Below are 1058237 nucleotides of genomic sequence, written 5' to 3'. Positions count from 1 at the left end.
ACCCTAATTTCTGGCATGGAACTGTTGCCGCTTCCTTCCAAGGCACGCTTGCAACAAATAATCAGTGGCATCCCTTGCAGGTTCGGCTTCAATGAAGTTGCCTTGAGGAGTATTAAGCTACACTTGCACGTCAAGGATCAGCTTAAACAGTATGGTGTGTTACTGCTTGATGAAATCAAACTGAAGCAGGTTTTTGCATTTAACAAAGCTTCCTGCAGAATGGATGGTTTTGTTGACGATGGTGACCTGAAAGCCGCAAACCCAAATCAACTCGTAGATCATGCACTAGTTCTCATGTTCGTGCCGCTCTTAGAGGGCTGGGGCCAACCGAGAGGAAGCTTCGCAACAAGAAGAGCAGCGCCTGGAAGGACCCTTTCGGCGCTTGTACTGAGCACCATCCTTGAGTTGCGCAAGAAGAATGCCTTGGTGCTTGCTGTAATCAGTGACGGGGCCGGCAACAATAAGTCATCGTGGAATCATTGTACTCGACGTACTCGACGAAGCGTCGTCGGAGGTTGTAGTGTCGGCTGTCGGTCCTCTGCTGGTTCTTGATCCGCAGGCGGGCGAGCTGTCGGGCTTCTTCGGCGCGCTGGAGATAGGTAGCGACGTCAAGATTCTCCTCGTCAGAGATGTGCGGCAGCATGGCGTCGAGCGTCGTCGTCGGGTTCCTGCCGTAGACCAGCTTGAACGGCGTGATCTGTGTTGTTTCTTGCACCGCCGTGTTGGAAGCGAATGTTACGTACGGCAGGACGGCATCTCAGGTCTTGTGTTCGACGTCGACGTACATCGCTAGCATGTCGGCGAGGGTCTTATTCAGCCGCTCCGTAAGACCATTCGTCTGTGGATGGTAGGCAGTTGTCCTCCTGTGCCTTGTCTGACTGTATTGCCGAATGACTTGCGTGAGCTCTGCTGTAAAAGCCGGTCCTCTGTCCGTGATGAGGACTTCTGGAGCACCATGTCGCAGCAGGATGTTCTCGAAGAAAAATTTCGCCACTTCGGCTGCGCTGCCTTTTGGTAGAGCTTTAGTTTCAGCGAAGGGGGTGAGGTAGTCCGTCGCCACGACGATCCACTTATTTCCGGAAGTTGATGTCGGAAACGGTCCCAACAAGTCCATCCCGATCTGCTGAAAAGGTCGGTAAGGAGGCTTGATCGGCTGTAGTAATCCCGCTGGCATTGTCGGGGGTGTCTTGCGTCGCTGACAGTCTCGGTATGTCCTGACGTAACGGGCGCCATCGGCGGTTAGGTGCGGCCAGTAATACATTTCTTGTATCCTCGATAGCGTCCGGGAGAAACCGAGGTGCCCAGCGGTCGGATCGCCATGTAGGGCGTGCAGTACTTCTGGACGCAGCGCCGATGGAACAACGAAAAGGTAGTTGGCGCGGACTGGTGAGAAGTTTTTCTTCACGAGTAGGTTGTTTTGAAACGTGAACGAAGACAATCCACGCTTAAATGCCCTAGGGAAAACGTCGGTGTGCCCTTCCAAATACTCGACTAGGGCTTTTAGCTCCGGGTCCCCTCGTTGTTGTTCGGCGAAGTCTTCCGCGCTCATTATTCCAAGGAAGGCGTCGTCATCCTCGTCATCTTGCGGCGGCGGGTCGCAATGGGGGCGCGTGATAGGCAATCGGCATCTGAGTGTTTTCGTCCGGACTTGTAGGTTACAGTGATGTCGTATTCTTGTAGTCTGAGGCTCCACCACGCCAGCCGTCCTAAAGGGTCCTTTAAGTTAGCTAGCCAACACAACGCGTAATGGTCGCTGACCACTTTGAATGGCCTGCCATAGAGGTAAGGGCGGAATTTTGCTGTAGCCCAAACGATGGCGAGGCATTCCTTTTCGGTTGTAGAATAATTGCCTTGCGCTTTTGAGAACGACCGGGTAGCGTAAGCTATCACGTCTTTATGTCCATCTTTTCTCTGGACTAGGACGGCAGCGAGGCCTAGTCTACTGGCGTCAGCGTGGATTTCCGTATCGGCGTGCTCGTCAAAGTGCGCAAGTACGGGCGGCGACTGCATGCGTCGTTTGAGTTCTTGAAATGCGGCAGCCTGCGGCGTTTCCCACTTGAACTCCACGTCACATTTACTAAGCTTTGTCAGCGGGTCAGCAATGCGTGAAAAGTCCTTGACAAATCGCGTGTAGTAGGCACACATGCCAAGAAATCTACGCACTGCCTTCTTGTCGATGGGCTGCGGGAAATTTACGGTGACAGCTGTCTTCTGCGGGTCGGTGCGGACTCCAGACTTGCTGATGGTGTGGCCTAGGAACAGAAGCTCATCGTAAGCTTAGCGGCACTTTTCTGGCTTCAGACTGAGCCCTGATGACTTGATGGCCTCGAGTACTGTTGGAAGCCGCCTGAGGTTATCGTCGAAATTTCCGGCGGAGACAACGACGTCTTCCAAGTAAACGAGACAGGTCTGCCACTTCAATCCTGCTAAAACCGTGTCCATCACGCTCTGGAACGTTGCAGGCGCCGAGCACAGTCCAAGTGGCATAACCTTGAACTCGTAGAGGCCGTCTAGGGTGATGAAGGCCGTCATGTCACGATCTCTTTCGTCAACTTCTATTTGCCAATAGCCAGACTTGTCCATCGACGAGAAGTATTTAGCGTTGCAGAGCCGATCCAATGCGTCGTCTATCCGTGGGAGGGGGTATACATCCTTCTTCGTGATCTTGCTCAGACGACGATAATCCACGCAGAAACGTAGGGTTCTGTCATTTTTCTTTACCAGGACAACAGGGGATGCCCACAGGCTTTTCGACTGCTGGATGATGTCGTCGCGCAGCATTTCGTCGACTTGTTCTCTTATAGCTTCACGTTCTCGCGACGAAACTCGGTAAGGGCTCTGGCGGAGTGGTCGAGCGCACTCTTCGGTGTTTATGCTAGGCTTTGCCACCGGTGTTTGTTGAATCCTCGGTGACGTCGAAAAGCGGCCTTTGTATCGTCGGAGCAGACTTCTGAGCTGTTGCTGCTTAATCACGGGGAGACTTGGATTAATGTCGTAGTCTGGTTGGTGAACCCTGGTTGTCGGGGTAGATGCGGTGGGATCCGAGAGGACAAACGCATTATTGGTTTCCAGAATTTCCTAGATGTACGCGATGTAACTCCTGGCTGAAGTTTGTCAGCAACACTTCAGTTTTCCCTCCATGCAGTCGAGCGATTCCTCTTGCGACGCAAATTTCACGGTCTAGCAGTAGACATTGGTCGCCTTCGATGATGCTTTCTACGTCAGCGGGTGTTTAGTGCCGACAGAAATAATGCTGGAGTGAGGCGGGATGCTCACTTGATCATCGAGCACACTCAAGGCGTGGTGACTACAAGAGCTCTTCAGCTGTATCGCTTTATCTTCCGACAGCGTTATTGACTTCGACTTCAGGTCGGTGATTGCGCCGTGTTGGTTCAGGAAGTCCATAAATGACGTCTCCTGAACACTGTTGGAGGATAACGAAGGTGGCAGGGTAAGTCCGGTCATGAATGGTTATTCTTGCCGTGCAGATTCCAGTCGGCGTGATGAGGTGTCCTCCAGTGGTCCGAATTTGAGGGCCTTCCCATGCGGTCTTAACTTTCTTCAACTGGGTGGGGATGTGTCCACTCATTACGGAGTAATCAGCCCCTGTGTCCTCTAAGGCGGTAACTGCGTGGCAGTCGAGAAGCACGTCGAGGTGGGTGGTTCTTTGTCTGGCGTTGCAGCTAGGTCTTGGCGTCGGATCACGGCTGCGTCGTGTTGAAGTGAAGTTGGAACGTCGCTTCGTGAAGTCGTCTTTCGTCGGTGCAGTCTTGACTTCCTGACTTCGTCGGGACGGCGGCGTGTCGTTATGTCGTCGAGATGGTCTCTTCGTCGTCTTCGTCGGCGGCGGAGGATCTTCGTCAGTTCGACGAAGAGCAACCGCACCTCCATCGGTTGCTGCTTTTAGTTTTCCGGATATGGGCTCGCAGAGCGGCCCCGGGCTGGGCCGGTGTATGATTGGCGCTGCGGCGACAGGTAGCGGCCTGGTGACGGCGAACGGGACGGTCGTCGAGGGTTCCACTGAGTGGCGGCGTGGTAGTCGGCGATATCGCGAGGTCGTTCGCCACTCCGTGGTCGCGGCGCGTTAACGGCGAACCCTCGGAGTCCCATCTCCCGGTATGGGTATCGGCGGTAGATGTGCCCGGCTTCTCCGCAGCGATAGCAAAGCGGACGGTGGTCGGGGGCGCGCCAAACGTGTCTTCCTTGGAACGCCGCGTGAGGCTTGGCGTGCTGGTGGCGGGGGTGGTGGTGGACGACGGAACTGTGTCGTCACTGGGCCCTGCCGTGGGCGCGGAGGGGGAACGTGACGGCGGTCATCGCGTGCGACTGAGGCTCCAGCGATTCAGGGCCTACGCAAAGTTGTTGTTGGAGTTCCTCACGTACGACGTCGGCAATCGAAGCCACTTGAGGCTGTGATGAAGGCAACAGCTTCTGTCTTTCCTTCCGCACGACCACTCGGATAGTCTCGCGCAGGTCGTCGGTGGCCAGTGACGCAACTCCGGCGTAATTTATCGAGTTCGTGCGGTGGTTGAATTGCCGGTTCCGCATTTCCAGTGTCTTCTCGATGCTAGTGGCCTCGCGAAGAAACTCGTCGACGGTCTTCGGTGGGCTTCGTACCATTCCGGCGGAAAGTTCCTCCTTTACACCACGCATCAGTAAGCGGACTTTCTTCTCCTCGGACATTTCCGGGTCGGCGTGGTAGAATAGGCGGCTCATTTCTTCTGTAAAGATCGCGGTGGTTTCATTAGGCAGCTGCACTCGGCTTTCTAGTAGTGCTTGGGCTCGTTCTCGGCGTACGACGCTTGTGAAGGTCTGCAGGAAGCCGCTTCGGAACAGGTCCCACATCGTTAAGGTGGCTTGTCGGTTCTCGAACCACGTCCGGGCAGCGTCTTCCAATGCGAAGAAGACATGTCGCAGCTTGTCGTCACTGTTCCAGCTGTTCAATGCAGTGACCCTCTCATACGTATCAAGCCAGGTTTCCGGGTCTTCGAATGCTGAACCGCGGAACGTCGGAGGCTCCCTGGGCTGCAGCACGATGGGGGACGCTGGGGCTGACATTGTGGTTGCCTTGGCCACAATCTTCTTGGTCTTCTGAGGTAGAAGTCCGTGCTCCCGGGGCAGCTGCTGAAGACGGCTGCTTGCTCAATGGTCCGGGGCTACCATGGTGTTCTCTTTGCGGTCCGGGCTGGGATCACGGCTTGTCGGGGGCGTCCCGTACATGGACGAAACGCACCTCCACCAGATGTCACGTGGTGGTGACGTTGAATAACACAGTAGCGATACTGTGAACGACAAAACTAACTTTTATTGGGCGAACCTGTGCCCACAAAACAGGCTACACTTATAGCACAACGATAGCGGCGAACACGGTCGGCGATCGTCGAAAATCTGATCAACGGGTCAAGCGCGTCGGCTTTGATACATCAATCGTCGAATGTTCCGGACTAATCGCAGCGACCCGCGTGTCTTCGACAAAGTTCTACACCATTCGCATCACGCGATGAAACCGGATAACACAAGGTTCGGCGACAACAGACCGCCCGGATAGAAGCATCGATAACTTTCCAGAAACTTCGGATACATGAGGCTCGTCCCGCGCTGCGCGATAACATTTGTTAGGCGGCGAAACGTGGTCTCCCGATAAAGATAAGTACACGTGTCAATATCTTCGTCTGCGATGTTCCCCATATCATGAAGTGCATCAGGAATCATTTACGGAAGCACAACTATGGAAGGGTGAGAAAGAACACCATATTGATTGTTTTGAGTTTTAAAGTTTTGTTTGGTTTCTCTCAGGCCGGTCATCATGAAATCAACTTTAAACATTACAGTGCACTTTGTGAAGAAGAAAAGGATAAATACGGGAGAGTAGTCCCAAAGCTGACAAAAGCCCACGTTGCCTCTGACAATCTTCGAAAGCATAGCGTCAGACTAACTACACAGGTCTTTATCACTTAGAACATGCATTTTTCACATAAATGAGTGGGTAAATACCATTGCTTCCTTTCATAAGACTAACTGAGATGTCCTTTCTTAACAGCTGTTTAGCCGTGGAACGGCCGTTGGTATTAGAGTGTACCGAGAAGCTAAGGCAGCAGGCATGGAAGACTCGCAAGACACAGAGGCTTTTGCCATGATGCTGAATGACTTGTTTGATGCATTGAACACAAAGCTGCCAGGCAGAAGAATCAGGCGCCAGTCGAAGGAAATACAGGTAATGCGTCATATGGGTGGCTTGTTGGGTGAGTTATTACATTGTTGCGTCATAAAATGGCAGTGAATAGCAATTAAACAACAAAAACCAAGAGAAATTGCAAAGTGATAGCAAGGCAGGGTGTAGCGCCCTTCCTAACTATCACTTTGTTTTTACTCCTCTTTTTTGTTTGTGTTATTAAAAACTTGCGAGCATTCTACTACGAAATAGTGTACCAGACCGCCGCCTTTGAACTTTCTGTGCATTTCCTCAGGGCTATAAACTTGTTACGCCATTCATTTCAGGAGGGTTGCAATGTGGGCTTGTTGGTAATGCATCTTCAAGGGGAGTATGGTAGCGCGATTCAAAGACGGGACAAGAGAAGACACAAAGGGACACACACAGCGCTGTGTGTGTCCCTTTGTGTCTTCTCTTGTCCCGTCTTTGAATCGCGCTACCATACTCCCCTTGAAGATTCATTTCAGGTCATAGAATATTTTTTGGAACTGCTGAACCTGACAGAGCAGAATGCAATTCAAAAGAACCTGAAGCTTTTTGCATCACAACAAACGACAGAGTCGCTGCGAGTAACTCTGATGTCGACTTTAGATATTGTCGATGATCTTCTGCGTCAAGGTGCGCTCTATGTTTTGACAGCCAAGTTAAATCAAGATCTACTGGAGGGAAGGCACACTGTTCACATTTGTTGTGACTGCATTGACATTGCACTGCTAGAAAATTCTCTCACTCGATGTTTTTTCAGCGGCGCTTTGGACTGGTGCGTTCCTTCGGTGGAGATGAGCCCCATCCAACTATAATCAACTTCACGCAGATATTCCGCCTTCTAAGCCCGTATACACATGTTAAAGCCGCGCTACGTAGGAAAGTGGAAGGTGTGCCAAGCCCTGTGCTCGTCGGCGTCAACAACACATTCACGCAGACCAGAGAAGCCTGCAAGTCAAAAGAAAGTAGTCTTCGCAGTGCCATTGAGGCGACGGTGATAAATTGCCTGGAGCCAAGCAGCTCACCAGAATGTGCTTGCAATGAGTACACTTATGCTCGAGGAAACATAGACAACAATGTTGTTTATTATCTGTGTGGATATGTCATTCATAAAGTCAGAAAGGGCGCACAATGTGATGTATGTATAGCGGAAAAGCTCTGAAATCCCAGCACTTGGCTGCGACAGTTACTTAACTCAGTACAGAAGTCTCAAGCAAGGTTCCTTAAAGCACCCGACGTCAAAGATGCTGGGCTTTATGAAGACTGCTAACAAAAGTGTGTCAGCTTCCCTGGACAAGGCAGGCCTTTGCGGAGAGATATTTTGTAAAGCTTTAGATCACCTAGAGGGGTGCTGTTTCCCTCTTCTTGGTTGTGCAGAGCATATGTCCACGCTCACGTGCGAAGTACTGAATTTCTTCATTGTTATGCGGACGCATTTTTACTCCAGGGATATAAACTGTGTACTAGAATGAAGTCACAAGGTAGCTGTAGCAACCAAGAAAGCGCGTCTTTTGTGAATATCGATGCAGCGCGCTTAGATTCATAAATCCGGCGTTGTACTGCTCCTTGTTCTCTTTTTTTCATGTGTACATAAAACAACATGCCACAAGCGAAAAGCCTCACTGTCCTCTTCTATCACCTATTAGCTGCTTTTTACAGAATGCACAATGTAAAAAGGCTATTCTTCAAATACTTAGGGCCACGGAGACCAGAAAAAAAAATCCTGGCATTGAGTCTGCAGCACGCTGCTGCCCTGGGAAGCTTCCGTAGCCAACCGTGGCGGCAGCGCCACCTCGCGAGTGGAGACGGCAGAGGGTCAAGTTCTCGCGCCGCTCCCAGGCGGAGTTTTACAACTGAAAAGTATCTAGTAGCGGTGGTTCTGACGGTTGATTATGAACCCACTTCCCTCAACATAGCAGCCCAATCTCTTCCCATTAGACCATGGTCTACCCATTGACACAAATGGGTGGGAAAACAGAGACAAACACCCGAAAATATCAAGTATCCTGAGAATGGTAATCACATAACTAATACTAGATGTTTTGGATGCTTTGGTTTGCTTATTATTTTTCTTGTTTGTGCTGGATTCTTTTTCTGAAAACACGTGGCATCCAGACAGCATAAGAAGCTAGTAAGAAGTCAAGTTTAGCATTCTAGATTTGCAACAGGTACTTTTGTAATTTATTTGCACTAGGGCTGTTGTGTAAATGTGCTTGAAAGGCTTAAAACTGCTTTGCTAACATTTACTTTAACATGCAGATTCACATAGGTTGGAGGAGTGCGCCTTGAGAAGGTTATCCTGACACAGCTTACCATGGCCTGCCATGGTGGACCAGGAATGTTCGCAAGGGCCTTGCTTCACTATATGTTCACAGAGGAGGAGCTCATGGGCCATTTGTTCTTTGAACACCAAGGGGCAAAAGAGGCTCTTGACTCACCAGGGTCAACGCTGTTACAGGCAAGTACCATATACCTTTTCCAGTTGCACTTTTACATTCACATTGTTTTCTAAAATTAGCAACTTGCCATTGGCATAACAAACGCCTTTCAAGTAGCCCATGTGTGCAGTTGTGTGCTACATTAGCCAACCATTTGCAATGACTGTTCATATGATCTTAAGTGCCTAATGTCACCACACTCAAGTGCTTCTGAAATTTAAAAGTTGCCTTCATTGTCAGTTTTTGGCGGCTCCACCAGATGAAATGAGCTGCATTTGCGCATTAGCAGTGCTACTTGGCTGTCATTGCATTGGATAGTTGTCTGTGAAGCACGCTCCAAATCTAGTGGCATGGAGGACATGTTTCTGTAGCCTGAAAGTGTTATTCTAATACACGAATTGCGGAGAAGCTATGCTCAAGCGTGGTTACTGCTCAGATCGAGGAGCAGTACGTTCACCAAATTTCAGCAATCAAACAGCTTTCCAGGTTCTGGGATGTGAAACAGTGGTTTCAGCAATTTGAGAGACCACAGTGAATTAAAGTTGCTCCTATCTTGAAGGAGGTCCATGTGATGCCAGATAGCAGCCATTCAGCAGAGGAAACGTGAGTTGTGTGGCAATTTTCTTTGGGTTGTTTCAAACAAAGAAACAACAGGGACAGAGTTGCCAGCATCACTGTCAACAGTACTATGTTTAGTTGACGCTTACTCATTCTAAGCACCTAACCTACGACTCGTATTTATTAACATGCACTTTATCATTTTGTATTCTAAAATATGAAAGAAATACTTGTGTGGATTTTCCCCATATACTTCAATAAATTGAGAATAGGCCCTTGGCGACTACTGTATAAAGCTTCTTACAGACCATAGGACATGTCCACTACTCCCATTCTGAAATTATTGGAATTGCTTTCTGCTTCGTTACTTCACTTGCCTGTTTACAGGGTTATTATGAACCATTGCCAAGTAGATTATGGGCTTAAATTTATCAAAAAGATGAATGGGCTTTCCTGTCGCTCTTGTTTAGCCCGTTATGGATCACATTTTGGGGATAAATATGCCTCTCCAATATATTATATATATTAAGTTATATATAAGTTATATAATAAGTTATATATTTTCTAGTGGTGTGCAAATACTCGAAAATTGAATAGTGTCCTATTCGATTTGGTCTTTGAATATTCACTGTATGTAAATGCGAATATTATTATATTTTAAAACACCAATAAAAGATAAAATTTGAGCCAAAGTGATGATGTATGGGGTTTTATGGCGCAAGGGCCAGGTATGGCCAAAGAGCGCCATGTCTGTGGTAATGAGTTTGCGGTGTAATTATGATTACGATGAAGTTGGTGTGACGTGGCTGTAAAGGGGCCTTAAAATATACGCTCTAAAGTGCGTAAAATCTGTATAATAAAATTATGGCGATGATGTATGACTTGTACTATGAACATTTAGATGCATTTAAATAGAATGATACGATAGGTAAAATATATCCGGTTAAAGGAAATACTAGAGCACTACTGCCTCCTTAGAGCCCTTGAAACACACAAGGGCCTGGAGGCATGTGCTATGCAAAACAATTATCGCAGTGGCATCCTCTGGAGAGAGGAGGCGCTACGAATGCATGGGACTAATAACATGTAAGACCACATCTCTGAGGAAGCCTAGGACTGTGTCTGTATTAAAAAGCGGTTCTGGACCAAGAAACATTGCAGGATGAAGAGGAATGTGCTGTCGGTATGCTAAGGAAAAATGTCTCTTTCTCTCAGATTCGGCTTCCCGACACTCCAGGAGGACATGGAGTACGGTCAGCCTCTCCCCGCATCTACCACAGGTTGGAGGCTCACTTCCGGTCAGTCGAAAGTTATGGGTGCCAAATGTGTGTCCTATTCTTAAACGACAGAACAGGACATCTGTTCGGCGCGATTTTGTTGTAGAGGCCCAGAGTCCTAACTGTGGCTTTATTAGGTGGAGCTTATTATCTTTTTCCGCGTCCCACATGCGCTGCCAGTTGGCCCGCAGCCTCCTTCGCAAGAAAGGCCTCAGATCTGTGACAGGCACCTCAGCGGTAGGGTTAACGGCTTGCGATGCTATAGACGTGGCCACCTCGTCCGTCAGAACGTTGCCCTCGATGCTCCTATGGCCAGGCACCCAGCATGTAATGATATGCTGGTTAGATATGTGCGCTTTACACAAGACGGAATATAGTTCATTAAGTACTGGATTTTTGTGTGTATAGAGTGACATCAGCGCCTGCACGACACTTAGGAGTCTGTATATATCGCTGACTTCTGAAGTTTTGATTTTCTTATATGCTTCACAGCAGACAGTAATGCGTAGGCCTCGGCCGTAAATATACTTGTTTCCGGATGTAGTACATCAGATTCTGAGAAGGATGAGCCGACGGCAGCATAGGACACCCCGCCATTAGACTTCGAAGCGTCTGTGTAGAACTCTGCGCAGGAGGGCTTGCGCTGGAGTTCTAGGAAATGAGTTCGGATTTCTATCTCTGGTGCGTTTTTTGTTACTTCTAAAAAGGATATGTCACATTTTATGACCTGCCACTCCCACGGCGGTAACAACTTGGTTGGATGCATTAGGCGAAGCTCGAGGAGTGGACACGCATTTCATCACTAAGCTCCCTCACACGAAGCGAGAAAGGCTGTCTTACAGAGGGACGGTTATGGAAAAGTGTAGTACATGTCATATCGTTAACAGTGTGAAAACATGGATGTTGATGATTGGAATGTATTTTCTGGAAATATGTAAGGCTGATGTAAGTTCTGTGTAGATGGAGGGACCATTCATTTGATTCCGCGTATAAGCTTTCAATCGGGCTAGTTCTGAAAGCGCAAGTGGCTAAGCGGATACCTAGATGGTGGACAGGATCTAGGATCTTTAGTGCGCTCGGAGCGGCAGAGTTATATACGACGGCGTCATAGTCCAATCGTGATCAAATTAGGCTCTTATAAACATTCATCAAACACTTCCTGTCGCTACCCCATGTTGAGTGGGATAGAATGTTAAGTAAGTTCATTGTCCTTAGAGATTTTTCTTTGGGATATTTAATGTGCTCTATAAAAGTAAGCTTGCAGTCTAGTATAATACCTAGAAATTTGTGTTCTTTGTTGATAGGTATTTGATGTCCACACAGTTGAACACAAGGATCTGGAACCAGGCCTCTCTTTTTAGTAAAAAGGACACAAGAGCTTTTGTGGGGGTTGATTTTAAATCCGTTTTCGTCTGCCCACTTGGAAACCTTGTTCAAGCCCTGCTGTACCTGTCTCTCGCATACTGCGAGGTTGCAGGATTTGAAGCCTATTTGTATATCGTCTACGTATACGGAGTAAAAAATGGCCGGTGGCAGTGAAGCACGTAGTGTGTTCATCTTAACAATAAAGAGAGTGCAGCTGAGCACGCCTCCCTGGGGTACACCAGTTTCCTGCGTAAAAGGACGTGACAATGCATTACCGATTTTTACTCGGAAAGTACGATTTGACAAATAGCTTTCTATTAGGTTTAACATATTACCACGAATGCCCATTTCTGACAAGTCTCTCAAGATTCCGTAGCGCCACGTTGTGTAGTATGCCTTCTCCATGTCGAGGAATATGGATAGAAAAAACTGTTTCTGTACAAATGCGTCCCGGATGTTTGCTTCTACACGTACAAGGTGGTCAGTTGTGGAGCGCTCTTCTCGGAAGCCGCACTGATAAGGATCAAGCATTTTGCTCTGTTCAAGGAAATGAATGAGACGCCGATTTATCATTTTTTCAAATACCTTACAAATGCAACTTGTGAGTGCTATCAGGCGATAGCTTGCCACTGAGGAAGGGTCTTTGCCTTGTTTCAAAACAGGGACCACAATGGCTTCCTTCCACGCGGTTGGAAGGTACCCTGCATCCCAGATGGTGTTGAAAAGTGTGAGTAGTGTGACTTGCGTGTCATTGTGTAGGTTTTTGAGCATTTCATACATGATTCTATCAGATCCCGGTGCAAAGCCCTTGCATGCGCTCAAGGCAGCTCTCAACTCGGCAGCACTAAAAGGACAGTTGTACGGTTCATTCTGTCGACATTTTCTGATGAGTGGCTTGCATTCTTTTCTTTGTTTATATTTCAGGAAGGATTGCGAATAATGATTTGAACTTGATACGCTCTCAAAGTGCTCCCCAAGTGAGTCTGCCTGATCTTGCGTTGTATCACCCTGTGTATTTACTAGAGGAAGAGAATATGTTTGCCACCCTCTAATCCTATTAACCCTGTTCCAGGCTTTGGCCTCATCTCTAAACGAGTTAATACTCGCTAAAAACTTGTGCCAACTTTCTCTTCTGGCCTGTCGGCGGGTTCTCCTACCTTGGGACTTTACTTTTTTAAAGTTGGCAAGATTCTCTGCAGTGGGCGAAGCGCGTAGCAACCCCCACGCCCTGTTCTGTTTTTTACGAGCGATCCTACAATCATCGTTCCACCACGGGACATGCCGTTTGCACGCCAAGCCATTTACTTCTCATATGCATTTAGATGCGGCATCTATTATGAAGGCTGTAAAGAACTCGACTGCAGCATCAATTCCTAACGAAGACAGGTCAGCCCATGAGATACTAGTAAGAGATCGAAATTTCTCCCAATCAGCTGTCTCAATCTTCCACCTAGGATCGTGTGGTGGATATTCGTTTTCTTTCGGTGATCTTAGCAGTATAGGAAAGTGGTCGCTGCCGTAAGGGTTGTCGGTAACTTCCCGTTCAAGTTCACGCAGTACAGACGGGGAGACTAAGCTAAGATCTATGGAAGAATAGCTTCTGTTTGCAAGAAAGTAATATGTGTGTTCCTTCTTATTCAACAGACACGCACCAGAAGAAAAAAAGGAACTGTTCAACAAGACGTCCTCGCGCATCTATACGAGGGTCGCCCCACAGGAAGTTATGTGCATTGAAATCGCCAAGAACAACATAGGGTTCTGGCAATTCATATATAAAGGGCTGAAATTCATGTTTCCTTAGTTTATAATGTGGGGGTATATAAAGTGAGCAAATAGTGATCAGTCTGTATAGCAGAATAACTCGAACCGCCACTGCCTCAAGGGCCGTTCGTAGCTGTAAACGTTGACAGGCTATGCTTTTTGAATTACAATTGCAACACCGCCCGATGATGCGATAGCATCATCGCGATCTTTGCGAAAAGTAACGTGCTGTCGAAGAAAATTTGTGTGTTTTGGTTTTAAGTGTGTTTCCTGTAAACACAGCACTTTTGGATTGTGTTTATGGATGAGTTCTTGCACATCATCAAGATTCCTGAGAAGACCTCTGACATTCCATTGGATGATTTGTGCATCCATATTTGAAGAAAATTAGTGCTGTGTTTACGGAAACGGAAGTTATGCCTTAGGTTACAGAGCTCTTTCGAGGCCCTGTAACGGGGGTTCTGCCCTTTCTGGAGCGTTCGAGCGAGTCTCGGCGCTCCTTAGGCGTTTGGTGCGCCTTGAGGACAGGTGTAGTGTCCATTGCCTCCTGTGAGACGCCGGACAAGCGCTCTTGCGAGCGCGAGGTTTTCCGGGAGAGTCCTGCCCCGGAAGGCGAGACCCCTGCGCCCACCAGCCCGGAGGTCGATGGGGCTCCCTGAGGGATTTGGCTGCGCTGGCCGTTGCCAGCGCTGGAAAGGGCCTCGGAAGTTGGGGCAGCCTTGGCTGCGCCCACCTTCGGGGTCGATGGCTCCGTCTGCTGGGTTGGCGGAGCAGCGCTAGCTGCAACCGTCGCGGGGGCAGATGGCGTAGCTGCCGACTGACTACTTGTGGGTCGGACAGCCGCCGGAGGCCATTGTGGCGCTGCCCCCTGACGCGCCACATCGGCAAAGCTTTTCTTTGGCAGGTATGCTACCCGCCTGCGTGCCTCCTTGAAACTTATATTTTTTCTTTACTTTAACTGTTACAATTTCCTTTTCTTTTTTCCAGGATGGGCACGACCGCGAGTACGCGGCGTGCTCCGCATCACAGTTTACACAGTGGAGAGCATTCTCACAAGCTTCAGATGTGTGTTCGTGGGCACTGCACTTCGCATAGGTTTGGCGGCCTCGGCAGCTCTGCGAGCTGTGACCGAAGCGCTGGCAATTTGAAACATCGGAGTGGATTTGGCACGTACGGCCTAACCCGGAGCTTGATGCACCCGGCCTCGATTGACTCGGGCAAGATACTTGATCCAAAAGTAATTATTAGGTGCTTCATCTGAATCTCTTTACCATCCCGCCTCATCTTAATTCTTCTGACATTGACCACATCTTGTTCGCTGAAGCCCTGCAGGAATTCCGCTTCAGTCAGCTCAAGCAAATCATCATCTGACGCAACACCACGGGTGGTGTTCATTGTACGGTGCGGGGTTACTGTTATGGGGGTCTCCCCAAATGACACTAGTTGCGGTAGTTTCTCATATTGTTTCACATCGCGGAGCTCCAAGAGGAGGTCGCCGCTTGCCATCCTCGACACCTCGTAACCTGAACCAAAAACATCAGTCAGGGATTTTGAAACTAGGAATGGTGAAATGTTTCGGCCTACTTTGTTTGGCTTTTCAGAATGAATAACGTGAAAGCGGGGAAAATTCAGGGTTTGGCGTCCAAAAAACTTGAAGACATCTTCGGTGCGCCCTCGTTTCTGAGGGCGATCAGCAAGGGAGGGGAAAGAAGTTTCCATGAAAAAATGTATATATTCGGCAACAACGCCGACCACCCACCACGGAGCCCAACGAGAGGACGCGGCAGAGCTTGCATACAAGTCTGCACGACGCCAGTCGTACGCTGTTACTATAACCGAATATGGTGTACCCAAGGTTGGATAGGCACACAGGGTTAACCCTTGCCGCCAGGAGAAAGGAAGTAAAAAGAAGAGAGAAGGGGACAGGAAAGGTCAAAAAGTGAGATATAAAGACGAAGATTGGAGGAGGGAGAGACAGGAAAAGGCGACTGACAATGTCCTCCAGGTGGGTCAGTCTGGAGGTGCCGTCTGTGAAGCAGAGGCCAAAGGGGTGTGTTGCCTCCGCCGGGGGGCCGTAAAGGTCCAAACACCCAGCATCAGCTCAACCCCCCAGGATCCCCCTTTCCCCAGACACGGCTAATCCGCGCACGGCTACACACGGGAGGGTCCAACCCTCGTGTGCTCGGGTACGTGGTGTCGCAACACACCAAACGCCTGCTGACGCAGACGCCCCTGCGGGGTTGAGCCAAAGTAGAGTAAATATTCACCTCCAATAACATAGGATAGACATAAAATGGGAGAACTTGCACGAATAGCAGACCAGGCTACGGTACCTAAGTAGCTGTCCTTTAGAGGCTGTACAGCAATCATTTATGCTTACTGAAGAGTCCTGTGCATGTGCAGAAACTTTTGGCTGCTTCATTTGTGATTTTAATAAACAGCTCTTGATAACATACTAAGCAATGACAGAAACTTGCTAAATTTTAGAATACTAGGATGTGAACTTCATTTTACATTAATTGTCATATCAGCTGTTCATTATTCAGAAGCTATCCAATATTCGATTTGCTTCTGGCATCATTCGGTTTGGTCTCAAAAATCACTATTTGTGGATCCCTAATATTTTTATTGCAAATTTAAGTTCTTTAGAGTGACTTTAGAGTGAAAAAACCTGTAAATAATTTTAGGTGGCAATAAAGTGGCCAAACCTTTTCAGTATTTGCAGTTTAACATGTTTTATTTTTCTATGCAGGATAAAGCAGCATAATTTTATTCTGTAATGAAACTGACAAAAACTTGTTTTATAGTAAACCAGGTGAAGTGGCAGCGCTCCCAAACTACTGCAATGACAGACACCAAGGAGCTAAGTGAAAGATTAGTTTCGGAGAAACCCAAGGGCAACAGCACAATAAGAATATTTTCTAGAAGTCTGAGAAGGTTGCAGCACTCTAGTGGGATGCTCGGCAACACTGTCTTCTGAAAAGGCAAATTTTTTTAATGTTCCGTCGCAGCCACAGATGTACGGCAGTGAACCCAAAAAGAGTTAAAGTAAGTAGGGTTGAGGATTGAGCGAGTTGGTATTGCATTCTAGAACTGGTACAGCGCAACATACAAAGGAAGAAACAAACCGAGCAAGCCTGGCTCAGTTCCTTTATCTGGCCGACTCGGCTTGTTTTTCCTTTGTATGTTGCGCTGTACCAGTTCTATAAAAAAGTCAGTGCTCTGGCGTATGGCTCTTAGAAGACTGAGCATTTCGTCGTATCTGAGCTTGGTATACAACTACACGGAATCCTCATTATAACAGTCATTCTGTCGTTAAAGCAGAAAACACACTTCACTGAAGCAGTATTTTCTTTAATGTAGAAAGTCCTAAGTCATTGTAAGGCGAGAAGTTCATTCCAATTGCATGTGAACTCATGAAACCTAACTTCAAATGAAGCCACACTCAACTCTAGTGACATGAAAGTATTGTATTTGGAGCATGGAAAAGCACAATGAAGTGCTGCACATTTTAATTATGAAAGTTACGAGAAATAATTTTAGTTGTCAATAGCTTAGGTTTCTTTATGAACAACGTGAAATTTTTTTTCACCATTTCGTTTCTAAGCAAGCAAAGTTCACATCTTCGATATTGAGGATATTCATGAAGTTATTTTGCTAGAGTGTTTTGTTCCTCTTTGCCCTTTCCTGCATTTGACACTTAGTGGAGTCCTGTGCCACATTGCATAAATTTAAATGGTCATGCTGTGAAGATGTACCTTTGGAATGTTGGAATAAAGTAAGCCAAATACATAAATCGATATAATTATAACGAGGGCATAATGCATGCCATGCTCTCGCATGTGGAAGTTCCTTTTTAAAACTTGTTCTGGCTATTGCTTGTTTTTGCAGGCTTCACGTGTCGCAAATTTCCTGGTACCAACATCCCCTACGTAAAGAACTCAAGCCTCGCTTCTCGCATAGGGCCAATAGCCTCTGAAGAGCCCAAGTTTTACAGCTCAAACTAAAACACAAGTGTTTTGCTTTTGTTCCTCTCGGTATATTTATGTTGGTTTATGCTTATGTTAGTTTCCTGCAGAGCCCAATTCGGATTTCTCAAACGAGCATACGAATGTTGTGCCTTTCTATGCTTTGATATTTTTATGTTAATTTTATTTATGTTAATTATGCTAGCCTCCTGAGAAGCCCACGTTGAATTGCTCAATCCAGAATACAAGTGCTGTGCTTTGTTATATTTCACTACATTTTTATGTTAGTTTTTGATATAGTTTCCTTACTATATTTCTTAAGTATCTTCAGTGATTTCATGCCAAACCAACCAATTTTGTCAAGAACTGTTCCATTTCAAGATTACTTGATATTAAAAAGTAGGCACAATGAGAAAATTTTCTCAAAAGTTCGCTGTCATACCTACACAAGAGTCATTCCAGGGCAACCAGCCGGCGTTTTTTTTTTACCATCACAAGTACAGCTGAAAAAATTTAGATGTGTTTGTTGAAGCTCCGAACTCTTCCTCCCCAATTGTTTGCCTTCGCAAAACATTTCTTTAATTTTGGCATAAATTGATTGTTCTTGCCCAACTAAGCTAGAAGGCATGGATACATGTTTCTTTTGAAAGGGAAATTGTGTGATCCAGATATTCAGATGGTGTTCATGTCAAGAGGCTGAAGTGGTGTGAGAATTTCGAAGGAAGTGAAATGCGAAAACCACCGTGTACAGCGATTTAGGTACACGTTAAAGAACCCCAGGTGGTCAAAATTTCCTGAGTCCGCCACTACGACGTGCCTCGTATTCAGAAAGTGGTTTTGGCACGTAAAACCCCACAATTTATATGTAAGTGGTGTGACTGGCAAAATTGGAAAGCTTGAATTTTTCTTCGAGTACATGGAAGTAAAGAAGGCACTGATCCACGTTTCTTTTCAAAGGGAAATTGTATGATCCAGATATTCAGATGGTGTTCATGTAAAAAGACTGAAGTGGTGTTACTCCGAAAAATTGCAGTTTGAATTTGTTTCTTTGAACGTAGGGAAATACAGAAGGCACAAAATAAACATAGAATCAGCCTGGTTGACTTGGGATAGCTGCAAGATATTTCAAGCCTTGGACGTTCAGTTGATCACCAAAAAAAAACTGAAAAGTTCAAATTTCTTGCAGAAGGCTTGGTGTTGAAGGTTAGCAAATTAGCTTTGGTGGCTGACGCAAAAGCATATGTTACTCATCATTACATAGCCCTACATGTCTGCTATGCATGTGACAAGTAACGAAAAGGTATTATTCTTTAAGTGCGATAAATTATTTTTTATAATGTTCATTTGTGGATCACAAATACAGCATAAATATATGAAGCCGTGTCATCTAGCAAGGAAAGATTGTTATATAACAAGCCACAAGAACTACTCAACAAACTGTGACTGCCTTTTTTATCTTTACAAAGGCAGGTGACGCCAAGCACCGCGGTCTCGGCTTGTATTTCTTCAACATGAACACGAAAAGTCGCCAACGATGTCTGACCACATCAGGCTGAACACGGCATATTTGACTTTTATAGATAAGCATGTTCCGGCTCTGAAACAGTGGCAACACGCAACAAAACAGGAATTTGTTCATACTCGTGTAGGTTTTCAGTTTTAATTATGAAGGTGTTTTCTACTTGCATCATCATTGGGTTCCACGGAGCAAGGCCCACAGTGTCCTGCACCCTGTATGTCGCAATGCAGTGCGACATGTCCTTTAAAATGCTTCGTATGAACAATATGAGCGCACTTTCTGGATTTACTGTGTACATAATAGCAGATATTTCCTTTTGTAAACTGCATGAAACATATCTTTTAGCATTGCAGGACGTCCTCAGGAATTCAACACGTATCACCTCAACTGCTGATAGTATGCGTGCCATCACCCGCGGTGATGTCATCCTGGCTCCTCCAATTGTCGGCAAATCTGGCAATGGCTTCCTCAGCAGGATATATAAAGACGTCGTCGACAGGTGCCTTCTTCCGTGGGAAAGTTCACAGCAGTGCTTTCGGGATGCTGAACCACTTTCTGCTTTTTACGCAGTTTTTGGCGTGCTTTGCCGGTACTGTCCCTGGCTGGAGCGAATTTCTACGCCTCGATACCAATCACATTGGCAACCTTTCTTCGACTACGTTGCAGCACGTGCATAACCCGGCTAATGGGGACAAGGCAAGCCTTGTCTACTTGGCTGAAGATACCCCTGGCCTGTTGATCACCTCGACTCCTGATAGTAGGCATGCCATCATCCGCGGTAACGTCGTCCTGGCCCCTCCAACTGTCGGCAAATCTGGCATGGTGACTTCCTCACCAGAATATATAAAGACGTCGTCGACAGCTGCCTTCTTCAGTGGGTGGATTAACAGCAGCAAAATCGGGATGCTGAACCGCTTTCTACTTTTTACGAAGTTATTAACCAGCTTCGCCGACCCTGTTCCCGGCTTGACCGAATTTCAACGCCTCGATACCAATCGCACCGGCAAACTTTCTGCGTCTACGTTTCAGCATGTCGATAACCCGGCCAATGCGGACATGGCCGGCTATGTCTACTTCGCTGAAGACACCCCTGCCCTGTTGAAAACTTCAATTGCTGATTGTATGCTTGCCATCATCCGCGGTGACGTCACCGTGGCCCCGCCAATTGTCGGCAAATCTGGCTTGGTGACTTCCCCAGCAGGATATATAAAAACTTCGTCGACAGCTGCATTCTTCAATGGGAGAGTTCACAGCAGCGGAATCGGGATGCTGAACCGGTTTTTCCTTTGTATGCAGTTTTTAGCCTGCTTTGCCGGTAATGTCACCGGCTGGACCGAATTTCCACGCCACGATACCAATCGCACCGGCAACCCTTCTTCGACTATGTTTCAACGCGTGGATAACCCGGCTAATGGGGACATGACCGGCCTTGCCTACTTGGCTGAAGATACCCCTGGTCTGTTGATCGCCTCGACTCCTGATAGTATGCGTGCCATCATCCGCGGTGCCGTCATCCTGGCCCCTCCAATTCTCCGCAAGTCTGGCTTGGTGGCTTCCCCAGCAGTATATATAAGGACGTCGTCGACAGCTGCCTTCTTCAGTGGGAGAGTACACAGCAGTGCTATCGGTATGCTGAACTGCTTTCTGGTTTTTACGCAGTTTTTGGCTGGCTTTGCCGGTACTGTTATTGGCTGGAGCGAAGTTCTACGCCTCGATACCAATCGCACCGGACCTTTCTTCGACTCCGTTTCAGCACGTGGATAACCCGGCTAATGCGAACATAGTCGGCCTTGTCTACTTGGCTTGTCCCTGGCCTGTTGATCACCTGGGCTCATGATAGTGTGCGTGCCATCATCCGCGGTGTCGTTTTCCTGGCCACTACAACAGTCGGCAAATGTGGCTTGGTGACTTCCCCAGCAGGATATATACAAACTTCGTCGACAGCTGTCTTCTTCGGTGGGATGATTAACAGCAGCGCTATCGGGATGCTGAACCGCTTTCTGCTTTTTACGAAGTTTTTAGCCAGTTTCGCCAATCCCGTCCCAGGCTGGACCAAATTTCTGCGCCTCGATACCAATTGCACCGGCAACCCTTCATCGACTGCGTTTCAGCACGTGGATAACCCGGCAAATCGGGAAATGGCCGGCATTGTATACTTCGCTGAAGGTATTCCTGGCCTGTTGATCACCTTTGACAGCTGATAGTATGCGGGCCGTCATCCGCGGTGACTTCATCATGGCCCCTCAAATCGTCGGCAAATCCGGCTTGGTGACTTCCCCAGCAGGATATATATAAACTTCGTCGACAGCTGACTTCTTCAGTGGGAGAGTACACAGCAGCGGAATCGGGATGCTGAACTGCTTTCTGCTTTTTACGCAGTTTTTAGCCTGCTTTGCCGGTACTGTGCGTGGCTGGACCGAATTTCTACGCCTCGATACCAATGACACCGGCAACCCTTCGACTGCATTTCAACACGTGGATAACCCAGCTAAAGGAGACATGGCCGGCCTTGTCTACTTCGCTGAATATACCCCTGGCCCTTTGATCACTTCGACTGCTGATAGTATGCGTGCCATCATCCGCGGTGACGTCATCCTTGCTCCTCCAATTGTCGGCAAAACTGGCTAGGTGACTCACCTAGCAGGATATATATATTTTTCGTCGACCGCTGCCTTCTTCAGTGGGAGAATTCACAGCAGCGGAATCGGGATGCTGAACCGCTTTTTGCTTTTTACGCAGTTTTTAGCCTGCTTTGCCGGTACTGTGCGTGGCTGGACCGAATTTCTACGCCTCGATACCAATGGCACCGGCAACCTTTCATCGACTACGTTTCAGCACGTGGATAACACGGCAAATCGGGAAATGTCCGGCATTGTATACTTCGCTGAAGGTATTCCTGGCCTGTTGATCACCTTTGACAGCTGATAGTATGCGGGCCGTAATCCGCGGTGACGTCATCATGGCCCCTCAAATCGTCGGCAAATCCGGCTTGGTGACTTCCCCAGCAGGATATATATAAACTTCGTCGACAGCTGACTTCTTCAGTGGGAGAGTACACTGCAGCGGAATCGGGATGCTGAACTGCTTTCTGCTTTTTACGAAGTTTTTAGCCTGCTTCGCCAATCCTGTCCTCGGCGGGACCAAATTTCTGCGCCTAGATACCAATGACACCGGCAACCCTTCGACTAGATTTCAACACGTGGATAACCCAGTTAAAGGGGACATGGCCGGCCTTGTCTACTTCGCTGAATATACCCCTGGCCCTTTGATCACTTCGACTGCTGATAGTATGCGTGCCATCATCCGCGGTGACGTCGTCCTTGCACCTCCAATTGTCGGCAAAACTGGCTAGGTGACTCACCTAGCAGGATATATATATTTTTCGTCGACCGCTGCCTTCTTCCGTGTGAGAATTCACAGCAGCGGAATCGGGATGCTGAACTGCTTTCTGCTTTTTACGAAGTTTTTAGCCTGCTTCGCCAATCCTGTCCTCGGCGGGACCAAATTTCTGCGCCTAGATACCAATGACACCGGCAACCCTTCGACTACATTTCAACACGTGGATAACCCAGTTAAAGGGGACATGGCCGGCCTTGTCTACTTCGCTGAATATACCCCTGGCCCTTTGATCACTTCGACTGCTGATAGTATGCGTGCCATCATCCGCGGTGACGTCTTCCTTGCTCCTCCAATTGTCGGCAAAACTGGCTAGGTGACTCACCTAGCAGGATATATATATTTTTCGTCGACCGCTGCCTTCTTCCGTGGGAGAATTCACAGCAGCGGAATCGGGATGCTGAACCGCTTTTTGCTTTTTACGCAGTTTTTAGCCTGCTTTGCCGGTACTGTGCGCGGCTGGACCGAATTTCTACGCCTCGATACCAATGGCACGGGCAACCCTTCATCGAATACGTTTCAGCACGTGGATAACCCGGCAAATCGGGAAATGGCCGGCATTGTATACATTGCTGAAGGTATTCCTGGCCTGTTGGTCACCTTTGACAGCTGATAGTATGGGGGCCGTCATCCGCCGTGACGTCATCATGGCCCCTGAAATCGTCGGCAAATCCGGCTTGGTGACTTCCCCAGCAGGATATATATAAACTTCGTCGACAGCTGACTTCTTCAGTGGGAGAGTACACAGCAGCGGAATCGGGGTGCTGAACTGCTTTCTGCTTTTTACGAAGTTTTTAGCCTGCTTCGTTAATGCTGTCCTCGGCGGGACCAAATTTCTGCGCCTAGATACCAATGACACCGGCAGCCCTTCGACTACATTTCAACACGTGGATAACCCAGCTAAAGGGGACATGGCCGGCCTTGTCTACTTCGCTGAATATACCCCTGGCCCTTTGATCACTTCGACTGCTGATAGTATGCGTGCCATCATCCGCGGTGACGTCTTCCTTACTCCTCCAATTGTCGGCAAAGCTAGCTAGGTGACTCACCTAGCAGGATATATATATTTTTCGTCGACCGTTGCCTTCTTCAGTGGGAGAATTCACTGCAGCGGAATCGGGATGCTGAACCGCTTTTTGCTTTTTACGCAGTTTTTAGCCTGCTTTGCCGGTACTGTGCGCGGCTGGACCGAATTTCTACGCCTCGATACCAATGGCACCGGCAACCCTTCTTCGACTACGTTTCAACACGTGGATAACCCGGCTAATGGGGACATCGCCGGTCTTGTCTACTTCGCTGAATATACCCCTGGCATGTTGATCACCTCGACTGCTGATATTCTGGGTGCCATCCCCCGCGGTGACGTCATCCTCCCTCCAATTGTCGGCAAATCTGGCTTGGTGGCATCCCCTGCAGGATATATAAGGACGTCGTCGACAACTGCCTTCTTCAGTGGGAGAGTTGACAGTAGTGCTATCGGGCTGCTGAACCACTTGCTGCTTTTTACGCAGTTCTTGGCCTACTTTTTCGGTGCTGTCCCGGGCTGGAGCTAATTTCTACGCCTCGATGCCAATCGCACAGGCAACCTTGCTTCGACTACGTTTCAGCACGTGTATAACCCGGCTTATGGTGACATGGCCGGCCTTGCCTTCTTGGCGGAAGATACTCCTGGCCTGTTGACCACCTCGACTCCTGATAGTATGCGTGCCGTAATCCGCGGTGACGTCATCCTGGCCCCTCTTATTGTCGGCAAATCTTGCTTGGTGCCTACCGGAGCAGGATATATAAGGACGTGGTTGACAGCTGCCTTTTTCAGTGACAGAGTGCAAAGCAGTGCTATCGGGATGCTAAACTGCTTTCTGGTTTTTACGCAGTTTTTGGCCTGCTTTGCTGGTACTGCCCGCGGCTGAAACGAATTTCTACGCCTCTATACCAAACACACCGGCAACCATTCTTCGACTACGTTTCAGCACGTGTATAACCCGGCTTATGGGGACATGGCCGGCATTGTCTACATCGCTGAAGATAGCCCTGGCCTGTTGATCACCTTGACTCCTGATAGTATGCGTGCTATCATTCGAGGTGACGTCGTCCTGGCCCTTCCAAATGTCGGCAAAACTGTCTTGGTGACTTCCCCAGCAGAATATATATGAACTTCGTGAACTGCTGGCTTCTTCAGTGGGAGAGTTCACAGCAGCAGAATCGGCATGCTTAGCGGCTTTCTGCTTTTTACGCAGTTTATGGCCTGCTTTGCCGGTATTGCCCCCGATTGGAGCGAATTTCAACGCCTCCATACCAATTGCACCGGCAACCTTGCTGCGACTGCGTTTCAGCACGTGGGTAACCGGGCTGCTGTGGACATGGCCAGCCTTGTCTACTTGGATGAAGATGCCCCTGGCCTGTTGATCACCTCGACTCATAGTATGCGTGCCATCATCCGCAGTGACGTCGTCCTGGCCCCTCCAATTGTCGGCTAATCTGGCTTGATGACTTCGCCAGCAGGATAATATAAACTTCGTCAACAGCTGCGATCTTCATTGGGAGAGCTCACAGCAGCGAAATCGGCATGCTTAACTGCTTTGTGCTTTTTACGCTGTTTTTGCCCTGCTTTACCGGTACTGTCCTCGGCATGAGCGAATTTGTACGCCTCAATACCAATCGTACCGGCAACCTTTCTTCGAAGACGTTTCAGCGCGTGGATAACCCGGCTAATGGGGATAGTGGCGGCCATGTATACTTCGCTGAAGATACCCCTGGCCTGTTGATCCCCTCGACAGCTGATAGTATGCGTGCCATCATCTGCGGTGATGTCATCCTGGCCCCTCCCATTGTCGGGAGATCTGGCTTGGTGACTTCCCCAGCAGGATATATATAAACTTCATCGACAGCAGCCTTCTTCAATGGGAGAGTTCACAGCAGTGGAATCGGCATGCTTAACGGCCTTCTGCTTTTTACGCAGCTTTTGGCCTGCTTTGCCGGTACTGTCCTCGGTTGGAGCGAATTTCTACACCTCAATACCAATCCCACCGGCAACCCTTCTTTGACTACGTTTCATCACGTGGATAAGCCGGCTAATGCGGACATGGCCGGCCTTGTCTACATCGCTGAATATACCCACCCCTGCTGATCACCTCGACTGCTGATTGTATGCGTGCCATCACCCTCGGTGACGTCATCCTGGCTCCTCCAATTGTCGGTAAGTCTGGCATGGTGACTTCAGCAGCAGAATATATAAAGACGGTGTCGACCGCTGCCTTATTCAGTGGGAGAGTTCAGAGCAGCGCTATCCGGATGCTGAGCCTGTTTTTGCTTTTTGCGCAGTTTTACCTGCTTTGCCGGTATTGTTCCGGCTGGACCGAATTTCTACGATTCGATACCAACGGCACCGGCAAGCCTTGTTCGACTACGTTTCAACACGTGGATAACCCGGCTAATGGTAACATGGCCGGCCTTGTCTTCTTCACTGTAGATACCCCTGGCCTGTTGATCACCTCGACTGCTGATAGTTTGCGTGCCATCACCCGCGGTGACGTTATTGTGGCTCCTCCAATTGTCGGCAAATATGGCTTGGTAACTTCCCCGGCGGGATATATATAAACTTCATTGACAGCTGCCTTCTTCAGTGGGAGAGTTCACAGCAGCGGAATCGGCTTGCTTAACGGCTTTCTCCTTTTTACGCAGTTTTTGGCCTTCTTTGCCGGTACTGTCCTCGGCTGGATCGAATTTCTACACCTCAATACATATCGCACCGGCAACCTTTCCTGGACTAGGTTTCAGCACGTGGATAACCCGGCTAATCGGGATATGGGCAGCCATGTATACTTCGCTGAAGATACCCCTGGCCAGTTGATCACCTCGACAGCTGATATTATGCGTGCCATTATCTGCCGTGACGTCATCCTGGCCCCACCAATTGTCGGGGTATCTGGCTTGGTGGCTTCCACAGCAGGATATATGAGGACGTCGTCGACAGGTGCCTTCTTCAAAGGGAGAGCTCACAGCAGTGCTATCGGGATTCTGAACTGCTTTCTGCTTTTCACGCAGTTTTTGGCCTGCTTTGCTGGTACTGTCCTCAGCTGCAGCGATTTTCAACGCCTCGATACCAATCGCACCGGCAACATTTCTTGGACTGGTCTTCAGCACGATGATAACCCGGATAATGTGGACATGGACGGCTTTGGATACATCGCTTAAAATACCCCTGTCCTGTCGATCACCTCGACAGCTGATAGTATGCGTGCCATCATCCTTGGTGACGTCATCATGGCTCCTCCAATTGTCGGTAAGTCTGGCACGGTGACTTCCCTAGCTGGATATATATATACTTCGTCGACAGCTGCCTTCTTCCGTGGAAGAATTCACAGCAGTGCTATAGGCATGCTGACCGGTTTTTGCTTTTTACGCAGTTTTTAGCCTGCTTTGCCGGTACTGTCCCCGGTTGGACCGAATTTCTACGCCTCGATACCAATGGCACCGCAAACCCTTCTTCGACTACGTTCCACCACGTGGATAACCCGGCTAATGGGGACATGGCCGGCCTTGTCTACTTTGCTGAACATACACCCTGGCCTGTTGATCACCTCGACTGCTGATAGTATGCGTGCCATCAGCCGCGATGACGTCATCCACCCTTCTCCAATTATCGGTAAATCTGGCTTGGCGGCTTCCCCAGCAGCATCAATAAGGACGTAGTTGACAGCTGCCTTCTTCAGTGGGAGAGTTCACAGCAACGGAATCGGGATGCTGAACCGCTTTCTGCTTTTTGCGAAGTTTTTAGCCTGCTTCGCCGATTCTCTCCCCAGCTGGACCGAATTTCAACGCTTCGATACCAATCGCACCGGCAACCTTGCTGCGAGTACGTTTCAGCACCTGGATAACCCGGCTATTGCGTACATGGCCGGCCTTGTCTACTTGGCTGAAGATGCCCCTGGCCTGTTGATCACCTCGACTCCTGATAGTATGCGTGCCATCATCCACGCTGACGTCGTCCTGGCCCCTCCAATTGTCGGAAAATCTGGCTTGGTGACTTCCCCAGCAGTATATATATAAACTTCGTCGACAGCTGCCATCTTCAGTGGGAGAGTTCGCAGCAGCGGAATCGGCATGCTTAACGGCTTTCTGCTTTTTACGTACTTTTTGGCCTGCTTTGCCGGTACTGTCCTCGGCTGGAGCGAATTTCTACGCCTCAATACCCATCGCATCGGGAATCTTTCTTTGACTAGGCTTCAGCACGTTGATAACCCGGATAGCGGGGACATGGGCGGCTTTGGATACATCGCTGAATATACCCCTGGCCCTTTGATCACCTCGACAGCTGATAGTATGCGTGCCATCATCCTTGGTGACATCATCCTTGCTCCTCGAATTATCGGTAAGTCTGGCATGGTGACTTCCCTAGCAGGATATATATAAACTTCGTCGACAGCTGACTTCTTCAGTGGGAGAGTTTACAGCAGCAGAATTGACATGCTTAGCGGCTTTCTGCTTTTTACGCAGTTTTTCGCCTGCTTTTCCGGTACTGTCCCCGATTGAACCGAATTTCAACGCCTGAATACCAATCGCACCGGCATACTTGCGGCGACTACGTTTCAGCACGTGGATAACCGGGCTATTGCGGACATGGCCGGCCTTGGCTACTTGGCTGAAGATGCCCCTGGCCTGTTGATCACCTCGACTCCTGATAGTATGCGTGCCATCATGCACAGTGACGTTGTCGTGGCCCCTCCAATTGTCGGCAAATCTGGCTTGGTGACTTCCCTAGCAGAATATACATAAACTTCGTCGACAGCTGCCATCTTCAGTGGGAGAGTTCACAGCAGCGGAATCGGCATGATTAACTGCATTATGCTTTTTACGCTGTTTTCGCCCTGCTTTGCCGCTACTGTCCTTGGCTGGAGCGAATTAGTACGCCTCGATAGCAATCGCACCGGCAACCTTTCTTCGAAGACGTTTCAGCAGGTTGATACCCCGGATAATGGGGACATGGTCAGCCTTGTCTACTTGGCTGAAGTTTCCCCTGGCCTGCTGATCACCTCGACTCCGGATAGTATGCGTCTCATCACCCACGGTGACGTCATCCTGGCCCCTCCAATTGTCGGGAAATTTGGCTTGGTGGCTTCCGCAGTAGGATATACGAGGACGTCGTCGACAGCTACCTTCTTCGGTTGGAGAGTTCACAGCAGCGGAATCGGCATGCTTAATCGCTTTCTGCTTCTTACGCAGATTTTGGCCTGCCTTCCCGGTACTGTCCACGGCTGGTGCGAATTTCTACACCTCAATACCAATCGCACCGGCAATCTTTCCTCGGCTAGGTTTAAGCACGTGGATAACCCTCCTAACGGGGATATGAGCAGCCATGTATACTTCGCTGAAGATACCCATGGCCTGTTGATCCGCTCGACAGCTGATAGTACGCGTGCCATCATCTGCGGTGACGTCGTTCTGGCCACACAAGTTGCCGGGAAATCTGGCTAGGTGGCTTCCACAGCAGGATATATAAGGACGTCGTCAACAGCTGCCTTCTTCAATGGGAGAGTTCACAGTAGTGCTATCGGGATTCTGAACTGCTTTCTGCTTTTTACGCAGTTCTTGGCCTGCTTTGCCGGTACTGTCCTCGGCTGGAGCGAATTTCTACACCTCAATACCAATCGCACCGGCAACTTTTTTTCGACTAGGTTTCAGCAAGAGGGTTACCCGGCTAATGGGGATATGGGCAGCTTTGTATACTGCGCAGAACCTACCCCTGGCCTGTTGATCACATCGACAGCTGATAGTATTCGTGCCATCATCTGCGGTGACGTAATCCTGGCTCCTCCAATTGCCGGTATGTCTGGCATGGTGACTTACCCAGCAGAATATATAAAGACGTCGTCGACAGTGCCTTCTTCAGTGGGAGATTTCACAGCAGTGCTATCGGGATGCTGAACCGAGTTCTGATTTTTACGCCGTTTTTTCCTGCTTTGCCGGTACTGGTCCCCCACTGGTGCGAATTTCTTCGCCACAATACCAATCGCACCGGCAACTTTTCTTCGACTAAGTTTCAGCACGTGGATAACCCGTCTAATAGGGACATGGCCGGCTTTGCCTACTTGGCTGAGAATACCCCTGGCTTGTTGAGAACCTCAGCAGCTCATAGTATGCGTGCCATCATATCCGGTGACGTCATTCTGGCCCCTCCAATATTCGGCAAATCTGGCTTGTTGACTTCCCTAGCAGGATATATATAAACTTCGTCCACAGCTGCCTTCTTTAGTGGGAGAATTCACAGCCGCGGAATCGGGATTGTGCCCGCTTTTTGCTTTGTATGCAGTTTTTAGCCTGCTTTGCCGGTACTGTCCCCGGCTGGACCGAATTTCTACGCCTCCATACCAATGGCACCGGCAACCTTTTTCGAATACGTTTCAGCACGAAGATCATCCCCGGAGACGTCATCGTGTCCCCTCGAATTGTCGGCAAATCAGGCTTGGTGACTTCCCCAGCAGCATATATATAAAACTTGGTCGACAGCTGCCTTCTTCAGTGGGAGAGTTCACAGCAGCGGAATCGGGATGCTTGACCGGTTTTTGCTTTTTAAGCAGTTATTGGCCTACTTTGCCGGTACCGTCCCCGGCTGGTGCGAATTTCTACGCCTCGATACCAATCGTACCGCCAAGCTCTCTTCGACTACGTTTCAGCATGTGGATAACCCGGCTATCGTGTAAGTGGCCGGCCTTCTCTACTTGGCTGAAGATACGCCTGGTCTGTTGATCACCTCGACTGCTGATAGTTTGCGTGCCATCACCCGCGGTGACGTTATCCTGGCTCCTCCAATCGTCGGCAAAGCTGGCTGATTGACTTCCGCAGCACGATATATAAGGACGTCGTCGACAGCTGCCTTCTTCAGTGGGAAAGTTCACAGCAGTGCTATTGGGATGCTGAACCGCTTTCTGTTTGTACGCTGTTTTTGGCCTGCATTGCCGGTACTGTCCCAGGCTGTAGCGAATTTCTACGCCTCGATACCAATCGCACCGGCAACCTTTCTTCGACTACGTTTCAGCATGTAGATAACCCGGTTAATGAAGACATGGCCGCCCTTGTCTACTTGGCTGAAGATACACATGGCCTGTTGATCACTTCGACTCCTGATAGTATGCGTGCCATCATTCGCGGTGACATCGTCCTGGCTCCTCCAATTGTTGGCAAATCTGGCTTGGTGACTTCCTCAGCAGGATATATGTTGACGCGTCTATTCTTCTATGCAGACGACAACGAAGATAGGGACATTAACGGACTTCGTCTAGTGGGTCAGTAGGATTCTGGCGAGGACGAAGAAGACGTGTCTCTTGCCTGTTTTGTATTTGAAGAAGTTGTCCTGCGGCTCTTGAACGTCTCCCTGTCTACTGTCCGCGTTGTCCTGTGAGACTGGTGGAGGCGCGGGGTACTGACCGCGCCTGATGCTCGGGAGTCCTTCTGGGAGCCGTTCCTCTAGCCCGTACGCGTTATCACCAGTTACAACACCCGTGCATCGCTTTAGTCGTCGACTGCTAGGCCTTGCCCAGGAGTTCTCTCCTCTTCAACCACCTCTCTCTAGGAGCTCCACACATCTCGCAATGGCCGAAACCACCCCAAAGCAGCCGGTTTTCCAATCCACATCATGTAACCGTTCTGCATCCTCTGGTTCTCGATCGCTATCGCGGAGCAGTCTTGGAAGACATTGAAGATTGGCTTGACAAATATGAACGCGTCGCACAGATTAATCAGTGGAGTGAGCAGCAAAAGCTCTGCCACGCCTATTTCGCCCTTGACGACAGCGGCCGTACTTGGTACGAAAACCGCGAAGCTAACCTAACGGCATGGAATGACTTTCGTCAGAGAATCACAGATACTTTTGGGAGGGCTGACCGACGCGACCGTGCCCAGCAGATGATGGAGTCGGTCACAATGTTCGCCGAGGACATGGCCCGCCTCTTTAGTAGAGCCGATCTGAACATGACTGAAGAGCGAAAGTTCCGCTACCTCATGCGAGGTGTAAAAGAGCAGTTGTTCGCGGGACTTGTGCGGAATCCACCAGTCACCGTCGCTGACTTTATCAAAGAGGCTACGGCTATTTAGCGGGCCCTTCATCAGAGAAGCAGGCAGTACGATGGACTGTCCACCAGCACCACAATCAACGCCGCCGCAGTGACTGGCGAGTATCAGAACGCCTTGCGGGAATTGATCAGAGAACTCGTCAGAGAAGAAATTCACACCGACAGTGGATAGACCCGTAGCGTCAATCGCCGGAGTGGTGCGTGACGAAATCAGACAGGCGTTACCAGCAGCCGATCTTCAAGATCACCAGCGTCCCATGACCTACGCAGCCGCTGTCCGATGTCCACGACGCGTTGCAACCACACCACCGTACCCCTAGCCTCCGACAGTCGCTCCTTGGTCGCCGCCGCAACTGGCGGCTTCGAGGTACGCACCCATCACGCAGCTACACTCATACCACCAGCCGCCGTTCACAGCGCCTTGTTCCAAGCCGCAAAACGACACTACGGTACGGCCGCGATTTCGGAGAACCGACGCATGGCGCACCGTCGATAGGCGCCCACTCTGTTTTCAGTGCGGAGGCGCCGGCCACATTTCGCGTCATTGCTGTTATCGCGACACATCATTTCGACCTTTTCGTCCGTGGTCTTATGGTCGACGTCAAAGTGACGACTCCATGCTACGCCGCGACGAAACTGCTTTTCAGGGACCTCCAATAGCGCACCCGAATGACGAATCTGTGCCGCATGTTCAGTCCGATTTCGGCCGTCGGTCGCGCTCTCCAACCCCTCCGCGTCAGATACCGTCCCCTACTGGACGTACTTTTGCTGACCTCCGAGGACGAAGGTCGCGGAGCCTACGCCGGGGAAACTGAAGGCGGCGACCTCTGGGGGTAAGGTTGCAGGCCCATCGCATGACAATAAAAAGCCCCCGACACTCTCGCCGCAGAAAGACGTGAAGCTGATAAACCCCGACACCGAAGAAATTGTGAGCGCCGACATTGATGTTTTGGTGGATGGACAGCCGGTGACAGCATTAGTCGACACTGGTGCCGACTTCTGTGTAATGAGTCAGGAACTCGTCCTCCGTCTGAAGAAACTAAAGACGAAATGGACGGGAGTCCACATAAGGACGGTAGGCGGGCAATTACTGATGCCTACTGGAAGATGTACTGCTAGAATTAGCATCATGGATTCTTCTTTCGTGTCCACTTTCATCGTTCTTCCTTGTGCTGTAAAGATTTGATTATTGAAATGGATTTCCTGAAGGAATACGGCGCCGTAATTAACATTCCGGACAGCATGGTGACGTTTTATAAGAGCCCTGGTTCAGTCCATTGCTTATCGCCGCAACGCAACTCCTTTCGTCTAGCAGAAGACAACGTCGTCATCCCACCTCGATCATGCGTCCTTGTTACGGTAGCATGTGACGTACTGTTTCATTGCGACGGTGTTGCCGACCAAATAACCACGTTGTTGCTTACTCACGGTATCTCGCTTGCACGAGGAATCGTAAATGTCACCGACGGGCGCACTAACTTGTTACTAACCAATTTTAGCAAAGAGCGACGGTACCTTCCAAAGGGCACGGCTGTGGCTTATTTTGATGGTGTTGCGGATGTTCGAGGCTGCTGTTCGCTACTCGAAGAAGCACCTATGCAAGACCCAGCTTCTGCACTCGACGTCAGCACTGCTTTATCGCAGCACGAACGAGAGCGGCTTCTCACGCTATTGTCGAAGTTCAGTGACTGCTTTGCGTCGACGTCCAGCGTCCGACGGACGTCTCTGACAAAGCATCGGATAATTATAGAGGATACAGGAAGACCAATTCTCAAAAATCCTTATCGTGTGGCTCCAAGAGAACGTGAAGCCATACAACAAGTGACAAAAATGCTGGAAGACGACGTGATTCAACCATCAACGAGTCCCTGGGCATCTCCTGTAGGTTTAGGTAAGAAAAAAGTGGGCACCTTGCGTTTCTGCGTGGACTACTGAGAACTAAATCAAGTGACAAAGAAAGACGTGTACCCGCTTTTCCGTATAGATGATTCACTCGACAGGGTGTGTCACACGCGTTACTTCTCTTCAATGGACTTAACAAGCGGATATTGGCAAACCGTAGATCCGAGAAACTGTGAAAAAATTGGTTTTGTGACGGCAGACGTCCTATACGGATTTAAAGTCTTGCCTTTCGGCTTGTGCTCTGCCCCTGCTACATTCCAACGCCTCATGGATACGGTGCTTTCGGGCCTGAAGTGGAAAACCTGCTTAGTGTACCTGGACGACGTCATCGTGTTCACCGCAACTTTTGGAGAACACCTCGAACGGCTTGAAGCGGTTTTGTCCATCCATTCCGCCGGCCTCACCCTGAAGCCTTTGAAGTGCCACTTTGGCTTCGGGGAACTACAGTTTCTCGGTCACGTCGTCAGCCACGAAGGGGTTCGCCCAGATCCTGAGAAAATTGCAGCCGTAGCACAGTTTCCAGTACCAACCGATAAAAAGGCTGTCAGGTGCTTTCTGGGCCTCTGTGCCTATTACCGGCGGTTTATTGAGGACTTTGCTCGCATTGTGTCGCCGTTAACTCGTCTGACGAGAGACGACGTTGCTTTTGTATAGGGCGACGAAGAACAATGTGCATTCACTGACTTGGGGGAATATCTCCAGACACCTCCAGTGCTTCCTCACTTTGATGAGACCGCTCCTACATTGCTCCACACTAATGCCAGCAATGTTGGCTTGGGAGCTGTTCTTCTGCAGTGGCGGGAAGTCACAGAAAGAATACTTGCCTATGCAAGCAGAACACTCTCACGCACAGAGGCTAATTACTCCACAACTGAGAAAGAATGCCTCGCCGTAGTATGGGCTGTTATAAAATTTCGGCCATATTTGTATGGCCCTCACTCCACAGTTATCAGCGACCACCATTCACTGTGTTGGTTGAAAAACCTTAAAGACCCTTCGGGACGACTGGCGCGTTGGAGCCTATGGCTGCAAGAGTTTGACACGACTGTCATGTACAAGTCGGGGAAACAACATACGGAATACGGATGCTGGCTGCCTGTCTCGATCACCGACAGAGTCGTCTGCTCCACCCGAAGACTCGGCCTTTCTTTGTGTTCTGGACACATCCACCATCGCCCGATGGTGCCAGCAATGGCAATTTTAACCTTCCTATTTGCCATAATGCGTACGGAGAAAGACGAATAGAATTTACAGGAGCGAAAATTTGGAACTCGTTGCCAATTGAAGTAAAGCAAGCTAGGAATTTCAAACTGACATGCAAGAAACATTTTTTGGGAATGGAAGCAAGGCTACAAAGTTAGTTTTTCTTCAATGTGTTTGTGATTGCTGTCCTATATGTTATTTTGTATTGGACCGCTTACTAGCCTCATTGGCTATCGGTCCAAATATCTGTGTATACATTTTGTTTGTGTTACTCAATAAAGACTTCTTGATTCTTGATTCTTGATTCTTGACAACAACGGGACAACCCTGAGTTGCTTGAGCTCATAAATTACTTAGAGGGCAGATCTGCGAAACCGCCTAGAGTTTTCACAAGAGGCCTGTTGTCGTTTTGTTTGCGGGCCAAAGTCCTCTACAAAAGAAACTTTTCTTTGACCCGGTCCCCCTATCTGCTCGTCATTCCTGCAGCTCTTCGTATGGAAGTACTTCAAGCCTGTCACAACGAGGTGACTTCTGGTCACTTAGGCTACACGAGAACGTTGGCCAGAGTGCAGCAGAGGTACTACTGGCCGAGACTTAACACCACCGTGAAAAATCACGTCCGCAATTGCCTCGACTGCCAGAGGCGCAAGTCGCCTCCATCGAAACCAGCCGGCCTCCTGCAACCGGTCCAGGTCCCTCGAAGACCATTTGACCAAATCGGAATGGATATATTGGGTCCGCTTCCTACTTCTACTGCAGGGAATCGCTTTCTTCTCGTAGCAACCGACTATCTCAGACGTTACGCTGAAACAAAGGCAATCCAGAGAAGCACAGCGGCAGAGGTGGCGCGCTTTTTCATTGAGCACATTGTGTTGCGACACGGTGCACCAACAATCGTAATAACAGACCGAGGAACCGCATTCACAGCGGCGCTTTTAGATCACGTCTTGCTGCTAAGTGGAACGGCGCATCGGAAATATACCGTCTACCACCCACAAATCAACGGATTAACAGAACGCCTAAACAAAACACCTGAAGACATGCTCTCTATGTACATGAATGTTGAACATAAAAATTGGGACGGCATTCTACCGTATATCACCTTTGCATATAACACGGCGAAACAAGAGACAACGCGCATGACCCCGTTCACCCTTGTTCATGGGCGGGATGTACAAACGATGTTGGACGCAATGCTCCAACGTGACTTTGGCGACACTGACACGGACGCCGCTGAGTTTACGCAACGCGCAGAAGAGGCTCGGAGACTCGCGCGCTTGCGGATCTGCCAGCAGCAAGACTACGCCACAGGGCGCTATGATCTTCACTGTCAAAAAGTAATCTATGACGTCTGTGACAGAGTGTGGGTTTGGACACCCTTCCGAAAACGAGGGCAATCCGAGAAGCTCTTAAGGCGATACTTCGGACTATATCGAGTATTGCGCCGACTCAGTGACGTCACTTACAAGGTCGTCCCCGATAGTCCCAATTGCACGCCGCGCCGCACTCACCGTCCTGAACTTGTGCACGTTGTCCGCATGAAGCCGTATGTGAGCGAAAGACTATGCGAGAGGCCCTTAATTCCGCAAGTGAGACTTCTGGCCTAGCATCGGGACGATGCTCTCTTAGGGAGGGACAAATGATGCGTCTATCCTTCTATGCAGACGACAACGAAGATTGGGACATTAACGGACTTCATCTAGTGGGTCAGTAGGATTTCAGCGAGGACGAAGAAGACGTGTCTCTGGGCTGTTTTGTATTTGAACAAGTTGTCCTGCGGCTCTTGAACGTCTCCCTGTCTACTGTCCGCGTTCTACTGCCACAATATAAACTTCGTCGACAGCTGCCTTCTTCAGTGCGAGAGTTCACAGCAGCGGAATCGAGATGCTGAACCGCTTTCTGGTTTTTACGAAGTTTTTAGCCTGCTTCGCCGATCCTGTCCCCGGCTAGACCGAATTTCAACGCCTTGATACCAATCGCACCGGCAACGTTGCTGCGACTACATTTCAGCACGTGGATAACACGGCTAATGCAGACATGGCCGGCCTTGTCTACTTCGCTGAAGATACCCCTGGCCTGTTGATCACCTCGACTGCTGATAGTATGCGTTCCATCATCCGCGGTGACGTCAACGTGGCTCCTCCAATTGTCAGCAAATCAGGCTTGGTGACTTCCGTAGCAGGATACATAAAGACGTCGTCGACCGCTGCCTTCTTCAGTGGGAGAGTTCACAGCAGCGGAATCGGGATGCTTAACCGCTTTCTCCTTTTTACGGAGTTTGTCGCCTGCTTTGCCGGTAGTGTCCCCAGCAGGACCGAATTTCTACGCCTCGATACCAGTGGCTGTGGCAACCCTTCTTCGACTACGTTTCGGCACGTGGATAACCCGGCTAATGGGGACATGGCCAGCCTTGTACACTTCGCTGAAGATACTCTTGGCCTGCTGATCACCTCGACAGCTGATAGTATGCGTGCCATCATCCTGGCTCCTCCAATTGTCGGTAAGTCTGGAATGGTGACTTCCGCAGCAGGATATAAAAGACGTCATCGATAGCTGCCTTCTTCAGTGGGAAAGTTCACACGAGCGCTATCGGGATGCCGAACCGCTTTCTGCTTTTTATGCTGGTTTTGGCCTGATTTGCCGGTAGTGTCCTCAGCTGGAGCGAATTTGTACGCCTCCATACCAATCGCACCGGTAACCTTTCTTCGACTACGTTTCAGCTCGGGGATAACCCGGCTAATGGGGACATGGGCGGCCTTGTGTACTTTGCTGAAGGTTTCCCGGTCCTATTGATCACCTCAACAGCTGATAGTATGCGTGCCATCACCCGCGGTAACGTCATCCTGGCTCCTCTAATTGTCGACAAATCTGCCTTGGTGACTTCCCTAGCAGGATATATTGACGCGAAAGAGGTTTGCACGTGTTGACACGGGACCCTTAAGGCGAGAACGATGAAGTTCGTGGTAGCGCGCGTCCTCTCCGAGGACCAGCCATCGCTAAAGGCAGACGTTTTTTCTCAATCTGTCGGTGCTAAACTGTTTTAGTTGTCATAGCTGGGTGACATTTCTGGTGGACGTGCTGGGTACGGTCGATGTTAATATCTCCGGAGCATACCCCAGACCTAAGCCCGGCGAGTAGTTCAACCGAGCTTGCCCCTGTGCACGTACGTGCCAGCCGACGCCTCCAGGGACTCCAGCCACAGCACGGTCTGCTACCTGAACGAACTAGAATGACGACCCAACCACCTCCTGCCACTCCTGCAGCATGGCACGTTGTCGTCAATCACATCCGGACGCCGAATCTGTTCCACGGAAGTGCTTCAGAGGACGCCGATGACTGGCTTGACCATTTTGACCGGGTTGCCAACCTCAACGACTGGAACCGCGAGCGTAAGCTACGTTACGTGTACTTCGCTCTTGAAGATTACGCGAAAACATGGTTTGAGAACCACGAGGCGACACTGACGTCATGGGAAGAATTTCGTAGGCAGTTCCTCAATGCCTTCGCCAGGGCGGACAGGAAGGAGAGAGCGGAGTTAGCGTTGGAGGCAAGAATTCAAGGCCCGAATGAGCGAGTGACTGCGTACGTAGAAGACATGAATCGGCTTTTCAGACGTGCGGACCCTTTGATGACTGAAACAAAGAAGGTGCGCCATCTCATGCGCGGCGTCAAAGAGGAAATCTTTGCTGGCCTAATTCGAAATCCGCCGACGACACTTGCAGAGTTCCATGACGAAGCCAGTACTATGGAAAAGGCCCTTCAACAGCGGGCCAGGCAAAACAACTGCGACGCCGTGATTTCAAGGGAGCTCTCTGCCGTTACCGTCGGTAACGACGTTGGCGCCTTGCGAGAACTCATCAGGGCTGTCGTCAAGGAGGAACTGCAGAAGATGCAGACAACCACTGCCCCTGTGGGACAACTTTCCATTGCGGAAATGGTGCGCGCCGAGGTCCGACAGGCCGTCCATGTTCCTGGACAGTACGAGGCACCACAGCAGTTACCGCACGCCGAAATGAGTTACGCTGAAGCAGTACGCCATCCGCCACCCTCAAGTGCGTGCAGCATGATACACCCCACTCAACAAATGGATGTAAGCTTCAGGCCGCCTCGCAGCCCACCGCACAGCGCCGAAGCAAGGACTAGGAAGAGCGACGTCTGGCGCACCACAGACTACAAACCCCTTTGTTTTCATTGTGGCGAAGCCGGGCACATCTACAGAATGTGTCCTTATCGTCATCTGGGGCTTCGTGGATTCTCGCCGAATGCACCTCGTCCACGACCTGGTGAGCGGCCGCCGGAAATAGAGAGTTTCGTCACAAATCGTCGCAATGATGATCAGCGATGGCCGGAGCCCCGTTCGTCGTCTCCTGCTCATTACAGGTCACCATCACCAAGCCAAGCTTTTACTCGCGGCGCTCTGAGACGCCGCTCGCCTAGCCCGGCGGGTCGGGAAAACTGAGTTCAGCGACCTCCGGAGGTGAGGTCGCTGACGACGACCGTACGCAATATCCTCCACTACGACGACAACGACGAAAACAGAACGACGCAGACGTACAGACGGAGTCGAACACCTTATGAAAGGTAGTAACGTCGAACATTCCCGTCACCATAGACGACGAAGAAATAACGGCGTTAATCGACACTGAAGCGGACACCTCAGTTATGAGCATGGACCTTGCCTGCAAGCTGAAGAAAGTTTCTACCGAGTGGACAGGGTCGCAGATTCGAACTGCAGCAGGCCATCTGCTAACCCCGGTAGGGAGATGCACAGCGCGAGTGAGCATTCGTGGGTTTACGTACCTCGGAGATTTTGTTATCCTCCCAAGCTGCTCGAGGGACCTAATTCTGGGAATGGACTTTCTGCAGGCTAATGGAGCTGTGATCAACTTACAAAAGTCGCGGGTAACGTTTTCGACGGCGCAGGCCTTAGCAGGGAGTAGCACTGACGACACGTATGTCAACGCCTTGAGGATTGTTGACGATAACGTCACGGTGCCGCCAAGGAGCAGCGTATTGACCCTCGTCACCTGCGACGCATTCGACGGCTATGAGGGTATTACCGAGGCAAATATCCCGCTGCTGCTTGAAAAACACATCTGCATCGCCCGGGGCCTTGTTCGAATACAGCATAAGTGCTCGCAAGTTTTGTTGACAAACTTCAGCCATGAGTATCAGCACGTCCCTCAAGGTACAGCTGTGGCATTCCTGAACGAAATTGCTGACTTCTCCGATATCGGCACGTTACAAGTGACTTCACCGGACGCAACAACTCACGCCAGCCTGAATACCCGCGTCCACATTAATGCTGACTTAGCAGATGTCCAGAAGGATCAGCTGCTGGGCCTACTGACAGAATTCTCCGGCTGTTTTTCCACGGAATCCAAAGTCCAGCGCACTTCCGTTACGCAACACCGGATAGTTACACAGGAGTCGGCGCGGCCTGTTCGTCAGCATCCGTATCGCGTGTCACCTATGGAGCGGGAGGCGATTAAGCGTCAAGTTCAAGAAATGCTAAAGGATGACGTCATCCAGCCGTCGACAAGTCCGTGGGCATCGCCTGTCGTACTAGTAAAAAAAGAAAGACAACACACTCCGCTTCTGCGTTGGCTACAGACGGCTTAACCGAGTCACCAAACGCGACGTTTATCCCCTGCCACGGATCGATGACGCTTTGGACCGTCTGCGTCATGCTCAGTTCTTTACTTCGTTAGACCTAAAGTCAGGCTACTGGCAAATCGAAGTGGACGAGCGTGACCGTGAAAAAACCGCCTTCGTGACTCCCGATGGGCTGTACGAATTTAAAGTGCTGCCTTTCGGTCTCTGTTCCGCTCCTGCTACGTTCCAACGAATGATGGACACTGTACTCGTTGGACTAAAGTGGCAGACGTGTCCAGTGTACCTAGACGACGTTATTGTGTTTTCCAGCACGTTCGATGAACATATCACCCGGCTACGAAGTGTTCTTACCGCAATACGCAAGGCCAACCTCACCATCAAGCCTGAAAAATGTTACTTTGGCTTCCAGGAACTCAAGTTTCTAGGCCACGTGGTCAGCTCCCAAGGAGTACGACCAGACCCAGAAAAACTCGCTGCCGTTGCCGAGTTTCCTCGTCCTAAAGACAAAAAGTCTGTTCAGCGGTTCCTGGGCCTCTGCGCTTACTACCGTCGTTTCGTTGAAGGCTTCTCAAGGATTGCTGAACCGCTCACGAGACTGACGCGACAAGATGTGCCCTTTGCGTGGACGAAAGAACAAGAGCAGGCCTTCACCGAATTGCGTAAACGCCTTCAATCCGCTCCAGTGCTGGCGCATTTTGATGACACCACGGCAACTGAAATACACGCCGACGCCAGCAACGTAGGACTCGGGGCCATTCTGGTTCAATGGCAAGATGGCGCAGAACATGTAATTGCGTATGCCAGTCGTAGTCTGACAAAAGCAGAAGCTAATTATTCAACGACCGAAAAAGAATGCTTAGCAGTCGTGTGGGCCATCAGCAAGTTCCGACCCTACTTATACGGCCGGCCATTTCGAGCGATCAGTGATCACCACTCGCTCTGCTGGCTTGCCAATCTACGAGACCCGTCAGGTCGCCTCGCTCGTTGGAGCCTCCGCCTCCTGGAATACGACATAACTGTTGCCTACAGATCCGGCCATAAGCATAGCGACGCTGACTGCTTGTCACGTTCTCCTATTCCTTTGACATCCTCCGACTTGGAGCTAGATTTGCCGTTTCTTGGTGTCGTCGACGTGGTGCGCATGGCTGACTATTCTTTATTCAACATCAACATGAGGATGTTGGGTGCCGCTTCTGCGTTGATTACAGACGCCTTAACCGAGTCACCAAACGCGACGTTTATCCCCTGCAGGAATAGTGCAGACTCTGAGCTGCTTCCAGTCATTCGATATCTCGAGGGAGCTGACGTTGTTGTCCCACGCCCACTTTCACGAGGATTGACGTCGTACTGCCTGCGAAACGATGTCCTGTACACGAAAAATTTCGAGAAAAGCCAGGAAACGTTCCTTCTCGTCGTTCCGGCGGCACTGCGCGAGGAAGTTTTACAGGCGTGTCACGACGATCCCTGTGCCGGCCACTTAGGCTTCGCGAGGACATTAGCGCGCATACGGCAAAAATACTGTTGGCCACACCTATTTTCGTCGGTTCAGTGCTATGTGCGAACATGCCGTGACTGTCAGAGGCGTAAAGTTCCACCCGTCAAGCCTGCCGGCCTCCTTCAGCCTTTGGACCCGCCTCCGGCGCCGTTCCAGCAAGTGGGAATGGACCTTCTTGGGCCGTTCCCCACGTCTTCCTTGCAAAATAAGTGGATAATCGTGGCAACTGACTATTTAACTCGCTATGCGGAGACGAAAGCTGTACCGCGGGGAACTGCTGCTGAAGTCGCCAGCCTCTTCGTCCACAACATCGTGCTTCGCCACGGTGCACCCGCTGTACTCATTACTGACCGCGGTGCGGCGTTTACAGCGGAGTTATTGCAACAAGTCGTCACACTGACGCACACCGACCACCGAAAGACCACAGCCTATCATCCCCAAACTAACGGCTTAACAGAGCGCCTAAACAGAACATTAGCCGACATGCTCTCCATGTACATTGATGTGGAACACAAAACATGGGATGAAATTTTGCCATACGTCACGTTTGCTTACAATACCGCTGTGCAGGAGACCACCGAGTTTACACCATTCGAGCTTGTTTACGGACGTCCCGTTATAACCCCCTTAGACGCCATGCTCCCGGTAGACCACGGAACCACAAGGAATGACAACACTGAAGATTTTGTCGAGAAAGCCGAGGAAGCTCGCCAGCTTGCTCGGAATCGCATCCGCACCCAGCAGAATACCGACGCCTACCGTTACAACCGGACCCGATGGAATGTCCAGTACTTACCAGGCGACCGCGTGTGGGTGTGGACACCTATCCGACACCGCGGGCTCTCAGAGAAATTGTTGCGCCGCTACTTCGGCCTCTACGAAGTTGTACGCCGCCTCAGTGATGTGAACTACGAGGTGGTGCCTCAAACCTCTGACCCTGGCTCGAACCGACGACGTCCCCGTGCTGAAATCGTCCACGTAGTACGGATGAAGCCGTACTACGCACGCCAGGGCTAAGCAACACTCACAAACAGCTTCAGCATTGTGTACATTCCTGTATGTTTTGTCTTTTCATGTTGGCCCTCTTGCCCATACTGCGCGCCCGCTGCCCTTGAAGCGACCGCGCCGGTCGCTTTTGAGAGGGGAGCAATGACGCTAAATAGCTTTGCACGTGTTGACACGGGACCCTTAAGGCGAGAACGATGAAGTTCGTGGTTGCGCGCGTGCTCTCCGAGGACCAGCCATCGCTAAAGGCAGATGTTTTTTCTCAATCTGTCGGTGCTAAACTGTTTTAGTTGTCATAGCTGGGTGACAATATATAAACTTCGTCGGCAGCTACCTTCCTCAATGCAAGAGTTCACAGCAACGGAATCGGGATGCTGAACCGGTTTTTGCTTTTTACGCAGTTTTAGCCTGGTGTGTGGGTAGTGTCCCAAGCAGCACCGAATTTCTACGCCTCAATATCAATGGCACCGCAACCCTTCTTCCACTACGTTTCGCCACGTGAATAACCCGACTAATAGGGACATGGCCGGCCTTGTATACTTCGCGGGAGATACCCCTGGCCTGTTGATCACTTCGACTCCTCATAGTATGCGTGCCAACATCCACGGTGACGTCGTCCTGGCTCCTCCAATTGTCGGCAAATATTGCTTGGCTACTTCCCTAGCAGGATATATATAAACATCGTCGACAGCTGCTTTCTTAACTGCGAGAGTTCACAGCAGCGGAAACGGGATGCTGAAGCGGTTATTGCATTTTACGCAGTTTTTAGCCTGCTTTGCCGGTAGTGTCCCCGGCTGGACCGAATTTCTACGCCTCGATACCAATCGCACCAGCAAACTTTCTTCGACTACGTTTTAACACGTGGATAACCCGGCTAATGGGGCCATGGCCGGCCGTGTATACTTCGCTGAAGATACCCCTGGCCTGTTGATCACCTCGACTGCTGATAGTAAGCGTTCCATCATCCGCGGTGACGTCGTCCTGGCCCCTGCAATTGTTGACAAATCTTGCTTGGGGGCTTCTCCAGCAGGATATATAAGGACGTCGTCGACAGCTGCCTTCTTCAGTGGGAGAGTTCACAGCAGTGCTATCGGGATGCTGAACTGCTTTGTGCTTTCTACACAGTTTTTGTCCTACTTTGCCGGTACTGTGCCCGGCTGGAGCGAATTTCTACGCCGCGATACCAATCGCACCGGCAACCTTTCGTCGACTACGTTTCAGCACATGGATGACTCGGCTAATGGGGACCTGGCCGGCCTTGTCTACTTGGCTGAAGTTACCCCGGGCCAGTTGATCACCTCGACTTCTAATAGTATGCGTGCCATCATCCGTGGTGACGTCCTCCTGGCCCCTCCAATTGTCGGCAAATCTGGCTTGGTGGCTTCCCCTGCAGGATATATAAGGACGTCGTCATCATCTGCGTTCTTCAATGGGAGAATTCAAAGCAGTGCTATCAGGATGCTGAACGGCTTTCTGCTTTTTACGCAGTTTTTGGCCTTCTTTCCGGTAGTTTCCCCGACTGGAGCGAATTTCTACACCTCGGTACCAAGGGCACCGGACACGTTTCTTCGAATAGGTCTCAGCATGTTGATAACCCGGCTAAAGTGGACATGGTTGGCCTTGTCTACTTGGCTGAAGATACCCCTTGCCCTTTGATCACCTCGACTCCCTATAGTATGTGTGCCATCATTCGTGGTGACGTCCTTCTGGCCCCTCCAATTGTCGGCAAATCTGGCTTGGTGGCTTCCCCTGCAGGATATATAAGGACGTGGTCATCATCTGCCTTCTTCAATGGGAGAATTCACAGCAGTGCTATCGGGATGCTGAACGGCTTTCTGCTTTTTACGCAGTTTTTGGCCTGCTTTGCCGGTAGTTTCCCCGGCTGGAGCGAATTTCTACGCCTCGATACCAATCACACCGGTAACTTTTTTTCGTCTACGTTTCAGCACGTGGGTAACATCGCTAATGGGGACATGGCTGACCTTGCCTACTTGGCTGAAGATACCCCTGGCCCGTTGATCACCTCGACAGCTGATAGTATGCGTGCCATCATCCGCGGTGACGTCATCCTCGCCCCTCCAATTGTTGACAAATCTTGCTTGGGGGCTTCTCCAGCAGGATATATAAGGACGTCGTCGACAGCTGCCTTCTTCAGTGGGAGAGTTCACAGCAGTGCTATCGGAATACTGACCGCTTTTTGCTTTTTACGCAGTGTTTAGCCTGCTTTGCCGGTACCATCCCCGGCTGGACCGAATTTCTGCGCCTCGATACCAATTGCACCTGCAACACTTCTTCGACTACGTTTCAGCACGTGAGGACCCGGATAATGGGGACATGTCCGGCCTTGTCTACTTCGCAGAAGATACCCCTGGCCCTTTGATCACCTAGACGGCTGATAGTATGCGTGCCATCATCCCCGGTGACGTCATCCTGGCTCCTCCAATTGTTGTTAAGCCTGGGATGGTGACTTCCCTAGCTGGACATATATAAACTTCGTCGACAGCTGCCTTCTTCAGTGGGAGAGTTAACTGTAGCGCTATCGGGATGCTGAACCACTTTCTGCTTGTTACGCAGTTTTTGGCCTGATTTGCCGGTAGTTTCCCCGGCTGGAGAGAATTTATACGCCTCGATACCAACTGCACTGGCAACCTTTCTTCAACTACGTTTCAGCACGTTGATGACCCGGCTAATGGGGACATGCCGAGCTTGTCTACTTCGCTGAAGATACTCCTGGCCTGTTCATCACCTCGACTGCTGATAGCCTGCTGGCCTTCATCCGTGGTGACGTCATCCTGGCTCCTCCAATCGTCCGTAAGTCTGCCGTGGTAACTTCCCCAGGAGGATATAGATAAACTTCGTCGACAGCGGCCTTCTTCAGTGGGAGAATGCACAGCAGTGGTATCGTTATGCTGTACCGCTTTTTGCTTTTTACACAGTTTTTAGCCTGCTTTGCCAATCCTGTCCCCGGCTTTACTGAATTTCTACGCTTCGATACCACTGGCAACGGCAACCCTCTTCGACTACGTTTCAGAACTCGATAACCCGGTAATGGGGACATGGCCGGCCTTGTCTACTTGGCTGAAGATACGCCTAGCCTGTTGATCACCTCGACTCCTAATAGTATGCGTGCCATCATCCTCGGTGACGTCGTACTGGCCCCTCCAAATTCGGCAAATCTAGCTTGGTGACTTCCCTAGCAGGATATATATATAAATTTCGTCGACAGCGGCCTTCTCCAGTGGGAGAATTCACAGCAGCGTAATCGGGATGCTGAACCGCTTTTTGCTTTTTCCACAGTTATTACCCTGTTTGCCGGTACTGTCATCGGCTGGACCGAATTTCAGCGCCTCGATATCATTGGCACCGTCAACCCTTCTTCGACTACGTTTCAGCACGTGGATAACCCGGCTAATGGGGACATGGCTGGGTTGTCTACTTGGCTGATTTTACCCCGGGCCTGTTGATCACCTCGACTCCTGATTGTAAGCGTTCCATTATCCGCGGTGACGTCGTCCTGGCCCCTCCAATTTTCGGCAACTCTGGCCTCGTGACTTCCCTAGCAGGGTGTATATCAACTTCATCGACAACTGCCTTCTTCAGTGGGAGAATTCCCAGCAGTGGAATCGGGATTATGAACTGCTTTCTGCTTTTTACGCAGTTTTTGGTCTGCTTTGCAGGCACTGACCTCGGCTGGACCGAAGTTTTACGCCTCGATACTAAGGGCACCGGACACCTTTCTTCGACTAGGTTTCAAATGTGGATAACCCGGCTAATGGGGACATGGCCGGCCTTGTCTACTTGGCTGAAGATACCCCTGGCCTGTTGATCACCTCGACTCCTAATAGTATGCGTGCCATCATCCGTGTTGACGTCCTCCTGGCCCCTGCAATTGTCGGCAAATCAGGCTTGGTGGCTTTCCCAGCAGGATATATAAGGACGTCGTCGACAGCTGCCTTCTTCAATGGGAGAGTTCACAGCAGGGCTATCGGGATGCTGAACTGCTTTCTGCTTTTTACTCAGTTTTTAACCTGCTTTGCCGGCACTTTCCCCGACTGGAGCGAATTTCTACGCCTCGATACCAATCGCACCGGTAACCTTTCTTCGACTACGTTTCAGCACGTGGGTAACAGCGCTAATGGGGACATGGCCGACCTTGCCTACTTGGCTGAAGATACCTCTGCCTGTTGATCACCTCGACAGCTGATAGTATGCGTGCCATCATCCCCGGTGACGTGATCCTGGCTCCTCCAAGTGTTGTTATGTCTGGGATGGTGACTTCCGCAGCAGGATATATAAAGACGTCGTCGACCACTGCCTTATTCAATGGGAGAATTCACAGCGGCACTATCGGGATGCTGAACTGCTTTCTGCTTTTTACGCAGTGTTTTGCCTGCTTTGTCGGTACTGTCCCCGGCTGGAGCGAATTTCTACGCCTTGATACCAATCGCACTGGCAACCTTTCTTGGACTACGTTTGAACATGCGGATAACGCGGATAATGGGGACATCGCCGGCCTTGTCTACATGGCCGAAGGTACCCCTGGCCTGTTGATCACGTCGACTATTGATAGTATGCGTGCCATCATCCGCGGTGAAGTCATCCTGGCCCCTCCAATTGTCGCCAAATCTGGCCTGGTGACTTCCCCAGAAGGATATACATACACATCGTTGACAGCTGCCTTCTTCAGTGGCAGAGTTCGCAGCAGAAGAATCGCCTTGTATAACCGCTTTCTGCTTTTTACGCAGTTTTTGGCCTGCTTTGCCGGTAGTGTCCTCGGCTGGAGCGAATTTCTACGCCTCAATACCAATCGCACCGGCAACCTTTCTTCGACTAGGTTTTATCACGTGGATAACCCGGCTAGTGCGGATATGGGCGGCCTTGTATACACCGCTGAAGGTACACCTGGCCTGTTGATCACCTCGACTCCTGATATTAAGCGTTCCATCATCCGCGGTGACGTCATCCTGGCCCCTCCAATTGTCGGCAAATCTGGCTCGGTGACTTCCCTAACAGGATATATTTAAACTTCGTCGACAGCTGCGTTCTTCAGCGGGAGAATTCACAGCAGCGCAATCGGGATGCTGAACCGCTTTTGCTTTTTACGCAGTGTTTAGCCTACCTTGCCGGTACCGTCCCCGGCTGGACCGAATTTCCGCGCCTCGATACGAATTGCACCTGCAACACTTCTTGGACTACGTTTCAACACGTGAATAAACCGGCTAATGGGGACATGTCCGGCTTTGTCTACTTCGCAGAAGATACCTCTGGCCCTTTGATCACCTCGACAGCTGATAGTATGCGTGCCATCATCCCCGGTGACGTCATCCTGGCTCCTCCAATCGTTGTTAAGTCTGGGATGGTGACTTGCGCAGCAGGATATATAAAGATGTTGTCGACCGCTGCCTTATTCAGTGGGAGAGTTCACATCAGTGCTTTTGGGATGCTGAACCGCTTCATGCTTCTTGCGCAGTTTTTGGCCTGTTTTTCGGTAGTGTTCCCGGCTGGAGCGAATTTCTACGCCTCGTCACCAATCGCAGCGGCAACCTTTCTTCGACTAGGTTTCAGCACGTGGGTAACACCGCTAATGGGGACATGGCCGACCTTGCCTACTTGGCTGAAGATACCTCTGCCTGTTGATCACCTCGACAGCTGATAGTATGCGTGCCATCATCCCCGGTGACGTGATCCTGGCTCCTCCAATTGTTGTTATGTCTGGGATGGTGACTTCCGCAGCGGGATATATAAAGACGTCGTCGACCACTGCCTTTTTCAATGGGAGAGTTCAGAGCAACACTATCGGGATGCTGAACTGCTTTCTGCTTTTTACGCAGTGTTTCGCCTGCTTTGCCGGTATTGTCCCCGGCTGGAGCGAATTTCTACGCCTTGATACCAATCGCACTGGCAACTTTTCTTGGACTACGTTTGAACATGCGGATAACGCGGATAATGGGGACATCGCCGGCCTTGTCTACTTGGCTGAAGGTACCCCTGGCCGGTTGATCACGTCGACTATTGATAGTATGCATGCCATCATCCGCGGTGAAGTCATCCTGGCCCCTCCAATTGTCGCTAAATCTGGCCTGGTGACTTCCCCAGAAGGATATACATAAACATCGTTGACAGCTGCCTTCTTCAGTGGCAGAGTTCGCAGCAGAAGAATCGGCTTGTATAACCGCTTTCTGCTTTTTACGCAGTTTTTGGCCTGCTTTGCCGGTAGTGTTCCCGGCTGGAGCGAATTTCTACGCCTCGTCACCAATCGCAGCGGCAACCTTTCTTCGACTAGGTTTCAGCACGTGGGTAACACCGCTAATGGGGACATGGTCGACCTTGCCTTCTTTGCTGAAGATACCCCTGGGCTGTTGATCACCTCGACAGCTGATAGTATGCGTGCGATCATGCGCGGCGACCTCATCCTGACTCCTTCAATTGTTGTTAAGTCTGGGATGGTGACTTCCGCAGCGGGATATATAAAGACGTCGTCGACCACTGCCTTTTTCAATGGGAGAGTTCACAGCAGCACTATCGGGATGCTGAACTGCTTTCTGCTTTGTACGCAGTGTTTAGCCTGCTTTGGCGATACCGTCCCCGGCTGGACCGGATTTCAGCGCCTCGATATTATTGGCACCGGCAACCCTTCTTCAACTACGTTTCAGCACGTGGATAACCCGGCTAATGGGGACATGGCCGGCCTTGTTTAAATCGCTGAAAGTACCCCTGGCCTGTTGATCACCTCGATTGCTGATAGTATGCGTGTCATAACCTTCGGCGACGTCATCCTGGCTCCTGCAATTGTCGCAAATCTGGCTTGGTGGCTCCCCCAGAATGATATATAAAAACTTCGTAGACAGCTGCCTTCTTTAGTGGGAGAGTTCACAGCAGTGCTATCGGAATACTGACCGCTTTTTACTTTGTACGCAGTTTTTAGCCTGCTTTGCCGGTACTGTCTCCGGCTGGACCGAATTTTTACGCCTCAATGCCAATGGCACCGCGCCCGTCTTGGACAACGTTTCAGCACGTGCATGAACTGGCTATGAAGGACATGGCCGGCCTTGTATACTTCGCTGAAGATACCCCTGACCTATTGATCACCTCGACAGCTGATAGTATGCTCGCCATCATCTCCGGTGACGTCATCCTGGCTCCTCTAATAGCCGGTAAGTCTGGCATGGTCACTTCCCCAGCAGGATATATAAAGATGTCGTCGACAGCTGCCTTCTTCAGTGGGAGAGTTCACAGCAGTGCTATCGGGATGCTGAACTGCTTTGTGCTTTCTACACAGTTTTCGGCCTGCTTTGGCGGTAGTGTCCCCGGCTTAACCGAATTTCTACGCTTCGATACCAATCGCAACGGCAACCCTCTTAGACTGCGTTTCAGCACGTGGATAACCCGGTTAATGGGGACATGGCCGGCCTTGTCTACTTGGCTGAAGATAAGCCTGGCCTGTTGATCACCTCGACTCCTAATTGTATGCGTGCCATCATCCGCGGTGACGCCGTACTCGCCCCTCCAATTGTCGGTAAATCTAGCTCTGTGACTTCCCTAGCAGGATATGTATAAATTTCGTCGACAGCTGCGCTCTTCAGCGGGAGAATTCACAGCAGCGGAATCGGGATGCTGAACCGCTTTTTGCTTTTTACGCAGTTTTTGGCCTGCTTTGCCGTTACTGTCCCCGGTTGGAGCGAATTTCTAGGTCTCAATACCAATGGCACCGGACCCTTCTTCGGCGACGTTTCAGCACGTCGTTAAACTGGCAAAGGAGGACATGGCCGGCCTTGTATACTTCGCTGAAGATACCCCTGGCCTGTTGATCACTTCGACAGCTGATAGTATGCGCTCTATCATCCCCGGTGACGTCATCCTGGCTCCTCTAATTGCCGGTAAGTCTGGCATGGTGACTTCCCCAGCAGGATATATAAAGACGTCGTCGACAGCTGCGCTCTTGAGCGGGAGAATTCACAGCAGCGCAATCAGGATGCTGAACCGCTTTTGCTTTTTACGCAGTGTTTAGCCTGCTTTGCCGGTACAGTCCCCGGCTGGACCGAATTTCCGCGCCTCGATATCAATCGCACCGACAACCTTTCATCGACTACGTTTCAGCACGTGGATAACCCGGCTAATGGGGCTATGGCCGGCCTTGTCTACTCGGCTGAAGATTCCCCTGGCCTGTTGATCACCTCGAGTACTGATAGTATGCGTGCCATCATCCCCGGTGACGTCATCCTGGCTCCTATAATTGTCGGTAAGTCTGGCTTGGTGACTTCCCTAGCTGGATATATATATAAACTTCCTCTTCACCTGCCTTCTTCAGTGGGAGAGTTCGCAGCAGTGCTATCGGAATGTTTAAGCGCTTTCTGCTTTTTACGCAGTTTTTCTCCTGCTTTGCTGGTACTGTCACCGGCTGGACCTAATTACTACGCCTCGATACCAATGGCACCGGCAACCCTTCTTCGACTACGTTTCAGCACGTGGATAACGCGGTTAATGGGGACATGGCCGGCCTTGCATACTTCGCTGAAGATATCCCTGGCCTGTTGATCACCTCGACTGCGGATAGTATGCGCGCCATCATCCGCGTTGGCGTCATCCTGGCCTCTCCAATTGTCGGAACGCCAGCCTAATGTGCTTTTTCCACGATAAACATTTCGAGGTGTAGGTTGCACGAGCGCTTAACTGCTGAAGCAAGTCGCTCAAAATCGTTGCTTGCTAGTAATGTGACTGCTTTATCCCTCACATTTTTAGCTTTTACGCCGACACGGACGAAATTCTTTTTTTACCGCTGTCATCGCCTTCTCTTGGTAGAGACCTTCAGGCATGACTACAGAACAACCTTCCTTATCAGAAGTCAGAAACTGTTCAGAGCCGTTCAGAGCCATAGTGACAATATGGCTCTGAGCGGCTCTGAACGGCTCTGAACAGAAAGGAACTTGTGGCAGTTGGTTGTTTCTTCAGTTCTTCAAAACCAACTTAATGGCTTGATAGTAACCGATCCGTTCCTTTTACCAAACTCTGAATTAATAGTAACGCACTTGACCACGTCTAACCCTGGAAGATGTGAATTCTTCAGCATAGATGTGCAGGATCTGTATTACGAAATTCCGCATGGTCCCTTATTATCGAGTGTTAGGCATTGTATAACGCAAGACAACGACGAGATGGAATTTGTCAGCAAATGTGGCGTATCAGTTAATACATTTCTTGAACTTTTGACCTTTTACCTTGAGTCCACCTTTGTACTCTGGAATAATGTTATGTACGGACAAAAGTCTGTTATATGCATAGGCTTAAAAGTAGCTCCGGTACTCAGCACGATTTTTTTAGGTAGCATTGACAAAGCGATTGATGCAATCCTTAAAGGCCTTGCGGTAAAAGTGTTCAGTTTTGTGGACGATTTTTTGGCTATAGTCGAACAAGTTGTTTTGGACATAAGAGTGAAGGAGGTCCTAAAAGAGTTCAAGGAGAACAGCCAAGGACTGGCTTTCACTGTTGAGTTGCCAAAGAATGGCAACCTACAGTTTTTGGATTCGGCGTTAACTACCACACCGGACCACGTTCCCTGGTCATACAATCCACTATCAGGAAAACCCTTGCTTAGCTATAATGCGGGATACTCAAAAGTCGTAAAAAGCGGCATAGCTTTCTCGTGCCTGAGATCGGCCTTAACTAAGTGTTGTCCAGATAAAATAAAAGAAACTTTCAGCCAACAAGTTATCAGACTAAAGAATGCAGGATATGAAAAACATGTACTGGGTACATCCGCCTATAATTTGATTCGTTATGTGCGCAATGGCTATCAGAAAGAGCGCAACAGAAAAGAGATCGACAGCGAAAAAAATCGTGTCAATTCCATATGCACACAAAATTGCGCATAACTTAAAAAACGTAGGTGACAAATATGGTCTACGAGTAGTTTTTTCAGCACCTAACAAACGCGCAAAAATATGTGCCGGACTGGATCGTAGAGTTTCAACAAAAATAAAAGTAAGTGGTCGTAAGTGCACGGTCAAGCATAAGACAAAGCTTGTCGAGTGCAGCTCATTCGTTGTCTACTGTTTGCCCATATCCTGTGGAAAAGTATACATCGGCCAAATGGGTCGGTCTGTAAACACAAGACTTTTGGAGCACAAAAGGTCACTGGAGGGAAACACTCATTCCCACATTAAGGGGCACTGCTCACAACATGGGTGCTAGCCGCTTTACAACGGTACTACAGTTTTATCGCACTATAAGGATCAACTAACCGGGGAAATAATCGAAGCCTTTCACTTTCACAAGAGGGGAGAGGGTTGTATCATTCAGCCATCTGTACATCTAAGCCGTGGTGAGGTTGCCTTTTTGAAAGTACACTAAAGGGGAAAATAAAAAAAATTGTGTAATAAAAAAGTTTGTGAGGGGTGCAACAAATACGATAGGATTGCACACTATGATAGATAGGTGCCATATCTTTGACGCCCGAGTATGCGCGGGCAAATGATTTTTAAAAATTCCATTAATCTTGCCTTTACTTTCTTATTACAAAATGATTTTTAACGATTTGGCGCTGAGCGGGGGACAAATTTTTGCGTTCCCGGCAATGCTGCGCGGCCTCTAGAATTCTCTTTAAGATTAGCTTTATGTATAAATCAATGTGTGGGCACTGTTTGGCTTCTAGTGTGCACATAATAGGTGATTTAAGACATTCTCTATCCTGTTTTCTGGCGTCTGTCCTATCGAAAAAGAATTCCTTCAAGCGCATGCGCCTTGAAAACTGTTATATCCTTGTGGAGCTCATATTCGTCTACTTTTTTTTGAAAAAAAAACGTCAAGTCACGTTTCAGGAGATCAACTTCATCGGGGCTTAGACTCTGGGATCGTCTGCTAAGTTGCTGCAGTGCTCTGGATGGTCGCTTGTAACACTATCGGTGGAGCTATGTACGGTAGGGGTTACGTTAATTTTCTTGCTTGTGACTCTTAGCAGTTTATTGCAAGAACTGAACCGCTTCGGGCCAATTATTCTCTCCGAGGCTGGCTTAGTGCTCACCGCATGAGTACCTATCATATCGACATGTTCACATATTCAGATCTGCGTGTCTCAACAAAAGTCTTTTGGTCACCTTAAAGAATCGCTCGTCCAGTTCGGTCAATGTCACCAAAGCTCTACCTGCTGCAATTTGTCAGCTGAAGGTCCTCTAGTCACTAAGCCTGCTGGATTTTCTTCGCCTGGGAAGAAGCACCAACAAGAAGAATTCTTTAGCATGTGTATTTTGGCCACGCGGTTTGGGATGGAAGTATTCCATGTCGTTATTTCTCTTGGACTCCAGCAGAGGGTAATTTGTGAGTTGGACCAAATTGTTGTCTTATTTAAGGCTAGGTCGCAGTTCCTTGAAATGTAACGGTACATACGTGGGAGTAACCAAGCAGGCCTTACCGCAAGTTGAGCCAGCGTCATTGCTTTGGTTGGCACTACATGTGCCTTTGCGAGCAGAATTGTACCACAATTGTTGCCTGTAGCATCAAACATGGATGTGCAAGTAACTTCTCCGCATGCTGATTCAATTGCACCGCAAAGATGTGGAGATTCGCTTCGATGACTGGACTTGCAATTGTCTCGAGGGGGTCACGAGGGCGTTCACCTTCCCTCGGGCGCTGTGCGTTGACGGCGAAGCCTCGCAATCTCAGCTCGCGGTATGGGCATCGGCGGTAAACATGGCCGGCTTCGCCGCAGTGGTAGCAGAGCGCGCGGTGGTCGCGGGCGCGCCAAATGTCCGTCTTCCTCGCGTAGGTGCGCTGGGCGACGGGTGGTCGTGCTGGCGGCGGCGGACGACAGAACTGCGGCGTTACAGGGCCCTGGCGCGGTCGCGGAGGGGGACCTTGACGGCGTGCGACGGCGGCGTAAGTCATCGCTTCTGGCTGGGGCTGCGGTACTTGTGGTTGCACCTCAGAAACTCCAAGCGATCGGTGCACCTCTTCTTTCACGATGTCGGTGATCGAGGCCACTTGAGGCTGCGACGATGGCAAGACCTTGTGCATTCTTCGCGCACAATCGCCCTGATGGTCTCGCACAGATCGTCCGTCGCCAGTGATTGAATTCCGGCGTAGCTTGTCGGCTTGGTGCGTCGGTCAAATTGCCGGTTCCGCAATTCCAGTGTCTTCTCGAGGCTCGTCGCCTCACGAAGAAACTCGTCGACGGTCTTCGGTGGGCTTCTTACCATTCCGGCGAAAAGTTCCTCCTTTACGCCACGCATCAGTAGGCGGACTTTCTTCTCCTCGGACATTTCTGGGTCAGCGTGGCGGAACAGACGGCTCATTTCCTCAGTGAAGATCGCGATCGTCTCATTCGGCATCTGCGTTCAGGTCTCGAGTAGAGCTTGAGCTCGCTCTTTTCGCACGACGCTTGTAAATGTTTGCAGGAAGCCGCTTCGGAAGAGGTCCCACGTCGTCAAGGTGGCTTCTCGATTCTCGAACCACGTCGTGGCGGCATCCTCCAATGCGAAATAGGCATGTCGTAGCTTGTCGTCGCTTGCCCAGTTGTTAAACGTAGCTACCCCGCACCTCCACTAGATGTCACGTGGTAGTGACGGTGAAGAAAGCAGCAAAACGGCGGAATACAAAACTAGCTTTTATTGGGCGAACCTGTGCCCACAAAAACAGGCTACACTTATAGCACAACGATAGCGGCGAACACGGCCGGCGATCGTCGGAAATCTGATCAGCGGGTCAAGCGCGTCGGCTTTTAAAGAACAGTCGTCGAATGTTCAAGACTAATCGTTCGGACCCGCGTGCTTTCCACAAAGTTCTACACCATTCGCGTCAGGTGATGAAATGAGAAAACATAAGGTTCGGCGACAACAGACAGCGGATAGAAGCATCGATAACTTTCCAAGAACTTCGGATACATGCAGGCGCGTCCCACGCTGTGCGATTACATTTGTTAGGCGGCGAAAGGTGTCGCTCGATAAAGACAAGTACACGTGTCAATATACATAGACTTCTGAAGTAATAAAGCTTTTGTTTATTAGCTATTATCGGCGCACCGATAATAATGCTGCAACGTGGCCATCCAAAGAAAAGGGCTAGAAGTGACTCCAAATGGTTCTCTGGTCATCCTTCAGATTTATTAGTAATGTAACGGGTGGTTTGTCCGCGGAAGCGTTGTAAACCATAGGAATTCTAGGGAATTTATTTCATATACCTCACAGGCTCCAGAGGAGTATTGCGTGAGGGGGGCGGTACAGATAATAATTCTGGAGCAAAAACATTTTTTGTTACATAAATATGGACAGAACAAGAATCAAATAATAAACAAAGAACGCGAAATAAATAAAGTTAAAAGAAAGGAATGTAAACTAGCAGTTGTTAGCTTTTCAGTATACAGTAAAGGAAACAACCTTAGAACAAATGCTTAAATAATACACAACAATGAAGTTAACAGCAACAAAACTAAAACAGATACTTGTTTTTAGCTAAGTACTAGTCAAATATATCACAGATTTTTGTCTGAAGTTTAATGGGCCGTTCATGTCACCGATGTTATCAGGAAGACCATTCCATAGCGCAATCGCACGTGGCAAAGCTAAGCAGTTGAATGCATTGGTATGACCGAATATGCATAGGAAACTGAGATGATTATGCAGACGTCTAGATGTGCGGGAGGGACGAACGAGTGGTAAAGTAGATGGGCGTACATTATGCTTGATTTTGGGCAGAAGACAAAGTAATGCTATATTCCGGCGTGATTTCAAAGATGAAAGCGACAACGATAACTTGATGTTAGTTACGCCCGAAAACGGGCTATAATCTCTGGCAATGAAACGTGCAGTGCGGTTTTGGATCGACTCGAGAAGGTGGATTAGATATGCCTGATAAGGTGACCATACAGAAGCTGCGAACTCGAGCTGGGGTTGCACTAATGTTTGGTAGGCTATCTTTCTGGTGAGGGAAGGAGCGCTGCTAAGGTTACGTTTTAGATATCCGGAGTACGCGATGCTTTAGCCGTTATTTTCTCAACGTGGGATTACCATGAAAGGCTAGGTGTTAGAATAATGCCAAGGTACCTGTATGAAGATGTGGGAGTGGCGATACTATTGCCAAGTGAGTAAGTGAAAATAGAGTAGAATTTTCGGCAAGTAAATGTTATTAGATTTTGACGTAAAAGTTCTGCGGGAACCCTCAAGGTCGGGAGAAGTAATTAAGGAAGGGAAAATCAGACATCCACCTGTTCGTACCAATTGCTACAAAGGAAACCCATACAGTTTCCTCGAAAGGAAAGCCTCACAGTTGAAGAAAAATTCGTCCTAGTCCGGCACTCGAACCCAGGACCTCCGCCTTTCCGGAGCAGCCGCTCCACCATCTGAGCTCTACCATCCAGGACTCCAGTCCCAGACCAGGACGAGTTTTTCTTCAACTGTGAGGCTTTTCGTTCGAGGAACCCGTATGGGTTTCATTTGTAGCAATGGCTACGAACGGGTGGATGTCTGATTTTGCCTTCCTTACTTACTTCTCTCCACCTTGCGGGTTTCCGCAGAACTATTACGTCGAACTCTAGCCTTTGCTTCGTGTTGTCGACAAATTCAACTTCGCCCTGCCATCTGCTAACCGCCTGGTTAGCTCAGATGGTAGAGTGGTTACCGCAGAAAGGCGGTGGTCCCGGGTTCGAGTCCCGGACCAGGACGAATTTTTCTTCAACTGGGAGGTTTTTCTTTCGAGGGACCCGTATGGGTTTCCTTTGTAGCAATTGCTGCGAACGGGTGGATGTCGGATTTTCTCTTCCTTATGTCATTAGATTGCATTTGTTAGGGTTCAGGGTAATTTGCTGATCCAAACACCAGTTAGTGACACATTGAAGGTCATGCTGAAGAGCTATACAATAAGCGGGGCAGCGGATTTGACGGTAGATGACACAGTCATCTGCGAGTAGTCGAACACTGGATGTAATGTTAGATAGCAAGTCATTGATGAAAATCCGGAAGTGTAAGGATCTAAGGACACTTGCCTGAGGTACGCCTGATGTTGCGTTGCTTAAAGGGAAAGAGTACTGGTCAATGACAGTGGACTGCTTTCGAAAAGACAAAAAGTTTTTATCCAAGAAATTGTTAGTTCGTCAATGTTTAAGCATGAGAGTTTAGAACTGAAGCGACAGGGAGCAACGCGATCAAATGCTTTAGAGAACCGATGAATATTGAGTCAGTCTGACCATTGACGTACATATTTTGAAAAAGATTCGTAGTGAATTCAATTAGTTGTGTCTCACATCAAAGGCCTTTTCTGAATCCATGCTGATGTTTAGAAAAAGAAGTTATTACCTTCTAAGTGATGAACGACATTAGTAATAATGATGTGTTCGAATAAGTTGCAGGGAACACTAGTTAGTGATATGGGACGGTAATTACTCACATTGCTTTCGTCACCTGACTTGAAGATGGGTAAGATTTTGCCGACTTTCCAATCATTCGGTAGCTCGCCTGCTAACAGTTACGGCTGAAATATACGACTAAGGATAGTATTAGAAGGGACTACTGTATGCTTTAGGATTTTCGTGCTAATGGCATCAAATTCGTAACTAGTCCATAATTTCAGATTGTTAAACAAAGTATCGATTCCAGCGGCTGTTACGGTAATAGGCGTCATATATTGGTGATCAAAGTGTGGCATCTTTGGCATATTGGAATGGTCTTCCTTTATGAACGTGGAAAGGAAGTAGTTAAATACACATGCGCTGTGCTCTCGCGGTATCGGAAGACCAGTGCTATCCACCAGTGCGGGAGTGTTAGTGCTGTTTGAAGGAGATATGGTGTTCCACAATTTTTTAGGATTATTTTTTATCAGTGATTGAAGGTCATCGGAAAAGAATCTATGCTTTACATGACGGAGGGCACTGCAGTAGGCTTTTTCGCAGGCTCTATCTTTCTTCCACGAATCTCACTTGTTGACACTTTCGGCTGCCCGGTATAAACGTTGCTTTTTGTTTTTTAACACATACAAATTTTTATTAAACCATGGTTTGGAGCAGTTGGTGCGAAATGAGATCTGAGGTATGTATTTATTTGCTAAACCTAGTAGTCTTTCTTATAAAAGGCACCAATTCTTGTTGACTGATCGTTGTGAAAATGTTGCGATAAATTTAGATGAAAATCATTGTAAAGCACGGTCAATGGTATTATAGTCTGCTCTTTTATAGTCAAATATTCGTTTTGTTGTTAGATTACGCGTACATGAAGGTGTGCAAATTGTAAATTCCAATAACAAGTGGTCGCTGAACCCATCAGTGATTGAAATGGTGCTAACTCTTTCAGGTGGTTCTAAACCAGAGGCAGGTGCCTCTCGTTTATTACAAGGTATAAAACGTTAGTAATGCGCTTTGCTTGGATGACTAGTTGCTCAAAAGAAAAATCAAGGATGAGCTGGCCAAAGTCATTACATGCAGGCGAATTGTCTCTCAAGTTAAGCCAATTTATATCTGGGAAACTAGAATCGCCAAGAATGAATATTACAGCTTTAGAGAATTTAGAACGAACAGCGGTAAGGTTCTCACGCAAGTTAGAAACAAAGGTATCACTGGTGTCAGGAGGCCTGTAACGCACTCCGTAAAGTGACTTTGATAGTGTCGATATTATATAAACCCACACTATCTCAATAGCGGAGGGTATCGGTACCAGAAACGATGTGATGTGTTTCTTTATTGCCAACAAAATACCACCTCCCCTTCGATTATGTCTGTCTCGGCAAAAAATGAAACAGTCCTCCGTATCAGGAAAAATTTCGCTGTCATTCACGTCGCCACAGAGCCAGGTTTCCGTTCATCATCATCATCAGCCTGGTTACGCCCACTGCAGGGCAAAGGCCTCTCCCATACTTCTCCAACTACCCCGGTCATTTACTAATTGTGGCCATGTTGTCCCTGCAAACTTCTTAATCTCATCCGCCCACCTAACTTTGTTAGGTGGGCGGATGAGATTAACTTAACCTAACCTAACCTAACTTAGGTGGGCATCCACCTAAGTTTCCGTTAGTGCCAAAATATAACAGTTACTATTTTCTAAGTACGATACGATTTCGGTGCGTTTAGAAATTATACTACTAATGTTAGTAAATGATAAAGCTAGGTACGAAGGGTCGATGTGTGTATGTTGCGCAGCAGTGGGGTAGTTAGACGCGCATGTTATCGGGTTAAGTTCTAGCTATCGTGAAAGTGGTACCACGGTATCGGTCAGGGAGACATACCTGTAAGTAGTGTTATCTACACGCAGTTTGTCAAGGGCACGTCTCTGGTTTTGGCGAAGTCAATGAGCTTGCGTCGGGCGATCCGCGTTTGGAAGGAAAAGTCATCGCGAACGGCGAATTCTGTGCATTTGAATTTAAGCCATGTTCTAATATACCTCGTTTATTTTTAAAAAAAAGTTTAAATTTAGCAATTATTGGCCTGTCCTTTTCCCTTTTGAACTGGCGAAGGCAGTGTGCGCGTTCTATTTCGGTGGGTTCGATGGCGATTGCCAAGGTGTTCACTGCACATGTTGATAACTTTTGATTCAGATGATGACCATGATTCATTTCGATCATCAGGAATGGCAAAGAAGAGTAAATTACAGCGCCGAAGTCTATTTTCGGCATCCTCACAACGCATCTCTATTTTTTAAGCTGCCTCGAGATAGCATGGGATTTTTCAGAAGACACGGGTGGCGAGCTATTGCCAGAACACTTAGTCGATTCGAGATCGCATTCAACAGTCTGAAGCCTAACGGATAACTGCTTCAGTTGACCATCGAGATATGCCTGCAAACTTTTAAGCGCTCGCAGGTCATTTCGAATTTCATCCTGACCGGTTTCGATACGTCGCAACGATTCCAAAATGGTATCTAGGTCACCAGGACCAGGATGTTATTCGTCGTCTCCAGAAAGAAGCAAGCGTAGCCGAAATATAAACAAGCACAAGCTCTTACAGCGTTTGATAGCAAGTGGCAGCTCGCGGGGGCAGGACGCCACAAAAAGACCGCGATTGCTGCTCTTCAGGCAAGAACAGCAATTCAGGTAACTAACCTGAATTGTTGTTAAGGTTCAAAACCATTGGTGAACGCTTCATGTCTAAAACGGTGTCGTGCCACCTGATATCGTTGCTCCTCATGCAGGCAAATTTGAAGAAAGACCTTTTCGACATCTGGTATAATAATACCAGAGACCTTGTGATGTTGAGACCTTGTGTCGTCGGAAACACAAAAGCAGGGTACTACGCATAGGTTTAGCCTATTAAACCTTTTCGTTCAGTGACTTCGTGGTTATGACTCATGCTCTTTTGAACACATGCTCTCGCTGTGCCCAGCCCTTAACACCTCTCCACCCATCACGAAAGAACAATGGCTGGAATCGCTCAAGAGCAGCAATCTCCACATTCAACTCCAGGCTGTCCAGTGGGCCCACGACATTGGAGCGGGACTTCATCTCCCGGTCCCATCATGGGCGGAGCCACCGGCATGATCTTCGGGAGTCTTCGGCTTTGGCTGACAAAGATCTCAGTCCCTCATGACTCAAAGTTCTTGTCATGGATTATATATATATATATATATATATATATATATATATATATATATATATATATATATATATATATTATAAAGGCCATTTAATTAACCCACCCTGCTTCAGTTAATTTGCAAGCAAGAACGTTGCACGATACACAGGGGCAGGTCTGTTGATCAAGCATCGGGCACGGAGCGCACGAGCTCTGTTCCTAAGGGAGGGCGTTGATGATGCGCCTGAAGGACACGCCTGTCTTCGCTACAACTTCCCTCCGGAGAAGAGGGCGCCATCCTGACGACTCAAGGGGAGTAGAGGACGACCGGGTCATGGTAAGGTTTGAGTCACTGCACATGCATCGTCTCAGTTCCACGGCGCCTTAAGTCAGCGGAGAGAGGGAAGGGCTCGACAAGGTAACTGACAAGAGACGTCTGTTGCACGACGCGGTTGGCACCGTGGTACTTGACTAGGAGTTTAGAGGAAAGACCGCGGGTGGTGGTAGGTATCCAGAGCCAGACTAAACAGTCCGACTGACATCAGCTGGTGAGTCAGTCGTCATCGCGACGGAACTTTTGGCCATTGGTCTTCAGTCGTAAAAGAGCGGGCTAGCTAGCGACGTTCCTCGGCGTATCTGGAAGCGTCAGATAGTGCCGTGCACTCTGACGGGTCGGGTAGGTAGGACGGAATCGTGTCGAAGGTGCAGAAAGGTTCACGGCCATATACGAGGAAGAATAAGGAAAAGCCTGTCGTGGCCTGTGAGGCGGTTTTATATGCGTGGGTCACATACGGTAAAACGAGGTGCGAGTTGGTCTGGTCGGACGAAATGTAGATGGATACATCGCCCAAGGTGCGATTCAATCGCTCAGTCATGCCGTTCATCTGCGGGTGATAGACGGTAGTGGAGCGATAGACAGTACGGCATGCAGAAAGGAGCGCGTTAACTACATCACAAAGGAGGATACGTCCTCTGTCACCGAGACTTTCTCAGAGTGCACCGTGGCGAAGTACGAAGTGTTCCAAGAGGAAGGGCGCAGCGTCGTGGGCTGTGGCGGTTGGTAGCGCAGGTGTTTCTGCATAACGCGTGAGGTGATCTGCGGCCACAATAATCCAGTGATTCCCAGCAGGTATGTATGGTAGAGGGCTGTAGAGGTCGATGCCGACGTGTTCGAATGGTCGACAGGGGCATGGAATTGGCTGCAAGGAATCCCAAGGCCGACGAGCAGGAGACTTGTGGCATTGGCATTCTGAACATGAGCGCATGTACTTCTGCAGAAAACTGTACAACCCACGCCAATAAAATCGCAAGTGGAGCCTGGTGTACGTTTTGAAGAGGCCAGTGTGGGCGCATTGTTGGTCTGCATGGAAAGCGGAGCACACATCTGCGCGGAGGTGGCGAGGGACGACAGCAACCACTTGCGATCGTTTGAAGCGTAGTTTTGGCTATACAGCTTTCCATTCCGTACCGAAAAGTGAAGGGTGAGTCGCCGGGGAGTCAGATAGGCAATTCTAAAGAGCGCCAGTCCACGGATCTTTGCGCTGCTCCGCAGCCATATCGATGACCGTTGGTGACGAAAACACCGAGTCGATGGCAGAAAGGCAAGTTGTGTCACTTGACGTGGGGGAGCGAGAGAGAGCGTCCGCGTTGGTGTTTACGGCCAGACCGGTAAACAATGCGCATATCGAAATCTTGTAACTGGAGGACCCAGCGGGCGAGGCGGCCTGTTGGGTCTTTCAATGTCTACAGCCAACATAAGGCGTGATGGTCGGTAACGACATCGAAGGGACGGCCGTGCAGGTATGGTCGAAATTTTGCAAGGGCGAGGAAAACACCAAGTCCTACGCCGCTGGCCTCCGCGTGAACTTCTGTGGGAGCCATGGGTCGAAGTGACCCAGTACGGGCGGCGATGTGAGCTGACGGCGCAATGTTGTAAACGCGTAGTGAAAGCTGGTGACCAGGTAGAAAGACAAGTGTCGCCTCGCAGATGTTGGGTTAACGCAGCAATGATAGAAACTAAATTCCTTATGAAACGACAACAGTATCAGCAGAGCTCTCTGAAGCTTCAATGTTCCTTCAGGGTCGTTGGTTTCGGGAAATCGGTGACAGCGCGAAGTTTAGAAGCTTCAGGTAAAATGCCGTTTTTGAAAACCATGTGTCCGACTATCGTTAGTTGCTTGGCTTCAAAGCGACATTTCTTCATATTGAGTTGGAGGTCTGCGTTAGCTAAGCACTGCAAGGCCTGCTCCAGACGGCACAGATGAGAGGCGAAGTCAGGAAAAAAGACGACCACGTCATCAAGGTTACATAAGCACGTGTTCCATTTTAGACGATGAAGGAGATTGTCCATCACCCGCTCAAAAGTAGCAGGAGAATAGCAAAGACCAAACGGCATAACGCTAAATTTATACTGGCCGTCTGGTGTTACAGAAGCTGTTTTTTGGCCATCGGCTGGTGCGATCGGCATTTGCCAGTAGCCAAAGCGGAAGTCGAGTGAGGAAAAGTAATCGGCGCCTTGCAAAGAATCGCGGGCGTCGCCAATGCGCGACAAAGAATATATGTCTCGGCGCGTTATCTTGTTAAGACGGCGGTAGTCCACGCAAAACCGGACGAACCCATTCCTCTTCTTCACAAGGACTACAGCGGACGCCCAAGAACTGTTGGAAGGCTGAAGAACTCCACGCTGAAGCATATCGCTGACTTGGGGGGCTATTCTGCAAGAGTCTACCTAGTGGACTGTCCACTTCGGCCTGACGTCATCAGATGCGCGTTCTGTTGTTCTGAACTTCGGCGAGTGCTGACGTCATCAAAAGGGAATCCGAACTTGCACTAAAATGAAGTGGAAGACCGCGTACCCGAAGAGCGTAGTGCCCGGGGCGCCCTGGAACTCACCCGTGACAATGTAAATCGAATGAAATGCCGTTTAGCCGTTTGCTATTAGTTTCGGTTGTGGTTTGCCGAGTGAAGATATGAGACGAGCTTGGCCGCGTGACTGGTAACAACATAATGTGTCTGAAAATTTTATTTTCATCATCTTTTTGTACGGTATAGCGGCGTTTCACTTTCTTCTGGCATTGTAAACTGCAATTGCTAGTTTGCCACCAGAGGGCCACGTATCGAACCGAAACTCAAGATGGCAGCTGTTTGAAATGAATGAAACAGCTGACCACAAACCTTCGCTTACCCAGCATCCCCGTAAACTGACGGCAGCACAGTATGTCTTGTTGGTAGTTGCTGTCTTGGTGCATTCGCTGACACTAGTGTTAGAACTGAAGCGCAAAATGACAGCGTCTACGCTTGCAGTGAATAGTTGACGCACGATCGTCGGCCACTGAGCGTGGGTAATCCCTGTAAAGTAGCGGTGGCAGTATGTCGTGTTGATGGTTGCTGTCTCGGAGAGTTCTCCCATAGTACTGCTGAAATCGTTGTCAATGGACGCGCACCAGGCGATGTATGCCTGCTCGTCACGACTGCAATGCTTCGAGAGAACTTGCAACTCGAATCGCCTCTAGTACCACACCGACAACTGTATCGTCTGCTGCGTCGACGAAATATGACATTCAACGGTAAGTCGCGGCGTTGACCAGACGGCAGTGATTTTGACTGCGCATAATAATCTTTATGCAGGCCCACAAGTTCAAGAAGAGTGTACTGCAAAGCGGTTATTCATGATGCTGAATAAAAGAGTCCAGTGGCGGTCTGTACGTTTTCCTGAATATTTTCTACCCCTCTGCAGTCAAGCTTCCAGACGACAGTGTTTGTCCATCAGAGCGCCATGGCACCACGGGACATTGGCCCTCACATAAACCATCGGCAACAGGAAATTATAATCAACTTTATGGAACGAAATCCCCGCTTAGTTAAATCATCAGGAGATCTGGACCCAAAATTCACAGCTCAAAGAAAAAAGGAAATGTGGGAGGGGCTCGCCAATTTGCTAAACGATGCCGGCCCTCCCACAAAGCCCGTGGTGCAGTGGCGTTGCTGGTGGAATAGATTTGTAAGTCGGGCCAGGGCGGACGCAGGAAACCTCTCCGCCGAGATGAAGTAAGTAAACCAGGCGTGCATGCGTTACGGTAACGTCTGTTTCGAGCGTTTACGCAAACCACATTGCAGGTCTACCGGCGGTGGACTTCTTGGGGGCGCCAAGGGCCGAGTGCTCGCCCTACTCGGCCCTGCAAGCACCGTACCGGCGCGGCCTGCGCCCTTCGTGAGCAGCCACTGCGAAGTGAGAATCTCCCTTGTATATTTGTATTCCTTTAGAAAAGCCAGGATTGGCAGTTAGAAACCTTCACCTGTCCTGTTGCCTTGTTTAACTAAGCAGTAAGGAAGGGCATAATGAGATTTTGTAAATAAAACTAGTAGGCAATAAGCAATGCTGGAGCACAAGTTTCCATTACAAATGAAGGCCTTGGAGGCAAGCTGTACCTAAATAGAGCAAAGCCTACTGGATTGCACAATATGCTTCACCTTTTGTAGCTATTGTGACCAGTGTCTGCATCTCTTAAGCTTAACAATTTGTTTTTCTTAAATGCAGAGCGACTGCCAGCAACCACACACCTCAGCTGTGACTGAGGTGTCACAGCCAGGCGACACCTCAGTCTCTGCAGCCTCAGCACCTCAGCAGCAACCACCATCTGCGAGCACCGGCGTTACAGGAAGAAGGTGTACTGCCAGCCGTAAGTGTGTGGTGTGTGAACGTAATTGCGACCTCACGCCAAAAATGTGTGCATTGAATGTCAACATAGCTGTAATAGTGATATAGAAGTTCCTTGTACTGGTCACTGCAGATGAAAGGCACCTTGCAGTACTTTATGCATGTGAGACAAACATGTCAGGTGAAGAAAGGAGACCACACAGAGAAGGTATACTCAAGAGAAGTACTACAACCAACTGATTTTATTGCTGCTTGGTCAGTACCGGTGTACACACAGAGGCACAGCAAGGCAAAAAAGCAAGTAAGCACAAAAACCCTGAGCATGTGTTGGTGGGCTAATTCGTTAAGCATGGTTACAAAGACGGCGCCGAATAAAACAACACACGAAGAAGGGGGACGTGCTGTCTCGTGTCCCCCTTCTTCGTGTGTTGTTTTATTTGGCGCCGTCTTTGTAAACAAAAACCCTGTAGATCACCAAATAAGTTAACGTGGCATTTGCTTGTTGCGTGCACATGTTGACATTTATTTTTCTAGCTAGGAACCTATACCTCATGACACAAGTAAATTACGCAAAGGTTCTATGTGTACTGTGTGTGCGCAGCATATGTGTGCTGGTTAGTGGTATGTCAAAAAATTGTAGTAACCTTCATAGCGGTGTTGTGATGAAGAGACTACGCAAAACCTATTCTTTTTTTTTAATTCGGGACACGATAGATTGAATGTAATGCCCTGAAATAAAAGATGCAATCGTTACAAAAATGAGAAAGGAAGACACACTTTTCACATGTGTCTAATGTTGCTTGTCCCCGTCTCCCACGGTGTTATCATACATTACTTACCGATATGGGCAATTATACACGCTTGATAGCAAGTGTTTAAATGTGAAAGGCACGTAAAGTTTATTTGTCCACGTGGCGTATTGGTTAATAGGAAAACTGAAGGCATACAAGGAGCACTTGTTCGGACAGCCCTGTAACCTAGTGGAACTGCTCATGAACGCTATACACACAGACACTGAAACAGCACTGAGGAAAAGGTGTGTCAGCAAGGCATGCCATACATTTTTTGCACGTATATTTGCTATTGCTATCCTGAAGCAGTAAGATGTGCACCTACTTGTAACGATGCATATGTGGTACGTCGTTATGCTGCAATCTCAGAATTTCACACCATGGCAGTGATTTGATAACCTATTCTTTTTGCGTTTTGGGGGATCAACTTTATGGAACAGGACATGGAGTAACGCACCACTGTAAACTTGTTGACCACTAGATGCTTGGTAAAGGTCCAAGCATTCGCATTGACAAGGCAGTTATGTTTGGAAATTTCACCTGGAGCCACACGTGCTTTTTTCATTTCATGTAATTTCCTTACAGACCGCAGAGTAGGAATATTACATAAAGGGCAATAACATTTGAACAAAACAAGCCTGCTCATATGTGAACATGCGGTGCGAGGAGCCCAAGTGGATGTAAAATGCAATTGGGTGAGGCGTCTGAGTAATGCATGTAAGAGTCTTGATCATTAGTGGGTATGTTATACGCTATGCGTGTGCTTGAGGCAACTTCATGTTTCACCTACTCTCAGCTGTGCAGCAGATTGTTTAGCTTTCAGCTTTAATTGGAGTGGTGAAAAGTCGAACAAACTGAACGCATACTTCATGGATACTCTGTTATTGAATGTTAACGCTACGTATGTTGTACATAATAAGTGCAAATGGATGTTGTATGGTTCAGGTAGTTTGGATATTTAGTAATGAGGCAGTACATGAATAAAGAATTTGTCCAGAAAGGTTTTTAACTGTGAGCAGAACAAAGGCCACTATGAAAAACTGCTTCGAATGTATGTAGTATTATCGGTGGGCAGACAAACCTAACGCATGGGAGATGCCCACAAAAAGGTAACAAAAATTGAATGAAGGCAACAACTACAGCACACTGTGAATGTACACCTGCATGCTATGTATTCGTTGAATGTTTGAAAAAATATTGCACACTTTCAGTCATGCATGTGCAATTACCTAGTGGCTTGCTAACAAAGCTCGCCTATGCATGAAGCTAGAAGTGTATTCTAGGGGGCCAATGTCACTTCTGTTAACTGGCAGAGCTTCATATGGAAAAGTAATTTTGGACAACTTGCACAAATCTGAAGTGAAATTGTCAAGACTGAAATGCAACAAATGTAATTATGCAAATGCCATGTCACACAACACATACATACAGTCCAGCCAAATGAATACTTGCATGACATCATGTGATGTGGTTGCTGGCTGAGCACTCGTGAATGGCTGTTTCTCTCTACGAGGGGTACAGAAAAGAAAGATTAAAAAAGAACGAGAAACTTCCTATGTACCTGAACTGTGCATGCTATTATCGACTGCTGGGGAATAGGATTTTGTGGGAAGTCGATATATTACAAGAAACGTTAAATGCACAATGCAAACACTGCAATCCACATAAAAGAAACGATGAGCTGCATTAGTTGTGTGGCTGTAAAAGGAACTGTAATTTCCATTTTGACACGTTTCTATAACGATTCCAAGGTTTATGCTCCTCATGTGAGACCATGAAGTATTCGTGTTTCAGGTATGAAATGCATGCACAGTCAAGTACAACGTGAAACCTGGTGCAGATGAATACTTGCATTACGTTTTGCTAATGCTGCCATAATTGCACTGCTCTTCCTTAAACAGCATAGTTAAATTTTTTTAGTCGCGCAGCGTAGAAGCTAGTGTGCTCCTGAAATTATGCAGGGCCTCCAAGAGCTACATCAAGAGGCCGCTTGCTGCAGCAGGCTGTGGGGGACACCGCGAAAAGGGTCACCCTCGCAGCTGCGCGAAATGAGCTAGCCGAAAAATTATTGGAGGAGTCCCGCAAGGTGAGGTGGCAGTGCTGATAGAGTGTGTACGTGTAATTCAACCCGAGCGAATGAACTTTTGCCGCAGCCGAGTGCAGATGTGTAGTTGGTGAATAGAAATGAAAACAGGGAAAAAGTTCCTACAATTTAGCATGTTAAGCAAACTAGTAACTCAAATGCAGAGACACAAGGAATGTATGTTACGAATGTATGAATCTTCATTATGTCCGTAACATTTGACATGAGAAGTATTGACTATTGTCTAGGGGATTCTGGAATGTGTTGCGCTTTTCTAGACGGTATGAACATAACCTAATGTGCAAAACAAAGTTGCGCATCACAAGCAAGTTTATGCCCAGAAAAGTGGATTGAAGTCTTGTAACAAGCCGCTTGTAGTGCTTAGGCAGCCGTAATACCTTTTGTCACATGTAGTGCTGTTCAATACATTGTTATTCATGTACGCATAGCTAGCATAAAATGTACTGATTTCTGCAATACAAAGTGATGAACCCTTTCATTGTTGTTTTCCTTTCGGGCATGAAACACCCCCAGCGGTTTTTCTTTCTCAGATATTGCAAACGAAATGCCAGTTTCTTTTTGTTTGTGCAGAAAGAAAAAAATATTGATACGTGTACTTATCTTTATCGGGCGACCACGTTTCGCCGCTTAACAAATGCAATCGCACAGCGCGGGACGCGCCTGCATGTATCCGAGTGTTCTGGAAAGTTATCGATGCTTCTACCCGGCTGTCTGTTGTCGCCGAACCTTGTGTTATCTGATTTCATCGCGTAGCGCGAATGGTGTAGAACTTTGTGGAAAGCACGCGGGTCCAAACGATTAGTCTGGAACATTCGACGACTGCTCTATAAAAGCCGACGCGCTTGACCCGCTGAGCAGATTTCGACGATCGCCGAGCGTGTTCGCCGCTATCGTTGCGCTATAAGTGTAGCCTGTTTTGTGGGCACAGGTTCGCCCAATAAAAGTTAGTTTTCTTGTTCACAGTATTGCTACTGTGTTCTTTCTTCAACGTCACCACCACGTGACATCTGGTGGAGGTGCTTGTGCGTTCATGTACCGAACGCCCCCGCAAAGCCGCGATCCAAGTCCGAAGCCCGAGGACAAAACCGACACCGCCCAAGACCAGCGTGCTAGCCGCAGACTGCAAGGCCTGCCCCCAGAGCACGGACTTCTACCTGAGGCGACAAAGAAGATCGTGGTCAAGACAACCTCAATGGCTGCCCCAGCGTCCCCCGTTATCCTACAACAACCCCGGGACTCACCGACCTTCCATGGAGCAGCGACTGAAGACCCGGAATCTTGGCTGGAGACCTACGAGCGAATCGCGACATTCAACAACTGGGACTCCGACGACAAGCTGCGGCATGTCTACTTCGCCTTAGAAGACGCCGCCAGAACGTGGTTTGAGAACAGGGAGTCGACCTTGACTACGTGGGACCTGTTCCGTAGCGGCTTCCTGTGCGCCTTTACAAGTGTCGTGCGCAAGGAAAGGGCCGAAGCTATGCTGGACGCCCGAGTGCAGCTACCAAACGAGAACGTTGCCATCTTTACGGAAGAAATGACCCGTCTGTTCCGCCACGCCGACCCGGATATGGCCGAGGAAAAGAAGGTTCGCCTACTCATGCGTGGTGTGAAGGAGGAACTTTTCGCCGGGATGGTAAGAAGCCCACCGAAGACCGTCGAAGAGTTTCTTCGTGAGGCGACGAACATCGAGAAGACACTCGAAATGCGGAACCGGCAATTCAACCGCCGTACAAGCTCTACCCCCTACGCAGGAATTCAATCACTGGCCACGGACGATCTGCGCGAGACCATCAGGGCCATTGTGCGCGAAGAACTGCGCAAGGTCTTGCCTTCGTCGCAGCCTCAAGTGGCTTCGATCGCCGACATTCTAAAAGAAGAGGTGCACCGATCGCTTGGAGTTCCTGAGGTGCAACCAGAACCACCGCAGCCTCAGCCGCAAGCGATGAGCTACGCCGCCGTCACCCGCCGTCAAGGTCCCGTTCCACTACCGCGCCAGGGCCCCGTAACGCCGCAATTCCGTCGACCACCACCGCCGCCGCCAGCACGCCCACCCGTCGCCCAGCGCAGCTACCCGAGGAAGACTGACGTTTGGCGCGCTCCTGACCACCGCCCGCTCTGCTACCACTGCGGAGAGGCAGGTCACGTCTACCGACGATGCCCATACCGAGAGATGGGACTGCGAGGTTTCGCCGTTAACGCGCCGCGTCCACAGCTTGGAGAGCGCCCACGTGACATCGCCGACTACCTCGCCGCTACTCAATGGAGCTCTCGACGACCGTCGCGTTCGCCATCACCAGGCCGCTACCTGTCGCCGCAGCGCCGACCATACAGTGGCCCAGCCCGGGGCCGGTCAGTGAGCCCATATCCGGAAAACTAAAAGCAGCAACCGATGGAGGTGCGGTTGCTGTTCGTCGAACTGACGAAGATCCTCCGCCGCCGACGAAAGCGCCGAAGAAACCATCTCGACGACATAATGACGACGCGCCACCGTCCCGAGGAAGTCAGGAAGCCAAGACTGCACCAACAAAGACGACTTCACGACGCGACGTACTAGCTTCAATTCAACACGACGCAGCCGTGATCCGACGCCAAGACCCAACTGCAACGCAAGACAAAGAACCACCGACCTCGACGTGCTTCTAGACGGCCACGCAGTCACCGCCTTAATCGACACAGGCGCCGATTTCTCAGTCATGAGTGGACACATCGCCGTCCAGATGAAGAAGGTTAAGACTGCATGGGAAGGCCCTCAAATTCGTACCGCTGGAGGACACCTGATTACGCCGACAGGAATGTGCACGGCAAGAATTACCATTCACGACCGGACTTACCCTGTCACCTTCGTTATCCTCCAACAGTGTTCACGAGACGTCATTCTCGGTATGGACTTCCTGGACCAACACGGCGCAATCATCAACCTGAAGTCGAAGTCAATAACGCTGTCGGAAGATAAAGCGATACCGCCGGAGAGCCCTCGTAGTCGCCACGCCTTGAATGTGCTCGAAGACCAAGTGAGCATCCCGCCCCGCTCCAGCATTGTTATTTCGGTCGGCACCGAAATACCCGCTGACGTAGAAGGCGTCATCGAAGGCGACCAACGTCTACTGCTAGACCGTGAAATTTGCGTCGCAAGAGGGATCGCTCGACTGCATGGAGGGAAAACTGAAGTGTTGCTGACAAACTTCAGCCAGGAGTTCAAGCACCTCAACAAGGGCACGACGATCGCGTACATCGAGGAAATTCTGGAAACAAGTAATGCGTTTGTCCTCTCGGATTCCGCCGCATCTACCCCGACGACCATGGTTCCCGAACCAGACTACGACATTAATCCAAGTCTCCCAGTGATTAAGCAACAGCAGCTCAGAAGTCTGCTCCGACGATACAAAAGCTGCTTTTCGACGACATCGAGGATTCGACAAACACCAGTCGCCAAGCATCGCATAATCACCGAGGAGTACGCTCGACCACTCCGCCAAAGCCCTTACCGAGTTTCGCCGCGAGAACGCGAAGCTATAAGAGAACAAGTCGACGAAATGCTGCGCGACGACATCATCCAGCCGTCGAAAAGCCCATGGGCATCCCCTGTTGTCCTGGTGAAGAAAAAGGACGGAACCCTACGTTTCTGCGTCGATTATCGTCGTCTGAACAAGATCACGAAGAAGGACGTATACCCCCTTCCACGGATAGACGACGCATTGGATCGGCTCTGCAACGCTAAGTACTTCTCCTCGATGGACCTCAAGTCTGGCTATTGGCAAATAGAAGTCGACGAAAGAGATCGCGAAAAGACCGCCTTCATCACCCCAGACGGCCTCTACGAGTTCAAGGTTATGCCATTTGGACTGTGCTCGGCGCCTGCAACGTTCCAGCGCGTGATGGACACGGTTTTAGCGGGATTGAAATGGCAGACCTGTCTCGTTTACTTGGATGACGTCGTTGTATTCGCCGGAAATTTCGACGATCACCTTAGGCGGCTTGCCACAGTACTAGAGGCCATCAAGTCATCAGGGCTCACTCTGAAGCCAGAAAAATGCCGCTTCGCTTACGACGAGCTTCTGTTCCTAGGCCACGTCATCAGTAAATCCGGAGTACGCCCCGACCCCCAGAAAACAGCTGCCATCGCAAAGTTCCCGCAGCCCACCGACAAGAAGGCAGTGCGTAGATTCCTTGGCATGTGTGCCTACTACAGGCGCTTTGTCAAGGACTTTTCACGCATCGCCGAGCCGTTGACACGTCTAACTAAATGTGATGTTGAGTTCAAGTGGGAAACGCCGCAGGCCGACGCATTTGAAGAACTCAAACGACGCATGCAGTCGCCGCCGGTACTTGCGCACTTCGACGAGTACGCCGATACAGAAATCCATACTGACGCCAGTAGCCTAGGCCTCGGTGCCGTTCTAGTCCAGAGGAGAAACGGAGTCGAACAGGTGATAGCTTACGCTAGCCGGTCGCTGTCAAAAGCGGAAGGCAACTATTCTACAACCGAAAAGGAATGCCTCGCCATCGTTTGGGCTACAGCTAAATTTCGCCCTTATCTTTATGGCAGGCCATTCAAAGTCGTCAGTGACCATCACGCGTTGTGTTGGCTAGCGAGTATAAAGGATCCTTCAGGACGACTGGCACGGTGGAGCCTCAGACTACAAGAATACGACATCACTGTAACCTACAAGTCAGGACGAAAACACTCCGATGCCGATTGCCTATCACGCGCCCCCATTGACCCGCCGCCGCAAGATGACGAAGATGACGCCTTCCTTGGCATGATAAGCGCGGAAGACTTCGCTGAACAGCAACGGGCAGACCCGGAGCTAAAAGGCCTGGTGGAATATTTGGAAGGGCACACCGACGTTGTCCCCAGGGCATTTAAGCGCGGATTATCTTCCTTCACGCTTCAAAACAATCTCCTCGCGAAGAAGAACTTTTCACCAGTCCGCGCCAACTACCTTCTTGTTGTGCCGTCAGGACTTCGTCCAGAAGTATTGCACGCCCTACATGACGATCCGACCGCTGGACACCTCGGTTTTTCCCGGACACTATCGAGGATACAAGAAAAGTATTATTGGCCGCGCCTGACCGCCGACGTCGCCCGTTATGTCAACATGCCGAGACTGTCAGCGACGCAAGACACCGCCGACAAGGCCAGCCGGATTACTACAGCCAATCGAGCCTCCTTGCCGACCATTCCAGCAGATCGGGATGGACTTGCTGGGACCCTTTCCGACGTCAACAACCGGAAATAAGTGGATCGTCGTGGCGACAGACTACCTCACCCGCTTCGCTGAAACTAAAGCACTGCCGAAAGGTAGCGCAGCCGAAGTGGCGAAATTCTTTGTCGAAAACATCCTGCTTCGACATGGCGCCCCAGAAGTCCTCATCACCGACAGAGGAACGGCCTTTACAGCGGAGCTCACCCAAGCCATTCTGAAATACAGTCAGACAAGGCACAGGAGAACCACGGCCTACCACCCGCAGACGAATGGTCTTACGGAGCGGCTGAATAAGACCCTCGCCGACATGCTAGCGATGTACGTCGACGTCGAACACAAGACCTGGGATGCCGTCCTGCCGTACGTAACATTCGCTTACAACACGGCGGTGCAAGAAACAACACAGATCACGCCGTTTAAGCTGGTTTACGGCAGGAACCCGACGACGACGCTCGACGCCATGCTGCCCCACGTCACTGACGAAGAGAATGTTGACGTCGCTAGCTATCTCCAGCGAGCCGAAGAAGCCCGACAGCTCGCCCGCCTACGGATCAAGAACCAACAGAGGACCGACAGCCGACACTACAACCTCCGACGACGCTTTGTTGAGTACCAGCCCGGCGACCGTGTTTGGGTTTGGACCCCGATACGCCGACGAGGACTCAGTGAGAAACTACTCCGACGCTATTTCTGACCCTACAAGGTCATCCGACGTATTGGCGCTCTGGACTATGAGGTCGTGCCAGACGGCATTTCGCATTCACAGCGGCGCCGCGCACGATCTGAAGTGGGCCACGTGGTGCGCCTTAAACCCTTTTACGGACGCTGACGAACTTCGTCATTTTGTTCTTTTCTTTGCTACGAGTGCTTTTGTTTATTACCTTCGTTTGTTTGCAGCATCGGGTCGAGGCTTTTTAAGAGGGGGGTATTGATACGTGTACTTATCTTTATCGGGCGACCACGTTTCGCCGCTTAACAAATGCAATCGCACAGCGCGGGACGCGCCTGCATGTATCCGACGTTTCTGGAAAGTTATCGATGCTTCTACCCGGCTGTCTCTTGTCGCCGAACCTTGTGTTATCTGATTTCATCGCGTAGCGCGAATGGTGTAGAACTTTGTGGAAAGCACGCGGGTCCAAACGATTAGTCTGGAACATTCGACGACTGCTCTATAAAAGCCGACGCGCTTGACCCGCTGAGCAGATTTCGACGATCGCCGAGCGTGTTCGCCGCTATCGTTGCGCTATAAGTGTAGCCTGTTTTGTGGGCACAGGTTCGCCCAATAAAAGTTAGTTTTCTTGTTCACAGTATTGCTACTGTGTTCTTTCTTCAACGTCACCACCACGTGACAATATGATGCCACCTACAATGGCAAATGCTCCCTTTCTGTGGTCCTCAAATCACTGTCACACAAAAGCAATGTCAAAGAAACGCAGAAACGCAGAAACACATCAGTGCGTCGACAGCACTGAAAGGGTTCAGGTGATAGCTTATCAGGACCTCACGGCCTCCAGTATGAGTTTTATACACACTTCTGTAATCAGTTGAAAAGCACTGTGATGCAGCTACATGTCATTTGCCAGACATATGGATAAATGTAGCGTATCGAAACAGGGCGATGTTTATGTGAATTTTAGACACCTTATAATTTTCACCAACTACCCCCCCCCCCCCATGACCCCCTTTGGCATGGCTGAGAACCTTTCGTTATGAATAGCAATGTTGCACTTGCAACGGCGAAAATGCGAGATACTTTCTCCTGGCGTCAGGGGCCACATCATGCCTGTGACAACAGCAGTCTATCTAGTGGTTGTGCTTCCAAACATTGAAGCGTTATTACTGGCACATTCATTTAGAAAACATGTACATTTGACAGAAAATGCAAGATGTGCAATTGGAACAATACAAAACTGTTTTAACTAGCTGTTAGTTGCATACCAATGTGTGCATAAGCAACCCCACATATCACAATGTTACTTTGAAATTGAGTGCATTCGTTGCTTACCTATCGTCACAAGATAGGCACACTCTTAAGTGTGGTAACATTGCATTGTTTTACACTGCACATTTGTCAATCTGTGGTGGTGACCTAACATGTATTGTACATGTGACATTTCATTGATGTTTGCCTGCTTGCAGCGTTTTCTTGGGTCTTGCACTCTGACCATGCAGTCCTGCTTGTATATGCACTCTGTGAACTTTTCCCGGGTCAAGCATTCTGTTGTCAGTGGCCCCTGAGAAATTTACCAACACAGTTATACTGTGTCTCGTTTCAAATGCTCTCAAAAATTTTTGCTCTGCTCGCAAATGCGTCAAGATGCCATGCATATAGCCGAACATCTGTACCCAAGCATGCTTTTCATTCATCTATAACGGCCGCTATAACTGTGCTGTAACCACACATCTGGCAATATCTGAATCTCATGTGAGAGTCCATATGGTCAAGCAGCCATTGTCGTTTGCTTTGTAGCACTTCATCTTTTTATTATTTATTTGTGACGTTACATGTGTCCATAGCAGCACACAGCACATTTAAAAGATTTATGTCAATTATGATGACAGAAATCAGCATGGAGCGACATATGGTTGCATCAGAAAGTTTTACAAACATGGCGTTGACAAGAACTGAAAAAAACTGGCAATGCTACATAACAAGAGAGACGGACGACCAGCACATGACAATGCGAGGTACAGCTGTAGTTTTTATGAAACGAGACACCCGAGCGCGTTGCTAGTAAGGCAAATGAATAGCACCAACAATATCAGTACAAATAAACATGTCAGTTGCAAAGCAGTGACGGGGCAATTAGAAACATATGTGAATCATTACAAACTGCACACTGTTAATGAATAAGTCCATTACAACGCATCACTGTTACCTGTAGAAATAGGAGGAAATTACATGACATCTGACTATCAATGCAATACATCCTTGCAGGTTTCGCAGAGAACTTGGCTAGCACAGGAACATGCATTCCATTTTAATTGTGGATCGAGAGCTATAGTGCAGTAGCAGAAATAGTTGCACCAAAACCTACAGGCAAAAGGTGGATAGTACAGAGCAGCCAAACGAAGCTACAAAAGCTTTGTTTCGCAGAACAGGCTTGCATATGTCCTGCGTCGTGAGGTTGACATTACATAGAGTGCATTGTTCACTTGTCTCTGTATCTAACAATCAGACATGTTGCAGTGCCTACCCAATATTTCCCCCTCAGAAAACAATACGTTGGTATGTCCTTGCAGTGATGCAAGCAGTACCGAGATTGAGTGTGCACACATGCAAGTAGGAGTGACATTAGGCAAGCACTAGCAAGTTGACGTGATGTGCTGCCATTGCGACACTTCACCCAAATGCGGATGCAAACATCACTGGGCAACGTCACCATGGCGAAACAGCACTGGATGAAATCTATACAAGAGCAAGGTTGCGCCCAACCTACCACTAGGCATGCAGTCCATTCTTGCAGTATGTGAAACCAGCTGTCATTCTGCTGACCCAGAGGCACAGGCCAGACTTGCATGCCTGTCAAGTCATACCTGCACCACGCCAGATGATCAGTCGCCGAGACGCTATGCATACGCTGCATTAGCCTGTCCAGGCTGGGCCGTAATTGACAAACTAATCACATGCGAATTGCCACCTGTACAAAAAGCAGTTTTGTGCCGGTGGAGGCTAGCCATGTTCACTTACAATACATGGTTCAAGTGACAGCCCCACTAATGGTTCATTAGATTGTCTACACGTTTTGCATGCCTGGCTTTGACCCAACCATACTCTTGTGTTCCCAGTGCAATTGCATCCAGTGCTGCTTCACATTACCAGTTATCCTCACATATTCTTGTCGTCGTGATGGCAGCAGTACATTTCATTAGAAGCGAGGCTGAATGAGTGCTGCTGCATGCTGGCAGAGTGAAAATAGTAGCCTCGTTCTGTCCGTTACATTTTCGCAAGATTTAATGACAGCAAGTCAGAACGTGGCAGCACGTTTGTTAGGCGGATGTGTACGAAAGAGCCCAAGTTTGGATGAATGTGTCGGTGCTAGTGGCATTGCATGGCCATGTGTTTTGCCGTCGAAGACGACCGCATGTTCAGCAAAACTCTGCCTTTCACATTAACATGTGTAGAAGCATTGCTGATGAAAGATTTTTATTGCAGCAAACTGCTGAGCTGCAGGTGCTCAACGACCAGGTTGGCAGGCTGGCCGACACAGTGGAGCGGCAGGCCTGGAACGGCAGCTGAGGCCAATTTCGGAGTTGGCCACAGTCATGGCCTCATTTATTACAAATTATACGCCACAAGTTTAGTGTTGATTTCCAACTAATGTGTATGTATTAAAACTTCTTAAAAATACCAGCATATGTTTCAAGGTTTACTAGTAATGTAGTGTGGCAATGTCACAGGTGAAACTGCCCCAAATTATTTTTCAGCAATTCTTGGGGCAAGTAACATTGCGTTTTAGAGCAGTCTGGAGCAGACATAATTGTATTTTGGATCAATTTGGGGCAGAAAATATTCATTTTGATGCAGTTTGGAACAGGCCAATGTCAATTTTGGTGGAATAATAGAGTTTACAGGGCACTTCGAAAGCACATAGGTACATTAAAGACCAACACGAAAACAACATTACAGTATTTAAAGAGGCCGCATTGTGCATGTTTTTCTGCAGAAAGGCAAGAGCATTGGTGGCACTATGATCTAACTACACTTTCCCGTGCCAAAGCTGATAACTGCAATGTTATTAAATCATGTGGCGCAATCAACGCGGTCACACAGCTTCTAGTTCACGATATGTCACTGCAGTCGCAGAGAGCCGCGACCAACTCCGGGCTGGTGAAACTTCTAGCTATTCCAATCTGTTTTTTCCGCAATAGCAATTATATAGACACTGTAGGCGCATTTCTGCCGTCGCTGTAGCCGTGATGTTCCAGATTAATTCCAGGGGCGATAACGACGTCGCCGTGTACTGTATGCTGTAAAGTATGTGCGAGTCAAAGCGTGTGAGGATGGGCCGACGATGCCATTTGACAAACTCAACATTTAATGAAGTACATTCTAATTACAGCCTCCCAAGTGTCCGTACAAGCGCCGGCCACTTGCAGGAAGCGCTGAAAAGTCCGCTGTTGTGAGCGCAAAAATTCATGTGGGAGGCGCGTTGGCTAGGTGTGCAGCATGTGAACAGCTGTTCCACTTTTTTTTTTACATAGAATTCGCTCCCTGTTCATGGCACAATCCTCTCCACATTTTTGTTTTTGGCGCAGTACGGAACAGGAATTCGCCTTTATGTCAAGATGGTGCAATTGACAAAGGAGTTCCAGCTTTGCAATAATGTTGTGAGGTACCATGCACTTCCAGTGCTTTTCAAGTATGGATAGGCACCGCACACCTTTGTTGTGCCATTGGAATAAAGAAAAAAGCCGATTTTTAAACTAATTCTTGCACCCTCACTGCCAACACAACATCACGTATACTTCGTGTAGATTACACAAATGCATGCCAAAGCTATGAATTACATGCATTAGTAGTTTACGTCCGAGCCGCTAACTGCTGTCAACATTTCTTCCTACGCTCATGCTGAAAGGAAATACTAATAAAGTGTTACGCACGCACACTTCTTTGCAGTACATACGAGCATAACATGTCGAAAAAGTAAACCGCTCCTCGATGATGGGACACAAATGTGTGTCCCCCTCAGACAGCGGAAAAATCTCGTCATGTTAACGACTTCCAGCATAAATAAATCTCGATGTGTGTCACAATGTAACACACGTAGGAAACTAAAGGGAACATGATGAATATGGCCAATCATTCACAGATGACAAATTCTATTAAAAGAATTGTCGCACGAGACCATTTGAGCAAGCACAGTAACAGCACAGCCCACATAGCATGTCTTCCAGTGCATACAGAACAACAAACTGTTGCCACAAAAGTTTGAGTGCGTTCCTTTACAGCTTATGCTATCGAAACCTAAACTGTATGTTGAATAATTCACATGGACATAAAGGAGGCGGAAACTACGGCTTGGCATATGAACTGCATGCATTTTTGGTTTCGGTCGTGAGTGAACATGACCTCGTAGGAGCACATGGAAATACACGGTAATAAGAAGCTTGTCTTTGTCAGCCATGCAACAAAAATCGCACTTTCTCAGTCACAATACAGGTGACACATTGAGATACACATGATAATGCAACACAGCTCGAAACATATCATTCAACCAAATGAGGTGACCAGCGAATTGTGAAACGCACCTAAAAACAAAAAAAACTTCGTATGATCAGCCCCACATTGCTTTTAGCACAATGCTTAGTTCCCGCTGTAAATTTATTTTCAAAGTTGTGCAACACAAAAGAAGGGAATGAAATGTTAATTTTGTCAGCCACTCAAACAAGGAACAATTGCGCAAGTTGCACTTTTTAACATGAACCGCATAGTTCGAGTTCGCAAAGGTGTTGCAAATATGCTGTCAATTTAATATTGTACATCATAAAGCGTACTGAATGTGCAGCAATGCTACGTAAGCTGTACCACGTTTGAAGATCATTGTTGGGTGTCATTCACATTCAGGTACATATATTCGTGTTATGTTACACGTTTCACGTCGTGGCGACCTTCTTTCAGTGAAGCTTTCCGAAATTACCTGTTAGCGGATTTGTAGTAAACTTTGCCCCTATGTTACTCACAGGTGCCATTTTTCTTGTAATACCGCAATTTTTATTTCTCTTGAAGGTTCAACACATTTCAATGCGATTGCTGTGACGGTGATGTTAGGCAAGCGACTTGTACAGTTAGGATACACTTTAAATGGAACCTCTGGTGTTTAAGTACATTAGGATGTTTTAATATCCAAATGCCGTTGACATTACTGTTACCAGTGGAATGGCATAATTGGCTTAGAAGCTCATCCGTATTTTAAATTGCGAATAAACCTTCGATTGCTCATACAGAGTCAGCACTGCAGGATCGATATTTTTTTTGCCCACTGTGCAAGGCAGCTGACATGCCCAAACACAACACCGTGTGCTGCAGGTAGACGAAGAAAAGCATCGGTTGTGACGTATCTCAAAATGATGATTGCTGGCCATCGACTCGTGCGAAAGGGTCCTCGCTTCGTCGTTTGTGGTCTAAGTGGTCGTGTAGTGTACGACATCACAAACACGGGACACCAGGTGCAGAGTTATACATCCGTGGGCATGGCCCGGGAGCATGCAACCAATATTTGAGGTTCGTGATAAGGAAAACTAATTCATGCTTAGCCACATCGTTTGACGTGAACAATTAGAGTACAAAAGGGAATGTATACTCAAAATTTCAATTTCAAGGTCAATGGACATAGAAAAATTTCCCAAGTTGCCCTTTCAGTGACCATTTTCAGTTGGCTATGAGATGGACCTTCCTATTAGATATATGGTAGAGGCTACAAAATACTTCAACTATTTAAAGAAAAGGTAGTACGCAACACTTTCACATGTTTAAAACTTCTGCAACATTGTAGGTTAGGAAAGTATTACACATTCAGCTCGAAGTGACGCTTTTGTGTTAGAAGAACTAATCACGTAAGATTACATCCATAAAAAAAATACTGCTCCTCCACATACGGTGAAGGTATGAGTCCCACTTTCATTGAGCAAAAATTGTTCTTGCAGTCTCCATGCATTACAATTGCTTCATGCAAACCTTTCGTCTATGTTTTTGAAGAAAGCTGTTGCTCCTCGAAAATTAGCAATTGCACACTACATGGCTCATACGAACACTTGCAATAGATCTCCTTGCTCTACAGTGGTGCAACAGAGTTGATACCAAGTTGAGAAGATTCTGTCAAGGGAAATGCGAGACTGGACCCGCTACCACGTCACTGCTATGATACTAACGGAATTTCAGAAGGCCGACACTACAGCAACCATTGAACGACAGTTCTGGATGAAGCATTATTGACAACAAAGAAACCACATGATGCACACCATGGTGTGGTGATGACGGCATTACGACCACTGCACGTCAACCATGAAATGTTGAAGCTGTGTAGGAAATATGATGACAATGGCCTAACACACACAGCGAGATGACATGATGATGGAATACATGAACCTGGTATGCTGACAAAAACAGGATGACAATAGTGTCATCATGAGATCAAAGCCAATGATGGAGATGGTATTGTGCAATTCTGACTCAGAGATGCGGGCATAATGAATGCAACAGCATGACTGATGTAGGGTAGCAAAGTGGACTCAGTCTGGTTAAATACCCTGCCTTTCCTTCTTCCCTTTCTCTCTCTCTGTCTCATGAAATAATGACAGCTGATTTCACGGTACGACGACAACGGCATAGGCAGCAGCACGATATGCAATGGAAAGGTGGTGAGAGTGATACTGAAAATGACACAGATACGATGAAGCGACAAGAAAGAAATCACAACAGCATTAGGGGGATAAAGTAATGGCAACATCGAAACTGCATGCTATAATGCCATTACGCTATGATGCTGGAATGTTTTAATGATGTGCAACCATTCTTACTACTCTTCTTTTCTCACTGTTCATGCAAGACGCACGGTGCATTACATTCATGTACTGCCAACAGAATGCGAGAACACCACAGCTACACATACCCACACTGCACGACACACAGCCACACAGGTGTCGCGTCTCAGAGGCAGTCAACTGCTAGCTGCAGGCAAAACACAGCACAGAAGCAAAACTGTGAGTACGTGTACCCACACTGCACGACACACAGGAGTCGCGTCTCAGAGGCAGTAAACTGCTAGCTGCAGGCAAAACACAGCACACAAGCAAAACTGCGAGTACGTGTACCCACACTGCACGACACACAGGAGTCGCGTCTCAGAGGCAGTAAACTGCTAGCTGCAGGCAAAACACGGCACACAAGCAAAACTGCGAGTACGTGTACCCACACTGCACGACACACAGGAGTCGCGTCTCAGAGGCAGTAAACTGCAAGCTGCAGGCAAAACACGGCACACAAGCAAAACTGCGAGTACGTGTACCCACACTGCACGACACACAGGAGTCGCGTCTCAGAGGCAGTAAACTGGTAGCTGCAGGCAAAACACAGCACACAAGCAAAACTGCGAGTACGTGTACCCACACTGCACGACACACAGGAGTCGCGTCTCAGAGGCAGTAAACTGCTAGCTGCAGGCAAAACACGGCACACAAGCAAAACTGCGAGTACGTGTACCCACACTGCACGACACACAGGAGTCGCGTCTCAGAGGCAGTAAACTGGTAGCTGCAGGCAAAACACAGCACACAAGCAAAACTGCGAGTACGTGTACCCACACTGCACGACACACAGGAGTCGCGTCTCAGAGGCAGTAAACTGCTAGCTGCAGGCAAAACACGGCACACAAGCAAAACTGCGAGTACGTGTACCCACACTGCACGACACACAGGTGTTGCGTCTCAGAGGCAGTAAACTGGTAGCTGCAGGCAAAACACGGCACACAAGCAAAACTGCGAGTACGTGTACCCACACTGCACGACACACAGGAGTCGCGTCTCAGAGGCAGTAAACTGCTAGCTGCAGGCAAAACACAGCACACAAGCAAAACTGCGAGTACGTGTACCCACACTGCACGACACACAGGAGTCGCGTCTCAGAGGCAGTAAACTGCTAGCTGCAGGCAAAACACGGCACACAAGCAAAACTGCGAGTACGTGTACCCACACTGCACGACACACAGGAGTCGCGTCTCAGAGGCAGTAAACTGCTAGCTGCAGGCAAAACACAGCACACAAGCAAAACTGCGAGTACGTGTACCCACACTGCACGACACACAGGAGTCGCGTCTCAGAGGCAGTAAACTGCTAGCTGCAGGCAAAACACGGCACACAAGCAAAACTGCGAGTACGTGTACCCACACTGCACGACACACAGGAGTCGCGTCTCAGAGGCAGTAAACTGCTAGCTGCAGGCAAAACACGGCATACAAGCAAAACTGTGAGAACGTGTACCCACACTGCACGACACACAGGTGTTGCGTCTCAGAGGCAGTAAACTGCTTGCTGCAGCCCAAACACAGTGAAGGAGAAAAATTGGGCGTTACTGTAGTCCCACCACACGGAGCACAGTGACGCACATGTGGCGCCGTGCCGGAAGTAAGCTCATTGTGCATAACTTTCTAGCGGTCCAGTGCGTGACGTTGCGCTCGACGGCGAGCTCGCTGAATGTGCAGCAAATGTGCATTGCGGCTGATGCCATACAGTGCGATTTGCCTGTCCCGTGTGGCCTTTCCCCTTGCGTACAGCGTTCTGCCGCCACGGGTCGGACCGCCGTCATCACTTGGCAAGACGTCTTCCTGGTCGTCGTCGTCATCCTCACCGGCAATGTTGCTGTCGTCGTCAAGAAGCGGCTCGCTGGCGTCGAGACATAAGTTATGCAGCGCTGCACAAGCCGCGACAATCTTTTCCGCTACAGCGGGGCAGTACTGCAGCGCACGATAACGCTGCAAGCAGCGGAACCGACTCTTCATAAGGCCGATGCAGCGCTCCACCACAGACCTCATCGACGCGTGAGCTTGATTAAAACGGCCCTCCGGAGACGACAGCGCGGGATGTCCCGGAACCGGCGTGATGAGCCATGGCTCCAGTGGGTATGCACTGTCGCCTGCAGAATAAATGTAGCGCAGGAGTTGCGCCGAATTCATTACAGACATTGGCTGTGGTTCACAAGCGCGTTTATATGCATTTCTGTACACACCAAGGAGAAACTCTCCTCTGTGGACGATCTGGGTGTCGGCGAAAATGCTCCGAAGGGCTGAGCCACGCCATACGTATGCGTCGTGACACGAGCCGGCGAAGCGAGGGTCGATGGCCAGCACTCGCATGTTCGAGTCGCACACCTGTGAATTGCAGTATATCAGTAAATTAAGTTGCTGTCGCGAGTTGGGCTTTTGTATATATGATGAGTACATTAGGTAGAGCGTGCTTACCACCATGGTGTTCAGCGCGTAGTATCCCTTCCGACACCAGTACGTCTGCTTCTCGGCTGGGGGCAGGTCCGGGCCGGCTATAGCGATGTAGGTGCCGTCCACGAATCCTACGACGTCAGAGATGTTGCCGCTCCGCAAGAAACCTTGCTTGACGAGCGCTATCTCCGATCTCGTACGCGGAAACGACACGCAGCGCTGTTCGGTGCCGACACGGACGATTGCTTCCGATACCGCGCGAACGCAGCGGCTGACAGACGGCTGGGAAAGTGATACGGTGGCTTCGCTACCGACAGCCGTTTGGAAGCCACCGGTAGCATAAAACCGAAGGGCGCAAATCACCTGATCTTGAACGGTGAGCCCTTCTCTCTCGCGCGCCAGGTCGTCCGATAACTGTTCGCACAGCCACATCGCCGTCGTTTTCGAAAGGCTAAAGTGCCTCCGAAAAGACTCGTCGGACATGGCGAACGGGTCCCGTTGTTCACGAAGTCGCCTCTCTCCTCCGTTATCAAAAAGCAAAAAAAGCAGGCTCGCATCCATCGTAGTGCTGCGGTCTACTCCAAACAAAGGAATCGCAGAGAGATCCGTTGATGCGCGGTGACTGTTTGAATCACGTGTACGCGCCGAAGCATGTTCAGTTATCACACAAAACGTGAAGAGTAAGTGCAACACCACTGACGTCAGTCTGACGTTTCAGAAAGGAACCGGAAGCTAGGAGCGCCGGTCGTCATCGTCATTCGTGGGCCTACAGCCAATCAGCGGCGGCCGAAGTGGACAGTCCACTAGGTGGACTCTTGCAGAATAGCCCCCTTGTGTTTCCTATACCACGGCGCTCTTTGGGTGACTGTGATGTGTGGTGCGCGACGTGGTACGGTGATCGGGACGGTCGAGAGCAGACGACGCTGAGTGCACGCGCGCCGAGGTGGAAGAAGGAAAACAACGACGACGAAGAGCGTCCGGCACGAGAACGCGCGGCGCACGAAAGACAACAAAAGGAAAAAAGCAACCAATTAGAAAATACCACGGGGCGTCGGGCAGCCAATCCGAGAATGCCAAATCGGCCAGACCACAAGAAAAAGCATGGTGCGCTGGCAGAAGAGGGGGACACGCAAGAGGACACGCAGGGAGACGCCGGGGAGACACCAGGAGAGTCCCAGGAAGCGACGGCAGGAGGAGGTCAACCACCGGAGCGGGCGTTGAAGACGGGCCGTCGGGTTCCGGACCCGAGCCCACCAGGACTTCACCCGCCCGGGGCCTCCTGCCAACCTGTTCCTGTGCGTCGCCCGTCTACCTGAGCGTGCCGTCAGCTGCTCAAGACCGGTGAGCTTTTGCGCCAGTGGGCAGGACGAGAACAGTCGGGCTTCGGGCCCGAGTTCTACGCCAGCTGCCCGGCCAGAACGCCACCCCGTCTGTCGTGCCGCCTGCTGCCCGAGGCCGGCGTTCGAGCTTCCGCGCCGTGGGCGAGAGGGGAGCAGTCGGGCTACGGGCCCGAGCTCTCTGCCCGGCCAGAACGCCGACGCCGTCTACTCCTGCCACCAAGCCGCCCACTTTACCTCGCCTAGCCAGAGCTGGCGCGCTCCGGTCGCCCGGTTGGTCAGCCTACACCGCGACCTATGGTGAGACCGGCATCACTTCTTTCGCCAGCTTGTCGCCGCGTCGAGACTGTGACGCGTCCCCGCCTTCGTGGCAAGCCCGGACTCGCGCACCCGTTGAACTCATGCAAGCCCTATGAGTGTTCCTTGCCGCAATGTCTTCTTGAATGTTTATTTTAGGCATGTGTTCTATTTATTTCTATTTATCTTAAGCCTTTTTTAGTTTGATTAAAAGTCTTTGTGTGTGTGTTCAAACCAACGGCTTTGTCCTCAAGTGGTTTCTCGGAGGCTCCGCCTAAGAGAACCGTTAAAACATTGAGAACACGAACCTTTGCCCCCCATAAGTGGGTCATCACAGTGACATGCGAAAAGGTCGGTGGCGCAGCGGAGCGTGGGCGCCCGTATCGATCTCGTGATACGCCGTTGATGTGCACTCCAAAGTCGCTTGGTGACAATCAAATGTAGAGGAGTGCTTGCGAAACAGGTTGAGAAGCTGGGAACATTGCGCGGGGCTCAGGCTGGTATCCATAGAACTGGCGAAGACGTCCGGCGAAGACAGGGGAGAGCAGGGCAACAAGCCATTATTCTGATATCGGAGCAGGTGCCACCAAGAAAGGCATCGAATATGGTCGTAGAGTGGATAAGCTCAAAACGTCCAAGGCACTCACCACGACACAAAGGGGCGACACAAAGGGGCGAGGCAAAATCGTTGGAGACAAACATATGAGTGAAGCTCCCGTTGACAGTGAGGACAGCGAAGGGAAAAGAACATCGTCGATGAATAAAAATATTTGACGGTGTAAAAAGAGAAGTGGTATCTGTAACAACGTTGCGAGCAGGCAGTTGCAATCATAGACGACTGCGGAGGTATCGTAGTGTCATGAGCATCCAACAGCTTCGTGCCGGAATCATTAGCATCATCAAGTTGGACGTCAGGGAGCGGCGAAAATTCAATTTCTGCGCGAGAGCAGTCAATGACAGCCTTGTGATCGGAAAGGAGGTCCCACCCAAGATGATGTCGTATGAGCATGAAGGCAGAACAATAAATTCGACTGTGTATGCGAGTCCTTGAAGGGTGATGCGGGTAGTGCATACAGCAAAAGGGGGAATGTGCTGTGCGCTTGCTGTACAGAGCGACAGGGTAGACAAGGGTGTCATTACTTTTCTGAGCGAGCTACAAAGTTCTTTGGTAATTAGAGCGAACAAAGAGCGGATATGGACCCCAGTACGACGTCGTGGGCTGTCCGAAAAACTTATTTGTCGATATTTTGGTCCCTATGAAGTAGTTCACCGACTTAGCGACCTTACATAAGAAGTTAAGTCTGCTGCACACGAGCGTTCTAGGCAACGCAACCTAACGGAGTTCGTACATGTTGTGCGCATGAAACCTTATTTTGAGAGATAAATAAAAGCACCCAGCGAGACATCCGCGATACAAATTATCTCATTCGCAACCCGTACACTGTACATTGTTTTGCTACGCATCGGGACGATGCTCATTAGGCGGGGGGATATTGCCGCATAACTTGCAGTCGAGTACCACAGAGTTCCCTTTGGACGCCGCAAGCGTTGCAACAAAGCGAAGCACCACTAGCGTCCATCAAGAGACGCGGAGTGCGCCTGCCTGCCAGCCTGCGTGCGCCCGAGCTCCCACCGAGGAGCTGCCCCACCAATGGGAAACGTCCGCATCTGGTTTCACCAAGAGCCCGCATGCGGCATTCGAGGACAGTGGCTCACGGCAGAGGACGTGTTTGGTCTGCCTTCGCAGCGCAGGAGACAGAGTGCTCTTCTTTAGCTCTGTGCTCAGGTTCGCCCCTTAAAAAATAGTTTATTTTTATAAACCTGTGTTGACTGCAGTCGCTACCATATATATATAGTCAAGAATCTCAGCATTCATACGTAGGCCTAAGGCATTCCCATTTATACCGCCATAGGAACCCATGTATACCTGAGGAGCGAATTGTGTCGCCTTACACACATACTGAGGGATGGACAAATTTCCGACGTAAGCAGAAATTAGAATGTTTACGCATTCAAAACCTCGCCGTCATTCTCTATGTGCACCAATTACCCGACAGACTAACGAATGTCCTCTTGCGGTACGGACAAAAGCCTGCACCCAGGTGGGAGAAAGGAGCGAAATTACCTCTTCTGGACACCAAGGTGTCTGCCAAATGAAGCTCACTTGTTTCTATGTATCCCTTTGATGCAGGTATGATTTAGCGGGGTAGACATGCCGAAAACGTCACGTACGGCACAACAGAAGGTGTATCAACAAACGCCTCTCGGGACACCAAATGTCCTTGAAAAAAAACCAGCTTTGTCCCGTTTGGGTGTGCGTTTGCTGAGAGAAAGGATGCACGCCAATGTTTGAGAGAACACGGGCCCTCAAAAGGCGAAGAGAACAATCTAATCGCGAGATAGCGAAAGCATATTACATTAGGAAATTACAGAAAAATACCGATAAGCCAACCGTCAGTGGCGCTCACAGATTAGGAGTTTTCCCGTCTGTGTAGCAGCGTACGTTGAATGCGAACATAGAAATTATTGTTTTTATGACGTTAAGTTTCACAGAAGGGTCATCTACGCTTAGTGGACACGGCGAAACCTAAGGGATCATGCCGCTCATCAAAAGATTTATGTTCCCTCCCCAGGTTTTGCTGCTTGTCAGCGCCGTTTCATCGACTACAGCAAGTTCGTCGACAGTGCTCCCAGTGTGTGACGTGGAAGACTGCCGCTTCTCTTCTCCTCACTCTCTATCACTTGCCGACCTACATGTGCGCATGTTTCATACTGCGCACGCAAAATCACTGCCTGCGATGCCATCGGATTGGGATATAAAAGATAGTCCACACCTTTTCTTCGTCAGTGGGCAGTGCGAAACCGAAGGGATAATGCCGCTCACCAAAAGATTTATGTTCGGTCCCCAGGTTATTTTGTCTGTCTCTACATTCCGCAATATCGATATTACACTGGTGGTTTCGCAGTGCCCACGGACATGCTTGTCAATTCCTTACGACTGTTTCTGCAAGTATAAATTGCTTGTCTGTGGAGACATTGAAGAAAACCAAGGCCCTACAGTTGAAGAAATATTTGAGAGCCTTTAGTCAGGGCAAGCACGCATATTAACTGGGCTAACTGGTATTCGGGTGCGCCTTACTTTGACTGAACAAGCCGTCGCCACTCTGAATACACGATTGAATGCAGTCTATAAGCTACTGCTTGAAATTAGCAACAAAAGAAAACCTCGCAAATTCAAACACTAGCAGACAAAATTCCGGCTTTAGATCAAATAGTTATGAAACGGAATGAAAAAATAAAAAAAAATTAACTTATGGGGTTTTACGTGCCAAAACCACTTTCTGATTAGGAGGCACGCCGTAGTGGAGGACTCCGGGAATTTCGACCACCTGGGTTTCTTTAACGTGGACCTAAATTTTAGTACAAGGACGTTTTCGCACTTCGCCCCTTCGAAATGTGGCCGCCGTGGCCGGGCTTTGATACCGAAGTCTCGTGCTCAGCTGCCAGAACGAAAAAATAAGTGACCTTGACGACCGCAGTCGCAGATCAAACTTATTTGTTTTTGTCGTCAAAGAGCAAGACGATGAAGATGATATAACATTACGAAAGCAGTCATTGAGGACATTTTTTTTTCAGAACTGCAGCAATCATGCGAATCTATCGCGCGTATTCATCGTCTTGGAAGACAGCCAGGAAAAACACCTGTTATTGCATATTTCAATAACTTTTTGGAAAAAAAGGACGTTTTTCGCCATGTGCGTAAGCTTAAGGGTAGTGGTATATCTATCCAGAATTATTACAGCGAGGACACTCTGAGAAAATGAAAACTTCTTTGGGAAACTGTCAAACGCGATGTCGACAATGGAAAACGTGCTTTTCTTATCAATGACAAACTGAAATTTGATGGCTGCGTTTATGCTTGGGATGACAGTATACTTCAAGGAGTTATCGTGAGCCGCGGATACAAAACTTCTAGTAATGCGTGACAGAACACGTGCGCCATTTCTAAAACGCTGCGAGTGCAAAATTTCAATGGTATGGTATGGCAAAATTTTAAGGACGTCCTGCAGATCCTGAGTCTTGACGAAGCGGGCCGCTCCCACGTGGGAACCGGAAGGCCGAGCCTCTCGGCCGCATCGTGGGCCTGCTGGACAGCCCAGAGTTGTTCAGCCAGAAGAGGGCTGCGGAGAACCGCTTCCCATCTGGCCGAGCTGTTATCGATGCTAGAGCGTGACCGGGCACACCGCCAGAGCATGTGGTCTAACGTCGCTATTTCTCCACAATCGTGGCAGGTAGCACTCCTTAGATTTTATTTTTATTTCCTTGAGATTTTTTTTCCGGATTGATTTTATGTAAGAGCGACGGATTGGGATAGGTATTCGTTTATAGTAGACGGAGCGTTGATGCTTCAGCTCTATTGAGCTGCGGATGAGGAACAAAGGTTCTACGGCTGAGATAGTAGTGTTTAGTAATCTCGTTGTAGGTGGAGCGCGTGTCCCTGTTCTCTGGGGAGTCGGCTTCCGATTGGTCAAGGGTGGCGCTGTGGGCCTGTTCACGCACAGCCCCATGAGCCGACTCGTTGAGGTTGGAAGGAGCACCCTTTATCGGACCCTCATGTGGGGGAAACCAATAAATGAAGTGGTGCGTGATTGCCTTGCCCTTAAGAAGTCTGAGGGCCTGTTTGGAAGCTGTGCCTTTTTCAAATGCTCTGACTGCAGATCTTGAAACACTATAGATGACATCCCGTGAGCTGTCCAGCAGGGCTAGTGCAAAAGCCATTTGTTCAGCTATTTAGGAGTCCCTCGTCCGAACCGAGGCAGCATTGGTGATTCCTTGACGACCATCGACAGTGACGATGGTGAACGCCCGACGTCTCTTACAAGAAGCGGCATCGACAAAGCTGACCTGTCGCTGATCACTGTGTTTGCCTAAGGAGGTTGGCCGCCCTTGCCCTCCTTCTACCGTGATTATGATCGGGGTGCATGTTCCTAGGTATGAGCGCGACCGTAATGCTCTCACGAATCGACGGAGGAACGTCAGAAAACTCCTCCGCTACTCTATCGGGATGATATCCGAGTTCCTGCAAAATGGATCTCCCTGCTTTCGTTGTAGTGAGGCGAGTTAGCTGTGCGCGCTCCTGGGGCTGTGCAATCTCTTCGAGAGTATTATGAGTGCCAAGCTGCATTAAGCGCTCTGTACAAGTGTATACGGGTAAACGGAGAACCCGCTTAGTATTCTTCCTAAGCTCTGCATTCAATTTATTCCGCTTTGCCCGTTTCCATCGATGCATGGCTACCACGTATGTAAAGTAGCACAGAACGAATGCATGATTAGTCGAATGAGGTTATCCTTCTTGAGTCCATGGTGCCGATTTGATACCCTCCGAACTAAACGAACTGCACCTTCAGTTTTAGCAATTAGCTTGCGTATAGTCTTGCGATTTTTACTCCCTGACTCAACGATCATGCCTAAGACCTTGATTGAATCGACTCTAGGTATGCGGCAACTGTTTCTTGTATATAGGTTAATGTAAGTGTAGGTGATGTCCACCCCTTGGGCCTTGGACCGCGTTTCTTGGGGCTATACAGTAAGAGTTCCGACTTCAAGGGGGAGCATCTGAGACCGCTGGGTTCCAGATAGGTTTCGATAGTGTCTATGGCCTCCTGTAAGGCTCCCTCAACCTGACCCTCATTGGCTCCTGTGCACCGTATAGTTATATTGTCACGAAAAGACAATTAAAGATGTACCAGGTGTCGGCGAGACAGACAGTTGTACAAGATGGCGTACACAAAACTCAAGCCGGCGTCCGCAGCCTCGACTACTTCTTCTTCTGCCCCCACCTCTTGCCGAGCGCGCATTCCAGTCACTTCTTTCTTAGCGCTGGCGCGTGACACCTAGCGGCATTATTCCGCCAAAAGAAAAGCATCGACCCCGATGCTTACTAAACTACGATGCTTACTAAAAGAAACTGGAAGTATGGAAGTCGTATGACATCGGGTTGGCGCCGCCTTAACGCGCGATATACGGTTTGAGGCGAACAACATGCACTGTCTCCGAGTGGTGCTGTCGACGCCGAGGCGACGCGGCACCGTCGGGAATGACCTCATAGTTCACTTCACTAACGCGGCGTATCACTTTGTAGGGTCCAAAGTATCTACTAAGTAGCTTCTCAGATAAGCCCTGGCGACGGATTGGCGTCCACACCCAGACTTGGTCACCTGGCTGGTACTCAACTTGCCGATGTCGAAGGTTGTAGCGTCGTGCGTCTGTACTCTGCTGTTTCGTGATGTGTATGCGGGCGAGTTGACGAGCTTCCTCTGCGTGTTGAGTAAGTTGCTCGGCGTCGGAAGTAAGTGATGCGTCAGTGTCATGCGGGAGCATTGCGTCTAGCGTAGTCTGGACCTCGCGCCCGTAGACAAGACGGAACGGTGTGAATCGTGTGGTTTCCTGAATGGCGGTGTTGTACGCGAATGTAACGTACGGCAGGACTTGATCCCATGTTTTATGCTGCACGTCTACATACACAGACAGCATGTCAGCAATGGTTTTGTTTAGCCGTTCCGTCAGTCCGTTGGTCTGCGGATGATAGGCAGTGGCCTTGCAATGCTGCGTGCAGCTCAACTCGAATATCTCCTCTATCAGTTGGGCTGTAAAGGCAGTTCCTCTGTCGGTGATCACGTATGATGGGGCACCATGTCTGAGCACCATGTCATTATCTGATCGATAAAGAACTGGGCAACTTTGTAGGCCGTGGCCCGTTGTACAGCTTTCGTCTCGGCGTAGCGTGTTAGATAGTCTGTGGCGACTATAATCCACTTGTTTCCGCTGGCTGACAAGGGAAAGGGTCCCAGAAGATCCATGCCGATTTGATCAAACGGCGCGCTAGGTGGTGCGATGGGTTGGAGTAACCCCCCGGGTTTCAAAGACGGCGATTTCCTGCGTTGACACTCACGGCAGCTTTGCACGTAACGCTTCACCGTGGTAGAAAGTCTGGGCCAGTAGTACGTCTGGCGTACTCTTGCAAGCGTACGTGAAAATCCCAAGTGTCCAGACGTGGGCTCATCATGGCAGGCTAGGAGAATGTCATCACGGAGGGTGGCAGGTACGACCAATAGACACTCTTTGTCGCTGGCACTCGAGTTTTTCTTGCAGAGGACGCCCTGTCGGAGGCAGAAGGTCGAGAGACAGCGAGAAATGTGTCGTGGAATTGTAGCATCCTTGCCTTCTAGGTGATCGATGAGAGGGCGTATTTCGGCGTCTTCGTGCTGCCGTCTGATCATGTCTGATGCGGTGAGGGCCCCAAGGAATGCGCCGTCTTCGTCCATCTCCTTATCGCAAGTTTTGACGGGAGCGCGCGACAACGTGTCCGCATCTTCTTGTTTGCGGCCCGATTTGTAGACGATGGTAACATCGAACTCCTGCAGACGGAGACTCCATCGAGCAAGTCGCCCGGACGGGTCTCGTAAGTTGGCTAACCAACACAAGGAATGGTGGTCTGTCACCACCTTGAAAGGGCGACCGTAGAGATAAGGCCGAAATTTCATGATGGCCCACACAACCGCTAGACACTCTTTCTCGGAGGTGCAGTAGTTGATCTCGGCGCGTGAAAAGGTGCGACTGGCGTAAGCGATCACTCGCTCGACGCCTTCCTGGTGTTGAACGAGTACCGCGCCAAGACCGATGTTGCTTGCGTCGGTATGCACCTCGGTGTCAGCGTCCTCGTCAAAGTGAGCGAGGACGGGTGATTCCTGCAGGCGCTGCCGTAACTCGGTGAAAGCTGCGTCCTGCTCATCCGTCCAAACGAAGGGTGTGTCTTCTCGCGTGAGGCGTATGAGTGGTTCGGCGATCCGGGAGAAATTAGCGATGAAGCGACGATAGTACGCACACAGACCGAGAAAGCGACGTACTGCTTTCTTGTCACGAGGAGTCGGAAAAGCAGCAACAGCAGATGTTTTGTCTGGGTCAGGCTGGACGCCGTCGGTGTTCACGGCATGAGCGAGAAACTTCAACTCTTCGTAACCGAAGTGACACTTTTCTGGCTTTAGTGTGAGATTAGCGGAGCGGAGCGCCTCAAGTACCGCCTCTAAACGCTTCAGATGTTCTTCGAAGGTCGCCGCGAACACGATGACGTCATCTAAGTATACTAAACAAATGTGCCACTTCAGACCCGTCAGAAAAGTGTCCATCATTCTCTGGAATGTGGCCGGTGCAGAACACAGGCCGAATGGAACTACTTTAAATTCGTACAGTCCATCCGGGGTAACAAAGGCAGTTTTTTCGCGATCTCGTTCGTCAACTTCGATTTGCCAATATCCGCTCTTCAGATCTATGGATGAAAAATACCTGGTTCGCCGGAGTCGATCTAACGAATCATCGATCCGGGGAAGCAGATAAACGTCTTTTTTTGTGACGTTATTCAACTTTCTATAGTCAACGCAGAATCTAAGCGTTCCGTCTTTCTTTTTGACGAGGACCACCGGCGATGACCAAGGGCTTTGGGATCGTTGTATGACGTCATCGTCAAGCATTTCTTTCACTTGTGCATTAATCACGTTGCGCTCTTTTGCCGATATACGATAAGGCAGTTGTCGTATGGGACGAGCGTCGTCATACGTGATTATGCGGTGTCTCGTGATGGGCGTCTGGCGTACCTTAGATGAAGATGCAAAGCACTCCTTGAGCCGAAGGAGCAACTCGCGCAGAGCTTTCTGCTTTTCCTCCGAAAGGTCTGAATTGATGTCGATATTGCCGAGTGTCTGAGCTGGGTTCTCCTTTGTCGCAGACGCAAAGCATTCAGCAACGTCTGCTATGGGCTCAGCGAAAGCGATAGTAGTACGACGAAATAGGTGCCGATGTTCCTGGCTGAAATTCGTCACGAGGAGCGCCGAAAGTCCACCTCGAAGCATAATGAGACTGCGGGCTGCACATACACGATGAGTCAGCATAACAGAGGAATTGCCCTCTGCAACAGCTTCGCCGTCACGCAGATCGTCGCATACGACCATTACCAGGACACTTGCGCGTGGTGGTACAGTTACACTGTCGGCGTAAACTCGAAGCGCGTTACGTCGGTAATTGTCGCGGTTATTCGCTGCTCTTTCTGTCGAAAAAGTTACTGTGCGCTCCCGGAAGTCTATAATGGCACCATACTCTCGCAGAAAGTCGACGCCCAAGATGAGGTCCCGAGAACAATCGCGGAGTATAAGGCAGCTGGCTGGAAACATGGACACACGAATTTGTACTCTGACCGTGCACATGCCCAACGGTGTTACGATATGCCCGCCAGCAGTACGAATTTGCGTTCCAGACCAAGGCGTGATAACTTTTCTAAGTTCGGTCGCTAGTTTTCCGCACAAGATTGAGTAGTCGGCCCCTGTGTCCAATAAAGCACTAACGTGGCGGCCATCGAGCACAACAGGTATGTCAAGCGAGAGTCTGTCGCTGAGTTCGGCTGCTGTCGTCGTTGAATCGTGCTGAATGTACCGTGCTCGCGTCGATGGGAGGTCTTCGGAAGGGCGATTATCAGCGGCCTCGCCCCCGAAGGTCGCTGTTCTTAGTTTTCCCGGCGAGGGCTTGGCGATCGTCCCTGCGCTGCCATTGGAGGGCTTCTAGGTGCGGGGGACAAACGCCTGGGGGACGGCGAGCGCGACTGCCGCTGCGGGAACAGTGGCATACTCTGCTGGGTCAAGTATTCTTCAATCGCCCTAGGCCTTTCGCCATGTCTGGGCCTAGGTGAATCCACGGCAAAACCTTGCAGTCCGAGGCGGCGGTATGGGCCCTCGCGGTATACGTGACCGGCTTCTCCACAATGATAGCACAGAGGCCTTCTGTCCGGGGTACGCCAGACGTCAGATTTCCTTTGCAGTGGGCGACGATCCTCCATGCGTTGGATCGGTTGCACAGATGGGAGCGGGGGGACGTATGACGCGGCGTAAGACGTGGCGGGGTCGAAATGGGTCGGAGCGGGGACAGGGACTCGCCTCAAAACTTCCGCATACGATGGCCGCTGCAACTGTGCTGTCACAGGCGGCGCATTGTTGCTTGGAATGGGACCTTGGATCGCTTGCTGCACTTCGTTCCTCACGAGGGCAGATATGGAACCTAGCGTGGGCTGAGGCGGACAGGTGAGCCGTTGAAGCTCATCACGCACCACAGAACGGATAAGATCTCGGAGAACATCCACGTTTCCAAAGGCAATCGCGTCCGTCAGTGAAGCAGCGTTCGCGTGCCTGTCATACGGAGCTGAGCGCTGGTCCGAAGGTGAAGTTGGGTTCAATTGCCTTTCATAGAAGGCTGAGCGCTGGTGTAACATCTTTTCCATCGTGGTGGCTTCGGTTAAGAATTCAGCCACGGTCTCCGGCGGGCTTCGAACAAGGCCAGCAAATAGCTGTTCCTTAACTCCTCGCATTAGATGGCGCAGCTTCTTTTCCTCGGACATGGTTGGGTCCACCCGACGGAAGAGGCGCGTCATATTGTCACGTGGTCGTGACTTCAAAGAACACAGCAGCAATACTGTGAACGACAAAACTAACTTTTATTGGGCGAACCTGTGCCCACAAAACAGGCTACACTTAAGCACAACGATAGCGGCGAACACAGTCGGCGATCGTCGAAAATCTGATCAGCGGGTCAAGCGCGTCGGCTTTTATACAGCAGTCATCGAATGTTCCAGACTAATCGTTGGGACCCGCATGCCTTCTACAAAGTTCTACACAATTCGCGTCAAGCGATGAAATCAGATAACGCGAGGTTCGGCGACAACAGACAGCCGGGTAGAAGCATCGATAACTTTCCAGAAACGTCGGATACACGCAGGCGCGTCCCGCGCTGTGCGATTACAGATTGTTAAGCGGCGAAACGTGGTCGCCCGATAAAGATAAGTACACGTGTCAATACCCCCCTCATAAAAAGCATCGACCCGATGCTGCAAACAAACGAAAAACGGCTTTTATACAGCAGTCATCGAATGTTCCAGACTAATCGTTGGGACCCGCATGCCTTCTACAAAGTTCTACACAATTCGCGTCAAGCGATGAAATCAGATAACGCGAGGTTCGGCGACAACAGACAGCCGGGTAGAAGCATCGATAACTTTCCAGAAACGTCGGATACATGCAGGCGCGTCCCGCGCTGTGCGATTACAGATTGTTAAGCGGCGAAACGTGGTCGCCCGATAAAGATAAGTACACGTGTCAATATCCTCGACGTACGACGTCACGCTCTCGTTCGGCAGATGAATGCGGGATTGGAGCGCCCGTTCGGTTCGTTCACGGCGATCAGCATTGGTGTAGGTCTCTAGCAAGGCACGACGGAACTCGAGCCACGATTTTATGAGCCCTTCTCGGTTCTCGTACCAAGTGCGGGCACCGTCCTCCAAGCTGAAGTAGACGTTCCTCAACTTAGCCGCGTTGGTCCATTCATTTATCTCGGCAACGCGCTCAAACTGGACTAACCAGTCTTCTACATCCTCGAATATATCTCCGTGGAACACTTTCGGCACCCGGAGATTCTGCAGCAGGTACTGAGTTGCCGTTGTGGCCGTACCTTGAATAACGGTCGATAGAGAGGTCGATGTTCCTTCCATATTGGTCCGTGGGGGCGTCGATGTTGCTACGGAGAGATGGTCAAGCTCCGGAGGCAATCCTCGGATTCTCCTACTGGCCCGGTGAACAGGAGTGTCCACTAGTATGGGACTGGTACTCCTGCTACCAGGAGGAGTTCGTGGCATCGGATGAAGCGTACCCCGCACCTCCACCAGTTTTGTCACGAAAAGACAATTAAAGATGTACCAGGTGTCGGCGAGACAGACAGCTGTACAAGATGGCGTACACAAAACTCAAGCCGGCGTCCGCAGCCTCGACTACTTCTTCTTCTTCTGCCCCCCCTCTTGCCGAGCGCGCGTTCCAGTCACTTCTTTCTTAGCGCTGGCGCGTGACACCTAGCGGGAATATCATCAGCACACATACATCAAACGCCATAGCCGCCTATGCAAACGCATAGTGTTGAACGCATCAAACACATAGTGTGTTTGATGCGTTCAATCTCGTGAAGCTTTCTGCTAAGGTCGACCATGGCTGTATTCAATAAACAGGGGAAAATGAGTGACCCCTGTGGGGTGACCCTCTCGCCAAATTCCAGCAGTTGTGATTCGAGATCGCCCACTCGTAGGGTAGCCTTCCTATCCGAGAGGAATGATGTAACATAGTTGGAAAATCTTTCACCGAGGTTGAGCCGAGATATCGAGGCTAGGATATGCGAATGTAGAACGTTGTCGAAGCCCTTTTAGAGATCAAGCCTCAAAACGACCCGTGTGTCGCTAGAGTAGTTGTCTATGATTTGATGCTTAATCAGTTTCATGGTATCCTGTGTGGATAGGCCTGGGCTGAATCCAAACATCATCATCATCATCATCACCATCATCACCATCCTAGTTACACCCACCGCAGGGCAAAGGCCTCTCCCATAGTTCTCTAACTACCCCGGCATGTACTAATTGTGGCCATGTTGTCCCTGCAATGCCGGCCAGTCCGGACAGGCCGCCATTGGAATATGAACCTGGCAACGCTTAACGCTAGAACGTTATCTAGTGAGGCAAGTCTAGCAGTGCTATTGGAGGAAATAGAGGGCAGTAAATGGGTTATATAGAGCTCAGTGAAGTTAGGAGGACAAAAGAAGCATATGCAGTGCTAAAAAGCGGCACGTCCTGTGCTACCGGGGCTTAGCGGAGCGACGAGAACTAGGAGTCGGATTCCTGATTAATAAGAATATAGCTGGTAACATACAGGAATTCTATAGCATTAACGAGAGGGTGGCAGGTCTTGTTGTGAAACTTAATAAGAGGTACAGAGTGAAGGTTGTACAGGTCTACGCCCCTAAATCCAGTCATGATGACCAGGAAGTCGAAAGCTTCCATGAAGACGTAGAATCGGTGATGGGTAGAGTGAAAACAAAATACGCTATACTGAGGGGCAACTTCAATGCCAAGGGAGGCAAGAAGCAGGCTAGAGACAAGGAGGGGAATATGGCAGAGGCACTAGGAATAGCAGGGGAGAGTTATTAGTAGACTTTGCAGAACAGAATATTATGCGAATAATGAATACCTTCTTCCGCAAGCGGGATAGCCGAAAGTCGACCTGGAGGAGCACGAACGGCGAGACTAGAAATGAAATAGACTTCATACTCCGCGCTAACCCTGGCATCATACAAGATGTGGACGTGCTCAGCAAGGTGCGCTGCAGTGACCATAGGGTGGTAAGAACTCGAATTAGCCTTGACCTGAGGAGGGAACGGAAGAAACCGGTACATAAGAAGCCAATCAATGAGTTAGCGGTAAGAAGGAAAATAGAGGAATTCCAGATCAAGCTACAGAACAGGTATTCGGCTTTAACTCGGAAAGAGGACCTTAGTGTTGAAGGAATGAACGGCAATCTTGTGGGCATCATTAAGGAGTGTGCAATAGAAGTCGGTGGTAACTCCGTTAGACAGGACACCAGTAAGCTATCGCAGGAGACGAAAGATCTGATCAAGAAACGCCAATGTATGAAAGCCTCAAACCCTACAGCTAGAATAGAACTGGAAGAACTTACGAAGTTATTCAACAAGCGTAAAACAGCTGACATAAGGAAGTATAACATGGATAGAATTGGACATGCTCTCAGGAACGGAGGAATCCTAAAAGCAGTGAAGAAGAAGCTAGGAATTGGCAAGAATCAGATGTATGTGTTAAGAGACAAAGCCGGCAATATCATTACTAATATGGATGAGACAGTTCAAGTGGCTGAGGAGTTCTGTAGAGATTTATACAGTACCAGTGGCACCCACGACGATAATGGAAGAGAGAATAATCTAGAGGAATTCGATATCCCAGAAGTAACGCCGGAAGAAGTAAAGAAAGCCTTGGGAGCTATGCAAAGGGGGAAGGCAGCTGGGGAGGATCAGGTAACAGCAGATTTGCTGAAGGATGGTGGGCAGATTGTTCTAGAAAAACTGGCCAGCCTCTATACGCAATGCCTCAAGACCTCGAGCGTACCGGAATCTTGGAAGAACGCTAACATAATCCTAATCCATAAGAAAGGCGACGCCAAAGACTTGAAAAATTATAGACCGATCAGCTTACTGTCCGTTGCCTACAAAGTATTTACTAAGGTAATTGCAAATAGAATCCGGAACACCTTAGACTTCCGTCAACCAAAGGACCAGGCAGGATTCCGTAAAGGCTACTCAACAATAGATCATATTCACACTGTCAATCAGGTGATAGAGAAATGTGCGGAATATAACCAACCATTATATATAGCTTTCATTGATTACGAGAAAGCGTTTGATTCAGTCGAAACCTCAGCAGTCATGGAGGCATTGCGGAATCAGGGTGTAGACGAGCCGTACGTAAAAATACTGAAAGATATCTATAGCGGCTCCACAGCCACTGTACTCCTCCATAAAGAAAGCAACAAAATCCCAATAAAGAAAGGCGTCAGGCAGGGAGATACGATCTCTCCAATGCTATTCACAGCGTGTTTACAGGAGGTATTCAGAGACCTGGATTGGGAAGAATTGGGGATAAGAGTAAATGGAGAATACCTTAGTAACTTGCGCTTCGCTGATGATATTGCCTTGCTTAGTAACTCAGGGGACCAACTGCAATGCATGCTCACTGATCTGGAGAGGCAGAGCAGAAGGGTGGGACTAAAAATGAATCTGCAGAAAACTAAAGTAATGTTTAACAGTCTCGGAAGGGAACAGCAGTTTACGATAGGTAGCGAGGCACTGGAAGTGGTAAGAGAATACATCTACTTAGGACAGGTAGTGACTGCTGATCCAGATCATGAGAGTGAAATAATCAGAAGAATAAGAATGGGCTGGGGTGCGTTTGGCAGGCATTCGCAGATCATGAACAGCAGGTTGCCATTATCCCTCAAGAGAAAAGTGTATAACAGCTGTGTCTTACCAGTACTCACGTACGGGGCAGAAACCTGGAGGCTTACGAAAAGGGTTCTACTTAAATTGAGGACGACGCAACGAGCTATGGAAAGAAAAATGATAGGTGTAACGTTAAGGGATAAGAAAAGAGCACATTGGGTGAGGGAACAAACGCGCGTTAATGACATCTTAGTTGAAATCAAGAAAAAGAAATGGGCATGGGCAGGACATGTAATGAGGAGGGAAGATAACCGATGGTCATTAAGGGTTACGGACTGGATTCCGAGGGAAGGGAAGCGTAGCAGGGGGCGACAGAAAGTTAGGTGGGCAGATGAGATTAGGAAGTTTGGAGGGTCAACATGGCCACAATTAGTACATGACCGGGGTAGTTGGAGAAGTATGGGAGAGGCCTTTGCCCTGCAGTGGGCGTAATCAGGCTGATGATGATGATGCTGATGAACGCCGGAATAAGTAAGAAAAGCCTTGGGAGCTATGCAAAGGGGGGGAGGGGGGGCAGCTGGGGAGGATCAGGTAACAGCACATTTGTTGAAGGATGGTAGGCAGATTGTTCTAGAGAAACTGGCCACCCTGTATACGCAATGCCTCATGACCTCGAGCGTACCGGAATCTTGGAAGAACGCTAATATTAACCTAATCCTCAAGAAAGTGGACGCCAATGACTTGAAAAATTATTGACCGATTAGCTTACTGTCAGTTGCCTACAAACTATTTACTAAGGTAATCGCAAATAGAATGAGGAACACCTTAGAATTCTGTCAAGCAAAGGACCAGGCAGGATTCCGTAAAGGCTACTCCACAATTGACCATATTCACACTGTCAATCAGGTGATAGAGAAATGTGCGGAATATAACCAACCCTTATATATAGCTTTCATTGATTACGAGAAAGCGTTTGATTCTTTTGAAACTTCAGCAGTCATGGAGGCATTACGGAATCAGGGTGCAGACGAGCTGTATGTAAAAATACTGAAAGATATCTATAGCGGATCCACAGCCACCGTAGTCCTCCATAAAGAAAGCAACAAAATCCCAATAAAGAAAGGCGTCAGGCAGGGAGATACAATATCTCCGACGCTATTTACAGCGTGTTTACAGGAGGTATTCAAAGACCTAGATTGGGAAGAATTGGGGATAAAAGTTAATGGAGAATACCTTAGTAACTTGCGATTCGCTGATGATAATGCCTTGCTTAGTAACTCAGGGGACCAACTGCAATGCATGCTCACTGACCTGGACAGGCAAAGCAGAAGAGTGGGTCTAAAAATTAATCTGCAGGAAACTAAAGTAATGTTTAGCAGTCTCGGAAGAGAACAGCAATTTACAATAGGTAGCGAGGCACTGGAAGTGGTAAGAGTATACATCTACTTAGGGTAGGTAGTGACCGCGGATCCGGATCATGAGACGGAAATAATCAGAAGAATAAGAATAGGCTGGAGTGCGTTTGGTAGGCATTCTCAGATCATAAACAGCAGGTTCCCATAATCCCTCAAGAGAAAAGTGTATAATAGCTGTGTCTTGCCAGTACTCACCTACGGGGCAGAAACGTGGAGGCTTATGAAAAGGCTTCTACTTAAATTGACGACGCAACGAGCTATGGAAAGAAGAATGATGGGTGTCAGGTTAAGGGATAAGAAAAGAGCAGATTGGTTGAGGGAACAAACGCGAGTTAATGACATCTTAGTTGAAATCAAGAAAAATAAATGGGCATGGGCAGGGCATGTAATGAGGAGGGAAGATAACCGATGGTCATTAAGGGTTACGGAGTGGATTCCAAGGGAAGGGAAGCGTAGCATAGGGCGGCAGGAAGTTAGGTGGGCGGATGAGATTAAGTAGTTTGCAGGGACGACATGGCCACAATTAGTACATGACTGGGGTTGTTGGAGGAGTATGGGAGAGGCCTCTGCCCTGCAGTGGGCGTAACCAGGCTGATAATGATGATGATGTCCCTGCAAACTTCTTAATCTCATCCGCCCACCTAAGTTTCTGCCTCCCCCTGCTACGATTCCTTTCCCTTGGAATCCAGTCTGTAACCCTTAATGAACATCGGTTATCTTCCCTCCTCATTACATGTCCTGCCCATGCCCCATTTCTTTTTCTTGATTTCAACTGAGATGTCATTACCTCGCGTTTGTTCCCTCACCCAATCTGCTCTTTTCTTATCCCTTAACGTTACACTTATCATTCTTCTTTCCATAGCTCGTGGCGCCGTCCTCAATTTAAGTAGAACCCTTTTCGTAAGACTCCAGGTTTCTGCCCCGTACGTGAGTACTGGGTCTGAGGTCATACTATAGGGGTAAATGTCGTTATTCTCCAGGAACCGGGAGAGTCGATTCAGGATTGTGTGCTCCGCTACCTTACCCACACAGGATGTAAGCGAGATGGGCCTGAAGTTGTTAACGCTAGGTGTTTTGCCAGGTTTGGGGATGATTACTGGGAGTGCAGTCTTCCAAGGTAATGGGACGGTTCGTTACTCCAAATTTCATTAATTTCCTCTGGGAGCTATGCGATTGACTTATCCAGATTTCGCAACGGCTTGTTGGAGATGCCATCCGGCCCTGGTGGGGATCTACCATTGAGTCCGTGTAGAACCCTACGAACTTTCTCAACCCCAAACTACGCATCCAGGTACGAATTGGCCGGGCCCTGGTAATCGAAATGTACAGGAGACCGCCCTGAGCCGACTGGGAGATATTTGTCAGCAAGCGTGCGGATTAATTCATCCTCAGAGGTCATTCATGCGGCCTCATGTATGGTTCTACCAATGACATGCATCTTATTAGACTTAGTATTGCTCTCGTTAAGCAGATGCTTAAGCAAGCTCCAAGTTTTACCATTGTGCATTTGGCCGTCTATGGAATTGCAAACCTCGTCCCACTGCTGTTTACACAATGTGTTTGTTAATCGCAAATATCTTTTTGCGTAGCCTACGATTAAGTCGTTGACACTTCCATGTGTTGAGAATGGACTGTCTGGCCTCTAACAGATGGACTAACCTGCTGTCCATTTTCTTAACAGGAAGGTCGGCGCAGACCTTTGAGGTTGCACGCCGAACATCCTCTTGGACCTGAACCATCCATTGCTCTATGGTAGGTCGGGAATCTGAGGGAGGTCTCTCCTCCCGAAGCTTGCGCAATATATCCCAGTTCGTGTACAAAAATTCGTGCTGTTTTTACCCACGATAGGAAGCTGCGCCTCAGAAATATATTCGTCACTACCAAGGTTCTCAGCCAAGTTATTCCAGTTGGCCTCAGTCACGTTCTTGACAAAGATGAGATCAGGGGTTAGAGTCTCTACACGTGGATGTCCCGATTCGGGTTGGAAAAGTTAGGGTCAGTGATCAGCGTCAGGTCCAGATGCATGGAATTCTGCCAGAGATGCTTACCCTTATGGGTATCATATTTATAACCCCAGACATGAAGCGGGGCAAGTCCCTTGCGACAATAAGATGGCTTGAGCCTCCCAGGTCTACGGCCATGCGGAGCAGAGTTAAACCGTTGCCTTTTTCTTTTCGTTGGGACTATTGTAAATATTAAAAACATATACGCTGCCTCGGTTGACCCGACCAGGTGTGATCTCTACCATTACATACTCAATATTACTACTAGCCAATTTGAGATCATGTGTCACATGAGTGAGTTTCTTACTAACGAGAATGCCAGAAGTATAATAAATAAGGTAGAACAGCTTGAAAGCCTCCTCTTCAGATACGATCCCCATATTGCAATTGTTACAGAAACCTGGTTGCATCATGGCGTTAGCAACGAAATACTGGTATTACCATCACATAAGATTTTCTTTCGGGACTGTGGATCGAGGGGATGAGGTATTGCGATTATTCTAAAAAGCACTTTTTCCGCAGAAATACTTCCTGAGATAGAAAACCATGAGAGTCTGTTTTTGAAAGTTAATTGTTGGGGACATGCATTGTGGTATCGCGCGGTTTATAGGCCACCATCATCCCCTCCCAAGTTCTTGTCCCCACTGCGCGACTACGTGACTGTGCTGAAACACCGAAAAATTATCATGGCGGGCGATTTCAACCTACCCGCAGTTAATTGGCTGCGCATGCCTGAGATGCAGCTTGCCGATAGCCCTCTTTTCGACATAATTAATGTTCGCATATGACATGCAGCAAGTTATCCTTGAAAACACACGTGACAACGTTGACACTGGTTCAATTTTGGATCTTGCATTTCTTAGCAAAAATACGACAGAGCTTGATGTCCTAGAGAAGGAGGGCATATCGGACCACAAGCTTGTGCTGATCAGTAGTAGGATTGATAATTTTGAAAGAAAGCACGTTAAGCCCTGCAAAACTGGTAAAGACTTTATTAATGCCAATGACCAATGTATCCTTGATGAACTTTGGGGCTGGTCGACAACTTACCAAAAACTAATGTTACTTCACTATGGTGTGCGTTTGTGACCTGCGTTACATACTGTATTGATGCATTTGTGCCGAATAAACGTATTAAACCACAACGAAGACACCCATGGATTGACAGAAAAATTATACATATAAAACGCAGGTTAAAAAACGCCGGAACAAAACCCTAAAGTCATTAGCCACCTGCAAGCCCAGATTTCAGACGCATTGTCTTTTGCCCTATAAAAATATTTTTCTAATACTTTGCCAAAATACATAAAAACCACTCCCGATAAATTGTGGTGATATCTAGGCAGTGAAAACACACAGTTGCAAGAAATAAGGCAACGCGACATTGTGATCACCGATCCCCAGGAAATATCGGACATAATGAATGATTATTTTCATTTGTTCAACCGCGCTGATAGAGCCGTGGAGGCTTCTTCTTCTCTGTGCCAAGTGTCAGAATTCATATCTTTTGAAGGTGTACGTGTTTTCCTTATTGCTTAATGTTAAAGAAAAATCTAGTGGGGGGCCGGATGGCATACTAAATTCTTTTCTTGGCCGTTACGCCGAGCCTGTTGCACACATCTTTACACCTGCCTTTTCTTTATCTGTGAGCACAGCAACTATACCTGATTACTGGCGTGTGGCTCGGGTCATTGCAGTCCACAAGAAGGGTGATCGCCTAAGCATTGAAAACTATCGTCCCCTTTCGTTGACATTCGCGTGCTGTAAAACAGTAGAACACATCCTGTCTAATTACATAACTAATTTTCTTGAAAGTAACAACTTACTCTTCCATTTCAGTATGGCTTTCGAAAGAAACTGTCGACATCTACGCAACATTTAACAACTGTTCACGAAATCGCTCTAACGCTTTATTCTTCCGGGCAAGTTCATCTTATCTTCCTTGATTTCAGTAGTCCAAAATCAAGAAAGGGGCTGACAGATGGAATAGCACTCTGTTGTACAAAGTTTGCAAACAGGGATAAGGTGCCTCAGAAAGGCTGGCCAACCTTTCTATAGGAGGACCTATTTTCTTCAAAGGCTGCCTTGTCATCCTCGGCATGTTAGTTTTAAAGGGTTAGTGCAGTGACGTCACGTGAGGGTGTTGTTGCTGGCGGCTGGTATTTAAGGGAGAGGCTTCAGATGTAAAGAGCGCTGTCGTCCGCCGTCTGTGATCTTCGTTCCCGAAACGAGGGGACAAGAGTGGGAGAGTGCGAACGCGGGGAGAAAAGAAAAGAAAGAAAAGTAGAAAAAAAAAACGGGGCGACGCCAAGACGAAAAAAAAATTAAGAGAGAAACAACATGAAAGAAAAAATAATAAAGGAAGACGGGGACATGGGAGGGCATTGGAAAGCGTTTTATCGCATCCCTCACGGTAAGCTTCTTGGAAAACTGACTAATACCTGAGTCAGACGGGCAGGTTTGGAAGGCCTTCCAGTCGACGGCCTTCGAAACGCCACAACTCTATCAACTCGAAGGAGTTGTGGCGCTGCTACATGGCACTTTTGAAAGGCCGTTGAGTGTTTCAGGCGTTTCTCGCAAAATTGTGTGGCGCTGCGGATCTTTATTTTCGTTTTCATGTCACGAAAAGTTAAACAACATGAAAACCACCTAAAAGCACTAATTTCCTTTATGTTTGTTTATAAATGTAAACATTGTTTATACATTGTCATACATATATGTTTAGTTTTTAAGTTGTTGAGTAGCGAAACTCCGGCAAAGTTTGCGTCGCTACACGTCGCTGTTGTCGAGAGTATGTGCAGTTCGCGCGTATCAAGTTGCAAAAATACTTTATTAAATATTTATTAACACTCATATATAGTATTTTTAGAGCATCTTGGTTTGATTTGCTCTTTCTAACCGTGAGTACGAGCACACTGTGAACGAGAGGGCATGTACGCGCTGTTTCCGTTTCCGTTGCTTAAATGCCATCGAGATTTCGATAGAGTTGTAAGGTGCTCCGTTGACTCGATAGACTACTGACTCGGCGGCCTTCGAAACCGCCAGTGTAGCAGCTCGAACTTGACGTTTGAGTCAACTGACTATCGGTTGGAAGGCCTTTCGAATAAGCTCGGCCTTCCTACATTTATCATAAATTGGATAAGAGCCTACCTGTTAAACCGCAGTCAGTTCGTAGACTTTAACGGCCATGCTTCTACTGCATTACCATTTCCATCCGGAGTGCCTCAAGGAAGCGTACTCGGCCCGATTCCTTTCCTAATCTATGTTAATGATATAACTAGCACCATTAATCCACACGTTAGCATCACATTGTTCCCAGAGGATTGTCTTGTCTGTAAAGCGATTACTTGCTGTGATGATCAAGCTTAGTTAAGCAATAGCTTAGCCAGACTTAATGAATGGTGCACCACCTGGCCTATGACCCTAAAGACTGACAAAACTGCCTTCGTGTCACGAACAAAAAGCAACCTATGACATTCACATATTGCATCAATAGTAAACAAATAAATGTAGTCTCCGAATATAAATCATCATCATCATCATCAGCCTGGTTATGCCCACTGCAGGGCAAAGGCCTCTCCCATACTTCTCCAACTACCCCGGTCATGTACTAATTGTGGCCATGTTGTCCCTGCAAACTTCTTAATCTGATCCGCCCACCTAACTTTCTGCCGCCCTCTGCTACGCTTTCCTTCCCTTGGAATCCATTGTGTAACTCTTAATGACCATCGGTTAACTTCCCTCCTCATTACGTGTCCTGCCCATGCCCATTTCTTTTTCTTGGTTTCAACTAAGGTATCATTAACTCGCGTTTGTTCCCTCACCCAATCTGATCTTTTCTTATCCCTCCACATTACACCTATCATTCTTCTTTCCATAGCTCGTTGCGTCGTCCTTAATTTAAGTAGAACCCTTTTCGTAAGCCTCCAGGTTTCTGCCCCGTACGTGAGTACTGGTAAGACACGGCTGTTATAAACTTTTCTCTTGAGGGATAATGGCAACCTGCTGTTTATGATCTGAGAATGCCTGCCAAACGCACCCCAGCTCATTCTTATTCTTCTGATTATTTCAGTCTCATGATCCGGATCCGCAGTCACTACCTGTCCTAAGTAGATGTATTCACTTACCACTTCCAGTGCCTCACTACCTATTGTAAACTGCTGTTCCCTTCGGAGACTGTTAAAGATTACTTTAGTTTTCTGCAGATTAATTTTTAGACCCACCCTTCGGCTTTGCCTCTCCAGGTCAGTGAGCATGCATTGCTGTTGGTCCCCTGAGTTACTAAGCAAGGCAATATCATCAGCGAATCGCAAGTTACTAAGGTATTCTCCATTAACTCTTATGCCCAATTCTTCCCAATCCAGCTCTCTGAATACCTCCTGTAAACACGCTGTGAATAGCATCGGAGAGATCGTATCTCCCTGCCTGACGCCTTTCTTTATTGGAATTTTGTTGCTTTCTTTATGAAGGACTACGGTGGCTGTAGAGCCTGCTATAGATATCTCTCAGTATTTTTACTGAAAGATATCTATAGCGGCGAATATAAATACCTAGGCATAACGATTACCAACACCAGGACTAACACCATTAAATATTTCTTGTTTCCTCGCACAATAACTGATTGGAATAACTTGCCCATATTACTTCTTATTAACACTGACAGCATTGAACGTGTTGATAGCTGAACATGGGATAGTTGAAAAGTGTTATTGGCTTTTTTTTATCTTGTTTTGTTGCAGTGTTTCTGAAATTGCTTATTTTTATTTTCCTGCAATCATACCAATGTAATTAATTGTTGTTATTTATGTTTTGCTACTCACGTACTCTAGCATTTCCTTTTTGTTTTTTCTGTACTTCTGCCTCTAAACCTCAGCCATATCCCTACCTTAGAAGCATAAAGAACTGTGACACGGCTAAAATTTCTTTTCACGATGTACGACAAGTCGCTTGAATTTAGTGGACTAACACTCATTCAACCTTACGTAGTCACGCGCGTCTCGACACGGTCACAACTTGCTTCCTTCCGTGCACGCACTAACCTGTTCAAAATTCATTGTTTCCTCGTACTGTTGTTCAGTGGAATGATCTACCCTCAGAAATTTTCTCTGCTGATAATTTTGAGCAGGCACTACTCATGTAGTTTGCACAGTTCTATGGAATGTAATTTCCCTCTATTATTCATGTTATATTTACAATCGCCTATGCAAATGCATTTTGTTCTGGTGTGAACTTGTGATTTTGAAATGATATTGACTATCCCAGTGCCTTTCTCCGATGGTGTCAATATCGTCCTTTGCAGTACAAAAAGGCCAACTTCTTCCTTTTTTTTCTTTTTCCTCTATTCCTTTCTCTGTTCCATATGTCTAGCACAAGAGCACACATTATTCTTCTCTTACATGAGTGTTTGCAGAAATACGCCCACCTGCTTGGTCTGTATAGACTGCACTATGTACAAATAAATATATGAATAAATAAATAAATCAATAAATAAATAAATCATAGATGACCCCTCTGTGAAAGCGGAAAGATTGTTTGGAGCCGCGACGGAAGCGAGTGCTGGAGGAGGAAGACGCCTGGAGGTGAAGAAAATCGCAGCGTTCGCGTCCATCTGTGCTTGTGGTGGTCACTGTGCTCGTTCGCGACGTCTCTTCTTTGCGCAGTATGCGCTTTCTCCTTGCAGGAAGGAAAATTAGCGGTGATGTTGGGCGGCTAATGCGTAATGTATTCAGCGTTTAGTCTAATAAGAGCGTGATCAGCTGATGTATAACGTTGCCATACGGGCATCACTGCTGCTTGTCTGCGTACTCCACTGAACACACAGGGAGACGTGTTTGCTTGAGGCGTTGTTGTGCGCCATTATTCATAATCCATGATAGGGTTGAGCATTATAATAACCACACATTACACATCGAATCGCGGCAGAAGTGTTAAAATTTAATTGAATTCTGGGGATGTACGTAATTCAATTAATTATTATAATTGTATGTATACATCGTTTACATACATTCGATCTCTACACCACGTTTCGCTGCGTAGCGAAGACTCTTCTGTTCCGCGCGACGCTTCTTTCGGGTCTGAGTGTCGTCCACGCCGAGTGCACGCCTTGGGGCTATCCCGCTGGCGCGTGTTTACGTGCTCCTTCTGCATACCGGGACGGTTGAGAGGCCAGCTCAAAGCGCACTTTTCAGGCTATAGACGATAGCAATGTTAAACTATCACAGTGTGAGGTGTGGTGCGCGACATGGTGCTGTGATCGGGATGGTCAGGAGCAGACAAAGAGTGCACGCGCCGAGGGAAATTCCGTGCTGGAGACAACGCCGAAGAGCGTCCGGCACGTGAACGCGCGGCGCAAGAAAAACAACTAAAAGAAGAAAAGCAAACCAATTAGGAAAGACCACGGGGCGTCAGGCAGCCAATAGGAGAATGCCTAATCGGCCAGAGAGAAGAAAAAGCGTGGTGCGCTGGCAGAAGAGGGGAGACGCAGAGGAGACGCCGGGCAAACGCCGGGAGAGTTCCAGGAAGCGACGCCAGGAGGAGGTCAACCACCGGGAGTGGAAGACGGGCCGTCGGGTTCCGGACCCGAGCCACCAGGACTTCACCCGACCGGGGCCTCCTGCCAGCCCGTTCCTGTGCGTCACCCGTCTACCAGAGCGTGCCGTCAGCTCCTCAAGGCCGGCGAGCTTCTGCGCCCGTGGGCAGGACGAGAACAGTCGGGCTACGGGCCCGAGTTCTACGCCAGCTGCCCGGCCAGAACGCCGCCCCCGTCTGTCGTGCCGCCTGCTGCCCGAGGCCGGCGTTCGAGCATCTGTGCCCGTGGGCAGGACAAGAGCAGTCGGGCTACGGGCCCGAGCTCTACACCCAGTTGCCCGGCCAGAATGCCGCCGCCGTCTGCTCGTGCCACCAAGCCGCCTGCTTTACCTCTCCAAGCCAGAGCTGGCGCGCTCCGGTCGCCCGGTCAGTCAACTTACACCACGACCTTTGGTGAGACCGTCGCAACTCCTTTCGTCAGCTTGTCGCCTCGTCACCGCATTGAGACTGTTCTGCGTCCCTGCCGTCGTGGCAAGCCCGGACTCGCGCACTAGTTAGCTTCGCACTAGCCCCAAATGTGTCTTACCACCGTGATGTCAATTTGAGTGTTTCCTTTATTCTTTCTATTTCTTTCTATCATTTATTTTAACCTTTTTTTAGTTCCAATAAAAGATTGTGTGTGTGTTCGAAACTAACGGCTTTGTCCTCAATTGGGTTCTCGGAGGCTCCGCCTAAGAAAACGCCCAAGCCTCGCTCACTAGCATCGCACTGAACAACGAACCCTTTTGTGTAGTCTGGCGATCGTAGCACAGGCTGGCTTGTTAGGGCGCTCTTTAGGGCGCTAAAAGCTCTTTCCCTTGCCTCGTCCCAGACGACTGTTTGTGGCTCTGTTTTTCTTAGAGCATCCGCCAGGGGAGCCGCGATATCAGAGTACCTGGGGATGCACCTCTGATAGTAGCCGGCGACACCTAAGAACGACCGAATATCGGTCTTCGTGCGCGGTTGCGGGAAGTCTGGCACAGCGGCCACCTTTATTTCAGAGGGGTGGCGACGACCCCGTCCAATCACGTGGCCGAGGTAGACAACCTTGGCCTGAGCTAACTGGCACTTGGGAACCTTGACTGTCAAGCCCGCTTCGCGCAGGCGGGTTAGCACTGCCCGCAAGTGTGCCATATGCTCAGACCAGGATGCGGAGAATATCGCTACGTCGTCTGAATACGGTAAAGCGAATTCTTCCTGTCCCCGCAACACTTTGTCCATGAGGCTTGAAAAGCAGTATGGCGCGTTCTTCAAACCGAAACTCAAAACTTTAGGACGGAATGTTCCCATTGGTGAAATGAACGCCGCATACCTACTAGCCTCTTCTGTAAGTGGAACCTGCCAATAACCCCTGACAAGATCTAGGGTGGAAATAAACTGAGCGCTACTAACTTTCTCAAGGCGCTCCTCGATGTTAGGGATCGGATAAATTTGATCCTTAGTGATGGAATTAAGCCTGCGGTAGTCGACGCAAGGAGGAGGTTCCTTGCCCGGTACCTCAACTAAAATCAAATGGGAGGTATAATCACTCTCACGCGCCTCAATAACTCCGAGCTGTAGCATTTTCTTTACCTCAGCCTCCATAATATCGCGCTGGCGGGGTGACACCCGGTACGCCTTGGATCGCACTGGCTCTGGGGAGGTAAGTTCTATTTTATGAGTAAGAGCAGAAGTCCTACCAGGCCTCTCAGAGAACTGACCTTGAAACTCTTGTAAGAGCTGGTGTAGTTCGGTTTTCTGCTCAGGCGACAGCGGTGCTTTACTGATTAAGTCACTAATGACTTGATCGGTGTCTTCCCTGTTCTTCGCTGAGCCTAGTCCCGGAAGCTCGACCGGAAACTTTTCGGGAACGTTTACCCCCATACACACCACTGCTTCCCGTTGTCTATAGGGTTTGAGCAGATTACAGTGGTAAACTTGCTGTGCTTTCCGTTTTCCTGGCAGACTCACCACGTAGCTCACGTCCGACAGTTTTTGAACAATCCGTGCTGGGCCCTCCCACTGCACGTCGACTTTGTTTTTTAGCGATGTGCGCAATATCATTACCTCATCGCCCACCTCAAAACGACGGGCCCTGGCTGTCCGATCATAATAAACCTTGGCCCTCTGCTGGGCCTTTGCCATTGCTTCACCTGACAACTCCTGTGCCCTTCTTAAGCGTTCGAGGAGCCTAAGCACGTACTCCACCACGACTGGGTCGTCGCCCCTGCCTTCCCATGATTCTCGAAGCATGCGAAGCGGAGACCACAGCGAGCGACCGTACACCAGCTCATCTGGCAAAAACCCCGTAGCCGCATGCGGCGCGGTCCTTAATGCAAACATCACCCCAGGCAGACACAGCTCCCAGTCAGTTTGTTGTTCAAAACACAATGCTCTCAACACGCGCTTCATGACGGAGTGGAGCTTCTCAACGGAATTCGACTGTGGGTGGTACACTGAGCTGTGTAACAGCTTTACCCCACACCTTACGAGAAATGCTGTCGTCAAAGCGCTAGTAAACACTGTGCCCTGATCTGACTGGATTTCCGCAGGAAAACCAACTCGCGCAAATATGGACAGTAGTGCATTGACTATCTCAACTGAGCTGAGTTCTTTAAGCGGCACTGCTTCAGGGAACTTTGTCGCTGGGCAGAACACAGTCAAAATGTGTCTGTACCCCGTGGTTGTTACCGGCAGAGGTCCCATTGTATCGATAACGAGCCGTCTAAAAGGATCCGTAATGATAGGTACCAACTTCAACGGCGCCCTCGATTTGTCCCCTGGTTTGCCCACCCGCTGACAGGTGTCACATGTCCTCACAAAGTGTTCTGCGTCACGAAAACACCCTTGCTAATAGTACTCTTGCAAGAGACGGTCCTTAGTCTTCTTAACTCCTAGGTGTCCGGACCACGAACCTCCATGCGACAAGCGCAACAGATCCTGACGGTAGCACTGAGGCACGATCAGCTGATCGAACTCCACTCCCCTGCGGTCTAGGTACTTCCGGTACAGGACCCCACGCCTTTCCACAAAACGAGCATTTTTCTTGGTGATACCTTCCTTGACATTGCAGCGCATGCTTTCTAGGCTGGCATCCTTTTTTTGCTCGGGTATCAAAGCCGAACGGCTGACTTTTAGCAACCTAATAAGTCCATCTGGCATAGGCGCGATGAGCAAATCTGCAGATAGCTCTTCTAACTTTCCCGTGTAGGGCATTTCCTCTCCAGTATCTGGTGCCTTCAACGCTACCGGCTCAATTTTATTCAGTTCGGACGTGCTCTGAATATCAGCTTGCTGCGCCTCCGACCCTTTCTCATTGTTCGACAACGTCGGCGCCGCAACTACCGCCTTTGCAGCGGGCTCCCGAACTCTCGATCTGGTTAAGGCCTGAACGCTAGCCTCACCAAACAAAAGCCCCTTCTCGCGTAGGAGGTGATCGGACCTGTTCGAAAATAGGTACGGGTACTGGGGGGCAGCATAGATGACGCTGCGGCCTCCGTCTCAAGTGCTCCGAAAGGTCCTTCAATAAGCACTTTTGCTACGGGCAGACACACGCTATGAGCTTCCACGGCTTGCTTGATCCATGCGCACTCGCCCGTGAACATATCGGGTTCTACGTAAGAGGGATGAACTACATCCATTGTAGCTGCGGAATCGCGAAGCACTCGGCACTCTTTCCCGTTCACGAGGAGGTCTCGCATGTAAGGCTCGAGAAGCTTTATGTTCTCGTCAGTGCTGCATAATGACAAAAATACGACTTTTGCTTTTGTTTCTGGACACTGCGCCGAAAAGTGACCCGGCTTCTGGCACGTATAACACACGCGCGCTCGCCTCATCTCGAACCGCTTTCTGCGTTCGGCTTCGGCTGCCGCCGTCACCTTACGTTCGGTCGGACTGCTTTCACTCGCATCCGCACTACGTGGGTCCCCCCTTGCTCTCATGGGTGTGAACTTCGGCCTCTCAAACTTGGAGCCAAATTCACCCTTTTGACCGTCCTTAGCTCCGCGAGCCCGACACGTCACAAACTCCTCGGCTAGCTCGGCGGCTTTAGCCACCGTACTAACGTCTGGCCTATCCAAGACCCAGTACCGCACGTTCTCAGGTAACCGACTATAAAACTGTTCCAGCCCGAAACACTCCAGAACTTTCTCGTGGTCACCAAACGCTTTCTCTTCTTTGAGCCACTCCTGCATGTTTGACATTAGCCTGTAGGCAAACTCTGTATATGACTCACTTCTGCCTTTCTCATTTTCCCGAAACTTCCGACGGAACGCCTCCGCTGACAGCCTGTACTTTTTAAGCAGACTCGATTTCACTTTGTCGAAATCCGCTGCCTCGTCTCTCTTCAAGCGAGCGACTACGTCGGCCGCCTCACCGGGTAACAAAGTGAGCAAGCGCTGTGGCCACGTTTCCCGAGAGAACCCCTGCTTCTCGCACGTTCGCTCAAAGTTAACCAGGAACAAACCAATGTCCTCTCCAAGCTTAAACGGCCGCATCAGATCAGTCATCTTGAACGATACACGTTCACCTGCACCGTGTGCCTCACTTCCATTACGAGCGCGTTCCATCTCTACCTCGAGACGCTTCATTTCCAAAGCATGTTGACGGTCGCGCTCTTCTTTTTCTTTCTGCTCTTTTCGTTCGGGCTCGTCTTTCTCTTTTTGCTCTTTACGTTCGCACTCGTCTTTCTCTTTTTGCTCTTCGCGTTCGCGCTCCTGTCTTTTTGCCGTCTCCCTCTCCTCAATGGTCTCAAGGCATTCCGACAGCTCGTCATCCTCAGCTTCTAACTCAAGAATAGCCCTTAGCAGTTCTGGTTTTCTGAGTTTGTCTGAGACATCCAGGCCCAACTTTCTTGCAAGCTCCAGCAATTTCGGTTTGCGCAACGACTTCCAATCCATGGCTGCTCTGAATGCTGCTTTCTCTACTGCCTACTATTGTCTTGCCGCAAACTAACCCGGCAGCAACGACAACCACAATTACCAGCTCTGTTTCTGACACTAACAAAAGCCTGGCAAAACTCAGAAGAAGAAAGTCCCGCACTCACCAAACCTCGCAGCCAAGAATTCAGCGCAGTCGTTCCGCTGCAGGCAACCAGTCATCACACAGGGCTCGTTGCACTGCTTCCGGATGTTCGTTGTGCTGCTCAGCATGCAGTCGACCGCATATCTTCGCTGCTGGCCTCCGTTCTCGCGATCTCACCGCTGACAACCAGTTGTTGCATCTGGGTCGCAAGCCCCAAGGGTAGCGTTGGCCTGGCGGCCTGGGGCACAACTGGAAGCATCCGAAGGTCCTGGCAAAGGATGAGTCGACTGCTAACAGAACAACTTATTTATTCTCGCATCGCATAAGAGCGGCCGGTCAGGTCGACCGAAGTGGAGAGACGGGAGACCACGTTACTCGACGGAAGAAATCGGAGCCTCTCTCGGCGTCCGTGGGCTGCTGCTTTTATACTCTCGGAGTCGAGGGCAAGAAGGAACGGCTCGGGATGAGGAGCACGTGACGGCGCCGCACGGACCGTTGAGACGCGAAGTGACGCATCCGCCGGTCCGGCGCCGGTCAGACCTCCTCGCTTCACAGTTGGGGGGCTCCTCTCCCCGGCTGCCGCGCTTTGACAAGCGTGGGCACCAACATGTACACACACACACACAGGCACACACACACACACGAAGACACGTAGCATTGAAACATGCCTGGACGCGCTTGGGAGGAAGCGCTGCGGCAGCGTTGAACGGGCCAAAATGTCCGCCGCTTTGAACAAAGCCCTGGCGTTCGTTGCATCCGCGCCGGCTATACCGCGCGTCGGAGGCGAAACGTAACATGGGCAACTGCCTAATGACTGAATTCTATCTTTCTCCCCTTTGCCTTTTTAAATTTAGCTCATTCTACTTTGCCGCCAACTGTCTGGTATCCGTATATCTCTTAACGTTTTTTCTACTGCATTCGACAGAGCTTCCTTACTTTTTGGTCCTAGTTCATTAATCGGCCTAACGGGAACCTCGCCTATCCCTGTGGCTGTGCGCCTAGAAATTTTCTTTTTGGCTTTCTGCGAGTTGAAATTTGTCAGCAGAAGCTTCTTTTCAATTTGGTTCCCTTTCATATTCCTTTTTTCCTTAAATACAACCTCGTCATTGCGTTGGAAAGATTCGGCTGCTATTTTTCAGATGCAATTAATAGCCGCGTCCACTTCCGGTTCGTTTCCATCTTCGTCTAGAATATGTTGTGTTGTTCCAGACTTCCTGCCTTATAGGTTTATGTGGTTCCAAAATATTCTAGGTGCGGCCTCCTTTTTCTCACGTATTTCTCACAACCTACGTTCACTTTAACCTTTTTGCTTGAACCAGTATTTGAAACATGGATTTTTTTCTCCCGGTATATTTTCTATTTTCTGGCTACTTCGGCCTCGGGCAACTTGGTCTTTTTTCGCTTGCCTGTGCTCTCGGGATACTTTCTGTCCTTCAGAGATGGCTTCTCGTCTCTCCCTGTTCCACCAGCTTTTCTATTCCTTTTTTGTTTCCAACAAACATGTAACTTCTCTTTTCGTATTTCTGTAGTTATTACACTTAGAAGCTCACTATATTCCCACTCTTTGCTTGCCCATTTGCAAAGTTCTTCCTTGACTCTTGTAACTGTATTTGTTATTTGTTCAGCGGTAAAATTTGGACTGGCCATTTTGCGCTCCTTGGTGTCTTTCACAACTACACGCCGCATTTTCAGAATGCGTTAATGGTCACTCCCTATGCTGCTGCACCCTTCCTCGTCAATGACCATTTCGCTGAGCTTATCAAGAATGCCTTCTGTCATCATACAGTAGTCAATGGTCGATTGCCGGTTTCTCGCTTCCCAAGTGGTCTGCCCGCCACACTTAGCGCCTGTATTTACGATAACGAGGTTATGTTGCTCAGAAAGATGCAGCGTTGACTTCCCGTTGTTTTCGGTATAGCCATCTAAATTCTGCATGCGGACATTCATGTCACCCTAAGGATAAGTTCCACCTCATTCCCGAAACCCTTAATATCAGCACTTAGGCACTCCGCTAAGCCTTGATTCTTCTCTCTGCAAATATTTCCGGTCCACAAATACGTTTCGCTCCCCCAAGTTTTCTTTCCTCATTTTACAGGACAACGAAAAATGCTCTTGAATTCGGCATTACTCTTTTTCATTTGGCTCCCTGATGGATGAGCATTTCGACTCTTCCTGCCTATTTTTTCGATTTAGTTCTGCTGCACGCTTCCCCAACCATGATTCTCAATCGCTGGTGGCTCTTCCGAGTCCCTAAGATGGATTTCTGTAACCGCCTACAACGCCATTTGTTTTCTATTTAACTGCTCCTAGATCTCTTCTCACTTTTCCTTTCTTCTGCCGCCTTGCATGTTTATGTAGCCTATTGAGTGGCCAAATCTCTTTCCTGTTTTTCTCGTTTTTCTGTTATTCACGCTGATGCTTTTCTGAGGTTCCACTATGGGACCTTCTTCATTACACATACACAGGCCTCATGAGCGCCTTTGGGCCCGACAACAAAGCAACCGCGTGACCACCAAGTTGCTAGCCCACTTCTCGTTTAAAGCTGGGAATGAAGTGGATCCCATCTCATTGAAACCCACCCCACCTTCTCACTTCCCTGTTTACTCCTACCACCTCGTAACCTTCACTCGGCTCATTGTCCATATAACCTCATTAGCAACCACTACGGCTCTTTGCCCAGATGCCGAGAGCGAGTGTGGCTACACCAATACAGGTACAACCAAATTAGGAAGGACCACTAAGCTTCAACACAGGCACTCTCACACCAGAACAGGAATTGGCCTCCCTGGTGCAGTATTCCACCGCTACTTCCCTCATGGTTTTAGGCACGTAAGATCCTCTGGGCTGAAATTCTCCGCCATAATACAGCATCGCAGCCTGCAGGGTTATGCGACTGGGCTAACTTGTATGTTCGGTTGCCGTAGTAAGAAGTTCCAATCCTCGAGTTCGTTTTTTTTAATTGTGAATGTGGTAATCTTGAATTCATCATCTGCAGTACGCAAACAACTCCAGGCTTGGAGTGGCGCCTGACATCGGCTGAAACGCCGAGAACCAGTGGGGCTATAATAATAAAATTAGGAAAGCGCATTAAGCTTCAACAAAATCACTCCCTCACTGGAACAGGAATTGGCCTTCCTCGTGCAGTATTCGGCAACTACCTCCGTTATGACTCCTACAACTAACCCATGGCTCTAAGTTCCCAGCACCTGCGGAGCACCTAACCAAGGTGGCAGTCAGATCTGTAACGCAGCAGAGGGTGCTAAGAACCTCTGCACCCGGACAGGCCACCAATGGAAATGGACCCTTGCAACCTCAACTTCCTTATTTTTAATTCTGGATGTGGTAATCTGGAGTTGATCTTTTTCAGTACCCCAACATCTCCAGGCTTGCAGTGGCGCCTGGCATCGGCTGAAACGCCGAGTATCAGTGGGGCTGTAATAATGAAATTAGGAAGGCGCACTACAACAAATTCACTCCATCACGGAACACCGGAAATCTTTCGAGTGAGTCTAGCCTAGCAGGACTCTTTCAGGAACAATCAAGCGTTGTTTGGGAGATCATTGGCCTTAGTGTGGTTAGCAGAACTGGTGAGGCTTATACAGTGCTGACTAATGGCCACGTACTCTGCTATAGGGGACTCCCAGATAGGAAGTTATATGGTTAGGATTCCTAATACGTAAAACATAGCGGGCAATATTGACGAATTATAGAGCATTAATGAGAGGGTAGCAGTAGTCGTAATAGAAGTTAATGAGAGGTATAGGATAAAGGTGGCACAAGCCTACACTTCAGCGTGCAGTTATGATGATGATGAAGTAGATCAGTTTTATGAAGACGTGGAATTAGTCATGAGAAAAGCGCAAACTCATTATGCTGTGGTAATGGCTGACTTCAATGCGAAAGTGGGGAAAAAGCAGGCCGGTGACCAAGAAAATGGTAACTACGCCGTCGGCTCTAGAAACACTAGCAGAGAGATCTCGGTAGAATTAGCGGAAAGGAATAAGATAAGAATATTGAACACCTGGAAAAGCCCTAATGCTCAAACAACAAATGATTTTGAGTTCATACTTTGTGCCGATCCCAGCATAGTGAAGGATGTAGAAGGGTTAGGTTGGGTAAAGTGTAGTAATCATAGTTTAGTGAGCTCTAGGATTCACTGGAATTTGACGCGGGAAAGAATGGAATTGGTCAGGAAGAAACAGGCGAACCTCATAGTGGTCTTATTAATATCATATGTTAATAAAGGGAAAACGAGACATCCACCGAAAGGTAGCCAATTGTTATAAAAGAAACCCGTACGGGTTCCTCGAATGAAAAGCATCGCAGTTGAAGAAAAATTTGTCCGGGCCCGTGACTCGAAGCCGGGACCATCGCCTTTCCGGGGCCGCCACTCTACCACCGCAGCTAACCAGACGGCTAGCTGAGGGCATGGCGAAGTCGAGTTTATGAACAACTCGAAGCAAAGACCACAGGGTCCGCGATGTCACAGAGAGTCACCACCCCCGGTTCTGTCATGGGCGGAGCCACTAACTTGATTTGGAAACAATCATATTACTCAGGACACTTAAATAAAGTTCTTATCAATTGTCACTTCAAGAAAAATTCGTGCTCGTCCGGCACTCGAGTGCGGGACCACCGCCTTTCCGGGGCAGCCACTCTACCACCTGAGCTAACAACGCGGCTAGCAGATGGCAGGGCGAAGTCGAATTTACCAACAACTCGAAGCAAAGGCAAGAATTTGACGTGATAGTTCTGCGGAAACCCGCAAAATGGTGAGAAGTAATTAATAAAGGGAATTTCTTCTTCAACTGGGATGCTTTTCTTTCGAAGGACCCGTATGGGTTCACTTCGTAGCAATTAGTTTCGTTTGGGTGGATGTCTCATTTTCCCTTTATTAGTTACTTCTCTCCACTTTGTTGGTTTCCGCGGAGCTATTACGTCATTCTCGTCTGTTCTGTGCCCATTCTCTTTCCGATTTACGTTGCATGTCACGTATTCACGAATGTTGAGGCCAGGACTCGGACGACACATATTAAGCAGTAGAGAAGCTCCTCGGAAGCGGACGGCGCTTCAACGTGTATTTGTCTCTGTCAATCTTTTCTCATCGCGTGTATTGCTAGCGGCACGACGCAGGAATCTGGAAACGTGGGGCCCGCCAACCGCAGTATGCGCTTCTTTTCAAGGTATTGTCCAGAAAATTGATGTCTCTAAAAAATTACTCCGTCCCACAAGTGGACGGGGTTCGTCAGAAATACCTGGCTAAAACTTTTTTCCACGCGTCCCATAATTCTTTCATACGTCCTTTGAGGCGCAGCTCGTAAGACATTTTAGGTGCAGCCGCGCGGTAGGTATCCTGTCGGAGTCACTTAGCCAGTGGCTGTGCTCGCACGTGAGCTGGAAGAAATGCAGCCAGAGAGCGGCGCCAGCTGTGCTGCCATCACTTCCGGCTTCACCATCTATCGGCCCATCGCGCCAGCAACAATGGAACTGAAAATGACTTGCTGTTGTTGTATGTGCTGCGTTTGCGCTTGCGTTAGTTGTGCTATGGCATTTACTGTGGCTTTCAGAGACGGCAGTGCTTCCCGATCTGTCTCGCCTTCAGCGCTCAGACTCCTTTCTTTCGTTCTTTCTTCCTTTCTTTCTCTTTTGCCCCTTATTTGTTCCACTTTCTTGCTTTATTTGTTTGTTCAAAACAATCTCGCAAACATTGTCTAAAGGCGAAAAAATGCCTGACAGGGCCATAATGCCCTCACAGCTACAGCAGTAAGGCAGAAACAAGAAAACATGTGCTTACACTGCGCAGTACTTTCCGCATTCTTTAACAGATAAACAGGTTCAAGTTCTGCCATTTGCATGCCAATTTTAACGGTACCTTTTTCCATGACGTCGCTGATCGGTGCCTTGGTGACGGTGTGGAGTCAGCCAGTCAGTGCCTCTGGAGCGGCAACGCAGTCATCGACATCCAAAGCATAGTCCGTGAAGAGGCCCGTCTCGCCAGCTTCATTGCCGCCCACATCTGTTTGCTGTCATCGGCTGCACCATACAATATAAAGTTCCAACACACGGTGAAAGCGTGCAAGAGTTTAATTGAGTTAATCAGCTGATGTAGCGGTCATCGATGCCTTCATTCTTCCCTTCTTCTCCGTCTTAGTCACCTTCGTTGTTTGTTCATCCAGTATCACAATAATCACTGATCCATTGATCGAAACATTTCAAAATTAATTTGGGGCTAGGACAGGCGTTGCAGCGCATTTTCATTTGAGGTGGACCTTGCCGTCGCATGCTAACGCACTGTGGAACTCTCTTTCACAGATGAAAAATTATTCAACGGTAGCATACAAGGACATTCACACGTTTGTTAGGAGAGGCCCACTGGCGTGACGTCACGCCAGTGCGGCACAGCGGCGCTCAGCTCTGCTGCAGTATTTTCTTTTAGTACCTACTTGGCTTGCGCACTATCTTACTTCCTGTCATTTTTTCGTTTTTTAGTGAACCTGCTTTGTCCGACGCCTGGCGATATTACAGATTCATGCTGTGTAAATATAACAGACAGGTTTAAAAGAGCCGCCGAACACGCACGTAGCAGCCGCCCCTGAACGCATAGAACAGGTTTCCGAGAGCTACGCTGCGCAGGTTATGTGATATAATGATATTGTGGGCACAATGCAGCCAGTCTTGATGAGGTAATAAACGTGTTTGAGGTTATTTTCAAGCAGGTAATGCCCTAAAAGAACATATACTTGCACAAATTAGATCTGTTTCCGATCTGACACAAAATTCGGGACACGCGAATGATGAAGGAGGTGATGGTGCATCCCGTGACGCAGCGAGGAAGCGTTTTCACACTGACAGGTGCGTTCCAGGATTGGAACCTGCTGAGGCCAACAGGGCACTTCAAGTACGTGATGTCATGACCGTCTGCGTCTGGCACCCAACGAGTTTTATACTCCGATGATATGGCGTTTAGACGACTGATTAAGCTTCCGGGGCTATGCATTCTCACTTTTTCCCCACACTGCACCGAATTGCGGAGACGTAGTGCCAACCGTGTGCCCACAGAAGTGCCTCTTTTTCGCTTCTGTCTGGGTGCTTCCAGCTTGACTCGCTTTTCTAGCGCGTGACTCGCGCTGGCGGCTTCGCAGGCCGTCGTGCGCTCTGCGACGACGTGGCTAAAATTGCGCCTAACGACAGGTTGCCGGCTGCGTCGTTTTCTGTTTTTCTTCCGCGCCTCGTTCACCTCCGACCACGGTTGGGGCTTTGCATGGCTCAGCTGATATTGATGTCGCTCGCGCTTCGCCGGCGATGATTCTAGCTGGGGCCCGGCCGCACGTCGCGCTTTATGCGAATGGAAAGAGCCTCGTCGCACGGTCCTTCCGGTGGTTCAGTATTGCGTGCGGGCTCGTAGGAAATGGGAGCCAGCAGTGTGTAAAGCATCTTGTTCGTCGCAGTGGAGTGGGCGGTGCTACTCGACGTCCATCATTTTTTCTCCACAGAAAGAAAGCGAGCGGCGTTATTAAGACCATAGGCAAGGCAGTCAAAATTTCGTCTACGCGAACGATTTTATAAGTCAGTGTAATTTTACAATGGAATGTTGAAATGTGTTTGAAGGGAATGAAGGTGAAGTGGAAGGCCATCCCTTTTATTTAAAGAAAATTTTCCTATGCTTCTAATTTCGGTGTACTACCTCCCTCGGTATTCTGTAAAGTCTGCGCGAGCTGCTTCGTGTTTACAATGCACAGAGTAACTACAATGAGCTGATATCTCTATAGGAGTGAGACCTCCTCAGGCCTTTAGCGTGACGCTCCTCTTATGCACTGTTTATGGAACTAAAGAAGCGAAGCGAAATCAAGGCCGTAAAGAAAATTATTTGCAGAAGTTGTTGGCTCACCATTTTTATGGGACTTGGCTGATAGGCGGTTACTATATTTAAAACTACTAGAAACTTCATACAATATGTCCTAGAATACATTGACGTAAGAGGGAAGAAATATGCAGTAAACAAGTGAGAGCACAAATGCGTCGCTATTTCTTTCGCGACAAACAATTTTGCTGTTACGACTAGTAACCCACTCTAAGCATTGGTTAATGACGCTGAGAGATCGCAAGAATCAATGCATTTCATAACATGTCTTGCTCCTGATATGTAAGTATAGAGTGCTAAGAATAGTGTTTCGCTCTCTTGGCCATGAAGCTTTAGTGGTGCATTTCTACCGGTAACATCTTTATTAAACCTGATACCTTACAACATCCGTTGCATCTTGCCTCTGCCCTATACTGTTGTCGCTAAATACAGTGATTATCCTGCGAACGTAAAAGCTGAAGTTACATTTCAACAGAGTTTTTACCGTTGTTTATATTTCGTTCTCACTGCTCATTTGATTTTCTCGCGATCACCATCGCATGCGCTTTGTTGCCACCATGGAAGAAAGCAAAACTAGGGCACAGTGTCCCGTGACAACACTTAAAATTACACATAATTAAAAAAATATGAAATTATGAGCGAAGCACGCAAGCACGCGATGGAAAACGATTGTTTCTAGTCACGTCACACGCTCCCGTGAATTTCATTTTCTTGTAATTTCTTTCTATTACCTGAAATACCAGTTAATAGAAAAAGTGGTTGAGATTACATAAGGACCATTATAAGAATAAAAATATTATTATTATTAAAAATGTAGCAGCATGGACAGTTGGGCGAGTAGGTTAACTCTCATATTTGAAACAGCGCAGATGGGACAAAGCCCTCGGAAAGAAGTACACAGCACCTGTCCTGTCCCTCTCGTACCGTTTTCATTGTCTCAAACATGTGCAAAATACATAATATATGTTCATACATATATACTAATACATATATTTCAAACAAGAGCGTTCCTGGCAACTGTATCGGCATTTGAAAAAAGTATTATTAAAAAACAAGTTTATTTTGAAAACTGTGATACAACTAACGTAATTTACACGTGATGAAACAGAATGTGCGATGATGTTTGAATGCCAGTAATGGTTTACACTTGCAAATTCAGACGTCAGGTCAGTGCCGCAGTCTCGAAACGCCTTTTGTCGAGTCGGTGCCTGCAGTGTCCATGCAAACACCGAATTGATTGCAGAAATTCAGCAATTGACCAAGAAATTAAACTTAGCCTACCTGCGTGTCTTGTGGGATACCACTATAGACCGACCGGTAATGCTGAAAAAATACAGCATAAAGTGGACTACTACTACTAGCTCAGAAAAGCTCAGGTCACCTATCAAAATTATGGTGTATTTATTAATGTACAGTTGCTCATGCTAAAAAAAGTAGCTTCAGCATTCCACTGAGTGCTGGAAAAAAATGCCACCAAATGGTTGAATTTAATTTGTCAGCAAGTTCTGCTGTCTGTGCCCTCTAAAATGTAACACATTCGATTTCTTGCATAGGAAGCTTCAGCTAGGCCTTTCCTCTCGAATGCTGCACAAAGAATATTCGGCCTCGTATTGTGAGCCTCCCATACTTCGACAAGGCTCAACGAAGTATGAATATGTAAGTATAGAGTGATAAGAATAGTGTTTCGCTCTCTTGGCCATGAAGCTTTAGGGGTGCATTTCTACCGGTAACATCTTTATTAAACCTGATACCTTACAACATCCGTTGCATCTTGCATCTGCCCTATACTGTTGTCGCTAAATACAGTGATTATCCTGCGAAAAAAAAGTATGAAGTGTCATACTGAAGTATGAAACTTCAGTATGTGACTGAAGTGTCACGTACTGGGCTAAACAGATTGCACTGTTGCGGAAAGACAGACTTGGCTGAGAAATTCAAAGGGGCTTCTGCCACTCACGTTTGCCGCTCGGTTCTGGCCTTAAACACCTAAGGTTAGTAGGTAGGCGTATGCCTAGGACAGTAAGCGGACAATTCGCGGACACTTGTGCCGCAAAATTATTGGTGTTTTACGGCACTCGTTCTCTTCCGATCTTTAGGCGTTACACGAAGAGTTTAATTCATTTCCCCGTGCTCAAGGAGACATTTCCGATTATATTTGGTGAAAGCATGCGGCAGGTTATAGAGGATATGGCGAAGCTCGAGGTTTGCGGCTTCATTACGCGTTTTGCAATGAATTACGTGTCAAAAATCTCAAGAGAGTTGTACCTGTGTTTTACAAACGAGGCAGAACTTATCTAAATGTCTTGAGAGAATTACAGCTTGCAGCCATGAAGACCGAATTCAATTCAAACGTGGGAACTTTGTCCCCATTGTGCACGTGGGCTCAAGTGTCTGTGGATAAATTATCCTTTAGCATAAAATTCTTTCAGCAAGTAGTCAAGCGCGTTGTACATCCGTTCTCTGATCTGTTTCCCAGTTTCCTGCGTCCCATTTTCGTCACGTTTGGCGTAAATGGAGGCCATGTTACTGGCGGCGGTGTGAGGGGAAACTTTAGCGTTGATTCTTGAACATATGTGATCAATACATGCATTGCATTCATACGAAGAGAAAAAAAACCGACCTGGCCAGTCCACCTAACGCATGGGGCACATATCTATTAGAATGACAAAATAAGTGCCCAGGGAATAAGTGCTCTTGCTACCTTCAAGGCCGCAAGAGTGTTAGGTATTCTGATGAAATTTGTAAAAAGTGGCCGGCACAACTTAGAAATAGCTCGCTCAAAACAGGGGTAATTGGAGATCGATGGCAGAGCCCTTCGTTCCGCAGTAGAAATAAAAACAGGATGATAATATTGATGATGATTGCAAATACTTGCGTAATGCTTCTATAAGGCCTACTATCCTGCTTTTCGTGCTTAAGGTTGTATGTTTTGTAGTTGTCCTTGGGTAAGTACCCAAATAATGGGGCAAATGTAGGTGATGTGAAGGTAAAGTATAAAGTGGGGGGCGCAATTATGCTTTTGCAGCAAAATACGAATTGACAATCTACGGAGCGCTATAAGCGCATTTTTTAAATGTCGCCGTAATTAGACCGCCGCCCTGGGAGAACTCTAATTGTCACCGAGTTCAACTTTGTGAAAATGCATAGGGTTATTACTATGGGGCCATTATGCCTGCCAAAGTTGTTCTAGTGATACACGAAAGTGTCTCTAACAAAAATACTCAACAGCTGCCCTAAAGAAGTATACGTCGCACTGAGTTTACGTGGCCACACTCCTAATATATTTTTCAACTTGTTTTTCAACTTTTTACAAATTTCATCAGAATACCTAACACTCTTGCGGCCCTGAAGGTAGCAAGAGCGCTTATTCCCTGGGCACTTATTTTGTCATTCTAATAGATATGTGCCCCATGCGTTAGGTGGACTGGCCAGGTCGGTTTTTTTTCTCTTCGTATAAATGCAATGCATGTATTGATCACATATGTTCAAGAATCAACGCTAAAGTTTCCCCTCACACCGCCACCAGTAACATGGCCTCCATTTACGCCAAACGTGACGAAAATGTGACGCAGGAAACTGGGAAACAGATCAGAGAACGGATGTACAACGCGCTTGACTACTTGCTGAAAGAATTTTATGCTAAAGGATAATTTATCCACAGACACTTGAGCCCACATGCAATATGGGGACAAAGTTCCCACGTTTGAATTGAATTCGGTCTTCATGGCTGCAAGCTGTAATTCTCTCAAGACATTTAGACAAGTTTTTCAATGTAAAGTGTAATATTTTGCTAAACAGCCACGTTTCTGGTTTAATTATGAGCTTTGCAAATAATTAGTCGACCCTAGTTTTCTCCTTTTCTTCAAGCGTTATACGTTGTTCATGGTATGCATCCTAGGTGTCCTATAGGTGGGCGAACCAGGTCCTTTCTCTGCAAGCGTAAGGAAACGCTACGGACCGTTATAAGTGTTCTGTGAACAACGCATTATTTAGCCGGCTTCTTTTGCGAAAATCACATCTACTGGAAATAAATTTACCGAAAACGTTGGCAGCAATGAGGCTGTTGTGCGCGCGGAGGTAAGAGGGAGTGAAGCACGGGCTTTGTCGTAGTGGCTGCCGTTCCGCATCAAGAAAAAGTAGAATAACTTGTTCGCGTTTGTTTCTGGCCACGAGTAGCATATAAAAAAGACCGAAATGCTAGTATAAGTTAAAACTCGGGGTGATAAATAATTATCCAGCCATCTGTTTCCTGAACTCTCCACAAGTGAAATGCCGCTTCAGAATATGAATATGCAAATTGCGTCGTGTTTGCAGCGCTATGTCGGTGGCCTTGCGCTGCCGAGAACACGAGTTCCATGCCGGCCGTGGATCTCGCTGGGGAGCGTGGCACAAACCACACCTTGCGAGCATATGGGAAACGAAAACGCAGCAAACACCCGGAATTTCCCCACTACGGCATGCCTTAGTAATCAGATCGTAGTTGTGGCCTGTAAAATTCCAATATTTATTTTGTAAATGACACGTTGGCATCTGTGGAGTTCCACAAGTGCTGCAACTCGTTATAAGGGCAGAATTACCGTCTTAAACTGGCAGAAAACGTTGTCAAATGTGCCGTTTAATTGCAGCCAATTGTGTTTTCTAATGCAACTGGTCAAAACAATCCACTTTGCTTGAAATTTAGCTGTGATTATCCAAGGTAGCACCAGTGTGGGTGTCGATTTTATTTTGCGGTGCCCTTATTTTTTTCGTGGGCTATTTCTTTTCACCCTCTTCGCCCTTCGACAGCGGTCAGAACCAACGTTACTAGACTCGATTCAGTTTTCAATCTCCTGTGACTGCGTGGACCAACCACCAATCCTCGCATCTCGTGGCGCTGCTGTCGCACTTTGCTCGGTCGGCACAGCGCGGACGGGGCGACGAAGCACTGTCCGTTGTTTACCTGTTTTGGCGCTGTGTATACGTGCGTGTTTTGCTGCAGTCTCGGTGCTTTTTGCGACACTCTTGCGCGTTTTAAATGCCGTGTGCATTTTGACGAGTTTACGGGCCATATTATACAATTTTATTTGCTAACACGAATGCATATTTATGCTCCGTTCCTGCAGGGAGAACCGACTTTTAATATGCTAGTCGGCTCGCAAGCGAGCAAAGCTCATGTAGGTTTCAACATTGCACTTGTGAATGTGGTGCTCTGATGAAAGAAATAGTGCTATCTTCATTTTCTTTTTCATGCCGAAATGAAGTGCTGAGATTGTGTATATACCGGGTGTCCCAGCTAACTTTAGCCAGAGATTTAAAATATGTGAATGCCACGTAGCTGCAGGACACAGCCAAGGTGATGTTCTTTGGCGTTCAAATTATGTGGAGATAATCAAATTATACGTTCTTTTTATCCACCTAGTTAGGTTATTCGTCGGAATTATCTAATTAATTTCTCAAATATTATACTTATATGAAAAGTGTCAACGACAAAATTGTAGGGCGACATGAAAAACTGTCGATACAGCTTTCTGTTCCCCAATACGCGCTACATAAAAGTGATTTTGCGAGAGCGAAAGAAGCCCGCAAATGCACGCAATGTTGCCGCGTGAGTGGCCGCTTGAGGCACCTTGCTTTTATTCCCGGGCTTCTTTCACGCTCGGGAAAAAAGCTGTATCGGCAGTTTTTTATGTCGCTCTACAATTCTCTGATTGACGCTTTTCATATAGGCATAATATTTTTATTTATTTTTTTATTTATTGATACTGCAATCCCCATTGGGATTTTAGCAGGGTGGGTTACAATTAAATAATTCAGACTACTTGTCTAATTAGGCGTAATAAAAACAATAATTTGAGTATTTCCAAGTGACGGCAAATAATATTACCTTGGTTCTGTCCAGCTACGTTGCATTTGCATATCTTTAAAGTCTGGCTAAAGTTAGCTGGGACCCCCTGTATATCGAGAGAAGATGCCTTGAATTTTAGCGCTTGTTAGCACAAAATTAATAATTAATTAACCGATTTACCTGCGGACAGCCACAACAGCTGGTTATAGCAACTTTAGTACTAGTAAACTAATTGTTTCATTACAAGACTAAATAATTAAAATTTGAGGGGCACTGCACTGCGAAATATTTGATTTGTATGTCTTATGTTCTAATAAAGAAATAAGGAAAAAAGAAACAAAGAAAGAGTGATCCCTAGGTGGAAGAATGTGAAAGCATTGCCACCACCAAAGGTCGAGGCTTCAACTCTTATCAATGCTCGCGCGTTCGAGTGTCGTAATGAACTCTATCGTAATTAAACATGTGCCTTAATTATATCGACCTTACTTAACTTCGCCTTAATGAATACCAAAGGCCGTGCGTTGGACTCCCACTAAAAATCGTGGGTTCGAGTGCCTTAACTATATCTTAGAAATTGGGCCTTAATTTACATCGCCCTAACTGACACCAACGGTCGCGGGTTCGAAAGGTTCCGCCAATGGTCGTGGGTTCGAGTGCCTTAAATCTATTTTAATTAATTGCCTTAATTAACTTCGCCTGATTCACTCTGCCTTAATCCACGCTGCCTTAAGTGGCATCGTGAACTGCCTCGATTGGTTCGCTTGGGCTCGCGTAACTTTTTTGGACCATCGTGTGGTCGCGCTAACATCGCCTCATGAGTCATACCATGTGTTCGCATTATTGATTAATTAGTACTAAGCAGCAACAGCTGATTACAACTACTAATCAGCTACTTACAGCTACTTATCAGCAACAGGTGATTAGTAGAGCGCAGTGGACGGCCGGGGCTGATGTGGCCCTGGACTAAGGACTCCACTGCGCATTTCGGGGCAGCGCAGCAGCGTTTTCAGAGCTACGTGACGTTTCGGTGAAAACATTTGCTGCATTCGTAAGTTGTGAAGTCGGAGGACCCGAGAACCTTCGCCAACGCAGAACTGCGCCCACGCTACCTGCGGTGCTCCCGCCCTCTGGCGGCTACCCAAGACATGGGGGCACCGTACGGCGCCTAGGGAGAGTTCAACGACTGAACCTAGTCTAGTAACGTTGGTCAGAACGACGTTGACAACAGTCGCGTTAGCAACGTGATCAGCAGGCCGATGGCAATGTATCATAAGGGTGACGTTGAAATTCTGGTTTTCCCACACGTCCAAAAAGAAAGAAAAGACAGCGTTCCTGTCATATTTTGGTCTCTCCGGGCGCCATGCAGTGGGCGCATTCACTTTCTAAAGCAGCGCGGTGTAGGCTCGCGTCCGCGCGCCTAGCGCCTGCCGCGCCTCGCGAGTAATGGCGGCTTGCATCCGCAACGACGCGCGACAACGCATGATCACTGGGCTCCTTCACAGACGCCTTGGCAGGCGCCGCTTCGTACTTTGTTATCGACAGTGTGTCAAAATGCGTCGATATGTATAAACGTAATTGCTATATTTTTATAGCTATTAGATCAGCGCATAAAGGAAAGAACAACCACTTTCTTGCATGATATAAATCTGCTTCACTAAGAGTTGAACGTTCCGCACCGTAGCTGGGTAGCCAGGCGCGCCAACGCGAGGCAATCCAAGCGCGCGATAACAGAGAGGAGCTACGCGTACCATAGAGTTTCCTATGGCGCGTACGAGCCATGCCACACCGTCTGCGCATGCGTGGGCGCGTGAACGCAAGCTTGTGTGCGTCCGCAAGCGCACGTGTGGTCTGGGCTTTACGACCCACTACGCGCGTTCATATAGGAGGTCGGAAAGGCCGGACAGGCGGCCATTGGAATATGAACCTGGCGACGTTTAACGCTAGAAAGTTATCTAGTGAGGCGAGTCTAGCAGTGCTATTGGAGGAATTAGAGGGCAGTAAATGCGATACAATAGGGCTCAGTGAAGTTAGGAGGCCAAAAGGAGCATATACAGTGCTAAAAAGCGGGAACGTCCTGTGATACCGTGGTTTACGCAAGGCAGGCAAAAAGCAGGCTGGAGACAAGGCATTGGGGGAATATGGCATAGCCACAAGGAATAGCAGGGGAGAGATATTAGTGGAGTTTGCAGAACAGAATAATATGCGGATAATGAATACCTTCTTCCGCAAGCCGGATAGCCGAAAGTGGACCTGGCGGAGCACGAACGGCGAGACTAGAAATGAAATAGACTTCATACTCTGCGCTAACCCTGGGATCATACAAGATGTTGACGTCCTCAGCAAGCTGCTCTGCAGTGACCATAGGATGGTAAGAACTCGAATTAGCCTAGACCTGAGGAGGGAACGGAAGAAACTGGTACATAAGAAGCCGATCAATGAGTTAGCGGTAAGAGGGAAAATAGAGGAATTCCAGATCAAGCTACAGAACAGGTATTCGGCTTTAACTCAGGAAGAGGACTTTAGTGTTGAAGCAATGAACGACAATGTTGTGGGCATCATTAAGAAGTGCGCAATAGAAGTCGGTGGTAACTCCTCTACACAGGATACCAGTAAGCTATCGCAGGAGACGAAAGATCTGATCAAGAAACGCCAATGTATGAAAGCCTCCAACCCTACAGCTAGAATAGAACTGGCAGAACATTCGAAGTTATTCAACAAGCGTAAGACAGCTGACATAAGGAAGTATAATATGGACAGAATTGAACATGCTCTCAGGAACGGAGGAAGCCTAATAGCAGTGAAGAAACCAGGAATTGGCAAAAATCAGATGTATGCGTTAAGAGACAAAGCCGGCAATATCATTACTAATATGGATCTGATAGTTCAAGTGGCTGAGGAGTTCTATAGAGATTTATACAGTACCAGTGGCACCCACAACGATAATGAAAGATAGAATATTCTAGAGGAATTCGAAATCCCACAGGTAACGCCGGAAGAAGTAAAGAAAGCCCTGGGAGCTATGCAAAGGGGGAGGCAGCTGGGGAAGATCAGGTAACAGCACATTTGTTGAAGGATGGTGGCCAGATTGTTCTAGAGAAACTGGCCACCCTGTATACGCAATGCCTCATGACCTCGAGCGTACCGGAATCTTGGAAGAACGCTAACATTACCCTAATCCTCAAGAAAGTGGACGCCAAAGACTTGAAAAATTATTGACCGATCAGCTTACAGTCAGTTGCCTACAAACTATTTACTAAAGTAATCACAAATAGAATCAGACCTTAGAATCAGAAATAGAATCACACCTTAGACTTTTGTCAAGCAAAGGACCAGGTAGGATTCCGTACAGGCTACTGAACAATCGACCATATTCACACCATCAATCAGGTGATGGAGAAATGTGCGAAATATAACCAACCCTTATATAAAGCTTTCATTGATTACGAGAAAGCGTTTGATTCTGTCGAAACCTCAGCAGTCATGGAGGCAATACGGAATCAGGGTGTAGACGAGTCATATGTAGAAATACTGAAGGATATCTATAGCGGCTCCACAGCCACCGTAGTCCTCCAAAAGAAAGCAACAAAATCCCAATAAAGAAAGGCGTCAGGCAGGGAGATACGATCTCTCCAATGCTATTCACAGCGTGTTTAAAGGAGGTACTTAGAGCCCTGGATTGGGATGAATTGGGGATAAAATTTAATGGAGAATACCCTAGTAACTTGCGATTCTCTGATGATATTGCCTCGTTTAGTAGCTCAGGGGACCAATTGCAATGCATGCTCACTGACCTGGAGAGGGAAAGCAGAAGAGTGGGTCTAAAAATTATTCTGCAGAAAACTTTAGTAATGTTTAACAGTCTCGGAAGAAAACGGCGATTTACAATAGGTAGCGAGGCACTGGAAGTGGCAAGAAAATACATCTATTTAGGGCAGATCTATCTAGGGCGGATCCGGATCGTGAGACGGAAATAATAAGAAGAATAAGAATGGGCTGGGGTGCGTTTGGCAGGCATTCTCAGATCATGAACAGCAGGTTGCCATTATCCCTCAAGAGAAAAGTTTATAATAGCTGTGTCTTACCAGTACTCACCTACAGAGCAGAAGCTTGGAGGCTTACGAAAAGGGTTCTAGTTAAATTGAGGACGACGCAACGAGCTATGGAAAGAAGAATGATGGGTGTTATTACATTTTTCGGACGATCTCGCCACTGCCACCATTTGTTAGAGTTGTAGGACGACCTACGAGCTGTAAGCCGATCTCACCGCTGCCATTCAGATGTAGGATTGGGCAGTCGTAGCTGTAGGAAGGAGCTTGACTTTTCGTCGGGACTTAGGAGAGCAGGATTTATTTACATGTTATTTACAGCTGAACATGAGATACATCGACAGTCTAGCGTGACTCCCAAATGGAGCCCGCAAGACGAACATACAGCAAACGAGCACACACCTCACGAGTACATTTCGAGCACGACAACGAGCACACAGCTCACTAGTACATTTCTAGGACGACAACGAGCACACAGCTCACTAGTACATTTCCAGCACGACAACGAGCACCTACTAGCAGGCGGCAATCGCTGCTTATAAGCACTCGGCCCCCCCTTGATTCCAAGCGGGCGGAAACGTTCGCCCAGTCATCGTTCGAAGTAACCGTTCGACGTCACCGTAGACCAGCCCTTTTGGAGGAGGATAAGGGCTGTCGACTTGGAGGAGGATGAGGGCTGTTGGAGGAGGATGAGGACTCACATACACGTGCCTCACATACACACATGTGTAATGGTCCGGAGCCGACGTCAGAGGGGCTTCGTAGAACTCTGAGCCGTTCCGGGTAGCACATTGTCTCGCGTCTTGGTCGGAACGCGGGAAGGAGCCCCTGTCGGCGTTCCCGCGGCAACTCCCCCACTCATAGCAGAACAGGGCGGCGTTGTCATTTTGCGCACAAAGCCTGCTTCGTCAAACTCCTTCACTCGCAACGGCGACGAGGCTAGAGGTTGGCGGTGGCATTCTTGAACTGCTGGCAAACTTGCACTGCAGCTGGCCGTTCTTAACAGCGCCTCCATGGTCCGGAAAATCTCGACTGTTCAGCGCTGGCAACCGCTGGACAGGAAGAGAATGGCTGGCGAGCAAGACGATGGCTTTGCTCTCTGCAACCCCTGCGCACTTGGAATGCCTTCAACCATCTCACAACAACTGGCACAGAAGAGTCGACCCGGCAACACAATACCACTCAGCGTGCAAACGCCCGGAATCAGCTGCTAACCCACCAGGCTTCCTATCAAAATTTCAGTGCAAGTCACTCAACTGGGAATCCCGAAATTTTGCCCCAAAATTTCGTGCCGCCAAAGCGAGCGTTCACGTTCCTTTTGAGTTCGACCAAACCTGACCGTCGCGCTGCACAAGAATAAAGGTTTACACAGAATTAAACCGAAGGCTCTCAAACACCAATACCCAAACATAACTTAAGCAGCCTAACTTCACGAACAGCCTGTTCTTATCCTATCACAGTGACGTACTTATCTCATGTACTGTTGCCACTGAGCAGTCTGGCCAACTCCACAGGTACGTAAATACAGTCGCGCTAGCTTCGTGGTCCCTATTCCGAACATGTGCTTGCGTCATACACAAAGTTTTTATCACGCTTACTCACATTTGTTCCTTTAGCCAAGACAGGACGCGTTCCGTAAACGAACAACCAAACTTGCGTAACTTACGCAACACAAAGGAACCTTCAAACAAATGTGTCTTCTAATAACTCGTTCTGTGCACGCTAACTACCGAAGTCAGAATACGGCTGCCCTCAACACACACGAGCAACCCAGTCATAAACCTTCTGCTTCCTTCCGTCCACACAGGACACGCGCTAAAGGAACTAAGAGCTCTTCTCAGTGCAAATCACGCACTTACTGAAAACCTACGCGGTTAACCTTAGGAAATAAAAAAAACACATAAAAAGAAGGTTAACTAATAGACACGCGTGTTACAATAGGCCTCTCAACGATAACCTTGACACTCAGGTTACTTACGCACACAAAAAAGAAAGCCTATCTACTTATTAATAAACACTTCGCGATACTACATGTTTACAAAAAACGCGTCTTTCAAATCTCCGAGCTTCTCAAACAAAGCACACACAAAGCTCATACTTTTGCTTATTGAAAGAAATCCTAGTCTCAAATCGCGAAAATTTGCAAATGTTCAAAACTAAAACAAAACAACACGTTTCCCTTCTACGGAAGCTCTCTCGGCCTCCTTTTTCAAACGTTTACAACTGACTCATACTATTTGAGCCGTACTCGAGGTGGTCGCGGTTCGAAAGCTGTTCTGGCTACCCAGGAACAACAAAAGGGCTGACTCACTATCAGCTGCCCCAAGACGTTACAGTCTCCTGCCAATTTGTGTCCTGGCGCCCAGCTTTCATCACGACCTCGATTGACCGCGTCGCTACTCCCCACCTGGTCTCGTCTTGCCACCTTGCGCTCCCTCGCCCTACACGCTGAGCTTCGAAAAGAACGACGGAACGACGAGGAATTTAACTGCCCCGTGCCCTTTGTCCGCGTCCGTGCAGAACATGCTTCTTGGTCTCCTTTTGACCGGTGGCTCGAACGTGTTGGGTGCGTCAACATCGTCAACGATGACCGCGCCTTTTTTTTATCCGCGCCCTGCCCTTTCGCGCCTGTCGCCGTCTTTGGCTCCGCTACATTAGCCACCGCATTCCGATCTTTACGGCGCTTCTTTCTGCGGCGCTTTCTCTTTGACTTCTCTTTCATGTCGCCTTCTGGCGCCTCGTGCTGGTCGGAACACATCTCATCCGCCCGGATCGGTCTCTTACCCGCACAGTCTGAGTGATTCATAACTAAATCACCCCTCTCTATGCTACCTAGACTGGCAGAGAGCCGCACCGATCCCTGAACAATGCAGTTGTCTACCCTTGAGCTACGCAGCTCGCAGTCCTGAGAACTACCCTCAACTGCATCGTCCAGCTCGCACATCACTTCGGCACGCAGATCTGACTCGACATGGGTGCTCGCGTCTGTCAAGTGCGCAGTATTCTGTACCTCGCTAACGACCTCGATACCATGAGATGAGACGCACACGCGCGGTAACTGTGCCAATTAGTTCGCAGCTGGCCTAGCTGTCTCTACAGTCCTCTGTTGGCACAGCACCTCGTCGCTCTCACTCTGGCCGCTAAGGGCCTCTGTTGCCACTAAGGCACCGTTAGCTGCTAGCACTTCCCCTATGAACGTGCTGCTACTCTCACAGGTACTACTACTTCCCTTGGCTTTGGACTGAAATCTACTATCTACTTCCTCCCACTTTCGCTGAGCCCAGCCTACAGATTTCTCCAGCCGCTGTTGACTTAGTTCGATTGCCTTCTCTAAACCTTGAATCTCTTCGCATCAATGCATCAATGTACTGCCTCGTTACTTCTGTTAGGCCTTATTCCTGAGAAATTCTTTTCAGTTCCTGCCAAGCTTTTTCCTGTTCTTGCTTAAATTCTTCCTGCTCTTGCCTAATTGCTTCCTATTCCCGTTTCTTACTTAGTATATGTTTGCCCATTTGTTCTATGAATTTCAAATCATTCTCACTTTCGAGAATTGTCTTACGAATTTCTGCTTCGGTCAAGTCCTCCTCTACATTTACCTCGATCTCTTCACACAACCACAACAGGTCAGCCCTCGTCAAACACATAAGGACCATGGTCGCTACTTTAAGCTTTGGCTCTGCTGTCACACAATACTTGCTGCGATACCCACGCAAATCAATATACAAGTAAAAGATCCCCAGCGAATCAAATCCAGAAACACAGAGAAATTGAAGCCTGGTAAATCTTACAGCCAAAACCAAACGCTTACCCAATGAAGCATATCACCAGTCCTTCTCCGCCGTATCCAGTCAGTTGCAAGAGGTGGTCAATCCCAAGTCGCCTCCAACTTGATCAGGATACCGGTCGGTCACCATGTGCCAACGTCCGTCAGCTGCCGTTGCTGTCTCCGAGTCGTAAGCCGACTTGGGAGCCGTGGGCTGATCTCACCGCTGCCAACGAGATATTGGGATTGGAGCGGTCGTAGTTGTTGGGAGGACCTTGGGGCGACAGGACTAGGCAAGCAGGATTTATTTACGTGTTATTTACATTTGAACATGAGATACATCGATAGTCTAGCGTGACTCCCAAATGGAGCACGCAAGACGAACATACAGCAAACGAGCACAAAGCTCACGAGTATATTTCGAGCACGACAACGAGCACACAGCTCACTAGTACATTTCTAGCACGACAACGAGCACACAGCTCACTAGTACATTTCCAGCACGACAACGAGCACCCACCAGCAGCCGGCAATCGCTGCTTATAAGCACTCGGTCCCCCCTTGATTCCAAGCGGACGGAAACGTTCGCCCAGTCATCGTTCGACGTCACCGTTCGACGTCACCGTAGACGAGCCCTTTTGGAGGAGGATGAGGGCTGTTGGAGAAGGATGAGGACTCACATACACGTGCCGCACATACACACAGGTATAATGGTCCGGAGCCGACGTCAGAGGGGCTTCGTAGAACTCTGAGCCGTTCCGGGTAGCACATTGTCTTGCGTCTTGGTCGGAACGCGGGAAGGAGCCCCTGTCGGCGTTCCCGCGGCAACTCCCCCACTCATAGCAGAACAGGGCGGCGTTGTCGTTTTGCGCACAAAGCCTGCTTCGTCGAAGTCCTTCACTCGCAACGGCGACGAGGCTAGAGGCTGGCGGTGGCGTTCCAAGATGAGGTTACCCCCGCTGGCGTAAATCGCTGGCAAACTTGCACTGCAGCTGGCCGTTCTTAACAGTGTAACGTTAAGGGATAAGAAAAGAGCAGATTGGGTGAGGGAACAAACGCGAGTTGATGACATCTTCGTCGAAATCAAGAAAAAGAAATGGGCATGGGCAGGACATGTAATGAGGAGGGAAGATAACCGATGGTCATTAAAGGTTACGGACTGGATTCCAAGGGAAGGGAAGCGTAGCAGGGGGCGGCAGAAAGTTAGGTGGGCGGGTGAGATGAAGAAGTTTGCAGGGACGACATGGCCACAGTTAGTACATGACCAGGGTTGTTGGAGAAGCATGGGAGAGGCCTTTGCCCTGCAGTGGGCGTAACCATGCTGCTGCTGATGATGATAATGATGACGCGCGTTCACCAACGCCAACTCATTCAACGCAGGCTGACTGGTCGCGCGCTTATGTTTGTTGTTTGGAGAAACCGTAGAACCCCTTCTGCGCGATCGCCTTTGCGTCGAAGGCGACAGCTCTCTGCCCTCTGCGCAGCTTTAGAAGCAGCTGAAACAGGACAGCACAACGTGAGGCTTTGTGGCGGCCGATTCCTGTGTGGTGGGCATATGCTGCCATCTGAATATGCCACGTGATGAGCAAAACAAATTCTTTCTAAAAAACAACACACCACTTAAACCGTTCGTGGTTTAAGGCTCGTTAGAAAATGTGTGGTGGTGTTTAATCTCTTGCATGGCAGCAGATAAGAAGTTCGCAAGGACTTTGGTTCATTTTCGGTTTAGTTCGTTTTTCTATCAGTTGATATTGTACAACTCTTGGTTGTGTACAGTATACCCGTATCGTCATTACTCCTGTTCGTGCTCTTTCTGATTTAAAAAGCATTGCTAACGCATTAATGTGCTGTCAGGCACCTTCAAGCCAGCTTGAGCCTCTTTCCACTGGCGTGTCGCCGAATAAGATTGCTAGAAATAAGCCACTGTTATTTTTTTTATTGACAGAAGGATTGTTTATTTAAACGAATTTCTAAAATTACAAATGCCAAAGGAACATTTCGGCAAATTCTCCATCACTGCATGGCACGTGCGCTTTCCCAGTATGATTCGATTGAATATCAAGTATTTTTACAGCGAAGCTGTAGCAAGTAGGTGACGCCCCCTCGGACATAATCTTGGTTCGTCCGCCAAGCTCGGCGGCCTGCTAAAGCTCGGCAGGCAACAGTGGTCACCCGAGCCACAATAAACACCGACGAGCACGGCAGCTCGCCGGTCAGTAATCTTTCAGCACCACCACGCCATTCTATGACCACGCTGAGAAGCCCTCCCTTGTTCACGACCCGGGGTGGATCGTGACACTGGCGACGAAGATGGGATCCTCGTGACTCTAGCGACGAAGCTGGCGACGAGTACCTACGGAGCGTCGCACGCCGCCGCGAGCGGCGAAACACCGCCCCCCGTTGCTGTCGCCATGCCGCTGTACGGAAGGCTCGAGCCGTTCGAGGGAGATGGGTCCGCCTGGCAAATTTACGAGGAGCAAGTCCACGTGTTCTTCCGGGAAAACGACACACCCGAGGCCAAACAGCGGGACATTTTCCTGGCCAGCTGCGGGACCCGCGTCTTCAGCCTCCTGCTCGACCTTCTCAAGCCAGCCACGCTGCCCGTTAAGACGCTGGGTGAGCTGCTTGCCACACTACGCTCGCATTTTAACCCAGCACCGTCCACACTCATGGAGCGTTTCCGCTTCAACAACCGGAGCCGCCGGGAAGGAGAGACCCTCGGGCAATTCGTTGCTGCGCTACGAGGGTTAGCGAGTGCCTGCGCCTTCGGGGACCAACTGGACTCGCTGCTCCGGGACCGTTTCGTCTGCGGTATCAACAACCCCGCCATGCAGACGCGACTCCTGGAGCTTCCCGACCCGTCGCTGGACGACGCCGTGAAGGCAGCTCTGGCAATGGAAGCTGCCGCCAAGGACGCCGGCGAGATTTCCCGTGCGACTGGCTCACCGTCGACGGAAGCGGCGGTCAACAAATTCGCGACAAAGGGCAGTACCTGCCGTCGCTGTGGTGGTGCCCACTCCCCTTCACAGTGCCAGTTCTCTCAAGCACAATGCTTTACGTGCGGGAAAACTGGGCACCTGGCACGTGTATGCCGAAGTGGGAGGACGAACAGCAAGCAGCAGCCTGATTCAAGCCCAGGTACAACACAAGCCCGCGTCCAGGGTAGCCGTCGCAAGGGTACGCGGCGGAGGCATGCGGCAGCAAGCTCAAGTTCTTCCGCGGCCAGGCTCCACGTCGTGGCCGAGGACCCGCCGATTTCGACATGTGGCACACAGGCTTTGTACCGTCGTCTGTGCCGCCATACATGCTGACCGTCGAAATATGCGGGCACCCCATTTCCATGGAGCTGGACACGGGGGCCAGCGTGTCTGTAATGGCCGGGAAGCTCTTCAAGCGGACTTTCCCCGGCGTGTCCGTCGAGGCTTCGGGCGTGATGCTGCGCAGCTCCTCCGGGCAACTCTCCCAGGTCCAGGGTCAGGCACAGGTCAGCGTTCGTTTTGGCGACAGGGAGGCAACCCTTCCCCTTTACTTAACGAAGGGGTCGTCGCCGACGCTGCTGGGCCGAAACTGGATTCATGTACTGGGCATTCGTCTGCCAGAGTACCCGGAAGCCAGCTTGCATGTGATGCAGAGCTGCCAAATCTGCCAGGAGCATCAGCGAGCCTCGCGTAATGGGGAAAGCACCCCCTGGCCATTCCCACAGAGACCCTGGTCCCGCCTACATGTGGATTTTGGGGGCTGTGGCGGTGGTGGCGGAGCAGCCTCCCTGCGCTTGGAGGACCTGCAGAGCCAGCTCGAGAAACAGCGGGAGCTGGCATCGGCACGGCTGCTGGAGCTGGAGCAGCTTCAGCTTGACCACAAGGAGGCCCTGAAGACGGTGGAGCGGCTGCGGATAGAGCTGCGGTCGCTGCCCAAGAGCCTGGTGGTGAGCATGGCAGAGTACAAGTGCCTGCAGAGCCAGTTCTCCGTGCTGTACAACGAGAGCATGCAACTCAAGACTCAGCTGGACGAGTGTCGCTCCTTGCTGTCGACAGCCAAAAACTCGCACCTTCGCCACATTGAGCAGATGGAAAGCGAGGAGCTGGTTGTTCAGAAGAAGCTTCGCTCGGAGGTCATCCGCCTCGAGGACAACATCGCGCTGATTCGTCAAGAGTACGAGAATCTGCGCACTGAGTTTGAGGCGTCGTCGGTGTCCAGCGAGCAGGCTCAGCCAATCAACCGGGAGATGCGGCACATTATAACGAGCCTGCAGAGCCGCAACAGGCAGCTCAAGAGCGAGGTCTCCCGCAGTAAGCGCAAGCTGCGCAAGGCTCAATCAGAGAAGCAGAAGCTGGCTGCTGACCAAGGGTGCCGTCCCGGGCCTTTGCCAGAGTCGGGAGCTCCAGTTTTCGCCAGGAACTTCCGTCCTGGCTCACCCTGGTCTGCCGGACAGGTGGTGTCTCCTGCCAGCGCCTCATCGCTGCTCGTCCGCATGCCAGACGGGGCCATGTGGCATAGACACGCCGACCATGTCAGACCTCGCCTCGGGACCTGGCCAGCACCCTCGACTGCCACTGAGTTCCAGCCCGCAGGAGGACTGGCGGCAGCACCAGTCGCTTCTAGCGGAGTACCACCTACCTCGGAGGCGGCAACCGTAGCCAGTGGTGCGGCACCCGTTGGACCGCTGTCTAGCTCGGCACCACTCGCAAGGCCGACCACTACGGACCCCCCGGATGGAGCAAGGCTGGCTCAGGCAGCACCCGGTGTTGCCACACCCGACCCGTCAACACCGGTGCCCAGGCGGAGTACTCGACGGCGGAGGCCACCAGACCGTTACTCGCCTGGGTAGCAGGCACTGTCGACCCAGCAAGGGTAGAGGCAGAGCCTCATAGTGTGAACTTGGACATTTGTTTGAACTTGGACGTTTGTTTTTTATTTTAACAAACAAACTGGGGGTGAGGGGTTGTAGCAAGTAGGTGACGCCCCCTCGGACATAATCTTGGTTCGTCCGCCAAGCTCGGCGGCCTGCTAAAGCTCGGCAGGCAACAGTGGTCACCCGAGCCACAATAAACACCGACGAGCACGGCAGCTCGCCGGTCAGTAATCTTTCAGCACCACCACGCCATTCTATGACCACGCTGAGAAGCCCTCCCTTGTTCACGACCCGGGGTGGATCGTGACAGAAGCTGGTGCGACTACTTAATGACTCGAAAATGTGATCTTCCCGCTATCACATTTTCCCATAAAAGCTGCTACACTCGAAAAGTTTCTATTTTGACTAAGTGCGGAGAATATTATGGGCCATATGCTGGGATTATTTGTCATTATTTAAATTTATTTAAGGGTGTGTTCGTGCCAAAACCCCGACCTGATTATGAGGGACGCCGTAGTGGTGGACTCCAGATATTCGGGCCACCTGATGTTCTTTAAGGTGCACCTAAATCAAAGTGCACGGTCGTTTTCGCGGCCAGCGAAACGTGGCCACCGGGATCGGCGTCCGCGTTGAGCATTGGGGGACATTTTATGGGTAACGTGTATCGAATGTTCGAAGTGCACAGAATAATGAGGTTCTTTGAAAATAATTACTTAACTATCACCTTCTACCAATTTTTAGACGAGGGACGTTCTCAAAGTAAGTTTCGTCATTTCTTTGAAACAGGGGATGGTAAAAACGTGAAACAAACAATCGCCGTAAGAATGCACGCCCGTTGCTGGTTGAACGACGGAAGGAGCGGTAGTGGAGGAAGGATGACGCGAGGTTATATTCGAGTGCAAATCACCGTGACAGACAGGCGTGTACTGGAAACGTGGTCGCCAGTCCGTGCTGTTATCTGGTATGAATGGGCGCCTGTTTCCTGCATTGAAGTACGTACTCTCGGGATCACTTCCAAAATAATGAATGCTGAGGTGGAGCAGGCTGCGCGACAATTCCTTGCATCGCCGGGCAACGAGTTCTTTCAGAGTGGTTTCTTGAAACTGACTGCACGCTCCGACAAATGTCTCAATGTCAGTGGCGACAATGTGGAAAGTAGTGCAAGGTGTATAGTTCATAGTGCCATGGCGTTTTTTTTTTTTTTGGCAATAAAGTTTCCGTGTGAAAATAAATGACGAAACTTACTTTCAGAACGTCCCTCGTACTTCATTCGAGAAATATAGTTGCTTTTCCTCTGTCTAATCGGTGAGATATGCAAGATCCGGTGTTTATATTTCATTGAAATAGGACGAGTGACAAATTTTCAGTCTGTTTCGCCTAGCGACATCGTCTGTATAAAATTACTTAAGCGCTCCAGAGTGTCATACAGCCAATAAACGACAAGTTTCCCAGAGTTCTAAACCAACCATACGAGTAAACAGCACTAGGCGAAAGTGAGTAAAATGTTACGTGCAATCTGTCGCGAACCGCTCACGCTCCTGCCTGATAAACTTTGCAAATGATTACTGAACCCTCGTTTCTTCCCAGCTTGATTCCTCATAAGAGATTCGTACTGGTTTTGGGGTGTCCTCGGTAAACTGAAATAAACCAGGCACCTTGTTTATATAGAAATAAGCAAGAAATGTGGGGCACCTTGTGAGTAATTTGTAGGTAAAGTTCAACCTGTGTGGGTAATATTTATGCACGCAATTAAGCATCAATTGGGCACGCAAGTGCTCTGGGCGGTTATGAGTGCTTTTTACGAGTGGCGCAAAATTTTACGCCACTGCCCTGGTAGTACCACAAAAGTGAGCAGGATGAAATTTAGTAAACATGCAGGGAGCACTACGGTAAATTTGTTTCCTAAGTGATATGCTTGTGGACTAATAAACCACTTGGGAAAAGATACTTTAACAAGTGCTGGAAATCGGTTTCTTATTATTTTACGCTGTTTCTCAGGTCCCGATGGAACCCTGCCTTACAGAAAAATCATATTTCTCCAAAGTACGGGAAAGTAATGGGTTACTCGATGACGAGTTCCAAGTGTTTCGTTTAATTATGGCCTGCTCAGGAAAAAATGTATTCATGTGCTCCTATCGGTGTATTATTGCGTGGCGAAACAATTTAGCCCGTAGCCCTGGCACTTGGCGTGTTACCTTTGCTTTGTGTTTTTTTTTTTGTGTACACAAAGCAGTCCGGTGGAGCATCGAACACAGCTCTGGCCATGTTTTCTTGCCTCTAGGCCCATTCGTACATCTTCGCACCTGCCATCAACTCGGTGCCTGCGGCGTGCGATCCGGTTGATTTCTGCTATCAACGTGCAAGTTCCTTGACGGAAGGCAGCATTCTGCGCACCTTTTCGGCGCAGATATGAACAGCCGTTGCAGATGACGCCTGGAAACTGGGAGTGGCATGACATCGCGAACAGGGCCGCTTCAAGCCTACAAAAGGGCACGGCAAAGTATCCCACCCTGCAGTTTGGTGGAGCATCGAACACAGCTCTGACCGTTTTTTCTTGCCTCTTAGTAAGATAAATTTAAGATATAAGCGAGGTTAATTGTATGCTCCACTGGGCTGCCCATTTGGTGGCTATATGGTGGTTAGTGTGTGTTAAAGACGTCGAAATAAGAATGCACGTCATGTACCAAACTGTTTGAAAAGGATGCCCAATGAATTCTATGTAAACAATGTAAAAATTGGTATCATGCCGGGAAGTGCTCGGGAATTGCTACAGAAACATCAAGAGTATGACCGAAACGGAAATCGCTAGCTGGGAGTGTAAACGTTGTGTGGCATTGAAACAAGACAACCGGCCTTCGGAATCTCAAACCAGCGATGAAGATGTGCGTAAGCTTACAGTTGAAAAAAACTCCGATGGGTCAAAATTGTTAAGCGAGCAGATTGCCACCATGAACGAAATGCTTGCCACAGGCTTAGGACGCCTCGAAGGCCTTGAAAAGAAAGTAGATCGCCAATGTGCAACAACAGAGGCAATAGAAAAGTCAATGGAAATGCTGCCTTCAAAATATGGCGAACTTGTGGATAAGACGCGGAATCAGGGAGTGGCAATAGAAAAGGTGAAAGAAACATCAGAAGAGCTGGCCAAAAAACTGTCTTCTAAGGTCGCTGAAATTGCACAGCTAAAGGAAAGTCTAGATAGTGTTGAACAGTATTCCAGGCGAAAGAACATTGAAATACATGAAATACAAGAAAGCTCTGAACAAGATTTGCACCCAACTACTTACGGACTTGAGTAGAAGGCTCACAATACAGGCACCAGCAAAACATTTAATCGAAGCAACCTACAGAAACAAAGCTGGAAAAGATAAAACTCCGCCAGTCATTGTCAGGTTCACTGACTAAGCCACTCGGGACCTTCGGCTATCCAAGAGAACCGCCATCCTGGGGGATAAGATTTTCATCAATGAACACTTGACGCGAAATAAAAAAAAAGTTATTTTGGCAATGTCGAAGCCTTGCAAACCTGAAGAACTACAAGATTGTCTGGACACGGAACGGTAAACTATTTGCGAGAAGGGTGGAAGGTGCTTCAGTGATTAAAGTTGATACAGAGAATGATTTGGAAAAGATAGTTTAATGGATGCTTTTGAGTCATTCGCTGAACGAGACAAAAACATTCAGAATGCAATCGCTGAAGATGGACTTTGCCAAGAAATTAGCATACTGCACATAAACATACGAAGCATAAGAAAACACTGGAATCAGTTATGTGTTTACTTGTCGCGAAATGTGGTTACTAACGTTATCGTTTTAACAGAAGTAAATCTGGATGCAACCAGAAAGACTTGTTAAGACTTGGACGGTTATCAAAAATAAGCAATATGTCGAGAGAACAGAAGAGGTGGAGGAGTGTTAATCTTTGTTAAAGATGCATGGATATATTCTAAGATTGATGTTAACTTTCAAAATGCAGAACTTTTAGCGCTATCGATTAACGAAAGAGAAGTTACTTATATATTGTGTGGTATTTACAGGCCACCAAGCAAGGATACTAATATGTTTTTGAATGACTCGAGCCCTTACCTTCAACAGCATATAAATGAACAACAGTTAGTGCTGGTTGGGGACTTCAATATTGATATTCTGCAAGAAGCAAGACCAGCAGTTGCTGATTACCTGAATTTATTAGCGGAATATGGACTCATGAACGTAATAAATGCCTACGCCAAAGAATAATACTTAGGAAGCAGAATCACTAAAACATGCATAGACCACATGATACTTAGGCTGGCAAAAGAATAATATAGGTCAGGCGTGATCAATCTAAAACTAGCAGACCATTATTTTGTAGTAGGTGTTATCTTCATGGAAAAATATGTCGAAGGAGTGAGTAGCTGTGTAAAACGGGATCTCTTAGACAACAAAAAAGTTTATGAATTGATGAAGAATACTAAGTGATCGTCTCTATTAGCTCTTCGCATACGATAAACTAGTGCAAACATTTTAAGAGATATATGATCGAGCTACAACATGTGTGACGCTGAAGCAAAGACATCCCGATCATAAATGGATGACTCATGAGGTAACGAACCTCTGCTGCATAAAAGACCAGGCCTGGCAGAGATGCAGGAAAAATCCGGCAGATGACGAAAAAAGAAGAGAGATTAGTATGCTACGATATCATGTGACCGCAAAAATACGACTGGCTAAAAGGCGATACTTCTTGCATCAATTCACAGTGAGCAAATACGGCGTGAGGATGACATGGAAAATAGCAAATGAATTATTGGGCAGATCAAAACACGTTAGTATCGAGGATATGGTCAAAAAAAGCTTTCCCAACCAAAGCATGCAGACAATATGCGATAAGTTCAACGATACATTCATAACAGCTGCGGAAATACTGAGAGAAAGTAATGACAGCATCTCTGACGTGTACAAACCAGTTGGCGCATGCGCACCCATGGCCTTTCTGCCACCTATAAGTGAACCGGATCTTTGGCGCATCATGCGACAGATGAAACTGATAAAACTGCCGGGAATAGATAAAGTACGTTTTCGAGATTTACACATCCATTTCAATGAGCTGAAAGATGTAATACTAAAGATACTAAACGACATACTTGAAACTGGCGTTATACCGCAAGAGCTAAATATATCGATCATAAGGCGTCTATAAAAGCGGTAAAAAAGACGACTATCCCAACTACAGGCCAATCGCAATTTTGTGCGCTTTAGCGCAAGTAATGGAAAAACATATTGCGTATGTGATGCAGTCATTTTGTGAGAAATTTTATCTGCATAATCCAGTTCAATTTGGTTTCACAAAAAATAGAAACATAATCGCACTCCTGGAAGAATTTTCTGATTGCGTTCATAATCTTATTGAAAACAACCATGTCGCGTTAGCAATTTTCATGGACCTGACCAAGGCATTCGATACTGTAGATCACGCTTTAATGATAAGCAAGCTTAAAATATTTAAAACGCCGCTCAATATTACCACCTCTGTAATTGGTAAATTCACCGCATTGCAAATTAAAATTAGGGAACTTCAGACTTTCGGTAGCGCATACACCCTAACGAGACAACAGACAAATGCCAATGGACAAAGGAGGACACTGGCCAAATCACTTGGAAACGATGCATCCGCACACGTTTGGCGACTTATAATGCGCCTTATTGTGCTCACTCGACGCCCGAGACAGTATTGTTGTTATAAACAACTTCATGCAGCAGATCGTCACTTCACCACACAACGTTCGCTCGTACATTACTTATTTGTGCAGGGTGTTGGGTAGTTTAGGTGGTGTAGCGTGTATACCGAAAGTTACGTTATATAGACACCTTTACGAAATCAGCCAGGATTATTATGGACATATAGATGACTCGAACCACATAAAATACGACAGGGAAGTGAATGATGTTAGAAAATCAAAACGTCAGCCCAAAACGGTTTATTTAGATCATATCCCGGAAATGTCCCACACTTCCATATGCAGCTTTCCTGGATGGATGTCATGAGCATCCCCTTCGAAGGGGTGTACAATAGCGCGATTGACGGGACTAAAGAAGACACACAGCGCAGTGTGTGTCCCTGTGTGTCTTCGTTTGTCGCGTCATTTATTCGCACTACCGTACACCCCTTCAAGGTGCATTACCAGCAAGCCCACATTGCAACTATCGTGTCCCTTTTGGAACGGGGCAGTGCGCTGCGCCACCAAGCTCCTGCTGTTATGCTGCCTAATGTCCTACTTAGGGTAAAAAAGAAAAAAAGAAGAACCAAAAAAGAGGTTTTAGCTCCCACAACCAAATTTTATGACCCCCTATTGCGAACTATGCCTTTGTACGTCTGCATTTTTTGTCTTTTCCTTAGTCTTCCACCAATTTTCCACTCGCCTGCACACGCCCGAACTAGCGCCCTAAGCGGCCACGCCGCTAAGGTGGCACGGTTTCAATTGGACGAACGGGTTTTTCGCGAATAATTAAAAGTGCGGGTCGATTGTTGAAAGAGGTAGGTGACAGACATGTTCTAGAACACAATCCAGAGGAGAGAAATACATTGATTTTGCTGTAGAAAGTTAGAATTTTGTTCTGAGAGCGGTTAAAGATTCAACAATGGAAGCCTATGGAAACGACGAAAATTTGTACTCAATTGTCGAGACGAAAACGGTCGCTGTGTTAAAACTGCGGTAGCTATCATGATAGCCGCTGCAGCGTATGTAGTCCGGAGACACCTTTCGATTGATGCCTATCTCCCCTCTGTGCACATACCGAACACTGTTCTCAAAAGCGATCTTTGAAACAGTCGTAGAAACTCGCGTGCTAGCTTTAAAAACCCTAGCGTACAATGAGGAACCGTTGCAAGCCGTGGCCAAGTGGTTTAATCGCTCAAATTTATCGTTCCTTGTTATACCGGCTGGGGTTCGATACCATGCTTTGTGATGTAGCAATGCGTTGGTCATTTGTTAACTCATCGCTTTCATAATTAGATTTTATTCTTTGGACAACATAACTACAAGCAGGCGCGCATGTTCTTGTGCTACACAAAAAAGAACTTTTGTGCCTTGTAGCATGAAATGAACCTATATGCAAACAGGTCCCTGAAATTGTAGAAGGCCTCTATAGTTGTGGGCGTGAAAAAAATAACAACACTCTATTGCAATATAAACCAACAAACTATGGGTTTTACTGCGTAAGCATTCTTTGGCGAGTACCTTAGCAAAATTTGTTCACAATGCGAAAAGCGTAATGCCTTGTATCTGCATAAGAATGCGTAATTTGTGAAGTTAGGACGTTTAATTGTCATAACAGTGTAAATGTAGATGACTGGTGGGTTTATAAGCAATAAGGAACAATTGAAAGAAAAAAATAAATTGACCAAGGAGAATACAAATAGGGATACATAGGGCTACATAGAAAATGTATAAAGAAGGGGGAACTAAAATTTGGGGGAGGGCCAACATGAAATTTTAGGGTAGGCCAGCTTAAAATTTGAGTGGGCCAAGTGAATTTTTGAGGAACGGCCAATTTGAAAGTAAGCGGTGGCCCAAGTGAAATTTGAGGTGGGCCAATTGAAAGTTAGCGTTCGGCCAACTTTAAAATGGGAGTGGACCAACTTCAAATTTGGGGGTGGCCCGACTTAAATTTGGGATTGGGCCAACTAAAATTTGAAGGTGGGCCAAGAGAAGTTTAGGGGGTTGCGTCAACTGAAATTTGGGATCCAATTTTGAAATTCAAATTTGCAACTTCAAAATTGAGGGTGGGCCACTTGAAAGGGATGAGCCAAGTGAATTTTCGAGGGTGGGTCAGCTTCAAATTTGGTAGAGGGCCAACTGAAATTTACGGTTTGGCCAACTGAAACTCGGGCGTGGACCAAATTAAAAGGGGTGGCCCAACTGAAATTTGGGGGTGGGTCAACTAAAACTTACGGGTATGCTTACGCATACGCAACTCCAGTGGGGTTCGTGCGTACTTTTCCAGTGGGAAAGGGCAATGGGGTAAAGATAAGGAACGGGCAGAAATGACAAGTCTTTCTGGACAGGGCTCACTGGAGTGAAAAGTGGGACCGCTGCATCAAAGCCCCACTGCCTCAACATTACGGGTAGAAAAAGCGCTCTTTGAGAAAGCGCAGGCAAGAGTAACCCTTGTGGAAAGTATTACGCCTGAAACACAAGTAGGTGCGTTAGGATAAGCTAGAAAAATAAACGTCATCGACAATGAAACGACAAAAACGCCACTCAGTTGCTGAAATGATGCGAAATTCAGATTACGTTTACTTAACTAAAATACCCCTAAAAGCCCTCTCGCAGGAGGGTATTACTATTAATACGCAGGAGGGCATTATTATTAATAGTTAGCTTGGTCAAACATTGAAAATACGCTTGTGGCTTACGTCATTACCCGCTATGTTGTGCATGAAGACGTCACATATTGAGTGACGTCTTCTCCAAGTACCTTGACCTAACAGAACAAAGTAGAAACGAGCTAAGTAGCAGAAACCCGTTTACGGGTTTTTGTTCTTTGTGTCGGTTCTTCTGGCTGCACTACGATGCTGGATGTGCAACTAGAAATATGCGAGGCTGAGACTGTATACGTTCACTCATCAGACCTTGCAAAGTTTTCGAGATATGATAGAGTTAAATGGCACGGCCGCTAGATAAAAAAGAAAGGTGCGGCCTGCCGCGTGCATCGAAAACGCTGTCATCCTCCGCGGCGCTACCAGTCGGGGTCTGTTGTCCGGAATCGGCATAGAAAATGTGCGAGGAACGCGCTTCGAACGCCGTCGGCCGTGGAAACCGACGCGTCCCGTCCCCGAGAGCTAGCGCCATTCGGCCCAGCCAAGCGGCCGGGAATGCAACTACGGCTGTCACGTTCGCTCCCATAGCAGCCCGCCTGACGTGGCAGGCCGCACCTTTTTTTTTATCCAGCGGCCGTGTAAGTGGCAAGGGCAGAGGAAGCAGGTGACTGCTCATACGCTGGATAATGAAGCAGTCCTGCCCTGAATGCCTGGCCCGAACTTTATTTTTTTCTGAGGTGAAGGTTAATCCAAATAACGAATGCATCATCTAGGGGAAGAGCTACAGCGCCTGGAATAATTGCACTTTTAGCGTGTTGCCTGAAGTTGTATGGCATGAGTGCGTAGCTTTGACAATAACAAACGCGTTTCAATAAATGTCCCGTGGTGCATTTGCCCAAGTCGATGTATTAGAAGCACAGTTTGGCTAGCCGTTGCCATACAAGTTCAACATATGGGGTCCCTCGTACGGTGCATTAGTTTTTTCTTTTTTTGGGGGGGAGGGGGAAGTGCATGACGGTGGGCAGCCAATATGTATGTAAGCTGTCGCGTGGCACAAGTGCTTAACCTGGACCTGTGGATCTTTTATCTGGCCTGGTAGCCGTCGAATGGTCTACGAAATATCATAAACCTTGTAGATACCGGGTGGGTTTGCTATAGCTTAAGACAGAGTAACAAATTTAGGGCCGCAGTAAGACGTGGACAATTTATTGTTCTTTAAAACGGCCATCACACACACAAATTGCTTTGGGGCCTCTTCAATAAAGAAAAGATTTACAGACGTGAGATTAAAAATATTATGTTTTAGATTATAGCCGGATGCTCTACCGATGAAGTCATATACAGAGACATACACAGAGCCAATAATTCTACATGTTATGCTTTGCGCAGCACTGATTCCCCTGGGACTGGAATCGGCACAATTTTCTATCTTGCTTTCAATGTAACGCCTCTTATTGAATTCGTAGCAACTATAATACAGGGAAGGGTTAACTAAATGCTGCCCGTTACCCCCTATACCATTCTGAAACCATTATTGTTTAGTTATTTCGAGCACTATCGGCGGCGTTTGCTCGAAGCAAAAGTTTGGTGGCACCACAGATTTTGCTGCGGAACATTCCTGCAAAAGTGCCGTGAAAGTTTACCTAAGACTGGTGCCTTCGCTAAGATGAGTGAATCGAGGATGATTGCCGCAGAAGTAGAACCTCATCTTTGCACTATTCATCTCATTCGTTGAGTCTTTCCGTCTGCACTTTCATGGCGGGGTTACTATCCGTGCGTTTATTCAGGGCTTCTAACTTGTAAGACGCAGTTCTTGACGGACCGCTCTTATTTTATTTGGACGCGGTATTCTTTGTTGTTATTGATCCACATACAAACACACACCAAACTCTGACCAGTCGAAACACCTCGGACAGGTGTCGAAGCAACTGCGGCACCAGCGTTCCCTCGGCGCCATCATATTCTCAGAAAACACGATGATCAATGACGTTTTCTGCTTCACTTCCGCCATCCAACTTATAAAAGGAGGAGTGTGTTCGGTTTCTTTGAACAAATGTTTTATTACTTGTAGTATTTGATTTAATCTCCAATATCCCAGTTGATCCTTCTAGTGTGTGACGCTGTATAGCGGTAATAAAATTCTACTTGTATTCAGAACCACTGACGTCTCATTGGAGGCGTGGCTGCAAGCGCCCGTTAGCGTTTATGTTTCGGTTTCGTGCAGATATGGAGATTCGTCGCGCTAGATAGGAGCGGGGAATCCCAATTTTTGCACTTGACAAGCTAATGTAGTATGTGAAAACCAGACACATGCAATTCATTTATTGTGGCCCACACCTTAAGTGAATAAGGTTCAAAGTTATTCCCGTGGCTTTACCTAATTATCCTTATAATTACCACGCTTTATCCTGCCTCTAACATTCACCACTACATAGTATGCACCGCGGTACCGAAGAAAGGAAACCACAATTGGAGGAGAAGGGAAACAACTGCGGTGCATGACGGTTAGTGTTTTCAAGTAGGAAAATGTATTTGTTTGAAATCCAATACGGCCGAAGCTGATATTATGTATCGTATGTTAAATTCCCAATCAGTGCCAAGCAATGAAGACTAATCCAAAGCCTATAACAATAGTAGTATCAGGATGGCTGAAAGCACGACATTTATTTACATGTGAAAGAAATGAAACGTATCGCGCAAGCTGGTAAGAACACATTTTGCATGAACATTTGCCAACAAAGCATGTCATTCAGGCTTGCAGTATCAAAGTTCAGAATAGCAGTCCCGAACTCCTAGAGGTACTTTTTGTATACTGCAAAACTTCTACAAGCGTTTCTAAACGTCACACCCATGATTTCCCGTTGCTCTGGGGCAACCCAATGTAGCAGCAAGAGAGAATTTTTCGCAAATAGGGACACTGTGTTAAGACATATGGACAAATTTGTAAACGGCGTCGTTTAATTATAGCGTTTGCGTTGAATTACGTGTTCTACCACTAGAAAGCACTATATAAACGTCGTACGTATCCTTTGCCGCTACATTTTAGGAGAAGAATATTTCAGCGCGTTTAAATATGCACATAAAGAGACACATGCTAAGGGTCATATGCGGGCGAATTTTTAAAATGCGTGGTTTATTGCATTATTTCGAAAAGCGCTAATACAAGTAGAAAGAAAAAGTTCCTCGTTCCGTGAAATGAACCTGTATTTCAAGTGAGCGTAATTTCTTTCATTTCTGCCGTCATTGTTTATCTAATGATATTCTTATTGTTTATCTAATTCTTTATCCTATTGTACTGAAGTCAATGTATGCGTCTAATCAAATCAAGGATGATGAAAGGAAGTTGGAAGACGTCGACAATTGAGGACCCTTGCAGCACCGCTCGCCCATTTTTACTTAGGTCATCCATCATCCGCTGTTCTTCTTGGCGTGTGCCATTTTTATTTTGTTATTATTGTTTATTGTGTTATTGTGTTGTGTTATTGCACCATTGTTATTGTGTTCTTCTTGGCGTTATGCCAACTTTTATCATCGAGCTTCATACACCCGCACTGCTAATATTTAAAGTAGAGGCACAGATACGCTCACGCGTAAAACCAGTGGAGTGAGTGAGTGAGTGAGTGAGGGAAACAACTTTATTCGGTCGACAATAGAGGCGGGTAAACTCAATGTCACCACCTGGCTAGGCCCACTCGGGGCCCATCAGGTGATACCTGACGGCCCTCTCACGAGCCCTCTTGACTGCCAGGATTTGAGAGGTCTGGTCCTGGGCCCTAATGAACTTCATCATTTCCTCTTGGGTGAAAGGCGGACCAACAGAGGCGCAGCCCCACAGGAATTGCTCGAAGTCCACATAACCACCACACAGAGGGCATTACGGGTTCGGGGTACATTGTGTGCAGCGCCGCGGGGCTCGGGTAAGTGCTTGTTTGCAGAAGTCTGAGAGTGACGGCCTGGGCCCTGCACAGCGAGGAGTGCGGCAAAGGCAGGAGTCATCTTGATAGATAATTACGTTTGCATATCTCGCTGTACGAGCAGAGAGGCTCGGGTCGCCCAAGAGAGGACGCGTTACCCGGCGCACAGTCAGTCAAGCCTCGTGCAGTTGAGTGCGCCTCCTCGTTGGGGTTGAGCGAGGCACCCTCAATGGTTCCAAAGTGCGCAGGGAACCAGACAAATGAGTGATGTTTGATGTCTTTAGCATTTTGGATTATACGTATGGCCTGCGGAGCCATCATTTCCATATGAAAGGCCCTGACAGCGGCCTTGGAATCTGAATAAATGGTGTCATGTACATGGTCAGTCAATGCAAGTGCAATAGCAACCTGCTCTGCAACGCTGGAACTAGAAGTGCGGATGGTAGCGCAGGTGAGGACTTTGGAATCACAGTCGATGACCACTGAGAAGAAGGCTTCTTTTTGAACGTACGAAGCAGCGTCTACGAAACATGTTCGATCCTTGTTCAAGCAGGCACTGGCGAGCAGAGCTTTACCCCTGGCTCGTCTTCCTCCTTCGTTGCAGGTGGAATGCATATTGCGTGGGGTATCCGGTGTACGGAAATATTGAACCTTACGTCGTTGGGCACCTTCACAGCGTCGGGACCGACGACCGTGGGATTACGTCCCGGCTTGCCAAGTATGGCTCGGTCCGCTGGGGTACCGGAGAGTCTGACAAACTGAGAAAACTCTTGGGCTTCAACAATTTCTTTGAACGTGTTGTGAATTCCCAAATTGAGGAGGCCTTTTCTGTGCGTTCGGAGGGGAAGGCCGAGGGCAAGCTTGAAGACTCTTCTGATTATGGCATCGATGTTATTGCGCTCCGACACGAGCCATTTGTGCATAGTCCCTGAATAAGTGAGGTGGCATAGCACGAAGGCGTGGATACTCCAGATCAGATTGTCCTCCCCGATACCATATTACCTGCTGGCGATTCTTCGGATCAGGGCGAGGACGCTTTTGGTCTTGCAACAAATGCGTTTGAAGGCGGCTTCTTTGGCCCCGTTCGACTCGATAAACATTCCTAGGAACCTGATAGTGTCTACCCGCGGTACCGGGGAGCCCTTACCGGTGAATAACGTAATGTGGCTCTCCGTCGCTGGTTTCCAGGACCGGTGAGAACCGCCTCTGGACCTTTTCTTGTAGAGCAAGAGCTCGGGTTTAGCGGGCGAGCACCTTAGCCCGGTGGGGATAAGATACCGCTCCGTCCCATTGATGGCCTCTTGCAAACCACCCTCGACCTTACCCTCATATCCGCTGGGGCACCAGATGGTAATGTGGTCCGCGTAGACGATGTGGTTAATGTTCATGATCTTGCTCAAGGCCCTCGACAGGTTGACCAGGGAGATGGTGAACAGCGTCGGGAATATCACCGCCCCCTGAGGTGTTCCCTTTGGCCCAAGCTGAATTTTGTGGGTCAAAAGCTCATCAATCTTCAGTCTAGTGGACGTCGACGAAAGGGAGGAGCACAAGACGTACGCCCGCTTGCCGACGTTAAACTCTGTCAGGTTCTTGAGAGTAAAGGCGTGCGATATGCTGTCAAAAGCCTTTCCAGATCCAAGCCGAGAATTGCTTTAGTGTCGGCGGAGGTGGAGTCAATAATCTGGTGCTTGATCAGCCTCATGGCGCCCTGCGTCTACAGCCCCGACCGAAAGTGAATCATGTTGTCCGTATAGTATTCGTTAGACTCGAGATGGTCAGTGAGGCGGTTAGGCAGCCCCGATCCGCTGCGCCGGCTTCCGAGATGGAAGTCGTGCAAGTCGAAGGAGAGGGAATATCGCCGACGGAACTCGAAAAACAGCAGGGATGGTGCGAGATCAAGCGTAACACCAAGAAGGCGGCGGGAAACGACGACCCGGCGACGAACCAGCAAGCCACGACAGCGTCCTCCAAGAAGGTTGCATCTATAAAGAAAGCGACGCAGTACGTGCGGAAGATCACCATGGTGAGCCGAATGCCCAACCTACCCACTGATGACGACAAGATCATTGTGCGACCCCGGGACGGCATAAACGTGTCGAACTACCAGAAGGACCGCGTCCATTGCTGCATACGCAACGCAGCAGGCGTGGGACGCGAGGCAGCTGAGGAGGACAGCGTTTGTCTCAACGAGCATCAAAACCTGATAGTGGTGAGCACTCCGTCAGAAGATCGCGCTAGACGCTATGGCAGCATTTGCAAGCTGCGCATCGGCGAGCTTGAGTTCGAAGCACGCGCCTACAGTGCGGCTCCGGAGAACACTTCCAAAGGTATCACCAGGGGCACATCGCTAGACGAAAAGCCAGCGGACGTCGTGAGAAGTCTCGTGAACCAGCGAAACCCGAACGTCCTGCATGCCAAGCGCATGGGGAACACAAGCAACGTGGTCATCCTCTTTGACGGCTACTACGTGCCCCGTTACGTGAACTACGGCGGGATGTTGATGAGGTGCTCTCTCTACAAGAAACAAATCGACATGTGCTACGAGTGCGGTCGTCTGGGACACAGGACCGACGTGTGTCCCAACCCGAACGACAAGAAGTGCCACAGGTGCGGATGCAGCAACCCGCCCGACGATCATCGGTGCGAGCCCGTGTGCCAACTGTGTGGGAAGGGTCACCTCACCGGGGACCGCAAGTGCAATACCAAGTACAAGACACTGTACCTAGTCAAGCGACGACAATGGGAGCGCAGAATGAGCGAGGAGGCTGGGGCCTCTTACGGTAGCAGCAGCACCTACGACTACGGCGAGGAGAGCTGCCGATGACGATCCACACCGAGACGAGTTAGCGGCGACAGCCGCTCGACCTCGAGGGAGAGCCTTGCGCGCAGCCGCACTCGCTCCCGCACTCGTTCTCGAGCCCGCTCTCGCACCGCCTCCCGCCCTCGCTCGGGGAGGCCTGGCAGCAGGTCGACGGTCCGTGGCAGCTACGCAGCTGCAGCGGGAGGAGGACGAGGATCCAACACCCCACAGGTTAGCTGGGCGGTGGTCACCTCCGGAGGAGCACCTCGTGCGCCGCTAACGCGAACCGAGACTGCCATTCATAGAAACCCCGGAGCAACTAGAAGCAGCAGTAGCGCTCAGAGTAGCAAATGCGGCACAGAAAGCCTGTTACAGATGCGACTGGATCAGTTAGAATCCGGCATCCAAACACTACAGCAGGAAAATGCTAGGCTAAGGAACGAAATTGCCAGGTTAAAGGGGGCCCCAACAACCCCCTCTCCTCCTCCTTTGACCAAACCCGTAGCCACAGACGCGGCTGCTCGAACGGTCGCGAGCGCGGAGGAAGTCATGGAGGCGCAGGGCGCACAACCCGCTCCTACTAAACGCAAGGCGCAACCCGGAACAGGCCAAAACCAAATTGCAAACACGCGAGAAGAAACTCCGTGAGTGAGTCAACAGACTCGAAGACAAGGTAGACGCGATAATGACGCAACAAGCGCACCAAACAACGCAACTGAACCGCGCAATAGCTCAGCAAATCGCGCAAACCGAACAGCTGAGCAGTGCAATAGCACTAGTCACTCAAATGGTCGCGATGCTGCAAACGCGCATAGACAATATTGAAATGCGGCTCCCGGGCGGAGCGGGTCGCCCGGTACGGACGATGGGAAACCGTACCTTAGGGCCGATTTACGCTCAAACCGCCCATGGCCGCACGCCGCACCGTAAGTGAGCGGTCCACCAGTAATGGCCGACGTGACGTCACGAGAGGCGGTCGTGAACTTTCGCCTCCGTGCGGCGACCGCATAAACATGGCGCTAGTTCGAAGCGATGCGGAGCTCGAGGCCTTGACCGCTAGGCTGCAGCGGCAGCTTGTTTCGTGTGTGGTTTATTGTGATCATTGCAAGAGTTATTCAGCACCTGCAAAGCTATTTGTCTAACGCAACAAGCAGCTGTACTCCTCCTGACCTCTTCAGTCCGTGCGATTGCCAGAGGAAACAGACGATTGTGTGTTGTGTTTACGCGAGGGTCGGAAGGAATGAAGCCGCCGATTTCATGTGTTTTACCGTTTTTCGCATGTGCATAAAAAACGCGAAGGCCATCGCATACACCTGAATTCTAAGCATGACACTAGTTCAGTGCGCGGCAAAATGAAAAGATTGCGATTGCCCTCCTCAGCGTATGGTGTTCATAGGTGTTGTGTGCCCGCTTCATCGATACCAAGATTGGAAGTTTCTGCACTACTGGTTTGTGTTTCAGAAGTGATCGCACGATGTGTAGCGATGAGCTTCATTATCGCCTCGTCGCAGTCATTCGTAATGTGCTGTTTATGTCTTGCTTCGTGTGACCTGTTCTGCGGGCTGCAATTCGCATTGGTGACCGCGAACATGTAGAGAACGTTCGAGCGCTAGGGTTCTTACCTTTACTAAGCGTAAGTGTACTGTGATGTGTACGTGCAATGTGTCGCAGTGGTGCTAGGCGTATAAGTGTTCGTTTCATGCAATATGGATATGTTCTGAAGTGAACCATGCATAAGCGTTGCGGGCGAGTTTTGGTTCCGGCGCTTTCTGCCGCGTTCACGTATCTTGTGTGTTTTTCAGAAGTTATTTCTGTGCTAGGAAGGTGTTTGTAATTAATGAGGGCAATATAAGGAACAGCTTAAAAGTTGCATGAGTACATGCGCGCGGTCGTGAAATGTCGGCGGATTTTATATGCACTGTTCTCATGAACGCAAATTTCGGGCACTCTTCATTTTTGTCATGTGGACATTGGTGTGAACAGCAGAAATCCTGAGGCGTATTTCTAGATTAAGCAAAGTATACAGTCCTATACTGAGGGATGTCAGCGCCTTGCATGTGCAAGAAATTCAGCTGCTTGTTTCTTGTTAGTATCTGAGTACACACTGTTAGTACCAACACCAGTGGCGCGGCATGATGAGCACATAATGTGTGAAAATTAGATACTTCCTTTTGATTCTTGACAATTTGCATTTTTTGATAAAACGCTATATGCGTGTAACAAAGCATGAAGATGACAACACAACTGGTATGGTCAATATATGATTTGTGGATTGTAGCAGCAGAACTTAAGGAACGTGGCTGATTATATAGCCAAGGGGAGAGGGGGGCGAATAAAGAGGAACACTGATTATGGGAATGCACACGTGCGAGAACACTGAAGATACATATGAAGGAAATCGCGTTTAATCTAAATCTAAAACTTATCTATGAACATGCTTTCATTTGTGTAAATATTCAGAGACGGGGTGCTGACACAGGCGTCCGCTCTTTTCTTAATCTGGTTGGCCTCCAACAATTCATGCGCCACAGAATCTTCACTTTTAAACATGATTGTTGTATCATGAAGCCAAACTGGCCGATGTATTAATGAATGCCTGCGGGAACATAAGCTTTCATTGAAAAATGGGTAAGGTTCAAACTTGCCGCTTCATTTCAAGACCTGCAGGAATGAGAAGAAACAAGTATGTGAAACAAGGCTTCATTATACAACAATCATGTTTAAAAGTAAACATTCTGTGGCGCATGAATTGTTGGAGGCCAACCAGATTAAGAGGGGACGCCTGTGTCAGCACCCCGTCTCTGAATATTTACCCAAATGAAAGCATGTTCATAGATAAGTTTTAGATTTAGATTAAACGCGATATCCTTCATATATATCTTCAGTGTTCTCGCAGGGGCGCATTCAAATAATCAGTGTTCCTCTTTTTTCGCCCCTCTCTCCCCATGGCTATATAATCAGCCACCTTTGACTTCAATAAACAGTTGCAAGTAGCGCCTTGTACTGTCTTTGTTCCTTCCTAGTGTGCCGTCACTATTGGCACTTCATCTATTGAAAGCTATGCACCAACTAGTCCCAATACGCGTTTTATTGCATTCTCTGTTTGGTACAGTATCAAGAAGTCGTCCACATATTGATAGATCCATGTGACATGCCTTACCTTGATGGATCCCTGAATTTTCTTGTCGCATGCTGCCAAGTACAAGTCACTCAAGGTTGGTGTTATTTTTGATCCAATGCACACTCCTCTGTTTTGGAGAAACAAGGTACCATCATGTACAGTGATAGTGGCAGCGAGATAGGCGCTCAACAGCTCCAAGAAGGTCTCCACAGACATTCCTACCGAGTTTTGAAATGGAATGGCTCCTTGCTCCATGATGGTCTCTCTCAGTACGTTCATCAAATCCGCATGCGGCATTGAATAATACTGTCACGTGGTGGTGACGTCGAAAAACACAGTAGCAAATACTGTGAAAGACAAAACTAACTTTTATTGGGTGAACCTGTGCCCACAAAAGAGGCTACACTTATAACACAACGATAGCGGCGAACCCGGTCGGCGATCGTCGAAAATCTGATCAACGGGTCAAGCGCGTCGGCTTGTGTACATCAATCGTCGAATGTTCCAGACTATAATCGTTGGGACCCGTGTGCCTTCCACAAAGTTCGACATCATTCGCGTCAGGCGATGAAATCAGATAACGTAAGGTTCGGCGGTAACAGAAAGCGGATAGAAGCATCGATAACTTTCCTGAAACTTCGGATACATGCAGGCGCGCCCAGCGCTGTGCGATAACATTTGTTAGGCGGCGAAACGTGGTCGCCCGATAAAGATAAGTACACGTGTCATTACCCCCCTATTAAAAAGCATCGACCCGATGCTGCAAACAAACGAAAGTAATAAAGAAAAGCACTCGTAGGAAAGAAAACAACAAAATAAGGAAGTTCGTCAGCGTCCGTAAAATGGTTTAGGGCGCCCCACGTGGACTACTTCAGATCTTGCGCGGCGCCTCTGTGAATGCGAAATGCCGTCTGGCACAACCTCATAGTCCAGCGCGCCAATACGTCGGATGACCTTGTAGGGTCCGAAATAGCGTCGCAGTAGTTTCTCACAGAGACCTCGTCGGCGTATCGGGGTCCATACCCAAACACGGTCGCCGGGCTGGTACTCGACGAAGCGTCGTCGGAGGTTGTAGTGTCGGCTGTCGGTCCTATGCTGGTTCTTGATCCGCAGGCGTGCGAGCTGTCAGGCTTCATCGGCGCGCTGGAGGTAGGTAGCGACGTCAAGGTTCTCTTCGTCAGTGACGTGCGGCAGCATAGCGTCGAGCGTCTTCGTCGGGTTCCTGCCGTAGACCAGCTTGAACGGCGTGATCTGTGTTGTTTCTTGTACCGCCGTGTTGTAAGCGAATGTTACGTACAGCAGGACGGCATCCCAGGTCTTGTGTTCGACGTCGACGTACATCGCTAGCATGTCGGCGAGGGTCTTATTCAGCCGCTCCGTAAGACCATACGTCTGCGGGTGGTAGGCCGTTGTCCTCCTGTGCCTTGTTTGACTGTATTTCAGAATGGCTTGGGTGAGCTCCGCTGTAAAGGCCGTTCCTCGGTCGGTGATGAGGACTTCTGGGGCGCCATGTCGCAGCAGGATGTTTTCGACAAAGAATTTCGCCACTTCGGCTGCGCTACCTTTCGGCAGTGCTTTTGTTTCAGCGAAGCGGGTGAGGTAGTCCGTCGCCACGACGATGGACATATTTCCGGTTATTGACGTCGGAAAGGGTCCCAGCAAGTCCATCCCGATCTGCTGGAATGGTCGGCAAGGAGGCTCGATTGGCTGTAGTAATCCGGCTGGCCTTGTCAGCGGTGGCTTGCGTCGCTGACAGTCTCGTGAACACTGTTGGAGGATAACGAAGGTGGCAGGGTAAGTCTAGTCATGAACGGTTATTCTTGCCGTGCAGATTCCAGCCGGCGAAATGAGGTGTCCTCCAGCGGTCCGAATGTGGGGGCCCTCCCATGCAGTCGTAACCTTCTTCAACTGGGCGGCGATGTGTCCACTCATTACGGAGTAATCGGCCCCTGTGTCGACTAAGGCAGTGACTGCGTGGCCGTCGAGAAGTACGTCGAGGTCTGGTACTTTGTCTGGCGTTGCAGTCGATTCTTGGCGTCGGATCACGGCTGCGTCGTGTTGAACTGAAGCTGGAACGTCGCGTCGTCAAGCCGTCTTTCGTCGGTGTAGTCTTGGCTTCCTGACTTCGTCGGGACGGCGGCGTGTCGTCATTAGGTCGTCGAGATGGTTTCTTTGTCGTCTTCGTCGTCGGCGGAGCATCTTCGTCAGTTCGACGAACAGCAACTGCACCTCCATCGGTTGCTGCTTTTAGTTTTCCGGATATGGGCTCGCTGACCGGCCCCGGGCTGGGCCAGTGTATGGTCGGCGCTGCGGCGAAAGGTAGCGGCCTGGTGATGGCGAACGCGACGGTCGTCGAGAGCTCCACTGAGTAGCGCCGAGGTAGTCACGATATCGCGAGGGCGTTCACCTTGCTGCGGGCGCGGAATGTTGACGGCGAAACCTCGCAGTCCCATCTCCCGGTATGGGCATCGGTCGGCGACACATGGCCGGCTTCTCCGCAGTGATAGCAGAGCGGGCGGTAGTCGGGGGCCCGCCAAATGTCCGTCTTCCTCGCGTAGGTGCGCTGGGCGATGGGTGGGCGTGCTGGTGGCGGCGGCGGCGGACGACGGAATTGCGTCGTTGCAGGGCCCTGGCGTGGTCGCGGAGGGGGACCTTGACGGCGTGCGACGGCAGCGTATGTCATCGCTTCTGGCTGGGGCTGCGGTAATTGTGCTTGCAGCTCGGGAACTCCAAGCGATCGGTGCACCTCTTTCTTCACGATGTCGGCAATCAAAGCCACTTGGGGCTGCGACGAAGGCAGGACCTTGCGCAGTTCTTCGCGCACAATGGCCCTGATGGTCTCCTGAAGGACGCCGGAATCCAGTCCTTGGATGGCGTACTGCGGCGTGAGCCCCTGGCGGTTATATTGCCGGGTGCGCATCTCCAGAGTTTTCTCGATCGTCGATGCCTCTGCAGAAAACTCAGCTAAGGTCTTCGGCGGGTTACGTATAAGTCCTGCGAAAAGTTCTTGCTTGACGCCCCGCATCAGGAAGTGGACTTTTTTCTCCTCTTACATTTCGGGTCGGCGTGCCGGAAAAGACGGGCCATCTCCTCCGTCAAGATCGCGATCGTCTCGTTTGGCAGCTGCACTCTGGTTTCTAGTAGTGCTTGGGCTCGCTCCATTCGCACGACGCTTGTAAACGTTTGCAAGAAGCCGCTTCGGAACAGGTCCCACGTCGTTAAGGTGGCTTCTCGATTCTCGAACCAGGTCCTGGCGGCATCTTCCAGTGCTAAATAGACATGCCGCAGCTTGTCGTCGCTGTCCCAACTGTTAAACGTAGTGACCCTCTGATACGTCTTAAGCCAGGTTTCCGGGTCCTCGAATGTTGATCCGCGGAACGTCGGAGATTCCCTGGGCTACTGCAGCACGATGGGGGACGCTGGGGCTGCCATTGGGGTTGCCTTGGCCACAATCTTCTTGGTCTTCTCAGGTAGAAGTCCGTGCTCCTGGGGCAGCTGTTGAAGACGGCGGCTTGCTCGATGCCCCGGGATTACGTTGGTGTTCTCTTCGCGGTCCGGGCTTGCATCACGGCTTGTCGGGGGCGTCCGGTACATGAACGAAAAGCACCTCCAGCAGATGTCACGTGGTGGTGACGTTGAAGAACACAGTAGCAAATACTGTGAAAGACAAAACTAACTTTTATTGGCTGAACCTGTGCCCACAAAACAGGCTACACTTATAGGACAACGATAGCGGCGAACACGGTCGGCGATCGTCGAAAATCTGATCAACGGGTCAAGCGCGTCGGCTTTTATACATCAATCGTCGAATGTTCCAGACTAATCGTTGGGACCCGCGTGCCTTCCACAACGTTCCACACCATTCGCGTCAAGCGATGAAATCAGATAACATAAGGTTCGGCGGCAACAGACAGCGGATAGAAGCATCGATAACTTTCCAGAAACTTCGGATACATGCAGGCGCGTCCCGCGCTGTGCGATATCATTCGTTAGGCGGCGAAACGTGGTCGCCCGATAAAGGTAAGTACACGTGTCAATACATATCTTCGATGTCAATCGAGAGCCCGTACTAATCATTCATTTCGTACATTCTTATCTCGAAGGTTAGTTCTTCAGAGTTACTAATCGTGAACTGATCTTTTACCCTAACTTGAGAAAGTTGCATGAAAAGGTGTGCTCAAAGCAGCAATTGCCACGTGTCTGCTTCCGATAAAATGGCGTGGGAGAGGGTACTAATTTTATGGCTTTTTCGACGGTAGAACACCGACAGCGTGGTGGTTTTTGCTGCTTTAACCTTGTTGCACAGCTGGCTGCCATTAGTTGTTTCTCCTAGAAGCATCTTAATCTTTCTTTTCGCTTTCTTTAGTTCTTTATTTTCTACCTTGCAGAAGTTCTTGTTAATGGCTTCTAATGCTCTTGTATTGTAGCTGCTGGCATCAAATACGACAAATCCCCCTTTATCTGAAAGGCACAATATGAAGTTTTCTTTTTTCAGTTGCTTTACAGTTTTAACAAAACTGTGCACATGGCATTTGCATTATTTTGAATGAGCCAGTGTGTCTACTCCGTCAGCCACAACTCTGCTAGCGTCCTCTTCATTCGCTTTTTCTGCTACTCGTCTGATAATGGCAAGCTTCACTGCTGCGTCTAGTCTCGGGGGAAGCGCAAATTTTGGACCGAGTTCCAATACTTCTTTTGAAGGTTGTGAGAGCTGCATCTGTCCTACTGTGACCACTGGTTTCTTGCTTATCTTCTCGTACTCTTTTTGACCTTGTATTGTTGACTTCAAAATTGGCAGGAACCACTTATTCCGCAATTGTTCAGTGCTAAAACTGGCGCTGGCCAAGTGAAGACGATAGGATTTTTTGTCAAAAGATCTCGCCTTGAGGAAGTCGGTGAGTAGCGAATCTGTTTCCATATTTCAGCCCGCAGTATCTTCATAATTCTTCTTGCGTGTCCCTGGGAAGGCGACAACATCTCGAGTAGCAACCTAACGTCTTCCACGGAAACATTCTTCTTGATGCAACATGAGAATAAGCGAGCTCAGCAAGTGAAGAAGGCAATGTGGCAACATATTTGTCGTGAGTCAAGCAGATGCAGGAAACAAGTAGGAACGCTCAGAGTGCTGAAAATGAATGTGTAAAGGGTGTTTAACGGGGCAAGCTGTTTCATTCTTCGAGGATAGTAGCAGCAGAACTTGAGGAACACGGACACAGAAAGAACGACTAGATAAGGACGCAGCTGCACTGTCAACTGATTTCTTTATTGAAATTCCCTCTGATTTTTTTCATCGCCATATCTCTTCTCTTATATATCTGAGGCTGTCTCAAAAAGGTGACTTCCTTCCTTGTCAAGGCCACTGACGGTGTGCTTACAGATTACGCTCCTGTTTTACTCATCTCAAATGCCTTAAGAATCTCCCGAGTTAGCCTACACCGTTCCTTTTCAGGACTTGCATTTCATGAAATTAGGGGGTGCACATGTGTACTTGGCTATCTTGTCCCTTGTTCATTTTGATTCGACTGCGATTGCGTCAAAGGAGTAGTGTACACCATCCCGCTGTCCTGTGGAAAACAATACGTAGGGCAAACAGATAGATACATTAATGTTCGAACAAGAGGGCATGCATCATCACTTTCAGGGACCCCTGGCAGCAATCTGGCCTTGCACGGCAAATGTTGCTAAATGAAGAAGAAGGGACAAGATAGCTAAGCAAGCACGTGCACCCCCAAATTTCATGAAGTGCAAGTCCTGAAGAGGAAGAACAATAGGCTAACACGGGAGATTCTTCGGGCATTTGAGGAAAGTAAAACAAGAGAGCAATGTGTAAGCACACCGTCAGTCTCATTGACAAGAAAGGAATTCACCGTTTTGAGGCAGCCTCAGATGGATAAGAGAAGAGATATGGTGACGAAATAAATACTAGTGGGAAATTCAATAAAGAAATCAGTTGACAGTGCAGCTGTGTACTCGTCTAGTCGTCCCTTCTGTGTTCATGTTCCTTAAGTTCTGCTGCTACAATCTTCGAAGAGTGAACCAACTAGCCCAGCTAAACGCCCTTTTGTCAATATATGATGTTCTGTTGGCTGCTGGAGCATGTAGTGCTTATGTAAGTGTCGAAACCATTATTTGAAGCTGTTGTTATTGCATAGGGATATGCGAATATTTGTAACTTTGTAGGTATGCACCGAATAGTGCCCTATTCCATTTCGTGATCACTTCTTGTATTTGTGAATAATTTTTTCATACCTTTCGGGCATTTGAAAATGCCAACCGCACCCACATAAACGTTAAATTCGAGAAAAGTATGGTAAATTTTCACCACGACAGGCATAATATAGCCATAAAACATGAGAACTTGCGTAGTGGAGCAGGCTAGGTCACTCAGGTGGCCAAACTTTACAGGCTCTACAGCGGTCATTTGCATCGTCTGAAGAACCCTGTGCATGCGAATAAAGTACTTGTTTGCTTGTAATGCTCAATTTCTGTTCTTCAAATACAATATTTAATAGGGTACTGTATGACAGAAGCTTTCTAACTTCAAAAATACTGGGATGTAAACATCAGTTTGTATTAATTATGGTAATGGCTATTCGCTTTTAGAAAACTATTCGATTCAATTTGCTTCTGGCACTATTCTATTCGGTCCCAAAAATCTGTTTGCTCACCTCTAACATTGCACCTTTTTGTGCTTTCTTTCACATATGCATTGCAAACAAGAGACATAAATGTGCACTCAAAGCATATTACATATAAATAAAGAAAATTTCCCAGTGGGCTAGTTGGTTCGACATAACACTGTGGCACAAAGTTACAAGGGACAAGACTTAAGGAAAACAGTGCACTGCACCCGAGTGCAAATTACCAACTGTTTTATTTTTGCGAAATTAGACCTTCATATAGGCTACTCGCATGTGCAGGGATGCTCTTCCCAATCGAGCCATGCCATCTATTGTCAGTCATTAAGTTAATCTCTTTGCTGAGTGATATAGATGGCACATGGAGTCACCTTGATGTTGTAGGCTTCCATGACTTCTTTTTCTTTAGTTACTACATTTCAGCAAGATCAGATCCCCATCCTGTGGAAGATATGGCATGAAGCGCAATATATGGCAAGGTCTCTGGGTGCTTGTATCAGAATGCAGTTGTGTCGACGTTCGCACAGGCACAGTCAATCATTTATGAACCTGTCTGTTTCACCCACATAATCAGCCCCATGTGTCAAAGGTATCTTGTAGACCATGCCTATCGTGCATTCAATCAATCATTTAACGTGGTTTATTGTGCATGCATTCAGGGTATGCCCATCGCTGGTTTCCCTTTGGCTTTTGTCGTGCTGTGAGCACCACTCTCTCGCTCATTTTACCGAGCGAGCGAGTTCAGCAAATGATGAGAGTGAACGCAGCATGCAGTGGGAGATAAAAAATGTGGCAAGTGAGAAGAGGCACGAGGAGGAAAGCGGAGAGGAAGGTGCAGCAGAGCCATGAGGCAGTAAGCAGGGGAGTGTATGTTGAGAGCGTGCGAATAAAAGCGAAGTGCCGTGACGGTAGCTACGAGATGGTGCCAGAGTAGCACACAATGTCTGGGAGGTTTGTTGGCGGTGGCGTTTGTGAATCACACCCACGCGTCACCCATGCGCTGGCTCACGCGATCTCTAGATTAGCAAGGCAGTGGCGGCACACTTCGCTCCGTTTGCAACATGCCACACGAGACTGATTGTCCACACCAGCGAAATGACAACACGTGTACTCAAATTTCGTATTTGGGAGTATCGTAATCGCCTGTGAATTTTTTCTGTCAGTGGCATGTGCTCTGAAGTAATAAACATTGCAGAAGCATCGCTGGTCGCTTACGCTCTTATGCATCTCAATATATTTATTGTATCAACGCAGATTCCTTGCTTTGTAGACGTGTGTTTCCAGAGCTGTCACTGCACATTTTACACTTTATGAAGGGAGGAGGCTAGGGAACAGCTTAGAAGTTGTATCACTGCAGACACCGCGCAGACGGCACAGCGCGATGAACACATCTTGAGCCGCATTCAGCCTTCCCATTAGCTAAGGAGCCCAGCAGCTTCTCCAGTGCTGCGAGGAACTACTGAGATGGAGTACAGCTCACAAAACACATTGTATTGCACTAATTTATTTTTGCTAGGTGTCATCTGCTGTAATGTAAGCTATGCAAATGCATCTTATGCAATTTTTTGCACGTGTGATGACAGAGCAAAGCACCTTCTCTGCCACTGCCCAACTGTCGCAAATGTGTACACGTGTACACGTGTTAAAGATTTGTTGAAGGATGGTGGGCAGATTGTTCTAGAGAAACTGGCCACCCTGTATACGCAATGCCTCATGACTTCGAGCGTACCGGAATCTTGGAAAAACGCTAACATAATCCTAATCCATAAGAAAGGGGACGCCAACGACTTGAAAAATTATAGACCGATCAGTTTACTGTCCGTTGCCTACAAAGTATTTACTAAGGTGATTGCAAATAGAATCAGGAACACCTTAGACTTCCGTCAACCAAAGGACCAGGCAGGAATCCGTAAAGGCTACTCAACAATAGACCATATTCACACTATCAATCAGGTGACAGAAAAATGTGCGCAATATAACCAACCCTTATATATAGCTTTCATTGATTACGAGGAAGCGTTTGATTCTTTTGAAACCTCAGCAGTCATGGAGGCATTACGGAATCAGGGTGTAGACGAGCTGTATGTAAAAATACTGAAAGATATCTATAGCGGATCCACAGCCACCGTAGTCCTTCATAAAGAAAGCAACAAAATGCCAATAACGAAAGGCGTCAGGCAGGGATATATGATCTCTCCTATGCTATTCACATCGTGTTTACAGGAGGTATTCGGAGACCTGGATTGGGAAGAATTGGGGATAAGAGTTAATGGAGAATACCTTAGTAACTTGCGATTCGCTGATGATATTGCCTTGCTTAGTAACTCAGGGGACCAACTGCAATGCATGCTCACTGACCCGGAGAGGCAAAGCCGAAGGGTGGGTCTAAAATTAATCTTCAGAAAACTGAAGTAATGTTTAACAATCTCGGAAGCGAACAGCAGTTTACATAGGTAGTGAGGCACTGGAAGTGGTAAGGGAATACATCTACTTAGGACAGGTAGTGACTGCGGAGCCGAATCATGAGGCTGAAATAATCAGAAGAATAAGAATGGGCTGGGGTGCATTTGGCAGGCATTCTCAGATCATGCACAGCAGGTTGCCATTATCCCTCAAGAGGAAAGTTTATAACAGCTGTGTGTTACCAGTACTCGCGTACGGGGCAGAAACCTGGAGGCTTACGAAAAGGGTTCTACTTAAATTGAGGACGACGCAACAAGCTATGGAACGAAAAATGATAGGTGTAACGTTAAGGGATAAGAAAAGAGCAGATTGGGTGAGTGAACGAACGCGAGTTAACTGAACAGCTGCGCGTCTTTATATATATATATATATATAGACGCGCAGCTGTTCAGTTGGCAACACCTTCGTCAAGGCTTGCTCATCACCCTCGACATGATTGCATTCTATCGTTGCTGTGGCGACGGTGGCAAACAAAACAAAGAAATGTTGAAGCCACTCATATGCCTTCACTGTCACCAAAACCAGCATTCTCACTTAAATCGGCCTCTCTTTATATATATATATATATATATATATATATATATATATATATATATATATATATGAGACCAAGAAAAAGAAATGGGCATGGGCAGGACACGTAACGAGGAGGGAAGATAACCGATGGTCATTAAGAGTTACTGAATGGATTCCAAGGGAAGGAAAGCGTAGCAGAGGGCGGCAGAAAGTTAGGTGGGCGGATGAGATGAAGAAGTTTGCAGGGACAACAAGACCACAATTAGTACATGACCGGGGTAGTTGGACAAGTATGGGAGAGTCCTTTGCCCTGCAGTGGACGTAACCAGGCTGATGATGATGATGATGATGATGATGTACATGTGTGATGGCGTTTCCCTTTCTGTCACGTGGGTCATATTGCAATCGCATCACCCTCGCTTACTATGTGTATATAATCACTGGCCGCCAAGCTGTGGTGTGCTTTTTGTCCTTATATTCCTTGGCTGTTATTCTGTCACATTAAGTTGCTGCCATGTAATAAAACATGTTATAAGTTCAGTCTGCCTCTTCGTTCACGGAAACCCTGGAACATGACACCAACCTTTTACGCTAGCAATGTGTTCTGTGAGCTTTACTCCATCTCAGTAGTTCCTTGCAGCACTGGAGAAGCTGCTGGGCTCCTTAGCTAATAGGAAGGCTAAATGGCCTTCAAGATGTGTAGATCGCGCTGCGCCGTCTGTTCGGTGTCAGCTTTCCATCCTGTCAGTACATGCTCCATGGTTGGAGGATTGACGCAAAAAAATGTTTCGATGCCATAACCATAAGCATTGTTTACGTGCATGCGACACCGGAGCTTTGTTTCACCTTTACACTTACCCTCCACTTACCTTGCAGCCACCTTAATAAACAGCAAGGATGAATGCCCTCATAAATGTTCACTTGCGGCACAGCATCTGCTCGGCGTCTACTTGCTGGAATGAAAGCAGTTGAAGAAATAATCTAAATCTCCGTTTTCCTGACTGCTGTATTTATCGCGGGTGCGAAGAGTGTGTTGGGACAGAAAGCCTGCTTCAAATAGAAGGAAATGTACTAGGATGCTGATCAAAAATTTTATAGGCGTATTGGGTAAAAGCACAATTACATACAGGAATGGCATGACACTGGTCATAAATTAAAGCAACGGTTCATGGGATACGCATATACGGGCACATAAACATGATGCTCAATGCAACTTTCACTTGAAATGATAGTCACTTTTTAGATAGAGGTGACATGATGACATACTGGTAATCAATGCCTGTTATTTCTTTATTCCCGGAATGATCAATTGTATAATATTTGTACCCAGATACAATAACGCATCTCCGAATCACAGATGTCACATCCCATCTGCGCTGTGCAACTTTGCCACATGAAATGGGAAACTCTTTGACATAATCAGTTACGGATTATGCCAGTGTCATGCTGTGTCTTGCAGTTTTGTCTTTCACGAGCATTTATGCAACGTGAATAATAGTACTCAGATGTTCTAAACGTTATGTATACTATAGGACAATTCTATTCTTATTCCGTGATCAGAGGAGGCTTTTGTGTCAATATATAAATTGGAAGCTTTTTACCAACGAATATGTGACAAGCCTCCCAAAGGCTAGCAGGCTAGCACGGTGACGAAAGTATCTTTTAGCCATATGGACACAAAACTTTCTCATAGGCTTTTTTTTTTCATAAAAGCCAACCAACCACACATCTCCTGCTCTAGCAGATTTATCTTTTATGCGACAAGTCTGTGTTGTTTTCTTTGCAAAAAGTCATTTTACATGTGTCCGCAAGACATTGATCTTTCATTAAGTTTATTTTTTCTACAACTTTCATGTTTTTTTGGTAACAATTTATTGTGCATATTTGGAAGCTCTTCATACAGGAGCCATTATTTCTTGGAAAGCTCCTTTGCAACGAGGCTCTAAAGTTGTTGAGAGACAATTGAAGTAGTTTTTTTTAATATAGCAATTAGTAGCCTTGCATTTGAAACTTATCCTTTGTCCCCTATAGTTAGCTATCTTTTGCATTAGCTGGTTAAGAGGTAGTACATAAATCTATGGAAATAAATATTGCTACTACAAGTGCTAACGTCGTCGTGTCACTATTCAATATTTGATGCTTACTATTTTTCTTCAATTTGTGTTTGAAAAAAATTAACATTCGCCCACCTATACTTCTTATACAATGCACAAAAATGCGCCCAAGCCATATTTGTGCTTTCTGAATTCTTACTTTGCTACATATAATAGTGGCAAAAAGCAGCTTTTCAGAGAGAACTTGATTTTGTTGTTTTGCGTATTCTGTTCTTCTGCCATAAGTATATCACACACAAATACACAGCCTCTCAATGGAACAGACATTTGATACACATGAATTTGCACGCTGTTCATCTAGATTTCAAAATTGCGCTGATTGTGGCCAGCCTTTAGTACCTATATAGGCATGTCTACGATGTGGTCTGAGGGTACATGTGCAGTGCTACTGTGAAGCTATAGTTCTCACAGCAGTGCACCAAGTAAGGTTGTTGCTTAATTGTTATAAAGCAAGACAGCATCAGCAGGCTGTAAGGGCGACAAAAATGATTTATGCAATTCACCAAACATAGGAACATAATATAATATGACTGCATGCCAGGTGCAAGTTAGTATTTCAAGTGATTAAGAGAATGATATAAGGGCTGTTGGGTTAATCAGGCTCATTTGTCGTGTTAAAACATAGGCTGTGAAGTTAGCTTCAACATGTCTAAATATTTAGGAAATTGGGGAGGTGGCAGTGAGACTCCCTGGGGAAGCAATACGTCAGTTGTCCTAATCGTATGGCTTGACTATATAATTTCATCATTGCTTGTTTAGAAATATGACGGTTGGTTAGAACCTATAAAATGCCACAACAGCAAAGCTGAACATCCATCCTTACTTCTCAGAGGGTTAAAGAATGATAAACAGTTATGCTTCAGAGAATATATTGGTAACAAATATATGCCATGTTCATTTCAGTGGAATGGAAAGAGGTGATTGAGCACAGCCATGCTATGGTAGCTTGCGTGAAGGAATACTGGAGAGCCTGGGGGCTAATATATAATAATAAAGTGAACAAGTAGCTGTGACTTGCAAGATTATTTCACTCCACAGAGGATGCTGCAGTAAGGTTTGTGCGACTGTAAGCAATACGAGAATGAGTTAAAGATTAGTTGTAATCTATGGATTTGTATGACAGATGAGAATGTGCACCCAATTTACCACTACGCATTTTTTTCTATATTATGTTGAGCACAGAGTGCGAGTCGCTATGGCTTCTTAACTACAAATTTCTGCATTCCGTTTCACAGTGCTTATGGCACTATGTGCATTCATTTGACTACTTTAGTGATTGGATAATAGAACATGTCCGCATTGCACATTTACACAGAACTTATCTTAAGTTCGTCACAAAGCTCCACCCAAGAAACTGTCTGTTGGCTATGAAAATGAAAAAGTGGCAACAAACATTCCCTTACTTCCTTGTGCTGCCATGCACACAGTGTTAATGAAGTAATGTATACAATGCAGACTTTCTGTGCTTTCATTAGAGGTAGGTGCAAGTTGCACTGACACAATGAACATGCATTAATTGCCCTACAAGCTACTGCATGTTGGAATTGGTGTTACAGCAGGCATGGCAAATGTTCTCCCCTACGTGTGTCTTGTGCACCACATGAGCCAGCATTTCATTTCATTTGTCGTGTACCTGTTTATGCTGTTACTGATTAAGAAAGGCTAATATGAAACGGCCTACTATGTCAACCATTTCACATGCAAGAACACTGCACTCATCGCAAAGCTTATTAGAGAGTTTTACATAAGGGGAATGCAATCGTTGATGCCCCAAGTACTACGGGGCCTCAACGCTTGCGCCCCCTTAATCTAGATCTCTATAGTTACTTGATAATCTTGGTTTGCTTTGAGATGAAGTACAGTTACTGCGCACCTGTTTGTTAGCCTATGCACTTCTCTTTTTAATGTGGCTGTGCATCAGCTAGCTAGGTTGTCACTACGTGAATGGGGCATTTGGGCCATGCCCAACGCAATCAAACAAGATTACTTTGCTATAGCTTACTGACTGTGCAAGATTCTTTGTTATCTATGGAAAAAAATAAAAAGAGAATGCATGCATAAATGATGTTGACAGCAGCAAACGGTCTCAAGGCAATCATCCTTGATTGTCACCATTGCTGAGAGAGCAAGCATGCCTGTATTCACTTTGACCACAGGCTGTACATTCTTTAAATGCTAGTAGAGGTATGGATAAATAGTGGAGGGGCAGCAGATTGGCCACCCAGGCCTTTATGCATAGGCATTGCTGCCTTGTGTGCCTCTATCATCTCTTAAGGCATGAATGACATAACACTACTTCTATTTGCAGGGATATTTTTAGCACTAACAAGAAATGGAAACGTTACGTGAATTCATGCCTATATGGGGTGTCTTTTCAGCAATATGAATTAATATTTGTTTTCATGCAAACATTCTTCTCTTGAAAACATATCTGACAAGCATCTCTGCCAGAAGAAGCTACTATGATATGTACATATCACTTTTATGTCTGTCATAGTTGTAATCAGTTGCTGAAGACTTACTGGTGGGCTCTTTGGTTAGTCATGACTTAATATGGCACTGCACTTTGAAACAATGACCTAACATAGAATGATCAAATAGAAGCTCTGCGAGCGTCGCACAGCGTTCCTGTACGTTCATACGGTGTTACATCATTGTTCCGAAGTACCGATGCCATATTACATGTAATCAATTGTAGGCTCACTATTGACAGCTACTAACCCGCCGTGGTTGCTCAGTGGCTATGGTGTTGGGCTGCTGAGCGCAAGGTCGCGGAATCGAATGCCGGCCACGGCGGCCGCATTTCGATGGGGGCGAAATCCGAAAACACCTGTGTACTTAGATTTAGGTGCAGGTTACAGAACCCCAGGTGGTCGAAATTTCCGGCGTCCCTCACTACCGCGTGCCTCCTAATCAGAAAGTGGTTTTGGCACGTAAAGCCCCATATTTTTTGAAAGCTACTAAAAAGACCTCAGCAGCAAAGTGCACCTGAATAAACACGCCATTGTTGATGATTCACACGCGTGCTCGGTGATGAACTGACTTGTCAATCAACACAGCTGTATTCCGTGATAATAGAACCATCTGTATAGGAGTATGTTAATAGATAACGCTGCGGCGCTTCAGCGTGCTACGCCGTTGCTGCGACCGATGCCTTGCTCATTGGCTTAGATACACCTCTGTGTTCGTGTATGCGTGTTCTTGCAAGCTGTTACGTACATGGTCTAGCCTCATTCGTGAAAGGAATGCGCATTGGTTTGTGGCAGAAAACAGAGTTTATTTTCTACAAGAGATGCAGACGAGAGCCGCATGTGTTCGAGGGGGCACACTCTCGGTCCCTGTCCAGTGGCCGACACGCTGGGGCTGATGGAGAATTTTTGGAACTCGACTCGGGGTGGGGTCGCTTCCTGTTTCGTCCACACTGGTGCCTTGTCCAGCCGAGGAGTGGTGGTGCGTCGCTTGTACACAACATCTTCCTCCCTTCTCAGATCGAATCGCCGTAGTGATCCTGAGGGCGTCGTTCCCGCTGCGGACATGACTCTGCAGTCGTGTTTGGCATGGTCTCAGGGGCAGTGCCAATCTCTGGTTTGGTCACCGATGATTGCGAAGGCTTCAGCATTCCTGAGAGAGTGGCCTGTGACGACGTGGAGTTTTCTGCTTTTATCCCAAACATAAATGGGAGCGGGACACTGCTCGCGGTTACTGTACAGCCCTTATCCTGTGACGCCGAATCTTCTGTGGGGTGTCTCAAAGCACCGGGCTTGATGTGGTCACGTTGTCATCGCACTAACCTGTTATGGCTTTTGAAGAGCCACGATCTGTGGCCTAGCTTTTCCAAAACTATTCCCTCCGTCCAGATAAGATTCCATCCGAAGCTTCGAAAGAAAACTGCTTGTCCGACAGCGAGTACTCTCGACTTTGTGTTCCAGTTGCAGTTGGTATGTATTTTGTTCGCTTTTGCTTCGGGCTCAATGCACCTGAGAGCTGTATCCAGCTCAAGCCCGAACAAAAGTACAGCTGGCATTTTGCCCATTGATGTGAAGATAGATGGTGCTGTGTTGCTTTAGCAAAAACTGGGCCAGCCTACACGCGAATGTTCCCTCCTTGTTTTCGGCTAATGCTCGTTTTGTTTCAAAAACAATCCTTTCTGCTTGGCCATTCGTTGTAGGATGATATGATGCACTTGTTGCGTGGGTCACCCCATTATGCTTTAGGAAGCTCTCAACTTCTACTGAAACGAAGGATGGTCGGTTATCAGTCACAAGTTTTTTGCGGAGCCCAAAAGCTGTGAAAAGGTTCCAGAGTTCCTCAATCAATGTTACAGACTGTGTATTGCGCATGGAGCACACTTCCAACCATTTGCTGTATGCGTCCACAACAATTAACAATTAGCCAGCATTGTGCCTTCTACGGGACGAACGAAGACAGCGTGAACTGTGTCCCAAGGCGTTCTTGTGCGTTCCCATTTGGGCCTTTGGTGTTGACAACAAGTTGCGCAGTTTCTAGTGAGTTGTTCGATATCTGCGTCAATGCCTGGCCTCCAAAAGTACGTTTGTGCGCATGCCTTCATGGCCACAATTATGTGGTGGTTTGCGGGTGCAAGCTTAGGAAGGTAATTTCCCGCCTTTGTAGGAGTTACCATCCAGGAGCCTCTAACAAGTCACCCTTGCTGCGCTGAAAGCTCAGCCTCCAGTTTCCTGCACGATGAAAACTGTTCTTTGGGCAGTTTATGAACTTCACCGTTTGAGACAGCCTCCAGCACTTGCGTCAAAACTGACTCCTCTCGAGTCATTTGTGCTAGTTGACGCGGTGAAAGCTCGAAGCCGGGTATGGTAGCCAACATGAGCACGTCTCCCGGGGGATAAGGTCCATCAACTTGTGCGGGTAGTGAAAGTCAGCTTAGAGTGTCCACTTTTTTTGTGCAGTAGGCCAGGCCAGACAGTAACTTGTAATCATACGTTGCTAGTTTAAGGTACCACCGCGTCATGCTTGATGAAACAACCCGGGGTACTTGCTTTGTTTCACACACGATTCCAATCACCGCCTGGCAGTCTGTTATTATGGTCATATGCCGGCCAACTATGTACTTATGAAAATGACTGATGCCGTAGATTACTGCTATACTTTCTTTGTTGAGCTAGAAGTAACTCTTTTTGGCACATCCCAGTGTTCATGAACCGAATGCAATGGACGCCTGTCAGCAAATAGCATCTTCCCGAGTGAGGACGGCATCAACGCCGTACGGCGATGCGTCCACGGACAAAAGAAGGGGCTTCGTCTCGTCGTAGTGAGAGAGCACTGTAGGTGCACGGATCATCTCCTTAAGTGCCTCGAAATTGGCTTGATGCTTGCTCTTCCACTTCCAGGGCGTGTTTTTCTCTAGGAGCCTGTACAATTCCACCACAACCATCGCTCCGTTCTTCAAAAAGCAGTCGTCAAATGAAATAAAACCCAGAAAAGCCCTTAGGAATGTCTTGTCAGATGAATAGGCTGCTTGAAGTATAGCCTCAACCTTTTTCTCTTTTCTCGGTGTTGCGAAGACCATTTCTGTCAATTCGATGTCCCAGAAGCTCAACTGACATAATTCCGAACCTGCATTTTTCTTTCTTGAGGCGTAAGCCTTTCTCAGTTAGCCTCGAATAGGACCTGATTCAGACACTGTGCATGCTCATTTGCACTATTCCCGTTGACAATGATGTCGTCAAGGAGAACACTGACCCTTGGAATTCCAGGTATCTTTGCCTCCCTCACGCACTGGAAGATAGCTGGTGCAGCGGAAATTATGAACGGGAGGCATCCCACCCTGAATAGTAGTTTTGTGGTGTTCACTGTGAGCAGTGCTGCAGTGACCTGTATACAGGTATACCTGTATAGCTTCCAATGTCTTCCTTGAAGACATCTGGGTGTCATCCCAGAACCAATGTAATTTCTAGTGCTGGCTCTCCAACGTGGTTGATCTCCTTCACCTGAATGTGAAGTTCCAAAAACCAATCTCTTCCTAGGAGGTTGCACCTGGTGCCTTTCATAACCAACAATGGCAGCAGATAGTCCTTTGAATTGAACCTCACACGAGCTTGTGCGGAGCCTAGGACGTGTAATTCTCTTCTGACCATGTGCGCAAATCGAGCGGCTCGCAAGAAAGTCACGCAGTGTTTTCCTTCCACATCCTGTACTCCGTGTCCTCGCTTATCAGGGAGCATGCCGTATCTGTCTCCACCTCAAACTGGACTGGCTTTCCCTCCACTCTCAAGTCCACGAGGAACTTGGGGCACTGTGTACGTACACTCACTGTGTGCAGCTTGCAGCAGGATTTGCTGACAGGTGCTGGGTTGGCACTGTGTGCCCGTTGCTGCTAGTTGTTGGAGCGTGGTTCCGTGTTTTTTTTTTCTTTGAGATGCAGGCACGCTCGATGTGACCTTCCTTGGAGCAGAAACGGCACTCGGCTGTCTTGAATTGGCACGTTTCACGGTCATGCAAGCCGTCGCATCGATAGCAATGTCCTGCTGACGTAGGCTTGCCTTCTGGCTTGATTTGCGACGTCCTGTTAATTTCCCCCGAGTTTGCCACTCCCTTGATATCTCGCTTATGCCTTGACGCACTTTCCGCTGACAGGGCTAAGTCCAGAGCGCGTTGAAATGTCAGGCTTTTTCTGCGAACAGTCTGTGGAAGATGTTCGTCCCAGACCCCGCGGACAAACCTCTCCCGGAGAATCACGGCATAGTTGGGTTCGCAGCTGAAGGGGTCGTTTGGGTGTCAGATGACGTCGTCGATATTGTAGCCGAAGGCCGGGCTCCGAAGTTGCAGTCGGCTGTCAAGGTTTCGAGGGCCGCAGCGTAGCTGCTGATCGACTCGGCTGGCCGTTGGTCGGGTCTTTGAAACACGTACCGGCTATAAAGCTTGGATGTCCTGGTGTCGAAAAGCCACCCGAGAAGTGTCACTGAATCATTGAAGTTGACTTCTCTCGGGATCTTCGGTGCTATCAGCGCACGCACACTGTGTTCGAAAGTGTCGGCTCCACAAAGCGTGCGAAGTGCCCGCTTCTTCGCTTCGTCGCTGACGTCGCTCGCCACGAAGTAAAATCGAGGCGCTGGATCCACGATTCCCATGATTTGCCCGAGAAAGGCTCCACAGCGCCGTGCATTCGTCTTGTAGGCACGGCCTTAACTTCGAAAACTTATCCGCTTCGCAACTCCTGCCTCATCGCCAGTGTTACGTACGGGGTCTGGCCCCATCCGTGAAATGAGTGCGCATCGATTGGTGGCAGAAAACAGACTACGTTTATTTTCTACAAAAGACGCAGGTGAGAGCTGCATGTGTTCGAGGGGGCAAACTCTCGGTCCCTGTCCGGTAGCCGAGACGCTGAGGGCGACGACGAAGGATTCTCAGAACCAGTGGCATAGCTAGGTCGTCTGGCACTCGGGGCTGATAGCTCTTATGTCACCCCGCCCCCCCCCCCCCCCCCCGTGTGCAGACGAGGAAGGCGAGGATATCGACAATTTTCGGGTGTCTTCAGACGTATATGACACCCTCCCCCCCCCCTACTGGCTCCGTGCACCCATGCCCCCTCCCCCCCATTGTTACGCCACTGCTCAGAACTCGACTCGGGATGGAGTCGCTTCCCGTTTTTCTGTGATGGTGCTCTGTCCAGCCGAGGAGCGCTGGTGCGTCGCTTCTCCACAACACAAGCTTTCGCTAGCACAGCTACAAAAAGTGCGCCATGGCGCCATACACAACCGAGCACATAGTGACGCATGTCGCAACATTATGCGGTAGCAATAAAGAAATAAAAAAAAGCGGCACAGGTAAGACGCACAGTGTTCCAAAGGTGGGTCATCACGTCAACGCCACACATGCAGCACAGAATGTGACAGTGCAAGAGTCGCGTTTTCACCATGACGCGGAAGCTTCAACCTACATCGACAAAATATACCAGTGTCGTCTGCTGTTGGCGATAGTTGCCGACTTCGAACAGTGTTGCTCTGTGCAGTGCCGAATGTTTGCTGGCTTTCAACAGACATCGCGTCCCCAAACCGAAGTGCGGATGCCGGCGCATGTGGACCACTCGAGCTAACTAATAAAAAATAATAAGAGAGCAAACGTAATAATAATTTTTCTGGTCGCCAGCACACGAGACTTGTCAAGTGGCTGATGCATGTTGCCAGGAGCTGGTTACCTATTTGGACAACCAGACGGCGCATGCCAACAGCACCGCATCATGCGGTTTCAGCGTAAATGCAATTTTGTGACCGATCGCGACGACCGCCCGTTTTTTACGAACCGCCTGCATGCGGTGCGGCGTGAGGCGATGGGCGGTTTGAACGTAAATTGGCCCTTAGGCCGGTACTAGACGAAGAGGCGCAGGATCAGCCGGACGGCAAATAATAATGCGGACAGTCACCCTGGCTCGACACATCACACAAACACAACAGCTACGATAGCGTAACACACAGAACACGTACACAATCTGGTAGTGGAACTGCAGGGGGTGCAGGAGCAAACGGTGGCATCTTCAACAATTCCTACGCGACCGGGGACGGCCGGACGTAATTCTATGAAAGGAAACTGTGGTATCCAGTGTTGGCTTCTGGTTTCGGTTTTGGGTCGTTTACGTCAGGACGCCACTCAGCGCCAAACGCTGCAAGTTGCCTCCTGTTTCCCCTCGCAGAAATAAAAGAGCATTCTTTGTCTGGTCCCGACTGAAGCATTCCGGCTCTTTCTTGCGGCGCTGCGCGCCCCGGCCCTTTAGGCCTCAATCCGTACAACCTTTGTCCAGCCGCCCCGTCGAAGCTACAACAAACTGGCGACGAAGTAAACCATTACTCTGCTTACTACGTCTCATTGCCGTACTTCTGCTCCTCCTCCTGCTTCCGGCATGCAAGACGCCGCAACTACGTCTCCTTCGCCTTTGTTCTCGGTGCCCGGCATGACGTTCATACCCCCCATGCCGTCTTTCCTGGCGCTACCCGGCACTCCTGCGGTACCGTGGCTCACATGGAAACGGTACTTTTGCACGTTTCTCGAGGCAACCGGAGGCGAGGCACTACAAGACGAGAGGAAGAAAGCCATTTTACTGAGTAACTTAGGCTTCGAGGGGCAGCGTCCCTACTACGACCTCGCGTCGCAGACGGACCAGACGGGTACTACGTTCGAAGACATTCTCCGCATCTTCGACCAGCACTACGAAGAATGCACCAATCCCCTGGTGCACCGCATTATCTTCCGGGACAGGAAGCAACTACCTGGAGAAACCTTTCAGCACTTCGTCACCGCACTGCAAAGGCTAGCGCCTGCTTGTGCGTTCGGCGCTTGGCACGACGAGTCCCTTCGCCACCAAATCCTCAAAGGCGTCGCAACAACAAGAATTAGAGAAAGGTTACCTACGAAGGAGCGTCCCTCACGCTCAAGAAGGCCCAGGAAATTGGACGAAGCGTACAGCAAGTTCACAAAGAACTTCAAATCTTTAACAGCTCTTCTGTTCAGCGCGTCTCGACAGAACGCCAAGATGGCGTCGACAGCCATCACCTTTCTCGCCCGGGCGCGCAAGATGGCGGTTCCCGCCACCCTTCTCTCTCGACCCGGCGGCTTCAAGATGGCGCTCGGCGGCATGGCGGAAAGTCGCGAACCTGGGGAGGCCCGGGCCAACATGGCGCGCGGCCCGAACTCCGCGAAGCCAGTCGAGACATCGCGGGCCATTGCTACCGATGTGCTTCACCTCACCACATCGCATCTGATCCAGCCTGTCCGGCAAAGCACGTTTCCTGCCACGCGTGCGGAAAAGTAGGACATTTCGCTTCAGTTTGCCGTTCGAGGAACCGAAAGCATCGACAGTGCCCTGCTCGTACACAGCTTGTTTTCTCTGCATGCCAACAAGTGTCAGGAGTTCCAGCTGACCCAAGCGTTCAGTTTCCGTCTCTTCCGCATAACGCTCCCTCGGAGTTCGCCCAGTCGTACTCAGGACAATCGGAACTTGTAAATGACTTCATCCATGACGTTCATCTTCGAGCTTCAATGCAACCAGTCTAGGTGAAACTGCGTCCTCAACCTCGGGTTCTCCGTGAGGAAGTCTGCGCTTCAAACGGTATTTCGCCGCTGGAAAACAAAGTTCAGTCTGTTGTTGAGGCACCGCAGCCAACTGACAAGAAGTCGCTGCATTCATTTCTTGGTGTCACGCGATACTACACTAAAGTGATTCCCCAGTACGCTGAATTGGCAGAGCCGCTTAAGAAACTGCTAAAGCAAGGACAACCGTTTGTCTGGGATCAGGATACCGAGTATAGCTTCCAGACTATTAAGGAAGTGATTGCATGTGAATTCGGCTCTTACGCCAAAAGTGTTAAAAATTACGTCGACCGTCGTTGTACAACAAAATGCCTCAATTTCGTCCAGGAGATCTTGTCCGAGTACGTAACTCGAGAACATCCGGTCCTAAATACTCGGGTCCATTGAAGATTTAGGGCTCATTCACACCGGCGACTGACAGTGGTCGCGCGACCAAGTTGGTCGCAAAGCGACCAGTCGCAAACGGTCGCCTTTCTTGAAAAGCGACCATTTTGGGCCAGTCGCTCTCTGCGCGATTTTTCAGTCGCACGACCGTGGTCGCAAAACTGATAAACCAATCAACGGCGCACCGGAAGTGATCTTTCGTGTGTCTACATCCGGCCTCCTCCGGCGTCGCGTTCAAGTTCCGCGTAGATTCCGAGAGTTCTCGCTGAGAACGATAATCTCCGGGATTGCGACTTGCGGGTCGCGCTCAGCCGGGCTTGCCGGTGTGAGCATCAGTCTCCTTCGGTCGCTTTTTGATTGCGAGTCGCCAATGGTCGCGCGACCTCCTCAAGTCGCCGGTGTGAATGTGCCCTTACCGTAGGGTAGGTCGCAATACTTTCATGCTTGAAAATGGCAAACGATGGAATGCATCCAAACTTGTGAAATGCCCTGCACTACAGGATTTCCTTGGAAAATTCACTGAAAAGAGTGACTCCAGTGACTACCCTTCCCTCGATTGTCTCCCACCTTTTCTTCCAATTACTACTGGTATAGGGGATACATTACGTTTCCTGTAGCGTAATCGTGCAGTACGCACATCATTACTACGGTGCTGACCGCCATACGAATTTGTCTTTCATGCCAAAAAACTTTTTTAAACATTAAAAGTCCTTAGCATTCTTACGGGCGACTATGGAGTGTAAAGTGCTTTTACGCACAATGTCAAATCCACGACAGCCACAGAGACTGTCTCAAGTCAGGCCCTGGGCGAATGAGCCACCCATCAGGGCTGTCCCAGGGGGCACACAGATGTTTGTACTGTATACTTTTGTACTTCGTGAATTTTTTTTTCATGTGTGACCTGTGTGTGCAAGGCTGCATCTCATCGTCTTCCCAAGACGGACATTGAAACTCTGCAGAACTGGAGTGCAATAGTTCATATTCAGTTTACATGTGAGTTTTTCTTAAATGGGGAAGCCAAAGATGTCATTTTCTATTGTGTAAAGATGTCATCACGAAACACGTGTTACAGTGCTAACATGTGTTCTTCTGTAACTCGTGACTTACTTTTGTTGCGAGGAGAGCGAGTAGCGCATTTTCCTTTCAAGGGAAAGGTGATGTGGTATCCAGTGTTGGCTTCTGGCTCCGGTTCTGGGCCGTTTACGTCAGGACGCCACTCAGCGCCAAACGCTGCAAGTTGCCTCCTGTTTCCCATCGCAGAAATAAAAGAGCATTTTTTGTTTGGTCCCGGACTGAAGCAGTCCGGCTCTTTCTTGCGGCGCTGCGGGCCCCGGCCCTTTAGGCCTCATGTCGTAAACCTTTCGTCCGGCCGCCCCGTCGAAGCTACAACAGAAACCAACGACCCGGTCAAGCTGGCCGGTTAGAAAGCGATCGACGAGGCCGTGGCCGCGGGAGCACCGCCGGCAGCTGCAACGCTACTGAGACGCAACCTTACCGTGGCGCAACACGAACTCAAGAACGTTAGAATACCGCACGTACTGATCGAGCTTATTCCTACGAAAGGGCGTGGCCTGTTTGTATTGAACGTGCGCAGTAGAACCAAAGGCAAACACCGCTTTAGCACGTTACTGCGAAAGGCGAGCGAGGCAGCTGGCGACGGGCCCTTAATCATCGCGGGTGATTTCAACGCGCCTCACGCGGCGAGGGAATACAAGTACGAAACGCCGAAGGTTAAGCGCCTGTGGGAAGACGCGCAGAATGAGGGGCTGGAGATCGTTACGGACCCTTCCCACACGCAAGGGCAACAGCGTATGCGCGAACACTTCGCCCGACCTCACGTTTACGAAGAACGTCGCTGGCGCGCGGTGGCATAGCACGCAGGACGACTTGGGTAGCGATCACCCGGTGATCGAGATCCAGGTCGACGTGGGACCGCGCTACCATCACCACGGTCATCGCGACGGCACCAAGGGCAACCACTATCGGCTGTTGGAATGGGACGCATTTTGCAAACTCCGGAAAGAGCATAATCGCGGCAGCGAGGCAATCGACGACATCGAGAGATGGACCGCGACGCTCAGGAGGGACGTTGAGGCGGCAATGCGGGAAGTACCGCAGGAAGCGCACCTAGAGGTGATAGATAGTAAACTCCTACACATGTGGGAAGCGAAACGCAGCCTGCAAGACAGGTGGAAGCGTCAACGACACAATCGAACGCTACGCAGATGCATAGCACGGCTAAACAGGGACACAGAAAACCAGGCATTGCAGGTATGCAAAACGCAATGGGAGGAGACGTGCAACGGCATGGAGAACCAGCTAGGAATGGCCAAGACATGGCACCTCCTCCGGCATCTATTGGACCTTGAGGAGACAAAATCAGCGCACGCGCATAAGATCAACAGGCTGGTACACGACTACGAAGGCACGTCCGTGGACTTTCTACAAGCCGTGCGAACCGGTTACGTCAAGGCAACTAGCCCCGTCGCGCATCCGGCGTACGCGGGGGAGAGTAACGCGCAGCTAGATGAGGACTTTAGCATAGCAGAGGTGAGGGCTAGTTGAGACGTCCTTGAGGGCTAGTTGACACATTCTTGAGACGCTAGGCATCAACTACCATCCACAGCAGGGCGAGAAGGTCACGACACCCACACCGATGCGCGAGCGCATCGTCGTTTCGCCGTTGCCCAAGAACATGCACCCGACGTCTCACGTTGGCCGGCGCAACAGGCGCGCTCGAGACTTGCAAAAGAAATACGGCAGCAACAAAGAAACCGCTTACGTAGATGCGGCCCGTTACAAGCGGCGACGTGGTTTCGCGGTCGCAATCACGGACCACAGCGGAACTTGCGTCGCGAGCGCCACGATACGCACGCAAGAGGCGGAGGCGGCCGAGGAAGCAGCGATAGCCCTCGCTGTAGCTACCACGGACGTCGAGGTGATAATAAGCGACTCGCAGGCAGCGATACGCAACTACGCTAGCGGCCGGATCTCCCGGGAAGCGCTCCGCATTCTCCAAATTCAACAGGGCAATATTTGCCGCGAAAACGACAGTTTCCTCGTATGGTGTTTTACTTACTAAAACCACTTTCTGATTATGAGGCATGCCGTAGTGGAAGACTCCGGAAATTTCGACTACCTGAGGTTCTATAATGTGCACCTAAATCTAAGTACACGGTTGTTTTCGCATTTCGCACCCATCGAAATGCGGCCGCCGTGGCCGGGATTCGATCCCGCGACCTCGTGCTCAGCAGCCTAACACCATAGCCACTGAGCAACCACAGCAGCTGTCATACGTGAGGAGCTCCAACAATCACTTGTAGCAACTGAATCGCAGCAGCCTCATCCTCGTACGCTGTACGCCGCCGTACGCCGCCGAAGCCCGCCGTCACGCTCCGCCTCCAAGCCCGTGACAGGGTCCGGTAACGCCACAGATCAATCCTCCACCACCGCCGCCACAAGCACGCCAACCCATCACCCCGCGCAGCATTTCAAGGAAGCCTAACGTTTTGCTGTCATTGCGGAGAAGCCGGCAACGTCTGCCGCCGATGTCCTTACCGCGAGATTGGACTGCGAGAGTTTGCCGTCAACGCACAGCGCCCACAGCAAGATGAACGCCCACGTGGAATCACTGACGGCCTCGGCGCCAATTATTGGAGCCCTCGAAGGCGATTTCTTTCACCGTTACCAGGCGTCCGCGCAATGCTGAACGTACACTGGATCCACCCGGGGCCAGTCCATAAGCCCATATCCGGAAAGAAGAAAGCAGCAACCGATGAAGGATTGGTTGCTGCTAGTCGAACCGACGAACATTATCCGTCACCAACGAAGACGCCAAAAAGACTTTTCTGCGGTATATCAACGAGAGGACGCCATCCCGACGAAGCTTGAAAATCAAGAACACGCCGACGAAAGGCGACTTGACGACGCGACGTTCCAGCTTCAGGTCAACACGACGCAGCTGCGATCCAACGCTAAGGCCTAACTGCAATGCAAGACAAAGAACTAGCGACCTCGACGTGCTTCTCGTCCATGCAGTCACCGCCTTTGTAGTAGTAGTACCAGTAGTATTTTATTTCGGCCATATTATGCAATATACAAATGCCCCCAGCAGAGGTTAAAGGAGGCAGATAAATCATGCCTCCTGACAAGGCCTTCTCCCCGGATTACAAGTCATGGCACCGGTGACGAACAGGCAGTGCACATAATTCTCAGGAACGCTGCTTACTAGAATACTTACAGGAAAGGAAAACAAAATTTACACCAATATTATGATAAAGAGCTGCACAAAATATTTAGCAGCAACAAAAAATTGAAAACGCGGCGGCGAAAACAACAGCATCATTAGTAAATCAATAAAAACAGAACATGCCAATTTATGCCAGTTTATATGTTTGTGTGATTATTCAAAATTATAGAGAAGGAAGAAGCATCTATACTTTTTTCTTAAATATAGATACACTAGTACTTTCTACAGCTATTTCCATAACCGATTGGTACGTAAGAAACAGGGTTCCGATTTATTGATGAAAACACTGCTTTCCATAATTGGTTGTATATGAAAAACATTGTTTACATCCCCAAATCGCTGCCCTGTGTAATACAGGAGGCGACTACTCCGTCATGATTGGACCCGTCGCTGCCCATTTGAAGAAGGTTAAGACGACATGGCAAGGCCCTGAAATTCAGAACGCTGGAGGACACCTAACCCCCCCTCCCCCCCCCCCCAGAATTTGCACCGCAAAATTACAGTTCATGACGGGACTTGTCGAGTCACTTTTGATATCATGCAACAGTGTTCACGAGATGTCATTTTCGGCATGGACTTCCTGAACCAACAAGGTGCGATCATAGACGTGAAGTTGCAGTTGATAACGCTGTCGGAAGATCGTGCAATTCCAGCGGAGAGCTTTCGTAGTCAGCCCGCCTTTAGTGTACTCGAACATCAAGTGGGCATCTCACCTCCCTCCAGCATTGTTATTTCCGTCGGCACCGAAACACCCGCATACGTAGCAGGCGTCATCGAAGCTGTGAACGTCTACTGGTCGATCGCGAAATTTGCGTCGCAATAGGGATCGCTAGACTACATGTATGAAAAGCTCAAGCACGTCAACAAGGGCACGATAATCTCATACATCGAGGAAATTGTAGAAACCAGCAATGCCTTTCTCTTCTTGGATTCTGCGACATCTACGTTGACGACCACAGTTCCTGAATTAGACTTCGACATAAATCCAGGTCTCCCCATCACTAAGCGGGAACAGCTCAAAGGTGTTTTGCGACGACACAAACACTACTTTTCGACGTCATCGAGGATTCAAGGAACACCAGTTGCAAAGAAATGCACTATAAAAGAAGAGTGCGCTCCACCACAGCGCCAGAGCCCTTAACAAGTTTCTACACGACAACGTGGAGCTATACGGCAACAAATCGACGAAATGCTATGCGACGGCATCATCCAGCCGCCGAAAAGCCCGTCAGCATCTCCTGTAGTTTCGGTGAAGAAAAAGGAGGGAACCGTGGATTTCTGCGTGGATTATTGTCGACTCACGAAGGTCACTAAGAAAAACGTATACCCCCTGCCACAGAGATACGATGCATTCGATGGGCTCTGCGATGCTAAATACGTCTCGTCGATGGTTCTCTAGACAGGCTACTGGCAAATAGGAGTCGATGAAAGAGATCGCAAGAACACCACATTTATCTATGAGTTCGAGGTCATGCCATTCAGACTGTGCTCGGTGCCTTCAACGTTCCAGTGCGTTATGGATGCGGTGTTAGCAGATTGAAATGGCAGATTTGTCTTGTTTGTTTGGATGACGTCGTCATCATCGTCAGAAATTTCGACGATCACCTTAGGTGGCTCGCGGCAGTACTAGATGCTATCAAGACATCAGGGCTTCTTCTGAAACGGGAAAACTGCCGATTCACATAAGACCAGCTTTTGTTCCTGGACCATGTCATTAGAAAATCTAGAGACCGCCCCGACCTGCACAAGACAGCTGCCATCGCAAAGTTCCAGCAGCCCATCGGCAAGAAGGCAGTGCGTAGATTCCTTGGCATGTGTGCCGATTACAGGCGCTTTGCCAACGACTTTTGACGCATCGCTGAGCCGCCTGACACTTGTAACTAAACGTGCTGTCAAGTTCAAGTGAGAATCGCCGCAGGCTGACGCATTTCAGGAACTCAATGACGCATGCAGTCGCCAACGGTACTTGTGCACTTCGACGAGGACGCTGATACCGAAATCCACACTGACGCCAGTAGCGTAGGTCATGGTGCCGTCCAAGTCCAGAGGAAAGGCGGACTTGAATGGGCGATAGCTTACGCTAGCTGGTCGCTGTCAAAAGTGGAAGGCAATTACTTTACGACTGAAAAGGAATGCCACGTAATCATTTGGGTTACAGAAAAATTCCGCCTTACCTATACGACAGGCAGTTCAACCTCGTCAGCGACCATCACGCGGTATGTTGTCTAGCACATTTAAAGAACCCTTCCGGACGCCTGGAGTGGTATACCATCAGACTGAAAGAATACGACATCACTGTAATCTACAAGTCCGGAGAAAAACACTCAGATGCCGACTGCCTGTCCCGCGCTCCCATTGACCCGCCACCCCAACATGACCAAGAGGAAGAAGCCTTTCTAAGCACAATAAGTGCAGACGATTTTGCCGACTAGCAACGAGCAACGATTTTGCCGACCGGAGCTCCGAAGCCTTGTTGAGTACTTGCAAGGCAAGGCCGACGTTGTGCCGAGGGTATATAGGAGCAGATTGGGTTCGTTTTTCTTTCGGAGCTACGTCCTGGTGAAGAACTTTAAGCCCGCCCATGCAAGCTACCTTCTCGTTGGACCTGAGGCACTTCGGTCAGGAGTCCTGCGCACCTTGGAGGATGATAACACAGCCAGGCACCTGGGGCTTTCCCGCACTCTCGCAAGAGTACGAGAAGTACTATTGGCAGCGCCGGACCACCAACGTAGCGTCTTACGTCAAGACATATCGAGAGTGCAAGCGAGGCAAGACGCCGCTGACAAGGCCGGAGGGATTAGTACAGCCGATCGAGCCTCCTTGTCAATCGTTTCAGCATATCGGGATGGATTTGTTGGGGTTCTTTCCGACGTCGACATCTGGAAACAAGTGGATCGTCATGGCTATCGACTACCTTACCCGCTACGCCGAAGGAAAATCTCTGCCTAAAGGTAGTGCGGCTGAAGTCGTTAAATTCGTCGTCGAGAATATCCTGCTGCGACATGGCGCCCCAGAAGTCTTCATCGCCGACACAGGAACGCGCTTTACTGGAGAGTTCGCCAAAGCCATTTTGCATTACCGTCAAACAAGCCACAGGAGGACAACTGCCTACCATCCGCAAACGAATGGTCTCACGGAGTGCCTGAACAAGATCCTCGCCGGATTGCTTGCAATGTACGTCGACGTCGAACACAAGACGTGGGATGCCATCCTGTCATACGTAACTTTCGGTTATAAGGTGACCGTGCCGGAAATAACGCAAATCATCCCGTTCAAGCTGGTTTACGGCAGGAACTCGACGACGAATTCGACGCCACGCTGCCGCATGTTATCGACGAAGAGAACATCAACGCCACTGCCTATCTCCAGGGTGCCGAAGAAGCCCAACAGCACGCCCGCCTGAGAATCAAGAACCAGTAGAGGACCGACAGTCGACACTACGACGAGACGTCGAGTAGCAGCCCGGCGGCGGTGTTTTGGTTTGGACCCCGGTGCTCTGACGAGGACTTTGCAGGAAGCTATTACGCCACTACTACCCAGCCTACAAGATAACACAACGCTTTGGCACACTGGACTATGAAGTCGTGCCAGAAGGCATTTCGCCATCACAGGGAGGTCACTCGCAAGCTGAAATAGTCCTTGTTGTACGACTTAAGCCGTTCTACCAGCGCTAACAAACTTTGGGATTTTGTATGGCTTAGCTCTGCACTTTGTTGGTTAGGGCTTTGTTTCGTTGTAGTCTTGTAACTTTTTCTTTGTTACGTGTACTTTTGTTTTTGGATCCCCTTTTATGTTTGCAGCATCGAGACGATGCTTTTTGAGAGGGGTTATTGACACGTGTATTTGTTCATCAGGCGACCTCGTTTTATGATCTAACAAGTGTTATCGCTCAGCGCAGGACTCGCCTGCATCTATCGGAAGTTTCTGGAAGGCTATCGATTGTTCCATCCGCTGTCTGTTGTCACCGAAACTTGTGTAATCTCATTGCATGTATGAGCGTCGCGAATGGTGTAGAACTTTCTCGGAGGCACGCGTGCACCAGTGATATCTCTGGAACCTTCGATGACTGATGTATAAAAGCCGACGCGCTAGACCCGCTAATCATATTTCAACGATCGCCGACCGTGTTCCCCTCTATTGCTGCGCTTTGAGTGTAGCTTGCTTTTGTAAGAAGAAGTTCGCCTACTAAAGTTACTTTGGCCAATCCCAGTTTTGCTTTGCTGCTTTCTTTACCGTCACTACTACGTGATAATATGTTGAAACTGAGTCTGTGCCCTTGACTCGAAAATAGAATGAAGCTACTCATGCAACAAGAAAATCTCTCTCTGAACCTATGGTACAGAACAGGTATTCGGCTTTAACTCAGGATGAGAACCTTAGTGTTGAAAATAGGAACGGCAATCTTATGGGCATCATTAAGCAGTCTGCAATAGAAGTCGGTGGTAACTCCGTTAGACAGGATGCCAGAAAGCTATCGCAGGAGACGAAAGATCTGATCAAGAAACGCCAATGTATGAAAGCCTCTAACCCTACAGCTAGAATAGAACTGGCACCACTTTCGAAGTTAATCAACAAGCGTAAGACAGCTGACATAAGGAAGTATAATATGGATAGAATTGCACATGCTCTCAGAAACGGAGGAAGCCTGAAAGCAGTGAAGAAGAAACTAGGAATAGGCAAGAATCAGATGCATGCGTTAAGAGACAAAGCCGGCAATATCATTACTAATATGGATGATATAGTTCAATTGGCTGAGGAGTTCTACAGAGATTTATACAGTACCAGTGGCGCCCACGACGATAATGGAAGAGAGAATATTCTAGAGGAAGTTGAAATCCCACAATTAACGCCGGAAGAAGTAGGGAAAGCCTTGACAGCTATGTAAAGGGGAAAGGCAGCTGTAGAGGATCAGGTAACAAAAGATTTGTTGAAGGATGGTTGGCAGATTGTTCTAGAGAAACAGGCCACCCTGTATACGCAATGCCTCATGACCTCGAGCGTACCGGATCTTGGAAGAACGCCACCATAATTCTAATCCATAAGAAAGGGGACGCAAAATACTTGAAAAACTATAGACCGATCAGCTTACTGCCCGTTGCCTACAAAGTATTTACTAAGGTAATCACAAATAGAATCACGAACGCCTTAGACTTCTGTCAACCAAAGGACCAGGCCGGATTCTGTAAAGGCTACTCAACAATAGAGCATATTCACACTATAAATTAGGTGATAGAGAAATGTGTGTAATATAACCAATCCTTATATATAGCTTTCATTTATTATGGCGAAGCGTTTGATTCAGTCGAAACCTCAGCAGTCTTGGAGGAATTATGGAATGAGGGTGTAGACGAGCCGTATGTAAATATAGTGAAAGATATCCATAGCGGCTCTACAGCAACCGTAGGCCTCCATAAAGAAACCAGGAAAATCCCAATAAAGAAAGGCGTCAGGCAGGGAGGTACCATCTCTCCAAAGCTATTCACAGCGTGTTTACAGGAGGTATTCAGAGACCTGGATTGGGAAGAATATGGGATAAGAGATAATGTAGAATACCTTAGTAACCTACGATTCGCTGATGATATTGCCTTGCTTGGTAACTCAGGGGACCAATTGCAATGCATGCTCACTGGCCTGGAGAGTCAAAGCAGAAGGGTGGGTCTAAAAATTAATCTGCAGAAAACTAAATTATTGTTTAACAGTTTCGGAAGTGAACAGCAGATTACGATGGGTGGCTAGACGCTGGAAGTGGTAAGGGAATACATCTACTTAGGACAGGTAGGGACTGCGGATCCGAATCATGAGACTGAAATAATCAGAAGAATAAGAATGGGCTGGGGTGCGTTTGGCAGGCATTCTCAGATCATGAACAGCAGGTAGCCATTATTCCTCAAGAGAAAAGTTTATAACAGCTGTGTCTTATCAGTACTCACGTAGGGGGCAGAAACCTGGAGGCTTACGAAAAGGGTTCTACTTAAATTGAGGACGATGCAACGAGCTATGGAAAGAAGAATGATGGGTGTAACGTTAAGGGATAAGAAAAGAGCAGATTGGGTGAGGGAACAAACTCGAAGCAATGACATCTTATTTGAAATCAAGACAGAGAAATGGGCATGGGCAGGACATGTAATGAGGAGGGAAGATAACCGATGGTCATTAAGGGTTACGGACTGGATTCCAAGGGAACGGAAGCGTAGCAGGGGGCGGCAGAAAGATAGCTGGGCGGATGAGATTAAGAAGTTTGCGGGCACAACATGGCCACAATGAGTACATGACCGGGGTAGTTGGAGAAGTTTGGGAGAGGCCTTTGCCCTGCAGTAGGCGTAACCAGGCTGATGATGATGATGATACTTTGCTGCACAAATAAGAAAGGTAATGAGAGAAATATGAGCGTCGGTGTGTCAACTGTAACGCTAGCCACCAGACTCTGGCGTCGACACTCTTGTTGTATAACGATATTGTAGGAGTAGCACTGCAATATAGATCGCTAAAGCGCATTTATTCACAGCAGAGGGGCTGACAGCAGCCGCAGAAAACCGCGTGCTCCGGAAACTGGACAATGACCGCTTGACATAAGAATATAGTTCTAGGGCACTGGCCCAGACGGGTTTCGGCAATCAAGGCCTTGTTGCGACCGGGGGTTTGAAGTTGTAAGGTGCTCCTTTACCGAGAAGGAGTGAGAGAACGTGAAGCTGAGTCAGATATTGAGGACGTTTTAAACACACACGTTTACATTAAATTATTTCTAAGAATAACGCAGAAATACTGAAGATAAGAGGTTCACAGTCAACTTACAGCTGTCGATCTCTTTACCAAACGTCCGTATTCTCTATTTAACCACTCTGTCGGCCTGGCCCCAACGCTTTCTCCCAAGCCTGTGTCAGGATATAGGTGACATAATGCGTCGACGATCCGGAGGTCTGTAGCCATTTCCCTCCAAGGGTGGCTGGGTCGAAAGCACACGCACCTCACTGTGCACGAATAGGTCAAGAGGCGAAAGCAAGGACCCCTTCTCCGGCACGGACGTGGCAGTTTGTGCTGATGTCAGGGATGGAGAAGAACGTTCCCCTTGCCCCCCTCCTGGCGACGCCTCTCTAGTCATAGCTCAATTGTTTGCCACGAATTGTCGCAGTTTGGGATGGCTATGACATGATCTTTGGCTTGCTCACCATCGTTGCGTCCTCCGTGAGCGACTAGGTTTTCGGGGTAAACGGCCAATCACAACAGCCCTTCCATCGCCAGGAAGGGGGCTCAGGGGGCAGCTCATCAGTGCCCCTTGAATAGACTTTGGCAGCTCAGCAGGCTCAGTTCCGGATTGAAGTCAAGTGCCCTCTGGGACAGTCAAGTCCATGATGAATGGCCATCTCGGACAAAGGCTTCGCTGCAGGTCGTTGGCTAGCAACTGTCATTAGCGATGAACCATGCACAGCACCAAAACAGCGAGGAGACCAGCACACAAACCTTGTCCGCGATATGCAAGGTAATTATACTCTTCTCCATCACTAACTCTGAGATTAAAACAAGGAAGCGCCAGAAAGGCAGCCCCCCAGGATTGCTGCCCAAACGGCTCTAAACAAAGTAAAAATGGCAGCGTGCCCAACGTTTTGATAAATTTTGTTTCAAACATGTCCCCAAAGAAGGCGTAACTCCCGCAGCTCTGAGGCAAATGACAAACAATTGGGGATCGTCAGAACATAAATAAAAACAATAAGAATCACTTAACGGTCTTTGTCGAGGCATAAAAACTTCCCAATTAACACAGCGCACGAAACTGACAATAATGGAAAAATAAAACTAAACCAAGGGTCTGATGACAGTAAGCCCTGCCGATAAACTGGAACCCCTCAGCTGAGAACGTACATTCGCGTTTTGTTAAAGGGACCCTAAAGCGAAACAACAAATCAGTTTAGACTAATAAAGCATTGTTTGAGGACACAGCTGGCCGTCACTTAGAAATAATAGTTTGATTATTAGATGAGAAAATGAAGGTCGAAGTATCAGTATTTGAATTTCGCTCCGAAAGCTTCACGCCGGTACGTCAGTGTGACCTCAGGGATTCCAAAGTATGTTTTCGCATTTTAGCCGCGTTGGCAGAGTAATGGTTCCCAAAACGTGTTATGTTTAATATTTGGTTCCTTTAGAACACAATGCAGTCATTCTGTACCGCTACATAATTAAGTAGGTCATACAAGATGCCATCAAAATCCATGACGTCACAGCGACCAGGTGCGGGAACTTGAAGGTGACGTCGCCACCCGTCTTTCGTTCTTACCAAGAGCTACCAAGAGCCACCCGTCTTTCGGGCTTACCAAGAGCCTTATCGTGGTAAGAGTGGTGTTTTTGGTTTTGTAGAACGGTAATTTACTGATGCAGAAGAAATTATTGTCCCTTTAATGTCCCTTTAGTGTCCCTTTAATGCCCTGCCTTGTTGTACATCGAAACTCGAAAATATGGTAGACGCCACACTGCCGCATTAGGCGACCATCTAGGAGACGTACTTCGCGGCTGTCACAATGGTGAGTTGCTGGAAATGAGTGCTGGCTAAGCATCGGGCAAGCTTGTCAGCAACATTGCGCACTGCTTGGCAGTCTTCGCAGAACAGCGCCGTTCCTAAACAATGGAAATCGAGCCGCCTGATCCCCATCCTGCTAACTGAAGAATCTCCGCTTGATTTCTCATCATATCATCCAATTGCGCTTTCAAGCTACCTCGGCAAAGTGATGGAAAGAATGGCTTTTGCTCGCTTGGAATGGTTCCTAGAGTGATTCAACATCTATCCGGATGCCATGACGGGCTTTTGTCGAGGTGGCTCGTCCATCGACGCCATTGACATGGTAACCTGGGTCCACAATCAATAAAGCCGCAAGCGCCTATCAGTGGCTCTTTTTCTAGATATAAAGGGAGCATACCACAACGTTGCCCGTGAGGCCATACTGAGCTCACTTGAAGCTGTGGGAGTTGGTGGCTGGATGTATCAATGGATTCGGGACTATTTGACTACAGGTGCTTTTTCTTACAGACAGAAGACGACCCAACTTCAGAACATTACATCTGCCGTGCTGTACCGCAGGGTGGAGTGTTGAGCGCTATTTTGTTCAATCTCGTCCTGGTAGGACTAGCGGCGTACTTACTGTGGTCAGTTCATGTCTCAATATACGCCGACGACATTTGCATCTGCACCTCTGCGGTGACTCGCCCTCAGGTACGAGCCAGGCTTCAGCGGGTGGAAACCATGACGGTGTCTAATCTCCGAGAACAACGCCTCAGTGTGTCTACTGAAAAGTGCGCAATGTTTGGCTTTACACCCAAACAAACGCCGATGTATCCTGTTTCAATCAATGGTCAAGCTGTATCATATGTTAAGACGCATGGCTTTCTAGGTTTCAGCATTGACCGCAACCTCCCGTGGAGCTCTCACTGCGTCTACCTGAAGAAGTAAGTTGCCATTGCTCAGGTCTTCAAATTTCTCTGCGAGAAAAAACTGGGATACACCAGTCCATTCTTTGTTGCAGCTGCACAGGGTACACTGTAAAAACAAAGAGTTCCGGGCGTTCTCTTCGAGGGAGTATCTGCTTGTCCCATATTTCACTCTCTTTTCGAGAGTAGATTGATCCTCTTTGAGAGGAGAGTAGAATAACTCTCCCTGAGAGAGTATTATTACTCCAACGCAAGGGCCTGCCAGTATAATACTCTCCCCACAACGGTAATAGTATTCCACCAGACCGAAGGCTTCTACTCCTCCAACTCCAAATCGTATACTTCTCCTCCAAGCCGAGTGTTTCTACCAAACAGAGTGCCTGTACTCCATCGGAACATCGCGCTAGTGGCCTTCCCAATAGTGTGAAAGCACGATGTCGATCCGTAGTCATGTTAAAATGGATTCTAAATACTTGCATGCGGCGAATATTTGATTCCTTCATAAGCAACTCCTGCACTTATGCTTGGTGAAGTGGATGCAATCAGCAGTCGCCGACTTACTCAAATGAAACATTTTCTCTCTTAAAAGGTCGAAATCTTTATTGATCAGTCACAAGACAAACTGAATAATAATTTGAGAAACATACTGACAAACACATAAAATCAGATTACAATGATGACCATGAACATCTTGTAACACATCCTCTAATAAAACAAGTATATTCTCCAATCAGTATTACAGTGTATAAATACCCTTTATTTGAATTGGCTCCACCTTCTCAAAAATAAAGCATACAATAGAAAGTTAAAAAGAACAAATTTGTGAAAACTCGCAAAGTATTGACAGTACAATCGAAGAGAAATATGCGCCACATTACTGGCCAGCCAACGCATTTTCTGGCACAAAACGCGTGCACTTATATTACAGAGGCTACCAATAAGGTGCAAACGATGGGGCTGGTAACGCAGATCAATTGCGCAAGAAACGTTTTTGTGTGCCATATTCTAAGACAGCAGCTCATTTGAAAACGTCCCCTACAGCGTATGGCTGTTCCGCACTAAGAGTACAGTGCATTTAGAAATGTGTTATATATGTTACGGGGATGTTGGGGATATAAGACTATATTTACAAGGTATATACACGCAGGGTCAATGAGGATAAAAATGGCAGACTAGTAACAACACGCAGCAGCCAGCGTCTCGCGACCTTCTTCTTCATCTCCCTCTTCTTTCATCCTTCCGTAACAAGACCCCCGGGTGGTGAAGCGCCGTCTCGGCGCATGGTAGGCGAAGAACTGCGAGCGAAGTGTGGTTTCAGACGCGAAACGTGCACAACGCCACCAGCCGGCGGACTTGAGAACGGTTGAAACTGTCACGGCGCGATCTCGTAATCGACGTCGTTAACTTGACGTAGGACTTCATAAGGCCCTGTATAGCGAGAGAGAAGCTTCTGGAAGAGGCTGACGTGACGACATGGTCACCGAAGAAGCACCCAAGCACCTGATACGAACTGAACATCGTGATGGCAGCGGTCGTAACGCTCTTTTTGCAGATGCTGCGAGGCTAATAAGAGAGATCGAGCGACTTGACGTGCCATGTAGGCGCGATCGATGATTTCACGAGCGTATTCAGTGGCAACGCGGGGCACAGAAGGTAGGATGGTGTCAAAGGGCAAAGTGGGGTCGCGACCATACAAAAGATAAAAGGGTGAATATCCTGCGGTGTCATGCCGGGACGAGTTATACGCGAATGTCACGTAAGCCAGCGTGGCGTCCCAGTCGCGGTGATCGTTGGAAACGCACATCGACAGCATCTCTGTTAGTGTTCGGTTGAGACGTTCCGTAAGACCGTTAGTTTGTGGGTGTTAATCGGTGGGCAGCTTGTGCTCAGTGGCACAAGAGCGGAGGAGGTCGTTCACAACTCGAGACAAGAACGAGCGGCCGCGGTCGGTAAGTAACTGTCGAGGTGCACCGTACTGGAGAATGACGTCGTGAAGGAGAAAATCGACGACGTCAGTTGCGCAACTAGTCGGTACCGCCTTTGTTATCGCGTAGTGTGTCGCGTAGTCAGTAGCGACAGCAATCCACTTATTCCCTATAGTCGTCTTCGGAAAAGGGCCAAGCAGGTCAAGGCATACGCGCAAGAATGGTTCAGAGGGAACTTCAATTGGATTGAATCGACCCACAGGTGGCAGGGGAGGTTTCTGCCGGCGCTGACACAATTCGCAAGTTGCGACATAACTACGCACACACTGCTGGAGACCCGGCCAGAAGAACTAGCGTCGTACGCGATCGTATGTACACAAAACTCCAAGGTGTCCCGCCCTCGCTGCATCGTGAAATTATTCGAGACCGACGGATCGCAGATGACGAGGAAGGACAAGGACCAACTCAGGGCCGTCAGCGTTGATATTGCGACGGTAGAGAATGCGCTCATGCAGCCCGAAAATGCGGCACGTGCTGTCGGTGCGACCAGATTGCACTCCGGCGATGATGGGCTGTAAGGATGGGTCGCGTTGTTCAGCGCGCATGTCGATCATGTCAGTCAAAGCCATCACGCAGGTCACCGGATCATGCGCTACAGGATCGGGAGGATCCACGTGGTGACACGAGAGGCAGTGAGTGTCCGTGGGCAGACGTCCAAACTTAACGTTGACAACAAATGAAAATTCCTGGAGCCGCAAAGCCCAGCGACCAAGCCGTCCTGTGGGGCCTGGAGGGAAAACAGCCAGCAGAGGACGCGCTGGTCTGTAACGGCCGAAAACGTGCGGCCGTACAAAATATGGCCGGCACATGGCCACAGTCCAAACTAAAGCCAAGCACTCCCGCTCGGTGATGGAGTAATTTCTCTCAGCAGGTGACAGCAGGCGGCTGGCGTAAGCTATCACGCAATCGGTACCATTCTACTTTTGGGCGAGAACAGCGCCGATGCCGTGGCCGCTTGCGTCAGTGTGGACTTAAGTCGGTGCAGATAGATCAACGTGGGCAAGTATGGAAGGGGTGGTGAGAAACCCAATGAGAGCGCCAGACGCGTGAGCTTGCTCAGGGCCCAATGAGAACGGCGTGTTCTTTAGAAGGTCTGTCAAAGGCCGAGAAACGTCGGCGATGTTTTTGACTGAACGGCGAAAGTAAGAACACAGGCCAACGAAGCAGCGCACGTCAGAAGCAGAACGTGGCACAGGGAAACTGCATACGGCGCGAACTTTTTCCGGATCTGGTTGGGCACCGGATGCGTCAACGAGGTGTCCCAACACGGTAATCTCGACGGCGCCCGAATTGATACTTCCTGGAGTTCAGTTTGAGGCCGGCTTTTGAGGAGACCGCAGGAATCGCAGCGAGTAGGGCAAGGTGGCTGCCGAACGTGGGAGAAAAAAACAATAACATCGTCAAGGTAACAGAGACAGGTGGTCCATTTGTAGCTTCGCAGAAGAGAGTACGTCGTACGTTCAAATGTCGCAGGAGCGTTGCATAGGCCAAAGGGCATGACTTTGAACTGATATAAGCCATCCGGCGTGATAAAGGCCGTCTTTTCGCGCTCCATTTCATCAACTGAAATCTGCCAGTAGCCGGATCGAAGATTGATGGACGAGAAGTATTTAGCTCCATGCTAGCAGTCACAGGCATCATCGATGCGTGGTAGAGGGTAGACGTCTTTTCGCGTTATCTTGTTTAAGTGGCGATAATCAACGGAAAATGCCAGGTACCATCTTTCTTTTCAGCAAGGACGACAGGCAAAGCCCAAGTGCTGGCTGATGGTTCCGCGACCCTTTGCGCTGAATTTCGTCCACTTCTGATACCCTATAGGGACGCCGACGAATGGGATTCGTGTGTCCAGTGTTTATACTGTGGTGAAAAACAGATGTTTGGCCTAAAGGCATCTCGCCGAAATCAAAGATGTCACTGTACGATTCAAGCAGGAGACGTATGTCCGTGGCCTGTGCAGAGGTGAGGTCACGTGCAATCATCTTCGCGAAGTTATTCGTTAAGGAACCAGAGCTGTGAGCTGCAATTGGCGCTAATAAGCCACTCTCGGCATTCAGACTCTCAATGTCAAATTCGGAACCACTAGAAACGCTGGCCAAGAACATGCCGGCTGGAAGCACTTTAGGGCACAGGCTGAAATTCAGAAGCGGAAGAACGACGTTGTTAATAGTAATCTTCATTAGCGTATGTGGAAGAGCAACGTACCGCTTGAAAAGCACGTCGATGATGGGGCGAAGGACATATTCACTGTCGGGAATCTGTGGCCTTGCGGTCAAAGCGAAGTAAGTGACTGCCTCAGGTGACAGACGCACATCTTTAAGCGAACACAAGTGCGGTGGAGCGGTGCTCGGTGCATCGGCTACTTGAGGCAGTCCCAACTGAGAACGCCGGTTGCGCAGTTGATGAGAGCGCAATGGTGGGATAAGAAGTCCAATCCAAGGATAATGTCGTGAAGGCAGTTGTCGATCACAGCAAAGAGAACAGAAGTAGGTCGGCGGGCTATACACATGCGCGCCTTACACATTCCAAGTACAACCAGCACGCCGCCGTCAGCCACACGAAGCACTCGGTCAGCTGCTATGGTGAGGACCTTCTTTAAACGTCTACGTAGGCTAGCACTCATCACAGACACATGGGCCCCAGTGTCGACGAGTACTTTGACAGGTATGCCGTCTATTTTAACGTCAATTACACTCCTCTTTTGGGCACAGACAGAGGATTTGCTGCAGTAGTCGGCAATGCCGCACGAACTCTGAGAGCTGGATTTCTTAATTTTCCGGAAGGGTGCGGCCAAAAGCCACAGGGGACGAAAGGCGACGTGGCTGCGGCGAACGGGAAGATGGGCGACGTGTTTGTGATGAGCGAGACTGGTGTCTGCGCGGCGATTGTGAGCGACGTTACCACGTGTTCCTAGCAGAGTGGTCGGCGCTGTTAGACTCGGCGGTGGGTGAAACGTTGCAGATATTTCCATTAAAACGGCGCAGCTTGGTCGGCTTGCGAGGTGTTGAGGGTCGCGAGTTGCGATAGTATCTGGTGACATGACCAATGCGGCGACAGGTTAAACATATCGGCTAGTCGTCCGCGGTTCTCCACTCAGTCGGGTTGCGATAACGCGGAGAGAAGCATCGGGGTGGAGCAAAAATAGTACAAAGGCGTTCGTTGGTTCTGGGATTGGCGACAGCACAGACAGAATGTAGGCCAAAGTTTTCAAGTTTCTGTAGAACGATGGCTTGCACGAGCGGAACTGAACAAGGGGTAGTATCAGTGCTTCGCGCACAGAAAGCTGTGGGCGCCATGGCGTCCAGTTCACGTCGAACGATTCGCACCACGTCCTCTGATGGCGACGCATGTTGCCTCGCTGGCTGATCTTCCCACGTCGACGGTGCGGCAGTATTGGGAAGTCGGGAGGATGGGTGCAGGACGCGTCGGCTTTTACCCTGCTCGAATTGTCGGCACTCTTTGATGGTAGCATCAACTGCAGAGCAGTTTTTGCGAATGAGCAGATTAAAGGCATCGTCAGCATTTCCCTTGAGCACATTCGCTACCTTCTTAGCTTCTGTCATGTCGTGATCGGCTTTAGGACAAAGCACCAGAATGTCCTGGATATACGAAACATAGGACTCTGGCGGGGGGGGGGGGGGGGGGACTGGGCACGAGAGGCCAGTTCCGGCTTTGTGGCAATCTTACGGCCGGCTGGTTTGCCAAACAACTGTGTTAACTTCTCTTTGCATGTGTCCCAGCTGGCCAGCTCCTCTTCATGGTTTTCGAACCACACCTTCGCGGTGCCTCTTAGGTAGAACAACAGGTTAGCTAGCATAGGCGTAGGGTCCCATCTGTTGATTGCACTCACATGTTCGTACATAGCCACCCACTTTGTAACGTCGGCGCCATCAGTCCCGCAGAACACTCCGGGATCCTTGGGTTGCACAACCACTACCGAAGGGAACAGCGACATTGCGGGTGATGGTGACGTTGGAGGCGGCAACGACGTTGATCCCGAGTGCTTACCGTCATTCATGGTGAGGATGGTGATGCGACGTCCACTGCGGAGCGCCGTTTCCAGCCGTGGTACCCCGCACCTCCACCAATATGTTACGGGGATGTTGGATATCTAAGACGGTATTTACAAGGTATATACAAGCAGACTAAATGGGGTTAAAAATGTCTGACTAGTACCAACACGCAGCAGCCAGCGTCTCGCGATCTTCTTCGTCCTCTCTCTTTTCTTTCATCCTTCAGTAAGAATATTCTCATGTGAGGCCGCAGGTCTAGCTAGCTTTGCTTATATTTCACATAAAGTTATTCATGTGTAGGCTGCACCCCATTGTTTCTAAGTACGTCTTGTGGTTCTCCAGCAATATCCTGCCCGGTCTGAAAGTGGTACAGAGGCCTATGATGTTTCCCATTCGGTTGGCCTCCTCACGAAAGTAGTTTTCTGGTCCTGTTGGGATTGATCTGTCACACTTTCTCACAAATAAATAAAATTAAATTTATAATATTATCTAGTGTGTAGCAAATGAGTGTAAAACTGCAAGGAACATTGGCATTAACATATTGCGCATCAAATTTCTTGTCATATATGGTAGCTTTTCATTCCCATGGTGGTATGAATGCTATACGTCTGAGCAGCAGCTTGCATAATCATCATCATCAGCCTGGTTATGCCCACTGCACGGGAAAGGCCTCTCCCATATTTCTCTAACTACCCCGGTCATGTGCTAATTGTGGCCATGTTGTCCCTGCGAACTTCTTAATCTCATCCGCCCACCTAACTTTCTGCCGCCCTCTGCTACGCTTCCCTTCCCTTGGAATCCATTCCGTAACTCTTAATGACCATCGGTTATTTTCCCTCCTCATTACGTGTCCTGCCCATGCCCATTTCTTTTTCTTGATTTCAACTGAGATATCATTAACTCGCGTTTGTTCCCTCACCCAATCTGCTCTTTTCTTGTCCCTTAACGTTACACCTATCATTTTTCTTTCCATAGCTCGTTGCGTCATCTTCAATTTAAGTAGAACCCTTTTCGTAAGCCTCCAGGTTTCTGCCCCGTGCGTGAGTGCTGGTAAGACCCAGCTGTTATAAACTTTTCTCTTGAGGGATAATGGCACCTGCTGTTCATGATCTGAGAATGCCTGCCAAATGCACCCCAGCCCATTCTTATTCTTCTGATTGTTTCAGTCTCATTATCCGGATCCGCAGTAACTACATGTCCTAAGTAGATGTATTCCCTTACCACTTCCAGTGCCTCACTACCTATTGTAAACTGCTGTTACCTTCCGAGACTGTGAAACATTACTTTAGTTTTTTGCAGATTAATTTTTAGACCCACCCTTCGGCTTTGCCTCTCCAGGTCAGTGAGCATGCATTGCAGTTGGTCCCCTGAGTAAGGCAATATCATCAGCGAATCGCAAGTTACTTAGGTATTCTCCATTAACTCTTATCCCCAATTCTTCCCTATCCAGGTCTCTGAATACCTCCTGTAAACACGCTGTGAATAGCATCGGAGAGATTGTATCTCCCTGCCTGACGCCTTTCTTTATTGGGATTGTGTTGCTTTCTTTATGGAGGACTACGGTGGCTGTGGAGGCGCTATAGATATCTTTCAGTATTTTTATATACGGCTCGTCTACACCCTGATTCCGCAATGCCTCCATGACTGCTGAGGTTTCGACTGTATCAACCGCTTTCTCGTAATCAATGAAAGCTATATATATCTATATATATATATATATATATATATATATATATATATAGCTAATTTACATGTTCAATAATTGTTACTAGTTGAGAATGCAATCTAAATAAAGGCGTCACATGTGAAACAAAAATCAGACGTGATGAATATGATGCATCAAAGCCGGCATAAGCATAAGTACAGGCACGGAAGTGCACGAAACAGAGAAACAGGGAAGCAAATCATAAATTGGCAAAGGCACCACCATATTTCACAAATCCCTTCCATGCACGTGGATTTTGCATGCGGCTATGCATATAATTACATAATGAACCAACTACCTGAAACCAAAGCTTCTTTTTCTACTGAACTGGTTAGGATGCGCCAAAGTAAGAAAAAATTATCACGCCTCACGGAATGTTATCTTCGTCTCAAAACAAGCACATATGTGTCTGGGAAGAATAACACATCGACTCACTGCGCGCTCTATCTTAGATAAAGTCCAGAAATTTAGCATGTGCAAAAATGCTTTACTTTTATTTTGCCTTATCAAAATTATGTCTGCAGAAGCCTTCAAACTACGGGGCGTTTGCTTGATTAACACTGTACGTTCACATCCGTCTATTGATGAACAAATGTTCCACTAAGATACCCTCAGTTCTTTGCATTAAACACATCTCTGCCTCCACAAACAGACTTGGTTGGCAAATAGATTGAGTCACCCTAATCAAAGTATGAAATACTTGTCAGAAGCTATGATGTTACTATTTCACATAAGGAAAAACCACAATTTTACGACTTTAAAATAATTTTAACTTGCAAGTGACTGTGGCTTCTAATACGTAAGGTGCCGCCACACAGAGTACACAGTTAAAGGCCTTAATTGCTCCTTGCTTTCGCTTCGGGATGCACGAGCGGTTCCAATGAGCTGGTTTCGTGAGCATGCACGTAAACGATAATGACTTCTTAAACATGGGATACTCTGCCCCCAATGCTTCCCCTTTCAGGGACCTCAGAGGAAGGCATATTTCTAAATGTAGGCGTAAAAATAGATAAAAGGAAATTTGTCTTCGGCTTCATGTCATCATTTAATATACAGAATAACAGTGGTTTGCGTTTGGACTCTTGCATTCAAATGCTGTTAAATTATGCAAGCACCTAACCAAGTATGAACTGTTGCTTTTTATAGTGAACACAGGCAGCGTGCTCATTGCAAGTATTGTTACTAAGCAAATACGTAATTTAATTGTACCCCTAATTTTTATCACATGGGTATATCTGTTGAGAGGCAAGACAAAAAGCAGTCACTTCTCACAAAAGTAATCTGCTTTCCTTTTAAAACACATTTATAACTTTTCAATGCCACTTGCTCCTATGTGTTTGTCGTCAGATAGCATACTTCATCTTGACTTTTCCATCAGAGACGTTACATAAATATAACATGTTAAGATGACTGCCTTGACCACGTGAGAATTTTCATCTTGGTGTAAAATACTGTATTTTGAAAGTTTTGTTGTCATCTAGTCAAATGGTACACCCAATATACCCACATTCTACTTTTCTCCTCCACATTGCATGGCAATGTACTTTGATCCTTTCGCGTGCGCTCCTCTGCCATATGTGAAGTCACGCTGGGCTGTCTCTTTGACATCATTATGCCCTTGAAGCTGCCTTCTTGCGTTCTATAAAGCGGGTGCCTGAAAAATATCGTGTGCAGAAGTTACCATGAGGACTTGATGTAAAAAGATCAAGACAGTCAAGAAATAAAGTCACGGCACTAAAAAAAAAACTCTCAGCTCTTAATCTTACTACCGAAATGCGTGCGAAACATCTAAATGGCTACAACAGTCAACTGCTAAACTAACCTCAATTTTTACATATAAAGCAAAAGAAATAACCGACACTTCATCCTCGTTCAACATGAATGTTACAATACTCCTACTAATAAATAGAATGTTGGTCATTGTCAGATGCCATAAGTCTGTCATTATTCTGGTGTGTCGCAGACACCAATTGTGACACGTGCCCAGTGCGCCCCCTAACCATCTCTTGTAGTGCCACTGTTCAAGCCATAATTTGAGGATCATATCTGGGAACATGATGCTCAATAGAGCTGAAAGTATGGTTCTCCAGTTCAATGGATATGACTGGATGTGCCTGTAAGAATGGGCAACAAAGCTTGTTATGGCAAGCTTACCCACATTTTAATACTAACAAGAAACAGTTCACTGCGGCCTGCATCTAAGCTTACTAAAAGACATGAACTTATTTTCATTTATGAGTTGCGCAACGGAGTTCATATTTGACGGAGACTCGACTACTGCAGCAGTTTGAAATTTAGCATTTTACATTCTTGAAGGCATGAATATGTTGCAGTTAGAGCGCAGTTATTAGTTTACTAGACCAACTCTTAGTTTTGTCTGCACGCGTGCGGCAGATGCGCAGAACCCTATGGCAGAATTCAACGGAACGCAGAAAAGACGCAAAGAAAGTACGGTTGCAACAAGAGCACCTGATTATCGACGGTGTTCGGTACGAGTGGAGCGACGTCAGAAAGTGCGTTGTTAGGGCGTTTGATTACATTGCTTCCAGGAATTCCAACTGACTTCCGCATAAGAGGAAACTGACACTTTTGAACTTTAATGCACGCAGCTTGGTTAACTAATATGTTTGTTTCAGCTGGCTTGTAGAATGTCACAACCATCAATAATATGCGTTACTGAGACTTGGTTAAATGGCTCCATTTCTGAGAGTGAATTTTTGCCGCCTGGTTACTCAGTGTTGAAAAATGACAAGACTGTTGGTCGCGGTGGTGGCGTAGCGCTTTTTATTTCTAAAGATATAAAATACGTCTTGCTACCGAAGCTTCATGATAGCGAATCGGTTTGGTGAAAGATTGACTTTGGGGGCTTTGCTGCTGTGCTTGGCACTGTATACCGACCGCCAAATGATGGCAATTCAATCCCCGCTGTCACGGATTATATTGCAGTAAACAGGCTACAAAAAAGCCAATTAATAATATGTGGCGATTTCAATGCCCCTTACACTGACTGGCATTCTCTTTCTTCTACTGGACGTGATTGACCCATCTGCGACGCTCTAATCAGTCTTGCTGTGTCATATGTTTTAACACAGGTCGTTAGCTCGTGCACCCGAGAATCTGCTATTTTGGATTTGGTCTTCCCGAGTGATGGGCTCCTGTATAGCAAATGTGACGTTGTCCAGGGCATCTCCGATCACAAGGCGGTGATTGTCCACCTAGATATTGCTCTAGAGCCCAATAAACTAACGTATAATATTGCTCATGACTTTTCTCGAGCTGACGACAATTCTATCGTCGCCTCGCTTGCATCACACGTTGATGAGTTTACGTTTTCGAGTGATGCCTTAGGTGTTGACTTGTTAGTTCAAATGTTTCACAACATTGTCAAAGAGTGCATATCTAAGTTCGTACCAAAAGACGGGTAAAGCGAAACCCGAAGCACCCGTGGTATACTAGAGACATTATACAGTTGATTCGCTGGATAAAGCGCTTCTGTCGTGGCTCTCGCACTCAGAACGTCAGAGAAAACTCAATGCTAACATCATTTAGACAACTTCTGAAGACTAAATTACAGCACGCTAGAGACTACTATTATAACAACACTCTGATGACATTCCTTAAAGACAAGCCATCTAAACTCTAGAAAACAGTTGTTCCTCCTGTGTCCAACTCAACTTCAATAGTCATTAACGGACAGTCGTGTTCAAATGTTGTCATGACCTCTGAAGCGTTCAATACACAATTTAAATCTGTTTTTGTTGAAGATAACGGCATTATTCCTACGTTTCACTGTGGTAGTGCTTCAGCATGTTTTCTAAAACTTCAGATAACGATCACCGGAATTCACGGCCACTTGTTAAATATTCAAACTAGTAAAAGTGCAAGGCTAGATACCATTCCAGACACGTTTTTTAAGAGGTACTCGGAATACTGTGCGCGGTATCTGACTATCATTCAAAAATCTGTTGAATCGCCAACTGTTCCCAGTGTCTGGAAGTTTGCTCAAGGTGTACCAATACACAAATCTGGCATTAGGCAAACAATTTTCAATTATAGACCAATCTCGTTATTATCTACTTGTTTTAAACTACTAGAGCACATAATTCATAAGCATAATACAGAGTACCTCAACGATGACAACATTCTTTCACATCATCAGCATGGTTTTAGATCGGGTTTCTCCACGGGGACGCAACTAATTGAATTCACTCACGACGCTGCTACTACACTTAACAATCGTGGCCAGATTGACGCCATTTTTGTTGACTACTCCAAAGCATTTGACAAGGTATGTCATGCTAAGTTACTTATGAAGCTTGACACGTTATTCAGAGGCATACACGGCAATCACTTGCTTGGCTGGATAAGAGACTGCTTGCATCTGTGGTCCCAGTTTGTGTCATTTAATCAGGCGCACTCATCTTCAGTCGGTATTTCCTCCGGCGTCCCACAGGGCTCCATATGGGGACCACTTTTGTAAATTATTTATATTAATGACGTCGAGAGCGTTTTTACTAACACTGCTGTTAAGCTCCGTTTGTATGCAGACGACTGTGTCTTGTACTCTAACATCACCAGCGTCAATGCCCAGGAGATGTGAATAACACGTTCAATGCCTTCTGCCACTGAAGAAAGACCTGGCAAATGGAAATCAACTCAGGGAAAACGGTATCAATGACCTTTTTGAACAAAAAGGAACCTCTGAAATTCGCCTACAGTAATGATGAGAAGATTTTGTTTTGTGTCACCGAGTTCAAATATCTTGGTGTAACTCTTTCTTCCAAATTAAAATGGCACAAACACGTCGACTTCATTTGTTCCAGGGCACTAAAACGACTTGGATATTTAAAAAGAACACTAAAAGCAACAACCAAAGAATGCAAACTAGCAGCCTACAAATCCCTCGTGAGGCCTACTCTAGAATATGCATTTGTTGTCTGGTCACCTTGCTGCGTATCGCATGTATCAAAGCTTGAGGCTGTGCAGAAGAAAGCTATTAGATTTATTTATAATCGATACGATCGCAATTTCTACCCTTCTCTGCATGCTGGCCTGCTATCGCTTGAGCCGTTCGCACATAGGTGCACGCGTAGAAGGATTGTAATGTTGCCCAAAATTGTACATGCTTCTGGCATTGTCGACGAACCTGTGATATTTGTTGGCTCCTCGGCACGTGTAACGCGAAGAGCCAATCCCTTGAATATTGTTCCTTTTCCAGCTCACTTAGCTTCAAATTTTCTTTCTTGCCATTTACCATTGAAATGTGGAACAAGCTACATACTCATCTCCGAGAACTGCCGCATGAGCATATTGTAGACGAAGTTCATTTACATGTGACATGTTGACTGTATGTTATCTTGATGTACTTACCCACTCACTTTGAGACAGACCCTCTTTGAGACAGCAGTATTTGCAAATAAAATGAATTGTGTACGACAGACGACTGGTCACACGGAATTAAATCAACGTTTTATTTTGATATTTTGTTTCTCCACTAAAAATATTAAAGCGATAAGCACATTTTGACATGCCATGCAGTAGCAGGATGCACACATTACGCTTGTAACTCACAGATCAAGGGTGATTTAGCTGTTCGTACGACATAACTAGTAAGCGCCAACTTATATTAGCAAATGCACAGGCATGTCTAAAACAATAGTTGTATGCAAAACGTCCATGCAATTGCAATTCTACACAGCAGCCGTTATATTCGATGCCGATGCATAACTCGCTGCTTGACAATTCATCGAGTTCGTACACATAAGCAGCCTTTCAGAGTCGCACCATGCTCGAAATGCGCAACAGGATACATAAAATCTGACATATATTCACACCATTTCAATACATCGGCAGAAACAGTTCAGTCTTAGCGGTAAACCCCATGAGAGCGATTTTGTGCGCGACGACGACGAGCGACGGCTTCGAGCGACAAAACGGGCCGTTGCTTGAACAAATTGCTCGGTCCTGGAATTCTAGACTTTATCGCTCGTCGCCCGGAAGTGCTATGAGCGACTAGCCAATAGCGCGAAGCCGGAATTGGGCGTACTAAATACTAATACTACTCAAATACTACCGATTGTCACACGGAAAGAGCAAACGACTGAATTTTTATAGGTGCAAGGATAAGAACCTACTGCAAGACCTTCAGAAATATTTTATTCTGCTTTTTACAGTAAAACACGTCAACTTAAATTACTAAAGCACGCGTCACGCTAGTTTCCACGCGTATTTGCAGCCCTCATACCGGCAACGCCGGGGAGACGTCGTTCAGAATCATCGCTTCCACGGAGTACCACTTGTAGGCGACGAGGGAACGCGACAGCTATCTCCATCGCACCGCTTTTCGCTGTCGCGCACAAGATCGCTTATATGGGGTTTATACTTTATTCAGCATAAAACATGGATACTTCATGCGTTTTCAGTAAGTTCAGGATAACGCGCCCAACTGACCTCTTGCAGCATGCAGCTTAATGCCTGCGGCAAAGTTCGTAACTAGCACTGGCGCTGCACGTAGCTTCAATGGTTGCAGATTACCCATGGGCAAAAGACACCGTCAAGCGCGCGGATCATTTATAACGAACACATGCCGCCAGCAAAATGACGCCTTCTGTTTTGCGACTCCGTATTTCAACGGTGTTCCGTACACAGTAGACTGCCAAACTGAATAAATGCAAGCACACAAAACGCACGCTAAGCACGCTCCACATAAGCTCTGAATCATGGGCTGGTGAACAAACCATTTCAAGCGTCCTGTGGCCTCACGTCTTATTGAACATACAGTGTTTTTGGTAGCGTTTGCTATCTTAAAGGCTCTTACGGAAGCGGCAAGTGAAAAAATCACATGCAGTTATCGCGACGGCTGGCTTTTTCGATTGACGTCGAGAGAAAGAGCGCGCTTGCCTAGTCCGTTGTCAATCGCGTCGGCTAAGCACCGCGACGACTTCCTGGCGATAGCATGTCATATACGCAAAATCTGCACCTAAGTTAGAATTCACTTACCGTAGAGGATTTGTTATATCCAACGAATGACGAACGACTGTCGTGTTTTCGCGGCGACGCGAGATGGCTGAGACAATGTTTCTTTGATGACCTTCATTGTTGCTCGCTGGACGAATCACTTTTCTTCGGTGCTGTGCGGTTCCGTGATGTTGTGCGCGCGTGCGGTGGGGCAAGTCCGCGTTTCTTTGAACTGTGGCTGCCTGTTCTCTTAGAAGCCTAACGGTGTGTTCTTTTCTCAGCGTGTGTGCGCGATACATCACCATGTTCTGGACAAGCCTGCTACAGTTCAAGCAGAAGCTTACGCTAGGTTTCGTTCTCTATTGCCGCAGGAATAGAACGGGCATTCTACTCTCCCTCAGTAGGGCAGAGTGAAAAGAAGATTTCACTCTCTCATTGCTGAAAGACTGAACAATGCATTTCACTCCACTCGACATTTTGCGAGAGTAAAACAACGCTTTGAAGAGTAAATCAGCCCCTTCACTCCTGCCATGCCCTCTGTAGTATTCACAGTGTATTGTTTCTCGGACTCCTACGTTACAGTCTACCAGTTCTGTCAAATACATGCAAGACGAACTTTTGCGCTTTGGATAGCTTACAAGGTCGAGTCCTACGCACGTGTTTCTGGCTGCCTCGGTGCACGTCAACAGCAGCAACAACTGCCATCGCGGGAGACCATGCGATCCTGACAAATGTAGCTGTCAACTCTCCCAGAGCGCATATTCGCCATCTGTCAAGGATCACATGTACAACGACTTGAGGGGGCAGACGAACGTAATTCACTGAGCACGAGCGCGGTTGGCCTACAGTAGGAGCGTAATGATAGCACGGTAGGTATAGCTGAAGCAAGCTGGTTCCGCAGTAAATAAGGGCAGAATGGGCAGACAGAAAATCCATACCGAGGATGAGTTCATGGGATCATTTCTCAAGCACGGCAATAGTACGCTTGTGGATCGGTCAACAATACTTTTTCGAGCGGAGCACATCCCTAGCACGGGAAACGTTGCGCCATTGGCGACACGAATGAATGGTACTGTAGTTGGTGTCAGGACCTTCTTAAGGCAGTGACGAAGCTCTGAATTCATCACTCATGTCTGAGCCCCAGTATCCACTAGAGCAAGAAGATGTGCGCCTTCCAGTTTAACGTCTATGAGGTTCCTTCTGGTATGCAGTGTGGTCAGAGGATTTGGCAGGCGAGTTGATGATTCAGCATCACCTCTGGGAGCTGCATCGTCTAGTTTTCCCGACGCAGTTCAATCGGCGACGTAGGGTGGCGGAGGGAGATGATTGGCTACGAGACAACGGCGAACGGGACTGGTGATCACGTGGGCACGGTGAACGAGGATAAGACATGGAGGGAGCGTCCTCGCGGGTGGTTTGGGGAGGCTCGCGGTAGGGCTGAAATCAGCCATGATCCATGTCAAAGCGACGGTTGTGTCCATAGGACGCCTGATACCAATACCACCGGCTGTTACAATGGCAGGTCACGTGGCCAATACGACGGCAGTTGAAGCAAATGGAACGGTCATCAGCAGTCCTCCACTCGGCTGGATTGCGAGCACGGAATGACGGCCTTTGATTTTGGGCGTGCAAAAGTGAGGGACGGCGGTCGATCGGCCGGCAAAGAGCTGCAGCGCACACAGGGTCCAGGCCATCATTGAAGGGCTCCTGATGAACGACAGCTTGAACTAGTGACACTATCTGGGAGCTATGGTCATAGGTACGGCCGGACGTAGAAGCAGGAGGCACAGCGTTAAATTCACGTCGGAGGATCTTCTTCACCCGTTCTACAGCGAGCGACGCCGACGGCTCAGGTACGTCTTCGCACGACCACGTTGCTACCGTGTTTGGAAGTCGAGGGAAATGATGAGCAATGCGTCGACTTTTGGCGGCTTCAAAACGCTTGTACTCTTGGATGATGGCATCGACGATGTCACAGTCTTTGCAGATTGATATATTGAAGGCATCATCTGCTATGCCCATTAACACGTGGCCCACTGTCTCAGACTCTGTCATGCCGTCATCGGCTTTGCGGCAAAGGGCAAGCACGTCCTGTATGTAAGTCGGGTATGACTATCGCTATCTGCGCACGGCATGGCAGTTCCTTCTTTGCTGCTGCCTGTCTACCAGCAGACTTGCCGAACAGGGAATGCATCTTTTCCTTGCATGTGTGCCAGCTCTTAATTTCATCTCCGTTATTCTCAAATCACACCTTCGTTGTTCCTTTGAGGTAAAATAATGTTTGCCAACATGATCGTCTCATTCCAGTGATCGTTCTTACTTGCACACTCATACAGGGGTAGCCAGTTCTCGATACCAACGTTGCTAGTCCCGCAGAATGGGCTTGGGTCATTTAGTTAAGCCGGGACGACCATTGTCGTAGCAGTCGCTTCGGTGGGCGCCGATCCGTCTTCCGTCATCGTCGAGAAAGGCGAGCGTCGGCCGCGGCGGAGCACCGTTGTACCGTGGGGGTACCCCGCACCTCCCACCAAAATGTCAAGGCGATGAGAGTAGCGAAGAGGATTAGGAAACTGTATTTAGAAAGTATATACCGAGAGAGACGGCTGGGCAGGCTAGATGACAGAACTACCACACAAGTGCTACTCTGATCGTCGTCGTCACCGCCTTTCTGGCCAATTCTTCCACGCTCGGCATGATGCGTGCTTACGCGCGGGAATAGCGCGTAACAATATTGTGTGTCTCTTTTCGGTTGTTATGTATATATTACCAGTTTTGTTTCTATATCTTCTTTTGTTCAATTGATGGTGAATTCCTAGAACTAGTCCTGTACTTTTTACTCTCGCAATCTATTCTCGCCCCTCTTCTCTGCAATGCTTAACCGTGTGCCTTGAGGGTCTCGCAAATAAATAAATAAATAGAAACGATTGAACATATCCTATGTCTCTGTCCCCAGTGCGATGTCGAGCGTGAAACTCTCCGGACAGCATTTAGACAGCTGGATTGTAGACCATTTTCGCAAATGAAAGTCCTTGGCCCTTGGCCGTACGCGTCCATGGTACAGAAAGCCACGGAAGCGTTGTTGAAACACCTCAAGTCGACAGGTCTTGGCAGCCGTGTATAGACTCGGTGCGACCATTCAAATTTGCGCGAAACTGCTTTCTCTGTTTCTTGTCTCGCTCTCTTCGTCTCCATACCCCTTCCCCCAGTGCAAGGTAGAAACCGGACGTGCGTCTGGTTAACCTCCCTGCTTTTACTGTCTTATATTTATCTGTCTCTATCTCTCTCTCATAGTTGGTGCCACCACGAGCGAACCAATAGGCGGCGTGTAAGTACTGCTGATGCATGCTCAAACTGCACTCCGTAGGTGACGAGACGTCAAAGCTAATTCAAAACGAAAGGCAAACCGTGCGCGGAAACTGCGTCGTGACCTCAGCAGAAAGCCTACACTGCCTTCACTACGCTACCTCGCGTCAGAGCCTCCACTGCGCTGAGACGACCGATTTAGCTCAATGTCGGCGCTCCTTAGTGTCATGATGCAGTTTTTCGATTCACTGTTCCTACATGGCGGTGCCATAGCTGTCATGAAATAGCATATTTTACACCTTTGCGCCGATGTCACATTCTTTGCAGGAAGTTAATGGGAGACCTCGGCATAGAACCATAGGTAAAGATAACTACGTAAAGAGCGGACACTCTAGCCATTTCGTGGCCAAGCAAGTAAGGGTCTGACCAGACTCCAGCCGGTGCAGTGATTTGCGCTTCCATTTCAGCACACAGGTAGACAACTTAACATACGTCCCGCATCCCATTTCCATAGAGACGTTGATGCTACTCAGATTATGTGCCGCTGGTTACGCCCACCCCACCGCGCTTTTACACGCACCGCCTCGCTCGTGCAGTGTTTCCTTTGCTCTGCAGAGATAATTTGGCTGTTTCTTGCGATTAGAAGATTGTTAGCAGGACGCTTGCTATGCTGGGTGAACGTATTTTGCACGTGTAGCATATAACCTGAACCGTGGCTTCCGTTTACCGCGCAGCCACCCGTTTGTTTTTGCACCCATCTTTTCCGGAAGAGCGTTTGCATTACTTCTATCGCCTCATTTCCTAGAAGTCGCTCGCAAGATCTGCGGTTTAAACTACAGAATATGTGGCTTACCCATACCATCACAGAAACGTTTCATTTACCGCGCGTCGGACAGTGTAATGCACATTTGGGATCGTTTTGCGAAGGATATTTACGTCATTGCACGCTGCATGCGCCTGGCCCAGATCGCAAGTGCCGATTTAGCTTGACTTGTTGCTTGTCATTGCTAAAACATTCTTCTTGTAGTTGGTGTATTTATGAAGGGTGCGATCCAGTATTTCTTTTTCTGTCCAATTTCCCATGTAAAAATAAAGAAATATTACTATTTTGTATGGAACCACTGCTTCCTATTGTGTGCAACTGACCAAAGCGGATGAGAAACGGTAAAAAAAATTGCAATAAATAGAGACGTTATCGCTATATATATATTTTTTATTCTGCGTGAGCTGAATCAGCCTTGCTAGTTGTTCGGGAAGCTAAGCGGCTTTTCAAGTAAAATGTTTGTGAACCACGAGTTTATTACGTCCGGCATGCTTAAAATGTAACACGTATGGCATGCGTAAACATGAAATAATAAAGTTCTTGCTCTAATACAAATGCGCACTGCCTGGAAGGATAGGTCTTTATCTAAAAAATTATGTCATTCCGTAAATTTTTAGATGAGCACCTATACTTGTAGGCAGTGTACGCATGCGTTTGAACATATTGGTTATTGTTGTTTTTTGACATGGTATATGAGCTTTGTGATCTTTCAATAAATTTTCCAGTTGGCAGTACAGCGCTCGTCCTGTTGTGTGTGTTCTCGACTGTTGTCTTCGTCTTGTTTGCGCTGCTTCAAGTTTTACTTTGCCGTCAGCGCCAGCACCTTCCCCTATGCCACCAATCCTGTTCAATACTAACGATATCAAATCTGTGAACTCCAAGCACTAAAACACTAAAGGTATATCTGAGGCCTATTTAAGCCTGCTTTTCAATCAATCATTATCTCGCAGTGGTATCCCGCATGAATGGAAGATGGAGGAAGTCATTTCAGTCTACAAATATGGTAGTAAAAGCTCCCCTTAAAGCTATCGCACCATTTCACTATCCAGCATACCGTGCAAGATCATGTAATTTTTAACTATCACAGTCGACCACGCGACCTTCCCATCCTAGTACCTGCGTTTTTGTCGCACAGGAAAGCAAACACAGCACGTGCAATACTCCCAAACTGTGATATGGTGGCATGGCGCTGGTGGTTCGGATGGATGGTTGGATGCATGTTATGAGCGTCCCCTTTGGAACGGGGTGGTGGGTTGCGCCACCAAGCTTTTGTATTTTATTGCCTAATGTCCAATGGATGTCCAACCCTAATGTCCTAATGTCCAACCCACAATGGATTTCCATAACCAAAGCTTCTGTACCTTATCGTAAACTTTGTTTTTGTACACCCGCGTTGTGTGTCGTTTCCCTACTTTGCCCCCATCAATTTTCCAATCACTTCTCACTAATCTCTATTACGGACATGCATGCAGGCTAGCGCCATCTGGTGGTATAGCAAGAAACCCAGCGAAAGATCATAAGAGCGGCGCCTGGAAGGTCGGGAGAAAAGGCCAACAAAGCTTTGCTTTCGACAGGTTAGGAGGTAGCATCGCCAACAGGATTGAAGGCAAACGTGTCGGCCCAACACGGGGTCGCACGTCAAAGTGTGCGGTTACCCTTTTTGCTCCGACTCTGCAGGTAGAGTCCCGCCAGGGCAGCAGAACAAACTCGTACCGAATAAAAACTACTGGCGTAGCTACTGGGAACCAAACGCGTCAGTAAATTTCGGTTCTTGCTCCGTGATCTCGATGGAAGAGGTCTTTGTTGGACCGCCACTGAGCAAAGAGAGTGGCGTGACGGACCCTTCGCTTACCAAGGCTGGCAGCATGACATGATGCTCTCTCCCAACTGTTTCAGGCCTCCATGGTTTTCCCTGTGGCATAGCGGGCGTTGCACCGTTGAGGCCAATGTAGCGTCCGCGACCGCATTCGCGCTCATTCCATTTGTCCATTGACGTAGCCGTGTTCGCTGTGCATGTTCGCGGCGCCTCTTAGCATGTGTAGTACTTGTGCTTTCCCTGCGGCACAGCAGGCGTCGCACGCTCGATATCAATGTAGCTTCCGAGACTACGTTCGCGCCCCTTCCGTTGCTGCTTCGATGCCGCTTGCGGGTAACCAGGAGGCGGAGGAGGAACAACATTTATTCGGCACCATATAGATGGAGCCTAAATTCAGCGTTCGGGAGTCCACTGCTAGTCAGGCAGCCACGAGACATCGGGCCCTGGCGGCTGCTTGTGCCCACTCCGTAACACATACTTGCGTTTCCGGCTCGGAGCTGAGCAGCGTTGCTTCCCACTACTGAGGGGTAGCGATATGGTAACCGTGGGGATTATTCAGTTGCTGCGTTCGAGGACGGCCCCAGAGGATGATCTGTAGATTTGCGCTCTGTCTTTCGCAGAGTTTACAGCAGCTGGAGTATAATGACCGATATATGCTCAATAGAATAAATGGGGTTGGGAAGGTATTCGTTTGGAGATGCCTTCAAACCATTTCCTGTTTCTTCGTAAGCGTTTTGTGTGCTGGTGGCTAGACTAATCTGGCTAGAAGGTAATGTGTTATCTCCTGAAATGATACCATGCGGTCGCGCGCCGACAGCGCCGGGCTCTCGGATCAGGTACCCTCATACCCGGTTGGTGGATGGCCTTCGGCTCGGAGGAGGAATGCTCAAGCCTAGTTGGGGGTGGCCTCGTTAACGGGAAGCGACTCGTGTCCTGGGACCCAGTTTATTTGGATGTTCTGGGGGTTACGATTGCGATTGAGAATGCGTTTGGCGGTAGCGGATATTGGACCTCGCGCGAAATTTCAGATTCAGAGTCGCTTACGGTACTAGTGACGGTAGCGATAGCCAATGCTATGGCCGCTTCTTCTGCCACCTCTGAATTAACTGTTTTTACCGATCATCCCGGAATGAGTCGTCCTTCCTGATTCAGTACTGCCAGTGAGAAAGCCGATACGTTTGGTATCCCACACCCACTGCAGGGCAAAGGCCTCTCTCATACTTCTTCAACTGCCCCGGTCATGTACTAATTGTGGCCATGTTGTCCCTGCAAACTTCTTAATCTCATCCGCCCACATAACTTTCTGTCGCCCTCTGCTACGCTTCCCTTCCCTTGGAATCCAGTCCGTAACCCTTAATGACCATCGGTTATCTTCCCTCCTCATTAAATGTCCTGCCCATGCCCATTTCTTTTTCTTGATTTCAACTGAGATATCACTAACTCGGGTTTGTTTCCTTACCCAATATGCTCTTTTCTTATCCCTTAACGTTACAACTATCATTGTTCTTTCCATAGCTCGTTGCGTCGTTCTCAATTTCAGTAGAACCCTTTTCGTAAGCCTCCAGGTTTCTCCCCCTACGTGAGTACTGGTAAGACACAGCTCTTATATACTTTTCGCTTGAGGGATAACGGCAACCTGCTGTTCATGATATGAGAATGCCTGCGAAACGCACCTCAGCCCATTCTTATTCTTCTGATTATTTCAGTTTCATGATCCGGATCCGCAGTCACTACCTGTCCTAAGTAGATGTATTCCCTTACCACTTCCAGTTCCTCGCTACCTTTCGTAAACTGCTGTTCTCTTCCGAGACTGTTAAACATTACTTTTGTTTTCTGCAAATTAATTTTGAGACCCACCGTTCGGCTTTGCCTCTCCAGGACAGTAAGCATGCATTGCACTTGGTCCTCTGAGTTACTAAGCAATGCAATATCATCAGCAAATCGCAAGTTACTAAGGTATTCTCCATTAGCTCTTATCCCCAATTCTTCCCTATCCAGGTCTCTGAATGCATCCTCTAAACACGCTATGAATAGCATCGGAGAGATCGTATCTCCCTGCCTGACGCCTTTCTTTATTGGGATTTTGTTGCTTTCTTCACGGAGAACTACGGTGGCTGTGGAGCCGCTATAGATATCTTTCAGTATTTTTACATACGGCTCGTCTACACCCTGATTCCGCAATGCCTCCATGATTGCTGCGGTTTCGACTGACCCAAACGCTTTCTCGTAATCAATGGAAGCTATATATAAGGGTTGGTTATATTCCGCACATTTCTCTATCACCTGATCGATAGTGTGAATATGGTGTATTGTTGAATAGCCTTTACGGAATCCTGCCTGGTGCTTTGGTTGACGGAAGTCTAAGGTGTTCCTCATTCTATTTGCAATTACCTTAACAAATACGTTGCAGGCAACGGACGGTATGCTGATCGGTCTATAATTTTTCAAGTCTTTGGCGTACCCTTTCTTATGGGTTAGGATTATGTTAGCGTTTTTCCAAGATTCCGGTACGCTCGAAGTCATGAGGCATTGCGTATACAGGGTGGCCAGTTTTTCTAGAACAATCTACCCACCATCCTTCAACAAATCTGCTGTTACCTGATCCTCCCCCGCTGCCTTCCTCGTTTGCCTAGCTCCCAAGGCTTTCTTTACTTCTTCCGCCGTTACTTGTGGGATTTCAAATTCCTCTAGATAATTCCCTCTTCCAATATCGTCGTGGGTGCTACTGGTACTGTATAAATCTCTATAGAACTGCTCAGCCACTTGAACGATCTCATCCATATTAGTAATGGTATTGCCGGCTTTGTCTCTTAACTCATACGTCTGATTCTTGCCTATTGCTAGTTTTTTTTTTTTCACTGCTTTTAGGCTTCCTCCGTTCCTGAGAGCATGTTCAATTCTATCTATAATATACTACCTTATGTCAGCTGCCTTACGCTTGTTGATTGACTTCGAAAGTTCTGCCAGTTCTATTCTAGCTGTAATGTTAGAGGCTTTCATACATTGGCGTTTCTTAATCAGATCATCAGTCTCCTGCGATAGCTTACTGGCATCCTGTCTAACGGAGTTGAAACCGACTTCTATTGCACACTCCTTAATGATGCCCATAAGATTGTCGTTCATTGCTTCAACACTAAGGACCTGTTCCTGCGTTAAAGCCGAATACCTGTTATGTAGCTTGATCCGGAATTCTTCTATTTTCCTTCTTACCGCTAACTCATTGATCGGCTTCTTATGTACCAGTTTCTTCCGTTCCCTCCTCAAGTCTAGGGTAATTCGAGTTCTTACCATCCTATGGTCACTGCAGCGCACCTTGCCGAGCACGTCCACATCTTGTATGATGCCAGGGTTAGCGCAGAGTATGAAGTCTATTTCATTTCTAGTCTCGCCGTTCGTGCTCCTCCAGATCCACTTTCGGCTATCCCGCTTGCGGAAGAAGGTATTCATTATTCGCATATTATTCTGTTCTGCAAAGTCTACTAATAACTCTCCCCTGCTATTCCTAGTGCATATGCCATATTCCCCCACTGACTTGTCTCCAGCCTGCTTCTTGCCTACCTTCGCATTGAAGTCGCCCATCAGTGCAGTGTATCTTGTTGTGACCTTAGCCATCGCCGATTCCACGTCTTCGTAGAAGCTTTCGACTTCCTGGTCATCATGACTGGACGCAGGGGCGTACAACTGTACGACCTTCAATTTGTACCTCTTATTAAGTTTCACAACAAGACCTGCCACCCTCTCGTTAATTCTATAGAATTCCTGTACATTACCAGCTATGTTCCTATTAATCAGGAATCCGACTCCTAGATCTCACCTCTCCACTAAGCCCCGGTAGCACAGGACGTGCCCGCTTTTTAGGACTGTATATGCTTCATTTGTCCTCCTAACTTCACTGAGCTCTCTTATATGCCATTTACTGCCCTCTAATAGCACTGCTAGACTCGCCTCACTAAATAACGTTCTAGCGTTAAACGTTGCGAGGTTCAGATTGCAATGGCGGCCTGTCCGGATCCAGGGATTCTTAGCACCCTCTGCTGCGTCGCAGGTCTGACCGCCGCCGTGGTCAGTTGCTTCGCAGCTGCTGGGGATTGAGAGCCGGGCTTTGATTTTTGTGTTCATATTGGAGGTTGTGGCTAAGTACTGCACCAGGGTGGCCAATCCTGCTCTGGTGAGGGAGTGCGTTACCGGTTCTGGTCATTGGATCAGGCCGCACTCCAGGCCTGTTTGTGCAATTTTATTAACATGCGGATTTTTCTTCTTTTTTTAATCCGGTGGAAAATTGCGCGGCATGGGGATTCGAACCACAACCTTCTTGCACGCGAGGCGGATGCTCTTCCTCTACGCCAGCGCTGCACGTTTACCATTTACGCCCAGTCAAGCCGGCGGAAATAGGGGGTCTTCGGACATGTATGACACCTCCCTCCCCCAACTGGCACACCCGGGGCCCACGGCCACCCGGCCTCCCCTCCCCCCCCCCCCCCCCCCCCCTGTTACTACGCCACTGGCTACTGCTACTGCCAACGTTTCGACAAGTTGCTTGAAGAAGGCAAGTCCACGTTTCGAAGCGTTACCTCCTGCTTTCACCTTTTTCTCGTTTTGCTCCCTGTCAAGCCATTGTAGTTCTATCAGTTGTGCACCAGATTTCACAAAAGCGGGCATCGTTTTTATCCACAAAGAGTACCTATGTCTTAAAATATTCAGATGCATGCATGCTAGTGCAGGATTCAACCGTCTATCCCTTTTAAGTGCAGCTTGAATGTACATGCTTGAGTAATATGTAACACTTAATACTCAAGCAGACAGCCTTTAAGGAGAGGCCTTTATGGAGAAATAAGTGAAATGAAACAAGTTGGGTGCCTGGTTTCTTTCATTAGTAGTTTAGTTCATGTTTTCTCCCCCATTTATAGGTTTTGGTATGTGCTGCTGCATCTGTATATAATTGCTTCGAGATTGGCTTTCTTGTTGCTAATAAATTGAAAGAAGGTAACGTTCTTCATTTTTGTTTATTCCTTCCTTAATGAAACAGCGATTGAACGTGCTTCAAAGGATGTTGGATCTTGTTGCCAGATGCGACAAAAAGGCATACGCATATAGACTGCATGCTGAAGGTATCCTTTATAGTATGCAGGTTATTATCATGCTGATAGCTATGTGCACAATAATTAGAAAGAAAGATCACATGATGTCTGACATGTATTCTTGCCACCACGGAAGCTTGTCAGATGCATAAGACGTGACAGACGCCATAAATTTTGGTCGTCCACCCGACTTGCAGTTTTGGCCTCCTACCACTCAGCAGATTTGTCCAGCAGACAAAACATGCAACTTTTGTGCAATTAAATTTAATGTACGTGCACAAAATTTTGAGAGTCCATATCAGGCGTTATTGTTGACGCAGATGTATATCTGCGAGCCTCATAAACTAATTTCCAGACGAAGAGCAAAATACGCTTGAAATACACTCTTGGTATGACAGCAAGGCCAGTATCTTGCAGAGCTAAATAACAACCATGCGGCTGTATCTGATATCGAGCTGATCAATAATTTATTGATGTTCAGTTTGCCTTGAGACTAGGGGACACCAAAAAACTAGGAATAGCTTTCAAGACGGATAGTCTTGAAGCACAATACGCACTGCTGACAGATGGCATTCCTAATTCGCACGACATGACGGCATATTTTTGGCCTGCAAAAAAAAGAGCTGTTTAATTACGGAATATACGAATGAAACTGTGCAGAAATTAGAAAAATCAACCAAACAGAATGGTTTAAAAGTGGGTGATTTATAGACAAAAGGCTGCTTTATTTCATGGCAGAAATGCTAAAAGAATTTCCAAATGATTTCAACACACATACCTTCAAAGTATGTGTACGTGGTGACAGACTAGCATTTTAGATCGAAATGTTGCGAACCTGTGATAGCGAGGCATATGTACAGTAAAATGATCGACAAGATATAAAACGAATTACGGTCCTTTCGTCCGAAAATTAGACAGTGAAGTCGTCTGGCTTCTCTTGTTGCCTGAATGGTTATAACAAAGTATATATACACACACACACACACACATATATATATATATATATATATATATATATATATATATATATATATATATATATATATATGCTGTTACAGTGCGTCAATGGTAGTGGAGCAGCAACATCAGCAGGAACAACAACATTAAGAGGGCAGCGAGGACGAGAAGGACGACGTGCAGTACCGGTCACATTTGCTCTACGGCTGCCTGAAATAAACGTCTCCTACACGCCCCGTGACAAAGTGTTGGAGATGCTGGGTATGTAAGCACCCAATGACGGAATCGCTACCACCTGAACCTCGTCGCCGTCGTCGACTGGCGGGACTTGCACAATCCTTAACAGCAGGCATGTCCCGAGAAACTGAAGCTCCGAGGCCGACGGGCTCTTCGCAACTGTAGAAGGAGCCACCAAGCATTGCCGGGACAGGCGGTGAGGACGTGGACGAGTGGTTGAAGCAGTACCGACGGGTGAGCGAACATAACGGCTTGGACTTTGCCGCTGAGCTGTCGCATGTTGTGTTCTCGCTCACGAATACTGTTCTCATGTGGTACGATAACCATGAGAACACGCTTACCAACTGGGATACGTTTGCCCAAGAACTGAAAAATTGCTTTGAGTACTCCGCTGCGAGGAAGAAGCTAGCTGAACAGACCCTGTCCCAAAGGACCTAACTCTCCCGAGACTTGTACTATGTACATAGAAGAGGTCCTCAAGCTATGTAAACCCGTGGATTCTAGTACGCCCGATGAAGACAAAGTGAGTCATCTTCTTAAGGGAATAGCTGAAGATGTATACCAGTTCTTGATAGCCAAAGAAAACCTGACATCTGTGGCCAGCATGATCCAACATTGCCATACGTTTGAAGCACTGCAGATGTGTCGCGTGGCACCGACATTTGGCCGTTTGGATAATGAGCCGACATTGACTTGCATTGACGCGAGCTCACCATCCGATCTGTCGTCGGCGATGCGACAGAATGTCCGGGAAGAGCTCCTCCGGGGCCACGAAATCGGCGGTTAGATAGCGGTGACTCTCGAGGCAGCGAGCCCGGACTACCACCTGCGTGGTGGCAACTCTCTATTAATGCAGCGAACGTGGACGATTATAGAGCTGTGCTTCCGTCTGTACCCACGAACCGGCCTAGCTTCAACGACGAGCAGCAGTGCCGCACTTCTTATCCGGCGCAGCCTTACCGTAGGACTTATTCAGAGTACAGATAATTCGACGATCATGAAAGATAACCCACGTTCGCTGGCGAAATGAAGGCTTTGAGCAGCACCGTGAATTTTGGTCTCCCCGTGTGTGCTATAGTTGCGGAGTCACTGGGCACATCGCCAGGTTTTGCGACCACCGCCTACCTTTTGGAGAATAACCTCTACGAGCAACGTACCAGTCCACTTATTGACCCTATTCCACGTCATGGCCTCCACGCCTGCCAACCAATCGGGGACTTCGTCAAGGTAGCTTCAGGACCCCATCACCAGCCACAGGTCGCAGCTTGATGCCACCGCCTGCTCCACGTGCTCCGCGGACTCCATCGCCGCGGCGTCGCCTGCTATCCCCATTACCCGAAAACTAGGTAGTGCGGCTGATGGGGGTGAGGTTGCTGGATACCGTTCGCTGCCAGCCGACATTCCTCTGTCAGTTCATATGCTGAAAAACAAAGTTCACGTACATGTTGAAGCAATACCTACAATGGCACTTGTGGATACTGGGGCAAGAATTTCCCTGATGAGTTTAAATTTAAAAGCACTACTGGGACAAAAGTGACCTTTTCTTGGAAAAATATTTCTACGTTTCGTAGTGTTAGTGTTGACACGTTGTGCCCGGTCGGTGTTTGTACTTCGGATGTTTGTTTGCGTGGTGAAAGTATTTACCACTGAATTCGCCGTTATTCCTCGATCCACGCGCTATGTTATTTCAGGCATCAATTTTATGCAGGAGTGTGGTAGAACCGTTGACTGTCGAAGTGGGGAGCTTTCGGTACAACATGAAGTTATGACACGAGCGATGGAGAACTCACCACGTCAAGACAGTGCCTCTTATGTACCTGCGGACATCGTCATTTCCCCACTATGCGCGGTATGCATTCCAGTCATTGGCTCTGGCAGGAACCCCGCCACATTTGATGCCGCAATGGAGCCTCTTCATTCGATCTGGGTAAAGAACGCTTTGCTTCCGCATTGTTTAGTGTCGGTGGTTGGAGGACCCTCTGGGTTATGGGCAATGAACTATGCGGTCCAGCCCATACTTCTCCCTTCTGGCATGAAGCTCGCTCTCTTCAAAGAAGAGACGCCACCGTTACTGGCATTACTTGAAGCAGCAGGCGAGTCGCTCCATCCCCGCCCATCGGACTCGAAACTACTTCGGATGGTAAGTCGCTCAGCACGAGTGAGCGCTACACGATATTGGATGTTCTATCCAAGCACTCACAACTGTTCGACTTTCCACACACTGACAAGACGTCCCAAATTCCGACGTCTCGAATACGCCATCGCATAAATACCGGATCAGCGCACCCTATACGACAAAAGCCGCACAGAGTATCCTCGACTAAGCGCAAGATATTTGGCGAGCAAGTTCAGCAAACACTGGACAAGAGGATGATTCCGGAATCCGTGAGTCCCTGGGCGGCACCTGTCATTTTAGTGAAAAAGAAAGATGGCAGCTGGCGATTCTGTATTGATTATCGGCGCTTAAACAACGTTACCGAGAGAGATGTCTACCCACTTCCGCGTATAGATGATGCCTTAGACTGTCTTCATTCGGCTTCTTACTTGTCTTCTGTAGACTTGAGATCCGGCTACTGGCAAATTCCGATGCATGCCGAGGATAAGGAAAAAACGGCGTTCATAACATCCGATGGACTTTTTGAATTCAATGTCATGCCGTTCGGCTTGTGCAACGCACCCTCCTTCTTCGAACGATTGTCACAAATCAATATTAGGTCTAGAATGTTATCGCTTGTTCCTAGTGCTCGCGTAGGAAACGTTACAACTTGAGGAAGCCTGAAATTTAGCATCAAATTAATTAGGGAATTTGATGAGAGTGAAGTGTGATGCAAGGTATTTGAGTCAATAACAGGTAAAATGAAGTCTCGCATACGAATACCTCGGTTGCTTGCATGCTTCTGCATGAAGCAATAACCCTTTCGTGACCAGAAGGAAAACTTCTGTAAACGCAACGAGTAAGTATTGCACAATTATCGCACATAATCTTGAAGAATACAGCCTCAACATCTGGAACGTCGGGCATCAACACAAATGATAAGGGCTTCTGAATAAGCAGAGCTATGCCACCACGTCGAGTTGATCGATCTTTACGGATAACTGAGTGATTTGGGGTGTTATCTCGTGGCTGTATATGTCTGGTGAAAGCAATGTTTTCGCAATAGCAACAGTATCAGGGCTGTACTCGAGTAACAGGTTTTCTAATGCTTCAGTTGTATCGACAAAACTTCTCGAGTTCACCTTTAGTGATGTTATATCTATGAATATTTTTGGCTTGAAGTTACTGGTTGACTCCTTTCGGCGCTTTTTTGAACTGCAACTCTCATGTTTCTTTCGTCATTCCAGACAAACGTACTGTCATTCATGTACCGTGCACCAAAAAATATAGATACATTTTCTCCTTTCTCACGGTTTGATTTAGGACATTCCCAGAGTTTCTTCTCTTTTCCCGCACCCTACGACTGAAGTCAATGTTCTTCGAAATATTTTATATCGGTTGCGATATCCTTTAGTGTTTAGCAATCTGCTTTACCTCGGAATATAGAAAAATTCTCTTCTATATCTCCAGCTACTAAAATACCTTTTCATAAAAACAAAACAACACCGGAAATTGCGACAAGCCGTCGGCACGGCAGCGCCAACAAGACGGGGTTACTAGATCTAAAACACTTCTCGTGTCACCTCCTCACCTACAGGAAGAAGGACAGCGGGTTAGACGTCTGCATTCTTGTGGTACTGCCCGTCCCAATGTCATGCTCAAAGGATAGGCCAGTATTATTGCGTCGACACATGACCACAGCGTCGAAAACGAAGGGCCTTTGTTGCTCAGCTGGTTCTTGTAGTCAGAAGACGCATTGAGTGGCCGCACACATCCAAAAGCAGCGAAACCGAGAAAAACCTGCACTAAGGACAGAAGCATTCCGTTTAGCGACATGGCAGCTTCGGATGCGCCGAGCCAACAGAAGGCGAAATCATGGCGGTCTTCTTTTATAGTGGTGCCATGCGACAACGCCATAATGAGATACTTGAAAGGTTAGGCCAGTAGAATTGCGTCGCCGGATGAGGGCAGCGTTAAAATCGAAGGGCTTTTGTTGATCAGCTGAATCTTGTCGTTAGAAGACGCATCAAGTGGCCCCACACATCCAGAAACAGCGAAGCGAAAAAACACTTGCACTAATCCGAGAACCCTTTGTTTCGCGACATGAAGGCTTTGGATCCACCGTGCCATCGAAGACGAAATCACGCCGGTCTTCTTTCATAGCTGCGCCAAGAGATGACGTCACAATAAGATATTTGAAAGGATGGGCGAGTAGAATTGCGTCCATGGAAGACGACAGCGTCGAGAACGAAGGGCCTTTGTGTATCAGCTGCTTCTAGTTGTCAGAAGACGAATCAAGTGGGCGCACGCATATAGAAACAGCGAAGACACCAAACACCTGCACTAAGCAGAGAAGCCCTCCGTTTTGCGACAGTGCGATTTTGGACCGGCCGTGCCCACAGAAAAAAGAAATCATGCCGGTCTTCTTATATAGCGGCGCCAAGATGACGTCAAACTGAGAGACTTGAAAGGATAGGCCAGTATAATTGCGTCGCCGGATGACAACAGCGTTGAGAACGAAGGGCCTTTGTTGATCAGCTGGTTTTCGTTTTCACAAGACGCATCAAGTGGCTGCACGCATACAGAAACAGCTGAGCCAAGTAACACATGCACTAACCAGAAAAGCGTTTCGTTAAGCGACATGGCGGCTTTGGATCCGCTGTGCGAACAGAAGTCGAAATTTTTTATTTATTACATACTGCCACCCTTGATGTCAGGCTCTAGGCAGGAGTGGGGTGCATAACAGTAAAGTATATAGGAATAAAATGTACATTTATTTGACCAAGTACGTCAATACAAGAACCCACATAAGCCATACAAAGCGAAGTACAAGCAATATGCCACGACAATGTGAAGTATCGTTAGCTATTGTGGAATGCACTTCAGAAAGAAGGCACTGTCGAACAGTCAGCCACATTGGAAGGTTGGTTATTCCATGTGCGAAATCATGCCGCTCTTCTTTTATAGCGGCTCCAAGCGATGACACCAGATTGAGATACTTGAAAGGACAGGCCAGTATAACTGCGTCTCCCGATGACAACAGCGTTGAGAACGAAGGGGCTTGGTTGATCAGCTCGTTCTTGTTGTCACAAGACGCATCAAGTGACCACGCGCACCCTGAAGCAGCGAAACCAAAAAACACCTGCACTAAGCAGAGAACCCCTCTGTTTAGCGCAATGGCGGCTTTGGATCCGCCGTGCCCAATGAAGACGAAATCATGCCGGTCTTCTTTTTCAGCGGCGCCAAGCGATGACGTAAACCGAGATACTTGAAAGGATAGTACAGTGTAACAGCGTCGCCAGATGACGACAGCGTTAAGAAAGAACGGCTTTGCTGATCTGCTGGTTCTTATTGTGAGAAGACGCATAAACTGGCGTCACGCATACCTAAACATTGAAGCCAAGAAACACCTGCACTAAGGAGAAAAGCATTCCGTTTAGCGACATGGTGGGTTAGGATGCGCCGAGCCCCCAGAAGACGAAATCCCGCCGGTCTTCTTTTATAGCTGCGCCAAGCGATGACGTCAAACTGAGATACTTGAAAGGAGAGGCCAGTATAATTGCGTCGACAGATGACAGCATTGAGAACAAAGGGCCTTTGTTGATCAGCTGGTTCTTGCCTTCACAAGACGCATCAAGTGGCCGCACGCTTACAGAAACAGCGAAGCTGAGCAACACCTGCACTAAGCAGAGAATTCCTCCGTTTAAAGAAATGGCGGCTTTGGATCCGCCGTGCCCACAGAAGAGGAAACCATGCCGGTCTTCTTTTATAGCGGCACCAAGCGATGACGTAAACTGGGATACTTGAAAGGATATAACAGTGTAACAGCGTCGCCGGATGACGAAAGCGTTGAGAAAGAAGGGCCATTGCTGATCTGCTGATTCTTGTTGTCAGAAGACGCATCAAGCGGCGGCACGCATACATAAACATCGAAGCCGAGAAAAACCTGCACTAACGAGAGAAGCATTCCGTATAGCGGCATGGTGGCATCGGATGCACCGTGCCAACAGAAGAGGAAATCATACTGGTTTTCTTTTATAGCGGCACAAAGCGATGACACCACACTGAGATACTTGAAAGGGTTGGCCAGTAGAATTGCGTCGCCGGAAGACGAGAGCATTGGGAACGAGGTGCCTTCGTTTATTAGGTCGTTCGTGATGTCACAAGACGCATCAAGTGGCAGCACGCATACAGAAGCAGCGAAGCCAAGAAACACCTGCACTAAGTAGAGAAGCGTTCCGTTTAGCAACATGGCGGCTTTGATTCCGCCGTGCCCACAGAAGACAAAATCGTGCCGTTCTTCTTTTATAGCGGCGGCAAGCGATGACGTTAAAGAGAGATACTTGAAAAGATAGGCCAGTAGAATTGCGTCGCTGGATGACGACAGCGTTGAAAGCGAAGGCGTTTCCTTGATCAACTGGTTCTTGTTGTCACAAGACGCATCAAGTGGCGACACGCATACAGAAGCAGCGAAGCCGAGAAACACCTGCACTAAGTAGAAAAGTGTTCCGTTTCGCGACATGGCTTGTTGCGTCCACCGTGCCCACAGGTTGACGGAATCATGCCGTTCTTCTTTTATAGCGGCTCCAAGGAAGAGGTGTTAAACTGAGACACTTTATAGGATTGGCCACAAGAACTGCGTCGCCGGTGACGGCAGGGTTTGGAACGAGAGCGTTGGTTGATTAGGTGGTTCTTGTTGTCACAAGACGCATCAAGTGGCCGCACGCATACAGAAACACCGAATCCACAAAACACCTGCACTAGTAGAGAAGCGTTTCGTTTAGCAACCATGCGGCATTGGTTCCGCCGTGCCCACAGAAAGACGAAATCATGCCGTTCTTCTTTTACCGCGGCGCCAAGTGATGACGTTAAAGTGAGATACCTGAAAGGTTAGGCCAGTAGAATTGCGTCGCTGGATGACGACAGGGTTGAGAAAGAAGGCCTTTTCTTGATCAGCTGGCTCTTGTTGTCCCAAGACGCATCAAGTGGCCGCACGCATAAGAAGCAACGAAGCCAAGAAACACCTGCACTAAGCAGAGAAGTGTTCCGTTGAGCGACATGGCGGCTTTGGCTCCGCCGTGGCAACAGAAGAGGAAATCATGCCGGTTTTCGTTTATAGCGGCACCAAGTGGTGACGTCAAACTGAGATATTTGAAAGGATTGGCCAGTAGGATTGCTTCGCCGGATGACGACAGCGTTGGATACGAGGGGCCTTGGTTGATTAGGTGGTTCTTGTTGTCACAAGATTCGTCAAGTGGCGGTAGGCATAGAAAACCAGCGAAGCCAAGAAACACCTGCACTAAGTAGAGAAGCGTTTTGTTTAGCAACATGACGGCTTTGGTTCCGCCGTGCCCACTGAAAATGAAATCATGCAATTCTTCTTTTACAGCGGCGCCAAGCGATGAGGTTAAAGTGAGATACTTGAAAGGTTAGGCCAGTAGAATTGCGTCGCTGGATGACGACAGGGTTGAGAAAGAAGGCCTTTTCTTGATCAGCTAGCTCTTGTTGTCCCAAGACGCATCAAGTGGCCGCACGCAGAAGAAGCAGCGAAGCCAAGAAACACCTACACTGAGCAGAGGAGTGGTCCGTTTCGCGACATGGCGTGTTACGTCCGCCGTGCCAACAGAAGACGGAATCATGCCGTTCTTCTTTTGTAGCGGCGCCAAGCAAGAGGAGGTAAACTGGGACACTTGAAAGGATTGGCCAGAAGAACTGCGTCGCCGGTGACGGCAGCGTTGGGAACGAGAGCGTTGGTTGATTAGGTGGTTCTTGTTTTCCCAAGGCGCACCAAGCAGCCGCGTGCATAAGAAACAACGAAGCCAAGAAACACGTGCACTAAGCAGAAAAGTGTTCCGTTTCGCGACATGGCGGATTACGTCCACCGTGCGCACAGAAGACGAAATCATGCGATACTTCTTTTTTAGGGGCGTTAAGGGATGACGTTAATGTGAGAGACTGGAAAGAATAGGCCAGTAGAATTGCGTCGCTGGATGACGACAACGTTGAGAACGAAGGCCTTTTCTTGATCAGCTGGTTCTTGTTGTCACAAGACGCATCAAGTGTCCGCACGCATACAGAAACAGCGAAGCCAAGAAACACCTGCACTAAGCAGAGAAGGGTTCCGTTTAGCGACATGGCGTCTTTGGATCCGCCATGCCCACAGAAGAGGAAATCATGCCGGTCTTCTTTTACAGCGGCACCAAGCGATGAAACCAGACTGAGAGAGAGAGAGAGAGAGAGAGAGAGAGAGAGAGAGAAATCTTTATTGCTCAGTAAATCGGAGTTATGGCAGGTCTGGGTGGGGCCCTCAGTCCAGGGCTCCACTGGCTCTTGCAGCTCACTGAGCTTGGTCCAGGAGGGCCAATTGGCTCCCCTGATACTCGCTTGCGAGTAGTGCCTTCCACTGCTGTACGAAGTCTGTGACGCTTAGAAAAGGTGAATTGACGTTGCTTGGCCGAGCCGTACATTCCGACATTATGGGGGCCAGCGTGGGTTTTGCGCCGCACCACGGGCAGGTGGCGGTGTAATATGTCGGGTGCTTCTTCTGTAAGAGGTTTAGGTGTGGGTATGAATTAGTTTGTATGCGACGCCCGTCTTGGGCTTGTCTTCTATTTAGTTTGCAGTGCGGATGGCTGTAGGTCCGTCTCTCCCTCCTCTGATTCTCTAATATGTCGCGCACTGCGGACAGTGGTTCCTCTAGGCTTTTGGCCGCTGCTCGCTCGTTGCTTCTTTGAGCTATGCGGTCTACCCTTTCGTTCCCGTCGAGTCCGTTGTGCGCGGGGCACCATGTAGTGCCGTGGTCCAGGTCCAGTTGGGAGCCGAGTATTCTTTGGGCGCTGCGCGGTAGCATTCCCCGCATGAAGAGTCGACAAGCTGCCTGCGAGTGTGTAAGCACATAAGCCGACTCACCCTTAAAGTCGGCGTCTCGTATAACCAGCGTTATTGCCGCTGCTTCTGCTGTTCATACCGAGGTAGTCTTAACCGTAGCGGTTATCGTGGTGACTCTATTGGTTGCGGCGATCGCGTAGAAATCCCTGCAAGTGGTTGCACTCGCGTCCGTGTAGTAGACGGCCGGATCCTTGCCGAATCGCTTCTGCAGAGTCCTCGTCCTGGCCTGTCTGCGGCCTGCGTGGTACCTGGCACTCATATTTATTGCTATAGGTGAGACATGCATGTGCTCCCTCAAATCACGTGACAACAAGTCTGTTTCGTCTCCGCAGAACAGGGATCAAGTGCTGTATCCCAGTCTTTGGAGAATCGAGCGGCCCTGGGGCGTAGAGCTAAGCATTTCTTTTTGCGATATCATAACTGCAGCGGCATGTTCTTCATACTTGTTGTAAATACCCAACCGCTCCAGGCGCTCCGTGCTGACTGTGTTCGGGAGTTTCAGAGCAGATTTGTATGCCGTTCTGATAAAGGTGTCCACCTTCTTCCTTTCAGTTTGGTTAAGTTTTTGGAACGGCAGGCCGTAAGTAATGCGGCTAATCGCAAATGCTTGCACCAGCCTAATAGTTTCTTCTTCCACAAGTTCGTTGCGGCTGCATCCAACTCGCCATATCATACGTGCCACACTCTTAACGGTTGGTTTTAAGCTCCGAATTGTGGCATCGACGTTGCCATCCTCTTGGATAAGTAGGCCAAGCACTCTCATTTGGGCGACTTCACGAATGGCCTTGCCATCAAGATGTAAGTCTATCCTTGGTGTGGCAGTTTTCTTATGACGCTTGCTGCGTACGCACATGAACTCAGATTTTTCGGGTGCGCACGTCATACCCGCGTGCTTGGTGAAGTTTGCTACCTTGTCTATGGCCTCCTGTAATACGTCTCGTTTTCTCCGTAGGAACCCCGGTGTGCCCACAACGTTACGTGATCGGCGTAGATCGAACATCCGAAGTCCCGTGCTTGCTCGAGTTCTAGGGCCAGTCGCCTCATCCCGACATTGAAAAGAAGCGGTGACAAGATTGAGCCCTGTGGAGTTCCTCGGTTGGGCATCGCAAAGACGTCAGAGAGCGTACTGCCCAACCCAATCGTTGCCTTCCTGTCGCGAAGGAAGGTAAGGACGTACCGAAACACCCTTCTTCCGCAACCTATGTCTTCCAGACCTTCGAGGATTGCTTCGTGAGAGATCGTGTCAAATGCTTTTTTTAACATCGAGAGCCACAACTATCCTTGCTTCTTTGCTTCGTGGCGGGTCCAAAACTTCGTCGCGAAGCATAAAAAAGGCGTCCTGTGACGAGACGTGGGGCCTGAAGCCGAGCATAAAGTGGGGAAAAAGTTCATTCCGCTCGATGTAGTTGCTCAGTCGCGTTTGGATCACCTTCTCAAAAAGCTTCCCTGCACATGACGTGAGCGATATTGGTCTCAAGTTTTGCAGATCTCTGGGTTTAGCCGGTTTCGGTTTGAGTATGATAGTAGCCTCTTTCCATTCTTCTGGCAGTGCCCCGTCGTCGGACCATACATTATCGTTGAAATAGGTCGCAAGCTGCCGCAGTGATTTCTGATTCAGGTTGCGCAGCATCGCATTTGTAATGTGGTCCGTACCCGGTGCGGTGTTCTTCCGGAAAGATTGTGCGGCTGCATAGAGCTCTGCAGTTGTTATGGGTGCGGCCAGCTCCGCGTTGTCCGGTCCCTCATAGTTGTATTGCACTGATGTAGTGTCCGGTACTCCTATGTAGACGCTCTTCAGGTCCTCAATGAGGGCATCGGCCGTGCCATCGTACTCATTTTCAATTAATTTCAGTGTTCTGTTTGCGGTGGTCCGTGTTCCTGTCGGATCTATCATACTACGCAGAATAGCCCATGTTCGCTTTGTGCTCAGCGTTCCTTCGAGTGCATCACAAAACTGGAAGGAATTGGTGTCTTGCAGCTGCTGCGCGTACTCACTGGTTTCCTGCGCAAGCCTGGCTATCCTGCTCCTGAGTTTTCTGTTGTGTCTCTGTGTCTTCCAGCGTTTGGTCAGACTTCTCCGCGCTTCCCACTGGTGTAGTAGATGCCGGTCTACTGCCGGTGTTTCGACTGTTGTCGATATTTCCCGTGTACTGCTTCTGTGTATTCTCCTGATGCATTCCGTCCATTCTGAAGCACTATCGCACGGTGGGGCCTGCCTTTGCTTCTGTTTATAAGCTGTCCAATCGGTTATGGTGGCTTTTCCTAATCTATGGCGAACCCGCGTCGTGTTAACGGAGACACTAATAATGCAGTGATTACTGCCAAGGTCTTTGCCTAGGTGGGTCCACGTAACCCCTCTGTCGTTGTTGCTGAAAGTAAGGTCCGGCGTGGTATCTTTGACTACACTGTTTCCCGTTCTGGTTGGTTCACCCGGTCGCGTCAGCAGGACCAGCTCATGTTCCTCCGCGAGGTCGGCTAGCCTTTGGCCCTTAGGAGTGCCTCGATCACAGCCCCAATCAGAGTGCGGAGCGTTAAAGTCCCCTAGGATAATTGCCCGGTCGTTGCTTTTCACTTTGCGCAATGCGGCCGTCACTAGCACGTCGAACTTTGCCTTCCTATCTCTAGGTGGGCTGTAGACGTTGGCAATAACTGTTTTTGGTTTGCAGCGTCTACATGGCCAGACCGTGAGAATCTGATGTTGGATACCGCAGTTAGGGACGTAGTCCACGCTCACCGCTATGTCTGCCCGTGTCAGTGCTGCTACGTGAGGATGGTCAGGGTGCGTGTGCATCTTGTATCCTCTGAGGTTCGGTATCTTCTTGCCTGGTTCTTGTATTCATATTATATCCGGGGGAACAGGCGTCGCATCTATAAAACTAAGAAGTGATGCGTCTTTAGTTCTAAGAACCTTGCAGTTCCACTGCCAGACCTCGAGGTTTTCGGCTATTCTCATGTGGCGATTAGCCATCTATGGTACTTTCGCTGTCGGTCAGCTCTCTCTCTTTAGGCCTGCGTGCAGGAGTTCCTGGGCTGGCACATCGTCGTTTTTTCGGTCCCTCTTTAGTGACATGAGAAGAGGAGTCCTCTATCTGTCGTTAGAGCTTGTACAGCTCTGCGAAAAGAAGTTGGATTTGTCGGGCTATGGTATCCAGTTTATTGTCTTTTCTTGTCACCTGTGTGTTCGCGTTCTTGGTTTCTGCTGGCTTGGCTTTGTTCGCGTGGGGCTCATTCCTTTGTTTGAAATCAGCCAGTGCTCTTCGAATTTTTGCAAGACTGTCCTTAAAAATTCTGTTCTCCTCGATGATTTTTTGATAGGCTGGACTCTGAGTTACTGGATCGGCAGTGGGAGACACTATTCGCGCCCAGCTTACCTGTTGTGTGGCGATGGCCGCCGTCTGATGTTTAGCCTGCGGAGCCCTCTCCTGTTTGGGGGCTATAGACTTGACATTGCGTGCCCAGGATGTTGACCTAGATCTCTGACGACTCCGCCGCCTGGTACGCGATCTCGATCTGGATCTCGATGTTCCTGCTTGCCTGAGTTTGGAGGGGTTCCCCTCTTGCCGTTGAGGGAGCTCCGGAAAGTCACTGAGCTCTAATTCTTCGTCTTCGGTTGCAAACCACCGGGGTCGGTGTTGTTGAGCAGCTTTGTGCGCTCCGCTTCTCGGTCGGCCTTGTGGTCGTGTTTGCTTCAGGCGTTTTTTGCAGCTTCGGTCGCCCGTGAGATGCTGCCCCCCGCAAGCGGCACATCGCGGTGAGCACTCGTGTCCGTCTTCGGTCGCGGGCGCCCCAGATTCCACACACTTTTGAGTCCGGTTTCGGGCAAACGTCCGTGCGGTGGCCGACGCTGTGACAAATCTTGCAAACCTGCACCGACTTGCGGTATGGATGACACGCCATTTCCCCACCGCAATAGTAGACGAACCGCGGTAGGACTGTGCCGAGGAATGTGATGACTGAGCTCTTGGAGTCACCTAGCATTCTTGCCTGGATTATCTCGATTCCCTGGGTACGGACTCGGAGGTTTGCTTTGATTGTCTCTCCGGGCGTGTGCGGCGGCAGTCCATGAATGACACCTCTGACGGCGCCTTCTCCTGTGGCAGCGTACGCATTGAACGCGTGCGTCATGCCATTGACTGTGAGAGCTGTGATCTTGCGCAGGAGATTAGCTGTCTCTTCCTCAGACGTTGAGACTATTGCTATGTTTGAGCCCTGTTTTATGCGCAGTATAAAATGCTCACCCTTTACTTTGTTGTGGCAGGCCGCGAGCATCGGACGGGTTAGAGTTTTCAACGGGAGTCCTTGGTGCGGGCGGAGAATGATCTTGAAGTCATCTCGCCGCAGTGGTGGTAACTTGTTCCGTCGCACCGTGCATCGGCGGATGGGGGGCGAGTTCTCTTCCTTCTGCGAAGGCTCGTTCCGTTTCGCCTGCAGGCTTTCCTTCGCTTGCTGCCGTTTTTGGCGGAGCGTTAGCACCGTCTGCCATCCCTCTTCGTCGGGTTCTCTCGCAAACCGCCGCAGGTCCTCAGCGTCCGTGAGAAGCATTGTATTAGTTTCATCTTTACGAGGAGTTAAGGCTTCGGAAAAATCCATGCCGTCTTCATCTGTACCGGATTTCGGTTGGGAGGGCGCGCCATTTGAGACGCCCGCCGCAACAGAAGCGATTTCCTGAGACGCCATATGCGTCGGTGTATTGTGCCAGACGCTGCACCGACGCGACGCGGCGGCCGCTGCCGCGCCTTAGCTCTGATCACGGAGGCTCTGATGCATGCTAGCTCCGACGCAGCGTACCTGGTACCTTCTTGAAATTGTGGAACCGCCGTAAACGGGCCTAGGTCCAAGAGGATGGTGTCCCTGGCTTCCGTAGACGTCCACGGTTCTGATGATACCCAATTTCGGTCGGTTTATAGTGGAACTATAACCAACGAAAAACGTGGATATTGCGGAGCTCGAAGCCGGTGCTGCTGCGCACCTCGACGCCGCCTATCGGTCCTCAACACCAGACTGAGATACTTGAAAGGAAGGCCAGTGGAATTGCGTTGTCGGATGACGAGAGCGTTGAGAACGAGGGCCCTTGGTTTATTAGGTGGCTCTTGTTGTCACAAGACGCATCAAGTGGCGGCTCGCAACAGAAGCAGCGAAGCCAAGCAACAGCCTGCACTAAGTAGAGAAGTGCTGCGTTTAGAAACGTGGCGGCTTTGCTTCCGCCGTGCCCACAGAAGACGAAATCATGAATTTCATCTGTTATAGTGGCGCCAAGCGATCACGGTAAAGTAAGATACTTGAAAGGATAGGCCAGTAGAATTGCGTCGCTGCATAATGACAGCGTCGAGAGCGAATGCCTTTTCTTGATCTGCTGGTCCTTGTTGTCAAAAGACACATCAAGTGGCCGCTCGCATACAGAAACAGCGAAGCCAAGAAACACCTGCACTAAGCAGAGAAGCGTTCCCTTTAGCGACATGGCGGCTTTGGATGCGTCGTGCCCACAGAAGAGGAAATCATGAAGTTCTTCTTTTATAGCGCGGTCAAGCGATGACGTTAAAGATACTTGAAAGGAAAAGGATACCCTAGATGAATGGCGTCGCTGGATGACGACAGCGTAGAGAAAGAAGGCCTTTTCTTTATCAGCTGGTTCTTGTTGTCACAAGCCGCATCAAGTGGCCGCACGCATACAGAAACAGCGAAGCCAAGAAACACCTACATTAAGCAGAGAAGCGTTCGGTTTAGCGACATGGCGGCGTTTGATGCGCCGTGCCCACAGAAGAGGAAATCATGCCGGTCTTCTTTAACAGCGGCACCAACTGATGACACCACAGTGATATTCTTGAAAGGATTGGCCAGTAGAATTGCGTCGCCGGCTGACGAGAGCGTTCAGAACGAGGTCCCTTGGTTGATTAGGTGGTCCTTGATGTCACAAGACGCATCAAGTGGCGGCCCGCAACAGAAGCAGCGAAGGCAAGAAACACCTGCACTCAGTAGAGGAGTGCTGCGTTCAGCAACGTACCAGCTTTGCTTCCGCCGTGCCCACAGAAGACGAAATCATGAAGTTCTTCTTTTATACTGGCGCCAATCGATGACGTTAAAGTGAGATACATGGAAAGACAGGCCAGTAGAATTGCGTTGCTGGATGACGACAGCGTTGAGAACGAAGGCCTTTTCTTGATCAGCTGGTTCTTGTTGTCACAAGGCGCATCAAGTGGACGCACGTATAAGAAGCAGCGAAGCCATGAAACACCTGCACTAAGCAGAGAAGCGTTCCGTTTAGCGACATGGTGGCTTTGGATCCGCCATGCCCACAGAAGAGTACATTATGCCGGTCTTATTTGATAGCGGCACCAAGCGATGACACCAAATTGAGATACTTGAAGGGAAGGCCAGTAGAATTGCGTCGCCGGATGACGACAGCGTTGGGAACGAGGGGCCTTGGTTGACTAGGCGGTCCGTCACGACATGCATCAAGTGGTGGCACGCATTGTGGGAGCGGTGGTACGGCGTTGAACATGTCGTTCAAACATGCATGGATTATCTGCAGATTGTGCTGCTTATGACTGCCTCGCAGGAAACGAGCTACAGACTTCCTCGCTTGCCTGAATCATCCTTCATCATTCACTGTGACGTCACTGAGGGAAGCCTTTGGATACACCCCGGCAGGGGCACGTCACCTGACACCGGGCGTATAAAAGCGCCCCTGCATCGACCCGTCTTCATTGGGAGCGGCGGTACGGCGTTGAGCATGTCGTTCAAACATGCATGGATTATCTGCAGATTGTGCTGCTGATGACTGCCTCGCAAGGAACGAGCTACAGACTTCCTGGCTTGCCTGAATCATCCTTCATCATTCACTGTGACGTCACCGAGGGAAGCCTTTGGATACACCCCGGCAGGGGCACGTCACCTGACACCGGGCGTATAATAGCGCCCCTACATCGACCCGTCTTCATTGGGAGCGGCGGTACGGCGTTGAACATGTCGTTCAAACATGCATGGATTATCTGCAGATTGTGCTGCTTATGACTGCCTCGCAAGGAACGAGCTACAGACTTCCTGGCTTGCCTGAATCATCCTTCATCATTCACTGTGACGTCACCGAGGGAAGCCTTTGGATACACCCCGGCAGGGGCACGTCACCTGACACCGGGCGTATAAAAGCGCCCCTGCATCGACCCGTCTTCATTGGGAGCGGCGGTATGGCGTTGAACATGTCGTTCAAACATGCATGGATTATCTTGGAGGTTGGATATTACACTTCTGTATCACATGTTTACTCAAATGATCCTTTTCTTTTAATACTGCCGCTCCCAGTGAACATTTCTGAAATGCACAGTGTGTTATGGTCACGTCTTTCACTTATGCTATCCGGGGACGTTGAAACCAATCCGGGTCCAACAACACAGGCGTTATTGCAGCAAATCCTGGACAACCAGACACAGATGGAAGCTAGACTAGCTGGCATTGAACTAAATCTAGAATCTTTCTCCGAGCTGAGCGGTAAGTTAACTACCCTTGAAAGTACAGCTCAACATCTTCACCGCACAGTCGACCAACAGCAACAAAGACTGATTGAATTGAAAGACAGAGCGTGAAGAAATAATCTGATTGTTTTCGGTGTTCTGGATAGCATTAACGAGACAAGACAGGATATTGAAGAAAAAGTGTTGAACGGAATTTTTTCTGATACTCTTCGCGTCACTATTTCATCGGTGGAGCGCATTCATAGGATTGGCCACAGGAAAAAAGAGGGACACAGACCAGTCATTATGAAGTTATATGACTATAATGAAAAAGCAGCCATATTCAAACAATGCAGCAAACTAAAAGGGACTAATTACAGTGGTTCTGACGACTACTCTCGGGAAACGGCGCAAAAAAGGACATTGCTTTGGCGATCGGCGCAAGAAGAAAAGCGCAACGGGGCAAAGATTAAGCTGGTCCGCGATAAACTTTGTATCGATCATGCCGCTTATATGTGGGACTCGCAGTCTAACACGCGTGTGAGGCTTGCGAACAACCAAGATGGTGAATCGCTCCACCTGGACTGACGTGACCAGTGTGAGACCAGATTACTGAACGAAAATTCACGAAGCAAAATACTTTGCCTCACGCTTTTAAATGTTAATTCTCGCAGTTTACTCAACAAAATGGTTAATTTTAACTGGCTTATAGAAACTCGCCACCCTTCTATAATTTGTGTGACCGAAACTTGGCTCAATAACTCAATCTTAGATGAAGAATTTGTACCACCTGGTTATTGCGTCTTGAGAAAAGATAGATCGTCCGGTCGTGGTGGTGGTGTGGCCTTATTTATTAAAGACAGCATCGACTTTTCTTTGCTACCCGAGCTTCCAGAAACTGAGTCAGTTAGGTGGAAAGTTAATATTTCCTTTTCAACGTTAGTTATAGGTGCTATATATCGTCCTCCAAATTCCGATTACAATGTGTTTCCTGCTCTGAACGATTATATCGCAGCACATAGATTAGAGAACTACAAAATGGTCTTGTGTGGGGACTTCAATTTGCCATGCATAGATTGGGCTTCACTCGTATCGACTGGTCGCGACAAGGTACAGTGTGACTTGCTTATTGACATAGTAGTTTCTTTTGATTTCTCACAAGTTGTCCAGTCTCCTACGCGTGGTGACTCTTTGCTGGATCTTGTGCTTTTCGATGAGCAGTTGGTTAAATGTGGTTTCGAATGTGAAGTCGGTGATGGTCTGTCTGATCACAAAGCAGTCGTTCTTAAATTGAATATTGCACCTGAACGCAAAAGACCAGAATACAGGATGATTACTGACTTCACTCGTGCTGATGATGTGATGATACTTGGTGCTCTGGCGTCACATTTTGATGATTTTTTATTTAGTAGTGAGCACTGTAATACTGACATGTTGGTCGAGCAATTTTATAAAGTTGTGCATGACTGTCTGTGTAACTTTGCGCCCAAGAAGTGTGTTAAAAGAAATCCCAAACATATCTGGTACACCAGGGAAATTATCCAACTTATCCGTCGCATAAAGAGACTTCGCAAGCGATGTAAGTCACAGCATATAAGTAATGGTGTGCTTCTAGTTTCCTTGAAAAGGGCTCTACGAACCAAAATGCATGACGCTAGGAAATTTTATTATGAGAACACATTAACAACATTCATGAAAACCAACCCACACAAATTCTGGAAAACAATTACTCCGTCTGGTCGCTGTTCTTCATACTTTGTTGTTAATGGTAAACCATGTTCTAACCCTCCTGTTATCTCTGAAGCTTTTATTAAATATTTTAAATCGGTATTTGACAGCGACAACGACACTAGACCGATGTTTAGTCTAGTTACTGAATTGCCAGCCTTCCCGAAGATGGATATAAGTTATAACGGAGTTCTGAATCTTTTGTTTCAAATTGACACGACTAAAAGTGCTGGAGCCGATAATATGCCTAACATGTTCCTAAAAATGTATTCTGAGTGGTGCTCCCGGTACTTGACTGTTATTTTCCAAAAATCCCTCCAAACTGAAACCGTTCCACAAACCTGGAAAATAGCTAATGTAGTACCAGTATTTAAGTCTGGTAACAAAGAAAGCCTCTCCAGTTATATATCAATTTCGTTAATATGCACTTGCTCCGAGGTATTGGAACACTTTATTCATAAACATATTGTCTTGTACTTGTCCAACAATAATCTTCTGTCTAATAATCAGCATTGTTTTCGGGCTGGATATTCTACTCTCACGCAGTTAATTGAATTCACACACGACATTGCATCATGCCTAAATCATCGCGGTCAGATGGACGCCATTTTTATCGACTATTCAAAAGCATTTGATTTGGTTTGTCAGAGTAAGCTCGTTACTAAACTTGGCGCCTTTTTCAAGGGAACTCACGGTGTCCGTCTACTAGGCTGCATTAAGGACTACTTGCAATTAAGATCACAGTTTGTCACGTTTAATCACTCTCAATCAACGTCTGTCTATATAACATCTGGCTTCCCGCAGGGATCAGTTCCAGGACCACTTTTATTTCTCATTTACATTAATGACGTCGTCCAGATAACTAATAACACGTCAGTTAAAATCCGTTTATATGCAGATGACTGCGTTCTGTATTCAAATATAATTAATGCATGCGACCAGCTTATTCTAAACAATGTGTTTTCTTCTTTCTGTGATTGGAGCAACACATGGCAGATGAGGTTAAATTTTAGCAAAACTGTATCGATGACATTCACTAACAAGAAAAATCCTTTTTGTTTTTCGTACACTAACAACACACATCAACTAACGCACGTGAACGAGTTTAAGTACCTAGGTGTAACGTTCTGTTTAAACTTGAATTGGTCTAAGCATGTAGATTTAACTTCCTCCAAGGCACTCAGCAAACTCGGCTTCTTAAAACGTACATTAAAAGTGCAACCAAAAACTGTAAGCTGACGGCGTACAAATCTTTAGTAAGGCCTGCACTTGAATATGCATCGGCGGTCTGGTCGCCACACTCCGCCAAAGACATCATTAAAGTTGAAAATGTGCAGAAAAGAGCAATAAGATTTATATGTAAGCGTTACGACCGTCACTTCTCTCCCACAGTTCACGCCCGCACGTTATCACTTGACACACTTGAACACAGACGAATATGTGATCGCATTATCCTACTTCACAAGTTAATCAACAAGCGTATTTAGGTTGACGCCCCCTTTTCTTTCGCCAGTTCTTCAGCACGTGTCACGCGCCGTTCCAACCCGCTTAACATCGTGCCGTTTATGCCGTATTTAGACAACTACAAATTTTCATTTTTTTCCTTTCACAGTTGCATTGTGAAACGATTTAGATGGCACATTACGTGAAATGTTTGTTGATCATTTTTTGCGAGAATTGCCAAATCATGTATTTTCTTCATGATACTGTATTGTTTTTTCTGTAAACCTTTTCACTCACATTTGTAATCATGCACTTTCCTAAATATTGTTTATGTATAATCTTCTGTACCACTCTTGCAATGTCCCAATTCATGGGATAGCAGTATTTGTAGATAAAAAAAAATGAAAGACGAAACGAAGCCAAGAAACACCTGCACTAAGTAGAGAAGTGTTCCATTTATGACATTGCGGCTTTCGTTCCACCGTGCCCACAGAAGACAAAATCATGCCGTTCCTATTTTACAGCGGCGCCGAGCGATGACGTTAAAGTGAGATACTTGAAAGGATAGGCCAGTAGAATTGCGTCGCTGGATGACGAGAGCGTAGAGAACGAGGCCCCTTGGTTGATTAGGTGGTGCTTGATGTCACAAGACGCATCAAGTGGCGGCCCGCAACAGAAGCAGTGTTGCCAAGGACCACCTGCACTAAGTATAGGAGTGCTGCGCTCAGCAACGTGCCGGCTTTGCTTCCGCCGTGCCCACAGAAGACGAAATCATCAAGTTCTTCTTTTATGGTATCGCCAATCAATGACGTTAAAGTGAGATACTTCAAAAGATAGGCCAGTAGAATTGCGTTGCTGGATGACGACAGCGTTAAAAACGAAGGCATTTTCTTGATCAGCTGTTTCTTGTTCTCACAAGGCGCATTAAGTGGCCGCACGCATACAGAAACAGCGAAGCCAACAAACACCTGCTATACGAAGAGAAGCGTTCCGTTTAGCGACATGGCGGTTTTGGATCCGCTGTGCCCACAGAAGAGGAAATCATGCCACTCTTTTTTTTACAGCGGCACCATGCGATGACACCAAACTGAGATACTTGAAAGGATTGGCCAGCAGAATTGCGTCGCCGGAAGACGAGAGCGTTGGGAACGAGGGGCCTTTGTTGATTAGGTGGTACTTGATGTCACAATACGCATCAAGTGGCGGTACACATACAGAAGCAGCGAAGCCAAGAGACACTTGCACTAAGTAGAGAAGTGCTGCGTTTAGCAACATGGCGGCTTTCGTTCCGCCGCGCCCACTGAAGACGACATCATGACGTTCTTTTATAGTGGCGCCAAGCGATGACGTTAAAGTGAGATACTTGAAAAGATAGGCCAGTAGAATTGCGCTGCTGGATGACGACAGCGTTGAGAACGAAGGCCTTTTCTTGATAAGCTGCTTCTTGATATCACAAGACGCATCAAGTCGCCGCACGCTTACAGAAAAAGCGAAGCCAAAGAAACAACTGGACTAAGCAGAGAAGCGTTCTGTATAGCAACATAGCGGCTTTGGATCCGCCATGCCCACAGAAGAGTACATTATGCCGGTCTTATTTGATTGCGGCACCAAGCGATTACACCAAACTGAGATACTTGAGGGAAAGGCCAGTAGAATTGCGTCGCCGGATGACGGCAGCGTTGGGAACGAGGGGCGTTCGTTGATTAGGCGGTTCTTGTTGTCGCAAGATGCATCAAGTGGTGGCACGCATACAGAGGGCGCGAAGCCAAGAAACACCTGCACGAAGTAGAGAAGCGTTCTATTTAGAACATGGCGGCTTTTTTTCCGCCGTTCCCAAAGAAGACGAAATCATGAAGATCTTCTTTTATAGCGTCGCAAAGCGGTGACGTCAAACTGAGATATTTGAAAGGATTGGCCCGTTGGATTGCGTCGCCGGATGACGACAGCATTGGAAACGAGGGGCCTTGGTTCATTAGGTGGTTCTTGTTGTCACAGGATTCATCAAGTGGCGGCACGCGTAGAAAACCAGCGAAGCGAAGAAACATCTGCACTAAGTAGAGAAGCGTTCCCTTCAGCCACATGGCGGGTTTCGTTCCGCCGTGCCCACAGAAGACGAAATCCTGCCGTTCTTCTTTTACAGCGGCGCCAAGCGATGACGTTAAAGTGAGATACTAGAAAGGATAGTCCGTTAGAATTGCGTCGCTGGATGACGACAACGTTGAGAACGAAGGCCTTTTCTAGGTCATCTGGTTCTTGTCGTCACAAGATGCATCAAGTGGCCGCATGCATACAGAAACAGCGAATCCAAGAAGCACCTGCCCTAAGCAGAGAAGCGTTCCGTTTAGCGACATGGCGGCGTTGCATCCACTGTGCCCACAGAAGAGGAAACCATGCCGGTCTTCTTTTAGAGCGGCACCAAGCGATGACACCATACAGTTTCCTACAAGAATTACTAGAGGGAACTCTGGCGCTAGTGTCTACGGGAGCTGCAATGGGGGCGGTTGTCCCAGCATAGGAATTATGGGAAGTACATGGATTTGCCTAAACTTCGTCCTTTTGGCTTCAAACGGCATTGTGACTTTGTTAACTCGTCATTTTCAACAGTATATTGCGGAATAAATAATCAAATAAACACCATTAAAATTGCCCGCCGACGAGATTCGAACACAGCGACTCTAGCACAGAAGCCTGATATTGAAAGCATTAAGCCACGGACGCACGTATCGACAAGCGAATGAAACGCCCTAATGAATTTATCGCGAGCATGCCAGTGCCTTGAGACGCTTGGCGCGTTTCGATTTGGCCACCTGGACAAGCTCAATCGTTGCAATTAATAGAAACTGTACGCGTTCCCGGCGTCTTCTGCACTACGAAGAATATAGATTGCGCCGAAATATACGACAATAATATTTATATAGCGTAATATACAAAGTCATAAGAACGTCTGAATCCACAAGCACGAAGATCAGACAAATCCATGTACTTCCCATCATTCCCATGGTAGGACAACGACTGCAGCGCCAGAGTTCCCTCTAGTAATTTTGTAGGAAACTCTATGGATGACACCACAGTGAGATTCTTGAAAGGATTAGCCTGTAGAATTGCGTCGCCGGATGACGAGAGCGTTGAGAACGAGGTCCCTTGGTTGATTAGGTGGTTCTTGATGTCACAAGACGCATCAAGTGGCGGCCCGCAACAGAAGCAGTGAAGCGAAAAAACACCTGCACTAAGTAGAGGAGTGCTGCGTTCAGTAACGTACCAGCTTTGCTTCCGCCGTGCCCACCGAAGACGAAATCATGTTCTTCTTTTACAGTGGCGCCAATCGATGACGTTAAAGTGAGATACTTGAAAAGACAGGCCAGTATAATTGCGCTGCTGGATGACGACAGCGTTGAGAACGAAGGCCTTTTCTTGATCAGCTGGTTCTTGTTGTCACAAGGCGCATCAAGTGGCCGCACGCATGCAGAAACAGCGAAGCCAAGAAACACCTGCCGTAGGCAGAGAAGCGTTCCGTTTAGCGACATGTCGGTTTTCGATCCGCCGTGCCCACAGAAGAGTAAATCATGCCGGTCTTCTTTTTTTCAGCGGTACATGCGATGACACCAAACTGAAGATACTTGAAAGAATTGGCCAGTAGAATTGCGTCGCCGGAAGACGACAGCGTTGGAAACGATGGGCCTAGGTTGTTTAGGTGGTTCTTGTTGTCACAGGATTCATCAAGTGGCGGTACGCATACAGAAGCAGCGAAGTAAAGAACCGCCTGCACTAAGCAGAGAAGCGTTCCGTTTAGCGACATGGCGGCTTTGGATCCGCCGTGCCCACAGAAAACGAAGTCATGCCGTTCTTCTTTTACAGCGAGGCCAAGCGATGATGTTAAAGTGAGAAACTTGAAAGGTTAGGCCTGTAGAATTGCGTCGCTGGATGACGACAGCGTTGAGAAAGAAGGCCTTTTCTTGATCAGCTAGCTCTTGTTGTCCCAAGACGCATCAAGTGGCCGCACGCTGTTAAGAACGGCCAGCTGCAGTGCAAGTTTTGCCAACCAGTTGCGACTGTGGAAGCAACATCTCGGGAGCATCGCCGCCAACCTCTAGCCACGGCGTGGCGAAGTCGACTTTGTGTCGATACCAATACGCGCATCCTCCACTCTCCGTCGGTTCAGCTAGGAGCCGTTGTGACGGAATGAGTTTGGCGGGCCAACTATTGTTACCAAACTCCCCAACTCGGACCTAATCTGCTACGGGTGCGCGAGTTGCCGCGGGAACGCAGCTTTTGCGCTCCTTCCCACTCCCCGACCAAGACGCAAGACAACGTGCTACTCGGAACGGCTCCGAGTTCTATGAAATTCGCGTGGTGTAGGTTTAGGACCCTAAACACGTGTGTGTGTGCATGTGCCTGTGTAAACTGGCCTGCGGAGAGGCGGATAGTTTTGCGATGACTAAACGAACGTTCGCATCACCTTGTATCGCGTGGGGCCGAGTGTTTAAGAACTGTCATGTGCGGATGCTCGACACACTTCTCTTAAGCAGTCATGTTGGACTGAGACTCGCTCTCAAGCGGTCATGTTAGACTGATGTAGTTTCTCAAACAGTCATGTTAGACTGATATAAATACTCTAAATAAACCCATATTTCTCGTTCTCGATGAGAAGCAGTGCTTCCCTTCATCAACGTCCTCAGCGTGGATAAGTTGGACGACGGCATGGGCCAGCTACCTTCGAATTCATGCCGGACTCCAATCTTGACAACGGATCACGAGCGATGGGATTGAGCCCCCAAACCTGACAACTGGCTGACAGCGGTGAGATGGACTTTGCGACGTGGTGCTGTGACAGCGGTGAGTGCTTGGTTCTTGCTTTGACTCTCTAGGCTTCATTTTGAGGTTGTTCTGTTTAGAACTGTAGGGAAGCTAGATTGTTGAGTGTTAGCTAGGTTGTGTTTTCCTAGCTAGATTTAGAGAGCAGAATAAGGGCAATAAAGCAGCAATCATGAAGTTAAGGACACTGCTGAGAGACGAGTTGTTGATTCTTGGTGAGGAAGTGGGCCTAGATGCACCCAAGGAAATGCTAAAATCAGAAATATTGGAGCTAATTTCCAATCAGGCCAGTGAGGAAGAAATTGAAATGGGATTGGAACTTCTCAAAAAGAGAGAGAAACGGGAAAGAGAAAGAGAAGAAGGGGACAGAGAACAACGGGACAGAGAAGAACGGGAAAGAGAGAGAAAGGGACGCGATCAAGATCGCGAGTTAAGAAAAATGCAACTTGAACTTGAAAGCAAACGTTTAGAGTTGTCTCAAGGAAGTGAAGGCGCTCTGGGAGGATCAAGTGAGGCAGAATCGTACCGCATTGACAGGCTATTAAAGCCATTTGAGGTCGGGACTGACGTAGGCTTGCTCCTCAGCAATTTTGAAAGGACTTGCGAGAAGATGAACTTCGGCCCGAGTACATGGCCACAGCGGTTGCTGTCTATGTTGCCGTGTGAGGCGGCGGAAGTAATCGCCAGACTGAGTGTACAGGATGCATATGATTATGCAAAAGTTAAGGCTAAGTCTCTTGAAGAAATACCGCCTTTCAGTCGAAGCTTTTTGCAAAGGTTTAGGAGCACAGGCTAGAAAGATAGCGAGGGATATCCGGAGTTTGCATATAGCTTAAAGGCCAACCTAGTCGAGTGGCTTAAATCGCGGAAGCGTACGACAGCAGAGACGTGATCATTGAATCCATGTGTCTAGAGCAGTTTTACAAAACCATCCCCCAGCTGTGAAACTGTGGGTGCCAGACAGAGGGAATGTAAACACCGCGGAAAAGGCGGCTGAATTAGCCGAAGAGTATGCAACCCGTAGAAAGTTGAACGCCGAGGACGGAAACTTGGACGGTCGAAATGAACCGCGGAAACCATTTCCGTTCAAAAGGGGTTCGCAGACTAGACGATCGGAGCCTGTAGACATGGAGGAAAAGCCCGCAGAAAAGAGCGATGAGAAACTTAACGGAGAAACTGAACAAAAAGAACAGAAAAGAAAATTCGAATCTTTTAGACTAATTCACTGTTACAAATGCCACAAACTGGGACATATAGCTGTAAACTGCGGGAAGCCTAGCGTAGTTTTCTCCTACGTTGAGGAAAAAGGCGAGAATATGGAAACTTTACGTCCATATCTTCACGACCTGCAAGTGAATGGGAAACCATGCCGACTGCTAAGAGACTGCCGCCACGGTGGACATGGTTCATCCGTCTTACGTGACGGTAGATGACTTCACCGGAGAAGTAGCATGGATCAAACAGGTTGTAGAAGAACGCAGCATGTGTCTGCCTATGGCCAAAGTCAAAATCAGTGGACCATTCGGTGAGCGAGAGACCAAGGCTGCAGTTTCAAAATTTTTGTCACTGCAGTACCCTTACATCTTTTCGAATCGTTCGAATCAGTTACTGGGTGACAAAGGGCTTAAACTGGGAGAGGGCATAGTACAGGCATTGGCCCGAGGCCAAGCTCGTAAAATCGCGTCGCATTCGGCTGAAAATGCACAAGCTCCTCCAGCGGAAACAGAAGAGGGGATAACTTCAATACCCTAATCTGAGCTAGGCTCGAGCGATGAAAAAACAGTTGGGGAAAGCCTGCCAGCTGACCAGTTCAATGAGAGCGTAGCACTTGAGTGTCAAAGTTCTAGCCTGCAGGAAGAGCAAGCTGACGCACTCACAAGCGAGACAGAGTCGTTATTCTCACCGGCCTCAAAGAACTTTGATCAGCTCTTACATGTGGATAGAGAGTCACCGGCAGCCGAGCAAAAAAATGATGAGAGCTTAGCTAAATTACATGAAACAGCTAAAGAAGGCATTGCTAGGCGCAACGTGACGATACAGGAGAGAGGAGCATTGTTGTATCGGCACTACAGAGACCGAAAGGGTAGGATTTTACATCAGTTAGTCGTACCTACTAAGTACAGGGAGGACCTTTTGAGTCTCTGTCATAGAAATGGGTGGTCCGGCCACCTAGGCATAAACAAATCAAAGGAAAGATTGCTTATGGAATACTACTGGCCTGACTGTTTCAAAGACGTAGAAATCTTTGTAAGATCCTGCGACGCCTGCCAGCGTTCTGGTAAACCAGGAGAGACATGGAAAGTTCCACTGAAGGTAGTGCCCTTAATAACAGAGCCTTTCAGACGACTTGTAATAGACACGGTAGGGCCTCCTCCAAAAACAAAATCGGGCTGCAGGTACTTGTTTACCATGCTGTGTCCGGCTACCAAGTTTCCAGAAGCAATCCCTCTGAAACAGCTCAGCTCCACCGAAGTAGTAGACGCGCTTCTGACAGTGTTTGCACGAGTTGGGTTTCCAGCCGAAATTCAGGCAGATCAAGGGTCAGTATTCACGAGCGCACTGACTTCCCCATTCTTGCAAAAGTTCGGGGTACAGTTAATACACAGTTCTGTCTATCAGCCTCAGTTAAACAGTGTAGAGATGTGGCATTCGTTGCTTAAGTGAGTTTTGCGTGCGCTCTGTTATGAGCACAAGGAGGACTGGGAGAACTGTCTGCTGGCAACTTTGTTTGCTTTGAGAACAGTTCCACATGGAGCGACAGAGTTCTGGCCAGCAGAACTAGTGTATGGGAGGACGCTCCGCTCTCCACTGAGAATGCTAAGAGAGATGTGGGAGGAAAGAGGGGAGAGTCCAACAGTGGTTGCATACGTGCTAAATTTGCTGGAACGGCTAAGCGCAACTCAAGAACTAGTCGGAAAAAACATGGGAGTAGCTCAAAAGAACGCCAAATTCTATTACGAGAGGAATGCCAGGCTTCGTACGTTTAACGGCGGAGACCAGGTAATGATCCTCAAACCTTCAAGAAAGAACAAGCTTGAAGTTCACTGGGACGGGCCCGTTAAAGTGTTGCACAAACTTTCAGATACTAACTATGCTCTGAAAATGCCCCGTTGCAGGAAGGAAGTAAGGATATATCACTGCAATTTGAAGAAGCCGTATGTAGAGCGGAGCGGAGTCGTTAACTATACCATCAAAGATTTGGATGACACTAGTACCAAGTTTAAGGAGTATAGGGGGACCTCCAACTCTGAAATCGGCCTAGAAGAAGTAGTGGAACACTCGGTAAGCTCGCATGCTCTAAGAGCCGAGCAGCTAGATGAGCTAAAAGGGGTGTTAGTGGAATATATCGACAGGTTCAGCGATCGGCAAGGAAGAACCGAACTAATAACGCATGAAATAGAGCTGACATCAACCGAACCAATAAGATCAAAGCCTTACAGGGTGTCTCCAAGACAGAGAGAGATTATGGAGGCAGAGATACAGCGCATCCTAGAGTTGGGAGTTATTGAGCCCGACGACAGTGATTACACGTCACCGCTAATACTGGTAGAAACCACAAAGAAGAACCCTCGTCCGAGTGTTGACTACAGGAAGTTAAATGCCATCACTAGGGATCAGCTGTACCCGATATCCAATATTGAGGAACGAATTGAAAGAGCTATGCTGCTAAATACATTTCAACTATAGATCTCGTGCGGGGGTACTGGCAAGTTCCCCTTTCAGAAAGTGCCAGCCGCTATGCCGCATTCATCTCACCTGTAGGCACTTTTCGCCCTCTCGCACTCAGCTTCGGGCTGAAGAACGCGCCGTTTAGCTTCTCTAAGTTAATGAATATTGTCCTAAAAGACTTGCAGGAGTTCGCCTTGCCCTATCTCGATGATGCAGCAATTTTTTCGGACAGCTGGGTACAACACGTATCGCACCTCAAACAGGTGTTCTCACGGTTGAGTGAAGCCGGTTAAACGATGAAAGCGGAAAAGTGCAGGTTTGGTTGTTCTCAGGTTACTTATCTGGGCCATGTTGTCGGCCAAGGCACGAGACGGCCGGCCGAGCTGCAAATAGCTACGATTGGAGAATTTTGTCAGACGCGCACGAAAACAGACCTTCGTTCATTTTTGGGACTGGTGGGGAACTATAAACGGTACATTCCGAATTACTCGCAAATGCCAAGTCCATTAACGGACGCCCTCCGAAAGGGATCACCGAGTAACGTAGCCTGGGATAAGGACAAAGAGAACGCTTTCCAAAGTTTGAAAACGCTACTAGTTTCTCGTCCTGTGCTTCGCGCGCCAGACTACACAAAGGAATTCATAGTTCAATGGGATGCAAGCGACAAAGGTATGGGCGTGATACTTAGTCAGGTCGGCGAGGATAACGAGGAGCATCCTATCCTCTATGCCAGCCGTAAACTAAATGTTAGAGAGGGAGCCTACACCGCTTCAGAGAAGGAATGCGCTTGTTTAGTTTGGGCCGTCCAGAAGTTTTCGTGTTACTTGCACGGAGCGAAGTTCATCTTCGAGACCGACCACTGTTCTCTGACATGGCTCAATCAAATGTCACACAAAAATGGCCGCTTGCTCCGATGGAGCCTCACTCTCCAAGAGTACAACTTCTCCATGAGATATAAGAAGGGAAAGTTGCATAGCAATGCGGATGGATTGAGCAGGCTAATTTGAATTCTGCGTTTGAGGGTCCCGCCTAAATTTTAGGGTTACTAGTCTTAATTTTGTTAAGCCAAGAAGATCCCCTCTCATTTACCAGGATTCCCTCCATCACTGCTGAATTTGTCAGCCCGAAATTGCTTCAAAAATTGGCATAGCGAAATGTGGAATTTTTTTTGTTTCTGCACTTATGTTTTTTTTTAAGCCTAGCGGGTCTAAAGTGCGAGAGAAGATACGTCATCTCGGCGCAGAGCCGTGTTGTGGGGTTCATTTTGCAGTTGCCTGTCCTTGTTGGATGTTTTGGGGCGGTGACATCAATACACAAGTGGTCGCTGCGAGCCAAGGCATCAATCACCCCTCGCCACCACCCTTTCTCTTCCTGCCCAGCGGTTGTTAGCGCTAGACAGTCGAGATTTTCCGGGCCATGGAGGCGCTCTTAAGAACAGCCAGCTGCAGTGCAAGTTTTGCTAACCAGTTGCGACTGTGGAAGCAGCATCTCGGGAGCATCGCCGCCAACCTCTAGCCACGGCGTGGCGAAGTCGACTTTGTGTTGATATCAATACGCGCATCCTCCACTCTCCGTCGGTTCAGCTAGGAGCCGTTGTGACGGAATGAGCTCGGCGGGCCAACTATTGTTACCAAACTCCCCAACACGGACCTGATCTGCTACGGGTGCGCGAGTTGCCACGGGAACGCCGTTTTGCGCTCCCTCCCACGCCCCGACCAAGACGGAAGACAACGTGCTACCCGGATCGGCTCCGTGTTCTGTGAAATTCGCATGGTGTCGGTTTCGAACCGTAAACACGTGTGTGTGTGCATGTGTGTGTGTAAACTGTCCTGCGCAGAGGCGGATAGTTTGCGATGACTAAACGAACGTTCGCATCATGCACCTTGTATCGCGGGAGGGCCGAGTGTTCAAAAACTGCTGTTGTGCGGATGGTCGACACAGTTCTCTTAAGCAGTCATGTTGGACTGAGACTCTCTCTCAAGCGGTCATGTTAGACTGATGTACCTTCTCAAACAGTCATTTTAGACTGATATAAATACTGTAAATAAACCCATATTCCTCGTTCTCGATGAGAAGCAGTGCTTCCCTTCATCAACATCGTCAGCGTGGATAAGTTGGACGACGGCATGGGCCACCTACCTTCGAATTCATGCCAGACTCCAATCTTCATAACGGATCACGAGAGATGGCATTGAGCCCACAATCCTGACAACGCATACAGAAACGGCGAAGCCAAGAATCACCTGCAGTAAGCAGATAGGCGTTCCGTTTAGCAGCATAGTGGCTTTGGCTCCGCCGTGCCAACAGAAGAGGAAATCATGCCGGTTTTCTTTTATAGCGGAACCAAATGGTGACGTCAAACTGAGATATTTGAAAGGATTGGCCAGTAGGATTGCGTCGCCGGATGTCGACAGTGTTGGAAACGAGGGGCCTTGGTTGATTAGTTGGTTCTTGATGTCACAAGACTCATCAAGTGGCGGCACGCAGAGAAAACCAGCGAAGAGAAGAAACACCTGCACTAAGTAGAGAAGCGTTCCGTTTAGCCACATGGCGGCTTTCGTTCCGCCGTGCCCACAGAAAACAACATCATGCCGTTATTCTTTTACAGCGGTGCCAAGCGATGAGGTTAAAGTGAGATACTTGATAGGTTAGGCCAGTAAAATTGCGTCGCTGGATGACGACCGCGTTGAGAACGAAGGTCTTTACTTGATCACCTGGTTCTTGTTGTCACAAGACGCATCAAGTGGCCGCATGCTTACAGAAACAGCGAAGCCAAGAAACACCTGCACTATGCAGAGAAGCCTTCAGTTTAGCGACATGGTGGCTTTGGATCCGCCACGCCCACAGAAGAGTACATGATACCGGTCTTATTTGATAGCGGTACCAAGCGATGACGCCAAACTGAGATACTTGAAAGGAAGGCCAGTAGAATTGCGTCGTCGAATGAAGACACCGTTGGGAACGAGGGGCCTTAGTTCACAAGGTGGTTCTTGTTGTCGCAAGATGCTTCAAGAGCCGCACGCATACAGAAGTAACGAAGACAAGAAACACCTGCAGTAAGTAGAGAAGCGTTCCGTTTAGCAACATGGCGGCTTTTCTTCCGCCGTGCCCACAACAGGTGAAATCATGCCGTTCTTTCTTTAAAGCGGCTCCGAGCGATGACGTTTACGTGAGATACTTGAAAGGATAGGACAGTAGAATTGCGTCGCTGGATGACGACAGCGTTGAGAACGAAGTCCTTTTCTTGATCAGCTGGTTCTTGTCACATGACGCATCAAGTGGTCGCACGCATACAGAAACAGCGAAGCCAAGAAACACCTGCGCTAAGCAGAGAAGCGTTCCGTTTAGCGAAAGCGGCTTTGGATCCGCCATACCCCCAGAAGAGTACATTACGCCGTCCTTATTTGATAGCGGCACCAAGCGATGAGACCAAACTAAGATACCTGAAGGGAAGGCCAGTAGAATTGCGTCGCCGGATGACGACAGCGTTGGGAAAGAGGGGCCTTCGTTGATTGGGCGGTTCTTGTTGTCACAAGATGCATCAGTGGTGGCACGCATACAGAAGAAGCGAAGCCAAGAAACACCTGCACTAACTAGAGAAGCGTTCCATTTAAGGCATGGAGGCTTTCGTTACGCCGTGCCCACAGAAGACAAAATCATGATTTTCCTATTTTACAGCGGCGCCAAGCGATGACGTTAAAGTGAGATACTTGAAAGGATCGGCCAGTAGAATTGCGTCACTGGATGATGACAGCGTTGAGAACGAAGGCCTTTTGTTCATCAGCTGGTTCTTCTTGTCACAAGACGCATCAAGTAGCCGCACGCATACAGAAGAAGCGAAGAAACATCTGCACTAAGGAGAGAAACGTTCCCATTAGCGACATGGAGGCTTTGGATCCGCTGTGCCCTCAGACAAGAAAATCATGCCGGTCTTCTTTTATAGCGGCACCAAACAATGACACCAACTGAGATACTTGAAAGGAAGGCCAGTAGAATTGCGTCGTCGAATGAAGACACCGTTGGGAACGAGGGGCCTTGGTTTATTAGGTGGTTCTCGTTGTCACAAGATGCATCAAGTGGCGGCACGCAAACAGAAGCAGCGAAGACAATAAATACCTCGACTAAGTAGAGAAGTGTTCTGTTTAGCAACATGGCGGTTTTGTTCCGCCGTGCACACAGAAGACGAAATCATGCTGTTCTTCTTTTATAGCGACGCGAGGCGATGACGTTAAAGTGAGATAACTGAAAGGATTGGCCAGTAGTATGGCGTCGCCGGAAGACGAGAAGGTTGGGAACGAGGGACCCTCGTTGATTAGGTGTTTCTTGATGTCACAAGACGCATCCAGTGGCGGCACACATACAGAAGCAGCGAAGCCAAGAAACACCAGCACTAAATAGAGAAGTGCTGCGTTTGGCGACATGGAGGATTACGTCCGCCGTGCCCACAGAACACTGAATCATGCCGGTCATCTTTTATGGCGGCGCCGAGCGATGACGTTAAAGTGAGATACTTGAAAGGACGGGCCAGTAGAATTAGGTCGCTGGATAACAACAGCGTTGAGAAAGAAGGCCTTTTCTTGATCGGCTGGTTCTTGTTGTCAAAAGGCGCATCAAGTGGCCGCACGCATACAGTAACAGCGAAGCCAAGAAACATCTGCACTAAATAGAGAAGTCTTCCGTTTAGCAATATGGCGGTTTTGGTTCCGCGGTGCCCACAGAAGAAGAAATTATGCTGTTCTTCTTTTATAGCGACGCGAAACGATGACTTTAAAGTGAGATAGTTGAAAGGATTGGCCATTAAAATTGCGTCACTGGATGACGGCACCGTTGAGAACGAAGGCCTTTTCTTGATGAGCTGGTTCTTGTTGTCGCAATACGCATCAAGTGGCCGCAAGCATACAGAAACAGCGAAGCCAAGAAACACCTGCGCTAAGCAGAGAAGCGTTCCGTTTAGCGAAAGCGGCTGTGGATCCGCCATACCCACAGAAGAGTACATTACGCCTTCCTTATTTGATAGCGGCACCAAGCGATGAGACCAAACTAAGATACTTGAAGGGAAGGCCAGTAGAATTGCGTCGCCGGATGACGACAGCGTTGGGAACGAGGGGCCTTGGTTGATTGGGCGGTTCTTGTTGTCACAAGATGCATCTGTGGTGGCACGCATACAGAAGAAGCGACGCCAAGAAACACCTGCACTAACTAGAGAAGCGTTCCATTTAAGGCATGGCGGCTTTCGTTACGCCGTGCCCACAGAAGACAAAATCATGCTTTTCCTATTTTACAGCGGCGCCATGCGATGACGTTAAAGTGAGATACTTGAAAGGATAGGCCAGTATATTTGTGTCGCTGCATGACGACAGCGTTGAGAAAGAAGATCTTTTCTTGATCAGCTGGTTCTTGTTGTCACAAGGCGCATCAAGTGGCCACATGCATACAGAAACAGCGAAGCCAAGAAACACCTGCAATAAGAAGAGAAGTGCTGCCTTTTGCAACATCGCGGCTTTCGTTCCGCTGTTCCCACAGAAGACAAAATCATGAAGTTCTTCTTTTATAGCGGCGCCAAGCGATGACGTTAAAGAGAGATACTTGAAAAGACAGGCACCAAGCGATGACACCACACTGAGATACTTGAAAGCATTGGCCAGTAGAATTGCGTCGCCGGATGACGAGAGCGTTGAGAACGAGGGTCCTTGGTTGATTACGTGGATCTTTATGTCACAAGACACATCAAGTGGCCGCACGCATACAGAAACAGCGAAGCGAAGAAACACCTGCACTAAGGAGATAGGCGTTCCGTTTAGCAACATGGCGGCTTTCGTTCCGGCGTGCCCACAGAAGACGAAATCATGAAGTTCTTTTATAGCGTCCCCAAGCGATGAAGGTAAAGTGAGGTGTTTCAAAAGATATGCCAGTAGAATTCCGTCGCTGGATGACGAGAACGTTGAGAACAAAGGCATTTTCTTGATCAGCTGGTTCTTGTTGTCACAAGACGCATCAAGTGGCCGCACGCATACAGAAACTGCGAAGGCAAGAGACATCTGCACTAAGGAGAGAAACGTTCCCTTTAGCGACATGGCGGCTTTGGATCCGCTTTGTCCACAGAAAAGGAAATCATGCCGGTCTTCTTTTACAGCAGCGCCAAGCGATGACGGTAAAGTGAGATACTTGAAAGTGCAGACCAGAAGAATTGCGTCGCCGGATAACGACAGCGTTCAGAAAGGCCTTTTCTTGATCAGCTGGTTCTTGTTGTGACAACACGCATCAAGTGGCGGCAGGCATACAGAGGCACCGAACCCAAGAAACACCTGCACTAAGTAGAGAAGTGTTCCGTTGTTGACATGGCGGCTTTGGATCCGTCATGCCCAAAGAAGAGGAAATCATTCCGGTCTTCTTTTACAGCAGCGCCAAGGGATGACGTTAAAGTGAGATACTTGAAAGGATAGGCCAGTAGAATTGCGTCGGTCTATGACGACAAGAGTAGGAGTGGTGGCGTGAAGGTAGAACACCCGCCTCGCGTGCAAGAGGTCCGTGGTTCGAATCCTGGTGCCGCGCAATTTTCCACCGGATAAAAAAAAATCCGCTTGTTGATAAAATTGCATAAACAGGCCTGGAGTGCCGCCTGATCCCGGTGACAACAACCGGTAACGCACTCCCTCACCAGAGCAGGATTGGCCACCCTGGTGCAGTACTTGGCCACAACCTCCTATATGAACACAACAATCAAACCCCGGCCCTCAGTCCCCCGCAGCTGCGAAGCAACTGACCACGGCGGCGGTCAGGCCTGCGACGCTGCAGAGGGTGCTAAGAATCACTGGCTGCGGACAGGCCGCCATTGGAATATGAACCTGGCAACGTTTAACGCTAGAACGTTGTCTAGTGAGGCGAGTCTAGCAGTGCTATTGGAGGAATTAGAGGGCAGTAAATGGGATATAATAGGGCTCAGTCAAGTTAGGAGGCCAAAAGAAGCATATACAGTGCTAAAGAGTGGGCACGTCCTGTGCTACGGGGGCTTAGCGGAGAGACGAGAACTAGGAGTCGGATTCCTGATTAATAAGAACATAGCTGGTAACATACAGGAATTCTATAGCATTAACGAGAGGGTGGCAGGTCTTGTGAAACTTAATGAGCGGTACAAAATGAAGGTTATACAGGTCTACGCCCCTACATCCAGTCATAATGACCAGGAAGTCGAAAGCTTCTATGAAGACGTGGAATCGGCGATGGGTAAAGTCAAAACAAAATGCAGTATACTGATGGGCGACTGGAGAAGCAGGCTGGAGACAAGGCAGTGGGAGAATATGGCATAGGCACTAGGAATAGCAGGGGAGAGCTATTAGTAGAGTTTGCGGAACAGAATAATATGCGGATAATGAATACCTTCTTGCGCAAGTGAGATAGCCGAAAGTGGACGTGGAGGAGCCCGAACGGCGAGACTAGAAATGAAATAGACTTCATACTCTGCGCTAACCCTGGCATCATACAAGATGTGGACGGGCTCAGCAAGGTGCGCTGCAGTGACCATAGGATGGTAAGAACTCGAATTAGCCTAGACCTGAGGAGGGAACGGAAGCAACTGGTACACAAGAAGTCCATCAATGAGTTAGCCGTAAGAGGGAAAATAGAGGAATTCCAGATAAAGCTACAGAACAGGTATTCGGCTTTGACTCAGGAAGATGACCTTAGTGTTGAAGCAATGAACGACAATCTTGTGGGCATCATTAAGGAGTGTGTAATAGAAGTCGGTGGTAACTCCGTTAGACAGGATACCAGTAAGCTATCGCAGGAGACGAAAGATCTGATCAAGAAACGCCAATGTATGAAAGCCTCTAACCCTACAGCTAGAATAGAACTGGCAGAACTTTCGAAGTTAATCAACAAGCGTAAGACAGCTGACATAAGGAAGTATAATATGGATAGAATTGAACATGCTCTCAGGAACGGAGGAAGCCTAAAAGCAGTGAAGAAGAAACTAGGAATTGGCAAGAATTAGATGTATGCGTTAAGAGACAAAGCCGGCAATATTATTACTAATATGGAAGAGATAGTTTAAGTGGCTGAGGAGTTCTATAGAGATTTATACAGTACCAGTGGCACCCACGACGATAATGGAAGAGAGAATAGTCTAGAGGAATTCGAAATCCCACAGGTAACACCGGAACAAGTATAGAAAGCCTTGGGAGCTATGCAAAGGGGGAAGGCAGCTGGGGAGGATCAGGTAACAGCAGATTTGTTGAAGGATGGTGGGCAGATTGTTCTAGAGAAACTGGCCACCCTGTTTACGCAATGCCTAGGACCTCGAGCGTACTGGAATCTTGGAAAAGCGCTAGCATAATCCTAATCCATAAGAAAGGTGCCGCCAAAGACTTGAAAAATTATAGACCGATCAGTTTACTGTCCGTTGCCTACAAAGTATTAACTAAGGTAATTGCAAATAGAATCAGGAACACCTTAGACTTCCGTCAACCAAAGAACCAGGCAGGATTCCGTAAAGGCTACTCAACAATAGACCATATTCACACTATCAATCAGGTGATTATATATATATAGCTTTCATTGATTACGAGAAAGCGTTTGATTCAGTCGAAACCTCAGCAGTCATGGAGGCATTGCGGAATCAGGGTGTAGATGAGCCGTATGTAAAAGTACTGAAAGATATCTATAGCGGCTCCACAGCCACCGTAGTCCTCCATAAAGAAAGCAACAAAATCCCAATAAAGAAAGGCGTCAGGCAGGGGGATACGATCTCTCCAATGCCATTCACAGCGTGTTTACAGGAGGTATTCAGAGACTTGGATTGGGAAGAATTGGGGATAAGAGTTAATGGAGAATACCTTTATAACTTGCGATTCGCTGATGATATTGCCTTGCTTAGTAACTCGGGGGACCAACTGCAATGCATGCTCACTGACCTGGAGAGGCAAAGCCGAAGGGTGGGTCCAAAAATTATTCTGCAGAAAACTAAAGTAATGTTTAACAGTCTCGGAAGGGAACAGCAGTTTACAATAGGTAGTGAGGCACTGGAAGTGGTAAGGGAATATATCTACTTAGGTCAGGTAGTGACTGCAGATCCGGATCATGAGACTGAAATAATCAGAAGAATAAGAATGGGCTGGGGTGCGTGTGTGGCAGGCATTCTCAGATCATGAACAGCAGGTTGCCATTATCCCTCAAGAGAAAAGTTTAAACAGCTGTGTCTTACCAGTACTCACGTACGGGACAGAAACCTCGAGGCTTACGAAAAGGGTTCTACTTAAATTGAGGACGACGCAACGAGCTATAGAAAGAAGAATGATAGGTGTAACGTTAAGGGATAAGAAAAGAGCAGATTGGGTGAGGGAACAAACGCGAGTTTATGATATCTTAGTTGAAATCAAGAAAAAGAAATGGGCATGGGCAGGACACGTAATGAGGAGGGAAGATAACCGATGGTCATAAAGAGTTACGGAATGGATTCCAAGGGAAGGAAAGCGAAGCAGACGGCGGCAGAAAGTTAGGTGGGCGGATGAGATTAGGAAGTTTGCAGGGACAACATGGCCACAATTAGTACGTATCCGGGGTAGTTGGAGAAGTATGGTAGACGCCTTTGCCCTGCAGTGGGCATAACCAGGCTGATGATGATGATGATGATGATGACAACGTTGAGAACGAAGGCCTTTTCTTGATCAGCTGGTTCTTGTGTTCACAAGACGCATCAAGTGGCCGCACGCATACAGAAACAGCGAAGCCAAGAAACACCTGCACTAAGTAGAGAAGTGTTCCGTTTAGCAACATCTCGGTTTTAGTTCCGCTGTGCCCACAGAAGAAGAAGAAATCATGCCGTTCTTCTTTTATGGCGACGCGAAACGATGACGATAAATTGAGATACTTGAAACGATAGGCCAGTAGAATTGCGTCGGTCTATGACGACAACGTTGAGAACGAAGGACTTTTCTTGATTAGCTGGTTCTTGTTGTCACAAGACGCATCAAGTGACCGACTGAAAACAGAAACAGTGAAGCCAAGAAAATCCTGCATTAAGCAGACAAGCGTTCTGTTTAGCGACAAGGCGCCTTTGGATCCGCCATGCCCACAGTAGTAGAAATCATACCGGTGTTATTTGATAGCGGCACCACGTGATGACACCAAACTGAGATACTTGAAAGGAAGGGCAGTAAAAATGCGTCGCCGGATGACGACAGCGTTGGGAACGAGGGGCCTTGGTTGAGCAGGTGGTTCTTTTTGTCACAAAATGCATCAAGTGGCGTTACGCGTACCGAAACAGCGAAGACAAGAAACACCTGCACTAAGTATAAAAGCGTTCCGTTTAGCAACATGGCGGCTTTTGTTCCGCCGTGCCCACGAAAGACGAAATCATGCCGTTCTTCATTTATTCCAGCGCCAAACGATGGCGCTAAACTGAAATACTTTAAAGGATAGGCCAGTAGAATTGCGTCGCCGGATGACGACAGCGCTGCGAAGGAGCATACTCAGTTGATTAGGTGATTCTTGTTGTCGCAAGATGCATCAAGTGGCGGCACGCATACAGAAGCAGCGAAGCCAAGAAACAACTGCGCTACGCAGAGAAACGTTCCGTTTAGCAACATGGCGTCTTTGGTTCCGCCGTGCCCACAGAAGACGAAGTCATGAAGTTCCTCTTTTATAACGGCGCCACGCGATGACGGTAACGTGAGCCTTCAACGGATAGGTCAGTAGAATATCGTCGCTGTATGACGACAGAGTTGAGAACGAAGACTTTTTCTTGATCAGCTCGTTTTTGTTGTAACACGACGGATCAAGTGGCTGCACGCCTACACAAGCAGCGAAGCCAAGAAACACCCGAACTAAGCAGAGAAGTTTTCCGTTTCGCGACATGGCGGCTTTGGCACCACCATGCCCACGGAAGACGAAATCGTGCCTTTCTTTTTTTAAAGCGGCGCCAAGCGATGCAGTTAAAATGAGACACTTGAACGGATAAGCCAGTAGAATTTCGTCGCTGGATGACGACAGCGTTGAGAACGAAGGCCATCTTTTTAGAAAGGGAAACTGCGCTAAAAAAGACACGGACGAGTAAGGACATGGACGGGCGCAAAGAAGACTCGTCCGTGTGTTTTTTAGCGCAATTCCCTTCCTTAAGTATGTACGACCGACTCGCCCAACAACGTGCTGGCCTTTTCTTTATCAGCACTTTCTTGTTGTCGCAAGACGCATCAAGTGGCTGCATGCATACACAAGCAGTGAAGCCAAGAAACACCCGCACTAAACAGAGAAATGTTCCGTTTCCCGACATGGCGGCCTTGGAGCCGCCGTGCCCGCAGAAGATGAAATCATGCCGGTCTTATTTGATAGCGGCACCAAGCGATGACACCAAACTGAGATACTTGAAAGGACCGGCCAGTAAAATTGCGCCGCCGCATGACGAGAGCGTTGGGAACGTGGGGCCTTCGTTGATTAGGTGGATCTTGATGTCACGAGACGCATCAAGTGGCGGCACGCATACAGAAGCAGCGAAGCCAAGTAACACCTGTACTAATTAGGGAAGTGTTCCGTTTAGCAACATTGAGGCTTTGCTTCCGCCGTTCCCACAGAAGACTAAATCGTGAAGTGCTTCTTTTATAGTGGCGCCTAGCTGTGACGTTAACTTGAGATACTTGAAAAGGTAGGCCTGTAGAATTGCGTTGCTGGATGACGACAGCGTTGAGAACGAAGGCCTTTTCGTGATCGGCTAGTTCTTGTTGTCACAAGACGCATCAAGTGGCCGCGCGCATAAGAAGCAGCGAAGCCAAGAAACACCTACACTAAGCAGAGAAGTGTTTTGCTTGGCGACATGGAGGATTACGTCCACCGTGCCCACAGAAGACTGAATCATGCCGTTCTTCTCTTGTAGCGGCACCAAGCGATGCTGGTAAAGTGAGATACCTGAAAGGATAGGCCAGTAGAACTGCATCGCTGGATGACGACAGCGTTGAGAACGAAGGCCTTTTCTTGATCAGCTGGTTCTTCGAGTGGCCGCACGAATAAGAAGTAGCGAAGCCAAGAAACACGTTCACTAAGCAGATGAGTGTTCCGTCCGCAACACAACGGATTACGTCCGCCGTGCCCACAGAAGGCAGAATCATGCCGACCTTCTTTTATAGCGGCGCCAAGCGGCGACGCCAAACTGAGATACGTGAAAAGATTGGCCAGTAGAATTGCGTCGCCGGATGACGATAGCGTTGGGAATGAGTGGCCTTGGTTGATTAGGTGATTCTACTTGTCGCAAGATCCATCAAGTGGCAGCACGCATAGAGAAGCAGCGAAGCCAAGAAACACCTGCACTAAGCAGAGAAACGTTCCGTTTAGCAACATGGCGGCTTTGGTTCCGACGTACCCACAGAAAACGAAATCATGAAGTTCTTCTTTTATAGCGGCGCCAAGCGACGACGTTAAAGTGAGATACTTGAAAGGATAGGCCAGTGGAATTCCGTCGCTGCATGACGACAGCGTTCAGATCGAAGGCCTTTTCTTGATCAGCTGGTTCTTGTTGTCACAACACGCATCAAGTGGCCGCAGGCATACAAAAACAGCGAAGCCAAGAAACACCTGCACTAAGCAGAGAAGCATTCCGTTTGGTGACATGGCGGCTTTGGAACCGCCGAGCCCACGGAAGATGAAACCATGCCGGTCTTATTTCATAGCGGCACCAAGCGATGACACCAAACTGAGATACATGAAAGGATTGGCCAGTATAATTGCGTCGCCAGATGACGAGAACGTTGGGAACGAGGGGCCTTCATTGATTAGGTGGTTCTTGTTGTCACAAGACACATCAAGTGGCGGCACGCATACAGAAGCAGCGAAGCCAAGAAACACCTGCACTATGTAGATAAGTTTTCCGTTTAGCAACATGACGGATTTGGCTCCGCCGTGCCCACTGAATACGAAATTATGCCGTTCTTCTTTTAACGCGACTCGAAGCGATGGCGTTAATGTGAGATACTTGAAAGGATAAGCCAGGAGAATTGCGTCGCTGCATACGACAGCGTTTAGATCGAAGGCCTTTTCTTGATCAGGTGGTTCTTGCTGTCCCAAGCCGCATTAAATGGCCGCACGCATTAGAAGCAGCGAAGCCAAGAAACACCTATACTAAGCAGAAAAGCATTCCGTTTGGCCACATGGCGGCTTTGGAACCGCCGTGCCCGCAGAAGATGAAATAATGCCGGTCTTATTTGATAGCGGCGCCAAGCGATGACACCAAACTGAGATACTTGAAAGGATTGGCCAGTATAATTGCGTCGCCGGATGACGAGAGCGTTGGGAACGAGGGGCCTTCGTTGATTCGGTAGTTGTTCATGTCACAAAAGGCATCAAGTGGCGGCACGCATACAGAAGCAGCGAAGCCAACAAACACCTGCATTAATCTGAGAAGTGCTGCGTTCAGCAACATGGCGGCCTTAATTCCGCCGTGCCCACAGTAGACGAAATCATGAAGTTCTTCTTTCATAGGTGATCGCCAGGGGGCGCCGAGAAGTGCGGACGCGCAAACATCGGCTCCCGTTTCCTCAAATGTTTTCGGTGGTACAGTCCGCGAAAACGCTTGAACATTGTGCATCATTCGACGCAGTTTGTTGCGGGTATCAAGCCGATACCGGATTTATATCGGTAGGTGCTTTTCTCGAACATTTAAACGACCTTGAACATTTCGCGACGCCGGGCGGTTGTAACCCTAACGGGTTAACGCTGGTGAGGAGTACGGGCTAGGCCTTGGCCTAACTGCGGCTGGTGGGGCATCATGCCCGAAGTCGAGATGGCGGAGGGGGTAGAAATCACCCCCGAAGAAGCAAGGTGCCCCGGCTGGACCACGGCAACGGGCAAGACTAAGAAGTCTAGGCAAGAAACTTCCAAGTCGACGCCGAGCCCGGTAAAGCAGGGAGGAGGCAGGGGCGGTCGCCGCACGGCAGCCCCACGGAACGCGCTGAAGAAGCTGGCCGCAGCCTCAAGGCTCCCGAGACTGCCACGGGACCATATTCGAGTCATCGTTAGGCCAAGGGGTGGCCTCGACGTGAAGAAGATCAGCACATTAGGGGGCACAAGCGCTGGCTATGGTGGCGGCGCTTTCACCCGACGAGGTTGGCGAAGACATCGTCTGCCCAAATAATGTGCGAAACATCTACGTCGTCTCAACACCAGAAGAAAGGAACGCGCGTGCTTACGCGATGGTTCGACAGATCCACCTGCGCGAAGGGGTCTTTGAAGTGGCCGCGTACATGGCCGCCTCGGACAATACATGCAAGGGTGTTGTGAGGGGAGTCGACATCGAGTTCAACGACGCTCAGCTCCGCGCAATGATCGTACTCCAGCGGAACCCCACCGCGTTGGAGGTGCGTCGCATCAAGACCAACACCACGGTTATCGTCCTATTCGACGGACTGAGGGTGCCGAACTTTGTCATGTGTTAAGCGGGCATGCTGCCCTGCTCTCTATACAGAAGGCAAGTTGATGTGTGCTACGGTTGTGGGGAACTGGGCCACAGGGCCGATGTATGTCCGACCCCGAGTGTGAAGAAGTGCAGTGGATGCGGAGCCGCGTCCCCCACTGAAGGCCACCAGTGTGAGGCGAAATGCGGCATATGCGGAGGCCCTCATCCAACGGCTGATCGTAAGTGCGAGCAACGCTTCCTAACGCCGTATGTCGTCAGGCAGAGACGCCGAAGGCGCCGGCGTAAGAAAACTGGCGACGCCAAGAAGGGCGCCAACGCGGCACGTGAGGTGCACCAGGCACTGACGTCAGCGCTATGGAAGAGGAGTTCTTCGAGGGGGCGTTCCCACTCGCGCAGTCTTTCCCGCTCTAGAACGCGCTCCCGCTCACGTGGGCGCTCCGTGCAACGAGGGCGCTCTCAATCTAGGGGCCGCTCCAAGTCCAAGGTGCGCATCGCAGGAGGTCCCACCTGGGCCGACAAAGTGAAACAGACGAAGCAGACGGGCCGGACGCAACACGCCGCCGCAGAGGAGAGCAAGCGGGCGCACGATCCCAGGATCGCGCAGTTGATGAGCGAAAACGCCAGTCTCAAGGAGGAAATTCAGAGAATGAAGGCCGACTTTGAGGCCTTCCGAAACGCCAGCGCCGTCCAAGCGGCCGCGGCAAGACAAACGTCTACGGAAGAAGGGGCCACAGCAAGGGCGGTCAAGCGCAGAGCCACCTCCTCCCAGGGTATGGTTGAGGATGTGAGCACGGCGGAGGCTGCCATGCAGAGGTCCTTGGACCGCATGCAAAAATCCTTTGCCGAGCTGGTACAGAGTAACCAGACTCTTCTACTCAGAGTGCAACTGCTTGAGAACGAGCTTGCCAAGCGATGTGACATACACTACGGCGAAGCCACCAGGCCGGAGGCGGTGTCCAGTGAAATGCTACAGGAGAGTCAGCAGTCGTGGGCTGACGAGCAAGATGGCACCGCAGCCCACCTCCGGTCCAACAAGCCCAACCATGGCCAGACCGGATAGTAAGCTAATCGTGTGGCAGTGGAACTGCGCCAGCTTCCGGAGGCGCAGGCCTCAACTGGTGCAGTTCATCAAGGCCCGGGAGCCGCAAGAGAGGCCCCACGTCATTTTGCTACAGGAAACAGGAATAGAAACTATTTCCCTCCAGGGATACCGAGCTGTCTCCTCGTTAGCGGAGAACGGGCTCGGCATCGCTATTCTTATTGCAAAGAAGTGCGCCTTCCAGGAGCACGATCTCCGTCTTGGCAACACCAAACTGGAAGCGTTGCTTGTCGAGATCATACCCAACAGTTGGCTGAAGAAAAGCGTCTACGTTACCAATGTGTACTGCTCTCCTAGGGACAACCGGCAGACCTTCTGCAGCCTAACAACCAAGGCATCGTCCATGGCGAGGGAGACGCCGCTTGTTATGGCTGGAGATTTCAACGCGCCGCACGAAGCCTGGGGCTATGTTAGAAGCATTCCCAAAGGCTGCAGACTCCTGCAGGCGGCGACTGACAGCTCCCTGGAACTTATAACCGACCCCCATTACCCCACGCGCATGGGAAACTCGGTCTCGAGAGACACCACCCCAGACCTGGCCTTCGTCAAGAACGCGCCGGGAGCGGAGTGGCACAACTTACAAGAGAACCTGGGCAGTGACCACTACATCGTGGAAATCTCCCTACCGGTCAGCGCGGCCCCGCAGAGGGCTTTCGAAATAGTCGACTGGGACGCCTTCCGAAAGAGAAGGAAGGACGACCACGAGAAATACGAGTCGTTTGCGGACCTCGTAGCGCAGCTCAAGAAGGACGTAGCTGCGGTCACCAGGACCGTTGAAACGGACCTCAAGGTCGACCGCATGGACGCTCGATTGGCGCACGTGCTCGAAGCCAAGAATTCCGTCACGGCTAGATGGAAGACGCAGAAGCTGAATCGCAACCTTCGGAGGAGGATCGCGGCCCTCAACCGCGATATCGAATCGCACTGCAAAGAGCTCGGCCAGCAGCAATGGAACGAAGTTTCCGCGTCGGTCGACGGCCAGATGCGTGCGGGAGGCAAGTGGAACCTCCTCAAGCAGTTATTGGACGACACGCAGTCCAAGAGAGACCACACTCTCGCCATCGATAGGCTGGTCCACAAGCTGAATATAGAAGGCGCATCTAAGAACGAAGTGATGGACGAAGTCGCACGTCGCTACCTCCCCATCGGGCAGTCCGGACCAGAAGATTACCCGGCCTATTTCGGCAAGGTGGACGAGGAGCTCGACTCCCCCTTCTCCGTCTCGGAGGTCAGAGCGGCCCTTCAAGGCCTCAACGGAAGATCGGCGCCCGGGCCGGATGGAAATTCGAACAGACTCCTTCGAAATCTGGACGACGGCTCGATCGAACTGCTCACTAAAGAAATCAACGATGTCTGGGAGGCCGGCATCGTACCGGATGCCTGGAAGGAAGCCACGGTGATCCTAATTCCGAAGCCGGGCAAGACACCAGCCACAGACAGTCTGCGACCCATTTCGCTCACGTCTTGCGTGGGCAAGGTGGCGGAGCATGTCATCCACAACAGAATATCGAGACATGTCGAGTAACGACACCTCCTCCCGCCGAATATGGTCGGCTTCAGACCCTCGCTGTCCACTCAAGAGGTCATGCTGCTGATCAAGAGGCAGATAGTCGACGTGGTCACGAGAGACATCCGAGGCATCTTGGCGCTGGACATCGCCAAGGCCTTCGACACGGTCAAACACAAGCACCTCCTCGACTCTGTGACGAGACTGAACCTCGGCGAACGCTTTCACGCGTACGTGAGCTCTTTCCTAAGAGACCGCAAGGCCACGATCATGCTGGGCCAGATCAAGTCGGACGGATACGCGCTGGGAGCCTGCGGCACGCCGCAGGGTGCGGTGTTATCTCCACTGCTCTTCAACATCGCCATGAGAGACCTATCAGTCCGACTCGACCGAATCGGGGCCGCCAATCTCAATCACGCTCTCTACGCGGACGACATCACCGTCTGGTGCGGCGGTGGGTCGGACGCAGCGGTGGAGCGGGCCCTGCAAGAGGCCTTGCACGTCACGGAAGAATTCCTCGAGGGCACGGGACTGGTCTTCTCGCCGACCAAGTCGGAACTCTTGCTGTATCGGCCCGACAGAAAAGGCCGTAAGTTCGGCACGACGCTGGACCAAGTACCGATCGAACTCAGAACGAAGACGGGTCAGCGCATCCAGAGGGTAGATTCTCTCAGGGTGCTGGGACTGGTCCTCAATGCAAAGAGCAGCAACGCTCAAACGATCGCGCGCCTGAGCGCGAAGACGGAGAAGATGCTCAGACTCGTTTCGCGAGTGACGAGCAGGAAGGGGGGCATCAGCGAAGCCAACCTCCTAAGGATCTACCACGCCTTCCTCATGAGCCATATCAACTACGTGGCTTCTGCGCTAAGCTGGTCGCGGTCGGAGGAGAACAAGATCGACGCACTCATGAGGAAGAGCATTAAACGAGTCCTCGGCATCCCCGTGACGACCAGCACGGAGAAATTGATGCAACTCGGGTTCCACAACACCCTGAGCGAAGTGGTGGAAGCAAAGAAAACGGCACAGATCGTTCGCCTCTCTACCACCAAGGCCAGCCGTCGAATACTCGAGATGGCGGGTGTGGCAGCTATGGCCGAGGAGTCGTGCGCAGTCCCGATCTGCGAGGGTGAAAGGGACGCCTTCCGAGTCTCCCCCTTCCCGAGGAACGTTCATCCACAACACAACGAGGCCCGGCGCGCAGCCAGAGCGTGAGCACTCATGAAGACTGCCCTGCAAAACCCAGAGCTCACGTCCTTTGTCGACGCGGCGCGGTATCCCGGATCAAACTCCTACGTGGCCACGGTGGTTGACCCCCAGGGCAAGATCCTGAATGCGGCGTCTATCCAACGCTCGACGGCGTCCGTCGCAGAGCAAGTCGCAGTGGCGCTGGCTCTGTGCGAACCCGGGCGCACGCATATCTTCACGGACTCCAGGTCGGCGGCGATGGCCTTTCTCGCCGGCTCTGTCTCGGGCGAGGCTGCGGCAGTGCTGAGGACCCGCAAGACAGGCACGGCCCGTCACGTCATCACTTGGTTCCCGGCTCACATGGGCCGGAACGTCTCCCCCGGCTCCATCAACCCGAATGAGCTGGCCCACGACCAGGCGCGAGGTCTCATCAACCGCGCCGGTCCGAGGGGCCCGGCTTCGCAGGGGATCGACCGAACCACGGACCCGCTGTTAACTTTCAACGAGATAACTGCTCACTACCAGCTGGGACGCAGGCAGTTTCCGGCTCCTCACCCGAAGCTAGGCAGACCCCAGGCCTCGGTGCTGGAATTCTGCAGACGGGCTCCTTTCCGTCTCGCTCAAGGCTGAGCCACTACACTCCGGGTGTGGATCCCCGCTGCCCAGACTGCGGCGAGGAACGATCCACTTTGAACCACATGCTGTGGGAATGTTCTGCGTTGTGCCACTCGCCTTTCTACAGGCAAGAAGATTGGGATGAAGCCGTCAAGAGCGACAACCTTCAAGTCCAACTTCGGGCTGTCCAAAGGGCCTGCGCCAGGGCTGAAGATCACGGTCTTCCGCCCCCGGCGCGGGTGCGGCCCGCGACTACGACAACGTAGTCCCTTAGGACCAATTCAAGTTTCTTGTCTGTCTGTCTGTCTGTCTGTCTGTCTGTCTTCTTTCATAGCGGTGCCAAGCGATGACGTTAAATTGAGATACTTGAAAAGGTAGGCCAGTAGAATTGCATCGGTGGATGACGTCTGCGTTGAGAAAGAAGGCGTTTTCTTGATCAGCTGGTTCTCGTTGTTACAAGGCGCAGCAAGTGGCCACACGCATACAGAATCAGCGAAGCCAAGAAACACCTGCACTCAGCAGAGAAGCGTTCCATTTAGCGGTAGGGCGGCTTTGGATCCGCCGTGCCCACAGAAGTGGAAATCCTGCCGGTCTTTTCTAACAGCGGCACCAAGCGAAGACACTAAACTGATATACTTGAAAGGATTGGCCAGTATAATTGCGTCGCCGGATGACGAGAGCGTTGGGAACGAGGGGCCTTCGTTGATTAGGTGGTGGTTCTTGTCACAAAACGCATCAAGTGGCGGCACGCATACAGAAGCAGCGATGCCAAGTAACACGGCACTAAGTAGAGAAGTGTTCCGTTTAACAACACGGCGGATTTGGTTCCGCCGTGCCCACAGAAGACGAAATCATGAAGTTCCTCTGTGACAGCGTCGCCAAGCGATGAAGTTAAAGTGAGATACTTGAAAGTATAGGCCAGTAGAATTGCGTCGATGGATGACGAGAGCGTGGGAAACGAGGGGCCTTGGATGATAGGGTGGTTCTTGTCACAAGATTCATCAAGTGGCGGCACGCATACAGAAGCTACAGAAGCAGCCAAGACAATAAACACCTCCACTAAGTAGAGAAGCGTTCCGTTTAGCAACATGGCGGCTTTCGTACCGCCGTGCCTGCAGAAGACGAAATCATGCCGTTCTTCTTTTACAGCGGTGACAGGCGATGATGTTAAACTGAGTGTGGTGATTAGGACTGTTCGGCACTTTCGCTAGTGCGCAGTGATGCGGAAGAAAGACAGAGAGTCATTTATGTGCGTTTATAAAACTCAAGGCAACCTATAAAATATGAATATATACAGAGAGTTGCAGTCAGAATATATACAGAAACTGCAGTCAGTGTGTCCACGGGCTGAAACAGTCCCGGGTTGCGTGGCTCACAGTTCGGTCGTCAGCGCACCGTGCGGTCTCCCGTGCTGGAGCTGGCCGCGACGACCAGACGCTCGGGCCCCGTTCAGCACGGTTCTCGGACTCGGCACGCTCCGGAGCCGCAGCGGCAGCAGCCAGGGGACGCCTTGTTCCACACGTCCTCGATGTCCGGCTCGGACGCCGCTCGCGACCGATGTGCTACAGTCGCACTTCCAGCACGACCTCGGTGCCCAGCTCGTGCGCCGCTCGCAATCCACGTGCGACGGTCGCACGTGAGGACCTCGTCTAGCACAGCAACATCTGTGCCAGACTGAAACGCTGCTCGGCACAGCTCAGGTGCGGCAGCTCAGGGACCGGCGGCCCTCGGGTCAGCCAGCGTCTCGAGTACTGGCAGCAGCGGCCCTGGGACGTCCACGCTCGGCTCCGCGGTCCTCCGCACCTTGCCACGGACTTCTCGCCTGGCAGGAGCCCTCGCCTCGTTCCGCCCAGGAGCTCGGAGCTGCTGCCCGCCTGGATCGAACACTGCGAGCGCGCCCTCGTGCTGCCGTGCTCGTGCACCCGTTGTCATCCTCGTCGTTCACGGCGCTTGGTGGCCGCTTCGATCTTCTAGGGGCGACGCGCGGCACTTACGTATGACACTGAGATATTTGAAAGGAACGGCCAGTAGAATTGCGTCGCAGGATGACGACAGCGTCGAGAACGAAATCCTTTTCTTGATCAGCTGGTTCTTGTTGTCACAAGACGCATCAAGTGGCCGCACGTATACAGAAACAGCGAAGCCAAGAAATACCTGCACAAAGCAGAGAAGCGTTCCGTTTAGCGACATGGCGGCTTTGGAACCACCGCGCCCACAGAAGAGGAAATCATGGCGGTCCTATTGATAGCGGCACCAAACGATGACACAAAACTTAGATACTTGAAAGGATTGGCCAGTATACTTGCGTAGCCGGATCACGAGAGCGTTGGAAACGACGGGCCTTCATTAATTAGTTGGTTCTTGATGTCACAAGACGCATCAAGTGGCGGCAGGCATACAGAAGCAGGGAAGCCAAGAAACAGCTGCACTACGTAGAGAATTGCTGCGTTTAGCAACATGGCGGCTTTTGTTCCGCCGTGCCGACAGAAGACGGAATCATGCCGGTCATCTTTTATAGCGGCGCCAAGCAGTGACGTCAAACTGCGATACTTGAAAGAATTGGCCAGTAGAATTGCGTCGCTGGATGATGACAGCGTTGAGAAAGGAGGCCTCTTCTTGATCAGCTGGTTCTTGTTGTCCCAAGACACATCAAGTGGCCGCACGCATAAGAAGCAGTGAAGCCAAGAAACACCTGCACAATGCAGAGAAGTGTTCCGTTCAGCGACATGGAGGATTACGTCCGCCATGCCCACAGAAGACGGAATCATGCCGTTCTTCTTTTATAGCGGCGCCAAGCAGTGACGTCAAACTGAGATACTTGAAAGAATTGGCCAGTAGAATTGCGTCGCTGGATGAAGACAGCGTTGAGAAAGGAGGCCTCTTCTTGATCAGCTGGTTCTTGTTGTCCCAAGACACATCAAGTGGCCGCACGCATAAGAAGCAGTGAAGCCAAGAAACACCTGCACAATGCGGAGAAGTGTTCCGTTCAGCGACATGGAGGATTACGTCCGCCATGCCCACAGAAGACGGAATCATGCCGTTCTTCGTTTATAGCGGCGCCAAGCGATGAAACCAAACTGAGATACCTGAAAGGAAGGACAATAGAATTGCGTCGCCAGATAACGACAGCGTTGGAAACGAGGGGCCTTCATTGATTAGGTGGTTCTTATTGTCACAAGACGCATCAAGTGGCGGCACGCATGCACAAGCAGCGAAGTCAAGAAACACCTGCACTAAGTAGAGAAGTGTTTCGTTTAACAACATCGCGGATTTCGTTCCGCCGTGCCCACAGAAGACGAAATTATGTCGTTCTTCTTTTATAGCGATACGAAGTGATGGCGTTAAAGTGAGATATTTGAGAAGATGGGCCAGTATAATTGCGTAGCCCAATGATGACAGCGTTGGGAAAGAGTGGCCTGGTTCATTAGGTGATTCTTACAGTCGCAAGATGCATCAAGTGGCCGCATGCACCCTACCCACAGAAGAGGGAATCATGCCGGTCTTCTTTTACAGCGGCACCAAGCGAAGACAGAAAACTGATATACTTAAAAGGAAGGCCAGTAGAATGGCGTCTCCGGATGATGAGAGCGTTGAGAACGATGGCCCTTGGTTGATTAGGTGGCTCTTGATGTCGCAAGACGCATCAAGTGGCGGCACGCAACAGAAGCAGCGAAGCGAAGAAACACTTGCACTAAGTAGAGAAGTGCTGCGCTTAGAAACGTGGTGGCTTCATTCCGCCGTGCCAACAGAAGATGAAATCATGAAGTTCTCCTTTTATAGCGGCGTCCAGCGATGACGTTAATGTGAGATACTTCAAAAGATAGGCCAGAAGAATTGCGTCGCTGGATAACGACAGCGTTGAGAAAGAAGGTCTTTTCTTGATCGGCTGGTTCTTGTTGTGACAAGACGCGTCAAGTGGCGGCACGCATACAGAAGCAGCGAAGCCAAGAAACACCTGCATTAAGTAGAGAAGCGTTCCGTTTAGCGATATGACGCCGTTGGATCCACTGTGCCCACAGAAGAGGAAATCATGCTGTTCCTCATTTCTAGCGACGCGAAGCGATGAAGTTAAAGTGAGATACTTGAAAAGATTGGCCAGTAGAATTGCGTCGCCGGACGACGAGAGATTTAGGAACGAGGGGCCTTCGTTGATTAGGTGGTTCTTGATGTCACAAGACGCATAAAGTGCCGGCACGCATACAGAAGCAGCGAAGCCAAGAAACACCAGCACTAAGGAGAGAAAGGTTCCCTTTAGCGACATGGCGGCATTGGATCCGCTTTGCCCAGAGAAGAGGAAATCATGCTGGTCTTCTTTTACAGCAGCCCCAAGCGATGACGTTAAAGTGATGTAGTTGAAAGGGCAGGCCTGAGGAATCGCGTCGCTGGATAACGACAGCGTTGAGAAAGAAGGCCTTTTCTTGATCGGCTGGTTCTTGTTGTGACAAGACGCATCAAGTGGCAGCACGCATACAAAGGCAGCGAAACCAAGAAACACCTGAACTAAGTAGAGAAGTGTTCCGTTTAGCAACATGGCGGTTTTAGTTCCGCCGTGCCCACAGAAGAAGAAATCACGCCGTTCTTCTTCTATAGCGACGCGAAACGATGACGTTAAAGTGAGATATTTGAAAAGAGAGGCCAGTAGAATTGCGTCGCTCGATGACAACAGCATTGAGAACGAAGGCCTTTTTTTTCATCAGCTGTTTCTTGTTGTCACAGTACGCATCAAATGGCCGCACGCATAGAGAAACAGCGAAGCCAAGAAACACCAACGCTAAGCAGAGAAGCGTTCCGTTTAGCGATATGACGGCTCTTGAACCGCCGTGCACACAGGAGAGGAAATCATGCTGATCTTATTTCATAACGGCAACAAGCGGTGACACCAAACTGATATACTCAAAGGATTAGCCAGTATAATTGCGTCGCCTGATGACGGGAGCGTTGGGTACGAGGTGCCTTCGTTGACTAGGTGGTTCTTGATTTCACAAGACGCATCAAGTGCCAGCACGCATACAGAAGCAGCGAAGCCAAGAAACACCAGCACTAAATGGAGAAGTCCTGCGTTTGGCGAATGGAGTATTACGTCCGCCGTGCCCACAGAACAATGAATCATGCCGGTCATCTCTTATGGCGGCGCCAACCAATGACGTTAAAGTGAGATACTTGAAAGGACAGGCCAGTAGAATTGCGTCGCTGGACAACAACAGCGTTAAGAAAGAAGGCCTTTTCTTGATCGGCTGGTTCTTGTTGTCACAAGGCGCATCAAGTGGCCGCGCGCATACAGAAGCAGCGAACCAAGATACACCTGCACTAAGTAGAGAAGTCTTCCGTTAAGCAACATGGCGGTTTTGGTTCCGTCGTGCCCACAGAAGAAGAAGTCATGCCGTTCTTATTTTATAGCGACGCGAAAAGATGACGTTAAAGTGAGATAGTTGAAAAGATAGGCGAGTAAAATGCGTCGCTGGATGACGACAGCGTTGAGAACGAAGGCCTTTTCTTGATCAGCTGGTCGTTGTTGTCACAAGACGCATCAAGTGGCCGCACGCATACAGAAACTGCGACGCCAAGAAACACCTGCACTAAGTAGAGAAGTGTTCCGTTTAGCAAAATAGCGGCTTCGGTTCCACCGTGCCCACAGAAGACGAAAGCATGAAGTTCTCCTTTAAAGGGGCGCCAAGCGAAGGCGTTAAAGTGAGATACCTGAAATGATAGGCCAGTAGAATCGCGTCGCTGCATGACGACAGTGTTCAGATCGTAGGCCTTTTCTTAATCAGCTGGTTCTTGTAGTCACAATCCGCATCAAATGGCCGCACGCATAAGAAGCAGCGAAGCCAAGAAACACCTACACTAAGCAGAAAAGCATTCCGTTTGGCGACATGGCGGCTTTGGAACCGCTGTGCCTACAGAAGATAAAATAATGCCGGTCTTATTTGATAGCGGCACCAAGCGATGACACCAAACTGAGGTAGGTGAAAGGATTGGCCAGTATAATTGCGTCGCCGGATGACGAGAGCGTTGGGAACGAGGGGCCTTCGTTGATGCGGTAGTTGTTGATGTCACAAAAGGCATCAAGTGGCGGCACGCATACAGAAGCAGCGAAGCCAAGAAACACCTGCATTAAGTAGAGAAGTGCTGCGTACAGCAACATGGCGGCTTTCGTTCCGCCGTGCTCACAGTAGACGAAATCATGAAGTTCTTCTTTCATAGCGGTGCCAAGCGATGACGTTATATTGAGATACTTGAAAAGTTAGGCCAGTAGAATTGCGTCGCTGGATGACGGCTGCGTTGAGAAAGAAGGCCTTTTCTTGATCAGCTGGTTCTCGTTACAAGGCGCATCAAGTGGCCGCACGCATACAGAAACAGCGAAGCCAAGAAACACCTACACTAAGCAGAGAACTGTTTTGTTTGGCGACATGGAGGAATACGTCCACCGCGCCCACAGAAGACTGAATCATGCCGATCTTCTTTGATAGCGGCGCCAAGCGGTGACGTCAAACTGAGATACTTGAAAGAATTGGCCACTAGAATTGCGTCACCGAATGACGACAGCGTTGGGAACGATTGGCCTTGGTTGATTAGGTGATTCTTGTTGTCGCAAGATGCATCAAATGGCGGCACGCATACAGAAGCAGCGAAACCAAGAAACACCTGCACTAAGCAGAGAAGCATTCCGTTTGGCGACATCGCGGCATTAGAACCGCCGTGCCCACAGAAAATGAAATCATGCCGGTCTTAATTGATAGCGGCACCAAGCGATGACACCAAACTGAGATACTTGAAAGGATTGGCCAGTATAATTGCGTCGCCAGATGACGAGAGCATTGGGAACGAGGGGCCTTCATTTATTATGTGGTTCTTGTGGTCACAAGAAGCCTCAAGTGGCGGCACGCATACAGAAGCAGCGAAGCCAAGAAACACCTGCACTAAGTAGAGAATTGTTCCGTTTAGCAACATGGCGGTTTCGGTTCCGCCGTGCCCACAGAAGACGAAATTATGCCGTTCTCCTTTTATAGCGACGCGAAGCGATAGGGTTAAAGTGAGATACTTGAAAGGATATGCCAGCAGAATTGCGTCGCTGGATGACGACGGCGTTCAGATCGAAGGCTTTTTCATGATCAGCTGGTTCTTGTTGTCACAAGCCACATCAACTGGCCGCACGCATAAAAAGCAGCGAAGCCAAGGAACACCTACACTAAGCAGAGAATTGTTTCCTTTGGCGACATGGAGGATTACGTCCGCCATGTGCACAGAAGACAGAATCATGCCAATCTTTTATAACGGCGCCAAGCGGTGACGTCAAACTGAGATACTCGAAAGGATAAGCCAGTAGAATTGTGTCGCTGGATGACTACGGCGTTGAGAACGAAGGCCTGTCCTTGATCAGCTGGTTCTTGTCCCAAGACGCATCAAGTGGCCGCACGCATAAGAAGCAGCGAAGCCAAGAAGCACCTGCATTAAGCAGAGAAGTGTTCCATTTGGCGACATGGAGGATGACGTCCGCAATGCCCACTGAAGACGAAATCATGCCGTTCTTCTTTTTTAGCGGCGCCAAGCGATGACGTTAAAGTGAGATGCTATAAAGGATAGGCCAGTAGAATTGCGAAGCAGGATGACGATAGCGTTGAGAACGAAGGCCTTTTCTTGATCAGCTGGTCGTTGTTGTCACAAGACGCATTAAGTGGCCGCACGCATGCAGAAACAGCGAAGCCAAGAAACACCTGCACTAAGCAGAGAAGCGTTCGGTTGAGCGACATGGCGGTTTTGGTTCCGCCGTGCCCTGAGAAGATGAAAGCATGAAGTTCTCCTTTAAAGGGGCGCCAAGCGATGGCGTTAAAGTGAGATACCTGAAATGATAGGCCAGTAGAATCGCGTCGCTGCATGACGACAGTGTTCAGATCGTAGGCCTTTTCTTAATCAGCTGGTTCTTGTAGTCACAATCCGCATCAAATGGCCGCACGCATAAGAAGCAGCGAAGCCAAGAAACACCTACACTAAGCAGAAAAGCATTCCGTTTGGCGACATGGCGGCTTTGGAACCGCTGTGCCTACAGAAGATAAAATAATGCCGGTCTTATTTGATAGCGGCACCAAGCGATGACACCAAACTGAGGTAGGTGAAAGGATTGGCCAGTATAATTGCGTCGCCGGATGACGATAGCGTTGGGAACGAGGGGCCTTCGTTGATTCGGTAGTTGTTGATGTCACAAAAGGCATCAAGTGGCGGCACGCATACAGAAGCAGCGAAGCCAAGAAACACCTGCATTAAGTAGAGAAGTGCTGCGTACAGCAACATGGCGGCTTTCGTTCCGCCGTGCTCACAGTAGACGAAATCATGAAGTTCTTCTTTCATAGCGGTGCCAAGCGATGACGTTATATTGAGATACTTGAAAAGTTAGGCCAGTAGAATTGCGTCGCTGGATGACGGCTGCGTTGAGAAAGAAGGCCTTTTCTTGATCAGCTGGTTCTCGTTACAAGGCGCATCAAGTGTCCGCACGCATACAGAAACAGCGAAGCCAAGAAACACCTACACTAAGCAGAGAACTGTTTTGTTTGGCGACATGGAGGAATACGTCCACCGCGCCCACAGAAGACTGAATCATGCCGATCTTCTTTGATAGCGGCGCCAAGCGGTGACGTCAAACTGAGATACTTGAAAGAATTGGCCACTAGAATTGCGTCACCGAATGACGACAGCGTTGGGAACGATTGGCCTTGGTTGATTAGGTGATTCTTGTTGTCGCAAGATGCATCAAATGGCGGCACGCATACAGAAGCAGCGAAACCAAGAAACACCTGCACTAAGCAGAGAAGCATTCCGTTTGGCGACATCGCGGCATTAGAACCGCCGTGCCCACAGAAAATGAAATCATGCCGGTCTTAATTGATAGCGGCACCAAGCGATGACACCAAACTGAGATACTTGAAAGGATTGGCCAGTATAATTGCGTCGCCAGATGACGAGAGCATTGGGAACGAGGGGCCTTCATTTATTATGTGGTTCTTGTGGTCACAAGAAGCCTCAAGTGGCGGCACGCATACAGAAGCAGCGAAGCCAAGAAACACCTGCACTAAGTAGAGAATTGTTCCGTTTAGCAACATGGCGGTTTCGGTTCCGCCGTGCCCACAGAAGACGAAATTATGCCGTTCTCCTTTTATAGCGACGCGAAGCGATAGGGTTAAAGTGAGATACTTGAAAGGATATGCCAGCAGAATTGCGTCGCTGGATGACGACGGCGTTCAGATCGAAGGCTTTTTCATGATCAGCTGGTTCTTGTTGTCACAAGCCACATCAACTGGCCGCACGCATAAAAAGCAGCGAAGCCAAGAAACACCTACACTAAGCAGAGAATTGTTTCCTTTGGCGACATGGAGGATTACGTCCGCCATGTGCACAGAAGACAGAATCATGCCAATCTTTTATAACGGCGCCAAGCGGTGACGTCAAACTGAGATACTCGAAAGGATAAGCCAGTAGAATTGTGTCGCTGGATGACTACGGCGTTGAGAACGAAGGCCTGTCCTTGATCAGCTGGTTCTTGTCCCAAGACGCATCAAGTGGCCGCACGCATAAGAAGCAGCGAAGCCAAGAAGCACCTGCATTAAGCAGAGAAGTGTTCCATTTGGCGACATGGAGGATGACGTCCGCAATGCCCACTGAAGACGAAATCATGCCGTTCTTCTTTTTTAGCGGCGCCAAGCGATGACGTTAAAGTGAGATGCTATAAAGGATAGGCCAGTAGAATTGCGAAGCAGGATGACGATAGCGTTGAGAACGAAGGCCTTTTCTTGATCAGCTGGTCGTTGTTGTCACAAGACGCATTAAGTGGCCGCACGCATGCAGAAACAGCGAAGCCAAGAAACACCTGCACTAAGCAGAGAAGCGTTCGGTTGAGCGACATGGCGGTTTTGGTTCCGCCGTGCCCTGAGAAGATGAAAGCATGAAGTTCTCCTTTAAAGGGGCGCCAAGCGATGGCGTTAAAGTGAGATACCTGAAATGATAGGCCAGTAGAATCGCGTCGCTGCATGACGACAGTGTTCAGATCGTAGGCCTTTTCTTAATCAGCTGGTTCTTGTAGTCACAATCCGCATCAAATGGCCGCACGCATAAGAAGCAGCGAAGCCAAGAAACACCTACACTAAGCAGAAAAGCATTCCGTTTGGCGACATGGCGGCTTTGGAACCGCTGTGCCTACAGAAGATAAAATAATGCCGGTCTTATTTGATAGCGGCACCAAGCGATGACACCAAACTGAGGTAGGTGAAAGGATTGGCCAGTATAATTGCGTCGCCGGATGACGATAGCGTTGGGAACGAGGGGCCTTCGTTGATTCGGTAGTTGTTGATGTCACAAAAGGCATCAAGTGGCGGCACGCATACAGAAGCAGCGAAGCCAAGAAACACCTGCATTAAGTAGAGAAGTGCTGCGTACAGCAACATGGCGGCTTTCGTTCCGCCGTGCTCACATTAGACGAAATCATGAAGTTCTTCTTTCATAGCGGTGCCAAGCGATGACGTTATATTGAGATACTTGAAAAGTTAGGCCAGTAGAATTGCGTCGCTGGATGACGGCTGCGTTGAGAAAGAAGGCCTTTTCTTGATCAGCTGGTTCTCGTTACAAGGCGCATCAAGTGTCCGCACGCATACAGAAACAGCGAAGCCAAGAAACACCTACACTAAGCAGAGAACTGTTTTGTTTGGCGACATGGAGGAATACGTCCACCGCGCCCACAGAAGACTGAATCATGCCGATCTTCTTTGATAGCGGCGCCAAGCGGTGACGTCAAACTGAGATACTTGAAAGAATTGGCCACTAGAATTGCGTCACTGAATGACGACAGCGTTGGGAACGATTGGCCTTGGTTGATTAGGTGATTCTTGTTGTCGCAAGATGCATCAAATGGCGGCACGCATACAGAAGCAGCGAAACCAAGAAACACCTGCACTAAGCAGAGAAGCATTCCGTTTGGCGACATCGCGGCATTAGAACCGCCGTGCCCACAGAAAATGAAATCATGCCGGTCTTAATTGATAGCGGCACCAAGCGATGACACCAAACTGAGATACTTGAAAGGATTGGCCAGTATAATTGCGTCGCCAGATGACGAGAGCGTTGGGAACGAGGGGCCTTCATTTATTATGTGGTTCTTGTGGTCACAAGAAGCCTCAAGTGGCGGCACGCATACAGAAGCAGCGAAGCCAAGAAACACCTGCACTAAGTAGAGAATTGTTCCGTTTAGCAGCATGGCGGTTTCGGTTCCGCCGTGCCCACAGAAGACGAAATTATGCCGTTCTCCTTTTATAGCGACGCGAAGCGATAGGGTTAAAGTGAGATACTTGAAAGGATATGCCAGCAGAATTGCGTCGCTGGATGACGACAGCGTTCAGATCGAAGGCTTTTTCATGATCAGCTGGTTCTTGTTGTCACAAGCCACATCAACTGGCCGCACGCATAAAAAGCAGCGAAGCCAAGAAACACCTACACTAAGCAGAGAAATGTTTCCTTTGGCGACATGGAGGATTACGTCCGCCATGTGCACAGAAGACAGAATCATGCCAATCTTTTATAACGGCGCCAAGCGGTGACGTCAAACTGAGATACTCGAAAGGATAAGCCAGTAGAATTGTGTCGCTGGATGACTACGGCGTTGAGAACGAAGGCCTGTCCTTGATCAGCTGGTTCTTGTCCCAAGACGCATCAAGTGGCCGCACGCATAAGAAGCAGCGAAGCCAAGAAGCACCTGCATTAAGCAGAGAAGTGTTCCATTTGGCGACATGGAGGTTGACGTCCGCAATGCCCACTGAAGACGAAATCATGCCGTTCTTCTTTTTTAGCGGCGCCAAGCGATGACGTTAAAGTGAGATACTATAAAGGATAGGCCAGTAGAATTGCGAAGCAGGATGACGATAGCGTTGAGAACGAAGGCCTTTTCTTGATCAGCTGGTCGTTGTTGTCACAAGACGCATTAAGTGGCCGCACGCATGCAGAAACAGCGAAGCCAAGAAACACCTGCACTAAGCAGAGAAGCGTTCGGTTGAGCGACATGGCGGTTTTGGTTCCGCCGTGCCCTGAGAAGATGAAATCACGAAGTTTTTTTATAGCGGCCCCAAGCGATGACGTTATAGTGAGATACTTGAAAGGAATGGCCAGCGTAATTGAGTCGCCAGATGACGCGGGCGTTGGGAACGAGGGGCCTTCGTTGATCAGCTGGTTCTTGTTGTCTCAAGACGCATCAAGAGGCCGCACGCATAGGAAGCAGCGAAGCCAAGAAACACCTTTCCTATGCAGAGAACTGCTCCGATTGGTGACATGGAGGATTGCGTCCTCCGTGCCCTCCGAAGATGGAATCATGCCGGACATCTTTTATAGCGGCGCCAAGCGGTAACGTCAAACTCAGGGACATGAAAGGATTAGCTGAAGAGTTGTGTCGCCGGATGACGAGAGCGTTGGGAACAAGGGGCCTTCATTCGTTAGGTGGTTCTTGTTGTGACAAGGTGCATCAAATGGCGGCACGCATACAGAAGCTGCGAAGCCATGAAACACGTGCACTAAGTAGAAAAGCGTTCCGTTTAGCAAAATGGCGGCTTTGGTTCCACCGCGCCCACTGAATACGAAATCAAGCCGTTCTTGTTTTATAGCGGCGCCACGCGATGACGTTAAAGTGAGATACTTGTAAAGATTGGCCAGTAGAATTGCGTCGCCGGGTGACGACAGCGTTGGGAATGAGGGGCCTTGGTTGATAAGTTCGTTCTTGTTGTCACAGGATGCAGCAACTGGCGGCACGCATACAGATCAGCGAAGCCAAGAAACACCTGCCCTAAGTAGAGAAGCGTTCCGTTTAGCAACATCGCGTATTTGGTTCCGCCATGCCCACAGAAGACGAAATCATGCAGTTCTTCTTTTATAGCGGCGCCAAGCGATAACGTTAAAGTGAGATACTTGAAAGGCTAGGCCAGTAGAATTGCGTCGCTGGGTGAGGATAGTGTTGAGAAAGAAGGCCTTTTTTCGATCAGCTGGTTATTGTTGTCACAAGACGAATCATGTGGCCGCACGCATACAGAAGCAGTGAAGCCAAGAGACACCTGCAGTAAGCAGAGAGTGTTCCGTTTAGCAACATGGCAGCTTTGGATTCATCGTGCCCTCAGAAGACGAAATCATGCTGGTCTTCTTTGATAGCGGCGCCAATCGGTGACGTGAAGCTGAGATACTTGAAAGGATAGGCCTGTAGAATTGCGTCGCTGGATGACGACAGCGTTGAGAACGAAGGGCCTTGGTTGATTGGCTGGTTCTTGTTGTCACAAGACGCTTCAAGTGACCGCACGCATTTAGAAGCAGCGAAGCCAAGAAACACCTGCACTAAACAGAGAAGTGTTCCGTTTGATGCTTTTAGTTCATGCTTTTTAGGGAGCTTAGATGTAGGCCGCAGTGAATAGTTTTTTTTTTTTTTAGTTTTGAATTGTGGGTAAACTTGTCATAAGAAGTCGTGTTGCCCATTCTTGTTTGCACACGCAGTAGTATCTATTCAACTGGAGGGTGATATCTTTATCCTTAGTGAGCATCATGTTTGCAGATATTATCCTACGATTGTGCCTTGAGCCGCGGCACAACAAGCTCCTTACGAATTTCTGAGTGGGAGGGGGGGGGGGCACTGGACATTTTGTTGGGATGTGTCGCTATATGTGTTTGTGACTATGAGCGAAACGAGAACACAGTGAAAGCGGGAGCCATCGTTTCGACAAGTATACTTGCCTTCTTCGAGGTAACATATGCTTTCCTCTGCACAGTATATATTGTTGGGGTTCTTCTAAAGCGGAAACGGGGTAAGGCAGGTGGATGCGGCGACGAGTGGTGTGTTAGCGGCTAGGGTGTAGAAGTGCGAATAAAGCAGTACTATGCACAAGGCCGGTGACACGGCCGTCTGGCAACCGGCGAGTCCACGACGTGCACAGCCCCTCTCTGTTATCTGCTTCGCTGGTAGCCGTGGGCTATCGTGTCTCTGAAAGAGAACAGAAGGAGCGGCAGAAACTGGTGGTTGAGAAATAAAACGAAAATATACTTAAATTATTGAATGAATAAATAAATAAAAGGAAAGGAAAGAAAAAGAAAACACTAAGCAACCAAACTGCTTTTATTCATTTTTATTTGTACGTACTTCAGCCGTATTGGGCTATTGCAGAAGTGGGTATGAAAGGCATAAGAATGATAAACAACGACTGCAATATGATCAATAGAGACTGAATTAAAATAACTACCTTTTAATTGTTGCTAAAAATAGGTTAAACAACCTATAGCTTGAAATTTAACGCAGCGAATATATTCTAAAGCTCCCTTTGAAACGTCTATGCCTATTGGTTGCAATGCCTTGAACTTATGGATAAGGTATGATTTTCTGTATTTTCTTTCTTGTATGGAACGAAAATTTGAATAAGATGGCGAGTTAAACTCATCAGTTATAACCTGGTTTGTTGAAATGCTCGGCGACGGGTTTGGGAAGCTTTTTAACTGTGAGTTTATTCTGACGTTCATTGATTGTCCCGTTTCACCGATATATTGTTTCTTACTCAAGGAATATTCAAACATATGAATCACATCTGAACTTGTGCAAGTAAAGCCAGTTTTGACTTCGTGTGTAAGTGTGTTTGTAAAACACCAGTCTAATTACAGGCTTATGACATCTGACAATGGGCAATATTCTATTTAGTAGTAGGAATATTATAAAATTGGTGCTGAAGGAAGATGAACTGTCGGTTATTTCTTGTTTCTGTAAATCTGAAAATTGAAGTTAGTTTAGCAGTTGACTATTCCAGGTATTTAGATATTTCGCATGCGTTTCAGTAGGAACACTAAGAGCTAAGACTTTCTTTTAGTGCAGTGACCTTATTTGTAGATTATCTTGATGTTTTACACCATGTCGTAGTGTTGACATCTACAAAATATTATTCAACAACGTTGACAACGACACTGATGAATAATCTAATTATTTTGTAAAGTTGACGGCCATCATTTAATTCCATTTTATGTGTGTGTAAGTATGTTTCTCGAAATAATCGGTCTTGTGACTAATCAATAAAGATTTTCTTTTAGAAAAAATGTTTGATTTGCACAACTCGGCAACTACAGATTAAATCCAATTAATGAAGCATAAGTGCATAAGTTTGTCATGAAGGAATCAAATATTCCTCACATGTATATGTTGCGAATCCCTTCTAACGTGACCATGGCTCTACATCATGGGTGCTTTCACACTATGGGAAAGAATACTATCACTCTGTTAAGAATCTCTGTGTTAAGAGGAGAACAAGCACTCTGTTTGCGGAAGTAGAAACGCTCGGTTTGTCGTAGTGTTGACATCTACAAAATATTATTCAACACGCGCTTTATATAAAATAGAAGGCAGCTGCAAAGTCTCAGGATGTCAAAGACCCAGCCCAGCACGATTCCACATGGTGCACAGGAGCACACTCCAAAGATTCAAAATACATTGCCTGCGATTAGGATCAGAAAACTGGAATGCGGGTGTATTGGGTGAACCTTTGACTAAATATAAGCAACACTTTCAAAAGAGAGTATGCCACAACAAGATGAAAATTCTCACGTGCTCTAGGCAGTCATCATGACATACTAGTTTTTGTAATGTCTCTGATGGGAAAGTCAAAATTCTGAAGACACATAAGAGCAAGTGCCATTGAAAACTTTGAAATGCGTTTTAAAGAAAAGCTGATTAGTTTTGTGAGGTGACCGCTTTTCGTCTTGCCTCTCAATAGATATATCCATTTGGAAAAAAAGTGTACACTAACATTGGAGATTTGCTTAGTGACATAATACATACTTGCATTGAGCACGGTGCCTGTGTTCACTATAAACAGCAACAGCTCATGCTTGGTTAGCTGCTGACATAATTTGTGCATTTGCGCTCATTAGTGCAATGGCGCAAAAAAAAATACCGGTGTCATTCTGTATTTTAAATGCGGGCACGATGCAAATTTTCGTGTCTTCCCTTTTATCGTTACTGCACCTAATTTTACAAGTATGGCTTTCTCCTTGGTTCCAGAAAGGGGAAGCATTGGGCGCAGAGTAACCCACGTTTAGGGAGTGATTATCCTTTACGTGCACACTCACGGATCCAGTTCGTTACAACCGATTGCGTCTCCCGAAGTGGGAGCAAGGAACAAGGTCTTTACCAACTGTGTACACCGTGGTGCGCACCTTACGTCTTCAGGAGAAGTGACAGAGTCGCTTGCAATTGAAAAATTAATATATCACATGTAAAATTGGGGTTTTTCTTGTGAAATGGTCATATGTATAATTCTGGCAGGTATTTGAGATTTTGATTAGGATTACTCAATCTACTTGCCACACAATTATACTAGTGGAAGCAGGGACATGTAAAATGTAAAGAATTGACAGCATCTGCATAAAACACTTATTCATCAATTGGCAGATGTGAACATACAGTGTTAATTAAGCAAAAGCCCCTTAGACTGATGGCTTTTGCAGGCATAATGTTTAAAGGCAGAGTAAAATTAAAGCAATTTTGCACATGGCAAATTTCTGGACTCAGTATAGATTGCACATTCAGGTACTGTATTAGTCTTCGTAGGCATATCTACTTGAGCCGGAAAGAAGACTCTGTGAAGCGCGATAATTTTTCTTACTTTAGCGTACCTTAAACACTTCAGTAGAACAAAAGCTTTGGTTTCAGACAGTTGGTTCATTGTGTAGCTATATGCGTAGCCGCAATCAAAATCCACGGACATGGAAGGGATATATAAAACAGCATGGTGTCTTTCCCAATTTATGCTTGGCTTCTTTGTTTCGTGCATTGCCCTTCCTGTACTTATGCTTTTGTAGCCTTTTATGCACATTATTCATCAGATCTGATTTTTGGTTGACATCTAAAGCCATGCTATACTTTAGTTAGCTTCCACCTTCAACTTGTCACAGTATTTGATCAAGTAATTATACAAGCTGCTACTCAGAAGTATAGCGTTCAAACCGTAATGCGGAATGAAGCGCTAGCGTATAGGACAAGAAATTTGATGCGCAGGATTTGGAGTTGTATACTCGTTTGCTACACACAAGGTAATACTGTAAGTTTAATTTTGTTAATTTCTGAGGAAATGCGACAGATCAATCCCAACCGCTCTAGGAAACTGCTTTCGTGTGGACATCAACTGAATAGGACATTTGGTACGCCTCTGTACTGCTTTGAGACCGGGCGGGATATTTCTGCAGAACCACGACAAGAGACCCGCTTAGAAACAATTGAATAAATTAATGTGAATTATTTATAACCAAAGGTAGACCTGCGGCATCACATGAGAATATACGACACATTTATAAATGCACTGTACTCCCAGTCAGGGACATTCATACTTTGTACAGGACGTTATCAAATGAGCTGCTGTCTTGGAAAATGGCAAGAAAAGTTTCTTGCACAATTTACGCTACCAGCCCCATGCTTAGCAGCGCATCAAGTAACCTCTGCCATGCAAGTGCATGCGTTTTGTTCTAGAAATGCGTTTGGTGGCCAGTAGTGCGGCGCATATTTCTCTTCCATATTAGTGTCTATATTTTGCGAGTTTGCGCACGTTTCTTCTGTTTAACTTTCCATTTTATACTTTTGAAAAGATGGAACGAACTGAAAATAACGGATATTTCTACACTGCGACACTGATGAATAATCTAATTATTTTGTAAAGTTGACGGCCATCATTTAATTCCATTTTATGTGTGTGTAAGTATGTTTCTCGAAATAATCTGTCTTGTGGCTAATCAATAAAGATTTTCTTTTAGAAAAAATCTTTGATTTGCACAACTCGGCAACTACAGATTAAATCCAATTAATGAAGCATAAGTGCATAAGTTTGTCATGAAGGAATCAAATATTCCTCACATGTATATGTTGCGAATCCCTTCTAACGTGACCATGGCTCTACATCGTGGGTGCTTTCACACTATGGGGAAGAATACTATCACTCTGTTAAGAATCTCTGTGTTAAGAGGAGAACAAGCACTCTGTTTGCGGAAGTAGAAACGCTCGGTTTGGAGGAGTAGAAGAACTCTGCCTGGGGGAGTACTGTTACCCTTGTGGGGAGAGTTTTAACACTCTGCGCAAGGGTACTAGAACTCCCTTGAGGTGTAACATAAGACTGCTAAAGGTGTTATTCCACTCTCTCTCAAAAGGGGTCGATCTACTCTGAAAAAGGGAGTGAAATTTGGGACAAGTAGATACACCCTCAAAGAGGGTTCCCGGAACTCTGTTTTCGCAGTGTGCACGCAGCGTGAATCAATGACGTTTGAATGCAAGCAGAGAGCTGCCAGTGCCTCGGAACGCCCGTCCGTCGGTCACGCCGGCTTATCGCCCCCGCCCAGAGCACACTCGTAACTAAATCCGTGCACGTATCCCGCTAGGGCCTCGGAGCCTCGCAAACAGCACTCCGTTGGTATATGCGCTTTTTGTTTCCGTCTCTCCATCGTCCATCTGGTGCTTCATTGATTGCGCTTATGACCGGTCTGAAACTCTGTGCCTTTCATCCACTTCTTCATTGGGCTGCAAACAATAAACTTATTGGAACGCCTTGCCCGCCTCCATTTACCCATGTAACCTCCGTCCGAGAAACGGGCATATGGAAATCATTTCGGATCCCTTCAAAATTGATCTTCACCTGGTTATTAGGCAAAGAAAATGAGTGCGGGGTGAGAATTCCGTCCCGATCTAATAATCTGCATCAATATCACTTTGAGGAGGGCATGCACTCACGCGAAGAGTACAAAAGAGGCCCCACGAATCAAATGGGTTTGTATAAATAAATAGTTGTTTTGGCACGTAAAACCTCAGAATTCAATAATTCTGGGCTTTTACGTGCCAAAACAACTATTTCATTATGAATCACGGCGTAGTGAGGGACTCCGATTTAATTTTTTGCCGCCAGGGGATCTTGAACGTGGCCTCATGCATAGAACACGGGTGTTCTTGCATTTCGCTCCCATCTAAATGCGGCCGCCGCTGCCGGAATTCGATCCCGCGACCTCGTGCGTAGCAGCGCAACACCACAGACGGTAAGCCACTGCGGCAGGTGGCTTGCGTAATTGTTCGTGCAGCACAAACAGTCGAGCCGAAAACGGCAGAGGCAGACATAAGTCCTCCACGAGTTCGTGCGTTGTAGATGGGCCGCTTGGTGGCTGACCATTTCTTTGTAAACATGTTATTTGTTTATTTATTTCAGATACTGTCAATCCCAGTGGGATTTTTACAGGTTGGGCATATATTATATACTCACAAATAGCGATAAAAACAGGTTTGCATGATTTCAACAATGATATTTGCAATCGACACGAAGCAAATGTACAAGAATGGTACATTTCATTTGGCAAAAAGGGGTGACATTGCATAGGTAAATACAATGTTCATACAGATTTTATTTTATACAATGACGTGAGTGGTGCTATTTCCGGCTAACGTAATCTAATTATTGCGCAACAGCTCTTCTACAAGGGTTACAAATTTCGGCAACGATGTGTTAGTCGTTATGTAGGGGTCCAGGCTATTCCATTCTCTTATTGCAAAAGGAAAGAACGAATATGTAAAGCAGTCAGTGCGAAATGCATATTCTTTAAGTGGTAATGAATGCGTATGGCGGGAAGGTCTGGTGTCAGCTAGGAATATATACAACGACGTATTTATTCGTAATGCATTGTGTATTAATTGGAACAATAATTTTAGTCTTGCTAGTTTGGCGCGGTTTCGCAAAATAGGAATACAGGCTTGTTTTAGTAGTTAGGTAGGTGAATCGCTATTCTTGTATTTGTTAAAGGTGAATCTAATTGCCTTTCGCTGCATTCCTTTTAGTTTGTTAATAAGCTGTTGTGTATAAGGAAACCAAATTGTGTTACCATATTCGAGAAATGGGCGAATAAATGCGTTGTGTGATAGCAGTTTAATTTCCGGTGGCGCAGCTCCAAGTCTTCTTCTGAGGAAGAACAGCCGTTTTAAAGCAGATGGTATGATACTGTTAATATGTGATTCCTATCTTAGGTCATGTGAAATGATCAAACCAAGATATTTAACCTCATGAACCCGGGTGAGTGGTATGTTATTGATAGTATATTCGAAGTCCGACCTATGTTTCTTGCGGGTTATAGATAAAAAGGCAATTTTTTTAATGTTCAGTTCCATCTGCCACTTTTTACACCACTTGACTACATCATGAAGGGCGCTGTTTAAATCAACGTGGTCATTGATAGAGTTAATTTTATTATAAAGAATGCAGTCGTCGGCAAAAAGCTTCATTTTAACGCGGATGTTAGAGGTCAAATCATTAATAAAAATAAGGAATAAAGTGGGAGCAAGGACGCATCCTTGAGGCACCCCCGATGTAACTTTTGCAATGGAAGAAATTTCACTGTTAACAACAACATACTAAAACTGGTTAATTAAGTAATCTTCAATCCAAGTGACAATAGAACCATTGCCTAAACTTGTTTTCAGTTTGCTGATTAGTTTTTGATGGGTTACTCTATCAAATGCCTTCGAAAAATCTAATACTATTAAGTCAACTTGTTTTTGATTATCAATGCTTTGGGATAAGTCATGCGTTAATTCAAGTAATTGGGTTATCCCCGCTGAAAACCATGCTGGATAGGCGATAATGTTTCTGCTTGCTCTAGATAGTGCGTGATATGTTTTAATATGACAAGCTCTAATAATTTCCCTACTATGGACGTTAGCGATATTGGTCTGCAATTACCGACATCACTTTTGCTTCCTGCTTTAGGAACGGGGATTAATTGCGCTATTTTCTATTCCTTTGCAAGGCTACACGTTGATAATGATTTGTTAAATATTAGATGTAGATATTTCCCGTTGACTTCGGCATATCTTTGAAGAAAAGTGTTGGAAATGTTGTCCGGGCCGTTTCCTTTTTTTTGTGTCTATTGATAGTAATAAGTTGAGGACACCTGACTCAGTTATCGTTGGCATGTCTAGCGGTCTCTGGTTGTAGTGAGTCACCTCCGGAATGCAACCATCGCCAGCAGTGAACACAGACTGGAAGTATGTATTTAATGAATTTGCAAAACTTAAATTTTGTTCCTGAGAATTGAGAGCGTTGCTTTGTTTTTTGGGGCTAAGATACTTCAAAAATTTTCCAGGGGAATGTTTTAAAAAGTTAGGAAGCGTAACTGAAAAGAAATGTGCTTTCGCTGTACTAATCTTTGCTTTCATTTCATTGACAGCACACGTGAGTGTACGTTTATGTTGAGGACGTTTTTTTTGTTTTGAGCAATTTTCTTAGTCGCTTCACTTTGCGCTTCGCATGAATGACATCACGTGTTATGCATGGGTTATTTCTATTAATTTGTTTGGTTCTTATTTGTATATAGATATTGATGCAGTGGGATACAATGGCTTTAACCCGTTCCCATAATGCGTCTATATCAGTGCCTGAAGAATTTGCAAGTACTTCAAATGACTGATACTCCAAAATTAAGTAATTAACTATGCTTGAGTCGTCAGCTTTTGTAAAGTCTGGATAACTAGTTTTGGAAATAGAAGGATTTGTTGCGACCCGAATGGGAGTAGTGCGTAATGTTAATTTGTGGTCTGATATTCCATCTAGCACTGCTAAGTTAGTTTTATTGATCGAAAAGTGATTGCTCAGAAAGATGAGGTCAAGAATGTTGGGTGCATCGCCTTGAACACGTGTGGGCTCATTGACAACTTGTGACAAGTCAAAACTAAGCATAATATCAAAAACAATTTCTGAACATGGAGAGCGATAACACATGGTTGGCCAGTCGATATCTGGTAGGTTGAAATTCCCAAGAAGGATCAGCCGGGATTTTTGTGCATGAAGTTCCATATACTGATATAATGACGTCATTGCCCGTTCATCAGTCGAAGGGCTAAGGTATACACAACCGACACTGATAGTCGTCGCACCAAAACAGAGTTTGCAAAAAAGTGCTTCGGCATTCTCGACTTATTGATTAGTAAGGCCACTCCTCCCCCTCGCGTTAATCTGTCTTTGCGCACAATCACATAGTCGGATGGGGCAGTTTCCTTGTCCTGTATGTCATCTGTAAGCCACGTTTCCGTAATCGCCTTAAAGTCGGGCTCTAGGCTGATAGGAAGAGACTCTAGTGCGTCAAGCTTATTCAGGATACTACGCGCATTTACGTTTGCAAAGGTTATTTGTTTCGTTTTTGGGGCGGTTGGGGGCGTACGTGTGGCCCAATTCCTTCCTGGTTTTTTCTGGCTTTTACTCGCACTTGTCTGTGCCTTTACAGGTACCCGGCAGTTCTTTATTTCATCCCACTGAAACAATTCTCCGTTGATTCGGACTTTATCGTAAACGAGCGCCACCTTTGCACCGGAATCTTTCATTGATTTTACACTAACCCACAATTTTTTCCTTATGTCGCGTACTCGGACAGAGATGTCTTCACTGATCGCATATTCAGTATTTTTAAGCTTGCGACAGTTTTTAAGCACACGAGTCTTTTCACGGAAGTCAAGAAGCTTTAGTATTACAGGCCTGGTTTTCTCGCGTGAAGGTTTTCCTCACCTATGAATGCGTTCAAAGGCGACAGGTTGAATTTCAAGAATGTTCTTGGCAATGCTTTCATTAAAAGTTTGTTCAAGGGATTCGTTTTGTTCTTCTTCATCTTCCGGAATTCCGTAAAGTAAAAGATTACACCGTCTCGAGCGATTTTCCAGATCATCCAGTTTTAGTTCAAGCGAGGAAACAACCTTCTGCAAGTTGGTGACCTAGTTTATGCAGTAAAACATTTTTTTTTTGTCAAGGGCGGCCACGTTTTCTAGTTTCACTTCAATTGATGTTAGTCGATCCTCTTTAATGCTTTTTATGTCTCCGGCAATCGCCTCGAGCTGTCTGGAAATCTGTTCAAGATCTGGGCCGGGGTTAGTTTCGACGTCTCCAGCCAGTAGCAGTAACTCCGCCGCGTGCATTTCAAATCACACAGTATAGGACACAGCAGCCTTGGGCACGGCAGCATAACAAGGAACGGATCATTTGAGCGAATACATTTGCCGTAACGCCTTACCTGCACAAGATAGAGGAAAGGATTAAGAATCCGCATCGTGCTGTTGCTGCCGTGCCCAGTGAAGTGCGTGCTGGTCCTGTCTCGATTTAAGTATCCCCGAAGCGCCACCTGGTCCAAGCTTGGAGTCCCGTCAGTGTGTAGCGTCCCTGTCGACTTCCGGTGGAAGACGAAGGTTTCGATGATCGCCGTCGTCGCAGGGAGGAAGGAGCCGGAGTAGTTCCCCAGCCGCACTATCTCGCCCTGTGTCATGGGGCCAGAGCCGTCCCGTGCCGTCGGTATCACCAGGGGAGTGGAAATCAGCTGCACATGATAGACTAAAGGATTAAGAATCCGCATCGTGCTGTTGCTGCCGTGCCCAGTGTATAACAACATGTATAACAAGAATTCTTATTTCATTGGGTTTTCCCAGAACAAATTCCCCCGCTGAAGCTCCGCCAGAACTTTCTCATAAGACGCGAAAGTACTGCATGATCAAGGCGTTTCCGAAAAGTCAAAGGCCTGCGGGGCACACGCAGCACAGCCATAGCGTAAGCTGGAGGAGCGGCTCTACAGGAGCTCCGTTTTCTGCAGCGCGCACTCGACTGGCTTCGCGACGAACTAGCAGCAGCAGTTGCATTCTCAAGCACGCATCTAAGCAAACTTCCTTGCTTTCACAGGCTACCTGCATCGGCTGTCCTTTGGATAGCTGCGGTGACTGCCTGGCTGGTCATCCTTGCATCGTACACGTGCCTGCGCGGCGCTGACTACCCTGCTGATCTCGGCGCGCACTCCGCTGAAACCACCCCCAAGCTGCACTCTACGCAGTCCGGATTCCTGCCATAAAAGCCGTCCCGACGAGAGCATCACTGTTGTAGCAGCAGCAGTTGCATTCTCAAGCACGCATCTAAGCAAACTTCCTTGGTTTCACAGGCTAGCTGCATCGGCTGTCCTTTGGATAGCTGCGGTGACTGCCTGGCTGGTCATCCTTGCATCGTACACGTGCCTGCGCGGCGCTGACTACCCTGCTGATCTCGGCGCGCACTCCGCTGAAACCACCCCCAAGCTGCACTCTACGCAGTCCGGATTCCTGCCATAAAAGCCGTCCCGACGAGAGCATCACTGTTGTAGCAGCAGCAGTTGCATTCTCAAGCACGCATCTAAGCAAACTTCCTTGGTTTCACAGGCTAGCTGCATCGGCTGTCCTTTGGATAGCTGCGGTGACTGCCTGGCTGGTCATCCTTGCATCGTACACGTGCCTGCGCGGCGCTGACTACCCTGCTGATCTCGGCGCGCACTCCGCTGAAACCACCCCCAAGCTGCACTCTACGCAGTCCGGATTCCTGCCATAAAAGCCGTCCCGACGAGAGCATCACTGTTGTAGCAGCAGCAGTTGCATTCTCAAGCACGCATCTAAGCAAACTTCCTTGGTTTCACAGGCTAGCTGCATCGGCTGTCCTTTGGATAGCTGCGGTGACTGCCTGGCTGGTCATCCTTGCATCGTACACGTGCCTGCGCGGCGCTGACTACCCTGCTGATCTCGGCGCGCACTCCGCTGAAACCACCCCCAAGCTGCACTCTACGCAGTCCGGATTCCTGCCATAAAAGCCGTCCCGACGAGAGCATCACTGTTGTAGCAGCAGCAGTTGCATTCTCAAGCACGCATCTAAGCAAACTTCCTTGGTTTCACAGGCTAGCTGCATCGGCTGTCCTTTGGATAGCTGCGGTGACTGCCTGGCTGGTCATCCTTGCATCGTACACGTGCCTGCGCGGCGCTGACTACCCTGCTGATCTCGGCGCGCACTCCGCTGAAACCACCCCCAAGCTGCACTCTACGCAGTCCGAATTCCTGCCATAAAAGCCGTCCCGACGAGAGCATCACTGTTGTAGCGGCAGCAGTTGCATTCTCAAGCACGCATCTAAGCAAACTTCCTTGGTTTCACAGGTCGGTTGCTTTTATCACTCTCGATATTTTTTTTAGAATTTCTCAAGTCCTGCAACTGCTGCTGCTACAGTTGTTACTGCTATTGTTTTTCTCTGCTTCCGTACTCACAGTGTGTTCACTATTTAGCCATCCTCGTAATGCCGACAAATGCTGAACTTTGTAAGCGAATGGACGAGCTAGAAGCTATATTCAAACATCGGTTGAATGAATTAGTCGACCGGCTTGTTATTAGCATACAAACTAAGCTTCAGGACACAGGATTAGACGTCGGTGCGATGAGAACTGAAGTTGGTCGCATGGATGACAGCCTAAAGCTTCTAAACGAAGTAGTCTAGTCAACCCGATCTCAACAGCTTGAGTTATCTGCGGCAAACCGCGTTCTGAAAGCAGAAAACGAGGCCCTTCAAAGGAAAGTAGCTGACCTTGAGCAATACTCAAGATTAAATAACTTAGAAATAAAGGGGGTACCCTGTACCCAGGGAGAGGATTGTACCGCAATCCTGACTACCATCGCCGACAAAATCAACTGCCCAGTCTCAGCCACAGATGTCAGCACAGTTCATCGCGTACCAGCAAAGTCTGGCCAAAACAATATAATCGTGCGGTTTTGCTCTCGATAAAAAAAAAACTGAATTCATGAAGAAGGCGTGAAAGGCCCGACTGAATACCCGAAATATAGGGTTTTCAGGAGAGCACTCGCAGACGATATTCATCAATGACCATCTATCGCCAGACAATAAGCGTTTGTTCTCCAGGACGCTTGCCTTAAAGAAGGAAAAAGGTTGGCAGTTCATCTGGACAGAAAACTGTCAAATCAAAGTGCGGAAATCTCCCGATAGTCGGGTATTTCGCATCGCTTCTGATTCTGACCTATCTATCATTACCTAACTTTGCATAAGCCTCCCAACTTTCAATTTTTAAATTCTGTCCAATGGCTATGTACTTTTTACCTGAAGAACTTGAGGCTTATTTTTCATCGCACTGCCGTTCACTAATCCATTTCAATGCGCGAAGTCTGCAAAAAAACATGGATGGCATCAGAAATTTTTTATCATCTACCCGTCATAATGTTTCTGTTATCTGCGTTAGTGAAACCTGGCTCTCCGCTTCCCACAATAACTTGTATTGCTTTCCTTCGTACTCAGCCGAATACTGCCACCGTGATAACAGTAATCCTGATGGTGCTGCTATTTTTGTGTCCTCAGAGTTGCGTTTTCACAGGCGATCTGACTTGACACTCAACGTGGCGAACTGTGAATCTGTCTGGGTCGAATTTGATGATACATTCTTTTCACAAGATAAGAAAAACCTAATAGTTGGCTGCATCTATCGTTCACCCTCATCATCTGGAAGCACGTTTTGCTTAGCCCTAGGTAATTTGCTACATAATTTAACATTCGAACAGAAAAATGTCATTATCATGGGCGATATTAATATTAACCTTTTAGATACATCCAATACACTACTTATTGACTACGTTAGCTGCCTCAATGGGTTCGGATATGAAAACCTAATTACTCTTCCGACTCGTTGTCCCACGGATAAACAGGGCACGCTTATCGACCACATAGTATCCAATCTTCTTACTAACCCTGACTGTGGCGTTGTCGAAGCTTCAATAACCGATCATTACCCAACATTCGTGCGCTTAGCTTGTACTGCTCGCATTAGCGATGCAAGCTTCACCAGAAAGAGGTTTAATTCGTCAATTTTTATTGAATTAATTGCCGCTTCAGACTGGTCCCCAGTAATGGTATGTGATAACCCTGAAACTGCCTATAATACGTTCTCACAAATAATTTCTAAAGCTATTTCAGATTCCACGGTACTAATGAATTGTAAAAAAACGTTTTCAGCTCCTCGTAACCCATGGTTATCCACCAGTTTGCTAAATTGCTTAAGGAAAAAAGATAACCTTTACAGAAAAACAAAAAAACAGCCATTTAACACAGCACTTCACGAAAGGTATAACAAATATTCTAACTTACTAGGAAAACTGCTCAAACAGGCTAAAACGGCGTATTACGAAAATGAAATTAAGTCTGCAGGTAATGATGTCAGAAAGCAATGGAAAGTATTAACCTCTTTTTTAGGTCGGCCGAATCATAATTCCGAAATAACTATGATACAATCGGGGGATCTTCTCCTTGATACTCCCTTGGATATTGCAAACTCCTTCAATAATTCCTTCTGTGCAGATGACGAAGAGTGCGAAGATTCATTGACCGAGACTTACCCCCGTGTGCCCCATAGCTTTTTCCTTCATCCCGCAACACCCGAAGACATAGTCACAGTCATTTCAAGTCTAAAAAATACAGGACCTGGTCTCGATAACTTCAGCCCATCTCTCATAAAAACGATAGCTTACCTAATATCTGAAATATTCTGTCACATAGTGAACCTTATCTTTAAAACAGGAATCTATCCAACTTCTTTGAAGAAAGCCAAAATAATCCCTGTTTTCAAGAAGGGAGATAAGCGTCTAACATCTAACTACCGCCCTATAGCTATACTTTCATTCTTCAGTAAAATTATCGAAAAACTAATCGTAACACGCTTATCAAGCTATTTATCAAAATTTTGCATTCTATCACCAAATCAATTTGGGTTTCGGGAAGGTTACTCAACTGATTTGGCATTAATATTTCTAACAGACAAGATTCGGCAGGCAATTGACACTGGAAATTTCGCTGGTGCATTATTTATTGACCTCTCTAAAGCATTCGATTCACTTGTTCATAACATCCTTTTTGCTAAATTAGACTCTATTGGTATAACTGGCCCGGCACTGCAATTACTACATAACTATTTGAAAGATAGAGAATACACTGTATCAATCTCCAGCACTTACTCGCACCCTAAAACAACTAACATTGGTGTACCACAAGGATCTATATTAGGACCTCTCTTGTTTTTAATATACATTAATGACCTCCCAAAGTACCTAAAGTCCTCTGACTGTATCCTTTACGCTGACGACACTACCATCTTCTCCTCAGACAAAAGTATTGATTCATTGATGCGTAAGCTTAATCACGACGCGGCAAGTATTGTAAGCTGGTGCCAACTAAACAAACTACACATTAATACTGCCAAATCTAACTTCGTCATCTTCTCAGCTAAACAAAAACACATCTCAGTGTATCCATCGCTAACCTTTGCCTCCAGTGTACTTTATCCTACTGATAGTGCACTGTTTCTTGGCGTCATATTAGATAAACACCTAAAATTTGACGAGCATGTTTTATCCTTAACAAAGAAGGCAGCATATGGAATTAGAATAATAATTAAAGTTCGCAATTTCTTTAATATGAAGACACTCATCTCCCTCTACTACGCTTTTATTCACACGCATATTAACTATTGCATATCATCATGGGGAAACACGTATTCCACACATTTATCTCCACTACAGCATACCCAAAATCAAGCAATTCGCATCATTACACGTAGCAGCTATGCATCGGAAGCATCTCCATTGCTCAGATCTAACGGCATTTTATCGTTACAGAAGCTAAATAAATACTCACTTGGAATACTTGTTTATAAATCTGTTAACGGAAAGCTCCCGTTCCCTATAATTACTACCAGCCAGTATCCATATTCCACGTCTACCCGTTTCGCTTCTACCAACAGCTATTTACTACCAAAACCTAGAACTAATTATGGTAAATTTACTACTAATTTTTCAGCCACATTACTTTGGAACTCATTACCGTGTCATATTAAGATATTCTCTCATTTTTACACATTCAAATCAAACCTTCGTAAATTTTTGCACTCAATATAACAATTTCATCGTTATCATTATAATTATAAGTGTTTTGTGTCGTTAAATATTTTACAGCGTAAGCTAGTGACTAACTTAATATGGTGTCTTTTGTGTTTGCATATAGCTGCGTTGTACTTATATATCCTACTCATTTGTAATGGGAGGTCCCCTGTACAGTCTGTTGACTATGGGACCTCCCTCTGTATGTATGTGTAATCCCCATTTGTAACCTGATTATTATTATGCAAATAAAATGAATAAATAAATAAAAATAAAAAAATAAATCGCTTTCAGAAAAACGAACTGAACTGTCCGCCCGGCTGCGAGCTGCGGCTTGTACAGCACAGTGGTCTGCTGAGCCCGACATTGCTTGGTTGCAGCCGCGCGTGTTGCTCTGCGATTGGCTTCTTCAGCAGCGATTCGTGCCTTGAGAGGAAGCGCCACAAGACGCACCGAAGAGCAAACGCAGGTATCCAGACTACGCGGCGCACATGTCACACCCCTTGACACATGGCACGATACAATTCAACTGCTACATATCTTCACACCTTGTGGAATATAATTCAACTGCAATGCAAAGTTTGCACGTGGCGACCACTACGCAGCACTCATCACACATCTCACTCTCTCGAGTGACGCCGAAGGGAACATACGTGCCGAGTAGAAAGGAGTTCTCAGCGCAACAGGAGTGGTGCGCCAAAGCGATAATTTTTTTTTATTTCCTTCATTTCTTTATTTATTTTCAATGCTGCCACTCTCAGTTCAGAGCATAGCAGGTGGGCATTACAACGACAATCATGTTTGAAAAGAAAAATAAAACAACAACAAAAAAGAATCGACAAGGAAATACCGAAGCACATCCGCCAGGGTAGTATTAAAGCAATAAATGTGGGTTAAGCAGTTTTTCAAGCAAAAACATCAATATTACAACAAAGTTTAACAGTGCACAATCAAGTACATTGTAAAAAAATATTTAAAAATTCAATGTATTATTCGAGAAAAGAGAGAAAAAGAAATCTTCTATGCAGAGCATTTAAGGCAAAGATCACTCACAAATTCAAATTAACATTTCGAAAACGTGCATGCTGCGCACACGAAATGAAACACAACCACGAGGATAGCTTACAACCAGTTTGCCAAGCAAAGAGTATCAACGCCGTATCGATTATGCGGAATGTGCAATCACCACAACATAAGAATGCAAATGAAAAAGCGAAGAACAACCAGGCACAGGATTGCAATCTGTTACAAAAATGGGAATTGAATAAAAAAAGCAAGCAAGTGATAGTACAAGAACATAATTATGTGCACTAGCATAAGCAATCTCTTACACCAAGACAACCGACACACGTTTCAACGCTCATCACCAGCAAATGTTAGGAAAAGAAATACATGGTAGAAGTGCAGGAATCTTAAGAAACAGGAACTAGCGTTCAAATGAGAGAGACTGCGCGGCAATGGCGATGGCACTAGAGCTTAGATGCATGTTCTAACTTTGCAGTGAAAGCGGACACTGTTTTGGCGTCGGTATTTAACCGATTCCATTCGCGTATCGTAAGTGGAAAAAACGATTGCCCCAACGAGTCATTGTTGAAAGAATATTCAGTTAATGTGTATTTATGCTTATGATGAGTCGGGCGCGACTGTGAAAATGCGGTATACTTATACACATCTATCTTATAGATGTCATGGAGCAGTTGGTACAAAAATTTGAGACGTGCCTGTTTTGCCCTTGTGGATAGAGTTCTAATGCCAGAAGAAGCTAAAAGGTTAGTGGGAGAGTCTGTGCGTTTATACTTGTTATACACAAATCTTATGGCTTTGCGCTGTACTGACTCCAATTTTGTTATACTACTTAGGGAATGAGGGAACCAAACTGTGTTCGCATATTCTAACACTGGTCTAACGAATGTAGTGTATGCTAGTAGCTTTGCGGACGCGGGTGCCATTCTTAAACATCTTTTTACATAGAACATCTTGCGTAGTGCGGCAGCGGTAATGTTGGCAACGTGTGTGTCCCATCTGAGGTCAGACGTCAACGTAACGCCTAAATACTTATGTTGTTCCACGTTCGCCAGTGGTTTACCATTAATAGTGTAAGTGAATTGGGACGGGTTCTGTTTACGTGTTACTGCAATGGTTACGGATTTGTTTACATTAATGGACATTGTCCATTTAGCGCACCAGTCTACTAACTTATAAAGGGATACATTGAGTTTAAGGTGGTCTGTGATGCTGTGAATTTCTTTAAAAATAATGCACTCGTCTGCGAGGAGCTTGATACTACAGTCAATGTTTTCTGCAATATCATTTATAAAGATTAAAAATAACAGTGGTCCCAGGACGGAACCTTGAGGAACTCCTGAATTTACAGGAACTGTTTCTGATTTAACACCTTCGAAAACACGAACTATCAGCGGTTTGTTAAGAAATCTTTTATATATGAAAGAACGAATCCCTCTCCGATTACACTTCTTAGTTTTGCGATTATATTACTATGACTTACGGAATCAAAGGCCTTCGATAAATCAAGTAAGATCATGTCCATTTGGCCGGGATTATTGATGTTAATTGCGAGGTCATGAACTACCTCGGTTAGCTGGCTAATGGTGGCGAAACAACTTTTTTTGCTCATTTGTTGTTAGAAGTGTTAGGTTAAGCGATTAATCAATATATAATAATTTTCATGCTTTTCAGTTTCTTTATCTCTTGATTAGATAATTTTTCATTAGATAACAAATAATTCAATTTTTTTCCTACAAGTAGGGTTAATTCCGCACGATACCTTGTTAGATTAAGGTAATTGCTGGTACAAGATGGAACACAAGAGCTTGTTCTGCGTGCGAGCGTTCCTTTGCATTGAAAAATCGTGGTTTGAGTCAGTGCGCGTTGCAAAGAGGGCCGTTTTTATCTGTGGGATGTGTGTGCTGTGGTCGCGACGAGACCGTCTAAAGAAGATGCAGAATAAGCTAGTTAAGCATGTTGTGAAGCTGGAAAATGAACTCAAGTGCGAGCAGAGGCAGAGGTTGCTGGCATATAAGCTAGTTGAGAGAAAATGAAGCTGAAGGCTACCCTTCCGCAAAACAAGGGTGAATGCTTCGATGCGAGCATTGCGAACTTGGCTGGTTCTGAGTGGGACCAGGAGACGTATTCTGAAACGTTCGCCGCCGCGAAAGTTTCGCCCTGGCCACGCCTCCGCCGTTGCGGCGCGCGCTGAATGGCTGATTTGACAAAACCGGAAATTCACTTGCGCCACCTGGTAGTTCCTGTCTACGTCATTTTACCGTCACGGTGTCATTGGGTGCTCCGGACATATATTGAATAAGCGAACACGTCTTTTGGCGTTCGGTCGCTGGTGGAGTCTAGCAGGGTAGTTAGGTGGTAGCTTATAGTAGAGTTTTTGATGGCGTGGTGCACGTGTTGTTTCCAGGCGATTATTCATTGATATATAACAGGCTGTGTGCCCTTGTGCAAGTGACACGTGTGGGTGGCCGTGTTTTTGAGTAGCGCCATGAACAACGCACTGCTCGCGTGGTTCCTCGCGCGACGGCGGGAACAACATACACGCTCCAGCCGTGACGCCTTCGCCAGAGGGGAGAAGCTTTTCGGCGCCATTTCCGGATGACGAAGAGCGCCGTCCGGCTGCTTTGCAGCGAGCTTGCCCACTTGCTGGAGCCGCCGACCGCGGGGGGCCTGAGCGTTGAGGACCAAGTCCTCTGTACCCTCAGGTTCTTTGCAACTGGCAGCTTCCAGTCGTCAGTCGGCAGTGAGGCGGCCATCGACATGTCCCAGCCGTCTGTAAGCCGCTGCATTGCAAAAGTCGCGCGGGCCATTGTTCAGGTTGGGAAGTAGCAAGGATGGGTGGCCTTCCCACGCACCGCCAGCGAGCGAGCTGCAATTAAGCAAGGGTTCTGGCAGCGCGGCAGGCTCGGCGGCGTGATTGGGTGCGTGGATGGCACGTTCATCGCCATCGTCGCCCCGAACCTGCCTCCTGCGCAGAAGGCAACGTATTGGTGCCGGAAGGGCTATTACGCCCTGAATGCAACGGTGGTAAGTTGTAAACGAAATTGCATGTAATGGAACAACAATTAATGGACAGCCATTGGCATCACCGTAACACAATTGTCTGCAATGTGTTTCAGGTGTGTGACTCGGACTTGAGGGTCCTTCACGTTGACCCGCGATTCGCTGGGTCGTGCCACGACGCGCACGTGTGGCGGTACGCGTCGCTTCGCCGGCGCATTCCCAGCGGCCGCATTGCCGTCCAAGACGGAGAGTACCTTCTCGGTGAGTAGTAACGAAGTTGCTCTCAAAAGAAAACTGTACTCGATGCGTGTGTGTGATGACCTATGTTGCGTAAGATGCCAGAAATACTGACTGCTATCTTTCTATGTGCAGGCGACAGTGCGTACCCACTAGAGCCGTGGCTCCTGACACCTGCGCCCGGCCACCCTGCCCCGCACACACCGGAAGGGAGCTACAACGCCGCGCACACTTCCGCAAGGTCAGCGGTGGAGCGCTGCATCGGCGTCATGAAGAGCCGATTCCGATGTCTGCAGCGGCACCGCGCCTTGCATTACGGCCCCAAAAAGGCAGCTCCGATTGTGGCAGCTTGTGCGGCACTGCACAATCTGTGCATTGACGAAGATGTGCCGCATACGGGCCGCGTGTACTCAGGAGACGACGACGACGGCGACCGTCCGCATGGCTCAAGCAGCGCAGGAACACAGGGTGAACCACCTCGGGCCAGGCGGCCACTGTATTTGCGCGGGAGGGCGGCACGTGCAAGGCAGATTGCAATACTCTCGATTGCTCGTAATCGCCACTTGCAGCATGTACAGAATGCGGTTTGCCACGCACGTCGCCTGCAACGCTAGACCGTAGCAGTTTGCCCAGTTGTAGCAGTTTGCCCGTTGCTGCCTCCCCTTGCCGCTCCCATGTGCAGGCACCTGTCGCGGCCCCCTTTTGCCCGAGCAGTGTGCGTCGCTTTGTGCCAGACGCTCTCACATGCTGACACTTGCTCCTCCTGTGCTGGGTGTGCTTGTGGTTTCGTTGCTGCCTCCCCTGCCACTCCCATGTTCAGGCACCTGTCGCCGCCCCCTTCTGCCCGAGCAGTGTGCGTCGCTTTGTGCCAGACGCTCTCACGTGCTGACACTTGCTCCTCCTGAGCTGGGTGTGCTTGTGGTTTCGTTGCTCCCTCCCCTTGCCGCTCCCATGTGCAGGCACCTGTCGCCGCCCCCTTCGGCCCGAGCAGTGTGCGTCGCTTTGTGCCAGACGCTATCACGTGCTGACACTTGCTGCTCCTGTGCTGGGTGTGCATGTGGTTTCGTTGCTGCCTCCCCTTGCCGCTCCCATGTGCAGGCACCTGTCGCCGCCCCCTTCGGCCCGAGCAGTGTGCGTCGCTTTGTGCCAGACGCTATCACGTGCTGACACTTGCTCCTCCTGTGCTGGGTGTGCATGTGGTTTCGTTGCTGCCTCCCCTTGCCGCTCCCATGTGCAGGCACCTGTCGCGGCCCCCTTCTGCCCGAGCAGTGTGCGTCGCTTTGTGCCAGACGCTCTCACTTGCTGACACTTGCTCCTCCTGTGCTGGGTGCGCATGTGGTTTCGTTGCTGCCTCCCCTTGCCGCTCCCATGTGCAGGCACCTGTCGCGGCCCCCTTCTGCCCGAGCAGTGTGCGTCGCTTTGTGCCAGACGCTCTCACGTGCTGACACTTGCTCCTCCTGTGCTGGGTGTGCTTGTGGTTTCGTTGCTCCCTCCCCTTGCCGCTCCCATGTGCAGGCACCTGTCGCCGCCCCCTTCTGCCCGAGCAGTGTGCGTCGCTTTGTGCCAGACGCTCTCACGTGCTGACACTTGCTCCTCCTGTGCTGGGTGCGCATGTGGTTTCGTTGCTGCCTCCCCTTGCCGCTCCCATGTGCAGGCACTAGTCGCCACCCCCTTCTGCCCGAGCAGTGTGCGTCGCTTTGTGCCAGACGCTCTCACGTGCTGACACTTGCTCCTCCTGTGCTGGGTGTGCTTGTGGTTTCGTTGCTGCCTCCCCTTGCCGCTCCCATGTGCAGGCACCTGTCGCCGCCGCCTTGTGCATTACAAGTGTTCGCCGCATTTCGGCTGAAAGTGCCTCCCCTTTCCTGCTCCCTTGTTCTGACACGCGTGTTTGTGAGCTCGTAGTGTGTATGGTTTTCTGTCAAGTGGTGCCTCCTTGCTGCTCCAGTGTGGCGACACCTACCACTATCTGCTGGGGCATTAGAAGTGTGTGTGGTTTGTTGCAGTTGGTTGCCCCACCTGACCTACACGTGCCAACATTCCTTATTGTGATAGAGGTGTTTGTGTTTGTGGTGATGTTTCTCGGCTTTCTTTTAAGGGGGAGCTTCTTGTGCAGTGTCTAGGCAACGGCTTGCGCTGCTCAGCCTTGCCTTATGCTAGCTGCTGCCTTGTTCAACAGGTCTTGTGGAATGCAAGGGTCGAAGCTACAATAATGTGTTCTGGCTGTCGTGCCACTGGTATCCCCGCTACTTCCTGGCTGCATCCTTGTGGCAGCACCAGACGCAGGGCCAGGAAACGCTGCATTCAGTGGGAATAGGAGCAGATCAGTGAGGCAGGTGATGTGAATGTGATTACACGTCATCTCCACAACCAGCACGCCATCGTTCGTGTGAATCTGTTTGCATCATGCAATTTCGCCATTCTCAGAGCATTGCAGCCTTGCTGTCATGGATGATGATGTGCCATCGCACCACTAACGCCACACCCTTGTGTGCAGGGTCAGGAAAAGAAAAGTGCAAGATTCGTGTGCATCATATGTAGTGTAAACACTATATGTACCGTGGAAGGTGGCAGTTTGTGATGACATGGTGCAGCGAGGCGTGCACCACATCTGAAAACAAAACGCTGTTTTCTCGACGCTGTCAATTCATGATAGTGCACTACTGCAATAACACATCTTTACATGTCATGCCATCGTTACCGTTTCGTAGCAGTTAATTCACCTTCGTAACACCACTCCTATCATCCACTTGTAAAATTGCAATAACTTCAGCATCACGTTTCTGTTGTCAGAATTTCCACTCCAGCGTAGTCTTGCTCGCACTGCCATTGTAATGGCACCGTTATGTTACCATTGGCATCTTTTCAATGCCAGCACGGCATTGTTGTCACATCTCTGCTTCTTCTCTTGATTTGGCAGTATACATTCACTGCTGTCACTTCCCTGATGCTTTACTGACATTGTGACTCGATAGCAGGTGTGCAGTCATAACAGTTGAGTTATAACAAGACTGTACCGAAGACGGACTAGATCCATGTGACGCTGAAGCTCACCTTCTGCCGTTGCATCGGTGATCATTCGGGATCCTCTTGTTTCTTTCACTGTGGCTGGCAGCCACCTTTCTTCCTCTCCGAACTTGCGAGTCTGAACAGGAGTGCCCGGGATCAGCTTGTTTTCTTGATCTGCCTGCGAGCTGATAAGGAAGGCTACGGGTGGTGGAAGGCATGCGTCCAACCGAGAACGGATCTGGTATCCCAAAAGTTGTTGAGACAGTGATCATCCAGGGGCTAAAGGTAGCTAAAGAGCAGTTTAGCCAATCCCTCAGACAAGTCACCTGACCCAACCTTCTTGAGGCCATCTTTCAGCGTCCGCACGGCGCGTTCAGCAAGCCCGTTCGATTCGGGGTGATATGGTGCCGTACTAAAGTGCTTTATGTTGTTTCCTGTCACAAACTTCGTGAAAGTCTCTTGCGTGAACTGAGTCCCGTTGTCTGCCACAATGATTCTTGGTATGCCCAGCCTGCTGAAGATTTCACGCAAGGATGTAACTGTCGATTGTGCTGTGGCATGACGCACTGGAATTGCTGCGATCCATTTTGAATCTGAATCTATGGCCACTAGGATCATGGTGCTGTTCACTGGACCAGCATAACCCAAATGGACACGTGACCAATTCTCATGCGTTAGCGGCCAGTTTACTAGTATTTTTGCCGGTGGCATTGCGTTTGCTTGTATGCATGTAGTACATTTCCTACTGATTTGTTCGATAGCTCCGTCGATGGCGGGCCACCCCACGAAAGTACGGGCCAACGACTTCATTGCTGACATTCCCTGGTGCGTCTCGTGCAGGAATTGCAGCATGTCACCACGAGCAGCCTCGGGAATCACGACTCTGTGACCCCAGTAAATGAGGCCTTTGTAAACGGTTAGCTCACTTTTTCGTGCGAAGTATGGGTCCAACTATGGATCGGGTGCTACATACTTCTTTGGCCAACCATGAAGTATGTAGGAATTGACATTTCCAAGTACACTACCTTTCTCGGTCAACTGTCTCAATGCTTGCGACGAAAGGGGCATGTCATCTAGCTGCTGCAGCGAGTGCACGAACTCGTGTAGCTCCTCTGATGTGTCGTCAGTGGTTTCTAGAGGAGGCCGACTGAGTGCGTCAGCATTCAGGTTGTCCGAGCCAGGTTTGTACTCTATCTTGTACAGGTATGCTCCCAGCAGCAAGGACCAATGCTGAATTCCTGCGGCAGCCATAGTGGGCGTGGGATGATCTTCGCGAAATAGACCCACCAGCGGCTTGTGAGATGTGATGAAGGTGAATGTTTTTCCCAGACGGTAGTCCCGAAACTTTCCTACCCCGAACACTAGGGCCAACGTTTCACGCTCCAGTTGGGAATAATTCCATTCCCCTTTGCTAAGTCTTCGAGAACAAAAACCTATAGGCTTGTCAACGTTGCCAGTGCAATGGGACAGTACCACTCCGATCCTGTTGGGTGATGCATCGCACCCCAAGCGCAGCGGCAGTGAGGGATCGAAGTGAGTGAGCATTTTGGGATTGCATAAAGCGTTTTTTGACTTCTGAAACACTTCCCGTTGTTGACAGGTGCAATTCCAGCGACGCTCTTTGGTCAGCAAATCGTAGAGCGGTGATAGCAGACTGGTCATATTGAGAAGGAACTTGCTGAAGTACGTGAGAAGACCCAAGTATGAGCGCAGCTCGCTCACGTTCTTGGGTGTTGGCGCCCTTATGACAGCATTCATGTTCTTCTCCAGAGGTTGCAGCCCTCCAGTACTGATCTTGCAGCCGTGATACGAAACCTCAGGCATCCTGAAGGTGCACTTGTCCTTCCTTAGCTTGACGGCGTACTCTCGAAAGCGCTGGAGAACTGCCTTGAGGTTCTTTCTGTCGTTGTTCCCCTTCTCGGCCACCAGAACGTCGTCAAAGTACGCCTGGACTCCCGGCAAACCGTTCAGGACGCTGTCGATTATTCGCTGAAAGATAGCTGGGGCAGAAGAAACACCAAATGGCAGGCGATTAAAGCAAAATAATCCCCGATGTGTGGTAATGACCGTCAGCTCCTTTGACTGCTCATCCAGGGGAACCTGGTTGTAGGCGTCTCGAAGGTTCAATGTGCTGTAAACGCCACCCTCGTGCAGTGCAGCAAAAAGGTCATTGATTACCGGGAGTGGGTACTGCTCCGTCACACAGCTGGCATTTACCGTTAGCTTGTAATCGCCACACAACCGAACTGTTCCGTCTTCATTACCGGAACTATCGGCGTCGCCCACTCTAAGTGAGCCACCGGGGACAGGATTCTGAATTTAACAAGCCTGTCCAGCTCGTATGAAACGTCTTGTCACTATGCATATGGAAGTGGCCTGGCTTTGAAGAACTTTGGAACTGCATCCTCCTTTATGTGTAGATGAGTGGGCGGAACCTTGAACAGACCCAGTTCAGGTGTAATCACGTCCTCGTACTCACACAGGATCGCTTGCAAGTTTAGCCCTTCCTCCTTAATGCTGGACACGCTCAAAACCGCGGCCCCTTCGTTGTTCAGCGCCTGGATGCGATCACGGCCACACAGGCTCGGTCCGGAGACGCGAACAACGGTCAGTCACGCCGTGACAATCGTACCGCAGAATGAAACTGGGAGCGTTAGCTTCCCGGCTATAGGCAACGGACCAAAGTAGCATGAGAACCTCAAGATAGATTTTTCAATGCGGGGCTAGCTTGTGTGATGTTGGCAGTAGACGTCCCAGGGCACCACGTGCACGAGTGAGCCGGTGTCAATTTCTATCACAATGTCGGCTCCACCCCAGCAAAAATTGCATCGTACCGGGCTGACGATTCCGCTGTCTGCGGTTGGTTGCGGTTTTAGTGTATACAACTGTGCGGAGAGCTCGGCTACGGCATTTTCCATTGAGCCGCTGCTCAGCGCCAAGCTCGGGTGCGGTCGCTTTTCCTTAGATCGACACACGGCAGCTAGGTGCCCATTTTTCCTACAGTTGAAACATTAGTCATGTTTAAAAGCACAAGTCGCCTCACCGTGCTAGCGGATTCAGCACCGATGACAACTTTCAGACGATCCACTCGCCTGACTACAGGTTTTTCCTGCCTGTCCCTGCGGTCGATCACCCGCTAGTCTGTGAAGCTCGGGCTCTTCTTTCGGTTCCGTCTGCTTCATAAGCTGAACACCCTGTCGTGCAGCCTCTGCTGCAAGCACAATGTTTTGTGCCTCCTGCGATGTCAGTTTCTGGTGAGAAAGCAGTGCCTTCTGCACGTCACTGCGGCGAATTCCACACACGATCCTGTCTCGCAGCAGGCGGTTCAACATGGTCCCGAATTTGCATTTATCAGCCAGGCGTCAAAGCTCTACGCTAACCTGTTGAGCTGATTTCGCTTCCCTTTGAATGCGGGTGAAGAACTTGAAGCTTGCGGCTATCTCATTTGGCGGGGGTGCGTAAAATTCTTCGAGCATGGCAACTGCTACCGCGTAGTTAACTCACTCACCTTTCGTGGGGCAAAACTTCCACTCAGTACGTCGATAGGCTTCGAGCTCAGTGCCGAGATGAGAAGCGCCCTTTCTGTAGCGTCATCGACGATGCCGTCACCCTCGAAGTACGACTCGACTCTGATGTAGTATGACGACCACTTGTCCTTGGCGTCGGCGAAATGTGGAACTTGGTACGCCATGGCAGGAGTGTTCGCCGTCATCAGGGTTCTGGTTCGTTGCTCGTCGCCCCTGTTATAAATCAACTGTTATGACTGCTACCAGGCGAGAACAGCATCCGGCCGGACGGCCAGGAGCATAATAAAGGCCACACAAGAACGGGAACAATGTGCCCGTTTATTCAGTGACAGCCCTTTGTTGAAATGTTCTCAAGCCGCTCCGGCACGTGCGATGACGCCAGTCTCGCGCCACGGCAAACGCGGTTTTCTCTGTCTTCGTTGTCGTTTTCACTTTGCAGCAGTTGTGAACACTGCATTGTCGTCACACAAGTGCGCCTGTTGCAATAATGCAACTGTGATCATACCATTCTGGTTGCCCTAATGGTGACGTCGTTTCAATATCCTTGTAAATGCAGCATTGGTGCGCCTTCGACATGTTTGCATTCGTGGCTGCAAGCCTGTCGCATGTGTGTTAATGTTGTTCTTTAGCCTTTCTGATGTTACGGCAGTGGCAGCGTTCCATCATTACCATTACGTTGGTGTCATACGGTGACATTCATAGTGTTGCTGTCATTGTGATGTCTTTCATGCTTCTCTTTCCATCACGGCGCCCGGCTACTGAACGACGATGATAGTGTATGCTAGAGAAAATTAGCCCAACTAGGACATGCCATGTGCACTTGCCACTGCTTGATGGGCGGCAATAGTGTTCCTCGTGAAATGCCATTGTAAGTGTGATTACGCGTACTTTTTTAAGCACGTGAGCATCATATTTTTTACAGCACTCTACCTCCCGATGCTCCTATGCCATGAAACCGGCTCTCTCATCCTTGTGCGTTGCAGATGCATGTGCTGTTGTGGGACTTGTTTAGCCATACGCGTATTGTGTGTCATTGACCGATGTGGTCTTGACCAAGCAAGAACAATCAAGCAGATCCTAAGGGGACGAGAAGCATTGTGCTCCTACGTGAAGACAGGACAATGGTAACATTGCTTTAGGTGTTGCAGTTGTGCAACATTGTTGAAACTGCTCGCAACATGTGGATAGTCAGTGCTATAGCCTCGTGCTGCGGAATACGAGTACGAAATTAATGCAGCTGTGCATCCGTATGAGAAATCTGCGCATGAAGGAATTCAACTAAGTGGAATCGCATGTATTGCCAAGCATACAACACGTGCACTGTAAACAAGGCACAGTCTCCATTTGCCAATCGTTGTTGAGCCTTTCCTCGTGTGGAAGCTGTTTGCGACAGTGTGACTGGTCGTGAAGGTCTGTTTGCAAAAGCAAACATGGCTGCATAGCACCATGGTAGTGACAAATATTTTTGAAGCGACCGTAGCAATCAAAGAATCATTACTGCCATCCAGCGCCATGCTGGTGAAGTGCCTTAGCCGCAAAGACAGAACTTCCGCATAGTCTGCACCGCCACCATGTCATGGAATGATGCTGGAAACAGACGCTTATTATACCAATTTCAGCACTTCACCCCCAGAGCGGTGCCAATGACACGGAGAAATTGACTCGTGTTTGCTTTTTCCTACAATGTTGCTTTTTCCTACAACGGGGTGTTGCAGCAGTTGTCGAGCGTCTTCTGTGGCCCCACAGTTGATACAAGAATGCAATGGTGTTCAAGCTCAACGTGGCTCGTTTGGCGAATGACATAGCGTCAGATGATTTCTTTTCACCATCGCCGCCTCATTACCAGGGGCCTGTGTAGACTACATTCTTAGCATTGTCATCATACATGATGCATACGTTGCCCTACAGCTGTTACCGTTGGCAGCAGTGAAGGTGCACCAGTGCGCATTGCAAGTTGCACGTGACGCAAGGGAGCTCTTTTTCCCAGCAGCACTAAAGGGATTTTGCACAATGCGTGGGGACACACATTGTACGTTTCTGAGGATGTGAAGGCAATAATACATTGTTTGCAATAGAATTTCATGCGTCGTTGGCGCTACAGACCTGCTCATAGTGTGTGCTGCACACCTCCTTGGCACTTGATGAAAACGTGAAATTATGCCTTTCCCTCGTTCAGTAAAAGCAGGACAAGCCTTGGCTCCACGGTGGTTAGGAATGCAACTGTCCGCCTATACAAGCAGCTGTCATTACACAACCGTCTGCAAGTGGGATAGTGTAGTGGACATGATGTTTCCCTTGACACATTATGTTTGGGGTGGTGTAGGAGTGTGTGCGACACAATGCAATGTGAAGGAAACGTAACTAAACGTGTACGTTGCCTTGCTGAGGTGCTGACATGGGAAGGTAGAGCATGAATCTTTTGCGGTTCTGCAAACGTTACTTGGACAAATGTGCCACTACACGATATGTGTCTGACATCGTGAAGGCACACACGCATGCGACGTTTTCTAGCAGCTGAGGAAACAGAACCGAGGTGGGAACGAATGCAACAGCATCCAACAGCGTTACATGCATATTTTGCAAAGCGCATAAACATTACACGCTTGCTCATATCCTATTCTATAATAAATTTTGACAAACAAACAGTGCAAATGCATGTGTTTCCACCGATTGTTCTATTCAGCAGGTGCGTAGAAGATGCGAGGCAGACAGTTCCTGGCAAGCGTTCGTGAACCTCCTCGTACATTTGCTCATTGGAGGAGACTGGAAGCTCATTTAAAGATCATTTCGGCACATATCTTGTATGTGACATTCTTGTATGAACTCCTACACCACGCTACGGGTACAGAAACGTGTCTGCAAGAAAGGGGCACAAGTGCTTGCGGCCCATTGAGGAACTTTTTGTGGTGAGGAGCTGCCGCAGCATTTCTGACCACATAATACGAAGAGGAGTATGGCACACTTTAAGAGCGAGCGCCATTGCCCTGTGAAGGGGCCAATGCTTAGTGATGCACTCTCAGAATGGGGTCTTTCGGCTTTCTGAAAATAGGCTAGGCCCCATTGAGGCGCGCTTTCTTGTCTGTGGCGCAAACACAAAAGTGAACTGTGCTTCAGATTACGTGCCATATTCTGTGCCATGTGGCACGAAGCAGTACACTACGAAATAATTGGGAGGTATTGATGTGCAGGCAAAGAAGTACGCATTGCCCACTCGAAGTACGTATGGCCACCGTCATACAGTGGCGGTTGACCCTTGCCAGTTAAGTTGGACAATTGTGTGAAGCAACAGGGGTCGAACCATTTTGCCATAGCTGCGATAGGGCAACACGTGCGGCATTACAAGCGGACCGCAACTTATACTGCAGATAATTCGCTACACGTATCCTACAGTGGTCATCTGAAGTGATTCACTTGGGAAGATGGTGAAATGTAGAGCAAGGACGCTTGAAAAGAAATGTTTAACTCCGGCTGCGCCTCCATGTGAAATGTTGCAACAAGCTCGATTGCAAGATACAAAGATGAAGAGCATGAAGCACAAGGACAGCTGCAAATGTGATCCCAGCAAGGAATTTACATGCAATGCACTGTATTGTATGTTCCGCTTTACCCAGAAGGAATCATTGCTGCAGTCAGCATGTGCATGGTGAAGCAATACAGTTCGCATAGAGAAAAACTTCCTGTTTTGTGTAACGATGATGCTACATGTGTTGCGACATCGTTAGGACCATCGCATTTTGCATCTCCCTTGGCAGCCAACTTAACGACTCTGAGTCGACGGTGTGATGCACGTGCATATGACACGAAACGACCCAATCAAGTTCACTTTGTGCACCAATTGTCTAACGAGTAAACAGAAGGGTGCAGTGATACAAAAATGACTTCACGCCATGTATCACACACATGTTGTGTGAAAGACGCCGCACATGTAGATCACATGGTGTTTTGATGTGTAACAAATTATGTTTAATAGCTTTCCCACTGCAGCACTGCCACTTTGTCAGCATGCACCGAACAGTTCTCAGTTTGCATGCGTGACAGGACCTGCCCTGGGTTGTGATCACAATTTTCTAATTGGCACTCCATGGTTCAGACGAATGTGTCACGCGAACAGATCAGTGGTACTTAGCTTGCACGTTTGCAATTTAAGAAGATGCATGAAGTTGCGCGTTGCAGCCACACAAAGTGGCCACCACACCGAGCTGCACATTGCATACCTTACAGTAGGAGCCCAACATAACGTTGGGGCCGAGCACACATGGCCGCTCATGATCACAGTTCATATCTCATCTGAAAACCTCGCAATGCAAACTTGGCAATATATTCATTGTGCTGCAACGTGTTCGGGCCGTGTTCAAGGTCGTGTTAACTGCTACGTCACACGTGGTGGAGGTTGCTGCTAGGTTCCTGAACGTCTTCTCGCCTGCTCTACGTCCTGGAGCTTCGCTCAGGTAGCCGTTTGTGCCAGCTAATCGCCCTCAAGCTGCAAGACGCTCCATCACACACACCAACATCTACAATCTCGGCTACGTCTGCCACATGCTCTCCTCGGATCATCTCTGGGCCCTTGCACGATCCCCATCTGCTCGCTGGCCTTCACAGTGAAGATGTGCAGGATTGGCTTGACAACTACGCCCGGGTAAGTTCACGCAACCGGTGGGGCAAGGCGATTAGGCTACGCCGCATATACTTCTAACTCAAGGGCGTAGCTAAGGCTTCTTCATTCAACCACAAGATCGACTTCCCCGACTGGAATTCTTTGAAGAAGGTTTTCGTCCTCCGGCAGTTTGTTGCGCACTCGAAAGCAGCAACTAGGCAAGTCCCACACCTCGTATGTACATGATGTCCTCTCATTTCATCGACATGTCAACGCTTCGATGATGGAAACCGACAGAGTATCCCTTGTACTCAAAGGCATTGTGACTGCAGCCTTGAATGTGTTGGCCACCAAGGATCCGACCTGCATTGCTGATATTATATGTATGTGCCAGCGCCTTGCCGACCACGAATTTCTGCGAATGGCGCCGGACACCTTTGAAAGCGAACCCACAGCCGACCCCTCTTCACGCGCACTGGAGCGCGCCATCACACCGCCACAGCTGCAGTCTCTTGACTTCTCGGCAGGTTCCTTTCCGACCCAGTACCTACACCACGTGTAGAGGAGCACTTAACGGAACCTAAAATGCGCCCCGAACACGTGGCGGTGCAATCACAGTACAGGCACAAAGCAATCTCATGATGAGTCTCCACATGCAATGAAGACTAAGAACCTGATGTGACCACAATGAGGTGCACACAATGAGCACGTGCATAAGAAATGGCCATAGCACTTTGTTATCCATTTTCAGTCTGTCAGATCGGACAACACCAATTACAAGCAATGTGCAAATACTCTGTTGTAGTGTTGCATGCTCTACACATTCACATTTGCTGCACGCACGTGATGCACAACGTTGCAGTCTTCACAATTTGCTAATTTTACAAGCAGTACCTGAAAACATATGTGATTGTTAGCCTCTGAAAACATACCATTTTCCCCAATTGTCCCACCCTTCCGCGCATGCACGTCTTCAAGTATGCAACGTTTTCAACAGCATGTATATGTACCGGGTTCGTTTGAGAGCACACTGTTGTCTTTAGGCACAGGAGAGCATCTATAGCAAAACACAGATTTTTGTAACGAAACTGTGGGCAATACTTCCGTAATGTTTTATTCCCACAATTGCTTAATGGATTCACCGTCCTCAGCAACGACACATTCAACTGCGCACGAGGCAGCGTGAAGGGGTTAAGCGGCCATTACAAATGTTCGCATTCACGCAGCTATGGCAGCCCTCAGCGAGTGTTTCGTATAATTTGGCTGTTTCTTGACGCCTCTCGCAATGCCGCCTCAGATGAGCTAGTCGAGTGGATATAAATGTGGAGAGGTAGGAGGTCTCAAGTTGGGAATGACAGGGTCATGGAAACTGTCCGCAAACCACGCCTGTGTAATGCAGGCGGTGTGAGCGAGGGCTTGGTGTTGCTGACCGTCGTAACATTTTCCTCTAGAAACAGTCTCTGTGCAGGGCGTTGCAGTGATGAGCACCTCTGCGTACGCGGCAGCATTAACGCGGACACCTTCTGCAAATCAGCGTGCCGGCATGGTGTTACCGTTGTTGCTGATGATGGAAATTTCGTGTAGAACACTGCAGCTAACTCATTGGAACTTGCACAAAGCCTCTCCAACTTGATCAGCAATCGCTAGGACCACAGCCGAGTAGGTGACCCTCCCGAGTCTTACTGGGCGTAAGTTGCCCCCTCATCATCACATATAAATGGTACTGCATGTTGTCGTGCACAGCGAGCCTGGCAGTCGACTGCGCCACCTGGAGTTCCTTTGCAGTGTCTTGCATCAACTTCCCTGGGCGGTCACTCTCGATGACTTGCAGCCGCCAGAGGGAATCCGGGGTTCTGGCAGGGTCTGACCACTCTCTGTGCTTTTCCTTTTAGCCACAAATGCCACGCCATTGCAATGACACACACTTCTGTCCGAATCTTCCAAGCGAGACTTCGCTCCATTCAGGAAGGTAGCAATTTCCCAGTTGCTGTGGTATGCAGCCACGGTGAGGAGGACTGCATGGCATTTCGTTTTCTGCGTCAAACTCTGTACACTTCCATTTCTGAGCTGTGTCCGCCTTTTCCTTGATAGGTGGTCAACCAACGAATTACCACATGAACACATAGTTTTTATGAGCATGCAGCAGTCTGCGGCTATAGGTGTAAGCATTCTCAAATACCTAGCTTACCCGGCACATGGAAAGCCGAAAGGCATTCCTTTGATGTCAGAGCTACACACTGCAGTTACAGCACAGCCTGTAAACAGTCTCACATCATTCGGCACATTCGAGTGGCAATGATGCGGAATGTTAAACAGTGACCCAGGTACATGCCTTCCGTTTACAAGTGTTCAGCAACGTAACACACTTCGCATTTTCGCCCCCCAGTGTGCAAGATTCCGCATTTCTCGTAACACCTTTGTCATTAATGGGGTTCGCACACTCCGAATGGCCACATTGCATTTCGTACCGGCTATGTTGCGTGCTGTCTCGCAGAATGTCACTTTCACCTTGATATAATTTAATATCACACGTACAGTGCCTCTCTGTGTTCACATATATTTTGCTTGGGACTGTGGCATTTCTATTCATTATATTTCATTTAGTACGCTTCCAACAGTGGCGCACAATTCTATCTCTCGTGTGGTAAAGCCACGCAGGTAAGCTGAGGATCGATGCACTGCTGAGCAGTGTAAATTTCAGGATAATGCCAAGACATTGTGTTTTTCTGATTTTGTTGTTTTCTGTGCTGTTTGCTGGAGTGCCGCGTGTTCTGCCCTTATACTCGTGCGTGTGGCAAGTGTTGTCTGTTTGTGGTGCGACTTCTACGTTATTGCTTCTTTATTATGGCCTGTGCATGCGCGCATATGTAGAACTGTTACTCGTTCTGCTGATACCTACACGACCACAATAAATTACCCTTGCCTCCCGCACGTAATCATGTGCTGCAGTGTTCAAATGATGTAAGTTTAGTTGTGCTTGCAGCACCTCCTTGGGCACACATGTTTACTCGAGTACAAATGCTTAATCAAATCGAGTCATGAGTTGTCGTTCACCACATTGTCACAGTAAGCACGCTACCTCAATATGCACTACTTCAAATGATCGAGGAATAAGGCACATTTCGAACAAAACAATTCACCGCATCGATGTGCATGCACACTGCATCGTACAGGCTGCGTTCGCAATGCGCCCACAATAATCCCAAATGATGCCTCGCATTGTCTGCATGACTAACAATTCATATTGGACAATGGCATGGCACAAGTTACACGGACTTGTGCACATGTGGAACGCTCTGTTAATGATTGCAGTACTCACACTAACTCACAAACGCGGCTGTTGAGGAAACGCTTCACAAAACAAAAACACAATTGCACATACGCATTACACATTTAGCCACAATAGACCTGCCTTGAAGAAGTTGAGAGAGATGTACACAGTTATCGACATCAGTTCATCTGATATGCAGTTACCGTTGCTTTGCAACGGAGACCACCACCCGTTCATTGCAAAACCGTACAGTGTCGATGCATATGGATCACACAAGGTTAACGTTTCATGATGTTATGTGTTATGCGAACGGGACACAACAATGGTCAAGATGCATGACATTGCCAATGAAACCTCATTAGTCTGTGTTAACGGAGAGCGATCATCAACATGTTCAGAGGTGGTGCAGCTTCATGTAAACACACATGGACATGGCGCTCCCTGAATACGTGCATGCAACGGGATACAGCTGTCCAAGCAGGACAGATAAGGAAATTTTGATGTTTGTCGGTCATTGCAAAACAAGACGCAAACACGTCCTTAATGCAACCCGAAACGTCCACCGGTCATGCGAAACGCACAAAGGAGATGATGTATGACTGCGCCCACCTTGCCGTGCTGTTTACGGGGAGGTGGGGCCAATCAAGGTGGCATTATGCTGCTTGCATGCATCTGTGCACTTACGTGGTAAGTGAACGTCTCACTTCAAAATGCTGCCAAAGCAAAATTGCTAGCTCCTGCGACATGTGAATATGTGTGCATACATGTTCACTGCTGCACAAGTATAGGCACCGTGGTTTGCATTGATGCATAGCGTCAATAAGAAATGCAAGGGTTAAAACCGGTATGCACAGTATGCAATAGTGGGCGCTAATTGATGCAAATTTCACGAAATAATTACAAAGTACAGCGAAGTGCTCCAAAGCGTCCCGCGCAGTTGCTACACACACACACATGCATGTAAGGCGAAGGCTGATTCCATTCACAAAGAAATAATTGCATTTCTGCGGCGCACTGTAGAACAACGTCTACCAGCGATACAAACATTGCACAGTCATACCGACGGCTGAGCAATAACACGCTCTTGTTGTGCAGTAATGCAATGTCATTGAGCAGTGTGTACATTGAAAAAAAAACACACCAAACGTTGCGCATGGTACGAAAGACATGTTCCTGCAGCACGAAACTTTTCCACTGCTGTGCCTCCACAAAAAATGTGCACACGCAATAAACGAAGCGTTACATGGCATGACACATCGCAGACCCTCTTTGCTGCGAATATGGCCTGTGTCTGTGCATTTACAATTCATTACAAATCTGCATACCTCTATATGGAAATCTCGTAATGCTGTCACACTAACATGAAAAAAACAGGGTGAGCGCGAGACATGGACTTTCATTTCAATGAGCATAATGAGAACAAGGTGAGCACAGGAGGCAACATTTTGGCAAGTGGCCACGTGTTTTTCCAGTTCACATATGTTGAAAGCGGAAGCCAACATTTCGACAAGTGCATTTGCCTTTGGTCAGGGCATCATTGGTTTTATATGTTGCACTGCTGTGTACACACACCGCTGTTGTGCAGCGAAAAGGCTCATCCAAGCACTTTATAGTAAAGAACTAAGACTAACGTCTGTTTCCAACAATACAAACAGTACAGGCCTATTCGATGTGATACATGAACGAACGAACACGCAAGCAATGAACAAGGAACTAGTAACACGAAACGAAAAGAAACAATCAGCAATCAATAAATACATAACAAAGTGCTGTGATTCATTGGTAACAATAATTATAAATTACAAATAAATGGCCTCCTGCGTCAGGTCCAGCTGACGCAGGAGGAATGAACGGAAAAAAAAAATTACTGGAGCTGCTGCGGCTGGTTCCCCTGCGGCAGGTTCTGTTGCCGCAGGAAAACTGTCAGTGCCGCAGCGAGCGTGCTCACTGGGGCGAGCTGCTCCTGGAGCAGTTGGAGTTGACTTTCCTGCCGCCCCAGGACGTTGCCCAGTCTTTCCAGAGAGTCAGCGATTCTCTCCATCGCGGCAGTTTGCTGTGAGAGGAGGGGGGAAAAAGGGCACTTCACATACGGTGTGTCCTCACGCGGGTTCACTGCTGTGTTCGTTTGGTTTGCAGAACCTATGTAATGTTACGTCATGCACTTTCAAGTCAACCTGGTCCGATTTGTTGCATTCACACAGAACCAACTTGCACTGTTCCCTCTTGCAGCCTCACAGTTATGTTACACGTGTCGTAGTGGGTGTACTTCTGGAAATGCCAGTGTGAACGTTCAGTGACATGTTTTTGCTGTATGGATATCAGTGCGTTCTCCTAAGCGGTACGCAGGTTAAGGTAGCAGGTGTAATACAAAATTTATTCGTGCCACATTTACAGACCCGCATCGCAATATTTCACTGAGCTAGTTGCGTCTAGGACCACACCTGCCAATGTAAGTTGCTCAACATGTCTGGCACACTTCGGCCAGTAGTCCTGGTTATATGGGGGACCTGCATATCAAAGGAGCGCTAGTACAGAATTATATTTCATGTTATTGTTTCGTTTGCAACAACAGCGTTCATCCAAATGTGAATCGCACATACCAACCCCACTCTACCACAACAATACAAACTCATTCAGGCGCTGCCCTCAGATGTATCCTGCAGTCTACATAACGTGCTTACAAGTGTACGGCTTGTGGGATGCATAAAACAGCAATACAAGCTCCTCGTGCAGTGCAACTAACCGCCTTATGCATTCATCCCATCGAGCAAAATAACAGTGTCGTCCTCACACTGCAGCACATCCCGCCATCCAACCTCTCATCCACGCGCATACTTCGGTGCCTGTAATTTCACTAACCTCACAGATCTGCTAAACACTGCACGATGAGAGCACATGTTACTGCTATCCCTGTGGCCTTTCACTTGCCGAATGCCACTACAACCTATTGGTCGCACCACCTACCAATCTTTACGGCACTACTACTGCTCATTACCAACCACTACACTGCCACCCTATTTCCAGCACACATTTCCTTAAAGAATTGTGCCCAAGGCAGGCACCCAACGAAAGCACTGCTTATGATGGCTGACTATACTGAATGAACCATTACTCATGAGAAGTGCATACCTTTCTCGACTCTGCAAGCAATTCGCGCTGGATGGTGGCTTGGCTTTGCGCAACATGCACAGTCCGTGCACCATCGAGCACTGCCTGCTCGAGCAGCTCACCCTCGGACCACGGTCGCCTGCTCCGTGCACCAGCTGCTTTAAAAAATGGTGAAAGATGTGGTGAATGCTTGCAAATATAGGGAGAATGAGCATGCGTGGCACATCAGAGGCTCACACAGTGACAGGACATATAATCCTTCCAACTGTCGATGTGCATTACTTCTACTGCAAGCGCGACACAAGCGAATTATTTGGTGCCTCGGCTAAGTAGTCCGTTGCTTTATGTAGGCAGTGTAGTTCCCTAGCACAAGAGTGTATACAATAACTGAACTTCTTTCTAGCCTGTCAAGGTGATCGGAAAGCGAAAATGTAATCAACAGCGGCAGTTCCTGCACATTGCTCCGTATCCAGAAAATTCTGTCATCTGCACTGCTACACAGGTTCTTTCATTAGGTGGTGGTTGTGCAAAGCTAACGAAGCTCAGGTTACTCCGACAGTTACTCCTCCCTAGACTGTCTGCGTTGTTGCAATTAACAGTGTATAATATTGAAGCGTTTCTGAAGACACAAGTTCCATGCTAAACAATGTACACTATACAAGACTTCATTTTTTGCACTTAACAGATTATCACGATGTGAGCGGCAGCAGTATGAGGCTTTGGCTGTCATGTCCATTCTTTTAAACGCTTCCAATTTATACTTTGTGTGCACTCTTCGGTTTGCGCCTACTTCAACTTGGACAGTGGACAACAACTAGACATATTGCTAAAGCAAAACTTTTTGCATCATTTTAACTTCCTCAACACCACTACCCTTTCAGGCTTTTCCTCCAAACAATGCAGCTGTTAGTCGTGCCTGCCGGCATCAAGCACTGCTGGAGCATGCACGACACTGTGTGTACATTTCGTGTAACGCATTGTGCGGACATCACCATAAGCTCTCCTCTCGCGCAACTGCACCCTGCGGCTTGGCCTGGCAAAAAAAAATTTGCATACGACACCTACGCTTGTTGTGCTCATTGCATGTGTCCACAAGTGATACGTATAGTGGCTTACCCTCGCTGGGCCTGGACCTTCGTGGCCGGGCGGGTCTTGCCGAAGGACGCCTCGCGGTAGCCCCACTGGGGCCCGGCTGCGGCTCTTCGGCTGTGGTCTGCGGCGCCACGGATGGTGTTTCGCTGGCCTAGTAATATGCCAACATAAGGAAGGAGACTTTATAACACCTGTACACTGCCTTTCAGATGCGATATGCTACTACTTTGCACTGCGTCACACCTGCACCCTCTCTTGGAAAGTGTACAGCTACAGACAACACGACTCGATTTCAACACAAGGTCGAGTTGCTTCACCCTGCACTACCACTTCATTGGTCGAGTAGTTAAGAGGATCTAGACGGCACTACGCAGGGCATGTGTTGTCCACCACGATGGCATAATGTCCACGCCTCGGGTTGCTCTGTATTTCCTGCTGTGTGCAACCACAGTGCACTTCCCTGACCTTCTTAGGCACTGGCATCACCATCGAAAAGCAAAACGCAAGAGTACACTTGCAAACTAGTATCCTCCCCTCCGAGCTACTCGACACGAAGAAGGGCTCTCCGAGGCCTCTTGTGCAACCGCCCCCAACAAGCTGCAGGACGCGGCCTCTTATTCCCCCAAGTCGGCCGCCGCCTGTTGCCCTGCAAGGAAACAGTGCGCTCGTAAGAATACGAACCGCATTCATTAAAGCCTACTTTTCTCTCACCTCTGCTCGGCCGAAACACTGCCCGCGTCACGCCTGCATTTATACACAAACTTGCACCACCACAGCCTCCACTTTCGCTCTGTCTTAACTGGCGGCCCTTCTGCATTGAGAAGTGCCGCCAGTTGCTTCCATAAAGCCTGCCTTTTTGCGGCCGAAAATTCCCCACCGAATTCCCCCGACCTACTAGCAAGCCGGGGGTTGCTTTCCATAAAATTTACCACAATTTCTTCCTGCCGAATGGTGATTTGACGCGCAGGCATGGTGCTGTGATGATCTTCGTTCATGTATAAACACAGGCAAACTGGCCGTCTGCGCGAGCAAGACCGCCAAGTAAATGAACACATTTTCTGGGATGGTAGCCTTTATTTCCGACAAATAATTAGCCTCCTGCTATTTCTTCTTTTGAAACCTGCAATTTCGTAGAAAAACAACGCTCTTGAACACTGCCGTCTGTTCACAACTCAACGCTTGCAACGCACACTTACCAAATTTTCGGAGGGCAGCAGAAGGGCAGCAGACGACTATACAGCGGGGTCCCGCGCGTCTTCTTCGAGGGCTCCGCTGAAGCTTTGCCATTCTTTGCATGACCTTGGCGGTGCGCGAAAACATTGCACACACCCATTCTCAAAATGAAACAGCCACAATAAAACTCGCACACGCGCTACGCCGGTTCCTTTCGTGTTTGCTCAGCTCTACCCATTTTCAAAATAGGGCGCCATGTTGAGACGACGCCCCTCTGGCGGTGCTTGATGACTGACATACACACGCAGAAACAAACACCGTCGGTTTATGATATCACCCAAATGTTGCTTCGCAACTATGCCAGTTGTAGCCCAATTTATTCATTGAAATATAACATTTCTCACTTTTTTCTCTCATTTCCTTTACATAAAGCGACCGGAGCCAACCGTGGCCAGTGCCCAGAACCGAGCGACGGCCACTGCACTCGATTACGACACACCCGAGTCGTTCTACACTCGCCGGGCGTGATCTCTCGTGCGATGTGAAGCGTTCGAGAGCGCGCGCTGGTAGTGAACGCTGACGTCACGAGTGAGCAGGCGGTCGGCTTATCGAATGTGACGTTCGCGGCGGCGAACGTTTCAGAATACGTCCCCAGGTAACGATGCTGAAACCACTATGCCAGAAAGTAGTGGCCGACACGTGAATGATAGTCGTGAACGGGCTACCGCTGGCAGGCCGGCCGCGGAAGACGACAACAAACTGAAGAGAGAGGCAGGGAGAGGGCATCGCTGCTCCAGGTGCAGCTTTCGAGGGCGAGGAGGAAAAGCGCCCAGTTATGCTTGTTGATCGAGGATTCAAACATGCCTAAAGTAGAACCGGTGATAATAGAGATGGTAGGTGCAGGCGAGCGAGTACAGATTAGGGTGCTTTCGGGGAAACCGAAAGCGTTAGTGATAGCGAAAGCCAAGGAACACATGCAGGACACGATGGAGGAGAAGCACCCAGTGGTGATCATGGGTGGAGTGATTGACGCATGGGCGGGGGACATGGATGGCGAAGCAAATAGCCAAATAGGTTACTGATCTGTGGAAGGTTTCAAAGGAAGCGTAAATAGCAGTGTGCACGGTGTCAGAGGCTGAAAGGCTGGGGTATGCAATTGAAAGGGCAGTGCTTGCAGTAAACACGAAACTTCGGACGCTAGATAAAGCAATGCATTTTAACTATGCCTTTCTAACCGTGAAGTGCACCGAGGAAGCCGCGAAGACGCCTTTTTGCGTGACGGGATTTATTTTAGCGATAGTGCAGCGACACCGGTTGCACGTCGATTAGCGGCACGTGCAACCCTTTTCGGCGGACCCAGGGCAATGAGAAAGGAAGAATAAGTATGGACGACACGCCACCAACGAGCAGAATTAGACAACAAAGAGTTAACAGAAGACGCACAAAGGATAAGTAGAAAGACGGCAAAATTTTTTTTCATAACCATGCAGGACGGTCGCAAGCAAGAGAAATGGCTGCAAATTGAAACACAGCTGAATGACGGAGCTATTAGCGTGTACGCCGTGACCAAAACTCATCTACGAGATTAGGAAAAATCACCTATTATTGACAATTTTGCATGGGAGGGGTACAATAGAATGACTCAGCAAAGGAAAGGCGGAGGTGCAGGCATGGTAATTAAGTGAGGTATGAAGTGGCTAAGGATATAACCGAAATTTAAGGAGCATTTATGGATTATCGGCACATGAGAAGACCAGAAGACGTGGCTGGGAGTAGCCTACCTATGGAGAGGTAGTGATAGCAGAAATCAAGCCTGGGAATGCACGCAACATTGCCGCGCCACTGGCTGCTCGAGGCACTTTGCGTGTACTCGCGGGCTTCTTTCACACTCGGAAAAACACTTGTATATAGCACATATTGAGCAACAGAAAGCTGCAGCAGCTGTTTTTCTTGTTGCTCTATAATTTTCTAATTAACACTTTTAATCTAATTAGGTTATTTATTTATTTATTTATTTATTTATTATTTGAGTACCCTAAGGGCCCGTTACGGCATTACATAGGGGGGGACGAAAGAGTTCTAGCGTAAGTGAAATGTGTACAATGCAAATGTTATATGAAGGAGTTAGGAACAATAAAAAAAAAAGATCTAAACGTCAAGCAGGAAAGAACAAAATAGAAAAAAAGAATGAAAGAAAAGAGAAACGGAGTTTATACAATATCTGGTTGCGTGAAAACGCATAAGAATCTAAAATGCGACGTTGACAACCAGTACCCCTCAGAACAAGAGTGTAAAGGTACAATCGAATGATGATTTTGGTAAACAACCTAAACAGATACATATCAGATGAAACGGAATGAATTTTATACAATGCCAAGCACATGAAAACACTGTTTAAGTAAATATACAAGCAAATATTGGTTCGGACAGCTTGATACACTCTAAAAAGGTTAGCAGTGCTGCATGAAATGATGATGACCGTAAGCGAGACAACGTTTGAAGGTAGCGAGTTCCATTCAGCCAGAGATAAAACTAGAGACGAATTTTGATAAGCGTTAGTCCTGGCAAATATACGTTTTATTTTATGAACATGGTCTGTGCGGTTCGAGATGTGGGGAGCGGGAAGAATATAGGCTCGAGCGAATGCAATGTTGCTGTGGTTAAGGCTATGAAAAATGGACAAGCGTGGTAATTTTCTGCGCATGTCAAGTGAAGGGAGATTCAGTAATTCCTTTAAGGGGGACACACTTTGATATCGAGAGTATGAAGATGAACCGCACAGCTTTATCTTCAACTGATTCGAGTAGGTTCGTGAGATTAGAGTTATGAGGGTGCCAAATTATGCACGCATACTCTAAAGAGGGCCTGACAAGAGAACTGTATGCGCGAAGTCTGGTACCTTTGTTCACAAGGGGTAAGTGCCGCTTAAGGTAATCAAGTTTTTTGCATGCGTTTGTGGTGATGTGTTCAATGTGAGCATTATAGCTTAAATTGGAGGTAAACAGGACACCCAAGTACTTGATTGAAAGTACTGAGTCAATTGCAATACCGCGTATTGTATACTGGTCAGAGGTAGGTCGAGTTATCGAAGCAAATTTTACGTGTTTAGTTTTGGCTATGTTAATTTCCATTTGCTATGTATCACCCCAGTCAGTTAGTTTTGTTAAATCAGGCTGCAGCACAGAGATGTCGGCAGGCCAGCTTATCTCATTAAACAAGACGCAGTCATCTGCAATGAGAGGTATTTGTGAAGTAATATTAGTTGTGATGTCATTGATGAATATTAAAAATAGCAGTGGACCAAGGACGGACCCTTGAGGAACTCCCGAACTGACGTGAGTGCGGTTAGAAAAGCAGTTGTTTAGACTGATTACTTGAAATCTGTTCGTTAGGAACTCCTCAATTCATCCTGCCATGTCGTAGTCAAGCTGTAGATTTCTAACTTTCAGTTTTAGTCGATTATGAGGTACCCGGTCGAAAGCTTTAGAAGAATCTATAAGAATGGCGTCTGTACTAATCAATTTGTATAAAGAAATGTGAATTTTTGTTACATGTTCATATAGTTGCGTCTGACATGAGCGATTTTGGCGAAAGCCATGCTGGTTATTGAGGAGCAGGTTATTAATGTTAAGATACGCTATAATGTGAGAGTATAGAATGTGTTCCAGTAATTTGCAACAAATAGATGTCGATGATATAGGTCTTTAATCATTAGGGTCTGCTGTGTCACCATATTTAAATACCGGTATTACTTATGCTGATTTCCGATCTTCCGGTAGGCATCGCGTATCTAGTGACTGCTGAAATATTAGAGATAACAAAACTGAAGAGTAGTGCGAGGTTAATTTTAGAAGTTTAGCACTTATACCGTCAGGACTTGGGCTGGTTTTATGAGGAAGCCTGTCAATTGCACGAGAGATACCATGTTCCGATATTATTATGAATGAAAAAGGGAATTCAATAGATAGTTGTTCAAGTATGTGAGTGTTATGAGGCGGCAGTTAGCTAGTAAAAACTGCAGAGAAATATTTGATAAATAGCTCTGTGCTATGTCTTGTGTTAAGCACTGCTCCGCTTTCGGAAATTAGTAAGGGAGCAGTGTGTTTTGGTTTTCGGTTCACTACTTGCCAAAACTTTTTCGGATCATTTTTTATCATATTGGGAAGGGTGCAATTAAAGAACTTGTTTTTAGCTTCGAGAATTGTGGTTTCTGTATGGCGCGCTACGGTTTTGTAATTTTTCCAGTCTTCTGCAGCATTTGTTCGGGCAGCTTTTCTGGACGTTCTTTTTTTCTTGTTTATGCTCTTTTTCACATCGCGGTTCAACCACGGATCATTCTGCTTCGAGCTGATGGTCATTTTTGGTATACACGTAGTTTCAACTTCTTTGAGTTTATCGCGGAACAAGCTCCAGTTATCATTTACCGTTCTGTTTTGAATATTATTTGCGAAGTCGGCTGTAAATGAGGCTAACATACCAGTCATTTTGGAAACGTCGGCGCGTGCGTAGTTGAGAATGCATTTTTTGGCCGTATATTTCTCGGCAGGTTTCAATGCAAAGGAACATGGCACCACCGTGTGATTCCTTAATGGTTCTAGTACATGTGTCGCAGCCAAGTCTCGATGATTTGTTAACAGAGTGTCTAGTACGTGGTCACCCCGAGTTGGTTCGCACACAACTTGAGTTAAATGATGAAAATGCAAGGTTTGTAGAAAATGAGGACACTCAGATCTGTTGCTATTCTCCCTTAAGGACGAGGTCGACCACTCGGTACCTTGGTAATTAAAGTCACCCCCTAATATCAATATTCATTTTGAGAACTGGGATAGGACCTGTTGTAAAGCATCATTGAAAAAAATGAACAAATTCCAAGCGGCTATCACGTGGACGATAGCATGCACCAATGCACATTGCGCACGTCCGATACGTGCAGAGACCCACACTATTACAAGAGTAGAGCCGATTATCAGTAGAGACGGTTGATAGTCATCTTTAATGATTATAATATCTCCGCCTCCTCGGAAGCCTTCCCGGACGTTTTGAAAGATGAAGAAAGATGGGTCAAGTGCAAGTTCGCTGTTAGTGATGTCATTGGAAAGCCACGTTTTCGTACCTATTACTGTATCTGTGGTGCAAGAATATATGAGCGTTTTCAGGGCGTCAGTTTTGTGAAAAAGGCTGCGGAAATTTGCCAAGAGCAACGATACTGCATGTATGGACGTAACCTTACGCTTCTCAGTTGTTTCTCGCGAAGTACTCGAAAGTTGGTTCCTTTTAACAACCTGTATAACATTATTAGTGACTGAGTCAAACCGGTAAACATAACCTGTTCTATTCTAAGCAGCAGACAGAAGTTTCGGTGGCAGCAACGCAAAAGGCACTTTGATCAAGGTGGCAGCAGCGTAGTTTTATAGATAACGCTGCATGCCGGTCAGGCACACGTCATTCACAGTACAATCTTATCATATCGCCTGGCCGATACAGAACATTCCTTCCCCCTTAATTAAAGCTACACGCGTTCCTTTCCGCGCTCATAATTGGAGGTTTGATAGCGATCAGGAGGACGCCTTGTGCGATTACTTCTTCGCAGATGGACCTCTTCATGTAATGCCATGGTTGATGGGGTGATACTTGCAGGCTGCGCTGCTGAGTGTCTCGCCCCCGGCTGCGATGCCGGTTCCTTAGTTGAAGTGGAGTCATCTAAGCGAACATCCTCAAACTCGTCTGCGGTAGGACTACGAATCATGGAGTCAGCAGGGAATTTTTCTTCCGAGGGTGTTGATACAAAATCTCGCTGAATACGGGCACTTGGAGTCGACTCTGGATGCGCTTCTTTTGCGAAGTCCGGATGGAATGAAGTCTTTGGTCCCGAAATCTAGCTGGGTCTCAAGTGGTCGATATGCAGAAAACGAAAATGGTCACCGACTTTGACCACAAACGTAGAGTCGCTTACGCATTGCACTACGGCAGCTTCCTCCCATAACAGGGTTTCCCATCTCGTAGTCTTGACGAGAACTTTGTCACCGGCTTCTATCTGCGGGTCCGTTCCTCGGCCCTCGTTGCGATGGGTGGTGTCGCTGTCTTGACGGCTGCGCATATCCTGCAGAAAACACGGCTTCAGGAGTGAAAGCTTAACTCGACGTTGTCGTTTCAGGAACAGCTCAGACGGCGTTCTTCCTGTTACGGAATTCGGGGTGTTCATGTAAGCAAGCAAGAAGTCGTTAAGTCGATGATGTAGAGTTCTGTTTTCGCCTGTTAGGTTATCGTGAAGCACTTGCTTGAGTAGAGTGGCGTTTGTCGTTTGAACTAGCCTTTCTGCTGCCCCGTTCGATGAAGCATGGTACGGTGGCGTACGTGTGTGTCTAATCCCATGAGAAGAGGTGAAATTGGAGAACTCCTGCGCAGTAAACTGAGGTCCGTTATCGCTGATCAGTTCCTCCGGGTAGCCTCCGGGTACTACGTCGTTGTAGTGCGGAGGCCTTTTGCTTCTATTCACTTTGAGTAAGAGTCTACTAGAAGGAACAAATTGAAGCCATCCTTCATGGCGAAATCGACATGGACTCTCTGCCAAACACGAGCTGGGTAAGTCCATGGATGCAATGGTCCTGGTGCCTTCGCAGGCATGGTCGTTTGGCACACTGTACATCGACGGACAGTGTCTTCAATGTTCTTGTCAATCAATGGCCACCAAACAAACGACCTAGCAAGCATTTTCATTCTTTGCATTCCAGAGTGCTCTTCATGCAGCAATGCTAATACTGCTTCGCTAAGTTCGTCCGGAATGATCACTCGCTGGCCCCACGTGACACAGCCGTGCGCGTATGATAGTTCGTTTCGACGAACGAAGAAGGGCTGAAATTTATTATCCTGGTGTGCGGGCCAGCCAGATAAGGTGAACTGCACGACTTTGGAAAGAAAGCGCTCCCTTTTAGTCGCAGCAGCAACTTAGATCACAGTTAGAGGCGTTGCCTCAAATACTGCCAGACATTCTTGCTAATGCCAATGTGATAAGCTAACTAATGTGATAGCCTAACGCTGAATTCTGGCTGCGGCCAAAGAAGGAATTGGTTTATCCGATACCACGATCTCCAACAGCGGTTGGTGGCCTGTATACAGCGTGAATTTGCACCCGTATATGTATCTATGAAACCGGCTTAGACCAAAAATTAGGGCCAGGGCTTCCTTCTCGCCTTGCGCATAGTTGCGCTCCGCTGCATCTAATGTTCTGGAAGCAAATTCGATTGGTCTTTCTGAGTCATCGGGCATGACGTGAAAAATTACGGCCCCAAGGCCGTAAGCTGACGCGTCGAAGCTTAACCCGATTGGCTTTTTCACGTCGTAAAAAGTCAGAACTTGACAGTCAATCAGGCGCTTCTTTGCTTCCACGAATGATCTTGAGCATGCGTCCGTCCACACCCAACTCGTGCCCGTTTGGAGCAGGTCGTACTTTGGTGCACCTACTGTAGCTAAATCTTTGATAAATTTTGCGTAGAAATTCAGCAGGCCCGAGAAGGCTCGCAGTTCAGTTACGTTGCTTGGCTGAGCTGCTTCCGTGATTGCTTTTATCTTTGTTGCGGTTGGAAAAATGCCATCTGATGTCACTTTGTGTCCCAGACAAACAACGGACTCTGTAAAATTCACACTTGTTGTTTTACGGTAATATGGTGCTTTGACAGTCGTTGAAGCACTTTTTCCACGGTTTCTTGACAGTCGTCTATGTTGTCGCCTACGACGATGACGTCGTCGATATAGCAACCCAATTTTGGAACACCTTTTAAGACTTCGTCCATTAACGACTGAAAGATAGCAGGTGCGCTAGAGATGCCGAATGGAAGGCGCTGAAACTGAAATAATCCGAGATGAGTGTTCACCGTTAGCAACGCTTTGCTTTCCTCAGCAAGCGGCACTTGTTGATAGGCTTGTGATAGATCCAGGACGCAAAAGATTTTGCCTCCCGCGAGCATGCAATACAAATCCTCCGGCGATGGCAAAGGGTAACGGTCCGTTTTTAGAACAGGATTAACCGTGACCTTGTAGTCACCGCATAACCTTAATCCTGCGCCGCCTTTCTTCGCAACCAACACCAGAGGCGTTGCCCAGTCACTTTTCGTGACCCTCTTTAGTATTCCGGCTTGCTCGAGCTTTTCCAACTCCTTTGCTACTTCCTCTTTGATAGCGAACGGTATTGGCCGTGCTTTTGAGAACACTGGTTGAGCCCCTTCCTTAACAAAGATGCGAGCTTCTAAGATTTTGATGACACCCGGTGCTGTCTTGAAAACTTCGGGATACTTCTTCCGTAAAGCTTCTACCCTCTGCTCCAGTGGCCTATCCGTGGACAGGCTGTATACTGCTTTCCAGTTTATCTGCAGTTTTTCCAGCCAGTCTCTTCCCATGAGAGCGGGCATCGACGTTCTGTTTCCCTGCACTACCACTATGGGCAAAGAGATCTCGCTTCCTTCCTGTTTGACTAATACGTTTGCTGTTCCAAGTACCTTCTGCTTTTCTCCTGTGTAAGTGCGCAACGACACCTTTGATTCCACACATCTGACATGCGGGAAATACTGCTTATACAACTGCTCTGGTACGATTGTGACCGCTGCACCGGTGTCAATTATCAGCGAAACAGGCTTCCCTTCAATGTTCAGGTCGACGCTGTAGCCCCTTGAACTTTTGCCCGAGTAGAACACAGTTTGGCAACTCAAGCCTTCAGATTCATCGTCCGTGGTGTCGAAATATTTGACAGCTTTTGCTCCTGTTTTGCAGACGGCTTATAAATGCCCTTTTTTGTTACAATTTCTACAGGTGTGGTTCCGATACCAGCATTTTTCTCCCGCATGACGCTTTCCGCAATGCCTGCACGCACTTCGTTGCTCTACCACTCGCTTATCTTTTGACCATGCAACCGTCGTCCATTTCTTTTGCTTATCACGGTGACGTTCGCCCTGAATGACAATGATGCTGCACGGTTTTGTGTCAAACTCATGCATTTGCTTCGCTTGTTGCGCAGCTAGCTCTTTTTCTAGCGCTATTTTGCTCGGCAGTTCGAACGTCAAGTCAGCCTGTGCCAAAAGAGCCCGCTGCGTCACTTTGTCACGCCAACCAGCCACAAGTATGTCCCTTAAGGCATCATTTAAAAACGTGCCCAAATTGCAATCGCTCGCAAGATGTTTCAATTCGGTGATGAAACCTTTGACACTTTCATTTTCTTGCGTCATTCGGCGATTAAATTTACAGCGCTCTGCGATAATTGAGTGAGCTGGGCTGAAATGAGCTTCCTGAAGCTGTTTAATTTCTTCGAAATTCTTAAGGTAAATGAGGCATAGTTATCTTCTTTAGCTCTTCATATGCGAGTACGTTCAGAAACAACTTCAGTTTCTTGTCTGCAGGGACATCATTTATGTCTACGTAGTTCTCGAAGCGTTCAAAATACGAGCGTATGTTTTCGATTTTTTGGTCATATTGTGTCATTATGCCGAGCTTCGGACCACGTCCGGGTTCTGCCACAATGAGCAAATTTCACTTATGTGCCCAGCCGATTTCCTTGATGTGCCTTGCCTTGTCGGTTCTTGTTCGCTTGCTCCAGCCAGTTGCTGAAATCCATGCAAGGGCTCCCTGAAGCCTTGCTTGCACGCGACGTTCTTGCGCTGCTCCAGTCAGTCTATGAAGCCGTGGCTGCAAGGGCTCCGTGTCGCCTTGCACCGTAGGCGGTTCAGCCTCGTGATTGCTGCTGGCCGGCAGCGTTTTGCTGCGCGCCGCATCCCATCTTCGTCGCCAGATGTTCTATTCTAAGCACCATACACACGCTTCGGTGGCAGCAACGCAAAAAAGCCCTTTATTCAAGTCAGCAGCGTACTTTCTATAGATAACGCTGCATGCCGGTCAGGCGCACGTCAATCACTGTACAATTTTATCATACCGCCTGGCCGATGCAGAACTACCTTTAACTTCCTACGAGCCAACTGTGCCTTAGGCGAAAAGTCTTCTTCTATCCACACTTTAAGGGACTCGGGGTTTTTCAGTTTGTGGGTATGTTGTAGCACTTCTGTTTTAGGTTTAAAGCTAAGGAATTTAATGATAATAAGATGGTGAAAACCGTGACGGCGCTGACCAATGCGATGAGCGCGTTCAATGTCACCGACGTTGATCTTCAAGTGAGCGGAACAAAATTCCTCCACAATGGCTTCGGATTCAGCATATCCTTCATGGCCCTCTTCGGGTATACCCTTGATTATAAGGTTGTTGCATCTCATTCTGTTACTTATGTCGTCCACAACATCGACGAGTTCTTCATTTGGTTTAGATAAGTTTGTATTAACTTCCTGAACTGAATTCTTGACAGCGTCGATATGCTTTTTGATTTCCGGTATGCTACTATTTTTTTTTTTAATGGTGTAGACCCGGGTATCTAAGCTTGCAATTTATTGGTTAGCTTATTTCGACCGGAAGACATTTCTTCGCGAAACTCTTTCAGAGAGGTCAGCACATCCTCAATCCTAGGCCCGGGGTTACTCTCCACATCTGCAGCTCGAAGCAAGGGCAGAGCGAGACAAATGCACAGCAATGTCAAAGAGGGTCTGGGGTTAAGCGCGCGAATAAAGCACGAGCTGTCATGTAAAAGCTGAATCCTACTGTGACTGCGGCATGCAAACAAACCAATGCGTACGTGGAATGTGCGCAGATCCACACCCATTTGAAGAAAAAAGGCACATACACGGGGGATCAACGGCCAGAGAAATCACCTAGGGCTACTCGAACAACTCAAAATTAGGGCCTACCTATGGCAGAAAAAACACAACTGAGTACATGCTGCTAGTCGCCGCAAATCCGAATTGCAATACTTATTGCAATAAAATTACAATACTTAAGAAGTTGATTAATAAATTAGGGCTATCAATGCAATTAGGCGCAATGAAAAATAATATTCTGACTACCTCAAAGCGACGGCAAAAAGCATGAGCTTGGTTCGGTCCAGCTATGTGGCATTTGCATAGTTTTAAATCTGGTGCATGACAGGGTTTCATTTGTCGTACACCGTAATGGAGAAATGGTGCAACAGGAGGCCCCCAGACAGATGTATGCCGCCGACATAGTGCTACTAGAGGACAATGTAGTATATTTACGGACACTTACGAATATCTGTGGCAACGAAACGACAAATAGAGGCCTTAACGTTAGCACAGAGAAATCGGGAATTATGATCTTTAGCGAAGAGACGAGCAATTACGGGGTGTCAATACCCAAAATAAAGCTGTATAGATGCCTCGGCGTATGCGTAATTGAATAAAAAACTTATACAAGCAGCCATCAATATAATGAGAAAATAAAGGGAAAGCAGAATGCAACAATAAAACTAGAGCACTTTGAGGCCACAATGAATGCTAGGTGATACGTGGAATGTAGAAAGGAGCAATGGTACAATCGTTAACGTTGGTAAATGCCATGCTGTGCTGGAATTTGGATGCCTTGTCAGGGTTGGAAATTAACCAAAGGTACGTAGGCTGACCAACCTTATATATAGCTTTCATTGATTAGGAGAAAGCGTTTGATTCAGTCGAAACCTCAGCACTCATGGCGGCATTACGGAATCAGGGTGTAGACGAGCCGTATGTAAAAATACTGAAAGATATCTATACCGGCTCCACAGCCACCATAGTCCTCCATAAAGACAGCAACAAAATCCGAATAAAGAAAGGCGTCAGGCAAGGAGATACGATCTCTCCAATGCTATTCACAGCGTGTTTACAGGAGGTATTCATAGACCTGGATTGGGAAGAATTGGGGATAAAAGTTAATGGAGAATACCTTAGTAACTTACGATTCGCTGATGATATTGCCTTGCTTAGTAAATCAGGGGACCAATAGCAATGCATGCTCTCTGACTTGGAGAAGCATAGCAGAAGAGTGGGTCTAAAAATTAATATGCTGAAAATTAAAGTAATGTTTAGCAGTCTCGGAAGAGAACAGCAGTTTACGATAGGTAGCGAGGCACTTCAAGTGGTAAGGGAATACATCTACTTAGGACAGGAAGTGACAGCGGATTCGGATAATGAGACTGAAATAATCAGAAGAATAAGAATGGGCTGGGGTGCGTTTGGCGGGCATTCTCGGATCATGAACAACAGGTTGCCATTATCTTCAAGTGAAATGTCTATAACAGCTGTCTCTTACCAGTACTCTCGTATGGGGCAGAAACCTGGAGGCTTACGAAAAGGGTTCTACTTAAATTGAGGACGACGCAACGAGCTATAGAAAGAAGAATGATGGGTGTAACGTTAACCGATAAGAAAAGAGCAGATTGAATGAGGTAACAAACGCGAGTTAATGACATCTTAGTAGAAATCAAGAAAAAAAATGGGCGTGGGCAGGACATGTAATGAGTAGGGAGGATAACCGATGGTCATTAAGGGTTACGGACTGGATTCCAAGGGAAGGGAAGCGTAGCAGTGGACGGCAGAAAGTTAGGTGGGCGGATGAGATTAAGAAGTTTGCAGGGACGACATGGCGATCATTAGTACATGACCGGGGTAGTTGGAGAAGTAGGGGAGAGGCCTTTGCCCTGCAGTGGGCGTAACCAGGCTGATGATGATGATGACGTAGGCTGATGGAACATGGTTATACCGGCGCGATTTGAGGACAGGACACAGAAAGAATGCTGACAGGAAAGTCACCGAGTGTCAAGCCAGCTACTAACTAGCCCATCTAAGTCAGTTACAAGGGAAGTTTGCTGACAACAGCAGGTCAGCACGTCCTCAATCCTGGGCCCGGGGTTACTCTCCACATCTCCAGCTCGAAGCAAGAGCAGAGCGAGACAAATGCACAGCAATGCCAATGGGGGTCTGGGGTTAAGGCAAGTTAACTCAATCCCTGCAAACTTCTTAATCTCATCCGCCCCCCTAACTTTCTGCCGCGCCCTGCTACGCTTCCCTTCCCTTGGAACCGTTGGAACTGACACGCCTAACCCAATCAAACTGTTGTAGTGTTGGAACTGTCGGTAGGCTGGTTTGCTTTGGGAGCCCGCGGTAAAGCCACAAATGAGGCATTCAGTGTGACATGGGTGGGGCCTCCTTTTAATTAATAAAAGCGCATATCAGGTTAGTTTTGAAGAAAGACTGAGAAACATGAATCAAAATAAATGGGCGGCCGAAGTGCACAAGTATCTGTACTTGAACGGCGTGGACACAGAATGCAGGAACAAGTCAGGAAAGTTGGCAACTGTGGGCAAATGTGTGGGCGCAGGTCAGCCAGACGTGCTAAGAAATCATACAAGACAGAGAGAAATGAATTTATACACATGGACAGCAGACATGTAACTAGACACAAAATAAATACAAATAGCACATAAAACAGGGGTGCCACCCTATTGCAACTAATCTCAGTTCAGTTCTGTGTGACTCACAGTTCCAGTGGTAGTCGATTCGAGCCGCAGAGGTTGAGTAGCATGGGCGGGGGCGTAGCTCTGGCCCACGCTACGATGCTCTCGCCGCAGTGCCAGGCGAGAGCTTCCCTTGCTGTCCCGCTGCACTCAGCTTGTCGGCCCCGCCGTTCGAGCCGAACTCGCGGCACCCACGCACCATTCACGGGCACACTCGCACATTTCGCCGCCGCACATCGACACAAGCTTCTAATTGGCGTCCGCTTACCACACTTCCCCCCGGTTCAAGAGCGATGAGGACGCCATGGAGGTAAGGGCGGATACACTTAATTAGTACATAACACAGAATGAGCGAAGAGTTCACAGTCTGATTGTTCGTGATTTGACACGACGCACTTAGTACATGTAGCCGTGAACAGACTACTCACTGACACTAGATAGTCGGCTTGGATAGTCCGCACCAATATCCTCGCATCCTCGATTATATTTGACGCGGAACTCATAGCTCATCAGGAGTGAACTCCAGCGTAGTATTCGAATGTTGACTTGTCGTGCATAGTTGATATATCTGAGTGGTTGGTGGTCAAACTGTAAAATAGAAGACTGCAAGTAGAATATATGGAACTTGTGCACGCCCCACACGATGGCGAAGGATTCTCTCTCAATGGTCGAATAAGCCGCTTCGCGCGGCAGCAGTTTTCTGCTGGCGGAAGACACCGGATGCAAGTGTCCGTTGTGTTTTCGTAGTGGAACAACTCCCACACATCGTGACGATGTGTCCGTACGTATCACAAAAGGTTTTCCAAGATCGGGCGCCTTTAATACAGGATGGCATGAGAGTGCTTACTTGAGTCCCTAAAACGCCTCTGTCTGTTAAACGTTTATTTACAGAAGTTGTATACAGGGAGGGTGCGGGAGCTGTCCTTAAGGGGCTGCCTTTACAAACACTAGGTGGGCTCCCCCTTGCGGGAGCTCATTGCGTCGACTGCCGCCCGGGCCCGCTCGACCAAGGCCCGTTGGGCCATCAGGTCAGAGCAGCCGAGCAGAGCTGCCTCCCATTCCTCCCGAGAACGGTTTGGTAGGGGGGGGGGGGTAGATTTGGGGTTTTGTGACATGCCGACACCATGTGGAACATGTCTGAGGACTTTTCCCCACAGTGCGGGCACTACCCTGTGCAAGCGGGGTCAAAGTATTTTAATACAGCCGGGCACAGTAGAGTTTTGGTGTAAAGGCGTAGAAAATGCGCTCCTCCACCTTTGTGAGGCCCTTACAGGGCTTAGGATAGATGGAATGGCCAGATTGGTAGAACTTGACGATCTCTTCAAAAGTATAGGCGGGATTGGGTTCGGTGTCCGGATCGGTGGGGGAAGAGGGTGGTGCCCGGAAAGTGAGCGAGCGGGCGACTGTCATCTCGTTTCCCTCGAGGCCCGTGTGAGCCAGCGATCCTTTCTTGCGCACGGTGTGCCAAGTGATGCTAAGGAGCGCGTTACCTGGCTATGTAGTCTGTACAGAGAATATGAGCGGTCCTGTTTGTGGATCTCTTAAAGAAGCTATTCGAAGTGTACGGTTCTTGTCCATTAGATGTCCAAATGAGTACCTTTTTTCAGTGAGAGGTAAAACTCTGTACAAAGAAGTATGCGATGTAGTTCTCCCTGTGCCAATGTACAGGGCCATATACAGTGGGGGCCAGAGGCAAGACGTGCTTAAGCGCGTAAAAAGAATGCATGTAACACCAGGGACCAAGTCTTTCTTTTTTAAGCTTCATACGGGTATGTTGAATGTCAAAACCTTTTTAGAAGATCGTGGTTTTTTCTTACGCTGGGGCTCGCATTGCTTCATCTGTAAAAAACCATAAACTATAGATCATGTATTTCTAGATTGCTGGGCGGGTGTCTTCTTTTGGGATGTTCTTCAGAGGGCTATAAAAAAATTATTCCATTAGATCCACAGGGTATTAGATATTTGCCTATAGAAAATTATAGAAATTATTATGCTAGTTGGCCTTCACTGTCTATGGCGCACCCGTATGGCGGGGTATCACTGCGATCCAGATGCTCGGCCTTTTTCGAGAATGCATCTCGAGATTTGTAGAAATTCAGAAAGCACAAGATTGTGTACCTGCGTGGCTGTCAAGGGTGGAACCCCTGACCGCGCTCAAAGAATTCTAAAATAGTCAGCCCTGTAAGGCTGATACTTGGTGCTTAAAACTTGCTAATTTATCTTGTTTTCTCAAATGTCATTTGTTGTTTGATATAGTTGTACAAAACAGGAATTAAAAAAGAAAGCGTGCGTGGTTTTGTGGTCTCAATATCCGGCTTCTGTGCTAGAGGTCCCGTGTTCACATCCTACCGCCGGGCAATTTTATTAATCTGCATTTAATTGTTTCCTACGAAGCAAATTGTTTAAAATGACGAGTTTACAAAGTCACAAAGCCGGTTTGAAGACAGAAGGACGAAATTGAGGAAAATCCATGTATTTTCTATAATTCCCGTGCTGGTACAACCGCTCTCATTGCAGCTGCCGTAGACACTTGCGCCAGGGTTCATTCTAGTAATATTGAATGAAACTCTATGACAAGAGTAGAGCAAGGCTCACGCCGCGCGCGAGACATGGCAGCAGGAGCACGGATGATGACATTGGTTACGATGCCGATGGCGATGCGAAACGCGGGTGGGGGTGGTGGTGAAAACTTTTTATTTGCAGTCAAATTGCTGCGGGGAGACTCTGAGTGGTCGGAGGTACTTGGCTTCTGATAGGTGGGGCCCGCAGTCCGGGACTCAGCTTGCGGCTACTGCTCTGCGGGCCCGGTCAATCAGACTCAGCTGATCATCTAGGGTCTCGCTGGCCAGCAGCTCCTCCCATAGCTAAGCTGTATGGTGTTGTATGGGGGGTACGGCAGTCATTGCCTGACATGCCCACTTGACATGGTATTAGGTGGCTTTAGCTGAGCAAAATGGGCAGCGAGGAGGGTATGCCGTATGATGTATCTTATTGAGGATGTGCAAATCGGGATACGAGCCAGTGTGAATTTGCCTCCAACTGACCGATTCTTCTTTATTTAGTGTTCGGTGGGGTGGAGAATAGGTTCGCCTAAGTCCTCTGTAGTGGTTTAAAATGGTCCAGTAGTCGCACGCGACGGAAACAGGTTCTTCAGGGTCCGAGTTAGAGGGTGCTCGGCTCGTATATTGTCGAGCTAACCTATCCGCTGCCTGGCTTCTCTCCAGCCCCATGTGTCGTAGTTGGCGGTGTCAACATATGGGGTGTTATTGTGCCTGTACTTTCGTTCGAGGTCTTTCACTCAGGCTTCTCACGGCCGTGATGTAGTCAGGGTCCATATTGCGGGGTATGGGGGCGACCTTATAGGTGGCGCGAAGTAGGTCTGGAATGGGCTCGCGGTCCGCTGCTTCATGGAGCTCATCGGTATAGCCAAGGTGTCGAAGCAGGGCGCGGCCCGTTGGTATTCGCGCAAGTCGCTGAAGCTGCGTGGCGAGTTGTGCTTCGCTAAGTTCTGCATAGGTGTGGTGCAGACCCAATGCGAGGAGCTTGCTCGTAGGGGTGCCCGGGGGCAGCTTGAGTGCCACCTTATAGACCTTCCGGTGCATGGCATCTACTTGGTAACGGGCGCCAAATAGTTGCGCTCTAAAATTATGCGTGGCTCTGCTATCGCAAACACCAGAGACCAGTGGAGCTAGGGAAAGGCCTCTAAAGTAGTGCCAACGGGGCACAAGACACACAAGCGCCGACAACGCGTCCCTACGGCGTTCGCCAAGAGGCTGTTTCACATGGCGCGATATAAAGTCAGCGACTCAGCGAACTCCGTCGCTCAGCGACTACCGCGACGTCGTGGGCTCTCCGCGACTGGATTCCAACGAGTTGGTCACGCCGTCGCTGAGTGGTGGCGATTGGCGCGATGTGGGAGGGGCAATGTGTGACGAAAGAAAGTGCAGTCAAAATAGGTGCTTTCCTGTTTTACCGCGCGTTGGTAGATCGTTGGAGCAACGTGGCGCGCATTTATGTTTTAATAGGGCGTACCCACCAGCTCCTGCGGCTTAAGAGCTTCATGAACATTCGTTGCTTGTTCTTCTGGAAAAGCAAATACTCATCCAGGAAAAAAGTTGTGGCTCCCATAGTAACAGCGAAACTAGAGTGTACTAAACGGAACCACCCCAGCGACGCCATACAAGCCGCACGCTCATACTTGCGGTATTGTGCAGCGTCTCACTCACCGCATCTGCAAGCTGTCGTAAAGTATCAACGCTTTGAAACGTTAAAAAAATTCGAATATTTGACTAGTTTCCACGTTGTTTTTATTTAACGATACAGGCTTGGATACTTCGTGGGCATGGGGCTACCTTGCGCACCGCCGCGACGGAAATTGCGCTGCCGCAAACGCTGTGTTCCATTGGGACATTTTACAGAGAACGCTAAAGAAGGAGTTGCCGATTACACCATTTGGGATTCGTTTCTTGCCTACTTTAAATGAAGACAATGTACCGTATGACATTTTCATGCTGGTGTACTTACATAGTTTATGGAAAACTAGAATGACGGTGAGACATGCCGAAATAAACGCCCGGCCTGCTAGAGAATACTTCATTGAAAGCATTTGTTATATAAAGGAAGTGTATAATTTGCAAAAAGCAAAACCAACATGGCTCAATGTGATGACTCAGCTTGCGAATTTCAAGCGTTTTTAGCCCTGTGACTGCCGCCCAATATCAGAGATTCTTGTCGTGACTGTTGTGTATTGTTCAGATGTCTTGTTTTGTATGTTGTCATGTCGGTAATAAAGAAAAATAAACAATGCACGTGAAAGCTGTCAGCAAAAATCGCTCTGGAACGTGCGCGGCAGAACGATTGTTCTCGCCCCAATCGCGCCATGTGAAACAGCCTGAAGGCGTCTACTAAGGCGTCTACGATTCGCGTGGCCAACGCCGTAGTAGATGCCGAAGGTTCTCTCCACTCTGTACAAAGCGGTGCGCGAGGAGGACATCGAAGTACCATAGAGAATGGAATATAACAAGAGCGGACAGTCGGCGAAAATTGAAAACAGGAAATACGTCACGCTACAGTATTAACGCCGACCGTTTGGGGCCGCAAGCATCCAAAGAAAAAGAATGTGAAATGAGATTAACAGAAATGGTTTTATTTGTTTTATTCTTTCCCGGCAAAAGTAAAAAATATCTGCGTATAAATTCAATTAAACTTTGTGGCTTACTTCCGTTGTGTACCTACAGGCGAACCGGCGAATGACGAGCCAGATGCTTGCGTCATTCGTCCGACACACTGCCGAAGCGAGAGAGACCGGCCGCTCATCTGAGCGGTGACCCGTCTGCCTGTTTTTTCTGTTTTGGGACTTTTGGCCTGGTTTGGTGGGCTCCCGGCGAATTTTTGCATTCCTTCGGAACTTCTACATCGTACCACTGCACCATTAGACTACGGCAAGGTGAGGAACTTTGTTCGACAGTCTGCGACGCATTTCAAGCAATTAGGGTTACTGCCCGGTACCTATAGGCTAGACTTGTGACGCAGTTAACGGTAAACACCGTGGCCATCGCGGCACAGTTATTTTGAATTATTGAATCGTACTGGGAGGTGTTTGCGACGCTTTCTACGAGCCCCAATATTAACTCGTTTCGGTAGTTTTTGGGCAAGCTAGTCGCACAGGGTGCTGTGACGCAGTTTCGCGTGTAATGAATGTTACTGCGGCAAGTTTTGGCGCTTTCTCTGACCGCCAACATTACTGTAACTAATTTCGTCACTTTTTGGGGTACGTATCGAGATCAGTGGACGCGCCTAGCGCTGTGAACCGGTTAGCGAAAAGCAACTCGGCCGTGGTGTGCAGTTTCGCGCTTTAATGCACTGACAAGTTCATGCGCTTTCTGTGACGCCCAACATTGTTGAAAATTATTTTCGGTACTTTTTTTGTTGCTTATGACGCACGCTCGCCGCGCCTGTCGCGATGCAGCGAAAAACAGCTCGGCCGTCGTGACAAAGTTAGTTTGGCGCGTACTGAATCTTACTGCGACAAGTTTGTGGCAATTGTTATTTCCCCGCAACAATTTAAGCCTTCTTTCGGTACTCGCGCTTGTCGAAAACGCGACGAGCAATTGTCAAGAGGGATAACACGGGAGTGTGTTGCTTGCGCCGGCACAACGCGCAAAAGATAAGGCCAAGGAGCTCAAACGCCAGGAACTAGTAACTAGAAAATTCTGTCTTCTTACAGGGAAGCTGAAAGGTTTTCCAGAAAAAATGAGTGAAGAGCAGTACGCCGTGGTTTTCAACCCTCTGAATTCGAATATCGCATGGAAATTGAGTGAAAGAAATAGCAAACATATTTTATTTCGACGGAAAGTGCAGCAGCAGACACGCCCAGCTCGCGCGCCTCGTTTCCGCCTGTGATTGGTCGGGCGCCTCGTGACGTCAACAATGGTGTTCGTCCGGACCGACTGCTGCCGCTACACACGAAGCACGGTGCAAAGTAGTTTGGTGGTGTTTTGCTGAGACGGTCATGGAAATTTTCGAGAGCTTGCGTTTCCCTGAGGAGTTCGGCGTTAAGTCCAAACTCTACGAGAGCGATTTTGCGCGCGACGGCTTCGAGCGACAAAACGGGCCGTCGCTTGAACAGATCGCTCGGTGTTGTCGCTCGATCGCTCGTTTCTAGAAATCTAAAACTCGTCGCTCGTCGCCCGGAAATGTTATGAGCGACTAGCCAATTGTGCGAAGCCGAAACTGGATGTAGATAACTCAAATACTGCTGTTTGTCGCACGGAACGAGCAAACTATTGAATTTTACAGGTGCAAGAATAAGGACCTAGTGCAAGACCTTCAGAAATATTTTATGCTCCTTCAGTAAAATACATCAGCTTAAATTGATAAAGCATGCGTCACGCTAGTTTCGGCGCGTATATTGCTGCCCTCATTCCGGGAAGTCGTCGCTCAAAGCCGTCGCTCGCGTGGCTTGCGGACTCGTCGGCTTGCAGACGACGAGTGAACGTGACAGCCATCGCCTCGCTTGTAGCGCTGTCGCGTACAAGATCACTTGTAAGGCGTTTGTACGTGTACATACTACACGTACACCCGTGAGCAAAAGTATACGGACCACGGGAGCGTATGCCGAACTGCATCGACGCGCCGTCTACCGACGCGGTGCCTGCTGTCGAGAGGGCCGCTAAATAAGCGTTGCGCATGCGCGTCCCATCATATCTACTGGCCTGACATGTAGCTTTGCCTGACGTGGCTGTGGTGCTCGTAGATTAAACGTCCACTGGGCGTCGTTTTCTCTGCTCTGTACTCTGCCGCATCTGGGCCGTTGTTTTACGCAGCGGCTGCGGCTGGGCTGGCACGCGCGTCCGGCCAACGCCACCTAGATAGCACAAGGCCTGTTCACTCCGATCCATGACGTCACGATATCTGGCCCGAAATTTCCATTGAAAAGGCTGGCGTGATGAAAGCGGTGACGTCAAGATCACTGTTGCCTACTCGGGAGCATCCCCATTATATTCTATGGCAATCGAGCCAAGTAACATGACGTCATGGATTGGAGTGAAAAGGCCATGTGCTATCAAGTTGGCGTTGGTCCGGCGCGCTTCGCTTTCCTTCTTTCTTTGGGGGGATTATCGCGCGCCGCACTGCCTTCTCTGACGCCTTTAGATGACTCGCGCAAAATGGCTCTCTGCGGCGTTGTATTATCTCGAACTGTTCCAATGTTCTACTTCTTAACGCGACGGCGGACACCGATTGCAAAACCTTGCTTCTACCTGCGGCAGCAAACATTGGAACAGTTCGAGATAATACAACGCCGCAGAAAGCCATTTTGCGCGAGTCATCTAAAGGCGTCAGAGAAGGCAGTGCGGCGCGCTATAATCCCCCCAAAGAAAGAAGGAAAGCGAAGCGCGACGGACGCGCGTGCCAGCCCAGCCGCAGCCGCTGCGTAAAACAATGGCCCAAATCCGACAGAGTACAGAGCAGAGAAAATGACGCCCAGTGGACGTTTAGTCTACGAGCACCACAGCCACGTCAGGCAAAGCTACATGTCTGGCCAGCAGATATGATGGGACGCGCATGCGCACCGCTGCTCTAGCGGCCCTCTCGACAGCAGGCACCGCGTCGGTAGACGGCGCGTCGATGCAGTTTGGCACGTGCTCCCGTGGTCCGTATACTTTTGCTCACGGGTGTACGTACATACTTGTACATACTACATGTACGAGCCGATTTCGAAGAGCCGGCCTCTCCAAGAAGCGAAAAATGCTCGTGCAAGCACAGCTTTCCACGCGAACGAAGGCGAAGTGTTAGCATCTCCTTGTGTTGGAAATGTTCTTTGGCGAGTATGTTTTTTGCTAAGCTGCATTCAGCGTACCAGTGAATACGTTTCCGGGAAAACAACTGTAGTGTTATGTTCCTGCATGCCTCCTCGTAGAACATAAGCGGTGATGCGATCTTCAGCATTTGTGCGCTGCCCCAGAGCTGTCCGCAATCAACACAGACGGTTTAAAAGCGGGACAAGTTTACCGGCTCTTGTAGTACGTGTAGTATAGAACCTTCATCAGCGCGCCATCCGCACGCTACTCGTAACCGGCGAATCCCGGCGGCTACGTGAGATGGTCGGTTTCATATGTGTGCGAGAGAAGGGGGAGTGCAGCGTCTTGGCGTGAGCAGGCTTTCCAACACATGCAAGCTTTACGCTTGCACTGCGTTATGGTAGCTACATGCAGGCTGTTTCACAACACACGTGTGAATAGAAAATTCGCGGCGCTTGGCGATGAAACCTGCGTCAAGAGTGGGCGATAAACATGCGCCTTCCGTTCAGCGTGCTATTTTTTTAAGAGAACCCAAAGCACGCATTATTGATAAACTCCGGTAGTAATCGTCACGGAAGTGGTTAGAGCACAACACTTGTTCTTGAGCGCTTGAAGTTGTTTCGCTTCACAGCAGCCTCCCACTTAGCTGAAAGCTTCTTGTCTTGCAGGAACTAATGGAAAATCGGAACATCGTCGCGGCCACTGGTGTTCGTGCAAGCGTAGGCTGCACAGAACGCCGGCATGATTGGCCTACAAGTTCAATTGATGCTGTGCACGTCAACTACCACTCCTATATACACACAAATAAAGGATTGTAGGGTCGAGCGAAGCAGATTAGGACGGCACGCACGCAGAAATAAGCCCGGTCAGGCACGGTCGCGGAGGCTGCGAAGGTGCGGAACACCAGTGTTGACGTCACTACGCCGCCGTGTCCGGTCTCCGCTCGCATCGTCAGCGTCAGCAGCAGCGCGCGGCGCTCGACGGGGGGCGGAGCTACAGCGCAATTTTAACCGACGATTGCGTCGCTCCTAAGAGAAAAATCCCCCCCAAAATTTTACCTTCATGGTTTATAAGGTTCCCGCATCCGTATATGAGCGTCTTATTGAATTCGACAGACTCTTCAGCTTCCCGTTAAAGAAAAGCTGAAACACCTTTCGAAAAAAATGAGTTCCCTGGGGCACTATACAGTTTTGAGTCCACTCAACACGACTATCTCGTTTAAATAGGGCGGAAACAAACGCAAGCGGCTGTTTTTTGCAAGAAAACGCGCACAAGCGCCTCAGGGCATCAGGGCACGCCGCTGTTGCCCGTGATTGGTCGGGACCGCTGTGACATCATTCACGGGGATCGCCGGTCGGCGCCGCCGTATCAGAGCGTAGCACGCTGTTACGTTCTGGCTTCACAGCTGAGTTGTAAGCATTATGGGACGTTCTCGCTATCTCTGACAGCTTGTATTTTCGCCGTGCATGTTCGAACTCACAGCCCATACAGAAAACGATGGCGGTAACGGCGGCAACGACGATGTTGAGTGTGCCAACAGTGAGAGCGATGTGTGAACCTTCTCGCGTGTTAGAAATCTTAGCTGTTACGTATGTTATTTCATGTAGTTTCACGTTCCAATGACGGGAGAAAGAACGCGCCAAAGTGTCACTGGGAAGAGAGAGAGAGAAAATAATGCAGAGAAAGGCAGGGAGGTTAACCAGAGGTAGTTCCGGTTGGCCACCCTGCGCAGGGGGAAGGGTTGGGGGATAAAAAGAGAAACAGAGTGGAAGGGGGAGATAGAAAGAAAGGGAGACAAGCACGAACAAAGCGCGTACACTACAGAGCGGTAGGGGGCGGCATTCTTAGTCTGTCGTGAAGCCCCGTGGACCGCAAGAACATTAATAGCGCGAGTAACGCCTTCAACGCGGATGTTCCTTCGGAGCATTGGCCTAAAGCTTTCAGTTCTGAAAGTGGACGATTGTCGAACGGGTCCAGTACTCTGTACATCACTTGTCTCTCAGCATTGTACCGCGGGCAGACACAGATAATGTGTGCTAGCGTCTCGTCGATGTTACATGTGTCGCACGCGGGGCTGTTGGCCATTCCTATGAGGAAAGCATATGAGTTTGTAAAGGCAACGCCTAGCCATAGACGGTAGAGCATGGTCTGTTCATGTCGTGGTAATCCAGGCGGGAGGTGCATCCGTATGTCCGGAGACAACGAGCGCAACCGACACATGGTGAAAACATTAGAGTCCCACAGGGGCAAGGTAGACTCACGGGACATCAATCGCAGCTCAGCCGCAGCGTCTATTCGCGAAAGCGGAATGAAGACTCGTTGACCACTTTCATGTCCAGATCGGGCGGCTTCGTCGGCGTGGTCATTCCCGCTGATGTTACAATGTCCTGGAAGCCACTGAAGGATTATGTTGTGTCCCTTGTCATGGCTTTGATGATATATGTGCCGAATTTCTGAGGCCAGTTGTTCATTGGGTCCGTGGCGCATTGGGCTTCGTATGCACTGAAGGGCTGCCTTGGAGTCACTAAAGACTGTCCATTGTTGCGGTGGCTTCTGCTTAATGAAATCAAGTGCAGCACGGAGCGCCGCGAGTTCTGCACCCGTCGATGTGGCCACACATGAAGTTCTTAATTTGATTTCCTCAGATTGTGCCGGGATGATGACTGCAGCAGCAGAGCTGTTAAGTTTTACTGAACCATCTGTGTATACATGTTGCCGGAATCTGTGCACGTTGTGAATGTGCTCCAATGTTGCTTGTTTCAAAGCTTGCAATGGCGCTCCAGCTTTCTTTCCGATTCCTTGAATTGTCAGTTGCACTTGCGGCCGGTGCAGACACCACAATGGATCTGACAATCGTGTAGCGGGCGTTAATTCTGATGGCAAGTAGGACTGATGTCTTACAATAACTTTAGCAAAAGTTGAAAGTGGCCTTTTCGCTGGCAAGCAAGCAAGATGGTGTGAGGGAATCCGAGTCAGGTGTCGGATGTGCGCTCTTTGGACATCCGTATCAATGTAGACTGTCAAAGGAGCGTCTCTGGCTATGGCCACTGTCGCAGTCGATGACGTAGTTTTGGGAAGACCGAGACAAGTCCTGAGTGCTTGGGCTTGCACGCTCTGGAGTTTGCGAATATTCATAGTGCAAGTATTTCCTAGTACAAGTAAGCTGTACCGCAGGAAGCCCAAAAACAGTGCTTTATATAGTTGCAACGTTGACGGTACTGTTGCACCCCAGGACTTCCCGCCGAGAAACGCAAGAAGGTCCACAATGGCGGCCAAACGCTTTGTCATGTATGAGATGTGAGGGCTCCAAGACAAGTCTCTATCAATGATAACGCCAAGAAATCGGTACGTTCGTCTATATCGTATAATTTGGTCATTAATCCGCAAAGCATACGGGGCCATCGCTTTGCGAGTAAAAGCAACGAGTGCACATTTCTCAGCGGAAAGCTCCAAGCCTTGTCTTCTTAGGTATGTTGACACAGCCGTCGAGGCTTTCTGAAGTCGTGCGCGGACTTGTACACGTGTCACGCCTGAAGCCCATATGCAAATGTCGTCTGCATATACGGAGAGTTGAACGGTTTGCGGTAACGAATCAGCGAGATCAACGAGCACCAGGTTGAAAAGGGTAGGGCTGAGTACTCCGCCTTGCGGTACACCACGACTGGTATAGCTTGATGGCGTTGGTCCGTCTTCAGTCAAAATAAAGAAAGATCTTCCATTCAAATAGTTGCATATCCAGCGGAAGGTGCGTCCACCAATCCTTACAGCTTCTAAGGCGTCCAGAATTGCATGATGGTCTACGTTGTCGCACGCACCTTTAACATCAAGGAATAGGGCCGCAGTGATTCGTTTCAGATGTTTCTGGTGTTGTACGTATGTTACCAGGTCGATAACGCTATCTATTGACGAGCGGCCACGTCGAAAACCATCCATTACCTCTGGATAGACGTTGTAAAATTCCAAGTACCATTGCGCGATCGGGAGCCGCGACGCGAGGGCATTTCACGGGCAGACATCACACACCGACCGTCTGAGCGAGGCTGCTCGCTTCGCTTGCACGTTTGCCCTTCGCAACGACTGCGTCGAGTAAACCAATTGTATTTAATCACGGGCGACCTAAGTGTACTGTGTTAATTGTTTTGGCAAACATAAGCGCTCTTCGACGAGCTCGGGTTGGATCGTAAGCGCCGTCGGCCGCGGCGTCGGCCTAGCTAGGCCTACCGGCCCTATCGCTGGCTGTTAGCGGAGTCGTCAGTGGACAACGCGCCGTCGTAAAGTGTTTTGTCACTCGCAGGGTCATAATTTTATTGACAGTGTTCGCTTAAAGCGAAGCAGTGCTGTGCAGAGTTGTTTATATTGCGTTTCTCGACGTGGCTATGAAGTCAAGCTGGGGGGCTGGATCTGGGCGGAGCTTACGCGCCGCTCAATCTTTCGGATGCACGCACCGTGTGCCCCGAATCGTCGTATGCCGCACGCCGGAGCATGCGGCGCCGCACGTCGGATCGGACGCGGAATCGTACCGTGTGTCTCCTGCTTTAGCCGTCGTCTGCTACGGCAGGCCCACCACCGACGGCGCCACCGTTGAGGCCGCGCCGAGCGGAAGAGGAGGGATGTGAATGGCGCTACTTTGGGAGATTGAGGGGCTTTACCGTAGCGCCGTTCGCAGCGCCGCCATCGGTCGTGCACGAGGTGCCAAAGGGAAGCGACTAGGCTTCTTGGCGGAGCCCTCCCAGAAGGAGGCAGCCACGGGAGCTTCTGTGTGGCAGGGACTGCGCGCCACATGAAGCCGAGTCGGCAACACCAAACTTGTCCGCACCACTCGCAATCGTAACCTAGCGCAGGCGGATTCTTAACGCATTAGATATTTCATTCATTTCTTTTGTTTCAGTTGTGTTCGTCTTCTGGCTCTATACTTCTGCTCATCTCGGAACGCGCCCATGCATCACTGAACTCGCTCACTGACACAAAAAAAATGACAGAAGACTTGTGCGACCTTGCAGAATGACAACCCGGCTTCCACAAGAGCTCGAAAACAAAGCTTCGCTTAAACGGACCCTGAAAGAATTCTGACGATTTTCTACAAACGTACTGAGTCGTTAGAGTAGGTCCTTCTGATCATTAATTGACACATCTAAGTGCTCCGCTTGAAGCGTGTAATTTATTGTAAGGTTTTAGAAATGCAAATCGCAGCACACTGCTCGCCGAATTTTAAGCCGCCCCAACCCATATGACGGAAATCGCCCATGTGACATCAGTGGGGCGAGCTATCCGATTGGCTGACCAGGGCACGTGATCGATAATTTTTCCAACTTTATGGTAAACAAATGATGTTTCTAATAGTTGAAATGTTAGTTAATTTGTTTCTATAAAAAGAAAGTAACATAAAGAAAATGCACAAGCACAATTTTTCAGTACACTTAAGCACTTCCGGCACACAGTGAGTGTCGTCTGCTTTTGTTACAACGTGCTCCGTCTTTGACGAGAGCTTCGCAGTCAGTGTCAGTCTGTCTTTTCGCGAGCGCTATGATTCGACTTTGTTGCGTTGTGAACTGCAAACGTAGTGACTGACAGTATGTCAAGCTGCGATATTGTGTCCTTCTGCAAGCCAGTCGACGACCGGACTGGCTGCAGCGCATTGGACAGCTGCTATCCGATGGGCGCCAAGATTTTCGCGATTGCGGTCGTCACTTTACACTGGAAGATTACTAACGCAATAGCGTTTCGCGAGTCCGGTATTAGGGTAAACACAAGCGCAAGGGGACAGGGCCTGGCCGTGTCCCCTTGCGTGTCGTTTCAGGGGATGAACAGAAGCGCAAATGTCAATGGTCTGCACGGTGCAGCCACCTGGTGGCATAGAGCTCAACGACACACAGTAGCGGTAACAAAATGTATTCTTCTTTGCTGTTGGTGTAAATTTGTTGCAGGAGTGTAATCGTTAACACGTTGTTTTTGTAAATGTTTAAAATGTTTTACACTTGGTTAGAGCAATATTAGCTCTTTCTTTGGCAGGTTAAGCTCTGCGCCAACGGGTGGCTGGACCGTAGAGACCGATCAGGCAGCTCACGTACGTCTACGCTATAGTTCCTTCATCAGCGTGAGTTTATGCCTTCACCGTTCCGTCGAAACGTTCTGCCAGGGTGTGATTACCGGAGTAGCAGACACGTTCGGCGCTACGACAGAATGCTCGCAACGCACACTGCTTCGATAGCTCTCGCTAGGGGTTGACGGCCAAGCTGCTAGCGGAGACGTTTCGCGCGGGCAGGGGCGGGCTCCAAAACAACCGGAAGTGGACGATGTGACGTCGCATCGTGACGCAGAGCCAGTGAAGGCGGAGCTTAGCCCTGATCGCTCGGCGAACGAGTTGAGGAGGAAAAGCATGGCTAGGGAGGAGGGTAACTTGTAATCGCTCGTAACTCCATTAATACGTGACGCTTCACTTAAATTGCTGGTGCGATTGTTCGACTTAAGCTGTACCCTACGCGTCTACAGAATTTGTCCGAACCGTTTCAGGGGCCCTTTAACACCTCATCTTCCGCCGGTCTTCCAATCTACCACTCCCTATTGCAGCTGGAGGAGCTGTTGTGGTACCATCTCTTGCTAATGGCGTTATTCATTTCTAATCCCGATTTATACTAATTACGTTTTGATTTTCCACTCTTGCTTGGGCATGTCATGGCCTCCAATATTGTGAAATAAATAAATAAATAAATAAATAAATAAATAAAAATCTCTTCATTTCAGACAAGAAGAATGTCATGTTGATATCTTTTTTTTTTTGAAAGCGATGTTTCCTTTGCCTACCATCCCATGGTTTCGCACGGGTCGGTCGGTCGGTCGCTGGCCGCGTTCTCGCCAAGTAGATTCCTACTCCCTCTAATAAAAAATAGGAAAGCAAGAAAAACAATACGCCCCCAGTGTCCAGATTCGAAACTCGACCAATGACGCCTTCGTCAGGCAGAGGCACTGGTTTCCAGCGAATGCGTCCCCGAAAGCCTTACTGCCAGCTCTATTGGGTTTTCGAAGTTGACGTTACCACGAAACACAGTGCATACTCAGAAGCAACGTTGTCGGTAGGTGCGCTGTGCGACTCAAGTGTGGGATCACAACATTAGGAGTTCTGCGCCCTGTGCTTCATTCAATGCTCTCTGGCTCAGACAAAAGCCACGACAAGACACCATTCGTCTTCACTGGACATGTTAACAAAGCTGGTGGCTACCGACCTTCAGGGAAAATGCCATGTATGTGCATCTTGTCACCTCTTAAAGAGTCATCGCTGCCCGCTTTGAGAATTGGTGACGCGATCGCCCGCATGTTCTCCAGAGTAGTCGAGACTTTGAACCTTTCTCATTCCGCGGTGTTTTTCGACGCGCGTGTAGCTTCTCACCGTTATGTGAAGTCGAGAGCACCAGGGACAACAACATAATATAGAGAATGATTTATTTCATTGCTTTGCCTGCACGACGCCAGTGGAACCATGTTGAGCTCGAGTAGGCGATCAGTGGTAGACTTGACGATGCGTAACCTAACGAATGTGTGCGCATTTCATGTAGGCTTGTGTTTGGCCTGCATATTAACATTCTTTGTTATTCTGGTATGCAGTAGCGTGATCGTGTTGCGTTTAGCTGTTGCATTAGCATTGCAGTTGCATAAAATACAGTCCATCTATGTCATCTGGCAGAAAAATTTCCATAAATAGCGTTTTGTTTGCGCAACATTTATGTTAGCATTTGAGTGAACTATAATGGATCATCTCAGTTTCATTTCCTGTTCTCTTGCACTGCCCCGCTGAAAACCACCTCGAATAGAATGCCTCGCTTATCACCCATTTACTGATATACAGCTACGAAAAGTGTTAATCAGGAATTAGCGACATCGAAAACCAACACCCCGACGGCTGCGAGCTAGAAGCAGGCGAGTTTTGTACGGCAGAATGTAGTTTTTCATCGAATACATGACATCCCGATTATGCCAAAGTGACCCTAGGAAATACTGTGCCTCGCATCGCACACTAGCGGTAGTGTGCGATGCGAGGCACTGGATGCGAGGACACTAGCAGTAGTAATACTGGGAAAACACGGCGAAGGCGAGAGGTGGAAATTCCAGACGATGAGCAAAACGAGAACAAGGTGAAACCAGGAGCCAACGTTTTGACAAGTGGACTTGTCTTCTTTAAGGCGACATGTTCTTTCCTCGCCACAGTAATGGGGTTCTTCGAAAGGAAAGAGAGTGTAAGGCGGGTGGGTATGGCAACGAGTGAACGGTGTTAGCGCCGAGGGCGTCGAACTTAAAATAAAGGAGTACTCTGCACAATATTTGAAGTAGTAACTTAGCGCGATACAAACACGGAAACAAGAAAGGCGGACCAGGACAAGCATTACTCACAACTGTTTAATGGAACGAAGGATAGTACATATATATGCTCTTGTCACGCATGCGCCTACCAAGCAGAAGAGAACCAGGGGTGCTATGCAGGATGCGCCGAGTTTGGCGAAACTCGGGATCTTCACAAGCTCTGGCGACACCCCAAGATGAAAGCACGAATGGTACCGAGACACAGTTTATCTTTCGACAAGCCTCCAGTTTCATTGGTTTATCTAGATTCACTCTGGCTGGCTAACATTCCTTGGGCGTTGCCTTCTGGGCGGTCGACAAACTGGGGCTCACGTGATCATACTGTCGGTGCATGGTCGTGCCTTCCTTCACTTGTTTGTCGTTCCACCGAGTGCATTACATGCACAAGCGATTTATAAAACAACCGCATTTAGTACAATATTATTAGTCAGTTTAACGTGGTTTAGAAGCATATTAAAGCTTACAACAGATACACTGAATGTGCATTAGACTAATTTGTAATTTAGTACGCTTCGCATTATACCACGAGGGAACGCTGTGGTGGCGTCATCACATCCATTCACCGGGCGAGCATGGCGGCTGAACATCGAAGAGGCCCAGTGTAAACAAACTCGTGCAACGAGCTTCCAGTGCGCGACGTAGTGATCAGGCTCGACGATGACCACTATTTCTTGGATAGTTCTGTTCCTCCGTCAGCAATCTTTCCGTGCACCCCGTAAGACTGCAAATAGCTTCGGCGATTTTACAGATCGCAACGCGCACCTACTGTTCACGGCGCAGTGCTGAAGAAACAACTTGTCCGGTGCCGCTTCTGCGAGTGCACTGAGTTCCTCCACTCTGTGTGACTGCGAGCGTCACGAACATTACATAGTGTGGACAAAAGGCAGGCATCCTATATAGCTACGTACGATGCGACAAGGAGGTGGTACCGACGATGGATCTCGCTAGCAACACAGTGAAGGAGACATCGACAAACTGGAGATAAGTATATTTCTACTGTTTCATATTTAGCATAATAAGAGTGCACGGATTAAGACACTTTTGTAGTAACGAACTGAATGTCCAGCAGTTTAAAGAAGGCAGTGAGAACCAATGAGTGTTCGTGCTTTTACATGCAAGTGGGCCCGCGAAAATATGGAAAAGATGAAGGTAACCTTCACTAACTTAGTGATATAACTGAAATTCATGAGTGACATTAAGCCCGCAAAATTTATGGAAGAGTATCTTCATGCAGGTGAAATATCAATAGCAGGTACTGATATAAAGCATGAAACTTACAAAAATTTCATCGCTTGAACAGCACATGGAAGGCATTACCGAATCGTGATCGCCACGTTACCGATATCCTTAAAAAAAAAATTTAGAATGATTGCATTCTACCGGTTATGCAATATGGGACATAAACCTGGAGGTTAACAAAGAAACTTGAGATGTCAAGGACTGTGCAGAAAGCGAAGTAAAAAAAAATTGTTGGAGATAGCATTAAGGCAGGAAGACAGTGGCGTAGTAAACCGTGGCAACTGATATGCTAGTTGAGATTAAGAAAAAAAAAAAAAGGAATCGGCAGGCAGGACATGCACGTATTCGATCACTTGTTGCCAATTCATAACAGGTGATTACATAAGCGTGACAGAATGGATGTCAAGGAGAGAGAGCTACAGCCGAGGATGGTAGAAAATTCCGTAATGGGACGAAAATATGATGTTTGTAGGCATAGGATGCAATCAGCTCGTATAAGACGGGATTGTAGGGTGAGGCATTTGTTTTGCAGCGAAGAAAAATATGTTTGTGGTGATGAGAGTAGAGACTCGTGAAAGTGCGGCGCCACTTCAGGTGCTGGCACACTAATCAACATGACAATTGGCTCTGAAAAAGAAAACCCCAGTTATGAAAAATAAAGCTACGTTGTCCCGACACATTGTTTTATTATGCATACTACACTAAAGGCTTCCACAGTTAAGGGCACTTAGTACCAATACTGCAACCAGCATTTTTATTTGTAAATAATGGTTTATATGCGGTTGATTCATTCCAATAATACATTTTTTTTTTTTTTTTGCAGCAAAACATTCTGCTGCTGGAGGCACCCAACTGCCTGGTGGCAGTAGGTGAGCGCAATGCACGTGCTCTTGAGAGTGTGACAGAGGTCCAGAGGGCTGCTCTGCAACAGTAGTATCGGTGCCCTCACTGCTCTCCTGTCGAACCCACAGAAGGCACCTTATAAAGGAGCTTTCAGTTTAATATTTTGTTTATTATTCAAGAACATGAATAAAATTATTGCACTAAACATTGTGCTTTGCATATTAGGACACTTGTAACATGTACTTGGTGTCTCTTCAAAATAGGCAATAACGTAAGACAACCTGTGCCACTCTTGGTCCGTGTAAATGAAAAATACACTAATGCAGCATACATCTCATTGTGCTGTTTGTTCTTTCTATGTGCAAGAATACAGTGTGTGTTGATTAGCCACAAGATGAACGGTGTGTGTAATTCACAATGAAGACAGGAAACAGCAGGAGCTTAATAATGCTATCACCTATAGACTATGCATATGACTGCAACACTCCCCGATTCAAATGTGCCATTACATGCATGTTCGATACCACATATTCTTTAACATTGTCTTATAATTGCATGTACTATATTTCACACATCTTAAGCCCTTGCATAGCACACTTCTGATGTATCCATTTCATAGGCCAAATAATTGTACAATTTGTCCTTTTATGTTGTATGAAAAGCAGCATCCTTTACAGTCGGATTAAACTTCAGAAGACAGGAGAGGCCCCGCCCAGATGACCAAAGCGCAGCAGCCAATTGCCTCCACGTCTAAAGAAATAGTCCCTCTCCAACGAGCAGGTATTAGTCTGTCCGGCCGCACAATGTCAGTCTAGAGTGCGTGCCCATTGGTGCGGGCTTGTGTTCACCTGCCTTAAAGTGCAGATTTCGCAGCCTCATAAAGTTGTATCCGACTATAAAAACATGTAATGCCTTGCACCAGTTGCATAGACTTCTTCAACTTGATAGCACACAATGATCAGGAGCAGAATCCTGTAAAGGCATCCAAGCAAAGCTGGCTGGCCACACTTCCATTATGAGGGGCTGTAAAAAGGTCCCATGACGTCCTTGAAAAAGAGGTGGTGTTTGGCACTTCTTTAGAATCAAAAACAGATTACAGTGAATGTTGTGTAGCATGTCAAAACAAACTGAGCTTGGTTATCAGCACAGCATGTAATGGGAGGTTGTGCTTCACATAGGAAACAAACTGCTCTGTCCAGTACAATTTTCAGGCCGGTATGGCATCTATCATCTCAACAGTGTCAATGTACAAATTACGCTTTTTACAGGCCATTGATTTCCCCATTATTTTCGTATGATGGTTCTTTCAATCAGTGCTTGTATTACATGAGCAGGTGGATTTGAAAGCAAAGCTTTGTTTGCAAACCTTCCGACTTCCATAATTGTGTGGCAAGGCACTGGCATGGTGTCGAATAGCTCACACTTCCTCGGTCCTGCACCAAAGAGGCCCAATGCTCTATTTGAAGTTGGATCGCACAACAATTCGACGGCACACAAAGAAGAGTAACACACACAGCAGAGCATTCTGCTGTGTGTATTTCTCTTCTTTGTGTCCCGTCGAATTGTTGTGCAATTAAACTTCAAGCTTCTATACCAATACACCCAGTCTTCAACCTCACCAATGCTCTAGTTATTAGGCCACAATGGTGCACATCTTTGAAATTTCCCAACACAAATTAGCTCTCCAAAAAATTACAAGTGTTAAATTTTGCAGCACAGGTGTATGTATGCACGTGCCAAATTCTTTACCACTAAACTCACAGGAATCAAAGGGGCAAGCATTAACCAGCCTTGCTGCTGCCGTTACCATTATCATCATGACACCAATAGAAAGACAGTGCCACGTTTCAGTAAAGGGAGTGCCGGAGGGAAAAGTGTGAGAGCGAGGGCTTACAATAAAAATAACGGTTACGAGACATGTTCAATGCCAATATATGCTGCATGACGCTCATCCTACTTTGGCATTGCGGCAAGCGTTTACTCGTTTGAGCATATCACGTTTTGTGTAATCATTGCTCTAAAGCTGTACAAATGGTCTATTTGCTCTGCAATTTTTATTTTTATCATGGTCCCACTTTTCATTGGCATCTGCACCACATTTCTCCCGATATGTAATTTTGCCTTGGTGGTTCATGACATCTTCACATACAGAGAGTTCTGCAGGGCATTGGATGTGCATTGTTCTACTGTTTAGGAATTAGAGCCCCATTATGAGACGAAAATATCCAATTTATCCATCCAGAATAACGCCGCCCCCCAAAAAAAGAAGATACACTGTACCTCTGGCACTTGCATCGACAGTGAACAGAGCAAACAATCTGAAGTATTTTCTTCATGCAAGCCAACACTAAGATTCTCGATGCATTTTCATTTCGCCACAAATGCATAGGCACAACCGGCTTCGCGCGACATCCGCATCTCGCGCTGCAACAAATTGTGCAATGCCTCGCTGTTTCATAGTGCGGCCGATAGATTACGCATGACCAAAATTCAGCATTGTGCATACTAAGTAACTTCACCAATGAAGAACCCCAAGTTTTTTATGAGATTAGGATTCATAGGTTACTTCACACAATTTGTGATATCCATTTATCTATTTATACTTCATTAACCTCTTTCCCAAGAAAGTGAGCCATTTGGAAGGCACCCTGACAGACAACTAGAACAACCGGCAAAAAGTCATCAACCAGCGAAAATGTCAGTATTATAAGCAGCCGCATGTGAGATGTCGCTAACACAAAATTTAAGTAGGCTACACAGAAGTGACAAATTTGGCAATATGGCGTGTCTAAACATTGCTTCAATGTTCATCACAGTAACGCTGACATTTAAGGCGCCTTAATTCCTACGTACGTTCCGTCGACACACCCCACTACGTTGGTAATGTTTCCGCGAAGTAAGAAGCGTTCTTTTCTAAAAGCCCGCTCAGCCGCAGTCTTCGGGAAAGCCAGCCACCGCTTCCGCACTGCCGCATCAATAAGCGCATCAGACATCTCTGACACAGAGGCTCACAGTAGTTTGATGACGTCCAATGTAACGCTCGGCGCCGACGCTTCCCTGAAAACTCCCAGTCCCGTAGAAACGGAGGGCACAGATGACTTGCTCTACGACGGTGAGCGAATGAAGCCCGCCACGCTGTCTCCGCAGACGAGTCTTCGGCTAGCTCGTCACACAGCCAGCGCACTGATGTCTTCGACAGGCGAAAATGACGCTGAAACTGCCCGTCGGTCATGTAGGTGGACGGGTCCAGACTGTCCTACTGCCGCTTGCTGCCGCTGGATGCAATGAAACAGGCTGCTGCTGCCGCCGCCATGTTCCCGAGTTGAACTCGGAGGGGGTTTCGCGATGTACGAGTGTAGCACGAGTTCGCCTGTCAATCAAAAGCAGAGGTCACGCCCCGCGCGAGGCATGTAACTCTTGTGCGCGCACCCACTACAGTTGGGCCACGCCCAACTTATCTTCCGGCAACAGCGACGCGGTGTCGAGCTGAGAGGCATCAACAATCTTGACCGCCGACATAAAACACGCACAATGCACTGTCATCGGTAATGTACTGAGCACCACTATCAAAAACAAAGCGTTGACTATCGCTGGCTTATGCATACATCTTCTCGGGCTGAGATGGCCCCACAACACGTTTTCATTGCCTGCATTGTGGCGCGTAGCAAACAGTAAATAATTATCGGCACGTCACTGTAGCTGCTTGCAAGGCGTCGATGCGCCGAGGGGGACGACGATGCTGAGGAGTGCGTATTGCAGCAGTCGTTTGAGATGGCTGCTCTGTCATCGGTGATGAAACGGAGCCACATCGTCGTAAACACGATCAGCGTCCGAGAATCGCTCGCTCTTCTAGACCCAGTGCAATGGCATTTCTTCATCACAAGCACTGCGCACTCAACAGTTGCAACACCTCTCTCCGTTCGAAGTCTGATTTGATAACTGCACACAAGAGGCCTCACCTGCCAAAATGCGAGTGCTGCGGTGTCGTTACGATATCCACCTGCGATCGCTGCTGGCTCCAGCAGAGGTAATCCGCAAGCACCTTCAGCTGCACAACACCCTCATATAATGCGTACATGCGCTCAGAGGCACCTTCACTGGGCAAGCGATGACAAGCGATGAATTGTGTCGCTGGGAAGCACGCACTTTTCGCAATGTATCGCAGAGGCTTCGCGCACAAAGATAAACTGGTACATTTTCACTGAACTGCGTCACTACACACTCTAAAATAACATACCGCCATTTTGCAGCGACAACCGTTGTGTCGTTTTTAGTTGGTAAAGCGGGGGCCTTAATAGCCTAGTGAAGCGCCTGCGATGAACAGCCGTACCGCGGCGCTGCATTTCTATTCCCCTAATAAAGAGTGGCCATGACCCTCCATGGATCATGACCGACTTTATTGAGAATTAAAACCCCTTGATAATTTGAAAGTAGCGACACTCTCCTCCTCACGGCGCTTTCCTCCTCGATTATCCTCGCCCGCCGGCTGCGCACGGCGCGCTTTTCCTCATGGGCTCCCGCGGACGGGCCGCAGGATTCTACGGAGGCGTGTTATTTTGGGCCAGTGGCGCGCTCCAATGGGGCTGAAAATTTTGAGAAATGCTAATGACAGCATCGATAATGCTGAAGGCAACGTTTATGAGGAGGTTGATTTTTTCTTAAAGCCGTATGAACGGGGTATACCGATGTAAAGGGAGCTTTGGGGCGAGTTCTATACTCCAGACAATTTTTCTGCCACATGATCAGATGCTTTACTTCGTGCGTCTGATCTAGTATTGCTTGTGACACATCCCTTTGTGTGTGGCTTATTAAGCGAAAGCCTTAGACCTCTGTTTCAAGGTCCCGTTGGTAGCTACAGAAAATATCACGTGACCGAAGGAAGGCGGGAAGCGAACCAAAGCGTGTGCAGCCGCGCATACGAGATGATTAATGATTAGCAAAGTAATGATTGATTAGTGATTGGATTAAGATGAATTCGAGTGTATTAAGGAGCGTTAAGGTGGATTAAAGTGGGTTAAGGTGCATAAAGGAGGACAAGGTTGGATTAAGGTCGATGAAGGTGCATTAGGGTGGATGAAGGTGCGTTGAGGTGCATTAAGGACGATTATAGTGGATTAGGGTGGATTAAAGTGCATGAAGAAGGATGAGGGTGGATTAAGAAGGATTAAGGTGCAATAAGTGGGCTAAAGTGAATTAAAGTGAATGAAGGAGGATAAGGGTGGACTAAGGTAAATGAATGTGGATTAAGGTGAATTAAGGATGATTATAGTGAATTAGGGTGGATTAAAGTGAATGAGGAAGCAGTATGGTTGATTAAGGAAGATTAAAGTACATTAAGGAGGGTTAGGGTAGATTAAGGTGCATTAAGGAGGACTCTCGTGGATTATGATGGATTGAAGTGAATGAAGGAGGGTTGAGGTCGATGACTGTGGATTCGGTGGATTAATGTGCATTATGTGGATTATGGTAGTCTAATCGGTCTTAACACTCCATGAACCCTAATTAATCTTAGTCCACCCTAATCCACCATAATGCTCCTTCATCCACCTTAATCCAGCTTAATACTCCCAATCCACCTTAATACAACCTATTCAACGTACATCGCACCTAATGCACCTTAGCCTAACATATATGGGCTTAATCCTCCTTTATCAATCCGTATCCATCATAATCCGCCTTAATCCTCCATCATCCACCTTAATCCTTATTCATGCACCTTAATTCTACCTAATCCTGCCTAATAGTCCCAATCTAACTTAATACCCCTAATCCATCCTAATCGGTCTTAATCCCCCTTAAGCAATCCTAATTCACCTTAATCCACATTAATGGACCTTAATCTTACTTTATCCACCCTAATCCTAGTTCATGCACCCTAATCCACTCTAATCGGTCTTAATACCCTTTCATCAGCCTTTCACCTTAATCCACCATAATCCGGCTTAATCCTCCTCCACCCACCTTAATCTTTATTTATGCATCTTAATCCTTCTTAAGGCACTCTAATCCACCTTACTCTTCTTTATTACACTCTAATCAACATTAATACTCCCTAATCCACCTTATGTCAATCCCTAATGATTCATTAATTAACTTGAGTAATCATTCTCTTATACAGGGGTGGGCATGATTTGGGTCACCTCTGGCCTTCCTTGGGTCACGTGATACTTCCAGTTTACAACGCGACCTTGAAACAGAAATCTAAAGGTTTTCGGCTTAAAACCTAAAAAAAAAACTCAATGTTGACTAGCTAACGCTCATCATCTGCAATACCACGGGTATGCTTGCCACTAATTTTTTCAGGGTGCAAAGCAGAATCTCCAATGCTGCACTTCCGATTCAATAACAACAGTTAGCGACGTGCGAGGGGAATATTAAGCATACTGAGGACAACCGCAACAAAAGCGCTGGTGAGCAGGCCGGAAGAATGAAAAAAAAAAATGCAGCATTACGGGATGCTTTGCTACGACCTATAAGACGCCTCAGCTCGCAAACAACGCTGTTCTTTGTCGGAACAAAGTTCTTTCGGCCAATGTCATGCAGCCACTGCTTCCTGCGCAAGCCGTCACGATTTCCTTGTGGTATCATAAAAGCGGCATAACCATCTTCAGGCTTCTTGCTGCAGTTATATGCGCGACAGCCCGGCATAGCGCTAGCACATAGAGCAGGAAACACGGCGTACAACGTTCGCTACGGTGAGCTAAAGTGCCGAGCCAGCCGTGCTCAGGAGGAAAATGGCGCGAACGAAAAAGGAAAACACAAGCAAAACTCAAGATCCGCGCGTTTTCAAGGGCAACGGCAAGGAGACCAATCGTTGTGCAGAAAAACGGGGGCAAAACTGGTTACCGCGGAGGGAACACGCAAGGGGCGAGGAGGAGGCGAGGAAGTCGCGCGGCGGCGGCGGCAGAGTTCAAAGAGTGTCGCTACTTTCAAATTATCAAGGGACTTTATCGAGAATAGCACAGCAGCGCCCCTAGGCGACTTATCACCGTATGAACGCCCTCGTGCGTGCGACCCGCTTCAATGTACCGCTTCTAAGCTTTCGCCTCACTGTCGCCACTCGCGGCAAGAAGTGCAAAATTTAATAATTTGCTCGATCTCCGTTTGTCACCACAAATTTCTAGCGTAGAAAACGAAAAACAGATACTTAAAGAAATAAAAATGTTCGTTATTTTATTTGTTGTATTTTAACGTATTCGTTTGAGTGAAAGTGTAGGTGCAAGAATGCGCCGCATGTACCCTGTTCGCGTTCGATGGAGGAAAGAAAGATAGTGCCCGAAAGAGGAGGCACGCCCTTGACGCGCCCGGGAAAGGCGTGGCAAGCGGCTCACGGCAAGTGTGCAGACAGACAGCGGGACAGTCACTGTATCGCTAAGTTGCGATAATCAGTTGATAACAATACGCGGCGCTGGCGCGTTTCGTTGTGCAGCCTTCTGCGCTTGAAACGTGGAAGCAGCGTGCCGCGCAGGGTGCGCTCATGTTGTCATACGCGGCTTTATTCTACATATTTCTTGCCTGCAGCTTCGGCGCGTTTCACGCTATCTCCGTTCGCTGACTGCCGTCGAGTAAACTCGGGTAAAACTCGGGAGAACGAGAAATTCGGCGCATCCTGCATAGCACCCCAGGTACATGCAAATCAATGGCGGCTGCAGCAGAAGGTAAATTTGGCATCTAGTGATGTGATAGAACGCTCAAATACGCGGCAGCGCCCATACCGCGTATCCGCCAAGGAGCGTCAGGTGATCAGTGAGCACGTTGACGACATGCTTCAGCGCGGCGTCAGTCGACCTTCCAATAGCCCGTGGGCATCACCGGTGGTTCTCGTCAAAAAGAAAGATGGTTCCATTCGGTTCTGCGTCGATTATCGCCGTCTTAATAAGATAACGCGAAAAGACGTCTACCCTCTACAGCGCATTGACGACGCTCTGGACAGCTTGCAAGGCGCTGAATTCTTCTCTTCGTTGGATTTACGCTCGAGCTAGTGGGGGGTCCCGATGTCAGCAGTTCATCGTCGTAAAACTGCATTCATTACTTCAGATGGATTATACGGATTTAACGTGATGCCATTTGGATTATGCAATGCGCCTGCTATGTTTGAACGAATGATGGACAATATCTTGCTTGGCCTAAAATGGAGCGCGTGTTTGTGCGACTTCGACGACATCGTTCGCCCCTGATTTCAGCACCCATTTTCTTCGCCTTAGGCAAGCGTTGACGTCCTCGACCAACGCAGGCCTGCAACTGAACCAGCAAAGGTGCCAGTTCGCCGCGCGCAAGCTCATAATTCTAGGTGACGTCGTATCAAAAGACGGCATTTGCCCCGACCCATCAAAACTTCGCGCTGTGGCACCGGGGGTAATTGTAATGAAGAAGAAGAGCACAATAACAAGGCCAGCCAGATCGTCTGTTCCATGCCTGCAGTGCAACCAGTGGGCCAGCCGGATCGCAGTGCTTAGCACGAGTGTGAGCCGTTCGGGCAACCAGCTGTTCCCGTTCTGCGGCACCTGCCTTCTCGGCTACGAACAGACGCTACCATCTGAACTTTTCAGTACACCCCATTACACGTATAATAATTAAAAAAAATAACACGAGACGACGCGTGGTGGTGCTGCAAACGTCGCTGTAATGTCCATAATTGCCGTTTATTTAAGAACGGTGTTCTCTGCGATCCCACCAGGACTTTCCTGGCCATAGGTGCCGAGCAGCCCCCAAAATGAGGACATCAGGCACTCAGTTGTGGGTGAGTGATCAAACGTCTGTCCCCCACCACAACAGCCTGATCGGCTATAACCATTAGGCCACGATCGACTTTTTTATTACGTAGGACTTAAAACTTTATAAAGATCAACGCAGCAATGACTTTGAAGAGAAAAGGAGTAGCCGTCACCATTATAGGTGACTACATCTCTTTCTTTCATTTTCATTTCAATGAAAAAAAAAAGAACCTCAATACCATACTTGAAAATCGCGCAGTGTTTGTATCTAGTGGGCATTTGTGTGGCGCCGCCGTGCCTGTATCTAAAGATTTTCGTAATTATGGCATACAATAGCGCGATCGCGTTAGGTTCCATGAAACATTGCATTGCATTTACATAATTAGCGTAGTGGGATTTGCGTAAAGTTACATTGCGTATGTCATTTTGTCTGTGTTGGACAAGCGTCCAATAAAGGCGTCCATTCCGGCAGTGATTCTTGAGCAGCATATATGCGCGTGGCCACTGATGGTCATCTCGCGGGTGCTTTCAAATGTACGCTCGGGATGCTGTAGCAGACAACGCTTTGCTGCGAGAATTGATGAAGTTCGCGCCTGCGGTTTACCCTCCGTTAAGGTGCCGGACCGCTCATTCAGCGGTGGTAGCTGCAGGAAAGGCGCGGGCCTCTGTAGCGAGTGCAGCGTTGTCAGAAAAAGAAATTAAAACAATGACGATGACGATTATTGTTGTAGGACAAATATACACCTCAAAGGGCCGGTGCAACTGTTTTAAGAGTAAACTGTTCACTCTTCAACAAAAGTACGCCCTTTTGGCCGTATCTTGCCTCACAACAATAATCGTCATCTGTCTTGTCCGCATTTCCTTGTTTAACGCTGGAAGCCCGGTACTTCCAAATCACGAACGGCATGCGCGTTATCAGCGTGAGAGAGCAATCTTGACAGGAAAGTAGCAAGCGCAGCGTTTTCATAAAAGGAAACGCAAGCAAGAAAGATGACGATTATTGTTGTGTGGAAAATATGCAACGCCAAATGGTGTACATTTTTTAAGAGCGTTCTTCGACATGCCTTGAAGTTCGGCCACCGCAAATGTGCGACGGGTGTTGCTTATTTTGCTCCAAAAACATGAATCAAACAGAGAAGCACGAGGAATGCCGCAAGAAACTGCGGCACACCGCTGCGTCCTTTCCCGCATGCACTTAGCGAGGCCGCCACCAGGGGCACGTTCGTCGGCACACTCTACGCGTATACGAAACAATGGCTGAGTGCTTCGCGGTAATTCAGCATGCCTGTCGCACATTCTAGTGCACCGAAGGCTGTGTAGGCCAATTAATATGAACACGTCATAGTGTGTATGTATGTATGTATGTATGTATGTATGTATGTATGTGGTTCGTCACGGCAATTTCCAAAAATTGTGTATAATGCCACATATAAATCATATTTTAGAGCTTTTTGGGGAATGATTCGGAAGGACACAGAATTCTAACAAATGATAGAAGAATAAATAGGTCTCAATCGCACGCACGCTTCTAACGCGCCAACGTCAACTATCCTTGGAGATGGTCAGCGCGTGCACAACACTGCCTAGTACGGAACGCGGGATCGCATTGGCGCGCGACAGTTTACGACAGACGGGCAGGAATGAAATGGGGCAAACTTTAGCACTTCATTACGCGCTTCACACGGATTCCAAGGTGTGCGTTGGACGTGCATAATTTTTTTGTTTCAAAGGCGATCTGTATCTTCTGGCATCCAGAGCAATTGAAACAAGTTCAGCATTCGTGGAATGAAGTAGAGTACCGGCATTCTGTCAGGAACCAGCACAGATGTGGCATGTAATTCGATGGATACAGAAGCAAAGAATTAGCGCGAAGAAACTTTACGCCTGTCAAACATTAGCGAGTGAGCGAACGCAGGTTTGCATCCGGGTCACCGTTTTTTCATACGAAGGCGGCTTTCGGACTTGTTACTCATTGGGGCGTGCTTCGAAATTAGCGCTTGCACCGAAAGCGCCGGCCAGGAAAAGGTGCTCCTTTACTGACGGGCACGACGAGTCAGCAGGTATACCACTTCTTTGGCATCGCTGCAGCGGTCGAACTGCCCACAAGTATCGTCGCTGCGGTAAGGGGCGATGAAGTCGTCAGCGTAACTGCAGTGTGCGGTCACTCCTCGCCACTGCGGGGCAGGCCCCAATGACGCAGAGGGGGGCTACGCGCCGGCCCAGGACGGCCACACCCCCGGCAGCTCGGCGGCCTGTCCGAACGACTTTCAGCTGGCGGAGCGGTACGGGGAGCACGTGGTAGCGATCGCCCACGGTACCCTCCTCGCCCAGCGGGGCGACGCGCACCGGCTCACACGCGGCCCGCTGCTCGGACGGGCCATGTCGCGGCCGCTGTTCTTGTTGCTGTTCGCCTTGGTGGTGGTTGCGGCATCGTCTGAATTGCGCCAGCACAGCGACCGTGGTCCCTGGTCGTGGCGGAGACGCTGCAAATCGCTGCTGCTGCTGGGCCAACAGCAGCCCAGGCACCACCGGCGGAGGCACGAGCCCTTGGCCGTGCAACGACTGCGTAAGGCTTTCCTGCGAGCACGAACCCAGCAGCGGCGACGCAACCCATCCGCCGGTGCTGCCGATGAAGGCAACGCCGTGGCCACGGGCGACCTCTGCCAGGCTCTGCTGCGGAGGCCCTGGAATAGGTCCCGCCGCAAGAGACTCCTGGGCCGGCGGCGCAGGCTCGGTGAGTGAACGGAACCTGCACGGCGGTTTGAACGCGAGCGGCAGAATGTAGCTCGTCGTGGAAGCCTTGGCAAAGTGAAAACCACTCTGGTGGGAAAGACGCGCACCGCACAATTGTCGTGTGCCTCTTTAGGCTCCTGCCACGCTCACCTGATCAAGTTGCGTATTTCCGCGCTTCCCTCGGTAACTTAAGCCACAAAATGAGTTTTTATTCGATCACTATTTTTTGTTGGCATTGACGGCTACGACACCTGGCGTTGGTTGGGAATGCGCGGAAGGCGATCATATATTATCGAATCTAATTTTAGCCTTCTTTTCCCGACAGGTGCACAAGAAAATCTGGATAACAGAATCATATTAAAAAAAAGTCATGAGACCAAGTGAAATTCATCCATAATTTTTCAAGCTGTACATGTACGTCTAAACTTTCTTCAGAATATTCTGAACATTGCTTTGAATACCCTTTCCATTGGCTATAGCATTAGCCCGACGCTGCATTTCTGTTCTAAACAGCGCGACATGTGGAAGAGTGTCTGATGCTTCAAAATGCCCGGAATTGTTTTGGCATCTTCTTGTTCCCATGGGGAAAAAAATTAAGCGATTTCTTGAATCCGGTTTCCTGAGCTTCGTGGTATTATCTTGTTGTGAGAGTGGCAAACACACACGCTGACGTCGGCCAGGCAAAATAAATAGTGAGCTTTAGATGAGATGTACGCAAGCGTTGAGGCCACCTAGCGCTTGGGGCCATGGTACTGCGCATGCGCACTACCATGACCCCAAGCGCTAAGAGACCCTAATTTGAAACTATTTTAATAACGCCCCTTCTGTTAAAAGCGTTGCTGTTACACATGCCAGCTTCAACGCTACCCGTACGTGTATTTCACTCCGTCCATGTACAAGTGCGCGATGCACGATCGACTCGAGACTGATGGGTGTGGCTCGTAATGGACGCTTGCCACCTGTCTTTCACATTTCCGTATGGTGCACTACATAAAGGGCGGAAGCACTGATATTGAGTAAGTTGGTTTATTGGATTTTCTGTTCGTAGCAAGATTGATGTCGTCTGTTTGCGGATCTTTAGAGACCACGATATCTATCATTCTTTGTCGCTCCTTGTGGATTTACTCAGCTAGAGCTTCAAGAATGTGCGGCATAATATGGAAGCATAAGGTTTCGCCAAAGCGCAATGAGACGGGACCACGATTCGCGGTGCCGAACGGAAGCAAACAACCCTCGAGGAATAGAAGGAAAGCACTCCGGCTCATTGTGACGGATGCTGGGGATTGGCCTCGCGTGCGGCACAAGTAGTCCTGACAGATGAGCGCGCCAGTTTGCGGATCGAAGCTCGGCTATGCCGCTCCGTCCACGTCCGTATAGCTATCCGCATTCGTAAATCAGGTGCCTCCTCTAACGGCCTGCAACAATTCCCAAGCAGGAGCCAGTGCGAGCATTGGAAAGCACGCGCGTGCTATGGGCCGGGCGTGGATCACTCCAAGGGAAAGGGTCAGCGAGCGCGTGCAAATACAGGACCTCAATGAATGGACCAGCTCGTTCGGCTTTTTGCTTCTACCTGTCCTCCGCGCGGCAAAGAAAAAAAAAAAAAAATTGCACCCATGCATCCAAGACGGATCTGTAGGAATTGGGATACGCGATACTTTCGGTATGAGATTGTTTGTTTGGTTTATGCGCAATACCGTACTTTCCCATGCGAAAAGAAGTGATCAATTTAAAGAAGCGACTTTGCGAGCATAAGCATAACCCGCGCATGTGGTCGGGGCTTCATGCTTTCTTGGATTTAGCCGCACCTGCACTGGCAAGATAGAAATATTGTCGTGCGGTCAGTACAGTACTGACTGCGTGCCTTAGTTGGTAATTGAGGATTGTACAGTCAAGGCAACTACAGTATGTCGCAATGATCGACTGAACTTTCAGTAAATATTACGTGGTCGTCTTCTCGCATACTGGATTTGCCTCGCCATTTTTTTTCACAACGCTAAAGCAAAGCAGGTCGCCGCCGAATGGTTTCATAAAGAAAGAGAATCTTTTGGCACGTCCTGTGATGCTACACGGTTTTGAATCCAGCACGTGCGCAGCGTTAGCCGAAAATTTGCGCAGCTCCGTCTATCTTCTACTTCTCTATTTAGCGAAGGAAAGGAAGTTTATTGGGTGTTGATCCTAAATGTTTTATTCATGCATAAGAATTATAGAGTTCAATTAAAAAGTACTGCTTATTTCCCTGGTGATATAACATTGATTCATTATCTCCTGGCCTTGCATGGTAGTTACTGTCGCCGAAGTCCCTTTAGATATTTTCAGAAACATTGCCGGCTGAGCTCCTTATTGCATACTTGGAGTGGGGAAAACGTGCCGTGGCTCTCTATGTCAGGAGCTTGGGAAGCAAAGGAATAATTTGCTCAAGGAAACGTTTGCACACGACTCGTTTTCCCCAATTTTGTCGCTAAGACAGTGAGCGTGACCATTATTTTTTACACCGAGAGGCGGACATCAGGCGTCCACGTAGCCCAGCGGCCGCAGCGGGCCCCGCGCGCAGCTCACACGATCGGCCGCGCACTCGCTGCGCGTAAAAACGCAGAGGGCGAAGCGCGCGCCGTCGAGAGAGGGCCGCGCCCCCGCGCGCGCGAAGCTGCCGCTTGCAACGCTCGCTGGCGGGAAACCCGGGGTCCACGACTCTGGCTCGCGGCCCCATCGGCGAGTTCACGCCGTAAGACGCGTGCCCGCACGCTTTGCGGCCCGATTCTCGGGCCGTGGCCGCCACGGGAGCCCGAGCTAACGACAGGTGGTCGCGGCATCCGCATCTCGCCGCGATAGCCGAGCGAGGGGAATCCTCCTCCTCGACCGGTCATCATGGCAGGCGCGTGCGGCGCCTGCCTGATGGCGCATTGATGCGCCCGACCATCGGCGGCCGTGATTTGAATGGCGAAAGGCGACGTCGTTTTCCCGCCCGACGTGCCTCGCGCGACAACGGCTTTGTGCTGCTGGGCCTCCGGCGATGTCGCCTTTCGGGAGCCGCGGTTAATTCGCTCTGCCCTCGCGGCGTCCCCCATTGAACGGACCTCGAGCGGTCGTAATTAGGCCTTTCTGCGCCGCGTCCCCTGGGACACAATGGGTGGCTCGCGCCCCAAGAATCCTATTCGCGGTGCCCGGCTTTTTGAGAGGCGGCGGCTGAATTTCAATTTTGCGCCCCTCGGGCTGTTGCTTTCGTGCGAGAGGGCGCTGCTCAATGGGCGGCGAGCCGCTTTTAATTTGAGCCGACGCCGCGGCGCGATCGATGCCGACGGCCGGGCGCCAGCTTGGACACATCCATATGCATCTGCTGGTGCCTGCGCCGCCACCACCTGCGGCAGCCTGGCACGACAGCCGACTCCCTGCCTCCGAGACGTTTTCTCGACACCGCAGTCCTTGGTTCGGTCGCAGTGGACACGATGCACGACCTGGCAGGCGGTGGCCAAAAAAAAAAAAAATAAAACCAATGTCGGCACGTGGGCGACACGCAGCAAAAGAACGTGATGAGTACGAGTCATGTCGCTTTCACGCACGAATTTTCATACCCACGGGATGGGAATGCCTCATTTCCACGTATAAATAAACAAACGCATAATTTTGTATGAATCGTAAAAATATATCCCTAACTTGGGAAGCGCAAGTTCTGCCGTTTTATACGACATAAATGTGATGTAGAACTAGTTAAGGCGCGCGGCCTCTGCACTTTTCACCTGCAAAACTTGACCCATTGTTTAAACCTTCGTGTACGTCGAGTTGAACACTTACCAAAGCAACGCAAAGGCTCCGTAGCTTTCTAGTGCACCTGATTGTGAAAAGTCAGGAAATCGCAAGTTCTTTCTACAACGTAAAAAAAAAACAGAAAAAAGAAAAATATGTGTCGGGGTGCCGCGAATCGAGCCGACATTGTGGGCCTTCACAAACATTTTTTTTTTTTTTTTAGGGGGGGGGGGAACAAAGTTTTAGACCGGGCGTGTCGGTGGTCGTGCATGTGGCTGTGAATTACAGCCAGTGCTGGGCAATGTCGAAGATACATGTATCTTAGATACAGTCTTACATACTCCTTGGGCATCTTGTACCGTTATCATGATACGTCTGCAGTATCAGTATCTGTATTTCCGATACTTGAAAGAATGTATCGTGTATCTTAGGATACAAGATAGTGGGGGGCTATTGCTACATCACCGTGCGAAAGTATAAACGCTGGGTGAACTCCACTTCTCTAGCTGATAATATAGCCACTGAGCAACCTGAATAAATGAACCATTCGCTAATGAATGAGCAGATAAGTAGAACTGGAAAGGTTATTGTAGCTTTATGTGCTCTCTCTACACGATGCGACACAAAAAATGTCGTTACCAGCGTTGTTGCTGCTGTGCACCTGTTCGGTAATCCAGTATCGCGTAAACGGTAATACGTCTACGGACGTCTACGTCTACGGCCTTTTCTTTTTTTGCTAGGTGGCTACTGGACCAGTTGGCGGGTTTGCGACTTGAGGATTCTTTCTGCAACGGAAACTAGAACAAGTTGTGCGGAGCCTGCATCACGAAAATAAATACGTTGATTGTTGCGCAGGAGTCGTTTATCAAATCGCTTTGTCATGTGGCAGTAAGTACGTGGCTTGACCCGATCAATTTCTGAGTGATAGGCTGAGGCAACATCGAAACAGTGTTAGGAATGGGAGAGAGGGCCACCTGGCAATTGATTGTCGGGACTCCAAATGTAACCCAAATTTTCACGCCAGCGAAGTGGTGGCCAGAAGCCGTGACACATGGCTTAGACTCAAAGTTGAGGCCAAAAGGACGACTGAGTAAACGGAAGGGGGGAGGCAGGTCGCGGGTGCGCGAGTGTTTCATCATTGTCGCAAAAAGAGTTGCTCTACCTGGACCCGAATGCGCACAGGCGAACGCGCTCCTTGTATCAAATAGTGACGTTTTTCCCTTATTGAGCAGCGCGGGAAGTGGCTCCCTGTGTGTGCGTCTTTCTAGCTTTGTCCGTCGTCGTCCTCGCACCTTTAACGTCAGATTATGCTCAATCAACACGGCCAGCTATCCATCCTAACAATGATTAGAAACTATTCAGGGAACCGACAAGTGGTTGTCAAGAACGCCAAGTCTTTATCACAAAGTGAAACACAGGGCTGGCTAACACATGTTGCAGCTTTTCCTTTGATGAGCAATGCTTCATTAATTTCGCACATTGTCTGGCTTTCGCGCGAAGCCTTACGTAAAGCGGACAGTTTGACCAGTTGGTAAGGACTTGCAGAGGTGCGGCTATCGCCTCCCGAGCTGGCTAAGAAGATGGCGGTGGAACACGAGCAGAGAACGCGAGAGACTTAAGGCGCTCGACCAGAGATCGCGCAGCGCCATGGCAGCCTGGCCTGCCATGGCGCTGCGTGACGTGCGACTGGTGACGTGCGAAAGGGTCGCGACGTTCAGCAACTGGACCTCTCAGGCCAAGTGGCGCCATGTATACTTCTCCCTGGAGGATGCCACGAGGACATGGTTTGGGGAGCGACAGTCGGCCCTAACGACAAGGGACCTGTTTAGAATAGCTTCCTGGAGGCCTTTACGAGCGTCGTGCACAGTACAGGTGGACAAGCTGTCGTGCTTCTTTGGTGCGTTGTGGATATGCGGCGACGGCGATATTTGCTTTTTCAGTAACACGTGGCAGCATGGTGCCGAGAGTCGGGTTTTCTCGAGGCAGCGTCTGAAAGGCAGCGTTTCGCTGCGCCACCGTCGAGGTCGTCCTTACAGCGACGTCGACGGAAGATCAACGACATTTCGACGAACAGCAACCGCACCTCCATCGATTGCTGCTTTTAGTTTTCCAGACACGACGGACCGACTACGGGCTGGTCCTGTGTACCCCGCCTCGCCAGGTCAACTACAGCACTGATTCGCCAAGCGCTGGAGGCGATGTTATTACCAGTGGTGCATTCTGCGGGGCAAACATAACTCTCGACTCTTAATAAATGATTTCATCGCGATTCATCGGTTGATGTGGCACGATCAATAACAGCAAAGCAGATATTGTCATACAGCTGAAGCAGTATTATAACTTACCATACGGATAAGAGAGATATTTTCACAAGATACGGCGCGCTGCCGCTCAAAGTACGCAGTTGCCGGCAGAGCCACTGCACTCTCCCTCCTTTGCTGTCTCCCTAGTTTACTCCCTTTCGCGCGCGAAATTGAGCTGCAATCGTCAGTTCTTGTTACACCCGGCGGCGAAATACGCAGTTGCTTCCGTAGCCCAACTCCGTCCCCCCTCACTCCCTCCCATCCCCCCACGGCCTTTCGCGCGACGGAAGCTCTCCGTTTTCTCCGCTCGCGTGCGCCATATTGGTCCGCGATCGGTGGATCTCCTCGCGTGCTTTCCCTCTCACATACAGGATGCAGCGCGCGACCACGGCGCCTTTGGACTTTATACGGAACACGACGGCGACGGCGTCGCCAAAAATACGCCTGGAGCGTGCACATTATTCTTACCGCCATAAAATATATTCCTGTAGTAGTGCCTCATGTTGTCAATGAAGCAGGCACACTTGTTTTTTTGTTACAGCTAGTCTTGTTTGCTTTGAGTTCACATATCTTTACCCCTTTACTTTCCCTCCCGCGTTATATGTGAAAGAACGTTAAAATCATAACTTTAAGGTTTTTAGCGCACATAAAGGAACGAGAGACAGAGGCACGACACGGACACAGCGCTACAGACTATAGAACGACAGAAAGCTGAGCTAGTTGGTAATGATTCATTATGCAAAAAAGAGATGAGGCGTGAAGACAGGACACAAGAGTAGAGAAGTGGACAGCCGTTCGTGTTGTCGACTTCTCTACTATTGCGTCCTGTCTGCACGCTTCACCTCTCTTTTGCATAATAAAGCGGTATGGACATGGCGCTGTGTCCGCGTGGTACCTCTGTCTCTCGTCCCTTTTTGTGCGCTAAAAACCTAAAAGTTATGCAATACCAACGTGCCCAAACCTACGCTCTTTGAAGTTAAAATCATGCCAACTTTTTGCCAAGTGTTTCCTCGAATCAGCACATTAAATAAATGACCGAAACACACCTGGAAATATAATATATTCATTTTCAGAACACCTATAAATATTTGTTGATCGCTGGAGAAAGTTGGCTTCACAACACTGCTTGAAGCCGGCTTCTTCAGCGCCAATAAAGTAAACCAAAAGTTACCTTCCCAAACACAACTTTGGCAGTGGCTTAGCTTGAATATGCATGGATATAAGTAGCGAAAGCTAAGGCATGGTTATCCTTGGTTAATATTAATTCCAAGTCTAGGTTAGTTTGGTTGTCTGGCTATTTTGCGGTGTTTAGCCCGTCGTTCGGCGCGCTGTTCGTCTGTTTCCTGGGCGATTCCCTTCCTCTTCATCTCGTTCCGGTGTCGATTCCAGGCCTCGTCCTGCTTATCAGAATTGTCGCCGTCCATACGCCGCCCCAACTGCGGTTGCGGCGCACGCGACCTCTCCTTTTCAATCCTCCGACAGGTTATCACGCGTGCGACGCAGCTGGCAAAGCTAGCGGAGGCGAACGCAACGACGAGGAACGCGGTGTGACGTCATGTACCTCCTCGGAGAACGGCCATGGCGAAAGTGCAAGTTCGCGGCCAGTAAATATTTCGTTTTAAAACCCACTGTCACGTACGTATCCGGCTTTACTGGACTTCGAGGTTTAGTTCTGGTGTTGGGCTGCTAAGCAAGAAGTCGGCAGATCGTATCCCGACCACGGCGGCCGCATTTCGATGGGGGCAAAATGGGACGACACCCTTGTACTTAGATTTAGGGGCACGGTAAAGAACCCCAGGTGTTCGAAATTTTCGGCGTCCTACGCTAAGGGGTGCCTCATATAAAGGTCGTGGTTCTGCCGCGTAAAACCTCATAATTAATTTTTTAATTAGGGTTTACTTCGCATGAGTGCCACCACGCGGCGTATTCACCTTAATCTTTTCAAACTTCTCGCGGCGACGTAGTGATGACGTGACAAAACAAAAATAAAATAAGAGCTATGCCTGCGCATTCAACTTCAGCACAATGCTTGTCCCGCTTGCGTTTCAGTGTTCTCATAAAGCTTAGCCGCTCGCCACCGGGAAATGACTTATTTTTCTAAAAGCCTTAAAGTCGAGATGGCTTTTCAAAGGCTTCACGAAAGGCAGCCAAGGTTTCTTTTTTGATAATACGGAGTAAACAAGATGCACTCCGCGGCAAGCTTTCTTCAGTCGGCGTACATTCTTAGCGTCGGAACATCGCATAGCGTCCACGAAAGCCGCGGTCGTGGACGGCTTTTAATTTTGACCCATCAGTTTCGTTAAGGTCCCCCCATGAGTGCGGATAGCATGCGCTGCCGCAATCATGTGCTACCGCAGCAGCTGCAAATCGACATGTTCTTAAGTATTAAGATACATACATGAATAAGTTGCTTGTTCCGCTTCAGGCTAAATGCACGAAAGAAGAATTGTGCAATTGTACAATTTGGCATGCCATGGCCGAAGCTGCTCGCAATATTACGTCGCATTTACTGGCCACCGGGCCAGGTACACTTTTGGGTATAACATATAGCACTTGCAGTTAATTGTAAAAGTAGTCTCCTGTCACGATTATCCACGTGCATGAACAAAGAACGAAAATGCTATTTAAAATTATTCCGCAGTAATATATGCGGGATTCATCCGCTTTCCATATTGTCTACCATGTTGCACCTTTACAATACAGCCGCAGTGTAGACGGAAGTGGAACGTTGAAAAGGCTACCCACATATACAAAGAGCTCACGCACAGCTCCTGACACGTATATTCAACAGTTGGGTGACTGCCAAGGACATCCTTAACGAATGTTGGCAGTTCGGGGAAGGTGACAGTCAGCACGTGAGACAATTCGTTAGCATCCTCATTGCGCGAGAATCAGTACTGGCCATCGAAGAATGACACCGTAGCGTGCATTGTATTTAATGCGATGGAGTCCGCGTCCCAAATTTCAGGGCCGAATCACCTTGTAAGGAATGATGACCAAGCGTCTCCGTTATATGTGCAATCGCCTGACAATAGCAAGGCGCTGGCGTCGGCTACAGGACGTACTTGACCTCTCGTATACACTTTCCGACATTGTCGCCATATTTCTCACCATCGAGTTCCAGTTGAACTTTTTCAACAGCCAATTTATTTGTCCCTAAATTTGGTCACCTTGTCAGCGTTAGTGTTCTTATCTTTTAAGTTATCTTTTATATTTTTTTATATTTTAGCTGGTGCTTTCCTGAGATTTCCAGTGGTTTCACCTCTCCCACAATTCCTGCATTTTTGTCTGCCTCAGTTCATATTTTCGGGCATGAAACCTCGTTGAAACCATGATGCTGAAAAAAAGTCATTTTAGTTTCATGAGGCCCTGAGCAAGGTTCTGCCTTCTTGCCATTCATCCACCTCCTCATTTTAGTGCCAATTATATCCCATTTTGACGACTACGCTCCCACGGAAGTCGGTAAGGAAATATGGCGTTGAAGCCGTTCGAATTAACTCTACCGTGGAAACGAGCGCCGCTTTTGTCCCGTTCGAATGAAGCTATTGCATTAATGAGAGTTATTCTTGAGCATATAAATTCAGAGTCTAAAAAGAAACATATGTGGATCCCATGCACTGTGGGAACCGGTGTAGGCGGACCTTGCTTTGTTTGCTTTGATTGATGATAATCAGCGGTGATAACGACTGCGAATGTTTCATTTATTCAGTGTTTTGTGCAATAGAAGAGTTGTGATTTGATGGCAACTGTTACATTGTGTGCACCACTGCTCTTTGTCCGCGTAGTACACAGAAGATAGAGCGAGACCTTTTTGTTTGAGGCGTTGTTGGAGCGCCATTGTATTTAGCCTATGCGAGGGTGGAGCATTGTCATTGCTTCACAAGGCACATTTCATTGCGGCAAAAATGTTGGCAGAATTATGGGGCTCTACGTGCCAAAACCAAAACCGGATTATGAAGCACGCCTTAGTGGCGGACTCCTGATTAATGTTGACATCGTGATATCAGAATAATGTAAAAATCTAAGTGCACGACCGTTTTTGCATTTTGCCCCCGCCGAAATCTGGCTGCCGTGGCGGGGATGAAACGGGCGACGTAGAGCAATGCTATAGCCGCATAGCTACCGTGACGGGCACGAAACCGTTGATTTGACGTGCGACCGCTTCCGTATGTCGCCTAGACCCTACGGTGCTTTAACACGGCTTTACATATACATGCCTTTTGTCAAATGTCCGCCTAACGAATTATCATGGTGTTTATTGTTAGAAATAGCAAAAACGTAAAGTACCGTGCCTTCACTTTTCCCGCAACGGTTGTCGTGTCTATAGTACTAGAGGTTCCTTATCTTTGTTTCCGTAACACCGCCTTTTCCATGTTCCGACCTTCCTCCCTGTATGGGAACTGTGAGCGAAGAGTTCCAAGGCTGTGATTCGCTCGTTTCGCGATTGCGCGGGTGCTATTCATTCTGTGCCTCAACTCTTTGCCCCCTCTTTACGGTTCTATCTACCTCTCCTCAGGACTTGTACGTTAGTACAAGAGTAAACACTGAAGTTGCTGGAATCCTTTTGCGGGGAGTCGCACATATTAATAGCTGTCAAGAGGCTAATGTGTCGACGGCCAGGGAGCTCCAGAGGGCATTGTGCACGTGCGACGCGATGGGACGGTACAAACAAATTTCTCGCGCCACCTTTCCTTTCTGACCCGTTTCTTCCATCTATATGCACGCTCTCAACCACCTTCCGACGCGGCGTGCAAGACAGCAGCAGCAGCAGTGCCAAAGTCGAAGGATGAGGCAAAGAAAGGTTAAAAAAATTTTGTGTATTTGTTTGCGTCATCGCGCCCTTTGCGAGATTTCATTATTGCGAGAGCCAACTGGCCGACTTTCCCACTAGACTTTCTGCCTTCAGGAGTAATCATATCCTGTTGCCAAGGCGCGAATGGTCTATCCAGTTTATTACAGGCCTACAAACCTCTGAGTTTTTTCGCTGCCTGTTAATTATTTGCGTCTACCACCGCCATACCGTGGTGGCGCTTTCTTTTGCTACACTGGACTAAACAGTGAACATGCTTTCGAATTATACTCGTCAAATAATTTTGTATTCTTGCTATCAGTGCCGAACGTAATGTACATAGAGTACTCAGGCACCCTCAAATGAAATGCTCTCACTTTTTTTCTTGAACACTCCTGCCATTGTGAAGCAAATAAACATAACCTGAACTTAATTTCTCAGAAATAAACGCTGAATAAAACGCTGACGTCGTCCTCAGTAAGATCAATAAGGGCCATAGTACTCAGTTTACTGATGCCCTTATTCGCAATGTTTTTTTTCTGGATGTAATCTTGCAACGGTGAAACGTCTGTCAGACGTGTCTGATGAGCTAATTTTATTCTCAAGCACCCAATGTAAACAGTGATCGCGCAAATTCATGATGTCCTGGCGACAGGCCACCATGGCGTGTCACGCAAGTATGACCACGTTGATTCATTTAGCTAGTTATACACTATTTTGTGCGTCGTTACGTCACCACTTATTAACTGTACCACAGCTTCCGTCCATCTAACCGGATCGTCTTCTTCAGTATTTGATATACCATAAGAGTGTCGTCATTAAGTAATTTTTCAACTAACCCGCCCCGTTCCCTCTGTCGATTTTCGCAAAGTGCGTGTCTGTTGCAGTGGTTAAGCAATGCACTCAATGGTATAGGCTACCACTCAAGCTTTTCTGGCCACCTGAGCGACAAAGTCGCAGGCTTTCTTCAACATGGCGTGGACATTTAATACGGCGATCCACGAGAACTTCTTGCGTACTTAGCTCACCGCTTTCTCTCCAATGTCACCGCTTACACTACTCACTTGTGCTAGACACAATACAAACACGCAACAACCTTAATGAAGTAACAATTACACGCTAGTCGACATGCCGTCGCTGTAGATTTCCGCTCATCTCCAGGACAGGAACGTGGCCCTGTATTTGGTGACATTCTGGTGCAACTCCTCGCTCCACAACACCGCTTATTATTGATCACTTCTTTTGTCAACAGGAGCATACTGTCTTTCCTGTAAATGTAGTTTCGGCATATATGCGGCTGCTGAGAAGGCTTTCACTGGTTCTGAATACAAGTAGCGTCTTAATAATGCTATACAGCGTAACAGACTTCACTGATAAACTAGGGTAATGGAGAATAAATGAAATAGAAGAAGTAATAAAACACATTTCCGCCAAAATAAACGTACCCATTTCTCCTTCTATAAGCTGAATGGCAGAAGTCAAGGATAAAATTTCAATGGCGAGCTCGTTTTTGGAGAACATGATGACGTGCTGGGCGTTCCCAGTATGCAATGCTTCAACAACTGACGGAGTTATTTCTACTGCTCATAGTTCTGTTATGTGGTGGTATGACATCAATAATATAATGAAAGCGCGTTTAAATAGAAAATGGTGTTCCACCAAGAACTGCGTCGAATAAACTAGAAGCTCTGAATAAACGCACGGAAGCACGAACCTACCATGAAAGTGCAGAGGGAAATACTCACGGAATAAGAATACGAGTGTGAATATAAGATTGTACTTCTTGGGCAAATATCTTCGATTCGCTTGCCTCATCGAAGGCACCAGTCACGGGTATCTTCTCACGGCACTCGTGAAGGAACGTTCAGCTACAACATCTAGGATACCGCCAACCTTCTGCTTCGAGCAAGCACCGCCGATAGTGCTTGTAATAAATGAAACACTCGAGAATTCTATAGGAGCTGACGGGCATCATTTAGTCAACCCTGCCCTGTATCACAGTTGCTACGAATTCAATAATAGGCGTGACAGTGAAAACGAGAGAGAAATTTGTGCTGATTACATTCACAGGGGCGAATGAGCGCTGCTCAAAGCATAACATGTAAGCATAACATTCGTCGCGGACCAGGACTGTTCTTTCTTCAACTACGAGGCTTATCTTTGGAGGAACCAATATAGGTTTCCTTTGTAGCAACTGCTACGATTGGGTGGATGCCTCATTTTCCTTTTATTAATTACTTCTCTCCGCCTTGCGGGTTTGCGAAGACCTAATGCGTCATAACACGTAGAATAATTGGCTCTGTCTATGTCTGCGTATATGAATCTATCGGTAGAGCATCCGGCTATAAGCTAAAAAATGATAGTTCTAATCTCCCCTCTGCAAAAAAAAAAAAAAAAAAGAAAATTCTTTTTGATTGAGGGGAACCCAAGCCAGACGAGACTGTTTTGCAAAGGCGCGAAGAAAGTGTTGCATACAGCTCACATCCCTATAGCGGCTCCACGACTGCTTGGTGTTGGCGCTACCGACAAAAATATGATGGTGTTAGCGTGGCGCGTGATACAGCGCGTGAGCGTTAGCGTAGCAATAGCAGTACCCCTCGTAAGCTCCACGCAAAAGGAGACTCATTGGCACACAACTTTTATAGCAATGCCTTCAGCTCCATTCTGTGCCACTCTTGTCCCGTTCACAGCCGGCTGGTTCCGTTGATAACGTGGGTGGACCGTCGCTTTCATGCGAAAAGCGATATCACCCGGAAAGGTAGCCTACAAGATTACGGCCCAGCCGCTCCACCTGCCAATTCGTATGAGTGATCACCGTTTTTAAACAACACCAAATTATCCACGTCCTACTGCGGCCCTCAACTTGTGACCAAGTCGTCAGCTACAGCAAGCTCACCCGGTATCCACAAGGAGCATGATCTCTCGCAAACGATTGCCCGGCTGCCAGACCAGCCAACAGAGCCTGCGGTCCAGGTTAAGCCCCCGTGCGACGCAACAGCTTAAATACATAGTGGCTGTCCACCGTCATGTAATGCCGCCTCCCCCAAGAGAACTAATGCACTATACGAGGGACGCCACATGGTGATCCTCAATGGCAACGGCTAGCCAAACTATGCTTCTACAAACTTTGATTTGGGCAAATGCAGCACGGGACAATTATTCAAACGCGTTTTTTATCGCCAAACCTACGTATTCAACCACACGACTGCAGGCAAGACGCTAAGAGTGGCAATTAATCCAGACGCTATACCTCTTCGACGAGTTATGCATTCCTTATTTGGATGAATCTTCACCTCAGAAAAATTTAAGGTTCGAGCCAGGCACTCAGGGCCAGACAGCGTGGTTCTCCAGCGTATGAGTGGTCGCCCGCTTCCTCTGCCCATGCCACTTAACTCTATCATATCTGCCGAAATCTTTGCATGGTCTCATGAGTGAGCGCATACAGGTACTCAGCGTCACATATTTCTAGTTGCACATACAGCATCGTAGTGTCGCCAGAGTAACCGACACGAAGAACAAAAACCCGTAAATTCCTATTTGCTACTTTGTTCTGCTATGCCAAAGGTACATGTGAAGACATCCTATCCTATCAGTCCACAGAGAACTGTTGAAAAGTAAATACGGCGAAAACAAAGGCCGTAATTTTTCATACCAAAGGCATGAGTCTTTCTCCAGATCTAACCTTAGCTTATACATTAACAAATATAGAACTTGCTCTTTCTGAAAAGGTGCTAGGGGTACACTTCACAAGTACTATGCAATGGGACGACCATGTAAGCTTTGTACTCCAAAAACTTAGCCGCATTACAGGTGTTTTAAATCGCTACAGATATACTTTACCCGGCTCTGTAAAAGTATTAATTTATAAAGCCTTATTTGTGTCTCCCATACATTATGGGCATTTTGTATGGGACACCACAACTGAATGTAACTTGAGTAAATTATTTCTTATGAAGAAGGGAAAATAATACGTGTCATCGCTAATGTACTGTTTGCCACCTATACTGAAAACCAGTTCTAGAAATACAACATTGCTACAGCCCATAACATCTATAACTGTAGACTATTACGCGAGTATTACTTTAGTACCAAACGTAACAATACTTTACTTGTAGAACTTCCAAATCTATCCGTCAATTCATACAGTTATTCAACTCCTACACCTGAAGTATGGAAGGTTCCGCGTTCTAGAACTAACTACGGCTGTCAAATGTTGTGCAACAACCTTCCAAGATTACTGAATTCATATGATAGAGCAGGCTACAATTTACAGGATTTATCGCTGTCAGAATTTAAAACTCTATTGCTTTCACCTCTCTAGAGCGCGTTTGTTAATGAATAATAATGTATGTTATGTTCTTTTTTTTCTATGTTACCAAGTGTATATCATTTACTTATTTGAATGCCGCAGTGTGTTTTGTATTGTTATTGTGGAAATATTTCACTGTTATTTAATATATTGTATAAATGCAGTGCTTTATGGCCACTATATAAATCTAACTTATATGGTGCTTGATGTGTTACCCCATGCAGCCATATTGTACCTAAGGCGGTGAGGTTACCTCAAGCCGCGTCTATGCGGCTTATCCCCTCTTCCACTTCCATTTACCACTCCTGTGTGCGTGTGTGTGTGTGTGTGTGTGTGTGTGTGTGTGTGTGTGTGTGTGTGTGTTTAAATAGAAATCAATAAATCAAATGAAATCAAAGACATTATTGTGAGCATGCTGAGGTGGCGATATTTCGTGATCTCAACAGTTACGTGCGCAGGGTATCTGTGTGCGCATTAACAGCCGAAAGTCTGAGGTGCGCCGCCCAGAAAAACTCAATACCCATTTTGTTCTTCTATGTGGCATACTTAACATTAGGCAGCTGATTGTCTGGCTCATTAGTCATGGGAGCAACCACGAAACACAGCTCAGTGTTCATTGGCTCGTCAGGGATATCTACATCTGGGGGCCTGTGGAAAACGACCGCAAGTGCGTGCGGGTCTCTAGGCAGCTGTGGCTCCCATCGCATCCTGCTTGAGGTGTCGAGATCGCTTCGAAATACTGAAAACCAGATGGCGCTTTATATTCTATATACAGTCTAGCTGCAACGAAATTTCATTCCGGCAAAGTTAATTATAAACCATTGGCGTATATGCTATCATAGCAATATTATCCCAAATGCGGGGTGAGTAATTGGCATTTTCCGTTTTTTTAACAACCAGCAGGTTTCCCCTAGGGTGAGGGCGTGAACACGCCGTAGTTAGCGGATATGACTCAAGTACCCAACGTATTCTCAGTGTTTTGGGCTAGCTAATCCTAAATAATCTGAATTCCGCATCATTTCTGCAAGTGAGTGGGGTTTTTGTCAGTTTGTTCGTTGATAACGTCTATTTTTTCTAGCTTACCTTGTTGTTCAAGCGTAGTGTTTTGAATGAGTATATTGCCTACGCTTTCCGAAACAAGGCCACTTTAGCTGCCCGTCATATTGATGCAGTTGTCTTCGAATAAATGAAACCTAATTTAAACTATAGGGCAGATTAATGTTTTTTGCTTATTAGACAGCGATTCCTCTTTGAAGTCCAGTGACTGCTGTAGAGAAAGCAATGCCTAGGACTAATTTGTCCTTTCTGCTTGTTGCTTGCCTTTGCCCCATTGCCCCTTGTCCACTCAAAAAGGTAGACAGAAACTCTAGTGTAGTTGTCTAAGTATGCGTAAGCATACCCCAAAATTTCAGTTGGCCCGTCCCCAAATTTCAGTTGCGCCACTCCTAAATTGAAATTGCTCCGTCCCCAATATTCCAGATGGCCCACGGCCAAAGGTTAACTTGGCCCACCCCCAAATTTCAGTTGCCCTACCCTGAAATTTGGCTGGAGGTAATTTTGTACCACTAGAGCCTTGTGCGGGGCCACTCCAGCCCTCCAAATTTTCGCAAACAATTTAATTGCGATTATACCGTTGATGTGACCCGAGTGATCGTCAGTAAAATCCTCGTATTTTTCCTACGTGCTTCTATTTTTGACCTGCTAGAGTGCAGCATTTGGGCGCCCGTTCCTGCGGCGAGCGCTGGGGTCGCCATCGGTGTCCGTCGTAACCGAGCAAACGAGCACAGCGAAGGATGAAAGAGAGACCACGGAGCCTAGTGGGGGATGAAACACGGTGATAGCGAAGAGAGCGCGAGGAGGAACGTGGAGGAGGAGGGTACGGCGGCACCACAATGCTCAAAGGGGATGAGGATGGGTATGGCAAAAGCTGAGAAGGAAAGCTCTGTGCCGCGCAAGACGGACTCTGCGGCGACGACGGCTACGAGATGCGCCAGAGTAACGCGTCGCCTGTGCACCGGTGACACCACCGATACGGTATATGGAAACAAAGCGCCGCATCAGCGGAAGTCTGTTTGCCGCGACTGCTGTGAATCGGGCCCAGCGTTACCCACGCGCGGCCTCTCGCGATTTCGCGATTAGCAAGTCAATCGCGCCAAACTTTTCTCACCTTTCAACGTGCAGTACGAGTGAGATTGTCCGCGCCAGCTAATATAGCGCGAATTAAAAACAAGTATACATGCAGCTGCGCTCAAATTTCACATTAGGAGTTATCGTAATCGTCCGCGAATTTTTTCACTGGCGGATCCTGCAGTTCGATGCTTCACTATGCATATGAGCGCATGCGCTATGGTCGCCACTCTATGAGCCCCCCCCCCCCCCCCCCCCCAGCCCCTCGCCCCTCAACTGCCTTTTTCAGAGCTGTCGTTTCGGTTGGTTTGGGGAAGCACAGCAGAGACATGGAACGCTTGTGGAAGCCTGTTGTGACGCGGTGCGTTTAGCCGGAATGGCGGCTGCCTGCATTACAGGTGCTACGGTAATTCAATGTCGACGCTCCAAGGCCCTACATAGTGCTGCCGGTGTGCGTGAGGGGCTGCAGTGACCTTGAAAGGGAAATGTTGAGAAAGTGGGCACCTAGGATAAACTCGCGTAGCCACTATTACCCCGATTTTAGCGATGTTTTAGGCATAAAATGCTTTTAGGTCCCATTGTTGGCGACCTTCAAGTGACCTTGAGTCAAAAGCCTGATTCGTAATCCGGGCACTCAAACGAGGATATCGGGCCAAATTGCGAGAACAGAACATCATATGGGCAACCTGGAAAAACTTAAGAAAATGTGGCCTTTGACCCCCAACTATTTCTACAGGACCGCATTACACACGCTAGTTACTGCCCAAACAAGTTACAAGAAAAAATGTTTCCAAGTTCTTCCTTATGTTTGTTCGCAATATCACCCAAGCAGTAACTTCTAATACCGTGAAGTTTTATTTGCCATTTCCAATAGGGAGGGGCGACATTCCAAAGGGAGATACAGGACATCAAACAATTCATTGCCATCTTCTGGCGCTGAGACAGGGTTGCCTGTGCACTTTTCAACGCCGGCGGTCCATGGGTTCCGCGAAGCAGGTTTTGCGTGCCACAAGAGATGGCGCCATGCGGCGTGGCGCCTTTTTTAGGCACTTTTCTTCTTCTAGCTGGGCAGTTCGCACTGTCTTTCTTGTGCCTTTCGCTGCCTGTCATACTGCCTTCAGTCGTTTTTTTTTTATTGTAGCTGGGTAGCGTCTATATGGACCATTGCAGAACATGGCGTGATGCGGTGCTGTGCGGCGGGGTGTGCTGCTGTGAACATGCACTACACCCGTCTTAAGGTTGTGGCTAGTATCATCTCTAACCAATCTGCTTTTCCTGTTGCGATTTCATGCTTACATTTGCTCTCAATTACGGGAGAGCCAGCAATTTTTTTCAGTAACACTTCCGAAAAACATCAAAGCACTCTGATAAGAATGGACACATTCGTGTTTCGCTATATTGATGAATTGAACCAGAATTCCTGTGTCTCCATGGAATGAACAGCCTTGGTGGCTGGTAACCTTGATTGCACCAAATTAGGTTGGGCCTTTGCTTCAGGCATTTACTACTACAATATCGAACTTAGGTATACAATCTGTGCTGTCGGGGATGGTGCAAATTGACATTGTATTGCATCAATTACGACACCATGCTTCGGGTCTGTAGCGATACAAGAGGGTGGTATTTCTGTTCCGTTCTGTTCGCTGCTTTAGTGCGATTCGTCGTCGTCGTCGTCATCATCATCATCATCATCATCATCATTAGCCTGGTTACGCCCACTGCAGGGCAAAGGCCTCTCCCATACTTCTCCAACAACCCCGGTCATGTACTAATGGTGGCCATGTTGACCCTCCAAACTTCCGAATCTCATCTGCCCACCTAACTTTCTGTCGCCCCCTGCTACGCTTCCCTTCCCTCGGAGTCCAGTCCATAACCCTTAATGACCATCGGTTATCTTCCCTTCTCATTACATGTCCTGCCCATGCCCATTTCTTTTTCTTGATTTCAACTAAGATGTCATTAACGCGCGTTTGTTCCCTCACCCAATCTGCTCTTTTCTTATCCCTTAACGTTACACCTATCATTCTTCTTTCCATAGCTCGTTGCATCGTCCTCAATTTAAGTAGAACCCTTTTCGTAAGCCTCCAGGTTTCTGCCCCGTACGTGAGTACTGGTAAGACACAGCTGTTATACACTTTTCTCTTGAGGGATAATGGCAACCTGCTGTTCATGATCTGCGAATGCCGTCCAAACGCACCCCAGCCCATTCTTATTCTTCTGATTATTTCACTCTCATGATCCGGATCAGCAGTCACTACCTGTCTTAAGTAGATGTATTATTCCCTTACCACTTCCAGTGCATCGCTACCTAACGTAAACTGCTGTACTCTACAGAGACTGTTAAAGAATACTTTAGTTTTTTCCAGATTAACTTATATATAATTTATATTTCTGCAGATTAACTTTATACGGTGACGTATAACGGCGACGCCGACGGGAGAAATTCACCTGCAGTGTCGATATAATTGATATCGCACTAAAAATCCTTGGCCATCCTGTGGGGAACGGATTCGAAGCCTCGTCACACGAGCTCTGCTCCTGCGCTCAAGTTCTGTTGCAGTCCAACTTGTACCTCAACTCTATTACCGCGGATCCCATCGCAGCTGTCCGGTTATGCAGGAAAGTAGTTTCTTTCGGTAATTCGCACATCAAATAACAAAAGTACCATTATATTTGTGTTAAGCGTGCCTATAAATAATTACTAGGCAGTGGAGTGAGGCATTCAATCAGGCTACATAGTAATATATATCATAACACTCAAGCTGCCGAACCTATGGCGATCGGGAAGCAAGCGGCATAGAGAATAAGCGCTACTTCATCGTTCTCTCTTCGAGCCGACGCACCTCAAAAAAGTAGACGTTACACATTAACCGTACCTCTGGCAAGCTGATATATGCTGTTAAATTTCGTCAAGTTTACGTATGTCTAAATCAATGTCAGATTTTTCAGATGCGAGCCTAAGAATGCTAAGCTAGTCAATATATTCCGATATTCTATTCGCATTTTAGGATGCCTGAACTCCTGAACAACCTTGTGAATGTTTACCTTCGTTGAGTGTCTCCAATGAGCTGGTGTAGAGAGGAAAAAGCAGATGAATGAAATGGAGGCTGTTAGTCGACTCGGAAATAAGCAGCATGAGGTTAGCGTATGGTCTGTAAGAATTAGTGTCGTTGCTTCCTCTTATACGTACCTGTGCTACAATGTACCACTGAATGTGCATGGCCTCCGCTGCCCATTCTGAATGCAGTGTGCACAGGTATGTGATGGGCTGCGCCTCCCAGTTGAGGAACGAGCAAAGTTTGTCTCCCGAGAACGATCGTTTCCCGTTCGCGTGGCGAGGCACGGCGTGCCCGCTACGGATTGGCGCGCGCTCCCTCCGACGTATCGCTTCCTTTCCTCGTGGGCGGGGAGTCAGAGGTCGCACGGGAAGCCTCCTCGCCCGCTCGGGGGGAGCCGCTGCTTCTTCTCCCGGCGGCCAGAGCGTGTGGCGGCACGCACGTGTCCGCATGGAGGCCGCCTCCAAGCAGGCTGCCGGCGGCGGATGCGGCCCCGCGTCCACTCTGCCGGCTGCTGCGCGCACGTTGGCCGCACTCGCGCTCGCCGCCGCTGCCCTGCTGCTGGTGGGACTAGTCACCGGGCTGCTGCTCTACGCACACCGTGAGTCGAACGCCGTCACCTCGGTTTTTCTCTTTGTGCGCCTGGATTAGCCACAAGTATTGCCTCTTGGAGTAGCAGTCTCGAACGAACCCTTATGCATTGATGGCAACAAAAGCGCGCGGAAGAAGGTCGCATCAATGGCTTGTTTGGGTGCATGTTGGTGATGCCATCAGCAACAGTAGTGTCGCGTTACCTCGCCGGCTATTTACGCTGTGTGTCGCACGACTTTAGGAGGAATTTTGCTAACGCGTAGAGTTTACCGCTGGTATGTGGGCACCGGACCCGTGTGTTACCACATACTATTTACTCGATCGCCTACTGTCCTCAAATCGCCGTTCTTTGAACAGATTAAATCTAAAAATCTAGTTTTTCTTATCTTTTTCATTTGATGTATGTGTTCCTATTTACTTTGGTCTACCGCGGTGTTATTCGAGGCTTGGCCATTGATAAAGATGGTAGTGTGTTGCATTCTAACTTTCATGTGTTTTATGCCCCTTTCCTTATATATAGCGAAGCATTAAGGCTGAAATTAAGCTTAGGCGTGTAACACCTAACAGCGGCTGCGGTCGTGGCTATGCTTCGAGGCGAAATCCGATCTCCTAACTGGTCGTCGGATTTACAAACCATTTACATTTGCTTGTACGTAAGTAATACCATACGGATGATAAAAACAGTTCTTGAAACAGCCTACGGCGACTAAGCGTAATCCTGCATCCTCTGCATCCTCTGCATCCTGTCGCAGAGACAGTTATTGAGCATACAGGCAGTTGTGTGGGCTTCTTATTGATGGAGTACAAAATGACGGGGTTGCTAGTTCTCAGGTAAATGGGAAAAACGTTTGTGAGGTGGTTATAGGGCATGTGATGCTTTATATCTAAGGGCGACAAGAGCACGAGAAAGTGGAGATAGACACGCAAAGGGGACATGCTCGGACTGAGAGGATTACAGTTCCGACGAAAGCAATGCAATGCCAAAAAGTTAGTTAAATGACTCCACGATACTTTGTTTATGGCTTCGTTATTATATCAGGAAGCTCGAATAATGCAATATACCAATAATTGAAAAGAAAGCATACTGCTTTCCGGAAATTGGAGAACTATAGCGCAATAGCCACCAAAGTTGGAATTATCAGCCGGGAAAGCTGCGTTCGCGAACGTAAAGCCAATCGAAGCCATAGCAGTGCGTCGCCTTCACCCAGAGGTGCACGTGGCCTGTTCCACGCCTACGCGGCACACAGTGCTTTAAGCGACCCAAATTACACGCATTACTTTGCTTCGATCTTTGTTTAGTGGACGCTTGGTGCCCTGAAGCAATCGCAGAGGAGCGCGAGAAATTCCCGTCTGTCGTCGCTTTCAGCTTGCACTGGCGCAAGGCTGTACAAGCCCAAGGGCTTACCAGGGATTTATGCATAAATATAATTCGGCCTTAGAAAATGCCGCACTTGGGGAAATTCCGAACAGCTTCCAAATGTGGCAAAACGGATGCTACCAGTACAACCGTCTCCCTGAACAATTCATTTCAGGCACAGCAATGTGCACCAGTGCCGAAGCAAACTCCATCCCAGTCCTCCGGTCCATACAGATGGAGTAGCGGCTATTCTTATAGCTTTACGGTGTCTCCGAAAGTCGTCTTCTAAACTTTCTGAGTCCCGCGCAACTACACCATTGTATAATTGAAATCTCTCGGCAGAGGCATTGACAAGTCTTAGGCAGCATTTCTTTAAAAGAAAATATCTTCGAAAGAGAGACGTGCACTGATGCGCTGTTGAGCATATTAATTATTATATTTCTTATGCGTTGTTAAGAAAAATATAGGGATTACGGTTAATTATAACTTCCCAGTTTATGACAGTTTATTCCTTTATTTAAGGCTAATGTTGCTGTGAATCCTAGGGAAAGAAAACTTTCATGGAATTCATCACACTGCTTGTATATTACTGTAAACTCTGTTCAATCTTTACGTTTATTTAATGACGCAGCCCAACAACAACAAAAAAAACCGTTTATTTATTTTACTTTTAAAAATCCGTTGCAAGATTCTCCAATAACAGCTGTCGTACGTTAGCCGAATACATTGTCGGCTTGCATGTTTCCTATGTTTCATAATAATATCATGTTACCTGATCATGTATCTTTATCAACTACGTTTTCCTTCCATTGGTAACTATTACATTGCTCTATTATATCACCGGTTGTTTGAAAAATGCCCTACATCACCTCCGCTTCTTGTTTTTAATTTCATCCTGAATAGCAGCTGCGCTATTTTGGTCTCTAGAATATGGTGGAATCTTCCTGCGTCCTAACGTTAGAAGAACTCAATTTATTTTATTTTGATGTTTTCCTGGAAGCTTACGCACCACATGTTTGTACTAGTACTATTTACGGATCGAAAAAAAAAAGAGAGAGAGAGAAGTGCCAAATTAGTACAGGAACCATACGCCAATCTAGACGCACTAAGAGTACAAAAAGGAAAATTCACGTTGGTGGTCGCAAAGAAGCATGCAGCTTTAGAACAGGAATATGAATATAAAATAGAGGTAATTATTGAAACCCTAACTAGGCTGATTTCAGGAGCAGCAGTTGAAGTGGAGGGTAAGGAGCCATGGAAGCCAGTAGGTGAGCTCTCGCAAGTAACAAAGGGCCTAATAAAGTGACGAAAAAGCATGATAGTGTCTAATCCAAGAGATCAGATAGAATTCGCTGACCTATCAAAGCTGATTAACATGAAGAAAGTAAGCGATATTCGAAATGGTAACATCAAAAAGATTGAGGAAGCAGTAAAGAAAAGACGGCAGCATGAAATCACTTACAAGAAAATCAGACATAAGGCAAGGCAAGATGTATTCTGTAAAGGAAAAAAATTATGGAGTTTTACGTGCCAAAACCACTTTCTGATTATAAGGCACGCCGTAGTAGAGGACTCTGGAAATTTTGACCACCTGGGGTTTTTTAACGTGCACCTAAATCTAAGTACACGGGTGTTTTCGCATTTCGCCCCCATCGAAATGCGGCCGCCATGGCCGGGATTCGATCCCGCGACCTCCTGCTCATCAGCCCAACACCATAGCCACTGAGCAACCACGGCGGGTATTGTGTGAAGGATAAGGAGGGTACTGTCATCCGCAATTTAGGTGATGTAGTGAAAGTAGCAGAAGCATTCTATACTGACCTGTAGACTAGCCATACCAGCCGCCCAACCTTCGTTGGAAGTAGTAATGAACAGGATACAGATGAGCGATGAAGTTACATGGGCCTCGCAATACATGTCCTAGGGAAAAGTGACAGGAGAAGAAAGAATAACAGTGAATCTAGTCAAAGATGGAGGAGATATTACTCTTGGGGACCTTGTGGCCATTCATACGCAATGCCTCAAGACTTCAAGTGTACAAGAGAGCTTAAAGAATGCTAACATTCTACTAATCAGCAAGAAGTCAGATGTGAATGAATCAAAGAATTACATGCCCTAGCATACTTTCAGTATTGTATAAAATATTCAAAAATGTGATTTCCATTAGGATCAGGGCAACACTTCACATAAATCAACCAATAGAATAGGCTGGCTTCAGGAAGGGATATTCTACAATGGATCAAGTCCATGTCATGAATCTGTTAATGAAATCTGTAGAGTACGATCAACCTCTCATGAGTTCTAAAAAAGCATTTGATTCCGAAAAGGTACCAGAAGTCAAGAATACATTGCGTAATCAAGAAGCACGGAAGCTATGAGTAAATATTGTTGCTAGACGGAGACAAGCACGAATGTTCTCTATGGAAGGCGAATGCTGAAAGTACCAGCTGACACTAGAACATGGTGGCCGAAGCGGCCCAGCAAGAGATAAATTGAGAAATATACACAAGGACACCACAGCTACGTTAATTCTCCACAAGAAAAGTGAAATATACTGATTAGGAAAGGGGACAGGCAAGAAAACAGGCCACCCGCCGTGGTTGCTGAGTGGCTATGGTGTTGGGCTGCTGAGCACGAGGTCGCGGGATCGAATCCCGGCCACGGCGGCCGCATTTCGATGGGGGCGAAATGCGAAAACACCCGTGTACTTAGATTTATGTGCACGTTAAAAAACCCCAGGTGGTCAAAATTTCCGGAGTCCTACACTACGGTGTGCCTCATAATCAGAAAGTGGTTTTGGCACGTAAAACCCAATTAAAAAAAAAAAGAAAACAGGCCACGCCAAAGCTATTAGAGTGTGAAGGCTTAGGAGCGAGGATCAGCGGTGAGTATCTCAAGAACGTTCGGTTTGCAGATGACGTTGTCCTGTTCAACAACACTGGAGATTATTTAAAAAGAATGACTGAGGACCCTCACGAAAAAAACATAAAAGGAGGGTTCAACATTAATATGCCCACAAAAAAGAACAACAGAAATTTACGATCGCCAGTCACCCTCTAGAATCTGGGCAGGAGTATGTTCATCTAAGTGAATTACTCAACTGAAAGCCTGATCATGAGGAACAAATTTGCAGAAAATTAAAAATGGATTGGAGCGCATTACCAAATCGGGACTGGCAGCTTCCCATTGACGTTAAAAAGAAAACTATACAATCATTGCATTCTACCTGTGCTCACATATGGTGCAGATACTTGGAGGGATATTTTGAGATCGCTGGGAGAGGCATTCATCCTGCAGTGGACATCGAAATAGGCTGATGATGATTTACTGATAGTATTCATTTCTCTTGTTAAGTTACCGCGCATTGTTTTACAGTGCCTGCCACACCCACATCAGCTCATTTTTACTCGTCTGTTTCTTATTATCGAGGTGACGCTTCATACATAACCACGCAGCAATGCTACGACGGCTAGAACTCTCAATAATGGCATTCGCGATAAAAAAATTTTTCGTCATGTTGTTTGATCTACCATTGGGTCTCATGCATTTATGTAGCGAAATGTGAGTTAATTAATGCCTGAAAGGCATTATCACCAAATGGAAGGCGAGTGGCATATCTGCAGGGAGCGGTCACAGCACACCCTTGGCGTCGCATACCAGCAGTAGATATAATATGTAATTTGGCGCAACTTCAAGTACAAATTGTAGTTGTAATACACTTGGTAGTTAGCCGGCAGCGAGCGTGCAGAATCAGGCCCAGCGGCGCTGCTAAACGCGCGGTGCGTGTGAATGTAGCGTTGGCAGCGTTGCCTGCTGTGCATGACGAAGAGTGCACGTCGCCTATCGGAGGGGAACATGCTTCTGTACAGCTTCGTGGGGCCGACTATTCCATTCAGGGACTCTGGTACCTTACACAAGATTATTTAGTCATCATATATTAATCATCAAACTTAACCACAAGTCATGCCGGTTGAGGCTATCAATAGCGTTTTCTCAGTCATCCGTAACACTGCTCAATTACACATTTGGAAACCCCGGATAGGCAACGTATTTATCGTAATTTTTTAAACCTAATGCTTCTGTATACTATAGAGTGGCTATACGGTTTTATAACTTCATATTTGTAGCGCCCGCCTCTTGAATACCTCATGGGAGAGAAGCGTGAAAGGCGCTAGTTTTCCTCATTTGAAGCGTCGAGCGATTAACAATTAAGGTGTCCTCACTGGCTTCTCCTCTGTTCGAGGGTGCCACCATCACTATGCAGAACACTTTGACTCCGTGTCGCGTTAGAGCTTATAGTTTTCTCTAGGCCTTCAGTCATCGCCACGTAATGACACCGATTATAATTGCCTGACCCACTTCTAAGCCATATATTTGGACGTTCGAACTTCTCCGTCAATATCCTATTGCCGCACATGTTCATCTGGTGCCGTGAGAACCACTCAGTTTTGGCTAAATTGTGGCGACGTCTCGGGCGTTGCTTATAGGAAACTGCGTTATTTGTAATTTAGACGCTGATCGCAATAAAATACCCAAACGAATACCTGCAAATGATGGGCCCCGCAAAGCGTTATATTGTCATCAATTACTGGATTACAAAAGTGCGTTTCATAGACACCTGAACCACGACAACATTGTGACCCTGGTAACTTTTGGAAATCTACATGCCAAGTTATTAAAACCCAAGTACATCCTCAATCATTAGTAATTGCTTCGCTCTTCGTAACATTGTACATCGCCTCCGATATCGGGAAATGCGAAGTGATTGTCGAGACACCGTAGGAATGATGGTTAGGCTTGTCTAGCCTTGGTGCTTCTGGCACCAAACGCTTTCGGATGCGTTCCGCAGCATATGCACACTGCAAACAAACTTCATCGCATCTGTGTAGTCGAGTTCTTTCTGTGGCCGCTTTCCTCACTTTCTTTGAAGTTCACCGCTCCTCCTCTATTCACCTCATTTCATTTTTCACATTTGGCTGCTTTTGTTCCACTTCTTCACTTCTTTGCAGACAACTTGTTCAATTTCTCGCTGCCGACTTCACTTATTACCTGCTTTTCTGCTTGTCTCTTCGGGCTGCTATCTAACTGGCACAAACCAATTTTCTAGAGACAGAGAGAGATAATTTAACTGAAAGACGGCAGAGAGGTCGGCCTGAGCTAAGGCGCTCTATCCTGCTACTCTGCATAGGGGAGGGGGAACGGGGACAAAGTTTAGTCATAAATGCTGACATACCCAATGTCGTATGCGAATTTGCATATACTCAGTGGGCCAAGTTGTCTGTTCCGACACATCGCCATTCGCACTTAAACTGTTGGCGAAGTTGTGTAATAGACAGGACAACAGCAAGCAGCTAGAAACCACAAGACCGTTCACATAGTTATGGCCACATTGCACGTTGCAGATATCCATATGCCCATGTTATCTATTTGAAGATATTGAATTTCCAAGATTTATTCGCAGCATGCACAAAGTGTTTGTTGAAGCCACCCTGGCAAGAAAGCTTTAAGAATTCAGCTTGATGAGGCCAGGAAGCGACAAAGGCAGTGAGCATAACGTAGAACATAAAGTGTACTGAAGTGCTAGACTCTTTCTAACGCCATCTGGTATGCACTTCCCTGCACATAAATGCGTCTGCGTAAATGTACACATTACTCACACATTCAAAGCCCTGAGTTTGTACAACGGCTTTCTACAGGTGACAGAACTGGAAGTAAAGCAGATACTGCCACGCGATAAAATCCAACATAGCTATGATAAAAATACAGTGCGCACAGCAGCGCACGAAAGGGCACCGCGAGGCAGCATGTGCTCCGGTGTGTCCTATAAAACACTTTCGAGTCAGCCTCGCCAGTAGCATGCCTGGCTACAACTGGGTCGCGTGCGCAGTGACCTAGGTGAAAGAAGGATCGTGTACAAAATAAGGGATAACATTAACCCATGAAGAAAGAAAAAGAGTGTACCCGTGAGGCCTAATAAGGGGTTTTAGCATAACCATAGCCACTGCTAATTAATAGAGAAAACTAGCTGGCTCTCGAACTACTTCCGAAACTGGTATACTTTCCATGTTACTAAATATCGACCTAAAAAAATGCAGCGCTCCTGATGGAATTATGGACGAATATTTAAAACGGTTTGCAGAACCTATGAGCAAGTACATGCACCTGATATACTCAAAATCCAATACGTTAAGCAGCCTCCCAGCAGAGTGGAAAATTGCTAAAATTGTTGCAGTTCATAAATTGGGAGCAGTTTGATCGCCAGCAAACTACCGGCCTATATCTTTGACTGGTCCTTGTGGTAAAACGCTTGAGCATATTATCTTGAAGTTCATTAGAGAAATTGTGTAAAATAAGGTGGCGCCACGTTGCCGCGCGCTCCTGCGCACTTTCCCGGGCGCGCGATCTTCTTCACCTCCAGGCGCCTTCCTCGCTCGCATGATTCGCGGCTTGGGATAGACACCGCCGATTTGAGGAGCTGGACAGTTACGCTTGCGCGTAAAGCAAATGTTAGGTAGCATGCAAAGGATCCAGGCTAAAGAATACCATGGACATTTATAAACACGGCGAGAAAGAAATCCAGACTGAAAATCTGTATCTTTTGCTACATATTAGAGACCCGAGCAGTCTGTCTGAGGACAATAACAGACCGGGGTAAATATGCACGACAATATGGAGCGTGTGTGTGCTGCAATAAAAGCCAGAAAAGCACTCGGGACATCTTCATGGAAAGCCAAGGTATTCGCCTAGTGGGACCCTTAGGGTGTGTCCATCTTCCAGAAGCATTGGGATCCATAGATAGAATGGTTAGCCGGTTAGCAGTCGAGATAAGCAAGAAATGATTAGTGTATCGATTAAATAGGAAATAGACAAGAGATTCATAGAGCCGGCGTCATTGCTAGCGTGGGTAATGGTACAACATAATGAGAGAGTGCAGTCAAGGCCACAAGAGCCCTTGACTAACTGTTCCTCCCGCAATGACAAGATTCACTTCTATCACTTTAAATAAAATTTGCTAGTACTGGTATTCCTGTAAATACGAAAGTTAAGATCGAGATCAGATGTGCAAAAAGTTAGATTGAAATTTATGTAGTAAAGCCTGAATAAATCGGGCAGGTAGGGTGACTCTTCCCCGTCGCGTTTCAAAAGTTATGCCAACAGACTTCATCATCTTCATCAATAGGCTACTTGATGCCGGCCGGATGAAGGGCACGCGTCCGGCGACGAGACCTTCATTTGAAGGATCGCCAGCCCTTTGTGCGCAGGCGCAAGTAAGAGCGGGCGCGATAGAGAAAATGTGGTGGCTTTTGCTCCTTGAATTTATGACCCTGCCTAGGCATTCGGAGGAGGTTTCTTAGCGCGTGTTGTATGCGTTTGTTCCTAGGCGTGCCGACATTGCAGAGCAGAGTCGAATTTGTTTACGCTCAGACGCTGGCTGCCGGCGCGGTGAAATAGGCGAATTACCGGGCACTGACGCCCCACTTGGCGACCGCCGTGTGGGAGAGACTGCCTCGCACCTGCGGCGTTCCTGCTGAGTCAGTCTTGCCGAACCATAGCTTTCTCGCGCCTTACGGTGATGTACCTTGGAAATAACATCACAGATGTTTCCGTGGGAGCAGTAGGGACCATAGTGGAGGCCCGGCCGCATATATTGAATATCTGGACGTCAGAGTGCCTTAGCAACCGCGTTTGAATGCAAGTGGCTGAAAGGCCACGAGTGACGCTCGACGCCCTTGCAGCCAGTATTAGAATACGTCGCGCTGCCCTAACGCCTCTTACATTAACCTAAGCAAACACGGCCGAGATTAAAAGATAATACTCCTCACGGCGTAACCGCTGGGAGAATACGCCGCGCCATCTTAACGCCTTTTACGCAAACCTAACCTAACGTGGCCGAGACTCAAAGACGAAAATCCGCACGGTGTAACATATTTATAACGGCAGACTAGACCGCGCCACCGTAACGCGCTAACGTAGCCTAACCTAAGGAAACCTAAACCTAACTTAAACTGACCTAAACTAACGTGGACGAGAGGCAAAAGCAATAATCCCCACGGCGTGACATCTGGCAGGGGCTTTCAACCGCGGTTGCTAAGGCGCTGTACGTTTATATCACTCAAAGGGGAACAACCAAAATTGCTTCTCAAAGGTCACCGACAGCAGCATAGGAAAAGCCTGCCAAGGGCGATGGTGCTGCTCCAGGAGAGCAGGCCAGGCCTTTACTACGGCAACTGCTGCTCCCCCGGAAAAATCAGCGATGTTTTTTTTTTTCGAAGAGAGGATTTCGAAGGGATATTTTCGAAGAAAGTTTAATCCGGCATGACTGACTCAGCACCAGCGCCGCAGGCGCGAGAAAGTTCGACGTACCTTCAGACACAGCAATCCCCAAATGGGGTGACCGTGCCCACTGCCTCATTGCGCAGGCAGCTTGCGTCAGAGCGCAAACAAAATCGACATCACCCTGCAATGCCAGCATGCCTAGGGGACAAACGCATACAACGCGATCGAAAAAACCTTCTCCGTAGTGCCTAGACAGAGTAGCAAAAGCCCCCAGTGTCAGAAGTACCACGAGCAAAAGCTCCCAGATTTTCTCTCTCGCGCCCGCTCTCACTCGCATTTCGCGCAGACGGCTGGCGATTCCTTAAATGAAGGTCAGAGAATAAAGAACCAACTTTAGAAAAGGGAAACTATACCTTCCGCAGTGGTACGAAAATAATCAGTGGTAGCGCATGGAACTTACGCCAGATGGCGCTGCTCAACGAGGAAGCGGAAGTGCTTTCTTTGAGAGCGAAATTCAGTATGGTCGTTTTTTACCGGTAGCGTACGCCAGTACGTGCCGTGCTTGCTCTGCCGGCTAAGCGGCATGCCTCAATGCCTTGGCAGGCGCGTAGCTGTTGCGTTCTAATTGCCAGGAGACCAAACAGCCTCTACTGACGCCCATGCAAACAAGTCACTAGTGAGTGAACAGAACGTGCGACTTTATTGGCAGAAGACAAGCAGTGTATATTCTCGTGGAAGAGCAGAAATAAAATATGCATGTTGAAATACGCTGGACTCATGGACGCGAGCTCGTAAACGGCTCACCATCATCGTCGCACATCGTTGTCTCGTAACGAGAGACAACCAGCGGCGCACGCAGATTGGACAGAATGTCCCACCTGTTTGCAGCGACAGTCACCGTTAAAGATGAGCAACTTGCATTGGGAAGCAATCTGCTTATGCAGGCATCTGCTGCCGCAGCCAACACAGCGACATGGACTACCCGACATTTTAGCGTTAACTCCTTTCCAACCTGCGCGTTGCTTTCCTTCCGGGGGCCGCTAATGTGTGGCTCACACTTGGTGTCCCACATTGTCTCAATATGGTCAAGTCGCTTCCGTGGGTATCACCTTCGGCAGCCACTTTTGCGAGCCTTTCCACCCATACGGCTATCAGCTTCATACACTTCGAACCATGTAAGCACATATGCTGGTCTCCGTTCATGCCTAATCGCGGCTGAGAAAGGCAACATGCACAATTTGCCCATGGATGCAGCACGAAAGGGTGAACGGGGAGCTAGAATCACGGTGTGCGTGAATTGGGAGTCCATGTCGCTGTACCGACTGCAGGAGCAAATACTTACTTCGAGAGACTGCTTCCCAATGCAACTGACCACGCCGCCATAACCAAGTGAAATAATAGCGAAATTAAACAGCAATCAATCACCGCATAGGGTTCAGACAATACATTATGCGTTGGCTACGAACCATGTGGCAACAGTGAGCATTCACGTACACGGGTCTCTTACGGTACATTCAGCCGCCTACCTACAGGCATAATGCTTGCCTTCGTAGCGCGTGGTGGTCTGGTAACGAGCGACAACCAGCTGCGCAAACAGATTGGATGGAGCGTCGCACCTGTTTGGACAGACAGTCGCCGTTAAAGATCAGCAACTTGCATTGCGAAGCAATCAGGGGACGCAAGCATCTGCTGCCGCAACCAACACAGCGACATGGAAACCCAGTATTTTAGCGTTAAATCCTTTCCAACCTGCACGTCTCTTCTCCTTCGGGGCCCACTAACGTGTGGCTCGCACTTGGTGCCCCACTTTGTCTCAATATGGACAAATCGGTTCAATGGGCACCACCTTCGGCAGCCACTTTTGCGGGCCTTTCCAACGATACGGCTACCAACTTCATACGAGGAAGGCCACAAATACAATTTGCCAATGGATGCAGCAGGAAAGAACGAACGGGGAGCACCAGTTACGGTGCGCGTATACTGGGAGTCTATGTCGCTGTGCGGATTGCAGGAGCAAATGCTAACCTCGAGATACTGCTTACCAAGGCAAATCACCAGGCCCCCCCAGCCGAGAAATGTAACAAGGTGACCACAACCAAGTGGGGCAGCAAAACCAGATTCTGCAATCAATCACTTCAGTGTAGCTTGCGCAAAGACCCAGGCTACGCAGGAAGAAGGGCAATCATCAACAAGACAAGGAATATGGAAAATGAGAAAGCTTGCGTTCAAGAAAGAAGGCACTCTGCTTTGCAAGAATTGAAGGCTAAAAAGATTAGGAAATGTAAAATGGCGCATAGTACATGGTGCGAGGATGGGCTAATGCAAGACACATGCCGATGCTGCATCAGGTATTTCAGGAGAGGAATTGCGCATGACAACATACATTAGAACCAGGTGTCAGGTGTTCCGCAAGGCTACGTGTTGGGACCGTTATTATTCCTAATTTATATAAACGACTTACCTGCCGTAGTTAATAGTTCTATTAAACTTTTTGCCGACGATTGCATTCTGTACCGTGAAATAACTAATCAGTATGATAACTTTATGCTTCAGAAAGATCTAGATAACATTTCAAGATGGTGCTCACAATGGCTAATGTTCTTAAATCCGACTAAATGCAAAATTATGTCTATCTCACGTCGCTCGAACTCACCAGCTCCTTTCGGCTATATTATCAATGAAACCAACCTTGAGCACGTGACTTCCTATAAATATCTTGGAATCCAGCTAAACAGAAATCTTTCGTGGCATGCGCACATCGAATATATCGCGGACAATGCAAACAGATCTCTTGGCTATATTCGCAGGAATTTCTCAAAAGCCCCACCCCATTTGAAGTTACTGCTCTACAAAACACTAATTAGACCGAAGCTAGAGTACGCGTCATCTGTCTGGGACACTGGTCAAAATACACTAGCAGATACCATTGAGTCAGTTCAGAACAGGTCAGCACGTTTCATCCTTTCTAATTATTCCCGCACATCTAGCGTTTCTTTAATGAAGTCAAACCTTGGCCTTATTAACTTGCACATTCGAAGAAAAATTTCCCGTCTCTGCCTTTTTCAAAAAAGCTTTTACCAAAACAGCTGGCTTAAACAAGACTTAATTTCGGAGCCTTCGTACATGTCGTTGCGTCTTGATCATCGGTTTAACGTCTTTATTCCTTTCTGTCCCACAAATCTTTTCTCTGACTCATTTCTGCCGAAAACCAGTGCCGAGTGGAACGGCCTTCCCCCCTCCATCGCCTGTATCGAGGAGGCATCATCTTTCAAGACTGCAATAACTGATTATGTTTTGAATTTATCACCTTAATACTAATAATTGTTTCAGCATGTATTTATTATTATTATTATTATTATTATTGTACCCACCCCCGCTGTAACGCCCTTCTGGGCCCTGAGGGTACTGCACATAAGTAAATAAATAAATAAATAAATAAATAAATAAATAAATAAATACTGCTACAGATATGTCGCGCTACTAGACAGAGACTGGTGTATGAGCGAACAATTGGTTTACCTTTATGTTTGGATGAGAATGAACGATCTCTAACGACAATGGACCATGAAAAAGCTTGCATTTATAGAAAAAGATTGCACTTGGCACCGATCTAATTGCCATGGCCAGGAAGCTGATTAAGAGCAAACTGACGGAACTCTATTGGCCAGCGTCGTCCGTGCTTGGTCAGAAGTTACAGGTGCATCTGAAGTGAAGAATTTGTAGAAAGTCCTTATTGAGTTACCTGGATGACTCGGCCAAATGTGCGTGCTGGTGGAATGGTAGCTGAAGCTCTTGTTAGCCTTGACACTCCTCTGCAGACTTTATGTCTCATTCCAATTCTTCTGCATGCGCTTCTTTGTTCGTGGTGTAAAAACCTTGCAACTTCGGCTCCAGCCCGTTCCTGTTGGTGTAGATGGGAGTTCCTGTGATGACCAAGATGTGCTTGGCACAAGCTCTGTTGGGGCAGAACAGTGACACATGAGATACAGCACAGTTTAGCCAAACTAATGTAGTGTTTCCTTTTATGTTCGAACCAATTATACTGAACCATAAATATGAAAAATATTCATCTGTTGCAAACAAATGACATGTATCTCAAGACTAGCAAGCCAATACAGCATATATCAAGCATATTCATTTCTGAATCAGGTGTTGTTTACCTTGTTGTAGCAGCCAAAGTCCACACAATGGCCTTGTAACAGGCAGAAGCTTCTGTTTAGTGCATGGAGTGTGTTGCTTTATACTGGTGCCGTCCTCATTATTGCATGTCTGGAACAGAAATTTTGACTGAATCAGAAATTGAAAAAGCAGAACTGTGCAATATGAAATTCAAAAAGGTGTGACATATATATTGTAATGGTTTGCGACTACCGAACACATGCAAATGTACACTGTCTGTTCTAGGGTGCTTAAGCAGCATGTAAAATAAATATTGCTACTGTCCATAAAATAGATGTCTGCCTAACTACAATGCATGTCAACAGCTGAAGTATTATGAAGATCACAAATGAGAACATTTGTGCGCTTACTTATACACTATAGAAGAGATCACACTGCTGGTTCCACAAGCAAATGCATGAAAGTCATGAAGCTATTTTAGAACTTATGCGTTATTTTTCGGCGCGAACGTGATGCACCACTTCACTACTGCAAAAATAAATGGCCTACGGTAAACCGAACTGAACAGCAAAAACATTTGGAACCAACAAGTACGAAATGTGGGCGAATTATCACGCTTGTAACTGTTTAATACATTCAATTCTGTGCATTCACTTCATTTTACTAAATGATTATTCGGTATTGTGGACGAAAGAAGTTGCCAGCGGACTCGAAAAAAGTTCTATATATATATATACTGATCAGGCTACTTGGTCACCTATGGCCACGGCTACAATAAGACGAAAAGTGTGACGCGCGTTCCGATATCGCTCTCTTTGTTTCCTGATTGTGTGTGTATAACGACGGCCTCGCAACTAAAGCTTTATTTAGGGAACAGCTACGGAGGGTCCTGACTGCCAATATGAAATGCAGGATCTAGTTCGTTAACTTGTCTCCGCCTGTAATAAGACGAGTATTATATAGCGATGCAAGGAGCGGTGTTAAACGACTCACCTTTATTGCGGTTGTCAGCCGCAACAGAATCCAGCTCCCGTTTTGATGCAGACGAGTTCCGAATGGCTGATGACCGAAAGCTGGCTTTCGACCGAAAATCTAGCATATATGTCCGCTTGCTCCACAAAGTTAAATAATTCGAGACATCGAAGCGCAATGAAATAGTTTTAGCAACAAACAAGCAAACAGCCTAATTGTGCGAACGAATGAATCCGTGCCGCCGTGCACTCGAAAATACCTGTAAAAATTTTAAATCCAGGCCTGAGGTCACGCGGAAGATCGATGATGCTGAACCTTATTTGCGTTCATACTGAAAAAAGAACAATAAACTTACTAATAAAGAGTACAATATCTAATTAGAAATTATAAACTTGTGCTCTTTTTTATCTAATAAATATTGTCACGAAAAGACAATTAAAGAAGTACCAGGTGCGGCGAGACAGACAGTCGTACAAGATGGCGTACACCAAAACTCAAGCCGGCGTCCGCAGCCTCGACTACACCTCTTGCCGAGCGCGCGTTCCAGTCACTTCTTTCTTAGCGCTGGCGCGTGACACCTAGCGGCATTATTCCCCCGCCAAAAGAAAAGCATCGACCCCGATGCTTACTAAACTACGATGCTTACTAAAAGAAACCGGAAGTATGGAAGTCGTATGACATCGGGTTGGCGCCGCCTTAACGCGCGAAATACGGTTTGAGGCGAACAACATGCACTATCTCCGAGTGGTGCTGTCGACGCCGAGGCGACGCGGCACCGTCGGGAATGACCTCATAGTTCACTTCACTAACGCGGCGTATCACTTTGTAGGGTCCAAAGTATCTACTAAGTAGCTTCTCAGATAAGCCCTGGCGACGGATTGGCGTCCACACCCAGACTTGGTCACCTGGCTGGTACTCAACTTGCCGATGTCGAAGATTGTAGCGTCGTGCGTCTGTACTCTGCTGTTTCGTGATGTGTATGCGGGCGAGTTGACGAGCTTCCTCTGCGTGTTGAGTAAGTTGCTCGGCGTCGGAAGTAAGTGATGCGTCGGTGTCATGCGGTAGCATTGCGTCTAGCGTGGTCTGGACCTCGCGCCCGTAGACAAGACGGAACGGTGTGAATCGTGTGGTTTCCTGAATGGCGGTGTTGTACGCGAATGTAACGTACGGCAGGACTTGATCCCATGTTTTATGCTGGACGTCTACATACATAGACCGCATGTCAGCAATGGTTTTGTTTAGCCGTTCCGTCAGTCCGTTGGTCTGCGGATGATAGGCAGTGGCCTTGCGATGCTGCGTGCAGCTCAACTCGAATATCTCCTCTATTAGTTGGGCTGTAAAGGCAGTTCCTCTGTCGGTGATCACGTATGATGGGGCACCATGTCTGAGGACTATCTGATCGATAAAGAACTGGGCAACTTCGTAGGCCGTGGCACGTTGTACAGCTTTCGTCTCGGCGTAGCGTGTTAGTCTGTGGCGACTATAATCCACTTGTTTCCGCTGGCTGACAAGGGAAAGGGTCCCAGAAGATCCATGCCGATTTGATCAAACGGCGCGCTAGGTGGTGTGATGGGTTGGAGTAACCCCCCGGGTTTCAAAGACGGCGATTTCCTGCGTTGACACTCACGGCAGCTTTGCACGTAACGCTTCACCGTGGTAGAAAGTCTGGGCCAGTAGTACGTCTGGCGTACTCTTGCAAGCGTACGTGAAAATCCCAAGTGTCCAGCCGTGGGCTCATCATGGCAGGCTAGGAGAATGTCATCACGGAGGGTGGTAGGTACGACCAATAGATACTCTTTGTCGCTGGCACTCGAGTTTTTCTTGTAGAGGACGCCCTGTCGGAGGCAGAAGGTCGAGAGACAGTGAGAAATGTGTCGTGGGATTGTAGCATTCTTGCCTTCTAGGTGATCGATGAGAGGGCGTATTTCGGCGTCTTCGCGCTGCCGTCTGATCAGGTCAGATGCGGTGAGGGCCCCAAGGAATGCGCCGTCTTCGTCCATGTCCTTATCGCAAGTTTTGACGGGAGCGCGCGACAACGTGTCCGCATCTTCGTGTTTGCGGCCCGATTTGTAGACGATGGTAACATCGTACTCCTGCAGACGGAGACTCCATCGAGCAAGTCGCCCGGACGGGTCTCGTAAGTTGGCTAACCAACACAAGGAATGGTGGTCTGTCACCACCTTGAAAGGGCGACCGTAGAGATAAGGCCGAAATTTCATGATGGCCCACACAACCGCTAGACACTCTTTCTCGGAGGTGGAGTAGTTGATCTCGGCACGTGAAAGGGTGCGACTGGCGTAAGCGATCACTCGCTCGACGCCTTCCTGGTGTTGAACAAGTACAGCACCAAGACCGATGTTGCTTGCGTCGGTATGCACCTCGGTGTCAGCGTCCTCGTCAAAGTGAGCGAGGACGCGTGATTCCTGCAGGCGCTGCCGTAACTCGGTGAAAGCTGTGTACTGCTCATCCGTCCAAATGAAGGGTGTGTCTTCTCGCGTGAGGCGTATGAGTGGTTCGGCGATCCGGGAGAAATTAGCGATGAAGCGACGATAGTACGCACACAGACCGAGAAAGCGACGTACTGCTTTCTTGTCACGAGGAGTCGGAAAAGCGGCAACAGCAGATGTTTTGTCTGGGTCAGGCTGGACGCCGTCGGCGTTCACGACATGACCGAGAAACTTCAACTCTTCGTAACCGAAGTGACACTTTTCTGGCTTTAGCGTGAGATTAGCGGAGCGGAGCGCCTCAAGTACCGCCTCTAAACGCCTCAGATGTTCTTCGAAGGTCGCCGCAAACACGACGACGTCATCTAAGTATACTAAACAAATGTGCCACTTCAGACCCGTCAGAACAGTGACCATCATTCTCTGGAATGTGGCCGGTGCAGAACAAAGGCCGAATGGAAGTACTTTAAATTCGTACAGTCCATCCGGGGTAACAAAAGCAGTTTTCTCGCGATCTCGTTCGTCAACTTCAATTTGCCAATATCCGCTCTTCAGATCTATGGATGAAAAATACCTGGTTCGCCGGAGTCGATCTAACGAATCATCGATCCGGGGAAGCGGATAAACGTCTTTTTTTGTGACGTTATTCAACTTTCTATAGTCAACGCAGAATCTAAGCGTTCCGTCTTTCTTTTTGACGAGAACCACCGGCGATGACCAAGGGCTTTGGGATGGTTGTATCACGTCATCGTCAAGCATTTCTTTCACTTGTGCATTAATCACTTTGCGCTCTTTTGCCGATATACGATAAGGCAGTTGTCGTATGGGACGAGCGTCGTCATACGTGATTATGCGGTGTCTCGTGATGGGCGTCTGGCGTACCTTAGAAGAAGATGCAAAGCACTCCTTGAACCGAAGGAGCAACTCGCGCAGCGCTTTCTGCTTTTCCTCCGAAAGGTCTGAATTGATGTCGATATTGTTGAGTGTCTGAGCTGGGTTCTCCTTCGTCGCAGACGCAAAGCATTCAGCAACGTCTGCTATGGGCTCAGCGAAAGCGATAGTAGTACGACGAAACAGGTGCCGATGTTCCTGGCTGAAATTCGTCACGAGGAGCGCCGAAAGTCCACCTCGAAGCATAATGAGAGTGCGGGCTGCACATACACCATGAGTCAGCATAAGAGAGGAATTGCCCTCTGCAACAGCTTCGCCGTCACGCAGATCGTCGCATACGACCATCACCAGGACACTTTCGCGTGGTGGTACAGTTACACTGTCGGCGTAAACTCGAAGCGCGTTACGTCGGTAATTGTCGCGGTTATTCGCTGCTCTTTCTGTCGAAAAAGTCACTGTGCGCTCCCGGAGGTCTATAATGGCACCATACTCTCGCAGAAAGTCGACGCCCAAGATGAGGTCCCGAGAACAATCGCGGAGTATAAGGCAGCTGGCTGGAAACATGGACCCACGAATTTGTACTCTGACCGTGCACATGCCCAAAGGTGTTACGATATGCCCGCCAGCAGTACGAATTTGCGTTCCAGACCAAGGCGTGATAACGTTTCTAAGTTCCGTCGCTAGTTTTCCGCTCAAGATTGAGTAGTCGGCCCCCGTGTCCAATAAAGCACTAATGTGGCGGCCATCGAGCACAACAGGTATGTCAAGCGAGAGTCTGTCGCTGAGTTCGGCTGCTGTCGTCGTTGAATCGTGCTGAATGTACCGTGCTCGCGTCGATGGGAGGTCTTCGGAAGGGCGATTATCAGCGGCCTCGCCCCCGAAGGTCGCTGTTCTTAGTTTTCCCGGCGAGGGCTTGGCGATCGTCCCTGCGCTGCCATTGGAGGGCTTCTAGGTGCGGGGGACAAACGCCTGGGGGACGGCGAGCGCGACTGCCGCCGCGGGAACAGTGGCATACTCTGCTGGGTCAAGTATTCTTCAATCGCCCTAGGCCTTTCGCCATATCTGGGCCTAGGCGAATCCACGGCAAAACCTTGCAGTCCGAGGCGGCGGTATGGGCAATCGCGGTATACGTGACCGGCTTCTCCACAATGATAGCACAGAGGCCTTCTGTCCGGGGTACGCCAAACGTCAGATTTCCTTTGCAGCGGGCGACGATCCTCCATGCGTTGGATCGGTTGCACAGATGGGAGCGGGGGGACGTATGACGCGGCGTAAGACGTGGCGTAAGACGTGGCGGGGTCGAAATGGGTCGTAGCGGGGACAGGGACTCCCCTCAACACTTCCGCATACGACGGCCGCTGCAACTGTGCTGTCACAGGCGGCGCATTGTTGCTTGGAACGGGACCTTGGATCGCTTGCTGCACTTCGTTCCTCACGAGGGCAGATATGGAACCTAGCGTGGGCTGAAGCGGACAGGTGAGCCGTTGAAGCTCATCACGCACCACAGAGCGGATAAGATCTCGGAGAACATCCACGTTTCCAAAGGCAATCGCGTCCGTCAGTGAAGCAGCGTTCGCGTGCCTGTCATACGGAGCTGAGCGCTGGTCCGAAGGTGAAGTTGGGTTCAATTACCTTTCATAGAAGGCTGAGCGCTGGTGTAACATCTTTTCCATCGTGGTGGCTTCGGTTAAGAATTCAGCCACGGTCTTTGGCGGGCTTCGAACAAGGCCAGCAAATAACTGTTCCTTAACTCCTCGCATTAGATGGCGCAACTTCTTTTCCTCGGACATGGTTGGGTCCACCCGACGGAAGAGGCGCGTCATATCCTCGACGTACGACGTCACGCTCTCGTTCGGAAGATGAATGCGGGATTGGAGCGCCCGTTCGGCTCGTTCACGGCGATCAGCATTGGAGTAGGTCTCTAGCAAGGCACGACGGAACTCGAACCACGATTTGATGAGCCCTTCTCGGTTCTCGTACCAAGTGCGGGCACCGTCCTCCAAGCTGAAGTAGACGTTCCTCAACTTTGCTGCGTCGGTCCATTCATTTATCTCGGCAACGCGCTCAAACTGGACTAACCAGTCCTCTACATCCTCGAATATATCTCCGTGGAACACTTTCGGCACTCGGAGATTCTGCAGCAGGTACTGAGTTGCCATTGTGGCCGTACCTTGCATAACGGTCGATAGAGAGGTCGATGTTCCTTCCATATTGGTCCGTGGGGGCGTCGATGTTGCTACGGAGAGATGGTCAAGCTCCGGAGGCAATCCTCGGATTCTCCTACTGGCCCGGTGAACAGGGGTGTCCACTAGTATGGGGCTGGTACTCCTGCTACCAGGAGGGGTTCGTGGCATCGGATGAAGCGTACCCCGCACCTCCACCAGTTTTGTCACGAAAAGACAATTAAAGATGTACCAGGTGCGGCGAGACAGACAGTCGTACAAGATGGCGTACACCAAAACTCAAGCCGGCGTCCGCAGCCTCGACTACTTCTTCTTCTTCTGCCCCCACTTCTTGCCGAGCGCGCGTTCCAGTCACTTCTTTCTTCGCGCTGGCGCGTGACACCTAGCGGCAATATGCTTGAATAAGTTTAGGAGATCGTATGTGAGATAAAATTGCGCTTGTTGCAGCACCTGTAGCGGGAGAAATTGGAGCTAACGAGGCCTCCCTATGTGTTTCTACTATGCTGGTTTTATTAGCAGCGGTGCGTTGTCGATGTTCTGGCCGTCTGTGGCCATGTGTTGAGCTTGAGCTACCCCTGTGAACGTCTCGTGCGCACGGCGCGGTAGGGAAAGCTTGGTGGAAGAAGCGCTGCTGAGTGCGCATGCGCGCTGTCATCCAGTGTTGCCAATTTAGCTATGTTGTAGCTACATCTTGCTACTTTCGGACTCAACTACTGCCAAACTTAATTGAGCTATGAGTCTAGCTCGTAGCTCCTAATAGCTGTTCCGTTCCTAAATCTAGCTCCTAATAGCTGTTTTAGCCAAGTCTAGCTTTAGTCTAGCGACATTTCGTAATCACTATTTTGGTGTGAAAAAGTACTTGCTACACATATGCTAGACATGATGCAACGAATATAGCGCCATCTAGTGGCTTTTAAGGAAGATACAAATCAGACCAAGAAATATCCGGTCTCGAGAGAAAGAATGAAACAGTTGAAAAGAGAGAGAATACAAAGAAGACTGCGAACGGGTCTGCCTCGCTGCGTCACTTGGAAAAAGAGCACATAATCAAAGGAGAGGTTGTGTGGTGGCGCGGCTTATGACTCTTATCTTACAAGCACTTCGATGAGCATCGAATTATTGGTTGCGCTACAATATCGTACTTGTGCGGACGCATGTAACCGCAATCCTATTATTCAAACGCCACGTGGACACAACACGAGCCTCTTGACGTTTCTGAGCGGTGGCGACCTCGAGGCACTCCGCATCCGACTCTGTCCGCGGATGGACGCCGGTCTTCGGAGCGACGCTCCCGAGCGCAAGCAGCGCCTTAATCGGCTCCAAGGGGATCAATTGAAAGCCACAAAAGACGTCATCATGGGTAGCGAAAGCACGATGTGCTGACGCCACATTCAGGGACGCGAGCTGGTGTTTCTGTAATTTCACATACCATCCAAACTATAGCTGCGCCAAATGCGTCACTGTCACTGTCGGTCATATGCACACAGAAGGCACGTGACAGAAATTGTTGCCAAAGATCGAATGAATTGGTGGGTTCTCTGTCACAACAGAAACCGAAAGTAGCTTGGGGCATTTCACGTTCATTTACTCGCCTTAAGCACCTTGATTGTTATTACTTCTCCGGTGCACTGCCTTTTCTTGGTGTTGCTACCATTTTTTTATTGCATGTGAAACAAGCATTTTTCGCCAGTGTCAAAGGAATCAACGCATATTTAGGAAGCCAAGGGAACGAAGACTTACCCGCTCACGCCATAGAATGTACGAGAACATCTTACGAAAATCCACTCATGACAGCCGGAGAGTGCGTAGCCTTGCTGGCACAAATTTCTCGCTCTCCTCCACTGGCCTAGCCAGAAACTTCATTAGGGGGGGGGTGAGGGGGCTCACATTGGAGCTTGGCCTCCTCACAGAATTTGTCGAGGGATCAAATACATGAATAATAACTGCATTGCCGTTGCCAAAGGTGCTGTAAACAAATTCTTGAATGCTACGCACTGTCAAGACAAGCAAAATATGTATTTCTTCATAAAATAATATATTCTTATATCCTAAAAATTTTGTTAAAAATAACTGATATTAATGCTTCCATGTTGTTTGTGTATTTATTAAGAAAGAAAATATAACACAAACTTTAGAACTGTATCAGTGCGAAACCAGCAAAGCAGTGCATGCCGCTGATATGATAAATGTAAAAACCGTAAAATGAACAAGTTGAGGACAAATATGTTAATGATACTTTGTCATTCGAAAGCCTTGTTTACATTTTTCTACATATGCGACGGGCAGGGAAAAATCTCAGTGACGCTGTCCTTCGTTCCAATGTACTCCGCAGGAGCAGCTGTCAACGGTTGTGTATTGTAATTGCACCGAAATCGTAGTCACAACAGAGATCACTTATACAAAGCAGCAGTTCGGCAAAGTACACATTAGAAATTCGAAGTACAATGGAATACACAAATGCGAAGATAAAGATTTATAAAAGCAAGAAAAGTGTCTCTGGAAACAAAGTTCACTGCATGTATCTACAAAACCTCGCAACAAGATATTTAAGTATACGTATAAGTAACCAATAAATCTACGTATCTAAGCAAAAGTCACTTTAAAAAGGGTGTTGCAGCTAATTTTAGCCAGAGCTTAAAAATATTCCGATGCACTCTAAGACGACGCGACCAAGTGCATGTTGCTCACTTTTGTACGTAGTGTGTCACGCTATACTTTGTATTTTGCTTAATTAGATATTTAGTCAAGATTAATAAACTGACTTATGAAGTAACGAAGTTAGGAAAGAAATTCCATTTAGAAAATTGCAGAGAGGTTTGCAAAACGTCCGAATAAACAGTTTCTGTTTTTCTCTATATATATTAGGCATTAGTGTATTTCAGCTTACTGATGATGCCGCGAACTACAAAACTAGTGACATGCCCGCTTGCGCGTCGTGATGGCACTGCTCCCCAACGTTGCGCGCACAAACAACCATAGGTGCGCTGCCGCTTAAAAGGCGATAGGGCAGCGACGTAGGCGTTGGCTGTGCCATTTACGCCAGCGATGTGCTCCCCTCACAAAATTTCGTTATAGCGATAAGCAGTCGCAGCGGTTATGGCTTGTGCTGCTGGAAGCAGCAGGTCCATCATTTGGCGATAGCTGTAAGCATATTGAACATCCCTAAATAAAACAACTCAGTTTTCAGAAGGCTGAAAATGGATGCATAAGAGTATCATTAATAACCAGACGCAGTCTATCACTGAATTTACGTTTATTTTTCATGCGCTTTGACAGTAAGCGCTCGAAGAGGTCGCCTTCTGCAGCGACACAACATTGGGAACTTCTGAGAAGGCTTGCGGTCGCTGCCTTGAACACCGTCGGTGAAAGGCTGTGGCAGACTTCAATGATCTTCTCTTGTAAGGCTTCTGGAGTGGTCGTTTCCGTCGTGTATGCGTGATCCTTAATATAGCCCCAGAAGAAAAAGTCAAGAGGGTTGAGGTCGGGCGACATTGCCGGTCACAGCACAGGCCCGTTTCTGCCTATCAATTGCCCTGGGAAGGTAACATCAAGGCTTGCTCGTGCTTGACTGCAGCTGCCGGCTGGGGCCCCGTCGTGCTGACACCACGTTGCGTGGAGCTGGGCTCGTGGCATGTTGCAGCAGAAGTCTTCAACCTGCCCTTTGAGGAACTGACGTACCTCTTGCCGGTCAGAGTGTTGTTCAAAACACTGGGCCAATGACTGTGCTTTCATATATTCCGCACCAAACGTTAAAAGACCTCTGATATTGGTGGCGGGATCTTCGTAGCCAGTGGGGATTTTTCTAACTTCTGTAGTGGGCGTTGTGAATATTTACTTGGCAACTTGAGGAAAAGTTCATCTCCTCAGTCGGGATGCTTTGCTAAGAAAGTCAGAATCCTGCTCCTCCTGAATCCAAACCCAATTCGCAAAGTCGAGTCTCTTTTTGAGATCCCTTGACTCCAAGCATTGATGCAACTGCAGGTGATAACGGTGCAGTCCAGCTGTTTTCAAAATCATCCAGGCAGTTGAGTTGGACACACCGAGTCATGCGCTCACGCTGCGCGTGCTAGCGTGTGGAGTAGCCGACATGAAAGAGAAAACGTTGGAGCGAACGTCATTATTTATGATTGAAACTATCTGCCTATTTTTGTGCCGCTGCCGGTTTACTTCAGCGGCTCGTAGGTGTCGAATATTGTAATCGCGGTCCGTCGCGTACCCGGGTGCCAGCTTCGAAATATCCTTGCAGCCTGCCGTCTCGGTCTGCCTGCAGCTACTAGCACAAGGATCATGTTAGCTTTCTTCTCGTTGCGAAAAGGCGTCACGAAATTGCTCGCACTTTAGCAGCCGATGCACGATCCTCTCTTTATCGCCATAAGAAATTATCGCCTACCACTACAACCACGCCTGTCAGTCGCTTTACGCAGGACAGGAGATACCTGTTGCTAGCTTAAATCGGGTCCTAATAGCCAACACTTGCGTCGCTGCTCTGTCGCTTTTTAAGTCGCAGCTAGCACACCTATGGCTGTTTGTGGGCGGAAAGCTTGGGAACACGCCAGCGGGCATGTCACGTTGTTTTTTATATTTCGCGGGAATCCGCAGTGAGCTGAAAAACACTAATACTTAATAGATAGAAAGACAAACTGTTTACTCTGACGTTTGGAAAACCACTCTGAAACTTTCTAATTGGATTTTTTTCCTGGCTTCGTTGCTTCAGAAGTTAGTTAATTATTATTGACTAATTATCTAATTACACAAAATACAAAAAAATAGCTACACAGTGCATATAAAAGTGAGCAACACGCATTTGGTCGCGTCGTCTTAGAGTGCATCAACATATTTTTTAACTCTGGCTAAAGCAAGCCAAAACAAAAGGGCTTCTTCTTGGACAAGTTGGTGCTTAGATTTCCTAGGTATACTTTGTGGCGCAAAATACATTTCTTGAAAAGGGACAGAAGAAAGGGAGACAGTGAAGCGCCAAAGCCCACTGAACAAGAAAGATGTTCATCTCTCGTAACATCTCTCGTACAGTGGGCTTTGGCGCTTCACTGTCTCCCTTTGTTCTGTCCCTTTTCAAGAAATGTATTTTGCGCCACAAAGTATACCTAGGAAATTTAAGCACCAACTTGCCCTAGAAGAAGTCCTTTTGGAACATCTTTCTCGTATAGTGGGCTTTGGCACTTCACGGTCTCCCTTTCTTCTGTCCCTTTTCAAGAAATGCATGTTGCGCCGCAAAGTATACCTAGGAAATCTAAGCTAAAACACTCTGTATTGCCACGTGGTAGTGACTGTGAAGAAAGCCAAAACTGAGAAAGACGAAACTAGCGTTTTATTGGGCGAACTTGTGCCTTCAAAAGCAGGCTACACTCAAAGAAAGGCGACAGCGGCGAACACAGTAATAATATATAATAATATAATATAATATTTGGGGTTTTACATGCCAAAACCACTTTCTGATTATGAGGCACGCCGTAGTGGAGGACTCCGGAAATTTTGACCCCCTGGGGTTCTTTAACGTGCACCTAAATCTAAGCACACGGGTGTTTTCGCATTTCGCCCCCATCGAAATGCGGCCGCCGTGGCCGGGATTCGATCCCGCGACCTCGTGCTCAGCAGCCCAACACCATAGCCACTGAGCAACCACGGCGGGTGCGAACACAGTCGGCAATCGTCGAAAATTTGATAAGCGGGTCAAGCGCGTCGGCTTTTATACATCAGTCGTCGAATGTTCCAGAGTAATCGCTGAAACCCGCGTGTCTTCCACAAAGTTCTACATTATTCGCGTCGCGCACACATGCAATCAGATTACACAAGGATCGGTCACAGGCAGCGGATAGAACCATCGATAACATTCCAGAAACTTCCCACACATGCAAGCGCGTCCTGTGCTGTGCGATAACATTTGTTAGGCGGTGAAACGTGTCGCCCGATAAAAAGAAACAAGTACACGTATCAATACCCCCCTCTTTAAAAAGCATCGACCCGATGCTGCAAACAAACGAAAGTAATAAAGAAAAGCACTCGTAGCAACGAAAACAACAAAATAAGGAAGTTCGTCAGCGTCCGTGAAAAATTTAAGACGCATCACGTGCACCACTTCAGATGGTACGCGGCGCCGCTGTGAATGCGAAATGCCGCCTGGCACGACCTCATAGTCCAGTGCGCCAATACGTCGGATGACCTTGTAGGGTCCGAAATAGCGTCGCAATAATTTCTCACTCAGTGCTCGTCGGCGTATCGGGGTCCATACCCAAACACGGTCGCCGGGCTGGTACTCGACGCAGCGTGGTCGGAGGTTGTAGTGTCGGCTGTCAGTCCTCTGCTGGTTCATGATCCGTAGGCGGGCGAGCTGTCGCGCTTCTTCGGCGCGTCGGAGATAGGTGGCGACGTCAAGATTCTCCTCGTCAGTCACGTGCGGCAGTATGGCGTCGTGCGTCGTCGTCGTCGGGTTCCTGCCGTAAACCAGGTTGAACGGCGTGATCTGTGTTGTTTCTTGCACCGCCTTGTCGTAAGCGAATGTTACGTACGGCAGGACGGCATCACAGGCCTTGTGTTCGACGTCGACGTACATTGCTAGTATGTCCGCGAGGGTCTTATTCAGCCGCTTCGTAAGACCATTCGTCTGTGGGTGGTAGGCCGTTGTCTTCCTGTGCCTTGTCTGATTGTATTGCAGAATGACTTGGGTGAGCTCCGCTGTAAAGGCCGTTCCTCTGTCGGTGATGAGGACCTCTGGGGCGCCATGTCGCAGCAGGTTGTTTTCGACAAAGAATTTCGCCACTTCGGCTGCGCTACCTTTCGGCAGTGCTTTAGTTTCAGCGAAGCGGGTGAGGTAGTCCGTCGCCACGACGATCCACTTATTTCCGGTTGTTCACGTCGGAAAGGGGCCCAACAAGTCCGTCCCGATTTGCTGGAATGGTCGGCAAGGAGGCTTGATTGGCTGTAGTAGTCCGGCTGGCCTTGTCGGTGGTGTCTCACGTCGCTGACAGTCTCGGCATGTTGTGACATTACGGGCGACATCGGTGGTCAGGCGCGGCCAATATTACCTTTCCTGTATCCTCGATAGTGTCGGGGAAAATCCGAGGTGTCCAACGGTCGGATCGCCATGTAGGGCGTGCAATACGTCTGGACGCAGTCCTGACGGGACAACAAGAATGTAGTTGGCGCGCAATGGTGGGAAGTTCTTCTTTACGAGTAGGTTGTTTTGAAGTGAGAACCAAGACAATCTTCGCCTAAATGCCCTAGTGACAACGTCGGTGTTCCCTTCCAAATACTCGACGAGGCCTTTTAGCTCCGGGTCTGCTCGTTGCTGTTTAGTGAAGTCTTCCGCGCTTATTATTCCCAGAAAGGCGCAGTCGTGCTCGTCGTCTTGCGGCGTGGGATCGACGGGTGCGCGTGATAAGCAGTCGGCGTCGGGGTGTTTTCTTCCGGACTTGTATACTACGGTGGCGTCATATTGTCGCAGTCTGAGGCTCCACCGCGCCAGCCATCCCGAAGGGTCCTTTAAGTTCGCTAGCCAACACAAGGCGTGATGGTGGCTGACGACATTGAATGGCCTGCCATACAGGTAAGGGCGAAATTTTGCTGTAGCTCAAACGATGGCGAGGCATTCCTTTTCGGTTGTAGAATGGCCTTGCGCTTTTGACAACGACAGGCTAGCGTAGGCTATCACATGTTCATGTCCATGTTTTCTCTGGACTAGGACGGCAGCGATGCCTAAGCTACTGGCGTCAGTGTGGATTTCGGTGTCGGTGTGCTCGTCGAAGTGCGCAAATACGAGCGGCAACAGCATGCGTCGTTTGAGTGCTTAAAATGCGTCGGCTTGCGGCGTTTCCCACTGGAACTCGACGTCACATTTAGTTAGCTGTGTCAGTGGCTCAGCCATGCGTGAAAAGTCCTTGACAAATCGCCTGTAGTAGGCACACATGCCAAGAAATCTACGCACTGCCTTCTTGTCGGTAGGCTGCGGGAACTTTGCGATGGCAGCTGTCTTCTGCGGGTCGGGGCGGACTCGAGACTTGCTAGGAACAGAAGCTCGTCGTAAGCGAAGCGGCACTTTTCTGGCTTCAGAGTGGGCCCCGATGACTTGATGGCCTCTAGTACTGTCAAGAGCCGCCTAAGGTGATCGTCGAAATTTCTTGCGAGGACGACGACGTCATCCAAGTAAACAAGACAGGTCTGCCACTTCAATCCTGCTAAGACCGTGTCCATGACGCGCTGGAACGTTGTAGCCGCCGAACACAGACCGAATGGCGTGACCTTGAGCTCGTAGAGGCCGTCTGGCGTGAGGAAGGCAGTCATTTCGCGATCCCTGTCGTTGACCTCTATTTGCCAGTAGCCAGACTTGAGATCCATCGACGAGAAGTATTTTGCGTTGCAGAGCCTATCTAATGTGTCGTCTGTCCGTGGTAGGGGGTATAAATTCTTCTTTGTGATCTTGTCCAGTCGACGATAATCGACGCAGAAACGTAAATTCCATCCTTTTTCTTCACCAAGACAACAGGGGATGCCCACGGGCTTTTCGACAGCTGGATGATGTCGTCGCGCAGAATTTCGTCGATTCGTTCTCTTATAGCTTCACGTTCTCGCGGCGAAACTCGGTAAGGGCTCTGGCAGAGTGGTCGAGCGCACTCCTCGGTGATTATGCGATGCTTGGCGACTGGTATTTGTCGAATCCTCGACGACGTCGAAAAGCAGCCTTTGTATCATCGGAGCAGACTTCTGAGCTGCTGTTGCTTGATCACGGGGAGACTTGGATTAATGTCGTAGTCTGGTTCGGGAACCATGGTCGTCGGGGTAGATGCGGCAGAATCTGAGAGGACAAAGGCATTGCTCGTTTCCAGAATTTTCTCTATGTACGCGATCGTCGTGCCCTTGTTGATGTGCTTGAACTCCTGGCTGAAGTTTGTCAGCAACACTTCAGTTTTCCCTCCATGCAGTGGAGCGATCCCTCTTGCGACGCAAATTTCACGATCTAGTAGTAGATATTGGTCACCCTTGATGACAACCTTGTACGTCAGCAGGTATTTTGGTGCCGACAGAAATGACAATGCTGGAGCGAGGTGGGATGCTGACTTGACTTTCGAGCACTCTTAAGGCATGGTGACTACGGGAGCTCTCAGGCGGTATCGCTCGATCTTCCGACAGCGTTATCGACTTCGACTTCTGGTCAATGATTGCGCCGTGTGGGTACAGGAAGTCCATGCCGAGAATAACGTCTCGTCAACCCTGTTAGAGGATAACGAAGGCGGCAGGGTAAGTCCGGTAATGAACGGTAATTCTTGCCGTGCAGATTCCAATCTGCGTGATGAGGTGATCCTCCAGTGGTCCGAATTTGAGGGCCTTCCCATGCAGTTTTAACTTTCTTGAACTGGGCGGCGATGTGTCCACTCATTACGGAGTAATCGGCACCTGTGTCCACTAAGGCGGTAAATGCGTGTCCGTCGAGAAGCACGTCGAGGTCGGTGGTTCTTTGTCTAGCGTTGCAGTTAGGTCTCGGCGTCGGATCACGGCTGCGTCGTGTTGAACTGAAGCTGGAACGTCGCGTCGTCAAGTCAACTTTCGTCGATGTAGCTTTGGCTTCCTGACTTCGTCGGGACGGCGGCGGGCCGTTATGTCGTCGAGATGGTCTCTTCGGCGTCTTCGTCGGCGGCGGAAGATCTTCATCAGTTCGACGAACAGCAACCGCACCTCCATCGGTTGCTGCTTTTAGTTTTTCGGATATGGGCTCGCAGACCGGCCCCGGGCTGGGCCAGTGTATGGTCGGCGCTGCGGCGACAGGCAGCGGCCTTGTGACGGCGAACGGCCCGGTCATCGAGCGCTCCACTGAGTGGCGGCGAGGTAGTCGGCGATATCGCGAGGTCGTTCGCCAAGCTTTGGAATCGACGCGTTAACGGCGATCCCTCGCAGTCCCATATTCCGGTATGGGCATCGGCAGTAGACGTGACCCGCTTCTCCACAGTGGTAGCACAGTGGGTGGTGGTCAGGAGACTCCAAATGTCCGTCTTACTCGCGTAGCGGCGCTGGGGGACGGGCGGGCATGCTGGCGGCGGCGGCGGTGGACGACGGAATTGTGGCGTTAAAGGTCCCTGGCGCGGTCGTGCAGGGGTGCCTTGGCGGCGGGCGACGGCGGCGTAGGTCATCGCTTCCAGATGGGGCTGCGGTGATTCTCGTTGCACCTCAGGAACTCCAAGGGATCGGTCAAGCTCATCTTTGACGATTTCGGCGATTGAGGGTGCGACCTAGACTACAACTTCTGCAGCTCTTCTCGTACGATCACTATGATAGTCTCGCGCAGATCGCCGGTGGCCAGCTATTGAATTCCTGTGTAGTTGGTAGAGTTCGTGCGGCGGTTGAATTGCCGGTTCCGCATTTCGAGTGTCTTCTCGATGCTCGTGGCCTCGCGAAGAAACTCTTCTACGGTCTTCGGTGGGCTTCGTATCATTGCGCCGAAAACTTCTTCCTTCATACCACGCATGAGAAGGCGGACTTTCTTCTCCTCGGGCATATCCGGGTCGGCTAGGCGGAACAGACGGTTCATTTCTTCCGTGAATATGGCAGCGTTCTCGTTAGGTAGCTGCACTCGGGCCTCCAGCATGGCTTCGCCCCTTTCCTTGCGCACGACGCGCGTAGATGTGCGCAGGAAACCCCTACAGAACAGGTCCCATGTTTTCATGGTTGACTCGCGGTTCTCAAACCACGTTCTGGCGGCGTCTTCTAAGGCGAAGTACACATGCCGTAGCTTGTCGTCGGAGTCCCAGTTGTTGAAAGACGCGATTCGATCATGTCTCCAGCCAGGATTTTGGGTCTTCAGTAGCTGCTCCCTGGAAGGTCAGTGGGTCCCGAGGTTGTTGCAGGATAACGGGGGACGCTGGGGCAGACATTGGTGTTGACTTGGCCAGAATCTTCTTTGTCGTCTCAGGTATAAGTCCGTGCTCTGGGGGCAGTCCTTGCAGTCTGCGGCTAGAACGCTGGTCTTGGGCGATGTCGGTTTGGTCCTCGGGCTTTGGGCTTGTATCACGGCTTTGCGGGGGCGTTCGGTACATGAACGCACAAGCACCTCCACCAGATATTACGTGGTAGTGACTGTGAAGAAAGCAGCCAAACTGAGAAAGACGAAATTAGCGTTTTATTGGGCGAACTTGGGCCCTCAAAATCAGGCTACACTCAAAGAATAGCGATAGCGGCAAGCACAGTCGGCGATCATCGAAAATCTAATGAGCGGGTCAAGCGCGTCGGCTTTTATACGTCAGTCGTCGAATGTTCCAGAGTAATCGCTGGGACACGCGTGTCTTCCACAAAGTTCTATATTATTTAGTCGCGCACACATGCAATCAGATTACACAAGGATCGGTCACAGACAGCGGATGGAACCATCGATAACATTCCGGAACCTTCCCAGACATGCAAGCGCGTCCTGCGCTATGCGATAGCATTTATTAGGCGGTGAAACGTTTTGCCCGATAAAGAGAAAGAAGTACACGTGTCAATATTACGCGTCAAACAAGGCAAATAAACATTTTTCGCGATCAGAGATTCACAGATCAGAGAATCGTAAGGCCCGCACCCCTCCCTCCCTTCATCCACTCCCCCGATGCATCGCGCGCGACGGAAGGCGGTGCGCTTGCTTCCCGCTCTTCTCTTTTCCCTCCCTCCACTCCCGCTCCCCCCATCCGCTACACTTTCACTCGCACACGCAGCATGCAGCGCGCCCTGACGATCTTAACGCCCTTGGACTTCGTACGGAACATGACGGCGACGACAGGAATGAGCCTTGAGCGATCACGTAATTGCTATAGCAACAATATATTAAGGCTATCCGGCAAGTGAAGAGTCCCATGGCATAAAACTTTTCGTAAAAGTAGTTACAAAATTGAACTTTCAGCATGCCACAATTCGCCGCGCCGCAACAATGTCTTATTGTGTTGTGGGAGGGGGGTGGGGGGGTGGAAGCGAAATGAAGAAACGCAAAGGAAAGCATCTTGGCCACAATCGAATGCCTACTTGGGGCACCTAATGTTGCTACCTAAGGAATATCCAAGAAAACGTGAGACGCTTAGTCCACAGAGAACCATATGCATGCTGCTCGTTATCCTACACTGGCGAGATAAGGCTTTCCGTAGACGCTGCAATAAGATCGAAACGATGGTGATGCCCTCAAGCGAACGCGTTGCAATCTGTTGAGTCCCCACAATGGTGAGGGCGAGCGACGATTGCTTCTTTTTCTCGTCTGCTAGCCAGAAAGCGTCCAAAACTCTCCGAGGCCAAAATCCGCTCGGCCAGAGAAAAACGAGCGCGCACCGCGGTGCGCCGCGCGGTTGACAGGGCAACACCTGAAAAACGCATGACCTATGGCTGGCTCTGGTAGTCCGCGGGTAGCGAGAACAAAAAATTGGAGAAACTCAATGTGTCCTCGCGAACAAAATTCAAAGTAGAAAAAAATAAATAAGGGCGCAGTTACCTTTGCTGGCTTTAGTGTCTTGACATGGATGCTTTGGCGCAGGTGAAAACGATGTTGATATTGTTTTCTGTGACATGATGGCACAAATGAATCGTCACAACGCTTCGTCTCATCGGACCTCGCTGGTGCTTTGTCAACTTTCCTGAGAGTGTATTGATTCGGCTTGTTTCGTTGTATGGTTCGATGTACGACTTTAGAAAAGTCAATGCAGCTTTGGCATGAAATTTTAATAAGAACATCAAACCCACAAATATCCGGAATGGAAAATGTAAAGCACGACTTTGGAAATGTAAACGCACCATTTGTATCCAAACTTTACGTGATCTTTATACCTCTAAAGTTTCTTAATTGAAATCCATGTGCTTCGTAGATTCTGCGGCCTCTGCGAGATGCCGCGACGAGCCCGCTCGCCATCAAAGCGCCCTTGAAACTTTGTGCTCGGATGGGGATCTTTGCGTTATGTGACTCCAGGTGTATGAGCGTTGCCACGAAATCCAGCCCGAGTTCGCAATCTTTGCGCTGAAATGTCTTCTCGGGCGCGAAAAATACTTTCTAGAGAAAATACGGAATGATTTCCGGCGCCGTGGGTTCTTTTGGTTGGCGGTGCATCACCGCACGAAAAAATTTTGGAGGGGGGGGGGGGGGGCTGAAGCCCCATAAGCCCCCCCCCCCGCCTCTGGCAACGCCCCTGCTCTCCGCATCAATCGTATGCGCCGCCGTTCGGACGACGAAGAAACTGTACGTGTTTTCTGGAGGCTCCCTTGCCTCCCGACCAATGGCGACGCGCACCGCGACGGGAGAGTGAGAGTGCGCTTGTACCGCCGATATGAGATGCTTGTGTGCCTCTATGCTTTGGTGCGAACGAACTAACAAACACGCCATTTCATACAAACAAGAAGCGATGATCGCCGGTTACCAACCCGTGCCCTAGTTTCGTTTTCGAGAATCGCTAGAAGCGCTACCGTGCGACCGCTGGCGTTTCAACGCTACTGATGCCGAGCCAGCGCGGGGAATCGACCGTGCTCCATTCATCGGGACGCCGTATCGTGATCCTACAGTCATTGGACTGTCTCTGTGGCTCTGACTCCGGATATTGTTTAGCATGTGTTGGAGTGCTTTGTCGAACGCGTAGGTTTTTTATGTGTGCTTGGTAATTCCTCTTTATCATCGCTCCAATTGTGAAACGTAATTTGAGCACGCGGCGTACATATAGTTTTGGAAGATTAGACACTTGGACAATACGGCAGACAAGAGCAAAATAAACAAACAGTGGTGCAGACACTGCTGCCTTCAAAAGAATAAGTACAAGGCGTGCCTTATAGCGACATCCGAGGACCCCTTCAAGGCTCTTCGGAAATTTTTCAAATTTTTCGGATTTTCTATCGAGGCGAAGAAAGCGAGCATCGGTAAGCACGCCACGTCTACAAAACACCTGGCATGTGCACCACGCAAAGGACTTCAGCAGGCTGCAATAGCTGATGTCATGCCAGGTGAAACGCCATTTCTTGTGCAGCGAGCAGAATCCACCTTTGCTCTTTTCTTGTGGCATATTAACACGATCGACCAGTTGGGAGAAGCTTGCAAGCCGATTTTTCAAGATAGCTAGCTCACGTTAAGATCAAGATTCACTGCACTACATGTACTTATCTGATAAAGAACGTCCTTGGACCCCATTTTGAAGATCGTTGGGGGAAGATATTGCCAATATTGTGATTGTTAACGGTTGTGCCTTATCAGTACTCACCTATATGGCAGAAACCTGGAGGCTTACGAAAAGGGTTCTACTTAAATTGAGGACGACGCAACGAGCTATGGAAAGAAGAATGATAGGTGTAACTTTAAGGGATAAGAAAAGAGCAGATTGGGTGAGGGAACAAACGCGACCTAATGATATCTTACTTGTAATCAAGAAAACGAAATGGGCATGGGCAGGACACGTAATGAGGAGGGAAGATAACCGATGGTCATTAAGAGTTACGGAATGGATTCCAAGGGAAGGAAAGCGTAGCAGAGGGCGGCAGAACGTTAGGTGGGCGGATGAGATTAAGAAGTCTTCAGGGACAACATGGCCACAATTAGTACATGACCGGGGTAGTTGGAGAAGTATGGGAGAGGCCTTTGCCATGCAGTGGGCGTTGCCAGGCTGCTGCTGCTGCTGATGATGATTGCCGAACAAAAGTCCAGCGTTCTGATTGACGATTCGAGTGATATTAGTGTCGTCAAGGTCGTCGGTATTGTCAATGAAAGAGTGAGGTACTTTTGACTTTCCGTACCCTGGAAGAAGTCGAACTGTGCAAAGCTGAAGGCCTCGCCTCAGTGCTTTTAAAGGACTGCCTCCTTGGCATTGGAGCAGACAATGCAAGCGTCATGACGGGTGTGAACAGTTGTGTCTTCACTCTACTGAGAAACGAAATTGCTCATCTTGTTATGGTGCGATGCGGTTGTAGTTCTCTTCGATTTGTAGTTTCACAAGCGTCGGTTATCTTGCCGCGAATCGCATGATTTCTGGTGATATAGGCCTAGCGATGGCTTGTTGCTTTGTTGAGGAGTGCTCTTCAACAAGGAAACTGGAATGCCAAGGCCTATAGCATAAAATAAACGACGGAGAGACTCCTCTTACTATACCGCTAGCGTGTGATTCACGCTGTTTGTGAATACATACGGCAGGAAACAGAATACTTTCCCAATCGAATTAAATGAAAGCAGATTTTGAAAGAAAACACAGAGAGACAGAACTTGCTGCACGGCATTGATACTTTATGAAATGCACAGTGACCCCGAAAACAAATTCCGCGTAGTGTTGATGGACTGGGTTTTAGCGGGAGGTGAGGTTGTCAACAAACCCTATCAAAAAAAAAAAAAAAAAAAAAAAAACAAGACTCGATCAAATTGTTCGTAGATCTAATGATCCTTTTGAATTCGACAGCCTCAAAAGCATATTTGCCAACTTCCTGATAGGACATGTTAACGCCCAATATCAACTCTACCCAAATCCGCACTTTCGTGACCGGTTAAGAAAAGCACTGCGTGAAGCATGTTTACCACGCGACGACGAAAAGGAGCTTCGGTCTCGACGTCATTTCATTGTGGAACAGCCAGCTACGCCAGCGGCTTCCAGAAAACGTTCAATGTTTCCGAAAGGCTTCTCTCCTCTCTTTAGAGCACGCATTGAAAGCAATACATGCGCCAATGACGGAATTGGCGTCACAGTTTGTCTCCGTGGAAGCCGTGCCCGATTGCGAAACGCAGTGGAGGAATTTGTGGCACGGCAAATGGTGCTCTGCGAACACAACCGACGGTTTCTGGGCAGAAGTCAGTTCCTATAGGAACGCACAGGAGGAAAACCCCTCTGCCGAGCTGGCCCCGCCCGCCATGACAGTGCTATCGTTGCCTTTCTCAAAGGCTGGAGTAGAAAGATGCTTTAGCGACATGGGCATTGTAGAGAGCAAGCGTCGTAACAGATTTGACATTTCACACGTTAAATATGCTACTACTAAGTGGGTGGGATGAACATCAGAGTCGAAAAGAAAAAGACCGTGAATACAGCTTGCCAATTGACATAGTGGCAAAATCGGCACACTGGCATCGTAATCATCGGCAGAGGATGATGCTCTGCAAGGTACGGATATGATCCAAGAATTGCGTGTACCCTAGGACTGATTGCGTTTACGTGCTGCCATAGCTTGCTGTATACTTGTACTGCCTCTGAGGCTGCATATGTACATTTTGAATGTGTGCATCTTTTTTCAGCTGTGTGTGCAAAAATGTGTGCATTTTTTTCAGGAAGTGGGTCTGCATAAATTTGTTCGATTTGCTGTTTAATGATCACGGCTAGTCCTCGCCTCTCAAACACCCTTGCGTTTGGTGCGTTGCGCTTAGTTGCCTATTTTCGCTGATCTGCTTTTATCTAGCTTTCATCGCGCTGTTTGTTCCTATTTTGCTTCCCACAATCGACCGGGAAGAACGTATTGATTAAGGCATTGTGTTTTGATCTTTGACGAAGTGTTTTGTGAGCAATATGTCATAGGAAAGCGTATATTCTTTCTGTATGTGTATATCTGTGTATCCTTGTATCTTTATATGCCTAGCTTTGCAATCCATTATGTCTCCCCGTCCGGCAACGACAAGAATGTGCTCTGCAGTATGTACTGAATAAATAATGTATTAAGAAATCGGAAAGCCGACACCTCCCTTTGTTTCTTTAAAATTATAATAGTGCATATTATAGGTGTCCAGTTTCTTGTGCTGTATATAATGTAATCATCCGCTATAATTGTTTTGTTCTTCTCATTTTCACAAACATATCTTTATAACTCGGCCTCGCTATATGTTCTAGGTTACTGTTAAGTAATATAGTGCTTTTTTTTGCCAATATGGTTGATTGTACGCTGAGAAGTAGGCTGAAATGTCTGTTGCACGTTGTGCGTAACCTTCGCGTGGTAACGGCAGCCGCCGTTACCTGCGATGCCGTCTGCTGCGATTAAAGTCGGCGAAGGAGGCTTAATGATTATCATCGTTTTCTCGCGTGAAATACGACACGATTAAAATGCGAATGAAGTGAATAATAAACATAAAAAAGAGACAGAATAGAGACAAATAAACAACACTAATCATCGAATCATTTGAACAATCATGTACATAGACCTCGTCTTCTTTAACCGTAACGTTGGTTGACACTCTCCTTTTTTGTTCGCCCACTGTAGAGTTGTACTTTTAACTAGTGTTTTTCGGAGTGCAGCTTTTCGCCCTCACTACAAATTGATAATATATCAGCATTGAAATCGCGCAGAAAGTAGGGCAAACAATCTTTTGTCCATGAGGTCTATGCGAGTTTCTATCATGTGAGTAAAAACCATGACCCCTAAAATTTGGGTTCCTGCACAATAACAAGCGAATATCACCCTATGTTTAGCTTGAAGGTGGTAAGATTATTTCCTTGCGGGAACCGCAATGGATTTTGATTTCTTACATTAATTTGTCCCTTATCGGACAACTCAGATGTATTAGACAGCATATATTGTCGTGAGAAAAGAAGTCACATTTGTAAACGAAGAAACAAAGAAGGTAGTGCCATTAGCATATAATAAACAAAATCGGTACACTTATCAATTAGGGGTAAATCATTTACCTAACATAACTTGTTCTTTGGCTGGTTGGTTGACATTTGGTGAAGCCGTTATAGCGCCAAATAAAACGTACTCGAAGAACAGAGTACCGAACCACGCGCGCATCTGGGGCGCGGTATTGTGTTGCTTGCATTCGCATTACTTGCGTTATGATGGCTTCGTTAAACCATTCACGTATACGGCAAACAAAAAGAGCTCGAAAATGCTGCGCTTCGACACGCTGCTCAGTAACGTTCGAGATGATTTGGCACAACCATTAATAACCACGCATCGCTGTTGGTTGGAGAGATAAGACTGCAAGAGTCAGTAAACGATTATGATGTGCTCTCTCACTTGTGTTGGAAGACGTGATCAACGACGGCAACGCAAACGCAAGAAGAACAAAGCAACAGCCTGAAAAATGCAGCAAACTGAATATTGTGAAAATTCGGGAAGAAGGAAGCACAAAGTACGCGCGGAGGCGAGCAAGGCGATTCATGGTCAGTCGTCTCCCCCCAGCAGGTCGAAGCTCGGCCCATGAGCAGCAGGGCTGCCTCCCACTGTCTGCCGACGTTCCAATGCTAGTACAAGTGGGCCGCTCTCCGGGGTACCTCTACGGCGCCGACTTGGAGTACTGGGTATGTGCCGCTCGGTCTGTAACGGTCTTCGATGAGCCACGGTGATGCCTAGTTGGGTCACTGGGTATGCGCTATAGGTGCATGGACGCTCTTCAATGAACGTCTTTGAGGCCAGTTTGCACAACTTGGTGCGTGCTACTGGAATGATGTCACTCTGCAAGGAGGAAAAAGATCCCTTAGGTCTCTCTCATGCTTAGCGCGATCGAACTCACGTCGCAAAGGTTCTTCAATGACAGCAAACCAACGCATTAGCAGGCTGCGCCCGAAATGCACCAGGTGTGCGCAGCATTTTAATGGACGCCTTTCACGCCAGCACTTTGGCGTGCTGCGCCATGAATGAACTGGCTATGTACGGCTCTCCAATGCACCTCTCGCCAACTTGAGTCACTCAGTATGTGCGACTGATTGGTCGGCAAGCGAGGGAACAATTTTCAGTGTCCGCTGCCACCAGCCCACCACGATTCTCGCCTCCAAGGGCACGCACGGCCTTCACGGCAGTGCTGCTAGATGGCGCAGCGTGTCGAGAACAAACAGCATCTTTGGTTAGCAGGTACAATGAGCGGAAAAGAAACTTGGCTGCGCGTAACGTATTTGTGGACCCGAAGTAATTGCACATTAAAGAATCAAGAGTTAGTGGAATGCATAAGTGGTGATATTAAGGGTTTCAGCAATAATGCTGAAATAATCCTATTAGGTGACATGAATGCCCACAAACAGGATCTAGATGGCTATACCGACAGCAGGCAGTCTATGCTGGATCTTTCTAAGCTACATAACCTCGCTATCGTGAATACAGGTCCTAAGTGTGAAGGGCAGATCACGTGGGGTGTGGGAAACCGACAATCGACTATTCATTGCTGTCTGATGGCAGAAGGAATTCATGATAAGTTGAGAGAAGTGGTCATTGACGAGGGAGGATATAGCAGCATAGGGAGTGACCATTAACGCACCATCTTGAAAATGGGATATGTAGTTCTGAAAGGGAGCAAGGAGTGCAAAATGGCCTGTCCAAATTTGAATGCTGAACAAATAACAAATATAGTCAGAAGAGTCGAGGAAGAACATTGCAAATGGCCAAGCAAGGAGTGGGAATATATTGAGCCTCTAAGTGTAAGAACGACAGAAATACGGTAAGAGAAACAACATATTCGTTGGAAATGAAAAAAGAAACCGAAAGGCTGGTGGAACAGGGAGATACGAGAAGCGATCGGCCAATGACAGAAAGCCTCCCGAGAGCACACGGAGGCAAAGAAGGCGCAGTTCCCGAAGGATGAAGTAGCCAGTAAATGGGAAATATACCGGGAGAAAAAGTCTATGGTTCAAATACAGGTGCCAGCAAAAATAAAAGGGGAAAGTGAGCGTTGTTTGTCAGGAATACGTCAGAAAAAGAATGCCGCACCTAGAATAGTTTTGAACCAAATAATATTATTGGGCTGGAAGTCAACAACAGTAGAACATATCCTGGACGAAGATTGAAACAAAGTGGAAGGGAAAGCGGCATTAAATTACGCCTGAAAAATAACAGGCGAATCTTTCCAAGGCAACGACGAGGTTGTATTTGAAGAAAAGAAAGAGCATAAAAGAGAACCAGATGGAAAAGGAGCTGGTGCTGACAAATTTCAACTGGAGGAAAGCTTTCCGAAGAGAAAGTCCCTAAGCGCACAGCCACAGGACTAGACGAGGTTCCCGTAAGGCTCATTAATGAACTAGGACCAAAAAGTAAGGAAGCTCTGATGAAAGCAGCGTAAAAACCTTAAAAGACAGAAGAATGCCAGAGAGTTGTGACAAAGTAGAATGAATTCAATTTAAAAAGGTAAGGGGGAGAAAGATAGAATTCACTGGTATAGACCGTTGACCATTACATCAATAATATACAGGTTAGCAATTGTCTAGAGCTCTTGAGAGAGATTTGCCTAGAAAACACCATTTGCGTTGAATGGAAAGGGGTGAGGAGCAAGGACGAAGTTGATATCAATAAAGGACTGAGGCAAGGGTAGCCTTTATCTCCCGTCCTGTTTATAATGGACATGGTGAGGATGGAGAGGGAGCTAAAAAGAAGTAATATCGGGTTTGGTCTTTCATACAGACAGGCGGGTACAGTATTAGGGCAGCAGCTTCGAGGTTCATTTAATGCGGACGACATTGTGTTGCTAGCAAACAAGCAAATTGATCTGCAATGTCTAGCTCATATCTGTGGTCAGAAAGGCGAGAATTTAGGTTTCAAATTTAGCGTTAGAAAATCAGCCGTTATATTCAACGGAGGCAGTGAACAGACAGTGGCAATACAGGGCCAGCAAATAGCTCAGGTAAAAGAGTATTAATGCATTGGTATGTGAATAAACGATGGCAACATATATATGGAAACACAGGAAAAACAATATTGTTAAAGGGGAAGGGAAATGCAGCCACAATGAAGCATAGAGTGCTATGGGAATACAATAGGTACGAGGTTCCCTGGGGTATGTGGAAAGGTGTAACGGTTCGAGGACTTACGTTTGGAAATGCGCTTGTTTGCTTGAAATCAGGGGTACAATCAGCGCTCGATGGCAACCAAAGCTCACTGGGAAGCCTTGCTTTGGGCGCTCACGGGAAGACTACAAATGAAGCTGTGTAGGGTGATATGGGCTGGACAAATTTTAAAGTGAGGGAAGTTCATACTAAATTTTATTATGAAGAACTACTGTGGAATATGGAAGGAAGGAAATGGACTGGAAGAATATTGAGGTATTAGTACAGGAAATACACTCATTCACAGGGGAGCTAAACAACTAGGAAGCTTACGAGCAAGTATGCGGCCTGTAGGGTGGGCAACACAGGTAACAAAGAAGGTCAAGCGGAAAGTCAGAGAGGCTGAAATAAGCTCACGGCGGCGGCAATGGAATAGAAACCTGTCATGGGTAACTACTTAAGAGGAAAAAACAAAATCAGGAAAGAAACAATGTATGGTAACTCAGAGGGACGCTCATTACTTTTCGAAGCGCGATCAGGATGCCTTAGAAAACGCCCCTAATAAGCAAAACATAAGAAGGAAGAAGAAGCATGTGCTTGCTGCGGTAAAGCCAAGGAAACGATTGAGCGTGTTTTATTAGAATGTGAAGATATCTGCCCAGCGGTCGATTTAGGCACCACTGGCCTCCTTGAAGCCATTGGGTTCAGCGATAGCAGGGCGAAAGTAAAAATGTCCGCAATAGGAGATTAATAAGAGGTGATTGGAAGATTGGTGGAAGAAAAAGTAGGGAAACGACCAAAAACAAACGTACGCAATAAAAGTTCACAATAGACGGTCAGAAAAATTGGTTATGGGAATTGATTGGGCTTTTTTTTTTCTTTTTTTTTAGCCAAGGTGGGAAAGTAGAAAGTAAAAAAGCAAGAGCGTGGTGGCGAAACCCACCGTCCCGTTCCAATGGGGGCGCTGGAACATCAATCCCTACATCCATCCAAACCCGTGTTATGATCTTTAATGAAGAGACGAATAATTATGTGGTGTTAACTCAACAGCAAGTCACACCCATAGTGAAGCAACATAAGAATTTCGGCATATACATAAATGGTCCAAATGATTGCTCAAGTATCCAACAACACAATCTGTAAATAAACTTGCTATGCAGCTAAAATGAAGCCAGCACAGAATGAAGGAAGAGGTCAAGATGGTTGAAAACGAAATTCAGGGTGATTGAAAGTGCGAAGTTGAAACCTCAGCAGTCATGCAGGCATTACGGAATCAGGGTGTAGACGAGCCGTATGTAGAAATACTGAAACATATATATAGCGGCTCCGCAGCCACCGTTGTCCTCCATGAAGAAAGCAAAAAAATCCCTATAAATAAACGCGTCAGGCAAGGAGATACGGTCTCTCCAATGCCATTCACAGCGTGTTTACAGGAGGTATTCAGAGAACTGGATTGGGAAGAATTGGGGATAAAATTAATGGAGAATACCTTAGTAACTAGCGATTCGCTGATGATATTGCCTTGCTTAGTTACTCAGGGGACCAATTGCAAGGCATGCTCACTGACCTGGAGAGGCAAAGCAGAAGGGTGGGTCTAACAATTAATCTGCCGAAAACTAAAGTAATCCGTAACAGTATCGGAAGAGAACAGCAGTTTACGATAGGTAGCGAGGCACTCGAAGTAGTAAGGGAATACATCTACTTAGGGCAGGTAGTGGCCGCGGATCCAGATCATGGGACTGAAATAATCAGATGAATAAGTACGGGCTGGGGTGCGTTTGGCAGGCATTCTCAGATCATGAACAGCAGGTTGCCATTATTCCTCGAGAGAAAAAGTGTGTAACAGCTGTGTCTTACCAGTACTCACGTAGCGTGCAGAAGCGTGGAGGCTTATGAAAAGGGTTCTACTTAAACTGAGGACGACGCGACGAGCTATGGAATGAAGAATGAGACGTGTAACGTTAATGGATAAGAAAAGAGCAGATTGGGTGAGGGAACAAACGCGGGTTAATGACATCTTAGTGGAAATCAAGAAAACGAAATGGGCATGGGCAGGACATGTAATGAGCAGGGAAGATAACCGATGGTCATTGAAGGTTACGGACTGGATTCCAAGGGAAGGGAAGCGTAGCAGGGGGTGGCAGAAAGTTAGGTGGGCGGATGAGATTAAGAAGTTTGCAGGGACGACGTGGCCACAATTTGTACATGATCGGGGTATTGGAGAAGTATGGGAGAGCCCATTGCCCTGCAGTGGGCTTAACCAGGCTGATGATGATGATGATGAAAGAGTGAAAAGGCAAGCAGGAGTCATCAAAAAGAAAGCGAGAGAAACAGATACACTGAATCGGATGCAAGGAAGGGAAACAAAAAAAGGACCACCGTGATCTGAGAGAATGAGATAGCACAATCGCTTTCATATGATTCAAGTGCGACGCGCTTCAGATCTCATGATTGATCGTTTCAACATCTTTGTTCTCTCTTTCAGCATGTAAATCGCATCTGCGAATAGCAGTTGTGGGCCATACATTGTTCTTTGTTTTTGAATAAAACGCAGTTTGTGCTTCACTTGTCCAGTTTTCTAACGTCGTATGCCTGTTACGACCAAACAAAGCGATGAAGCCACACTTAGTTTTTACAGGATAGGCGACATTACATCTTTTCTATATTTATGTATAGTGTGGCAGAGCAATAATGGCAAACATTCTTTTGGAAAGGAGGTCTTAGATCTCTTTAAACCTAGATTCTACTGAGTGCATAACACGAACTGAAGAAACCATTTTCTGCGAATTCTCAAATTTACGCGCGAGTTCTATAATTAACTAAATCACCGAGAAAGTAAAGCGCTCACTGAGGGATGCTGAGCACACACGTAGGCTAACGCTCGTTCCTTGTCCCAATGCATGAGTAGAATAACATGACCACAAAAGAACGTGCTATGACACCAAGCGACCTAGGAAGACCCACCTTTCGGGCGCTTTCATTGGGGCAGAACTACGCATGGTGTCGTATCCTGCCAGAGTAATTGCACGCTAACCATACCGTAGCCATCTGGTCATGCTTGTGAGCACTAAGTAATGAGCAGAACTAGAACAAAGTGAAAGCCGGAGCTCCGGCTTTCACCTTTTTTTTTCGTTTTGCTCATCGTCTTAAATTTTCATCTCCCCCCTTCCCCGTGTTTTCCCTGAACACTAAGTAGTTGCACGTGCGTGGCCAAGTATTGTTCAGGCCACGGTCGTAACCCTGTTACCAAGTCGGAGTCCGCTTGGTGCGCTCTGACAAGCGAGGCCTAAGTGGCTTCATTTGGACGCGGCACGATGCTGACGTAGCCACGACAGTGACTGTCACGGCGGCACCACCAAGCACGCTTCCCGCGGTTTGTTCCATGCAACTAGCGTGATAATGAGCAACAATTGTGGTACCTCTAATTGCGCCGGCTGTCATGCTGCACGCGCGCGAATAATTATTTGAAGCCACCCGTTCTTGTCTGTTGCGAGTATATCTCGTTGCCACCAAAGCGGCAGTGTAAATTTTTGAATGTAGGACATCAGAAGCATGTGGTTGTGAAGAGCCATAAAAAGGTGCGGTGGCTCGCTGGTGTTCTACGCATGAGGCCCCTGCTCTTTCAGCCTATAGACGCTACAAACAATCCATGAATACGGATTTATTTCAAAGGAAGCATCATGCACCAATATACAACAATAAAATTTCGAGGAATTAACTTTCATGAAGAAACTCATGGTCCAGATCAGACAGATTCGCGCATATCCAGTGTTGCAAATGGTGTTAAAGAGTTTTATTGGAGAGTCGTGCATACGCAGTACAGAATCTAGCGACCCATGTCGGCCATCAAACCATCAACCTCCAGCCATCAAAAGAATTCCCTCCCACATGACAATAACGCCACTCGAGACCCATGAAGGTCATACCTTTATACCCGTCCGGCTCATACAACACCTGCCCTTACCAGCAAGGCGGTATAACTGCTCATGGCCAGCAAACCCAAGAGACGTCCTACCACCCCCTACCGATTGTGGCAATAGAACTGTAGAGGGTACCGAAGGAAGAGGGGCTCCCTCACACAGTTACTAGCCACACAGCCCCATCCGCCAGATGGTATAGCACTTCAAGAAGTACACTGCGCTCCCACACTCACTGGATACAATGCGAACAAAGACAAGCATGACACCACCAAACCGCCACTAGCTGCCACACTTGTGTCCGAACAAATCACAGTGATCGAGCAAACGCTCCACAGCTTCCATATTCAGCATGTGCCCTTAGAAATTGTACCCAGAAATCGATATCAAACCAACTTGTTTTTACCTAATGTCTACAGTGCACCTAAATCGCAACCAGACGACTTCGGACATCTTTTTTCGGTCGCCAGCAAACAAGGTAATAAATGTATTATTCTGGGAGATTTCCTTGCCTGCCACGCAGCCTGAGGGTATCAAAGAGAAACTCCAAAAGGACGCCGTCAGCCCACGCCACGAGCCTTCATCGATCGATAAAATACAACGCGAAAGCCACGCATACCCTACACATACTGCAGCAACAAATCACCTAAGTAACGCACATTATAAAGTGCGTTACAGACAACCGACAAGGACTCCAAGAAAAATATTTACTGTGAAACGTGCAAGGCCTTATAATTAGAAGATTAACCTACGACCTCACCCTATGATAAGCTCACTCAGACCATGAAGCACCAGATGGACACCCTCCTCCGTACGGCACTAAAGGCAACGCTGGGACTAAACATACGTCCACGCAGCTTCAACTACAAATCAGGGTGCACTAAATCATCCGTGAACTAGTCGAAGGTCACCTAACAGCCAGATGCAACATCTCCAAGGAACAATGCAGGGGTGATTCGTTCTATTTCATTTAGGATACCATACGCGAAGAAAACAACAGGAAGACCGCAGACGTCCTGTGCTGAGCATTCGCAAGAAAACTCAGGTGGCCCTGATTCCACGGAATATGCGCCCTGACCGTCATAAAGGCCGAAGAAAAGCAAGAGCCTAAGCCCTGGCTTGACTCTCTGGCGAAGACACATCGGTCCTCTACACCAACGTCGACCGTTACCCACAGAGATGTTCTATATCTAGTCTTACTAGACATAGTCTTACTAGACTAGTCTTGCTAGTTAGCAGAGACATTCTGAGGGCTTCGGCCACGCTCAACACTGTGCACAGTGGCACGGTGGAAATGGCTGCGATCGCCCTAGGTATCGCACACGCTTCAACCACACCGGCACAGGATGGACCCATCAGATTGGTCACTGATTCACAGACCGCCTGCAGGCCTTTGGCATAAGGGATGGTTACACCCTACGCACACCACATCTTTACATCATTACGCCCAACAGCGTTACACAGGGTGCGTATTGTCTGGACACCTGAGCATGCCTTACTCAATGGTAATAAACGCGCTAATGTGGTAGCCCAAGAGCTGTTAAGAACGGCCAGCTGAAGGGCAAGTTTTGCCAGCCGGTTGCGACAGCGGCGGCATCTTTCCTGGAGCGCCACCGCAAACCTCTAGCCACGGCGTCACTAAGTCGACTGTGTGTGAAGAACAATACGCGCGTGTTCAACTCTCCGTCGCTGGAGCCGAGTTGGACGAAGCAGGCTTTGTGCCTGAACCGGCAACCGTGGATCTGATCTGCTATGAGCGGGGGAGCTGCCGCGGGAACGTCTACGGAGACCCCTTCCCACGCGCCGACCAAGACGCAAGGCAATGGGCTGCCGGCGGTCGTGCTGCGGGGGTCAGCTCGGGGAATAAAATGCCCTACGGTGCCTGGTAGTCTCGCCTACGGTGCCTGGTCGTCTCGCCTACGGTGCCTGGTCGTCTCGCCTACGGTGCCTGGCCAACTTGTCTACAGTGCCTGGTCGAACGTTTCCGTCGCCTTCGGATCGATTGAGGACCGAGTGTTTATAAACCGCTGTTGTGCGGCTTCTCAGTGGACTTTCTTAAGCAGTCATGTTAGACTGATGTACTTTCATCTCGCAGTCATGCTAGACTGATGAACTGCATGTAGATACTGTAAATAAGCACATATTCCTCGTTCTCCATGAGAAGCAGTCCTTCCCTTCATCAACGTCCTCAGCACGGATAAGTTGGATGACGGCATGGGCCAGCTACCTTCTAATTCATGCCCGACTCCAATCTTGACAACGGATCAGGAGCGATGGGATTGAACCCCCAATCATATCAACTGGCTGACAGCGGTGAGATGGACTTTGCGAAGTGGTGCTGTGACTGCGGTGAGTGCTTGGTTCTTGCTGGGACTCTCTAGGCTTCATTTTGTGGTTGTTTTGTTTAGAACTGTAGGGAAGCTAGATTGTTGAGTGTTAGCTAGGTTGTGTTTTCCTAGGTAGATTTAGCGAGCAGGACCAAGGCAGTAAAACAGCAATCATGGAGTTAAGGGCACTGCTGAGAGAGGAATTGTTGATTGTTGGTGAGGAACTGGGCCTAGATTTACGCAAGGAAATGCTAAAGTCAGAATTATTCGAGCTAATTTCCGCACAGGCCAGTGAGGAAGAAATTGAAATGGGATTGGAACTTCAAAAAAAGAGAGAGAAACGGGAAAGAGCAGAACGGGACAGAGAAAAACGAGAGAGAGAGGGAGGAACGCGATAAAGATCGCGAGTTAAGAAAAATGCAACTTGAACTTGAAAGCAAACGTTTGAAGTTGTCTTAAGGAAGTGAAGAGGCTCTGGGACGATCAAGTGAGGCAGAATCATACCGCATGAACAGGCTATTAAAGCCATTTGAGGTCGGGACCGACATAGGCCTGTTCCTAAGCAATTTTGAAAGGACTTGCGAGAATATGAACTATGGTCCGAGTAAATGGCCATAGCGGTTGCTGTCTATGTTGCCGTGTGAGGCTGCAGAGGTACTCGCCAGACTAAGTGCGGAAGATGCATATGATTATGCGAAGTTCAAGGCCAGTCTTCTGAAGAAATACCGCCTTTCAGCGGAAGCTTTTCGGAAAAGCTTTAGAAGCAAGGGCAAGAAAGATAGCGAGGGGTATCCGGAGTTTGCATACGGCTGAAAGGCCAACCTAGTCGAGTGGCTGAAAAGCGCGGAAGCGTACGACAGTAGAGACATGACCATTGAATGCATGTGTCTAGAGAAGTTTTACAAAAGCGTCCCCCAAGCTGCGAAACTCTGAGTGCAAGACAGAGGGCATGTAAACACTGCGGAAAGGGTGACTGAATTAGCCGAAGAGTATGCAACGCGTAGAAAGTTGAACGCCGAGGACGGAAATTGGGATGGTCGAAATGGACCGCGGAAACCATTTCCGTTCAAAAAGGGTTCGCAGACTAGACGACCGGAGCCTGTAGACGGGAAGGAAAAGCCCTCAGAAAAGAGCGAGGAGAAATCAAACGGGCAAACAGCACCAAAAGAGCAGAAAAGAAAATTCGACTCTGCCACAAACTGGGACATATAGCTGTAAACTGCGGGAGGCCCAGCGTAGTGTTTTCTTCCTACTAGAAGAAAAAGACGAGAACATGTAACTTTTAAGCCCATATCTTCAAGACCTGCAAGGTAATGACAAACCATGCCAAGTGCAAAGAGACAGTGCCGCCACGATGGTCACTGTCCATCCGCCTTACGTGACGGTAGATGACTTCACTGGAGAAGTAGCATGGATCAAACAGGTTGCAGAAGAACACAGCGCGTGTCTACCCATGGCCAAAGTCAAAATCAGTGGACCATTCGCGGAGCTAGTGACCGGGGCTGCAGTTTCCAAATTTTTGTCACTGCAGTACCCTTACATCTTTTCGAGTCGTTAGAATCAGTTACTGCGTGACAAAGGCCTTAAACTGGGAGAGGGCATAGTACAGGCATTGACGCGAGGCCAAGCCCATAAAATCGCGTCGCTTTCGGCTGAAGATGCACAAGCTGCTCCAGCGGAAGCAGAAAAGGGGATAACTTCCCTACCCGAATCCGAGCTAGGCTCGACGGATGAAAAATGATTCGAGGAGAGCCTGCCAGCTGACCAGCTCATTGAGAGCGTATCACTAGAGTGTCCAAGTTCAAGCTTGCAGGAAGAGCAACCTGACGTACTCACAAGCGAGACAGGGTCGTTATTATCACCGGCCTCAAAAAACTTTGATAATTTCTTACGAGTGGATATAGAGGCACTGGCAGCCGAGCAAAAGATGGATGACAGGTTAGCTAAATTATACCACACAGCTAAAGAAGGTATTGCGAGGCGCAACGTGACGATACAAGAGAGAGGAGGATTCTTGTATCGGCACCGCAGAGATCGAAAGGGTAGGATTTTAGATCAGCTGGTCCTACCTACTAAGTAAAGCCTTTTGAGTCTCTGTTATGGAAATGGGTGGTCTGGCCACCTAAGCATAAACAAATCAAAGGAAAGATTGCTTATGGAATGATACTGACCTGGTTGTTTCAAAGACGTAGAAAACTTTGTAAGATCATGCGACGCCTGCCAGCGCTCGGGTAAACCAGGAGGGACATGGAAAGCTCTACTAAAGGCTACTAAAGGCTTAATGACAGAGCCTTTCACACGACTTGTAATGTACACGGGAGGGCCTCTACCAAAAACAAAATCAGGTTACAGGTACTTGTTTACCATGCTGTGTCCGGCTACAAAGTTTCCAGAAGCAATCCCTCTGAAAGAGCTCAGCTCCACCGAAGTAATAGACGCGCTTTTGACAGTGCTTGCACGAGTTGGGTTTGCAGCCGAAATTCAGGCGGATCAATTGTCAGTATTCACCACAGCACTGACTTCCACATTCTTGCAAAAGTTCGGGGTATAGTTAATAAACAGTTCCGTCTATCACCGTCAAACAGTGTAGAGAGGTGGCATTCAGTGCTTAAGCGAGTTCTGCGTGCGCTGTGTTACGAGCACAAGGAGAACTGCAAAAACTGTCTGCCGGCAACTTTGTTTGCTTTGCGAACGGTTCCACATGAAGCGACAGGGTTCTCGCCAGCAGAACCAGTGTATGGGAGGACACTCCGTTCTCCACTATGAATGTTAAGAGAGATGTGGGAGGAAAGAGGAGAGAGTCCTACAGTGGTTCAATACGTGCTATATCTGCTGGAACGGCTAAGCGCAACGCAAGAACTAGTCGGAAAGAACATGGGAGTAGCTCAAAAGAACGCCAAAGTCTATTACGACAAGAATGCAACGCTTCGTACGTTTAACGCCGGAGAAGGTAATGACCCTCAAACTTTCAAGAAAGAACCAGCTTGAAGTTCACTGGGACGGGCCCGTTAAAGTGTTGCACAAACTTTGAGATACTAACTATGCTCTGAAAATGCCCAGTCGCAGGAAGGAGGTGAGGTTATATCACTGCAATTTGATGAAGCCGAATATAGAGCGGAGCGGAGTCGTTACTACTCCATCAAAGAGCAGGATGGCACTAGTACCAAGTTTAAGGAGTATAGGGCGACCTCCTACTCTGAAATCGGCCTAGAAGTAGTAAAACATTCGGTAAGCTCGCACGCTCTTAGACCAGAGCAGCTAGATGAGCTAAAAGAGGTGTTAGGGAAATATCTCGACAGTTTCAGCGATCGGCCGGGTAGAACCGAACTAATAACGCATAAAATAGAGCTGACATCAACCGAACCAGTAAGATCGAAGCCTTACAGGGTGTCTCCAAGACAGAGAGAGATTATGGAGGCAGAGATACAGCGCATGCTAGAGTTGGGAGTTATCGAGCCCGCTGAGAGTGACTACACGTCACCGCTAATACTGGTAGAAACCCCTATCAAGGACCCTAGTCCGTGTGTTGACTACAGGAAGTTAAATGCCATCACTAGGGATCAGGTGTACCCCATACCCAACATTGAGGAACGAATTGAAAGAGTTAGCGCTGCTAAATTCATTTCAACTATAGATCTCGTGCGGGGGTACTGGCAAGTTGCCCTTTCAGAAAGTGCCAGCCACTATGCCGCATTCATCTCACCTGTAGGCACTTTTCGCCCTCTCGCACTCAGCTTCGAGCTGAAGAACGCCCCGGTTAGCTTCCCTAAGTTAATGGATATTGTCCTAAAAGACTTGCAGGAGTTTGCCTTGCCATATCTGGATGATGTAGCAATTTATTCGGACAGCTGGCAACAACACGTATCGCACCTCAAACAGGTGTTCTCACGGTTGAGGGAAGCCGGCTTAACGATGAAAGCGGAAAAGTGTAGATTTGGTTGTTCACAGGTTACTTATCTGGGCCATGTTGTCGGCCAAGGCACGAGACGGCCGGCCGAGCTGAAAATACCTACGATTGGACAATTTTCTCAGCCGCGCACGGAAACAAACCTACGTTCACTTTGGGACTTGTGGGGTACTATCAACGGTACATTCAGAATTACTCGCAAATGGCAAGTCCATTAACGGACGCCCTCCCAAAGGGAGCACCGAGTAGTGTACACTGGGAGAAAGACAAACAGAACGCTTTCGAAAGTTTGAAAACGCTATTGGTTTCTCGTCCTGTGCTTCGCGCGCCAGACTACACAAAGGAATTCATAGTTCAATGCGACGCAAGCGACAGAGGCGTGGTACTTAGTCAGGTCGGCGACGATAACGAGGAGCATCCTATCCTCTATGCCAGCCGTAAACTAAATGTAAGAGAGAAAGCCTACAGCGCTTCAGAGAAGAAATGCGCTTGTTTAGTTTGGGCCTTCCAGAAGTTGTCGTGTTACTTGTACGGAGCGAAGTTCATCTTCGAGACCGAACACTGTCCTCTGACGTGGCTCAATCAAATGTCACACAAAAATGTCCGCTGGCTCCGATGGAGCCTCACTCTCCAAGAGTACAACTTCTCCGTCAGATATAAAAAGGGAAAATTGCATAGCAATGCGGATGGTTCGAGCAGGCTGATTTGAATTCTGCGTTTTATGGTCCCGCCTAAATTCTAGGGTTACTAGTGTTAATTTTATTAAGCCAAGAATATCCCCTCTCATTTAGCAGGATTCCCTCCATGATTGCTGAATTTGTCAGCACGAAATTGCTGCAGAAATTGGCATAGCGAAATGCAGCCTTTTTTTGTTTGTGCTCTTATTTTTATTTTTGAAGCCTAGTGGGTCTAAAGTGGGGGCCAATGTACGTCATCTCGGCACAGAGCCTTGTTGTGAGGTTCATTTTGCAGTTGCCTGTCCTTGTTGTATGTTTTGGGGCGGTGACATCATTACGGAAGTGGTCGCTGCGAGCGAAGGCATCACCCCCTGGCCACCAGCCGTTCTCTTCCTGCCCAACGGTTGTCAGCGCTGGACATTCGAGGTGTTCCGGGCCATAGAGGCGCTGGTAAGAACGGCCAGCTGAAGGGCAAGTTTTGCCAGCCAGTTGCGACAGCGGCGGCAACTTTTCTGGAACGCCACCGCAAACCTCTAGCCACGGCGTCACTAATTTGACCGTGTGTGAAGAACAATACGCGCGTCCTCAACTCTCCGTCACTGGAGCCGAGTTTGACGAAGCAGGCTTCGTGCTTGAACGCGCCACCGGGGACCTGATCTGCTATGAGCGGGGGAGTTGCCGCGGGAACGTCTACGGAGACCCCTTCCCGCGCGCCGACCAAGACGCATGACAATGGACAGCCGGTGGGCGCGCTGCGGGGGTCAGCTCGGGGAATAAAATGCCCCTACGGTGCCTGGTCCTCTCACCTACGGTGCCTCGTCAACTTGTCCACGGTGCCTGGTCGAACGTTTCCGTCACCTTGGGATTGATTGAGGACCGAGTGTTTATAAACCGCTGTTGTGCGGCTGCTCAGTGGACTTTCTCTAGCAGTCATGTTAGACTGATGTACTTTTCTCTCGCAGTCATGCTAGACTAATGAACTGCATGTAGATACTGTAAATAAAGCCATATTCCTCGTTCTCGATGAGAAGCAGTCCTTCCCTTCATTAACGTCCTCAATGTGGATAAGTTGGACGACGGCATGTGCCAGCTACCTTCTATTTCATGCCGGACTCGAATCTTGACAACGGGTTACGAGCGATGGGATTGAGCCCCCAATCCTGACAGAGCTCGCTAACCGGGCGCTATTGGAAGAGCTGTCCAACCGAGACGACGCATCGACAGAACAACTGAACTACACTGAAAGTATGGAACATTAGAGATATACCAGGAGACACTTCCCCCACCACAGAATTCCGTTAACCGAGAAAACACCATCGCGTGGCGACAGCTTCGAACTAATTCATTTTCCTGTCTCTTTTATATCCACCTCTTCCATCTTCCCACAATACCCCTCATACTGTGCCTACAGTGGAGCAATGCCGACAGTATGTTATTGCCCCTGGGAGTGCCTACACACTCCGGGTTACTCCTCTATCCCTTCACGTTCAACTTCCTCCTGGGAGACTGCGCTGACCAGCTTACACCCGCAAGAGCAACAACGGCTGATCTGGCGGGCAGGCGGAGTGGCGCGAGCCAATGGGGCCCTGAACTAAGGGCTCTACCCTACGAGGAAGTCTCCCTGTCTCATCAGAAATAAATGATTTACCTGTCTCATAGGTGGACATTGCACTCAGCAACTCAAGTTGGTCCAACGTTTGGTTTCGAACCCTCTTTGTTCAGCTCTTACCGTTCGACCATAGACATCACAGAGTACCAGGTTGGCCAGATGGGGACAAGCATATAAACATACATGGATAGGTGGACAGATTGCCCCCGGAGAATCAGTGAAGTACCCTAAAGACGATAAGTGCTTTAACGCGACTAAAGTTGCAGAAGGACCCATCTGACGATGACTATCGACGGTAATGCATTAGCATTGAATTGATATACCAACACAACGTATTGCCACCCTCATCGTTTAACATCATTCGTTCTCAAAGGGATGAAATTCTGTTTGGTCATAGCGTTTCATGCAATAATTACTAGAGAGAACTCTGGCGCTACAATCGTTCATCCACGATAAGAATGATGGGAAGTAGCTGGATCTGTCTGATTGTCCTGCTTGTGCATTCAGACTGTCTTGTGGCATATTTTATTACACTTTATATGCCTTCACGGACGTAAATTCCAGAGCAACGCGTACTTGTCGAAGTTCAAAAGACGCAGCGAACACGCACAATCGCTACAAATTGCAACGCTTCAAGTTGCCGAGGTGGCCAAATCGAAACGCACTAAGCGCCTCAAGGCACTGACTTGCCCGTTATAAATTCATAAGGGAGTTTTATGTCGCCTGTTGATGCATGCGTCTGTGGTGCAATGCTTTCAATGTTGGACTTCTGTGCTAGAGGTCCTGTGTTCCAATCCTGCGATCGGACAAGCTTAATATTGGTATTGTGGGCATCTATAAGCTATTCTTTGTCATCTGTACATGATCATCATCATGCGGGGTTCACATAGGGTTCTTCGTCACCATCGCTTGTGGGGCTTGCTCTTCAGTGTGATCCGTGCTGTGGGCGTGGTCGGCTCGCCGCATCTCCGACGCGCAATAAACGTCGTGATAACTTCTGCCTCACAAGTGGTGGAGTGGGCTCTTCAGTGCTCCGTCCTCTGACTCCCCGCTCAACCGCCTGGAGCTTCCATCAGGTTGCCGATTGTGCCAGCTATCCATCAGCATGTCGCAGGAAGAGCCAACAGGCACTTCTCCTTCAACCATCTCGGCCTCGGCTACACCAGCCTATCCGTATTGGATTGTCAGTGGGCACCAGCGCGATCCTCATCTGTTTGCTGGACTTGACGGTGAAGGCGTCGAGGATTGGCTGGACGACAACGACCGAGTGATTTCAGCTAACCGTTGGGACGATGCGTCAAAGGTACGTCACGTCGCCTTTTATCAGACAGGAAATCAACCTCAACCGTGAGGTTGATTTCACGAACTGGGGCTCTTTCAAACAGCAGTTCCACCATATCTTCGGCACACCGGCTGTTGGTTCCCGCCTCGCAAAAAAGGCGCTCTACACTCGCAAGAAACAATTCGGGGAATCTTATACGTTGTACAGCGAGGATGCGCTTGCTCTTTGTCGACGGGTGAACACGGCCATGACCGAATCAGACACGGTTCGCCACATCCTCAAAGACATCGGAGCAGTCGCTTTCAAGGCTTTAGCCATCAAGAGCCCCGCAACCGTCGCTGATCTCGTCGCTACTTGCCAGCGCCTTGACGAACTCGAATCAGTAGGGTTGCAGCCAGACACCACTGCACACACTACCGCCAACTACCCCACGTTACGAGCAATATCCGCGCAATAATTCGAGAAGAGCTACAGTATGTTTCCTCCTCATGCCTCGGATACCAATCTGCGAGACGTTGTCAAGGAGGACTTGGCGTCCATGGCTGGTGCTGCGTGCACGGACCCTCTAACCCCTAAGGCGCCAACAACGTACGAACAAGTAGCGGAAGTTACTCCGGTCATCGTTCCGCCGATGCCTCCAAAACCAACACCGGCTCACATGGCTTCCATGAGTACCAGCGCACCTACCCAAACCAGCTACACGCAGTGGCGTCCTCCTCGTCCCATCTGCTACTACTGCGGTTGTCGTGGCCACACAGCACGTTTTTGCCGCAAGTGCCACCAAGACGAGCGTCATGAATATGACTTATACGAACCGGATGACTTTTCTCCCGGATCTACTTTGCAACGTCTAGGGAGCCTCCATGACCAACGCCGTCCTTTTGCTCCACCACGCGGCCCCTCTCCATCACCTACTGTAGCATCCGAGACGGCTACAACGTACCGTCCTGCGAGGCGCCGCTCGCCATCACCCCTTCGCCGCTGTACGTCCCCACTGAGACCTGCTTCTCAATTCGCGGATCGTCGTCCGGAAAACTGAATTATGCAGCTTTTCCTCCAAAAGCTGCATCGAAGGACAGGACAGAAATTCCTCCATCGCGTCCGTGCAATATGATATTGGTTGTAGTAGAAGGTGTACAAGTAGAAGCTTTGATAGACACATGTGCTAGTGTTTCAGTTATTCACCGTGAATTGTGTTCGCGACTTCGGAAAGTTACGACCCCCTATGATGGACCTACGCTACTCGCTGCTGAAGGAGCCGCCATTCGACCTATCGCCATGTGCACTGCTCATATTTCCATCGATGGACTTCTGCATTACGTACAATTTGCAGTGCTAAGTTTGTGTGCCCAGCAGCTCATATTGGAAGGGATTTTCTTTCTACGGCCTCCGCCTCCATCGGCTGCGGGCAACGCGTTCGCCATATGACCGACACGACCTGTTTACTTATGCCGATGACGCACCACTTCACTTGCTTGCCTCAGAAGATACCGCACTACCTCCTCTCCATCAAAGAATTGTTACTATCACGTTTGATGTCATTGACCGCGGTGACGTGCTCGTGCTCGTATTACCATCTGCACGCTGTCTCGCAAGAGGGTTAGCCTTTGCATCAGGGCTGGCTTGGTTATATCATGGCTGTGTACGTCTCTAAGCTACAAACGCGACATCCGAAAAGATTGTCATCCTTAAAGGCACTACATTGGCTTGCGCCGCTGTATCCGAGTTTATCTCTGTTGTTTCCCTTAAAGCAGCTTTCTCTGAAGTTCCTTGTAGTGGACGGGCCGCATCTCCTTCAGCTCTTGCACCTGCTATCAGTTCCGACCTGACACCTTCGCAGTCACAACAGTTGCTTGCTTTGCTCCAAAAACATGAAGCTTTGTTCGACGCACATTCTGCTTCATTGGGAAAGACTTCGATTGCGACGCATCGGATAGAAAGATGGTACATCCATCGTGCGCCGGCGCACGTATCGCGTATCGCTTGCCGAGAGGAATGTCATTGAGAATAACGTCACCGACATGCTCCAACGGAACACAATACGCCCCTCTGCTAGCCCTTAGTCATCCCCCGTTGTGTTGGTTCGCATAAAAAGACGGCTCCGTTCGATTTTGTGTCGACTACCCAGCACTTAACAAGATCACACGCAAGGATGTATATCCTATGCCGCAAATAGACGATGCCTTGAATTCCCTGCAGGGTGCTGAGTACTTCTCCAGTCTCGATCTGCGTTCCGGCTACTGGCAGATACCTATGCATGAGGACGATAAAGAGAAAACAGCGTTTTCAACATGAGATGGGCTCTACGAGTTTAATGTCACGCCATTTGGCCTCTGCAATGCGCCCGCAGCGTTCGAGCGCATGATTGACACCGTTCTTCGTGGCCTGAAGTGGAAGACTTGCTTGTGCTATCTGGACAATATTGCTGGTTTCTCGACAACCGTCCATAAGCACCTGAAACGTCTGGATGAAATTCTCATGTGCCTTGCCAACGCTGGACTTCAGCTAAATACCAAGAAATGCCATTTTGCGAGCAAGACGATCAAGGTATTAGGTTACATTGTGAGCAAAGACGGCATTCGTCCTGACCCTGACAAGGTTTCCGCAATTCGGAACTTCCCTCGTCCCGAAAAGACCAAAGATTTGTGTAGTTTTCTAGGCCTCGCATCCTATTTTGACCGATTCATACGAGACTTCGCCTCAATAGCGTCACCTCTGCACAAATTGAGTTCTAATGTTGCCTTCGTGTGGTCTCCCGAGTGTGATTCAGCGTTCGCCCATCTGAAGGGCGCTCTCACATCTGAAACAGTACTTCGCCATTTTGACGAAGCTGCTCCTACCCTCCTGCCTACGGATGCTAGTGGTCCCTGCATTGGCAGCATTCTCCTAGGGCGAGACGACACTTTAGGTGAGAGGGTCGTCGCGTACGCAAATCGCGTTCTGACAAACACTGAAAAGAATTACACCATTACGGAGTAGGAAAGCCTAGCTATCGACTGGTCTATGCAGAAGTTTCAACCTTATCTTCACGGCCGCCATTTTACCATCGTTACAGACCACCATGCATTATGCTGGCTTTCAACGCTGAAGTACTTCTCTGGACGACTTGGTCGGTGAATTATTCGTCTGCAAGAATACGACTTTATCATTACCTACAAGTGCGGTAAAAAACACCAGAATGCAGACGCGTTTTTTGCTCTCCGCTTCCTACGACACCATGCAATGGATCTCCAACTACCTGCCATGACAAGCTTACGCACGATCCCTCTTCATATGCTTTCTCGTTGGCCATTGTAGACGAGATGCCTCCACACGACAACAGATTCTTCCACTCTCATCAACTCCACACTCATCAACCCACCATTGACCCTGACGGTCAATGGTGGGTATCTGTCCTGCCACGCTCTCTAGGTGCTCATGTCCTGCAGGCTTCTCACGACGACATGACTGCTGGTCACCTTGGTTTCCAGAAAACCTATGACTGCATCAAAGTTCGCTTCTACTGGCCTGGCATGTCCGCCAGTGTAGCGAGGTATGTCGCTTCCTGCGCCCCATGTCAGCGTGGAAAGCTCCCTACACAGCTCCAAGGGGACAACTGCAACCGGTTCCGTGTTCGTCGCAACCATATGAAGTCGTTGGCATTGACCTGTATGGTCCTCTTCCTGTGAATCTCACCGGTAAACGATGGATTGTGACAGCCGTTGACCACTTGACACGCTACGCGGAAACAGTTTGTGTGAGTTCTGCCTCCGCCTCTAAAGTTGCTTCATTCATACTTCAAGCCTTAATACTGCGTCACGGTGCTCCTCGCGTCCTCCAGAGCGACCGGGGAAAAGCATTCCTCTCGCAACTAGTAGGCGAAGTACTCAGAGCCTCCGAAACCACCCACAAGACTACCTCCAGTTACCATCCGCAAACTAACGGCCTAACAAAGCGACTTCATCGCATGCTGTCAGACATGCTAGCCATGTACAACGAACCAGATCACAGAAACTGGGACGCAGTTTTGCCATTCGTGACTTTTGCGTGTAATACTGCCGTTCAACGCAGACCGGTTACTGGCCCTTCTACCTCGTCTATAGTCGTTCGCCCTCTTCCTGTCTTGACGTCTCTTTCTTCGCGCCAACTGTCAATCGATGCCCATCCTCCTGTGAAGAATATGTAAAAAAAAATGAAAAATATGTAAAAGTGAAACCTCCGGTGCCACGAAATTCAGAGAAACGTTGACAAGCGAAACAACACAACGTGTGAGGCAAGCGTATTCTAGAGGTGAACATTACGAACACGCCTTTATGCACACTTCAAGAGCTTCATTGCATTGCAAGTGATAACGGCGTCAAGTATAATTGGCGCTCAAAGATAGCTATATATTGGCAATGATACACTAAAATAGAGTTGTCCTTTATTCATAAAATGGACTCAGAATTTTATTTTGGTCGAATGAATCAAACTGTGTCTCGTGTTAATTAAAAATGTTTTTATTCTTTCGCAATGTTTGTTGCCTTCTCACATAGTCGCGCTTCAATCACTTCTCCCATACCACCCTTGCTTATGTCGGTGACAATTAGTTCTGAACCGCCTTTCGCCCGAAGCTTCGCGACCAAATGGGATCCACCTTGGATATTCAAGGATACTATATATTTACATATATATAACGATTCGCAAGCAGTTCTTCGTAGTCCACGTTATCTGAACTCAAGCTGAACGAAGCACGTCACTCCGGGCTACCGACTTGTCCGCATGGCGCATGCGCAAGTTTTGTCAGAAGGAGGCAGAAATGAACTACTTCGCACATGAGAGAAATTAGTTGATGTTTTACATGGACGTCACTTAATTTTAATGCCATTCAGCCACATGACGCGTATAGACACCCATTTTAGCACTGATCGCTGGCGTCACTTGTTATCAAAGAGTGCGCGGCACGCGGTTGGGCGTCCCGAAGCGTCCATCTCTGCTCTCCCTCCTACCGTGTCTTCCATTACCGTCACTTGTACTGAGTACGTGCAAACTGTACAAGACAGCCTTCCGAGAAGTACAAGCGCACCGATTTAGGTATTTGCCTAGGGAAAGTTTCACGGTTTAAAATGTGGTTCTGCCGCGAGGAAAACTAAGCAGAAAGAAGGTACAGAAAAAGCTCCAACTTGCTACTGAAATTATTACACAGAAACACCCAGATAATATACACACAGGACTGACATGCGCAATCACATCAAGTACACGACACATCGTTATATTCAGTTTCGTTATTCATTTCAGTTCTTTATTCCCCAGGGGGCGCTTCTGTTCTTTATTATATATATGACTGTATAGGTTGAATAAAGGGCTTTTAGAGCGCAGCTCTTTGGCGTCCGTTCCTGGGTTTCGCGTCGTCGTCGGCGTTGTCGTCGGCCTCGTAACCAGCTCCGCCCCCCTTTCATCCCCCTAGCGCTAGCAGCGACCGACTGATACCGCTGGATGCCGCTGACGCCGCTAGAGAGTCAAGATAACGTGACTGCATAGAACACCGTCGCCGCCATGCAGAAAGAGGAGGAAAGGGTCCCCCCCCCCCCCTGTTCTTGTGTGGCGGATAGGGTGCTCTTCAGTTGCCGACGCGCCGGTTATTTCACGTAGGCCCCGGCACGTCGACGAATACGTGACCACCTTCCCACGGCTAGACCTGGTTCTTAGCGCTGCGGAAGCGAGGGTATCATATTGTTTGTGTCGGCATCGGCGGCGTTGTCCCTGAAACCAACTCCGCAGCTGGGGTTGACTCACTATCGGCGTCAGCGGCATCAGTCAGTCGCTGCTATCTCTTCCCTCCTCCCTTTATCGTGTTGTCCGCTTGCTGCGCGCGCTTCTGCCCCCATCGTTTGCCGCTGGGTGTACACGCCGCCCCCCTCCCCCCTCTTCCTGCGAGTCTCCGGTTGTCAAAGCGCCGGCTCGAACTTCATTCCTTTCTTCGCTCCTCCTCCAATGCAACCCCTGTGCGGTGGCAATCAGAGAGCCACATCGGTGGCGGCGGATCTGTATATGTGCACCGCCCGAGCCGAAATTGCCGCTGCCGTTCGCCCTGTGCGGTGGCAATCGGAGAGCCAGATCGGTGGCGGCGGATCTGTATATGTGCACCGCCCGAGCCGAAATTGCCGCTGCCGTTCGCCACTGCGAAATTATCTGCCAGTTCTTTCTGGGCCATGAGCGAGACGACCGATGGAAGTCCTCCGTCTGCTGCTGCTGCTGCTGCTGCTGCTAAACGAGCTGCCAGAGCAGAGGCCCAGCGCCGTCGCCGTCAGAATCCAGAGGTGCGTGCCGCCGAAGCAGAAGCTTACCGTCGCCGCCGTCGAGATGATCCAGGAGTACGCGTCGCCGAAGCAGAGGCTAAGCGCCGCCGCCGAGAAGACCCTGCCGTTCGCGCCGCCGAAGCGGAGGCTCATCGCCGCCGTCGAGAGCAACCAGCAGTAAGCGAGGCTGAAGCAGAAGCTCATCGCCGCCGCCGAGAAGACCCTGCAGTTCGCGCCGCCGAAGCGGAGGCTCATCGCCGCCGTCGAGAGCAACCAGCAGTAAGCGAGGCTGAAGCAGAAGCTCATCGCCGCCGCCGAGAAGACCCTGCCGTTGCCTCAATCTATCGAAAAGGTGAAACAGCTTATTTGCTGCGCTCAAATTTCGCATTAGGAAGTAACGTAATCGTCGGTAATTTTTTTACTTCGGGGCGGCTGGAGCCTGACTTCCACCTTCGGTGAACACAACATTGGCGACGAAGACGGGATGTCGACGTTGGCGTTGTCGATGTTGGCGACGAGGATGTCGTGAACGTATACCCAGCCCCGCTGCGCCATCCGTATCCATCCACCATGAGGTTCACCGGGCTTGCTCCGCCACCGTTTTTCATTCCGACGCCCGGCCGCCCGTCATTGCCACGGGAGCAGATGTTCAACGTGTACTTGCTGTCACCCGGAGCCGCCGCATTCAAGCCGGAGCAACGCAATGCTACTCTTTTGCATTGTTTGGGGGCGGAGGGCCAGCGTATTTATCAGACGCTACACGCAGGAACCAGCGCCGCAGCACCGGCAGTGCTAAGTGCCGCAGCACTCACCGAGGACAAGTCTGTCGTGGCCCCTACTGACGAATACGACTCTGCATTTGCCGCATTACGGCACCAGTTTTCAACGTCGCGCAACGTTATCGTCGAGCGCCATCGCTTTCACCGCCGCAGCCAACACACAGACGAGTTCGTTCATGACTTTGTTGCCGCTCTACCGGAGCTAGCGTCACATTGTTCGTTTGCCTCGCAAGATGATGCGCTGCGGGATCAATTCGTTGCCGGCGTAGCTTGCAATCGCGTACGTGAGCGGTTACTGCTCGAGGGTTCCACACTTTCATTCGAGAATTCAGTTCGAATTCCACTTCAATTTGAGCAGGCGGCTGAAGAGCTAAATGAGCTTTCTGCTTCGGTCGAAGCAATTTCATTGCGGCAGCGCCGTAAACCGTCGTCGCATTCTTCGAAAAAAAAAAAAAGGAATTCACAACCGGCAGCCACCTTTGAGCAGAATTCAGGGCCGATTTACGCTCAAACCGCCCATGGCCGCACTCCGCACCGCAAGCGAGTGGTTGCCAGTAATGGCCGACGTGACGTCACGGGAGGCGGTCGCATAAACATGGCGCTGGTTCGAAGCGAAGCGGAGCGCGAGGCCTAGACCGCTAGGCTGCAGCGACAGTTTGTTTTTTGTGTGGTTTATTGTGATCATTGCAAGAGCTATTCAGCACCTGCAAAGCTATTTGTCTAACGCAACAAGCAGCTGTACACTTCCTGACCTCTTCAGTCTGTGCGATCGCCAAAGAAACAGACGGCTGTGTGTTGTGTTTACGCGAGGGTCGGAAGGAATGAAGCCGGTGATTTCGTGTGTTTTGCCGTTTTTTGCATGTGCATAAAAAACGCGAAGGCCATCGCATACGCCTGAATTCTAAGCATGACACTGGTTCGGTACGCGGCAAAATGAAAAGATTGCGATCGCCCTCCTCAGCATAAGGTGTTCGTAGGTGTTGTGTGTGCGCGCTTCATCGCTACCAAGATTGCAAGTTTGTGTAGTACTGGTTTGTGTTTCAGAAGTGATGGCACGATGTGTAGCGATGAGCTTCATTATCGCCTCATCGCAGTCATTCGTAATGTGCTGTTTATGTCTTGCTTCGTGTGAGCTGTTCTGCGGGCTGCAATTCGCATTGGTGACCGCGAACATGTACAGAACGTTCCAGCGCTAGGGTACTTAATTTTACTAAGCGTAAGTGTACTGTGATGTGTACAGTCGAGCGCGATTTGAAGGTTATCGCGCGAGCGTCGACCGGGAACGCGAACAGCGCCATGGCCCAGAATTCTCTGCCGAGGTGAGGGAGGTATCAGGCCTGCTTCCCTCACTCTTTTTGCTGTTTCTTCAGCAGCCGTCACTCCCTGCTGGGCTATCAGTTTCTTTCATTTTTTTTTTGTTCTGCGAACAGGCAGTGATCGTAGTGCGCACGACGTATTCTTCGGTTTTATATGAAATTGGACGTTACGAAGCTGTATCTAGCCTATGTAACGTCATCGCTGCTGAGCCAGGAAGAATGGGTGACCAAGAACATTAGCTTAAGCCCGCGAAGATACGAGGTAACCAAGTCCACACTTTATCGCAACAAATGGAGAGAAAGGGCGGTGAGTTTGTCGCGGGGTGATGGTTGTTGTATGTAACAGCGAACGAGGGAGAGAAGAGTGCGAAATCATGATTTTTCCTGTCCCGAAACCGGCCGCCAGGTGCCTGGACTGCTGGGCTGGTTGACGCTCGCGCGATAACCTTCAAATCGCGCTCGACTGTACGTGCAATGTGTCGCAATGGTGCTAGGCGTATAAGTGTTCGTTTCATGCAATATGCATATGTTCTGAAGTGAACCTTGCATAACCGTTGCGGGCGAGTTTTGGTTCCGGCCCTTTCTGCCTCGTTCACGTATCTTGTGTGTTTTTCAGAAGTTATTTCTATGCTATGAAGGTGTTTGTAATCAATGAGGGCAATATAAGGAACAGCTTAAAAGTTACATGAGTACATGCGCGCTATCGTGAAATGTGGGCGCGCTTACATGCACTGTTCTCATGAACGCAAATTTCGGGCACTCTTCATTTTTGTCATGTGGAGATTGGTGTGAACAGCAGAAATCCTGAGATATATTTCAAGATTAAGCAACGTATACAGTCTTATACTGAGAAATGTGAGCACCTTGCATGTGCAAGAAATTCAGCTGCTTGTTTCTTATTAGTATCTGAGTACACACTGTTAGTGCCAACACCCATGGCACGGTATGATAAGCATATAATGTGTGAAAATTAGATACTTCCTTTTTATTCTTGACAATTTGCATTTTTTGATAAAAAGCCATATGCATGTAACAAAGCATGAAGATGACAACACAACAGGCATGGTCAATATAAGATTCGAGGATTGTAGCAGCAGAACTTAAGGAACACGGACACAGAATGGACGACTAGACGAAGATGCAGCTGCACTGTCAAATGATTTCTTAATTGAAATTGCCACTCTTATTTATTTCGTCGCCATATCTCTTATCTGTCTGAGGCTGTCTCAAAACGGTGACTTCCTTTCTTGTCAAGGCGACTGATGGTGTGCCTACACATTGCGCTCCTGTTTTACTTATCTCAAATGCCTCAAGAATCTCACGAGTTAGCCTATTGTTGTCCTTTTCAGGACTTGCACTTCATGAAATTTGGGGGTGCATGTGCTTACTTAGCTATCTTGTCCCTTGTTCATTTCGCAATGTTTGCAGTGCAAGGCCAGATTGCTGCCAGGGGTCCCTGAAAGTGATGATGCGTGCTCTCTTGTTCGAACATTAAGGCATCTTCCTGTTTGCTCTATGTATTGTTTTCCACAGGACAGGAGGATGGCGTACACAACTCTTCTGACAGGATCGCAGTATCTGCTCTGGTGTGTGATCTGACATTTTGGTTCCTTTTTTTCCTGGTTCACTCGTGCGCACATACTTTTTCTCTTGTTTGGTGCTGAGCACACTACTCAGATACCGTGTCTTTTGCCAATCTTGATGAGATTGTGGGTCAGTCCATGCACATATGTTTCTTGCAGAATTGTTTAAGGCATTCACAACTTCAGGTCAGCTTTTGCTTTCGTGTTTTCTTTTAATCTTCTCTACGAGGCCTTCAGCTATGCTGCATAGCATTCACACGGCATGTATTCCCCTGCATTTTTCAGCCTACTTAACTGCCGCTGAAAATTTTTTTCATTTTGATGCTGGCATGATTTCTATAGTGCTGAACTAAAGGCTGCACTCGCTATTGCCCTTTTTACAGTCTTGAAATGGCTTGACGTGAAGGGAAGAAATTGTCTCTATGCTCTGGGCTCGTACCCGCAGTGTAGATGTCCTGGTTGGAATTCTAGTAAACTTTTGAGGAACAGCAGGGGACTACGGTTCGGACGCTCATAAGGGAAGTTCAGCTCTTGGCACGTTGATCGAAAGGACTCCAGTACGGTGTCCTTAAGTTGTTGGTGATCGGTTGCATTCTCTTTCAATAGATGAAGCGCCAATAGAGATGGTACACTAGGAAGGAAGAAAGACAGGACAAGGCGCTACTTGCAACTGTTTATTCAAGTGAAAGGTGGCTGATTAATACCCATGGGGAGAGGGGGCGAAAAAAGAGGAACACTGATTATGTGAATGCACACGTGCGAGAACACTGAATATATATACGAAGGAAATCGCGTTTAATGTAAATCTAAAACTTATCTATGAACACGCTTTCATTTGTGTAAATATCAGAGACGGGTTGCTGACACAGGCGTTCCCTCTTTTCTTAATCTGGTTGGCCTCCAACAATTCATGCGCCACAGAATCTTTACTCTTAAACATGATTGTTATATCATGAAGCCTTGCTTCACATACTTGTTTCTTCTCATTCCCGCAGGCCTCGCAATGAAGCGGCAAGCTTGAACCTTATCCATTTTTCAATGAAAGCTTATGTTCCGGGAGGCATTCATTAATACATCGGCCAGTTTGGCCGATATACTCATTCCCACACTACAGCGGTATACGACCCCTTTTTCACACTTAACAAAAGGGTTCGTATGTTTACTAGAACACCCGACTTACTTAGAGTCATTCGAACCGATCGGGCGGCACAAAGTAGCAAGGCGGCACAAGGTAGCAAGTTTTCGGGGTGCAGAAAAAACCACAGGAATTTTGTTTGTCACGGCGATGTGTTTAAGATTATGCGCCACTTTATGAGATTATGGTATAACCACTGGTTTAGCTTTCTTTTAGAATGTTTGACCTTCACTTCTTCTTCTTTCTTTTTTCACCTTTTTCAATAACGCCTCCGAAACTGCGCTTAAAACCAAGCAAGGAAAGCCAGCCTTCCTGAACTTCAAAATCTGTTCGTCAAAGTTTGCTTGTGCCTTATGGCAGCACGATTTTTTCAGGGCGGATTCGAGGCACATACTGGCAGTCGCACGTTTAACACTCTTGGAGCGTGTAGACTCATACGGCAACAATTCCCTGTGGGCACGGGGTCGGTACATCCAGCAGGAACCTTCGTCAGTAAGGGTTATGTCAAGATCTAAAAACTGCAAGCTGTTATCCTTGGCTAGTTAAAAAGTAAAATCTAAGCCTTTGCCTTGCTGTTTAAAATTACATAAAATGCCCTGCACAGTATGCGAGTAAGTCGCAGGAGATGATTCCGTCAGTAAAATTAAAAATCGTCATCATACCTAAAAACCTTGAGCACTTTGCCTCCGTCGAGCACCTTGGATAGCGCTCTGTCAATGCCCGCAAGGAAAATGTTGCAAAGTACAGGAGCCACGCACGAGCCAATAGAAATTCCTTTCTTTTGCACATAAAACTGGCCTTGAAAACAAACAGCTGTTAAGCACAAATAAAACTCGATTAAACATACGAACCCTTTTGTTAAGTGTTAAGGCGTCGTATACCGCTGAAGTGTGGGAAAGAGTATATCGGCCAAACTGGCCGATGTAATAATGAATGCCTGTGGGAACAAAAGCTTTCATTGAAAAATGGATAAGGTTCAAACTTACCGCTTCATTGCAAGGCCTGCGGGAATGAGAAGAAACAAGTATGTGAAGCAAGGCTTCATGATACAACAATCATGTTTAAAAGTGAAGATACTGTGGCGCATGAATTGTTGGAGGCCAACCAGATTAAGAAAAGAGGGGACGCCTGTGTCAGCACCTCGGCTCTGAATATTTACACAAATGAAAGCATGTTCATAGATAAGTTTTAGATTTAGATTAAACGCGATTTCCTTCGTATATATATATATATATATATATATATATATATATATATATATATATATATATATATATATATATAATATATAGTGTTCTCGCACGTGCGCATTCAAATAATCAGTGTTCCTCTTTTTTCGCCCCCCCCCCCCTCTTCCTATGGCTATATAATCAGCCACCTATGACTTCAATAAACAGTTGCAAGTAGCGCCTTGTACTGTCTTTGTTCCTTCCTAGTGTGCCATCACTATTGGCGCTTCATCTATTGAAAGCTATGCACCAACTAGCCGCACAACGTGTGTTATTGCATTCTCTGTTTGGCACAGTATCAAGAAGTCGTCCACATATCGATAGATCCGTGTGACATGCCTTTCCTTGATGGATCCTTGAATTTTCTTCTCGCATGCTGCCAAGTACAAGTCACTCAGAATTGGTGCTATTTTTGATGCAATGCAGACCCCTCTGTTTTGGACAAACAAGGTACCATCATGTACAGTGATTGTGGCAGCGAAATAGGCGCTCAACAGCTCCAAGAAGGTCTTCACAGACATTCCTACGGAGTTTTGAAATGGAATGACTCATTGCCCCATGTTGGTCTCTCTCAGTACATTCATCGAATCCGCATGCAGTATTGAATAACGCATATCTTCGATATCAATCGAGAACCCGTACCAATCATTCATTTCGTGCATTCTTATCTCGAAGGTTAGTTCTTCAGAGTTACTAATCGTGAACTGACCTTTTACCCTAACTTGAGAAAGTTGCGTGAAAAGGTGTGCTGAAAGCAGCAATTGCCACGTGTCTGCTTCCGATAAAATGGCGTGAAAGGGGGTACCAATATTATGGCTTTTTCCACTGAAGAGCACTGACAGCGAGGTGGCTTTTGCTGCTTTAACCTTGTTGCACAGCTGGCTACCATTAGTTGTTTCTCCTAGAAGCATCTTGACCTTTCTTTTCGCTTTCTTTAGTTCTTTATTTTCTACCTTGCAGAAGTTCTTATTGATGGCTTCTAATGCTTTTGTATTGTAGCTGCTGGCATCAAATACTACAAATCCCCCTTTGTCTGAAAGGCACCTTATGAAGTTTTCTTTTTTCAGTTGTTTACAGTTTTAACAAAACTGTGCACACGGCGTTTGCATTCTTTTGAATGAGCCAGTGTGTCTACTCCGTCAGCCACAACTCTGCTAGCGTCCTCTTCATTCGCTTTTTCTGCTACTCGTCTGATAATGGCAAGCTTCACTGCTGCGTCTAGTCTCGGGGGAAGCGCAAATTTTGGACCGAGTTCCAATACTTCTTTAGAAGGTTGTGAGACCTGCACCTGTCCTACTGTGACCGCTGGGTCCTTGCTTATCTTCTCGTACTCTTTCTTACCTTGTATTGTTGACTTCAAAATTGGCAGGAACCACTTATTCCACATGTGTTCAGTGTTAAAACTGCCGCTGGCCAAGTGAAGACGATATGATTTTTTGCCAGAGGGTCTCACCTTGAGGAAGTCGGTGAGTAGGCGAATCTGTTTCCATATTTCAGCCCGTATTATCTTCATAATTCTTCTTGCGTGTCCTTGGTAAGGCGACAACCTCCCGAGTAGCAACCTAACGTTTTCCACCGAAACGTTCTCCTTGATGCAACATGAGGATAAGCAGGCCCAGCAAGTGAAGAAGGCAATGTGAACACATATTTGTTGTGAGTCAAGAAGATGCAGGAAACAAGTAGCAACGCTCAGAGTACTGAAAACGAATGTCAAAAGGGTGTTTAATCGGGCCAGTTGTTTCATTCTTCGAGGATAGTAGCAGCAGAACTTGAGGAACACGGACACAGAAAGAACGACTAGGTAAGGACACAGCTGCACTGTCAACTGATTTCTTTATTGAAATTCCCTCTCATTTTTTCCCTCTCTCTTCTCTTAAATATCTGAGGCTGTCTCAAAAAGGTGACTTCCTTTCTTGTCAAAGCCACTGACGGGTGTGCTTACACATTACGCTCCTGTTTCACTTATCTCAAATGCCTTAAGAATCTCCCGAGTTAGCCTTCATCGTTCCTTTTCAGGACTTGCATTTCATGAAATTAGGGGGTGCACATGCTTACTTGGCTATCTTGTCCCTTCTTGTTCATTTCCATTCGACTGCGATTGCATCAAAGGAGTAGCGTACGCCATCCCCCTGTCCTGTGGAAAACAATACATAGGGCAAACAGGAAGATGCCTTAATGATCGAACAAGAGAGCACGCATCATCACTTTCAGGGACCCTTGGCAGCAATCTGGCCTTGCACGGAAAACGTAGCGAAATGAACAAGAAGGGACAAGGTAGCTAAGCAAGCACGTGAACCCCCAAATTTCATGAACTGCAAGTCCTGAAAAAGAACAATAGGCTAACTCGGGAGATTCTTGAGGGATCTGAGTTAAGTAAAACAGGAGCACAATGTGTAAGCACACCGTCAGTCGCCTTGCAAGAAAGGAAGTCACCGTTTTGAGGCAGCCTCAGATGGATAAGAGAAGAGATATGGTGATGAAATAAATAATAGTGGGAAATTCAATAAAGAAATCAGTTGACAATGCAGCTGCGCACTCGTCCAGTCGTCCCTTCTGTGTTCATGTTCCTTAAGTTCTGCTGCTACAATCTTCGAAGAATGCACCAACTACCCCGTTAAACACCCTTTTGTCAATATATGATGCTGCTGGAGCATGTAGTGTTTGTGTAAGTGTCGAAACCATTACTTGAAGCTGTTGGTATTTCATAGGGATATTCGAATATTTGCAACGTTGTAGTTATGCACCGAATAGTGCCCTATTCGATTTGGTGGGAACTTTTTGTAATTGTGAATATTTTTTTCATACCTTTCGGGCATTTCGAAATGCCAACCGCACCCACATAAACATTAAATTGGAGAAAAGTATGGTAGATTTTCACCACGACAGGCATACTGTAGCCATAAAACATGAGAACTTGCGTAGTGGAGCAGCCTAGGTCACTCAGGTAGCCCCACTTTACAGGCTCTACAGTGGTCATTTGCATCCTCTGAAGAACCCTGTGCATGCGAATAAACTACTTGTTTGCTCGTAATGCTCAATTTGTGTTTTTCAAATACAATACTTAATAAGGTACTATATAATAGAAACCTTCTAACTTCAAAAATACTGGGATGTAAACATCAGTTTGTATTAATTATGGTAATGGCTTTCGCTTTTAGAAAAGTATTCGATTCAATTTGCTTCTGGCACTATTCTATTTGGTCCAAGAAAGCTCTATTTGCTCACCTCTAATATTGCATCTTGTTTGTGTTGTCTTTCACATGTGCATTGCAAACAAGACACACAAATGTGCACGCAGAGCATATTACATATAATTAAAGGAAATTTCCGAGGGGGCTAGTTGGTTTGACATAACACTGTTGCGCAAAGCTGCGAAGAGACGGGACTTCAGAAAAACAATGCACTGCACCCGCGTGCAAATTAACAACTGTTTTATTTTTTGGAGAATGAGACCTTCATATAGCCTACTCGCATGTGCAGGGATGCTCTTCCCAGTCGAGCCATGCCATCTATTGTCAGCCATTAAGCTAATCTCTTTGCTGAGTGATATAGATGGCACATGGGGTCATCTTGATGTTGTAGGCTTCCATGACTTCTTTTTCTTTAGTTACTACATTTCAGCAAGATCAGATCCCAATCCTCTGAAAGATATGGCATGAAGCGCAATATATGGCAAGGTCTCAGGGTGCTTGTATCAGAATGCAGTCCTGTCGATGTTCGCACAGTCAATCATTTACGCACCTGTCTGACCCACGTGATCAGCCCCATGTGTCAAAGGTATCTTGAAGACCACGTCTATCGTGCATTCAATCAATCCTTTAACGTGGCTTATAGTGCATGAATTCAAGGTATTCCTATTGCTGGTTTCACTTTAGCTTTTGTCGTACTGTGACGACCACTCTTTCGCTCATTTAACCGAGCGAATGAGTTCAGCAAATGATGAGAGCGAATACACCATGCAGTGGGAGATAAAAAAAGTGGCAAGTGAGAAGAGGCAGGAGGAGGAAAACGGAGAGGAAGGAGCAGCCGAACCATGAGGCAGTAAGCAGAGGAGTGTATGTCAAAAGCGTGCGAATAAAAGCGAAGTGCAGTGACGGTAGCTACGAGATGGTGCCAGAGTAGCACGCAATGTCTGGGAGGTTTGTTGGCGGTGGATTTTGTGAATCACGCCCACGCGTCACCCATGCGCTGGCTCACGCGATCTCCAGATTAGCGAGGCAGTGGCGCCACACTTCGCTCCGTTTGCAACATGCCACAGGAGACTGACTGTCCACACCAGCGAAATGACAACACCTGCAGAGCTGCACTCAAATTTCGTATTAGGGAGTAACGTAATCGTTTGCGAATTTTTTCTGTCACTTGCATGTGCTCTGAAGTAATAAACATTGCAGAGGCATCGCTGGTCGCTTATGCTTTTATGCATCTCAATATAGGTATTGTATCAAGGCAGATTCCTTGCTTTGTACACGTTTGTTTCCAGAGCTGTCTCTGCAGATTTTGCACTTTATGAAGAGGGGAGGCTAGGGAACAGCTTGGAAGTTGTATCACTGCAGACACCAAGCAGACGGCACAGCGCGATGAGCACACCTTGAGGGGCATTCAGCCTTCCCATTAGCTAAGGAGCGCAGCAGCTTCTCCACTGCTGCAAGGAACTACTGAGATGGAGTACAGCTCACAGAACACATTGTATTGCATTTATTTATGTTGTGCTAGGTGTCACAAGCGTAAGACAGCTGACATAAGCAAGTATAATATTGTCACGTGGTAGTGACGGTGAAGAAAAGCAGCAATACGAATGAATACAAAACTAGCTTTTATTGGGCGAACCTGTGCCCACAAAAACAGGCTACACTTGTAGCACAACGATAGCGGCGAACACGGTCGGCGATCGTCGGAAATCTCATCAGCGAGTCAAGCGCGTCGGCTTTTATAGAGCAGTCGTCGAATGTTCCAGACTAATCGTTCGGACCCGCGTACCTTCCACAAAGTTCTACACCATTCGCGTTACACGATGAAATCAGATAACACAACGTTCGGCGACAACAGATAGCCAGGTAGAAGTATCGATAACTTTCCAGAAACTTCGGATACATGCAGGCGCGTCCCGCGCTGTGCGATTACATTTGTTAGGTGGCGAAACGTGGTCACCCGATAAAGATAAGTAAAGATAAGTACACGTGTCAATACCCCCCTCTTAAAAAAAGCATCGACCCGATGCTGCATACAAACGAAATAAGGAAAAACACCCGTAGCAAAGAAAACAACAAAATAAGGAAGTTCGTCAGCGTCCGTAAAAGGGTTTAAGACGCACCACGTGGACCACTTCAGATCGTGCGTGGCGCCGCTGTGAATGTGAAATTCCGTCTCGCACGACCTCATAGTCCAGTGCGCCAATACGTCGAATGACCTTGTAGGGTCCGAAATAGCGGCGCAATAGTTTCTCACTCAGTCCTCGTCGGCGTATCGGTGTCCAAACCCAAACACGGTCACCCGGCTGGTACTCTACGAAGCTTCGTCGGAGGTTGTAGCGTCGGCTGTCGGTCCTCTGTTGGTTCTTGATCCGCAGGCGGGCGAGCTGTCGGGCTTCTTCGGCGCGCTGGAGATAGCTAGCGACGTCAACATTCTCTTCGTCAGTGACGTGGGGCAGCATAGCGTCGAGCGTCGTCGTCGGGTTCCTGCCGTAGACCAGCTTAAACGGCGAGATCTGTGTTGTTTCTTGCACCGCCGTGTTGTAAGCGAAGGTTACATACGGCAGGACCGCGTCCCACGTCTTGTGCTCCACGTCGACGTACATTGCTAGCATGTCGGCGAGGGTCTTGTTGAGACGCTCCGTGAGACCATTCGTCTGCTGGATGATGTCGTCGCGCAGCATTTCGTCGACTTGGTGCCTTATAGCTTCACGTTCTCGCGTCGAAACTTGGTATGGGCTCTGGCGGAGAGGTCGAGCCCCCTCTTCGGTTATTATGCGATGCTTTGCGACTGGGGTTTGTCGAATCCTTGATGACGTCGCAAAGCACTCTTTGTATCGTCGAAGTAGACTTCTGAGCTGTTGTTGCTTAATCGTGGGGAGACTTGGATTTATGTCGAAGTCTGGTTCGGGGACAATGCTCATCGGGGTAGATGCGGCTGAATCCGAGAGGACAAAGGCATTGCTGGTTTCCACAATTTCCTCGATGTATGCGATTGTCGTGCCCTTGTTGATGTGCGTGAACTCTTGGCTGAAGTTGGTTAGCATCACTTCCGCTTTCCCTCCGTGGAGTCGAGCGATCCCTCTTGGGGCGCAAATTTTACGGTCGAGCAATTGATGTTGGTCGCCCTCGATGACGCCCTCTACGTCAGCGGGTGTTTCGGTGCCGACGGAAATAAGAAAGCTGGAGCGCGGCGGGATGCTCACTTGTTCTTCGAGCACACTCAAGTTGTAGTGACCACGAAAGTTCTCCTATGGTATCGCTTGGTCTTGCGAAAGCGTTATCGAGTTCGACTTCAGGCCGATGATTGCGCCGTGTTGGTTCAGGACGTCTATGCCAAGAATGACGTCTTTTGAGCACTGTTGGTGGATAACGAAAGTGGCAGGGTAAGTCCGGTCATGAACCGTAATTCTTGCCGTGCATATTCGAGTCGGCGTAATGAGGTGTCCTCCAGCGGTCCGAATTTGGGGGACCTCCCATGCAGTCTTGACCTTCTTCAACTGCGCGGTGATGTGTCCACTCATTACGGAGTAATGGGCTCCTGTGTCGACTAAGGCAGTGACTCCGTGGCCGTCGAGAAGCACGTCGAGGTCGGTGGTTCTTTGTCTGGCGTTGCAGGTGGGTCTTGGCGTCGGATCACGGCTGCGTCGAGTTGAACTGAAGCTGGAACGTCGCGTCGTCAAGTCGTCTTTCGTCGGTGTAGTCTTGGTTTCCTGACTTCGTCGGGACGGCGGCGTGTCATTAGGTCGTCGAGATGGTTTCTTCGTCGTCTTCGTCGGCGGCGAAGGATCTTCGTCAGTTCGACGAACAGCAACCGCACCTCCATCGGCTGCTGCTTTTAATTTTCCGGATATGGGCTCGCAGAGCGGCCCCGGGCTGCGCCGGTGTATGGTCGCCGCTGCGGCGACACTTAGCGGCCAGGTGACGGCGAACGGGACGGTCGTCGAGGGCTCTATCGAGTAGCGGCGAGGTAGTCGGCGATGTCACGTGGCCGCTCTCCAAGCTGTGGACGCGGCACGTTGACGGCGAACCCTCTCAGTCCCAAGTCGCGGTATGGACATCGGCGATACACATGACCGGCTTCTCCGCAGTGATAGCAGAGCGGGCGGTGGTCGGGGGCTCGCCAAATGTCCGTTTTCCTCGCGTAGGTGCGCTGGGCGACGGGTGGGCGTGTTGGTCGCGGCGGCGGCGGACGACGCAATTGCGGCGTTACAGGGCCCTGACGTGGTGGCGGAGGGGGGCCTTGACGGCGTGCGACGGCAGCATAGGTCATCGCTCCTGGCTGGGGCTGTGGTAACTGAGGTTGCACCTCAGGAACTTTAAGCGATCGCTGAACGTCATCTTTCACGATGTCGGCGATCGAGGCCACTTGAGGCTGCGACGAAGGCAGGACCTTGCGCAGATCTTAGCGCACAATGGCCCTGATGGTCTCTTGAAGATCGTCGGAAACCAGTCCTTGGATGGCGTACTGCGGCGTGAGCCCCTGGCGGTTATATTGCCGGGTGCGAATCTCCAGAGTTTTCTCGATCGTCGATGCCTCTGTAGATAACTCAGCTACGGTCTTCGGTGGGTTACGAATAAGTCCGGCGAAAAGTTCTTGCTTGACGCCCCGGATCAGGAAGCAGACTTTTTTCTCCTCAGACATTTCCGGGTCGGCGTGCCGGAAAAGACGGGCCATCTCCTCCGTGAAGATTGCGATCGGCTCGTTTGGCAGCTGCATTCTTGTTTCTAGTAGCGCTTGGGCTCGCTCTTTTCGCACGACGCTTGTAAACGTTTGCAAGAAGCCGCTTCGGAACAGGTCCCACGTCGTTAAGGTGGCTTCTCGATTCTCGAACCAGGTCCTGTCGGCGTCTTCCAATGCGAAATAGGCATGCCGCAGCTTGTCGTCGCTGTCCCAAGTGTTAAACGTAGTGGCCCTCTCATACGTTTTCAGCCAGCTTTCCGGGTCCTCAAATGTGGAACCGCGGAACGTCGGTGGCTGCCTGGGCTGCTAAACAAAAGGTGTCAGTAATTAAGTCTTGAACTTAGAGGTGCGAGCTGAGGTATACTTTAGAAGGCTCAGCTGTGGTTGCCAGAATGGCAAAAGTGGTGCTCGAAGATAGAGATGAATGTATTCTGGACGCGTTCAATGAGGTCAGAATTAGATTTGCACGTTGCACCCCCTCCTGTAGAGGCATACTCTAGTAATAGGAGGCACATAGCAGAATTTGAGATGCACAACAGGTGAGTGGAAATCGTGCAACATACGGCATGCTATTCCAAGGGCGTGAAGGTCATGTTGTGTAATTATCTATGTGAGGAGAAGCTTAGCATTTTGTTGAAGTACACACCAAGATATTTCATTTCATCGACCCTAAGGAGTGGAGCCTCCAGTAGGGTGTATAAAAATTTCACATGTGCTTACGGCATACAACTTAATACCATAGTATGGGAAGCATTTAAGATTACCTATTGTGTCTGCACCAGTTTGAGAGTGAAAAAATGACTTTTTGGAGATCGACGCATTGGTAAACACTGTTGACAGACTTAAATAGTTTTAAGTCGTCGGCACACAAAGCTATTCTGTTTATTTATTAAAATGCTCTTAGCACTAACAGAAAGCAAGGAATCCAATACCCATTCACACACTTTTGACCCACTGCAGAGGATAAATTTAGGCGAGTAGTTAGTAACTGCAGATCTAGCACTCGATTTGTGCACGGGCAATGTCCATGCTACTTTCCGAGTGCTAGAAAATGTACTAGACTTCAGGGAAATATTGAAGATGCTTGTGAGAACAGGGAACAAGAATGCTTCCATACGTCTTAAGCTCTGCAGAAGAAATACTATGAGCACCAGAAGAAAGGGAAGGTTTGAGGCACTTGATACACTTGAAAACAAGGTTTTCATTGACTTATAGCGTACACACCGTGCCAGACTAAGCAAGATTCATCATCATCATCATAATCATCAGTCTGCTACACCCACTGCAGGGCAAATGCCTCTCCCATACTTCTCCAACAACCCCGGTCGTGCGCTAATTGTGGCCATGTTGTCCCTGCAAACTTCTTAATTTCATCCGCCCATCTAACTTTCTGCCCCCTCCTGTTCCGCTTCCCTTCTCTTAGAATCCGGTCCGTAACCCTTAATGACCATCGATTGTCTTGCCTTGCCTCATCAATACATGCCCTGCCCATGTAAAACTCTTTTTCTCAATTTCAACTAAGATATCATTAACTCGCGTTTGGTCCCTCATCCAATGTGCTTTCTTATCCCTTAACATTACACCCACCATTCTTCTTTGCATAGCTCGTTGCGTCGTCTTCAATTTAAGTACAGCCCTTTTCGTGAGCCTCCAGATTTCTGCCCCATAGGTGAGTACTGGTAAGACACAGCTGTTATAAACTTTTCTCTTGAGGGATAATGGCAACCGTGTGTTCACTATCTGAGAATTTCTGCCAAACGCACCCCAATCCATTCTTATTCTTCTGATTATTTCTGTCTTATGATCTCGATTCACGGTCACTACCTGCCCTAAGTAGATGCATTCCCTTACCACTTCCAGTGCCTCACTACCTATTGTAAACTGCTGTTCTCTTCCGAGACTGTTAAACATTACTTTAGTTTTCTGCAGTTTAGTTTTTAGACCCACTGTTCTGCTTTGCCTGTCCAGGTCAGTGAGCATGCATTGTAATTGGTCCTCTGAGTTACTAAGCAAGGCACTATCATCAGCGAATCGGAAGTTACTAAGGTGTTCTCCATTAACTCTTATCCCCACTACTTACCAACCCAGGTCTCTGAATACCTCCTGTTAACATGCTGTGAATAGCATTGGAGAGATCTTATCTCCCTGCCTGACGGCCTTCTTTATTGGGATTTTGTTGCTTTCATTATGGAGGACTACGGTAGCTGTGGAGCCGCTATAGATATCTTTCAGTATATTTACATACAGCTCGTCCACATCCTGATTCCGTAATGCCTGCATCACTGCTGAGGTTTCGATTGAATCAAACGCTTTCTCTTAATAAATGAAGGCGATATATAAGGGTTGGTTATATTCTGCATATTTCTCTATCACCTGATTGATAGTGTGAATATGGTCTATTGTTGATTGGCCTTTACGAAATCCCACCTGCCCATTTTGTTGACAGAAGTCTAAGGCGTTCCTCATTCTATTTGCGATTACAATAGTAAATATTTTGTAGGCAACGGACAGTACGCTGATCGGTCGATAATTTTTCAAGTCTTTTTCGTCCCCTTTCTTATGGATTAAGATTATGTTGGCATTTTTCTAAGCTTCCATTACGGTCGAGGTCATGAGGCATTGCGTAAAGAGGGTGGCCACTTTTTCTAAAACAATCCGCCCACCATCCTTCAACAAATCTGCTGTTATCTGAACCTCCCCAGCTGCCTTCTCCCTTTGCATAGTTCTCAAGGCTTTCTTTACTTCTTCCGGCGTTACCTGTGGGACTTCGAATTCCTCTAGACTATTTTCTGTTCCATTATCGTCGTGGGTGCGACTAGTCCTGTATAAATCTCTATAGAACTCCCGAGCCACTTGAACTATCTTATCCATACTTGCCTATTCCTATTTTCTTCTTCACTGCTGTTAGGCTTCCTCCGTTCCTGAGAGCATGCTCAATTGTATCCATAATAGCTATCCATCCAGCTATCTTACGCTAGTTGATTGCCTTGGAAGTTTCTGCCGGTACTATTCTAGGTGTAGGGTTAGAGGCTTTCATACACTGGTGATTGTTAAACAGATCTTTCGACTCCTGCGACAGCTTACCGGTATGCTGTCTAACGAAGTTACCACCTAATTTCACTGCACACTTCTTAATGATGCCCATAAAATTGTCTTTCATTGCTTCAACACTAAGGTCTTCTTCCTATGTTAAAGCCGAATACCTGTTCTGTAGCTTGATCCGGAATTCCTCTATTTTCCCTCTTTCCGCTAACTCATTGATCGGCTTCTTATATACTAGTTTCTTCCGTTCCTTCCTCCAAGTCTAGGCTAATTCGACATCTCACCATCCTATGGTCACTGCAGCGCACCTTGTTGAGCACTTCCCCATCTTGTATGATGACAGGGTTAGTGCAGAGTATGAAGTCTATTTCATTTCCTCTCGCCATTCCGGCTCCTCCACGTGCACTTTCGGTTATCCCGCTTGCGGAAGAAAGTATTCATTATCCACAAATTATTCCGTTCTGCCAACTCTACAAATAGCTCTCCCCTGCTATTCCTAGAGCCTATGCCGTATTCCCCCGCTGACTTGTCTCCTGCCTGCTTCTTGCCTACCCTTATTGAAGTCGCGTATCAGTATAGTGTATTTTCTTTTGACTTTACCCATCGCCGATTCCACGTCTTCATAGAAGCTTTCGACTTCCCGGTCATCATGACTGGAAGTAGGCGCATGGACCTGCAAGACCTTGAATTTCTACCTCTGATTAATTTTCACAAGACCAGTCACCCTTTAGTTAATTCTATAGAATTTCTGTATGTTACCCGCTATATCGTTATTAATCAGTAATCCGACTCGTAGTTCTCGTCTCTCCGCTAAGCCTTGATAGCACAGGATGTTCCCGCTTTTTAGCACTGTATATGTTTTATTTTTCCTTCTAACCTCACTGACTCCTATTATATTTTCACATCCTCTATGGTCGCCGCGGGTATGTGCCAGGCGATGAAAACGACGCTGAAGTAGCGGGCGAGTAGAAAAACAGACGACAATGAGTGCGTTGATCAAGTGCTTTTACACATCCTCGACACCGGCTTTCCCGTCTCCTACTAAACTTTGACACTGGTGGAGGTGCGGGGTAGGATTGCCTCATGATCGGCACCCCTTCGCGGAGCCATACATCGAACACGGGATCGCCTGCATTCGTCGAAACTCCTGCTCGCCGGTACCGTCGCCGCCTGCTAGGCCTGACGCCCGAGTTCAACCCTTTGCAGGGCCCTGCAGGAACGCGGCTACCTACTTCACCCATGGCTACTGCTACTCCATCGCAGGTGACCTTACAGAATCCTAAGGTCCCAGAAAGTTTCCATGGTGACGCTTTTGAAGATGCCCAAGATTTGCTGGAGCAATTTGAGCGTGTCGCCAGTTATAATGACTGGGGCTCCCAGCAAAAGCTGGCTAATGTCTATTTTGCGCTTCAAGACAGTGCGCGGACGTGGTTTGTGAACCGGGAGAGAAGTTTGACCACATGGGATGCCTTCCACACCCAGCTGCTAGACACATTCCCTAGTAGCGACAGAAGAGACAACGCGCAGCGCCTGCTCGAATCCCGTATTCAAAAACCAAACGAGAGCGTTGCCATGTTTGCAGAAGATATGACCCGCCTTTTCCGCAGAGCAGACCCTGAGATGGCCGAAGAAAAGAAGTTACGCTATCTCTTGCGCAGAGTGAAGGAGGAACTGTTTGCCGGACTCGTGAGGAACCCACCGACGACAGTGGCCGAATTCACCAAGAAGGCTACCGGTATAGAACGGGCACTACAGCAACGGTACCACCAATATGATGGCAAGAACTCACCGGTGAATGCTTCAATTTTATCTGAAAGCTGCGGCACGTCTCTGCGTGAAGTCATCCGAGAGATTGTGCGAGAGGAGATCCGGCAGCTCGGGATTTTTCCCATGGCACCGGCGGTGGCTTCTGTCGCTGATATCGTTCGGGAGGAAGTTCGACAGGCCTTTTAATCGCTTTCGACGATTAATCTACGCGGAAGCTGTCTGTCGTCCACCTCCCGCCAATTCGATGCTGCTGACACCGTCAACCCCTACGACGCAGCTATCACCGCCACCCCCGACGCCCTATTTTCGACAGTCACAGCCGCCGCCAGCTATGCCGTATCGCCGCCAGCCGATCGCTGCGCCTCGGTCTTCCGGCGAATGCCCTGCCTGCTACCCGCTTCGAAAGACCGATTTGTGGCGCACCGCTGACCGCCGGCCGCTATGCTTTCATTGCGGCGAAGCAGGACATGTTTACCGCGCGTGCCACTACAGCGCAGCTGGGTATCCAAGGTTTCCCAACTGCAATTACCCTGTGTTTGATGCTGCACGTACCTGCTACGAAAATACTACAAAGTTTCGGCTGGTAGGTTCAGCGACGCCTCGATCGCGTTCCCCTTCTCCTGCTCGTTACACCCCAACGACCCGTCGCGATTTTCCTGACGTCTCTAGGGGCAGGTCCCCTAGCCCGCGCCGGGGAAACTAGAGGCAGCGACCTCCAGGGGTGAGGCTGCAAACCGTCTAACATTGCAAGAGCCCCCATCAGCGACGACCGACGACTCGACGACTGCAACCACACTCCCTATAACCGACGCCGTCAGCGCTGTTCTTGTCGTTTGCATTGACAGCCACCAAGTGGCCGCTCTCGTCGATACTGGCTCCCATTTTTCGATAATAAGTCAGAAGCTGGCCGACAGGCTGAGAAAAGTGAAGAAGCCGTGGACTGGGGCCCAACATCGGAACTGCCGGCGGCCAGTTGATGACGCCTATTGGAAAATGCACAGCCAGAATAGTAATCGCCGGTGCAACCTTCGTCGCCACCCTCGTCATTGTCTTTGAGTGCTGCAAGGAACTTATATTGGGGATGGATTTCTTGAGAGAGTACGGTGCAGTGATGAACGTCCGTGACCTCGTCGTCACATTGCTGCGAGCGCAAACGAGGTCGACCCCGCGGAACACCAGCGACCACGCTCACGTATCGCCGCCGACGACGTCGCGCTTCCGCCGCGAAGCTGTTCCCTCGTACCTGTTATCTGCGACAACTTGAACACCGGGACTGGCGTCGCCGAACGCATCGGCGCACTGGTACTGAGTCAAGGCGTTTCCATCGCCAGGGCCATAATTGACGTACACGACGTACGTGCTGAACCCCTACTGACGAATTTTACTAGGGAATGTCGACTTATTGGTAAAGGCACGGCTGTTGCTTACTTCGACGAATTTACCTCAGTACAAGACTGCCTCTCAGTGGAGCACGCTACGTCCACCGTGGCCCCTGTGGTTGACATCAGTCCCACCTTGTCGCCCGTCGAACGCAACAGCCTTCTTGAGCTCATCTATGAGTTTAAGAGCTGCTTCTCATCAACGTCACGAGTCAGCCAGACGCCGCTCACTAAGCACCGTATTGTCACCGAAGCCGACGCCGGACCAATTCGGCAGAATCCTTATCGTGTAGCACCGAAGGAGCGCGAGGCAATACAAACCCAAGTGAAGACGATGCTTGAGGACGGGGTTATTCGGCCATCTAAGAGTCCTTGGGCATCGCCTGTCGTATTGGTGAAAAAGAAGGACGGTAGCCAGCGCTTCTGCGTCGACTATCGAAAACTCAACCACATCACAAAGAAAGACGTTTATCCGCTACCGCGTATCGACGATTCACTGGACAGGCTACGAAACGCACGTTACTTTTCGTCGATGGACTTGAAAAGCGGCTACCGGCAAATAGAAGTTGGTGAGAGAGATCGTGAGAAGGCAGCTTTTGTGACGACCGACGGACTTCATGAATTTCAGGGGCTCCCGTTCGGTTTGTGTTCTGCGCCAGCAATGTTTCAATGACTAATGGACACGGTACTCTCAGGCCTCAAATGACAAATCTGTCTCGTGTACCTCAACGACGTGATTGTTTTCTCCGTCACATTCGAGGAACACTTACGGAGACTAAAGACGGTCTTTGAAGCAATACGCTCGGCTGGTCTAACTTTAAAACCTGAAAAGTGCCATTTTGGCTTTGAAGAACTTCAATTTCTCGGTCGCACTGTTAGTCGTGAAGGGGTCCGACCTGACCCTGATAAAATCTTTGCCGTTGATAATTTCCCAACGCCATCAGATAAAAAGGCCGTGCGACGTTTTCTGGGCCTTTGCGCCTACTACCGACGCTTTATTGCGGAATTTTCGCGCATCGCATGGCCATTAACACATCTCACCAGAGACGATGTCCCCTTCGTGTGGGGCGAAGACCAGCAACGGGAATTTCACGACCTACGGCAACGGCTGCAGACGCCTCCCGTGCTCGCACTCTTTGACGACGACGCTCCTACGATTCTTCATACCGACCCTAGTAATGTAGGCCTTGGCGCTGTGCTTGTACAGCGGCAGGATGGCACCGAAACAGTGATTGCTTACGCCAGCAGGACGCTATCAAGGACGGAGGCTAACTATTCCACTACAGAAAATGAATGCCTCGCACTGGTGTGGGCCGTCCTGAAATTTCGGTCGGTGTTTCACCGTTGTCAGTGATCATCATGCACTTTGCTGGCTGGCTAATTTAAAAGATCCAGCTGGTCCCCTTGCGCGCTGGAGTCTTCGGCTCTAAGAGTTCGACTTCACGGTTGTCTACAGATGAGGGAAACGACACACCGACGCCGACTGCCTTTCTCGGTCTCCTGTTGAGACTGCAGTGCACGACGATGATGACGCGGCTTTTCTAGGCAAGGTAGATACTGTCGCCGTTTCACGCCACCAACGTGAGGACGCAGAACTGGTCCCTCTTTTCGATTTCTTAGAGGGAAAAACAAGCAGCGTGCCGAGGTTATTCGCGAGAGGGCTGCCTTCATTTTGCTTCCGCCACGACGTTCTCTATAAAAAGAACTTTTCCCCTAGTGGCAGCAGCTACTTACTCGTCATTCCCGCATCTCTTCGTGACGAAGTCCTACATGCCTGTCACAACGAGCCGACCGCTGGTCACTTGGGTTACACCCGCACATTGGCAAGAATTAGGCTAAAGTACTATTGGCCAAGACTTACGTCGATCGTGAAACGTTATATGCAGACATGCCTGGATTGCCAGCGCCGCAAAGCCCTACCCGGCAAGCCAGCTGGACTGCTGCATCCTGTCCAGATACCTCAAGCGCCGTTCGAAGAAATTGGCATGGACCTTTTATGTCCTTTTCCACTGTCTACTGCCGGAAATAGATGAATAATCGTCGCCACAGATTACCTTACTTGATACGCCGAAACAGGTGCTATCCAACGTGGAACAGCAGCCGAAGCAGCGCGATTTTTCATCGAAGCCGTCGTTCTAAGGCATGGCGCTCCCGCAGTGGTCATAACAGACAGAGGATCTGCGTTCACGGCTGCGCTTCTGGATACCGTTTTGCGTCTAAGTGGTACCACTCACCGAAAGGCCACGGCTTATCATCCCCAATCCAATGGGCTGACAGAACGTTTGAATAAGACTCTGGCAGACATGATGAGTATGTACATCGAAGTCGACCGCAAGAACTGGGACGAGATTTTACCATACGTTACATTGGCGTATAATACGGTGCGCCAAGAGACAACACGCGTGACGCCTTTCAACCTCTTTTACGGGCGGGAAGTGACAAAAATGTTGGACGCAATGCTGCCACACGAGTGCGGTGACGACGAGACTGGTGCCGAGGAGTTTACGCAACGCGCAGAGGAAGCCAGGCAGCTTGCGCGTTTCCGAATCCAAGAACAACAGGAATACAATGCCCGACACTACAACATTCGGCATAGACCCGTCACATACAACGTCGGTGACCAGGTGTGGGTCTAGACTCCGATTCGTCGGCGGGGGCTGTCTGAGAAGCTCCTGCGAAGATACTTTGGCCCGTATACAGTTCTGCCTCGCATCAGCGATGTGAACTATGAAGTTGACCCCGACAGCCATAACTGCTCCAAACTCCGGCAGCATCTGCCCGAGGTTGTGCACGTGCTTCGTATGAAGTCATACTTTTCCTCGTCACCTCAACTTTGCACCCTCTGTGCACAGCCTTCGGACGTTGGTGCATCGGGACGATGCCTCCTTTTCAAAAGAGGGGCAAATGCCACATCCTCTATGGTCGCCGCGGCTATGTGCCAGGCGATGAAAACGACGCTGAAGTAGCGCGCGAGTAGAAAAACAGAGACAACAACGACGTCGCGTTGTCTGAGCTGATAAAGTGCTTTTACACGTCCTCGACTCCGGCTTTCCCGTCTCCTACTAGACTTTGACAATATCCCACTTAATGTCCGCTAATTACTTCAATAGCACTGTAATTCCTGCAATCACTCGATAAAGTTCTAGCGTTAAACGTTGCCAGGTTCAGGCAACAATAGGTACCTGTCCGGACCCATAGATTCTTAGCACCCTCTGCTGCATGGCAGGTGTGACCGCCGCCGTGGTCAGTTGCTTCGCAGCCGCTGGGTACTGAGTGCTAGGGTTTAATTGTTGTATTCATATAGGAGATTGTGGCCAAGCACTGCACCAGGGTGGCCAATCCTGGTGACCGGTTCTGGTCACCGAGATCAGGGCGCACTCCAGGCCTGTTTGTGCAATTTTATCAACACGCGGATTTTTTTTAATCCAGTGGAAAATTGCGCGGCACCTGGATTCGAACCACGACCCTCTTGCACGCGAGGCGGATGCTCTACCTCCACGCCATCGCGATGGCCTATAGGCGAAGGGAACATTAAACGTCTTCAATTGTTTTGCTAGCTGTGATAATACTCAGGGTAATACTCACGTCTACTCACGCTCACGCACTCACCTTCGTACTCACGTCTACTAACACTAACGAGCACTCACTCACATTCATACTCACCCGCACACACTAAATCGCCTTCACATTCACCTCCACTCACCCATGTTCGCACTCACCTGCACTAACACGTTGACACTCACCTCCACTCACAAACACTCACTACGTTCACGCTCACCCGCACTCGCACTCACAGGCACTCACTCACGTTCACATTTCCCTACACTCACTCACAAGTACTCACCACATTCACACACACTTCCACTCATAAGGACTCACTCGCGTTCACACTCACCTCCACTCACAGTCACAGGAGTGAGCCGCGTTCAGACTCACCTCCACTTACACTCACTCACGTTCACACTCACCTGCACTCGCACTCACAGGTACACGTTCACACTCACCTCCATTCACTCAAAAACACTCACCACTTTCAGACTCACTTCCATTCACACTCACATGCACTCACTTTCGTTCACACTCATCTCCACCTACACTCGTAGCACTCAGTCACGTGCACACTCACCTCCATTCACACTCACTGGAACTCACTCGCACTCGCATTCACCTCCGCTGACACACACTGGCCCGCACTCGCACTTACCTCCGCTCACACTCACTGGCACACGCTCACACTCGCACTCACTTCCACTCACACTCACCGGCACTCACTCGCACTCACCTCCGCTCACACTCCTGGCACTCTCACACTCGCACTCACCTCCGCTCACACCAACTCGCACTCACTAGCACTCGCGCTCTCGTCTTTGAAATGAGTGCGAGCGAGTGTGAGCGGAGGTGAGTGCACTCATGAGTGAGTTTGCCGACCTACGCATTGCGGTAACATAAGGTGCAGCTGCCGGGATGCGTGATAAGCAGTCAGGGATCTTTGATTGCTATCGCGTTCCACTCTTAAAGGACAAGCTTAAGCCTCCTCCAAGTTATTCTGACAACGATGGACACTCCAGGTGCATTTCTGCCGTCGTAGTCGTGTCACCGTGGGGTTTTTATAATATGTTAGGTCAATAAAATCGTCGCCGCGCGACGTGTGCTGTATGTGCGAATGAGAGTGTGCGAGGGTGAGCCGGCGATCGGGGCTCAATCTTGCGCACGCAAGAGAGGAAAGCGGGGAGGAAGCACACCAGGGTCGTCCATCACGCTCAAAGCTCCGGGGGAACTGTAGGAAACGGTGGAGGTGTTCTACTCCGGTCCGTCCGGACGGCCGCTGTATTTTGAAGGCCATCTGCGACGGAGACAGACTCCGTCCGTGTGCTGTGTTTTCATCGTTTGGTTCGCGTTGATGTGGGACGCAGCACGAAGGTCAATTCACTCGCTGCTGCTGCTGCGCTTCCTCACCGCAGCGTCTTGGCAGCAATTTCCCATGGTGATGTGGTGAGATGAGTTCAAATTTTTTTGTGCTCGCGTGATACCATCCTTGTTAAGATTGTTAGGGTGACTGCGTTTACGAGTTCATACGTCTGATAAAACTACTCTCTTTGTATAACTAGGTGTCCGATAATTTGCTATCGCAATCGATGCTTCGGCTTTCGAGCTAAACTGTGATCTTTTTTTTTTGTTATCGATAACCTGTGGTTTTTAATGGGTCATTAGCGTAACGTAGAGTTTGGCCGATATATATTCGGCCACAACACAGATGTATGTAGTAAATGATTGCGATGGCTTAGCCCAGGAAACGCCTAGCGGGCTTAGTGCACAGAGGCTTGGTCCTTCGACAGGCAATGCGGGCGCAAACACTCAACAGCTTATTAGACGCGAAGAAAACCACAAGACTTCGAGCCGATTCGCAACATTTTTCGGGTTGTGTGAGACTTTGTGCATATACGGTACAACTTGCAGTTTTTTCTTATTTCTGTGCTGCTGACCTGGAACTCTGCTACCGCCCTTCAACCTCTGGAGCAGCATCTCGGATGCACTAACTAAGGCCGAAGTAGGGAAGCGGGCTGCAACCAGTCGCGAATCTTGCCAGTGAAAGCCCTCTTCTATCGTGTGTTCGCATCACTTGAGTACAGACCAAAGACACAACGTCACTGTAGCTCTATCCACTAGCTCTGAATTCTCGGAATCGAATTGGAGTAAATATTTTCACGCTCGGGGGCTATATTGCCTGCAACCATTTCGCCCGCCTAGAATCAAGCTGATATCTAAAAACTGCAGGTTCATGTTCGACGCTAGTTCGTGGTTGAAGGTTCAGCCTTTTTCATGCTGTCTGAACAAGGCTGAAAACGTATTTACATCATGAGACACAGTAAAAAATTCCGAACTTTTCAAAACCAATTGGAAATAGTAAACTTATCTAAATATCTTCAGCACTATGTCCGTGTCAGTCTCTGAAATGCGGTCAATAGGCGAAAGAAAAATGCTGCTAGAACAGGAGCGACGTGAACTAATATAACACTGCGTTTCTTTCGCGAACAGTTCGTGATAAAAATAAATAAAGGTGGTGCGTAGGTGAAACTCTAATATTAACGTAAAACTGCCAGATGGGCTGGCCGGAGGGGTTTCAAAAATCTATGCGTGAATCCAATTATTGACCGAAGATATGGTGGAGTGTAGGCATCGATTTTATTCGCTCTTTCGGCTTGTTCATTGACAATATTGTGTCACTCTTAGAGCTTTATCTAGGCAGTGCCTTCATTTCTTTTAATGCCGCATCATGACTTCCTATGATTTGAACTATTCAAAAGTGCGCGTGCAGGTCCATGTGCGGAACAGTACACTTTCAATTATACAGTCAGATTACTTCTTTTGATAGCGACGGACGTTGCGCGACGTTGCGCTGGTCGCCATTGCAGAGATGTTCCGCCATAATTTGTGGTGCGACGAGCCTCGCGAATTATGCTAATGAGCGGCCATATTAAATGGCGGCCGATGGCATGCGTATCGCCAGATTTCCCCCGTCGTTTGGGGCCATGAAAATATTTTGTTCATAACGCGCGCTCATAGTGTTTGCATCGCTCTCCGGCGGTGCTGGCGTTCGTGTTTCGGGCGATCGCTTTCCTAAGAAGCGCGTTCATTTGGGATAATATTGGTTGAACATTACAAACCTGCTGCGATATCTTGCAGTTTTCACTTCTGCGTATGTATTCTAATCTAGATTACTGATATTTCATATCATTAGAGATTATGACAACTGTGGTTATTTAAATTATAAAAACAAATGTACTCATGACTGGAGTTTTCTCACGTGGCGCGAGTAAGCAGCGAAGTGAACAAGAGATGGCGCTTGTGTTGCACAAGTGGATAGCCGCGGCGCACGCAACCGTATCGGCGATATTCTGTCGCTTCTCAGCCAGACGAGTCCGGCTGAGTAATTTGCGTTTCACGCGATAGCGATAACGCGGCCTAGAACGCGCGATCTTCACCACTGGTAGGGCGCGTATCTGGTAAGGTCCATCCAAATAGGTCGCGAAGTTCCGGGCGACAAGCGATTTAGTGCAACTTGTCACCGGCATCATCAACGATGGCTATGGGAGCAACGATAGAAGCGCGAATATGTTTGAAGGCAACAAACACTGGGAAAGAAAAAAAGCGCTTTTGTAATTCAAGCGAGACACAGTTAGATTCATTCAAGGAAAATGAAACTCCATGTCAATTTTATATATTCGGGATCAGTTAAGGAAATACAAGTTTATTTAATTTTATTATTATTAATAAATACATTTCTTTTCAGCATCCATCGTTACAGGGGGCGTTGACGCCGCTACAATTCGCAATGCAATGCACCTCTTGAAATGTGCAGAAAGGCGCGCTCGTAAAGTTCACCTGTTCAAATACGCCCCCCTCACACGTTGCGCTTTTTTTGCTTGTTGTAGTTTGTCTGAAAATGGTGACGCGGACAGCTTCATTGCTTCTTAACTTGTTCAGTCAACAGTAGTGAGTCACGACCGCCGGATAACTGTGCAGCTGTTTTGTGCGACTGCGCGGACCGACGGGCTTCGCATCCTACGGTAGGACCAGCACTCGACACCTAAAGCTTTCGTCGGCCTCCAATAAAAGTAGTTCTGTGCAGCGGTGCGATTTGGACAAGCGTACGGCTGGCCTTTTCCTGCACTGGTTTCCGCGCTGAAAGCTCGAAACGCCCATGAAGTCGAATGGCGGGGCATTTGAATAAATAGCTCTAAAGGCAGACCAACAAAACAAATTTCGCGCCTTCGAAAACAATATGACGTGACTTGTGTTTTTAATAGATATGGCGTCACATTAATTTTCGTTCCGCCGGAAGTGTTCCCTCCACATACATATGGTGCTAAGTCCCATGAACCGCCGATGAACCGCCATGTTTTGAACGTATGGGCTCCTATGGAAGCTTCGCTACTAGGTATATGTACCTTGTATCATGTGTCAAGGTAGAAAACATTCGCGTTGTGGCCAATATACGATGACTCATTTCGTTTCGTGTATTCTTGCTAATGCAGCAGCGACTGCAGCGAGAAGCATTTTCGACGGAATTATCGTATGCTTTGAGCTAGCTGCTATATTTTTACTGTGTTGTAAAACTGCTCTGCTATATCAAGAACGTTCGGTTCACTTCCCACATTACACCTTCTTCGTTGAAACGTCAAATATATGCGTCAGACTAGGAAAATAAATCAGGGCCATCAGTGCCATTTTGCAAGCGTCGCGCCTACGTCATGCCTCGAAGAAAATGGCGGAATGTCCAGAGAATATAAACGAGTTGCTTCGCTACTGGCAGGAAGTTCCTGTCGCTCAGGCTAGCGGCCAATGCACCGAGCCACGTGAGCACCGTTGTTCTTTCACAGAGCGCCTACAGTGAGCGTTTGCCGAAAAGGAAATTAGGTCTCGAACACAGCGCAATTATAGTTGCAGCCTGCGCCTCGCCACAGCCCACGGGCGCATGTTGAGATAAGAGACGCTATAATTTCCGGTTGCCAGTTGCTGCCGCATCGGAGAAACTGCTTCGTCAAGTCGTATACGTAGAAGGAATGCTTTTTTTGCCGTAGTAATACAAATTAAAGAATCAACTTTAGTCAGGACACACAAAAGCAAAGTTGCATGAGAAGCGTCCTCAAGAAAAGAAGTACAACTTCCAAGGAGTCGTTTTTAGCATGTTTCACACACTGACGAACAGTGCAGCACACTTCAGGAAATTATAGGAAAATGATTACAATACATACCTACAAATGCGATAATTTTTCCGGTAGATTAAAAACTTCTAGTGCCATTGTTTACCTCGCACTAGCCAGTTGTTTACGCCCCCCTCAAGTGCAGTTAGCCATTTTCATCTCGTTCATTAGCAGAGTCCTGTAGCAGCGCACGTAACCTAAAGCGATACAGTTCCGAACTTTGATTAGGAAGGGCATCGATGTACGTTTAAAGAAGAATGACGAAAATCGAAGTTAAACATCTTAACGGCCTGGTGTGACAGAGGGCACCACGCGCGCAGGCCGCACTGCAGTCCCTCAGACGATGAAGAAGATCGCACCTTCGCGTCAGGTCAGGTGCTTCCTCCTTTGCCACACAATTTAGCATGCAGCAAATGAAGTGGATATGGGATTAGTGACCGCGCTTGAAAAATTAATTTACCTACTTCTGAAATAAGTAACTCCCCAGAGCAGGATTGGCCACCCTGGTGCAGTACTTGGCCACAACCTCCTATATGAACACAACAATCAAACCCCGGCCCTCGGTCCCCAGCAGCTGCGAAGCAACTGACCACGGCGGCGGTCAGACCTTCGACGCTGCAGAGAATCCTAAGAATCCCTGGCTCCGGACAGGCGGCCATTGGTACATGAACCTGGCAACGTTTAACGCTAGAACGCTATCTAGTCAGGCGAGTCTAGCAGTGCTATTGGAGGAATTAGAGGGCAGAAAACGGGATATAATAGGGCTCAGTGAAGTTAGGAGGCCAAAAGAAGCATATACAGTGCTAAAAAGCGGGCACGTCCTGTGCTACCGGGGCTTAGCGGGGAGACGGGAACTAGGAGTCGGATTCCTGATTAATAAGAACATAGCTGGTAACATACCGGAATTCTATAGAATTAACGAGAGAGTGGCAGGTCTTGTTGTGAAACTTCATAAGAGGTACAAAATGAAGGTTGTACAGGTCTACGCCCCTACATCCAGTCATGATGACCAGGAAGTCGAAAGCTTCTATGAAGACGTGGAATCGGCGTTGGGTACCGTCAAAACAATATACAGTATACTGATGGGCGACTTCAATGCCAAGGTAGGCATGAAGCAGGCTGGAGACAAGGCAGTGGGGGAATATGGCATAGGCACTAGGAATAGCAGGGGAGAGTTATTAGTATAGTTTGCGGAACAAAATAATATGCGGATAATGAATACCTTCTTCCGCAAGCGAGATAGCCGAAAGTGGACGTGGAGGAGCCCGAACGGTGAGACTAGAAATGAAATAGACCTCATACTCTGCGCTAACCCTGGCATCATACAAGATGTGGACGTGCTCAGCAAGGTGCGCTGCAGTGACCATAGGATGGTAAGAACTCGAATTAGCCTAGACCTGCGGAGGGAGCGGAAACAACTGGTACATAAGAAGTCGACCAATGAGTTAGCGGTAAGAGGGAAAATAGAGGAATTCCAGATCAAGCTACAGAACAGGTATTCGGCTTTAACTCAAGAAAAGGACGTTAGTGTTGAAGGAATGAACGGCAGTCTTGTGGGCATCATTAAGGAGTGTGCAATAGAAGTCGGTGGTAACTCCGTTAGACAGGATACCAGTAAGCTATCGCAGGAAACGAAAGATCTGATCAAGAAACGCCAATGTATGAAAGCCTCTAACCATACAGCTAGAATAGAACTGGCAGAACTTTCGAAGTTAATCAACAAGCGTAAGACAGCTGACATAAGGAAGTATAATATGGATAGAATTGAACATGCTCTCAGGAACGGAGGAAGCCTAAAAGCAGTGAAAAAGAAACTAGAAATTGGTAAGAATCAGATGTATGCGTTAAGAGACAAAGCCGGAAATATCATTACTAATATGGATGAGATAGTTCAAGTGGCTGAGGAGTTCTATAGAGATTTATACAGCACCAGTGGCACCCACGACGATAATGGAAGAGAGAATAGTCTAGAGGAATTCGAAATCCCACAGGTAACACCGGTAGAAGTAAAGGAAGCCTTGGGAGCTATGCAAAGGGGGAAGGCAGCTGCGGAGGATCAGGTAACAGCAGATTTGTTGAAGGACGGTGGGCAGATTGTTCTAGAGAAACTGGCCATCCTATATACGCAATGCCTCATGACTTAGAGCGTACCGGAATCTTGGAAAAACGCTAACATAATCCTAATCCATAAGAAAGGGGACGCCAAAGACTTGAAAAATTATAGACCAATCAGTTTACTGTTCGTTGCCTACAAAGTATTTACTAAGGTAATTGCAAATAGAATCAGGAACACCTTAGACTTCCGTCAACCAAAGGACCAGGCAGGATTCCGTAAAGGCTACTCAACAATAGACAATATTCACACTATCAGTCAGGTGATAGAAAAATGTGCGGAATATAATCAACCTTTATATATAGCTTTCATTGATTACGAGAAAGCGTTTGATTCAGTCGAAACCTAAGCAGTCATGGAGGCATTGCGTAATCAGGGTGTAGGCGAGCCGTATGTAAAAAACACTGAAAGCTACCTATAGCGGCTCCACAGCCACCGTAGTCCTCCATAATGAAAGCAACAAAATCCCAATAAAGAAAGGCGTCAGGCAGGGAGATACGATCTCTCCGATGCTATTCACAGCGTGTTTACAGGAGGTATTCAGAGACCTGGATTGGGAAGAATTGAGGATTAATGGAGAATACCTCCATTATTGAGGTTAATGGAGAATACCTTAGTAACTTGCGATTCGCTGATGATACTGCCTTGCTTAGTAACTCAGGGGACCAACTGCAATACATGCTCACTGACCTGGAGAGGCAAAGCCGAAGGGTGGGTCTAAAAATTAATCTGCAGAAAACTAAAGTAAGGTTTAACAGTCTCAGAAGGGTACAGCAGTTTACAATAGGTAGGGAGGCACTGGAAGTGGTAAGGGAATACATCTACTTAGGACAGGTAGTGACTGCGGATCCGGATCATGAGACTGAAATAATCAGAAGAATAAGAATGGTCTGGGGTGCGTTTGGCAGGCATTCTCAGATCATGAGCAGCAGGTTGCCATTATCCCTCAAGAGAAAAGTTTATAACTGCTGTGTCTTACCAGCACTCACGTATGGGGCAGAAACCTGGAGGCTTACGAAAAGGGTTCTACTTAAATTGAGGACGACGCAACGAGCTATGGAAAGAAGAATGATTGGTATAACGTTAAGGGACAAGAAAAGAGCAGATTGGGTGAGGGAACAAACGCGAGTTAATGACATCTTAGTTGAAGTCAAGAAAAAGAAATGGGCATGGGCAGGACACGTAATGAGGAGGGAAAATAATCGATGGTCATTAAGAGTTACGGAATGGATTCCAAGGGAAGGAAAGCGTAGCAGGGGGCAGCAGAAAGTTAGGTGGGCGGATGTGATTAAGAAGTTTGCAGGGACAACATGGCCACAATTAGTACATGACCGGGGTAGTTGGAGAACTATGGGAGAGGCCTTCGCCCTGCAGTGGGCATAATCAGGCTGTTGATGAAATAAGTAAAGGCGATGTCGCTTGAAGCTGCTGCAAAATTTGGGACTCCAACAAGAGAACAATAAGCGATTATTTGCAATGAAGAGACATGCATACTGCTCGTTTGACATTAAAGCCCACTTGAAGTAAATGTAATATGCGGCAGCCATCTAATTGCAACCCTTCATGGGGTACGACACCACCTCTGAGAAAAAAAAAGGTGCAACAAAAGATCTTTGTTAGGGGTGCAATGATAGTATTGTACACTGTGATAGATTGGTTCCCTACGCAGAGCAGCATGTCAGCGATGTCCGTATACGCCGAATAAAATGTATGCCTTTTCCTTAAAGGGTTCTCTCTCTTTTTTTTCTCTAAGAGCCACCAATATTTCCAAGTTTCATAAAGCTTATAAAATATAGATTATAGGCACAGATGTAGCAGCATATTTTAACAAAATTGTGTCAATACCATATGTCCACAAGATTGCGCATAACCTAAAGAACGCTGGTAGCAGATGTGGTCTACAAGCAGTTTTTTTCAGCATGTAACAAACTATGTAAAATATGTGTCGGAATGGATTGTACAGTTTCAGCAACATGAAAAGAGAATGGTTATAGGTGCACGGTCAAGCATAGGAAACAATTTGTCCTGTGCAGGTCGTCCGTTGTGTACTGTTTGCCCATATCTTGTGGAAAAGTATACATCGGCCATGTGGGTCGGTGTGCAAGCAAGACTTTTGGAGGACGAAAGGCCACCGGGGAGAAACATTCATTCCCACATTAAAGGGTACTGCTCACAACATAGGTCTTGGCTGTTTTACAATGACACTACAGTTTTATCGCACCATAAGGATCAGCTTACCAGGGAAATAGTCGAAGGCTTTCACATTTACAAGAGAGGAGAGGATTGTGTCAGTCAACCATCTGTTTTTCTGAGCCATGGCGAGGTTGCCTTTTTGAAAGAACTCTAGGAAAAAGATAAAAGAAAATGTGTAATAAAACATATTTGTTAGGGGTGCCACGGGTAGGATTGCACACCATGATAGATAGGTTGCCTACCTTCGACGCCCGAGTATGGGCAGGTTAATAAATTTGAAAATGATTTTAACCTTGCCTTGCTTATCTCTGACATCTGAGGGTGCGCAGGTATATAACTGTGAACTGTGTGTTCTGAAATAAAATAGTTGGGAGTGCAGCAGTTGTCGTGTATTCTTGTGTCTCTTTTCCTTGTCCTAGTCACGAACAAGCTCCGGTGAAGAACTGATAAAGTCAGTGGTGTTTATGACTTTGCCCATGATACGAATATTTTTTTATATTGCCTTACATTCCCATCTATCATAGGTGTTGCACGAGTTAGCCTATCACGCTATGATAAAAATGCTGATAACAATAGGCATACGCGGAAGACGCGTGGTTGCTTACAGCTGATCCAGAAAAAGATCACCGAGGATTGCGTACTATCTAACGCGAAATTTGAGCGCAGCTCTATACGTGTTTTCACTTCGTAATATATTAGGTGGCGCGGACAGTCTGTGTTGTGTGGCACCTTGCAAACGGAGCGAAGTGTGGCGCAACTGCCTCGCTGATAGGGAGATTGCTGGCGGCAGCGCGAGGGTGACGCGCAGGCGCGATCCACAGCAGCCTCTGCACACAGACATCCGCTCCTATGTAGCGCTTTTTTTATATGGTATAGATGGCGTAATCGGCGAACAGACGACGCGCCCTCCTCTGGCACCATCTCATAGCCGCTGTCGCCGAAAAGCACGTCTTGCGCGGCACTACGCTTTTCTTGTCACGCTGTCGCCACACTCCCCTCCTCCGCTTTCCGCCTTAAGGTTCCACCGCAACAGCGAATTGCGGGTGTCGCTCGACCATTTCTGAATGGCGACCAATAGGCGAGTGAAGGCGACCGATGCTCACACCGGCAAGCCCAGTTGAGCGCCAACTGCAAGTCGCATTGCCAGAGATAATCGTTCTCAGGGGGAATTCTATTGGGATCTACGCCGTTCGTGCACACTTCGCTGGTTTCGCGTTCTTGCAACAGCCATGAATTTTAATTCGAGTGACTAAGAACTTGTCCTCAATGTGCTGATGTGCTCTAGCGTGATGTTAGATGTGGTAGCGCGGGTGCCTACGAAGGAAAAGCAACGCCAGTGTGTGAGCCCATGCCTCCCTTCGCGATAAGTGGCTGGCCAAGCTAGCCACCTCCTGCCTGAACTCCGCGAGCATGACGAGGAGTATTAATTGAGAGTAAGTTGTAATTTCAAGTTCGCGTTGCGTGGAAATGGGTGCACAATTTTTCGTGCAATATTTTGCTGCTGTTTTGCTTACTTACCGTGTAGATTTGACACGTTGCCAGAACCGCTCCGCCGCAGCGCATCACGAAGCAAAACACGAATTACATTCCTTGTAATCTGCCATGGTGGTGTGGACTTTGTAATTACATTCTTGTAGTCTGCCACGGTGACCTAGACTTTGGTGCAACCCACAGAGGACGCGGATGAAAACACATGCTAACAAAACTTTGAGCGCACCGCTGATTGGTTTAGCAGTTTTGCGACCATGGTCGCACGACTGAAAAATCGCACAGCGGCGCCAAACAGTCGTTTTTATAGAAAAGCGACCATTTTCGACCGTTTGCGACCTGTCGCTTTGCGAGCAACTTTGTCGCGCGATTGCTGTCAATTACCGGTATGAATGAACTTTTACGATTCCGCTACGCCCTTCTCCTCCATTTTCTTCCTCGCGCTTTCTTCGCCATTGCTGTCTTTCATCCCCGACAGCGCTCCGCGTTCGCTCTTTCATCCTTCGCTGTGCTTGTACGCTCGGTTACGCAGGACGGCCAACGCCGACAGTCACCGGAGAAACGACGCACGCCTAAGAGCTGCATTCTAAAAGATGTGTATTGAAATAGGAAATGTAACACCCGGAAAGCACACCCGGTGATAATACATTACGGGGCGCGAGATCTAAGGAAAAGTTGAATATCTCCGCAGCCTCACAACGCAGTCTGCTCTTCGACTAGATTATGCTAACACCATTGTCGTGCACAGTTTTAGTGGCTACTGCTACAGGCTGCTCGGAAATTTAACGTTTCGGAGATGCTGTGGGCCGTAAACAATTGTCCCCGGCTGGGCGTGTGTAGTCTGAGCAGGAGACGGAACGGAGCCTTTTGTATTGATCGCTCCTATTTCGTCGCATCTTAAGCTTCCTTTTACTAGTTGGGTAGACTAGTTTTTCATAAATACGGTAGTTGTTCCTTATTTATAAATCATATCTGTATATACGGTTTACAGATATGATTCGGTTCCGCTACGCCCTTCCCCTCCATTTTCATCCTCGCGCTTTCTTCGCTATTACTGTCTTTCACCCCCGACAACGCTCCGCGTTCGCTGTCGAGTTGAAAGGAAGGTGGAAAATTGAAATGGTGAGCAGTATTGGCACAAGGTGCCTCGCTTTAGGTGTAATGTTCGGACACCGGGACTTTTCGTCAGGGCTGATTTCGCAGCTGCACCAAGCAGTTCCAAACAACGCCGCAACTGCAAAAAGCAATTGCTGCCCCCACGAAGATAAGTAGCCTTGTCGAAAAGTTGGCTCAGCTCCTTGTGCCACTACTGGTAATCATCTGTAAACATTGGTTCCTATATGAAACTAAACATAGTTTCCAACGAATGTGCAATTTGTTCCGTGATGACGATAGTACATTCAGTTACCAACTGAATAATCTTTTTTAGTCTCACGGACTCTTATAAGACCTATTTGTGAGATAATATTCGATTGCAATATATACAAAGCATGACCAACTTTCTTTACGTGGGAAACCCAGGTCGCACTATAGTTTACCGTGTCCGTTACAGATACGCTTAACCATAGTGAGACGCACAATGTCTAAAACTGTAACGCAGTGTTCAATAAACTGCTGTTTGGTTAAAAGGAGCCAGCTTTCAAAGGTTACCATAGAATCACGTCGCGCTTTGTTGAGCCCAGTCTTAGAGTATTGTTGAACAAGATGGGATACATTCTTTTCGAAAAGTCAAGAAATATGGTCTGCTTTCAAGCTGTGGTGTTACATGATGCCACAGGGCAAAAAAAAGAAAAGATATTCCACATTGGCCCACCGTGGCCGCGATTGGAAATGGATAGCACTCCTAGGGCTTGATCTATCACGCATAGTTACAGAAAATAGTGGCCGAATTGATAGCCGAGGCCCTAGCAGAAGTGGTAGTGCAATGCACGCGTTATGTGGAGCTTATGGGTCCGAATCAGACTGGCGACAAGTTATCTTTTCGTCCACTTTTATTTTCACTTTTTCCTCATTATCAGTGTGCAAACGGGAATAGCGGATATTTAATTGACAATAAGACAAAAATATGAAACTGGGCAGGCCATGTAATGCGTAACCATTAGTTACAACATGGGTGCCAAGGGAAGGGAAGCGTAGTCGAGGACAGTAAAAATTACGTGGGTTGATGAAATTAGAAGATTTGGATGCACAATTCAAATCCGCTAGCGCACAACGAGTGTAAATGGAGAATGGTGGGAGAGTCCATCCTACAGTGCACGTGAACATAGGCTGTTGTTGTTGATGATGAGTTGATATGGCTTTGCCAGTTTAGGAGGATGTCGAAAATTGGACCGGAATGTTTGAAATGGCACGTCTGCTCAAGCAGGCAGTTGTGTATTCTTAGGCCAAAAATAATCAATACTTAAAGATCGGTAACGGGAGGGAACAAATGTGTGTTTTGTTTAGAATAATTGTTAGTTTGTTCACTGAAAACCACTTACAAATGTTACACTTGGCATAACACACAGGAATCACCGCTGTGCGATTCGCAGGTGCGTGCTGAAAGCGTTTCATTCGTACCCACATGGTTACCCGTCAGTGCGAATGTACTCGCTTGTTCCGCGAGCTGAAAGCCATCTTTGAAATTAGCGGCGTGTGTGTAGTTTCGGCAGTGACCGACGCAGAGGCCGGAGTGGCCGAGAACGAAGGAACGGATGGGCCACGCGGCGTCGTAAGAAGCCGCGCAAGAAGACATGCGCGGACTCCCTGTAGCTGTCGCCCAGCGACTACGACTGGTTCCAAAGGAAGTAGTTCCCGAAGGCTTGCACGAATTCCGCGGGATCCTTTCATTCGTATGACAATGGCCCGTTTAAACAGCATATTGTTGGTACCGTAAAGAACACGCGGCTGGGCATGTTCACGCGCGATTGCCAGTACAAGTGAACTGATGGCGATTTCGCGCGTATACATGACGTAGTGGTTTATGAAACCATATGCTTCGGCCACACTTGCGCTATTCGAAACATTTAGTATGCCACACCAACAGGCCCGAGTGATCACAATGGTGATATCCACGCAGCCTAGTTGCCTTCTGTGTTGGGCTGCTATGCACGAAGTGGAGTGATCGAATCCCGGCCCCGGCGGACACATTTCAGTGGGGGCGAAATGCGCAAACACCCGCGTACCTAGATTGAGGGGCACGTTAAGGAACTGCAGGTGGTCCAAATTTTCGGAGTCCCCCACTGCGGCGTGCCTCATAATCAGATTACGGTTCTGGCACCTAAAACCCCACAATTTAGTTTTCTTCCATGGCCCCTCCAGCTGTGCCTGTAAAGTAGTGTGGATAAGAGAGCAAGTAGAAATAGCCGATATCCTACGTTGCGTTACAAGAAGATGAAGAATGGAACTGGACAGGCCATGTAATGGCGTATCGCAGATAACCGATGCACCATAAGAGTATCGCAATGGGTGCCGAGAAAGGGAAGTGCAGTCGAGTACGGCAGAATATTAGGTGAAGTGATGAAATCAAGTTCCACAAATTTGCAGCCGTAAGTTGTAATCAGCTAGCCCGAGACAAGGATAAGCGGAGATCCTGGGAGAACCTTCCTCCTGAAGTGGACGCAAAAATAGGCTGCAGCTGCTGAGGATGATAATCTACGATGCCACCAATGCGCGTGTATCAGTTTTTGCTGTGATACGCAAGTGTTTACGTTGGCCAACCTGGCCAGTGTATTAATGATACACTGCGGTAGATTTACCGCTCGCTGAAGGGTGATAGCAGCGCCAATCTCCCCAGACACACCAGGGAATTCAAACGTTCCTACCCGAAATTCAATCAAGCCATCATTGTAGGCCGGGGAAACTCTGTAGACTTGAGTGAGAAATTATGGAAGCGGCACGCATGCGCAGACTTGGTTTAGACACGTGCGTAAGTGAGTCTTCGGTCGCTCGCCTAGTCAAAGAAACCCGGTTTTCGATTAACCAGTGATAGTTGTTTTCTGGCCCTTGGCACTTTCCATATTCATCTAGGGGGCTCTCTACCATGTGTGTTTCATCTTGCTCGTCACTATGTCAAGGCACGCTGCGCGCAGATGCGACCTTTTGCTGCTACGTGTTTCATGGCAACAAACCTCACTTACTAGTGACCGCTCGTCCGCTCCACTTCTTCGTCTGACGTCTGGTCTGAAGTCGCGGTTCTTTTACTTTTTAATAAAATGTTAAATGCGCGCTGAATTCAAGTACCAGCGACCGACCGTATTTGGGGTGATCAAGTTCCACAAGTATTAAACATCGCCTGTTGCAGATAACATAAGTCTAGTGTTTGAGCTGGGTTATTCAGAAAGGTGGACATTACTTCCACGAGAAATCGGAAGAAATATTGAACTAATGAGATGAAATCTCTAATTAACGTTTCATGTACTTACTTTACGGCACTTATTGCAATTATACGAATTTTATCGGTTGAGCTTCCAAGGTGTATCTGTTTCGATGAATTTACAGACTAACACCACTTTGGAGATATGCGCCATAAAACTCGCTCTGGATATTCATTGTTACACTTCTTAAGAAAGTGCTTTCTTTATGCATTGAAGTGTAAAACATAACCGGAGCGCCCATGTATTCGTCCCACATCTTGGGGAAAAATGTTTCGAAAGTGGCGCCATCATCGCGATTTATTCGAAGTAGATATGTCTTGCAACCTCACCGGCTAGAATTCGTAAATTGTGATAGTATGATAAAGTGTTTGATTTGAGAAGGTAATTAGTAAATTTTTGTTGGTTATTTGAAAATTAGTTTTCATTCCGCTAGCTAGTAATCTACGCCTTTTAGAATAACCCAGCTCAAGGTGAACAAATATTCTATCTACCACAGGTGATCTTTAAAAATTCCGGGAAACCTAACAATTATCAGCCCGTACAACGGTTCAATTATCAGCCCGTACAACTGTTAACCCTCATGTGAGGGTCATTACAGAGAGGGAATACATTACAAATACGAAACTGCTATGGAACGAACTTGGACGTGTCATAAAACTTCAACAATACATCATCGAAAAATATCGAGATCATCGAACAAGTAGCATAGAATGATTGACAGGAATGCAGAACATCAAGAAAACATTGAATGGATTTCAAGGGACAAAACTACCAAGAAAAGGTTCAAACTTTTACATCAGTGCATTCAGCAATATGTGCAGGTAGTGCATTCCATTCTTGGATGACATCAGGAAAAAACGAATAACGAAAGACGTTTGTGCGGGTGGCATAAGGACGGATGGTTGCACCAAGACTTATTCTCTTGCTAAGTCTACCAGGTGCACGTATGTAGCTGTTTTTATCAATCTTTGCATAATCGTGGCGAATCTAAAATAATAATTTTCTCCTGTTCCTCTGTCGCCTAATTTCTAATAATTACAGATTACATTACCTCAGCATTTCGGTACCCATGTCTTTTTTTTTTACCTAGAACATATAAATTGGACTGCAAGTCTTCGAATTCTTTCTAGTTTAGCGTTTAGACCTCATTGATGGGGATTCCAAACTACGGCAGCATATTCGAGAACAGGTCGAATAAATGTTTTGTACGTCATTAGCTTGACATCTTTGATTGCGTTTCGTAGCTTTACTCGAACAAAGCACAAATTTTTGTGCGATGCAGAGCACACATTTTCAATCTGGCTGCGCCAGTTTACGTCATCAACAATCAAGATATCTGAAACTCGACACATTTGTCAAAATAACATTTCCAATATGATACTGAGAGGAAACAATCTTTTTCGTTCGGTTAACGTGCGCGAAGGTACTTTTGGTATAATTAATTTCCATGTTTCATTTCTGACACGAAGTATGGAGACCTTCGAGACACTGTTTAAGTTTCACCTGATCATTTTTACAGGACACTGTTGCATAATGTACGCAGTCATTTGCAAAAAGCTTCAACACCACTGGCGGCTGAACAACTGTAACTACATCTGTTATATAAAGCAAAAACAATAATGGGCCTAGCCCCGCCCCCTGTGGTACCCCAGGAAATACCTCCAAAAAAGCTGACACACAATTACTAACGCATACAACTTGCCTCAGTCCTGTTAAGTCTGCTTCAATCGATTTTAAAATATCGTTATTCATACCTACTTGGAGGAGTTTAAAAGCAGTTTATTATGCAACACTTTATCAAACGCTTTCCTAAAATAAACGCAAACCACATCAGTCTGTTGGTGTTCGTCTAAAGCAACTGAAAAATCGTGAACCGTTTCAATTAGTTGGGTAACCGTTGAGAGGCCCTGTCTAAAACCATGCTAATATGCATTAAAGAACTTGTTTCCAGAAAATGAGTAATGTGTTTTGATATTACGTGCTCCATGAGTTTGTAACATACAGAGGTCAGGGATACAAGGCGATAGTTGTTTGGAAGCAGGCAATTTCCACTTCTGAACACCGGAATAACAGCAGCGCAGCGCCAATCTTGTATAAGGGAATGAGTACGTAAAGAGCGTTCAAAAATATTTTCTATATAAAAGGAAATCCACCCGGCATATCGCTTCAGAAATACCGTCGGTATCCCGTCGGGGCCACCGGCCTTTTTTGAATCTCAATTTAGCAGTTGATGAAAGATGCCCTCCTGGTGAAACGAAAGAGGCACCAAAGGAAAAGCGCAGGAATAGTTCACGTCATCTGCGACGTGATTATCTGTATCTCTGTGAAACACCGACTGAAAGAACTAATTGAAACCATCTGGTATCTGCAGCGTGTCTGTTACAAGGTCGCCTTCTATTGTTATCTGCTCCATTTTTTGCTTTCTGTGCGCCCAAAAAACGCCAAAATTTTTGTGAAGCACGTTTAAGAAAGTTGCCGAGAGTGTCACTGAACAACTTTCTTTTTGATTCTGATAATGCTGTTTTAAGGCTGCTCCGCACCTGTGATGGTTCGTTGAACTACTTTGGCTGCTTGCGTAGCCTTTTTATTTTACGTTTCACGTGAGCACTGCCACGGGTTATTCATTCTTTTTCTCTGTTTTCCTTTTTTCTAACGACTTTGTACAGATCTGCCGGCGCTAGTTGTAACAATGCATTTCAGTCGCTGCCACAATTCCTTGACTGACTCAGACTGGAAGGCAATTTCAAATTCATCAAATGATTGCTCTAAATAGTCGAAAACGGAATTATCATCTGCTCGTCCGTAATCATTAACCGACAATTGTTTTTTAGTCCCTAAGTCGGCAATATAATTACACGACGAGGGCAGTATGTTTACTGAAACCATCTTATGGTCGTATATACTATCCAGTAATAAGCTTCGGCATTACTGGACAGAAAAACTAAATCCAATATTGATCGGGATGCGGGTGTCACTCTTGTGTATTCGTTAATAAGCTACCTTAATTCATTAATAAGTTACCTTATTCATTAAAAAAGGCGATTTCCAATAATTGAGTTGCACTCATCGTCTCGGTGTGGTTACTTGATAGAGCCTCCCATCAATGTGTCCTTAATTAAAGACGCCAGCCAATATTAGTGGAGTGCTTCTATTTACATGAGTGCTGATAAAGTCGTTGAGGCCATCTAAAAATTCAGGTGGAGTCGCTGGTGGCCTGTAAACGACTCCAACAAGCTGCGCAATGTTCCCAAAAATTAGTTTACACCACAATGACTCTGACATATTGCTTTCTACCATTATGGCCCGACAACAATCGTTAACAATAATGGCGAAGCCCCCACCTCTTGCATCTCTGTCCCATGTACACATGCTATACCCTGGCGGTGCCATACGTACAATCGCTTCGTGTCCAGGTGCTTAACCTGGTTTCGGTTAACAATACAGGAGGGTTCGCCGGGAGCAATATCTATTCGAGGTCAGTAATTTTATTAATAATGCTACGAAGATTCAAGAGAATGAAGCGTAGCTATGCTTCAGGTGGCTTATTCCGAGACGAATGCATGTTCTGAGCTATGCCGGTTTCAGAACATATGCTTTGATGGCCTTTATTTCGGTGGTACTGATATGGGCACCACTCATTTTGATCTGTGTCCTATACGTATACTTACTCGTCGACTATCTTAATCTTGTCACCGAGGAGGGTTGCCTTATTGCAATTCACCTTGTCCGCAGCAGCACATTCCCACAATTTTTCGCGAACTACTGCAGTTTCATACGCATAATCAGTGCTGGTGCTTACAGAGCTCCGTTTCAGTTTCTTGCAATTCTGCAGCAGGCTATCCTTTTTTGCCGCCACCAAAAATTTCATTATTATGGATCGACATTCGCTCGGTGGTTTTTTCGGATGCGGCGAATTCTTTCTATTCACTTCATTTCAACGCCCACTGCGTTGCAAATATGTAATTCACAACAGCTTCCTTCAAGTCAGCCTCAGATTCTTTGCCCCGCTCTTGAACACCAAGAACTAGAAGGTTGTTTCGTCTCCTTCTATTTTCTAATTCTTTTAATCGTCCAGCCTGGTACTTTACAGTCTTTTCAAGAGAAGCAATCTTAACATTCATTTCCTGGACTACCTCAAGAATATCGGTTAGTCGGTCTGTTTTAAGGTTTAGGGCTGAGATTTCCTCTGTAATAGCATTTAACCTGCGGTCCAATCTTGCCTGGTTGCCCGAAATTGTCTGTAACATTCCCCTCTACATCTCCCGATGTCAACAATAATAGCATCATAGACCAAACATCAATCAGTACAGCACAACACCACCGAGGGCACGGCAGCAACAACAAAAATCTATCTTTGCTACGGTATGAAGCAGTATCATTCCCAGAACTAACCTGGAAAGGTGACAGTAGCTGTTCATTCCTACTGGCCGCCAGGTAGGTGCCGTGCCCTCTGATGTTGTCGACGTCGTGCCGCTCCTCTTCTATTCTTCCTGCCGACGACGTCACCGTCCACGCCCTTTGGTGAGCCCATAATGAAGCCATCGTCTCGTCGCCGGTACGATGAAGCAAGATTTTGCCGTGCGTTTCGTGAGTGTTCCTTGCTGTTTCTGCCGCAATCAAAAACCAGGGCATGATCTGGAAAAGTAACAGTAGCCGTTCATTCATACTGTCCGCCAGATAGGTGCTTTGGCCTCTTTGTTTACTTTGTTTTTATTTTAGATCCTTCCGAAGAAATGAAAAGAAGGAATAGAAAAACGAAAAAAGATATGTGCTCTTGTGTGGTGCTACAAACAAGACGAAGCTTCCAACGTGAAACCTGAACATATAATGTCGGCTCAAAGGCATTTCTAAAGGATACCGATCTGCTAATGCAGTGCTGTATAATATATAGTCTATTCATTTCTTTACTTTTTTTCATTCGGCATGTGCTCCTGTGTCTCCTGTGTTTCTGGACAATGCTCTATATAGAGTATCGCCCAATGTGACACATGAAGTACACATTCCTTAAATATTCCTGAATAACCCGCCGTGGTTGCTCAGTGGCTATGGTGTTGGGCTGCTGAGCACGAGATCGCGCGATCGAATCCCGGCCACGGCGGCCGCATCTCGATGGGGGCGAAATGCGAAAACGCCCGTGTGCTTAGATTTAGGTGCACGTTAGAGAAGCCCAGGTGGTCGAAATTTCCGGAGTCCTCAACTAAGGCGTGCCTTATAATGAGAAAGTGGTTTTGGCACGTAAAACCCCATAATTTGTAAATATTTCTTAATAAGTATCGTATTCTTTTGCGACTGTCATCACCATTCTTCCCTTGACAAACATCTGCGTCCTCGCAGGATGGTTGAGTCTCACACTGTGCGTCCACCTCTTAGAATATGCATCTCGGCAAAGCTTGTTAGTAATGTAGTGCATAAACACGAATCTTGCATTAGAATAAAGTTGTGTGCTTTGTGATGTATAAACATAAACACTGCCTGAAATTACTTGTGGTATAGGATGAAATGCACAAAATACACAAACACTGCAGACCAGTTAGAACAAATCATTGAGGACCTTAACAGAGAGTCTGGAAGAGTGTGGTTGAAGAATAATATGCAGCAGACAAATATAATGATGAATAACCGGGCAAAGGAACAAGAATTCTGGATCGCCAGTCAGCCTCTAGAGTCTGAGAAGGAGTAACTGGAAGCTGGAGTGACTGGAAGCTTACCATTAATATTGAAAAAGGAAGGCTTATAATCAGTGCATTTCACCGGTGCGGACAAATGGAGCTGAGCCTCAGAGGCTGACAAAGGAACTTAGAAATAAGTTAAGGACCGCACAAAGAGCGACGGAACGCAGAATGCTAGTCATAACGTTGAGAGACAGAAAGAGAGCTGTTTGGATCAGAGAGCAAACGGGTATAGCCAATATTCTAATTGACATTAAGAGGAAAAAATGACGCTGGGCAGGCCATGTATTGCGCACGTTAGATAATCGTTCGACCATAAGGACTACAGAATGGTTAGCAAGATAAGGGAAGCGCAGAAGAGAAGGCTGACGACTAGGTGGTGTGGTAAAATTAGGAAATTCGCGGGTACTAGTTGGAATCGGTTGGCGCAGGACAGGGTGTTAAAAACGGCCAGCTGCAGTGCAAGTTTGCCAGCTAGTTACACCAGTGGTGGTAACCTCATCTTGCCGTTCCGCCGCCAACCTCTAGCCACAGCGTGGCTAAGTCGACTTTGTGTCATGAACACTACGCGCATCCTCCACTCTCCGTCACTTCAGCTAGGATGCGTTCGACGAAGCAGGCTTTGTGCCGAAACCGTCACCGTTACGCTCTAGCCTCATCGCCGTTGTGACTGAAGGAGTTCGATGAAGCAGGCTTTGTGCGCAACAGCACAACGCGCACCTGATCTGCTACGGGTGGGGGAGTTGACGCGGGAACGCCGACGCAGGCTCCTTCCCACGCGCCGACCGAGACGCAAGACAACGCGCTACCCAGTACGGCTCCGAGTTCTACGAAGCCCCTCTGACGTCGGCTCCGCACCATCGCACCGGTGTGTATGCGTGTGTGCGTGTGTGTGTAACCCGTCCCGGAGAGAAGCGGCCTGTTTAAAATGACTGAACGAACGTTCGCGTCACCTTGTATCGGGAGAGGACCGAGTGTTTAAAAACCGCTGTTGTGCGGCTGCTCAGGTCACTCTCTCTCTCAAGCAGCCATGTTAGACTGATATAAATACTGTAAATAAACCCTTATTCGTCGTTCTCGATGAGAAGCAGTCCTTCCCTTCATCAACGTCCTCAGCGCGGGTAAGTTGGACGACGGCATGGGTCAGCTACCTCCAAATCCATGCCCGACTCCAATCTTGACAACGGATCACGAGCGATGTGATTGAACCCCCAATCATATCAACTGGCTGACAGCAGTGAGATGGACTTTCCGAAGTGGTGCTGTGACTGCGGTGAGTGCTTGGTTCTTGCTTTGACTCTCTAGGCTTCATTTTGTGGTTGTTCTGTTTAAAACAGTAGGGAAGCTAGATTGTTGACTGTTAGCTAGGTTGTGTTTTCCTAGCTAGATTTAGAGGGCAGGATCAAGGCAGTAAAGCAGCAATCATGGAGTTAAGGACACTGCTGAGAGACGAGTTGTTGATTGTTGGTGAGGAACTGGGCCTAGAGGTACGCAAGGAGATGCTAAAATAGGAATTACTGCACCTAATTTCCGAACAGGCCAGTGAGGAAGAAATTGAAATGGGGTTTGAACTTCTGAAAAAGAGAGAAGAACGAGAGATAAAAGAAAGATCGCAAGTTAAGCAAAATGCAACCTGAAGTTGAAAGAAAACGGTTGGAGTTGCCTCAAGGAAGTGAAGGCGCTCTGGGACGATCAAGTGAGGCAGAGTCATACCGCATGGACCGGCTATTAAAGCCATTTGAAGTCGGGACCGACATAGGCTTGTTCCTAAGCAATTTTGAAAGGACTTGCGAGAAGATGAACTTCGGCCCGGGTACATGGCCACAGCGGTTGCTGTCTATGTTGCCGTGTGAGGCGGCGGAAGTAATTGCCAGGCTGAGTGCACAGGATGCATATGATTATGCAAAAGTTAAGGCTAGTCTCCTGAAGAAATACCGCCTTTCAGCCGAAGCTTTTCGGCAAAGGTATAGAAGCACAGGCAAGAAAGATAGCGAGGGGTATCCGAAGTTTGCATATAGCTTAAAAGCCAACCTAGTCGAGGGACTGAAAAGCGCGGAAGCGTACGACAGCAGAGACATGATCATAGAATGCGCGCGTCTAGAGCAGTTTTACAAAACCATCCCCCAAGCTGTGAAACTGTGGGTGCAAGACAGAGGGAATATAAACACTGTGGAAAGGGCGGCTGAATTAGCCGAAGAGTACGCAGCGCGTAGAAAGTTGAATGCAGAGGACGGAAATTGGGATGGTCGAAATGGACCGCGGAGACCATTTCCGTTCAAAAAGGCTTCGCAGACTAGACGACCGGAGCCTGTAGACGTGGAGGAAAAGCCCTCAGAAAAGAGTGAGGAGAAATCAAACGGGCAAACAGCACCAAAAGAGCAGAAAAGAAAATTCGAATCTGCCACAAACTGGGACATATAGCTCTAAACTGCGGGAAGCCCAGCGTAGTGTTTTCTTCCTGCTAGAGAAAAAAGACGAGAACATGGAACTTTTAAGCCCATATCTTCACGACCTGCAAGGTAATGGCAAACCATGCCAAGTGCAAAGAGACAGTGCCGCCACGATGGTCACTGTCTATCCGTCTTACGTGACGGTAGATGACTTCACCGGAGAAGTAGCATGGATCAAACAGGTTGTAGAAGAACACAGCGCGTGTCTACCCATGGCCAAAGTCAAAATCAGTGGACCATTCGCGGAGCTAGTGACCGGGGCTGCAGTTTCCAATTTTTGTCACTGCAGTACCCTTACATCTTTTCGAATCGTTCGAATCAGTTACTGCGTGAAAAAGGGCTTAAACTGGGAGAGGGCATAGTACAGGCATTGACGCGAGGCCAAGCCCGTAAAATCGCGTCGCTTTCGGCTGAAGATGCACAAGCTGCTCCAGCGGAAGCAGAAAAGGGGATAACTTCCCTACCCGAATCTGAGCTAGGCTCGACGGATGAAAAATCATTCGAGGAGAGCCTGCCAGCTGACCAACTCATTGAGAGCGTATCACTAGAGTGTCCAAGTTCAAGCTTGCAGGAAGAGCAAGCTGACGTACTCACAAGCGAGACAGGGTCGTTATTATCACCGGCCTCAAAGAACTTTGATAAGCTCTTACGTGTGGATAGAGAGGCACTGGCAGCCGAGCAAAAGATGGATGACAGCTTAGCTAAATTATACCACACAGCTAAAGAAGGTATTGCGAGGCGCAACGTGACGATACAAGAGAGAGGAGGATTCTTGTATCGGCACCGCAGAGATCAAAAGGGTAGGATTTTAGATCACTTAGTCGTACCTACTAAGTATAGGGAGGACCTTTAGAGCCTCTGTCATGGAAATGGGTGGTCCGGCCACCTAGGCATAAACAAATCAAAGGAAAGATTGCTTATGGAATACTACTGGTCTGACTGTTTCAAAGACGTAAAAAACTTTGCAAGATCCTGCGACGCTTGCCAGCGTTCTGGAAAACCAGGAGAGACATGGAAAGTTCCACTGAAGGTAGTGCCCTTAATAACAGAGCCTTTCAGGCGAATTGTAATAGACACGGTAGGGCCTCTTCCAAAAACAAAATCGGTCTACAGGTACTTGTTTACCATGCTGTGTCCGGCTACAAAGTTTCCAGAAGCAATCCCTCTGAAAGAGCTCAGCTCCACCGAAGTAGTAGACGCGCTTTTGACAGTGTTTGGACTAGTTGTGTTTCCAGCAGAAATTCAGGCAGATCAAGGGTCAGTATTCACGAGCGCACTGACTTCCACATTCTTGCAAAAGTGCGGGGTAAAGTTAATACACAGTTCTGTCTATCACCCTCAGTCAAACAGTGTAGAGAGGTGTCATTCGGTGCTTAAGCTAGTTTTGCGTGCGTTCTGCTACGAGCACAAGGAGGACTGGGAGAACTGTCTGCCGGCAACTTTGTTCGCTTTGCGAACGGTTCCACATGAAGCGACAGGGTTCCCGCCAGCAGAACTAGTGTATGGGAGGACACTCCGTTCTCCACTAAGAATGGTGAGAAATATGAGGGAGGAAAGAGGGGAGAGTCCAACATTGGTTGAATACGTGCTAAAATTGCTGGAACGGCTGAGCGCAACCCAAGAACTAGTCGGAAAGAACATGGGAGTAGCTCAAAAGAACGCCAAATTCTATTACGACAAGAATGCGAAGCTTCGTATGTTTAACGCCGGAGACCAGGTAATGATCCTCAAACCTTCAAGAAAGAACAAGCTTGAAGTTCACTGGGACGGACCCGTTAAAGTGTTGCGCAATCTTTCGAATACTAACTATGCTCTGAAATTGCCCGGTCGCAGGAAGGAGGTGAGGATATATCACTGCAATTTGACGAAGCCGTATATATAGCGGAGCGGAGTCGTTTACTATACCATCAAAGAGCGGGATGGCACTACCCTTACAAAAATGACTTTAGACTGTCTATAGAAAGTCTATAGACTTTTCATAGACGACCTTTCCTTTCTATAGATTTGGACTTTTGTTGATACAAAGTCTATAGACTGTCTGTAGACGAAAGTCGATAAAGTTTCTATTTCTTTTTGTCTATTCGCAGTCTATAGACGGTCTATAGAAAAAAGTTGATAAGGTGTTTGTTTCCTTTTTGTCTACTTCCCCTCTATAGAATACCTACAGACGAAAGTCGACACAGTCTCTATCTATTTTTTTCCATACTTTGTCTATAGACTTTCTATAGACGAAAGTCGATAGGGTTTCTATTTCTTTTTGTCTACTCGCAGTCTATAGACGGTCTATAGAAAAAAGTTGATAAGGTGTTTGTTTCCTTTTTGTCTACTTCCCCTCTATAGAATACCTACAGACGAAAGTCGACACAGTCTCTATCTATATTTTCCATACTTTGTCTATAGACTTTCTATAGACGAAAGTCGATAGGCTTTCTATTTCTTTGTGTCTACTCGTAGTCTACAGACGGTCTATAGAAAAAAGTCGCTAAGGTGTTTGTTTCCTTTCTGTCTACTTCCCCTCTATGGACTACCTATAGACGAAAGTCGATATTGTTTCTATCCATTTTGTCCATACTTTGTCTATAGACTTTCTATAGACGAAAGTCGATAAGGTTTCTATTTCTTTTTGTCTACTCACAGTCTATAGACGGTCTATAGAAAAAAGTCGATAAGGTGTTTGTTTCTTTTGCCTACTTCCCCTCTATGGACTACCTATAGGCGAAAGTCGATACAGTTTCTATCCATTTTGTCCATACTTTGTCTATAGACTTTCTATAGACGAAAGTCGATAAGGTTTCTATTTGTTTTTGTCTACTCGCAGTCTATAGACGGTCTATAGGAAAAAGTCGATAACGTGTTTGTTTCTTTTTTGCCTACTTCCCCTCTATGGACTACCTATAGACGAAAGTGGATACAGTCTCTATCTATTTTTGTCCATACTTTGTTTATAGACTTTCTATAGACGAAAGTCGATAAGGTTTCGATTTCTTTTTGTCTACTCGCTGTCTATAGACGGTCTATAGAAAAAATCGATAAGGTGTTTGTTTCTTTTTGTCTATTTCCCCTCTATGGGCTACTTTTAGACCAAAGTCGATACAGTGTCTATCTATTTTTGTCCATATACTTTGTATATAGACTTTCTATAGACGAAAGTCGATAAGATTTCAATTTCTTTTTATCTACTTGCAGTCTATAGAAAAAATTCGATAAGGTGTTTGTTTCTTCTTTGTCTGTTTCCCCTCTATATGGACTACCTGTAGACGAAAGCCGATACAGTTTCTATTTATTTTTGTCCATACTTTGTCTATAGACTCTCTATATTATGGACAATATAGTCGACAAGGTTTCTATTTCTTTTTCTCTACTCCCGGTGTATTGAATATGTATAGAAGAAAGTCGATAATTTGTAATTCCGAGTTCCCATACCCCCCGCCCTCTGCGAACGCGATGATATGGCACTGGTTCATGCACGACGGCACCGCAACTCCGGCGCGGCGGGCAAACCGTGCAGACTGCTAGTCTGCGTTCGGTGCAGCTGCCCCGAACGAGGATCGCGGCGGAGCAGGCACCGTCCGAGTCACCAAGGTCTTCCAGGCACCCGAAGGCCCTAAACCTGGCTGCTTCCCGGACGTACACTTCGCGAAGACCAGGTGGTGAAGGTCAGATGGTGATGATGTGGCAAAGGTGGTGAATAAGTGGCGAAAGCCGGCAGACCAGGTGGTGAATTCACCACCTGGTCTTCCTCTGAGTTGTCGTGGTCTTGCATGTCTATAGATTAACAATAGACAAACATCGTTAATCTGGGCCCAACCCGTGTACGCTGTAACCAAGCGCAGGTACCGGTGGATAATACGTAGCTGCGTTTGATATAAGCCACTGAAGTTGTATACTGCTGAGATTGCTGTAGAGCCTATTTGTAGACATTAGTATACACATAGCGTATACCTCCGCATTTGTTGACCACATGATATCATCTACGTAGCCGCTCTCGGCAATCCCAAGACAGTCTTCACAGTTGTCGCATCACTTTTGCGGCAGTAGAATAAAGTAAGCAAAACGCCGATCCAATTGTTATAATAGATGTTATGAACGCCAGCTTCAGCTACAAGTGGATTCCAAACAGGCATCAAGCTAACAGCAAATACACTCGTAATGTTTGTAGCTGACAACGCGGACTTTGTGAATGTGCGATGAACCGATGTCACGCATGTGGTCTTCGCGTTGTGTGTCGTCCGATTCTCGGATACATTTCACATTGTCTTCATATCTCGGCTGCGTCACTAACATCGGGCGGTTTTTTGTTGACTGATATCCTGCGCTATAAACCTATCAAAGTTTCTCATTCACTTAAAATAGGTGCCAAATTCTCTGAGCCCACCCAGTATTTCGCCGGCGGTATGCCTGCGCAGCCACGCATATGAGTACCTCAATGCTGTACTGATTGCTTTGACCTATCATCGGAACAGAAAATTAGCACTAACATACGTGCGGGCATCACATTTGGCGGTACGCTGGAAGATATGCTACAAGTACGCTGTATTACTAATCGACGCTGGCAATAATGCGTCTGAAACGTCTGAAGGGCCCTGTAACGGCTTTTACAAACAGCGCATTCATGTTAGCGTTCCAGTCTCATACGATAGCCCACAGCGTTTGTCATACAACCTACCAGCGCATTTCCTTCGTCCATGAAAAAAGATGAATAGTGGTGTTAAAGATGAATAAGCCACCCGTTCCGGCGCGCATGGCGCGCAGAGAGAGAGAGAGAAAGAGAAAAAAAAAAATGAAGGAGGAAAAGGCGCTCACACTCCTCCGAGCGCGCACGCCCTCGCGCGCGGAGCTCCTGCGCATGCTCGGAGCTCTTGCGCATGCGCGGCGGTGCGCCGTCTCAACGAGTGCGCCAGGCACGTAAACGGTTGTACCGGTGTGCGGTGTATGCCTGAACGTCGGTGTCTGTGTATGCGTGTCATCTTTGTGGCATCACACGTCAACTACACTGAACGGTAAGCTTTAGCAAAGACGTTTTGCGTCAATAGCTCATGATTATGTGAGCGCATCTCTTAGCGCGAAGCGGCTGCATGTAGCGCAGGCGACTCGGGTATAGTGTCGGTTTGTCGTTGACATGGTTTGATAACGCGCTCTTGTTCTCGCTTCTACTATAGGCAGGTTGCGAACGTAGTTCCCGCGCCTACTAGGGCGCCCCTCGCGGCGGCGAGCGCGGAACCGGCAGGATACGACCGGCCCGCTTGCGTTCGGAAAGCCTGTATGTGCACTGCTTCGCGCGTAGCTGCTGCCTTTTCTGAGCAATGCCGAAGTGCAACCCGAGCTGTTGAGTAGTGGGCTGCAACAGCACGTACACCAACTCACGAGGAATACAGTTTTACAGGTTTCCAAGCCGACCGTATGAAGCAGAACGGCGTCATTGCAACACTGGATAGCGCTCGTCCAACGGCATAAGCTGTTTTATGTCCCGGCGTTATGCCAAGTGCGTTATAACGCTGAATTCTTTGCTTTTACAGCAATGATGGCAGCAACGGGATACCTGCAGTCAGTGGCGTAGCTAGGTCGTCTGGCACCCGGGGCCCATAGGTCTTCTGTCCCCCCCCTCCCATGGGTTTATTGGAGGAAGGCGAGGATATCAGCAATTTCCGTGTGTCTCCAGACTTATATGGCACCCCCCCCCCCACTGGCCCCTTGCACCCGGGGCCCACGGCCCACCCCCTTTGCCTACCAGGATATGCAGCAAACAAAGTAGTTTGTTCCCACACTGTACCGCAGTAAAGCTGTGGAACTCTTTCCCAATCCTCTCCCATTCCAACAGCGCTAGGCCTTGCTGAGAGATTTGAGGAGGGTTTGCAGCCGGCTGAGCTGGCATACACCCTTCTGCGCCCAGCATATCAACGAAGGGCAGTTGACATCACCAAAATTTTTGACAACGTGGTTAATTGGAACCTCCTTTGCACGCACTCAAAAATCGCAACATAAGAGTATCGCACTTCCAGTAACTTGGGCGAAAATATTTTCCCAGCGTAGTCTAACACAACTGGTAAGTTCATCCCCTTTTTTTGTGTTTGGGGAGAGCAACGTTAGAATACCTCTGGTAGGTCTTACGAGTCGTTCGTACGCCCCACGTTCTTGGATGAGATGTTCTGGATTCGTATTTGGCGTCCTGTATGTACAGGGAAACTACCGCGGCGTCCTTGCACTTCCCTGCGATGCCAGCACGGCAATCGCAGCTCCCCGCTAGGATTTGTCTGCTGTCGCCGATCTTCAAGAATCAATGTCGCCTATAATTTCATGCGTCCACACCGTAGATAACGAAGTAACTTACGCTGAGCTTCACGCATCTCGCTGGTGCATTATTTTTCGTTTGCGGAATAAACCTAGCAGTCACTTCCGATCAGTGCGAGTTCGACACTTCCCTCACGTCGTAGACGTGCCCCACTTCAAATAGACGACTTCCTTTCCCTAAATTCTTTTCACGAAAAAAGCTATGAAGATCTTGTAATTCCCGAAACCCGGTTAAAATTAATATCGGCGCGCTGTTTCGCGCCATCGCTACCGTTTGACAGGACGCCAAACACGCAGCGCGGGCTGCTGACGCCGTGAGTAATCCTACCACATTCGCGCAACTATTCGTCAGATGGCGCTAGGGGTCGGAAAGACAGGGCGCCGCCTAGCACTTGCAACGTGCCCATACGGAATGTTTTACGGCGAGCGATCGCTCGGGCTTGTTGATTTTAGCATTATAGTTTACGTGCGTAAAGAAGGACGTACACCATGTTTTAACTTGATACTGTATGTTGTGTATGTTGTGTATGTTGTGCATTGTGTATGTTGGGCAGCCAGTGCGGTAGATCTAATTTCGTGGCGCTTGATCCGGCCGCGATGAATGCTGCGCCGCATGTCTAGTGAAATTCTCGTGACACGCTTTACGTATATATCTCGAAATTGTGTTAGCATCAAGAATGTTCAGACAGACACGTATAGTTGAATAACTGCTAACCTACTCGGATGAAAGGCCGTGTTTGCGGGGCATGCATCAGCAGTGTGTGCGCTGCCGTTTTCGCATCGTTTGGGAACTTACCGCAAGTTAATTTTGGGAAGTTACCGCAAGCAAAACACGAGACTTGAAGAAATATCAAGCAAAAATCTCTAATTCACCCAATCTATTTATATGCAACCACAAACGCTTTGGAGCATCAAACCTGCGATAAGCTCAGTCACTTGCAGCTTCGCAACTTAGCCGAAAAAATTGGAGAACACTAAATTAGTCGTTCCGGGAAGCACCTTTACACGTTTCAAACTGAAGGCATTGCGTTTGACGGTAGTTGGAAGATTTTTTTTTGTCTCTTTTTTTAAACAGTTTAGCAGCAGAAGTTATCTTTCGAGCTATATGAAAAGCGTTAAGCGCCTTTCGATGCTTCGGCGTTATGCAGTTTACGTGCTCTTAATCACTAGGCAGCTGCTGGCGCAGATTCGCATTGTGCCAGTCGTGCATGGTATGAAGCCCTTGTCGTGTGTAATAAGTGTTCCGGTTTTCATTACTGTTGCATGTAGTGCCGTCGTCTTGGACAGACTGCATACTATATGCGCTGTACAAAAGAAAAAAGAGCCAGATTATCAATTTGGTGGTCTTTTCTTAGTAGATAACGCACAGATTATTCAAATAATTCAGTGGACATTGCATTTGTTCTACCCTTATCATCACGCCTAAGAGATTGTAACATGTTTTAGTTGCTAAGTAACCTGATCAGTACGCCCCCATTCATGTGCATTCTACTGAAAGTGTGGCAAATGTATTCATCTCGAAGTATGAGAAAAGAGACATTGCAGACTGTTCTAAACGGAAATAAATTGCAAATGTTAACGTGATTGTTCAAAAGTGCAGTCAGTATGCTGAGCATGTTCGTTCGGCACGGGCATATTGCATTAACACCTGAAAAATGTGCACAGTCCAGCCGGGTATCTTTGTTTCAACAATTATTATTATAGGAATCGTTTGGGATTCTCGCATTTATTTTATTTTTATAAGTACACTGTGTGTCACATGAACCTGTCTTGAAACGAAACGTACCGTTGCTGGCACCGGCGACCATTACGGTTGTCTAACTGCTTATCACACTGTAATATAACGAAACATCATAATGGTACTGATTAATATTGCCATGTAGTCTTTAGTCAGAGAAACAAAGTTAAACTAGAGGCATAAGTGATGAGAGCAAATTATATAAAAAACTACTATTGAACCGTAAAAATATCTCATTGTATAGTTTTCGCTCACATTGTTGCATTTGTTTTACGTGTGTCTCTGTGTCTTCCGTGCTGTACTCGTGTGGCCATCAATTAGGAACTTGCCGAAGCCCTTGTCAGCTTTATTAAACAAGGGATTCAAGTCAGTTGCATCTAATACTACATATCAAGTGACCGACGTGTTATTCGTTTTATCTAAATATTATGGACTGGCAGTACTTGGCAAGCATTAAACCACAATATTTTTTTTATTGCACTTAAGCTGCAGGCGTCATAGATTGCCAGAAAATTTTCATGAAAACAGCCAGGGAAAGCTTGGAAAAAGATCGGGAAATCTTAATATGGCCACATAGGTATGCTGTCTTGTCATATGTCATACAACGTTACCAGAGAATCTCTGTGTTAAATATATTTTTAAAACCTTTCACTTCATAAAAATTGAGGGAAATTGGTCCTATTTATTGAAAAAAAAAAGAAAGTCAAGCATACTGACAAGGCATTTCTTACTCAATATGTTTTTTTTGCGTTAACGTCCTGAACCTCGATAGCCTAGAAAAAAATTTCATCTTTCAAAGCACCTTAAATAATTTACTGTGATAGAATTCATTCGAACTATCTTATCAGTTCTGTTTCCTAGGAGGTGCATATCTGTCGTGCCATGACACAAAGTGCTCGTGTGGTATTTCGGGTGCTCATGTGGTATACCTAACTTGGAAACCTGTTAGCATGCCCAAGAGGCCTCATTACCTGTAAGAAATTAAGTGACCATATCAATACAATCAACCCATCTGCCTTCTGTTGAAGTTATGGCCAATGACCATTCATTTAAAAGTATGAGAAAGACATTTAAATGTGTATTAAGCAAAATAAATTACAATCTTAGGCATGATACTGTGAATATTCCAGTCACGTCTTCTGAAAATATCCCTCTGCACGGGCATACTTAACTACCAGCCAAAAAATTGTACAGACAGCACAACTGGGTAACGTTTCAGCAATAAATATAGAGACCATTTGGGATAAGTACATTAATGCATCATATATGAACTTGTCATAAAAGGGAACATACTGTTGCTGGCACGAGCAGCAGTTGTGACTGTTTAATTGTTCACCATACCATGCAATAAAACATTGTATAAAGGTACTGATTTGTATTGACAAGCAGCCCTTAGTCATAGTTAAACCGCATTAAGTATTGACTTAGATGGTTTGAGCAAATATATTAAGCTGCTTAATGAACATACAAAGAATACACACTTGTTATTTTTGCCTCATATTGCTGCATCTACTTATTTGCAGCATACACCTGCAGCACCTTTGGGACTAATGACACAAAGGTCAAGGCCAGCCTGGCGACCATGCTTGCCAAGGAGTAGTGTAAATATGTAATCTGTTTCCATAATTAGCATAAGACATGAATTTAAGGAATTCATATATTATATCGAGCAATAAAAACGGTTAATGCATTGCCGGTGCATTTGTTTTATTTTTTTTGCACTGCATGATTCAACACTATATAAATTCTTTCTGTTTATGCAACATATATGAAAGTACAGCTGGTTCAGGAGCATTATTAATCTGCTAACGGTAATGCATAAGTGCAGATGAAAAGGAACAGGTGCACATGCATAAATACATTCAAAACGTTTTGCTACCGCATGTAAAGAAAAATGTAAACTAACTTGTAAAAAAAAAAAACTAGTAGGTAGCCGCTATGGAGTTATGGCCTTATACACTCTTTGTAGTCTTGTCTATAAAATGTCTGTGTCTATAGAGTGTCTGTAGATTAATGAAAATGCATGTTTGTTGACAAATGTCTGCAGAATGTCATAGAAGAAAGTGTATCGGATTATAAAGTTCTGTTTTTGTAGACTGAAGTCTATAGAATGTCTATAGACTATCTATATACATTTGTCTATAGACATTCCATAGACTTCAGTCTGCAAAAGTAGAAGTGTATATATAGTTCTACTTTTGTAGACTGAAGTGTATAAAATGTATACAGACAAATGACATCTATAGACATTCTATAGACTTCAGTTTACAAAAGTAGAACTGTAAGCCTATACACTTGTCCATCGACATTCTGCAGACAACTGTCTACAAACATGAATTTTAATTAATCCATAGGCACTCTATAGACTCAGACTTTTTATAGACTAGTCCATAAAAAGTGTATGGCCATAAGTCTATTGACAGTCTATAGGCTCAGACTTCTTATAGACTAGTCTATAAAATGTGTATGGCCATAAGTCTATAGATAGTCTAAAGACTCAGACTTTTTATAGACTAGTCTGTAAAAAGTATGGCCATCAGACTATAGACTGTCTATATGTAGTGTATAGACAGTCTATAGACTCAGACTTTTTATAGACTAGTCTGTAAAAAGTATGGCCATAAGTCTTTAGACTGTCTATATGTAGTGTATAGACAGTCTATAGACTCAGACTTTTTATAGACTATTCTATAAAAAGTGTATGGCCATAAGTCTATAAGCGGTCTATAGGCAGTCTATAGACTCAGACTTTTTATAGACTAGTCTATAAAAAGTGTATGGCCATAAGTCTATAGACCGTCTATAGACAGTCTATAGAATCAGACTTCTTATAGACTAGTCTATAAGAAGTGTATGGCCATAAGTCTATAGACAGTCTATAGACAATCTATAGACTCAGACTTTTTATAGACTAGTCTATAAAAAGTATGGCTATAAGTCTATAGACTGTCTATAGACAGTGTATAGACTGTCTATAGACTCAGACTTTTTATAGACTAGTCTATAAAAAGTGTATGGCCATAAGTCCATAGACTGTCTATAGACAGTGTATAGACTGTCTATAGACTCAGACTTTTTATAGACTAGTCTATAAAAAGTGTATGGCCATAAGTCCATAGACTGTCTATAGACTAGTCTAAAGAAATGTCTATAGACAGTCTATAGACTCCATAGACAAATGTCTATAGACTGTCTATGGACTTTCTATAAAAATTTTTGTAAGGGTAGTATCAAGTTTAAGGAGTATAGGGCGACCTCCAACTCTGAAATCGGCCTAGAAGAAGTAGTAGAACACACGGTAAGCTCGCACGCTCTAAGACCCGAGCAGCCAGATGAGCTAAAAGAGGTGTTAGGGGAATATATCGACAGGTTCAGCGATCGGCCGGGTAGAACCGAACTAATAACGCATGAAATAGAGCTGACATCAACCGAACCAGTAAGATCAAATCCTACAGGGTGTCTCCAAGACAGAGAGGGATTATGGAGGCGCAGCGCATGTACAGCGCATGTAAGAGCTGGGAGTTATCGAGCCCACTAAGAGTGACTACACGTCACCGCTAATACTGGTAGAAACCCGTAACAAGGACCCTCGTCCGTGTGTTGACTACAGAAAGTTAAATGCCATCACTAGGGATCAGCTGTACCGGATACCCAACATTGAGGAACGAATTGAAAGAGTTAGCGCTGCTAAATACATTTCAACTATATATCTCCTGCGGGGGTACTGGCAAGTTCCCCTTTCAGAAAGTGCCAGCCGCTATGCCGCATTCATCTCACCTGTATGCACTTTTCGCCCTGTCGCACTCAGCTTCGGGCTGAAGAACGCCCCATTTAGCTTCTCTAAGTTAATGGATATTGTCCTAAAAGGCTTGCGGGAGTTTGCCTTGCCATATCTGGATGATGTAGCAGTTTATTCGGACCGCTGGCAACAACACGTATCGCACCTCTAACAGGTGTTCTTACGGTTGAGGGAAGCCAGCTTAACGATGAAAGCGGAAAAGTGTAGATTTGGTTGTTCACAGGTTACTTATCTGGGCCATGTTGTCGGCCAAGGCACGAGACGGCCGGCCGAGCTGAAAATACCTACGATTAGACAATTTTCTCAGCCGCGCACGAAAACCGACCTTCGCTCATTTTTGGGACTTGTGGGGTACTATCAACCGTACATTCCGAATTACTCGCAAATGGCAAGTCCATTAAGGGACGCCCTCCGAAAGGGAGCACGGAGTAGCGTACACTGGGAAAAAGACAAAGAGAACGCTTTCGAAAGTTTGAAAACGCTATTGGTTTCTCGTCCTGTGCTTCGCGCGCCAGACTACACAAAGGAATTCATAGTTCAATGCGACGCAAGCGACAGAGGCGTGGTACTAGTCAGGTCGGCGACGATAACGAGGAGCATCCTATCCTCTATGCCAGCCGTAAACTAAATGTAAGAGAGGAAGCCTACAGCGCTTCAGAGAAGGAATGCGCTTGTTTAGTTTGGGCCGTCCAGAAGTTGTTGTGTTACTTGTACGGAGCGAAGTTCATCTTCGAGACCGAACACTGTCCTCTGACGTGGCTCAAATGTCACACAAAAATGGCCGCTGGCTCCGATGGAGCCTCACTCTCCAAGAGTACAACTTCTCCGGTAGATATAAAAAGGGAAAGTGTCATAGCTATGCGGATGGTTTGAGTAGGCTAATTTGAATTCTGCGTTTGAGGGTCCCACCTAAATTTTAGGGTTACTAGGGTTAAGTTTATTAAGCCAAGAAGAGCCCCTCTCATTTAGCAGGATTCCCTCCATGATTGCTGAGTTTGTCAGCACGAAATTTCTTCAGAAATTGGCATAGCGAAATGCAGCCTTTTTTTGTTTGTGCACTTATTTTTTTTTTTTTTTTGAAGCATAGCGGGTCTAAAGTGGAGGCCAATGTACGTCATCTCGGCACAGAGCCGTGTTGTGAGGTTCATTTTGCAGTTGCCTGTCCTTGTTGGATGTTTTGGGGCGGTGACATTACACAAGTGGTAGCTACGAGCCAAGGCTTCACCCCCTGGCCACCAGCCGTTCTCTTCCTGCCCAGCGGTTATCTGCGCTAGACAGTCGAGATTTTCCGGGCCATGGAGGCGCTGTTAAGAACGGCCAGCTGCAGTGCAAGTTTGCCAGCCAGTTAAGCCAGTGTTGGCAACCTCATGTTGGAATTCCGCCGCCAACCTCTAGCCATGGCGTGACTAAGTCGACTTTGTGTCATGAACAATACGCGCATCCTCCACTCTCCGTCGCTTCAGCTAGGATGCGTTCGACGAAGCAGGCTTTGTGTTGAAACCGTCACCGTTACGCTCTAGCCTCATCGCCGTTGTGACTGAAGGAGTTCGACGAAGCAGGCTTTGTGCACAACTGCACAAGGCCGACCTGATCTGCTACGGGTGGGGAAGTTGATGCGGGAACGCCAACGCAGGCTCCTTCCCACGCACCGACCGAGACGCAAGACAACGCGCTACCCGGTACGGCTCCGAGTTCTACGAAGCCCCTCTGACGTAAGCTCCGGACCATCGCACCGGTGTGTATGCGTGTGTGCGTGTGTGTGTGTAACCCGTCCAGGAGAGAGGCGGCCTGTTTAATATGACTGAACGAACGTTCGCGTCACCTTGTGTCGGGAGAGGACCGAGTGTTTAAAAACCGCTGTTGTGCGGCTGCTCAGGTCACTCTCTCTCAAGCAGTCATGTTAGACTGATGTACTTTCTCAAACAGTCATATTAGACTGATACAAATACTGTAAATAAACCCTTATTCCTCGTTCTCGATGAGAAGCAGTCCTTCCCTTCATCAACGCCCTCAGCGCGGATAAGTTGGACGACGGCATGGGCCAGCTACCTTTTAATCCATGCCCGACTCCAATCTTGACAACGGATCACGAGCGATGGGATTGAACCCCGAATCATAACAAGGGGTAATTGGAGATCTCAGGGAGAGGCCTTCGTCCTGGAGTGGACATAAAATAGACCGCTGCTGCTGATGATGATGAGAGTTAGTTGTAAAACATGAAATCAACCGTTTTCTATGTGAATTACTGCACATTTGAACATTCGTGAAACTTGGCGTCACCTAAACTACAGAATAGGCGTTAGATCCGCATATATATTTTTCTCAGTACCGCTCGCACAGCGGAATTTGCACTGCATAAATACTAACCTTCTGGGCCCGGTAGAAATGGATGAGAATGTATTATATTGTCAACCATTACACATGACGCAGCTAGTAGAGTTAACTAACCAACTAGAGTTAACTATACTAACTAGAGCACTAACAGAAATGATTCCAGTGCTACGGTCTGGCCTTCTACCGTCTGGTAGAAAGGGTGGGGAAACTGAAGAAACCAAGCTCGCGTGCGTTTGTACTGCACTGGGCACGTGGTATAGCACTTACCCCTGTCTCATTTTAGGCTCGAAGTAAGCGCTTCTCTTTTCAATATGATTTTGTTTGTCTTGAGAGGTTTGGTGACGTCGCATTGCTTGTGGATTGACATTTGCACCTACTTGTTTTTCTATTTTGGGTGATAAATTTTCACCGGTTAACAAATGTTAACCTTTAGCGCTCAGCGCAGGACGCGCCTGCGTGCATGTGAAGTCTCTTGAATGTTATCGATGGTTCTATCGGTTGTCTCTTGTCAGCGAACCTTGTGCAATGTGATTGTATGCGCGACGCCAATTGTGTACGACTTTCTGGAGCACAAGCGGGCACCAGAAATTACTCTGGAACCTTCGATGACTCACGTGAAAAGCCGACGATCTTGAGCTGGAGATCAGATTTCGACGAACGCCGACAAGGTTCGCCGCTGTTGTTGTGCTCCATGTGTCACTTGTGTTGTGGGCACGAGTTCGCCCCATTAAAGTTAGTTTCGTCATTCACAGTTTTCCTACTGTTTTTTTGACGGTGACTACATTGCGACGTAATGATGCACACTTCGGCTCGGTCTCAATGAGTGGAAGTTTTGTATAGTGAGCAAACAACACAAAGTTAGGCGGTTGATTTTAGTGTGCTTAATCTGTTTTTCGCGCTGTTTCCACAACAAAATGCAATACCAACTAGTTAGGTGTCGCATCCGCTTGCTGCTTTGCAGGTGAGAAACGCGCAGGTTGGGAGAAGCGTTATGGAAATATTGCAGGTTTAGTGATAATTTGCGGAAATTCGGGTCTGTTGTCTTGAGATAGAGAGGGGGATATAAGGAAGGCAGGAATGTTAGGTAGCCAAGAGTCTGTTTGGCTACCCTACGCTGGGGGAAGGCAAAAGGAGAACAGAGAGAAGGGAGAGAGAGGGTATAGAGGCGTGCACAGACAGTCATTGAGTCAAAGCCGTTCGTACAAGCCAGGCGTTCTCAGAAAGCGCAAGCGCTTTCATTGCCTTCTGAGCCGATGATCGGTGGGGACGGTGCTCTAGTACCGTCTGTTCACTCAGAGGACGATCATCTAATTTTCTCAATGTGGCGGACAAAGATTGTCTTTGTGCTTGAAATTCAGGACAGTAGCACAATAAGTGGTCAGTGTTCTCCTCGCATCCGCAAACATCACATGCAGGACCATCAGGCATTGTAATTACTGTTCAGTAAGTTTTCGTGAAGGCAAGTACCAGCCACAACCGACACCAAAGAGACGTTTCGCGTCGGCGCAGTCCGGCCGGGGGGCTGAGTTGCAGTGAAGGGTTTGGTCTGAACAGTCTAGTGCGCCTTGTACGTGTGGTATTCTACTCTGCTAAGGAAAGCGTGTGTGCTAGAATGCGAAGTTGTCTCGCAGCGTCAGTCCTTGAGAGACAAATGGGGATAGAGCGGTCTTATTTGTTTGATATCCGAGTTGCCTTATCTGTGTCACCATTTCTAAGGATAACGCAATGACCTGGTATCCAGTGAAATAAATGCTGGCCGTTTTCTTTTAAGTGGTGGACAACTTCCACGATTTAACACGTGAGCTGATCGCGAGAAACGGCTGCACACTGCAAGGCCGACCTTGCATCGCATGGGACTGCCCATTTCCGAAGTCTTTCAGCATTTATCACATGAAGTGCGTCGAGGAGAGCCGCGAGCTCTGCCAGTTGTAGTGATATTTGAACTCCTGAACCGCTTGCTTATTCCCATTGTTGGTATAAGTACAGTGCCACCGGAACAGGTTGATGTAGTTGAGCCATCAGTGTAGACGCGTTTGCAGTCCCTGTATTTCTCGTACGCAAGGAGTAAAGTAATTTGCTTGAGTGCTGACGCTGGCAAGTCCGACTTTTTTGAAGTCCTTCGGTTGCAAGTTTTACTTGAGGATGGCTAACACACCATGAAGGAATCGCAGGTCTTGCCTCAGATGCGTAACCTGACCTGAGAGAGGCACGGTGCACGAAGGCAGTTGCACAGAATGTCGTGCGAGGCCTTTCTACTGGAATACTTGCGAGGTGGTGGGTAGGGGTCCGGGCCAATTGCCTTATGTGCACACGCATTGTTTCCATGAAGATGTGCCTTCTAATAGTGTAATCTTAAGCGACTGCAATAGCTTCAGTTGACACATTCCGCGGTAGACCAAGGCATATCTTGAGGCATATGCTTTCGATTGTATTAAGGTTAGTTCTGCAGGTGTCGGAGATGACCAGTAGCCTGTACCGCAGGCAGCCAAGAGTACCCTGTACAGTTGCAGCATAGATTGTATTAACAATCCCCAGGTCTTTCCTGCTAGAAACTTAAACATATGACAAATTTCTGTTAGGCGTTTCTCACATAATTGACATGAGGGGTCCAGGAGAGATTTATGTCAATGACCACCTCTCACAATCTTTGACTTGTGCTGTACGAGTTCAGCTGTCCGTCGACTTACACCACGTCCATAATTCGGGCGGTGCTGTATGGTGTGCACATTACTAACAATTCCAGTCTATTTTTATGCTCGCACATGCCCTCGTTCAGGCTGTTATTCAAAGAAACGGTAATCCTTTTGTATATATGGAACAATGAGTTCTGCCTCCCGTATGTCCCCGCCAGAGCATTACGTACACGAGACCGCTTTACCTTACCAAGAGTACGGACATGATATGGCAAACGTGTCCGTGCCTTCTATGTACCTGATGTGTTAAATGACCTGTCAGATAAAGTTTTATCTTCCAGCACATGGAAAGAAGTTAAATCTTATATTTTTGATTTGTATGTGTCATTTCGTTTCTTTCCTTTCTTTCTTTCTTTCTTTCTTTCTTTCTTTCTTTCTTTCTTTCTTTCTTTAGTTCTATCTTGAGTCTTGTACATAATTGATTTACTGTGCCGCTCCCTGGCTTGCTCCATGCTGCCGAGCGCTGCCCCACAAGCCCATTGTTGGCTTGGGCAGGCTCGTATTTGTATGTCATTTTCGAAATAAATAAATAAATTATATATATATATATATATATATATATATATATATATATATATGGAGGCATTGGTTTTCTGGTAAATGCTATCACTGCACACTTTTCACAAGACAATTCGATCCCTTGTTCTAGAAGGTAGGATGATGTTAAACTGGCTGCCTTCTAAAGCCGTGCGCGAAGCTGCACTCGCGTCACACCCGACGTCCAAATAGAAATGTAGCCTTTATAGATGGAGAGCGTAACGGAAAATGGAAGGGTGTAGGTGAGTCCAATATCCGCTAGATTGAAGAGCGTTGCGCTCAGTACTCCGCCTTCAGGCCCCCCACAGTTATTGTAATGCTGTAAAGTTGGGCCATCCTCGGCAAGTATGTAAAAGGATCTGATGTACATAACTACTAATCCAGATAAATCTTGCCGCCAAGTCCTACTGCCCCTAAAGCGTCTAAAATCGCTTCATGGGTTTCGTTATCGAATGCTGCTTTAATATCGAGAAACAGGGCAGCAGATAGCATTTTGCAGGGCTTCTGGTGCTCGACGTACGTCACCAAGTCGATAACGTTTTCTATAGAAGAACAGCCACGCATCAAACAGGACATTGCATCTGGATATACGTGCTAATGTTCGGTGTGCCATTCTAGCCGTGCTGCAACAGTCCTCTCAATTAGTTTTCTAATGCAACTGGCAAGCGCGATTGGTCGGTATGACGCAATGTCCACAGGTGATTTGCCAGGCTTGAGCAGTGGAATTAGGAGACTGGTCTTCGATTCCTGGGGAACCGTACCTCTCTGCCAAGAGCTGTTGAACAAGAGCAGCAGCGATTTCCGAGCCTCCTCAACAAGATTTGTGCTGTTGAAGATGAACCCTTGCACAAGGCAAGTTCATCTTCGAGTTCGTACACGGAGAAAGGACGGTCCATGCGGGGGTTGCGTGAAATCGATGAATGGTGGAGCGATCTTCCAGCGGAACTAGTTTCGCCAGCAATCCTCCTGCAGACACCTCAGCGACGTCAATCTCTCTACATTGTTAGTGAAGGGCCAAAGGCTTGAAAGGGCGGCGCTACTGAGGGGCTCAACGGAGACCATGAACAGTTCTCCGCTTGTGAGACAAAGGTATTCGTGGATCGAAGGACTCGCAGAATGACATCCATCATTGCGATGCAAGTTAGTCCATAGCACGCTGAAATTTCTTTTGAGTTGTTTTGGCCAATCTCAAGTCACGTACATACTTTGTACGCCTGTATCTTCGCGCTGCACGGCGACGAATTGCACGAAGCTTCGCCAGCTCAATGTCCTATTCAGTGCGTGTAGACGTTCGGTGAAGCGAGAGCGTGGAATACTTTAGGGCACCCTTTATGGTGTCCTCTAGGCTAGAGGACAAGTGATCACGACATCTGGCTTCGACAATTGATTTCAACATTAACCAGTTGATACATTGAGTGACGCCTGCTTACTTGGAGCCCGTCAACCCTTTAATCCTTAGATAAGTGGGTAGGTGGTAACTTCCCCGCGGTTCAATATCCGGAAACCCCCTGACCTTCCTACTGAAGGAGCGTGAAACAAAGGTGAAGTCCAGACAGCTACAGCAGACAGTTCCACGCAGAAAGGTGGTGGTTCAATAATTTAACAAGCACAGTTCTTGTGCTGAGGCAAATGACAGTAATGCTCTTACCCTGGAGTTTATCTTAGAATTTCTCCAGAGATAGCGGTGGGCATTAAAATCTCCATCACCAGAGGCTGTGGAGTCGCTGTCATGATTCGCCGTAACCGCTCGCAGACCACCCTACTTGAGGGCGATGTGTAGGCTCCAACTACTGTGAAAGTGAACTTGCCTTGTCAGGCATACTTACTCGTTTTCTTGGTCAGGTGGAACTGGATGATGGACATGCGTAAGATCACGCCGTATGAAAACGATGATCTTGCTCGGATTTTACGTTCGTGGCAGGTATGACACACTCGTACCTGGACAGTCTGATGTTAGCTGATAAGGGCTCGCAGATGACGATGATGGAGAACTTATGCATGAACGCAAGCTGTCGAAAGTCCGATATGCGTGACTTATGCCCTCTTGTGTTCCACTGAAATGTCGACGCGTTCCGGACGTCGTCACGAAAGGACGGCTTCGGAAGAGCCATGATTTCAACCAGGAGCTGCAAGTGCTGTACTCAAAGTGTCCAGCACCTGTAGCGCTCTTTGCGCAGATGAAGTATTTATGTTAATTATAACGCGAGTGGCATTCATGAGCGACTGCAGAGTGTTGATGATATGAAGAACATCAGCGAGCGTCGTTTCAACAGTTGCCGAAGCTGTCGAGGTCGGTGCGTTTTGAGGTAGCTAAGCAGGGCGTTGTGGCCTCGGTAGCTCAGGTCAATCTTCAGGACGGGCAAACCTTTCCGCTTTGTTTGCTTTCTTTCCATCTTCCTTGGTCGTGCTATGCGTTGATGCGGTAATCCTTGGGACGGAAGGTGGCGTGTAACTATCTGCAGCTATGTTTCTTCGTGAAAGTTTTCGGTGTCGATGCCGACATTGCCGAAGAACGGCAGCAGCCTCTCGATGCATCCAATTGTCCCGCATCATTCCTTTGACGATCCCGAATTCCTTCCGCACCCACGGACAATCCTTTGATGAGGCCTTGTGAGGACCACTGCAGTTAGGGCACTTTAGAACATCTGTGCGGCAGGCGTCTTGTGAATGGGACACAGAGCGCCGCGGGCACACGACTTTGTTCACGCAGACACCCTTTACGTGGCGAATCCTGACACACTTAAAACACTGGAGGGGCTTCGGTAAGGATGGTCGTACTGGTTGGCGGACATGTCCTACTTTGACGTGGGAAAGAAGGCTGTCTCCTTCAAACAAAGTCTTCATACAGATAGTGTTTCCCAGTCTGAAATTCTCGTAATGAAAGCGCCTTCTGTCGTTGGTTTGGTCAGTATTGGCAAGTCGTCATTCAGGATTTCAAAGTCGATGTCATAAATGACGCCCGCAGTACCATCGCCGCCTGTAGGGATCATTGATCGCACCTTTACATTGTCGATCTCAATTATATTACGCAGGCCTTCTATGGCGCTGCGCTGTAACACGTCAACTAGAAGGACACTTTTGGGCGAGTTTATTCTCACATCTTTATTCTCGTTTGGTGCGATTTTCTCGAGCAACTGAAAAAGGACCTGCCTTTTTAGGAGCTGCATATTGGTGGCTGGGTCCACGGGCATGAAGAGCACAGCGGGTGGCCAGCGCTACGGAGCACTCTTTATGGTAGAAGCACTTGGTGACGAAGATTCCTGCAGTAGTGTTCTTTTTCTGATCTACACATCACGACTTTGAAGTCATCGTCCGACGAGTTGTAGCTGTCCGAGCATAACTCAGTGGCCTCGCTGTCCGCATCGCTTGACGCACTTCCACGTTTCCTAGACGTTATCCGAACTGCGCTCCAAGAAGGCCCTCGGAGACCTCTTCATCCATTGCCGCAAGGAGGGAGCGGCAGCTCCCAGAAATGCAGGGAAACAAAGCGAAAAAGCAGAGCCAAAAATACAAGCGTTCTATCAACGAATCACTTCGTCTTCCTCCTTCCTCTGTTGTCTCGAATAAACTTGTTAGCTAGTCGGTTAAGGAGGATCGCAACAAAAACATAAAGAAAATAAAAATTTGATCAATACGCGCTTTTTCGCATGTACTGCAATGTCAAACAGGTTAGGATTTCAAACTACTACATGTTGAATAGTGTTAGCGAAACGCGTTGGAAGGTGGCTGTTTGAAAATATTTATAAATTGCAGGAAGATTAAGAAATTTTTTTTTATATTGGCAAGGCCTTCGAAAAAGAATAAAGCAGTAAATGTCATAAAATGTAGGATTCTTTACTAGCCTTATTGAATGAGCGATCACGTCTTTTTCGCTGACCGGGTGGGTGGGACACCTTGCTCGTACTAGTGTACACTGTCGGTGCACGGCCACTTTAGACCTGCATCTATGACGACGATTGACGCTATTCTGCGAGAGCGTTCAGTAACGTTATGGCTTGTGTTATTTACTTTCAGTATATAGTCAGGTTAACTTAGCCCGTCTGAGGCTTTCTGGTCTTTAAGAAAGTACGCTTCAAGGATCAAAAAAGAAGTGGTGAGGGGCGATAATAGAGACCAACGCAAGAAGAGACCGCGAACAAGAGGCAGCGCTGAGAAATGAAGAAGTCGCAGGGCTTAACAGGGCGCGAAGCCATGCACCCGGCTCGGTGCAAGCGAGCTCAACTGAAGCGAGAAAAAAAGAGCGAGGGATGTGGGGAGCCAGCAAAAGCCGAGCAGCAAGAGCGGCGGCAAAGCCACGTGTCCAAATGCGGGCGGCTTTTCGCGCTCGGCCGCCCACCGAAGACGTCGGCCAGGGGTGCACAAAGTTTCTCCTCCGGTCGGGCCCGCTCCAACTTTTGCCGCCGGTAGCAGCTGGCCGACTAATGAGCTGCACGGGGGCCAGTTGTGCGAGCGCAGGAACCAGCGGCGGTCATTTGCATAATCCTCGCCGTACACCCCCTCCTCTTCGGTCTGATCGACGGCAGCTGTGTCGAGGGAGCTGGCCCTCGCCGTCCTCGATCGCGCGGACAAGCGCGCGCACAACAGCTCGTTGGTTCCGGATGCAAATGGAGGAGGAGCAGCAGAGAGCGCGTCCGTGTCGGCTACAACAACGCTCTCCTCTTGGCCCACGTGGCCGTTCACGGTAGCGCAAACCGGCGCTGAGTCAGGAATACATCGCACGCTGCGTGAGCTCAACAGGGTGGCTTCGTCAGGCGCCGCCTGCTGTCCACCGTGCTCATGACAGGATTTGTCGTCCCCGCACATGAGCTGTAGTTTGACCTTTTTCTATGCTTATGCTTTCCAGTTCACCGTAATTTGAGGTACCGCTTGGACATTTACTACCCAGCATACGGTTCAAATGAGGCTATCAAAATATCGTGCAAGATGCTTCTTTTTGTCAGAAGTATGACATATTTTCTAAGTGTGAGCAGTTCACTGAAATTTCGCTTGACTATAGAAAGCGCAACGGCGCCTTACGATAACAGCGTTATATTACATGTGGCGTAAACAGACTCGGCGGCCTCTTGGGAACAGAGATAGCCTAAAGGACGAACGGTGCTGGCCGATCAGCTATGACGTGAGCACTGTGCGCCAACTCTGGGCTGATATTTTCTAGCGACGACTTTTGAGTAGCCACATTCGACGTTTCATTTTTGGTGCATTATATTCATAAAGTGTCGCACATATCAAGAAAGTGGCTTGGCGACATGGTGTATAATTAATGTTTTCCGCTCCGTTTAAGCTGTCAGGACTGTGCATGCGCGTTGAAAATGCTGAAAAGAAGAAGGAATACTACAAATCCAAGCATGTGAACAAATACATTAGGTGCGCGACACATGTTATCTACAAAATTCCGTTGAAGTGTGGTAAGGTCTATATTGGCCAAACAGGTGGATGTGTCAGTGACCGCATGCGCAAGCATTGTGTGTTGACGAATTCTCAATGAGCTGGTCACCTGTTTTTTCATTGTCATCATTGTCGTTAGCGTGACAGTGCACCACGTTTTGAAAATGTGACCATTCTTGGCAGAGGCAGGAGGAAAACCGAAAGAGAAATACTTGATGAATTTAATAACAATATGAAAAAAAATGTATCAGTGTTTCTTCCATCTCTGAGCGATAAAGAGATAGCTTATCTAAAATGCAGAACTTAAAGATGTGGTAGTTAGGGCAAAAGGGTGTGTTCGTCAATTTAAAAAACTTGTACCTTGCTAAAAGCATTGCACATTCGTCAGCGGTTTGATGTTCCAGGGTTGATCCGTGTTTTCAAATATATGTCAGTTGCTAGTCCAGCGTTCTTCCTTTTGTCGTGGTTGCGTCTCAATTTTTTTCGCTTGTTTTCGCAAGTGCCAGCAAGAACCAATTGGCCCAGCAAGCAGCACTTGAATTGTCGCAGATTAGGTATCGCGTCTAAAAAGACAGCGCGCATAATGGACAGCAAGAACGGAAAATAAAGAGGCTGTAGATAACGTAGCATAATGTAGGTCTTGTGCAGCAATGCAAGACTCACGTACTGGTGATACTTTTCATATAGTTGCAGCGGTGACCATTTTTGCCTGAGGCAAGGCCACCGCTACCAAGGCGGCCGGGCAAGAAACTCTGATGGAGCACTCAGCAAAGATCGTGTCACCCACTGTCCTAGTGGCTACAGTGGAGGCCTCAACGTCTTCCACCTTCCACAAACCGCACTCATCTGCATTACTACCGGCTTCTATACCGTCGGGACGACCGTTCAGCACTACGATTCAAGTGCCGAAGTGTCTTGACCTGTAAATTATTGCCTTCATACCTTTTCATCATAAGCCCCAGTTGACAGATGAGCCTTCATCCAGGACATTGAAACTCGCTTTGCACTCAGCCTCCTGTCTCTCCCGACTGTTTTCGCCAAGCGAACATCTCTGCAGATGAGATCATCCCGGACCAAGCCATGTGCGTCATCGCCATTGAATCTCAGGGGTACTGTAGCAGCCAGGTGCACAGCCCCAACAGTCTCCTACCTTCAATGGCAGCACCTCGTGGGCAGAATTTCGCATACAGTTCACCTGGATCTTGGGAGAAAAAACAGAGGTGCTTGTTTCACAACTCCGTTCCTCGTTGGCGGAGCTCTGGAGGAATATTAAGTTAAAGCGACGGCGCATTATTTCCCGCGCTCGGGGCTCGTTTCGATGGCGGCCATCTCCACCAGCTTTTCCTCACACAGCTGAAAGTGTTCGAGAAGAAGCGTTCGACAGCTCGGCTCCCATGTTGAAAAACTTTAGCGAAACGCACTTGCAGGGTGTCATTGTGTTACAGAGGACCTTATTTCCAAGACCGCTTTTGTCAACGCATCTCTCACAGCAACATCCAATGCTTTGTTGGCTGGGGTCGGCCTGCAACTATTACTGAAGCACTTGCTCGCACTCTTGAGGCTGGAACAATGGAACGTGTGACAACACATCACTGTGCAATCGAACCAGTTAATAAAAGCCCTCAAGGTGTTTTACAATTGCTGCTTGAATTAGACATGAAGAAGGGAAGCTACCCTGATGATCTATGAACTACATGTATAAAACAATATGATGAATGCATTTCCCTTTACTTAGAGCAAATGTCTGCGAAGTTTTCATTCGCATTCACTTCCACAAGACACGCGCAATGCAATAGCAGTCCCCGTTTTAGAAAAATGGCAGCCGTACGCAAGTAAACAATTACCGACCGATATCTTCGACGTCAGTTGGCTGTAATGTCTCAGAACGCCTTATTGGAAAACATGTTATTATTTTAATTGACACTAACTAGTTACTTTCCACAAACCAACATGGACTTAGGACAGAAACACTCCATCACTCTCTCTTCAAGAAAATGAGAAAACTAGAGACTGCATTCATGGCGATTATCTGGAATTAAATCTTGGAGCGCTTTGACAAAACGAGCGTAGCACTTCAGAAGCCAGGCCTAGACATTTCAACTGCTGTAGACCTGCTGAGATCTCTAGAAGGCTTTGTTAATTCTTTGCGACCTGTTTTTGATACGTTCGAAGAGAGAGCACGCACGCTAAGTACCAATCAACCTTATCAGGATGAGGGCAAACGCATCGTATTGAGTAAGCACCCGGACGAAAAAAGGGATAGTGCGCTACAAGCTAGAAAAAAGTTTATCGTACAGACCTACAATGTTGTACTTGACAGGCTAGGCTCTGCTTAGAGAGTGCGAAAGGCTGCCCACATTGAACTCTGCGAAAAGTTCGGATTCTTAAAATTGATGACAGAAGTTGGGAGCGAGGCCTCTTTGGCACAGCAGGCTGAGAAGTTGATGAAAACTTACAAAAATGATTTGGCGCCAACATTTTTTTTTTTTTGCTAAAATCTTTCAGTTTGCAAACTTTCTGCACAACTCTCTGTGCCAGAACACGAGTCCCCTGGGAATAACGAAGTTGCTGCACGAAAGAAAGCTTATTGATGTGTTTCCGAACCTTTCTATTGCTTTGCGAATGTACTTGCATACCCGTGGCAAACTGTGAGACCGAACGATCGTTTTCCAAGTTGTCGCTGATAAAAAATCGCCTTCGTTCGAGCCTCCTTGACGACAAGGTGAACTGGCTTGCTATCATGTCCATTGAAAGTGACCTCCTCGGCCATCTATCCTTCGAACAGGATTTCACCAAAGCGAAGGCGCGAAAGGTTCCATTTTAAAAGAGGGCTGTTTACGCTATACATGAATAGTTCCAATAAGCTCGTTGTGTCGCCTCCCAGCCTCCACGTTGTCGACGAAACGCTGAGCAGTGTAATTCAAGATATAAACATCTTCGTTGTTCGTCTATTGGTTGTTCTTCTTGTGATATTTAGTGCGCTTACAAAGAACTGTGTTTTTGTTGTTTTTGATAGTGCCACGTTTATTTGGTGCCGTCTTTGCTTGTCTTACCTTCAACGAAAATATTTTCAAATAATGTTTTGTAATTACACTTGGTCATTTTCATCTGTATTCTAGTGCATATTTATGCTGTTTGTACTGCTATAAGTATTGTATATATCTATTGCATATTTATAGAGTAACCTGTATAACGCTTACTGCAGTCTGATGCTCGAATTTTAACAAAGAATGTTTTGGAAACAACCATGCGTCTCCTCACTGGATTAAACTTAGTGATGCAAACAAAGCCTAGCTTCAGAAGGATCGACATCTGAGCTGTGTTGTCTTTTCTACGTTTTTGTTCGTCTTGAGTGCACTGAACTTTTCCTCAAAGCCTAGCTTTTGCTGAAAACAGAATGCTGATTAATCACAAAGTGAACAGATGTGTTGGTGTTTACAACAGAACGCGTTTCAAGCAAGTTTTGTTGTTTTCCTTATAATAATAACAATAATAATAATCCCGTTGATCGCCCTTTGTTCTTTTTAATTTGGCGGAATTATAATGAAACATGGCATATTTGCAGTGGCGTAGCAGGCGGCAGGGGGGGGGGGGGGGTCAGTATAGAGAAAGGGGGCCTGCATGCGCATTAGTCCAGTGCCCCTATTTTTTTTAATCCGGCGCTGCCCATACGTGGGCCGATCTCGAAGATAGTGCAATATCGGGCGGACCCGGGGCGGAGGTGAAGTAGGCGTTAAGCACTCCCCATACGTGGGCCGATACCGAAGATAGTGCAATACCGGGCCGACTGGCAGCGGAGGTGCAGTTCGCCTTTAAGGGGCCCACATACACATCTTTGGTGGTCATCCTTCTTCATAGAGTGGACTGGCACTGAGAATGTTTTTGCATTCACACTCTATGAATAATCAAAGTCCAAGATAGCGGCGCGCTTTTTCAGAGAATGATACCGAGGGGCAACTGATACACCTATCTTCCATTTGTCCCTTTCTATTGCTTCAAAGATTTCCCTTGTTTCTTTTTTTTGTGCTCTCTGTGCAAAACTTCTGTATCTGTCAGGAGGGGTTTGCAACCACAGTCCCTGCAATGAAAGACTAAATGACTCGAATTTATAGTCATTTAATGATAATTGTGCTCAATTAGCCGCGTATTCAAGCACCCGCCCAATGGCCCAATGTATGCCTTGTTACAGGACAGAGGGACTTTTTAAACCACTCTCTCTGTGCAAGACGATGCGCAAAACGAGAACAAGGTGAAATCGGGAACGAACGTTTTGACAAATCGACTCGTCTTTTTCAAGGCGCACATGCCTTCCAAGGCACGGTATATATAAGTAGGGTTCTTCTCAAGGGGAGAGGTAGTAAGGAAGGTCTGTGCGGCCACGAGCGAAGGTGAGCTAACACGACGGTGTAGAATTGAGAATAAAGGAGTGCTGTGATGAGGCCGGTGAACGGCCGTCTGTCAGTCGCATGTCAACGACCCCGTGTCAGTCGGCGTGATAACGGCGTGCACAGCACACCTCTATTATCTGCTTCGCTGGTGGTCGTGGGCTATCCTTTCTGTGAAAGAGATAGTAGAAGGAACGGCAGAAAGCAGTGCCCATGGAAAAAAATATAAATAAATGTTTTAGCGAGCACCGGTTTGCAACGAGCACAGGAGGGCAACTGCCTACCACCCGCAGACGAATGGTCTTCGGAGCGGCTGAACAATATCCTCCCCGACATGCTAGCAATGTACATCGATATCGAGCACAAGATGTGAGATGCCGTCCTGCCGTACGTAACCTTCGCTTATAATACGGCAGTGCAATAAATAACGCCTATCACGCCGTTAAAGTTCGTCTAGGGCAGGAACCGGACATTGACTCTCGACGCCATGCTTCCACACGTCACCGACGAAGAGAACCTTGAAGTCGCCGACTATTTCCCAACACGTTGAAGAAACTCGACAGCTCCCCCACTTGCGCATCAAAAACCACAAGAGGATTAACAGCCGCCACTACAATCTTCAAAGACGCTACGCGGAATACCGGCCCGGTGACCGTGCTTGGGTCTGGACTTCGATGCGCCGATGAGGAAACAGCGGGAAACTGTTACGATGGTATTTCGGACCCTAGACGATCATCCGACGCATTGGCGAACGGATGTGTGAGGTTTTGTCAGGCGGCATTTCGCTATCACAGCTGCACCGCGCACGACCTGAGGTCGTCCACGTGATGCGTCTACGCCCGCTAACGCAATAAGAAACTGCGTTTCTTGGTTGCTTTGTTGTTCTTTCCCGCGTATGCGTAGTTTCGTTCTATCTTTCATGCCTGTTTGTAGCATCAGGTTGGTGCTCTTTAAGAGTGGGGCATTGACACGCATACTTCATCTGCCTATTTTATGGCCACTGCAGGACGAAGGCCTCTCTCTGCGATCTCCAATTACCCCTGTCTGGCGCCAACCGATTTCAACTTGGGCCTGCAAATTTCCTAATTTCATCGCCCCACCTAGTCTTCTGCCGTCCTCGACTGCGCTTCCATTCTCTTGGCACCCAATCGGTAACCTTAATGGCCCAGCTGTTATCTAAACAGCGCATTACATGGCCTGCGCTGCTCCATTTATTTCTCTTAATGTCAATTAGAACATCAGCTACCCCCTTTTGCTCTCTGATCCACACCGCTCTCATCCTGTCTCTTATCGTTACGCCTAACAATCTTCGTTCCATCGTTGTGTGCGCGGCCGTTGACGTGTTCTCGAGCTTCTTTTTCAGCCTCCAAGTTTCTGCCCCATACGTTAGCACCCGTAAAATACAATGATTGTACACCTTCCTTTTCAATGATAATGGTGAGCTTCCAGTTAGGATCTGACAATGTCTGCCGTATGCACTTCAACCCATTCTTATTCTTCTGTATATTCCTTTCTCGTGATTAGGATTCCCTGTGAGTAATTGACCTAGGTAAACTTACTCTAAAGCAGCAGAAGCTTGATGTGGGCGAGTTGGTTTCGCATACTTGAAGAAAAGAGCGCTAAAAAGACGCGGACTAAAAGAAGAACATGTACGACGGACAAGGTGCCTTGTCCATCGTACATGTTCTTCTTTAAGTCCGCGTCTTCTTATCGCTCTTTCCTTCAAGTAAACATACTCCTTCACCGATTCTAGAGGCTGACTGGCGATCCTGAATTCTTGTTTTCTTGCCAGGCGATTGACCATTATCTTTGTCTCCTGCATATTAACCTTCAAACCCCCTCTTACGTCTTTTAAGATTCTAAATCATTTCTAGTAACTCGTCCCCACAACCACACAACCAAAGGTTCTGTAGGTATTCGGCGTTGATCCTCACTCCTAAGCCTTTCCAGTTTAATAGATCAAGTACATTCTTCAAGCATGCAGTGAATATCACAGGAGATATTGTGTCTGCTTGCCTGACCCCTTTCTTTATGGGTATGTTTCTAGATTTCTTGTGCAGAATCAAGGTAGCTGCGGAATCTTCCTAGATATGTTCCAAAATATTGACGTAGGCCTACTGTGGTCCTTGATTACGTAATGCATCTGTGACTGCTGCGACCTCTACTGAATCAAGTGCCTTTTCATAATCTATGAAAACGATATAGAGAGGTTGATTCTACTCTGCGGATTTTTCAGTTACCTAATTGAAGACATGGATGTGATCCATGATAGAGTATTCTTTCCTGACGCTAGCCTGTTGTCTTGGTCGACGGAAGTCAAGTGTCGCCCTTTCGTTATTGAAAATTATCCTGGTGAATATTCTATACAATATTTGAAATAAGCTAATGGGCCTATAATTTTCATTTCTTTAACGTTTCCCTTCTTGTGGATTTGTATAATGTTGGCATTCTTCTAGTTGTCTGTAACCCTTGAAGTAGTGAGAAATTTCGTATAAAGGTCCGCAAGCTTTTCAATCATATATCTCCTCCATATTTGATAAAATCGACTGTTATTCCATCTTCTCCTGCCTTCTGTCCGTTATGCATCTTGCAAGGCCTTTCTAACTTCATCGCTAGTTATAGAAGGAACATCGGTAACCTGCTCTTTACTACTTTATAAAGGAGCTATTGTGGCTGCTCTGGGTGCCGTACAGATCACTGTAGAATTTTTCCACTGATTTCACTTTACCTTCGAAATTGATGATGATGTTACCCTGTTTACCTTTAAGTGCAAACATCGTGGCAGGTCTTATGCTAAGTTTTCTATTCACTGATTTCATAAGGCGTCCATTTGTACTGCTTCGTCAGTGTTTCTCACGTTAGAATTTCGAATATCCCTTACTTTCTACTTGTTTATCAGTTTTGACTGTGGCGTGAATTCTATCGGATCTTTTTAGTAGGACACTTTGATTGTCTGTCGTTTCTTTATTCAGTCCAACGTTACTTAGGAGTGCTTGCCTAATGTTTGTGCTAGTGCTTTACCTTCCATTTCAATAGCTACTTCTGAACCTAGCCCAGTTACGGTTTCATTCATTACCTCTATGTGATCTTCATCTCGCTGCTCTAAAGCTACATATTTGTTTGCAAGTACCAGCCTGATTTCGTCTGCTTTTACCCTTACTGCGTCTAGGTTGGCGTGCTTCTCCTTGACCAATTTTACTCTTTCTCTCTTCATATTGAGGCTAATGCTAGACCTAACTAACCTGTGATCACTGCATTTACCCTAGCTAACACTTCTACATCCTGCACTGTGCTGGGACGGGCAGAAATTATGAAATCTGTTTCATTTCTTGTTTCTCCATTATGGATTTTCTTGGTCCACATTTGGTTCCTGCTCTTCCTGAAGAAGGTGTTCATTATTCGCAGCCCATTCCTTTCTGCGAATTCCACCAACATCTCTCCTCTAGTGTTCCAAGAATCGATGCCGTAGCTGCCATGTGCTTGTCCACCAGTCGGCCTTTTCTCCACCTTTGCATTGTAGTCCCCCATGAATTCAGTAGCCTGAGCTTGCACTTTTCTCATCGCTAGTTTAACATTTTAACAAGGCTGTTCTACTTCTTCATCATCGTGAGTGCAAGTCGGAGCGCAGGCTTGTACAACCTCTATTCTATACCTCCTATTGAGATTTGTTATGACCCTCTCATTTATGCTGTAGAATTTGTCAATGTTGCCCGCCATATCCTTATGAACTAGCAATCCTACCCCGTATTGCTTATTATCTGGCAGTCCTCTATAGCAGAGGATGTGGCCGTTAGTCAGCAGTGTAAAAGTCTCATTAAGGCCAATGATATGCCTCCCATTGCCTCCTAGTGCCTGAAAGAGTCCTGTTTAGCTAGCTTCAGTACAGAAGATTTGCGTGTCGAACGTTGACAGGTTCAGTTTCCAGTTGCGGCCTGTCCGGCTCCAACAATTATCAGCCCCCTCTGCTGCGTTACAGGTCTGACCGCTGCCTTGGTCAGGTATTCCGCAGCTGTTGCGGACTGAGGCCTTGGGTTGATTGAAGGATTCATGAGGAAGGTAGTAGCCGAATACGGCACCAGAGAGGCCACTTCGTCTTCTGGTGAGGGAGTCTCTTCTGTTGAAGCTTAGTAGGCCTTCCTAATTTGGTAGTACATGGATTAGTATAGCCCTTAGGCTCTCGGCCTTTTTTGACAGTGTCAAGCGCCACCCCAAGCCTGGAGGAAGACGCGCCCGTATGGTTGGAACTTACTGGCATTTTGTTGATGGTTATATCTATTGTCTCTTGTCACCGGAATTTGTGTCACCTGATTGTATGTGCGACGCGTATTGTATAGTACTTTCTAGACGGCACCCAGGCACAAATGATTACTATGGAACCTTCGATTACTCATGTATAAAAGCTGACACGCTTGACCGGCAGATCAGATTTCAATGATCGCCGACTGTGTTCAGCGCTACCTTTGTTCTTTGAGTGTAACTTGCTTTTGTGGGCACAGCTTCGCCAATAAAAATGTTAGTTTCATCATTCACAGTTTTGTGACTGATTTCTTCGTTTTCATTACAATGTGACAATATTGTGTACGCTGCTGGTGTACCACCTGGCCTAGAAAAAAATTCATCAATGAAACACTTTGTATTATCCAAGTATGCCAAAGATATTCGCAGGTTCGTTGGGCTCTGCTCCTATTTTCGCCAGTTCGTGAAGAATTTCGGAGTTAATTCGAAAACTCTCAGCGATTTTAAACAAGACGCCCATTTTAACTGGGGTACTAGCTAAGCCGCAGGTTTCTCTGAGTTAACCACACTCCTCACAACGCTTCCCATTTTGGTCCATTTCGACCAATCGGCTCATCCCGAAGTCCACACTGGCACGAGTGGTTACGGGATAGGCGCTGTTTTGGACGACACGGACTGCGTCATTGCTTATGCCAGCAGGCATCTGCTCGCATCGGAAGGAAATTACTGAATTACAGAACGTGAGTGCCTCGCTCTTGCAAAATTTCACCCGCAGCTATTCGGCCGACCGTTCAAAGTAGTTTCCGACCACCATGCCTTCTGTTGGCTCGCCTCTTTGAAAGATCCTACAAGCAGACTCACCCGATGGGCGCTGCGCTTGCAAGGGTACGACTGCACGGTGGTTTACGAGACATGCGGATTGTTTGGCCCGGTACCCTGTGGGCGGTTGTAACTTCCAGCTCACTGAATTCCTCGATTGCGTTTTTCCGTGAGCCAGTTGCTTAACATCGCTTACGAACAGAGTCACGATGCCTACTTAAGAGACATAATCGCGTGCCGGAATTATCTCCCAGCGACGCGTCTGTGCGCTTGTTCACCCTGAAGCATGATACCTTATAAATGCGGAACGCGTAGCCTGATGGTCCTGATGTTCTCCTAGTTATACCATCACACCTGCGCTCCGCAGTTCTTCGTGAGCTTCACGACGCCTCAGCCACTGGCTACCTTAGTGTCACTTACACACATGACCCTGTGCGTCATCGCTTTTAATCGCCTGGCCTGGCCCACTCAATGCGGCGTTATGTTACCGCCAGCGAGCTCTGTCAATGCCATAAGAGACCGTCTATGCTTCCTTATGGATATCTTCAACACATCAACGCCTGACATGAGCTCTTTTTCGGTGTCGGTTTGGACCTTCTCGCACCCTTTCCTAAGCCCTGATAAGGAAACAAATGGGTTGCCGTCGCTACCGATAATTCGATACGCTACGCAATGACATGATCACTGGCTACGAGCTGCAAACATTCCGTGACGGAATTTTGGTAAACGGTTCCCCACGCCAATCGCTGACTGACCGAGGCCGTACCTTCTTGCATAAAGTAATCGGCAATATACTGCGGCGTTGCTCCACGCAGCACAAGATCACCACGTCATACCATCCCCGGACGAACGAGCTCGCTGAACACTTGAATCGGCAAATTAATAAACAAAATAATAATCAATCAATCAAAGGTGTTTATTAGGGTGCCCAGGAAGAACCTCGATGGTCTTGGGGCTGGCGCACTGGGCAAAACAATTCACAAGACGAACAATACAAGCTCTCATACACATACACACATACTAGCGCGCGCACGCTTAAAAAAAATAATAATTTCACGAATACAGATTTTAACCGAGCATAAGAGGATACAAAGAGAAGAATACGAAGAAAATACAAAGCAAAAGTGGAGAACTAGAAAAAGAAAGGATTACAGAATGACGGAGCACACAACAGATATGAGCGGTTATGGTAAGTTATGTAATTCCTCTGCGACTACTTTCAGAAAAATATTAAAATTAGGCATGAAGATATCCAGGAACATTGAATGGGCGTTATAAGTCACCTGCCCTCTAGATCGAGGGTCACAAAAGTCTGAAGGCTGAAAGGCGTGCTGTTTCCTTGTGCCTTTCTGCGAAATGTAAAATTTCACTGGCACAGCTTGGCTGTCGCCACTAAGTAGAGAGATATCTTGTTTGTTATTGTTGGAGGACTTCTCACGATTGTGTCGCCAAAAAGACTGAATTTTTAGTACTAGCTTCCACATGTGATATATAGATGAAATGGTCATGCTTGTAAAGATGTTTAGAGATGTGTCCAGTACATTTTAAAATCTATATTTCAGTGTTTCTGATTCGTAGGTTGTGCCTTCGTATGAGCGTGGTCTTTTAGTTTCAAAGTTGTCTTCAGTTCAACAGAAAATCCGTGGGGAAATTTACAGCGTTTTTACCCATTTAGTGGTAAAAAGTGCAACAACGACGACAACGACTACCACAACAACGACAACGACGACGACGACGACGGCGACAAAAACAACAACAATTTTTTTATTGCACAAAGGAATACGGAATACAAGAAACGGGCCTGTCAAAGCCACAAGTGGCTTGAGCGACTTCAAACGGACGAGCGTGCTTGAAGCGTGCATGAGCGGACGAGCGGGCAATATTCACATTACCATAGACATCTGGCAAGATAATGCAGTAGGATTAACAGTTAGGAAGCTTTACACGAATAAGAAGCAAAACATATAGCAATAATCAATAATCGACACCAAGATGGCAAGATGTACATGTTTTAGAAATGATGAACAGCATTTGTGGCAAATGTTGAAGCAACCATGTTACGTTGAATAAATCATGGTTTTCAATGCCTTTTTTGATGTAATGGAGAATGCCTCATTTGGCAAATCGTTCAGATTTTCGGCGCATAAACACAACGCCTAGCTTCACCATATCTTTTTGAGGACCACGGAAATACAAAGCGAACAGTACTACGAAGGCTTCGGGCGGCTGTGTAACATACTTTAAGATCACTGAACCAAAATTGCCTTAGCACCACAGTTTGCGTAAACAGAGTCCAGAAGCATGGGAGGCCAAGCGCTGAGAAGACGTTACGATTTGTGATTGAGGAGTGTTGTAGGCTACGTTGTTTAGTATGTTCTTTAACAAAGAATCAACATGGTTGTGCCATAGGGTGGGGCAGAAGGCAAAAACAGTAATTCCATATCGAAGAGTGCTGTAGACCAAGGTACACGCAATGTTTTTTTCTTTTACTTGAAGCGGAACGATAGATTTAATGTGAAAGAATAAGCACGCAGCGCTCCTATGCTTATCCCAAATGTGCGATAGTTGACTATGCCACGACATATCGCTGTCGAAGAATACTCCCAGGCATTTCAGCGAGCTCACTAGTTAACCGGCACGAATCGACAAGGATGACAGTTCCGACTGTGCGGTAAGATCGGTGCATCAATTACGGTTGGCTTTAAAGGGGATCTGAAGCAAACGAGTTGGGTTTTTAAGGCGTTAACCATTAGACACTAATCAGCGAACCATGTCATTGTCTCGCCCTCATTATTCTGAAGATTTAAGGTAGCCATGTTGTGCGAAAAATATTTTGACAGCAATACAGTGTCGTCTGCGTATTCAAATATCGAACATTTTGAAACAAACTGAGATAAATTATTAATAAACACATTGAAAAGTAGAGGTGATAGAATCGAACCTTGAGGAACACCGGCTTTCAGTGGAAGCTCATCACTTGCATTTATCATTTTATCCAAGACAACCACTTGTGACCGTTCTGCGAGATGGTTTTTGAGGACATCGTAAAACTGACCCCTAAAACCACTGGAATATAATTTTTGTAATAGAATCCCGCGATGAACTGTATCGAAAGCTTTTTTATGTCCAAAAATAAAGCAACGCTAAACAGATTTTGATCAAGAGCTGGAAACAGTTCATCGGAGAACTCCCCCAGAAGGGCAGCGGTGCCACGACCGGTCACAAAACCAAACTGACGAGTCGACAAAATTTAAAATTTTTGAACAAAAGGTGTCATCGATTTTAAGAGAAATTTTTGAATAGTCTGAGAAAGTATGAGTAGTATAGAAATTGGTCGATAGTGTTTCATGTCATTCTTTTTCCCTCTTTTAAAAAGTGGTTTAATAATTGCGATCTTAAGCGCTTTTGGGATAAGCGCGGTATCAAGAAAATTGTTCAACATGAAGAGTAGTATATCGGATAATGCTGCAAAGTTCCTTTGTGGCAGATTCGCTGATAAACCGTCGATTCCAGGAGGCCTACTGCGCTCAAAGCTGAAAATTATTTCACGGAGGTTACTTTCTGAAATTCTAGGTAGAAAGGACGACGCTGAAAGGGATTCTTTAAGCGTGTATTCGACAGTCTGGCATGAAGATGCGTTCTCGGAAGCCAGCACAAGCAAATGGTTGAATTTATCTGTGACCTTGTCTGATTCGCCTTAAAAAATGGGAATTGGGCACATGTTTGAGGCATTTTTCCCACGAAGATAATTTATCAATGCCCATGTTTTTGCCGAATTTCTCGATGACTGCTGAGATTTTTCGAAAATGTGCTGCCGTTTTGTGTATCTTATCAAAGCAACCACCCTATTTCTTGCGACTTTGTACTCGAGACGTAGGTTTTTATTTTCGAGGCATGTTTACACCGTTTCCAGAGCATGTCTCTGTAAGAAATGGCACGCATTATGTCTGCGGTCAACCAATTATAATCCTTTCTACGCTTCTATATTAAGCTCCTTTAGAAATGTTTTGAAACTCTTTTATTTGGTCGCTAAAGGTACTATACACCTTCTGCGGTGAACTTGAATCAGTTATAGCCATATAATTAAAGCTGTTAATGAGGTTGTCTAAGACCCTCTGGTTGGTTATAGTGATGTAAATTGAGCTATTGGGCGTGGTGGCTCGACGAGCAGTTGGCATTGGAGAAGATGGAGACGAACGACAAGCGACGAGATAGTGATCCGCGAAACGTTGCAAAATAACACAAGAAGCAAAGGAGTAGTTAGGAGCGCGTAAAGCGATATGGTCTAAACATGACATTGTTGCGTGCTCATCAACTATTTTTCCCCGGGTGAGAGCGGTTATCGTATTACCAATACCGTACGAGGACACGAGCGACAAGTAATCGGATACAGAGCCTACTGTGGAACATAGGGTATTTATATTCATGTCTCCCACTAAACATTATTCTTCCACTGAATTCCATGAGATCAACTTTTCTTCGAATTCCAGAAGAAAACGGGTAAAACTGTTGCAAGGGGGCACCAATAATAATAATAATAATAATAATAATAATAATTTTTATTAAGCACCCAAGAAAATCAGTACAGCAAAACGGGCCCATCTAAGCCAATGGTGACTTGTGTGACGTGGCCCGGCATCGTCAGCCAACCGATGTAATTTCAGTATACATGCACAAATTTAAAACCAACAAAGAAAAAGGGAAGAAAATGAGTGATAAGCGTAGATCAGGTGTCGACGGTATCGAAATAAAATCGACATAAGCCAGCTGGTATAGACGGTATATCGGTATATTTGCTCCAACGAAACTTCAACGCACTATCGCGTATTCTTCTTGTCATGCTTAATGGATTCCTAGAGACAGCTACAATGTCGGCGGAATTAAAAACGGCTATTATATCTCCATTATTTAAAGGAGGAAAGAAAGGTATTGTGGGCAGTTACCGACCGATTTCGATCTTGCCTATCATGTCACAAATAATAGAAAAATTTCTCTTAGAAACTATGACGCCATTTCTAGATAATTTTTCAGTTATATCGAGTCGTCAGTTCGGCTTTGTCACTGAACCGAAATACAGAACCGAAACTTTCTGCCAAGCGATCAGTGTTCGAGACAACATCGCCTTCTTCATCAAGAAGGCATACATCTCCGGGGCTATTTTTAGAAGAATGAGAGCGCACGTAGCTCCTAAAATATTTTGAATGACGTGTAATTCAAGCTTCAAGAGGTTCAATGTGTTTGTAGCGATCATTGATGAAATAAAATTTACAAGGAGAGTGACCGCGCCTAAATTCAAGTTTCCACTTATCTCTACCTGTTTGCCCCGGTTTCCTGTGCGCGCGGTCTTTCACTTTATTGTCGTTATTATTATTCAGTTTATTGTCAGCTTATTTCAGTTTCATTGTCGTAATACTACTACTACCACTACTACTACTACTACTACTACTAATAATAATAATATTAATAATAATAATGGTACTATTAGTATAACCATATTACAAATATGGTATTATCAGCGTATTTTGCGAGGGAAAAGTGAATGAACGACATGGCACATTTTCTTTTTTTGTGTGTCCGAGAAAACATGCTCAATGTCGGTTTCATCGACGTGGTCATGCGCTTGCATGTACTGTGTGCTAAATACCTGAAGTATCACCATTTTTAGGGAACTACACCTTGCTGTGCGCGTATTTGCTTAGTGGTCATGCAACGGTGTGGCTGAGCGCGCACCGTACCCGGTGTCCCGGAATGACCCGTATTGCGAGGCAGTCGTCTTATCGACTCGGGCTGCGCGTTGCGCCCCGTTTCCTTAGACCGCCCGAGCGGGAGGGTGGACGGAGGCGCTGTTCCTCGCTTCTCGGCCTTCCTCCTCGACGTCTACATTAGGCATGCAGTCGGCGGACATTAAAGACGTCGTTGGCCAGAGGTAATTAACCGAAGACACCCGAAAAAGGCCACCTGTTGGAGGCAAAAAGAAACGATGGGAGAGGGCGTGAGAGAGAGACCCATTTGGTGGCGAAGATTTCCGCGAACACATTGTTTCGCAGAGCTCGGTGCTATGCGCCTCTGACGGAAAAGAGCACGTACTGTTCAACCAGCGTAGTCGTCGCTAACGCCCGTCTTTGAAGAATTCAGTATCACAAAATAGCGATAACGTTAGCAGCTTGGTATTTTCACCGATAAACGCATTCACAATCCTGCATGAATACATGACATTCATGTTCTGTGCACTTTTTGTTCATTTACTTATTCGCGTTATGCTAATGCAGGCCAATTGGTCCTAGCACGAGCAGCATACTTCCAGCACAAGGCACTTACTGCAAACACGCAAGGTTTACCTGAAAAGATTACTCAGTTACACAGCAAATTACACAGGTTTACATTGGTTAAAAAAAAGAACATGTCAGTATATACAACTCACCAAGCAAAAATACCGATGGAAACATGAGCATGCCAAGCGAAAACTAAAAAGCGAGAGGCTCGCATGACATGTTTAGGGCCCGTATTGGTTGTTTAGTGGCAATAGCGTCAGCCTGCTAATCACGAGGACGTGGGATCGAATCCTGGCCACAGCAGCCGCATTTCGGTGGAGGCGAAATGCGAAAGCACCCATGTACTTAGATTTAGGTGCGCGCTAAAAACCTCAGTTGGTCCGAATTTCCGGAGTCCACCACTATGGCGTGCCTCATAAATAGAAAGTAGTTTTAGCGCGTAAAACCTCATAATTAAATTTTTTATCAAGTTCAGGATATTGAGTCCTCTTCCTCTAGTGCATGGCGAGGAAGCAGAAGCCGAGTAGTACGGTCGTGCCCACATCGGCTCCTGCTTTCTTCGATATTTTCGGTGAGCAATTCATCTCAATCTCGATGGTTTCTGCACCAGCGGATGCATACGAAAAAGAGGAACCCACGGATACCAACTTTTAAACGGTGGGTGGCCTTTTCGGCGGTTTTTCGAGCTGCTTCTCTTCCGTGACGCCACGCTTCCCTCAGTCTGACGGCAAGGCCTAACCAGCGTTCGCCGGTCAGGGTTAATCCTGCCTCGTCATGACAGAGGGAATGGTCGTTGTAATGGAAAAAGACGATCTTCCTCCGGAAGAATTTGGTGCGGAGCACGGCTGGCGCTCCGCCGCTGTCAAGAAAAACGCCCTGCGCGTCTCTCGTCGCGACAGCACGTGTGAAGCGGCAAGCAGCGAGGGGCACCGCGAGCGTCTCAATGGTAGCAGGAAGCCCATTAGCCTAAAGCACAAGATCATCAAGTCGTCGCGAATGCCTCAGCTCCCGAAGGAACACTGGAAGATTATCGCCCGGCCCAGGGGTGGTCTGGATGTTCAGAAAACGGGCTCCGCAAGGCTTGGTCGGGCCGTCGCCGCCGCGGCAGTACTCACGTCCGAGCAAGCTAGCCCCGACAATGTCTGCCCCAACGCAACACAAAATATTATCTTCCTCAGCACCGCGTCTCGCGATAACGCAGATGCTTATCTAAAAATGAATTGCATCACTTGGAATTGCATCACATCAATTGGGAATCAAACAATACGAACTCAGCACTTACGAAGCCGCGCCGCACGCCACGTGCAAGGGTGTCATACGCCAAATTGATGTGTCGGAGAGCCAGGCCGACCTGGACAGAAGCATCCTCAACGAGAGAATTCCCTTAGCCCTGGGAGCCAAGCGAATCAAGAATAAGGAAACGGTAGTCATCGCTTTCGACGGCTACAAGGTCCCCAACTTCGTTTTCTACGGTTCGGAGCTAGTCAAGTGCTCCTTGTACCTCAGGCAGCACGACTGCTTCTATGCCTGCGGTAGACTAGGCCACAGAGCCGACGTCTGCCCAACGCCGGAGGACAAACTATGCAGGAAATGTGGGGCCAACAACCCCGACGACAACCACACCTGCTCGCCTACTTGCGGCCTCTGCGGCGGCCCGCACGCCACAGCGGACATGATTTGCAAGCAAAGATTCCAGCTCCCGTACATCGTTGGACGGAGGAGGAGGGAAAGAAATGCGGAATACAGGACTCGAGACCCGTCAGCAGCACAGACATGCGCCGGAAGCGAACCGGCTAGATCTTCGAGCCGGCGCTCTCGCTCGAGAAGCCGCTCGATGTCCTGGAGCCAATCCCGGTCCAGGTCCAGGAGCCATTCTAGGTCCAGGTCCCGGGGCCTACAGAACAGGGTCCGGTTCGAGAAGCCAGCTGGTCCTGGGAAACAAGGCGCCACCTGGGCAGACAGGGTGCGGAGTGGAGCGAGAACTGCCGAAAAGGTAACGGGGGATGCGGCGCCAGAGCACGGTTCCTCTGAAATAGCTCAGCTCAGGAAAGAAAATGCCGAGATGTACAGCCTAATCGACCTAATGCGAGCCGAAATAGCAGAGCTCAGAAAGGCTAATCAACCTCACCACGTTCCAGTCCCTAGTTGAACCCCCTCATGAACCCCCTCGGTGACCCCTTCGCCCCTTCCCACTCGGGGACCTCAACCCGTTCCAGTCCCTTGTTCATCCCCCTCAGGGACCCCCTCTCTCCAAACAGCAGACATTCCCATGGTCGTGGACGCAAGCCACTCGGGCAACCCAGCGAAACGAAAGGCCGTTCCCAGCATGCCCGATAATGTACAGGCTAAAGCCAAGTCGGAAGTCAGAGAAATGTTGAATTCCATCTGCTTCGAGATCAAGAAGATTAATGAAAGACTATCTGCAATGGATCAGCGACTCTTGGTCGTGGATCAGAAGTTAGACGCGCAAAACATCAAAATTCAATGCCTAGAAAACAGAATGCCAGAGATAGAGTCCAAGGTGCAGGAAATGGATATCAGGACATCGACCCACGTACGTCCCGTTTACTTCCCGGATGGCGCGTCGGTATCTACGCCGCCACCACTGCACATCCCCGGACCGATTAATAGAACCATCTCCCTCGAGACCAAAGCAGCAACGCCGGAAGGTGCTCTGTACAGCAATGATGGGGCCACACACCCAATTTAGAATTTGGCAGTGGAACTGCAGGGGACTCCACCATAAAAGATGTACCCTGCAGCAGTTTGTTCGCACTCACAAAGGAAAGCCACATGTTATATTATTGCAAGAAACGATGACTGATCAGGTTTCACTCCACGGATACAAAGCTCTGGCTCTCCGTGGGGACGGCAGAGGAATCTGCACATTAGTCTGCAGCAAGTTCACTTTCGTCGCACACGATCTAGGGGTCCGGCCTAGCAAGACGGAGACCTCCCTAGTAGAAGTCATCCCAAGTCAATCCAACATCTCCAGCATTTTTATACTTAACGTATATAGCAGCCCGAGCGATCACAGACAACGTTTCAAAACCATCATCACTAGGGCAACGAAACTCGCCGGAAACTCTCCACTGGTTGTGGCCGGCGATTTCAACGCCCCCTTTCAGGCGTGGAACTACACGCACGACACGGTCAAGGGCAGAAGCCTGTGGCAGGAGGCGGGAGATGCGGGACTCTCTCTGTTGACGGACCCAGCCTTTCCCACCAGACGTGGCACCTCCTCGACCAGGGACTCTGTCCTAGATCTCGCCTTTGTTAAAAACACTGGCTCAGCCGTGTGGTCGAATCTGCTCATAGACCTCGGTAGCGATCACTACATCACGGTCACCAGCTTACAAGTGGAGCAGAAAAGAAAGGCCTTCTCGGTCCCTGACTGGCACAAATTCCGTGAGGTTCGCAGGGCCCACGCCGGGCATGGAGAAAAGCCGGAGTGTCTCGTCCAGTGGTGCGCATTAATTCTGCAAGATGTCTGCTCCATCACCAAAACCATAGAGACGGATCTACAGACAGACAAAATGGATAGCAGGCTAGCACACCTTCTCGAGGCCAAGCAATCACTTCTTGAGACGTGGAAAAGCCAACGCTTAAATCGCAAGCTCAGAAAAAAAGATAGCCGAGATCAACAAGCAGATCGACGAGCACTGCCAAGCCCTGTCTAGGCAGCAATGGGACGAAATTTGCAATTCAATCGACGGGCAGATGCGCACAGGAGGCAAGTGCAATCTTCTCAAACACTTGCTCGACAACTCCAGCACCAAGTCAAACCAAAGAAGTGTCCTCGCTAGAGCGCTCCACGAAGCCAAGAAGTCGTCTTCGGAAAAGGACGTGCTGGAGATGCTAGCTAAGAAGTACCTGCCACTCAAAATTGTGGCCAGTATACAAAGGGAAGCCGAACTCCGTGCTGGACGAGCCTTTCAAAGCCAGTGAAATCCGTCGTGCCCTACACGACCTCAATGGCAGGTCAACGCCCGGCCCGGATCACACAAGGCTCTCAGAAACCTAGAGGACGCATCGATCGAGTTTCTCACAGATGAGATAAATCGGATTTGGGAGGAGGGAATTGTACCGGAAGAATGGAAGCTAATCCCAAAGCCCGGTAAACCGCCAAGCTTGGACAACCTCCGCCCCATCTCACTGACGTCATGTGTAGGGAAGGTGGCCGAGCACGCCATCCATAACAGAATTGCCGATTATATCGAGACCAACGACTTTTTCCCTCACAACATGATAGGCTTCAGGCCAGGCCTCTCCACCCAGGACGCCATGAAGCTTATCAAGATGCAAATCCTGGAACGCTGCACTCGGGAAACGAGAGCCATCCTTGGTTTGGACCTGGAGAAGGCCTTTGATAACATCCGTCACGAGTTCGTTCTCGAGGCCATCTCCAAACTCGACCTAGGCTCGTCCTTCCATGCCTTCGTCAGATCTTTCTTAAGCAACCGATGCGCCATCCTCAAGGCTGGAGATTTGGAATCGGAGAAAATGGAGCTGAGCAGAAGAGGCACCCCTCAGGGGTCAGTCATCTCACCGCTCCTCTTTAACATCGCAACGGTCGACCTCTCAAGGTACTTAGGCAAGGTCCAGGGCATCGGTCACACGATCTACGCAGACGACATCACTGTCTGGTGTGCGGGTGGCAGTGACGGACAAGTCGAAGCCGCTCTCCAGGTAGCTGTCGACACTACAGAACGCTTTCTAACCGACACGGGACTCCGGTGCTCCCCAAAGAAATCGGAGCTCCTTCTCTACAGCCCAACTAGAAAGGGCCGCAAGCCACATAACTGGAAACCCCCCACTGAAATTGACATTAATCTCTACACCAAGTGCGGAGATCCTATTCCCAAAGTCGCGTCCATTCGAATCTTGGGAATGACACTCGAAGGGGCGGGCACGAATAGCATCACCATTCACTAACTAGCAAAGAAGACGGATAGCGTCATCGGTCTAATCAGGCGGGTAGCTAACAGAAGGAGAGGCCTGAGCGAAGAGAATCTGATAAGGCTAGTCCACGCTTTCTTGTTATGCCATTTCACGTACGTAGCGGCCATGCATGTCTGGAAGGGGGCCGAGCGAAACAAGCTAAATGCCATGATAAGGAGGGGGATCCAGAGCGCGCTCGGACTACCAAACTACACACGCACCGACCGACTCCTGCAGTTGGGTATTCATAATACCCTGGAAGAAATTACAGAAGCACAAGAAAGGGCACAGATTCTCAGGTTCTCCGGCACCAGGGCAGGCAGACGACTCCTAACAGAGATGGGCGTCCCCCCGGCCACTGTCGAAGACGCCTATCAGGGCCTTCCGAAAGAGCAGTAAGATAACATCATCATATCGCCTGCCCCGCGCAATATGCATCCCCAGCGCAACGTAGAAAGAAGGAAGGCCAGGGCGGTGGCGCTCCTACGCCGCGCGACAGAACTCCCTGGCGGCAGCTGCTTCGTTGACGCGGCCCAGTATGGCAACAACAACAATTTCACCGTAGTGTCGATCAGCCACAGGGGTTCGACCGTTAACGCCGCTTCGGTACGAAGCACGTCGTCGCGTGCGGCCGAGCAAGTGGCCATTGCCTTGGCCCTCCTGGACGACAAACATGCCCATATCTTCAGCGACTCCAGGGCAGCCATCCGCGCCTTCAGCGTTGGCGCTGTGTGTAAAGAAGCCTGTCGCATCCTCGACGGCAAAAGCATCGCCACCCACACCCTCACGTGGTTCCCCGCTCACATGGGATCCATCATGGGAGGTCCCACAAGCCTCATTGAGCTGGCCCACTCCAAGGCGCGAGGTTTCGCTTTCCGCGACCATGGAGAACTCCAACGCCGGCCCGCAGTGGTGGAGAACAGAGATCAACCGACCACATAAAATGAAATTGCGCAGCACTTTTATCTCGGCAGGAGAGACTTTCCCCTTCCACACAAGAAGTTAAATGGAGCGCAGGCATTGACCCTCAGATTATTGCAAACAGGCTCGTATCCCAGCCCAGCTTTATTCCACAAGCTTTGTCCTGACACCTATGCCACTGGTTCTTGCAGGCACTGCAATGACATCGCTAGCCTAGACCATATGCTCTGGCGTTGCCCCTCGTTACGAGGCACAGAACAAATCAATGAGGGCAAATGGCTCTCCGCTATCAAGAGCCCCGATGCCGGGGCGCAACTATGGGCTGTCCAGAGGGCCCACGATGTGGCGGTCGGGCATGGCCTGACTGTCCCAACGTGGGAGCGGCCCGCAGCGCGCTGAGTCGCGTACCTCAGGACCTTCATTAAAGTTTTGCATCCATCCAACCATCCTCTAGTGCATCATTTAAATTTCTAGCTTGAGCTTCAATCTTCATTAGTACGAAGCAAAAAGTTGTTCCAAAGGCTTTATCTACACGCAAAAGCTGGAATAATGACACCACATAGGGATCGACGCTTCCAACAAATTTATTAAGAGGAAAAGGGAGACCACTTATACACAAAGAGCTGTCACCGAGGCGCAGCGTGCAGTCACTTCGAGACATTGCATTTTTCGGGGTGCTAACTATATGGATGTTACGCTCAAACAACGCTCACCTGCTACTATGATTCTTCTTGTCTCAATTATCAACAGCATCTACATACGTGGCCGTCTTGAAAAAAAAAAAAAAAAAGAATGCGACAAAGCTCGGTGCGGACTTTCAATCCCGACATCGCATCGCCAGGTGTCCTGTGTCGTTCCTAACATAGGGACATTGCTGTCACAGCCTTTCATTTAATCACTTACCTGTCAGGTCTACGTATTTTCTACCGCAAGAAAAATATTTTTCGGCGTCCACATGACAAGTGACATACTTACTCTCGTAGTTGACAACACACTGGTGTTTTGGGGAACATGTTAATTCTGTAGAGGCTGGAGACTTTCAAAGGGGCAGAGAAGATCACCTTTATAAGAACTCGCGGTGCGATCTTTTTGAACTGTGTCATGCACTCAATATGTTAGGTATTACGGCTAATTGATGTTTTTAAGTGATAGCGTTAAGGGCCGCGTGTCGTAGAAAATTCCCCGTCGGCGTCCCACGCCCAACGTCACACGTCCTGCGTCGGAGTTCGTTCCGGTAAAAATAATTTCTTACCACGCATACTACGTGGTTAGAAATTCCTAACCACGCACGCCGTCCATGTGGCGCAATGAAGTTACTGAACTAATCGAATTTTTCAGGGTAAAATAAGTAGAAAAATCACAAAGTACAACTTACACACAACCTACAGGCATGATAGCGTCGGGTTTTAAATTGAATTTACGTGAGAACATAATTCTGTTACGCGAAAAGTAAAAAAAAAAATCTGGCAGAGTGACATCGGCGATATGGTCGCTTGCAGCAGCTGTCATTCTTGCAGGAACCAGGGTGGCCCCTCTCTGAAGCTTCGTGCACATACCAAGCACAGCGTTCGCCGCCAGCGCTTCCCGGTAAACATTGCGGTTGCACAAGCTGCAGTTGCACAAGTTTGACGCTGTTTCGCTCGAGGACGTGCCGGAAGTTGATTGTGTCTCCATTAAAATAACCGTGTGGGGCGACTCATTCATCTCATACGCATTATACGGACCGCCCGACTCAACTCTTATTATTTACTAAATTTGAAGGTATACATGTCTAAATACCAGGACAATAAGGTTCTTTTGATTGACAATTATAATTATCCTGTAGTAGACTGGTGATGTTTTGAGACGTTTTAAACTAATATCAGTCATGTAAATGCTGTGTTTAACACAATATACAATTACCATAACATAATATAACATAACAATGCTATTCGTTTATAAACAAACGCATTGTCAAGGCACCTCTACATTTGTTTCATATTTCGTATTTCTACGACGTGAATGCGCCATATCCACCGTTTTAATTGATCAAGGGCTGTTCCCCACCTTGTCTTAGCATCTAATCCCTTCTTGCCGTTTTTGTGAACTATGAACCCGTCCTTTCTTTGTGTGAAAGGGTACACACGTCCCCATGATGCACGCATCATCGTCCACCTAGAAACTTCTCTGATAGATTTTGTTGCTAGCGATGTTTGCACTTTGTTGGGCGAACTTAAACGCATATGCTTCTACTGCATTAACAACTTTATACCGTTTAAACATAAAAACGTGCATATACATACGCCTTGGAGGACGAGAAGCATCATTAACCTCAAGCGTAAAAAGAAAAGAATAAAGGAAATTCATGCTTACCCCAAATATATATCCGACACTCAAAATAACCTTGTCCATGTGGTGCACACCTCGAAAAAATCCTACTTCAATACGGTACTTCCAAATTTTATAAAATGAAATTGAATCATAAAAATTTTCGAACTATATCAAGGAAAGAAAGAAACCCATATCACAGGTTTTTGTCTATGACTCCATGGTATCAGATCGGACCGCCATTGCTCAACACATCAATGACTATTTCCAATGTGTATTTTCTACCCCTAGTGTTTCTCTAACCACCAAAAAGATGGTTAGAGACAGCGCTTGTGGTGTCGTCTTCTAGTCTCGTCTCTCGTCTATATTTCGCGCTGTTAACACCAGGATGGAAAACCAACAAGCCCAAGCTGCTATTCTAGCAAAAAGGTGGACCGTGCTGTAAATGTGAACTTCATCAGAACAACCGCAACGTATACGTCAGATTGCGTTTGTTCAGATAGACTGAAATCTAGAAAATGAATAATTCTGGTTGGCAAATAAACCGAAGCTTCTCATTCGTTTATCGTGTGGACATCTATCGAATGTCTTGCTGTAATTTAGGAATATTACGCCAATTCAACTGTTAGTATTTAGACAAGCTACGAAACCATTTAGTAAGCAATTGTGTTGTAGTGGAAAACTTTTTCGAAATCCATGTTGATGATTTGTTAAAACTGACCATTAAAACTGACACTCTCGCTATTTTCCAGTAACTTCTGGCGTATCACAGGCAAGCTTACTCGGCCCCTGCATTTCTTGCTATGGGTAAATGATATTGTCAATGTGGTTAACACCCGAGTTCAAATTCGTCTATTCGCTGACGATTGTGTTTTGTTTAGAGAAGTTACCTGCACTAGTGACCTACGTGACCTAAATTCTCACTTAGGCAATGTGTTAAAATGATGTGAGCAATGGCGAATGCTTCTTAATGCAAGTAAGAGTGTATATCTCCCCATAACGCGCAAAAAATACCCCTTAGACTACACTTACGATTTAGCTGCACCACATTTACTAAAAGCAACCTGCTACAAATATTGCCGTCTAACATTAACGGGTGACTTATTGTGGAGCTTGTAGAAATATATCATCTGCTCCGCTGCTTTATGGAAACTGTCTTCTACGCCACAAAATCGAGACTGCTACGCCTAGTTTTAAACTACTCTCTTACTTTCCCTTAATTGGGCGAAAACTTGAGTACCCTTCCATAGTTTGGGACCCTCACTCAACAATTAACATTGCGATGAGGTTTATTGTCGTTGACAACGTTGCTATATAGGTATAGGAAGGCACCGCAAGGGATGTCCGTAGCACGGGGCTCACTCAGTCACGGCACTGTCCTTCGTATTTCTCTTCAGTCAGAACATACACAGGGGCACGTCTGCTTCAATACAGTGCCCCGGGAGTCAATCGTAGCCACCGTGGCGACTCAGGGCGCAGAGAAGATGAGCGAGTCGTAATACGGTTTCAGGCGGTTGACATGTACTGTCCCTCGCCCACGACGATGCTGGTCTGGTGACACTGTGAGCGGTTCGACGATGTAGTTGACTGCTGAAGTGGCATTGATAATACGGTACGGACCCTGATAACGCGCCAGGACTTTGGAAGAGACGCCAGGAATGTGGGCTGGTATCCAAAGCCAAACATGCGAACCACGAGCAAAGTGCAGCGGTGGTTGATGAGTACTGTTATGTCGTGTCTTTTGATGTTCTTGCTTGTTTTCGGCAATGTCTCGACAATTGACGCCATCATTAAAGAATGCCGTCGCCTTAAACAGGCTAAGAGCCGCCGTATCACACACCACATCACGCGGTTACCAAACACTGCTGCTACGTCAACATGTGAGGGTCCACCACGTCATGCTACCACCTGTGACGACGTCACCCGTATCGTTCGCCGCGAGCTCGAGGCCGCCTGTTCGCCAGCTTTCGCCGCGACGCCTCCCGATCCGCCAGCAACCACGATAGCGATGATTCAGGCCGTAGTCAGACAGGAATTTGAGAACATGGGTCTGAACTCCGTGTGTACAACGTCGCAACCCAACGTTCCCCAGTTCTCTACCAGCCCTCCTCTTCCCCGGCACTCCTTTTCTGCCATATCTCCCCGCAACCCGTCTGAATGGCGTACCCCTAATGACAGGCCGATCTGCTTCCACTGCTGTCGCATCGGCCACGTCGCTCGTCACTGCCTCAACCGATGGCCACCACCTCCTCGGACATACGCCGCCACTTATTCCCGCACTTTTGGACCTTCTGTTCCCTATGCCACCCGCTATGAACCCACTGTTGCTGATGCCCCTGCTCCGAACCTTCGCTACAACCGCTCGCCCTCACCTCGACGCCATCAGTCTCGTTCGCCCCAACCCCGCCGCTTCTCTTCGCCGCCTATCGCCTCCGGGACCCAGCCGGAAAACTAGGCACTGCAGCTTCTGGAGGTGAAGCTGCGTTGTCGACCCTGCCTTCAAATCCTCTGCTCACGTTACCAACGAACGAAAACCTTCTTGACGTTGACGGCTATCCCATCACTGCACTCATCGATACAGGCGCACATCTTTCTATTATGAGTGCTGCCTTCCGACGACGACTCAAAAAGCTCCTCACCCCTGCGTCGGCACGCGTCGTCCGCGTTGCGGATGGCGGTACTGTGCCTATCATCGGCATTTGTACGGCACGAGTCAGCATTGCCGGCTGCCACACCCCTTTTCTCTTCACCTTGATTGCTCATTGCCCCCACGACCTAATTCTCGGCCCCGACTTTCTCTCCGCGCATTCTGCCCTTATTGACTGCTCTGCCAGTACCCTTCGCCTTGAGTTGCCGATTCTCGGAGAACCTTCTGACGCACCCCAGTGCCGCTTACGCCTCACCGGCTTTCTTCGCCTGCTACCAAAATCAATCGCCTTCATTGGACTGTCGTCTTGCCCACCAGTTACTGATGGCGAGTACCTCGTCACTCCTCTGCCCGACATTCCACTATATTATGACCTTACCGTGCCTCACACTAAACTTACTATTACTGCAAACCGCACTCGCATACCTATCTTTAACTTTGGATAGGCAAAGCAAATTCTACCGCAAGACAGCTACCGCAATGTATTAGGTATTTCTACCGCAATTTGCCTTGCCAACGTTGATGATCTCGGCGACCATCATGTGGCAGCGTTACCAACCGATGGTTCTTGCGAGCTTCGCAGGCCCCTCGGGCCAGCCTCGGGCGCCGATCCCAAAATAAGGAAAATGGTTGCGACGGACCTGTCCTCTGCGCAGGCTGGAGCCCTTTACCAAGTATTATCGTCCTACAGAGATATTTTCGACTTCGACGATCGCCCTTTAGGCGAGACGCTCGCGGTCAAGCATCGGATTCTTACTGGCGACGCCATGCCCATTAACCGACGACCGTATCGAGTTTCTGCGTCGGAACACCGAGTAATTCAAAGTGAAGTCAACAAAATGCTAGAGAAAAACATCATTGAGCCTTCTTCAAGTTCCTGGGCGTCACCGGTGGTTTGGTTAAGAAGGCCGACACATTGCGCTTCTGTGTAGACTGCCGTCATCTGAACAACATTACTAAGAAGGATGTCTACCCGCTCCCACGTATAGACGATGCGCTTGACTGCCTGCACGGTTCCAGCTATTTCTCGTCTATTGATCTGCGTTCTGGATACTGGCAGATTGCTGTTAACGATATGGACAGGGAAAAAAACCGCGTTCATCACACCTGATGGCCTATATCAATTTAAAGTAATGTCGTTTGGATTACGCAACGCCCCTGCCACTTTTGAGCGTATGATGGACTCCTTGCTCCAAGGTTTCAAATGGTCCACATGTCTCTGCTACCTCGATGACGTCATCGTCTTCTCGCCAACGTTCGACACTCACCTTGAGCGTCTAACAACTATACTTGATGTATTTCGCAAGGCTAAGCTGCAACTTAACTCATCCAAATGTCGTTTTGACCACCGTCAACTTACTCTTCTGGGCCATCTCGTTGACGCTTCCGGAGTACAGCCTGATCCCGACAAAACTCGCACTGTCCGAGATTTTCCATTTCCGAAGACAGCCGCAGACGTCCGAAGTTTTGTAGGACTATGCTCGTACTTTCGTCGTTTTGTTCCAGATTTTGCGACAATTGCTAGACCCCTCACTAATCTTTTGAAGGCGTACAGTTCTTGTGAGGCACTTCAGAAGCCGCCGCCTTCTCTCTTCTGGTCACTCTTCTAACCTCACCACCCATTCTCGCCCACTTCGACCCTGATGCACCTACAGAATTGTGTACAGATGCCAGCGGTCATGGCGTAGGTGACGTCTTAGTCCAGCGTCAGCGCGGCCAGGATCGCGTTATTGCTTATGCGAGCCGCCTCCTAGCACCATCGGAGCGCAACTATTCCATTACGGAACGAGAGTGCCTTGCTGTTGTCTGGGTGGTTGCGAAGTTCCGTCCTTACCTTTACGGTCGCCCTTTTTCCGTAGTCACTGACCATCACGCTCACTGCTGGCTCTCATCGCTAAAAGATCCTACAGGACGGCTTGGTCGATGGGCTTTGAGGCTACAAGAATTTTCATATTCCGTTGTCTGAAGGCTGGCCGCGTGCACCAAGACGCTGACAGCTTGTCGCGTTACCTTGTTGACGATCCTGACTCGTCCGATATTACCAGCGCTGCTTGCGTATTCTCTGTATCACAGACAATCCGAGCGGTCGTGCGGGAGGAGCTACAGAAGGTATTCCCGTCATCACAGCCGCAAGTGGCTTCGATTGGTGACGCCGTACGTGTGGATCTCCAACAACAACTCGGAGTAGCCTCTGAATCACCGCAAGCGATGACATACGCCGCTGTAGCCCACCGTCACATTCCCCCTGCGTGCCCAAGGCCCAGTGACGGCACAGTTCCGTCGTCCACCACCACCCCCGCCGCCAGCACGCCAACCCGTCACCCTACGCTGCATTCCAAGGAAGACTGATGTTTGGTGCACCCCGGACCACCATCCGCTTTCCTATCACTGGGGAGAAGCTGGGCACATCTACCGCCGATGCCCATACCGGGAGATTGGACTCCGAGGGTTCCCCGTTAACGCGCCGCGATTACAGATTGGCAAACGACCTCGCGATACCGCCGACTACGTCGCCGCCACTAAGTGGAGCCCTCGACGACCGTCCCGTTCACATTCACCAGGCCGCTAGCTGTCGCCGCAGCGCCGACCATACACCGGCCCAGCCCGGAGCCGCTCTGCGATCCCATATCCGGAAACCTGAAAGCAGCAACCGATGAAGGTGCGGTTGCTGATAGTCGAACTGACGAAGATCCTCCGCCGCCGACGAAGACGACGATAAGACCATCTCGACGACATAATAACGACACGCCGCCGCCCGGACGAAGTCAGGAAGGCAAGAATGCACCGAGGAAAGACGACTTGATGACGCGATGTTCCAGCTTCAGTTCAACAAGACGCAGCCATGATCCGACGCCAAGACCTAACTGCAACGCCAGACAAAGAAACACGGACCCCGACGTGCTTCTCGAAGGCCATGCAGTTACCGCCTTAGTGGATACAGGGGCCGATTACTCTGTATTGAGTGGACACATCGCCGCCGGGTTGAAGAAAGTTAAAGCTGCATGATAAGGTCCTCAAATTCGAACCGCTGAAGGACACCTCATTATGGCGACTGGAATCTGCACTGCAGGAATTAGCGTTCATGACCGCACTTACCATGCCACTTTCGGTATCCTCCAACAGTGTTGACGAGACGTCATTCTCAGCATGGACTTCCTGAACCAACACGGCGCAATCATAGACCTGAAGTCAAAATCGATAACGCTGTCGCAAGATAAAGCGATACCGCCGGAGAGCTCTTGTAGTCCCCACGCCTTGAGTGTGCTTGAAGATCAAGTGAACATCCCGCCGCGCTCCAGCATTATTTTTTCCGTCGGCACCGAAACACATGCTGACGTAGAAGGCGTCATCGAGGGCGACCAACATCTACTGCTCGACCGTGAACTTTGCGCCGCAAGAGGGATCGCTCGATTTCACGGAGGGAAAGCGGAAGTGATGCTAACCAACTTCAGCCAAGAGTTCAAGCACATCAGCAAGGGCACGGCAATAGCGTTCATCGAGGAAATTGTGCAAACCAGCAATGCGTTTGTCTTCTGGGATTCTGCCGCATCTACCCCGATGAGCATAGTCCCCGAACCGGACATCGACGTAAATCCAAATCTTCCTATGAGTAAGCAGCAACGGATCAGAAGTCTTCTCCGACGATACAAACACTGCTTTTCAACGTCATCGAGGATTCAACAAACACCAGTGGCAAAGCATTGCATAATAGTCGAAGAGTGCGCTCGACCACTCCGCGAAAGCCCTTACTGAGTTTCGGCGCGAGAATGTGAAGCTATTAGGCAACAAGTCAACGAAATGCTGCGCGACGACATCATCCAGCCATTGAAACGTCCGTGGGCATCTCCTGTAGCCCTGGTGAAGAAAAAGGATGGAAACCTACGCTTCTGCGTCGATAATCGTCGACTGAACAAGATCACGAAAAAGGACCTGTGCCCCCTTCCACGAATAGAGCACGCATTGGATCGGCTCTGCAACGCTAAATACTGCTCGTTGATAGACCTCAAGTCTGACTACTGGCAAATAGGAGTCGACGAGAGAGATCGCGTAAATACCGCCTTCATCACGCCAGTCGGCCTCTACGAGTTCAAGGTCACGCCATTAGGACTATGCTCGGCGCCTGCAATGTTTCAGCGCGTCATGAACACGGTGTTAGCAGGATTGAAGTGGCAGACCTGTTTTATTTACTTGGATTACGTCATTGTCTTCGCCGGAAATTTCGACGATCACCTTAGGCGGCTCTCGGTAGTACTAGAGGCCATCAAGTCATCAGGGCTCACTCTGAAGCCAGAAGAAAAGTGCCGCTTCGCTTACGATGAGCTTCTGTTTCTAGGCCACGTCATCAGCTAATCTGGAGTACACCCCGACCCGCAGAAGACAGCTCCCATCGCAATGTGGGCACACCGAGTTCTTTGGTTCGCTCCGCTTGCTCAGGCGGACGTTTCGTTGCCGCGCCGAACGCTGCGTTGCTCGACGCTCACCGCGTGATTGGTGGGTGAAAAGTCCGATGCGGGGCGCCTCGTAAAGGCCGATCCACACGACGGACCAAGTCCGCGGGCCGCTCGGTCACGTGACGCGACGTAACGGCCCGGCGCGGTCCGGTCCGGCGCAGAGCACATCCACACGGCGGACCGCCATAGCAGACGGCAGAGCAGACCAACCAGCTACACTCTCGGCCAGAGTGTTATCATTGTTATCATTCCGGCTCGAGTCCCACAAAGCCGGGAGCTGCTCAACGAGGTATACAAAATGAAAAAACCTCCTCGTCACTCCAAGCGGACACGGTGCTTAAAAAATATATCTGCTGCACGCACGTGTAGGCGGAACGGCGGACATGAAACGACTGGCTTGACTGGCTTTTGCTGAGCCGAAAACTAGGTTGGATTTGGCTGAAGACACTCTGTTGCCGGACAACATTCGTTGGCTACGCCAAAATCGCTGCGGTTTGCATGCGGTCCGCCGCCAAAACGGAAGCGGGAAAAGCCTCGCCGATTTGTTGGACCGCGAGGGCCGCGGTCTTGCGCGGGCCAACGGCGGTACGCACGAACTGGTGACGTCCTATCACGTGATGCGCGGACCGCGGTCCAAAAGAGCAATTTGGTCCGTCGTGTGGATCGGCCTTAAGTGATCGCTGCGCCGTAGCGCATTGTCTTACACCCCTTGGCGGGTCGACGGGAACGCTGTCGCGTTCCACTCTTGAAGGCGAAGCTTAAGCGTCCTCCAATTTTAATGTGGCGAGAACACAGCGCTGATGAGGCTATCAGCAATCGGCGCTCACTGTCGCCATCGCAGATCGCTTTCAAGATATGGCCCGTGCTGCGGCCGTGCCATACACAGCCGCCGGCAGAGTACGGTTGATAACGGTTCACGACGGTTCGACGTGGGTGGACAAGGCGCTAGAGAGCAATAACGGCTTATAATAATCGGAACATCGTCAGCCCACCTGGCTCCGCCACCTGCAGTAATTTGATTGCGTCATCTATCCACCTTGCGCCGCCGTGCTCAGCAGCTCCTGTCGCCGCAGCGACCGAGCTGCTGCGACCGTTCGTAGTGACCGGATAAAGTTTCATAAAAGTGATAATGACACCGGGCGGCGTGAAGAAGATGAAATGACACAATGCTTACGCTTACTCAGAAAACTTCTAGATGAGATTCTGCGCGATTATATTTTGCGTGGGCAGCGCGACTCAATATTGACGGCAGAGACGCAGGTAGGGCATGCGCTGTGACCTACTTTGCCGCTATCCACAACAAGAAAAGTGCAGTGTGTTTGCCAGGCTAATGTTAACTGTCACTGCCTTCAGTCCAACAATTCCAACAACAGAAGCATGACGAAAACGAAACCTCCTTTGTGCTTACGCCTGAAAGGAGCCCGCGGATCATGGAAGAATGCGGCGAGTGTCACTTATTCCGGGCTTTCGTTTCTCAGTCTTGGGAGAAACTTCATTCAACAGGTATTGAGCAAAAGAAAGGCGTAGCGAGAATTTTTCAGGGCGCTCTACAATTCCTTCAGTGACGCTTTTGCCGTGAATCTATTATATAAGAATGTTAAAGTAATGTTAATAGCAAACTATGTAATTAGGAGAAATACGAAAAAATTGTTTAAATCCCTCTAAGCGACGGAAAACCTTAACGTTCAGGTAAGTGGCACATGCCTCATTTGAAATTCTGGCGCAAGTTACGTGGTATGTGCGCACTATTACACAGTATGTTCCGCTGTGACTTGACTCGAGTGCGAGCGTTAAAATAAAGGCGGCTCGGCGCGAAGCAATTTCGTTGCGTCTGGCGCCACGCATGACACATCGAGCCGGCGCAAAAAGAAACGGCGTCGGAAATGAAAATCGCTGACGAAGCACAGCGACGCCGTTGGCCTGGCGTCGGGCGCCCGGGTGCGACGCGAGATGCGTTGTTATTCCGTAACGAATGGGCTGTTCGGCGGCCGTTTAATTATTGTGCGCTGGCACTATTTATTGCTCGCTTTAATTAAAAAAAGGCGCCGGACAGATGGCGGCCCCCTCTTAATTAATCCGCGCCAACGAGCGCCACCACAGCGCTCTCTCTGGGTGCACAACGTCAGTCGCGGTCGGTGCTGAAGACCAGCAGCGTGCCTTCGGCTAATGGACAGCGTTCGACGGGCGCCTGCGGAGCATCGCTGCACGCGCGGGCCCGTCGACACGCGACAGTTCGCTGCAGTGAATAGCCGTGATGGCAAGTCCCGTTTAGGAAGTAGCTGCGACAGCACCAATGTGTCGCGTACTGTTGGCACGTTAGCGGCAATTTTCTTTCACAGAAAAAGATGACGGCCCTTTGTGCGACAGATACTGCTTCTTTCAGTCTGTTTTACCTCTGAGGTGTAAGAAGAGATTTCTATACAACTCCAGCGATAGGCGAACTTTCAACGAGAATGAGGAATGAGGTGGGATTCATAGCTCGATTTACTTCCGCTTTTCTTTCGTGCCTTAAAGTAGTGTTAGTGAGCAAGTGAAAGCGGCAACATTCTTCCTAAATCACGAATATTTTTCTTTAATATCAGATTACTTCTGGTTATAGCAAAACGTGTAAAACGAGAAAGAATAACATGGATATCCGCGATAAAAGAGTCCAAGCAAGGAAGGCATCATATGTGCTAACCACCAAGAGCTTGCGCCCGAGGGACACACACTCGCTGCACATAACTTTGTGACACGAAGTGCTGAGCATTTACCTTTATTCTTGCCTTTCGTGCACTCTGGAAGGCGCAGCGTAGCTCGACAGTAGCGTTGCGCGCAGAACGACGCCCAGTGGGTCTTTCTGAAAAAGAGAGCGAAGAAAGACGTAGAAGTAAGCGTTCTAGCCGTCGTGGACGAGACAACGTTTCCGTCGTTCTGGGCAGCGGTGTTCGAGCATTATCGGAACTCTGACCTTTCTTGCAGAATTGCATCGGTGACAATGAGTGATATTGCCCTTTTTATAATTTGCATATTCATGTAATTGATAGCAGCAGCTAAGGTTTCATCAATAATTCTGTGAAGAAGAAGACTGACCGCCTATTGTATGAGTGTCCTCAACTTGAAACACAAATACAATTTCTTTCGTGCGCATTGAGGAGAATAGGTGATCATTCACTGAGTAAAACCAGATAACACTGAAACATCGTCCTTACCAATCACTGGCTCAGAAGACGGCAGCGCTCTTGCGCTTCTGTGTTTTGTGCGAGTGTCTTCGCCTGCGACCGTGGTCATTGCATCGCTCTCTTTCTCGTTCTCGCAGGGTTGGCTAGCCATACAGACTCTTGACGGATTTCATTTCATTTATTTACTCTCAAGGCCATACATGCATTACAAAGAGGAGTGGAAGTAGCAAAAAAAGAAAAAAAAAGAAAAGCCGACTTCAAGATATTATGATCTGTGAAAACAGTCGTCTGCGAAAGAGCCTAGTATTAGAAGTAACAAAATCAGGCCGGTCATAAATATAAATTAGAAATAGGAGAGGCCCAAGCACTGATCCCTGAGGAACACGAGATGTGACGTAGCATTATTTAGAGTCATGATCATTAACAGAAACATACTGTGTTCTATTCCGCAAGAAACATTCCATCAGTTTAAGCAAGCTGAAATCAAGATGGAGTGCGCTAAGTTTCAGTAATGCTCAGTTTCACTTGTCAATGTGAGACGGTTTCAAAACCTTTCGCGAAGTCAAGGAAGATGCAGTCAATCACTGAAGCTCGATATAAAGCGGCAGAGAAATCATTAGTAATAGTTAGTAATTGAGCCTCACAAGAATGTTTACCAAAACCATGCTGCTGTGAGGTAAAAAAGTTCTTAGACTCGAGAAAACTAACAAGCTTGCAGTAGATTATGTTCGCTAATAACTTGCATGGAATAGAAGTTAAGCAGATCTGCCGATCGCCAGACTTGTGGACTGGCATCACCTTCGCCGTCTTTCAATCGTCCGGCATTGTTGAACTCTGCAAAACCTTCGCAAAAATTTATCACAAGAAAGCAGATCAATGTGCTGCGGTACTCTTAAAGAATATGTAATTTACATTATCCACATACGCCGATGAAGTAAGTTTAGCTTTTTTAATGAAATGCCATATGCCATGAACGTCGATCGAAATCGGCTCCATCTCAAGGTACGTAAAGGCACCTGCGGACAGTGAAGTATTTGTTAGAGCGTCAGAAAAAGATATCGAAAACGTGATATTCGAAGCCGTCGAACAACGCTCACGGGGGACACGAACTTCAGCGTAATTTTTCAGAATCATTTCTTTAGGTTTCCGTTAGTTGATAACGTTTCAAAACTTCTTCGGATTAGTTGTGAGCAGAGCGGTAGTGTTTCAGAAATAAACATCTGTGCCCTTCCGCTCTGTCAAGAAGGATGACCAGCGAAGCTGAATATGTCGGTCCCTTAATGGCCAACTGCACCTCCGTCGCGAGTCGGGGCGGCATTGCATTATCTTCGAGATAAGCCCACGCATGGGGAGCGCTTAACACATGCGTCACCTCCGCCGCAGGTCAGGCCGTTATTGCACTAACTTCTGGATCGGCCAACGTATGGGGAGTGCTTAATGCTTGCTTCACCACCGCCGCGGGTCAGCAGGCATTGCACTAACTTCTGGATCGGCCAACGTACAGCGAGTGCTTAACGCATGCTTAACCTCCGCCGCGGTTTGGCTCGGTATTGCACTTCCTTCGGAATCCGCCCACGTATGGAGAGTGCTTAACACCTGCTTCGTCACCACCGCGGGTCGGGCTGCTATTGCACAATCTTTGGGATCAGCTTACGTATGGGGAGGGCTTAATGCCTGCTTAACCCCCGTCGCGTGTCGGCCTGGCATTGCACTAACTTCTGGATTGGCCAACGTACAGGGAGTGCTTAATGCCTGCTGCACCACCGCCGCGATGTGTCTCGGTATTGCACTACCTTCGAAATTTGCCGACGTATGAGGAGTGCTTAACATCTGCTTCACCTCCACCGCGGGTCGGGCAGCTATTGCACAATCTTTGGGATCGGCCCACGTATGGGGAGGGCTTAAGGCCTGCTTAACCCCCGCCGCGGGTCGGCCTAGCATTGCACTATATCCTGGATTGGCCAACGTACGGGGAGTGCTTAATGCCTGATTCACCACCGCCGTGGTTTCTCTCGGTATTGCACTACCTTCGAAATCTGCCCACACATGGGGAGTGCTTAACATCTGCTTCGCCTCCACCGCGGGTCGGGCTGCTATTGCACAATCTTCGGGTTCAGCCCAGGTATGGGGAGGGCTTAATGTCTGCTTAACCTCCGTCGCGGTTTCTCTCGGTACTGCACTACCTTCGAAATCTGCCCACGTATGGGGAGTGCTTAACATCTGCTTCACCTCCACCGTGGGTCGGGCTGATTTTTTTCCGAAGTTTTTTGTAATTAATCCTGCGATTTGCCAGGATGGTCTTTTTTTACAATGGTATTATTTGCGCTGTGTAATAACGCAAAAATAGGGCAGTGGTCAGTGAGACTCGTATCGTATACGCCAGAATTTATGCTATTACTTTTACGCAATACACGGTCTATAGTTGTAGATGCACCTGGTGACAATCTCGTAGGTTCATAGATTGTATCCTTAAAGTTGTATGGTTCTAGTAGGTGCGAGTATTCAGAATTCGTATCTTTGCTGATATTAATGTTAAAGTCGCCGACAACAGTGATGGTACCATAGCTCTTACTACTTAAGGTGGAAAGGATAGATTCGAACGACTGATAAAAAATGGGCAGACTCGAGTTTGGTGGCAGGTATATTGTAGCAACAACTATGCGTGAATCTAAAAGAACAATGAGAGATTCAATCATACTGTTGCTATTTTCAGTATCGGTGATTATCCTAAAGGGTACCGTCTGCTTGATTAGTAGAACGACTCCCCCACCACGCGATACTGCATTCCTGGGATTGCTTACAAGACTGTATCCCGGAATGGAGATGTGCTCACCTTCTCTTAACCAAGTTTCCGTTAAGCCAATTTCATCAAAAGTAAAATTATGCTGTGCCAAAAAGGAACACAATGTATCTTTGTTTCTGTGCAAACTTCGAATGTTGCAGTGAAATATCGATATACACTAGGTTTTGTGGAATTCCCGTTCAACATCACGGATTGAACGCCATGATTGGTGCGGCTAACAAGACTTAACTCTAGAGGCTCCTAAACTACCTTTTTCAGGTCGTCTTCAGAAATGATGTACAGTACACGAGAATTCTCGGTTTTCCGCATTAGAATTTTGGCCTGCGATATCCACAGATACTTCCAATTGTTCTCTATTCTCGCTTGGCGAGCTTTTGCGAGAAGAATCTTAATCTCTTGGCACAGTTGTTCATTAATGAATATAAGCTCATTATTTTGGAAGTCAAGGGCAGGTGTAGACAATCTCCCTTTCTCGGCATTCTTTATCATTTTGTCTCGTACAACAGTGGAGGTGAATCTTACCAAAATGTTCTGCTGAGCCTTGTTTTGGTCGGAACTCGATGCACTACATCGATATCTTCGGTACGAAGTTCCATCTTCAAGCAAGTCGCTAATTTTTGCATCATTTCTGGCCACGATTACTCTGCCGACATAGGAACATTTCTTATTTCCAAGTTCTTCCAACGACTGTATTGCTTGCGCTCGATTATTTCCTGTCGCATTTGTCTCACTTCCCCCAGCAACTGATGCACATCGCCAATAATGCTAGCCTGCTGGTGTTTCACTTCTGATAGTTCACGGTGCACGTTGTGCACATCAGTCCTGACTTGCTCAAATGTCCTATTCATGACATACACGGATGTCTTGATGTCCTGCATGTCCCTCTGGGACTGTTTGTTGTCTGCTACTAAGCTTTTTATGTCAACTCTGATGCTTGTTGTGATACTTTCTAGCTTTGAGGTCATGTCAAGCAAGACTTTAGCTAGTTCCTTAACGGCATCCGGTGGTTTTTCCGCAAGAACCTGTCCAAATGATTTCAGTGGAGTTTAACCCATTAAATGTTTTCTACAACAGAGCAACAACGCAGAGCGCTCCAGCAGCTATTATTTGAACTTGAGATAAGCGTTAAAAAGCTTATGTACCTGCAAAGATGCAAGGTCCGGGTTTTGTACATGGCAGTTGCTAGTTGCTTACTGGATTGCTCTGAAGTGATGATGGCTCCATCCAAAGGGGGCTTTTATTGCAAAGCCAAGGTGCGTCGTTTGCCAGAATAGCCGCTGCGCGCATCAGCTGCTGTGGTGACAGTGCGATCAGCCGTTGGGGCGGTAGGTCCGTCGTAGGCCACCAGTTAAGTCACGCACTTGCTTGTCACGCACTTCTTAAGCAATCTTTCGTAGATATGCCTGGGGAGTACTTAACGTCTGCTTCGCCTAGACCCCGGATCGGGCTGCTATTTCACTATTTTCGGGACCGGTCCTCGGATGGGGAGTGCTTAACGTCTGCTTCACCTCCACTGCGGGTCGGGTTGCTATTGCACTATCTTCGGGATCGGCCAACCTATGAGGAGTGCTTATCGTTTGCTTAACCCCCGCCGCAGGCCGGCCCGGCATTGCTCAAGCTTCTGGATCTGCCAAAGCATGGGGGAGTGCTTAACGCCTGCTTCACCTCCGCTGTGATTTGGCTCGGTAGTACACAATCTTCGGCATCCACCCACATATGAGTAGTGCTTAAAATCTGGTTCAGATAGACCACGGGTCGGGCTACTATTCCACGATCTTCGGGATCGGCCCACGTATAAGAGGTGCATAACGCCTACTTCACCTCCGCCGCGGGTCGCCCCGGTATTGGACAATCTTCGGAATCCGCCCACGGATGGGGAGTGCTTAACGTCTGCTTAACCTCAGCCGCGGGTCGGGCTGCTGTTTCACTAACTTCGGGATCGGCCCACGAATGGGGAGTACTTAACGCCCGCTAAACCCCCGCCGTGGTTAGCTCGGCATTGCTCTAAATTTTGGATCGGCCAACGTATGGGGAGTGCTTAACGCCTGCTTCCCTTCCATCACGCTTTGGCTCAGTAATGAACAATCTTCGGAATCCGCCCACGATGGGGAGTGCTTAACGGCTGCTTCACCTCCACCGCGGGTCGGGATGCTATTTCACAATCTTCGCGATCGGCCAACGTATGGAAAGTGTTTAACGCCTGCTTCCCTTCCACCACGGTTTGGCTCGGTAATGAACAATCTTCGGAATCTGCTAACGTAAGGGAGTGCTTAACTTCTCCTTGACTAGCACCCCGGGTCGGGCGGCTACTGCACTAACTTCGGTATTAGCCAACGTATGGGGATGCTTAACGCCTGCATGACCCCCGCCGTGGGTCGGCCCGGCATTGCTCTATCTTCCGGGCCGGCCAATGGATGGGGAGAGCTTAACGCTTGCTTCACCTCCCACGCGGGTCGGGGTGCTATTGCACTATCTTCGGGATCAGCCCACGTATGGCGAGTGCTAAACGCCTGCTTCACCTCCGCTGCGTGTTGCCTCGGTATTGCACAATCTTCAGAATCCGCGCGTATATGGGTAGTGCTTAACGCCTGCTTCACCTCGACCGTGGCTCGGGCTGCTATTGCACTATGTTCGGGATAGCCCAACTTATGGGGAGTTCTTAAGCCTGCATAACCCCCTCCGCGGGTCGGCCCGGCATTGCTGTATCTTTTGGATCTGTTAATGTATGGCAGTGCTTCACGGCTGCTTCACCTCCACCGCGGGTCGCCCAGGTGTTGCTCTAAATTTTGGATCGGCCGACGTATGGGGAGTCCTTAACGCCTACTTCACCTCTACCGTGGTTTGGCTCGGTATTGCACTATCTTCGGGATCCGGCCACGAACGGGTAGTGCTTAACGTCGGGTTCACCTCCACCGCGGGTCGGGCTGCAATTACACTATCTTCGGGGTTGGCCCACGTATGGGGCGTGCTTAACGCCTGCTTAACTAACACCCGCCGCTGCTCGGCCCGGTATTGCTTTATTTTCTGCATCGGCCAAAGAATGGGGAGTGCTTAACGTCTGCCTCTCCTCCGCCGCGATTTGGCTCGGTATTGCACAATCTTCGGCATCCGCCCACGTTTGCGTAGTGCTTAAATTCCGATTCACATGGACCACGGGTAGGGATGCTATTCCATTAGCTTCGGTATCGGCCCACGTATGGGGAGTGTTAATGTCTGCTTAACCCCCCCCCCCCCCTCCTGCGGGTAAGCGCGACATCGCATTAACTTCTATATCGGCCGACGTATATCGGCCGACGTCTGCTTCACCTCCACCACGGGTCGGGCTGCTATTCCACTATCTTCGACTTCGGCCAATGTGTTGGGAGTGCTCAACACCTGTTTAATCGCAGCCGCCGGTCGGCCCGGCATTGCTCTATCCTCTCGATCGGCCAACGTGTGGGGAGTGTTTAACACCTGCTTCACCTCCACCGCGGTTTGGCTTGGCGTTGCACAATCTTCGGAATCTGCCCACGTATGCAGAGTGCTTAACGTGTGCTTCACCTCCAGCACGGGCCGGGTTGCTATTGAACTACTTTCGGGATCGGCTAACGAATGGGGAGTGATTAACGCTTTCATAACCCGCGGGTCGCCCCAGCATAGCACTATTTTCTCGATCGGCCAACGTATGCGGAGGGCTTAATGCCTACGTCACCTCCTCCGTGGTTTGGCTCGGTTTTGCACAATCTTCGGCATCCGCACACGTATGGGTAGAGCTGAACGTCTGCTTCACCTAGACCACGTGTCAGGATGCTATTCCATTTTCTTTGTGACCGGCGCACGTATGGGGAGCGCTTAAAGCCTGTTTAACCCCCGCCGCGTGTCAGCCCGGCATTGCTCTATCCTCTGTACCAGCCAACGTATGGTTTGTGCTTAACGCCGGCTTCACATCCGCCGCGGTTTGGCTCGGTATAGCATTACCTTCGTGATCCGCCCACGTATGGGTAGTGCTTAAGGTCTGCTTCACCTCCAGCATGGGTCGGGATGCTATTCCACTATCTTTGGGATCGGCCCACGTATGGGGAGTGCTTAAAGCTTCTTTAACCCCCGCTGCGGGCAGCCTGGCATGGGCTATCTTCTGGATCGGCCAACGTATGGCGCGTGCTTAACGCCTGCTTCACCTCCGCTGCCCGATGCCCCGGTATTGCACAATCTTCGGAATCGGCTCAGGTATGGGGTGTGCTTAACGCCTGCTTCACCTCTACCGCGGGTTGGACTTCTATTTGACTATTTTCCGGATGGGCTAACGTATGGGGAGTGCTTAACGCATGCTTCACCTCCGCCGCGGTTTGGCTCGGTATTGCACAATCTACGGCATCCGCCCACGTCTGGGTAGAGCTTAACGTCGGCTTTACCTAGACCACGGGTCGGGCTGCTATTCCACTCTTTTAGGGATCGGCCCACGTATGGTTAGTCCTTAACGTTTGATTCGCCTAGACCACTGTTCGAGCCTCATATGGGGAGTGCATAACGCCTGTTCACCTCCAGCGAGGGTCGGGCTGCTTTTGCACTACCTTCGGCATCAGCCCACCTATGGGGACTGCTTAAAGCCTCTTTAATTCCCGCGGCGGGTCGGCCGGGCATTGCTCTTTGCTCTGGATCGCCCGACGTATAGGCAGTGCTTGACGCCTCTTTCCCATCCACAGCAGTTTCGCTCGGTGTTGCACAATGTTCCGAATCTGCCCACATATGAGAAGTGCTTAAGGTCTGCTTCACATCTGCTGCGGTAGTGGTCGGTATTGCACAATCTCCGGCATACGCCCACGTATTGGTAGTGCTTAACGACTGCTTCACCTCCACCACGGGTCGAGCTGCAATTCCACTATTTTCGGTATCGGCTCACGTATGGGGAGTGCCTAACGCCTACTTAACTCTCACCGCGGGTCGACCCGGCATTGCTGTGTCTTCTGGATGGGCCAAAGTATCGGGAGTGCTTAACGCTGCTTCACCTCCGCCGTGGGGCGGCCCGGTATTGCACCATCTTCGGAATCCGTGCACGTATGGGGAGTGCTTAACGTCTGCTTCACCTGCACGGCGGGCCGGGCTGCTATTGCACTACTTGCGGGATCGGCCAACGTATGGGAAATGCCTAACGCTTGGTTAACTACCACCGGGCGTCGGCCCGGCTTTGCGCTATCTTCTGGATCGGTATCTTGTAGATGTGGAGTGCTTAACGCCTGCTTCCCCTCCACCACGAGTTGGCTTGGCACTGTGCTATCTCCAGGATCGGCCCACATACGGGGAGTTTTTGCTTACGACACAAGATTTCCTTGCACTTTAGAGGTATACAGCTTCTGTGTAAAAAACTAATACTTGGCTGAGCGGATGTCTATTTTACATTCACATGTGCTAGCTACCTAGGCAGCTTTCGCTTTTGTTTCGCCAGACTTCTTGAAGAGTTTTGAAATGCATATTTTCTTGTTAAGAAGCTGCTTTATACAAAGGGTAAGCCAAGGAGCCCGATCCCATGGAGAAAAGAGGCGAGTCAGAATGTATTTTTCGATTAGTATTTAAAGCATATTTTTGGAAAAGGAGCCAGTATTCTGCGATAGACCTTTCCCAGAACATCAGTAAGGAGAAATCCTCAGTGCTATGTAAATCGTTATTGATCCAGGAATAATCTGTTTTTACGAATTTTCTTACAGTAGCTTAGACGCTGGGGCGAGCGTAAAAGAATGGCGAAATGAATCACTGAACGATCGTTAAACCAGGAATGGTAACCAAAAAGGTTACCATTCCTTGTGTCTCACGCACTCACACGGTGGTGAGGCAGATCAGGGTGTTTGCTCACTTGGTTTGAGCATTGGTGTATCACCCAATAGAAAAATTGGGAAACTCCAAACTGAGAAAGTAATAGAAACCAATTATCATTATGTTTCGCAGTGAACTGTCTTCGAGAGCGCGAACAAAATGTTTTCCTGCAGTGCAAAAGAGAAAGAGTAAATATAAAAAAAATAATGTTGACCTGGCCAGTCTTACCATCAAAGGCCGCAAGAAAATGAGCAATAGTAGTCAGCCGTGTAACAGCTAAAAATTTCTTCCTAGTTTACGTTCGAGTTGCGATAATACGATACCATTGTCCAAAATATTTGATACATGTAGCCACAATGACACTCACAAAGCTTACAACAAGACGTTAAATATATGGCGGTACTTGACAACTGACTAGGGTTCTCCATTCATTGGTACTGGAACTACGCATGCTAATTTACTGTCGCTTGGTAAACGAGTAAGTAAAGAATATTGAAATATAAATGCAAGAGAATGTGGCTAACAGTCTGGTAAAAGAGCTAAGGAAAGCGTTGGGTATTTCAAAAGGCCGTCGTGATGACCTCCGCTTGATTTCCAGCAGCATATTGTTACGGAAGGATGAAAGAAGAGAGAGGAAGAAGATCGGAGACGCGGGCTGCTGCGTGTTGTTGTTCGGCAGCCACCTTAACTGCTCTGACTCCTCATATATATATATATATATATATATATATATATATATATATATATATATATATATATATATATATATATATATATATATATACTCGCAAGATCCCCGTAACACATTGGTGGCAGGTGCGGGGCACCACCGCTGGAAACTGAACTCCGCAGTGGACATCACAGCACCGTCCGCACCATGAATGACGATGAGCACGCGGGATCAACGTCGTTGCCGCCTCTAACGACAGCGTCGCCAGCTACGTCGCTGTCACCTTAGGTTGTGGTTGCGTAACCCAAGGGTTCTGGGATTTTATGCGGGACCGATGGCGCCGACGTCGAAGAGTGGGTGGCTATGTACGAACGCGTGAATGGAATCAAGAGTTGGGACCCAACGCTAACGCTAAGAAACCTGTTGTTCTACCCAAGAGGCACGACAAAGGTGTGGTACGAACACCATGAAGAGGAGCTAATCAGCTGGAACCAATGGAAAGAAAAGCTGACAGAGTTGTTTGGTAAACCAGCCGGCCGTAAAATTGCCGCAAAGCAGGAACTGGTCTCCCGTGCCCAATCCTTCACGGAGTTCTATGTCTCGTACACCCAGGATGTGCTTGCACTTTGTCGTAAAGCCGAACACGACATGACAAAAGCTGAGAAGATGGGGCACGTGCTTAAGGGTATTACTGACGACCCCTTTAATCGGCTCATGGGCAAAAGCTGCTCTACAGTTGATGCTATCATTAAAGAGTGCCAAGAATTCGAGGAGGCCCAAAGCCGACGCGTCTAGTACCCATTCGCCAGACTTTCCAATACTGCCGCAACGTCGGCGTGTGAAGATCAACCCGCACAGCAGCATGCATCGCCATCTGAGGACGTGGTGTGAATCGTTCGACTTGAACTGGATGCGATGGCCCCCGCAGCTTTCTGTTCGCGTAGCCCTGATGCTATCACATTTTCAGTCCCCCCTCGTGCAAGCTATCGTTCGCCAGGAGCTTGAACATATTACTTTACATTCTGTATGTCCTGTCGCCAATACCAGAGCTAGCGAACGCCCTTCTACTATATTCGCTCATCCCCGACACTTCTCTCCGCGTTATCGCAATCCGACTGAGTGGAGAACTGTGGACGACCTGCCGATTTCTTTCACCTGTCGCCGCATTGTTGATGTCGCCCGATACTGTCGCAACTCGTGGCCCTCTACACCTTGCACGCCAACGGACTTGACCCGTTTTGACGGAAATACCCGCAATTTTTCGCCCACCGCCGAGTCTAACAGCGCCGACAACTCTGCCAGGAAGACATGGTACAGTCACTCACCATCGCCGCGCGGACAGCCGTCTCGTTCATCACAAACACGTCCTCCATCATCCCGTTCGTCGCAGCCTCGTCGCCTTTCGTCCCCTATGGCGTTTGGCCGCACGCTTTTGGAGAACTGAGAAAAGCAGCCCCCGCAGGTGGTGCTGCATTGCCTACTACCGCAGCAAATCAGGTCTGTGCCCACAAGGAGAAGTACAATAGATGTTAAAATAGACGGCGTACCTGTCCAAGCACTCGTCGACACTGGAGCCCACGTATCTGTGATGAGTGCTAGCCTACGTAAACGTTTAAAAAAGGTCCTCACCCCAGCTGCTGCCCGAGTGCTTGCTGTGGCCGACAGCGGCGTGGTGGTTGTTCTTGGAATGTGTACTGCGCGTTTAATTAGAGCCGGCCACCGGCTTTGCTGTGATCAACAACTGCCCTCACGACGTTATCCTTGGATTAGACTTTTTATCCACTCATTCTGCTCTCATCGACTGCGCGACCGGCATTGTTCAGTTGGAACTGCCTCAACTCGCCGATGCTCCGAGCACCGCCCCACCGCACTTGTGGTAGCTTTACGATGTGCGTCTGTCACCCGAGGCAGGTACTTACGTCACTTTGACCGCCCAGCCACATGCTCTTGACGGCGAATATGTGCTTCGCCCCATCAGCGACGTGCTTTTGAACCGGAACGTTGCTGTTCAGCCTACGTTGATCACGGTTACTAATAACGACGTCGTTCTGCCGCTTCTGAATTTGAGCCTGTGCCCTCAAGTGATTCCGGCCGGCATGTTCTTGGCGAGCGCTTCAGAGAGTCTGAATGGCGAGAGTGGCTTATTAGCGCCAATTTCAGCTCACAGCTCTGGTTCGTTAACGGATGACTTCGCGAAAATAATTGCACCCGTCATCACCTATGCACAGGCCACGGACATACGTCTCCTGCTTGAATCGTACAGTGACATCTTTGATTCGGCGACAGGGCTTTAGGCCAAACATCTGTTGCTCACCACCGCATAAACACTGCAGACACGAATCCTATTCGTCAGTGTCCCTATCGGGTATCGCATGCTGAACGTCGAGTTATCCAATCAGAAGGGGGCAAAGTGCTCCGCAAAGGGGTCATCGAGTCATCCCTTGTGCTTTGCCTGTCGTCCTTGTGAAAAAGAAAGATGCTACCTTTCGTCTTTGCGTCGATTATCGGCACTTAAACAAGATACCGCGAGAAGACGTCTACCCATTGCCGCGCATCGATGACGCCTTGAACTGTTTCCACGGAGCTAAATACTTCTCGTCCATCGATCTTCGTTCCGGCTACTGGCAGATTTCAGTTGATGAATTGGACCGTGAGAAGACGGCCTTCATCAGGCCGGATGGCTTATACGAGTTCAAAGTCATGCCCTTGGGCCTATGCTATGCTCCTGAGACATTTGAACGTATGATGGACTCTCTTCTGCGAGACCACAAATGGACCAGCTGTCTTTGTTACCTTGACGACGTTATTGCTTTTCTCCCACGTTCGCCAGCCACCTTATGCGACTCACTGTCATTCTTTCGGTCTTCTGAAAAGCCGGCCTTCAACTGAACTCCACAAAGTGTCAATTCGGGCGCCGTCAGATTACCGTGTTGGGACACCTCGTTCCTGAAAAAGTTCGAGCTGTCCACAGTTTCCCTGCGCCACGTTCAGTTTCTCACGTGCGCTTTTTCGACGGCCTGTGTTCTTACTTTCGCCGTTTCGTGAAAAACTTCGCCGACGTTGCTCGCCCGTTGACAGATCTGAGAAGAAGAACACGTCATTCTCATGAGGCCCGGAGCAGGCTTCCGCGTTCACTGGTCTCATTGGTTTTCTGATCACCTCTCCCATAATTGCTCACTTTGATCCGTCTCCACCGACTGAATTATACACGGACGGAAGCGCCATGGCATCGGCGCTTTTCTCGTCCAACAGCAGAGTGGTACCGAATGCGTGATAGCTTACGCCAGCCGACTGCTGTCACCTGCCTAGAGAAATTACTCCATTACGGAGCGGGAGTGCTTGGCTTTAGTTTGGGCTGTGGCCAAGCTCCGGCAATATTAGTACGGCCGCACGTTTTCGGTCTTCAAAGATCATCACGCACTCTGCTGGCTGTCTTCCCTTCGGGACCCGACTGGACAGCTTGGTCATTGGGCTTTGCAATTCCAGGAATTTCCATTTAGTGTCCATTACAAGACTGGGCGCCTCCACAATGACGCCGACTGCCTCTCGCGTCACCCCCTGGATCTTCCCAATCCTGTTGCGCATGATCCGATGAGCTGCATGATGGCTTTCACTGACATGACCGACATGCGCGCTGAACAAGAACGCGACGCATCCTTACAGTCCATCATCGCCGGAGTGCAATCTGGCCGCAGCGACGGCACATGCCACATATTGGTGCTGCATGACGGCATCCTCTACTCCAGCAATATCAACCCCGACGGCTCTGAGTTGCTCCTTGTCCTTCCTCGTCATCTGCGATCCGTCGTTCTCGAACAACTTTACGATGCCCCGACGCCGGGACACCTTGGTGTTTTGCGCACATACGACCGCCTACGACGCCGGTTCTTCTCGCCGGGTCTCTACCGCTCTGTGCGTCATTATGTCGCAAATAGTGAATCGTATCAGTGCCGGAAGAAACCTCCCCTGGCACCTGTCGGACGACTCCATCCAGTTGAAGTTCCCTCTGAACAGTTCTTTCGCCTAGGCCTTGACCTGCTTGGCCCTTTTCCGACGATGACTAGAGAGGATAGGTGGATCGCCGTCGCTACAGATTTGCGCGACACGCTACTCGATAACAATGGCGCTGCCGACTAGTTGCGCAATACACGTTGCCGATTTTCTTCTCCACGACGCCATTCTCCACCACGCTGCACCTCAAGAGTTGCTTATAGACTGCGGCAGCTCGTTCTTATCTCGAGTTGTCGACGACTTCTTCCGCTCTTGGGCCACTGAGCACAAGCAGTTCACCGCCTACCACCCACAAACGAACGGTCTTACGGAACGTCTCAACCGAACAATCGCAGAGACGCTGTCGATGTACGTCTCCAACGATCACCGTGGCTGCGGCGCCATGCTGGTGCACGTGACATTCGCCTATAACTCGTCCTGGCATGACCACCGCTGGATGTTCGCCTTTTTATCTCTTGTATGGCCGCGACCCGACATTGCCGTTTTACACCATCCTCCCTTCTGTGCCGCGTGTTGGAACTGAGTACGCTCGTGAAGTCATCGATCGTGCTCACATGGCACGTCAAGTCAACCAACCTCGTTTCTTACCCTCGCAGCATATACAATAAGAGCGTTACGACCGCTGTCATCGCGATGTTAAGTTTGCACGAGGCGCTTGGGTGCTCCTCCGGTCAGAATGTCGTTGGGTTGGCCTCTCCCAGGACTTCTCACTCGTTACACAGGGCCTTATCAAGTCCTACGCCAAGTTATCGGCGTAAATTACGAGATTTCGCAGGTACTCTTTGATGCATCCTCAAGTCATACGCCTGTTGACGTCGTGCACGCTTCGCGGCTGAAGCCCTACTTCCCTAGCAATTCTTCGCCTACCATGCGCCGAGAAGGTGCTTCAGCATCCGGGGGTCCTGTTACGGAAGGATGACTGAAGAGAGAGGAAGAATACCGGAGACGCTAGCTGCTGCGCGCTTACGAGCCGTAAAACAGCGCTGAACAACAGGACAAGGAGAGGGACACAGACAACAGCGCTAACAACCATGTTGTTAAGCGCTGTTTTACGGCTCGTAATCATGAACCAACCAGCCCAAATGTGTACTCTTCTCTGCGTGTTGTTGTTGGTCAGCCATCTTATCTACTCTGACTCATCATGTATATATATTGTAAATATAGTCTTTCTATACTCGCAACATCCCCGTAACAATATTCCATAGTCCTTCAGAAGACATAACATTAACATAACAAAAAAAAGAAACATGAGGCGCGACTAGCGGTAATGTAGTTAGAAGCAGCAGAATACTCTCTATAAAACTTAACATATGAATGGTCAGCCTTACCCTAAGGATCATTCAGGTTTTTATTCTTAATCGATATCTTAATTACTGGCTTCTCGCGTTCTATTACAGTCCCAGTACTTCGGCGGCCGATATTGAATAAAGCTGGACAGAGTAGTGTTGAAGCTCTTTCCCTTTGGACAGCCTCACGAGTGCTGTTTGGAGTTCACTGAAAGCTGGAGAATGCGCTCTGCTTTTTCCTAAGCGCTTAGCGTGACGTTTGAAATGAATGTCTATTTTTCCAGGGTGCATATTCGCTTGTTTCTTTAAATTTATTTGGAATAAGACGAAGAAGGCTAGATAAACAAATTTCCTTAACGTTCATCAAGCGCAGGAAAGGAAAGCATGGTGAAGTCAGAAACACCGTGGACTTCGTTTCTAGATCATTCAATTAATCAGTCAATGGAACTTAATTTTCAAGTACAAAAAGAATTGGTACGGATATAATTTCGACCGATCGCCTGAAATGGCTTGTGGCCAGTCCAGTACAATGTACAACCAAATATGCACAGGTCATTTATGAGAACAAAAAAACAAAAGCGTATACACCTACGTCTATATATATATATATATATATATATATATATATATATATATATATATATATATATATATATATATAGAAACGAGAAGAAAAGGGGTTAACGGAGGGACCCGATTTTTATTAGTCATATCATGAGAAGCCAACAATCATATATATATATATATATATATATATATATATATATGATTGTTGGCTTCTCAAGAATATATATATATATATATATATATATAAACGAGAAGAAAGGGGGTTAACCGAGGGACCCGATTTTTATTAGTCATATAATGAGACGCCAACAAACACTGACACCAAGGACAACGTAGGGGAAATTGCATGTGCCTAATAAATGAAATAAAGTAACGACAAATTAATGGAAATTAAAGTGGATGAAAAAACCACTTGCCGCAGGTGGGAACCGAACCCACAACAATTGGTAGAGCATCGCACGCGACATGCGAGGGTTGTTGGTTCGGTTGCCACCTGCGGCAAGTTGTCTTTTCATCCACTTTAATTTCCATTAATTTATCGTTACTTGATTTCATTTATTAAGCACATGCAATTTCCCCCATTGTTGTCCTTGGTGTCAGTGTTTGTTGGCTTCTCATTATATGACTATATATATATATATATATATATATATATATATATATATATATATATATATATATATATATATATATATATATATATATATATATATATATACTCTATAATAGATACAACCATATCTTTTACCGCAGGGTGACCATAAACCATATCTCGCAACGTACGCAAGGGCCGTTGACTTGGTTCTATTCCTCGGTGTTCTCCTGGACGCTAACCGCAAATGTGACTACCACATTTTCAATATTAAGAAAAAGACGGCATTCGGCATTAAAAAAATTAAAGTATGGGGTTTTACGTGCCAAAACCACTTTCCGATTAAGGGGCACGCCGTAGTGGAGGACTCCAGAAATTTCGACCACCTGGGGTTCTTTAACATGCACCTAAATCTAAGTACACGAGTGTTTTCGCCGCCATCGAAATGTGGCCGCCGTGACCGGGGTTTGACCCCGCGACCTCGTGCTCAGCAACCCAACACCATAGCCAATGAACAATTTGGCATTCGCGCTCTAATAATAGCACACGCCTTCTTTTCCCACGAGGCCTTTTTATCACTTTGATTTCAGTCTTAGTCATATTAACTATGGAATCGCTGCGTGGGGTAACACGTACGATTGTCGCCTATCATCACTTTGGCGTTTACAAAATCAAGCAAATCGGATCGCTACTAGCAGTCCTCGCCAGTCAAGTGCATCCTTTTTCCTCCGTCAAAACCTCATTTTAACGACCGTGCACTTGTTTCAATATACCTTAACAATCTCATTTTTCAAATATCTTAACCAATTGCTTTACGAATTTATTGACTTAAATGACTTACATAACTACCATAGAACAAGGTTTGCTTTAACAGAAATACATTACTGCCTCGTGTTCGTATCAATTGTGGTAAAGTAACATCATCTCTTGCTGGCATATCTTTATGGAATCGCTTACCATCAAACATAAAATCACTCACTTCGTTCAATGCCTTCAAAAAATCTCTTAAAAATTTCCTTTTGACGCATCGACCTAATTATGGTTCCCAATGTTTTATTTATTTATTCTTATCATTGTTTTCTCTAAGTTTTGCTATTCACATGCTTCTTGTTGCCTTTAGTCATTTTGTTTATAAATGCTCCTTTTGTGTATTCTCTTGCTTTTCTTGTCTGTCGAAATTTTTATACGTATATTTTTATCACACTTATATCTGTACTTTACGTTCATTTGGGTCTGCCGATTATATTTTTCTCCAGTTTCTTCTGTTCCTTCTTTACATAATTTAAAGGTTCTTGTACGCCGATTTTATTTATATTTTTTATAGTAATACTGTGCAGTGTAGTCCTAATCATGTTTATGTTGTTGCATTTCACCTTTTTGTTTCTCTCAGTGGACATTTTGTAAATTTTTATTTCTGTCCTGCCACCTATGCAATTTTTTTTCTCATAATTACCTACCGAAGATCCCGGCTACAGTCTTTAGGACCCTCGCCGGCAAAACAAAAATTTCACGGTTTCCTTTTTTTTGTAATCAATAAACTTGATTTGATTTGATTTGATATGAGTTCACAAGTTTTGGACAGGCAGAAGAAATGCCTCACATGCTAGGCCAAAACTATGTGCTGTTTTTATCTCAAGTGGAATCATGTTCGTAATTTTGGTTCCATTAAGTTGTATTAGTCTTACACCATAAGCGTTACGACATTTGGGCCCGTTTCAAGTATGTCGCGTATTGCGTATACGAACGAAAAGAAGCTCAACATGAAGACCCGAGTTTCATTGTCATTGACTGAAACACAAATGTCGTAGTCGAGCAACATCAGAACTGAATGAACTCGTTGTGATAGAAAAATGTTACCTATGGGCTGATCGTGTCTCATGACTCGCAATATCCGCTTTTGGAATCGTTCCAGAGATTTTAGATAACTAGTGTATGCCACACGCCATGAATCCAGACATCAATCTACGTGAATGTGGCATAATGCAAAGTAGAGTGTACGTTATAAAGCTTGTGGAAAATTCTGGCGAGTTTTTATTGGAGCATAGCAGTCATAGCCTACCTCTGCGTATACACTCTGTACTTGCTCATAACAGTTTGAATTCCCGTCAAACATTTCCCTAAGTACATACAATAAGGAACTTGTTAATTAAGAATGTTGTTTAATGATGGGTTAAGAACTGCATATCAGTGCTTCGTGTGAGAGGGAAATACAACGTATTTTCTTCTGGAACAGTTGATAGTCAACTTATACAGGGTAAACGAGCCTGAAATGTTTGACAAACCGGTCATAACGTCATTTGGGAGGGCTGCGAGGGAGTGTGTTGTAGGAACTAAACCAGTATTGTCCGCTTATTGCAATTGCTCTGACCTCTGCAGGGCTTGTGTATCATCATTTATATCAGGTGAAATCCAAAGTTTAACCGCGGCCTGTCTGGCCAGCAAAATACATATTGAAGAAAGGCGAAAACATACACCCGACCAGTTTCACTTACTTTGGTAGGTGCACTTTTTCGTGCATGTTCTATAGGATTTATATAACGATGGACTAATATAAGGCTTATGACTGAGCCCTGTGATTCCCCGCAGTTAATAGTGTTTTGGATAAATTAATGTGACCAATCAAAACTTTTTGTTTACGCCCCGATAGAAAACTGCAAAAGAAATCAAGTGAGTTATCTGTGATGCCATAGAAATGCATTTCTTCCGCGAAAATAGAATAACTCACCACATGAAATGCGCTACTGACGTATAAAAATACAGCTACAATCAGGTTGTTTTCATGCAGATTTGAATTATTATATTCTGAGAGCACCAACACAGCAGTAGAAGTGGGCCTGTTAGCCGAAAAAAACCATGCATTTGGGGACAAATAACCTTACTATTAAGCAGGAAGTGCTTCCATTGAGTCGAAATTAATTTGTGAAATGCGTAGTTGATGCAACTCACGACAGCTATCGGTCTGTATTGGAGGATTCGGTAACCATATTTGTATACTTCTATTACTTTAGCATTCTTAAGAGTGTTAGAATAAATTTTAGAAGAAAATACATGGTTAAATATGTGGCACAACCTACTGCATAGAACATCAATGTTTGACTTTCAAATCCTACAAGGTGTGACACTATGGCTAGCCGCCTTCTTCCCTTGTAACGTGCTGATAACCTGTCTCATGTCGTGCTCAGCTACGTCGCGTAGATGAAAATTACCGACAACACTACAGGGTGCATAAAATTGGGAGTATGAAGCGAGAACTTGCTCGCAAGCCTGAGACAAATATTAGTAAAGTAATTGTTAAAGTTGTTAGCCACTTCATATCTTGCATTATCAGGTATAATGCGTTCTCTGCCACCTATTCCAGTACCGTCTTTACCAGTTTGCCACTTTTTCTTCAAGCTGCTTTCATTTCGCTGAATTAGGTTGGTATAGCAGAACTTTTTTGACATTCGCATCATTGCTACTGATTTGTGTCTGTATACACTATTTTTTTCATAGTAATATTCGTTGGTGCTAAAATAATATTCCTTGCTCCTGTTGTTTCACAATTTGCATTAATAAAAATCGTTCAGGTTCTGTACTTCGAATATATTGATGTTCATTATTAGCCACATGGCATGCTCATAATTTCGCAGCGAGCAGCTGCGCGTGGATTGCTCAATGGTGTCCACAATGCATTGAACAAAGTTTTAACGCTATACATGCATATCATCTTCATTGAAAGCTTCAAAATTCATGCCCTTAGGTAATTTTTGAGGTAAGAATAAAAAGGTGCAATTGTGGTCCGCAATAGCATAATTTCGTGCACCTGCCGGTACATTAAAGTCATCATTGCACAACACGGGATCGATAATTGACTCCGCTTCGTCTGTAATGTATGAAGGCGATGAAATGACGTTTTTATACGTAGTGATTGTAGTAGCAACACCTAATCCTAAAAAAATATTTCCAGACATGTCTACGATAATATTGCCGCAAATAGCAGACGCTTGAAACGCTACAGCCGGAATCATAGTATTTTCCATAACCATTACGAAGTCATTTGTACTGGAAGATGGCGGGTGGCACACAAAACCCACCATAACACCAATTTGAAGATGGCTAAAGTGAGTTTTAACAGATGAGCTGCAGCATGAGCTATTGCTGAGGTCAACGAAGCCAAAACGATTTTTGATGAGCAGTGCCAGGTCCCCTTCCCCACTCGTGTGCCACTGTTTCAAGGTTGTGATAGCATGAAATAGCCAGGTAGATGAACTGATTCACCTTCTATAAGCTAAGATTCAGTTATAGCTATAACTTGATATTTATTGGATGCTGAGGAAAGCACGCAAGTAGATGATCGAAATAATTCTAAAGGCTGCGAATATTACGACGTAATACTGAGAAAAGTTATATGTTTTCAACCTCAGTAAAACAATGTGCCATTAAAAATAAGAAAACATACAAGTAGAAGCAAACGAACCCTAAAGAACTTTGGCGAGACCTTCAGAACACATGACATGAAACATATCTGGATGATGCGCATTGCGAATCAAAGTCTTGCCACAAGTCACCCAAATGTACTCCCAGTTCTTTTCCCGCTTTGCTTTCAAAGAAGCTGTCAGCAACTCCTCAATTACCGGGTGCAGTTGATCATTTATGATGACCGGGAATGTGACAGCCTGAAAAACCAAGACGGTCGTGTTCAGTCTTTGCGTCTTAGCAAACTGCAGCCCATTATCTTTCACAGTTCCCAAAAAAAGGCACCTATTGATGATGCTAGGTTCTGACACGTTCTTTGAAGGGACTCGGTGCATGAAGTCCACATCTGATTTGTTGGGATCACCTTTCAGACAGGTGGCAATCTGTTGGATTGTGGAAGCCAGGTTCTCTCCACACACTGCAGGAATTCCCGTTATTTTGAAAGTATTCTGTCTGTTATGTTGTTGGAGAGCTGCAAGTTCATTTTCTATTCCTTTGATATACTTGGAGAGGTCGATGGTTTCAATTATACCCTCGTGATTTTGTTCTCGCGCAGCGGCAAGTTCTTTTTTTTCGCCAAGGTCCACCATGAATTTCTGAAAGTATTGATTCAAGAAGCTAATCGACGCCTTGAGAGTTTTCAATTCGCCTTCAGTAACTCTGGCGAAGTCTATGTTGAACTCATCATGCTCAGCATCAATGCGAGCCATAAATCTTTTCCTAGTGCTATCACAGTATTAGGCGACTTATTACTCATGTCGATAATTATTTACTGAGCAGTCAAGGAGCATAGATATCTATAGTAAAATTTACACTGTATATTGTGCACGTACCTGCATGAACCAAGGCAAATGATTACCTGTCGTCCAGCCTCATGTCAGCCCATGAATAACGGCCGATCCTAGGTGAAGCGGTGAGTTTATTGCAGAGCTCTGATGCCACGAAATCCCACGGGATCCCGCGGGGCATGGTTTCCAACTTCACCCAACACTACCGTCATGAGCAGCCATTTCTTCTTTCAATGTTTCTAGCAAAGTCAAATTAACCTTTTGAACAAAAAGTATGAGCGAAACAAAATTAACAAGTGATCAGAGACACCAGACTATACAGATACATCGAAATTTACCATAGACCGATGTATCAAAACAAGCTAACGTAACATACTCGAGTTACTACTTACGCGCATACGCTCTAAGACAATCTGGACAAGAGTGTTTTCAAGAATTATGTGAAACAAGCCACACGCAATATGTGTGGTAGAAAGGCTGTAAGTCAAACTACTTCAAATCAGATAATGAGAGGTTAAATTCCCTGGCATGTATTCGTTTATCTTTTCTGTCTTGTTGTACGAGATTGTGCAAGTTTCTTCCAAAACTTACCGACGACTACGATGCTCCCTAATGCGAAATTGGGGCGCAGTTCTATACGTATTTTGATTTCATGATGTATTGGTTGGCGTGGCCAATCTGCCTCGGGCGGCACGTTGCAAACGGAGTGAAGTGTGGCGAGACGACTAAAGTGTGATGGGTGACCGCGAGAAATAGCACGTGGGTGACGCGTGGGTGCGATTCATAGCAGCCGCCGGCAACAGACCTCCGCTAAGGCAGCGCTTTCTTTATGTATAGTGTCGTTGGACCCGCTTGCGGCAAGCCATCGGTGGAGAGACAACGTGCCCTACGCTGGCGCCATCTTGTAGCCATCGTCGCCGTAGAATGACGTCAGTGTAGTCTCCTGCTCCGCTTTCCTCCTCGCGCTCTCTTCGCTCTTCATTTCCCGCTCCGCGTTCGCGCTGTAGTTCTTCGCTCTGCTCGTTCGCACGGTTTCGCCGACGACGCTGGCGCTGAGGCACGCAGACCCTCCACGCAGGAACAAGCGCTTAAGGGCGGCGCTCCAAAATACTGAGGTGAATTACGCATAAAGAATATCAAACATAATCTATATTTCCTTTCTCTGGGGCTACATCTACAAATTATGAGAAGAGGGAAAGCCGGTGCTCCCCAACATGCACCAGCACCTCGATCAATAGTTATCATATGTATGAAGAGGTTTACTTAAGGCATAAGCATTCGACATCACCTATTACATATAAAACAGTAAATTTATTGCTAGATTTGCGATCTGCAGCATCTGCACCCACTATTGTAGGTCGGTTACGACGATTTATTTTAAATGAAGGAGAGGGAGAATCAATACATCACCAGAAATTTCTTTCTGCAGCGAAGTCTCGATGATGACTGTGAAAAGGTGGCTACGAGAGAGAAGCACTGCTCCAAGCTTGTTTGTTTTCTGAGCAGAGCTAGGGGTGTTCCAATTCATAATTCTAATACAAGTAATGCAAGACCATGAAGACCATGGTGCTGAGTGACCGTTAGAGACTCTCTGGCATTCACTTTTAACGCTGCCCCTAAAAACAGTTGATTATCAGCCTGCAATAATATAAACCAATGATACCTTTTTATCGTGCAGTTGGGTATATTTAGCACAATCGCACAGCAGACATCTTTTTCTCACTTTCGTGGGGATAGCTACCTCTGAAAATATCTTTTCTCCCTTGAGCTTAGTAAGGGTTCTTGAAAACAGATATTTTATTACAATCTTGTAAGAATGCGATGACTGAACGCGATGAACACAAAACCCCCTTTTCAAGTCGATAAATATGGTGCATACATGACCACTTCATACCGAGTTTCTCCTCTAATGTCTCGATAATTGCGTTATGCTTGAGGGTATTTTACGGTTTCACCGAGCCCCAATAATTCTGATAATCTATAGGGTTGGAAGGCCCGTATCTTCCTCTAATGTCAGTTAACTTACTCTTCAGAGAACGTATTGAAGTTTCAATCCATTTACTAGCTTTAGTCGAGCTGCCAAGTTTTTCTGTTTACGATTTAACCTAAGACAAGTGTCGTTCATCTGCATGAAGCTATTTCATTCCGTAAGGAGTTCTGACTATCAAGAGCTTTCACGACAGCCTAGCTTTTGTAGGCCGGGTTTTAAGACCAACATTCCAACACCAAATACTTGAAAGCACTTGAACGCTTTCCTAATATATTGTTACAGTCCGGTCAGGACAACCAACAAAACAACCAAAATTGTGAAGGGCTTGCTAGGAAGTCAAGATAATATTTTTTGCAACAGGATACCTCGTTCAGTCTTGACTCCAGCTAACTTAAAATAAATTTCAGTATGAAGAAAGAGTGAGAAGGTGGCAGGTAGTAAGATAGTGTGGGTTGCGAATGAAGGAATGCATTGCGTAGTGCCCCTTTCAGAAACATAGAAATAACATATCAGTGCTTGTTCGGGTAGAAAGAGGTTAGGAAAGGAGGCGCATAACTTGGCTGCTGTCTAATCAAGAGACCTGAAAGCAACTGATGCAGCCGTGTATGGGGTAACTCCGCAGTTTCTTGGTCGGAGTTATGTTATTGCGCGCACCAGGGTTCCCCACCAGGGGGCAGGGTGTTTTTTCAAGCTGCACTTGCAGCTTTTCTTCCCTGTCTCCCCCAATCTGTTGGAAATAAAGATATATTCAATTCAATTCAACTCAATCCTTTCTATTGCATGATCTGCCCGATATAACACGCAACCATCAAACAAAGAAACCTTTGTGAAATTGTCATGTATACAACTAGAGGAATATGTGTGAAGATCGTTTTTGTTTTGATACAGCATGCCAACAGGACATTAAGCGTTGCTTTCTAACAGTGTTCCGTGTCGGGGAAGGCCATCGAACGTCGCGTGGTGTGCAAGAGTGACATAGCGTGTCGGCTGAGTGATGGTCATGCACCAGGGTTGCCCTTCGCGAATGTTGCGGGGAAATGTACGTGGCGCTTATCAGCGGGCATCCGGTAGGGCTGGAGGAAGCGGCGCTTCCGCCTGGGGACTCTGGACACAGGAAGCGGCAATTGGCAGCAGCCCTTCCGGAAACCGAGCACGCGGGGCGCGGCCATCCTTTTGGCACGCCGTTTCCTGGACGGCCCACGCTTTCCTATCGGGATCCGAGAATCGGAAGGCACGACCTTACCTGAGGGGCCAAAAGGGAGTCTGGTCGGCGCAGTTTTACTCTGCTGATGAAGGCATCAGCTCAGCTACCGGCGTTGAGGCCACTGCAAGTAAGTATGCCCGCTTCGAACCACTGCGAACAGTTGGAAATGCTTTCGGAGCCCCTCGTTTTCCTTGGGCCAAGGAACGTTCATTATAGTTTCACGACACCGACACACCTAACCATGACCTTAGACATTACTGTAATAAATAATGTCAGCTCCCTCAGAAAGAAGAAGCGGGACGAGTAATGCTACGAGTGAAATAACTATGGCATTGCAGGAGCTACGGAAAAGGCTCTGATGATATTCGGCTTTCCCAGCTTGAATATCAATTTATTGAGAGGATATCTTAGCACTATTTCCGACCAGAATTCTCATCGCTAATTTGTCAAATAGCACAATCAATCGCTGACCAAGTCACCAACTATGCTAACCCATTAATAATTCCTTTCGGAAGAGGTGTGAGTGAACAAACTTTTATTTGGTCCTGCAAAACGTGATAAAACGCGCACCCGGCAAATGCCACGACGGAACTGACAGATCTAGTCTGCCGGCCCGATGGCGGGCGTGCTGGACGGACAGGACTTGGTCTTCAAAGACGGGACTTCGCAGGAGCGCGTTCCGTGAACTTTGGGCCCAGCGACCCGCACTCCCAGAGCACATTAGGCAAAGTAGCAACCTCACCACAGGCCACGCAAGAACAATTCGGATAAATCTCGGGATATATGCTGTTAAAGAACGCCGGATTTGGGTAGGAGTTCGTTTGCAGGAGTCTAAGTGTGACCGCCTGCGGGCTGCTTAGCTTGGAGTGAGGCGGCGGGAAAACCCTTCTCTTTAAGTAAAAAAATTTAGTAAGTTCATTGTGCGTTATAGGAGCGTCTTTGTGTCCGAAGAGAGAGTAGCTCAATCTGAGGGCAGTGCGGTAGGTAATGTAACGCGCAGCCTCGTGGGCAGACTCGTTGAGGTTCGGAGGAACCCCCTCAATCGCCCCGACGTGTGCAGGAAACCAAGACTTCTGAAGTGAAGGCGCTAAAAAGACGGAGGACAAAGAAGAAACACACACACACAGGGCGCCACTTCCAACAATGTTTATTCAGGAAAAAAGGCCACTGATTTATACTAGGAGAGTAATCACAGTTTCTCAGGGCGCATTCGCGTTTAGGTAAAACAGGACTGCGGCAGGTTGCGGCGAGTTTTCTTAAGCAGATTGACCGCCTGGAAGAGGCAGGCTACCCGCAACCTGTTTTAGTGTCCGTAGCGGAAACAATCCTGAAGAAGTCGCGAATCCGCCAACCGGACCAGGAGCCACCCCGCGAAAAAGAAAAAGCTGCTGTCATACCTTACATACACCGCATGTCACATAATTTGAAAAAGATTGCAAAGCGAGCTAACGTAAATGTCGTGTTTTCTGCCCCGTGCAAGCTCTCTAAGCTCTGTCGAATGACCAACCCTTATTCCCGCAAGGCACCGGCCTGTGCTACTAAACACGACAACAAATACGTAGAATGTCAGGCAGGAGTTGTTTATGAGATTCCTTTAGATTGTGGTAAAAAGTACGTGGGCCAAACAGAGCAGTGCCTGAATGACAGGCTGAGGCAACACAATAACAAAGTAAACAATGGGAGGGAGGGCCACCTGGCAATTCATTGTAGAAATTGCAGATGTAAGCTAGACTTCCACGCCTGCGCTGTGGTCGCCAGAAGCCGTGACAAATGGGTTAGATTAATAATTGAGGCCAAAAGAATCATTGAAGCAGCTGATAACTGCGTAAGTGTTGCGTCCATATCACTGACACGCAAAGAACTGTTTTACCAAAACGCGAATGCGCCCTGAGAAACTGTGATTACGCTCCTAGTATAAATCAGTGGCCTTTTTTCCTGAATAAACACTGTTGGAAGTGGCGCCCTGTGTGTGTGTGTTTCTTCTTTGTCCTCCGTCTTTTTAGCGCCTTCACTTCAGAAATCATGCTTAACCAACACGCCCAACTATCCATCCTAGCAGGAAACCAAAGGATGGAGTGTAAGGAGGTGTCGTCGTGTTTGGCACCTTTCAGAACTTGAATTGCCTGCCGGGCTACCCGGCCTGTCTGGAATGCCTTGAGGGCACTTTCGAATCGATATACACCATTTCTCTCCAACCGTCTTGCATGGCGAGTGCAATGGCCAGTTGCTCGGCCACCTCGGGGTTCGTCGTCCGGACGGAAGCACAGTTGATGACTTTGCCCAGCGTGTCCACGACGGAAACCACAAAAGCCTTGCCGTCTCGGTATGCAGCTGCGTTTACGAAGCTTGCTTCAATCTTGTCCTTGTTTATTTGCTTCACTATATGCAATGCTCTTGCCTTGCGACGACCTGCGTTGTGAACGGGATGAACGTTGTGAAGCAAACGGGCGACCATGATCTTCTCCCCTGTTTCTCTGGGGATTTGGGTGTTTTCAGCCAAGTTCTTGGTAGGTGCGAGTCCGATCTCCTTGAGGATACGCCTGCCAGCCGGCTTGGTGCCCCGCCGCGTTAGCTGGGCCCGTTCCTGAGCCTCACCTATCTCCTCCATGGTGTTGTGTATGCCGAGGCAAAGGAGGTCCTCAGCATGCGTTCTGACAGGCAGCCCGAGGGCTCTCTTGACGAATTTTCTAAATTAAGCTTATCCCGTTCGGCTCTGAGCCAGTTGAGCATGGCCACCGTGTAGGTGAAGTGACACAGCACAAAGGCGTTGATGTGCCGAAACAGGTTGTCCTCCTTGAGGCCACGATGTCTGTTCGTGACCCTTCGGAAGAGGCGAAAAGCATTGTCGGTTTTCGCAATTATCTTGCGTAACGCAGTGCCGTTGCCGCCGCGTGATTCGATGAACATATCCCGACGGACAACTCCCGACGGTGAAAAACTTGGCTCTATTTCACATTGTATGGAAGGTATTACTCAGTTTGAAATGTAAGTACGGAATTTCGATACAATACGTCTAGCTGGTTATATAGTACAAAAGAATATCCACCTACTCGTTGCAGAAGCGTGCCGTTTTTTTTTTTTTTTTGTGGCCATCCATCATAGCTTGTCTTCCATGGCTTTGCAGTGATACGACGAGCTTCTTAGAAATTTGAAAGAAAAGCAAGAGCATTGATAAAGTGGCGTGATCACTTCTGAGCAACACGAGCTGATGACACGGCACATGACGCAGCACATGACGCAGCAACAAGACCACTCATCAGTGGTTTTGTTGCTCCGTTTCGTGTTTTTTCTCTGGTCTTCACTAGCTGTCAATATGACATGCAGTAAACACCGACTAAGCCAAGCTGAAGTCCTTTTGAAGTACTGCACATAGCAACTATGCTCAGGACTTTATTTATTTATTTATTTATTTATTTATTTCAATATCTTAAAGGCCCTAGTAGGCGTTAAATAGGGGGGTGAGTACATAAAATTTCATACATACATTTCAGGTGAACACATAAATATCATTTATAAACAATACAAATCAAATACAAGAATATTATTCTATTCCCAGTATCTTGAAAAATTGCTTAAGGTAGTGTGCCATATTGGTAAGAAATGATTGCGTTCTTAGTTTTTGAATGAGCGGATGGTGGGAATTGAATCTGCGCTATTGGCCTAAATTCGAAGTAGACCACATCGAAAACTGCTAGACTGCACCCTGAATTTCAAGGACTGCTTACATTTTTGTCGGTTTAGAAAAAAAATTACGCTGCACAGTTATATTCGCAACTCTGGTAACGCATATAACCAGCTACGGCATGCTTCCCTACCACATTCTCAAGTAATTACGAGCGAAAGTGGCGCTGATCTTGTGAATAACATTGCACGGAAATAGAATTAACATGGCGCGTGACCCTACAATACAACTGGTAGTGTTTGACTTAACTGCATGCACAGATACTGATATTCGCGCATGTGGAAAATATGGAAGAAGTATTAAGCAGAGTTCTTGAGAGATGTATAGGAAAATAAAGTGCCGTATTAAGAGAGTAAATATTACCGTAATTAGTGTAAGATGTATTATAACCTATCTCTAGTACAGCTAATCAGTGTGAAGATAAGTGGATATGAAGGCATTCATGTGCTCTGCTTTACATATGCAAATATTTTTCAAGTTTGGTGTTTACTTTCCATTTATGCTGATTGCGTGTTAATCGTGCATGATTTTGCAGTAGTTGTTGAATTGTGCCGGCTATACATCACTTAAATGTCTCTTAGCAAATATGGTAGGAGAATTAAGCATCTTCTTTAGCGCATTACCACATATACGTTAGGTGCCTTGTTATTTTACAGAAATTGCGGATCTCTCTCGAGAAAGGGTAAAGTTGCCAAACATTTATTTATTTTGAAGTCCAATCTTGAGCTGCCAAATAATTATCAATGTTTATTGTTTCTTCACGAACAGTTCTTTAGGAAGATTAAGTAGGATTAAGCAAGATCTAGGGGCTGTCAAACAGTATTTAACATCAGCTTTAGTCATGCTAAGTTTCTCAAAAATGGAACAGCTTGCTTTATCTCTCAATCTTGCCGTTGTCTCCTGAATAATAGCTAGAGCCAGGGCTGCAAATTCGAAGGTTACACTGGAGCGATGCTGACCTCCGCATGCGATAACTTAGCTAAGAGAAAAAGAAACATAGTGAGAAAAGGAATTCCCAAAGCAGGAACTTCAACTAACGCAGAAACTGAAGCCATTCGATATGTGCACAATATGGTGAATAATTTCAATCATGTTCAAGGCACGTACAATGTGTTCATTTCAACAGAACCTATGTACATGTATAAATATATTTTTCCACCACTTGAATGTAATTCGACTTCCGGTAAAAGGATTGATTTAAATTTTATGAAGTGCAACATGCTTTATTCATATACAAGGTTTGCGTATTGGGTAATAATAATAATATTTGGGGTTTTACGTGCCAAAACCACTTTCTGATTATGAGGCACGCCGTAGTGGAGGACTCCGGAAATTTTGACCACCTGGGGTTCTTTAACGTGCACCTAAATCTAAGCACACGGGTGTTTTCGCATTTCGCCCCCATCGAAATGCGGCCGCCGTGGCCGGGATTCGATCCCGCGACCTCGTGCTCAGCAGCCCAACACCATAGCCACTGAGCAACCACGGCGGGTGTGTCTTGGGTCGTCTTTTGCATCGAGTCTCTGCCTTATCTATTTAGCTAGAATGCATAGACTTGCCAAAGCGTGCAATTGACGTATACAGATTGGAGCTGTAGTTATATTGACGAATATTTGATCATTTATGACTGTGACAACATTTCGCCTGACGCCTCTGTAACCAATGCCTTCAGTCCATGTCACTAATGCATTAGTTACCTGACAAGCCAAGGAGCATGCGCTTTCTCGATATAAATTTTCAGTTAAAGCATGATGAAATAGACGGCCTTTCACATTTAGATTAGTGCACTCTGACCTTGCCGATTACCCAGAAATGTTCTCAGGCAATATTAGTTCCCGTCTTTTTCTTTCGTCGTCCATGTACTTCTACGCTACTGTGTAAATAATTATTGTTACGACAGTGCACTCTAGCATGGCCCACTATCCTGAAACGTTCTAAGCTAATAATAGTTACGACAGTTTCGCAAATGATATTATATCAGTAAGACTGCCCTGTACGTTGGGTTGTGACCAGATTAACGTAAAGCTTCTAGGAAGTGCAACTTGCTGTTGTTATGCCACCTTGACAAAGTTTTTCTAGCAATCTCGCTCACAAGCGTACCTTATTAAATACTATACAGCACGTCGTAGCCTCGCATCAACCTACTTTTGTGGACTCCCATTCGTTTTTTATGCTGTCTGTTCCTTAACACCTTTAACTTGTTTGCAAAGTATACTAGAAGCTTCTAATGCATATAGGCTCACACTACTTGAGATTTATTCCCACCTTTTAACCAGTATGAAAGTTGGTCTTACTAACGCTCCAGCGTAGGTCCAGTAAGTTCCGTTGTACTGAAAGGTACAGCGATTGCTTCGCTTCTTTTCTTTACTTGGAATGATTTTCCATCCTGCGTTTCCTCCAGTGTTCTTTTGTCTAGTGGCAATGTGCAATGTTTAGAAATATCTTGTCCTAACCAGGTAATAATTCTTTAATTTAACCTATACCTTTGCGCGCGTGGTGCATTTGGCGTGTGCCAAATGTGCAGTTGGCCTTTACAACTTAACAGCAACAAATGCATATTCATTCGTCTGCGTAGGAAAGTCACTATTCTATCTGTTAACCTTTAAATAGTGCATCCTTATCGCAGTGTGATCTCCTTCATAGGCCTCGGTGTCCAGGTTAGTAACAATCTAACATGGAATAAACGTGTATCTTCTGTTGTCAACGAACTTAATCGAAGTTAGGATACCTTCCTCACAACTTCCCTAGATCGCCTTCATCTGTAAGACTAATTTTTAAAACTTTAATGCACGTCAATTCGGGATCCGTAACAAACTAGCGTGACGTGATCTCTGTATAAGCTTCAAAAAGACTCTGTTCCTTTTATTCCGTTTAACTACAACCAGACCGTAAGCATCCCGTTATTGAAAGCTAACCCTGAACTACCTTCACTTACCTTACGCCATGCGATGCACAGGGGTCATTCCTCCCGTAGCTATATTATCATCCGTGCCAGCTTGATCCGCTAGTGTTTTCTCTTTATATTTCACGCCCTTACGACCATGTCCTGCCTTGTATTCGCTTGCATTCTGTTATGTAAAAGCGCTGCATCTCTGAAGTGTTACATGCCGCCTATTCGTAATTATTCGAATTGTGTACCTGCGCCACTACTACCAATCCCAAATTATGAATCTTTTGTTAACGCGTTAGCCAATATGCTCTAATATTTTCTTTCGTGCTCTTGCTTTAGATAATATTGTGCAAACAGGAACGCTTCCATGTTCTTTTTATATTGACGCACGTATATATCTTTATCCGGTCACAGCATTTCACCGGGTAACAAATGTTAAATGCCATCGGTCAGCACAAGACGCACTTTTCTGTATTGGAAGTTTCTGTAATGTTGTCGATGGTTCTGTTGTTGTCTATGTTGCCGCCCAGGCTCGTGCAATCAGATTCTGGACGAATTTCTCAGTAGTAGAACGCACCTGTCCCAGCTAGCCAGTTTTCGTCAAATTTTCAGCAGTCTCTGGGGCGCTCTCCGCGTCCTGGCTTGAGGCGATCGACGCGGAACGTTCCGCAGGCTCGTGCGGCCAGACGTCTGCAACCGCAAGCTCGTCTATGACTGCAGGCACCTGGTCAACCACCAGTGAATGCTCAAGAGAGGCTTGAGCGCCAGAACGCTCAAGAGAGGCTTCTACCCCCGCGGCCATGGATGCAGAGCCTATTGCCGGCCCGTCCGGCCAGAGCTCTACATTGACAAGTTCCTCAAGGAAGCGAGGCACCTGGTCCAGCACCAGCGAAGACACAGAGGTCTACTCAATCACAGGTGACGACTCATCCGATGACAGCTTCGTGTCGGTGAGGAGCCGAAGGGCTAAAAGGAGGCTTATCAAGGCGTCGTCACCAGCGAGTACGTCAACCATGCAGGCAGGCAGTGGACGCTGGCCGCACACCATCCTCTTCATGCCTATGGATTCTTCCGTCAACCTTCGAGTATTGAACAGGCAAGCTCTCTCTTTGTTTTTTTTGAGAGATAGGCGCCTAACGAAATCAAGGAAGTCCGGTTGAACACACGGAAGAATGTTCTAGCTGTCGACACAACCCTTGGAACCACGCTGGAGACGCTACGACAGATAACAGATCTGAGCTACATAAAAGTACGACCGGTTATACCTATGGCACGGGGCCTGCACTGCAGGTGTGATCTACGATGTTGACTTGGCAATTTCGAACTCGGACCTGCCAATTCTGATAAAACCGGCATACGAAGGAGTGGTCATCACGGACGTATGCCGACTCGGAAACAGTCGTTGTGTGAAGATAGTGTTTAAGGGAGATTCCATACCTTCGCACGTAAAGGTCGGTCATTTCCGACATGTCGTACGGCGGTTAGTCCCAAAGCCGCTTCAATGCCACAAGTGCCTCAGGATCGGGCATGTTAAGGGCGCCTGCTCAAACTTCGAAATCTGCCCCCGGTGTGCGGATTCACACACGGTAGAAGTCAGCCCTGCAACAAACTTTAGGTGTGGCAACTGTGAAGGCACCCGTGAAGCGACGTCCAAACAATGCCCAAGAATAAAAAAAAGAGTTCGAAGTTCTGAAGCAAATGGTCAGCGATAACTCAACCCATAGAGAAGCATCAGAAAAGATCCGGCGTTGACGTCGTCATCAACGGAAACACTCAAGACAGGGTGGAGGTCATGCACCGCTTGCGCATACGCCATCATCTTCAAAAAGAAAGCCTGAGAGCACAAGTAGGCCTCAGACGGAAAAGGCGGCCCCCGTGGAAGAGTGGCCGACGCTCGCAAGCTCTCAGTCTTCTAAAGAGCCTCCACGCTTGATGCTCCCATCGAAGCCCGCTTCTGTTGGTTAGGTTTCAACAGTGGACTGCCAAATGATTCTGGTACTGCGATCCATTGTGCATGTCATCAGGGCAATGCTGACAAGCATTGGCACCCCATCTGCTCGAAGTGAGCTACAAGTGCTGGACGCCCTGAGCCCCCTCCTAACAAGTCTTCAGTGAAGCCATGATTGACAATCACCAGTCATTTCGTAAGGAGATCAGAGAACTTCAGTGGAAAGCGAGAGGTCTAAGATCTCGCATCGCGGATTTCCGTCAATTTTTTCTCACTAACCGATTTCCAATCATTGTCATCTGTAAACCAAGATTATTTCATCCAATAAGACTATCCGGCTACGAGACTATATTCTCATCAGACGACAGCAAAGTAGCAAGGTCGTCGTGTTTATTCGCCGTGAACTCACTTATGTCGTTCAACCGGTGCAACCTCATGATGACAATCAGTATGTGTGCAAGACTGTTAAAAATAGGAATGCCACCTTTGCACTCTTGGGGGTGTATCTGTCGCCATCAAGCCGATTTGACACCAAAAGACTAGAAGACATCTTAAAAACACAACCTGGTCCATGGATTATCACCGGGAACTTCAACGCACACCATACCATTTGGGGAAGATCAAAGATTAACGCGACTGGCCGACGACTAGCTTCATTAGTTTCCTATAATGGTCTCTACCTGCTGAATGACGGGAGTCCAACATTTCCGGGGAGAATAACGAACAGCAGCTGCCTCGATTTGACATTGGGCTCCCACCGCCTCGCAGCACATGTTAAGTGATTTTTGGACATTGAAACGCATGTAAGCGACCACATCCCCACTCACCTCAAGATCAAGGGAATGTCTAACACGTACACGTCCACCACGATACGAAGAACAGATGGAACTGTCTTTAAATCCCAGATTGAGGACGCTTGTCGCAAAGGCCTCTCATGTTGACTTCAACAAGCTATCAAGAAAACGGCACAGACAGCCACGCGTACACTCACGTGTTCCTCAAGGTATTCTGATTTCGACCTGGAATTGAAGCGGCTTCGTGCGATTCACCGTCGTGCTGAAAGAAAATATCGACGCACTAAGTCAATTCAGGATCTAAGAACAGCCCGGCGAATGCAAAAGAAGATACAGCGCCGCATGGATAAACTAGAGGCTCAGCGGTGGTCGAAATTTTGTGCGTCGCTAGATCCCCACAAACCACTATCTGAAATATGGAGAACTGTGCGAGGTCTGGGTCCTGTTCCGGAACAGCGTTTTCCATTTAAAGCCCTAGCACTATTCCAGCACCCACAAGACATTGATGTGGCGGAAGACGTCTCTGCTATGATTGCGGGCCAGCCAACTCGCATAAGTTCGCTTACAATGGACCGTATTCCTGATTCACCAGATTCAGGCATGGATCTACCTTTCACAAGGTAGAGCTTGACGCGGTTCTTGCTCTATGTAATCGGTTGTCGTCGCCTTGTCCGGATGACATATCTTACCGTATGCTATGTCACCTTGGTGAACGGGCACGAAGTGCGCTCCTTAATATTTATAACGAGTCCTGGCAGGAGGGCAAAGTTCCTCAAGATTATTGCGCTGGCAAGTTGCACTGGGAAGGTAATGGAGCGAATGACCCTCGCCAGACTTGAGTGGCACCTTGAACATTACGAAGTCTACCCGGACGCCATGTCTGGCTTTCGACGTCACCGATGTTCTATCGGCAATGTTATCGATCTGGTAACCTATGTTCAACACCAAAAGACGTGTAAGAGGTTAGCTGTCACAATGTTCTTAGATATAAATGGAGCCTACAACAACGTTCTTCATGACGCCATACTTGAAGCATTGGAATCGGTGGGCCTAGGTGGTCCATTATATCCTTGGACACGCAGTTATTTACATAAACGGACTCTATTTGTTAACACTGAAGCTGGCCCAACCTCGCAATATAAGACACACCATGGACAAGGCAGTGTTTTGAGTCCCACGCTTTTCAACCTTGTACTTATTGGTCTTGTGGAACGACTTCCCAACACAATTAAAATATCAATGTATGCTGACGACATCTGCGTCTGGGCATCTGGTGTGACACGGCCGCAAGCACGCGCAAGGCTTCAAAAAGCTGTGACGTCAACATCGACGCACTTAAATGAACAAGGCCTCAAGATCTCGCCAGAAAAATGCGCATTGGGCGCGTTTAGCCGAAAGCCAATGAGATCATACGATGTCTCTATCGACGGTCAAAGCATACCTTATGTCAGGACACACCGATTCTTAGGCGTCATCATTGATCGTGACCTCTGCTGGAGTCCTCATGTGGGTTACCTAAAGAAGCGCCCGACGGATGTTTCTAATGTGTTTAATTTTCTTGGAGGAAAAGTCTTGGGTACGTCAGTACATGCAATGATGCAACTATACAGGACGCTCTTTCTTGGGTATTTGCGATACAGCTTGCCTGTGCTAACACCTGCAGAAGTAATATCCGTACACTCGAAAGCGTCCAGGCCCAGGCACTTAGAGTGTGTCTTCGATTGCCGCGGTGCTCGTCAACAGCTTAAACAATTGCCATTGCACACAATTATCCAGCCAAGACCCATATATTCATTGGAAGCGCCCAGAGCACACGTAAGACACCTTGCTCGAGCCCCTGCCCATAATCTAGCCTCACTGCCAGAGGATCGACCACGTGCCTCCTTTTCTGAAACAGTTCTGCCCTATCGTGCACACCTTCCATCAGGTGCAGCGAAAGTTCCGTTTCCCCCATGGTGCTTGGCTCAAGCAAAGGTTCGACTAATGGTACCAGAAATACGCACAAAAGCCCAACTCTCGTCTCCAGCACTCAAACAGCTTTCAATGTTCTTGCTGTAGGAGACATACAACGAGCATCATCATCTATATACGGACGCTTCAACCACGGTGAATGGGTCTGCAGGATTGGTGATCTTTCCAGCAAAACCCTCCACCATAAAGATTCGACTATCTCACCAGACTACATCGACTGCCGCGCAGCTTGCTGCTATTTGTTGTGCACTTCGTGTAATTTCTGATGAACTACCCAAGACGTGGAGCGTGTTCAGTGACTCCAAGGCTGCTCTTCATTCTTTGGTTTCTGCCTTACGCCGAGGACCCAATGAACAACTAGTTCTAGAAATCAGACTGCTGCTTCATCACCTCGTCGAGCAAGGACACGACATCACCTTACAGTGGATTCCAAGCCACTGTGGTATAATGGGCAATGAACATGCCGATGCAGCAGCACGATCATGAGGAGGGCTTGCAAGACTCCATTTCATTCTCAACAACAGACGCTGCGATGAAAATTTGTGTGCTTGCAAATGAAGCCATCAGAATTCCATGGAACACAAAGCTTCAAGCACACACCTCTACACCGACTGGACACATCCCTTCGACTTCAACTCCCATCTGGACTCTCTCGACTCGAGACTGTGGCTTGGTGTCGCTTACACGAGATCTTTCGCCTTCCGAATTGGTATGGACGTGAGCGCGGCTTGCAGCCATTGTGGCAGCGAGGAGGCTATCGAACATGTACTTTGCCACCGCCCTCGATACAGTGTGCGCCGGCTGTGACTAGCGACCGCGTTGGCACGCCTTGACGACAGGCCACTTTCAGAACAGTCAGTCTTGGAATGCCGACATGAACGGTCGTCGCAGCGAAAGTTGGTCAAGGCTTAATTGACCTTTTTACGTGACAGTGGCATATTAGAAAGACTATAATTATCCAATTCCGTCCCTATTCATATTTTTTTCACGCTTTTAGTTTTGTCACGCTCTTATTTCCGTCTTTACTTCCACTTTCCCTTCCCCATAGTGCAGGGTAGCAAACCTGAGGTTTTAACTCTGATTAACCTCCCTGCCTTTCACTTATCTGCATCTCTCTCTCTCTCTTTCTCTCTCTGTGCGCCACGGGAATACTCGTGTGCATTCTAGAACTTTCGCTTAGTGCAGCTATTACTCTCGAAGGTTCATTGAGACATGTATAAGTAGCCGACGCATGTTATCCGCAGATTATGTTTCAATAGTCACTGACTGTGCTCAGCGCTATTGTTTTGTTTTAATGTAACTTACATTTGTGGGCACAGGTTCGCCCGATAAAAATTGAGTTTCGTGATTCATAGTTTTTATGCGGTTTCTTCACTGTCACATCAACGTGACAAAATTATTTTGTTGAGTAACCACCCCACTCCGTAATGTCTTATGACCTTAAAGTAAAATAAATATATATATAAATAAACTAGTGAACGTCGCATGACCCTAACTTTCTGGATCTTCCTTTTGCAGACGTAACTGATGAGCACGAAGCCAACTCCGGCATCTCTCCCGGTAAGTTGCGCAGCTTTTCTAGCGCGGCGAAATATTAGCGTCATAGACATCGGACGTCTGGCTATACGAAAATCAAGGGATTTGTGTATATAGTGTTGTGAAGTTATTTCTATCGATGTAATAAAGTCTACAAAGCTAGCAACTTTAACGTATGCTGGGACGCATGTGGTATTTAGAACCCAATCAAACACTCCTCGTTTCCACTAAGTGGCTTTGGTTTGTTTTTGTCCCAAAGTGACCGTATATTACCAAGTTGTATCGCCATTGTATGCTTCTGAAAGCAAAACTGTGTTTGCGAAAGCACTTTTAGACACCAAGGAAGTATTATGAACAGCAAGGTGTACTATTAAACGCGACAATGCCAGTGCAGTAGGTCAGGGGCTATGGCATTGTGCTGATGAGAGCAAGGTCGCACATTCAATGTCAGCCACGGCGGCTGCGTTTCGATGGGGACGAAATTAAAAAAGAACGCCCATATACATATATTTAGGTTCACGTTGAAGAAACGCAGGTAGTAAAAATTATTCGGCAGTCCTCTACTACAGCATGCCCCGTACTGAGATTGTGGTTCAGGCGCGTAATACCCCCCCCCAAAAAAAGAACCCCCCCCACGACATGCCCGATAAGCACGTCATTTGCTCATGTTGAAGTGCAATGCAAACAATATACGGCAAATGAGATTCCAACAGCCGGTAAGTTGATATATGTGCAGCGCCGCAAATAAGGTAAATCATTGGCAATAAACACGCAGCGAGATGTCCTAACGCAATCCAAGAAGCGGGTTAAGTTTCACCAATTTCTTGTGGATCGACTTTCTGTGTATCGACCTAACCTAAAACATGATTCGCATGTAGCAAAATTGGCCAAGATAAGCGGCCTTGTTAATTTCAGCGGCCTTTAACTTTTCCAGTATTCGTTGCATATATTTAGGAAAGAAACAACTAGGCCAGATCATAAGCCCACTTATTATCTAAATATGAGATAGCATACATTGGTTGTGATGATGGCGGCCTCTCGACAGCTGCGCGCGCATGCGCCACAAGCGACCCTCCCATTTATCGCAGGGACAAAACTATATATGTACCTCGTGTTTTCTTTGCAATGTGCAGCACACTCCGATGCGATCGCGTACACTGAACACGCCTCGAGTTTTCGGTTGAATCTATCTATCTATCTATCTATCTATCTATCTATCTATCTATCTATCTGTCTGTCTGTCTGTCTGTCTGTCTGTCTGTCTGTCTGTCTGTCTGTCTGTCTGTCTGTCTGTCTGTCTGTCTGTCTGTCTGTCTGTCTGTGTCTGTCTGTCTGTCTGTCTGTCTGTCTGTCTGTCTGTCTGTCTGTCTGTCTGTCTGTCTGTCTGTCTGTCTGTCTGTCTGTCTGTCTGTCTGTCTGTCTGTCTGTCTGTCTGTCTGTCTGTCTGTCTGTCTGTCTGTCTGTCTGTCTGTCTGTCTGTCTGTCTGTCTGTCTGTCTGTCTGTCTGTCTGTCTGTCTGTCTGTCTGTCTGTCTGTCTGTCTGTCTGTCTGTCTGTCTGTCTGTCTGTCTGTCTGTCTGTCTGTCTGTCTGTCTGTCTGTCTGTCTGTCTGTCTGTCTGTCTGTCTGTCTGTCTGTCTGTCTGTCTGTCTGTCTGTCTGTCTGTCTGTCTGTCTGTCTGTCTGTCTGTCTGTCTGTCTGTCTGTCTGTCTGTCTGTCTGTCTGTCTGTCTGTCTGTCTGTCTGTCTGTCTGTCTGTCTGTCTGTCTGTCTGTCTGTCTGTCTGTCTGTCTGTCTGTCTGTCTGTCTGTCTGTCTGTCTGTCTGTCTGTCTGTCTGTCTGTCTGTCTGTCTGTCTGTCTGTCTGTCTGTCTGTCTGTCTGTCTGTCTGTCTGTCTGTCTGTCTGTCTGTCTGTCTGTCTGTCTGTCTGTCTGTCTGTCTGTCTGTCTGTCTGTCTGTCTGTCTATCTAATCTAATCTAATCTAATCTTTGTGGCACAAGGAATAAAGAAACAAGGGAATATATTTCATTATGCAAAAAAAAAAGGTGAGGCGTGCAGACAGAACCCAAAAGTAGAGAAGTGGACAACCCGAGCGCCGACTATCATCTGAAGGGAGCACTGAGGCGAAAAAATAAAGACACAAAACTCATCTGAGCAAGCTCTGGAATGGTATCACCACGTGCCACCCGGGCACATGTGCCGGCCTAAGTGTGAGATAACTGTTAAGGCACTTAATCTCTTTCTTATGTAAAGTAATCGAAGGCTGACTCACGCTCACTGATTTCGATTATTTTACACAAGAAAGACATTAACTGCCTTAACAGTTATCTCCCACGTAGACCTGCACATGTACCCGACTGACACGTGGTGATGCCATTCCAAAGCTTGCGCAGATGAGTTTTGCGTCTTCTTTCTTTTTTCACCTCAGTGTTCCCTTCAGTTGATAGTCGGCGTTCGTGTTGTCCAATTCTCTATTCTTGTCTCCTGTCTGCACGCTTCACCTCATTTTTGCATGATGAATCCTTACCAACTAGCTCAGCTTTCTGTCGTTCCAAGGAATATACTTACACGTCATGTAGGAAAGACAGGCAGAACAGACTAATCCCTAACGTAGTCGTTTTTAGCCCCAACGTCATGCTCCTTATCAACCTTGCTTTCAGCATTGTAACATATGTCCCACCCGCGTGGGAGCAACGCCATGGTGTGTTTTATGTGGAAGAAAACTGGTGCCATTTATGGCGTCCAGCATGGACGACGTCACGGGGAGGCGGGGTATAGTAAGTGGGAATCGTGGTCGGAGAAATTTAGCAGGTTACATCTGTCGCCTGGCGGAGGGCCCGGTAAGTACTGGTGTAGCGGGTGGTGGAGATCTTCTAGGCAACCAAGAGAGATGGGGCGCTCGAGACGACGCAGAAGTGCGTCCATTCGGAGTTCCAAAGTGGCTGGAGCATTGCAGAAGCCAAAAAGAATGACTTTGAACTGGTATAGGCAGTCCGGTGTTACAAAGGCCATCTTCTTGTGGTCCATGTTGTCTACAGAAATCCGTCAGTATCCCAAACAAAGATCCATGAAAGAAAATTATTTCGCACCGTAAATGCAGTCGAGAGCGTCATCAATGTGCGGGAGAGGGTAAACATCATTTTGAGTAAATTTTTTCGGGTTCCAGGAGCCCACACAGTAGCGCCAGGTGTGGTCATTCTTTTTTAATTAGGAATACAACGGACGAGAATGGGCTCAAAGATGGCTCAATTATTGCCCGAGAAAGTATCTTTTCGAACTCCATTTGAATGTCTTGTTGCTCCTGCTAGGACACCTTCTATGGCCTCCGGTGAATCAGGTGGGCGTCATCAGTGTCAATTTTCTGTTTCGTTAAGGAGGTCTGGCCTAAATGGCGGCCATTCAAGTAAAGATGTCGCTGAACGACGCGCGCAAACGGCGCCACCAGTGGGCGTGCTGAGGTGCAAGATGAGGAAACATCATGCTTGGCCAAGGCAGTTCGAGAAGAAGGCGAAGAGACACTGTCAGACGATGTTTCAATAGTCAAGGCCGATAGCAAGTGGTCTCGCAAGATAGCGAATTGCTTAAGGCTATTTCTTGCGGGAGAACGTGGCTGTAAGGTCCGAAGTTTACAAGAGGAAGGTACGTAGAATTGTTAGTTATATTGACGACAATGTGTCGAAGCGCAATGTTATGGGCAAGGGGGACGTCCGAAAGAGGAAAGACGATGTCATCGCCGTCAGGCGCAGGTGAGGTGGGCCAGACGGACGCACGTCGTAACATTGGGGGCAAGACGAATGTGCTCTGAGGAACACAATCGGATGGAAATTTCCTTAGGAGGGTTAGAATTGCGGCACAAATCGAGGTGAATAAGTTCCGCAGAGCGGTCAATAAATTTCGCATGCACTGATCGAAATTCAACCCCCAAAACCACGTCGGGGGGCCCTCTTCAGGGACAGTGAATAGAATAGAGGCGTTACGGCCAGCGACAGTGACAAGGGCAGCGCACATTCCTATGACGACCGATGTTCTTCCGTAGGCGACTCGCACAACACGGGACGCAGCTAGTGTGAGGACTTTGACTAGGCGTCTACGAAAATAGCCACTCCAAACATACATGTGCGCCGGTATCAAAGCCCTTACAGGGACACGATCCACATACGCCTCAAGCAAATTTCTGTCCGTCAGCACGATCAGAAGGGCAAAATCATGCCGGGTGGTTGCATTCAGAGCTGAACCCGTCAGTTTTCCGAAGAGCGCCGGCACATGGGCGACGAAGAAATTATTGATCGAAAATCATCAGGGACGTACGTCAAGAAGCTGACATAGCGTCTATCTCTCGGCGAGCGACGCGCACATTGGTTCGGAGAACATCGGAAGGAGCGTGGAGACGGAGTAGAGAAGTTAGAAATGGCAACATGACGCTTGCTTTTTCTGTCTGATATGTGCAGGCTTATTTCACATTTTTGTGCAGTCGACGAGTGAACAAAGATGAGAGTTCTTTTTTGTGGAACGTTGCAACGACTGAGTGGTATTCAAATGCTACCACGCCCGGATGTTTGTTTGCTCTGCCTCCCTGTGGATACAATAGGTGAGCTGCTGGATATTATTCTAGATCTAGCTTATGTGTGACCCGACGAACTTGTTAAGCGATATACGGTGAAGGTGAATGTTCTACTCACCCTGTTTAACCAGCTGGTACTCCAACTAGTGTACCATCGTGCGGCCTAATATGACGAAATATCAGCAACTCTTCAAGCCATAGAGATGCAACAAGAATTTTCTCCACAGAATGCCATGGAGGAAACTTCCCTCTCTGCTTTACGCCATAAGAGAAATAATCCAGTTGAATGCTTGCGACCAAAATCTTTTGACGCGTCGTCTGATAGACCAGAAGAATGCATCGCTTTTGATGAGGCCGGAGGAGAATACAATGATTGACTGGCCAAGACCGAGTCTTAGACATGCGACAATGTGGTGGAGCAGTGGTGCAGCGAGATTGTGAGATGAGTTGCACTTTTTAGAACATGTCTGTGAACCTTAATGCATGTGGAAAGGAAGATACCGTCAGCACTACGGAAAACCTATGTTCAGCGACTGCACCAGGCGCTGTTTTACCGTATTAGGTATGATTACCTGCTCAACTACTTCCTTCAGAAGCAGCGACTGCTTCTACTTGCTAAACCATAGTTGCATTAAGATCAGTATCGACGCTCGTAATTCACGGTCTCCAAAAATAGCTTTAACGGTAAGCACAAATAAAAGTTACTTGAACCCTCGATGCGCTACTAGAGTTGCTACAAGAATTCCCGCACTACTGGTCGCAGAGGAGTTGCTAGACGCGGCGAGATCTTCAGGGGCCGTCAGATTCTCAATTGAGCACTCGGATGTAAGATCGCCGCATCTTAAAGATAGCGCAAGTATTAGAATATGTAAGAGCAACTCAGGACAAGGCGACGACTTGCAGTCAAGAACAATGTTCAAGCAGAAAGAAATGACACCAAGAGTGTTCAACCGGAACGACACGATACGATCTTACTGATTTGTTGAAGATTAATTCAAATACAGCTTCAAGTGAATAGAGAGAACCTGTGAGCTCTTGTCGACAGCTAAGCTTCAATATCAATACTCAAGGGGCGCAGAGCAGACACACGAGGACCTCATTGATATGTGCGGGCTTAGTGGAATGCTCTCGGATGGGGTCGGCTGAGGCGTGGAATGGTCTTCACAGGATAATGTAGCGACTGTATTTCGAATAAAGCTGTAGTAAGACCCTACTGCGTGAGTACACGAAAACGCTGATTGCTTGTCACGCCATCCAGTAGACCCACTGCGAATATACCTGCGTGCTATCGCTCACTGCATTTCAGAACATCAAAGATCAGCAACGCTGTGACCTCTACTTGTGAGACGTCATACTCCAGATGACTTCTGATACACCTTCTGCTTCTCTGCGTATGATTGCGCTGCTGCAAGATGGCGTCTTATACAATTAGAACATGTGCCCTGCCGGTCCTCAACAGCTCTTGGTTATTCCCACACGTATGCGTCAAACTGTCCTCGCACAGCTACAAGGTGTTCCTACCGCAGGTCACCTCGGAGTTTCTAGGACGTATTACGGTGTTCGGCATCGCTCCTTTTTGCCCGGTGTTTATCGTTCCGTCTGCCATTACGTTGCTTCCTATGAGCAATGCCAGCGCAAAAAGTAACCAATATTACTCCCAGCTGGCTTCCTTCAACCCCTTGACTTAGCATAAGAGAGAAGTGGTTCTTGTGGGCAAGGAGAAAAGGCTAGCGCTATTTTCTGCAACCCATGCGGGAGCACGGCTCAGCGCCAGCAGGGTGCAGGGGATGGGGTTAAAAGAGAGAGAGGGTAGGAGAGAGAAAGGTAGAGGGTCGTAGAGATGGAAGCGAAGTAGTGGCCGATCAGGAAGCCCGAGGTGGTGGGATGGCCGTTAGGCCATCCGTCTTTGTAGAAATGTCCTATAGTCTCGCGGAGAGCCCCGACGAGTCGAGGTACTCGACCACACTTAGGAAGGCTGGTAGCTGATTACGACAGGGGAAGAGGATATCTTCCTGTCGTGAACATGGGAGCCCCAGGCGGTGGAACTTTTGCAGAAGTCGACCGCGATGCTGCAGGTGAGCAGGGCAGGCCAGCAGGAGGTGCTCGAGAGTTTCTGGTTCACCACAGGAGGCGCAGGCTGGCGAGGTGGCTTTCCCAAGGCGGTGCCGGCCAGCTGCCGTCCAGTAGCAGCCAACTCGCAATCGGAGCAGCAACGAGGCATCCCTTCGTAGGAGGCCGTGCTGTGGAAGAGGCCGTGGAGGCCGGTCCAGGAATACCCGTTTGTCCGGGTGGCAGGCGATGATGTGCCGGCGCAGCCTGTGCCTCGAGAAGTCTGCGGCCGTTACAGCAGGGCTGAGGGGGACGCTTGAGTGGTGGGCACTTTTTGCCAGAGTGTCCGCCTCTGCATTGCCTGGGATCCCCACGTGTGCCGGTAGCCAATGCAGAGATACTGAGCATCCTGCGTCCTGAAGGGCCGTCAGTCTTGAAGAGAGTAGCGCTACCCCAAGGCGAGCCCTGTCATGGTTCTGCAGGCAGAACATCGCCGCCTTGGAGTCGCAGAAGATGGCTGCCGGGGTCGCTGGTAGCTCCTCTGCAAGTAGGTCCACAGCAAGGTGGACTGCTAACTCTGCTGCGGTAGAACTTGCGTGCTCCGGGAGACGGCACAGCTTGCTCTTTCGTAGGGCCGGTGCAACGCAGGCTGCTGTGGATGAGCCAGTTTCCGGTATAACGGATCCGTCGACGAAGATTTGAAGGTGGTCCCCAAGTCTCTCTTGGAGGAGAGAGGCTGCCGTCTGCTGTAGGGCACATGTTGGGGAACGGTTCTTCGAGACACCTGGCAGCTACGTCGAGATAGGGATTGGTGGTCGATGTGGTGGGCGAGGCTGTACAGCGTTTGCAGGCGTGTCCCCTATGACCTCCTTATAGAGGCCACACAGCCGTCCCATGTGTGATGCTGGCCGGGAGCTTAGGCGGGTCAGGAGTGCTTGACCATCTGCGGCATGGTGTAGGCGATCAATGTGTCGTAGCCCCTGTTGTAGGAAGAGTAATGACAGGGGCAAGGCACCTGCCTCAGCCAAAGTGGCGGCCACTTGTGAGCTTCGGGGAACGCCAAGACAGAACCGTATTGCTGATCGATGCTGCAGCTCCAGTTTCCGCAGGCGGGGTGGGGGCAGCGCCACAAGAGGGAGGGAATACAGTAGCCGTGAAGTGACTGCAGATTCAAATAGCTGCAGGGCACATCTGGTGGTACAGCCTTGTCCACGGGCAAGGAGCTGTGAGATAGCCTTGCGGACGCGAAGCGCCTGGGCGCACAGGGCCTTGGTAGCCGGCAGCCAGTTCAGCCGATGGTCAATGCGCAGCCCCAGGTAGGTGACTGCCTTGTTCCAGGGGATCTGGACGCCCTCCAACCGCAGCCGGCCAGCTGAGCGGTGGGCTGATGCTCTGGGGTGCAGTAGCAAGGCATCGGTCTTCCTGGCCGAGATGGTAAGGCCGATGCTGCACAAGTAGGCAGCCGCAGTGTCCAGGGCTCTGTGTAGCCATTCTTTAGTGTTGCTCTTGACCCTCTTCGCCCTTTCCTGCTATGTGCCTGCGGAAATAGGTGGACAGCAGTCACTACCGACTACACGACTCGGTACGCGATCACTCTGGTTCTTCCAACCAGTTGTGCAACCGAGGTCACCGACTTCTTTCTCGAAAAGTTATACTTCACCACGGCGCTGCTCGACAGCTCTCTACAGACCTGGGCCACTATTTCATATCAAAGGCTGTCCAGGACCGCTTGCACTCCTGCGCTACGAAACACAAGTTGGCAATGGCGTACCAGCCTCCGACAAACGGCCTCAGAGAGTATCTTAAAAGCACTGTCATAGACATGCTTGCTTTATAGGTTTCTGCCGACCATCATCACTGGGATGTCGCTCTGCCCTTAGGAAAATTTGCCTTTAATTCCATCTGACATGACTGTGCAGGTTTTTCTCCACTTTATTTCTTGCATGGAAGAAACCCCACGCTGCCATTTCACACGCTCATCCCACCATTCTTGACACGTCATCGGAATACTCCCGTGATCTTCAGAGCTGGGCAGGCACGGCTGCGTCGTACCGCTTCGCAGGAAAATCAACGACGCTTCTATAATGTCCACCACCATGATACCCATTTCAATACCAGTAATATGGTCATTCTTTCGACACCGTCACGGCGAGTTCGTGTTGCAGATGCCCGCGAAATACGAAAAAATTTCATATGACATGCCCGCTTGCGCGCAATGATTGCAATGCCCCCAAACGTTCCGCTACAAACGAATATAGTATCTAGCAGGGTGTGCTGGCGCCTAAAAGGCGACATGGTAGTTACGCAGGCGTTGGCAGTGCGATTTACGCTAGTGATGTGCTTCCTTTGCGACGGTTCATCATATCGATAAGTAGACGCAGCGGCAGCACATCCGCCTAAATGCTATGTTCGGTTGCACTCGCAACGTTTAGGAGCGCTGCGATTCCGGTGCTCAAGCGGTAATGTCCCGTGTTTTCTTGTTTGTATTTCCCGCGCATCCGCAGTAAGCGGAAAAACACTAATCCCCAATAGATAGAAGCTTAGAAGTTGTTTCATCATACGTTGTGCAAAGCACTCTATAAGTTTCTAATTTGAATTTTTTCGCTAACTTCGCGGCTTCGTAGGTGGCTTCCACTTACGCCATACAATAGTCAGCAACATGCATTTGGTCGCGTCCTCTTAGAGCGCATCGGTATGTTTTTAAACACTGACTAAAACTAGCTGGGACACCCTGTGCAATTGTGGCAGAGAAATGAAAAAAGATACTGTTGTTCCATTAGAAACGAACAAAGTGTCAGTTTTTAATGTGCAAACATTCTCTGGCGAGTACCCGAGCGAAATCTCTTTGTCACGCGAAAAGTGTAATGCCTTGTATCTGCAAAAAATATATTCCAGCAGAACTTTTTGTTGGGCTAGTTGGTGCATGTTGCTCAAGTACTAAAGCGCGAAACACACGACACGAGAAGAGACACGGACGAGCGCTCGTCCGTGTCGCTCCTTGTGTCGTTTTTTTTTGGCGCTTTAGTACTTCAGCAAAAGATATATACTTTGTGAAGTTAAGACGTTTAATTATTATAATGGAGCAAATGTGGATGACTATAGTAGATTTGATCAGCAATAAGGAACAATTGAAAAAAAAATGAAATTGATTAGAGTTAATACCCATAGGGTGTGGGGTTCTCCTCGCGTGCTCTTGGGACAAAGGAACGACAACATCGTAGAGCAAACAATCACAAGGGCATTTATTGCACCTTTCATAGATCAATGCCTGCTAGCCGAGTTGCTACCCACACAACATGCCGATGGGCGCGCGACAAATCTAGAAGTCCGACTCACCATGACCGGATAGTGAGCGAATATGTTCGCCCCATGCTGGATCCCAACGCCTAGTCGTTCGCGCGTACGGTCATGCGAACGGTGGCGCGTTCGAAGGCGGCCACGCGAGAGGGTCTCGCAGAAGCATGGTTCGGCGCACGCGCGGCACGGCACGTCCGCACTGCTTGCTGTCCCGAACCAAAGAGGAAGCGCCTTGTCTGTCGGCGCCCAAGTGACACCGCCTGTCGGCGGCGTTAGCAGCGCAGCACTCGCGCCATCTGTCGTACTGCGCCTCCACCACTCCGACCACCTCGGGTGCCAGGCCACGCGAGCTGTGCGGGAAAACAACATATCAGGGGACGCGTGAGAGTCGCGCATCCCCACAAGGGATACATAGGACTATGTAGAAAATGTGCTTAGGGGTGGAGCAACATAAAATATGGGGGTAAGCCAACTTAAATTTGTGGGTAGAGCAAATTAAAGTTAGGGGTGGGCCGCATAAATTTGAGGGGTTGGTTGAGTGAGTTTTAGAGGGTGGGCCAATTTGAAAGTTAGGGGTGCGGTGGCCAATTGAAGTTTAGGGCTGGGCCAATTTAAATTTTTGGTAAAGCTAACACATCGTTAGACATCTCCAGTGGGGTTTCCGCAGATATTTCTAAGGGGGAAATGAGCAATTGGGCCAAGACAAACAATGGGCAGAAATGACAAATTAGTACTAGGCAGTCATTTTTCTATAGGACTCGCTGGAGCTGAAAGAGGGATCGCTCACCTATGGGATAAAAAAATACCAGTATTTTGCCTTACCACTTAAATTCATCCAAATATATAGATTCTATTTACCTATATATACATATATAGAATCATCCAAATAACGAATGCATATTAAGGCGAAGAGGTACAGCTTCTGGGTTAATTGCCACTCTTAGCATGTTGCCTGAAGTCGTACGACATGAATGAATAGGGTTGGCGATAAAAACGCGTTTGAATAAATGTCACGTGCTACATTTTCCCAAGTCGATGTATATAGAAGCATAGGTAGGCTAGCCGTCGCCATACAGGATCAACATATGGTGTCCGCCGTGCGGTGCATTACTTTTTTCGGGAGGCGGCAGTGCATGGCGGAGGGCAGCCACTATGTATGTAAGCTGCTGCGTGGCACTACCGCTTGACACAAGGACTGCTGGATCTGCTGGCTAGGCTGACAGCCGTGGAATGGACTACGAGAGATCATAAACCTTGTAGATACCGGGTGGGGTTGCTATAGCTGAAGACACAGTAACCAATTCAGGGCCGCAGTAAGACGTGGACAGTTTAGTGCTGTTTAGAAACGGTGATAAGACACACGAATTGGTTTGGGGCCTTCTAAATAAAAAAAGTTTTTACAGAGGTTAGATTAGAACTACCGTCGTTTAGCGTATAACCGGATGCTTTATCGGTGGAGTCATATACGCAGACATACAAACAGCCAACAATTCTACATGCTATGCTTTGCGGCGCACTGATTCTCCTGTGAATAGGATAGGCACACTTTCCTCTATCGTTTTCAATGTAATGCCTATTATTGAATTCGTAGCAACTATGATACAGGGAAGGGTTGACTATATGCAGCCCGTTAGCCGCTATACACTTTTCAAGCCATTATTCTTTCATTTGTTACCAGCACTACCATCGGCATTTGCTTGCATCATCTCGCATTATCTATTTTGTTGTTTTTCTTCCTGTCTGGTTGTTACTTGCTTGCCATGATTCTGTTTATTACTTGTACGCCACTCCTGCCTAGACCACACGGCGGTCTGCAGTACAAATAAATGAATAAATAAACATTCATCGTGTGCGATTTCTGGTGCTCAGTAACGGCCGAATGACTGTTAGAATAATAACAGAAGCTCTTGCTTTATGAAATTAGCTCGGTCTCTTAAAGTTAGCAGAAGATATGAAAATAAGAATGTTTGCGCCAACATTGTGTAAAAATACGAACTTCCGAGTAAATGCTGCTATGAAAAAAATGTTGGAATAGTTAGAAAACTTCAGATAAGAACAATGATTTCTCGCAAAGGGTCGTCACGGGCGACAAAGCATGCACTGTCATGCGCGATATTGATCTTTCGTCCCAGATAGAGACGCAGGAAAAGAAAGGTAGGTCAAGGGGGAAAAGAACACAGCGGAAGAACAAAGCTAAAATCAAAGTCATTATATTCATGTACGTGTTCAATATGTTCATTATATCTGATCCCGTTTTTTTTACTCAAGCAATTGTACACAACAAATTTGTGTCTTACTGGCAAACTATCAGTGCATCTTTCTTTGTGTAGTTTCAGTGGCGTCTAAAAGATCGTGTCCACCGCATGCGACCATACTTGACAAAAGAGGAGCGCTGGATTGGGGAGCATGTGATTTCCTGGCGCTCTGTGCACTAATCGCGCGTGAGTTTCTACTCGATTACAGCACTGCGCTGGAACACCTTCCCTGTTCGCAGGATTTGTCTACGTGCACCTTTTCTTTTTTTTCCCTAAAAGCAGACCCGTTCTCCATGGGCGGCATTTTGGGAATGGGATGCCAATTCAAAAGCAAAGGGCATCGTTAATGAGGTGTTTAACAGAAGAAGACTTCCAGGGTCCCTGTAGCAAAAGAATAAGGGGTCGAACCAGTGTGTTGTCTCTAAGGGGGAAAATTTTGACGGTTAGCACGTTGGTGCTTGAACATTGGTTACCTACCTTGCAAATTATCATTTCTCTTGCGCACGCGTCAAATAAGATTCTACTTTGCGGTGGTTTTCTTGCTTGTCAAGTTAAATCCACCAACCTAAGGCTCCTCGTGCCACTTGCATTCGCGCTCTGGTTAGTGTTGTGATGTTTTTATCTTCTTAGAGCATAATGGTAATGGGCACATGTGTCACGCAATATACACCTCATTTATTAAATTTATTTCTTTTTTACCCATAACGCCATAAGGAGACCAATGGTAGGAGACCATTCAAATTATTAGTATTTTCTGAAAGACCGCAGTATTAAATACCACATACGGCATAATGGCAATACACATTGCACACAATACAGCACAAGTCGCTGAGAAATGAGTTTGTACCTGGCAGCGCTGTAGCCAACTTCACGTGACACGTCTACTAGTTCGTCGATCTTCGTAACAAAACGCCTGCAGTTGCACACACCACCCGGCATATCAGCTTGCATCCCGAAGTTCGGCGCGGCGTACTGCTTCACTTTTTCATTTATACTGCCTAAACAACAAGAGTTCTTTTAATTAACACAACGGGTGTCTTGATATTGCCCGCCAGTAAGAGCCCCGAGGCAATTCACGCAACTCGGTAACAAGAAAAGGATCGCTAACAGCGTCTGGCCCTGCCAGTTCAACCTCCTGGACCACCTTTAAAGAAATACCGTTTGCCTGCATGCCCCTCGGCAAAACGTTTCACGTAGACAAAATGCTTGAGGTGCTCCGTGCTTTCCCACAATGCCGCCGGTAAACGTAGCACCGCGTGAAGTTGCTTTTCGCGGCAATTTTTGTTCGCTCTGGACGCTCTCTCTGCGCTGATAAATCACAAACGTTGCTCACAGCGAACACGCAATAAAGGGGACGCCTTCGTATCGGTTCATCAAAACAAGATTGCGAGCGCTATTAAAAAACCTTGCACTATTTGGCCGAGCTGAGAAAGCTTTTGCTATGAAATGAGCAGTGCCTTTGCTCTTTGCATGAGTATAACGCTCAATACCAGGTGTTCAGGTGCTCACGCATTACTTAAGCCAGTCGCTCGACTGTTGTCGACAAAGCTTCTTGCTGCTTTCCAAGTAGCTCAAGACAATAAAGTTACTACTACGGTATGACTGTTCATCAACCGTGTTACCTGTAGACTGGGCGATTAGTTTCGCCTATAACAAGTGAATTAATTTTCGCTAGTCACTGCCACCATGTCGTTTCCCGATGCGTTCAGTCACTCTTCACAGTTGGCATTGTTTTTATAGATGCTACGTTAATGTGGTCCTTATTATATCCTGGAGTGCTTTTGTGAGCGCCAATGTTGACGCCTGTAATAATCGATTGTATAAATGCCGACTTCTTGGAATCAGTGAAATTCTAAAACTTATCAATATATTAGTGAACAGCGAATATGTCCCTGCTCGATATTGCGGTTTTCGTAAATGTTCTCAAGAAGTGTAGCTATCTCTATTATCGCGTACAGAAAACTTTTACAGAGGAGGTAACCTTTACATTGGTAAAGCAAACATGAATGCGTGATTCATCTTAAATTCACATCACAAGGTAACCTAATCGCAACAGCACTGGTGCGGCAACAGAAATATCGCTTAACACTGTGAAATGCGCTCGTATAACCACCTAATTGCGTCCTTTTGCTAAACTATCCCATCCTCCCACCTTTATTATTCAGCTAGTGCGAAAACGCGCACAGGACTGAACAGAGCCTCCGCCATCATTCCACCAGCACGGATCTTGGCGGAGACATCCAGGTACCTCAGCAAAAGGCTTTGTAGAAATTCTTCGCGTTCAGATGCAACGCCTGAACAAGCGCGGACGACGCTGGCCAAAAGAGTTCCGCCAGTTTGCCCTTAACCTCTATTTCAGTAGCCCAATAGCGTAGAGTTGCCTGCCAAAAACGCTTAGCCTTCCAAGAATAAAAACGTTAAGAACCTGGTTATCGGCAGTATCTCTCTATATGGACCAAGGTTAGGTGCACTACAATAATGAGTTAATCTGCGAGTAAAAGACATGAGAATCATTCGGAGCGATGACAGGAGCTGAAGAAACTCTTTTCATTGCGATAGAGACTTACGCGGACACTCCGGGCGCATCTCTTCCATCGGCGTCGCAGTCGGCGCTGGCGCCGCCGCGATGTTCCGTGTAAAATCCAAAGGCGATGAAATCGTCGTCGCGCGCGGCATGGGCGAGTGAAAGCATGTGAGGGTGATCGTGGCTCAATCTCGCGCACGCAACCGAGGAAAGCTGGCAGAACTCGCGTCGCCATTCGTTGCACACAAGGGTTCGGGGGTGCGTTCTACACCGGGCGGCCTGGGCCACTGTATGTTGAAAGCCATCTGCGACGGATATAGAGTTCACGCTGCCCTGCGTTTTGGCAGGTTAGTACGAGTTGATGCGAAGGCCCATTCGCTCGCTGCGGCTGCCGTGTTTCCTCACTGCAGTGTTTCGACAGCGAGTTTACCTGGTCATCGAGTGAGATGTCTTCACGTTCGCTTTTGCGCGCGAAGCACTATACTGGTTCATTTATTTAGCGTGCCTAATAAAGGGAAAATGAGACATCCACCCAAACGCAGCTAAGGGCTACAAGGCGAAACCCTTATGGGTTTTTTCGAAAGAAAAGTTTCGCAGTTCAAGAAAAATTTGTCCTCGTCCGGGACTCGAACCCGAGACCGCCGCCTTCCCCGGGCAGCCGCGCTACCATCTGAGCTAATCAGGAGACTCGCAGATGGCAGGCAAAATCGTATTTATCAACAACACAGAAGCAAAAGAAAGAGTTTAACGTAATAGTTCAGTGGAGACCCGCAAGGTGGAGAGAACTAAATGATTAAAGGAAAATGAGATATCCATCTAAACGTAGCAATTGCTACAAAGGAAACCCATACGGGTTCCTCGAAAGAAAAGCCTCGCAGTTGAAGAAAAATTCGTCCTGGTCCGGGATTCGAACACGGGACGACCGCCTGTTTGGGGCATCCGCTCTACTATCTGAGCTAACCAGGCTTCTGGCAGATGGCAGGCGAAGTTATTAATTACTTCTCTCCACCTTGCGGGTCTCCCCAGAACTTTTACATCAAACTTAGTATGCCTATGTTTACATGTTCATACGGACGATAAGACTGCCATCCTTAATTCGTATAGCTGCGCAGTAATTTGGTATTCCAATCGGACGCTTCACCTTTCGGATGAAACTGTGACATTTTTTTATTCTTCTTTCATTTTTTTTTGTAATCTCGTAAGTCGCAGCACGATGCTTGAGACGCGCGGGAGCGCGCCATATACTTCTAAGAGGCGGTAGAGGAAGGTTATAATGGCTTCCGACTCTCCCGCTCTTTTGCCCTCGTTTTGGAAACCGCGCTCATAGACGTCAGGCGACAGCGCTCGTTCTCTTTGAACTCTCTCCCTTTACAACCAGCCGCCACGGAGAACCTCACTTGACGTCAATGTACTAACATATTAAAACTAACATGCCGAAGATGACGAGGCCGCCTTTGACAAAGATAGGTCCTCCTATCGATTTTGCGGCCAGCCTTTCTAAGGCAGCTTATTCCTTTTCATGACCTTTATACCACAGTGTGCAATGCCATCTGTCAGCCCCTTTCTTGATTTTGTAACATTACCAGTATTTCTGAAATTGAGTATTTTGTAAAGTTCCTTTACTGCTGAATAAGAGTTAGAAAGCACCTTTTCGTGAGCGTTCATTGCAGCAGCGTTTACTCTTCCCTTCAGATGGCCTTGGTATTTCTTGTTTTGTAGGCCTGTGTGGGATATTCCTAATAGCACAAAATAAGTTGTTGGGAGCTATTTGCCGTTTCTAGTTCTTCAAGCAGCACGGGCCGCGAGAATGTTTATATCAAATTGGTTAAATTTTTGCCGTTGCCGAAAAGCGCCGTGAGCTCCATTTTCTTTCCAAACAGCCTCAAAAGTTGCATTCCAGTCTCAGTCGCACTGCGATGCCCTAATCATGCGCCCCTCTGGTGATTGAAACAACACATCCGCATTTGTGGAGCACAAATCTTGCAAAACAGTTCGTTGGCAACAGTAATGTCGACGACCATGCACTTTGCGGCTGCAGTCTACAGGTCTCTAATAGTGCGTCGTTGCGAGCTTCCGCTCGGTGGCAGAGACGATAAATCGGAAAATTAATAATACACCTTTTGTTCTTCATCCGCCTTGTTCGTCCGCCTTTTGCGATCATCCTTGCTGAGGAACGTTGTGTGAATTCTTCCTCGTTGTTCCTGGCCGCCACTTCCAAGGCAGCCGGTAGCGGGCATCGTGGACTCGCCCGACGTCGTTGAACCGGCCGTCGCCTCGTCCACTGATTTGCCTTTAAATAGTACTCCGTTGCCCGATGTATTCATGCTGATGAACGTTGCGTCAATTCACCGTCGGTCCGTGCGGCCATTCCAAGGGAGCCGGCAGTTGCCATTGCAGACTCGCCCGACGTCGTTGAACTGACCGTCGTCTCGTCCACTGACTCGCCTTCTGATAGGGCGTCGTTGCCAAATGTATTTATCCTGAGGAACCTTGCGTCAATCCTCCGTCGCTGTTCCCGGCCGCAACTTCGAAGGGAGCCTGTAGCGGGCATCACGGTCTCACTCAACATCGTTGAGCCAGCCTTCGTCTCGTCCACTTATTAGCCTTCCGATAGTGCGACGTTGGCCGATCTATTCAAGCCACGGAAAGTTGCGTCAATTCACGGTCGCACCGTACAGCCGCTTCTAAGGGAGCCAGCTGCGGCCCTTGCGGACTCGCCCAACGTAGTTAGGCCAACCGTCATCTCATCCATTGATTAACCTTCCCATAGGGCGCCATCGCCTGATATATCCATTCTAGGGAACATTGCGTCAATTCAGCGTCTTACCGCGCAGCCACTTGCAAGGGAGCCGGCAGCGGGCATTGCGGAATCGCCCGACGTCATTGAGCTAACCGTCGTCACTCATTAACCTTCCAATAGTACGCCTTTGCCCGCTGTATTCATGCTGAGAAATGTTAGCTCAATTCTCCGTCATTGCTTCTGGCGCCACATCCAAGGGAGCCAGTAGCGCTATCGCGGACTCGTCTCACGTCGTTGAGCTAACATTCGTCTCGTCCACTGATTCGCCTTGTGAAAGGGCGCAGTTTCCTGATGTATCTATGCTGAGGAACGTTGCGTGCATTCACCGTCGCTCCGTGCGGCCATTCAAAGATAGCCGGTAGTGGGCATTGCGGATTCGGCTGACGTCGTCAAGCTAACCGTGGTCTTGTCCACTGACTAGCTTTCCGATAGGGCGTCGTTGCCCCATGTATTTATCCTGAGGAACCTTGCGTCAATTCTCCGTCGCTGTTCTTGACCGGAACTTCGAAGGGAGCCGGTAGTGGGCATCATGGTCTCACCCGGCGTAGTTGAGCGGGCCGTCGTCTCGTCCACTTATTCGTCTTCCGATAGTGCGCCGTGGCCCGATGTTATTCATGCCGAGAAAAGTGGCGTGAATTCACCACCACTCCGCGCAGCCACTTCCGAGGGATAGAAAGGGCATTGCGGTCTCACACGACGTCGTTAAGCTAAGTGTCGTCTCATCCACTGACTCGCCTTCCGACAGTGCGCTGTTGCTCAATGTATCCATGTTGAGGAACGTCGCGTAGTAACACCGTCACCCGGTGCACCCATTTCAAAGGGATCCGGCCGCAGGCATTGCGAAGTCGCCCGACGTTGTCGAGCTATCCGTCCTTTTGTCCACTGATTAGCCTTCCCATAGGGCGCCGCTGCCTGATATATACCATTATGGGGAACATTGCATCAATTCACCTTCCCTCCGCGCAGCCACTTGCAAGGGAGCCAGTAGCGGGCATTGGGGACTCGCCCGACGCTATTGCGCTAACCGTCGGTTCGTCCTCTGATTCGCGTTTCTGCAGGGTGCCGTTGCCCGATGTATCAATGTTGAGGAATGTTGCGCCAATTTGCCGTCTCTTCGTGCAGCCACTTACAAGCTTCCATGAGAGCCGGCAGCGGGCATTGCGCACTCGCCCGACTTCATTATGCTAACTGTCGTCTCGTCCACTGATTCGCTTTTTGGCAGGGCGCCAACGTGGGTTGTACCCATGCTGAGAAAAGTTGCGTGAATTCGCCGTCAGTCCGTACAGCCACTTACCAGGGATATTGCGGCGGGCATTGCGAACTCATGCAACGTGGTTGAGCTAAGCGTCAACTTGTCCAAGATTCGCCGTCCCATATTGCGTCGTTGCCTGATGTGTCCATGCTGGGGAACATTGCGTCAATTCGCTGTCGCTCCGCGCAGCCACTTGCAACCAAGCCGGCAGCAGGCATTGCGAACTCGCGCGACTTCTTTGACCTAACCGTCGTCTTGTTCACGATTCGCCTTCCAATAGGGCGCCGTTGAGTCATGCATCCATGCTGAGGAACGTTGCGTCAATTCACCGTCGCTCCGTGAATCCACTTCCAAGGGAGCTGGCAGCGGGCATTGCAGACTCGCGCGACGTCGTTGAGCTAAGCGTCGTCTTGGCCACAATTTGCTTTCCCAGATTGGGAAGTAACCTTATGTATCCATGCTGAGGAGCATTGCGTCAATTCACCGCCGTTCCGTGGAACCATTTGCAAGGGAGCCAGCAGCGGGCATTGTGGGCTCATCCGACGTCGTTGAGCTAACCGTCGTCTAGTCCGCTGATTCGCCTTTCGATAGGGCACCGTTTCCCGATGTATCCATGCTGAAGAGCATTGCGTCAATTCACTGCCGTTCCGTGCAGCCACTTGCAAGGGAGCCGGCAGCGAACATTGCGGACTTGTCTGGCTAAATTTAGCTAACCGTCGTCAGGTCCACTGACTCGCCTTCCGAAAGGGCGTCGTTGCCCGATGTGTTCATGTAGAGGAAAGTTGCGTCAATTCTCTGTCGCTGTTCTCGGCAGCCACTCCAAGGGGGCCGGTAGGAGACATCGCGATCTTGCCCGACGTCTTTGAGCAGGCCGTCGTCTCGTCCACTTATTCGCTTTCAGATAGTGCACCGTTGCCGATGTATTCATGCCGAGGGAAGTTGTGTCAATTCACCGCCTCTCCGTGCAGCCACTTGCAAGGGAGCTCGCCGCGGGCATTGTGGAGTCATGCGACGTCGCTGAGCTAACCGTCGTCTTGTCCACTGATTCGCCTTTAGATAGGGCACCGTTGCCGGATGTACCCATACAGAGGAACGTTTGGTCAATTCACCGCCACTCCATGAAACCACTTCCAAGGGAGCCGGCAGCGGGCATTGTAGGCTCGCCCGACGTGGTTGAGCTAACCGTCGTTCGTCCACCAATTCGCCTTTAGATAGGGCGTCTTTACCCGATGTATTCACGCTGAAGAAAGTTCCGTGAATCCGCCGTCGCTCCGTGCAGCCACTTCCAAGGAAGCCAGTAGCGCCCGTTTTGGACTTGCGCGACGTGGCTGAGTCATTCGCCATCTCGGCCACTGATTCGCCTTCCGTTAGGGCTCCGTTGCCCGATGTGTTCCCGCTGAGGAAACTTGCGTCAATTCTCCGTCGTTCTTCCTAGCCGCCACTTCCAAAAGAGGTGGTAGCGGCCATCGTGTACTCCCCCGACATCATTCAGCCAACCGTCGTATCGTCCACTTATTCGCCTTCCGAGATGCGCCGTTGCCCACTGTATTCACGCTGAGGAATGTTGCGCGCAGTCTCTGTTGTTGTTCATGGCCGCCACTTCCTAGGGAGCCGGCAGCGGGCATTGAGGACTTGCCCGACGTCGTTGAGCTACCTTTGCCTCGCCCACTGATTCGCCTTCCGATAAGGCGTCGTTGCCCGATGTATCCATGCTGAGGAGTATTGCGTCAATCCACCGCCGCTCCGTGCAGCCACTTCCAAGGGAGCCGACAGCACGCATTGCCGACTCACCCGACGTGGTTGAGCTGGCCGATATGGTGCCGTGGCCCGATGTTATCACCGTCGGCGAAAGAGAGTCCGCTAGCCTTATAACGCATTTCCTGCCTGCCGTTGCCGATGTTGTGGACGGCATGGCACTTCTGACACGGAGGGATGTCACACGTTCGCGCATGTCTTTATCCACTCGCAAAATTGAGGCACGCGCGAAGTATGCGCGGGCGGTTGTCACGTGATTTTCCCACTCGGTCACAAGCAGCCACTGTCGTGCTCGCAATTCTCGTTTATCTATGTACGATTTTGTTTCTATTGACGTGAAGCATATATGCTCATTTTCGGCGGGAAAAAAGGACCACTCCTTCAAGCGAGAGCAAGATGGCCGCAAATGGACGCTTTTTGTTAACGTTTGCACTTTAAACAACGTCGATCCCGCTAATTCATTTGACAATTTCTTGAAAGCTACGCCTCCCGAGGGCCCGAAAGTTCGGATATGGGTGGAAGGGACCCCAATAATTGCGAATATGACATAACTGAAAACAACAAACTTTCTCAATTTCTCTGACCTAAAGACGCACTTCCCCCTTAAAGGCGAAGCCTAAGCAAGCACCAAGTTTTTTATCCTCTTCTTTCAGCATTCTGCGCTCAAACAGTGCACCCGATAATGACAGCAGCATATTTCGCGCGAAGCAAATGGGTGATTTTCGAGACAGTCACTAACATTAGTGCATCGCGCATTGTGCACTTATTACATACGACACAGTCTATCAGTTTTCATAGTTTGTCTTTCTTGTGTTTATTTACTCTGCATTTACCCTCTACTCAACTTACAGTGTTTATTATTGTAGGGGTTTATGTCGTCAGTAAATATTTTGTTCGAAGTTTTTCCTGTTATGTACTGTTATTTTTATTCATTATTAATTTTATTGAAACGGTTGAAGTTAAGCCCTCATAACATTCTGTGCCTCAAGATCGGATCATGGTTTCGCCTTGTAAAAGACTTACCGTTTATTTTGAAACAAGTTACTTATATTTCGTTTAAAGCTTCATGTGATGAAGAAAATTACTGTGCTGGGTCAACGGTGGCGTCAACTTGACAACTATGGACCATCGATCCGACCACACACGGGCTTGGCATTCCACTAATCAGCGTAAGTGGGCGGCGCGAGTTTGAGGACTTAGTTGTTGCGGAACAGAAAACCCTGTCGGAATACGTTTCACTGCACGGAAGCGGCGCACATGGGTGGGACCTATGCTCGTTCCTCTCGCTCTCTCGATCCATTGATGAACACTTTTTTCGACGCGTTGTAGTGTGCGCAATCGCACACGTTCCGACTGCTAAAGCCGCGCTAATTCATGATGGTGCTGTAGACTGAGGAGAGCATGCGTAGTTGCTTACCTGGGATAGCGATTCGAGCTGTGCTGACATTCTTTATTGTTTTTGCATTTCTTGTATATAAGGAATTTTTAGCAAACAAACAGAAATACGTAATGAGGTATGAAAAAAATTACTCAAACTATTCCGCTAGGTTCAAAAGAGCAGCAACTAAAGCTTCATTTAGTGCTTCATGTGGTGCAGTCGTGTTATATCGCGCAGCCTGATGACCAAGATAGGCTTGGATGATGGCAAGTTTGCCAGAACTTAAACGGTAGCTCACACTTCGCACACATTTTCTACCACAGATACTCTGTGGCCTAATTTCTATATAACCGACGATGGTCATTTATGCCAACGACAGCTTTTGTTTTTCCGCGCAGGCTCACTTCTTCGTGGCATCTCATATTGCGAGCGGCCACCTAACTGTTGTTGGACCGAAAGCACTGACGTGCAGGCATGGAGTATGCTTCCCAAACACGGAGCGAAATGCTTACACGTGTACTTATTTATCGTTTCCTCGGCGACTGCATTTCACCCATTGAAAACTTAGTTATCGCTCCGTGCAAGACGCACCTGCATGACTGGAACTTTAATGTTATCGCTGCCTGTAGGTGCGTTGTATGTTGCCACCGAAGCATGTGTCATCTGCTTGTAGGCGCGACGCTAATTTTGTTGTACTATCTGGAAGATGCGCGGGCAACAGCGATTACTCTAGGACCCTCGATTATTCACGCATAAAAGCCGACGCACTCAGATTTTCGACGACCGCTGACTGTGTTCGCCGCTGTCGTTGTGCTTTGAGTGTATCTCGTTTTTGCTCGCGCGTTGTTCTCCGTGACTACTGCATGCCAGTATTCTGGCGCGAGAGACAGCGGCAAGCGTTTTATTTGAAGCTCGCGTGCAGAGTAGATAAAACATAATAGTGAATCACTGTACAGTATCCTTTTTTTTCTTTTTTTTTTTTTTTTACTGCGAGGCGTTTTACTATGCTTGAGGCGCCGCTTCCCTGCAAGGGCGCACTGAAGCGTGTGCGGGACATGGAGAAAGGAGTTTATCGATTGGCCACTGCTGTGCGCGTCACCGCCCTTTTTATTTCGAGAACTGATCCGAGTCACGAGAAACGGTATCGGCACTTCCCAGTACACTATGAACCGAATCGAAAAACGCGTTCCTGTCTTTTTTCGAAGCGCCGAGTGTCGCAAGTGTCTGTGCGTGCTTTCTGTTGCTGCGCATAGCCCAGACACCAGTCGCGGTCAGAGAACTTGTTACACGCTGCCACCGACTCTCCCGGTGTCAGCGGTGCCACTAAATCAATGTGGGATCGGGGACGGGGGCCTAAATGTGAGGCATCCTACATCGAGGCTCACTGGGTGAAGACAGTTTTCCCGGCGCATGGTCTTTTTGATTGTGCAATGCTACTTTGCTGTTTAATTTCATCTCCTGCTTGGCGAGCCATTTTACAGCGAAGCTGTTTAACTGACGGACCTGTATGAAAAAGCCGTATGCGTCATCTCGTATCTGGGCTTGCGAACGTCGTAAAGTGAACAAAAAAGATGGTGGCGCGAGCGCCAAATAGGGGATTGCGAACGACAGTACGGCGCAGAAGAAACAAATGAGGCGTGATTTCTCCGCGCGCCGCACCTGCGGAGTTGGGGAGCGCACCCGCGCTGGCCGCCTGTGCTGCCAGCTGCGTCTGCTGTCGTCCGCCTTCAATGTAGCGGCGCGGCAGTTGTGGTGGCAAAACACGGCATTGTGCGCCGCGGTGTGTAAGAACCGGATTTTGCATTTCAGAGTAGACTGCTTCGAACAGTTGCAACTCCAACAAAATAGGAAAAGTGGGAATATTACGTATTCTGCTCACGTTCAAAGAACAAGCTCAGTACGAGGAGAGACGTCGCCAGCAGAGACGCGACTATAACCAAAGACAATGTGCCCCTACGAAAGCGGAGAATGCGGACAGTGACATGCTCCGAAGAAGGTCAGCGAGAGCAGATAAGCCAGTCTAATCATCGGCGTCGAGCGCAAGCTACCGATGAAGATCCCGCACTGTAGCTGCTCGTAAGCCTCAAATTAGGTCGCTGGAGTCTGCGTCCAAGCAGCACAGGCGTGAGTTGCTACCTGCGAGTTTCACCGGGGCGAATTTTAAATTCAAGATAATGTTTCTGGACGCGGAGTTCGGCCATAGTTGCTCGGTCTGCAATCGACAGCTTCGCTGGATGATCCGCCACCGTATTAATAGTTTGGCCTGAAAATCCTTTTTCTCCTCTTCCGCTGGACCTCGTGGGTTTGCTTACTAGTTGCGTCTTACTCTTGAAACGTAACGTTCACGTTTTTACGCGTAGCATTATATGGTGGCTTCGGAAAAGATACCTTGTGTAGCCAAGAAACCATCATCCCAGTTCAGGGCGAGAATGCGCAGGGCGATAACGCACAGCTGTTATCGGGTGCGCACTGACAGGCGAGGGTCATTCCCCGCCAACTGCCCCAACTGTGGCGCTCAAGCATCTTTCATTTCTCTCATAATTAAAAAAAATACGCGTATATAAGCATTACATACACATTACTTTCCCAAAATCTTTCCAGCTGAAAAATTTTTTCGCAACCGTGAGCGCCATTTGAATTTTACGATATTGAGACGTGTATTTGTTTGCCTTTATCGGGCGACATGTTTCACCGCCTAACAAAGGTTATCGTACAGCGCAGGACGCGCCTGCATGTATCGTACGTTTCTGGAATGTTATCGATGCTTCTATCCGCTGTCTGTTGTCGCCGAACCTTGTGTAATCTGATCGCATGCGTGCGCGACGCGAATAATGTAGAACTTTGCAGAAGGCACGCGGGTCCCAGCGATTACTCTGGAACACTCGATGACTGATGTATAAAAGCGGACGCGCTTGACCCACTGATCAGATTTTCGGCGATCGCCGACCCTTCTTCAACAGTTGCCCCCGGAGCACGGACTTCTACCTGAGAAAACCAAGAAGATTGTGGGCAAGGCAACCCCAATGGCAGCCCCAGCGTCCCTCATCGTGCTGCAGCAGCCCAGAGAGCCTCCGACGTTCCGCGGTTCAACATTCGAGGACCCGGAAACCTGACTTGAGACGTATGGGAGGGTCGCTGCATTTAACAGCTGGAACAGCGACGATAAACTGCGACATGTCTTCTTCGCATTGGAAGACGCTGCCAGGACGCGGTTCGAGAACCGAGAAGCCAACTTAACGGCGTGGGACCTGTTCGGAAGCGGCTTCCTGCAGACCTTTACAAGCGTCGTACGCCGAGTACGAGCCCAAGCACTACTAGAAACCAGAGTGCAGCTGCCTAATGAAACCACCGTGATCTTTGCAGAAGAAATGAGCCGTCTATTCCGCCACGCCGACCCGGAAATGTCCGGGGAAAAGAAAGTCCGCCTACTGATGCGTGGTGTAAAGGAGGAACTTTTCGCTGGAATGGTACGGAGCCCACCGAAGACCGTCGACGAGTTTCTTCGCGAGGCCACCAGCATCGAGAAGACACTGGAAATGTGGAACCGGCAATTAAACCGCCGCGCGAACTCGACGAACACGAACACGCCGCACGAACAAACTACGCCAGAGTTGCGTCACTGGCCACCTACGACCTGCGCGAGACTATCCGAGCGGTCGTGCGGGAGGAACTACAGAAGCTGTTGCCTTCATCACAGCCTGAAGTGTCTTCGATTGCCGACGCCGTGCGCGAGGATCTCAAACAACAACTCGGAGTAGGCCCTGAATCACCGCAGCCTCAGCCGCAAGCGATGACATACGCCACTGTAGCCCGCCGTCACGTTCCCCCTCCGCGCACACGGCAGAGCCCAGTGACGGCACAGTTCCGTCGTCCATGCCACCTGCACACCAAAGCTTCACCTCACGCAGCGTTCCAAGGAAGACTGATGTTCGCCGCGCCCCCGACCAACGTCCGCTTTGCTATCACTGCGGAGAAGCCGGGCACATTTACCGCTGATGCCCATACCGGGAGAGGGGACTCCGAGGGTTCGCCGTTAACGCGCCGCGACCACAGATTGGCGAACGACCTCGCGATATCGCCGACCATCTCGCCGCCACTCAGTGGAGCCCTCGACGACCGTCCCGTTCGCCGTCAGCAGGCCGCTACCTGTCGCCGCAGCGCCGATCACACACCGGCCCAGCCCGGGGCCGCTCTGCGAACCCATATCTGGAAAACTAAAAGGAGCAACCGATGGAGGTGCGGTTGCTGTTCGTCGAACTGACGAAGATCTTCCGCCGCCGACGAAGTCGACGAAGAGACCATCTCGATGACATAATAAAAACACGCCGCCGTTCCGACGAAGTCAGGAAGCCAAGACTACATCGACGAAACACGACTTGACGACGCGACGTTCCAGCTTCAGTTCAACAAGACGCCGCCGTGATACGACGCCAAGACCTAACTGCACCGCCAGACAAAGAACCACCGACCTCGACCTGCTTCTCGACGGCCACGCAGTCACCGCCTTAGTCGACACAGGGGCTGATTACTCCGTCATGAGTGGACAAATTGCCGCCCAGTTGAAGAAAGTTAAGACTACGTGAGAAGGCTCTCAAATCAGGCCCGCTGGAGGACACCTCAAAACGCCGACTGGAATGTGCACGGCGAGAATTACCATTCACGACCGGACTTACCCTGCCACCTTCGTTATCCTCCAACAGTGTTCACGAGACGTCATTCTCGGCATGGACTTCCTGAACCAACACGGCGCAATCATCGACCTGAAGTCGAAGTCAATAACGCTGTCGGAAGATCATGCGATACCGCCGGAGAGCCTTCCTAGTCACCGCGCCTTGAGTGTGCTCGAAGATCAAGTGAGCATCCCGCCTCACTCCAACATTGTTATTTCGTTCGGCACCAAAACACCCGCTGACTTAGAAGGCGTCATCGAGGGCGACCAACATCAATTGCTCGACCGTGAAATTTGCGTCGCAAGAGGAATCGCTCGACTGCACGGAGGAAACAAGAAAGTGTTGCTGAGAAACTTCAGCCAGGAATTCAAGCACATAAACAACGGCAGGACTATCGCATACATCGAGGAAATTCTGGAAACCAGCAATGCGTTCGTCCTCTCGTATTCAGCCGTATCTACCCCTACGACCGTAGTTCCCGAACCAGACTTCGACATACATCCAAGTCTCCCCATGATTAAGCAACAACTACACCGCAGTTTACTTCGACGACACAAAGAGTGCTTTTCGATGTCATCAAGGATTCGACAAACGCCAGTCGCAAAGCATCGCATAATAACCGAAGAGTGTGCTCTACCACTCCGCCAGAGCCCTTATCGAGTTTCTACGCGAGAACATGAGGCTATAAGGCACCAAGTCGATGAAATGCTGCGCGACGACATCATTCAGCCGTCAAAATGCCCGTGGGCATCTCCTGTAGTCTCGGTGAAGAAAAAGCACGGAACCCTACGTTTCTGCGTCGATTATCGTGGTCTGAACAAGATCACCCGAAGAAGGACATATACCCTCTCCAACGAAAAGACTATGCATTGGATCGGCTCTGCAACGGTAAATACTTCTCGTCGATGGACCTCAAGTCTGGCTTTTGGCAAATAGAAGTCGACGAAAGAGATCGCGGAAAGACCGCCTTCATAACCCCAGACGGCCTCTGCGAGTTCAAGGTTATGCCATTTGGACTGTGCTCGGCGCCTGGAACGTTCCAGCGCGTGATGGACACGGTCTTAGCAGGATTGAAGTGGCAGACCTGTCTCGTATACTTGGATGACGTCGTCTTCTTCGCCGGAAATTTCGACGATCACGTTAGGCGGATTGCAACAGTACTAGACGCCATCAGGTCATCAGGGCTTACTTTGAAGCCGGGAAAGTGCCACTTCGCTTACGAGGAGCTTCTGTTTCAAGGCGATGTCATCAGCAAATCTGGAGTCAGACCCAACCCGCAGTAGACAGCTGCCATCGCAAAGTTCCCGCAGCCCATCGACAACAAGGCAGTGCGTAGATTCCTTGGCATGTGTGCCTACTACAGGCGCTTTGTCAAGGACTTTTCACGCATTGCGGAGCCGCTAACACATCTAACCAAATGTGATGTCGAGTTCAAGTGGGAACCGCCACAGGCCGATGCATTTCAAGAACTCAAACGACGCATGCAGTCGCCGCCGGTACTTGCATAATTCGACAAGGACGCCGATAACGAAATCCACACTGACGCAAGTAGTCTAGGCCTCGATGCCGTCCTAGTCCAGAGGAAAGACGGACTTGAACGGGTGATATCTTATGCTAGCCGGTCGCTGTCGAAAGCGGAAGGCAATTATTCTACGACTGAAAAGGAATGCCTCACCATCATTTGGGCTACAGCAAAATTCCGCTCTTACCTATATGGGAGGCCATTCAAAGTGGTCAGCGACCATCACGCGTTCTGTTGAACAGCTAACTTAAAGGGCCGTTCTGGACGGCTGGCGTGGTGGAGCCTCAGACTACAAGAATACGACATCACTGTAACCTACAAGTCCGGACGAAAACACTCAGATACCGATTGCCTATCACGCGGCCCCATTGACCCGCCGCCGCAAGATGACGAGGATGACGACGCTTTCCTTGGAATAATAAGCGCGCAAGACTTCGCTGACCAGCAACGAGTGGACCCGGAGCTAAAAGGCCTCGTCGATTATTTGGAAGGGCACACCGACGCCCTCCCTAGGGCATTTAAGCGCTGATTGTCTTCGTTCACGCTTGAAAAGAACCTACTCGTGAAGAAATTCTCACCAGTCCGTGCCAACTACCTTCATGTTGTACCGTCGGCGCTGCGTCCAGATGTACTGCGCCCCCTACATGACGATCCAACCGCTGGGCACCTCGGTTTCTCCCGGACGCTATCGAGGATACAAGAAAGGTATTACTGGCCGCGCCTAACCGCCGATGTCACCCGTTACGTCAGGACATGCCGAGACTGTCAACGACGCAAGACGCCACCGACAAGGCCAGCTGGATTACTACAGCCGATCAAGCCTCCTTACCGAGCTTTTCAGCAGATCGGGATGGACTTGCTGGGACCGTTTCCGACATCAGCTTCCGGAAATAAGTGGATCGTCGTGGCGGCGGACTATCTCACCCGCTTCGCTGAAACTAAAGCTCTACCGAAAGGCAGCGCAGCCGAAGTGGTGAAATTTTTCGTCGAGAATATCCTGCTGCGACATGTGCTCAAGAAGTCCTCATCACCGACAGAGGAACGGCTTTTACAGCAGAGCTCACCTAAGCCATTCTGGAATACAGCCAGACAAGCCACAGGAGGACAACTGCCTACCGCCCGCAGACGAATGGTCTCACGGAGGGCCTGAACAAGACCCTCGCCGACATGCTAGCAATGTACGTCGACGTCGAACATAAGACCTGGGATGCCGTCCGGCCGTACGTAATATTTGCTTACAACACGGCCATGCAAGAAACACAGATCACACCGTTCAAGCTGGTTTACGGCAGGAACCCGACGACGACGCTCGACGCAATGCTGCCGCACGTCTCTGACGAAGAGAATCTTGACGTCGCTACCTATCCCCAGCGCACCGAAGAAGCCCGACAGCTCGCCCGCCTACGGAACAAGAACCACCAGCGTACCGACAGCCGACACTACAACCTCCGACGACGCTTCGTCGAGTACCAGCCCGGCGACCGTGTTTGGGTATGGACCCCGATACGCCGACGAGGACTGAGTGAAAAACTATTGCGACGCTAGTTCGGACCCTACAAGTTCATCCGACCTATTGGCGCACTGGACTATGAGGTCGTGCCAGACGGCATTTCGCATTCACAGCGGCGCCGCGCACGATCTGAAGTGGTCCACGGGGTGCGCCTTAAACCCTTTTACGGATGCTGACGAACTTTCCTTTTTTTTTTTTTTTTGCTACGAGTGCTTTTCTTTATTACTTTCGTTTGTTTGCGGCATCGGGTCCATGCTTTTTAAGAGGGGGGTATTGACACGTTTACTTGTTTGACTTTATCGGGCGACGCGTTTCGCCGCCTAAAAATGTTATCGTACAGTGCAGGACGCGCCTGCATGTATCAGAAGTTTCTGGAATGTTATCGATGCTTCTATCCGCTGTCTGTTGTCGCCTAACCTTGTGTAATCTGATTGCATGTGTGCGCGACGCGAATAACGTAGAACTTTGTAGAAGGCACGCGCGTCCCAGCGATTACTCTGGAACATGGACGACTGGTGTATAAAAGCGGACGCGCTTCACCCGCTGATCAGATTTTCGACGATCGCCGACCCTGTTCGCCGCTATCGTTGTGCTATAAGTGTAGCATGTTTTTGTGGGCACAGGTTCGCCCAATAAAAGTTAGTTTTGTCTTTCACCGTATTGCTACTGTGTTCTTCAACGTCACCACCACGTGACAATATGGTGGAAAACCATGTGCGAAACAAAATAAAGCAATCGCGGGGATAGATCGCGAATTCTTTGAAACTGTGATTCTGCGTTGTCTGCCCACTGCTTTCATTGTAAAAAGTGTCACACTTTTTAATGTTTTTCGGTTTTTAGCACCGAGGTAAAAATGCGCAAATTATGCTGTCTGTAAATGTTTTATAAGAAATGGTCAGAGAAGGAAAGCAGGACCTATTTTCACAGAACCGTTCCCAAAATGTACTATCTTCTAAAATGTTATCTTCAGCGATGTGCTGCGCTCAGGATCTATAATAAACGCCTGACTTGGCAAAAATGGAATTTTGGCCTACGTTCAGACATTTGTAATACACTAAGGTGGATTATCATGAGAATGAAAAGTACGTAGAAAGGTGGATATAATCAAGAAGCACAGCAATTTTCTTCGCGCAAATCTCATTTGAAGTAATTGGCGCTTTCGCCAAGAAATTCATTTTTGAATTTGAACGACACCATTGCAATATTTTGGTTCGGGCTTCGGCTTAAACTCGTAGCATATTGACGAAACACACAAACAATCTGAGCGGCGTAAAAACATGCGCTGGGCATCCCTAGCATATGGTAGTCAGTTGTATTTTGTACTGTATTTTTTTTATGTCACCTAGTAGTGACGGTAGAGAACACAGTAGGCAATACTGTGAGCGTTTATTGGGCGAACCTGTGCCCACGAGAACAGGCCACATTTAAAGCGTTCACCCGGAAAAGATAAACAAGTTCACGTGTCAATAATATACGAGGTAATCATTTTGAAGTTTTAACTAAGTTTTAAAAATCAACTGTGGCAGATAGCGTAATTCTTGTTTTGAGCTGGATTATTCAAAGACAGTACTTGATATCACGAGAAATCAAAACACATATTCAACTAATTACCATACATTCACTACCTAACTTCTTAATTAGTTACTTTACAGCACATATTTCAATTTAGAAATCGTAGCCTATGGGCCTGCAAGACGTAACCACTTGATATGCCAATTTCAAGATATTTCCTAAACTGTGGGACGAAATACGTTAGAATTCTAGTTACTTTCGGGCTTCAATGCATGAAAGAGCGATTTGTTAAAAAAATAGGCCTAACAACAGTGCATTATTCAGGGTTTGATGGCATATATCTCGCAACCAGTGTGATTATGGAAATTCATTCTGAATGGATACGCTTTGCAGCCTCACCAGCAAAACTTCATAAAAGCAATATCTGCTGGCAAGTAACTATTAAAACGCTAATTGGAGAAAATTCGATAATTGGTTCAATATGTGTGTTGATGTCTTGTACAAGTCACTTCCGCCTCTTTGACTAATCCCGCTCAAGAACTATAATTGCTATCAGGAAAGCCTGTCTTTAAAAATTTACGCGAAACTTAAACATTATCACCCCGTATATAAAGGCGATAACAAACACAGTCAGAAATATAACAATTTCATTGACTGAAGTATCCCAATGCTCCCACTAATAAACAGCTGTACTTATTGGTTTCTTCAGGCTTGGCATCATAAAGGCCCTGTGCTGCGTGTGTCAACAAAAAATTTGTCTGTCTGTCTGCCATTGGCCGTGGTTGCTTAGTGGCTGGGCTGCTCAGCACGAGGTCGCATCGTGCTCAGCAGCCCGGTCACGGTGGCAACATTTCGATGGGGGCGAAATGCGAAAACGCCCGTGTACTTACGTAAATTAAGGTGCACGTCAAAGAACCCCCGGGTGGTCAAAATTTGTGGAGTCCCCCGCTAAGGCATGCCTCATAATCAGATCGAAGTTTTGGCTTGTAATACCCCAGAAATTCATTATTTTTAATTAATGAGAAATAACTAATAATAAAATTGAATTACCTGGCCCAAAGTAGCTGGAATGACAGTACGCACATACCACGGTACTCGTGAAATATGGTCGATAAAACTGCCTATCAATAATAGTCTCCAAATGTATTCTTCTTTTCTCGCTGCTTTCATAGTAAATAAACACGTGTCCTGCGAATGGTGCTCCCAGTTCACGCGCATGAAAGCGATTTGTGGCCCGCTCTACCACTTCGTGCATAGGCGGCTGCATTATACAGGGTGTGCCGCGTAACAATGGCCATACATTAAATTTATGCCAAGTGCCTCGAGTGGCCGCTCGCACGGGAATTTTGCGTGCATTTGCACGCTTCTTTCACGCTCGGAAAGCCGCTTTTACGTAGCACGTATTAAACAACAGAAAGCTGTATCGCGAGTTTATCACATCACTCTACAATTTTCTCATTGACACTTTCATCAAACTGTATTACTCTAGAACTGGATTAGTTAATTAAGACTAATTATTTAATGAAGCGTTATTAAAAATTCGTTGAGCATCTCCAAACGACAGCAAACAACATTATCTTTGTTCTCTGCAGCTACGTGGCATTTTAGAAGCATATACAGTGCTAAAGCGCGGGCACGTCCTGTGCTTCCGGGGCTCAGCGGAGAGACGAGAACTAGGAGCCGGATTCCTGATTAACAAGGATATGGCTGGTAACATAAAGGAATTCTACAGCATTAACGAGAGGGTGACAGCCTTGTCGCGAAACTTAATAAGAGATACATATTGAAAGTCGTACAGCTCTACGCCCCTACATTCAGTCATGATGAGCAAGAAGTCGAAAGCTTCTATGAAGACGTGGAATCGGCGATGGGTAAAGCCAAAACAATATACACTATACTGATGGGTGACTTCAATGCCAGGGTAGGCAAGAAGCAGGCTGAGGACAAGTCAGAAGGGGAATATGGCATAGGTTATCGGAAAAGCAGGGAAGAATTATTAGTAGAGTTTGCAGAACGGAATAATTTCGGGATAATGAATACCTTCTTCCGCAAGCGGGATAACCGAAAGTGGACGTGGAGGACCCCGAATGGCGAGACTAGATATGAAATACACCTCATACTCTGCGCTAGCCCTGGCATCATACAAGAAGTGGATGTGCTCGGCAAGGTGTGCTGCAGCGACCATAGGATGGTAACATCTAGAATTAGCATCGGAAGCCGATCAATGAGTTAGCGGTAAGAGGGAAAGTAGAGGAATTCCGAATCAAGCTACAGAACAGGTATTCGGACTCAGGACTTGACTCAGGAAGAGGACCTTAGTGTTCAAGCACTGAGACGACAGTCATGCGGGCATCATTAAGGAGTGGGCAATAGAAGTCGGTGGTAACTCCGTTAGGCTACCAGTAAGCTATCGCAGGAGACGATAGATCTGATCAAGTAACTCCAATGTATGAAAGCCTCTAACCCTACAGCTAGAATAGAAGTGGCAGATGTTTCCAAGTTAACCAACAAGCGTAACACAGCTGACATAATGAAGTATAATATGGAGAGAGTTGAACGTGCTTCCAGGAGCGGAGGAAGCCTAAACGCAGTGAAGAAGAAACTAGAAACAGGCACGAATCAGATGTATGCGTTAAGAGACAAAGCCGGCAATACAATTACCCATATGGATGACATAATTCAAGTGTCTGAGGAGTTCTATAGATTTATACAGTACCAGTAGCACCCACGACGATAATGGAAGAGGGAATACTCTAGAGGAATTTGAAATCCCAGAAGTAACGCCGGAAGAGGAAAAGAAAGCATTCGAAGCTATGCAAAGGGGGAAGGCAGCTGGGGAGGATGAGGTGACAGCAGATTTGTTGAAGGATGGTGGGGAGATCGTTCAAGAAAAACTGGTCACCCTGTCTACGCAATGCCTCATCACCTCGAGCTTACCGGAATCTGCTAAGAACGCCAACATAATTTTAATTCATAAGAAATAGGACGCCAAACAATTCGAAAATTATAGACAGACCAGCTTACTGTCCATTGTCTACAAAGTATTTACGAAGGTAATCGCAAATAGAATCAGGAACACCTTAGACTTCTGTCAGACAAAGAACCAGGCAGGATTCCGTAAAGGCTACTCAACAATAGACCCTACGGACACTATCAATCAGGTGATAGACAAATGTGCGGAATATAACGAACCCTTATATATAGCTTTATTTGATTACAAGAAGGCGTCTGATTAAGTCGTAACCTCGGCAGTCATGCAGACATTACGGAATCAGGGTGTACACGAGGCGTATGTAAATAAACTGAAAGATATCTATAGCGGCTCCACAGCCACCGTAGACCTCCATAAAGAAAGCAAGAAAATCCCAATAAAGAGGGTCGCCATGCAGGGAGATACGATCTCTCTAATGCTATTCACAGCCTATTTTCTCGTCGTATTCACAGATCTGGATTGGGAAGAATTGGGGATAAGAGTTTATGGTGCATACCTCAGTAACTTGCGATTCGCTGATGATATTGCATTGCTTAGTAACTCAGGGGACCAATTGAAATGCATGCTTACTGACCTGGACAGGCAAAGCAGAATAGTGAGTCTAAAAATTAATCTGCTGAAAACTAAAGTAATGTTTAACAGTCTCGGGAAGAGAACAGCCCTTTACGATAGGTAACGAGGCGCTGGAAGTGGTAAGGGAATACATCTACTTAGAGTAGGTAGTCGCCGGGGATCCGGATCATGAGACTGACATAATCAGAAGCATAAGAATAGGCTGGGGTGGCGTTTGGCAGGCATTCTCAGATCATGAACAGCACGTTGCCATTATCCCTCAAAAGAAAAGTGTATAACAGCTGTGTCTTACCAGTACTCACCTACGAGGCAGAAAACTGAAGGCTTACAAAAAGGCTTGTGCTTCAATTGAGGACGACGCAACGAGCTATGGAAAGAAGAATGATGTGTGTAACGTTAAGTGGGGATAAGAAGAGAGCAGGTTGGTTGAAGAAACAAACGCGAGTTAATGACAACTAAGTTCAAATCAAGCAAAATAAATGGGCATGGGCAGGGCATGTAAAGAGGAGAGAAGATAACCGATGGTCATTAAGGGTTACGGACTGGTTTCCAAGAGAACGGTAGCGTTGCAGAGTGTGCAGAAAGTTAGGTGGACGGATGAGATTAAGAAATGTGCTAGGACAACATGGCCGCAATTAGCACATGACCGGGGTAGTTGTAGAATTATGGGAGAGGCCTTTGCCATGCAGTGGGCATAGCCAGGCTGAAGTTACGTGAAGTTTGGCTTAAATTACGTGCGACACCCTGTGTACTTCCGTTGTCGAAACACCTTAAGTAGCTGCGCTTTATGGATTTAAATTCTTAGAAATTTCTGTTGATCAGACTCATACGATCAGACACATACGAGTCTGCACCTCCTTGTGTGCATTTCCTGCCAATGTGCTAAACGGGAATCAAAATATTGCTATGTTGAGCCGCAGATTCAGCATAGTTTTTTTCTTCAGTGATAGCGCAAATTACTTTCATAAAAATTTCCGTGGCGAAACTGGGGATGTTTCTCACTTGCATGCGCTTTTCTGCAAATTTCTTCATTGACCACCGTAGTTTGTTACCGACGCCTAAACACGCGCCAACATAGCATTTATGCCACATGCAGGCTTTCATTTTAGATGGCATGAGTACCAAAGAGGCGAATATAACATTTTAGAATATCGTACGTTTTAGGGACAGTTTCACGAAATTAATCTGCAGGTTTTCTTCGGTGACAATTTTTTTCTGAAAGATTTACCGAAAACGCTATAATTTTCGTATTTATATTTCGGTATTACGAGTTAAATGGCATGAAAGTACTGTATGAAACACCTTTATAATGAAACGAATATCTTCAAACAGCGCAAATTTTGAAAGAATGCGCGAGACGGTCGACTTTGGCAGATTTTGTATTGCACCTTCTTTTTCACCGTGTCGTGAAGTTCAAATGGCCCTCACCTTCCCGAAAAGCTCTTTCCCGCTCAGAATATATTGCAAAAATACTGTAAACTAATGCTTATGTGCGTGTACCTCTTTTTTATTTTTTGACGGAAATGGTTAGTGGCCGAGCGCCACGGTTGGGACAGATGGCGTGGATGAGCCACCAGCCCGATGCCAATTGGCGTAAACATAAAACATTCAATGAGCCCATTAGCCATCGCTATCGCCGTACAACGGAGACGTTAAACCTACGCGAGAAATGCATAAGCATTTCCCAAGAGGGCGATAGGAAGCAAAAGGGAAGCCCTGGTAAACAACCCACCCCTGCGGATGGAGGGTGACTGAAGGGGGCGCAAAACGAGAGGATGCATTTCTCGGCTGGTACTCTTTACGCATATTTGAAAAATAAATCATATTGACACGTGTATTTATATTTAACAGGCAACCACGTTTCGCCGCCTAACAAATGTTATCGCACAGCGCGGGACGCGTCTGCATGTATCCGAAGTTTCTGGAAAGTTATCGATGCTTCTATCCGCTGTCTGGTGTCGCCGAACCTTGTGTTATCTTATTTCATCGCGTGACTCGAATGTTGTAGAACTTTGTGGAAGGCATGCGGGTCGCAACGATTAGTCTGGAACATTCGACGACTGTTGTATAAAAGCCGACGCGCTTGACTTGCTGATCAGATTTTCGACGATCGCCGAGCGTGTTCGCCGCTATCGTTGTGCTATAAGTGTAGCCTGTTTTGTGGGCACAGGTTCGCCCAATAAAAGTTTGTTTTGTCGTTCACAGTATTGCTACTGTGTTATTCAACGTCATCACCACGTGACAACATTACGTCAGTATAACGCCCCCCCCCCCCCCCTCCGCGCCCTACACACTGTTAGCCTGCATAACACATGCAGCACCGCGCGGATCGCCATATAGCTTATACCTTATACTACGTATACCTTGCACACTTCCCGTTCAAGGAGGTTTTGTGTAATTTTAAGCTCTTCTGCTCAGAAGCTGGGTTGTTATCTTATCTTTTGTTTTCTCGGCATCTGACATCAAATCGATCAAGGCCTTAAAACCAAACGCCGTCCGGATAATTTTGTTTTCTTCACAGTCTCTTCAGTAGTAGAAGGAGAGATGTCGGTCGAAAGTCACTGTCTCTTCCGCAAGGAGGCTAGGTTATTTATTATTCAATGCATTTGCCCCCCTTGCAAAGGGCGCGACTGCTAAAGTTGGCCAAATATTTCCAAGGCTCGGAAAGACTAGGTGCAAACATCAACAGGGAACGTCTCGACAACCTGGCCTGTTCTGGTGACGTCGTGTTCAGCGACACCGAATATTACTCGCAACAAATGATTAAAGGTATTAGACGACAAGATGGGAGACCGACGTTGAAAATTATATGCAGATAACAAATTTAATTTTATATAGCTTGTAACGACAAGAAGCGTTCGGGGTTGCCAGATAGCCTGTGTAAACAATGCAAGAGGGCGTTTACCTAGCCTTCTTACATACGGGGGACGCGGATTATGAGAAGAAAATGTGAAGAAGAATAAAGTTAAGGCCCGATTCTTTCAGCTTTTCTGACACGTTTGTTTGTGTGCCAATGCGCTTCACGATCTCATTATCATCAACTTTAAACTATGAGTTTAGGCCCTGTTGCTCTCTTGTTGAATAAACATTGGTTGGAACGCAAGCGGCAGGCGTTGGCATGGCGTGACCTGCAGCCTACCATTGTCCCTAAAAACGTGTACGATTCTCGCATTCCATTGGGGCTATTTGAATAATGCAAACATTATACTAATCAATAAGGATAGAGGCGTTAAAGAATACAAGGCAATTAGCTTGCATGAAGTATCGCATAAATTTACCAAGACAATTTCCAATCGAATCAGGAAAACTCCTTAATTAAAATTTTAAATATTGCGTTTTACATGCCATGACCACGATCTGATTATGAGACACGCCGTAGTGGAGGACTTGATGTGATCTAAATGTCGCGTGTGAGAGACATTCAGCCATACGTTCCCATGACAAGATGGTTTGCCTGGACATCGACCTGTCATATGTGAGAAGTATTCAAGCGGCCGTCCTCATTTCAACATAATTGCCTTCTTCTCCGAAGCGGCGTCACCACTTTTCCCCACAGGTGACAGAAAAGATGGACGAAGAGAAGACAAACCGATGAGGGGGAGCCTGACGAGTGCACTAATGCCTCCACAGGCTCCCCGGGAACACGTCGGCAACCACAAGACCACAAAGGGTAATTAGGGGCGTCTTGACCCCCGTATGAATGACTTGTCAAGTGTGAGAAGCGTTCAAGTGGGCGTCGCCATGTCGAAATAATTGCCCTCTTCTCTGAAACAGCGTCAGCCCTTTTATTTCCCTAGCTGACACAAAGGGAAGGACGAAAGAAAGAAAACCCGAAGGTGAGGAGCTAAACGGAGCAACGTACTTCCAGAGGCTCCCCACAAAGGCGTCAACGACCATAGGACCGCCAGGGGTTATTCAAGGCCATCCTGGTGCCCGTCGTAATCAGAACCGCTCGAGACTCGGGAGAGTGGCAACCATGTACGAAGGAAGTGAATACAATCTCTCCTACCTTTCTTCATCATCACGATGCTCGGCTTCATCGTCGCTTCTTGATTCTTGCGACGTAGATGCTCCTCCCCCGGTCGAGATCGTATCAACTGGTGGCAGCGGCGGCATATTCCGCCCTTATGTCCTGGCTTCAGCAGAACGGTGAGCGCTTGACTTCCTTTGAGAATTTGCCAAGTTCTAGCTGACGTATTTACTAAAACTACAAGTGAGTTTATGCACGTGCAGGCTCCGGTTGAAAGCCTCCTCATGTCACAGTAGAGTAAGAAAATCCTTGTTCGGGGATTGACCATGTATTTCAGCAAACGGAAAAAGCCAGAGTTGTTATTACTATGTGAACAACTGGGGATTGAGGTCGGGAAAAGTCGGAGAAAGCCGCAGGTTATTGCAGCAATCGAGGACGAAATTTCAGAAGCATCGAAAGACCTAGAGAAACGAGCATAAAAATCAGAACAAAACGCTGTAGAAGAAAGGCAGAAAGCTGAGAAAGTTGAACAAAACGCAGCAGAAGAAAGACAGAGGTAGAGAGCTGATCGAAAGAAAGCTGCAGAAAAAAAAAGAACGAGAGGAGCAGAGAGCTGCGGAAAGAAAGGAATGAGAGGAACAAGGAGCTCACGAACTAAAACTAAAAGAACTAGACGTACAGCGAGATCTGGCAATGCAATCGGCAAATAGCATCTCAATAAATGAAAAACGTTCAGGTGAAGCAGGAGTAAAAATAAGAGATCTCGTGTGGTCGTATAAGGTAAACGATGACATGATATTTTTTCTCGTTACTTTTGAAGCAATCTGCGGGGAAAAACGGGTTGGCACTAGAAAGGTGGGCACAACTGATTGTGACGTTTCTTCCTGGTGAAGGAAACAAAATAATTGCAAAGCTAACGAGAGACGACGCCGATTACTATCAAAAACTAATAGCTGCGTTGCTTAGAAAATATCGGCTCTCGGCGGAGGCTTTGCGTCGTCGTTTTCGGGAGACAGCTAAAACACCGGGCGAGTCTTTTTAAGATTTAACATAAGAACTGACACCTAATTTAATTGAGTGGCTAAAAGGGAAGATGCGTTCGGTAATCATGACATGGTTGTTAAGTTAGTCTGCTTGGAGCAGTTCTATGGGTCCTCGAGGGAAAACATGCGCCTGTGTATTCGAAATAGGTGGGGCGAAAACGGATTGGGGAAGGTGTTGCAGTGCTACCAAATGAATTCACTGCACGACGCGAATACGAGAAAAGGCGTGCCAGGCCATTCATTAAATTCAGTAAAGAGAAACATAGGTGCCTCTTTCCCAACGAGGAACCTGGAGGTGGGACCGAAAACGTGCCGACCGATAATTTAGGCCAGAATAGTACCGCAGCGAAAGGCGAAAAAAATTAGCAAGGACATTGGAGGCTACAAAACCAGTCGTCTGTTTCCGTTGTAAGGAGCCTGGACACCTTCCGATCGGCTGTCTGAAGCCCAGAAACAACTTCACGCTCTTATAACCCTACCTTCGCGACCTAGTAGTGGACAGAAGGCTATGTAAGGTTCATAATGACTAAGCGGCGACCATTACCATTGTCCACCCAGCGTATGTGAAACTAGAGGATTTCACCAGGGAATGTGCCTGGATCCGACAAGTAGTTGAGGAAAATAGTGTTTGCCTGCCCACAGTGAGATTGAAGATTGAGGCGCCTTTGGGACTCTTAGCCTCGAAAACGAACTACAGGGGCGCTTCGTACGCCACTCGCGTGAAGTCGGAGTACGGACTAGCGCCTGTAGTCTGCTGCAGTTCGTGCGATGTGTGGGCGCCTTCTGCAGTGTTTTCATTTCTTCGCTCTCGTTCTCTCTGCTTGTATACTGATGGTGGTCGTCTCAAATACATTTTTGCGACGTCTTCATTCGCAAAAAATTCTTCAAAGGGCTTATTTCTTAGACGACAATACAGTTCTTAAATTTAACGCTACAGTACCATTCGAAGGAGCGCAGACCAGCCCAATGGGAGTTTTTCATGTGCGGATCGACAACCGCAAAAATATAGCATATAAGAATCTGGCTATGACACCACACCAGCTGCGGTGCAGCAAGTATGTCACAAACGCAGGTTATATATGAATTCTACAACAATTACGTTGATTTTAATCTGCTAAAACAGGTTTGCTCTCGACGAGTAGCTCATGGTATAATATCGAATTTTAGCATGTCGTCACAGAAACGCTCGCCAGTAACACGAGGACCTAACTAACACTGCAATTTCAATTCCACTAAAACCACTTGATTCTTTAACTGCTTCTCAAAAATAGGTGGTTCTTCACGCGTTTATATTAAGTGGAGGTAATTTGAAGTAAGCTAATTGAGGCTTACAGCTGTTTGCAGAATACGAAAAGCAATGCCCCAATATATATTCTCTTTTCCGAGCTCCACGTTCAACTCAATTAAGAAACTTACTCGTGTTTGTTGCTTGAGAAATATACATGACGAATCTCTTTCGCGAACCGACACAGGCTGCTCGGCCAAAATTTTTTAGTGCAATATGACTTGAACCACTGTCTGCAGCCAGAAAGAACGGGAAGCGTCATTAATTAGTTACATGGGACAGATTTAAGATATCTTAATTCCCTAGTGGAGGCGGGTCAAAAATAAAGTGAAATATGTAAGGCTTGCGGTCTTCCTTATGAAGGTATGCTAGGTTATGTTTTATGTGCTGACGAAGCGAAAAGTACTCCATTTGTATAAACAAACAACGGTGAATCGAGACATGGTGAGGCAGAAAGTGCTCGAATTTTTATTTCTAGGCAACCTAAGCTGCGCTGTAGTACCTCAAGTATACTTTAGGCATTGCAATTGGCGCTGTAAAAAAACTGCTTCATGGTTTCCACTCAAACTGGTAGTGAACTGGTGGGTTTCGCGAACAATCCGTGCCTCACTATAACAGCAGTCGGCTGCTACCGTTGCATATCGTCGATAAACTCTACTGAGGGCCACCATGAAAAATTTCATCGCTTTCAATTGATTGGCTCTCGATCTTAACCACGAAAATTTTCTATTAGGCGATTACTATATGAGATTTGTGAATTTACTATGTAAATACTCTATATTAGGTGCCGTCGTATTAGCAGCCATGAGCAATTAGTTTTATGGGGGCCTGTTTCAGAGAGCGGCGAAAGTAGCAGCAACTTTATTGAGACGAAATGCGCGCCCCTTTCTTTTACATATTAATAAATTGTCCATATTTCACTAGATCAACTCGCCAGAGTAATAAGAATCATTATGAGTTTCGCTAGGCAGTGTCTTTCTAACAGGGATAACATGTTCACTCCAAATACCAAAACCTTTTTTCCGTGTTAAATTCAATATCTCTCATAGCTAAGTATTAAGGGACTGTTAAGTGTTTAGCGAAGCATCATACACAACTTCGCGTCTTGAATTTGGAGATATTCATTATACACAAAACTTAGGGACAGACACGGTGCATATATGCATTGCAAAAACAGTAGACCCATTTAACGCAACATAGCTTCGATGACATGACCGATGACGGTTAGTGCGAGAATTTCACTGGCCGGGATGCTTCAAAGATATAGAAAATTATGTCCAGACATGCGAGGCTTGTCAGAAACTGGGGTAGCCACGCGAAACGAGGAAAGCTTCTATGAAGTTGGTTCCTGTAATCACTGAACCCTTGAAATGCTTAGTGGTTGATGGGGTGGGACCCCTTCCCGTGACTAGTTCAGGGTACAAATACATTTTGACAATCATTTTCCCGTCGAACAAGTTTCCGTAGGCCATTCTCCTAAAAGAAATCAATTCAGTCGAGGTAGTTGAAGCGTTACTCTCGGTGTTCTCTCGATTAGGTTTCCCACCTGAGCTGGAAAACGACCAGAGCAGCGTATTGACGAGCGCCCTTAGTACCACCTTCCTAGAATAGTGCGGCTTTCGCATCATCAACAGTTCAGTGTGGCATCCGCAGAGCAATAGTGTAGAAGCATGGCACTCCGTGCTAAAAAGGGTACGGCGGGCTTTGTGTTACGAGCAAAGAAAGGACAGGAAAGCGTGCTTAGTGGCCACTATGGTTGCCTTGCGGTCGGTGCCGCAGGAAGCCACAAGGTTCAGCCCAGCCGAGCTCGTTTATGGGCGGTCGCCTCGATCTCCGTCAGAAAAACCAAAATGTGGAGGAACACCCAGTAGTGTTCGTAAACCGGAAGCTGACTGTCCGCGAACAGGCCTATACTACTTCAGAAAAGGAGTGCGCTTGCCTGGTAAGAGCAATACAAAAGCTCCAAAATTATCTGGCCGGATGATGGTTCCTAATAGAAACTGACCGCCGGCCTTTGACGTGGCTTATAAATATATCCCCAAGGAATGGCAGACCGTTTCGCTTGAGCCTTAGTCAGCAAGAGCTTAGCTTTGATGTCAGGTACAGGAAAGGACACGACAATGTCAACGCAGACAGGCTCCGCCGTAGATTCCTTGTGTGAAGCACAATGTTGTAAAGGGTCCCTTTTCGTTCTCTGCTTTTCTTCGAAGACGTTATGTCTGTCTGTTTTGAATTTATGATTAACGCTATTATAGAGGGGTTTCAATACGTTCACAGCCTCTCAACAACCGTGGCTTTCTCGGAAAAAGGAAACGCAACAACTTTAGGAATTAGGCTGGTTGAAATACGCACTGAAGCCTGGTTTTCACCTTTGTTAGTTTTCAGGAATCTCGAAGGAGGGCAGCAGGCACGATTCTGATAGGGTTTTATGTGAAGGACGAGTGAACTTGGCAGTTCTTGTGGTTGGTTGGGTGCTCTCTGTTTGTTGTTCCTTGGGCTTGGCGTGGTTTATTTCCAGGTGTCACCAGGCCGGCCTTGGAATAATAAGCAAAACGAAGGACAGACACGAGATTTACCGGTCTCTTCGAGGTGCTTGGATACCCAGCCCCTTCGATACCTCCTGTGGCGGCGGACATGCTGTTATGACCGACCTGTCGGGTGTGAGAGACATTGAGGCGTTCATTCACGTGACAAGGTGATTTGCCTCCTCCCAGAAAAGGCTACTACCGAAAGCCTGTACCTCGAGCTGTCAAGTGTGAGAAGCGTTCATGCGTGCGGGCCCACGTAAAAAAAATTCCCTCTTCGATTTGGCGTCACCCGTTTTTCCCTGAGCTGGCACAAAGGGACGGACGAAGAGAAGACGAACCGAATGGCGGGAAGCCACCGACGACAGAGCCTGATGAATGCACTAATGCTTCCACAGGCGCCCTGGGAAGACGTCGGCGACCACAAGGCGGCAAGGGGTAATTAAGGCCGTCTGGGCCCCCGTATGATTGACCTGTCAAGTGTGAGAAGCGTTCAAGCGGGCCTGCCCATGCCGACATAATTGCCTTCTCCTCCGAAACAGCGTTAACCCTTTTATTCACCGAGCTCACACAAAGGGAAGGACGAAGGAAAGAAAACCCGAAGGTGAGGATTTCGACGATAGAACCTACTTCCACAGGCTCCTCACAAAGACGTCGACGACTACAGGACCGCCCGGGGCTATTTAAAGCAGTCCTGGCCCTTGTGTTAGTCAGAATCGCTCGAGACTCGGGAGAGTCACAACCATGTACCAATGAAGTAAATAAAATCTTTTCAACTTTTGTTTCATCATCAGGATGCCCGGCTTCGTCGTAATTTTCTTTTCTGGTGGTGAAGACGCACCTCACCCACTCAAGCGCGTATCAGATTTAGGAATAATTTGGACCACCTGCGGCTCCTTAACGTGCACTTAATCTAAGCACCCAGGTCTTTCGCATTTCGCCCCATAGAAACACGGCCATAGAGGGCGGCATTTGATCCGGCGACCTTATGTTTAGCAGCCCAACACCATAGCCACTAAGCAAATACGGCGGATCAAGCTTTACTTCAATGAACGGAGAAAACAGGCTTGCTTCAGGAAAGGATATTCTGCAATGGATCATGTCCATGTCATGAATCAAGTAATTGTAAATTCTGCCGAGTTCAATCAACCTCACTCATTGATTTTCGTGGTATGTGAAGACGCATTTTGCACAGATACCACCATAATGAAGGCATTGTTTCATCAAAGAGTACCAGATTCATAGGGGAATTTCTTGGAAAATATCTACAAAGATTTCACAGCTACTTTGCTTTTCCACAAGAAAAGTTGAAAATTGGCAGTTGAGAATTGTTTCAGGAAAGAAGGCACAACCTCTACCATGCAAGAAACTGCATTCCTAAAGAAAAGTATTCAGGTTGTGGCGACGAGCGACCGCGTAGACAGGTGAAGTCTCGGACTCTCGCAGGAGAGGAAAAACCGACACTCGATCTCCAAGCATAGCATTCTTTTTAATGCCTTTCGGAACGCTATCCCGAGCTGGAGCTTGCCAGCCGCTCGCGCCTCGTGTAGACGCGAGCGTCTATATATTTATCATGCTGCAGAGGGCTCCCCCTAGAAGAGAGGACGAAAATTCGGCGTACGATGGAAAGTCCACGTGACGCGGTGTGTCTTGGCGTTAGTCTTGGGTGTGACGTACGGAGGCGGCGTCGAAGGATGCAGAAGTGTTGCGCTGCACATTTGGGGGGCTGATGGCGCGGGTGCTTCAATGTAGGCGGGTTTGAGACGTTCCAGGGCAATTGTGTCTGATCGGCCGGTGACATTCACGACAAACGTCGTCGGATGATGCTCGACAACACAATATGACCCGGAGTAGTGTGCCTGAAAAGCCTTCCGCACAGCATAGTTACTCACGAATACGTGGGTGGCAGAGGTGAGTGCGGGAGAATCGTACGCAGACCTTGCTTTTTGCGAACGTATAGGCACGGGACGTATCTCGCTGAAGAAAGCTTGCAGTTCGGCAACGTTCTCGGCAGGTGATGGCGTAGGTGTTTCAGTGATGGCGACAAAGAAGTCGCACGGAAGGCGTAGGTGAGTGCCGTATATTAGGTCAGCACAGGAGCAACCTAGGTCGCTCTTGAATGCCAAGAAAGACGAAGTCAAGTAAGAGAAGGTCGTCAATCTATGCAAAAACAAAAGACAAGCCTCTGGTGACGGAATCGATGAAACGCTGAAAGGATTGACCCGCGTTCCGTAAGCCGAAAGGCATGCGGAGAAATTCAAGAGGACCGAAGGGTGTGGTGATGGCGGTCTTTGGAATGTCTTCTTCAGCGACCGGTAGTTGATGAGAGGCGCGAACGAGATCAATCTTAGAAAAGATCCTCGCACCGTGCAACGCTACTGTGAAGTCCTGAATGTTCGGTAGAGGGTAGTGATCAGGAACTGTAACGTTGTTTAGTGCCCGGTAATCGCCGCATGGGCGCCAGTCTCCCGTATTCTTAGGCACCATGTGAAGTGGTAATCCCCAATTACTGGAGGAAGGGCGGATGATGCCAAGTTACAGCATGTGTTCGAACTCCGCGCGAGCGATCTTCAGTTTCTCCAGGGACAAACGCCAGGGTCGGAAATAGACTGGTGGGTCGGAGGTAACAATGTGATTGCATACCTCATGTTGCGCCGGTTGCATCCGGTCCACCAGGTGCGTCAAAATGGGAAACTCGCGTAGGAGCGCGGCGAAAGGTTCGTCCATCATGGCAGAAATAGGCACGATTGGCGATGTGCCGGATGATGGGACGCCCGGAACGGATAGCTGGGTCACGGAGTCGATGAGACGGCGTCGTTGGATGTCCACAAGGAGCCCGTAGTTATGCAAGAAGTCTGCTTCAGTGACAGCATAACGGATTTCTGCAACCAGGAAAATCCAGCGGAACGCTCGTCGAAGGCCAAGGTTTGCATGATGGAGCGTGACGAAAAAACTGGAATCCTGGTGCAATTGACGGCTTGCAAAAACGACACAGTGGGTGGGGAGAATGCTGACGTCAGCTCCTGTATTGACTAAGAATCGTTGTCCCGTAATGCTGTCCATTAGGTAGAAAAGGCGACTTGTGTGTTGGGCTGGACCACTCAACGCCTTTAAAAGTTCGGCCGGCCTGTTTCCCTGCTAAGCGCAGCGACGCCGACAGTGACGAGCGTCGTTTCCAAAACGGCGGTGGTAGTAGCAAACAACAGATGTTGTAGCTGATGTGTCATTGCGGGTGTCGGCGCCTCTTGATCTGCTGAAACTACGGCTGCGTGGGCGACGAGATGGCGTGCGGCGATGCTCCGCTCCACAGATGATGCGTTCCCGGCGCTCACACGAGGATTCGAGCGGAGATTGCGCTGCTGAAGAGCACGGAGGGGTTTGCAGGGTGGTTGTATTCTCACCCGGAGACGAAGCCGTGGTTACGATGGTTGGGGTGGCTACTTCCATGACTTTGTCGGCCAAAGTGGAAAGTCTGGTGAGGTCCATGGTAGAGGTTGTTGCCAGGACCATCTTCGCCTTAGCCGGGATTCGTTGCAAAAACAATTCACGCAACAGCGCGTCGTCAATGGACCTCGTGTTGTCTCCGAGCGGCTGCTTCATTCAGCGAAGAAGTTGACTAGGGCATCGGTAACCGAGTTCTTCAACGGACAGAAGCTGCTGGATGCGAGAACGCTGTGAAGCTGCTGTGCGCTGTAGCAGGGTCGCAATGAGACCGTCATAGGCGGCGGCAGACAATGGGGAGTTCAACAAATGTGCTACCTCGTCAGTGGCAGTAGGCGAGAGCGTTGCAATGGCGCAATGAAAATTTTAGGCTTGAGAGTAGTTACCAGCGATTGGAAATTGCGATTCGGCTTGAAAAAAACCACGCCAGGGCATGCTGGTCCCAGTACTGTGGGAGGCGGACAGCGATGGCGGAACAGGAGGGCTCACCGCGGTCCTCGGAAGGGTTCTGGCCTTGAGCTCTCGTAGCGTTGGTCTGGTCCATTGTCATCTCTACCACAGGAACGTATGACAGTATCAAGTCCGCGGTCGCCAAACTGTGGCGACGAGTGACCACGTAGACTGGTCAAGTCTCGGCCTCTCGCACGAGAGGAAAAGAGGAAAAAATTGGCAATAGCTTTGCTCGTCTATGCCAGGATATACCTAGCGATAGCTAATGCACAGCGTGGTTAGCCTTGATTAATCTTGATTGCAAGTCCAGGTTAGTCTGGTTGTCTAGCTATGTTGCGGCGTTTAGTCAGTCGTTCGGCGCACTGTTCGTCTGTTTCCTGGGCTATTCGTTTCCTCTTCATCTCGTACCGATGTTGATTCCTGGCCTCCTTCTGCTTATCAGAATTGTCGCCATCCATACTGCCGCCTCAACCGTGGTTGCGGCGCACGCGAGCTCTCCTTTTCAATCCTCCGACATGTTATCAAGCGAGCGACGCAGCTGACGAATCGAGCGGAGGCTAGCACAACGACGAGGAACACGGTGTGGCGTCAAACCAAACGGCGGACGCGGAAAGGCGCGGCGCTGCGCAGCGGCGTAACACCTGTGGCTCGGTGCTCCTAGTGACGCATGCGCAGTAGTGATTAGGGATAGAGAGAGAGAGAGAGAGAGAAATATCCGCGGCGGGGCGCGCGTTGTGACGTCATGTGCCTCCTCGAGCACCACCACGGCGAAATCGCAAGTTCGGGGCCAGTAAAGCTTTCGCCTTTAAGTCAACACTCGATTTCTTAGCGTAGAATTTATTTAATGCCTTTCGGAACGCTAGCGCGAGCTGGAGTGTACCAGCCGCTCGTGCCTCGTGTAGACCCAAGCATCTTTGTAATTGTCATATGACGCCGATACTGCTGCCGCTACAAGGCTAATACACTGGGAATCCTTACGACTGAGGTTCAACGGTGAATATCTCAACAACATTCACTTTGCAGGTGACAGCGTCCAATTGAGCAACACTGGAGAAGAATTGCCAGGCGTGCCTTAGCCGAAAAAGCGTAAATGTACCCTTCAAGATTAATATGCAGAAGACAATATCATTGTTCCTTAACATGGCAAGAGAACAAGATGTTACGAGTGCCAGTGGGTCTCTAGAGTCTGTACAGGAACACATGTATCTAGGTCAAATACTATCAGGGGACGCCGATCATGAGGAGAAATTTCACAGAAGAGAAATAGATTGTAAGGCGTGCAGCAGGCATTACCAAATCCTGACTTAGGCCTTACCACTGCCGTTGAAAAGCACAATTGTTACATTCCACCGGTGCTAACATACGGGGCAGAAACTTGGAGGTTAACAAAGGAGCTCGAAAACAAGTAAGGGACCGCGCAAGGAGCAATGGAACGAAAAAATTGGGGAGCCCACAAAACTTCAGGAGGCTACTGCGAGAGCAACAAAGGGAACACATTGGGGGACTACATGGGGGACTGACTACATTGGGAAACTATTGTGATTCACTTTTGTTTCCAAATGTAGGCGCCGTAGAGCTAGATGCTCCTGGATCCATTTTGCAACACGCAGTGGAGACAAGCCAACGCGCGCGTCCTTTTGTACACAAGTGGCGAGCCCTCTCCCGTGACAACCAACCGCTAGGCGTGCCGCGCGAAGTAGGCGCTCCTTTGTCTCGCCGATGATGCCTGCGGAAGTGGAGTAGTAGTAACTCCTCTGGCTCTTACTGCAAAGCTTCCTCGGGCTGGCCTGGGTTCGAATCCGCCAATGGGCGAATGCATTCCGAATTTTCTTTTCAAATCTCCCTGTTTGTTATACCTCGACATGTCTACACACCAACCTCCCAAACATTATGACTTTCTTCTACACTCTACATCGGGCTCGTTCTTAATATATTTACATGTTAGCGTTCCTACCATTGAATGTACCACACCGCCGGACACCGACAAAACGCCGAATGAGCCAAGTAGTGCTTTTGCACAAAACATTAAGCTTAACATTAGGAGACAGGACGAGAACGGTGTGGATCAAAGAGCAAAAGGAAATAGCCGGTATTCCAGTTGTCATAACAGTTACAGAATGGAAGCCAGGCGAAAAGAAACGCAGGAACGCAGAAAATCAGGTCCGGTGATGAAATTAGTAAATTTACAAGCACAAGTGGGAACCGTCTAACGCAAGACAAGGTAAATTTGAAATCCCTGAGGGAGGCTTCTTCCCGGGCTAGTGAGTATAAATATAGGCTGCTGCTGATGATGATGCCTAATGTTATCCGCACTAAGTATTGTGCCGGAGCTTTCGTCAGTTTTTATGAAGCGGTTAATGAAACGCTATAAGATGGGCAATCGGGATAGTTGGTGGAATGCGCTGGTGTTGCAGTTACTTTTGTGCTTGAATATGTAAAGCAGCGATTTCTTAAAGAATAAGTGGAAAACAAATGCGTTTAACCGGACATATTGTAAATTAATACCTCCTAACTGGTGCTGTCCCGAGCATTCTTTCCAAGTGGATACACCGTCTGAACTCAACGGTCATATTTCGTAGATTTAAATATGCGGCGCGTAAGGTGATTAGTTAGAAAGTTAATTAGCATACTTACTTTAATTATTCAATTGAACATTTTGATTTCTCATAGAAGTAATGGCCGCCTCATCGAGTAATTTAGATAAAGGGTTAGAATTGCGCTCTCTGTCATAGGAAAACTTTTAAAAAATTGCCGTAGCTAAAAAAAGGAAACCCTGCCTATTCAAACACTAGTGGACTTCGCAACGGCGTCGCTAAGTGGCACAGCGTGTCCAGCGGAAGCGCGAGACGAGTGCTGTGCCTGCCTTCTACGCAACACAATGCGGTGACTCATTGCATTACTTGCCTTATAATCGTATTAACGATGCCAGTCATCGCGAGATAATTTTTGCCGGAATGCTTCAATTTATTTGTCAACCATACGCACTTCCCGTCTCTCGAACCGCAGTGGTATAGCTTAGCGGCTATGGCGTTGCTCTGCTGAGCTCGAGGCCAAGGATTCAGTGCCGGTTTGGAGGCCGCGTTTCGATGGGCCCAAAATGCAAAACACGTTTGTGTGCTTTAAACCAAATCAACTCTAATGAATTATATTTACCAGTATGCACTTATAACCCATGCTTATGTTTCCCAGTATGGTGGTATTTTTCAGTTTACAGTTACTTTCCGGTACACAGCTGGGATGGTCATTTTCGACTAAAAAGCTGGCTAACTGAGAGAAAATAAGACAACCACCCATTTGCAGCAATTGCTACAAAGGAAACCAACACGGGTTCCTCGAAAGAAAAGCCTCGCAGTTGAAGAAAAGTTCGTCCTCGACAGGGACCCAAGCCCGGGACCTCGATTTTCAAGGGTGTTAAGAACGGCCAGCTGCAGTGCAAGTTTGCCACCCAGTTACAACTATGGCGGCGACATTCCGGCGCTGTTAAGAACGGCCAGCTGCAGTGCAAGTTTGCCACCCAGTTACAAATATGGCGGAAACATTCCGGGAGCGTCGCCGCCAACTTCTAGCCACAGCGTGACTAAATCGACTTTGTGTCGGGGAACAATATGGGCAGCCCCCACTCTCCGTCGCTTCAGCTAGGATGCGTTCGATGAAGCAGGCTTTGTGCTGAAACAGCCACAAACCTCTAGCCTCATCGCCGTTGGGACGGGATGAGTTCGGCGGGCCAACTATTGTTCCCAAACTCCCCAACGCGCTGCCGGGAACGGCTCCAAGTTCTACGGTGCCCCTCTGACATCGGCTCCGGACATTCGAACGTGTGCGCACCTGTGTGAGTAGATCGTTCTGCGGGGAGGCGGCTAGTTTGCAATGACGAAACGAACGTTCACATCACCTTGTATCGGGAGAAGACCGAGTGTTTAAAAACCGCTGTTGTGCGGCTGCTCAGGTCACTCTCTCTCAAGCAGTCGTGTTAGACTGATGTTCTTTCTCAAACAGTCATGTTAGACTGATATAAATACTCTAAATAAACCCATATTCCTCGGTCTCGATGAGAAGCAGTCTTTCCTTTCATCAACGTCCTCAGCGTGGATAAGTTGGACGACGGCATGGGCCAGCTACCTTCTAATTCATGCCCGACTCCAACCTTGACAACGGATCACTAACGATGGGATTGAGCCCCCAATCCTGACAACTGGCTGACAGTGGCGAGGTGGACTTTGCGACGGGGTGCTGTGACTGCGGTGAGTGCTTGGTTCTTGCTTTGACTCTCTAGGCTTCATTTTGTGGTTGTTTTGTTTAGAACAGTAGGAAGCTAGATTATTGAGTGTTAGCTAGGTTGTGTTTTCCTAGCTAGATTTAGAGAGCGGAATCAAGGCAGTAAAGCAGCAATCAAGGAGTTAAGGACACTGCTGAGAGACGAATTGTTGATTGTTGGTGAGGAACTTGGCCTAGATTTACGCAAGGAAATGCTAAAATCGAAATTATTGGAGCTAATTTTCGAAAGGCAAGTGAGGAAGATCTTGAAATGGGGTTTGAACTTCTGAAAAAAAGAGAAGAACGGGACAGAGAAGAACGGGAAAGAGAAAGAGAAGAACGGGACAGAGAGAGAGAGGAACGCGATAAACATCGCGAGTTAAGAAAAATGCAACTTGAACTTGAAAGCAAACGTTTGGAGTTGTCTCAAGGAAGTGAAGGCGCTCTGGGACGATCAAGTGAGGCAGAATCGTACCGCATGGACAGGCTATTAAAGCCATTTGAGGTCGGGACCGACATAGGCTTGTTCCTAAGCAATTTTGAAAGGACTTGCGAAAAGATGAACTTCGGCCCGGTACATGGCCACAGCGGTTGCTGTCTATGTTGCCGTGTGAGGTGGCGGAAGTAATCGCCAGATTGAGTGCACAGGATGCATATGATTATGGAAAAGTTAAGGCTAGTCTCCTGAAGAAATACCACCTTTCAGCCGAAGCTTTTCGGCAAAGGTTTAGGAGCACACACAAGAGAGGTAGCGAGGGATATCCGGAGTTTGCATATAGCTTAAAGGCCAACCTAGTCGAGTGGCTTAAAAGCGCGGAAGCGCATGACAGCAGAGACATGATCATTGAATGTATGTGTCTAGAGCAGTTTTACAAAACCATCACCCAAGCTGTGAAACTGTGGGTGCAAGACGGAGGGAATGTAAACACTGTGGAAAGGGCGGCTGAATTAGCCGAAGAGTAGGCAACCCGTAGAAAGTGGAACGCCGAGGACGGAAACTTGGACGGTCGAAATAGACCGCGGAAACCATTTCCATTCAAAAGGTGTGCGCAGACTAGACGATCGGAGCCTGTAGACATGGCGGAAAAGCCCGCAGAAAAGAGCGAGGAGAAACTTAACGTAGAAACCGCACAAAAAGAACAGAAAGGAAAATTCGAATCTGTCTAAATTGTCTGTCTAAGCGAATTGGTCTAAACCAATTCGCTGTTACAAATGCCACAAACTGGGACATATAGCTGTAAACTGCGGGAAGCCTAGCGTAGTTTTCTCCTACGTGGAGGAAAAATACGAGAATATGGAACTTTTAAGTCCATATCTTCACGACCAGCACGTTAATGGAAAACCATGCCGAGCGCCAAGAGACAGTGCCGCCACGATGGACATTGTCCATCCGTCTTACGTGACGGTAGATGACTTCACCGGAGAAGTAGCTTGGATAAAACAGGTTTTAGGAGAACACAGCGTGTGTCTGCCCATGGCCAAAGTCAAAATCAGTGGACCATTCGGGGAGCTAGAGACTGAGGCTGCAGTTTCCAAATTTTTGTCACTGCAGTATCCTAACATCTTTTCCAATCGTTCGAATCGTTCCAATCGTTCAAAGGGCTCAAACTGGGAGAGGGCATAGTACAGGCATTGACCCGAGGCCAAGCTCGTAAGATCGCGGCGCTTTCGGCTGAAAATGCACAAGCTCCTCCAGCGGAAGCAGAAAAGGGGATAACTTCAATACCCGAATCCGAGCTAGGCCCGAGGGACAAAAGAACAGTTGAGGAGAGCCTGCCAGCTGACCAGCTCAATGAGAGCGTAGCACTAGAGTGTCAAAGTTCTTGCCTGCAGGAAGAAAAGCTGACGCACTCACAAGCGAGAGAAGGTCGTTATTATCACCGGCCTCAAAGAACTTTGATCAGCTCTTACGAGTGGATAGAGAGTCACTGGAAGCCGAGCAAAAGAATGATGAGAGCTTAGCTAAATTACATGACACAGCTAAAGAAGGCATTGCTAGGCGCCACATGACGATACATTAGAGAGGAGGATTGTTGTATCGGCACTACAGAGATCGAAAGGGTAGGATTTTAGATCAGTTAGTCGTACCTACAAAGTACAGGGAGGACCTTTTGAGTCTCTGTCATGGAAATTGGTGGTCCGGCCACCTAGGCATAAACAAATCAAAGGAAAGATTGCTTATGGAATACTACTGGCCTGGATGTTTCAAAGACGTAGAAAATTTGTAAGGTCATGCGACGCCTGCCAGCGTTCTGGTAAACCAGGAGAGACATGGAAAGCTGCACTGAAGGTAGTGCCCTTAATAACAGAGCCTTTCAGACGACTTGTAATAGGCGCGGTAGGGTCTCTTCCAAAAACAAAATCAGGCTACAGGTACTTGTTTACCATGCTGTGTCCGGCTAGCAAGTTTCCAGAAGCAATCCCTTTGAAAGAGCTCAGTTCCACCGAAGTAGTAGACGCGCTTTTGACAGTGTTTGCACGAGTTGGGTTTCCAGCCGAAATTCAGGCAGATCAAGGGTCAGTATTCACGAGCGCACTGACTTCCACATTCTTGCAAAAGTGCGGGGTAAAGTTAATACACAGTTCTGTCTATCACCCTCAGTCAAACAGTGTAGAGAGGTGTCATTCGGTGCTTAAGCTAGTTTTGCGTGCGTTCTGCTACGAGCACAAGGAGGACTGGGAGAACTGTCTGCCGGCAACTTTGTTCGCTTTGCGAACGGTTCCACATGAAGCGACAGGGTTCCCGCCAGCAGAACTAGTGTATGGGAGGACACTCCGTTCTCCACTAAGAATGGTGAGAAATATGAGGGAGGAAAGAGGGGAGAGTCCAACATTGGTTGAATACGTGCTAAAATTGCTGGAACGGCTAAGCGCAACCCAAGAACTAGTCGGAAAGAACATGGGAGTAGCTCAAAAGAACGCCAAATTCTATTACGACAAGAATGCGAAGCTTCGTATGTTTAACGCCGGAGACCAGGTAATGATCCTCAAACCTTCAAGAAAGAACAAGCTTGAAGTTCACTGGGACGGACCCGTTAAAGTGTTGCGCAATCTTTCGAATACTAACTATGCTCTGAAATTGCCCGGTCGCAGGAAGGAGGTGAGGATATATCACTGCAATTTGACGAAGCCGTATATATAGCGGAGCGGAGTCGTTTACTATACCATCAAAGAGCGGGATGGCACTAGTATCAAGTTTAAGGAGTATAGGGCGACCTCCAACTCTGAAATCGGCCTAGAAGAAGTAGTAGAACACTCGGTAAGCTCGCACGCTCTAAGACCCGAGCAGCTAGATGAGCTAAAAGAGGTGTTAGGGGAATATATCGACAGGTTCAGCGATCGGCCGGGTAGAACCGAACTAATAACGCATGAAATAGAGCTGACATCAACCGAACCAGTAAGATCAAAGCCTTACAGGGTGTCTCCAAGACAGAGAGAGATTATGGAGGCAGAGATACAGCGCATGCTAGAGTTGGGAGTTATTGAGCCCACTGAGAGGGACTACACGTCACCGCTAATGCAGGTAGAAACCCCTAACCAGGACCCCCGTGCGTGTGTTGACTACAGGAAGTTAAATGCCATCACTAGGGATCAGCTGTACCCCATACCCAACATTGAGGAACGAATTGAAAGAGTTAGGGCTGCTAAATATCTTTCAACTATAGATCTCGTGCGGGGGTACTGGCAAGTTCCCCTTTCAGAAAGTGCCAGCCGCTATGCCGCATTCATCTCACCTGTAGGCACTTTTCGCCCTGTCGCACTTAGCTTCGGGCTGAAGAACGCGCCGTTTAGCTTCTCTAAGTTAATGGGTATTGTCCTAGAAGACTTGCAGGAGTTCGCTTTGCCCTATCTTGATGATGTAGCAATTTTTTCGGACAGCTCGGAACGACACGTATCGCACCTCAAACAGGTGTTCTCACGGAGGGAAGCCGGCCTAACGATGAACGCGGCAAAGTGTAGGTTTGGTTGTTCGCAGGTTACTTATCTGGGCCGTGTTGTCGGTCAGGGCATGAGACGACCGGCCGAGCTGAAAATAGCTACGATTGGAAAATTTTCTCAGCCGCGCACGAAAACAGACCTACGTTCACTTTTGGGACTTGTGGGGTACTATCAACGGTACATTCCGAATTACTCGCAAATGACAAGTCCATTAACGGACGCCCTCCGAAAGGGAAGACCGAGTAACGTACACTGGGATAAGGACCAAGAGAACGCTTTCCAAAGTTTGAAAACGCTATTGGTTTCTCGTCCTGCGCTTCGCGCGCCAGACTACGCAAAGGAATTCATAGTTCAATGCGACGCAAGCGACAGAGGTATGGGCGTGGTACTTAGTCAGGTCGTCGACGATAACGAGGAGCATCCTATCCTCTATGCTAGCCGTAAACTAAATGTAAGAGAGGAAGCCTACAGCGCTTCAGAGAAGGAATGCGCTTGTTTAGTTTGGGCCGCCCAGAAGTTGTCTTGTTACTTGTACGGAGCGAAATTCGTCTTCGAGACCGACCATTGTCCTCTGACGTGGCTGAATCAAATGTCACACAAAAATGGCCGATTGCTCCGATGGAGTCTCACACTTCTCGGTTCGATATAAGGGAAAGTTGCATAGCAATGCGGATGGTTTGAGCAAGCTAATTTGAATTCTGCGTTTGAGGGTCCCGCCTAAATTTTAGGGTTACTAGTGTTAATTTCTTTTAAGCCAATAAGATCTCCTCTCATTTAGCAGGATTCCCTCCATGTTTGCTGAATTTGTCAGGCCAAAATTGCTTCAGAAATTGGCATAGCGAAATGCAGCACATTTTTTCTGCACTTATTATTATTTTTTTTTTTTTTGAAGCCTAGCGGGTCTAAAGTGGGAGCCGAGGTACGTCATCTCGGCGCAGAGCCGTGTTGTGGGGTTCATTTTGCAGTTGCCTGTCCTTGTTGGATGTTTTGGGGCGGTGACATCAATGCACAAGTGGTCGCTGCGAGCCAAGGCATCAATCACCCCCTGGACACCAGCCGTTCTCTTCCTGCCCAGCGGTTGTCAGCGCTGGACAGTCGAGATTTTTCGGGCCATGGAGGCGCTGTTAAGAACGGCCAGCTGCAGTGCAAGTTTGCCACCCAGTTACAACTATGGCGGAAACATTCCGTGAGCGTCGCTGCCAACTTCTAGCCACAGCGTGACTAAATCGACTTTGTGTCAGGGAAGAATATGGGCATCCCCCACTCTCCGTCGCTTCAGCTAGGATGCGTTCGATGAAGCAGGCTTTGTGCTGAAACCGCCACCAACCTCTAGCCTCATCGCCGTTGTGACGGGATGAGTTCGGCGGGCCAACTATTGTTCCCAAACTCCCCAACGCGCTACTCGGAACGGCTCCGAGTTCTACGGGGCCTCTCTTACGTCGGCTCCGGAAATTCGAACGTGTGTGCATTTGTGTGTGTAGACCGTCCTGCGTGGAGGCGGCTAGTTTGCGATGACGAAACGAACGTTCGCATCACCTTGTATCGGGAGAGGACCGAGTGTTTAAAAACCGCTGTTGTGCGGCTGCTCAGGTCACTCTCTCTCAAGCATTTGTGTTAGACTGATGTACTTTCTCAAACAGTCATGTTCGACTGATATAAATACTCTAAATAAACCCATATTCCTCGTTCTCGATGCGAAGCAGTCCTTCCCTTCATCAACGTCCTCAGCGTGGATAAGTTGGACGACGGCATGGGCCAGCTACCTTCTAATTCAGGCCCGACTCCAATCTTGACAACGGATCACGAGCGATGGGATTGAGCCCCCAATCCTGACAAAGGGCAGCCGCTCTACCATCTGAGCTAACCAGGCGGCTAGCAGATGGTACGGTGAAGTCGAATTTGTCAACAACTCGAAGCAAAGGCATGAGCTTGACGTAATAGTTATGCGGAAACACGCAAGGTATCGAGAAGTAATTAAGGAAAAATAAGACAAACTTCGCAGGAAATCATAGATTTCTAGTGCGAAATGCTTCGTAAGCTTATCACTGGGTAAATACACAAGCGACATCTCTTGTGATTTACCTTGTGATTTACCAATGCGTGCAATATACTTCGATATTTTTCAGGTGGCGCGTCATCACGTTACCTGAAGAAGAGAAATATTGCAAATTTCTGCGACAATGAAAGAAAAGACTTTAGTTAATCGGTAGAGTGAAACTTTTTGCACCGTCCCATGGCAATAGTGTGCGTGACAGGGTTGGTGGCACTCGTAATTGGTTGGCAGGCAGGGCCAGTCTTCAAACTCCAAATCACATCAGAGGTGTATCTGTGCTCCGTGTGCCATAGAGAATGGAGGTAAAAAAGCTCAACTCCCAGCAAAGTGAGAGTCTCGCTCGAAGTTAGGTGTACCTTGCCCAGTTTTGTGCCACCATCGCAGATGTCTCTTAATGCTGCACTCGCCTCATATTCTGCCACACATGCGTTTTAGGGGGAACATATCGACACAGCACTGAAAACTGCAGCTTTCTGAAAACGCCTAAACCAATCTGATTCATACTACGCCTGTCCCACCTGCGCCAATGCAGCTTCGTAGCAGTGAAATAGCAGCTCTTAGCACTAATCAGCAGCCGCTGATGTCCTTCAGAAATATCCAGCCATGTTTACAAGTTGCCACCAACGAGAGATGGCAACGCAACATGCGATCCTGTCAGCCGCACAGTCGTCGCATCCTACCACAGTCCACAGCAGTAAGTGGTGCAGTGAAGCGCGCTTAGGACCCGCCGCCAATGGCCGCGGGGCACTCTGAGCATAGCAATAATTTTCCCTTATAAAGCAAGAAAGTACTACGAATAAACTTTCAGAAATGAATCCTTTTTGTGCACCCTTGGAAACTGACTTACCTATGCACGAAACAAAGGAAACAGCAAGCATCCAACGGGACAGCAAGAGATACACAGGACAGGTATTCCTTTGTGTCCCGTCTCAAGTTTATATTTACTGACGATGGCTACACGTTACATAAAATTTACGCATGTGCTGCTGTCACCGAAAACCGTGCCAGCAAAGTGCGCAAAGAACATCCAGCTGTTCAAAAACACTACACTATCCAAGGTGTCGTGGGCTCCTCAGAAATAAATATAGCCACGCTTCATATTGCCTCGACATCTAATAATGAGTTCGCGTTCTTGGGGTGCTTCACGCACTTTTCGGTGGTTAGCTATCTATGTTTCTATTTAACCTACCCACCTACCGATTATGGGTAGTCCATAATCAAATGGATAGCGCTTTGGGCTGCCATGCTGGGGCAACAGGGAGCGAAAACAACCATTCCACCAACTTGGGTCACTGAGTATGCGGCAATGTGTTAATGTGTGCCGCTCTTCAACGAAACTGTTAAAAGCCGACATAGGTCACTGTAAATGCGGGATTGCGTGGGTACTGCTGTTCAAGAAAACTCATTGACGTCGACTTGGAGCACTGGGTATGTGCCGATAGATGTGTGCCGCTCTTCAGTGAACGTCCTTGGCGCCGACGTATGTATGTTGAACTGGGAATGTGCCACTCTGCAATTAGGAAAATGTCTCTCAGGTCTCTGCGACGCTGAGCAGAGTAGAACCCACTTCAATAGTTCCTCAAGAACAGAAATCCGACGCATTAGCAGGCTGCGCCACAAAATGCACAGGGGCATGTGGAGCTTATAAATGAACGTTTTTCACACGCTTTAGCAAGCTGTGTCATGACTACACTAGGGGCGCTCTGACGTAAAGCTATTCCAAACTTTTCTATTCCAAGGGCCCTATAATGTAAAACTATTCCAATATGTTTTTATTCCAATCTCCTGACGTCAAATTTGTGTAACCGCCGACGCAAGCACCGGGCGGTCACCCGCTAGGTTGTCTGAAGAGACCAATCCAATGCTCTCCTCGTTCATAGGAGGTCACTTTTGCTTGCTTGGAAAACGAATAACATTGCCTACGCTGAGCGGTTTGTCTTATATAATTGGCTGCCAAGAGGCGAGGAGCACGGTCAAGTGCAGAGGGATTCGATAGGGCCGAGTCACTGCACGGAACGTCGATAACCGGATGAAGAATGTGGTGCCGGCGTCTGGGATTGGCCCGCTTTCCCTCACTTAGCTTGCGGTGCTGGTCGAAAATCGCGGTGGCATGCAACGGAAGCTTAATAATGAAGCTAAAACGGATCCTGAGTAATGAAGCGTTGGCAGAATGAGGTCGTAAACGTGCCAAAAGTGCTCGAAAACATGACATGGCCACGCAAGAAGTTTTATTATACGCAAATAAACCCATTTTCTCCGGCAGTTGCGAGTAGCCAGCGCCTGAGCGATCGGCGGCAGCCATCTTTTATTCCTTTCGGAACGGGGCAGCCTGCGGCTATTCAGAAGAAGATTCAGTTTTGTTCGGCATATTAATGCATCTTCAATGCGTACACGTCACTTTGACGCGGCGAGTTCTTACGGTTTTGTGACGTGGCGTGACAGGCAAGAGAAGTGCGTGCAGCCGAAAACTTTTGACCAAGAGCCGGGTGGCTAATGGCGAAAAGGCGTCGAATCAGAAATAACTATTTTTCTTCTTTCGGTCAAATCATGCATAATCAGTGTGCACACGTCATATCAGATGGGGAGCTATCGCAGTTTTCGTGACGTCGTGTGACAGACAGGTGAAGTAGGGGTGGTCCAAAAATGCTTTTGACCAATCGCGAGGGGCTTACTGCAGAATTGGAATAGAAAAGTTTGGAATCGTCTTACGTTATAGCGCCCCAATTATGCAATCAGCCCTCCGCCATTGGTCAAAAACTTCTTTGAACCATCCCCACTTCGCCTGTCTGTCACGTGACGCCACGAAAACCGCGATAGCGCCCCATCTGATATGACATGAACGCACTGACCATGCGTGACTGGAAAGAAGACAAGAAAAGCAGTTGTTTGTGATACGACGCCTTTTCGCCATTAGCGCTCGAATATTGGTCAAATGTTTTCGGGCGACACACACTTCACCTGCCTGTCACGCGATGTCACAAAACCGCGAGAACTCACCAGGGCCGCTATTTTGTAGCGCTGCCTTATGCCTTATTCTATGCTATTCTTATTATCCACCACACACGGTCGCCTGATCCCATTGATAATGTGGGCAGACCGTCGCTCTGACCACTGGCCAAGCGCGAAAAGCCTGAAAAAGCATAGAATCGGAAAAGGCATCGCTACAAAATACCGGCCCTGGTCAAAGTGACGTGTATGCGTTAAAGATGCATTAATATGTCGAACAAAACTGTGTTTCCTTCTGAATAGGTGCAGGCTGCCCCGTTACGAAAGGAATAAAAGACGGCTGCCGCCGATAGCTCAGACACTGCCTACTTGCACCAGCAGGAGAGCATGGGTTTATTTGCATACAATAAATCTTGTTGCTTGGCCGTGTAACATTTTCCAGCACTTTCGGCATGTGTACAACCTCGTTCTGCCAAGTATTCTTTGCGAAGGATTCAATCGAGCAGCATTCTTAAGGTTCACGAGGGTTGCAATGTGGGCTTGTTTGTAATGCATCTTCAAGGGGAGTGCGGTAGCGCGATTCAAAGACGGGACAAAAGAAGACACAAAGGGCCACACACAGCGCTAACTTCCAACACTGTTTATTATCGAAAACCGGGTCGTACTTATACACTCAGACAACATGAGTCACAGCCACGTGAACAGATTAACAATCAGAGCGATACATTTTGTGATATGTTAAGCCATGCGCAAAAATTTCAGTTCTTTTTCAGAGGCCATCATTGGTCTCTGAATTGGCTCCATCATCATCATCATTGGCTCTCTCTGAAAAAGAACTGAAATTTTGCGCATGGCTTAACATATCACAAAATGTATCGCTCTGATTGTTAATCTGTTCACGTGGCTGTGACTCATGTTGTCTGAGTGTATAAGTAAGACCCGGTTTTCGATAATAAACAGTGTTGGAAGTTAGCGCTGTGTGTGGCCCTCTGTGTCTTCTTTTGTCCCGTCTTTGAATCGCGCTACCGTACTCCCCTTGAAGATGCATTCTTAACCTTCCGCTACATGCCGTAGCAATTTTCGACCAGCTACCGCATCCGGTTATCGATTCACAGTGCACTGGCTCAGCCCAATCGAATCCTTCTCCACTTGAGCGTGCTCCTCACCTCTTGTCAGCCAATTAGATCAGACAAACCGATCAGTATAGCCAATGCTATTTGTTGTTAAAGCAAACAAATGTGACCGCCTATAAACGGGGAGAGTGTTTGGTGTGTTCGGACAACCCTGCGGGTCACCGCCGACGCTTCCGTCTGCGGTTGCGCAAATTTGACGTCAGGAGATTGGAATAAAAACGTATCGGAATAGTTTTACGTTATAGGGCCCTAAGTGTGTGCCACTCTTCGATGAACATCTCCCCAACTGGGTGTGCGGCAAACGAGGCAGCAATTGTCAGCATTCGCAAGCCCCGGAGCGCCGTACTTTTTGTTGCGATGACATGCACACTTCTCGGCAGCGCCACCATATGGTGCAGTGTGCCCAGAAGGAAGCGCGTGGGGGTCTTGTGGCCACATTACGCATTTCGCGGCACTCGCACACCCCGGCGCTCACTGCATTTAGGGGGCTACACACGCAGCCTTCCCGGCGGGACCGCTGCGTGGCGCCCAGTGTTTTTAGAATGAAAGCGCGAAGTGGCTCTGCAATACACTCATCAGAGGTAGCTCGTTTTGACGGTAACGATACGATGTGTTGCTATATTGATACAACGCTAAGCGTATTACCGCCGGCGGTCATCGTGAGATGCTTTTGGGCGATTTCTGATGGTAACATTATCCTATGTAATGTCATGAAGTCGTTCACAATATTCCTAGAACTTTATGTGGTGCGGCAGTTACACAACCTTGGTTGCTGTTCACTTCTTTTCGCCGATAGGGCTACATACCAGGCAGCAAGACATGCCCAGGAAACATTACAGTAGAAAAACATATTGCAGGGACGAGTACGTGGCTGGTGCCTATTGCATGAATCCATGAATTTATCTTTCTCGCAATGTTTTCGTGTAAAAAAGGCGTTTTCTCAATTTAAGAGCAATTATCGTAAAATGTAGATTGTTCCTATCTTTGTCCCAGTATGTCAGCAACCCCACATGCTAAAAGCACGTTTTGCCAATGTTTAGTGCACGAAATGGAAAATCTACTTTAATAGGAATATTTTCGCTGAACAATGCGCTAATAATGCGAATAGCATTCTTTGCCTACTTGCCATGTTTTGAGCCTATCTATTTGTCTGTCTGTCTGTCTGTCTGTCTGTCTGTCTGTCTGTCTGTCTGTCTGTCTGTCTGTCCGTCTGTCCGTCTGTCCGTCTGTCCGTCCGTCCGTCCGTCCGTCCGTCCGTCCGTCCGTCCGTCTGTCCGTCCGTCCGTCCGTCCGTCCGTCCGTCCGTCCGTCCGTCCTCGTATGCCAACCGAGTTGTCCAAGTTGTCTGCCTGCTTGGTCCACTAGATTTGTGCTCCTAGTCGCGATGCCATCAGGGTTGCTCCAATGTCGCTATTCCTGCTTCGTTATCGTACTCTCGCCACGCCGTCCTCGTGACGCCTTCTACCCCTAGCTAGTCGCCCAAGTTTAACAGCTCGGGCTAATAGGTATCGGATGGTGGTTGTCACGTCGTCGAGCTCATTGCATCACCGTCATTCCAGCCTTGTCATCCGACGCTCTTCACGCCATCGTCCTCACGCTATCGCTCTCATACTGTTGTCATGTACTCGTAATCACACCGTCATATTGATGCCGTGTGGTCGTTCAATCATCGTGCTACCAGATTCGTGATCGGACTCGTCATGCTGTCGTCTTCAAACCTTCTACTTTATCCCGAAGCTCCAAGTTGTCTAATAGCATGGGTCACTAGGATGGTGTTGCAGATCATGATGCCTTCATGATCACCGCATTCTCGTCATTCCACGTTTCTCATTCATCTACCGTCTTGCCATTGTCATCACGCCATCATTCTTCACACAGTAGTCGTGACGCTGTCGATTTATAATTGTCATTCATTCAGTAACTTGAACCCATTATCGTCATGTCGTCGTAGTTATACCGCCTTCGTCAATATATCAACGTCAGTCATTTTCATTTTACTGTGATCATACTGTCGTCGTACAAACCTTATTATGCCGCCCACCCCATGCCGTCGTTGCCATGCCGTCGTTGTCAGCGGCTATCACATCTCCATTGTTAGATCGTCGTCGTGATGCCATCGCGTTTGTGCCACCATCATCACTCCAGCAATGTCACCCGACTCTCCGCATGCCGTCGTCGTCATACAGATTTCGCGATGCAGTCATCGTCCCGCCAAGTCATGATACACTTGTCGTCATCCCATTGTCCTCATGCCATTGTCATGCCGTCGTCGTCACTACATCGTCGTCCTACAATCCTCAAGATGCCGTCGTAGTCGTTCCATCGCCATCATTAAAACTTCGACATACGACTGTCATCAGGCCGTCATCGCCATACCGTCGTCGTTGCGCGGCCATATGAACATTGTCATCACTTCAGTTTTGTCATCCCATTGTCGTGAGGCCGCTGTCGCCATGCCACCTTCGTCGATTAGTCGACATCATTCCTTGTTTGCCATTGTTTGGTAGGCATGCTGTCGTCGTTCAATTGGGATTATGCCATTGTATTCATGCCATCCTCGTCATTGTCACACAGACGCTACCGTCATTCCGTCTTGGCCGTGCCATCATCGCCACTGCCGCTTTTTCATCCGGTTGTCCTCATACCATCGTCGTTGCGCCAACCTCGAGACACAGTCGTCGTCATTTCACTCTCCTCATGTTGTCGACGTCATGTTGTCATCGTTATACCATCGTCATAATTTAAAGATCAGCATGTCATCGCCGTCGTGCCGTCATACATAAATATGGCTTTGTTGTTCCATCGCTATGATTCATACATGTTAATTCTATCATCACTGCATTGGCGGCGTACAGTCGTCATGCCTCCATGCTCATAGCCGACCTTGGTAAGCGAGTTCCATGGCAAAATGGGAGGATATCTGAGTGCATGGTGTGTAGCCGAATCAATGAAAGTCTCAGAATTACCACAACACGTGTTAAATAATCCTAGGAACGTGGTCTGTCGCTACATTGTTCGGTTGATCCTCACATTGCCGTCGAGTCATCGCGTGAGATGAGTTCTGCAATTTTTTGCTATGCAACAAAAAATGTTCCGCTTAATAATGCTTAAAATTAGTCACAACCAGGAAAACACAACAAAGTTCGATGATGTTAAGGTGTTTTTATATTCTAGTAAACGAAACAAAAAGTTCTAAATTTGATGATACCATTAAAGCTATAGGAACTCCTGTGGTTCCTGAGAAAAAACGTGAAGACTGCGGCCTAAGATACATGACAGGTATAGGGCGCACCCCGTTTCCTTAAAAAGCCAGCAACAGGCCGCCGTGTCTTGGCTATGGTGTTGCGTTGCTAAGCCGGAGGCACAGTTTAATGGGCTCGAAATGCGAGATCGCTCGTCTCCCGTGCGTTGTAAGCATGTTCAAGATGCTGTAATGGTGAAAATTGATCCGGTCTACCCCACTACGGCGTGACGCCCTATCAAGTCGCGGTTTGGGCACGTCTAACACGATAATTCGTTAATTCATAAAAAAGCGAGTAAGTCAAGTTATTATTCCCTCCTTCAGACACAACGTGACCGCGTATAAGGGAAGTCAGGAATAATTGAAACATCAACAAGCGCAATAATAGATCGGTGCTCTGTAGCAAATACAGATTCACAATAAATACCAAAAGAACATCAAAGTGAAATTGGCCACTGAATATTATCTATGGTGCTATGCGATACAGGTGAGCAAAAGGAGAAGAATGCATCCGAAATTAACGAAATATACCCGCAGCTGCTTTCGATTAGAGTGGTTGACATCTCTGCTTATGGAGAGCTCACTACCACCAGTCGAGCGCAATTAGCAGCTGTCACAACCGCCAGTCATTGTGACTGGTACTCAAAGGGACCAGTCATTGACTGTTCCCTTTGGCATTTGTACAAGGTTCCCAGACGTGGTGCTTGAAGCAGTGAACAATTTGGCTATGAGCAAGAAATTAAAATTTGATAACCGTCTACTAATGGAATTGAACTTTTTACATATATTCCATAGTGTAAGCTATATGCCTTGAGGTGAACCAAGCTTAACTTTCATGATAAGTGTTATTCGCGCATCACTTGAAACTAGGGCTACGAAAAGACAGACACAAGCACAAACATTGAATTTACATTCGAATGTCTTGGAGATGGTTTCCGATAAACACTCTGTCCACATAGTGGGACACTTTCTTGATATGACGCAATCAGTGTTCTGCTGCAGTTCATTTTATTGGCGTTTTTCTTTGATCAACAAAAGTGCTTCGCATACATCGCCGTTATTGTTTGAGGTCCCAAATCTCTCTTCATCTGAAGTGGAAATATGAAGCGTGAAACTCAAAAGGGGAAAGAGAAGTATGCATATCACAAACTATGTAGGGCGTCTTATAATTGCAACATCGTGAAGGGGCGCTTCAATGTCGCTCAGGAATGATTGCCAAAGGGTCTACGGCCGAGTGCCCGGAGGACCGTGTAGATTAGAGCCACCGCGCTTTCATTTTTCCAGCGTGGCCGGTAAGCGTGCGAAAGATCAAAGAGCACCGTTTGCCGCCTGACGCGGTTGTGGACGACCACCCTTTCGATTGATTCACCAAAACAGGGAACAGCAAAGCATGCCATCCCCGATCACAATCATATGTATGTATGTATGTATGTATGTATGTATGTATGTATGTATGTATGTATGTATGTATGTATGTATGTATGTATGTATATATGTATGTATGTATGTATGTATGTATGTACGTATGTATGTATGTGTGTCAGTCAGTCAGTTAGTCAGTTTTTATTTGCAGGAAAATCACATCATCCTGCGGGTGGCAGAGACTAAAGGCATGATTGCCTGACGAGGTCTCTGCCCCCGTAACAAAAGGAGCAGTCTACAGCAGTACAGCAGAGAGCTGGTAACAAAAGAGAGGCGGCGTTACAAATAGTACACGCATACAGCCTACGTCATACATACGTCATTCATTCTGTACAATATGGGTGTATTTAAATACTATGGACAGTTTTTTTTTTAATCACATTGAAGATTCGCTCATATCACAAAAATACTTATAAGGAAGTCAACAATTGAAACGGAAATTTACATTTGTCATTGTAACTTAACAATTTCAACGAAAAACAGAATCGACGGAAAACAATATGGACCGCCGTTCACGTTTGAATGTTTTTCTGGGTAGGCAAAAATCCAAAATAGAAGCACAGTTATTTAACATGTCTATTACCTGATATTCCAGATCTTGTTTCCATAATTTGTTCTGACTTTTTTATTTCTGCGTTTGGGGTTACGGATATCATATTGCGCCAAGACAGGTGTGTAAATACTGTGGAGTTTCTGTTTATAAATTCGCTGTGCCAGTATCCATAAATAGACTTTATTTGCAGGTAAAACATCAAATCTAGGAAAAAGTGGTTGTGTCGGCAACAAACTAATAGTATAACTAAGGTAGCCTGTATGTATGTATGTATGTATGTATGTATGTATGTATGTATGTATGTATGTATGTATGTATGTATGTATGTATGTATGTATGTATGCATGTATGTATGTATGTATGTATGTATGTATGCAGCAGTGGCGTAGAGGTAGAGCATCCGCCTCGCGTGCAAGAGGACCGCGGTTCGTATCCCGGCGCCACGCAATTTTCCACCGGATTAAAAAAATGCGCGTATTGATAAAATTGCACCAACAGGCGTGGAGTTCGGCCTGATCCCGGTGACCCGAACCGGTAACGCGCTACCTCACCAGAGCAGGATTGGACACCCTGGCGAAATACTTGGCCACAACCACCTACATGAATACAACAATCAAAGCCAAGCCCTCAGTCCCCAGCAGCTGCGAAGCAACTGACCACGGCGGCGGTCAGGCCTTTGACGCAGCAGAGGGTGCTAAGAATCCCTGGATTCGGACAGACCGCCATTGGAAACTGAACCTGGCAACGTCTAACGCTAGAACTTCATCTAATGAGGTGAGTCTAGCAGTGCCATTCGAGGAGTTAGAGGGCAGTAAATGTGATATAATAGGGCTCAGTGAAGTTAGCAGGACACATGAAGAATATACAGTGCTAAAAAGCGGGCACGTCCTGTGCTACCGGGACTTCGAGAAGAGACGAGAACAAGGAGTAGGATTCCTGATTAATAAGAATATAGCTGGTAACATACAGGAATTCGTTTAGCAATAACGAGAGGGTGGCAGGTCTTGTTGGGAACCTTAATAATAGGTACAAAGTGAAGGCCGTACAGTGACCATAGGATGGTAAGAACTCGAATTAGCCTAGACTTCAGGAGGGAACGAAAGAAACTGGTACATAAGAAGCCGATCAATGAGTTAGCGGTAAGAGGTAAAATAGAGGAATTCCTGATCAAGTTACAGAACAGGTATTCGGCTTTAACTCAGGAAGAGGACATTAGTGTTGAAACAATGGACGACGATCTTTTGGGCATCGTTAAGGAGTGTCCAACAGAAGTCGGTGGTAATTCCGCTAGACAGGATGCCAGTAAGCTATCGCAGGAGAAGAAAGGTCTGATCAAGAAACGCCAATGTATAAAAGCCCCTAAGCCTACAGCTAGAATAGAACTGGCAGACCTTTCGAAGTTAATGAACAAGCGCAAGATAGCTGACATAAGGAACTATATTATGGATAGAATCGAACATGCTCTCAGGAACGGAGGTAGCCTAAAAGCAGTGAAGAAGAAACTAGGAATTGGCAAGAATGATATGTATGCGTTAAGAGACAAAGCCGGCAATATCATTACTAATATGGGTGAGATAGTTATAGTTGCTGAGGAGTTCTAAAGAGACTTATACAGCACCAGTGGCCCCCACGACGATACTGGAACAGAGAATAGTCTAGAGGAATTTGAAATCCCACAAGTAACACCGGAAGAAGTAAAGAACGCTTTGGGAGCTATGCAAAGGGGGAACGCAGCTGGGGAGGATTCGGTAACAGCAGATTTGTTGAAGGATGGTAGGCAGATGGTTCTAGAAAAACTGGCCACCCTGTATACGCAATGCCTCATGACCTCGAGCGTACCGGAAACTTAGAAGAACGCTAGCATAATCCTAATCCATAAGAATGGGGACGCCAAAGATTTGAAAAATTATAGACTGATCAGCGTACTGTCCGTTGCCTACAAAGTATTTAGTAAGGTAATCGCAAATAGAATCAGGAACACCTTAGAGTTCTGTCAACCAAAGGACCAGGCAGGATTCCGTAAAGGCTACTTAACAATAGACCATATTCACACTATCAATCAGGTGATAGAGAAATGTGCGTAATATAACAAAGCCTTATAGATAGCTTTCATTGATTACGAGAATGCGTTTGGTTCAGTCGAAACCTCAGCAGTCATGCAGGCATTACGGAATCAGGGTGTAGACAAGCCGTATGTAAAAATACTGAAAGATATCTGCAGCGACTCCACAGCCAACGTAGTCCTCCATAAAGAAAGCATTGAAATCCTAATAAAGAAAGGCGTCAGGCAGGGAGATATGATCTCTCCAATGCTATTCACAGCGTGTTTACAGTAAGTATTCGGAGACCTGGATTCTGAAGAATTGGGGATAAGAGTTAATGGAGAATACCGTAGTAACTTGAGATTCACTGATGATATGGCCTTGCTTAGTAACTCAGGGGACCAATTGCAAGGCATGCTCACTGACCTGGAGAGGCAAAGCAGAAGGGTGGGTCTAAAAATTAATCTGCAGAAAACTAAAGTAATGTTTCACAGGCTCGGAAGAGTACAGCAGTTTACGATAGGTAGCGAGGCACTGGAAGTGGTAAGGGAATACATCTACTTAGGACATGTACTCACTGCGGATCCGGATCATGAGACTGAAATAATCAGAAGAATAAGAATGGGTTGGGGTGCGTTTAGCAGGCATTCTCATATCATCAACAGCAGGTTGCCATTATCTCTCAAGAGAAAAGTGTGCATAACAGCTGTGTCTTACCAGTACTCACGTACGGGGCAGAAACCTGGAGGCCTACGAAAAGCGTTCTACTTAAATTGAGGACGACGCAACGAGCTGTGGAAAGAAGAATGATGGGTGTAATGTTAAGGGATAAGAAAAGAGCAGATTGGGTGAGGGAACAAATGGCAGTTAATGACGTCTTAGTTGAAATCAAGAAAAAGAAATGGGCATGGGCCGGACATGTAATGAGGAGGGAAGATAACCGAAGGTCATTAAGGGTTACGGACTGGATTGCAAGGGAAGGGAAGCGTAGCAGGGGGCGGGAGAAGGTAAGGTGGGCGGATGAGATTAAGAAATTTGCAGGGACGACGTAGCCACAATTTGTGGATGACCGGGGTAGTTGGAGAAATATGGGAGAGGCCTTTGCCCTGCAGTGCAATTAACCAGGCTGATGATGATGATGCATGTATGTATGTATATTGTGTGTGTGTGTGTGTGTGTGTGTGTGTGTGTGTGTGTGTGTGTGTGTGTGTGTGTGTGTGTGTGTGTGTGTGTGTGTGTGTGTGTGTGTGTGTGTGTGCGCGCGTGATTTTTTTGCCGCCAACTTCGGTCACTGAGTTGTCCATGGTCAAATGGACATAGTGAGAACCCCCCATCGGACCAACTTGTGTGACCGCGTATGTGCTGCTCCTCAATAACTCGCCATGACGCCAGCCTGGGTGACTGTGTGCAAATCTTTAATGAACCTCTGTGACGCCAACTCTTGTCACCTGGAATATCCCACTGGGTATGTGCCAATCTTCAATAAAAGTCTGTCCTGCCAACTAGGGACAATAGGTATGTCTCATTGGATATGTCGTGCATTTCATAATAATAAATATCTAAAACATACGCTATAGTACCCACCAACAATAAGATAATAAATAATAGCAATAAAATCAGCAGTCATCTGTAAAAGTTGGTGCACCGCCAATTTTTTTGCTTAATTGAGCACAAATTAGAAGGCTTATCTAACATTTCAAGGTACATGCATCTTGTCCTGTTTTCTTCTTGTGTCTTCTTGTTCTCGTCAATGCATTGTGCTCAAGCTCTCTAAGTACAGCCCCCGATACGAAACGACCACGTGCATTATCCTAAAGGTGTAGTTCAATAAAAGTTTTCAGATTAGGGGACGCAATGGAGACTTGCGTACTCAGCAAAGAGAGACTGCGGGGCTGCGCCCGTGCGGAATCAAGTTTTCACTTAAGTCCTTGGGCCGGCCCGCTCGGCAAGAACATCGCTGCCCCAACGGGGCGTCGTTGCTCGACCAAGAGCGAGCATTGTTAGGAAGCAGACAGGCTGAGACATGCTTTCAGAAAACAACAGCTGTCGAACAAACCGGCGCTGTGCCATTCTACAATCTCGCCACATCGATCCTCCTTCCGGAAGTGAAGATGGCGAACAGTCTATCACTATGAATCTGGTGCAGGATGTAAGTCACCGCTATCTGGTCATAATGGATTTACGTCACGAATATGCCGTGCCAGACGAAACTTGTTCAAGATGGCGCTGACCAGACGCTAAAACGACTAGCCGTGTGGGTTGCTTCAGCTTGGCTTGTACCGCAACTTAGGTATGTATATACTGTTTGCTCGATGCCAAAAGACCGCTTAGGCGTTTAAATTAGCGATCCTTTATAAAGAAAAAAAATGGTTTGTAATTCTGTGGGTACCATTATAGTTTTGGATGTGCTAACGCCGCATGTGACTTCATGTTGACGGCGCTGCGAGCGCTTGCGACACTTTTTGTAAAATCTAACCTGGCACAAGGTGCTCAGCTCGTTTTCAGGCGCTTAGCTGCGGGACGAAGGGCCTTGGTGACGAGCTGCGTGACATGAAGTGCTTATTTCGAGCGCCATCTGTAGGCACACATGGAGTGACGTATTTGCGGTACCGCAGGCTCACCGGAACACGGCGGCGATGACTCGTGCTCGCGCACCACGTGCCGCTTCGGCGCCGAGTGCCACAGCGACCGGGGCCAGGCGTACTGCCGCTGTCGCCTCTCGTGCGCCGACCAGCTGTTCGCGCCTGTGTGCGGTTCGGACGGCTTCACCTACTCGTCTGAGTGTCGACTCCGCATGACCGCCTGCATCCGGCAGAAGAGGATCGTCGTCGCACACCAGGGCTCGTGCGGTAGGCTATTGCACCTAACTTGTAGGCACCGCTAACATTGACCTTGACCACCGCGACCTTGGTCAAACGATAATGGATCGTTGGATGCGCGAGTGTTTAGGTACGTTGACGACTAGTTAATTGTTACGAAGAAAAAGATGTGCATGCATTTTCATGACGCGGTCGAAGAAATTTTTGGAATGTTCATTAACTGAATGAGAGGACCTGAGTTCACGCCCAATTTGCCAATTAACAACCGCATTCAGTTTCTCGATATTAATATCTGTTTTTCTTTGGATTAGCATGTATGCTGGGCCTATCATCCCATATCTGAGAAAATATTCTTGCGCTAGCAAAGCGTGCACTCTAAATTGATTAAAAGGTACATACCAGCCACCTGCATTAAGGCAGCACTAAGTGAGTCGTGTGAGCATGAGTTTTAGCGAAGTTCTTCAAATGAGATGGCACCATAACGGAACCCACGATTTGCCAGTTCTGTCATCGCTTCAAATATTTGAAGCCATATATTGTAAAAAGAAAAGAAGAAGTTGGGAAGCAGCATACAAAGAAAATAATAAAGACAATTAACCAGCGCCCGTGGTGCCGCAGTTTAAAAATTTGTCGCACAGTCCAAAGAAAGTTTCCCTTTGACATATTGTTAATATAGTTTTCAGTGGCCTGTACAAGCTTCCCTCGATATGCAATCGTATGAAAACGCTCGAAAGGCCCCTGTGCAACACCAATCATAAATATAAATTCCCTGACTGCAGGCGCAAAGTTATCTATCAGATACCGAAGGGTTCTGGAAAAACGTATGTAAGACAAATGGGTCAGTGTTTCAATTAGAGAGCTTGTCAGTACAGCAGTAACGGAAAAAATGGCTATAGGAGTCATTTAGCAGGATATTACAACAAGCGTCCCTGCACTCCTATATTTGAAAAAAAGAGACATTCTTAGTGAAAGGAAGAAGGTAGAAGGTAAAAGGAAATGGTAGAGGCATATCACGTTAGAAAAGAGAGAGATAAATGTGTAGCCGCTCCCTCCCCTTGCCAAAAAAAAACAAACTAACGCGTGCCTATGCCGGGGGCGGTAGAAAAATGGCCGGTGAATTTCAAATAAATTTCCAGTTGGCAGTCAGCGCTTGTATGTGGTATTGATTTCTTCGTTTCCTTGTGTGATTGGCGCTGTTCCACCTCAGTTCTAGATGACCGAGAACTCATTTTTTTGGGCCGAGGCACTGACCAGTAAAGTCCCACCTAAACTGCGTCACTTATCACAGGTTACGGCCTCTTAGATAAAACTTCCCATAAGCGATTCGACCCTAAGTCCGCGCTTTAAAGCGCGCAGAACCTTGATCATGAGCGAGAACTATACTTACTTGAAATACGCTAATCGAATTACAGCGCTTTAAATACTTGTAAAACATTTTCCTATTTCTCAAGTACTTTTGCAACGCCTACCCAGTACAGTAACTGGAATAGATTTTACTTGGGCCTGCAGTAAAACTTACATTTTGTCCAATTTTTCAGCTTGGTTATGCAAGAAATTATTATTTTTGGTTGACTTATCTTTGTCAATAATCGCTCGAGTAGTCGTCATTCCACTGACGCGAAGATAATTTATCCTCAAATTCTGCTTTTCTAGAAGAATGCATTAAGAGAGCAAGTGTTCAATGCTTTTTGTTTAGAATTTGTTCCAGATAGGGAAGCCTGGGAAAGCTGTAAAATGCCTTTACGCTTGCGCTAATTTATGAAAGTACGCATTACATTTCATTTTATATATACATACTGTCAACCCTTAGGGGCTATGGCAGGAGTCATTGGCCACAGCTGCATAAACTACATGTGTGTATTTGCAATAAATGAAAAAAGAAGTGTCGTTACTCACACATCAAATGCGACATGCAGAAGCGAAGGAGTACAAGAAGAAAAAAACAGAAAAACAGTTAAACCACACTCAGCCTGATGACACTGTTCTGACAGAGGGTCAGGGTACTCAAGACGGTTAAGGGTTGCTAAAAATGCGCTGGTAGAATATGATGTGACATTTGATGCACGTAAAGAATTCGAACGTTGTTTGGTCCTAGGGGAGCAGGTATACTTGAAGCAGTCATATGGCCTTATGGGAGGGGCATGTTCGTGCTGTTTCGGTGCAGGGATAAACATCTATATGAACATCGCTAGCTTTGAGACTTCTCGTAGTTTATTTTTACTTTATTGTGGATGACTAAGAAGAAAAATTGCGCGCTCTTATATTCGGTTCGTTTTTCCAGCTCTGGGAGCTCAGGGTGTTTATGTAGTTCAGCCGAAGAGTAACAATTACGATATATATTACATGTAAACATGGAAGGAACACGCTGGACTTTCTCAAATTTTAAGTGGACGTTTTGGGTATATGAATTCCATACAGTCTTAGCGTATTTATCGATGGATTTTATCAAGGCAATATATTCTAAAAATTTTATTTCTGGTGATGTGCAATGCGAGTTTCGCTTTAGTCCCCACAATGCATTCTTACTATTTGAAGAAAGCTCTTCTGTATAAAGGTTCCAATGCAAGTTGAATGTAAGTACGAAGCCTGAGTAATTATGCTATTTTTTTGGTGCACAGTTATGGCCATTTGTACTGCAGAGAACCATCAGAATATTTTCCTTCCTTCAAATAGACACAAGTACTGATTTAGCTGCGTGTAACTACATTTGCCAATGATCGCATCCTTGCATTAATTTTTCCTTGGTGATTAAGTTCGGCTTCATTGTGATTGCATTAGGGGCTTTATGGCGCAAAGGCCAGTTCCGACAAAAGAGCGCTAATTCGGTGTTTCTATTTTTTGTATATTTGTGCCATCGTCTGCGAACATTCCTATTTGAGCTGTAATATCTCCAGCAAATCATCCATGCTGATGACGATAAAAGAGGGCCCCTCGAACGATGCCATGGGCAGTGGCGTAGCTAGGTCGTCTGGCACCCGAGGCCCATAGATCTTCTGTCACCCCCCCGGGTGTAGCCGGCGGAAAGAGGGGTGTCCTGAGACGTATATGACACCCCCCCCCTCCACAGGCCCCTTGCACCCGGGGCCCACGGCCCTCCCGCCCCCCTTATTGCTACGCCACTGGCCATGGGGTTCCCCAGAAAGTAAAGAAAAGAAAATAGATTGTTGGTTTTCTAGTTATACATGCGGCTCTCTTTGTGCATGATATGAACTTTGCCACCGTGTAAGAGTGGTGTTTTTGAAGATACCATTAATTCTGAATATTAGCTTAGTATCAGAACATAAAGTTTATAATGTAGTGATGGTACCAGACATACTGATTCATCGAAACAACGGAATGTAGTCGTGATTTGTGGGGCAATGTAGAGTTTACCAATAGGAAACGCAGAAACCTGAGCGTGAATAAATCAAATCCAGAGCAGAAGCAGCCGGACCAGTAAAAAATGTAAGGTGCCCTGAATTTTGGGACCATTATCCTGTGACCGATCCCCCAAGCAAGTGCCGCGTAGGTCGTTCCTTAGGCCATATGCCACGTGACAACATTAGAAGTCACCCGTAAAAACTGGTTATATCCGCCCGAAGAAATTAAACGTTGCAGACGGCGTGCTCATTGTAGCGCCTGAGGAGCAATAGGCAGTCGTGATGAAAATGAGCAATAGGTAGGAAGGCTTAAGATTATTACTAGAACTTCATGTTCAGGACGTAGTTTATCGCCATCCTTTTATTGCAGGAAAAGTTCTGTTGACACTAGTGTAATTAAACCACCGCCTCTTGAAGGCCAATATAAACGAAAACATGCAATACCTCTTAAGGGAACATGTTTTCTTCATTTGGCAAGGTGTTTATTTTAGATGTTTATTCGGATTGATTGAAGAGGTAGTGAAGACAAATCTGGTAAAGCTGTACAAATCGAACGACAATCCTATCACAATACTATCAAATAACCTATGGTGAAGGTAGTATCGCAGTTAAATAACCTTCGAAGGACATAATATTGACTAGGGTAGGGCGGATGTACTAGCCACTGAAAGTAATCTAGCCTCGCGTTTGCATCTCGACTCATTATTAATTCGAACCACTAATACCACCGCTGAACCGCAATGACGGCAGCCTTCCTTCCGTTTATGCCCGCTGTTTGAGCCGTCTATTCGCACGTACATAATCATCTCACCCCTTTCATTTACTTACAATGTGAACAAGGCCCCCGTATGGGAGCGGAAACATCTTCGTTTCCTTTTCTTTTAATGTTTTTGGTCGGCGTCCGTTTTACCCTTGACTATGAGCGATCCCGACCAGACGAGTTTTCGTCGAACTCTTGATTTCAACCGTCGCTAATGTGCTATCCTTGAGGATCTTACTAGGTGGAGATTTTCTGCTCATAGTCTGAAGGGACAAGGAAGCAACAAGTTGGCGAGTTTTTTGATGCTCATGTTGAAGAGATCTTGAAGCGCACCAGAACACAGAACTGCTTAGGGCAAGTGCGGCCCTGTCTGCTTTTCTCTCTCTGTTCCGATGCGCTTCAAGATTTGCTTACCATGGTGACCGAAAAGACCTAGTTTCCTAACTCGCGCATCAAGCTGAAAAACTGTAGAGGATTGCAAGTTCAGTGCGTCCAGTTTGCCTCGAAAACTTGCCCGAACACTCTCCGGGAGACTTGGATATGTAAAGGCTAAGGTTAGTGATATTGCTATCACCCTCACTGTGCCTTCTAGTGGTACACACCAATTCGTCCAAGCGGCGCACACACAAGCTAGCGTCAAAGAGGTTGATTCAAGAGCGGCACACACTCAGTATCGGCACATACGTGAGTGGCCCACATTTTATACTGCACTATCTTTGGGCGCACCCCACGAAAAAGGCCAGGTAGTCGCCAGATAGTCTTTACAGAAAACTGCGTTTGACTCCCCGAAAATATGTGGCTATAAAAAAATCTGCACAAAAAACAAACAAATTGCTTACTCGACTTCAGACATCCGTGAACGCTAGGGAACGTCAGCAGAAGCAAGCCAACAGATCAAAATCCCTAATTCAAGGGTATTATCGCTCACAGTCACCACCGTGCTGTTTGCAACGTCCGCACTGTACACCACGCGCACACGACCAAGCGTGCGTGCCAGAAAATTACATCAACGAAGGGCGTCACCGATCACAGGCACGCATGACGATTTTCAGCAAAGTGAACTCTAAAAGCGTAGTTGGCACACTTAGCGCAACCCTACACTGATCTGCCGCCAGAAATCCCGCAAGCGTCTCATGCTGAACTAACTGATAAAATATGACTGCTGCCAACGAAGAAAGAAACCCTGTACCCGGAGGAGCAGAGCGAATCCGGATTTCTACAATATGCTCGATGAAAAACAGGCGCGCATGTTAGCAAGCACCTAAGAGTGTGCTTTGCGCTGCGCACGCTTGAAACATTGCGTGAAGTCACCGGAGGAGCACGCCAAGCATACAGCGATCGCCCTCAAGTTTGCAGGAGATCAGTCTCGCGCGTGCCTTTCATATGTGGAAGTAAAACGGTTAGCGATGCCTCGCTTGCATGTACAGCACGTAAAGCATTGGCGTTTAGCGTGAGTTTAGGCGTGGACATTTTCAAAATATAGAGTATAATTTTCACGGTGGGATACAGAGTACGCGCAAAAGAACATGGACTTAGCAAGAAAATTGACTTACTTCTAATTATTCCCATCTCTGTGCCGTTTATCCGTCACCATCCACAATTAGCAATACGTCAAAATTGTCGCACTTCTCATTATACAGTGGATAGCAGTATGGCAGGCATCGCTAAGGTCAAAGTTGCAGTGGCCTCCATTTCTCGAAGTTCTTCGTTGTGGCGTTCTGGCGACTCGCCAGAACTGGCGTGGCTCTATCTGGCGACAGATAGAGCCACGCTGCTGGAGTCGCATCGACACACATTTTAGTGGGTGTGCCGTGCCTTCGAGGCTCGCATCTGATGTGGGCAGGTTGACTGGCATCGAATAACGGCTGAGCACATTACTGATTATGCACGGCTGCACAGCGTAATCAGCCACTTTTTTCTACATAGGCACATTTTACAGCGAAGTTCTATATGGATAGCCGATTCGTCCGTCCGTCCGTGCGTCGCCTGTACTCCGAACACTCCTGCCGGACAACCCCGTGCGCATGCGCAGAAAAAAAAAAGAAATCAAACCGCGGCGATCGCTCTGAATGTTGTAATCTTATCGCCGTGTTATTCCGCATGATCTTAATGGCCATTTAGAAAACGTGAGATGGCGGCGCTCGTTCGGTCCTATGCCGAAAAGCATAATAAAGGGCAATACCCACAAATCGTCGATTTTAACGTCAACCTAGCGCGCCCCGACGGCAAGGGGACTGTATCCTTCCTGTTCGGATCGTTTGGAATTGAGGGTTACACGGAGGTCAATGTGCCGGCCACGTGTCAGTGGTCGTGTATAAATTTCACCCTTGGCAAGGATTTATCTAGCATAGCAGTACAACACATCGCGGTGTGCCACAGCGACTACCAAGCTATATCACTGTGGTAACGAATAAGAAAAAATAAAGAAGATAAAAGCCATGAAGTAATGCGTATGTGTCTTTATTCAACCAGTATAGCGATCTTATGTCAATCCATATAAATAGATATAGTTGTCAATATAGTCATCCCAATACAGCTTCGCTGGCTATCCTTCTTCACAGAGTGGAAGGGTACTAAATGTCTTAAACAGAAGCTGTATTTGCGAACCCGCTGCGCCTCTCTTGCGGAGCGTGGCTGCCTGCTGCTGCTCGTGCGTTCTCGCCGAGTAGGTCAGACAGGCTGAGGGACGGCAGCGCCATTGAGGCGCCGCCATCCACTTCTACCACTGCATCCCCTACTTCGACCGCAGTAGTAAACGGTAGAGGGCGAAAGCCGGCCTGCACATGCGGGCCTCTGGTGTAGAGGGCGAGGGGGCCACAACGCGCTGGGCCGCGATGAGACGGGAGAGATAGCATCGGAGGAGATGGGCTCCCTTTGCAAATACGTTGCATCAACTGGCCATGGTGTGGACGGTCGCATCTGTGCTTCCAAGGGGAGGTCTGGTACACCGAACAATCTGCGCCGAAAGCCCGATTCCCAATTTCAACCCCTATAATGCTGGTTGCGTTCAAAGATGCACTGAAATCTTTGCCAACATGAATAAAGCGTTCGGTTTTACTTTGCACTCATATTGAATAAAAAATAAACGCTTGCTTTAGCACTCCTTATGCATTTACGGAAAGCTTCGCTGTATATAGACTGCAACAGCTGGAGTTCCTGTGTTTTTCTTTTGAAGCTCTCACATGAAATCTTACGAACGTTTTCAATCTATACAATTAGAGGTCAGTATAACGAACCTATATAACCGTGTTGTTAGACAGCGCCGTTACTTGCAGGGGCGCTAAACAAAGAACCAAACGCCACAAGCCCTTGTGGTGCTTTTCTACGCGCAACCGTAACTGGCCAGCTAGTGAATTCGGCGAATATGTGAAGCCGTGAAGGAGGAAGGCGCCTAGAGGTTGGAAGAGGTACGGAGGTGCGCGCCTTGCACGCGGCAGGGTAACGCCACCTAGAGTAAAGTGTAGTTAACGTTCAGTGAAGGGAGGATGGAGAAACTAGACGAAGCGTCGCCGAGGAGGAAGGTAGGGGGAGGCGCGCTGGGTTGACCTTATCTGGAATTTGCTACTCGTTGTGTGAATGCTATGTATGTACCTGGTTTGTGTCGCGATCAGGTGGCCGAGCCCCGAGCGAGAACCACGGAGCAGCAGCGCAAGAGCGGCAGGCCGACCACTATTCGACCGACCCCGAAGTCGTCGCCAAGCGCCGGGCACAAGCTAAACAAGTCCGGCAAAAGTCGCGGTTTCGCGTGCCCCCTGAGGAACGTGCTGGGCGGCTTGCGACAATGCAGGTGTATCACGCCACACACCGTAGCTTAGCAATTCCTCAACATCGTCAACTCGTTTGGAAGCCCAGTGGATGTAGTGCCTTGCGCGAACTCCGGAAGTGCAACACCGAACAGAAAGTCTTGATTGTGATGGCAAATTAGTGCACAGCTATACGAAGTAAGAATAGTATTTTAATTGGCCGTATAAACTTCCGAACGTTCGCTTACTAATAAATTAACAAGCACAGTCCCAGCACCTACAGGCATATAAGACACAACACACTCAACGACCGCGGACACAAGCTCTCGAAACGCTGCCCTGAGGAAGCGCGGTAGCAGCAGCGAGCGAAGCTCCATTGGTGCTGTCTACCGCTTCAACGCAAACGCAGATGCGAGAACACAGTGCCCATGCAGCTATGAGGCATTTGTGCCGTTGCTACACTTACACCATAGAGGAAGAACTTCAACAAGAGCGGACCCTCCCACAAAGCTTAAGGCCGAATTGACTGTAGCGCACAAAGCCGATAAGAAAAACACCTGAACGAGACATCCCGTTCGGTTTTGGGCGCGCGCGTTTTGAACACTTGCTGGTAGCCGTTACGCCGGCTGCGCTGATCGGCGTACCATTTTTCATTTATTCATTTATTTTTTGCTTCTGCTGCTCAACCGCATGCGGGCTTAGTGCGGTATCGTATATACAGTAGAAATGACTGCGAAATATCTTTACAAGACTCGATCGAATCTGTACCACGTGCAATTTCATAAAGTAGACGCAAGACGCATTCTAAATGAGCAAATGTTTATTTCGCTCTATATAAATGCTCGTGGCGGGCTTCTTGCACGTTCATTCAATATTCTGGCATCAGGTAAGCAGCAGTACTTCCGGTACGAAGCTCCTCCGGACGGCTTCTGCTCAAAAAAGTAAATTACAAGCTAGAGAAATTTTGTTATTTAGACCTCATAGGAATACTGCGTGTAAAGGCGAAACGGGCAATAGTCGTGAATGGGCAGCATTACAAAGAAAACAATTCGCTTTTACATACATGGTGTAGAAAATACTCGATTCATCCCGGACGATACCATAAAACATAAAGGCGCTGATGACTAACGACATCGAATGCTTTACTTAGGTCAACGAAGAGACCGTTTATTTCAGCCCTTCTACGTACCCCACCAGAAGCATGGGTCGTAAATCTGACCAAGGTCAATGTTGTAGAGCACCCTGATACAAACAATCCTGTTCATCTAGTAAAATGTTCTCGGCACTAGTAAGGAATACGATGCCGATTCAAACACATTTGACGCTGCGCAGAGGATACATATAGGCCGGTAGTTACTTCTAGCATACGACTTCTGTACGAGAGCTACCCCTGCTACCGTTCAAGTGCTAGGAAACGTACTAGAATTTAGGGAACTCTTGAAGATGCTGTAGAGTAGAGGGACAAGTAAGTTTTCGTACGCCTTAGCAGGGCGGGCTAGAAAACAACAGCGCCACAAGAAAGGGATGGACTGAGGTGCTTTTTACTCTTCCAAACAATCTCTTCATTGACTGATAGCGTACAGGAGGTATCAGACTGTGAACGGAGGTGATTTGAAGTAGAAGCATCTTTTGCGCCAAATAGAGAACAGTCATATCCTGCAAATGCATCAGCAGTGTTCGAGATATCGTCATTTCCGTCAACAAAATATACATAAAAAAGAGTGAGAGGGGACGTTGCCCAAGCAATAATTTGAACTACGTGTCATTCTGGCTTAAACATGTTCAGTGTTGTAGAAGCGATCATTGTTATATTAAAATTTGCAAATACAACCGCGCCTATATTTAAGTTTGCACTTATCGATGCTTGTTTTCCCCGCTTTTCTATGTGCATGGTCATTCAGTTTTATGGCCAGTTTCAGTTGTTTGGAAAAACAATCATGGAACTTTGAATTTTGTGAAGCAAAACAATGCTTCATTACCAAGTCGCCTGCCTCTCCAAGATTTTCTGCACCATGCACCCCTTCCGCGAAAACAGAATACCCTTTGTTTAAGGTATGCGATTAAAGGGATACGGACACAAAATCCGAACATTTTACGATAATACAGAAAATGAGTCCTCAGTGTGCGAGTACACAGAAAACAAGTAGTCACTTCGCTCATTTTTCTGCGGATGGCTTTATTTTTGGCGTTTTCGTGAGCGCGCGCAACGCCGCCCGGCCCAAGCGAGTTGGAAGGCGTGACGTCACGACACCCCCGTCGGATAGCCAGCCGGCCGGCCACGGTCATTCGAGGCGCGCCGCCGCCGCAATCGCGAGCCTGGATTCGGGTTCTGGTGCCTCTACCAGCGATGAGTACACGTCTGCAGACGAGGACCGTTCCAACTTAGCAAGAAATATAACTGCTTACGCTTACGAGCCTTCCGCGTCAAGCGGCAAAGAAGAGCAGGCGGCCTTGAACGTGCCGGTCAGGCAGTTCGGGCCAGCAAAATGGTAATTTCTTTTTCTAGTAAACTTGAAGTGCAGCAGCAGCAGTTCCTAAAATTATGTTACGTAGGATGCAAAATGCCTAATTTCGTTACCCGCGTTGAGGCAGAAAGGGAGCTATTACGGCTGAATCGTAGGTAGCGTACCTCGTCGCTTTGTGCTTACCTACGCTGTCGGCTTTCGATCGCTGCACACTTCGTTTTTACGCGACGAGGCATGGCATGTGTAGAATTTTCCAGCCGTTTCATAGCCGTGTGTTTACGGCTACTTTCACATTCACGCCATTAGAAGCCATTTACTGGTTGAACTCGTTGAGATGGGCGGCTGCGCTAGGGACCTGTCGACCAGATCACTTAGCTACATCGATTCTGTGGCCATAGACAAAGGAAAGTCTTTAGCTGTGACATTTAATAGGGAAATGCTGCGCGAACAACCAAGTCATGAAACCCGACGCATGATTATGCAGAGACCTATGAACATCCGTAATTTTTTGCTTGAGGTTGAAAAGCAACGTGTGAAACAGCAATGTAGGTAAATGTGCTGCGCATTTTAGATTCCTACACATGTATGCTGTTGTCTGGCGTTCATTCACTGGCTGTGTTTTGTATATTTGATCAATTAAAAGAGCGCTCGTATGCTGTCGTTCAATATTAGACGCAGCGAGAGTGCACACAACATGGCTATTTTGTTTTGTGATAAACACATGCATCCGCAGGGTAAATAATTTCTGTCACAAGCCGAGAATATCTGTTCTTGCACAGCCAATGAAAGGGTAATTTCCCTTCTTTCAACAGGCACTCCTGCGGTCACCGCTGCGGCTACATGCATACAGAAAGAGAGAGGGTCTGTTGCAAGAACAACAAAAGTTGGCGAACACAGCTAACAGTTACGAATACGTCACTAAGCACCCGCTCTTTGAATTGTATTGCCTCAACAGGAGCCTTTTGAGCGGCATGCCAAGGCTTTTGAGCACAGCCGGGCTAGCCAGGTCGCATAAGCATCGTTGACGAAGTGGTCCGCGCAAGTGAAGCTATTTTTTAGAAGTCTCCATACTGGGTGTGGTGGCTGACAGGCACGTATGCAAAGTTCACGCACTTTGTCTCTGGGAGACGTGCTCGACGGCGTGTCACGACCGATAATGCTGTTATAACAGCCGTGGGCGCAGTAATGTCTGGGCAGTTTCTTCCGCTACGAAGAATGCTTCAATACCGATCGACGACCGTGCGAACACGCGTGTAAGATGCACCACCTGCATGGAGCGCTGACGGGGATAATGTTTCAGACAGACCACGTGCGAGCATAGCCGACCGCGATAAACAAACGCTGCAAGGGACCGACACTCCGGAAAGACTGCACCGGCTGTGGCTGACCTTCGCCGGGCGCGCGCGTGCACGCGGGGGTGTCATGACGTCAAGTTTCAGCTTCTCCCGGCGGCCGCTTGGAGGCAAGGCGCAACAGAAAATCGCAAAAGAAAGGTGTTTCTCGTTCTTTTTTTCTAAGCAGCTTGTTGTATTCGTCATTTTTAACAGTTCAACTTTTGTTCTGATGCAGAAAACCACCCACCAAATTTTGTGTCCGTATCCCTTTAAGGGCTGCGGTTCGAGTCCCAGATGAATGTGCAGTGGTTTTTGAGTACCGTGTGAGATGTGCTATACCCCAACTATTTTTGCCACTGATTAATGCGATGTGCTCAATGTCCTCAAGAGAAAAGTGTATAATAGCTGTGTCTTACCAGTACTCACCTGCAAGGCAGAAACCTGGAGGCTTACGAAAAGGGTTCTTTAAATTGAGGACGACGCAACGTGCTATGGAAAGAAGAATCATGGGTGTAACGTTAAGGGATAAGAAAAGAGCAGATTGGGTGGGGGAACAAACGCGGGTAAATGATGTCTTAGTTGAAATCAAGAAAAAGAAATGGGCATGGGCAGGACATGTAATGAGGAGGGAAGATAACCGATGGTCTTTAAGGGTTACGGACTGGATTCCAAGGGAAGGGAAGCGTAGCAGGGGGCGGCGGAAAGTTAGGTGGGCGGATGAGATTAAGCAGTTTGCAGGCACAACGTGGCCACAATTAGTACATGACCGGGGTTGTTGGGGAAGTATGGGTGAGGCCTTTGCCCTGCAGTGGGCGTAACCAGGCTGATGATGATGATGAATGCAATGTGCAAGCAAATGCAACGTCGCAGCAGCGTGTCTGGCGGTCTCTTCTCGATCGTTTCATTATCAAGTTGTAATTCACACTTCGTTAGGTGCGCTTCTGCCAGCCGCATGCGCGCTGAACACGAAAGTCCTGCCGAAAGCCGCGGTGCCAGCGATCACAGCGCGGCTGCGCGGTGCGCGCGTCGAGCCCCGATCGATGCGTCCGCCATTGAGGGCGAGCGAGCGCCGGCGGTTGGCACCATGGCAGTGAAGCTGTGCTCGGTGTTCGTGCACCTCGTTCTCGCCTGCCTGAGCAGGGCGTGCTACAAATTTCCCGCAGACGTGGCCGACCCGTGTCTGGAGAAGAGGTGCGAGTGGGGCGCCGAGTGCCGCCCTACGTTGGACGGACGCGGGGCCGACTGCGTCTGCCCGGACAAATGTGTCTCGTACGGGGACGCCCGTGGTTCGAGACCCGTGTGTGGCTCGGACGGCCGCGATTACCCCAACAGTTGCGAGCTGCGCAGGGCTGCCTGCAACGCCATGCGGGACGTTCAGCACCGTTTCACGGGACCCTGCGGTAAGTGGTACACGCGCAGTTTCTGCGACTCCATGTGAAATAAGGATTGTGTGTTGTCGCATGGGCAGAGCTGTTTTAAAGACATATTCACCGTCGTCGTGTTTTGCATCGCCAAAGCAGCGTGCGTCAACAGTCGTTACGGTTCGATAATTTTAGGTTTTGTGCATAGCTGCACGTGAACGACATAGCAGCCTGTGCCTTGCTGTTCTACCTTGCGTCATCTTCTGTTACCGATGTCTTACATGCGGTGACTTCGTGGTAGCACTGCGAATGCCGACTCCATTGTAATGCGAATGACATTGTTAGCCTACTTCCGACAATTTGGTTTGCTGCTGCTGACTGCTATCTAGACCCTAAACTTCGCTTTCGCTTGCGATACAGACTAACAAACAAACAACAAGAAACACCGTCGTGCAAAAAAAAAGAAACAGAAAACTACATCGTCGATGGTTGTTTTTAAATTTTGTTTTTCCTCAACACACCAGCCTGACGAATTATCTAATTATCATGGACACACCTGTTCTTTGTGTTTTTTTATTGCTAAACCATGGAAGCACGCTAGGAGCTCCTACATAACACCTTTGGGAGCTTCAGTTGTGCAAGTCAGCGCTTTGATGTGCTTGGCTCATGAGTAGCCTGGCATGTCTCCAATTTAGGGATCTTATACCGGAAAAAGAAGCCAATGTGGTTGCGTCATAGATCATTCTAAGTCAGACATACAGTACCACAATTTTACAGTTCCGCTCGGACAAAAGCTCCTTGTAGCTTGGAGGCCGATTTTATTGAAAGTCTCTTTGTGGCGTCCGCGAAACCTAAGCAGTGGAAATCTCCGAATGACTACAACGAAATATAGAAAGAGGCGTCTCAAGAAATGCGTCGTGCCACTACATTGCTTGAATGCTAGTTGCATTAAAGCCGACAGTCATCATGCGATTGGGCTCTGTAGGAATTTTGTTCACCTCCTGCCTTTCATTACTTTGCACTTATAGAGCAGATGTTACCATGCTCTGCATCATATGACTTGTGATGACATAAATACCTGGAATGACCTGGGCTGTTCATGCATCATATGGCTTGTTCTGGCTCTATAATTCCTGTAAATCTTAAGTGGAATAGCGACAACATACTCGGCATCAAATATCAATTGCAGAAAAGCCAGCAACGTAGCCTGTATGAAAGCCACCGATTTCATTTGAAGCGTAATTATTGAGATCTGCAGATTTCGAGGTACCTTGCTTATACCACACACGAATAGACTGTATGTTTGTTCAGCCAGTTCCGTAATCTTCGTTTATGACATTGTGTTTCAGCAGCTCCGCTTTAGTATTAAGCTAGAAGGGACCAAATCGACAGACAGTTTGCTGGTATTGCGTCTAGGCCTTTGGGCCAAAAAGTTTCAGTCTAGACAGCGTACAAAAATATTTTGGTGTTCGTACTATCGCGCGGGCAGCGTGTCCGGGTTGGCTTCAGTGTCCATGGTTCGGCTGGCGATCTCACCTGCTGATAATAGAGGACCCATCATCGCCGGCTTTAGTGGGATAGCTTCGAAGATGGCGTCGAGGCGTCGACACGCAACGCCCTTTAAGCAGCACTGTTTTACATTCAATCCGCCAGAAGTTGGTTGACAAAATCAGGTAGCATTGATGAGAGAAAGAGTGATTGTGAAGAGAAACAGGCGCTATATTGCGTAACCATTTAGTGAGCACGGCTCAGCGCCTTATAGGAAGCGGCTGGCGAAGAAGGGGTTTTCTTTTTGTGATTTGAAAGGAAAAATGCCGATCTCTGTGCGATGTTTGGGTATACTAGCTGGAAAAGAGTCGGGTGTAGAAAAGGAATTGCACAGGTTTACAGAGTTTTGTAGATTAGAACAGCGGTGAACCAGACTCTTAGGACTTGAGAAAGGTGTGAAAATTGCCTTGTACAAGCTCGTTGACCTCGATATATGAGTTTTCTCGAAGAGGCGTCCATATGCGAAGGCTCTCTAGACTGTTATTCGTTTCTCGTCAGTTTGCTCCGGATTGGCTGAACTGTACGATGTGATCTGCAAATAATAGTTCATTGAGATGTTCCCCATTTATCTTCAGCTTGTCTATTATTGTAATAGAAGTATGTGGACACTCCAGGCGCATTTCTGCGATCGTCTTCGCTATCGCCCTGATGTTCCATTTAAATTCTAAGTACGATGAGATGGTCGCGCACACCTTATGCTGCGTGTGCGAGTGAGATCGTGAGAGGGTGTGCCTACGATGGTAGCTGAATCTCGCACGCGCATTGGAGGAAAGTGGGGACGAAGCGCGTCGTCCTCCCTCTCGCGCAAGGCAACGAGGATGCTGGCGTTCTACTCCAGTGGCGGCTGCGTATGGCGCTGCCGCATGGGTTTTAACTTAAAAGCGATCTGAGATAGCGACGGAGTGCACTGCGGGCTGATACAGGTGTAGTTTCGTGTGCGCTGTGTTCTCGCGCCTTAGTTCACGTTGAAGCACGAAAGTGAGTTTGCTCGTTATTGCTGTTAAGCTTCCTCACTCCCACGTTTTGACAGCTAGCGTGAGCGGTCATCTAGTGAGATGGGTTCACGTGTTCTTGTGGACACGTGACACCATGCTTGTTACTTTAGTTAGTAAGCGAATGTGTGGCAGTGTATACGGCCGATAAAACTACTATCTTTACTTCAAATCAAGTCAAGTTTATTTTTCCATAAAGTCGATAGTGCCACTAAAACTTGGACGGAAACAGAAGAAACACTTCGTTCAATTGGTGTGCAGTCTCTCGTGCTGCTATTACACGTAGAGAGAATTGAGCGTGCGCATCACTTAGGTGCTGCTGACCAGTGGTGGTGAAGCTGGCATCACTTAAAATATAGGAAAATATATTACCACAAAGGAATAAAATAAAAGGATCCGGAATATCCGTTCAAGAAGACTTCTGTCGGGGAACTAGAATAACTAAGAATAAGGTAATTGAATTTAGTAACTCTTCCGGTTAATTGCATCAATTTAGGTATAACGAATTGTTCATCAGCAAAACACGCTACGTGTAATTCTCACTAACCGATACACTTTATGAAATTCAGCAGAACATTATTGCTACTGCCAGTGGTAATGTAGGAAGCTGAGCAATCAATTACCCTGCGAATACCCCTCCCCTGTTTCGAGCTAGCATCTCGTGACCGTACAGAATAAGCATGAGAACGATTACTCTGTACTGTTCATTAACATCCGCTCCGTCATCAATAAGCGCGATGCCATGTATGCGCTGATCGACACGCCTAAAATACATATTGTTGTTTTAGTCGAGACTTGGCTTCATTTAAAAGTGAAAATTCTGATCTTTGCGTGTGCAGCAAGGCTTACAATATTGTTACGTGAAGCTGAAGCCGAATACTATTTACAATTTATTTACAGGGAAGCTCACGGAGGGCAAAATGGCGACGCTATATCAAAACGGGCACGCACGTCTTCTTCGTCCTCCTTAGTGCAGCCACACTGTGGCGGCTGTTCCGTAGCATCACCCCCGGCTGTAGAAGCACCGTCCCGGTGCTTAATCTACACATCCGTGGTGAAAGGTGTGTAGTATGGTTTTAGTCTTGCCACGTGAACGATGTCACTTGCAGCTGATGATGACGCTGAGAGATCGGCGGGGATGATTTCATACGTGACATCGGTCACTTCTCATACCACGCGGTAAGGGCCAGTGTAGCGCGACAGCAGCTTTTCGGAAAGGCCCACACGTCGAATGGGTGACCAGAGAAGCACCAGAGAACCAGGAGTAAAGTGCACGTCGCGATGGTGGCGATCATAGAGACATCTCTGAGGCTCCTGTGAGGCCTCAAGACGGGTGCGGGCGAGCTGGCGCGCGTGGTCGGCGTGTGCGATCGTGTCGCGGGCGTATTCAGTGGCGGAACGTGTGGCCGAGGGCAGCAATGTGTCTAAGGGCAACGCGGGTTCTCGGCCATATAGGAGATAGAATGGTGAACAGCCGGCGGTGTCGTGACGTGATGAATTATATGCGAATGTCACATATGGTAAGTGGAGATCCTAGTCGTGGTGGTCGGTCGCAACGCACTTCGAAAGCATGTCAGTGATGGTCCGGTTGAGGCGCTCCATGAGGCCGTTGGTCTGTGGGTGGTAGGACGTGCTGAACTTGTGCTTTGTCGAGAAGGAGCGGCGGATGTCCTCGACGACTGCCGAGAGAAAGCTGCGGCCCCGGTCAGTGAGTAATTGGCGTAGAGCACCGTGCACTAAAATGATGTTATAGAGCAAAAAGTCAGCAACGTCAGTAGTGCAACTTGTCGGGAGGGCTCTGGTGATTGCGTACCGCGTAGCATAGTCAGTAGCCACGGTGACCCATTTATTTCCGGAGCCCGAGAGAGGAAATGGTCCAAGAAGGTCTAGACCAACACAGAAAAAGGGTTCGGGTGGGATGTCGATTGGCTGGAGACATCCAGCTGGAGGTGTGGAGGGCTTCTTCCGGCGCTGACAGGGCTTACAAGCGGCAACGTAGCGCCGCATGGTGCGCGCGAGACCCGGCCAAAAGAATCGACGGCGTACATGGTCGTATGTGTGCGAGACGCCCAAGTGTCCAGCCAAGGGAGCATCATGAAGTTGCTGGAGATTAGTCGAGCGCAGGTGCGATGGAATGACGAGCAGAAGGTCAAGGTCGTGTGGATCAAAATTGCGGCGGTATAATGCCCCCTCCTTAAGGAGAAGCATCCGGAGAGAGGCGTCGCCAGGAGTTGACTCCTGACGGTCGATATTTAGAACAATTTGCCCACCATCCTTCAACAAATCTGCTGTTATCCGATTCTCCCCAGCTGCATTCCCCCTTTGCATAGCTCCCAAGGCTTTCTTTACTTCTTCTGGCGTTACTTGTGGGATGTCAAATTCCTATAGACTATTCCCTCTTCCATTATCGTCATGGTTGCCACTGGTGCTGTATAAATTTCTGTAGAACTCCTCGGCCACCTGAACTGTCTTATAGATATTAGTATTGACATAGCCGGCTTTGTCGCTTAACGCATACATCTGATTCTTGTCTATTGCTAGCTTCTTCTTCACTGCTTTTAGGCTTCCTCGGTTCCTGACAGCAGGCTTAATTCTATCCATATTATGCCTCCTTATGTAAGCTATCTTACGCTTGTTGAATAAATTGGAAAGTTCTGCCAGTTCTATTCTAGCTGTAGGGTTAGAGGCTTTCATACTTTAACGTTTCTTAATCAGATATTTCGTCTCCTGCGATAACTTACCGGTATCCTGTCTAATGAAGTTACCACGGACTTCTAATGCACCCTCCTATATGATGCACTCAAGATTGTCGCTCATTGCTTCAACACTAAGGTCCTCTTCCTGAGTTAAAGTAAAATACCTGTTCTGTAGCTTGATCCGGTATTCCTTCGATTTGGAATTCCTCATTCGGTTCACATCACATGAAGACAACTCATCCTTAATACCACCCGAGATTGACCAGTTATTAAAAGAACCTCTCAGAGCTTCAAATGCAATAAACATTTACCACCTTAATATAAATATATATACAGGTCAAGGATAGTTACAATAAGCATCAGCTATATCACTAGACATAAGAATAAAGTAGTGAAATATACAGTAGCCATAGTACGTTCAGTGAAATTTACTTCAAGAATTTGGCTGGGGCTTAGGTAAGGTTAAGCCTGCATATATCGAAGCGAAATGGTTGGATGATGTTTATGGTTTAGCTTACGGTTATGCTTTGTGATTTAGCCTATGGTTATGCTTACGGTTTAGCTTATGGTTATGCTTTATGATTTAGCCTATAAATATGCTTACGGTTTAACTTATGGATATGCTTTGGTTAGCTTGTGGTTATGCTATACGTGTGCCTTGTGTAGTTTTGCAAATTGCTTTTCAATGATATATACCGTAAGTTACGCAGGATTATTAAACTTCTTTATTCATCATTGTTGGGCACATTGTCTTGCGGTTTCTGTAGAGCCATAAACACAGCTCTCTGTATCGGTAGTATCACTCTCTTCTCCTTCCACGTTGAATGCGCACGCCTATTCTCTGGCAAGCGGTTACATAGTCGGCCTCCGCGATAACCACGCGCTTGCGGCGAACGTCAAGCGATGACGCATAGCGCGCGGCAGTGGCCACCTGCGCCGACTCCAAGGACGCTTACGGAGCCAATTTCGACACACGCCGGCTCGCGAAGCGCGGTGTTGACTACCGTAGGGAAGTTTTCGCTTCAAAATACTGCCCACCACTGGCACGATATCTTTGGGCAGGGTTCAGTCATACAAGAAGAAGCATACATAGAGTAGTAATAAGTATGCCTGCATGAAACCTAGAAAGAAATTCATGGATAAGAAATATTTGTTTATCCTCCGTGTGCCCATACAATAAAGACAAATTTATTAACAAATCGCGTAATCGCGCGTTCGTGCCCAAGAGCACGTGAGTTTCTAGAACAAACGAGCTGAACTGAAAACGAAGGATACGTAGTCGGGGTGGTCGTGGTTCCTTTGTTCTGTTCTAGCGATGAATGCACAAGCACTGCAAGCTACCTGCGCTATTACCTAGCACGTGATCTCCAAGCAAAAAAGAACTATTCAGTGCGAGTACACAACGGACATTTAATACCAGTGTCACAATGCAGACTTTTGATCGCGTTCCATCCCGATTCGGATCGAATTCCTGGTCGCATCGGGCTTCCTTGCTCAATCTGCGGACGGGAGCCAATCGCTGTCGAAAATTTCGATGCAGAACGGGCTTAATCGCGATGAAAAGTGGCCGTGCGACAGCGGTGTGACTCCGCGCCCATCTTTTTTTAGAGGATGAACCGACTAGCCCAACCAAAGTATTATTTACATGGCTGCGCCGAATACTGATGCGTAGCAGAGCTTAATTCTCTACAACTGCAGGTGCTGTCAGCATTGAGCGCCCGTAGGCTCCGCCTGGAGTACACATACTACACTCGCACCCGACACAGGTTGTTCTGTCCTTTGAAGAAATTACGCGAAAATTTCTGCCACAGTAACGCACCACAAAAACGCGACGCGGAACTGGACTACGTGCGTACCTCTTATATCAGCAGCCCATGCGCCTTGCATTGGCCCCTCTGTTTGAAGGCGAAGCGCTGTGACGATGTGAACTCTGGGCACGCCATTGCATATAAAGTAATGGATGGACGTTGTTGAGGATAGATTCCGTCGAAAAAAAGAAGGTCCACTTTATCACTGTTCAGGCCGAATGGAAGCTTTTTTGTCCTGTGCCACGAATAACGGCCGTCGTAGGCACAGTAAGCGCACGGTCACAAAGAAACACCGATGTTGTAGGCCACTGCAGCCTTTCTCGCGCATGTCGCGTCGCCTTCAGTCCGGACGTTCACTTTGCGTGCATGGCCATAAAAGTACACGAAAACAAGGGGGCGCGGAAACTAAACGCAGCCGAAACAATCTTCCATCATACAACTTCAATGCTGTCACGCTGAACACGCACAGCACCCGGCGGCCCGCCACGAGACTCAGCAACGATAGCGGCGGCACCCGTTGGTGTAAATTATTGCAATTTCGGATTCGTTTTCAAAGCATAAAAACAAATGTTCTTTTAAACTACCAGTGTACATTGCTTTCTAAGCTATTCATTTTACGTTACCTCTTAGCCATTTTCTGTGTTTACGGGTAGTTTCACTGGAAATTTATTCGCGTAAACATTAGCTTATATCGAATTAATTGGAATGACAAAGGTGAACTGGTAACTGCGCGTAAGTATATATAACGGATAAGTGAATTTGTTTTCTCTCTCCTCTTCTTTTTTACTTGGACGTTCATTTGTAAGAAAAGGCGGCCCTTCCTAATAGTGTAAGGTGCTATGATGCTTGTGAGTTTGTCTTTTCTTTTATGTATCGAGGAGAGACAGAGAGAACGAAAAGTCTTCATTGGCATTTTCAAGAAGTTCACAATCCTCGTGTTTCTGAAGTCTTATGCTGACGCAAATTTTAAATCGCTTGGACGAAGGACAGATACAGAAGCACTTGCATATTAGCTTTCTAAACGTGGAGAAGTATAGACGAAACCTCGAAATTTCACTTCCTAGAATTACGAAGGCATACGGGAGTGTGAGCGCCATTATAAAACTAGACACCCGCCGTGGTTGCTCAGTGGCTATGGTGTTGGGCTGCTAAGCACGAGGTCGCGGGATCGAATCGCGGCCACGGCGGCCGCATTTCAATGGGGGCGGAATGCGAAAACACCCGTGTACTTAGATTTAGGTGCACGTTAAAGAACCCCAGGTGGTCGAAATTTCCGGAGTCCTCCACTACGGCGTGCCTCATAATCAGAAAGTGGTTTTGGCACATAAAACCCCATAATTTAAATAAAACCAGAGTCTCAAAGAGCTGCTGGTTTACACTACCGCCAAGACTGGCATCACCAATTGCAACGGTTGGTAAAATTCACCAACACAGAAAAGATGCGGCCGATAATGAGAGAGCCGGTTCGTCGTGCTTACAAGGCTGCACTTTTCGAGTCGGCAAAGATACCACGAGGAGTATACCGCGATAATAAAAGAAGTCTTTGCAGGTTACACTGCCATTAGCATCGTCATGACATGAAGCTTGTACGTTTCATTGTAAAATGCCACTGAATTAATCCAACACACCATGCCAACTGAAGACAGTTTGGCAGAGATCGTCCACATTCATTTGTCGTCATGCGGAGTTTATTCGAAAGAATAAAGTAAAGAAACCTTATATGCGTAGAAATTAGCTAGTATAGACCGTGGTTAGCAGAAGCTGGTTTGATAAACTGCGCGCAACATAAATCTTGTTGTAGGTTATCCAAAACGCTGTAACTAGCTCTGCCTAATGTGGCCTCTACGACTGAAAATAGGTTTTGGGGTATAAAACTCAGCGTAGCAAAAATGATAGGTGGCGCGAAGTACAAGACACTCTGCCGGCGCTCTTGTTGTTAATGTGGAATAAAGCAGCGACAAACACCGTGCTGATCGCTACTGGTATCATCTTTTTTATTTCTTCCATGAAACGCGTCCTTTGACTAGGGGCATCGTTGTGCTTCAGTGTGTGCAATATTTTGGCATGGTTGACTTCCTTATGGTCAGTATATCTCCCTTGCACCAGCAACTCCTGGTGTTCGGTTCTCGAATGCACCGCGCCTCTGTTGTCTACTGCAGCATCTAAGGCGAATGTCAGCAAGTAGTGTGGCGTAGTATGAAAGAAATAACAAGTGCCGAAATGCATTTCCGACAATTATTACTGCTGACATGAGAGCTGAGGACGTTCGCTTACAGACAATAAGATTCAATAGGCCATTTTTGTAGCTGCATTATTCGAGCCTGTATCCATTAGGGTCGAAGAAAGACGCGCACACGACACTCAAGAAAAGTCGGCATCGCTCAACAAACGGGAACAGGAGCGAATTATCTGCAGCGCATGCTGTCTCGTGCAGACCCGTGTCGTGGTGTCCAGTGCCCGGCATCGCAAGTGTGCCAGCTGGACGAGCAGCGCAACCCGATCTGCCGCTGCAACGGTGCCTGCCCCGGGGATCTGCGGCCCGTTTGTGGGTCTGACGGACGCACCTACCCCAACGAGTGCCTGCTCCGAGTCGAAGCATGCCGCTCGCGCAGGTCCCTGCGGCTCGTGTATGCGGGCGCCTGCTCGCAAGGACTGAATCCCTGCGGAGACCTGCAATGCCCGTTCGAGTGCTCCATCGACCGATTCGGAAAGGCTTCGTGTACCTGCCCGCCTCCTTGTGAACAGGTGAGTCTGAGTTTGCTTCGTGCATTTAAGAAATGCCGAGTTAGCTGCGCAGCGGAACTTTCAATTTCACCCTATTGTGGAACGCACGGTACAAAAAGTGATTCTGCCTGCTTCTTGAGCAATGCTACGACCCGGTCAAGGTGTACGGAGACACTACTCGGCGCGCAGGTGCTGAGACCCGTTTGCGGCTCGGACGGCAAGACATACGACTCAGCCTGCCATCTCCGGCGCGAGGCGTGCCTGGCGGGGGACGCCGAGCTGCGGGTCTCGTACGCGGGACCGTGCGACGCCGCCGCGCCCTGCCACGACTTCCGCTGCCCGCCGGGCGCCTTCTGTGCGCCCGACGGAAGCGGCCAACCGTCGTGCCGCTGCCCGCCCTGTTCGGAGGAGTTCGAGCCCGTCTGCGGCTCGGATGGAATCTCGTACCCTAACGAGTGCAAGCTCAGGCGCGAGACCTGCCAGCGGAGTACAGCCCCGGGAGGCTCTGCGCTGCCTCCCGTAGCCGTCGCGCACCCTGGGCTCTGCTCGGACCCGTGCGACGGCCGCCAGTGCCCCTTCTATGGTGTCTGCGAGGCATGTACCGTTTCTCAAAGCGACGCTTTTTTTGCCGGGTGCTGCTGTGATGGTCTTGCTGCTGGGGTTATCGCTACACCACCAGATGGTGCTCGCCTCGGAATGCTTAGGTGACGATTGTCTACAGCTTTTGAGAAAGATTTACTCAGAAAATACGGCTTGCGTTCAATGGGAAGGGATGAGGAGCGAGGAGAAAGTTATTATCTACAGGGCACCGAGGCAGGGTGCCCTTTACCCCCACTGCTGCCTATGATGTACATGGCGAGGATTCCAAGGGCGCTAGAGGGAAGTAAATTTGGGTTTAATCTCTCGTACAAACAGGCGGATACAGTAGCAGATCGACAGCTTCCATGTTTGTTTTATGCGGACCATATTATGTTGCTAGCTAGCAAGCGAAGTGTTACGCAACGTCTGGCTAATATCTGTGCACAGAAAGGCGAGAATATAGGTCTAAAATTTAGCGTTATAAAATAAAGTGTCATGGTACTCAATGACAACAGTGAGCTGGCAGCGTCAATTCAGGATCAGGAAATACCTCGGTAAAACAAATAATGGATAAACCAACGCAATAAATATATGGAAACACAGGAAAAAACAATAACAGCAAAAGGGAGGAGAAATGGGGATACAATAGGTACGAGGTGCTCCGGCTTATGCGGAAAGGTGTGATGGTTCCAGGACTTACATTTGGAAATGCGGTTGTTTGCTTTGAAGGCAGGGGTACGCTGAGGACTCGATGGCAACTAAAGGCCAGTGGGATGCCTCCCATTGGGCACTCACGGGAAGGCTACAAATGAAGATCTGCAGGGCGATATGGGCTGGAGAAGTTTTGAAGTGGGAGAAGCTCAGAGTAAAATTTATTATGAAAAAACGACTGAGGAATATGGCAGAAAGCAAATGGCCTGGGAGAGTGTTCAGGCATCTGTACAGTAAAAACATTGATTCACAGTGGAGGAAAATAACTAGGAAATTTACCAGAAACAATACGACCGGTATGGTGAGCAACACAGCAACAGAGAACATCAAGCGGAAAGTCATAGTGGCTGAGATAATCTCATGGATGGCGGCAATGGAAAAGAAACCGGCCATGAGTAACTACTTAAGAGGAAAAAATGAAATCAGGGAAGAAAAAAATTATGATAACTCAACAGGAAGCTCATTACTTTTTGAAGTGAGATCAGGATGCGTTAGAACACGCACTTGTAAAGCGAGGTACAAGGAAGAAGAAGCATGTGCTTGCTGCGATAAAAATCTACGAAGAAGATGGAGCATGTCTTATTAGAATCCAAAATATCTGCCGAGTGGTGGATTAGGCACATTTGGTCTCTGGGTTCAGCGAGAGCAGGTGGAAAGTAAGAATGTCCGCAATAGAGATTAGTAAGGGACGATTAGAAGATTGGTGGAAGAAAAGCAGGCAAACGAGATACAATGGAGGCGCACAAAGAAAAGTTCCCAACAAGGGTTCAGAAAATTTTTGTTTAGTTTTTCTTTTCTTTTTGTTTCTTAACATAGGTAGGACATTCTTCAATGTAATAACAAGAGCTTCGTGGCGCAGTCCGCTAAAGGGCACGCTCATAGCACCCATCCATCCATCCATCCATCCATCCATCCATCCATCCATCCATCCATCCATCCATCCATCCATCCATCCATCCATCCATCCATCCATCCATCCATCCATCCATCTATCCATCCATCCATCCATCCAGCCGGGATGCGCAGTTTGTGCGTATGTCCCGTGCTGTGCTTGCTTTCTTGTGGGACAAAAATGCAGGTGCTGGGCTGTGGAAGTCGTGTGCTGGTCTCTAATAGCTTAAATATTAGAATAGTCCATAGCCTGCATGGGAGCCCTTGGAGCTGGCGTCTCAATAGCGTGCTGGTCGCATATGCTGAAGGGGCACGTAAACAGGCGCCAGCGAAATAGCCCCAAACCGTGCACAAATAGCCCCAAACCGTCGAGGACAGCCAGGCCAGACAGAAGCGTCGCGCGGAACAGGAGCGTCTTCGCTACGCAGTGAAACGTGGTGCAGAGAGCGAATGCATGTATGCAATTTATACGTTCAATTTTATAATAAAAAATGGAATTATGTACAGCCCCATTTTTAAATTAAGTTTAACACTTCTGCCACGAGGCGATGTGCCATGCAAGGCATTGTTAATGCTCAAGGCTCAGAAATTAAGTACAATGGCGCACAACAACGTCTCAAGCAAACACGTTCGGTGGATTACACAGACAAGCAGCATCGGTCCACGCAAGGTGACGTTTAGTGTCAACTCACCACTGTCGTATTGGGCTAAACGCTGAAGAAATTACACATTCGCTGCTAACATCGCCGCTAATTATCGTCAATCAAAGGAAACAGCAAACAAAGTCGCGCTTACATCGATTCCCATGGTGCTTTGGATCCGCGTATTATTTAAATTTTTTGCTTATTCCTGCACCTCATGCATCTGGTGTTTGCATTGCGCTAGCATTTTTATCACAACCCCACGAGAAAAGCCATCCGTCCATGCGTCATGTCATGTTGAAGATAGGGCCAGTAGCAGCGAGCGAGTTCACCTTCGTGGTGCTTCTCGTTTCAACGCCAACGACGCGGCGAGAATACAGCGCCCACGGAGCTATCAACACTCGGTGCACTCCGCCCACATCGCCAATCGCTTTCAAGATAGGTCCACGCGGCCGCCGCCGGTGCACGGTTGATAACGGTTAATAATGGTTTGCATCGAGAGGAGGCAGCGTCATCGACCACGGCTACGTATGAGGGGTACCAAACGTTACAATGTTCAATTACACCAAGCATCGGCCCATTGCACGCCATCCACCAAGCATGAGCATCATCTAAACGCACCATCATATAACATCAGTGATTATTGCTACTACTCGCATCTTCTTCGTCGTCTCCTTCTGGTCTCAATTAGCATTTGGGTGTTGCAGCCGCGCTTTTCCGTGCCACTATTCTTTCGCGGTGTTTCTTGCAATTAAACCAAACGCAGTCAGTATAGCGTACGAAGACGAAAAAACAGGTGATTAGTAGCAAATGCTTACGCATCATTTAGATAACTCCCACAAAAGATTGTACGTTAAATTTTTTTACTTGTTTTTTTTTTTTTCGCAGGCTGCAGTATGGTATTGCTCTGGGATTTTCCAGTTTATTTTCACTATCACAAGCGGCAGTGTTCAGCGCATTGCTGTGATTGCTGCGGTTGCTGCGGCGACAGCACAAGTTGGAGACCAAGGGCGCGCTTGCTTGGGAGACGTCTCTCGTGAGCTCCGGCATTTCAACTGGTCTTCCGCGGGGCGTGTTCCCTGTTTCCTAGTTGTGCATCCGAATGAAGATCTCTCGGAAAGAGCTATTCATTCAGTGGTTCTGAAAGCAACCGCATTGACTTGCCAGAATAAATAACGAGCCAAGAACAAAGAAACCATAGAAGAAGACAGACAGGCCCAGACAGATGGACGGACGGACGGATGAATGGAAATAGTGCATGAAGAAATGGGAATGGTCATAATGGCACGACCAAGAGAGAATGGCGACAACGGTATAACGGATGCATGATAGCGTCTGTGTGACGACAAGGCAATGGCGAGGGTGACATGACAACAATAACAATCACGATTGAATGGCGACAGCGTGATTACTGTAGAATGACTATCAAGGAATAACGTTGACGTATCTATGAAGGTTGTATGACGACGACGGCATGAAGATAATGGGATGACGATATTGAAGGGATGATAATGGTGATATTGCAGCGTGACGATGAGGGCGTCACAACTACGATATAACGATGGCGGAGTGAAGACGGTGGGATGAAGACAGTCACATGTCGAAGCTTTTATGATGACGATGGAACGACCGCAACAACCCAGGGATGGTATGACGGGCAATGCATGAGGATGACTACATGACGACGATGCAAGGAGGACGATTGCGAAACCACGACTTGGTGACAATGAGATAACGATGAACGTATAGCGACAATTGTGGGACGAATACTGTATCACATAACCTGTATGACGGCGATGGCGGCACGACTGGAGTCGGATGAGGTAGCTTGAGTGACGATGATGGCACAGGGACGACGGCGTCGCGACAACGACTGACGATTACGGCATGACAAGTGCGGCATAATCACGATTGGGACCGCTTCCTTTCTTAATATACGTTAACGATCTTCCACTGCACGTATCTTGTCGTATTCGCTTGTTCACTGACGACTGTAGGATTTGTCGTACTGTGACAGACATCTCTGACCAAGCATCTCTCCAAAATGACCTTAATAACGTGCAAAACTGGTGCAACAGTTGGAAAATGGCCTTGTATCCTAACAGGGGCCAATTTATTTCAATTTTCCGCCGTCATAATCCTTATCTCTATTGGAAACGTCCCAATGGTGAGCAGGTGAACAAGCAATTGGCAACTACGGCGTCGATTCTGCGAACGCTAGAGAAGAGATGCTCATTGAATTCGCAGTAAAGAATAATCTTCGAATAATAAACACCTTCTTCAGGAAGCGTACCAACACGAAATGGACCTGCCAAAGCCCCCTAATGGTGAAACAAAAAATGAACTTGATTTCATTCATTATGCCGATCCCATCATAGAGCAGGATGTAGAAGTGTTGGGTAGGGTAAAGTGCAGTGATCAGATGTTATTGAGGGTCAGCATTCGGCTCAACTTGAAAACAGAAAGAGTAAAATTGGTAAAGATGAAACAGGCCAACTTAAATGCAGTAAGTGAACAAGGAGGAAAATTCAGGCTGGTACTTGCAAACAAATAAGCAGCCTTAGAACAGAGAGATGAAGATGACATAGAGGTAATGAATGAAACCGTAAATAGGCTAGCTTCAGAGGCAGCAACTGAAGTGGGAAGCAAGGCACCGAAGCAACCTGAAGGCAAGCTCTCTCAAGTAACAAAGAATCCAATGAAGAAGCGACAAAGAATGAAAGTGACCAACTCAAGAGATAGGATAGAATTCGCGGAACTGTTGAAACTGATTAACAAGACCAAAATAAAGGATATTAGAAATGATAACGAGAGAAAGACTGAGGAAGCCGTAAAATATGGACGCCACCTGAAATCACTGAGAAGGAAACTTGGTATAGGACAAATCAAGTTGGATGCACTGAAAGATAAGCAGCGTAATATCATCAGCAATTTGAAGGTGGAGTAAAAGCAGCGGAATAATTCTGCACTGACCTGTACAGTACCCACACTAGCCACGATACCTCAGTTCAAAGCAGTAACGAACAGGTGGCAGGGACTCCTCCTGTAACTAGTGATGTGCTCAGAAGCGCCTTGCAAGACATGAAGCGGAGACAACTGGCAGGAGAAGACGGAATAACCGCCCATTTAAGGAAAGATGGAGGAGACATAACGAGTGAAAAGCTTCCGGCTCTCTATACGAAGTGTCTATCGACTTAAAGAGTCCCAGAAAACTGGAAGAATGAAAAGATTGTACCAACCCACAATAAATGGAGCCGTTAAAGAAGTGAAAAAATTATAGGCCCATTAGCTTATTTCTAGTATTATATAGAATATTCACCAAGATAATCTGCAATAGAATAAGGGAAACTTTGGACATTAGTCAAGCAAGGAAATAGGTAGGTTTCAGGAAGGAATACTCTACAATGAATCACATCCATGTCATCAATGAGGTAATTGAGAAATCCGCAGAGTAAAATAAGCCTCTCTATATGGCCTTCATAGAATAACGAAAGGCATTTGGTTCAGTAGAGATACCAGCAGTCATAGAGGCATTACGTAATCAAGGAGTACAGGCCGCTTACGTCAATATCTTCGAAAATATCTACAGAGATTCAGCAGCTACCTTAATTCTACACCAGAAAAGTAGAACGATACCTCTAAAGAAAGGGGACAGACAGGGAGACACAGTCTCTCCAACGCTATTCACTGCGTGCTTGGAAGATGAATGGATGGATAAAAGTTTCTTGTACGTCCGGCAAGGTTTAACGCAACCGGGGCTCAGGTCTCCCACGGGAAAACGTCAAGGCCCTGCCTCAGCGCCGCCTCACGGGCTTGCTTCACTGCCGACGTCTGGATGCCGAGCTCTGGGCTGCGAAGAGCGGGGGCCCACCTCGACGACAGGGTGTCCGGAGACATCCTTCATATAACTGCATTGCCCTCCCACAGCATGTGTTTGAGTGTTGTTGGTCCTTCCTGGCACAATTTCCACGTGTCGTCCTGATCCTTAACTGGGAAGATACGGTTCAGATAGAATTTGTTAAGGAAGGTGTTCGTGTGGAACTGTCTCCAGGCGACCGCCTGCCTCCTGTTCAATTTGGGGCTCGTCAGTGGGTATATCGCTCTGTCGTTTAGATATGCACTGCTTATGTTATTGTATCTAGGAAGCCTGTCCCGTTCTGCGCGATCAGTGTTCTCTGTCGTGCGAGAGGCATTGCCCCTGTTCGGCACGGTGGGTCATGTCTTGCGTCGTCCGGCGCTCCGTCTCTTTTCGGTTCGGGAGCGTAGTTTTGGCGTAGTTCTTTACTGCCGTTTGCGAGTTGCTTAGTGCGACTTCGCATTCCTGTTCTGTGAGGGCCAGTGCAATCACTACTTCCTCCGATATTTCAGAGTGTTTGGTGTATACACTGCGTGCGATTTTGATTTTGGGGTCCGTGTCTACGACTACGGCGGTGTATTTATGGCCGTTCGTATATTCGGCTGCATCGACAAAGCGCGCGTTTCTCTCCCTGCATGGAATAAGTATTCAAACTATTAAAGTGGGAAGGTTTAGGCATAAGGATCGACGGCAAATATCGCTGCAATATTCCGTTTGCAGATAACATTGTTCTGTTCAGCAAAACTGGAGATGAGCAGCAACAAATGATTGAGTACTTTAACAGAGAAAGGTTAAGAGTGAGGTGAAGATTAATGTGCAGAAGACAAAGATAACAACGAATAGCAAGGCAAGGCCACAAGGGTGCAAGATGGAGAGCCAGCCTCTAGAGTCTGTGAAGGAGTACGTTTATCTAGGTCACATATTCACAGGGAACCCTGACAATGAGAAGGACTGGAGAATAAAAATGGATTGGAGAGCATAGGGCAGACACCTTCAGCTCATGACTGGAAGCCTTTCATTATCATTGAAGAGGAAAGTGTACAATCAGTGCATTTTTCTGTTGCTGGCATATGGGGCAAAAACTTGGAGACCTAAAAAGAAGCTTGAGAACAAGTTAAGGACCGCGCAAACAGCGACGGAACGAAGAATGCTAGACTTAACGTTAAGAGACAGATGGAAAGCCTTTCGGATCAGAGCGCAAACGAGTATAGCGGATATTCTAATTCACATTAGGACAAAAAAAATGAAGTGAGAATGTCTTGTAATGTGCAGGTTAGATAACTGCTGGACGATCAGGGTTACAGAATAGGTGCCAAGTGAAGGAAAGCGCAGTCGAGGACGGTACAAGTATAGGTGGGGCGATTAAATTTGGAAATTCGCGGGCGCTAGTTGGAATCGCTTGGCGCAGGACAACGGTAATTGGAGATCGCAGGGAGAGGCATTGGTCGTGCAGTGAGCATAATATAGGATGATGATGATGATGATGGTGGTGGTGGTTGTGGTGGTGGTGATTATGATGAGATAGATAGAAAGATAGTCAAGTGTTTGACGAAAACTGGTCTTGCGAGGAAACATACTGGTGCCAAAAAGCATGCGCTCGCCAAGAATAAAAGAAAAATAAAGAACTTGACGTTTCGGGCCCCCTACGGGTCCCTTGTTAAAAGTGAAGATATAAGCATGGGCGCGCGACTATATATCGGTGAGGTGGCGCAGCCTACGGGTATATACGTCGCGAAGATTGCCCCGCGTCCTCTTTATCGTGTGTCTGGTTGATTAAATGTACTATGATTCTAAAAGCAAACGGGCACATAAGTGTTTCTAATTGTGATGGTGGCTGCCGAGTTCCAGTCAATGCTGTGTCCGGTTAGTTCGCGATGTTCCGAAACGTCATGTTCTTTATTTTTTTTAATTTCTGGCGAGTGCACGTTTTCTTGGCACCATAGATAGATAGGCCAAAACGGCTGACATAGGCAACGAATGCTTTTCGCAATAATATATTCAGTGTATTGGTACCAACGTAGACCCAGCGTAGCGAGCGCTGATTTTACCGTCACATTAACAAAACGTGCGACTTCCAGTTCTTGATGTACTTGTAATATTAAGTGCAAACTGTGCAGTTTTCTGCGGCACATTTTTATTTTTCATTCTATTTTATTATAGAAACCAATTTTTGTGCGTTTTATCTACTTTATAGTCTAGCCTTTTATCTGTAACGCCTCTGACCACCCATGCGACACTGTTTATCATCGATGTGAGCTACTGCACGTATATTCTTCATCACGGCTACGGAGAACCTCGAACTAATCTAAACATCATGAAAGTAGATGATGTGCAGGCTGCGACAGCGGGCAAACAACGGGAAGGCACGCCGTGGACAAACGCTGACATCCAACTCGGGAATCGAATTTGAAGTCGATAGCGAGCGCTGCTTCCCTCCTCGCCTCTCCGTCCTTTGTGCATTTTCGCGCCGTACACATCTTCATGAATTACCATCTGGCCCCTTCTCAAAACTTGGCAGGCAAAATTGCCACACGCCTGGCCTTTCGAGGCACTTTGCATGTATTAGCGGGCTTCTTTCACGCTCCGAGAAACACTGTTATGTACTACGAATTGAGCAACAGAAAGCTGTATCGGGAGGTTTGCATATCGCTCTAAAATTTTCTCATTGACAATTTTCATCTAATTCTATATTTGAGAATTTGAATAAATATTTACGGCAAATTATGTAATTAGACGCAATGCAAAAAATAATTTGAGTATTCCCAAGGGACGGCAAACAACACTGACATGATTTTGTTCATCGAAGTGGCATTTGCATATGTTTAAATCTTGGTGCAGGATAGTTGGGACAGCCTGCATACCGCACACGAACATACGTGTATGCAGCGAATTGGAATGTGTAGAACATATTAGGTGAACAATGTAGAAAACATTTGTAAACCAGGAAAGCAATTTATTACTAATTTATCATACAGCAAGCACTGTTTGGCCACAAATAGAAGATAGAAACCCAGGAAGACTCGGGATTTAAAAGCAGCCACGGGCAGAGAAACGTGAATGCAGTTTAGGTGAGTGAGAAGAGGTCCGCAGGCCAGCACGTTGCACATTCCGCAGAAGCGTGTACGGTACTGCACAGCAGGCGCGCCGCGCAGGGTGGCGCCCGCTGCGGGTGCCCGCCGCCGTGCCCGTCCCCCGTGGACGACGCGGTGTGCGGCTCGGACGGCCTGACGTACGCCAACGAGTGCGAGCTGCGGCGCGCGTCGTGCCGCCACCAGCGGGCCATCGCGGTGGCGTCGCGGGGCGCCTGCGACGTGTGCCGCGGAGTGCGCTGCGAGCTCGGCGCACGCTGCGAGAGCGGCGTCTGCGTATGCCCGCGAGACTGCCCCGAAGGGTTGGAGCCCGTGTGCGACACCCGCGGCCAGCCGTACGCCAACGAGTGCCAGCTGCGCAGGGCCTCGTGCCAGCAGGGCCGCGACTTGGGGCCTCCCAGGCCCTGCGCGGGCGCTGGCCTCGACCAGGACCCGGAAGGTGGCAGTGGGGACGGGTGCAGCTGCCGCTTCGGCGCGCTGTGCGCGCCCGGCGGAGACTGCCAGTGCGACATCCACTGCGACACGGTGAGCCGTTTCTCTTCACGCGCAGTGATCGTACGCGCCAGGTACGCGCAGGAGGTACAACTGAAAGGGAGAAGCACTTTACGCACTGATAGTGGCGGGAGTGGCCTTCGTCCCGCAGGGGAAATGAAAAAAATAAACTGGAGCAGAATGTCGCTATCGGGCAATTGTCATATAGCGCGTAATCACTACTACTGAAGCCTACCCTCGAAGCCGAGACTGCCGTATTTTAGGAGATAAGCAGCTCCAAAAAATACCACGCACACTATGACGATCTCCTCAGTAAACTCGATTTACGATTTAGAGCGCAGCTCTTACACACTAAACATTTTAACACCCTTAAGGGTGTAAATCAGTTTGTCGCCAGACGGACACGCTAAGGGTGCTGTTGCCTACACCTTACAGTTGGGGTGCAATTATAGCACCCTAGAGGAAGGGTGTCCAGCAAATTAAATTTAGGGTGTAAGGGTGCTAGTCCACATTAACACCCATTTATGTGGGTGTTGGAAGGGTGTATACCCTTTTATTTCTGGTGTGCATGCAAGGCAGGTTCGGCAATACACGCCTTCAATTACTATTATGTACAGCGATTTACTCGTCATTGTCGCGTGTGCCAGAAGGTTTAACTTCGGCTACCAAACGCACCGTCCAACAGCCGGCCTTCAAGCTTCGATGGGCATACACAACACCTATACGTGTGGATCACATTACATATTAGTAATGAATGGTGTAGATTGCGAAACCCGTCTTCGCTGCGCAAATACAACCTAGCAAATTTGACACTTTTGAGCATTTATATCATCACCATCTGTTACCGCGATTTCCAGATCCCTATAACATGCATCACAGACTGGTAAGACATGCTGCATCTTCACGAAAAATATAAGTGTGTTTATCGCATGCTACAATACAGAGTACAAGATATACATAAATCACATGAAATCTAAACATGCACAATCCCACAACACATTAGTAAGTACAACATGTACATTTCCCAAAAACGTATTTAAAAATATATGTATTGATCAAATCTGTTCTTATTAGAGAAGAAGGAATGTATAGGAGCACTGAAAGAACCTGAGTTCACTTCGCAGTGTTTTGGGCCACATAAAGTGATACATTTTCAGTATTAAGCTCCAATGAACGAAAATTCAAGTTTTGATGCATTGAAAAAAAGGGGGATATTTCAAAGGTCAATTAGGGTTATATTGTAGACCAATGTCATGGCAAAGCATTATGAAATGTTTGGGAAGTCGATGTAAGGCACAACTGGCCAACATTTTTGAGATTAATACAGTATTTTCCAAGCATAGACGAACTTTAAATAATGTTTAAGACGGTAGCATTATTGCTCATTTTCTCTTTCCAACAAGATTACTTGAGCACAAGAAATATGTAGAATTTTTTAGGCCTAAATAGTTGTTTTTTCTTTTGTGAAACGAGAGTTCTCTGGGCTAAAAATTCTTTAAAGCAGATTTTCTAATTACAATGCCGGTTTCTTTAAATTTTCGTTTTGTAACCCGAAGGCACTGGTCTGTTATACAATATGTATTTTGAAAATTCGTTCTTCTCTTGCTATAAAACAAAAGACTGTATATTCCACATGTCTGGGTGCAAAGTGCAGTATCAATGGAGCCCTGATAAAAACAAACCATTGTTGAATAAACTATTTTGCTGAGCAAAAAAGGTGCACAGTGTTTTAAATACATTGTAAAGTTTTAACTTCTTTGCACTTAGATGCGGAAATGCAAGATTAGGGTTTGCAGTAGCATATGAGTATGCAAATGAGCAAATATGATTTAATAAGTCAGCCATACTCTGGTGACTGAAACACAAGCACAGGCAGTCATGCATAAGTTCAAGTTAAATATCACACTGTTAACATCTGCCAGCGAGAAATGGTTGTATCAAACAGTTTAAATATACTGAACAGTGCATATTATTTGATGCAAAATTAAAAAGCTATGGTACATATTTCAGCTGCAAAAATGCAATTCATGCAGCAAGTGGCATTTAGCTTACAAAAAGAAAAAAAACTCTGTTCACGTTTAACCAGGAGGTGCAAGGACTCCATTCTATGATCATCTCGACCAATAAATGCAGTGCATGGCTATGCTGGAATCTTGCGAGTTGAGACTCATGAGAGTTGAGTCTGCAATTACACATGTACACTGCGGAAAATATGATAAGGAAACAAACTCCTGAAAACAACAACCTTAATTAATGTGACCGGGCACATTGCACAACTTAGGTAGCTGGGCAAGACAAGTGAAAGGTAGGAGAAATTGCTATTTTGCAAAATGAAGAACTAGATGTTACCGTGAACAGTAAATCACTATTTCATTGTGAGTACAACATGGCACATACAGCAGCAAAAGTAAATAAATTTACAGTACCCTTTTCAACACAGGAAATAGGAGTGAATAAAATATATAGACACTACCAACGACATCTCTCAACAGCAGACATTTGTCCAGGAGCGTGTATGTGACCTTAGTATAAAATTGACATTATAAACCTGAAATATTTCTGTGCATCACACTTTAGAAGTACTGCAGCTGACAACCTTATGGAATATGGCACATTAAGACGGATGCACAAGCCATGAAAATATAATTGTTTTTACGCAACATTATTACTTTTGGAGACAGAGAGTGCACACAATATGAAAATGCTGAAACCGCCACTGGCGTTCTCATTTGCCCTGTAATACATGAATCCAGCCCAACGATCTCCAATGTAGTTTATTAGGCCCTTTCTGTGTCCTAAATTTTATTGTGTATTTCTTACTTACTAATTTAGTAAGAATTGGCATTTTGGCATGCTTCCTTGGAAAATTTAGCATGTCAGGTCAACTGCATTCCTTAGAGCACGCCCCCTTCTTTCAATGGGTTAGCTTAGCAATACGCTGACAAGTAGTATTCCCTTATTGAAACTTATAATCCTTCCTCATCTTCCCAATTTCTACTTCATGCTCTAAACTGTGACGTCCCTCCACGCAGTTTATGTTGGTCTGCGACTATTTACATGCTCCTTCTTTCTGTAGGCTCTCAACTAGAGCCTGAAATTTTTTGTTTCCTAAAACAGTCATCTTTACCACCCAAAACATATTTTACAGTTACCCCTCACTGTGGGGGATTGTATATAAGTGTTCAGATATTCAATGAACCTCAGAGCCACAACCATTTCTCATCCTGTCTTGCCACTACCCGCATGAGTCGCAATGGTGGTAAATTGTCTACCCGCCCTCTGTCGCTTAAAAGTACATTTTGCCAAGTGGAAAATGACCACAAGCATTGCATTTGATTGAATGAGTGCTCCTGTGCATGTTTTTTTTTCCTCGTCTAGTAATGACTAGGTTCAACATGGTCAAGTTGTCTGAAAACTGTCTAGCCCCAACCAATACTTCATGTGGTTTCAAAATTAATAAACATTCATTTTTCAAGACTTGTCCCAAATTAAGCACGAGACAGATTTTCATGATGCAAATGAGGAAAGGTTGTGCTCAGAGACAATGATAGGCCGGCTATTTGCTGCAAAACTGTGTGAAATGAAATATGCTTGCACTTTTCATGAGCAGCTAGCTCAGCACAAGAAATAGGCACATTGCCTGCTGAAACGTTTTTCAACGCCCACAAGAGGTCCTGGTTTCTCGTAATGTTTTCAAGTCTCTTGCACTCTAGATTGCAATCCGGCGCATTTTGATTACAATATTGTATTCAATATAAAAACAGCTCAAATTTTAATATTTGGTATTTATATGGAAATAAATGAAAGGGAGAAAAGTGTAAAGCAACGGGCAAATAACAAGCTCATTGCAGACAGTAAAGAAATATTCTTTTCCTGCAAATAAATTGGTAGCAGGATGGTTATACGAAATTAGCACTGAATGTACAATGTAGAATATGATGCTGCAATGCCCCATTCCGTGAATATTCTTGCATAAAGACAATCCTCATTATGAAAGGCCATCAAGAAAATGCAAGTGTGTACTGTGGATCAGCAGCCATACCTGCAGTATGCACTGTACCACCGGCAATATTTAAAACCACACATAACTGCACATATCAAGCTTAGGCCACCAAGGAGCCTCAGAATTGTAAATTATAACTTGACTTATTATCTTATACTACACACCTATATCTACTTACAATATTATCTTCACAACTGTGTCCAAGACATCAACCATCTGTCCAAAGGTGAACACAAGTGGCTCGCTCTTGACTGAGGGCAGCAAGGCTGGGCATTGGTAAACTGCTGCTATCACCTGCATGACTTGCGAGACACGACGCTTTAAGTTCAAGATAAACAAATGCTGTTAGAACAAAAGACAAGATCACTGGCAATGAGCCTCGTTTGGTTTGCATGAGAAAAGCCAACACATGGACTTTGTGCTGCTTACGGAATAAGAAGCAAGCCTCCTTCCAGATGTTCCAGTCATGCATTAAGATTGTCACACAGCTGCATGTTTATTTGCTCATATGCTGCTGTCGCCACTGTGCCAGCATGCTTTGCATAGTTTATTATTTCAAGTTAAATTGATTATTGTGATTTCTTGCCGATTCTTGGCAAACAGCACCAGCAACGAAGTAGCTTAGTTTACAAACCTACTCCCTTTTGAGGAGCGAATTCACACACACACACACACACACACACACACACACACACACACACACACACACACACACACATACACACACACACACACACACACACACACACACACATACACACACACACACGCACACGCACACGCAAACGCACACGCACACACACGCACACGCACACACACACACACACACACACACACAGGCAGGCCGCCTCTACCACATGAGCAGCTTCCCCCGCTTGACACACATGCACTTTTTTAACCTTTCACACTCCTTCTGCTAAGGCATAAAAAGCTTTTGTGTGACCAACCCCAAACTCTTCAACCTACACTTCCAGCTTGAATACTTTCTCGAGAGTCAGGGCAAGTCTTCTAGCTTCCACAGTGCTCCAAACCGCAGGCACGAATTTAAATAAGGCTATAGGCGACAGCTCTAGAAGGGCATACAAACTGCCCAGAGAGACCTAAAGCTTGTATATGATACCTCGAAAGCACAACACTTCACATTTTCAAAATTCATTGAAGCTCCTGAAGCCAACTGCTTTATACGTAGAATCGAATAACCTACCATTACCAATTTCCGCGGTTGTCTACATAAACGTAAATGTAGGCTAATGGTAAATCCATGTTTTTAAGATCAGAATCAGTGTACTCGCGAAACACGACCACATTTTTTAATCATTTATTTATGCTCTGGATGTAACGTTCCTTTCACAATAATAATCAAGGATATGGATTCATCAGGGCAGAGGAGGGAAAAAGGAGGAAGCGTTTACCTGACGCCTTCCCACAGGTCCTTCGAAGAAACGACGCCTCATACGGCAGTTGTCCAGGGTGGCTTCAAACCAAATTCGGCTTTCAGGCGGGAGCACTCGCTGCACCAAATTTGAAGAGTTTTATTTCGAGTAAAACTCTACCGACTTTATGCAATACATACGCACGCACACAAAAGGCACTCTACGCACACACGCACGTATGCCCTCTCAAAGCGCAGACGCAAAAGCGCGCCCGCGCACATTGATAAACACAAACAAGCACACATACATGCAGGCACACACGCTAACACGTGCACGCACACACAGCGACCCACACAGAAACATGCGCGCACACGCACGCATACACAAACACGCTCACACAACACGTACGCACTAGACACACGCAAACACAGCGGCCCATACAAACCGGCATGTACGCGCGCGCACGCGCACACACACACATGGCGGAGAAGGCCAAGCAGACCCAGGGCCTTACTTGAGCCTGATCCCGCAGCCACGTCCCCCTTTACCCTTCTCCCTTTAAATAAAGTTTACCACCACCACCAAGCGAGCCGAAAACATGCTGAAGGCGTCCGGCAAGCAGTAACAGCAGCACGCGACCGCGACCGGGATAACCAATACCGCGCTAGTTCTTTCAAAAGGTGGCAAAGACAGTCGTCCTTTTTCTACGCGACGCAAAAGTGGTCGACCACATTTCACCTAATTGCAAACGACCGTATTACAAGAAGCCGCACTGAACGCACAAGAGAATCACATCTATGAGCGTTCAAGTGCTGAGAAACAAAGCGGAACTATGCAGGCGCACCACGCCCGATGTTGGTTTAACAAACATTAGTCACACGGGGCGCGATCGAGGTAGTGAACTTGCCATACTAGGAGCGCAGCAGCTCTTGCTCTCACATTAGTGAATTATGCTACAAGATCACAGTGGATACTTCTAGAGCGAACAATAACTCGTAACCCACCAAACAAATACCAAATAAACGAGCACTTGCCTGAAAATTTCCATTATGGCAGTACTATCGACCGCCGACACCGGTCACGTTGCAACTGCTCGCTTCAGCCTCCGTCGATCCATCTTCCAGTGCGCACGAACGCTTTGGTTTGAAGTGGGGCACGAGTAATACATAAAGCACGGGCCACATCTTTTTCTACACTGCACACAAAACTAATCGCACGTTTAAAATTATTTCGCACAGCGCGAGGCGCGACAGAGGCGAAAACGAGACGATGCATTTCATGTAGCAAGAGCAGCGAATGCAATGATGGCGCAGCTTCCGCCTTCCCGTCCTGCCACGCGCCTTGTGGTCTGTGACGGTACAGCGTCGTCCCGTCACTTCCGGTCGCTTTCCATTGGGCAGGGGGCGGCCTCGCACATTGCGCCGCGCCGAAGTCAGGCGAATTATATATATATATATATATATATATATATATAAGGAGTGAGTGAGTGAAAGCTTTTATTGAGTCTTTCAAGAGATTCGCGGTTACGAGGTCTCCGTCATCTTCATCTTCTTGGCGCTGGCGACTTGAGGCTTGTCTTCAGCAAGGTTGGGCCCCTATTCCAAGGCTCCACTGAGTCGTGCTGCATCGCTCGCGTGCTGCACTAGGGCCCTTTAGGCCGTGAGCTCGCTGCTGGTGAGCCGACTCTTCCATTGCTCCACACTCGGGTGTTCGTGTTTGTGGAATGCTTTGTTGCGTTCGCACTCCCAGGTGATGTGGTAGAGTGTAGGTGTGGCACTGCACCAAGGGCAGGTGGCCCTGTATTGTGTCGGTAACATATTATTGAGCACGTGTAAGTTGGGGAAGGAGTTTGTTTGTAGTCTGCGCCAGCTAGTCGCTTCCTCTTTTGTGAGGCCTTTGTGTGGTGGTGGATATCTAATTCTAGTTCCTCTATGTAAGTTCAGGGTGTCTGCGTATCCCCCCTCGCAAGCCTGTAGGTGAGTCTCCGGGGCATTCGACCGCCCTGCTCGGAACACTTCGCCTACAGCTAGGCTGTCTGCCCTTTCATTGCCCCCTATGCCTACGTGACCCGGGATCGAGATTAGGTTGTGCCTGGGTTTTTCCTTCTCGGCGGAGGTGGCTCCGCTGAGTAATCTGAGGGCAGTTTTGCTGATTCTACCCCTCGTGTAGTTCCTGCACACCTGTGTTGAGTCCGTCAGTATGTTGAGAGATCGGCCTGTTCTGTAATCTTCCGCTGCCGCCAGCGCTACGGCAATCTCCTCGGCCTCCGCTGTGCCAGCGACCTTTGTCGTGGTTACGTGATCGGGTTTCCTTCCTTGTTAACCACTACCGTCGCGGCCACGCGTTCTCTTCCGTGTGGATATACGGCGGCGTCCGTGTATACTGTATTGTCTAGCTGGGCTAGCGTTCTCGCAGCGTATTCGGCCCTAGATTTTCGCCTGTTTTCGTGTAGGTTGGGATCCATATTTTTTGGCAGTGGTCCCACATTAATGGTTTTCATGAGGTGGTCCGGTACGTCCGCGTATCTGTCTGTCAGTCCACTCGTATCCCGACGCAACCTCCTCGGGAGCGCTCGTCCCGTAGGGGTGCCTCTGAGTCTCGCGGTTTGCGTACCTAGCAGAGCCACGGCGAGCTCGCTGAAGGTGTTGCTGATGCCCAGCTGGAGCAACTTCTCGTTCGACGTATTTCTGAGTAGATGCAGAGTTGTCTTGTACGCCTTCCTGAGGATGGTGTCTGCTTGCTCTCTTTCTGCCTTGGTCGTCACGTGGTACGGCAGGGAGTACGTGACTGGGCTGACGATTAGCTGTTGACTAGCCTGAGAGTGTCTTCTTCTTTCATTCCGTATCTCCTTTGGGAGATCCTATTGATCATGCGGCCCACCTGTACCGTCGCCTTGCTCAGCAGGCTAATGGTGTGGCTGCACTTCCGGCTGCCTTGTAGCCACTTGCCCAGGATCCTAATCATGTTCTCCGGGATGTTCTGTCCCTCGAGAGCACCTCCAGTGTCGCTTGCGTTGGGTGCTTGCCGACCCTGAGGAGCTCCGACTTCTCCGTGGAGCATCGCAGTCCCCTTTGTCTGGTGTAGTTTTCTACGCAGGTCGCCGCTTCCTGCAGTTTTGCTTGCTTCTCTCCGAGCGATCCTTGGGTGACCCAGATCGTGACGTCGTCGGCGTACATAGCGTGCTGGATGCCTCGGATCTCCTTAAGTTTTCTTGCCAGGCCAATCATTGCCACGTTGAAGAGGACGGGCGATATGACGGATCCTTGGGGTGTGCCCTTGCACGGCGTGGGGAAGACGTTGCTTCTCAGCTCGCCCAGCACCACCGTCGCCGTTCTGTTGCTCAGGAAGTCCCTGACGTAATCGTGCACTCTTTTCCCGCAGTTGGTGTTGTTGATGCCTTCCATGATGGCCGCGTAGCTCACGTTGTCGAAGGCCCCCTTTATGTCGAGCGCCATGACGACGTTTTCGCCCGTTTTCGGCATCGTCTCGAGTACTTCCTCCTTGAGTTGGAGCAGCACGTTTGGCGTTGAGAGGCTGGCTCTGAACCCGCATATGCTGTCCGGGTACCATCGCTCCTTTTCCAAGTGCGACTGGATTCTGTTCGTGATCACTTTCTCGTACAGCTTGGCCAGGCACGACGTTAGGGATATCGCCCTGAGATTTTCTATTTGGAGTTTCTTCCCTGCCTTCGGAATCATTACGACGACGGCGTGTTTCCACTCCGCCGGAACTCTCACTTCTTGCCAGAGCTTGTTGAGGTAGGCCCTCAGTTGGTCGATGGCCTCGCCGCTGACATTTCTGATTAGCGAGAAAAACATCTGCTGCTACCCATTTATTCTGACAGGTTAGCTTGCTGGCCTGGCCACCTGTGTGCTGATATTTCGTACTGGTCTCTAACCAGAGCTGCTACGTTCCGTGCCGAGCTTTTTTTGGGGGGGGCCTTGAAAGTATTATACATACTTTCAAGGCCTAGTAGGCACAACAGAAATAAGTGGTGAAAATATACTATATTTGTAGTGTAGAGCAAGAATAGAAAATCAAATCGTAAGGCACATTGAACGGCGATCTTGAATTAGTGGTGCCACAAATTGAGACTGGGGAGGTGGGAAGGCGGTTCCATGCAGTGGCTGTTCTTGGCAAAAAGGAAGAACGGCACTTTAATATTGTGTTGATGGTCGATGCGAGACGAGAACTTGGTGTGGTGAAAAGATTTTCTTTAAGAGAAGGGTTAAAGTAGCATTCTCTATGAAAAAGGCAGAGACGAAAGTACTTGAGACGCAACCGAAGGGCAGGTAGATCTAGTGTTCTTTTCATGGAGGTGACGCTAGAATGACATGAATAATTTGAGAAAATAAAACGGGCGGCGCGCTTCTGAATGCTTTCTGAATGCTTTCAAGGGAAATGGTAAGATTGGCATGAGCAGGGTCCCATATGGATTATTGTTGCGGAGAACGCCAGCTTTTCTACCTGAAAGGCCATAAAACGCTATCTGATTTAAAATGCAATACATAAACACATTGCTCAATGCGCGGACGTGTACACGTTACCCGTATTTATGCATCAATACGTTCCACATCCTTCAGTCGTCGATTTAACACCCTTCTCCGAGCAGCGTCACACGTTATGACTGTTATATACCCTTATGATAGGGTGTTTTGGCCGAAAAGCTGCTGAAAGGGAGTATGAATGGGTGTAAACGCAGAAAACACCCCTTTTAACACCCATAAAAAATTTTAAATGTGTTGTGTGTAGGCGCTCGTTCCTAGGTTGAGCGTCGGTCTCCTCGGTGTAACCAAGCGAACGAGTACAGCGAAGCATGGAAGGGCGAACGCGGAGCGCTGCGGCGGATGAAAGACGGTGATAGCGAACAGAACGCGAGGTAAAAAGCGGAGGGGGAAGGTGCGGCGGAATCAGTCAGAAACCGTCAGGAGAAAAGCGTAGCGCGGCGTAAAACGGGCTCTGCGGCAACGACTGCTATGAGACGGCACCAGAGTAGCGTGCCGTCGTCTCTTCACCGATGACACCATTTATAAGGCATGCGGCGAGCGCGTCCACCGATACAATATATGAAAATAAGGCACTGCATCAGTGTCACGAATTTCAGGGCTCCCGAAATGGACTGAGGCAATTCAAATATGTTAACAGACATTTACCTCAAAGAAAAAGAAATAATGAAAGAAAAACACAGCAAACTGCCCTGACACACTATAAACACTATACACACACGAGACACATCAAAAACTAGCTATACACATCAAAAACAAACAAGCCCTCAAATACATGCTGTTCCTCCGCTCGACTAACCAACGCGACGTCACGAGCAAGCGAACGTTCTCACCGTCACCAGTCGTATCGGACTCCGGCCCAGCGTGGCAAAGGACGTTGGCCTGCATGGTTCTGACGCAGCGTGGGCGTCGACCTCCGTCGAGACCGATGAGGTTATAGTCTTTAGCAGAGACACGCGTGGCACCGGACCATGTCTGGACCAGTCGGCCGTTGTGCCACTGGCATGGCCAGGCGATCGCCTTGGTGGCACGGGACAGCAAGCGGTTACGGCAGCGTGGGGTAGGACCACGGCCACGGAACACAGCCACGGCGACGCAGTCGAGGCTCAGGAGCTGGAGTCGTCACTGGCCAGCTCTCCGGTCCGTGGTCCCCGAAGCTGCAGCCTCCCGTCTCCAGCGCACAGCTGGAGATGCAACTGTCTTCCTTCCCGACCACGTCAGCAATGCCAGCTAAACTCCACCTGCGTCTCCTTTTTCTTCATTTCTTTTTTACTCCCGCGCTTCACGCGCTTCACGTGCTTCTCGCCTGCTGGTACCTTCTCCGTTTTGTCGACCATCGTCTTCGTTCTTTTTCACATTGTCATACAGGTCTTGCCGGTGACAATGAGCAGTTGTCTGTCTGCGGTACTTGCTGTAGTAGTCAGCTTCCTCAACATGTGTCATAAGCCCGCACGAAGCACATACATGAAACATGCGTCATGTTTGTTTGTTTGCATCAAGTAGTGGCTCATACCCACTATGGGGGATTGGCCAGGATTCGGCTGAGCTAAGAAAGTAAATCGTTGATATTGACACGTGTACTTCTTTATGTTTATCGGGCGACCACTTCTCACCGCCTAACAAACGTTATCGCAAAGCGCACGACGCGCCTGCATGTAAAAAAATTAAATTATGGGGTTTTACGTGCCAAAACCACTTTCTGATTACGAGGCACGCCGTAGTGGAGGACTCCGGAAATTTAGACCACCTGGCGTTCTTTAACGTGCACTTAAATCTAAGTACACGGGTGTTTTCGCATTTCGCCCCCATCGAAACTGGGCCGCCGTGACCGGGATTTGATCCCGCGACCTCGTGCTCAGCAGCCTAACACCATAGCCACTGAGCAACCACGGCGGGTGCGCCTGCATGTAAAAGAAGTTTCTGGAATATTATCGATGGTCCCATCCGCTGTCATTCCCCGCAACTTGTGTAATCTGATTGCATGTATGCGCGACGCGAATAGTGTAGAACTTTGTGGAAGACCCGCGGTTCCCAGCGGTTACTCTGGAACGTTCGACGACTGATCTATAAAAGCCGACGCGCTTGACCCGCTGATCAGATTTTCGACGATCGCCGACTGTGTTCGCCGCTGTCGCAGCTCTTTGAGTGTAGCCTGTTTTTGAGGGCACAAGTTCGCCCAATAAAACGCTTAACGACAAGCCACCTTAACAAGCCACCTTAACGACGTCGGACCTGTTCCGAAGCGGCTTCTTGCAAACATTTACAAGCGTCGTCCGAAAAGAGCGAGCCCAAGTTCTACTAGAAACCAGAGCGCAGCTCCCAAATGAGACGATCGCGATCTTCACGGAAGAAATGAACCGTCTGTTCCGCCACGCCGACCCGGATATGCTCGAGCAGAATAAAGTCCGCCTTCTCATGCGTGGTGTGAAGGAAGAAGTTTTTGGCGCAATGATACGAAGCCCACCAAAGACCATAGAAGAGTTTCTTCGCGAGGCCACCAGCATCGAGAAGACACTAGAAATGCGGAACCGGCAATTCAACCACCGCACGAACTCTACCAACTACACAGGAATTCAATCACTGGCCACCGACGATCTGCGCGAGACTATGAGAGTGGTCGTACGCGAAGAGCTGCAGAAGTCGTACCCTAAGTAGCAGCCTCATGTAGCCTAAATCGCCGAAATCGTCAAATATGAGCTTGAGCGATCCCTTGGAGTTCCTGAGGTGCAACCAGAATCACCGCAGCCCCAGCCGGAAGCGATGACCTACGCCGCCGTCGCTTGCCGCCAAGGCCCCCCTTCACGACCGCGCCAGGGACCTTTAACGTCACAATTCCGTCGTCTACCGGCGCCGCCGCCAGCACGCCCGCCCGTCGTCCAGCGCCGCTACGCGAGGAAGACGGATATTTGGCGGGCCCCCGACCACCTGCGAAGCTGGCCATGTGTACCGCCGATGCCCATACCGCGACTTGGGACTGAGAGGGTTCGCCGTCAACGCGCCGCGTCCACAGCTTGGGGAGCGCCCACGTGACTTCGCCGATTACCTAGCCGCCACTCAGTGGAACTCTCGACGACCGTCCCGTTCGCCGTCACCAGGCCACTAGCTGTCGCTGCAGTGCCGTCCATACACTGGCCCAGCCCGGGGCCGGTCAGCGAGCCCATATCCGAAAAACTAAACGCAGAAACCGATGGAGGTGCGGTTGCAATTCGTCGAACTGACGAAGATCTTCCGCCGCCGACGAAGACGCCGAATAAACTACCTCGACAACATAACGACGTGCCACCGTCCCGACGAAGTGAGGAAGCAAAGAATACGACGACGAAAGACGACCTGATGACGCCACATACCAACCACAGGTCAACGCGACGCAGCCGTGATCCGGCGCCAAGACCGAACTGTAATGCAAGACAAAGAACCACCGACCTCGACCTGCTTCTCGACGGCCACGCAGTCACCGCCTTAGTCGACACAGGGGCTGATTACTCCGTCATGAGTGGACAAATTGCCACCCAGTTGAAGAAAGTTAAGACTACGTGAGAAGGCTCTCAAATTCGGCCCGCTGGAGGACACCTCATAACGCCGACTGGAATGTGCACGGCGAGAATTACCATTCACGACCGGACTTACCCTGCCACCTTCCTTATCCTCCAACAGTGTTCACGAGACGTCATTCTCGGCATGGACTTCCTGAACCAACACGGCGCAATCATCGACCTGAAGTCGAAGTCAATAACGCTGTCGGAAGATCATGCGATACCGCTGGAGAGCCTTCCTAGTCACCGCGCCTTTAGTGTGCTCGAAGATCAAGTGAGCATCCCACCTCGCTCCAGCATTGTTATTTCGTTCGGCACCGAAACACCCGCTGACGTAGAAGGCGTCATCGAGGGCGACCAACATCAATTGCTCGACCGTGAAATTTGCGTCGCAATAGGGATCGCTCGACTCCACGGAGGAAACGCGGAAGTTATGCTAACCAACTTCAGCCAAGAGTTCAAGCACATCAACAAGGGCACGACAATCGCGTACATCGAGGAAATTGTGAAAACCAGCAATGCCTTTTTCCTCTCGGATTCTGCTGCATCTACCCCCATGAGCATAGTCCCCGAAGCAGGCTTCGACGTAAATCTAAGTCTTCCTATGAGTAAGTACCAACAGATGAGAAGTCTTCTCCAACGATACAACGACTGATTTTCGACGTCATCGAGGATTCGACAAGCACCAGTTGCAAAACATCGCATAATAATCGAAGAGTGCTCTCGACCACTCCGCCAGAACCCTTAGCGAGTTTCGACGCGAGAACGTGAAGCTATTAGGCATCAAGTCAACGAAATGCTGCGCGGGGACATCATCCAGAAGTCGAAAAGTCCGTGGGCATCTCCTGTAGCCCTGGTGACGAAAAAGGGCGGAACCCTGCGTTTCTGCGTCGATTGTCGTTGACTGAACAAGATCACGAAGAAGGACGTAAACCCCCTTCCACGGATAGACGACGCATTGGATCGGCTCTGCAACGCTAAACACTTCTCGCCGATGGACCTCAAGTCTGGCTACTGGCAAATAGAAGTCACGAAAGAGATCGTGAAAAGACAGCCTTCATCACGCTAGACGGCCTCTACGAGTTCAAGGTCATGCCATTCGTTCTGTGCTCGGCGCCTGCCACGTTTCAGTGCGTTATGGACACGGTGTTAGCTGGATTGAAGTGGCAGACTTGTCTTGTTTATTTGGATGATGTCGTTGTCTTCGCCGGAAATCTCGACGATCACATTAGGCGGCTTGCGACAGTAGTAGAGGCCATCAAGTCATCAGGGCTCATTTTGAAGCCGGAAAAGTGCCGCTTCGCTTACGCTGAGCTTCTGTTCCTAGGACACGTCATCAGTAAATCAGGAGTACGCCCCGACCCGCAAAAAACAGCTGCCATCGCAAAGTTCCCACAGCCCATCGACAAGAAGGCAGTGCGTAGATTTCTTGGCATGTGTGCCTACTACAGGCGCTTTGTCAAGGACTTTTCACGCATCGCTGAGCCACTAACGCATCTAACCAAATCTGAGGTCGAGTTCAAGTGGCAAACACCGCAGGCCGACGCAATTCAAGAACTAAAACGACGCATGCAGTCACCGCCGCTACTTGCAGATTTCGCCGATACCGAAATCCACATTGACGCCAGTAGCCTAGGCCTCGGTGCCGTCCTAGTCCAGAAGAAAAACGGACATGACCGGGTGATATTGTTACGGGCTTAAAAACAATCAGCCGTGTATTTACAGAACATTTACAATAGTTATATCAGCTGTCAAGATGGTAGACAGCGCGCGAAGCCCATAACATCGTATTCTTCCGACGATGATTAAAACATCTTCTTCGTCAACGTGTCACATAACCCCCGGCGGCTGAAGCACCGGTTCGGTGCTGGTTAGGAGGCGGGCGAGTGATACAACTTAAGACGTGCAACGTGGACCACGTTGGAGCGATCCTGAGCCACGGTTGGCTCAAGAGGGGCAATTTCGTATGTGACGTCAGTTACGTGACGTAAGACATGGTAAGGGCTGGAGTAGCGCGAAAGTAACTTCTCCGAGAGGCGAACGCGTCGCGACGGCGACCAAAGGAGAACCAGGGAGCCCGGTGTGTAATGGACATCACGATGACGGGCGTCATATGAGCGCCGCTGATTGTCCTGCGACTCCACAAGTCGACGTCGAGCAATATGGCTTGCTTTTTGTGCTTTGAGGATGGCTTCACGGGCGTACTCGGATGTGCAATTCAGACTAGCAGGCAGAGCGGTGTCGAAAAGTAAAGTAGGGTCACAGCCAAACAAGAGGAAGAATGGAGAGAAGCCTGTGGTACCATGGCGAGACGAATTATAGGCGAAAGTAACGAGAGGCGGCGCAACGTCCCAGTCGGGATGGTCATCGGAGACATACATGGACAGCATGTCAGTAAGGGTGCGGTTAAGGCGCTCGGTTAGACCGTTCCTTTGTGGATGGTAAGCAGTAGCAAGTTTGTGTTTAGTCGCGCAAGAGTGTAGAATGTCATTGACAACTTTAGAAAGAAAATAGCGGCCTCGGTCGGTGAGGAGCTGTCGAGGGGCGCCGTGGTGAAGGATGACGTTTTCTAGGAGGAAGTCGGCGACATCGGTTGTACAGCTTTTCGGAAGAGCCCCTGCGATTGCATATCGGGTGGCGTAGTCTGTTGCTACAGCAGTCCTCTTGTTTCCCGAAGGAGACGTAGGAAAAGGGCCTAAGAGATCAACACCTACAAGAAAGATTGGTTCTGATGGTACGTCAAGTGGTTGAAGGTGACCAGCAGGGAGTGTGGTCGGCTTTTTGCGTCGTTGAGAGAGATCACACGCAGCGACATAACGGCAGACGTCACGGTATCGACCAGGCCAAAAGAAGCGCCGACGAACGCCGTCATAAGTCCGTGACACGCCAAGGTGACCTGCAGTCTGTACATCATGAAGCTGGGCGAGAACAGTCTGACGCAGATGCTCAGGCACAACGATGAGTCGGGCTGGGCGGTCCGGGCGCATGTTGGAGCGGTACAATATACCATCTTGAAGTTCAAACATGTGAAGGGAAGGATCGGGCGTCTTTGAAGTGAGCCGTTGAATAAGGTGTTGCAAGGAGGGGTCCCGACATTGTTCGGCTCCTATGTCGCGAAAAGCAGCCAGAGAAAGAACGGTGACAGGTATGCCGGCCGCAGAAACGTCAGGAGGGTCGACAGGATGGCGCGACAAGCAGTCCGCATCTTGATGTAACCAGCCGGTCTTTTATACAACGGAATAGTTGTATTCTTGGAGGCGCAGAGCCCAGCAGCCAAGGCGCCCTGAAGGATCTTTGAGGGACGAAAGCCAACACAGAGCGTGGTGATCAGCAATGACGGTGAATTGGCGGCTGTACAAATACGAGCGGAATTTACCCACTGCCCAAACGAGAGCCAGACACTCGCGTTCGGTGATAGAATAATTGCTCTCTGCAGAGGAAACAAGGCGGCTAGCGTAGGCAACAACCCGTTCTCGGCCTTGTTGTTTCTGTGCCAAGATAGCTCTAATACCGTGGCCACTGGCATCGGTACGGACTTCTCTTGGAGCTGACGCATCAAAGTGAGCGAGAATGGGCGGGATGTAAGCAGCCCAATCAGCTCGGTGAAAGCACCAACTTGCTCAGGGCCCCAAATGAACGGCGCGTCTTTTTTGAGGAGCTGATTGAGAGGGCGCGCAACTTTCGCAAAATTTCGAACAAACCGACGGAAGTAGGAGCAAAGGCCTAAGAAGCTGCGTACATCCTTGGCACATGTTGGCATGGGAAAGTCTTTGACTGCCCGTTTTTTATCATGATCAGGGCGTACACCAGAAGAATCAACGAGATGCCCAAGCACAGAAATTTCACGACGACCGAAGTGGCACTTGGACGAATTTAGTTGTAGCCCTGCCTGACGGAAAACAGATAGGATCGTCGACAGGCGCCCGAGGTGTGTCGCAAAAGCCGGAGAAAAAACGATCACGTCGTCCAAGCAACAGAAGCAGATGGACCACTTGAAAGCGTATATGAAGGTGTCCATGATTCGTTCAAATGTGGCCGGGGCATTACATAAACCGAAAGGCATCATTTTGAACTGATACAGGCCATCGGGTGTAATAAAAGCTGTCTTCTCGCGGTCCATGTCATTGACGGCAATTCGCCAGTAGCCGGAGCGAAGTTCGATGGACGAAAAATGTTGTGCTCCATGCAGGCAATCCAGGGCATCGTCAATGCATGGTAGCGGATAGACGTCTTTCTTTGTTACCTTGTTGAGGTATCGATTATCGGCGCAAAATCGCCAACTGTTGTCCTTCGTTTTAACTAGTACAACAGGGGATGCCCATGGGCTGCAAGACGGTTCGATGATGTCTCGTGAAAGCATCTTGTCAACTTCGTGTTGGATGATATGTCGCTCAGTAGGCGAGCCGCGGTTGGGTCGCCGATGGATCGGGCTCGCATCACCGGTGTTTATTCGATGTTTTACAACAGATGTTTGTCCTAGAGGGCGTTTTCCACGGTCGCATATGTCCCAGTATGAGGCAAGGAGGCAACGTATTTCTGGAGCACGCTGGGGGGGAAGGTCGGGAGCAATTACTTTTGTTAGGGCATTCAAATCTGAAGGGACAGGGGGCGTAGCAAGAGTTGAACACGAGGAGCTGTCACAAGTTAAAGCCGAAATGTGGTAGGCTCTGGCTGGCGTTATTTGCGCCAGGGATATTCCGCGTGGGAGTACTTGTGTACAGAGTCCAAAGTTCACAAGCGGAAGGCAAGATGTGTTGTCCGAAATGGTAACGATGGTGTGAAGGAAAGCGACGTTATGCGAGAGCAGGACATCCGGATTAGGAGATACGATGTAGTCACCGTCTGGGACAGGTAGAATGGGGGAGACACCTATGTAGGTAACGGCACGGTAAGGGAGGCGAATATGCTCTGTGGAACATAGCCGTATTGGAGCACTATCGGGAGGGGCAATAGCAGCAGGTAGAGCGAGCGAGCGAGGGGACTGTGTCAAGGAGACGGTCGCCTGACAATTGTCGGGGCCATGGGTTGGGGTCGTGACAGGAGATGCGGCTTCTATTTCACGTCGGATGACATGTAGGATGTCATCAGAGCGATTGGGTGTGGGCGGACTGCGGAGGTCTTCGCAGGTGGACGTAGCAGCCGTGATCTGAAGGCGGGGAAATGGCTGGGCAATGCGGCGACTCTTGGCTTCAAACCGGCGGCATTCGGTAATGATGGCTTCCACACTGGAAGAATTCTGGAAGACAAGGAGATGGAAGGCATAATCTGCTATGCCGTTAATGACATGTGAAACCTTATCAGGTTCAGACATCTTCGGATCCACTTTGCGGCACAGAGCGAGCACGTCCTGAATGTAAGTGAGATGGGATTCTGTGCACGTCTGGACACGAGAAGCAAGATCTTTTTGGGCGGCGCGCTGACGTCCAACAGGCTTACCAAACAAATGTTTGAGTTTCTGTTTACAAATGTCCCAGCCGGTAAGTTCCTCCGCGTGAGTCTGAAACCAGACGCGTGCCGTGCCCACGAGGTAAAATATCAGATTCGCGAGCATGGTGGTCTGGTCCCAGTGGTTGCTGGCGCTCACGCGCTCATATAGTTGAAGCCAGTCTTCCACATCAGTGTCGTCGGTGCCAGAAAAGGTTCCTGGGTCGCGGGGTTGTGCTAGAATGACGGTAGACGTGGGTGCCGATGGGCCCGAAGCATCCTCGCCTTGAGCTGGCATTGTAGATGCAGCCAAGGAGCGCCCGCTGCGTAAATCCGTCTTTATAATCATCCCGCAACCTCCACCAAAAAATGTTACGGCGTTAAAAACAGTCAGACGTGTATTTCCAGAATATTTACAATAATTATATCAGCTGTCAAGATGGTAGACAACGCGCGAAGACCAGAACATCGTCTTCTTCCGACGATGACTAAAACATCATCTTCGTCAACGTTTCACAATATCTTATGCTAGCCGGTCGCTGTCAAAAGCGAAAGGCAATTATTCTACGGCTTCAAAGGAATGCCTCGCTATCATTTGGGCTACAGCGAAATTCCTCCCTTACCTATATGGCCGGCCATTCAAAGTCGTCAGCGACCATCACGCGTTGTGTTGGCTAGTTAATTTAAAGACCCCTTCAGGACGGCTGGCGAGGTGGAGCCTCAGACTGCAAGAATATGACGTCACGGTAATCTACAAGTCCGGACGAAAACACTCAGACGCCGACTGCCTATCACGCGCCACCATCTATCCCCCGCCGGAAGACGACGAGGATGACGACGCCTTCCTTGGAATAATAAGCGCAGAAAACTTCACTAAACAGCAATGAGCAGACCCGGAGCTAAAAGGCCTCGTCGATTATTCGGAAGGGCAATCCGACGCCTTCCCTAGGGCATTTAAGCGCGGGTTGTCTTCGTTCACGCTTGAAACGAACCTACTCGTGAAGAACTTCTCACCAGTTAGCGCCAACTACCATCTTGTTGTTCCGTCGGCACTGCGTCCAGAAGTACTGCACGCCCTACATGACGATCCAACCGCTGGGCACCTCGGTTTCTCCCGGACGCTATCGAGGATACAAGAAAGGTATTACTGGCCGCGCCTAACCGCCGATGTTGCCCCCTACGTCTGTCGCCCCCTACGTCAAGACATGTCGAGACTGTCAACGACGCAAGACACCACCGACAAGGCCAGCTGGATTACTACAGCCGATCAAGCCTCCTTACCGACCTTTTCAGCAGATCGGGATGGACTTGCTGGGGCCGTTCCCGACATCAACTTGCGGAAATAAGTGGATCGTCGTGTCTACGGACTATCTCACCCGCTTCGCTGAAACTAAAGCTCTACCGAAAGGTAGCGCAGCCGAAGTGGCGAAATTTTTCGTCGAGAACATCCTGCTGCGATATGGTGCTCCAGAAGTCCTCATCACCGACAGAGGAACTGCTTTCACAGCAGAGCTCACCCAAGCCATCCTGAAATACAGCCAGACAAGCCACAGGAGGACAACTGCCTACCACCCGCAGACGAGTGGTCTCACGGAGCGCCTGAACAAGACGCTCGCCGACATTCTAGCAATGTACGTCGACGTCGAACACAAGACCTGGGATGCCGTCCTGCCATACGTAACATTCGCTTAAAACACGGCGGTGCAAGAAACAACACAGATGACGCCGTTTAAGCTGGTTTACGCCAGGAACCCGACGACGACGCTCGACGCAATGCTGCCGCACCTCACTGACGACGAGAATCTTGACGTCGCGACCTATCTCCAGTGCGCCGAAGAAGCCCGACAGCTCGCACGCCTACGGATTAAGAACCAGCAGCGCACCGACAGCCGACACTACAACCTCCGACGACGCTTCGTCGAGTACCAGCCCGGTGACCGTGTTTGGGTGTGGACCCCTATACGCAGACGAGGACTGAGCGAAAAGCTTTTGCGACGCTGTTTCGGACCGTACAATATCATCCGACGTATTGGCGCACTGGACTATGAGGTCATGCCAGACGGCATTTCGCTATCGCAGCGGCGCCGCTCACGACCTGTGATAGTCCACGCTCTGCGACTCAAGCCGTACTACCAGCGTTAATGAACTTTTTGACTTCGCGTAACTGACCTTCGGACTTTGTCCTTTTCCGTTGTTTTGTTACTTTTCTTTAATAAGGGTCCTTTTGTGTTTCGCTCTCTTATATTTGTAGCATCGGGAGGATGCTTTTTAAGAGGGGCGGGGGGGGGGGGGGGGTCATGACACGTGTACTTTTTTGTGGAAGGCACGCGGGTCCCAGCGGTTACTCTGGAGCATTCGACGACTGATCTATCAAAGCCGACGCGCTTGATCCGCTGATCACATTTTCGACGATCGCCGACTGCGTTCGCCGTTGTCACCGTTCTTTGAGTGTAGCCTGTTTTTGAGGGCACAAGCTCGCCCAATAAAATGGTAGTTTCGTCTTTGTCAGTTTGGCTGCTTTCTTCCCTGTCACTACCATGTGACAATATTAAAAGAAGCACTATGGAGAAATTTTGAATAAAGAAGAAGAACGGAATCACTTGGACATTTAGGAATTTAATAAGGAAATCGTCTTGATTCGATTATAAACATTACAACAACTGTACGATAGTTCATTCAGTTCATACTTTCTAACTTCTTTATCCTCCTCTTCTATCTCACCCCTGCTTGCGCTGTTCTCCGACTTGTTTTCCTTTGGCGTGCTTGGATCATCAATAATAAAGACGTGTGCATTTGTCGGCATTCAGTTTCTTATTCGAACGACAAGCTTGCTTCTATAGATAGTGATTGTGCGGCATCTATCCCACGCGTTATCCATACGATATCCTCTTTCAATGTTTATGTAGTCTATTGTTTCCGTATGAACTTCAGTTACAGCGCTTATCCCCTTCTCTTTATGTTGACTTGTTTGTACGTGGTGCAAAACTGAACGCTTTGTCACTCGCACGCTTTTCTAGTCTTCCGCATACGTTTCGGGTTTAGGCGAGTGGTCGTTTTATTCGCCTCACCGAATCCCGCAGGTGGGCCACGGAGCCGTGCGGGTGTGCGCCACGGACGGCTTCTGGTACCCGAGCAGATGCCACGTGCAGCAGGAGGCCTGTCGCCGCCAGAAAGACATACGGCCCACGGACGGCCCCGAGTCGTGTGCGGGAGGCAAGAAGGGACCCAAGACGTGCGCCCAGAGCGCGTTCGGCTGCTGCTCGGACGGGGTGACGCCCGCGATGGGCGTCCACCAGGCCGGCTGCCCCAGTGAGTGCCGCGGAGACCGGGGCTCGCGGGAGTCCGCGTCGCGTGCTCCTTTATTGCGAAAGCAATACTGCTCGCACTTTCGGCCCATCGGTGGTCGTGGCGCCTCCTTTCACAGCTGCGCGTCGCGTGACCGTATGACGTCACGCCAGACCAAGAGACGGGGCCCCAGCTCACGGCATCGACGGTACAGGCGAAGCCTTGCGCGCCGCTGCTGCGGCGCTACCGAGAGAGGGCGCTCGCTGGTGTGACGTCACACTAGGAGGATAAATGGGGCTACAGCTCGACTCCTCGCAGTGGTCGGCGCACTGCCTTGCACTATGTGGGATAATGTATAGCCATAAGTTTAACAAAGGGCAACCATGTCCACACCATCAGCCGAACGAAGGCGCAGCCAAGGGTATTGCTTTCGCAGTCTTCCAGGTTTAACCAAGCTAAGCCTTCAGCCAATTTTTTTCTTCCTGACAAATGGTTCACAAATGCCCAGGAGCGGCGCGTATCATAAATAAAGTGGTAAATTGGGCCTACGGGACACCCTCTTAACAGCACGAAAACAAATTCTACGTGTTCTCTCACAGCTAAAAAAAAGTTGCCGTAAATGGCGCCAGCCATCACAGCAAGAAACCCTTGTAAAACTCGTCGTATTAGTTGATATTCAATTAAAGGGTGGCAATACAAAGAAAAAGAGGCACGTAGGAACATTTATTCGCAAAAAGTAACGACGAAAAAGCTACTGCGTTTCAATTTCATTAATCCGCCTCTGAATATGTATATAGGCTGGTATCGAAGGTTCTGCGCGTATTTTACGGACTGCTCATTTCCTACGTCAATGTATCTGCTTGCAGCCAGGCCAACTACTTAACAGAATATACGCCACTTCTAGAAAGCCATGACGCCTCGCGCTTGAATTCTTGTTGAAAAAAAAACATTTTTCCCAGCTTCTTCTTGCCCTGTGTACACCATGACGAGCATGGGAACCAAAAACAATTATTATTAATCTTTTTTGTTTCAGGCCCGTTTCCCTAAGTCGTCTCGTCTCCTAGTCACTTCATACACATGAAAAACGCCTGCTGCGCGATGCAATACTGCAAAATGTCCATACATAGGCGCGTTTCCCTAAGTCATCTCCTCGTTACTTCATACGCATGAAAAACGCCTGCTGCACGATGCAATGTTGCAAAATGTCCATACATAGGCGCGTTTCCCTACGTCGTCTCCTCGTCACTTCATACGCATGAAAAACGCCTGCTGCGCGATGCAATACTGCAAAATGTCCATACATAGGCGCGTTTCCCTAAGTCGTCTCCTCGTCACTTCATACGCATGAAAAACGCCTGCTGCACCATGCAATACTGCAAAATGTCCATACATAGGCGCGTTTCCCTAAGTCGTCTCCTCGTCACTTCATACGCATGAAAAACGCCTGCTGCGCGATGCAATACTGCAAAATGTCCATACGTAGGCGCGTTTCCCTAAGTCGTCTTCTCGTCACTTCATACGCTTGAAAAACGCCTGCTGCGCGATGCAATACTGCAAAATGTCCATACATAGGCGCGTGTCCCTAAGCCGTCTCCTCGTCACTTCATACGCATGAAAAACGCCTGCTGCACCATGCAATACTGCAAAATGTCCATACATAGGCGCGTTTCCCTAAGTCGTCTCCTCGTCACTTCATACGCATGAAAAACGCCTGCTGCGCGATGCAATACTGCAAAATGTCCATACGTAGGCGCGTTTCCCTAAGTCGTCTTCTCGTCACTTCATACGCATGAAAAACGCCTGCTGCGCGATGCAATACTGCAAAATGTCCATACATAGGCGCGTGTCCCTAAGCCGTCTCCTCGTCACTTCATACGCATGAAAAACGCCTGCTGCGCGATGCAATACTGCAAGATGTCCATACATAGGCGCGTTTCCCTTAGTCGTCTCCTCGTCAATTCATACGCATGAAAAACGCCTGCTGCGCGATGCAATACTGCAATATGCCCATACATAGGCGCGTTTCCCTAAGTCGTCTCCTCGTCACTTCATACGCATGAAAAACGCCTGCTGCGCGATGCAATACTGCAAAATGTCCATACATAGGCGCGTTTCCCTAAGCCGTCACCTCGTCACTTCATACGCATGAAAAACGCCTGCTGCACTATGCAATACTGCAAAATGTCCATACATAGGCGCGTTTCCCTAAGTCGTCTCCTCGTCACTTCATACGCATGAAAAACGCCTGCTGCGCGATGCAATACTGCAAAATGTTCATACATAGGCGCGTTTCCCTAAGTCGTCTCCTCGTCACTTCATACGCATGAAAAACGCCTGCTGCGCGATGCAATACTGCAAAATGTTCATACATAGGCGCGTTTCCCTAAGTCGTCTCCTCGTCACTTCATACGCATGAAAAACGCCTGCTGCACCATGCAATACTGCAAAATGTCCATACATAGGCGCGTTTCCCTAAGTCGTCTCCTCGTCACTTCATACGCATGAAAAACGCCTGCTGCGCGATGCAATACTGCAAAATGTCCATACATAGGCGCGTTTCCCTAAGCCGTCACCTCGTCACTTCATACGCATGAAAAACGCCTGCTGCGCGATGCAATACTGCAATATGTCCATACATAGGCGCGTTTCCCTAAGCCGTCTCCTCGTCACTTCATACGCATGAAAAACGCCTGCTGCGCGATGCAATACTGCAAGATGTCCATACATAGTTATGTCATTACGTGACGCGCGTTACTCGTTCCTCGGTATATCTTGTGTAAATTTAAACATTCGCTCGCAATAAATCAGGCTCCTCCGATTATTCATACGCAGTACAAAGGAGGCCACGCGCCATCGTATCATGTAAAAGAACACAGCATGGAACTGTCGGTCAACTACGCGAACAGCTGTAGAAAGCGAGCGGTACAACGTGCCCCCTTTATTTTGTTAATGGGAAAGCATTATGTGCCATATTACGTGTAGAACCGACAGATGGCACCAAAAATGGCCGACGGCGTTAAAAGTAAGAACACTTAAAAAATACTCGGATTGACGTTTGTCAGGCAGGTTTATAAAAACAAAGTCAGTTAATGGAACTCGAAAGGAAGTTTCGTACATTTCACTCTGGGTGGGAATCGAACGCGGGCCTCCAGGGTGCACGCTTCCCCGGCGCTACGGCCGTTGTGGTTGACCAGAGCTGCGCCTAGCGCGTGCGTCATTGCACACGCCATGTCACTGCTTCCCACGTGCCAGTTGCTCTTCGGATTTCATTGGCGCTGTGCCTAATATGTCTACTTTGGTGCATTTTCGACGCCAAATCATGCGTGTATCAAATGAGATGTGAGCCTTCGGATTTTATCAGTGCTGTGCCTGCTGGGATATTCTCCGAAGAGTCAACGAAGCGCCAGCTGTGACACGTGGACGCCCACGCAAGCACGGCTCACAAATGGAAGCGAGGCAACAGAAAAAAAAGAAACACTCGTCGCTCTGCCGCAAAATGGCCCAAATGTTTCCGGTCTGTGCGTAACGTATGCGCAAACACAAACACAGATTCAGCAGAAATACCATTAATGCATGTCTAAAACATAAATCGAAAGCGGTTCATCTAGGCGATTATAATGCTTGCGCATTCTAACACGTAAGGAGTCTTAAGTGTTTCTGCTGACTTTTCAAACATATTTTCTTGGTCTTTGAAATCTTACATGACAGGCGCGCGTTGACACGTGATTGACAGATGGCCGGGTCCCTGGCCTTGTGCACAGCACACCTTTATTCTCACTTCGACACGCTAACCCACCTTCGCTCGTGACCGCACCCACCCGCCTTACGCCCTCTCCCCTTTAGAAGAACCCCCCCAATATATGCGGTGGCTGGAAAGCATATGTCGCCTTGAAGAAGACAAGTCCACTTTCAAAACATTGGCCCTTGCTTTCACCTTGTTTTCCTTTTGTTCATCATTGTGAGTACCATGGTGTTTGAGCAAAGTTAATCAGAATATTTTAAGAAAGAACTTTTTTACCGATAGGGCGTGAGAATCACGTGATGGGTAACGCAGTATTTATTTATTTGGGCAAAACAAATACAAGGTTTGCCCCGTCGCTGGAAACAGAAGTACCAGTTTACTAATAAAATAAAATACAACTAATAAGACAGAAAACATCAAAGCTATCTACAGGAAAATTTTAAACGCATTAAAAAAGTATCAACTCTTTGCAAAATAGCAAGTAACTAAATAGATACGGTACTGCGAAAAATAAGAACATTCTGTTACTAAGAAATGTTACGCTTTCGGAATTTAACATTTATAACATCACTATTGACATCAAACAATTTAAAACTATAATATCATTCGTTACACATTGTGTCATCAGAAAATAGTATGTATTGTATTGCGTGTTTCAATTTTGAATAGTTCTAGAATTGATAGCCCCGTCAACAATTTTAGGGTACGTATTACATAAACACATCGTTTCATATTCCATCGGTTGCGTGCCATGTTTCGTCCCTAGTTTCTGTATTACTATTGGAGTGCGACGTAGGTTGCATCCTGTGTCTCTACTCAGGTAAAGATTTTAAAATAGTTCAGTCTTGTTGGAGATTGAAGATCTATATAAATAGCTGCATGCAGATCTTTGTTTTGTAAGAGTCTCTAATATTAGGAATGTTTTGGCGCATCGTTAATATAGAAGATCCTATGTATTGTTTTGACAAGTTCAGCAACCCAACAGCTCGCAGTTGCAGTACTGCCAATTTTTCTATATTTGTTTTATTACCGTTTCCCCCATACTAAGAGGCAATAGCTAAGGTGCGAGTGCACAAACGAAAAGTACAGTTGTCTGAGAAGCCTGACAAGCACAAAGCATCGGATCCATTGTGGCAAGCCAATAGACCGTGAAACCTTAGCGCGTACCTTATTAATGTGCTCTGTCCAGCTTAGGTTTTTAGTAGATGTAACGCCCAGAAACAAATGGCTTGAGACATGTTCAAGTTGAAATCCAGAATAAAAATCCTTCACGACGTAATCTATTTGCGTAATCTTGAAATAAAAAACTGTATACTTCGTATTTCTTTTTTCATTTAAGTCAAGTTTATTTAGATATAGCCATTCGCTAAGTTCTTGTAACCAATGAGTTGCGGTAACTTCTAGTTCGTTAAGGTCTACTCGAGAAAAAAAGACATTGGTGTCATCAGCGTACAGTATGTCTTCATCTGTGAGTTGAATGTTTCTTAGGTCATTTATGTAAATAAGAAATAATAATAACCCTAAACTGGAGCCTTGTGGTACCCCATGTTTAATTCTGCTCTTTTCAGAACTGTACCCTTCCAAGGAAGTATACTGAAATCTAGGGCCGTATAACGTAAAACTTTTCCAGTATATTTTTATTCCAATCTTCTGACCTCAAATCTGTGTAAACGCCGACACACGCATCGGGCGGTCACCCGCAGGGTTGTCTGAACAAACCAAACAAATGCTTCCCTCGTTCATAGGAGGTCACTTTTGTTTGCTTGAAAAACGAATAACATTGCCTGCACTAAGCGGCTTCTCTTATATAATTGGCTCACAACAGGCGAGTAGCACGCTCAAGTGGAGAGGGATTCGATGTGGCCGACCTGCACTGAATATTGATAACTGGATGAAGAGGGTGGTGCAGGAGTCTGCGATTGGTCCGCTTTCTTTCAACTTGCGGTGGCTCGTTGGCAATCGCGGCGGCATGGAACGGAAGCTTAAGAATGACGCTAAAAAGGATCATCAGCGAAGAGGAGTTGGCAGAACGAGGTCGTAAACGTGCCGAAAGTTCTCGAAGGCGTTACACAGCCACGCAAAATGTTTTATTACAGGCAAATAAACCAATGCTCTCTGGCAAGGGCGAGTAGCCAGTGCCGGAGCGATCGGCGGCAGCCATCTTTTATTCCTTTCGGAATGGGGCAGCCTGCGGCTATTCAGAAGAAAAATCAGTTTTGTTGGACATATTATTGCCTTTCTAATGCGTACGCGTCAATTTGACGCGGTAAGTTTTTGCAGTTTTGTGACGTCACGTGAGAAGCAGGTGAAGTAGGTGCAGCCCGAAAACTTTCGACCAATAGCCGATGGCTAATGGTAAAAAGGCGCCGAATCAGAAATAACAATTTTTGTTTTGTTCGGTAAAATGATGCATATTCAGTGTTTGCATGTCATATCACATGGGGACCTATCGCGGTTTTCGTGACGTCGCGTGACAGGCAGGTGAAGTGGGGTGGTCCAAAAAAGTTTTTGACCAATCGCGATGGGCGCATTGCATAAATGGAATAGAAAAGTTTGGAATAGTTTTACGTTAGAGCGCCCCTAGATTCAAGCTAGCTATGCATAAGTTCTAATGCCATGCCTCGAACACCATATGCTTGGAGTTTCATTAGTAATATTGTTACCGAATGACCAGAAAAGACAGAGGAAGAAGAAGATCGGAGACGCTGCCTGCAGTGTGTTGTTCGTGGTCACCCGTCTTGACTATTCTGACTCCTCCTCTGTATATATTGCAAATATAGTTTTTCTGTACTCGCAACATCCCCGTAATATATTGGTCAGAGGTGCAGTGTACCACCGCTGGAAACGGAGCTTTGCAGTGGACGTCGTATCACTGTCCGCATCATGAATGAGGGTGAGCACGCGGGATTAATGCCAACGTCACGGGAGGCCAGTTCCTGGCCAGTTAGCTGTCACTTTCGGCGTACCGAAAGTGACAGCTATGCCGCTGTCACTTTCGGTTGTCGTTCTGCAACCCAAGTATCCTGGAACTTCCTACGGGAGCGCTGGCGTTGACGTTGAAGAGTGGGTGGCCATGTACGAACGCGTGAGTGGAATCAATAGATGGGATCCTACGCTTATGCTAGCTAACTTGTTGTTCTACCTAACATGCACGGCAAATGTGTGGTGCCAAAACCACGAAGATCTAGTCAGCAGGTGCCAATGCAAAGAGAAACTAAGAGAGTTGTTTGGCAAACCAGCCGGCCGTAAAATTGCCGCAAAGCAGGAACTGGCCTTCCGTGCCCAATCCCCTACGGAGTCCTATGTCGCGCACAGGCAGGACGTGCTGGCACTTTGTCGTAAAGCCGATCGCGACATGACAGAAGCTGAGAAGTCGGGCACGTGCTTAAGGGCATTGCTGACGACACGTTTAATCTGCTCATGTGCAACAGCTGCCCTACAGTTGACACAATCATTAAAGAGTGCGGACAATTCGAGCAAGCCAAAAGCCGACGCGTCTTGCAACCATGCGCCAGACTTCCCAATACTGCCACAACGTCGACGTGTGGAGATCAACCCGCACAGCAGCATGCGTCGCCATCAGAGGACGTGGTGCGAATCCTTAGACGTGAACTGGATGCGATGGCGGCCGCAGCTTTCTGTTCGCGTAGCCCTGATGCTATCACATTTTCAGTCCCCCCTCGTACAAGCCATCGTTCGCCAGGAACTTGAAAAGATTGGTTAACAGTCTGTGTGTGCTGTCACCGATTACAGAGCCAACGAAAGCGCTTCTGCTAGTTTCGCTCCACTCCGACGCTTCTCTCCACGTTATGGCAACCCGACTGAGTGGAGAATTGCGGACGATCAGCCGATAAGTTTTACCGGTCGCCGCATTGGTCATGTCGCCCGATACTGTCGCTACTCGTGGCCCTCAACACTTTGCACGTCGACAAACCTGAGCCGTTTCGATGAAAATGTCGCAATGTTTCGCCCACCGCCGAGTCTAACAGCGCCGCCAGCTTTGCTCGTAACACCTGGAACAGCCGCTGATCATCGCTACGTGGACGCCAGCCTCGTTCACCGCAAACGCGTCGCCCATCTTACCGTTTGCCGCAGCCACGTCGCCTTTCGTCCCCTGTGCCTTTTGGCCGCACCCTTTCGGAAAACTAGGAAATGCATCCCTCGGAGGCGGTCCTGCATTGGCGACTACTGCAGCTAATCCTCTGTCTGTGCCAAAAACGAGATGTGTATTTGACGTTAAAATAGACGGCGTACCTGTCCAAGCACTCGTCGACACTGGAGCCCAAGTGTATGTGAGGAGTGCTAGCGTACGTATGCCTTTAACGAAGGTCCTCACCCCAGCAGCTGCCCGAGTGCTTTTTGTGGCCGACGGCGGCTTGCTGGTCTTCTTCTAATGTGTACTGCACGTTTAATTATAGCCGGCGGCCATACTTCTGTTCTCTTTGCTGTGATCGACAACTGGCTTCCCAACGATATCCTTGGATTGGACTTTTTATCCACTCATTTTCCTCTCATCGATTGCGTGACTGGCATTCTTCAGTTAGAACTGCCTCAACTCGCCGATGATCCGAGTGCCGCCCCACCGCGCTTGTGCTCGCTTCAAGGTGTGCGTCTGTCACCCGACGCAGTTACGCCACTTTGACCGCCCAGCGACAGGTTCCTGGCGGTGAATATGTGCTTCACCCCATCATCGACGTGCTTTAGAAGCGGAACGTTGCTGTTTCGCATAGGTTAATCACGGTAACAAATAACGACATCGTTGTACCGCTTAATTTCAGCCTGTGCTTTCAAGTGCTTCCGACCAGCATGTTCTTGGCCAGCGTTTCTAGTGGTTGCGAATTTGACATTGAATCTGAATGCCGAGAGCGGCTCATTAGCGCCAATTGCAGCAGACAGCTCTCGCTCCTTAAGGGATGACTTCGCGAAAATGATTGCACCTGACCTCACCTGTGCACAGGCCACGGACATATGACTCCTGCTTGAATCGTACAGTAACATTTTTTTTTTATTTCTGCGACAGGCCTTTAGGCCAAACCTCTGTTGTTCACCACCGTTTAAACACTGGTGATACGAATCCTATTCGTCGGCATCCCTATCGTACATCGCATGCTGAAGTCGAGTCATCCAATTCGAAGTGGACAAAATGCTCCGCAAAGGGGTCATCGAGCCATCAGCCAGCCCTTGGGCTTCGCCTGTCGTCCTTGTGAAAAAGAAAGATGGTATCCAGACGTGGGCAGACCAGCAAACCCGTGATGCGGCGTTGAGGCGGGCCCGTGACGTTCCCCCGTGAGAAACCTGAGCCCGAGTCACGTTAAACATAGCCCGACGTACTAGAAAGTTGTATCCATCCATCCATCCATCCATCCATCCATCCATCCATCCATCCATCCCTCCCTCCATCCATCCATCCATCCATCCATCCATCCATCCATCCATCCATCCATCCATCCATCCGCAGATCCATCCATATCTGGCGTCTTTGCGTCGATTATTGCCACCTAAACAAGATCACGCGTAAAGACGTCTACCCACAACCACGCATTGATGACGCTTTGTTGTGCTTGTACGGAGCTGAATTCTTCTCGTCCATCGATCTTCGATCCGGATTTTGGCAGATTTCGATTGATGAAATAGTCCGCTAGAAGACGGCCTTCATTACACGTCATGGTTTATATCTGTTCAAAGTTATGCCGTTTGGCCTATGCAATGCTTCTCCGACATTTGAACGTATGATGGACTCTTCTGCGGGGCTACAAATGGACCACCTGTTTTTGTTACCTTGACGACGTTATTGTTTTTTTCTCCCACGTTCGGCAGCCACCTTACCCGACGCGCTGTCATTCTTTCGGTCTTCCGAAAAGCCGGCCTTCAGCTGAACTCCACCGAGTGTCAATTCTGGCGCCGTCAGATCATCCTGTTGGGACACCTCGTTGATGCATCCGGTGTCCAACCAGATTTGGAAAAAGCTCACGCCGTACGCAGTTTCCCTGTGCCACGTTCTACCACTGACGTGCGCTGCTTCGTCGGCCTGAGTTCAAAAACTTCGCCGTCGTTGCTCGGCCTTTGACAGATCTTCTAAAGAAGAACACGCCATTTTCATGGGGCTCAGAGCAGGCTCACGCGTTCGCCTCTCTCTTTCGGACCATTCTGACCATTCCTCCCATTCCTGCCCACTTTGAGCCGTCTGCACCGACCGAAGTCCACACTGACGCAAGCGGCTATGGCATTGGCGTTGTTCTCGCCCAACACCAGAATGGTACAGAGTGCGTTGTAGCCTACGCCAGCCGCCTGCTGTCACCTACCGAGAGAAATAACTTCATCATCGAGCGGGAGTGCTTGGCTTTAGTTTGGGGTATCGCCAAGTTCCGGCCATATTTGTACGGCCGCACGTTTTCGGTCCTGACTGACCACCACGCACTCTGTTGGCTGTCTTCCCTATGGGACCCGACTGGACGGCTTGGTCACTGAGCTTTGCGGCTCCAGAAATTTTAATTTAGTGTCCATTACAAGACTGCACGCTTCAACATGGACGGTGACTGCCTCTCGTGTTACCCCGTGGATCCTCCCGATCCTTTTGCGCATGATCCGGTGACCTGCGTGAGGACCTTTACTGACATGACCGACATGCGCGCTGAACAAGAACGCCAGTCATCCTTACAGTCCATCATCGTCGGAGTGCAATCTGGCAGCACCGACGACACATGCCGCATGTTCTTGCTGCATGACGGCATCCTCTACCGCCGCAATATCAATTCTGATGGTCCTGGGTTGCTGCTTGTCCTTCCTCGTCATCTGCGACCCGTCGTTCTCGAACAACTTCACGATGCACCGACGGCAAATATTTAGTATTCACTCTTTTCAGCAAACTGTCCTTTCTCAATATTTCTCAGCCTTCCGTTAACTGTGCTTTCTCAAATACAAGCTTAAACACTCCTCATGCTCTGTTAAACTACCGAATTCTACCAAAGCTGGAGCACACCGGTGTTATCTAGGATCCCTATAGTCAATATACCAAAGAAACTTGAAGGAATCCAAAGCGAGACTATCCAGTTTGTTTCCAACAAAGTTTTGACATTCGACTCTCCAACTGAACTAATGATGTGTAATAGTGTCCCTACGCTTGAATCGCATCGCAAAAAATTACGGCTCCACTTTCTTCCTCAGTTAAGAACAAGGTGGCACTCGACCCGACAATATAAGCCAACTAATTACGAGACTTACTCGCTAACATCAACAAAATTCTTTAACCCCCTATTTGCCTGAACCAACCTATTTGAATACTCTTTCTTTCCGTGCAACATTAATGAATGGCTTAACTTGTGTAGATGAAAGTTGTGTCAGCATTAGCGCTGCATCTTGCCGTATTAGCAGTGCTTTAATTCTTGTGATTTAACTTTGTATTTTATGCACGCTGCGTAGGCTTCGTGTCCGCCGCATAAATTAATTAGTTAATTAATTAAATAGGCGCAATTGCGAACTCTCTGAGTTGTCATTAGCAATGACTAATTACACCCAGCAAATGTAGCGCTTTAGATTACCGTCTTGTCTGAATATAGTCTACATTGTCCAAGATACGTTATTGTGCTGTTTTATTCATTTTCCTAGTTTGTGCAAACAGGAAAGAAATGTTTGTTACAGCGCATTTGCTGAATTATGCATTATACTATGTATCGCGCAACACATTAATTCTTTTCTTATATGCATAAAGTGCACGCGTAATTTGAATTCTTTTTTCCTTTCTGTTTAAATTGAATAATTAAATATGGCATCTTTTACTTGGTATATATGCAATGCTTCACTTGTGTTTATTCCATATATGTACATTATGTTTGTCGCTCACCTTATTGAGACTCAGACGACTCTATTTGAATATGTTCCTTTTTTTCGCCCGTACTATTCAAGAATAGAACGCACTACCATTATAATTTTTAAGCAGCACTTACTCAATTCATCTGATTAATTTTTTATCTGTTAATTTCGCAACAGAGATGACAGCATTTTGTTTTCTTCCTAATGGATGTATGATTATTCTTTGTAACTTTACCACTACTGCTTGGGCCTGTATGGGCCTGCAGTATATTGTAAATAAATAAAAAGATTAATAAAGATGTAACACGTCACCTTATGCTCCGTCACTGCCCGTTAAAAAGGGCTGCGAAGCACCTCAAGACATATAAGGGCCTTTTTTTTTCGCAGCATTTTTGTGTTGAACTAAAGTGAATTGAATTGAAATTGAAAAAAGAAATGCCTGCACCCAGGCATCTCTATTGCTTGACTATGAGTATGCATTGCTCTTTAATTGATACCACTTCCTTACTAATTCGCTATTTCCTTGTGCAATACTTAAGGCTTAGATTTGTCGCTGCGTTGGCACATATATTAGGAAGTCTCTGAAACTCTTTTGAACAGTGTCGTCCCGAAATAGCCTAAAGGCCTTTTGTTGCACGCTGTGCCAATTACGGATGTAGGATAAAAACACGGAAGACTCCGAGGCGCGCGTGTTCCAGGGAAGGAGACGCGGAGCCGACGGGGACCAACGATAGAGCAACTACCGTGAGCAGTAGTGTTTTTCGCAGTCGACTGGCTCTGCGGTTGGCAGATGAAATTTCCTACAGGCGATGCGTGGGTGCCGATTTAATATTGTCGCTGTGCACAGCGAAAGGATTATTGAAGTGAGTCCACTACAGCTATTTCTGTAGGAAAACCTGTCAAAATTGCTGAACAGGCTAAGTGTTGGAAGCGTCTATATTCAAAGAAACATTGCAAGGATTTCACCAAAAAGCACTCATATGTTTCTCACGGTAAAATGGCGTTGCGTTCATGCCGATGTGAGTATAGGCTGTGTGCATGTATTCGTAAAGCCAAGAACGTCTACTAATTTCCAAGTTTATCAATAATACTATGCATCAGCTTAATAGGTAGACCACGTGTTGGTGTTTTTCGTAAGAACAACGTTTTGAAGATATCAAGGAGGACTGAGACATATATATATATATCTCCAGCACAGTAGCTTTACCAGCGGCTATACGCACATTTCCAATGACATCGCGAGCGATTTTTCTCGCGTTTTCTTTGTTTCAACCGTTGTCCGAGCCTACGCGCACCGTACAGGCGTGTGCAACTGCAACCGGCTCGGCTCCCTGGCGGCCACGTGCGACGCGCTGAGCAGCCAGTGCGCCTGCAAGCCCGGCGTCGGTGGCCAGAGGTGCGACCGGTGCCTGGCCGGCTACTGGGGTCTGCACCGGATCGCCGACGGCGTCAACGGCTGCTCGCCCTGCCAGTGCTCGCCGCTCGGCTCAGTGCGCGACGACTGCGAACAGATGACCGGACGCTGCGTCTGCAAGCACGGCGTCCAGGTTAGTGGCGTCCATCTCGCTGCTAACAGCGTCAGCGATGGCTGCAAACGATGCAGAGAATGTCTTCAAGAAAGCGCGTCTATCGCCCGTACAGTTAGCCTGCTACTTGAGCACGTCTCGAGAAGAACACCGATACGGAGCTCGTGCGCAAATCGCTAGGTACGCTTTGTCTAGTAACCGTTTCAGTGTACTTCACCTTATTAGAATACCTTGCGTACAGCCTGCAGTAGAATAGCTTGGATTCATGGCGCATGTTAAGTGACGAAGTTGTTCTCACAAGTTTATTAGGCCGCACATTCTACGCGAAAAAGAGCTATTTGTGATTGTGTCGGGGGCTTCATGAAGCATAACACATCATTGTTTAGGTCCTGGTCTCTGGCTAATGACGTGCCAACGAATTTATTGAAGCGTTCGTAGCAAGCTAACTAAAAAAAAGTGCGTTGTGTATTTTTTCCTGTTGTTTTGTTTCCAGCCGCGTTTCAAGGCGACGAAGTTGTTTGCGGAAGCGCTGTATTCATAGTGTACCCTTTGTGATTATTCACTGCAAACCAGTTTAACACTTACTCATATCTCGCGGGAACTGCACATCAAACGTTCTACGTAGTATCATGTAGTACCGACAACAAAACGGGCCATTCTGTCCTCCTCTAGCATCGATGTTGTCAAACACGATTTGCCATCACCCGCTTCTCCGCACACATCCGGCCGCCGTTCTAAAGGTACGTCCACGCTAGCGACAAAAACTCGCGCGGCAAGATTCACGAAAAGAGGCAGCAACGCGCTGGAAACGCGCGAGTGGGTGCGAGACACATTTTTTTTCGCGGCAGCCGCAAGACGAGCACCAATAAGAAGCGAGCCGCGGTGTTGTGACGCTACCTGTCGCATAAGCAAAGAATCATAATCTATGGGCTCTGAGATTGAACAGTGACACGCGCGCCGTACAAACTCAGAGGCCATTTCCAGTCAAGGGGGTTGTTTTTGTCAAGCCGTCCCACACCACCACCGAGCCGTCGACGAAGTCGCCTCGCAATGGAGGCGTTCTTGGAATCCGTTCGCGGAGCGTGCGTCTATTTGTCGTACAAAAATCCCTCACGTGACCTGATCCTAGGTGCCTAGGGACAGCATCATTTAGGGATTTTTGAGAAGGCGCGATGCTGGCGTCGAGCGACGCCGTGGCGTGTTCGTCCTCGGCGTGATCGTTCTCTGGACCGCGCGTTGTTCAACATTGCTCATGTGATTGTTACGTGCGTTGCTTGTGTGTTGGTTGTAGGTTCTGTGTTATTGGCGGAAAGCCGTGAGTAGTGGTGGTGCGGCAGTGCGGCTTTGGCCTCGGTGAGCTCTGGCAGTACAGAATCTGCCTTGTGTGACCCGTGCTTTCTTGAGAACCCGGCGGTGGTGACAATTGAAATAATTAAGTGGCCTAGCGCCTTGGCAGCGAACCGCGATGTGGCGTCGCCGTGTCCGACTTTGCTTAGCGGACATCGAGGGATGTGCTGCTCGCTGCAAGTCATATAAATGCAACTGCGTCGACCGCCCACTGTTCAGCGCTGAATGTGTGTTTGGTGTGCTGTGCTTGAAACGAGTGGTGCAGCCGTGCAGAGGGGGTGGCGGAGTAGCAGAGTGGCTTAGGGGCTCCGTTTGCGAATTCACAGACATGTGCTCCCGTCTTGGTCTCATTAGCTGCTGTCGCGAGATTGTGGTGTGCTAGCTCCTTGCCTAGTATGAAGTGATGTGATAGCACAATTTTTATTAAGGGGACAAGATGTTGCCGAGATGGTCGCAGCACAGCGTTTTTTTTCTTCCAGGCACCTTTTCTACTTGACGCTTCCGTTGCAGTGTTTCGAGCCTCTTTGAACCAGCACGTAGTGTATATAAAAATTGGACACTGATTGGGAACATCACCTAAGTTCATGCCTATATATAGTAAAAAGATGTAGCACGACCAGACAAAATAAAAGAAGGGGGTGGGCTGCAGCAATACTAAGTGTTAAATGGTGCTTTATCCTCTCCCTAAGTTTTCTGTTTTTGTGCTTTTTATGGATCCTCCGCAGTAACCACGCGAGTGCCGAACTTGAGCTTATTGGTTTCAAGTCTCATGGTTGTTACTAACAGAACAGTGTGATAAACAAACAAGGGCTTCGAGGCATTCGTTCACCTTGCTTGCCTCATGGTGCTGCTTCATAAGCACCGTGAGCATCCAGGCCAACTAGGGAAGGAGCTTTGTTGCAATCGCTTCTTAACTGTATTGCCACCAAACCAGCAGTGCTCTCAATGACAGCTTTTGGACAGTAGAATGCTTGCACCCAGCAAAATAGTAAGGAAGCATTCAGGATGTGCAAAGTGGGCTTTTGAAGCTGGCAGCATTACTGAAGGGGCTTTGCCCATCTGCCCTCTTTATGGATGCACAAAAATAATTTCCTCTTTAAGAGAGATTGTTTCAGAGGTCGTTACATGCAACAGTGTTGGGTGTTTAGTAGCTTGTCTTTGCCCACTGTTAATAATCTGTTCCTTCTCCAGTGCCCCTGTGAAGTGCCTACTTTTTGGACACAATGTGCTCTCCATGCATGCATGCATGTTTAGCTTGTAAAGACGTCTATTACCCCTTGCCTCAAGCTGGTCCGTGCTGATGTCACCCAAGAAGCCATTGGGGAGTATGGCAATGTACACTTAGAAAACACTGTTGATACCAGTGAAACCAAATTAATGGAGCTGCTGTTCTTTTTTTGTCCACTCCATCCTTGTTAGTTACAATGAGCAATGTCCGAACAGAAGGCATATGTAGTTGGTCATGCATAGCCTGCGCACTAAGACTTGTTGGCATGTTATGGCCTTAGCACAGTGTTTGGATGTAAAAACCTTCTGACGTGTTGATGACTTCCTTCTCTTTATCACACTTTACCTGATGGAGCCAGCAAGTGGGTCAACCTGATGTTCAACAGGCTTCCCACTAGTTTTCCCAGAGTCTCCTTTACCAGGGTGCTGCTCATAGATATGTTTTCTTGACCTTGCACTGCACTTCAACCATGGCCACACCTGCTAAACCTATAGCATGCAATCAAAAAAGTGCTATAAATCATGTTCCTCCAAACTCGTGACATGTGCTACAAGGCCTTGAGGAACACCCTCATCATACTGTACGAAGCTTCGCATGATAAGTGCGACAATTAACATCTGCTGGTTTTTCAGTGTTATTCCTGTCCAGCTTGCTGAAAGCTACCCTGAGTGTTTCAAAAGCAAACGACTGCTGCTGGACAAGAAGTGCTTAAAACAAGGGTCGCTATAACCACATATGTCACACGATATGAAGAAGGCCACTGAGTATACAGGCGGTTTACTTCATATCCAACAAGCTTGGTTTTCCCTTTGCTAGTGAGTAAACTCAACTTGCCCCGAATACATGGCCTGTGACAAACTATGTGCCAGATGCTGTGTCCCCTGCAAAGCTGAAGATGTGTATGAGATCCTGACACCCTGCAGCGGCTTCTACACTGGGCAACCAGGCTACTATAAAAACGACTGCCTTTACTAATATGCTAATAACATGAAAACGGGCAGAAATTTTGCTATTAATTGGACCCGACTGCAGGTGCAAGCCACTCTTCCACCAGATGTGCGTTGTTCACAGAAACTGGAGCTCTATAAATGCAGATTAAAACAATGATGTTTGTAAGCAGCAGAGTTGAACTATATTCTGCACAAGCAGTGCTACCTGCAGTGCTGGTACCTTATAGCCACAATTCATGGCTGCATCACCATGAAAAGGCACTATTCTTGAATTATTAACTTCTATTATATTTATGGTGGCCATAAATAGCAATTACATATCATCCACATTGTGTGCAATATGGTTAAATGTCAATTATGATAGCCATTCCTAATCTGAAATGCAACAAAAGAGCAAATATAGGCAACAAATTGCAATTCAAAGAGAGAACCAGTGCACAGGATAAGTGAGACTTCCTTTTATTGAAACAGAAATGTCACATGAGTCATGCCACCAGCAGTGGGTAGCAATGTTTCAAGCTTGGGTGACAGAGGCAAAACTTAGCAAAATGCTACAATCACGCTGTAAAATGGCCTTGGACACAAAAAAAAAAAACGACATCATATTGTACAGAATGAAAGGGCAAGACTCCATCTAAGAACAGTCTATGGCACCACATACTTGACATGGTGTAAAAAATGTTGACATGCCCTACCCATAAAGAAAAAGCAACAAACACAGAAAACACGCCTTAAATGCAATGTGCAGAGTCTGAAACCAAGAATAAACAACCCGAAAAAGGCTTCGTTAAGGCTTTCAGCGATTAAAATTGTCAAACTGTCTCATCACTTCTTAATGAATCTGCACAGGTGAAAATGAAGGAAGGAAAGCCCAATAGCAGGGCTGCAGAAAATGTCACCGAATAAATATACTTTGCTTACCAATGATACCTGTGGTTTAGTTGTGGTCTGACTTTGCACAATAATTCTGTATAAACTTTTCTTGTTTAGAATGGTTTAGCGGATAGGGAAAAAATGACCATAAAAGCACCAGGTGTATGCATAGCCTACGCACGAAAAGCCACTGCTTTCTTACTTTTTTTTTCTCTCTACTACTATGCATGAGTATTTAAGTGCCTTAATAGCACTGCTAACATCCTACTGCAAAACACAAAAGTGGGCAAGTTGTGGCATAAAGAAAATTGCAGTTTCACTCGTAATGTGAAACAATGATGCAGTAGCTGGTGAAATATGCGCAGGAAGCTTACTTCATGCAGCGTTTGTTGAACAATTGCCAATGCAAGTCGGTAATCTTCAAAAGTAAAATTAGTAAAAGTCGTATTTATTTGTGGGAGTTGTTCCTTCCAGTGTTGAAGTGGAAAGACTCGGCTTTTCTTCCTCCTCTTTCATATCCGGACTTGGCCACTGCTCTACACCGAAACAACCCTTTAGCTTCTTACTGCTGAATTCGTTTTGGTGTTCTCAAATATATATTTGGGCTACCCATTGCTAGGTCTCGTGCTTAAAGAATGAATAAATGAAATGAATCATTTCTCAAAGAGCATGTGCAGTCCAGCCAAAGCAGGGGCAAGAATCCGCATTGTGTTCCTGCATTGAAGGTGAATAACACGTACCATAATGGCGAATGTGCTTTAGTAAGCTTCCCTGCAATATTAATTTGTAATGTACAAAGAATTGTCAATGAAGCTTACCACGAGCATAGATGCACTTGCAAATTATGTCACAACTGAAAATAATGAGCAGTGTAAACCTATGTGCCCCTTCCACTCTTAGTATGCTTTACTGCATGATGCTTATTTACACCCCTGTACTGCGGTGTAGCAAGCTACAAAAGAAACGTTGCATAATTAGGCTTTTTACGATTATCTTTCTCGCAATACACTAATATTTCGCGGTGACGCCTAAGCAATGTACTGCGGTGAAACATACTAAAAGTGAAAAGGGGCCACTGTCACTGGACATAATAAGAGTTCTGTAATTATACACTCGCGCACCCGCGGCCTCTGAGGTCGCCTAAGTGGACATACTATGCTGGCTGATAGCGGCCCCCTCCCACTTTATAGTATGCTTCACCGCGTAACTAAAATGTACTCCGGCGAAGAAGCCGTACATCATTATTGAGTGAATAAACAAGTGGTTTTTACAACAGTACAGCAATAAAATCGCACCATGCATCAGTCTACCACACGGAAGAGCGTCGCAACATACGGTAGCTGATTCACACAGACACGTGTTTATGTTTACGTTCGCACTCATTGCGTAATAAGACTCCCAGAACTTCCATAATAGAACGTAATTTACAACACACAAACGCAAAGAACACAGACATACGTCTCGTTTTCAACTCGGCCGTCATGCAAATGACATATAGCGCGGAAAAACGTGAACATGCTGTGTGTTAGCGTCGTAAACTTCATACTAGGCAAGGAGCTAGCACACCACAATCCCGCGACAGCCGCCGAGACGAAGACGGGAGCACATGTCTGTGAACACGCAAACGGAGCCCCTAAGCCACTCTGCTCCTTCGCCACCTCCTCTGCACGGCTGCACCACTCGTTTCCAGCACAGCACAGCACAGCAAACACGCACTCAGCGGTGAACAGTGGGCGGTCGACGCAGTTGCATTTACATGACTTGCAGCGAGCAGCACATCCCTCGATGTCCGTTAAGCAAAGTCGGACACGGCGACGCCACATCGCGGTTCGCATAACTTCGCTGCCGAAGCGCTAGGCCACTTCGATATTTCAATTGTCACCACCGCCGGGTTCTCTAGAAAGCACGGGTCACACAACGCAGATTCTGTACTACCAGAGCTCACCGAGGCCAAAGCCGCACTGCCGCACCGCCACTACTCACGGCGTTCCGCCAAGTAACACAGAACCTACAACCAACACACAAGCAACGCACGTAAAATCACATGAGCAGTGTTGAACAACGCGCGGTCCAGAGAACGAACACGCCACGGCGTCGCTCGGCGCCAGCATCGCGCCTTCTCAAAAATCCTTAAACGATGCTTTCCCTAGGCACCTACGATCAGGTCACGTGAGGGATTTTTGTACGACAAATAGACGCACGCGTTCGCGGATATGCGTACCTCTATGACAAATCGAACGTCGGACAACGAGCTGCACGCCAACCGCTAGCACATTATTGGACAGCAATTTGGCATGACAGGTGAGTAATTTGCCCTCAGTGTCCCTGTACCGCACCCAAAACTTTCTCGGCCGCTTTCTGGCACGTCGGCGTCGCACAAGTAAAGAACAAATAAGTATTATAGTTTTCGCAGTCACCAGTAGCTCCTCGTCCGTATCCGACATGCCTGTGCGTGGCCGGCAGTGGCGAAACACAGACACTTCCGATGGAACACGAAATGGGCAGATCGGAGTGCGCGTTGTCACGAGAAGTATCGAATGGAACGAGACAACGCGGGACTCCACGGGCCGTTTCCGCGTGCCGCAAACCGCGACTGTGGACTTGCCTGCGTGCGTCTGCCGCGCGGGCGCTCGGCGCGTGCGGCGTGTCGCGCGCGTTTCTGTCGCTAGTGAGGGCGTACCTTTAGACGCAGCCTCCGGAATGAGGCAATACTTAAAGGGCCACTCATCGCCACGCTGATAGTTTTGGCTGGCATGTTAAGGGCTGCTCAGGCAGCGTCTGAGTGCGCAATTTTTTTTTTCGGCTTAGTAAGGGAGCCGATACAGACACAGCGAGATGCTGTGAAGCAATTTTGCATGGTGGCGAGCAAGCCTCCTTGCAGCAGAGGCTCTTCCGTTGCCTCGACCAGCGTCGCCAGTAGCATTTCATTCTCCTACATTGTAGACGAGCGCCAACGTGACGTTGTGTCACGATTTCAATATGCTTTTTTTTTCTTTCTTGTGGTGAGGCATATTTCCGGGGCTGGTCTTTTTGTGCCCAAGTGTCTTTCGAAGACCACGGCTGACACGTCGTCTCTCCTAGCGTGGCGTCCGACTGTTTTGAGAAGAAGAGTGCGCTGCTTTTTAAAGTGAAACTATCTTTGCCTCTTCTCCCGACACTTACTTTCCGGGCGTTGTGATGGTCTTGTTGGGCTTCTTGCTGGGCTTCTTGTAACACCACCAGATGACGCTCGCCTCAGCCAGAGCGATCTAGGTACGAGGTGCTCCGGAGTATGTGAAAAGCTGTAATGGTTCCGGGACTTATATTTGGAAATTCTGTTGTTTGCTTGAAGTGAGGGGTACAATAAGGACTCGACAGCAACCAAAGGTCGGTGAGCCGCCTCGCTTTGGGTGCTCACAAAAACACTACAAATGAAATTGTGCAGTGTGATATGGCCTGCACAAATTTCGAAGTGAGAGAAGCCCAGGGCAATATTGATTTTGAACAACGATTTAGAAACATTGAAGATAATAAATGGGCCGCTGGAGTGTTCACACATTTGTACAGAAAAATCATTGATTCACACTGGAGGAAAGGAACTACGAAGCTTACTGCAAGCATGCGACTGGTATCGTAAGTAACATGGCAACAAAGAATGTACAAACGCAAAGTCAGAGATGCTGAGACAATCTCATCGGTGGCGGCAATGGCAAAAAGAAACCTCCTTTCAGTATCTACCTAAGAAGAAATAACCAAATCAGGAAAGAAACATCTTAGGATAGCTCAAAAGGAAGTTCTTTATTTTTCGAAGTTGGATCACTATGCATTAGAACGCATACATATAAAGCGAGATACAACAAGGAACAAGAAGCATGTGCTTGCATCGGTAAAGCTGGGGATACGATGGAGCATGTTTTACGAGAATGTGAAGATATCTGACCAGTGGTCGATTTAGGCACCTCTGGCCTCCTTGATACTCTTGGGTTCAGCGAGAGCAGGTAGAAAGTAAACATGTCCGCAATAGGAGATTAGTAAGAGGTGATTGGAAGTTTTGTAGCAGATAAGCAAGGAGATCACAAACAATGCAGGCGTACAAAAACAAAGTTCTCTATAGTGGTTAAGAAAGCTCGGTGCTAGCAATTGTGTTTTTTTTTATGCCTTTTTTGTTTGGTTGATTTCTTCCTTTTTAAGTATAGGTAGGATACTGTAGAGCATGGCACGGGCCTGATTTTGCCGCCCTAGGCCCGACCCGGGCAAGTTTTATGAAGCCTGAGCCCAGCCTGGGCCCCTGATTCTAAGCCAGGGCCCACCCCGGGCCCGTGTCACTAAGCCCGGGCGTTCATTAATACTGACACGTGTACTTGTCTCTATCGGGCGACAAGTTTTGCCGCCGAACAAATGTTATCGCACAGCGCGGGACGCGCCTGTATGTATCCGAAGTTTCTGGAAAGTTATCGATGCTTCTACCCGCTGTCTGTTGTCGCCGAACGTTGTGTTATCTGATTTCATCGCTTGACACGAATGGTGTAGAACATTTTAGAAGGCATGCGGGTCCCAACGTTTAATCTGGAACATTCGATGATTGCTGTATAAAAGCCGACGCGCTTGACCCGCTGATCAGATTTTCGACGATCGCCGACTGTGTTTGCCGCTTTCGTTGTGCTATAAGTGTAGCCTGTTTTGTGGGCACAGGTTCGCCCAATAAAAGGCTAGTTTTGTATTCCACCGTACTGCTTCTTTCTTCGCCGTCACTACCACGTGACATCTGGTGGAGGTGCTTTACGTCCATGTACCGGACGCCCCCGACAAGCCGTAATACAAGCCCGGACCGCAAAGACAACACCAGCGCCGTCCCGGAACATCGAGCAAGCCGCCGTATTCAACAGCTGCCCCCGGAGCACGGACTTCTACCTGAGAAGACCAAGAAGATTGTGGCCACGGAAGCCCCAATGGCAGCCCCAGCGTCCCCCATCGTGCTGCAGCAGCCCAGGGAGCCTCCAACGTTCCGCGGTTCAACATTTGAAGACCCGGAATCATGGCTGGAAACCTACGAACGGATCGCGACATTCAACAACTGGGACTCCGACGACAAGCTGCGGCATGTATACTTCGCCCTAGAAGACGCCGCCAGAACGTGGTTCGAGAACAGGGAGTCGACATTGACAACATGGGACCTGTTCCGTACCGGCTTCCTGCGCACCTTTACAAGCGTCGTGCGCAAGGAAAGGGCCGAAGCTATGCTGGACGCCCGAGTGCAGCTACCTAACGAGAACGTCGCCATATTCACGGAAGAAATGAACCGCCTGTTCCGCCACGCCGACCCGGATATGCCAGAAGAGAAGAAAGTCCGCCTTCTCATGCGTGGCGTGAAGGAAGAACTTTTCGGCGCAATGGTACGAAGCCCACCGACGACCGTAGCAGAGTTCCTTCGCGAGGCCACCGGCATTGAGAAGACACTCGAAATGCGGAACCGGCAATTCAACCGCCGCACAAGCTCTACCCACTACGCAGGAATTCAATCACTGGCCACGGACGATCTGCGCGAGACCATCAGGGCCATTGTGCGCGAAGAACTGCGCAAGGTCTTGCCTTCGTCACAGCCTCAAGTGGCCTCTATCGCCGACATCGTGAAGGAAGAGGTGCACCGATCCCTTGGAGTTCCTGAGGTGCAACCAGAACCACCGCAGCCGGAAGCAATGACCTACGCCGCCGCCGTCGCCCGCCGTCAAGGCCCCCCTGCGCGACCGCGCCAAGGTCCTGCAACACCGCAATTCCGTCGTCCACCGCCGCCGCCGCCAGCGCGTCCACCCGTCGCCCAGCGCACCTATGCGAGGAAGACGGACATTTGGCGAGCCCCCGACCACCGCCCGCTCTGCTATCACTGCGGAGAAGCCGGCCATGTGTACCGCCGATGCCCATACCGCGACATGGGACTGAGAGGGTTCGCCGTCAACGCGCCGCGTCCACAGCTTGGGGAGCGCCCACGTGACATTGCCGATTACCTAGCCGCCACTCAGTGGAACTCTCGACGACCGTCCCGTTCGCCGTCACCAGGCCGCTACCTGTCGCCACAGCGCCGTCCATACACTGGCCCAGCCCGGGGCCGCTCTGCGAGCCCATACCCGGAAAACTAAAAGCAGCAACCGATGGAGGTGCGGTTGCTGTTCGTCGAACTGACGAAGATCCTCCGCCGCCGACGAAGACGACGAAGAAACCATCTCGACGACCTAAAGACGACACGCCGCCGTCCCGAAGAAGTCGGGAAGCCAAGACTACACCGACGAAAGACGATTTGACGACGCGACGTTCCCGCTTCAGTTCAACACGACGCAGCCGTGATCCGACGCCAAGACCCAACTGCAACGCCAGACAAAGAACCACCGACCTCGACGTGCTTCTCGACGGCCACGCAGTCACTGCCTTAGTCGACACAGGGGCCGATTACTCCGTAATGAGTGGACACATCGCCGCCCAGTTGAAGAAAGTTAAGACCGCATGGGAAGGCCCTCAGATTCGCACCGCTGGAGGACACCTCATCACGCCGACTGGGATCTGCACGGCAAGAATAACCATTCATGACCGGACTTACCCTGCCACCTTCGTTATCCTCCAACAGTGTTCACGAGACGTCATTCTCGGTATGGACTTCCTGGACCAACACGGCGCAATCATCAACCTGAAGTCGAAGTCAGTAACGCTGTCGGAAGATAAAGGAATGCCGCCGGAGAACCCTCGTAGTCACCACGCCTTGAGTGTGCTCGAAGATCAAGTGAGCGTCCCGCCTCGCTGCAGCATCGTTATTTCGGTCAGCACCGAAACTCCCGCTGACGTAGAAGGCGTCATCGAAGGCGACCAACGTCTACTGCTAGACCATGAAATTTGCGTCGCAAGAGGGATCGCTCGACTGCATGGAGGGAAAACTGAAGTGTTGCTGACAAACTTCAGCCAGGAGTTCAAGCACATCAACAAGGGCACGACGATCGCGTACATCGAGGAAATTCTGGAAACAAGTAATGCGTTTGTCCTCTCGGATTCCGCCGCATCTACCCCGACGACCATGGTTCCCGAACCAGACTACGACATTAATCCAAATCTCCCTATGATTAAGCAACAGCAGCTCAGAAGTCTGCTCCGACGATACAAAAGCTGCTTTTCGACGTCATCGAGGCTTCGACAAACACCAGTCGCCAAGCATCGCATAATCACCGAAGAATGCGCTCGCCCACTCCGTCAGAGCCCTTACCGAGTTTCGGCGCGAGAACGTGAAGCTATAAGAGAACAAGTCGACGAAATGCTGCGCGACGACATCATCCAGCCGTCGAAAAGCCCGTGGGCATCCCCTGTTGTTCTGGTAAAGAAAAAGGACGGAACCCTACGTTTCTGCGTCGATTATCGTCGCCTGAACAAGATCACGAAGAAGGACGTATACCCCCTCCCACGGATAGACGACGCATTGGATCGGCTCTGCAACGCTAAATACTTCTCGTCCATGGACCTAAAGTCTGGCTATTGGCAAATAGAAGTCGACGAAAGAGATCGCGAAAAGACCGCCTTCATCACCCCAGACGGCCTCTACGAGTTCAAGGTTATGCCATTCGGACTGTGCTCGGCGCCTGCAACGTTCCAGCGCGTGATGGACACGGTTTTAGCAGGATTGAAGTGGCAGACCTGTCTCGTATACTTGGATGACGTCGTTGTATTCGCCGGAAATTTCGACGATCACCTTAGGCGGCTTGCCACAGTACTAGAGGCCATCAAGACATCAGGGCTCACTCTGAAGCCAGAAAAATGCCGCTTCGCTTACGACGAGCTTTTGTTCCTAGGCCACGTCATCAGTAAATCCGGAGTACGCCCCGACCCTCAGAAAACAGCTGCCATCGCAAAGTTCCCGCAGCCCACCGACAAGAAGGCAGTGCGTAGATTCCTTGGAATGTGTGCCTACTACAGGCGCTTTGTCAAGGACTTTTCACGCATCGCCGAGCCGTTGACACGTCTAACTAAATGTGATGTTGAGTTCAAGTGGGAAACTCCGCAGGCCGAGGCATTTCAAGAACTCCAACGACGCATGCAGTCGCCGCCCGTACTTGCGCACTTCGACGAGCACGCCGATACCGAAATCCACACTGACGCCAGTAGCCTAGGCCTCGGCGCCGTCCTGGTCCAGAGAAAAGATGGACATGAACACGTGATAGCTTACGCTAGCCGGTCGTTGTCAAAAGCGGAAGGCAATTATTCTACAACCGAAAAGGAATGCCTCGCCATCGTTTGGGCTACAGCGAAATTTCGCCCTTACCTATATGGCAGGCCATTCAAAGTCGTCAGCGACCATCACGCCTTGTGTTGGCTAGCGAATTTAAAGGATCCCTCAGGACGGCTGGCACGGTGGAGCCTCAGACTACAAGAATACGACATCACTGTAACATACAAGTCCGGACGAAAACACTCAGACGCCGATTGCCTATCACGCGCCCCCATTGACCCGCCGCCGCAAGATGACGAGGATGACGACGCCTTCCTTGGAATAATAAGCGCGGAAGACTTCGCTGAACAACAACGAGCGGACCCGGAACTTAAAGGCCTCGTCGATTATTTGGAAGGGCACACCGACGTTGTCCCCAGGGCATTTAAGCGCGGATTATCTTCCTTCACGCTTCAAGACAGTCTACTCGTGAAGAAGAACTTCTCGCCAGTCCGCGCCAATTACCTTCTTGTTGTCCCGTCAGGACTTCGTCCAGAAGTATTGCATGCCCTACATGACGATCCGACCGCTGGACACCTCGGATTTTCCCGCACACTATCGAGGATACAAGAAAAGTATTATTGGCCGCGCCTGACCGCCGACGTCACCCGTTATGTCAGAACATGCCGAGACTGTCAGCGACGCAAGACACCGCCGACAAGGCCAGCCGGATTACTACAGCCAATCGAGCCTCCTTGCCGACCATTCCAGCAGATCGGGATGGACTTGCTGGGACCCTTTCCGACGTCAATAACCGGAAATAAGTGGATCGTCGTGGCGACGGACTACCTCACCCGCTTCGCTGAAACAAAAGCACTGCCGAAAGGTAGCGCAGCCGAAGTGGCGAAATTCTTTGTCGAAAACATCCTGCTGCGACATGGCGCCCCAGAAGTCCTCATCACCGACCGAGGAACGGCCTTTACAGCGGAGCTCACCCAAGCCATTCTGAAATACAGTCAGACAAGGCACAGGAGGACAACGGCTTACCACCCGCAGACGAATGGTCTTACGGAGCGGCTGAATAAGACCCTCGCCGACATGCTAGCGATGTACGTCGACGTCGAACACAAGACCTGGGATGCCGTCCTGCCGTACGTAACATTCGCTTATAACACGGCGGTGCAAGAAACAACACAGATCACGCCGTTCAAGTTGGTTTACGGCAGGGACCCGACGACGACGCTCGACGCCATGCTGCCGCACGTAACGGACGAAGAGAATCTTGACGTCGCTGCCTATCTCCAGCGCGCCGAAGAAGCCCGACAGCTCGCCCGCCTGCGAATCAAGAACCAGCAGAGGACCGACAGCCGACACTACAATCTCCGACGACGCTTCGTCGAGTACCAGCCCGGCGACCGTGTTTGGGTATGGACCCCGATACGCCGACGGGGACTGAGTGAGAAACTATTGCGACGCTATTTCGGACCCTACAAGGTCATCCGACGTATTGGCGCACTGGACTATGAGGTCGTGCCAGACGGCATTTCGCATTCACAGCGACGTCGCGCACGACCTGAAGTGGTCCACGTGGTGCGTCTGAAACCATTTTACGGACGCTAACGAACTTTCCTTATTTTGCTTTATTCTTTGCTATGAGTGCTTACTTATTACTTTGATTTGTTTGCAGCATCGGGTCGATGCTTTTTAAGAGGGGGGTATTGACACGTGTACTTGTCTCTATCGGGCGACAAGTTTTGCCGCCGAACAAATGTTATCGCACAGCGCGGGACGCGCCTGTATGTATCCGAAGTTTCTGGAAAGTTATCGATGCTTCTACCCGCTGTCTGTTGTCGCCGAACGTTGTGTTATCTGATTTCATCGCTTGACACGAATGGTGTAGAACATTTTAGAAGGCATGCGGGTCCCAACGTTTAATCTGGAACATTCGATGATTGCTGTATAAAAGCCGACGCGCTTGACCCGCTGATCAGATTTTCGACGATCGCCGACTGTGTTTGCCGCTTTCGTTGTGCTATAAGTGTAGCCTGTTTTGTGGGCACAGGTTCGCCCAATAAAAGGCTAGTTTTGTATTCCACCGTACTGCTTCTTTCTTCGCCGTCACTACCACGTGACAATACACTTAACCCCGAGTGTGCATAACCAAGCCCAGCCTGTAAGGGAAAAAAAAGTGTGCTTTTACTTACTGATTGTACCGTATGTGTCGGCCACACCTTCTCGAGGACTAATCAGCTGTAGTGTATAAGCAATAAAAAAATTTGAAGACGCTTAAGCTTCATCTTAAAGAGTAGAACGCGATAGCAGTCAAAGATCTCTGATTGCTTCTAACGTTTCTCGGCAACTGCAGCTTATGTAACCACAATGTTTACAGGGAAACGGTGGCGTTGAACGCAAGGCACGAAAGTGAGCTTTCCGGTAGAAATGTTGTCTCGTGCGTGGGTCGATCCCGGAGGTCGTGCACCGCCGCGCCAAAAAAAAGTATTCTATCATTTTCATATTTCTGTTATTGTTTCACACTTTTAATGTATAAGTCTGAGAATATTTACCATGAAAGTCATCCACTGTCGGTGTTTTGGTTCAGGACATTTGTTTGTGCGCTGTTATTCTCAAAATTCCAAGGAATTATTTCGTCAAGAATTGAAGAACAGGTATGAGCAGATTTAGTGATAGCTTGGTGCGGCAATATAACCCGCAGGTACCTCATGTCATACAGCAAGGCATGAGATGTAAATATACCTAATATTTGCGAAAATTTTCGCTCACGGGCAACTCCGCCAATGCCGACACCGGATTTTCTGGTACACGGGGCCCATCACGCTATCGCGTTAAAACCGCCATCTTTCCTTATCCGATGTCAACATCAGCGATTTGGCCCATTGCCTGTGCTTTTATGTTTTCGCTGGTGCACATGCTTGCACATTGATCGTACGATTTGGCCATATGAAGCCACTTATAATTTAGCATTCAAATATATATACATATATATATATATATATATATATTGTCACGGTGCCACGAGAGGGACAATGACGACGATCGCAACAGGACGAAAGACACGACGCAGTGGGGCTAACCTAATGTTCGGCCATACTGGTTCTACCGCCAATATCTTTTGCAGAGTAAACACGGTCCCATTAAACCTTACAGCTTGCCCATTTCATTTTTGGTGGAGGTGCTGGGTATTGCACAAGACGGAACTCCGCAGTGGGCTTGTCCTTGGCCGTCCTACCATGCTGACAGACGACCAGGTTAAGCACGACGTCAGCACCCGGCGACCCGAGGCTATGCGCATCCGCGACACTGCTACCGCGACACTGCAACCCTGACACATGAACAAGAGTTGACTAGCTGAGACGTACGCAAGTAAAAACTTCGCGACCTCTTCGGCAAGCTCGCTGGTTGCAAGTGCGCCGCTGCGAAAGACTTATCTTGTCTCGCTCAGACAGCTACCTAGTCGTCCGTTGGGTACATCCTTGATGTCCTGGCTCTTTGCCGACGCGTCGATGCCAGTATGCCCGAGGCCGACAAAGTGAGGCACATTCTAAAAGCTATCACCGATGATGCGTTTAATTTGTTTGTTTTTAAAGACAGCTCGACGGTAGACAAAATTATCCGCGAGGGCCGACGTTTCGAAGGCGCAAAGAGCCCCAGCACTGCCGGACATTTCGTGCGGCTTCCCAACAATGCCGCTACATCGTCATGCGAAGACGCTCATTCGGCCCTTCAATCGTTCACTACAGATAGCGCTGTCCAATTTGTGCGGCGCGAAGTGAAGACTGCGTTGCCATCTTCTTTCGCGCTCCCTTCTGAGGACACCCAATCGACGATCTCCCTCGTCCACGCAGTTGCCCGCGAAGAACTGGCCAACGCAGGAATTCAACGCGTGCGCTCTATAACACGCCCTTCGTTTAGCCCTGCCCCTCTTCATCGACCTCCATCGACGTTTCAACGCTATCGAGATCCGGCGCAATGGCGAACACCATAAGACAAGCAAATATGCTTCCATTGTACCGTAGTGGCGCACATTTCTCGCTATTGCCGTTATCGTCAGCCCTCGTTTTCAAGCTCGACATTCTACTACCGCCCAAATGAGAACCAGCGCCAGCCCTTCATGCTCCAAATTACCCCACATACCATGACCGCGGCCCTTCTGCGTCCTTCAGACGCTCGAGCTGTTCGTCGTCGCCGGACGACCGTCAGTCTCGCTCGCTCCTGCCCCGTCGTTTGTCGTTGCCTCACCCTTCTGTCCGGTCATCCCCGGAAAACTGACGGATGCAGCTCCTGGAGGTGACGCTGCATTGGACTCTCGACCTGCAAACCGTCTCCTTTCCCTGCCGACAGATCAGAACCTAATTGCCGTTGAAGTTGATGCCCTACCTGCCACTGCCCTGATCGACACCAGCGCGCACTTCTCGGTCATGAGTACTGATTTCCGGAAGCGGCTCAAGAAATACTCACTCCTGCCGAGTCCCCCGTCGTACGAGTCGCTAATGGGGGAAGTCCCGCTGTGCTGGGAATGTGTGTCACTCGTGTCAGCGCCCCCGGTCGCCACACATCAGCGTTGTTCCATGTACTTGACCATTGCCCTCACGACGTGATACTTAACCTTGATTTTTCTTTCTGCCCACTCAGCTACCATTGACTGCTCGGATGGTGCAGTCAAACTTGATTTCCCTGATGTTACCGACCTTACGAGCACCGTACCGCTCTAGATCTGTTGCGCCAACTTTGTTCGTCTATCTCCGCAGGTACTGACCTGTATCACTGCTGTGCCCAACCCCTGTGAACCGGATGGCTACTATGTCGTCACTCCCTGTGTGAGTGCCTTACTTTCGCACGGTGTGTTGTTTCCTCACACCGTAGTGACCGTATCGGCTAACAAAACGTACCGCTCCTTAATTTCGGATTCTGCCCTCAGGTACTACCCAAAGGGATCTCTGTCGCCACACTGTCGCCGTCGCACGAGTACGACCTTTCTTTCCTCTCGCCTCTTCCGTCTTGCTCCAACTCTTCCGTCGCCTGCAATTCTCATTCCGCCACGTCCTCTCCAGCGCACGACTACATTACCATGATAGCCCTGGACTTACCCCCTCACCCCCCACCCCACAAACCAACAATCTTCGTCATCGGCTCGCATCTTATTGCGACATTTTTTTACCTTCACGGTCGGTTTTTGGGACAGAACTCTCTAGTTCAGCATTGCATACACACCGGCGATGCACCGCCTATTCACAGACGGCTCTATTGCGTATCACACGCCGAGCGCCGAGTAATACAACAGGAGGTTGTTAAGATGCTTACCAAGGACATTATTGAACCATCATCGAGCCCGTGGGCTTCTCCTGTTGCCTTGGTAAAAAAGAAGGACAGCACCTGGCGATTCTGCATAGATTACCTCCATCTAAACAAGATAACATAAAGGATGTATATCCACTGCCACGCATAGACGACGCATTGGACTACCTGCACGGTGCGACGTATTTTTCATCGATAGACCAGCGCCCCGGTTACTGGCTGATTGCCGTCGATGACATGGACCGTGAGAAGACCGCATTTGTTGTGCCTGATGGCCTTTATCAGTTTCGAGTCATGCCATTCGGCTTGTGCAACACTCCAGCCACCTTCGAGCGCATGATGGAGACGCTCTTGCACAGCTTTAAGTGGTCTCTATGCCTTTCTTACCTCGACAACGTCATCGTGTTCTCGACGACCTTCGCGAAATATCTTCAACACCTTTCGTCTAATCTCTCCGTCTCCCGTGCTGCAGGGCTACAATTAAATTCTTCGAAGTGCCACTTTGGTCGCCGCCAAATTACTATTCTCGGTCATCTCGTCGACTCATCTGGCGTCCTCCCCGATCCCGCAAATGTTCGGGCTTTTCAAAGGCGCCCGCAGCTTTGTAGGCTTATGCTCTTATTTCCGTCAATTTGTCCGAAATTTTGCGTACATTGTTGGCCTCTGACTGAAATTCTGACGAAAGGCGTCTCCTTTTCATGGGGTCCTGACCAAGCTGCTGCCTTCCAACTCATTATCACCCTGATCACTACTCTGCCAATCTTTGCTCACTTTGACCCATCTGCCCCAACAGAGGTCCGTATAATACTATGCGATTGCTATGCGATTGGCGCGGTTTTAGCTAAGTGGAAACGTAGGCGTGACAAAGTTGTTGCGTACGCCAGTTGCCTGCTTTCACACGCTGAACGCAATCACCCAATTACAGAGCGTGAGTGCCTCGCCCTCGTATGTGCAGTGATTCCGGCCGTACTTATACGGTCGACCTTTTATTGTCACCACGGACCATCACGCTCTCTGTTGGCTCTCGACACTTAAGGATTCAACGGGTCGTCATGGTGGCTGGGCAATACGTCTTCAAGAATTCACCTACACACTAGTGGGCAAGTCCCGTAGGCTATACCAGGTTTGTCGATCGTTTGTCTCGGCACCCCGTCGGCGCCCCAGACTCCATTGATGAAACTGCTAGAATATTTAGACTCTCCGCCTTCCCCCACACCAGGGAGAAGCAAGCACGTGATGCTCCCTTGCGCGACCTCATCAGCCGCCTCCGTTCTGACCCGTCAGACTCCTTGCTCAGCTTGTTCCTCATTTTGGGCGGGATCTTATACCGCCGAAATATGCGCACCGAAGGGCATGAACTGCTGATAGTTGTTCCTTCTCATCTCCGGGCAACTTTACTCTCGCAACTCCTTGATGTCCCCACTGCTCGCCATCTGGGTGTTTCCAGGACCTACGACCGTGTCCGGCGACGATTTATCTGGCCTGGACTCTCCCGTACCGTGCCACGTTATCTCGCTGCTTGCGAGCCATGCCAACGTCGTAAGAAGCCTGCTTTGCTTCCGGCTAAAACCTTACAGCGAATCGATATACCCACCAAATCATTTTATCTTGTTGGCCTCGACCTGTTAGGCCCTATCCCTACCTCCAGAGCTGGAAATAAGTACATCGCCGTTGCAACGGAATATTGAAGCTGCTATTCCGTCACTCCAGCAATCTAGACCAGTTGTGCTACCGACGTCGCAGACTTCCTGCTCCAAGACGTCATTTTACACCATGGAGCTCCTCGCCAGCTTTTCACCGACAAGGGCCGCTACTTTTTATCCCTGGTTATTGAAGATCTACTTCGATCTTGTGCCACGAAACACAAGTTGCCGACAGTATACCATCCTCAAACGAACGGCCTCACTGAACGCCTGGACCGAACACTTATAGATACGCTCTCGATGTATGTCTCCTCAGATCATCGTGACAGGGACTTCGCGCTTCCATTTGTGATATTCGCGCATAACTCGTGATGTCATGACGCAGCTCTCTACTCCCCCTTCTATCTCGTCTTTGGTCGTGACCCGACATTGCCTTTTGACGCGCTCCTCCCAACTGCTTTCGAGTCCCCGTCTGAGTACGCTCGCGACGCTATAGCTACAGCCGCCCAGGCACGCCAAATTGCCCACCGTCGCGTTTATGGGTCGCAGGCAAGAAAGAAGTCTCTTTATGACAACCGTCATCGTGATGTCCAGTTCTCTGCTGTCAACCTCGTCCTCCTTTGGACTCGGAAGAACTCGAAAGAACTGCTCCCCCGGTACCCTGGCCCTTACCGCGTCGTCCGACAGATCAGTAATGTGACTTATGATGTTGCTCCAGCCGATGTTTTACCGTCGTTCACGTCAACTGATATCGTCCACGTGGGTCATCTGGAGCCACACCACGTGGCCGCCATCTAGAAGGTGTCGGGTCGGCGCTTTCGCCCCCGGAGGTTATGTCACGGTGCCACGAGAGGGATGACCACCAACGACGACCACCAACAAGACAAAAGAGACGACGTAGCGGACCTAACCAAAGGTTCGGCCAGGCTGGTTGTACTGGAAACATCTTCTGTAAACTAAACACGGGGTCCCATTTAACCTGATATTTCTGTGTTTCATTCTGTGTTTAGATATACCTCCGGAAAGGCCGCCATTGAAATCTGAGCCTGGCAACGTTTAACGCTAGAAGACTATCTAGTGAGTCGAGTCTAGCAGTGCTATTGGAGGAATTAGAGGGCAGTAAATGGAATATAAAAGGGCTCAGTGAAATTAGGAGGACAAAAGAAGCATATACAGTGCTAAAAAGCGGAGACGTCCTGTGCTACCGGGGCTTAGCGGAGAGACTAGAACTAGGAGTCGGATTCCTGATTAATAAGAATATAGCTGGTAACATAGAGGAATTCTATAGCATTAACGAGAGGGTGGGAGGTCTTATTGTGAAACTTAATAAGAGGTACAAAATGAAGGTTGTACAGGTCTACGCCCCTACATCCAGTCATGATGACCTGGAAGTCGAAAGCTTCTATGAAGACGTGTAATCGGCGTTGGGTAATGTCAAAACGAAATACAGTATACTGATGGGCGACTTCAATGCCACGGTAGGGAAGAAGCAGGCTGGAAACCAGTCAGTGGGGGAATATGGCATAGGCTCAAGGAATAGCAGGGTAGAGTTATTAGTAGAGTTCGCAGAACAGAATAATATGCAGATAATGAATACTTTCTTCCGCCAGCGGGATAGCCGAAAGTGGACGTGGAGGAGCCTCAATTGCGAGACTAGAAATGAAATAGACTTTCTACTCTGCGCTAACCTTGGCATCGTAAAAGATGTGGATGTGCTCGGCAAGGTGGGCTGCGATGACCATAGGATGGTAAGAACTCGAATTAGGCTAGACCTGAGAAGGGACCGGAAGAAACTGGTACGTAAGAAGCCGATCAATGAGTTAGCGGTAGGAGCGAAGTAGAGGAATTCCGGATCAAGCTACAGAACAGATATTCAGCTTTAACTCAGGAAGAGGACCTTAGTGTTGAAGACATGAACGATAATCTTATGGGCATCATTAAGGAGTGTGCAATAGAAGTCGGCGGTAACTCCGTTAGGCAGGATGCCAGTAAGCTATCGCAGGAGAGATCTGATAAGAAACGCCAATGTATGAAAACCTCTAACCCTTCAGCTAGGATAGAACTGGCAGAACTTTCCAACTTAATCTACAAGCGCAAGTCAGCTAACATAAGGAACTGTATTATGGATAGAATTGAACATACTCTCATGAACGCAGGAAGCCTAAAAGCAGTGAAGAAGACACTAGGAATAGGCAAGAATCAGATGTATGCGCTAAGGGACAAAGCCGGCCATATCATTACTAATATGGAAAAGATAGTTCAAGTGGCTGAGGAGTTCTATAGAGATTTATACAGTACCAGTGACACCCACGACGATAATGGAAGAGAGAATAGTCTAGAGGAATTTCAAATCTTGCAAGTAACGCCGGAAGAAGTAAAGAAAGCCTTGGGAGCTCTGCAAAGGTGAAGGCAGCTGGGGAGGCTCAAGTAGCAGCAGATTTGTTGGATGGTGGGCTGACTATTCTAGAAAAACGGGCCACCCTGTATACGCAATGTGTCATGACTTCGAGCGTACCGGAACCTTGGAAGAACGCTAACGTAATCCTAGTCCATAAGAAAGGGGACGCCAACGACATCAAAATTTATACACCAATCAGCTTACTGTCCGTTGCCTACAAAATATTTACTAAAGTAATCGCTAATTAATCAGCAACACCTTAGACTTCTGTCAACCAAAGGACCAGGCAGGATTCCGTAAAGGCTACTCAACAATAGACCATATTCACACTATCAATCAGGTAATAGAGAAATGTGCGGAATATAACCAACCCTTATATATAGCTTTCCTTGATTACGAGAAAGAATTTGATTCAGTCGAAACCTCAGCAGTCATGGAGGCATTACGGAATCAGGGTGTAGACGAGCCGCAGGTAAAAATACTGACAGATATCTATAGCCGCTCGACAGCCACCGTAGTTCTCCATAAAAAAGCAACAAAATCCCAATAAAGAACGGCATCAGACAGGGAGATACGATCTCTCCAATGCTATGCACAGCGTGTTTACAGGAGGTGTTCAGAGACCTGGATTGGGAAGAATTGAGGATAAGAGCTAATGGAGAATACCTTAGTAACTTGCGAATCGCTGATGATATTGCCTTGCTTAGTAGCTCAGGGGACCAATTGCAATGCCTGCTCACTGACGTCGAGAGGTAAATCAGAAGGGTGGGTCTAAAGATGAATCTGCAGAAAACTAAACTTATGTTTGCCTGTCTCGGAAGTGAACAGCAGTTTACGATAGGTAGCGAGGCAGTGGAAGTGGTAAGGGAATACATCTACTTAGGGCAGGTGGTGACCGCGAATTCGGATCATGAGACTGAAATAATCAGAAGAAGAAGAATGGGCCCGGTTGCGTTTGGTAGGCATTCTCAGATCAAGAACAGCAGGTTGCCATTATCCCTCAAGAGAACAGTGTAAACCAGCTGTGTCTTACCAGTACTCACGTACGGGGCAGAAACCTGGAGGCTTACGAAAAGGGTTCTGCTCAAGTTGAGGACGACGCAAGGAGCTATGGAAAGAAGAATGATGGATGTAACGTTAAGGGAGAAGAAAAGAGCAGATTGGGTGAGGGAACAAACGCGAGTTAATGATATCTTTGTAGAAATCAAGAAAAAGAAATGGGCATGGGCAGGATATGTAATGAGGAGGGAAGGTAACCGATGGTCATTAAGGGTTACGGACTGGATTCCAAGGGAAGGGTAGCATAGCAGGGGGCGGCAGAAAGTTAGGTGGGCAGATGAGATAAAGAAATTTGCAGGGACAACATGGTTACAATTAGTACATGACCGGGGTAGTTGGAGAAGTATGGTAGGGGCCTTTGTGCTGCAGCGGGCGCAACCAGGCTGAAGAATATATATATATATATATATATATATATATATATATATATATATATATATATGTATATATATATATGTGTGTATATAAACACTTCACCAGCGCAACAACAAAAAATAAATGCACAAGAAAGCGCCACCCCTTGCGTTAGCGCTAAAATATTATGATCGTGTCGAGGGTAATATTGCAGGGTCCAAACCAATGCAAAGACAATGGTTTGATGAGCGGTTTATTGTTTGATTTATTTTTTTCTCCGACACAGAAACAATGTTTGTTCGTGTGGAAAAGAAAGAAATAGAACTTCACCTGTTTGCTCTTTTCTGTGCTAAAGAATACTAGGATCCAGCGCTTTCCATGTGTTTCTTCAGCGTGACACAGAATGCCTTGAATCTTGGGATGCATAACGTTCGCGTGAGCTGGAAGGCCTGACTTAGGCCCATTAATGAGTGGGCCCATGTCCGGCCCCGGCCATGGCTTCAAGCCCGAGTCTGGCGAGGGTCTGCAATCTCATGCCCGAGCACGGCCCGGTCCTGCAGCTTCAAGCCTGGGCCTGGCCCGAGCACGCTGAAAAACGCTTCGGACGGCGCGACCCGGCCGGCAGGCTGGGCCGTCCCCGAGCATTTGGGGCAGTGCGGACCTGTGCAGTGCTCTAGGGCATTAGGCAAAATAGTAACAAGAGCGAGGTGGCGCAACCCACCGCCCCGTTTCAAATGGAACGTTCACAGCATCCGTCCATCCATGCATCCATCCATTGTAGGGCCTTTCTGTGGAAAATTTGAAAGTGCATAGAGACTAGCGTGCCTAGTTCCCTATTTTGGTATATGGGACGGAGAAATTCAAGACAAAGAAAAACGAAAGAGCATTGATGATCTCGAGGCACACGCGCGTACATTATTTGCCGCCGCTTACCCCAAGAAATATACCAGCCATATTATAGCTACTAGCCTCACATATGTTACAGACATTCTAGATATATTTATTGGCAGTGTTTTCGTGATGGAACTGGTAGAAACCATTAGATTCAAGAGAAAACGAATATATTTAGTCAGGCAGAAAGGTCAGTGCGGGTTAATGCCCTCTGCCGACCTCCCGAACTGGGGAAGGGGAAGAGCAGGGCTGGATGGATGCCAACACAAATAGATGTGCGAGTATACTCTGCCGAAGAAGCGGCAGTGTTATAGTGCTGAGTCTAGTCCAGTGTCTTGCGCAAATTGCAACGATGACTGTGCTGTTCTTGCAGCTTGGCGCCAAGACTCAAGATGCAGTTCATTCAGAATGGTCTGGTTTATTCGCTTGCTGCTGTAACAGTCTGCAGTGCAAGCTGGTTAGACTCGAAATGTGCGAGCGTGCCTCTCTGACACTGGTAGTTTTCACTTCGAATTACATCAGCACACGTCACCCGCTAAGGCCTATTTCGTCCATTCAGCTTGTGTGCCATTGTCTCAGTTTCGGCGTATAGCGATAAGAGATAGGTTTTGTTCATAAATGATAAACCAATGTTTGTTAGTAATTCCTAAATCATTTCTATTGGGCAGTCTGTCGTAAAAAAATTAACAAAACTCGCCAGCCATAATTAACTTTCAATGGGACGGATGAAAATTCAAAATGTGTAAATGCTGAGCCTCCTGTGGGCGATAATATAAAAAGTATCGCGGCCTTTATCATAAGGAATTTTTACGCTCAAGTGCACGGTCATTTAAAAAGTGCAGCAACAGTATAGGCTGCCGCATCATATTGCCCCAATGAGGCCTTACAGTAATTTTTGCTGCATATGTTGTGACATGGCCGCCCTATGATCTCGCCTTAGTCATTGATGGGTGTAAATGTTTGCGCGTGTATAACTAAGCATCTTCAAAGTTATGGGCCTTCTAGTCTGTAGCACTTGGAATTCCCAGTGATTCCCAGTGGGTGAAACGAAAAAAAAAAGAACCGAGGTGCGTCGTCGTGTCACGCAGGGCATGAAGTGCACCGAGTGCACGGATCCCGGGGCGCTGCTGGGCAGCCACGGTTGTGCCTCAGCGTCTGCGCCTTCGCAGCCATCCACTTGCGAGCAGTGCACGGGCGGACCAGAAGAAGGCGGACCCGTCTGTGGCTCGGACGGCAACACTTACGCGTCGGCCTGCCAGCTGCGCCAGTTTGTGTGCCGTCTGCAGCGAAATTTGACCGTGCGCAGTCCTGGGCCCTGCGAGGAGGCTCCCCCGTCACCTACGGCAGGGCCCGTTCGGAGGTCGACGGCCCACAGAGACGCCGGCGTCGACTCCGAGTTCCAGGGTTGGTTCCAGGGCAGCCCAGGAGGCGACCCACTGGGCGGGTTCCCGCCGCTAAGCACACGACCAACGGCAGCCACTGATGGTGACTGGACCCCTTTCTTTCTTGATTGGCAGAACCAGTTGAGTTTATAGCCGTGGCGCCATGCGGTGATGTGGACAAACATTGCGGTGCAGTCAAATGCATCCCTGTGACGAGCGCATTTTCGAAGCTTTCATCCTGACAACCACTTAATTGAACATGAACAGGTTTGGCATACCGTATCAAGTACTAGGCGCTCTTAAATGTATCGCCGCAAATCTATCCCCGCAGGTGTATCCCCGCCGATCGCCGCGTCATTTTTCTTGGTGGTCAAATATCTCTGGCAACTGGCAACCCATTCTGCTTCGCAGTATAAAAAATGTATGAATGAACGAATGAATTAGTAAATAAACACACAGACTGTCAAAATACTAATGCAACTACGAGTGCCGGAGAGCTCAGTAGAATCTTGTGTATGAAACGTAGACGTTATCTTAATGTTCACTACTACTAAAGAGCGAAGGCATGCAATCTCCCAGAGCTTCGTTATATAAATGAAAGTCACGAACCATTCCGCAGAAAGGAGTGATGAACCAACAAGTTCACTTTTTCCTAGAATAAACAAATTGAGGAAAGATGGCCACGTACTTAGAACGGTTCGGTGCAGCACGCCGCCCTCACGTACGGCAACGCCTTATTAATGCTCAGGCAGAAATGATCCACCCTGCAGCAGCAGTAGAAATACACTCCTCTGTAATGCAGAACCCCAGGAAGGCCGTCCACCCGTCGCCGGCACCGAGGAGGAGGAGGAGGAGGACATCCGTGGTGACGAAGAGCGAGCGCCGCCGGAGTCCCCGCCACTGCAGCCGCTGCGCGTGCCCCAGTTCTCCGGCCGCTCTTTCCTGGAGCTGCACCGGCTGCAGGCCTACACGGGTCTGTCGCTCGAGCTGGAGCTGAAGGCGGACGCGCCAGATGGGTTGCTCCTGTACAACGGCCAGACCACTTCGGGTGCTGGGGACTTCGTGTCGCTGGCGTTGCGAGACGGGCACCTCGAGTTCCGCTACAACCTCGGCTCCGGACCCGTCCTGCTGCGCGCGCCCAAGCCGCTCACCATGGGTCGCTTCCACCGGGTGGTGGCGAAGCGTTACCTAAAGGTGCGTATATCCTGCGAGAAGCTGCTCACCGCCGATAATCGTAGGCCTCCTAATTAGCTAAAAAGTAGACCACAGCAGTATAAGCCGTTCCTCGAAACAACCATGTATAGTACCCGTAAATATGTGCTAATCTCGTGACTACTGATCGCTACTTGCAGTCTTTGCACTCACTCTTTAAGAGGCGCAGTCATGACCTTGCGTATTTTAATTCATTTACAGCGCGGATTCTCCTCGAGCCATGCCAACAAATGAAACCAATTATTCCATGTTAAGTGTGCCTGTGCTAATGAGACTCCTCGCATCTGCTGTGCGTCTAATTTCGCGATGAGCGCTCGTATTGTGTACTTCCTCTCGTCCTTCGTCCGCGTTGCGCATAGCAACATGTTCAATGACCAACTCGCCCAGCTTGCCGTGTTAAGAGCAGTAGAGTGACAATCGCATCCCCGATCGAAGTAAGACGATAAGTAGTGACACATCATTCGTTTGGCCATTCGGTGTTCCTGAGCGAGCGAACAACCCTTTTCCTACATGGCACCTTGTACTACAGAGTGGGGATTAGACGAGGCAACATATGAGCGTAATTATAACAATCACTGCTCAATCTTATTAACCTGCGGAGGCGGCAGTCGCGCTGTAGAAGCTGTACACGTCTATGAATTGCTTATAATAATTCTGCACCCCTATATAAAAGACATCGCTAGCTGGCTGCGGAGCGGCCTGGCGGCCGCCGTTACCGCGCTCTAGACAAGAGTGACGCCGATTGTACGTAGTGACTTATCCTATTAAGACGTCGAAGCTGTTAAATGAAGTTTCAAGGGACCACAGCAAAGAGCGGCGGCGGCTAGAATAACACCATGCGATACATCAGAAAGAACAAAGCGAAAATTTAAGAACCAATGGTGACCAGAGCATGTTGCCACCTTTTCGGAAATCTTTTTACATAGTGACCCAAAACTGGTTCCTTTCTATCTGCCTCCAGAAGGGCTGTTTAAAGTGCGTTATGTAAAAAATCTAAACTAATTACAATTTAATTTGGAAAAATACCCAAAGTATGTCAATCATGACAGCAGTCATAACTACTGATCCTATCACATGAAAAGAAAATGGCTTGGCATAAATTTAGGCCGGTTGTGCGATGAACTAGGATATCTGCGCTGTCATCAGTATTAAGTAAGTTATACCCGAAAAACCAAAAATTGTGTATCTTAAGGTGGTTGCATTTCAATTGAAATGCTATAACTTCAAAAGCTATTTATGGTTTTCAATTGTCCTAGTCCATTGCACAGCTTACTGTTTAAGAAAGAAGGATGTGAAGTTTCATTGGAAAATACTGCTTTGTTCAAAAGTTACGAGCTTCTACGCAACAAAAAACAAATGAAAATGATGTTTCGAGAAAAAGAACAGTTAGGTTTTCCATACATTTAATATAGATCAATGGAAGGCTGTGGGAGGCTAGAACCCACCAGGCTCACAGGTGGGTCCCTCTTAAGGTGCCAGGAATTCACCTTTACATCGTTTTATAGCTCGTCGTTTTTTTTTTTTTGAGCTTGTTTCTCGCCAACCGTCGACTGACAGTCGCCATTCTTCACGAGTGTTCGGTCCCTCCTGAGGGAAGCTACTGTGGTGTAGTTGGCAGGATCAATGCCAGCATGCCTCAATATATCCAGCTTGCCACTATTTCCGTTGTTGAAATGATATACACACTAGTATATTCCAAACTAAACAATGCATAAGCTTACATAGACATATTTAGGGACATACAGTCCTTTGAATGAAAAATTGTAGCGCTCAGCCATATTCAGTTTTATTAATCTTTAAAATAACTCATACCAACTAATCCAAAAGTATCCTGCGCACAACCGTAAGTTTGCTTTAAAAATCGATATCTTGGCTACAGGCAGTTCTAGAAAACAACATACCTTTTTACCAGAACCGGATAGAGACGTAATTTTTTCTGCACCACGATTTTGATTGTATGTAGATTCCTTAGCAATAAAAAAAATAAAAAAATAAAATTCACCTTCTGGAAAATAAAAATTTGGAAAGGTTCTAAAACATTTTAAACAAAAAAAAAACATTTTAAAACATTTTAAAACGAAATAAATAGAGTGTTGTAGGTCATACGTAGCACAAGTAATTGGGTTACCTTCGTAAAGAGCTATAGTGGGCACAAGGGGAACAAATGGAGAATAACTAGATTTTGGCGGTCGTAGACGTTAGGAAGGGGATGGCGTAGAAGTACAGATAAATCATTTGCGTTAAACCGCAGGATACTGAAGAACTGCTTACGAGGCCTTCTTTGCTGATGTGTGTGAAGCGTAGCTTCCGGGCAATACAGATCGTCAAGTCACACTGGCCGTTGTTTTTGGAAGCAGGAACATTTGTCGAGTTGGTGGGCTCATCTATTCTAAAACGGTAGCTATGGCGGAAAGAACCAATACAATTTAGAGATACAAATAATGATCTCAAAAATGCCGCACAAGTATGCTCAGGTTCAGGGAATACCGGGCCTAATACATATCATTTGCATTGATTTCCAGCATGGACGTAAGTTTTGAAGACGGTTTAGATGAGAGAACAAGCGGGTATAGCCGATATTCTGATTGACATTAAGAGAAAAAAATGGAGCTGGGCAGGTCATGTAATGCGCAGGTTAGATAACCGTTGGACCATTCGGGTCAGAATGGGTACCAAGAGAAGGGAAGTGCAATCGAGGACGGCAGCCCACTAGATGGGGAGATGAAATTCGCTCGCGTAGTTGGAATCGGTTGGCACGGGACAGGGCTAATTGGAGATCGCAGGTGCCTTCGTCGTGCAGTGGACATAACATAGGCTGTTGCTGCTACTACTGATGATGATGATGATAATAGTACAGTGAATTAAAAAGAATTACAAGCAACTATTCCTACAACCATGTCACCGCCGCTTATGGAAAAACGTAGAAGCTAATTATCTTGGCATTAGCTCATAAATTCCTGGCGGCATAAGGAATTCTGCTCTACCGATCACGAAATCGACCTTATCGCTAAATTAGGGAGAAAAGTGTACCATACTTTCTATGCGCTTGCGGCATTCCTATCTTGGACATAAGGGGCGGAATTCACTACGCGATCTGACGAACAAATTTCGGGTTAAGCAAAACCATACGCAAACAGCGAATTCACAATGCTAAAACTGATCATAGATCAGCAAGCTTGCTGCGCATTCTCGCCCATGCAAGGACAAGCGCTGTAGTCGAAAAAAGGCTAGTATGTAATTGTAGAACAGGTGCCAGCCTCAGTACTTGCTTAAATACTCAGAATGGGTCAATTCGAAAACCGTAAGCAGGTGTCGCAGCTGCCAACGTAGGAAGGAATTTATAGGATAGTATTGTATTACCCTTACGAGCATACGCAGGTCTATCGGCGCTGCTCAAGGTGACGCGCTGGAATGCGCTGTGGCGAACGATTCACTGATAGCCAACGATGGCGTGTGCACTTGGGGCGCAGTCTGATTGGTCAATTCAAAGTGCATTGAGCACTTTTAGTGCATAATTGTATTCGCCTGCGCTGCCATTGAAGACAGTAACATTAATGCTGCGCTGCTTAGTGCCTGACAGCCTCTTTTTTTAATATATGGAGTTTTACGTGCCAAAACCACTTTCTGATTATGAGGAACGCCGTAGTGGAGGAATCCAGAAATTTCGACCAGCTGGGGTTCTTTAACGTGCACCTAAATCTAAGCACACGGGTGTTTTCGCATTTCGCCCCCATCGAAATGTGACCGCCGTGGCCGGGATTCGATCCCGCGACCTCGTGCTCAGCAGCCCAACACCATAGCCACTGAGCAACCACGGTGGGTACCTGACAGGCTCTGTTTGTCTGTGCGCGCAATAGCGTGAATAATCATACTCTTGTGACATTCTATTGGGTGGTAGCAAAAAGAACAGTGGTGTCCATCCGTGACAATTGTTAAGTTTTCAGTGATTTGCGTTGTGCGCTTGTATCGTCTTAATTTCTAGTTTGAGCTTTCCCTCGCTCATAGGGTTGCGGATGATTATTTTTCCAGACTCTTTTGTGGGCTAAAATTTTTTTCATACGAGATGAAGCAGCGAATGAACGCCTAAATGGTTCAAATTATCAGAAATTGATTAGCCGTCCTTAACCTGCGATAGTGGATGGCCAGCGAAGTTGGTAGAAAACCACTCAAATGTCGTCGATGGGTATATGATATGTTTTATTGTTCTGCCTAGTCTTAGCACGACACTTTTGCTGAGCATTACCATTTTGCAGTCTTCGACGCTCATCGTATTGCCGTATTCTTCGTGAGTCTTTGCCCGGTCTACCCATAGCGGTCTTGCAATGAACTGAATGAGTTGTAGGCATATCTCCCATTTATATATGAAGTTTGCTGACGTCACTCAATGATTCGTATGCTGCCGGTGCCCCTTTCCCACCGGAGCAGCTTAAGCAACCGTAATCTTTACCGGGAAACACATGCGAGGAGAAGGAACGTGCCTCCCATTGCTCACTAGCGCCTTATCATCCATCATGCGGTTTCGCCGCTTGTTTTATGCTTTATTGACATGAATACTGCTGAGCTGTGCGTTGTATGCTTGATTCCAAAGTGGATATGCACTTTTTATCGGTTCAAGGTTTTTCAATTTTTTGCTTCGCCTAAAACTTATTGCTTTTCGACAATTCGCTGTGGTGTTCCTTGCTATCAGCCTCAGCGTTCTAATATGTTGCTCATAGTTTCAATCGAGCGCACATACGAAGCGACGTAGTGCCTGCACGTGACATTTTTTTACTCATCCCTTGGCCTACGGTGTGAGCGAACGCATGCGTACGACGGGCGGCAATCCTCTATGATATGAAGCGGGAGGTCACTACCATGACCGTTTGACACGTGTAGTTGTTTATCTTTCTCGGATGACCACTTTTTCATGGGCTAACAAAGATTAAACGTTATCGCTCAGCGCAGGACGCCCCTGCACGTATCGGAAGTTTGGCAAATGTTATCGATGCTTCTATCCGTTGTCTGTCGTCACCGAACCTTGTGTAATCGCATTGTATGCGCGATGCGAATTGTTCAGTACTTTCTGGAAGACACTCGGGCGCCAGCGATTATTCTGGAACCTTCGATGACTCATGGACAAAACCCGACGCGCTTGCCCGGCAGATAAGATTTCGACGATCGACGACTGTGTTCGCCGCTATCGTTGTGCTTTGAGTGTAGCCTGTCTTTGTGGGCTCACATTCGCCCAATAGAAACTTAGTATCGTTATTCACAGTCTCGCTACTCTATTCTTTACCGTCTCTACTACGTGACAATATAAAAAAACTTAAATGATGAATAAAATCACCTACCACCATTGATGCGAAATTCACGTACGAGCGAGCGTGAAGCTCTGCAATAAAATACATGTCATGACGGAGTAAATAGTGGTCACATGAGTCCTCCTGTAGCCAATCGGATGAAATGAAAGCAAACAAATACTTGTATCTGAGGGCAAACATTTTTGAGCAGATATCTGTCTGGTTGGTCTATGCCACTTTATTCAAATGAACTACAAAGATCCATGCCGCCATGAAACTTCGTACAATAATAGGTCAACCGGGAGTCGTTATAAAGCGGCCTCTGATCCAATATGTAGAGTGTGATACGACGGCCACCTGTCATTGCCGGTGATTGCTAAGGTGCATTCGGTGAAACAATAACTACAAACTATACAGTACCGCCCAATATCTAGGCACTTATGCGAGCCTGTCAGGGACTAATAACCTACAATAATTCTCCTTTTATTAGTTGGTATTTATTTAGCAATGCACTAAGGAGGGCGCACTTACGGTAAGTGACAATGTACAGGTCATATCTGTGAATGTAATGAAGCTTCGGTTAGGTCGAGTCCTAAGGCTCCACACACGCAGGCACACGCACAGACACACACACACGCGCGCGCGCGCGTGTGCTCGCAAACACACACGAACACACACACACACACAAACAAGCACGCACACAAACAAACAAACCAATTTGTATATGTAACCACACAGTCGCGTATCACGGAAGTGACTTCGTTCTTCGCAGAAAAACGTGCGTAGCATAACACGCGCAGCAGATATTCGTCTTGCGACTGGTTGGAAATACTTATTCCAAACCCCGAACTAACATCAGATCTAGGCGAAATGGTGTCACTTATTTCTTTCACTCGATTCCTGCAAAGTTCTTTCTATATTTTTCTCATTTCCCGTAAGAAAGTCTCCATAGGTGTTTGTGAATTAAGCGCAAGAATTTTGTTCCAGCCGTCGACAGTCTTACGGTGCTCCGCGCCTGGCGCAAACCAGTTAAATCAACATGACGTTATAAAAAAGCCAACCACAGTGACCTGGTATCGTGAATGATAATCGTGCACTACGCTGAGCGTGGTCACTAAAACGCGTCGTGTCAGCAAGATGGCCGTTTGAGCCGCTCGCATTACGCCGACTTGTGCGCTGTCTGCGGCGCACAGTTCGATCACTTCATTCACTTTGTTTGGGCGAAGCTGCGTACTTCATTTGAAGTGCAAATAACACGGAGACACAGAAAAGCAACACAAGACAGCACGAGCGCTAACTTCAATCTAAAATTTATACTCGGAAAACCACGAGTTTTTATCTGCCGACACAGAGCAAAAGCACATCATTGTCAAGCGCGCTTCAGTGCCCCCAAAATGTTTAAAATAGTTTTACAAGTCAATCGCGATGGTGTGCATAACAACACACACACAAAAAAAAAGCTCCGAGATCGTAATACATGGAAGCAAGCTCTGAATCAAGCCCTTATCATGTGTGCACCGAGTATGCAGTTTCACTAACTCGCCCAAATTTTGCCTTGTAAAAGCTTGCTTTCTAGGACGCATGACTCTTTTATGTGTTCGAAAACTTCTCTAATTCCGCCTATCTGCCCTCGCTGATCGCAATCTACATCTGCCGCGCAATAACAGCTTCCTGGTATGCTAAGGCTTCGTTATGTTTGCCAGAAGTACAAGTTCTTTGTGGTGTGTTGCGTCCTTCTACGGGACGCGCAAGGTGGATGTGGCGGGATGCTCAACGCTGAGCTATGGCACTAGGTAGGATTCTTCGAAAACTGCCTACGTACGGTCTTCCGAGAAAGCTGAGTTGAACCGAGCTCTCCGCGAAGCTATCAAAGTTAGATAAAGGCGCCCAACCAAACCACCAAGTGGATGTGGTGCCAGACAAGCCCGTGTTTGCCTTCGAAAAAGAATCCAGACACATTACAAGGTTCAAATTTGAACCTGAGTAGCCAGCCCATCCCTACGGAGTAAGAGAAGACGCTGCGACTCGGACCCAAGTTTTGCCCAATGCTACGCCGGCTCAGCTGCTGACGCTGTCGAGGGAGGTTGCGGCTCACGTCTCAGAGGAGTCCAGGAGCGCATGTGTCGCCGAAGGCGTGAGTGCCGTGTTTGGCCATCAGTCGTCTCGCACCGGGAACACCGGTTCCCTCGTTGACTTCTCAGCTACGTCCGGCCGCACGGCAGTCGTGTCGTACGCAAGGGGTTTTTAGTCGTCGTGAAGGAAGATATCTTTTACGAGGAAGGGTCGGCAGCAGTGAACAAGAACTTCCGAAAGGTCATCGTCATCATTCATTATATCGAAAAAGGCACAGAGGGGCATTACATAAGGGCGGGGGGGGGGGGGGGCAGCATCAGTCAAAACAGCAGAAAGAAAGATCAGGGTGAAGAAAAATGACAATTTGCGTAGAAATAATGTCGCAGAAAATGCATGTGCACAGAGTCCCTGAAAAGTAACATACATACTACCTAGACGCTTAACAAGTAACAATAGTTATAAACATACAGAAATATCGCATATAAATGTATAGAAACGTAAGGTGCGTGAGCGGAGTATTAACGTGGTTCTGAGCAAAACAGGTTTCCTATTTGTTTGATTTTTCGCGGGTCACGCTCTGTAACGATCGATACGGGTAAGTTTTTCCATTCCTCAAAGGCTATAGGAAGAAATTATTTGTTAAGCGTGGTGGTTCTATCAATAAGTAGCTGGATGCTCGTAAAGTTTAGTAGGTGGTGTGAATAGAGGGCGGGAGGTAGTAGTAAGGAGCCATGCAAGTTAGGAAAGTAGTAGTACAATTTATGAAATAAGCAGACTCAAGATACCTGACGTCTCACGTCTAGAGATTGCAGTTCGAGTGACTTCCTCATACCATTGATGCTCGAGTGGCAGTTGTGGTTACACGTTATGAAGCCAGCAGCACAATTGTTGCGCTGTTTCTAGTAGCCTAATTAGGTAGCTTTGATGAGGGCGCCAAATTGATGACGCGTATTCAAGTGTAGTGCGAACGAAGGTTACGTATGCTAATTGGTGGCATGAGGATGGACACAGAAACAATGTTCTTCTAATATAACCAAGTTTCTTTTATGCATTGGTCACAGGTTGACTAATGTGTTTGGCCAACGTTAAGTTGCTACAGATTAAGATGCCAAGGTGCTTGTACCTGTCTACATGTATTAGGCTCGTGGAACTTATTGAGTAGTTGTATTCCCAGTTAGACTGTTTGCGAGATACTCGCATAACTTTACATTTAGAGCATTAGGCTGCATCGTCGATTGCGAGCACCAGTTTTCTATCATGTAGAGATACTTTTGCAGTAGTTCGTGACATTTAGTGGTGGTTATGCGGCGTTACAGGACACAGTCGTTAGCGAATAGTCGAATCGATGATAAAATTCCCCATAGCAAGTCATTTACATCAATTAAAACGAGTTGAGGGCCAAGAACTGATCCCTGAGGGACCCTAGAATTTACAGAAATCATGGCGAAGTGATGACCACCGATAACTCTGAACTATGAATGATCAGATGAGTAGGGTTTAATCCACGAGAGGGTCAAGGGGTCAAGGTTGGTGTGTGAAAAGGAAACGAAGGTGAGATACCGAGCTGTAGACCTTCTCAGGAATCTTTTGCTAGAGAAATTAGTGAGTGAAGTGAGGTAAAGGAAGGGACTGTTGAGGGAAGTGTTCTCCGCAAAAACACATAAATCTGATCTTCCGTTTAGAGCAATAGTATCGGAGAGGAACATATGCCTGTTCCCGGTGTCAGGGTTCCTTCAGAATCATTTGGAATCTTTACGTGTTGAGGACCCTTTCTCAGTTCCTTGCTCTACTTCTGTTGTAGATTTTCTGTATCAGCGAAACCGTGTAAATTACAGAGCCTTTACCATTGAGGCCGAGAGACTATATTCTATGCCACACGACGCCTTGATGAACAGCGTGAAAGTGTGCATCGCGAACACAAGGATGAGGCGGCTTTCACTTCCCGTTTTCCTGTTTCGATGAAAGATTCTTTAGAGTTGTCCGTTTATCTCCGCTCTGCGCTCACTTCCTGGGAAGCTAATCTCTATCGTCAACGTTCCGGTGTACGTATAGTGTCACGAGTAGAGCCTTTCCTGAGTCACATTTTTTTCACTAAGGTGGCCCCAGCCATAGCGAGGAATCTGGGTGGTTTGGCTCTCAACGTCGTGATATACGTGGATGACTGCCTAGTTTGGCAATAGGATCAGCTTCAGCCAAAAGGTCGCACAAGTGTTTAGTATGTTCAAAGAGCAGCGGCTAGCTTTAAACTTATTGTTTGAGGCCCCAAAAAATCAAAAGATGCGGTTCCTAGACCTGCAACTTCCGCTTTGTGGATGAAACGTATGCTGGAAAGAGATGTCCCGTTCTGTAAAAGCCCTCCTAAGCTTTCGTTCGTGCTATTAGAAATTTGTCAAGTATGGCATCGATTTTTGCTGCGTCTGTTGGCGGTGAATAGGTCTTGTCATCATCTAGAAAAACAAAGCGTGGAAGGTCAGGTAAAAAAACCTTCGTGAAGCGTTTAGCGTGAGGCTGTTATTACCACAGCTAGGTTAAGAGCCTCAAGGCCAAGAATGTAGGAGCGGAGTGCGCACCAAAGGAAAGCGTTGAGAACAGAAACAAGTATGCGGTAAAAGCCTATACTCATGTGCTTTCGCATCGCTAAAAAAGTGGCATCCCGATGTAATGTTGATGTTTTCACTCCTGAGAACAAGCTAGGCGCTATTCGTCCAGCTCTTTAAAAGCACATGCGCAGGAAAGAAAAACCGAACAAGCTGAGTGCATCACGAGACTCAACAGAAACTTCGTTGCATGTCCATGTAATGTTGTGTACCTTGTCCTTTTTTTTATGTTGACATAAATAGATCGGACAGACAAGCCTCTGCCTAAACATTAGATTCATTGATTGCGACAGCTCCCTAAAATGGTCACCATATTCGCAACCCGTTCTACGCGACACAATTGTCCTCTTTCGGCACCGAGACAGGACTACTAGGGAGGTTGTAGGGGCTTTCCACATTCACAAAAGCGGTTCCACGTGTGTCAGCTAGCCCACGATTAACATTCACACAAGTGAAACAACATATCTCTACAAAGAATTTTTCGCTGGTAACACAACGCTATCAGTGCACACCTGACAAGGGCCTGATTCAGAGCTTGCTTCTATGTCTCACGATCTCGGAGCTTTTGGTGTTTTTGTGTGTTTTTATTCGCATAGTAGCGATTGACTTGTACAACTATATTAAACATTTTGGGGAATTGGAGCGCGCTTTCGCAATGATGTGTTAGGCATCTGATCAGTGTCGAAGGATGAGAACCCGTGGTTTTCTGAGAATAAACTTTAGTTGGAACTTAGCGCTCGTCCTGCCGGGTGTTCCTTTTCTCTGCCCTCGTATTTCTTGCACTTCAAGTCAAATGTGCAGTCTCACAAACTCGCCCAAATTTCATCTTTTATTAGACGAAGCTACGACATTTTGTTTCTGCATTTCTGATTCAGGGCTGCTTTCGTAGCTCTCGTTGCCTTCGACAGGGATCCTATGCGAAGGGATCGCGCGTTTCGTCGTGGGCTCAACGACATTGTAGGCCTTATGGGCGGCACTGTCTGCGGAAATAGCTGGTATTGAGGCTATAACGGCAGCTGCAACCACGTGCAAGGCGATCACAAACCATACAGGTGAACGTGCGGGTGCTAGGGGCCTTGTCTTGAGGCCATATGAACGATTTATTCGGCAGCTTTCTTTTCATTTTCCTAATTAGTTTAAAAACAAATATATCTAGTCACGTTGTAATATTGTGCTGGTGCTGGTGACGCTGCTGCAGGCTCAGTTAGCCTGGCCGGCAATCCCTCCTCCTCTGTTTCTGCACCAGTTATGTCGCTATGTATCCACCAGTCCTGCCTCTCACAGAAATCTGTGAAGAAAGCCGTGAGAGTTCACAAAGCAATTAATTTGATGGTGGTACGCTGAACGAACAAGCGCGTTTGAGCTTGTCGGCGCTGTAGCAGACGCCCTGAAAAGAATGCTGTCTAAGAGGGATGCACTGGGATTTGCCGTAAGAATATAACCTCCACTACAGGTGCATGTTGTGCTATCAAGCTATCAGTTGAACGCGCTTCTTTCACTCCTTGTATAAACCGAGCTTTGCTTCCTCCCCGCTCTCATACAACGAAGTATGCTAAATGCGCTGCGAATTCGGCTGCACCCTTGTCTTAACGTAGGAACTTTTGGGCTAAGAAATTGCGTAAGAACGGCGTAGCTTAGTGAATTCAATGTTTCTTACAAAAAGGTAAATTATGGGGTTTTACGTACCAAAACCACGATCTGATTATGTGGCACGCCGTAGTGGGGAACTCCAGAAATTTGGACCATTTGAGGGTCTTGAAAAATTCGCCTAAATCTAAGTACGCTTTCACATTTAGCCCCCATCGAAATGCGACTGCCGTCGCCAGGATTCGATCCCGTGACCTCGTGCACAGCAGCCCAACACCAGTGCGACCAAGCAACCACGGCGGGTGAGGTTTTTTAGGAGAGCGCAGTTTCTACGAGGTGCATCTCACGTCGCAGGTTCGCCATAGTGAAAGCTTGATCAATCGCCTGGCCGCCTTCGGAGGACGAGGAGTAGCGACAAGTACGCTTCGTTCTGCTTCCCTCTGGATACCACATTACATTCTTAATCTCTCAAACTACTGTTTAAACATATTCCCCGGGAAAATGTTTGCTGTATGCTGAAGAAAACCAATGCCTACCTGGCTTTATTTAGTTTATCGCCGAGATGGAAGCATGCAAATGATATGCCATGAATTTGCCATTTCTTTCTAATTGTGTTTCTAATTGTGATCGCATTGGCAGAATAAAGCCATTCTAAACTCGGTAGAATCTAGTCTTTGGTTCTTTTCGAGCGCATCATAATCATTTAACGGTGAACGGTTAACTGGAACCACGATGCGTTATGGACACGTTTAATTGTTTATATTTCTCGGGTGACCGCTTTTCACCGGCTAACAGTCTCAAACGTTGTCGCTCAGCGCAGTACGCGCCTGCATGTTCAGGAAGTTTCTCGAACGTTATCGATGGTCCTATCCGTTGTCTATTGCCACCAAAGCTTGTGTAATCTGACTGCATGCGCGACGCGAATTTTGTAGTACTTTCTTGAAGACACGCGGGCACCATCGATTACGCTGGAACCTTCGACCACTCGTGCATAAAAGCCGACACGCTTGACTCGCAGACGGGAATTTCGACGATTGCCGACCCTGGTCTCCGCTATGGTGGTACTTGAGTGTCACTTGTTTCGCTGTCCAGAAGTTGGCCCATTTACGAGTTAAATTTGTAATTCACCATTTTGACACTCTGTCATTCTTCGCCGTCACTACCACATCGCAATATCTATTACATCACGATAAGACATTGAGGGAAATTGAAAGCGGGGTCGCCACCCGTATAACTTTGCTCAGCATCGTTTCAACCTCATGCACCGAGCCTGTTCTCGCAGCAAGGCATTGCTACTGCTGAAGCGTAATTAACGAATAGCGGTTATTTTTCATTGTCGTTTGGTGCTCTCTTATACAGCCCCTCCCGTATTTGAACAATACAAACTCGTAAGTGCGGTATGTAGATCACACGCTGGAGATGATTGCTGCAAAGTATTAAAGCACAGGACACCAGGCAAATGCTTCTGCACCCTGCTTTTACCATTATTCTGAACATAAATGGCAGAGGGAAGAAACGCAAGAAATTAAGAATATGACTGGAGCAAAGTTGAACTGAGTTGATTCAGAGCAACAGTTCGCTTTTAAGTCTAGGCAAGAATCGCGTAATCGCCGTGAATGTAGCCGCTTTAAAAGCAGCCAACAAAGCACGAATGCGAAATGATGATCAACGTGTGCTAGGCAATAGACATACGCCTATAAGCGGAGCTCTCGCCTCTGTGGAAGGCACTGCTTCCTGGCAAAGAACCAAGGTCACACGCGCATGCACGTCTGCGTAAGATGCACCGTGTGCAACGTCGTCGATTAGGCCGTGTGATATAGCTACATCATACAGTGCAGGGCGCGAAAAACCGCCATGAGGAGCATAGTGCGCAGGGCGAAAAACAAAATGGAAGTAAAGAACGCGAGCGAAAAAAAAAAAGAAGGATGCGACGCGCTCTCGAAATCAGTTTTATCGAAGATTAATCGGTGATTGCGAAGAACGCTGTCCTTGCTAAGCCACCAGATGTAAGCGCATGACCGAATTGGACACCTTTTGCTGCCGTGAAACACCACGGTCAACGTATATTGCGGCGCTCGAACATGCGGATCTCGCGCATGATGCCACTGGCATAACAGAAATGCGGAGATAAAACAACCGCAACAGCAGTACCGTGAGTGTACGGCGTAACGACATTGAGATGGTTAAGCCGGATTGACGATTACGGAGTGACAACGACTACGGAGTGTTGTGCAAGTTGAGGCGGGTTTAGGTACATTGTGAGGCATTTAGTTGTCTTTATGCCACTCCTTCTCGCACAACGACCGCTTAAAAACAATTAGCATGTCTTAAAGAGTAAATAAATGAATAAACAGTGACGGAACGATCACGATGGCATCACGACGAAAACAACGGAATGGCGACACCACTTGGATGGGTACGACGACAACAGTGCAGCATGACTACTGTGCGAGGATGTCATATTGGCGACAAAACTACACGGAAGCAATGGCGAAGACGAACCAGCACACTTGTACTGGTAGTAAAGACAGTAGCGCTTACTTGTGTTTTTTTAGCTATTCGACAGCAGCAGCAGCGAGAAAGTCGAAGGAAGAGGCAAGAAAAAAAGCTTCGTTTAAAATGGACGCGGGACTCTGGATACGTGACGCGGTTCCTCGGCTGTGCTACATGAAAGAAGGCTAGACGTCAAGGACGTCGCTCGCACACTGCTAGTCGAGGCAAAGGGAGAGAGCGCCCACGCTTTGGCGGTGAAGTGCGACCCCCTGGAAGCACCGCGAATCGAATATTCAGTTCCTCCTATTCCTTAAACCTTTAAACCATTCTGAAGAATGATTGTGAATAAACGTATTCTAAACGGCGCATTAGAACTTCCATTGCATAGCTGAAATTTTCGATGAAGCCTGTTGGAGTACAAATTGTGAGCGCGACGGGAATTCTTGCGAAACTGAAAGTTTGCGTGAAGCACCATCATTAAAAATGATGCTACAAATGATGCTTCTCACATGATGATCCTCATTCTGTCGCTAAACTACAAGTATAAATTTTTTGTAATTCTCTTGTCGACCTATCTGATTTAAGAAAAAACATATCGCAGTTTCTGCATAAGGGTGCAGTAATGAACGCAATAGCATCATGTGAGAACATTACACGAAGTATGAGACTCGTATCTGTCGCGGCAGTATGAATTTAAGTAACCTAAGCTGACTAAGTAAAAACGAGCTGTTTGTGCAAGGGGTCTTCTGTTTGAATTCGGCCATCGCACTATTTCATATATATTTATTATTGATTGTCAACGTCTTTTTAGCGACTTTACTACCACTTTTTCATATCGGCTGTGTTACAAACCTCTTTTCTGGGCCGATCCTGCAGTTAGTGCGTAGCCGCGCCAATAAAATGCATCATTTTATAGTTAGAGCTCTGTTCTTTCACATTTAAATTTTTTTAGAAGATTTAAGATAAAAGGCTTGCGTTGTCGGTGTTTTGTTTTATTGCATTTGTTCGTGAGCTGCATTCTCAAGATTTTGAAGAATATATTGTGAAAAATGTAAGACGTAGGGCCGTATAACTTAAAACTATTCCAGTATAGTTTTATTCCAATTTCCTGACGTAAAATTTGCTAACCGCCGACGCAAGCATCGGGCGTTGACCCGCAGGGTTGTCTGAGCAGACCAACCAAATGCTCTCCTTGTTCATACGAGGTCACTTTTGTTTGCTTGAAAAACGAATAACGTTGCCTAAACTGAGCGGCTTGTCTTATCTAAATGGCTGACGAGAGGCGAGGAGCGCGCTCAAGTGGAGAGGGACTCGATGGGGCCGAATCACTCCACTGAAAATCGATAACCGGATGACCAGGGTGGTGCCGGCGTCTGCGATTGGTCCACTTTTCCTTACTTAGCTGGCGGTAGCGGGTCGAAAATCGCGGCGGTATGCAACGGAAGCTTTAGAATAATGCTAAAACGGATCCGAAGCAAAGAAGAGTTTGCAGGGCGAGGTCCTAAACGTACCGAATGTGCTCGAAAGCGTTACATGGCCGCGCAAAAAGCTTTATTATACGCAAGTAAACCTATGCTCTCCGGCAGGTGCTACAAGCCAGTGCCTGAGGGATCGGCGGCAGCCATCTTTTATTCCTTTCAGAACGGGGCAGCCTGTGGTTATTCAGAAAAAAATTCAGTTTTGTTCGGCATATTAAGGCATCTTTAACGCGTACGCCTCACAATGCGTTGGCGGGCTAGTTGGTGCGAATCCATGAATAATTTGTTTAGCGCAAAACGACAGAGACAAGAAAGACGACAGGACAAGGCGCCTCACTTTCACGGGATGTTTTTGCGGTTTCGTGAGGTCGCGTGACAGGCAGGTGGAGTGGGGCAGCCCAAAATCTTTTGACCAATAGCAGAGAGCTAATGGCGAAAAGGCGTCGAATCAGAAATAACTATTTTGCTTTTGTTGCGTGAAATCATACATAATTGGTGTGTACACTTCATATCAGATGAGGAGCTATCGCGGTTGTCGTGACGTCGCGTCATGACATACACTTGAAGTGGGGGTGGCCAAAAAAACTTTTTGACCTATCAAGGAGGCCTGATGGCAGAATGGGAATAAAAAAAGTTCAGAATAGTTTTATCTTATAGCGACCCTAGTATGGAGAACTTTAGTGATAAAATGGTGGGGGCAATATAACGCGCGTACGCTGCATGTCACGTAGCAGATTGTGGCATATAGGAAACGTATACCTAAAGAAATAAATGACCTCACAGCGACAGCGACGACGACAACAAATATCCGTTCCGGGTGTCCATATAATTGTTATCGCAATAAACGAACTTTACCAATGCTGGTTGCAGTGTTTTGCAGCCTTTCCTATATTTATTTATAGCCCATCTCGCAGAACGGTTGGCTTGCAGAGCACAAAAAATGTCTGAATTGGCTCAGTATATTCCACATACTTTCTTCTGGTTCCCTTTGTTCTGTGTTGTTTATTTATATGCTTTCCCGCAACCTAAACTTTTGAGCTTCCTGTGGCAAGTCGGATATTGTTATTACGACGCATATGAGTGTTTATTTCCTAGCCACTGAATTCTTCGAGAATCGCTCTACGGGCCACGGAGAGCAAGAAGCTGATGGGAGATTCAGCGCTGTCGCACTAATTGAGCGCAGAGATAGAAGAGTGTATGTTTCGAAACTGGCGATGCATTTTGTGCGTTTGTCGCGCGCAGGACGGCTTCCTCACGCTGGACGGCGAGGCAGACATTCGCGGTCGATCGGGCGGCCTGCTGCAGTCTCTGGACCTCGCCGAGAACTTGTTCGTCGGCTGGCTGCCGGGTCCTCGCGGCCTGGGGCCCCCCGCGGGCGTCCTGGACAACGTGGGCGGCGTGGAGCGAGGCTTCCGGGGCTGCCTGCGCCGGCTGCGGCTGGGCAAGCGCGACGTCCGCCTGTCGGGCGCGTCGCGCGACGTGCTGCGCGCCGTGCGCCTCCGGGAGTGCGGCCCGCCGTGCGGACCGTGCCTGAACGGCGCCACCTGCCTCGACCACGCGCCGGGCAACTACAGCTGCCTGTGCGCGCTGGGATTCCAGGTGGGCAGCGCGCACTCTGGTCGCTGGTGCCACAGTGCTTGTTCGAGCCGAACCAAGAGCTTCCCCTCTAAAAGCTCGAGGAGTTACAACACGACGATGTTCTGCCACGAAAAAAGAATCCCTTAGTGATGCGCAGATTGTAATGGCTGTGGCCGACACAATTATGGTGACGATTGGCCAACGTCAAGAAATGAAATCTCCAATTTTTAGGCAAAGAAACAAAACATGAAAATGGGAACTATTGCGCTGCAATGAGCAACAGGAAATTCAAGGAGATATAACAGGACTAAGCAGGTGGGTGGCAAGGTTCAAGAATAACATTTTCTAGCGCAATCCAAGTCTCCTGTGCGTGTGGTTGCTGTCATTGCACAAACATCGGGCGCACCTTCTCTTGTTCCGTTACACGAAAGGAATGCACCCCTCAAAACATGCGCGAATGCTTCCTTCCACAAGACCCGTAATCAGAGACAGTGATGCGACCTCCAGCACAAAGCACATGTAAAAAGCTCGAGTAAATATGTAACGTGTATTAAGAATCAAAGTGATCAAAATAATCACTGAGGAGTATATTTTGAAAAATGTTTGAATTGATTAAAAGCGATACGGTCTAGTAGGCGATAAGAAAGGCAGAGACTTGGAAGGCTCGGAGGCTCGCAAAATACGATCGCGCTCGCACAATGATTGATTTCTTTACTTATTCACTCATCTAGTTATTGATTAACTTTTTTTGCGTAACGATACGTTATTGTCGTGATGCTTGGGACAAAAGGTGACGTTATATTTTCATCTCATTTGATTTCATTTCATTTCGTTTAATTTACCCCAGGGGCACAGAATAGGGCATTACATAGGGGGGGGGATGAAAACAACAAGAAATTTCAAAACGGGGGTTGTAAGCATGAAGATCAAAATACAAAATAAAGAACATAACTGTTTTCAGCTTTAACAAGCTAGAGTGAATCTAGTAGTAGCATGGCGTAATGATTATATAATGCAATAACAGAACATCGAACTACAGCACTATTTAGAATAACGCAACAAATACATGACAGTGATCAAAGGTAGTAGTGCGCTCAAGCAGGATAACATGGTAGTTTACAAAAGATCAGCTCGGATGGCAGGCTTGTCCATTAAGGTAGTTTACTAGCCGATTGGAAATAAGGTAATTCCCTAATGTTGTCAATGAATGGCGGAAGGGCGTTGCACTCATTCGTTGACAAGACTAAATGTGAGTGTAAATATTTTTTTAGTCCACGCGAAGGGTGGGTATACCTTGAGTTCGTGGTCAATGCGGGCGGAGATGTGTGCTGCTGGATGAATGAATTTGCATGAAAAGGCGCTGTTACTGTAATAAACACTGTGAAAAAAGGATAATCGTAAATATTTTCTGCGTATTACGAGAGGCAAAATGCAAAGGGTTCTTTTTATAAGGTTTGTTCGATTCAGAAAAAGGTGCACGGCACCTCAAACGAAAAAGTGCAGGGGGTGCCGGGCTGCACCCACCCGCAGCAAGGTTCAAGGGTGCAGTGCACCGCGGCGGCACCTCGCATTGTACCCCGTTCAATCGAGCACGGGGGTGCCGGGTGCACTGCTGCACCTTGGGGAATCGAGGGTCTAGGTGCAGTGCACCGTGAATAGGTTCAGAAGGTGCAGAGAAACTTGGCTGAATCGAATAGACCTATAGATGACACACTGCGATAACGAGAATATGACGACGAGATGAATCTAGCGGCTTTACATTGAATTGATTCCAGCATGTCAGTAAGGTAAGCTTCATGTGGATGCCATATGTTAGAGGCGTCCTTTAACGATGGTCTAATTAACGAATTAAATGCCTGAAGTTTGGTGTCGGAATTAGCAATGCGTAAACAGCGTTTTAGAACGCCAAGCTTTCTAAAAGCTTTGCTAGTGATTAGTTCTATATAAACATTTCATTTTAGATTGCAAATGAGCAGAACTCCTTAGTATTTATTCGACGAAACTGTTTCAACTGCAGAATTGTTAACCAGGTACTCGTTAGGCAGGAAGTTGAGACTGGGACCAAATTTACCGTGCTTAGTTTTCTCAATGTTAATTTTGATCTGCCATTTGCTGCACCATTCTGGAAGAGTCATTAAGTCTGATTGCAGGGTTAAAGTGTCGTTCTGGTTTCCTATTTCTTTATATATTCCGCAGACTTCAGCAAGAACACGCGTGGAAGACTGAATGTTAGTTGATATGACTGTAACGTGACGATGTAACCTGACTAGGCCTCTAACGGCACATTAGCATTCTGAAAACCGTACCAATTCGAGAATTACGACAAATATTTGCGATTTGTTAGAACTCTCTATGGCCCGGCTAATGTAGCCTTTAGAACGTATTCGATGAAATGAGATAATGATGTAGTGACAAAATCAGAGCCAACGCATACAATCAAAGCATAAACTATGATTTCATACAGGAAACTTAGCTGGTGTCCTCTCGATGCCCCTAAGGTGGTGGCGCTGTGAGTAAGTGAACAAGCTGTATTTCAGAGACGAAGCTGCTGATGCCCGAAGGTGGACGGCCAGACTACTGCAGCTAGCCGTGGCACTGTGCTGTCGCCGGTTCACCTTGTGTTTGTCCTCATGTGTTGGGCTTGTCAGCAGTGCCTCCCACTGGTCTTCTGTTGGTGCTTAGACAGACGTTGTCCGCAGGTTCTTTTTGCAATCCCAGACAACATGGTGAAGGGTTTTTGGCGTATTGCAGAATTGGCCGTCTCATGTAAATGTTGAGGGGTACATTGCGTGTAGTGGAGTGTCGTGGAGGTAATCGCGCATCTGAAGTACGCGTAGTGTGACGGCTTCTTCTCTGTTAAGCTTGTTATGTGGGTGGTGGCGGATATTCCCTCCTGTTCTCCTTGTAATTATTCTAAAATAGTGTAGTACCATTTCGCCTGGCAGTAGACGATGTCGGGCTTGCCCGGCGTACATGTTCTCGGGCGGCGGCGGGAGCCGCTTGGCTTCTCTCCAAGGATTCGTGTCCCGGTGTCAAGACTATGAGCGTTTCAGGGATGTCCTTGAAAGATTTTTTTTTACAAGCAATAAAATCGAAGTAATGGTTGCAGCTTTTGGCAGTGGTGGAACAAGGGCACGTCACTGGAGCCACTCTTTCGAGAAAAAGTGGAAAAGTTGGCGCCCTCTTCGGACCACACCACCCTGCCGAGTGCCAGCCTGCGATTCCCGCCGCATTCCGATGGGGGATAAATGCGAGAACGCCCGTGTCCAGCGCTTTGTGTGCGCAATAAAGAACTCGACATTGTCAAAACCATACCGCAGCCTTCCACCTAGGGCGTCCCTAATAACTCACAGTGCAGTTTATGGAAGGTTAAGCCCCACAATTGAAATAAATTCGAACCTCCACCTTCCTATCCAGTTCTGTTTTCTTTCGATTTTTAAATGGTGCTTTAGCAATTCGTTAACAGACAGAGACATTGTTTTAATTAGGACAATGGTTTCCTTTACGTACTTCCTGTAATTTGGCTGATACATCGGGTTTTATTTATGCCCGTGAAAAGCGTTGTGTTTTTGTATGCCTCCGACACAAACATAGCGGCGAGAGAGCAGTCGGGATGGTGATGTTTTCCCTGGGTTGATTTTTCAAAGAGTGGCGGCATCTGTCCCTTCTATTCTTCCCGCACTGGTCTTTTTTCAGACCAATTTCAGCAAGAGACGTAGCGTGACTCTGCTGCCGCAGCACCGCGGCGGTCTCAGTGCGTGCTTCTGCATCGCAGGGCGCCCAGTGTGAGCGTCCCCGCCGTCGTGCGTGCGAGCCGGACCCGTGCGGCGTGGGAGCCTCGTGTCTTGCGCGGGGCAGCGCCTTCTCGTGCCGTTGCCCCGCGGGCCGCAGCGGCCGCCTGTGCGAGGGCCGAGCGGCGGTGCCAGATTTCGCGGGCGACGGATACCTGGAGCTGCCGCGCCTGCACAACGTGGGACAGGCATTCTCCCTCGAGCTGTGGTTCCTCACCAGGGCTCCACAGGTACACCGGCATCCCTCCACGGCCACATTTGCCTCTTCCGTTCGGTGAACTGCACTGAGAGAAATCAGCGATAGAGCCTGGACACGCATCGCCCTTCCATTTGCACAGCACTCGATGGGTCCGTAGGCCGATTAATTGCAGCATTCGTTAAGACAACCTGAGGGCTCAGGGCTGCTCGGCATCGGACTTCAGAGGCCAACTGCAACGAAATTTCACTCCGGCTGTATTAGCAAGAAATGCATAGCGTACGTTATCAATGTAATCTTGGCAAAGCCGCAAGGCTAATAACTGTCTAACATTCTTAATAGGAGCGTTTGCATGGTGCCTATAGGCAGCCGACGCTTGCGCCTGGCGGTGAGTGGTAGTGATGTGGATATGGCGAAAGCGCTAGTACCATACGCGATTCTCTCAGTTGCGCTTAGGCGTCCTGGCACGTCGCTCGCTTAACATCTGAAAGCCTATGGGTGTGTCTTCCAGCGTGGTTTATCGTGGTGCATGTGATTTGAGTTTGCAAAGAATGCAGACGCATTCTGTGTGCTCCAAGACAAACGATGGCTGCGCAGTAAACAACGCTGCGCAGTTGAACGCAGGACACATCTTTGCTTTCCCAGCTTTTATGGTACAATCGTTCACCGCACCGCAGCTAGTAAATTCGACGCGAACCAGCCCACTAGCACAAAACATGTAAACTGCACTTTACGAAGCAGTACAGGCTACATTTCGCGAGCACGGCCACACACCCTGGAAAGATCTGCTTGCCAAACATTTTCTCTAAATTACTGTAAGTTCTGTAACCCACGATGGCGCACGAACACCCATGTTGCGTTCAGGTGAATTATCCTCAAGCGATTATTTCTGAGCTGCACCATGCCCGACACATTACGTCTCTAAATAGACGAACGAAAGCATTTCTGACACAGCGCCACAAACGCTGTCAGCAGCTGGAGTGCTGCGCTTGTCACCAAGCAGAACGCTACTCGGCGTCGACGGTGTACACCCGACGGCAAACATTGGCGGAATGCGACGCCCTCTGGTCTAAATGGGCGAAACATGGCTGCCGCCGTGACATTACGCGCACATTGCGCCCAGCCCGTGGCCTCCGAGATTTGCACGCGCAGGCTGGCTTTCCTCCGGCCCTCCCAGCCGCACCGAGAGACTGTAATTTCAGAGGTGTGCGTAGCCGACTCCTCCACCGTGCCGCGGCGCTCGCAACCGATGCTATTTGAAGGCTTCAATGCTACTCGTGCATCGGGCAGGCTTTCGGGACCTCTGGTACTGTTGTCGCGGCTTGGAGGACGCGAGGAAAGAATGTTTTCCGGTGCTTCATGATCTTTTACTCATTTGCAAATGGCGGCTCAGTGAGGTGTACGAGAGGCAAAGAGCATGCTGGAGCCTATTTTTTCAAATGTAAATGTATTTCTGCAGACGTACTCTCACTTCATTCAAGTGGGCACGTAGAAGTGGAATATCACTCCAAACAGATCGTCATGTGCCGGAAACGCACTACACTTTGAAGGGTATAGAGTTAATTACGATAAATCATACCTAATGCTCTGACCTCAGCTTCAGACGAGTGATGACGGATTTCGACACTTGTTTCTTGCTGACAGGGCAACAATAAGCGCGAATTCGGATCGAAGCGGGTGACCGGTGCGGTATGGGCACTGCTATATTGGTATAGGTGACCACAGTTAGGGGTGGCATTGTGCTTTGATTCAATTTGTATTATTTGCATGGAAGTGAGGAGAAAGAACAAAAAAAGCTTTCTGGAGAGGTTTGCCGGCTAGAAGGTGCTATCAGCACCTTGATAAGGCCTGGAAACCCTTACATGTTAGTTGTGTCGAACATGTGTCATATCTCTTTCTCTCTATGTGTGTGTGTATGTGACAGAAACAGAGAAAGAGCGAACACGTATTTCCCCGCTTACACCTTCCCTCGCGGAAGAATGGGATATAGAGCCTATTTAAGCCTATATTTAAACCTATGAGACAAGAAAGAATGACACTGCATTTATAACATTATCTCTTTCTGAAATCGAGATCAACATAATAAAATGCCCCTGAGACGTCAATATCACCGTCCCAGATATCGTCACTATGGTACCGTCACCATCGGCACCTCTTTGTGAGCAGTTACCGAGCTGTTCACTTTTGTTATCTTCCTTCTCTCGGCGGCAGCGCATTGCCTTGACGCCAGCGATGAGCTAAATCTGCACCATCATTGCATCATGCATCGCTTCTGCGACCAAGCAAGCTTTTAGCCGCACGCGTTCACTGTTATATTAAAAGTTGAAACTGCTCGCCTTGAAAAATACAGCGTGAGAACTACAGCGTGAATAAAAATCGAAAGCGGACAGTCCACAAGGGGCCATATAACGTAAAACTATTCCAATATGTTTTTATTCCAATGACCTAACGTCAAAGTTGCGTAACCACCGACGTAAGCACCGGGCGGTCACCCGCAGGGTTGTCTGAACAGACTGATCAAGCCCTCTCCTCGTTCATAGGAGGTATATTTTGTTTGCTTGAAAAACGAATATCATTGCCTACACTGAGCGGCTTGTTTTATCTAATTCGTTGACAAGAGGCGAGGAGCACGATCAAGTGGAGAGGGCTTCAATGGGGCCGACCCAGTGCAGTAAAAGTCGATAACTGGAAGAAGAGGGTGGTCTCAACGTCTGCGATCGGTCCGCTTTCCCTTACTTAGCTTGAAGGTGGCTTGTTGAAAATCGCGGTGGCATGCAACGCAATACTTAAGGATGAAGCTGAAACGGATCCTCAGCAAAGAAGAGTTGGTAGAACGAGCTCCTAAGCGTGCCGAAAGGGCTCGAAAACGTTACGCGGCCACTCAAAAGGTTTTTTTACACGCAAATAAACCCATGCTCTCCGGAAGATGCGAGTACCCAGCGCCTGAGCGATCGACGGCAGCCATCTTTTATTCCTTTCGCAACGGGGCAGCCTGCGGATATTCCGAAGAAAATTCAGTTTTATTCGGCATATTAACCCATGATTAATGCGTACACGTCACTTTGATGTTGGGAATTCTTGCGGTTTTGTGACGTCGCGTGACAGGCAGGTGAAGAGGGTGCAGCCCGAAAACTGACCGATAGCCGGGGGTAAACAGCGAAAAGGCGTCGAAACAGAAATAACTATTGATCTTTTCTCGTTCAAATCATGCATAATCAGTGTGTGCACGTCATATCAGAAGGAGCTATCGTGGTGTTCGTGGCGTCGCTTGGCAGACAGGTGAAGTGGTGGTGGTTGAAAAAAGGGTAGAATCTGCAGGGCTGCCTTAGCTATCCTCCGCAAGGCAGAACACCTCAGACACACCGCAACCCACAAACTAATCTGGATTCCGGCACACACGGGGATAGAAGGAAATGAAAGGGCAGACAGCTTGGCTCGCGAGATCACGTACCGAGTCGAGCGGCCACACGCCCTGGGACAGCACTTCACCGTGGAGATCGGCTATTCAGAGTTCCTGAACTACCACACAGGCAATAGAATTATATACACCCCGCCACACAAAGCCTTAAAACAGCAAGAAGCAGCTAGTTGGCGGAGGCTGCAAACGGGAACCTTCTCTAACTTACATATACTAAGCAACATGTATCCTACACAATTTAGGAACACTTGCCCGTGGTGCGGGGCAACCCCCACGCTTTACCATATAACCTAGGAGTGTAAACGTAACTACACATTCCACCAACACAAAACCCCGAGTGCGGAGCAGTGGGAGAGCCGGCTCACCAGCTGCGAGCTCGCCGCCCAAAGGGCAATGGTGCAGCACGCAAGCGAAGCAGCGCGGCTCAGCGGAGCCCTGGACTAGGGGCCCAACCCTGCTAAGAAGATCAAGCGTCTGCAGCGATGAAGACGAAGACCGAACGCTAAACCCTTAATGGACCAAATAGTTTCCTCTCTCTCTCTTGACCAATCGCGGAGGACCGATTATAGAATTGGAATACAAAGATTAAAATAGGTTTACGTTATAGTGCCGTAGATTGCACTAATGTTGGTTCGGCGCGAAAATGACGTGTACACCTGTATCACGCCCCCTGCGTCAGGAGAAGACGTCGTCAGCGAGAAAGTAGGCCAACTATTGAAGCACCTCTTTTACACATATTGGTAACATGCGGATCTCAACTCGGGTGAGAAGAAACGGTGACACCAGGAATTTTGTGTTCACTGACAGTATCGATTTCCTTATCGGCATACACAAGTTGCTGTGCTACAAGGATTTTTTGTTTATGGCATGAAAAATTATAGCTTTTGATTGCGTTGTGTTAATCGTTATTAAATTTTAACTGGACCAAAGAAGTAATTGTTGCAGCGCACCTAGTGTTGCATTATTGTATTGCACGTAGTAATTAATTCGTCTGGGTCTGGGCTTGATAGAAGCATACTGGTGCCGTCCGCGTATATTACAACTTTGATGGTATTATCAATGTTAAGAATGTTGTAATATTACACCTTAAGAAATGACGGTCTAATATGCTCCCTTTTGGGGCGCCACTTAAGACAGGTAAAAAGGATGACGTGTAACTATCTAAATGAACGCGTCCTAATCGCTCCTACGATTGAGATCTAACGAAGGCCAGTGTGGTACCACGAATACCATGTGTGGATGCACTGTCTGTGCAATAAAATTTCGTGACATAAGGAGACATATTGGTGTATTGTTTGGCATGTTATCTGTATTGATACGGTCGCGATTGGGTGAGGTGGGTGTTCACCGCAAGAATCAGAAAAATGTCGACGAAGCCGGGCATCGTGATGATGAAAAAAAGTAGAAAAGATTGTATTAACTTCATTGCCTCTCAACCGAGTCTCGAGCGGTTTGATCAACATGATCTGGTCGTCGCTGTCTATTTTGGGAGCCTGTGGAAGCATTAGTGCTTTCGGCAGGTTCTGTCGTCGACGACCTCGTGCCCTTCGGTTTGTCTTCCCTTCGTCCTTCCATTTGTGCCAGCTCGGGGAATAAAATTGGTGACGCTGTTTCGGAGAAGCGGGCAATTACGTCGACAATGCAGGCGCCCGCTTGAACGCTTCTCACACTTGACAGCTCGATGTCCAGGCTTATCGCAACAGCCTTTTCTGGGACGAGGCAAACCATCTTGTCGTGGGACCGCACGCCTAGATGTCTCTCACACTTGACAGGTCGATCATAGCAGTATCTCCTCCATAGATGTTACTGTTACCCTACTTTTCATTTCATTTTCATTTTATTGCTACTCTTACTATACAAATTATCAAAACACTGACTGAACCCATAGCCAAAGGGTAGTGTGGGGTTCAGAAACAAAAATACACGATGGCAATGACGCAGCACTTGTGTAATGTGAAAAGCCCAAAATCACTGCGAAAGACCAGAGTACAGCATACAATGAGGAGAAAATAAAATAATGTGCATTTTACAGCAGAATGAATAAATATCTGTAATGAACAACAGGGTACAACAAACGCAAACCGAAAACGACTGTCACATAGATCAAATAGGGCTCATAAAGTATGTTCTTAATGTTTTATTTGTTTCGTGGGACTGTTTTATTTCTGGGGGTAAAGCATTCCAAACCTTGGCTCCTAAAAACTGCACCAATCTTTCACTGTAGATGTTATTATTCGGTGGTAGATTTATGTTACTATGTGTGAGGTTTCTCGTTAGTCGAGAAGGAGAGCGAAACAGGGAGGCATTGAAAGGGTGGTTATATTTTACTATGTTGTTTACACACACCGCTATATTTAAAGACCGCAAAAGGTCAAAAGGAAGGATATTTAATAACTGGAAAATTGGTTTACTTGGTTCAGTATGCTTGCTTTGTGTTGTAATTCAGATTGCCCGTTTTTGTAATCGCCGGATAGGATCAAGGTAAGTGTTGTATGTCAAACCCCATGATTCTAAACAGTATGTTAAATGACTGTTAATAAGGGCAAAATAAAAGGTACGGAGTGTATGTCTGTTAAAACAATAGCGGGCTTGTAATAAGGCATAACGGCCAGAAGCCAACTTCGAAAAGACGGCGCTAATCTGATTTTTCCAGTGAAGATGTTCATCTAGAATGACGCCAAGATACTTAAATGAGTGTGTTCGTTCGAGTCAGTTGTCGTTAATGAAAATGTTAATTTGTTAATGAAATTGTTACTTCATATCGTCAGGAAATACTCCCGACCGAATACCGAATATAATATATGAGGAAGTACGGGACTTATAATTCTAAAACAAGTTTGAGTTGTATAATCTGAAGCTTATCAATGTCTAGTTCTTTAGTCTTTTTGTTTAGGTTAATAAAAGTGGCGCAGATTTCTTGTTCATTCGTCTGCGCAAGGAAGGTTTCATGCGGGGAATGGAACGTTGATATAACTCTTAATGGACTGTCGACAGAGGGTTATTGCATTTGTACGGACCCATTTCGCGCCTATCCCATGGGCGCTGCGATGTTTGATCACTTGGTAACCCGCCCATTGCTTGCCTAAACTGCCTTCGTCGCCTCCATGTTCAGAATGTGTTTGTATGACGCCGGTGCAGTTTTGCAAACCTCTGGTTCGGGAGATATCGTAGACGGTGACTGGGTGGATGAAACGAAGCTTTGCCCACGCGCTTGCAGAGCTCGTTAAGCTATGTCCAGATGGCGCGAGCAGCATATATCGCGCTTGTTCGAAAAGCGGGGCCACATATGCATTCCAAGCTCTCCAAACTTTCCGCTCATGAATTGAGTCAGGATTAGTGCGTTTTGCTATTCGTTATTTATTTGGCCAGTATTTCTAAGTAGCGGCTGGTCACCTTTCTGAATTCCTCGGTGCGGTCACAATCTGATTATTTTCTGCCTGATGGCTCGCGGGCGTGCTCATTTCCGATAGATTGGTCCTTGCTGCGCTGAAGGCTTGAACCGCGGCTGTTTTCTACCTTGTAATACCTTGTAGCATAGATGTATCATCGCTAGTAATTCACTTCCTCTTGTAGACCGTCATTAAACATTCAACTTCGACCATTCGTGCGCTATCGCTGTGGTCCGTCATTTATTGTGCGTATATGGTGCGCATATGTTCAAGTGTGCGCCCATTCACTCATTCACACATTGGCGACAGAGTCGGCTAAAGGTTTCGTGCCATTTGGAGTAGATGCGCGTTGGTAGTGTGCGCGAAACGTACTGTGACAGGAACCGGTGCTAGTACATTTATCATTGTTTAACGGGCGGTACTCACTCTTGCTGACGTTCCAGTGCTTAAGCACTTCTTTGAAGGTTAGCGATACAACGCGGGCAGATGAGCAAATTTCTGTATCCGCGAAGAAAGCCGTTCATATCGAAGTGCTGATAACACGTATGGACAGTTGCAGTAGTCGGCCGCGAACTTGTGCACACAAATTCATTCAATTCATTAATATGCCAGTCACTATTTTAGCAAGGAACTACTGCACACGTCTTCAATCCTAATGATTCCATGCAGCATGACTGAATCACAGTGCGTTAGCGAAAACGCAGTTGCGTTTCCGACAGCTGATTGCACAGAACCAAGATGGAAGCGGTAGTGGTTCCGTGCGCTGTTGCTGAGGCTACGTGCGGCGCGACGCCGAAAGCGCCATCTCGTTTCTGTAGAACAAGCTGCTCCGCAAAATGGGTCAATAGCTACGTTTAAAAAGTGGTTGTTGAAGTGATCCGCAAGCGCTTTGCAGGTTGGTTCAACATCTTTAACCGCAATGTTTTCTGGCGCGACATCTTGCTTTGCGCGGCCGAGTACATCGTCGATAACGTTCCACATTTAAGTCAGCTGATTTATTTGTACTATCCGCAAATATTGCCTCATTGTAGGCTGTCTTAGATCGCTTAAGTTTACCATTTACTTGATTCCTACTTTTTTGAAGCCTGCCAGATTTGCTGGTGCAAGTTAATTCAGGAAGACATGATAACGCTGAACTTTTACCTGTATCATTCAGTTGAGAGACGACGCAACCCACTAATTTCTAATCCCATTAGATTGATTTATCTTCTTCAAGGGGAAGTATAAATTTGCACAAAGGCTGCAATAAATTTTCTGCATATCACGCTACCGCCTGTTGTATCGAAAAACCAGTCAGGCTCGCTAACATCACGCTTGAAAGCCTGCAAGCTTTAAGGCGATGTAGACTGTACGACGTCTGGCTCTTGTGAACACTTTGTAGTTTTAATTGTGGAAGAATGCAACATAAAACTTCTATCAAAGTCCTATGCCTAATGAGTCGAGAGGATGTCGCTTTTTCAGGCTTTCTGCAAACGCCCCTATAAGCGGGAAATATTGCGTTCATATATTGCTTTCTTGGAAACAAGCGCCTCCGACAGGCAGCTAGAATTTTGGAAATATATCCGCAAGCGCTCTGGTAAACACGGAGAGTGTTTTCGCCTCCTGAGCTCCGTCGGATTAAAAGTCGAAGGCGTTGCGTTATGTTTTGATGGTCATTTCACATTGCTTATGCCAAAGTTCAGGCTTCAACGCAGCTGTGAGTCAACAGACCACGACAGTTCCAACATCTAGTGCAGGGCTCTTTAATAAAAAGCTCATCAACGAATGCCTTAAGCGCATGAAACTTTCGCTATCCTGTGGCTCTGAAGCATCCCCTCCTCAGTGCTGAAAGTTTACGCCAGTACGTTTGCCGAATTACTGACATCTATATTTATTATCTCTCTAAATACTTCCACTTTCCCCCTCATCTGGAAAACTGCTCGTGTTTTTCTTGTATCTAAGTGTGGCCGTAAAAGAATGTCGATCACCCGACTTCTCGGCTCTGTGCCACGTCTAAAGTCCTTGAGCTGGCCCTTCACAACATATTGTTACCGAAGGATGAAAGAAGATTGGGGACGTTGGCTGCTGTTGGTGGTCAGCCATCTTAACTAATCTGACTCCTGCTGCATATATATTACAAATATAGTTTTTCTATACTCACAACACCCCCGTAACATATTGCTGAGAGGTGCGGGGTACCACAGCTGGAAACGGAGCTCCACAGTGGATGTGGCATCACCGTCCGCACCATGAATGACGATGAGCACGCGGGATAAACGTAGTTGCCGCCTCCAACGTCTCTGTCGCCACCTACGTCACGGTCACCTTCGGTTGAAGTTGTGCAACCCAAGGATCCTGGAACTTTCTGCGGGACCGATGGCGCCGACGTTGAAGAGTGGGTGGCCATGTACGAACGCGTGAGCGGAATCAACAGATGGCACCCTACGCTTATGCTAGCTAACTTGTTGTTCTACCTAACAGGCACGGCAAATGTGTGGTGCCAAAACCACGAAGAAGAGCTAATCAGCAGGTACCAATGCAAAGAGAAACTAACAGAGTTGTTTGGCAAACCAGCCGGCCGTAAAATTGCCGCAAAGCAGGAACTGGCTTCCCGTGCCCAATCCCCCACATGGTCTAATGTCTCATACATCCTGGACGTGCTGGCACTTTGTCATAAAGCCGATCCCGACATGACAGAAACTGAGAAGGTCGGGCACGTGCTTAAGGTCATTGCTGGCGACGCGTTTAATCTGCTCATATGCAACAGCTGCTCTACAGTCGACGCAAGCATTAAAGAGTGCCGCCACTTCGAGCAGGCCAAAAGCCGACGCGTCTTGCAACCATTCGTCAAACTTCCCAATACTGCCGCAACGTCCACGTGTGAAGATCAACCCGCACAGCAGCCTGCGTTTCGATCAGAGGACGTGGTGCAAATCGTTAGACGTAAACTGGATGCGATGGCGCCCGCAGCTTTCTTTCGTTCGCGTAGGCCTGATGCTACCACATTTTCGGTTCCCCTCGTACAAGCCATCGTTCGCCAGGAACTTGAAAACATTGGTTTACAGTCTGTGTATGCTATCGCCAATCCCAGAGCTAACGAACGCATTTCTACTATTTTAGCTCCACCCCGACGCTTCTATCCATGTTATCGCAACCCGACTGAGTGGAGAACTGCAGACCACCAGCCGATATGTTTCAACTGTCGCCGCATTGGTCATGTCGCCGGATACTGTCGCAACTCGTCGCCCTCAACACCTCGCACACCGACCAACCTGAGCCGTTTTAATGGAAATACCCGCAATATTTCGCCCACCACCGAGTCCGACAGCGCCGCCAACTCTGCTCGGAACACGCGGTACAGCCGCACACCAAACCGGCTAAGACACCAGTCTCGTTCATCGGAAATACTTATTCTGCTCTCATCGACTGCGCGACCGGCGTTCTTCAGTTAGAACTGCCTCAACTCGCCGATGCTCCGAGTACCGCCCCACCGCGCTTGTGCTCCATTAAAGATGTGCGTCTGTCACCCGAGGCAGTTACGTCACTTTGACCGCCCAGCCACAGGTTCCTGACGGTGAATATGTGCTTTATTCCACAATCGATGTGCTTTTGAACAGAACGTTGCTGTTCCGCATACGTTGGTCACGGTTTCCAATAACGACGTCGTTCTACCGCTTCTAAATTTCAGCCTGTGCCCTCAAGTGCTTCCATCCGGCATGTTTTTGGCCAGCGTTTCTAGTGGATGCGAATTTGACATTGAGAGTCTGAATGCAGAGAGTGCCTTATTAGCGCAAATTGTAGCTAACAGCTCTGGTTCCTTAACGGATGACTTCGCGAAAATTATTGCACCTGACGTCACCTCTGTACAGGCCACGGACATACGACTCCTGCTTGAATCGTACAGTGAAATCTTGGATTTCGGCGACAGGCCTTTAGGCCAAACATCTGTTGTTCACCACTGTATAAGCACTGGAGATACGAATCCTATTCGTCGTCGTCCCTATCGTGTATCGCATGCCGAACGTCGACTCATCCAATTAGAAGTGGACAAAATGCATCCGCAACGGAGTCATTGAGCCGTCAGCGCGCCCTTGCGCTTCGGCTGTCGTCCTTGTGAAAAAGAAGGATGGTGCCTGGCGTTTTCGCGTCGATTATCGCCACTTAAACAAGATCACGCAAGAAGACGTCTACCCACTACCACGCATCGATGACGCATTGGACTGCTTGTCCATCGATCTTTGATCGGGCTACTAGCAGATTTCAGTTGGTGAAATAGAGCTCTAGAAGACGGCCTTCATCACGCCGGACGGCTTATATCAGTTCGAAGTCGTGCCCTTTGGCCTATGCAAGGCTACTGTGACATTTGAACGTATGATCGACTCTCTTCTGCGGGGTTATAAATGGACCACCTGTCGTAGTTATCTTGGCAACGTTATTGTTTTTCCTCCCACGTTCGGCAGCTACCTTACCCGACTCGCTGCAATTTTTGTGGTCTTCCGAAAAGCCGGCCTTCAAGTGAACTTCACGAAGTGCCCATTCGGGCGCCGTCAGAGTACCGTGTTGGGACACCTCGTTGACACATCCGGTGTTCAACCAGATCCAGAAAAAGTTCGCGCCGTACGCAGTCTCACTGTGCCACGCACTGCCTCTGACGTGCGCTGCTTCGTCGCCCTGTGTTCTTGCTTTCGTGGTTTCGTCAAAAACATCGCCGACGTTGCTCGGCCTTTGACAGATCTTCTAAAGAAGAACACGTCATTCTCATGGGGCAGGAACAGGCTCACGCGCTCGCCACTCTCATCGGGTTTCTGATCACCCCTCCCATACTTGCCCACTTTGATGCATCTGCACCGACCGAAGCCCACACTGACGCAAGCGGCTATGGCATCGGCGCTGTGCTCGCCCGCCAGCAGAATGGTACCGAGTGCGTGATAGCTTACGCCAGCCGCCTGCTGTCACCTGCCGAGAGAAATTACTCCATCATTCATGCGTGGGGAAATTGATGGAGCACGTCGTCCAGACCAGACTGATGGGCTTTATGGAGCAGGGCGATCTGTGGCCACATGAGATGGTCGGGTTCCGACCTCACTTGTGTACGCAGGACGTCATGCTCCAAATCAAACATGATATAATAGACTCAAGGTCTAAAGATGCAAAAGCAATTCTGGGACTGGACCTCACGAAGGCTTTTGACAACGTAAAGCCAGAGGCGGTCCTGGAAGGGCTGAACAAGATTAATGTAGGTACCAGGACATATCGATACATCAGGGACTTTCTGACGGGAAGAACTGCTTGCATGAAGTTCCAAACGCTGGTATCCCCCACAATTGAGCTAGGGAGTAAAGGTACGCCCCAAGGATCAGTGCTGTCTCCCCTACTCTTCAACGTGGCTATGAGAGAACTCCCCGAGCAATTGGCAAAGCTCAAGGGATTAAAATTTAGTATATATGCGGATGATATCACCCTCTGGGTCAACCGGGGAAGTGATTCAGCCGTCGAAAGCCTGCTCCAGGCCGCCACCGACATCATAGTCGATTACGCGGCCGAGAGAGGCCTAGCATGCTCGCCGCAGAAATCAGAATTGTTCATATACAATCCGAAACACTTAAGGTGCAAGGCACCATCGGAGATCAAAATTAATGTGGCGGGTAAAGAGGTACCAATAGTCGAGCAAATTAGAATCTTGGGCCTGATTCTCCAGTCACACGGCCACAATGGCGAGACCGTCAAGAGGCTGCAGAATCACGCAATACAGACCCTGAGCCTAATTAGGCGGGTGGCCAGCAAAGGCCGAGGGTTAAAGGAGAAAAATTTAATTAAACTAATACAGGCGTACATATTCAGCCGGGTGAGTTATGCTACGCCATATCTCGATTTGAAAGTGGTGGAAAGAGAAAAGATTGATTCTCTAATGAGAAAGTGCGTAAAACGAGCGCTGGGACTGCCCATGTGTACATCAACAGAGAGACTGATGGCTCTAGGAGTGCACAACACATGGGCAGAGCTGGCGGAAGCGGTGCGAACCTCTCAAATTGAGAGACTTAGCACCACGAGGACAGGAAGAGCCATATTGGCCAAAGTTGGAATAAATCCGGACAGAGGCCCCACCCAAAAGGTGGAAGTAGATAGGGAAGTTAGAAAAAATCTGATTATCCCCCCCCTGCCAAAAAACATGCACCCGGAACATAGCAAAGACAGGAGGCATAAACGAGCCGAAGCATTAAAAATTAGATTCGGTAATATCTCGGAACATGAGGTGGCCTATGTAGACGCGGCGGGAGGTAGCAGCAGTTTTACGGTGGCAACGGCCGTCAGCGGCCGGGGTACTCCCCTGACCGCTGTCACTCTGCGCGGGCGCAACATAGAAGTTGCCGAGGAAATTGCGATCGCATTAGCTTGCGCTGGAACGGACGCGAAATTTGTGATCAGTGACAGCAAAACTGCCATACAAAATTTTAGCAAGGGAAGGATCTCGCCCTTAGCGGCCAGAATCCTAGGCCAGAGAAAGCTAGATAGAAAAATTCAAATAATTTGGACTCCGGCGCACGAAGCCGTCCCCGGCAACGAGGCGGCCCACGAGCTGGCTCGAGATCTCTACCGCCGAGCCGCTACGGGGCCCCTCGATGACCGAGGGAGCGGAGAGCGCATGCTAAAATATGGGGAGATCACGCAGCATTATAGATTGGCTCGTAGACTGGTATCCCCGCCAGACCCAAAATTAAACAACACACAAGCAGTCGCGTGGAGACGACTACAAACTTATACATATCCGCACCCGGTTATGGCGAACCACATGTTCCCCGAGGCCAGGAGTGATAAATGTAATCTTTGTGGGGCGAGAGGGACCCTCGACCACATAATATGGGAATGTCCGTACTCTCCCGGGGGAATACACAAAATAGATAGTAGAGACGCCTGGGAGACCCTGCTGCGCAGCTCGGACTCTGAGCTCCAGCTCCGGCTCGTCCAACTGGCTGAAGAGGCTGCTGGGACCCAAGACCTCCCAGCCTGCATCTGAGGCGGCGGCACTCGCCCCCTGCCCTGCGTGTCGGGGGGTGGGTAGATCACCTAATCCGTTGGACATTAAAGTTTATTCTATCTATCTCCATCACCGAGCGGGAGTCCTAGCTTCAGTTTGGGCTGTCGCCAAGTTCCGGCCATATTTGTACGGCCGCACGTTTTCGATCTTCACAGACCACCACGCACTCTGCTGGCTGTCTTCCCTACGGGACCCCACTGGACGGCTTTGTCGCTGGTCTTTGCGGCTCCAGGAATTTTCACTTAGTGTCTATTACAAGACTGGATGCCTTTACAAGGACGCTGACTGCCTCTCGCGTCACCCCTTGGATCCTCCCGATCATGTTGCGCATGATACGGTGACCTGGGTGATGGGTTTGACTAACATGACCAACATGTGCGCTGAACAACAACGCGATGCATCCTTACAGTCCATAATCGCCGGAGTGCACTCTGGCAGCACTGACGGCACGTGCCACATGTTCGTGCTGCATGACAGCATCCTCTGCCGCCGCAATATCAACCCTGACGGCACTGAGTTACTCCTTGTCTTTGCTCGTCATCTGCGACCCGTCGCTCTCGAACTTCACGATGCACCGACGGCGGGACACCTTGGATTTTTACGTGCATACGACCTTGTACGACGCCGATTCTTCTGGCCGGGTCTGTACCGCTCTGTGCGTCGTTATGTCGCAACTTGCGAATCGTATCAGCGCCGGAAGAAACCTCCCCTGGCACCTGTCGAGCGACTCCATCCAATTGAAGTTCCCTCTGAACAGTTCCTTCGCCTAGGCATGCTTCGCCCTTTTCCTCACGACGAGAGGGAACAAGTGGATCGCCGTCGCAAGTGATTACGCGACGCTACGATAACAAAAGCGTTGCCGACTAGTTGCACAACTGACGTCGCCGATTTTCTCCCCCAACACGTCATTCTCCACCGCGGTGCATCTCGCCAGTTACTCACAGACCGCGGCCGCTCGTTCTTATCTCGAGTTGTCAACGAACACCTTCGCTCTTGTTCCACTGAGTACAAGCTGTCCGCCGCTTACCACCCCTAAAGGAACGGTCTTGCGGAACGTCTTAAGCGAACAATCACAGAGAGGCTATCGATGTACGCCTCCAACGATCACCGCAACTGGGACTCCACGCTGGCTTACGTGACGTTCACGTATAAGTTGTCCCGACATGACACCCCAGAATATTTATCCTTTTATCTCTGGTATCGTCGCGACCGCACACTGCCGCTTGACATCATCCTCCCTTCTGTGCCTCGTGTTGCAACTGCGTACGCTCGTAAAGTGATCGATCGCGCTCGCATGGCACGTCAAGTCGCCCCATCTTGTTTGTTAGCCTCACAGCATATACAGTAACAACGTTACGACCACGGCCATCGCAATGTGAAGTTCGCACCAGGTGCTTGGGTGCCCCCTGGTCACCATATCGTTGGGTTGGCCTCTCGCAGAAGCTTCTCTCTCGCTACATAGTGCCTTATAATGTCCCACGCCAAGTTAACGACGTAAATTACGAAATTTTGCCGCTACACTTTGATGCATCCTCCAGTCATAGGCCTGTCGACGTCGTGCACGTTTCGCGGCTGAAGCCATAATTCGTTCGCAATTCTTCGCCTGCCATGCGCCGAGACGGCGCTTCACCACCCGGAGGTCCTGTTACGGTAGGATGAAAGAAGACAGAGGAAGAAGATCGGGGGACGCTGGCTGCTGCGTGTTGTTAGTGGTCAGCCATCTTAACTAATCTGACTCCTCCTTTATATATATTGTAAATATAGTTTTTCTATACTGGCAACAATATTTTATTTTACTGTGAAGAACTCATGGAAGTCGAATAAACTTGGATTTCTCGCCGGCCGCTCGACCATCACAAATCTCGATAGTTTGATCATACAGGTGATGTTAACCTTAACGGCCAAGCGTCTACGTTTAATATCGCAACTAACGGCGTCAATCATGGATCATTATTAGGGCCATTCCTTTTCTTAATTTTTAATAATGAATATGATGTAATAATAATAATAATAATAATAATAATAATAATAATATTGCGAAGAGTTCCGCTATTCGGAACTAGGCTTACCTTCTATATGCCCATGTCGTCAAGATTTTCAGAAAATACACACTCTTTAAGAATTTCGCACTGTGCTGTCTGTCCTGTTTTCGTTTTCTAAATAGTGCAAACATAAAAACCTCACTTTGAACGCTGCTAAGAGCAAAGCTATGACTTTCACACGCAAAACAGCCAGCATTTATTTTTCGTGTTCTGTAGATTCTGTACCGTCATGTAGGGTCTGTGAGATGAATGATCTCGGTGTTTCTTACAACCTTAGACTTTTGCATAAAATCATTGGCATGCGAGGCATGCGCCATCTGGGCTCTGTTTGCACACTATTGAGGGAATTCGTCTTGAGCACCGTTGCGCAACTTGTGCACAACAATCTGTCTTCCTCAACTTGAATACGCGTCGGTCGTATGGAATATAATTTTTATATGCAACCGTTGCATTATAGGCCGGGTATAAAAAAAGTTTCTAAACCTACATCATCAGTGCTTTGCTAACACGGACACTGAACCTTGCTCTACAGCTCTTGGATTATTACCCTTACTTTCCTGCCGACTTAATCGCGGTGACCTTTTGTTGCTTTTCAAACTCCTTCCCGGTATGCTAACCTACCCTGAACTCCTCAGTTATACGATGTTTCGTTTGTGCGCAAGGTGGCCAGAGAACATACACCTTTCCATTCCCGTGCCTATCATCACCAACACTAAACTGTCCACAGAATACATAGTCTTTTTTACGCTTATTTTCATTATCTTTACATTTTTCATAATTCGATGGCATTGTCCTTTCCTGTCCTTTTATTGTTGTGCCATAGTTGTACGCATTGTTGAACTGCCCTTATCTTTTTTTCATTTTGTATTCAGCTTGCGTTTTTTCCTATGTACAGTCTTCTTTTCAAACTTGTCCTTTATTTTTTGTTTTTACGTATATTCCCCTAGAGCTCTTTTCTTTATTTTTCAATGTGCCCGTTCTCCACCACTCAGACCTGAGGGCTGTTCCTAGGCACGATAAATAAATGATTGATTGATTGATTATTTATATTCCTGGTACGTCTTGTACGCTTTGAACTTCCTGTCGGTGGACAGTAGTTGACAGGTTCGTGCTGCGTGCGAGGCGTTAGTTTTTATCATCAGGAGGCTTACAGTAGCCTACAAGTGGATATGCTGTGGGCGCTGTGTTTGCCTCGTTACTTGCATAGAATTATCGGCACTAGGCACATGTCTTGCTCACCTGCGGTGTTTCCTATGGGCTGCTCGCATAGTTGCTTCGTCTTGGGTGCCTTATCCGCTTGTTACTATGGGTAGCATTGGAAGAACGTGTGGTCTTCCCTTGGAAAATTTTACAGACTTTGCCATAGATGTGCGCCCGTGCCTTTGGTCCATTGGTACTGATGCAACCTTTCCAAATCAACTGCCCTTCCACATACGTGTCCTTCGATCTGAGCGATTATCAAATGCGAGACGCTGATTCACTTTCACCCGCGTAGGGTCTCCTGCTCTACAACGGCGGAGGATCCTCCGGCCGAGGTGACTTCCTGGCACTGCGACTTGAAGCCGGACGTGTCCAGTTCCGATACGACTTGGGTTCTGGGGCAGCGAATGTTTCGTGAGTATGCCACCCGCTAACCTCCTAGCTACGTGTAGATGCATTTACATTCGGGCCGCCGTGGTGGCATAGCGAGTTTTGCGTTGTGCTGCTAAGCCCGATGGCGTGCGATCAAATCCCTGCCGCAGCGGCTGCACTGTAATGGCGGCGATATGCGAAAACGCCCGTTTACCGTGCGTTGGGTGCGCGTTACAGAACACCAGGTGGTATAAATTAATACGGAGTCCCCCGCTATGGGGTGCCTCATAAGTATACAGGGGTTTTGGCAGCCACAACTTCAGAATTTAATAAAATATCCATCTACAGTCGTCCCATAGGTTATATGCAGTGAGCAATTAATGTATGAGTTCCGTTGCACTGGTTATCTTCCATGAAAAAAAAAATATCTGACGCACACAACTGTTCACAACAGCGCTTGGCGCACAGTGGGGGCAGCAGCGTGTGATCCTCGAGCACTTTGATGAGTGCAGAAACCTCTTAGTTCGAGGATTCCGTAAAAGATGGTGCGTTATGAAAACGAAAAAGTGGCGTTAAGAAAAATTACCATTCATGTTGTACGCATGCGTTGCAGCTCATGCCGATGTCCTGGCGTGACAGTGGAGTTCGCCTGCCGCTGCTTGGCACGCAAAAAACGTCGGACTATATACGCGCCTTTCAATGCAATTCAAATTATTTCATTTTTACAACTTAGAAAAATACACAATATCTGCCTAGAAGCTATGATAAGCTATGGGTCTATAACAAAGTGATTGTTGGGTCATTGCCAGTAAGAATAACTGTTTCTGAAGGCAGATCGGCACAGTAAAGAAACGCTTTAGAAGTAATAGATATTATTGTAAATGTGAGAATAGTTTTAGTAATATATGAAAGACAAACTAACGCGCGGTATACCATCCTTAGAGTACCCTTGTCGACTAGGACGCACGTCGTCACCAACAATAGCGGAATTTGTGGCAATTCTCCAAGCCACTTATCTTATCAAAACATATGAGACACCAACAAAGTGGGTTTTTGCACGGATTCCTTATAGGCTTTAGCATGTCTTGAAAATATTGATGACAGCTAACCACACGCACGCATAACATACGCAGTACTGAGCAGTTTAACTCAGGCTAATGAAAGGAAACATGAAGTGATATTACAGTGGGTCCCGGGCCATTCTGGTATAGCACGCAACGAACTAGCGGACTCATTGCCAATATCGGCCCATAAAGATGTAGAAATTATACTCATCCCTTTATTTGCAATGGACACAAAACGGATATTGAGAGTACTAAAGAAGGACTTGTGTATGTCAACATGGTGTAACGAAAATACTAATGAATCAATTCTTTATGAAGTCGACCCTCAACTCAAATACCAGCTGGATGTACAACTTTATAAAAGTTCGAGACACTAATTCATCGAGTTCGCCTTTGGACAGCATACACCAAACATTTCCTATATGGCATCAAACGTGCTCCTTCCCCGCCTTGCTCCTGTGGCCACGATGATGAGGATGTTCGCCATCTACTCCTCGAATGCCCCTTATACGACATTCAAAACGGCGGCTAGAACAAGAGCTGCACTCCATCGATCCTCACCGGCTTTTCTCACTCCCAAAATTGCTGGGCCGATGGCCATCGAAAATTGCACAGCGAAAAGCATTGAACACACTTGAAAATTGTTATGAAGAAATAGGCATCCTTAACAAGTACTAGGTATTGCACTGAATAATCACACGATGTTACTATAACATTCTTCTATTATTTGTAATAATTAGTGCTTGTATATTACGTGTTATACATTTTTTTGTATTCTGTGCGTTAACTATTTTAATACTGCGTAATTCCTCATCTGTTTATATGCTCATTAAGGTCTCCATCGCTGCCGTTTGCCTGTGTTTGTGACTTCGTTTACGAATCATTGTGATGCAACTTGTATTTCACTTTTATATTGTTATCTTCATGGGCGTATAGGACTGAGCTGTGGATTTCTCACCGTATGAAGTAATTTCTTTTCATTTTCCTAGGCACTTTTCATATTGTTTTTTCCCCTATGAAAAAAGGAATAGTCTTCACCATTATAAGGTGACTACGTCTCTTTCGTTTCATTTCATTTCAATAAAAGAAAAACGCACGTGGGCAGCCTTTAGAGACATGTGCCCCACACCTCTCTCTCGCCCTGAGGCAAGAGAGAGGAGTGACGCTCGTTCTCAAGATGCCCTCAGGCCAATTTAAATTAATAAACCAATAAACATGATTGTATTGAAAGAAAAGACCATTAGATTTCACATTTAGGGCATGTAAAATAATTTTTTATAAGTATTGAAAAAATTCTATAACCAAGTTACGAAATAAAATATAGGTGTTTATGGAACACCATTGCAGGATGGGACAATGGTGGAGCTACAAGTATAAGCTTGCTGTTTGGTTCGTGTCCGACAGCAGCCGAAGGTCGCGAAGTGCTGCCCGTATACCAAGCATCACCACTGGAAAGATTGTCGCCAGCCGCCGCAGGTGGCCAGGCCATTTCTAGTGCTTCAAAAGGCGCCACACATTACAGTGCGAATAAGCATTTCCATGGGTTTCACCAATATTTTATTGCCACAAGGGTCAACTGCTGACATGAAGCGAGCCAGTTATATGTGTCTTCACAATGGCCTGCTGCTTTACACGCTTACGTTGTCCGTCACCAGACGAGACAATATTGACCAAAACGCACAATTTTCTTTCATGCTGCAGGGGATCTGTTCTCCTCGTGTAAGTACATTCTTTACTCACCGAACTACTTTTATTATAAATAAGCCTGAGGTTATATGTCTAACGGCAGCCTCGTCTAGTGAAAACTAATTGGCTTCGCTGGTAAGACAAACAAGAAAAATAAAAGACGATGTCTTTTTTTTTTTTTTTTAAAATAAGGAACATGCCTGTCCAGTGATGGCGTCCCCAAATAGCCGGCGGCTACAAGCCAACCACTAGGTAGCCGAAACACGCATTTTTATTCAGTCGTCACTTACTACTTTTCACTAGAGACAGCCCGATGTAATTGATACTTGACTCACTAATTTTGGTACTGCAATTTATGCTATAAGAAAATTTAATTTTGTTCCCCAACAATTGTCACGGCCATTCCTCTGATTGGATTGGATTGGAGACAACTTTATTTATGCCTGCAGTTGGGCGCTCGCGCGCCCCGACGAGGCCCTACGTCATCCTCGAAGTCGCCGTTACTCGGCGTGGGTCTCCGCTCGCCGTTGCCATTTTCACGAAGTAACATCGAGCCGCACTTAAACATGTGTGGTGACATATTAAGTTTAGTGCCACAGTGGCCAAAAAAGGGAAGTATCAGTTTGGAGCCTACATTTTTATGGTCTCTCAAAATAATCTATATATATATATATATATATATATTACGCGCGAAGGAGACCGTTTATAACCTTTACGGACGAAGGGGACCGTTTACTTTAGGTAGCGAAGGTGAGCGCAAGAGCGGCCAGCTGGTTGATCAACTGAGCGTCGTCCTCTTCTTCCTTCCCCCACTCGGGACCGCAAGCACGTTCACTGGTCTTCGTTTTCCTCATGCGTAACATTCCTCTCGTCGCAGACGAAGCCCGCCGGGCGAGTCAATCCATTTGTCTTGACGTGAACAACTTCAAGCGGGCGACATGGACCACTTGTGTCTTGGCAGCTCTTCTACCACTCGCCGTGAGGCGAGCTATGTTATACGTGACTTCCGTGAGTCTGTTAATAATAACAAACGGTCCATCGTAGGTGGCCAAAAGCTTTTGGCATAACCCGCGTTTCCGTACTGGAGTCCACAGCCAGACTAAATGACCTGGCGATAGGTTACCGGGCGGTGGCGAATGTTGTAGCGTGCTTTTGATCTGTCCTGCGATGTCAAAGTGCGCAAACGAGCAATACGACGAGCTTCTTCTGCGAGGCAGAGAGTCTCGGCGACAGTGTGATTTTCGTTACTACAGAAGAGGAAAACAGTGTCGATGGTGTACCGAGGTGGCCGTGCGTACAGCGGGAAGAAAGAGCTATAGCCGGTAGTCCCGTGCTTGGCGGTGTTGAACGCGTACATGATAAAAGGCAGTACGTCATCCCAGTTCTTGTGGTCGGATGAAACATACATAGCTAGCATGTTTACAATTGTTCGGTTGGTGCGCTCCATAAGCCCACTCGTTTGTGGATGGTATGGTGTCGAGTGACGCAAGTTGTATTCACACAAACAAAGCAGCTCCTCTACAACGTCCGCTGTGAATTGTCGTCCACGGTCGCTGATGATCACGCGAGGCGGACCATGTCGCTGGATCACAGATTGCAGCAGGAATGTTGAAATGTCAGTGGCAGTTGCGGAGGGCACGGCCACCGTCTCACAGTAGCGTGTGAGGTAGTCGACGCAAACAACTATCCAACGGTTTCCCTTGGCTGATTTTGGAAATGGGCCTACGAAGTCAATGCCTACTTGTTGGAAAGGCGTGCTTGGAGGCGGGAAGGCTGCAGGCGACCAGCTGGAGCAGTAGATGGCCGTTTGTGGCGCTGACACTGCATGCAGCTGGCCACATACGTCTCAACAGACTGCCGCATTCCAGGCTAATAAAAGCGTTCCTGAATCAGGTAGAGCGTCCTCGCCGAACCTAAATGGCCAGACGTAGGGTCGTCGTGCATAGCACTCAGAATCGCTGTGCGAAGGCTCGCCGGTACCACTAGGAGAAAACGGGCGCCAGTGCCGGAAAAGTTCTTCTTATACAGGAGTCCATCATGTACACAGAAATGGTTTTCTATCGTCGAGGCGGTAGTAGCGGTGAAGAGCGGTGTTAATTTATCGTCTTTTCACTGTTCGGCTTTCAAGCAGTCGAAGTCTGGAAAACGCGGCGACACAGAAGCCACGAAGTGATCGAAGTCGTCGGCGTCACAGTACGTAGTGCTAAGTGGCATACGCGAGAGGCAGTCCGCATCAGCGTGTCGTCGACCGCTCTTATAAGAGATGGTGAAGCTGTATTCTTGCAGTCGGAGCGCCCAGCGCGCAAGGCGGCCACAAGGGTCACGAAGATTCACAAGCCAACACAATGAGTGGTGGTCGGTGACCACTGTAAAGGGGCGTCCATACAGATAAGAACGAAACCGCTGAACCGCAAATATTACCGCGAGGCATTGTTGTTCCGTGACAGTGTAATTCTGCTCGGGCCTACTTAATGAGCGGCTTGCATATGCGATCACGTGTTCGCGGTCACCGAAGCGTTGAACTAGGACGGCACCAATACCTATGCCACTGGCATCCGTATGGAGTTCCGTCGGAGCTGAAGGACTGAAGTGTTGAAGAACCGGTCGTGACGTCAGTAGGAACTTCAACTGACGAAGAGTCGCACGCCGGAGTCCACTAAAAGGGGGTGTCCTTTCGCAGCAGGCATGTCAGCGGATACGCGACGTCGGCGAATTTAGGAATAAATCGGCGGAAATAGGAACAAAGCCCCAGAAAACTACGGAGCTCCTTGACAGAGCGCGGTCCACTGAATGCTTCAACGGCCTGCTATACGGCCTGCCATATATATATATATATATATATATATATATATTGCAAAACTACTCTGGTGTCTTATTGGCATTCGTAGTTTTACTTACTCCTACCCATAGTTCAGTTGCTTTGTCTTTTATTTATGCTGTCATGTTAGATATGGCGAAGGCATTCGTTACATTTCTCTGGGTCTGCGGTTGCGACAAGGCGTCTATTTCCATTCATTAGGCTCTGGCGCTTTCTCTTCTTAAAAGCAAGCTTTACCGCGAGGCAAGCTACAGTTTTCCTATTCAATTAGATGTAAAACGCAGACACCTGATTGGAATACAATTTATTTTATTTAGAAAAAAGATCCGGATTATATCAAATGTAGCAAGCCAAATTTTATTACAAGGCATTGTAGTTCTCGCGAAAATGGCCAACAACAGATAAGTTAAATAACCGAAGCAATAAGTTTGCAAACTCTTAACTCTGCACCAAGGACTGATATACCTGTTCCGTAAACTACAACTCTTATAGAGTCTGGAGTAGACAAATATGGTATATGTGTGTACCGATTACAAGAAAGTGCTACAATGTCCTTGATGGTTATGTACAAGGCCTACTTGTAAGTCAGTGGTGTAATAAAAGTTACAATACTTTGTCCATTTCACACGTCTCAATGGGGGCACATCAAAGTGTTCTCATATCGTTTGTGAGACGAACATGAAAAGCTGTAGTCTTGATGTTTTAGTTTTCATAAATTCTGCGATGTTCAACAGTAAAAAAATTAGCGCTCTTCCTCGGCGATAGCTACATATTTCATGAGTGAAAAAAAAGACAGCTTAAAAAACCTACTGCTTGCATTTGGTAGACTTTCGCTTTTAAGTAATCAAATTCGGTGCAGTTGTTGCCGAGCAAAAGGTCATTCGGCGAGCTTTCTTTTAAATCCTGACAGATGTCAGCCTTTCTTGCATTACATGAAGCTGCGGAAAAATCATACTCTTGGTTTTCTAGGAAACCTTAGCTCACTGGATTGCCTGCTGACAGGTTAAAATTTTTTCCCTTCTTTTCACCTCTTTAAATACACTGCAGCACACTCCGCTCCTCCCTTCCTTCTCGCTGTTACCTGTTTTTGAGCATTTTGGCTTCCTTTGCCTGCCACAATTTAGGGGAGGGCCTTTAGAAGAAGGGGGAGCACTTGTGGTAAGGGGCTTGCCAAAGATTCCCGTCAAAAGGTTCGTTACAGGCTGCCCTTGTTCTGCCTCTGTTAATCCCTTTAAATCTCCATCTTCCTGTCAAACACACTCGACTAGCGTTCTTCGCAATAACACATAGACCATGAGGTGAAATTTTACCATTTTTAGAACGAGGCTGATCGTTTCGAGAAGTACGAACTATGCAGTCAAAATTCTGGCGCGTGCTGCAGGTCCCCCAATGAAGTGACTCTGAACCAATGGCACGTGGTGCGTGTGACGCGCACTCGCAGAGAGGGCTCCTTACAGCTCGACGATGGACCCACAGTGCACGGAGAATCGAGTGTGAGTATCCCTCTGCTCGAGATTGGGCCCTGCTACATTTCCATCTCGTGATTGAAGTGTTATGAACGAGGTCGAAGTGTTAAAATTAGTAGCAGAAGTGCGGCTATAAAGCGCATTTGTTACTCTGCATCTAGCTTTGATGGGTCTTAATAATTTATATCTGCAGGTATTACAGAGTTTTTGTGTCGTTACTTCAGCTTCGAGGGAAACCAGTACACTCAAGAGGGAGTAGTTGTATCTGTGTCTACTATTTTGCAATGCATTTGAAGTCGGCACTCATATGCGTAACGTTGCAGCTGGTTTTGTTATCGCTTCAAGGGTGGGTTACATTGCTTCTGCCTTGCATCCGCATGCGTCGGTTCTTGATCGCGGCGATACCTGCACTGCTTCAAAACCCTGCTGAAATAGAACTGCGGCAAAGTATGTATGGCACTTGACAAAAAGGTTACATATCTGGCGACTCTAACCACAACATGACTCTACGGGTGACGCGAAGCCCGATGAAAACCCTATAATTGGGCTTCGAAGCTGTGCGATCATTTCACTATTCTATATATTGCGTTGTAGTGATGATGAAGCGTCAGGCAACACCTGAAACAGCACCTCTACCTGATGTCGCGTTATGTTTACAATGAAGAAGAAAGATGCACAGAACTCAGTCGTGAACCTAACACTTTATCGGGTCAGTTTGTGCCCCGAAAGATAAGTAGTACTCAAAGCATAACGTTAACGGTGTGCACTGTTGTCGGTCTTCGAAATATTTTTATTTTATTTATTTATTTATTTGATACCTGCTTCGCCTTTACAGGCATGACAGCAGGGGGGTACATAAAAAGAAGCATCATATTTGACACGAATAAAGAAACTAATTACACAAAGCGCGGTAAAAAGCATCATTCGACACATTGGATACAATCATAGGCGGAAGATCATTCCACTCTCTTATACATCTAACAAAAAATGAATAGCGGAAGACGTCACCTTTAAAGGAAAATTCATTCACTTTGAGACTGTGGTCCCTTCTTTGGGATATATAGGACGGCTCTTGAATGTACTTCTCCTTATTGATTCCAGTTTTAGAATGGTAGATATTATGGAAAAATTTCAACCTGAGGTTTCGTCTACGATCTTTCAATTCTTCCCATTTAAGTTTACGTTTGCATTCTCTCATGCTAAGTTGACGATCCCAATTACCTAGAACGAATCGCACTGCCCTATTCTGTATTTTTTCAAGCGTATTGATCAGCTCTTTGGTATACGGATCCCAGCAAACGCATGCGTACTCCAGCAATGAGCGCACATGAGTGAAATACAGTTGTTCTTTTAAATTAAATGGAAGTTAGCTGAAATTTCGCCTTAAGAAACCCAAAACACGTGCAGCCTTTACTTTGATGTGGTGAACGTGCTTAGACCACCTCAAGTCACTCGTTAAATAAACTCCTAGATATTTATATTCCCTGGCCGTGCTTAAAGTAGCGCTATTTATGGTATACGTATTCAACTGGTATGAACGTTTCCTCGTAAAAGTGACGTGAACACACTTTTTAACATTCAACGACATTTCTGAATGGGCACACCAGGATGATATTACATTCAAATCATGCTGCAGGTATTCGGAATCACGTTCATTCTCTATAATCCTGTAAACTACACAGTCATCCGCGAACATTCTGAACGAAGATTTGAGGCCAATAGTAATATCATTTATATACATCAGAAACAAAAGAGGGCCCAGAACTGAGCCCTGAGGAACTCCTGAGGTCACGGGAACATATCCGGAGGAACAATCGTTGAGAACTACCGACTGCTGTCTTACAGAGAGATACTCGGCTATCCATGCAATAACTGATTCATTCAGTTTATAGCCCCGTAATGTACTAATAAGAAGATCATGGGGAACAACATCGAACGCTTTTTTGAAGTCCAAGAAAATACAGTCAACTACTTTACGCTTATCTATTGCTAGAGCCAATTCATGCGTGAACTCAAGAAGCTGTGTTGAGCAAGAAAAACCTTGCCGAAAACCGTGTTGACTAGAATGCAGAAGATTATGTTTAACCAAATGTGTCATTATACAACTATAAAGGACATGTTAAAATATTTTACATGGTATACTGGTTAACGACACCGGCCTGTAGTTCTCGACGTCATTTCTTGGCCCATTCTTATGAATAGGTGTAACACGTGCTAACTTCCAATCACAAGGTAGTGCTTTCTCAACTAAGCACTTCTGAAATATGACCTACGGGTCAAGTTTGTTGGCGATTTATACAACACTCATTTTACATTGCAGCGTAATCACTGGCGTTCGCGCATGTTGCAGACTATACACTACTACTCGTGTCACGCACGCAATTTGATCACACAACATTCTTTCGCTATAGAATTGGCGACAACATTTATAAAATTTTCGACGTACGTTGATGTGTCTTGCAACGAGCGATAGCTATGTAACAATTGTTACCCAATAACAAACGTGCCCGTGTTATGGGATTTGGGTACGGGATGCATGTGTAAAAGAAAAGTGAAGAAGCCAGAAGCATGTTGCAGAATATTATAAACAGAATAAACACTCTCAGTAGGTAATTTATTCCCAGAAGAGACTAAGACGCCACGTTGGCACAGTTTCCACATTTTAGTAGCGATTTGATATGCCTCAATTACCTCTTAGTTTTGTCATATCTTGAACCAAGGAACTCAGTATTGCTGATAGATGGATAGCAGCTACATCATTTGCAGGGCGTAGCCATGAAGATGTCAAATTTGTTCTTTCCTGCTATTCTTAAAACATCGCATTGTCTGCGGAATGCACTATTTGCCACAGCTAACCGGCGTCCAATAGGGAACACAAGAAATGCACTCTGCGAACTTCGCATCCTGTTTCATAGAGGACGCTCCTGAAACTTAGCTCTGGTGCCAAAACGAACATTATACCAGCAATAGCTCATCCGGCAACAAAATATGCGGCACCTCTGCGTTCGTTGTGTGCTGACGTGCATTCCGCCGCTCCCATACACGCGTCTGTCTACAGGCGTCGTACATCGTGACCGTTGTAGCCTGATGACCGGGGCGTACGTACGTGATGGCTACAAACACAAGCCCCACGATGGCGGACAACTGTACTCAACAAGCCAACAGTAAGCAATGAGAACCATGTTCTCGCCAGCGACACAAAGCAGTCTCAACCGTGCCGGTGCGGCTCCCGCCATTTTGCCCGAACAATCCGGCCGTATTGTTTACTCAAGTGGAAGCGCTCTTCGTCTTGCACCGCATCACTGCACATCGCGTGAAGTACCTTCATGTCGTCTTTACACTACCATCTGCAGTTGCGGACTGTTGTAGCGTGACACCAGGCACGGGTTAGAACGTACTGTACGGTCGAGGCGCACGCTGGCAGCCTCAACTCAAGAACAAAACACATAACGATACTCGGGCGCGTATATAATAAGCACACGCTATCTCTCAGCGCATGCGCAGCCAGAAGTAGCTTGCGAGCACACATATATGCTACGCGAATGACTGACAACGTCACAACACTTCCTTCACGCACAGTATTAGAAATGATCATAAATAAGGCGATCACGTGGGCACAGATCTCTTGTGCTTTGTCGTAAGTGTACTCATCATTACTGGAACGCAGTGGAGTCGTTGCTGGCGATGACGACTATGGCTATGGTCTGGCGTCGGTGGAGTATCGGTGACGTCAGGTGCATGACTTCAACCAGTGGGTCACGTCGTATCGTTGGCTCGATGGTCGCAAGTGGTGCGCATGCACGAACCGCACTTTGTTTCGCGCGTTCACCAGATACGTTGAAGATGACTTTACACGCATCACTTCTCTAGGCCACCAGTTCACCACTTCTCCACGCACACAATGTACCCACAGCAAACAAGCGCGGCGGACCTCTGCGCATATCAGCAGATGTTTTTATTTTCGCAGTCTTAGCGTTTATCGCATCTTTTACGTCTTGACGTAGCAGTGTCAATCGGGTCCGCAGCTTCTTTCGTACAAATAATTGATCAGTTGTTCTTCCTGTGAATGCATTGTTCGTTAACAGAGTAGGAAGTTATCTATTCTGTGTTGAAGTGTTCTATTAGTGCCGTTTTCTGCATCTTTTAAAACTTGTTTCAGCAGTGCTTTTTTACTTGTCTGAACTGCGTGCTCCGCCGAACCGTAAGGCTGCGGGTGCTACGGCGGCGTCAGTGTGTGCCTCGCACCATTAGCTTGCAGGAAGTATTTAAGCTCGAAACTGCGGCCCGTTGTCCGTCACTACTTCAGGAGAAAGGCCATGCGCTCCGAACCCAAGAACGTACGACTTGTCTTCTAAGTGGTCGTTCCGCTTGTGATCTTAATTTCCAACCATCTATAATAAGTGCCGATAGCCACAAGAAATGTCTTTTTTCTTCGGCAAAAACTAAATGCACTCGTTCCCGCGGATTTTGACATGCTTGCTACGGCGATAAAGGTACCGGTGGCGCTGCAGGGAGAACAGTCTGGCATATTTCACATTTGCGCACAATGTTTACGACATCCTTCTCCATCGCCGGCCACCAGGCTACTCACCTCGCTTATGCTTTCATTCGGGGTATTCCCAAGTGCTGTTCATGCAGCAATTGGAGAAGACCATTGTGCAATGAATCGCGTACTACAAGTGTGTTCTTTCATATAAGGCACCCGTCGTCTATAGTGAGGTCCAAGCGGGCGTATCCAGAATGGCTTTATCTCCTTGGACACTGCTTTGGGCCTTCCATGCCAAATCACGTCACGCCCACAGGTGTGAGTACTTCATCTCACCCACTTTCCCGGCTGACATCATTTGATGGTAACCGCAAGTAATTTAGGGCCTAAAAGTAAAATATTTCTTTAGGATTGCTGCTTGTATCGGGTAGAGGTAAACGCAACAATGCGTCGGCGTGCTGGATAACGAATGCTTGCGTGTGTTTGATTCTGTAGCTGTAGTCCGACAGAAATTTCAGCCAGCGATGCACTACTCCAGTGGCCACTGCACTGCTTGGCTGTTGAGGATCAAACAAAATTGTCAAGACCTGGTGATCAGTAATTATATCAAAGGCACGTCCACAGAGGTACTTGTGATTTTTTTTACAGCAAATACGATGACAAACGCTTCTTTCTCAATTTGCCAGTAGTTACGCTCGGACGCAGACAACGACTGTGAAGCAAAAGCAACTGGCTTTTCCTCCCTGCTCACCACGTGCGATAGCACAGCACGTAACCCATAATGAGATGCATCGCATGTGAATAAATAAAAAAATAAATTATGGGTTTACCGTGTCAAAAGTACTTTCTGGTTATGAGGCACGTGGTAGTGGAGGACTCCGGAAATTTTTACCACCTGGGATTCTTCAACGTGAACCTTAATCTATGTACATGGGTGTTTTCGCCTCCATCAAAATGTTGCCGCCATGGCCGGTATTCGATCCCGCGACCTAGTTAGTGCTCAGCAGCCTATCAACATAGCCACTGAGCATCCACGGCGGGTATCCCATACGATCGGAATTTTTTTTTTTTCACATCATAGAGTTATCATTCCACATTTCTTTCCATCTGCCGAATGCCTCATCACATTCACGTGACTAGTGCCATTTGGTTGCTTTCGAAGCAAGTAGTGCAATGGTTCCTAGACCGAGGCCAAATTTGGCAAAAGTTTCCCATAGTAGTTATTCAAAACCAAAAGGCCTTCAGTTGGGTCACGCTAATGGACCTTGGTGCTTTTCTAAATGGCTTCTACTTTTCCCGCCATTGGCTGCAAGCCATTCTTGTCGATCACGTGCCGCAAATATGTGATGCGCTGCTGAAAAAAACTGCATTTCTTAGCATTAACTTTTTTTCCGTATTCACTTAGACGCCGAAGGATTTGCTTCACTCTGGTAGCACTCCTTGTAATTTTCACCTGCGATGACTACATTATCTAAGTAGCAGGCGGTTCCCGGCATATTCCCGGCACAGTTTGCAAAATAGCCTAAATAGCCTATGAGCACGCTACGCCATAAGGTAGGCGGTAGAACCTGAACAGGCCAAAGTGGGCGTTAATGGTGAGCGGTTCTTGCGCCTGTTTGCTTAGTTCAAGCTGCAAGTACGCTTTCGATAGATCTATCATAGAAAGCACTGGTCTACCCTGCAGGTTTTCGAATATGTCTTCAGGCAGCGGCAAGGGGTATTGATCGTCCTTGAGTGCTGGATTTACCGTGACGCGATATTCGGCACACAATGGCAGTTACGGCGCGTTCTTTTTTGGGACAAAAGCAAATGGCGTTGCCAGGTACTCTGTCTGACCCTGTATATGAGAGCAGCTGCTTCTAGCTTGACCAATTCTTGTTCGACTCGCTCGCGCAAAGCGTATGGCATTGGTCGCGCTTACATGAATGCAGGGCACACTCTATCCTTCAATTCAATGCTGCATTCTAACCCTCTAATGGTACCAAAACCCACGTCAAACACTTCGGAAAACTTCTCAGCAAGTGATGTCATCTTATCCAAAGCATTTACAGACAAGACTTTAGGCCAATTTACTTTGATTTTAGAAAGCCAATCTCGGCCAAACTACGTGGGCATTCTTCCCCCTGCGCTTCTTTCGCTATGACCAGTGGTAGTTCGAAGCATTGGTGTTCGTATAACACCTTTACATCCATGACGCCTACCGTTGGGACTACCATAGCACTTTACGTGGCTAATTTGACATTTGCTTCTCGGCAAGAGGCATTTGGAAAGTGTTTAGCGCACTCTACTTCTGGCATTATTGACACTGCTGCGCTCGCATCAAGTTCCACGCGTATCACTTTATCATTTATCAGAACCTCGATTACAATTGCAGGCGTGCCTTCCTTGTGGTTCGTCTGGCGTAAAATCAGTAGTTTGTTGTCGCACTCTTCACACTCTAGATTCTGGACAAGCTTATATTTGTAAATTTTGGCAACATGGCCCTTTTTCGTGCACTTATAACAGGTTCTGTTCACAAATCGGCAACTCGCAGGTGAATGCCGTCCTCCATATCGATGACACATTCGTTTCGTTTCTTCTTTCGCTGACCACTTTGATTTTGCGACGCTGGACTAGACCGGCGTTTCTCTCGTTGGTGCTTTGCTCTGTTGAGCGACTTTCCGGTGCCAGGGGATGCCTTTCGTTTCTAAAGGCGCTCCTTTCGTGATGGGTTGCAGCATTTATTTCGTGCCTTGCGTCACCGCTTCCGTGATCATTGCTATGATGCACGTGCTCTCCAGTGTCACTTCGTTGTCTTGCATTGCCAACAGCCTGCAGCGTAGTGCCTCGGTACGTAGCCCAGGAAGGAGACGGTCCCACAGCGCTTCGTCAAAAAGATGCCAAATTCGCATATTCGAGCGGGTTTCTCCAATTCGACTACAAAATCTGCGATGGCCTCATGCGACTCTCGCTTTTTCTGGTTAAAGCGATACCGTTCCGTGACTAGGGAGCGCTTAGGAGCGCAGCGCTTCATCACAACGCCCACAACTTCCGTGAACGACGCCTTAGCTCTTGTTTTAGGCAGCAGCAAGCTCCGCGGTGTGACGTACGCCATCTCACTTATAGCTGTTAAGAAAGCCGGGAGCTTCTTGTCTTCGGCTATGTCACTGGCCGCGGCAAATACTTCGAACCGCTCGAGGTGCACTTCAAAGTTGCCTTCAACTGGTTGGAACTCCGGTAGCTTCCCAACAGTGGTTGCCATGCTGCCGTTCGGCCGGGTTGTGGTGGGCATCCGAGACACCCGGCGCGAATCCCATCTGCGTTGCCAGTTGTTGTACCTGGACGAGTTGTTGTACCTCAACTCATCAACAAGAACACACAACGATACTCGGGCGCGTATATAAGCACACAATATCTGGGCGTATGCGGAACTAGCAGTAGCTTGCGAGCACATAAATACGCCACTCGAATGACTGATGACGTCACAACACGGATGAATTCGACGACGTGTTGAGCCTTCCACACGCGACCCAACCATACGACCATTTCATGACCATTTTTCTGACACGCAAAACGGTTTAAGAACGGAGCCGCCTGCAGCAACTTCTCAACGCGGAGGAGCTGGGGGACCGACGACCATCTCAGATGCTGCACCGAATATATACGGCAGTATGCACCAAAGATACATACGGTCGCCAGCTACTTGGTGACAGTATGCAAGATTCCGAGAGTCTTCAGCGTCTGCCACGAAACCATCTTCCTGACCTGGCTGCTGCAGGCGACATATCGTTGGAGAAGCCAGCCGAGCTCGCCGATCGCATTGCGGAATACTCCCGCGCTGGCCCCACGGCAGCGCCAGCGACCGCCGTGGCACGATATGTCCAAGTGCGCCAGTCTCGCCTCGGAAGCATCGAAGAAAACAGAGAGCAGCTCGCTGCCTCCATCGCCGCGATGTGGACTCTGGTCCCTAGTCGCTCCCACGGCAGCTCATGTTCGCGTTCTCGTTCACGCACAAGAAGAAACAGGTGACGGCTATTGCTGGTACCATGTCTGTTTCGGCGCCAGCGCTAAGAAGTGTCGCGAGCCCTGTCGCTGGCAGGAAAACACAAGCGCCAGCCACTAATGGCGGCGAGTGACTGACTTGAACCCACAGCGACACGCAGCCGCCTGCTATACGTATCAAACGCAATAATGTTTAATAAACAGAAACTGACGCTGAGTTGAGCATTATTCCTGCCTCAAGTCGCGACAGGCAACAGAATGAAAGGACTGCGTCGTTACAAGCTGTATATAGTTCCACACTCGCCAACTTTGGACAGCGTTCGCTCACCATAGATTTGGGGTTACGCCGCATATTTCGATGGATATTCATCAGCGCGGATGTGCGGTTCGCATTACTTGAAGCGGGCTTTCTAAAAACTTCGGCGTGAACGTCGCCTTGTGAACTGTACGACCAATTCGTTCCTGCAGGGAATTCTCGCGCCTGTGTCGAACCCCGTGCAAATCGCTCCGAACTTACAAGCATCCTCGTTTAGCTCAATTTTCTTCGATTTTCCTTAACTTACAAATCCGAAAAACTACCGCTGCGACACGCAGTCCTCTAAGACCTCTCATGTTAAGCAAACCACGACGCCTCGCGGGTTACCGCCTTGCCACCGCACGCAGGGAGTTTGAACATATGCTGCAACTAGGCATGTTGGCCCATCATCAAGCAGCCTCTCATCCGCCCTGCACATCGTTCCGAAGCGTGAGCCATGTGATTAGCACCCCTGCAGTAGCTATCGTGCACTGAATGCGCGCAGTCTCCCTGGTCGCTATCCTGCTCCCCATATTCACGACTTCGCCGCCACACGAGCTGGTACGACGATATTTAGCAAACTCGACTTAGTCAAAGCTTACGACTACATTCCTGTTAAGCCATCGGACATACCAAAGACTGCCACTGCAGCACCTTTTGGCCTCTTCGAGTACGTCCGCATGCTTTTCGAGTTGAGGAAAGCTTCCTAAACGTTCTAAAGGTTCGTCAACGAGGTGACCCGCAGCCTAGACTTCGTCGTCGCCTACCCCCATTGATTACATGTGACTAGCTTTTCACGTGAACAGCATGCCGATCATCTCAAATTGCTTTTTAGACAATTCCAGGAACACGGCTTGACGTTTAACACAGCAAAGTTTGTTTCAGCGTCAACAGTATCGAATATCCTGGCCACTTCGTCACACCTGAAGTAGTCCAGCCACTGGATGGCAAAGTTCAAGCAATGCGCGATTTTCCTTGTCCAACTTCAGTTCGAACGGTGCGCGAATTCCAAGGATTACTCAGCTTTACCGTCGCTTTATACCTAATGTGGCTCGTATTGTTCTACCGCTGACCGATATGCTCAAGTCAACTGAAGCACCATCAGCCCCTCTCGAGTGGACAAGGGATACTGACGCAGCCTTTGAGGAAGCCAAGAATGCTCTGGCCAATGAAACAATGCTCGTGCATCCCTTACTGTGCGCACCAATGTGGCGGATCATCGATGATTCCTGCAACGCCGTTGGTGACGTGCTTCAGCTGCTCCAGCAAGACTCGTGGTGCCCTCTAGCTTTCTTTTCCATGAAACCAAAGCCTGCCGAAAGTGGCAACAGCACGTTCAACCGTCAACTTCTCGCCGTCTACCTCAGAATTCGGCACATTCGCCATAAACTGGAAGGTAGCATATTTCACGTGCTGACCGGCCTTATGCCACTGACATTCGCTTTCCGTAGAAACCACAGTGCTTATACATCCCGGTAAATTTGCCATCTAAATTCCATTTCGGAGTTAACACTAGACCTAAGGTACATCGAAGGCCCCATCAACGCTGCTGGTGACGCCCTTCCTTGCGTGAGTATTGTGGGTTACCGGGCTCTCGCGGTGGTTGTGTGGAGCCATTGCGTTGTGTTTCCTGGAACTCCGTGTCCCTCCCTTTCCTGCCTAGACACCCCGTCTAGGCAGGAAACAAAGTCACTCGGCTGCCATTCCAACCACGGTAGGTCAACAGGCTTTCCCCAATGGCCAACATTTTGGCGGGATTCGGACCCTGCTTGCGTGCTCTCCGGGTACGCGCGTGCAAGACGGGGCCCGGGATACCACATCGGGGCGTCGGAAGGTGCGTACGTGGTCTTCTCTGTCGGCGGCGGACAACGAGTGCCGCCGCCGGCCGAAGGTTGCTTCGGCTCGGCGAGGTCCCGGCTTCGGCAGGAGCGCGCACTCTTCTGTCGTCTCGATGTCCTGAGCCCGCGACTTCCGATCGTGCCCGTGTCTCTTCTATTTATCTTTGTTTCCATTTCGTCTGCTGTGGGGCTTGCACGATGGCAGGGGCTGACCGAAGGATAGGCAGCCTGTTGGGTTCTTTGTTCTCTCTGCCGCGGTGTGGCGTTAGCGGCCACGGGCGACCATTTGGCCATGTATTGTGTCGGAGTTAGATTTAGATTCGGACTTGTTGATAAAACTGGCGTTCGTATCGAATCCCAGCTTAATCAATGTTATTTCTTCTTTCCCGAGTGCTTTGCCTAGGGTCTTCCTTGCTCCGCGCGCGGTCTCACCTTTCCCTAGCTGGGGCCGGCGGGGCGCGCACGCGCGCAGTGGCGCATCGGCGCACGGAGTGGGCCGGGGCAGGCGGAGACGCAGCTCCCTGTATACGTGGCGGCTCGGAGTGCTCGAACCAGCGGTGGTCGTCCGGCGCGCGCGATATCAGAGCGTGCGCGCCGTGAGCGTAGCGAGGAGACTACAGCATCAAGTTGTGGACTTCGAAGCACTTGCAGAAACACAGCGCAGTGAAACTTGACGACTTGCGCGCAAGCTCTAGTTCTCTCTCGCTGTCTCATGTGCCGCTGCCCTTGTCCTCTGGTACAAATGTGTATGATGTGTCTTCTGGCCACACGCGTCATTTTATACCGTCCGCATATAGTCGTCACATCGTCGTCACATCTTCACAAGCTGCCTGAAGCAACCCACGTTAGCATCCGCGCCTCTCAACGCCTCATCACCTCTCGTTTTGTGTGGCCCGCCGTTATTAATTCTGGAAAGTAGCGTATTCCACGGGCTCATTGACCATAAGCCACTAGACATGCGCTTTCCGTGAAAACCACAATACTTATACGCATCGGCAAATTGGGCATCTAAGTTTAATTTCGGTGTTCCCCGCAGACCTAAAGGGCATCGAAGGCCCCGTCAACGCTGCTGCTGACGCCCTTTCCCGCGTAACTGTCATAACAAGTGATACTCTGGACTTGGACTCTGGACTACGTTGCGCCGAAATTTACACTGGCAAATGACAGTGAAAACCCAGCGCAACGTAATCAAGAACGTGCACCAACTAGCCGCTTTAACTGTTTTATTTAAAAAGCTTGTAAGGGGCTCATGTTACATGTGCACGTTATGGTGCCTTGTGATTTTTTTTATATTGTGTCACAATACGTGCATGCATGGAAACACCTGTATAGATCCGTTTTGCTTGTTTCTGTCATTCCTGGAACAACTGGAAGCATGTTTCTTCTCCTGTAGCTTGCTTTCACGCAAGCTGAAGATTACAGCTCCCGGATACCAGGCCCAGCTGATGTGCGCTGCCTGCGCCTTGGAATTGGAGGTCATCAGACGAATATAGTATTTTCTTAGAGCTGCAATATTGCAAGTGAAATCCTTTTTTCATTGTGTAAGTTTGGACTTTCATTTGGAGGCAACCATTGTTTTTTTAATCTAATTGGCTGTCTAGCGTACGGGAGGCGAAGTGAACCTTAATAACTACAAACTGTAGGGTAGCGTTCACTCCCAGCTCGGACGTTAACTATGGACCTTCGTGTTGACGCGTGAATGTTGTTTCAGTCTCTCCTGTAATGCGGTTTACATATTCACCAGGCGACTGTCGGAGTCGTGCAAAAGGTGCATAGGAAGGAGGCGCATAATCATTTTCTTCAACATTGCTTTTGGTTCCAGTAACCTTGTTTGCGCCCACTGGAGCTACTTTTCGTGCGACCATTCTTACGACACTGGGCATGAAAAAGTAACTGCGGAAAAAGTGTCACTAGGTGAATGAAATCCCATTTGCAGTTTAATCAGAAACATATTTTATAGCTGTTAATGCTGAGCGACTGCTTCACTGCTGGAAAAACATTTAAGCAGCCTCCTTTCAGACATTACAATAATTCGTGCGGAAAACTAGCTTTGTGGCAATGACGCACTCGCGCTGGTGCTCGTGTTTACAGCTCAAAAAGGTATGAGATTGGTAAATACGTTTATGCGATGTTTGTCATTGGTCAAATCAATAGGAATAAGTGAAAAATATTGACGAAGATGCAAAGCTAATGAAGGGGAAAGGTTGGAAAAGAAAAATTTTTTAAGAAAGACGTGATGTCAGTCAATGTTAGGCGGTTAAAGGCAATAGACCGCTACGCTGAAGTCGCAGTTCTTGATAAACACCTGTGTTTTCGCACGCACCTATGCGCTCAATGTTACGTGCCACTCGTAGAATTGTTTCGTGGAAACGCAATCGCGCGGCACGGCTCCGATGGCTGCGGAGTGACAGGACAACAAAAAGACGCTGTGTCCCCGCGTCCTCCAAGCACCCAAGTGAGAGGCTTGCTGAGGCCATTTTTTAGACGAAAGTCAGCGTAGCGAATACAGTACAGACCAAACTGGTTTCAGTGTCAAAGCAGCGTGAGGTCTTGAAGGCGCCCATGCAGCCACAGTATTCATCTCTCAGGGCCCGCTGAGCGAACTAAACCTGGAGCAGCCGCTGTTCCTTGGCGGGCTGCCGCCGGAGGCCGCGATGAGCGTCGACGCGGGACCCCGCTCGCCCGGTCTGGACGGGGCGCTGCAGCGTCTGGTGCTCAACGGGGATGCCTGGGCCGACCTGGTGGCACGGGCGGCTGCCTCGGAGCGCGTCTCCGAGCACCGTGGGCCACCGTGCATGGGTGGCGGGGCAGCCGGGCCCTGCCTCAACGGGGGCATTTGTCTGCCCCAGCTGGCCGCACACTCGTGCCTGTGCCCGGCGCACTTCGGCGGAGCCCTGTGCGAGCTCGCCTTCGACGAGGCCCAAAGGAGACCCGTTGCCTTTCGGGGAACGTCCTTCCTGCACTTCAGGCACGGCTCTAGGTAAGCACACTGGGGTGCATTGGGTCAAACGAGCGCATTTTCGCCCAATGGCACAGCCGTGGCATGAGCCTGAGGAAAGATTAAGCGGATGTGGAGAGCGTAAGATATACGATTTACAGCCCTCAGCCTAACCCTAGTAATCTTAGATGATGCGACCACGCCTCATCCACCGACATTTAGAAGGTCAAAAATGTTCTTTGAATAAGTGAATAAATGACAGAAGAATAAAAAGCGAAGAGCCCATACATACGCTGTTCGCTGTCACACAAAATGATCACAGCTAACACACGCGAAGCTGAGGTACAGTAAGTTGCAGGCGTGCCTCAGGCACTTTCTGGAAGGCAGCAGGCTAAAAAAAAATTCACGCAAGAACTCTTCTAGGAGTTGTCCAAGTATGCGTAAACAATGTGCTGGCAAAGGCGGGATTCATTATCAATCTTAAAAACTTCATCCTACAAGCATAAACCCTTATCGACCCTTATCGGTCGTTGTCCACCCTATCGTACTAGGTCCGACCCTTACCTTAAAAGGGTATGAATGCGAGCTAGTTTGTGCGAATCCATGGGTGAAAACAGCACAAAATAAACAAAAACTAGGGAGGAACACACGATGAGCGCTAAGTTTTAGTTACTATGGTTTATTGCGCGCATACACAAGAACACCTCTAGAGTATATTTCTGTATGCGTCCAATAAACCCTAGAAGTTGGAAGGCAGCGCTCGTGCTGTGTTCCTCCTTTGTCGGTGTTTACTTCGCGCTATTTTTCACCCATGAAACCTTATCGTTTATTACCAACGTTATCGTGCCCCATGCGTGCCTTATCTACCCTTGTTAGTCAGTATCAGCCTTATCGCGATCTACCCGATCCTTATCAACCATTACCTGTCCTTACCAGCCTTACAGCACTTGACCCGATCCTTATCAACCCTTATCGGTGCTTATTAAGCTCATCAGAATTGCTCCAATCATAATCATGCCTTATCGCTCTTTCGCGCCTTATCCATCCCCATGGAACCATCATCATCAACCGTGGTGAGACCCATACAACCCCTCACCACTCCTAATCTACTCATGGACTGCTTATCTACCTGCATGGCACAACGGGATGCGCACGAGCCGTTGGAGCTCGGTGACGTTGCGGTCTGCGAAGGAACGCCCCGACGTATGGCGCATCCGTCGATCTCTAGAACGCATAGGTAATGTGAATGTTTGGCATTGAATTTTCGCAAAATCTGAATTTTCCTGATCTCGGCGACGCATCAAGTCGGCTGTACAAGTGGCCCCTGAGATAGCTTTTATTCCACCATCGCCAAATTTTTGAACGAAGCCTTCATACAAACTGTTCTCTTCTGACATTTGTTTAATACCGCCGGAACAGCACATTCACTTGATTCAAATATATTCACTCTCTGTAAGCGCGTGGGTGTCTAGCGGAGTCGCTAAGACACTCGGCTTCTGAGCGCAGAGTCAAGTTCGAGACTAACCCCCGCGAACGCTTTCGAATTTGGTCTCTTTTTTATGCATTATTTTTTTATGGTGATTCGTCTTACGCTATGGACGGACGGACGGAATTTTTCGTTGGGTAGGCATAGGAATGCTTACGCTTTTGAATGTCTTACAAAACCTTGGCATGCCAAGCAGGTCACAGATGTAAACAAGCTGTCAGCGACGAGTAACTCCAACTCCGCTGAACGCAGGCAGTTACTGGCACCGCGCACCGCCTCATGGGAAGCGCCACGTGACCAGCATGTTTCGTGCTGGGAGTTATTTAAAACTTCCTGCGCGGGGTTTCCTCAAAGACATTTTGATGGAGTAAAATCATGCCATGTCACCCTTGTGCTTCCTGAAGTTAGAAATCGCACTAGAACGAAGGAATATTGCTCTCATACGTGAGAATAAATATAGTCAAGGATGGAACTTTCAGGGCGTACAACGTTTTCAAACTGTCATATGAGGTCATGTCTTGTTACAGTGAAAATGACATTCGGGTGTGTGTTGATTTTTGCTTGTAACCCTGTACTTATGTGTTTCTTTCTTATAATTGTGCTTTATGCACCTGCCATTGTTCTACTTTCCGCCTTCATTTATTCAACACAGCAATGGACTAAGTAGCCCAGACTTAGGTTCTCATTTAAAATGTGATTACTGGGGACGGCGGTAGCGTGAATAATAAAAAAGAAACAACTCGACAACGAGGCAAGGTTGACTGCTACTCCGAGCTGAGATTTATTGAGGCGAAACAGGGAAATAGGTTGTCGAAAACAAAAACAATAAAACTAGGCCTTATTGAAGACCAAGTGAAGCTGTTAGAGATGGAGCCGCTTATTCAACGATCGAAGCATCGAAAACTGGAATAAATCGAAGCTCGCGCGGTAGACTTCTTCCCCATCGAGGCTGCTATTTAAACAGCGTTCTCCTTTGGTCCGCGGCAGGATTTTCAACGGGCTCGCCGCCCTACAGTACTGATGCGCACCAGTGGCCTGAAGGACTGCTGTTCTTGCTCATGTCTGCATTCGCAGCCTCCATGTGGTAGAGAAGCCGAGTCGGTCGTCGTAAGACTGCTCCGCATGGTGAACGCACTTTGCAAGAACGGGCCTTTCCAGCGATCGCTGGGAACAGTTCATCGACTTGTCCTAACTTGCGCTGTTCCCTGGGTGTGCTTCTTTATTAGTACAAGCGCTTCCATTTTGATGGGCAAACACTTGAGGCCCTATAACGTAAAACTATTCCAATATGTTTCTATTCCAATCACCTGACGTCAAATTTGCGTAACCACCGACGCAAGCACCGGGCGGGCACCCGCAGGGTTGTCTGAACAGACAAATCAAACGCTCTCCTCGCTCATAGGGGGTCACTTTTGTTTGCTTGAAAAACGAATAACGTTGCCTAAACTGAGCGGCTTGTCGTATCTAATGGGCTAACAAGAAGCGAGGAGAACGCTCAAGCGGAGAGGAATTCACTGGGGCGGAGCCAGTGCACTGAAAATCGATAGCCGGATTAAGAAGGTGGTGCCGGCGTGTGCGATTGGTCGGCTTCCCCTTACATAGCTTGCGGTGGCTGGTCGAAAATCACGGCGGCATGCAACGGAAGCTTAAGAATGACGCTAAAACTGACCCTCAGCAAAGAAAAGTTGGCAGAATGAGGTAGTAAACGTGCCGAAAGGGCTCGAAAACATTACACGGCCACACAAGAAGCTTTATTATACGCAAATACACCCATGCTCTCCGGCAGGTGCGAGTAATCAGCGTCTCAGCGATCGGCGGCAGCCATCTTTTATTCCCTTCGGAACGGGGCAGCCTGCGGCTATTCGAAGAAAATTCAGTTTTGTTCGGCATATTAATGCATCTTTATCGCGTACGCGTCACTTTGACGCGGTGAGTTTGTGCGGTTTTGTGACGTCGCGTGACAGGCAGGTGAGGTGGGTGCAGCCTGAAAACTTTTTACCTATAGCCGAGGGCTAATGGCGAAAAGGGGTCGAATCAGAAATAACTGTTTTTCTTTTTTCTGTCAAATCATGCATAGTGAGTGTGTACACATCATATCAGATGGGGACGTATCGCGGTTTTCGTGACGTCGCATGAAAGACAGGTGAAGTGGGCGTGGTCGAAAGAAGTTTTTGACCAATCGTGGAGGGCTGATAGCAGAACTGTAATAGAAAAGTTTGGAATAGTTTTACGTTATAGCGCCCTTGGTTTTCTTGATTATGAGAGCCGAATGAGGTTGCGGCAAGTATTCACGGCGCCACCTTGTCCAGAAGCCTTCCGAGAAGCCGTTGATGACCTACATCGAAGTGCAGGGGCTAATTATGTTACGTCTTCAGACTAACCCCCGTATTCAGAAATGCACCTTAAGTTGAAGCCCATGCTTAACTTGGTTTATATGACGCCTGGCATGAATGAGTCCATGACGCTCATTGCGGTTCCTGCTGTGCGTTCACGACAGGCGTCATTAAAATCAAGTCGAGCATGGGATTCAAGTTAAGATGGGTTTCTGAATACTGGGGTAAATGTTTGTTGTTCGATGGTAGCATAGTGACTTTTCTTCCCGATCAGGAACTGTCCTGGTGTAAGCGGACTAGGCTAGGAACGATTACTGTAGACGTAGGTCATTGGTTGCGAATTAATCATTCCCTCCACATGCATAAGTGTTGTTGATAACTCTTCAAAGCTTAGTCAGTTCCACTGGAGCAGTTTCTTCAACACCGCGTTGAAGAAAGCGCTCCAACGCAACTCATTACAGAACGATTTAGCCTTTTCTAGATTCATTCCCACCAGGTAGCTTCTTCAGGAATTATCTTCCATTGGATATTGTCGTTCAAAAATAACGCTTCAATTCCTTCGCCCTTCATTGCTGTCCAATGTTTTTTGATGTCCTTCGAGGCCTTGACAGTCCTTCTATTGTCCGAGCACAAGAGTTTGCACAAGCCTAGTCTTGCAACAAATTCATTACAGGCAAGCATAAAGGCTTCTGATTGGAAATATAAGTGACATGTTTCAAATTATGAGCAAAATGAGGACAAGGTAAAAGCGGGAGCCGTCGTTTAAGCAAGTGGACATGTCTTTTTTTACGGCATCAAATGAATGGCTCTACAACGGAGTGGGTAACTATCAGTATGTACGAATTGAGCATATTTGCGTTCGCTTTGGAGCAGATACAGCGGACAAATTCGACTACTGATATTTTAAAGGGCGGCGATATTTGGACCCGGTCATCCGTAAGAGGGTAAAATGGCCCTGCTTATGATTTGTACGACTATCGCCTAGAAACAGTACAGCGGTGTTGCACCTTTTTCATAACTTGTCTGGCCCTTAGTATGCTGAACTCCTCCCTGAGTTCAGCTAAAACCTGGTTAACATCAGCACGTGTTATTTCATGATTAGGAACGTGGTAAGCTGCTCTGAACCTGGAATAAAAATCAGATGCTTCTAGCACTTCCGCATGTCGCTGAACTGAAGCCCTTCTCCAAGACGCAGTAAATATCTTCCGTCAAAAAATGCCATAAATTTGTGTATTGACAAGAACACTTTACTAACGATGTTGCAAACATTCTTGAGTGCGACAAACCTAGTATTGTTCAGTTTCAAGCATCTCTGTCCTCTGTAAAGGACTTCTTCTTTTCAGGTGTTCCCTGCGACAAAAGTAGACAAATTTCTTTACTATACTATCACTCGTAACAGTCTGTTGTGAGAATTGCAGTTTGTAACGAACAAAATGGATGGAAATTTTCCAACGTTTGTCTTCAAACAGATTGCGCTTTCTCCGGTATAGACAATTTTTTTATCTTACATACAACCTTCCAGATTAGTGTTGATCTTTAAAAGTTCTGGTTCCTCCTTCCAAAGTAAAACTTGTAGGAGTTTCCCTGCTCTTCAGACTCTAAATAATAAATGAGCTGGATTATGATCACCTCAAGAATGTTTCCACGTTAATCAGGTAGGATTCAATGATAACATTAGTCACTGTCTGTAGCTCCGAGACTTGGTTTGTGACGAACGTGATTCAGCGCTTCGCTGGATTACATATCCTGTGTAACGCTATCATTGAATCAGTCCACATCCCAGTTTCCGTGTATTCAAGACCCAGTCCACATTTCACGGAAGGTACCAGTCTGGCTGCTGAAACTACTTCGAAGAGCTCTAAACGAAGCAGATTAGGTTTTTGAATTGACGCCACATTTGTCAAGGGCATGAATAATTCAAAAAGTGGTGTACCTCTCTCTTTTTGTGTTTGAAAGTGAACGCAAAAATAATGAGAATGGCCGTTAAGAAATGAGTTAAACTTTGACATACCTGCGCAAAGTTGGGAATATAACAAAAATATAAAGAGCATCAAACTAAGCGTTATGAATGCTGAGTATTATGTGGACAGTTGCCTTTTAATGATGAAGAGCAGGGCCATTGAAAGGTCAATGTTCTCTGGAAATCTTACTCGGATACGAAACATAATAAACCTGAGAGTTCGTGACAGGTGAAGTTCTTGTGAAGGAGTTTGAGAATAAACAGGAGTTCACGGCGATTACTTCTGCAGCAAAGTAAAGGCATTGATAATAATCCAAGAGTACAAGGTCTTGTTTTGGGGTTAGCAAAGCGGGAATGATATTGGCACGTAGGCTTGTTAATCATTTTGGGGCAAGCGCTTTTCAGCGTCTAACAAATGTTATCGCTCAGTGCGGGACGCGCCTGCATGTATCGGAAGTTTCTAGAACGTTATCGATGATTCCAATCACTGTCTGTTGTCACCGAACTTTGTGCAATATGATTGCAGGTACGCGCAACGCGAATGGTGCAGAACTTTCTGGAAGACACGCGGCACCTGCGATTACTCTGGAACGTTTGATGGCGCGTGTATAGAAGCCCACGCGCTTGACCAGCACATCAGATTTTCGACAATCGCAGACTGTGTTCGCCGCTATCGTTGCTCTTTGAGTGTAGCCTGTTTTTTTAGAGCACAGGTTCGGCCAATAAAACACTAGTTAGGCCGTTCACAGTTTCGCTACTTCCTTCACCGTCACTACCACGTGACAATATATACGTACAAACGTTTTCTGTACTCGACCTATAATACAATGGTGGCATCTAGAAATTCCATTCCAGACGACCGACGCGTACTCGTTTTGAGGAAAACAGATTGTTTTGTATAAATCGCAGAACAGTCTAGGAGACTTGAATTGCCTCGATAGAGTGCAAACAGAGCCGCTTAGTTTGATTAGAAAAGAGAAACGTTGTGTCAAAAAGTACACCAAAGTTATTGATATCAAAGGCCTTACGCAAGGGTACAGAAACTACAGAATCGGGAAAAAAAATACCTGCTGTGCTGCTTGTGAAGGTCATGACTGTGATCTTAGGAGCATTCAAGGTGAGGTTATTTTGCACCATTTAGAAAAAGAAAGAAGGTCCGACTGCAGGGTGTGAAACTTCACATTGTGAAGTTTCTTAAAGGTCTTGATGCCATCGGAATAAAGTACGAAATCGTTCGCAGTAAAGGAAAGAACTTTCCTATTAAATTTTTTTTAAATGTAGCTGTACTAATACTGACCTTTAAGAGACGCCACTAGCTGTCATTTAAAATGAATTGTTTTGGCTATTCACGTTAACTGAACGTGATCTATCGAGAAGACAACTGTGTAAAAGATTATCAACTGACGAATCAAGACCAAAGTGCTTAAGCTTGGTCAGAAGCAATGCATGGATGACTACATCAAAAGCTTTGCGTAAGTCACAGCAAACGGGTGTCAACTTGCCCCTTATAAATACCGGCACGGAGATTTGTGTCATGAAACTTGCGAGATTTCTGATAGTGCAGTAGCGGGTGAGAGGTACATGCTTGTAAGGAACCGATGAGTTCTGCCCTGTATACGACAATATGTTCTGAAGAGCAAGCTCAAACACCTTTGACATACCACAGAGAAGAGAAATTTGGCGACAACTCAGGACATTGGTTTCACAGCCAAACTTCAATAATATTGATCAATATTGATCATGTTCGCAGAGATCCTAAAGATAGCGCATTTCTTCTCTGCACGCACTAGGCACAGAAATTCTAGATTTTCGGTGAGGCAATGTTTATGTTTTAGGGCAATTATGAGTTTGAAGTTTGAAGTTCGAAGTTTATTTCCTTTCTTCATTACAGAAAGAGGAAACAAGAGCTAAAGGCCATTTGGCCGGACAGGGGGGCTCTTGCTCCTAAGTGCACTGAACGTGACCCGCATTTGCTACACATTTGTTACGCAACCCCGCATTTGTTACGTTTGTAGCTTTATGGACCTGCTGTTACAGACGAGAACCAGTGCAAAAATTTAGAGCTTTTAGTCTGACCTGCGGAATGTATTTGCGCATACTGCTCAAAACAAGCTCCATAAACTGATCTACTTGGTCATCAATATTGATGTTGTCTAATAATGAAAATAGTAATACTAAGAATAATAATGATAATAATAACAATAAAATCACCGCCCAAGCAATCCGTAGAGATGGTTAACCAGCGAAGCTGGAACGTGCGGCCCCGTTGTTTATCATAATGCATGTAACACAGCGCAGTAGGGACGAGAGACAAGGAGAGACAGGACAGGGGCTAACTTGCAACAAACATTTGATTGCGGATCCCGAGCATACTTATACGCCCATCGGAATCCACAGAGAAGCTAAACTGCCACGTGCAGACTGACGGCTAACTGACGCAACGCTCCTACCCGTGTAATTTCGTAGCTTCTACGATTTTCCTTGTTAAACTAGTGTGATGGCGTCAATGCTAAGCGCGTGAGCTACAGTGCATTGGACAAAGGGAAACATCCCTTAGATTGCGTTCTAACAATCATAGATCGCATGCCGTGATCCTTCCTCGTCTTTCGCTATCCGAACTTGTCGTTTTCGTGGACCACTCCTTTTGCAAGCTAACTGCCGCCATACATGAATGTGGTTTCAAATCGCACTACGAAAGGGAGGTTCGTGACTCATTTGTAATCCATAAATCTGGTGCCGTGGCTTCTGGGATTAACGAGAGCCCTGGTACGTGGACCTTTTTGTACGCGAAATAGAGAATCGCATTCTCGTTGTCCTCAGATTGAACAGCTTGTTTTTCATCGCATTATTTACGCCACGTCGTCAGAATTCGCACAACCTACACGCGTGCGCTTCACCCCAAACAATTTTCTGGTTGCTGACTTGTTATATTATTGTATTTAACCTAGGACGAGTGATGTTCGTCAATGATTGTTGTCACATCTTTATGACAACTTCTGTAGTCACCTTTCTCGCTAAGCTATCTTGCAAAACCCGCATTTGTAACGTTTGTAGCTTTATGGACCTGTTGCTACAGCCATCGCATCCCGTGGTGCATTTTTACCAAGTTTAACATGTGTACTGATGATTGGTGACGGGTGCACTCACTCGTGTTACTGCAAAAATCTGTCTCCTGGCTATGTTGATTCTCCCCTTCTTTTGCTAACCATGCGTCATCTCTCTAAACCCTGTTTTTGTTGTATATAGTGTTGCTATACGAACCTGTTACAACCATCACGTCGAAAATTTTATTTCTTTTCTGTTTTTAAACACCTGTCATCTTTTTTTGTGACCTCTGTTCTTGCGGTTGTGACGAAGAAGAATGGCAGGCTGTAAAGCCCCCTTGCCATCGTGTGGCGCGTACACAGTTCGTTCGCTGGCTGCGCCCTAGCTGCTGGTGCGGACTTTGTAGCTGATGCTCTACGAACCGAATAAACCCCCCTTTACAATTGGTGGAGCTGCTGGGTACAACCGGAATTCTGGAACTTCGTAATCGGACACTGCAGCCCGTCTTCATTATGCCGGAAGGACTAACACAACTACAACCCGCTGCCCCGTTGACTACCGTGGCCTGCCTCGGCCCGCTGCGTCAACATGACCCACCCATCTTCAGCGGTACCGAAGACCATGAAGTAGAAGACTGGCTCGCTGACTACGACCAGGTGAGCATCCACAACCACTGGAACGACACCAAAAAATTCAATTACGTGTCGTTTTGCTTGAGCTGTGTCGCCAGCGTGTGGCAGCGCAACCACGAACGTTATCTGACAACGTGGACGGCCTTCAAGGCTAACGTGACAGAAGTATTTGAGCGCCCCGCGGTTCACAAGCTTCGCGCCGAGCAACGTTTACGTGACCGTGCGCAACAGTGCTGGGAGATATTTACCAGCTATGATGTTGACAACCGCTCTAACCGCGTTGACGTCACAATGGCTGATGCCGAGACGATCCGCCATATCTTAACAGGCATTGAAGACGACGCCTTCCAGATGCTGTTGGCGAAAAATCCGTCGACAGTATCTGAACTCGTCAGTCTGTGTCAAAGCTTCGACGAACTATGCAAACAACGCGTAGCCACCCGCCAATCTATACCTCAGGCCACTTCAAAGTCGAACTTGGCTGTTGCCCCAGATAACACTTTGCTGCTGCTGCAGATCAAGGAGTTCGTCCGTGAAGAGGTGGCTCGTCAGCTTTCCTTGATTCCACTTACACACGGCCAGTCGAGTACTCCGTTGGCGCCCGCTCTCCAATCTGTCATCAAGGAGCAGGTAGCCGGCCACATTACGCCTTCTCTCCAGCAGGCTCCGACGGTCGCTCCCCTGACGTGCGCCACAAACCTACGGCCCCCTTCGCCCACCTTTGCGCCCACCTGTATCCCCTACAGTCCAGCCACTGGTGCACTATGCACGACCTCAAGACGATTGGCGCACTGAAGACAATCGTCCGATTTGTTTTTATTGTGGCCGTGCTGGACACGTGGCACGTCACTGTCGCCTGCTTACACCGAACGTCCCCACCAACGTGCGTCCATGTGCGCCACGTTTCCAACAACGCCGCAACTATTCAGACACCTTTCAATCTCCTCCTGTAGTCGAAACCGCATTCTCCGCTCACCCTTCACCTTCTCCTAGCCGCCGCTCCCTTACACCCATGAACCGTCGGCGGAGCCTCTGCGCCAGGAAAACTAACAACCGCACTTCAGGAGGCGAGAACTGCGGCGTCAGCGAAATGTATAAGGCCTCACACTTCCCCGAAAAATGTTATTAAAGTCGCGATAGAAGGAACATTGACCCTAGCACTTGTCGACACCGGCGCTGCACTTTCAGCGATAGATGCCCGTATTAATCGCAATATAGAAAAAGTGACGACGCCGCTTTCTGGACAGTCCCTTAGGACTGCCAACGCGCAGCACGTCGAGCCATCCGACGCCTGCACCACTCGTGTCGTCATTCAGGAGGTCCTTTATATCATAGAATTCGTCGTGTTGCTATCATGTTCACAGGACGTCATATTAGGTTGGGAGTTTCTCTCCACCCATGATGGGTTCATTGACTGCGCCTGCACCGAAATCGAGCTGTTTCAGTTTTTGACCGATATTATCACTGACCACAAAGACCGTTATCGCAAAATCGCTGTTTCAGAAGACACCGTTATACCTGCCTGGTCTTCCACTCTTGTCAGTATCACTCCTGACTCTGTAGATAACGGCACAGTACTCTTCGCTCCGTCTGAACTCTTAGTTCGCCACCATTCACTACCACTGCAGTTAGCCGTCCTCGAGTTCAAAGCTGGCGCCTCTCTCATGTGCGTCTCAAACCGATCGGCTGAACCAACGCCGCCTTGAAAGCCTTGGCAGAGCAGAGCCACTGACCTCATCTTCAATATTTCACACGATGTACGACGATTCCACTTATCTTGCCGCTCTCGAGGCATCGCCTCCTCAGTCACTGCCGCGTTCTTTTACGCCAGCTATTGCCACTGACCTTACGAAGATGCAGCGCGACGAACTTCTTCGCTCGCTCCAAGGTTTCTCTTCCTCTTTTTACTACCAAGCATCATCACTCCCCCGCAAAACGATTGTTTCGAACACTGTCGACACGGGAGCCATGCACCAATTCGACAGCGTCCCTACCGAGTATCGGCCACTGAAAGACGCGTTATCAATGACCAGGCAAACGATATGCTCCATCGCTGTGTCATCCAGCCTTCTAGTTGTCCCTAGGCATCACCAGTCGTCCTAGTTAAAAAAAAAAAGACGGCACCATACGATTTTGCGTCGATTATCGAAGGCTTAACAAGATTACCCGAAAGGATGTATACCCGTTGCCACGTATTGACGACGCACTTGAATGTTTGCAAGGAGCGGAGTTTTTTTCCTCCTTAGATCTCCGCTCTGGCTACTGGCAGGTGCCCATGGCATACGCTGACTGCGTTTGTAACACCAGACGGCTTGTGAAAATTCACTGTAATGCCGTTCAGTCTGTGCAACACGCTCGCCATCTTTGAACCCATGATGGACGGCATCCTACGCGGCCTGAAGTGACGTACTTGTCTCTGCTACCTCGACGGCGTTGTCTTTTCCCCTGATTTTCCGACCCATCTTCGGCGTTTACATCACGTTTTGACCTGTCTCCGGAATGCTCGTCTCCAGTTTAACTTAAATAAGTGCCCATTTGCAGCTCGAAAACAAACTATATTAGGCCACGTTGTCTCCAAAGAAGGCATACTTCCTAATCCTGCTAAACTTTGTACCGTATCCGAATTTCCGAAGCCCACAAACTTGAAAGCACTACGCAACTTCATTGGCCTATGCTCCTATTTTCGACGTTTCGTTCGCAATTTCGCTACTGCGATCGCACCACTAAACCAACTTCTCCAAGGAGACAATGAACTTTCTGCTTGCTCTTAAGCCTCTGTTGATGCCTTTACGACTCTTCGGCGCCTACTCACGTCTCCGCCAATCTTGAGCTATTTTGATCCAAGCGCACCTACAGAACTTCACACTTACGCCAGTGGTGTCGGCCTTGGTGCCGTGCTCGCACAACGCAAGAACACTAATGCCGAATACATAGTTACCTATGCCAGTCGTGCCCTCACGAAACCTGAGGCGAATTACTGAGTAACAGAAAAAGAGTGCCTGCCTATTGTATGTGCTCTTAAAAAATTTCGGAGCCCTCCACTACGGCGTGCCTCATAATCAGAAAGTGGTTTTGGCACGTAAAACCCCATAATTTAAAGTTAAATGGTTAATCAAGTCATTTTTGTACGGGAAACTCTGTCTAATATGCTCGAGCATGTACACAACCGCGCAGCCCGTTTTGTCTGTAATACTATGACTTTACTTCTAGTATTACAGCACTTGAGGACAACTTCGGGTGGGAATTACTAAGCACACGCAGACAAAAAAATGAAATTAGAAAAGCTTTTTATCATTTATCTCGGTATGGTTAAAATAGATAGAGAAGCTTACCTTTTGCCTCCTCATTTTTTATCTCACAGAAGTGACCACTCTTTAAAAATAAGAGAACTGATTTGTAGAACAAACGTCTTCAGGCATTCATTTTTTGCACACACAATATCACAGTGGAATCAGCTACCGCAGGAAATTACTGATTGTGGCACTGAAGCATCGTTCAGAGTATTTCTGCTGAACTTATAGGGGCGTGAACTTTTCTATTGTTCTGTTATTTTTTGGTTGGCCAGTTCTGTATTTTGTCCAGCTTATGTACACTGTGTATTCCCCCCTGCAATAATGCCTTCGGGCGCTGCGGGTACTTAAAATAAATAAATAAATAAATAAAATGCATCAAAGTACAAGGCAAGCAATCACTAGACATGACTACCTACTGAAGCTCCATTGAACGAGTAGCGCACTGTGTAATTTGGGGACAAAAGGAGGAAAGAGCAGTAGGACGGCGCTAGTCGTCCTTGCATTTTGCACAGTAGTTCATCAGCATGAACCACCTAGTCGTCAACCAGGAACTTCTGAGGTTTATTCTTGCGAATATTCTGTGCATATCATAAACGGAAATACAAACATGTGATAGGAAAATACACATGCAATAATTGTCACTGCATACAAGTAGCGAAGTTGTAGTTCTCTTGCAAAACGGGCTTTTCTGTAAACATCATCAACCACAATGGTACAATGGTGATCATAATTGGAAACGGGTAACCGTTATGATGTTCTGGCAACCGTTCTCCCAGTTTCCATCCAAGACAGTCTTCGCACTGTCGACAATGCTGTGCCGCCTGTTTTCTAGACATCGTTTTTATGGAATCTGTTCGTTCTGCCCCAAGATCACAAAGGCACCCCCGCAGGGGCGTCTGCGTCAGCAGGCGTTTGGTGTGCTGCAACACCACGTACCCGAGCACACGAGGGTTGGACCCTCCCGTGTGTAGCCGTGCGCGGCTTAGCCGTGTCTGGGGAAAGGGGGATCCTGGAGGTTGAGCCGATGCGGGGTGTTTGGACCTTTAAGGCCCCCCGGCGGAGGCAACACGCCTCTTTGGCCTCTGCTTCACATAGATGGCACCCCCGGACTGACCCACCCGGGGGAAATCGGCAGTCGCCTTTTCCTGTCCCCCTCTCCATGTATAATCTTTCTTCTGCACCTTTCCTTATCTCCACTCCTTTCATTATCTTTTTTTCCCACTTTAATTTCCTGGCGGTGAGGGTTAACCTTGTGTGGCTAACCAGCCTTGGTTACGCCGTGTACGGTTATAGTGGTGGCGTACAGCTGGCGTGCGCAAGTCTTGAGTTACAAGCCTTGTGGCGTCCCCATATTGGACTCAGTGGTGGGCGGCTGGCGCTGCTGCCGAAGACAAATGCTTTTTATGGCTACTCCTTCCTTTTCCTTAACTGATCGTCCTCTAAAAAGGGGGCGCAACGAAGCAACCACTCAATTTTTCTTCAAGAGCTACGACAACTTTGCAAAGTACCATGTGATCCACAGTAACGGCAATATAACAGCCAGAAAACTATCTCCCTTTAATGTTTCGAAGTGCTTAAGAGACACACTAGGCCCAGCATTCAAAGCTACAAGGATGGCTAGTGGCGACATCCTCCTGGAACTGAAAGACAAAGAGCAACTTAAAAAGCTTTCAGACCTCAAATTCATTGGTGACATTGCAGTAACTGTCACGGCGCACCGTTCGATCAACAGTGTTCGTGGGGTAATCTCTGATGAAGACATGCTTGACCTTAGTGAGGAAGAATTGATGGAAGCTTTTTGAAGAACAAAATGTTACCAAAGTTCAAAGAATCATGATCCGTCGGAATGACACCGAAATTCCCACAAGACATGTAATCCTTACATTCGGCTCCACCACACTACCAGACTCAGTCGAAGCAGGCTATGTGAAAATCCGTGTGAGGCCTTATATCCGCAATCCTAGACGTCGTTTCAAATGCCAGAGGTTCGGGCACAGCTCTCAGACATGCAGAGGAAATTTAACGTGTGCCAAATGTAGTTCTAACGATCATCCATCTGATAATTGTAATGCTGAATCACACTGCACGAACTGTGAAATGGATCATCCTGCATTCTCACGGTCATGCCCAATCTGGAAAAAAGACAAAGATATTATTGCCCTTAAGATCAATGAAAACATCACAATCTCTGAAATGCGAAGGCGACTTTCATTTCCTCGCAACGAAAGTTTTGCCGCTGTGACGAGGCAGGGGGCCCTCTCACAACTGCCTAAAGATCCCGCCCTGGTCACACGCAGTGAACCACAGGGGACTTTTTCTGCCCCCACAGAGGCAGCACCCAGTGCTGCCAAATCCAACCACACGCAGACCTTGTTCTCGCAGGGCTGCATTACTGTGGAAAAAACGAGGCCCGAGACACGTCTCCCAGAGCCTCGTGACCCCGCCTCCACCGCCTCTGAGAAGGAGATGGAGGTAGACGCAAGTACATCGGTGCCAGCGGCACCAAAAGACAAGCGCAGCTTGCTTGAAGGACGTAAAAAAGAAAAAAAAACCTTCGAATAATTCCACCAAAACCAACATAACGTTATCACTCTACCCAGAACGCTCCCAAAAACACCTTTGTCATAATGGGTGTTCAGATATTGCAATGGAATGCCAGAGGGCTTTTGCATAACCTAGATGACGTCAAAGAAGTATTATCTACGTATAAGCCTAGAGTGTTCTGTGTTCAGGAAACGCACTTAAAATCAAGTGACTCGAACTTTCTAACTCAGTTTGGAATTTTTCGGAAAGACCGTGATGATGGACATGCTGCATCAGGTGGCGTGGCAATAATAATATCAAAGACTGTTGCATGCCAAAATCTCCAACTTAACACGCGTTATGAGGCAGTAGCCGTGCGAGCTATTTTGCTTGATAGGCTTACAACTGTATGCTCTTTGTATATTCCACCAGACAAGCGGCTCGACATTACTGAGTTTGAAAAACTAATAGACCAGCTTCCTGAGCCGTATATTGTGGTTGGTGATTTTAATGCTCATAGTGGACTCTGGGGGGACTCACGCTGTGATGCAAGAGACCGCGTAATGGAAAATTTCTTCTATCCTCTGCAGCACCGCTGTTTAACAAAAAGTTCCCGACTTATTATAGCACTACACATAACACCTACTCCTCAATAGATCTGGCGGTTGGGTCTGCAACCCTTCTGCCATTGTTTGAATGGAGAGCTCTCACAGACTCCTTTGGAAGTGACCATTATCCAGTTCTCTTAGAGGCGATACATACGTATGACCCACCTGTAAATCCAAAGAAATCGAAGCTAAATGCTGCAAACTGGGCAGAATTCAAAGAGCTCGCATGTATATCCCTTGAATCCGTAAGGCAGCTTGATATTGAAGAAATGACCGCCTATATAACTGAACACATTATGCATGCCGCGAAACAATCGATACCACAAACCTCTGGTAAAATAGTGAATCCTAAGCCCTGGTGGAATGAAGAGTGCAAGCAAGCACGGAAAGAACAAGACAAAGCATGGCGTACGTTTTCCAAATATCCAACAAAAGAAAACTTTATAAATTTCAAACGTGTAAAAGCAAATGGAAGACGTATTCGTTGGGAGGCCAAGAGAGCTAGTTGGAGAAATTATATCGGCCCAATAAACTCATACAAGGATAGCCAGAAAGTGTACTGTAGGGTTCGAAGGCTGAAGGGGAATGCCACACTACCCTTGCCCGTGGTAAATGACAGTGCTACTACATCAAAAGGGCAAGCAGATTCTTTGGGCGAACACATTGAGCACATATCGAGTTGCGCGAATTACACAAAAGCGTTCCTAACCCATAAAAAATTAGCTGAGTCAATACCCTTCTCCTTCCGAAAATCCCATAGCGATGGGCACAATTGCCCATTCACGATGCAAGAATTAAAAATAGCTTTGCGCAACTGCAAAAGAGGCAGATTCAGCTGGGAGTGAACAGGCTTTCAAAATGGGCTGGCAAGAATGGCTTTCGATTTAATGAAGAAAAGATGACGTGCGTGTTATTTTGTCGTTAAAGAGGCATACTTCCTGACCCGAATCTTACAATGAACGCGTATGTGCTTAGTGTAAAAAAGAAGCAGAAATTTCTTGGCGTTATATTGGATGATAAGCTCTCGTTTGTGGAACATATAAAAAACATAAAAATGAACTGCTTAAAAACTATGAACATCCTCAAAATTCTTTCGCACCAGTCCTGGGGAACTGACAAGAAATGCTTGTTCTCGCTCTATAACTATTTGATTAGAACACGTATCGATTACGGGAACATTGTTTACCAATCAGCTTCACATTCTGTTTTAAAAATTCTGGACCCTGTACATAACCTTGGCATGCGACTAGCCCTAGGTGCATTCCAGTCTAGCCCTGTTCCAAGTTTGCACGTAGAAGCGAATCAGTGGAACCTAGACTGACAACGTAAGTATTGTAGTTTTATGCGCGCACTTAACATTAGTTCCAACCGAGAACACCCGTGTTACAAAATGTTGAAGAGCACAGAAACGCAAACCCTCTTTGCAAAGCGGCCAACATTAGCAAAGCCATTTCCACTGAAAGCACTGTCGCTATGTCACGAAAACAACATATTGCTGTCGGACGTTCACCTGCATAACACTAACGAGTTACTAGCACCCTGGAAATCAGTCACCCTACATTGTGACTTCTCGTTCACAGAAACCAACAAAAAGCATACACCCCAAGAAGCTGTAAAACAACACTTCTTATCACTACAGAGTAAGTACAAATGTCCAGAATTTTACACTGATGCTTCAAAAACTGCTGAAACAACATCATGTGCTGCGATTGGTCCAGATATTGTAGCCTACTTAAGATTAAATAAGTACACAAGTATCTTCACTGCTGAAGCTCATGCTGTACTCCTCGCAATTAAAGAAATAACAATAAAACAGATCAATCAATCGATAATATACACAGATGCCTTAAGTGTGGTCCTGTCGATACACCTAGAAAAATAAAGAATCCGGTGATAAACACTCTCATCAGCAGCTTATCCTTAGCCTACAAGAGAGGGCTACATATAATCTGCTGGGTACCTGGCCATACTAGTATACCTGGTAATGAAGCGGCAGACGCAAATGCGGCTTTAGAAGGTCTAAGGCCCCAAATAGATGTAAGCTATGTTCCATATACAGATATGAAACCTGTCGTTCGAGGAATACTGCATCACGCATGGCAAGAAGCTTGGGACACAGAAAATAATAACAAACTTCACATCATCCAACCCTACATTACCCAAACACCTGTACACCGGCATAGACAGAAGGAAGTAATCATGTCGAGACTGAGGATAGGACACACACATGCAACACACTCATACTTGCTAACCGGTACTGATCCACCGGTCTGCATTAGATGTAGACATCAACTCACAGTCATCCATGTTCTTATACAATGCCCTGGCATGGAAGCCACGCGAAAAAATACTTTCCTGAACTTTACCGCACCAATTTACCGATGCACCTTGCATTTTTCCTATCGGCTGAGCCGATGTTCCCCCTCGACCGTCTGTTAAGTTATCTTAATGATGTGAACTTTTTGAAGAATACATCTTACCGCTTTTAAACTCATCTTCCCTACGCTACCCGAAATCCTACATAATCATCCTAAATTCTCCCAAGAAATGCAAGCCTTATGCTTTTAATTCCTAGGCTTTTACAGCCAGCGCAGTACGTCACAGGCATTGCAACCCATTATACCCGCTGTCATGTTCATAACATTCTACCGCACTACTAAACATTGTTGCTGGCGCTCTTTGGCCGTTGAACCCTTGCGCCATAAAGCACTAATTAATAATAATAACAAATGCACCACCCGGCTTGTGGGATATAACATGAAGAGCAATTGAGAAGAATATTTTAACCCACTTCACGGCATGCGCATGGTCTCGTGCCTTTCTTGCGCATTTCGTAAGCTCGCTGTCTTCGTTGACTTGTAGGCACAGCGGTGATGTGACCGTGACTGCCAGACTAATGTCCTAGGAGACGAGCGCTAAGCAATTTTTACTCCTTTGGTTATCGGCCACAGTTGCCTTACTTGTTGGGTTCTCGCACCTGAATTTCTTGAAAAGGCAAATTGCTGCACTGGTCCCCTCCTTTGTTAATGCAAGTCAGCTTCATCAACTTCTTACAGTCGCAGCACCATCTGCCCTTTCTTATTGTATGGCTTAAGCAGTTGAGGCTCACGCTGAAGGACTTTATAGCACTGAAGGACTTTGAAAATGTGAAAGGACAAATCGTCTTTCGACCAATAACAGTACGAAACTACGAAAGAAAAGAACCCCAAAACGAGTTTTCCGAAAGAAACAAACGAGATGAAAACTTTGCAGTTGAAACAAAATTCGCACTGGCCCCGCGCCACACGAGGAAAAAACTCCTCCAGCCTGTGAATTTTCGCTGAATTTATTTATGTTAGACTTTAAGGATGGCTAGTGTATAATATCGTGAATAAGGCCATTCCATACGGTTACAATCCAAATTTTCTTCGTCAGTGTTCACAGAGAGAGAGGCTGTGAATCCTATCAGTGAAGTTGATAAGTTGTTATTCAATCTAACTGTTGGTTTTGCTAGTGTGAAAATGTGGAATAAATTACCTGCTCACGTGAAACCCTCACATACATTATCGTCATACCAACGTTCACTGAGAGCTTATATTAATACCTTGCAAACTGCATCTATTCTTTGAAGTATTTTTTATGTTGCTTAATATGTACATTTTTTTATGTTGTGATGTGTTGCCACAGGTTTTATTACTTTAACACAGTAGAAATTGCGTAATCTGCTTTTTGTTTATAACCGCAACTGACACCTTTTTCTTTATATATTATTATGTAACTAATTACAAGAGGCCCCGCTGCAGTTTATAACTGGGGGACCTCTTTCTGTATAACTTCTACTGCATATATGTACCACTAATGAATGAAGCAATAACCTTGAAACTTTAAACTTTAAAATTTGCTTGCCAACAGGGAAAGCCTGATGCCATACAGCAGGAACCCGTTCGCTCACAATTAGGCTGCAGGGGTACGTAATCCAGGATATAATTTTGTGCCTTAGTGTGAAAGAAAGTAACGGCTAGCAGGACTGCTTGCAATATACACCGCCAAGTTTGCGAAGTTAAGTATCCACACTTAATAATGAATTTGCGCACGTGTATATTTTAATAGGTGTTTTTATTTTTCCAGGGAGCCTGGCGTTGACGAAGAGCCCTTAGGGTGAGTAAATGGCATTTTATTTATTATTGCGCTAGATGGCCTGCCACGCTTTCATCCACGAATATTTTCTTTCAGTTCGCATTAATTTGCATGTCTCACCGACACATTCCTGGTAGGCACTATAGGCACGTATTTCTTTGACGTAATGATGATGTAATGACGTTGTCCCACATTGTCTGCTTTAGACAACCAACTCACGAGAATGCAAAACACAATCTGAATGTCGCAAAACATCATATTATTCAAGGGTAATATTTGTTGCTCAAAGAGATATTAATATTTTGAATTGGCGCGAAAAACCGCGAGAAACGGAGTGTCAATACACTCAGTCGTGAAACTTTCTATTAGGATTGAAGGCCCACCCTCTGTTAGGATGCGTAGGTTAGCTGTTTCAAGTGCAGCATATTTTTACAGGGCAGCTGTTAGCGCGGCTACAAGTCCTCATACAGCCTTTAAGATGTCTTGAAAAAAAAAGTACATCATTACCAACGTATGCACTTAAAAATGGGAGGGAAGGGGGTCCGCATGCTAGGGAGAATGTGCAGGCACACTTTAAGTGTCTGGGTCAATAAGCGGCCAAAATAAATTTGTTAATCTGGGGTTTTAGTCTGTATTGACGTATGAAATGAACGGTTGAAAGATTTCCAGCTGCCTGGGAGAACCAAAAGGTGGTATCAATATTGGCAGTTATACTAATTTCTCCTTCTTCCGGGGATTGCGCTTCACCTGCTAACAGCTTAAAGTTACAGGTCAGCGCCTGACGCGCCTGCATGCTTTGGAATGACCTAAAATGTTATCGCTCCTTCCATCTGTTCCATCGAACTTTGTGCACTAAGATTGGTTGCGCGACACGAATTCTGCAGCACTTTCCGGAACAGTCGCTGGCGCCAGCAATTACGCTGGACCGTTCGAGTCGTGCACGAAAGCCAATGCGCTTGAGCCGTTGATCGGATTTCGGCGATCGCGGACTATGCTCGCCGCTATCGTTGCTCTTCGAGTATCAATTACTTTTGTGGGCACAGGTTTGCCCGATAAAAACTTAGTTTCGTGGTTTGACAATTTTACTACGGTGCTCTCACTCTCATTACAACGTCATCTGGTGGAGTGCTTTTGCATTTACATATATACCGGACGCACCCACACCCTGAAGAAAACGCCAGCCTGGCCCCGAAGCATCGAGCAAGCCACAGGCTAAAAATCCCGCCCGCGGGGCACGGGTTTCTGCCTGAAACGACCAGGAAGATCGTGGCCAAGTCAACTCCCACCATGACTAACCGAGCATCGCTGTGGTTGCTTAGTAGCTTTGGTGTTTCGCAGCTAAGCACGAAGTCGCGGAATCAAATCCCGGCCACGGCGGCCACATCTCGATGGCGGCGAAATGCAAAAAGACCCGTGCACTTATATTTAGGTGAGCGTTAAGGAACCCCAGGTAGTAAAATTAATTCGCCCGCATTTGTCATAGATGACTTTTTATTGCAGTATTGAAATAATTTTTCTCCACTGTGTCATTGGTACACATAACCTATTTTTATTACCGTCTGTTGTATTGTACCTGCAGTGTATGCATCCCCACGCCAATTACATGTCAATTGTGTTGGTTATGTCAATTGTAGTATCATGCATTTTTTTTCTGTTGCGTATCACCTTATAATGATTCGCAGTTTATGCTTTCTTTTTCGCGTTTATTTTCATCCTCACCAGCTATGGATTCTTAAAATTTATTGTTTGCTTTCTAAAAGTTATTGCTTGTACTTACATATCTTAGTTTAGGCCCCTTCTAGCCTTTGGCTATGGCTCTAGCCAATTTTGATTATTTTTTATGTATTGTAATCAAGAACGTGTAATAAAGAATGAGAGAAAGCCTCGAAGTCAACAATACACCGACAAAAAAGGACCTGACGACCCGACGTAACATCAATCGGACAGCGCGGCACAGCCGTCACCCATTCCCATGGCCTAACCGAGCCACCGACCTCAACGATCTTATCGACAGCGAAAACGTGTCCACTCTAGTCGATAGAGGAGCCGACTACTGTGACGTCAGTAGCCTGTTCGCCGGCAAGTTTAGGAAAGCTGAGGCGTTCAAATCCGGACAGCTGGAGGACACGTGATAACGCTTAATGGAATCTGCAGGGCAGGAATTACAGTTCATGAACGGACCTATCCCACCGCTTTCATCATTATCCAGCAGAACGCGCGAGACGTAGTTCTAGGCATGAACATGTTGAACCAACACGGCGCAGTCGATAACGGTATCCGAATACCATATGGTACAACCAGGTGTTCTCTGGCTCACCAAGTTTGAGTGTGCTCAAATACGAATTCAGGGTTACACCTCACTCCAGCATGATTATTTCCGTCGCCACCGAAACATGCGCAGAGGTTGAATGCGTCTTCGAGGGTCACCAACAGCTACTGCTCGACGGTGAAACTTGAGTTGTAAGAGGAATTCCTCGACTGCGCGGATTAAATACTGAAGTAATGCTTACAAACTTCAGTGGAGGGTTTAAACACCCGAACAAGGGCACGAAGATTGCTTGTATGGAAGATGTCTCAGCGATGTCCTCTCGCATTCAGCTGGAGATGCGAGTATGTCCGTGTACAGAACCATCTTTCGATTTTAATCCGATTCTTCTCAGTGTTACGACTGGCCTGTCTGGTGAAAAATTGATGTCGCGCCTCCTAAGCCACGGCGCATACCGAGTCGTTTTTTAAAGGAAATACGCCGAGACGTCCACAACCGTTGACAAACGCCTAGGAGGCCGCAACATGGCCAAAAGGCGTTAACTTCTGTGTGAGCGTTTTCTCCTCCTTACCCACAGCTCGCACGACGCCCTGATGTCTGCGTAGGGTCTACAGTGGTATCTCTCTTCAGTGAGTGTGGCGGTTATGTTCATTTCCTCTTTCTTCTCCGCTTCAGCGAGGAAGACGCCGGCGGTGTCTGTGAGTGTGCGAGCGGTCAGTTCCTTTCCGTGTCCTGGGCCAGTGACGGATAGAAAAATTGGTGAGCTGTCTTCCATGCAGTGAGTGGCGGTCGCAAGCGTGGATAGCGTTCGCGTCTCCTTCTCCCCAGTGAGGGCGTTCCAAAGAGTGCATAAAGAGACCCCCCCCCCTTCCTTCCCCACTCCGACAACGGATTTCAGCATTCGACAGACTTGCGCACATGCTACAGTGTATGTCGCTCTCCGTCAGAAAGCTTGCATAGCTGACCGCTCCGTAACGATGTAATTAAAAGTTATCCGTTGCTCGTTACGTGGATCGTCTAGCGTCTCTGCCTGGGTCGCTCCATGCTAGTCAAGCACTAAACCGACATGTCCACGCTACCTCCACGGTCCTGGTTGCACAATTTTAACACCAGGCATAAGCAAGCACAGCTGAAGCGTGTCCTCAATCAATACAAGGACTGCTTCTCGTCGTCATCAAGGATTTGACAAACACTGGTTTCTAATCCTCCCCTAATAACCGAAGGTGCCCTCGAACACTTTGCCGGAGCCCTTATTGATTGTCGACGCGAGAACGTGAAGTTATAGAGCAACCAGTACGCGAAATGCCGCGCGACGACATCGTCCAGCCGTCGAAAATCGAGTAGGGCGTCTCGTGTAGTCTTGATGAAGAAAAAAGCTAGAACGCTGCGTTTCTGCGTCGATTACCGTCGCCTGAACAAAATCACGAATAAGAACGTCTACTCCCTCCAACGAATAGGTGACACGTCAAACCGGCTGCCCAGCGCAAAGTTTTTTAGTCGATGAACCGCGAGACGCACTACTCGCAAATCAAGTCTCCATTTTTGGCACCGTGCACTACAGTGTCTTCGCGGCGAAGTCTCTCACGATAAAACGCGGTTTCACGTCCGCGTGGCCTCAACGACGAGCTGCAGCTTTTGTTGCTCTCTGCACAAGCCTTCTGCTGCTGCCTGCTGAGCCAGACGCGGTCTGGTTGTAGTGGCGCGCGTAGCTGCACGATTTGCTTCTTCAGTAGCGGCTCGCACCGTGCCAGGAGGCGCCATAACGTGTACCGTAGAGTAAACACTGGTATCTGCTGATTACGCGGCGCACATGTCACATCCCTTTACCCGCGGCCTTGTACGTTGCTGTTGCTCATGATTATGATAACAATTATTTATTGGCATCCCCTTCAAAACGAGAAGGCGCCAAACAGTCACCTAGCATGCTTCATTAAACTAGCGCCAACTGCACGGAGCACTTAATTGCTCTTGGTGACTGCTGCGTGTCGGCACACGTGGTGGGATATAACGGAATTGCAACGCAAGGTTTGTACGTATCTACGCTATGCAGCGCGCATGTGCCATCGCGTGTCAAATGACGCAATACAATACTGACGATGATCTAGATTTTATGACATTTCCATTGAAACGGGACGGTGAGAGTCGCCTAGCTTGCTTCAATTATTCAGTTATGCCATACATGTGTTATAGTTCTGATTTATATGTCTACCCTCTCATAATTTTTCAAATTCCGTGTCTCAAAACTCCCATGCCCTTTAAAAGGAGAGAAAGAAAACCATTAATGTAGATCATGATCATGAAGCTAACAAATAACCTAATACAACGGTTGATACAATAATTCCGATAGGGGATTCTGGCACTAGTGTTAAGGGAGCTGAAATCGAAGCCCCTTTGCATACAGAGTTTCCCACAGTAATTTCTAGACTGAACACTGGCGCTGCGATCGTTCAGCTGCCATGGGAATGACGGAAAGTGCATAGACTTGCCTGATGTTCGTGCTAGTGGATTCAGACGTTCTTGTGGCTTTGTTTATTTCGCTTTAACTGCCTTCATTGTCGTCAATTCTAGAGTAATCTATACTCTTGGAAGTCCATAAAACGCTGCCGAGACGCACAGTCGCTGCTAATTGCAACGACTGAGCAAGTCGAGCTGGCGAAATCGAAACGCGTCAAGCGTCTCAAGGCACTGGCTTGCCCGCGATAAATTCATAAGCGCATTTCATATTGCTTGTCGATGTATGCATCCGTGGCACAATGAAGGGTTTCAATTCCGGCCACACTCGTGAACGGACGCAGAACGCAGGGCACCGTCGGAGATGTTACAGCGGCCACGGCTGGCGGCGGAAACAGCTTTTCGTCAATGGACGGTGAGTAAGAGGTAGTTCTGCACAGTTTCTATACCTGTCGGTTTGTTTCATCATCATCATCATCAGCCTGGTTATGCCCACTGCAGGGCAAAGGCCTCTCCCATACTTCTCCAACTACCCGGTGTTACGACTTTACACCGCTGCCACCCCTATTACGACTTTGAGGTGGTCCCGTAGCGCTCGTCACCCGTTTCATGACAGAGCGTTGGTAGCGAAGACTCCGAGTCAGGTGTCGGTGAGAATAACGAAATTGACTTTATACATTATATACAGGTCATCATACAGGACAAGATCGGATCGGCACTGGGGCCCAGAGCTCACAGCAAACGCGACTGTTCCCGCACGGCGACGTCCGGCGAGACTACAACGCGTGACACATCTCACTCCACTCGAGAGCGGCACTCGGCTCCCGGTGGGTCGGCGGATCCGGTTTTCCAGGCGGCTGCGTCGGGCCTTATAATGCCCCGAGAAACCATTGTCACTCAAACGGCCCAATACAAAGCCAGCACTGGACGGTCGTCCGAGAGGTCCAACCAGCTACCGCGCTGGCCACGCGGTTGAAAGTTGGCGCGCGCGGTGACCTCCGGGCAAAAGGAGGTACGGCGCCGGGCTGTCTGGCACTTGGTTGCACGTTTGGACATGTCGCTCGCCGATGCTTCTCCGCAGGACACCGCTGCCTGACGGCTCAGCATCTTCACTTGTCAAAGGAGAATTAGGGCGCTGTGCCTTTCGGCGCAGCCCCGAGTTTGTCCAAAGGGCGCTCGCGGGATAAATTCTGTATCTTGTAGATTCGGAATCCGGGCTTGTGGTAATGGCACAACACCGGGTCATGTACTAATTGCGGCCATGTTGTCCCTACAAACTTCTTAATCGCATCCGCCCACCTAACTTTCTGCCGCCCTCTGCTACGCTTTCCTTCCGTTGGAATCCATTCCATAACTCTTAATGACCATCGGTTATCTTCCCTCCTCATTACGTGTCCTGCCCATGCCCATTTCTTTTTATTGATTTCAGCTAAAATATCATTAACTCGCGTTTGTTCCCTCACCCAATCTGCTCTTTTCTTATCCCTTAACGTTACACCTATCATTCTTCTTTCCATAGCTCGTTGCGTCGTCCTCAATTTATGTAGAACTCTTTTCCTAATCCTCCAGGTTTCTGCCCCGTACGTGAGTACTGGTAAGACACAGCTGTTATAAACTTTTCTCTTGAGGGATAATGGCAACCTGCTGTTCATGATCTGAGAATGCCTGCCAAACGCACCCCAGCCCATTCTTATTCTTCGGATAATTTCGGTCTCATGATCCGGATCCGCAGTCACTACCTGTCCTAAGTAGATGTATTCCCTTACCACTTCCAGTGCCTGACTTCCGATCGTAAACTGCTGTTCTCTACCGAGACTTCGAAACATTACTTCAGTTTCCTGCAGATCAATTTTTAGACCCACCCTTCGGCTTTGCCTCTCCAGGTCAGTGAGCATGCATTGCAGTTCGTTCCCTGAGTTACTAAGCAAGGCAATATCATCAGCGAATCGCAAGTTACTAAGGTATTCTCCATTACCTCTTATCCCCAATTCTTCCCAATACAGGTCTCTGAATACCTCCTGTAAACACGCTGTGAATAGCACCGGAGAGATCGCATCTCCCTGCCTGACGCCTTTCTTTATTGGGATTTTGTTGCTTTCTTTATTTAGGACTACGGTGGCTGTGGAGCCGCTATAGATATCTTTCAGTATTTTTACATACGGCTCGTCTACACCCTTATTCCGCAATGCCTCCATGACTGCTGAGGTTTCGACTGAATCAAACGCTTTCTCGTAATCAATGAAAGCTATATATAAAGGTTGGTTATACTCCGCACATTTTTCTATCACCTGATTTAAAGTGTGAATATGGTCTATCGTTGAGTAGCCTTTACGGAATCCTGCCTGGTCCTTTGGTTGACGGAAGTCTAAGGTGTTCCTGATTCTATTTGCAGTTACCTTAGTAAATACTTTGTAGGCAACGGACAGTAAACTGATCGGTCTATAATTTTTCAAGTCTTTGGCGTCCCCTTTCTTATGGATTAGGATTATATTAGCGTTTTTCCAAGATTCCGGTACGCTCGAAATCCTGAGGCATTGCGTATACAGGGTGGCCAGTTTCTCTAGAACAATCTGCCCCCCATCCTTCAACAAATCTGCTGTTACCTGATCCTCCCCAGCTGCCTTCTCCCTTTGCATAGCTCCCAAGGCTTTCTTCACTTCTTGCGGTGTTACCTGTGGGATTTCGAATTCCTCTAGACTATTCTCTCTCGGTTTGTTTACAAACCGTCTTTTGCACGCTGACGTATGTGCTCGCCCGTATAGGGTTGAAGACTTTCGTGACGCCCTCGCTCGACATGCGGTATTTCCCGAGGTTATCGCCTTAGGGGCGTACCGCATGAGCCATGTGTGGGCTGCCAAATTCAAAGATGGTAAAGCGGAGAAGAAGCTGGACAGCATAGGTGAACTGCAAGTGCAAGGCAAGCGCTACATCTTCATTGACCCGGCCGACAGGGACGTTCGAATGAAGGTGCACTAGCTCCTCAATAGTGTTCCTGAGGAGGATGTAAGCCTGGCCTTCGCGTCGCTTGGAAAAGTTACCAACGTCACCCGAGAGCGTTGGATGGTTGATTGAGTGAGCAGCAAGGCCTCTACAACCAGGCTCGTGATCCTGAATATGAATGCTGGCGGGAAAACAGACGACCTGCCTCATCAGCTAAGTACCGCGTGCAATCTGGCCCTCGTTGTTGCGCCCGGCAGGGCTCTGCTCTGCCTTCGCTCCCGTGGCCATATTCATCACAAGTGCGGAATTTGGCGGTGGGGTGTCTGCCGGCACTTCGAACGCTAAGACAGCAAGTGCGAACGGACGTACGCGAGCGTCACCAGACCCAGGCGCTGCGCGGGTTCATCCGACCTGCTCATGGGCGAGGCGGATTTGGATGGTGCATTGTCTCCAGCAAGGGGGCGTGATCACTTTCGTTCTTTGTTTTTTCATTTTCCCTTTTGACTGGGCGGATAGCTAAATTCTTGAATGAAATCACGTAAACGCAGAAGACGCCGCGTTTTTTAGTAGTTCGCACGTAATATTTGACAAGGAGTTGTCGCCGTTGTCGCAGTGTTGCGGAGTGGACATGAAATGCAGAATTCGTTCAGACGCGCGCAAACGGACCCGTTGTTCGAAGCCTATCGCTGACTGATATTATCGCACCGATGACAAAGCTGAGGTGATTCGTGCGCTTCCACTTTGCCTATTGTACTAAAATAGTTCTGAGGCTCAAATACACACATTTTACCTTTCGCCAGCTACCCGCGCCGAGATCGGTCCCCACCGAAGCTTAGGCCTAGCGTATCCGCCGATTTCGTCCTCACGCTACCGGCGCGTCTAGGCTCAGGAATCAAGAAATCTAACAAGGATAAATCACTGTATTTCAGCTTTCGCATCGGTGTTCTTAAATAAACAATTTTTTCATGTCTACACTGCCAGCACAAGAAGCGATGAACGCTGATGTGCCGCGTCATAAACACAGGACTCCCAGCGCGCTTCTCTGACGAAGATATATGACTAGACAGGCGTGTTGACTGAAAGGCATCACTGAACTAAGGAAACGTTGGATATCCTTTGCGTGAAGAACAAGAAACGGCTATCGAAATCGGCAGTAACAGCCCATGCACCGTCCCGGGTCGGCGGTTCATTTACGCCTTCTTTTTCGAAGTTAAAATAGCAATTGCAAGTGAAAATCGATGTGGTGGCACTTCCAAGCATACTGCTGAATAGGACAGCAACTTTTTCTTTCTGATACAGGCGTGAATTGTAGTTGCTGGGCGATAGCGCATCAACCATGTCTGTACGGGACGCAGCTCTGCGAAACAAATTGGTTCTAGGCTTTGACATGGCAAATTATCCTTCTGTTTCCGTGTGCTGGTGTGGCATAGCGGTAAAGTGCCGGGCTTGGGTTCTCTAGGGCGGAGGATCGAATCCTGTCGGAGCATTTTTTTTTTATTGTACTGAAACGCTCTTTGTTGCGTTCTGTATTCAAAAAATATATCCGGTGTCCAGGCACCGCATAATTAACGCGCTAGATCTGTTTTTCGCGCGAGTAGTCAGTGCCTCCCAGTACAGCGCGCCTTCCCAGCGTCCAGCGCGCTGCACTGGGCGCATAATCCGGCGCACTGGGTTTTGCAATAGGGAAAAAGGGGAGCGCCACCTTTCGACAGTTTATTATCTCTTGTATAGCATGAAATATATCCACGCAGGCGAATGCGCAACATACAAAACAGCTTCAATCACGGAACACCCTAATAACAGCCGGCGATCAAAAAAATCTTCTTTCTGCATGTAAAAGTAAAACTGATGTGTCGTTAATACAAGACGAGCCACGCTCTTTAATATGAAAGGCCTCTAACAATTCACGTGCTGTGGTGTCCCTGCTTCTTCCAAGAATCCGTATCTGGTCCAGTCGTGCCTCACAAGGATGTGAATTGCAGTGCTTAGGCAAATGTGCTCCGTCTTTACCTTTCATTGAGAGCTTATATTCCCGCGCAGGCTCATTAACGTAGTGTCCGGTCTGGCCGACATACGTCTTACCGCAAAGCAGCAGAAAGACATACACAACTGCTGTAGCCCATTTTCTGTACGCCCTTTGCGTGTACTTTAACACAGCCAGTTTTCTTGCTCCCATCAGAAAGAATGCCAGAACACAACTGGGCGAGCTTTTGTGGCGCAGAGAATGCGACTGGCACCCCATGTCGGTTTGCAACCTTCTTTAAGTTGTGCGTCACGTGGTGCAAATAAGGCAAGGCCTCCGGCCTCACAATTCTCCGCTTTTGCTCAGCCTTTCTCCTTTGTTCGTCGCTCTTGAATTTCTTGAGGTGGGACTCGGCAACGGCAGTAATGAGGCCATGGGGAAACCCAGCGCAAGACAGTCGAGCCAACTGATTTTTAAAGCTTGCCTGCGTTGCGTGAGGGCGCGACCGTACAAGTGCGGATTCAAGGGAATGTTTAGCAATTGCTCTCTTAACTGTCTTAGAATGTGCCGACTCATATAGCAGTATTTCCTTTGTTGCCCGAGGCGAATAAAGCCAGCAGGTATTTTGCAATTAAGACGCGTTAAAAGTCCACTGGAACGAATTGGTGCTGAGAAGTACAAAGTTGCGATTATATGCGCAAGATCCGAAAAGCTATGGGATGGGGAAATGGCAACGAAACGTGCGCTCTCAGACGAAAATAGATACGTGTGCAAGAAGGAAATCCGTCAGACGGCTTAGGGGAAGGAAATCACGTCCGATAGCAAGGCTATTAAACGTGTGATAACCGAGCATTTCAGTAACTTCCTAAGCCACCAAAAGGATTTTAAAGATGACTTCCTGAAACAATTTTTTCCATTTCTGCCGGTGCCGGATGGCGAAGGTAAAGCACGTCTCGGACAAAATGTTACTGTACAGTGTTGTGACACGGGGTTCGAAGATGTGGAATTCATTTTGATGGTGAAGAAGTAAGTGAGCGTGAGGCTGCGTCTGATATTGAGGACGTTTGACAAACATGTTTATATTTGCATCTTTACAAGAAAAGTTGTTTTCTTTTTTTATTAGAGCCCTCACGGCCAAGGGCATTACCGAGCGGGAGTGGTAATCACAAAAGAATGAAGAAGTTGGTTACATGAATTTTTAAAGGGCACCTGTATGAACAATATTAGATAAGGCTTCACGCAACTGTTCATAAGTAGCAAGGCCTACAACTTAAGCGGTAAGATGGTTCAGTGACGTGAGGTTCACGGCAGGAATGAGTGTGAGAAACTTTTAATGTTGCATGACAAAATGCCAACTTTGCACTGATGATCATTGCGACGGGATAGAGAACTTGGATGGGGCATAAGGTGATCTCGTAGAGTGGGATGATGGTACAGCTTGTGGAAGAGTGCAATACGAGACACATTTCTGCTAGATGCCAGCGATGGGAGGCAAAGATTAGATTTCATGTTAGTTATACTCGCTGTGCGGTTGTAGTTAGGAAGAACAAAACGTACAGAATTATTTTGAACCATCTCGAGATCAGTGATTAGGTTTTCATGAGCAGGGTCCCATGCCGGAGTGGCATTTTCGAGTTTGGGTCGTATTAAAGGTTCATAGAACAAAAGTTCCAAATTAGTACGTACGTTGAAAAGGTTGCGACGTAGGTAGCCAAGCATGCCATTAGCGTTTTTAATTATGTTGTCATTATGAAGAGACCAGCTGAGGCTAGAAGTGATGTAAACACCAAGATATTTATATGAAGAAACTGAGTCCAACGACATGTCAATGCAGTATGACGGTATGGTAGATGGTTCCCTAGAGACACGCATGTCTTTGCATTTCTTAATATTTAGCTAAATTAACGATTCATTGCACCAATGGTAAGATCCGACTGAAGTAATTCAGTGTCGTTAGCATTGGCAATTTCTCTGAATATTACTCTATCATCAGCGAACAGATGGATATGGGAGTTGATAAGCTGCGGAAGATAATTGATGTAATTAATAAAAGTCAAGATAATACAGAAAATATTTTGATTAACTTGTAGCAGCCGATCACTCCCGCCATCCATTGCTTTTTTATGCCTTGCGTTGTCATTGTTCAGTCACTTCCACGAATTCGGCATCAGGAGGCTGATGACATCAGGTACCACCAATCCGGAGGTCGGTTGCCCTTTCCCTCCAAAGGAAGCTGGGTACCAACTAGGCCCAAATGAAGTTTTACGGAAACGCACGCACATCACTGAGCACAAACAAGGAAAGGGGGCGGGACGTACGCTGACTTCGGTCGCACACTGACTTCGTCCCTGGCGTGGACATGCTAATTAGGGTGGCTGAGAGGTGACGCCCGTATCGATGCACTGATTTCTCAAACCTCTCCTGAATGAGGTACTCCCGCGCTGGTCATAAATCATCCGTTTTAAGAAGCAGCTTGACGAGGCTGTCGGCCCGATCCCCACAATCGTGTTAGCCGTGACCGGAGGTTGTCGCGGGGTGAACGGCCGATCACAACAGCCCGTCCACCGCCAGGAAGAGGGCTCGAAAGGGGGCAGCTCATCGGTGCCCCTTGAAGAGGCCTTGGCTGCCCAGCAGGCTCAGCTCCGGCTCGAAGTCCCGGGCTTGGCGGGAGGATCACGTTCAGGGGCAATGGCCATCGTGGATGGAGGATTGTCTGCAGGTCGTAGGCTGGAAACTGGCATTTGGCAATCAAAGCCACAAAGCGCCCGAGCAGCGACAAGGCAAGCACGCAACCGCCCTCCTAGATATGCCAGGTAATCATACCCTCTCTCATAATTAATCCCGATGTTAGAACCAGCGAGCGCCAGAAAGGCAGCCATAGAGGAGCGCCGCGCAAATGACCCTAAACAAAGTTCAAATGACACCGCGACTAACGTTTTGGTGAATTTCGTTTCAGTCGTGTCTCAGAGAAGGTGCAGCTCACGCAAGCAGCTCTGAGGCGATCTACAAAGGGACAGTGTTTAAGATACCCATGAACAACAATTAAAGCATTAAAAAAACACTTCCCGTACCTACGTAGGTGTCTTCAACTCGCAGAATAAGGTAGTCAGTAACATAACACCAGAAGAGAAGAAACTGAAAATCAACTAATGGTCTGAGTTTCGAATACGGGTCAGTCCTGCCATCAGTAGGAAAAACGACGGCTCAGCGCGTCTGCATTTCCGTTTTCCCTTCCCGTGTTGTACTTCACCTCAAAATTAGGTTCATGTAGGAGAAGACTCCATCGCAGTAGGCGACCATTCTTGGGTCACATATTACGGAGCCATGAAAAAGAATAGTGATCCGTCTCCACAACAAAGTGGGAGTCGGCTAAATAGCATCGAAGCTTCTGAATGGCCCGCACACGGCACGCACACTCTTTCTCCGAAGTGCTATATGCTTCCTCGCGTACAGTTAGCTTTCGTCTAACAAAAAGCACCGGGTGCTCTCGTCCATTTTCGCCCGCTGACACAGAACTGCCCCGAGACCCCTGGCACTGGCAGGGCACTGCAGTATGAATGGTAGGTTATAAACCAGAGCTCTCAAAATGAGTTGAAAGGTTAGGGCTTTCTTTAAAGCCAGAAAAGAACTCTCCTTCATATCGTTCCAGTGCACCTTAATCGGCTCTTCTTTGCTTAAGCTATCCGTTAAGGGACTGGCGACATTGGAATAGTTGGGGATATAATGCAGGTAATATCCAGCGTGTCCGAAAAATGCGCGGATATTGGTGTTAGTAGTGGGTCGGGGATGGCTATCGATGGCGGCAAGTTTTGTCTCATGAGGCCGCCGGTATCCTTGCCCAATAAGACGCCCAAAGTACTCCACCTCTGACATGCTGAACGCACTTTGTTCAGCTCTTACAGTGAGCCCAGCGTCGCGTACTCCCGTTAATACATCTCGCAAGTGGCCCATGTGACCTTCACAACTGTTCGAGAAGACCTCAATATCATCGAGATATGCAACCACGTAGTCTTCTGCCCCGGCGAGCACACAATCCATGAGCCATGAGAAACCAAAGGGTGCGTTTTTGAACCCAAAACTAAGGACCAACGGTCGAAAAGTCCTTAAGAGCGAGACGAACGTGGTGTATTTACTGGCACGCCTAGTCAAGGATACCTGTCAGTAGCCGCATTTCAGACCGAGTGTAGAGAAGTTCTGGGGCAGGCTGACTATCTCCACTCTCTCTTCTTGAGCGTAGGTTAGGGCGTGTTGGTATTCCATAACTGAGGTTTTTTAGCGCACGAAAAAGGACGAGGGACAGTGGCAAGACGCGGACGTAGCGCTGTGTCCCCGTCTTGCCACTGTCTCTCGTCCCTTCTTGTGCGCTAAAAAACCTCTCTTCTAGGTTCGGAATAGCGTACAGCTGGTCCCATGTTATTGCATTCAATTTCCTATCATCGATGCAGTGCCTCGGCTACTTTACGGGTGCCTCTATAGTATGAGAGGCGAGGTATATTCTCTCTCGGAAGGGACAATGTAAGAATGTAAGAATGAAGGGGTAGCAAAATGCAGCATTATTGAAACATAGAGCGCTTTAGGGCTAAAAGAAATTTAGGTTGGTGCGTGTAATCCGGGAAGGAGCAATGGCGTCATCGCTAACGTTCGCGAACGGCATTTAGTGCTCAAAATTATACGTCTTGTCAAGGATGGAAGTTACCAAAACGTCCGTCGGCCAGTTGCCCTTGGGCGCCCACGGTAAAACCACAAATGAGGCTGTGCAGGGAGACATGGGTTACACCTATTTGGAAGTTAGAAAAACGCAGAGCAATATTAACTGTGAAGACTCAAAAAGATAGATGAAAATAGATTTGTGGCTAAAGCGCACAAATATCTGTACCTCATAGCGTGGCCTCAGAATGGAAGAAGAGGTCACGATTGTTTCCAATCAAGTACATGGTAATTGAAAGTGTAAATAGGCAACCCAGTGTCATGAACAAGAAACTGTGAGACACAAATACAGTAAATTGGATGCGATGAATAGAAACTTAGAAGGCTACGGAAATTTATGAAAATAGCACAAAGAAAATTACAAGGGTAAATGCGTGCAATAACACGAAGGACAACGCCTTACTACATGAAGGTTGAGCTGGCTGCCAAAGCACAAGTACATACCGGGGCAAATATTCGCATCAGGATGAGGCACATGTGTGGTACCGCGAAAATCAGGAGAAACTGAGCACATAGTAATGCAATGCAAATGTATTTGCACAGCGAAACCTGTAGGAAACGCTCAGCTTTAAAAAGCGCTGTGATTTATGGCGAATGTAAGCATTTACTGGTCAATAGCCAAGCAAGAGAAGTTCAGTGTGTTGGTGGAAAATAATCAAGGAAGAAGATTATATGACCGCATCCCTTACAGGCATACATTACTGTACAAGCTAGAAATGAAGTTTTCGAGGAAAGGTCAAAATATTAAAGAGACGTAGACTAAATGTTAGGCTGATAAATATCTGTAGATTACTGGAGTAGTTCAAGGAGGCTAGGTGGCGATTTGTCGCCGCCACGTTTTCGAAGACATGGTCATATATTGACACACGTACTTATTTATCCTTTTCAAAGAAACTGCAATTAACCCACTGACAACTTAAAGGTATGGCTCAGCGTATGGCGCGCCTGCATGATTGGAACCAGCTGGAATGTTATCGATTGTTCTGTGGGTTGTCTGTTGTCACCGAAGCTTGAGTAGCCTGATTGTATGCGCGACGCGAATTGTCTAATAATTTCTGGAAAACACGCGGGCACCAGCGATTACTCAGGAAACTTCGATGACTCATGTATAAAACGCGACGCGCTTGACCAGAAGATCAGATTTTCGATTCGACAATCGCCGACTCTGTTCGCCACTATTGTTGTTCTTTGAATTTAGCCTGTTTAGGCGCACAGTTTCGCCCAATACAATGCTAGTTTTGTCATTCGTATTTTTGCTGCTTTCTTCAGTGTTCCTACCACGTGACACCTAGTAGAGGTGCTGGTGCGTTCATGTACCGGTCAGCCCCGCAAAGCCGCAATCCATGCCCGCAACTCGAAGACTGCACCAACTTGGCCCCGGGCTAGAAATCCTGTCCTCGGAGCATGGACTTCTAACCAAAACGACCAAGGAGATCATGGCCAAGTCGACAACACCAATGGCAACCTTAGCGTCCCCCATCGTGCTGTGACAGCCCACGGAGCTACCTACCTTTGCGGATCATTCTTTGAAGACCCGGAAAACTGGCTCGAAAAGGGTCGGTGCATTCAATAGATGGCACTCCGACGACAAGCTGCAGCATGTGTACTTTGCCGTAGAAGATGCTGCCAGGACGTGATTAGAGAGCAGGGAATTGACCCTGACGACATGGAACGTGCTGCACAATGGCTTCCTGCAGACCTTCACGAGCGTCCTGCGCATTCAGCAAGCCAACGCTCTGCTGAAAACTCGCATAGAGCTGCCGAACGAGAACATAGCAATTTTCACCCATGAGATGGCGCACCGGTTCCGCCACCGCGACACGGAAATGCCAGAGGAGTAGAAAATTCGGTTCCTATTGCGTGCGGTAAAGCAAGAAGTCTTCGCCGGATTGACGAGCAAACCGCCTACGACCGTACCAGCATTTCTGCCCGAAGCCACAACGATCGAGAAGATGTTAGACTTGCGCACCAAGCAACTGAATTGTCACTCAATTCCCGACTCTAAAGAAGTTCAAGCCCTCTCCCGCAAAGGCTAGCGAGAGACAATCAGACAAATTGTGCACGAAGAACTCCAGAAGATGTTCCCTTGGACGCAGGCTCAAGTAGCACCCATTGCTGACATCGTCTGAGAGGAGATCCGGCACTCACTAGGAGTCCTTGAGTCTCCGCGGCCTCAGCCGGAAACAATGACCTACGCCGCCGCAGCCCGCCTTCACACTGCCCCCTCCTGGCCCCCGCCAGGGCCCGATAACGCCGCATTCCGTCGTTCGCCGCCGCAGCCGCCAGCTCACCGTACGTCCCTCAGAGTAACTACCCAAGGAAGACAGACGTCTGGCGCCCTTCTGACCACCGCTCCAGCTGGCTACCGCTTCAGAGAAGTGGGTCACACCTATCGCAGGCGTCCGTACCAGGATATCGTACTGCAGGGGCTCGTAGTTAAATCGCTGCGCCCGCAGCAAGGTGAAATGCTGCGTGATATTGCCTACTACTCGCCGCCACTCAGTGGAGCTTTCGACGACCGTTCAGGCCGCCGTTACCAGGCCTCTAAATGTCCCTGTAACGCCAACCATAGACCATGGGGCCGGTCCATCAGCCCATATTTGGAACACTAATAGCAGCAACCGAAGGAGGTGCGGTTGCCATTTCTCGAACTGACCAAGATTCTCCGCCGTCGACGAAGACGCCAAAAAGATCGTTTCGACGACATATTGTCACGTGGTGGTGACGTTGAAGAACACAGCAGCAATACTGTGAACGACAAAACTAACTTTTATTGGGCGAACCTGTGCCCGCAAGACAGGCTACACTTATAGCACAATGATAGCGGCGAACACGGTCGGCGATCGTCGAAAATCTGATCAGCGGGTCAAGCCCGTCGGCTTTTAGAGGTCAGTCGTCGAATGTTCCAGATTAACCGCTGGGACCCGCGTGTCTTCCACAAAGTTCTACACTATTCGCGAAGCGCATACATGCAATCAGATTACGCAAGCTGCGGTGAAAGACAGTGGACGGAACCATCGATAACATTCCAGAAGCTTCTTTTACATGCAGGCGCGTCCTGCGCTGTGCGATAACATTTGTTAGGCGGAGAAACGTGGTCGCCCGATAAAGATAAGTACACGTGTCATTACCCCCTTCATAAAAAGCTTCGACCCCATGCTGCAAACAAACGAAAGTAATAAACAAAAGCACTCGTAGCAAACAAAACAACAAGAATAAGGAAGTTCGTCAGCGTCCGTAAAAGGGTTTAAGGCGCACCACGTGGACCACTTCAGATCGTGCGCGGCGCCGCTGTGAATGCGAAATGCCGTCTGGCACGACCTCATAGTCCAGAGCGCCAATACGTCGGAGGACCTTGTAGGGTCCAAAATAGCGCCGCAGTAGTTTCTCACTGAGTCCTCGTCGGCGTATCGGGGTCCATACCCAAACACGGTCGCCGGGCTGGTACTCGACGAAGCGTCGTCGGAGGTTGTAGTGTCGGCTGTCGGTCCTCTGTTGGTTCTTGATCCGTAGGCGGGCAAGCTGTCGGGCTTCTTTGGCGCGCTGGAGATAAGTAACGACGTCAAGATTTTCCTCTTCAGTGACGTGCGGCAGCATGGCGCCGAGCGTCGTCGTCAGATTCCTGCCGTAAACCAGCTTAAATGGCGTGATTTGTGTTGTTTCTTGCACCGCCGTGTTCTAAGCGAATGTTACGTACAACAGGACCGCATCGCACGTCTTGTGCTTGACGTCGACGTACATTGCTAGCATGTCGGCGAGGGTCTTGTTCAGGCGCTCCGTGAGACCATTCGTCTGCGGATGGTAGGCAGTTGTCCTCCTGTGACGTGTGGCTGTATTTCAGAATAACTTGCGTGAGCTCTGCTGTAAAAGCCGTTCCTCTGTCGGTGATAAGGACTTCTGGAGCACCATGTTGCAGCAGGATGTTCTCGACGAAAAATTTTGCTACTTCGGCTGCGCTGCCTTTCGGTAGAGCTTTAGTTTCAGCGAAGCGGGTGAGATAGTCCGTCGCCACGACGATCCACTTATTTCCGAAAGTTGATGTCGGAAACCGTCCTAACAAGTCCTTCCCGATCTGCTGAAAAGTTCGGTAAGGAGGCTTGATCGGCTGTAGTAATCCCGCTGGCCTTGTCGGTGGTGTCTTGCGTCGCTGACAGTCTAGGCATGTCCTGACGTAATGGGCGACAACGGCGGTTAGGTGCAGCCAGTAATACCTTTCTTGTATCCTCGATAGCGTCCGCGAGAAACCGAGCTGCCCAGCGGTCGGATCGTCATGTAGGGCGTGCAGTACTTCTGGACGCAGCGCCGACGGAACAACAAGAATGTAGTTGGCGCGGACTGGTGAGAAGTTCTTCTTCACGAGTAGGTTGTTTTGAAGCGTGAACGAAGACAATCCACACTTTAATGCCCTAGGGACAACGTTGGTGTGCCCTTCGAAATACTCGACTAGGGCTTTTAGCTCCGGGTCCCCTCATTGTTGTTCGGCGAAGTCTTCCGCGCTTATTATTCCAAGGAAGGCGTCGTCATCCTCGTCATCTTGCGGCGGCGGGTCAATGGAGGCGCGTGATAGGCAATCGGCATCTGAGTGTTTTCGTCTGGACTTGTGTATTACAGTGATGTCGTATTCTTGTAGTCTGAGGCTCCACCGTGCCAGCCGTCCTGAAGGGTCCTTTAAGTTAGCTAGGCAACACAACGCGTGATGGTCGCTGACCACTTTGTATGGCCTGCCGGCGAGAACGAGACGCCACCATTCCGACGAAGCCTAGAAGCAAAGAATGCTCTGACATATGAAGTCCTGACGACGCGACGTTCCAGCCACAGGTCAAGACGACGCAGCCGTGATCCGACGCCATGTCCTAGCTGCAACGCAAGAAAATGAACCACCGACCTCGGCGTGCTTCCCGACAGCCACGCCGTCATCACCTTAGTGGACGCCCGAGCCGCCTACTCCGTCATGTGTGGATCGATCGCCGCTCAGTTGAAGGCAGACTGCATGAGGACATCAAATTGGCACTGCTGCAGGACACCTAATGACGCCCACCGGAAGCTGCCCGGCAAGAACGACTGTTGATGACTGGACTCTGTCACCTTTGTTATCCTCTAACAGTGTTCAGAAGACGTTATTCTTGAAAAGGACTTTCTGAACTAATACGGCGCAATCATCTACCTGAAGTCAACCGCTGTCTGGAGATCAAGCGATACTGCCAGAGAGCTTTCGTAGTCATCACGGTTTAAGTGTGCTCGAAGATGACGTGTGCATGCCGCCTCGTTCGAGCATTGTCATTTCCGTCGGCACCGAAACACCCACACACGTCTTTGAGGGTCATAAACGTCTACTGCTCGATCGTGAAATTTGCTTCGCAAGAGGGTTCGTTGGACTTTATGGAGTAAAAGCGAAAGTGATGCTGACCAGCTTCAGCCAGGAGTTCGAGCATGTAAAAAGGGCACGACGAATGCATATCTCGAAGAAATAGTAGAAACCAGCAATGCGTTGTACCTCTCCGATTTCGCTGGATCTCTCTCGACGAATATTGTTGAAGAATCAGTATCTGAAATAAAGCAAGCCTCTCAATAAGTAAGCAACAACAATTCGAAAGTCTTCTCCGACACTACAAAGACTGCTTTTCGACGTCATCGAAGATTCTGCAAACACCGGTTGCAAAGCATTACACAGTAAACCGAAAAATCCGCTAGACCACTACGCCAGAGCCTTCACAGATTGTTGACGCGAGAACGAGAAGCTATAAGATCACAAATCGATGAAATGTTGCGCGACGACAATATCCAGCTATCGAACAGCTCGTGGGAGTCTTCTGTGGTATTAGTGAAGAAAGTTAGAAGTCTGCGTTTCTGTGTCGATTATCGCCGCTTCAACAGTATCACCAGGTAGGAGGTATACCTCCTCCGACGGATAGACGATGCATTAGGCATACTCTTCATTGCTAAGTACTTTTTGTCGATGTACATCAAGACTGGTTATTGGCAAATTGAAGTCGACGAAAAGACTAAAAAAAAGACCGTTTTACCATGCCAGATGGCCTTTTAAAGTTCAAGATAAGGCCATTCGAACTTTGCTGGGCTTCTGCAACGTTCCAGCGCGTGAGGCACTCAGTCTTGACAGTACTGAAGCGGCAGACTTGTCCCGTCTGCTTGGCTGACGTTGCGGTCTTTGCCACGAATTTCGAAGATCACCTGAGGCGACTTCAGACAGTACTAGAGGCCATCAAGTGCTCTAGACTCACCCGGAAGCCGGAAAAGTGCTACTTCGCTTACGCAGAACTTTTCCAAGGCCATGTCATAAAGAAATTTACGGCCAATTGTAACCCACAGAAGATAACTGCCAAAGCAGCGCGCAGATTCCTTGGTCTGTGTGCTTATTAGAGGCGCTTTGTAAAATAGTTTCAAGAATTGCGGAACTTTCAAAGCCGACGACAAGTTTAAATGGTAAACATGGCAGGATGGCGCATTTGAGGAGCTGAAATGAGGGCTACAGTCACCAACGCTGCTTTCACACGTACACGAAGACGCCGAGACGGAAGTCCACACGAACGCAAGTAGCGTAGGCCTCGGTGCCATGCTAGTTTAAAAGAAGGACCGAGTTGAAAGCATCATGGCATAAGCTAGCCGGTCACTGTCAACAACCCAAGCGAATTATTCTACGAGGAAGAAAGACTGCCTTGCGATCATTTAGGCTACGGCGAAATTTCGGCCATGCATATAGGCAGACACTTCAAAGTGGTAAGCGACCACCACACCTTCTGATGGCTGGCAAACTTGGCAATCCGCCATGTCGCCTAGCCCGGCGGAGTCTCAGACTCCAGGAATTCGGCATCACCTTGGTGTAGAAAGCATCCTGATGCCGACTGCCTGTCGTACGCCTCTATTGATCTGGATGACGACGAACTGGATGACGACGCTTTCCCAGGAGCAACAACTGAAGACTAGTTCGCCGAACAGCAAACAATAGACATGGAGTTATAAAGCCTGGTGGAGTACATAGATTGCAAGACCAACGTTGTACGTAAGGTATTTCGCAGCAGACCGTCTTCATTTTGCTTGCGCAATGACGCCTCGTAAAAGGAACTTCTCCCCAGTCCACGCAAACTACCTTCTCGCCGTGCCAGTAGCACTCCAACCAGAACTCTTGCTGCCCTGCACGATGATCAGACAGCTGGCCACCTTGGGTTTTCCCGTACGCTTGCTAGAATACAAGAGAAGTGCTATAGGCTGCGCCTGACCGCCGACGTCATCCGCTACGTTAAAGCATGCCCTGACTGCCAGCGACGCAAGACACCACCTATATGGCCAGCGGGTTTACTCTTATGCCGACCATTTCAGCAGATCGGGATGGATTTGTAGGGGCGCTTTCCGACGTCATTATCTGGACACATTGAATCATAGTGGCTATCGACTACCTTACCCGCTACGCCGAAACGAAATCCCTGTCCAAAGGCAGTGAAGCGGAAGTAGCCAAATTTTTTCGCCGAGAACATCCTGCTACGACATGGTGCGCCAGAAGCCGTCATTCCTGAAAGAGGAACAGCCTTCGCAGCTGAGCTTGCTCAGGCCATACTGCAGTACAGCCAGACAAGTCACCGGAAGACCACTGCCTACCGCCCAAAGACGTATGGTCTAACGGAACGTCTGAACAAGACGCTCGCCCACATGTTAGCTACGTACGTCGATGTCGAACACAACATGTGGGACCCGCCCTGTTAAACCTTCGCTTACAACACGGCGGTGTAAGAAACAACGCAGATCACGCCGTTCAGGCTGGTATACGGCAGGAACCCGACGATGACTCTCGGCGCCATGCTGCCCCACATCCCCGACATGGGGCAGCATCTTCACGTCGCCACCTATCCCCAGCGCACCGAAGAAGTCTGACAGCTCGCCCGCCTGCGGATGAAGAACAGCAGTGGACTGACAGTCGACACTACAACCTTCGGCGACGCTACGTCGAGTAGCAGCCCCGCCACCGTGTTCGGGTTCCAAACCCAATACTCCAAGCAGCACTTAGCGAGAAACTTCTGCGCCGCTGTTTCGGACGCTACGACGTTTCGGACCCGTATGGGCGCACTGGACTATGAGGTCGTGCCAGACGGCATTACGCAATCATTGCGGCGCGGCTCCCGGCCTGGAATAGTCCATGTTGTGCGTCTTAAGCGCTTCTACCAAAGCTAACTTTAGGAATTTGTCTTTTATTTATTTTTCTTAATTTTATGTGCTTCAATTTCTTGCGCTCGCGTTTGTAGCGTCGGTACGATGCTTTTTAAGAGGGGGGCATTGTCATGTCTACTTATTTATCCTTTTTTGAGGAACTTTATTTCACCCGCTAACAACTTAAATGCATCGCTTAGCACAAGGCGCGCCTGCATGACTGGAACCTACTGGAATGTTATCGATGGTTCTATGCGTTGCTGTTGTCACCGAAGCTTGTGTGATCCGATTGTATACGCGACGCGAATTGTGCAGTCCTTTCCGGAAGACACGCGCGCGCCAGCAATTTCTCTGGCACCTTCGATGGCCTTTGTGTAAAAGCCGACGCGCTTGTCCGGCAGGTCAGATTTTCGACGATAGCCGACTGTGTTTGCCGCTATCGTTGTTCTTTTAGTGTAGCCTGTTTTGAAAGCGCAGGTTCGCCCAATCAAACGCTAGTTTCGTAATTCACAGTTTTGCTGCTTTCTTCACCGTCACTACTACGCGACAATATCGTCATCATGTTCTCCAACTTCATGTTCGTTATAAATTTTATTTTTTTGAGTTGTAGTGTTGGCTGTGCACTTGGCGATCAAGCCGCGTGCTCATGTAATCGTTATTTTTATAATTGATTTCAGTGGTGCATTGAAAGTAACGGCTTTCTTCATTAATATCTCTTCAAGATTTCGGTAATGTCTATTCGGGATGCTTATCACCCTTGCGTGTGTGCTATAGTTTGAATAATACTGTATTTTAAATATCGAATATATTGTATACAAAGCATTTATCTTGATTTTCGATGAAATATATATCAAGAAGAATGTTTGCGGTGATTTGGCTTTTACGAATAGACGTATCCCCTAAAACTACAAAATCTGTGCGCTGGTATGTGTCATAAGAGATTTGCACTCGAATGCATCTACAATGAAGTCAAAGGAAAACATGGGGAAGGCGGGAGATGGAAATTAAACGATGAGCAAAACGAGAACAAGGTAAAAGCCAATGTTTCGACAAGCGGACTTGTCTTTGTCTAGGCGACATATGCTTTCCATGGCACAATATGTAGGGTTCTTCTAAAAAGGAGAGGGTGTAGTGGTGATGGGCGAGGCAACAATCGAGGGTGCGTTAGCAATGAGGATGTAGCATCGAAAAGACAGACGTGCCAATTCAACGTTGTAGGAATGTGAGGTAACGTCATGTGTCAGCCGGCTGACCTGTCATTTTAGGTTCCTTTTTTCGTTGAAGGGGCCTCGACGAGGGGGAGGGGGATTATTATCTACTCCACTGGAGGTCAGTGAACTGTCGTCTAGCTCGAAGAGAGAATAAAAGAAGCAGCAGAAAATAGTGCTCGTGGAAGAACATATAAATAAAAGAACAAAAGAAAGGGAGAAAGGAAACAGAAAGCGCTAAACCGATAAATTAAAAATAACTAATGCTGTTGCCTGTAGTTTGAGATTTAGCCTAGCGAATACATTCTACAGATCCCTTTGAAACGTTTGTGCCTATTAGTTGGAATGCCTTGAACTTATGGATGAGGTATGGTTCTCTGTGTTTTCTGTCTCGCACAGAACTGAAATTAGACTGTAGGATGAAGAGTTTAAGTTCATCAAAGTCAACTTAAAGTGAACCTGGTTGGTTGAAGTGCACGGCGACGGCTTTAGGAAGCTTTTCAGATGTGCCGGCGCCATGTCCCTTTAACGTTACGTGCATTGATTGTCCTGTTTTACCGATATGTTGTTTCTTATACAAGGAGCATTCAAGTATTCGCGCTTCATCACAAGCAACTACGACAGAACTTTCAGCGTAACTAAAATTAAAGCAGATATTTCGCTCCAGCCACTTCAAACTCGTCGCACGATAAGTCTTCTTTGCCTTTTCCATAGATAGGTTCATGGTAATCGACCTCATGTGTTGTCGCTTGAAGTACCAGCGCGCACGTCACGTCGCCTTTACAAGAGCCATACTTTCAAGCGCATATTCGACAATACACTGTCATTTAATGCATCAGCACTACCACGTGCGATAACCGTATGGAACAGTCTTCCTGATAACATTGTGCGCTTAGTAAATCGTTTCGCTTTTCGCGAAGAATTGCAACGCTTCCTGTAGAAACATTGTATAAGGATGTTATTGACCCGCTTTCCTTCCCCGTTTTTCACACTCATATTTTTGTATTTTTTGTGTGTATGAGTATATTACTGTGTTTACGCTGTCTAAAGCTTAGCCTAGACAATTTTTTTTAACTTTGCTTTACTTATCTTGTGACTGCCTGTAATGATATTTATATTGTTTATTCCTGTTGAAACACTTTATTTATTTTATTTTTTTTTTATTTATTTGATACCTGCTTCGCCTTTACAGGCATTACAGCAGGGAGGTACATAAAAAGAAGCATCATATTTGACACCAATAAAGAAACTAATTACACAAAGCGCGGTAAAAAGCATCATTCGACACATTGGATACAATCATAGGCGGAAGATCATTCCACTCTCTTATACATCTAAAAAATGAATAGCGGAAGACGTCACCTTTAAAGGAAAATTCATTCACTTTGAGACTGTGGTCCCTTCTTTGGGATATATAGGACGGCTCTTGAATGTACTTCTCCTTATTGATTCCAGTTTTAGAATGGTAGATATTATGGAAAAATTTCAACCTGAGGTTTCGTCTACGATCTTTCAATTCTTCCCATTTAAGTTTACGTTTGCATTCTCTCATGCTAAGTTGACGATCCCAATTACATAGAACGAATCGCACTGCCCTATTCTGTATTTTTTCAAGCGTATCGATCAGCTCTTTGGTATACGGATCCCAGCAAACACATGCGTACTCCAGCAATGAGCGCACATGAGTGAAATACAGTTGTTCTTTTAAATTAAATGGAATTTCGCTGAAATTTCGCCTTAAGAAACCCAAAACACGTGCAGCCTTTACTTTGATGTGGTGAACGTGCTTAGACCACCTCAAATCACTCGTTAAATAAACTCCTAGATATTTATATTCCCTGGCCGTGCTTAAAGTAGCGCTATTTATGGTATACGTATTCAACTGGTATGAACGTTTCCTCGTAAAAGTGACGTGAACACACTTTTTAACATTCAACGACATTTCTGAATGGGCACACCAGGATGATATTACATTCAAATCATGCTGCAGGTATTCGGAATCACGTTCATTCTCTATAATCCTGTAAACTACACAGTCATCCGCGAACATTCTGAACGAAGATTTGAGGCCAATAGTACTATCATTTATATACATCAGAAACAAAAGAGGGCCCAGAACTGAGCCCTGAGGAACTCCTGAGGTCACGGGAACATATCCGGAGGAACAACCGTTGAGAACTACCGACTGCTGTCTTAGAGAGAGATACTCGGCTATCCATGCAATAACTGATTCATTCAGTTTATAGCCCCTTAATTTACTAATAAGAAGGTCATGGGGAACAACATCGAACGCTTTTTTGAAGTCCAAGAAAATACAGTCAACTACTTTACGCTTATCTATTGCTAGAGCCAATTCATGCGTGAACTCAACAAGCTGTGTTGAGCAAGAAAAACCTTGCCGAAAACCGTGTTGACTAGAATGCAGAAGATTATGTTTAACCAAATGTGTCATTATACAACTATAAAGGACATGTTCAAGTATTTTACATGGTATACTGGTTAACGACATCGGCCTGTAGTTCTCAACGTCATTTCTTGGCCCATTCTTATGAATAGGTGTAACACGTGCTAAGGTTGTTTGTGCTTGTGAGAGTGTTAGAACACCTTCTAATAAAGGCTGGTGGTCTCTCAGATATTTGTGTAGGCTGTTTCTTAGCTTGTTCCGACTGCCTCTCCTATCTTGACGCAACGCCATGAACCCTGTGGCGGGGAACTTGCGAGTAGTTTCTTTCTGCTAGCGCTGCTTTAAGGTCATGGAAGTGGTGGATATAATCCTTGTCTTCGCTACTGATATTTCTTTTTCGTTTCACTTGTCCGACAAAATTTTGTTTCGCTTGCAGTGTCGCGAGTGATGACGGGTGTAGTCTAATTATTGCTGTCTATCCGAAGGCTTCCAATAAATTTCGTCTTGAAAAAGACACGTTCATTTGTTGAAACGTTGCCTCCTGCTTTTACTTGTTTCGTTTGGCTCATTTACAACGAAGTGACCGGTATAACAAAAGATTTTATGTGCCGGCCGAATTCCCATCTGTCATGTGTATTGTGAGTGCCTGTAAACTGAAGACTACTTCAACAAATGTGCTCTAGATCGGAGAAATAGAAGCATCCCCGTCGACTGATTTGTTTCGTTACAACTACTGAACGCGGTGCGGCCACTTTCCTCCGTAGTCACCACAGGGTGGTGGTGCATATAACGTTGAAGTCATTTCTACCAATTCATTCAATAGGAAATCTTCCACCACAAACTTGCACTCGAATGCTAATCGCAATAACGACGATAAACATCTGCACGAGATCGCCTTGCCTGACTATTCTTTTAAGTTCAGGTTTGGTTCAGGCTCAGACACGTTCTAACAAGGTCGGACTGGGGTTCAAGACGGAGAAAATTGCTGTCGGAGTGCGGTTTTCGGTTGGGGTTCAGTTCGAGACGCAGATTTCAACAGCATTCTGAATGTTTGCCTGAAGTAGTAGAGGAACCGATAGAGTGGCTGTCTTTTGGTGATGCAGAAATTCTCGCTCATGTAGAATTTTTGGTTTGCAATATCGTGAGCAGAAAAGTGCCGCCGGATAACACTGCATATGGCGCGATCGATAGCCCAGATAATATTTAGTAAAGCGTGCGTGGAGTGTGTTGCACTTTTGCATAGCACTGTATGAAGCCAGCAGACAATGAGTCGAAGAAAAAACACCGGTAAAGTACCTTGTTTCTGGACAAGATGGTGTGGCTTACTAAGAATCCTAACGGCGCGAAGAGCCACAGCACAGACAAAACACGACATAGACGTAAGTGCCTACGTGTGTCGTATTCTCTGTGTGCTGTTTGATTTCCGAGCTGTTAGAGCATAAAGCTAAAGGAGCGGGATTTATTGTGATGTAGAATTACATGTCGGTGAGAACAAAATTTTCAATAAGCGCGACCTTCCTAATGAAGCAAAGAGGATAAGGACGGAAATAGCTTTGACGCGGTTCATTCCTGGCGCTCTTTAATTGCTAGATTCTTCAGTGCATTCTGCCAGTCAAGCGCGCACCAGAACCGATTAGCGACCGCCGCAGTGATTGCGCACTAATGGCGTCTGAGACTGTGGCTGATGGCGCTCCCTGTCCTTACCGCAGCGGCGCCCCAGAGAACGAGGTGGAGATTCGCTTCCGGAGCCGGGAACCTCGCGGTCTGCTGCTCTGGACGGGCGGCCGTGGAGACCACATGGCGCTGGCGCTGGACCAAGGCAGGCTGGTCGTCTCGTACGACTTGGGCGCTCGACGTCAGGAACTGTGGTCCGGGTCGCGGCTCGACGATGGCCGCTGGCACACGGCGCGGCTACAGCGCCAGGGCCGCCTGGCCACCCTGGTGGTGGACGGTGCGAAGCCTTTGAGCTCGACCGCTGCCCCCGGCGCCACACAGCTTAACACGGACGGGCTGCTGTGGCTGGGCGGGTGCCCCAAGCTGCCGCCCGGGCTGCCAGCCGCGCTCTACTTGGGCTTCGTGGGCTGCATACACGAGGCGACCGTCGACGGGCGTCAGCTGGCGCTCGCAGGTCCGCCCTGCTCCGACACCTGAACGATCATCACTGAAGCGTGACGCGCGAAGAGGCATCATGGAAGACAAGCCGGACGCTCGTTTATTGCGCCTCTATTCGTTGCACGCAACCACGTGGAGTGACCGAAAGGTGCCGGTAGCGCGCTGCTAGCGAGCCACACGCACGATAGGACCACCGAACGTCGCAGCTTGTATAGAAAAAAGATCGCCCAGTTCCTTCCTCTTGGGCTTTCCATCTCGACTTCCTGCGCACTACACACATTGCGAACATTTTGCTTTCAGCGATGTGAAAACAACTGCAGTACCAAGGGCAACGACACTTGTCGCGTCATTATACACGAAAGGAATACGGAACTGCTTTAGTACCTAGTATCAGTGTTTGACCAATGGCGGGATGGCACCACTACCAACTCTGCCGTCAAGTGCTGGGAGCGCAAACAGGAATTCAAAGAGCTTATTTACTTATGCGCACGTGTTGGTCACAGCCGCTGCCACAAGTGCACGGCCACCTCGTGATGCCGTGACAGCTGTTACTACGGTTCTTTCGATTACTTGTCATATTGAATTCATTACGCGGTTAGGTGGGAGTTATGATTTGCAGTTAATGAGGTCTCGCCACCTATTCACTTGGCCATGCACATTCTTGCAATTTATTTTTTGCTACAAAGGCAAGTTTCAGCTCGAGGTAGCTACAGTAGTGTAGTTTCTGATGCATGCGGCTAAGGAGCATCACCTCAAAGCAGCAGCTTGAATCTTGGAGAACGTCAACACGGATTTGCCCTAACAGAGAACGTTCATCGCTGGCCCATGATTTTCCTGTGCCTTGTTCTCGGTCCGTATTGCTTCACGTCTGAGGTCTCGGACGCCGTTACCACAGTCTTCCAGAAATGTGCCTCTTCCTTGAAGTTTTGCGGCATGCTCGGCCTGCGAGGAACATGCTCAGAGCTGTCGCTGGTTCCTGTGCTGCTCACCACCGTTGGCCGTGCCAGGTACGGACGCTCCGACAAACAGTCGCTGTTCTCGTTCAGCATCCCGATGTTTTTGCCAATAAAAAAAAACTATGGTAAACTGGGAGTTACTGTGAAGAAAAATCTCGTGCGTTATACAAGGGCAACAGCCGACTTTGTGCAACTCCAGTACCAGCTCCGTGAGACAGTGCTGCACAGCAAATGAACTTGTGACTGTGAGCGGACTCACTCATCTGGTGTGCAACGGTTGTATTACGCCGCTCGTCAATTTACCGTTAGCAATCGTTCCCAGCCACGTTGTATCGTGCTTACGTAGTAGAAATATTCGCGAGTAGCGACGAAATAGGGGAAGCAGAAACAAACCTGCACTGTGGTCTGTGTTTATTGTGCGAGATGCTCTCACTATGCAGTCTTGCCAACATGCATATAAAGATTTTGTTGAAAATTTGGTTATTTTTCAAAGCTGCTTCCCAATGTAAATCCTTTGTTCACTGCTTGATAGAAGTTAGAGGACGAACAGGAACGGTAGGGAGAGTGCATATGACTACGCAGTGAACTTGGGTAAATTTTATTATTCTCAATTGTATTACATACGAATCGTAGGTAATAGCTTGTCTTAGCAGCAAAATTATTCATATCACCAAATTTTTTAAAAGAAAATAACGGTAAGACGCCTGTATTCCTCCCCTTTGCATTTATCTCTTAGCTGGTGCAGCTACGTGTTGAGGAGACTCAAGATATTATACCGATTTGGGGATAAGAGAAACCGCTTCCGTGGAATGACATCAACGCATGTGTTGAACTTCTCGAGCAGGTTTAAGGCAAGTTGCTTTAAGTTCACCTGCGCAATAGCGCAGGTGAAAAGAATAATTCAGAAAGGTTTGTAATTTTTTTTAAACGAGACATTTGCGCAATGTAGTCAGGTTGCTGCGCTGTAGTCAATAACAATTGAAGCACTAACAAAATCGCTGACTAATCCCACGAAAACGAACTAAGTCGCAACAGTCTGCGCCATGGTGCAGAGTTTAGCGCCCAGTTGCCCATGCTTACCAGGCCTGCGTCCACTGGCGCCATCTAAAGGAGTTTGTAATATGGGTGGCGGGAGAAATGTGCAGCAGGAAATCTGTCCACTGAGGTAACGTGCGGTTGCTCGCCGTGAGAAAATGTTGGTTCTACCATGGTTTCTTTCTTTTGAGTTGGGTCAGCGAAGCTTGAAAATGAGGGCAGAGAGATTGCATAATGCGTTTTGGCGTAGGCGAAGTTGGCGTCTATTTTCCGGTAAGGTTACAAATTGGCCATTGCTGAAAATCACGCGGATAAGTATATTCTCTACTTGAATGCGCTTATATTGGCTAGCTTTACAGATACATTTGTGAAATTTGCGCATGTGGTACTGGTTCGCGAGTGAACAAACAAAGCTGACTTGGATATAAGTTCATAAAGCGTGGAGTAAGAAAGGGTCGTATGCATCTTTCATGCGCCTGTACGTTGACGAACTTTTAGTTAAAAGCAGGTTGCTGCATCGACTCGCTCAGACCCATCTCCATTCAATGTCTACTTAGCAGCCTATTGTATTTTACTTAAAAACAATACCATGAGTGATTTGGAAAAGTGGGGTCATTCCAATTGTGTGCTGCGTATTTGCAACTTTTTTAATTGAGAGCTTTGCAACAGCTTACGCAACCAGGCGCAGAGGGCTTACAACTAACGCTGTCTGCGAACTCGGGAGCGCTCTCTATTAGTTGAGAACATTGACGTGTGGCTGGCCCACCCTTGTAGTTCAGTCGCATGCACTCCCTCCCTGATTGCGCTTTCCCATAGTCTGCCAGTGTACTGACAGGCCGTCAGTCGATGGGCTTGTGACCACACGTGCCGTAATTTCTAATTGCTGGGCACTAGTGACAGTAGCAGAGGAGGTGGGAGCGCAATTGATGAGTGCGTCCGCTAAACTTGCATCCTGCGAGAGTGCGGCAGCCGTCCGCCAAAGTACTCTGCATACATTGATTAGAACGCTTTCCCGTGTTCATGATCACAAAGATTGTGAGTGTACGTAAAGAAATAAAGGGTGACCTTTGCTGCGGAAGCTCGATCATAGTATGCATTCACCCACCTACGTGCGCCGCATCTGCTAACGCAGGTAACCTGCTTGAGGTACGTGCTACTTAAGTAATCTGCCTTTCTCTCATTTTCATATCTCTCTCTAAGAAACGAATTTGTGAAGTCTAACCGCTGTGGCTCCAACTCGAGTGTGATTTGTCTTGATTGCTGCGCTGCAATTATCGTTATTCAGCAATAAATGGCAAACAAGGTTTTATCTTCCTCTCAACTGACACGGAGCTGCAATTTCAAAGAGTTCCGACCACAGCGGCTATTTGCCATGACCCAGCTGTTTTCTTAATGTAGTTGAGAATAATTTATAAATGAAGACGAATACTTTGAAAGAAAGTTGGAGAACAGGATGACGAACTGCTAGAGGCCTCGCCCTGTGGACTCCTCAGCATCTTGTCCCTTTAAAAGCAACGCTCTTTTGCGCTCGTACCGGTTTGATGACGTTGCAATGCACGAGAAGTAACGACGCAACCACCCCTACTCGTACTTGGTCAAAGCACACGCCTTGCTGGATTGGCCATCAGAGGTATTGGATGGCGGACAGACATCCATGCGTGGCTGCACGACAGCTAAGAGCCACACACGAGAAAAGAGGATGAAGATGCGGAGGAATGGCTCACTCAGTAGGTTAGTAAAACATACGTCTTATCATTATGGAAGTGCATCACACACCGATTGAAGGCACTTTCTGGTGGCTCTCATTTGCCGATGAAATGTATCGAAACGATTCGGGCAGAAAGGGCTCAGCTACACCGTGAACAATGTGAACCGTGCGATATGTGATAAAGCTGTAGAATGTCTGCACGCCAGAGAAGTGCATAAAAGAGATCTGGGCCCGTTTGTTCCACATTTTTAAACTGAGCCCGCCGTCATCCTATTCTACGCGTTTCATTTTCTTCCTCTTCAGTCATAAATTTATTCCAATATTCTCCATCACGTGATTCAAGGTGATCCGCGTGGTCTGTTTTTATCAAAGGTCAAAATTTTCTGGCAACTTTTCTTACTAAGAGCTGTAGGTTAGGAATTCTGGTGTACAATTAAGGGCTACCTTATCAAGTTTCCTAAATAATTGTATAACCCAGGCGTCTGTATAGGCCTAAGGAGACGGCTCGGCAGAAACAGCCCATATTGTGCTTATGAATTGTGTTTGCTTGGACATGTTTAGCACTAGGCTCGATTGAGCGCCACGTCGGCTTATGTTTGATTTACGTTATCGGCCCCGTACATTGAAGTAAATTTCTTCACGTCCCATGCACCGGAATGATATTGACTCTACTAGCTCATCGCAACCGCTATACTTCTTGAGTAATGCTATCGTATCTGGGCAGCGTTTCTGTGCTATCGTGACTGGCAGTTTTGATGTGTTTCTATGCAAGGCAAATGCTAATAGGCACTAAGCACCTTTTTATTGAATTGAAGCTGGAGTTCGCGTTCCTAATGCATGACGTCCTTCTACTATTTACAGAGAGTGGACACAGTGAACCTCAGCCGTTTCTGCATTGCGATGCTCAGCCCATTCAGAGCGTCCCTAATGAGGAGGATTTAAAACGGTCTTCCCAAGTTTGTTAATTTATGTGCCACATGTTCTACGGCAATTTCGAGGTATAAGTTCCTGTACACGAATGCTGTGTGTAAAGCCGCCAGCGGCTTTTATAGACAAGCAATGATAATGCGAAAGTTTGTCCTAATATCTGTAAGAATGTGTACAATTATATCTAAAGATATCAGAGTGCTGTATCCTTGTGAAACAACCGTGTCGCTGTTGTGCGGAATAAAATGTAACAATAACTATAATGTTCAGCTGTTGCATATGTGTAGTTTACTAAGCGCTTACCTACTTCTTGGCACGAATAGAACCAACCGAAACGTCATCATATGACGCAACATGCGTTCTTTTACCGGGTTCGCAAACTCAAATTCAAAATAAGAAGCAACAGAAGGTTGTCTAATAAAGTGTTCTGTATCTTGCGGTGAATGTAATCCGTTTTATTGATCACTATTTCGCCGCGATCAGTCACTGCCACAACACATTTCAAATTGAGGTTGCCGACGATCATATCCTATAGCAGGCTGAATCCCGGAAGTAATTTGCAGTTACAAAAACGGAGCTTTCAGAAACGTTATCATTCCAAAATCTCATTTCATGAGATAAATAACAAAAAAACAGCGCAAGAAACAAAGGGACCAAAAAAAAAAAAAAGAAGTGAAGGTGACGTTTGCAGACTTTGAACCGAGGTATATTCAGAAGCAGTCAAGTATTACATACACCTCTTATCCCAGCGATTTCGCACAAACCAACCAAAGAACCAGACAAGGTAAAACAAGCTATTAAAAATACTAAGTCACAATCGTAGCATAGTATACGGAGGCGCACATTTTAGAGTCCAGTAATAATGAACCATCTGAACACTAAGGAGGACGACGACGAAGTGTCTTTTGATACAGCGCTGTTCTTTCTAGCTCCGCCTTATTTCTGTGAAAACCTAAGTTCATCCGCTGGTTTTCGCTCCCTGCTCGGTCGTAATGGAAGTGGACGACCCCGCACGTCTGCCGGCGATGGCGGCGTCAGCGGCGGCCGCCTCCAGGAAGCGGATCGGTCAGCAGAGCGACACCGACAGCGAGGACACCCATGTCTACTCTCTCAGCAGTGAGGACACTTCCGATGACGACTTCCAGCTTGTGCAGAGCCGCAGAGCGAAGAGAAGGAACACCAGGACGTCCTCATCGTCAAGCACGCAAACAGTGAGACAGCCGCAGAGGCCGGACGCCAATACCATCATATTTGTGCCCCTGCTTCCCAACGTCAACATGAGGCTACTTAACAGGCAATCTGTGTCGATGTCACTGGAAGCCCTGGTGCCAAACGAAATATCGGACATTCGAATGAACACCCGAAAAAATCTTCTGGCGGTTGATGTCCAGCATGCGGCTGCTTTGACCACTCTACGCAGCGTAACGGACCTCGATGGCATTCAGGTGCGCTCTTACATCCCTCTGGGATCTGACGTAGTCACCGGTGTTATTTACGACGTAGACGTTGCTATCCTTAATAACGACTTGCCGATTCTTATCAAGCCAGCCAATGATGAGGTCATCGTTGATGTTAAGCGGCTAGGCAGTTCACGCTGCGTGAAAATAGCATTCAAGGGTAAATATATACCCTCGCATGTTAAGGTGGGACACTTCAGACATGCAGTGCGGCCTTTCATTGCGAAACCTATTCAGTGCCGCAAATGCATGAAACTGGGACACGTGAGCAGCGTCTGCGAAAATCAGGCAGCATGCCCCCGCTGCGGAGAGCCCCACGCTGCAGATAAATGTGGCGCAACTGTAGTGAAGTGTTCCAACTGCGGAGAATCACATGAAGCTTCATCGAAGAAATGCCCACATATTAAGAAGGAAATGGCCATCTTGAAAGAGATGGCGAGAGATCATTCATCTCATCGCGAAGCCGCCGAAAAAATCAGGAAGCGACGTTCACGTCGCCGGCGCTCCTCAAGGAAGGCTCCTCAAGGAAGGCGCATGCCACTTCCTACGACACCACCTCCTCCTCCACCGCCCAGGCCAGACAATGTGGACAGGACCGCGAAGAGCAAGTCCACTGAGAAGACCGCATCTGCCGAATCTTGGCCGGCTCTACCGAAACGACAACATTCACCAACAGACACACAGCAAGCATTCGCTGGACAACCCCCGACGTCTACTGTCGGCGATTTGTGCGACCAAGACAGGCAGGTGGCTGATATGCTGCAATCGCTAATTAATACAATGCGCATTATACTGAACAAGCTGCAAACACCAGCAGCTCGAAGCGCTCTGCAAATACTGGATGCACTAAATCCAGTGCTTGCTAGCATCGTTTAAGCATCATGGCTCGATCAACAGTCCCCTTCCGCACTGAACTTAAAAGTGCGTCGATCTTTCAATGGAATGCCAGGGGTCTAAGGACCCGTATATCAGACTTTCGCCAATTCATTTTCACACATCGCTTCCCCATACTGGTCATTTGCGAACCAAATACATCAACTCCACTCAGACTGTCCGGTTATGAATCTTTCGTCTCGTCCACATGCGGTGCGAGCACGAAAGTGATCATCTACATCCGCACGGACTTGACATATGTCGCTAATGCGACAGAGCCTCATGACGACAACCAATATGTCTCCGTAAATGTCCAAAAGAAGAATGTGTCATTTACACTAATTGGAGCCTACATATCCCCAGCGGGTCACTTTGACGCTGAACGACTAAAGAAAATATTACTAATGAACAATGGCCCCTGGGTTATCACAGGTGATTTCAACGCGCATCACCAGCTATGGGGAAGCACTAAAATTGACTCCAAAGGCAAGAGCCTTGCCTCCTTTGCTGCCGACCATGATTTGTGCTGCGTGAATGACGGCAGCCCTACATTTCTGCGAGGGACGACCTACAGTAGCTGCTTGGATTTAACTTTGGTGTCACGGCGCTTTGCCTCGAGCGTCCAATGGTTTACAGACATAGAAACACATGGAAGCGACCATATTCCAACATACATAAGGATTAGAGGAGTTGAGCAACGCTCCTCTACTGCCTTGCGTACAGTTGATTGGTCAAAATTTCAGAAGGATATGGATGACACATGTCGGGAAGGCCTCTCACACACTATCGAAGAAGCAATCGCAGAAGCATTGAAAACATCCATCTGCTCGCTTCCAAGGTCAACAAGGCGAACAGACTTGGATATGGAACTGGAGAGGCTGCGTGCAGCACGCCGACAAGCGGAGAGGAGGTATCGGCGCACGAAGTCGGTCTTGGATCTGAGGGCTTCACGACGCATACAAAAGAAAGTCCAGCGTCGCATGGATAAATTGGAAGATAAGAGATGGAAAGCATTCTGTCAGTCGCTTGATCCCCGCAAATCGCTCTCGCACATATGGAGAACGGTTAGGGGTCTTCGCTCATCTCCGCATCAAAGGAAGCCCTTCGCTGCTCTGGCCCTCTACCAACTCCGCTCGGAACTTCAAGTGGCTGAAGAGTTCTGTGCACGGGTTGCTGGGTCCGTGGCCATCATTACTGACGTAGCATTGAATGACATCCCTGAGGCACGTGTACCAGAAATGAACGTGCTATTTTCACTCGAAGAGCTCGATGCTGCGTTGGCGACCTGCCGGCGTTCTTCGTCACCAGGACCTGATGGCATCACGTATGCTGCCCTATGCCACCTTGGACATGACGCACGTGATGAGCTGCTCAACTACTACAATGAATCTTGGCAGAACGGCGCCGTTCCTAAACAATGGAAATCGAGCCGCTTGATCCCCATTCTGAAACCTGGAAAGTCTCCGCTTGAGATCTCATCATATCGTCCGATAGCGCTTTCGAGCTGCGTCGGCAAAGTGATGGAAAGAATGATTCTTGCTCGATTGGAATGGTACCTAGAACGATTCAACATCTATCCGGACGCCATGACAGGTTTTCGTCGAGGTCGCACGTCCATCGACAACGTCATCGACATCGTAACATGGGTCCAAAATCAAAAAAGCATCAAGCGCCTATCTGCGGCACTTTTTCTGGATATAAAAGGAGCATACGACAACGTCGCCCACGAGGCCATACTAAACTCACTTGAGGCTGTTGGAGTTGGTGGCCGGATGTATCAATGGATTCGGGACTATTTGACTGAGAGGCGTTTTTTCTTACAGACCGAAGACGGACCAACTTCAGACCATTCCATCTGCCGTGGTGTGCCGCAGGGTGGAGTGTTGAGCCCTATTTTGTTCAACCTCGTCCTGGTAGGACTAGCGGATTACCTACCGCAGACAGTACATGTCTCAATATACGCCGACGACATTTGCATCTGGGCCTCTGCGGTGACTCGCCCTCAGCTAAGAGCCAGGCTTCAGCGGGCGGCAACCATGACGGCTTCTTATCTCCGAGAGCAAGGCCTCAGTGTGTCTACTGAAAAGTGCGCCTTACTTGGTTTTACGCGGAAACAAATGTCATCGTATCCTGTTACGATCAATGGTCAAGCTGTACTCTATGTTAAGACGCATCGCTTTCTGGGCGTCATCATTGACTGCAACCTCTCGTGGAGCCCTCACTGCGTCTATCTGAAGAAGAAGCTAGTCGCCATTGCTCAGGTCTTCCGATTTCTATGCGGGAAAAACTGGGGTACACCAGTCCATTCTATGTTGCAGCTGTACAGGGCTTTGTTTCTCGGACTCCTTCGTTACAGCCTACCAGTATTGTCAAATGCATGCAAGACGAACTTTCGCGCCTTGGAGAGCATACAAGGTCAAGCCCTACGCACGTGTTTAGGGCTGCCTAGGTGCACCTCAACAGCAGCGACAATCGCCATCGCAGGAGACCATACAATCCAGACACATGTAGCTGTCGACTCTCTCAGAGCGCACATTCGCCATCTGTCAAGGATCCCCGACCATCATTTGGCCTCCCTACCAGCCGAGAGACCTCAAGCGACCTTTTCACGAGTTATTAGCGCTCATCATCAGTACATACCGGCATCATTTACACCGGCGGCGAAGCCTTCCTCTCCCCTGTGGTGCCTGCGACAGCCTCAAGTGAATTTTGCTATTCCTGGAATCACAAAAAAGTCCAATCATCCATCGCCGGCTCTGAAGCAACTTACGCTCACATTACTGCACCAGACGTATCATGACCGCATACATATATATACCGATGGTTCCACCTCACCTGCCAGCTCAACTGCCGCATTCGTCGTTCCAGCCAAGAACGTTACAGTTAAATTCAAATTGTCGCACACGACTACATCTACATCGGCAGAACTTGCAGCTCTCCATGCCGCTATGATGTACATCACCGAAAAGCCTACAGAGAAATGGGTCGTATTTTGTGACTCAAAGGCAGCCCTTCACAGCATCAAGTCCGCATTACGTCACAGAACCTACGAGCAAATGACATCTGAAATCAGGGAACTGCACCACCATGCTCTGGAAAGTGGACACCACATTATATTTCAGTGGATTCCTGCTCACTGTGGCATCGTCGGCAACAACCTGGCTGACAAGGCTGCCCGGTGTGCCCACGAAGATACCAAGACGCGTCCAACACCTTTGGCGAGGTCGGACGCTGCCAGAGAACTTCGCCAACTTGCGCGTAAGAAATCCCAAGATCTCTGGATTTCAAGTGGCCTAAATTGCAGATTACGTAAACTGGACCCCACGCTACGGCTACAACTGCCATCTAGCCTTCCCCGCGGCGAAGCAACCTTGTTGTGTCGCTTGTGGCTGGGAGTGGCGTTCACGAACGCATACTCCTACCGTATGGGAATGGCCGAGAGCCCGATGTGCGACTCCTGTGGGTGCGAGGAGACCATCGAGCACCTATTGTGTACCTGCCCTCGCTACGATGTCCAACGCCTCTCTCTGCGGGCAACTTTACGCAGACTGGACTCGAGATGTTTCACCGAGTCAAAGATACTCGGACCGTGGCCACACCCGTCACTGGCTCGAAAAGCGATTCATGCACTAGTGCGGTACTTGAAGTGCACGGGCTTAACAGACCGTTTATAGTGTCCTTGTGTATGGTGTCGCTCCCACACGTACTCAGTGCTTCCTCTCTCCCTTTCTTCCTCTTTCTATTCCCCTTTCCCCCACCCCCAGTGTAGGGTAGCAAACCGGATGCTGTTCTGGTTGACCTCCCTGCCTTTCCTACCCTTGTTTTCTATCTCTCTCTCTGAACACTAACATGATAACAAAAACAAAAGCGTCTCCCAAAATGTAATTCTGAAGTGTTTAGGCCCGTCATCTCACTGTTTCAAAAGTGCACGGAAGCTTGGCTCATGGGCGTGGCGCCTGGCATCTATCCTGCGTCACTAACTGATCCTATCAGTTTTCATTGACCTGTAGCGTTACCTCAGCCCTCGCTTCAGTGTGCTGAGTGCAGAGCGCGACGATCGACACGCATGCCGCACACCTAATAAGTGAGCAATCGCACATAGCGTAGCTTTATTTTTTGCTTTCATGGCTTGCTGCGAGTGCCAGCTGACGTCCAGCAGATGTGGGTGCTACAAGGCGGCCCGGCTAAACCAAGGCCGATCCAAACGGCTCGCGAAGCTTTAAGCTAAAATCCGCCCAGAAGCGATTGTCCCCGACACCAGCAAGGGCGGTTATGGGAGCAGCGAGTGAAGCTCGGTTAGGTGAGGAGGAACAGCGATTGTCAATAGAAAACAGTTTGTTTCAATAAAGTGAAAGCCCAACTTAGACATATTCAACGAAATGAAATTTCTAATTAAATTTGTATTCATCTTGCCAGGAAACAAAAGAATTCTTTCGCTGAAAAACTATTGCACGTTCTCTTTAGCGCCCGCTGAAAAAAGGGTGTTCACGCCATTGCCCGCTGCAATGAAATGCAGCGCTTGAAGTACCCTGAGAGGCGCGCTCATAAAGTTCACAAGCTGCTATACGCCCCCTTCCAATGTGTTTTCCTCGGCAGCGTACGTCTGAGTTCTTGTGGCGATGTGTTTTGCGAGGTGTGTTTCAATCGTAGGTAACGCGTATAGTGAATAGTAATTAGTTACGATAGCCAGATTATTAATACGAAAGCAGTATAGGGCCAATAACGCGAAAATCCGTCGGCGGGACCAAAAGATGGCACCAAAAGTGGCCGACGACGCAAAGAGTAGAAACACGTGGAAAAAAAAAAAGAACTTGAAAGTACGTCAAATTTCTCATGGTGGTTTCTGGAAACAACGTAAATTATTGACTTTCAAGGCAAAATTTACCTCATTTCTGCCTGGCTGCGATAGGGGCCGCGCAGCCACGGCGGCTCCGCGGTTCTGGCTGGCCTAGTGAGTGCGTCATTGCTCCCGTCCCGTCACACACTAAGATGTGGACGCGATGCATTCGTGTTCGCAATTTAGTGTGCGACGTCGTACACTAAAGTGTGCACACTGGTGACTAAAGGTGTGGCCGAGTACTTACACCAGTGGGCACGTGATGCTGCAACCTTTAAGGAGGAGGTGGGGCCACGTCATTAGTGTACAAAAAGAGCGCGTTCATCACGTTCTGAAGCCTACAGATGGTATACTGCTTTCTCATTTCCAACCGTAAGCAGAATAAAGTGTCTCTGCCTAATTTTTTTTTCACTTAGCAGCCTTCGTACGTCATCGCTGGCCGGTAGGCTAGGCATTCGGTGATGCGTCAAGCATTGCACACCGAAAGCTTTATGTGGCTCGCAAAGAAACAACGCGCCAAGCGTGTGTGCGATAGCAACACTGCTCAACTTTCGCTGCGTCGCTTTGCGAGCCAGGAGCTCGCGTTGTATTGCGGTATACGTGAAAATACTGCTGTAATGATAGGCCACGAAAATAAGTTTGATTGCTTTGAAATTAAAATGACGTCCCATCTCTTTTTAAAAGGATATGGCGTCATATTATTTTTTGTTCCGCCGGAAGTGTTCCCTCGTCACACAGAAACGCCCATGACCCTCCAGGTTTTGAACGTATGGAATTCAATCGAATCTTCACTACCAGATTTATTTACCCTTTCTGAACCGCAAGCTTGAAATGGACGCGATGCGCAAGCTTTTCATAATTCAACGCAAGGTGGGGAATTGAGAAATATGTGTCTGGAGATGCACGTGGGTGATTGGTGTCTCCGGGTAGGCCGGCTTGACGCGATGAATGGAGTGTCTCCAAACCTCCATGCTGCGCACTGGCAAAAATCTTCGAGGAATGGCACAGAACCGGAAAGCGTCCGTGATAGGCCGGCGTTATAGCAACCTGTATGCCTTCTCACGTAGGAAAAAATATATGCCCATGACACGAGGTGCGGGCGTTCGAATAGGTGTTGCTTGGCTGACGCACGTTGAACGGCCTGTAGGTCGCGGAAGCATTTCTGGAGATATTGCAGATATGCTTGGTGTCGAAGTTTTGCCTTCTCTGTAGCGATCTGTCGGCGGGAAGACGTATGGAGCAGTCGAAAACAAGTTCGGCCGCAGAACACTAAAGGTCGTGACAAAGAACGGCTCGAAGACTGAGCATTACAATCACCAACTGTTTCGTTCAATAAAGCTTCGACTGGGGCCAGTTGGTGTGGCACCGCTCTGCTTGCTGCTCGATACTGTTATACAAAGGACAAAAACATGTGTTTTTTGTCATTTGTGTAACAGTATAGCGCAGCAAGCAGAACGAACTGTTTGGTGCACTGATCAAGATCCTTTTGTACTGTGATGGGAATCTTGAGCTGCCGATGTAGATGCTCGACCATAGTGCACGGATGATAGGCAGTAGTGCGAGGGTGCTTGAATCCAAGAAAAAGGCGCCACTTTTTTTGTTTCCTTTACTATTTCTATTGCTATTTTTTTCGAGCACGGTGTCATTTCATAGACATGTATGTGCATATTGTATGTGTATATTATATATGAATATTTCTTTTGTGTGATAAGCTAAAATTATGTATTTCTCTTGTATTATGTTGTTTGCGCAACTTTGCCACACCCCTATCATTGGTATTAGCAGTATCTGAAACAAAGAAAATAAATGAATAACTAGACAAAACGTTTATAGACACTTTCTCAGTTCCCGAACTCCTCGCCTCACCTATGCGCAGCCCGCTGTCGTTCCTGCCACCGCTGCGCTTCCGTCGACGCTGGCGCCGAGCGTGCAAGCGTCGTCTGCTATTTCGTCGCGCTGATGGGTCAGAAGTACATGTGGCCAGGCTGGACAGTTCATATCGCTGAGTAGAACATAAATATGACCGCTTTTGCGCAAACAAGGAAGGACGGTAGGGAACAAGGGGAGCGCCATCTTTCGAGTATTTATTCTCTATTGTATAATATAACATGAAATATATACACGCAGGCGAATGCGAAACACACAAAGCATCAAAACCGCGCGCTCATTACGGCAGCAACCAGCGCGCGGGGAACCTCAGAGCAAGACGATCGAACCGAGTGATCCTTAAAGCATTCGTGCACTGCATGAGGGCACGACCGTACAAGAGAGGATTGACGGCAATATTTAGAAATGGCTCTCTTAACTATCTTGGAATGTGCCGACTCATGTGGGAGTATTCCTTCTGTTGTCCGAGTCGAATAAAGCCCGGAGCTGTTACCCGTCGGCTAGGTAATGTTAAGATCTAAAAAGTGCAATAAATTGCAGGAATGTACCTTGCGAGTAAAACCATTCCCTTCCCGAGACGCCAAACGGCCGCTAAAACTTTGTTAACAATATGATCATTTAGAGACCTTTTGTCGTCTTGAGAAAGGAAAGGTTTTTACTCATGTTGCGCGTAACATGTGACTTGATTATGTCTGCATCCTGAAACTGTCCCTTGCAGGACTTTTCCCAAACCTTTCTCCGCGCAGGAAATGGCTCCTTGCGCATTCTAAGACCAACGAAGATCTGACGGTGGGGTCAGTTAAATACCATTTGTAAGAAAGAGCTTTCATGTAGCTGCTGATGGAAACAGACGAAATACCTCGGCGTGTTGTCATGAAGTTCCGTAATATGTCGTAATATAGGGCACCAGTAGTAAGGTATATGTCAGGAGACGAAAAAAATCTGGGCCTAAAAAGAAAGTGCGCGCACAATATCAACACTCGGTGACCCGCACGTCGCAGGAAATCGCGCATCCGTGAGCGCAGAACTTGGACCGGACGTAAAAGGCCTCGGCCGCCGGCCACGCGGAAGGCGAGAGTGACAAGGCACGCACAGTGAGAAATTAAAATTGGCTACCAGTACAAGAAGCAGCGCAAACACCCGCACCCTGCGTGTTCATTTCAGCAGAGCAGCGCCTGGCCGAAAAGGTCGACGAAAGCGCCTTCACAGTCCCTCGGAACAAGTCTTGCCCGGATCGAGAGGAGGAGTTGCGAAACTTAAGAAGTACTAATAAAGGTAAGGATAGGACACAAAATAACGCAGATTCAAGCTGCCATCCACGCTGTGCTGTTAAAATGGCTGCGCAGCCAAAATGTGAAACCCAGACAGAGACGAAGGCGCCTGCCACTGTCTCTACAACGGTGTGAACAATGGGAACTGCCACGAGCCAGGGTGTGAAACGTTCCATTATACTCACAACATAGCAGTAACCGCGCGGAAGAGGTAGCAGCGTGGATATGTTTATACGCACCTGGTCTAAGCGCTGGTCAGGAGGCAGAAACCGTTGGTGCAGCGTCATAGTGTGGCGAGTTACTTTGCTCGCTTCGCACACAATGCACGCATGGGACAGCACACAAGCGTACGTAATAACATGAGGCCAGGATGAGCATACTTGCATTCTGCGATGAGCAATGTCGTGCGGAAAGTTTTCACAGGCTGCTATTTAATGACTCCATGGAAAGCACAGCGCAATGACCAGGAACAATTAGCGGACTTGTTGGTGTATTTCAGCGCTGTGAATGTCTCTTTACGTTCATTCCTCGTTTTTTACATGATCCTAATTGACGACTGTGTCGAAAGCACAGCGCAACAACCGTGAATTTCAGGCGGGCTAGTTGATGTCATATACATCAACTAGCCCAACTAGCCATATACACCAACTAGCCCAACTAGCCATATACATCAGCTAGCCCAACTAGCCATCTATCCTTACCCTGTGCGTGTCTTCTTATGTTCTTCCGTTTTGACACTCTGGTATTTGAAGGCCCTGCCGAAGCACAGCACAACGACCGTGAACTTGAGGCGGGCGCCGTGACATATGTGAACGCTCGTCCCTTGTACCTATTGTAAACTGCTGTTCTCTTGCGAGACTGTTAAACGGTACTTTAGTTTTCTGCAGATTAATTTTTAGACCAACCTTTCTGCTTTGCGTCTCCTGGTCAGTGAGCATGCATTGCAATTGGTCCCCTGAGTTACTAAGCAATGCAATATCATCAGCGAATCGCAAGTTACTAAGGTATTCTTCATTAACTCTTATCCCCAATTCTTCCCAATCCAGGTCTCTGAATACCTCCTGTAAACATGCTGTGAATAGCATTGGAGAAATCGTATCTCCCGCCTGACGCCTTTCTTTATTGGGATTTTGTTGCTTATTTTATGGAGGACAACGGTGGCTGTGGAGCCGCTATAGATATCTCTCAGTATTTTATACACGGCTGCTTCTTCTTAGAATGCTTCTATCTGTGTTCTCTGTTTTCCGACGAATTCTTCGGAATTTCCTGGTGCCTTGGCTCCCGGTTTTGTGGCCATGGATGCGGAGCCTTCCAGAGGCCCTCCTGGCCAGAGGTCATCAAGGCCGTCCCTCACGAGGAAGAGAGGAAGCGTGCTCAGTGACACCGAGGACACTGAGCTATACTCAATGTCGGATGAAGACTCATCGGATGATAGCTTCATCACTGTCCGCAGAAAGAGGGCCAAAAGGACGACTGTCAACGCGAACCCATCAACGCAAGCGAGCACGGCGACTCTGAAGTCAAGGCCTGAACGCTGGCCTCACGCCATCGTGTTCGTACCCGAAGAGCCCTCAAACAACCTCCGACTGCTAAACAGGCAAGAACTATCTGTTTTCTTGGAAGGGGTCGTGCCGAATGAAATTAAGGACATTCGTATAAATGCACGCAAAAATGTCCTCGCAATTGATGTTAACAACGGGAGTGCGCTCGAAAAACTGAAGCAAATCTCGGTGCTAGGGCGCATCAAAGTGCGTTCATATATCCCGATGGATGACGCATCCACAGCAGGTGTCATTTATGACATCGATGTCGCCATTCCCAACGCGGACTTGCCTATCTTCGTCAAACCAGCAAGTGAGGGTGTTGTCATCACGCGTGTGAGCCGCCTTGGAACATCGCGCTGCGTCAAACTGATCTTCAAAGGACATTGCTTACCAACACACGTCAAAGTTGGTCACTTCCGACACCCTGTTCGGCCCTTCGTACAAAAGCCTCTTCAATGCCATCAGTGCTTTAGGCTGGGACATGTCAAGGGTGTCTGCCCAAACTCGATACTGTGTCCCCGTTGTGCTGAACCTCACGCGGAGGAGACGTGCCGGGCTACTGTCCTAAAGTGCGGCAACTGTAATGGTTCTCATGCTGCCTCGTCTAGGGACTGCCCTCGCATCAAGAAAGAGGTCGCTGTTCTCAAGCAAATGGTTCGGGACAATTCGACACACAGGGAGGCTGCTGCAACGATCCGGCGTCGGCGTCGGCGTCACCGAACCTCCTCAAAAAAGGCAGAACCGCGAAAGGAGGGGGCGGCTTCCATTGTAGCACCCACGTCCTCCAATCAGGCCAAAAAGGGGCTGAACAGCACAGGGGAGTCGCCTGAAAGGAATTTGTCTCAAGAAGAATGGCCTGCGCTTCCGAGCCAGCAATCTCCCACAAAACTACAGATTGTCAAGCCCGCTCGGGAGCCTACTCCTGCCGCTGATGCCACGCCCAAAGCAGATCGTCAAGTCCTTTCAATGCTGCGTCCCCTCATAGATGCCATTCGAGCGATTCTGTCGAACCTTGGAACTACGTCTGCTCAAAATGCACTAAAAGTACTGGACGCCTTAAGCCCAGTGCTTGAATCCCTCGAATAGAAACATGGCCAGCCATCCCCCATCGTTTCGAGAGGAAGTCAAGGCAGCGTCAATCATACAGTGGAACGCAAGAGGACTAAAATCACGCCTTTCGGACTTTCGTCAGTATATATATACTAATTTGTTCCCAGTCATTGTCTTATGTGAGCCCAATGTATCGAAACCAGTCAGATTATCGGGATACGAAGCTGTTATATCCGCAACAACTAATGCATGCAGCAAAGTCATCGTTTTTATTCGTCGAGAACTGACCTATGTTCGCCAGCCGATTCCGCCTCATGATAAAAATCAATACGTTTGCCTAACAATTAAAAAGGGCAAACTCATGTTTACACTTGTAGGCGTTTATATATCGCCTTCAAGTATTTTTGATCCCAAACAATTAACGAACATCTTGTCTGTGTGCCCTGCCCCATATGTCATCATCGGAGATTTTAATGCGCACCATATAGCATGGGGAAGCGCAAGAACAAATGCAAGAGGGCAAAGACTTGCAAACTTCGCCTGTAACCACGGCGTTTCACTCCTGAATGACGGCAGCCCAACGTTTATACGAGGCATGAATTATGGCAGCTGTCTTGACCTAGCTTTCGTCTCCAGCACTTTCACAAGATATGTTAAATGGTTTTCGGATATCGAGACACACGGGAGTGATCATATTCCCACATACCTTGTCATCAAAGGAATGTCCAGTCCCACCACACGGAACACCATTCGATTAATTGATTGGACCACTTTTACTTCCACCATGGAGGATGCTTGTCGAGAGGGCTTGTCCTCTGGATTAGAGGAAGCAATCAAGTCTGCAATGCTACACGCCACGCGCACGGTCACGGTTTCGTCGAAGCGCACGGAATTGGATATAGAGTTGGAGCGACTTCGTGCACTCCGTCGTCGTGCGGAGCGGCGTTACCGGCGTACAAAATCCATCGAAGACCTTAGGACAGCCAGACGACTACAAAAGAAAATTCAACGTCGCATGGATAGATTGGCATCTCGACGTTGGACAAGATTTTGCCAGTCACTAGACCCCCGAAAGCCACTTTCCCACATCTGGAGAACCATACGTGGTCTACGTTCCCTCCCTGAACAACGCTTCCCATTCAAAGCGCTGGCGCTCTTCCAGGGGCGGCTAGAGGCTGATGTTGCAGAGGACTTTTGTGCAAAGATCGCTGGCCAAGCAACCGGTCCAGGCTTTCCAGCCCCCAGTCGCATCCCTGTTTCACGTGACGGCCGCATGGATCTTCCTTTCATAATGGAGGAACTAGAAGCGGCTCTTGCTCTATGCAGGCGTTCTTTATCCGCGGGACCGGATGGAATATCCTACCGCGCCTTGAACAACCTGAGTGATAGCGCACGGAGAGAACTGTTACATCTCTACAACTTATCTTGGCAGGATGGCATGGTTCCCGAAGAATGGAAGATAAGCCGCTTGGTCCCTCTCCTGAAGCAAGGCAAGTCCCCACTTGAATCCACCTCATACCGCCCAATAGCGCTGGCCAGCTGTGTGGGAAAGATAATGGAAAAGATGATCCTTGCCCGCTTGGAATGGTACCTGGAGCACTACAACATGTTACCGAATTGCATGTCTGGTTTTCGACGAGATCGCTCTTCAGTAGACAGTGTTGTTGATCTCGCTACGTACGTCCAGCTTCAAAAGTCACGCAAAAGACTATCTGCAGCTTTGTTCTTGGATGTCAAGGGGGCATACGATAACGTATCTCACGAGGCTATCCTCGATGCTCTTGAGATGGTTGGCCTAGGTGGTCGAGTTTTCCAATGGATCTCTCATTACCTTTTTATGAGATCGTTCTTTGTCTGTACCGGTGATGGCAAAACGGCACTACACTACACGTACCGAGGTGTTCCTCAAGGCGGTCTACTAAGCCCTACCCTATTCAACCTCACACTCATTGGTCTCGTTGATCATCTGCCAGCAGCGATCGAGATATCAATGTACGCCGACGACATATGTATATGGACCTCAGGTGTGACACGTCCTCAGATACGTGCAAGACTTCAAAAAGCTGCTACTCTAACAGCTATATACCTGCGCAACCAAGGTCTTGAAATCTCTTCAGACAAATGTGCACTGCTGGCGTTCACTCGCAAACCAATGACACCCTACGCCATATCAATAAATGGCCACATAATTTCGTATGAGAAGACTCACAAATTTCTTGGCATAATCATTGATAGAGATCTGTCATGGAGCCCGCACGTGACCTACTTGAAAAAGCGTCTGACAGCAATCTCCCAACTTTTCAAGTTTCTGGGAGGAAAGACTTGGGGAATGTCAGTGCATGCAATGTTGGAATTGTACAGGGCTCTTTTTCTGGGCTTCTTGAGGTACAGTTTGCCCTTACTGACCAACACCTGCCAGACAAATCTTCGTGCTCTACAGGCTATTCAAGCTCGGGCTCTCAGGGTTTGTCTTGGTTTGCCAAAATGCACATCGACAGCAGCGACTATTACGATTGCTCGGGACCAACCTATACAAACACACATTGCGGTAGAGGTGTTGAGAGTGCACATTAGGCACGTTGCCCGTGCCTGTTCCCACCATCTGGCAACACTACCGTCAGAAAGGCCGCAGGCAGCATTTTGTACTACGATTTCGAAGTATTATACCTGCCTCCCATCAGGCTTCACCCCCGCAACTAAGCCATCGATTCCTCCATGGTGTTTGGCTCGACCCGCAGTACACCTCACCGTACCAGGAATCAGGAAAAAATCTGAGCTGTCATCACCTGCTCTTAAACAACTAACTCTGCTTCTTTTGCACGAGAGGTACGCCGAACACGTACATATTTATACTGATGGATCGGCAACTCTCCAGTGTTCCTCTGGAGCCGTGGTCTTCCCAGCGAAAGCCACCACCATCAGTTTCAAGACATGTCACCCAACGACACCGATGGCCGCGGAACTTGCAGCCCTTCGCGCTGCACTTCGTCTCGTCAGCCAAGAACAACCTCGAAGATGGTCAATATTCAGTGACTCGAAGGCTGCACTGCAATCTCTGCTATCGGCCCTGCGGCGCGGACCACACGAACAACTGGTATTTGAGATTAGAGAACTCATTCATACCTTAACTGATAAAGGACACCACGTGACATTTCAGTGGCTTCCAAGTCACTGCGGAGTCATAGGGAACGAACACGCTGATAACGCTGCTCGGTCGGCTCTTCAAGGGGACGAAGAGGAGCCGATACCGTTATCAAGGACAGATGCCGCTCGAAAACTTCGATTGATCAGCCGTGACATCACGTTCTCCTTGTGGAACGCTGGAAGTTTTCACGACTACCGACTCCACAATCTTGACTCCTCTCTACGCCTTTGTATTCCACCTGGACTCTGCCGTCGCGAAGCTACCCTGCTTTGTCGACTATGGCTAGGGGTGGCTTTCACCAAGTCTTTCGCTTACCGAATTGGATGGGCCGACGACGCCTCGTGTGAGGACTGTGGTGACGAGGAGACTTTTCAACACCTTCTTTGTGACTGTCCTCGATATAATTTACAGAGACAATCACTCGCAACCGCGATAGCGCGCTTTGACCAAAGACCTCTCACAGAGGAACTTATTTTAAAATACCGCCATCATAAGCCTTCGCAGCAGAGGGCGACGAGTGCACTGTTGCGGTTCTTGAGGGCGACAGAATTGGACAGGCGGCTGTAGCCTGAACAGGTGTTGACAGTGCTTCAAGTGTCACTGTGCTGTGCGATGACAGTATTCAGTGACAGTGACCGACTGTGATTGTGTGTCTATTCTCCTTCCTTTCCTTATCTCTACTTTTTTACCACTTTACCTCCCCCTCCCCTCTCTCCCCAGCGTAGGGTAGCCAACCGGACCTTTTCTCTGGTTAACCTCCCTGCCTTTCCCCTTTCCTTTCTCTCTCTCTCTCTTATACACGGCTCGTCTACACCCTGATTCCGTAATGCCTCCATGACTGCTGAGGTTTCGACTGAATCAAACGCTTTCTCGTAATCAATGAAAGCTCTATACAAGGGTTGGTTATATTCCGCACATTTCTCGATCACCCGATTGATAGGGTGAATGTGGTTTATTGTTGCGTAGCCTTTACGGAATCCTGCCTGGTTCTTCGGTTGGCAGAAGTCTAAGGTGTCCCTGATTCTATTTGTGATTACCTTAGTAAATACCTTGTAGGCAGCGGACTGTAAGCTGATCGGTCTATAATTTTTCATGTCTTTGGCGTCCCCTTTCTTATGGATTAGGATTAGGTTAGCGTTCTTTCAAGATTCCGGTACGCTCGAAGTCATGAAGCATTGCGTATACAGGGTGGCCAGTTTCTCTAGAAGAATCTGCCCCCCATCCTTCAACAAATCTGCTGTTACCTGATCCTCCCCAGCTGCCTTCCCCCTTTGCATAGCTCCCAAGGCTTTCTTTACTTCTTCCGGCGTTACGTGTGGGATTTCAAATTTCTCTAGACTGTTCTTTCTTACATTATCGTCATGGGTGCCACTGGTACGGTATAGACCTCTATAGAACTCCTCAGCCACTGGAACTCTCTCTTTCATATTAGTAATGATATTGCCGGATTTGTCTCTTAAAACATACATCTGATTCTTGCAAATTTCTAGTTTCTGCATCACTGCAATACAGAACAGGTATTCGGCTTTAACTCAGGAAGAGTACCTTAGTATTGAAACAATGAACGACCATCTTATGAGCATCATTAAAGACTTGAAATCGAGGGTTCGACGGAAGCCCGTCTGGTCGGTATGAAGCATGAGGTAATAAAACGGAGGACTCCTACCAACAGAAGTGCTAAGAAATGAATAAATCTAAAAGGCGTTTCCGCTTCGCTACGGAAGCCTAGTTCACAATGGGACGCCGGAAGGTTCATGGAAGATTATGTATTGTCACGTGGTGGTGACGTTGAAGAACACAGTAGCAATACTGTGAAAGACAAGACGAACTTTTATTGGGCGAACCTGTGCCCACAAAAACAGGCTACACATAAAGCACAACGATAGCGGCGAACATGGTCGGCGATCGTCGAAAATCTCATCCGCGGGTCAAGCGCGTCGGCTTTTATACAGCAGTCATTGAATGTTCCACACTAATCATTGGGACGCGCGTGCCTGCCACAAAGTTCTTGACCATTCGCGTCAGGCGATGAAATCAGATAACATAAGGTCCGGCGACAACAGACACCGGATGGAAGCATCGATAACTTTCCAGAAACTTCGCATACACGCAGGCGCGTCCCGCCCTGTGCGATAACATTTGTTAGACGGCGAAACGTGGTCGCCCGATAAAGATAAGTACATGTGTCATTACCCCCCTCTTAAAAAGCATCGACCCGATGCTGCGAACAAATGAAAGTAATCAAAAAAAGCACTCATAGCAAAGCAAACAATATAATAAGGAAGTCCTTCAGCACCCGTAATAGGGTTTAAGGCGCACCACGTGGACCACATTAGATCGTGCGGGGTGCCGCTGTGAATGCGAAATGCCGTCTGGCACGACCTCATAGTCCAGCGCGCCAATACGTCGGACGACTTTGTAGGGTCCAAAATAGCGCCGCAGTAGTTTCTCACTCAGTCCTTGTCGGCGTATCGGGGTCCATAGCCAAACGCGGTCGCCGGGCTGGTACTCGACGAAGCTTCGTCGCAGGTTGTAGCGTCGGCTATCCGTACGCTGCTGGTTCTTGATCCGTAGGCGGGCGAGCTGTCGAGCTTCTTCGGCGCGCTGGAGATGGGTAGCGACGTCAAGGTTTTCCTCGTCAGTGACGTGCGGCAGCATGGCGTCGAGCGTCGTCGTCGGATTCCTGCCGTAAACCAGCTTAAATGTCGTGATCTGTGTTGTTCCTTGCACCGCCGTGTTGTAAGCGAATGTTACGTACGGCAGGACCGCATCCCACGTCTTGTACTCGACGTCGACGTACATTGCTAGCATGTCGGCTAGGGTCTGGTTCAGGCACGGTTCGTCTGCGGTTGGTAGGCAGGTGTCCTCCTGTGACTTATCTGGCTGTATTGCAGAATGGCTTGCGTGAGCTCTGCTGTAAAAGCCGTTCTTCTGTCGGTGATGAGGACTTCTCGAGCACTATGTCGCAGCAGGATGTTCTCGACGAAAAATTTCGCCACTTCGGCTGCGCTGCCTTTCGGTAGAGCTTTAGTTTGAGCGGAAGTTGATGTTGGAAACGGTCCCAGCAAGTCCATCCCGATCTGCTGAAAAGGCCGGTAAGGAGGCTTGATCGGCTGTAGTAATCCCGCTGGCCTTTTCGGTGGTGTCTTGCGTCGTTGACAGTATCGACATGTCTTGACGTAACGGGCGACATCGGCGGTTAGACGCGGCCAGTAATACCTTTCTTTTATCCTTGATAGCGTCCGAGAGTAACCGAGGTGCCCAGCGGTTGGATCGTCATGTAGGGCTTGCAGTACTTCTGGACGCAGCGCCGGCGGAACAACAAGAAGGTAGTTGGCGCGGACTGGTGAGAAGTTGTTCTTCACGAGTAGGTTGTTTTGAAGCGTGAACGAAGACAATCCACGCTTAAATGCCCTAGGGACAACGTCGGTGTGCCCGTCCAAATATTAAAAAAATTATGGTGTTTTACGTGCCAAAACTACTTTCTGATTATGAGGCACGCCTTAGTGGAGGGCTCCGGAAATTTCGACCACCTGGGGTTCTTTAACGTGCACCTAAATCTAAGTACACGGGTGTTTTCGCATTTCGCCCCCATCGAAATGCGGCAGCCGTGGCCGCGATTCGATTCCGCGACCTCATGCTCAGCAGCCCAACACCATAGCCATTGAGCAACCACGGCGGGTTTCCAAATACTCGACTAGGGCTTTTAGCTCCGGGTCTCCTCGTTGCTGCTAGGCGAAGTCTTCCGCACTTATTATTCCAAGGAAGGCGTCGTCATTCTCGTCATCTTGCGGCGGCGGGTCAATGGGGGCACGTGATAGGCAATCGGCATCCGAGTGTTTTCGTGCGGACTTGTATGTTACAGTGATGTCGTATTCTTGTAGTCTGAGGCTCCGCCGTGCCAGCCGTCCTGAAAGGTCCTTTAAATTAGCTAGCCAACACAACTCGTGATGGTCGGTAACGACTTTGAATGGCCTGCTATAAGGGTAAGGGCGGAATTTTGCTGTAGCCCAAATGATGGCGAGGCATTCCTTTTCAGTCGTAGAATAATGGCCTTCCGCATTTGACAGCGACCGGCTAGCGTAAGAGATCACCCGTTCAAGTCAGTCTTTCCTCTGGACAAGGACGGCACCGAGGCCTAGGCTACTGGCGTCAGTGTGGATTTCGGTATCCGCGTCCTCGTCGAAGTGTGCAGTACCGGCGGCGACTGCGTGCGTCGTTTGAGTTCTTGAAATGCGTCAGCCTGCGGCGTTTCCCACTTGAACTCGACATCACATTTTGTTAGATGTGTTAGCGGCTCCGCGATGCGTGAAATGTCCTTGACAAAACGCCTATGGCAGGCACATATGCCAAGGAATCTGCGCACTGCCTACTTCTCAATGGGCCGCGGGATCTTTGCGATGGCAGCTGTTTTCTGTGGGTCGGGGCGTACTCCTGATTTGCTGATGACGTGACCTAGGAACAGAAGCTCATCGTAAGCGAAGCGGCACTTTTCTGGCTTCAGAGTGAGCCCTGATGACTTGATGGCCTCTAGTACTGTCGCAAGCCACTTAGCTGATCGTCGATATTTCCAGCGAAGAGAACGACGTCATCCAAGTAAACAAGACACGTCTGCCACGTCAATCCTGCTAACACCGTGTCCATGACGCGCTGAAACCTTGCAGGCGCCGAGCACAGTCCGAATGGCATGCCCTTGAACTCGTAGAGGCCGTCTGGCGTGATGAAGGCGGTCTTTTCGCGATCTCTCTCGTCGACTGCTATTTCCCAGTAGCCAGACTTGAGGTCCATCGACAACAAGTATTTAGCATTGCAGAGCCGATCCAATGCGTCGCCTACCCATGGAAGGGCGTACACGTCCTCTTCGTGATCTTGTTCAGTCGACGATAATCGACGCAGAAGCGTTTGATTCCGTCTTTTTTCTTCACCAGAACTACAGGAGATGCCCAAGGGCTTTTCGACGGCTGGATGATGTCGTCGTGCAGCATTTCGTCGACTTGTTGCCTAATAGCTTCACGTTCTCACGTCAAAACTCGGCACGGGCTCTGGCGGGGTGGTCGAGCGCACTCTTTGGTTATTATGCGATGTTTTGGAACTGGTGTTTGTCGAATCCTCGATGACGTCGAAAAGCAGTCTTTGTATCGTCGGAGAAGACTTCTGATCTGTTGCGGCTTACACATACGAAGACTTGGATTCACGTCGAAGTTTGGTTTAGGAGCTATGCTCATTGGCGGAGGTGCGGCAGAATCCGAGAGAACAAAGGCATTGCTGACTTCTACAATTTCCTCGATGTACGCGATTGTCGTGCCCTTGTTGATGTCCTTGAACTCTTGGCTGAAGTTGGTTAGCATAACTTCCGTTTTCCATCCGTGGAGTCGAGTGATCCCTTTTGCAACGCAAATTTCACGGTCGAGCAGTAGATGTTGGTCGCCCTCGATGACGCCTTCTACGTCAGTGGGTGTTTCGGTGCCGACGGAAATAATAAGGCTGGAGCGGGGCGAGATGCTCACTTGATCTTCGAGCACACTCAAGGCGTGGTGAATATGAGAGCTCTCCGGCGGTATCGCTTGATCATCCGACAGCGTTATCGATTTTGACTTCAGGTCTATGATTGCGCCGCGTTGGTTCAGGAAGGCCATGCTGAGAATGACGTCTCGTGAACACTGTTGGAGGATAACGAAGGTGGCAGGGTAAGTCCGGTCATGAACGGTAATTCTTGCCGTGCAGATTCCAGTCGGCGTAATGAGGTGTTCTCCAGTGGTGCGAATTTGGGGGCCTTCCCATGAGGTCTTAACTTTCTTCAACTGGGCGACGATGTGTCCACTCATGACGGAGTAATCTGCCCCTGTATCGACTAAGGCGGTGACTGCGTGGCCATCGAGAAGCATGTCGAGGTCGGTGGTTCTTTGTCTTGCATTACAGTTAAGTATTGGCATCAGATCACGGCTGCGTCGCGTTGACCTGTGGCTGGAACGTCGCGTCGTCAGGTCGTCTGTCGTCGTATTCTTTCCTTGCAGACTTCGGCGTCTTCGTCAGCGGCGGAGGATCTTCGTCAGTTCCACAAACAGCAATCGCACCTCCTTCGGTTGCTGCTTTTAGTTTTCCGGATATGGGCTTGCAGAGCGGCCCCGGGCTGGGCCGGTGTATGGTCGGCGCTGCGGCGACAGGTAGCGGCCTGGCGACGGCTAACGGGATGGTCGTCGAGGGTTCCACTGAGTGGCGGCGAGGTAGTCGGCGATATCGCGAGGTCGTTCGGCAATCTGTGGTCGCGGCGTGTTAACGGCGAACCCTCGGAGTCCCATATCCCGGTATGGGTATCGGCGGTAGATGTGCCCGGCTTTTACGCAGTGATAGCAAAGCGGTCGGTGGTCGGGGGCGCGCCAAAGGTCAGTCTTCCTTGGAACGCCCCGTGAGGTGACGGCTTGGCGTGCTGGCGGCGGCGGTGGTGGTGGACGACAGTACTGTGTCGTCACTGCGCCCTGTCGTGGGCGCTGAGGGGGAACGTGACGGCGGGCTACAGCAGCGTATGTCATCGCTTGCGGCTGAGGCTGCGGCGATTCAGGGCCTACTCCGAGTTGTTGTTGGAGCTCCTCGCGCACGGCGTCGGCAATCGAAGACACTTGAGGCTGTGATGAAGGCAACAGCTTCTGTAGTTCCTCCCGCACGACCACTCGGATAGTCTCGCGCAGGTCGTCGGTTGCCAGTGACGCAACTCCGGCGTAGTTTGTAGAGTTCGTGCGGCGGTTGAATTGGTGGTTCCGGATTTCCAGTGTCTTCTTCATACTGGTGGCCTCGTGAAGAAACTCGTCGACTGTCTCTGGTGGGCTCCGTACCATTCCGGCGAAAAACTCCTCCTTTACACCACGCATCAGTAGGCGGACTTTCTTCTCCTCGGACATATCCGGGTCGGCATGGCGGAACAGACTCATTTCGTCCTTCCGTAATGCTGGCAACGTTCTCGTTAGGTAGCTGCACTCGGGCGTCCAGCACAGCTTCGGCCCTTTCCTTGCGCACGACACTCGTAAAGGTGCGCAGGAAGCCGCTACAGAACAGGTCTCATGTTGTCATGGTCGACTCCCGGTTCTCAAACCACGTTCTGGCGGCGCCTTCTAATGCGAAGTGTACATGCCGCAGCTTGTCGTCGGAGTCCCAGTTGTTGAAAGTCGCGATTCGTTCATAGGTCTCGAGCCAGGATTCTGGGTCTTTAGTAGCTGCTCCATGAAAGGTCGGTGGGTCCCGAGGTTGTTGCAGGATAACGGGGCACGCGGAGGCAGCCATTGGGGTTGTCTTCGCTACGATCTTCTTTGTCGTCTCAGGTAGAAGTCCATGCCCTGGGGGCAGTCCTTGCAGTCGGCGGCTAGGACGCTTGTCTTGGGCGATGCTGGTTTTCTCCTCGCGCTTCAGGCTTGGATCCCGGCTTTACGGGGGCGTTCGGTTCATGAACGCACAAGCACCTCCACCAGATGTCACGTGGTGGTGACGTTGAAGAACACAGTAGCAATACTGTGAAAGACAAGACGAACTTTTATTGGGCGAACCTGTGCCAACAAAAACAGGCTACACTTATAGCAGAACGATAGCGGCGAACACGGTCGGCGATCATCGAAAATCTGATCAGCGGGTCAAGCGCGTCGGCTTTAATACAGCAGTCGTCGAATTCTCCAGACTAATCATTGGGACCCGTGTGCCTTCCACAAAGTTCTACACCATTCGCGTCAGGCGATGAAATCAGATAACATAAGGTTTGGCGACAACAGACAGCGGATAGAAGCATCGATAACTTTCCAGAAATTTTGGATACATGCAGGCGCGTCCCGCGGTGTGCGATAACATTTGTTAGGCGGCGAAACGTGGTCGCCCGATAAAGATAAGTACATGTGTCAGTATACTTCAGAACGTGGCGTAAGCAGCGCGTGTATGACGGGGGGAGGGTTCCCTCATTTCGATTGAGCGTGTGACGTGTTTTTTTATCTCCAGCGATTCCAGATACACCCGCGATTTCAAGTTTCTTTCTTGGCCGATAATTCTCGAGCGATCCCAATTAATCTTGTGGCCCGTTGCATCCGTGTGCTCGGCAAGAGCATTCAAGACTGTACGTTTCTTTTCGACATCTTTCTCATGCTGCCTCAGTCTCTGTTTTAAGTTGCCCGATTCACCGATGTATGCGTAGTGGCAATCTGCGCAAGGTATCTTATAGACCACGCCGGGAAACGATCTCTCGGAAGACTGTCCTTACCGCCAACGAGTGCTTGCCTCAGCTTACACACGGGCACGTGCGCCAACTCAGCGTCATAACTGCATAGAATGCGAGACAAGGTTTCGCTCATCCCTGGAACGTAAGGTATGGCAGCACACTTTCTTGGTCGGGGATTAGCCGGACGAGCTGGATTGGGCAGACGTCGTTCCACAGGACTCAAAAAGGATGTGGGATAGCGGCTTGCCGAGAGATCACCTCGCACGTGGTCCAAGTCAGTGGAACGACTTTCTGCTGTGGCGCTGGCAAGGGGAATGCAACAGTGCTAATTGACACGGCTGTCTACAAAAACAAGATGTTGGCTCTGGTTAATGACGAGAGCACTTACGTCCGGCTCACTCAGGACCCGACCTGTGTTTTATACTGTGTCCTTTATACGTCGCTACCACGTGACATCTGGTGGAGATGCTTTGCGTTCATGCACCGGACGCCCCTACAAAGCCGTGACCCAAGCCCGAACCCGGAAGACCACACTAACGTCGCCAAGAACCAGCGAGGTAGCCGCAGGCTGCAAGGACTCTCGCCGGAGCACGGACGTTTGCCTGAGACGACCAGGAAGATCGTCGCCCATCGCGCTGCAACAGCCTAGGGAGCCTCAGACGTTCCGCGGTTCAACATTCGAGGTCCTGGAAACCTGGCTTGAGACTTATGAGAGGGTCGTATTTAACAGCTGGAACAGCGACGACAAACTTCGACATGTTTTTTTCGCATTGGAAGACGCCTCCAGGACGTGATTCGAGAACCGAGGAGCCGCCTTACCGACGTGGGATCGGTTACGAAGCGGCTTCCTGCAGACATTCACAAGCGTCGTACGATAGGAACGAGCCGAAGCAGTACTAGAAACCCGAGTGCAGCTGCCTAACGAGAACACCGCGATTGTTACAGAAGAAATAAACTGCCTAGTCCGCAACGCCGACCCGGAAATGTCCGAGGAGAAGAAAGTCCTCCTACTGATGTGTGGTGTAAAGGAGGAAGTTTTCGCCGGAATGGTACGGAGCCCACCGAAGACCGTCGACGAGTCTCTTCGCGAGGCCACCAGCATGGAGAAGACACTGGAAATGCTAAAGCGGCAATTCAACCGCCGCACGAACTCGACACACTACGCCGGAGTTCAGTCACTTGCCATCGACATGCTGCGCGAGACTATCCGAGTGGTTGTATGGGAGGAGCTGTAGAAGCTGTTCTGTTCATCACACCCTCAAATGGCTTCAATTGCCGACGCCGCCCGTGAGGAGCTCCAACAGCTCGGAGTAACCCCTGAATCGCCGCAGCCTCAGCCGCAAGCGATGACATACGCCGCTGCAGCCTGCTGTCACGTACCCCCTCCGCGCCCACGGCAGGGCCCTGTGACGACACAGCTCGATTGCCCGCCACCACCGCTGCTGCTAGCACGCCAACCCACTTAGCATTCCAAGGAAGATTGACGTTTGGCGCGCCGCCGACCACCGTCCGCTGTGCTACCACTGCGGAGAAGTGGGTCGCGTCTACCGTCGATGCCCGTACCGGGAGAAGGGACTCCAAGGGTTCGCCCTTAACGCGCCTAGACCACAGCTTGGCGAACGACCTCAGGATATCGCCGACTACCTCGCCGCCACTCAGTGGAGCCCTCGACGACCATCCCGTTCGCCGTCACCAGGCCGCTACCTGTCGCCGCAGCGCCGACGATACACCGGCCCAACACCGGGGCCGCTCTGCGACCCCATATCCGGAAAACTAAAAGCAGCAACCGGTGGAGGTGCGGTTGCTGTTCGCCCAACGAAGATCATCTGCCGCCGACGAAGACGCCGAAGAGACTACCTCGACGACATAACAACGACACGCCGCCGTCCTGAGGAAGTCTGGAAGCAAAGAATACGCCGACGAAAGGCAACCTGACGACGTCACGTACCAACCACAGGTCAACTCGACGCAGCCGTGATCCGACGCCAACACCTCACTTTAACGCAAGACAAAAAACCACCGACCTAGACGTGCTTATATGCGGCCACGCAGCCACCGCCTTAGCAGACACAGGAGCCGTTTACTCCGTCATGAATGGACCCATCGCCGCCCAGTTGAAGAAACTTAAGACTCCATGGGAAGACGCTCAAGTTCAGACCGCTGGAGGACACCTCATCACGACAACTGGAATTTGCACGGCAAGAATTGCCGCTCATGACCGGACTTACCCTGCCACTTTCGTTATCCTCCAGCAATGTTCACGCGACGTCATTCTCGGCATGGACTTCCTAAACTAACACGGCGCAGTCATCGAGCTGAAGTCGAAGTCGCTAACCCTGTCGGAAGATCAAGCGATATTGCCAGAGAGCGCTCGTAGGCACGATGCCTTTAGGGTGCTCGAAAGTCAAGTCAGCATCCCACCTGGCTCCATTGCCGTTTCTGTCGGCACCAAAACACCTGCCGATGTAGAAGGCGTCATCGAGGGTGACCAACGCCTACTGCTAGACCGAGAAACTTGCGCCGCAAGAGGGATCGCTCGACTGCACGGCGGAAAAACGAAAGAGTTGCTGACAAACTTCAGCCAGGAGTTCAAGCACATCAACAAGGGCACGATGATCGTATACATCGAGGAATTTCTGGAGACGAGCAATGCGTTTGTCCTCTCGGATTCGGCCGCATCTACCCCGATAACCATAGTTACCGAACCAGACTTCGACGTAAATCCAGGTCTCAGCATGAGTAAGCAGGAACAGCTCAGAAGTCTTCTCCGACGATACAAAGACTGATTTTCGACGTCATCGAGGATTCCACAAGCATCAATTGCAAAACATCGCATAATAATCGAAGAGAGCTCTCGACCACTCCGCCAGAACCCTTAACGAGTTTTGACGCAAGAACGTGAAGCTATTAGGCATCAAGTCGACGAAATGCTTCGCGGCGACGTCATCATCCAGTAGTCGAAAAGTCCCTGGGCATCTCCTGTAGTCCTGGCGAAGAAAAAGGGCGGCACCCTACGTTTCTGCGTCGAATATCGTCGACTGAACAAGATCACGAAGAAGGACGTATACCCCCTTCCACGGATAGACGACGCATTGGATAGGGTCTGCAACGCTAAATACTTCTCGTCGATTGTCCTCAAGTCTGGCTACTGGGAAATAGAAGTCAACGAGAGAGATCTTGAAAAGACCGGCTTCATCACGCCAGGCGGCCTCTACGAGTTCAAGGTCATTCCATTCGGACTATGCTCGGCGCCCGCAACGTTTCAGCGCGTCATGGACACAGTGTTAGCAGGATTGAAATGGCTGACGTGATTGTTTAGTTGGATGACGTCGTTGTCTTCGCCGGAAATTTTGACGGTCACCTTAGGCGGCTTGTGACAGTATTAAAGGCCATCCAGTCATCAGGACTGACTATGAAGCCGGAATAGTGACGCTTCACTTACGATGAGTTTCTGTTTCCAGGCCACGTCATCAGCAAATCTGGAGTACGCCCGGACCCGCAGAAGATAGCTGCCATCGCAAAGTTCCCACATAGCACCGACAAGAAGGCAGTGCGTAGATTCCTTGGCATGCGCGCCTACTACAGGCGCTTTGTCAAGGACTTTTCCCGCATCGCTTAGCCGCTAACACATCTAACCAAATGTGATGTAGTGTTCTAGTGGGAAACGCCACAGGCCGACGCATTTCAAGAACTCAAACGACGTATGCATTCGCCGCCGGTACTTGCACACTTCGACGAAGACACCGATAGCGAAATCCACGCTGACGCCAGTACCCTAGGCCTCGGTGCCGTTCTAGTCCAGAGGAAAGATGGACTTGAACGGGTGATATCTTATGCTAGGCGGTCGATGTCAAAAGCAGAAGGCAATTATTTTACGACTGAACAGCAATGCCTCGCCGTCATTTGGCCTACAGCAATATTCCGCCCTTACCTATATTTCAGGCCATTCAAAGTCGTCAGCAACCATCACGCGTTGTGTTGGCTAGCTAATTTAAAGGACCCTTCAGGACGGCTGGCGCGGTGGAGCCTCAGACTGCAAGAATATGACGTCACGGTAATCTAAAAGTCCCGACGAAAACACGCTGACGCCAACTGCCTATCACGCGCCCCCATCTATCCCTCGCCGTAAGACGAGGACGACGACGCCTTCCTCTGAATAATAAGCGCGGAAGCCTTCACTAAACAGGAACGAGCAGACCCGGAGCTAAAAAGCCTCGTCGAGTATTTGAAAGGGAACACCGACGTTATCCCTAGGGCATTTAGGCCCGAATTGTCTTCGTTCACAGTCCGCGCCACCTACCTTCTTGTTGTTCCGTCAGCGCTGCGTCCGGAAGTACTCCACGCCCTACATGACGATCCAACCGCTGGGCACCTCGGATTCTCGCGGACGCTGTCGAGGATACAGGAAAGGTATCACAGGCCGGCCGCATCATGCCGCCGACGTCACGCCTCACGTCAAGACATGCCGGGACTGTCAGCGACGCAAGAGACTACCGACAAATCCAGCAGGATTACTACAGCCGATCAAACCTCCTTGTCAACCATTTCAACAGATCGGGATGGATTTGTTGGGACCGTTTCCGACGTCAACATCCGGAAATAATTGGATCGTCGTGGCGACGGACTATCTCACCCGCTTCGCTGAAACTAAAGCTCTACCGAAAGGCAGCGCAGCCGAAGTGGCGAAATTTTTCGTCGAGAACATCCTGCTACGACATGGTGCCCAGAAGTCCTCATCACCCACAGAGGAACGCCCTTTACAGCACAGCTCACCCAAGCCATTCTGCAATAGAGCCAGGCAAGCCACAGGAGGACCACTGCCTACCAGCCGTAGACGAATGGTCCCTCAGAGCGCCTGAACAAGACCGTCGCCGACATGCTAGCAATGTACGCCGACGTCAAGCACGAGACCTGGGATGCCGTCCTGCCGTACGTAACCGTCGCTTACAACACGGCGGTGCAAGAAACAACACAGATCATGCCGTTCAAGCTGGTTTACGCCATGCTGCCGCACGTCTGCGACGAAAAGAATCTTGACGTCGCCGCCTATCTCCAGCACGCCGAAGAAGCCCGACAGCTCGCCCGCCTAAGAATCAGGAACCAGCAGAAGACCTTGCGGCGAAGCTGCGATGGCGGCTGCTTTCCCAGCTTCCATGCCTCCGTACGCTGCCGCCCTCCTCTGGCAGGGCGGTTGCGTCACTGGTCACTTGTCACCTGATGTGCACTGCGCATCTTCAACGTCTTCGGCTGAGCCGATAGGGAGTCAGCTTAAAGCCGGTGCTCCGAACGAAATCTTCAGTGGGCATGGACGCACGACAGGAATGATGGCCTCACGCATCTTTTTGCTCATTCCACAGGTCATTTGCCTTTCCATATCAAGACTAAAATCCGACGATCCATTTATAATCGTGCTTCCATGACCAGAAGCAGTGCTTGGTCCTTTTTGTTCTTTGTCATTGCTTTTGTGCGGTGATGTTGAGAGTAACCCCGGTCCTCCGAGAGAACAACAATCAGATACATTTTCCGAAGTTCTGGAAACCTTACGCGATTTGAATCAAAGGTCTAAAAGAATGGAGGATAACCAAAAAGCAATGCTGGACACTATTACAGAGCTAAAAACGCATCAGGAAACGGTGGCGGAAGCGATATCAGAAATTAAAGAAAGACTTGCGACGGTAGAAAATCAGACCGGTAGTTTTGAAAAATGGCAGCATGAACTCGGTGACGTGCGTGAAGCGGTTGGGAACATAGCAAAGGACGCTGCATTCCTACGCTCCCGACTGGATGATGCGGAAGACCGCTCTCGTAGAAATAATCTACTTTTTTATGGTTTAACGGACATCGCCACCAAATCCGCTGTTCAATCGGAGGAAAAGACACTGGACATTCTAACTAACACTCTAAGACTCAGAATAACTAGTGACAGCATATCGCGCGCACATCGTATTGGTAGATTCAGTCCAGGGAAGCCTCGTCCGTTGATAGTAAATTTTGCTGCCTATAAAACGAAGGAAGGAATATTATCGAACCGCCCCATGCTAAAAGAAATGAGTATCTCTATTAGTGAAGATTTCAGTCCCGCTAACGCGAGGGGTAGGGACCTCGATCCTATAATATCAAGACTACCGGTTCTTTTTACTAATATTCGTAGCTTCTTACCTAAAAAAGATGATCTCTGTAGCCTAATAAATGATTGTGATGCAGACATAATTGCATTAACCGAAACGTGGTTGACGAGTAAAGTAACAAACTCTGAGTTATTCTACTGTAATAAAAAGTATAATATTTACGGTACTGATCGTGCTAACACACTACGCGGTGGTGTCTTAATTGCTGTTAATGAATGCTTTGACTGTTTCCCTTTAGCCATATTGACACGTGTGCTTATCTTTATCGGCCGACCACGTTTCGCCGCTTAACAACTGTAATCGCACATCGAGGGATGCGCCTGCATGTATCCGACGTTTCTGTAAAGTAATCGATGCTTCTACCCGGCTGTCTGTTGTCGCCGAACCTTGTGTTATCTGATTTCATCGCGTGACTCGAATGTTGTAGAACTTTGTGGAAGGCACGCGGATCCAAACGATTAGTCTGGAACATTCGACGACTGCTCTATAAAAGCCGACGCGCTTGACCCGCTGATCAGATTTTCGACGATCGCCGAGCGTGTTCGCCGCTATCGTTGTGCTATAAGTGTAGCCTGTTTTGTGGGCACAGGTTCGCCCAATAAAAGTTTGTTTTGTCGTTCACAGTATTGCTACTGTGTTATTCAACGTCACCACCACGTGACAATATCATGTAACATTGAATGTGTATGGTGCTGCATTTCTGTAAATTTCAAAAAGGTTGTGATCGGTGTTTGTTACCGACCACCATCATCAGCCCCGACTTTTTGCAATAGCATGTACGATTGCTTGTGCCAGATAAGTGTTCGCTTCCCCGGAGCGCCAATATTACTTATGGGCGATTTTAACTTCCCGAATATTTCCTGGTCAAGCACGTGTCCTTTATTAAATACGACTTCCGCAGAATCGAAGCATTTTGTAGAGATATGTGCTGATTTCAACTTGGTTCAGGTAGTTACTTCCCCTACACGTGTAACGAACACCACATCATCTCTTTTAGATCTTGTTTTAACATCATCAACTGATATCATATCTAAGGTTACACACTCACCCGGCTTGAGCGATCACGACGTCTTGCATTTTTTTTATTAGTCTGGCAATCCTACCGCCCCAAAACAGTATTAAAACCATTCGTGATTATAAAAACGGCAACTTCACCGCTATCAATTACGAACTAGCTCTTTTCCTTGATAATTACCTACCTAAAGTTGCTGAGCGCTCACTGGATACTAACTGGAATATATTCAAAGAAAAAATTCACGATCTTGCTAACAAGTTTATTCCGAAGAGGCGCGTTTTTTCGAATAACAATGCTTCATGGTATACTAAATCTTTGAAACGCCTATTTAACAGAAAAAAAAACGTCTTTTTCGCACAGCTAAGCGGATGGAAAGCCAGGCTAAATGGTCTGCTTACAAAGAAGCTGCCTCGGCCTACTCATCTGCGATAAAGAATACAAAATTTTCTTTCTTCACTAATACCCTTCCGAACATGCTCATAAGTAATCCAAGCAGCTTCTGGAATGTAGTAAAGCCTAGTGCATAGAAAATCATATCACTTAGCACGTCTTCCGATGAGCCTATACCTCGGCAGCACTGCGCTACGATTTTAAATACTCTTTTTATAAAAGCTTTCACTCCTTCAGCACATGATAACGACCTTCCAAGGCTACCATGCTGCAATTTTTTTCCTATGGATCGCGTAATTTTTAACTCTGCTGGCATAAAAGAAGTCATAGACACTCCTAAACTTACGTCTTCTTGTGGAATAGACGAAATCACGACGAAATTTCTAAAAAATACTAGTGAGTATTCCTCTATCATCTTAGAGAGCATTTTTTCACAATCTTACCTGTCTTCATCCTTGCCTCATGACTGGAAAACAGCAAAAATTATTCCTATCCACAAATCTGGCGAAACTCAAGATCCTTTTAACTACAGGCCCATATCGATTACCTCAGTACCATGCAAAATTATGGAGCATATCATATTTTCTAACCTCGTCAACTTTTTGAAGAAAATAATTATGTCCCTAACAGTCAACATGGCTTTCGCAAATTTTTTTCTTGTGAGACTCAGCTGGTAACTTTCACTAATGACTTACATGTATATCTTGATAGCGGTTTTTTGACTGATTGCATATTTTTGGATTTTTCTAAAGCTTTTGACAAGGGGAAACATGTACTGCTACTACAAAACCTAAGCGCACTCAACATTGACCCGGGAGTACTCAGCTGGATCCAATCGTTCCTTTCTCCTCGTTCCCAATTTGTTGTAACTAATGACTCGACATCTCACGCGGCTCCAGTTGAATCCGGTGTTCCACAAAGGTCTGTTCTTGGTCCTCTCTTATTTTTAATATATATTAACGATTTACCTGATAACATTTCCTCACAAATTTGTTTATTCGCTGACGACTGCGTTATATATCGAAAAGTGACTAATGCATCTGATATACCTACCCTTCAATCCGATCTAAATAACATATCTAACTGGTGCCTCACTTGGTGTAGGGAACTCAACATTAATAAATGCAAATCTATGCGGATTTCTCGTTCTAACACAACTTGCCCTACCTACGCCCTTAGTGACTGCCCCCTTCCATCCGTTACATGCTACCGTTATCTTGGCATTCATATAATTAACGATCTTTCTTGGAAGCAGCATGTACAGTATGTAATATCTAAAGCTAACTGCTCCTTAGGATATTTGAAGAGAAATTTTTCGCTTGCGCCAGTTTCAATAAAACGGCTGTTGTACACGACATACGTCCGCCCCCAATTAGAATATGCCTAATCCGTTTGGGATCCTCATCAGATCACATTAATTAACGAAATTGAATCGGTACGAAATCGCTCGGTTCGTTTCATCTTAGCTAACTACCATCGCACTGCTAGTGTTACATTAATGAAGAGTACCCTTCAAATTCCATTATTATCTCTTCGCAGAAAAGAATCGCGCATTTCCCTTTTTCATAAAATCTACTACCAGAACGCATCTCTTCGCCCTCTTTGGATCCAAGCTGCGCCTTATTATTCGGCTAGTCGTGACCACTTACATAAAGTTAACATACCCCGTCATAACACCGTCGCGTGCTCACAATCATTCCTTCCTAGAACTTCAGTCGACTGGAATAATCTACCTACATCATTAGTAAGCATCAGTGACCCCACTCGTCTTAAGAATGCACTAATCAACATAAAATAATGTATGGTGGCAAGTGGCATAATTAAGTACTTATTCGTGAACATTGTCTGCTTGCTAAAGTGTATTTTTTCTGTATTTTCATGTTATGCAAGTCTCTGTTATTTGTTATGACTGCATTACTACTTTTTTCATATTGCTTTTGTTCCTTGGAAATTCCTTGAACTAATCCTGCATTTTTTTACTCTTAGAATGTATTCTCGCCCCTCCCCTCTGCAATGTACAATTATGTACCTTGAGGGTATCACAAATAAAAAATAAATAAATAAATGTTATCGCTCAGCGCAGGACGCGTCTACATGAATCGGAAGTTTCTAGAATGTTATCGATGCTTCTGTCCACTGTCTGCTGTCGCCGAACCTTGTGTGATCTGGGGCCGTATTCTGAAACGTTCGCTTTCCGCAAAAGTTTCGCCGTCGCGAAAGTCGCATTCAATAAACCAAGCGGCGGCTTACCCGTGACGTCAGCGTGCACTACCAGCGCGCGCACTCGAATGCTTCACATTGTATGAGAGATCGCGAGTGTAGAGCGGCTCGGGTGTGTTCTTTTCGAGTGTAGTGGCTGCAGTACGGGCTCTGCGCAATGACTACGTTTGGCTACGGCCTCTTTAGGTAAAATAAATTGAATAAGGAAGTGTGAATTTTTTTATTTTAGATGAATCAACAAATATCGCCGCGCGTGTAAGACGCCATCAAAAAGGCTACTATAAACTACCATCTATCTTACCTCTACTACACTCCACCACCACCGAACGCCAAAAGACATGTTCACTTATTCAATATATGTCGAGAGCAGCCATCGACACCATGACGTTATAACGACGTACGCCGGAGCAACTAGATGGCACTGTTAATTTTCCGGTTTTGATAAAATCGCCAATCAGCGCGCGCCGTTGGCGGAGGAGTGGCCAGGGCGATAGTTTCGCGGAAGGCGAACGTTTCAGGATACGGGCCCTGATTGCATGCATGCGCGACGTGAATGCTGTAGAACTTTGTGTCTCAGCGATTACTCTGGAACATTCGACGACTGATCTATAAAAGGCGACGCGCTTGACTCGCTGATCAGATTTTCGCTCATCGCCGAGTGTGTTCGCCACTATCGTTCTTTGAGTGTAGCCGGCTTTTGAGGGCACAGGTTCACCCAATAAAAGTTTCGTCTTCCACATTATTGCTACTGTGTTCTTCATACGTCACTACCAGGTGACAATATCGAGTGCGATAATATCGTCAATAACTATTTCAGAGCTTTCCAAAAAAAGAGACCACTCTGCTTTACCCGGTTTCCATCTCTTTCTTTGTACTGACATTGTTGGAGGCTCGTCAATCGGCTTGAGTACTATATGGCAGTGGACGCGACACGTGGGCTTTCCCCAACGTCCCAAGAAAAAAAAAACGAAGCAAGTGACTGCGTGCCACACGAGAGGTCAATGCTTGACGTAGATTGTGTTTTCGCAACAAAATATGTTGGCTTTACATCTTTAAAAAGGTACACATTGCTGTTGTCTAAGACTTCTACCATTTCCCCCCTCGCGTCGGTGTGGCTACTGCCCCATATGTTCTCATGAGCATTAAAATCACCCAATAAAAAGGAAAGGTTCCTGAAGTTCTTTTACAAGATTTTCTAGCTCGTGCCTTGTTATATTCTTAACTGGAGGTAAATCCAGGGAGCATACTATTATTATTTTTTCTACTTGAACCTTTACCGTTACAGCTTCTAAGTTGGTGTTAAGCTCCACTTTGCGTACTGGAACTCTTGATGCGACTGACGACTATTTCCTGCCTTTGCGAACGATGCTATATCAACGCAGATGTTGTTTATGGCAACCTTTCAAATGAGTTTCGTGCAAACACATAAGCCTCAGCATCCTTGATGAAATAGTAAATGTCATCAATATTACTTTCTAAAGCACGGCAGTTCGACTGCCCATAGTAGCCATATGTGATGATGTGGATTCTTAAGTACTTCACGAAGAAATTCTATGTAGAAAGTCCCAAAGATGACATATGCAAATAAGCAAGAAGATTGCGAAAACGCCTTTCAGGTGACGTCTCCTTTGGAGGGGCAGTGACAGGAAGTCTACCCCCTTTATGTTTTCCAAGGGGAATAACCAAATTTTTTGTTTGCCTGCCACATGTATGCCTTTGTTTGATCCGTGTCCAGTGAACACACTTCCATCATATCATGGGCCTTTCGGCGTTCATCGCTGCTGATGCATGGGGAAGGTGCCGTTTTCTTGGAAAGAAAGCGGTCCTTCGGCACCGAAGTTGAGACCTTCGTGGCCTCTACCGCGTGCTGACTGCTGCCAGCCCCAGCAAAAGCCTCTGGGCCTCTTGGTAGAGGGGTGCAACGTGCATATGTATTTTCTCTGGGTGAGGGCCGGAGCGCTGACACCTGCTCGAGCAGCTTGACCTGGGTGCAACTGACAGCACTGGCGGCTCACGCCCTCTATGCGCTGCCTGTGCGTAAGTACCTCTATCAGCAAACGCGACTCTCTTTGTGGCTTCAATGTATGATACGGTCTGCCGTACATTCACTGCAATCACTTCTTTTTCTTTTTTCTACTCAGGACAAGATCCGGAAAAGGTCGCATGCTGGCCCGCGCAGTTTGCACAACGCAACTCGTTTGTGCATATTTCATCATCACCATGGTCTGGTTGACCGCAGCACAAGTTGCTCTTCCCCAATATCCGTGCCCACATTTCTGATACCGAAAGCACCGGCGGGGACTCGCCAAATAAGGTCTTGGTCTAAGGTAGAGGAAAGCGGCTTTAACGGCACTTGGAAGCGTTATAGAGTTGAAGTTCAGCACAATGTGTTTGGTTGGAATATGATTGTCATCTTTTTTCTGAATTCTATTCTTCTTGCTGCTAGAACACCCTGATCAATCAAGGCTTTGATATCCTCGCCTGTGTATTCGAGGAGTTCTGTCGCACCCTTAGCGTAGTTCGCTTAAACGTTGTCACCCGGTGAAGATAAACAAGTACACATGTTTAATGCTCGTAATAGAAGACGTCATCGAAGGCACAACACAACGGTCCTGAACTAAACATGGGCTAGTTCGTGTATGTGAGCACTCTGCATGTGTGATGGGTAAGCCAATGCGTGTGCTGACTGGTGAATGTCGGCGCTGTGTGTGTCTCTTTGCGTTCGTCGTTTGTTTCTTATATCCTTGTAATCGACCACTGTATCGACGGCACAACACAACAGCCCTAAATACAGGCGGGCTAGTTGATGCATGTCCGCGCTAAGCGTGTCTCTTTGCGTTCTTCCTTTGTTTTTTATGTCATCAGCTGGTGGCTGATGAGTCTATCGAAGGCACATCGCAACGAACCTGCATTACAAGCGGGCTGATTTGTGTATGCCAGCACTGTTGGTGTCTGTTTGAGCTCGTGCATTTTCTTAATGCGAAAGCGTCAAGGGCCCCGTGTCGCAGTATATACGGCTTCGGTGTCGGCGCCCCGCGTCTGGTGTCAGACGTCGCTGCGGCAAAACAACTTCGAACCAAGTTCCGAACCACGCGAACCCAACCATTCTTCTACCAACAATGTTGCTCGTACTGGAATGCATCATGTAACCGCGCAGACAACAAGGGACAAAGAAGGAAACACACAAGACAGGCGCGGATACTGTCTTCTGTGTTTCCTTCTTTGTCCCTTGTTGTCTGCGCGGTTAGATGATGCATTCCAATATCGAGCACCAACTAGCCCGCCTATTCCTGTTAAATATGTTGCTCGTACCTCGTCTTTTATTCATTGCAAAGTGTTTCCTGGAAATGTTGAGAAAGGCAGCCCCCAAAGAAATGTAATGAAAGAAAGAAAACAAGGACAGCGCATATCTTCTATGTTAGCTCTCCTCTGACTGAAATATTAAAAGGGCAAACAATAACAGGTGATACACCCCACGCAAGAGGCCGCGTCCCCGCGAGAGAGCTTGCTTTCGTGCATAGCGTTCACCACCATATTGCTTTCAAACGTTACGGTCACTCAAGCTGCAGTTAGCGGGAAGCATGGAAAGCATTTAGGGGTTCTTGAATGCTATCGCGTTTAACTCAAGGCGAAGCTTAACCATCCTCCAAATTTCTTTACACGCTGGTGTTTGGCGACTCAATCAAAGGCACAGCGCAACGACCTATAACTACAGGCTGGCTTATTGACGTATGGTCCTTGTTCTTTACATGCTAATAATTGACGACTATATCGAGGCACAGCGCAAGGACCGCAAACGAAAGGCGGGTTGGTTCGTGTATGTCATCGCAGTTATGTCAGCGCAGTGTATGTTCTTTTATGCTTCTCAGGTTTTTTTCACATTCCTATGTGATGACTAAGAAAAGGCATAGCGCAACGACCTCGAAGTACAGGAGGGCTGGTTCGCGTACATGAGAGCAGTGCAGCCCTGCTTAGGCTCTTCCCCTGTTTTGAAGACGCTGCTATTCGATAACAATATGAAAGGCACAGCACAACGACCTTGAGCTACAGCCGGGCTAGTTGAAGCATGTCAGCGCAGTGCATGTCTCCTTATGTTCTCATCTGGTTTTGTACCTGCTGCTATTTGATGTTAACAAAAGCACAACTCAACGACCTCGAACTACAGGCGGCTAGTCCATGCATGGCGTATGCAGCGGTGGCGTAGAGGTAGAACACCCGCCTCGCGTGCAAGAGGTCCGTGGTTCGAATCCCGGTGCCGCGCAATTTTCCACCGGATTAAAAAAAAAAAAATCCGCGTGTTGATAAAATTGCATAAACAGGCCTGGAGTGTGGCCTGATGCCGGTGACCACAACCGGTAACACACTCCCTCACCAGAGCAGGATTGGCCACCCTGGTGCAGTACTTGGCCACAACCTCCTATATGAACACAACAATCAAACCCCGGCCCTCAGTCCCCAGCAGCTGCGAAGCAACTGACCACGGCGGCGGTCAGACCTGCGACGCTGCAGAGGGTGCTAAGAATCCCTGGCTCCGGACAGGCCGCCATTGGAATATGAACCTGGCAACGTTTAACGCAAGAACATTATCTAGTGAGGCGAGTCTAGCAGTGCTATTGGAAGAATTAGAGGGCAGTAAATGGGATATAATAGGGCTCAGTGAAGTTAGGAGGCCAAAAGAAGCATATACAGTGTTAAGGAGCGGGCACGTCCTGTGCTACCGGGGCTTAGCGGAGAGACGAGAACTAGGAGTCGGATTCCTGATTAATAAGAATATAGCTGGTAACATACAGGAACTCTATAGCATTAACGAGAGGGTGGCATGTCTTGTTGTGAAACTTAATAAGAGGTACAAAATGAAGGTTGTACATGTCTACGCCCCTACATCCAGTCATGATGACCAGGAAGTCGAAAGCTTCTACGAAGACGTGGAATCGGCGATGGGTAGAGTGAAAACAAAATACACTATACTGATGGGCGATTTCAATGCCAAGGTAGGCAAGAAGCATGCTGGAGACAAGGCAGTGGGGGAATATGGCATAGGCACTAGGAATAGCAGGGGGGAGGTATTAGTAGAGTTTGCAGAACAGAATAATATGAGGATAATGAATACCTTCTTCCGCAAGCGGAATAACCGAAAGTGGACATGGAGGAGCCCGAACGGCGAGACTAGAAATGAAATAGATTTCATACTCTGCGCTAACCCTGGCATCATACAAGATGTGGACGTGCTCGGTAAGGTGCGCTGCAGTGACCACAGGATGGAAAGAACTCGAATTAGCCTAGACCTGAGGAGGGAACGGAGGAAACTGGTACATAAGAAGCCGATCAATGAGTTAGCGCTAAGAGGGAAAATAGAGGAATTCCAGATCAAGCTACAGAACAGGTATTCGGCTTTAAGCCACGAAGAGGATCTTAGTATTGAAGCAATGAACGACAATCTTGTGGGCATCATTAAGGAGTGTGCAATAGAAGTCGGTGGTAACTCCGTTAGACAGGATACCAGTAAGCTATCGCAGGAGACGAAAGATCTGATCAAGAAACGCCAATGTATGAAAGCCTCTAACCCTACAGCTAGAATAGAACTGGCAGAACTTTCGAAGTTAATCAACAAGCGTAAGACAGCTGACATAAGGAAGTATAACATGGATAGAATTGAACAAGCTCTCAGGAACGGAGGAAGCCTAAAAGCAGTGAAGAAGAAACTAGGAATTGGCAAGAATCAGATGTATGCGCTAAGAGACAAAGCCGGCAATATCATTACTAATATGGATGAGATAGTTCAAGTGGCTGAGGAGCTCTATAGAGATTTATACAGTACGAGTGGCACCCACGATGATAATGGAAGAGAGAATAATCTAGAGGAATTCGATATCCCAGAAGTAACGCCGGAAGAAGTAAAGAAAGCCTTGGGAGCTATGCAAAGGGGGAAGGCAGCTGGGGAGGATCAGGTAACAGCAGATTTGCTGAAGGATGGTGGGCAGATTGTTCTAGAAAAACTGGCCAGCCTCTATACGCAATGCCTCAAGACCTCGAGTGTACCGGAATCTTGGAAGAACGCTAACATAATCCTAATCCATAAGAAAGGCGACGCCAAAGACTTGAAAAATTATAGACCGATTAGCTTACTGTCCGTTGCCTACAAAGTATTTACTAAGGTAATTGCAAATAGAATCCGGAACACCTTAGACTTCCGTCAACCAAAGGACCAGGCAGGATTCCGTAAAGGCACTCAACAATAGATCATATTCACACTATCAATCAGGTGATAGAGAAATGTGCGGAATATAACCAACCATTATATATAGCTTTCATTGATTACGAGAAAGCGTTTGATTCAGTCGAAACCTCAGCAGTCATGGAGGCATTGCGGAATCAGGGTGTAGACGAGCCGTATGTAAAAATACTGAAAGATATCTATAGCGGCTCCACAGCCACTGTACTCCTCCATAAAGAAAGCAACAAAATCCCAATAAAGAAAGGCGTCAGGCAGGGAGATACGATCTCTCCAATGCTATTCACAGCGTGTTTACAGGAGGTATTCAGAGACCTGGATTGGGAAGAATTGGGGATAAGAGTAAATGGAGAATACCTTAGTAACTTGCGCTTCGCTGATGATATTGCCTTGCTTAGTAACTCAGGGGACCAACTGCAATGCATGCTCACTGATCTGGAGAGGCAGAGCAGAAGGGTGGGACTAAAAATGAATCTGCAGAAAACCAAAGTAATGTTTAACAGTCTCGGAAGGGAACAGCAGTTTACGATAGGTAGCGAGGCACTGGAAGTGGTAAGAGAATACATCTACTTAGGACAGGTAGTGACTGCTGATCCAGATCATGAGAGTGAAATAATCAGAAGAATAAGAATGGGCTGGGGTGCGTTTGGCAGGCATTCGCAGATCATGAACAGCAGGTTGCCATTATCCCTCAAGAGAAAAGTGTATAACAGCTGTGTCTTACCAGTACTCACGTACGGGGCAGAAACCTGGAGGCTTACGAAAAGGGTTCTACTTAAATTGAGGACGACGCAACGAGCTATGGAAAGAAAAATGATAGGTGTAACGTTAAGGGATAAGAAAAGAGCAGATTGGGTGAGGGAACAAACGCGCGTTAATGACATCTTAGTTGAAATCAAGAAAAAGAAATGGGCATGGGCAGGACATGTAATGAGGAGGGAAGATAACCGATGGTCATTAAGGGTTACGGACTGGATTCCGAGGGAAGGGAAGCGTAGCAGGGGGCGACAGAAAGTTAGGTGGGCAGATGAGATTAGGAAGTTTGGAGGGTCAACATGGCCACAATTAGTACATGACCGGGGTAGTTGGAGAAGTATGGGAGAGGCCTTTGCCCTGCAGTGGGCGTAATCAGGCTGATGATGATGATGATGATGAGTCCATGCATGTGAGCTCTATAAATGTCTCCTTATGTTCCTCCCATGTTCTGTAAAGGCAGATATTTGATGACAATATGAAAGGCACAACGCAACGAACTTGAACTACGGGGGCTAATTGATGCAGGTCAGCGTTGTGCATGTCTCCTTGTGCTCTTCCCTTCTTTTGAACACGCTGCAATTTGATGACTACAGTAAAGGCACAGCGCAAAGACCTTGAACTACAGGGTGGGCAATTTGATGCATGACAGCGCTCTGCATGTCTGCTTATGTTCTTCCCTTGTTTTGTACAGGCAGCTAGTTGATGACTATATCAAAGGCACACTGCAACGACCTTGAAGTGCAGGCGGGCTAGTTGCTGCATTATGAAACATCGCTGACGTCCTGCGTGGGCAAGGTGCTGGAGCACGTGGTCGCCAACCGGTGGCAGGAATACCTAGAGAAGGAAGGCCTCTATCCTGACACGATGATCGGCTTCCGGCGCAGACTCAGCACACAAGATGCCATGTTACAACTCAAACAAGAAATCGTCGACAACAAGACACAAGACAGCAAAGTAATTCTGGGTCTCGATTTACAAAGTGCATTCGACAAAGTTAAACACTCAGCCATATTAGGACAAGTATCAAGACTCAACATGGGGGTAACGAGCTACAATTATATTCTAGACTTCTTGACCAACCGCACGGTAGAACTGCACGCCGGAGACCTCAAGCTCCCCGAACACAAGCTCGGCAGTACGGGTACTCCACAGGGTTCTGTCATATCGCCGTTGCTCTTTAACCTTGTCATGATCGGGGTAGCGAGGGCAGTAGCGGGGACCGGCGTCCGGCATACTATCTACGCCGACGACATTACCCTGTGGGCGGTCGGTGGCACCGACGCCAGCATCGAGCAACAGCTGCAAGCGGCGGTTACCGCCATCGAGCAGCACCTTGATGGCACAGGCCTAATGTGCTCGCCCGCCAAATCCGAGCTGTTCGTCCTCACACCGCTTCGACCGGGACGGAAGCGCGCTCCTCTTCGGGAGTGTGATCACATCAAAATTGTGACTGCATCGGGGCAACGCATCCCCGAGGTGCCCAAGATCAGAGTACTGGGCCTGCTGCTCAACAAGAGCGGCCGCAACGACGAGACTATCAACAAGCTTACCACCAAGGCAATGGACGCCATCCGGCTCATACATCGAGTCTATACACGACGGGCAGGCATGCGTGAAGACAGTCTCGTGCGCCTTGTCCAGTCGTTCGTGATCAGTCACATTGCCTACGTTGCGGCCTACCTTAATTGGCACGTCACTGACAGGACCAAGATCAACACGCTGATCAGACGGGCTTACAAGACGGCGCTGGGTTTAATGGAGACCACGAGTACGGCTCGGCTCTTGCAGCTCGGCGTCCATAACACCCTAGAAGAAATAGCCGAGGCGCAGCTCACCGCGCAATTCGAGCGCCTCTCTACCACAAAGACGGGGCGCAGTATACTGACGTCCCTGGGTTACAACCCCAAAGCTCCCAGCCGGCAACCGTGCGAGATCACAGATGAGGCGCGGGCCCACATTTACGTGGACCCCATCCCGAAGAACATGCACCCAGAATACAACCAAGAACGGCGGCAGGCGCGGGCCAAGGCCCTCACCGAACAACACGCCCAAGACCCGCACGCCTGGTATGTGGACGCCGCGGAATACAAGCGGGAAGGCTTCGCAGCAGTGGTCGTTGCGGCGGCTAACGGCACCAAGACAACGGCAGCGAGCGTGCGGTGCACGAACGCCACAGACGCTGAGGAGGTTGCCATCGCTCTGGCGATCAGCGAGGCCGAGTGTCGCACCGTGCTCAGCGACTCGAGGAATGCCGTGCGCAATTTTGCCAAGGGGCGAATATGCGCGCCGGCGGCCGCCATCATCGGCAAGCTCCAATTTCAAGACCGCGACAGCACCGTCCGTGTCAAGTGGTTCCCGGCGCACGCCGGCGAGTGTGCATCCTCACCGAACCACAACGAGACGGCCCATTCGGCGGCGCGAGCGCTTACCTTCCGCGCCCCCGAGAGTGACCGTTCCGTGTGGTGGTTCGAAACCAAGGACAGATTGACTAGTTATGCCGAAGTAACCAAGTGTTACCGCTTAGCTCGACGGACAATGCCGCCTCCCCACCCGGCACTCAGTCGGGAGGAGGCCGTAATCCTAAGACAAATACAGACCGCGTCACTACTCGCCCCCGCAATGCTGCACGTGCTTCACCCAGAGCTCTATCCGAGTAGGCTGTGTGGTGTTTGTGCAGCGGGTCCGGCGGACCAATGGCACATCATGTGGGACTGTGCCAGGTTGCCGACGGCAGCTACCTCCAGGACTTACCCGCCAGAACTGCAAAGTGCACTGCAGTCTACAGACAAGGACTCACAACTATGGGCCGTCCAGCAGGCCCGGGGTGCGCTCGAAAAGCACAAGCCTCGTGACCCACTACAAACGGGCCCAACGGGGCTAGTGCAGAGTAGAGTATAACCCCGGGTCGACGCTTGGCCAGCGTCACGACTCGTTAAATCGTCGTTTGCCGGCACTTTATTAATGTTATTCCTATCCTATCCTATCCCATGGCTTTATGTACACAGGGGGAGGGGGGGGGGGGGGGGGGCTGCTAGTGCGCAGGACCACCCTAAAATATTTCCTTGGTCCAGGCAACAGTCATCAGAAGTGTCGAAAACACAAGAACAAAGGAATAAAAGCAAAATTTAAGAACAGTGAAAGAACCTTTCTTTCTCTCTTTTCTTCCCCTCTTTTTCACGTCACTCAGTGCAATCTTGCTCATCTCCCGCCCTACCTAGCTGATTCGACACACACGTTTGCTCTCAGATAATCAAGTTCTTTTTTCCTGAGTACAACAGAAGGAGCACTGACACAGTAATCGTTTTCATTGGAGATACAAAATGTGTGTCGAATCAGCCAGGTAGGGCGGGAGATGAGCAAGATTGTACTGAGTGATGTGAAAAAGAGGGGAAGAAAAGAGAGAAAGAAAGTTTTTTTTTATCTTTTTTCACTTTCTTGCTGTTATTCCTTTCTGCTTTTGTTTTTGACACTTCTGATGACTGTTGCCTGGACCAAGAAAATATTTTAGGGTGGTCCTGCGCACTAGCAGCCCCCCTCCTCCTGTGTACATAGAGCCATATTTTCCATGAATGAAATTCAGTTGAAGCACGGCGTTCGTATTGTCTCTCTCTTCTCGTCCGTGTTCAATTGTGCGCTGGAACGACGTTTCATAATGAAAGCACAACCAACTAGCCCAGCTGTCCATACTTACTTGCTGCATGTAAGCGCTGTGCATGTCTTCTTATGTTCTTCCATTGTTTTGTAGACCCTGCTATTTAATGACTATATCGAAGACACAGTGCAACGACGTTGAACTACAGGCGGGCTAAATGATGCATGTCGACGCTGTGGATGTCTCCTTTTGTTCTGCCCTTATTTTGTGCACGCTGCTATGTGATGACTATATCTAAAACACAAAGCAATAGATTGAACTAAAGGCCGGCTGGTTGATGCAGGTCAGCGCTGTGCATGTCTCCTTGTATTTTGCCCCTGTTTTCTACACGCTCCTATTTGATGATGATATCAAAGGCACAGTGCAACCACCCGAAAGTACAGGCGGGCTAGTTGATGCATGTCAGCGCTGTGCATGTCTTCTTATGTTCTTCGCTTGGTTTGTACACGCTGTGATTTGATGACTATCTTTATCCAAGGCACTGCGCAACGACCTTGAAAACAAGCGGGCTAGTCGATGCTCGTCAGTGCTGTGCATTTTTCCTTATGTTTTTTCCTCTTTTTGTACATGCTGCTATTTGATGACTATATCGAAGGCGTAATGCAACAATTTCGAAGTACAAGCGGGATAGTTTATACATGTCAGCATTGTACAGGTCTCCTTATGTTCTGCCCTTGTTATGAACACTCTGCAATTTAATGACTATAGTAAAGGCACACCACAACAACCTGTAAGTTCAGGCGCGCTAAATGTTGCATGTCAGCGCTGTGGATGTCTCCTTTTGTTCAGCCCCTTTTTGTACACGCTACTATGTGGTGACTATATAAATAAATAAATAAATAAATAAATAAATAAATAAATAAAAAATAAATAAATAAATAATATCGAAGGCACAACGCCATACCTTGAAATAAATGCCGGCTGGTTGATGCAGGTCAGCGCTCTGCATGTCTTCTTAGATTCTGCCCTTGTTTTGTACAGGTCTGTATCCCGTGCATGTCTCCCTATAGTATTCCGTATCTTTGTGCACGCGGCTATTTTTTATGAGTATGTCAATAGCACAGCGCAACGACATTGAGAGAGATACCTTTATTATGTCCTTCATGGGGTTCACGGGTGACGGGGTCGGGAGACTAACCCCTAGTCCCCCCGTTCCTCAGACGGCGGCCAGTCCTTGCTTTCTGGCGGTTGTCTTCGGTCATCCGGACGGCGCAGAGCTGCTCCTCTGGGTCCAAGCTTAGCAGCTATGTCTCCCACTGCTCGGCCGTAGTTATTATGATGCGTGTGTTAGTGCGGTTGGTGTTGGTGGGTGAGGCTTCGGGGCATTGTCAGATAATGTAATCGAGGTCAGCGCGGGCCTTGCACGCTTTGCAGAGTGGGAAGTATGCATCGGGGTAAATGCGGTTGTAAAGCACGCCGTTCGGGAAAGTTCGCGTCTGAAGGAGTCGCCAAGTGGTGGATTGATATTTATTGAATGTTTTGTGTGCTGGCGGGGGGGGGGGGGGGGGCAGCGTAACCGCTCTCTGCGGTTGTGGAGGGGAATTTCTCTGAACGTTACCATTCGGTCCCGCGCGGGACCGCGATGCAGAACAGAGGGCTGGTCGGGATCGGAAGACTCAGGAAAAGGATGATGCGCCCAGTGTGCGAGAGCTCGGGCGGCATCGTGGGCGGTTTCGTTTAAATCCAGACCTGAGTGACCAGTGGGCCAGATGATCTGGACGCGGCGTTGCCTTGAGGGAAGAGTGTCACAGAGTATCTTCTGCGCTTGTGGGGCTATCAGTCCTCTTCTGTAGTTGCTAATGGCCGTTTTTGAATCGCTGATAATGCAGTGTATATTGGTAGCCGCGTAGACAAAAGCAATGGCCGTTTCTTCTCCTTCTTCGGGTTGCGTGGTGAGTATTGATGCAGCCGCAGCGAGGCAGTACTGCGAACCCGCGCCTGCACTGCCGCCATGGCGTTTTGGTTGGGGTATTTCGCTGTGTCCACGTAAGCTACGTCAGCGGCTTAAGTGTAGCGCTTTTGTAGCTGTTTAGCTTTTTCAGCCCGTCGCTCCGGATTGTGTTGAGGGTGCATATTGCGAGGAATGGGCGGGATAATTAGCTGAGTGCGAATGTATGGAAGGATGGGCACTTTTGGTTCGAATTGGGTGGTGTAGGTTATGCGTAGGGTGCCTAGACTGTGCCTGCCCGTGGTGGAATTGGCGAGTCGTTCGTATTGGCTAATACGCTGCGCTTCAGTAAGCTCGTGTATGGTGTTGTGAATGCCGAGGCCGTCCAGTTTCTCTTTAGAGGTGGAGATGGGAAGCTGTAGGGATTCTTTATAGGCCCTCTTGATCATGGTATTGAATTTGAGCTTGTCGGTTGCATTGAGGCTGAGGTACGGGGCGACATAGGTGATCCTACTCTGGGCGTAGGCGGTTACCAGGCGTATAAGGTTTTCTTTCATGCCGTGATGTAGAGTTGCTATGCTTGCTATGTGGCGAGTGGTTTGGTGTGCACGAGTATCTAATTGCTTTGAAGTACAGGAGGGCTAGTTGCTTTATGCGAGCGCTGTGCATGTCTCAGAATAGCAATCAGAATCAGAAACAGTTTGTATTTTCCTCAAGGAAAAATGGTCCCTAGACAAAAAGGTGCTCATTGAGCAGCTTGACGAGGCCTGCGCCCCTACAGGCTCGGCACCACCGGCAAAGCCGCAGTGTATGTCGTAAACCCGTACGAGAAGTAAAGGCTACACGAGAAACAAAGAAAGAAAAGAAAGAAACTGCTCGCACCAAGCTGTGGAGAACGAGAAAAAGAATTGCAAGTACACATAGCAATACAAAACTAGCTTGTGCACTGACATGTTATATTCATGTCAGTGCACATGTCAGTGGCGCCCATACGCCCATATTTACGCACATGTATATACATATACATACATATATACACACACCTATGCATTCACATAGACACACGCACATGGCATAGATACACACCACTCAAGCGCACACATGTATACCTTAAATTAAATATTTATGAAGAATCAACTGCTACAAAAAGGGAGAGCGAGAGAGAGAAAAAGAAAGTGAAATTAGAGAATACTTGCGAAATTATTCCAAACTAATCCACACAAAACAATGCACAACGCAGAATGAAAACATGATACAAATCAGCTGCCGATTAAGCTATTCAGTTTAAAACGTATTCCATTGAAGCACGTTTATTTATTGGTGGACCATCAATTGAGGATGTATTAGCGTTCAGGGTGTAAGATATTGAGTACTTTCACATTTGTTGACCGTAATTCATTAGAGTTTTGGGAAGACACCACTTTTCTAATTGTCGAGAGTTGACTGCTGGTACACGTTGTTTGAGCGCTGATATTCTGATAAGGAAGTTAGTACGAAGCGTGGCTTTAGTGGTGAATAAAGAAACAATAATGTGCGGTAGCATCACATTCACGGGTTTTGGACACGCTGCTATTTGATGACTATATCGAATGCACAACACAATCCTTGAACTTAAGGCGGGCTAGTTGACGCATGTCGACCCTGTGCATGTCTCCTTTTATTCTTACCTTGTCTTGTGCAAACATCTATTTGTCGACAATATCAAAGGCACAGCGCAACGTCCTTGAACTACATGCGGGTATTTGATGCATGCCACCACTGTGCATGTCGCCTTATGTTCTACCATTTTTGTACGTGCTGCTATTTGATGACTATATAAAAGGCACAGCGCAACGACCTTTAACTATAGGCGGGCTGCTTGATGCATGACGGTGTTGTGCATATCTCCTTATGTCCTTCCATTGTTTTGTAGACGCTGCTATTTAATGGCTATAACAAAGGCACCTTGCAACGAATTTGAACTACAGGCGGCTACGGCTACAGGCGACATGTAAGCGTTGCGCATATCTCCTTTAACTTTTCCCTAATTTTGTACACGCTGCTATTCGATGATTATGTCAAATGCACAGTGCAAATACCTTCAACTACAGGCGGTTTTGATCATGCATGTCAGCGCTGGACAAGTCTGTTTATGTTGTTACCTTGTTTTGTAGACGCTGCTTTTTGACTATATAAAATGCACAGCGCAACGACATTGAATTACAGGTGGGCTTGCTCATGCATGTCAGTGCTCTGCGTGTCTGCTTATGTTCTTCCCTTGTTTTGTACACGCTGCTATTAGAATATATCGAAGGCACAGAGCAACGACCTTGAACTACAGGCGGGCTAGTTGATGCATGTCAGCAGTACGCATGCCTCCTTATGTTCTTCACTTGATTTGTACATGCTGCTATTTGATGACACTCAAAGGCACAGCGCAACGACCTTGAACTATAGGTGGACCAGCTGATGCATGCCAGCGTTATGCATGCCTGCTTATGTTCTTCCCTTGTTCTGTACATACTGCTTTCTATTAGGTAACTATATCAAAGACACAGCACAACCACCTCTAAATACAGGTGGGCTAGTTTATGCATGCCAGCGCTAGGCATGCCTGCTGATGTTCTTCCCTTGTTCTGTACATACTGCTTGCTATTAGGTAACTATATCAAAGGCACAGCACAACCACCTTTAAATAGAGGTGGGCTAGTTTATGCATGTCAGCGATGTGCATGTATCCTTATGTTATTCCCTAGTTTTGTATATGCTGCTATTTGATGAGGACATCAATGCCAGAGCAGAAGAAGCTTGAAAGATAGGCGGGTAAAATGATGTATGTCAAGGCTGTGGATGTCTCCTTTTGTTCTGCCCTTATTGTGTGCACGCTGCTATGTGTTCACTATATCGAAGGCACAACTCAATGCTTTGAACTAAAGGCAGGCTAGTTGATGCAGGTCAGCGCTCTGCATGTCTCCATATATTCTGTCCTTGTTTTTACAGGCTGCGATTTGATGACGATATCAAAGGCACAGTGCGACTGCCTACAAGTACAGGCAGGCTAGTTGATGCATCTCAGCGCTTGGCATGTCTCCTTGTGTTTTCCCCTTGTTTTGTAGACGCTGCTATTTGATGATGACATCAATGGCACAGCACAACGACCATGAACGACAGGCGGGCTAAATGGTGCATGTCAACGCTGTGGATGTCTCCTTTCGTTCGGCCCTTATTGTGTGCACACTGCTGCGTGATGACTATATCGAAGGCACAGCACAACCACCTTGAGGTACAGGCGGGCTAGTTGATGCATGTCAGCGTGGTGGATGTCGGCTTATCTTCTTTCCTAGCTATCTGGGCGTGGCTATTTCATGACTATAGCAAAGGTACAGCGCGATGACCTCGAACTACAGATGGGCTAGTTGATGCACGTCAGCGTTGTACACGGGTCCTTATGTTCTTCGTTTGCTTCGTATACGCTGTTATTTGATGACTATATAAATGACACAGCACACCCACCTTGAACTACAGGCTGGCTAGTTCATGCATGTCGGCGCGGTGCATGTCTGCTTTTAATCTTGCCTTGTTTTGTACATGCTTGTGTTTGATGACTATATCAAAGACACAGCGAGCCGACCTTGAACTACAGGCGGACTAGTTGATGCAAGTCAGCGCTGTGCATGTCTCCTTTTATTATTCGCATCGATTGTACAGGCGACTATTTGATGACTATAATAAAGGCACAGGGCTATGACCTTGAACTACAAGCGGGCTAGTTGATGCATGTAAGTGCTGTGCATGTCTCCCTATGTTATTTCCTTGTTTATTACACACTCCTATTTGGTGACGGTATTGAAGGTGCAAGGCAATACCTTGAACTATAGGTGGCTTATTTGATTCATATCGGCCCTAAACATGTCTCCTTTTATTCTTAGCTTGTTTTGTGCACGCTTCTGTTTGATGAATATATCAAAGGCAGAGCTCAAAGACCTTAAATTACAGGCGGACTACTTGATGCATGCCAGCGTTGCGCATGTCCCCTTTTAGTCTTCGCTTCGTTTGCACACGCGGCTATTTGATGACTATATTAAGGCACTCAGCAACGACCTTGAACAAGAGGCGGGCTAGTTGATGCGTGGAAGTGCTGTGCATGTCTCCCTACGTTGTTCCTTTCGCTTGCACACGCTGCAATTTGATGACTATATCAAAGCCACCGCGTGATGTCCCTGAGCTACAAGCGGGCTAGTTTATGCATGTGGGCGCTGTGCATGTCTCCTTATGTCTTTCGCTTGGGTTGTACACGCTGATATTTGATGACTATACAGAAAACACAGCGCACCGACCTTGAACTACTGGCGGGCTAGTTGATGCATATCGTCGCTGTGCATGTCTTCTTCTATTCTTACCTTGTTTTGTACACGCTTCTGTTCGATGACTTCGTGAAAGACACAGCGCACCGACCTTGAACTACTGGCGGGCTAATTGATATATGTAAGTGCTGTGCATGTCCCCTTTTAGTATTCGCTTCGATTGTACAGACGGCTTTTCGATGACTATATGAAAGGAACAGCGCTGTGACCCTTGAACGACAGGTCAGAGAGTTAGGGCATATTAACGCTGTGTGGGTCTCCTCATGTTCTTCCCTAGCTTTGTCCGTGCTGCTATTTGATGATCCTCAAAGGCACAGTGCAACGACCTTGAAGTACAGGCAGGCTAGTTGATGTATGTCAGCGCTGTGCATGTCTCCTTATATTCTGCCCTTGCTTGGTACAGGCTGCTAGTTGATGACGATCTCAAAGGCACAGGGCAATCACCTTCAAGAACAGGCGGGCTAGTTGATGCATGTCAGCGCTGTGCTTCTCTCTTGATGTTATTCGCTAGTTTTGTAGACGCTGCTATTTGATGAGTATATCAATGGCACAGCACAACGACCATAAACGACAGGCGGGCTAATTGATGTATGTCAACACTGTAGATGTCTCCTTTTGTTCTGCCCTTATTGTGTGCACCCTGCTATGTGATGACTATATCTAAGGCACAAAGCAATACTTTGAAATAACGGCAGTGTAGTTGATGCAGGTCAGCGCTATGCATGTCTCCTTATATTCTGCAATTTTTTTGTAGAGGCTGCTAGTTCATGACGATATTGTCACGTGGGGGTGACGTTGCAGAACACAGTAGCAATACTGTGAAAGACAAAACTAACATTTAATGGGCGAACCTGTGCCCACAAAACAGGCTACAGTTTAATTTAATTATGGGGTTTAACGTGCCAAAACCACTTTCTGATTATGAGGCACACCGTAGTGGAGGACTCCGGAACTTTCGACCATCTGGGGATCTTTAACGTGCACCTAAATCTAAGTACACGGGTGTTTTCGCATTTCGCCTCCATCGAAATGCGGCCGCCATGGCCGGGATTCGATCCCGCGACCTCGGGCTCAGCAGCCTAACACCATAGCCACTGAGCAACCACGGCGGGTCAGGCTACAGTTATAGCACAACGATAGCGGCGAACACGGTCGGCGATCGTCGGAAATGTGATCAACAGGTCAAGCGCGTCGGCTTTTATACATCAATAGTCGAGTGTTCCAGACAAATCGCTGGGACACGCGCGTCTTCCACAAAATTCTACATTATTCGCGTCGGGCACACATGCAATCAGCTTTCAAAAGGTTCGGTCACAGACGTCGGATGGAACCAGCGATAACATTCCAGAAACTTCCGATACATGCTGGGGCGTCCTACGCTGTGCGATAACATTTGTTAGGCGGTGAAACCTGTCGCCCGATAAAGACAAGTACACGTGCCAATGCGCCCCCCCCCTCTTAATAAGTATCGACCTGATGCTGCAAACAAACGAAAGTAATAAAAGAAATCACTCGTAGCAAAGAAAACAACAAAATAACGAAGTTCGACAGCGTTCGTAAAAGGGCTTCAGATGCACTACGTGGACTACTTCAGATCGTGCCTGGCGCCGTTGTGACTGTGAATTGCCGTCTGGCACGACCTCATAGTCCAGTTCGCCAACACGTCGCATGATCTTGTAGGGTCCGAAATAGCGCTGCAATAGTTTCTCACTGAGTCCTTGTCGACATATCGGGGTCCAAACCCAAACACGGTGACCGGGCTGGTACTCGACGAAGCGTCGTCGGAGGTTGTAGTGTCGGCTGTCGGTACGCTGGTGGTTCCTGATTCGTAGGTGGGCGAGCTGTCGGGCTTCTTCGGCACGCTGGAGATAGGTAGCGACATCAAGATTCTCCTCCTCAGTGACGTGCGACAGCATGGCGTCGAGCGTCGTCGTCGGGTTCCTGCCGTAAAGCAGCCTAAACGGCGTGATCTGTCTTGTTTCTTGCACCGCCGTGTTGTAAGCGAAGGTTACGTTCGGGAGAACGGCATCCCAGGTGTTGTGTTCCACGTCGACGTACATTGCTAGCATGTCGGCGAGGGTTTCGATCAGGCGTTCCGTAAGACCATTCGTCTGTGGGTGGTAGGCAGTTGTCCTCCTGTGCATTGTCTAAGTGTACTGAAGAATGGCTTGGGTGACCTCCGCTGTAAAGGCCGTTCCTCTGCCGGTAATGCCGACTTCTGCGGCGCCATGTCACAGCAGAATGCTATCGACGAAAAATTTTACCACTTCGGCTGCGCTACCTTTCGGCAGAGCTTTAGTTTCAGCGAAGCGGATGAGGTAGTCTGTCGCCACGACGATCCATTTATTTCATGAATTTGATGTCGGAAACGGTCCCAGCAAGTCCATCCCGATCTGCTGAAAAGGTGTCAAGGAGGCTTGACCTGCTGTAGTAATCCGGCTGGCCTTGTGGGCGGTGTCTTGCGTCGCTGACAGTCTCGGCATGTCTTGACCTAACGGGCGACGTCGGTGGTTAGGCGCGGCCAGTAATACATTTCTTGTATCCTCAAAAGCGTCCGGGAAAAGCTGAGGTGCCCGGCGGTCGGATCGTCATGTAGGGCGCGCAATACATCTGGACGCAGCGGCGACGGAACAACATGAAGGTAGTTCGCGCGGACTGGTGAGAAGTTCTTCAAGAGTAGATTGTTTTGAAGCGTGAAGGAAGATAATGCGCGCCTAAATGTCCTAGGGACAACGTCGGTGTCCCTAGGACATTTACTCGACCAGGCCTTTTATCTCTGGGTCTGCCCATTGCTGTTCAGCGAAGTCTTCCGCGCTTATCATTGCAAGGAAGGCGTCGTTATTCTCGTCATCTTGCGGCGGCGGGTCAGTGGGGGCGCGTGATCGGGAATCGGCATCAGAGTGTTTTCTTCCGGACTTGTAGGTTACAGTGATGTCGTATTCTTGTAGTCTTAGGCTCCACCGCGCCAGTCGTCCTGAAGGATCCTTTATACTCGCTAGCCAACACAACTCGTGATGGTCGCTGACGACTTTGTATGGCCTACCATATAAATAAGGGCGAAATTTAGCTGTAGCCCAAACGATGGCGAGGCATTCCTTTTCGGTCATAGAATAGTTGCCTTCTGCTTTTGACAGCGACCGGCTAGCGTAAGCTATCACTTGTTCGACTCTGTTTCTCCTCTGGACTAGAACGGCACCGAGGCCTAGGTTACTGGCCTCAGTATGGATATCTTTATCGGCGTACTCGTCGAAGTGCGCAAGTACCGGCGGCGACTGCATGCGTCGTTTGAGTTCTCCAAATGCGTCAGCCTGCGGCGTTTCCCACTTGGACTCAACATCACATTTAGTTAGACGTGTTAATGGCTCAGCGATGCGTGAAAAGTCCTCGACAAAGCGCCTGCAGTAGGCACGCATGCGAAGGAATCTACGGACTGCCTTCTTGTCGCTGGGTTGCGGGAGCTGTGCGGTGGCAGCTGTCTTTAGTGGGTCGGGGTGGACGCCAGATTTGCTGATTATGTGGCCCAGGAACAGAAGCTCGTCGTAAGCGAAGCGGCACTTTTCCAGCTTCAGAGTGAGCCCTGATTACTTGATGGCCTCTAGTACTGTCGGCAGCCCCCTGAGGGGATCGTCGATATTTCTGGCGAAGACGATGACGTTATCCAAGTAAACGAGACAGGTCTGCCACTTCAATCCTGCTAAAACGGCGTCTATCGCGTGCTGGAACGTTGCAGGCGCCGAGCACAGACCGAATGGCATAACCTTGAACTCGTAGAGGCCGTCTGGGGTGATGAAGGGCGACTTCTCGCGATCTCTTTCGTCGAATTCTATTTGCCAATAGCCAGACTTGAGGTCCATCGACGAGAAGTATTTAGCGTTGCAGAGCCCATCCAATGCGTCGTCTATTCGTGAGAGGGGGTATACGTCCTTCTTCGTGTTCTTGTTCAGACTACGATAATCGACGCAGAAATGTAGGGTTCCGTCTTTTTTCTTCAACAAGACTACAGGAGATGCCCACGGGCTTTCGTACGCCTGGATGATGTTGTCGTGCAGCAGTTCGTCGACTTGGTGCCTTATAGCTTCACGTTCTCGCTTCGAAACTCGGTAAGGGCTCTGGCGGAGAAGTCGAGTGTACTCTTTGGTTATGATGCGATGCTTTGCGACTGGGGTTCGTCGAATCCTTGACGACGTCGAAAAGCACTCTTTGTATCGTGGAAGCGGACTTCCGAGCTGTTGCTACTTAATCACGGGTAGAATTGGATTTATGTCGAAGTCTGGCTCGGGAACTACGGTCGTCGGGGTAGATGCGGCAGAGTCCGAGAGGACAAACGCATTGCTGGTTTCCAGAATTTCCTCGATGTATGCGATCGTCATGCCCTTGTTGATGTGCTTGAACTCCTGGCTGAAGTTTGTCAGCAACACTTTGGTGTTTCCTCCATGCAGCCGAGCGAGCCCTCTTGCGACGCAAATTTCACAGTCGAGCAGTAGACGTTGGTAGCTTTCGATTACGCCTTCAACGTCAGCGGGTGTTCCGGTGCCGACCGAAATAAGTATGCTTGAGCGAGGCGCAATGCTCACTTGATCTTCGAACACACTCAAGGCGCGGTGACTAGGAAGGCTCTCCGGCGGTATCGCATGATCTTCCGACAGCGTTATTGACTTCGACTTCAGGGGTGCTATGCAGGATGCGCCGAGTTTCTCGTTCACCCGAGTTTTACCCGAGTTTGCTCAACGGCAGTCAGTGAACGGAGATAGCGTAAAGGCGCAAAGGCTGCAGACAAAAAAACACGTAGACAAAAAGCCACGTATGACAACATGAGCGCACCCTGCGCGGCACGCTGCTTCCACGTTTCAAGCGCAGACGGCTGCACAACCAAACGCGCCAGCGCCGCGTATTGTTATCAACGGATTATCGCAACTTAGCAATACCGTGGCTGTCCCGCTGTCTGTCTGCGCACTTGCCCTGAGCCGCTTGCCACGCCTTTCCCGGGCGCGTCAAGGGCGTGCCCCCTCCTTCGCGCACTATCTTTCTATCCTCCATCGAATCCGAACAGGGTACATGCGGCGCATTCTTGCACCTACGCTTTCGCTCAAACGAATACGTTAAAATACAGCAAATAAAATAACGAACATGTTTATTTCTTGAAGTGTCTGTGTTTCGTTTTGAATGATAGAAATTTCTGATGACAAACGGAGATCGAGCAAATTATTGAATTTTGCACTTCTTGCCGCGAGTGGCGACAGTGAGGCGAAAGCTTAGAAGCGCATACTTTAATGTGGGTCGCACGCCCGAGGCAGTTCATACGGTGAGAAGTCGCCTAGGGGCGCTACAGTGCTATTCTCAATAATGTCAGTGATCACCACTCTTTCTCTATTTGGGGAATAAAAACACACCGCCACGGTACGGCTATTGATCGCAGGCACTTTAACGTCCCTACTTTACCAACTAAAAACAACACACTGGTCATAAATACGGGAGCAACGGCTGTCGCTGCAAAATGGCGGTCCGTAGTGCTCGTAGTGACGCAGTTCAGTGAAAATGTACCAGTTTATCTTTGCGCGCGAAGCCTCGGCGATGCATTGCGAAGAAGTGCGTGCTTCCCATGGACACAATTCATCGCTTGTCATCGCTTGCCCAGTGAAAGTGCCTCTGAGCGCATGTACGCAGTATTTCAGAGTTGTGTGCGCACCAAGGTGCTTGCGGATTACTTATGCTGGAGCCAGCAGCGATCGCAGGTGGATATCGTAACGACACCGCAGCACTCGCATTTTGGCAGGTGAGGGCTCTTGTGTGCAGTTATGAAATCAGACTTCGAACGGAGAGAGGTGTTGGAACTGTTGAGTGCGCAGTGCTTGTGATGAAGAAATGCCATTGCACTTGGTCTAGGAGAGCGAGCGATTCTCGGACGCTGATCGTGTTTACGACGTTGTGGCTCCGATACATCACCGATGATAGAGCAGCCATCTCAAACGACTGCTGCGATACGCACTCCTCAGCATCGTCGTCACCCTCGGCGCATCGACGCCTTGCAAGCAGCTACAGTGACGTGCCGATAATTATTTACTGTGCGCTACGTCGCCACAATGCAGGCAATAAAACCGTGCTGTGGGGCCATCTCAGCCCGAGAAGATATATGCATAAGCCAGCGACAGTCAACGCTTTGTTTTTGATAGTAGTGCGCAGTACATCACCGATGACAGTGTGTTGTGCGTGTTTTATGTCGGTGGTGAATATTGTTGATGCCTCTCAGCTCGGCACCGCGTCGCTGTTCCCGAAAGATAAGTTGGGCGTGGCCCAACCGTGGTGGGTGCGCGCACAAGAGTTACATGCCTCGCGCGGGGCGTGACCTCTGGCTTTGATTGACAGGCGAACTCGTGCTAAACTCGTACATCGCGAAACCCCCGCCGAGTTCAACTCGGGAATATGGCGGCGGCAGCAGCAGCCTTTGTGATTGCATCCAGCGGCTGCAAGCGTCAGTATGACCGTCTGGACCCGTTCACGTACATGACCGCCATGGAGTTTCGGCGTCATTTTCGCCTGTCGAAGACATCAGTGCGCTGGCTGTGTGACGAGCTAGGCGAAGACTCTCGTCTGTGGAGACAGCGTGGCGGGCTTCATTCGCTCACCGTCGAAGAGCAAGTCCTCTGCGCCCTCAGTTTCTACGGGACTGGGAGTTTTCAGGGAAGCGTCGGTGACGAGCGTTACATTGGACGTCATCAAACTACTGTGAGCCTCTGTGTCAGAGATGTCTGATGTGCCTATTGATGCGGCAGTGCGGAAGCGGTAGCTGGCTTTCCCGAAGACTGCGGCTGAGCGGGCATTTATAAAAGAACGCTTCTTACTTCGCGGAAACATTACGAACGTAGTCGGGTGTGTCGATGGAACGTACGTAGGCATTAGGGCGCCTTCAATGTCAGCGTTACTGTGATTAGCAATGAAGCAATGTCTAGACGCACCATATTGCCAAATTTGTCACTTCTGTGCAGCCGACTTAAATTTTGTGTTACCGACATCACACATGCGGCTATGATACTGACTTTTTCGCTGGTTGCTCACTTTTTACCGATTGTTCTACTTGTCTATCAGGGTGCCTTCCAAATGGCTCACTTTTTGGGGAAAGAGGTTAATGAAGTATAAATAGATAAATGGACATCACAAATTGTGTGAAGTGCCCTGTGAATGCTAATCTCATAAAGAACTTGGGTTTTTTTATGAGATTACTTAGTACTAGTTACTTAGTATGCATAATGCTGAATTTTGGTCATGCGTCATCTATCGGTCGCACTATGAAACAGCAAGGCATTGCACAATTCGTTGCAGTGCGAGATGCGGATGTCGCGCCAAGTCGGTTGTGCCTATGCATTTATGGCGAAATGAAAATGCATTGAGAATCTTAGTGTGCTGGCTTGCACGAAGAAAATACTCCAGAGTGTTTGCTGTGTTCACTGTTGGTGCATGTGCCAGTGGTTCAGTGTATTTTCTTTAGGGGGGGGGGGGGGGGGCAGTGTTATTCTGTATGAACAAATCGTATATTTTCGTCTCATAATGGGGCTCTAATTCTTCAGCAGTAGAATAATGGAGATCCAATGCTCTGCAGAACTCGGTGTGCGTGAAGATGTGAACCACCAAGGCATAATTACATATCGGGAGAAATGTGGTGCAGATGCCAATGAAAAGTGGGTCTTTAACCCGCCATGATAAAAATAAAGATTGCAGAGCGAATAGACCTTTTGTACAGCTTTAGAGCAATGATTACACAAACAGTGACATGCTCAAACGTGTAAAAGCTTGCCGCACTGCCAAAGTAGGATGAGCGATATGCAGCATATTTTGGCATTGAACATGTCTTCTAACTGCTATTTTTATTGTAAGCCTCGCTTTCACGCCTTTCCCTCCGGCACTCCCTTTACTGAAATGCAGCACTGTCTTTCTATTGGTGTCATGATGATGATGGTAACGGCAGCAGTAAGGCTGGTTAATGCTTGCCCCTTTGGTTCCTGCGAGTTTAGTGGTACAGAATGTGGCACGTGCATACACGTGTGCAGCAAAATTTTATGCTTGTGGTGATTTGTTGGAGAGCTAATTCGTGTTGGGACATTTCAAAGATGTGCGCCATTGTGGCTTAATAACTAGAGCATTCGTGAGGTTGAAGACTCGTTGTATTGGTATAGAAGCTTGAAGTTGAATTGCACAACAATTAGACGGGACACAAAGAAGAGAAATACACACAGCAGAACGCTCTGCTGTGTGTGTTACTCTTTGTGTGCCGTCGAATTGTTGCGCGATCCAACTTCAAATAGAGCATTGGGCCTCTTTGGTGCAGGACCGAGGAAGTGTGAGCTATTCGACACCATGCCAGTGCCTTGCCGCACAATTATGGAAGTCTGAAGGTTTGCAAACAAAGCTTTGCTTTCAAATCCATCTGCTCATGTAATACAAGCACTGATTGAAACAACCGTCATACAAAAACAATGGTGAAATGAATGGCCTTTGAAAATTTGTATGTTGACACTAATGACATAATAGGTGCCACACCGAACTCGACAATTGTACTGGACAGAGCCCTTTGTTTCCTATGTGAAGCACAAGCTTCCATTACATGCTGTGCAGATAACCAAGCTCAGTTTGTTTTAACGTGGTTCACAACATTCACTGTAATCTGTTTTTGATTCTAAAGAAGTGCCAAACACCACCTCTTTTTCAAGGATGTCATGGGAATATTTGGCGAGACCTTTTTACAGCCCCTCATAATGGAAGTGTGGCCAGCCTCCTTTGCTTGGGTGCCTTTATAGATTTCTGTTCCTCATCATTGTGTGCTATGAAGTTGCTAAAGTCTATGCAACCAGTGCAAGCCATTACATGATTCTATAGTCGGATACAACTTTAGGAGGCCGAAGAATCTGCACTTCAACGGCAGGTGAACACAAGCCTGCACCAATGGGCACACACTCTACACTGAAGTCGGGCCTCTGGACGCACTAATACCCGCTCATTGGAGAGGGACTATTTCTTTAGACGTGGAGGCAATCGGCTGCTGCGCTTCGGTCATCTGGGCGGGGCCTCTCCTGTCTTGTGAAGTTGTATCCGACTAGAGGATGCCGCTGTTCATACAACACAAAATGACAAAGTGTGCAATTATTTGGCCTTTGAAATGGATACATCACAAGTGAGCTATGCATGGGCTTAAGCTGTGTGAAAATTAGTACATGAAAATATATGACATTGTTAAAAAATGTGTGGCATCGAACATGCATGTAATGGCACGTTTAAATCGAGGAGTGTTGCATTCATATGCGCAGTGTATAGGTAATAGCATTATTAAACGCATGCCATTTCCTGTCTTTTGATTGTGAAATACACACACCATTCATCTTGTCGCTAATCAACACCCACTGTATTCTAGCACATAGAAAGAACAAACAGCACAATGACGTATATGCTGCATTAGTGTCTTTTTCATTTACACGGTCTAAGAGTGGCACACGTTGTCGGACGTTTTTGCCCATTTTGAAGAGACATCAAGTGCATGTTGCAAGTGTGCCAATGTGCACAGCACAATGTTTACTGCAATAATTTTATTCATGCTCTTGAATAATAAACAAAATAATAAACTGAAAGCTCCCTTATAAGGTGTGTTCTGGGGGCTCGACTGGAGAGCAGTGAGGGCACTGATCCTACTGTTGCAGAGCAGCCCTCTGGCCTTGCCACACTCTCAAGAGCACGTGCCTGGCGCTCGCCTACTGCCACCAGGCGGTTGAGTGCCCCCATCAGCAGAACGTTTTGCTGCAAAAAAAGTGGATTTTTGGAATGAATCAACCGCATATAAACCGCTGTTTACAAATAAAAATGCCCATTGAACTATTGGTACTAAATTCCCTTAACTGTGGAAGCCTTTAGTGTATGCATAATAAAACAATTTGTTGGGACAACGTTGCTTTATTTTTCATAGCGGGTTGTTTTTTCAGAGCCAATTGTAATGTTTATTAGTGTGCCAACAGCTGAGGTGTCCTCGCACCTTCACGAGTCTCTACTGACAGCACCACAATCCTATTTCTCTTCACTGCAAAACCAATGCCGCTCCCTACAATCCCGTCTTAGGCGAGCTGATTGCATCCTATGCCTACAATTATCATATTTTTGTCCCATTACGTAATTTTCTACCATCCTCGGCTGCAGTTCTCTCTCCTTTACATCCATTCTGTCACGCTTATGTAATCACCTGTTATAAATTGGCAACAAGTGATTGAAGACGTGCATGGCCTGCCCGCCGATTCCATTTTGTTTTTTCTTAATCTCAACTAGCATATCAGTTGCCATGGTTTACTACGCCACTGTCTTCCTGCCTTAATACTATCTCCAACAATTTTTGTTACTTCGCTTTCTGCACAGTCCTCGACTTCTCAAGTTTCTTTGTTAACCTCCAGGTTTATGTCCCATATTGCATAACCGGTAGAATGCAATGATTCCAAACATTTTTCAAGGATATCGGTAACGTGGCGATCACGATTCGGGAATGCCTCCCATGTGCTGTTCAAACCATGAAATTTTTGTATAAGTTGCCAGCTTTATATCAGTACCTGCTATTGATAATTCAGCTGGATAAAGATACTCTTCCATAGATTCTGCGGGCTGAATGTCACTGATGAATTTCTGTTATCTCGCCAAGTTAGTGAAGGTTACCTTTATCTTTTCCATATTTTCGCGGGCCCACGTACATGTTAAAGCACGAACACTCATTGGTTCTCAATGCCTTTTTTAAACTGCTGGACATTCAGTTCGTTACTACGAAAGTGACTTAATCCGTGCACTATTATTATGCTAAATATGAAACAGTAGAAATATACTTATCTGCAGCTTGTCGATGTCTCCTTCACGGTGTTGGTTGCGAGATCCATCGTCGGCACCACCTCCTTGTCGCATCGTAGCTATATCGGCTGTCTTCCTTTTGCACACACTATGCAATATTCGTGACGCTCGCAGTCACGCAGAGGGGAGCAACTCAGCGCACTCACAGAAGCAGCCCCGGATAAGTTGTTTGTTCAGGATTGTGCCGTGAACAGTAGGTGCGCGTTGCGATCTGTAAAATCGCCGAAGCTATTAGCAGTCTTTCGGGGTGCACGGAAAGATTGCTCACGGAGGAACAGAACTATCCAAAAAATAGTGGTCATCGTCGAGCCTGATCACTACGTCGCGCACTGCAAGCTCGTTGTACGAGTTTGTTTACACTGGGCTTCTTCAATGTTTAGCCGCCATGCTCGCCCGATAAATGTATGTGATGACGCCACCACAGCGTTCCCTCGTGGTATAATGCGAAGCGTACTAAATCACAAATTAGTCGAATACACATTCAGTGTCCATCTTGTAAGCTTGAAAATGCTTTTAAACCACGTTAAACTAACTAATAATATTGTACTAAATGCATTTGTCTTATACCTCGCTTGTGCGTGTAATGCACTCGGTGGAACGACAAACAAGTGAAAGAAGGCGCGACCATGCACCGACGGTATGATCACGTGAGCGCCAGTTTGTCGACCGCCCAGAAGGCAACGCCCGAGGAATGATAGCCACCCAGAGTGAATGTAGATAAACCAATGAAACTGGAGGCTTGTAGAAAGATAAACTGTGTCTCGGTACCATTTGTGCTTTCATCTTGGGGTGTCGCCAGAGCTCGTGAAGATCCCGAGTTTCGCCAAACTCGGCGCATCCTGCATAGCACCCCAGGTCGATGATTGCGAAGTGTTGGTTTAGGAAGTCCATGCCGAGAATGACGTCTCGTGAACACTGCTGGAGGATAACGAAGGCGGCAGGGTAAGTCCGGTCGTGAATGGTAATTTTTGCCGTGCACATTCCAGTCGGCGTTATGAGGTGTCCTCCAGCGGTCCGAATTTGAGGGCCTTCCCACGTAGTCTTAACTTTCTTTAACTGGGCGGTGATGTGTCCGCTATTGACGGAGTAATCGGCCCCTGTGTCGACTAAGGCGGCGACTGCATGGCCGTCGAGAAGCACGTCGAGGTCGATGGTTCTTTGTCTTTCGTTACAGTTCGGTCTTGGCGTCGGATCACGGCTGCGTCGCGTTGACCTGTGGCTGGTATGTGACGTCGTCAGGTCATTTTTCATCGTCGTATTCTTTGCTTCCAGACTTCGTCGGGACGGCGGCGTGTCGTTATGTCGTTGAGGTAGTTTCTTCGGCGTCTTCGTCATCGGCGGCGGAGGATATTCGTCAGCTCGACGAACAGCAACCGCACCTGCATCGGTTGCTGCTTTTAGTTTTCCGGATATGGGGTTCGCTGACAGGCCCCGAACTGGGCCAGTGTATGGTCGGCGCTGCGGCGACAGGTAGCGGCCTGGTGATGGCGAACGCGACGATCGTCGAGAGCTCTACTGAGTAGCAGCGAGGTAGTCGGCGATATCGCGAGGGCGTTCACCTTGCTGCGGGCGCGAAGCTTTGATGGCGAACCCTCGCAGTCTCAACTCCCGGTATGGGCATCGTCGGTTGACGTGACCCGCTCCTCCGTAGCGGTAGCAGAGTGGGCGGTGGTCAGGAACGCGCCAAACGTCTGTGTTTCTCGGGTGGGCGTGCTGGCGGCGGCGGTGGTGTTCGACGGAATCGCGGCGTTACAGGGCCCTGGTGCGTTCGCGGAGGGGGACCTTGACGGTGGGCGATGGCGGCGTAGGTCGTCACTTCTGGCTGGGGCTGCGATGATTGTGGTTGCGCCTCGGGGACTCCGAGCGATCGCTGGACTTCTTCTTTGACAATTTCGGCGATCGAGGCCACTTGCGGTTGCGATGAAGGGAAGCTCTTCTGAAGCTCCTCTCGTACCACTGCCCTGATGGTCTCGTGCAGGTCGTCGGTGGCCAGTGATTGAAATCCGGCGTAGCTTGTTGGCTTCGCGCGGTGGTCGAATTGCCGGTTCCGCATTTGCAGTGTCTTCTCGATGCTCGTGGCCTCACGAAGAAACTCGTCGACGGTCTTCGGTGGGTTTCTTACCATTCCGGCGAAAAGTTTCTCCTTTACACCACGAATCAGTAGGCAGACTTTCTTCTCCTCGGACATTTCCGGGTCGGCGTGGCGGAACAGACGGTTCATTTGCTCAGTGAAGATCGCGATCGTCTCATTCGGCAGCTGCGCTCTGGTCTCCAGTAGAGCTTGGGCTCGCTCTTTTCTCAGGATGCTTGTAAATGTTTGCAGGAAGCCGCTTCGGAACACGTCCCACGTCATCAAGGTGGCTTCTCGATTCTCTAACCACGTCTTGGCAGCGTCCTCCAATGCGAAATAGACATGTCGCAGCTTGTCGTCGCTCTCCCAGATTTTCAACGTAACAATTCTCTCATACGTCTCCAACCAGCTTTCCGGATCCTCAAATGTGGAACCGCGGAATGTCATTGGTTCCCTGGGCTGCTGAATAATTATTGGGACCGCTGCGGCTGCCATTGAGGATGTCTTCTTGGTCGTTTCAGGACGATCTTCTTGGACTAACTTCTTGTTCGTATCTGGTAGAAGGCCGTGTTTCGGGGGCAGCTGCTGTAGCCGGCGGCTTGCTCGATGTTCCGGGACGATGTTGGTGTTGTCTTTTCGGTCCGGGCTTGGATTACGGCTTGTCGGGGTAGTTTGGTACATGAACGTAAAGCACCTCCACCAGATGTTACGGGGTGGTGACGTTGAAGAACACAGTAGCAATACTGTGAACGACAAAACTAATTTTTATTGGGCGAACCTGTGCCCACAAAACCGGCTACAATTATTGCACAACGATAGCGGCGAACACGGTCGGCGATCGTCTAAAATCTGATCAACGGGTTAAGCGCGTCGGCTTTTATACATCAATCGTCAAATGTTCCAGACTAATCGCTATGCCCCGTGTGTCTTCCACAAAGTTCTACATTATTCGCGGCGCGCACACATGCAGTCAGTTTTCACCAGGTTCGGTCACAGACAGTGGATGGAACCATCAATAGCATTCTAGAAACTTCCGATACGTGCAGGCGCGTCCTGCGCTGTGCGGTAACATTTGTTAGGCGGTGAAACGTGTCGCCCGATAAAGACAGGTACAGGTGTGAACATGCACAAGCAATGCACTTAGATCTATATACATGTATGGACAGGTGTGCTAACACGCACTCATGACTGTAATATGTGAAAAAATATATTGTGAGATTCTAGTCCTTTTTGGTATAATTGACAAAATAGTCTTAATTCATTATTTCAGTTGCATAAGTGATCAAAGTCTTCCTTTGCGAGTTGATTAAGTAGAATGGGTACTGTAAATGGTAATGACTGTTCATCGTAATTGGTACGAAGTGTGCGTACGTGCCATTCCTCTTTATGCCTAATATCACGGATGCTACGGTTAGCTTTTAAATCGGCCAGAGAAAACACAATAGGTTTATTATATTAAAGTATGACCTGTAGCTCAAATGTAAACGATAGTTGTATAAAAAGAATACAGGCAAGATTTCCAACTTTGAGAACAGATTTGTCGTAGAAAATAAACGGGGACATTGGCGATGTATGGCACTGCTCTTTCCTGGAGCAAATGCAATTTCGTAAGGTTTATCTTGCTAGTAGTGCCCCAAACGAGGTTACAATATTGCAGAACTGACAATACTAATGTATTGTAAAAATTTTAATTTTAACAGGAAGCAAGCATTTCAATCGACCTATTATACCTACAACTGAAGATACCTTTTTACTAACATGGTCCACGTGATCATTCCAACTTAAGTCTTTAGCAAATGTTACACCTAAGACAGACACCGTGTTAAGAATCTCTAATTGATCCGTATCTATTTTCATATTTATTGTACTTTGTAACTTTTTGCCTTTTTGCATATAGACAACAACTTTTGTCTTGCTGACATTTATTCGCAAACAGTTTGCATCAGTCCAATCTTTAAATTCTCTTAACGCTATGTTGCCCTGAAGCTGTAGTTCACTTTCTGACGTAGCAGTGATAAACATTGCTGTATCATCTGCATAAAAAATAAACTTTGCCCGTTTTGAAACTTTGTGGCATATCGTTTACAAACATTATGAACAGGAGTTGTGCGAGAATGCTTCTCTGCGGCACTCCAACTCTTACAGCCCGAAGACGGGACTTTTCCCTTTCCAACTCTACGTATTGTGCTCGATGCGGTAAATAAGATTCAGAGCTCCAAGGCGATACCACGGATACCATATTGCTAGCAGCTTAGCAAGTAAAATTTTATGATTTACAAGATCGAACGCTTTGGAAAAATCTATATATATATCCTCACAAGTAATATTTTATTGTTGAATGCTTGTAGAATGGTTTGTTTATGAACTAATGGAGCTGTTTTGGTGGAGCAATGCTTCCTAAAGCCATTATACCTAATCGCCAACAATTTATTTTTGTCAAGATATGATGCTATTTTAGCGTGAATTATGTTTTCAATGCATTTGGAATATACTGGTAGGGTCGAAATTGGACGACAATTGCCAAGCAAATTGTTGTCACCTTTTTTAAACGCAGGCTGCACTCCAGCAATTTGCACGCCTTTCGGAAATTGGCCAGACGATTGAATCAAGTTTTAAATGTGAGTAAGAACAGGACAAATGATGTCAAGGACATGCTTTATAGGTCCATTTAAATAGCATTTGTGTCCTGCGATTTACTATTTTTAAAAGGGCTTGTAAAAGAAAAAAAACTCGGCACAATTCGTAGGAGTGAAGAAAAATGATTTCGCACTCATGTTTTTAATAGGCGAGGCACCATAATGACTACTCTGTAAATCACTACAGGGGTTAACTTGCTGGATAAGGAAATCGTTAAAAGCATCTGCTTGTGCTGCGCCAGACAGCCGTTTGCCTTGATGTAGAAAGTTATGGGGAATAATGTGAGGTTTACCAGGGCCTGCCAGAAAGCTTAAATTTCTCAATGTCACATCGGATCGCGTAGGCGCCGGTTTTGAAAATCAGTTTTCTATATATAAGTTTTTAGCTGTTCTTGGTTTACTTGTAAGTTTATTTCGGAACGACCTATATTCTTCCAGACTAGCTGGATTTTTATGTTTAACAAAATGGGCATACAGCGAATTCTTATGCTTAATCATGTTTATAATTTATAATTTATGAGTTTTCGAAGCTTCTTCTAGCTTTTTTAGTCGAAAATGTCCATGGTATATATTTTTAAATGTAATGATGCAAACTGAATATGCACTTTCACTATTGTTTGAATTTAAAATATTGTCCCACTACTGCGAATTGATGGAGCTGCGAGAATCTTCCAGAGAACGTGCCGTTATGTCTTGAACATAGCGAATTGGTGTGCTCTTTTTTACTAAATGGAAGATACTCTTCGTTATTACAACAATACCTAAATGGTCGCTGATATCTGTATAAATATTATTCTCTATTACATGTTCAAAGTAAGTGTTTCTGATGAAAATACCTAAGAGTGTGGCACTTCCTTGCGTAACACGTGTTGGCGCTGCAATTGCATTGCTCAAACCGTTCGCGATTATCAGGTCCTGAAATTGTTGCTTATAGTGCGCGTGCGTAAACATGGGGCCCTATATCGTAAGACTATTCCAATATGTTTCTATTCCAATCTCCTGACGTCAAATTTGCGTAACCACCGACGCAAGCACCGGGCGGTCACCCGCAGGGTTGTCTGACCAGACCAATCAAACGCTCTCCTCGCTCATTGGAGGTCACTTTTGTTTGCTTGAAAAACAAATAACGTTGCCTAAACTGAGCGGCTTGTCGTATCTAATTGGCTGACAAGAGGCGAGAAGAACGTTCAAGTGGAGAGGAATTCACTGGGGCAGAGCCAGTGCACTGAAAATCGATGATCGTCCAGCGTGTGCGATTGGTCGGCTTTCCCTTACTTAGCTTGTGGTGCCTGGTCGAAAATCACGGCGGCATGCAACGGAAGCTTCAGAATGACGCTAAAACTGACCCTTAGCAAAGAAGAGTTGGCAGAATGAGGTGGTAAACGTGCCGAAAGGGCTCGAAAACGTTACACGGCCACGCAAGAAGCTTTATTATACGCAAATACACCCATGCTCTCCGGAAGGTGCGAGTTGCCAGCGTCACAGCGATCGCCGGCAGCCATCTTTTATTCCTTTCGGAAAGGGGCAGCCGGCGTATATTCCGAAGAAAATTCAGTTTTGTTCGGCATATTAATGCATCTTTATCGCGTACATGTCACTTTGACGGAGTGAGTTTGTGCGGTTTTGTGACGCCGCGTGACAGGCAGGTGAAGTGGGTGCAGCCCGAAAACTTTTTAGCAATAGCCGAGGGCTAATGGCGAAAAGGGGTCGAATCAAAAATAACTGTGTTTCTTTTTTCTGTCAAATCATGCATAATGAGTGTGTACACCTCATATCAGATGGGGAGGTATCGCGGTTTTCGTGACGTCGCGTGAGTGACAGTTGAAGTGGGCGTGGTCGAAAGTTTTTGAGCAATCGTGGAGGGCTGATAGTAGAATAGGAATAGAAAAGTTTGGAATAGTTTTACGTCATAGCGCCCATGTCTACATTAGTCACCTCCTAGAAAAAGGTTAAAATTTTCCTCCGCAACATGGCTGAAAAGCTCTCCGGTGAAGCTCAATAAGCGATTAAAATCACCGGAGGGTGGCCAGTAGATGACACAAAAAAGATTGTCGTGGTTTCGGAGTGTAAGTACTTCGATATCAGCACTGATAGCGCAGAAATCGTCCACAATTTTACATGTGATGCCGTCCTTAACAAAAATAGCAAAACCGCCTCCGCATTTTACTTCGCGATTTCGATAAAATCTTTGATAGCCGGGGGGACAAAACACTTGTGACATGTTAGTATACCACGTTTCCGTAAGCATTATAGCAGTAAACGGCACATTTATGCCTTCCAGGAACATTTCCATTTCATCAGTTTTATTTACTAACCTTATCAGTCATGAGCCATCAATTCTTGAACAATTTTCATAAAGCTTGTTTATTGCACGCAAAATACCGCAAAACAACTGATCAAAAATGTTGCATGTGAACAATCTGAACGAAAGGTGGTTTGTTTGTTCGTACCAAAGTGAATACTCTGGGACTTAGGCCAGGAAAGAGTTCCTACTTTGCAGGCAAAGAAACACGTTACATTTACGGCATTTCACTGGCGACTTGTCTTTGGCTGCGGGTTCCGACACTTCATCTGGGACTTCAGGTTTTCATGTTCTGAAAACTGTCCAGTCCTGTCATAGCAGACGCTGTCTGGCGGTAGAGGAATCACTTTGGCGCTCTTGGTAGGTGTGGATTGTTCATCACTTTCTGCGCCGAAATTTTAAAGACTTGAAAACCTAAAGATTCAAAAGTAAATACACTTACGTTTTAGTTTTCCACATGCAGTCTGCAGTTGAAGGCTGGTTCAGTTGATCGTCACCATCGTCGAGTTGCATTCTCGGCTGGATTCGTCCAAACTTTGTGTGGAGTTGTCGATGCACTCTGGTTCATCACAGTCTGACAAATCCGCATCACTCTGTTCCAAAAGAGCCTGGATTTCTTCGTCCGTGAGGTACTTTTCTGTAAATCACCACTGAACAACTGAATCCCCAAGTACCCAATTAGGTACCTGAAACGTCTCGCACACCTAGTATCAATACTACGTGCAATACTCCTACTAAGCATGTAACAGCAAGGTCTATATTGCGTCTTTATTGTTATCACAGCTACAAAGTTTAGGAGGAGGGCCGCAAGGCAGCGTAAGAAAAGTTTACTTACCGCGGGGACGAAAACGCGCGCGCGGGCTGGAGCATGCCATGTTTGACTGGAGATGCGGCAGCCGCGGCATAAAACCCCTGGATAATTTGAAAGTAGCGACACTCTCCTGCTCACGGCGCTTTCCTCCTCGATTCTCCTCGCCCGCCGGCTGCGCACGGCCCGCTTTTCTTCCTGGGCTCCCGCGGACGGGCCGCAGGATTCTATGGAGGCGTGATATTTTGGGCAGTTGCGCGCCCCAGTGGGGTTGAAAATTTTGAGAAGGGCTAATAACAGCATTGATAATGCTGGAGGCAACGTTTTTGAGGAGGTTGGCTTTTTCTGAAAGCCGCATGAAAAGGGCATACCCATGTAAAGGGAGCTTTGAGGCGAGTTCTATACTCCAGACAATTTTTCTGCCACATGATAAGATGCTTTACATCGTGCGCCTGATCTAGTATTGCTTGTGACACATCCCTTTGTGTGTGGCTTCATAAGCGAAAGCCTTAGACCTCTGTTTCAAGGTCCCGTTGTGAGCTACAAAAAATATCACGGGACCGAAGGAAGGCGGGAAGCGAACTAAAGCATGTGCAGCCGCGTATAAGATATGATTATAGGTTAGCAAAGTAATGATTGATCAGGGATTGGGTTAAGATGAATTCGGGTGTATTAAGGAGGATTAAGGTGGATTAAAGTCGATGAAGGTGCATTAGGATGAATGAAGGTGCATAAAGGAGGACTAGGTTGGATTAAGGCCGATGGAGGTGAATTAGGGTGGATGGAGGTGCGTTGAGGTGCATTAAGGGCGATTATAGTGGATTAGGGTGGATTAAAGGGCGTCAAGAAGGATAAGGGTGGATTAAGAAGGATGAATGTGCACTAAGGAGGATTATGGCGGGCTAGGGTGAATTAAAGTGAATGAAGGAGGTTGATTAACGAGGATTAGGGTGGACTAAGATAGATGAATGTGGATTCGGGTGGATTAAGGTGAATTAAGGACGGTTATAGTGGATTAGGTGTATTAAAGTAAATTAGGGAGGATTAGGGTGGATTAAGGAGGATTAAAGTATATTAAGGAGGGTTAGAGTAGATTAAGGTCGATGAAGGTGGATTAGGGTGCATTAAGGAGGACTTTCGTGGATTATGCTGGATTAAAGTGAATGAAGGAGGATTAAGGTCGGCCAATGTGGATTCGGTGGATTAATGTGCATTAGGAGGATTATGGTAGACTAATCCGTCTTAATACTCAATGAACCCTAATTCACCTTAGTCCACCCTTATCCACCCTAATGCTCCTTCATCCACCTTAATCCAGCTTAATACTCCCAATCCACCTTAATACAGCCTAATCAACCTACATCGACCCTAATGCACCTTAGCCAGCCCTATATGGTCTTAATCCTCCTTCATCAACCATAATCCACCATAATCCGCCTTAGTCCCTCCTTGTCTACCTTAATCTTTATTCATGCGCCTTAATCCACCTTAATCTGGCTTAATAGTCCAAATCTACCTTAATACACCCTAATCCACCTCTATCAAACCTAATCCAGCTCCATGGTCCCTAATCCACCTTAATCTACCCTAATGCATCCTAATCAGTGTGTAATCCTCCTTTATCAACCCTAATTAACCTCTATCCGCATTATTCACCTTTTATCCACCTTAATCCCCTCTAATCCTCGTGCATTCACCATAATCCCCCTAATCGGTCTTAATACCCTTTCATCAACCCTTAGTCCACCATATTCTGCCTTATTCCTCCTCCACCTACCTTAATCTTTATTTATGCCTCCTAATCCTTAATGCACTCTAATCCACCTTAATCTTCTTTAATACACTCTAATCAACCTTAATCCTCCCTAATCCACCTCATGTCAATCACTAATGATTCATTAATTAACTTGGATAATCATTCTCTTATACAGGGAAGGACATGCTTTGGGTCACCTCTGGCCTTCCTTGGGTCACGTGATACTTCCAGTTTACAACGCGACAGCTTTCGCCTTAAAACTTACAAAAAACTCAATGTTGACTAGCTAATGCTCATTACCTGCAATATCACGGGTATACTTGCCACTAATTTGTTCATGGCGCAAAGCAGAATCTATAATGCTGCCCTTCCGACTGAATAACAACAGTTATCGACGTGCGCGGTGATGGAGCAGCCCCAGAATATTAAGCATACTGAAGACAACCGCAACAAAAACGCTGGTGAGCAGGCCAGAAGAATGACAAAAAAAATGCAGCATTATGGGATGCTTTGCTGCGAGCTATAATAAAGACGCCTCAGCTCGCAAACAACGCTGTTCTTTGTCGGAACAAAGTTCTTTCAGCCAATGTCATGCAGCCACAGCTTCCTGCGCAAGCCGTCACGCTTTCCTTGTGGTGTCATAAAATGGCATAACCATTTTCAGGCATCTGCTGCAGTTACAAGCGCGACAGCCTGGCTAAGCGCTAGCACATAGAGCAGGAAACCACGCGTACAACGTTCGCTACGCCGAGCTAAAGCGCTGAGCCAGCCGTGCTAAGGAGGAAAATGGCGCGAACGAAAAATAAAAATACAAGCAAAACTCAAGATCCGCGTGTTTCCAAGGGCAACGGCAGGGAGACCAATCGTCGTGCAGAAAAACGGAGGCAAAACTGGTTGCCGTGGGGGAACGCACAAGGGGCGAGGAGGAGGCGAGGAGGTCGCGCGGCGGCGGCAGAGTTCGAAGAGTGTCGCTACTTTCAAATTATCAAGGGACTTTACCGCGGCAAGACTTAGAGCGCCATCTCTTGCACAAAGCGGAAAATACAATGTAAGCAAACGGGTAATACGCAAAGCGAGTATTCCATTCTGCAAATTGTTGTCAAATTAAATGAAAAATACTCTTTGGGTACCCATGGAATGGGGAGGCTAATGAACGAACGTATTGGTGAAAAAATGATAGTGCTGGTCTTCTTGCATTCATTAGTATGTTAACACAATCCCATAACTGAATACAAAAACAGAAAAGGAGAACACAAAAACGACTGAGCTTTCCTACACGATGTTCCTTAAATCATCCAGGCTATTTACTAGAACAGCAGGCGCCCCAGCCGATTTGCGTTTCTTGCCGTTTCTTGACCACGCATACTGCAATTTACAATATTTCCTCTTTTCATTTGCGGCACCGAATAGTCGCTTCATGGCAGAGCACAAATGCTCGTTTACATAAACGGGCACTTTTGGTGAAAATCCCAAGGCATCGAAAGATAGATTTTGTTTCCAAGCCCTATCTAGGAAGCAGTTTCGTGATGATTTTCGGGCAAATTCATTGACAATGTTAGGTGAAGTAGTAGTGCCTGATGTTTTAACGCGGTGGCTAATTTCGATGTCTGAGTCCTCAAGGGGCATGCCTACTGCTTGTCCTAGTATTTTGGCGATTTCTTTGGTGTTTTCATTTGAAGCACGTGGCACGTCCTTGACTTCTACATTATTGCATCTCGAGTGCTTTTCACTGTGCATAAGTCTAGTTTCATGTTGCTTCAGCTCCGCACACATATCATCACGCTTACCCTCCAACACCCTAACATTTCCTTTTAAAGCTTGATTTCCTGTTTCCACTCGATCTACTAGCCCCTCCAATGACTCTTAGCCTTGGTTTATGCAGCTCAGGCTAACCTTTATTTCCCTGATGTCCTTTTGTTAAATCCCTCTCAAGGCTTTCTCGAAAATCATGAAATTCCTGCATCATTGTTTGCTTGAGATCCTCAAACAACTCCTGTATTTCCTTTGTCATGCTATGCAAGTACTGCGAAATTCAAAGAAGCAAGATTAAGTACAAGCCTAGAAGTCGATACAGAGAGGCAGTAATTCATAGCTTAAGAAAAAGCAGGCACTAAAGCAGCAACAGTACTAGCAGCAGCAATGGAAGGAGAAGGTGGGATAGATACAACAAAAACTTGGTAAAAACACACTGACCTGTGCGGTAAAAATGTCAAGTGTCAGGCAGGTATACACGCTGCCGCAAGCCGCTGCTGCCAAATGGAATGTTCCTCGGTCTTCGACGAGCTTTTAACGGCCGCGCTGGAAACCACGCAGGCTTAGTACGATGCAGTCGGTGCACGCGTTCCCACGAAGCAAACAGCAGGGCGATTGGCAGACGATATAGTTGATGCATGTAAGCGTTGTGCACGTCTCCTTGTGTTCTTCCCTTGTTTTGAAGATGCTACAATTTGATGACTATCTCAAAGCCACTGCGCAGCGTCCTTAGACTACAGGCGGGATAGTTGATGAATGTCTGCGCTTTGCATGTCTCCTTACGTTCTCAGCTTGTTTTGTACACGCTGCTTTTTGATGACGATATCCAAGGCACAGCACAACCACCTTGGACTACAGGATGGCTAGTTATGCATGCCAGTGTTGTACATGTCTTCTTATGTTCTCCAGTGGTTTTGCACGCGCTGTTATTTGATGACTATATAAAAGGCACAGCGCAATACCTTGAACTATAAGCGGACTAGTTGATGAATGTCGGCGCTGGGCATGTCTTCTTTTATTTTTATCTAGTTTTGTGAACGCTTCTATTTGATCACTATATCAAGGACACAGCGCCCCAACCTGGAACAGGTGGACTAGTTGATGCTTGTCGGCGCTGTGTATTTCTCCTTGATTATTCGCTACGATTGTACACCCGGCTATTTGATGACATTATTAAAGGCAAAGCGCAACCACCTTGAACTACAGGCAGGCTAGTTGATGCATTTCAGCAGTGTGCATATCTCCTTATGTTCTTCCCCACTTTTGTAAAGGCTGCTATTTGATTACTATATCAAAGGCACAGCGCAAGGACCTTGAACTTCAGGCGGACTGGTTGATGCATATAGGCGTTGTGCAGGTCTCCTGATGTTCTTCCCTTGTTTTGAACAGGCTGCAATTTGATGGCTATCTCAAAGGCACAGCGCAAGGACCTTGAACTACAGACAGGCTAGTGCATGCATGTCAACCCTGTGCATGTCACCTTATGTCCTTCCCCTGTTTTTAAACGTTGCTTGATGAATATATCAAATGGGCAGCGCAACCACCTCGAACTACAGGGAGGCTAGTTGATGCCTGTGAACGCTGTACATGTCTCCTTTTATTCCTACATTGTTATGTACACGCTTCTATTTGATGACGATATCAAAGGCGCAGCGCAACCACCTTGAACTACAAGCGGGCCAGTTGATGCATGTCAGGGCTTTGCATGTCTCCTTGTATTCTTCGTTTCGATTGTACAAGCGGTTATTCGATGAAGATATCAAAGGCACAGTGCAATCGCCTTGAACTACAGGCAGGCTAGTTGATTCATGTCAGCAGTGTGCAGGTCTCCTTCTGTTCTTCCCCACATACTTAAAAGCTGCTCTTTGATGACTATATCAAAAGCACAGCGCAACGACCTTAAAATACAGGCGCGCTAGTTCATGCGTGTCAGCACTGTGCAGGTCTCCTTATGTTGTACGGTCGGGTTGTACACGCTGCTATTTAATGACTATATCAAAGGCAGAGCACAACGACCTTGAACTACAGGATGGCTAGTTATGCATGCCAGTGTTGTGCATGTCTCCTTATGTCCTCCGGTAATTTTGTACATGATGTTTTTTGAGGAGTATATAAAAGGCGCAGCGCAATATCTTGAACTACAAGCGGGCTAGTTGATGAATGTCGGCGCTGTGCATGTCTCCTTATATTCTCAGCTTGTTTTGTAGACGCTGCATTTTGATGACGATATCAAAAGCTCAGCGCAACCACCTTGAACTACAGGCTGGATAGTTGATACATGTGAGTGTGGTGCATGTCTGCGTTTGTTCTCCGTTTGTTCTGCACATGCTGCTATTTGATGAATATCTCGAAGGTGCAGCGCCATACCTTGAACTATAAGCGATATTGCTGATGCATGTCGGCGCTGTGAGTGTCTCCTTTTATTCTTACCTTGTTTTGTACACGCTTGCATTTGATGATTGGATCAAAAACGCACCGACCTTAAACTTCAGGTGGGCTAGTGAAGCATGTCAGCGCTGTGCATGTCTTCCTACGTTATTTCCTTGTACGCTGCTATTTGATGACAATATCAAAAGCACTCAAAGGCAGTATCAAAGGCAATATCAAAGGTGGTGCAGCGGTGGCGTAGAGGCAGCACACCCGCCTCGCGTGCAAGAGGTCCGTGGTTCGAATCCCGGTGCCGCGCAATTTTCCACCGGATTAAAAAAATAATCCGCGTGTTGATAAAATTGCATAAACAGGCCTGGAGTGTGGCCTGATCCCGGTGACCAGAACCGGTAACGCACTCCCTCACCAGAGCAGGATTGGCCACCCTAGTGCAGTACTTGGCCACAACCTCCTATATGAACACAACAATCAAACCCCGGACCTCAGTCCCCAGCAGCTGCGAAGCAACTGACCACGGCGGTGGTCAGACCTGCGACACTGCAGAGGGTGCTAAGAATCCCTGGCTCCAGACAGGCCGCCATTGGAATATGATCCTGGCAACGTTTAACGCTAGAACGTTATCTAGTGAGGCGAGTCTAGCAGTGCTATTGGAGGAATTAGAAGGCAGTAAATGGGATATAATAGGGCTCAGTGAAGCTAGGAGGCCGAAAGAAGCATATACAGTGCTAAAAAGCGGGCACGTCCCTTGCTACCGAGGCTTAGCGGAGAGACGAGAACTAGGAGTCGGATTCCTGATTAATAAGAACTTAGCTGGTAAGATACAGGAATTCTATAGCATTAACGAGAGGGTGGCAGGTCTTGTTGTGAAACTTAATAAGAGGTACAAAATGAAGGTTATACAGGTCTACGCCCCTACATCCAGTCATGATGACCAGGACGTCGAAAGCTTCCATGAAGACGTGGAATCGGCGATGGGTAAAGTCAAAACAAAATACAGTATACTGATGGGTGACTTCAATGCCAAGGTAGGCAAGAAGCAGGCTGGAGACAAGGCAGTGGGGGAATATGGCATAGGCACTCGGAGTAGCAGGGGAGAGTTATTAGTAGAGTTTGCGGAACAGAATAATATGCGGATAATGAATACCTTCTTCCGCAAACGAGATAGCCGAAAATGGACGTGGAGGAGCCCGAACGGCGAGACTAGAAATAAAATAGACCTCATACTCTGCGCTAACCCTGGCATCATACAAGATGTGGACGTGCTCAGCAAGGTGCGCTGCAGTGACCATAGGATGGTAAGAACTCGAATTAGCCTAGACCCGAGGAGGGAACGGAAGACACTGGTACATAAGATGTTGATCAATGAGTTAGCAGTAAGAGGGAAAATAGAGGAATTCCAGATCAAGCTACAGAACAGGTATTCGGCTTTGACTCAGGAAGATGACCTTAGTGTTGAAGCAATGAGCGACAATCTTGTGGGCATCATTAAGGAGTGTGCAATAGAAGTCCGTGGTAACTCCGTTAGACAGGATACCTTTAAGCTATCGCAGGAGACGAAAGATCTGATCAAGAAACGCCAATGTATGAAAGCCTCTAACCCTACAGCTAGAATAGAACTGGCAGAACTTTCGAAGTTAATCAACAAGCGTAAGACAGCTGACATAAGGAAGTATAACATGGATAGATTTGAACATGCGCTCAGGAACGGAGGAAGCCTAAAAGCAGTCAAGAAGAAACTAGGTATTGGCAAGAATCAGATGTATGCGTTAAGAGACAAAGCCGGCAATATTATTACTAATATGGATGAGATAGTTGAAGTGGCTGAGGAGTTCTATAGAGATTTATACTGTACCAGTGGCACCCACGACGATCATGGAAGAGAGAATAGTCTAGAGGAATTCGAAATCCCACAGGTAACACCGGTAGAAGTAAAGAAAGCCTTGGGAGCTATGCAAAGGGGGAAGGCAGCTGGGGAGGATCAGGTAACAGCAGATTTGTTGAAGGATGGTGGGCAGATTGTTCTAGAGAAACTGGCCACCCTGTATACGCAATGCCTCAGGACTTCGAGCGTACCGGAATCTTGGAAAAACGCTAACATAATCCTAATCCATAAGAAAGGGGACGCCAAAGACTTGAACAATTATAGACCGATCAGTTTACTGTCCGTTTCCTACAAAGTATTTACTAAGGTAATTGCAAATAGAATCAGGAACACCTTAGACTTGCGTCAACCAAAGGACCAGGCAGGATTCCGTAAAGGCTACTCAACAATAGACCATATTCGCACTATCAATCAGGTGATAGAAAAATGTGCGGAATATAACCAACCTTTATATATAGCTTTCATTGATTACGAGAAAGCGTTTGATTCAGTCGAAACCTCAGCAGTCATGGAGGCATTGCGGAATCAGGGTGTAGACCAGCCGTATGTAAAAATATTGAAAGATATCGATAGAGGCTCCACAGCCACCGTAGTCCTTCATAAAGAAAGCAACAAAATCCCAATAAAGAAAGGCGTCAGGCAGGGAGATACGGTCTCTCCGATGCTATTCACAGCGTGTTTACAGGAGGTATTCAGAGACCTGGATTGGAAAGAATTGGGGATAAGAGTTAATGGAGAATACCTTAGTAACTTGCGATTCGCTGATGATATTGCCTTGCTTAGTAACTCAGGGGACCAAGTGCAAGGCATGCTCACTGACCTGGAGAGGCAAAGCCGAAGGGTGGGTCTAAAAATTAATCTGCAGAAAACTAAAATAATGTTTAACAGTCTCGGAAGGGAACAGCAGTTTACAATAGGTAGTCAGGCACTGGAAGTGGTAAGGGAATACATCTACTTAGGGCAGGTAGTGACGGCGGATCCGGATCATGAGACTGAAATAATCGGAAGAATAAGAATGGGCTAGGGTGCGTTTGGCAGGCATTCTCAGATCATGAACAGCAGGTTGCCATTATCCTTCAAGAGAAAAGTTTGTAACAGCTGTGTCTTACCGGTACTCACGTACGGGGCAGAAACCTGGAGGCTTACGAAAAGGGTTCTACTTAAATTAAGGACGATGCAACGAGCTATCGAAAGAAGAATGATAGGTGTAACGTTAAGGGATAAGAAAAGAGCATATTTGGTGAGGGAACAAACGCGAGGTAATGATATCTTAGTTGAAATCAAGAAAAAGAAATGGGCATGGGCAGAACACGTAATGAGGAGGGAAGATAACCGATGGTCAATAAGAGTTACGGAATGGATTCCAAGGGAAGGAAAGCGTAGTAGAGGGCGGCAGAAAGTTAGGTGGGCGGATGAGATAAAGAAGTTTGCAGGGACAACGTGGCCACAATTAGTACATGACTGGGGTAGTTGGAGAAGTATGGGAGAGGCCTTTGCCCTGCAGTGGGCATAACCAGGCTGATGATGATGATGATGATCAAAGGCACAGCGCAACACTTTAGAACTGGAGGAGAGCGAGCTGATACAGGACAATGCTGTGCATGCCTCTTTATGTTCTTGCTTTGTTTTGCAAACGCTCCTATTAGATGACTGCATGAGAGGCAAGGTTTGGGTACGGGCTAGTTGGTATTCCATGCTGTTAATCGCAACTTACAGCCTATACATAGGCGAGGGACAAAAAGGACGACGAAGGCAAGCGCCGTCTTCGTCGTCTTTTTGTCCCTCGTCTATGTATGCGCTGTAAGTGACGATTGATACATGAGAGGCACAGCACGTTGACCTTGAAAAACAGGCGGGATAGTTGATGCATGTTAGCGCTGTACGTGTCACGTTGTGCTCTTCACTTGGTTTTTACAAGCTGCTATTTGATGATTATATCGAAGGCACAACGCAACGACCTTGAACTACACGCGGGCTAGTTGATGCATGTAAACGTTGTGCACGTCACCTTATGTTCTTCCCTTGTTTTGTAAACGAGGCTATTCGATGACTATATCAAAGGCACAGCGCAACTGCCTCGAAGTACAGGCAGGCTAGTTGATGCTTGTCCACGCTGTTCATGTATCCTTTTATTCCTGCTTTGTTTTGTACAAGCTTCTGTTTGATGATGATATCAAAGGCGCTGCGCGACCACCTTGAACTACAGTCAGGCTAGTTGATGCATATCAGCGCTGTGCATGTCTCCTTGTATTTTTCGTTTCGATTGTACACGCGGTTATTTGATCACTATATCAAAAGCACAGGACAACGACCTTGAACTACAGGTGGGCTAGTTGATGCATGCAAGCGCTGCGCTCGTCTCGTTATGTTCTTCCTTTGGTTTGAACAAGCTGCAATTTGATTACTGTTGGGGGCGAGCTCCACCAATGGAAAAGCTAGCGCCACCGTCGGCGTGGCGTGGCATGAAGGAACACGTGGACACAGCGGCCGCGTCGGCTGCTTCAGAAGCGCAGAAGCGAGCTGAAAACGAAAGTTTAAAATCCGACCTGCGCCGCGGTTCTGATTAAGTGGTGAGGCTTTACAACCTTGGGTGTCTGCTTGACAACATTTGAAAGTGCTATAATAGGTAGTGGCTGCCATTGGAGGCGCGCAGCATGGTAGGCTACTGCTCGGTGCCGCAGTGCCGGACGCACGCAATGGAGCCCGGTGCCAGCCTTATTCACACGTAGCCACAGGGCAAGGAGCCGCGTGAAGCTTGGCTGGCGAAACTTAGAAACGGCAGACAGCCATCAGCTACAACTGGGGTATGCAGCAAGCATAAACGCCAGGAAAACTTCTGCTACAGCGACAGGACTGCGCGATGTTCGGTGAGTAGCAGAAAACGTGCACTGAGACGCTCGCCCGCGCCCGCTGCCCGGCTAATGTCATGATGATTTGGTCTATGAGCTTGTTGGTGCTAGGTGCTGGCAAGTTCACTGGTAAGACACACATTAAACAAAGGCACGGCATGTGCGTGATCTTGTTTGTGTTATGAATTAATGCACTGGCTTACGAAAAAACAAGCAGAGGGTAATCGCACGCTGAGAAGACCGACAAACATACAGTGGGATGTAACTTGAGAAATAATATTGAAGTGTCCAAGAAGTTAAGAGGCAAAAAAACAATTGAATCATCGCGACGGCACATCACAGTCGCCGTAGGTAGGCGTCGAAGTCTCTACAACGGAATTATTTTTGAACAGTTCTGATAGCGTCTACGCAACAATGGCTGCTAGTGTACTCCTAAATGCTCACATGTTGCGGCCTAAAGCTCACGGCATGGTGCGAAAACGAGCTCACAGCGAAAGCAAAACATTGTGCGCGGACATGCCGGCAGACGCGCAGTCGGTCGCTGCGAACCCTTTCGATCGCTGGATTGTGCTCCATTCTGTTATGCCCCATTTGGTTATAAAGACAGCCCATTATATAAATATATTTCACATAGTTTACCCTCAGCGTTTGCCTACCTTTCACGCAAGAAGGCGGTTCGGGAAACTCCATCGCGGCGACCGCGCGCAGTGGCGTTCACTGTACGTATTCGGTAAAGAGATCGTCTGTAAAGGATTCTGTGCTTTCAGTTTGCCTAAAATTATGATATCGACAGTCAAAAACTTCCCTCGTTTTGAGAGTACCTACATAAATGTCCAGGAGGGCTGCCGTGTGGTGTTTTTATTGAGCGCCGTAAGCGAAACCAACGTGGAGCGCGCCGCGTGATCCCTCATACTACGCAAGTGAGGCGCTTCCGACAGATGGCGACTTCGTAACTCCTCGCCGCCAATATCAAAGGAACATCGCCACCATCTTGGGCTACAGGCAGGCTAGTGGATGTGTGTGAATGGTCTACATGTCACCTTATGTTCTTCCCTTGTTTTCTAAACACTGCCGTTTGATGACTATATCGAAGGCGCAACGAAATACCGTGAACTATATTTGGGTTAGTTTATGCACACCGGCGCTGTGCACGTCTAGTTATGTTCTTCCCTTGTTTTTAACATGCTACAATTTGATGACTATATCAAAGGCACACCGCAACGACCTTGAACTAAAGGCGGGCTATCTGATGCATGTCAGGACTGTGTATGTTCCATATTTTCTTTGCTTGGTTTGTGTGTCCTGTCATTCGATGACCATATCAAAGCCACAGCACCACGACCTTGAACTACAGGCGGGCTAGTTGATGCATGTCAGTTCTGTGCATGTCTCCTTATGTTCTCCGCTTGTTCTGTTCACCCTGCAATTTCACGACGATATCAAAGTCACAGCGCAACCACCTTCAACTACTGGCAGGCCAGTTGATGCATGTCAGCACTGGGCATGTCTCCTTATGTTCTTCTCTTGTTTTATAAACGCTGCTATTTGATGACTACATTGAAAGCGATACCCAATACGCTGAACTATTGGCGGGTTAGTTGATGCATGCCGGCGCCTTTTATTCTTGCCTTGTATTGTACACGCTGGTATTTGATTAATACCAAAGGCACAGCACCACCACCTTGAAAAACAGGCGGCCTAGTTGATGTATGTCTGCGCTCTGTGTGTATACCCACGTTCTTTGCTTGGTTTGTACAGGCTGCCATTTGATGACAATATCAAGTGCTGTTTTGGAGGCGCAGGGCAATGGTGCTGAACGAAGGGCGGGCTAGTAAGTGTGTGGCAGGGACGTATATGTCCTGATTGTTGTTCCGTGTTCTTTACGCGATGGTACTTGATGACACTATCGTAGCCACAGCGCAATGACCCTCAACTACAAGCGAGCTAGTTGACGTGTGTGAGCGCACGTATATCTCAATACGTTCGTCTCTTGCTTTTTAAGCGCTGGTATTTGATGACCCTATAGAAACCAGAGCGAAACGATCCTGAACTACACGAGGGCCGGAAGCTGTATGCCAGTGCTGTGCACGTCAATTTGCATTCGTCCTGTGTGTTTTATATGCTTGTAATGAAAGACTGTGTGGAAGGCACAAGGTGGTGGTGCTGGATAAAAGGCGTGCTTGTAAGTCTATCGAAGCAACTTCTTGTCTTCCGGCATTATTGTTGTTCTAGTCCTCTCCTTCTACCTATTCGTGTTTACTGTATAGGCGTGACATGATTTCTACAGATGAATTTCAGTTACTCTTGCAGAATGAGTTTTTATCTGTGAGCGTATGTGACTTCAGTGTGTGCGTCCAAGTTCTCTCGGCTGCTTTTGAATTCATGAGCCTTTCTGTTCGCACCAGGAGCCACCAGTCCGGCTGTTCGCCGTTATTCATTAGCGCAGTTTCTGTTTTCATCTAAGGCGTCGCTTATAATGTGCTTTTGTTAAAAGATGTGCCAAGGAGAGAATGAACGTGCAACGCAACAGATTAATTTACACTTACTTTGCAGGTTGCGGGAACTACTTACGTATAATTACTCTATCACGCAGCCAGTCGGTTGGGATTATGCACGGTCTGAGTCTGCTCACTCGAGTTCACATAGACAGTCGTCTTCGCCCTGAAGATGTAAGCTACACAAATTCGATCCTTGTTGATGAACGTATAGCAGTGATCATTTTCTATATTGTTGAAGTTCGTCCGGACGGCACTCGATTGCGATCGAAAGCGTCCGTGTTCTCGCCAGCGTGGCTAGGTTCCAGCGCCTAAGACAGACATGGTATAGCGATTTCAGAAAACGCTTTAGCGTATGTGGCCAATAAGCAATGCGCATTTCATTGCCTGATCGTAAGCAGAGAAGACCAACCAAATAAACGAAGTGCTTCGGGCAAAAACTTGAACAGAACCACCTGCGCTCGTGAAGCATGTAGGTACGTAGCAGTGTATGCGATCGTTCCGTCGGCTGATTTTGCAAGTTTAGTCGATCGTAGTGCCGCCGCTACTGGCGACGCCTCCGTAGCCACGCGGAGAGTGCCGCCTGCTGCACTTTCCCGATAATAATCTGTACGCACGCTCCTGAAGCTCTCGCTGCTCTTCTAGGCCTTTGAAAAGTGGGGCAGGTTTTCTCGGCTCGTGCCTTTCTCTCAGGACATTCTGTTCGCGAGGCAACCTGACTTTGTAGCGTGCTGCGTCAGCTTGAAAGTTGCGTTTTGAGTCTTTGAGTGTAAATTGTCAGTCAGCAACAGACCCACTCAAGTAATTATGGCATGGGTCATCGTCGTCATCTTGAACGTGCCACGGAAAACCACAGGAGCGCGTCTGCTTGATTAAAAGTGTTACAGAAGTTTCGTAGGCTCTGTTCTAACGCGCGTCGGCAGCACACACTACCGGCTGCTCGTCGCAGCGCAAGTTCAAAGCTCCCACCTATCTGCTCCGGTGAGCTGATTGGAGGCGCAACGGGAGATGGCACACCAACACGGCTGCATTTCCGGCTTCTAAAACGATACGTCAAGGCCTCTCCTATTTTATTTCTTTCCTTCATGCAAATACTGAAACTAGCAACACTATCCACCGACTGGTGTGGTGGTTAGAAGCATACATTGGTTATCACGTCACGCGCATGGGAGGTGCCAGCGCGGCTGCAGCAGCGGTTGCGCCCGATGCAAGTGTGACCAATGCGTGATCGCGGACGCGTTTATTGCGTCAGCGTAGTGGGGTGCCGTATAATTAAAAAGTATGATTTCTTAATGTATGCAGCCCATGTTTGCCGCCTAAACAGCTTCGCTGGTAATAGGTCTGCATAAGAATGTTGCGGCTCCACGAATTTTTTTACTCACCCTTTCTTGGGAGATTACTTGTTGGCTAAAAATAAGGCGGCAAATCGCAATGAACGTACAATGAAACGCAAAGTTTCGTGTAATGCTATGTCTGCATCGTATGTCACATGGCGTCAAGAACGTGACAAAAAGGTGCGGGGTGGAATTTGCTTTCTTCGGCACGAAGGAATACACGGAGAAACTGCGCCACTTTTCAAAGAAAATCCAGGATTTCTCTCGCGAACAAGTGCAGTGTGAAGCTCAAGTCGCCATGCATTCCATATAGAGCAATTACCAGTTGTCATTATCACGCGGAAGCGTGTACATAAAGCAGACGTGGCACTGCATCAATGTGTGCTTGAGAGCGAATTAAAGGCCCAGCAAGAATTATAGGCTGTCGCACATCGGTGCGTAATGGGGGGGGGGGGAGGGGGGGGTTGAGTGGAACATGTGGCTGTGAACTCCGTTTCGAGCAATGCGCTATCGTTCATAGTCATAGTAATCAATTCATGAGGGCAATAGTAGGAGCGTTCCGCATTTGGAAAGCAAAAGCTGTGTGTTTAAGTCACCCTACAGTGTCATTAGCACTGTGTGAATTAAACTTTATTCAGAGCATTGAGACACACTAGGCGGAATCATGCGCGCACAATGTACACGTCTAGGCCGTATGATCAAACTCCCGATTTCAATACCACGCTCGTGCTTATATAACTTTCTTGGGGTGTGTGTGACGTAATTTATTCATTGTGACGTAAAGATTTATTCATTTGGACAAAGATAGCAAAAGCGTTACTGCAGCCGCATGGTTCCTGAAGGGAGAAGCACAGAGACCAAAGGGTCGGTGTCGCTGTTCTTGATCGCACTGGCGCGTCGCTGGAATAGCTCAGCTCCTCTCCGTTCTGGACCCGACGTGACTGCGATTCCCGGTGACAGTCAATAAAACTCGTAGCATTTGGTGGACGTGCTGGGGTACCCTAACGCCTCGCCCTGGAACTCCGGAGCGATACTCTGCTCACCACTACCACCACGACCATGCTAGACAACGCCGCTGAGAGATCCTCTTCGTCAATCGGACGAATCACCGGCGGTGCCGTTCGTCAACGAGACACAGTTGTGTTCAGTGGCACCACAGATACTGACGTGACGACTGGCTTTCGTCGTACCAACAGGTGAGCAAACACAACACATGGGACCATCCGACAAAACTCACCAACATTATTTTTATCTGGCGGATGTCACCGATCTCTCGTTCCGAAGCCATGCAGCCAATATTGCGAAATGGAATGACTTTAAGACTGCTTTCGTGGAGGTATTTGACGGTCAGAACGTGCGAAAACTTAGCACCAAACAACGCCTGCGCCAACGAGCGCGACCGCCCAGCGAGAATTTCACTAGTTATATCGAGGACGTCATCGATATCTGCAACTGAGTGAGCCGAACGATGACTGAAGATTAAACTAATCCTTAAGGGAATGGACGACGACGGTTTTCAAATGCTCCTTGCTAAGAATCCTGTTACGATTGCAGCCATAGTCACAACTACCCAAGCTTCGACGAACTACGCCGACAACGAGCGCTCGCACGTCAAACTGTTCGTCCTGTGGCCTCCTTTTCCAGTTTGGCGACTGCTCCCGGGCAGACTGATGACGGGTTTCTGCTACCTGAAATCAAAGGCTTCATTCGTGAAGAGGTAGCGCTCCAGCGCTCGCTGCTTCCTTCCACCCAGGAGCCGGTCTAACTTTGTCCTCGGCCGTGCAGCAGGACATCGCGAGCAGGTTGCAGAGGCTTTTCCGCCAGCCCTCCGATTGCCGCACTGTTGCCGTACGCTGAAGTCGTGTCCCGTCCTATACCAACGACGCTTCACTACCCTACGCCGCCACCACGCCCAGCACTTCTCCCTGTGCTTCGGAAGCCCCCTCAGTACTTCAGGCCAGAAAATCTATGGCGAACGCAGGACAATTGGCCCATATGCTTCTTCTGCGGTCTCACGGGACACGTGGCGTGCTCTTGTCGCCACCGCTTTTGCGTCCGGATGTCCGTTGCTGATCCACACGTACCTACCGCCTACCAGTATGCTGATTCGAACCCGTAACCAAATTTCTGTGCCGTTCGTCAGAACTTCAGCAGCCGTCGTACACTATCACCGCGCCGCCGTTCGATATCGCCGATGCGTGGTCGCCCGCCTTCTAACGAGGGAAACTAAGTGCTGCAGCTTCGGAGGCAAGAGGTGCACCCTTGTCTAAATGCCCAAGATCTCCGCTATCGCAACAACACATCAAAGAAATACAAGCTGGAGGAGTCGTTACATTCGCGCTTGTCGACAGGGGTGCTCCCATTTCCGTTATACATGAGATTCTTTGCCGTAAGATCAGAAAGGTCACCACATCACTTTCTGGCATTGTACTTCGTGCTGCCACCACGGAGCAAGTCGAACCTTCAGCCGCATGCACCGCTAGGACCGTCATTGAGGACGTACTTTACACGATTGAATCCCTTGTGCTGCCTTCCTGCTCTCATGATTTCATTCTGGGATGGGACTTTCTCTCGCGCCACAGCGCAGTCATTGACTACACCCGTGCCGAAGTTGCACTGTCTCTCCTTAACAACACTCGGCCGGCTGCCTCCCCCGCCCCCTTAAAGATTATTGTCGCCGCTGATACTGATCTGCGACCAAGCACCTCAACACAGTTCCCTTTGTTTTCTGTATTGGCGCCCGAAGCCCAGGTGCTGTTCACGACAACGTCTACTTCTCTTGACCACCAAACCTTTACCGTTTCATTTACCGTTCTTGACATAGCCGCTGGTACAACAGTTATGCTGTTGCACAACCCGTTGGCATACCTGCTCACTCTCCTTCGCGACAAGTCTCTCGGCTGTGCCGACCCCACTCACATATCGGATTGTTTGGACGAGCCGGTCTCCTCTTCTGGACGTTCGCTCAACGCCATGACACCATTTCCCAACAGCTCCCAATTGGCTACCGAAGTCGTTAATTCGTGCCTTGACGCCAACCTTTCTCTGGAACACCACGACCAACTTCTGTACCTCTTAGATAGTTTCCGCTTTTCCTTCGAGTGTACGGAACACGCCTTCGATCGTAAGGGCAGTGTTTTCCATCACACCGGCACCGGGTCCCAGCCTCCCCTCAGACAACGCCCTTATCGCGTCTCAACGACGGAGCGTCGTGTAATCAACCACCAAGCGAATGACATGCTTGAGTATGGTGTTATTAAACCATTCCAAAATCCATGGTCTTCTCCAGTTACGCTAGTGCTTAGAAAAGTTGGTTCTATTCGATTCTGTGTCGACTGCCACCGTCTCAACAAAGTAACGCGGAAGGACGTCTACCTCGTACCCCGAATTGACGATGCACTTGATTTTTTACAAGGTGCCTGGTACTTCTCGTCATTGGATCTGAGACCTGGTTACATGCAAGTTCCCATGGCCGCATGCGATCGCCCGAAGAGAGCGTTTGTCATCAGTGTTGGTCAAATGAATTTAATGTAATGCCATTCGGACTCTGCAATGCACTCGCAACTTTCGAGCGCATGATGGATACCCTACTTCGCGGGTTCAAATGAATCATATGTATGTTCTACCTTGATAACATCGTTCTTTTTTTTCAGATCTCTCGACACCCTTCTCTCGTCTCCAACAAGTTTTGACATGCCATGAAAAGGCTGGTCTACAGTTGAACATCAAGAAGTGTCGCATTGCAGCTCGCACCTTGACAGTCTTGGGCCACGTTGTATCCAAAAATGGCGTCCTCCCTGATCCGGCGATACTTCACGCTGTCGTCGAATCTCCTAGACCTATGTCACTGAAAAACCTCCGAAGCTTCGTCGGCCTTTGTTCTTATTTTCGTCGCTTTGTGCGCAATTTCGCAACCGTTGCCGCTCCTCTGACGTGCCTGCTCACCGTTGGCATCCACATGTATAACTGGTCTTCCGCATGTGATGACGCATTCCAGAAAGTACACCAGCTGCTCACATCGCCTCCGATACTCCGGCACGACGACCCCCGGGTGCATACGGAGGTACACATAAATACACGTAAGCAGCTCTTCAGTGTCACTGAGTGAAAAAGAGTTAAATTATTTACATAGAAATTTGGGCGACTCACGGCCGCATGCCAACGTCGAGTTATTGCTGTCCGATGATTATCAAGTGTGATAATGATACATGTATAAATGTGTGGCTTTCCTGGAGTAAATCTGAGTAGAAGTTCCGCGTTTGTCCTGTGTGTTTCCTTCTTCGTCCGCTGTCGTTTGGGCGGTTACATAATGTATTCCAATATACTTACCTAGACCACCAATTCAACGCAACGTGGGGGAGTCTAAGGTGCCTGAAGCTTGAACGGAGGCCGTGGCGAGCCACGTAGGCCAGTCGAAAGTGACAGCCCAGTCAAGCGCTTCACGTCCCACACGAAGACCAGTATAGAGACTGCGCTAGTGAGACAAAAAGACGTTGTAGACAACGTCACCCGTTAGTATTGTTCCCCTTGCCTCCTCCTATTTTTGTATTTATATGCTGTGGGAGAGAATCAATAAATAGCGTTCTGTTACAGACCACAAACTGCATGTTGTCAGCTTCAAGGCGCATGCCCGCGTGTCTTAGCTGTGCATAAGTAGGCGCCATGTTTAACAGCGAAGCTGTGTGCCTCTACCAGTCCAGGGAAATTTTCCTGTCGTAGGCGTGGTAAGCAGAAAACTCGCCATACGTGGGCCGATCCCGGAGATCGTGCAATGCCTGGCCGACCCGTGGTGGAGGTGAATGAGGCGTTAAGCAGTGCCCATACTTGCGCCCATCCCCAAGACAGCGCAATGCCGGGCAGACCCGCGGCGGAGGTTAAGCAGGCGTTAAGCACTGCCTATACGTGGGCCGATCCCGAAGATAGTATGACGCCGGGACGACCGGCGGCGGACGTGAGGCAGGCGTTTAGCACTCCGCATACGTGGGCCGATAGCGAAGATAGCGCAATACTGGGCTGACCCGCGGCGAGGGTGCAGATCGCCATTAACGGCCCCATATGCACAGCTTCGCTGGTCATCTTTTTCACAGTGTGGAAGGGCGCTGAGTTTTCTCTGGTACATCTTGCGTCATTGGATCAACTTCAAAAACAAAAAACAAAAAGACGTAGTCATGTTTATAAACACAGTGAGCTGTAGTGCAATATAATTGAAATGCTACATGTACCATAGATCTAGCCCAGTATGTAACTAAGCTAATAGAAGAAAATTACTGTCTTCTACTAGGAACGAGCAGCACATACTGTGGAATATTTTGTCGTACAATCACGCACCTTAAAGCAGTCTTGGAATGTTTACTAAGAAATTGTATTGTGTATGTACTACAGAATAACGTTCACAAATTATAAAACACCACCCAGGAACCAAACCAAACCAAGATGCCCAGTCCGTACTTGTCCTTAATTTTGCCTACGGGTATGATGACACAGAATCAGTAGATCGCGTTCAGAAATGTTCTTCAAGTCCCACTGCGCAACCTAACCATCAGTGTGCGCATTCCACGAAACAAAAGTTGCAGTGCTCGAACTGCGTGACAATTTCTGCACCTTATTTCACTCGTGTCTAGTCCGCCATATTCAAACAGCCAGGTGCACTTGCGCTTAGCGCAGCTTTGGAGGCGTTCTTGGATATGATGCTGTCCTTTGTAGTAAAGGCACAAGTGCGCACTGTGCCGAAAGCGAATTATTACACCGAGTGGCGTACGACATCAGCACCGACGCGGCAGGGCCGCCAGGATAGCCTCAAGGCGACGGCGCGTCTTCTTCTGATCATCAGCTGTGCATCCCAAGATGGCTGCCTGAAACTTCTGGTCGACTGGACCGGCCGCATCAGTCGAGCAGGCACTGAGGTACGCCTTGCATTGGGCCCTGCGTACGGGCAACAAGCGGAAAAGAAAGATTCTGGAGAAACCATCAGCGATGATTTTCAATGCTACCGAATAGCGAAACAGTTGCAGAAGAGAGTTTGTTTTATTTATTAATGAAACGATAACATTGAAGGAATATATCCATTGCATCGGGGACTTAAGGCAGGGTTGTTTATTGGGATAATTACGTAGAGCGGCATTAAACTTAAGCCGCCACGGCCGCATTTTATGAGGGTGAACTGGAAAAGCTTCCATGTACTGTGCCTTAGGGGCACGTTAAAGAACCGCAGGTGGTCAAAATTATTTGAAGTCCCGCACTACTGCGTGCCTCATAATCAAATTGTGATTATGGCTCGTAAAACCCATAGAATTTGATTGTTTTTGAATGCCTGGATGAGCGATGGCAGTACTTTACTCGCCATCCTTAATTTACGGTGGGATAATTACATGCTGTGCAGCGGAACGGAATGAATTTCCGCTTTCACTGCGGCGAGAAACTCGGTCTCAGACCAATCAGGCCTTGTTTTGCGCACGCTATTTCTGTCTAGCAAGCGGATTTTCTGAGGCTTTTGCCGCTTGTGCCCACTTTGAGCCCAAGTTTGAACCTGGCCATAGGGTGTTTTTCCCTAGCACTCCACCAGAGCACCTAAACCTTCAGACACCACAAAATTCTTGCGAAGAAGCGCGAGCCGGCGTGCCCGGCCGGTTTAGTGAGACGTATTTAATGAGACAAGTATCCTCGGCAGCAGAGACTGACAGAGATGTACGTGCAATCATAAAAGCCGTGGCCATACTCAGACAATGCATCTCATGCGTCGGCATGCCGACAATTGAGTCTGCCAAGACAGAAATCCAATATAGTTTGTCGAGTGTTTAAGCCTCGGCTAGCAATGTGATTGAAACGCAAGTGCATTGTTTAAATCCAAGCTTCTATTACCAGGACCTTTCCGCTCCTGGTGCTGCTGCTGCCTTGCACGCCGCGTTCGGGAGAGGGGGGGGGGGGGGTGTTGAGAGCACACGGTGGAAGTGCGGGAGACGAGATAGGCGACGTCAACCACATTCTGGTAGAGCGTGGCCACAATGTCCACTGACGCGCTCTGGGGTACGCCACAATGCCCTCTGGACGCCGTAAGTGGGTGTGACGTTCGGCCAGCTGAAAAGCTGCAGCGCTTGCCTTAGTTCTCATGTGCACAGCAACAGCAGTCCATGGAGAAGGTAGGAAGAATGGGGCAGAAAGGGAGGAGGCAGGGTATGGGTACAACTCAATCCCGTACCGATGAAGTCAGGAAACGGGTAATTAACCGTACCCCTCTGTTTCCATGGCCATTCCCCTAAAAAGATACGGGAGAAACAAAATGCGTCAACCACTGCTCATTAGAGCTCTCTTCTGAAGGGAATGAGTGAATGAATGACTCGCCTCTCCGTGTCTATGTAGTACGAGGACAAACAGAAGTGGTGCACGCAAGCTAACATTAAACTTGACGTCACGACTGTCGTATGCCGTCAACATCACCGCCAAATACCGTCAATGAACGCAAGGAGCAAGAAAGCTTCGCTTACATCGATTCTCACAGTGCGTGAGATCGGCATACTTTTATTGCGATAGCAGTTATATGGACGATCCTGTCCTGACGTACTTTTGCCGTCGCCGCTGCCGTGATGCTCGGTAAAAAGACCAATGGCGATATAGCCGTCGCCGCGCACCGTATGCTGTATATGCGAGTGAAAGCGTGCGAGGTGAGCCGACGATCGTGACTCAATCTGGCGCGCACGAGGGAAGAAGGCGCAGATGAATCGCGCTGTCTTCCGTCGCGCTAAAGGCTGGCGGGGGGGGGGGGGGGGCGCTTGCAGGGAGGGGGGCGCGTTGGGCTCTTGTAGCAACCGCGTTTTTCGCGATCGGGCGCAAGAGGAACGGACGATCGAGGCTCAAGCTCACGCGCGACACGGAGGCAAGTGAGAGGACAGCGCGGGAGGGAGGTGGGGAAGGGTGGGCTTCTACTCCGCCAGCAATAGCGTACTTTGAGCGGCGGCGCATGACCGCGCGCGCCGTATCTTGAAAGCGATCTGCTGACGGCTCATAACTTTGTGCGTGCTGATTTTTCGCCACTGTTTGAGTTGAAGCGATAGACAGCATGAATCATTTCGCTCGCTGCTGCTGCTGCGCTTACTCACGCTTTCGTTTAGACAGCGAGTGTATGCGGTCATCCAGCAAGATGTGCTCATATTTTCAAGTGCACGCTGACCCCATGTTTGTTAATGCAATTAGTGAGCAAATGCTGTCAAGGCTATACGGCCGATACAACTACTGTCTTGACTTAGTATAACTGAAGAAGCTTCAAGCCTCATGCGTTCAGCTAAAGCCTATAACTCTCGCATGCTAGTCATGGTTTGAAGCTCTTAGAGTAGCCACGCAAAATGAACAAACGGCTTTGTCCTGTCGCAGGTTCCAATTTGTGATGCAGGTTCTTCTGTAATAGTTGCAGATCGCTTTCCTGAGGTGGAGCCTCCTAGAACTCAATCGAGGCGTGGTACGATGAACAGGAGGCGCAAGCCCGGGAGGAAAGGGCTGCGGAACGAGAGGGTAAAATGCAGCCTCTAGAGCGGGAACGCGAATTGGCAGAGAAACCTGCAGTTACGACTGCAAGTCGCTGAAGCTGAGAGCAGACGTAGAGAGACAAGTGAATGGCAATTGGAGGTGAAGGCGAGCAAAATTTAACTGCGTCTCAAGGTCACAGAGGGGGAAAGGGCACGTGTACTGAAACAGATTCGCAAGCTTGAGTCATACGCAAGCTCTATCAAGCAAGCGTTTTACGTGCGCTCCAGATATAACGTTTCCGCATCACTGCCTAGTGACTGCCTCGAACGCCGTCCCAGTCTTTCATTAAGGTTAAACGCTCAACGAGAGAGTGACAGTGAGTTGGGCGGTAAAAAGGAAATAGTCGATCCCTGAATGGATCACAGTGAAGACACAAATAGCTTAAGCAGCAGGGAACAGTCAACTCTCAATGAAATCGAGGCACGCGTGAACACCTATTGCAGCAAAAGCGCGTTGGATAATGAGGCACAGATTTTTTCAGAAAGCCCAACGGACCGGGGCATGGGTAGTGAGCTCGAAATGAGTTCGACCAGCATGGAAGCACGCCCGCGAACATGTGCAATTAAAATCAGATCGGACAAAGAGGTGGAGGTGCCTCTAGAAAGCCCGACGGACAGGGCAATAGGTCGTGATCTCGAAATGTGTGAGGCGAGCAATGAAACAGTCGCCCATGCTTTTGGGGAACCACATACAGTAGTGACAGCTGGCCTCATCAGATTTGAGGACCAGATGGATAACTCAACTGAAGAGCGAAAGAATGTGACTATGTCCAGTTCAAGGAGAATGGAGCAGATACGTTATAAACAAGATGGAGTAGGTTTTAGACTCTCTGGGAGGCAAAGCATTCTCTGCAAACAGGAAACCATACCTCTCCACAGCTCTAGTCAAGGAGCAATAATGTCCACAGTTCGTACGGCCGTTTCTTGGAAACTGTAAGACGAACTGTGAACAAGTCGCCAGATCTTCACACAGAGCGCTTATAGTGGTAGCAAGTGGCTTTATCTTGTTTGGGAACTAGGTGGGAACCTCAGCTCAAAAGAAGGTCAGAGAAACTTCAGGTGTACGTGAAAGCAGTTCAGATGGTAATCATGTCACGATCGAGGTCGCTGTGTATGTGTCTGTAAGGGTATGAGACAGGTCATACAAAAGAGAAGATCTTTGCAGTTGCGAAATAACATCACAGTGGCACCGCTCCTGTCGTCTCAAACGTAGAAGCGTCCTGCTCTTCGCCTGTTGTGGGTAAGGGTAACTTGGAGGTTGCTGACAGATCCCCGATTGCACTTTATGGATCCTTTACCTTGGTCTGAAAAGAATGGTTGGAAATGTATTGCACGATTTCTTAAACTTGTGAAGTCATGATTCTTGTTCTTTGTGTGCTCACTGAACTTTATTTTGAATTCATCATGATGTGATATATGAAGTGATAATTTCACAGTGCGCTGGGTACAGAACAAATGTGTGAGGATGAGTGTCGTGCTTAGTGCACCCTGTAAAGTTTGGTTGGGACTTATAAGGGTTATGTGCTGGACTTTTCGCGCACAAGGAGCAGTTTTCTACCAGAAAGACATTTTCAGAAAGGCGCTTTTGCGATGCGCGAAGTGCACGAAATAGTGCTGTGGTGCCAGAAGAAAAGGAAGAGGACAACAGATTGCTTGCGTGGAGGCAAATTGAGTGCTGGATGGAAGACGACGACGTCGAGGAGCGTCAGGACGCGAATGTGTGGCTCAAAAAGATAAAACAAAAAGTAAAACGACCCAATCGGGAAAGTGCACGGAGTTCCCAGGGGCTAATCAGAAAAAGACTAATCAGCCAGAGTGGCACAAAAATTTGACGCGCTGGTAGCACATTGGGAGAGTTCGAGGAAGCTACGCAAGAGTGAAGATCGGCAACGGACCGGGAGCTGAAGACAGGCCACCTGGTTCCGGACCCAAGCCTCCAGGGCAACAGCCGGGCCTCGTGCTATCCGGTTCCCACGTGTCGGTGCCCTTCCGGAAGACGGCTGGCGAGTTACTCTGCAGGAGGCCGGCGAACTTCGGCGCACGCAGGAAGACTGCGAGGAGTCGGGCTATGGGCCCCACTTTGCACCCTGCTGCCTGGCCGAGACGCCACCTCCCTCTGCCCATACCACCAAGCCGCCTGGTTCCCCTTCTCGAACGCCGAGCTCTCAGGCACTGTTCATTGGGTCATCGGTCAACCACAACGACACTGTGGTGAGACCAACGCCACTTCTTTCGCCGCCTCGTCTTCGGCACTCTCCGCCGAACTGTTGCGTGTGCACTCACACTCATAATCTGCCCTATCTCTTGTGCTTCTGCTATTGTTATAGCCCTTACTGTATTTGGCTTCTGGTTGTGAATTTTTGATTGCGTGGGTAATTTATATGTTTTCATTTTCGTGTTTTGCATAAAAGAGTCATGTGCGTTCTGAAAAAAAAAAAAACGACTTTGTCCACAATTGCGTTCTCGCAGGCTCCGGCTAAAGAAACTATGCGCAACAATTAAAGAAGAGAACCTATATCCCAATGAGTTCATTAAACACACTTTTCTATGGGTATAAAAAGTAAGTTATAGAGACGAGAAAGCACTCTTAAGGCTGCAATTTTCATTACTGTGTTTTATGTTCGAAGGCCGTGAGAAATTCGCTTCTGCAGTAAGGTTGGTTTTGATATTTCAATTGCTCTCATTGGCAGACATCTGCGAATAATTTTTATTTTAGGACACGGCAATTTACTATATGGATAGATGGATGTTATAAGCGTCCCCTCTGGAACAGGGCAGTGGGTTACGCCACCAAGCGCTTGCTGTTATACTGTCCAATGTTGAATAAAGGGAAAATCAGACATCCACTTATTCGTAGCAATTGCTACAAAGGAAACCCATACAGGTTCCTAGAAAGTAAAACCTCATAGTTGAAGAAAAATTCGTCCTGGTCCGGGACGAATTCCGGGACGACGGGATTCACAGCGTGTTTACAGGAGGTATTCAGATACCTGGATTGGGACGAATTGGGGATAAGAGTTAATGAAGAATACCTTAGCAACTTGCGATTCGCTGATGATGTTGCCTTGCTTAGTAACTCAGCGGACCAATTGCAATGCATGCTCACTGACCAGGAAACGCAAAGCAGAAGGGTTGGTCTAAAAATTAATCTGCAGAAAACTAAAGTAACGTTTAACAGTCTCGGAAGAGAACAGCAGTTTACAATAGGTACCGAGGCACTGGAAGCGGTAACGTAATACATCTACTTAGGGCAGGTAGTGGCCACGGATCCGTATCATGAGACTGAAATAAACAGAAAAATAAGAATGGGCTAGGGTGCGTTTGGCAGACATTCCCAGATCATGATCAGCAGATTGCCATTATCCCTCAAGAGAAAAGTATATAAAAACTGTGTCTTAGCAGTATTAACGTACGGGGCAGAAACTTGGAGGCTCATGAAAAGGGTTCCACTCATATTGAGGATGACGCAACGAGCTACGGAAAGAATGATGGGTGTAACGTTAAGGGATAAGAAAAGAGCAGATTGGGTGAGGGAAAAAAACGCTAGTTAATGACATCTTAGTGGAAATCAAGAAAAATAAATGGGCATGGGCAGGACATGTAATGAGGAGGAAAGATAACCGATGGTCATTAAGGGTTACGGATTGAATTCCAAGGGAAGGGAAGCGTAGCAGGCGACCGCAGAAAGTTAGGTGGGCGGATTCACCTTTAAAGGGACCCTGAAACGATTTTGACGATTTTCTACAAACGTACTGAGTCGTTAGAGTAGGTCCTTCTGATCATTAATTGACACATCTAAGTGCTCCGCGTAAAGCGTGTAATTTATTATAAGGTTTTAAAAATGCACATCGCTGCCGATCGGAGCACGCTGCTCGGCGGAATTTTAAGCCGCCCCTACCCATATGACGAAAATCACCCATATGACGTCAGTGGTACGAGCTATTCGATTGGCTGACCAGGGCGCGTGATCAATAATTTTTCCAACTTTATGGTAAACAAATGATCTTCGTAATAGTTGGAATGTTAGTTCATTTGTTTGTATAAACAGAAAGTAACATAAAGAGCATGCACAAGAACGATTTTTCAATACAATTAAGCACTTCCGGCACACAGCAAGTGTCGTCTGCTTGTGTTACAACGTACTCCATTTTGACGAAAGCTCAGCGGTCAGAGTCGGTCTCAGTCTTTTCGCGAGCACTCTGATTCGACTTTGTTGCTTTGTGGACTGCAAACGTAGCGACTGGCAATATGTCAAGCTGCGACATCGTGTCCCTCTGCAAGGCAGCATACGAGCGAGCTGGCTGCTGCGCATCGGACTGCCGCTATCCGATCGGCGCCAGGGTTTGCGCGTTTGTGGCCGTCACTTTACACCGGAAGATTACTAACGCAATAGCGTTTCGCGAGTCCGGTATTAGGGCAAATGCAAGCGCAAGGTGACAGGGTCTGGCCGCTTGACTGTGCCGTAGCGGGATGAGCCATGGGATGAGCAGAATCGCATATGCGAATGGTCTGCACGGTGCAGCCACCTGGTGGCACAGAGCTCAACCATACACAGTAGCAGTAACGAAGTGTATTCTTCTTTGCTGCTGGTGTGTATTTTTCGCAGGAGTGTAATCATCAGCACTTTGTTTTTTACAAATTTTTAAAATGTTTTACACTTGGTTAGAGCAATATTAGCGCTTTGTTTGGCTGGTTAAGCGCTGCGCCAACAAGTGGCTGGACCGTGCAGACCGATCAGGCCGCACGTACGTCTACGCTAAAGTTCCTTCATCAGCTTGAGTTTATGCCTCCAGTCATTTGCCGAAATGACTAGCTTGCCTGTGGCTACCGGAATACCAGACACGTTCGGCGCTATGACAGAATGCTCGCAACGCACGCTGCTTCGATAGCTCTCGCTTGGTGTCGACGGCCAAGCGGCTAGCGGAGAGGTTTCACGCGGGCGGGGGCGGGCTCCAAAACAACCGGAAGTGGACGATGTGACGTCGCATCGTGACGCGAAACCATTGAAGGCGGAGCTTAGCCCCGATCGCTCGGCGAACGAGTTGAGGAGGAAAAGCATGACTAGGGAAGAGGGTAACTTCTTATCGCTTGTAGCTCCATTAATACGTAACGCTTCACTTAAATTGTGGTGTGAATGTTCTACTTAAGCTGTACCCTACGCCTCTACAAAATTTGTCCGAACCGTTTCAGGGGCCCTTTAAATTACAGGCCGATTTCTCTAACAAGTGTGCCATGCAAAATTCTAGAGCATATAATATACTCTAATCTCATCAACTTCCTAGAAACATATTCATTTTTTTCATCTCGTCAGCATAGGTTCCGTAAATCGTTTTCCTGTGATACTCAACTTATTTCATTTACACATGATATCTGTGCCGCGTTGGATAATGGATTTCACATTGATACCATCTTCTTAGACTTTTATAAAGCATTTGATTTCGTCTCTGACGAATTAATTTGTCTAAAATTAAATACACTAAACGTTGACCGTAATATTATCTCATGGATTGAACACTTATCCAATAGAACACAATTTGTCTCAGGTAACAATTTTGATTTATCGCGTTGTCCTGTCAGTTCCGGGGTGCCGCAAGGTTCTGTTCTCGGACCCTTGCTTTTTCTCATTTATATTAATGATTTACCTAACTGTGTAGCGTCCTCCATAAGGTTCTTTGCAGACGATTGTGTCATTCACAGAGTAATATCATCAAATTCTGAAAATCTAAAACTACAATCTGATCTAGACAAGGCAACTAACTGGTGCGACACTTGGAAAATGCGACTTAACAGCCAAAAGTGCAAACTAATGCGGATTTGCCGCAATACTGTTTCGTCTAACCTATCTAACTATCACTTGAAGAACTCTGTACTCGAAGAAGTCAGTTCCTATAAATAGTTAGGCGTCCACATAACATCTAATGTTTCCTGGCCGACACACATAAACCGCATCACTAACAATGCTAACCGTACGCTTGGTTACCTCCGTCGCGATTTCTCTATGGCACCCGCTAACTTAAAGCTACTTCTACACAAAACACTAATACGTCCTAACCTTCAATATGCCTCTTCTGTATGGACCCTGGCTTCGATTACTTAACAAATGCAATAGAGTCTATACAAAATCGTAGCACGCGTTTCATTCTTACTAACTATTCTCGGAGATCAAGCGTAACATCTATGAAGGCTACTTTAAACCTCCCTCTCCTCTCATCCCGTAGGAAGTTAGCATGCTTATCACTGCTGCACAAAACTTATTATTACAATCCGGAATTAAAAAGTGAACTTTTGTTCAAACCTGCATATATATCATCTCGTACTGACCATCGGCATAAATTGAGCGTTCCACACTGTTGCACGAACCTATCTTTTTTTTTCATTTATTCCTAAAATTACCAATGAATGGAATCATCTACCGGCCTCAATTGTTAACATAACCGATACATCTGCTTTTAGAACTACGATTGAAAAATATTTTTGTTAATCCGCATATTCAAATTTTTTTCTTGTTATTATTATACCCTGTTATCTGCACATGCTCTGTATTTCGTTCCACTCCCTTCTGTAACGCCTTCGGGCCTTCAAGGTACAATAAATGAATGAATGAAACGGAATGTGAGTTGGGTGTGAACGCGGTCGTTTTGCGAGCAACTATCGCGCGGCTCGTCAGGCGACATAAAGCTTCTCGGTGTGAACCCGCGATTATATAGGGCGGCAAAATAACACGTAGGCGCTCTGAAATGTTCTTTTTATATGTTTTCTTGGTCACAACTTCATAATTATGTTACATTACTAGATTAACTTTCGTCGAACCCTCGATTATAGCGAATTGCTGCGCGCTTTCGTTTTACACGCTCGGCTCTATGCGATGTGCCTTGTTGTCCATTCATGAACTAGACGATAACAAATCGACCACCATATTCTCAAGTGAATACTTGCGAGTTAATATGCCTGACACGAGCAGGGTCGTCATGGTAGCGGGAAGCAATATCTTTTCGCCAAATGTGGCAGAAATGAAGCCCTCGCATACCACCTCCTTACCTGGCACCTTTGGGGTCAGAGGTCATGCGAAGCACAAGGTTGGTGACGTACTGCTCGATTTGCCCGAGCGCAGTCTCTTGCTCCTCGCTGCGTGGCGTGGTCACCGACACGTCGACCGACTTGACGCGCGTCTGCAGCCGCTCGACCGTCAGGCTCACTTCTTCGCGGAGCTCTGCAAGGTTTTATTTTCTTTAGCACACTGCGAACCAAGAGTCCAAAGGAGAGGCTTAAAAAAAGGTGACACTAATAGTGTTTGAGGCGCGCATTATTAGTGTTGTATCGTCATGGCACCGCACGTGCCTATGAAGCTGGGCGCACCTGCTGTAATCACTTTCTTCCCTCACTCTCTAGTCCCTTCCCCTCTTTGTTGCTGTGTGCTACATATTGCACGCGATACCCGTAATAAACGTTCTTTGCTCGGTTGATCTTCTTGGGAGTGCGTGACCACTTCAGTGGCGACGAGGATGGGATTAGCCTGCCGTCCCACCAGCAACACCCCGGTAGCCATGGCCGGATACGCAAGCCCGCCGCAGTTCGAGGAAGCTGCGGACCACTGGACGGCATATCTAGTGCTGCGAGAAGCTTTCTTCGAAGGCAACCGCATCACGGAAGAAAAGAAGAAGCGAGCATTGCTCGTAGCAGGGCTGAGCACTCACACGGTGGCCGTCGTTAGTGGACGCTGCGCGCCAACAAAGGTGAACGAGCTGTCGTACAATGAAGCACTCGACACACTGCAGAAGCATTTTTCGCCCAGCCCGAACGAAATAGCCTAATCCTACAAATTTTTCTCACGGAACCAGATGCCAGGAGAGCCAGTCAGAGATTTTCTTGTAGCCATTTGGCAATTGGCAGATACCTGCAACTTCGGCACTTCACTTGACAGGATGCTCCGGGACCGTATAGTTTGTGGCCTTCAAGACAACTCAGTACGTCGTCAACTGCTTTCTAAGGCATTCTTAACAAGAAGCGAAGCAGAGGAAATCGCCTTAGCAGTGGAAATGGCGGAAGAAAACGTGAAGACGTTGAAGACTGCGCCCGAAGACGAAGGCGTACACATGTTAAGAAACATGTATGCACGACGTGAAAGTCGGCCACCATGCTTCAGGTGTGGAAAAACGGGGCAAGACCCCAGAACCTGCCGGTTCTGCTCGGCGAAGTGCTACCGGTGCCTGCAGCGCAGTCATCTTCGCAAGATGTGTCCCGGAAGAGCAGTCACCAGAACGTGGGAACCATTCACGCGGCCACACCAGCAAATTAATGCCTTGCATCCGTCAGCAGGAGATTGCAAAGATCCGGGATCAGAAGCTCTGTTCCTCGTTGAAAAGGCAGATAATTTCGTTGGAAAAATTCACACCGTAAAGGCAATAATGTGCACTCTACTTTGGAATGGAATAGCGATCAAGATGCAGCTGGACACAGGGTCCCCGGTTTCTATCATTACTTGGCCCACCTACGTACAGCATCAAGATGCCTGGCTGAAACTGCAAGAATCGCCGCTCAAGTTGTCATGCTTCCTTGGACCACTGCCGGTGCGTGGCCAGTTACAGCTCGACGTTTCCTTGGGTTCGAAGACTACGAAAGCCACATTAGGGGTGCTGAGTTGTTCCAGGCCAAACCTGTGTGGCCGGGACGTCATGACAGCGCTGGACCTTCTTGGGGAGCTGGTGCTCAGCGCAACGCAGGAAGGTAAGAGTGCAGCCATTCGTGAAGTTGGCAGTGGTATTGAAGTCTTGTTAGAAAAATTTCCCGACGTGTTTGGACCCCAGGTTAGGGCTGATAAAGGGACCGCCCGCCCGTTTGCCATTGCGGGATGATGCTGTTCCTCGGCTCTGCAAGGCGCGGCCAGTGCCGTACGCGTTGCGCTCAAAAGTGGAGGCTGAAGTTGATTGCTTAGTTGAAAATAGAATTCTTGCCCCGGTCGCACACTCGGAGTGGGCGGCAGCCGTGGTGGCGGTGGTAAAGCGTAACGGAAACATTCGCTTATGCGGCGATTTCAAATCTATTGTCAACCAAGCCTGCCATTCGATTTAGTATCCTCTCCCACGCATAAAGGACATCATGGCGACGTTAAACGGCGAAGTTTTTACAACTATCGATTTCCGGGACGCCTACAATCAAATTGCGTTACACGAATAATCGCAACTGCTCACGACGGTGAACACACAGAAGGGCTTTTTTTGTTTCACACGTCTTCCGTTCGGAGTAGCCTCTGCGCCAGCGCTATTTCAGCAACGCATGGAAACAATTTTGCAAGGATTTCCCGGAGTACAGGTCTATTTGGACGACGTCATCATTGCAGAAAAGCGGAATGATGCCGCCACTTTACGCCGAGTTCTGTGAAGTTTCCGGGAGTTCGGGGTGCGGTCGAATCGGGAGAAGTGAAGATTTCGTGAGAATGAGGTTGATTTTTCGGGTTACAATATCAACGATAAGGGCGTGCATGCCAAAAGGGAAAATCTTGAGGCTATTCTAGACGTCGGCACACCCACGGGAATACCCGAGTTAAGGTCATTTTTGGGTTTGGTCACTTATTACCCAAGGTTCCTACCGCAGGCAGCCATGATCCTCGCACCTTTGTACGAGCTATTGCGCGCCAGGACGAAGTGGAATTGGGGCATTGCTCAGCAGCAGGCGTTCCAAGAGGTCAAAGCACTGATAAGTAAAGCCGAGTTTCTTGCCCGTTACGACCCGGACAAACCGTTGGTACTAGAATGTGACGCTTCATCAGTCGGCATTAGAGCCGTCCTTCGCACGGCACAGCTGAGGGGATGATGCAGCCCATTGGCTTCCGCTCCCGCATACTCACAGACGCAGAGCGGAAGTATTCCCAGCTTGAAAAGGAAGCCCTGGCATTAGTGTTTGGAGTGGAGAAATTCCGGGCATATTTGTTGGGCAGGAAATTCACAGTTCTGACTGATTAGAAGCCATTAGTCAGTATTTTCAATCCAGATAAGCCGGTTCCAGCTATGGCAGCCGCCCGCATACAACGGTGGGCCCTCCAGTTGAGCGCCTACTCCTAGATCGTCAAGTTAAAGGACGGCAAGGCGAATGTTCCGGCTGACGCACTCAGCCGCCCACCACGGGCAGCGCCTGCCAAGGAAGTGTCCGGAGACGAGGACGACGCTGATGACTGTGAGTACGTACTTCTCACTGCCTGTTTGGACAGTAGAGTGCTGTCAGCCAGACAACTGGCCAGCTATACGGCCGAAGATGAGTTACTTGTGGTGCGGAAGTGGGTGCAGGGAGGCTGGCCTTGGCATTTAGATGCGAAGCAAGTCACTCTGAAGCCGTCCCTAGTCCGGAGGGACGAGCTAACTGTGAAAGAAGACCTGGTGTTCTGGGGCCACCGAGTCGTCATGCCTAAAGCAGCCAGGAACGCAGCGTTGCAGCTGATTCATGAGACGCATCAAGGAATCACCGCGATGGAGAGACTAGCTCGCTCGCTGCTTTGGTATCCAGGCGTTGATAAACAGATTGATCAGCTTGGTAAGACGTGCCACTTGTGTGTTCAAGCTGCACCGATGCCTCCACGCCAGGTACCAGTCCCGTGGCCGGAAACCAGGCAGCCGTGTTCTCGTCTGCACATTGATTTTGCGGGTCCGGTGGATGGCTATATGCTATTAATTGTGGTCGATTCCCACAGTAAGTGGATGGAAGCTGTGCCTTTGCGAACTTCCACAACTGGGACGACCGTAGATGCCCTGCGCACCCTCTTTAGCACTTTTGGGATGCCGCGCACAATAGACACAGATAATGGGCCGCAGTTTGCAAGCCAGGAATTCCAGACTTTCACTGCGGTGAATAGAATAAAGCACATGCCCACTGCACCATATCACCCTCAATTGAATGGGTTGGTGGAACGAGCGGTGCGTACCATAAAACAAAGCCAGCAGAAAAACAGGCAAGCATCAATGCAAACGCGGCTGGCCAGGATCTTGCACAACCACCGACGAACGCGACTGTCGGGCGGAAAAACGCCGGCTATGCTGCTGATGGGGCGTGAGCTACGCTCCCGATTAGATAGCGTGTTGCGGTCAGAAACAGAGTGTGACATTTACCCTTTTGCCAATGATTTCTTGCAGAAGAATAAACCAATTTGGGTGCGAAACTACGGTTGCCTCGGAGACCCATGGACTCAAGCACGTGTCCAAACAACAGAGGGGTCTCGTATGGTGACTACCGAGGGACTGGAGGGTGAACTAATGCGACGACACTTGGACCAAGTGCAACCGCGTGTGGTGGTGCAGGACTCGGAGCAAGTGCAGCCGCGTCTCTCAGCCGGAGGCGACATAGCCGTCGACAAGACCGCTAGTGCGAATACGATGGATGGGACCACAAAGCTGGAACTATGAAGGTCGACCCGTTCAGGACGCCCCCCTGACAGGTTCTCACCCTAAGGGAAGAGGAGACTGTTGTATCGTCATGGCACCGCACGTGCCTATGAAGTTGGGCGCACTTGCTGTAATCACTTTCTTCCCTTAGTCTCTATTTGTCCCTTCCCCTCTTTCTTGCAGTGGGCTATATATTGCACGCGATACCCGTAATAAACGTTCTTTGCTCGGTTGATCATCTTGGGAGTACGTGGTCACTTCAATTAGCAACCACACACATATCACTAAAAGCGTAGCAACATAGCAGTAGAAGCAACATGTGGCACATTTCTTAAGCGTGCAGAATAAGTGGCGTGGCGCACTAATTATGAAGCCGATTTCTCCGCTCTCTATCTGCACAATAATTAATTGTGCACACAGCACTTGATTGCAGTACCCATACTGACCCCTGCCCATAAAAATGGAAGCTACACCACCAAAGGTGGCGAGCGATGACTTCGCACGCTGCTTTTGTCGCCACCTACGGAGAAGGACCCACAAAATTGAATCCCGTTGTTTGCGACCTCCACGGAAAGAATGCCTTTACAAAGGAAGAGAATCTCTCGCCCTCGTACACTCGTAGAGGCCTCGTGAAGTGAGTTTAATGCGACAAAAACGCTGATTTGATTACCATTCTTGGAAACCGCCGCCGCTTCTTGCATTGCAGCAGAAACGGCCCAGGACCATTTCGCCCAAGCTTGACGACAGAAATTAGAGGCACCCAGACAGCCACGAACCACTCAGAGTGTGAAATTAGTATATATACATATATATATATATATATATATATATATATATATATATATATATATATATATTTATATTGTCACAAGCTGTCGTGAAAGGTTCGAAACGTTCGAAAGGTTCATGGACACGATATTACGCAGCTTAAGATGGGAAGTTTGCATGTGCTACTTAGACGACGTTGTGATCTTCGGGCGAACGTTTAGTGAGCGCCACAAACGTTTGGATTTGGTCTTGAACTGCTTGGAGAAAGCGGGCCTTGTGCTCAATTAAAAAAAAAAATGCCGTTTTGGGGAACGACAAACTCTTGTGCTAGGCCATCTGGTCGCTAAAAAAGGCATCCGACCAGATCCACAAATGACTGCGGCCGTAGAAGCATTTAGAGTACCCAACTCTGTCAAGCAGTTGAGAAGTTTCTTGGGCTTGTGCTCCTATTTTCGCCGATTCATTCCCCGGTTTGCTGACATGGCTCATCCCCTTGCACGCCTTCTCCAAAAAGGCGTTGCCTTTGAGTGGACTGCAGATTGCGACTCATCGTTTCGCCAGCTCAAGTTCCTGTTGACAACCCAACCAATTCTTCGGCACTTTGATCCTTCATCACCAACTGAGATTCACACCGATGCCAGCGGCGTAGGCATCGGTGCTGTGCTAGTTCAGCGTGTTGACGACAGTGAGAACATGATCTCTTACGCTATCCGGTCCTTGAGCCGCTCCGAGCGCAACGACACAGTCACCGAACAAGAGTGTCTGGCGGTCATCTTCGCCGTGCAACGGTTTCGTTCGTATCTCTATGGGCACCCCTTCACTGTGATAACAGATCATCATTCGCTATGCTGGCTTGTGAATCTGCGGGATCCCTCAGGACGACTAGCGCGCTGGGCCCTCCGTCTACAGGAATACGATTTCGTTATTTGCTACAAAAGTGGGCGGCGACATGCTGACGCTGATTGTCTCTCTCGGATGCCACTTCAAACAACTGAATGTGATGCGGACAATTTTGATGAATACATCGCTTTTGTGTCCCCGGAATTTCCGGATATGGGTACCGTCATATCCGAGCAGCACAAGGACGAGAGCTTACAACCGCTCTTCGCGGCAGCACAGGAGTCACCTGCAGGCAGTCGCTTTCGCCTACGTGATGGTGGCGCGCTGTATAAGAAGAGCTACTCGACCACCGGTGCACGCTACCTTTTAGTTGTCCCCAAGAACCTTCGCCACCAAGTATTACAAGCCATGCACGATGACCCAACTTCCGGTCATCTTGGTTGCACGCGTACACTCTACCGGGCTCAAGAACGTTTTTACTGGCCTAAGATGCGGAAAGATATCGAACGGTACGTCGCCAGCTGCTCTCAATGGCAGCGCTACAAGCGTCCGCCACAAGCGCCACATGGCCTGCTTCAACCAGTTCCCCCTTCTAGCGTCCCCTTTGAGAAAGTTGGTATAGATCTTCTGGGCCCTTTCCCGCGATCCTCCAAGGGTAATCGTTGGGTTATCGTTTGCGTAGATCACCTTACCCGCTATTGTGAGACCGCCGCATTGCCATCGACCACAGCTACAGAAGTTTCTATCTTCTTGCTGGCTAACGTTATACTCCGACATGGACCTCCTCGCATAGTAATCAGCGATCGTGGGCGATAGTTTACCGCGGACGTGGTTGAAGAAACCCTTCGTCTGTGTTCATGTAGCTTCCGCCATTCTACGCCCTACCATCCACAAACTAATGGTCTGGTCGAGCGCACAAACAGAACGCTTGCCAACATGCTGTCCATGTACGTCGATTCACCACACAAGAATTGGGACAGTATCTTGCCTTTCATTACCTATGCCTTCAATACCGTGAGACACGAGACCACTGGTTACTCACCATTTTTCCTTCTGTATGCTCGTCCGCCGCACTACACCCTCGACACCATATTTCCCTACTTCGCTCATGACAACGAATCAATTAATGAGATCCTATGTCGAGCAGAAGAGGCGCGACGCCTCGCTAGGCTACGCACCCTAGCATCGCAGGACCGGTCCAAGATCCGCTATGACGGGCGTCACTGCCACGTTTCCTTCGATCCTGGTGACCTTGTGTGGCTCTGGACGCCGTTGCGGTAGTGTGGCTTGTGCAAGAAGTTTCTCGCCCACTACGTCGGCCCTTACGTTATTCTGGAGTGCCTCAGCGAAGTAAACTACCGCATTGCGCGTCTCACGAGCAGTGGACGACGCTCGGCCAAGGCTGAAGTGACGCCCGTCGCGCGTCTGAGGCGTTACAACCCACGAGATGACTGACTCGCCCGGCGGGCTTCGTCTGCCAGCGGGGAAATGTCACAAGCTGTCATGAACCACGCCTGCCGCGGAGACAACCAGAAGAAAGAAGAGAACGACGTTGGCCAAGCTGCCGCGAGACCGCTCTTCAACAACCGCGCCTATCAACCAGATTCATCTGGTTCTGCGTTAAACACCTCGTGTGTAACAATATGTATATATATATATATATATATATATATATATATATATATATATATATATATTGTTACGCGTAGCTTTCACTCAAAAGTAAACGGCAAGCACTTGGCTAGTCACGACTGAACAGGGCACACAGGTTCTAGCAGCTCTTTCAGTCCGACAGGAGAGACTGAGCCAGCCCAACTACAGCGACTTTGTCTTCGCCTCTGTTCGTGACATTATCCCCGGCCTGTGAAGTACCTTACCGGTGCTGGTTGTGGCCAAATGTGCTATCACTGTTTTAACGCTTTAGCCAGGAAACATGACGATGTTACTTCGTCGTGTGGCAGTCTACGAATTGGATGCCATAGGAGTTCTCTCATAGGAGACAAGAGTCACCTGGCGCAGCACACGATAGCGTCTGACGTACCGCGACATTAACTTTTCACAGAGGCCGACACGACGAGATGGGAACCAGAGAAGGACGAGCCCGGTGGAAAAGGATATCCCGGTGTCAACGATCGTGAATTGACTCTTGTGTGGTTTGCGATGCCAAGAGCCGAGCGCGGGCTATTGCGCGCGCGACGACCGCACGCGTGATATCATCTTGTGCGTAGGAAGTCGTAGACGTGGACGCCGGATAAGGAGGCAGCAATGTGTCAAAGGGGAATAAGAGATGGCGGCCAAAGAGGCGGTGGAAGGGTGAGTAGCAGACAGTGTCATTACGCGATGAGTTGTATGCAAATGTGACGAACGGAAGAGCAACGTCCCAATCGTGATCATCAGAAACGTACATTGAAAGTATGTCGGTCATTGTACGGTTGAGGCGCTCGGTGAGTCCATTGGTTTGAGAGTGATTTGAGGTGCTGAAGTTGTGATGAGTAGCCCATGGTCGAAGTACATCGTCAATCACACAAGACAGGAAGTACCGACCGCGATCTGTCAGTAGGTTACGTGGAGCATCATGTTGAAGGATGACGTTGTACAGTAAGAAGTCAACTACGTCCGTGGCGCAGCTAGTTGGCAACGCTCGAGTAAGTGCATATACCGTGGTATATTCTGTAGCCACTGCAATCAATTTGTTGCCTTTCGTGAAAATTTGAAAGTGGCCGAGAAAGCCCAGGTGCACTCGATAAAACGGCTCGGTTGGAACATTAATTGGCTGAAGGAGACCAGCAGGTTGAATCGCAGGTTTCCTGCGGCGCTAGGACAGGCCACATGATGTTACGTAGCGGCGAACGGAACAATAAATGCCCTTCCAGAAGAAACGTCGTTGTATGCGATCATAGGTTCTGGAGACGCCGAAGGGCCCGGAAGTTGGGGCGTCATGAAATTGGACGACATCTCTGCGTAGATGACGTGGGACAACTAGCAGGCGTCCTGCGCCGTCGGGGTTCATGTTGCGGTGGTAAAGTACGTTATCCTGAAGCAAGAACATGTTGAGTCAGGAGTCGAGGGAGCCGGATTGCAGACGGTCAATGAGAGAGAGCAACGACGTATTTCTACGTTGTTGCTCGGCCACATGGATGATGTCGGTGATTGCTAAGTCGTAGGTGTCGAGGTCTGCTTCAGTGGAGTCTCATGGTTCAACGGGGTGACGGGATAGACAGTCGGCGTCATTGTGTAACTTTCCAGATTTGTGCACAGCGGAGAGCATGTACACCTGTAATCTTACTGCCCAACGGCAGAGCCTCCATGTGGGGTTTTTAGGTGTCGAAAGCCAGCAGAGCGCATGATGGTCTGTTATGACAACGAACGGCCGTCCCTATACAAACGAAAGGAATTTCGCGACAGCCCAGATGAGAGCGAGGCACTCCCGCCCAGTAATAGTGTAATTCTTTTCCAACTGTGACAGGAGGCGTTAGCATACGCTATCACACGGTTAGCTCTGTTCTGTGTTTGGGCGAGGATAGCACCTATGCCATGGCCGCTTGCCTTGGTGCGAAGTTCTGTTCTGGCAGCTGGGTCAAAATAAGCCAGCACAGGTGGTGATGCGAGAGCAGAAATCAGCGATGAAGAGGGAGTCGCTTGGTCCACGCCCTAAAAAAAGGTCGCATCCTTTTTGAGGAGGTCCTTGGGGCGTCGAGCAATGTCGCAAAAGTTGAGAACAAAGTGGCGAAAGTAAGCGCAGAGCCGAAGAAAGCAGCGTAATTCATGCTTCGATCACGGAACCGGGAACTCCCGGACGGCATGGATTTTTCAGTCAAGTTGGACACCAGTAGCATTACTAGGTGTCTAAGTAATTTGATCTGTGCACGACGAAAGGCGTATTTAGAGGAATTTAGCTGGAGGCCAGCCCGGCAATATAGGTCTAGAATGGCCGACAAACGAGGGAGGTGGCTTTCAAAGGTGGGCGAGAAAAGAATGACATCATCCAGATAACAAAGACAGGCCGACTACTTAACACCGCGTAGAAGAGTGCCCATCATGCATTCAAAAGTTGCAGGTGCGCTACACAACCCAAAAGGCATGACCTTAAATTGGTAGAGGCCGTCGGGTGTCATGAAAGCGGTCTTTTTGCGGTCGTCGTCAACGACGGCAATTTGCCAGTATCCCGAGTGGAGATTGAGGGATGAGGAATGTCTGGCACTATGGAGGCAATCGAGCACATCATCAATTCGAGGAAGAGGATACACGTCCTTCTTTGTTAACCGATTGATTACAACGAAGGCGCCTAATAAAACAACGCACGAAGGAAGGCGACAGGGGACAACATCCCGTGTCCCGTGTCGCCTTCCTTCGTCCGTTGTTTTATTTAGCGCCTTCGTTGTAATCATGTCTAACCAACTTGCCCACCCGCACGTGCTCAGTAACCGATTGAGATGGCGATAATAGGCGCAAAACTACCAGCTGTTGCCCCTGTAGTCCACAAGCACCACAGGGGATGCGCAAGGCATAGAGAAAGGCTCTATCGCATCTTTGTCAAGTATTTTCTTTACCTCGTTTTGGATGAGTTGGCGCTCAGAGTGAGAGACTCAGTAAGGGTGCTTGTGAAGGGGGCTGGCGTCTCTAGTGTCGATGCGGTGGGCCACGACATGTGCAGGGCCTAGTAAACTATTCTCAACATCTAAAACGTCAAGGTAAGAAAATAGGGCAGCACGGAGTGCTTCACTTTGGGAAGATAAGAAGTCGCGGGATAATATTTCATTCAGAAGGACCTTCGCTGCCGCCGGTATGACAGGTTGGGGCGTGGTCTCATCGTCAGCAGCGCATACAGAAACTGTACATTCTGCCAGCGGCATCGGTTCGGCTAGTTAAATTCATTGAGGAAGAATATAGGTTGAAGTAGACAAGTAGAGGGCTGGAAGTATCGTTCTGTTGTTGGCAACAACCACTATAGTGTGAGGAAGTGCGAAGTTGTGCGAGAGGATCAGATCTGTGAGGGAGCCGACCACATTGTCACCATGAGGGACTGCGGGAAACGGTGACAGAAGGACGTAGGTAGCAGCCTGAGCAGGTAGTCGTAGAAACTCCACAGAGCATTGCCAAGTGTTACGTGATGCGGCGTTGTCAGGACACAATGGTAGTTCGAGCCACACATTGCCAGTAAAACAATCGATTAGGGCAGAGTGGGCGGTCAAGAAGTGAATGCCAAGAATGACATCACATGGGCAAGCGTCAAGAATTGCGAAGAGAACTGAAGTTTGGTGGCCGGCAGGCGGTAACTCAGGCAATGCACATACCAAGAACCGGTGTTCAGGTGCCGTCAGCTACTCGCACAGTAGGAAAGACGGCAGGTGTCAGTGCTTTTCGTAGGCGGCGTCCGAGCGTAGAACTCATAACAGATGTGGGGGACCGTATAAATGAAAGCAGTAACGGTCACGCCGTCGACAAGAACACCGAGCATATTACGTCTTGAAGTGGGGGTCAATAGAGGTTTTAGGTCCTTCTCGTCAATGCAGCCTCACCTCCTGGAGACGCCGTGTCTAGTTTCCCCGGTAGTTGCCAGAGAAAGCGGGGGAGGGACAGCTACGGCGTTTAGGAGAGCGCGACTGGCGACTCTGAGGTGACGGCGATCTGTTAGACCAGTGTCCTGGAGCGGCAATATCTGCGTACATCGGTGCAGAGCGCAACGATGGACGGTGGGGTTCACGGGGCGGAAGGTGGTCGTCGAGAAGAGATGTGCTAGAAGACGGGCCACGATCTTGGCGGTCACCGGGGAAGCTTGCTCGTTAATACCGACGACTGCTGCAGTTGCGTAAAAAATGGCGGACGCGAGAGCGAGCAAAGCAGGATGGTTGATCGTCTGGCGTCCTCCACTCAGATGGGTTTCTGTATCGGGGTGTGAACCGGAGAGCGGAAGCGGCAGCAGCAACAATTGGGGCGGTTTAGTGTTCAGTGTGGGGATTGGAAGTGCACATGGGCTGAGGTGTTTGACAGGTGGCTTGTGGGATGCCCCTATTCGCAAACTCTTGACGGATGGTGGCTTGAATGAGCCATATTATCGCCAAATGGTGGTGAGCGGCTGATAAGCGGGTGGAGCCATGGCTTCGAGCTGCTAGCGAACAATCCTTGTAAGGTTGTTAGACGTCCAGTATGAAGGCGGCGTCCGGGATCTCAGCATGAGGATGTCGCAGCCATGTTCAGGAGTCTGGTAAAGCGGTGAGTAATGCGCCTGTTTTTTGCTTGTTCAAAGGGATGACATTCTGTTAGCATGGACTCAACCGTGCTGCAGTGCTTACACATGAGTATGATGACGGCATCTGCTAAGTAAACCTTTCAACACGTGGCCAACCTTGCCCGCCTCTGGCATGTCTTTGTAAATGGTGCGGCAAAAGGTTAGCCCGTCTTGGATATATGTGAAGTACAATTCCGTCGACGTCTCAGCTCTGGCCGCGAGTTCGTTCCGGGCTGTCAGTTGTCGCACGACTGATCGGCCAAACAATTCGCGTATGTTCTCTTTGCATACGTCCCAACTTGTCAGTTCTTCGTGCGTGTTAAACCCTATGTGATCTGTGTCCCCTAGGTATAAAATGATGTTGGCGAGCATTACCGTCTCATTGCATCTGCGGTGATTGCTAACGCACTCGTACAATAGGAGACAATCGTCGATGTCATTGTTGCCCGTACCGAAAATTGTGCCGGGGTCGAGAGGATGCGAAAGGGCCACGGTGGCCGGAGCCACGGACACGGGCTGCGAAGGCGGCGTACTGTCTTCGGCCATGGAGGCAGGAAAAATGTGACGCCCGCTCCGAAGATTTAGGGCCGGGAGCAATGGATCTCGCACCTTCACCAAAAAAGATGTTACAGGGAGCGTTTACTTAACGGTAAACGGTTGTCACTTGGCTAGTCAAGATTGAATAGGGCACACAGGTATTAGCAGGTTGGTCGGTCCGAAAGAAGAGACTAACTATGACCCCGCCTCGCTTAAAAAAAACGTCTTTGCTTGCACCTTTCACCACTGTCTGTCACAATTTTTATATATATATATATATATATATATACGATGGGAGAGTGTCAAATGGTCGTTTAAACTCTAACATGTCGGGTAATTAATTTAGGCACGAGCCAGTAGGTGGTGGCTTAAGTTTAGTCGTCACGTCATTGGGTAGTGACATGTCGAGGAGGCCCAACAGTTGCTGCCTGCATCTTTTATTTGGTTACTGAAATGTTTATGAAGGATGTATGGAATCTATTACATTCAGTCTAGGTCGTAATAACTAAGCTGACCTGTCTGTAAGACGTTTTACGACGTATCGCTAGTCTGAGCCTTAACCATTATGTGGCCGAACAGTGAGACTCAGTTTGTCGGGACAGTGGAAGTTGTCTTGTGCTCAAACTCAGGCAAAACAGAAAAGTGAGGTGCTGTCTACATTTTTGTTTAGCATCTGTGCTTATCGGCAAGCTTCGCACATGAATTTGTAAATATTTTTGCTTCAATGTATCTCCAAGGTTCTGATCTCTAACCTGCCTCTGGCTCCATCAACGCTGATTAACACCTTGAAGAAATACGGTCATCTTCAGAGAAGTAAAGGAACTGTACTATATCTACAGAAGATAATGATTTGACCTTCAAAATATTAACACACTTCAGGTGGCCGTAAGTTCGAAGCTGCAACTGTTCCAGGAGAAATGCCTTCAAGTGGAAGCTTTAGCTCAGGCGCACTCCAATGCCGCCTATTCAGCTACATTTAAAATCCAACAATGCTTTTATGAGGCAACTTGCGAACCGATTTCAATAGAATGTGTGGCATTTGCTAAATTCACATCCAGTCCTCATCTATTATTGACATGTTTACTTGTTTATCTTTCTGGCATGACCGCTTTTTCACCGGCTAAGAAAGGTTAAACGTTATCGTTCAGCGCAGGATGCGCCTACATCTATCGGAAGCTTCTCGAACGTTTTCGATGGTTCTATCCGTTGTTGGCCCAGAGCGTTCTTTAATTTGATTGTATGCGCGACGCGAATCGTGTAATGCTTTCTGGAAGACATGCGGGCTCCACCGATTATTCTGGAACCTTCAATGACGTCACCTCCTAAGGGCGAAGCTGTTTTAATGCAGGCGCTCTTTCAATGCTAGCGCCAAGGTCCCCTTCAGTTACGGCCCTAGCAGGAGGGCTAAACTATGTCTAAATTTGGAGGACGCCTAAGCTTCGTCTTCTTTAGTGGAACGCGATAGTATTCAAAGACCCCGACTGCTTCTTCCTTTTTAATTCGATAGCGTTCCCTTGGGCATAATACAAAAGATGGTAAAAGTACACGAACAGATTTTACTTGTGCAAAGAGAGAGAGAGAGAATGAAGAGGAAAGGCAGGGAGGTTAACCAGATATGAGTCTCCGATTTGCTACCCTACACTGGGGATGGGGGATAGGGGTTAGAAAGATGACAGAGAGGAAAACGCAAAAAAAGGGAAAAAAACACGCACACATGGAGGCACACACACACAAAAGGCGTTCCAGTTAAAGTCGTTCACACAGGCCGGTAGATCGCAAAAAGCGCAATAGCGCTTCCACGGCCTTCTTCTGTGACGGTAGGTCCTTTCGATGTTGTAGAATTCTCAGCCCATACTGAGGAGCGCCACGTCCCAATTCCTCATTCTCGAACTGACGCAGCACGGAAGCTCCGCCTACTTGCTCGGCAGTGCACCGCGTCGCAATGGAATGAGCCACATTTAAGAAACACGCGACTGTACTCACTTGATCCAACACTAAGTCTTCGAGCGCCATCACAGCTTCGCCGTAGAGACGCCACGCTTTTATATCGACTTTGGTTGGGCGTTGCCTTTACTAAAGCCTATGCATTCCGCATAGGGATGACCGACAGCCCAACCTGTGACCACTGCGGCCATGAAGAATCAATTGGCCATATTTTGTGTGCCTGCCCGCAGTATAGTACACAGAGGGCATGCCTTCGCCACGAACTTGACCAACGGTACGACCAAGCGCTACTTGTGCAAAACATTTTGTAGTGACCAATGACGTGGCCCATGAATCGAACATTCAAGGTCGTGTAAGCGGCTAGGCCGAGGACCTGTTGCTCGGAGGTGCGGAGACGGCTTAGATGAAGTCCTGGGCACGTCCACAGTTGGTGTGTCACTGTCACATTTTGGATTATTGTGCACAAAATGGGCACGACGCTATGTAAGGGCCATCGTACTGTTTTCCTTTTCCTGGTTTAGTCGTCCGCAGGCGTGTTCAGGAAAATGCGGAAGTTGGTACATTCTTATCTGTGGGTGGGTCGCCAAATCTGCTTCAAGCAGACCCGACAGCTTTGCTCGAGGCACCCACTGGACGCATATCAGGATATTCGTAGTGGCAGCAAGACGATGAATGCTTTCTGAGAGTAGAGTGGATCGAGATACCCTGCGCAGTCGAGTCCGTGCGAATGAAGAGCTGAGAGTATCGAGCAGCTTGAACAGTAGGGAACAACGCAGCCAAGCCGTCTCGTATGGCGGCAAGCTCGGCAAGATAGGCCGGTGGTGCAGGATCCGCAACATACGAGCGCGCATGGCGTGCGTCTAGTATGAGTGGACACACGAAAGCTGTGTGAATCATGGTGCCATTAACACTGGCATCAGTGTACGCTGCAAAAGTCGTGTCGTCTTGATTATCATAGGCGCGATGAATGCGAGAAACGGGCATTCGCGTGGCGAGGAACCGGGTTCTGCAGACGACCAAGAGGCTTATTGTCACCTAATTCTACCCTATTGCACGAAGCTACATCAGGTTTCGTAGAAGCTGGATTGTCTATTTCGCGTTTCACTTAGGGCCAGTGAAGCAGCCGAGCAGAAATTTGATGCCTTTAGGGCGCGCGCGCATCGACGTTGGTGCACGAGTTCGTCGATAGTGTTGAGCTGGGTCTCGAACTGTAGGGTTGGCGATGGAGTTAGACGTGGCAGTCCCGTTATGGCCCGCATGGCTTTGTGATTAATGGCCTCAAAGCGAGCCGATTCTGCCTTCATGAGATGATGAAACTGGGTTCTATAGACGAGTCGTGGTTGCAGTACGGACAAGAAGGCGAGCCATGTTGATGCTGGCTTCACCAGAATTCTTCGCAATCCGGCGTATCAACTGCATCGTTTCTACGGACTGTTGCTTTGCATTCTAGACCCATAGTCCCTCAGATCCAGCCGAATACATTTCAAGGCTGACTACACGGAGAGTTGAAGCTTAGGGTAGTGGCTACTGATCTAGAATTAACTGAAGAGGCCGGAGTGCCAGTAGATGGCATCCATACTTGTTCGCTACTGACGTATACGAAATCTTGTCCTTGGAAATTTCAAGCCCTGTCCGAGCACACCAGTTGTCCATCACATTTAGGGCCTCTTGGAGCACTTATTCTTGGTGGCAGATTTCAGAATTAACTGACCGAACAGTGATTACATCCGCATACATTATGTACTGCTCGTTATATATCGCCGCTAGCTTCCAAGCTACTGGAAGGAGGGCTGTGTTGAAGAGGATTAGGGCGAGCACAATTTCTTACGGGGCATCCCGATGTGCCATAAGATGACCTGCTGCTTGGTCAGCCAGGCGAACGGAGAAGGCGTGAGCGTGCAAGAAGTCTTCGACGAATGTGCAAATTTGACTACGGAACTGAAGCCAATGAAGATTTGCAGCAATTGCTTTATGACTTTCATTGTCACACGCTCTACGAATATCCGTCGCCAGAATGGTGCGAATTCTTCGGGAGCGGACTCCGATGAGAACCATAGAAGAAAGATATGCAAGGCCACCCTCTGCCCCCAGATGAGCACGGAAACCAATTTAGCCAGGATAATACTAGAAGTATCGCTCGAGCCACCATGTAATATGTGTTGCGAGCATACGCTCCATCAGCTTGCCTGGCATTGAGGTAGCGCCATTGGGCGCATATGAGCGATATTGCCTTGGCGCTTTCCGGGTTTGGGAATAGGGACCATTTCGGTATGCCGCAAAAAATCACGGACGACTCCTGTAGCCCAAACTTCGTTTATGGCTCCCAAAAGCACATTGAGAACCTTGCCTTCCGTGTTTTATAAATTCATATGGTATGCCATCCTCTCCTGGTGCCTTGCATGGCTTCGATAGGTCTATTGCTACGAAAAATTCTGCCATAGTTGAGACAGCTTGTGTACCCTCGACATCGGACAGCATATGCGGCGTGCTTGCGTCCACGGGAAGGCAGTTTTGTACAACGAAAGGAGGCGGTGCTGTGTCCAAAGCAGGAAAAGGGGTGTGGGTGACAGTTTTCACGAAGAGTGCTGGTGTCTTGCCCGATGCTGACAGGGCGCAGGCTCCGGGTTCTGGAGGGGGCCGACCACGTTCCATTACTCGGAAGATGCGCCAAATACAGGCATTGGACGACGTAGGTCCGAGAGAAGAGCACCAGTCCATCCAGCGGCCACGTTTTAAGTGGTGTTCATGGCGCCTAACTACTGCAGTAAGGCGTTGGGCCTCTAAGCGAAGTGAATTTAATGCGCGGTCACGTTCTGATACAAGTTCTGCTTCGCGGCGCCCATAGACGCAGAAGCTGCAAATCTGGAGTGGTTCGCGATTCATCACCATACGACGTACGTGGTGCCTCAGTTAATGCTGCACTAAGAGAGTGGGACGGGTCCAACATGGAGTTGGATAGTGCATTCTGATACCGCCCTGTACCGATCCTAGTCCACCACTAAACATAGTGGGCGGAGGTGGCCTGTTCCATCCGAAGATAAGCCAAGGTGGATCGGATGATGGTCGCTACCCCAGCAATAGGGTTCAGATGACCACGAGGCCGTTGTCTTTGCCAGTCACCAAGATAAGTCCGGTGAGTGTGGCGCCGCGTGAGGGTGGTCACGGGACGGGTAGGCACCGACATATTATTAAGCAGAGTGAATTAGGCATCTATATATGTGTCCAGCACACAGGTACCACGCGCACTGGAAATGGCGTAACCTGATGTGGCGTGGGGCGCGTTAAAATTTCTGGCTACCATGATGAGGCAACAGAGCATGTTTCTGTCGTGGGTGCGCCAAGCTGCCGAGACACAACCGAGTCGCACGACCGCTGTAGTGGTGGGCATTGTACGAAACGATCACAATGTCCATGCGTCTGAGACGAGAGAATACGGTGACGACTTCTTGCCATAAAGTACACCACCGTGAAAGATCAACACGGCTCTGACGAAGAGTGGATCTTACATAAGCTGCTGCCTTTCCTGGAGTGACATCGGGCGTAGCACCACTACGGTCCAACATTGAAGGCGATCAGTATGCGACAAAACCTGAAATGCGTGGCAGGCCGATTGATTCTTGAAGCGGTAGACCCCAAATCCGCAGCTCCCCATATCTGAGACGCAGGCGCAGCTCTCCGACCTTCCCAACGATGCCGCGGCAATTTCACTGTGCAATGCCTTCTGGCACACTTGAAGACGTAGGAGCCATCACAGGTTAGGACTGGCCAGTGGAACAGAGGTGAGATGGTGGAGCTGTTGTGCAACGAAGCTCAAGATTTCTTGGGGTGAGAAAGGTTTGGACATAAATGCCGGGTTGTCCATGTAATATCGACTGCAAGGGTCCCAGAAAACTGGAAGAATGCAAACATTATACTAAACCACAAAAATGGAGACGTTAAAGAATTGAAAAATAATAGGCCCGTTTGCTTACTCCCAGTATAATATAAAATATTTACCAAAATTGTCTCCAATAGAATAAGGGCAACACTGGACTTGAGTCAACCAAAGGAACAGGCTGGCTTCAGGAAGCGACACTCTGCAGTGTATCACATCCATGTTATTAATCAGGTTATCGAGAAATCCGCAGAGTACAATAAGCCTCTCTATATGGCTTTCATAGATTACGAAAAAGCATTTGATTCTCAAGAGATACCAGCAGTCATAGAGACATTGCGTAATCAAGGAGTACAGACCCCTTACGTAAATACCCTGGAAAATATCTACAGATATTTCACAGCCACCTTAATTCTACACAATAAAAGTAGGAAGGTACCTTTAAAAAAATGGGTGAGACAAGGAGACACAATCTCTCCAATGCTTTTCACTGCGTGCTTGGTAGAAGTACTCAAGCTATTTAACTGGGATGGTTTAAGAGCAAGGATCGATGGCGAATACCTCAGAAACCTTCGGTTGGCCGACGACGTTCTATTCAGCAACACTGCGGACGAGGTACAACAAATGATTGAGGACCATAACAAGGATAGTGTGAGTAGGTTTGAAGATTAATATGCAGAAGACAAAGATAATGGTAAATAACCGGGCAAGGAAACAAGAGTTCAAGATCGCTAGTCAGCCTCTAGAGTCAGTGAAGGAGTACATTTACCTAGGTCAACTAATCACAGGAAACCCTGACCATGAGACGGAAATCCACAGAAGAATAAAATGTGTTGGATCGCATACGGCAGGCATCGTGAGTTCCTGACTGGGAGCCTACCGTTATCACTGAAACGGAAACTATACGATCAGTACATTTTACCGCTGCTGATATATGGGGCAGAGACTTGGAGACTGACAAAGCAGCTTGAAAACAAGTTAAGGACCGCGCAAAGCCCAATGGGACGAAGAATGCTAGGCATAACTTTAACAAGAAATAGAGCGGTTTGGATCAAAGAGCAAATGGGTATAGAAGATATTCTAATAGATATCAAGAGAAAGAAATGGAGCTGGGCAGGTCATGTAATGCGCAGACTAGATAGCCATTGGATCATTAGGGTGACAGAATGGGTACCAAGAGAATGGAAGCGCAGTAGAGGACGGCAGAAGACCAGGTGGTGCGACGAAATTAGGAAATATGCGGGTGCTAGTTGAAATCGGTTGGCGCAGGACAGGGCTAATTGAAATCGCAGGGAAAGGCCTTCGTCCTGCAGTGGACATAAAATAGGATGATGATGATGATAGTCATATGAGCAGGAAGAGACTTCGACGACGAATGCCACGACCGCGCTCCATCATGATGACGCCGGAGAACTGCACGGCGTTCCTTGAGACGTTGGATTTCCTTTTCAAGGGTGGCCTAGCGAGCGCCGATCTCGAACTCTTCGTTCGCAAAGAGAAGCAGCGTGTCTTCTATCGATCGTGATGCCCGTTTCGGTCGGGAAGTGCACGACCTAGCAGCTGAGCTAAATGTAGGAGTGGCAGCATCACTTGCCGCTCTACTTGCTATTGTCACCTGGCTAGCGTCCTCTTCCAGCGAGGCGAGAATGGCGTAACGTTTGTAACAGGGACTTGTTTCAATAATGGATCTCTAGGGGTCCTTGTTGGCTGTCGAGAACGGCGTAGTTGTGCTTTCTTAGTGACCTTCAACTTCGTAGGGCACGTTGGGGTAGTGATGTCATGATCCCTTGTTTGTCATAGGCCGCATCTAAACGATGCTGATGGTTCCGACTCTATGGTGTCGTGCTTGGGTGGGTAGGGGCAGGTTGACTTCATGTGTCCCTGTCTAAAGCAAAAGTGGCAGTACGCGACTGAAGGCTTGAACGGACGGGGGCGCAGTACGTAGCCGTAATACAGGATACGTTCAGGTGGGGAATATGACCTTGAAGCGTGATTAGGAATGCACGACCGCTGCCTAGGTAGCGAGCAGCCAGGACATTCTGTTTCGGACACGATAGTTCTTGCAGGAGCATTTCGTGTTCTTCGTCATGCTTAAAGCCATTAACAACGTAGCGCCTTAAATCAGTATCACTGGCGAAATACGCCTGGACTGGAAGGGCACATTCTTCTGAGGCTTGTATCTGTTGCAGTTCTTCGACGTTATGAACTAGTGCCATTTCAGACACTCATACTGAGACAGTATTGGTAGGACTGTGTACAGCGGAAGCTTGAAATCGGGAAGTATCCAGGCAGGCGTCCAGGGCCGCTTGAATAATATAGTTGGGCACAATGGACATGTCATATCTAGCACGAGGCTTGATAACCACTTTGTACCACGATGTCCTTGGTGACACCGGAGATGTACGTGTCGTTCGTGCGGGCAGGTCTTGTGACAAGCGAGGTCTTTTTTGTGCTGCTGGAGCTAGATTTTCATCCGATGCAAGGCCAGTAGCTTCCGTCGTTCTCTTTGTAGAGGTGTGCGCCGTGACAGCAGGGTTGTTGTGCTCCATGCTGTTGGTATCCCTCCTTAGGGTACCGCCTTCGAATCTTGCACTTGTCCACGCGATGAAGAGTTGCATCACTAATGGCAGTTGCATCGGTAATGTTCCGCTCCCTTGACCCAGCGGACAGCAGCTTGGATCCTCCGTGCCGACGCGGTGAGTGCGGCGCGGGCACTCGCCCTCGCGGAGCCGCACAGGAACTCGGGCTGGACGACGCAGCAGGAGGGTGTATATGCCGATCGACCTTGTAAATAGGCGCCAGTAGTGATTGTAAACCGCCAAAGTGATGCCGCACAGGAACTCGGGCTGGACGACGAAGCAGGAGGGTGTATATGCCGATCGACCTTGTAAATAGGCGCCAGTAGTGATTGTAAACCGCCAAAGCGATTCATAAACTACAGGGTTCCAGTAGCGGGAAAAACAAGCAGCAAAGAGGGTTAAAATCCCGAGCTACGGCAAAACACGTCCGAGCAGAACGAGCGCTGGAAACGATTCCCCCACCCCCCTCCGACTGCTTCTGACGCTTCCCGACAACTCCAGCGTATGTAACCGTAATGTTTAACGGAAAACGCTCGCGACGAACACTATGCACGAAAGCGGGGTTTCTGGTAGGAAAGCTGCTTCTAGCATGGGGCGCGATGTGGCGCAGGCAAGTACCATCTAGAAGTGTTTCAAGGAAGCTGGCGCGCCGCTCCGTGGACTCCTAAATATTTAAGTGCCGGGGTGGGCAAATGGCGGACGCCGTCTCCGGTCTATGAATTGTGGAAATGCAGCAAAGGGGTTTGTTTGAGTTTTGGCGTAACAGAATTGTGTTCTCTCGTATATTCGATTTACACTCCGAGAGCTATCATGTCTGTAGGATTTGCGCAAGTAGTGGTTTACGATTTTTCCACATATTTTAACTTAAGAAATTCAGTTCAGTCCATTCTTTGCGTCACATGGAAGGCCTGGATATGCGTAGTTCGACAATCTTTTCGCCGCAACGATGTCCGACGCCGGACGCAGACGCCGGATTTCCTGGCTCCCTAACGATAGGGTTGCAATGTGGCTTGTGGGTAATGCGTCTTCAAGGGGAGTACGGTAGCGCGATTCAAAGACGGGACAAAAGAAGACACAAAGGGACAGCGCTGTGTGTGTCCCTTTGTGTCTTCCTTTGTCCCGTCTTTGAATCGCGCTACCGTACTTCCCTAACGCTGTCGCGTTAGAAGCTAAGAGTGTTATTAATAGCTATGCCGAAAAGAAAAACAAGAAATGATTACCTGTACAAAACTAAATGAGATGACTGACATGTTCATTACTACTGAAAAAAATGACAAAGCAGATATTGGTGAAGAAAGATAGCATTGTGCTAAAACGGAAATACACATTATAATACTATTTTGCACTTGGCCACAACTTGAGTAACGGCGACAAGCGGGTAGCCCGCTTTTGCAGCAGCCCATATAAAACATTCGCGGAAAGGTCTATCCCTCAACAAAACACCAGGCGAAATAAGCCAACACTACCAAGACCACGATCTTTCTTTCACCACAAATGCCATGCTTACCAGTAAAATTATGTGGCTTAAGGTACTGAGTCATACCTTCTATACTGGTCACTCCTTTCAGTAATAAAGACCAACTGCAAAAATCTGCATATAGGACACTTGCAATGCTCATTCCTTCCGGAAGAAAAAGAGCGTATCAAGCCTACAAATGAAGGTTCGCGCGGTTTTTCCATCGGCAATTACTGAGGTAATACATGAACATGAACAGTAATTTTTCAGCTGTTAGTACGTTAGTAGACCGGTGACACGCGGAAAAAGCACCGAAGGCGGAATGGAAAGCTGGGCGTGTTACTGAAGTTGCAGAGGGAGGCTTGGCACAAAAAAACACAAGTCATAGTCCAAGTGACAATGAGGAGGAAGATCTATTTGTGAGTTTTTTTTTGTCTACTGGTAAAAGCGAAATGTAGCGTGCCGCCGAAGTGGCGAAGATTCCGTGGCCGGCTTCTGTGTCCGAGGCCGTCTGTGTCCGCCGCTGTCGTTGCACCTTAAGTGTAACTTGCTCGTGTGGGCACAGGTTGGCCCAATAAAAGGTTAGTTAAGTTATTCACAGTTATGCTACTGTGTTCTTCCCCTGTCACTACTACATCAGGATATCGTTAACTTCATCATGTTGTAAGTGTATCGGACATAAATAATGAGTGATTATTTCCTAATGACACGCTACAAACAAGGCATTAAAACACCCAATCTGTGCTTGAAAGAGCTTGCTAATTCGACTGAAAGAATGCATGTTTATGAAACGCGCGAAATCACTTTTTGGTTTACACCACGGACCCGTACTTACTATAGCCAACAAATGATCGCATATAGATTGCCTACTCTTAAACAACCAGCATTGTTTTCAGTAATGCTGCTGCTGTTAAGTTTTGATTCTGTGCTGAAAAGTTTCTTCAAGTTTTCATAAATTTTTATGTCGTGCATAAAAGTAAAGTATTTCGGTTTTAATGTTAAGTGCAACACATTGAGTTTTATTATTCAAACGTATAGTTTTAGCATTGTAACCTTGTCGCATACGAACATTTGCTGTTGCCCCTGTCAAAGTGCAACTATAGGGTGCAGACTCGGTCAAGCTTCTTGCTTTCAGTCTGCGCCCCCAGCATTTTTGTAGATGCTGTAATGTACCGTAATGCTGAAATAAAATGAATGAGTGAATGAATGAATAAAATAAGCTAATAGCTCTTAAAATAAAATCCTAAGTGTCAACAATGTAGTTTCTACTCCCAAGCATGCTTTCCGCAAATGTTTTTCTATTGTGACACAATTAACGACAATTATTCGCAACATTGCTAGTGCTCTTGAGAAATCAAGCCAAATTGACGTAATATTTTTAGGCTTTAATGTAGCGTTTGACGTTGTCCCTCAGAGTAAATTCGTAAAAATTCTCCAGTCGATTGACCTTGCAGACTTTATTATTAACTGGGTGGCAGCTTATCTGAGAAATAGCAATTAGTATTTTTCAATTGATTATTACTCGTCTAACAAACTTTCAGTCACCTCTAGATTGCCTCAAGGTAGTGTACTAGAGTCTTGACTATTTGTAATAGATATAGACGACAACGGCAATGATTTCTCACCCTGTTGGAGTTAGACTGTTTGCTGACAATTGCCTGTTGATTAGCAAGGTGACTTGTCACGACGGTCAATTAATGCTTATTTCTGACCTTCGAAACACATTTTCCTGGTACAGTTATTGGCGTATATAATTGAACCGCAAAAAAAAAAACTGTTTACTTGTTCATAACAACAAAAATCAATAAAATGTCATTTTTCCATAACCATGGTTGAGAACCGCTAACAATGTCTACCAACGTTGATACCTTTCAAAATAACCAGTGACCTCAACTGAATAGTAACATTTCTCACATAACACGTCTTTTAGGAAACCTTGTCTCCTTTGGCGAAAACTAAACCACGCTCCCTGTCGTGCTAGTTTACTGGCTCACATTTCACGCATCCGACAGAAACTAGAATATGCATGCATTGCATGGCATCCTCACAAGAAAACCGTCAATACCGCTTTAGAGATTATCCAACGTAAAAGGCTCCGGCGTACGTTTTCTAAATATCGACTCATTCAAAATCAGAATTTTTTTTTATTTCCAACAAGCTTTCTTGGGTGTCCTCTCCTGCTAGCTTATTAAGTCAGCATATAATTGAGGCGCTACACCTTCGTAGAAGAATACAAACTGAACTTTCCTTTTTTTTGCTTAAAACGTTTTTAGCCCTCTACCCAAAGGCTTATGCTCAACTATTTACAGCGCGTCGAACAAGGCACCGTCACGCTGATTCTTTAGCACCTTAAAAGACCCAAGCTATCACTCTTTTGGGTTTCTTTCTTCAAACGAACTATAACAGATTCGAAGAGCCTGTCATTATCGCGATTGATAAGCACTGATTCTAGTGAACGCATGTCTGTTTAATGTCAGCGGTATTTGCTATCCTGGCGAATATTGTTGCTGCTTTGTTCTATTTTCTTACACCTGAATTTCATTTCATTCATTCTACATATTCCTTAATTATTTTTACTATTCTGCAACCTTTGCTGGTCTATCAACAAACCTCCGGTACCTGTTGCCTTTTTTCTGGCGAGAATAGTTGCAAGTGCTCGAATGTGCGCATCGCGTTTATACTCACGCCTTGAGGTCCCTCTGTTGCAGTTCTAATGTATGTTAAGTTTTATTACTTCAGTATATTTTCAATTGATCTTGTTTAGTCTTCGCTTTCTTTTTTCTGATAATTGTATAGGTTGCATTGCTCTTGTATTCGTTTTGCATGTGTATGTATTTACATATGAATATTCATGTATTCTGCTCCTCCTGCTTGGGGCCCAATTTGCGTTTGCAGTATGGCATAAACAAAAATAAAAATATAAATAAACATTGTTTCTAGTGACTGTTGCAAGCGGCATCTCGAGTTACGTCCTGAACGTTTATATTAAGATTTGCCAAAATTTGATAAGCTTGACAAAAAAAAAAAGGCAGTGCTGAGAGATTTGTTAGCAGCGGACGCAGGCGAATGGGTAGCAGTCGCAAGGAGAGCAACCACGAGTTCACACCGGTGGCGATGCTGCTGAGGCGCAGGCTACTCTTCGTCACAATCGCCCACCCAGAAAAAGGCGCCATCCTGGCCGCTTAAGGCGAAGAGACATCACGTCACATCACTATATTATCCTTAAAGACCCCTTTTGGGTTGTTACATAGCGGGTGGGGTTTATAAAATGCAGGCGCTAACAGCAGTTGAACATGTTGATGGGCAGGTTATGGCAGCGAAATGAATGGGAAGGGCTTTCCGGTCAGTTGCTGCTGGTGCAAAATTTAATTTAGGAAGGTGGTGGTACGAGCTCGTGGACGCAAAAGTTGAAGAAGGTGACCGATGCGATAGGATCTGCGTGGTGGACGTGAACGTATGTATGGTTCTCGTCTTAGTGATGAATAAAACAACTTGCCATACAAGATAGGACTGGCAATGCAGCGGCGCGCATGAAGATTACACAAATCTTACTGCAATTTTAGAGATTATTCATTTCATTTATTTTCATATATTCATACTGTCAGCCCAACTTTGGGCTATTACAGGAGGGGTAAGGGACCATACAAGGAACAATATATATACATGATAAAGAAAATAAAAGCACATTTTGGGGAGTGAACTGATAGTAATATCATGACAAATACAGCATGTAGTACAATGCGGAGGTGTTTACAGCATTAACATTTGGCCGAGTTATGGTATACGTACACATGTGCTTTGACATGTTCAAGAAAGTCGCCTATAGATGACGTCCTTACTACGGAGTCTGATAATAGATTCTACTGTTTTATTGCTCTCGGAAAGAAGCTATATTTAAAACAATCATTGCGAGTAGTAGGAGGAGAGATATACACTCTGTGGCGATGACGAAAATACTTACTAGGAGAGAATTGAAAATAGTCATCTTTATCAATGTTAACATGGCCATGAATAATAAGAAAAACAAAGGTCAAACGGTCATACTCAATTCTAGACTCCAGAGAGGGACGTTCAGCAAGTTCACATAACGGGGTAGGAGAGTGAGAGCGACGATATTTGTTGTTGGGTAGGTCGTTATGATGTATTAGGAAAAGCAGGGATGCGAGGACAGACGCTTGTGGGACACCCGATGTTATTGAGAGGGAGCTAGAACGCTAATTTTAATAGAGAAGAACTGAGAATGGTTAGTAAGAAAATTTGAAATTCATGCGAGAATATGACGGTGCAGGTTAAACTTGGTTCTATAAAGAACAATAATAAAACAATCATCCCAACCAAATAACTGATTATAAGGTACTCTTGAGAACAATGCGAAGCAAGTAGCGTTCTTCCCATATGTCTCCCTGCATAGGTTACTGTTGGACAAGCTGCCGCGCCGGCGGCAGCTTGCGATGTGTGGAGTGACGTGACTAGTATTTCGTATGTAAAACAACCAGCCTAGCAGTAGATTTAAGTGTTGTTGCAGTGCCACTATGGCTGGTGGCGTGGTGTCGATATTGCGATTACTCCCATTTCTACCATTACTCTAAAGCAATAAAGCATTGCATACGCCAGCTCAACAGTTCTAGTGGTTTCAACAGCTTCGCGGGATATCCATTTTCGCAGGACCGGGATGGCGAGTAAGTTGTTTTACAAAGTGTAGTAAAACTGGTGAAAAATACAGAGTAAGTGCCGACGAACCAATGAAAAAAGCGCACTTGAAGGGAACAGGTGAAGGGCAGTGACAGCGAAGGCCAAGGAGCACGTGTGAGACAGTTGCAGAACGGAACCTATGGGTGTCAGTGAGAGGAGTGATTGACGTACATTACAGACGGAGACCAAGGATCGCGAAAAAGATGTAATTCTGGAATGTTCCCCTGGATGCGCAAATCGCAGTGTGATCAAAGTTTTTAGGTTCATTTCAGTTTGCAAGCTCCCCGAGCCGCACGCGAGAAGTTGACCCCCTTCCGTTTCCATGCACCACGCGGCGCTGCTGTCGCTGTCGGCCCGAAGCACTCGAGCTCGGCAGCTGTTGCGAGAGCCTTATCCGCCGACTTTTTATGTGCTGTCACGTCGAAACTTCAGTCTCATGGTTAAAGAACTGTTTGGCCTGAGTGGTAAGGGCGAAAGAAAGTGCAGCCTAATGCAAGATACTGAAGAACTCATCCTTTAATTTCTTCCCGCTTCGTTTATCGCACGCACTTCCGACGTTTACCCCGAAAATTTTTTGTTAGAGTAACGCTTGTTAGGAAGAATGCACAAAACAGTATGGAAAAGCTATAATTAGCTATTTTCCGTTCCGTTTCTAGACCACAGCCACGAAATTCCGCGCTCTGGTGCCGACGCATGGAGCACCGCATAGACTAGTGCAGGTTTTCAGATTTCAGATTTCAGAAAAAGCAGTAATTACTACGTGACAAATGTACAGACGAGGGTCCCACAGTGAAAGGACTGTAGTGGGACCCTCGGCTAATAATAACAACATTGATGGTGATATCAATAGTCAGCAAATTAGCGTTATTACAAACAACATCTACAGATCAAATACATCATTAGACATGTCTTTTACTATCAAACACGAAAAAGCACGTTAAAAAGAAAGTCGGAAGAAAGCATGGATAAAATACAAGAAATGACATGTGAGAGAAACGTCAAAGGTACACCGCCAGATCGTAGTTATGTTATCGCAGGAAATGATGCTTAAGGTGTTTTTTAAAGATTTTAAGAGAAGTACAGGATTTTATAGTTGATGGTAAATCATTGCAAAGAGAGATCGCAGCGAAGGAAGATGTCGTTTGCCGTAACTGGTATGAACCATGGGTAACAAGAAATAGTTATTAGCCGCAAATCTGTTTATATTTTTATTCTGCAAAAGGTAAACTGCAATGAACGAAAACATAAGGTTATTATAAAGCAACTTGTGGAGTAAGACAAGTATGTTAAACTAGAACAAATTATTAATAGGCAAGATATTACACGCATGAAGTAACAAAGAGACATTGGATTGCATGGAGCTAGAAGTGATAATGCGTATTGACTGATTTTGGGTATGTTGAATTGATGATAAGTGACAGGTGTACTTGTTCACCCATGAAACAATGCCATAATTAATGTGACTATGAATGAACGCATAATACAATGCTAGCAGAGCCTCACAAGAAAAAAAAAGGGGCGAGCTTTGATTAATGCACGTATACCAAACGCTGTCTTGCGTTTGAGGTGTTGGATGTGAGAGCGAAATGTAAGGTTAGGGTCAAGATGTATGCCAAGAAAAGTGACATCGGTGCTAACGGGAATTGAATGAATTCCAAGCTTTACTTTTGGAAGAGAAGTTAATGCCCTTTGAGGACTTTTGAATAACATAAATTTAATTTTTAGAAGATTAAGAACCAATTAATTGTTGCTACACCATTTTATAATGTTACTTAATGCAATATTTAACTTAGAAGTAAGAGTAGCAACAGATTTGTCAGATGAAGATATGGTTGTGTCATCTGCGTATAAAATGCAATGAACGTAGTTGGTGGAGTTAAGCGAATCCGGACGATCATTAATATATAGAAGGAAAAGCAAAGGGCCCAGAACTGATCCTTGTGGTACACCTTGGTTAATACATTTTGTTACTGAGAAAGTATTTGCTGCATGTACTGCGTATGACCGGTCAAGTAAATAATTTTTTAAGAATGTTAGTGCAGGACCGGTTATACCGTAAGAGTCAAGTTTATTAAACAGGACTTGATGGTTAACCGTGTCATAAGCTTTACTGGAGTCTAAAAATACAGATCCGACTAAGTCTCCCGAATGAATGCATTTTTTTTGTGTAGTCAGTTAGAGATAGAACAGCTAGATTCGTAGAACTTCCAGGGCGGAGACCAAATTGATTGCTCTTTAGCATTCTAAACTTTGTTAAGTAGGTATTAAGACGTTTAACAAATAATTTCTCAATGAGTTTACTATGGCAGGAAAGAATTGCGATTGGTCGCTAAAAACTAACTGTGTGTTTGTCGCCTTTTTTAAAAACAGGAATAATCTTGGCATTTTTTAATAATGAAGGGAATGCACCTTCTTTAAACATAAGGTTGATAATATTATAGGGAGTGTCGCAAACTAAATGCACAGCCAGTTTTAAATGCCTGACACAAATACTGCCTAAGCCAGGCCCTGTATTTTTAAGGTTAGCAATTGTGGAGCACACTTCATTTGGTGTAGCTGGTAACAAGAAGAATGATTGTGTCTTACGGCTCAAAGTATTATGCAACTGCGCATGTAGGTTGTTATTAGTCTAAGCGGAATAAAAGTAGTCCGAAAAAGCATCACCAATTTCGTTGGGCTGAGAAAGAGTGCGGCCGTTGTAATTTATTTTGGTTATAGAGGCATCAACAGATGACTTGTTTTGAAAAGAGTTCAATAACTGCCATTGTTTCTTAGGGTTATTTTTATTCTGATCCAATTTATTTCGTAGTACCTTTTGTCGCTTGTTTAAGTAAAACGTTCAGTAATTTACAGTGCCTACTATAGCGTCTAGCTAGCCTAGTAATAAAGGGTTGACGTTTAGTTTTCTTGTACATGTTTTCCTTCTTTCTTAAACTGTCATTCATTGGTTGCGCGAATATTTAAAGTTTTTCCCACATATTACAGTGCGTGTGTTAGTCGAAACGGACAATAAAAATAAAGTGCAGAATTTGTTTAGTGCTGCTTCGGGATCAGACACAGAATTATTGGGCGACCAATCAGTTTCACTGATGGCTTCAATAAAGGTATCTGCAATAAATACGGAAGAAAGTAGCTATTATCGTTCTCATGTATTTCATTGTTAAATGTGAGAAAAACAGGAAAATGATCGGTTATGTCAGTATCAATAACCCGGAGCAAGGCGACGGTGATATGTCAGGTAAGACGTGATCAATGAGCGTACTGCTCCCACGAGAGGCTACTAGCTACTCTAGTTGGACAGTCAATGAGTGATTCAAAACCAAATCCAGCAATACAATCAGTGTAAGTTGTGTACGAGGTAGCTTCAGTGTCAAGTAAGTTAGTATTACCATCACCTGCAATCAGTACATCCTTATTTTCAAAAGCTACCTTGGACAATACTGCATCAAAAGAAAGCAAGAAGTCGTTAAGATGACGGTGAGCGATAGATGCAACCAAGGATCAAGTTCTTATTGTGATTAAGGAATGACCGGTCGGTTTTTATCCACACTGATTCACAATGATTCACGTTAACTGCCAGATCAAATCTGCGAGTGTAGGTGACATCTTGTGAAACAAAAATGGCGGCACCACCATGACTATTTGTTGGACGATGACAATACTGTGGTTTGATAAGATGGAAAGCCGCTCATGTTGTTGTCGGAATCAGAAGCCAAGTCTCCGGTATGCAGATAAAAGTGAAGACATGGTGAAGTGAGGCAATCAAGTTATTAATTGGCTCTACGTTCTTACGAATGCTACGAGCATTGTAGTGAATGAGTGATCGTTTATTTGCGCTAAGACGAGATTTTACGTTAACGGGATAGAGCAAGGCCATAAATAAAGAAAGGGAAATAAGAGAAAAGATTATATTTGCAATGAATCACGTGAAGATTCGAAGGTCGTACTCAGTGAGAATGCGATAGACCCTGCTATCATCAGTTCTGCGGGCTTTTATCTGGCAGTTTTCTGTCCATAAGTATTTCCGCTTTTCTTTTGTAAGTGCCAGCGCCTTCGAGAACACCTTCTTGTTATCAATGGTCAAGTGGTCATTTACATAGAAAGGCGTGCTATTGCCACCTGTGAAACCAATGTTGTCAGTGCGAAGCCTAGCTCTTCTTGCCTTCCTGATGAATTCGTTTTTCTTATCGCGTGAGCAGAAGCGAGCAATGATGCTCTTCTCATTTGAGTTAGAGGCAACACGGTGAGCCGTGTCGACATCAGCGGGTAAGAGAGGGTACTCGATAGCATCGCCAATTCGCTTCAGAATGACTCCGCAGTCTTCTCCCTGCGATGTAGGGATTCCCTTAATTGCCACATTATTCATTCTCGAATAATGCTCCAAATCAGCCGCTTTTCTTTCGAGTGCTTCGTTACGTGACAAGAGCGTCTTGTTTGAGGTTACTAGTTCTTCCTGTTTTAGTTTTATTGTGTCGAGTTCCTTGTTCATGAACTCAACACTTTCACAGAGGGAAGCATGCTCACCTAGTCCTACATTCTGTAGTTTGATGCTAATTCGTGGCACTAAATCATTGATCAGTGTATCCAACTTCTGTTCAGCACTGCTTAAGAGATGCAATTTGTTTCCCCAGTTCCGCTGTGGTAGGCATTGTGAAGTCTATACGCTACGAACAGTGAAACAAGAACTTTGGGCAGCAGTTGCGGCGAAATTAATTTTTAGGTAGTGTACAGAAGGAATAAACCAACCTGTTGGCAAGAACAATTTTCTTAGAAGGCGGACATGCCGCCGCAACTGCTGCCGCCAAATTGAGTCAGTGCCGTTGTGTGCCTCCTTATATGGTCCTCGTTGAAATCACGTGCAGTCCACGCAGACGCAGCAGGCAGTACAGGGCTCAGACGCTTGAAAGTACTCGCAGTGAGTGCAAGCGCACGTGGAAATGAAACCACGCTGGCCACAGGCAACGCAGGAACCTAGGACGAGCAGGAACACAGGACACTGACCAACTTTATGGCAAGAAGAATTTTGCATGTTAACTTTTAACCCGGTAATATCAGTTACCAGAAACAAGCATTACATGAAGACAAACGTAATCAAAAGCATGGAGGGAATAGCTACAGAAGAAGAGCTTTTTTTTGCAATGGCGGCCTTTTCTTTGTTCTTCAGCCGGCGACTCACGTCTTTCGCATAAAAATGCACGCGAGTCACACTGATGAAATACAGTACCTGGCATGTAAAAGTGGCCATAGGCTCTGCACATCGAACTCGAGCAAGGTTCATCAATTCCTGCTTGTCTAGCACGTTCCAAAAGATATCTCTCAGAACCAGACTTTTTAAGGAAATAGAAACTGCTGTGTTTGCTGCATTTCTACACTGTAGCATATTTTTGGTGGGAAGCTTTAGGAACCCTTGCTTGAAATTATTGTACACCGTAAGGTATGATTCAATGCCAGCAAATGGCACTGGAGAGCTGACATCTTTCGTACAGGAAGGACATGTTGTGCTCTTGGAGAATTTGTGCACCCCATAGCCTGAAAAGTAGTATGAGATGCTACCCTCCACTTCATCGTTTAGGTAAATGTGGTGATTGTCTTTGGGCGAGTCAGCTTCAGAAGTTAACTCGAGCATTCTAGAGTGGATCAGTTCGTGCAGGCGGACTTGCTTCCAAAGGTGGGCTTTTCTCGATTTCTTCAGTGTGTCTTGAAAACCATTAAGGACAGCACTCGGTGCACCCTCCACACTTCTACGCAGATCTCTCTTTAGAGGCGTGTAGAGACTAAGCAGTCGGAATATTTGAGTAAAGTTCCCAAGTGAAATAGTACACCTAACTATCTCGGTAAGTTGGCGGCGACATTGGGAAGGTGGGGCTGGATGGATGGATGCTATGAGCGTCCCCTTTGGAACGACGCGGTGGGTTGCGCCACCAAGCTGGTGCTATTATAGTGCGTAATATCCTACCTAGGGTAAAAAAAAACACTTTGAACTCCTACAAGCAAAGTTTCTGAGCCCCTATAGCGAACTTTGCTTTTGTACGTCTCCTTTTTTTATCGTATCCCTACTTTTCTTCCTCCAGTCTTCCAATCTCCTCTTGCTAATTTCCACTGCGGACATGTTTACTTTCCCCTGCTCTCGCTGAACCCAACGGCTTCAAGGAGGCCAGTGGTGCCTAAATCGAGTGCTGGGCAGATGTCTTCACATTCTAATAAAACATGCTCCATCGTTTCCCTAGCTTTACCGCAGCAAGCACATGATTCTTCTTCCTTCTTATATCTCGCTTTACAAGTACGTGTTCTAAGGCATCCTGATCTCGCTTGGACAAGTAATGAGCGACCCTTTGAGTTATCATAAAATGTTTCCTTCCTGATTACGTTCTCTCCTGTTAAATGAATAGTCATAGCAGATTCCTTTTCCATTGATTATTTCAGCCTCTCTTACTTTCACTTGACGTTCTTGGTTCCTGTGTTGCCCACCCTACTGGCCGCATACTCAGTGGTAAGCTTGCTAATTCTTTTCCTCAATTCTGAATTAATGTTTTTCCTGTACAGATACCTCAACACTCTCCCAGCCCATTTACTTTCTTCCATATTTCTAAGTTGTTCTTCATAGTCAATTTTACTTTGAGCTTTCCTAACTTCAAAACTAGGCCAGCCCATATGACCCTGCACAGCTTCATTTGTAGTCTTCCCGTGAGCGCCCAATGCAAGGCGACCCACTGACCTTTGGTTCCTATTGACTCCTGATTGTACCCCTGATTTAAAGCAAATAACCGCATTTCCAGAAGTAAGTCGTGGAACCATTACACCTTTACACATACCCCGGAGCACCTAGTACCAAGTGTATTCCCATAGCGATTACGGCTACATTTTTCTCCCCCATTACTGCTATTATTTTTTCCTGTGTTTCCATATGTCTATTGCCTTTGTTTATCCATATACCAAGGTATTTATATTCTCTTACTGGAGGTATTTCCTGGCCCTGTATTTCCACTGTCTGTCCACTGTCTGTTCACTTAGAGCGCGCTGGAGATAGGCGGTAGCGTCGATAATCTCATCGCCGATGGCGTGCGGCAGCATGGCATCGGGGTCGTCGTTGGCTTCCAGCCGCAAACCAAACTGAACGGTGTGATCTGCGTTGTTTCTTGCACCGCCGTGTTGTCAGCGAAGGTTACGTGCGGCAGGACGGCATACCAGGTCTTGTGTTTGACGTCGATGTACAGTCGCCGAAAAAAGTGGTATACTCCGCGCAGTCCACGCAGCGGGAGCCGGAGCAACAGATGGTTGGATGGATGGATGTTATGAGCGTCCCCTTTCGAACGGGGCGGTGGGTTGCGCCACCAAGCTCTTGCTATTATACTGCCTAATATCCTACCTAGGCTAAACAATCAACAAAGAAAAAAAAAAAAACACTATGAACTGCCACGCCCAAATTTTCTGATCTCCTATTCCGAACTGTGCTTTTGTACGTCTCCGTCTTTTGTCGTTTCCCTACTTTTCTTCCAGCAATCTTCCAATCGCCTCTTACTAACGTCTATTGCGGACATGTTTGCTTTACCACTGCTCCCGCTGAACCCAGGGGCTTCAAGGAGGCCAGTGGTGCATAAGTCAACCGCTGGGTAGACGTCCTCAGATTCTAAAAAAACATGCTCCGTCGTTTCCCTAGCTTTACCGCAGCAAGCACATGCTTCTTCTTCCTTCTCATATCTCGCTTTATAGGTGCGTGTTCTAAGGCATCCAGATCTCGCTTCGAAAAGTAATCAGCTTCCCTTTGAGTTATCATAAATATCTTGTTTCCTGATTTCGTTTTTTCCTCTTAAGTAGTTACTCATGGCTGGTTGCTTTTCCATTGCCGCCACCCATGAGATTAATTCAGCCTCTCTGACTTTCCACTTGACCTGCTTTGTTGCTGTGTGGCCCACCCTACAGGCCGCATACATGCTGGTAAGCTTCCGAGTTCTTTTCCTCCACTATGAATCAATGTTTTAGAGCGCAGCTCTTTGGCGTCCGTTCCTGGGTTTCGCGTCGTCGTCGGCGTTGTCGTCGGCCTCGTAACCAGCTCCGCCCCCCTTTCATCCCCCCAGCGCTAGCAGCGACCGACTGATACCGCTCGATGCCGCTGACGCCGCTAGAGAGTCAAGATAACGTGACTGCATAGAACACCGTCGCCGCCATGCAGAAAGAGGAGGAAAGGGTCCCCCCCCCTGTTCTTGTGTGGTGGATAGGGTGCGCTTCAGTTGCCGACGCGCCGGTTATTTCACGTAGGCCCCGGCACGTCGACGAATACGTGACCACCTTCCCACGGCTAGACCTGGTTCTTAGCGCTGCGGAAGCGAGGGTATCATATTGTTTGTGTCGGCATCGGCGGCGTTGTCCCTGAAACCAACTCCGCAGCTGGGGTTGACTCACTATCGGCGTCAGCGGCATCAGTCAGTCGCTGCTATCTCTTCCCTCCTCCCTTTATCGTGTTGTCCGCTTGCTGCGCGCGCTTCTGCCCCCATCGTTTGCCGCTGGGTGTACACGCCGCCCCCCTCCCCCCTCTTCCTGCGAGTCTCCGGTTGTCAAAGCGCCGGCTCGAACTTAATTCCTTTCTTCGCTCCTCCTCCAATGCAACCCCTGTGCGGTGGCAATCAGAGAGCCAGATCGGTGGCGGCGGATGTGTATATGTGCACCGCCCGAGCCGAAATTGCCGCTGCCGTTCGCCCTGTGCGGTGGCAATCAGAGAGCCAGATCGGTGGCGGCGGATCTGTATATGTGCACCGCCCGAGCCGAAATTGCCGCTGCCGTTCGCCACTGCGAAATTATCTTGCTGGTAGTAGCTGCCTACTTCGCCCCTACCGCACTCACGAAAGACGTCGTGCACTTCCTGCAACTCGCATTAACCGTCCATCGATCCACACCGATGTTAGTAGTGGGGGACTTTAATGTTGACATAAAGACAAACAGCAATTTCCTAACACTTATGCGGGAGAACATCCCGTTCCTCTCGCTCGTAACGCGTCCCACGGCTGTGACAACCTCGCGAGGCACTTGTAAGATCTCGTCCTTGAGAATCAAGCATTGGTGTACCAAGTCGAACATATATCAGTCTATTTCTCCGACCACAAAGCTTCCTTCATGACTGTCAAGAACTGTTAGTGGAGTCTTTGTTAAAGGAATACGTGTGAAAAATAAAAAAAAATTCTGTGATAGCGCATACATGCGTTGCTCGATTTCTTTGCCTCAATCTATCGAAAAGGTGAAACAGCTTATTTGCTGCGCTCAAATTTCGCATTAGGAAGTAACGTAATCGTCGGTAATTTTTTTTCCTGTACAGATACCTGAACACTCTCCAAGCCCATATACTTTCTTCCATATTCCTCAGCCTGTCATTCATACTCAATTTTGATGCGAGCTTCCCTCACTTCAAAACTTGTCCAGCCCATATCAGCCTGCACAGCTTCATTTCTAGTCTTACCGTAAGCACCCAATGCGAGGCATCCCAGAGACCTTTGGTTCCCGTCGAGTCCTGATTGTACCCCTGATACCCCGGTTGCCTGACGGCAAACTGCATCGCAACGCCATCTACAGGCAGCATCTCGGATCATATCTGCCGATAATAAAGGGCACCCATTGGCTGTCTCGATCCCAGATGCCGCCTGTAGATGGCGTCGCGATGCAGTGTGCCGCTGCTCCGGCTCCCGCTGCGTGGAGTGCGTCGAGTATACCACTTTTGTCGGCGCCTGTACATCGCTAGCACATCGGCGAGCGCCTTGTTCAATCGTTCCGTTAGGCCATTCGTCTGCGGGTGGTAGGCAGTGGTCCTTCGGTGACTTTTCTGGCTGTACTTCACAATGGCTTGTATAAGCTCAGCTGTAGAAGCTGAGCTTATCTAGCTCTGTCAGAAATTAGGATTTTATTGCCCCCTGTCTCAGCAGGATGTTATCAACGAAAAATTTGACTACTTCCACTGCACTACCTTGGGGCAGGGCTTTCGCTTTGGTGTAGCGGATAAGGTTGTTGGTGGCCCCGCCGACGATCCATTTGCTTCCAAATATTGACGTCGAAAAGCGCCCAAACAAATCCATCCCAACCTAGTGAAATGGTCAGGAAGGAGGCTCTATTGGTTGTGCTAATCCCGCCGGCCATGTCGGTGGTGTCTGGCGTCTATGGCAGTCTCTACATGTTTCGACGGAACCGGCGACATCACTAGTCAGGTGCGGCCAATAGTACTTTCCTTGTATTCTTGCGAGCGTACGGGAAAGCAGAGGTGCCCGGCCGTCTGGTCATCCTGCAGGGCGTGCAAAACTTCTGGCCGGAGTGCTGCGGGTACACCGAGAAGGTAGTTGGCGGGGGCTGGCGAGAAATCCTTCACCAGGACGTCGCTTCGTAAGATAAATGAAGGCAATCTGTGCCTAAATGCCCTCAGGCCAAAGTCGGTCTTGCCTTGCAGGTACTCGGCAAGACTTCTGAGCTCCGGGTCCACTCACTGCTGCTCGGCAAAGTCGTCTGCACTTATTGTACTTAAAAGCCGTCCGCCTCTTGATAATTTTGTGGCGGCGGGTCCACGGAGGAGCGAGACAAGCTGTCGGCATCTGAGTGTTTTCGTCCGGACTTAGAGATTACAAAGATATCGTATTCTTGCAATTTGAGGCTCCATCACACCAGCCGTCCTGAAGGACCCGACTTAAATTACTGCAATTTAGCATGGGACACAATCAGAAATAAATGTTATGGCGCTCATAAAAGTTCAGAAAGAATTATGCGGGTTATTGCAAACCTCGTTTACTGATACCCTATGTCCCACTTGCTCAAGAGATACAAGATGTTCAAGTTTAGCAATTTAGCCCGGCATAGGCTAGCGCGATCGAATTCTTCAGGTGTTAAACAGAGGAATTTCTTGTTTACGTGGATTGCGAACTTAGAAAAGAGTACTGCCACCTACGACACTCGCAGGACCGAAATTTGGAAAGTTCCGACTTGCCGTTCCACATATGGCTTACACTTACCGAACAAGAATTTGTCGCACTTATTAATTGAATTTGATATATTGAGCACATATATTTTGCTAGTTAAACAATGATTTGGCTGCACTATTCATAACGTAAATTGCTTACTTCTGTCTATCCAAATTGTTCCCGAGTGGTTTTGTTAAGGTGCGTCTATCTGACAGTGTTTTTGTCATTACCATTGCTTTTTTGTTGACAAATTTCAAAGCATTCCTTATAGATTTGTCAATGTACACCTGTCAGGAGTGTTTCATGTATATGCCCGAGACGCTGCACCAAATTTATGCCTACACTGTATTTTCTTTTTCTGTTAGTTTTCTGTATCGCGTGGAATGCCGACCAGCCGCTGCCCATGTGTTATCAGGGGTTTGAAAGATTTCCAAGCTGTCCCTTTACGGCTTGTTTTCTCACCCTCTTCTATGTTCGGTAGAAAATAAAGGTTCATTCATTCATTCATTCATTCATTCATTCATTCATTCATTCATTCATTCATTCATTCATTCATTCATTCATTTGTTCATTCACTCGTTCATTCATTCAATCGCGCTGGCCAACACAACGCGTGATTGTCGCTGACGACTTTGAATGGCCTACCCTATAGGTAAGCGCGAAATTTCGCTGTAGCCCAAATGATGGCGATGCATTCCTTTTTTCTGTAGAATAATTGCATTCCGCTTTTGACAGCGACCGGCTAGCGTAACCTATCACCAGTTCATGTCCGTCTTTCCTCTTGACTAGGACAGCAGCGAGGCCTAAGCTACTGTCGTCAGCGTGGATTTCTCTATCTGCGTCGTCGTCGGAGTACACAAGTAATGGTGGCGACTGCACGCGTCGTTTGAGTTTTTGAAATGCATCTACTTGTGGTGTCCGCCACTTCAATTCGATACCACATTTAGTTAGACATGTCAGCGGCTGAGGGACGCATGAAAAGTCCTTGACAAAGTGTCTGTAGTCGCCGCACATACCAAGGCATCTACGCACTGCCTACATGTCGATAGGCTCTGCAACTTTACGATGGAAGCTGTGTTCTGCGGGTTGGAGCGGACTCCAGATTTGCTAATGACGTGGCTCAGGAACAGAAGCTCTTCGTAAGTGAAACGGCACTTTTCTGGCTTTAGAGTGAGCCTTCATGACTCGATGGTGCCCTAGCCACCTAAGGTGAACGTAGAAATTTCCGGCGAAGACAACGACGTGATCCTAGTAAACAAGAGGTCTGCCACTTCATTACTGCTAACACGTTGTCCATCACGCGTTGAAACGTTTCAGGCGCCGAGCACAGTCTGAATGGCATAACCTTGAACGCATAGAGGCGGTCTGCCGTGATGATGGCGGTCTTTTCGTGATCCTTGTCGTCGGATTCTGTTTGCCAGCAGCCAGTCTTGAGGTCCATTGATGAGAAGTACTTAGCGTTGCAGGGCCGATCTAATGCGTTATATATGCGTGGCGTACGTCCTTCATCGTGATCTTGTTCAGTCGGCGATAATCGACGCAGGAACGCAGCGTTCCGTCCCTTTTTTCGACCACTACTCTAGAAGGTGCCCACGCGCTTTCCGGCCGCTGAATGACGCCATCGCGCACCATTCCATCGAGTTGTTGTCTTATACCTTCACGTTCTCGTGTCTAAACTCTTTAAGAGCTCTTGCGGGGTGGTCCAGCGCACTCTTCCGTTGTTATGCGATGCTTTCCAAGTGGTGTTCGTACAATTGTCGATGACGGCGAGAAGCAATCTATTGTCGGACAAGCCTTCAGAGCGGTTGCTGCTTACTCAAAGAGAGATTTGGATTTATGTCGAAGTCTGGTTCAGAAACTTCATCGTCGTGGTAGATGCGGCAGAATGCGAGAGGACAAACGCATTGATTATTCCCATAATTTTCTCGATGTATGCGATCGTCGTGTGCATTTTGATCTGTTTAAAATCCTCGCTGAATTATGTCAGCGTCACTTCCATTTTTCCTCCATACATTTGAGCGATCCCTCTTGGGACGCAAATTTCACAGTCGAGCAGCATACATTTCTCACTCTTGATGACGCTTTCTACGCCCGCTCTTGTTTCGCTGTCGGCGAAAATCCTAATGCTGGAGCGAGGCGGCATGCTGACTTGGTCCTCAAGTACACTGAAAGGCCTCTGCGTCGGTATCGCTTGGTCTATGGACAGCGTTATATACTACCAGCACAGGTCGAAGAGTGGCCGTATCGATGCAAGAAGTACATGTCGAGAATTACTTCTCGTGAGAACTGTTGGTGGAAAACTAACGTCGCAGGGTAGGTCCGATCATGAACTGTAATTCTTGCGGAGGAGATTCCTGCCGGCGTTATGAGGTGTCCACCAGCTGTGAATTTGAGGGCGGTCCCACGCAGTTTTATGTTTCTTCAACTGGGTGGCTAGGGGTGCACTCGTCACGGAGTAGTCGGCTCCTTTGTCCACAATGGCGGTCACTGCGTGGCCACCGACAAGCACCTAGAGGTCGGTGGTTCTTCGTCTTTCGTAGCAGTTTGGTCTTGGCGTCAGATTATGGCTGCATCGGATCACGACTTCGTCGCGTTGACCTGTGGCTGGTACGTGGCGTCGTCAGCTCATCTTTCGACGGCGCACCCTTGGCTTCCATGCTTCGTCGGGATGGCGGCGTGTCGTCGCTACGTCGTCGAAATAGATGTTGAAGCGTCGTGCTCGATTGACAGACTCTCTTCGTAATTTCGACGTACAGCAACCGCACCTCCATCGGTTGCTCCTCTTAGTTTTCAGCATAGGGGCTTAGGAACTGGCCTCGGGCTGGCGCAGTGTATGGTCGGTGCTAAGGCGACAGGTAACATCCTGGAAACGGTGACCACGAAGCACGTCGGCGTCTTCACTGTGTTCCGGCATTTCACCTAGCCGCTCGCTAAGCTGTGGATATGGCAGGTAGACGGCGAACCGCCGTAGGCCCATATCGCGGGATGGGCATCGGCGGTAGACGTGGCGCGTTTCTCCAAAATGGTAGCAGAGTGCACAGTGGTCGGGGATGCGAGAAACGTCAGTCTTCCTTGGCATGCTGCGCGGGGCGATGGGTAGACGTGCTGGCGGCGGCAGCTGTGGATCTCCGAAGTGCGGCGTTACCGGGCCCTGGTTTGGCACAGTAAGGGGAACGGGAAGGCGGGCGACGGCGGTGTAGGTCCCCGATTCAGGCTGAGGCTGCGGCGATTACGGCTGTACTCTGGGAACTCCGAATGTACTCTCGATTTCATTCTGCACTATATCAGCCATCGAATTAACTGGGACTGCGACGCTGACAATATATGCTGTAGTTCGCGCACAACGCATCTGATTGTCTCTCGCCAGCAGACGAAGCAGAGAGCTTGAACTTCTCGAGAGTCTGGTGCACATGCAGTTCTAACATCTCCTCAATGGTCGTTGCTTCTGACCGAAATTGCCTATTAGTCCTGCAACGAGTTCTTGTTTTACACTGCGCATGAGAAGACGTACTTTCTTCTCCTCAGAGATTTCCGGGTCAGCGTGACGGAAAAGACGAGCCATCTCTTCCCTGAATTACGTGACGTTCTCTGTAGGGAGCTGCGCTCAGGTTTGTAGTAGTTTGGCCTTTTCTCTTCTGACGACGCTTACGAACATCTTCAAAAGCTGGCTGCAAGTCCTCGCAGAGGACGGGCTTCTACTTGCTGCTAACTCTATTATAAGGACTTGCTCCTATCGTATATTATAAATAGACGTTAGGCAACTTGCCTTCATGTGCGCTTGCACACCCTTTCGATTGTCTCGAGTGAGGTCTCCGGGTCTTGCGAAGAAGCTTCGTGGAAGGTAGGTGGCTTCCTGGCTTGCTGAAACACTACCTCTTATGGGGGTATTGTCGTCAACGTTGTTGCTTACTTGGTGTTGATCCTTCTGCTGTGCTAGTGTAGAAGACCGTGCTCCAAATGCAAGCTTTGTAGTCGGCGGCTCGTTCGACGGTGCAGGGCGTCGTTGGTGTTCTCCTGGTTCGGTATTGGATAATGGCATTTCGGGGCGTTCGGTTCATGAACGTTCCCAGTACCTCCACCAGATGATACGCAGTATTCATGGTGAAGAAAGCAGCGAAACTGCGAATAACAAAACTAGCGTTTTATTGGCCGACCGCGGGCCCTCAAAAAAAGGCTACCCTCAAAGAACAACAATAGCGGCGAACACAGTCGGCAATCTTCGAAAATCTGATCAGCGGATCAAGCCCGTCGGCTTTTATACAGGAGTCATGGGAGTTTCCAGGGGGATCGCTGGTGTCCTCATGTCTTTCAGAAAGTACTAGACAATTCACATTGCGCATACATGCAATGAGATCGCACAAGGTGCCGTGACAACAGACAGCAGATGTAACCATCGATAACATTAGAGAAAGTTTCATACATGCAGGTGCGTACAGCGCTGAGATATAACACTTGTGAGACAATGAAGCGTGGTCGCCCGATAAAAATAAACAAGTACAGGTGTCAACACTCCCCTCCTAAAAAGCATCGCCCTGGTGCCACAAAGAAACACGAAAGCGAGAGCAAACACGCATTATAGAGAAAAATCGGTTAGGCATGCATCCGCGGATGTTGTGAGCCCATAAAATCGGAAACCTCTCCTTCTGCTGCTTGAGCTGAAATGTGGAATGTCTACAGCCTTCGGCGGTCTCGTAATGCATCGCGAAAGGTGTGCTTCTGACGTCTCCGTGCCTCGGAGAGCGAGATTTGCGCCTAGCGGAGCCGGTCGGACGCCCTCTGTATCGGGGATGAGTGAGGTGCCCCTAAACTGAAAGCTGACAGCTTACGAGCACGTCCAAGAAAGGAGAGGGGCGGGTCATAGAAATACCCAAAGTACTTAGGTATGGCCCAGTGAATTCCTTGGAAAGTGTCTCACGCCTTGGTAGATTGGTTGGTCTGATGCTGGCACGGCTGGGCTTGGTCGTCCGGGTCAACAATTTGTGGAAAGCGGCACGAAGATTCAATCGCCGTTGTCGCGGTTTATTTAGGGCGGCCAGCTATTGTGCATCAAAATCTCAGGAACGGCCGACTCCGCAGCCACTCAAGTCGAGTGCGGAGCGCGTTTCATTCTCGCGCTACTTGCACGTGAGCATATATTTATATATTTTATTTATTGATACTGTTAGCCCAAAGGCCCAAACAGGGTGGAGCAATGATCAAATAAGTTCCAAAGATCTCTATAAATACGAGCGCAACGCAAATGAAACCAGAAAATACAACAGCTTAGTTATGCCAATTTTACACAAGCATATACGCAGGCATAGAAATAAGCATTATATGACAGGCACGGAACACTACAAGCAAGAACTGTACCGCACAAAATCAAATTTTCACCATCACAAACAGGAACTTCGCCAATATGCCGCAGAATCATTTCAATCATGTCAAGTTAAACATGCTGCTTATCATTGCACAAAGAAGCTAATATTGTGTGAGGATGGTTACAGAGAATAATAGGCAAGTACAGATTTTCGGAACTGTTCTAGAGAATCAATTTTCGTTATGCTATGCGGTAGCACATTCCAATCTTCAATCGTATTATGAATGACGGAGCACTTAAATGAGTCAACTTTTGCAGGTATGGCCATATATTAGTCCTCGTGACCAGGCCTAACATGCCGTGATATCCATGATGTTCTCTTTTGTAAGTACCTACGAGTGTCGAAATTGAAGCAGTTATGTTTCAATAAATAAATAAATTTTAGCCTAGCCACTTCTCGCCGCAGTGGAAGCTCGGGCAAGTTTAGTTGAGTGAGCATCTCAGTCACTGAATCCGTGTACCTATATTGTTACATCATGTAACTTGCTTTACGCCTCTATTTTTTTTCAGTTTGATTTACTTCATTCTTCTTATACGGATCTCATATTCTGCTAGGACATTCTATCGCGGGACGTACCAATGCCAGATATGCAGTTAGTTTAACATCTCGGGGAGGAAGTTTAAGCCTCCGTCTTACTGACCAAAGTTTATCTTCTGCGGCATTACATAAATTACTTATGTGTTTTTTCAAGATAAGTCATCTGATATCGTAACGCCTTAATACTTGAAATGGCTCACTTGTTTTACTGCTTTACCGTCTAACTTGTAATTGTAATGTAATAAATTTCTTGTTGTTTTAGTTATTCGCGCATAAACAGTATTTCGTAACTTATTTTCATTTTCCATCGCTTGCACCAAATGTCGATTGATTCTAGTACTCAACCTAAATTTAATTGGTTCTGATGACACAACATTTTAGAGTATATTAAGCAATCATCTGTAAACGAAGTATTATCTTATAGTTAAAGCCATTTGCCAAGTCATTGTTATAACATAGGAACAATACCGGTGCTGACAGAGACCCTCCTTGAGGGACACCTCATGTTACTTTTAGAATTTTCGTTGTATTTCCTTTCGCTTCCATATATTACGACCTGTTAGTAAGTTATGAAAGAATCCGCTTCAGTATATTTAAGTTACCTCCGAGATCAAGTAGTTTACGAATCAAATCCGAGTGTGAAACGTGGTCGAAAGTGTTCTAGCCAGGAAAGAAGAGCGAGACGGGCCAACGAGGAGTCACATACGCACACGTTTAATGGTCTCTCAGACGTGTTCTATCTCAAAGAGAAGTGGAGCACCACTGCCAGATCACTGTCCACCAGTTAAAATAGAAGAGTCCAAAAGGTGAAATGAACGTGGTGAGCTATTTGGAACCTTCATAAAGTAGAATTTGCCAAAATCTAGAGTTAGCGTCCAGTTTGGAGAGCACTTTACACCCATGAAGAAGTATGAGACTTCTCTACGGAAGGAATATGATGCCATTCTTTCAGAACGTGGCGGTTCAGTTCTGTGAAGTACACGCAGATTCTTAGGTCTCCGGAGGGCTTTGCGACGACTACCATTGGTGCACACTACTCAGTCGGCTCGTCAATAGGTGATATGACGCCAAGTTTCTGCATTCTTCGTACTTCGAACTTTGTCGTTTCGTAAAAAGGCATTGGGACGCGCCTTGGAGAGCTGAGCGCGAAAGGTTTCGCTCCGGCTTGCAGCGGCATTCGGTGTTCCTTTTGCAGCTTGCGATAGATGAGCTCGAGTTGGGCCACTCTTGTGGCTGGAAGAAGCATTCCGTCTGGACCATGTAGCTCGCGAGGAGGAGCTGACAGAAAAGGTCTGTCCTTGAGCGTCTGGAATACTCGTTTCGGGAGGACTGTTTCGTCGGCGCCAGTGTCAACTTTCAAATCTACTGGCTTGACCTTGAGCCAAGACTGTTGCCTCCCACGGTCCAGCATCCGAGGTCTTGTTTACTCCGAGGAATCCTGCTTCTAAACTGAGTTGTTGCGTTTCGACACAATCGAGGCGCGGCGACATGCATACGGAGGCGTAATGACCCTTTTTCCGGCAATTCCTGCAAACTTCCCAGCGTGCTGGGCATAGAGTACGAGGGTGACGCCCTTGACCGCACCAACGGCATGGTTTCTGCTTGGTGTTTTTACCGGAGAATGAAGATTGCTTGCTTGCCCCAGGTGAATAGCTGCCGCTTTTATCCTGTTTCGAAGTAACCGAAGAGAATGGCGAAGCGGAAGCAACTTTGTTTACACATGGCACTTCCTGGCGTGTCTCGACATGTTGCTGATGGACGCTCTCGATCTGGCGGACGGACTCAAGAGCCTTCTGAAGAGTCAGGTCTGCGTCGAGCTGTAACCTGGCGGATAGCTGCTTATCTTTTATCCCAACTACGAGGCGGTCGCGCGCGAACTCTTCTCGAAGAGCGCCGAACACGCAGTCTTTCGAAAGTGTGTGACACGCAGTAACGACATTTTCGACTGACTAACCGTCTTGTTGCACTCTGGTGTTGAATCTGGCTCGTTCCAAGGTTACGTTGCGTTGCGGGATAAAGTATTTGTCGAACTGCTCCATGACTGCGTCAAATTTCTTGGAGTTCTCTTCGGAGAGAGCAAAAGTGGCGCAGATTTCCTCGGCTCGCTCGCCCATGATGTAGAGTAGCGTGCCTACTTGATGCTTCTCGGGCTTAACGCACAACCTTGAAGATGTTCGGAAACGTTCAAATCTTTGTTTCCGCTTCGGCCACTCGTTCGCTGACGAAAAGTTGAAGTCGTCCTCCGGTTGGATTGTGAATGAGGCCATGACCTCGAACGTTAAGGGGTGGCGCTGCTTAAGTACCGAGATGTGCATATAGGGAGCAGCTCACCGGTGTTTCGTTGATGGCATCGTCCTTCGCATGGCGGAGCACTACGAGCCCATATCCGCTTGTAGAACCTCTTCTTTTGGCACCATGTTGTAGCCAGGAAGGAATAGCGACACGGCCAGACGAGGAGTTACATACGCACACGTTCAATGATCTCTTAAACGTGTTCTACCTCAAGAAGAAGAAAAGCACGCACTGCCAGCTCGCCGACTACGTGCAGTCACAGGGGACTGTCTCCCCAGTTTCACTAAATGGCAGCATAAAAAACAGAAAGTTTTTGATAAATCTAGGCAAATTCCGTCCCCCCGATCTGTTTCATTAATTATGTTAGGAATGTTGTGTACTGTCTGTGCAAGCTGAGTGATAGTGGAAACTGTGCTGCTAACTCCATGGTGGTTAGAAATAAATATGTTCGAGCTTTTGACATAGTTAAACAAGTTTTTTGATAGAATAAGCTCGAACATCTTTGATCAAGTACATGAAATTGAAATGGACTATAATTTTGAACTCTATGTTTGCCCCCAGTTTTATGAAGTGGCACGACTCACGCCATTAACCAATCATTTGGCAAATTGTGCTGTTCAAGAGACGCACGGAAAATTATCAGCAAATACATCGCGATCCATTCAGCATATCGTCTCAAGAGCTCATTAGGGATGCCATCCAGGCCAGGAGACTTTTTCGTGAGTGGGCCTAAAAGAAGTGAAAGTATACCTTCTACAGTTAAGATAATGTCAGGCATGTCTTAACGAGCATTAGTCATTTTCTCTCTTATTTCTGCAGGAAATGGTAGGGAAGGGTCAAACAGGGAATAGAAAAATTCGTTAAATCTATCAGCAATTTTTGCAGTCTAATTATACATTCATTGCTGGTAACACGCCTCGCATCCTCACGTGATGGAGCAAAGTGACACCAAAAACGCTGCGGCGAATCTTTCATAACCCGTGATAAAGTGTGGGTATAGCAAAGGTCTTTCGCAGAAGGTTATTTTCCTTTAGATCTCCATATGATCTTTCATTTTTATATCCTTCTACGTTTTAATTTTCGCTTTCCCTGAATGATTTCTCGGTTCACCATAGGATTTCTACTTTTCACATTTTTTTATCTTCACTGGAACATAGTTATGCACGCAGTAATTGATAATACTTATACCGCAATATATTCACCTCATCTGCTCCATCAAACGTCTCCAATGTCACCTAGGTATGTAGGATGCTGACATCATCTGCAGTAGCAAAATTTGTTATGTGTAGTGTTTCTCTGTGACGCTTGACTGGCAACACCTTTTTTAAGCACAGTAGGAGAAGTTTGTGGTCTGATAGTCCGTCATGAACAGAAATGGCCTAATCAGTAACCCTGCTATCGATAAATACAAGGTCAAGTACTGACTGAGCAGTTGGTCCAATTCTAGTTGCTTCATTAACAACCTGCGTGAGATATCTGATAAATACCATGTCAAATAAAGCATCGCAGTGTTTGAAGTCTGCCGAGCCAATCCGTCGTACATCCCAGGGAATACCTGGCAGGGTAAATCATCTGCTATAATTAGACGCGTGTTCTCGGATGCATTGAGCCAAAAGTCATGAATCGATTTTAGACAGGCAAGAGGGGCATTAAGAGCTCTATAAACAGCGCCAATTACGCAAGGAAAGCCGCACAGCATTCATATACACGAAAAAATTTCGTTATCGGGACATTCGCGTGTCATCACAAGCTCAATATTTTTTTTATGAACAATCGCTACGCCACCACCATGAGTTTCATGATTCTCACCAATAACTTCATACGAGGGTGGTATTATTTGGCTGTTGCATATGTCTGAGAGCAACCAGGTTTCGGTCACAATGACAATATCGGGATTATACAGAAAGAGAAGGTGCTCAAATTAAGTGGTTTTGTTCAGTAGGCTGCGAGCAATAATATTTATTAGGGTGAAATCTCGAGTTACGTTTCTATAGTGTCATTGAGACTCACGTGCTGTTGTGCTTTTCTTGCTTGTTTTTATTCTACAAGACTGCGCATCGTCCCTGGCATAAAACACGTTGTCCATAAGAATCTTGTCACACATTAGTCGAACCTTTAGGTCCCGTTCCTTTCCTGCTTTCGCGCTTTCCCATAGATATTCCTGATTTCGGGGTGTCCTTATAGAATAAACATCGGAGCCACAAATACCAGTCCCTTTTTCCTTTCTGCAGTTCTTGAACACCGCAGCCTTTGCTATGTAGTCAAAAACCCACATGATAATTGGGCGTAATTTTGCATTCTGCTTTCTACCCAACCTATGTACACTTTCCGCCGCGGTTTTTTTACCATTAGGTCGCTCTCGAAAAGATAAGTGCACACTTTCTTTTAAATCTGTTCAGCAGTCTCATTTTTACTTTTCCGGGTTCGAAACACTATAACATTGTTTATACAGCTGCGGTCTTCTAAATCAGCCGTTTTCTCATGCTGCGCTTCTATGGCGATAGCCATATCCTCCAAGGTTGTTCCAAGGTGGGTAAATCTCTTTCATGCATCGTACTATTTTCAATGCGCTCTCTACTTCAAGCATACCTCGGTTTAGCTTGTCTTGTTGAGTAGAAAACGAAGATTGATGGGCGTTATTTCCCATTATGTCTTCTCTCATTTTTTGTTTTGCCTATCCAAAAGTTTCTGCAGCATATCCTCCACCTTAGGTCTCCTGTTTTGCTCTATATCGCCACAAAGCAACATCGACAACATGTCATGGCAGTATCAACACAAGCTATGGTGCACGGCAGAACAACAATAAACCTATTGTTAATTTTGAAGTACTTTCCAAACTTACCAACCTGCAAATACAGGACACGCAGTTCAGTTGGCTTCATCCTAATAGATTCGCCGTGCCCACGAAAAAACTTGGTGCCGACTGCTCTCAGGTAGCCAGCACACTGCGTTCTCACAGCGGGGGCGGAGGCCGTCGTCACTCCATACGCATGCGCCAGTCCGTAGATGATAACATACGAAAATAGCTGCGTGGCATGTTGCAAGCGACGATGGTCAGTAGTTTTGATGGCCAGGACCGTTCGAGGAGCGTCCGTCAAATCAATGGCATGGCGGAGCAAAATCTGTTAATGCAGGACACGCAATTCAGTTGGCTTCATCCTAATAGATTCCCGTTGCCCACGAAATACCTCGGCGCCGACTGCCCTTAAGTAGCCGGCACACTCCGTTCTCGCCGCGGTGGTGCTGGCCGTCGTCGTTGCATACGCTCAAGCTAGTCCATAGACGATAACATTCGAGGATAGCTGCGTGTCATGTTGCAAGCGACCATGGTTAGTAGTTCAGATGGCCAGGACCGTTCGTGGAGCGTCAGAGAAATCAATGGAATACCACAGCAAAATCTGCTAACGCGCAATTCAATTAGCTTCATCCTAATAGTTTCGAGGTATCCACGAATTACCTCGGCGCCGACTGCACTTTTGTAGCCAGCACAATCCGTTTTCACAGCGGGGGCAGAGGCCGTCGTCGTTGCATACGCATGCGCCAGTCGATAAATTTTAACATTCGATGACCAGAACCGTTTGCGGAGCGTCCGTGACATCAATGGCATAGCGCAGCAAAATCTTCCCATAAGGACACGCAATTCAGTTCACTTCATCCTAATAGCTTCCCGGTGCCCACGAAATACCTCGGCGCCCACTGCCCTTAAGTGGCCAGCACACTCCGTTCTCACATCGGGGGCGGAGGCCGTCGTCGTTGCATACGCATGCGCCAGATCATAGATGATGACATTCGAGCATAGCTGCGTGGCTTGTTGCGTGCGACGAATGTCAGTAGTTCGGATGGCCAGGACAGTTCGTGGAGCGCCTGTGATATCAATGGCATAGCACAGCAAAATCGGCCAATACAGGACACGCAGTTCCGTTGCCTTCATACTGATAGCTTCCCGGTGCCCACGATATACATCGGCGCCCACTGCCCTTAAGTGGCCAGCACACTCCGTTCTCGCAGCGGTGTGGAGGCCGTCGTTATTCCGTAGGTATGTGCTTTTGCATAGATGATAACATTCGAGCATAGCTGCGGGGCTTGTTGCGTGCGACGATGGTTAGTAGTTCGGATGGCCAGGACAGTTCGTGGAGCGCCTGTGATATCAATGGCATAGCACAGCAAAATCGGCCAATACAGGACACGCAGTTCCGTTGCCTTCATACTGATAGCTTCCCGGTGCCCACGATTTATCTCGGCGCCCACTGCCCTTAAGCGGCCAGCACACTGCGTTCTCACAGGGGGGTGGAGACCGTCGTCGTTCCATACGCATGTACCAGTGCATAGATGATAACATTCGAGCATAGCTACGTGGCTTGTTTCGTGCGACGATGGTAAGTAGTTCGCATGGCCAGGACAGTTCGTGGAGCGCCTATGATATAAATGGCATAGCACAGCGAAATCAGCCAATACAGGCCGCGCCATTCAGTTGGCTTCATACTGACAGCTTCCCGGTGCCCAGGATATACCTCGGCGCTGACTGCCCTTGAGGAGCCAGCAGACTCAATTCTCACATCGGGGGTGGAGGCTGTCGTCGTTCCATACGCATGCGTCAATTCTTAGATGATAACATAAGTACATAGTTGCCTGGCATCGTGCAAGCGACGGTGGTCATTAGATCTGATGTCCAGGACCGTTCGTAGAGCTTCGTTGAAATTAATGGCAAAGCACAACAAAATCTGCTAATACAGGACACGCAATTCAATTTGCTTCATCCGAATAGCTTCCCTGTGCCTACGAAATACCTCGGAGCCCACTGCCCATAAGCAGCCAGCACACTCCGTTCTCGCAGCCGGGGCGGAGGCCGTCGTCGTTCCATACGCATGCGCCAGGGCATAGATGATAACATTCGACATAGATGCGTGACGTGCTGCAAGCGATGATGGTCAGTAGTTCTGATGGCCAGGACCATTCGCGGAGCGTCCGTGAAATCAATGGCACAGCGCAGCAAAATCTGCTAATACAGGACATGCAATTCAGTTGGCTTCATCCTAATGGCTTCCCGGTGCCCACGAAATACTTCGGCGCCCACTGCCTTTAAACAGCCAGAACACTCTGTTCTCGCAGCGGGGTCGGAGGCCGTCGTTCCATGCGCATGCGCCAGTCCATAGATGATAACATTCGAGCATAGCTGCGTGGCATGTTGCAAGCGACGATGGTCGGTAGTTCTGACGGCCTGGGCCGTTCGTGGTTTGTCTGTGAAGTCTGCTGCATAGCACAGCAAACTCTGCCAATACAGGACACGCAGTTCAGCTGGCTTCATCTTATTTGATTCGCCGTCCCCAATTATGATTATTATTATTATATTCTTAGCCTGCTTTGGAGGCCATAGTCGCCCCACTACATATAATTTGTGTCGTTGAACACTGTAAATGTAGATGTGTGTTAGCTTTATAAGCGATAAGCAACAATTTTGAAAAGAAATTATTTGATCATTAAGAAAACCAATATGGATTCATAGGCTCGGTAGAAAACACATAGGTAATCTTCTAGTAGAGCAGGGCCAAATGAAATTTGGGTATGGGCAATAAGAAATTTGGGAGGAAGACCAACTTTAGTTTAGGGCTTGGCCAACATGAAATTGAGGGTGGGCCAACTGTAATTTGGGGGTGAACCCACCTATTTTGAGTCATAGGTCAACTTAAATGTTGGGGGTGGACCAACTGAAATTTGGAGATAGCCTAACATACAATTTGGGGGTGGGTGAACTTCAAATTGGCGAATGCGCCTACATGAAATTGGGGGGTTTGCCAACCTTTATTTGGGGACTTCCCAAACTAAATTTGGGGATGCGTAAACTTGAAATCGTCGAGTGCACCAGCTTCAGATTTGGGCTTGGCCCAACTAAAATTTTGAGCGGGTAAACTTTAAGTTTGTGCGTGGGCCAACTGAAAGTTGGTGGCAGCCCAAGTGGAATTTGGGGGTGGGCTGTCGTGAAATTTAGCAGCGGGCCAATTCGACGTTTGAAGGTGGGTAAAATTGAAGCGCGGGAGTGGACCAACTGAAATTTAGGAGTGGGCTATGTTGAAATGCTCAGTGGGGATGCATCTTGTAAACAGTTCGAAACTATTCTTGACTCGTTTGCTTGCTTAAATGCCAATGCACAACCTACCCTTCTTACTGTTTACAGTGCCAGCTTACTGTAGCATTCTGGGTCTTGCCGATCATGCCACGTGATGAGCGCTCTGGTGCGCATTGACCGATGATGGCCTATATAAGCGTTGACATAAATGCCGCAGCCACAATTGCTGGTGTCGGATTCCTCGGCGACATTCTCAGTCTAGTGCGCCTGTCTGTGCTGATATATGGTGTCGGATGTGCGGCCAACGCTGGAAGCAGCTACGACGCTTAGTCCGTACCGAGGATCATGGAACCGCTGAAGGCACCGGACCATCTTCGTCTAACAGAAAATGTTCACAAGAACTGGGAGCTATTCAAGCAAAAGTTCCAACTGTACGTACTAGCAACAGAATCAGCAAAACCGCTGACAGAAGCTGCTAACACCGCCAGGTTCCTGACTGCTGCCGGGGGTGACGCACTGGATGTCTTCAATAAGTTTAAGTTCGCTAAAGGCGAAAACAGGCAAGACTTCAAAAATGTGATAAAAAATTTGAAGAAAATTGCGCAGAGCCGAAGAACGAAGTCTACGAAAACTACGTCTTCAGAACAAGAATGAAAAACGAAGGTGAAGTGGTGGAGCGCATCATAAGAAATCTACGAAAGCAAGCAAGGTACTGAAACTTTGGTCTGCTTTTTGACTGGATGATTCACTACCAAGTTGGGGTTAGTACCAGGAACAGTAAACTAAGGAAGAAAATGCTGAGCGAGAAGGCTTTGATGCTCCAAAGGCAGTACAAATCTGAAAGGCCGCAGAGATTGCGAGCAAACAAAACGAAGGAATGCAAAGTAGCGAAGCAAAAGTGGACGCTGTCGAATAAAGCTACCCACACTAGAGCCAAAGCCTGGAAAACACGTTCCAGTGATCCAAGTGCAATAGATGACACAAGCCAAAGAAGTATCCCGCCTTTGGCAAAATCTGCCGTGCTTGCGGAGGCCGAAATCATTTCGCGGTGTGCTGCAGAAAGCATGAGGTCGGCGAAGGGCAACATGAAAGGGAAAATTTCTAAATCTTTGTCCTCACCGTATGCGGAATCCAGAAACAGACTGAATTGCTAGGCCCAAGTTGGAAAACAATACGTTGCTTTCAATGTGGACACTGGTTTCCAAGCCAATCCGTTACCATTGGGGGTGTACAACAGATTCCGAACGATGCGACGCCTCAAGCCAAGTAAGTTTGTTTTACGGTCCTATATCGGAAATGCGATAAGGCACTGCGGAGAGACAACTCAAGTGGTCTCCATCAACTATCGTAGGTGCTTCGCAGACTTCATCGTTTTAAAGCGGTGCCAGTCCATCTTAAATCTGGAACTGGCTACTCTCAGCACTAACTCCTGGACTGTCGATTTCGTGGCGACAGACAAGGTTGCCCCGGCCGTACAGGAATTTTGCCGCCCCTCCGGAGGCACTGGTTGTGCGAAGCGAGAGTACCGGATGGTGCTTCGTGACGATGCAGTTCCGGTGACCTATGCCGCGCGTCGCGTACCCTTCGCGTTACTGGAACCTCTGCGGAAAGAACTCCTGCGCATGGAAAAGGCGAACATCATCTGCAAAGTGGACGAACCAACTGATTGGATAAGTCCGCTGGTTATTGTGAGGGAAAAATACAGTAACCTCAGGGTGTGCATGGATCCAAGAAACGTAAACACATGCTTGAAACTCGAGCACTACCAGATGCCGTAACGCAAAAATCGATGCGCGGCTGACAGGCGGAAAATCCTTTAGTCGTCTAGATGCGAACGCGGGTTTCAACAAAATTCCACTCGACGAGGCCACATCAAAGATTATGCACGTTCGCCACGCATTTGGTCGCTACCGCTTCCTTAGACTGTAATTTAGAATCGCATCTACACCCGAAGTCTTCAAGAAAAGGCTCAGCGAGATTTTTGACCCTTTACCAGAAGTAAGGGTGTACATTGATGACATTCTGGGGGGGGGGGGGGGGGGGGGATAACTTCAAAGCAGGAACATGACGATTGCCTTAAAGCCGCTATTTTCGCAGCACAACGAGCAGCGCTAACATTCAACTTGGCTAAGTATGGAGTACGCAAAATAGCTTTCTTCGGCGATGTGATCAGTGACGCGTGAATTCGTCCAAACCCAGCTTTAGTACACTGGCTAAGCCAAATTCAAATAGCAAACTATAAACGCCGTTCAGTACATGCTAAGTGTAATAAACTATTTTGGCAAATATCTGCCAACACTAGCTGACAAAACAAAGCTTCTTCGAAGTCTGATACGGAAGTACACCGTGTTCGATTGGACAGAAAAGCACGCGAAAGAATGGGACACCATCTGCGAACCGCTGCGCACTGCCCAAGTGCTTGTTATGTTCGACCCTGCAAAATAAGCTAAGATAACGTCAGACCCTTCTAAGAATGACGTAGGGGCTGCACTCCTTTAACGTCACGCCAGTGGCTGGCGTCCTGTCACCTACGCGTCATGACCAACGACCGAAGTCGAAAAACGTTATTCTCAGATCGAGAAAAAGGCGATGGTAATTGCATACGGTTGCGAGAAGTTCCACCATTTTTATTTTGTCTATGGCAAGAAAATTGTGATAGGCACCATTCGCAAGCCATTGTTAGTCATTGCGGCTAAAGACATCGGGAACATGCCCCCAAGGCTTCAACGTCTTTTTCTTCGTCTGCTGATATCCGAGTATGTTGTAGAGTTTCTGCCAGGCAAAGAATTGGTGATTGCGCACATGCTTTCAAGAGCCACACCGCCAAAGTATGGAGACACTACAGATTCCACCATTTCAAAGACAAATGTGTAAGCGCAGCCTCAATATCTCTGTCAGAAAAGGAGCTGCGTTTTCTTGAAGATGAATAGGAAACACGTAAACAGCTGTTCATGTGTCACTTTGGCACTAGGCTCAGGTACTGTCATTCCCTCCAATTTCGTGTGACCTTGTGTATTTTCATTTGAGATTGGTTGCCACCGTATTTAAGTAGTGGAAATCTCCTCAATAAAACCAGTTGTAAGTTCAGCGCGTGTACGTGCACTCGTCTCGTCCCAGTCCTTGGCGCTGCAGTAAAATAATAGTTTGCGACACCACAATGACTACGAATAATAACAAGCTAGAGGTATAGCAAATGAATGGGCCAAGAAGTTTTTGGAATTATCATGATGAACCCAAAGATCTACCATCTAATGCTTTGTTTATAAAACACAATTGACATAAAGCGAGCACAATATATGACTACCAACTCCTCCTGCACATACATAAACATAACCTGCTACATTGAGCCCACACAACGCCAGCTCGTTATGCACTGCTTAACAACACCACGGTTAACAACACCACGAACACGTGTCAATTATGGAAGGCCTGCCGTCGCCTATAATAAAATTTCCGCATTAATAAAGCGTGTGACCTAACAAATAACTTTCCGTGCAGCTTTCTAAATTTAGGTCGCATTTTTTTGTTGAATGAGTGAAGAACCCTTATAACACAAGTGCATCTTTATTTATGACATTGGATGTTTTGAATGTACGTGAGATTTGTAGTTGCCATATCTGCATTTGTTTTTATCTTGCATTGTATATTATTTTCACTATTTTAAAATACCCAGTGATGAAAAGTCTTTTGAATTTTGCGTTTGTTAGTGAATCACTTTGCCTGCGGTCTGTATGGTCCCCTGGTCCCTTCAAGTTGTCGATAACAACTCTTTTACCTGGAGGACCGCCAACTGTGTGTTCGAAATATATGAAGTGAAGTGAAATTTGGGGGCAGGCCAAATTGAAAGTGGGTGGTGGGCCAACATCAATTCGGCGATATACCAACTTAAATTTGGGAATCCACCAACTTGAAATTGGGGGGTGGGTCAACTTGAAATTTGGAAGCAGGCCAAGTTGAAGTGGGGCCAGCTTCAAATTGTGGTGTGGGCCAACTTCTATTGGGGTGGGGGCCGAATCATATTGGCAATGGCACGTTAAATTTGGCAATGGGCCCACTTGAAATTTAGAGGTGGGACAACGGTAATTTGAGGGTGCGTTAACTTGAACTTTAGGGAATGCCGAATTTGAGATTGGGGGTGGGTCAAATTGAAATTTGGAGGTGTGCCAACTGAAATTTGGGGTTGGGCCTACTAGAAAATTTGGGGGTGGGGCAACTTCAAATTGTGCGGTGGGCCAACCTGAATTTGTAGGTTACACCAACTTGAAATTTCGAGGTCAGTAAACTTGAAATATTGGGGCTGGCCAATTGGAAATTTACGGTGGGCCAACTTTAAATTTTGGCGTGTTCTATTGGGGTGTGGGCCAACATAAATTTGGCGATGTGCCAAGTTCCAATTTGGAGGTAGGTCTACTGAAATTTGGGGTGTCTGAGTTAATATTTAAGGGTGGGCAAACTTGAAATCTGATGGAAGGACAGCTTAAATTTGGGTATGTCCTAACTCAAATTTAAGGGTTCGGCAATTTCAAATTGTGGGGTGCGTTAGCGTGAAATGTCTAGGTTGTCCAAGTGAAATGTGGGATTGTGCCAACTTGAAATGTGTGGGTCCCAACATGAAACTTAGGGGTAGGCCAACTTAATTTTTGGGTACACCAGCTTGAAATTAGTGGTCGTTCTACTGAAATTTTGGGTTGCACCAACCTAAATTTGGGGTGAGCTGTCTTGAAATCTGAAGGTGGGCCAACTTAAATTTTTAGGTGGGCTCAATTGTATCAGCTCTGCAGGCACGCATATGTATAAACTGTCCACGCATAAAGCCTGCAGCGGTGGCGTAGAGGTAGAGCATCCGCCTCGCGTGCAAGAGGAGCATGGTTCGAATCTCGGTGCTGCGCAATTTTCCACTGGATAGAAAAAAAGAAAATTCGCGTGTATATAAAATTGCATAAACAAGCCTGGAGTGCCGCCTGATCCCGGCGAGCAGAACCCTTAACGCACTCTCTCACCAGAGCAGGAGTGGCCACCCTGGTGCACTAATTGGCCACAACGTCCTATATGAATACAACAATCAAATCCCGGCCCTCAGTCCCCAGCAGCTGTGAAGCAACTGACCACTGCGGCGGTCCGACCTGTGACGCAGCAGAAGGTGCTAAGAATCTCTAGGTCTGGACAAGCCGCCACTGGAATCTGAACCTGGCAACGCTTATCGCTAGAATGTTATCTAGTGAGGCGAGTCCAGCAGTGCTACTGGAAGAATTAGCGGGAAGGAAAGATATAATAGGACTCATTAAGGTTAGGAGGAGAAAAGAAGCTTATATAGTGCTAAAAAGCGGGCACGTCCTGTGCTTCCGGGACTTAGCGGAGACACAAGAACTAAGTGTCGGATTCCTGATTAATAAGGACATAGCTGGTAACATAGAGGAATTCTATAGCATTAACGAGGGGGTGGCAGGTTTTGTTGTGAAAATAAGAGGTCAGAATTGAAGGTCGTATAGGTCTACGCCCCCAAATACAGTCATGATGACCAGCAAGTCGACAGCTTCTATGAATACATGGAGTCGGCGATGGCTAAAGTAAAAACAAAATATACTATACTGTTGGGTGACTTCAATGCCAGGGTAGGCAAGAATCAGGCTGGAGACAAGTCAGTAGGGGAATATGGCATAGGTTCTCGGAATAGCAGTGGAGAGTTTTTACTAGAGTTTCCAGAACGGAATAATATGCGGATAATGAATACCTTGTTCCACAAGCGCGATAGCCTAAAGTAGATGTGGAGGAGCCCGAATGGCGCGACAAGAAATGAAATAGACCTCATACTCTGCGCTAACCCTGGCAACATACAAGATGTGGACGAGCTCGGCTAGGTGCACTGCAGTGACCATAGGATGGTAAGAACTCGAATTATCCTAGACTTGAGGAGGGAACGGAAGAAACTGGTATATAAGAAGCCGTAAATTAGTTAGCGGTAGAAAGGAAAATAGAGGAATCCCGGATCAAGTTACAGAACAGATATTCGGCCTTAACTCGGAAGAGGACCTTAGTCTTGAAGCAATGAACAACATCTTATGGGCATCATTATGGAGTGTGCAATAGAAATCGGTGGTAACTCCGTTAGACGGGATGCCAGAAAGCTATCGCAGGAGACGAGAGATCTGATCAATAAACGCCAATGTATGAAAGCGTCTAACCCTACAGCTAGAATAGAACTCGCAGGACTTTCGAAGTTAATCAACAAGCGTAAGACAGCTGACATAGGGAAGTATAATATGGATAGAATTGAACGTGCTCTCACGAACGGAGGAAGCGTAAAATCAGTGAAGAAAAACTAGGAATTGGCAAGAACCAGATGTATTCGTGGAGAGACAAAGCCTTCACTATCATTACTAATATGGATGAAATAGTTCATGTGGCTGAGAAGTTCTATAGAGATTTATACAGTACCAGTGGCACCCACGAAAATAATGGAAGAGGGAATACGCTAGAGGAATTTGACATCCCACAAATAACGCCTGAAGAAGAAAAGAAAGCCTTGGGAGCTATGTGAAGGGGGAAGGCGGCTGGGGAGGATCAGGTAACAGCAGATTTGTTGAAGGATGGTGGACAGATTGTTGTAGAAGAACTGGCCACCGTTTATGCGCAATGCCTCATGACCTCGAGCGTACCGGAATCTTGGAAGAACGCGAACAAAATCTTAACCCATAAGAAAGGAGACGCCAAAGAATTGAAGAATGATAGATAGATCAGCTAACTGCCTGCTGCCTACAAAGTATTTACTAAGGTAATCGCAAATAGAATCAGGAACACCTTTGACTTCTGTCAATCAAAAGACCAGGCAGCATTGCGTAAAGGATGCTCAACAATAGACCATATTCACGCTATCAATCAGGTGATAGAGAAATGTGCGGAATATAACCAACCCTTATATATAACTTTCATTGATTACGAGAAAGCGTTTGATTCAGTCGAAACCTCAGCAGTCATGCAGTCATTACGGAATCGGGGTGTAGATGATCCGTATGTAAAAATACTGAAAGATATATATAGCGGCTCCACAGCCACCGTAGTCCTCCTTAAAGAAAGCAACAAAATACCAATACAGAAGGCCTTCAGGCAGGGAGATGCGATCTCTCCATGCTACTCACAGCGTGTGTACAGGAGGTATTCAGATAGCTGGATTGGGAAGAATTAGGGATGAGCTTTAATGGAGAATACCTTAGTAACTTGCGATTCGCTGATGATATTGCCTTGCTTAGTAACTCAGGGGACCAAATGCAATGCATGCTTACTGACCTGAAGAGGCTAAGCAGAAGCGTGGGTCTAAAAATTAATCTGCAGAACACTAAAGTAATATTTCGCAGTCTCGGTAGAGAACAGCAGTTTACGATCGGAAGTGAGGCAGTGGAAGTGGTAAGCGAACACATCTGCTTAGGGCAGGTAGTGAGCGTGGACCCGGATCATGAGTCTGAAATAAGCAGAAGAATAAGAATGGGCTGGGGTGCGTTTGGTAGGCATTCTCAGATCATGAACAGCAGATTGTCATCATCCCTCAAAAGAAAACTGTATAACAGCTGTGCCTTACCAGTACTCACCTACGGGGCAGAAACCTGGAGGCTTAAGAAAAGGGTTCTACTGAAATTGAGGACGACGCAACGAGCTATTGAATGAAGAACGATGGGTGTAACGTTAAGGAATAAGAAAAGAGCAGATTGGAGGAGGGAATAAATGCGAGGAGATGACACCTTAGTTGAAATCAAGAAAAGGAAATGGGCATGCACTGGACATGTAATGAGGAGGGAAGATAACCGATGGTCATTAAACATTACGGACTGGATTCCAAAAGAAGGGAAGCGTAGCAGGGGGCGACATAAAGTTAGGTGGGCAGATGAGATTAAGAAGCTTGCAGGGACAGCCTGGCCCCAATTAGCACATGACCGGTGTAGTTGGAGAAGTATGGGAGAGGCCTCTGCACTGCAGTAGGCGTAGCCAGGTTGATGATGATGATGAATACACTCGGAAGGTAAATTATTCATCAAAAGTTTCGATACACCATGAAGGAACTTAATTAACACATCAAGTGAAGAAACTACTCGCACAGAATCAGTATGGAGACCGTAAAACTTGCTAAACAAACATACAGGGTAGTCAAAAGCAGAATAGGCAGAATTTTAAACGCAAGTGAATGACAATGGTATTGGGGGGTGGACCTTGGATGTGATTAATGCGGTTAAGCAAGATAGTCGGTTACAAAATTCTTTACGTTACCAGTGCGAAGAAGCGTGACACAAAGGGTAGGTGCAGACAGTACAAACACTGTTTCTTCTTTTTTACTTTAAAGCCAGCTTAGCACATACTGAGCGCTACTTCCGGAGTTCCTCAGCACTGTGTTATTTGCCTTCTTGCGTCTTCCAGCGTTCTTATTTCTTGCGTTGTAGTTAATTATGGATCAGCCAAAAGTATCCTCCATCAGACTTCCCCTCAATCAAAACATTTAGCCAATGTCGCGGCAGTACCGATTTCGAGATCACGCGAGAGAGGAAACCTTCCCTCCGGAAGTGCACCGGTGGAGTGACGGGACGGCGCGGATAATGTCTTTAAATGAGGCTTGGGAGTTTTAGCTTTGCATTTGCGGCCCGTTGTGTTCAAACCATTGTATGCACCAATTTGTGGTATGCACGACGCTGGTTGCCAAAAACGCGAACGCGCGCTCAACGCTTGTAACAGCAGCGGAACGCAGAACGCTGGCACATTTGTCCAGCAAGGACGGTATAGCAGGGCGCGATGCTTGGCCGAGTAGGACACGGCCAATTTGGAACGCTAGAATTGTCGCGTTCCAGTGCGGCGCTGACTTGTCTATTTAAAACGGGTTGCGCTTGGATCTTTCATTGCGTGCATCTCTGGTGGAGGGCTGCGCATGCTACATCAATAGCGCGATAGTACGTCAGTGACGAAGGCTAAAACGTGCCATGGCTGTTTGCACAACTACGATCGCAATAAATCTTGCTAATACGTACGCAAATAGCCTGCAAAGGAAGGGCGTACCCGGCGTGAGTGAGGCGAGCTCCTGGCTGCTGGCTACCGAGCTAAGGGTGTCGACGAGCCCTCGCCGCTCCTGCTCTAGAGACGCGGCATGCTCTCTTAGAAGCTCGACCCGCTTCTCCACTTGGTCGAGCAGCTTGACGAGGCGCTCGACGACTTGGGACTGCGCCGCTTCAGCGACGCCGCCTTCATGCGCCGATGAAGCCGCCATGCTTGCTTCCAACCTACACTATGGCAGGTACCCACTACAGAGCATAGGTCAAGGAACCGCCGCTTAAGCGAATGAGGGGAGACTTATCTGCAACGCTAAGTGAAAGTTCCCCAAAAAGGATGAGGTATGCAAAGAACATTTGAGGGGAACTTGTTTTATTTGAGAGAAAAAGGGGTGAGTCGACATGCCCTGACCACTATCCTCTGCATAGTCCAGGACAATTTATTAAGGGAAAATGAGACATCCACCCAATCGTAGCAATTGCTACAAAGGAAACCCATGCACGTTCCTCGAAAGAAAAGCCTCGTTGTTGAAGAAAAGTGCATAAGGTCCGGGACCAGGTCGCGGACCAGGATGAAGCTACGAAGTATAAACTAATCACACTTGCTGTACCCATCGTCCGAACATACAGACTCCTTTAAAATTTTCATACCCGTACGGCTCTAATAGGGTTGTTTTTGCTTTTTAGCTTCATAAACATCTTTGAAACGCCCCCTTTTCAAGAAAAGTCTGTTCCATTAGAAAACACCATTTGACAAACCATGTTCCTTAATTTACACCTTTACATTACGCGTATAAATGAACAAGGTGTACACTATAAATGAACGTTTGCTGGTTCCGCATTTTATTTGCTATACATTAAAAGCGCTCTGCGTGCGCTCGAATCAGGTAGCTCGCATGATTAGTACAGGACATCTAGGCAGCAGCACACTGACTCCGAGCAGTGGTTCTGAAGAATGTTTCCCATGAATGCCGATTTGGAACGCCAGATAGTAATGCGCTGACTTCGAATCGCCAGATATCTGCAAAATGCTTCACTTGATCGATAACAGAAAATCTGCAATGCTATCACTGTATGCTTAAAAGTATTCAAGCAGCTAGACTGGGAGAGGTTAGGAGTGAGGAATAACGGCAAATACAGCAACAACCAACCGTTTGGAGAGGACATGGCCATGTTAACGAATGCTGGGTACTATTTGTAACAACGATTAAGGGCTTCAGCCGAGAAAGTGTAAGAGCCTGGTTCAAGGCTATTAAGCAGAAGACAAATGTATTATGCAACAGCGTCACGAGAGAACGAGATTTCCTTTTCGGCACTCAGCCTCTATAACTTGTGCAGGAATACGTTTAGCTAGGTAAATCACTGACAGAGGACTCCTAGCAAAAAAAAAAACGAAAAAAGAACGGCTGATTCATGCGCAACTTCTTCTCCACCCAAGACCCATGCATCAATGTCAGTTTTTTTTTCTTTTAGTAATCATTTTTTACCTACCCGACAGGTAGGTAAAATGGTAAACGATGAATAATGAAAAAAATGGACATTGGTGCATGGGTCCTGGGAGGAGAAGTTGCGCATGCCTGGGCTGTTTTCGCGCGGTAATGTGCTTTCGAGTTGGTATCTATGCACATGTCTTGCGAGGAGTTGATGATGCGCCTGCGTTGGAGGTTGTGTGCGGCAATGTGAATTCCAATAAAGTACAGTACTCACGGATTGAAATGGGATATTCGGAGCTCGTGGTCGTCGCTACATGCAGCGCCACCCGTGGGTGCTCATGGAACCAAGGTGCTGCATTATGGTATAGCGCGAGGGGGAGAACATCTACGGAGCAGAATTGCTCCGCCCGGTCGCGAACGAGCCGGACTGTAGTTTACCACACTGCCAGCGTGGCGCTGCAGGGCTTGATCGCTAGTAAGAGGCTATTGGAGGATTGGTGGACGCAATGTAGGGAAACGACAAAAAACGCAGACGTACAAAAGCACAGTTAGCAATAGGGGATCAGAAAACTTGGGTGTGGAAGTTTATAGTGTTTATTTTTTATTTTTTTATTGTTTAACTTAAGTAGCACATTAGGCAGTATAATAGCAAAAGCTTGGTGGTGCAACCCACCGCCCCGTTCTAAAGGGGACGCTCGTAACATCCATCTATCCAGCCTTCATATGCCGACCGAAATGGCTCGGTGGTGCGCACTGCCCATGTTGCACCGTCGTCTGCTTGCACACCTGCGCGAGCAGACGACACTCTTGTTACATGTGCGTTGTCGATGCGGCAAGCATGCTGTGCGAGTAAGGCAGGATTAAGCTACGAGATCGCGCCGTACGTGCGTTCGTAGACATGATAAGCACCAGCACAAAAGAATACAAAGTTTATTTTGTGCATTTTCTAACGACACAAAAAGAAAAAAAAAGAAGCAGTCACAGACACGTCCTCGTGCAGCATGTAACAAAGTCTTAGTATTTTGTTGTTTCGCCCCTTGCAGCGAATACCACGGCCATTCTGCGAGGCAAACTTTTGTAGAGGCTATCGGCGAAGGAAGAACGCGCCATATTCTGTCGTTCTTCTTGAACAGCCGTCCACAGGTTGTCCGAAGAACACCCGTGTAGCGGCCGACACGACAGGGCCTTCTTTAGTTCAGCCCATACATCGGCCGTAACACACTAGTCCGCAACTTGCGGAGGCCAGTTCAACACCAGCACACACCTGTCTTCCTGCAGGCGAGTCAAGGATGTTGTGGTGTGAACTGGGCTCCGGTTGTGTTGAAAGTAAAACAAGCCGTCCTTAAATGGGCCATCCAGGGAATACCGCATAAGGATGGCGTCCAGGAGGTCTAAGTATGTTGCGTCAGTAAAGCGGCCGTCCAGGCGTACAAGCGGACCCAGGCAGTCTTTGGAAATGGACCCCCACACTTTGACGCTACATCGGCCGCTGCTTGCAACACGATTCAGATTGAGCGCGTCGAACTTGGGTGAATGAAGCGGAAAGAACAAAGGACATTATTTTAATTAACCAAGATTTGTCACTGCAATCGATAACCATGACGATGGCGGGCCCTGCTCTCAAATTTTGGCAGATTGCACTACTTTTAGTAACCATTTCTACAAGCTGCTTGTGTCCAACGCAAGAAACAAAGGGCTGGTGAAACGTTTTTCGGCGTGCGCTCTTTGCTCGCGGTAACGGAGTGCGTGGAAAATAACACTTATTATTTTTTTATGAAAACGCGTACCTAGCTGCCACATATCATCTATCCCATCTATCATGCACTACGAGAATGTAAAGAATGCTAAAAGTTGGCCGATCTTTTAGGCAAGCTGTGTAACCCTGGAAGCAGTCCACCTAACCCGGGTTTCGTGTCGTCGACGTTCGCTGCTGCTGGTCAAAGTTTGATGCGAACGTGCTCACGTCCATAAAAACGACATTCTGCCACTCGTCCACTGCCCATGACCGATGCTCCCCTGCGAACAGCAGCTTTTTGATCCTGTTTTCTCAAGATATGAAAGGCTTAATCGGCGCCACACGGCTACGGAGTCCACCCATGTGAAGGCGCTCCTACACTACTTGTGTGCTGGCTGCGTGCCCCAGGTCGTTTCGTATTTCTTTCACCGTCATTTCCAGGTTTCAGCTCGCTGCTTCAACTATTCGCGCGTCGTCAGAGTCGGTCGTCCCTTTTGGTCGGTGTCAGATTTGTCAAGCGAGCTTCCATCCTGAAAGCCCGCACGATCCTGTTCACCGACGAGCGGGGGTTGTCCGGTCATATCGGCAATTTGTTGCTGCGGTAAGCTTGCTGCAGACAGAGCCACAATCTGCGACCTTTCCTAGATGGATATTGCTGGCATTGCGGCTCCTGACTGAAACACACGCACGTCTTGTGTTCGCCATGTACTTGTGGTTCGGCTTCTGCTGACGTCAGTACGACCAACAATGCCGGGAGTTATCATTCAGAGGCTGAAATAAAGAAGGCAGTTTCTCCTCGGCTGCTCCACAGGTGTTCGCACGAAATAAGCTATTCTTTTGTGGAGATGTTTGTCATGTACACGAACGCAAGTAAGGCGCAATCTCGTAGCTGAATTCCCTGTCTTGATTGCACAGCATGCGTGGCGCATCGCCAAAGCGCGTGTATTGAGAGCGTCGTCTGCTCTCGCAGGTGCGCACCGCCGAGCCATTTCGGTCGGCATAGGAAGGCACGCATAAAACCTCTTAAACTTCGTAAAGTAGCGCTACGCTTTCAAGAATGCCGCCTCCTCCTCGCACGCTCTGGCCGAGGCCGACGCCGCGTCGCTATTGGCCTAATAGTATCACGTGGCTCTTGGGCCTTGCTTCAGCAGCATTTTTGCTAGAGAAGCGTCCACGGAGTGGCGAGCAGCGCATGTTGGCGCCGTTGCTACGCTCGAGCAGTGTAGGTCGCGCCACGGTCGAGGAGGGAGCGTGAAAGAGAAGAAAAATGAGGAGGAGTGAAGGCGGAGGACGCAAGTGTAGCTACTTTACGAAGTTTCAGGGGTTTTAGGCACGCAAGCCCTACGGCGCCGCGGTGGCAGTGTGCTGACCTAGGGGCCGGCTCGTTGGGACCGGCAGGAGAGAACCTGACGTCACTCTTTGTGAAGTTAGGTGAAGCCAGAAGTTGGCATTTCTACGCCATCATATCGGGCTAGCTCTCCTCTCTTGTTTACATTACTCGCGAAACCATGCAGCGCTACGCACAACCGGGCTGCTCGGACGCGCACGCTCCGCAGCAATGCAAAACAAAAGGATGTAATCGCGATGTCTAATTGCATTGCCGCTGCAGAAGTCATGTTGAAATAAGTTCATAATTGATTTCGCAAATTGGGCCGTGAGGTCGAATCGGCTGCCTTTACCGGCCTTTATGAAAATAAACATGCTTGATCAGCCCTGCCAACTGAACTGTTTTCATCAACTGAAGGTGCCGGCCGCTGCCCAGTTCCTGCGTGTTTTTAAAACATATAGCCTTCATCGCTCACTTCTACTTGTTTTGCTCTGCTTGGACATTCTGGGGCTCTCAGACGGACTTATGAGCTAGACGTCTGGCGATACGAAAAAAAAATGCTCTCACTCTCACTGCACTTCAAGAATACACTGGAGACACGTACGACACACCCGCCAATTTGAGATCATTCTGGAGTTTATGAGCATAAACACGTATTTTCGCAGGGGCTTGAGGAATCATCATGCTTTATAAAACAAATTTTGGGTGGCTGCGCATCACTACCGCAATGCGCCGTCGAGGAGGCAGAATGTCATTTCTGACTCCGCGTTTACATTCATTGGCTGCGGCCTGAGGTGCCTTCTTCCCACGGAAGGTGAATTTCATGCAACCAAAGTTTTGCGATAGCCGGTGCGCGGTGCAGAACAACACGCGCTCAGAATCTGCCTGCGTGAGACCATGGAACAGCCGTTTGATATGTTCGCAGGCGTACGTTCTGAGGAGCCTTGCTAACTCTTAAAGCGCATCCGCTATCCTTCACTTCCCTCCACTTCTTGCGCGCACAGATAAGATACGCCGGTAGTAGGGGAATTTGTTCCTTACTGAGTTAAAGTAGCCGCATCTTTCCCATCTTCCCGCATGAAGCATCGACTGGCCGGTGCACGGTGCCGAGGGCAGCAAAATGCCCATATTCTGCGTAACGCTTTATGAGCGTGTGTATTGTGGTACACCTGTGCAGGTGTGCATGAGCCTCTAACGCACTTTGCTTAAAAGACTTCGTGCTGTCGCGAGTACTGCGAGAAAGAGGCAACAGTTAAGCAACATGTGTTTTAATATTGACGCGTGTACTTACCTTTATCGGGCGACCACATTTTGCCGCCAAACAAACGTTATCGCACAGCGCGGGACGCGCCTGCATGTATCGGACGTATCTGGAAAGTTATCGATGCTTCTATCCGCTGTCTGCTGTCGCCGAACCTTATGTTATCTGATTTCATCGCGTGACTCGAATGGTGTAGAACTTTGTGGAAGGCACGCGGGCAACGCGTGTACCAACGATTAGTCTGGAACATTCGACGACTGCTGTATAAAAGCCGACGCGCTTGACCCGCTGATAAAATTTTCGACGATCGCCGACCGTGTTCGCCGCTATCGCTGTGCTATAAGTGTAGCCTGTCTTGTCGACACAGGTTCGCCCAATAAAAGTTAGTTTTGTCGTTCACAGTATTACTACTGTGTTCTTCAACGTCACCACCACGTGACGATATGCACAAAAGCAAGTTGTAACTGAACACAAATGTTCTAAAACCTGGACTATGCATTTTTGAATAACGTACGTTCTACGTGCCGCAAATGCACCATGCGCTGTCAAAAGCAGGAATCACTGATCTGCAAGGAGTTCGCTGTGCAGATTGTGAAACACGTCGGTTTCGGCCAGCGATGGCACGTTAGTATGATTACGCAGAAGAAGGCGAAATTTCCCGCGGATATTCCTTGTTTCGTTGCCATTGCTGTGGCGCCATAAATTGCGTACAGCGCCGCATCCTCGTTCATTTCACGAGCTTTAGTTCCTCCGGTCCCATCTGGCCACAGCAACGTCCGGCAGTGCGCGGTCCAGATAACACAGCGCAACAAAACAGGAAGACTAACGCAAACCTGCCCACACGGCACATTTGCCACGGTAGGAAACCTACGGAGCAACACGTCTGAGCACACAGAACCATAAAAATGCGGCCATTGGGACACGAAAGCGTGGCCGCTACAGTAAAAGAAACAAAAGAAAAGCAAAAAAGGACAACCTACTGCGTCATTTCTTCCACACTTTTCTTCTAGCACGTGGAGGGGGTGGGGCCAATCCTCAGTTTTCCTTCCTGCATGAGAAGGAGCAATTCTGCACCTTAGATGTTCTCCCCTCGCGCTATACCACAATGCAGCAGCTTGGTCCCATTAGCACCGATGAGCGGCGTTGCATGTACCGGCGGCCACGTGCTCCGAACGTCATATTTCCATCCTGGAGTACTGTAAAATTGAAAGTCCAGCGTGTGTCCGTGTCTAACTTATTTTCGTTGTGTCCGCGTCCTTTGTGTTTCGCTGGTACCCCTTTTTCCAAGTTCATCATGCACCAACTGGCCCAAGAGCTTGCGCAAATGTATCTTCTTCTTGTTCCCTCAGCGCTGAGTCCAGAAGTACTGTACGCCCTACATGACGATCCGACCACTGAGAACATCGGATACTCCCGTATGCTATCGAGGATACGGAAAAGTATCACTGGCCGCGCCTGACCGCCGACTTCGCCCGTTACGTAAAAACACGCCAAGACTGTCAGCGACGCAAGACACCACCGACAAGGCCAGCAGGATGACTAAAGCCAATTGAGCCTCCTGGCCGACCATTTCAGCTGATCTGGATGGACTTGTTGGGACGCTTTGTGAAGTCAACATCCGGAAATAAGTGGACTGTCGTGGCGCCCGACTACCTCACCCGCTTCACCGAAACGATCGCTGTGCCGTAAAGTAGTGAAGCCGAAGTGGCGAAATTCTTCGTCGAGGACATCCTGCTGCGACATGGCGCACCTTAAGTCCTCATTACCGACAGAGCAACGGCCTTTACAGCGGAGCTCACCCAAGCCATTCTGCAATGCAGCCAGACAAGCCCCAAGAGGACAACAGCCTACTACCCAGAGACGAACGGTCTTACAGAGCACCTGATTAAGACCCTGGCCGACAGGCCCCTATTTTACTGAACGGCACGTCTTGCTGCGAGGAGCAAATGATGGAGCCTTTCCCATTCAGCTTCGCGCATTCTCCAACGCAGGCTCAAGAGCTTAGGCACCTGTTTCTGCGTACGTGCGTGCTCAAGAAACGGCACCAACACGTAGCTGTGGATAAGCTAGATCCGTGTTGCACCAGTAAAAGGAACTTCGGGTCAGCGCCTGGAACAATTAGATTGCGTCATTGGTGCGAGGTTGTGTGGATGCGTCAATGCAGTACCATTTCTCAGCTCTGTTCCAGTTCGCTTTTGTGCCTCCAGGTACGCAAATTCTCACCTCCAGGTACGCAAACAAATATAGAAGAACAAGCAGACATTTTAGGGCAACATTTCCATGATAAATCAAGCTCAGCGAACTACTCTGCTGCATTTCTAAAGCATAAGCAATTAGCAGAAAAACTAAAGCTTCTGACCACATGAACTTCAGAAAGACTGTATAATGCCGCTTTAACACTTCCAGAAACCAACAGAGTACTTACTAGTGGCACAAAAACAGCACCCGGTCCGGACAGGGTACACTATGCAATGCTAGCTCACCTATCCCCTAAAGCAGTTGAGACCTTGCTGCATTTCTTCAACATAATCTGGGAAACGGGAAAAATGCCCAAAGAGTGGAAGAAAGCCATCATAATCCCTTTCTTGAAATCTGAAAAACCTCCCACAACAACAACCAGTTATAGACCCATAGCACTCACAAGTTGTCTTGCAAAGTCCTATCAAGCCATTATCAACGTAAGATTGACATACGTCCTTGAAACGAAGAACCTGCTAGATAACCATCTGTGTGGATACAAGAAAGGTTGCTCCAGAATAGACCACCTAGTCCGGCTAGAAGATGAGATACGTGCGGCCTCTCTACACAAGCAATATTGTCTCAGAGTTCTCTTTGATCTTGAAAAGGCGCAGGACACAACATGGAGGTTCGGTATATTAAGGGACTTAGCAGATTTAGGAATGCGAGGTAGAATGCTGAAATGTCTAGCCGATTTCATGTCGGACCGAACATTCCAGGTGCATTTAGGAACGGCGCTGTCACGTGTATTCATTCAGGAAAATGGTGTGCCACAAGGTTGCGTACTAAGCACAACACTCTTTATAGTCAAAATGAACTCTGTTAACAAAGTCATTCCCCCCTCTGTTATGCACTCCATATACATCGATGATCTACAAATAGCGTGCCGCACCTCAAACTTACAAACATGTGAAAGGCAGCTCCAGATAACAATTAATAAACTAATGGAGTGGGCTGAGAAAAATGGCTTCCGCTTCTCTACTCAAAAAACCGTTACAGTGCTATTCTCGCAAAAACGAGGATTGTACTTAGACCCGCTTCTAAAATTTAATGGTGTCGCACTGCCGGTAAAACAAGAATGTAAATTCTTGGGAGTAACTTTGATAAAAAACTGAACTTCCTAGCCCACATTAAAACACTAATCATCATCATCATCAGCCTAGTTACGCCCACTGCAGGGCAAAGGCCTCTCCCATACTTCTCCAACTACCCCGGTCATGTACTAATTGTGGCCATGTTGTCCCTGTAAACGTCTTAATGTCATCCGCCCACCTAACTTTCTGCCGCCCCCTTTTACGCTTCCCTTCCCTTGGAATCCAGTCCGTAACTCTTAGTGACCATCGGTTATCTTCCCTCCTCATTACATGTCCGGCCCATGCCCATTTCTTTTTCTTGATTTCAACTAAGATGTCGTTTACCCGCGTTTGTTGCCTCACCCAATCTGCTCTTTTCTTATCCCTTAACGTTACACCCATCATTCTTCTTTCCATAGCTCGTTGCGTCGTCCTCAATTTCAGCAGAACCCTTTTCGTAAGCCTCCAGGTTTCTGCCCCATATGTGAGTACTGGTGACACACAGCTGTTGTACACTTTCCTTTTGAGGGATAGTGGCAACCTGCTGTTCATGATTTGAGAATGCCTGCCAAACGCACCCCAACCCATTCTTATTCTTCTGGTTATTTCAGTCTCATGATCCGGATCCGTGGTCACTACCTGCCCTAAGTAGATGTATTCCCTTACCACTTCCAGTGCTTCGCTACCTATCGTAAACTGCTGTTCTCTTCCGAGACTGTTAAACAATACTTTAGTTTTCTGCAGATTAATTTTCAGACCCACCCTTCTGCTTTGCCTCTCCAGGTCAGTGAGCATGCATTGCAATTGGTCTCCTGAGTTACTAAGCAAGGCAATATCATCAGCGAATCGCAAGTTGCTAAGGTATTCTCCATCAACTTTTATCACCAATTCTTCCCACTCCAGGCCTCTGAATACCTCCTGTAAACATGCTGTGAATAGCATTGGAGATATCGTATCTCCCTGTCTGACGCCTTTCTTTATAGGGATTTTGTTGCTTTCTTTGTGGAGGACTACGGTGGCTGTGGAGCCGCTATAGATATCTTCCAGTATTTTTACATATGGCTCATCTACACCCTGATTCCGTAATGCCTCCATGACTGCTGAGGTTTCGACTAAATCAAACGCTTTCTCGTAATCAATGAAAGCTATATATAAGGGTTGGTTATATTCTGCACATTTCTCTATCACTTGATTGATAGTGTGAATATGGTCTATTGTTGAGTAGCCTTTACGGAATCCTGCCTGGTCCTTTGGTTGACAGAAGTCTAAGGTGTTCCTGATTCTATTTGCGATTACCTTAGTAAATACTTTGTATTCAAAGGACAGTAAGCTGATCGGTCTATAATTTTTCAAGTCTTTGGCGTCCCCTTTCTTATGGATTAGGATTATGTTAGCGTTCTTCCAAGATTCCGGTACGCTCGAGGTTATGAGGCATTGCGTATACAGGGTGGCCAGTTTCTCTAGAACAATCTGACCACCATCCTTCAACAAATCTGCTGTTACCTGATCCTCCCCAGCTGCCTTCCCCCTTTGCATAGCTCCTAAGGCTTTCTTTACTTCTTCTGGCGTTACCTGTGGGATTTCGAATTCATCTAGGCTATTCTCTCTTCCACTATCGTCGTGGGTGCCACTGGTACTGTATAAATCTCTATAGAACTCCTCAGCCACTTGAACTATCTCATCCATATTAGTAACGATATTGCCGGCTTTGTCTCTTAACGCACACATCTGATTCTTGCCTATTCCTAGTTTCTTCTTCACTGTTTTTAGGCTTCCTCCGTTCCTGAGAGCCTGTTCAATTCTATCCATATTATAGTTCCTGATGTCCGCTGTCTTACGCTTGTTGATTAACTTAGAAAGTTCTGCCAGTTCTATTCTAGCTGTAGGATTAGAGGCTTTCATACATTGGCGTTTCTTGATCAGATCTTTCGTCTCCTGCGATAGCTTACTGGTTTCCTGTCTAACGGCGTTACCACCGACTTCTATTGCGCACTCCTTAATGATGCCCATGAGATTGTCGTTCATTGCTTCAACACTAAGGTCCTCTTCCTGAGTTAAAGCCGAATACCTGTTCTGTAGTTTGATCCGGAATTCCTCTAGTTTCCCTCTTACCGCTAACTCATTGATTGGCTTCTTGTGTACCAGTTTCTTTCGTTCCCTCCTCAAGTCTAGGCTAATTCGAGTTCTTACCATCCTGTGGTCACTGCAGCGTACCTTGCCGAGCACGTCTACATCTTGAATGATGCCAGGGTTCGCGCAGAGTATGAAGTCGATTTCATTTCTAGTCTCACCATTCGGGCTCCTCCACGTCCACTTTCGACTAACCCGCTTGCGGAAAAAGGTATTCATTATCCGCATATTATTCTGTTCTGCAAACTCTACTAATAATTCTCCTCTGCTATTCCTAGAGCCTATGCCATATTCCCCCACTGACTTGTCTCCAGCCTGCTTCTTGCCTACCCTGGCATTGAAGTCGCCCATCAGTATAGTGTATTTTGTTTTGACTTTACCCATCGCCGATTCTACGTCTTCATAAAAGCTTTCGACTTCCTGGTCATCATGACTAGATGTAAGAGCGTAGACCTCTACAACCTTCATTTTGTACCTCTTATTAAGTTTCACAACAAGACATGCCCCCCTCTCGTTAATGCTATAGAATTCCTGTATGTTACCAGCTATTTCCTTATTAATCAGGAATCCGACTCCTAGTTCTCGTCTCTCCGCTAAGCCCCATTAACACAGTACATGCCCGCTTTTTAGCACTGTATATGCTTCTTTTGTCCTCCTAACCTCACTGAGCCCTATTATATCCCATTTACTACCCTCTAATTCATCCAATAACACTGCTAGACTCGCCTCACTAGATAGCGTTCTAACGTTAAACGTTGCCAGGTTCAGATTCCAATGGCGGCCTGTCCGGAGCCAGGTATTCTTAGCACCCTCTGCAGCGTCACAGATCTGACCGCCGCCGTGGTCAGTTGCTTCGCGGCTGCTGGGGACTGAGGGCCGGGGTTCGATTGTTGTATTCATATAGAAGGTTGTGGCCAAGTACTGCACCAGGGTGGCCAATCCTGCTCCGGTGAGAGAGTGCGTTACCGGTTCTGGTCACCGGGATCAGGCCGCACTCCAGGCCTGTTTGTGCAATTTTCTCAACACACGTTTTTTTTTTTTGTATTTTCCGGTGGAGAATTGCGCTGCACCGGGATTTGAATCACGGTCCTCTTAAAAAACACTAAAGATTAAGGCAAATAAAGCGTTGAATATCCTAAAAGTTGTGTCTCATAAGCACTGGGGTTCCGACCGAGCCTGTCTTTTACGTATTTACCGGTCTCTTGTGCGTAGTCTTTTAGACTACGGCTCCGTGGTTTACGGCTCAGCCAGACAGTCCTATATCCAACGACTTGATTTAGTACATAACCTGGGATTGTGACTGCCAAGTGGTGCCTACAGAACGTCACCTATTCAAAGCTTATATGTTGAGTGTAATGAACCCTCATAACAGCAGCGCAGAGAATTACTCACGTTCTCTTACGTTAATAAGCGTTCTTAATTCAGTCATCACCGCAACACAGATGCTACAACATCGTCACACAGTGCCACTCACGCTTACACTACACAAATAAACCGAACATGATTAAGCCACTTGTCCTGCGATATGAGGAATATATTCGGGATTATGACATTCCTCGCGAAGTCCTTCAGGTTGCGAGAAAGCACTAGTGTTTGCCCCCGTGGCACGATTTTGAACCGTTATGTGACTGGACATTGTGACATTTAAAGAAGAAAGACACCCCCACGAACACATTATACAAGAATTCCGCGCTTTTCAGGAGAAGTACCAAAATTACATGGAATTTTACACCGATGGATCTAAAACAAATAATCATGTGAGTGTGGAGGCCGATTTGGAACATCGGGAAATAAGCATTCGATTACCGCAACATGCCTCTGTCTACACAGCCGAAGTATACGCAATATGGACTGTAGTTAAAAAGAGCATCGCTGACAAACACGAAAACACAATAATATACACTGATTTATTAAGCACACTGAAGGCTCTACACGCGAAATCCGAATGTGAACCCCTAATAGGGGAGATCTTAAACATGGTAACATTAAACAAATACGGCCGGTTAATAAGGTTTTGCTGGGTACCTAGCCATGTCGGTATACCGGGTAATGAAGCAGCGGATAGGTGTGCATCAATGGTAGCGCACAAATACATAACAAACACGGCGCTTCCATATCCGGATAGTATCACGGCTATTAGGAAGGCCTTGACATCCAAATGGCAACAGAAATGGGACCATTGCTTAAGCAACAAGCTACATCTTACTATACCCGTAATTGGTGAGTGGAAGTCGTGCTCTCACTAGCAACGGTTCTATGAGGTTATCCTGTGTCGACTGCAGATTGAACACACACATTTAACACGCAACATTCTCCTCCGTAAAGAAAACACACCGACTTCCGAAAAATGCAATCACCCTCTTGCAGTAATACATATCCTGATAACATGTCGACAGTTTGAAACACAGCGACGGAAGCTTTTACACAACCTATATAATTTAAATATACCTTTACACCCTGCCCTATTACTGGCAGATGACCCACTAATGCCATTTACTAACCTATTCCACTTTTTAGAGACAACTGGTTATTTACGCGAAATATAATGCAATGCAGGTTTGCCCGCTTTAACCTTGCGTTTCCTTTTGTCTTGGGACTGGCACAGCATGGCCTTAGTTGCCTTTGTGCCATTAAACCCCAACTAACCGACCAACCAACCAACCAACCAACCAACCAAAAGTTCGTGTGTCATAGAGTCTCCGAGATTCATGGCCTGACATTGCCAATCCAGTTCATCCTTGTGCCGGAAAAGAGAACCCAGCTGACTTGACAAGACGAGGAGTATTATGAAGTCAGAAGAGACCGTCTTCTTACCGTAACTATGTGGTGGCACGCTCCAACCTGGTTTCATGACCCGGAACAACCCATTCCTACTGAGTATAGTGAATTGCGAGATCAATTTGAAGGACTTGGTAAAAATTCCAGAAACGACGTTAGTTGGCCCTGCAGCTCTTGTTCCGAACACTATAGTACCGGTTAACATGTAAGTAGCGAGAAGAAACCGTTAAGAGTCATCGACTGGATCTACCGACTTGCTGGAAACGCGTTGTCGAAGCAGTCTTTGACTGCTGGGTCACTAACCGTAACATAGATGTACAAGCTGGAACAATATTGCTTGCAAGATGTCGAAGAAAAGATGTTCTCCAAGGAAGTGCAAGCACTGCGCGAAGAAAAAGGGCTACCATCAATGACTCAAGTTCTTACACTATATTCTTTCCCGGAAGCAAGTGGTTTACTAAGTGTAGGTAGCCGTCTGCAGCAGCTCGCAGCCACCTTGCATGTAAGGCACCCAGTCCTGTAACCGGTAAGGCTTGCATTCAACTCTCTCATTGTTTTAGCAGCGTATGAATGCGTACTCCATGGCGGAGTTCAGGCCACGCTTTGTGAGCTTCGAGACAGGTTTTGGATTGTAAAAGGACGGTACACCATTAAAAGGGCGATAAAGAGCTGAGGACGACGCAACGAGCTATGGAAAGAAGAATGATGGGTGTAACATTAAGGGATAAGAAAAGAGCACATTGGGTGAGGGAACAAACGCGAGTTAGTGACATCTTAGTTGAAATCAAGGAAAAGAAATGGGGCATGAGCACGACATGTAATGAGGAGGGAAGATACACGGTGGTCATTAAGGGTTACGGACTGTATTCCAAAGAAAGGGAAACGCCACAGGGAGCGGCAGAAAGTTAGATGGGTGGATGAGATTAAGAAGTTTGCAGGGGCAACACGACCACCATTAGTACATGACCGGGGTAGTTGGAGAAGTATGAGAGAGCCCTTTGCCCTGCAGTGGGTGTAGCCAGGATGATGATGGTGATGATGAAAGAGTTGTTTATCTTGCATGCGCCATAAGCCTGTCGCCGAGACAGGCGCGTTTGCTTCGTTGCCGCGAGACGGAATCAGCGAAGCAAGTCTGGCCTTGATTAGTTTGGATTACTGTGGGCCCCTCTACACGGCGTGGCACGGCTGCTACTAAGAAAAGGGGATACATTATGATCCTCTCGTGTACTGTCACCGTGCCATACATTTAGAATTGGCGACCAATATGACAACCACCACACTTTAGGCCTTCCGTCGTTTTGTCTCGCGGCATGGAATCCCTGACACCATATGCTTGGGTAACACACTGTGTCCCCACAGTTGTGCGCAAGTTTTTCATAGCATTGTGCCGGTTCTTCAAGAATATGTTGGTGATATCAAGATCAAGTGGAAGTTCATTGCTGATACAGCCCCGTGGTGGGGAGGCTGGTGGGGGGTGCCTAATCAGATTGACATAAACGCATTTGGGTGCAGCGCTCTCAATGCCAAAGTCCTCTCTAGCGTTTTCTGTGAAGTTCAAGTGGTGGTAAATAGTGTCCCCGTATATGGTCCTGAAGGGAGCAAAGTTGTGCATAGGTCCACTTTATGTTCCAGCTCTGCAGTGAAGCCGCTCCTCGCGCGCACATGTGGGAAATGCCGCGGTGTTCCATTTGCTATTTCATCTGCTCGTCACGAGCTACATACGGCAGTTGTTCGCACATGCTGAATAAGATGGCACGTTTTTTTACAGGCTACGCTTGAGCCATTGGCGTATCCGGAAGGGGGGGGTACAGTGCTAACACGTCGAAATGTTTACTTTGTACGTAAACGTATAAGGGGTTACAGAAAGTACGGACGCGAGCACAAGAAACGGACAGGACAACGCTGGACCGAGACTCACTAGTTGACGCTACAATGACACTAACACAAGTATTGGCGGGATCCGTAGGACAGGAAAAACGCAGAAAGCAGCCCAAAGTTGAAGAAAAGCAGCCCAACGTACAAAAAAAAAACAGTTTTTCTTCTACCTTGGGCTCCTTTCTACGTGTTTCCTGTTCTACGGATCTCGCCAGCATTTGTGTTAGTGCCATTGCAGTTTCAACTTGTAAGTCTCGGTCCAGCGTTGTCCTGTCCCTTTCTTCTTACTTGTGCTCGCGTCCGTACTTGTTCGAACCCCTTACACGTTCACCATGCACCAACTGGCTCAGCAAACAACACTACTAAATTTGTACGTAAGTACATATGTACACTTACATATACAAATACGCACGAACGTACATATAAGGGTAGTAACCCCTTTGATCCCTCAAAATAACATCCTGACTACGCCCGTGATTCGAACAACTCAAAAGTTCTCGTGCAAACGCACAGTACCTTGCAACAAAAAGTGGTGTAATGTGTGTTAGTCATGTCAACGGACATATTGACAGACGCCAGTTCGTATCGAGGGAACAAATGCCAACAATCGTGTATTGCATCGTGTTGTTACGTCTCCACACCACCAAGGGTGTTAATTGAACGTTTGCCACGTGTCAAACCACCGCACCTCCTATCTAGGCGTCAACGTGGCGCGTATGACTAAAAGCGCTCAACCCACCATTACCTGGAAACCACCGAAAAGTATGAAAGAGAGGGAACCACGACAACGGAATTGATCAGCGCAGACGAGTCAAATCACCATCCATTCGTCTGCGCTGCCAACCGGCTGTTGATGGGTTCTACGAAAGGCCCTCAGCCCGCCCTTCACCTGGCAGACTGAGGGAAAAAGAACGGGGGGGGGGGGGCGACGACGAATGAACTAGGTGTCGGCCGATGATTTCTTTCCACAGATTCCAAACCAGTTTCTTCGAGGTGGAGTTACTGCGTGTTATGGTGAGCGTGTACGTGGTATTGCAGCGGAGTCGACAATGGTGATTTGCTGATGGACAGTCTTCAGATTCCATAGTCCACTCACCTAGGGACTACGACGGTATTAAAAGCAGAGACTTTTCGAGAGCGTGGACAGATGGTTCTGATGGGAACTGAGACGATTAACTTGCTCTGACGTATCTGGAGTCGTGTAACTAAGCTAAATAAACTTTTATTCTTTATTTTCTACAACCTGACGAAATAGTCGATCGGCTTGGTGGATTCGATGCCCTGAACGCCACCCTAGCTTCAACAACTGGTGTCAGTGGTGGGATCAAGAAAACAGTCCTCACGATCTCGGATTGGCGGACATGTGTACGTGGCTGCGGCAGACACGAACTTTGCAAGATCGAGGGAAACTATGGACAAAAGAGCGACTTGTGTGGATCTCGGATCAGCAGACCTCCTCTTCGTGGCTCCGGGAGGCACAACCGTCGCCGTAACAATGTGAAGTCTTGGGCGACTCAAGGAATCTAAAAGGAAGAGCAGCAGAAGGGCAGTTCCGCCATCTTGGATCGGCGGATCTGGGAACGTGGTTCCGGGAGATGTGACCTTCGCAAGCTCGAGTTTGGGTGAGTGCTTGAGCGACTACGTTTTGCCGGATGATAAGGACAGGATTCTATCGGGCAATTAGCTGTGATTGATCGCTAGCGGGTGTGCGAGCAATATAGGGAAGTGGTAGTCATTTCTCGAAAAGCAAATAAAGATAAAGAAAGAGGAGCTGTTGTTCTTGGCAGCAGATCTTGGTATAGAGACTAATCATAGGTTGAGGAAGCCAGAATTTCGTAAGGCGATTGATAAAGTGGGTTTCAATGAGGACCAGCTCACAGAGGCCTGGGAAAATATTTGTCGGGAGAAGATAGAAAGAGCGGAAGAGAAGGAACGCTAAATAATGGAACGCGAGAGGAAAGGAAGAGCGGAAAAGAGGAACGCGAGGTGATGGAGCGCGAAAGGAAAAAAAAATTGCGGAGGAGAAAGAACGCGTGATAATGGAGCGCGAGAGGCAAGAAAGAGCCGAAGAGAAGAAGAGGCAGCATGAAGTGGAGCTCCCGAAAATAAAACTAGAGGATGCGAGAATAGCGAGCAGTGCGGTTGTGGGGCGGACACAAACAGAAAACATGAAAATGACTAGTTTGCTTGAGCCGTACAATACGGGCGATAAAGTCGTTCTGTACCTGATTCATTTCGAACGAATTTGTGAGAAACAATCATATCACTAAGACACATGGCCAGAGTGGTTGCCGGCGTTACTGCCGAGATGGACTTCAGAACTCGTAGCCCGGCTGAGCGCCGCCATGTCTGGCGCGTGCAGTTCCGTGAAGTCGGGTTTGCTATCAAAATACAAACTTTCCACCGAGGAATTTCGGAGGAGATTTTGGCAGGAAAGAAAGAAACCTAATGAAAGCTCTTGAATGTGCATGTAACCTGAAGTATAATTTTGCAGAGTGGGCAAAAGGAACAGGGGCCGATAACGTCAGTAAACGGTCAGATTTAGTCTGCTTAAAGCAGTTTTACGAGACCCTGCCGGATAACGTACGCTTTTGGGCTAAGGCTCGGCAGGAAGGTGTGTCTGTAAAGAAAGCAACACGGCTGGCCGATGAGTACGTGGCAAGTCGTGGCTTCAGGCCACAGAGCAGCACCACACAGTACTATCAAAAGTCTTCCGCATGGCCTCCCTCGTGGGCAGCAAACCACCCAATAAGAACGAGACATTAGTCGCAGTTCGGCGTGCACCGAAGGCATAGCGAAGACACCTGAAAGTCATAGAAGGGAACATACAAATCATTCGGAAGAGCTCTAATTCAAAGTTCCGTTAGCCTGTTATCATTGAGAGAAACGGGTCACTTCGCCTGAAACTGCCTAAACAATATGCCAGTTTTCGTCAGCATAAGAAAGTATTAGAGTAACAGCGATCTTCTAAAGCCATACATGACTGATCTAATGGTAAATGGCCTAGATGTTAGGGTACTTAGGGATTCCGCAGCCAACATGCACGTCGTCTATCCAAAGTATGTGAAAAGTGAAGACTACGTGTCGAATTGTGCATGGATAAAAAAACCATGAGCGAAGACTCAGTGTGCCTACCTATGGCAAAGCTACATATTGAGCGATATGTAGCGATATATATGCAGCTCCGAGTCCCTACCAAAAAAAAAAAGAAACGGTAGACACTTTGTCGAGGCTAAAGTGTGGAACGGCGGAAGCCTGACACCATTGTCAATGGCGATTTGTTGCGTCGGAAACACCACGGAGGCACACAACTCGTACACTGTTATGTGAATGTTTTTTTTTTATTAAATGCCTGCAACATAGTTCTAGACGAAGAGTCTGTTAAAGTGGTTTGTGTCCACCTGGAACTGTTGCAGCGCCGTTTGTGCATCACGAGGAGACGCGTCTTCCATGGCGGTGTCGGGGTGTAGGTGGCCATCCTCATCATCCACTTCGCTCGATTGACTTGTACTTGCTCGGCTTGCTGCGGTAAGATGGTGGTCACGGCGCTTCCGAGCTTCATTTGCCTTGGTACCCGGAGATGCAGCGAGTCGCTTCAAACGTATTGCCTCTCTTGCGTTGGCCCGTCGCGTCCCTCGACTCTGTGGTGTCGGACACGCCTCGCCGCCCTGATGCGTGCGTCGTATACGCTCCGCCTATCTCGAGCGCCGCTTGCGTTCAGCGGCTGCCGGACGTCGCGTGTTGGGAGACGCTGGTTTGGCGAGACGAGGCATCCTTCCCACACGATACCGCAAAGTAAACTGGCGCCACTGCCGCCCCCACACCACACCCAAGCAGACGGTGGACACGCGCGCCTCGCGACAGTGACGTCAGGCCACACAGCGCCTAATCGGGAAGCCACCTCAAGCGCCTGACGACAGTGACGTCAGGGCGCACCGTCGAACACACAGCTGCCACGCGTGCTCATGCGATGGGTCATCCCGCGCGGCGACGAACCACCCCGACACCCGCACTTGACGACAGTGACGTCACGCACGCGAGCCAATCAGGAGGTGCACACCTGCGCCTAGCGACAGTGACGTCACCACACAGAGGAGACCAATCAGGAGGGCGGAAAGCTGTGACAGTTTCTGCTAACGACAGATGACCTTGACAATGAGCCATTAACGGCTTCCGCCTTAAAAGGGGGGCGGGGGTGCACATTCGCTGAAGCCCAGGTCATCGCTTTGGCGAGGCCCAAAGCGCGGGAACTAGCTCAGCAGCTGCGTTACAACGAGGAACAAAGTACACAAACGGAGGAGGGAACTAGCTCCTTAGGCGCAGGAAAACCGGTGGCCGAAGTCTTTCCGATCTTCCCGAAAGAAAATCAGAAGGGGCATGCCGAGAAAACGGCATTGAAGAAAAAGGAAAAGGGCCCTCGAAAGGAAAAGAAAACAGCTTCCAGAGGTCCGTGTCGGCACAGCTCACGCACAGCTATGAATGCATGACAAGTGTTGACAAGGAAACGCTACGGGTGGCGCAGCAAAGTCACTCCACGGTAGCGATTCTGAACGGCGGGCGAAGTGAAGGTGTGTAGTCGAAAAACATTTCTTTTGCAGTGACAAACGGTGTCCTATAGCGTAAATACTGTAACGTAGCAGTTGTCACTACGTTTATTCTGAGTCGAAGATGCGGCGAACCGTTCACGCCCACAGCACGGATCACACTCGAGAGCCAGCCCCACAAGCGATGATGAGGAAGAACCCCATATGAACCCCACATGATGATGATCATGTACAGATGACAAAGAATAGCTTATAAATAGCCCCACTAATGTCCCCTCGCGCGAGAGGGGCCATCCTGGCCGCAATTCAGAGGGGTGGCGAACGCCTCGTGAAGGGCTTCACACGGGAAACGTGGACAACCTCAGCGGCACGGCAGCGGCGGTGATTTGGAACAATAACTGGCACCACGCGATAGTTAACCGGAGAAGTCTGCTCCAAGACTTTGTAGGGGCCGATGAACCGAAGTTGAAACTTGTCACACAAGCCAGGAGTATGAACTGGTGTTCGGAGTAGCTCTTCGTCGCCAGGGCCGAAGCAAACGACGCGATGAGAGGCGTCGTAAAGCTGCTTGCGGTCCTGTTGCCGTGCTTCGGTGTTGATGCGGGCGAGCTGGCGACAACGCAGAATGCGGGACACATATTCTTCACAGGAGGATGGACATTGATTGACTGTTGGCGCGAAGAAAGAGACGTCAAGACAGGAACTGGGCGAACGACCATAGACAAGGTATAATGGGGAGTAACCGGTCGTGCGTCGAACGGCGGTATTATACGCAAAAGTCACGAATGTCAAACTTGCGTCTCAGTTTCTGTGATCCGGTTCGATGTACATGGCTAGCGTGTCTAACAGCGTGCGATGAAATCACTCTGTGAGGCCGTTAGTTTGCGGATGGTAACTGGAGGTAGTCTTGTGGGTGGTTCCAGAGGCTCTGAGTACTTCGTGTACTAGTTGCGAGGGGAATGCTTTTCCACGGTCACTCAGGAGGACGCGAGGAGCACCGTGGCGCAGTATTAAGGATTAAAGTATGAATGCAGCAACTTCAGAGGCTGAGGCAGAACTCACACAAGTTGTTTCGGCGTAGCGTGTCAAGTGATCAACGGCTGTCACAATCCATCGTTTACCGGTAAGAGTCACAGGAAGAGGACCATACAGGTCAGTGCCAAAGATTTCAAATGGTTGCGACGGACAAGGAACCGGTTGCAGTTGTCCGCTTGGAGCTGATGTAGGGAGCTTTCGACGCTGACATAGGGCGCAGCAAGCGACATACCTCGCTACACTGGTGGACAATGCAGGCCAGTAGAAGCGACCTTTGATGCGGTGATGGGTTTTCTGGAAACCAATGTGACCAGCAGTCATGTCGTCGTAAGAAGCCTGCAGAACATGAACACGTAGAGAGCGTGGCAGGACAGGAACCCAGCGTTGACCGTCAGGGTGATAGACATGACGGTACAGGACGCGGTTGTCAATCTTAAATTGCGTCAGCTGTCGACGAAGGTGGGCGTTAGGCGGGCGCGAAGCTCCTTGAAGGTGGTCTATGGTGCGCCGACAGTAAGAGTCCGCAAATTGATGAGATTGGAAGAATCTGTTGTCGTGTTTAGGCATCTCGTCTACAGTGGCCAACAAGAAAGCATGTGAAGAGGGGTCGTGCGAAAGCTTGTCACGAATGGTAGTTGGAAGTCCATTGCATGGTGTCGTAGGAAGCGGACAGCGAGAAAGCGCGTCTGCATCCTGGTACTTTTTCCGCACTTGTAGGTAATAGTAAAATCGTATTCTTGTAGACGAAGGATCCGCCGACCAAGCCGTCCATACAAGTTCTTCAGCGTCTAAAGCCAGCATAATGCATAATGGTCTGTAACGATGGTGAAATGGCGGCCGTGAAGATAAGGTCGGAACTTCTGTACAGACCAAACGATGGCTAGGCATTCCTGCTCCGTGATGGTGTAATTCTTTTCGGCGTTTGTCAGAACGCGACTTGCGTGTGCGACGACCCTCTCCCCTAAAGTGTCGTCTCGCTGTAGGAGAATGCCACCAATGCCGCGACCACTAGCATCCGTATGAAGGAGGGTAGGAGCAGCTTCATCAAAATGGCGTAGTACTGGTTAAGATGTGAGAGCGCGCTTCAGATGGGCAAACGCAGATTCACATTCGGGAGACCACACAATGGGAACATTAGAACTCAGTAATTTGTGCAGAGGTGACGCTATTGAGGCGAAGCCCCGTATGAATCGCCGAAAATAGGAAGCGAGGCCTAAGAAACTACGCAAATCTTTGGTCTTTTCGGGACGAGGGAAGTGCTGAACTGCGGAAACCTTGTCAGGATCAGGACGAATGCCATCTTTGCTCACAATGTGACCTAGAACTTTAATTGTCTTGCTCGCAAAATGGCATTTGTTGGTGTTTAGCTGAAGTCCAGCGTTGGCAAGGCATGTGAGAACTTCATCCAGACGGTGCAGGTGCTGAGAGAAGGTTGACGAGAAAACAACAATATCGTCCAGATAGCACAGGCAAGTCTTCCACTTCAGACCACGAAGAACGATATCAATGATGCGCTCGAACGTTGCGGGTGCATTGCAGAGGCCGAATGGCATGACATTAAACTCGTAGAGCCCATCTGGTGCTGAAAACGCTGTTTTCTCTTTATCGTCCTCATGCATAGGTATCTGCCAGTAGCCGGAACGCAGATCGATGCTGGAGAAGTACTCGGCACCCTGCAGGGAATCCAAGGCATCGTCTATTCGCGGCATAGGGTATACATCCTTGCGTGTGATCTTGTAAGTGCTCGGTAGTCGACACAAAATCGAAGAGAGCCGTCTTTTTTCCGAACTGAAACAACGGGGAAGACCAAGGGCTAGCACAAGGGCGTATTATATTCCGTTGGAGCATGTCGGTCACGTTCTCGTCAATGGCTTTCCTCTCGGCTAGCGATACGCGATATGGTCTACGGCGCACGACGGATGTACCATCTGTCTCTATCCGATGCGTCGTAATCGAAGTCTTTCCCAACGAAGCTGAATGCGCGTCAAACGAAGCTTCATGTTTTTGGAGTGAAGCAAGCAATTGTTGTGACTGCGAAGGTGCCAGGTCGGAACTGATGGCAGCTGCAAGAGCTGACGGACATGCGGCCCGTCCGGTACAAGGGACTTCAGAGGAAGCTGCTTTAAAGGAAACAACAGATATAGACTCTGATTCGGTGGCGGAAGCCAATGTAGTGCCTTTCGGGATGAGAATTTTTTCGGACGTCGGGTTTGTAACGTACAGAAGTGCAGAGCCATGATCAAACCTAACCAGCCCTGATGCAAAGGCAATCCTTCTTGCGAGACACTTTGCAGGTGGTAATACGAGCCTGTCGCCGCAGTCAATCACATCAGACGTGATAGCCACAATGCTTTGATGGCGAGGAGGTAGCGCGGTATCTTCTGCAGCAAGAAAGTGAACTGGTGCGTCATCTGCATGAAGTGAATAGGTCGTGTTGGTCATGTGGAGAAAGCGTTACCCACAGCAGATGGAGGTGGAGGCAGTAGAAAGAAAATCCCATCCCAATATGAGCTGCTGGGCACATGAACTTAGCACTGCAAATTGTACGTAATGCAGAAGTCCACCGATGGAAATACGAGCTGTGCACATGGCGATAGGTCGAATGGCAGCCCCTTGAGCAGCGAGTAGCGTAGGTCCATCATAGGGGGCCGTAACTTTTCGAAGTCACGAACACAATTCACAGGGATTGACTGAAACACTAGCACCAGTGTCTACTAAAGCTTCTACTTGTACACCTTCTATTACAACTAATATCACATTGCACGGACGCGATGGAGGAATTTCTGTCCTGTCGTTCGATGCAGCTTTTCCTCCAAAAGCTGCATAATTCAGTTTTCCGGACGACGCTCGGCGAATTGAGAAGCAGGTCTCAGTGGGGACGTAGAGCGGCGAAGGGGTGACGGTGAGCGGTGTCTCGCAGGACGGTACGTCTGAGCCGTCTCGGATGCTACAGTAGGCGATTGAGAGCTTCCGCGTGGTGGACCATAAGGACGACGTTGGACGGCGTAGGTGAGACAGTCTTAGGAACAAATAGTATGCCGGTTCCGTATTGCAGGGACTTGCTCAGTCTTCATCATGACCACTCGTGGACAGGACACCTAGGCATAAATAAAACGAATACTGCTGCAGGAATTCTATTGGCCCGGTTGTTTCAGAGAAGCGCAGGATTTGGTCTGCACTTGTGAAACTTGTCAGAGAGCAGGCAAGTATAACGAGAACTAGAAAGTTCCCATGGTACAGGTCCCCATTGCTTCAGAGCCCTTTCGCCGATTTGTGGGTTTGGTGGGACTGTTACGAAAAACAAACGCGGGAAACAGATAGGTTTTCACCTTATTTTGCCCGGCCGCAAAGTTTCCTGAGCTGCTTCACTTAAAGCAGGCAACTTGAATCGAGGGGCGAGGATGCTCTGCTTTCAATATTTTTACGCCTCGGTTACCCGGCCGAAATACAATCAGACCTCGGAACAGTTTTAACGAGCGCACTCACGACATTGTTTCTCGAGAAACGTGGCCTTTTAATTTTGCTTAGCTTGGTCTATCATCCTTAGAGCAACAGCGTAGATAGATGTGATTCCTTTCTTTTAATTAAAACTTCTTTCTGGGCGAGTTGGTGCATACTTGACATAAAAATTGTTACAGCGCAAACACATGCAACCACAAAGTATCAAGGACGGGACACAAGCGCTGACTGTCAACTAAATTTTATGGACGGAAGACGGATATCTTATATAATGGGAAAGGCAGAAGTGAAGGGGGAAGGGAGTGATACAATCGGGGAAAATGGCATTGCGCATTGATGAACGAACGTGCCAGCAGTCAACGGAATCACGCGCAGAAAAAAACAAGAAAACGAGAAAAAAAAACTAGAAAAACACTAGAAAAAGGCGAGGGATACTAACATACAATCAAATCAGTAAGCAGTCGCTTCCGAAAAATTAAGCTCTGCAGCAAAAAGCAACACAGAAGGGGTGCTTACGCACTTGCTGCCATATTTGTGTATGTGGAACGCTTCCAAACAGACGCGCGCCATCGCGTCGGCATTCTTGCCGAGAATCTGCGGCTTTCCCAATCGAGCCTCGCATCCTCTGCATTCAATTACGTGCGCGACCAAATGTGCTTACTTGTCCTTTAAGTTACTTAAATTTCGGGCATGTTCCCCCAAGCGTTCATTAATGCAGCGGCCGGTTTAGCCGACATAAGCCTTCCCACACTTCAAGAGAATGGCGTAGACCACTCCTGTGGAACACTTGATGAGCGGCTTCTCATGTTTTAGCTGACAACCTATTTTTTTAGGTTGTCAACCTCTTTTTTCAGGCTCGCGTGACGTATTTGAGGCACGCAATAGAACACGGGAAGCGGGAACCTATGAAAGCTAAAGTGGTGGCCATAGTTAACTTTCCGAGGCCCGTAACAGAAGAGAATGAGTGGTCATTACTGGGAACGGCTGCGTATTACGAGCACTATATTCCAAGTTATTCGGAGCTTGCCAGTCCGCTAACTGGCAGCCTTCGGAAGCGCAAATCAGACGGGTTCACACGGAGAGCCGATAAGTAAGAGGCTTTACAAAATCTGAAGAAAGCCTCGTCTTCACGACCTGTAGTTTTCTCACCAGAATTTTGCAGAGTTCTTTCTCAAATGTGAAGCAAGCAGCCATAGTCTAGCTGTCGTCCTTACCGAACTAAATGAACGCGGAGAAGAGCATGCTATGCTGTACCTCAGTGGAAACTGACACCGCGAGAAGAGATGTTTAGCCCCTCGGAGAAAGAGTGTTTGTGCATAGTATAGGCCATTCAAAAGCTAGAATGCTGTATCGAAGGCACTACATTCATGGTCGACAGCGACGATTGCCCTCTTGCATGGCTGAAGCAAATGTCAGGAAAAAAAGGGACACTAGTGGAATGGAGTCGCACCTTCCAGGAATACAACTTCGAGGTCAAGGATAAAAAATGGAGCCAGAATAAGGAAGGAAGGAAAAAGTGGAGAAGGAAGGCAAGGAGGTTAACCAGTTTAGCCTAACCGGTTTGCTTCCCTACACATGGGAGCGGGAAGATGGGAGGAGAGAGAGAGAGAGCACATAACACAGCAAGCACATCGTCAGTTAGAGTCCGTCACTCTTCGCGGTACTCGACATCACTGTCACAGCCGCTTGTCCAAGCCCGTATCCTTCATAAACCGAAGTAGTCCCTTCGTCGCCTTCAGCTGCGATGTCTTCTGTCGGCGATATGTGAAAATGGTTGCGACTGACAATGGTCTATTGTCCAGGTGCGCAAGAACGGACGCCATGGACTGTCCCTGAACATTATATTCAGGACAGTCGCACAGAATGTGTTCCATCGTCTCCTCGCAAAGACAGGCATTGTAGAGAGTGTTGTCGGCCATTCCAATGCGAAACGAGTAGGATTTCGTGAAGGCCACCCCTAGCTGTAAGCGATAAAGCAGGGTGACCTCACTTCGGCGTAGTCCAGTTGGCATACAGAGATGCATCAATGAGGGCAGGTCGTGTTGATGATTGCTGCGGTTGGTCTGGCTGCTTGGTGTGCACCATAGAGAGAGCGTGATCTCCCGTGCAAGCACTTGAAGCCTGCAGGCTGCGTCGGACCGTGAAATGGTATGGCCTCTTCCTGTGCGTCTTCAAGAGCTGTCCGAGCGGCTTTATCGGCGTCTTCATTTCCTATGACGCAGCAGTGACTTGGCAGCCACTGAAACGTCACGTGATGTCCTTTCTCATGTAATGTATGAAGGAGGCATCTAATATCGAGCACGAGCTGTTCGAATGGCTTGCGACGCAGAGCTGATAGCACAGATTGTAGGGCTGCCTTTGAGTCACTGAAAATTGACCATTGTCGAGGTGGTTCCCGATTGACGAAACAAAGTGAAGCGCGAAGAGCAGCTAGTTCTGCAGATGTAGATGTCGTTGGGTGGTCAGTCCTAAAGCTGATGGTAATACCTCTTGCTGGGACGACCACAGCACCGGACGAACGCTGGATGTTTGTGGAACCATCTGTATAAATATGTGCACTGTCCGCGTACCTCTAGTGCAGAAGAAGCAGAGACAGATGTTTCAGCGCAGGCGACGACAGCTCAGACTTTTTCCCGATTCCTGGTACGCTGAGATGGACTGTGGGGCTGATAAGGCACCAAGGGTGTATCGATGGTTTAGATGCAGCGGTGAAGCCCGAGGGTAGTTTGTCGTTGTACTTGGCGATAGTTTTAGAGAATGATGCTTGGTGCCTGTCTGAGGGTAGTGCTGCAAGGTGGTGATAGGGGGCACGGGCAAAATGTCTGATATGCGTTCTCAGGGCTTCCACCGTGATGTGAGTTTGCATTGAATGGTCCCGAGCAATTGCAATAGTTGCCTCAGTTGACGTGCGTCTGGGCAAACCAAGACAAACTATGAGTGCTTGAGCTTGTGCTGCCTGCAGAACACGAATATTTGTCTTGCAGGTGTTGTTCAGTACAAGTAGACTGTATCTTAAAAAACCGAGGGAGAGAGCTCTGTAGAGTCTCAGCATTGCGTCTACTGACATCCCCCACGTCTTTCCTGTCAAGTATTTAAACAACTGGGAGGTTGCTGTCAGGCGCAGTTTCATGTAGGCCACGTGCGGGCTGCAACTGAGGTCTCGGTCGATAATTACGCCAAGAAATATGTGGGTTCTGACATAGGAAATGGTCCGCCCATTGACTGAGATGACATAAGGCGTCATTGGTTTCCGAGTAAATGCCACTAGGGCACATTTTTCTGGCGATATGCTCAGACCTTGTTCGCACAAGTAGCTCGCTGTCAAAGTAGCCGCTCTTTGAAGCCGTGCACGTATCTGAGGACGTGTGACTGCCGAAGTCCAGACACAGATGTCATCTGCGTATATTGAAATTTTGGTGGTAGTTGGGAAGTGTTCAGCAAGCCCAATAAGAGCGAGATTGAATAGCGTCGGGCTGAGAGCACCGCCTTGAGGAACGCCCCTGCTGGTATAGCGTCGCGTAGTTGGGCCATCGTCAGTTAACACATAGAATGATCTTGCAGAAAGGTCACTTGCAATCCACAAAAATACTCGACCACCTAGGCCAACCGTCACAAGAGCGTCGAGAATTGCCTCATGTAATACGTTATCGTATACCCCTTTGACATCTAAGAATAAAGCTGCAGATAAACGTTTACGGGACCTTTCGTGCTGGACATATGAAACGAGATCAACTACATTGTCGATGGAAGAGCGGTCACGTCGAAAACCAGCCATGAAATTTGGATTAATCTTGTAGTATTCAAGGTACCTTTCCAGGCGGCGAAGGTTCATCCGTTCCATTATCTTTCCTACACAGCTGGCCAACGCTTTTGGGGGGTAAGAGGTGAGCTCTAGCGGGGATTTGCCCTGCTTCAAGATTGGTACCAGGCGGCTCACTTTCCATTCGTCAGGAAGATTTCCCTCCTGCCATGAGGTGATGTATAGACTCAATAGTGCTATCCGTGCGGATTCTCCGAGATAG

General features: G+C 48.0%; 2 protein-coding genes, 1 long non-coding RNA gene and 3 pseudogenes across 4 annotated transcripts; 5 read left to right on the top strand and 1 right to left on the bottom strand.

Annotated features, from left to right (window-relative positions):
- LOC140213188 (uncharacterized) overlaps positions 1 to 5810 on the top strand; it is a 6603-nt pseudogene extending 793 nt beyond the window's left edge.
- Positions 5811 to 6100: 290 nt separating this feature from the next.
- LOC140213187 (uncharacterized) lies at positions 6101 to 7713 on the top strand (annotated as a pseudogene).
- A 379880-nt stretch (positions 7714 to 387593) lies between these two features.
- On the top strand, positions 387594 to 868742 carry LOC126529753 (agrin-like). 2 transcript variants are annotated; one of them, XM_055069998.1, is made up of 19 exons: positions 387594 to 387756; positions 589556 to 589597; positions 661134 to 661367; positions 674162 to 674398; positions 683838 to 684148; positions 684317 to 684721; positions 693958 to 694419; positions 716305 to 716533; positions 729363 to 729607; positions 754889 to 755285; positions 755985 to 756376; positions 773144 to 773500; positions 777255 to 777500; positions 794826 to 794944; positions 797668 to 797685; positions 801852 to 801963; positions 815125 to 815516; positions 835462 to 835491; positions 863276 to 868742. In XM_055069998.1, exons 1-19 carry the CDS (start codon positions 387606 to 387608, stop codon positions 863715 to 863717), a joined length of 4821 nt encoding a protein of 1606 aa, XP_054925973.1. In that variant the 5' UTR covers positions 387594 to 387605; the 3' UTR covers positions 863718 to 868742. The 2 variants fall into 2 exon arrangements, with proteins under 2 accessions (XP_054925973.1, XP_054925974.1); XM_055069999.1 differs by lacking the exon at positions 797668 to 797685.
- LOC129384486 (uncharacterized) lies at positions 499903 to 505406 on the top strand. Its single transcript, XR_008612205.2, has 2 exons — positions 499903 to 500685; positions 505235 to 505406. It is a non-coding gene; the product is annotated as an uncharacterized lncRNA (long non-coding RNA).
- An 88732-nt stretch (positions 868743 to 957474) lies between the features above and the next one.
- On the bottom strand, positions 957475 to 1029545 carry LOC126529708 (BAG family molecular chaperone regulator 2). The gene is made up of 3 exons (XM_050177210.3): positions 1029338 to 1029545; positions 967874 to 968045; positions 957475 to 958241 (listed from the first exon to the last, which is right to left on the bottom strand). The coding sequence occupies exons 1-3, from the start codon at positions 1029543 to 1029545 to the stop codon at positions 958082 to 958084; spliced, it is 540 nt and encodes a 179-aa protein (XP_050033167.1). The 3' UTR covers positions 957475 to 958081.
- On the top strand, positions 968380 to 972225 carry LOC140213185 (uncharacterized; annotated as a pseudogene).
- Positions 1029546 to 1058237: the final 28692 nt, after the last annotated feature.

Source organism: Dermacentor andersoni, chromosome 9 (assembly GCF_023375885.2).
Source record: "Dermacentor andersoni chromosome 9, qqDerAnde1_hic_scaffold, whole genome shotgun sequence".
In the NCBI taxonomy this organism is placed as follows: domain Eukaryota; kingdom Metazoa; phylum Arthropoda; class Arachnida; order Ixodida; family Ixodidae; genus Dermacentor; species Dermacentor andersoni.
This window is presented reverse-complemented; position numbering and strand designations above follow the sequence as displayed.

Coding starts and splice junctions, on each gene's coding strand:
- LOC126529753 (XM_055069998.1), top strand. CDS start 387,606: ATGGAGGCCGCCTCCAAGCAGGCTGCCGGCGGCGGATGCGGCCCCGCG. Junction 755,286..755,984: donor ACCAACGGCAGCCACTGATG/GTGACTGGACCC, acceptor TCTGTAATGCAG/AACCCCAGGAAGGCCGTCCA. Junction 777,501..794,825: donor TCCTCACCAGGGCTCCACAG/GTACACCGGCAT, acceptor TCACCCGCGTAG/GGTCTCCTGCTCTACAACGG.
- LOC126529708 (XM_050177210.3), bottom strand. CDS start 1,029,545: ATGGCGGCTTCATCGGCGCATGAAGGCGGCGTCGCTGAAGCGGCGCAG. Junction 968,046..1,029,337: donor GCTCGCCTCACTCACGCCGG/GTACGCCCTTCC, acceptor AAAACCTTGCAG/AGCTCCGCGAAGAAGTGAGC. Junction 958,242..967,873: donor TCTGACCCCAAAGGTGCCAG/GTAAGGAGGTGG, acceptor GCCCGTACGCAG/GGCCCAATGCAAGGCGTACC.